The following is a 905,634-nucleotide window of genomic DNA, read 5'->3' as shown; positions in this document are numbered from 1 at the left end:
TTCCTTACTCAATGAGTAGATTCAGGTCTTAGTTAAAATGCCCCCTCCACATCAGGTTCTGCTTATGAAACTATTCACTTGAAGTGACGGATTAGCACTAATTTAACTACAGTGTTTGAAGGCTTTCTTGTAAATATTGAGTATTGCCTTAAAAAGGTAGAAGACTGGATCTCTGCCAACAAGTTTGCATAATGTGAGAGAAGGCTGCTCTACAATGCACATCAAGCTAGTGCAAGTTGGGCCAGGTACAGATATCATGCATGGGCCATTTGTTGGTTTGAAGACAATTTTCAAATTCAAACGTAGTTACACTGGAAATATGCAGTACACCTAAATAAAATTCTTCATCCTAAGAAGGAAAACTCAAAAGGAAGCAAGTAACTTCTCTTAATGATAATATGCAGTCCTGGTGACATTTCAAGCCTAGTCTATCAGTAATTTACTTTTAAAAAGCAATGCTTCTCACAGTAACAGAAGCAGCAGCAGCAGGAGTCTGTGACTTTTTTGTAGAACGAGATATTTGATTTCAAGAGACAATGAGAAACATGAAATAGCCTGAAGAAAGGACAATACACTTACATCCCTTCCTCCTCTCTCCCTCCCCAGTTTGAATAAATTGGCAGCAACCAGTATTTCATCACAAGGAAAACCCCAGTCATACAACCTATTTTCATCTAATTACATGACCTACCCTTCCCTTCCCCCTACTAAAGGTTTCTTTTTACCATTTACTCACACGTGCCTTGGAAATCATGACGTGCTGAAAAGCAGCACCTCAGTGAGATCTGCTGAGACAAGTACCTCAGCTTATGAAGATCTAACAATGAATTTTAATAGGGGCTGATAGGATTATTCACCTAATGTCCATTTCTGGTTTTCCTATGTGACGTAAGGATAGGCAGCATTAAATGGTGTCTTCTCTGTATTTCGTACTCCCAGCATCAACCATAAAGAATAGGACTTGCATGGGTCTGAAGAATGGGTGCACAGAAATGTAATGATAGCACCAAAAGATGGGTGCTGCCTTCTGCAACCATATTCTTTTCCTTTTTCAGTAAGAGATTATGATGGCATCACTCTTCTCTGCCACCACCTGGGTACATATTTGGAAGACAATGGGCAAAAGCTATAACCTCTAACTTCTGCACAAAACCCCACAAGGAATTCACTTATAAAAAGGGAAAAAACACAGAACCAGCGGGCAAGATGCCTGAATCTTTGTGTAGTTAAGGGCAGTTTCCACAGCTAATATCTATGGCAGAAGGGTGCTTCTGGAGGTGGCTGCACTAGGGAATTGGTTGTGCTTGGACCAGAAGCCATACCTTCATTTGGCTCATTTTTTCCTTTATGTCAGCCTCCTGACATTTTTTTCAAGATTTCCAGTGAATAGCTTATGATGGGTGATTTCTCAGTGAACCTGAGAATCTAAATCACTAAATATATCTAAATTGCTAAATCCCCCCTAATCCTGTCACTACACTGAGTCACACAGTAGCAAAAAGCTTAATTGCTATAAAAGCTAATAGTATGGGGGACAGACTTTCAGATTCTCTCTCAAAGCTTCTAGTACGAACACTTTAAAAATCAACCTGGTCGTATTTTCCATAGTCTGTTCCTGCCGCCCCCCAGGTAACCACTGGTAATATTAAGACCATTAAAAGCTCTGCTCCACCGCAGATAGTATAAAGTGGGAAAGACTAAGAAGCCTATATACTGCAGATACCAGATACTGAAATCCGTCAAGCAACTGGTTTTATCCCTCACTCCCATAGGGAAATGCTAAGATGCAAAAGCAGTTTATAGTTCTATAGGTAGCTTAAAATAGCTGTAAAATCTCACAATATAGTCATGATGATGCTAAAAAACTCACAAAAAATAAAACCAGATGGAATTTCTTCACCTGATGGCACAGCACAAAAAATGGCAGGAATACTAAAGTGTATCTTCCTATTTTTCAATATATCTTTCCTACCGCCCCTCTGAAACAGCTATCATATTCATAGAAAACTCACAAAAGAAAGTGAAAAACAAGAAAACAAGAAAGGTGTTCTTCCCTTCTTTTTTTCAGATGTAGGGTTCATTGAAATTACTTGTGACAATGCAGGTTAATCATTTCAGACAAAGTGTGACTAGCAAGTTACTGATATCGCTTAAAATGTTTTAACTTCTGAGATTACCATGACCCCACTCACTATAAAGAACATTAAAATGTGTATTGCTGTATCACCACAGGAGCATCAAAGCGGAATTGTCCCCATTACATAGGTGGGGTACTGAAACACAGGAGAATTAAGTGATGTGCTTAAGACCACGTAGGAAATTTGTGGGAGAGCGGGCAATTAAATCAAACCCTCACAAGTTCCAGTTTTGTGTTTTTATCACTTAATCAACTCTCCCCCACAACTACGTCAAACCATGTCACAACACAGCCTTTTTCAGCCACAGCATATTTTTTTTTCTGGCCATATAAAAAAAATACTGAGCCAGTTGGTTAAAAGGGATGTCATTCAGAGGCAGGAATGAAGGTTTGAGGAGAATAAAATAGAAAAGAATATAAGGACACAACTGAAAAGCAAGTGGTCTGCTATTTAACAGTGCAGTTCAGAACAGTAGCCAGAAAAAAATTAATTTTAAACTTGCCCTGCCTCTGTCCTAGTGTAACCTGTTAAACCATATTTGAATTCATGATTGTGATGCCAAGTGCTCTGTGATGGTAAGTGCCACAGTGTAGCCTTTTTTCCTTAAGAAACTATTTGAAGTCTGCCCTTTTTGTTCATATTTGAATGATCTTGAAATCCTGAGGAAGTCTCAGCAGCACTGCTTCCATTCAAAACTTTCTGCAAGTATTTTTATGGTTTCTGTGATGCCTTTGTTGTAGGATCCTAGAGCCTTCAGTCCCTCATACTCCATATTTCTACTGCAGGAAGATCAGCAGGTTCAGATTCTTAAAAGACTTTTGGGAGTGCAGATAGCAATTACTTTGAAATACTTCTGAAAGGGCCACAGGACATACTGTGCAGTCTCTTCTACGCTGGACTGTGGGCAATACAATCTCAGGCTCTGTCCTGGAGGACACTGCTTGATCTCCTGCAGAGAACATTTGACTCACAGTCATGGCTGCTGCTCTCCTACAGAGGGAATTACGTGGCAAAGAGCATCTCCTCCAGGCTTGCATGGATATGGGCTCATTACAGGCACCTACTTCCTCCCTCATCTCTAGCTGTGGGAAGTGTATGAAAAGACAGGCTGTTTAGGAGTTTCACGACTGAAACTCTAGAGCTCTTTATAGACAACTCATGGCTGTTCTGTTTGGTTTTGAGACCTGCATCTGCTGGTCACCTCAGTGGTGAACGGAGCAAAGGGAAGAATACTTGCCCCCCTGGCTTGCTCTGTACTGGGAAATCGTAGCTGTGAAAGGTCCCAGTATGAAGATGAAGAAAGTGCCAGACTGAGCTGTCAGTGTGGGTGGGCTGTGGAAGGCTTGCTCCGCATTGCAAAATTCAGCCAGTTCACTGAAAATATTGTTTCATCATCCTACTGCATGAGTCGATAGAGATGGTTCTTTTTAATTGGGCTGTTTTATAATACATGAGTCACTTATTGCTAATGGCCATCTATTTTGCCTTTGTAGGTAAACCATGGGCTATTACCCAGCAGTGAATTGGTTCAGAAAAGCAATGCCCTATTTATAGAAAAATATAAGAGACAGTACATGCCAAATTAAAAAAAAAGAAAAAAAAAAGAGATTTACCATTGCTTCATTTTCCTCTTTGCCTTCAACTAAGGGAAAGCTTTCAATAATACAAAAATTGAAAGGAAAAAAAGGCTATTAAAGGCCTTTTGAAGGACGCCAAGAACATTTGAAATGATTTTCATCTTTCACATTTGCAGACAGTGACGACAACATCCACTTTATGGTCAAAACATTTCTGTGCCTCACAAGAACTTCATTTCTGCTGGGACACAGAATCTGGTGACCGCTACTTCTTTCCACATCGCTTTGTTTCCTCACTCTTGGCACAGAGATAGGTATTGTGTGAAGCCCAGCAGAGCTGCGAGACTGTGGCTTGATTTTTTAAATAGGATTCTCAATAGGGCCTGCTCTGCCGAGCATTGTTACTTTCCTGGTAGTTAACAGAGCATGAGTAGTAAAGGTTAGACGGCAAAACACAAAGTGACTACAGATAGCTTGAGCCTCATTTTCTGATCATAGGAGTTGCTATTATACTGTGTATTCCCACGTGGTCTGTTGATACAATTAGCTTTAATACATGTAAATAGCAACCAGCTACCATGGCTGTGATGATATCAAGTACTAAAAATATGCTAAAATGGCATTTGGACTTAGTGCTGCATTCTGGAAAGGAAATTCATCTCTTGAATCAATTTTATTCCTTAACATCACCACAAAATTTATGAGAATATAAAAATATCTTTAAATAAAGTCTTCAAAGTTGTGTGAAGTCAAAGATAATGTGAACAACAGGGTACTCATTTATCTTCCCTAATCTGTGTTGTCTTCGTGGGAACTGGGACCAGACAAAAGATCAGAAGATAGGATTTATAAGCTCTGGTCCTGCTTTGCTTCTTCCTGCTACGTGACCTTGTACAAACCACTTAAAATCCTCCTAAGGAGTCCTACAAAGAATTCAGCCATATTTTAACCATTAATCCCTCTCCTCCCTGATGTGATTAAACTATTGTGCATTTTTTTTTCTGTTTCTATAGAATCTGATTGGGAAAAAACCCCACCATCATGGATAGATATCATTATCAGAAATATTTTTCATCCTTTTCCAATAAAATTTTTTTACCATCTTTGATCAAAGGTCTTTACTACATTCTTTCTGCAGCCCTTTTGCCCATGATATACCCAGTCTTTACCTTTGTACAACCTTGGGAAGTTGTTTCCCCTCATTTCACTTACTAACTTGTACATAAAGCCTCAGATCTTTGAATAGTCACTGAGAAACCTCAGTATGTAATTTTTTTCGTTGTAACTCTTTTATAATATACTCCTGTCTATTAATTATGGTGGGCCTTTTTGGAGCAACATTGCTAGTTTCTATGATGATAGATACTGACATTTTGTCTCGCTGAAACTGACTGTATAGATCCTTAGTCATTCAAACCTTTCTCGCTCTTCTTTTCTGCGAGCCCTTTCTATAGTGCACTGAATTCAGCTAGCTCAGGAAAAGTAGTGCGAAAATATTCTTGCTACTCTCATAGCCTCAGAGACTTTCTACCAATTTTTTTCATTAGAAATCCTGGCAGAAAAGCCAGAAGTATTAAGCTGTACAAGCATGAGGATTCTCAGCATCACATACGAGTTGCAAGATTCATGTTATCTCTGGCAAAAAGCATCAATTCCAGTTCCTGGAGAAGAAACGGAGGAATTGGCTTAATGCTGTCTCTCTCTGATGAAAAGATGTCAATGAAAACTGATGAATGGTTCCTAAATGAAAGTTAAAAAAAATTTAAATTTTTAGGTGTAAGGTTTATGTGGAAGTAACAATATCCTCATGTTGCTCAGCTTCCAGTACATACATGCTTTCACTGCCACTTCTGATGCAACCATTACCTTCTTGTGCAAGGATGCCAGTTCAGGAGAACGGAATGAATACCAGCCAGCTGAGGGGTGCACTATAGGAAACACTGCATTGGCACTGCTTCCATGCATTACAAATGGCAGCTGTGGAATCTGCTCATGTTTTGGCAAAACTGTGAACACCAGTAAAGTTTTCTCATTGCAGTACTCGGCACATGGTGCTTTCTGAAAAAAAGCTACAGCTATCACTCTGAAAGTTGTTTTTGGTAGCAGCTTTACGGTTGATCAGTCTATGAAAGTACAATAGTGGGGCTTAAACTCATTTTCAATGCCAGGCAATGAAATGGGACACAATCATTAACTGTCATTTGACAGAAGTGTTACTGGAAACTTCCCCAACAGCCTAACAAATGAGCCCTACATCAGGGGCCCATCTTGGCTAAAAGATGACACTTTGCCAGACAGTTTCTTGGCAAAAAGCAAAAGGAGATAGCTGGCTGATCTATTGTTGTGTGAAGCTGGACTCAAACTTGTTTTCAAGAAAGGGCAGCTCAAAAATTTTAGTTTAATGGAGGACTTTGGTCTGGTATTAGACATGCCTTTGAAATTTTGGTGTGTTTCAGTGCTGTCACTAAATTTTTTATTTTAGCCTGTTTGGCATTAAAAACAAGCTCAGGATGAAGCCAAGTGCAGAGTCAGACCTTTGGTTGAAATTCACTGATATCAATTCTGTAACATCTTAGCTGTCACAGAGCAACTCTGTAAAGGAGCATGCATCTACTCCCCATCATCATTTTCTTCAACAGATGACAACAATTTTGACTACATGACTGAATGCAGTAAACCCTACGCTCATGTTATGCCAAAGAAGAATTACCATGACATTTAATTCAAAGTAATACAAATCACAAATGATAAAAAGGAGCCTCAAAGAAACCATGTCTAAAAAAATTCATTTTTTAAAAAAGAACTTTATAGTTAAATACTTTAGGCTTCCTTGGGTAGCTATTTTAGAGAAAAATACTTAGATTATTTCATTAAGGCACATGGAGGTCAGCATGTGATCCTTCAAACACTGGCTGTTTAAGAGTAGGACAAGAATTAGCGTAAATTTTGAATTCACTGCTACACACTAACGAATCAGGGAGAGGCATCGATAGTAATGTAACAGTAGTTGTCATTGCTATTTCAGTTTTGCCTGTGGCCTCATTACTGATTTCAAAATCTTGATACTGAATTTGAGAGTGTAAGGTGGAAGAGGAAAGGGAGAAGCATCCAGGATCCCTATTCTAATAGGAGAATTTTGGATCCCTATCAGGAAGGAAGATGCTGTGGACAAGAAAGTAAGAAGGATCAGAAGGACACTGCTAGAAGACACAGTGTTTGGCCTGGAGCAGAGATGGCTTTGGGGGACCTAGTAGCAGCTTTCCAGTAACTATGAGGAGGTTACTAAGAAGCTCTTCACAGCACTGCACGCCAGGAGGATGAGTGACAACAAACCAAAACAGAGGTTCAGACTGGATATAAAGAACGTTTTCACCCTGAGGACATCCAAGCAGTGGAATATGCCCAGGGAGGTTGTGCAGTCCCCATCCTTGGAGGGTTTCAAGACCTGACTGGATAAAGCCCTGAGCAATTGGGTCTGATCTCAGTTGACCGTGCCTTGAGCAGAAGGTTGGACTACAGACTTTTTGAGGTCCCTTCCTAACTTGATTACCTTATGATCCTATTACCTTATCCTAGAACACGTGCTATTTCATACTGGGAAAGAAATGGTAAATGGGGTGGGAGACAGAAGGAATAAAAGGGATGAAGACATGGATATCTGATCCATGATCACTGGGATCCAAGATATCCAAGATCACTGGAATGAAGACATGGATAGAGACTCAGCAACTCCTTATAAAGGCAGGGATAGAAGACTGTTCACAAGAAGGTTGTTGAGGAGAACCAAGGAACGAAAGCAGTGACTGACAGATTTAGTGAGCTCGGTCTGTAGTAGTACTGAAACAGCACAGCTGTGGCTACAAAGCCGAAGCTTAAGGCAAAGCCTGTCTTTTGGACAAAAGACTTTACTGACCAGTCCTGGAAGCCCATCCAGGTTCCTCAAGATTACCAATGCTTCTGGTCAGGAGTCAGATCAAGACTCAGAAGTGGAAGATCAGCTGCTTGTCTTCCTGAAACCAGGTGTCAGTCTTCACAGAAGAACTGTTTACAATAACAATTTACTTCTACACATAAAGACCACTCCTAGGCCACACCTCCAGGTTGCCAGATATTATGTTATGATTTATTTTGGTGCTGTGAGATAACATCTCACAAGTTTCAATGACATAATTTGAAAATTTCTTATTCTTTCTCCTTTTTCATTGTAGTTTTCACTTTTTCTGACTGTGAAGAACAACTTGAAACCAACACAAAGATAACAAAACCAAAACAAAATGTATAAAACTGCCTCATTTCCTCTTAGGATTTCACTACTTTTTTAGCAGTATAAATTCCGTTTGGCCTCATTCCATGGCTTTTGGGGGAAGTGCCAAGGGGCAGGGGGGATGTTGCAAAATGTAGCGTTGGCATGGTCCTGTTCCAATTAGAGGCTGCTGGATTAGATTGAGTTGGAATTGGGGGGAGGTTTATTTATTTAATTGAACTCAAAGAGCAGCCTGGCCTGTGACCGCTATCCAGGTCACCCACCCAGGTACTAGGAATTCTGAAACTTATCACCTGGCAATTTGTTTTCAGAATGATGCTGTAAGGCAACATTTTAGTACTTTAAACCCACCTGTCTAGAGGAACCAGGCTCTGTGAGGAAGCTGGGTTTTCGTTTAGCTGTTGAAGCAAAGACAAACCAACCCACCCAGGAAAACTACATTACACCAAAACCCAAACAAAACCTTACGTGTTTTATCCTCATTTTGCATTCTGGTTTGGGTTTGACCTTGAAATTTTTATCGGAGGTACTGCTCATTTACTTGAATTTCACAGAAAATCTTCTCAGTCTTCTTATACATTTAGAAATCACAGTACCCAAAAAGGTTCATAAATTTTCTTTGGGACAGTTTTTATTTTTTTTTTTTTTGCTACAGTATTTAAATTACAAGCTTGGGTGACAGTTTCAAACACAATTATTTACTCCTTTTGTTAAAGGAAGCTCAAGTTAAATTTGTTACAAATAGTTCTTAGTCCTTTCAGATGGTCTTGGGTTTACATTACAGTACAAAATAGGCAAACATGTTTTCGTAGGAGGGTAACATCCCTTTAGGTTATTGAGTGGAATAGTACCCAGTCACACAGGAACCTGGACTTCCAGTCTACTCTGCTTATTTAATAGTTCAAGCTTGCCCTTCACTCCTGAAAACCCTAAACGAGAGTCTCCCTTTTTGTTAGACTGCTTCCTACTGCTTGTCACCAGGGCTATGCATTTTCCAAGTATGAAAGCAAAGATATTGGAAAAAATTTAAAACTTGGGCTGTGTCTAGATTACAAACTTCTGCTGGCATATCTGGGCTGTGGAATAGCTGCTTCCTTACTGACACTTTTGAAAACAAGCCTGTAGTATAGCATGGCTACGCTACAGCACAGTGCTTTTCTTGGTGTAGTCTATGCTATTTGGGGTGAGGATGTTAATTATGTCATCAGAAAGCTGTTTTGGCAGCGTATGTTGAATCTACATCAAAGGTCTTGTTGATTTTGCTCTATCGTGAGAATCTCTTCAAAATAATTATGCTCAAAGAATAAACTGGAAAGTGGGGGTTTCTAGTAGAGTGCTGCAGGCGATTAAGTGGCCACAACTTCTCTGAAGGTACACTATCAGCCTGAAATCCAGTCATATTTTAAGAAATTGCTTTTAATTACTGTCAAGTACTGAACCATTCCCTGAATTTTCCTACCAACTACAAATGGTTTTACGCTGGTGTAGTATGTTTCCCCTACTGCCAAGCAGAACAGCCATAAAGACCGTGGCAGGGAAGGAAACAGAATAAATAAAAACTTAGACACAAAGGGCTTTAAAATACACGGGGGGCGGGGAGGGGGAACCGCGCCTTTCCCCTCTGTTTTCTTCCTACTTATAACAGTCTTAGCTGTTGCTCAGTATTATTTTACCTCAAAATACTCAGAGAAGAGGAATAACTGTTCAAATCAAGTATTTCTTTTAGCTTGCATTTGCCTGACTGTAAGATCCTAACCCAGGCAGAACCAATGTCACCAGCAATCTAAAGAGAACAGAGCGTATAGGAAGGCCAACATCAGGCCTACCCACGTGCTCTTTGGAGTTCAATGCAAAGCAAATTTTGTTATGTTGGTAGCTGCAAGTTTGATAACGTACTACAGACCATGCAAACTACTTGCACTAACAGAATTGTCACATGAAGCAAGAATTAGTACCATCAGCTTTTTATAAAGGAATGCCAACAGAAATTAGATCCAGATTCAACCACTTGATTGCAACTGAGGAGTGAGCAGCTCAGATCAGGAGCCAGGCAGCCTGTGTGTGTGCCCCTGCCCCTCACATCCTGAGAGACTTTGCAGTGTGGTACCTCAGCATAGGTGGGGAAGGCTGGAGAGATGCTCCAAGTTACAACACAAGTGTAAGGTAGCTGAGTTACACAGAATTCCTGGCCGCCCATTTTTCGTCAGGTACATGTTTGGTAAAGTGGTGCCCAACCTCTTCGTGATCTTCTTGTAGGCAGTTCTGCTGATACTAGTGAGTCTTTGCACTGGGAATATAGCACAAAGCAACACACCAGGATTTAGACCACTGATTTTAAACTGAACTGCTTATTAAAAATTGCTTTGACTTTAAATAGCTTTACAGTTTTAAATAAAATAATTATTTAAAAATAGTTTTAACTAAATGAACCTAGAAGTAGAGGATCTTTGATCTCCATATCTGATATACTTTTGAATAAATAGTTCTATATATACTTCTTGATCTTTTTGGTAATGAAGTGCACAAAAACTTAAAAAGATTTTTTGAAGCTGAAATCAACAGTTGTCTCTTTAGGAATAAACTTAATATCCTGAAACACTCAATGCAAAGTTACAGAAACCCAAAATATATTCTAACTACATAGTCACTATAAATACATACTTTAACTGAATGCATGCTTTTTAATTACTCTGTGAGTAAATTACCAAAAAAGAAAAATTAAGATTCTCTTTAAAAGAAAAACAAAATAAATAAACAAACCCAGACTTCAAATAATAAACTGAACCAGCCAGTAACACTTTAAAATACAAAAGTCTCTTTCCCTTTCTCCTTTAGATTAGCCCAGCATTATAATACTCTGAGGACAACAAACAAAAAATACACCAAACTACCGTTCTCAAGTTTCATTCTGAAAGCAAAAGTTTTCATTAATTTGGGCATTTTAAGTTTGCTAGTTTAATATAAAGCTGCACATGAGTCTCCCTAAGGTATAAATAAACTAAGTCTCTGCAGTGAAAACAAAAAGAGAAACCATACATGCAATTTATTCTAGAAAAAAAACGTGATTTTAACTTTCACTTTAAAAAAACCCGTTAAGTGTAACAGTGCATTAGGAACAATCAAGCTCACTAGAGGGACAATTTGCTTGCAAATGCCAGAAAGCATGATCATTTAATGTTATAATTCTGAGCAAGATCTTGAAGGTTTCATTTCATAGTATTTCACAAAATAATATTCTAAACCTGAACACACTGCATCGTACGACATTAGTAAGCAGGACATCACGGAGTGGAGTGAAGTGGACCCCTCAAAAATGCTGTTTCCTGAGGTGTAAAGGATTCGCTTCACACTAACACCTTCAGCAGGGCTAGGCTGTCATGCTCTGTGCAAGAACAGTTGCCACATTTTGACCAGAGTGTGGGCCAAAGGCCTGCGTATCTAATTCTCACCCCCACAGTTGTGTCAGTGTTTCTCTCACACACCATGCAGGGAGGGCTGAGCACCAAGTGATAGAAATACCCATTTAAAATGACTCTTTGTACCGATTTAAATTGGTTTGTATAGCTGATAGAAAAAGATCAGATTTTACAATACAGGTCTCAGAACCGCAGGACAAACAGATGCAAATGTGCTTTATCTGCTGGAACGAGTACCCTGGCGTACTAACATGCCGTGGATCCGCAGTGAGTCTCTGAATCTCTTCTGCTGGATACGTCCCACTTTGCGTAAGCATTCACTCACTGAGAGAGGCTGCAGCCACACAGTTCAGTGATCCCCTGCACTCATCTGGGATGAATCAGACATGAGCCCTAATTGCAATAAATATTCACAGATAAAGGCAAGGATCATTAGTCCCCATTTATGGAGGAGAAGCTGAGGCACAACGTGATTACTGCAAGTCAGTGACATAGCTGGACAGAAAACCCAGTTAGCCCCACACTTGCTACCAGGTGCTTTAAAACTAGCCAACACCACTTTACTATTTAACACAAATAATTTACTAAACATCTTACTTCTGTTTCTGTGTTTAGTGGGACTAATGATTTCTTTTTTTAACCTTCCATTTTGTCCTGGTTTTGGCTGGGATAGAGTTAATTTTCTTCCTAATAGCTAGCATAGTGCTGTGATTTGGATTTAGTAGGAGAAGAATGCTGATAACACACTGATGTTTTAGATGTTGCTAAGTACTGCTCATGCTAGAGAGACTGGCTGCATGGTGCTTAGCTGCTGGCTGGGGTTAAACCATGACAGTCCTTTTTGGCGCCCAACGTGGGGCTCAGAGGGTTTGAGATAATAACAGATTAACCAGAGTGTATTAAGGAATCTGTTAACAGTTGCCGGTCACAATATTAGTTCATCTGATCTGCACCATGCTCCTTTTTTTGCTGTACATGCTAAAGATTGGTGTTGGTTTTTGCAGTTTGCTGTGCTCTGCAGTGATTAGTGATGTTTTGCCTGGGAGATTTGTAATTAAAACAATGACCTTAGGCATTATTTGGTATTTGGGTTTTGTACTGAAGCCATTACTGTACTTTGGCTACCACCTGATGGAGAGAATTAGCAATTATACCTCTTCCTCTGAGAGGTTTTTTGTGGAGGAAATACAGAATGGCACCTTCTATGATGTTTCCTCCTTCATTACAATACATTTTCAGTATCTTGAACATCCTTGCATAGTTAAGATATGTCTATTGGTATTTCTTGGGAATATTGTTTTGGTTTTGATGAAGGTTAGTAAGCAATTTAAGAATATCAGCCAGAGATCTTCCCCAAGGCTGGATAGCTATGAGTGGCAGATTGTGTGGGATAGTATGGGCAAGTACCTAGGACAGTGGGCACCTCCAGCGTTTTGGAACTTCACCCATGAACAAGTGCAGAATCCTGAGGAACTAGTAAAGTATTTGGAAAACCTATGTTGTCACCCTGGCAACTCCAGAGAGACACAAATCACTGCAACATGCTGGAGGTTGGCCCATGCCTATCGAGCCGTGGTCAACACTATTCAGTACCCTCAAGAGAAAGAGAAGGTCTCTGGATCTGATGACATAAAGACAGGCACTGCAGCTACTCCAACCACAGCCACAGGCACTGCAGCCACTCCAACCCCTGTGACAGGCACCATGGCTAAACCAGAGAACCAACCCGCGCCAGTGTCAGTCACCCCTATACACAAGAAAAAATACACAAGAAAATCGGCTCATTTAGTAAGGGATGAAGATGAACCAGGGCCATCAGGAGAACAGGAGGAGGAAGAGGTAGAACCCATAAATGAGATGGTAACCACCCCATCCCTATCCCTGAGTGAGTTGTGAGATCTGCGGAAATATTTCAGTTGTCATCCAGGCGAGCACATTGTCACCTGGCTGCTCTGATACTGGGACAAAGGGGCCAGTAGCCTGGTAAGGAAGGGTAAGGAAGCCAAGCAGCTGGGATCCCTTTCTAGGGAGGGGGGCATTGACAAAGCAATTGGAAAAAGGACACAAACCCTCAGCCTCTGGAGGCGACTTCTGTCAGGCATGAAGGAAAGTTATCCCTTCAAGGCAGATGTTATATATTGCCCAGGCAAATAGACCACCGCAGAGAAAGGTATCCAGTACCTGAGGGAATTAGGCGTGCTGGAGGTGATTTATAGTGACCTGAACAATGAGCAGTTATCCAAAGATCCAGATGAAGTCAGGTGCACACGACCCACGTGGCAGAAATTGATATGGAGCACACCAGCGTCGTATGCCAACTCATTGGCAATACTGACCTAGAAAGATGAAGAGGCACCAAAAGTGGATGAAGTGGCTAGCTGACTCCGGGAATACAAAGAAGGTATCTCTTCCCCTCTTGTCTTGGCTGTAGAGAAACTGTCCTGGGAGTTCCAGCAACAAAAAGAGGATATGTCCTACTCCCCACCTGTACAGACCAGTATCAGCCATTAGGAGTAAGCGTCCCTCTGCCCAAGAGAGAGGATACAGTGGATACACACCATGGGGCACCCTGTGGTTTTACCTGCGTGATCACGGAGAGGACATGAGGAAGCAGGATGGAAAATCTACCTCGACCCTAGAGGCACGGGTGCATCAGTTGCAAGGAAAAACTATTACAAAAGGGTATTCTTCCAGGAAAATTGCAGCTCCAGTTTCCAGTGGGCAGTTCCCCAGACAGAGTAAAAGGGCTAATTTTACTTCCAATCTTAATGAAGGGACTCTTGATTCACATTTACAAGAAGTGAACAACGAATACTGTGACCAGGACTAGAGGGGCACTGCCTCCAGCCAGGTGGAGGAAAGGGACAACTGGGTTTACTGGACTGTGTGGATTCGATGGCCTGGCACATCAGACCCACAGGAGTATAAGGCTCTAGTGGACACCGGTGCACAGTGTACCCTAATGCCATCAAGCTACACAGGGGCAGAACCCATCTGTATTTCTGGAGTGACAGGGGGATCCCAACAGCTCACTGCATTGGAGGCTGAAGTGAGCCTAACTGGGAATGAGTGGCAGAAGCACCCCATTGTGACTGGCCCAGACACTCTGCATCCTTGGCGTAGACTACCTCAGGAGAGTGTATTTCAAGGACCCAAAAGGGTATCGGTGGGCTTTTGGTATAGCTGCCTTGGAGACGGAGGAAATTAAACAGCTGTCCACCTTGCCCGGTCCTTACTCTTGGAGGACCCTTCTGTTGTGGGGTTGCTGGGGGTCGAAGAACAACAGGTGCCAATCACTACCACAACAGTGCACCGGCGGCAATCTCGCACCAACCGAGACTCCCTGATTCCCATCCATAACCTGATTTGTCGACTGGAGAGCCAAGGAGCGATCAGCAAGACTCGCTCACCCTTTAACAGCCCCATATGGCCAGTGCGAAAGTCTAATGGGGAGTGGAGACTAACAGTGGACTATTGTGGCCTGAACAAAGTCATGCTGCCGCTGAGTGCTGCTGTGCCAGACATGCTAGAACTTCAATAGAAACTGAAGTCAAAGGCAGCCAAGTGGTATGCCACAATTGACATCACTAATGTGTTTTTCTCAATCCCTTTGGCAACAGAGTGCAGGCCCCAGTTTGGAGGGGTGTTCAGTACACTTGGAATTGACTGCCCTGGGGGTGGAAGCACAGCCCCACCATTTGCCATGGACTGATCCAGACAGCACTGGAACAGGGTGAAGCTCCAGAACATCTGCAGTATATTGATGACATCATTGTGTGGGGCAATACAGAAGAAGTTTTTGAGAAGGGGAAGAAAATAGTCCAAATCCTTCTGAAAGCCGGTTTTGCCATAAAACAAAGTAAGATCAAGGGACCTATGCAGTTCTTAGGAATAAAATAGCAAGATGGATGTCATCAGATCCCGATGGCTGTGATCAACAAAATAACAGCGATGTCCCCACCAACCAGCAAAAATGAAACACAAGCTTTCTTAGGCATTGTGGGTCTTTGGTGAATCTATATTCCAAATTACAGTCTGATCGTAAGCCCTCTTTACCATGTGACCCGGGAGAAGAATGATTTCAAATTGGGCCCTGAGCAATGACAAGCGTCTGCACAAATTAAAGAGGAGGTAGTTGATGCAGTAGCCCTTGGGCCAGTCCGGGCAGGGTAGGATGTAAAAAATGTGCTCTACCCCACAGCCGGGGAGAATGGCCCTACCTGGAGCCTCTGGCAGAAAGCACCAGGGGAGACTTGGGGTCAACCCCTAGGGTTTTGGAGTTTGGGATACAGAGGATCCGAAGCCTGATATACTCCAACTGAGAAGGAGATACTGGCAGCATATGAAGGGGTTTGAGCTGCTTCGGAAGTGGTGGGTACTGAAGCACAGCTCCTGCTGGCACCCCGACTGCCGGTGCCGGGCTGGATGTTCAAAGGGAGGGTCCCCTCTACACATCATGCAGCTGATGCTACGTGGAGTAAGTGGGTCGCACTGATCACACAGTGGGCTTGAAACCCCAGTCGCCCAGGAATCTTGGAAGTGATCATGGACTTGCCAGAAGGCAAAGATTTTGGAATATTGCCAGAGGAGGAGGTGACACGTGCTGAAGAGGCCCCACTGTATAATAAATTGCCAGAAAATGAAAAGCAATATACCCTGTTCACTGATGGGTCCTGTCGTCTTGTGGGAAAGCATCGGAGGTGGAAAGCTGCTGTATGGAGTCCTATACGACAAGTCGCAGAAACTGCTGAAGGAGAAGGGGAGTCGAGTCAGTTTGCAGAGGTGAAAGCCATCCAGCTGACTTCAGACATTGCTGAACGAGAAAAGTGGCCAGTCCTTTATCTCTATACTGACTCATGGGTGGTGGCAAATGCACCGGAACACCATCCTGGGTGTTGAAAAGCAAGTCCTGTGGCAACATGGCACCTGAGAAAGAATTGAGTCAGACAATGGGACTCATTTCTGAAACAACCTCATAGACACCTGGGCCAAAGAGCATGGCATTGAGTGGGTATATCACATCCCCTATCATGCACCAGTCTCTGGGAAAATCAACCGATACAATGGACTGTTAAAGACTACCCTGAGAGCAATGGGTGGTGGGACATTCAAACATTGGGATACACATTTAGCAAAAGCCACCTGGTTAGTCAACACCAGGGGATCTGCCAATCGAGCTGGCCCTGCTCAGTCAAAACTTCTACATAGAAGGAGATAAAGTCCCTGCAGTGCACATAACAAATATGCTGGGGAAGACAGTTTGGGCTACTCCCCTCTCTGGCAAAGGCAAACCCATTCATGGGATTGCTTTTGCTCAAGGACCTGGGTGCACTTGGTGGATAATGTGAAAGAATGGGGAGGTCCAATGTGTACCTCAAGGGAATTTGATTTTGGGTGAAAATAGCCAATGAACTGAATTGTATGATGTTAATTGCTGTCTAATACTGTATGCCATCTCTTTTATGGTTGCTATATGCCACATCAATGGTATTACAGTAAGAATTGCCCAGATTAATCAAGAATGAACTTTGATGAAACCAAACAGAATGCAACACTGTTGGTAGCAGAACTGGCTTCAGCATGTAACAATCCAACACTGCACACCACCTCTCCTGCTCTGAAAGACTGTGATGACAGATGGAACCCAAAGTCATGGACTAAATGAACTCAATGGACATTTTAGAGGGATGGCCCATAGATAAAGGGAATGGTATCTGTGTGTATATATCAAGACAGGAAAAGTGGTGCTGATTAATTAGAATGCATTGGAAAGGGTAGGACCTGGGCATGACGTAGATGGTACAGAATAAGGCATGGATACTGTCCTGGTTCCAGCTGGGATAGAGTTAATTTTCTTCCTAGTAGCAGGCATAGTGCTGTGGTTTGGATTTAGTAGGAGAAGAATGCTGATAACACACTGATGTTTTTAGCTGTTGCTAAGTACTGCTTATGCTAGTGAAGGACTTTTCAGCTTCCCATGCTCTGCCAGGTGCACAAGAAGCTGGGAGGGGGCACAGCCAGATTAGTTGATCCAAACTGACCAAAGGGCTATTCCATACCATATGATGTCACATTCAGTATATAAACTGGGGGGGGGGGGGGGGGGTTGGCCGGGGAGCAGCGATCGCTGCTCAGGAACTGTCTGGGTATTGGTTGGCGGGTGGTGAGCAATTGCATTGTGCATCACTTGCTTTGTATATTATTATTACTATTATATTGTTATGATTACTACTACTATTTTACTTTATTTTGTTTCAATTATTAAACTGTTCTTATCTCAACCCAGGAGTGTTTCTCACTCTTACTCTTCTGATTCTCTCCCCCATCTCATCGGGGCAGGGGGAGTGAGCGAGTGCCTGCATGGTGCTTAGTTGCTGGCTGGGGTTAAACCATGACACATTTCTAAAACAGCTCACACAATACTAAGAGTAAAGGTCCAGGAAATTTAGTGAAATCTGCCAGCAGATTTATCCCACTCATGATATTCACCGTAAGCTATAAGATACAGGGTCAGCCTGTTAATCACCAAATGAGGGCTCCGTGAATGCCACTGTACTCTTCTCACTCCACCCAAACAATTACATGGCTCATCAGGAGAATTAAAATGGAGAAAAATAGTAAGACTTAGAAGAAAAATAATGTTTCCATAAAACGCAGACTTATTGCATGATAGCTGGAGGCAACACCTTTGCACAAACAGCTGTAAATTAAAGCTGTCCTTTTACTAAGCTTCCAGAGATTGCTTACACCATGTGTGGCAATAGGAGAGCATATAGGAGACAGTTAATTTTCTTCTTTCTTCTTCACTTGCTCAAGTTGCCAAAAAGCTACTTGCCTTCTCTCAAAAGGGTGAAGAGAATAACTTCTTATTATCCCATACCACACTGCTACAGCTTAAGATGTGAACATTTTGCCACCTGCTTCCTAAACTAGGATTTTCTTTATTTCTAAGTAAAAGTGTAAGTACATCTTCAAATACACATCACCTGCAGGTGACAAGTGTTAGAGAACTTTAAATAACTACTTTTTTCTACCCTCTCCAGTAACCATTGATGAGCTCGCAATGTGCTGTCTCTGCTCATTTCAGCTATGAGGAGGCTATCCAGTGTTTAAGTTCTTCCATACGCTGCAGTATCTGGGTATAATAGAAATCCATGTTGGCTGCAAAATCAGTACACACAGGGGATTCCATGTCACCAAAGGTGCAGTACAATGCAGTTCCTCCAATGCTAAGGAAAACAGTTGCTATGCACAGCAGGATCAGCAAAATACAGGAGCCACCAGCTACTTCATCTGTAAATATAAGAGCAGAAAGGGTGAAAAAGGGTGATCTACAACGCAATACAAACACGTGTGAGAAAATGAGATAGGTTGTTACCACGAATGGGTCAGGGTCGGTAAACGCTATAATGCTTACCGTGTCAAAGTGACCATAATACATACCAGGAACTGTATGTTTCTCTACCCAGTCTTTTCAGAAACCTAAATAATTAAATAGCTTCATTTCTGCAACCTGTGTACCTGTCCTTACTGATATCACTTGTGGAGTCATTCCACACTGAAGCAAAATGCACTTCATTCTGAGAATGTCAGAGAACCAAAGCTTTCCTTCATGGAAATCGCTGAAATGAAACGAAAGTTTTGAAACTAAACCAGATGGAAACATTCTTGCTTCATTTGTACTGACACTGACTGTGTTACCACGAACTGTTTATGTTTACTCTCACATTTTGACTGTAAGGATAGAGACAAAACCTTCAGGGTAGGCTAATGTGAAGGGTTATTTTACATCCCAGTTATTCTGTGATAACTCTTTGTATGATTTTTTTATTCCAGAGTAAGAGCAATACAGAGGTTGCAGAGGTGCTGCTACATCCTCACAACCTTGCTTGACCTTGGTAACTGGTATGTGTGGACAACATCTGCATCTTCTGTCAGATTGAAGAGGCTCTAAGAAAATTTCTGAACTCCCTTCACTCTACATCGGGGAGAAGAAGCAGGGGAAAAGAAAAAAAGAAACATTCAAGCACTTTTTTTGTGTGTTTGAAATCAATAATAATAAACAGCTTCCCTTTTGAATCACTAAATCCCTGGGAAAAAAAAAAAAATCATAGAAGAAACTCTAATTGAGATTTTATTTAAAACAATTCTTTTAATATAATTTCAAGAAAAAGATTCAATAAGCTCCCTTTTGGGCAATGAATGGATTTTATTTTCAGTGTATGAGACACACCTAATGCACTTCTAAGTGCTAAAGACCTCCATTAATACCCTTTAGTGGCTGGCACACACAGTAGATATAGAAAGTACTATCATTAGTAACCAAAAGTATTTTTCTTAACATCTCTTTAGTTTGAATAATAGAGATCTTAAACTCCAAGAAAAGCATAACAAAATAATATATTGTACTTCTCTGAGGCTATTTAGCCCATCAAAGAGGCAGTAAGGTGTTTAGCCAAATTGAATGACAGCTAGCAAATATAAATATGGATGTATAATTATAAGGCAATGTTAAAATCTGACACCCTCCAGTCCCATGGTCGACTAGAAAGGGTTGGAAAGCTACCTGTCGACAAAGCACAACAGACTTGTTTCTTTTGCATCCCTCTTTACCTACATGGATTAGATTTAGGGAGAAAGCCTGCACCTCCCACCTCTAAGTTCTAAACATTAGAAAGGACATCCATTAGATGTCACTCGCAAATCACTCAGCCAGAGGAAAAACCCCGTGGCTTCAGTCTCAACCAAGCTTTAAAACAGAAGTGTACTTATTGTATCCTTCTGTAGCTTTGTTACCCAAACCTGGTATAGAATAATCTTCAATCAATCACCTTCACTTATTACTTGATTAAGTTTTAAAAAGCCAAGACAGTATGTGCAATGAACACCCACTTTGCTCTTGTGAACAAAAAGGTCAACATCATTTGCACGCCAAGAGTGCAACCCATGAATTAACAGCTTTAAATTACCTTGATCCAATGTGTCTTCCATTTCTTGGAATCGCACTCTTCTCTTTGTTTGCCTTTGCTGGTCTTGAGCAACTGTTTTTCCTTCCCCGTCATCTCTCTTCTTTAGTATAGACACCAATCCTTTCGCTGGGGCAATCTATCAGGAAAGACAGTGAAGGGTACAAGAGATGTGAGAAATCCAAGCATGAGATCTATTTAACAATGACTTTAAGGAGGAAATGAGCTAAACAGTTAAAAAAATGGTTTCCACTCTACTTTTCTTAAACATTGCAGCACTTGTGAAACCTCCTTCTTGAATATATCAATTCCTTAACATGCAGGACAGCTGCAGTATCATTCTGCTGACACTACTTGTCCTTAATTGCTGTCAAAGTTAAACACACGTACATTCACTGTTTGAATCATACTTTGTATTCACTGCAACAGTTCCTTTGTAAACTTACGTTACTAAATCACATGGGTTGGGGCAGTGGTGAGGAGGGTTTGCATCAAAACCACCATCATCAGAGGGCAAAAAGAAGTCAGTGACACACTGCTGCTGCCTCTCCAAAGATAATACCCTGCAGAGACTATCAAATACTTATTGTAAGATTAATTTTCCAGCATTGCAATTGGTTCCCCAGGGTGGACAACAAGCTACAGTGGGACCACAAAACTAAAAAGAGATAGCATCTGGGAAAAGAAAGCTTCAATGGTCTGGATAGATTCCAGCTCCACATCATAGTAAACTCTCTGGATACAGTGGTAGTTCAAAAATCGTTCCCTACAGGCTGGTCACCCAGACAGCTTGCACAAACAGTGATGCAGTCAGCAAGTCAATAAACCGTAACTTCTCTTTCCTTTACTATAGCATTTGGCTTAGCTGCAAGAGTATATGCTAAGCCATACTACGATGTTATGCCAGCCTGAGCAGTCTGTAATTTCGTAGTTATTGAAGACATGAAAGTAGGGGAAGTATCAGGAGAAAAATTCCTGGTGTCCTAGAAATAAACAGAAATTAAAGTAGGAAGCATATTTAGACATGCCCTTTTTTATCTTGAGTTCATCTCTACCTGAAAAAAAAGTCTTAGTCATCTCTTCATAAATATGAGTAGCAATTTTAGAACTTATTCTGTAGATCAGCAATAACATTTGTTAAATTGAAAAGTAATCTGTATACATTTGTGCTACAGGCAAGAAAACATACCATGTTTGCAACGGAGTTTGCAACTCATCTATGTAGGAGATGACCCTAAATGCCTATAATTTTCACAAAAACTCAGTGGGGAAAAAAGCAACTTTCCAGATAACACTGTGGTTGCAGACAACTGACTGCTTAACTCTCCCCCTAATCTAATCAAGTTAGAAGACTATGCATAAAAACTGATTTGCATTGCAATTATCAGAGCTGCAGAAAACCAGAAAACAAGTGACTTTGTAACTTACGCCCCTAAACTTGCTTCATGCTACGAGCTTATATAATGCATCGATGCACGCTGTAATCGGAGAGATGGTGCACTGAACACGGCGAAACGCAGATCCAGCAGGCACTGTACCAACTACAGCATTTGGCGCTTGCAACATTTTAACTGATAAATGTGGCAATTACATTTGCAGGTCTCTAGTCTGGCAGTATTTTATAGCCCTCAACTGGACAAATAACGTTGCCCTGAACAACTCGCAGAGTTGGTCACTGTGGGTATATGCCCACAGTCTACCAGTTTTTCCCAAAATCACAACTGAGAGGATAAAATTGATCTCTGCCACGCTTCCCCTTTTGATACTCACTTTCCCTTTTGATTATCTGCTCAAGAGCTTGAACAGATTATTTAATGAAACAATGCAACAAAACACTTACAAAGTAGTGAAAGTGTGGGGGTGGTGGAAAGAAATTGTTTAAGTCAACATACGAAGAACCACTGTTTGGCACAAATGAACCAGAAATAATAGCCTCCAAGTGTCTCATCACAACAGACAAGTGCACTGGGGTGAAGCTTCTGCTGGTAATGTTAAATTAGCCTTGTGGAACTGCCATGAAAATTTATCAGGCTGGCCAGAAAAATCAACACTTATGCTTCCTTGTTGTGACAAGGAAGGGGAATCATGTAGGAGTACATTAATTTGTCTTATTTATTTGGGAGGTCAGAGATGAAATGACGTCTTTTCAAAGAGTAGATTATTTTAATCTTCTGTGTACAGCATTGCTTTCATAAAGAGGATCAATGGCTCCTCCCACACCACCCACGCAGCAGGCTAGCTGTCACCTGGCATGCATGTTCACAAGTGGCTTGGACTGCATTTGGCAGGAACATCACCCAGGGCCGGCGGGGCATTGGTACCAGTCTGCCCTAGGAGTGGTGTGTGCTGGTCCATCCTGTAAGTAGTCATTTGCAACTGAGACACTTCATTTTGTCTGTTGGCTCTCGGTAGTTTTTCAATGACTGTGTCACAAGCTCTGTCTTCTCCAAGCTTAAAACCAGAGGGATATCTTTGACATGATTATGTGGAAACGCGTGTTTCACTGATTACAGTTACGTAAAAGGCTTGTGAAGGAAAGTCTTGCTACAGTGAGGTTCACTTACTTTCCCTGCCAGCCTACATGGCTATGTGTCGGGATTTACTTCTAAATGTATAAAGAACTAATTGACACAGCACAGGTTTCTCTATTCTGAGCATCTTCTTTTGCTTAAAAAGGGGGAGCAAGGGCTTTTGATTTTGCAATAAAATCAGTGTGGTTAGTGTTACTCTCCTGTCCCGACAAAAGCCATAGACTGTATTTTTAAGAACATCCCCTTTACATGATATGTAATTCATATCTAGAATATTTCATCTGCCTTTGAATTTCACAAGTCACATAATTAAGGGGTTTTTTTGTTCCGCAAAGGACAAAGCTATGCCTCCTAATCAGGATACAGTTTATTGTTAAAATGCAAACACAAACATATGGAATTCTGCATAAAGCAAAATCTACACCTTCTTTTCTACCATATTCTTAAGTAAAGCTCAAAAATATTTAATGCAAACATCACCACATTTTATTTTTCTTATTTTCAGTCATAAAAATGTCATTACTGTAAGTAAGATTATCATGTAAGAATAGGGTCTGTCTTGCTACAAATAAAATCTTGTTCAATTAAAACAACTGTAAATGTATTTTTCTGCCATACCTTTCATTTAGAAAGATTTCAAAGCAATATACAAACTGATTGTATTAGATCCATCTTCCATTAATTAAACATCCAAGGAGAGGGACTTAGCTGCCATGCAAGACTTGAAGTTTTCCATTCCAGCCTTTTGGAGGAATTTAAAAAGGCAGAATACATTATTTAAACTGGAAGTTAACAAGGGAACTGTGGATAATATGGTTGACCACAAGTCAAGCCTCTGCTTGACTTGAACCATAGGAGGAAAAATGTAGGTTTGGACTAGGCTGCACTGCAAACAGCTCTGTGTTACATAAAAGAGCTACATAAAGGACCCTATCAAAACATCAAACACTTTCTTAATTTTAAGGTGGATAATTAACAAAAGATGCTCTTGGAGCATCTCTGTAACTGAGCTTACTCACTCAGCTCTGTTGGCCTTCACAAAATCTTTTGACCGGAGCTTTTATTATTACTGTACAGGAACTGAAAATGTCGTACAGGTATGTAGTAGCATTTTGACCAACAGTCAAAAAGGAAAGCAGCAATGACTGTTGGTTAATTGAAACTTCGTTAAACATTTTAGCTTTTCTGTTTTTACCACTATGAATAACAAAGTGATTCTGCTTCACAGAAAACTTTTAAACTTTTTTGGATAAAGTTTAATATCCTGGCTGCAAAATAAGAAACAATAAACTCTCATTAAACTACCTGTCTCTGTTTAAAACAACATTTGCTAATAAAATATTAAAAAACCCTTCTTATATTATGCATATTTTCACCAAAGATGATATGTATATATATTTATAAACTTAGACAAAACTATGAAAATAAGTTAAACATATTAAACTTGACTATTGGAATAATTCATAGCATAAAGAAGTAAATAAAACCCCCAAAACCAGAGGCACTGCAAACTGGGATCTGGGAAGAAAAGTTCATTGTATGACGTATTTTGGTCTGAATGCAGAGAACTACTCAAGGAGGAGTTTTGTTTGTGTATTCTTCTGTGGGCTGTATTCCTTATTCTTGGCAAAGGCCTACAGTTTTATTTCTAGCAATACTCGATTTTTTTAAAGCAGTAATACATAACTTTACAACAAACTGACAAAAAGCAAGACTGCCCTGGGTTAAGCTATAAGCAGCAGACAAACCCCTTCGCTAATAAAGTACATTAGCTACATGAATAATTTGTCTTTGAAAAGGAACTAACTTAGCTGAATCACTATTCATACCACAGCATCAGACTCAAACCATTTTTCTGCTAATACACTTGCCATGCGTATTAGTACCGGGGCTCCTTTATACAGCAATAAATAACTCTGATGCTGTGTAAGCATTTCATATGGAAGCATAATTCTTGCAAACTCAAAACTACAGGACCCGAGCCATACAAAAGAACAGGGGATCTCAACAAGGCATTGTCTCCAGACCTAGTACAGGTAGGTGGAGACTTCATTTCTGCAATCAAATCAACTGCTAGTCAGTACACACTCAGTACTATTAAAAAGTCTTGGAGTACAAACAGTGCCAACCAAAAGCTGCTACCTTATGTTGTGGTAGAGAGTTTCACTATCATCGCTTTCTGAAAGAAATTTCAAATGATGATTTTCGAATAAGGAAAAACATTAAGATTTTACTCATTTCCCTAATCATCACTCAGATAAAAAGCTTATGTTATAAACTTTTCTTTCATATGGCAAAATACAACTTACATTATTGAGGTTACAATTTTTTTAACTGCTGGTGTGTCATGTCATTCTCACAGAAATGATAGCAAAGAGATCTAAGAAGAGGTTACACACTTCTGATACCTGTTGCTGCCAACTGCTGACTGTGCTTCAAAGCTCTTTGTTAGCTGTATGAATCTAGTTTCTATAAAATGACAATGATTTTCCATCATTTGCACATTGTCATGCACCATTTGTACTAGTGAAGAAATACCCAGTATAAGGGCCTGTACAATATGTAAAGTACTGTTTTAGTTTTGCAATTATTTAATAATTGCCAGAGTCAGAATTTAGTGGATTTTCAGTCTTGTAATTAGTTATTGTAAATGGTAGACTAAAAGCAAGTGACAAAAAGGATCTAGAGAACTACATGAGATGATTTTCTGATCTCAATATGTGGTCAAACAAAACTTCCTAACTGTAAATACATACACAAGTACTTACCCTTCCCCATTTTCAATAAATTAATTACACCTCCATTGAAGAATATTAATGAAATTTTGTCCTACCACATGATTTTTGTACCTAGGTTATTTCAGAATAATCTTTATTTCTGCCTTCCATTCTAACTTACTTGTGGCAATTTTGTAAATACTTACTCCATGACAAGTTTTATCACGGTCAAATTGATTTATGTTTTTTTGTTTGTTTGTTTGTTTTTTAACTGTCACACTGGCACATTTCATTTAATTAATTTAATTTCATTCATGTGGCTACCAATGCATTTTCTAGGTATTTCTTTCACAACTACTGTATGAAAACATTGTCACCTTATTAGATGGCCACAGCCTGAACAATGCAACTTCAAAGGCTTCAGGAGGACAAGAAAGGAAGAAATGCTATAGCTGGGTGCAAAGATCAGTCTGCTTATCAAAACATCACTGGAATCTTATTTTAGCACTAAAACAAAATCAGTGAAAGCAAGTTAACAGTGCTGCTTTCTCAGGGGTGCCAAACTCTCTGAATTCCTGGTGTCTTCCAAGGAAGCTGTAGGTGCTCAGAACTTCTGAAAAGCAACTCCTAGGGTAACAATAAGTGGTAAGATTAACTCGAAAACCAAAATATAAGTGTATAATGAAACAATACAAGCTGCTGTGCTGTCAGTAATTCGCCCTGCTGCACCTAGAAATTCCAGATATTGCAAAACAGTCCCAGATGCTGCATATTACAAATATTAATCAGTACTGAGATTAATCCTTCTTCTCCCCGATTTAAACTCCCTGCCTCACACACAACTGAGGCCTCTTGCTAAGAACGATTAAAAAAGAATCCTACCAGTGCCAGCTAACATTATGCCTTATATGGCCAGAAAAAGTACTATGGAAAGACTTAAGGTACTTTTTCCTCTCCAGAGACTCAACTGGCCATCAGAGTACTGGCAGTACTAGCATCAGGATAGCAAACTAGAAATGAAACTAGATTCCCTGTAAAGCATCATCAGCAGTCACTGGGCCAATCAATACAAGCATAATTTTTCTAACAGTATCAATATGCTGTTTCCTATCCCATCCTCTAAAATGCATGTGGCACTAACACAGCAATTTAAAAATAATTGCTGTAGGATTAGTTCAGGATTTTTCTACACGAAACAGAACAGTTCTCTCCTGTAGCTTAAAATGCTGAACTTTCAGTGGGGTCAAAAGAAATCTAATCCATAGGGATGATATTTAAATTACTCTTCTGTTATACAGGTATATGGGCTTAGCACAGACTGTCAACAAAATGCTTTTTTTCAAAACCATCCTCCAAGTGAACACAAGCCAATGCATTTAGTGCAAAAGTTTGATTACATGTATGAACACGTATGTGGGTTTCCACATCTGCATGTTGTCAAGAGCTTGTGTACAGCTTTGTGCACATGGCCCTCAGTCCTGGTATGTGGTAAGCTTCTGGACATCCCACAGAAAGACAAGGTGTTTTAGGGACAGGTCAGCATGAATGACCTCGCAAAGGAGACAAGAGGCTGTTTAGGTGGGGAGAAAAACCAAAATACTCTGTTTCCAGCTCTGGAGATTTTGCCAAACATGTAATAACATCAGCATGGATCCCCAGTATTTAGTTTCCTGCTTGGCTGCTGTCCCTGAGCGATCATGGGTTCTTGGTCTCTGCACCTTAGCTTCTGATCTGTAAAGAAGTACTGTTACTTTATTGCTAAGGGATGTTGTATTGTTAAATGCATTAAAAATAGAGATGAACTAAGAAGATACCTTTCTAGAAGTCTTCCCCCTCCAGCATCTGGAATCACTTAATTTCGCAATAATCTCATTTTTTCATTTAAAGAAAAAGCTTTTAAGGTCCCATGGTTGCAAATGCACCAAAACCAGAAGACAAATGAAGCGAAGATGTCATCATACACTCTCCAAAAAAGTCCCAAAGTAATAAATCTGTATTTTCAGAAGAGCAATTTAGTTTATGAAGCACTCATCCTTGTTGTGGCCTATCAGCAGAGCTTCAGAAAGGTGGGTTGAGGCTTATAAGTTCTTTCTTAGTTTTGGCTGAACAACAAAACTGCCTAAACGTGGCAAAATTAGAAGCCCATACATTCATCTGCACAGAGTTTATTACATATGTAATTCTCACCTATATGGAATAGGCACAGAAAAGCAAATTTTATTCTGTGAGTAGAAACGAACCACATGTTACATCATAGGCATTATGTAGATCTCTAACGTGAAATTGTGTTTTAACTTGAATTGTCAGGCCATCTCCTAACAGTCTCTGTGAGAATAAAAAAAAAGGTGTTCACACTCACATGTTAAAAATCAATCTAATTTTTAGAAACACAGAGCACTGATAGTGGAGGAGGTGGCAAACAGGCAAAAAGAAACTTTTTTCTGAATTAACTCAGAACAATTAAGTACAGCTTTATTTTCAGATTAAAAAGAGTGATATATGAAGGAATATTTAACATATTTTTGAAGTTGGCAATATCTAAAATATTTTAATTGAGATAAACATGGAAGATTTTATAGGATTCACAGTATTTACCTCAGCAATCTCTATCCTTCTTGCCAGTTCATCAAGAGAAGAAAAGCTGTCATCTAGTGATAAAGCTTCCAGTGAGTTGGAAGATGCTCGTTCAGGTGAAATATCTGGAACAGTGTCAAAGTCCTCTTGGTTTGCTAAGTTTGCAAATGATTCTTCAGTGTCTATTATGTTACCATTTAAAAATCTGAGAAATAAATCTTCTTGTTCTTCATTATTTACCTTCTCCTCCTGTCCTGCTGCTCTCTGTATTTCCTTGCATACTTGTAAATGGGCAGTACTCTCATCCTCAGACACTTTATTACATGCAGAGCATACATTTAATGCAGTTCTGTCCCACGAAGATTTTTCATCACCATCAGGCTGTTTCTGTTGCTCCTTTAAATCACTATTTCCAAGCTGGCCACTAGTAATTTCTGAAGAGCCAGCAGCATGTTTTGATCTGAGCAGACTTCTATCAGCTTGCACATCTTTATCAGTAGGCATATAATCAGCATCTGTTAAAACCAGAGCATCTACCATTGGCTCAAGAGGGAGTTTCACTCCAGGCTCCCCAGCTGTGCCTTCTATTTTTTCTGCATCCTTAGAGAGCTGTCTTTCTCTCAGCTGCAAACTGTTATCTTTACCGGCATTCCCAGATGATAAACAGCCCGAAGAAGGCCTGCCCACTGTCCCTGTGGACTGGGTGTGTGGCTCCAGTGTTGATTCAGCACTGCAGTGCTGCTCCTCCATGTGGTCCTTTCCTGCAGCTACCCAAAGGCTTGCTGCCTCTGTCTGTCTCTCAGTTTTATTTTCACCTGGAGGACTAGTGCTCTGCTGTTTATCTTCTTTCTTTGGTCCAACGCCAGGACAAGTTTCAGTACCTAAGTGCAACAGGAAAAACAGTTCCAGTGTTTTTAAATGATTCAAAGCCTCAGCCCAGGGGGGAAAGAGTATACTGTGATTTGATAACATTGTAACCTAATGCTTTAAAATGCACTCCCATAAAGGGCAGGTATTTTATGCTCCAGTCAGAATAAAAGTTTCTTTAGTAGTCTGAAAAGCTGACTCCTGACTCAGCAAAGTATTTGCACACATTCTTGCAGGCAAAGCACATGCTTCATTGCCCTCCTGAAAAGAGTTACTCCCATACTTCAAGTACAATATGTAAGTACGTACCTTTCTGAACAGCCACATTACTTCTAAAGCATATTTTATGTGAGTGCATCTCATGGAGGCCTGGAGTTCAGACAAATGCACTTAATTACAGAAAACTGTATTTTGATGCTAGTGTATCTATCACACAGGGAGATATCTGCATTTTCTTTAAAGCAGCTGAAATCATACTAATCTAATAAAAAATTCAAGTGGGTAACTACCTCCTTTGGTTAATGCTAAATTAAATATCCAATTATAATATTTTACATAACGGACTTCATAAAAGGATGTTGCTTTTTGGATATGTATGTTAGTTCACATATTAAAAAATGCAATTAGATGCAGCTTATTTCTGTATTCACATTTACAATACAAATGAAAATGGATTTTTCTTATCTTAAATTTCAGAGAGAAACAAAGGGAATTCTACATATCTTGTGAATTCACCTACTATTGGCATGCTCTGCTGATGAAGGAGTAGATGGTTAGCCAAAGCTGTCAATAAAATTATTAGACATTAGCCATTATGAGAAGCCCAAAGCCAAATCTCCCCTTTTAGGCTTAAGAGAGAAAGGGCGTGTTTAGAATTAGAATACCAAAGCAAGCTAGCTATGACAGAAACTGTCTTTTATTCCATACTTTAATAAAAACTAAGGTAAGGTTATGTTATAGTAGGACTACTGTTACAGTAATAGTAATAACCTCAAACAACAAATTAATACCTCTAGAAAACACTCATTTGCATTTTTTGTCATAGCAAAAGCAGAAAGGTCTTATGAACAGATTAATGAGGAGACCAAACAATGCTCTTATTAACTGTATAGGTTCTCACAAGAATTACTGGACATCTCTGCCAATCTTACCCTTCCTCACCTGCTAAAACCTCACTTAAAATCTAAGCAATTTCCTGAACTTCTTACATGAAACAGGGTCATGTTTCTTAGTCTTTAAAAAAATGTTTGCATTAATTCATTGTATTCATAGAATCATAGAATCATAGAATCGTTTAGGTTGGAAAAGACCTTTAAGGTCATCCAGTCCAACCATTAACCTACACTACCAAGTCCACTCTAAACCAATCAAGGGTAGACTAGACTAAACCATGTCCCAGAGTGCCACATCTACCCGTTTTTTGAGCACTTCCAGGGATGGTGACTCCACCACCTCTCTGGGCAGCCTGTTCCAATGCTTGACTACCCTTTCCGTGAAGAAATTTTTCCTAATTTCCTAAATTTCCTAAACCTCCCCTTGCGCAGCTTGAGCCCATTTCCTCTTGTCCTATCATTATCTACTTGGGAGAAGAGACCAACACCCGCCTCACTACAACCTCCTTTCAGGTAGTTGTAGAGAGCAATAAGGTCTCCCCTCAGCCTCCTCTTCTCCAGACTAAACAACCCCAGTTCCCTCAGCCACTCCTCAATAGAAATGGAACAGTTTCATTAAACTCTAAACTATTCCCATTTTAAAGGATAATGAAATACAAGATAGCATAGAACAGACCGGCTTACAAATTGAAAAAGAGAATATCCACCATCTCAAAATGCAGAAAAAAAATCACAACAACATTAACAGATGAAAAGGGTATGGGGAACCTAACTTCTGTAAAACACTGAAAGAAGAAATGGGCATGAGACAGGGACTTTCTGAAAATGAGACACAGATAAGTAGATAGCTCAAGGGATTTGTAACGGGATACCGAGCCCTTCACATATAGGTCATGAGTTCAAACACAGCCTGGATTATTGGTACAAGATTTTGTTACCATCTGTCAATTTTTCCTAGCAGATACATCCACATTACAACAGGCATCTTTGTTGGCAGCCTCAATTGCAACAAAGATTAAGTAACATTGGAAATTAAATCAAATTCTTTACCATGAAAGGTGGCCCTTGAGCTCAGGGCTCTGTTCCGAAGTAATACATGATCCTATGTATTGTAGGATCCTGTACGATCCATGACATACAGTAACTGAGATGTAACGACCATTGTTACATTCCACATCAAATTTTCAGCATCTTCCAATATTTTCTTTACACCTACTTCAAAACACCTGCTTTAGACAACCCATGCCCACTATAGAGTCAAGGCAAGTTAAGACAAGTACTCGAACACTTATTTAGAAAAGATGCTTTTTCCTACTAAGTTAAATGAAGACGTACCCACCAACGTGGCAATAATTTTTATCTGACTGTCAGAGATATAACAAAATGTCTACTGAAAATTTTCTAGCAACAAAGCACTTATGGTAATTTAAGAAATGTTTTTTTTCTTTCCCCAGAGTTACTTCAAAATTAACACTCACTTTGCTCATCACAGAAAACTGTAGCCACCACTTTTTTATCCTGTTAATCCAAGACAGCCTAGCAGAGAGAGTACTGACCTATGGCATTCTATCAGTGGAGAATTCACACTTATCCAGCTTTGTCCCTCTTCCCATTTAAAAACAAATCCCACATGAGCTAAAAGAAAACAGGGTATAAGCAGTTTCTCCCCACCTTGGAACAGGTCTATACGTACACACTGCAAACTTATGCTAAAGGTTTTATTAAATTCATCATTTTGTTAGAAAATGTTTCATGAAGCACATGAATTTTATTATCTGTAGTTAACACTAAGGCTATTAAGGCTTTCAGTCAGAAACTGAAGAAATTAATGCATATAAGATGTATAAAATTTCATCTTTTAATATACATACATAGCTTTAAGGGCCCAGTTCTCTCTGTTGATAGACTCAAAGAGAAAATCTGCCAGAAAGGAAAATGTAACAGAACAGGCTATTCACAACCCTTGCTCAGAAGGGCATTAAACTAATTTAGTGACTCTCCCAGGAATCTTGACTAGCCAACTTCTTATAAAGCTGTTTCCTAGTCACTGTATCCCCAGGAGAAAGGAATCATGAATTCTTAGGATCAACTGCCTACAGAGGCTCAAACTGTGTGCCCAAATGCCTGCAATAAGTCAGAGGAGTAACTTTTGCCTTAGATTAGTAAGGAAGTGTGATTTTACTTCAAAGATGCTACCATAGTACAGTGCAACAATCTCTACAATGCAATATATATCTCTCTCTGTGTATAAGCTAATACCTTCTTATTGATAACTGCTAGATGAATTCTTATTTTGGGCATATGAAAGACAGTCTTCAAACCACTTGAGAATTTCCTTTTCTTGTCTTACTATAAGTCAGAATTCTACTACCAACAGCTAGGTGAGTTAAGTAGTTCCCCCTGCAGATTGGCAGATAAATTTCTAAGAGAAGAAGAAAAAGTTTACACAGGTACTTCCCATTTTTGTTGATGTAAAGAAAAAAAAAAACACCCAAAAAGCAGAAGACAGACACTCTAAGTTTTCAGTGAGAAGGCTCACGCATTTAGGCTAATGCTGAACAGGTTAGTTTAAATACTAGGAACTGTATGGTTATTACAGTATAGGATTCTGCTGGGGTTCAGACAAAATCAAGAACCAGCTCCAAATGGCCATATTGCTGCTAGTCCTGAGCTGGATCACTCAGCCACAGCTCGAATATTTTTTGCACAGCACTGAGCAGTGTATACAAATTCAGAGTTATGGATCATCTTTGTCCAATTTCTGTTTTAGTTCATATCGATGCCTCTCCTACCCAAAGCCTTCTAACTGCAACAAAACCATTCAGCCTCATGCTGCTGACGCACTGACTCAGTGAAGGGCAGCAGTAGCTAGCTGACCAGGCACTGCCTTAACAGATCGAGACACCTGTCAGGATGCTTCCTCAAGAACGTGCTAATTTGTGAAAAGCATCTTTTGCAAATTTGAAGCATTTAATTTTGAGTTAGGCTTGAAATATTCATATCTTTGTATTGAAAAAGTACTCAGAACTGCTGGAAAATTCTCAGCAGAACTGCTTTCTGTTGAATGACATAGCTTTATTAATTTACAAACATTTCACAGGAACCCAAAGATTTTGATGGCATTTTGACAAAAGTTACATTAAGAGAAAGGCACAAAAAAAAAAATCCATTTACACCATTAATTACTTCTGCATTAAGTTTAATATGTCTAGATGTTGTACTACAGTATTTTGACATAGACATAAAATGCTCCTTAATTCAGAAGTTTCAAACATTCGGAAATACCGCTCTCCAGAAAGCTTTTGTTCCCACTTGGAATAAAAACAATGGAAAAATCGCAAGTGCCTAATTTTTTTCCACGGGAATTTCCAACCATAGAAACATAAAAAGCATCGGGTTCTTTTGATCTGCTTTCTGAGCTGTAGAACATGTTTGTTTCATGTTTTCAGTGTTTTGTGTTTAGTCAAGTTACAAGAACAAAGACAGAGAAAAGGCAGTATAGGGGTCATAGTAAAAGAGGATGAAGATGAGGAGGATCCACACATGTAGAGAACTGTGACTCTCTTTGTTAATCTTTGTTAATTCCTGGTGCTCCTGAACATCCTGGCTGATACACACTTGTAGGAGAATTTAGGTTGAAAGGGACCTCTTGAGGTCGCTTAGGCCAACCCTCATCTTGTGAGAAATTCCAGCTGGTTTTGAGAAAGGTACTCAGTTTAGGCCAATTTTGGCAACTGGAAAGTGGCAAAATAAGAAACATTTTGCTCAAAAAGAGGAGAGATAAAGCACAGTCTGGTAGCCTACCAATGCTCTTTTCCCCTCTGTCTCCATTTTAACAATTCGTTAATCTGCAAATGTTTTGTAACAACCCAGTAATTCTAACAAATTAAACAAAACAGCCACTGCCCCAAGGCAGGAGGAGGAAAATGAAGCTGACAAAAGTGTGTACTGAAAAAAATTAACTGAAGTCTGTTCTTCTCTTCAAGACCACCCAAAAGCTTCCTGATTTTCTGTGCTGTTAGAGAAAAATGTGTCTCAAAATCAGTATATCGCATGTAATTTAAAATAGTTACTGTTAACTATACTGAATTGCCACAACTCAGAATATTTGTCATCAGATTGTTTACTTTATATTTTATACATACAAATTATGTATCTTATCTCTAGGTTTACACAATTTTGTAGCTTATGTAGGCTGCTATAAATGTATGCACATTTAAAAGACTTTTTTTGATGGAGGCTAGAATTACTTTAATTACAATTCTGAATATCAATGACTAATTAAAATTGCATAGTACGTCCATTGTGCAGTTATGAAAAAAATGAAAATTTGCACAAATGGATGAATCTGTGGGAATCCAACAAATGGTGCAGCTTCAAATGAAATAGCTTCATAGTGTTTATAGGAATATGTCATTACAGTATAATATTAAAACAAACGTATGCACATGTACATACACACACACATACCTGATTTAAAAGCAGCAGCTTCTCTTTCCTTTAAATTTTTTGATTCCATTAACTGAAGCGAACAACCGCTTTGCCATGTATTTCCTGCAGCTACTAGCTGTAAAATATGATAGTATTTCCTGTAATTTTTGGAATTAAACAGGATCACCGACTTTTTGAGACATCCAAACTTCAAACAGTTTCTATACCAAACTGGAAAGATTATATCTAATAATATTAAAAATATATTTATTAGCAATCTTTGACAAAGCAGAATTCAGCTTACCTTATTTTTGTATGCCTGTGGCCTGCAGCAATAAAGAAAAAAAGAATAAATTAAACAACTTAGTAACAACATTCTTCATAACAAATGTCATTGGAATCTCACAAGCCTTTGCTCTGCTCTAATATTAGCACGGAACTTTTCTTACATTGAAACAGTGTCAGCATGCTAGCATACTTTCAAGCACAGATCTGTACCATATGTGAATATCATCAGAAGACCAATTAGCCCAAACATTGCTCCACCTAATTGAGAAAGCAGTCAAAAGAAAATTTACTGCAATGTATCAAGTGGTCTAAATTCCTGTAAAACTTTATGCTCAGAAGGAACTCTACCAACTTTAAAAATCATGTAAGGACTCACTATCTACTAGTATTAAACATACCGATCACTATAACAGAGATTGAAGAATGGGAAAAACCCACAAAACATAGTTCCGTCTCCACAGACTGTTTACACTGGGACACGTTTTCTGGGTACTGTAAGATACAGCAGCTCCCACTGATTCCACTGGGATTCACAGGTGAGTCACAGCACTGCTAACAGTCAGTGTGGACTTTGCAAACTGTGTAGAGATTCATGTGTTTTATCATGCACAATCTGTCTTGCAGCCTTTTGTACAGCCAGGAAGATAAAAAGATAAAATGTTGAGCATTTTGTTCAAAGCTACTAAAAAAAAAAAAAAAGTAGGAGACACAAGAGGGAAAAGTACTGATGTTCATACTCTCTAACAAAAAGTTTTAAAAGTTGCATTGACTTTTAAATTTTACCATTTAAACTTCAAATAAGGGACACTCAAAACTATCTTTAAGAACAAACATGTCCAGTATGTAGCTGTAGACCTTGAGTATCAGAAAAAGTTACATTACTTTCAATTACAAAAGCAAAATGCTGACATTGTCCTCAGACCTGCATGTTATTCATTAAAAATTAAAGTACAATTTTAATTACAAAATAAATTGAAATTAAAGCTCAGGGGAAAAAAAAATGAAACAATAAAAGCAAATAGGCTTTTGCCTAGAGAGTTTGGGAGATTAGTAATATTAAATACAGAGAACTAATCTTGGCAAATAAACACAAGCCTTAATTTTTATCAAATTGCAGGGTTTCTCAGAACTGGGAATGATGTTACATAACTGAAATTTTATATTTTGAAGTAAGGCTGCACAGAAGAATTAGGAGAAAGCAGAGTTATTCTCAACAAGGTGACAATTGAGGTGGCAACAGGGAGGTGCTGCTAGTTGCAGCATATAGATCACAGTAGACTTGAATCTTAATCTTTCCGCGGGCTTGCAAGGTCTTGTGCAAGAAAATGTAGGCTGAGGAAGCCTACAGGCACTCAGAATGCAATCTCTGAGTAGCAGCAGGCTGTGGATGTAAACATGCAGCTACGGTGCTTGCTAGCGCTGCCTCCTCCTCCTGTGGAAACACAGGAGTACGCTGTCCAGGCGCTCCCTCCCAAATGCATTCAGGCTACAAATAAACAATCCCTGGCAGTCAGCCAGGGTGTTTTCAAACTTCTGTACAGTCACCCAGAAAAAAATGCGGAAACCAAATCATACTCTCTATGAACACAGGAGCATTTTGGCTTTTGTTACATCCAGACTGACTAAGCCAATGCAAACATATTTGAAAAAGTTCTCTCTCCCCATCTGATTGAGAGCATCTCCCCTGTCACAGGTTGGTCTTTTCATGGCCTTTGAATGTGGTTAGTTTCCTTATTGTCATTGGCTGATCATTTTTCAGTGGCAGCTGGCATACTTTTTTTTCCATCTGTCCCTTAAACTCAATGTCTAGTAGGTAGGGCGTTCACCCATGAAATAACAGATCCTCTCCTTCCTGATGGGTACAATCCCGTATGTGTTACTACCCAGAAGAGCACCTAGGCACTGTGCAGAAGTTTGTGATGCTGTGATACACTGATTCAGGAGGCCGATGAATCGGGCAAAGCAGGTACAAACTAAGATTTCACAGCTTTTCAGAATGCTGCTACACTAGGGAGCTACAGAATCACTGCTTCATAATGTTTATGCAACCTATATGAAATCAACAGAAGATAACAGGAATGACTTAAACCATTAGGGAATTGTCCTAAAATGTGGAAAATTTGGGAATAAAATCCTATAGGGTAGATGTGAGTGCTGGAGTCTGAGATGCCGGGCAATTGCGTTTTAAAACAATGATTAAAACAATAGGTGTTAGACACAAGCACCATCATCAGTTCTACAGTCTCTCTCTTCCTAAATTAACACTACTCAGTTTTTACTTTGGCTGAAAATACTAAAACTCAAAACTCCATTTCTGGCAAACTAATGAGTTGCTGAAAACAGTTCAGATCTACTCCCTGTACATTCCTCAAACCATATTAAAACATTGTGAAAATCAATGGCAATGGAAACATTTTAGTGACATATCAAAAAGAACCACCACTTTATAACCAAATTCACTGAAGTCAGCGGGATGCAACTTTTATTTTGACATTGACTATTTTAAAACACCTATACTGGCAAGTAGACAACAGCTGCACTAACACATTAGTACTGGAAAATAATATTTTCTTATACTTACTGTTGATGCGAAGAGCAAACTCTTGTAAGCTTTTCCAGCTCTTCACCGCTCAGTTCTTCAGCGGAATTCCTCAGTGTTCTAACTGGACTAGGAACTGCTGTTTTCCATTTTCTTTCTAAATTAAATCAAAATAATTTTTACCCGAAGTATTACAAAAGTAGTATTTGCTTAACATAAAACATATACATGAAACTAATTAATGGAGAAATATTGACAACTCTTCTGTGTATGCTCTACAATCTTGTTTCAGACTATGCAAAAAAGCATTGTATTTTTTCACAACACACTTTATTTTCATCACATCAGATTCACCAACTCTAAACCAAAAATAAGCTCAAAACAACTGGGGATCAAAGTCTCAATTAATAGAATAAAAAGCGAAAAACTATTTGCATATGTTCATGAAATGTGTGAGAAGAAATCTAAAGCAGGAATACTTTTCCCATAGCAAGCTCAGAGAAATTTTGATATAAATGCTGCTTTTGCTATGTAACACTTTTAATCTGGCAAAATGTATACTATTTAGAAATACAAAACAAATTAACTCTTTCTTCTACCATATTAGTTTAGCCTGTACTCACCCCACTGCTCCTGTATGGGAGAAAGATTTGCAAGCAGCTGCTCATGATACAGTCGTTCAAGCTGAATGAACTTTATTGCCTTCTCATCTGAATGGAAGGTTAAAGAAAAATGCACACATATATGGACACGTTATGATTTATTTACATTTGGCATCATACTTGAAAAGACAATCATTATGTACCTGAAATTTGACATAATTGAATCAAAATAATGGCTAGCATCCAGATTTCTGTGCAAGGAAGAAATAATAGCAGACATGAAAACAGCAAGAAGTAAAATAAGTTGAGAAGAGTTCCAAAAATGAAAATCCTATTCTCTTCAGCAGTCACCTCTTCCCACATGCCTTAAGTCCAACAAAAGTTTTTCTAGGAAAGAAATGAGTAAAACGTTATTATGCTGACAACTCTTACCAGAAAATGAAATCTCTGGGGAACAAAAAGCAAAACAATTGTACAAATACTAGCATGTTTCTCTCAAAAAATACAATTATATGCCAATAACCATAACTAACTGAAAATATGGCTCCTTTCTACTGACCAGCTGGAGGCAGTATTTAAAAAATTTCCCCAACCCAAACTTTCGAAAAATACCCTCCTCCTTTTCAACCATTGTACACAACACTGTTGGACAGCTGAGTTCATCTTTTGCCTTCTTTCTGACGATTCTGCCTACTTTTCTTCTATACGAAGAACGCTTTCCCCTCCCTTAGGGTTATCAATATATTCAGAAAGGTATACTGATAGTTATATATTTTGTAATAGTTGGGATAATTCTAGTTCCATCAAGCCCGAGTTGTTAGTTGTTCTGTTTAAAGCCATGTTTTGCCAGCTATTTGAAATTTAATTCTACAGTACAATGAGGACAGAAGTACAATGAATGAGGTTCTTAGTAATATAGAAAAAATATTTTTCATTATTCATGTTAATTAAAATACTGGAGTAATTATTACAAAAACACAATCATTATTCTTGTTAGCCTCATGCAACATGTACATAGCATGGCTTATGAACAATATTAATGGAAAGAATATTCCCCGCCTTCAAGAAATCTGTTATTAGAAACAGAATTACAGATCAGAGAGATAGCCTTACATTGCCTCACAGCAACAAACCCTGAATTATTTTTATTATGGCATTCTACAGTGGATGAATTAAAATGCCTGTCATGGATAATTAATACAGTGCAACACGATCAAGTTCTTTATTAACCTCAGGAAACTCATGGTTGCAAGTACAGAGGAGATATCCTTCATAAATATGTATTATATAGTGGTGTTGAATTCCACACATCAGGTGTACATTGCATTAAAAATACTTCCTTTGATCAGCTTTAAATACAGTGCCCTTTGATTAAAGCAACTTCTATGAAAGAGAAAGTGTCTTTCTATCATACTGTTGAATGCATTTAAATTTACTGTATTTCCCCCTGCAGAGCCATAATTTACTACAGAATTTTTCCATGCTTTTAAATTGTGCTGTGTGTTTTGGATTTTCTGATGGATGTTGTTGAATTAGGATGACCAAGACAGAAGTACAGTCTTCTAAGACAGTGATGGATATTTTATTTTATATATTGCTTTCATAATATTGTGACAATTATTTCTTGGGTTTTGTACTACAGGCTAATATATTTTGGCTAGGATTCAAGGATACCTTTCCAGGTTTCTTATGCTTTGTTATTTAACCATTACAATTGCCTATTTGCTGTATTTTGTTTGTAACAAATTACATAATAAAGAAATAATCTGTATGCACGGATTCTGTAATTTATGACGCACCTTAGTGAATCACATATACCTTAAGGGCTTACCACTCTTGCCTCCTCTTTTTATTGTCTGATCATTTTCCCTTAAAAGCAAACAGAGGAAAACCCAGTCCACCTTTTCTAAAAATATAATTTCACTTTAAGGTTTAATAGGATTATTCTCTCCCACAATTACTGAAATATATCCAAGTAATTAGCAGCAGTTCAACTATTATAACTTTTTGACCAAACTTATTTGTATTATCTAGGAACAAATCAAAATAAACTGGACCACTGAGCTAGTTATTCCCAGAAGCAATTACCCATATTTTCCTACAACCATTTCTGAAACTACCTTGATACGATTTTGACTAATTAGCATTTGCCAAACAACATGTGCCTATTGTTTGCAGGTTGCTGATCTCCCTTAGCTCAGCGTGTTTGGTATTTTTATTCTAATCTAGACACTTGTAGTACATGTTCTAATCAACTGTTAACTTTGTTCTTATTGTAACAGTCCCCTATTTGATACAATAGAACACATACCCTATCTAGATTGGATATATTCCCAGTTACTAATACTTAGAACAGAACTTATCCTATAAAAACAGAAATTATTTGAAAATATTTTCTTACTTCCTTGTTTGTGCACAACTATTAATGATTGTATCAGTACAGCTTTTGGAAGTGGATTTGTTACTTAACTCATATTCCAGCTGTCTGATTAAGAAGGACTTGCTAACATATTGTATATTCACTCATGGGTAAATTATGGCTGTTCACTTCTTTTTAATCCTGACCCACAGCCTGTGAGCCAACAGTAAAGCATTTGTCTTATGTTTTACCATGCCAAATTATTTTAATATTGTGTAACAATTTCTACAAGTAAAAGGATACATTCCTCCTCTTGAAAATAGGTCTCAGCTATCTGCAAAAGTAAAAAAAGAAAAATTAGGATTCTGTAATTTTCATGACAGTGGTAAGGATATAATATGAACTTTTAATCATAGTTTTAAACATCTGTTTTGCAGGTTCATATTTAGTTTGGGTAAAATATAAAGGTTCAGACTAAATACTTGTATTCTTATTCTAGGAAAGATGTTTAAAAAGAATATCAGACAACAAAGAAACGTTAATTCCTCTCACACAAATGGATTTGCACAAATGTTAGTTGGGTTTTATCTTGTTACAACAAAAGTTATTTCAGAAACTTTTTTAATGATCATACCAGAAAGTTTTAAAATGTCCTCGAACAGAAGTACTGTGTTTACTGATATGAGTTGAAGAGTTTGAATTTGGTTACTGACCACTGTTTCCCTATATTTGACCACATTAAGATCATTGCTGAGCTCTCCCAAGCGTTACAGTGCAATGTGATAAAATGGAAAAATGGATGTTTCCTGACAGATGAGAAAAGAACAATCTTTGCATAAAAGGCACTAAAAATACCACCTATCACAGCATCAAGACTTGTTGTATTAGATGGATGTTAATACAGATATATCAAAACAAAGAAATACCAGGGAGTTGACCTGAGAAATAAGCAAACTTTCCCTGTTAAACTTAGAGCTCAAAGTGCTAAAAAGGTTTAATATAGAGAACAAAAATCATTCCAAGGCAGTTACTGAGGACTAGGAAAATCAAACATAAGATGGACTACATATAAAGTACTTGAACACCTAGGTCAATCTCCAGCACTTCTAGCTTAACAAAATGTGTAAGCTGACATTAAATACTGCTGTAACAGCTGCCATCTTAGCCAATGGCTAGGAATTGAACAAGGGATCTCTACGCCTAAGCATTCAACATGTCTAGCTGCAACATCTTAAAAACCAACTTCACTCCGGCTGGGTAATTTTAAAACACCTATCTTTAACAGATCACTGCAAAAAGGAACAGTAAATATACACTCACCGAGGGTTTATACACTGAGAAGCTGGGTATAAATCAACATGGGCATGCAAATGTAAGAGAAAATTATGTTCCAGTATACCAAGTTATTGCTGTATCAAAGCTAGATATTTCAATTGCAGACTACTGAAATAGATTTACTATCCTCTTCCTAATGATGCTTTTGCTTTCAATCAGCTATTTCAAAGCCAAGATTACAAGCATGGAAGTGGCAGAACTTCCAGAAGAAAAGTCAAGATGCCAGTTAGAAAAAATACATCTGTTAATCAAATAAAGGTATGATTTTTTCAGTTGGTTTGTTTTTTGTTGTTCCCCCCCATGCCCCAGAACTGGCATAAAGGATTATTTCTTGGACTAAAAGGGCAAAGACACCATTGCACTAAAGTCCATGCAACCAGCTCAGAGAAAGCAAGTATCCAAAGACAGTCAGAAAATGAGCATGTTTCTAATCAGAATCAAAATTTCACTTTGAGTTGTTGGTGGGGAGTATTATAGAAAAGATAGAGCTGATACCTGGAAAGGAAAAGGTGTAACACTGTATAGAAAAAGCTAATGTGGTAACTGAAACATTTTTCTTCCAATTCGTCCCTGTAGACAAATAGTCTTTGAGATCTGCAACAACAACAACTTATTTGTGCCTGCTAGAAAACTGGGCAGGCATTCCTAGAAAGCCTTTGTTTGTAAATGCAATGACATATAAAAAATATAAACCTCTGAAGTAAAAATATTGTGTTCCACAGAACTCTACAGTATCAGTGACCCTTACAACCATTAACTAATCAGTCTTCAGGGACAGTGAATGTTGGCAGTCTTCCTATTTGCCATGCATGGTGTGGCAAGGGCCATGCTTGCAAAACATGTCCAGTAATTGCAGGTACCCTGAGATACCTGAACATTCAGGTTGAGACACGTCATAGCTGATACTCCAATGACTTCTGTGGGAGCACACAAACATTCAGTCTCAAAATCTTTGGGGCATATCAATGTAGACACTCATAATTTGAAGAGCTTAAGAAGTGGGCACTTCTGTAAAAGTCTAAAGATGACTGCTCAAAAAAGACAGCAACTTGTTAGAGGAGTATAGATTACAAATTGCATATTCTTGGCTCTCAGCTTTATTACTGTTATGATCCGATTTTGATGAGAGGAGGGTCCCCTTGCGTTCTAACCGGCCTCAGATGAGTCTGGGGGGCTAGGGGCGGCTAGACCGACCTCTCATTTCAGGTTCGATCCCTTCGAGCGAGATTAAGACACAAACGAGGTCAGATGTCCTAAGTGCACCCATTCATTAACCACTCAGAGAAGACAGAAAAATAGCGACAGAGAAGGAAGGAAAACAAGAGAGGAAAATTAAGCAAGAGCTTGGGATAGGAAAGCGCAAACAGTCACCACCATGGATCCGTGGCATCCTGAGGATCCGTGCTTCTGGGGCCTTCAGTGGTGGGTGAATCACACCAAGGTCTTCGGTGGCGGGTGATCACACGGGGGTCTGGGGTGGGGGTCTTTTCTAGGCTGCGTGCCTGAGGCAACAACTTCACGCTTGCGCAGAACTCCCTCGCATCCTGCTTGCCCAGGGCGACGGCACGTAGCCCGCGTCTCTGAGCCCCGCTACGCCTGGGGTCTTCATGCACCAATCGCGTGCACGCGCCCACAACCAACCGTCTGCTCCGAGCAGGCTCTTACCACGGCCTCGCCGCTGTCCTTGCTGCTGCGTGAGCGGGCGACACCCCGCACACTTTCCTGCAAGGTCCTGCCAGCTTCATGTGGGCAAGCTTTGAGACAAATGTCCAGCCATTTTGTCCCTCACACCACCCCGTGGCTCAAAGGTTGCTTCTTCAGGATCCATGGATGGTTACGAAAAAGAGTAGCTGTTTAGAAAAGGTCAGAAAAGAGCATCTAGACAATTTGCAAAGGGGCAGTTACAAATTGAATTATACATGGCAAAAATAATAACATTGATAAACCACATAACAGGTAGAACAAAAAACGTTTAACCCACGGGCTGCCCAGGAGCCATGAGAACACTTCTAGGTTCCAGCCTTCCCACATTCGGACAGGGACGTGGGCTAACTTCTGTATTTCAGATGTGATCTGTTTCACAACTTTTCCATTGTCATCAATTTTTAAGCAACAGTTAGAATCATTAAGTTTGCCACAAACACCTCCTTCTTCAGCCAGTAGGTAGTCGAGAACCATGTGATGTTGAAAAATTGCCATACGCATTTTGGTAGCTCGGTTAAATTATAAATGGGTTCTCGAGCACCACTGATCAGCTCATTGGGGTTCCATGTTGCAGGTCCATAACGTTGTATGATACGTTGAGGGGTCCAGTTGTCTTTCCCCCACAACTGGCTGCTTCCGCTAGTTCAAGTGGTGTCAATAGATCGTTTTTCCTTAATTAAATCTTCATATACTTTAACACCTAAATGGTTACCGTTTGTTTCTGGAAGTAAGAAAAATAACGGGCGGATCACCCCAACATAACATACTCCTGACCAGTTTGCAGGTAGCGATTTGTATGCGTGGTGTCCACAAATCCAATAGTGTCCCTTTAGGGCAACGCAACCATTTGAGAAAGGGCCTCTCCAATGTTCCTCGCCTGGCGACAGGTCAAAATACGGAGTAGGTTCCAAACCAAAAGGATCCCTATTAGCACAACAATACAACTTTTCCTTTGTAGTGTTCACACAACAAGCTAATAAATCTCCGCAGAGGTATTCCCAAATTGTTTTCCAAAGAGACCAATTTATTTGATAACAATATTTGCAGTTATAAGCTCCTGCTTTCTGCTCCCAAGTACAATTGTGGCCTACAAGATTACACCGAGTTCTGTTAGGTATAAGAGTCCAAAATCTGGAAAACCAACCTAAGTGTCCTGTGTCATTGTTTACCCAGGCATAATATGAAGTAGCTTGATCCACAGATATATTTGGATATACCCATTCACAGGTACTATTTCCCACAAAGGTTTCCCACAAAGGAGCCATTTTTTTGCACTCTAGCTAAACAATATTTGCCCTTTTCTGGAAAGTGTATGTGCCAGGGTGGGTTGTTTGGGTTCTCCCAGGTTTTGCCTTTCTTCACCTCAGTAAAACTACTCACCAACCATTTCAGTGATACTGACGTGGCTACCCAAGGCCAGCTTGCCAGACCAAAGGGTCCTCCACATGCCCAAGAGCTTGTAAGATTAAATGATTCAGCCACTTGTTGACCTAACATTATAAACTCATTCTACCAGAATGAATTGAAAAGGCGGGTACAGGAGGTTCTCTGGCTATTAAAGGTTAGGATGGTGGCCAACCAAAAGGAAAACAAGGACCAAAACATTACTGACGGTAGTAGAACAGATATGCTATGAATACTAACAAAACAATTAACAAGAATATTAAGCATATGGTTTTTGTTCCTTTAGTTGCAGTTCACGGCATTTACCTCAAAGGAAAAAGAAAGATGCTCTCTGTTCGTACGAACCGGTGTTAGACAAGGTTAGAAACACAAGTAACCCTAGCACATGTTGCAATTCCTTTTTTGATGTTGGCAATTTAATCTGATCTCGCGAACAAAGAGTGTCTAGTGGGATACATGTCATTCCTTCCCTCCACCAAATCCCTAAGAATTTTACTTTGTGTGAGGGTGTTCATATTTTCTTGGGAAGAATAGTCAGTCCCAAACTCTCTAGGTGGGAAATTATATTATTTTGAGTACTCCGAACCCCTTCTATCTCCCTCCCTCCCACAAGAATGTCATCTACATACTGATAGATGCAAACCCCCTTCTCTACCTGAACCAGCTCCAGCTCTCGTGCCAGAGCACGATGTGCTAGCGTGGGGGAGTGCTTGTATCCCTGTGGGAGTTGGGTAAAAGTGAACTGCTGCCCTTCCCAGGTAAAAGCAAAACGATCCTGGTCCTCAGGCTGCAGGGGAACCATAAAGAACATATCCTTCACATCTACCATGGCCATAATTGGGTGGGCTTGCTCCTGTACAGTGGCTATAAGCTCAGCAATATTTGGTACTGCAGCTGTTAATGGACCGGTATTTGCATTAAGTCTGCGGTAATCCACAGTTAATCTCCACTTGCCGTTGGGTTTCCGTACTGGCCACACTGGGGAATTAAAGGGGGAGTGGGCCGGGATCACGATGCACTGCCCCTTTAAATCCTCTAATACGGGTGTTATTCCCTCTCTAGCTCCTAATGGTAAGGTTTGACATTAGTAATTTTTGAGGGAGGGAGAGGCGGTGCAGCTTGTAGCAGCCAGACATCAAGTGCCTGAGAACCAAACAACCACTGCCTCCCGTTGTTGTCAATCCAGATTCTCGCTTTCAATACGTCACGTCCCAAGAGGTTAAGTGGGAAGTCTCCCACTACCATAGTTGTTTCGATTTTGGTTTCTTCCCCAGGCAAGTGCAGGCCAACTCTAGCCATTGCCTGTGGCTGAACCTTACTAAATGCATCTACTACAAATACTTCTTTCTTTGAAGGGAAAATCCCACAGCTAGTGGCATCTTTTGTTTTAATGGCCAAAATCTGTGCTCCAGTATCTATCAGAAAGGTGACCGGGACTCATTTTGGCCCTACAATCCCGGTGATAAATAAATCTCCCCAATTGTTTTTGGTGAGCCACCTAATGTATGTCCTACCTTCACCCCCCAGCTCACCATCAGAGGGCGAAGGATCTAGTTTCCCGCTGTGTCGGGAGACACTTATTCCTAAGGCATCAATCTCAGAAAGGGTACTACAGGTAATGGCACCTTTAAAGTCTGCTTCCCTATTTACTGGTTTATCAGGCCACCCCATCACCAGCCTCTCTAACTTGTCTGTTGGCAGCCCATCCATTAGGTCACGTGGGATACCCTTTTGCCGGCCCTTTGCCCACAAGCTATTGCGCTTGTTTGGAAAGTCCCTCCCGCCAGATGGTTTTACAAGGGGTGGCTTTTTTGTGCCTCCAGAGTGTGGGACCATTCAAACTTCAGTCCGCCTTAGATTTCTGGTGGTTGGAGGGCCAAAAGGACCATATTTGCACCCATAATTGCTTAACTCTTGGGCTACTTCACTCCAAGTCCACAGTTTCCTATCTGGGGGTTGGCGAGGCTGATTGGGAGCAAATCCCTCTAAAGCTGCCTGTATTTTTCCCTGTATTTGAATCCCAATTGGTTTTAGAGTCGGGAAGTCCCCTTATAAGGGGAGTCATTCGCTCGGTATCCACTGGCATCAGCATCGGGGATTCCTGCCTAGGTTCTAATTTCCTATCATACATCATTTGTAGGCAAGCTGCTTTCTGCACACTTCCCACCAACTGATCAATGGTTCCCATAATTGCGAGAGGATCCCCCCTTTCCAGGGGGTTCGATCCCCCTGCCCAATAAGCCGCTCGCTGGGTTAGAGACCAGGAGGCTCGGTGGTCTCCAGTAGTTAAAAATACTCCTGGCCCCCAATATCCTTCTGCCTCCCTTTCACTGAGCAAAATCTGATCCCCTCCTGATAGTGACACTCTCCACACATAGTCCGTCTCTGATTCCTTTGGGGTTCGGCCAAAATCCTTTTTCAATTTTGCCAATTCAGTGGCAGTGTAGGGGATTTCTTTAGTTGTAACTTGGGGAAAATGGTCCTGCTCATCTTCATAACCGTATTCGGGTTTAACTAAGGGTCGCAGCGAGGATGGTTCTGATCTCTCTAATTTTTCTCTCGCTGCCTGCAGGTCATTAATAGGGTAAATAGTTTGGGGGGGTGCCTCCTCAAGGATGGCATTCACAAGGAGTTGCTCCTTAGGAGCAGCTCATAAAATTTTAACCTGGTCCTTTTCCTCTTCCAATTTTTTTTTTTTTTTTTTTTAATTCGCCAACTTGTCCCTGCAGGGTTTGAACCAGGGTTTGGAGACATTCTATGGTCTGAGATTCAGCGGCACGACAGCGGTCTTCTGGTTTCACTGCCGCCGCTAGGCTGGCGCTGAGAACAGCACAAATAACACTTTCCCTTTCCCGGAGCGACCCAAGCGTCCTCCTGCAGAGCAACCATTCGGTCTACAACACTCTGCAAATTGTGCCAATTGTTCTGTGCCCAATCCATGCCGGGCACAGAAGGCTGGGCATTATACTTGCCCAAAAAATCGAACAGAACCTCCTTGCCCTTAGGGGCAGTTACTTCGTCACTCATATCTGAAATAAAGAGGGGGCAGTCGTCCCAGGAAGGCACCACTTAAGTTTCGAACACTTCACACTGTCCCACCCCCTATTCTTTCCTGGGAGGTCTCACAGCAAGGTGAAACAAGAACGAGTGGACAACACGACATTCTCACTTCGAGGGATCCTGTCCGTGATGCCAATTAAAAGTATGTTACGATCCGATTTTGATGAGAGGAGGGTCCCCTTGCGTTCTAACCGGCCTCAGATGAGTCTGGGGGGCTAGGGGTGGCTAGACCGACCTCTCATTTCAGGTTCGATCCCTTCGAGCGAGATTAAGACACAAACGAGGTCAGATGTCCTAAGTGCACCCATTCATTAACCACTCAGAGAAGACAGAAAAATAGCGACAGAGAAGGAAGGAAAACAAGAGAGGAAAATTAAGCAAGAGCTTGGGATAGGAAAGCGCAAACAGTCACCACCATGGATCCGTGGCATCCTGAGGATCCGTGCTTCTGGGGCCTTCAGTGGTGGGTGAATCACACCAAGGTCTTCGGTGGCGGGTGATCACACGGGGGTCTGGGGTGGGGGTCTTTTCTAGGCTGCGTGCCTGAGGCAACAACTTCACGCTTGTGTGGAACTCCCTCGCATCCCACTTGCCCAGGGCAACGGCACGTAGCCCGCGTCTCTGAGCCCCGCTATGCCCGGGGTCTCACGCGCTGATCGCGTGCATGCGCCCACAGCCAACCGTCTGCTCCGAGCAGGCTCTTACCACGGCCTCGCCGCTGTCCTTGCTGCTGCGTGAGCGGGCGACACCTCGCACACTTTCCTGCAAGGTCCTGCCAGCTTCACGTGGGCAAGCTTTGAGACAAATTTCCAGCCGTTTCGTCCCTCACAATTACTAACCACTAGACTATTCTGAGCCCAACACCTCCAAAAGAGCTTGGTAAGTGACTTCTAAGGCTCGCTATTTGCACATTTTGTCTGTTATCCACAGTAGTCTCCTGAGGATTTCTGGAGCTGCCAAAGCTCTATTATCTATGTTTTATATACAAGTACTTCTTAGATTCTGTAACAAATGCTAAACAAATCACATGAATCCCATTCAAGACAGGAAAAAATTTACATCCTATTTTAATTGAAAGTTAACGCTTAGAACAGCCGCTAATATGCCACAGCCTTTAAATATTTAATACAGCCTTCCCACTAACAACATGGATTGTTAATACTCCAGAACATCTGACATAGCTCTTTATTTTACATTGAATTTTGTCGCACAGAATAAAAAGAGAATGTGATAGAAGAGTATTTGCTAGACTTGGCATAAAAGAAAGTTACTGGCAGGCTGTATTAGCAATCTGAAAAAAAGACTGAAGATGAAAGATTAATCCACTGGAAAAGAAAAAAAAATTCTTAATAGACTCATTTAACATGAAAACATGAACGCTATCTTTAAAATCCTTTGTTTTTTCCCCAGATTAAAAAGTGCGTTATGATCATTGTAAGTTCTGTTAGCTTTCTTTCAAACACTCTATTCAAAATGCTTGATATTTCTTAGGAAAAAAAGAGATGGTGTTTGATTACATGTTTGAATCCGGAAATACAGATTCTGTTCTCAGTTCTATCTCAGTTCCTGTATGACTTTCAACAGGTTGTTACCCTTAGGGTTTGGCTTCCTCATCTAAAAAGCAGCAAACAGATTTCACCTCCATCATGTTCGATGACACTCCGTAGTGTTTGTAAAGTGTTTTGAAGCTTTTGCCCTGTGTTGTTTTCCAAAACAGACCTTTGTACTGACTCATGCACGACAACCAAATTTGGCATGGCTAAAAGTACAAATGGTTAACCCTAATGCTAAGTTTCAAATAAGTTAAGGAACAATATCAAATATCTTCACTCAAACACAGATTAAGAAAAAAAATTTTAAATTCTATACAAGTGTAAATTATCTATACTATCTATATGCAATACTAAAGAGAAACCTCTTAAATATAATCATTTATTTATATAAAAGAGAATACAAATGCAGGAGTGTAATCACAGTTTAAAATATCACAACCATCCAATTTTCCACAATAAAGATAATGCAACTAAGTCAAATCAGATGCTATATAGTATCTATATATAGCCCATATTAGACACTACAGCCAAATAAAAAAAATCTTCTAGTCCACTGTTAGTCTGACACAGCTAAATTATAAATTAATACCGCGTCAAGTTCTATCAACATATTAATCTTGCATCATAATCTCCAGAAAGAAAAACATATTGGCCAGTTAATAAAAAAAGATTGCTTTTCAAATTACACAGTATTTCCTGTGGTCTTGTGGGTATACTATAAAAAAAAGTATACACTAAGAATCCTTGAATCTTAGCATTCATGCGTGAAATTCATGCTAGAAAGAAGTCTGCAACAGTAAAAATAATTCCAGATTTAAAATGTTATTTAGACATCAGCTGTCTTGTATCTATACCAGTGTCTTACAAACCATATTTAAAGTATGTTGAAGAGCGATTTTCCGAAATCTTCCTGCCAAACTAGAATTTCATCACTCGGGGAATTAGAAAACCTATCCTTAAGAGTCTCCTTTAACTGCAGAATATACCTTCAAGGCAATTTATAATTTAACATATATTAGAAGACCTTAGAGGAGCTATTTGCCTTGACCACCTGTTATATATCAAAATACCCTGTGCAGATATAAATATATGTTGAATTAATGCATTTTTTCCTAACGAATAAAGGTCTCAAACAAAACCAAAATTGTGTGCAACACCCTAGAATCATAGGAAGTACCTGATGGAGACACAGGGGAAGTATCATTGAATCCATCTGCTCAACCTCTTCACGGAGCAAAGAGAAAAGAGACCGCAACGTTTGGTTTTGTTCTTTTTGGTGAAAGTTTTCATTTGCTTCAACAGCACCTCCAGCATGCACAGAATCTGTATCTTTAATAAGAGTATTTTCCTCCTTGATTGCTGTGGTTCCCACTGTAGGAACTCCTTTAAAAAGAACAAGTACTTAGGTTAGGATTCAAAAAATACATCAAGTTGCTTTTTTAGGAAATTTCAATGCAAAAGCTATGAATAAAACCCTAGTATCTTAAATAACACCCCTGCAAAAAATTAAAATACTGGTCTTGTCAAAATTAGTTGTGATAGGTCTGTCTCAGTGTCAGCTCACCTACCCAAAAAAAAACACAGTACAATACATCAGCTATTTTGTACACTTCTAACTGGGATCTGACTTTAACTTGGGAAAAAAAAAAACCACCTAGTCTAAACTGTTCTACAGAGTTATTAATAAGAGACCAGAATGACGTAAAATAAGAAGTGTTGTGACTGGTGTTACAGTTTCAGCTAAAAAATCAATACTTAGATCCAAGTGGACAAACTTCTATGTTAAGACTGAATTGTAATACAGCAGAGACAGAAAGCAGGGTTGTTTGCAACAGTTTTGCTCAAAAAGGGCAAAAAGAAGGTAGGTGAGGAGAGTGTGAATGAGGCTGTCAGTTTGTCTCTTCACTCCTGCCAAGGACCTTGCACAGGGAGATGTCGTGGGGAAGGGAGGGCAGAGAGAGAAGGAGGAAGGACAATTTGACCTGTTCTTCAGATGATAACACAGTGGCTCCTCACAGTGACAGGATCTTAAAGAATAGAAAGAAGCAGTTGGTGACAGTGGGGGACTCTGTTGTGTGGGACTCGTGTGGGACAGATGTCCAGGGGGACTGTCCTGCTGAGTGAAAAGGAAGACCCCCCCTAGATAATTGGATAGTTTATTTGAGAGTCCAGGGAATGCGCCAGTAGAGGTGATCTACGTTGGTAACAATGACATGAGGATGGGTAAACTGAATTTAGCCTCCAGAACTTCTTGCTAGGCAGAAAAGTAGGTTCTCCATGGTACATTCCCTGGCAGTCCACTGTTGCCTCTCTCCAATTTTATAGAAGTGAAAAAAGTCAGACATGCAGGTGGAGGACTGGCAACATATATGAAGGATAACATAAAGCATAACAGTACAAGCGTATTACAGGAAAAACTTTGTGTGCAAATCCCACATTTTATTGTTAGAAATGCAGTGTCTGTAGCATATTGCTGATCACAAATATGATAGTTATCAGGAGATGTTAAATGAGATTAGGGAAGAAGCGTAGAGCAGGCAGTAGTAGTGGGAGAAATCAACTACCCATATACAGACTGGACCAGTTTCTCACACGAAGATCAGAGGATAAAAGCAATAAGTGATGCTTCCTATAACACACAGTCTTAGGACTAACCAGAAAACTAGAGCTTATTCCACCAATTAATGAACAATTTTTTTTTCATAAGCCAATATTGTATTTGTTACATTTACATAGGACGGAACTTAAAAAAAATCCCATAGTTTTTTTAAACAATTTACAGAATTTGGCCACTGAAAGGTGCACAAAAAAATTCTATAAACTCAAGTTATGACAAGTATGCTACTCTTCCCCAGCTACACCCATTTTCTGAAAATCATGTTATCATTTAAAAGCAGGACAGGTGGGGGCACTGTTTCAAGTAACCATCACACTTTGACTGTTTCTACAGCTTGGGCACTCAGCATATTTCAGACCCCCTTGTGTTCAATGCAACTGAAACCCTATTATGATGATTCAGGTTTAAGATTTAGGGCTTAAGAAAGGCATTACCTTGTCCACCGAAGGCTCCAGCATTCTATTTTTCATTCTTTTAAACTCTTTTAAGTAAACTATCCAGGTCAGGAGTACTAATAATCTCTGTGGGTGGCTATTTTCATAGGGCTTACTGCCAGACAAAATATGGGTGTAACTTAACATTGCTTTTTCAATATTAATGCATGTCTCTGCTGTTCCAGTATTTATTTGGGCTTGCTGTGAGCCAAAAGCAACAAGAGACATAACTGCATGCAAGATACAAACCAGGAAGTACTTTTAGAGATGGAATTAAGGCTGTTCTTTAAAAATATAGCTTTCTGTTCAGCACATGATCATGAAATCAGAAAAGAGGGTCCACATATTCTGGCAAACCTTTTCTCTCAGGGGAAAAAAAAAGTCACTTCAAACTGCACTTTATTAAAGAGTTAACAATTACCTGTCCTATCAAAACATGTACATTGACTGAAACATGCTCAATAGCAACTATCATGAAAATCCTTCATTTTAATGTTACTGTAGTACTGTTGCTAACATATAGTTTATAAACTGCATATTATTCCTATATATAGTTGAGCCATCACTCACTCAGAATCAAATTCTGCCCTCTAATTACTCCCCTGATTCTGAAGCAAGGCCTTAACAGCCATTCAGGTTAATTCTGCCTGGTTCTGTCTTAAACACAAGACAGCATTTGCGCCTTAGTAGCACTATAACCAAGAACTTTTCCTAAGGCTGTAACACTTAGTAACGTGTGCTGGTTTTGGCTGGGATAAAGTTAATTTTCTTCATAGTAGCTCATATGGGGCTACGTTTTGGATTTGTGCTGGAAACAGTGTTGATAACACAGGGATATTTTAGTTACTGCTGAGCAGTGCTTACACAGAGTCAAGGCCTTTTCTGCTTCTCACACCACCCCACCAGCGAGTAGGCTGGGGGTGCACAAGAAGCTGGCAGGTGACACAGCTGGGACAGCTGACCCCAACTGACCAAAGGGATGTTCCATACCATATGACATCATGCTCAGCATATAAAGTTGGGGAGAAAAAGAAGGAAGGGGGTACATTTGGAGTGATGGTGTTTGTCTTCCCAAGTAACCATTACGCGTGATGGAACCCTGCTTTCCTGAAGATGGCTGAACACCTGCCTGCCCATGGGAAGTACTAAATTAATTCCTTGTTTCGCTTTGCTTGTGTGCGTGGCTTTTGCTTTACTTATTAAACTGTCTCTATCTCAACCCACAAGTTTTCTCACTTTTACCCTTCCTGATTCTTGACCCCATCCCCTGGGGGGGGGGGGGGGGGGGGGGGCGGGGAAGGGGAGGGGAGTGAGTGAGCAGCTGTGTGGTACTTAGTTGCTGGCTGAGGTCAAACCACAATGTAATGCTATCCTCGAATCAATCAATCTTACTGTCCAAAGCAGATTTTTTTTTTTTTTTTTAGTAAAGATGGGTACCTTACATATATTTCTGGTATTTTAAGAAGACAGGATTAAGTTTTTTCACGTTGCAAAGCATTATTTACTCCATACATTGGTATTTGTTTCCATACCAGAATGGAACTAAAGCCTTTATGACAATAAATGTGAAAAAACACAGAAGATACCAACTCTCCAATGGCCAGAGCACTCATTAGGAACATAGCAGAGAGCTGGGTTCAAGTTTCTGCTCTGCCAGACTCACAGAGGTTTCAGCTGACATCTTCTATGCCCAGTTGGGTTTGCCAGTGTTTCCTAAGACATGGGGAGAAGCAAACTTTCTCAAAATTTCCCTAAGTGTTCACAGAAGCAGCCCCATGTTTGCATAAAAGATCCAATTTTGACAGACCTTGTGAATAAAAATGACAAATGCATTTTTCAATGTTTCACCTTTTTTTGTTTTATCAGCACTGCAAGTATATGAGAATGAGTCAGAGGTGCAAGTATGAGGCATTTGCTATCAAGTTATGGATATTGTCCTCTGTTTTTTAATTGAATATTAATTTTCACATTGAGTAGCATTAGCTTAAGTCACTAGCTAAGAAGTTTCTAGTACAGAAAACATATGGTAGTCTCTTTTTTTTTTTAAACATTCTTTGGTACTCAATACCAGAAAGCTGGTTCAGACTGATTAATTCAAGAACTTTTTTAAAAAAAAAAAAACCAAAACACACCACCAAAAAAACCAACAAGTATTTAAAAAAAATATTTCATTTTTAAGGGAAGAGATTTTATGACAGGAGTGTTGGCGGCAAAGATATAGCTCTAACTGAGCAAGCTCAAAATCTTGTTTAGTGTGGCACAGAACCCTAAATAAAATAACATTGCTTGAATTTTCATATAATTTGACTAGTTTATGTTCATATATTTCATTTGCTGCAACACCAAATCCATCCCAACCACTCCACTTTCTTCTCCTACCTTCAAGCTGCTTCAAGAAATAAGTTGAATAATTTACAGGAAAAGCTTATGTTGCAGAATTTAACTTGGGGGAAAAAATATTAAGTGCAAGTCACCGTGCTATACTACATTAAGGAATTACACGCTGTCATTTTACAATATTAAGTTACTAGTTATGCCAGGACTGATCTTTTGGAAAAAGATTAAATTATTTTCAGAGAACAGGGATAATTTGAAGTCCACATTTACAAAAATACATTGAAGCAGATGACAGTTCATGAATCACTGTCTCTACTGCACTAAAGTTAGTTCATTACAAGGAATCCAAGTATGAATAATCACCAAAGTTTAAATTTGTCAATTTCAATTTACATTACTTCTTTGATCACCAATGTGCTCCTTAAACAGATAAAATCATAGTCTATTCAAAACATTATTAGTATACAAAAAGAACGTGAGAGAAATTTGGGAAGCGGGAAGCTATAGAGTTGTCAATTCACTCTAATACATCTACTGCAGCATCAAGGCAGCTAAAAGGAGGCACTTCTTCAAACAATGCATAGGTGAAATCTTGGAACTACTTACGCCAGGACACCGAAATGGACTCAAAAGCAACTGCAAGTCAGGTGACAAATTCACTGTAAGCTATCACAGTCTATCAGTTCCCACTTGGGCAAGTCCTGAATGGATAACTGCTGATGGCAAGGAGAACACACAAACAAATGACTATCTCTTTGCCTTGTCCTTATACTCTCACCTACCCATCCTCTACTGGCCACTGTCAGGGGAAGGATGTTGAACTAGGTGAATCTTCAACCAGATACAGTGATTTTTAATCTCACATTCCAGTCTACTGATTGTAGGAGCTAGGATAATTCTAGCTCCCACACATTCCAAGCATATACAGAAACATAATAATCAAATACTTACAACTATTACACTTTGTAAGCAAATATTTAGAGGGCTTCAAACCCATTGCAAGTGCACATACTCACTCATTCTTCTAAAGTAAAAACATATGTCCAGAGCAGAAGATTGGCCTCTCTAATGATCACCAATCTTCTGCTGAGCAAGTCCCAAATAAATAAAATTAAGTAAAATGTAGTTTTCCATATTCCAGGTTCATTGCTTTAGTCACTAGCAAGAGAAGGAATATGAACAACAGGGCTTTTTAAGTCAAATGTCATCTTTTCTAGAACGGCAACATTTAACAGTGACCCTAACAGGTTTGCTTGTAGGGAAAGAGAAGAAGATTCATAAATCTCTTCTTTAGCTATGAGTCAAAGTAACTCATCCATGATTTCTCAATAGTTAAAAATACAAGTTAAAAGAATATCACCATTATACATGCCATGCAAGTATTTAGTTTGTGATTCCAGCTTGCTTGTGTCTGTATCACATTTCATCAACTTGCTTTTTGTTATTCCCATCATACAGATGGCTGGTTCTCAATTACTTCTGCCAATCTCTTGTTTTAATTAAGTATTCTCTTCTATTTTTAAACTTTAAATCTACAGTTGAAATATAATACTTAATGACTTTCTGCATCAATTAGAATTAATTCTTCCTATAATGACAGATTTCAGGATCCTCTTATGTCTACTAGAAAATATAGTTTTTCTCTTCTAGATTTTGCCTATACATACAAGATATGGAATGCAAGGCTTCCTTCCCTTCCCTTCCCTTCTTTACGTATTTTATAACCTTTTAAGATCATCAGTTTTCAGATTAGGCCATAAAAGACTTGCTATTTAGCAGGAAAACTGTATTTTAAAATTATCTATTTTAGGTAGCCAAATTCCCCATCTTCTCAGTCTTTAGATGAAAAAATGCACAGGGGAAAAAAGCGCAGGCATGATTCAGTTGTTCCAAGTTACTTTCAAAGATACCTATGTGATGAAACACACTGATTTTAATTAATATATTTGCAGCACTGTGACACATAAGCTTTATGATTTACAGCAAAAAACTAATGTAACAATACATTGTGTTGATGCAGACAAATCCTACTCATTCAAAAAGGGAAGAAGCATCTCAAATAAGAGCATGTAATAAACATTTACATTTTCCTTATCCAATTCATATCCAAAAGATCTAAAGGAGAAGCAACATCAAAAATTGGTAGAAACACATTTTTGAACAGCTCATTACCCAAAATGCACATCCTAGGACTATCTGTTAGGCTTTGAAAAATGTAAGTAAATTTTGACAACAGCAGGCCAAGATCAAACTATTCAGTGCTTATACTAAGATTTCAAATCTTGACACTGGATCAAGACACCAAAATCTTGCACTTGAGCATAATGTTCAAATGAACAAAAACATATTGCCTGAATTTCTGGCTATTCTGATTTGGAAGTCGGCCCGATTTCCATACTGAAACTCTGCACCTCCCTTTACTCGTGCTTCCTTGATATGTTCCATTTGCTACATAGCCAATGCTTAAATACAGAAGGTGAAAATATCTACAGTTGAATCTGATTTAGGACTATTCACAGTTCTGGGGGAAAAAAAAAACAACCCAAAACCAACAAAACCCAACCAACCAACCCCCCCGCCAAAACCCTTTACTGAAATTTTGAAAACAATTAGTACAACCACCAAAATATACCTTTCTTATTAGTTCACAGGTTAGAACTACAGTGTTGTTATTTTAAGTAAACAGAACAAAAACATTTTTTTATAAAGTACCTTTAGATTTTTTACTGGAGCTTCTTCTGCTTCTTGGACTTCTTTTTCCACCTGACTGTTTTTCTGTAATAGGCTTTTCCTCCAGTTGGGTGTCCATATGGACATTTACAGATATCCTCTCAGTCTCACTGTCCTTACAGCTTGGGGTACAGCCTCCACTGTCCATATTCTCATTATTATTGATGCTGTCCTGCTCACCTTCAACCTGTCGTCCCATAGCAATGCTACTACTGCACAGAACTTCATTCCCATCATTGTCGAGTTGATTTTCATTTTCATCAGCTGAAGAAACCAAATGAGATGCCAAGCTTCCCACCCTATAGTCAGCAGGAAGACTGTCCTTTGAGTCTATTTGTAGATCATTTGGTGGAAATTCTCTGTCATCCATTAGAGCGTCACTTGTTGAACCACTTAATCTCTCTCCAAATATTTTTAGACCTAAAATATAAAACCAGAAGAAGTATTTATACATTATAATGGATAAATAACCTTGTACTTAATACCAGCCAATAAAGAATCACATTGGCCAAGTGATACAGTTTAAAAAGTATGGGGAAACTCTTTCAAACAGTAATCCATTGCCCCATTGTAAGTCTTCAAGCAAAGCATACCTACATACAAAAACCGATCTATAAACTTGTATTTTTATCCAATTATAATTGGTTCCAGTTACCTGACCAGTAGCACAGCTGATCTTTACAGCAGTGCTCACAGTGTTACAGCTGAGGTAACAAGAAAAACAAAAAGATAAACAGAAACCACCCCTCACCACCCCCCTTTAAATCTATGGCTAAAACAAAAGCATTCTTGTCACATAAGATCATAGTTTGCCTGAAATAAAAATAAACCAGGGTGGAATAGAAACAGAACAACTTTTCATTCTGGCAGTGATGGTATCACATCAAATATACAGATAGATTAACTCTGTTACAAGAATTAGATGCAAGTAGAACCTGTTTATTGACTCAGATTGCCACTTTATTTTCAAGAAAACATTCAACATGTCTTCAGTATACACAGAAGCAGATGGTTTGTTAATAAAAAACCCTAATCCCCCACCTACTCTCAGCAGGGGTCAATTTACCCTTTTTGCGAATATGCAACTCTAATCAATGCTGCAATTAGATGCATATTCACAGGAAAAAAAGGGTAACTCTTAGTAGCAGAGTTACATGGTACTTACACAGGACTGTTATTGTATCAGTTCCCACCTTTAGCTTTTAGAAGCATGGCAATACCACCGGTTTAACTTAGCAACTATATAGATGAAATACAGCTCCATTATATACATCTTGTTAGATTTAGCTCACATATTTTAAATAGTGAAGCTGAGAATCAGTGAGCACTCTTGTATTATAGAAGATCTTAGAGAAGCCTCCTACAGCAGCTTCCTATCCTTTTCTTTAAATGAAAAGGCATTTTAGGAAACCTGTCTTCACCAAGTTTTCTTCAGTCTTATGTCTTGGTATATACAACTGAAATAGCTGAAATACACACTTGCTAAATATGCAAAACAATGTTTCATTTTACACGCTAGAAGAATTCAAATTGCATAAAAATGGAAAAAAAAAGTCTTAGAGAATAAGTAGGTTTTCCTCATACACAGACACATACTTCTGTTAAAGATTACTAAAAAGATTTTCCTAAAATTATTCCTCCACAACCTTTGTAGTTGCTAAAAGGGCTGGAAAAAAGAAAACATGACTCCTACATTAGAGAAGGACAAGAAGGAGGATTTAGGGAGCTACAGGCTGCTCAGCCTCACCTCAATGCCTGGAAGATGATATAGTAAGTAATCCTAGAAACCATTTTCAAACATATGATGGACAAAAAGGACATCAGGAGTAGTCAGCGTGGATTTATGATGGGTAAATAGTGCTTAACCAACTTGATAGGCCTCTACAAAGAGGTGACTGGCTCAGCAGAGGAGGGGAGAACACTGGATGCTGTTTACCTTGACTTTGGTAAGGCTTTTGACACTGTCTCCAATAACATCCTCACAGGCAACCACACAAAGTACAGGCTAGATAACAGACTGTGAGGAGTTCCAGGGAAGCATGCAGAGGGCAACAAGCCACCACCAGCTGGGCAACACAAAAGCAAAAGTCAGCATCAGCTAGGACAACATCTCCACTTCCAACCTGAAGAACTTCTTAACCATTTCCAGCCATGCCAGTCTAACAAAAAAATACTGCCTATCCTATAACACCTAAGCTGCACCAGGGGAGGTTTAGACTGGACATTAGGAAGCATTTCTTCACCAAGAGGGTGGTCAAACACTGGAACAGGCTTCCTAAAGAGCTGGTCAATGCCCCAAGCCTGTCAGTGCTTAAGAGGCATTTGTACAGTGCCCTTAACAACATGCTTTGACTTTTTGGTCGGCCCTGAATTGGTCAGGCAGTTGGACTAGATGATTGTTGTAGATCCTTTTCAACTGAAATAGTCTATTCTGTTCCAGAAAAATAATGAATTGTACACTAGAGACACAAGTCATATTTTCCTTTGGCAAACAAATAAGAGAATTGGCTTTCCTTGAGCACCAGAAAGACAAAGAAGGAACTCTAGAGGAAATACGTATCTGGAGAATGCATCTGTTCATTAGAAAGATGCTCCTTAACCAAGCCCTTTTCTCTCAAAGGGTGTTAAACATCAAATGCAATGTTAAAAGGAGAACAGAACTTTAATCAGCCCAGCAAGAATCAAAACTAGCAGATATTCTTTACAGACACCCACACTATAGTTATGTTGATTTACTGATAACTGTTCTAAAGCATTAAAAAAAAATCCCAAACACCATGTTAAACTTGAAAGGTTCACTTCTTACTCTTCCTAGCATATGAAATAATAACTACTGCTGCCCTCCTCAGCTCATAGATTAAACAATACATCAAACAAAAGAGGTTGAAGTAAATTGCCCAAAGCCAACAAGGAATTAGTTTTAACAGCAATAATTAAAAATCAGGATGTCCTACCACCACTCTCTTGCTTCTATCAGTAGACAACAGTTTATCCTTTCAACAGCTACCACAGGGAAACAGAAACATGAATGCATTTGAACAAGGTGTTTCCTATTGGATTGTGCAAAATGAGGAAAAGATGCTTTTGACAAGTGACATTTTCTATAGAGGAAGCTAACATTTTGATAGAAAATATTAACTCATTTCCTTTTAACATGTGGCTAAAATGATAGTCCCTCTCTAGCTGAGAGGCTGGAGAGCTTGTGTAGCCAGCACAGATCAACATTTCTTGGTTTATTGTTTGAAACTCAGTATTTCTTCAAATAAAAGTAGCCCTGAAAATCTATTCCTTTCTACAACCCTTATGACTCCTTAGAGGATGAACATTCAGAAAGAGCTAGTTCAAAGAATTTAGAACAGTCTTGGCCTTGATCCTTTAAAAGGATTTTTTTTTCCCCCAGATGAAACTTTTTTTCCTTCCTGTTTTTCAGTGTTGCTATCTACTATTCCTTTTGACTTTACCAAGGCACCAGGCAGGTACCAAAGTGAAGCTAAATCCTGTGAGAATGAACTTTAGCTCCATCTAAAAACACAGGTAGAAACACTTATTTATAAACAAAAATGGAATTAAAATCACTAGTGATTCAAACTATATTTAACAGACCATTAACGTGCAGTTCCCGTTTTTACTGTTTTGCCATTGAAATGAATCATACACAAAAGCAACATTCTAAGAAAAAATGTTTGTTTCTTCCTAGGCACATCTCTCCTCCTTTCACTGGTTGCCCAAAATTGAAATAAAAGCTAACACTGATTAGAACTGTGCTGACCTCTGTTAAAAGGTGACGATGAATCAAAGTGCTTCAGTTCTAGTTGCCACACAGATTCATGCAATTGCCATATATAATCATGATGATTATAGTACAAATCAAAATAAGATGGAAAATACTTGCCAAGTGGCTAAAAGACAAAGTCTGTATTGAAGAAATTAGTTGTATGTTTGTTTGCTTTAGGACAAACAGTATGTACACTACAGAAATATCATGGTAGTCACTTCTATTTTAGGTCAATTTCAATTTTAAAAAGCCCATGCTCTTCAGTGTTCTCTTTCACGTACTTCATATAACTTCATATAATTTCAACAACCTTTTTAGTTGCTCATTTTTGTGTGTGTACAGAGCCTTTCTTCCATCTATCCTTACTAAGGAAACAAACTTAAATACAGTTGTTTGGATTGTATGCTGAAAAAAAAGGGAAGAACTGGGATCTTTCCTGACCTGGCACAGACGAAATTTGAAGAGGACATTAAAAAAAACCCCAAACCAAAACCACAAACAAACACTACCCCCCAACCCTCATAGTAACACAGCTCCTCTATGCTGGAAAGCTGGTGGGTTTTGTGAATGTTAGTGAATATATAGCATAGTATGTAATTTACTGATCTCCAAAGTATCTTACAGAACAGATCAAGATCATAACACCATATCTGCCGGCAAAAAGCAAAAAAGGTTAACATTCAAAAAGTTTATGGCAAATAATTTTTTTTATTCCATTTGACTGCCTCCATATAGTCCCTCTGCCAAAGACACTATTTTCCTTCTCTTATTCTCATGCCACTTAATTATTCTATGTTGATTAGAGAGAATTAAGTCTTTTAATTGTTGCCCCATTATATCACCTATATTGCTCTATTCAAATTGAATGGGCATTTCAGATTGGTTCCCAGTGTTGCTCCTACTCAATATTTTCATTAAGTTTGATGATAAAACACAATAGCTATATAAAATCTGAAGTTAGAAGCAGTCATAAGTATTTTTGAGGATTTAATTAAAAATTAATTGTAGCAGTAAGTGCTCCAAAAGGAATAACATGAAATTCACTAAGACAAACAGAACACACTCTATCTTTTAGAATAAATGAAGCAAATCTACATGAAATAGGGATTAACCAGTCATTCTGTTCTGATGGGATTAACCAGTCACTCTGTTCTGATGAAAAGCATCTCATAAAGAGATATCAAACAGAAAACTGACCACAAGTCCAAGTGGTTTTTTTTCTGAGATGTAGTACAGCAAATGTCACAGGCACAAGAGAATTCATTATGTCCTACCAGACACTAATCAATTAGAGCCGTGTATTTTTGTTTTGTGCACAATACACACAAACAAGGTGTACACAAATAAAGAGAACCTAGATCACAGTGGGTAAGTATTTTAGAGAGGAAAGGGTAGCACTACATGTGGTAAGTTATTCAGCCTAGAAAAGGTTGCCATAAAACAACCAAACAGGCTGTCTAGAGATGTTGTGATGTTTCTCTACAACTGTTTGTTTCTTCTGCTGATGTGGAAGCCAAGATACACCTAAAGAAACCTGGAATATTATCACCAGATTGCTTCAGACTGCCCTTGCCTCACCACAGCCAAGGAAAAAAAAAAACAGAGAAAAGTACTACTTGTTGAAGGCAAACTTGAACATCACACAATTTGCTGCAGAAGGAAAGAGACAACAGATAAAGAAGGTAGGCAATTAATTTAGTTATAATCATCTCACAAAGCCAGACTGCTTCCAGCTAGCAGAATTCTGCTCTGCATTGTGTTTTATGTGCAATACTTAATAGTTGGAATGCTGCTGTTTCTAAAGAAAGGAAAATAAAAATATTTATGCGTATGCTTCCATTACCCAACCTGACACCTCCGCAGAAAAAAAATTACTGTGCTCTTGTGCTGTCTTATAGTATGGACTTGTTAGTAGTTTATCATTTCACAAGATAGTCTTACATACAATCCCATTACTGGATAGCCTCGCTATGAGAGAATGTCATTAACATCCTCCTGTCTGTTCAGTTTGCCCTATGTTTCACTTTGAAACTAGGGGTAAAAATATCTTTATACATGTTTTCTGCTTCCGTGTCAGATACATGGATTAGGAGGTCTATCTCTTCAAGCGTGTTAAGTCTGCTGCCCTCCGAGAAGTATTCAGACGCAGGAGTGGTTTATCTAATTTCAGTGAATTTACAAAAATGTCTGAGCACAAACACTTTGGTGGTTTTGCACCTTCTGACATTGAAATGACATTTCTCAAGTGGCAGTGGCATTTAAAGGGATGATGATCTATAAACGGCAGGAATAGTGAGGTTTTGAGAGGAAGTTCCACATGCTATTTTCAACTTCTACGCTTCCTAGTCATATTTCTTATTCACAGCTTTAATAAACAATGATAAACATACATTGCCAGGCATAATCTACTCTTCCACATTTAACATTACTATAAAAATATGTTTCAGTCAGCAGCCAAATACAAGAGGTTTGTCTGGGAACAAACAGTATCTTTTATTAGAACATACAACAGAGTTCAGACAATTTCACACAAACAAGCTCTTTTTCAGCACTCAAGACACACAATGATCAGTCCCCCAACTGTCTGAGAAGTTTTAGGTTTCAAGCTCCACTAGGACAAATTTCACTGAATGGTGTAAGAATAAGAGGGGACCTCACCATTTGATGTGTTCATTTTTTGTTCTTGTCTGCAGCAAAACACCAGAGCATCTCAGGCAGGGGTAGAAAGGCAGTAGAACAGCCTGTTTTAGGAGGATGGAGAACTCCCACCACTGCAGCATTTTTCTAAACAGTCTAGACAAACACTGGTCGGGAATGACTATGAGTAGCTGGTCCTGCCTTGGGATGCACAAATCTCCTTTAAGTCTTATGGGGAGAAGTAACTTGCCTATTTTTATATTTTCCTTCTAATTGAAGAACTCCCAGGTTGTTGTTACACTTCAGAACATGTGCACATTTGATTACAAAGTGTAGCAAAAGTTAAAAACTTCCTACTAGACAAATTTATGTATCTTTTCTAGCATGGGTACTTCTTTCTTAGGGGGGTGGCGGGGAGGGGAGGGAAAGAAAAAAAAAAAAAAAAAAAAAGTCCTGCAAATCATTACAGACTATTTTTTTATGAGAACTAATCAGCTCAGCTCACTCTTACCCAAATCTTTACTTTACCAGGACCTGAGAAAGCTGATACATCCTACCACCTCATAAGAGGTAGCTAAAAACCGCACAATGGTCTAAAATCCCTCATGATCTTGGGTAACAATTTTAGGACATATATGAAAATGCAGAAAAGACAGAATAGTCCCTTAAAATGGAGATGCAAGAACAACGAGGCAATTATCTAAAAATTGCCCATCTGAAGAAACAAGAGTATTCAAGACTTTCTGACAGTTGAATTTCATAGTGAGATTGAATTCTGTGATTTACACCTGAGGGGTGAGCAAGTTTTATAGCCTTCATCAATACAAAGAAAATGAGCATGGTCAAAATACTCAGTTAGGTCCTAAATCATATCAAGGCCAGAAGCAACCACAAATAGAATGGAAATCTGTCCAAAAAATTAATGAAACAATTCTTGTCCACAAGTGTTACATATTTGCAGTCCCTTTGTTATCAAACCTGTAGGTCCCACCAGAAGGTTAATTAAGAACAGAGCTAACTGTTAGATCTTCAATAATTGTCATCATTAGGAAATTAGAATATCCAGCAGCATTACCAAAATGTTGCATCAGTTGGTTTTATATTTCAGAAGGGAAGGATGGTCCAGTTTCTACATTATTCAGTTTCAGATACAAACGACTGAGATGAAATCTTTGCTTTGCTTTGAACGTCCTCCATGAAGTCAGTCAAACTGTTACATCATCTTTAATGCATTTCTTAACTACAAAATACTGCTTTATTTCACAGGGATGTAACAAAGATGAATACATTAAAAAGATTGTGAAGTAGGTATTTTGGTAAAGGGGACCATACAGGGAGGTATGTAAAGAGGTACAAACCAGACACTTAAATTTGGTCAAGTTTTTTGCCCTTAAATGCATGAGTGAGCACTTAATCAAGTATAAACCAGAAGGCCTATGCTAAACAAATCACAATCCCCCAAAAATTAATCACTGGTGTAACTTGATTGAAGTTAATGAAGCTGTGACAACTTAAACCCAGTGGTGAGTTTAGCCTTGAGTTGCTGTTTCAGCTCTCTGCTTTCCAACAGGAAGTTATTAAGGTAATTAATTTCAGCTCTAATTGTGTAAATAGATGCTGGCTATATAAGGTGTCTCAAACTTTACACATGCTTTTGATTAATAGATCTTGGAGAGGTTTTCTGAAGCACACAGTTATCAGTTTGTCTATTAGACATTGAATTTATGTTTGTAATACCTGAGCCTGTAAACAGAGATCTAATTTTAGATCAGTTTTTCAGAAAACTCTGCTTATCGAGGCCACGTTAAGTAATAGTTTCCATTAAAAAAGCACATTTCAATTAGAAAGTTCCAGATATCACAAACGTTACTAAAACCTAGCATCAGTACTGTAAGAGGGTAAAAACTAATTTAACTTAAAATGCAAACCGAGATAGTTTAAACAATACCAAGACAGGAGGAGATTTGCAGCCTACAGAGACATTGAATGATTACTATTTCTCCTTGTACTAATGATGTCATATTTCAGTGCTAACATAGTAGACTTGAATAGTCTTCCATGAGCAAAAGAGAAATCCAGATAAGAAACTAAGCAGCTACCAAAACAACAGTGGATAAAGGGTAATTTTATATGCCAGCTGTCATAAACTTTCTGGAATCAAATGTGTAAGCTCTGCACTGTGAATGTCACTTTATAAAGACATGAATAAAGGAAGATGCCAAAATATTACTGAACAACTTACAGACTTGCAAATTTCAGGACAGATGCACGCCACTTTGTTTATTTTGCTATTAGTCAACTGTAACACTGTAACAACAGAAGGAACACCACCTGAACCGTGACTCAGGTCCAGCTGAAACGTTGGTCTAAAGTGGTAAGATCATCATGCCCTCACTTTGAGGCTAAAAGCACCAAAATTCCAAGCTTTAACCATTAGAAAAGAACCTCCAAAATGTACACTACAAATTTCCATATTACTTCAATGACATACTCATCAAGTGAACCTAAAAATCTTCCTAACACGCTCAAATTACAAAGACAAAACAAATACCAGGATTAGTTTTGGGTTTGTTTTAAATCCCGAAGTTATTTTGAATTAATCTCGATTTGCCCTGCAGTGTAATACTATTTTTCCAAATAAAATAAAACAAGAAAATTAAATGAATCCCATGGACGGAGAAAAGCAGTGTTAAAACTCACATTGTAAGGCCACACGTTAGCAATTCAGTCTGGACAGATGGAGCAGTGTATTGGGACAACAGTAGAAAAAACTTCACGCTCCTAAGCAACTCTGTTCCTAAAAAGCAAGCGTGCAACACACCAAAATTGGTCTACAGAAATATTTGACACTAACATTTCTCCTCTACACTTTCCTTCTAAGTTAGCAACACATTTTAAAAGACATCACATTTATATAGTAAGTAGATAAATAAGTAAAAAAAGAGTAAAAAAAAATCTTTAGTGTGACAAGTTCTTGAGCAAGATACATTGCCAAAGCATTCAAAATAAAGACTTATGACAAGATACACACACAAACACAGTCTGAGCGAATTTGAGTCAGCAGAATGTGCTCATCAGAATTCAATGAAGAGGAATTCCGAGAGAAGTAGACAAAAGATGCACCTATTTGAATGTTTTTACTCCTGTCCACAAAGGTTTAATAGCACTTTTTTTTTTTTTGCATGCACACAAAAAATATTTGCAGTAAATTTAGTGCTGATGAAAGATGCCAGATTGATAGCCCTAGGGGCTGAGTTTCTCTGTATACACAGAACAGATATAGCACAGACTGAGAAAGTTTGTACCCCTGCCAAAATGCCTTACAATACACAACTTATGCAACAGTCTTCACACTACAGAACCCTTTGCCTCTCCACTGAAAATGTCAAAAATATTGCTGCTTAGTGTTCATTATAAGGGAAAATAAGATGTGGACACTGTTATTAGCATCAGCAGGGACAGAATTCAAGGCATCAGCTCATTTAAAGATGTTTATTTTTGCACTGAATGGCTCTCTTGTCAGTTGTGAACTTTGCTGCTGTGTTTGTAAGACTGCAAAGTCAATCTGCACCTGGTGTGAAAATGCTTTCGTATTTAACAACATGTTATTAAAACAGGAAAAAATAGCAAAGGAGGATTGGTTCAACATAATTTCTTTTTTTCAAATAAGCTTATATTAAAATACATGACCATACATCTAGTGCTAAGAAACTATCTCAAAGGAGAACTAGCTTGATATTTTCACTTAATTGGTACCTGAACATTCACTGCCAGTGATCTACACAATTGATGTAGCCCACTTTTAATGGACAGTAATTCTGTATTAATTGGCTTTTCAGCATAGGCTGGAAGCTACGCTGTCACATGGAGCAGGCAGGCTTCCAGGGCACCTTGGATTCTTATTTCCCTTACTACTAATAGCTTGGCCAAACAGCAAAAAAATCTACCCGCCTCAAATCCAAGTGCCCATCCATTTTTAATTTTCAACAGATTACACACAGAAAAGCAGTAATTTAATGTTTATAGAGCATAGTGGTTCCAAATAAAAAATTGCTGATCTTATTACAAAGACCGATTTTCACTTCGAAGGAAGATGTTCAATACAACCCACAGGTTGCAAACTTACTGCATCTCAAACCAGATTGTGGCACAGGATTAAATGCTACTTCAGTCCTTGGGACGTTTCCTTTGTACATGTATGGGCTTGGAGCCAGGGCCAGCGATGACAATGGAATAGGACAAAAGAATGAGGCTACTCTCCGACTGATTTTTAAAAAATAATTCTTCCTAGAGACTATTTTCCTGAGTGCACAGTGCTTACAGCACTTCTGAAGAAATCTCTTACCACTCTTTCTACTATTTTCCTCGGTCACCGTCTAGAGTATTACAACAATATTACTGAAGTATGCTGAATAAAGTAAGTGAAAGCAGTAATTCTGTGACATCCTGCATCTCAGCAAGGCACAGAGACGTGTCTGCCAATTCAAGCATGTAGCAGGTTATTTTATTTTCACATTACTGAAGCTAATACACTTAAGTGATTCTTTCAGCTCTTTTTCTGAACATCAGTTCTGTTGTAAACTTTTTTTTAAATTCACATTAGAGGTGGTATTTGGTAACAGGTAAGCCTTTCAATATATACATAATCGAAAAAAAGAAAAAACCAAACCAACCCCAATCAATATTAAGAGTAAATCTTAAATTTTACAATGAGTTAATGATAAAATGGGATATGGTGAAAAAATGGAAGGATGGGGTTTCTGAAACAATTATATGCTAACAAACAATCTGCATTCTGAGCCAAATAGGAGACTCTAATGATAAGTATCACTACCAGGACAAGAAAAATTATGATCCTGCAAATTTCCATTCACGTACCTCTTGTGTTTTTTTTGTGCAAGATGGGAATTCTACTGAATTTGTACTTAAAATGAAGCATGAGCATAGGAGTTTGAAAAACTGAGATCAAGATATATGTACTACAGCAATTTTCCCCCCTACTTTGAAATGTTTGTCAGTATTTACTATGGCTAAGTGGTTAATACATCACAAAATAATACTAAAAGACTAATGCTTTAATATTAACTTAAAAAATAAACTTTAAATGGTGCCAAATAAAAGCAAATGAAAAAGACATTTAGAACTATTGAGAAGAAAAATACTCTTTACTGATCTTTTTGACCCATACAACTAATGAGCTCTTTTGGTTCAAGCATAGGCTGGAATCTAATCAGACAGGTAACCCTTTTGATTCCTTCTCCGATTTATTTCAAAAAACAATAATTAGGAGGAAACAATAATTTCAGAGCACCCAACAATGCACTTAAATTACAAAGACATTAAGGCTCTATGAGGTAAGACTATAAATTCAAATATATGCATGTGGCAATAGCTGGATTAAACTAGAAACTATATGCCACACTCAGCCATTAACTTAAAAATAACTGTTCAAATGTCCTTGGGATACACTTTAATGTATTAAACAACTTCCTGCATTGTAATTTCTAAACAAAAATGTACAAAACTTACCATTTTCCTAAGGTTTCAACAGTTTCTCAAGGATAATGACCAGGTCAGAAAGAGGTAGTCCTTTATGCATGCAAGATTCAGTATATATCTGGCAGTTCTAGGGGGCTGGGGGGGAAAAAAAAAAAAAATCATAAATGTATCCTATAGAGATCCATGGTTCAATGCAGGCAAGTGCTAAGCTAAAGTAAATAAAAATATGAAGAAAAGTGTATCATTTCTAGTGTATGAAGAACATCAGGGCATTTTTGCTTTACTTAACAAATACTCCTGTGAATAATCTCAATTACTCTGAACAGCCCATTCAAAGATGACCCTAGGACTCCTGAGTGCTCTGACTGGCAACAAAAAATTCCAAAATTCTTTAATTAATCTTAAAATATATGGAATACAACATGGTAATATAGTAACTGTATCTAACCTTTCTGTGGCCATAGCTATAAATAAACTTTCATAAGGAATGCTGAATTAGAGCAAGTGTTTAGTAATGTCCTAAGAAAACCAAGTTCTGCTCAATGTTCTGAAAGTCCTATGAATTATCAGACTAATTAGTTAGAGCGGAAAAAAGCTATTAAAAACATAAAGTCCAGTTTAAAAATGGATTGAGGTCTATCCCATCATCCAGCTGAACAGTCTGTCCATTTCCCTTAAGGCACAGGGAAGACTATTACAGCACTCAGTGTAAAAGAGCAGAGTATTTAAAAATAAATTGCAGATATGAAGAACTGCTGCATTCAACAAGGCGTTTGCAATCTTTCCTAAATTCAGCCCAGCCCCTCTTCATGCCACACACATCTGCCAAACAGAGAACAGCAAAGCCACAATTTTCTGTCCCAGGTTCTGTTTAATAGAGATACGTCAAAGTTACTTTGTTGAGTAAGTAGGGACACGTTAATTTCTCACTTTACAAATAGAGAAACAAGATACAAGAAATCAAGCAATTTGCACAAAATCATACAGAAAGTCTACTTTTGAGCCGTTAATTTGAAGACCAGTCTACTCCACGACTGCCAGATCACTCTTGCCTCCTGCACAAACTAGGCAGGGAGCAGGGAAACACGTTTGGGAGGATTCTCTCTTCCCCAGAATTCCATCACATTGTGGCCATTCACCTGCCACCGACAGGTTTTAGCACAGTATCCCTGAGGGATTGAACTCCATTTTTGCAGAACTTGAATACGTTTTGGAAGACGGTCCTGGAGTTATTTCTTGTTAAGGCATTAGGGAATTTGTTGAAAGGACAACGTCGCTGCGATTAAATTCCTGGTTTTCTCTCAAACGTAATTGCAAGACGCTATCGGGCAGAAAGAAGCCGACAGGGACCGATGTCGGCGACCTGCCGGAGCAGGACCCTGCACCTGCTGAGGGCGGCAGGGCGATACAAAGAACCGAGTCCCGAAGTGACTATTTAGCTGCGGACGCGGAGATCAAAGACTCCGGTGAAACACCCAGGCAAACCTCAAAACTAAATACGTAGCTCCTGGGACTTCCACCCACAAACCGAGCAGACATCCCTCCACCGGCACCCACCAGAGGCCCGAAGCCTCTCCCTCCCGAACGCCGCCACACGGCTTTAACCCCTCCGGTTTGCTCCAAGGGGCACCGCTCCGGCTGAAGGAGCCGCAGCGCCGGCACCTTGCCGTCCCGCCTGAGGCGGGCAGGGAGCTCAGCCCGCCCCGGTACCGGCCTCCGCGCGCCGCGGCCGTTGAACCGCCGCCCGCGCGCGCTCGCTCGCCTCACGGCGGAGCTTCGCAGCCGCGCAGGCGGCGGGAAGGTGCCGTCCCCGCCGCCTCGCCTTAGGGCGAGGCGGCGGGGACGGCACCTTCCCGCCGGCGGCCCTCACCCACCCCACCCCCCGCCCCGCCGTAGCCCCCTGGTCGCGGCCGGGACGAGCGGAAGGCAGCGGCGGTGCGCGGCAGCAAGGGAAACATCTCCCCTTCCCCTCCTCCTACGGATAAGCCCCTGTCAGCTCACCTCAGCTCCGTCGCGGCTCAGGCGGTCGGGACCCGCCAGCCGGCATGGCGCGGAGGTGAGGGGGACGGTCCTGCCGCGCTGCCGCAGGCTGCCGGCGGTGCGGGGCTGGCACCATAGAGAGGACGGCGGGACGAGAGACCTCCGACGATAGAGCGGAAGAGCGCTAGAGAGGCCGGGGAGAGGCGGAAGTGACGCTGCCGTTGCCGCGGCGATCGCGCACCCGCTGCTTGCGAGCGTGGGGCCGGTGGCGGCGGCGTGGTGATGCTTTCAGGCCGGGCCCCGCCGGGTGTCGGCGACTGCTGCCGCCGTCTGCTGGCGGCGACTCTGCGGCCGCTGCTGTGCGGGCTGCCGCCGTGCTGGGTGACGGCGAGGCGGGCGGCGGGGCAGTGGCCGAGCCCGGGCCTGCGGGTGCCGGAGGCGGCGGAGGCGGAACGGCTGGTGCAGGAGGTGCAGCGGACCGGCGCGCCGCTCCGCCGCTTCATCGCCTGCCCGCAGCTGGCGCGCACCGTGCAGCGCTGCCTGCAGGGTAGAGCCAGCACCGGCCCCCAGCCCGTCCTGCTCGAGTTCGCGCCCGGTAAGCTGCCCCCACGCTCCGGCCGTCCTCCACCCGCCTTCCTGCTGCCCTCCGGCGGCGGCCCCCTCCGGGGCTTCGCCGTCCCCGGGGCCGCGGCGCTGCTCGGCGCGCCCCAGTGACCTTGCAGGGTCAGCGTGAGCTGCCGCCCTCCCCACCGGCGGTAATGGGCCCCCGGCCCCGCTGTCCCGGGGCCGCGGAGAGGTGGTGGTGCTGAGGGAAGCGGACGGGGCCCTGCCTCTCCCGGGGTTTCGGGCGGGGGTGGCGTCTCCGTTGCGTGACGGCGCTGCCCGGGCCTGCCGGGACGGGATCCGTGCTGCGCCTGCCCGCCCGCCGCTGCCGCCTTGGTGTCCTCCCGGGGCGGGCGTTGGCGACCGGCAGGGCCGTCCGGGTGTCGCGGCCCTGCGGTATGCCTGGAGCAGGCGGCGGGGGGGTCCATTTATACAGAGCTTGCCGGGGAATGAGTGAGTGAGTGCTCAGTCTGGAGTTAGGTCTCTGGCGTTACAACTGTGCTATAGAGTTAAGTAGAGATGTAAATTTCTGTCCAGGTAATATTTTTGGTTTTGTAGGCAAACTTTATCTCTGTCGGTAAAAGCACACCTAAGACTGTGGGCCATTATATAGCTAGCCCTCTGCAATTACTCAATTTTTTTTTTTTTTTTTCACATTTCTGCAGAGGGTATTTTACCTGTAGAGATGATATGGGTAAGGTTTCAAAGTACATTTCAGTTGGCAGAAAAAAAAGTAGAAATATTTGAAACATTGTATCTCATGTTCCTCAGTATCTAATTGTAGTGCTGTGCTTAGTGAATTCACTGAGCAATCTCAGGCAGGCTGCATGTAAATCTTTTTTTCTAACTCTTGTTTTGAAGTGTGTTTAAACAAACACAAGTTATCTTCTGGTAAAGGTGGTATGTCCCAAGTGTTATGTTGGGAAAATCACTGAAGGAAATCACTTAGAAAAAATGCACTTTTTTTTTACTTTTTTTTTTTTTTTTTTATGTTTTCCCCCTTCAGGTCCTGGAATCTTGACCCGAACTCTGCTCAATGCAGGTGTTAGAGTGGTAGCTCTAGAAAGTAACTCAGCTTTTCTTCCAAACTTACAGGTACACTTTTGATTTGGTAGCACATTTCTAAAACTTAATTAAAGGGAAAATAAGAAATTACCTTACAATTGTGTAATAACTATTAGATCAAAAAGGAATTAGCCAGTGATTGTTACTTGTAACTTTTGAAATAATGCTTAATAATTTTAAGTGTTGTTTGGTTTTACATTGCACGTTTGACAACAGGCTATTTTGTAATCAATTGATTTGACGTTTGGTGTATACAGGAATTCAAGTTCATAGTCTTCCTATGAATAGTTTCATGCATAAACTTGAGGCTAATACTAATCAGAGTCATTGTAGCTGTGTATGTTTAAGCAAGATGTTGGTGTGTAGCTTTCAGAAATCTGTAAAAATAGTCTTGGTTATTTTGATTACCTCATGGTGTTATTTAATCTATCTATTGTCCTGCAATTGACTGGTAATATTAAGACACTTAAATGCGTTATCCTCTGCTGTTCATCTGGGCTTTGCATGGATTCAAAGGTGGTCAAACACAGAGCTGCAGAAGTTGCACTAAAAGGATTGTGTTACAATGCTATAAAGTAGAAGTTTGGAACCAAAGACTCTCACCTAACTTCAAATGTATATAAAAGGCATCAGTCTGCATATATGAAGAATTCCAGTTGTAAATCGTTAAATGCAGTGGTTTGTTTCGTTGAGCATAGCTTTTTTTGCAAAACACTGTAGAACATCTTACTAATTTAAGAATGTGTTTTAAAGCTCCAGTTGAGCAGCACAAAAATGTCAAAATGCCCTACACAATGAAGGGAGCTATTCTTTTTATCAGCTGTAGAGAAGCAGCTCTGAGATTTGACTCTTGTTGACTGGGTAACAATTTTTGGTAGCACTTGAACGTTTTTTTGTTTGGGTTGGGTGTTTTGCCAGACAGGTTACTGCATCCAGATTTCTTCAACTGACACTAATTTAATTCAGTCCCTAGAGAACAGCCTGGATGGACAATTAAAGGTAATTTATTGTGACTTCTTCAGACTGGATCCTTTGGTGAATGGAACGCTGAAACCGCCTGCTATGTCTTCTGACAAACTTTTTGAAACCGTGGGTGTAGCAGCAGTTCCTTGGAGGGCAGGTATGTGTATATGATCACACATGGTACAAATACATTTGACAGGTGCATAGGCAATTTGGCAAAATCTTCGGGATTTGCTTGAGGTATGTGTTCTATTTAATATATATGCTGGATTAATGGATATTATTTCCTACATTTCAGCTTTATTTAGGTTCTTGATAGCTTCAAAAAACCCTTGTGGCAATATGAAATCTTAGCTATTTGCTTGTCTTTAATAAAGGTTTAGTCTAATGCAAACTGGGCTTAGCTTTGACTAAAGCTTGAATTGTATTCATTCTTGAACAACATGAGCTGACAGACTTTCTTTTCTTAATTGTTTGTAGTTTAGACATTAGCATTAATGAGATTGTCTAGTACATATGGCACAATTTTAAAGATACTTTTACACACTGTTGGAACAGATGTACCTGTGAAAATTTTTGGAATCTTACCACAAAAAAAGGAAAGGAACATACTTTGGAGGCTTCTTTTTGCCCTGTATGAATGCAGTTCCATATACAGATATGGAAGAGTAGAACTCAACATCTTTATAAGTGAAAAAGAGTACAAGGTATGTGTAAGAGATTTTACAGGTAGTAAAGATTAAGTAGTGCTTCACAGAACACAAAAACATTTCTATTGTATAGTTAATGTTTTTGCTAGTGAATTTCTTTTTCTGCCAGAATTTTTAAGTCTTGTCTGTTTCCTCTCTTTATGTAGTAATAGTACTGTCAAGAAACATTCTGTTGTCACATAACCACAAATCTTACAAATGTGAAGGCTGGTCCTTGAGAAGGATATGTAGCAGCAGACCAGATGCTTTCCATTGTAACTTGTGAGGTGCTTAAACTCTGTAACGTGTTTTTGCAACAAAATTGTTTACTAGTTGCAGGTTACAGTCAATGAAGACTGAATTCAAAATGCTCAGTGAAGACGATTCAGAGTTACTAAATACCATACTCAGTGAGATGCACTTGCCCTCTTGAGCCACTTCTGTATACAGTACAGAAAAAAACTGAGGCAAAACATGAGTGATTTATACACCTTTTTATTGAGATTCTGTACACTAAGGTGCAGAGCAGCTTTCTGGGTTATGTCTTCCTAATTTATGCTGTCCCAAACCTCTAGAACTGTACTTACAGTTCAAGGGTAGCTTTTCTTTCTGTGAAACTGTGAGGCTCATACAGAGCCACGAACCTTTAATTACTTGAAGTAAGCAAAGACTTCCAGGTGTCCTTACACAACCTGTGTTGTGTCCAACATCCTACTGAAAAAATTAGAAGTCTTAAGTATATTCTGTGAAATGACAGGTTGGACACCACTGAAGTATCCACTTAAATGATATGTTTTTAGTGCCCAGATTTTTGAGCAAATAGGGGATAGCCTATTAATTTAATGCAGTCACAGTGTTTTTTATGAAGTTTTCTGGTTTTATTGTGAACCCTGATAAATGAGAGTTGTTTGCCTAAGTAAAAGCAACTGGAACCTTCTTTTTGTTTTTTGGTTGATCATATGATGAGGATCTCTAAATCTGTTATGAGAAGTTAAATCTCCCTGCTACAATTTACTTCTTTCTTTGCCGTGTTTGAGAATAACCACAAGTTTTTCTTGTTTTCTTCCCCTAAGAGTTGTGTGGTATATAATATTGATCAAGATAATGACTGCGCAAGCTGCTTAATATTCAGTGAGGTCACCTGATGTTTGGCTTACTCTGCTTGTGTGTCTTATTGGGAATATTATCAGTGTGAGCTGATAACTCTGATAAGAAATATTTAGACTGCCATAATGTCTTCTAAAGGTGTTCTGACAAGATGTACTCAGATAGCACAAAGTATGTATTTGAGGTCTAACGTAACTTTACCTTAGAATTTTAGACTTAACTGTGAATTTCATACCCGTTGTTATATATATATAAGGATTTTGCTTAGATAAAGAAGCAATCTTAGTTTGTGCAACAAAAATGCTCTTTCTTTGCCATTTTGTTAGGTTTTAACAGCAAAGCCTGGGGAAGCTAGGAGTTACCAAGCACTTACTGTACTTTGGCAAGTAGGGTGTGAAATTCAGCTACTGCACATGGTAAGTTTTTTGTACCAGCTGATGTGGTCTAATGCTATGGACATGTTTTTAGAAAAGGGTTTGTAGTGTTTTACTATCATAAACTAATTGGAAGCTAATTTGGTGTTTAAATTAGTTGGAGAAGTATTGAAAACTTTTGGATGTAAAAACCTGAAACAGTGATGTTCTGTGTCAAACTCTTTACTTAAGTGGCATCATTACAGTGACATTATGATGTCAGTATTGTCATTACAACCCACTGTACTCAAAACCCATTTATTCTCAGAAGCTGGTAGATAAGAAAGAGATGTTTGTGCAATAGGTATGTCTTTCCATCTTGCTAGGGGTTGTGTGAGACTAGAAGACTGCTCTTCCAGTCTGTCATGGTCTGCTCTTTGTCCTCTGCATTTTGCCATCATGTATGCTTTTGACTTCCTGAGCTGTGTTCAGCTGAAATATGTTTTTAACTTTGTGCCTTTATATTCCAAGCAGGCCTGCTTCTCCTGCTAGTCAATAACTTCTTACCTTGTCAAACATGCTGTGGTTTAGTTTTAAAAAGTTTTTTATGTTGTCACTCCGCTCTTACAGTCAGCTGTCGGTTTTTAGCTTTGGTTCAAATTTTGGACTTGAAACCAATAGGTAGCCCCACTAATGTATGGTAATACGTACAAGTTATTTGATTGTAAGTAATTTACCAGTGCTACTCACATACTTTGTCAGGAATGTGATTAAATAACATTTTTAGTCTGGCCTTTGTGTGCTTATTATTTGACTTTTTTTTTCTAGTGCTAATGTATTTACATGATTTTAAAGTAAATTTTAAAATGTGGGTAAACTTCTAATTTGATGGGATTGATGGTAAATGTTTTTCCAAATTTTAACAAAGCACATTAATTCTGTAACATATTTTCTCCCTCCCGTAGGAACCTTGGTCATCATTTGTAACTAATTTGAAAAACAGGGGACTGGCGGTACCAAAAAGCGTGGTAAGATCCTTATGTGTGCTTTTCTCCTTTTGGAGATGCAGCTAAACCACTTTTAATTAAAGGTTAAAATAACTTTATAACAGCATTTACACATATATGTTTTGGCTGTGAATAGTGTCTTTTTTAAGAAGTGTTCTTCTAATTAAAACTTATGGGCAGCATGTAGATGCATCAGAAGTGGAGTGAGGAATTGCTATTAGCTTAGAAACTGAAATAAACCGGTATCTTTATTGTCTGTGATGGAAAAAAATATAGTGAATAAACAGCATAAAGGGATGTAAACAGGTAAAGTCCTTTTCAAAAGAAGTTGCTGACAGGGTCACTTCTATCTGTTTGAACAAAACAAGTGTGACCACAATTAATAGCACAATCAATATGCTGCTGGTTTTGATTAAAATGGTCATTCACATGTCCAGTGTAGATTTTGTGTGCTAGTTAAATGCTGAAAAGTGTGAGTCTCAAAGCTTCAATTTGAGAAGTGGAAAAATACCTTGTGTAAAGTTCTTTACTTTTCTCCAAAAGAGAAGTAATGAAGTTCCTTTGTATAATATAAGAATATTTCTATTTAATACCAATAATATAAAAGCATGTTTACTTAATATTTGGTTTTGCCCTCCCCAGAAAACTGCTACAGTAGTACACTGAGTGTTTTTTGAAATGTTACTGTATAATATAAGTGACCATAAGTGACTGGGTGTGCCTTACACACTTAAGTGTGTTGCTCTAAAGCCATGTAGAGGCATATCAGGTGGACTACGTAAGATGTATTGTGACAGCCTTAGGAGAGGTACAGATGTGAGATCTGTTGGATGGATGCATTGGATATATTGGATCCATTGCTGCCAATACAGAAGTACATTTATTTCAGTTAAAGACTCCACCCCCTCCCAATTTCATAAAATCCTCAAGTTGGAATATTGTCTTAGTGTTGCACTCAACTCTGTCTTTATGTACAAAAGGCAGGTGGATCTGATACCTTGCATGGTATAGGAGTACTGTAGACCATATAATCTCTTGAAAACTCACATCAAGCCTGTGTTGTCTGTTTCAAATAAGAAAGTTCAGTCTTAAAAAATAAAAATAAAACTGAAGTGATAGTATGTCTGTTTTGTTTCCTATTTCTTTCCTGTTTGGGGGGTGGGGGGAGGTGAAGCTTCTTCATTCTAGAACAAAATTTTAATGCCTCAGCTTCCAACAAAATCATCTTGTTAAAACTTCTAAGAGTCTTTAAGAAATGTTACTTGTGGCACAGATGAAACGCTTATTCTTAGCTAAAGACAGACGCTGTCTTAAAAATGACTTTTTAGTGTTTTGTTTTGTTTTTCTTGTAGTGGCTGCCAAATGACCATTTATGTTTGGTACGACTGACTCCTCAACAAAATCTATTTACAGGAGGCTTGAAGCCCACAAATTCAGCTACGTTTATTTTCATGGTGAAACAGTGTCTTGCTAAACCCAAGTCTAGACTTACTGATAGATTAAAGTAAGTAAGAATTACAGTTTTTACACTTTTTCTTCAGAGAAATGTAGGAAAATATTACAATATGTTCTCAAAGCAGTATTTATTTGCAGCTGAAATACAGCTTTTTCTTTTTTTTCTTTAAATTAATTATCTACATGTAGAATAGAAGATTGGATTTTTGCAACTCACAATACAATGTTTTGGGGACTGTTCCTGGCTTGTATTCAGAGAGGATAAAAACTTGAGATTTGACAGGAAGGTCAACAAGTATTTAGAATGTAGATGTGCAGTAATTGTCTGTAGCTCCAACGGAGGAGAGGTCATGTATCTGCAAGAAGTTTTCACTCACTCTGTAGACATAATAGTAAAGTCACCAGGAGTTTTGCAGGTACAGAAATTAAAAGCTGAAAAAGAGTTTCAGTTTATAACAGACATCAAAGTAATGCTAATGAAAACAGCTGGAGGTTATTGAAGGTGAAGTGGGGATGTCCTCAAATGGCTTTCTGTTATCTAGTTAAAAAACTAGGCTTTAGACTTATTTACCAATTATGCAACTCTAATTATTCTTTTTGGTATTACATTGGAGCTATTCACTTTGCTTTATGATCAGTAGATTTCCATTTCCCATAAATGGGAAATGTTTGCAGTCTGGAAAGCATTGACTTCAACTAGTTAATGAAAATAATTAACATATTTCTCATTTGCTGGTAGTGGTTTATGGAAGTTCATTTCCAGAAAGGAAGGGGGGAAAAAAAAACCCAATAAATTCCAGTTAACTCATTCAGCAAAGACAACTGCAAAGAGCCTTAATGTATTTCTGTCTTAAAGCTCAGTGGTGTACCTAATCTCCACTTGATCCTTTGGCCAGGAAGTAGAGCTAACCTTGAAGGCTTCTAATGTGCATCTTCTGTGTATTTATGCACCCTTTTCTTGTCTGGGAAATAGTTAATGTACATGCACTTTTATAAAAGGTCTAGTTTTCAGAGCAACAATGTAGATGGGGAGACAGTTGATACATCTGTGTATATATAGAATAAAATACCTGGGAGGTGTAAGTCACACTAATTCATGCTATACTGAATCATCTTCTTGAAGATGACCTTGGCTTTAATTTCCCAGGCATTGAAGAATAACCCCTTTTTATGCTGTGATGCCTGTTACTGACTGACGCAGTTGGGGCAGAGGAGGGAGGGAGGGCACCCACCCTCTAATGAGGAAGCTTATGTGGTTTAGTATTGTCTGTGTCTGCTGGGGGCTTTATTTGGTATTTATATGTCTTGCTAGCAGAGGTTTCTTCCTCTTTGCAGTATGGACTGAAAATAACTTGTGTTCCAGGAAGATGCTAGCTTCTTCTAGAAGCTGCAAAAGAGTGAAATGGATCTTCAGATACTGTTTCTTGCTCTTTATTTTTTCACAGAAAGAAATGCTCTGTTATGATTTTTTGTTTGTTTGTTTGTTTCAGTTCATGGAGCTTGGACAATGGTGGCAAATTACTGAGAGAGTTAGAAATTCCCAAAAATGCCAAAACACGTAACTTATACCCAGAAGACTATAGGCGTCTTTTTGAGGCTTTGCAAAACTCTAATATGTTTGCTGACGCCTGGTTCCATGATGAAGTCTTGGGAAGTATAAGGAACATAAACTTATAAATCTAAAGCTGCTGTCTTTTGGAAGATCACCTTTGCTTCTGGAAGATTACTTTGATAAGAAATGATTTAAATAAAATTGGAGATACTGTTAGCTGGATGACTTCCTGTCCAAACAGGAAAATAAATTTAGCAAGTTATAAGAGCCCTTCTACACAGGATGAAAGTAACGGATTCACAGTTATTTGATCACAATCCTATCTAGAATGGACAAACTTTGCATGTTTTCCAGGAGCATATTAGTGACCTGCTGCTTTTGGATGTACCACTTAAACGGAACTTTTTGTTACACTGCTGTATATTTACAACATTTGAAAAAAAAAAACCCAGACCAAATACCGTTATTTTTGTGGTTTGTATTTTAGTGCTCAGTGATTTGAACGCCTTTTCACAGATTCCCAAAATACATAGGCCTTTACAGCCACTGAATCTGTTATATTGTCTCCTGATCTAAAAACCTTGCAGTCTAAAGTCAACATAGTATTAATAAATCAATAGCAGTGGGTTAATAGAAGACAAGGTAATGACAGCATGATAAAACATCAACTGAGAATTGGGGGGTTTTACCTAAAGGTTGTTATATCTCTGGGGAAAAAAGTCATAACAATTCTTTCTTTTGAAAATTTGAAAAGAACACTGGGCAGCCTGTTCTGGTTTACAGTATGTAAACGCCTATATGCGTATAGGCTTTTTCTTATTTCAGGTCTAAAAACAAAGTCACCAGAACATTCAGTGCTGTATAAACAGTTTGGGGGTGTCCTGGTTTTGGACATCTTACCTCCAACCTTTGTCAATATGTATTTGTTTAATGTGTATTATATGTACAAAATAACTTACTTCAAAACCATATGCTATTAAAATTCTCTTTTTAGCCATAGTACTCCATAATGCAACCTGTTCCTAGTTTCTCTTCCTGTCTTATCATGTAACTGTTCTGTTGTTGTCCAATAGTGCTGGCAGGCTGTACTGGTTCTGTGTTCTATACTGTCTCCTCTGGGAAGAGCTGTGGCCAAAAATATGCTTTTTTAGCAGAGCACGAGTTAATAAAATGCCTAAAGGCTGAAATATTTTCAGGCTTTGGAAAACAGCAGCGACCAAAACAATGCAAACACAGAACTGTATTTCTTAAGCATAGTGTGAGGTATAGATGTGACAAGCATTCATCTCTGTCTTCCTCCTGCAGTTTCTGCTGTAGAAGAAAAACTGACTTCAAGCAGCCTCAGTTCACTCTGCTAGCTAGGCTGCAGCTATCTGTTGAAGCTGCTGATAAGCCTTTGTAATGTTATGATGAAACTGCTGGAAAGGCTGAGGTTTAATTTGCAGTCTGTCTCAGAGCATTACTGGTGTTCTAGTGTAGGTCATGAAGATTTGAGGCTTTCTTTCTGTTTACATATCTTACCGTTTCAGGTAACTTGCATTATTCACCAAATTCACCATGAATGGCAAAAACTTGCATCAGCAGAAGCAATTCTGCCTGTTTTCAATCTCAGGAGATGGTGACTGTCTTATCTACTGGTCTGCAAGAATGCAGTGTCTCCTGGGCTGATTGCCCACCACCACCTTGAACCAAATACCTTGCTCTTGTTGCAGCAAGATGTCTTGTATCAACATACCAGGAGAAGTATTCCATGCATAAAATATAAGACCACCACTGTGTATATAAACTTCTTTAACTGTGTTGCTGATAACATTTCAAACATGAACTGAAAAAAAAAAAAAAATTGCTGTGATTTTTTGATGCTGTTGGAAAACAGCATTTACTGAGCCAATGCAGAGACTCCCAAAATAACAGCAGTAACTGGGGAGTTATATTGTGTAACTGGGGACTTGAAACGAGATTTAATGCTAACCAGAACTCTGCCATTAAGTCTAAGTGTAAGCAATATGTTTAGCCCTGATCACAAATGTCAAATGAACAATGGCTGCCATTATAAAAATGGTTTTGGTACTGATGGAAGAGAGGAAAAAAGTGGAAATTACTGGTGTACGTGAATAAACACAGGGGAGTGAAATTGAAGGAGGTCTATGGATTTGATTAATTGGTGCTATCCACTCAGTACTTCCTACTGTTGCAGGTTTACAGCTTCTGTAGGATAATGTTGAACGCAAACTTTCACTGAAATTTTAAATTGTATATGGAGGTTTCTCATGTTGTTAGGATTTTTAACCAACCCTGTACTACTTGTGTTCCTTTCCTTTGCATATCTGCCCTTGCCTTATTCCTCGATATGTTGATGGAAAATTGAGCCAATATCTCTTCAGTTATTTTTTATTCATGTAAATGCAATGACAGAACTTGCAACTAGGAAAACAGGATATACATTTAGGTTAATATTTCAGTTTAATAACCCTCAAAAATGCTACTCAAAGAGAAAACTGCAAACTCACTCAAAATTTAAAATGCTAGACCTTCTCAGAAGATAAGATCTTCATACTAACTTTGAGACCAAACGGTTTACAGGAACGACTTTTCTATCATGGTGGGATAGCAAAGTTTCCCATTTCTGAAAGTGCATTAATTTGCAAGTGAGTTACTGTGCCAGATACAGTAAGTAATAAAAAGTATTTTAAAATTAGCACCAACATTGGAAAATGTTGCACAACTTGGTTGTTTTTTACATAATTTTGTGTTATGATACTATTTATATGTAAGATATAAAGTAATAGATTTTTGAAATTACATTAATTAGCTGCAAGCTTTTGGGCAGATTTATTTCTTCCTATGTTTTCCTGTCTTTGAATCTGTGATCTTGGGTGAGATGAAGATTACAACATGCATGCAACATACTTAATAGAAGGTGCACAGTATAGCATATTCCTTTCAATTATTTCCAGACTGTGGGTTGTGGTTTCTTTTTTTTTTTTCCTTTTTTTCCCCCAAGACCTATTTAATTAATGAACCTCTAAAACATGAACTACACATGATACATCTGTCAAGTAGAACTCTTAAGTATTGCTCCCACTATACAAATACTGTTTCTTAGAGGAGTTGCCAGGAAAATGGCTTTTGGCACGCCGTATTAAAGCACTGATATGTCATAGGTTGTACACTGATTGTAACTTCAGAGGTGCTAAGTCTTTTCTAATGGCCCTCACCATTTGTGCCATCTATTTGCCTGTAAAAGAAAATTATATGACACTGATGGCAATTGGCTAAAGTTTTACTACTTCACTATATTAAAATCATAGCAAACACAAACAGAAAGAAACTTGGTCCTTAATGACGCCCAGTTAATGGGAAATTTTGCCACTTGGAATTAGGAGATCAGTCCAGTTGGATTCTGTAGTTAGTAGTTTGCTTTTGATCCTGAAGGGTTTGGGACCTTGTACTAATTAACACAGTAGATGATGTGATAAGGGGTTGTTATGGTGGAATGTGCACATACTGGCTACCAGGCTTGTTCAGCGTTGGACATTTTAATAATTACAGCTTAGCCTTGCAGGCAATGATAATGTTGATGGAAATATCAACATAAAACTTGAGAAACAGATTGTGTGGTATAGTTTAAGATGTGTAAGTGTGATAGGAAGAACCTGAGGCTTCCTAGGAAGAACCTGAGGCTTCCTGAGAAACATGTTGAATTCATTGTTCCGGCAGGCTAAACTCAATCTATGGGGCTGTAGATTGAAAACTCCAATCTAAGCTTTGCAAGCCTTTAATTAAGCAAAGCTGTACCTTTCTTCTGTAAACACAGAGAAGATGGAAATAACAAGTAACTTTTCCAGAAAGGACAACAAGTCAGTGGGAGTTGTTTATTCTCTCACATTGTATCCTTGCTCAATAGCTATTGCGTCTTTCCTTGTGTATGCTGTTTGACGTGTCACTGCTAAAAATAGACATGCTGGCTGTCCCCAGCTGATAGAACACAACACGCAGCAAGCATACAAAGCCCAAGGGAAATTAGGGGTAGTTAAGATACACCAAATGGAACAGTCAATTACTCATAATGTAAGCAAGACTTTAACGCTTGACGTAGTTGATCCTATTGATAAGACACCAAATAGACAAACAGCTAAGAAATTATGCTGACGAACTTCAGAAGCTTGTTTCTGCCATCTGAAGAAAATTAATGTGTTTGAGGCAGGGAAGATGCAAATAAAAATGAAAAGTTTTTGTAAAGTTCACAGTAAAAAATCAAGAGGTAAAATCTATGTATCTGTGAGTGAAATTTATTATGAATTTGTGCTTAAAATGCTTCTGCAGTGAGGTTTTTTTAATTTTACCTTCTAGAATCGATTTTTAATGAGCACACCAACATTAAATGGTTGGACTGGATGATCTTAAAGGTCTTTTCCAACCTAAATGATTCTATGATTCTATGATTCTAAAAGTGAAGAGACCTCGTCAGGAGATTCCTATGTGTTCATAAAAGATCTGTCTGTGCTTACAAGCTTTCAACTAATTATTTGATAGCTATTCTATACCATTCGTGACACAGATTTTGTACTAATTCAGAATTTAACATTTTGTATTTTGAGCCATATTTTGCCCACAGAAAAATTCAGTTTTGTGCCATGTTAGTTGGAATGGGTATTGCATGTTTATGTCTAAAGAGCAGAATTTGGATTATTTCATTACTGCAATTCTTTCTGTAAATTCATGTTGTAAAACATGCTGTCTTGAGATAGAAGAGCTAAACTTCCACTACGGTGTTTCATCTACCAGCAGTAAGGAAGTATGACTAATTCAGCAGCATCAGCCACAATTAAGTGGTATTTCCCACAAAAGTGCCTCCATTACATGCCTTGACAGCTGCTTCCGTCCAGAATGTGTCATGCATTTCAAATAGCTGTTGGGAAGTCAGACCTGCCTAGGTCAGCGGATGACTTGGTCATATAAAAACTGCATACTAATAACAGGGATTAATTCAACTAAATATAGTCAAGGGCTAAATGACCACTTACTGGAATATATAGCCACAATATCATTATGCTTTTCAGAAAATTCAGAATGATGTTTCCCAAAACATCCAAGCTGGGCATTCAGTTGATCGCCATTGCTCAAAGACTGTGTTCAATGGCCCTCCTAAGCAGACCAAGTCTATACTGTAGATGTAGATATCCTGAATCAGCTTCGCAGCTTCTTACAGATGTCAAAATATCCAACGCTGTATCAATGAAAATGTTTATGCTGTGTTTAAAAGCTTATTTATGCTAGAAGAGCCTCTATTACTACAATTATGTTGTCATATCAATTGAAATGCAATGTCAGCCAAAAGTTGTTCTTGGGCTTCTGTGGCTTATTTCACTGTATAACTTATGCCAAGCTGATGAAAGCCCCTTTCTTCAGGCATTCATACTTGGGATTTTGCTAGAGTAGCTGGGCTCTCTAAGGTTGTGAAGTGGTTTTTTTTCAGTCTGTGTGTATGTGCGCGCGTGTGTGTGTGTGAAAGAAGACTGTTGTTCCCTTAGATGCATTTTTGTACTTTGTGAGATTTTTTTGCTTTATGGGACGTGTGAGTGAGAAAACCTGACTTGGAAAACTGAGAAAATAATGAAAGCTACATATGGTATTGTATATTTGTATTAGCTTTTCCCTGAGTGCACTTTCTGCAGTTCATGGGTAGGACTTTACGTTCGTGCTTTTTGTATATTGTTTGACCATTCATCTCTTAAGTTTATCCACCCAAGAGATAGACATTAACTTCTGTTATTACCGGGTTTGTTTATAATATAGGTTTTGGGCAATGCCTGCTTAGAAACTCAATAAACAGCATAGACAGGGAAACACAGAAAATTAACTAGGTGAATGAGTAAAGCATACAAGCCAAATACAGAGGTAATCATTTAATATTATAACTGTCAAGGATAATTCCTGAGTATCTCACAATATCACTGTAATTGAACACTTTAAAAAAAATTGCTAGGAGAACTAAAGATAAGCATAGTAATGTGCATCACTATTTAACTGACAGCCAGATTGCTCTCAGTTCTTTTGGTAAAGAATTACATCACTGCAGCATTTCAGTGAATGTCAAAATACACTTTCCTGTGGGAATCCTGTGGCTTTATGTACCTTGGTTCTTCCCAATAGCGGTATTTTGGATATGCATATTGCCATTTCTGACTTCCCTCTTGCAACTTGTATGAAAACAGTTGCAGACTGAAATGTCATTACTGAGAACAAAATTGAGTATGTTTTAGAAATGAAAAGCTGTTTTGCAGAACTGTTAGGTCTGTCTCTCAGTGTTCTTTGACAGGAAGATTCAACACTCCTTACTGAAACACGAGCCCTAACTCCCTCTATAGGCATAATAAGGAAAACCAGACTAAGTCTACCTGCAGCTTGGCTCATTCAGCCTGCATCACGTGTGTAATCTCATAAATGAACAAAAGCTACATAGACCCATACGGAAAGCACTTATCATCTCATGGGCTTTAAGCATCACCATTGCAGAGTGGTGCTCTTAGTTAATCGTGCAAGTGTTTTGCTCTTCCCCATCATTTATCTGGTGCCTCTAACTGATGGCTCTGACTGACTAACAAAATGCAGCTGGAGCGATCCCAGTGATACGCACTGCCAGAGCTTGAGTGCCAAGCAGCTCTGGGCTCAGCCATACTTCTCTGTATTCAGATCACAGTGAGATCCAGAAATATGTCCAGATGCTATCTTGTAAGTATAATGTCCTGTTTGGGGATGTTTTTTGACAGACTCATTATCTTATCTCTTCCTTTGTGAACCAAACTGTTTAACATTCTGACAAGATAATGAACTGAAAGGTGTATCATCTTCTGCAACGAATGGGTTTACATACGGTGAAGCCTCTGCCTGAGATCTGACTTCTCTACGCTGGTTTCAATGTCGCATCAGTGAAGAAAAGTTGCTGACAAACCCTTGGGTGTCAGTAACAAAATGAGTATGATTTTCCCTTTGCGATACGTTGAAGGACGCAGCGGACTTGCTGCGTTCACATGCATCAGTCGCCCGGCTGGAGGGGCTTTCTGGTTTCCTGCAGCCCCTGGGAGGACACGGCCCGGGGCTGGGGCTGCGGAGGAGCACCCGCCTCTGCGCAGCGAGGGGCCTGGGGAAGTTCACTTCATCACATACAAAGCTGCGGGTATGCAACCTCCACGTGTCCTCGTGCCACTTTTATTTTCGTATGTATTTTTGTCCGCTTCCGTGCCAGTGCTGAGGCTGGGTCAGTACAGAAATGAAGCAGTAATAGCGCTGGACAAGGCTAACGTGGCAGCTGGAACCTCCTATTGCTTCAGGTTTCTTCTGAGGCCGGACTGTGGCCGCTGCGAGGCACGGGTGTCAGACGGGCGCCCTGGCTGGTGGTTAACAAGATTTACGGTTAGACATTTTCTCACTGCCTCATTCCCTTTAAAAACCAGCCAACCAACCAACCCGCGAAGTTACAAAATAACTGAAAAAAACCTCCCAACATATACTCTCCATTTGTAATTGACCATAGAAACATGGATAACCACTTGCTTTAGCATCGCAGGGTGATGTGTTAATGGCAACGTATTATTACCCCCGCTTCAGGCAAAGGGCTACCCGCTTCCCAGGAAAAACCTGTGTTGAAAGCGGCCGCTCAGGCCCTGAGGCCCGAGGGCGGCCGGCTCCCACCCACAGCGGCGGCGGCCCCTGCCCTCAGTTAAGATGGCGGCGGCGGCGGCACCTGCCCTCACTTAAGATGGCGGCGGCGGCGGCACCTGCCCTCACTTAAGATGGCGGCGGCGGCAGCGCCGCGTCACGCGGCGGCGGGCGGGGCGGCCCCGCGCTCTCCGCGTGGCGGGCGGGAGGATGGAGCCGGCGGCGCTGGAGCGGTTCCCCAGCCCGGGCAAAGGCAGCGGCCTCCGCTCCCGCCGGCGGGTGCGGCCCGGCGAGCTGCTCTACCGCGCCGAGCCCTTCGCCTACGTCGTCACCAGGGAGCAGCTGGGCAGCGTGTGCGAGCGCTGCCTGCGCAGGTACCGGCGGGCGGCGGGACGCCGCAGCCGCCTCTCCCGCCGGCCCCGCCCGGCCAGCACCTCCCCTTCCGCTGAGGCGGGGCAGGGCCGCGGCGCCGGGCTGGGGTCGCGGCGGGGCGGGGCGGCTGTGCCGGGGCTACGGCGGCCGCGGGGGCGGGCGGGCAGCTGCCGCCAGGGCCGGGGCGCTCTTCCTCCCGCTCTTTTTAGCGAGGGCCTTTTTTAAAAAAAAGGCTTTTCTGAGAGGGCGTCTCTTTCCCGGGCGCGGGAAGTTTGGGGGGAGGATTCCTGGGCTGGCCGCCCGCTGCGGGGCAGGCAGCAGGAGCCGGCAGTGCCGGCGGCGGCGGTTGGGGGCCGCCGGCTTCCCCTCAGCGGCCTCCCTCAGGCGGCGGGGGCCGCAAAAGGCTGCCGGCTGGCTCGCCGCTTCTGGGGGCCAAGGCCTGACCGCGGCGGCGGCGGTGGGGGGAAGGGGCCGTGGCGAGCGCCGTGTGGCTGCCCCCGTCCTGCTCAAAGCGCCCGGCTGCGGTGAGGGTGAAGTTCTCGTCCGCTGTAGCCCCGCAGGGCAACCGGCCGTAGGACTGCGGACGTGGTGCCGTTCCCTGCTGCGTAATGCCCGGGCGCTCCTAGGGGTGACGACGGCCTCGGGGTGACGACGGCCTCGGGGTGACGACGGCCTCGGGGTGACGACGGCCTCGGGGTGACGACGGCCTCGGGGTGACGACAGCCTCGGGGTGACGACAGCCTCGGGGTTCCCGTCACCTGCGCGAGCTCAGCCGGTGCAAGGAGCACGTGGCTTTGAGACATGCGATGAATAAACGCCAGCCTTCTTCCCCCAAATCCTTACGAGGGAAAACTGGCAAACCCACAGTCGTTTTCTGTGTTTGTTTAAAAAAAAAAAAAAAAAACCCAAAACAAAACCCGCAACTGTTTTCTCCCCTGTAGCAATTTTCCAGCAAGATACATTGTGATAGACCTGTTTGTAGGAGGTCTGTATGCTAATACCTGAAACATACTGGTAGGTAATTCATACACCAAGACTCGAAGAAGAGAGACAATTCAATACTGCTAGCCTTTGCCTTTTTTTTTTTTTTCTTTTTGAAAATATTTGAGATCTTGTTTATTGAAACATAATCAGCTTCTGTTTAAAGAAATGATAATGTGATCATTTTCCCAGAGAAAAGTTTGATGCTGTGTTTCAAGACACACTTGCATCTAACCTTAGCATATTAAAAAACAAAACCGAAAAAGAGTTGTAGCTAATACATCTGTGAAGTCTGACTTGTGACATCAGAGTCCTTTGGGGTGGTGACTGCCTGTACATTTTCATTTTCAAGTCATGCAAGGCTGCAGACTTCAGAAGACAGGCCGAGTGCAGCAATAGGTGAAATGAAAATGAATCTGAAGGGTTTGGATATAGAAGTGTAACCAGGACAAAGTTTGTTGGGAGAAATAGCGGTGTTACCAACTGATATATCATGAAAGGTTTTGCATTTGTGTTTTTTTTTTTTTTCTAAATAGTGATATCAGTTAAATTAAAAAACTTAAATAAGGAAGTTAAAAATATTTTTCCACCAATCTAGCTTCCATTGCAAAATGTACTATGGCTCGACAGTTTATAGATCAAGACTCTGCAAGCTGACTTTCTTATTTATCTAATTAAAAGCAGTGGCTTCTTATTCAATGGACTTTGTTAAATTAGTGATACATATATCCATACTTTTTTTTTAATGTCTGGAAACTAGAAAAATGGTGAAGCACTACTGAAGTGGGATGTGGAATTGAACTGTATCATGAATGTGGTTTCATTTAATATGCAGTGTGATCTTTGTTCAAAGCCAGGTATCGAAAAAACCATTACTGCTCATTTCCAGGACTATTATCTGTAGTCACATTGTCTACTACTGTTCCTGTTTTTCTCTCTGATCTTTAGGTGGCAGCACAGGAACACACACACAAAAAAGGTCTTGTGCTTGACATTGATTTAGCATTTTAGCAATCTTATTATATATAAAATCAATGTTTGAGGCTTTATATTGTGAAGTGTAATTCTATATTTACTTTTGTCTCCTAGCTTGGAGTAGTAGATGTTGTTGGATGCAGCTTTTGGCTGTGTGAGAAGTGCTGTGTGAGCCACAAAATGAGTAATGATAGGCAGAATATCTTATTTCTGGACTGCCTGCAGAGAGGCAGCATGGTCTCACAAGGATTTGGGGTCACAGACTTGCTATAGTGCCGACTTATTCTGTGACCTTGGCCGAGTCCTTACAGCGAGGGTCTGAGGTACCCAAGCAGGGTAAGGTTGGCTGTTGGGGGCAGAGTTTGCTCCTCTGAATCGGAGAGGAAAGCTCTGCCAGTGCAGTAGTTCTGCCTAGTCTTATCTCAATTCAAGTGAGTATTGTGGATTTAAAATACTGAAGTGTTATATGAAGTGTTCTATATGTGTGTGTGTCTATATATATAGAGTTAGTGCATTTACCAGTACAAAGACCAACATCCCTTCTTTACCTTATTGGGCTGTTGGTACTATTTGTGTAGTGAAGTTAAAATCTTTGGGCAGTGTTATTAGGTCTATGTTGTATGTAGACCAGATGGCAATTTTTGGTAACTGTCTCCCCTTTTGTGATTTCTTCTTACTTCAGAGGTAATCCTGTATTTTCTAATGAATAGGTTCATGTTGTTTTTTATAGAAGACTGGGCTAAAATATTCTGCTATAGCTGATTTAATATGATAGTGTAGCTGTTTTGAATTATAGTCCATTAGCAATTAAAAAAAAATACTGTCCTGAGGTAGGATACATAGTAAAGATTTGCTCTGAAATATAAATTTGATAAAGAAGGAAAGTGTTTGTTGACAGTGTGTATTTCTGTGGAAGCAGTGTCTTGAGAGAATGCATTATGTTGTGTTGCATGATGGTACCTTTGCAAAAGAGTATCTGTAGTGTTAGGTTCAGTGCCTGGCTGAAAACATGCTGTTGGTGCTTTTATGGAAGTCTGACAAGATTTGGATGGCCAGCATCTTCTTCCAACAACTCACTGGGGAAAGCAACAGAAAGGATTCTTACTCTTTTATTAAAAAAAGATTTTCTGTATGGCTTCTTCCATGCTTTAATACCTCTTTAAGGTGGGGTCAGTGGCAGTACAGCTCAGTACAAGTTTATGTAGCAGGACTGAGGGGGTAAAGCAAGCTGTTTCATTTACAAACTTATGGAATTTCCTAATGTATTTTCCATTCTGCTGGACTTGGATAAAGATAGTGAATAAAGCTAATTGCCAGTGATCTCCAGAGGCTTCCATCACCTTTCTTTGTTCTGGAAAACAACTATTACACCTTATTTTTTTCTTCTTCTCTATCCTTTACCTGGCTATCAGTCTATAAAATGACCTTTTTCTAGTCCCTGTCAATTTAGCTTAATTTAACCTGTCCACAAGTATGTTACGTTCAGTGAGTCCCCTTTATTCACAGGTGTGTTGAAACTCTCACAGAACTTGGGCAAGTTAGAAAAGGAGGCTGTCCTTTCATGGGAGCTATACTTGCTCTTTCCTCCTAGATTTTATTCATCCAGGTGATTAATGATCTTACTCTTGATTATTGTCTCTATTGTCTTGCCAAGTTCAGAAGCCAGGCTTGCAGTTAGTATAGTCAAGTGGGTGTGATGATTGAATTTTTTTATTTCCTTAAAAAAGTGAAAGTACTGCAAACACTGGAATACTTGAGTTGCTTATATGTTTAGAGTTCTGATGTTAATGTTACATGAGATTATAGATGATATCAAAATAGATCAGAAAATACTGATATTCTCAACTTCCTATGCAAAACTTTACATTTAAAGGAAAAGAGTTGTTTGACCTCTCTTTCTGCCATTAATTGGTGCTATTTTTAATATCCCTTTTTGTTTAATTTTATGGTTTATTAGAATTTGCTTTTGTGTAGCTGATCAGATTAGAAATTCCATTAAAATCTGGATATAGCCAGTTACTTCTCAATTTAACAAAATAATCCTAAATCAGTACTGACTTTTAACATAGGGCAATTTAACATTGCAAAGTTTGCTTACACATGCTGATTTATCAGGCTATCCATTTTATCTGGTGGTGTTGCTCAGTTTTCTCCGCTTGTTAAATCTTTACATGGCTTTTAAAGATGTTCTTTGTCTGATAAGTGAATGCAGAAGTGGCATCTCAGTGCTTGGCAGTTCTCTTCCTCTGTGTATTTGAAGTTCTATTGGCCTTTAATCCCTGCTGATTGAGTTTCCTGCAAGGTATGTGGTAGTGGTGGCACTGTTTAGTCTGCCTTTCAGATTTTGAGTTGAAAATATACCCAGTCTGTTATAGAATGGGAGTCAAAATGACGGTGAAAGTCAATTATGCCTTTGGTGTTTGCTTTTTACAGAACATTTCTGTGATGGGTTGTATTTACAAGAATCCACTGCAAGAAAACTTAAGTCCTGGTTGACACTTGGGAACAAGCAAAAAAACTTTCTAGAATCTGTGTCTCAGAGAAAGTAGGAAAAAGAGGTAACACCAGCCTATTTCCAAATGCTATACCACTTACGCCTTTAAGAGACACTTAAGAAAAGTGAATATTTGAGAACAGGTAATGTACAGCATTATAGACTATAAAATAAGACATAAGTGTTTCTTGTTTGGATAAGATCAGAGGTTCAGACTCCTGTAATGGAATAAGGGGAAGTATGAATGTGTTTGTGTGTGACTGCAGCTTTTGTAAACGTATCTAGAGAGAGGAAAAACATCTAAGTTAGGACTGTTGGTAAACTAGCCATGGCAGCAGACGCTACTGCAGTATGGGAAATATAACCAAGAATTTGGTAAATAGCTGGGCGATTGCAAAGTGCTAAACACAGGCCAGCAAGTGTATGCTCCTTGCTCTACTTCAGGTGGCTTGAAAATAGCCAAATGGACACACCTTTACATTCAGGACTGTGCATTCAGTACTGTGTCTTCAGCATAGACACACTCTTAAATTAGCTGATGGTTTATATTATTATTATTAATTGTTATTAGATTATATTATTACTAACATCATCATCATAATGAAAGTTGGCATACCATTGTTAAAGTACGGAGTACCTAGGTTAATGGCATCCCAAAGGTACAGAAATACCATTATGTTATAACCACAGTGTGGAATATTTTAAGTAGATAGAAGCAGTGTTTGATTCAGAAAGAGGGTGACAAGGGGGATGGTTGTGATTGTATGATTCTTCATACCACTGTGGCCCTGGCTTGGACTAGTGCAGCTCTGCCTGAGGACAGCTAGCCCTTAACCCTCCAAGTGTACCTCTTTCACCTGCAATTGGGAGTTGAGTGAGGAGAGGAGCTGGTTATTTTGCCTTTGTAGCAATGGGAATTTCTCCATGAAGGTGCTGTCATTCATGAACAAACCGAAGACACTTCCTTAAGTGCCAAAGAGAGCATCTCCATTAGCACAGCGCCTGAGTTCTGCTGCTTCCAGCTGTGCTGGGTGATTAGAAGGTGTGAGCTAAGGGGTGCTCTTTCTTTACACAGATAGAAGTTAGCATATATGAGATTACAGTAAGGTATGAGGCTATAAAATCTACGCTGTCTTCTCATTTATCTCTGAAAAATACTTCTGTTGCTGGTTAATACAGAGATAGCTTTAACACTATGCTAGCTTCTTGAAAACATACTGTTATGTTGCTCTAGGCATTCCTGTTATACTTGTATTTTGTTCTACAGGAATACTGAAATGTGTAGAACTACTATTTGATGATACATTCGTTGATTGTTAACTTTTGATGGATATTCATCAAATGAAGATTGTTAAGTATTATAGTTATATTTTTTAGATATAAACCAATACCCCCATTTTGTAGGTTGCTTATATAAGAAGTGGGGTGGTTTTTTTGTAGACTGTTGTATTTCCATGATTGTTAATAGATTGGAATAACAAGGTTTTTAAAATTCTGTAAACTTCTATATAAAAAAATAATTCTTAGACTTACCATAGAAATGAATTAAAGTTGGTTAGCAGGACTTGGTGCCATGAGTTTGTTGGCAATAACGTTTTTAAGATGTGAGAAGTATGGTGTGTTTCATGTCCCTTCAGTGACAGTCAAAGGTCCAGACAGATTTCCAGTAGTTTCAAGATCCACAACCTCGTATGAAGTAGAGGAATATAAACAAATTATATCTGGTGGTAATAACAGTGTTGAAACAGTGTGACTACTAGGAACAGGTATGTTCTGGTGCTTCCAAGGTAGAATAATCCTGAGAATTATATGCTATAACTTGATGTAGCATTTCTGACTGATCAGTTAGGAGTGCAATTGCAGTACCCTGTCTCTTGATAGATCTGGTTTTGTGTGAAGTAAGGGCAAAGGAAGTGAAACAAAACTGTATGAGCTATACAAAGTATCAGAATTTCAGGTTCCGTGTAGATCATAGAATCATAGAATCGTTTAGGTTGGAAAAGACCTTTAAGATCGTCCAGTCCAACCATTAACCTAACATTACCAAGTCCACCACTAAACCAGTTAAGGGGAGAGTAGCAATTTCATGTTTCCTGGCTTGGTGGCTGGGTTATTTATAATGAAAGTAAAAACTAGGTATCATTAAGATTGGAAAGGATCTCTAAGATCATCAGTCCAATCATCAACCCAACACCACCATGCTCAATAAACCATGTCCCAAAGTGCCACCTCTACCCATTTTTTTTAACACTTCCAGGGATGGTGACTCCACCACCTCTCTGGGCAGCATGTTCCAATGCTTGACCACCCTTTCCATGAAGAAATTTTTCCTAATATCCAACCTAAAGCTCCCCTGGCGCAGCTTGAGCCCATTTCCTCTTGTCCTATCATTATCTACTTGGGAGAAGAGACCAACACCCACCTCACTACAACCTCCTTTCAGGTAGTTGTAGAGAGTGATAAGGTCTCCCCTCAGCCTCCCCTTCTCCAGGCTAAACAACCCCAGTTCCCTCAGCAGCTCCTCATAAGACCTGTGCTCCAGACCCTTCACCAGCTTCGCTGCCCTTCTCTGAACACGCTCCAGCACCTCAATGTCTTTCTTGTAGTGAGGGGCCCAAAACCGGACACAGTATTCCAGGTGCGGCCTCACCAGCACCGAGTACAGGGGGACAATCACCTCCCTGCTCCTGCTGGCCACACTATTCCTGATACAGATGTGTGAGAATGTTTCCCAAGACCTGAGAAATTGCACACCACCACCAACAGAAATGTTTATATCTGTAGCTGAAGGACTAATAGTCTAAAAAAAGTATCATTTTCCTAAGAAGATACTCTACCTCCCCCATGCTATCTTACCCTGATAGTGAAGGTTGAAGCAACCTTACAAAGAGAAGGATAGAAATGCTTTTTTCTGTCCTCATGCCACCTGGAGTCATAGGAGAAGTGGCTTCCAGGCTGCTGTCCCATGCTGCCAGGACACCCTTCTGCAAGAGAGAGTGAAGAGAATAGACTACTTGATGGTGCTTTCCTGCAGTCTCTCTTCCAGAGAAGGCCCCGAACTTTCTTGTCTAGAGAAATAAAGCCTGTAGCAGAAATTACACTTACAGACTCCATCTCCATTTCCTTCTCCTCAGTCAGGTGGGGAAGGATGAAGCTCTGGCATTCAGGACAGCATTCATACTAAATTGCCCTGGCCTGCCCGTTGATTTGGTTTGCCTCCCTCACAGCACCCTTTAAGGTAGTCAGGAGTTTCCTGTTAGGAATATCCCTTGGTAGGTGTTTTCCTCAACTGACTGTTTCTTTCACTTGGAGATTTGTTTTGGGAATGTAATTCAGGTTCTGTTTGCTATAAGCCCTCTCCTTCCCATTGCGCAGTATTTTGGGCCTCATTCCATGGCTCCTTACTGCTTTGGATGCCCTGGGCTTGCTTTAGGCAAGGTGTAGGTCCTTGCCCATCTCCTTCTTCCCTTCTTCCCCTGCCTTGTGGTCTAGAGGCTGCTGTTAATGCCTTCTGCTGCCAACCTGGCTCTGCCCCTGTTAATAATAGAAGAAATAGAAGAAGGAGAGGCATTGTTAAAAATAAATTCTCTCAGGTCAAGCATTTATTGCCATGTCTGTCACTTATGGAAAAAGAACATTTAAGTTTAGCCATGCTGTAAAAGTCCCTAAAGGTCTTACTGTGTTGTGATTTTGTGTTTACAATTTCCATGCTTATACTACTCTGTAATTTGAAAGTTATTGTATCAAAATTGTTGTCTTGTTAAGCTGTGACTGACAATTTAAGTTGTAGTCATCTTATAAATTCTTCTGAATTTAGGCTTTACTATGTGTCTGCAATCCACACCTGATATTATATTTTTTTTCTGCATAGTGCAGTCCACAGTATTAATGCTTTAAGATATTAATGTTCTACATGAATATTCTTTGCTTGTGGTAAATGATACAGCCATGACAATAAGTTTGTGAATTGGATTATCTTTAGTATTTAGTATTAGTATTTAGTATTCACTTAGGGTGAATTGTAATTGTGCAAGTACAAAATTAAAATTAGAGGGAAAACGTAAGTGATTAAAATATGAGTAACTTCTAGCTAATGTAATATGTAATGACACAATTAGTTTCAGATATCTCCCCAGAAAGTTTAATTTTGTGTAAGTTGCTGAAAGTTTTACACTGCATTAGGGAATTTATTTTAGAAATTCTTTAAGAACTATTAATGATACCTTGTCCATAGGCATTGGAATTCATTAATTGTTAGCAGTTGCTTCCATTGTGGCTGTACTCAAAAGCCACTACATGCTTTTGGCTGCATGGTCATGGATGATGCTGTTTTCTCTTGAAGTATCTATAGTAATCTTCACAACCAGTTGCAACAGCTGTTTTGAATTAATCAAAACGATGTAGGTGAGGCTTACAGAATTTTTGGCATGTCTCTCCACCCCACCTATTCATGTTTTGTAGTGGGATATTGATGTGCATGATAGCCTACCTGATGTGCTGGCTAGAAGCTGCTGAAAGGGCAGGTTATTCTTTCCGCTTCCCCGAATCCTTGCTCTCCTTCCTGCATGCTCCTTCTCTTCTGGCAGCTTTGCTGCTTATCTGACCTATGACATACTGGTGCAGGGAGATAAGGTGGCAGAAAATATACTTTACCAAAATACAAAAGTCTTTCAGTGCCCTTGAATGAAATTATTGCTGGGGGGAGAGAGGAGCTGATGTGGCTGCTGAAGGGATGGGTCAAGGTTGGACAGTCAGGGCTGTGCCTTCTCGTAGTAGCTAGCCTTTAGTCTGCTGTAGGTAAAAATGAAACCTTAAAAAGGGCAGTTAGGGGAATTTCCAAGCGCTTCTGAGTGTCTTCAGGAGAAGCAGGGCTTTTGGGAGTGCAGGACCGACTGACTTGTTAGTGTGGAGGAGGATTTTTTCCGCCTTGTAGCCTGGGTCAGTGCTGGGCAATCAGGCCGCACCTTCATTCCTTTACCCAGTTGTGTTTCTGCCATATTTTACTTCCCCAGAAGCATTTCCTACCACTAGTTTCATTTTAGTAGAAGAAACGCTGCAGACATTTTCAGTTGTTTCTTACCACAAAGAAAAATATTTTCTTTTTGGCTGATGTCTTGGTTGCATAGGAGCATCTTGACTTTCTGGGCTTTATTTTTGCCACTGATTTTACTTATTTCAGGATCTGTGCTTAATTCCTGCAATTGTAATTCTCACAGCATGCCTCTGTGGCTGAATGGGAGATTTTATTTAGAGGCCAAGGTAAAGTTTTTGAACCATTCCCAAGGGCATCCTGATGACTGTAGGTTTGGCGCCAGGTGGCACAATTGGTTGAACACCAGTGAGTAATTCTTATGCTCACTAAAGTTGTAATCCCCTGTTCATCCAATATTTAGCTTTGCTGTTTATCATCTTAGCTATTAGCTGCCTTCAGCTCAGGGCTTGTTCTGCTATTAGCTTGATTGCTCAAGCTTAAGTGAAATTAAAGACTGATTTTTTTTTTTTTAAACTAAACTATCTTCTTGGCTTCTGACTATCAGAGCACCTGATCCTGCAGTCAATAGGCAAGAAATACAACTTTTGGCTTCACTGGGGAGGGCTTGCCCGGGCATTCACATATGGTTTGTGCACTGCCTGTGTAATCAAGTTTCAGCATTCAAAGGAAAAAAGCCAGCGTGTTGAGAAGGACTTCTTAGGGTGCGATTAGGAGTGCTTGTGATGTAGAAGTGCAGAAAAGGAACAAAAGATCATCATTGACGAAGAAGTAAAACCACTCTTATCAACTTTAAACCCTTTCTTGCAATACAAATGAATATGGCTTATTCATACAATTTAATTCAAATGGCTCATTCAACTGCTAGGAGCATGTGCTAGTGACCTGAAAGGATGATTTCTGTGGTGGTGGCGGCATTCTTGGTAGTGGGAAGGATCATGGTAGAATAGGGGGAGAGAAATTGAGACAACATGTTTGCCCTCAAAGAGGAAAGATGTGTCTCAGGAAATGTTGAGCATGAAATAAACTATGTATGTTTCTTATGTAAAATCTTTGTTCGGTGTATTTCATACTTCTCAAAGGCCAGAAACTTGTTTTTATTTATTTGTCAAGAAAAGTTTGAAAGCAGCTTGCCTTAACATAAAGGTTCAAACTGGAGTGCTGGTTTGTTTTTTTTTTTTTTAAAAAAGCACTACTTCTCCCTGATAAGACAAACTGTAGCACCTCTTCTTTTTGCTGTGGCCTGGCTGCTATTTTCCATCACAGAAATAAAGCTTGCAGCTCCTTCTGAGATAAGTAGTGTACCGAGGTACACTTGCTGTGTATAAAAGTGTATCTCACAAATTTTACCTCTTCCATTTCTATGGAGTTCGTATGTGAGGAGTAAATTCAAGTACCACTTTGCAGATCATTGTGCTAGGAATCTTTATTGAATATTGTATGGGATGAGAAAGGTTTGTGCCAGGCTAGTGAGTGCACTGCAGTTTAATTTCCTCCGAAAAAAACCTGAGATTTCTTTTTTTTTTGATCAAACTCTGGATCCAGATATTCTAAGCATTGTGTGAGTATTGATGTGGGTCTGTACTTTGTGTAGCTCACCTTGATGTCTGTGGTGCATTGACTCCAAGTCCTCTAACTGTTGAAAGTATCTTAGTCCAGTTTTCTGAAGAAGCAAAAACAGACTGAAAGATTAAAAAGAAAAATTGAAGTGGCACAGAAAACAACTTCAGAAATTTAGGTTCATAAGTGTCTATATGGTTTTAGCAAATAAGACTGGCTACTCAGCTATTTACAAATTTTATCCACTTATATCAAAACTGTCTTATACGTTGATATTGCTGCACAACAGATGGAATAGCTGTGGAAACAATTTCTTGAAATACTGTATGAAACTCAACATGTGATGATAGATTTATCTGAAATTTTTGCCCCAGGAAAAAAAGAGGCTGTGCAGTAATCCACACAAGATATATATGACATCAGGTGTAAAACTGATATAGCAATGAAATGTATTTTATCTTTAATAAAATCTATTACAGAACTATGTTTGGGTTTTTTTGTAAAGACTGTAGTTTTGGTTTCATTCCCCAAAATAAGCACAGAATAGTATCTCTTACTCTAAGAATGTCCCTTTCTGTGGCTGAGGTGGTAGATGAATTGTGCTGATGAGGACTAAAAAGAGTGACAGGTCAGGCATAATAATAGCGAGAGGGTTATAAAGGGTTGTAGTTAGCAACCCAGTTACTGAAACAAGTTAATCTTGCCACTTCTAATAGACACCCAGTATTTTATTAGACGTGCAGTCAGTCTGTATATTGCTCATAAGTGGGTTTTGCTACCACTTAATAGCCCTTGCCGCTTTGGCAGTCATTTTGATTAACTATGCTAACTATTTTATGTGGTTAGTGCCTTATTGTGTGTTCTGATAAGTCAAAACTACTTAAATTAGATTTTTTAAAATGAAACTCCATAAGGAGTGTGGACATGCTGAGCATTGTATGCAAAACAATTAGACCCCTCCAAAGATTTTGTGGAAATTTGGGGTGGGGTTGTTTTACTGGATTCACCTTTCTACTGAAAAGTGTGCTGACTGGAGAATCCTGTTGCATATATATATATAAAATATAACACAGGCTGGATTCACTTGTGCTGAGTTAATGCCCCTTATAGGATTTAGGATTAAAAATAAATAAATGTGTGGGAGGTGGTCTGTGTGTTTGTGCTAAGATACGTATTTAACTAACATCTCATTGATTAGGAAATTACTGCATTTATCATCACTTAAGTTGTTTTATTTTTATGGTGTTTGTTTTATTTAGTGTTTCAGGAAAGGTTTATCCTTCTGTTCCTGTTCACTGCCTTTATAGAAATTCCCTTTGCAATAATACATGTCACTTACGTTTTTATCTGAAGAGGCTATTGTAAGACTTCTCACTTGTAAGGGTTGGTTGTCATTTTCCTCCCTTTCTGCCACCAGACGAAGCCTTCGTAGACAATCTTTGAAACACAGCTTGGGATAGGGGGTCAATCAAAGCAAAGAATGGCAGTGCTTGCCTCCTTTGTAATTTGTCTTGCTTGTGTATAAAACTGAAGATATTCTCAGCTGATGGGCATATTTTAATGCATGTATGAGGAACACAACAGATGAAGGATGACCTTGGAGTTCAGATACATAATTGGAGGATTAGAGCCTTTGTTTTGTTGCTGGCTTCATCTGTGAAATTAAATAATGTCTTCCATTGCTTACCTGTTTGAGAGAGATTTGAAGTTTATTGCATTCACCTATATACTTAGTAGTTGTTGATCGCATGTAAAATAGAAAATATTTTAATTATATGTTTGTATATCACCTTAAGGGCAATATTTGACCTCAGCCCATTTGAACATCTTAAAAAGTGATTATAGGCAGCAGAAGGCATGTCTGCTATAAATTTAATAGTACCACTAGGAAAAAGTCCAACACCAACAGGTTTATACGTATATTTAGAATTAACATGGCTTTTTAAAATTACTAAAATGTGTCCTAATTCTGCCAGAGCTGAAAGCTTCGCCATGCAAAACTTCATGGCCCGTGCAGTTTGCCAGATCAGAATATTATGATGCTAGATCATATGATGGTTCCTTCCAGCTTCAAAAGCTGTGAAACTTGCTTGTCCTTGGACCAAGAAAAAAGTGTATGTGTGGAAAAAAAAAAAACCCACACAGCTTAACTCTTACCATAGAGAAACAAAAGGTGCCAGTGGAATCTGAATTACAACAGACTAAAGAAAACGTCAGTGTGAAAAATTGTTTACCTGAGATGGGCTTAGGAGACATAACCTAGAGAGCTGCTCTAAGCAGAAGGGATATTAAATATTTCTGGGAAAACCTGATTGTAAAGGAAGAACATGTCAGTTTTTTAAAGTATTGGTCTGCCGTGGATGATATAAATCACTTACCAAATCAAAGAAAATTTAGCAGATGGAAGCTAATGTAACAATGTATGTGTGGTATGAAGGGTTATGAAACATGCTTTCTGATTTTCGCATTTATGTGTAAAAATCTCAGAGAGATTTTGAAAGGCGAGACTGACAGTTCTTATTTTCCCTGGAAAGTTACAAGGCTGTGGCCCCTCTGTGTGACTCATGGGAACATTTAAAAGAATGAAAGGCAAGTGGAAAATACAGGTCTGGGAAGAGATTCGTAACTTCTGTGCAAGATTTGAATTTCCTGAAATTGAGAAGCATTTTAAATGAATAGAATTTCTTAATGGAAAAGATCTCAAAGAACTTGCATGCAAACCGGTGCGGAGGGAACTGGATTTTGGGCTGGGCAGTAGAAAGTTGTGTCTTTGTATTTGGCTGGAAGTACCAATGCTAGGCAGGTAGCTGCAGAGCCTGGGGCTGTTTGCGTGGTGGCATCGGCATGATTACGCTGCCTGGCGGTGGAAGAGCACGTTGGTATCACGGTCCCTGCCAGTGAACGTGGATGTTACCTGCAATTCTGAATATCCTGTTTCAAAGTCGGTTTTAGCCTCTTACCTTGTTCCTGAGTCTCAGGAGGAATTGAATTACTAAAGGACGCATTCTGGCTTTGAACAGGTAGCTCTCAGCAATGTCAGTGTTTCGTGTGCACAGAATACAGTGATGTCTGGCTTTCTGTTGGGGGGGAGCTGGTGTAGGGCTCTGGTCACTTCTCCTGCAGTGTTCCTTCCCTTATTAATTGCTTTGAGGCAGATGAAATAATTTACAGAACTCCCAAGTGCTTCAGAAATAATTACGGAGCCAAATTCCTTGTCTTCAGAGATTGCCTTGGGAGTTATGACTTCAGGAATATGTCTGTTCAGAACAACTGTACTCTAGACTTACTAATTTTTAATTTTCATATCTTCTTTTCAACCTTCCCCCCCATGGAGTCTTATAAGCTGTAACTGTCTGTACACATACTATTTTATGACCCTTGTAGTTGGGGCTACTTGTGAAGGATGTATTTGATACTCATTCTCATGTTCATATAGGCTTTAATTATAAAATTAATTTCTACTAAAAAATACTTTACTAATAGCTGCTTGTTATTAATTGAAAGATTATGCTTGCTTTTCTGCTCGATAGCACATGAGGATTCAGTATCAGTTTTAAAAACTGCGTTTGTTGGGACATCTCAATGTCGATTCATTTTACAGCCGGAAGGTAATGGCATTTTTAAATATTCATTTTATTTTCCAGATACAAAGTCACCTGCAACGTGTGTTTACCTCTCTGCCTTTTGCTGTAAATTCTTCGAGGCATGAAATAGCTTGCCAGTTGTCTCTTATGCTCAGAAGTTAATGAATGGTTATCAGTTTATTGTAGATAATAACTTAGCTACAAACCATAATGCATGCAATAAGCTCATTGTGTAGAACTTTTGCCTTAAGACAATGTTAATTAGTGGTTGTAGGTTTAGTAATGTCATCCCAGACTGTGCTTTCCCCCAGATCTCCGCAACAGAAACCTCCTCCTCCCCTGCCACCCTGCCCTATTCCGTGAGCAGACGAGGTTAGAAACTTTTCTCTGCTTTGACATGTTTCAATTTCGCTACAAACTTTTAGTAGCTTTTAGTAGAGCAGGTGTTTTGGCTTTCTCTTGCAATGAGTCCTTAGTATTCATTCCAACTGGTGGAGATAAATGACCTCTAGTTTCTCCTAGGCTTGTACCTATGAAGTGTAAAGTCTGTCCTTGATGTGTGTATGTCTTGTTTATTGCTGCTGGTGATGCAAGTTCACAATCAGGAACAACAAAATCTCTGTGGACTCGCTCCTGTGATTATCTCCTATCAGAATTTCTAATAGAGAGAGAAAAAGGTTTTAATTTTTTGAACTTGTGTGTCTCAGAATTAGTAATTTCCAAAAATGCTTTTTTTTTTTTTTTTTTTTTGGTTCATGTGTTTTTATGCATATGTATGCTTCCTAAGCAATAAAAAAGCTGGATTAATTTTATTTGGAAGAACAGTATGTTCTCTTAAACTATCTTGTATCTGAAATAAATAGAAAATAATGTTTTAATGGTCTCTAAATAATTTAGTTCCTATTTTTGGGAAGTTATTTCCCAACCAACTTTAGATTAAATTAATTTTTAAAAAATCCATTGATTCCTCTTTCTTGATTTTTTTTTTTTAAATTTTATTTTACAGTTGTTGAGGCTATATTTAACAAATAAATATGGTGTGCCTTTGGGGAAACAAGTTTTGTTATAGCAGTCAGGTTACTGCTGGCACTGTGTGCTACAAAGTAATGTGGTGGTAGGCCATCAAGTCGATTTGTTACTTAATATGATTTACCACAAAGCTTTGTACAGTAATGGCTTCAATATCAGGCTTTTGGAGGAATCCTTCGTATAAAAATTGTATTTTATTGTATTTTAAAAATGTCATAGCAGTTACTGGGAAAAAATTTACAACACTTAAACTGTTCTTTTTTCTTGCTTCACATTAGGCTTTTCATCTGCTTTCTATAACTGTGTGTTGAGAAAGCCTCATCGACAGAAAGTTGACTCTCATTTTACATCTACAGTAAACATGAACATTGTATGTTAATGTGACTGTAGTTCCTATAGCACTGTCTATGAGGAGCGATGTTTTCCAGTTGTGCAGTTTAATTCCCGAACCTATTTCAGCAGTAGACTTGAAAGTAAATGTCCCTCTTCCTCATGCTGAAAGATTGTAAGCTTCTTAATTATGCTGTGGGGCAGGGGGATGTCGGTGCAGCTGCTCTTCTTGTGCTTTGCTTTAAACACCCAAAGAGTGGTATTTAGGTGGTATTTCTAAGGTAGGTATTTCTGGGTGCTCTGTGTGGAGGTCAGGTGCTCCATGCTTTGTTTCTGGATTACATGCTACAAGCATATCCTGGCCCTGAGCGTCTTCAGGAACTGTGGTTCACTTTCAGCACTTGTACCCTGCAACAGCTGCTGGGGTTTCCACCCATGACCAAGACCTTCTGGGGCTTGGTTTTTCAGGGTGCTCCAAGGCCAAAGAGTTTCCTTAGGGAGGGCTGATGTGTCCTGGTGTGTCATGTAAACAAAGCTGTTTCCCAATAAGATGAAGAATTTTTCCCGGACATGTTTCTGTAGTGAGGAGAAGCTGTTCCTGGTGAACACGGGTAGCAGCAGCCCAGGGAACAAACATCCAAGAGGATCAGTGCAGTATGAAGAGGAAGTAAATAGACATGATTGTGATAGACATGATTGAAAACGCTCTCTTGTGTACTACTCTACAATACACTCATCTGAAACTGCATTAGATTAGTGGAAGGGAAAAAAGAAGTTTTACCACATGAAATATGGTAGTGTCTGCTGATTCATACACTGGTGTGAGGGTAGGAGGCATCATGCTTTTATTTCAAGATTGGCTTTTTTGTATGATTGTTTTCTAACACTTACATGTTTTATATGTAGGAGAGGTTGGTGGTTTTTTGTTTAGGTTTTTTTTTAATCTGGGAATATAGTCAACAAAAATTTAACATGACTAAAATAAGAAAATGCAAAGAATAGGAAAAACTTGTTTTTATAAATGGAACTGAAGTTGATATGTAAAAAAAAAATGCTACTTAACAGGCATCATTGCTCGTATAAGTAAGAAAATGCCTAGTTAGTGTGGTGACTTTTTTTTTTTTAAGTCAATAGGTCTGGAGAAAGCCTGACTTATAACAACTTTGGTTTGTTTCTAGAATTAGCCTGACTAAGAATTATCCAGGAAAAAAATTACTTTTCTATGTCAGAACCACTATTCTGTTGGCTTTTCTTCCCCTAAGCAACAATTTTTCATTTCATTTGTCTTTCTTTTCCCCTAAACGCACTTTAAATCATAGAATGCTTTGGGTTGGAAGGGACCTTTAGAGGTCATCTAGCCCAACCCCCTGCAGTGAGCAGGGACAGCTTTAACCAGATCAGGTTGCTCAGAGCCCCATCCAACCTGACCTTGAATGTTTCTAGGGATGGGGCCTCCAGTACCTCTCTGGGCAACCCGTTCCAGTGTCTCGCCACACTCATTGTAAAGAATGTCTTCCTTATATCCAGTCTAAATCTACCCTCCTTTAGTCTAAAACCGTTACTCCTTGTCCTGTCACAACAGGCCTTTCTAAAAAGATTGTCCCCATCCTTCCTGTAGGCCCCCTTTAAGTACTGAAAGGCCGCAATAAGGTCTCCCCGCAGCCTTCTCTTCTCCAGGCTGAACAACCCCAACTCTCTCAGCCTGGCCTCGTAGGAGAGGTGCTCCAGCCCTCGGATCATTTTGGTGGCCCTCCTCTGGACCCGCTCCAACAGGTCCATGTCCTTGTGCTGAGGACTCCAGAGCTGGACACAGTAAATAGTCAACATTAAAAAAGTTAATGGGTCTAAAAAGGCTTAGTAGCATGTTTAGGTTTTTAAATTTCATGCTCAGTTTCACCGAAAAGATGCTCATTGAAAAAACAATGCCAGACATAGAAACTGTATCTAGGTAGGATGTAACAACATGTTGTAAACATGCATAATGAGTTAAAAACTAACTCTCAAGGATATGAATGGCAAATTGATCAAAACCACTCTTTTGCGTAGTTCTCATTTTTCTGCTGAACTCACACGGAAGCCACCAGGTTTAATTTTGCTTAACTTGTGGTTTAGAAGTGTGCATGAGTCTAATCTGTAGGAATTAGTGATATGGAAGTCACCGTTTTCCCTTTGTGTGGGGAAGACTGAATATTTACATATGGTACTCACATTTGTGGTTTTGAACTATTTGAGTGTTTTTAATCACATCAGAAATGCAGACTGCAAATTGACTGTGTTTGGGGAAAAGCATTCCACAAGTGTCAGTATGTTGTTACTACATATTGGATATGCTTAGTATATTGTGCATATAGTAAAGCGACCTGTCCCATTAGCAGACAATCTTCAGGCACTATGAGGGTTTAAGGAAAAGCTGTTACAGTTATGGTAGCGCTGCTCTTGATGTAAAGCCCAATGTTTTCCTAATTGCAAATATATATTAATCTCTTATCTCAATTACAGTTTCTCTAGATAAGAAGTAAGATTATTTATTTCAATAATTCTGTGGAATTTTTTTTTCCTCAGTTGTGCTGCTGACTGATCTGTTACTTAGGGCTTTAGAAGCTGAGACTTAGACCATTCTATCTTTCCTGATGGGTGTTGAATTTCTCTGTGTGTGTATATAGATAGATAAGTTAAAAAAAGGTGAAATAATAAATGAAGTCTGTCTACCCACTTGCAAAATGGCCAGCAGCAAGAAAAGCAAGTGAAAACCACCAAAATTAAATTAACTACAGCTTGATGATACTTTGGTTTTGTTTTTTTAGGCAGCCGGAGTACAGTTGTGTATCTCTTTTCAAGAGAATAGGAGCTGGTGCTCTGCAACGGTAATTTTGACTGATGCCTTCCACATGTCTCAGCTAATCTGAAATTTGAAGTTATACTCTATTTTGGAGATGCTTTTGCGGTTGCAAACAAATTTTTCAGTGAATGTTAAGTTTGTAGCTCTCTTTCCCTGTGAACACAAGGTCTGACCTTAGAAGGTGTGTAGGTGGATCCACTTCTGTTGAAGTGAATAGACATTGGACGTAAGGCACAGGAGATGCATCATCTTGTAAGATTGAGCTGTTTCACTTCATTTGTGACCTAATCAGGATTTGAACTCAAGTTTCAGGAAATGAATGCTTATTCTTGCTATTTCATTTCCATAAGACGCTGCAGTGAATTAGAAAATTATACTTCAAGAGTACCTGAGAACTCAGAACATCTGTTACAGCACTGGTAAAATGTGCATTTCATATGCCTGGGACAAGTAAAATAAATCCTTTAGATCTCCATATATTTTGGTATTGCGTTTTTATTTAACCCCTTTAACATTTTGCTTTTTCCTCATAAATTCTTCCTCTATTATTTGCAGAAGACCTGAAACAATAAGCCTGCAGCATTTTTCAGGACCATAGCATTATTAAACTATTCATTTGCTAAAGTTACTTCTGGTTAAAACTTGGATTCTGGATTTGGATTTCAATGCTTAGAAAATTAAAACTTAATTTTAAAGCCTGATTTATGTACAGTGTATGTATAAGGAAGGTCTGCTTAGTTTTTTTCCTGCTTTTGTGAACTATCCTGTATAACATTTTGTGGTACGAGATGTGGATCACTTTTGGTACTAAAAGATGTTAGGCTGTTTCTCTGAACGTTTGTATATTAAATAGCCAAATGCTGAGAGGTTTTCAGTAATGGAAGAGATTATCTGTTTATATCTTCAGATGCTCCCCCCCCCCCTTTCTTTTTTCCTAATAGCAAGTGACAATTTTGATGTTATCTTTGTTACTGCTGATGCAGTTGTATTTAAATCTCTTTGTTCCTTCCTCATGATTGATCCCATCCTATGACACTGGATGGCTGACGTTTTTCTGAAGGTTAGCTCTGGGGGGTTACTCAAAAAACCCAACCCTGCTGGGAAGGAACAGAAATTCTAAAACAGAAAGATGAGGAGGGAGTCCAGTCACGCTGATTGTGTAAGCCGGGGTTGGTTCCTTGTGTTCAGACACTCACTGGCTTTAATCTGCAGGTTCTCCCCGAGATGTAAACATACCCTCAGTGCTTGTGGTTATCTTTCTAGCAGACAAGGAAGCATATTCAACATTGAAACGCGAAGTTATCTTCAAATGATAGATCTGTTTTATTGGGAATTGTCTAGCAGCATGTGAACAATGAATATGGGCCACTATGTGGCTAGGAGATGCTCAATTTTAGAGGTCTTAAATCGGGAACTAGTCTCTTATTTATAGTGCTGAAGTGTTTAAAACTACTTCTGTAGACACTAGCTATAATGTCAAGCTCTGTACTTGTCTAAGAAATAATTATTTGCTTGGTCTGGCTATTGATGCTGGATGCATTTGATTACTCTGCCAGCCAAGAAATGGAATTGCTAATGAGAAACAAAATGACTATGAAGAACTGAAAACATGAAGGTTGAGTCAGGCTCTGAAAAAGTTGTAGAGATTCTGCTTTAAAAAAAAAACAAACAACCCCCTCCATTTTGAATATATAATATAGAATATAAAATTTACATATGCTGTTATTACGTGGAGTAACAAGTATACCTGTGACCTGAAAAAAACAGAATCTAAATTGTGGATTTTATTAAGAAAATATTAGGTGGTATTGCAGTCTTCCATGTTCAGTTTTAACAGGCTGTGCACAAAATCTATATATATCAGCTGCAGTTGCTATGCATAACTGAGTATGTTTTACATCATTCGTCTCTGTGATCATTTCTGCAATCATAGAATTTTCTGTGAAAGGGTTTTGGTGGCTCAGAATTAATTTAAAGCATACAGAGTATAGTGGAACAGTTATCTCATCATGTGACACACTTACAGGAGGAAAGATTTATTTGATTAAAAAAGACTTTGCCAGCTGTTTTTCTTTCTGCTGACAGATACCTTTTATATGTGTATGGATTTTAAGGGAGTTGAACTTTTCCAGAGTTCTGTCTTAACTTCTGCCAGAGTCAATTCAGTGTCATTGCTAGTTAAAAGATGTTCTTTCTTCATGGTTGTCATACATACCAGATGAAAAAAAAAAAAAAAATGCTAGTATGCCATAGAGCAGGACAGAGATTTTATTTAGCTTTGGTTTTGCAATTCAGGACTATTTTTAATCTTGCAGTGATATTTTCCTCAGACTAGTTTACGTCATGAAACAAGAGATGACTTGACATCACGTATTCTTCAGCTGTTCTGTGCTAATAAGAAACAAATGCTATTCTGCTGAAAAAACAAATGACAAAAAACTAGTCACAATTCTGGTGAGGGACATGTGTCGCTAACTAGTTAAGGGGGAGAGTATTACTCAGCTGTTGTTAGTTGCATTCTGTAAGTGTAGGAGAAACTAGGTTAAAATAATGCAAAAGCAATCTTGTTTGTGAGCAAAATGAAATATGTTTTTAAAAGGGGATGTGCCTGGCTTCTGAAGGTAATGTTTTTTTGTGGGTCAGGGGTCTGCAGAAGGGTGAGCTCAAGAACTGAAAGCTAAGGGTGGGTGTGTGGTGGGTACTGCTGTCACTGCCTGCGCAGAGGGCAGGTGAGCTTGTTTTCTGGTTACCAAGAGAATGGACTGATTTTAGTAAGCTACAGGATGCTACCCCATGTAGAGCTGTCAGAATGTCCCCTCTAACATGCTGCCTAGTGGCACCCCAGATCATATTCCGTTTTAAAAAAAACCCAAGCCCCAAAAGGCAGAATACATTATACTGACCTCCTGCTATACTATGCATCCGTTTCCCGTGTCCTTTAAAGGTGTGCCTTAAAGATGCACAAACCTCCCCTCCTCACCCCACTAATATCTTAATTGGAAGCTGCAGGACTGCAGCGTATGCTTCAGCCGCGTGCTGTTGCACTGTGCTGTGTTATTTCAGGATTGGGCGACTGACAGGGGAAGGCTAATTCTGCCGCTTGTCTTTCAGAAGAACAGTGTGAACATTGCATCTGTCTTGGCTCACTGCACTCATTTCCAGTTGCCTGTAATTGCATCCAGAAATGTTTGGGAACCAGGGCAGTCGATAAAGTGAAGGTAGACTGCGCGTACCAACCTGTTCCCCTCAGAAGCCCGGCTGCAGTATCCTGAAATAATGGGAAGTTTCAGCTGGCCTTCACGAACAACACTGGGAAAAAATGCATTGCAGTTAGATCAGTGCAGAAATGACGCAAAGGAAGTGGTTGCAGGGAGGTCTAAGGAGGCCTATTTTGTTGATTGGGCTGTAACTAACTACAGCTAAAGAACCAGGGTATTCATCATGGCTGCAGCTTTGCAGCCCAGCAGCAGCTGGTGGCCCAAAGGCAGGGTGAGATTGATGGCTTTGTGCTGCTCATTCTACTGCCTGTTCCCATCAGGCGCAGTATGGTTAAAAGCCCAAACTTTCCCCTTTTACCCAGAAACTGTATGTGTAGCTAATACTAAACAAGAAACAGAAGAAACCCTCCTTTGTTTCTTCTTAATTAGGGTATAAACCTTGGAGTTTATATCAGTTAGATGTTGGATCTGGGCTTCATGATATGCAAATTGTCCTAGATCTGTTTGTTAATTTGTATTTATTTTACAACTTCCTTAGCTGTATCTGATGTTGCATGGATCCTTTTTTTCCAAGAGTCAGTTATGAATTTTTATGGTTTTTTTTTTAATATGAATGTCTGTGGTAGTTTGTATGTGTCTTATTTTAAACCCAGTAGAATTATTATCCAAGATGATGCTGTGGTTGTCCTCTCCTGTAGAACAATTCAAATCAGTAAGAATATATGCAAACTTATTCAAAGATTACAGGGAGCCGTACCAGACATGTTCATAGCTGCAAGTCATCTGTATTCGTAGTCCATCACGTGCAGTGAATTTACTAGTCTGAAGTATGGGCACTGTCCACACTAGAGGAGACAGTTTTGATTTCTTGAAGACCACATGAAGAGGGAGCTCTTTCTTTCTTGTGTTCCTGTTATGAATAAGTGGGCTTCCTCATGAGAAACCAGCAGGGTATTATTTTGGTAATGGTTCAGTGATGGGGTTACACTGTTCACCGGGTGTCTGCAGTACAGCACTTAACGGGGCTCTCAGGTGCTTCTGCAGGGTGCAGAATAGTGACAAATAGCTGGCCTTTGGTTTCCAATTACACTTTCATATTGTGTTTATGTAACAAACACAATAAAAGATGAATTGTTAGCTTCTAAATTTGAGTTAGGTGTTTATGTTAGAAGTCTGCTTCTGAGCATAAGCAATAACTTTTAAATGCATACAAATATAGGTGTGCATTTTCAAGTTTGCTCAAAATTCAGGATGTTTTGGAAACTGAAGGTAACAATAACTGGTAGAAGTAAATTTAAGGCCTATTAGTATTACATTACTGCCTAAGGTATGCATCTTGAACTTGAAACCTGGATTGATTTGGTTCCAGGAGGGGCAAAAGACAAAGGGTGAAGTAGTTTTGGTAGAATAAAGCTCAAATTTCAGATAGTGTAGACTGACCAAAATTGTGTACTATGCTAAGAATAACATTTCTTTTAAAGTCGCAATTAATCTTTTGGTGCTGTTAGTAGGTTCACTTCTAATCGCTAAATTGTGGGGTTTTCATCACTTGGCTGCCAAGTTGTTTGTCAGGTATTCATACAGTGATGCAGCCTCTATGGTATTAGCACATGGTGCTAATCACCGGGTTGGGTATCTGTGGCCCTAATACCACTGAGTGACGGCTGGTGAGGTTTGGAGTCCCATGAGTATTTTTTGGTTTAGGAAGGATGGCTTTAGTTTGTTAGTTTGTTTAGTTTTAGCAAACTTTGCTATCCAAAGATGAGAATTTCTTTTGCTATGCAACTGTTATTTCAAATATAGTTCTGCATTAAAAAAACAGACTTGAGACTGTTTGTCTGTGGATTCTGATGAAAAGCCATCTGTTATTACAAGTGGAGACATTTTCAAGGGTGTACTTATAATAGTAGGAAAAAAGGATAATTCTGTTTCAAGTTAAGTGCATTAATCCTGGGTAATGCATTTAGTCCTGGACAATAAATTTATTCAGATTGAGTATTCCTTTAATTTCTTTCATTAAGAAAACTATCTTTGTGAGAACATGATGACTGACTTTCTAATTGATGTGAAATATCTAGAGTTCTTCCACTGAAGCAGCATTTTTTCCTTAAAAGGCAGGTTTAAACTTGTAATCACTCTTTAGAGTATTTAAAATACAGTAGTGCCTGCAAGTGAGAAATTTTGACAGACTCTTTGTAGGCATCCCACAACTGCTACCGTCATTGTGTAAGCACTTCCAAGTAAATGGATATAATTCCAAGATTCATAGGCAGTCCAAAATATTTCTGTATTCTCTTAAAGATTGTAATGATGGTCATATATAGACATTAGTAGTTTTTCTGCCATATGGTCTTAGCTTATTTTTAGGAGATGTGTTTTATTTTGATTAAAGTAATAAGTTTTGTGTACATATATATATATTAAATATTTTGTGTGCCATAGGCTTGGTAGCAGTGTATTTTATAAGTGCAATTAATAATCTGCCTCACAGAGAATATTTATGTGGGCTTTAAAATAAATATCCAAGTTGATTTTTTTTGTTTGTTTGTTTTCCATGTATGGTAGATCTGTTGCAAGTATTTTTTAAGAATGGTCTATCCATGATACTTAAAGGAATTTGAAGATGTCCAAATATGCAAGTTTTTTTCTTGTTTTTCTGTTCTAATCTTTCTCCCAATTGGTCTCAGTAACTGTACCTTACACGGATTGAAATTCATGCCAGTGTAGGGGCTTTCATAAATCCTTCCTTACTTTAGGGTCCTTATACTTTCATTTAGATTTTGAAAGATTTTTTTTTTTTTCCTAGGTATTTTTCTTCTTAGAATATTGCTTGTGTTTTGGAACACAAACTTCTGCGTTGTTAATTAAGTTTACAGAAGGGAATACAGTGATACCATGTGAAAGCATATTCTGCCAGTGTGTGCTAAGCCCCTCTGTGTCTCTCAGAGCTGTTAGGATGCATAATTTGAAACTGCTGAGATGAAGCATTAGGTGGAGAAATTGGCCTGGAGGCATGCGTGTGCTTTACGTTGAGTGAGGTGGCATGGCGTGCTGGCCAATGGTCTAATTGACCATGTGTGCTGCAGCTTTGCTGTGATGGATGGTGTGTGTAGCTTGGATGGGTGCGACGCAAATGTCTGTACAGATCGCTTATTGTGAGAGAGAGCAAGGGAAGAGAAGCTGTTCGTCTGAGAAAGCACTTCGAGAGCAGCACTTTCTATGTAGGTAGCCAAAGAACGGTAACTAGCTGATCTGGTCACATCTTCCAAGATCTTGTTTGCAGTTAAGCACCTGTGAACCACTGAGCGAAGGCTAAATGTCAAATTCTTCGGATGGGTATACTTATGTTCTTATGGGTACTGCAAATTTTGGCTACAAACCTGTAAGATCTCTTCTTAAAGCAAAACTCGCTGTGAATATGTGACTTTCTGATGACCAGTGTGTTTATCTGAATCTGACTTTCGCTGTCTTTAATCCAGGGTTTAGTTCTATTTGATTTAGAGATATGAGTTTTGGATTCATAAAGCTACAGTGAAGTGAGCCTGGTTGAGGGATGCATCTTGACTTTTAGTGGTCAGGATGGTGGCAGTAAAGATAATTACGTGGTTAATGAACTGTGTGGATTTTTCTGTAATCTTGGGGAGATTGGTTGCTCTCTGGTTACAATTACAATGTAGCTAATGCATTTACTCCAAGGATTTATCCATTTAAAACAAGCCAGCAGAGGCGTTCTGCTGTCAGGATAGTGAAGTCAGCCTACATAAGTCTCTGCTCTCAATGTCAGTTCAGTTGTATTTGCAAGTTTTCTAACCTGTGCATTGCAGGTACATCATTCCTGTGACTTGGACTTTTCAAAGCGTTCCCTTCAGGTTCTACATTGGCTGCTTAACTCCTCCAGAGCTTCTGTGTTGGTATCTAGTTCAAGTGTTTAAAGTATCTTATTCTTTGACAGATGAATATCTTTGCATGTCTTCAAATAGTTTCCAAAGTGCATTTAAACTAGCAAAGGTTAAATGTTTTTATGTTTTTGATGTAGTCTGCTTATCTCTTGCACTTGGTCTTATATAGCCCTTCTGTTTTCCATAAGTGTAAACATTCCTGAGAATGTGCCCATCCTGACTTCTACAATCTTCATAACCTCCTGAACTTTTAGTGTGGTGATAGGTTATTTTCAGTTACTCTCTTATTTCCATGAACAAATTGATAGCTGATGTGTTTCTTGCTTTCATTGTCCAATGTATTCTATGATTCTTTGATTCTATGCATCACAAGTATGTATTTAGCTAAATAAACTCACCCGCTTCTTTTCTGTAAGCGTGTACTGCTCATCATGTGATAATTATTTCCAGCAGATTTTATTTGAACTTTCATAATTATGAAGTAGTTTCTATACACAAAGCTACTTGGATCCTTCTTTGTAGGAGAATCTAAACTGTAGAAAATCAGGAGTAAAATGATAGTAAAGGAAAAGAAATACCTAAAGTTCAATCAGTGCCTTTGTTGTACCACTGTTCTACATGATGAGATGTCTTATGGTATGAAGATTTTAGGTTGTTCTTCAGTTTTAATGCCTTAAAATTTTGAGCTGAGCTGAATAGTTGAACTGTGCTAAATATTTATAGCTGAGGAATGTCAATAACTAAAAAAAAAAAATGAAGGAAGAATTATGGGTTCTTTGTTTGGGGTTTCCAAGTCTCTGAAAAAGGGTTGACCCAGATCTTTAAACTTGCTAGTAAATAGCATGTGCTTTCTCAATAAATTCATCAGTTGTGCTCCTATTAGGAACTTTTAAATTCTGTAAAAGTAATGCTTCTTGCTGTAGGTAAACTTCAGAACGTTTTGACAATTACATTTGCACACTGTATTAGTTGTTTATGGTTGGTTTTTTTTTTGTGGATCCTGGTACTTTTCACAAGGCCAAAATTTAGACAAAACTGTTTTTCCTTTCCCCTTCTGCTTACTCCTGAAGCATTTCCAGTTTATTAAATTAGAGATTTAAAACTTCTTTTCTAATTTGTGGTATAGAATGGGATGCTGTTGACTTTTTTTTTTTAAACAGCCATCTCATAACCTCATCTATTTTATATTCTGTTGAGTTAGACTAAAACAAAATACTTCTATATAAATCAGGCTCTCTGCTCTTGATTATTGTGGGCAGCGATGCAGGGACCAATTCTAATAGAATTTGCAGGGAAGGAGTCAATTGAGTTTCGACAGGGGTCATGTAGGATCCATAAACTCCCACGAGGCAGTTATCAAAGATGTAACTGTATGCAATGGAGCATAACAGAGCTAATGCCTTTTACTTACTTATTCTTGATTGAACAATTAATTTGACAGTGGTCACCATGCACTTTGCCCTTATTAGATAGGTTTGATAGTACAAACAATCTTACAAGACATTTATAAGCTTCAAGGTGATTTTAAGTTCACAGATAATTCATTCAAAAAGCTAGTTAGGTATCAATGATCAGAAACTTTACTTTTCCTTTGTAGGGTGTAGCTTATAGTCAATGTGTGTGTTCTTAATATTACCACTGTTTTACAAAAAAAAAAAAAAAAAAGTTGTGTGTTTGCCAAATGCCATTTTTAATCTTTGTTTTAATTGGTTGGCTAGGCTGCTGCCACATCACCCCTAGAAAAAGGAGGAAAAATCTCTGAGAAGAAATAGAACATGCATATTCACGTCTGGGTGGGTGTGTTTATTTTTGAACAAAAATTACCCTATGACTGACCCATTTTTGGTAAACAGAGGAAAAAAAATAATCATGTTATAATCAACAGGCACAGCATTAAGTAATAACGCTTGAATTTTTTTTAAAGGGTTAAAAAATAATTGCAAATTTATTTTGGGGCTATTGGCCTTAGCTACTTATGCCTGCAAATGATAATACTGTCAAGACTAGAACATTACTGTAGTAACAATCTACAACTGTAGTAATGTAGTAAACAATTTTATAGGAAAAAGGGACTATAACACATAGCCTTTATTCTGTACGGTGTAACTCATGTTGAACCTGCTCACTCTAAATTTACAAGTGTGACGATAATGTGTCTTATCTCATTCAATGTCTGTGTTTTGAGCCAATGTTGTCTGTCTCATGCTTAGATGGGTAAATAGGCAGGAAAACTAGAAATTGTGTACCATTTTCATTGGAAACTTCGATTGCCTTTTAAACTGTTTTTTATAGCTTTTACAAAGTATTTCTGGCCAAGAATGGTTGGATGGTAATTATTTGAGAGATTCTGGTATGCGTATACATTAAAATATTTAATATTAAAAAATATTCAGTGACACAAAATAACTTCAGTCACTTCCACATCTGGATATATGTTCAAATAACCATTTTCCCTTCTTTTTGGAGTAGAAATGTAATTATTCTGAGACAGTTTTTATATAGCAGCTGGATACTTAATTTGGTCGCATTGAAAGCTCAGTTTATTTGCAAATCATTCCTATCCTCTACAAGATAGTCATGTTATCCACATTTTTTTTTTCTGACAGAAGTTTGGACTTTATCACCTGCAGTTGTTGACTCAAGCTTCTGTGAAATCCAAATCTACACATATATTTGAAGGAAACTGCCCAGGAAAAAAATAATAATAAAAGATGATCGAAGTGAAACCAAACCTCTGCAGAATAAAAATAAATTGTCAGGACAACCTGTTTCATAGTTAAGGCAGCTGAACCATCCCTGTCCCACCTTGGAGCAGCTCTTCTGAATCCTGCCCCTGAGGAGGACCTTGCCTGCAAACACGGAGGTGTGCGTGAGTGCGTAGACAGACAGATGGGAAAGCTGTCAGAACTGTGAGCACAATAAAAAGCCAGCCCTCCTTTCGGAACCGCGCTGGTGGAGTTCAGTGCTTCTGCCTGAGACCAGTTTCTGCCTGTTCATTGCGTGGCCACAGAAGGGCTGGTGGTATTTTGCTGCACCAGGATGTTGCTGCTCGCCTCCCTTTCTCTTTCCTTTCTGCGTGCCTGTCCCCTCCGTTACGGAGATGCCCGTAGCTCTGAGCTGTGACCTCTGTGCAGGTGGGTGCCCCTTCACATCGGTCTCCTTTGCACTCACTTGCTGTGGGATGGCTCTGAGCCTCACCATCTCATAGCACCTCCCTTAAAGCTTTTTGATACCCCATGCTACTTAAAGGGTATTGCCAGACATGGTAATGAACACGGCATTGAAATGAGCAGCGTAGGAAGCAGTAACATTTGTATCTACCAGGGTTGCTTGAAGACGCTCTTTATTTCTTCCTCCCCGCCCCCACCCCCCTGCATTTTTATGGTAAGAGTGGCAGAGCATCTGAAAAATTAAGTGATGAGGTGTGGTGTAACAGTATGTGGAATCCATGGCAAAATTTTTCTTGTTTTTCTTTGAAACAAGTTTAGCTTAAAGAGGCTTAAAAAAAAATCTGTTCCTGGCCTTGGGGTAAGGTTTGTGGCTCTTGAAGCACAAAGACAGGCGAGGTCCAGGCTTCCAGACCTGAGGGCACAGGACAAGGGCTTATTGCCCTATCAGTAACCCCCAAGAGCTGTCACCTTTCAAGTACAGTGACAGGGGACACGGGCAGCAGAAGGGACTGAACCCATGGAGCCCTGCCTCCCTGAGCCACTGCCCCCACTGAGCAAAGCCAATGCCCCTGGGATTGCTGGGTCTCTCCTGGGAAGTCAACGTCCCTGCGGCAGCCAAGCCGCTGACAAAGCACGTCAGCCTGGGCTGCGGTGCTGGCTGTTGCAGCCATGCTCTTCCCGTTACTCGGGCAAATCCTGTTAAAGCACGTGCCAGTGTTTCCGCTTCCCTGCGGTATTCAGCGTACAGGATTAGACACTTTTTTTTTTTTTGACTTTCAGTAGCCCTGCTCATGTTGTAAGTTGCCCAGCCGCTGTAACGTGGGATCTGCATTTGGCACTTGCAGTCAGTGTTACACCTTAGTGGGCATACAGCAGGGGCAGTTTCAAAATGACCAGAAGCAACTGTAATGTCATTTTATTCTTCATACCATTTCCTCCTTTTGCAGTGATTATACTCATGAAAATTTTTACTTTTACAAGCTGAGTGAACCAGTAATTATTAAAGTGTCGACAGCTTTTTTTTTCATATTCATCATTATTAATTAAAATATGAATTATTCTGAAAAAGGTTCATTGTGGATGGATTTTTGTTTCAGAAACTCCTGAAGGTATGAAGCTGGGCAAGTTATAATGAAGATTTTTAAAAAAGCAGAGAAGCAAACCAGGAAAGATTATTTAAGAATGTGAGTGCAGTCATAGGACTGAATTCTGCCACCATAAATACTACTTCTCATCTTCAGAATACACCATAGAACACCTCCAGTGTTTTCCAGAAGTACTGTATTTTAAAATAGTTTTTTTTAAATTATAATTTTCCTTTTTCTTCCAGTAAAACTGTATCAAGTTTTTCTCTGCTGCTTACAGCATCTGGTATATTTTTAACAGCTTTTATGACTTTGAGACTAAGCAAAAAGATGCTTTAAAAACCAAAGTATTGAATACTTGCCTGGACATGGTTGGTATTATGGTTTGCTGTAACATTCTTCTGTATTGTTGCAGGTTTGTGTGTTATAGGGGACATTTTTGGCTCCTGGGTTATAGTAAATCATTGTACAAAAATGGAATAATGTGGAAATAGCAGTGATATGTGCAACAATTCTCTGTCCCTGTGATCTTAAATTTTAAATTGTCTTTATATTGTTTATGATTATTAGTCATCTGGCTGCTAGATCAAGGTTATCTTTGACAACTCTTCCATTCAATCCTATATGCATAAGCAGTAAATGCCCCGTTCTCTCTTCTATCTGACTAGAGAGAGCAAAGAAATTTTACTGTGGATTCATTTTTGCTATCTTTGATAGCAAATGGTTGAACGCAGACCCAGAATCTATGATAATAAGGTAATCTGTTTCCATTTGCAGTAGGGTTTTATTATTCATTCTTTGTAAACCATTTAGCAAGGAGTACGGGCTAACATTGATTACTCCATAATTAGTGCTCACAGGCAGTATGGTTGGAGCCATGTTGGAGGGGAAAATTTATCAGCTTTTAAAAGCCACATGACTTGTCTAGAAGAACCGAAGTGCAAGCTTTAAAGTGTATTAAATTGCCATGTTTATCATCTACCTAAATGCTACTGTCAGTTCTCCAACTGCTTTATGTGCAACTGTTCCTCAAAGTGAGGCAAGAGTATCATGCATTTTATTCATAACAGATTGAACATGAGGCAATTGTCAGTAAGCCATTTGATGGTGAAGCTTATTCCCCAAATCAGGAAACTAGAAACAGGTATTCTTAACAGATTGGGAAAGGGCTTTTCAAAATGACCACATCATCAGCACAGATGCACGGTGGAGCATCTGTGCAACCTTCAGGCAGTCATTTATATACATTAGTGAGAGCATCGGTCTTTGTGTGACTCCTGCAGGGCATGCAAACACAGTTCAACTGTTATTTTGCTGGAATATTTTCAAGCCAAATTTTATTAAAGTACATCATGGGATAACATACAAATGAGATGAGATAAAATGCCTAAAAAAGACTATCTGCAAGTGCTTTACTACTATGACTTTTGTTTATTCTAGAGTTCGTCTCCCTTAAGTTTCAAATCTTCACAGTGTAGCTACATTTGTCTTCCTTTGAAGTGATCCTCTGCATAGCACTAAATTTAGTCTAGCTGCATCCTGTGTAATGCCAGTGCCACTGGCTGGGCTTGGTGATACTGCTGGTGTTTGAGCTCATTGAAGCCTCGGGCACGTAAAAGGATTTTGCCGCAGCAGTGGTTGCAAGAGAAATCTGGGGGGCACCGAATTGCTCCTGTGGAAATGGGAGAGGCAGCATGGCTTCGGTGAGCGGGCTGCATGCTTCCGTGTGTGCTGCTGCATCCATTTCTTCTGGTATTTGCACACTAAACAGTGGTGGAAAGGCAGAGAGCTGCAGGTGCCGTTGCTCCGGGGCCAGCCTGCGAATGCTGGTCTGCTGTCAGGGTGGGCAACAGACTGCTGTGGCTCTTCCCCTAAATCACTGCTCCCAGGCTCTTTTGAGCTTGGATTTTCAAAGGTTGCATGGTTTTCCTGTCTGCTTTGCCCCGTTCCTTGCAGTCTGTTTGGCATTTTTACCTTGTTTCTTATTTCCTTCTCTGTTTTGTTGCTGTCCAAACAAATAAAAGTTAAACTCCTACTGTTAATGTGAGTTCAGAATTGACAGCAGTGACACAATACTTAAAAAATTTTTCAAGACTTCATGACACTGATCCAATGCCTCTTCCAGGTTTGTGGAAAATTACCAGTTGCACAGAACTCAAAACAATGAAATGAGTGAAATTTGTTTATACCTGTTTGTTTAGAGGTTCATTTGCTCAGTGCATGGAAACCCTGACCTCTAGAAGAATCGAACCTGCAAGCGATCAGCGGCAGGGGAGAAAATAAAGAATTCCCCCCCCCCCCCCCCCACCCCGCCAAAGTAAGGGAGGGAGGAGGATTTGGGCAGAAAGCTGTCTTGCATAATTGCAAATATCATATTGGAAAAATGTAACTTTTAATGTGAGAATATAGATTTTGAGGTTGCATCTTGTATTTGAGCCTCTGTAGTTAAGGATATGCTTGACCTCTGCTTGTTATTGTAAACAGATACTGTCTTAGCATTATGTACTGTAGTGAGGATTTGTATAATTATAATTTGTCTTCATAGTTTTATATCTTGAATGTGAAGGAAGCATTGATTCATACAAACTTTCCAACAGCTCAGTGGTCATTGGAAGGTATTTTGTGTGTGGTGAAATACAGAAGTCAGTCATGGATATTCTGTATCTATTAACCTGTATAACCTTTCCTTTCCTTTTTTGTATGATGGATGGAGGAATCTCTGCCATGAACTCACAAGGTTATCGTATATGGGTGTCGCATCCTCTTTCAGATGGACTTGCTAAATTGTTTCAGCAGATGAAGAACTACTTTATTTTTTAACAGTATTTGTGTAGTTATTGAGTGCTAGGTGTACTGGATCTGTTAACATTTATTAAGTTTTGTACCCAGTGAGTTATTGCAAGCATTTTGGGTTTGTGTGCTAAATGTAGTAAGCTGCCTGGCTATATAACAAAAAAGTACATAATTGCTGCTATATATAGATACCAAATTATTTTTTGAGTAAATATGTTCATTAATTTTTTTATAATGAGGGCTATATGTGCTGTTAATTACCACTTTTTCCATCTGTTCCTCTCCAAGAATACAATTCTTGAATGTGTGCATGTATAAAGGGCTTTTTTTCTTCTGCTGCTTCTTTCAGGTGTTGGGGGGGGTGGTTGTTTTTTGGGGTGGTTTTTTTTTTTTAGCAAAATATTTTTTTCTTTCATTGTGTGGAAAGAGACCATGAAAATGTGTGGTGTATACTTGATACAGTGCTCCTTTATTGAGTCTCCAGGCAGTTTGAAAGAACTGGATTTTCAGGTGATGTATATGACCTATGCTTATTGATGCTAAATAATGACTTCCTCCGGTAGCTCTCACGAGTGTGGTCTGCTCTGTTCCTCAATACTCACCCTTGATTCTCTGTACTTGCTGCTGGATCCCAGTGATGGCAATTTGAGTGTCAGTGGCTCCTGGATGTCACCAAAACGAACTGGTGACCCAGCTCATGTTGGTAGCTGCTCACCAGTACAAATAGATGGTTTGGACTCATTACAGAGGGATGGATATATAGATGTATAGCAAGACCGGTGGAGTTGATGATAGTGGGATTTTCAGTGACGGTTACATTTAAGCAGCACATCTGCTTGTGTTACACTTGACCATCCTCTGAAGTCAGCCCTGCTTTAGGCAGGAGGTGGGACGAGGCGACTTCCAGAGGTTTCGCACAACCTGACTGGTTTTACGGTTCTGTGATCTCCTGTGCTGAGTTGCAGTGTAAGCATCTTCCCATAGCTGCATGCTGCTTTCTCCTTGGAGTTACGAGGGGTCCCGAGAATGGTCCCCACAAAACTTGGCTGTTAATTTGAATGGAAAATCTTCAGAAAGCTCCCCATCTTAGGTTGGTCTAATATATATCTGCTTTTTCTTTCTTTTGGTTTCCCAATCTCTGAATCAGACATGCTTGTATAATTAGTAGTTACTGACAAACATGTCAGTGAGTCTTAAATTTGGAGGACATACTACTTCCTGGCTATCACTGTAGACGTTTTTTTTTTATGAATAGTGATCACTAAAACAGCTTGCCATTAGTGCTGAAGTTTTTGTAGAAGACTTTTTTTCCAAATTAAGGTTTTGGGTTGATATTGTTACAAAATGTAGATCTGAGTGTGTGTCTGTGCTGTGGAATGACTGACTGGAGAGTACCACAGCTGCCTGAAGCTTTAGACTTGCTGGGTTGACTGCTGGTTTCAGCTGGGTCATAGCAAAAGGGGCTGCAGCTCATAAGTGCCCACCATTTACCCCAGCTAACATCATCAGACAGTGGTTTTTTGCAGTACATTAGTGCACAGTTGATCTACTCTGGTCTGACCTGACACCTAGAGATGATGGTTTCGGCATCAATGCTAACTTACTTTTTCACTGGCCAGAGGAGAGCAATCCTTGCTGGAAGAAACTGACCCAGTTGTGTAACTTTTTTTTCTACTACTGCCTTCAGCCTGTACTAGTGTAGTCAGTCAAAACTTTGTTAAAGGCTTCAGTGGTGCAAGAGAAGTCCATTGCTGAGCAAGGTAATGGTGCTCTGCTGTGTAAGTTTTGTCTTCTGGACTCAGAATTCAGCACTGGAGAAAATACCAGTTCTTGTTCCCAGAAATCTGTGGTTTTCCTCCTTTCATTTACATAGTTCCCTTTATCCAGTATTTTTACCTGCAGCTGTCCACTCATCCAACAAACAAGTTTTCACTAGAAAATGCTAATGGTTAAATGTTTTTGATGTATAAATCCTAAGTATGCTTTCGTAAACAGAATTTTTGTCATCTTAGAAAATGTGCTTGAACAGTTTTAACTCTAAATCAAATAAGTATTTGGGACCGTAGTTGGTTTCTTCAAGTCATAGTTATGAGAGTTGTGGTACTTCTTAGTAATTACACTGAATGAGCAAATTGTAAGAGGTAGAAGAGATCCAAGAATGAGTAACTCCTCTTTAAAAACACACAAATCCACTACAAGAATGGACTTAAGCCACTTTTTGGTTTATGTCTTTATAACAATTCCAGTTAAACATTATAAGCATTATAGGATGGTAGGATGCTTTATCCTGCCAATTTGTCTGTTTGCGATTAGTTTAGGGTACACTTATTATATTATTTTAATACTTTGCAAATTAAATGTAATGATGTACTGCATTTAGGACTTTTTTTTCTTGACAGCATTCTAAAATATTTGCACTTCCTCTTATTTTTTTTTAATCTAATTTTCTTTTCAAAGTCAGTGTCCCTGTGAAAATAAAAGCACCTTCTAAGGCTACTTAAAAGTGTTAATAAATTGGTAATCTGTTCTCTGTTTTTATCCTGAGCTAATGCTCTGATTTTGAGTCATTTGTTCTTAAGTACTTTACAGAGTCCAAGTCTTAGTGGTTCTTTTTTTCCCACATGTATTTCTTTTAATATGTGGTGGTACTATTAAGTATATCATATTTTCACTCTAAAAGAGAGTTGGAGCGTGTTCTTTCAGTGTACTAAAACAACTGTCTTGGCACTGCCTAGCTTATGTTAATCTGTTTGGTATTTTCATAGGATATATACTTTGGTTTGGGTTATGTGTTTATATATATTTAGTTTTAGCAGATGACTACATATTTATTTATTTTGGCAACATCATTAATTGTTCAGAAGACTTATCCCCAAATCCCTTAGTTTTTCAGACAGACCTAGAACATCTGTTTGTAATTCTGTCTTGAACATTGCCAACACAAATTAGTCTTGGAAGCTCAGTCCATATTTTAGCTTAAAATGTTCACAGACCTTTTCAAGGTTCATGAGTTTTACAAGAACTATTAATACCAAACACGCACTAATCCACATTTCTACCCAAGGTTTTTAAAAATCTTTACAAATACGAACCTTGCAGTTTCCCAGTCAGGTAGGTTAAGGAATTTCTGCTGTCTCTTATGGGGTGAACATTCCTGCTGTTCACCTAACCCATAGTTTAGGATGAGGAATGCAGAAAAATAATTTAAAAAGACTGTGATTGTGGGTGTGTGTGGGATTGATCCATCAGTCCTTGGCCTGTCATGTTTGGGGTTTTTTGTTTGTTTGTTTTGGCTAAAAACCCAAACAAAACCCAGAACTTGTAGATATTTATTTTTTCATTTTTTCTTTTTAAATGAATGCAGTGGTCAGAGCCTTGGTTTTCTATCTCCCGCAGAAGGCCTCATCTTTTTTTTATCATCTTTTTATCAGATTGGATGAAAAAGTTGCTTTATATGAAGTGCAAACACGTGGTACTGAATCAGCAAATTATTCTGTGTCGGTGTCTTCTGTATACTCTCCAATTTTGAAGTGGCTTAGTTTGGAAACATCTGGCACATATATGTATATAAAAAAAAAAGAAAAAGCAAGCTTTTCAGGTTTCGTGAAAGTTTCTCTCTGTTGTGAAGAATTTCTACAAAATCCTGGCGTTACTGATGTGAATTTAACGAAATTTTGGTTAACTGTCATGTAACCAGCATGTACTTAGCCTGACTCAGGTAACACTAGTAGTGCACAGCAGAGGGGATGCCACTACTCAGCCCCCCAAGTGAGGTTGTTTTAGAACAACTGAAATACCTATGTAATAGCAGATTGTAAATTCAATCTGCTTTTAAGAAGAAAACAAGAATTATTTCTAAGTAATAACACAGCTTAATTGAAATATGTATTTTTTTCTAATTGACAGCCCTGAACGAGCATATATTCTTTAAATGTAACCTGTTCAGTGTGGAAGTCATCATACCAGCAGAAAATACACTACATGTCATTTCCAGAACATAATTTACTTTTAAATAAATAACCCCAAACAATATGGATCATCTAGAGGTTAGATTTTGATTTTAAATCTGAGTGGTTCCTTGGCTGATGGGAATTTTGTTCCACGGTCTGGAGCCGCCAGCTGCCAAGAATTGTCATCTCCTCCAAAGATGACTTTTGCCATGGTAATAGGTAGCTGCATTGTGGTAGGATAAAGGTATTTTTCACCTTTTTGTCATTATTTTTGGCCTTCCTATGTTGGAATGTTTTTATCATTTTTATTTTATATTAGCAGAGGCGATTTCCACAACCAGCACTTATAAATGCAAAAGAGTTTGTTTTCTTGAGACAAATATTTAAGTAGCAGAACTAGTTTTTGTAGATGATAAAGCTGTGTTCCCTTAGCTGCGTTCACTGAGAAGTAGCAGATCTCTATGATTCTATGATTCTTTTTCAGATGGCATATTTGGGTTTTGAAGAGTCCACCAAAAGGAGACGTGGAGTCTTTTTACGTTGAGTTCTTGCATTCAGCTTAAAATGTAGGTGTGACTTGGGTTCTTTTAGCTGTCTTAATGATCTATGTGAAATTAATGAGAGGCTTCAATCCACTAACTAGCTGAGAATAACCCCAATTTAAGTGAATGGAGAAGCCAGCCTCTTGATTAAAATGAAACAAAACAAATATCCCCAAAACTAAATCTGCATCTCCTACTGTTTATACTGACAAGTCAACTTTGCTTTTTCTGTTGAGACCTTAAATACCTCCCTCAGTATTTCCTGCACAGCCTAAGCAGCCAGAATGACAGAGGTCAGGTGTTTTCCCCGCAGTCTGCAAGGTGCTTGTTCTTGCAGCTGGCCTGCAGAGGCAACTTTGCACCTCTCATTTACAACTACGGCATGTTGATGCTTTCATAAGAAACACTCAAATCAGCTTTAACTTAAGTACCTATTGCAGTCTTGTAACAACAATGGAGACTTAACATGAGCTACTTAGTTGTTCGCGTGCTGTCGTGTTTTTGAGTGAAGCGTGCGCAGTAGAATACCACTTGTCCCTCCCTCCATTTTATAACAGCAAAGCCTCTGATTTGGATGTGAAGTTTGACTGAAAACCAGCATTCAAGCAATAAGGTAAGCTGAATGTAGGGTTTCTGTAGATCATTCTGACACTGTGCCAGCCTTTCTAATATGCACAAGCCACTTGGGTGTGTGCTGGCAGAGCTGTTGAGGGGAGCAGGTGGCCGACCTGGTGAGGGACCTCTTCTGGGTTTCTTTGTGCTACTGCAGGGGTGGTGGTGGATATTCAGAAAGGGTGATGAGTTAGGGTGTAACATTTTCATGAGACATAGGAGGAAGTAGCAAATATGAGACGAAAAATTCAGAATAGGAATAAGAAAGCAAAGAGGGGTTGTATATATCGATAAAAATATGTACATGTATATGTACACACTTGAAAAAAAACTTTGTTTTCAGTCTTAATGAAAGTGAAGTTTTTACAAAACAGTGTGATTGTGATGGATCATTCCTTCCCACACACTTTTTCAGTTCTTGATTTGGGGCATGGTTGACTTTGGAAATTACCAGAGGCTCATGTTTTTCAAACATGTACTGCTGGCATTTCTTTTATTCTGCAAAGCAGAGCATTGCTGTTGATTATTTAACTTGTACTGATATCTATAAGCCATATCAGCACTGACATACATTAACAAAAACTCTATCTCTCTCCCAGCGTTTGCCCATCACAATAAACCTTCAATTTCTTCCTTTGCAAATAAGGAATAACGTATTTCTCATTTTCTTGTACTGCGCTCTGCAAAGTCTCATTCCATGGTTGTTGAACTGAAACAAATAATCAGATTTTACTCCTGACCCATGTCTGAAGCTACAGGATGATGATTAAAGGCCTACCTTTCTTGGCCATGGAGAAAATGAGATTTAACTGAAGACTTAGTGATGTAAAAGTAGTATTTTCTGGAACATAAAAAACAATTTTAACTGGATAATTGTGCAAAATCCACAGCCAATCCATATCAATTTGTGGTTCTCCATATGAGTTCAAACCTCCTTGCAGTGTCTGTGCCTCTTTGAAGCTTCTTCAATACCAGTGGCAATTTTTGAAATGGAAATGTGTGCACTGATGCGTTGTGATTGGGACAAGTCAGCAGGAAGGTAGGATGACAATCTCTCATCTTATGACAGATATTACGGCTTGTCAGCTCCTCCTTCGTTTAACATTTGCTATGGAATGTTGTTATAAGAAAAAAAAAAAAAGAGTACCAATAGCTAAGTGTGAAGAAGCATACTGTATGTCAAAATGCACATGACTTAATTAAGAAATTGATTCTGTTAATGAAAATAATAGTTTCAGATTTTTAAAAAGCAGTTGTTTTTCTCATGTTAATAGAACATCATTATTATATTGTGTAATAAACTGAGCGAGAAGTGGAGAAGGCTTCATTTAAAAATACATGGGATCTTTTAATAAAAAATTAAGATTGAACAAAATTAGTTCAAGAGTTATATGAATTCTGAAAACTACCCATGTTTTTATCTCCATTTTTACATTTCCAACAGAATTCATTCAAAATTTTTTTGCAAGTATTATCTGTGTTCCCTCTCTAAAATAAGGACTAGTTTCTGGGAGACACTAAATTATTAGGATGCTTCCTTAGTTTGAATAAGTATCTTTTATGAAGGTATTGACTACAATTAGAAATGTAGCAGTACTAATAACAGAACTAATTTGTGAGAGAGGGCTGCCATTTGCAGGCATGCCTAAGCATGTGCGTATCTACAAGCCTGTCATTTAGTGCTACTGAAATTTTCAGAGTTACTCCTGCGGTTAGATGCCTTCTTGGTCAAACTGTTAATTCTTCAGCAGGAAAGGTTGTTCTGAAGCTGGTGATGACATAGGGTTCTAAAATACACTTCTGAATTGGGCCAGTTTCTTTTTAGAGACCTTTCTGTTGGAAATGGACAAATTTGGAAGCTGTGAAGGGTGTGTTGGTTTTGCTTGCTTACTAATTGATACGTAGAATGGGTGGGAAGTGAACTGAGGCAAATTAACCCTGGTGCTCTCAGCTGTTAAATTATAATCACCTTTTTTCTGAAAATATATAGGTGTCACTATAACTATAGAGGCATTTCTTTTCACTTTTTTTGCTTCTCTACTAAATGGAAAAGGGAAACTTGGATGACTAATCTGTGAAATTGAAGAAACATGTATTACACTTTTAGCCATCAGATGTCACCAGAGTACACAGAGTAAGTATTATGTGATGTAGAACTGATTTATGGCTTTCCTTGGCTGTTTATTTTGGAGTGGGAAGACTCCAGTCCTGCAGAGGCTTTCTCAGATCAGTAGTCGCCGCATCTTGGTCAGCTCCACAATGGCTGTGACTCTCTTAGATTTAGAGTATTGAGCAAGAAACGGGTTTGGGACCTCGTCCTGCTGCTGTAGGGGCATTGACACCAAATGAAGTGGGGGTGGAAGCAAGCAAGAGGTGAACAAATATCACACACAATTCAGCCTTGGTATTTCCGTGCTTGTTATAGTGGAATATTTAGCAGATGTCTTGAAAGCAACTTGTGTCTTCACTGCACATGTAGCTAGGGGAGTGCTTATTATTTTGCGTACCCTCGTTTGCTTTCTGCCATTTGGGTGGTGTTCTGCTAGTCATATAGCAGTGTGGACCTTTGCTCTGCTGGATGCCTGGGTGCTTACTGGTTTCTTGGGCAGCACCGTGCGCTGCCTGTGCTTTCCCCTAGGCACTCTGCCCGCAGTGGTTGAGGCTGAGTTTGGGGAGGTTTGCAGGAGTTTCAGTACAAATGGGTTAAGTAAAGCGTGAAAGAACCTTACAAAGATCTTTGAGGACAAGATGGAGGCTCCAATTAATGTTTCAGCTCTAGGACTTTATGCTTTGGGATGTGAAAAGTTTAATGACTACATTTTTATAGTAAGATTTCTTTCAGTCAATCTGACATTATAAATTGACTTTAGGGCAGTTTTAAGGTTTAACTTCAACTCTTAGCTATTAGATGCTTAGTCCTGCTTGAAGATCTTGCTTTCCATCATTAATGGTGCAAACCAGCTGTAATAAAAAATACTTTTGACTTCTATAAGGCAGTTAAAGTAAAATTGTTATAGTAATTAGTATAGTAATGTTTTAAAAAAATACAGATACTCTGCGTTTTCTGAATAATATCTATGTAGCATTGCTGTCCCAGTGCTAATATAAAATACCTTCATTCTTGCTGGTGAACATCTCCAAAATTAAGCCTGAGTGGGACCCATGAAATCCACCTTTTGGTGACATGTAAGGGAGGGAGACAGAAAGGAAGATATGCCTTCTGTATTGACATCCAGCATCTGTTGGAGAGAGAAGTGAGAGATGTGACATAACGGATTTTATGTGAGCACTTCATAGGAATAAAATCTGTAAAATGTTCTCAGACCAAATTGCTTGATTGTGATCACCTGATGTGAAATGAAAATTGCCATAAGGAGTGTAAAACGAAAAATCATCATTCAATAAGGGTATTTAGCACTGTGCTTTGTTATAAAAGTCCACTCTTTTCAGGTATTTCCAAGCCATGTTTTGTTTTGTTCTTGGACAGAAATTATTGACAAATAAAACCTTTTTGGGGTTGATGGGGAACAAAGTGAGACTTCTCCAAGCAAACAGCCAAGGCCTTTGTAATCCAGAAAAGGGAAAAGATATTCCCAAACGAAAGTTGCTGAAACAGAGAAAATTAGGGAAAAAATACAAACAGTGGCAAGAAAATCAAAATGTCTGTGAGGCTGGAGATAACGAAATGACAGGAAAAGAACTGGAAGATTTGAATTAAAAATAGATGTTTAGAAAAAAGTTGCAGGGTGTATGTTAATGGTAACTTTAAAAGACTGTCCATCTGGCTAGACTGAGAGAGAACTGGTTAGGCAGCTATTTGTAAACTTATTACAGGTGTTTGTAGATCTGCTAAAAGTGGTCTTTCTTCAGTTTTCTCCAATGCTTCACAATTGTGTAGAATAGTTTAGGAGAGTAAACAGTGGTACTGTCAGGAATAGTCTGCATTTCTAAGAGGTACAGATTAGACTCTATCAGAAATGCTTTTGTCTGAGGGAAATTTATATGCATTTAAAGCGTATCCCAAGAGGAACAGGTATAGCATAAAGCCATCCTGCTCTGGAGGGCTGGCTGGAGGCAGGATGCGGAGTTACTGATGTCAAGAACACTTTTACATTCTTCTAATGCAAAATTCTTCAGCATTTTATGAGCATCCAGTTTATGACAAGAACGCTTTGGTTATCTTGCAAGACCTCACAATATCAGATTACACCTGAGCAAAGGGGAAGCAAGCTGTTTCTCTGGGCTCCGTGCCAGTATATGTGTGAATCTGTTTCTCTATGTAGTCAGCCCTCTCTGCTATCTGATAGAAATACATTTTTTCCTGCATTCCACTCCTGTTTTCTAGCTTTGTGGGTTCTTCAGCTTAGAAGTGAGCAGAACTGACTATCCTGTTCCAGTCACCTGCATTTTAATCTTAACTTGGGTGTGATCTGAACATAAGGGCTAAGCAGGTGAAAATGAGGGATTAACTTGATGTGTATCTTTACCCAATTCTAAATCTGAGACAAAATGCACAATTTATTTTGAGTCCAGCTGTATTGCTATGTCTGTCGAAGTTTGTTGCCTGAAATATTTTATGTTTTGGTCAGCGCTTTCCGAATATGTTCCATAGGGAATGAAAGGACTTTCCGCTGTAACTGTTCATATTTGAAAGCAGAAAAGCAAGTAAATAAGCATTGATGGCCTCTAAAAATGGGTATCCTAAAAATATAAATACGGTCAAGAAGGGAAAGGAGCTGAGAAAGGAAAAAAGCTGATGAAGATATTCCTCTCTGAGAGGGTCAGAGGGATTTATATTTCACTGAAAATCATAGATCCAGGTATTACCAGCAGGATGTAAAAATTTACAGCAGTATGATATTTTAGAGTAACAACTTTCTTTTTGTGGAATGTTGACTTACGAGTCAAAGAAAAAAATACTTGGACATATAGCAGATTAATGAACATTTATCATTTTTATAGAGAAAAGTGAAAGATGGGATGTTTTGTTATACTTGGCTTCATTGGATTGTAACCACATGTTCCAGAAATAAGCGTTTAAAAATATTGCGTGTAGCTTTTTTTACATGTTCCTAAGTTATAGGTATGACCTTTTTCATATTGTGAAATATAATCTCAGTCTTCCTCAGTATTTGGCTTTCTACTTTGATTAAAATCCCAAGATGGAATGAATGTGCTGTGTGACTGAAATTAATCTGTTTAAGCCTGAAATTGCTGGAGGGATGTTGGTGTGCCGACTGCAGGCAAACGCTGGAGATGGCCTTGATTTGAGGGAAATTGTGTCAAAGTAGTTTTGCAGGGCGAGTAGGCATAGGAGACAATCTGTGGTAGTTACCTTGTGCTCTCGGAGCCAAATTTTGCTGTGTTTCTGCTTCAGTGCTCTCAGTGGGGGATAGCTGTGAGTTTTCACTGGGAGGGTAATTAGTGTTCTCACACAACTACTGATTTCTGTTGTGATGGCATTTGTTTTATTCATCATGCATGTTGATAGAGTGTGCATATGTGTATGTATGTATACACACATATAAACATAAAAGGTATTTTATTTTAAAGCTATTCTGTCTTCTAGAACAAAAAGGGACTGTTTTGGGAGATGCTGAGTGCTTCCCTGGAACAACACTTTCAGTTAAAGGGCCTTGTACTACTGAAATTACTTGTGAAGTCTTTTCTTGGTTTTCAGTAGAGAGATTTTCTTTTATTTCCTTGTGTAGGTTAGGATCAGAGGTAAATACTGAATGAAGAAGTAGAACTCGAGGATAAGATTAAATTTCTTGCCTGTTCGAGGACCATATTGTTTGGCATTTCTTCTTATAAGTTCCTTCACTAATTTTACTGGAAAGCACAGCATCTGAAGCTTTTTATCAGTTACAAGTGTAATGGAGAGGTGTATAATTCTGTTCTTGGTTGTATCAGAATAAATTTTGCACTTCTAGTGGCTCTATTTTCAGAAAATTAACGTGTGTGTGGGTCCAGTTTAACCAAAGGGGAATCATCTCTTTGTGGCTCTACGTAACTTTTCAGTTTCAGTGAAGAATCTTGCACTGTACTGTGAGCGTTGGATATTTTAAAAAAAACAATCTTTTTCAAAATAGTGCAAAGAAGGTTTGAAAAATAAACATTTTCTTATTACAGTTTAGCAATGCTGCTATCACTGCATGAACACAAAGATTAGCTTCTACATAGGAGTAAATGGAAATCTATCCTTTGGATGTCTTTTTGTTTTTCCAGCCTTGGTTCTGGATCCTGTGACCCCCAAAAGAAGAAAAAGCTAAAAATCCAACATAAATTGTCAGAAAAGATGATACTAGAATGAAGAAATTTCTGTAGACCACAACAAGGTTTTATTTAGAAAATGTTTTTCACAATTTTCAGTCCAGGTATTCTTCAGAAGAAAAATCAAGATGCAGAAAAAAATTATGGGAGATAATACCTAACAGACAAAACCAGAGAAAATATACCATCCAGAACCTCCTGTCTGCTGAAGCTGTATGACCCAGCATGTTCATTACCTATTTGGTATATATTTTAAAACCAAATAAAGATAATATATATGTAAAAAACAATATTTGTAAAATCTGAACAGAACTGATGCTGATTCTAAGCAGAAGGATCCTCTCTCTCCCCTCATTTATTTGAATTCTGTTTTTTCCTTATAGAATGTATCCAGAAACATTTCAGGGTGTTAAATATATGGCTGGGTGTAACAAGAATTACAGAAAATAGCAGTGAATGTGGGCATTCAGAATGGCAGGTGAGACTTCAGAAGCCAAGACTTAAGTTATGGGAAGTCATCCTGAATAACCTGTATTTTGTTTGTGTTAGTAGGTGGTGTGCTTGGGAGTGCAAATGCCTTAACTAAACTTTCGTCACAGGCCACGTGCTTTGGTTATTCATGTCTTCTCTCTTTCTTTTTTCTTTTTTTTTTTTTTTTAACCTGGAAAATGGAATACCGCTTCTATAGTTGTATTTGGAAATAAAGTAGGTGTGTTTTTCATATATAAAAGATCGTAGTTCTCACTTGAATAAGTGATTCTGATCATTGATAGTTAGCTGTAGTTAGTATCTAAAATCTAAATATTTGTCATTGTTACTACCTCTCAGAAAGCTACTTCTCCTCAGTGCTGCTTTTAGGTTAATAAAGATTAATTCATATCCTTACTCAACACAATGAAGTGTGCAAGTGGAGAGTATGGGAGATTTTTGCATGACTTTTAGGGACATAGATTTCAAAGGCTTCTTACCTGTTGTACTCTTTGCCCAGACCCCATGGGTTACATGGGACTCCGAGGGCAGTGTGCAGAAAAACCCAGCAGCCTTATTTCAGAGGTCGTGGGCCATGGGGCTCATGGAGGATGGCTTCTCCTCCATACACCCTGGGGTTGTTGCTGCCTGGCCTGCAGCACCCTTCGTTCTTGTCCCCAGAGCCATGCTGTGGCTTTTGGTATGTGGGAGATGGCCCCCCACCGCAGTGCCTGGTGCCCATGTGGGTCAGCAGCAGGGTAACAGCTGGGGACCAACTGTGCTGCTACACTGTGTTTATTCTTCTGCTGGGAGAGAGGTGAGGAAAGGAAGTTATAATTGCATTTAACATAACCCCTCTTCTCTCAGGTCTACCAGATTTAAAATATCTGTTTGTTATTTGCATCTTTATTTTTATTATTAGAAGACAGAAACATATTAGTAAAATGATGAATGACATGTTTACTTAGCGTGGGTATTGATTGCTTTCACTTTGTGACAGGTCTGAAATGCACACACTTGAGAAAAGCCAAGTAGACTTTATGCACTTGACATGTTCAACTGAATTGCAAAGGTCTAAGAATTTGTTCAGGAAATTAGTTCAACATGACATGCGTCTGAAAGAGCCGCTCTTTTGTTACATGTATTATAGGGCTGGATTATTAGCTGAAAAACAGTATCAACAACAAAAATGCAGTAGGGGATTTGTGCGAGATTGCCCTTTTGTCCTGCAAGCTGTGGCAGAAGCAGAAGTGTGAATAAACTGCATAAGAAGGAGTGTTGAGCTCAGTCTGGTAATCAAACATTCTGTAATATCTGACACTTATCTTGTGAGCAGGGCTGAAAGTCAAGTGCCTGCAATCAGCAGAGAAGTGTAGATGCATTTTCATTATAAATTAAGTAGTCTAATTGTGTTTGGTTGTGTTTTTTTAAATTATATTAGGCCCTTTCCTGGAAAACAGAAGTATTTTGTGACGTTTTTAAAAGGGCACATGTTTTGTACATTGTGAGAGTGCAGGTGTGGCTCTGATAGGACCTGACAGTTCAGGCAAACCTTTGTCGACCTCTTCACTCTGTGATTCAGACTTGGCACGTTCTTAGGATTTTAGCCATGCATTTTCAGGCTGTCTCCCATGCTGCCACTCATACTTGGGAGCAGCTTCCCGTAGACCTGGCAGTTGTCGTCAGCCCCTCCCTACAGTGCTCTGGTCTTCTCGTACCTTTAATAAGGAATTTTAAAAAAGTCAAAAGAAAAAAAAAGTTATTTTGCAGGGGAGGATGTGTGTGTGTGTCACTTCCAGTTGAACAGTCTTAGTATTTTTTTCCCCTATCTCATAGGTTTTCTTTTGTCTTTTGTCCATATCAATCCCTTGGGACTTCCCCCACACACTTACATATTTAGGTTTATTTTTTTGCCTTCTTAGTACACATTGGGAGAGCTTATTCTATGAATGGTGTTTGTAGACAATAATGATTGAAAGAATTGGTCATATCCAAATTCCTCAGGGTAAAGATTCTTCACCATGCTAGAGGACAACTGATAACCCCTGCTTACTTTATTCTTGTAGATTTCTTTTAGTACAGGCTAAGATCCTCACTTGTACTTGTTTCATAAGGGGTTGTGGTCGTTTGGAAAATCTTGCTGAAGCTGTATTGGAAAATTAATAATTTATTTGCAATTGCTGCATCTTTCCTTTTCTATTGCAGCAGAAACTTTTTCGGAGATTAAAGTATTACTGAATGCATTAGATCAAATTCTGTGCATTTTCTCATCCATGAAATTAGTCAAATTAGATGAGATGCAGTAGATGCCTTGTGAGTAACTGGGTACTATCTCCAGATGATGTTTACAAGTACTGAGAAATGCATGGGAGTATTTGACAGTGACTTTAAAATTGTTTCAATAAAGCCTATAACATTAATAAAAGAAAGAAGGACAGGAATAAACTAGACAAATTGTCTCACTTTTTAAAATGTTCTAAAATACATGAATCCTGTATATATGAATACATGAATCTCATTCTTGAATTCTTTATATACAGATTAAGTGTTTTAGATCATGCTGTTTTACATTTAAAATGTCATGTAGTAAGATTCATAGATGCTATAAATCTAAAGGAATTTTTTTAGTCCAAGAGGGAGGAGAGGATTGGAAGAAAAAAGCAACAATTTCATCAGTAGCTTTACTATTCAGCTCCGTAACAGGCATTCTACGTCTCCTTGTCATTCAAAGAAACCCCTAAAGATGAATGGATAGCTCATTCATTATATGGTGCCAGCAGGGAGTCACCTTATTCAAATAATCTGACTGGTAGTGTCAGTTTGGCAAAAATCCAAGTTTTGAGTGATGGTCCTTAGATTTTTGTGTGTGTATGCATTTGTTACTGCAGCATCGTTAACCCTTAGGGACAAAGGATACAAAGGAAATAATCCTGTAAAGTATTGAAACTTTGGTGGATGCTGAAGGAGTTTGGTGCTTTGTGTTGACAGGTCCACCGATTGTTTTACAGAAGAAAGAATGAATAAGTGTTGGTGACTTCACACCAATTATTCCAGTATATCCTGGCATCTGTTGGAAAAATACCAAGAGGTATAGCAAGGCAAGGTATGCTTGCAGTATATTAAGTTTGTCAGATCTAGCCTTCTGATGGAAGAACATGAAATATGTAGGAGAGACTTCTCTGATAGTTATGGGCATTCATTCATTTAAATTCTGGCTCCAGAAAGTTGCAATTACTCTGCTTTAGGAATCTGGTTTGCTTGTTCCTGCTGAGATTTTTTGGTACTTTTAATGTGTATGGGACTAAAGTTACAAATGTTCTGTTATCAAAGTCCTAAGTCATTACTGTGTTTTGAAGAATAGCATTTAGAACAAAAAAAAAAAGGCTGCCTTCAAAACGGTTTTGCTCAGTCATTCTGCAGTAGGGTGAGCAGTTAGTCATTCAGATAATACTGTATAAAGATGAAGCGAAGTTTGATAGAGACTGCTAGCATGGATGTAGAATATTGAATGCAGACAGGGTATCTAGAAAAAGAGAGGCCAAAAGCTCCTTTGTGACCTCTATGTGGTTCTGTAAAGAGCAACAGGGACATGCTGCAGAGTGACGGTCTCGAGGGCTGTGGCCGTGTGTGTGGGAAGCTGAACAGCAAACTAAGGTTCTAGGTGCTTGGCTTTCTTTTTTTGTTCTAGGTCAGTAGGCAGATTTTCAGTGGTAACATTGCCTGCCATGCTGTGAATGGTTCACTGGCAGACTCGAAAAGTAATAAAGTGATAGCTAAACAAGTTAAAGTTCTTATAGTGTCTTCTTTCAGTAATTTGAAAGGTCTGGCTTCAGAAAAGTTTTAATCTATCCTGTTAATTGTGAAATGTCTAGAAAGAAGGTGTGGATTTCTTATAAATGATTCTTTTATGTCCTTGATACAACGTGCTGCTTAGTATTAAAAGATGTGTCAAAAGTTGTCTCTGTGGAGAAGAATTTGTATGTGTAGCTTATGAGCATGTATTTATACCTGGACTGCTTCTGATATCCAAATCAATGAGCAGGTCCAAACAGCGTTTCTGTTTCTTTTTTGTTGTCTTCCGTAATTATTCCACTGAAGTCTATTTATTCCCAAAATTACTCTGACATGAGGTTCTAACCTAGAATGAGAAATACGTGCTCCTCTATCATAGGCTGGTTAAAGTTGTGTCATTGCTCAACCTTGAAAATGAAACAGCTCTCCCCAGCTGGCAAAATGAAGATTTCACACTTGTTTCTAACTCTGAATTGTCCTCAGGCATTGCACCTTACAATCAAAAACCTATTGTGCATGTACAAGATTTTAGATTCTGTTTACGGGAATCCAACAGTTGCTAGTTTTTTCAGTCTTCAGGGCTGGTTTTGCAGGTAGGAGGGCAAAGGCACTAGCAAAACGTGATTACATTTGAAATACTTCTAACTTATTTTTCTCCTGGTAGTTAGTAGGAATGCCTACAAAATATTGTGCAACAAAATAGTGATTTTTATGCAGTATAAACGAAAAGATTGTTACTTGATTGTAATGATCTGTACATAATGCTCCTCTTAATCTTTGACCAATGCAGCTATCTAAACTCCCCAAATGCTTATAAAAGCCTTAAGATAGTGCATAAGCTGTTATTTTTAATAATTCAAACATAGCAATACTTTGATACGTTAGCAAAATACTTTTTCCAGTTGTGGGACTTGAGGGAAAGGAGAGGTTGGTTTGTGCTACAGCATGCTCCATGGTATTTCTGGTGTTCTGCCTCTACTCCTGATAGGTTTGGTGTCATGACTGAAATCAGTGGGCTAAATTCATCATCCAGAAGTTCTAGATTGAGGATTGTGGGCACGTTGGTGCTGTCTTTTTTGGATGTGGCCTTTGGACAGTGTTCTACCATGTTGAAGTCACCCATAGAAATTTAAAATTTGGGGACAATTGAGTTCTGTAAGTAAAAGAAGAAAGGTCGTGTCATAAGCAGTTGAACTGGGAGTCTATGGTATGTAGCCTCTAGATTACTGATGACAGCAGAGGAGTTTTCTTTTGGTGTCAGCAGAGACAGAGAATTACACCTCGTTTTAGTCGCATCAGTTGGGCGAGTGAGTGAAAAGAGTACACCTAGTACTGATGTGCAGACACCAGGAATCTTGCAGAGAAAGGTCCTTCATCTGATCATTTGAACTTGCCCTTTGTCCTGGTTTCAGCTGGGATAGAGTTAATTTTATTCCTAGTAGCTGGTTTAGTGCTGTGATTTGGATTTAGTATGAGAATAATGCTGATAACACACTGATGTTTTAGTTGTTGCTAAGTACTGCTTATGCTAGTCAAGGACTTCTCAGCTTCCCGTGCTCTGCCAGTTGCACAAGAAGCTGGGGGGTGGGGATCACAGCCAGGACAGCTGACCCAAACTGACCAGAGGGGTATTCCATACCATATGACGTCATGCTCAGTATATAAGGTGGGGGGAGTGGGCCAGGGAGCAGCAATTGCTGCTCGGGGACTGGCTGGGCACCAGTCAATGGGTGGTGAGCAATTGCATTGTGCATCACTTGCTTTGTATATTCTTTTATTGTTATTATTACTTTCTCTTCCTCTGCTGTCCTATTAAACTGCCTTTATCTCAACCCATGAGTTTTACTTTTTTTTTCCTGGTTCTCTCTGCCCTCCCACCACGGAGGAGTGAGCAAGCGGCTCACTCTGTGGCACCACTCGTTGTCGTGCTTAGGTGCTGACTGGGGTTGAACCACAACACCCTTTCAGTTCATAATGGGCTGGTTAGACACTTAGTTATCTCCCAATTAAATTGGCAGGCTGAATTAATCTGTATAATAAGATTTGAGGCAGCTAAATGTAAAATGCTATAGCAACGCGAAGATTGCATTACTAAAATTGCCTTTTGAGGGGGAGAGTGGTGTGACTGACACATACCTCCTTCCTTGCCTTGCAGAAGGATGGAGAAGGGGGTACTGAGGAGTAGCTCACGGTGACAGTTTCTGGGGTGTAACTGAGCTGCTTTCAGCCGCGTGCAGCTCACAAGGTAACAGTGGTGCCCAGTCAGGTCCTGTGCTTGATTAAGGTCAGAGGGATGGCCAGGAGTAAGTCTGAGGGGCAGTAACAAGGATTATGCAGTCCATACAGTCCAGTTAATTGGATCTGTAATGTAACTCTCCTGTCTTCAGTTTTAACAACAACAAAAAAGTATATACTGTTTTCCCAGCCTAATGAATGCCCATAAAGCATGTAAGTGACTTTGCATGTTAAGACATCAAAGTGAAAACCACTCAGTGTTTCCAGAATAATGCACCATGTTCAGTATTTTCTACAGGAAAATAAGAGGGGAGGGGAGCATCAAAATCTGTCTTGTTTGTATCCATCTGAAGTAAGCCTCTTTACTTGAACTCGTGCATTTGAGATGTAAGATTTGCTCTGTATGTGCTTTCACATTTAGTATTTCCTTAGTGTCTAAAAATTTGCAGAACTTCAGCAATGTTTTCTTAACTCATATAACTGTAAACTAAGAGCATCAGGAAATGGTATTAGAGTCAGGAGGTGCTTTTAACCTTAGATTGTGATGTATAGCTCTGGTAGCTATCCTTCTAGATTTCACTAGATCCGCCCCCCCCCCGCAGTGAATTTTGATTTTGGTCTCACTGTCCACCAGTCAGGAGTATTTTCTTAAGACAGAAATTTCTGCTGACATGTAAACTCAGACTCTGTTATAAAGTTATCATTTAATGTCACAACTGCAGGTTCATGGCAAGGTCTTACTTAGGACAGATAATGATGCTTGCTTAAGACAAGACAGATAATAAATAGATTAACTAGCTGTATTGCACAGCTCTAATTATGATGTTATCTACACAATCAAACTCCTCAGGGTTATAGCTGTATGGCAAAAAAGCACATTTGATATCTTTACTGTTGATCCAAAGTGCCCCCAGAGATGCTGAGTCACGAGTAAGGGATTGTGAATATAGCTTTGAACGTAACCATGCACCGTTTCTTCTTGTGTAACAGTGCATTTTAGACTACTCTTGTTTTTCAAGATATTTTTCTTGCCTTGGAATATTTGAAAATTGCTAGTTATGTAAGAAGGATAAATACAAAGCTCTATTTGTATTTATAACTGATTTTCTTTTTTTTTCTAAACAGGAATGAACATCTGCACAGATGCTCACAGTGCAAGGTTGCAAAATACTGTGGTAAATCTTGTCAGGTAAGATGAAAAAACAACAGCTGTATAGGGTTGAAGAAAACAGGCATTTAAATACTTTATTTACAGGGTCTCCGTGCGTTTTGCACATTGTCATAGCTCCACACTGCAATTTCTTAGTTGTAGTTATGGACAGAGTGTGTAAACATGCTGCCTTGTTTTATTTGAGTATTTTTGTATTTACAAATATAAGATTATAATCGGTGCAATAGACAAAACTAAGCTGAAGCAGGTGGTGTTTGGCTGTGCTTAGTTAGAGGGGGAGGAATAATTCAGCTTTTCTGGCTGTAGACTGAGGGCTTTAAGTCAATTTTGCAGTAAAACAATTTGTATTTCAAGAGTACTTTTTATCATGGCAAGTATATATTACAGTTTTTTAAGAGGAAATAAGGGTCAAGAATGTGCAGAGAAGAGAAGGCCTTGGGCAAAACTGCATCTCTGAGGAGGATATCGGGATGGAGCCAGGCTCTTCACAGTGGCGCATGGCAGGAGGAAAAGGGACAACAGGCTTAAGTTGAAAGAAGAGAGGTTCACATGGGATATAAGGAACAGCTGTTTCACCCTGAGGACAGCCAAGAGGTGGAACATGCTAGCCAGGGTGTTTGTGTCATCTGTATGCTTGGAGAGTTTCAAGCCCTGCTGGATAAAGCTCTGAGCTGGGTCTGGCCCCCGAGATGACCCTGCTCTGCAACTAGAGATCTCTGTAGATCCCTTCCAACCTGAATTATCCTGTGATTCTATCCTATGAAACAGTTCTTAATCCTACAACCTTAACTTTTATATTTGGCTTGTATTGTTACCTGACATTTGTCAGGTCACCTGAGATTTGAACCATGAGGGTCACCTTACAGAACCCTTGAATTTTTAAATGATTCCTCTTTGCTTTATATTGTGATTTCTGTTTGTTTTACTAAATAGAGAAAGATGAAGAAAACCAACTACTGGTAAAAATGGGCTAGTAGTGATACTCTATTAAATGTATATCAATTTAACTTTTGAAGTTAAGTCCTTTATATTCAATCATACGCTTCTATAAACAATTCTGCCTTAGTATAATCTGCAGTGTTCTCAACATGCCAGAAACCCCTCCTTTTTGGGATTAAAACATATGGACAGGGAAAGGAGGAAGATATGTCATTTTGATTCATTGTATGGCAAATGTGTGCAACGTACATTAGGTGCTTACTGTAGCATCAATAATAATGCCACAGGTAGATTTATTGTGGGAGATCATAGGGAAAATATGACTGTGAAGAATATAAAAGACGAGAGGATTTGTAAAGTAAGTTTACAACAAATATCTGCCAGGAGAGTCATTAGTAAAGCTTCTATTGGCAAGTCTCTAATGTGACATGAGACTGTGCTGGCAAATCTGCAAGGTGTAGTACAATACCCTACAATACCCTCTTCCAGCTTAGGTGTAGTAGCAATGAAGGTAGGAAATGGGGCTTCCTCCTTGGGGAAGACAACTATGTGAATGTGCTTCAAGGATTCACACTGGATAGCCTGAAGCCATCTTGGGTATCTTTGCTTTGTGCTTCCAGCTTCAGGGTTCGTGTGCTTGAAGCCATCCACAGTTGTAGGTATTGATTTCAGTGAGACGGGCTACTGCTGCTAAAAGTAATCTGCACTTAAAATGCTGTGTATTTACTGTTACATAATATCTTGAACTGGTAGGATCAATATGTTAATATTGAATTAATGTTATATAATATCCTGTGATGTTAGGTAGCAATTGAGCATAACTGAAAAAATGTTGTTTTCTAGTCATAACAGTGAATTTATTCAGATTGATGACTCGGGGCAGATAATCCAGATAAAACTGAGACCAGCCAGATCTGTTTGCTTTTGAGGACTGTCCTGTAATACACATTTCTTTTGATAAGCTAGCTAAACTACTGTGCAGCTCTGGTTTTATAGCAGCTGTTAGCAAAGCTCTCCTTGGCCAAGCCAAAGGCTTTGTGCTCTACTTGGCTTCTGTAGCTTTAGTGCAATTCATTAATATGTGTACTTCTAATTGAACTAACTGCTGAACAAAATAAACAGCAGGGTACTGAATGAAACTGCAGTTTGCACATTTAAAAAAGTGAATATTGGCAGAAAAGGACTATTTTAATTTTATAAATATAGATAACTTCGAAATGCAAGTTATGTGGCTGGATGTACAATTTACACTTAGTTGCAGAATGATTTGATTTTTTTTGATGTGTTAAATGAATCCTACAACTCAAAACACTTAGCTTAACCTTAAAAACTGTCAGTTTTCTGGAGTTTTCTGGTTAATACATTAAATGAAACCAGAATTAATGTAAAAATCTGACAAAAAAAAAAAAGAGATTAATCTGAGTAGCTGAAATAGGTTTAGTATAAAGGTGGACTTTGTGAAGGAAACTTCAAAGTAAATGTAGCAGCGGATTTGTATGTTAGGATGTACCAAAATAAGCCATTTTTAAAGCTGTGAATATCTTGTGAAAATCTTCATTTGATTTAAAATGTCAGGTGGTTAAGAAAAACTGTCTTTGGGCAGTTCTTCCTGTAGGAGAAGTTGTCTTTTGAAAGATGATTCCCTTTTTGGAACTTACTGTGAGAACTGGAACAAAACTATATGGGAATTAGGATTTCCAGTTTGTAAAAATCTCCATAATGCCAATGTTAAAAATTTCAAGTGAGCTGTGCCAAATTTAAAAATTACCACCACCCCCGCCCCCTCCACCCCCTCCCCTGGGCAGTTGAAGCAGTTTGCTTTCACTTTAAAAACTTTAATTTACTTCAACAAATATTAGAAATGAGGGACTGGAAGTTACCACAAGAGATCCTTTGTGTTGACCTTTTTCAACTGAATTCAGATTTCAGGATCAAGTGTATGTAGACGTTTTTCTTTTAAACTTTTTTTGCAGTTGGACCTCATTGACTTTTGCTCCTCCTCGTCACTTCTCTGTTGCAGCCCCTTTCCCACTTGTTGATGCCTAATTTCCTGGAGCTGCCTTCTGGCAGTGTTATGTTGTCTGGGTGTCCCTCCAAGCATAGAGTTACAGTGTCTACTGCTCCTTGTAATCACTGCTGTGATCTCCCTTGATGATGTTTATTAATTTGGTGCATCCCATAGATTGAAGACCAGTGATATAGATGATAATCCCTGACAAATGGGAGAGTCATTTCAGGCAGAATTCAGAATGTGCCATTACCAAACATTCTTGAAATGGCTTAATTAAAAAAAAAACAAAACAAAACCACAAACACCCAACACCCCCCCCCCCCCCCCCCAAAACCCCCAACATTCTGTAAAAATTTGAACAATCCTTTGGAAATTACAAATTATGTCTTTTTAACAAATGAAAACCTTCCAATGGAAAAATATCCCACTCTGAATTTTTTTTTTTTTTAATGAGCTCTACTCTTTAACTGCTTTTCATTAGCATGTTAATCTGCAGGAAGCATTCATTTTTTTTGATCCTGAATAGGAGACAAGGGAAACCTTCATTTCATAAACATTGGTTTAGGATCTTTCGTAGGGTTAGGGACCATTGGGAGGCAAGGATAGCATATGTCTGTGGACCAAAAGAATGAATGCACATTGGTAAAACAGCTCAGCTAAAAATATGCAAGATCTTGCAGGCAGCTGCAAGGGGTCTTTGCCCGTGCCCTGAGCCAGCAGGAGGTGATCCTGGTCCTGGGTTGTCCAGTGAAGCCCAGTGATGCATTGGGGTCTGCGTGGTGCTGGTTCGGGTGGGCAGAATCTCAATCTGCCACATGGGACAAAAAATGAAGGTATTTCTTCTAGGTTTCTGTACAGTTTTCATTCTCTTTATATGTGTCTTTTGTGCATTAAAGGCAATCTGCCACAGCTATATGGTACACTGTCTCCTAAGCCATGTGGGTGCCGACCCTTTTCCCTTGGATAAAGCCTGAGGAGTCACACTTGGGATACACTGAGCTTGAATGACAGACAATGATTTGGGAGGGATATTCTTTCTGAGTTATTAAGTGTAGTGAAGCCTGGAGGAGGAGGGCTGGGTATTGCCCTGCACAGTTTTACTTGTCTTTCTTTGCCTCCTTTTGATGGTGTCAATTTCTAACAGGGGGGAAAAAAATCTGTTGCAAAATTGGAAGACCTTTCCTGGTGGGGAGGGAGAAGGTTGGTTGGACTGGATGATCTTAAAGGTCTTTTCCAACCTAAACGATTCTATGATTCTAAGGGTTGTATCAGGTGGCCGTACCTCTGCACTGTAGTATTTATACTCATGCTGGGTATGGGCTATAAAAACCTTGACTGAAAGCCAGGATACTCAAGAGTTAAGAAAACCTCCCATGGAGAACTGTGGGACTAATATAAGCCCACCAATAAGTATTGTTAGAGACCAACTTTAAAAGTAGGTCTCTCCGGGGTCACAAATCTTCGTGGTTTCATATTGTTCTGTGATTTGTATCCTTGTTGTACTGGTAGTGAGAAGAAATATGGTTGAATTTCATTATACCTAATGCATTTGGAGCTTTTCGCCCTCTCCCAGGCCGGTTGGGAGGAAGCGAATGGCAGTCCCCGTTCCAGAACTCCTTCTGCAGAGGAGTCAGACTGGTTCCTTTTTGGCATTGGTTTTGGCCAAAGCACTGTTTTGCAGAAGGCGTGTGTTTGAACTGTTCCTCTCACGTGGCAATGCATCTCAAAGAAACGTGGCATATGATGCTGTGTGGTACTGCATATTTCATCTCATTAGGGCTTTATAGGTTGGGTAGGCTATTAATCATTCAGGTGTCACTTCTGGCATGTTTAAAATTCTGTGCAACATTTATGTAGGGAAAAAATTTGACAGATAAAGGCTTACTCCAAAGAACAATTTTAGTTTAAGTGGGATAAAAATGCCAATATAATTATATTACACAGAATGATGTCTGGACATTTACAAGCATGACCTTGTTTCTTCTAGACAAGAATAATTCTATTCAGCACTAGATACTTAACTTTTATTTGTCAGACAGCATGAGACACTAACTGTATTTGGATTAATGCCTTCTTGGTGTCATTTTTTCCCTTTGTAGAATTATGGGTAAAGGAAATGAAATCACAAATCTCCCATGTATCTGAAAGAAATAAGAAGTCCAATTTATTTATTACGTGTAAGCCAAAGGGGAACAAAAACCCTGAAAGAAATAGAATAAATGCTACTGGTGCTGAAACCTAGTTACCTGAAACAATTCCCCCACTTAAATGCAGCTTAAGAAAAAATTGTCTGATAGCCTTTGTAATCCTTATAACTAGCATGTCAGCGTCTACAGGTGTGATGTGCACTTGCACATATCACTGCCATTCCCTCTTTTTTTTTATATTGCTGAACATGTAATTTCTTTATATTAGACATTTTATCATTTTCTGTGTGGCAGTTACCTAACAGAAGCTTTCTGAGTTTTTTTTTTTTTTTCCTTACTGCGTATCTATGAGAAAATGTCACCTTCAGAAGCCCTTGATTATTCTGAGTTCTTGTCATTGTAGTAATTTTTTATTGTGTCCTGATTTTTCAGTTTGCTTTTTGAAGGTATTTGAAACAGCTGGGTGGCTTCAAACATATACTGTGAATATATAAATAAAATGTGTAAATATGTACTATGTTAATGGGATGGGCTTGGAGTCTTTGTAAATTATAAACAGAGTTTTCAGCTTGTAAAGACAAGACAAAAAAAGGTGATCAGAAACTGTCTCTTCCAACGTTTCTTTAGCTGAAGACTTATTCTTGTTGCTCTTACACACTGATTTTTTGGGGGGGACAAGAAAAAGGAGGGGGAAAAAAAAAAGACATATTTCAATATATAGCAGCTTTTCCTCACCTTGTCATCCTGTCTCTTCTCTGCTATGGAAGTGTTAGTCTTTGTCTGCTACTCCTAATAAATGTGGCCCGTGAAACAAAAATTGCAGGTTCAGGTAGTATGTGCAACTAAAATATTTTTGGTTCTCTCTTCCATTTTAGTTACAGCGACCATTCCTAGTCTGAACTGTGAAAATATCATCAGTCCTCCCAGATGTGGGCATTAATGCCTCATCAGCTCAGGGATCTTTGGGGACAGGTTTTGCAGCATGGAAAACTTGACTATTGCTTTAGAGCAGCTGAATTTTGGTGAAGTGGATAGACTCTGAAGGCCTCCGTGGTCTTGATTACTGCATGAGTGCTTGCCTAAAGTGTTGTGTATGTTGTTGGAATTAAGATAGTAGAGGAAATTTTAGCATCCCTTCTAGTTCTCTCCAATCTTGTGAAATATACAGCTCCATGTCTTCTTGCCACAATGAAATGGGAATCAGAGCGCATTTATTTATCTAATAAAAATTTCAGCTGGCTGGAATGGTGATCTCAGTTTGAACTAAGCTGATGATGCTATTCATAGCATGTTGCATAAAGGTAAAGAAAATTATTCGTATAGCAGAAACATGGGACAAAAAATGAAGGTATTTCTTCTAGGTTTCTGTACAGTTTTCATTCTCTTTACATGTGTCTTTTGTGCATTAAAGGCAAGTATGGTATGAACTATGTTGTCAGGCAGTAGCATGAAGCAGACTGAAGTAACGTTTGTATTGGCAAGGAACTGGACTGGGAACTTGACCATAAGTTTTTTTTTTTGTTGTTTGTTTGTGTTTCTCTTAAGCTTTCTTAAAGTAAAGTTAAATTCTGGAGTAGCATAATGGTGATACTGTTGTATCCTGCACCTGCACTACTGTAGCTCCAGTGTCCATAGTATCAGTTACACAAATAGCTATGTTAGAGGAGGGAATGGTGTGATGGGGTTGGTTTGAGTGGATAACTCAGCCTGTCCCTTTCCACAACACTCTTGTTATAGCTCCAGTGTTAGTGTGTGTGCTGCTGTTTCTTTGGTAGTAGGCATCCGAGGTTGCCTGTGTTGGAGGCTGCCAGAGTCAGTGGACATGAGTACCTGAGGAACATCCTCTTCCTGGTGCCTTGGAGCTGACTTTGGGCTCTGCAGCCATTCCTCCCAGCTTGGCTCAATGGCTGTGATGCTGTTGTCGCTCTGGATCCTCAGGTCCAGCTCACAGCAAGGCTGAGCATGTTTGTTTGTGTGCATATATAAATATAATTATATGTATAAAAATATATGTGTATATATATAAAAAAAAATAGGATATATGTCATGTAAAATAACATGCAGTTTTTTCTTTCTCTTCCTTTTTAAAAAATCCTAATAGAAAGAAGCTTGGCTGGACCACAAGCAGGAATGTAGGTGTCTTAAGAGCATCGAGCCTAATTTCCCTCCAGACTCTGTCAGACTTGCTGGCAGGATTGTTTTTAAACTAGTAAGTGACATTCTTTTAGATTTATTCAGTGTAGCAGATTCAGGTAAATGCTTTTTCACTCTACATTTTTAATGTAATTAAGACCTAGAAAGCTGAAGTGACTGGGATTGCTGAACAAAATTGGACTGCATATTGCATTGCAAGATAACTGATTAATTTGCAGAAATGCTGAAAGGATCAAGAGATACTGAAATGGACATAATTAAGCTCAGGGGACCTGTTTATTGACTTTCTCTTTCTATGACCATGTGGTAGCATTCTAAACTTATTTCTGCCTAGAAGAAAAGCACACAGGGACACTGTTTTTTCTTTGATACTACTGAAGTTATTGGTGCTTTTCCATTAACTTCACTGGGAACCTCATTCAGCCTTATTTGGATGAGTGGTAAGGACGGAAACACTGTTAGCTAGCCCTTCCTTTACGGGGCACAATGCCATGCTTTCAATGTTGGGTTCTCTTAATCTCAATTACATTTCTTTTTTTTTCTTTTTCTAAACTCTCTTGGAAGTCCTGGGTGTTTGACATTCCCATGGTTTGATTAATTTATGTGGACTAAATTTTCTGTTAGGTTAAGCAGCTTATGACTGTGTGGGATTGTAAATCAAAAAGGATTTGTCCATTCTTCTGCTGACCCTGCCATGATGCTGTTTGTCTTGAATAAAAACCTGTCCATTTGTTGTGGTCTGAGCTGATAAAATATGATTTAATATCTTAATTTATACATTGTTGGGAAGAGTGTGTGCATGATTGTTTTTAAAGGGCAAATATGTACCTAGCTATACTGTGCATTAATTATAGACACATGAAATCTGAGACTGCTAAACTCATAAATTGCTTTGAATTATAGTGTGAAGGGCCAAAGTAAATTACTAAGGGTAAGCTGCTGAAGTAAAAAAAAAAACCAAAACAACCCACAAACCAAAAAAAAAACCTAAAAGTGTTAAAACACCAAGAAAAATTTAAAGTTAGCCAGAATAGTTTACAGCAAGTATGGAATGACCAGATTTATGTTGATGCTGTTAGCCTTACCTAATTATCTTACAGGCATATCACATTGAATAATCAACCTTGTAGAGTGTTTTCAAGACAAAGCGTGCTATGTAAGTCTCAATTATTTGTTTTTCTCTACAGCTTAGACAATCAGTATGCCTTTCTGAGACACTCTACTCTTTTTCCGATCTTCAGTCAAGTAAGTAATTGCCAACCATATTGCAGGAAATGTTTCCAAGTTCTGCTTTACAGAATGGCCATCTGATTTTCTTGCAGCTTGCCTTCTGAAGGTCTGCTCTGTAGAATAACAGAATCAAAGACAACACCTGCTAAAATCTTTGTGGGGAAGAACAGTTTTTTCAAAGATCAAGGAAAAAACATGTGTCTTTTGTTAAAGCGAAACTGCCACCTGATTTTTTTGGCTTTAATTTTTTTTTTTTCCTCGTTTTACAGTGTACATCTTGCCTGTTCAGTTTTTAATTTACCTGATGTCTGCCTTATTACCTACAGTGCCCGTATTTTTATATACAGGTACAAAAATACATATTTTTTTTTACATTGAGGTTTTACTTTTTTAATATTTATGTGCTATTGCATAAAGCTTCAAAATAACTTCCAGAAAAAATGAAAGAAATCTAAAATTTACAAGGGGTATGTGTATGTCTGTCTTCTGCATGGCTTTTCAACAGAGAAAAAAAGATAAAATTGCACAGATATTTTTGTGGTTTCACAAGTTTCAAGTGCTTGGGTAGGAAAGGATGCTCATTATAATCTCTCAGCAGAGCTAATGTTGAAATAAAAAACAACATTTTTTCCAGATTTTATGGTGGCTTAATGTTTAAAGACTTACAAAGGAAGAAATACATCCTTAGTTCATTCTTGCATCTTGCTTAAAGGGATTTTCTAGAGATTAATGTGACTATTTTGATTACCTCAACATTTTTCAGTGTTATTCAGAGCTTTGGCTATAAACCAGCTTGATCTATTGATATAGTTAGGTAGAAATAAAAACCACATAAACATAAAAAAATACAAGAACTAGTATTATGTTTTACTTCTGTGCATCCTGACATTCTGATGCCTTCTTCCAAACTGCAAAGGCAGAAGACCTTAATAAGGCAAGAAATCGAAAGGGATAGAGGGAATGCATTTCAATAATTTAAATCATCAGGATTTTCTGCTATGGGTATTCTCAAATCGTGTAACAAAGGTTTATAGGGAATTAGATGAGTATCTGAATTAAGAGCAGCATTTCCAGATGCTTCAAAAGGAGTTAAAATGATGAAGACTACACACTTCTGTGCTTCATGGCACTGCTGGGATCTAGGGAAAAAAAATCTTTATGGTGCTCTATTGTACCAATGGCTGGCTGCACAGTGGCACAGGAGGAACTGGAGGGGAAGGGAAGAGTTTCCCTTTAAAAATTAAATACTGGTCGCTGGTACAGCAGCAATTTTCTCTAGTGCAGGCAAAGATTTTTGTGTAACTGATAATTCCATACAAACTGAGGTTTCTCTGTACCCCTCAGGAGATGATCTCAGCTTCCCTTGACTTGACTGGAGACAAGGGGAATAGTGGGATACACTGACTGGAAACAAGCTTGGTATTGAACAGGCCTGAGCTGCAATGGATAAATGGTACAAAAATCTGTAAAATGGCTGGAAGCTTCTACTAAAATTCTCATTGTGAAGGAAATGCTGATATGGCCTGTGATACAGATGGAATGACTGTTCTTTCACTGATACAGAAACAGCTGGTCCATAGCAAGTTGGTTTAGGAGGAGGCAAATGAGATCCACATCTAGTGTTTCACCTGTATTTACTCTAAGAGCTTTAATAACAATTCCTGTGTAATCTTCTTAACTGCAAAGCTCAAGGTGTTCAGGAATCCTAGACATTAACTGAAGTTGATACTTTACAGAATACAGTACAAATGACCTCTGATGCTTGCATAAGCTTATGTAAAGGTTTTGGTTAACTCTTTCCTTTTGTGGTTTTCACAGCTTCTTTGCTAGAGTGAATAAATGGTTTCTATTGTTTTGCAGCTAGAATAGTCCAAAAGAGTGATTTGGGATGGTGTGACAACTTGTAATAGCTGTGATGCTTTTTGCTGCCTCTGTATCCTCAAAAATGTACTGTTATTTCATAACATTTTTCCCATTTACTGCACAATTTACGGATTGTGTTGATAAGGATTTACTTCCCTTTAGTACTTGGTAAAATGCATAGGAAAGTCAGAAAAGCATTTTCATTAGACCTCTAAGTATATAGGGGAAAATATTTCCTTGGAGGAAATTGCATGAACTAGAAATGCAGGTTGTGATCTTCTGAAGCAAAAAACTTCTCAGGAAGCGTCTGTATAATAGAAGACAGTGTTTCAACACTAATCAGAAATATGACAGACAGAATCCTAATTGATACTCCTCTTCCTCCCCCCCCCCCCCCCCCCTTCTTTTTTGTTTCTCTTTTTCTTTTCTTTTTATTTTTTTCTCCTTGGAAGTCCAAAATATTTGAAAATTGTTATTGTCACTATGCTGTCTCAGTCTCCTTTACAATATTACTTTTCAATGTTACTTCATACAGTTGGGTGATTTTCAGTGTGGGTGACATATATAAACTGAATAAAAGCATATAAAGTTTTATACACTTATTGAATAATTATCTAATAAAATACCTAATACATAATTAAAAAACCCGCACAAACAAAAAACATGTGGAGGCATCCAGCCCTTTATAAAGTTCTATTCCCGGCTCCATAGTTCCATCAAATTCATTGTGTACCCTGAAACTCAGATTAAGTATGAGGGGTGTCTGTGTGTATTGTTACATTTGCTAGTTCTCATTTATTATAAGACAATTCCTTACTTATGTGGTTCTACAGGCTTGCTGTCTGTTAAGATCATTCAGAAATCAACTTTGCTTTCACTTACCAAGATTCAGTATGCAGAAAAGAGTTTGTGTGCTGTACCATGGGCAGACGTTTTGCTATTTTACTTGTATCAATATCACAGCTGCATAATTAAATCCCCATGCCTTAGCTAGAAAACTTTACGCAGGCCTTTTATAGCATTTTCTCTCCCACACCAGGTTTCTTACACAATTGAAAAAAGTTTCGTAAAAACACAAAATGAAAACATTCACAAATTTCATTTCACTTTGCTTTTGGCCTTGACTTCTTGATGTGCTGTGAAAACCAGGCCATTAAAGATTCCATGGGACTCTTTGCTGGGATCATTAGCTCTGATGTCCTGGACAGATTCCAACATGGATAATTGCATTATGCTCCCATATCTGTCAATTCTCCCCGAAGTTCCAGTTGGATTTGGTATTTTTGTTCACATCTGTCTTAAACTGCAGCGTCCATCTATACTGTGCTGCTTACAGGATTCCTCCTCTCTGTTCTTGATGTGTTTTGTTTGCTAATAGTGAAGCAAATCATGCCGTCCTCTCTTTGTCATAATACATTGTGCAGTGTGTGTCAGGTAGTTTAAGATGAATGATATGGCATCTTGAAAAATTACATTTGAAGGAAAAAGCACCTTTAGTTTCAAAGGAATATTATATAAGAAATGCAAGTGTATGTTTATGATTTTTTTTTTTTAAATTTTTTCAAACTTGAGTTTTCCAGTCATCTAAAAGTTTGCTGCTTTTCTTGAAGACACAGTCCTTATAGGTATGGTACTTTTCTATACTAGAGATTTCCATACGTCGTGAAGAGCACGTCTGCATTTCTAACATGTACTTTCATTCAGGCTTGCAAGATCACCTGCAAATGTCCTCACTGTTAAGATGCACACGGGTAGCACTGTGGGTAGATATAAAAAGGCATACTTTTGTTAAATAGGCTTTGTGCCAGGTATGGAGGGGCATATCTCAGCATTCTTAATACTAACTGGTTTGAACCTTGTGAGGAGCTCAATCTGCTCTGGGAGGGCATGTCTCTTCACTAACCCTGGTAGGGACAGACTACCCTTAAGAGTCCTCTGGAGTCATTGCTTGCTCAGCCCATTGCGGAGTCACCCCAGGCATGGCTTGTAGATGGCATTTCAGCAGCAACAACTGACCATTGGAATGGGAGCAGATCTTGGAAAGTGTTACTTTACGCTGAAATGAAAACAATCTACAATAGATAATATAGATGCTTTTTGCACTCTGTATGTAGCATGAAGAGGGGTACATTTGCCGTAATAGAGTGTACTGGTAGGATTGCATCATTCAGCTAAGCAGGTGGCCTTCAGTGGCTCCAGAAGTCTAAACAGAACCAAAGAGTTTGTGAATAAGGAAACCCATACCAGACTAGAAGCAAACTGTAGCTGGTTCCACTGGAAGACTCCTGGCTGGTAGCTCACCATGGGTACTGGCCATTTTAGTAAGCTGGCACTTAGTGCTCTGCCAGAAGTAGTTCATAGGAGATTATTAAAGCAGCTCACTTGTGTGGTGTGTGTGAAATGGAAACTCCGTGATAGCCAATTTACAACTTGCAAAAAAAGGCAGTACCTTCAAGCAGAGGGATGGCTGGTGGGATAGAGCACAGAAGCCTGAGTGTCATACATACTAGATGGCTGTTTAACCAAACCCAGTGACATCTGCTTTAATTGCATCCTCTTTTTAAGTGAATGATAGGAGAGAAACACAGATCCTGAACACAGTCCTTCCAGGAGGCCAGCAAGCTTGGATCTAAAGTATGGGGAAAAAGCTTTCTTGGTAAAAAGCTATTTCCATTTCTATTAAGGATAGATGTTTAAAATAGAATAACAATTCACCATTATGCAGAGATGAAATTTATTCATGATGCATAATAATCCTCTTTGCCCTTTGTTATAGACTGATGCTTGAATCTGTTCACCTTCACATTCTCCATTTAGGCCTTATTCATATTGTGCTAACTGGCAGGAAAAAGAAAATGTGAAGCAGGTAATCAGGCACTGAACTTACTAGGGCAGCTGAGTTTCACTTTTCATGTTATCAGTGACCTGACGCATGCACAATCAGGTCATGCATTGGAAAATAAGGCACAATGTTTCTTTCTGCTTCAGGATTCCTATCCGTAAAGCATGAATAATGGTGCTTTAGTATTTAATAAAGTGATATTTGCTTAATATTCTTCCATATCCATTCTGTTTACCAGCTGCTGTGTAGGAAACTACCTTTCTCTCTAATATACTTTCCCTTTTGATCTGCCAGCATAAGGTGTTTCTGAACACATCTATGGAGAATACAGTCTAAAAATATGCACTGCTGCAAGGAGGAAGGTACTGCTGCATAAACTTTCAAGCACATTTTTAATGTTACAAACCCAGATGCGTAATTTTCGTATGTAATGTCTTACACCTGCTTACACATCTGCTTTATCTATTGGCTTTTGATCTTTAACTCACCATTGTATTCATATGACTTGGCAGTAGCAACCTGATAAACTCTTCTGTGTGATGATAGGTAGCTGACACAAAAATGATAAATGTCCGCCCTCTGTCAAAACTGCCCTCTGTCAAGATTAATTCTGGGACTGGAAATGTCTAGACTGTATGGCTGCCATTGGACATTTTCAAAATGCTGGCGAAAGGTTCTGTTTACGACATGATATACTTTTTTTTTCCTTTCCCCTTAAGATATTGAACAGTTAAGTGAAGAAATGAAAGACGGCCTCAGGCACCTTGCACAGACGTTGCAACTGTACTTGAAAACGGAGATCCAGGATGTGTCTCGTTTGCCACCTGCAATTGACTTTTTTCAGATCTTCACAAAAGTAAGTGTTAAAATGGGATTGCTTGACAACTCATAAATTATCCTTTCCTTGTGTTCTTGATTTATTTTTGAGTGGGAGTTCAGTAGTTACATCCAGAATGTGATATATAACGAAGTGAAATCAAACTATTCTTTCTATTCAGTCAGTATTTAAGCAGAAGTATAACTTTTATATAATTGTAACACTTAAAAATTAAAGCAGCATCCAGAAGATATTTTTTCTTTTCCCTTTTTAAATTATCATGGTGAAGCTCCTGGGGAAAAAAAAAGTTGTATTAAAAACCAAACAAGTTCAAAAATAATTGAGTCAGTCAACCTAAGTAACTTTTCTACAGCGATAAAGAGCATATATCATCACTATTCAGCCTAGAATTTCTCTGCAAAGTGCAATATCTTATATTTGCAGATATACTCCCATTCTGTTCTATCATTTAGTAGTATGTGCTAATGGGTGTTCCTGACAGTACTGTATCCCACAGACTGCTTTCTCAGGGGCCATGTGGATCATCTGTTCTAAAAGGCTACATGTAAAGTACTTGAAATTAATTTCTACAATATGTAAAATGTTTGTTATGTTACTAACTAAATATTGTTGGCTTTTCCTGTACGTATTGCTTTCAATTCAGAAAGCTTCATTTGAACAATGCTAGCAAAAGTACTTCATATGGAGAATACTCATAGCTTTGATTTGATTTAATTTTTTTGATTTCTAATTGATTGATAAATTCTACCGTAAGATTTATCTTAACTCATGCATGTTTTAGTTGTTTTAATAAGTGTTTTCTTATGAAGTCAAACTCTTAGATGTTTTTCTTCTGATATAGACAAAAGGAATAGCCTCTTTTAAAGAAACTTTTAAAAAGTGCAATATATGATTTTTTACTTTTTTTAATGTTTGCACAATTGTGGAATCTTTTTTTGCCATGGACAGAAGGAATCGGAGTAATATAATCAACTGTGTTTGTTTTTCTGGATTTTTTTTTTTATTGGTGATTAGACTGCTGTGATGTAAGGTTGCAATTTTCCCTGAAAAACAATGCAGGCTGAAAAATACACCCAATCAAAAGGACGCATAGATAAAAATCTTACGCACTGCCTAGTCTCCACTCGAACTTCTACTGTCTTGTGTTGGCATGCTGGTTTGGCCTGAACGTTGTCAGATGCATTTCACATGAAATACACACACTGTGGTATCTGGTTTAGAGAATTTGTACAGCTGAAGGTAAGGCCTGAGTATCCGATGATGATCACTGCCTAACCAGCTTGAACTGAGTAGCAGCTTGTGAGAAATTCTTTACAAATGTTGTCGCCTTCTATGTAATAATAAGCTTAAGATGGGGGCTGGCTGTGGTGGCTTTACAGGAGCAGTGTGATGGTTGCTCAATATATTGGAGCACTGATGAAGAAAATAAGGAAGCTTTTAAAATTTTTTATATACACGGATGCACAAACATCTGCACCTATGTGCACCTCTCTTCCCTCCCATGTATTTTACCAAGGTGATGCAAGTGTGGGCATCAAGGGCAGAGCAAAAGTGAAGACTTCCCAGCTCCATATCCTGTTAACTGGAGAACTAGGAATGCTCCTGTTAATGGCAACATTTGTCCTACTGTAGCTTTGCTATCACAAAGATATTTTTAACTCAATGTATTCCTTATGTTGACCATGAATTTGTCCCTACTCTATTGAATGTACTGCAAAGTACTGAGTTTTTAAGTTGCTGTTGTGCTTCCCCCCCCCCCCCCCCCCTTCTGGAAATTCAGAGGCTCTCAGTCCATTAAAGTAGGTCTCATTTCCTTTTGCTCATTTTACTGAGTCTGTGTGATAGTCTGCCCTAGGAAAATGGGGAGCAAATGACATAGACCTATCACGGGTACAAGCACTTCATATCACTAATAATAAAAAGGATTGACAGAAGTGACAGAAGAATCTGACTGAACAGGTGAGTTGGTTGGGAGAAAGGAGCTGTTGACTAAATATACCCCTATGCTTTACATGTGAGTAAAAACTAGTATCTCATTTGGAGTTCTGTCAAGCACAATGCGTTTTGGAAAGCTCTATTGTCGCTCTCTAGTTTTCCATGTGGTAGTTTATAGCCTTCCCAATTTAGTTGTCAGATGAGTGTGTTATGAAGTATGGCATTATATTAAAATATGATTTTAATATGCCCCCATCCCTAGTGAGGTAGCAGCAGGCATTTTTGGCTACTCCCATAGAATGTTTTTTGGAAGATATGGAAAAAAAATACTGTGTGGTTTTGGATATTTTTGGTGGTTGGTTTTTTTTTTTTTTCCCCCCCTTAAGCTGAATAGGGATGCTTATTCCCAGCAGGTAAAATTTTAAGGCTTTGGAACTGTAAAGTCTCTGATAAAAGACTTATGCAGTCTCTTCTCTGTAGTGTAACTCTAAAAAAGACCAGCTGTGATGACTTCTCTGTGTGGTCATAGAATAAAGAAATACTACAGATACATGACTTCAAGATGTAATCTTGTTTTCCCAACCTCTTCCAACATTCCTTTCAAGTTCAGTAGGTGCTTATTCTAACATTGAACTTTTTTGGATCAGGTCTTTCATTGCATGCCACAAAGAGATCCAGTCAAAGGTCATTTTTTATTCTGTTTGATGCTGGATCCTCAAGAAGGAAAATAAGCAGACAGCCAGACAAAAGAGAAAAATGGTCCTGCAGCGAGATGACTAAATTCCAAATAGTTCTTGGAAAATCTCCAACCTGATTTAGGTCAAAAGAGCTTCTCAGAAGCTCTTTTAAACAGTCCTCCTTCTCTGCTGGCCACTGCTCTTGTCTTTGTGAAAATTAATTATAGTTTTATTCACTTGCTTTTGATGCTTAATGGGCAGAGAGTCCCCTTCAGTGCAAACTCATGGAAGCTTCCCATTGAAAATCAAAGAAAGTTTTGCCATTTCTTTCCATGCAGAATTTCACTCCAATGTATTTTTAGTTTGCATTAGACCTGTGGAAAATATTAGCTGTACTGGATGGGGAGGTGTTTCAGAAGGGTAATGTACCTTCCTTTTTGACAGTGTTGCCCTGTCCTTACTAGACAATTTGCTTTTGTATCAACTGTCCTTTGAGCTGGAGTTGGATTTTTTCATTCTTGCTATCTGATCACTCTTCGGAAGCTCCAGTTTATTTAACACGCTATTTATCAAGGTTGTAACTGTTTTTAAATTCTGATCCTTAGTATTAAACAGAATTATCTGCAGTTAATTACATGATAAGGCTTTAACTCCACTGAGATGTTTTCTAATGTCAAGATAAATTTTTAACACTGTGGTTTTATGTTTTAGTGATGTTTCCATAACCTTGAGATAAAATCAGTCCTTGCTTTTTATTCTTCTTTTACTTACATGTGTGAGGAGGTGGCCTGGAATCCTGTGAGACATCTAATGGATGCGGGATAAAGAATTAAATTTTTTGTATACATTTATGGTTCTTCTCATAGTAGCAGACAGAACCATGTAAACTACTTAAGGCATTGAATGAAATCTGTACCTACCATGTTGACTGTAAAACTATGAGTGACTCTACTGACTAGAATCAGGCCTAAGATGACACTTTTTTTTAGACTAAATGTAGACATGGTGTCTTGCATAGAACTGCAACTACCCATATCAGGATTGTCTTTCTGAGCATTTTGAAATTGTCTGAAAACCTTTTTGGTTTTTTTTTTTGCAGTTAATAAGAAAAAGAAGAGATTCTGATGTTAGGTAAAATGGTAGCCATTTTAAAGATCTCCTAATTTCAGATCCTCACATTTATAAAAATAATAAGATATATGCAACCTCTGTCATTAAATGACAGTAAGGTAAAATCCAGTGACAGTTAATGAACTGTAACATGACAGACTTCTAGAGCAGTTCAGTAACCTTAAAACAGAATTTTGTTGGAAAGTGTTTCTAAAGGATGTTTTGATGAAACAGCTGATAACAAACTTTTGGGAAAAATGCTGGATTGAAGAAGAACAACCCCACAGAGCAGAGATGATACTTTACTCCTGAAATGGCAGTCTCCCTAATTTTTCTGTGGTGCAAAATTTCACTTTCTGGACAATATCTTAACTACACGTGGGTGATAGGGATTGTAGAGAGAAGTTTTAGCTTTCTGAAAGTTTTAATCTTTCCTACAGTTCCAGTTTTGCCACTTTTTTCTTATGAGCAGATTCTACTTTGAAAGTAGATGTGTTGCTTTCATTCAGTTCACTGGAGAGGTCACGCACCTGTATATGTGTGAGCTGAATATGTCTCTCTGTGCAGGTGGTGTGCTGCCCACCACCCTCTTCTCAGGTGCTGTCCTACTCTTTGCTTTTCAGATCGGTTTAGAATTGACACAGATCAATGACAGAGTAAAAACAGGTCTAAGTAAGTGTAGAGCTATAAGTCTAGGATAGGCTGAAAAAGAAAGTCCATAAACATTGGAAACACATGTGCATCTTTTATGTCAGACTAATTTTTTTTTTCTACTTAATTTTTTTTTTTTTGAGATTTGGGAAGTTAAAGTGAAGAAGAGATACAAGTTTGATGTCATATGCTAGTCTCTGTGTACCCACAGACAGTTTTAACCAAAAGACATTGTCTGTTTAAGCTGTTGGTATAATTGATTTTATTTTTAACTTAAGAAGTAAGGATGCTACTGTAAAGTGGAGAGGTACATCCTTCTAGAGACAAAGTGCCCTGGTCTCTTTAAAATGCTTTGTTTATTCCTCCTGTCAAAGTTTAAATACATTTTACTTGTTCTTCTGAGTTCTCAGTACTTACTTTTTTATTCCATTCAATGCTTTGAAAGGTTTCTTTTCAACATAAAGGGTATTAGTACCGATTTAAAAAAAAATATTCTTAAAGGGGTTTTGGTATGTATCTGCGTAGGCAGAAGAGAACTGGGAGTTGATCAGTGTCACTTGGCCTTTGTAAAGTGTGAATGCTAAATTATGGTAATCTATTTGGGTATCTTTTTAAGTGCAAGTTGAAGGAAAAAGTCTCACTTAATGATATGATTAGAAAAAGTATGTTTGATCTTCACATTGCTGCTTCAGATCTTACAGGTATCAGGTAGCATATGCTTTCTGAGAAGACCTGTGAAGACAGGATATGTCTGCCTGGTCAAGATATTCTTTAGTGACGCTTTCAGTTGGTTACTCTTACTTAGGATTCACTAGTTAACTTAGTAATCCATGTTAGCAGGGAAATGGAAGTGACTTGTATCAAGGAAGTCAAAAGAAATATTAGGATAAAGTTAAGAGTGAAGTTATGAGCAAGTTAAGAGCTGTTAAATGCATACAGGTGAAGGTTGCTTTCTGATGACAGGTTTGCTAATCTAATTGACTCTGGATGCACTTGTTCAGTTTCCCTGTCATTAGGAGGCCATGAAGTTCTTTCTGTGGAGATAACAAAAGCAAGTGTGTGTTTATCCATCATTGCTCTTTGTGTAATTCAAACCTAATGTTTGTTGCTACCCTGTCTCATGCAAACTTCTGTGTTTATGGTAAATTGAAGACAAGGCCAGTACTGACAAATTTATTTTTAGTCATGGCCCAGGAAACTATTTTGCAAAAACTTTTCATTTTGATAGTTCTTTGCTTTTTATAGTTTCTAAAGTCTTGTTATTTCCAGAAATCATTATACCTGAAACAACAGTGGTTAGGCCTAGGTGGTCAACATACAATTGTGTTTATGTCAATCTTACCTTTTTTTTTTTTACAGTTGGAGGGATATGTTCCTGCTCATCAAACTATATCAGAACCCTTTTCTCTGACTATTGCTATCTTTAAGTCCATTACATGAGATTTGTGATTATCTGTTTATCTGAAGTGCTATTGATTTAGTATTTCTGTTGATAAAGTTTTGTTTGGTGGGTATATGGACATGGTGTGTCTCTCTCCGGTTCTCTCTGTGTGTAGTTTTAAGCCATTGAAAGCTTCACACTTACAGCTGTTAAGAACTGACTTGTGATCATCAGAAATATTGCGCTCAGTTACTGCCTAAATAATTTCAGGAGAGTTTTTCTGTACTCTCTTTCCAGTGTATTCCACAGGGGCATAACAAAATTCTGGTAGACCTTCATGTTTGTTTTCAGAGGACATGAATGATTGCTTCCCTAACATTTATTATTGATTCGGAGGAGCTATCTTATCTAGCAAGAGGGGAATAAGCTAAGGTCAGGCTCTGCTTTTGCAGTACATAAAACCGAAGGAAATGGGAAAAGCTAAATTTATTAGGAGAAAACTAAGGAAGGACTGGTTCGTGCAGCATAGCAAACAGCCAAGATTTATTTGAATATTGGATTTTATTGTTTACATACTTGGACTTCAGCATTTTGAACTCACTTTTTTTTGCGATGATCCAGTAACTGAGACATTAGAAAGATTCAGGCGGCCACATGTGGTTCCTGCCAAAACAGCTCCCTTTGGTTTGTTAGAAGCATTGCAGAAGCCTGGATGAGCCAGTGTCAGCTAGCAGGCAGAGCTGTTTGATCCCTGGAGTTGAGTACGGCACTAGAAAAAGTCCATGATGCAGACTAATTTCTGGCATAATTTTCATTCTGCATCTTAGCTCTTTTGAGGAAGGGTGATATTTCATAAGTACAGCGAGGGGAAAAAAGTCTGGTGGTTGTTTTGTAGCGAGGAAAGGTAGGGAAGGTCTTGGGGCTGTTTAGCAATTCATTTACTTGGGTCTGGGATCACAGTGTTGTCTGTCTGGTATCTCTTGTTCTCCCATCAATTCTACTACTCTTGAAAGAGTAGGAGTAAGCAGAAGATCTGAAGTTGACCTTCTTGTTTTTCATTTGCCTATGATTTTGTCATGTTTATTAAATGGCAATAATACTTTTCACTTGCATAGTGCTTCTGATAAGGCTCAAGAAGAACTCGAAGATTTAGCAATGAATCTTCATAGTTTTCGTGTGTAGCAGGCCAATATTCTTTCTAAGGAAGAAAATTAAGGCTCATAGAGAACCGTCATATAGCTGTCTTTTCATGAGAGGTCTATAAGGGCAATCAGGACTAAATCACCTCTCCTACTGCACGGTGTAGCAGTCACATTCTGCTGCTTGTTTCCACAATGTAGCAATGAGTAAGTGTAAGGACAATTGGAGTAGGAACAGTTGTGAATAAGAGCCTACATCTTAGGTTGTATCGTTTTAAATTTTCAGAAATAATTCTACACTGCTGTTAAGGTTCTCACTATATTTGGTTAACTAGATATTCTTTCTTCAAGTCAAGATTGTAGGGGAAGTGGCAATCACTGTGTGTTAGCTTTGGAAGCAATGGTGTAAATAAAAATTAAAGAAAAAATAGTAAAAAATTTTTAATAAAATGGGAAGAAATGTTGCAGCAGTCGTCTAGAATGAGGGTGATAAACAGTCCGAGAAGAATCCTCTTTCTGTGCTTCACCAAATGGAAGTTGGATCTTTACAGGAAGTGATTTTTGTCTAATGTGATTTTTCAGGTTTAGTTATTTCCTGTTATTTCCCCATTGAATTATAATTTGGAGAGATAATTTCTATGGAAGATTATCTTAATTTTTAGTCACAATAGTTACCTTCAAGAGCAATAGGATGTTGTACCAGACCATGAAGCAAGGCTTTAGCCATCCTATCTGATTTGAAATTAGAGCAGCATGGTTACAATTAAAATGTAAGCTTTCGCTAACAAAGCTCGGTTCAGTGAAAGTAAGACCGTAAGACTACAATACTTCAAACTGAGTTTATGGTATAATTCAGGTCCCCTCATGTCGTTGTGTGCACCATCTGTTTTACAAACTGCCTCTAGTATAACAAACACCAGGTGTAGAAAACAGGGTAGAAGAGTTCTAAACCAAGGAATGGTTGGGTAGAATTTGTAATAATTTAGTTGTGTGTGGTAGGAAAGAAAGCTTTGTTCTTGAAGGGTGGGGCATAGGGAAGAGAAAAGGCTGTTTTTTAAAGAGGTTAACTCAGCCCTGATTGAAAAGCATAAGCTTCTAGAAAAGTTACTGTCTTGAGTGGCCCCAGCGGGATGGGTGGGGGGGGGTGGGGGGTGGGGGAGAGGAGATTGTGTATACTTTTTCTTCAGTTGACCCTTTTTCTGTCATGCTAAGTTGGAAGTAATAAGAAGACAGAAAAGAGTCTGGAGGAATAAATGGCAGGATAGCGTAGGCTATTTCGCAACTCTAACTTTTTTTTTAGTGGTTTTTTTTTTTTTTTCTTCTTCCCTCTGGTTTGGGTCTAGAGCTGTGATAGTGCTGTGCAGAAATGAAAGGATCCAGGTGGCCAGGGACTTAATTACCATTACTTTGCCTAATGCTGCTCAGAGCATATCCACAAAACACAGTGCTTAAAAAGCTAATGGTCTCTGACGTGATATACATCAGTCTATTTTCTGGCACCCTTATGGAAGTGAGCTGGAAACAGTAATGATAAAAAGGCTTAGTGGTTGTGGCAATTGGAGTACATGTACATGCACAAAAATATGTGGGGTGAGGAACCTTCTATGTTTAGAAAAAGCCAGCATGAAACAAGGTCATGGAACTGTTTAGTAAAGATCTGAGTAGTAAATGAAAAACACTTACACCCTCTATCAGCAATTTTAAAAGCCTCTAATTGAGGAGGATAAGCCTGATAACTGCTTGTAATGCTGTTGGCAGCAAACTGTTCTATCCTTGTCTTTAGGATGACCTGCAGTGGGGTTGCTTAAAGCGTTTTTGCTTGTTTGTTTTGGCTGTGAACAGAGCTAGAATTCTGTGTGGCAGGATTATTAATCAGCTCTGAGACTTGTTTAACATGTTTAATAGATGAAAAGGCTAAAAATTGTTTTCCTTCCAGAATGGCGTTGGAGTAGATTGATAGTCTGTTGAAAAATACCATGCTCTTTGAATATAGGATGGGGAACCACGTGTTTGTGGTGTTACTGTTGACTTGCTCTGAAGCAGCTGAGATAACAGCCTCTCTGAAAATGAGGGTAACTTTGTCTAAGGTATTCTACAAAGCTAAATAGCTGTTATAGTCTGAGTGTCAACAGAAGGTGAGACAACTTCTGTCACATATAGGCATGTCAGTGGCTGTCAATTAAATAATACCTACCTACGTGAAATTTAGTCCTCAAAAGCATGTTCTCTCCCCAGTATATGAGTATATATATTTTTGTTTTAACGCTGTAGATGTGATGTTAAGATTTTTTTTGGTGTGTGCTATTTCATTAAAACCACTCCTAAGTTTGTTGTGGAAATAAGATGGAGACAGAAACAATAGTCATACTGGGTCAGGATTGCTGTCTAATTGATCTGCTATCCTGTATTTTAGTATGGGTAAGCAGCAGTCACAAAGTTCTTGTAGTGCTGATATGCTGTGAGCTGGCTTGAGATCACTTAGCTTGTACCATAAGTACCCAAAGCTGACGAAGTGTGATTTAGTCACTTTCTTGGCACGGCAGTGGGTATAGCTATTCCGTAACAGCGGCTGACAGCAGGTACTGGGGAGCAATGCACAAGAACTCTGCGATCTACAGGCATGATGATTTGTCATAGCTTTCTTGCTTGCATCTCCCTATACACCTGCCCTGGAAGTTCCCGTGCTGTCTTCAGGTAGTTAGATCTTGATTGACTGGCAGAGTAAGATCCAGCAGTATTTCCTTTAGGAGCTCATCTAATTTGCCTTACTGATTTAAATTCTTTTTTCTTCATGCCCGCTCTTTTCCTCTTGATTGTGTAAATATTGATTAGATTTTTCACACCTATAACCATCAATTAATTGCATTTCTTCTTACAGATTCTCTGAAATTTCTGTGCTGGTTGTGGGCTTTTTGAAATTTTAAATGTGTGCGTTCAGATGTGTCCCTAATGTCATAGATACTGCAGATGATGGATTTGAACATATCTCCCTTCAGAATTTAAAGTAATTGTGGGCTGTTATTAAGGCTTTTATAATCGCTTTTGGAAATTTGGGGGCATTTTTCTAGTTTAAAATAGAAAAACTGCAGGATTAAAGCTCCCTTCTATCTCCCATTCCACAAGAACATTTTTCAATCTGTCAGCGAACCTTGTGCTTTGTCTGTACTCGCAAGTAGAAAATTCATCTTCTTTCTTCTTCCATTACCATCAAGGCCAAAGTTTCACTCAACTTTCAGAGGAAACTGGATTGGACACCCACTCATTGACGGGTATTTCTATGCATCACAAGATCACGGAAGTGAGAGTTGTCTACGCTCATCATGTAAATAGACAGGATGTGGTTATGTGTTGTTACTGGTGTAGGTAGAAATAGTGAAGTGTCAGCGTACTGGTTTGTCAATGTTCATTTGGTGGTGTGGGTGAAAAATACTTCACCTCTTTGGGCTTCTAGCCTGGGAAGATAGTAAAGAAGGGAGGGATGTGCACAAATTGTTTGCTGTCTGTAACATCAGTTTCATCTGCTATGTAGAAATTATATAGACTAAGAAAAGATGACATGTTTCTCATTCTGTAGTCATTTCAGCCTTACTGAATAAGCTTGTACTCAAATTAAAAAACCCCTGTATTTAAACCAGCAACTTGCACTGTGTGCATTTGTGCTGTCTAATCTTCTGAAGAGTCATGTTTGCTTTTATGCTTTACAGAGTACGAGGTAAAATTCCATAAACTGGCTGATAGTGACAAAGTCTTGCAACAGCATAGATTCACTTGTTTTGCTTTTAAACTTCCAACTTTTTAAAAATGTTTTTGTGGTGTGGGTTGTGGTTGTGTGGTTTCGGTGGCTTTTTTGATTTGTTTGTTTTGGTTTTGGGTTTTTTTTTTTGTTTGTTTTTAACTTGAGACAATATCCATCATCACTAGTGAGGATGTGGCTAGTGAGTGAAGGGCGGCACAGCAACGTTGGGGGTGAAATCGATAGCCCATCTCAAGTGCATCTACACCAATACATGTAGCATGGGCAACAGACAGGAGGAGCTGGAAGCCCTTGTGCGGCAGGATAGCTATGACATAGTCGCCATCACAGAAACATGGTGGGATGACTCTCATGATTGGAGTGCTGCACTGGATGGCTATAAGCTCTTCAGAAGGGATAGGCATGGAAGGAGAGGTGGTGGGGTGGCTCTGTATGTTAGGGAGGGTTTTGACTGTATAGAGCTCGACAGTGTTGATGATAAGGTCAAGTGCTTATGGGTAAGGATTAAGGCCAACAAGGCGGACGTCCTGCTGGGAGTCTGCTATAGACCACCCAACCAGGATGTAGAGGTAGATGAAGCATTCTACAGGCAGCTGGCAGAAGCCTCGCAATTGCTAGCCCTTGTTCTCGTGGGGGACTTCAACTTGCCAGACATCTGCTGGAAATACAGCACAGCAGAGAGGCAACAGTATCGGAAGTTCCTAGAGTGTGTGGAGGATAACTTCCTGATGCAGCTGGTAAGTGAGCCTACCAGGGGAGGTGCCTCGCTTGACCTGCTGTTTACAAACAGAGAAGGGCTTGTGGGAGATGTCGTGGTCGGAGGCCGTCTTGGGCTTAGCGACGATGATATGATAGAGTTCTCGATTCTTGGTGATGTAAAGAGGAGGGGCAGCAAAACTGCTACCATGGACTTCCAGAGGTCAGACTTTGGCCTCTTCAGGACGCTGGTTGGGAAAGTCCCTTGGGAGGCAGTCCTGAAGGGCAAAGGGGCCCACGAAGGCTGGGCCTTCTTCAAGAAGGAAGTCTTAAGGGCGCAGGAGCAGGCTGTCCCCATGTGCTGTTAAGACCAACCAGCAGGGAAGATGACCGGCCTGGCTGAACAGGGAGCTTTTGCTGGGACTCAGGGGAAAAAAGAAGAGTCTACCACCTTTGGAAGAAGGGGCGGGCAACTCAGGAGGAGTACAGGGATCTTGTTAGGTCATGTAGGGAGGAAATTAGAAAAGCAAAAGCCCAGCTAGAACTCAATCTGGCCACTGTTTTAAAAGATAATAAAAAATGTTTTTATAAGTACATCAACAATAAAGAGAGCCAAGGAGAATCTCCATCCTTTGCTGGATGTGGGGCGGAACATTGTCACCAAGGACGAGGAAAAGGCTGAGGTACTTAACGCCTTCTTTGCCTCTGTGTTTAATAGGCAGACCAGTCATCCCCAGGGTACTCAGCCCCCTGAGCTGGAAGACAGGGACAGGGAGCAGAATGGAGTCCTCATAGTCCAGGAGGAAGCAGTTAGTGACCTGCTATGCCACCTCGATGTTCACAAGTCTATGGGGCTGGATGGGATCCACCCAAGAGTATTGAGGGAGCTGGCAGAGGAGCTCGCCAAGCCACTTTCCATCATCTATCAGCAGTCCTGGTTAACAGGGGAGGTCCCTGATGACTGGAGGCTTGCCAACGTGACTCCCATCTACAAGAAGGGCCAGAAGGAGGACCCGGGGAACTACAGGCCTGTCAGCCTGACCTCGGTGCCGGGAAAGATTATGGAGCGGTTCATACTGAGTGTGTTCAACAGGCACGTGCAGGTCAACCAGGGGATCGGGCCCAGTCAGCATGGGTTCATGAAAGGCAGGTCCTGCTTGACCAACCTGATCTCCTTCTATGACCTGCTGACCCACCTGGTGGATGAAGGAAAGGCTGTGGATGTCACCTACCTGGACTTCAGCAAAGCCTTTGACACCGTCTCCCATAGCATTATCCTTGGGAAGCTGGCAGCTCATGGCTTGGATGGGCGTACTCTTTGCTGGGTAAAAAACTGGCTGGGTAGCCGAGCCCAGAGAGTAGTGATGAATGGAGTTAAGTCCAGTTGGTGACCAGTCACAAGCAGTGTTCCCCAGGGCTCTTGTTTAATATCTTTATCAACGATCTGGATGAGGGGATTCAGTGTGCCCTCAGTAAGTTTGCAGATGACACCAAATTGGGTGGGAGTGTTGATCTGTTGGAGGGTAGGATGGCCCTGCAGAGGGACCTGGACAGGCTGGACTGATGGGCTGAGGCCAGCTGTATGAGGTTCAACAAGGCCAAGTGCCAGGTCCTGCACTTCGGTCACAACAACCCCATGCAACGCTATAGGCTTGGGGAAGAGTGGCTGGAAAGAAAAAGCTGCCTGGCCGAAAAGGACCTGGGGGTGTTGGTTGACAGCCAGCTGAACATGAGCCAGCAGTGTGCCCACGTGGCCAAGAAGGCCAACAGCATCCTGGCTTGTATCAGGAATGGTGTGGCCAGCAGGAGCAGGGAGATGATTGTCCCCCTGTACTTAGTGCTGGTGAGGCCACACCTGGAATACTGTGTCCAGTTTTGGGCCCCTCAGTACAAGAAAGACATTGAGGTGCTGGAGCGTGTCCAGAGAGGGGCAACGAAGCTGGTGAAGGGTCTGGAGCACAGGTCTTATGAGGAGCAGCTGAGGGAACTGGGGTTGTTTAGCCTGGAGAAGGTGAGGCTGAGGGGAGACCTTATCACTCTCTACAACTACCTGAAAGGAGGTAGTAGTGAGGTGGGTGTTGGTCTCTTCTCCCAAGTAGATAATGATAGGACAAGAGGAAATGGGCTCAAGCTGTGCCAGGGGAGCTTTAGATTGGATATTAGGAAAAATTTCTTCATGGAAAGGGTAGTCAAGCATTGGAACAGGCTGCCCAGAGAGGTGGTGGAGTCACCATCCCTGGAAGTGTTAAAAAAAATGGGTAGAGGTGGCACTTTGGGACATGGTTTATTGAGCATGGTGGTGTTGGGTTGATGATTGGACTGATGATCTTAGAGATCCTTTCCAGTCTTAATGATTCCTAGTTTTTACTATTATTAAAAATAACCCAGCCACCAAGCCAGGAAACATGAAATTGCTACTCTCCCCTTAACTGGTTTAGTGGTGGACTTGGTAATGTTAGGTTAATGGTTGGACTGGATGATCTTAAAGGTCTTTTCCAACCTAAACAATTCTATGATTCTGTTCTATTCTGTGATCCTGGAATGAGCATCTCTCTAAATGAGAGATTTCACTTCCCTAAATTTTATAATTAATGCTGCATGTGTTGGCTGTATTTTCTTGTGTCTTAAAAAGAGACATATGTCTATAGTTTTATAAAAAGTTATATTTTGGCTGAAGCAGCAGCTTGTCTTGAGACTATAATGATAGTGTTGGAAATTTTGTAGTTGATTCGGACCAATGACAGATGTAAGTCCAACAGCATTTGCTGTCTTAGTTATACAAGACCATTATGTTTCTCCTTCCATAGTGCTTTTTTTCATTAAACTAACTTTTGAGACATATTGGACAATCGGTTAGTAATTTTTGATATAAGTTCCAATTCATTTGACTGAAAAGCCACAATTCTGAAAACAAGCTCCAGTGGTAAAGCTTAGTGCAGCACTTCACCAGTTTGCCCCCATTGTCAGTTTGCCAGCAATGACAGTCAGGACCAAAATTTGTACCATTGAATTTGTACCGCTTCATTTAGTCTGGAGAAGAGGAGGCTGAGGGGAGACCTTATCGCTCTCTGCAACTACCTGAAAGGAGGTTGTAGTGAAGTGGGTGTTGGTCTCTTCTCCCAAGTAGCTAGCGATAGGACGAGAGGAAATGGGCTCAAGCTGTGCCAGGGGAGGTTTAGATTGGATATTAGGAAAAATTTCTTCATGGAAAGGGTAGTCAAGTGGAAGAAGTAACTAGGCTGACTCCACAGCTGACTGGTGGCAGGAATGACCAAGAGAAGAATTCAGCTTGTTATCTTAATATCCTTGTACCTGTTAGTTAAAACAGCAATAAGTGTATTTAACCATCTCCTGTGAAAAGAATATACTTGAGATGAATTAACAGTGGCTGCTAAGAATTACAGCAAGATTTGTACATCATCTTCAGCATGCATGAACCAAAAGGTATAAAAAATAGAAGCAATTCGGGGTAATTGCGTTAACTGTAATTTTGAAAAATGTGTTTTCCTGGTTAACTCTAACTTTACCCAGTTCTCTGAAAGACTTCTTGACTTAATGAAGATGTTAATGGATATGCTTCCTATCTTTCATTTATTTAACTGTCCTTGTAGTATCTTGTCATGGCACAAAATTAGACAATATAAGAACCTGGAAACAAGAAGTACTCTGTAACAGCAGGATCTTGTCCAACATTAATGGGTCTTATTTGCAATACCCATCTCCTTGGAAGCAGCTGAATTTAGGTAGATTTGGTAACGTCTCACAATGGCCCCTGCTGCTGCAGGTGGTATCAGTAGATAATGAATCATAGAGCATGTTCTTGTGTCAGAAAGACAAAAGCAAATTTGTATGTGGGTACAAGACCAGAGAGATAACATATCTCTGTCACCGCACAAGTTGTGTAAATATAGAGAAACCTGGCCAAATAAATAGAGATGTTTCTGGTATCTTGTGTATTCTGGAAGAAACTGTGATCCTTTGGTATGGCTCTGCTGGGAGAGTGAATCAAAAAGAGCTGTGAGTGTCCAGAGCTGTGAACAGTATGTTTTCAGCGAGGGATTTTTGACCATGAAGTAGCCTACTGTTTGGGAGCAGAGTAAGCATATGCACATCTGCTTTCCAAGCATGTTGCTGCCAGGTATATTTCTTTGAAAGTCTTTATCTGCTAATCAAGGAATTGTGCCACAAACAACAAAATTAATATAAATATGCTGGCAAACCTGCCCATGATAAAAACAAACCAACCAACTGACTTGGGTATCCATTCCCACCATGTGGCCTTATGTTGAACCTTGTGTGTTGAGATTCCAGTAACTTGAGATTCAGTCATCAGGAGTCCCATCATTGCTTTCATGGGACTGGGGACAAGATCTGAAGGTACTCATTGCTGCTTAGGGACAAATGAGGAACTAAACTTGAATTTTTCCCACATGGATTTGTTGCCAGAAACTGCCTGCATCCTCTCATGTCATTCTGTCTTAGTCAATCTACATCCGCATATCTGCCTTAGCTCCTCTGTGTTCTGGGAAATGTTATATTTGAATTACATTCAGCACAATGTAAGTATGTTCAGCGTGAGATGTACATCGTGGAATAATTGTTCATGCTGTTTTGCTATAGGTTGGGATGAATTTATTAGCACTGCTATTATTATAGTGTTACTAATTAATCTTACACTGTAGTCTTATGCTATAAACAGCTTTCAATGGTCACTGTTTCACATGTGTAACTGGAATGTGGTGTTATGCAAAAGAAAGGTAAGTGAAATCAGGATTGCTTGGAGTTTTTCCTTGATGCAGGATGCATTTTCTAGGTAAAATGAAACTGGAATCTTACAGATCACACAAGACTTCCGTATGTGTGGGTTATACAGAAGAGTATATGTGAACCTGTGAACTTTGAATCCCTAAGCAAAGGCCTTCAAAACTGCCATGAAGCTTGATCTTATGCCAGAACACTCTGCAATTACTTTGAAAATTTTATTGATATGTTTGTTTTAAGTTAAGGTACTCAGTATCTTACAGAAGTGCTAGTGTACTTTGGAAGTTAGGATGAAAACTGCTTTAAAAGTATCTCCCATGAAAACACTCTTGCTCTCTGATGCTTCCATATGGCTGTGACAAATGCTTCTGCTCTTTTTTCCAAACTGGGAGGGAACCTGTAATTAAAATATAGAAAGATGCAATGGAAAACAAATTGTGTCTTTACTTTCATGCCACTGGATTTCCTAGCTATGGGGATATTTTTATTTTTAGAAAAGTAAGACACGCTTGGAAATGCAGAAGGCTGCTCTGATAGTCTCTTGAGACATCTGTCCTTGATTAACTGTTTGAATCAGTGATGTTACGTGTTTTGTGTCTTGTTGCCAAGGAAGCTATCATTGATAGCTTCTTTTGGGAAAGAAAAAGCAGCAGAAGAAAATGTGCTTATTTACTGCTTCAAGCTCAGGTTGAAACATTGCCCAAATTAACTCTTACACATTTCATTTTTTGAGTGCTTTATTGTTCTGTGACTGAATAATTGGGAAATAAGTTAGCAGACTTCTATGCAAAAGCATAAAGGATAGAAAATAGACTGTTTAAAAAAGCTGAGCTAGGGTTCACCATTTATAACTATCATGTGGTATAAAAGACACCCTATAAACAGAATTCGGTTATGCCGTTATTTGTGTTAGTGGACTTTACCTATGAAAAATTATTTTCAGGTGTATTTCCAGTAGTTTGTAAGTTAAAAGAAGCAGTTACCTTTTATGTCGTCTAATGTGAGACAAACTCCTTGCCTGCTATCTCGCACTTTAAGCTTCAGCAGTTGTTGCCAACAGCCCGTCTGTCTAAGCTAAATATATTTTGGATCACACCAAAATACTTGGAATAAAATTTTTTTAATAAATGAATCCTTTTTGGGATTTCTAGAACTTGCTTGAACATAATGACTTGGCAGTGCCTAAGTTGAAAAGATTGTTAGAATTAAATAGGAAAAAGTTCTTGTTTTTTACTTATTTCCAGGGAAATGGAGAATTGAAATTTTAATGAGTCAATGGCAGTGAAATAAATAATTAAGTTTTTAAAAGTAATTTTGATAATTTTCCAGCGGTTTTGTCTTATATACATGTAGAGTCAAAGCTACGATGATGATACTGATATTGAGTGGTGAGTATATTACAGAAGAATTCCCAAGGACCTTTAATCAATGTCTTTTTTTTTCAGCTGAAACGCACCATCTTCACAGAAGAGAAAGAGGGCCATTGTGATACTTAAAGCTTCATAAACACCTTTAGTATTGCTGCTTTTACAGGAAAGATCTGGCGCTCTCTTTGGATCTAAATTACTTTCTTGTGGGCCTGTCTGAGCCTGGTAATACCACACTCGCAGAAATGTGTCCTGTGGGAATTGCTGGCTTCAGGAAAGCATTGTTGCAAGCAGAACAGATCGGTAGGCAGGAGTATTTCGTATGGGCTAGAAAGGTTTGGAAAGAGCAGAAGAGGCAATCCAAAGGTTATTTGAGTGTGGTAAAAAAGGTAAAAGGTAAAAAAGGTATCATGTAAATAATATTAGCATTATTTGTAACTGCTTTCTACTCTTTGGCTAAATGCTACCCTCCGTCTGTCAAGAAACCAGTACATGGAGATAAAACAAGATATAAAACATGATCAATTTATCTTTACTGTGTTTTGGTATTGCCTAACTGCTTTTGTGAAGACAGTGTTAGCAGCTAAGTCCAGACAGGACACAATGTAGAAATTCTCAGCAAAATCCCTCATAAATTTTTATGGATGCAGTGGAGTTATTTCTGGCCTTTAAAAAGTATGTTGTCACAGAATTGACGTAAGACTTAATGGGTCTCTTCTTTATTACCAATTAAAATGTATCATTGACTTTCAGTGGAAGCTGAGCTAGAAAACAGGAAATGTTGATCATGTGTGACACAATCTAGGATTGAATTGTTCATGTTTATCCCTTTTGGCACTCAGTATTTCTCTGAAATTTGCTTGGTTTATCATTAGAAAACACCGTGAAGAATAATCTCAATACAAAATTATTATAATTGGTATTTCTGTGTAGGTTTGGCTTTGTCAGGAAAACTAGTTGTGACTACTGGGTAATTATAGAGTTGGGACTGCCCTTGGAAATCTAGATGCAGTAGATTACTGTGCATGACTTAAAAGCTTTTTGGCTTTCTTTAAAGGGATGTTGTTGTTGATGGCGACTTTTCCTTTTTTGAATAAACACAATCCATTTTGATAGATTAGTTTTCAAGCTCATTTGTCTTTATTAAAAAGGGACTATGTCAACTTCTTGCAGGCCAGTTTGGATTGTTTCAAGTAACATGACTGGTGTTTAAATGCTGCCTCCAGAAACTGCTTTGTTAAGAGAGACTGTTTGTTCCTATGCTGTTGCTAAAAAATTTGAAAGGGATACGACTAGTTCACATCAAAACTCTGGTGTCTCTAATGGCCTGTTAACATTGTATAAATTAAGCTGACCTGTGTCATTTTATTGTGATCTAATCATGTTAATGGTATGATTTACTTTTAAATTGTAACAGTATAAAAAAACCAAAAAGATTGGTGTTTCCTTAACCTTGAACTTGAAAAAAATACACTCGTTTGTTTGACTCCAACACTTTTTCTCTGTCTTAATTAGGAAAATGCTAACTGCTCTTAAGGTAAGAGTAGAAAACCAAGAAATTCTTTGACATACTTGGGGGAAAAGGAGCGAGAAAGGCAGAAGGGTAGGTGGCCTTTTCCTATTCTCCAATTACCTTCAGGTAGAGAGATATCAGATCAGTGAGAAAAGGCCCTGAGTTCCAGTCACAGTTGCATTTTATCTAGCATTTCACACTAAACAATCTTTGGGTCTTATCACAATGGTTTTAACAAAGTCCTTTAAAAAAGGATTAAAATTTTGCACCTAGTTCAGTGTTTTGAATGTGGAAATCTTCTCTGGCTTGGTTACTATATCAAACAAACCAAGAGATTTATGAGATTCTGAGACACTATAGAATATTTGTAATTATTTTTACTTATCTGTAAGTAAACAAGACTGCATAGTACAGAAGATATCTAATCAAAACTGAATCTCTTTTTTCTGTGTTGCTATAACAGTGGAATTACTAGATCTGTGATAATTTATGTTGGTTAAAATTATGGAAGAAACAACCATTGATAGTGTAAAGATACCACCTCTGGCTTGCAATGTCCTTGAGAAGCAAATCGGTGAAGCCTTGGAGACAGTGTAAAATAGTTTCACCCAACCTTGTCTTGTTCATGTATTCTTCCCCTGACTCCTGCTGTTGGCCGCTTTTGGACACAGGATAAAAAGCTTGATGGACTTTGATTCTGCATTGTTAGAGACGTGGGTTGTTTTGAAGGTTGCTCAGGCAGCTGCACAGCTGCTCTTGGGTGAAGGGCAGCTCTGCTGTCCGGCTGCGAGTTCAGGGTAAGGGCACAGGCACCTAAGTGAGTCTTGAGGTGTGGGCCAGGTGCTGGCCATGCTCTGCAGCTACTGAGAGCATCCCCTGAAAAGCATTAAGCAGCTGTGTTTCACCTGACCTTTGGGGTGGTGAGGAATTGTACAGAGCTGCTGTGGTTGAGCTATGCTGAAGTACGGCAACTCGTTTGTGTGTCTTATCCTTGCTTTCCCTGCTGTGTTAAAAAGATACAGAAAAAGGGAAAGAGAGGGAGTATAACAGGGAGGGGTAAAGGCTTTCATTTGGTGCTTTTTCACTTTTTTTTTTTTTTTTTTTTGGTCCATACATGCAGGATCCAAGATGCTGGGTAGCCGTAGACAGGTTACGGGCTGGCAGGTCTGCCCTGACAGCTGTCACCTTGGACTTTAGAGTATTTTCCTTCATCAGAGGTACCATCTGGCTGGGCTGATCTGATCTCTCTACTTCATTTGCCTTCTGTAAGTTGGGTGGAGCTGTGGGGGCCATTTCATCCTGTGTTTCTGATGTTAGGTTGCCATTGTACTGTTAGTTGCATGTAAGAAGTTCGGAGATCAAAAGGTAAGGTCTGAGGGAAGAATATAACATCAGATTTGTCATGTCTTAGACTGGTGTGAGTGCTGATCTGCTGATTTTAAAAAGAAGACGCTGTCATTTTTAAGATGAATACAGCCTTTGGCTCAGGAAATTCCTAAGGCAGAGGTCAGTGGGTGCTGGGATGCATATATCAGTAGAAAGATCCCTCTACGTCTGTGCTGTTACTATGCCTTTTCACAAAGAATCTGGTGTGAGCCAGTCAGAAATGTCATACTGCCCTGCACCTTGACCTTTGGTTTGACCTGGAATAGCCGTCCTTAAATGATGATCTGTTAATCCTGTTCTATCAAAATAGAAACATGATGATCTGTCTGCCTACCTCTGGCACTCCTCATGCCTTTTCAAACACTTTTTAAAAGAAGGGAAGAATGATTTTTCTCCATGCTAGTGAGCAAAGCAATGAGATCTGACTTGATACGGTTACTTTGTTCCACTGATTCCTGGTCCAAACCCTGCTTTGCTCACAAGACACAACCTTAACACCATCTTCTGACTATATTGGTACACCTAGTTTGGGCTGCTTGCTTTTTTTCTCCATTTTACACCTCTTCCATCAGTGTCCTTTGGTGCAGAATGTTAAATACTGTATAATATTTAATTTGTTATCTTGATTTGAAATCAGAATTGAGACCTACTGAGACTCATTACAAGAATGCCTGCAAGTAAAATAGCCAATAGTTCTCCTTATTCTCAATGTTGGGGTTTTTCACAAGTCTTTTTATTTTAAAAGATCATTTCTGTATAAGATTCCTGAAGTTGCATTTTATTAGTGTGCTGGAAAAAGGTGAACAGGACTCAAATGATTAACCTCTGGCAGTGGATTTAGGGGGAAAATTAACTTAAGGCGAGAATTCTGATATACCTACTTGTATTGGAACTCACGTTCATAGGAATAAGAATTGAAACTCCCTGACAGAGTGAAATTAAATTTTATGCCTTTCAAATGCTTTAAAAATCTTTTAAATAGGTCACATTATGATACAGGATGGATATTTAACAGGGGATGAAATTATAGCGATCACTATAAATCTTTATCCTTATAATGTGCACTGGTCATTTTTGTACTCTAATATGCTATCTCCATACCATGTGAAAAATCTTTAACTGATATAAATTTGGATAGCTTTGCTGATTTCAGTGGGTAGCTGTAATAATTTGCATTAAGAGCTGCAGCCGTACATTTCTTTCCCAGAAACAAAGTATAATGGTCACTAGCAAGGGGACAGCTGATTAATAACATGTGGATTTTATGGTCAATGGGTGAAAATGATCTGCCTTTGATTTTTATGTGGGAAAGTGAACAAATAAATTACTTTACTTTTGTTGTTTCCCAGGAATCGTGTACATGCCTGCTACAGTAAGCTGGTCTCTGGATGAGAATACAGAGCTGTTGGCTAAAATATTAGCAGTTATTCTTATATTTATAAACAAGGTAGTATTACATAAAACCAGTGTGATCTTAAAAAAAGAACAAACCACTTTTTCTGTATTTGCTTTATTTTTATGCCACACCATCTTTTTATCACCATAACGTGACAACTTGGATTTAACAGGATAAAACAGTGTCAGGAATATTAATGCAGGTTGCCAGGTCTTTGAATAGTGAATTTTTTTAAAACTGGACAAAAGATGGCATTCCATCAGTATTTAAGAAGAAAAGGTTCAGCACACATTAGTTATTTTCCAGTTTGTCCTGGTAATAATGTTGCTGTCAAATACAAAGTACAATAAAGACAACATATGGATAAAAAAGAAATCTCATCAAATCAATCTTGACCCACCTTATGGAAAATAGGTTCTTGTTAAACTAATGATGTTTTTTTGATGAGTTTACATGTTTGATGGAGAAAGATAATATAGATAATAAGCTAGTTTTGAAATTTTTTTTTTGTCAACTAAATCAAGGAAAAAAAAATCACATACCAGCCCAAAGCCTTGTAGAATTTTACAGGTATCTCAGCATTCATTTAAAATGAGTGAATATTCACTGTACAGACACATTTTTTTTGACGTCTCACTCACAGGGATAAATTCTTGACCCTGTGTTATTCAATACTTTTGTCAGTGCTTGGAAAAATTCATAAAATGATCATCATCTGCAAACTTTAAACACTAGCGAGTGGTCAGCTCTTTAGAATGACCTGTATTGCTGGGTAAAGTGGGTAGAACCAAACTTTTTATAACAATACAGCCAATGTTTATTGCATCATGTTGTTTCCCAGTAAATCACATCCTCAGTTTGCCAAACCCACATATTCTTACTGTAATAGAAATTGCTTGTGGGCTTAAAGTGATGATCTTACAGGGATTTTTATAGGGTAAAGACTAAAATCTTATTCTATTTCTGTGGTGAAAGAGAGGCAGAAGCTGATATATTTTCATTTGTTTCAAAGTTTCCATTTCCTTAGTTTCTTGTAAATAAAAAGTTGAAGAAAGCAAAAGGAATTATTTAAACTAGGCAGTATGTAGAAAACATTGTCTTCTGTTTTAAAAGCTAGTATGGCAGAGAATATTTTTTTCCCCCCAGCTAACAGATTACCACAGCACTGTATCTTATTACAGTTGAGTGTTTTCATAGCGCTTGGAAGACCTTTCATGCTACTGTCTTTATTCGAGTTTGACAACGTTATTGTTACTTTTCTTTATAGCAAGGACGTGGAGGTCAGAAGCTGTATGTTACTCACCCTGAAGCTAAAGTTTTAACTTAATAGCTTCTTGAGAAAGAATAGGAATGTTACTCCTTTTCAGCAGTTCTTTACTTACTTTTTAAATAAATATATGAAAGTCATGATCCTTCTAAAGCCTCCATTCAGCAGAATTTCCATTTCTGTTCACTGTACTTCCAGAGCCACATAGACTAAGGAGGAAACAGGAAAACAATAATTTCATTTCTGTGTTTAAGTTTGTACTCTTTCGAAGTCTTTTTTGTGGTATTCTTCCTTTTGAAATGCACAGTCACGGTAGTACTGATTTTTTTTTTTATTTTTTTTATTGTTTTTTAAATTCAAAATTGACAGTAGATTACCATGGGAGACAGGTTAGACTTGGCATGAAAACTTCTTTTGAGAAACTGAGGTAATGTGATAGTGACAGCTAATTTCAAGGTAAATTGATGACTGCATAGTTAAAGAAGTTGCTATTCCCATAGCTGGTCTGAGGTATCCTAATATTCAGTGTACATTCCAAATTCCCCTGAAAACATTTTGGATTACTTTATCTTTTCCCTCTAAGGCAGACAAATAACTGAACTTCCTGAGTTTCAGGAGACAGTTCCAGCAAAACAGGTTATGATATGGATTTGTCATGAGCAATCCTAGCAAACTTGAGCAGACTTTTGATTTGCTTGCTGTCGGAAGTGTTGTTATAGGCAAGGTGAAAACATTCTTGTTGCTCTTTCATGAAGGTGCAGAAGTGTCTGAGAGCCATTTTTAGGAAAACCAAAATGTCATGTGTGCCATAGCAGAAGTAGCTGGGACACTAAGGTGTTCTCTATGACTTAAAGATTTCATTTTGGGTACTGGTGAGAGGATCAACGGTAGGTGTTGATGAAGAGCAGAGGTAGTGTGTGTGTGTCCTTGTGTCCAGCTTTTTTCACATCATGTTATGTATACTTGGGGGCGGAGCATGGAGATGGTGGTATCTTACAGTGGAGAACTGCAAACTAACATTTCTGTGGGGATTATAGTCCTAGAAATACTATGATGATCTTGATCCAGACATTGCTTTTAAAATTACATTAACATTTTAATACTAATATTTTTCCTCATAAACAATTTCTTTGTAAATCTTAAGATAAGACTAGCTGCTATTTACTTGCACAACTAGGTGAATATGTTGTCTATAATGTTTTATTTGGAATGAAGTCAAATGTTCACTTCCAGTAAATGAAAAGAGCTGACACTCTTCAAAATACTTAAGGAACTTCTTTTCCAGCTATTGTGATAGCAAATCATGGAGTTCTGCAAATTTACATTTGCACATTTACATTTCCTTTTATATTAGGAAGTCACAAAACTGCTTAATAAAGGGGTATTTAATAATTGTATAAAAGCTTCTTCTAAACTTGCAAATCTTGTCATCATAGAAAGGATTAAATATGAAGAAGTTACACAATTTCTTGGTAGACATGAGACTGTCAGAGGGAGATAGAGCAAGTTCAAGAAATACAGTGTCCTCATTTTTTCTGGTTGACTGACTAAATTTATGCTGAGGTCATATTTGGAGATTAGTAGTCTTTTGATGTTCTTCCTGATAATCAAATTGTCTGGGAAAATTCTCTGAGTTATCATAAATCCATGTCTGTACAGTCATTTTATGCAGGCAATTTAAAAAAGTAGCTTTTTGTGCTGATAGAAATGGAAATATTTTTTAGAAGGGAGCGTCGGTGAGAATATATGTTTGAGATTATTCCTTTTCAAAATCTAACAGGCAAAGATACTTTTTTGAAAAGTACACTACATCTTCACATTGCATCCCAAGGGAAACCTTGACAGTCTCACGCAAGGATGCTTACCCAATTTCCATAAGCAGCCCTGTGTCCACTACTCCCTCCCATGTAAGGAGAAAAATCCAGATTTGGTGCTGGTGAAGTTGGCAGGCTCTGCCTTCTACTGAGAAGTGATCTCTGGAGTCAAGGATATCTCATGGAAAACACTGGATCGTTAATGCTTTTTCTTTAGAGGGGTGTGATACTGGCTGGAGTGTTAGCTGGATATTTTCTGGTAAACAGATGGTAGCCTGTGTAGAGCTTTAAAAAGTAAATGCCATTTGAAAAGCAATGTATAGCTAGAGGCCAATCTACAGAGAAGTTTTATTGTGTTGCCAGCATATAGCAAAATTAAACAAGCAGCTGTTTTTTGCACTGGCTTCAGTTTGTAGTTGGCCTTGTGTGGTCTGGCTGGATTATGTTATGGTAATCTGTTCATGATGTGACAGTCTTGGGTAAACGTAGCAATGACCATAACTGGAACTCTCTTTCCTTACAGATTTCTTTGTAGGAATAGAAGAGGCAAAAAAAAATAGTGCTTACAACTTATGGCTATCCATTTCAATAGAGTGTCTCAAGAATTAATGAAACCCTTAGGTGTGATCCTGTATGAAAAGAAATGGAGTTTAGTTCTTCCCCAGAACAGTCACATGCACATGTATCACTTGGTTGAAACTTAGGCTTTATTATCCATTTATGAGTTGTTGTAAAAGACCAATCATGTATGTACTCCAGGTGGAGGAAGGTTTCTGTCTGTCCTGCTGGGAATCAATTACACCAGCTCAGTAACAGTAACACTATTCATTCTCTGCATCATTTTCACCTGACCATTGCTCCTATTAAGTTTGTCTTGGTAGAAGCCATGGCACTGTGTCTCTATTGCTCTACCCCAAAGCAAGGCTCTATACTCTTACTACATTTTGTTAGTACTGTACAAGAAATCATGGACTGGCTGGCAAACAAAAGCACTGAAATAATCTTCTCCCACTGTTCTGATTGATTTCCACAATTTTCTGGTGGTATTTCAGTTTTGCCTCAGTAGCCTTAGACAGCTGCTTCTGGTCCAACTTCTGGCTGTATTCGTGCACGAGGTCAGGAGCTCCAGTGAAAGATGTAGGTCATTCAAGCCTGAAGAAATGATTGCAACCCTCTGTTCTTCCACAAGACAGTCTGACAGAAGAAAGGATTATATGATATCAGTGTAGTAAAACTCCCTGACCACAATTCCTTTCAAACATACCAGTTACGTCTTTCTATTGAACTGAGGAGTGGCATAAAAACTTTGCACTGTTCTGTTGGGGAGGAAGGGCTGTGATTTTCTGTAGCTACCTCATGGGAATTTGTAAAAGCAAGTATGTTCATTCTGTGCTGGGAACTGTTTATATGTCAACAATTTATTCTTTTATGGTTGCCGGTACGTAATGCTTCTTTTAAAGTGCCATATTATATGGCTGCAGATCAATTCAATTTGTTATTTTGAACAAGTGATTGCAATTGCTCCGGTACTGATATTCTATCTGAAGTTCATGAGATCCCTGTAAGTCATGACCAGTTTAGTGAGTATTGTGAATGTGGGTTTCGTACATTTTATAGTGACATATTACAGTTTTGCTTTTTATTTCTTAAACTACACAGGGTAACCCCTCCCCCCTCAGATTTGTTTTTCTGCATTTTGGTGAAAAATGCTCTGATAAATTAGGTTTTAGGAGGTAGGGTGTGAAGAATGGTGGAGGCTTCAAATGTGGTCAGAAGTCACAGAAAATCTAAAATTGCTGGGAGGACAACAAGGCTTAATATGCCAGTTTATGCTTGCTGTGGGATTTGGCCAAGTATTTCAAGTTTTGAGTTATGACAGGGTTCTACTGTGCTGCTCGCATGCTTACTAATGGTTTTTCATGCACTGCTTAATTATAGATTATTGAGATGAAACTTCATGCCTGAAAGTGGAAAAATACTGAATTAGCCTTACTCCTCAGTGGTACTATTCCTTTAGGCCAATGCAGAGTAGAGTGCTGGCACACATCTGGGGTTGTTACAGGTACCTCAGACATTTTATGAAAGTATGAGAGTATTTCCTACCTTGTTTACCAGTTTCAACACTAATTTGTAGCAAGTGAGGAAGTAAACAGTTTGCTATTTATAGTCATATAAGGTGAACTTGTGAACTTCTATAACAAAATATGAAGATATTTCATTAAAAAAAATCTAACCAAATTATAATATTGTAGCTGTTGGAAGTATAGTTCTTAGTTATGGATTTACAACTTGTCTAAACCATGACATTTCTGCCTAGTTGATCTGGCCACACAGGAATGCTAATGTTTTGGGGGTTTTTTTGCATTACGTTTAATTTAAATTTTGAGGAAAATCCTATATAACAGCTTTATTATAAAGCATATGAGGTAACAGCTTCATAACCTTAGCCTGACCCCTTTACATCTGTAAATGTACTGCCTGTAAAAGAGACGAGTTTTTGTCCAGATTCTGTATGTATATATACAGTATACATACCTCTCTCCCCCAACACTTGCAAACAGGGGAAGAAAAAAAAAGGTTAAATAACTGATGTGAACACAATGATAAAATGACATTTCTTAACTTTTCTAGAAAAGATTATTTACCTTTGGAAACTTTTATGATAGTATAAACAACACCCTCGTACCCCCCACCCAAAATCTGAAAATGGTACAAATGTGGCCATGAAAAAAAGCACACCCAAAGATTAAAAAAAACAAAGATACCTCTCCCCAACTAATGTTTGTATTTCTCATTAAACATTGCCTGGTTAAATACTTTCAACTTCATTCCTTTCATCTTCTGTGTGTATTTGTTTATGAAGGAAGGCAGTATGTATTTAACCACGGATCGCATATTGTATCAAATATTTTATCTGATTTTTTAGTTATAAATAAAAATGCAGGACTGTCTTTTAGTACTATGTGTGCTACCAGCCAACATCACTTAGTAACATTTAAATGATTTTTTTATGTATGATTCAGTGTAAATGCATTTTATGAGAGGGTAGGTAGGAAAAATGTTGTAGTTGAGAAGCAGTATACGACTTCTGTAATGCAAACAGAATTAGAATGATGTAATAGCTTGAATTTTACATTACCTATGTTTTGAGTCTTCAGCAATGTAAGGTGGTTCTGTAACTTTCTGAGTTCATTGGGTAGTATATTTAAATTAAACAATTGAACAAGGAAAAGGAAATTTGAAAGTAAAGTAAATGCCACTGTGACACCATGTTTGAATTCCTTACAGGAAACTATATTTGTGATCAGAATGGGTGAGCTTTTTTGGTTAAAAAAGGAGAAACTGGAGATTTTGTGCATCTTCCAAACTGTTCAAAACTCATTCAAAGAGCTGAAATAACTTCCTTATCTTTACCACCTCATCCCTCTGGACACAGACCTCTCTTATCTGCATTTGACTCCTTGAAGACAGGAAGAGGTAAAATAAGAGTCTTTCCCTGTGGCTGTTGCTTCAGTCTTCCTTTTTTTATCATCTACCTCATAGCATTTTCATTTCATTCTCCACAAGAGGGTCCAGAATGAACCCATGCTAGCTTTTTCATAGATCTTATTTTATTTCCAGTTATTTATCTTCCCGTATTCTCATTCCTTTTTCTTGTTGGTGCTTCAGAAAATGTGGTGTTCCCAAACTTGGATATTCTGAAGCATGCAATGCAGCCTGTCATACAAAAACACCAGAAAAAGTGAGATTTATAGGAGAAAAATAGACTATTGAAATCAGTCCTTGGTAGACAATTGAAAGCATGTGTTCCCTCTGCCATTACCATTCTTTCTATTTTTTTTTAAAAAAAAAAAAGTAATCCTTGAGCTACCTGAATTAGCTTTATTTGCTGTTATGGATAAAAAGTATACTTTGATATTTCTAGTCTATTACAATCTATACATGCTCTATTGATTTGTGTGTTTCTAGCAAACACGATCAATTATTTTGATATAGCAGAGACAGCAAATTATAGTCTGCACTCACAATCTTATTTCTAAATCTCAAACAACGAAGTGAAACTCTGTTGAAAAGCACATTTTTCAATTAGATTTCTAATGCATTCACTATAATGAAAGAATCTCAAGAGGTTTCAGGTGAAGGCAGATATTATAAAAAGTGCCAGTCAGCTACCAAATGAATATTATTTTTGGATACTGATCTAATGTTGTTTAATTATATCAGAGTGGAATTGACAGTTTTCAATTATCTTGTTATAGGACTAAAACAACTTTTGCTCACAAGGGATTAATTATCAGTGTATGTTTCCAGATGAGCCTGTATTCAAATCACCATTGTGGTGTCACTTCAAGACTTTGGTTTTAAGTCTGACTTTTTCATAGGTGACTGTAAAATCACGAAGCGCTGAAAAATTGATGAAGTCTGTCATGGAGAAACTACTTAATCTTTATTCTGCTGGTAATCTTGACTCTTAAGGACCCCCCTACGTGTTGGACTGTTGCCTTGTACTGGTTTTGTGCTGTGTAAACAAAGCATCTGGCCTGGCTGTTGAGGTTGCATGGCTGACCCTAAATTAGCTGTCCAGTATCTTTGTGTCTGAATTCTTATTACTCTGTGAATTTTTTAGTCATAGTTTTAGTAGGACCAGGCTGATGAGAGAGAAGTTATCTGGTGAATTTATGTGACTTGATCCCAGGTATGTAAGCCAGAAATGGAAATGAGCGGAAGTGTGGTGGTGCTATCATCCTTAATGCTAAACTGATCTAGCTGTGAAGCACTGCTGATAGGGAAAACTAACTCTCCAAAGGGTTGTGGTGGGGGTTGTTTCTGTTGTCAGCCAGTGGAAATGTCTCATCCTCCACTTACGGCACTGAGATCCTAGAGAAGAGTAAAGGGAGAGCAGGAACACAGCCAAGACTGGGCTGGAGGACTGAGCTGGAGATGTTCACCTCTTCTGGTGATAAAGCTTATCTGTAGGGGCAATCTATACCTGAGAGCATGACTCCATGGCTAAGTCAGTCAAACTGAAGTGGGGATACTTGTGGTTTCCCTTTCTTGCCAGCCTTAACCACACAGTTTCATCTTCTTGCTGCAGCATTGGCATTCAACTGACCAAAAAGAGAAGGATGGCTCAGGGTCTGAACCTGCTAAAGCTAATCCAGAGAAAGAAAGCCTCATCTGTGTGAGGTGGAAAAGCAGGTCATAGAATTTATCAGTCTCAAAGTCTGTGAAAGTAATAAATAAAAAAGTAGGCATGAAGGTGGCATCATAATTATAAGTTCAGGCATGGCTGTGTCTTGATGGTTAAGAATTACTGTTGCATTTGTTTTTAGCACATTTGTTTTCCAGTGCTTTCTGCTGTCATTAATTTGTGGGTGACCTTTCAGTAAGTTAACTGATCTCATATGTTTGCCTTTGGTTCATATAATAGAGAGTTCTTCCTGTTTTTAACATTATTCATCAGGAATCCTACATTATGAAAGACAAAGTGTTTTCAAGATCTGATTCTGAATGTCTCTTCATAAAAGTCTCATTGACCATACTGATATTTCTGAGTGAACTATAGTGACCCAGGTGTTGAGAATTCATTCTTGTTAAACCTGATTCCTTTAAATAAAACATAGTAATTGGCAATTGTGAAGTGGTGGGAAAAAACTGATGACTGCTATAGAGGAATTAGGATTTGAGATGTTTTTTGGCTGTAGAAAGCCAAGGGAGTTTTTGAAAGTAAGGGAAAAAATGTTAAGCTTTATGGTGCTTTATTGAGGGGAATATTCATGGAGCTATTTAAGGTGGGACTAATGAAGTAGAAGGTTGTTTGAGCAAGACTTTGGTCCTATCCTGAACTTGCTTTAGAGAGAATTTGAACTGCAGATACTTCCACGTTATAAATTAAATTTAGATTTAGTCATATTAAAATTAGTAGTAAATCTTCTTTAGATAAGGTAAAAGATACTTTCATGTTACCATCGGGCCAGTTCTTTTCATGGAGCAGCAACAATTGTAGGTAAACTTCTCTTTCTGTTCCCCATTCTTCCTCTTTGACAGTAACCAAAAGTTGTAAGGAAAAAAAAGTCTTGTAAGTAAAATAATGTGTGAGAATGATTATAAACAATAATACATGTGGAGACCCTATTGTTTAATTTGTTGTTTGCCTAGGGCCTTTGTTGCTAGAGCACCATCATATGCCAGCTATAGTAAGCAGTGCTGGCAAAAATTTGTACTGATAGTTTATTCTGACTTTTTTTTTTTTACTTCACTATTATATAGGCAAAAGAAAATGAAAACACTATCTTTGCCTTCCTTCTTGAGTAGAGAAGTTTGTCAGCTGAATACATCTGGCCTTTGACAAGACGTACTTGTATTTGATTACCTACTGAAGATGTAGTGCAGGCGCCTACAAGTTTGGTAAACATGCTGAGTGGGCAGTTTCCTTACCTCCCATGAAGAGTATGCTTCTTAACAACTTGTTTTATGTAGAATTAAACTGATGCAGTTTCTCTCAGTGAGGGACTTTTACCAAGTCATTAATTATTCCTGTGAATTTACATGCTGTACTTTTGCTGAAAAATGCTTTTATGGTTTAATATGTTTTGTTTATGAATATATACAATAAAACAGTAGTTTTTTTAAGATGCTGGATCTTAAAAGAAATAGGAGGGTTATAAATTTTGTGTGAGTTTTACCTGCAGATGATGCAATTACTCTGTAAGTCTACATAAAGAGAGCTAGAGAGCATGAAGAGTTTAGTGAAAGATTCGTTGACCTTGATCCCCATACTACTTAAATGAGCAATGCCTGCAATGGGAGACACAAGAAAGCCTTTTCTTAACCAATACAACAGTTCAGCAAAATATATCTGTAATATTTTTCTTTAACGTTCCTCATTATGGCAGTCATGAGAGCTTTATATTGCTGCATCAGCTGTTTTTCTATTCTTCTTTTAGTTGCTGTGATTGGATTGTTTTTTTAAAAGGGAAAGAAGATGCATAACTAAAACATAATGACTTACCTGATAAATATTTTTAATGTAGCAAAGAAAATTTAAATTAAGACTTGACAATTTGACTTATGATGTATAGCAGAGAGAAGGGAAAAATGCTTTAAGGGGACTGTGCTGCTGAGAGACATTCAGAGAGCCCTGCAAATCAATGCTGAGAGTGATGGACTCGTATATCAACCATGACTCTGCACCAGCTTGAATGTAATGAGAACTTCAGTAATTTGGCTCTGCTATGGTTGAATGCTGCTTCTGGGTGAAATTTCATGAGCATGTTAAAAGTGAGACCAGGCCTCTTCAGCCTCTTCTGTCTTAGCAGACAGAGGTAATTTAAAAAATAGTAATACTTGTCCTAGAAATAAAACTTGGATGAACAGCAAACTGTAGCAGTACGAGCATATGGGAATAAGTGTATGCATTACACTTCAGCCATTTGTTTCCCTCTTTTCTGTAGTGTTTTTGAATTGCCATTTCCTTATCGGATAGATTTGAGGGAAAATCTGTGAATGAAGTGGTTAAGAAAAGTATTCACAGGCAAATTGTGAAACTGGTGAGGTTTATATTGCAGGTTATTGGAATAATTCTCTTGGTGGGAGATGTTAAAAAAGCAGAAAGAAAAATAACCCCTTAATATGTTTACTTTTTCTGGCGCTGCTGTCTTTATGCCTTCCTTATGTTAAAAAGTGACATGTTTATTTGCTCTTCTTGTAGCTACAATGTGAAACTTTATTATAGCCTGAGATATTGAAATAAAAATGGGCTGTTCTTTTGATACCAAAGAGGAAAAAACTTCTTATTTGGGCTGGAAAGTCTTCTTTTTGACAACAGTTTTAGTGTAGCAGTACATGACCACTGCATTCTGATAAGGTTAGAATGACTTCCAAGAAAGTATTTTTATTGTTGTATGAAAATAGGTCAGAATCAAGTGACATTCGCATGGTGATGACAGTCCAGCAGGGAGCCTCTGGAAGCCTTATGGAAGAAGAGGATTGACTGCTGTTACTACACAAACAATGTTTAACTCTCCGTTTCTCTAAGATTTTATATTGCTTCCCAAATTATGGCATTTTTTTTGAGAAATCAAAGGTTTGTCCAAAGACAAGCTATATTTTTGAAAATTGTCAGGAAGTGCCATTGGGATGAGAAATCACTTGGATGAATAATAGGAGGTATGGGTGCCCCCCCCCAATACTGAAAGCATCTTTCTCTGGTTGCCGAGCTGTATCTTGTGCTCTGTGGGTTTCAGTTACTGCTATCAGATATCCAGATGGCTGTAAGAAGTCGAGGGTTTTTTTTTTTTTTTTTCTTTTTTTCCTGGGCTAAAAAGTAATATGCTTCCTTTCATCCCTCCATATATGTATTCATTTAAAGTTCTGCTTGAGTAATCCATTTCTGTCCTTTCCACCATGTGCTACTGCAATCTGAGATTAACTCATCAGGCACAACAGGAAGCTGAACTTTATTGCTCAAGTTTAGAAATGGCCAAACTTCTGAATTTTCAGAAACTGAAAAAAACCCAGTTTTCAGTCCAGTTTAAAAATAGATTACATTTTTTAATAGAACAGCTCTTTAAAATTATTTTTGAAAAATTATCTCAGCATTTTAAAATTATATTTTCAACTGTTTTTCATGTATTTGTTATTTTCCTCACAATGACATTAATTTTAAAATATGCAATGATAAAAAAAGTTTAATTACAGCATGAACAGATGGTACTTCAGTATTGAAATGACCTTTGAATTGAAAAAGAAATTTTTATAAAAGAACTTTCTGACTTCCTCTTAGCTTTGAAAATGGGACTAATAAGAGAGCTTGTTACATCAGAGTTTGCACTGAGTACTGGTCCATGAAAAGATCTGATTTAAAGCAGTAATCCTGAACTGAAAATATGTAGCAGGGTGAAATCACATTTCCTGAAGTCTTATTTTCCTTTCTACCTATCTGTGTGATGCCTGTGGTAAATACAGGCAGGATCTGGCATGAACACCTCCCAGTGTGAGGAGGATAAGTAGGGGAGTCCTTGGGCATTGAGCTCAAGAATGACTGAAGTCCCAGTGTTTCTAGGACACATCACAGTCTCATTTCTAACTGATAAGCTTTTCCAGTAAAAGAATTGCAGAATAGTTAGTGTCATCCTCCTGGAAGACACCTGATTAAATATTCACTCCTGCAGAGTAGAACAAATCAATTATGAGGAGGGAGGAGACGTTTGGCCTTTTGGTGCTCAGTCAAGTTGATTTCAATAATGCAGGTGGCATCTGCATGCTGGAGTGATAGACATAGTAGAAAAAACATGAATGGGATTTTGCCCCGTTTCAGTCAAGATGCAGAGGTAATTAATGGCATAAGGAGCAAACGCTACTCCATTAGACAACTGTTCAGCACATTAGATTAAAAGATGAGTCACTTGGTAGGACAGGAATAGCCATTGCAGAGGAAGCTGTTGGGTTTCAACAGCTTGGATGAGGAAGGTTGTTAAAAGTCCTGAGTAAGAATTTGAAATAAGGAATATTGAATATATTGCCAAAAATCTTCTTTCCAGGAAGAGGTACTTTACATCCCATCTTAAAATTAATTTTAAAATGAAGAAATCTTATGTACAAGAAACTGAGTTTATCTTTTGCTTTTCAGAATGAATCCTCTTAAACACATTAGTTTTCTGTCTGTTATTCCTTTGTCTGTAGAGCATCACTTTTTGATAACTGTCTGTTCTGTTTATACCATCTGTTAGTTGATCTTGAGGTGGATACTAGCTTGCCAGCACCCAAGACAGTACCTGCATTTACCTGAACATGTGGCTTGTCTGGAGAGGGTTGGATTTCATGTGTCGGGGTTTTCTGCCCTTCCTGACCACCCCCCCTCCCCCGATTAGATGTTGCTCTACAGACTTTTCAGCTGAGGAATATATCAAGAGATATTCAGACCAGTCGTTCTATGATGCGGCTTCATTAATAATAACTTGCTTGACCTTACTGCTACTCTGACACTCCTGTTACAAATCGGAATGGCCTGGAAAAGTTAAAAACTGATAAGGGATTTCACCCATCCCTGTGTCTTGTACCAGCCTTATTTTTAACCAGTATGCACCCAATCTTGAAAATTCAATCTGAGGATCATATTGCATGCTTCTTCACAGCTATCTGTGGAAGAAGCTGCACTGTCCAACTCCTGTTCACCCTACATGGAAGCCTGCATCAGTGCTGCTGGACCTGCAGGTTTCCTGTGGATGTGGGTGCCTTCCCAGGGGAAGGGAGGCGATGGCTGGAGAGGACCACTCCTCATCCTTGATACTCTCAGTACACTTCCCAGCAGGTAATTTTTCATGAGCCAGTGCCTTGCTCACCTCTACAGAGAGCTAATACAATGTGCTCTGTGGTTTTCAGTGAGAGATAGATGCCACATCCCACCTTCCTGTTCAATTGCTTATGATAAAACTAAATGTGCCAAGCCAAAACTAAATGTGAATCAAGCTGTATTAAGAAAAGATGATGTGTGGGGGAGAGAGCTGACCCATTCCCATTTGTTTTCTTTTAAGAAACACTGCTAGGGTCTGAAAGATTGCTACTTGTCATGAATCTATCTTCTGTTACATCAGTGTGCAATTGTTTGATTTCCAGTCCCTCATGTTTTGTGACAGGCTTGTAAGAAACTAATGCTGCTGCTATGACTGCTCAGAAAGAAAAAGGGAAAGGGATGTTATCTAGAATTGTATTGCAAACATGCTTTCATGTAAGGACCACATTATGTTGTTTACAGCTTTTATCTTTTACCATGTGCTTTGTGTTTTAATCAGACCTTGTCTAATTCAGTTTCGGGGATTTGTTTATTTTATTCAGCCTCTACTGGAGAAGAAGATTAATGAACAATATTTGTGGGTGTGGTGGTTTTTTTTTTTTTTTTTACCTGCTGTGTATGCAGTGCTGCATGCCACTGCAGTTTGTCTCTTCTTTTTGTATCTACTGGATAACTGATTTTTTCTGTTTTCTTCCCCCCGCCCCCCCCCCCCCCCCAGTATAAATCTATTTAGGCTTGCTGATACCTCCCAGGAATATTCAGCCTCTCAAAAACTTTGTGCATGTGTCTATGTGTACATAAAATACATATGCAGATTTTTGTGTATATTTTCAATTAGATGTGTACAGTATTTAGTATTCAGTTGGTTTTGGACATGTAAAAATTAATTAGAAGGCAGATTGCACTTGTCTTTAAAAACAGAGTACAAACCAAAACCCTACTGTGTTTCTTTTCTTTTCCTACAATAACCATTGCAATAAAAATTCAAATTCATAGAATATTTGTCACACAAACAACTGTTCCTGCAGTTATAACTCATAAATAAGGGCAGCAATTAAATTCCAAAGAGCCTCTTGGCAGATGCAACAAAAGGGAAAATAGTCTAGTTCTGTAACGGGGAGTCTGTTGTCCTTTGAGACAAGCCTGAGAAAAGATAACGTGCATATGGGACTGATATGGAGGTCACGTAAGAAGGAATCTTTTAATTTAATTAAAAGCATAATTAATCCTAGAGAGATTCTGTAACCCTCTACAGTTGGATTTTATGGACCTGCACTGTTTGCAAGCCAAAAAGTAAATGAAATTTTGACATTTAAAGATGAGAAAGTATCACTTTTTTGCCAAGAAACTTATCTGATGGAGAAAGAATTAGCAAAATATTAAATGTCAATTTGCTGGCAAATATAAAATAGGCAATGCAAACCTTTGCCTCTTACAGTGAAAAGGTAATGATAAAACCAGCTTTTTTCCACACTGACTTCTTCTGATAAGTTCTGCCTCAAGGGTTTTCCACAGTAGAGTGTTATATGCTACAATATTTGTAAATGGTGGTATGTTGCAGTGTTCATGAAAACTAAGGCATTAAGCATACATATTCTAAAAGCTAAGGCATTAAGCATATATTTTAAACCAAAATGATACATTAAGAATGTAACAAAATAATGTTTGTGTTATGATACTGCCTTGCTTTTTCTGAGAACCAGCTGAACACTATAATATAGTTAACTCTTAACAGAAACAATTGCCTATGATGAAGTGAGAGTTCTTTTGCTTGATGAATCTGCATTTTATCAACTGTTAATGAGCCTCGGCTGCACTTCTCCAGCTGAGAAAAGAGAAGGGGTTTGCTGTTTCACATGGTTCAACACCTTAGCTACTGTCATGCTACTGGTTCAGCATTTCCTGTAGTTGGTCTGATAGCAAGGGGTCATCCTTTATGAAGATGCTGTTTATCACCTCTGTCTTGCTAGAATGACATCAATTTATGTATCTATCGTAAAGTTACTGGACCAGCAGTCTGAGACACCGATGGCTCATTTCAATGTATAGGTATCCTGAGAAGTAATGAATTTTACTTCCTGAATTTCTCAGATGCAGGAATACTGAAAGCATGATTAGTAAAATTGGAATGGTGCTCTTTTGTTTTGTAGTCTGTAACTTTTGAGGGATGGCATTTACGTACGTTCCTCTGCTGTAATGAATGGTAAAAAGTTGTTTTTTCAGATTCTAATGTGGCATCCTGATTGCTCAGAAAAGCATCAATTATCTTGAAACTAGCAATAGACATTGATGGTTATCAAGACTGGTTTGAGTAAGTTACCAGGATGATGGCTCAGCACCTTTAACTTGTTAGGGTAATTCCACAGTAACATCAGCTCTTGTCAGATCTTGAGGATTAAGCCTGAGTTCCCAGCACTGAGAGGGTGAATGTCTGTACTGACCAAGGGAAAGGAGAATTTTCTTGTGGGCTGTGAGCTGGTAGAACTGGATAATCCCTGCTCTTCCCCCATGTGGTGCAATGTACCTTTCCAGCTCAAATGAATTATGCTAAGCAAGCTTCTTAGGTCAACAAAAATTGCATTTCTCTTCAGCGTCACCTATTTTCAGGATTTTCTGACTGGTTGTTCTGATTTTTTGCATTTAAATCTTTTATTCTGTGTCCACGCATAATTTTGTGCTGAAAATCATGGACACTCTCTGTGGATTGTGTCAGCTGAAACTATTGCAGACTCCTCACTTGCTATTTACAGCACATAACCATTTACAAGTAATGAAGCTATAGTGTGGTTAAGTCAATAGTTCCTTGTTCTGGGATTTTGGGCAATGTCGAAAGTGTTATGTAAGAGGTTGCAAAGCGTGAACAGTTTAAGGAGACCATCACAGGATCTCGTAAAAATTGATATGTTGGTACGTTTGCATAATCTTGTATATGAAACATGTTGTGAAGAAAAAGGTTGATAGAACACAGTGGAACAAGTATTTAGCCTAATTACTTCCCTCAAAGTACCCAAATATGCCTAGCTAAAGAAGGGCTGTGTGTGTTTGTGCATGTGCCAGTGTGCAGGCTGTGTGTGAATGGGAATCCATAAAAATGGTCCCAGCTTTTGAGGAATGGAGCACTTCCATGTGTATCCTTTGTTCCTGACCCATTTGTTTAGACACATTTGAAAGCCTCAGGATTGATGCCAGTGCTGCTTCTGTTTCCTCTACCACTGTAGGGTGAGTTAACATTTCCTCCTGCATGCCTTATTGTGATATTCCACTTCCTCAAGTGTAGGAAAAAGAAAGCAATCAGGAGCTCTGCTTCTAAGGAAAGTAGGAGCATGGCATCTTTTGCTAACTGTTGATTTCACAGCTATCATTATGCAAAGGAATGCAGATTAGTTACATCAGTATAACTGTAATTTCTTCTCATTCAGAGGAGTCTACAGTGGCACAGAACTAGATGGTCCCCTGTGTATTTTGCAAAACTCAAGTATAAAATATTATAGCATAGGCTTAGAAGTTAACTAATTTAAATTTTGGAAAGAAATGCAACAATAAGTTGGGTTTTTATTTAACTTGCCTTTTGTTCTTCGGGTATTTTTTTAGGGATCTGCCCGCAGTGGCCTTTAGCTGACTTTCCTTAGTCCCTCTTCCCACCTCTTCCCTTTTTCCTTTTCACCCCATAGCTTAGGGGCTGAAAATGAGTCCGTGCACTTGGCATGCCACAAGGATTGTGTCCACACTTTTGTGTTGGAAGAGGATTTGGAAGAAAATAAGGAATGGCTACTTTATGTTGTAAATGGAAACTGGAATTTTGCACAGCAAAGCAATTTCAGTACAAAGAAAGATCATGGGTGTCACATTTGCCGAGGTGCTGCAGCCCAGATTGGTCTTTGAACAGATTGTATGAGGTACAATGTTTGTAGTACATTTTGTGTTTAGCGGCAAGATTTTTTTTTTTTTTTGAAGGTTAGGCAGCAAAGCAAGAGGAGATCACAGTGAAGTGGAAGCCAGTAACAGAGAGCCAGCCAAAGAGAGTGGGATTTGAGTAAGTATTTGAAGAGGTTGCTTCCCAGGAAAAAAAGAGACCATGTGAAATATAGGCAGCTGTTGTATGGGAAACATAAAGTAGCAAGTGGGCTAGGGAGGAAAAAGAAAAAGCAGAGCATGGAGTGCAAGAAATGGGTAACAAGAAGAGCTGATATATAGGTTACAGGTTATGATAAAGGGTGATACAAAAAAGGCAAAAACCAAGGAAAGATACTAGGTGAAGTGATGAAACTGGGAAGGTGGTAAGAGCTGAGGAGAAATATGATGTAGCTCTAACAATAGAGGTGGTAAAAACAGGAGAGATGCTCCTTGCTGGTTTTACATGGAAGTGGTAGGTTTGCTTAGCAGATTTCTGTGTTAGGCCATCCTTTTCCAAGCCACTTACTCAATTTTCATGCTGTATAGTGTGTATTCTGTCAGCATGGTTTGAGTTATAAAAACTCAAATGCCTTGATGCATTTAGAAATGCCATTATGAATCTTTAAAAAAAAAAAATCTGTTTGAAAGCTGAGAAAAGCTTAAAGCTAAAAAACACATCTTCAAGTGCAAAAATGAACTTCACTTGTAAATTTGTGAGGAGAGCAGTTTTTTAAATCTCTGTGCTTCCTCTGAGCCTTGTATCTGTTCTGCCTTTATGAATTCAGATCCCTGGTGTCCTTTCCTCCTTTCCCTCTTTGTTGTGCCTCTTGATTGTTTCACAATTTATCTTTGCTGCCCAGGGAATGCAACCGTCTGGGGCTGGTGGCTTCATCCTGGCTTAGTGTCAAGGTCGAAATCTTTTAATTTTGCAGGTAGAGTGGGTATTGTGACCCCAGGGTCTGCTCCTGTATATTTAAATCTTGTCAGTGTTCTCAGAATGACAATGTCTTGGATTTATGTCTGTCAGCTGCTTTATTGAGCTCTTTGGTGGTATTTTGTCTAATTTCTCTTGACAAAAATATAACATAGATCAGTATTTTCTTGTTAATACAAAAAGCCCATGGCATTAAAAACTTTCAGCTGAGTGAAAAGAACTTAACAACATTCTTATTGCTGCTGTTAAACTGAAGAGGTATTTACAGAAAGTAAAAATAATAGTTTTGGCAATGTAACAGAGATTAGTTTGCTTTTCTACGGTTTCTGCGTAATTTCTTTAATCAATATTGGAAACGTTATTTATGCTAAGGATGTCTTGTATATATATTTCTATTCTTGGAAAAGTTATTGCAAAAAGGGAGAAATTTAAATACTTTTTGCATCTACAGGTTTTGGGATTTTAGCAAGAGATTGAGATTTCTTTTAGTCAGTTTTTACCAGTACAGAGCCTAAATACCTAGACATTGTGATTGGACTTGTCCATCTTTGAGCAATGAGTGGAACTTTGAGCAAGGTGCAGTAGGAATGTAAACTGAAACACATGATCTCTTGTGCATTTTCAGTGTTGCTTGAATGTTAACAACGGTCAGGATCAGTAAGAATTCACTGAAACAAGTGCAATAGCAATAGTTCTTTTGCAGTAATTTAGTCAACATACTTATATGTTCTCCAAAACTACAAGGTAAGTAAATTAAGGAAGGTCACATGAAAAGCTAGTTACTTGTTGGCCCCCCAAAAGTGGAAATGCATCTTCAGTTGGACATAGGAGTTGAGAGGCTAATGCATATTTGGAGCAGAACTAGAAGATAGTTCAGCTCCAACAAGTTGGTACTGAATTTTTTTATGCTGGCAGTTTTTCCAAGTGTTACAAATTTGGTTTCTGGTGAATTAGTTTTAGACAATTCTAACAGATTTTATAATTTCTTGAAGGTGTAGAAGTGTTACAGTAATAAAAAGAAAAAAATCATAAGATTTCTTTTCTTTTATGGGCGAAAGAAAGTATTTCTATCAACCTCAAAAATGTTTGAGTTATTGCCTAAATCTTTCACTTCTCCCCACCCGCGCCGATCTCCTCATTCTTTCCCCCAAAAAGAAAGGCTGAATCAGACAGTCTGCTTGGAAAATTTCAGCCAAAACAGATGACTGATATGGAAGAATTACGAGCCTCTGGAACAGCTCATAACTTCAGTGGCTTCCAATCTGTAGTTGCTGAGAACTTTTTCCTTTATCCATTACCAAATCCATTCTTTGCTGTTAAGCAAGAGAAAAGCAAGCCTACAGATTCCTTAAAAATGTTTAGATAGTCATCTTGTTGATATGCTGTTTGAACTGCAAGAAAGCAGTTATTTATCCATTACATGCAGTTTAAAAATCTACATTAGCAATTTATATATGCCAGTTGACTGAATATTTTAAAAGGTTGTGCTCAAATTTGCTTATACTAATGTCTCTTTTGCATTCTTCCTGCTGATAGTCTTGTGAATAACAAACTGACATACCTGGGGAAGCTAAACAAACCTTCACAGGCAGCAATTGTGAATTCATAGATCAGCCTTTTCCATTAGAAAGAAAACAAAAGGAACCCCACTAAAACCTGATCCCCTTATTGGATTTGGTCTGTTGAAGGCTTAATCTTTGGTATTGAAAGGCAATGTGGCAGTCATCATGCCAAATCAACGCTGGAAACTATAATTCTGAGAAAGCTGAAAAAGGCTTTTTAAAACAGAATCTGTAGGCATCCATAAAAAAACCCCACACCCTCCTCCCTTATTCAGTGAGTAGCTGTGTTGACTTTTAAAGAGTGTGGCGTATTTATGTGGGTAAGATGAATTATTTCTGGTCAAAAATGTTTTTGTGTCTGCTCAGTTTGGAATAAGATAGATTACTCATGCTGTATGTGCAAATTGTGGTTGTACTCAGTGGTCTAGACATATGGGCATTTGTGTTGAATAAGCTATCTTATCAACTCTTATCAACTCTGTCAGCAAAAAGTTTACATATTTTTAATATGGTAGTATTCCAAGTTTCTCAGCATTCATCTACCTTTCTTACCATCTGTAAAGATGATTGCTGCATTTTTTGAAGAATCATTATTTATTCATCTTAATTTAAGAAATTAACTTAGCTGAAACTGAACTGAAGTCCACATATAAATTAACAGCGAGAACTAGATCATAAGGAGAACCAGATGCAGTGGGCCTCTTACACTCCTAATGGCCTCCAAACGTGTAGTCTAGTATCTCTGGCTAAATGCAAGTCACAAATCGGGCTTTCACTACAAGTTCTGCCATTATATTCCACTGCTTTGAACATGTGAATACAATTTACAGAACAAAACATTGAATTTCAGTTACCAACTCTGTATGATAACTGTACTTTATATATATTCAAAAGTAGAGACAAAGAAACATCATTTATTAAGAAACTGTGTTTAAGGTATGCAGTTTGCAAATAGTGGTCTTCCAAATGTAGAGTGAAAACTGCTCTACTTGCTTAGGGCACAAGGATGCTAGGAAGCACAGGAAGTATAGTTTTACTTCTATTTTTTTTTTCCTGAGAAGTATCTTACCCAGTCTTTAAATTTCTCCAATTAAATGTATCTTATTCTTAAATGTTTCAAAATTATTTGACCAGGTACTTGTTGGACTTGATCTATATGCTTTTTTTTTTTTTTTTTTTAAATAATGTTGATTGACTCGGGTTTGCTTGATACCCTGAGCAAAATTAGCCTTTCTGAAGAGATGACTTGGAGCATTTTGGTACAGTGTTTTGCAGGCAGCTTTGAATGTACCCCTGCAAAGCTCTCAGCTAGCCAAACTGGAGGCTCTGTGACCAGCACCATTAGCATGGGAGTGAACCCGAGCTGTTCCCTGGGTAGGACTGGTTAGCTGGGACCCAGTGCCAAGGCAGTCCTGGCTTCTGAGTTGGAGTATGGGCAACCTAAGCTTCTGTTTGCTTTCAGAACACTGTTTAACCTTTGGAGAAATAAGGCTTATGTATTCCAGCAAGGTGCTTAAGCTCTAATGCAACTGCATGAATAGGCAAGAGGTCTTGCTTTCTCAACTAACTAGCTAATATAGCATTTCATGTCATAAGCAGAATTATTCTGTTTCTATAATTCAGAAGGTCAGCACATTATTATATGAGCCTATGTTCTTATGTATCTATTTAGTCTTTAACTTCTTTTAATTAATGTGTGATTAATCGAAGACTCAAGATGACAAAGCAGGGACAAAAGATACTAAACTTTTTTTTCCTGTGGAATGATTTGAAATGTTGTTTGTATCTTTACAATGTTCCTGTTTAATTTGTTGTTACTATTATTGAGTTCTTCAGTATTTTACTCATATTTATCAGATGAAGAAACTGAGGCAGAAATGTATTCGCTGAGTATATTGAAAAATCAATAATGCAAGCTAGAATTCTTGCTGACCCATCTCTTACTTGTTGGGTCACTGTCTTTAATTCTTTGGTTGTTCAAGATTTTAACATGGAATTAAGTTTTGGGTCTTTTTTGGTTGGTGTGTTTGTTTTTAAATTATTTTGCACTATGCATTCCCTCTGCTTTGGCTTTTTCCTTGAGCTACAGTAGTTTACTTCAGAGTGTTCTTAACTCATTTCCTTGCAGCACACTACATACAGTTCCACTTGAATGCTTAGAAATATAAAATATTTGCCTTGTAGAAATGAGGTTGATGCATGGCTGGAAGAAATTTACAGCTGGTAAGTGACAGCAGCAAGCTTGTATTGTGCAGTTTAAGGAGGTTCATAGGTTTTGTCACTATCCTCCATTAGTTTGGATTGTGGTATTGCAAAAAATCCAGTGTATGCACAAAAGGCATTTGCTTCTTTATATGATCCCTGGAAGAATGTTTTCAGACAGCCCGGTCTAGTAACGGGGCAGTTTGCAGGTAGAGTCACTTCATCAAAACAGAATGTAAATCTGAACCTCTCTGATCTTTTCAATGCAAGTGACAAATTTTATGTGCTGAATTACTTCAGCATTTGCCCAGGAAAATCAGAATCCTGCAGGACATTCTGATTTGCTGTAGTATATGTTTGTTTTAATTGTATATGACACTGGATATATGTATGTCCAGTAATACTAATTTCAAATTGTGGAGAAGAAATGTATCTCTTGAATGAAGAAGCATGTATACTTTATCATTGGCTGGCTGATAACGTCAGTGAATAAAACTGGGTTAATCTGTTAATTATTGAACTATGGATGTAAAGATGAATACTGTAAAGTAAATGAAGCTTGAAATCATGCTTTCCCAAAGAATATGATATAATAATAAACTGTTCTTTTTTTCTACTAAAGCATTTCTGATCTGCAGGAGTGACTTTCAGTCTTCAGGAACCTGCAAAAATTTGTTATCAATTGGAGAAGCCAAGAAATAAATAACTATGTCTAAGTGTGTATGCTGGGGCAGCTTGCAAAATGGTGGATGGGAATAGTTGTTTAGCGAGAAAACAGTTTGTTTTTTTTTTTTTTTCCTTTAAGCAGTTACATTTAAAGCTTTTTGATTTCAGTATTGTAGGAAGGGATGTACATAACCGGTGCCAACTGTGTATGTGGGGGCAGAAATGTCCCATGCGCATAGGGAGAACCTCAAATTTCATACCTGAAGTAATATTTTTCTTACTTTTTAAGATGTTTCTCTTCTGACTAAAAAGCATAGATTGTTTTTCCTGTGTATGCACTAATACACAACCTTGATAGCATTTGTATTGTCTTAAAAAAAAAAAAAAAAATTAAAAAAATCCTCACTTAAGGTAAGATTTTTTGATCATCCTAATAATTTCATCATAACATTTCCTTTTGTGAGTGTGTATTCTCTGTTGTCAACTTTAATATTCTTAAATGCTAAATAAAAGCAGGTAATATTTCAGAATGTCCAAACACACATGTGATAACCTAAAGATAACAACGGTAACAAATACAAGGCCTGGCTAAAAAGTCTTTTTAAAACTCATTTACAGGGTTGTGGTCATATCCTGTAGCCTGTATCTGGGAGTGTTATAAATGCCTGAGCAATTGTTGGTTATCAGGACTTAGTACCTCCTTTGTATTATCTAAAATATGTGCATGTCCACAAATGACACTTCATCGATCCCAGCTGTCCCAATGTTTCAGTTATGTTCTTGAAGCTTTTTATAATTATACTTTGCACACATGCATGTGGCACTCAAACGTGTATACAACAGCTTGCCTATAGGTTACTGGAGAGATGTGTACACATATGTCTATAATAATCTTCGCTGAGCCTGGTGGGATAAATCAGAACAGAGTAAAAGCCTACTTCACAAAGTTGCTGCTTCTTTTTCTAGTTTTCCCAGAAGTGTCTTTGGAGAGTGTTAGTCTGTATTGTCTATTAAATTAAACTTCATCCTCCATCTTGCTGTTCTCAATATTTTCTTTCCAAGCATATATAGCTTTGCATGCTACAGTTGCAATTGTTTGAAAGGACTGAAATATTGTATGAGTAAAATAACTGAGTTGTTCTTGACAGGATGCAGAAAAAACAGGTACTTAAAAGTGGGGTGGTTTTTGACCCTATTTTCCCAATGCTGCTATTTCACTGTTTTCAGTTGCTTTGTGCTGTTATGCCACTCTAATTATTCTGTCCTAAGGAAAAAAAAAAAACAAACCAAACCCACAACATTACTTTCTAGCTCTTTTCTTCTGTAACTTACTTCCTTTTTCCTTCCTTTGCGGTCTCTATTTTCAATTCACATCAATTTTTGGCTTGGTTTCCTAATGAAATATGTGACTCTAGTTGATCATGCTCTGTATTTTCTGTCTGACAATCATTTCTTCTATCCCCAATAACTTTTAGAACTGCCAACTCATCACCACCACATTTAATAGAGGGACAGAGGTTTCAAAGCTATTCCTACAAGTTTTGTGAAAATACACACATAGGTGAGAAGGAAAGGGACCCTGTAGTGTTTTGACTAAGGAGATGGCCGCCGCAATATAGTCATGGATACAAGATAATTGAAGCAGAGAGAGGTGTTGTGAATGAAAGCCGAGGAGGTTAGGCTTTGTGAGCTCTGCTGTTTGTGGATTCAGTTCCTTTGTCTAACAGTTTTCAGTGTCAGAACATGTACGAAGCACAGATGTATCTTCAAGTTTGTTTCATCACAGTGACAGTGTTCATTATGGACTTACGGAAACGATTAGGCACCATTTATTTTGATTAGTTGTAATAAAAGAGGCATGGTACACGTGCTCTTTACATGTGTACGTGTATGCATGAAGAGACCGTATGTTAGCTCGAATTGCCTTTTCTGTGAATCCCAGAGGCTGCCATTTAGCAGACAGGGAATAGCAACAAAGGAAATTTGGTAGAAAAAGAAATGGGGGAGAAGTGCAATCAGACCTACTAAGAAGCACTTTCAAGATCTGTAGGAAAATATGACAGTGCTTTCTCAACTTTTGCGTGACCTTTCTCCTGATTAATAGTTTCATTTGCATGAGACGCTGAAGCTTGGGCCAGACCCACAAAATCAGCTTTGCCTTTGAGGTAAGATTTCTGAGAAAATTTTGTGATAGGATCCATGTAGGGGAAGTTTATTACTCTACAGCACCCTTGTGTGAGCATTCTCTGGGAAAAACTAACCTAACAGAGGAAAAAAATCTCCAGGAAAAACTGTCAGTTTTAACACTTGCTGTTAACATTATACTAAACCCCCCAAAAGTCAAGTATCTTAACCCTCAAATAGTGCAACTTCAAAAAATGTGTGACTACATTCATATTTTTAATTTTTCTTTTAAGTGACACTGTTATGAAGAGGTTGTCTGTTTTTAAGGTTGGGAGAAAGTGTTATCTCTTATGCCTAGACTTGCTGAATAGCCACATAATCTTATGTATCTGCCTTCATTTTTCCTCCCTATACTCTGATTGCTCCTTTCTGGGTCATGTCGGAAACTAATTTTGTGAGTTCCTTGGGTTATAAAAATTTGTGCAAGGAGGTGGATTAGCACACTTTTGGGTGCCATTAAAAAATTGTTTCCATCCTTATAAACCTTTTTAGAAATCCAGATGTTTTCAACAACTACAAATCATGCCAGCAGGGGTCAGTTTAGTACCAATGGAAATTGAAACTCCAGGCCTGTACACTTGAGGAGCTAGAACGAATGTGAAGCTTGTATAATCAGACTACAAATAAACTGTGTATATAGCTTGGTGGACAGCCACTAAAGCCATCTCTGCTATTTCTACTGTATTTTGGGGTTGAGTCGTTTTCTTAAAAATAAATGAAGAAATAACCTTTTCTGGAGTTTTGCTGATTTCCCACAATATTTTCAATATTTTGTCCTCAGTGAATGGTGTATATGACACTTTGCAAAAAAAGTGCATATTCACTACAGAAAGCATAGGAACAATAGGATTGGAAAAAGACTAATTTCTGTGATGACTGACATTTAACTGAAAAATTTGAACCTGATGTAGGTACATGAAAGTCTTCAGGTCAAGTTCTTCAAAGGTAGAAGTACTGGTATATGTATAGAGGCTACCCACCAACTGAAGTTTCATATCCCTCCCACCTTCCTTCCCCCCATAAATAAATCTGCATTGACTTCATTAGGACCACTGGTGTGCTTTTGAATTTCTGGTGTTTGCCTGAGATCACAAGTGGCCATAGTCATTCATTAAGGTAAGCATGTCTAACTTAACAAAATCAGAAGGCAGGAGGAGGATGGAATAGGGAAAACCAATAAATAGGTGTTTGATAAGATGAAGAGAGTCCCTATTAGCTTTGTGTTTTTTATGCAGTTGCTTTTTCTGCTGGTATCTAGCTTTGTCTTCTGTTTGCACCCCTTGCCACTTTGATGCACGCTGCACCTATGGAATAGCTACCTAAGTGCATCCACTTTTAGATTCTTGCATTCCAGGGAGAAGTAAATGACAGCATATATCTTTTAGAAAGGTTTAACTTTCTTCTTAGTTCAATAGTGACACCTGTACAGATTCTTGGTTTGCATTTGATCACTCTTTCACAAGAAGTACGTAAATTGTGAATTTTAAAAAACTTGAGTGGATATTAAGAGTCATGTGAGACACCAGCTCAGCAGAGTTACTAAACTTGTTCAATATTGGTTGATACTGTTAACTAATATTAAGAATGTTGAAATGATGATATTTACAGAAGTATCTTGAAAAGGAGTAATCACCTTTTATTTTTTTCTCTCCTTTTTTGTTCTGTTCTGATTCCTACTCACCATAGTTCAAATTAGGTCCAATATTAGTTTTAATAATATCATTGATGCAATGTAATGATGTAACTGAGGCCAGGGTTACAATGAGCTGTGTTTCAATGGAAGTACAGGAGGAAACATAATATTGAGAACATTCAAAAATTATTTTTTGATTCAAACTTATTGCCCAGTCAAGACTGAAATAACATCATATATTTCAAGACTGAAAGATTAGAATAACATCATGTTATTGGAAAGTTTTATGACTGTGTTTGCAGCAGCAGCAGCAAATATTACAGCTTTGAATTTGCCTTGATTCTTTTTTTTTTTTTTCCTTTTTAAAAATCTCCTTTTCTTTGGAAGTTGTATCCTCCTCCTGCTTTTCTTTGTACTTCTATTTCCATTAAAACTGCTCTGCAGGTTATGTAACTGAAGTGGATATGACTTTATGCATTACTAAAATATATCCAATTAGATTACACAGAAATTCAGGGTGAGGACCTAACTTCTGTTTCTATTTGTCATCATTTCTCAGAGATTTGTTGTGATGATTTTGACCTTGTCTGGTATCTGAAGCTAGTGCAAGATTCCCCAAACTTTGGGACTTCAGATACAAGTGCTAGATACCTCTGTCTATGCATACATTTCTAAAAGATATAGCAGGACTTGGGGGCTTGGACATCTTTCTCTGGAAAGAGGTCATGAATTAGGATACAGCTTTATTCATTGCTGCCTTTTAAATACTTTGAAGGGAAACATTTTCCCATTAGAGGGTAATAATCCTTAAAATGATCTTGCATGTAGTTTTGTTTGATACAAAATGGAATAAATTAATTTTGACCATTTTGAGACAAACTGTATTGCTTTTTAAAAGCTACGTTGTTGATTCTGTACCTTTTGACTGACTTTCCATTATAAAGTTAGCTTTGGCAAGCTTATGAAAAATTGCTGTTTGAAGGACTGCTAATGCTTGCAGTATGTTACAAGTGTTGAGTCCCATTTTCCTTCCTGAATTTAGAGAGTAGGTGTGTTGATAAATCTTAGTTCAAAAAGCAGCTGGGAGCTGCTCCCTCTCTCACTTGTCCCTTCTGGGCTGCCACAATTCAAAGCTTTTTGCCTTCCTTCATGTCATTCCATGTGTTTACGTGTCTGCATTGGCACCTGTGTGTTTTTTTTCCTGGACAGACAACAAAAGAATACTTTTCTTGCCAACCTAGTTCTCCTGGGATGGATCTACAAGTCTTGGACACAGGTCCTAAATCGTTATTCTTTCTAGTCAGTAATACCCTTGAACAAAAAATTAGAGCTGTCTTCCCCTCTCCCCCAATGTTTCATCAGTTCCTTCCTCTATTATGCTCTTGCGCTGTATTAAGCGTACCAGGAACCAGCCTTTCAAGGTCTGTCTTCACATGCTGTGTCTTCATCTTTGCTCAAGTCTTAGCAACAGAGTTGCTTGCTCAGAACTGTTTGTGGCTCTCCATTTTATCTTCTGCAAAGGGCGAAACTTTTATTTTCTTGACTGCTAGTCTCCCTTTGAATAGGTAAGGTTTATCCCATAAGGAGTATTTAGATTTCAGCCCCTTACTTACCAGAGAGTATTGCAAGTACCTTGAAGTAGTGTGGCTTTGATTTCAATAGTAACAAGACTTCTGGACAAACGTCTCTTGTGCTTCTACTCATAGACCCAAAACGGCCAGGGTCTGCCAGTGTTGTGTGCTAGGGGGTTAGAGGAGGACTGTTACATTTTCTGCGAAGGGGAAGTGGGACGGAGCACCAAAACTGTTAAGACTCTTCAATTCCTGGTCCAACCCCTGCTATTACCTTCAATGTCTCATCTAGTGGTACATAACCTAAGGTGTCCCAAAGCAATGCTCTGTTGCAGAGGTCTTTGCTTTGCAGAACATACGTCAGGCATATAGTGTGGTGTCTGCAAGATGTGGAAAATGGTTCAAGAGGAAAATATGTTGCAAAATTGGCAAAACTCTCAATGATATGGAAGTAATTTGCTATAATCAGCAGGTTTTCTGATGCAATCACTTGAGAATTGCATACTTTGAGTCTAATAACATATAGTAACAAAGACCAGGAAACCACTACATCTGTAAGTGGAAATGTTGCTTTAAAATGTATATAAGCCCCCAGTGCATAAAATGCCCCACAGGATGGGAGGTGGTATGTGGGAACTTCTTTTTCTATTTGTTTTGAAATCACCTCTAATAAGGTAGGTGGTCTGAGTAACAATTTGCAAAGGACGCTGAACGTCAAAAGATTCTCAGGAATTTGGTGTTTTGGTGCAAACCTTGAAAAGGAAGCATTTCTATATGAAATTACCTAGAATCGTGATAGTGTCTCCAGATTTATACTGCTGGGTAAAAGCGTTATGCAAGGGAACAGAAGATAATACCACATGCATTAAAACCACAAAAGCCCAGTGGCCCGATCAACCAGTACACATCCTTACACCTTCGCAACTGAAAGATGGATTATTTCAAGTGACTGATTCAGAATCTTCCAATGACTGGGGCAGGAGCTGGTCTGTGCTTGTGTAAATCAGAGGACCTACAAGGCAGCAGTAGCAATGTGTGACTTCCTGTGGCTATTAAAACTTCATTTCTCAATCTTCATCAGTTATATTTGGGCCAATAGTCAGGGAATTAATTTTGATAGGGAGCCAGAAAGCAAGTAAACAATTACCTGAGGTGGGTAAGAAGATTCTTGGTATGTAGGAATTCTTGTCTTGTTTTTATGCTCAACTCAATGTGAGCTTCCCTCAGAAACACAAGGAAGCTATATGCTGGTGAAAATATGAAATGAAATGGGCTAAAGGAAAACTAGCAGACCAGAACGCTGAAGGTATTTGCCATCGCAGTGCTTGATATTGCCAAATGGTCCTTCAGACTGGATAACACACCTGAGAAACGATCCCCTGTGTGGGAGGAGAGCAGTGGTGCTGGATATTAGCATTCGATTATGTTCGTAGCTCTCCCATCAAATAGACTTCAAAGATACCTGCTCAAGGAGAGGACAACAGAAAGACAATAAGGAGACACACTGGGTAGGAGGGTGTCTAGAAGCAACGAAGATGGGTGATTACAAACAGTGGGTTTCAGGTAGGATTTTCAGCAGTTGTTCAGCTCTGTGACTGACAGGTTTTGTTAAGAAAGCACCCTGACTTTTTTATTCATCTTCTCTAAAACAAAGCAACATGTATTGACCTTCAGCATTCAGAAGTAATCTTGGTTAATTGTATTGGTGCTTGACATAACTTCCAGTGAGCAGTTCACTCTTCATTTCAGAGCAGGTATGGTCTCTGGAGGAGCCAGGAATTAAGTGAGGTCCTGGGATTTTCAGCTGTGATCTGAGTCAGAGAAGCTTATACTTTCTTTAAGGCCAAGCCAAACGTGGGCAAAAATAGTTACTCAGGAAGATTGTCTAATGGCTGGAGACCTTTAGCACACATTTTTGACACTATATTTAAGACACTTTTGGACCTAATGGCTTAAGCAGCTATATGTTTTGGCTCCTGCTGTGCAGAATCTGATCTATCTGTATCATCTGTAGTGCAGTTCTTTATTATGACTTCTGATGCTCTTTCATATATTTTACTAAGATAGCTTAAAGGCAAATGATTAGTCTTGTTTTTCCTCTCCACTTTAAGATGGTGGCTAAACTAATGATTTAAATTTAGCCTTTTTAAAATTAAATAAAAAGTTACTATCCGTACATCCTATATGCCAGCCCACATCCTTCAGAAATGTAGCTTGAAGTGAGACAGAAGTGGTACTATCCAAAACTATCTTGTGTAGCAGCTACAGAAGAGATGCTGACAGACTCTAAAACCTTTGGGGTAAATTCCTTATTAAAAGAAAAAGCCTTTATAGAAATCTGTGCTTTGAATTGCTTTTTGCCCTCTGAAGAGTAGACTTTTTAAAATTTTTCTTCTTTTTTTTTTCCCCCCTAAACTGGTAAGAAGAAAGACTTCTTCATTAGTATGAAGCTGTATGTGTGATGTGTTCTGCTTGGCTTTAGTTTCTCATTTTGCCCTTAATGTCATTAAACGATTAGTTTTATGATAGTTTTATTTCTAAGGTAAGAACAAAGTGTTCTCAGTTCTTTTTGTGTATGTAAAAGATGTGTTGTGTGATGGTGAAAAAGGTACAGGCTTTATGGAAAAAAGATGAAATTTCTGTGTGATGGAGGAATATTCTAAATTACATTAGAGGAGGTCTTCAGAAGAAAATCAGTAGGACACTGCTTTGTTACTAGCAGTAATTTGGATGACCTTGTGTTTTTCAACATTTGCCCATCTTTCCTACCAAACTAAACAAAGCAAAGCCAAATCTGTCTTAAGGCAGTGTCACTGCGTTGATTATATATATTAGTTATTTCCAGTATTGGATTACGTTCATAGGAGAAATCCATTGGTTTGGTCCATAGTTTACTAGCTATACAAATCAATATGTAAGGAGAGAAGAGATACAAACTAATAATGAATATAAACATAATCTAGCATTCTCTGTGCAGCAGCCTTTGCAGACCAGAGAAAAATCAAAGGGATTGCTAGAAAGGATGAGCTGTATGCTGGTTAATAAGAGAACATAGTAAAGCATTATTGATCCAGTAAACTGAAAGCTTTTTAGTTCATTCTTATCTCTCTCTGCTTTATGCCTGTTCACAGGTTTTCCAAGTGTAAGCATTAGAAAATTTTGAGTGTTTTTCCTTTTGAATGCTTTCAGAGCAGGAATGAACTATTATATTAAGATGGTTGTTATCATTCTGATAAATCTGTAGGTGCCAACTTCTGCCCATCTAGTCATTTTATAAGAAAAAGAACAGCATACAAGTTGTTCAATTTAGCTAAAAATAGGTTTAGTTAAGCTAGTGAAAAAATCTTACTTGAACACATTTAGATTTGTTTATGGTTGACATTGGCTAAATCAGTGTGAAGTACACTGTACTGCTTTTATTTGGACCAAATTATTTTTCTTCAGCTTAACAAATAATTTAAAAACTAATTTCAAACTGGTACATTTAGATGCTGATGATGTACAGTAGCCTGGTTCAACTCTTCTATTGCAGTTTAATTCAGTAGAGAGGTATGTCAAGTAATGAAACTACCTTCATTTTCTTATAATGTTTTTGAAGTTGAAATATCAAATTGAGTTTCATCTGAAAAAGGAAGGAAAAGAAAAACAACCAACAACAAACCTCATTGAACCATTTCAAGCTGTGAGAGTGTAAGGATCTAGACACATGAACAACATGTACTTTGCTAACTGCTCCATGGTAGCTGTCCATAAACATACTCGCTGGCACTTCAGGGTAAAACATTGTTAATGAGCTCCTATTCCTAAACTGTGTAGTAAGTGTGTGCAGACTGGTTTCTCCAGTTTGAACTGATGCCCTTCCAACTTCATCTGTGATCACTTATCTTTGTAATGCCATCTCTAATAAATGTTTTTAAAAGTTTTTGTGCTTTGAAAGTATGAAACATAAAATACCTACCTGTTCGGAAATTTCTGAAGGCAGTTTGAAGAACTTTCTGTTACTTCTGCTGAAGATAAGAAGTTGGATTTTTGGCATCTTTTCCTTCCCTTTCTGCCTCTGAGCTGTTGCAAATCCTGCAATGAGCATGGAAATGGATGTCTGAAACATAGCAAGACCCAATCAGTTTAGATCTGGTGGCCATCTACAGTTGTCACCAAATTCCAAGAGTAATCAACTCTAGCTCCATTGCTAGAAGAATGAATGAAGTTTTAATAGACAGATATTTGGACTTACTTTCACAAGCAATCGATCTAGGGAAGATTAACATCTCTTCTATAAAATAATTTGAAATCCTACAGATATTACTGACAAATGCCTGAATATCCATTCCTGCCTTGAAATTTGATAAATTCTTCTTTTCACTTATTTTTTGCTGGAAGTGAGTTTTAATCACACAATTTGGGGAGAGTATTTGTTTTATCCATTTTGAATTTACTCTTTTGAGTGTTCTTTTAAATTGATAATTCCTTTGTTCTTACATTATGAGACGCTCATGACTGGTTTCCAGACCAGTCAATGTCATGTGCTTTTAGGTTTTCCTTCCAAGGTAATAGTCACGATTTGTTTTCATACAAATGACTTAAAGTGGTTTTCTTTGCTCTCTTCTTTCATCCACTAACTAATTCAGTAATATCCTTTAAATTTTAATCCATGTGCTTTGCCATAGTATTCCTTACACACCATTGTTAGTTTTTAACCACAATGCTGATGAGCGGTGATTGTTTTGTTTTGCTGTTGCTTTCCTCTGCCATTGAAAACTTTCTTGAGTTGATAATTTGGATTGTCATTTTTCTCCCTTATTTTGCATTCATCAACATGGAGTATATTTTGCTGTTGCTTTACTACTTCATTTAGTGTGCTCTGAAGTGCCTCACTGTATTCTCTGGTCCTGCACACTGTAATAACTTTCTCATCTGCAACTATGACTGCAATTTTTACTCTATCCATTTCCACTTTCTTTCCTGTTCTAGATCATTGATAGGTATGCTAATGATGGGAGATCTAAAGTGTGTGTCTATCATCTGAGCTGAAAAGATACAACCAGTGTTTCTTTCATGTTGGCATAGTATTACCTATGCCAAGTTGAAATTTAAAAAATGACAGAATTCACTGTGCACCAAATCTGTTGGCTTGTTTCAGTGGTGAAATGTGTGGGAGGGCTAAAAAACATGAAAGAGAATAATGCTGCAAGCATCCTCCTTATTGCTTCCAAGGCATGAAGTAGGTAACTAAAATTGAAAATGCCTAAAGATTATCATTCCCCATATGTAATTACTGTATTGCGTAATAATTTTTTAAAGCTCAGAAGACAGGAGAGAGAGAATTGCTTTAAACAATGTCAGTTAATGAATTTGGACTTGAGGAATTGCTCTGTTTCCCATGCTTAATTTCCTGCATCAATTCAAAACCACCTACTTTTTTGACGTTTCACAGTCTCTGAAGCAATTAACGATGATATCCCAAAATACGGTCATGAATTTAGATGATGAATAAGCTGCAGGGACAGAAGAGCTGTGAAGCAGCAGTTGAGATCCTACTTCCCTGTTGATATTTCTGGTAGTTAAAAAAAAAAAAAACCCAAAGCTATAAGAAAAAGATCTCTTAGCACAACTGTCTGAAAGTGGGATGTTGTTCTGAATTTTCTGGGTGGCATCAGTAGCCATTTTATAGTTTCATTTGTACATTTCACCTCCTTATTCTACTATTTGGCGTGCCCAGAAAGTATTGTTTGCAAATCATGGATCAGTCTGCATCCAAGGACAAAGCAGATATGCACAAATGCACAGGTGCGTTTGCTGTGATTCAAAGCACAACTTTGTGCTGTACATGTGCGTTGCCCTGTTAACTTTCTAGATTGGAGGCAGGTATCCACATCCAATAAGTTTCCTTTTAAGTGACAGCTGTGAAAAATATTCCTGCTGTTTGTATCATTAATTAGATTATTTTATAGATTTAATCTCTGCTGCAGTTTCCAGAGAAGAAAACTAGTATATAACCTGTGAAGAGGAAAAGGGATCACTTATTTATATGTCCTAAGGTCAACTCCTACGTTACTAACTCATTTTTTTTCCTATCCCTTCTCTTTGGCACTATTATCTTTTCCTGATTTTTATTTTTTTTTCTAATTTTCATTGCTTCCTAGATTGCTTGATACACATTTATTAAGACTTCCAGATTGACCTTTCTCAATTTAGTAAATGTCTTTTTTTGAAGACTATGTAGCTTTGATGGCAGAAAATAGAAACTCTATTTCTGTAAGTAGCTTTATTTGCCATTTCAAGATCAAGTGATGGATTACTGACAGAACGTGGTTTAAACATTTTATTATATTAAAGCCACTGCTTTAGTCCATGCATTTTAGAATCGGTTATAAATTAAAATGTTAATGCTATGATACACAGAAGATGAAAATATCAATTTGTTCCAAAGATCGCAATGATATTTAGTATTAAAAAATGAATTAATACTGCCTCTGTCAAATTGATCTAGTATTTTGAAATTATATTGGTTATAAATTTCCCTTATTTTTAATGTGATATTGTTGACTGTTAGCTATTTCGGGGTAGTTATCAAATAACCGCTTTTTCATGTGGCTGATCTAAGCTTCTTTGGTAAATCACTTAAGACCCTTTTAAAAAAGATCAATAGAAGTTCTCCAACTCCAGTTGTATTCACAGATACAGTTTCTACTGATGGTGTTAAGGGAACTTTATCTTTATCTTAAACTTTGTGTTTGTCATACTGCTTTCCCTGATGCCCTTGTTATGGTCCTGTTTGTCACCCTAGTGATTTCAGTGAATCACACTGTGGCAGGGAATGACAGCCTTCTAGAGGAAGATTCAGATGCATGGCTTCCATTGATACCGCCATGCTCTGTATAGTTTTTATAAGTTCTTATGTAAATCTTGCATGGATATTATGAAACTACGAAATGCCTTAAATTTTTTTCATTTCTGTTCTTTATGCACAACTTATACTGACATAACATTTCAAAGACTTAAGTGACTATTTGGTTATGTAATCTGAAGGATGTCTTAACAGGAGTTTATGCTCAGATTACAGATTTGAGTAATCAGGAGAATGACAGCATTGTCCAGAGCAGCACAGAGGGAAACTTGGTTAGAAACAAAAGGCAAAGAGCTTGGTCATGCATGCTAGACAGAGCATGCCAAAAAGAGCTTTTCTACTCTTTCACCTGCTTCTATCACTTTGCCCATTGCTTGTGCTTTGGTAGATGTTATTGTGAAGTACCTACTTTCTTCACACATCATTACAAGCTCTAGGTAATGCAGGCAAATACGAGTGGAGTTTCTCCTTGTTTGTATTTTGTAGCCTTGCTTTTACATTTTTTACTTTGTGGTTGTGTACTAGTTCTGCAATGGAAATGTTGTCTACGTATGCTGTTGATAATGGTAGGGCTGGCATAATTCTCAAATAACCTCTCATTTTACAAGCTACCTTACTCTTTTTTCAAAGAGGAGTCGGTATCCAATTATTTGACTGTTTGAAATTATTTACACCACACTGAATCATGAAAATGATGAGTGCTGCTTTCATCGGGACAACCAATCCTCTGACATCTTAAGTTGCCGACGTGCGTGTCTCTTTGTTGTGGCTCTTGATGTATGGAGAGAGAAGAGCACAATTTTCTGGACTTGTTCAGAGAGATTATTGTTTGTGGTCATGAATTGTGGGGCCTGTCTACAAGTGTCAGCGAAGGTGGTAGTTAATGCCAGTAGTGATAGCAGTTGTATTACAAAGGAAACTGAGAGCAGCAGCTTACTGATATATGAAACATGTCAGAGGATAGTGAGGGGATTTACTCTTCTTCCTTAGGGTTCACCTCTGTGATTTACACAGGGATTTCCCTGCGCGCTTTTGAAAACCACTGGCGAGATGAAGGAGTAGAGGTCAGGACAAGTAAGCTTGATGAGCTTTCTCTTTCTGCACCCTGAAGGAGGGATGTCAGAGGGGTGGGATTCACTGGGGCAAGGATGGGGCAATCAGAACATAAGAACAGCTGTGCTAGGTCAAGCCAAAATCCACCTAGCCCACTTGCGTGTCTGACAGTGACTGGAAAGAAATATTTCAAGACAAATACAAAATTATCTTCCCTCCAAGGTACCTTTCCGTGATGCCGTGTGGTGTAGTTTTCTTTCCAAGCAGGGTTGAATGTGGATTTGTTTGAGGCCTAAATTTACTTTTTTTCCACTTAATTTAATTGCTTTCTGTTTCTGTCTTTGTTTTCTAGAGCATCCGACAGAAATGCGGTCTGTAACATGATTATACTTTATATGGAGTTTAATTTGTTGTGAACGTTCTGCATGATATTCCTATTCTGCCTCATATTTCTCATATGTGAGGAAATAAGCATTTGTTCATCTCCCTTCCATGAGTAATTTTGCATCCTATCACACTGAGCTGTCTTTTTCCAAGGTGGGTCTGTTGAGCTTCTCTCCATGTAGATCTCACTCTGTAACTTCCATCCATGGTGTTGCTCTTCTCTGTAACGTGTCCAGTTATGTAGCATTCTCTTTGAAAGAGGGTGGCCACAGCTGCATGCTGTGCGAGAGAACTGGATGCTTTATGAAGTTATTCACTGTCATATTGACCTTTTTCTGGTTTGTTCTCTGTTCCATTCCTAGTAGCAGCTACCATTTAATTTGCTGTTTTCACCGCTGCTTGGCTTTCAACTGATCTTTTCAGATAACTTTAAACAAAGACACAAAAATCTCTGTTCTGATTGGTGGCAGGATTGGGCTCTAAAGCCCACTATAGTGTGTGCCTTGTCATGGTTATTTTTTATAAATGTGTTACTGTGCATTTATCAAAGTTGAATTTCATCTGCTAATTTATTTTCCAGTTGCTCATTATAGAAATTCCACAGGTCTTCATGGTCAGTTTAGGACTTGATTATCCTGAATAATTTTATATTGTCAGCAGACTTTGCCATCTCACTTCCTTTTGTACTGTGTAGGTTTTGGTACAGATGCATGTGAGACTCCGCAGACCCTTTCCCCATTATGAAAACTGACCTTTTCTACAGTAATTTTGTATCCTTTAACCACTTAATAATTTGCAAGAAGGTTTTTTTCCTCCTACTTGATGAAGTCTCAGCTTCTGGGAGGGAGAGATTTCAGTGAAGAATTTTGTAAAAACCTTTCTTGGAAATCCAGGTAGGCTGTCAGCTAAATCACAGTCATCCACTCCGTTAGACGATTTCTTTTGAAGAAGTCTGGTAGATTTGTGAGGTGTCATTTCTTCCCAAGAGAGCTATATAGACTCATCATATTAATCTCTGTCTATACTAATTCTGTTCTCTTTTTTGTTATTTCTACCATTTTGTATAGCGTAGAAGTCAAACTTGGAGGTGTTAATTTCATAGATGCCCTCTGAAACTGGTTTGAAAAACTGGTTTCATATTTTTCACCATTCATTTCACTTGCAAATTTTCTGATGTTAAAACAAAAACTGGATGTGTTGCTTTGCACTTGCTGTTTTGTGTGTGTAGGTCATTTCAGTAAGCAGAAGTGTCTTGCTGTCTGTTTCCTGAGCAGCATCTGTTACCATGAGGAACATCTTGGCCAATAGGTCACACTTCTCCCTGGACACTGTGGTGGTTGTAACTCAGTGATACAATGGTTTTGCCAACACAAACCTTTCTGCTCCTTTGTCCCTGTCTGCCCATACCTGCTGTACTGGGGCAGACTTCATCGTACTGCTTACAGTAACTATGCTATAAATTGTTCAAGATGGTGTTCCGGTTCAAAATTCCTCATCCCCTAAATTATTTTTAACCTGAGTATCTCGGTTTTCTGGTTCATAATGATTAACATCCTGTACCATATGACCAAAGATTATGGCTGGGAACAGGGGAGATGGGTAAAGAGTCGATAAAATGCTATTGCCATCAAAGTCGTTGTATTGTCAAATGATAGCTTGTATGAGCTGTGGTCACAAGGAGTGCTTGGTTGGAGAAGGAATTGGTTTATGGTAGAGCACAGTGATAAACAATGCTTTTTACACCTAACCAAAATACACTATTAAAATCTATAGTGACTAATAAATGATAGTTACCAATAAATTATATAATTTATAATTTATTATCTGTTTCATTGTAACAACAGCCTGAATATTCAGTGTCAAGGTTATGAAAAGTTATGAGTCTCTAAGAATGGCATATAATAATCTGCTGAGCTCTAGTATCTGCCAAACCACACAAAATCATATTGCTATAAGATCTCTAGGTCAAATTCTAAGGTGGTTGTGGGTGTGGTGACTGTCTGCCTTGTTGTCAATAAAACCTTCTTGATAGATGTTGCTCATTCAAGAGCTGACCACTAAGTTGGCTAAGAATCAATATTGCTTACTTTCAGATTCCCTGGATGCTGATAGATTTCCCATAGCTACAGTGTAGTATTTGTGCAAAGCTAGATGTTGTAAAGCTAGTTGTTACTGTACTGTATGGGGCCTGAAGTTCAGGCTGCATACCAACTGCCTGCGCAACATGCAGCCCTCTGTAAAACACAGAGCAGTTTTTGGAGAGTTACCAAATGTGATTGACAACTAAAAGGTAAACACTCCCTGGGTACATCACCTCCCCCTATGGTGGTAATTGATTAGACTTGAGAGAACAGTTGTTACAAGAAACTACATTACCTGACTAAAAATTCTGCAGGTTTGGTGGTGAGCAGCATGATTCCAAAAGCACGTGGTCTGTTCTGGCTGCAGAAGTGAGTGTTGCTTTGGTACATCTGCAGTGGCTGTAGGACTTCTTAATAAATCTCCTTAAAACAGTTTCTAAGTGTACCTTGCGTTTTAAACTACATGTGTGTTTTCTTGTGTGTGGTACTCGTTCTGGCTTCTGCTATTTATTCAGAGTGGAAAATGAGTAGAAGGAATGTGGGTTTGGGGTTTAGCTTCAGGTCGGATTACAATTTGGCTTTGAAATGAAGGGAAGGATTTGCTTTCAGGTATGAAATGAGCACTCGGAGTGAGGCATGATGTGACACATCACCCTCTCTTTTCATTTATTTATTTGTTATTCATGTCATTATACTTTGTGGCTTGTGGGGGAAGAAGGTCCCCCGAGAGTGGCTTTAGGAACTGTGGCTGCTACAGAGCCCTTCTGAGCACCACGGGGCGGGCTGGCCTGGAGGGCTGTGGCTGAGCTCTTACAGCCACCCTGGGGGTGGGAAATTGCACCTGCTCTCAGGAGGCAGGAGCTGGGAAGGGCTGCGATTTAGAGAGAAGCAAAGGCTCCATCCAAGTTTTGAAAGCAGCTGCTTCCCCTGGTGGGGCGCTGGCTTCTGGCTTACTGTGCTCACTGCATTCAAGAGCTCTTCTTATGGTAATTCCTTTGCCTTTGGATGCATGTTCAGAATAGAAAATAGGTAGAGGAGACATGGGGGTCAGGTTTAGCTTTAGAAGGTGCTAAGGAGACACTAGAAGCTGTCTTAGGCCTGATAAAAGATTTTTTTTTTTTTAATTATTTTTTTTTTTTTTTGAGAAGCAGAGGCTCCCAGCACTGTGGCTCAGTGAGGTTCTGGCTTTGCAACAGCAGAAAAAAAATCCATTGATCAGCTGGTTGACAGTGTCATGTCTCTGCATAAAATACAAGCAGTTAAGTTAGAAACAGTATTTCATTTCCTTGTTTCCCTTTGGTGTCCAACTTTGTGTGCACTTGTACCACAGTGTCAAGATCTTATATCACACACCTGGAAATTTGGGCTTAGACTATCGGGTTTGGAGGAGGCGAGCTGTTCTCATGAGACTCCTGGTTTCTTTAGAACAAGGACCAGAACAGTATGTGAGACAGTCAAAAAGAGATTTTTCATGCTTTCTGGCAGAGTATACTCACTAATCCCTTGTACTGGTATGTTTTTAGAGTCCTATTTATTCTTTGCTGTGTTGTAACAAGATCTCTGTCACTGACTATTTGTTCAAGGCTGGTGACAAAGTGGCATTGCTAATGTGTAAGGATGACACTTGAGATTTTTGTCATCTACTCCTGCTTGACAGCATTTGTGATTACTGAGATTTGATTGCTACTTCAGTATGCTACAGAACCTACCAAAAAGGCAAGGTCCGAGTACAGCATTTCTATAACATCTGAAAAGCTTTGTTTTTCACTACGTAGTGACATGGGCATGAGCACCATGACAGAAGAGTGTTGTCTTGATTGGTGAGGACCCTCTTTGCTTGGAAAAGAAAATGTATCCATAGCAGTACACTTCAGCCATTTGATGTAGATGATTTTACTTTTTTTTGTTACTCACTCTTACTGATTTGTTTTGGGGAAGATTGTTTCCTTCTGGGCTGCTGTGCAATTATTGAGGTTCAGGGACTATTGTTCAGAAACAAATACAAGTCTTTATATAGAAGTCTTTTGGGTTTGTAGTTGAAGAGTTGGCTTAAAGCAGTATTCTGGTTGTATAATAGAAAATCTCATTTATTCATTAACAACTAATGTCATACAGAAAAGCTGAAAAGTCTTCTAAAGCTTTCAAAGTTTTTGTGGTGCTGTGTTGTTGGTAGGCTTTGGGGTTTTTCTTGGGGTTTTTTTGTTGGTTTTGTTTGGTGGGGTTTTTTCTAGACCATCACCAGTGGAGGACAAATATCAGAATCAGTTGAACCATTATCCTAGATAAATTAGAAAAGATAAAATAGCATCATAGGATGACTTATGCCCAACTCAGTGCTGAAAGCGGGGTCTGCTCTGAGGTCAGACCGGGATGCTCAGGGCTTTACCCAGCTGTCCCTCTAAGGATGGTGAGACTGCGCAGCCTTGCTGAGCAGCCTGTTCTGTAATTCATAATCCTAAGTGAGGCTGCCATTGCAAATGTTTCAGCAACTCTTTTATTTTCTCTTTTATTACAGGACTGCTTTTTACATTTAATTAGTGTTATGTTGCACCAGCTGCTGTGCATTTGTGAGCTCCTATATGTTTTAATAAAGCTCTATTAACATCATTCGCAATTATGGGTGGACAATACAAGTCAGAATTGAAGAAAGCTTAACATTTTCAATGATGCCAAAAGACATTTATCAGCCTTTGTGAGCTGTGGGTTGTATTTCTAGCCCTTACTATGGCAAAGAGATACTATCTTTTGTAGTTCTGTTGTGAGCCTGAACTCTGCTCTTTTACAAAGTTAAATTGAAAGGAAGTTTAAGGATTGATCCTCTATAGAATAGCTGAACAAGATTAATGTTAATTGATGGTTTCAGACAAACATCAGTACTAAACAATATAGCTACATTTCATTTTTGATATGATTTAGACTTACAGGTATGGATGGATCACAAAAAGGAACCTGAGTATTTCTTTGCCTGTAAGAAGCTCCTAGCATTTCTTCATTTGTAAATTTAAGAGAAGATGCTTTATTTATATGGATTGTTTATTTAAAGAAAAACAAAGTTCTTAAAATCTGCTAAAAAAATTACTTTAGAATGTCCCTGAAGCTGAGGATAAAAACCATGAGCAAAAAATGGTACTAGTGCAGTTGTTCTGTAAGTGAGAATTGTAATTGGAAATTAGGAAATTGGAATTTTGGAATCAGTTACAGAAATTATTAAATTAGAAAAACTAGGTAGATATAAAACACCTGAATACCTTCAATTTAATTTCCAGTGAATTTTATGCAGTAAAAAAATGACTGTGATAAAGTAAATTTTAGTGTTTGTTGAATGTAGGTTAGATTACAAGGACTTTTTTTAATGATGCTATACTTTTTTTTTTTTTAAATTCTATTTGTCTCATTATAGCCTCACTTCCAGTCAGAGTTAGGTCTGTGTTTCTTAAATAACATATATATATATGTATGTTTAAAATAATTGTAACCATAAGTCTGTATTTCCAGCAGCTGCAATTCCCTGGGCTTTTAATAGTTCTAACTCCTTATATTTGTTACTACCGCTAAGATTTGATTTGGAAGTTTTGCTTTTATGTGTAGCATAGGTTATTATTGAAAGGCACATGGTAACACTAAGCCAGAAATTTTAAAGCAGGCTGCTCTGTGGTCCCTTTAATGACTAGGAGGTATTCTAAAAGTGTTTGTCTCAGAATGGCAGAAATCATGCTTAGCGCTGCACTGTCCTAGTGCAGTACTAGCCTCCTGGCTCCATCCACAGCAGAGTCAGGGAGGATGGATCTGTCTAGCAACATTAAGGAAGCTTACTCTTTGCACATTAGTCTGCTAAGTGTGAGATGCCCGAGCAAAATTGCAGCCCATCCTGGGTTCCCTTTCCCTGATTTATACTTAGCCAGTCCTACAGACTCCTTTTTCCTGTTTCAAACATTGAGTGCCTTCATTTTTACCCAACTGCCAGAATCTTGGAATGAAAAGATTGATTTATATTTGGTGTATTAACCGAATACCACTTTCTGTGAGAAAAAGCGTGAGTGGAGGAGAGGAAAACAATTTAAAAAAATATTTTAAAAATTATTATAAAAAAGATTTATTCTGAGGTAGAGAACTACTTTTCTACAACTCTGAACATGAATATTCCAAGTACCAAGGTTTTAGGGTGACCTCCATCTATTTTCTTCTTATTTAATAGTGACAACTTTCTGCTCATCACAAGAGTATAGTGCCCAAGGCGTTGGAGCACAAACATCAGCTGCTGGTGTCGCAGCGTTTGCACCATGTTGCCATCCCTGCCAGTTCTGCTCGTAGAAGTCAGCTCCTGGGTGGTTTCTCTAGTTTTTAGGATTGACTTCTTGGTTGTGGAGATACGAGGTCCCTTCTCACAGAAACTTCTATTTCCCAGCTTCCAGGAGCTGGCGGGAGCTCTGCGGGACCAGGGAGCTGCTGCAGGGTCTTAGAAACCTGGGACAGAAAGGTTTTTTCTGCTGGCTTCAGGAAGAAAGCTTCTGAATCTGCCTCTTTGTGCATTTTTAATGCTATCAGGCATGTCACACATATTTGTGAGACTTATGCAAGCCTGCTCCTATTAACACATGTGTCTTTAAGAATCAAACTCAAGTGCAGAAAACTTCCCATGTGATACTGCAGCATATTTTGTGAGTTGTGGTAGTTTTAAACCACATTGGTGTCGAACTACTGTCAGCATACAAAGCAAAGAGGTTTTGATGTTTGGGTATTTTCTTTAAATGAGGAAATGTCTAAACCTTGCTGTCTGTGACTATTAGGAGCTGCTTTTTTTCTCACTGCTGCAGTGCTTTTCCCTCTCCTCCTTTGCCCCCAGCTCTCTGCATCTTCATGTCTCTTACCTTTTGTGGTCTCCCATTTTCCTTTTCACATGTAAATACAACATTAAAAATTGAAGGCTATTTATTCTTTCCCTTCTCATTCTCTGTTTTCAGGTTTCTGCTAATTTTTCAATCCCCTAATTCTGTCTTTGGGATCTTATTAATTTTTTTTTTCTGCTTGTACAGTTCCATTTCTCTCCTCTTTTGCATCATTCATGTCCCGTCAGAGCTTGTTCCGTAACGCTGACTGTCCTTGTTATCCCTACCGTTCCTTTTCCTCCCTCTCTGCTCCCGTCCCAAACAAATGTGTTGTGCTTTCCTGGTTGTGTTCTCACCGTGCCACTCCTGCGCTGAGCTGCATTGGTGCTGTGCTCATTCAGCCATGTGGCTGTGCCTTCGGGGGGTGGGGAAGAGGGAGCAAAGCCCTTGGCAGTGGCCATGTCTAGTGAATTTGGACAAATTTAGCAACTACATGTCATGGTATGTGATGAGCATGTGAGAGAAAAGTATAGCCGTCTGCCCCTTGTCTTTAATGAGAGGATAGTACAGGAGTTTGGGTGTAACAACCCTGAGAGGAAGATGCGCTTCATAGTTTACTTACTGGAATACCAAAATCATATTGGTGGGGTTTTTTTGTTTGTTTGGTTTGTTTTGTTCTGTTTGAAGCGCTTTCTAACTGGGAGTTGGTTAGACAAAACAAAAAGTGAATTTAGGATTAATCTCCCTGACTAAGCAAATGCTTATTTCTTGGTAGTGAAATATAACTTATGTTTGCATACAAGCTTTGTATTTTTATTTCATCTCCCCAGTTTCCTTAGAGCCCTCACAATCAAATTGTAAAGGAGAGTGAAGAATAAGTAATTGTTGTATGTTCAAGTGGCCAACTGCTTTTTCCGTGACAGGATCAAAATGAAATAGAAATGGCTAGGAGCTTCTTTTTTCCCTAATAGTGAAAAATTTTGCAAATATGTTTTATAGTGCCTGATTTTATAGTGTCTCAGATGCAAAATACTTCCAGGCTGCTGTGTATTGTGAGATCCGTGAGGACTGAATGTTAAACTGCCTGAAGCCAAATTAATAAACAAAAGCATAGATAATGCTATGAGGATTAATGTTAATTTTGCACTTCTCTACATAACCAGGGATAAGTACTTACTAGTGTAGATATAAATCCTATTTAACAATATTTATGAAGAAAAAGGGTGGAGGTAACATGGGAGTACAGCTGGAATGTGAATGTTCAGCACAATGAACTTGGGATAAAAGTGCATCACTTGGATTTTGGGAGGATTTTGTGGTGGTTTGCCTTGCAAGACAGAGGAGTGTGGTGAGTGCGTGGGTAGGGACGCTCCTGGAGTTGTGCCTCCCTATTTGGCTTCTTCCCTTGAAGGCGATTTCAAACACAACTGATCTGAAGCAAAGCAGACAGAAGAATGCAGTTAATAGCAGTCATAATAAGAGTGATGTACAACGAATAATGGTTAGTTATGAGGAAGGAGTTAAGGGGATTAAACTTGCTTAGCCCTCAGTAACAGCTACAGGTTACTCTCGGGCTGCGGCTCCATGGGATGGCGGCACACTGAAGAAGGGAGCATGGCCTACGCCCTCGGACCCGGCTCTGTCCTGGGAAGGTCCAGGCTCTCCTGCGGCTGTGGGTAGCTCTTTGGAGGGCTCTCCAAAACCCCTCCCTGCAGGCAGCACCCGATCAGCCTGCTCTGGTCTGCCCTTTCACTCCCATGCATCCCCTGAGGGAAGCCTCCCCTCGCTGCTGTGCTCTCCCTGAGCCTCTCTGATGCGTGTGGTAAAATATGTAGGAAACAGACTTTTAAAATTAAACTGCTTGTTAGGTCTTAAGTAGTTTTATTATTTTGCAAAGTAAGAGAGCAAATCTGAATTATTTACAAATGCTGTCATGGAATCTAGAGAAAGAGTGAGTTTGTGAGGCATACAGGCTAAGCACCTTTTTTTTTTTTTTTTTTTCCCCTCCCTCCCCTCCTATGCTGTAATTGCACCTTGAAATGCCATTACCTGCTGTAGCTGAGAACAAGGTAATTTGTAGTGTGGAACAGCTAATTTTTCATTGTGGTTCCACTGGGGCATAATGCAAAACAATCCAGTATAGCTACAGTGGTAGTGCAATAACCTGAATTCAGAGCAGGTACCACATCAGTTGTTGTATCCTGTCACCTTTGGCCAATAATGAAGCTATCTGCAAAATTACCGTAGGCTTTTAAAGATATTTGACATATTCTGCTCTTTGCAAAGTATAGAAGCCTATGCAGGAGGAAAAAATTGATCTTGAGCTGTTATTAAAAAAAAAACCCAAAAACCAAACCAAACCAAAGTTAGCTGATGTCTTCCCCAAATCTAGGAGCCTTGATTACACTAAGGAGCTAATTTGGTGAACCAGATAGAAAGAGAAATGTTTTCGGAGCCAGCTTAGGCAATTTTCTGAGTTCTTTGTTTTCTAAATTGTAGTGCATGTGAAGGAGCTGGGAAATGCCGGCTCTTTTAGGCTAGCAGCACCCTGTGATGTGTTGGCTTTAAGAAAAATCCAGCTTAGAACAACTTCCAGTAGGACAGTGAGCTGCTGTATTTCAAGAGTGTCGATGCACAGCTGCAGAATTAAGCTGCCCCATGAATTTTGTTCTGTTGTCTGAAATCTCAGCTTTCAGCTGCAAAAAAGCTGAAAATTTAGGTCCTAAAAATTAGGTCCTAAACTGCTCTGTGTTTCATCTGTTGCATTTTGTGTCTCTTCCAGGTCACCTAAGTAAGAGGCAGCATACCCTGTGTCCAGCCAGAGAGCTGATGTGGTCCTTCTGACATTCCCTCAGAGGGACAATTTTTTATATTCCTCTTGTTTTACCCAGCCTCTAATTTTTCCTGTAACTTGCTGAAATGTGATGTCTTCCAGACCACTGTTCTGTTGTCAAATTGAGCTGAAACTGGCCAGAAAATTTGGGAGTTACTTGGAGGAGGTCTGATAGGCTCTGTGATTTGTATAAGCCTGCTTTTGTGTACTCTGTGATTAAAAAAACACCCCAACCCCAAAGAAAAAGAACCCCTTAATTTTGCTACAGAGGCTGTATTCAAATATCCCTATGTGTTTGATCTGCGTGTTTGGATTCAGCAATCAAAGTATTACTGTACATAGCAGTATCTATATAATTAATACACTGGTACTCTGCAGTGGTTTTTTCTTCTTAGCAGAGCAAATTTTCCTGTATTATACTGAGTTCCTGGAGAACCCCTGAAAGGTGACTGAATTTGAAATCTCAAATTGCATCGTAATTCCTTCCTTGTGAGACAGTCAGAAAACCCATTCTGCAAAGCGAGATTCTATCTCCTTTCTGTAGATAACAGGAAAAATATTTTTTACTGTGTAATCGCAATCCTCTTACAAGGCTGCCTGAATTAGCAATTCTGATAATCTTAAGTAGTATGCTTCCTCAACCCCTGTATTTACAAATTATTTACTTATTCAAGGCTTGCCTACCTGAGTCAAAACCAGCTCATCTGTCCTCAAAGAGAAGAGATTTCAGTCTGTAATCCTTCTTTTAATATCAATCCTGTTGTTGTATGGAACCGATTACTATTTTCATAGCTTTAATTGAGGTTGAATTATTTCTGATATCATTTGATATGAGAGAGAAACTGAAAGCTCTTAAAAATAATAGTAATAAAGGTAAATTCTCATTATAAGTTGCACTCAAAAATTTAAATTAAAGTCATGTAAGTTAGTGTGCCTCGAGTGAGAATCTGTCTCATTAATATTAATCTCTGGACTCTAATGAGAACACTAAGCTACTATGTAATGCTAAAAGGGCACAGGTGTGACAGTCTCTGAGAAGGTGGAAGCCCTAAATCCCACAGGCTATTAAACTATAAATTGCACTACCTAATTATTAGGCAATTTCTTGCCTGGTTATTGAAAGGGATGAAGTTTTCAGTGTTTATCTGTGAAAAATAAATGCCCGTGGAAAACAATTTATCGTACATGGAACAACATATCACTGAATTTCCCTGTAACAGAAAAGTATGATGGAGAGGAGTCTGTAACCCCACTGCTTTATCAATATACTAATTCATACCCTAGGCAGAAGAATTCCATGGGAAGGGGTCATCTTTGTTTCTTCCATGGGTTCGGGATCTCCTGAGCTGCTCTGTTTGTGTCACAGTGATGCTGGGTTGGCAGTGTTGAAACTGTACTGCTCAAGAGTTGCAAGCCATTAAAATGAAATGCATCAATTATGAGCACTTTGGTAGAGGGGACCTATGCCAAGGAAATTACAGGAGAAAGCAGATGCTTATATTTGGGGAAAAAAAGGATATATTTGCAGTTTACAAACAGTAAACTGTTCTTACCTATAATTTTCTTTTCCAAGCAGTTTTTTGGGGGGTTTCTATCTTTCCATCATTGTGTATCAAGGCGTTTAGAAAATGAAAGGTTTGAAGCTTAGGTGTGTTCTCCACAGCTCAAGCATCCATCAGTTGATCTGTGACTGGTGCTCAATAAATAGCGTGGTTTAGTCTCAGGAAGGAAAACTCAGTTCGCAGTTTCCCTGCTGTGCTCAGGTTTGAAGGGATAAAAGAGAAAATAGAATCTACAGTTGCTTTCCCAGGCAATGTCAATGACAGCAGCCTGGGTGCTTGCAATGAGCGTATTTAATCTGTTTGTGCTCCTAGACTTCGCAGTGATGGATTCCATATAAATAAATAAAGACTCGGGAGATTTAGTAAGGTGCCAGAGGAAGGTGATCACAATTTGTCTTTACTAGAAGCCTTGTGGTAGAAACATCCACAAACTGTATACTAATATGTTGTCCACTCCCCCCCTGAAATTAAATAAAAATTAAAGGAGGGGAAAAAGAACTTAGGTGTAAATGTCCTTTCATTATTCTGCCTGCTAGTGTAGCTGTTGTGTTAATTGATAGTTCTTCATGAGTCCTCTGGTGGTGGAACAGAATTGAGGTGGCAATGTGCTGTGTATGTTAAACCCACAAGTAAAATACGATTCTGTTGTGTTGAACAGAGACTTATTTACATGGTGAACTCTACAGATGGCTTGTAAAGGAGAATTATTCTTGCTTCCTGAAAAACCACTTGATAAATCACAGGCTTCTCTTTATGTTTGCTTCTCTCTTAATGTCTAGAAAATCCAAAAGTTATGCAAATGTGTAGTACTCCAATCACACTAAACACCTGGAAAAACATAATAAGTACTCTTAACAGATTATCTTAATATGCACTTTTTTTTTATTCCTAACATTTGTTGAAAAACTCCTGAAGTCCTAGGCAATGTTTTTTAATTGGAAATGAGAAGTTTTCTATGTGTTATGCAGGTAATGAATGCTGCACCTTTTGCAATTGACAGAGCCAATGTTTTGGAGTGATTCACTAAATGCAACATATTAATCTATTGCTTTTTACTATTTTCCGTAATAGGCAATGGTAACACACAAAAAAGGCAATCCATAGGTTTTTTGCTACTTAAGACTGGACTCGAGTTTGATTTACAAGTGGTGAACTGGTTGGACTTTCAGGTGGGACAAGGATCAAGATCCTAGCTCCTGATTGTTAGTGATCACCAGTAATACCCTCCTGCCATGCCTTACTACAGGGTAGCCAAACTTTTAAATATGTGTTTGAAACATGGCAGTTGCAACACTGGTGTGTTTCTGCCCTGCAGTCCTTGGGTGTTTTGAGGAAAAAGCGATCCTTGCTTGACCCATGGAGTTCAGTGGTACCATGACACCGCCTTACTTCCACAAAGAGAGTTGTAGGATAAGGTCTTAAAATTGTTTCTCTGAGGTGTGGAGAGTAACTGAAGTAAAATATAGTGGACCATTAGCTCATCAGGATTGCTTTTTAATGTATGCTGGGTTTCTGTCATCTCTGAGAGAATCTGTTCCTAGCATGTCAGCTACGGGTACCTCCTCTGTCCTTATTTCGCTGTGGTTGTTTGGCTGATTTGTTAGGAAGACAAAGCTTTTTTTTAATCTCTCCATGTTGTTGCCTCCTTCTCCAAGAGTGTTTTAAACCCATCAGCGAGTTCTGAATGACTTTGGCAGGAAGATGGAGGTCTCACAGTTATGATGTTTGCACGAGCTTCCTCAGTAGTGATAGTTTGGCTGGGGAAGTGCCCAACAGAGGAAAAGGCTGTGGTGTGGACTGCCTGTAACACCAGAGACACCAGTGCGTCCATGCGAGCGAGGGCCTCAGAACCGGGCTTTGTACCGTCAGTAGACCAGGGAGTGCCTTGGCTTTCTGGCCTCTGAGAGGTGGGACAAACCTTGCGGATGGGTCATCTCCTCCTTGTTCCGTCCAGCCAGTCTGTGTATGAGCAATAACTTCATTCACATTAGTCTTCCTCTTGAAATAAAGATTTGCTGCAGTTAAACCGCTGGGTTTAACTGCAGCAGATCTTTATTTCATGATGTGATGAATCTTTACTGATGATGTGATGAACTTTATTTCATCATGTGATACCACCAGTGGTTTAACTGGTGGTCTTGTCCTTTGCTGTTCTGTAATGGGCATAAACTGTAGCAGGTCTAGACACAATAGATCATCCAGTGTCCATTTCCTGCCTCACCCATCCCCACTTGTCCCTTGCTCAGGGGGCCTGCATGACTTTGGTGATCCCTGTGAAAACAGCAAATGTGGGCAAGTTACACCTTGCTTTCCTGTCCTTTCATTGCCACTGAAGTCCAACAAAGTTTTGGTATCTAAAGGTACATGCTCTAAAACAGAAAACAGCACCAAATCTGTTTGTTACTTGTTGAAATGTATTTATTTTTCTTCAGTAAATATTTCGTCTTAATGACTTTGTAAACAGCTTGCTGCTTGCATTTGCAGGAAAAAAAAAAGAAGAAAGAATCCTCAAAAGAACAATATCAGATAGTTTGTTAGGGAAAAAAGCTTTAATGCTTGTTAATTGCATGCTTTAGAGTCTTCTGTTGTTAGCAGAGCTGGTTAAAGACATGTCTTTCCCTTTAAGCATTGCACAAAAAATGTATGGTTTTACTTCCTTTCTTAAAAATAAAAACCAAACCAAACAAAAAAACCTCTCACTTGTACTGAGAACAAGGCAGTGCCACATCAAAAGAAGGTGGATAATGAGACAGTGTTGGAAGTAATGTTAAAATTTGAAAATAACAATCCAAAAAATGTTGCGCCTCTACTTACCCTAGAGTACAGCTGACTAGAGAGCGTATGAACAGTGAGGCAAAATGTTAATAAAATGTCAATGAAGGATATGGACTTACTGGAGCAGGTCCAGTGTAGGGCTTGAACATCAGTCAGAGGAGAGGCTGACAGAGCTGGTATTGTTGAGCCTGGAGAAAAGAAGGTTCAGGGGGGATCTTACCAATGTATATAAATAGCTGATGGGAGGGAAGGAAGAAGAGGCAGCCATAGTCTTCTCAGCAGTGCCTACTGACAGTATAAGAGGCAATGGGCACAAATCAAAAAACCATGGAATTCCATCTGAACACAAGAAAAAAAACTTTTTCACTGTAAGGGTAATCATCTACTGGAAGAGATTCCCTGTAGATGATGTGAAGTCTCCATCTGTGGAGATATTCAAAACCTGATGGGGCATGGTCCTGGGCAACCTGTTGTAGGCAACCCTGTCTGAGCAGGGGGAGGTGGACTACCAGATCTCTAGCAGTCCTTTCCAACCTCAATGTTTCTGTGAGTTACGTTGAGATTCACCGTATGTGGAAGATGTTGGAATGTCCATATAGCGTGGTATAGGAAATCATTTAGAAGGTAAGCAGTTGGTTTTCAGCACTTTTTCAGGCTTTCGGAGACCTAGGGGCTTGAATCAAGTTAGGCTCTGAGAAAGGATACTTGCCACAAACTGTTCTGTGTGTAACACATCACTGAATTCACACCAGAGCCCTCCCAGTGGCGTATTGCAGGCTATATACAATTTTGTCTGGGCTGCTTGGGTTTCTTAAAAACGAGAGGCTCAGGTTTTCCAGTGGTTGTGCAGGTTGGTCTGAGCTTTGTCTTCTAGATAACGTCAGACAGCTGAAAATAGAGGTCTGTGCACAGCAAATGGTCAGGGAACACATCTCCTTTGGTTTTTTTTTTTGACCCATACCTATAGATTCCCCAAATGAGTCTTTGGGAAATTCAGGCTGAGACCTGGATCAACTCAAATCTTCTTTCAAATGTGGATGATATGCTTAATTCTTAAAGAGCTATGTAAGTAGTGGTTTCAGAGAGATTAGTAGTAATGTACACATAAGCTTGTTTGTCTCTTTCCCAAGATGATCGGTGTGGTTATGATACTGTGCTCGTTTGGGATGGGATTAAACTACAATAGATACATGCTCTACTTGTCCTGATCAGTTTATTTTAGTGGTGGTTTTTCTTTTTTTTTTCTTCTGATGAATAGCTAACTACAAGCAGAACAACATTCTGTGTTAGAAGCTCATATCAGCCTGAATTTTTGTCCTGTTTTGGCTTTTAGTCATCTTCTTAATGTTATCTTCTGCAGTTGTTATAATGAAAACACACTATCTCCTATCCAGACTTAAAAAACATCCTCCCAGTGAAAGATTTGATGCAGAATGCTCTTTCTACAGATTTATATCACTGTGCATACTTCAAAACAAATATTTACCTTACAATGAGGTTAATTTTGAGAGCTGCTAAACACATATTGTTTTGCAGGCTATATGCAGCATTCAGTAATGGAGAGAAATACAATTTCTAAGTGTTAAAATGCATACCAGCATATACAAACCAATAACCAGCACAGTATGATTTGAAGAAATGACTTCCCCCTATACAGTGCATGTTCTTTAAAGAGAGCAACCACTGCTTTCTAGCTCATTGTAATTCACACTGCGTCCAGCACTACTGGAAAACTAATGAAAATGCTGGGAGTACAAGGCTTTATTTTACTGTTGAGAATTCTCAGTGGTTACAATATTATGTTGTGCCTAATTCTCCTGGTATCACATTTTTTTAACAGTGATTTTTATTTTCAGTCCAGTGATCCATTTCATATATTAACCCCCTACCTACTGAATGTACCATGTAGCACAAAGGAGCTTTCAGAGCAAAAAGCTTTTACTAGATTAATTGTAAATAGGAAAAATCTTCTCAATCAGGTAGAAATCTTATATGCATAGACTCACTGGCATGGAAATCTGGGGAGCAGAGGCTTTTAAGTCCACCTCCAAGAAGATCAAAGTGCAGGGATGGGAGGAGGAGGTGCTGCTTTTATTTTTTCATTCAAGACTGCGTGGTACGAGGCGATGCAACTGTTGCCATAGTAAAGTTATATTGAATTGACTAAAAGCCAGTCAACACCACTATGCATCCCTCCCAAACAAACAAGCCAGAAGGATAAACACTTCTCAATTGATTTTATTTTCCCTCCTGTAACAGGGAATTACAGGAACTGATTTTAGAACTCTCTTTAAAAAAAATATAATTGCCAGCAGTGAAAATCAGTGAATAATTTTGGGGTATATTGTGTTTCAGATATAATTCATGTTTGTTCTAAAAATTGTCATTCATGAAGCACCTTCAGTTGTCAACTGTGTGATAAAAGAGTCACCTTCTCAGTTAACTGGGGGAGTATTAAAATGCAGAAGACATCACTAGAATATTATAAATTGTATCTTTACACATCTGTTTCAGTTTTGGAGGAATTTACTTTCATCCTTGCCTGCTTTTGCTCTGTTACTTTGGAGTAATTTATAATGCATCTGAAGAATTGCCATATTTCCCTCTCTACTGCACCCAACATAGGCATGCTTGCAGGGACTGAGACCAGGAAACATCACACGTCCTGGTCTCTACTCCTTAGCGTCTAATTTTAGGGAGACATCTAGGAAGGGTGTAGCAATGAAATAAAAGAATAAATAACTTTTGGTTGTATTAGTGTTCATATTTGCACGGTTCAGGAGTTCTGTTAAAGGTATAGAGTGGAGGCAGTATCGGAAGCGTTGCTATGCTGTGAAAAAAAAGCCATTAAAAAATCCAACAAACGTGAATTCTTGTGACCAGACCAGCTAGACACAAAGTGCAGAGGCCCATCCATGTTAAGATCACTTTCAAACATTGCCCTCCTGCTGCATTGCTGCGCAGGAGGTGAGGGCCGACAGCCATATTACAGAGCCCTTTTACTTCAGAGGTTCTTAATTTCCTCTTGTTGCAGCACTTGAAAACTTTGAGCAACATGTTAGGGGCCGGATGCTGCAGGGTGAGCCTCAGTGTCCACTGCCACTTGAGGCGGTCTTGAGTGTCCCACCTGGCCTCCAGTTGCTGGTTCCTGTCAGATCCTGTGTCTGTGTCATGCCTGCCAGCCTCTGAGGTTGTTTTAGATGCACAGAGCATCTCACGTGGCTCTCAATTTAGTTAACTGATCTTGCTTCAGGCAACTAATACCCTCACTAATGTGATTTGCTCTTTCAACTTTTCCAGAGAGGCAGGTGTACTTTGAGTGGCTTTATTTTATTTGAAGGGGCTTCATGTGTTTATTTTGTGCTGTGGCTTTAGGGGGGAAGGCAAATTGGATAAGTGTTTCTCGCCCACTGAAGGCAGGGATGCTGATGTTGCTCCTAAATTTGTCAAGGAACCACCTCCCTCATAGCTGTGTTGCACAGACAGGCTTCTCTGTTAGTGCTGAAGGCTTGGCCATGTCAGGAGGGTTGACCATGGCCTTCATTTTGGAGAGTAGGTGATTCCTTCCATGCCTAGAACCTGTGCCCTTGATTGTCCCAAATCTCCAGGTTGAAAATATGTGACTAACTTTTTTAAAGGGAGCACTCCACCAAATCCCTTCCTAACGTATTAGGTGTCCGAGAAATCACAGGCATTCTCTGTTTTGGCAGTGAGGTTATGCAGGTATTAAAACTTGCTGGTTTTGTGACAGAACTAAGTACCTTAAATCAGCAGCAACAAGCTGAAATCCCTGCCTGCAACCGGCCCCAAGACCTTGAATTTGATTTGATGCTTTAAAGGGAGCAGGCTTTACAAACAGATTTCTTTTGTTAGAAGCTTAGAATCCACCTAAAAGTTGAGAAACAGGAAATTAAAAGAAATAAAACTATTAATTGAAGTGGGCCTGGGAGAAGGGGAACAGCTGAAGATACTTGTGGCCCATCCTGTCCTTCGGAGAGCGCAGTGAGACACAGCACTGGTCAGCGTGTTGTGTGCTGACAGCAAAGCCCTAGAAAGTGAGTTGCTGCTCCTTGAGGTACATATGAAAGTGCAGAAAATTTGAAAATCTAACAAATAGGCAAAGGACCTCGCTCTCACTGGCAAATTGGGAAACAAAACATCAGGGATTTAGAGAGAAACAAGAATAAGCTGGAGAGCGTGTTGGCAGTCAAGGAGCCTGTGTTTGAGTGGAGAGGAAAGGGGAAACCAAGGTGAGCCCAAAGGGATGGGTGGCATGGCTGCAGTGATGGGGCTAGGATCCTCTACAGCACCATGTGGGAATGGGTAGGAGTAAGGAACAACTGCATTTGTCAAAGGCAAAGAAGGCGGCTTGTTCTTGTGGCCTGAGTTCATCCCTAACAAAGAAGTTTTTTTGTTGCTGAAGTCTGCACACACAGATAAGGTTTCTGCTGTGGAAGTATTTGAAAATGCTTAAAAAACCCGATCAACCTGAGTGTGTTTCCATTTCAGTTCAATTTATTCAAAGCAAATGTGTGGTAAATAACTTTTCCTTTCTTATTTTTTCTCTTCATCTTTGTTAGAGAAATCAAAGCTGTGGTTACTCAGATGTCCCCTTTCTCCAGGAGCTAATGTTCTTCTGCATTCTCTGAAAGCACAGCAGCATGCTGCAGTGTTCAGCTGCTTTTGACAAGTAGTGTCGGTTCTCCACATGTCCTCCCCTCTCATATAAAAATAAGGCTTTGGTCGTCAGGAATGTCCCTAGGGAGGTCTTGTCCAGGTAAAGTGCTCTTTATCTGCAATGTATGTTTAATAAAGCTTGAAAACTTCATGCAATGGTTAAATGGGAACCATAAAATACACATAGGATATACTGTTATTTTTCCAGGTACTTCAAATGATTGCCTGTACTTAATCTTTTTTGTACAGCATAGCAATCTCGTGAGCGTACACATTTCATGTTTCAACTTTACTAAGCACAATTTTCAATTTTATACTTCTCCCCCCCCCGCCCCCCCCCCCCCCCCGCCTTTTTTTTCCTGTTAGGGAAGTCTTGTTTTTAGTGAGCAGGTACAATTCTTCTAAGATAAGTGGATTTTTCTAAATATTGTATTTTTGTGCCTTTTTAAAGTAATTGTATGCTCCAGCATTACAGCAGATCTTTCTTCTGCAAAACACAGAACAGATCTTGATGTGAGCAGTGAGGGGTAGTATGGTGCTGTCCCGTTCCTTCATCCTGCTGCCTTGTAATCCACTAAGCAGCTTTCTTACTTACAGCATTGGCCTGATATATTTATACTAGTGAGTTCAGTATTACAAAAACAGTTGCTGAAGAAACATGTTAGCTAAATTGTACTGCCTTATCACTATTGATTAGCAAGTGCTTATCGTTATGTCTATTGACTACTTTTGTGGACTGGCATTTTTAAGGGATTATTTTATGGCATCCTCTGGCTATAACCAGTAAGACCTGGTTTTTAAATCTGTATTTAAAATAAGCTCATCCATTATTTTTCATTGTCTTTTCTATTATAGCCATTACCTTAAATCATGTAGATGTAGTAGAAACAATATTTATAGGAGGCAGTTCTATCTCTCCTATTAAAAGGAAGCCTTTCCAGCTTCTACCCCAGGAGAAGGAATTATTCCGGTTCTTTTAAGGAGATAAAAAGGGGAAAAAAGACATGCCCCCAAACAAACCATATGTGTTACAGGAACAGTGTCATATCTAGTACTTCTTCAAGGCATAATTTGCACCCTCCATTTCCATAACACAAGTGTAACTGGAGGAGCACCATTAACATCAATGCTATGCTGGGCCAATACCAGATCAGAACAGTACACAAGTTTAGCCTTCATGTGAGTAAGTGGTGATGATGATGATGTGGAATATGTAGGGTATTGAAGGATGCTGTTTATCTTAATGGTTCAGATTATATTTTAAAGATCTCGGAGTGTCTCTATATAAAGAGCCCATTCTGCCCCCCTCCCCATTCAAGAATTTTCTAGGCTCTTTTTTCCTAGTACCTCGCTAACCCTTTACCAGGAAGGGTTACATGGTGGTGTGTTCTTCCCAGTTAAACCTTACTGGATTCAGTCCCCTATTCCGGCATTGTGTTCGGAGAGAAAACCCAAACATTAAAAAAATTTAGATGTGTCTTTCCTGTCGTTATTGATGAGAGCTGTATTTTGAGTGATAAAAAGCAGAGGAGAGGGAAAGCGTTCGTTCATCAGAAGAGAACAGCAGGAACAAGTCTCTTGAGGATTGCCCCCATCTGTAGCTGTTGCAGAGAAAGCAGGCCTTGCTAAACCCTGTGCATAGGTCAGAGGTTTCTTCCAGCCTTAGAATTGTTAATGAGAATCCATTTTCCCCTCTAGAGATAGCCAAAGCAGGAGTGAGCTGACTGGCCATTAAACGAACATGGCTTTAAACGTAGACAGGCATTTAAATCCTTCTGCTACATAAATTAGAATTGCTGCTTACAGGATCACATTTTCACAGAATATTTTTCTTATAAAAAATGCAAGGACCCTAAAAGCTGCACTTTTAGACAGTATTTAGAAAGAAGTGTTATGCTCTTAGAAAGGAAAAGAAATGCTGTTTCTTTCACACATGCGCTTTAGTTTTTGCAGTCTCTTTCTGCATTCACTGTTTCATTCATTGCAGGAGACTATGATCTGTAGCAACTTCCGCTTCTTCTGAGACAAAAAAAGGAAGAAAAAATCAGGGCTTTTTGTTGGTTTTTTTTGTTAACTGGTCTGGAGGAAAAATATGCATTGGTGGGAACTTCAGACAATAATGGTAAAAGATGAGATATCTGTGTCACTGATCGGTCTGCACATATGTGGAACTTAGCTAATGGCAATGTGCTTCCTGATCACTGAATGAAGGACTTGAATTAGAAAAGAAAGCTTTTTCCAGCAAGATGGAAGATGAAATGGATTTTGTCTCCTTCATAAAATATTGTTGTGTCATTAATTAAAAACTCTCATGTGACAGATGAGCCAACATATGCTATACAGGAAAAACTTGCTAAAGCTTACCGGAAACTCTCATAAACTCTCCATATAGAGAAATGCTACAGTAGTAACTTTCTCAGACCAAAGCACTTAGAAGCATATGCTATCTGTGTCTAAGACCATTGACAATCAGTACAAAATTAGATCCCGGTTCTGCAATTTTGTCTTTGATTTTACAGATGCCAGGATTTGGCAGAAAAAATTTTTCCGTTCACATCTCAGCACAGTAGGCTAAAGGCTTCTTGCCATCCAGGGAGGTGAAATAGGGGACAGCAATATGTTGGTAGGCCAGCAGTTTTTCCCCTTGTCATTCAGGTTTCATTCTCCTGCAATACTTTCAGAAATTTCAGGCTGCTTGGCAATGTAATACTGACATTTATCTGAAAAAATGAGATTTTTTTTTCTATTATTATTTTGCTTTTTCTATGAATCTTTATTTTCTTTTTTCTCTCTTTCTCCCCCCCCCCCCCCCCCCCCTTTTTTTTTTTTTTTCTTCAGCACTAGTAAGCGTAACAACTCCTGGAATATACTTCAGGGATTATGAAATGAAGTCTTGGAAGATTTCTGAGGTTTGAAAAACACTGAAATGTCCAGTAGACCAGAAAGGCTTATAAAGAATTGGCTATAAAATATGATAATAGTTGTTCATCCCAGACCTTATTCTTATTCTTACCTCTCCAGTCATTTGGAATATGTGGTAAAATATTTTTGCTATTGTGTTGAAGGAAGCCCAAGAAATGAGGACTGAAGTTACTTCCACACTTGCCTTGTGTGTCTGTACATAGATGCAGAGGGTAATTCTCTTATGTAGGCGCTTGTCTTGAGAGAGAGAGAACATTTGCTGTGGGGCTGGTGCTTTGGTTTTTCTATAGGGGTGGACAGGTGTATGTCAGGTGGTATAAGCTGCTGGTGGAGCCATGGAGGGTTCTGTTCTGGTGAATGACAGAAGCTGAAGCAGCATAGTGAGAGGAGAGGGAGAAGGCACTGTGCATTGATTTCATGTTTGCAAAACTGAAATATTTCCAAAACTCACTGCAAATTGGATGTAAAATAGTATGCAAGATTTAACTTGAGAAAATTTAACTTTTGCTTCAACACCAAATTAATTTTGACATTTACTTAATTTTTAGGTTATTAGTGCAATGAAAGTAGTAGCAGTTCGTGTTGTGCTTGGTGCTGTCCTACAGTCTAAATATTCAACTGAAATACTCAAGTGATTTCGGTATCTTGTCATTCTGGGCTATCAGTGGAGGTCTACTGTCAGTGATGGTATGAATGAATATTGGGAACATTCATGAGTGAACAAAGCAAAATATGTTTTATAACAGACATTGCTGTGAAATAAAATATTTTGATTTAAGAAAAAAACACTTTGAGTGTTATTTTAAATTAGTCAATAATATTTAGCAAAAGCACAGTGCCTTCAAAGACATACTGTAGTAAAAAATTGTTTCAAAGGAAATTTTTCAGTCAGCTATAGTAGCATTATTCTTTTGCAGGAAATCTGTCATGGCAATTTATACACATATATGTTTATATATAGTGGTCTCTCTGACAGAATTGTGGAAATCAAGAAGATAGTATAGGTTAACATAAGAAAAGCAATGCTAATGACATTATGCCATTAATGATCGTTTCTCCCTTACAGCGTAGGAAAATGTGGGGGAGGTCACCAGAGAGAAAAGAGAACAAATGAACAAACAAAAAAAAATATATTGAGCCCTCCTCTCTCCATCCTCCTCGGGCATCCTACGTCTGAAATCCTTTCTCTTGTTAGGAGACTAATTATATGGAGGTTGCTAACCCAATCCTCTTTCAAGTAGTAAAATAATGCGGAATCTTTCTCAGTCCAGGTAGCAATTAGCAGTCACCTAGTTGTAAGACTGGCGCTATCCTGTTGGCAATCTGCTCAGGGAGCCCTTCTGCACTGATTTGAATGGGAGCAGTAGAAGAAGAGTTCCCATTAACTCCTGATGTCATTTTTTTAGTTCTTCATCACATGCCTGATTTCCCCCGTAGTACACTGTTTTTTCTCATGCCACCTATCTCTACGCTGGCTATTGTTCATTTTGCTATCTGTTGTGTAAATTCATTCACAGAGCTCGCGGTTCTGCGAGATGTATAGTCTTCCCTCCCTTTGTGGGCTGGCTGGCACCACCATTAATAACTCCACTCAAGACTGGGAACTATGTTTAGGTGAAGTAGCCATGAGCAAGAGGAACAGTCTGTCCTTCCTCTGTGAAGCATCGAACGTGCTTTTGGCACTTCATGCTTTAATAAACCAATTTTAGCATGTAGCCAAATCACCACAGTCTAGAAGGCTGTTCCTCATTCTTAACGTTTTTGGAAAGCCAGAGGTTAATTAACTACACTCCTATTGGAAATAAGAAATCTCCACAGCAGCTACGAAACATATCTTTAATTATTGCACGTTCCAGAATCAGAACTGTGTGTAGTTTATGAAGTCAGCTGTTCTGTAGCAGCATCTATTTTAATTAATTTATTGAAATGGAATTTTAAAACTTAGCACTGGAGCGTGCTAAGTTGGCCTTGTTAATCATAAATGGCTAACTGATGTGTTCCAGTGTGTCCCTTCACTTTCTCATTCCTCTCCACTCCAGACCATAATTGGCTACTGGGATGCTCATGCCAAGAAGGATCTTTACAGATCTCCAGTGCTGGTCATGTATCCATGTACAGACACACGAGTTCATGTGCCTGAAATCAGTGTCAGGATTTCCTCAAAATTCTGTAATAGACACCCTGCAAACATGACCTGCTTGATAATGAAGTAAAACATTAGATGACTGCTTACAGTCTTTTTTTTTTTACCCAAATGACATAAGAAACTTTTAAAGTTTTTCATAGAATTTTTCTCTTTGTTCTCAGCAGCTCGTTTTGAACACTTACATATTACTTAGGAGCCTGTGACTGAATTTGGATTTTGTAGGGAAACATGTAACAGAGAGAGAGAGACTACAGGTAAGGCCATGCATGCTCTAAATTTGCAGAAAAGAGGTGGAGAAAAGGAAAGAGAATTATAGGTGGAAAAAATGAACATAAAATTATTTTACCATCAGGAAAATTATTTATTTCATGTGATTCAAATGATAGCAGGGTTTTTTTTCCTGTTCAGAAATACAGTTTGCCTGAACTCTCTCTCCCTTTTATTCTGCTGGTATGTGTTTATGGAGATGACTCTTGGTGGTACTGACTACTAGAGTATGCATGAAAGCGCTGGTAACATGAACAGTCCCGCAGAAATTTGTGGCTCGGCACCCAGCCTTTTCCAGGTCTGCTGGGGAACATGACATGCTTCATTTTTCACTGTTTAGCATCACTCCATTTGGAGAAGGAATACAAAAAGAGGAGGGAAGCCTGTACTATACTTAAGAAAGTCAATGTCATTGAAGAAGTGCTTGCAACAGTTTCTAAATTTTCTTTTCAGGCAAGAATGGCTCATGTATTTAATTATTAACTTCTTTATGGATTTGGAACCAAATGTTTGTGTCTCTCTGTAAATGATTCTTCAGAAAATTGAAGACTTCTCCCTGAGGACTTTGAAGCATGGACCACTTCATGGCAACGCTTTCTGTTGAAAGCCTGATTTAGATCGCTGTCTTGTTTTATCCTTATTATCACTGGTTTGTTCCATCCTGTGCAAACCAATAAGTCATAATTCTTGATGTACATTTTTCAGGGCCTCTGGTAGTTTGCTAAAGGATTTTGGAAAATTGATAAAAACCTCATGGGGCTTTTAGGGGGAGAGAGGGGAAGGCAGGAGGTCATTTTACTGGTGCTAGGCTTGGCTGGGTGCTCTACAACTTTGTAAACTTAGGTAAGCTCTTGTATGTGTATTGTTATATTTGTCCATGGTGGACGTAGATGTAAATTTGGCGATTTCTTTTGACCTTGGTTCTGCCTCAGGCTATTCTGTAGGTGGGACCACATTGCACCCTTACAGTAGCAGTAACAGCAGCAGGATGCAGAATCAATGTGTGCTAGCAACAGGAGGTGGCCACGGTGCATGGACAGTTTGCTGATAGCCTGTGTGAAATGCTCCATATTTCTTGTCCCAGTTTCAGTGTATGGGTAACAGATAGTTAACAGAGGAATTATTAGTCACTGGCCATTCTGCTGTCAACCTAGAGGACATGGAAAATGAGCTGCTTCCCACTTCTCGAGGTGACATTTCTTTTTCAGGAGTAGTGCTTATATTTTTTTCATTTTTATAGATAAATACATGTAGGAATTTAAAGGATGGTTACCCTACTCCTTGCATGAGTCGTATGCTTATCTTAAAATGCATAAATAAATAAAACCCCTTTATTCTTTAAGTTGGTTTAGTTCTCTCTAGTTATTCTTTGGGGATTTAAAATGTGCAATTTTGCATGTTCATATATACAGAAGTATATACTTGTAGTGATTGAAGGCTTTTTTAATAGTGTGAAAAATTTTCACTTTAACTCTGCCATCCATGAAAATCCATATAATTTATATTCAGTGTTGTCTTCTGTTTTTGGTGTTCTCTGTTGTTGTGTGGGCTTTGGGGATCAGCTTTATGCCACTACAATTGTTGGCAGGTATTCAAGCCTTAAAATAATTGCCTATCTGTGTAACTTTCAGTGGAAAATTAACCATTCAGAAAGAGTAGCTGTGACATAATGTGAAGTCTGATTTGACAACATGCAAGATTAACAGAGGAAAGTGAGAGGTAACATAATACACAGTCTATCAAGTAAGGTTGTTCATGCATCTCTGAATTCATGATTCATGGAAATGGCAAATTCAAGAATCAAGAGCCAAAAAATCCAGGCAGAATTTAAAGAAAACTCTGAAAGTCGAATGAAGATGTGATCAAATGTTTCCTAAGCAGAAAGAACCATATAGGGAGGAATGCAAAATCTGGAGGGGAAAGAAAAAGTAGCATTTGAGAGAAATAGTAAGAGAAAAAGTGTGCTTGCTATCTGTGGGCAGCCAAAGTTGTGTGAGTCAGCTTTCTGATAAACAAGTATTGTTTCGGATCAGTGATTAAAGGAAGATAATACCAGGAAATGCTCTTTTTCTGAACTCTTAACTCATTACTTTGATGAATGTCGATATGTTGATACAGGTTTCTTCTGCAGCTGCATGTCTGAATGTTACCTACTGCTCTACTCCATTCAGGGTGAACTGAAAAAAAGTAACTTGCCTTTGGCGGGGCGGTCAGTGCTGTGGATAGACTAGGCAGGAATTTCTATCTTACAGAAACCCAAACTCTTTTACTGTTAATGATTTCCCCCACCCCCTATAATAACCTGATGTTTCTTCAGGGGCTGAGGTGAGACTGATTGGAGAAACTGGTGTGGTTAAAGATGGAGCAGCAGGGTAAGGTGTGAGCGGCTGTGTGTCTCTGCCTGTCTGCCTGCCGCTCTCACCCCACCACCGCCAGCCGGGTCCGGGGAGAGGGTTCTCCGTATTTGCTTCATGGTGCCGGGGTGACTTAGCCTAAACACCTCACAGCAGTCGTGTGAGCAATCCTAGTTGATTTTGCGCAGAAGTGCATGACAAAGTGCTTGTATGAGCTGTGTTTTTGGCAAGACCCTTATGTTAGCCATTCTGACTGCTCTGCCTGCAGCTTTCTTGGTACTAAATATGTGGCCATGCAGTTTTCTCAACCCATAAAGCTTGGATGGCTTTTGGAGGGAAAAGCCAGATTCAGTGCGAAAGAGGTGAGGAGACAGACCTGTCCCTGTTACAGAATACCTAACAACCAATGTGTTATAGCAGAAACGTCATTATTTGGAAGATATGGCCTGAAGTCCCAGAACTGAATGAAGCAGAGCAGGCCTTTACGCTTTGGTCTTTGAAGCCCCAGCTGTGTTTCCCAGCTCCAGGCTATGGAGTACTTTGAGGCGGTTGAAAGACCTTTGGCTACACCAGAAATTCCAGCTATGTCAGAATTGGTTACTCTTGTTTCCACTGGGTTTGAAAAATACCTTTTCCCAATCAGCTCTGCTATGCACCTCTAAAATGAAAGGGTGGGGCTTGAACTGCCAGGGTAAAGCCATGTCCGTGTCTGAGATGACTTGTATAACAGCAGCATGTTTCTTCTTCTCACCTCTGGGTCTTAATGGGAAATCTGCTGGGAGCACAAGCGATACTGTTTTGTCCATTTAGCAAATAACACAGGAGAATTTGGGAAAGTGTCTTAGGAAAGATATCTTCTAGTCTGATAAATTGCCTCGCTGCTGAACTTTCCTGTAGTATTAATGTTTTGGATTCAGTCCTGTTCCAGAAATGCTTAGATATGAAACGTCTGCAATTTGTGAATGATGCATTACTTTGTGTGTGTGTGTTTGTGATATAGTCCCACATATGACTCACATCCAAGGAGAGCATATGTTCACAAACAGCCAAAGAAAAAGAAATTACTTGCCAGGTCAGTGACCAATCTTCAGGTCTACAAATCCATATATATCCTGTCTCCTCTTGTGCTTTGATTAAATGCTCTAGCACATTTGGGTCTCTGAAGGCGTATGCGTATATATGTATATGTAAATATACACATATATGTGTATATATAGGAAATGTGTGCATATATGTGTGTGTATGTATCTTATATGTGTATATATAGGTGTATAAATGTATACATACTAGTTCCAATTTGCAAACTTCATGGGTTGAACCATTGCTAGAAAAATCTGTCGTCTAGGACACATGAAATGCATGAGGAAAAAGAAAAATCCCAAAGAACTCCACTTATTAACTAAAGAGTAGTGTTACCTGTTTACTGCTTCATAAATTATACCTATTTTTACTAAACACCAAATCTCTGAATTTCAAACAGCTTTTAATTTTTTTCTTCATTAGACTTTTTATGAAGGTTAACCTGTTGCATTAAGTAAACAGAGTAAAATGTAGAAAAGAGTAAATGACGGAGAAACACATGAATATGTCTTACAGATGAGTCACCAGAGTTCTGGTAAGGCAGAAAGAAAGAGAAAGCACAGCTCCTCTTCAAAACATCATTGCATTCCAGGTGCTTTGATCAGTGTGTCCAATTCCAATAACAGCTTAAATAGCTCAGCTGTGTGCAGGATTTTGCAAGAGCAGCACATAGTGAATATGTATGTAGTGTATTAATTTAGAGATTGCTACCTTATTTTCTCATTTCCATGTCCAGGAAGGTATCTTGTGGACAACAGAGATTACAGTGGAACAGTAATTACTGGTTACTGGTTCACTTTTGTTAAGATTGTAGATTCTTAATTTTTTTTTCTTTAATACGTAGAGAACCATCTAAGGTGTTGCACAAGTTTGACAGTAAAAGCCAAGCAAACTTGTAAGTATGAGTTGTTCTGTCACTGACCAGTAATGATGTTTGACTAAGCGACTTAAACATTCCCTATGTGGCTAGAAGCAGTAGGCATCCTCACAGTGATTGTAACCACGAGAGGCTTAGTTTGATATCAAATCTGATTGCATTCACTTAGCGGAATTATTTTCAGAGTATATAGCTGCATTCACTTCATTACTTATCTTGGGAACAAGAGTGATGCTTCTCAGAAATTGTTGTTCGTTCGTTTCACCATCTATGCAAATTACAAAAAATGGGTTATTTTAAGAGGTCTACAGTAGCAAAGGTGTCGCTGCAACACTGTAACTGTATTAATCATGTTAACGGGAACAGCTGTTATTTGAGATGTCGAATGTATGTATGCAGTAAGCAATGCCATTTTTAAACTTCTCAAATGTGCAAAAAGTATCAGGTTTTAACAAAACAAGCCACGTTCCAATTTACCAGGAGATGATGACCTAACTAGAGCTGTAACATTCCACCACCAAAGAGTACCCACCAACTTCCTTCCACTTGTACAAACAAAATCAATAAATCAGTGAGAAGCCTTTGTTTTAGAGCAATGGGAGCATAATGTAAGTCCTTGGATGCTGGATTATATAATGCCACTGACAAGCCCTAAAGACAAATAAAGCCCTCTTGTAACATTGGGTTATGTGCAATGTAACCCGCTAATTTAGCTGTAAAACTGGTTTTGGTTTGGGGTTGGTTTTTTTCTTGATATATTTATCTTGAGTCCAGGTAAGGTGAGGAAACAAATGTTCCATTTCATCTCTAAATTAGTACACATCAGCATATTTCTCTGCCTCATGAGCTTCAGATGGGGACTTCTGCAGGTGATCCCTCTGGGGAGAAATTTCTGTTCAGAAAGGTTAATGGGGTGCCCCCCTCACTCATATTTCACGAATCTAGTTGGTGCCAGGTTTCTCATGTGATTGGGGGTAAATGTGAACTGTCTCTGGCCTCTCACTGTCGCTGCCTTCCAGAAGCGTTGCAGTTGCTGCGGTAAGTCTGGCACTCGGGCGCCTGCAGTTCGGCCGCCGGGTGCTGCCCCGGCGTGGCCACGAGCCCAGCCCTCCGCCGGTGGGGCTCCCCTGTGCCCCGGGAGGCTGCAACGCCATTACTCCCTTGGCTTCCTCTGGAATATTGCCTGAACCAGGCTTCTCCTCCAGCTTCAGAAATGGCGCTTCGCTGTCCAGTTTCTGCGTGTTGTCAGGGTGGGGTGCTGCAGTCACCTGCGTTCACTTCTGCGCCTCTGCTGGGGAGCACAGCTAGCGATGCACAAACTTTGCACGGGTTTCCAAACACCTTTCTGGTACAGTTAAGAGGCAAACACAAGATACTATGGAATGGCTAAGGAAAACAAACAAACAAACAAACAACTTTCTAAGCACAGCACCATCCATGCCCAGGAAGGCAGGTTATCTTCCTCCTCCTAAGGTGTTGAGAACACCTTGGGTAGGAGGGCTCCTGCCTTGCTGCCACGCTCCAGTCATCGCTGTTGCTCTGCCTAACCTAGAGGTGGTGGTCGCAGGTGCCACACCGGTGAGAGGCCCACTGAGCCACAAACTTCTTTAACGCCCTATTTCTCTCTAGACGAGTCAGTCTGAGGTGAGAGCATCTGTTCCAGGGACAGATGCTTGGCCAACCCTCCTCCTCAGCCCCTGGCTGCCAGCGCACCAAATGGCCGTGGGCAGCATGTACTGTGGTGAAAGCAAAGTGGTTCTGCCACTGTCCCCCATCCCTGCCGCGGGAGAGGCTGCAGCGCAGGGCTGGCACTCAGCGCCAAAATCCAGCAGGTCCGGGGTCGGCACCTGACCCCGTGCTGCAGGTTGCCAAGTTGCTCTCTCCTTACAGCAGAAATGCAGTTGTCTTTCTAGGCTCTGTGCAGCCCTCCTGTAGGGGAGGGGTTTTATCTCCTTCACAGCTGGCGCATATAAAGGTGTTGAATAACCCGAGATATAATATTTTGCTAATGTTGGTTAAGTCTTGGATCGCCTAGGTGTCAACACAGAAGAATTTTTACTTTTCATTTTCCTTCATAAAGGACCATGAAAAAAGCATGATAGGTTGTAGTTTGGCTATTAAAGATATCAGGTACAGGGAAAATGAACTATGTGGAAGGTATTGGATTAAAAAAAAAAAAAAAAGGCTTGTAAAGAGCTTAATATAAATATTATAATGAAATTATGAAAAATAAAAATCCTATAGAAATATCTCAGTAATACAGTTCCTACATATAATTATTGCATGATAGCAAAATAAAATAATAGAGAAGATATGGGAGACTCCACAGGGAGTAGGAACAGAGACCGTGGAAGTATTTAGATGACTTTTCAGAGGAAATTTTGAGAGAAACTGTTGAGAGAGTAAGCTTGTTTTGTGAAATTATAATCCAATACACCATCTGGGAATGTGCATGGTTCCAGCTGAGCAAGAAGTCTTAGTGGTTTAGTGTGATAAACACTACCTCATTGTAAAATCCCATTTTCCTGATGCTGTTAATTTATTTCTTCCGTTGAGGTAAAAAATAGACATAAATGTACGTAGCTATATTTCTGAAAAAGAGAGTAGTAAGGGTAGAGAATAAATGAAAATATTTTCAGTACCTTAAATCGCTGAAAATTCACCATTTGTCAGGAACGCTAATTAGTGTCTTAACTACATGAACTACACTAGTTTAGATGTTGGATACAAAATGCATATTTTCATTTATGTATTTTAACTGAAGTTGATGAAATTTGCTCTGCTATGGGATGCCTATAAAATGCCCTTTGCAAAATTTGTTATTTTCAATATATTTGTAGTCCAGCAAGTATCAGAGGGCCTGGATCAAGTCCTTAAAAACAAATAGATTAGGTTTAAGTTAACATTAAGTGAGAAATAAGGTATTTTGCAGATCCTGGCTTTTGGATGCATTTCAACCCCAAATTAGTTACCTTTGCCAAGGCAATTCCTTTTTCTCATGGGTTAACAAAATGGGAAAACCTCTGACTTGTTGGATAAAAAAAACTTTAGCAACCAAATGAGAGTATGTTAGTGTGCACTAATCGTTGTGCAGTATACAATTTCTTTTTCATTAGTACACTGGGCACAATAAGGTCAAATCGTATTGTCTATAATAAAGGAAAACACTTATTGATGGTTACAGGTGCTTTACTTGTGGAGCCTCTAAAGAGTTTGTAGTTGTTCCATATATTAATGTCTTTTTAAATTCGGTTTGTTACATCAGCAAATGGTTTTTGGGAAGAACAGCTGCTGGCTTGTCCCCCAGTGCATACCTGAAGCCGTCGTAAAGCTTTGTGTGTGGCTTGGTCTGTCCCTGCCGAGACATACGGGGGACTGGGCTCTCCTGCTGCCCCAGGGCAGCGAGCACCCATGCAACACAGGGTGATCATGGGGGGCCATTGCAATCTTCTCTGTTTAAAAAAAAAAAAAAAAAAAAAAATTCCCATGGTGCCCAAATCCCTTTTAGCAGGTGCTTTTACTCATTAACGTTATTTAAGCAAAACACTGAACAAAATGGATCCCCTCTCAGTTCTGCTCCCTGGGGCTCTGAGCTCTGGTGCCCTTCCTGACTGAGAAATACTAGAGGATTGCCTGATCCTTCACTTCCGAGCTCATGAAGGGACAGGCAGCCCCCCTTGCCCCCATTGCTCTTTGGGGGAGCAGAGGGGGGAGGTGGGGGTGCTCACTGTGGCCCATCTCATGCAGGAGATCACGTGAAATACAGAGCAAGATGCAAAATGGCAAGCTGACTGTCATAAAGTTGTCAGGCATATGAGCGTGGCAAGTTAGGATTGTGGTTGAAGGGTTTTTACTGAAGCACACGGAGTCTGTAGGTGAACACCTCTTTTTAGCTCCTTGGCCAAATTCTCAGTTGGTACCAACACATAGTGATTTCCAGGGGCTGCACTGAATTATGCTGTGGTAGAATCAGGCTACATGATATATAGAGCAGAGGAGTAAGAAAAAAAACCTTGAGCTTTTGAAAGAATCCTACAGACAATTAGATGTGAATGCGTAAAATATGGAGTTCCTGTATTGTTTGATCTTGGCTTTCCTTCTAGTGCAACAGGTCCTACTTATCTTTGAAGTTGGTTTGGGTGGAAAGCTGTAGCTTATTTTGAATTTTTTTTTTTTAAGAGCAAAACATTAATAAAAATGTAAAATAACAAAATTATACCTATTCTTCTCTTTTTAATACTTTGCTTCACTTCTTGGTAGTTTTATAGTGGTCAAATGAGATTAGTGGTAAGTTTGGCTCATCATTCATTTTTTCATATTTCCTCCTGGACTGCTTAAGAGTCATAATTGTGGACAAAGACTGCAAGGTGCTAGATAATGCACAAATTAAAAAAAAAACAAAAAAACAAAACAACCCCCAAACTGTTCCTTGCAGTCAAGCAGTTCAGTCTCATGTCTCACTCACATCAAAAAAGCTCTTAGGATATTAGTATTGTTAATAACAGGTTTTTAATTGCCTGCTAATATTTGGAGATGTATAAATGCCAGGAGAGCTGCAGGTGAGGAAGAATAAATAATATGTCATCAGAAAATATTTAATTACAGTACAAAATTGAGAGAGCAAGCCTTTTTTTCTGTGTACAGGGAGGAGTGGAATTTGTAGCAGCAGCTATAATTCATGATAGGTCAAGTCATATATGAAGAAAAAGCTTTCATTTGTAAACATTGTCAAGCCCAGGGGGAAGCAATTACTGATGAGAAACAACTTTCATGTCAGTCTCATCATGAATTGTTTTTTGTTTTTAAATAAGGGCTGTTCTTTTTTCCTGTTTTCCCCAGAAACCAACAAAAGTGACATGCAATATAATGTAGATTGAAGAGGAAATTCAGCTGTCAGCTTCATGAACAAATTAGTACTCATTAAACAGACTTAAGTCTCCGAACGTATTTCTTACAAAGGGAAGGGCTAGATTTTGTTTCTGAGCACAGCTCTGAGTCAGTACAGCTACTAAGTGTTACTAGACCGGTAAAAGCCTTCGGAAGCCGTGTTGCCACTGAGGCACCCTCTGAGGTACGACTTTGTCCCATTTTTCTCTTGCTGTGCGCGTGTGTAGTAGTTTGCCCTTGGCCTATACCAGTCTTACATTATGATCTCTCTGCGACCATCCCAGCTGTGACGGCTGAGTGTTTTGGAGCAGTAAAACCCAGCATCTCTCTGTCCTTACCTGTCTGCTCACAGGGTGAAGCCTCAGTGCCTGAGGGACTTACTCCAAGTCGCAGTCCTGCCTCAGGTGAGGAGACAGAGTCTGGCAGGGCTGGCTACAGAGACAAGTGAATATTTGTAGAATTCTGTTTCAGCTGGTGTGTGTGTGTGGTGGAAGCGTTTCTGCTAGTCTTTTACGTTAGAACAAAGAACAAAAAGCATCTTGTGTCTTTGCCATAATTAATTTGTTATTAGTTTTTAATCTCAGTAGAAGACTCTCCACCAGTTCTGTGCTTTTATGACTCTCGTGTTTATGCATATGTTTTTGTAAAAGAACTACATAAATAAGATAAAGTTAGCTGCTGTGGGGCTCTTCTGTGCAAAATTTTCTTTAGCATTTTGAAAAACATGCTAGAAGGCACTAGCTCCAACTCATTCTCATTTACAGAAAAGACCTGCTTTGATTTGAACAGCTGGTAGACGAAGGTGTGGATCCGATAGGCAAAATTAGCAGGACGTCATTACTAGGAATGTGAAGAAATAGCCAAATCATTTAGTGTGCAACCACTTGTTTAAAAGTACTATGTTACCTTGCAACTTCAAGAGGCTAATGGCATGCTAGTTGCAAAAATAATAAAATATAAAAAATAGTTTCAAGGTAAGTAAAAACCCCAGTATTTCAGAGGAAGTGGATAGGAACTGTAGTAAAGAGTGAAATTTATGGGCATGTGGCCCATAATTTATGTGAATTTATAGGCCATATGGAAGAAGTGCCAACACAGCATTTATAAAGAGAAGTCGTGCTTCAGAAATCAGTGACGTTCCCTGATGGTCTCAGCAAGTGTGTGGACAAGGGAAGTCTCTCACTAAAGGCTCTTAAAGAAATTAAATTCCCATGAAGTAAGAGAATAATCTATTTGTTGAAAGATAAAAAAAGAAAAGGTGAATTAGTCAGTTTGGTCAAAGGAGAGAGGGTATCAGTGAAGTCCAATATGGGTGCATGCAGCACAACATATTCATAAATGATACAGGAAAGAGCTTGCATACTGTGGTGATTAATGGTGGATCAAATTCAGTGTAGAGAAATCTTAAATAATGCACAAGGGAGGGGAAAAAATCAAAACCTCAAAATGGGAAGTGGAAATTATTGGAAAAGAAGTGGAAAACAGAGCAGGGAACATTAGTGCCAGTTTGTAGGTCAGTGGTGCTCTCATGTTTGGACCCTTCTTCCCTCTCCATTCATAAAGGTGTGGTAGATCTGAATTAGGTACCTAGAAGAAAGATTGAAATGATGAAGTAGCTTCCATTCTAGAGAATCACCAGTTTAGGACTCTCCAGGCTGGAAAAGTCAACTGTGAAGAAATATATTTTCAAGCTGAGTTTTGTCAGCAATTACCACAGATACTTTTCCTGGATTGAAAATATAGTAGTTTAATGTGCCTCTTTAAACAAACAAACAAGCCTCCACCTCTAAAGAATTTAGATACAATTTCAAAGTAAATTTTCAAGAGTGCAATTGCTAAACGATCTTAAGTCAGACTTCTGTGATCTGTAGTTCTTAATAATGGCCATGTCTATTAGCTGTTATTCTCATAGAATATGCCCAGTTCTTCTGCTGAGGGAGCTGCACAAATATAGTGCATGTTTTAAGAGGATGAAAACAGGTGTAAGTACAGACAGTGCTAAACTTAAGTCACTGCACGGCTCAAGCCTCCAGTAGTTTCTGGAAGAATCAAAAGTCCATCTTGCATCCTACAGTGTTGCTGGTTTTGTGTGAATTCCTGACCTGGGATAAAATGCTGTTTACATTAATGGTTACCCTTTAAGCAGAGACAAGCACAGCAGAAAAATCCGGGAGCTGCTTTTGCTAGAGTTGCATTTGATCTTGCACTGCACGGAGCACAGGGCACTGGCAGGTGGAGAGAATGGGAGGGGTGGAGGGTTCTGCTAAGCAAAGCACTTCAACTTCCTCACCTTTTTATAGTTATGGACAAAACAAAGAGCAATCTCCCGTAATGGTCCAGGCAGAGCCGGGAAGTGACAAAATGTGTAAGCTTTTGTTTAAGTACAAGTATATTCTTCTATCTGTTTCTTCTTCATGCTTGGTTTTGTTGTTCCATCACCATTTGTTTAACATCTTGCTCCACTAGCTGCTATCTGGTGAAACGCCCGAGTCTAGCAGATAGCAAAGCCATTTTCCCTTTAAGAATGAATTTATCGAATGTTGGGGGGTGTGGATGGAGGAACTCAAAAAAAATTGCATACCATGTAAATACACATGGACGGTGTGTGGTGTGGAAGATGGAGAGCTAAGGGCAGCTGTGGAAATGCTGTTTTGGGGGCTGGCTGTAGACCAGGGCATTTTTAGGCTTAAAAATGGTAAAAATATGTCTGGACATAGTAGAAGAAAGGAAGCATATAGGCACATCTGGGTTTTACCAACCTGTTTGGTCCTTCCTGCTACCAAAGATAGTTACTTTCGTGATGAGGAGAGTATGGGACCTTTACTCTTCACCAATAAGTTCCAGCCTTTTTGGTTCAGGATCTTCAGTAAAAGCCTTTTAAATCAAACTTCTGCTCCTGTTTCAATACAGTTGGAAATGGAACTTGCTCAAACATAATGAATAGGCTCTACCAGCTTTCTTTACTCCACGTTTGATTGATTCCCCCCCCACCCCCCTTGCTTGCATAGCCTATTTAATGTCTCAGATACTAATTTCTTTTTTGTGTGTTGACGTGCACTCTGCAGCACATCTTCTGGTAGTCAGCTATTACACATATGATAAATGAACATTGTAATGTCAGGCATACTGAAAATCATTGCTGTTAATATGCAAACAAATAACAGACCTGTAACCTCTGTAAAGGGAAAGCATCTCAGTAACTACAGGAATCGAAACCTTCACAATTTGGTGTTACCTTGTGAAATTTGCATTCAGAATGATAATTCAGGCTAATGGCTTCAGGCTCCCGTGGGGCAGCTGAAATAGATTCTGAAATGGCAGAAGAAAAGGGTATAGTAAATAAACGCAATGAGCTGTCAAAGAATATTTCTACATCAAACAATTCTCTGAACCTTTTTGTGCTTCATAATCTGACCTTTTCTGGCTGCTCCATTTTTTGACTGAAGCAGATCACGAAATGAAACACGTTAGTTACGAAATAATAATAATAATAATAATAATAATAAAAAAAATTATATAGCCACTAAAACATAAAGTGTTAGACTATTGTAGAGAGATTTCTATTAATTTACAGTAGATCTGTGAGGGTAAAACACCCTTTGATTGCAGTTGCTAGGCAACCCTTCTCTGAACAGATGTAGGTACCATTCCTGTTTGTTTAACACCAGCCGTACTGGAGTCTGTCAACAAAATATGCTACAGCAGCAGCAGGGAATAGCAAAGATGAACAATTTTAGTATCGCGGTGCTGAAGTATCTTTCTCTTGCATCCTTCAGGCATGAATAATACAAATGAGGTTGCATGGAGAAAGCTTGACACATTGGAGAAAATAAGCTTATATTACTATGTTTTCACCTGTTGATCACAAAGTGCTTTGTAAAGAAAGATGTCCTGATTCCCATTCTGCAGATGTGGAAACGGGGCACAGAAAGGTTAGACTTGCCTATGAAAAGCTGCTCTAGCTGCTCATTAGGCAGTGACAGGGCTGAAAGCAGAGCCAAGGTCTTCTCAGTCCCATGCTGTGTAGCATTTGCAAGACATATTGGCCCTCAGAGTACTACAGTCCAACCAGCTACGTAGGATGATTTGGTGGTATGTCTTTTACAGGAAACATCATTCCTATTCAAAGGATTGTATCAGTGCTTAGAAAGAAAATAACCAGAGTGTTTAGAGAGATGTGATCTATGTTTCTGTATAAACACTGGTGCAACATATGTTTCTGTCATTTATACTTAACTCATAGAATGTGCTTACTTATGTTATTTACTTTTACAATGAAAAACTAAGTATATTTTATTCCAGACAAAGAGTAAGAGAGCAGTCTGTTTGAATAAGCCAACTGAAAATTCATGTTCAGGGTGTTAAAGTGTGGTGATTTCCTTCCAGAAGACCTCAGACTTAGAAGTCCAAACGTATGCAAAAGCACTTGTTTCAGAAGATCTTTGCCATTGGGAGTGGTGAAAAGAACACGTTTTTGCTACTCTGTGGTGGTACCGTATGTTGTGATGGCTTCTGGCATGGGGATGTGAATGATGCAAAGAGATAAAAGATGAAAGGCGTTCATAGTCCCACCTGATTTTTACATTACAAATAATTAAATCTGTAATTTAGAGAATGTGAGGTTAAATCACTGGAGTGGATACTGAGTACAAGTTAATAAGATCTGTGATAGTCTTCAATTTCTTTTTTTGTTTCACAGGTTGTCAGCAGGCTTTTTTTTTTTTAACCTCTGGATGTAGGAGAGAGGATCTGCCTTTTCCTTTGGGGAAAGAGATGCTTTGGAGATAGGAGGTTCCCCTCTGCTGTTCTCCCCACAGCTTAAAAGAAATCATGATCTCTTCAGAAGAAATTAATCTGGATCTGCTGGTTTGGGCCTATGGTCTGTACTACAGTGTGTATGCAGCTGTGGCTACTGGTAGGAAAGTTGGTGTGTCCCAGGAGTGGTATAGCCAGGGAATCCTTAGTTAGTCTGAGAAATGCCTATTTCCACAGGCGGGGAGGGAATAGGAGGACTGAGTGCTGTGGGAGAACTGGAGGCAGAAGTCTCCACATACTTTTAGCCACAGATATTCTGGTTTCTTTTTCCTAATTAATCCGTGTATGGCAAACTTTCTTCCCAACTTTGCTCTTATTTGAGTAATTCCACGTAATATAGCTGAGGGTCCCCAGCGTGATCGATGTTCTCAGTACCACATAGACAAGCTTTATGGTGAGAGCTCTAGGGCTGTGGACAGCCCCATAAACAGGTCTGAGCTGCTGTATTGGTAAAAGTAGTGGGGAGTTTTCAGGACTGAAGTCCAGTAGACAGAGAAAACACACGTGCCCAGATTAATTATTAGAGTTTCATGATGTTTATTATAATGCTAGCATTTGCAGTTTTTTTTTTTTTTTTTAAAGTTAATAATAATGTAAGCTCTAAACAAATGGCTTTGCCTGGGACTTCAGATATTTCAAAGTGTAAATTTTGTCTGGTGATAGGTATTTTTAAAGCTTATACAGCTCCAGAGGAATGGGTTGACCTCTTAAATAAGTTTACACGATAATACCATCTATATACTCAGAAGAGAAATGCGTGTGCGATGAAGGAATGAAGTTTCAGTACAGCTGCAGCTTTGCAAACAGAAAACATAGTTTTCTAAGGACCCACATAAGGGCCAATGCACGCTGATTGTTAGCTTGCCTATCAAGTCATTATTATGCTTTCATTAGAACTAATGGTGCAGATGTTTTATAAATGTAAATATACAAATATTTGTGAAGCAGGCCTTGCAATGTATTTCTGTTAATAACAATCCTGACATCATTGTTTGTCCCTTACAAGAATTCTTTTAGTTTCTGTTGTGTAGCATAGTATCTGTCTTTTCTTTGTTTCCAGATAATCAGTTCATCAGGTGGGGTTTAAGTGTACTAATCAAGAACAATGTTCTATATAATGAAGATGACTTTTATTACTTTTATATGTTGTACATTTCTTTCTTTTTCCTCCCCAGAATAAAGGTAGGAAAAAACCTCTGTGGTATGACAGAGAAATGACTGTATATTTAAAAAAATAATAAAAATGCACATTTATATTTATGAACTATCTTTTCTTTAAATTGGCGTTGAATATATTTCAGTCATGAAGCTTAAGGGAGTAACTCCATTACGTCTAAGAGGAACTTTCAGAGCTCAGTCTCCGTCATCCCAACTATTAAAACCTCATGAAATAAACAGGCGTAGTGCCCTCAAGAAAACCAGCAGCTCTGAAGCATGCTTTAATGTAGTGTTGGTATGAAGTAAAAGAGAAATGTTCATACTTCAGTTGCTTGGTATGAATGTCAATACCTTCCTTTTCAGTTTCATGGAGCAGTGCAATACTTGGTGTCAAGGTGTATAGTCTCCCTTCCTTCATACATGTACTTCACATTAATAATGATGAGTATTACACATGTGGATTATGATCAGGATATTTTGACAAGACATTCAATAATTTCTAAGGTGAATTCTTACTTAGTGTTTCAAGTGTGTTGAAAGGTACAGATGACTTCAGCCATGAGAAAAGGAAAGGAATTCTGCAGAAATTGGCTGTTTTCAGTACCTGCTTTCAGTTGAGAATCAGATAATATATTAAAAAGACAAAAGCTAATTTTTCCCAGTCCGTAAAAGTCATTACCATTTGACAGGTGTTGGAGGATTTGCATGAAATATGTTAAAAGTCTCAGTTCAGTTTCTAGAGCATAGATGTCTTTAATGCACCACAAACACCACAGAAATAATGGTGGTGTAGCTCTTTTCTTGTGTTTGGAGCAGAAGTTCTACTTGTTATGGATATGGAGAGGGAAGTTGAAAAATTTTACTAAGCTAGGCATGTCTTTTGTCCAATAAGTAGCATACAAGGAGAAGTGAGAAAGTGCTGACTTGCAATCACCCGGTTCAAAACAGAGCACAGGGAGCGGAGACTGTGGTTCAGGAATAATAATAGAAGGCGGTGATACTTAAGTTTTAGACATTAGCTGCTAATGTGCCATTCCATGGGACAGGAGCGGGTGCCCTGAAATTGTTCATTTTTTTGCTTGGCTGAATGAACATTGTTGAAATCATAACTTTCATCACTGTTAGCTTTGTTTCGTTAGCCTTATTCTTAATGCAAAATATTCTTATTGGTCTGTGATATTTTATGTTGAAAAAATTGGTAGTCATCTCCAGATTGCTTTTATTCAGTTCCCCATCCATTAAGAAAAGCTGTTTTGGTAACATTCTGTTTTTCACTAGTTGCTGTAATTTTCATATGTTTTATTTAAAGTTCAGAAATACTGGCCAGATCCTTGCCCGTAAATTCATTACCATTGCACTACTAGGAAACAAGAAGAACCTAAAGCTGCCTCCAACTAAAAGTAAAATTTTCTCAGATTTTGGGGCGTGTGTGCCAAAACTGATAAGGGATAGGAATAATGCATCCGGCTAGAGCTGGGTGTCAGTCCTTAGCAGCATGAGCCATCCTTACATTGCTCGAGGTCCTCAACAATAATTACTGTATTCTGCGTTCAAAGTGCCTTAAGACAAAGGACATAGCAACATGGTTTTAGAGGTATCTGTGTGTCTCCAAAATGCTGTACTAAACACCTTCTCATCTTTGTTTTCCTGGGTCCTGAATTTGTGACTATAAATTGCCTCCTATGTAACTTCCTTCTGGTTTTAACTTTTCGCCGATTCTGACGCATGGTCCCCCCTTTTGTTGTTTCTTCTCATCTGAATCTGGGTGTGAAAACATACTAGGCAGACGCTACAGTACACCTGCTTGGTTTTGCTTCCTATTCAAGGCAAAAATGACTTTCTAGTCATGTGTTTCAACTTGCTATTTATTTTCAATAGCAGCCAATTTGTGTGCTTGCCCTTGCTGTTCCATGGGGATTCCTTCTCCTGGTGCTGTGAGTTGTTTTCTTTTCATTGTGCTGCAATTTCAGCTGCTTTTGAGAAACAGACAGCAATACATGAATTTCATACTCATCCTACTGAATACTGAAAACAGAGGAGGACACTCATGCAGGACAAGGATGAAAACTCAGAGTCCATGATACAGGCAAAAGGTGAATGGTTGGTTATTTGGATATAACATGCACAATTGGTGTAATTGACACTATTCAAAAGACAGAAGGGAAACACAATTTAAAGTCAACATGATTAAAAAAAAAAAAAATCTTTTTTAGGAAAAAAATGCTCTTAGTTGACCTAAGTTGACCTAAGGCCTGGTCAGATCTTCCTTGCAGTGACAGACCTGCTGCATGAGAGGCTGCGATTCCCATGCTAAGCAGGCACTGTTACCAGAGAAGAAAAATGAAAACGATAGGAAAGAGTAACTAGAGACAGTTGCATCCTAACCTGGATCTGCTGCCAGCAGAGTGTATTTGCTGACCAAGACCAAAGGGAGAAAGCTGAACATTTCATGGCCAAGCTTGGTATTCCAATAATCTTGCAGCAGATTGCTCTGCGCTTGGGTCTTGCTGCTAAATGCTTTCAGACTCCACCTGGAAGTGCAGAAGTCTGAAGAGCTGGAAACTAAGGATTGCTTTTATGATTTTGGAAGTTAAAATGTGTTATGTCATGTGAATTAATTTCTGTTTAAGCATGTAAGTAGAAATTAGGGCGAACTGACATAGCAGTTACAGGTAACCTCAGTGTTAGCAGTGTAAGTTTGTGTGTTAGCTCTTGAAAGTCACTTTTTTTTGTTGTCGTTGGTGTTGTTATATGGTATACTTGACAGAAGCCAAATTTCAGCACCCTAAATGTCTTGCCCTGTGAGGTGACCAGAATCTTTTGATGAAGTTTGTGGTTAAAATTAATTTTCATTTCTCTTCTGTAGACCAGCATAAAACTCAGTATCTTTCTTGTTTCTATAGCTTTAGTCTACAAACTAGCCAACATCACTGTCAGAGGAGCAATGATGTTCTCCATACAGAGTGATCTGGAACATGCAGTGGTTATTCAAAGCTGTGGAACAGGCAGCTAATCATGTCACCAGCGTTTTTTTTCCTCATTTTCTAGTGACAGGGTTTTAGAAAGCGGGTGGGCTCCTGGAATACAGGTGGTTTTGGTCATGGTTGATAATGGCTGATGCTCTTTCTGGCTCTTGCTCTTTTTAGCATCAGAGACTAAATACATGTTTTTCAAGAAAAGTTATCTGCTAACTTTGTGTTTTGCTTACATTTTTAGAATGTACTAAATATAAAACAGTCTTGATTTCCCACCTGTTATCTGTTGTTTGTCAGAGGGAATGACATATACACTCATCTAAGAAATGCTGAAGTAAGAATTCAGTGCAGCCAGGACCTAAATTGCTTTTGTGTACTACAGTGGATAAAAATCTAGAAAAAGAATTGGGTATTGATTTTCCTAATCTGTTTTGTGTTTGTATCAACAGACAATGCATACACATGCAATAACCATACCAAAAAACCTTCTTTTCCATATGAACTTTCTCACGTATTTATATATATGTGCACAAAATATACGAAGATCTCACTTCTCTCACTTGCAAATATTTTGCATGAAATCCTCATTTAATTTGACATAGAAAACCATAAAGCATTGCCTTAAAGTAGTTATAATTTTTGTTGCCATCACCAGACTCTAAAATTACATCTAAGATTTTGCTGAGTCTGTCACTTAAGTAATATTCTTTTGGCTTAAAATCTGCATCTCAACTTCTGCTTTTGTTTATGTTTGATTTGCTTTCTTCATGCTGAGTCTAGAGTGGTATATGCTTCTGCAAATGATCTGGGTTTGCTAATGCAGAGATTTATAGATACCTTATTTTCCCTCAACAAAATACCAGAAATTAATGTAAAATGTCTGTTTTACCTGCACTTAGAAATATTTCCTAGATAGCTGTGAAGCAGGTAACCAGAAAGCATCTGTTCTGGTCAGCAGTTGATGTATTTCTATGTTCCCATAATATATAGACTTGCTATAACCCAAACGGTAGTCACGAGTAACCCTGCCTTTTAGGGAAATTCATTTAGAAAACCCTTATTTTGATTTTTTTTTTTTTTTTTTATGATGGGACCTATCAGCTGCAGTCAGGTTAGGTGCTCTGCTGTGCTTAATTGCACTCAGTGGCTGGTGGGGGCAACTTAGGCTTTAAACAATTTTAAAGCCACTTGTGTTTGATCTGGAGCTTAACAAAAGCTGGTGGAAGGTCTGCAAGATGAAACCAGTGTATTGAGAACAGTAAGTGAGCAGGTTTTTGCAGAGGTAGGCTGGTAGTGGGTCGCTGTGGGGACAGCTAGAGAGAAAGAGAGTCCAGGGGTTGCTCTGCCTGAAACCCTCCAAATAAAGATCCCAAGCCAAGAACAAGCTTCAGGTTTGAGGAAGTTTGGATTTGCCTTTAAATTTTGCAACGCAAGTTGATCTTTAATATTTTACAGCATTACTTCATTGTACTAAACACATGAGAAGAAGCGAGATACTTGCAGCTGGGTATGATTAACATACATTTATGCTGCTAATTTAACACTATGCAAATCATATTCTTTCCCAGTTATCTCAATGAGCACTGGATGTAAGGTGTCTCTCAGCAGAGTGTGAGTCCTCTTTCTGTAATTGTGTCATGCTTTTCACTTGCAGAAATTAAATTTGCTCTGTCTCGTCACACTTTTTACCATGTTTCTTTTAATCTCATGGTTTCTTGGAAGGAAAGCTTCTAAGTGAGAAATGCAAACTGAACTGGTAATTATTTGAAGAAGAAGATTCTGTGAAGGATTCAGATTTATTGCCTCCCCCCAAAGGCTCAGGGACCTTGATTTTGGGCCAGGCTTTCAAGAGTTTTTTGTTTACAACAAGCTGAAGATGGTGAGGGTTGTTTTGAATCTCATATGGGTGAAAATCAAGAAAAACTTTGAAGTCTGCCTGGGGTGAAAACCAGTGCAACTCTGATGAGGCTCGAACTCCTGTTGTCTCTATAAGCGGGGTGCGAGGGGTGTACGCTTGTGCTGGTGGACCTGTGGCCTGAGCAGCTGTGGCCGGTGCCAGAGCCATCTCCTGCACACAGAGGATCGCTGCATCTCCCTTGCCACCGGAGTACCATTTGCTTTTCGGTATGTAATTATGTACACATTCACTTACCAAGTAGCTAAAAGGAGCTGAAGCAGCCGCTGAAGCACTGCTGACATTTTTCCTTTCCTTCTATTTGAAACGGACAAAACAACTCAGTGACTTCAGTGGAGCGGCTCCTTGCGAATTACCGCCAATCAGGGCTCCTATTATAGCCCTGCTCACAACCCCACCAGCACAATGGGCAAAATCACAGCTTTCCCTGATGGATCATACCACTCTGCACTCACAGAAAGGCTTGGGGACTAAGGGATGGCAGTGCTTTGCGGGTAAAAAAGAAAAAAAAAAAGCACTCTGCAGTTGTTAGCACAAAACAAAATAACAATCCCTTCTGTTTAATAGCAAAAAGCCCGGGAGAAAATGGCCCCATGCTGAGCCCAGCTGTGATTTGTGTGCTGCTGGGATGCTGGGGGAGCGCAGGGGGGGCAGGCACTGTTTTTCTGGCAAGACCTCGACTGTGGGAGTCGCTCCATCTTCCCAGCTTTCGTCAGCCAGAAATGAAGCCCCACAGGGGATTGTGCGAGGTCTGCATGGTTATGCGGTGGGGGGCTTTCTTGGCTGGAGGTGTTTTGGTTGGGAGTGTTTTTGCTTCAGTTGATGTAGTTGAGCTCACTTGTTACTGCTGTTGTCAACAGGAGGTATCCAGGCATAGGCTATCCATGGTTTTCCTGGTTGGGAGAGCAGGTTTTCACCCTTGAAAGGCAGTGTAGCCATAGCAGCACACTTTTTAATGTGATCAGTTTGTGGAGAGAGGAGACAGTACAACCATCAGGAGAACGGGCATGTGGTCTTTAATTCTGAGTAACGCTTTCATAGTCAAATCTGGCTATAATAAGCTGTGTGATGTGAGTATCCTCACCCATGCCAGGATTTTTAGTGCCGTAACTGTAAACATGGGGAAAAATCACTGCTAAAAAGCAGTTTTGCTTTTGAAGCTTTTTTAGTTATACACCAGCTTAAGTAACTTTTGGACACTTTTGAAAATGCAGTTTAGGAGCTACCCCTGCAATTTAAACATGAACATGGCACTGCATTTATTCTCACCCTTTCCTGCTCTCAAGAGGATATTAGGAGACATATGTCAGCCAGTGGCATTGCTTTTAAGGTTCTGTGTGTTTGCCTGGTGGAAACATTTTCGTGTTTTCAACCAGATTTCGTTGGATTAGGCCAGTTTCCTTCACCTGAACTTATTACTGCTATGCTTTCTATGTTAATGAAATTAATTCAGTATACTGTCAACAGTGGCATTTTTGCTTGTGGGCAAGGCAAACATCTGCGAAGTTGGTCGGACTTCACATGTCCTGCGAGGAAGTGTGACGTGACTGGGAGGCAGCAGTTGTGGACGCAGCCCTCTGTTTAGTGAAGCGCTCTGGGGCCCAGGGAGATGAAAGGCAGTGTAAGAATATAAAATATAATTACTCGAGCAGGATCATTGCCAAAAGCCTCTTATTGTTCTCATATGCAGGAACATGTGCTGCTCTCTTAATTTAAAAAGTAATTCAGATAGCTTAATGAAGGCTTATTGGCTCAGTAAGGGAGAGCCTGAGCTAAAGGGGATGTTAGAAACACCTTTTGTTGGTTCTTGTAAAAAAATCCCAAACCCAGGAATCAGAGATTTCTTGAAGTATGGGGGAGATACTGTCTGGTAACGGCCATGTGGCCTTGCAAGATGTTTTTCCTATATTTACTGAGAAAGCTTTGCTAAATCCAGCTTTGTGGTACAGGGTGTGCTCATTGCAAAGAACTCCTGACTAACTTGAAATTCGCAAATATTTTTTAAGATTGTTGTTTTTGCAAAAGTTTGCAAACCATAAAACTAGAATCTGTGCAGCTATCTGTCAATCAAAAATGCAAGCAGTTCAACTTCAACCCATGCAGAGAAGCAGGAGTGAGCTGTGCATGCTAAAGTCAACCTGAAGTACGAAAAAGTCATGAGGCTCATTTGAGAAATGTAGATTGAAATAACTTTCCCCCGATTTTGGGTTAATTTAATTTTTAGCTTTGGCTTATTTTGTAATTTTGTACTGTTCTTATCAGCTGTTAATGCTTATAAGCTTTTTGTTGTTTCTGAGTTTTGATTTTTTTTTACTTTCTAGGAGTTGAGGTATTAGGAAAAATGCATGACTTTGGGACAAGGACAAAATTGAGAGTCTTGTATTGGTGCAGAAGGTAGAGTATTTCTAACTCCCCTTTATTTGTATATCATCATCTGCCCTGTGCTTTTGACTGGAAAACCTGGCCCGAGGACTCTGTCTGCTCCTGGCCTCTCCTCTTTGTCCAGCAAGGGATGCTTACAGGTGGCAAAGGATGTATCTTATCAATCCTTATTCAGGGGCGACACTTTGCTTGATTTTAAAGGTGGCATGTAAGGAAGGCAAGGTGGGTATCCCTATTGTCCTACCAGTCCATCACCCATAGTTCAACTGAGAAAGAACACTTGTGATAATTTACAGGTAGCTTCATCTTATACAATTATCTGTAGCCAAATTCTGGTCAGAATTAATGCACTGTAGAGATTTGGCTATAGACCTGGGAAGGATAATAAGGCTGTGGAGGCAGCACCTCTACAGGTTGCATTATTTTGCTATCTTTAAGTACTAAATTCATATGTGGTGAGGTAAAATGTGTGGAATTCTTCTTGCAGTTAAAGCATATTAGTCTAATTTCCTAGTTTTAGCTTCTATTTTGCAGAGGTGAGACCAAAGGAGGACTCGGGAGGGAAAAGAGCGAGTAAAATGACATGCGTCTTTCTTTCAATGTTATCTAAACTCCACCAAGGTCAGCAGGCCAGAACAGCTGGTATTACTGCACCTGGCCCGGCATGATTAAATGTTTTGCATACTGTTCATGTGCCATCTGCTTAGTTGTTCAGTGATACAATGGCCAAAATGAGAAAGCAAAGACATTTGCACTGGCATTGTGTAAAATAGACTGCTGGAAATCCAGAGCATTTTCTAGCTGCCTACTTTGAGTTAGATCCCTTGTTTATTCTGATAAATGACTGGCCTGGATGGTTACTGCCAGCCTTTTGGAGGATTGCATGCCCAGGTTTTTAGGTGCTGAACGTTCAGCAGACACATGTACACAAATGTGTTATATATCTGGTGCTGGCGTGCACTAGGGCCAGATTTTCAGAAGTCCTTGGTTTTCACACAAGTGTTACACTAAGGCCACACTTCCAAAAAGCTGAGTATCAGAAAGAACTCATATTTTTAAAAACGTGGCTGCTTGGAATGAATTATTTTGCTGTCTAAAATGAAATGAAGCAAGAATTTGCTTCTTGACAGTGTCTGCAGAGCATAGGAAAATACTGGCCAGGGTGGGTAGTGACAGATAGCTGTGTTTCTCTTGGTTGCTCATTTAAAGTGTGTGCGCTTGGAGACAGCCTAAGTCTTCTGAGGAGCAATGACCTCCTAAAGCAAATTCTTAAAAATAGAGTGAATGGAATCTGGTATGTATGGGGAAAAAAAAAAAGTGCAGACCCCGTGTTTTTAAGGATGTGGCTAATAATACATATTCTTTGTATTGTTTAGACAAATGCAGAGATTGTCTTTCTTGAAGTATACTCAGCGAAAACCACTGCCCCTCTAAAAACCAGGCGATTTTATGCAAAACACTGTGTTAGGAGAAAGCTGTCATTCAGATGTCCACTGAAGTGTCAGTAAATGCCAAAGTTAAGTTTACATGTTGGATCTTCCTTCTGCCCCCTGAGCAGTGCTTTTAAGAAGACCTGCACCCAGGAATGAAGGATTCGGCAGTCACAACCATGACATTATCTCAACTTTGTTTGAGTTAAGTCAAAACCAGGTGGCCTTTGACACTGGATTATTTGTTCTACTCTTCCAGTTCAGACAGATGTAACAGGGAGGCATCAGAGGTCATCAGCACTAATAAAAGCATCCCCCATCTTTTCACAAATCTTCCCAAAAGCTTTCTGTATATGCTGAGCTAAGGGATGGCCGCAGAAGGTCCTGGGACCAGGCATTAGACATTGTTTTAGGAGGAGGAGGAACTGCTCAGGACTTAAGAGGAAACACCCTCTGCACCTCCAAATTCTTACCCTTGCTCAGATGCCTGCCTATGGCTCCTTTTGGAGACTGGATCCGTAGGTTTTCAGTTTGACCTAGGACAGCTGTCCTGTGCTTTTCAGTAGGATTGTGCTAATAAAGTGCTATTGTGAGAGGGAGACTTTGAGCAGAGGTGGGGGGGCCATGGTCATTTGCACCAATTCCATCCTCCCCACCGTATGGAGGCACTGGAGCGGGGCAGTGTTAGGATAAAGGGTTACCCGGTCTGCGGGTATATAGAGATGGCGACCATGGGTAGGATTTGGTAATACATGAAGGCTTTATCCTCTAAATTTCTTTACTTTATTACAGATTACCACAAATACTACAAGTCACTGCTAGCAAGTACAGCTAAGATTAATAAAGCAAATATATATATGTATCTCAAACTATTATGAATTACTATCAGCAATCAGTAATATGGTATCAATCAATAGTATAGCAACAATCAATATTATAGCACCAACCAAGTAGGTGTATGCTATTAGAAGTTACTACAAACTACTTCACAGTAGTGAAGCAAACTTATCAACAGTATAACAGTGAATATACTTATGATCAATTACTTACATGGGTATGTAATACTGGTATCAAGCAAATTAGATTTCAGAATGGGCCAAACCAACCCAGAGGGGAGGACAAGCTGAACCAACCCCAAAAGCGGGCCCAGAGGGGGACCTATAAAGTAACAGTGTCTCACTTTGAGTGAAACCTCAGCAAGTTTGCAGGTGACACCAAGCTGAGTTGTGCGGTTGACAGGCTTGAGGAGTGGGTCCAGAGGAGGGCCATGGAAGTTATCAGAGGCATGGGATGCCCCTCCTATGAGGGAAGTTGCTTTTTAGGGTTGTTCATCTTGGAGAAGAGAAGGCTCTGGGGACACCTTGTTGCAGCCTTTCAGTAATTAAGGGGGGCTTATAAGAAAGATGGGGACAGACTTTTTAGTAGAGCCTGTTGCGATAGGACAAGGGGTAATGGTTTTAAACTAAAAGAGGTAGATTCAGACTAAATATAAGGAAGAAATTTTTTACAGTGAGGGCCGTGAAACGCTGGAACAGGTTCCCCAGAGAGGTGGCAGATGCCCCATTCCTGGCAACATTCAAGGTCAGGCTGGACGGGGCTCTGAGCAACCTGATCTAGTTGAAGATGTCCCCCACTCATCACAGCGGGGGTTAGCCTAGAAGGCTTTTAAAGATCCCTTCCAACCCAAACTATTCTGTGATGTGTCACAGGGTCTGAAGTCAGCCAGACATCCCAGGTGACAGTCCAAGAGCTTGTAGAAAGCTTGAGCAAAATTCAACCTGTTTAGAAGAAGGAAAGCGACGAGAAGTTCTTGGAGAGTACTTCTTTCCCCCTTTGCCAGACTATTTTTCACCTTTTCAGACCATAAGTTGCGTGCTGTTCCTTGTTTTTGCACCTATTGGTGTTATCTGAGGATGTCTGTGGTTTCTAGGTACCCAGCTGTACTCCGAGGAGGCCAGCTGCACTTTTCAAGGATGTTTTCAAGGTTTTCAAGGCTCACAGCTCCTAGGCTGGCAGGCATTTTCTCTGTCAGTATTTTTCAGCAGACATTTTTTTTTGCTCAGTAATTTTCCCCTTTTAACCAGGCCGCCTTTATGGCTGCTCGCATCAGGCAGGCAAAACACCATCCCTCCCTCCCTGAATCACCCTCCGTGGCCACCCCAACACCCCAAACGTGGTGGGTGTGGAGTGGCAGCAGCTTTTCATCCCACACAATCTTAAGGCGTGCTGCTCTGTACACTGATCATCTAAGGACTCGCCGGGGGGGACCGCTCTGGATCAAGAGACCTTTAATTAGCCATTGATTCTCACTTTTCCCACACACAAACTGGTGTTTGCTTAGCCTTTGCACTGGAACATTTCCACAGAAGGGAAGGCAACTGAGCCTTTATTTGACACAATTTCTTCTGCAGCGCCTCGCCTGATTTAAGATAATAAATGGTAAAGTTTCTGGAATTAGTAAGAATATCTGCTTCCTGGTAATGGTGATTTCATAAAATCTAGAAACAGAAATGATAATGTATTTAAAATGGTTTCCTGTTTGTTTGGAACGGTCAAGAGTAACTTATTAGTGACTTCTAATAAAGCTAAGTGCATGCTGGAGGTACTATAAAAATCCCAGTTTACTCATGAAAATGATAAACTTTGATAACTGATGCCATAATTTATTTTTCTATTTTATGCTGAGAATAGCACTTGTAGACAGAGTTAAAGTTCATAATTTATTAGTGCCAGAGGCACTGGTGGGCTATGACGACAAGCCTTTTAATGAGTCCAGTAGGTCTGATATTAAGCAAAGCCACCGGAAGTGCCACATGAATATTCATTTTAATGACATATATTAGTAGGCAAAGAATTGCAACTTGCATGATATAGGTGTCTCTTAAAAATTAAATGAACATATGGTAAACGATAGGCTTTTTAAAGAAGCTCCAAATAGTTTCATTACAGTTAGCTGACTGATGGAATTAAATAATAATAAGGAGAAAAAGAAAAGCTTTCTTTCTGTGTGCAGACTGAAACCGTGATTACATTGGTATCACGTGTATAGGATAAGTGGGAAGGGACTGCCCATACCATCTGAAATTGCTGACAGCTGTTAAAATCAGTCTTGTATCATGCGCAAAGGCATTAATCATGTTGCTGACTACATCTGTTCTTGGGAAAGGGGACACATCTTGCCTTTGAGGACAGTTACCTGGCTAGAAAAGACTTGTTTCCAATTGTTATGCAGACCTGCGTGTCATACCATTACCACAGACTGCGAGCTCGTGATAAGAACTAATTGACTAGCAATTCCTTATTTGCATCGCATTTTTGATTCCCAGAAATCAATGAGTAACCTGAAAGTCATGACATTGTAGAGGTCAGCGTGCACATATACACCCCAGCAAGCCACAGGATTTGATTAGCTGAAATGGTAACAAGGTTTTTGTACTTTTTTTTTGTGTTTGATGTGCAACACAGCCAGCCAAGGTAGGTTTGAGGGAGAAGTCTTTGCCTACAATCTTTTTTCTGTCTCATAAAACCGGAGGCAGTGTACTCGGGTATCATTAAAGCTTGTACTGCTGACATCAGATGGTGATCTTGGACTTTCTGGTGAAGTGTCATGATGCTGAGGAAGCAAATTTAATTATTTCTGACATTGTTCCTATACTGACTAAAGAATACAGGATTTTCAGGGCAAGCCTAGGAAAAGAAGGTACTCTGCTGAGGGAGATGCTCTAATACCAAAACCATGTATGCCAAAAGCCTGAGGAATAGTTTTTTTGTTCCTCCAGAACAGCAACCCTTGCTTCATATTAAGCAGGATTTCTAATATGGCAATTAATCTAGATTTTCAGATTCTGCAATGCAGTGTGCAGTATTCTGCATGAATAATGAATACTTTGAAAAAACAGCCATTCTACAGCAAACTTAAAATCTAGGAGTGTCAATTAAATATAATGCACTATACATACATCATCATAAATGGTCTTGATACCCCAGAAAAGGTTTCTCCACACAGCTCGTTTTCATTAACAAGTTGCATGAGAAAAGGAAGGTCAGTAATCATTGTTCGCACAGTGTCTCTAAATTGTCCATTAGAGCAGATGTTAACAATGCCATGTTTTTTAAGAGGAAAAGGCTATTTGTTTATCTCTGAGTGAAATGAGCTAGTGGCGGGAGACAGTGATGAGAGAGAGAATTGGCAGAAGAGAAAGAGAAACAATACAGAGAAAATGGAAGTAAGATTTTTGTAAATGTTCTTATATCATGCTGTTTGTTTTTCAAAATGGAGCAGGATTTTAAGAAAAGAAAGGAAAAGAAGCTTCCAAAAACCCAAAACAAAACAAAAAAAACCAAAACAACAAAACAACAACCCAAATATACCAGCCATTTGATACGGAGCAATCCTTATATGTAGCAATATGCATTAAAAGGGGAGGGAAGCATGGAATGCTTTACAGCCTTCAAACAAATGGCTAATGTGCACACTAGGACAAGTCTCTTTGCATCTTAGGCATTTTCACTTACTACATTAATGTGACTAGAAGTTATACATTTATTTACTATTTTAAATTTTCCTCTTTAGGGAATGAAAGATTTCCATGTTAGTACAGCAGAAATTTCCTCAAAAGTGTTATAATTCTACTTACTAATTAGGAAAATCTTTTTAATCCTGTGGACTGAAAAGAGAACAGAATGTTTTTCGTCTAAGTAGCTAGCTGTTATGCAACTTGTATATTAACACAATATAAATAGCCTTTATTTCTCTCTAGTTGTTTATGGATTTCAGACACAAATATGAGTGTTCTCACTTACCGGTATGTTACCATATATGCGTGGAGCAAAGGATGTCATATGTTTTTTGAACTCGACATGTCCATGAAATACAGACATCTTTTTAGTAGAGCTACTGATTTTCATAATCTTTTCATAAAAAAGTACATAATATTATGTCAGTTCCGTTTTTTTTTTTTTTAATGTGGAATACTGATTTTTCATTTTAGTTAGTGTGTTTTAAATTCATTTTGAATAAACAGGATTTCCCTCATTTTGAACAGTAAAAAAACCAAAATCTGAAAATTCATTTGGTAGGAGGCATTCTTACACTGCTAGGAATACATTATGTTTTAAGAGAATTGCTAAGAAGATGACAAATTATATTTGTAAATACAATATCATGGCAGCCAAAAGTAACAATTTATTTTATAGTTTCTACTGTGTTGAGACAGTGGCGTAAGTTATTTTTATTCATTGCAGAAAGAAAAGTCTACTCCGTAAGACAGAAATTCTTTTGAAGTTGCTCTGTGTGTTAGAGAAAATGTCATGGTACACGAACTTCTGCAGAGCTGAGGCTGTTTAGTGCCACATGGCTCAGCCCGAGCTCTCCCGGGGGGCTGCCCAGCTCCAGCGTGGAAATGGGGCTCCTGCCCCTAAGGAAGCTGAAAGGCTTCATCAGTAAAAAAAGCTCTTCAGAGTCTGCTGGTTGCTTTCAAGGTACATGGAAAATCCTTCAATCCGTGTTGTCTCCTGTGGCCGTGGGGAGGAAGAGAGGGAGGCCACCTTCTTGGTGCTGCTCCCTTGCACTGTGCTCTTTCCAGGACTCTGCTGCTCAGCGCTGACCCCTGGTACCTCAGAGGTTCCACTTACTGGTGAAGATGGTCAGCAGTGTGTTATCTGGTGTAAGCTTTCTGGTAGCTGGGTTCTTTCAACAAGTAAATAACATATAGTATCACCACCAGCGTTCTTCTAGCTTTTGTTGATCTCTGTAACCTGATCTTCACGAGGCTGGGACGTTGCATGGAGAGGCGGAAAAAGGCACAACGATTTTGTCGTAGTAGATGATAAAGGTCTGAGCAAGCTCTGTAGCATGAAGCCATCTGTAGCTTCTCTCTTGTGGACGCATGTGATGACTGTGTTACGCAGGCTTTTGGAGGACTAGGAAGCTGGAGTGGGTTTTTAGTTTACTTATTTATTCTCCTCAAACAGAGGTACCTGGTATTTAATGGTTTATGCAATAATGAACAAAATTTCAGCATTCTGAAGGTTGTTCTCTGGCACTTTCCTGGGATAGACTGCATGTTGGGTCTTTTATACCATAAGCATTTAGGAATAGCAATGTTTGAAAATAGAAACTTGTCTATTCCACTACCTTTAGAAAAGTATTCCTTGCTTGAAACAAGCATATCAAAGGACGATAATTAGCGCAACAGAAAAGAGAATAAATGTTTCAGTGTTATTTGGGTTGGTGACCTTTGAAAAAGCTTCTTTTGGTGAAATCTGGAGGAAGAAGGGCAGTGGGCCAAGTGCTTCGAAGGACGCATCCGTCAGCAGAGGGAAGAGGCCACCTGGGCTGCCTCACAAAGCCAGAGGGGAGAGGCATTAACCTGACCTTTGGTATTTCCTTCCCAGAGTTCTTGGTTCGTTTCTCTGTTTTTCCTGGTGTGCTGCTAGGACGAGTTGAGAAAGCACTTTGCATTGTCTTCATAATAGAAACCAAGCGCCTCTCTCCCCCTTCAGTAATGTTGCGTTACCTCATTTTTAGCAGCTTAATAAAGGAAAGGTTTTGCCTCATCTTCTGAGGTGCCAAGGATCCCTTCTGCTCTGTGACTTCTGTAAGACACAGGGTTCGTCAAACATTTTGAGGGACCAAAGCAAAGCTCTTGTGCTGCAACAACGTGGTGAATCAGATTCTGTGTGTGGACACTGTAATTCTCTCCTGCCCACTGGAGATTTCACTGCTCAGAAACCAATGCAACGGGTCCAAATGTTTTAAACAAGTGATAGTCTTTTTCACAAGATATTTTTCATTTTGTGGTAATTTCTTGTTACATATTTTGATAATAAGGTTTTAGAAACAAAAGGATTTGATTCTGCAAGCCTTTACTCTTTTATTCAGTCCTGTTAATTTTAGTGGATTTTTCCCATATTCCAACTATATTAAAGATAAAATTGAAGAGATGTTTTTGACTACTGCTCATAAATGTACCACAATTTACAGTGTTTCTTACTGAATACAATTTGAATTCAAAACGTCCAAAAAGATTAGTATAGGAGTCATGTAATATTTTATCTCTAATATCCCTTTCTTTAATATGGGAGCTGGTTTCAACTTTTGTAATACTTAAACCTTCTGCCTTGTAAATAATGCATATGTGTTATGCCCCTATTCAGTATTCAGTCTATTGTTTTCTATTATCTTTCTTATTTATACAGTCTTCCTGCTGTAAAATGAAGAAGATTTTGGATATATTGCCCCAGGGCAGGAAAACTGTTAGTAGAATTCAATCCTCTCTCCTACAGAAATTTGAATATAATTTGAATGCATTAAAATTAATCTTAAAAGGTAGCGTTCTTTGCAGAAAGGTCTCAATAGGCATTTTGCAACAAGTTAAGAAAGTATTTTGTATGTCCTAGTAGTTTGCTGTTATCTTTCAACAGTCATAAAGAAAACTTAAAAAATTACTTTCAGAAGTGATTTTACAAGTTTTACTTGTTGCAGATATGATTCTTGATATCATTTTGCAAGTAAATGCACTGTCTCCAGTGCTACAGCATGCATTGAGAAATTACTTCCTGGCGACTGCAAGGAGGCAGCTTCAGTTCGGGCTGGTTTCCAATGTACTGCTGGGTCTGAAAACTCAACACATTACCCCTGCTAGCTTCTCTGTTTTCCAAAGGGATGAACTGAGGGGCACTGTGCATCCCACAGCTGTGTATGGTGTTCTCTAGAGAGTTTTCTCGGAACTGTAAAATTTTTGAAGTAAGGAAATCCTCCCCCAAGGCTCAGGCTGGCATACCGTATTTGTCCAAGTAAATCTTGTGCAGCCTTTTCAAATACAGGCAACACAAAATTGTGAGTAAAAATTACCTATCTGCGTGAGGATTGATAGAGTAGGCATCTAACTTTGCACTATAAAAATGGCAAGAAGAATGGAAGTTGAGTCAAGCTGGTTTATACACCAAAAAAAAAAAAAAAAGTGAAATAGAACAGAATGAATCTGTTTTCATTGGACTCTAAACTTCCCCAGATGTAGTAATACAAAATGGTAAATCCACAGAATTGGAGCAACACGACTGAGACAAGGCTGTGTATAACAGTAGTTTCCTGAATAAAATAGCAATAATGCCAGATTCTTACAGTCCATTATTCACAATTCAGAAGGCAGCTTTCCAAATATTTTTAGTTTACAGCATACAAATAAATCATACGGTAAAATAATTATATGTCAGAGCATATGCTATCAAAGTATTATACTGTATAAGGGGCCTTAAAGATCCTGTATCACTTAATTTCATAAATATGGGTTTTCATTGAATACAAAATGTATGCACGGTAAAGGCAAGTAATGTGGACAGTACCGGTGTTACATATTATAGTAGTAAATAATCCAGATAGTTGAATTTATCTACTCAGGGATACTTAACTGGCATACTTAAGTTGTATTGAACAATTACAGTTATGGCAGTATGATATATCTCTTGTTAGAAGTGGACTTTGACTCGGTTTCCACCAGTTACAATTTATTATGTCAGAGTGACTACTTTTAAACTCAGCTAATTAATTATTGACTTAATACTTGGCAGTCTTGTGACTTTGCAGCAGGATCTAAATCCAAGTTATTTGTGATGGTAATTCTGGCACTGGACCTGATCAGTTTTCATGAGCTCCGAGTTATTCAGGTTTGTGGATCAGCACACACTCAGTCATATATGTAAGAACAGGAAGGGGAAGCAGAGCAGTGGCAAAGAAATGGCTGCACGAAGAAGTACAGCTCCCACCTTGATGCAACAGCAGCAGCAGCAATGGCATCAGACAGAACAAAGTATCAACACCTTGATTTTTAGAGGCAAACTCTTACTTTGTAATCACAATTACTTTCAGTAGGAGTGTGCGTGTGCATGCATCTGCGTGTTGGGGCAGGGGTCCCACACGCCATGGAATCTCAGGTCTCAAAGTTAGCTTAGGTTCTCAAAGTTAGCACAGGACTTCCACAGAGAAATCAGAGTGTCTGTGTCAGATACCTGCCTCTTTTTATTGACTTTAACGCAAGCATCTAATTTAGTGCCTTAACATTAGATACTAAAACCCACCTTCCTATATATACAGCTAAAAACCCAAACAGCTGGACAATCTACACATACAGTGCTATGACTTGATTCTGCCTTGATTTAATGAAATGGGTGTAATCAGAATTAGGCGATGGCAGAGTTTGGCCCATCATTTATACAGTATTGTTACGAGTAATGTAAGGTGGGAATTAACAAAAGCCTGTCCTTCAGGTGAGTGGGAGTGTGGCAGGAGGCAGCTGGAGGGCTGTGAGCTGGCACACGGGCTGTTTCCAGCTCGCGGGAAGGGGTGGTCTGGTACGCATTGCGCCTTGGTTTTGTTCCAAGCAACGTCGTCTTTGAATAGGTTTTCAAAGACAACCAGAAAATGGGTCTATGTTAAGCTCCAGTGTTTCTAACCTCTGAACCTCTCCTTTCTTTTTCTTCACCTTCCTTCAGAGGTGAGCCATAATTAAGCTAAAAGTAATAAAGCTACTTCTGGCTTTATCTTCTGCAGTGTCTTACTGCATCTAAGATGTTAGATCATCGCTTTTACGAAAGAAACCCGAACATGGAAAATTTGGGTTTTCTTTTGAGATCATGTTTACCGAAGACCCTGAATGAACATATTTTGAAGAGTATTGTAAATTGCAGTCTATGTCCAACCATACATAACTGGGAAATTTCCCTGAGTTGCATGAATATGTAATGAATTTTTAGTAGACTTAATAGAAAAATTGAGGGAAATTTTATGTATAGATTGGGATCCAGAATTTTGTAAAAACTGTGAATGCATTATAAAGTAGTAAAGCCAATAATGTCTAAAAAAAATCTATTACAATGTTATGTTTTAGTTAGTGTTAATTAGTGTCAAATTCAAACAATTGGTAGTTTTGGCTTTGTTTTTGCTTATTGAAGCTGATTTTGAGTGGGCTGAATTACTCCTGGGACATGCGTACCCATTCAGGGAGAGCTCTTGGTGACGTTTCTATATTAAGTGCCTCAGTTGCATTCCTAAATCCAGGTGGGGATGAATCTGTCTTCTGTCTCATCTTTCCTTTTATGCTTGTGCAAGTCTTGCTGCAAGTAAATGTGTTAAAATACAGTGAGAGACAAGGAATGAAACTGATTTTTATCCACAGGCTGTATTCACATGTCATAGATCAAGGTTATAAAAAATCGTAGCCTGCAATATGGCAGTAAGCGTATGCTACTGACTGTTGTGGTTCCTGTAGGTGCTGTTCCTACAAGGGAAACTATCAGACTTGGTCCTTCAGTCTGTCTAAAAGATGTCTTCTGTATGTCAGCGCGCTCACACATTATACAATGTCTCTTCCTTAGATCAAGCACACCATCCTTACTTAGATCATTGGATTTCTTAACTCAAACACAAGATCAGGAGTGGTGTGATCTGTATTTACGTAATCTAGGTTTTATTTTTCAAACAGTAAGATGTAAGATGAACGTCGCCAAAGAGGCAGCTTTGGCTGGTCTCGCCAGCTGAGCACCCTCAGCCCCACCTGTGTTCAGCTGCAAAGCAAATGGCACAGCAGCATTGGCGTTTCCAGTGAGCCCGCACCGTGTGCGCTGGCTTCCCCTGGGCTTCCCCAGTGCTGGAGAATGGAAATAAAACAGATTCCCATTTGGGCCAGGCCCAGTCTGGTTTTTGCGCCCAGCTAGTTTGCATCAGACCATTCCTGGCAGGTACTCTGTTCCTTCTATCCGCCTCCAGGTATCTTTTCCCAAGACCAAAGAGCAGACTAGAAAACACACTGATTTCTTTTTCTTACCCTGTCAAAGAGTTAAGGCCCAGCATGCCAGTGTTTAGTGGTGCTTAAAAGGACACAACTGTCTGAAGATACTGCATGCATCTTCAATGTCTGCACATTTTACTGTTGAAAACAAAAACAAAGTCTAAAAATAAACCCCATGTTATTTTGAAACATTAACAAAGCTTTTTTTCTTTCCCCTTTTTAAATAAAGCATAAAATAAAATAAAAAGAAACTCCAAACCAAGATGCCCTATTGCTATTAGAAAATTCATAGTGAGATCTGTGTGAGTGTGACAAGTTAGTAGAGCATGGAGTTTTCATTATAGAAATTATTTGTTTTGGAAGTTTCAACTTGGGGTGTAGACACAGATGCCTTAAATCACAGAAGCTAAGGACAGAACAGATTTTACAATATTTAAACTTCTGCATGTAAAATTATGCCATTGTTGCTTGTAAATATGCTAAAAACCTCCTTTAGTGTCTTGTAAATATGCTAAGCACCCCCTGTAGTTAGTTCCCCCACTACCGTTACAAATGAGAGCAAAGAAAATGTATTTCTTACATTATAGCTTCTTTTCCCAGGTGTAAATCTGCTGTTTTGTTTGGCATTAGCAGCTCTGTTCCTTGACTGACAGATTTTGGAGTTTGCCGTAACTGTGAGCCATGCTTGTAGTCACTGTGCTTTAGAGTCAGCAGGGAATGGTACTGCGTGCTATTTTTTCAAAGATGGGGCATTACAGTGCCAACATCTAATAAATCCTGAAAGCTCCCCCGCCCCTTTCCTCTCTTGGTATCTTTCAAATTACAGTAATGGCACAGTTACCTTTATATTACAGCATCATAGTCTGAGCTGCTGTAGTTATAATTGTCTTAGCACTCCCATTACAAACCTGAGTTTCTGTGTGTTATTGAAAGAAGTGGCGTAGGTCGGCCTGACAGACTGTCTATCAAATACTATTCTGTGCTTGCTTCCTAATATTCATTGCAGGAGCAAAACAGTATAGGTAGAAAAAGAGAAAATTATTTCCAGGAAATCCTAGTTAAAAACAGTGAAAGAGGGGCTGGCATCTAAGTGCTGCATTGGTGAAAAGATGCCAGAGCGATCCGCGGCCAGCCAACGCGTCGGTCGGAGGCAAAAGTCACATAAAGCATTTGCGTGGTGCGAAGTCCAAGCAGTGCTGCGAGGGGGTGCCCGCAGCACGGGGCGCCTTTCTGCAGGGGCTGCCACGATAGCCCTCTCCTGGGTGTAGCCGCGGGGACCTGGGCAGGCCCTGCTCAGGGTACCCCGATTTTACATGGGCTCTTCTGGGGGAGGCTCAGGACAAGCATCGTGAGTCCTGAGCCAGCTCCTCCATCTGCGAGGCAAGGTTGTGAGCCAGCAGCATGGACCACAGCCCTCATCCTGGTCTCTTTCCCAGCAGGAACCGCTTCACAGAGGTGTGGGCCCACAGCGATAAAATTGGCTTTGCTCTTCATATTTCACCGACATTTGGGAGGGGGGCAGCCCAAGAAGTATTTGGGGGTAGGCTGGGGATCAGGAAGAAGAAGAAAATATTATATATTCGTTGTGCAAGTCTGATTTTGCCATTGATTGCAGGGGCCAGCTGTAAGTTACATGGTTAAAATACTAACTCAGAAATCATTTATGATGTACTAAAACTGGAATATCCCTATTGAGTCATAATATCCCTATGTACTGTGGTCAGTAGAGTTTATTTGACATGGTGCCAGCTTAATGAAGAAGGACATTGTTTGGTGATAGCTCTGTGTTTAGTCTTCAATCCTCTTTCTTTTCTTCTTTAAAGAACTGCTACAGCTGCTGAGATGCAGTTTCCGATATTATCTTGACCGCCATCTCCTTGTTTCACTGTATTGTTGACAATTTATTATTTCAGCCAAAATTTATTATTTTGTTTTGTAAGGTTCTAGGTCTCTGGGCAGACCACACTACTGCTGTCCTGTACATTCTGCTGAAATGGGATTGTATTTCTCTTATTATGTTCTTTAATGTGTATAGCATACTTTGCATGCCTGTTTAAATACCCTCTTTCTGCTATTTATTATTTTATGTGCTGTTTTTCTGCTTTCGGCACAAGCCAATATAATTGCCTTTATGTACTTTCAGGTGAAGAATGATTTACGTACCAGACAAAAAAAGGGTATTGGGCATAAATAACTTCTGAGTGTGTCCTAACATTCTCATATTTATTACGTGGTCGGGAGGGAGTGCTGCCTAGTTTCAGAGCAACTCTTTGCAGAAAATTGATTGCAAAAGAACAACATGTGTCTAGAGAGTTTTCAAAAACACAGTTCTGTTTGGGGTGCAAGGGACAAAGAACTGTGAAATATGTGGTAAAACACAACGCAAAGTGATTTTTACATACCGAAGGTGCTGACACATACTAAAAACCATATGTGCTAACAAAAACCTGAATGTTAAAGGTCTGTTTAAAAGCTGAAAAAAATTCTGAATAGACTGGAAATATTCAGAAATATATTTTTAAGGGCTTAAGAAACTTGATGGATTATGTCTTTCTGTATCTTCTTTTGTGTGTCAGTTGATACTTTATGTATATTTTTTGTATGCTGTATTGTGTACCGTCAGTTTTCTAGAAAGTAATTCTATAATGAGGTGTCAGTAGAAATGAGCTAGATTTATTACAGTTCTGTAACTGATTACCAATAACTTGTTGCAGTACATTATTTCACCATGGGTTAAGCTGGTTATTGTCTAACACTCTGTACTCATACTTCTTCCTGCTTCTATTTAACATTTCTATTAAATGTTCTATTTAAAGTTTAGTGCAGTAAGTTGGGTGACTTTTGTAAGGTCGGGTACTGTTTTCTCTCTAGAGCCTTAAACAGCGCTAGAGAGGTGTCAGTGTTGGAAAACTGAAATTTTGAATAGTTCGTCTCATTTGGTCTGGATTTTTGTTACAGCTTTAATTTAGTTTGCCTTCTGAACACAATCTGGTGTGCATGGGAAGTCCCAACTAATTTTTTTGATATTGTACCTTTATTAATAGAGAAAGCAACAACAAGGTAAAATTTGCAGAAATTATGAATTTTTCTATTGAGGAATGGCTGCTTTTTGGGTTCTTTTTTGAGGACTAGTTAGAGCAGGCCCTTGAACTCCACAAACTTTATTCACGTATCACTTTACTAATTTCTGAACGTATTCTTCTACAGTTCTTCCTATTGTTTTCTTGTTCCACTGGAAATCAAATAATAACAACAAATATTGAATAACAAAAACTTATCTAACCCTTTTTCAACTGAATTGTGCTTCCCAAAAGAAGTGGAGTGTTGCAACTGAACACTACTAGTTTGTTAAAATACCATTAAATCTCATAGAATCATAGAATCGTTTAGGTTGGAAAAGACCTTTAAGATCATCCAGTCCAACCATTAACCTACACTACCAAATCCACACTAAACCAATCAAGGGTAGACTAGACTAAACCATATCCCGAAGTGCCACATCTACCCATTTTTTGAACACTTCCAGGGATGGTGACTCCACCACCTCTCTGGGCAGCCTGTTCCAATGCTTGACTACCCTTTCCATGAAGAAATTTTTCCTAATTTCCAGTCTAAACCTCCCCTGGCTCAGCTTGAGCCTATTTCCTCTCGTCCTATCGCTAGCTACTTGGGAGAAGAGCCCAACACCCACCTCACTACAACCTCCTTTCAGGTAGTTGTAGAGAGCGATAAGGTCTCCCCTCAGCCTCCTCTTCTCCAGGCTAAACAACCCCAGTTCCCTCAGCCGCTCCTCATAAGACTTGTTCTCCAGACCCTTCACCAGCCTTGTTGCCCTTCTCTAGACACACTCCAGCACCTCTATGTCTTTCTTGTATTGAGGGGCCCAAAACTGGACACAGTATTCCAGGTGCGGCCTCACCAGTGCCGAGTACAGGGGCACAATCACCTCCCTGCTCCTGCTGGCCACACTATTCCTGATACAAGCCAGGATGCTGTTGGCCTTCTTAGCCACCTGGGCACACTGCTGGCTCGTGTTCAGCTGGCTGTCAACCAACACCCCCAGGTCCTTTTCAGCCAGGCAGCTTTCCAGCCACTCTTCCCCAGGCCTGTAGCGTTGCATGGGGTTGTTGTGACCGAAGTGCAGGACCTGGCACTTGGCCTTGTTGAACCTCATACAGCTGGCCACGGCCCATCGATCCAGCCTGTCCAGGTCCCTCTGCAGGGCCATCCTACCCTCCAGCAGATCAACACTCCCACCCAATTTGGTGTCGTCTGCAAACTTACTGAGGGCACACTCAATCCCCTCATCCAGATCATTGATAAAGATATTGAACAAGACTGGCCCTAAAACAGAGCCCTGGGGAACACCGCTCGTGACCGGCCGCCAACTGGACTTAACACCATTTACCACAACTCTCTGGGCTCGGCCACCCAACCAGTTCTTTACCCAGCGAAGAGTATGCCTGTCCAAGCCGTGAGCTGCCAGCTTCCCGAGGAGGATATTATGCGAGACGGTGTCAAAAGCTTTGCTAAAGTCCAGGTAGATGACATCCACAGCCTTTCCATCATCTACCAGGTGGGTCACCAGGTCATAGAAGGAGATCGGGTTGGTCAAGCAGGACCTGCCTTTCATGAACCCATGCTGGCTGGGTCTGATCCCCTGGTTGACCTGTACTTGCCTGTGGAAATTTAGAATCCAAGCTCTTTGAAATTTGAGATATTTCAGTTTAGGTGCTTTTCAATATATAAATACTGATTCCTGGTACACCCTTAAGTGATATGTCAGTCAAAAGCAAAGATGAACTTAAGAAAGTGAATGAAGAATGTTCCTTCCTTTTTACTGTATCATTTCTGTTCATCCTATTGTGGCTTTCAAGATTATCACTTATGCTTCCTGAAAACTCTGCAGTTGCATGACAGTCTAAAAGACATGAATTATAAGATAAAAATTGGAAAGACTTCAAAGTCTCTTCGCTCCTCCAGTGTCTAAAGATACTTTTGGTATCCTCAAAGAGTAACTTTGCTACTAACTGTTTACAATATGTGTTATGTTTCAATGAATCTGTGTCTTTCTCTTGGGATATTTTTACTGGTTGTTTGTCTCAATGCTGGATATTTTGTTTGGGTATGATCTAACTTGCTAATCTGTGCAGCTGTCCCCTGTAAAACTCTTTCTTTCTGAACTTTGTATTTCCACTCAGTCTTCTGAATCCATCCACGTGCCTTTTTCCTTCCTTTCTTCTGAGTTTTCTGCATATTAATGTCAATCCCTGTTGCAATACCTTCCATTACCACTCCAAAGTGCATAAACATGCTATTTATACTAATGGCTTTTCCTGGTGTATTGGCACAGGTCTGTTCAACCTGGAAGCTGCCTGGCTGAAAAGGACTTGAGGGTGTTGGTTGACAGCCAGCTGAACATGAGCCAGCAGTGTGCCCACGTGGCCAAGAAGGCCAACAGCATCCTGGCTTGTATCAGGAATGGTGTGGCCAGCAGGAGCAGGGAGGTGATTGTTCCCCTGTATTCAGCGCTGGTGAGGCCGCACCTGGAATACTGTGTCCAGTTTTGGGCCCCTCACTACAAGAAAGACATAGAGGTGCTGGAGTGTGTCCAGAGAAGGGCAACAAAGCTGGTGAAGGGTCTGGAACACAGGCCTTATGAGGAGCGGCTGAGGGAACTGGGGTTGTTTAGCCTGGAGAAGAGGAGGCTGAGGGGAGACCTTATCGCTCTCTACAACTACCTGAAAGGAGGTAGTAGTGAGGTGGGTGTTGGGCTCTTCTCCCAAGTAGCTAGCGATAGGACGAGAGGAAATGGGCTCAAGCTGCGCCAGGGGAGGTTTAGATTGGATATTAGGAAAAATTTCTTCATGGAAAGGGTAGTCAAGCATTTGAACATGCTGCCCAGAGAAGTGGTGGAGTCACCATCCCTGGAAGTGTTCAGAAAACGGGTAGAGGTGGCACTTTGGGACATGGTTTAGTGGGCATGGTGGTGTTGGGTTGATGATTGGAATGATGATCTTAGAGATCCTATCCAACCTTAATGATTCCTAGTTTTTACTATTATTAAAAATAATCCAGCCACCAAGCCAGGAAACATGAAATTGCTACTCTACCCTTAACTGGTTTAGTGGTGGACTTGGTAGTGTTAGGTTAATGGTTGGACCGGATGATCTTAAAGGTCTTTTCCAACCTAAATGATTCTATGATTGTAACTGATAGTGCTGGTGAAAAACAATGTAAAACAACTTGTTAGCTCTACCCAGTGAGTGCTGGCAGTCACTCTGCCATTTCTTTCCTCCAGTTATTAAATGTAAATTTTCAACAACATTCACTTTCTAGCTTCAGAAAGCTTCTAACTTCTGTGACCCTGCAATACTGCTATGTGTACCTGGGGAGATAAGGAGCCAGGAGAGATTTTTTTTTGGCAATGATTTTATCTTTTCCACTTCTATCCTCCTCTTTCCTTCCTCGCAAGGATCCTACCCAGTGTTCATATCCTTCTTGAGTCCTGTGAGGACAAAATGTCTTGTTCAGCCCACCCTTAATTATCCAAAGCTGCTTTTGAAGGTTCCCTATCATCCCTAGGGGGGAAAATGCCTTCTCCTGTTGCCTTTGCCTTTTTGGGGTCAGTCCTGCCCAAATAATCAGGGACCAGGAGTGGGGGAGTCCTTGTCGCTTTGGCTTTGGGAGGCTTGTCTGTGCTTGCTGGGCCTGATCTTGCTGATATCGCTTCCTTTGGAGACATCCTCTTCAGGGTAGTCTCGCTTTTTAGGAACTACCTTTTCTTTTCCCAGGCACTGGGCCTTGGAGACTTCCCTTGTCCTGTACCCAGGGAACTGGGCAGCAGGCTTTGATGTCTGAGGGGGGATGATGAGTATAGAGTTCAAAGTCTCTTGTCCCCCTCCAGTGTCCGAAGACACTTTGTAGTATCCTCAAAGAGAAACATTACTAATAATTATTTACACTAAATAGTTCCCAAAATGTGTTACATGTACTATCTGCATACAAGACCAGCTCACTGAAATATTTTCATGTAATTATACTATATGGTATATTTTTCCAAAACCAAAAAAGGTAGTGGGCAAGTTAAAGTCGAACAGCTCCTTTTCCCTCCCTTCTCCTCCCCCGATTTTCTGTTTGAAGTCTTTTATTAAATCTTTTATGAACAGTACCTCTCAGTTAATTCAGAATAATTAAAAACTTTTTTTTTTTTTGTCTTAACTCTTGGATATCAGTTCTGGCCTGCTGATATGATGACAGAAAATGTGATATAAAGATTTTAATTGACAGCCTGTACTGAATCACTACGCCTGCTAGCTCACACGGACAACCTGTCCTGGCGATATTCCTGCTGGTTTGCTAGGTCCTTCAGCGGTCCTGAGGAAACCAGCTCTGTCTGCCAAGTTTTTTCTATGTATATCAATGTATAAGCTGGCAGGGTACTGAAGTCTGATTCTATTATTTTGTTTTCTTCTTCTCTCACAGATCACTTAGCCTGGTTTTTAATGTAGGTTTCTTTACTTCATTTGCCTCTGCATCCACAGAGGAAAAAAAGCAGTAAATAATTTCTCCTTCACTGCTTTTATTTGATTTTCTAATTTGGGGTGCTATGCCTAGGCCCTGAACCTTTTAAAAGCTATGTGCACAGCTTCAGGTCTTGCTCGTGCTGACACTTTGGGCTCTTGACTTAACATTTCTCCACAGTTTCCCCGTGGTATCTCCCTCCTCTGGGTGTTCCACTAAAAGAGTATTTAGATGTGAAATGGATCATTTCCTTACCCTCCATTATTTCACTTTTGCTACTTTCTTGTGCAGTTTCTCTGTTGATGAAACAGATGCTTCTTTCTTTTAACTGAAATACTCACAGGTCTGCACGTGGTTGCAGGATTCGCATGAGCCAGCCTTTCCATGACTATTTGGGCAGGGCTGCTGTCGTCCCACGGTCCCTGAACCAGCCAGGCGCAGGCAGAGCCCGGAGCAGGGGGCAGCTGTGGGTGTGCACCATGGGCTCTGGGCAGCGCCTGCACATCAGGCAAATATGTCAAGTTTTTCTGGAGACGAGGGATCACATGTAATCTTACTTCCTCAGTCTTCTCGTTTGTAAAATGGTAATAATAAGCCTCCTCATATGGTTTGTTTGAGAAACTTTGATCAAAACTTCCATAGGAATTGTTCATATAATACAAGAAAAAGATCAATGGAGACTAATTAAAAAGTAGGTGTTGTGCTGCATACTTTTCATTTTGTAAACAAAGCTATTATACGCAGGCCATTAGAATGAGAGATTGTATCTTGCTTGAAGCCTTCTTTTATTTCTTTAATTTTGTAAATATCTTGTCAGTTGTTCTAGGCAAAGCCATCTTTAAATTTCTTTCCCATGTGACAAATGAAAAGATCGCTGCCAGTCCCCAGACCTCTGAAGCCATATGATGTCTCAGTAACCCAGTTCTGTTTTACAAAGCAATATGCAGAGACTGTAGCGTTTGGCTTTTAGGGTAAAATTTTGGAAGCTGCTCCTGCTTGTGGATTTACAAGGGCAGGTTGCACTGCCATGTTATAAACAGGCATAGAGACTGGGATTGTAAGAGTTTTGCCGAGTTAATGTCCTACAAAAATCAGATCAGATTTGCAGCTGATGGGTTCAAGCGTATCTTTATTAAAATCAATTAGTTTTTCCTTATTACATCAACAGCAATAAATTCCTCAATATCCCTGTGAGATAATTAATAATGTGGGATTATGATCTCTCTGTGGCGAAGTAGATAAAGAAAGGATCCAGAGGTAGAAAATGAAAATTTGCTGATAACATTAAAGATAAAACAACAAATGGGTGAAGGAACTATTAGATTTAAAGAGGTATCATGTAAATACAAATGTAATAGAAGTGTATAAAGAACTGGTGATGTAGAATAAGGAAATGCAATATATATGATGAAATATGTCTCATATTTCAAGGAAATATTCCTTGAAATCAGAAGAAACTTTTAACAAAACCGTCTTTAAAAGTCACGAGTACTGTTTTGCAGAACACACGATTTTTTCATGGTATGCACTGCTTCTGGGGAAGTGGAGTTTATTTAAGTTCAAATAAACTAAGTGTATATATACTTATAAATCTGGATCATAGAACATATGCCCGTGTGCCCCTCACATATCAAGCTTCGTATAAACACACTGTGAGATCAGCGAGATCCGGTGGGAGAACAAATGCTGTCAGCACACATAAAAGTAGCAAAAAGGAGGTGCCTTTGTAGCCTATAATAAAGAAAGTTTTGAGTTAAGGAATAAATTCCGTCCTTTTGACTTCAGAGGTGTTAGACCTTTGTACCGTGGATCTGATTCTGTCCTGCAAGGCAGGAGAGTTCCGCATCTGTGAAGCAGATTTGATGGGTTTTGATGAGCTGGACTCATGCCAGGCCTCCATGTGTTGCCTGATCATTTCTTGTGAAGTGTATTACAGTATCCTTTTTTTTAACTTAGGAGAAATATTTTGTTTGCAAAACACGTAGCTGCATATTCGCTTGCACTTCCCAAGCATGTGAATGTGCGGGTGAGATGGATGACAGTAATTTTCACAGCTTAAGTTGCCACTTTATCACGAGGAAGCAAATAGGATCCATACAACGTACATGTTATTGCAGAGTATGTTCCTCGTGTAGCATTCGGCTGCAGTTAAAGCCCATCAAATCTCCTTTATGACTCCTTATATCTCAAGACTCTATTTGCGTCAGATTTAGGGTGTGTAATTCACTAGTAGCCGCATTCAAAGCAACAGACTCCAGACAGGAGACCAGCTGCTGGCTGCTGCCATGCTAGGATGGAAATTCAGGCGAAGAACATCTGCATAAGCAGGGAAAAGTCAAATTCCTAATGCTAAAGGAGATGTCTGATTCAAGAAAGGGTTTTTCTTTAATAATTCTTACTTAGTAAGAATTACTGGAATTTGCTGTTCATTAATCTCATTAGGTCAGACAAAATGCTTTGGTTTAGTGTGATTCATACTAGGAAAAAACCTATGTTTCAACATAAAAGGCTAAGCAAAATGCATACACTGATTAAAGAGCATAGTTCTTTATTGGTTGAAGGACCTATTGCATCCTGGTACCTTTGTACCCTATTTCTCCTAACAAAACAGATAGGGACACTAAAGCAATGTCTTAAATACACTGAAAATGATTAAAGATTGCCTGAAATACTGACTTGACATTTCAGTGCTGAAAACATTTGGAAGCGCCTGCCATTTCCATGCATTAAGATTGCAGGGATTTTCATTCTTGGGGTAATACATTATCGTATCTGTAGATTCCTTGAGTTTTGGAAGTCTGTTGTCCATTTCGTAGCCCATATCATTTGATTGAGGGTTCTGCTGGAAAGATCTATCTTTTAAAGAAATTATCGTTTTGATAATGAGCTTTCTCGGGTCCCTGCGGTTCTGCTTTGGTTCTTGTACTCTGTGCATCTGTGCCATAGTTTGAATGATGAAGCTGTTGAATGCAGAGGTGCGTGTACTCTGTTCAGTGTGTCCTGCATCACCTCCAGGCACGAGGATACAAGTTTACTGCAGGTGCCCTCTCAGAACTTGTGCCCAAAGTTCTGTAAGTAATTAGGTGGAATTGTTGTATATTACAATATGCTGATACATTTGAAAAGAGGTTACTATAACAATGGGAATTTTAGAAATGAAAGCGGTTGACTGTGTTTCAAGTCTGCCATGGCCAGAAGCTAGCCTAGTATGACACACAGCCAACAATGATAGGCTTTTCCTGGAGGATTTAGTAACCTGAATTTCTGCTACCAAAAGATTTTACAGCTGTCATGTATCTTGATGAGGATAATCTAGAGACAATTTATCTCCGTACTCTAATTTGGCAGATTATTTGCTGAGCTGTTTTTTTATGTATGTTATCCTTGCATGCACAGTATGTACAGTAATCCAAATTTACAATTAATCTTTTTTTTTTTACCAATACAAAAATCAAACCTGTGCTTTTGAATGTGGTGCTAACTCCTGGCTCGGGTGACAAAATGGCCTGGTCCCTTCAGATGAAACATTGCCCGCTGCTTTCCTTCTGTAGTGCCTGAGAACAGCAGCCCCAGTTTTGTAGTCATGGCACCAGCATGGTCCCAAAAATGCACTTTGGGTGACATTCTTTGCGTGGCACTGCAACGTGCTCTACTCGCTACTTTGGACTCTTGTATCTTAACCTATATAGTTATGTAAGAATATGAAACAGTATCATTTGCTGGAGGTGGAGTTGCAGCTTACATTATTTTCTCCCAGCAGAGGTTTTCTCTTCTGCTGCCACTGGAGAACAATTCAATTGGTTAATAGAAACACCAGTCTCTTCTGTGAGCTAGTTCTAGATGACTGTTGCTTGCTCACATTATCACATCGGCTTTTAGAATATTGTCATTCATTTTCAAAGTATCTGAAAAATGCAATAGCTACCTTAATTCCTTACTCTTCCTCCCCCCCGCCGCCCCTGCCATGTACCATGCAGCCTTGCAGCTGCACGGCATCAGCGTCGTGTGGTTTTAGGCTGTGTGAACAGTGCAGACAGGTCAGGAATGTGAGGGGGAGCGCTGGCACCAATTTCTGAGAAATCATGAAACACTTAGTGATTTTTAGCTGAAAAAGAGAGTAGAGGCAAGGTGTTGTGATTAGTCTCCATTTGAAAGATGAATGCTCAGGAAATGCAGGGGGAGGAAAAAGAAAGGGGTAGGATGAGGGTGAGGGGAACTTTTGGAGGTCTTAGACTGTCAAACTACAGACAGCTTTTTGAAAAATGAGTTATGAACTACTCTAGGAAGCAGTAAGTAGAGAGAAAAGATGTAAAAACATTTCTGCATTTGAAGAAAGCATCTTTGCTTTCCTGAACTTCAGTTTAATTTTGGTTTGAATATTGAAGGAAATTATGCATCATGTGACGACAGGGCTTTTCAGATGCCTCTGGCAGTTTGCATGCTAAATCACACCTTAATGAGCGATAATTCATTCAGAAAATCTTGTAGGCACGGGACTCCTGTAATGAGATCACATACTCTTTCAGGGGGCATAGTCCTAGTCTAGAAAAAGATGACATTAAGCTAATTTTGAATCATTCTGATTTGGCATTTCAGTGGAAGTTGCGTGGTAGCTCTGAATGGCAGGTAGGTAAGGGTGTCTGCCAAGATGCCTGAGTCAGAGTGTGGAAACGGCTTTCAAGCCATTCTGCAGTAGAGAAACTGTAGCTTTCAGTGTTGAAATTTTAATTCTCACAGAAAACAAGCAAAGCTGTAACTGGGAACTTGCTCCCACATCCAAAAGAAGAAAATGTGGATTTAGAGTTCAGGTTGGACTTGTCTCTAATTACTGTTCTTACAGCATGGAAACAATTGCGGTGGATGCTCTTGGAGGTTGTTGCTATCTGAGAGTAGAGATGAATCATTAAATTCACGGGAGCATTCAGCGCTCCCTTTTGTGCATGCATATTCTTGACAGCTGAAACAGTGCCACCCTGTTAAATGAGTATGTTCCTAACAGGCAATATGTGATTATAAGATGAACAATTGCAGTATATTATATTTCATTGTCAATTTCTTTACTTAATTGCTTTTTTTTCTTTTTTAAACAAAGGCTATAATAGCAAGTTTAGTTTGAACTCAGTTTATTTTTTTTAACACATACTGTTGAATGTACTGAAAATCTGTGGGGTAATTAAGGAATCTTTTAATTTAGAGTATAAGTACTACTACAGATCCATTAATTTTGTGACAGACACACCTAATACAGTCTTGTAATTTTTAGGAATTATTTAAACCAGCAGATAGCCTTCTGCTTTTTTAGATCCTTTATTAAGCTAATATTTGAAATATTAACATATTCTGAATAAACCTCAGAACAAAAGGTTTCTGCAACAAATTTTTGAAATGTAGAAATCTTTTAAAATATGTATCAAGTCATGAATAGGAACTCATGGCATTCTAAACTGCTTGTTGCTTTGAGGACCTGCCAAAATTTCAATACAAAGTCTTGATATCCGTGCTCACCAGAGAGTTGATTTGTGACTTATCCTGAACAAAATTGGGCATGTAAATGGGGTTGCTTCTACTGCTGAAATCCTGCCCAGCTTAAAGCACATCACTCCTGCAATATGCACAGCAAGCTCAGCCAGGTACATGACCAGCAGGAGAGGGGAGGTGGTGGCTATTGTATGTGGACATCCCTGTGCCATGTCCCTTCCATGCTGCCAGGACACAGCAAGCAGAATGGCTCTTCTGGCATGATCGCAGCGAGTGGCCTCAGCCAGCACTTAGTTAAGAAGTTGTTGTTATGAAAAGTGGGAGACTACAACCTGCTCTCTACAACTACCTGAAAGGAGGTAGTAGTGAGGTGGGTGTTGGTCTCTTCTCCCAAGTAGCTAGTGATAGGACAAGAGGAAATGGGCTCAAGCTGCGCCAGGGGAGGTTTAGGTTGGATATTAGGAAAAATTTCTTTACGGAAAGGGTGATCAGGCATTGGAACAGGCTGCCCAGAGAGGTGGTGGAGTCACCATCCCTGGAAGCGTTCAAAAAATGGGTAGACATGGCACTTGGGGACATGGTTTAGTCTAGTCTACCCTTAACTGGTTTAGTGTGGACTTGGTAGTGTTAGGTTAATGGTTGGACTGGATGACCTTAAAGGTCTTTTCCAACCTAAACGATTCTATGATTCTATTCTATGAAAAACTGCAGTCAGGGGTTAAAAGAGCTGGTTCAGCTTTGCTGATGGAAGTAAAAGCTTTGGTTTGCCCCTCAATCAGCAGATCTGACTGTGTACAGGCAGGGAGCAGATTTGCTGCAAGATTTTGTTTTATTATTTTATTCCATTTTATTTTAAATTTTTCACCATTGGTTTTTACTCTGGTACTATATTTAAATAGGGTTTAGGGCATTGTTTTTAGCGCACATGGCGTGAACATAACCCAGCAAAAACCATGTTTTTATCATGGGAAATGTTGTACTGTCATGGTGGAGGTTTTGTTACAGCAGCTGAAATTTTGTATTTTGATGAGGGAGAGGGCACCATGACTTCAGTTCTGTTAAATGTCTCTGGGGATCATTACCATGTTTGCTTATTCTGTTTTTAAGACAGGTAGAGCATTAATGGGAAGAAAACATGATCTGATACCATTTTAAGCACTGTACCAAAACAGTAAGCAAACTTTTGTCAACCCATCTGATATGTTTTCTGTGATTACGCAATAAAGCTAGACTGCCTTGTGGACTGGTTCAGGGCCAGGAGGTAACTTGTCATCAAGTGAAGATCTTTCCATTTATTGGTTTATTTTTGCCCTTCCACAGAGGCTGGCCAAATGAAATGTTTTCTTTGTGCCCTGGCCATCACTCTGGTGTTTTCAGCAATTTGCACTCTGTCTCTGGGGTTACAAGTGTCAGTCAGCTACAATAAAGTGTCATTTTTGCCAATTCTGTGTTTATTGGGAGATCTCAGATATTTAGTGCCCAGTTCCTTGGACCTGTGTCTTGAGTGAGCCGTGAGGGACACATGCTCAAGAGCTGTGAGAGAAATGTGTGGCTGATCCCTGCACAGTAGCAATAAAATACAGAGCTAAGGATCGTCCCCTGCCCACTGACAGGCAAGTTCAGCTAACTTTATTTATGTTTCTTGCTTGAAGTAAATTTTTGGCCTTTATGATTCAGAGGACAGCTTGAAAATGTTGTCCAACCGAACCATTATGAATCAATAGCCAAGTAACAGGAATCTTGGCTTTGTTCCTCATAGAAAAATCCTTGCAATTTTTAATAGCTTTCCTCACTTGTTTCCTTTTCAAGGAAAATGGCAAAAATCTGTGATTTTTTTTTGATTACTTAAGCTTGGTGTTGCTGCAACTGCTCTTTGTCCACAACCTTTTGGGAAGCAGGCAAATTAGATCCTGGTCTGGCGTCAAAAGTGCAGACACAGACATAAAACAGCTGAGAAGTCCTGCAGTGGGGCAGTCCTGCTATATGCTGCCTGCTCTTTGAAATGAATCCAGGATGTTTGCTGGAGCCTTTCTGGGAATTTGTCAAAAAATTCCAGTGGCAAGATTGCTCCCGGTACAGCTTCCAGTCAGGCCAGGTTAAGGTGAAGCTGTGCAATGCCCCAGTCCCCTTTTGGGTTTTGAAGCAAGCAGTGTGTTGAAGGCTGGGCAGTTAGGCAGCTAATAAACATTAAACAGTTTAAATAGAAATGGTGTGCAGAGGATTTTGGGATTGTGTTCTGCACCTTGACTGTTTTGCCATGTTAGGAATTAATGAGTGTATTACCATTCCTCAGTGAGCCCCAGGCTAATAACTCTGTGAGCTTAATTACCTTCAAGGTCATTTTTTTTTTCCCCCTTTTAAATCAGGCGAGTTTTGTAAATGTCAAGCAGTCTGGGACTGCTTGTGTCATTTTGTGTCATTTTATATCTTTTGGTAACTATGATTATATCTTTCCTGACTGTGATCAGTTAGAAAACTTGAAAAACAGTGTTCTCTTCAATTTAGGCAAGGTAGTACCACAGCAGCATTTAGTAATCCTTTAAGATTTCTGGAGGCAGAATAGCATTAGGATCCCATAAAGTTTGAAGATGCACAGTGTGGTGAAAATGAGGTAAAAGCTCAAAAGTAAACAGGATACTTCAGCTGGATATTGAAGTTAGGATGCATCTGGCCTTTTTTTCACTTGCTATGCAGGAGTGTTGTGATACAGTTTTGTTTTGGGCATCCTGTACGCACTGCCCGTGATCACCTTTTCAGGATGCATGTACAAAATTCAGCTGAAACTGTAGAGCTGCTTGTGAAGTACCACAGGGGCATTATGTTCTCGAAAAGCATGACCAGGAAACAACTAGAGCAGCTAAAACATTGCCTATGCTAGAGAGAACATGATGTGCAATTTAAACATTGGTAGTAATTCATGTAAAAAAAGAAAATACCTACAGTCCGTCTTAGACTCCTGTCTATAGCTCGGATGAGGGAACGGAAGAAGTTATTCCAGAAAAGTTTTGTGGGGCACACTGGATAGTCTGGCTTTAGTGCTACAGATGGTTTAATTCAGTTACCAAAATCAGTTCTCAGTGCAGTTTGGACTTTTTGTTGGGTGAAAGGGGAGGAGATGGGGAAGAAGGGAAAAGCCAGGTGGGTGTGCAGCACTGTTTGAGACTGGTGGGCAAAGGCACATTTATGGAATAGGTCTCCCTGGTTAGAAGAAATGCTCCCTGCCCCAAGGTCTCCAAAAATGGCCATCAACATAGGAAGGATTTCAAGAATTATAATTGGAAAAGTGCGGGCTGAAAAGATGGTTGAGGACAGTTGAAATTTACTGTTACTACCTGTAGCAAAGGAGCGAGTATCTGCAGACTAAAGCTGACAGAGTGGTTGTGAAATACCTACAAAAGCAAACTGAAGTGGAATTCTACACTAATTCTGCTACTCTGAGTTGCAGCTGATGCTTTCAGAATCCAGAAAGATTCGTTCTGCAGCATGCCTAAAGTGGGGACGGAGCAGTGTCCCATACAAATTATGTCCCTATCTCACCCTAATCTTGTGGCAGAAAAGATGTAAGTGGAGCCCAACCAAAACCAGCTAACAAACCATGTCAACTAGCGTTCTAACATTAGAGCAGTTATTAGGTACCAAAGTAATGATCTAGCTTTGAGATTCTGCCTCTAGTTCAAAGCATTTTCTCAAATGAATGATAATGTCTTTGTCATGTCTTTGCCCTGTACTTCCATTCTTAGATGAAGTCCAGGTTTGGGGATTTTAGACTGACTAAATAACTAATGAACCATGCTCATGTTCGGAGTCTGACATTGCCGATGAGCTTTGCAGTAAAGAAGCGATTCTTCACCAGCTCCAGAGCATGTGACAACTGCTGCCAACCCTTAAGCAATAAACAAAAGAAGGGGTTTATAACAGATGCTTTATAAAGCATTTTCATAATGTGCTGTTTTATGTTTCCTTTTACTCTTTCTATTAAATCTAAGTTTTTAAGCTGTTTTCTTTTCAGACAAGTGACAAATGAATCAGTAAGTAAAGGTACGGATGCAGACAGCTTGACAGTCCATGAAAACAACAATCCAGGGTACCAATGGCAAATCTGATTTGTAATTCTGATTTATATGTTGCAAAATAGTGAAAGTTCCTAGGAACAGTTGCATAGTCTTGGAAGTTTCTTGTTGAAAAATAACATTCCCCTGTGTTGCAAGTGAATGTCAGCAGCTGCTACTCAAAACATGGCCAAATGTGAGGACTGGAATTTGAATTTTGTTTTCGCTTTGAGTTCTCTCTTCATTATCTGTCAGCACTGCAGTTCTCGTGGCTCTCTGCCCTCTGTTTCCTGTGATTTCTGAATGACTCCTGTCCCTTCGATGGCTGCATAATTCCTGCTTCTGCTTTGATAATATAATTTTGGTGAAGGCCTGCTCAAATTGTTTGTGGCTCTGCCACTAATGCATAAAGTAGTTATTAAATCCATGAAGCCCTACTACAGGGTTTCTTTCCCTGTTCCTACTGAATGTTTCTGCGCGTACACATTGGTGCAGCCGGTGCTGAAGACCCACTATAAATTCCTCTGTGGTCCCTGTGAAGAGTCTCTGCAGTTTGGCTTGGTGGTGGTAAGGCAGGTGCTGCCTGGTGCACCCGAGTCCCTCCCTCGGTGGCTTGGCGCTGCCAGGGCTCCCTTTGAGCTCGCTGCTGGGTGCGCTCTCTGGGCTGCAGAACTTACATTGTCATCAGCCTACATTTTCATCACCCCAACTGTTGCCAAATAGGCTGATTAATCAATATGCCTATACTAATTTCTGCATCTCCTTACCGCGCGTTAACACAGTAAAAGCTAATTAGGAGTTCAGCAGAGTATAAGATTAGTTGAAATTGTTCCCTCAAAAGTACATTACTTCAAAATTATTTCCACTCGTTCAGAGTTCTGTGCAGTTTTGAGTGTCCTAAAGAAGTTATTATTTAAAAGTCATCTGTCTAGGATCATAACAGCTCAAGGACTGCTACAAATTCTCTTAATGTAATCAGGAGGATCTGATTAGACAGCTTTCCCAGCTGCAGGCTGGTAATGCTTGCGGTGAAAGGACAGATGATCCCAAACTAGATGATATTCTGAAATCCAGAAGTAGAGAAAGAACTTCTTGAAGAGGTTTTCATTCTGAGTACCTTAATTATTTTTTTTTATGTCACAGTCCAGTTTCTTCTTCTTTTTTTTTTTTTCTTTTTCTTCTTTTCTTTCATTCTGTGAAAATCTGTTGCTTCTTCAGAGTCTTTTACAGTTTGCCATGATGGCTGTGGCTTGATGCCAGCTGGGTACACAACCTGACTTGCTGTGAGACAAGACTGGGGACTGTTCCAAATAGCTGGCAACTACAAATATCTGTAAAACAGAGACAGGCAACCTTGCTGCCAGCTGTCTCTGTCTGACAGAATGCCATCTTGGGTTATATATACAAAAGAGAATGAATTAAAAAAATGTGGTGTGGGGTTTTTTTTGTTTGGCAGAGTGTTTTTTTTTAAGCCAACTGAGCTAAAGAATCAGAGTTTTGACAGCTTATATAGGATTTAAGATGGATACACACTATGGCTTATGCTTCATTCTTCAACAGATTCAAGATCTTTGTAGTGATCTTTACAAAACCAAGGCTATTATTCTTATTTATGTTTTGAGAACAAAATAATTTACATGTAGATGGTCCATAATGTAGATGTTCACATAATTGTAAAGAAAATGTAATCATTGTAAGGGAGGGAGGAGTTTAAGATAAATATGCATTAAATATAAATAAACAGTAATAAACAGGAAATTGCGCTTATCACTGAGTCATGGTGTGTATTAAGACAAAGAAATGTTTTCTAAGCACTGGAATGAATGGGGAATTCAGTTGCACTTAAAAGTTAAGTAGATTGTTTTAAAAACTGAAAAACAAGTTTCTTTATCATTAAACTATGTTTAAAAACCACTTAAAACAATTCAAACAGTCTGCACAGAGTGGGAGATGCTGTCTCATCATCTAATTGTCTACTTCCTACTACACTGAAATCTAATCAGAGGGGCATCTCCCATCGTCTGGGAGAAATGAGTCTAGCCCATTACCTAAGATGCTTGTATTGATGGAAAATATTTTTACTGCTACTTTTGCCTCTCTCTTTTGTTTTCTTTTATCTACAAGGATTATTTACAGGAAGGTACAGGAAAGTTCCTACATTTACAATAGGAGCCAAGAGATATATAAAAGCAGGTATATAGCCATATAGTATAAATCGGGAATTGTCAGGAGATTCAGGGTAAAAAGAAAATTCTATGAGCAGAAGTCTTTAGTGCTGGTTAGTGTACAAGATAGATGCAGTTCTGAAACAGTAGCCCCACTTTATATGCGGGTATAAAGATTTTAAAGAAATATTGACTGAAATGTAGATGAGAAAAGCTTCAGTTGCTGTAGGATTGCGTCCAATGAAAAGATCACAATTTCTGAGGATTATGTGTCTGTCAGTGCCAGTACCACAACTAGGATGTTTTAGGATGTTTTGAACACTAAACTTCAAGGAGCCCAGAGTTTTTTTTACTACCTTTACTCTGGGCTTAGACTTGGTCCAGACTTTAGATTAAGGTCCATCTCTTGAACTGGCCAGCCCAAACAATTCTGAAGTCTGAAATGCAGAAGCAAAGTGGAATTAGGAGTGTTTAACTTCAGTCATTCTCTGGTGGTCACTGCAGGTTTCTCTCAAAGGACTGTAAGAGGTGTTCTTCCCCATAGTTATCAGTGTAGGAACTGACAACATAAGGTTATACCATCCATCTCAAAGGAGTCAGATGAAGTCACTTTCTGTTTAAAAATCTCCTCTTTCACACTCAAGTATCACAGTTCTGCTTATCTAGAAACTTGCCATTGTTGCTTGAACTAGCAGAAGTATAATCCTCTGAGGTGCTGGTGTCTGAGGGGCCAGGAAGGCAATGAAAACTCCAGTCAGCATGGTATGAAAGCTCCCAGGTAGAGCTGCCTGATGACTTAGCAGCAGCGTGAGCACCACTGATTTTTGTTGCACCACAGATGAAGGGCTTGAGCTGGACTGCTCCTGCTGCAGGATGGGGATGAGGATGAAAACTGGTGCTGGGGAAGAGAGCCCTACTGAGCTGAGTGAGGAGCGAGAGTGTCCAGGGGGAGGGTGGTCTTTGCTGGAGTGGCTTGCATGTGCTGTCCCCTCTGTGGGAAAACATGGGAGACAGTGAGCAGCAGCAGTGAAATGCCACAAGCCAGAAGAGAGAGAAGTGAACAGGCAGAATAAAAATATTAACTAGTGTCTTTTACCTCTGTCTTCCTTTCCTCCTGGGAGGAAAAAGAAAATAATGCCCCCAAGCCCTTTGTTGTTCTGCCTGTGTGATTTCTGTTCCTCTGCAGAGGTCAGAGGAGCTATGGTGGTACGGCTGGGCAAGAACTGGGAGTTACAGGTAACCCTATTTACACTCACTCCCCAGAGATTTAACTTTCTAGGTTAGTTTGAGGTCTGTAATTTTAATGTAATCCTCTAAGACCATAATACTGAAAGGAAAGGTGCAGTGGTTGGAGGGCTGCGGAGCTGCAGAGAGCCACCCCGTGCAGTGGCACCAATACATACAAAGACCCAGGACGCAAATATCCTCCCAGCACCGGGACGTACAGCCCGCTGTGCGGTGTGCCTCCTGCTACAAAGACATGAGCATCAGAGCTGTGTCCTGGTAGTTTTTTCCATGCCCTCAGTGCGTTGCCTTGCTTGCCTTCTGTTGGCAATTCTTCAAATGATGCTATAAGAGCAAAGTACCGCTCCTCCCAGACTTGTTTGCTGTCGTCAAAGCAGGTGATGGTATGGTAGAGTGGCATGTCTTCTCCAGTGAAAAGCAGCCTGTTAATGAAGGCCAGATCTGCCTCTTCCTCCTCAGCCAAAGCCTTCCTGTCAGTCCTGTGAAGCACAACAGAAGCAGGCTCCAGAAATACGGAGTCCACTGTATGATGTCTGAATTTGTATTTGGTTATTGACTTCAAGATTCACTCTTAATGTAGAGAAGGCCATTTTCTGACATTTTAAGGAGAGAAAAAGCAGCTGAGTAAAGCTGAAGGTTAATTACCTCGCAGGAAGGTGGCAGAAAAATTGTGTATTTCCCCTTGGTGCTAAAAGCTGTGAATGATTCCTTCTGAGGAGCAGAGCAGCAGCTCTCCTCTCAGCAATCTGTTCAGCTCAGTAGCGGATCCATAAGCTACATGGTTTGTTTTGTTTTGTTTTTTAAAAGCCCACTTTATTTTACACCAGGCATGAATAAGATGTAGAGGGATAATCTCTCTATTCCCCTTTCATCTCTGAAAAGTAGCATCATTCAGGATGAGATTCTCCACTTGGGAATCCTTCTTATGCAGAGTTGCTTATGGATTCTGGCTTTTCTAATTCATCCAAGGATTATACACACTTGTCAGTTTTCACTGAGCTCTTTATGTGTATTTTTCACAACCCTCTATGTGAGAGATAAATCAAGATAGAAATTGATTGTATGGAATATTTCAGTAACATTAGTTAAACATATTTCATTGCTAAGCTTTATGTGCAGAATGTGATTAAAAGATTTACAGTTAAAGTAAAAGAATAAAACAGGTATTGTTTTGCATTAATGATTACATCAAATAAGTGATCTGGTAGTTAAGGTTGAAGTGATGTCAGAATTTAAATCCTAAATTCTGGCATATATAACTTCTTTTTAAAATCTGTATTTCGAAGTTTCACTAGTATAGTCTCAACCTTGAATTTTATTTAAAGTAGTGGTTGAAGAATAACTACTCATCCATCATTTCTTCTTCTAAATTTGGAACAAGCTGCTTAGAAATTATTCATAGATTTTTGAAAATCTTGTCCACTTTAAAAACACAGTTTCCAGTAGAATTTTCTCAGCATGTGAAAAATGGGTCAGAATTTGTACCTTTGAGCCATCTGAATGCTTTGCTGTTATTGGATAGGCTACATACAAATTGCAAAATGGATGTCAGAGTCAGCTTTCTGGTTTTGATACATTATACTCCTTCCCAACTTTTCTCAGTCAAAAATGAGTAGTCTTACAAGCTTCCTGCCTGTAAACGTCAAGGTGTCATTAGCATAGATTTCAAAATTTTGATCTGTCCAAATCTAAACTTGCACAAACCCAAATGGGTTTTCAACCTGAAACTCCAAATCCAATCCTGAAATTTCTCAGCCCATTTTTATTTTACAGGGAAGCTAACCAGGATATGTATATTAATATCATAACCCTGCGCAAAATCCAGAGGCCCAGATGCTCAGTTACTATGCACTGAAGGATTTTACTACTGGCATTACATGAGGAACACTAACTTACCCCAGCTGAAGATGTCGCCCCATATATTCACTGTCTATTGAAAGTATTTTCCTGAACCAGTCCTGTGCTCTGCTAGACATAATCTCTGGACATATCTGTATGACTTTATGAATATTCTGTGGCTTAATTGGGTTATTGAAATGTCTGCTATGTGACTGTTGGATTAAATTCACTGTATACATAAACTGGTTAATTAATAATAGAAGTGTTATAAAACGAGTCTTGCAGTAGTACAGTGGACCAACCTTCTGCTTTAGGCGTGATTACACAACTTTGACCTACGTAGGAGGGCAGCAGAGCTGTGCTTTGTGCCACCACAGGGTGATGTGGAGGCGAAGGTCTTCTAAGTCCCCTGGTCAGAAGGGGGAAACAGCTTTTACTGTGAAGTTGTGAAAGGAGATTTAGCTTCTCCTTGTCCTGAGTTTATACCTGCTGGCATGCACACAGCTGTATAGTTCTTCTGTTTAGGCCCCAAGATGTCAGATCTTACAGTGGGCTCCTGCTGCTGGGCAGAGCAATGGGAAGGACTGGGGCAGGCAGTTCTGGATGTCTTGTGTCTTTGAGTCCTGGATTCCTGCTCTGCCAACAGCTGAACCCATCTCTGTATCGGCTGCTGCCCAGGCAATCAGCTGGTCCTGCTGATGACCACTGTGTTGATGAATTCTGTTGGGAACCACATACAGAGGTTTTGCAGGCTAGAAGTGACTTGTTGACTGCATTATGCAACTCTGCTGAAAAGGGGTTGAATTTTTACTTATAGTAAATGCTTTGCTACATGGTTTTTGCATGTTCCTGCTAGAAATTATAATATGATTAAAAAGTTTGTAGCCAACCTTTCACAGTATGAAAGACGTTAGGGAGTCACTAACTTTTTATACATCCTACAATCATCCTTCAGTCTCGTGGAAGAGACAGAAAGAATACTAACAGAAAAACCCAAAGGGTTTTAAAGCTCAGAGGAATCACCTAGTACCTCTTGATATAGAAGTCATTGGTTTGTTTTGGTGGAATTATTTTTTTATGAAGAAGGATAATCCTGCATTTCATGTTCAACTCACACAGTCACCTGCTTGCATCCATTTATGCATGGTCCACATGAGGCTTTGTAGTTTGAACTTCTTGTCTGACTGGATTGCACGTACTTGTGCATGGTTGAGCTGACATCCTGTTTCTCAGCTTCTAGTTGGGAAGAAGCTCATTGCTCGTTGAAGGTGTTGGGCTGATGACTGGGGAGCCTTTTTAGAGTGAAGGGTAGGAACAGCCAAGTTCAGCAAAGCTTGCGGACCTTGAACCTGACACAGAAAGATTGCTACAAGGTGTGTGCAAGGTGCTCTTTTGGCTAATGGCAGTTCTGTTTCACTCATCAAACCAGAGCATGTGTTTACATGATTTTTATCCTAGTCAAAGACCAGTGTCCAAATATTTCAAATCTTTCTGGATCCATGTGATGTAGGCTGTCATGAACCAAACCTCCAGTTCTGAATATCTCTGAATTGGGGGTTCTGTCTCCAAGTGGCCTTTTGGTTTTGGGTTTGTTTTTAAGCTTCGTGAATACATCTTTTCTGATATATTTTTCTGAAGTATCATGCTATATTTTAGAAGTAGTAAGATGGTTATAATGAAGGGAGAAGAGGAGGATGGGATATAATGCAAATACTGAAATCAATGTATGCACGCAGCTACAAATGGGAGTGTTCCTGGAAAGACGAGTAAGCAGGCTTCAGGTGACCAATGCACCTTAATAAGGTAATCCAAAGTAAAAAACTTTCTTCCTGCAAAGATATTTTATGGTTGCATTCAAAACAAACCAGCTTAAAAATCCTAGTATTTTTACACAGGAAGATGCTTTCCCACACACTTCAGCCTTTTATTTCTTTTGACCTAGCTAGTGGAATGAACCATCTGTCTGAGGCATGTGAAGTGTAGAGGGACAGAGCACAAAATAATTTGTCACTGGAAGTGATTAAGGAGTAAAGCATGAATCTTGGAAAATGATACATGTTTATGATGGTGCAAAATGGTATAACTATGAGAGCGGACATAAAAATCTAGCCTGTAGGTCCCTTGATAAATAATTCTACAGAATTATGTATTGCATTCTAGCACAATCCTGACCCAATGGATGCAACAGGAAAATTCCTAGAGAATTCAGTGGAGCCTGGTTTTCATACGCTGTTCTTTGAGAGCTACATAAGAAACAGTCTAAGACACTGTAGCTGTTGCAAAATTAGAGAATTAACCTTGCTTTTGTTTTCCTGATTATATTTTCACAATTTAATTGACATTTTTTAGTTTTCTAAATTGTTAAAGAGTATTTTGGTAACTCTTTTTGATAAGACATAGGGAGAGGCAGAAGGCTGGGTTTGCCAAATATCTGCTCATTTGTGGTTCTGGACTTGAGCAGTCTAAGGCAAACTCTTGGTATTTTCCCCTTTGTCGTCTTCAGTACAGCAAATGAAAAAGAGCTGAGATTAGGAAACTTATTATATGATAAGGACTGTAACAATTATTGTTGGGTTTTCAGTTCTCAATGCTCCCTTCTATTTCCTATGAAAATTAACATGTTCAACAATTTGCTCCCTGTTGAAAGTCCATTATTTGATAGTTTAGACGGAGACTTTCTTCTTCTGCAATATGCAGCTTCTCTTCCTATACTAGAATCTTTAAAATATTCAGTTGGCAATTCCTATTATCGTTGCTTATTTGGACCAGGCAAATTGCCGAATAAAAGGTTTGTAAATTATCTGCTTTATATTTGTGCTGTCCTCAAAGGACTGAAATTTGCTTTGGGGAAAAGCAAAGGACCAAGTAATAACATTTTCTTTTTTAAAGCACTGCCAGAAACTTAATTTCAGAGAGCTTTTTATTATTAAATATCCCAGCCTTCCTTTCAAGCACTTTATTAGGAACATGGCTCATTTATTTGGGGGGGGGGGGGGAGGAAAGCATTGAAGAAGGGAGAGATGAAGGTGAAAAGCAAGCTCATTAATTCATATTGTGATCTAAGTGTAGTGTTCGTGTTGGCAACAATTTCAGTTTTCTAATGTGCAATCATTGTGAAAGACTGATTTTTAACATGGAAACCTTAAAGAAGTAGGGAAATTGTTTCTCTTGAACTTTTTTTGGAGCTCATTTATATTGAAACTTTTAAGGCCTTTGGAATTTTTAAGTGGCTCTCCTAGAGCAGGTGAAAAAGACCTTTGCTGCTTTATCAAAGGGAACAAGAGAAATCAAATCTTTGCTTGTTTTAATTACAAACTAGATGCAGCTTTGAGCACTGGGCTTGAGTCTGATGCTGTTAGAAAAGCGAAGTCTAGGTTATACATATAGTGTCAGGAGGAATTGATCCTGCTTGTGGGTTGTATTCTGCAAATGTCTTTTTGTTCATTTACATTCAAGGCTTAGCAGTTGTCACCTAACATTTAAGAAGGGACCATTTGTTTCCAGCCTGCAACATAAAGCTGTCCTGGTAAAGTGCAACAGAAGAGGTCAGTCGCTGCTATTAGTTATGTAATAAATGCATAAATTTTCTCGGTGAAGGACAGAAATGCTGTGAGCCCACTTAAAGAAAACTTAGGTTTGGGGACAATCCAAAGTCTAATTCTGTCAGTGACACCTGAGAGCGCTGACTGGAAACTTGAATTCCTGTTCCCCAGGAGTGCTGGACATTTTGAAATTTTCTGTCATTCTAGCTTAGGGCAAAGTCTGGCAAAATTAACATTCTGTGATATGCTGCTTTAGAGGCATAGAAACATTTCAGGTCTAGCATTGTCCAAAGAAAGGAGAATGCTCTTGTTTTTTCTATTTAAATGTTTACCAAACCTAATCTGATTAAAATTTTCAGCAGCAAACAGCTCTCAAGAAATGCCTTTGCTATTTGATTATCTGGAGACTGAGGACATGTCCCTCTGAGAGAAGGCCTTCATTTTCTGCCCATTTAATTTAACTGGTTTTCTGCTCTTTCTGCTAACCATCCAAACTGGACCTCTGAGCCATTGGCTGTCCTTTTCCAGCAGCTGTTTCTGTAGTGTGTGGGTCTTGTCAAGGCAAACATGGAATAAATTTCCACTTTCCTTAACACAATTAACGAGATGTTTCTAGCTTCCTGAAATCACTTTCAGGCATGGGCAGAGCTCTGAGGAGCCATGTGTGTCTCTGGTGCTTTTAGAACTTGACATTAGGAATGTTCTTTTCTACTCTACTTTTTGTTTACTTGCTTTAACTCTTTCCTCAAAAAACTTGCTGCTCCTTTATTTATACAATTTGTCAAGCCTCCTTTTCTTGTCACCAATTTTGTCTTTCACAAGGTTGAGGTTTTTTAACAGCCTGATTTGTATTTTGCGTGCTTTTTCTCTCTGACTGTCAGGCATAATCCTTCAGCAATTATTGTGGTGCAAGGCTAAGGACAGCCTTGCTCTACAACATGTGGTCTTGTTTAATGGGAAGGGATTGTGTCTGCAATGGCATCTAGGCGGAGGGAGCAGTGCAAATTATGTATTTCTTCCAGGTGGCACATTGCATTATTTGTAGGCTAGGGAAGTGTGACAGCACAGATTTGAAGGAATACACCATACTGTTTTAGAAATTGCAAAAATAACAGTCAGCTGAAAGGAGGCAGCTGGAGCAAGGCAGAATGGGCGCATCCTACTTTTCTGTGTTGCACAGAGCTTGTGTAGGACACAGCAGGAGACAAGCTGTCACGCGGACCTTCAGGTGTTTGAGGGATGCACCATTACAGTGTTAGTGTGAAGAGCAAAAAAGCTATTGTCACTTTTGCAAGAAATGGAGGGGAAAAAAACTTGCCAGTGCTATTCAGAAATGCTAAAAACCCCCCAGATTTTGTGGATGTTTGCTGCAGAGAAACACAGAGAAGCCTTGGATAACAATCTGGTGCTAATATGGAGCATATAGATAGTAGTTTTCCTACTGTTAATCCAGTCCTGTTTCATCAAGTTCACTCCCCTGACCTTCACCTTTCTATGAACTTTTCAAACCCCACCTAAGATGATGGGACTCTGACAGGGAGTCGCTTCCAGAACTTTGCTGCTAGACATGTTTTTTCTTACACTCTTCCAAAATTTATACCTGTGTGTCTTTTAGCTTAAAGCCCCCTTTGGACTGTTTAATTTGCCTGGTAAATGACCAGGCAGGAATACTATATTTCCTGTCCTGGTCTTCCTAGGGTAAAGGGTGAAGTTGTTTAGTCCTGTTGGATCAGAATGTTATATTGGTAACTTTGAAGCCTACTTCTGGGCCTGTTCTGGTTGGAAAGACTCTTTCTGGAATGTAGCTGGCATTGTACATAGTATTTCAAAGGAGGAGCTCTCATAGGGGCCTTTACCATGGGAATTAATCTTCCTTCGCTCTTCTGAGGATATATCACCTGATGGGTTTACTCTTGTCATGGCTGATGATTTGCAGACATCCCATATTCTACAAATATACTTCTCCCTACATAGCTCCTCCAGCTGACAACCTTGTAGTTTATAGCAGAAAGTCTTGTTATTAGTTCCAAAACTTCTGACCTTGCACACTGCTATTAAATTTCATCCCATTTCTATTACCCCTCCAGATAATCCAGCTCTTGCTGTGTGAGCCCCCACTCCTCCTTCTATTGACAAGGCCTTCAGACACTTAGGCTTCAGGAAATATATTTGTTTGCTTTTGTATTTTTGCGCCAATGTCTTTAATACTAGTATTAAGTGAGATTGGTCCCAACACCAGTCTTCAAGGGTTTTCATTATGAACCTGCCTGAGGTTTAACAGTTTTCCTCCAGCTCCAGGCCATGTGCTCCTTTAAAAGGCTGTAGCTGAGAAGCAGAGGGGAAGCCTGCCCCGGCCCCTGCACCCCCCTTCCAGTGGATGCCTTTGGGGTGCAGGGCAGGCTGCCCTTTCCCCGAGCACCCCTGGGGAAGCCTGTCAAGGAGAGGCTGGTGGAGCAGAGCTGACAAGCGCACACGGTGAGCCCTGCCTCTGCAGCCAGACCACTGCCGGGAGAGGCAGAGAGACACAGCCAACCTTTTGGGATGGCAGACAGAGAGAGCACCAAGAAAGACTTTGTAGAATTCGCTTTGATCCAGAAACTGAGCAGGTATTGCTCAGCTGAGAGCCTGTCTGGAGAAAAGGACCTGCTCTGCAAGGGCACGGAGGTTGGGGGAGAGAGTTATTTGTAGTCCCCCTTGCTTTCACTCCTTAATCCAGCAGAGCTGAGTATATGTGTTTCTTCTGTTTATAGTGTTTACTGCTCTACCTGGCATTCAAACAAAACTGACTTTCTGAGATGTTGGGATACTCGCTTTAGGCAATAGATCTTGGCGCTTCCTCCTAAAACCTCATGTTGATTTGAGGTCTGCTACAGTTGTGAAAGAGTTAAAAAATTAGAAGAAAGAGTAGAAAGCTGAGAAATAACCTCCCTTTCACCAGGCAGTGCAACGTAAGGTATTGTAACAAATCTGACTAAAGCTATTTTAACAATACAGCACCTACATAGCCTTGCAGTGCCAAATGTACAAGTTTAGTGGGTAGAATTTGTTAATTTGTTGGCAATTGCACACATTTTGTCTTTTGAAAGAAATAAATTGCTCAGGAAAACAACATCCACTGATGATACTGATTTCTGACTTAGTTTCAATGGTCAGAAATTATGTAGAAAGACAGTATGCTAAACACCACCTTTTGTGGGCAATTATTGTTATGATTAAAGTGTATTTTCTTTTGTTACAACACTTAGGAACATGTCAAAGTTGAGAGACTACGCTGATGCCTGTGCAGATACTTACCACTCTGCATGTTCACAGCCTTGTACAAGCATCAACGAACCAATGTAAACAGTCATTTTCATAATGTGGCTTAATATAATAAGGCATTGCGAACCTTGCTTCACCTCTGTATGCTCAAGGGATTGTAATTTGCACCCTTTTGCATGTGCAATGAAGGCTATACCCGTCATCTACCCTCTCCCATTCATCCTTTTCCTGTGCCGTTCCCAGCAAAGGGAGGAGCAGCTTTGATTTCAGACAGGGTTCCAAAGAGCTTGGGCCATAATTCATCTGGCTCTCTTCCAACTTTCTAGATGGTGCCAGTTTGCTCCAGGCTTCCTCTGTGCTGTATCATTGCAAATCCCTTTTCTTTTTTTATTTGGGGGTGTCGATTTCCCCACATCTGGAACTACCACTGGCATTGCACTGTCAGGGATAAAAGCCTACCGGTATTTCAAAAGTGCATGTCTGCTACATTGTCTTACACACTTGTCAGCAGGAAAACACTACCTGTCTTATTCTTGTTTTACTTTTTAAATGCTAGTTATCCTTTTGCTTCAAGTTAGAAGTATATACATCGTTTTTGGCAGCGTGATTTCAAATAGCTGTATTTTAGATATTAAGAAGCGTGCAGTCTCAGGACTTGCAAGAGCTGGGAGCAAGTGAAATTAGCAGACTAGAATGAAGTCAGGTAAAGTACTGAAGGGCTCAAGTCACTTTAGGATTACAGCAGAAAGCATAATATGAGGACCAGCTCTCCCAGTTGTTGGAAGTGTACTTGGAGAGAGCTGAGAGGAGAAGATACCAGCAGATACTTTGCCTCCTACCAGCCGGTGCTAGTTGGGAATCCCACAGCACCTATTACCAGCTGAAATAATCCTTATTGGGGGTGTCTCTGTATGATACCTACCTGTACTCAGGGAATGGCCTTTGTAGCCAAACTGGCCGCATCTGTGAAACCAGCGGGCTTACTGGCTCCATAGCAAGACCAGGCTCCTTTGTCTTCAGGGATGGTTAGCTTGACCTGAAAGGTTAAGTTGAAAGGTGTGTGGGAGTGTTAATTTTATTATGCTGTTGGTGGACTACAGATTTCCATGCTGGCTAAAATGTGATGAATTGAGCAGAAATAATTCAATCCTCTATCCTGCAGTTTGTTGAGGGGAGACATGCACCTGACAGCCGATAGCGTTAAGCATTTGCAGCTTAAAGGTGTAGATCCTCAGTGCTTCTGAAGGGCAAATGGGACTTGAATTATTTACATTATTCAGTGCAGATGTCTGGCTTTTAGTCTCGTCATTCATCATTGCTCAGCAAGCACCTGTGTTCATACATTGCATCATAAATACTGCAAAATGAATATGTAATTTTATATTCCTTGAATATGACTCTGATTCACAGCCACACAATGATGTGCACAAAAGCCATGCCCTATTACTTGTTAGATATATATTGGAGAATGGTGGTTGAACCCAATTATTCCTGTATGAGATTACTTTACTTAATAGCCCCTGTGCCAGCAGGGGATTGTACTCTTTTAGGCTGGACTTAGACATGCCAGAATGTCTGAGAAGACCCTCACTGTAATGCTACTTAAGTTAAATCATCAGATGAACAAAAATAGGTCTGTAATTTGTTTTATCTTCTAACTTTGAAAGCATAAACTTTAAGGAGTCTCATTCATGCTGATAGCTACAGTGATGAGCTCAAGAGCTGAATATGGAGCAGGACTAGAATTCCACAGGTCAGAGGTGCAAAACCTGTAGAAAAAACTGAATTCTTTTTGTCTTGCTTGGGAAGAAAGGCGAAAGACTCCAGATCTACATGGTTGAATAACCACCTCCAAAACAGACATTAAAAAGTTGACAAAAAGCCTACAGTAAATGGAAAACACAGCTTTGTTGTCACAGTCAGGAAATACAAGGATAAAATGAAAACACCAAGCCAGTTTAAATCTTGCAAAAGAAATGTAAAGAGTACCTTACGTATAACAATAACAACAGTGAATGAACAACTAAAGAAGACATGGAGCTACTATGATGAAAAGTGGGTTTAGGCTAATAATCAAGATAATGAAGACTAATATTGAACTCCAGGTAAGGACTGTCATGACGAACATGGGAATAAAGATAAGATACCTCCCAGAGCGGGAATGACCACAGTAATATCAGAGGTTGAAGCACGTAACAAAATTTAATTCATTCTAATAGAAAAGTGGACGATATGCATCCCTTCACTCTGAACAAATTAGCATATGATTATTGGTAGCAAATATGTTTCATAAAATACTGATTTGTTTGTATGTTCTTAATTATTTGTTAGCAGTGACGTCTGCAAAAGGTGGAATAATGCTGATGAGTTGGTGGCAAAATTGGAAGTCATCAGCAATAGAAATGAAAAATAAGGTCATGTTGTTCATCAATCAAGAGAAACTGGAATAAAAGAACCCTTGACTAATTTAGATTGAAAGGGACCTCCAGGGGGTCATCTAGTACAACCCCCTGTTCAAAGCAGGTCAAATTAGATCAGGTTGCTCTGGGCTGCGTCCAGTCAAGTCTTTAATACCTCCAAGGAGGACGATCTACAACCGCTCTGGGCATCCTGTTTCAGTATTTCACCACTTTGTGGTAAAGAAAAAATAAATCCTTGTATCTAATTGGAATTTCCCACTTTCCAACATGTGTCCATTGCCTCTTGTCCTACTGCTGTGCACCACTGAGAAGAGTCTGGCTCCAGCTTCTCTGTATCCTCCAGTCAGGTAGCTCAGGAAAGGAAACCAGATCAACTTGAGTTGCAGTGGTTGAGGACAGATAACAAGAACTGTTTATGGACTGGGAGTCACCAGCTGTAGTTATTTCCACCAGTCTGGAAATGACTGACCAGTAGGTACTGGTGTATACTGCTCGGCCATACCATGAACCACCAACACCAACTGCTAGTGAGAAAAGACAAAAAGACAAATGCACTCTTGAAATTTATCAGCTCAGGAGTTTTGAGGGGTGGTTTTTAAATGTAGCTCAAGTCCTGTTAGAGATGGATGAAATAAAAATAGAGCAGGTACAAAGCAGGGCTATGAAAATGGTTGATTATGGGGAATAGGAAGGAACAGGAGAGTTTGATTTGTTCAGACAGGTCGAATGAAGACTTTGAAAGGCATCTTACTGCTCTCTGTAAGTGCATTAGCGCTAATAGGTGTAAATGGGAAGGGATAGTTGAAGACTGTTAATTAGAAAAAGGTTTTAAACATGAAAGCAGTGAGGCTTTAGAGCAGTCCTCAGAAAGAGTGTTTGTAAAAATACGTGAGACACAAACAAAACTGAACTGACTTTGACATGGGGGTCTGCAGGGGTAGCCTTTTTCTGAATATGCCATTTGTTTTTTCAGGGTAGACATTGCGTTCAGGAGGAATTTGCCTGGCATTTTAGTATACACGGTAGTGCAGGCAAACTTACATTTTGATTGCTCCTGTTGTGCCCCAGTATCTCGCGAGCACATGGACAGGATAAGCAGCATGTGTGCGGTTGGCTTGGCAAATCCCAGGTGCTCCCCGGTGCCTGCACGTGCTCCGGCCTTGGCTCGTGTACATGTGGTAAGACTTGACGCATCACGGAAAGGTCAGGTTTACTGTGTGTGCGTGTGTGAACCCTCAGTGCAGTGAGCCTGCGATAGGTGAGGGGCTTTGCCAATGTGTCAGCCGACTGGGCATGAGCTTTGTGTGTGCGTTTCTGCAGAGGAAATCCAAGATAGAAATATAGCAGCCCATAGGAAGACACATATGTGAAAGAGACTGTGTAACGTGTGCTCAGTGTGTACCCTGGGTCCCTGTGCTTTCAAATCCAGGTCTTTCTTATCCTTGAGCAGTTGCAGTATTTTTCCATGACTAACGAAAACAGCCATTTTCTTAGAATGTTGACTGAATTTTTTTGCAATTATATGTTTAATTTGGCAGCATTATATGCCCTTATAAGCAATTTAAGCCAAATGATGAAACTGAAAATTGAGTTAGTGCTTGTTAATCCTGTTAAGAGTTTTGTTTTGGACAGGCTGGTTCTGAAGCTAACTAAATTAAAGTGAATTCCAGCTGAGAGCTGGTTCTAGTATTTGTGTTTCTGAAGTCATGATTTGAAGTTCTCAGTTGTTACAGTATTTCTGTATTTTATATTAATTTTAAAACTGTTATGTATTTTATGACCATAAATGGGATAGGGCAATGTGAGGGCACTGATGAAACAGAAAGATATTTTAGTGTAAAGTAACAGGTTAGTGTTAAGTGTATCTGGAGTAATGAAGAGAGGGCTTAGAAAGAATACAGAAATACCAATAAACAAATAGATGAGAGGCAATGAGTGACATGGGAGTTCAAATTAAGGAAAAGCACGGAAATATTAAAGGGTATTTAAGAGAACTTTTTGGAACAGGAGAGTATTAAGAAGGTTATCAATAAAATAGTTTCTTCTCCATTATTTAAAAATCAAAGACATACAGCAGAAAATAAGAGTGCTGGTGAAAGATGGAATGAAGAATGGTTTGGAAAAGCATATGCTGCTAAAAAATAAACAGAAGCTGCCTGCTCAGAAAGGGGGTGTCTGACAGAAAATCAACCTATGTTTGCGTCAAGGTCAGTCACTGGCAGTGACTGCAGTGTCTCTAAGTTTTTTAGATAAAAAAAAATCTTTGAACTAGATTGGTCCATAGGAGTATTTACACTGACTTAATGGAACTGCAGACTGGGTTGTATGAGCCCCCATTGTTTTTGTTTAGATCAGTTTTTGCCTAGCAAAGCTCAGCTTTATTGTATTTTGTGTCGTTTGGGAGTTTTTATTAATGTGCAAAGTTAAAAATAATGGCATATCTGCTGCATTTCAAATGTCACCTTTTAGCACAAGCACAGACTTTCAACCCCACAACCACTGAGCTTCTGAAATTATTTGTCGGGATGAATGACTTTATCCAAAGCATAGATTGGATAAATCCACACGAATTTGCAAGCTTCCGGAACAAAACTTCCATCAATTTCTTGTAATGTAATAGTGTATATGACCACATTATTGTACCTGTTTCTAAGTAGTTTTTGTGCTGGTAACATGAACAAGTGTTTGATGTTTGGAGAAAGGAATGCTTTCAAAAATGAAATCTGGAGCTGTTGCATTGCCATACTGGGAAAAGCTGAAAGTAAGGAGATTGACCGTGCTGCAGCTTTCACATACCTGCTTTCATCTCGAAACTGATGACTTTCAACATGAAGGAGGGGAACTGGTTTGTAGGAAAGAGATGCAGATTGTCTAAAGCTAATCAGCTGATTTTGTATCATCAGAAGTAATTGTTGCAATACATGTGAGAACTTACCCAGATTAAGTCAGACCTGCAACAGAAGTAATGGCAGGAGACATTTCCCTGTCCAGGTTCACTTCTGAATTTGAGGCCAAAATCTACGGTCCTTGGTCCAGCAAAACTTAGTTCATGATCTGTTTGAGTAAGAGTTATAGAATTTTGCCCCATAACTTAAAGAGATGTAAGGAATTTTAGAAAAGAACTGAAGTGCATTGCTATGGTAAATGTTCAGGTATAATGAGAGTACAGAGGGATCTAAATTTAATTTAGAAACAGTTTTTGATTTTTAATACTATTGATCATGAAAGTCATTAGGTTTGATATAAGCCATTTACCCATTACCAGTATCTGGATAACAGTTGTTGTTCACTGTTTATGGATGGAAAGAACGACATGATTGTTTCTCTTTGGTAGTAAATAATTTTCTGACTCATACTGAAACACTAACTCAGTGGATGCAAGATCATTGATGTTTATTTTTTAGGGATCACTTCAATCCTGATTTTTTTATTATTATTTGTGGCAAATTACATTTAAAAGATAGTGCCAGAACTGGATGCTGTCATGTATTTTTGAGTGCAATGAAATATGCCAGGAAAAAAGTGCTTTGTTTGAACATGAAAAACTTGATCCAAATGCCATTTAAAAATCAGTGAAAGTTTGATTTCAGTATGCTTTTGATTAGGCCACATGTTTGAAGTTAAATGCATCTTAAATACCTTTGAAAGCTGGAACACTATGTTTAGGAAGGAAACAAAAGCAAACTTTTTAGGCAGTAACTCTTATTATTGTGTATGAAACTTAGGTGTAGCCAAGTAGATCAGTTATAGTACATGTGGGCGGTGTTTGTGAAGCAGAAATATGATATCCTATCAGAGAAATAACATATACACATTACATAAATATATACAAAAACCAGAATTTAACCTTAAAGTATTTATATTTGTTGTCCAAAGGAATATATCCTTCTCTCTGGGCATAGGTGGGAGAAACCAGCTGATAGGATCTCTTCTGGGCTCAAAGGAGGGTGTTAGTTTTAATATGAGATTTTTGGTAAAGCCCAAATGTTGCAGATTTCTATTGGGATTACAGTAGAAGACAGCGGGAATTTTGAGGGAGAGATACAGGGATGCTCCTTACCCTTTATAGGGAAAGGTTTTCTGCAGATATTATGCTATTGTGCAAACAGAAACGTCTCTTTTCCTTTTTACCTCAGTGGATGTTGACATTGTTAATGTGATTAACAAGTATATATAAAAACCTGGAAGCTGGAGACCCTCCTCTGTGAGTTTAGAAATATGTAGCAGTGCAGGTTTGCTGTGCTTGTTCAAAATGTAGGGAAATGCTCTCATTTCTTGTAGGTGACAAATGAATTATAGCCTGTTGACTGAAAGTACATCCTTGCATCTTGGAGCCTCATTCAGCTATGTCAGATGTTTATATGACAAGCTAGCCATTCGATGAATTAATGGCTTCAAAGAGCAAACCAAGAGAACACCTACAGTCTCTGTGTTGTTTTCCTCTTTCTAAACCCAGTAAAAATATAACTTTTGCTGGTTTCCTGAGTTTGGCAAAGGCTTTTCAACAGCTCTCTATAAATCATTGAGAGTATTATATTTCTGCTTCCTGGAGGGAAATGTGCATGGTAGGATTCAAGCCAGTCATTTAAGTGATCCTCAGGGGCAGGGCATCAGATCGCACTGTTGGTGCCTTTTTATTGTCATCATATGAAGGCAGCAACTGTTGCATAAATGGAATTTTTGTACGAATAAATTCTTGAGGACAAATCCTGACCATGTTTCTGCAGCCAGCTTGAAGCAGAATTTGTCCAGTGTGCATGAGGGAAGAACAGGACATGAGGTGCTATGAAAAGGCAGGTCTGGGAAGGTTGTGGAGCCAAATCAAGTCTACTTGGTTGTTTGCATTGAGTAGGAATAAATGCAGAACTGCCAGTCAGCTTTCTTTTGGAGAAGATGCATAAGATATGAAGAATCTTGATTATTCCTTAAAGCGGTGTGCCTTGGGGCAGGATTATTTACAAACAGCATGGAAGTAATGGCCCCGTGCAAACACCAGAGCTGGATCCCCTGGGAAATCACAGTTGTTTCCAGAGTTCACTTTAACTGCAGAGGTTAAGGCAGAAAAAGGGTACTCCCGGCTTTTCCTAGCAGCTTTTCCTTCCCTCCAACTGGTTTGTGAGTCCAATGAAGAATTCAAATTTTTCCATTTCTCTGAAGACTCAGCAGTGCTCACCAATCCCTGCGACAAGGGCTGCAGACCTGTGCGTCCGTGCCACTTGCAGCCTTCACCGTCACTTGCTGGCACCTTTCTTGGGCTTCCTGGACTTCCCCAGGAGTGCACTCCTGCAGGAGTGGGCACCGGTGTCGCACGTGCCCCGGGAGCCAGGGCGTGTGAGGCCTTGGGAAGCTGCTTGCCCAGGGTTGGTATTGGGGGCAGAGTTTGTCCCAGAGCAGTGAGGCTGAGCTCCTCAGGGCACATTTCTGTTTCTCGTGGTGAAATGTTTTTCTGCATACTGATTACCATTTACAACTATTTTAATGTCTGCTGAGGGACTTAGCTTGAGGGGAGCAAAAAAAATGATGGTACTAGTTTCAAAAGAGTACAAAGGCCTCATTTTTTAGCAAAGCATTTGGCTTGTTTTACATTAAACATGCCCTCAAGTTCCATATTTATTTTTAATATATTACTCTTACAGCTTCTCTTCCTCCACAGTGATTTTCCCTTGCTGAATAACATCCGCTCAGCTTTCCTTGTCCCAAACAGAGCTGTCAATCTTAAAGATTAAATTGGCATCATACTTTCCCCAGTCCCAGCTGTCCTTGGCTTCCTTCAAGTTCTTGTCAGTACGATCAAAGTATAGTGCACTTGTACCCATGTATTTTAAAATCTATACTGGTTTTGTTTCTTTTGGATAGTACCCAGTCTATCACAGTGGTCAAAATCATTTCTGACATCCATGGAGATAATTATAGTGTGTCATAATGTTGTGAATAGTATATTGCATTAATCTCCTTACATCACCAGGGGAATTCTAGATATGAAAAATAAATGTCTGGCTTATAGTCAGAAATATGAAGATTGCCATTCTTCTATACTTTTTAGCATGATTGATTACCACACTTGGCTTAAGAGAAGAACATACCTATGAGCCTTTTTTGGATTTATTTAGACTGCACATGAAACCAGTTTCAAGTTTGGAGATGAGATGAAATGCATTTAACAAGAATTCTGGCATAATCAGTGGCAAAGCTATCAGAGGAAATGTCTTGCCATTTTTAAGGCTGCACTGCTGCTTCTGTCTCTATCCCAGTGATTTTTATTTATTTATTTTTCCTCCCAAAATATACCTTTTAGTTTTGACAAGTTTTATTGTTCAAATTTTTATTCTATTTTAAATCTTGAAAGCAAAAGACACCATTGCAATGGCAAATTGTAATAGATGATACTTCTAAATGATTTTCTGGTCCACTCGTCAGTCTTCTCTTTTATGGAAGCTGCCAGGACCCCAATAAGGATGCAGGGTGGGTTTATGAATTTAGGATTTGTACATTGTGTATATGTTGTAAAAATGTGAATTTGGTACGTGTGTGGACTGTAGATATATTTTAAAAAAATTGTGGCATCTTCATATATATTTTGTGATTTAAAGGATAAATAATACAATATTTGGTACAACAGTGCCAAAGATGCTTCATGCCAAAGAGTATTCAGACAATTTTCTGAAAACTTCGGGTTTAAATGAACAATCTGTTAACTCCATTAACCTCAATCTTTTGTATCTCTAAGTACCACAATAAAAGAGTGTTGGCTGTGAAAAGATGCAGTGTCTGACTGTAGTATGTATTTAGAACTGTTTAATTATAATATTTCACCAATGAAACACAGGTTGTTACTTTAACTCCTTGTTTGATATTTCTATTTCGAAGACCACTAAACTCCAGAATTTACCTAATTTTATGAAAATGCACTCCTGATAGAGGAAGTTGGACTAGATGATGTCCAGAGGCTCCTTCCAACCAACATTTCTATCATTGTTTAATTAAAGACACTGCTGTTAATGACTTACAACCTTGCATATGTGTCACCTTTGATAGAAACAAAGATAGTAACAGGTGCTACATTTGTAGTGTTTGGAAGGAAAAAAGTTTTGAAAGAAAAATGAGCCCAAGACACGGCCATGTGCGATCCAGTAATGGGAGTACTCTTACCCAACTCTCAGTGAGCATGTACAGTGCCTTAGTGGAGTTTGCTAATGAATTTAAGTTGTGAAATTCTGTGTAATATAAACAATATTGGTTCATGGTTCCTGTGAAGTTAGTCTGGAAGAGAAACATGCTGGAGACAGTACCTCATAAGGAGCTTGTGTCCCATCTTACAGAGGCTCATCTTACGTGGGACAGAAGCAATTCTGAGAGTCAGAGCAAACAGGCGTTTGTGCAAGACCTTTGTCTCAGCAGTCTCACCATCACCTTGGGGACAGTGAAGTTGAAGTCATAAGTCATTTTTGCTGAGACTGAGCTTTGCACAGCCCATCACAGTAGTCAACCTGGAGTTTGTAATTTATATTTCTTTTTTACCAAATCCTTGGTTCACTCCATTCTTCCAGCTAACTCCGGTATTAAAAACAGGAGTGATTAACCACCAAGCCACCTAAATTATATCCACTCTCCTATGCAGTTTATTTTGCTGTTAAGTAACTCTCTGTTTGTTTGGTTTGTTTTGCAGGTAAGTAGCACTTAGCACCTGTTAGTCAACAATTTATGGTAAGTATATATTGTACTTAGCAAAACCCAAGTTAAACTTATGTTTTGTTCTTTAAAGGGAATATACAAACTAGGAAGTTAGTCATACAATAAAATTTGTTTCAGATGCTAGTCTGTGCCCAGAATCTTTGCAGATGTTATGATTTACAACATTTTTCTCCTCAAAGTGGTATTCATCTGTTGCAGGTAGAAATAAATATAAATACCTAAGGCAACATTTCAAGGACATTGGGCAAACAATTTTTACTTTAAACAAAATAAACAAATGAGGGCTTCTTTTTTACTCTCAACTACTTTCAGCTGTAGTAATCTTGGAAGTTTTTTGTAACTAAATGAAAATCTCACACACAAATGCAGTACGTAAACCTTGGTGTCACTTTAACTTTTTTTGCTACAGTATATTTCCTAGACTCTTCTGCTTATCCTGTCTTTGGCTTGATGAAAATACTATTAATGCTTAGTTCTTATCTAGTTTAATGAATAGATCTCAGTTCCTAAAAGACGTCAGTGTCATCATCCTTATTGTTCAGCCGGGGAAAGAGTATGGTGAAGAGATCATACTTGCAGAGTATGGTGAAAAAATGTGTCCTGGATCACTATCAGGGCTCTGACAGGGCTCAGCATCCTCTGTGGGTGCACAGGTGTTCTAAAAGAAATATGATTTTTCTAGTATACATCACTCATCTCAGTAGTTTAAAGTCTTAATATGGTATTTAGTTGCTGTCCAAGCAAACTTTAAAATTTGATTGTTCATTTTTAGCTTTTTTTACTTCCTAGCCTCTCCAGAGGCTAATACACTATGAAAGGTGTTACAGCTTTGCACTGCAGTGTTTGGAATTTAGTAAGTGTACATGGTACATTTTTTCTTGTGATAAGACTGATAGACTCTCAGCGCTTGACACAGATGCTGTTTGAGCATTTGATCCTCTTAGAAAGTCACTGTGGTTTTCCTCCTCATAGTTTTAACTTTGTAGAAGATTTTTTGTTATTGCTAGGCTACATACAATTCTTACCATGGGTTTTTTGTGTTTTGTTTTTTGTGTTTTTCTAACATTTTCTCCTTTCTTCTCTTCATAGGTCCCATTTTTTGCCCTGGAGCATTTTTAATTTGAATGCGTATTATTCTCTTCAACTGATCACACAACTCAATCGTCCTTAGTCACAGAGGCTTTTTCTTTCATCCTTACCATACCTTGACAACACCTGTAAGTTTATGATCCAGCCTATGTTTATTTTAAACTCTAGTCATTCAAATGTTTGTTATACCAGTGCCTTAATTAGCTGATTTTCTTTGACTATATTTTCTCATTTTCCCATGGCATCTTCTCCAGAGGTTTACTTGTGCTGCCTGCTTTCTGTCATCTTTTGTAAATTGTTTTGCTAGAGGATTATTGTTCTACATCAACTATCATTTTCTTCCCAAAGATTTTTCTAATACATATTTGAGCATGCACATGCAAAAGTAAGGTAGATGTGAAGTCGCATTTAAACACAGGCTGACAGAGAAATAAGGTGTGTCTACTAAGACTGTCTAGACCCAAATCTGGACATAGAGTTACATATTCTCTGCAGAGGTCATCTCTGAATTCCTTCTGCCATTTGAGACACCATTATCACCTTGCATCCCCATTTTATCTGTTGTGTGTGCTAAGTTGGTTACATCATTGTGTTTCCATAATTTAATTTTGAGGGCAGGTTACAGGGCTGGTATGGTCAAATAAGGATGAATGGATTGCTTTTCTTTCATTTTTTCATTTGTTCTGTCCAGTCAGGGGTGGAGAAGTGGGTCTTGGACTTGCAGCTTTTCCTGGCAGAGGCTCGCCTCATGGTCCAGCTGCAGGGAAGGGCTTCCAGAGGTGATTTCCTAGCTCTAGCGCCTCATGTTAGGCCTGGAATTAAGAAATTCTAGATGGACCTGCTAACCACGCTTTGGCTATTCCAGTTGGAAGCGCTAGCAGCCTTTTTGGCTGAAAATGTTACCTCTGAACAGCAGAGGTAAAAAACCCTAACCTTGGTGCTAATTGACTCGGGCATATTTTATTTTGGGGTGGGGGTTATACTTTTTACATAACTTACTTTCAACATGTTCTCCTAAGATTGAACATATTTCCTAGCATATTTTTACACCTTCCAGCAGAAACAGAGTATATCATATATGCAGGTCATATTGCAAAAACAAATCTTAGGATGTTATGGTCTCAGAAATTTGCAGCATGCAGTCCTGCATACTGTTTCTGAGGCAATGTTTTCAAAAAGGTTATAGAAATATGGAGACTTAACAGTGGTTCAATTCAAATTCTGTTCCATGAATATGTTGGAAATAGTAGCATGGGAGACTTTTTTGAGTGTAATAAGCAGGAAAAAAATAAAGGGTGAAAGAATCATCCGTATTAAAAAGATAGTCATTGTGCCTCTATATTTACAATGAGTTTTATAATTAGAGTAAGGACTGAAATGTATCACAAGATTATGTATGAGAAATATGGTGCATCTCTTCAAAACAATATCCCTTGTTCTTGAAGTGCTGAATACATTTTGTGCAATTTTTCCAACAGACTGGTCCTTTAGACTGAGATAAAATGAATGTTTTAAAATCTTCTCATATGTAAGAAATTGCTTGTTTCTTGAACTATGTTTATTGTTATTGTTGCAAATTATTTCAGCCAAGGTAATGCCTTACATGCATGAAAATTCCCAGAAAAGTGACCAGTAAGTACACCTATGTATTTTATGAAAATATTTCTAGAGGTAGTTTTTTTTGCTTTTACCTGGGATTTTCTATGCTGTAACAGTTGAAAATAAACTAATTCTTCAAAGAAACTGATGAAGATTTGTCCTCCCTGAAAGTGTTTTTTACCTCCTATTCTGGATGAGCCTATTAATTAACGATAGCATTAACAGAAAGATCACCCTCTGTTAATCTGTTGGCTGTGTTTTGGGATGGGCACTGCTACGCACCTTCCCCAGGTAGGCTTCCTGACTCTGTGACAGTGTGGGAAAGGAAAGTCTGTCCTTGTTTCCCCTGGCAGCAAGAAGCAGGCATATCACTTGTCCTTTCACCATAAAATTTCACGCACTGTTTATCTTTGCTGTTTTTCCTTTGGTACCTGTTTTGCTGTTGTAGTCTTTATTCTGAAACAATATAAATTCTGGTCAGAAAGTAAGCTTTACATTTTTCCAGGAGTATCATCAGCATTATAACAAGACATGTAAAATACTGAACATCAATGGAAATAATGGTCCTGTTTCCTTTGTCTCAGTAGTTGTATAGTGCCTCCCTTTTATAGGCAGTCAAGATTAGATCTCCTGTTGGCTTTAGATGGCAGGGATTTACTCTCATATAGCACCAAAAACCATAAGCAGGTTGTGTCAATAGAAATAATTATACTGGATCCAGCACATCCCATTTCATGTCTTATCGAAGTAAAGCAGCTAGATTATGTGTTTATTAAAATAATAATAAAATACCAGTTCATCTCTGTGTGACTCCGTTTTAACATGCAACTGTCACATTCACTATCTTATAACTCTTTCATTGCTGTAGTTTCTTCAGTGAAGGAAAGAATAAAAACAGTGGCTGTCTGAGACGTATCTGCGACTTTCTGTTCTCAATGAGTTACCCTGATACATTTATATCTTGTGGTTCTTCTCAAAATTTTTTGCTAGCTGCCTTGTTGGAACATAGAAGATGAAGATTCAGGTGCTATCTTGGAAGCGTGAAAGGTATGCTCTCACTTTCACTAGGCTTTGTAAAAAGCTTGGGAAAAGGGATGAGAGCAAAAGGGATATTTTATATGGCAAGAGGACAAGGCACTAATTTCTTCCATACAAAAATTTAAAAACCCGCTTTCATATCAGAGGATAACTATTTGGGAGTTTGTTCTTGTAAAAAAATTGAAGGGATGGACTGAAGATTTTGTAGTTCAGTAGTTGTTGAAATGTAACAGGTAACTAACATTGTTTTGGTTGTTTCCTACTATTTCCTTTAGCATCCTTTAAAACAAACCCCATTTTATATAGAATCATAGAAGGCTTGGCTTGGAAGAGACCTTAAAGGTCACCTAGTTCCAACCCCTCTGCCATGGGCAGGGACACCTTCTGCTAGACCAGGTTACTCAAAGCCCCATCCAACCTGACCCTGAACACTTCTAGGGATGGGTTATCCACAGCTTCTCTGGGCAACCTGTTCCAGTGCCTCACCACCCTCATAGTGAAGAATTTCTTCTTTATATCTAATCTAAATCTACCCTCTTTCAGTTTAAAGCCATTACCTGTTCTCCTATTACTAAATACCCTTGTAAAAAGTCCCTCTCCAGCTTTCTTGTAGGCCCCCTTCAGGTACTAGAAGGCTGCTATAAGGTCTCCCTGGAGCCTTCTGTTCTCCAGGCTGAACAACCCCAACTCTCTCAGCCTGTCTTCACAGGAGAGGTGCTCCAGCCATCAGATCATTTTTGTGGCCCTCCTCTGGACCCGCTCCAACAGGTCCATGTCTTTCCTGTGCTGAGGACTCCAGAGCTGAACGCAGTACTCCACATGAGGTCTCACCAGAGCAGAGTAGAGGGGCAGAATCACCTCCCTCGACCTGCTGGCCACACTTCTTTTGATGCAGCCCAGGATTCGGTTGGCTTTCTGGGCTGCAAGCGCACATTGTTGGCCCATGTCCAGCTTTTCATCCACCAGTACCCCCAAGTCCTTCTCCACAGGGCTGCTCTCAATCCCTTCATCCCCCAGCCTGTATTGATATTGGGGTTTGCCCCATCCCAGGTGCAGGACCTTGCACTTGGCCTTGTTAAGCCTCATGAGGTTCAGACAGGCCCAGCTCTCCAGCTTGTCCAGGTCCCTTTGGATGACATCTCGTCCTTCTGACGTGTCAACCGCACCACTCAGCTTGGTGTCATCTGCAAACTTGCTGAGGGTGCACTCAATCCCACTGTCTGTCATTGATGGAGATATTAAACAGCACTGGTCCCAGTACAGACCCCTGAGGGACTCCACTTGTCACCGGTCTCCATGTGGACATTGAGCTGTTGACCGCTACCCTCTGGATGTGACCATCCAGCCAATTTGCCCTTAGTGAAGCCATGTTAGCTATCACCAGGCACCACCTTATTTTCCGTGTGCCTTAGCATAGTTTCCAGGAGGATCTACTCCATGATCTTGCCAAGCAAAGAGGTGAGACTGACTGGCCTGTAGTTTCCCTGGTGTTCCTTTTTTTCCTTTTTAATAATGGGGGTTATTCCAGTCAATGGGAACTTCACCAGACTGCCACAACTTTTCAGATATGATGGTTAGTGGCTTAGCAACTTCATCCACTAGTTCCCTCAGGAACCATGGATGCATCTCATCAGGTCCCATGGACTTGTGCACCTTCAGGTTCCTTAAATGGTCTCAATAAGTCTAGGATAAGAGGAAATGGGCTCAAGCTACGCCAGGGGAGGTTTAGGTTGGATATTAGGAAAAATTTCTTTACGGAAAGGGTAGTCAAGCATTGGAACAGGCTGCCCAGAGAGGTGGTGGAGTCACCATCCCTGGAAGTGTTCAAAAAATGGGTAGACATGGCACTTGGGGACATGGTTTAGTGGACACGGTGGTGTTGGGTTGATGGTTGGACTGATGATCTTGGAGATCCTTTCCAATCTTAATGATTCCTAGTTTTTACTTTCATTATAAATAATCCAGCCACCAAGCCAGGAAACGAGAAATTGCTACTCTACCCTTAACTGGTTTAGTGGTGGACTTGGTAGTGTTAGGTTAATGGTTGGACTGGATGATCTTACAGGTCTTTTCCAACCTAAACGATTCTATGATTCTATTCTCCTACAGTGGGCGGTTCTTCATTCTCCCAGCCCCTGCCTTTGCCTTCTGCATCTTGGGCGGTGTGGCTTGAGCATTTGCTGGTGAAAACTGAGGCAAAAAAGTCATTGACTACCTCAGCCTTCTCCATATCCCATGTAACCAGGTCTCCCGTTTCCTTCCAGGGAGGGCCCACATTTTCCCTACTCTTCCTTTTATCACCGACATACCTATATTCCTGGTTTCAGCTGGGATAGAGTTAATTTTCTTCCTAGTAGCTGGCATAGTGCTGTGTTTTGGATTTACTATGAGAATAACGTTGATAACACACTGATGTTTTAGTTGTTGCTAAGTACTGCTTATGCTAGTCAAGGACTTTACAGCTTCCGGTGCTCTGCCAGGTGCACAAGAAACTGGGAGGGGGCACAGCCAGAATAGTTGATCCAAACTGACCAAAGGGCTATTCCATACCATATGATGTCATGCTCAGTATATAAGCTGGGGGGGTTGGCCAGGGGGCAGTGATTGCTGCTCAGGAACTGTCTGGGTATCGGTTGGTGAGTGGTGAGCAATTGCATTGTGCATCACTTGCTTTGTATATTATTATTACTATTATTATTATATTGTTATTATTACTACTACTACTATTTTACTTTATTTCAATTATTAAACTGTTCTTATCTCAACCCAGGAGTGTTTCTCACTCTTACTCCTCAGATTCTCTCCCCCATCCCATCGGGGTAGGGGGAGTGAGCGAGCAGCTGTGCGGTGCTTAGTTGCTGGCTGGGGTTAAACCACAACACTATAGAAGCTTTTCTTGTTGCCCTTGATGTCCCTGGCCAGATTTAATTCTACCAGGGCTTTAGCTTTCCAAACCTGATCCCTGGCTGCTCGGACAATTTCTCTGTATTCTTCCCAGGTTACCTGTCCTTGCTTCCACCCTCTGTAGGCTTCCTTTTTGTGTTTGAGTTTGTCCAGGAGCTCCTTGTTTATCCATGCAGGCCTCCTGGCATTTTTGCCGGACTTCCTCTTTGTTGGGACACATTGCTCCTGAGCTTGGAGGAGGTGATCCTTGAATATTACCCAGTTTTCTTGGGCCCCTCTTCCCTCCAGGGCTTTATCCTGTGGTACTCTACTAAGCAGATCCCTGAAGAGGCCAAAGCCTGCTCTTCTGAAGGCCAGAGTAGGGAGCTTGCTGTGTGCCCTCCTCAGTGCCCTAAGGATCTTGCACTCCACCATTTCATGGTCACTGCAGCCAAGGCTGCCCTTGAGCTTGCCCTTCATGTCCCCTACCAGCCCCTCCTTGTTGGTGAGAACAAGGTCCAGCACAGCACGTCTCCTCATTGGCTCCTCTGTCACTTGGAGTAGGAAGTTCTTCCAAGGATTGCCTATTCCCTGCTGTGTTGTCCCTCCAACAGACATCAGGGTGGTTGAAGGTCCCCCATGAGGATCAGAGCTTGTTTTAACTTGTTTAAATGTTAAAACTTGTGTCAAGCAGAAATACGTTGACTGGTTTCCTGAGAGTGGAAGGGTCTCAATCTGATACTGTTTCAAGTTCCCAATTGCAAGGTTGGAGGAGTGTACACCATTTGTAGAACAGTGCAGGTGGCATTTTCTCTGCACTGTTTTGTTAGGGTGCCTCAAGAGGAAGATCAGAGGGACCACATCTGGATGTGTGAGAGGATGTCCCTGTTTTTGTGACTTTCATCCTTCTTCCTGACTGCAGACCCTTTCCACAATGTTGCAAATTAATGCTAAAATCAGTGGTGACTTTGATGACATTGGATACTTGTCTACAGGCTGCGTTGATACTGCCAGAGTAATGTCACTGAGCAGTCAGGTGCTGCTAAATTGTAGCAGTGAACAAAATGGTTTGTTGGGCTGAATTCATACTAATAGCTTATGGAGGAATTTCTCTTCCCTGTTATAATTTTTTTAAAAAAAATTATTGTTTCTGTGTGCTTTGTAATGCTTTCAAAACAACAGCCATTTTGCTAGCTTGACTTTGAAGCTGCAAATGTCAAGTTATAAGCTAGCACCAACTTATGTGATGTCTGTGACCCACTTAGAGCAAGGGGGCTGCCTGGACCCTGGCACTGCTGCTGCTTGGGTCCTCTCCTTTGCATCCAGAGTGTCCTGGAACATGGAACATTCTTTGACACAGTCTCCCATAGCATTCTTCTTGGGAAGCTGGCAGCTCATGGCTTGGACGGGCATACTCTTCGCTGGGTAAAAAACTGGTTGGCTGGCCGAGCCCAGAGAGTAGCAGTGAATGGAGTTAAGTCCAGTTGGCGGCCAGTCACGAGCGGTGTTCCCCAGGGCTCTGTTTTGGGGCCGGTCTTGTTTAATATATTTATCAATGATCTAGATGAGGGGATTGAGTGCACCCTCAGTAAGTTTGCAGATGACACCAAAATGGGTGGGAGTGTCGATCTGCTGGAGGGTAGGATGGCCCTGCAGAGGGACCTGGACAGGCTGGACTGATGGGCTGAGGCCAGCTGTATGAAGTTCAACAAGGCCAAGTGCCAGGTCCTGCACTTCGGTCACAACAACCCCATGCAACGCTATAGGCTTGGGGAAGAGTGGCTGGAAAGAAAAAGCTGCCTGGCCGAAAAGGACCTGGGGGTGTTGGTTGACAGCCAGCTGAACACGAGCCAGCAGTGTGCCCAGGTGGCCAAGAAGGCCAACAGCATCCTGGCTTGTATCAGGAATGGTGTGGCCAGCAGGAGCAGGGAGGTGATTGTCCCCCTGTACTTAGTGCTGGTGAGGCCACACCTGCAATACTGTGTCCAGTTTTGGGCCCCTCAGTACAAGAAAGACATTGAGGTGCTGGAGCGTGTTCAGAGAAGGGCAGCGAAGCTGGTGAAGGGTCTGGAGCACAGGTCTTATGAGGAGTGGCTGAGGGAACTGGGGTTGTTTAGCCTGGAGAAGAGGAGGCTGAGGGGAGACCTTATCTCTCTCTACAACTACCTGAAAGGAGGTAGTAGTGAGGTGGGCGTTGGTCTCTTCTCCCGAGTAGATAATGACAGGACAAGAGGAAATGGGCTCAAGCTGTGCCAGGGGAGGTTTAGACTGGATATTAGGAAAAATTTCTTCATGGAAAGGGTAGTCAAGCATTGGAACAGGCTGCCCAGAGAGGTGGTGGAGTCACCATCCCTGGAAGTGTTCAAAAAATGGGTAGAGGTGGCACTTTGGGACATGGTTTAGTCTAGTCTACCCTTAATTGGTTTAGTGTGGACTTGGTAGTGTTAGGTTAATGGTTGGACTGGATGATCTTAAAGGTCTTTTCCAACCTAAATGATTCTATGATTCTATGGGCAAGAGCAGGACCTCATCCTTCAGCCAAGCAGCACAGGCTGGTTGTGAGTAGCGATGCTGGTGTCCCTGGTATGCTAGCCAATGCCTGGGATCCCATGCCCTGTACTCCAGGCCCGTGGGTAACTAATATGTGCAATTTGACATACGTTTTGACATTAAAAATCACAGGATCTTGGAAAGAGGGGATAAGCCAGTTGCAGTGGAGATGCACCTGCTGAGATGGTAAGCTGTGATTAAACTAAGCCTGAAAATCATTTAGCTTTTTGTGGAAGGAAACAATTTAGCATAGATATGCTTAAAGTCCTGGGGGGTTTTAGTCACTGTCTTTTGTAGCTCCAACAAAAATACAAATGCTATTCCTGTGATGAGCTTCCACGTGGTTATTACTGAGATATGCTCATTTGTCAAAACTTAATGGACCACAAAAAACGAGTGTCTCAACAAGTGCATCCATATTCATGTTTTAATTCAGACCAGGAGTGCTCTTCTGAAGTGAATTTCCCAATCAGTCCCCTTCAGTTGGTTTTGGTTGATCAGCAGTCCTGGAGTGCATGAACTTGATGCTTTTTTGATGAAACTAAACTGGAGAATGTGCTCAGGGAGTCTTGAATGCACTCCAGGTGCAAGTGAGCTTCAGGACAAGGCACCAACCAGAGCTAGTCTGAAGTTTAAACAAAGAAACAGAAATATTTGAAATATGTACAGTAGGGATGACAAATCCTCAGCACTAAATTTTGCTCTATTCCTATTTGTCTGTAATACCTGCTAACATATACCTAGCCAGTGCTACTCTATGTCTTTCCGGTGCTTACTGCCTCATGGAGTTAAAACATCTCCGTTTTGGACAAAGATACTGTGTTCACTTTTATGATTTATACCAACACAATTCCTGCATAAAATCTTACTCTTTTTGTAGTGCTTTGTACTGATAAAATACCACAGATGTGTTATTCTGCAGATTGGGAAGATGAGTGTTAGTATGTGAGGAGTAGCAAAGCTGAGAATTATGAAATGGGTGCTTCTGCCCAGTTTTTAAATGCATTCATGCATAGTTAACATTTCTTCATTTGAAAAAGCCGATTCTTGATTGTATCTAAAAAGATGAGTCAGAATCCTTGCTTTAACATTAGAGATGCATGAACCTCTTCCTTCAGTCGCAGAGTGATGCCCTGGATTGAACACTGTGGAGAGCTGTGTGCTGACGTGCTACACCTTTTCTGCGTACCCTGAAGAATGAGTCCAAAGCAAAAATGACTGCTTGGGGTCAATGGCTGACAAATAAGCCTTTGCCCCCCTTTCCTTACAGGTGGTCATTAATCTCCAGAAAAATCAGAGTGGCTAGTTGTGTTGGGTCATTGTTGCTGTGCCTTAGCCTTCTGAATGCTTTGGAGAATGACATAAGGTTGCTGTGGGTTTTGACAACATCCTGTTCCAGGCACTGTGCAAAGTGTCAGCATCTTTCCATATAGCAGCTGAGCATGTCTGAGTAACAGCATAGTGATTCAGCTCGTGAAATTGCTGAATGAAATTCAGCGTTACTGAAGGCTGAGGGAAGATGTCATGAAGTTGCTAGTGCGACAAGTATAAGCCAATGTGGCAGTGTTAGGGAGGCTGCTGGTGAACGAGAGAGAAAAACTGACTGGAAAAGACAAGGGTAAAGAAGCAGAGGAGATGAGTGCCCTGTAAAAAACATTCATAGTCCATAACAAAGTCCAACAAAGTTTTTTTCAATTAGTAGTGTTGAAGATGGGTTAAAAACTTGCTCCTGGGCCATTATTATTCACATATGTGATGAAGTTCGTAAGGATTTAATTGCAGCAGTAATAATTTCCTCTTCTAAATAACAATCTCAAACTGTTACACAAAGGAGGTTGCTGTTATTACCCTGTTTCTGTGGGGGGGAAATTAAATGATGGAGGGGTGAAATTACTTGTTTGAAGTCACTCAGCAGATCCAAACAGATTGAGCAGCAGTTCCCAGATCTCCCTAAAGTCTCAGATCAGTGCTCAGAGTGCACAGTATCTATAAAGCAAAACCCACCAGTTTGTGGCTCTGTGGCCTAGGATGGGATCTGCATGGGGGTGCTCACCCAGCCTGTGGGAGCTGCCACCGCTCTGGTAGCCTCCTCAGCCTGCATAGTACCTGGTCTGGGATGGGGAGGCGGAAGACTGGGGATAGACGACGACTCCTCCTTCTCCCAGAGGTGGCCGGTGTCATCCAGTTGCTACCAAAAGTTATGTGCAGTCCTACAAAGTTCATATGTAATCTAACTCTCTAGTTTGAATGATTTATATAAGCTACCATGATGTCCAGATTTTGTTGGCAATATTGTCAGTAAGTTGTCCCCCATCATTTTGTTAGGTAATAGTAACTTCATTTTGTGTTCTTTGATAGTGCTTATTATCTAATTTATTTTAAATGGATTGTGTCAGTTCAGTAAATACTGGTTCTGATTTACAAAGCATTTTCACAGGTGCTTTGCTACATTTGTATTCAAGGGGCATATGCTCCTTTTGCATCCATTGGATCTAATCACACGCATACATCATACGGATGTGCAGTTACTTTCAGAAGCAGATGTTTCCACCCACATACGGACAGATTTCTGTAAGATGAATTAGAGACTTCTCTATCAGAGCAAACCATTGTCACTGTCAAATTCTTTGGTCTTGTCGCTCTCCTCCATCTTCCCTAAGCTTTAAATTTGGTTCCAAAGTGTGCAAATGACTTCCAGGCAGGGGGAGAGGTGATAAAACATCTCCAGAAAGCCTCTGTAACTTTGCATCAGGAACATGATCCAAGGGTTTCCTTCTGTCAGAGCTGCTGGAAACTCGATAACATATGTGTTGCTTGCCAGAGAAGCCTCAGGCTCTTGTTCACCGTGCTCATGGTAGACTTCAGACTCAGACTGTATTCATGGCTTGGTGGTGGGATGTACATTAGTTACCAGATCCACTGTCACACCTTCGGTCTGGTTATTTTTGAAACTTCAGAGGGAGGGCAGACTGTGTTAGGATGGGGGTGTGGAGAGTGAAGGTGAAGCAAGGATGTGAGGAAGACAGCTTGATAGGATTTCTTGATAGACCTAGCAGCCCCTTTTGCTGTCTGGGTGTCCATTTTCTTGGTCTCGTTTCTGAGCTGCATTCTCCCTCATGTCCAGTAGATGGTAATGATGTGTTAAAAACGCTGCTTCATCCCTATTTTGATCGGAGGAAATACTGGTGTCACAATCACAATGGATGTACTAGGTTCCCAAGGATTATATACCACTGATTCATTTTTACTACTTTTTTTTTTTTTAAATTATTTTCTTTTCATTTCTTGTAAGTTTATCAAGCTGCTGTGATAGCAAAGTCTTGGTCTGTATTGCTTATTTGTAATATTTTGGCTTAGATTTTGTTAATCACTTTCACAGATGTCACTGATTCTGTATTATCTATAGACCTCTTATGAAGTCCTATGATAAAGGAGGACAGGCTACATGATTTAATGGCCCCCTCCAGACCTGAAATTTTTTCAATCTCCCTTCTATGGTACGTTGAAAAGATAACTAGGACTTCCTACACTACAAAGGAAGAAAGGGAGGTTTTTTGAACTAAAATTTCCAAATGCATTTCTCCTGCTTCCACAGCCTCAGGGTCAACTGCTTTTGCTAACTGGAATGAGCATTTTAGTTTCATTTAATAACTTGCTAGGGACAAACGCTAGCTATTTATGTGGCATATCTACTACCTTAGTGAGACCATAAACAAGTTGCTGTTGGGAATGGCTTGTCATATCTAGTTTCTATATAAGTACCCCAAAATACCTGAATTTTGGAAATGCTGGGGTTTTCTAGGTACTACTTAACTATGTGAAAATCAGGCTACATTTGGCAAGACTTGTCTATAAACCAAAGTTTCCATTCTTTAGACAAACTAACCAGTAAAGAAATCCCCAAACAATAAAAATAGACCTAATAAATAGATAAATAGTTAGCATTGAATAGAGTGAGAGCAATTTGTAAAGATGAAAGTGTTGCTCCCTGGTGTTTCTGTCCATCTGTTTATTTAGGCTTTTCTATACATTCTATCAGCATAATGCCTAAGCAAGTAATTTAATATAAAATCAACATTATAGGTTCGCTGGATTCTGATACCTGATTTAGCAGTTATGTGCTTATCCTGTAAAAGGTATTTATGAAGACACCTATATGTATGCACTGTTATAAGGATAAGTATTTTTTACTCCATGGACTGTTAGGATTTTTTTCAAAGCTGTTGACGTTGGTTTTGTGATGCAGCTCTTTTAAAGCTATTCTGAAAGGAGGTCCAGTCACCATTAATTCCTGTGTAAATTAAGCATAATCACTCGGAGAAGAGACCCTTTATTTACTGAGTTTAAAGCTCATTATACAATTTTGTAGGGGGAAAATTACCGTGCCTGTAAATTAGCTGCATTTCCTAATGAAATAACTTGGCAATTTTTTTTCAGCCTCCTTTGATAGGAATAAGAATTATAGTAGCACTGGAAAATAAAATCATGCTATTCCTACTGGCAGTTTTCCCAGTTTTAGAAGAAATTATAACTGTGAACACATTTTGATTCAGATTCATCTCAACATGTTACAAAAGCATCTTTTGTCATGGTGTTTTTTCAGCTCCTCTTTTCCACCTCTTTTATTAGAGCCTAAAGCCGACTCCACCAGCTTTACTTGTGGCTTACGATGACACAAATTCTCTGGGGACATATGGCTTTCTCAAGCAATAAAGCATCATTATACTCCTCATTCTTGAGGACACACTATTTCGTGCGCAAATCATGTTTGGAGGGACGAAACAGCAGAACTCACCATGTTCGTTTTCCACAAAATGAGGCTTGCATCCTCCCATCAGGCTTGCAAAGGCAAGCGTATTTACCATAGGTGTCTGTGCTTACCTAGTTTTATCCTGACATACGGTTGTAGATGGCAGCAAATAGACAGCATTTTAAGGGCTTTGGCTGCAGCTACCAGCAACAGGAGAGGTAAAAGACAAAATAATTGTTCTTGAGCAGGCCATCCTCTTCCAACCAGCAGCACCCTCACGTGCGAATTAACAAGACAAGCTGGTGCCTATAGCTCTGCAATGCATACGCAACCGTCTGCTAAGCCAGGTGTTGTGGCTGTGCTTCAGCAGCTGAAAGCAGAGATCCATGGACCTTTCAATTTTAATTGAAAATAATTTTACGAACACCTGAAATCATTGCCTTTTCCTGAAATTGGTTACGTTTTATAATGTGGATATTAATCACATGTACTCATAGAGTGTGGTTGTCTTTCTCTCATTTGGGAAAGGTATAAATACATTTAGGCATATGGATTATTATCCTCAAAGTTTCTGTTTTCTGTTCCTGCTTTGGTCAGTTTTCATCTGTATAAGGTAAAGGTTTGAGAATAGTTTGGCTTTGCAAAATAGCATTAAGACAGACCATAAAGGAGTCTTCAGAAAGGTCAGGTCGGTGTGTGGGTGCCTTCTTCATTTCTTCACACAACTCTGTTTATTCTACAGTAATGGCAAGATACAATGTTCCTTGAAGTCTTTTGCAGTCTATTAAAATTAGTGAAAGATGAAACGGGTTTTTGTTATATTTGATTAATATGAAACTTTACTTCAGTGTGAATGATATTCCTTCAGCAGTTAGGAGCTGGTGCTGAAATTCTGCTGCTGCTCAGTGTTTTTGGGTCAGGGTACCACAGAAGGTCGATAACTCTGGTTTCAGACTTGCTCACAGCCCAGCACAGACAAGCAAAGCCATTTCTCAAATACTGATTCCATTGATTTCTGTGTAGAGTCCCATTTAAAATATAGGGCTGTCCGTACTTGTCAAACAGGTCATCAGGGTGAAAAATTGTATTTCTATTTTGGATGGTGTCAGAATGTAGCTTGCTGAGGTTAGTGTACGTAGGTCTGAATTTTCAATACTTTTGTGTATGTACACTACCGCTAATTTTCAGTGCTCAACAGTAGATGCTCAGCACTTCTCAAAGGTGATGTATTTCTGCTTAGCATTTTCAGCATCCGAAGATGGACCCCTGAGATAGTCAGAATACTAAAATTCATTCTCTTTGGAAATGTGGTGAAAATGAAATAATGTGAATTTCCTAAGGCAGCCATTTCTGGGGGAAAAAAAAAAAATTGATGAAATTGAAGTTTTTTGTTTGATTTCAGCCTTGATGTATTTTATCTTTTATAAATTAAAAAGAGAAATAAGGTTGGTTGTGGCACAGAACCAACAATTAGCATTATCAAAGCTATAGGATGGAGGAAAGGAAAAATAAAAATAAGCAAATTTGAGGTGAAGGGCACATTACTCCATTGCTATTCTGATAATTAGAGAGAAAAAATTAATAGTTGCCATAAAGTATTTTAAATATGAGAGTCTCTTATTAGGTTATTCGAGAGTGTAATTAATCACTTGCAGCCACATATGTTCTTTGTGTAGTGGTGTACAGTACTAGCATTTCATTAAAAACCAGTTCCATGATAATGGGTCACTCAAGCTGTCATTTTCTCTGGAGAAGGTTGGGAAGCTGAACGTGTGCTTCTTCATCTCTCATCTGCTGTGCCAGCATGCCGAGTTGGGTAGGAGGAGAGTGGTGCAAGCTTCAGCACCCATGGGTCACGTTTTGGAAACTCCCTTGGTCTGGGTGCAAATGCTGTTGTGAGCCCTGGGAGCAGAGGAACGGGTGTAGGGCAGCAGGCTGGCAAACACACAATGTGGTGGTGGATGGACAGGGTGCCAGCAAGTCCTTTGGCCAGGCTGGCCCAGGCTCCGTCACCCTCCTGGGGGCCCTCCTGGGTCCCTGCTGGGACCCCAACCTTCCTCTTGGGCAGCGTGGGGGACAGTGTTGCCGGTGGGTGCCGCTGCTGCTGGAGCATCTGCCCACGGCCGGCATGGAACTGTCCACATGCATGCTGACACCAGTCTAATCCTCATGTGCACGATCTGTTCGTGTTTTTCATCTGGTAGTGGATGCACCAGTGACCCTGTGGTCATGGGGAGGTGGAAGTGCCACCGCCGAAGCTGTTTGGGGACGTTTGTTTCATTTTATTGTGCAACTAGATGCCAAATTAGATGAAGTCTTTAGGCCAGGACACTGTTAGGCCACTGAATTTACATGCTGCTAGCATTGGCTGTGCCACAAAATTATTGTGGTCTTGCCTCTTACAGACTTTTGATAAAGAGACTGCTGGTCACAGTCAAATTCCTGCCAAAATTAAGTTCCACGGTTATGTAGAAATATTTCATTAATAATATAAAATAAATGCAAATGATATATTGCCCTAATGACAGAGATTTTTGGCTGTAACAATTTTTTTTAGCAACATTCATGGGTTAGATTCTCATAGCTCCTGTGCTGCGCTAGGGCCCTAGCTAGTTTGTGCTGACACTGAAGTTAAGAGAAAGATAGGTAGACAAGGTATTGGAGATGCTCTGATTGTTGCTTACTTTTATTAATCTCTCAAGGAATGAGATAAACTCAGGGGGCCAGCTTTCACCTGATACATTCCATGTTACTTCTGAGGGATAGGATGAAATGTAAGCAAGGGTAAGAAGGTGTCCTTGGTGCCCACTGGGATTTGGGAAGTGAGAAACATTTTGGCAATGCACAGTTCTCGGGAGGCCCCGTATTGCTAGTTTCCTGAGTGAGTCCTAACAGGACGTTGAGAACTGCTTCACAAGTTAATCATTGCATCCTCATGGGGTGTAAGGTGGCCTCTCATAAAGTATGCAGTAAATGAAAGACATTTTCCCAAGCAGCTGAAGGAACCTGAAGCCCTGTCCTGCACCATCTTATACTTGTGACTTACTTTCCTTTTGAAACACATCTCACTGGCATTACAAGAAAACACATTAGTCTTCTGGAGTCATGCTTGGAGTAAATGAAGAACAACGTATGTTGTGTAGTCACACACAGTCATTTCATATTTTACTTCGAGAAGAATCTTTTGCAATTAGCTTGTTGTTGAAGTCTACAAAGTACAAACCCGGGAAGCAGACTGGTTGTGATAGGGAGGGGACCTGTCAGTAGCTGATCAAGGATTTTTTTTTAATCTTAAATACGATTTAATGCTCTGTGAAAAGAATTAAGAATCCCATTTTACACTGAAGCATGCTGTTAATGTGCATATAAAAACCTCAGCAATTTTATTGACAGTTATAAATTCACAGCTGCTGTTGGCAAATTTTTTTAAAAGACTGCTTCCCTTTCCCCAATTCTTTGCAAGACCATTGTCATAGTTTGCTATTAGCTGAGGCAGAACCTTATTTAGCAGAAACGCATAGGACTTCAATTTCACTGTACACATCAGGAAAAAAGAAAATCAATGTGAAGCCCAGACTCAGTCTGCTGATGCCAGAGATGACTATCTGTAGAATATAGAAAGAAAACCAGGCTTAGATTAGTTTTTTCTTACACTTTAGATGTTAAAAATGACAGAAAGAGGCTACTGCTCGTGGGAGTTGTTATGACTGTTATCTTACATTCAAATCTGGGGTTAAGCTTGGAGACTGTCAGTGTGTGTATCAAATATTTTAAGTACTTAGTAATAATTTCTGTTTAAGTTAACTGATGGAAGGCTAAGTATTAAGAAACAATATGTTCATTTGCAGTTTCATGTTTGCATTGCGTAGCCATTGTGTATGTGTGTAGATGATTCCCATGTACGCAGGGATATGTGTGTGTACATATAAATACACACAGATGTTTATATATGTATGTATACATATATCCAACTTTCTAGTCTATTTGTGTGTAAGGATGTGGGTCTGAATGCATCTTTAAATTGTGAATAAATATTCACAATTCTTCTTGTGATATTTATACAATATCTATTAATCAAGAATATACAGGGGGAAGATAATTTTTACTTTCAAACAAGAAGTTTGAAAAAAAGCAACACCCAGCTTGCAGAGCTGGGGCCCCGTTAAAGCTTCATAGGCGGGGTCTCCATGTGGTTCACTGCAAACACAACTATAGCTGTGGTAGTGCTGACCTAAAGCTGGTAAGAGTGCTATCTGGCCAGAGAAACCCAGTGAAAGACAATGGAGATATAAAGTAAAGGTTTGTGTGATGCTATTAATTTTTGTTCTCAGTGCAGTTTCTGTTAAATTGACTGTCACTGACAGGTATCTTTACAAATGATGTTCTTACGGCTGGTTAAAAATAAGGAACAGATTTTGTGAATTTTTTTACAAACTTGAAAGTTGTTCTTTTACTGGATTCAAAATAGACTTGTTTTCTTTTTGTATAACACTTCCCATGATGTTTTTTACAGAAATGTCTTTCAAATATTGTCTCAGATGTGCATGTTGGCCAAAAATATACTTAGTAAGAAATCATTTTTGATGGTGAATGAGACACTTCAGTAAAATTAAGAAATTAAGAAATGAAGAAAAAATGTGGATGGAACTTTTGAGCAAATGGAAAGATATGATTGCAGCAATTTTGCTTTTGGAAAAAAAAAAAAAAAGGCTTCATTAATTTTTTTCTAACCCCACTGAAGTTGCTATTCTGGCCTGAGGAAAAGGGCATTGACCGGTCTTTCCGTGAGAGTATGGAGATATTCTTTATGAGTCTACATCAAGAAGAAGCTGGAGCTTCCCAATTATTTCTACCAACTGTTATCCTTAAGAAAATAAGTAATCTCATAGACTTTTCTAATGTTGTGTCCAACAGTTATATTTGATACTGTGTTTGTGGGATCAGGGTCTGCAGTTCTCATGTACTAACTTTTCTGAATATTTTTATTTATAGTTGTTACCTTGTAATTCTGAAACATTACCTACAGCTGCCAATAGACTCTGTAAAGTAACTGAATTCAATAATTAATTCCAGGGGAATTTTGAGCTATTCCTTGCCCAAACTCATCCTGTATTTAAAAAAATGTCTTGGGTTTTCAGAGACGCAAATTCAGCATACTTGAGCAGTAAATTTGCCTGAATTTCCAAATATGCATATGTGTGCATAACTCAGCTTGGGAACCCAGCTCTGACTTGGAGCTCAGGACATGATGGTTCTGGACTCTGTCCTGATGATCTTAACAGCTGACCCTGATTTGTTCATCTGATCTCTTTGAAGTATCCCAGGATCCTTTTAAAATGTATGTATACTGTTGTTTGCTTCCTATGTAAAATTATGCCCTCAAGGTGCTGTAGTTTGCCATAGTGCTTCAGATTTTAAGATAAGTCGGAGATATTACGTACTTCAGATAACTCCGGTGTGAGATTTTTTAAAAACTATTCCCCGTTTTAACTTCCTCCATTACTCATGTGTCTTTTGAAAAAGGAAAGATTTGATTTTTGAAGGGAATACATTTTTAAAACTCTTTTAGAAAGGTTATTTTCTTTTTTCTTTTTTTTTTTTTTAAATTTTTCATAAAGTTCTTTTATCTAAGGACTATCTTAAAGATGCTAAGACATTTTTTCATTCTTTCAAAAATATAGCACCTGTATGAAATGAACCCCATGAGAAGTGAGACTATTGCTTCATTATTAAATATACAGGATATGTGTGATGGAGAAAAGAAATTCAAAGACCTGTGTCACAAGCTATGCAAGGTATTTTTCTGTACCGAATTATCTATGGTCCTTTCCCAAAGTTGACTGTTAAATTCTAAGTGAGCTACACTTAATTTAAATACAGTGATTTAAGTTTAAATAGCAAACACTTTTGCTAATTTTAATGATGATTCAGCCTTAGATTTAGAGGAGTTGCTACTTTTTTGGTGAACTAATTGGATCTAAACTCACTTTTTATCTCCATTGTCTTTAATCAGGTTTCTCTGGCCAGATAGCACTCTTGATTCAGTTCTTTAACTTCCAAACTGTAATTGTGTTTATGTATTGTTGGGCATTTATGGTAATGCTTGGGCTTGCTTGTTTGCACGAGCCTCAACATTTCCCCATAACCCTCCAAATGGATTTTGACTCCCATGATGATCGTAAAATACTGGGGGAAACCGCTGCAGTAACACCTACTGCACGTGAGAACGAAATGTATCATGTTCTTCACAAGCTACTGTTTGGGATTTAATCTTTAGGAAAGACTTATTTCATGCATCCATTTTCATTCTCTGTTTCTGAGCTGACAATTTGGGGTGGCATTCATAGGATTCCTGTCTCATCTCTCTACCTGTTTGGTAGAAATGGCTCCATCCCTGCAGGATGAGTTATGAGCACATCTGCATCAGCTAGGGAATGAATCAAGCCTCAGTCTAATCTGCTCCCTCCGCACTCCCAACAAGTCTTCCATCTCTAGTTTGATAAGCAAAGAAATGGATATTTTGGGAAACTAGTCCCTTAATGTGTTTCTGCCCGCTGCCCAGGCCACAGGGGCTCTGCGGGCTCCTGCGGAGGCGAGTCCCCCATTTTCTTCTGCTCTGCACTGGCAACATTTGGCCCCAGAGTATCTAAGTTTCTGTTCTTGAGGGGGTCCCTGTTGGCACAAGTACCCAGGAGCCGGCACTTTCTCTGTGATGCATCTGAACACAAGCCTTGGAGCCCTAGAAAATACCGAGGACCTTCCTGGGTATTTTAAAGTAGTGTGATTGATGCCGAGCGCCTGATGCCCCTGAAGCCTCGTCTTTTGACATGCTCAATTACTTATCTAGAGCCATTTTTATTAATACTGTAAATGAACCATTTTTAAAAGACAGCCATCAAATGGGATCTTTGCTGTGAGGCTCAATGATTTCAAAGTCTGTCAAGGGGCTAAAAAGCAAAAAAACTTCTTTCCCCCTGTTTGGTTTTTCCTTCATTCACATTGTTAGCTGCCTTTAATGTTCCCACAGCTTTTAAACCCAGTGAATCAGCAGTTCATGTTTTTTAATTCTTTTTTCAGAAACTCTGCACAGGGAGTGGATTTGGGCTGAACTTTTAAAATGAGTTTTAGAACTCGGTCAAATTCTATCGTAACATATTTTAAAAAAAGCCTTGAAACTTCTCCACCATCAAAAGAACATTTCCTTTCATTGCTCCTTGTTGTCTCAAAAAAACCAAAGGCTAACTCTGAGCTATGTATCAAGTATTTAGACAGTCAAATGTTAAACCATTTTTTTTAATAGTTTTCCATTAGTAATTTTAGCTAGACAGTAGCAGTTTAGTTTAAATTAACCATTATGCTTAAATTCTACCAAAAAAAAAAAAAAAAAGATGTGCTTTGCATGTGATGTCAGATGTTTATTGATCTCAAGGCAGGATTGGTTTTGTGCCTACTAATGTTTGTTTGGGTTAGATCAAGTACTAAGGGTTCAAAATGGTAAAGTAGTATTGAAAGTGGGTAAAGGATAAACATTTGTGTATTGCATGAGACACATACCTGTGATCTGCTGCAGAGATTTTCTTTGCTGCTGTAAGACACTTTCTCCTTTCACTAATTAAAGATCAGAGCAAAGCATTTGCATCAAAACTTACTATTCAAACTTCGTTTTATTGATGGCAACATACTTGCTGAACTTGCAAGCAAGCACCTTTGTGTAGTTACAGTAGCATGAAGTGTGCCTGCCTGTTGGAAAGAATCCAGGACATCCTCAGCCTTTCAGCTTTCCTCTGGGGTGTGGGGTTTTTTTTGTTGTTGTTGCTGCTGTTGGTGTTCTTCATTTCCTGTGCTGCAATTATTTCTAAATAAGTGCTGGTTGACTTCTTCATTTCTTATTTCCCACTTCAAAGTTGGGGTGTTTGCTGATCCGCTGAACAGATACAAACTCTTTTTCCTGGACAACTTCAGTTAGGGTCCCCTCCCTTTGCCTAACTGTAGTACCCAACAGCAGGCTTGCTGGCCACATTGGGTGGCCCTCAGGAAGAATCCCGATAGACCACGTGGTGTGCGATGTCTGAGGTACCAAAGGTTGCATCTTTAAACAATACCTTGCACTTATTTGCAAACCACATGAGGCTGTTAAACAGGAGCAGGCTAACGAGGCAGTGATGACTCCCACCTCCGGAGAAATGCATGAGGAGTTGCGTGGGGAGGGAAGGGCAAGGCTGGGGAGTAGGCACCCTTGGGGCTGGGTAGCGGGCACCAGCAGCGACGTGCTTGTTGTCAGTGGCTCTGCAGTGCCAGGGTGAGTGCTTATTCCCCAGCTTCCCCCCAGCTCCAAGTCAGTGAGGATTTCTGTAAGTGGTTGTGTGTTAAGGTTACTCGGTGACGGGCTTTCTGCTGCTCTTCCTCAAGCTTCGCCTTTTCATCTTTACAAAGCCCATACAAAAATAGTCTGTAACTGGCACATATGTTCTGTTTTAGAGATGAAGGCTGCCATTTGTGTCTCTTCTGAATACTGACACACATCATTACCAGGTTAGAGATTTAAGGAAGAAGTTACCTTTTAAGAAAGAAACTTTGTCAGTGATGAGAACATTTGAATTTCATTGAGCAAAGTGGTGTTTAGTGTCTTATATTTCCCAGATTATAAGCCCCCTTTTTTTTGTGTAACAGTTTGGTGCAAATTCACCAGTGCATTCTGAACAAACACAGAGATTCCAATGAGAATTATGACATTATTTTAGAAGGTGATGCTGCCCGGCAATAGCATTTTCAGTGCTCTTGCAAATTCCACTCGGTTGTGCTTAATGTTCAGTTTGCGATACCAGTGAACGTATAACAACATAGCTCTTGTAGAAAATCAAAATCGTTGTGCAGGGATAGAAATGCCACTTAATTAAGCAAGAAAAAGAATAATTAACATTGTACCATAGTTCTGGTAAATGATTTCTGTCTTAGGCAGATGCACACATAATAGCGTTCAAGAACAGCTTCTGCTTGAAGAAGTACTGAAATGTGGGGTTCTATGAATACATGTATTGCATTGAAATATCTAGTAGAAATAAAGAAAAAAAAATCAATGTTTGCAATACCTGATCAGTAAAATAGTAGATTAAGAATGAATGGAGGGATAGTTTTGAACTCTGCTATTTTGAGGTATCATAAAATTGCGGTTTTGAAGGCCCTCCAGCAGTCACCTAATCCAAGCTTCTGCATGGAAGAGGGTTCTTGCAACAGAGGACCAGATCAGACATTGCTTTGTCTGGATGAGCCTTTCTAAGGACGGAAGCTCTTAACCTGTTTGACAACCTGTTCCTGTGCTGCTAGGGAAAATATTTTTCCAACTGTCCAACTTCAACCTCTGAAGCTGCTATGTGTGGTTGTTTTCCTTGTTATGCTGTCTGGCACTACCAAGAGGATTTTGTAGTGGTGTCCAAATAACTGCCTTTCAAATAGTTGTAAGCAGTTATTAAGCCACACTGTGGTTTCCTCAGCTCCTTCAGCCTCTTTACATAGTGTGTGTGTTAGGCACCTTGGTGGCCCTTTGTTGTACCTTTTCCACTTTCTCTGCATCCCACTTGAGCTGGGGGTCTCCCGGGGCTGCCTCACCACTAGCTTCGCTTGGTCTGCTGCCATGGTCCTCCCTACGCAGTTGAGCGTGCAATTTGTTTTGTTTGTAGTGAGGGCTCACTCTTGCAGCCTGGTGTCTACTGTAACATCACAGGCATGTTCTTAAGGGCTGCTGCTTGGTAAGGTATTTCCTAGCCTGTATCAATGTATGGAATTATTCCACTCTGGTTGCAGAATTCTGCATTTTTCCCTACTGAAGGTCACGACATTTCTGTTGGTCAATCTTCAAATTTGTTGAAGTCCTTCTGACTGAGGCTCTGGCATTCACAATGCCAGCCACTCTCCCTAGCGCAGTGCTGCCTGAAAGTTTGCTGAGTCTGTTAACTTCCTATCTGAGTGGAGGTCAGTCTATAAAAGCCTACTGATAAAGTCCATCCTGTTATTTTTATTTTGATAGCCTCCTAAGATTCTCAGCAATGCTTTTAGGATGAAAAACCTCCATTATACGTAACATTATACTCCTACTTTTCTAAAAAGAGGGAAGGACTCAGCAGTAAAGCAGAAGTTGGTATTTTATTTCTTATGCAGAGATGATGTAGATATGTTTAGGTTAATGTATGAAATTTTATAATCCTTTTTCTTCTAAACACAACATTTTTGGTTCTCTTTTTCACTGGCTAATATGAACACTCTACTGTCTCTAGATTTAGATATAATTTATTGTGGTTTTGAACAAGAAGTGTTTGGTTTGTGACAAAGCAATGTGACGCATGTTAAGAAAGTATTTTCAGGTTATACTCTAAGTCTCTTCTAGGGGAGAAATGCCAGCATCACATTTGGTCTTCTAAAATCTTTATCAGACATCTTAACTAGTTTCCACATACTTGTATGAGTTTGTCTTACTTCAGGTACTATTTGACAGTTTTAGTCCGAGTAAGGGACACTGGCTGAATTTCTGTACCATGTTAAAGATGTGGTATAGTAGGATTTTGTACTGGGGCAAAGGAATAAATCTTTGATTTTTTTTTTTTTGAGATGCAGTTTATCTTACATGCTAGCCCCAAGCCAGACATGCATTTATTAAACTTTTTATATTTGCAAATTTTAATTTAATTCAGGGAAGAAAACCCTGGCAAAGCATGAAAAACTGCTTTAATCTAATGTATTTGTTGTTTTGGTGTGTTTTTTGTTGTTTAACTCTCGTTATTTGAACCCATTAACTAAACGACTGAGTGGTTCCAGCTCTCAGTTTATGAGCTAGACGTGGATACTGTAGTATTATAGCCATTATTCTGAAATAAAGTGTTATTGTTTTACAAGAACTGGTGCTTTATAACTGAAAAATGGTTGTTGTGCATCATAAGCATGTTAATGGAACTGGAGGGAAGAGGAAGGTCTAGAGAAATTCAGAGGACTTTCAAGGCTTTCTGGAGAGGCTCAGGGAACTGAGCCCAGTGACAGCCCCATGTTCACTCTCCTTGGTGATCATGGGGTCCACCTGAACATCTAAGGAGGCTTTTGGTGTTGTGTGGAAGACATGTATTTGACTCAGTTTATTGCCTGAGTCCAGTAAACTTAGCTGAAAAAAAGCTGCTGTGCAGGGGTGGATTTTGTGATGTGAGTCTACTTTTATTTCAGTTAAAGATCACACCCTTCCCTTAACGTCATCAGAAGAATGAACAAATCTAGTTCACTTCACCCTTAAATTCATCTAGATTTCCTCACGTTTTCAACATGCAAATTACCATGAATACAAGGCTAAGCAAGGAATGCATTTATAAAAGACTATCCGAGAAATATAGCATACTGTGTAAGCACTTGTTTGCTGCCAGTATACCAAACCACAATAATGGAGATACGTATAAGGCTCTACAATAACGTTAAACAAAATGAAGAAAATTGCAACCCACTTTACCTCCCAGAACTACAAATTCATGACCAGTCCTACAGGATCACATTAGAAACTGGATTATAATTTATACCTACATGATTTAAATACTCAGTGTAGTTGCTGTCCAGTACTTTATGCATTTTGTTTGTGTGTTTTATTAAAGAAAAACCTAATGTGAGAATTTTATTATGGTGGAAGACTGCAAGTTGAACCAGATGGCAGTAATTATCCTTAAAAGAGTCTGGTTTCATTGTACATGGCAAAGTTGTAAAACCCAAAGGACATGTACTATGCCTTGCGCAGCTACTGAAATCAACAGAAACAACCATTATTGTGTTATTTAGATTGTACATTGTTTTTTTTCCAGAAAATGTAACCTCCCACCCTTGCTTTAGAGAAGGAAGTAGAATGGACCATTATTTGTTCAAGAAAGCACCGTTTGGTTTAGACAATTTCTCACAGTGATCCCTTTGCCTACAGCTTCTTACGGCTACACAAAACCATTGAGAAAAGAATAGCAAGGGGGCTCTGACGATAATAGGTTCTTGACAGCAAAGCTTCAAGCGAAGAGAATGGGAGCAAGCAGGAAGAGCTGTAATAACAGGAAACTATTTGCTCTGTTAACCTTGCATGGGCAACAGATAGCGGGCTGGAGCTCAGTGCTCCTTCCCCTGAAAGTCTTTGCAGTCAGAGCTGCTGCCTTGAGTGCTAAGGTGAAAATACAGGTGGCTTCCCTTTGCTTTCATGGGCAGCTAAAGGGTGCTCCTGACCATGAAGACAGCACGTTGGCTGCTGGCTGCTTGCCGGCAGTCTGTGATGGGCTGTTTTCATACTCACAGCCTTTTGACACTGCTGGCAGCATCACAGCATTTTCTTTTTATTTTATGACGCTGAAAGGACTTTGTGGATTTGCTAGTTAGATTGATATTCTTAAATTGAAACCATGTATAGTTACATGATGTTAATACAATGTTTGAGTTTGGTAATTTCTATTTTGCTTTATGCATTTCTAATTCAACACAGGCAAACTACATTCAGCTAAAAGTTTGTTGATTCCCTATGAACCAGAAATGCAAAACAAACCCAGCTTCTTTTGTGTATTTATCTCTTGTGTTCCAAATACCAGTATTTTCAAACACCAGCCACTTATGATAAGCTTCTGAAAATAGATGTTTATAATGGAAGCCACGTTTTGAAGTAAAAAGCAGATCTGTGGTCTCTGTTACAGACTCTCCACGAAAGATCAGTGACTAATTTAGCTTTATACCAGTATAAGGGGGACAGGACATTGGCCTTTAAAAAGACCAGCTTGATACCTCATGGAACATATTGAGAAACCTTAGAGTGAACCATTTCTTTTGGATAAATACATACATGTCCTTTCATAAGGTAAAATCCTGTCCTCAGATTTTTCCATCCCACTGAACCCAAAACAATATTGACAATATTGTTTCCAAACATAGCAGAATGAAGCTTCCCTTTAAAGTGCCCTTTCATAACAACCCATAGCATAAATGAGTTTAATTTTATTCTCAGTTACACCTGTATAGTCTCACAGGCAACACTAGAAAAAGTCTTCCTTTTCTCTTTCAAAAATCTCTTATTTGGTGACAGGCTGCCAATGTTGCTCTCGAGTATAAGTTTGAATAGCATACTATATAAATTGCATATTTTTGGTCTCTTCAAGTAACATGTTTAGCTTGGAGGTTGTAGATTACTCTTTTCCATTGTCTCTCGTTATGGAAAAAGGCTGCAGACATAGTGCTGAGCAGGAGCTGATATTCACCGTGTCGTAGAAACGTGTGCAGATTTACCTGACATTTATACAGAGGAAGTAGTCAAACCATTGCAGTGAACTTTGGTGTCCAGGGGCTGTTTTACTCTCTATGGGTCGGTGGGGTGATTCACAGCAGGTGACTCCATCCTTCACAATGCTGGTCAGGACCAAGTCATCCATTTCCCTTGGCGTGATTCCTTTTCTCAGGATGACATCTCTCTTACCAACCTCTATCTGTATATATCATACAGTTCTCACTGTGGCTGAGAAGCACCTGCCTCTGCATTGACTGCTTTTTTAGGACATGGAAATTGTTTAAAGTTGAAATGCTAGAAGAACCACTGGAAAATTTGCCTGTTGGTGAGCTTGGTCAATGGCAATAGCCCTAGAGCCATCTTGAGCTGATGGAAACAAGTCCTCCTGAAATGAAAAAATAAATCCTGCTGCCCTTCCTTTCTTCCATCAGTATAACTTTGACCTCATTAATATTTTTGTCGATGTGTTGCTGCGCAATTACCTTGGCAGTCCAAGCGTGATGGGGCTGTAACCCAACTTAGGGATGTTAGCTGCAAGACCTCAATGAGGCATAACTGATCCTCTGAGATTTCTAGATTTGCTAGAAAAACTCCTTCTGGGTAAATGTGTCTGTCTTAGGGATTACAGAGTAAGTGTTGAGCTCCACTGTGAATTCTGCCAGCAGCCGTGCAGCAGAACACCGCAGTGATCTTTGTCACAGCCACAGGGATCCTTGTCGCAGCCGCAGTAGCGATCCTTGTCACAGCCAGCACTGCTGTCACAGTGCTGCGAAATAACCGCAGCAGCTGCACCCTCTGCCAGCTCCATCTGGGCCAAGCCTGCACGCAGACAGGGAGCACAAGCTCTGCGTCCTGCTGGTGTCCCAGCAGTAGCGTATGACCTAAAGTCATCAACACAGCCCCAGAGAGGGTGTGCTCACCAGAAAGCATTAGAGCTGACCAGTTATCACCTGCTACATCATGGCATGGTTTGAACATAACACCAGGCACCGAGACCCAGATCAACCCCTCGGCAGGAGAGAAGAGGCTTTCTTCAGGGCAGCTCTGCCTCCTTGGACACCTGTGAGGAAAGGTTTAAAGATCTAAAGATTCAGAGATTCTTTCAGTGATTACTCAGGGCTCATGATAGCAGTGTAATAGATTAGAAGCATGGAAAAAAATTGCCCTGCTCTTCTGTCCCCACATGTATAGACTCTCTTAGATCGAAAGCTTGCCTTAGCCTACCTGAGGTGCTACCGGAGCACCTCTATGCTTCTTCACAATACTTCTTCCACAACCTCTTTTGCTTCGTACCTTCCCAGCTACCTTGTGGCTCTGGCAAGGTAAAGGGATATTAAGGGACAGCTATTAAACTTCCTAATATCATGCAGGTTCACTGTTTTCGATTCTGTATCCAGCTCTTGAGTTTTTCAAATCTTGAGAAACTGAAGAAGACAGAATATGGTAAAACACATTTATGAACACACATGCTCAACACTGCGTGCCCTTTACAATTTGCATCTTTCCTGCTGGCACAGGACTGATTATAAAGACTATTAAAAGGCACTTCAAGGTATATTAAAATCTTATGACTTTATGTCATGCATCACTGTTCCTAGACAAAGCCATAAAAAGTATTACTAAGTACAAAAGACAGTCCATTTCTAATGTCATTGGTAGTCATTTGCTTTACTGACTGTAGTGTCCTCTAAGACAAGTTTTATTAACCTCAAGAGTACATGTTCTTAATGTGTGCCTGCACTGGATAGTTTACAGGGGTTTTGCAGCTAAGTGTGTTTCCCTGGTGGTGTCCTGCTTTTTTCCATGCTTCCCTCAGTATTGCGATGCAGCGCTGCAAATCGGAATAGCAAAAAGTGTCTCTCGAGTATTAGCAGCTGTTGCGTAGCAGCCGCATTAGCCACAGATTTCACTGCTTGGAAATGAACAATAAAAAGCAATCTTCATGATAACGGTTGCTCAAGTCGCTTCTTTATACAACTGGAAAAGATCTTTCTGTTTGATTCTGAGGTAGTATTTCTATATCTGTTTATCAAGAGATATTCAAAGTGCTTCCATTTCCTCCATGGAAATGGAAGTGACTTTTTTTTTTTTTTTAAATTATATAGAATTCTAGCAATGAGTATATGTATATTACTGTAATTATTATAGGGAAGTGAATCCAGTTTTTTTCCCCATCTATGTTGCAGTCTTATTTATAGAATTGTTCTGATTCCTATTCCAAAGGATATTTTCAGTTTGAGTCTCCTCTTTTTCCTTATGTAAGGACTAATGCAGCCAGTACTTCTGTGTAAATGTATGTTCGAGCCACTCTGAATTAATCCTGTGTTCCCTGGCAACAACTTCCCTTTTCTTTCCTTATCTTTCTGAGGTGCTATGAGAGTTTGATCTGAGGCACCATTAGTAGAATAGATGTAACAATTGCATCAGTTCATTAGAGGCATCTGATATATTTGCTGGACATCAGTTACTGCTTAGTAATGGAAATAGTTCAAGGGAATACTTCATGAGTCTGCAAAAGAAAAGTATTACAGTTGACCAAGAAGCTAAATCTGGCATTTTTCTTAGAGGCACATAGGCAAGTTTCCCGTGTCCTCATTGCAGTGTGAAGGGTCCCTGGTGGAAAGGTAGTTTGTCTTCTGGTTTAGGTTTTCCCATGTTTTTGGTGGAATTTACATAACTTGCAAGATATAGTCACCCTTTGGATTCTCTGTGGGCAATTACATTGTTCCAGGCTCAAACTGGGAATCTCTTTGCTCAGGCTATATTTGTCTTACTTTGCTAGACACATGAGCTGGTGACTGCTGCTATGTATAATACTTAAGAATAGTATAGTGCTGGTATAGTAATTGGATCTGTGTGTCAGTGCAGGAAGTTCAGTATATTGTGGTTTCAAACTTTCTCACAGCTATACTAGGATTTTTTTCAACTATTTTTTTTTTTTTCCTGTGGAGGTATATTAATTACCAAATTAAATTTCTTTTTTTATTATTTTTAAATCTGATGATGTTATTTTATCTTCTTACGTCTATTTTGCTCTTGCTAGAACAATTTCCAAATAAGAACAACATAATTTAGTGGAGGAAATCAGCTCAGCTGGACTATGAAAGCTTTATTAAAAGGTCTGCTGTCTGCATGCAGTGAATATTTAATCATTGCCTTTATTTTCTGCTCTCATTTTCAATTCAGTATTTTATAGGTTTTAGATACATGTAAAAAAATGACAAAGATATGCTCTTCTTTCTCTTTAGTTTTCCTAAGATAGTCTCATTTGAATTTGTCACTGGAAACTGTCTTTTACTGTTTTCAAGTTGGTTTTAGAGTCCTCCAGAGTCTCAGAATTTATATTATATTCAGCATTTCTAGATCTAGAAAAATACTCAAATCTTGATGCTGTTAAATTCAATAGACATTTTGCCATTGACTTTAATAATGCTAGGATTTACACATTTATTTTTGGGTATTTTAAGTTATTCATGATAATGCAGGATTTTTCTTGAAAATTATGCAATGTTTAGGGATTTTCTTTAGTACCTACTTGTGACTACTCAAAGCAAAATTTTTAGCCATAGTTTATTTATGGATTACTAGCAAATAAAATGACTTGATTTAACAACTTAGGAATTTCAAATTCTGTTAGACGTGATGTAGTTTTAAATGTATTTTTAATACATCATCTCCTACAAGGAGTTGATATAATGTATATACAACAGTAGTATATAAAGGATACTTCAGGATTTTTCTGTTAACTATTTTAAGAGCTGTCTTTTCTCTCTTTTGTTTCATCTGAGGATCAAATTTTAGTTCCAATTACGATTTTACTGAGAACTCCATAAGTTATTAAACAAATAATACAGGTGGTTTTTTTCTTATTTCAGAAGTTAGAAAATTAAACTAAGTTCCTCTAGAAGATGGTAAGATGTCTAAATTCAAACAACCTTTTGTTCTGCAGTATGCTAGATCTTAACAGCATCAGTGTTCACACTGGCCTTCCGTTCATCCATGACCTAGCAAACTGTACAAATAACAAATCAATACACTGAGCTACAAATGGCAATTAAATGATCAGATCCCCAAAACATTTACCATTTAACTCCTACTATTGCGTTTATCCTAACTGAGTGACTCCAAACAATTAGCAAACATTACATTCATTAGAAAGAGTTTGCAGGGACTTAAGTGATGATGTTCTTAAATTGCTGAACTGATTCCCATTTGCAGGCACAGTTGGTTATTTATATCTGGGGACGACAGCGCACATGCTGGTGAGAGCAGGAGCAGAGGAATTTTACAGTTTCTCCTTCTTGATGATTCATCCTGCTTGACATAAAAGCAGTGTTTTGTTGCTGCTTTTTGTGAATCATTTGCAAGAAGAAAATTTTAGGACACAGATGAAGAAGGGAGAGAGATGTTATCAGCAAATGTCAATGTATATGGATCTTGAATTGTTTTGTCTGCCTCCATCTAAATCCCGTTCGTCACAGAGATGGTCTGTCAGCGCTTGTTCTATAGAGTTAGACAAGTTGAAGATTCACTAGAAATACTGGTTTTGTATTTCCAGCTATCTCTTTGAGATGAAAACTGTCAAGTTTTAAGATTTGACCCTATACATTTTAAGATAAATGATTGGAAATTGGCAATAGCTGAAACAAACTTGCAACCCTTTCTTCTGTGAGTAATCTGCACCCATAGACAACTCATCAACTTCAGTCAGGTGAGGGTCACAGCATTATTCTATATTTGTTAGAAGACTTTGTGTATAAACTCAGGTTGTTTGCTGTTCCTGAAGACTCTGCAGTGCAGCCTGAGACGTTGGGGGTGTGAAGATGACTGTAATCCTCCAGCCTTACCCTGTTCAAGGTCATGTTTTACATTGGCTCAGTGAGGGCCAAAAGATTAGTAGAGATTCCAGATTTAATGCGTTTTTCCTATTCAGATGCTCATTCTGCAGATTCTGAGTGTTGCTGTTGGAGCTCTTGAGGTAGCAAAGCTTTACTCATCCATCAGTGGTTGCATCTGTGTACTGAGATATCCTTTACATCAGAACAGTAACAAAATGTTACCTGCCTTCACTGGTTTGTCAGGTCCAGGATTTGTACAGTGAATACTAGGTGGCTGCTAAAAATAATAATTAAAAAACAGGGTATGTGTGGAATGGGTTTTAAAGATGCTGAGCTACGTTGCATATAATGTATTGTGCAAATGCATAGCTACCTTCACAGCATAAAATATGCAATATCAAAATAAAAGCCAAAGTTTGCGAGGAAAGCAGGAGGCTGATTATTGATTTACTTCTATTATGAGCATTTATGCTTATATCTCTGGGTCACTGGTAGCTCTGGCAAGTTCTTTCTCAACTGAATCAATAATCGCTTATTTGCCCCTTATAATTAATTCCAATTCAGATAGCAGAGTATTCTTTTTTTCATTTCCATGCATCAGTTTGTTTTTTAATTTGACACTTAACAGAATTAGAATTGATCCTGCTGTGAAAAGATGCTGGTATTTGCAGCCACTGATGGTACTGAAAAACAAAAGTTGTCAATATTCTTGTAACTCTTAATCGGGTCTAATTGGAGAATGGAACATCCTCTTCTTGCAAAATTCAACCTTAGTATTCTTTATCCATGTTGAAGCTAAAATGTTATGGAAAAGACATTCTAAAATTTATATACTCAAGAACCTTTATGGAAATGTCATTCACATAAGGTCTGTACCATGTTAAACCTCATGACAAAACCGATTCCATTGAACATTTTTCTCTTTGGTTCCTCTATTATCATAATGCAAGCTGTATTGTGTGTTTCATTTTGTGTAGAGAAATATTACATATGCCAGAGTGTGTTGTGCTGCTATTGCTGTGAAAAGCATTGAATTTATACATACATTTGACAGAATCAATCAGAGAATCGTAGCGTACTTCAGGATTGAAGGGGACCTCTGGATCAGAGGAGTAGACGTCTGGACCAGAGGTCATCTGGTCCTGTCCCCTCTCAAAGCAAGGCCAGGGAGATCAGGTTTCCCAGGGACTTGCCCAGGTGAGGTATCTTCAACGATGAAGATTCCACATTTGTCAATAATATTTTGGAAATACTATTCAACTTTTTTATTTGAGCCCACTAATGTGCTGAGGCAAAGTCAGGTTTCCTTCAATAGCATCACTGCAGAATGATTTGATGATTCCAACACCTTTGTCTAAAAAAAAAAAAAAAAAAAAAAAAAAAAATTGTTCCAGAATGATCGTTCAGAGTTGCATGAAACTAGTGTAATTACACAGCCTGTAATACACTCCTTTCCCTGTCACACCCTGCATGAACAGGCTGTGGGTGACTGAGTGACACACGGGCTGAAGGGAAGAAATGCTTTCCCTTTGGCTTTCGCCCTGTTTGAGAGGAGGAAGAAAATTGTTCAGTCACTTTTGGGTATAGCTTCTTGGTTCTTGTTAACTTCTGCTGTGGTCTGATGGAAGCAGATTTCTATCACACAGCTGCCATTAAACCCTTACTCTCAAGAGAGTTTTCTCCCAGAGTTTTTTGTTATGCAGAAAGCCAGGAGAGGAATTGGGGCATCTTTCCTAAGACTCTGAAGTGAACACGTGTGTGCAGCCTTCAGTGCATGAAGTCCCAGAGAATTGGGACGGTACTTCTACAGTCCAATTCGTTTAATTTTATCTGCTCAAGATAGGTTTAACACTGCAAATATTCCAGTTCATGATTGGGCTATGTAGAAAGTAACATTCCCATCTGTTTGGCTACAGCCTGATCTCTGGGAGCTGGACAGTGGTTTCATCACATGTGGGCTTTTCTTTTTACTTTTTTAATGGACATTAGTGTGATGTTTTGCCTGGCCCTTTGAGTTAACGTGTAATACTCTACTCTCCCTGTTGCTGGTATGTAGGTGTGGAAGCATGACATTATGCTACCTTCACATTCAAGGGACTAACAAAGCAGAGCACTGCTTACTATTTTTCTGGCACAAAGGGAGGGCTTAAAATGAGCAGAAATCATAACTGAACTTGTATTAGGTTTCTACATGCATTTTTCATCACCTGAAAAAAATTGTCTTCACAAACTAACTTTTTAATGAGAAAGCTTCTAGTGTTGCTAGTAGCAATGAGTAAGTGTCTAACTACCTATAGCACTTCTTGTTAGTTCATTAAAAGGCTAGCCTTCCTAATTACATTTGCATGTCTTTCCATAATTTGTACAGACCTCAATAATTAAATAGGTGATAATCTGTCAGCAGAATTGCAAAAGACCTTGATCCTTAAATAGGCAATCCCTCTGGCAGTATATAAGGTTATATAATAGTATGTTGCCTTTCTTCCTTGATTTTTAACTGAATATTAGATGCTGTTGCTCAGATTATCTTCACAAATGGTTTGTCATGGAATGGATGAAAACACTTTGGAGTGGATATAGGCAATCTGTCCTCTTGCTCCCTGGTCATTTGAAGACAGATCTTGTTTCTGGTTTAGTTCTTTGAAACTGTCAGTGTTTTTATTTCACTACTAAATCGTTTCAAAATCTGAAATGAATGTTTGCTGTTTGAAAGCCAGTTCTCTTTGTGATGGTTAGGTGGCCAAAAAATGGTGAATAAAACACGTATTATGTACCTGCAGTGTAATTTGTGAAGGTGCGGAGGTGAGGGTGGGGAATTGGTGCTCACCCGCTGAAGGTCAGAGCACAGATTGAGTTGCATGACTGGAAGCACTCAGGGCTTACAGTGCTGCTCTAAGTACATTTACCTGTTTTCTCTTTTATTTGTTCTTTCCTTCAAACAGATAGAAAAATAAGCCATCCTAATATATTTTCTTTCATCTTTTTTTTACCTGGTCTTCAGTTTTAGTGTAATTTTACCTCTTCTTTAACCGTCATGTGAGTTAAATGCTTTATGTCTGTATTTCATGTGGCAAATGTCTCCAAAGGCATTCATTTAAATATAACAATTTCAGTGCATTGCTCTCTGAATAATTTAGAGCAAAAACTATCCATCATTAGATGAAATTTCTGCACGCTTCTCAGTGCAGTGGCTCACTTTCTGATCATCTGAAGAGCCTTCAGACTCTCACCTGTGAGTTATGCAGTCATCAGTGCTCAATTTCTAGTAGCATCCCCAGGCCCACGTGTGCTGCCTGCTCTCAGCTCACCAGCTCCCCTCTTAGTCTTTCCTCAGAGCAACACAGGGTGATTATCTTTCTTACTCATTTGGGTTACCACATTTAAGACTGTACTTGGAGAGCAAGGTCACAGCTTTACATCTGCATCATTATCTTCTGAAATATTGTAAAAATATGCCATTTTAGCACTATATAATGTATTCTGTCCTCAGAACAAGGGAGCTAGACTGGAACAGGGAGAAAGGAAAATGACTGCCGTGTTTTGAGTTAACATTCATCCGCGCTGGGACATGTCTTTGACACAGGGTCATGTGAAGGTAGTGCAAGTGGTGCAAGAAGGCACTTTGCTGAGGTCAGAAAGAGAGATCACAAGTTGAAAGAGTGGTTTCTGACCACCTGCCTGGACAAAATTATTTCATCTGGGCTTTCTACTATTGGAACTGTCTCTGCGTGGTTTGGCAACTGTTTGCAGCATTCTCTTTAAGTTATTTCAGTTTGTGCACATGTTGTGAATAAAAATAAGCTAGGAGAAAATAAGGAGTATCTTCTTTTCCAGAAAAACTTGGCTGATTTGTCCAAATCACTACTCTTTTGCAAAGGGGCAACCATATGTTGTAAATAACAAACAGTAATGATAAAACAGCTAAGAAAACGTAGATAAGAACCATATATTGAAAAAATACAATTATTAAGGTCTGAGAATTTTCATAGCATGCAAAGCCATGTACTTTATAATTTTTACTATTCAATTTTTTTAATCACATTTCATTAAAAGTTGATTTATTCTGATGAAGGAATGTGTCTGCTGCTTATTACATATATCAGTCTATTTTGTGAGCTTGAGTGTTGCACTGAGTTTCATGTTAGATTGTTATGCAGTGCCACCAATATATTTAAAAAACAGTTTCCATTTAAAAAAAAAAAGCATAAACATTATTGGCTGCTAACTGTACTTGGCAAAAGTCTTCTTCAGACTTTATGAATTTTTAGGCTTGCAATCTTTTTTGCTCTCAGGTATTGAGGCAACAATATATTTATGCATTTATCTGGTCAGGAGCTCCTTTCTTCCAGCATCCTCAGAGGTTACCAGCATCACTAGTAGAAGAGCAGAAAGAAATTCAGCCTTTATTTTCTATACCATATTGATAAATGAACAGCAGAACCTGCCAACCAGGTAATATTACATGGTATACAGACTGCTATGTTAGGTGTAAAGAGCCAGTTTGGCAGGATTTTTGAATATAAATCAAGTGACTTGTAAGCAGATGATACACAAAATACATAGCCTGCCTCAGTATTTTCCCCAGTACTCACATGGAGGTGACAATAGACTTTCTGTTCTTCAGTTCATGTGTTTTATAAACTTGCCTTCTTGCTATCAAAATATTGGCACGAGGAATTCAGATTGGGTACTTGTGTGATGACAGAGTGAAAAGGATTGCTCTTTGAATGATGCTGAGACCATATGCAATGGAGCATGACCCTTATTAAAGGGTTGGGTTAAAGCTGAAACAAGCTCAAAACCATTAGCTTTTAAAAACATCTTCTGTTGCTTGCATGAAGGTGGGTTTTTTTTTTTTTTTTCAACCTTGTGACTCCTCATTGTGCTTCAGACATAATTTGTATCAAGGTTTTAGGAATTGTCATTACATAGGCTACCCTGACCCCCATCAGTGCCATGCCTATAATACAGACAGGCTTTGTATGAGATGCCTAGAGCCACTCAAAGTTATACTGCTAGAAATGGCAATAATATTAAATAGATAATATTAAAGGTAAAAGTTTCTGGCATTTCCTAACATTTTTCCCCTATGACTATCAAGAGGAAGAAACTTGTATTTCAGCTTCTTCAGTGCAGTAAGTGTTGGCTAAGATGGATTTAGCTACTTGGCTGTGTCATGATAGATAAAGATTAGAACAGTATAAATTAAATACTAGGCACATGATTAATGTTTTTCCAGGAAACAGTAAGGCAGTTTAACTAGAAGGAACAGCTAAAAATCGTACAATCATAGAATCGTTTAGGTTGGAAAAGACCTTTAAGATCATCCAGTCCAACCATCAACCTAACATTACCAAGTCCACCACTAAACCAATTAAGGGTATAGTAGCAATTCCATGTTTCCTGGCTTGGTGGCTGGATTATTTATAATGAAAGTAAAAACTAGGAATCATTAAGGTTGGAAAGGACCTCTAAGATCATCATTCCAATCATCAACCCAACACCACCATGCCCACTAAACCATGTCCCCAAGTGCCACATCTGCCCGTTTTTTGAACGCTTCCAGGGATGGTGACTGCACCACCTCTCTGGGCAGCCTGTTCCAATGCCTGACTACGCTTTCCGTGAAGAAATTTTTTCTAATATCCAATCTAAACCTCCCCTGGTGCAGCTTGAGCCCATTTCCTCTTGTCCTATCACTAGCTACTTGGGAGAAGAAAAACCCCAAAAGTTGGGGTTTATGCATCAAATTGACTTAAATAAGACTGGATTTTGAAACTTCCCCTACATTCAATCATCTTTTTATTGTTCTTTTCTCCTTGTTTGGTGAGATTTGCTTTATTTTACCAGGGATCGGCTGAGTAACATTGGTGCAGTATTCCCCACAGAAGCTCTGACACTGGTGTCCATTGTTCAGTGACATTGTGTGTCCCATGTGGTCAGCCCTACCAAGGGTGTTATTGTACCAGTTGCTCTAAGTTTATATAGACCTTTTTTTCTTCCTAAAATTAATCTAAGGCATTTCAAATACGTGGTCTCAAGGTCACAGTTAATTCATGTGGGAGCTTTTCAAAGCAAAAATGGTAGTAATGTGCCCAAATTCTGTTTTCCTTCTGTGGGAATAGGCCACTGAAAGGACTTTGTGCCTTTGAAAATGCTTCTCCTTTAGGTTCCCAATTTATTTAGATTTTGATTGCTTAAACATTGACCTTGAAATATTCGACAGTTATAGTCCTTGATTGAATTATGAGTAAGATGAACTAAAAAAGCATTGTTGTTTTATGTTTCTCTCTGTCATTCAATAGCTCTGATCTGATTTTTTAAAGTATATTTACAAATTCTTCTTGGAGTTTCATGATGCCATCACATCTGTAAATTTAGTCGTCTGATTCTGTTAAAATTATTAGACTGCAAAATATTAACAATGGTTTGTATTCTCCCCATGTGCTATATGCCTGAATACATTCCAGTATTTTATTTACGTTATGGAATTTGTTTTGAATTATGTTCTTTTGCTGCTTGCATGAGGGTTTTATGAAACTTTTTTCTGGTATATCACTATTGGGAACATCTGGTCCTCCCTTCGTTAAGCACCTGATACTTCTGGAAAACTTTTTGTTCATTTAAGAGAGTAGTATTTTTGTTGTTTGATATCATTTTAGCATCCTGTCATTTGTAGTTAATTGCCCATACAAATAGAAATGAAACGAAGCCTGGGATGAGATAAAGTTATTGGGATGAGATAAAGTTATTGGGATGAATTCATCCCTGTTGAAACTTCATCAACCAATATATATGTGTATTATAGGTCAATATAGCCCTCCATTTTTCCTCATGCCTACATATAACAAATCATTTCTTTACACCCTGGATATTTACTTCTACGTGCTTCTCCTGTGAGCTCTAATATGAATGACTCGAAGTTCCTTGGATTTCATTTTATGAGTAGTCCCTAAAGACTATTGTAGGAATAGTCCCTAAAGATTGTTGTTTGACAGTTGTTTTCAAAACACGAAACAGATAAAAGGTATGAGAAAAACCCTTTACCATGCAGTCAAATATTTCATGAAATATGTATAGTTTGTACTCCTACTTCAACACAGAACGTAAGAAATCAACTTTAGATTACTACCAGCACCAGCATGATGTGTTTCAGAGAAGTAGTGCTTCCTGATTTAGTAGAATTTGCTAATCAGAAATATTAGCAGAAATGGTGAGGATCAGGGGTTTCATGGATTAGTATATAGGCAGAAGGGATTTTTTGTTCTTTAGTATAAAAGAAGTCATCCAGTGATTCTGTTGAAAAGATTTAGTTTGAACACTGACATGGAGATATTGCACTGAAACATAAACAGATGACTTCAGAATGACTGCAGTAAACGCAATTATGCTTCAACCCACAATAATCTTAAATGAGATATTTTATTAAATGTTAATAACTTTGGTTTCTACTTAGGTGTTTCAAGTAAGAGTTACCCTGTGCAACAAGATGCCTGCAATATAAAGAAGGAATGTGTACCAAGGGATGTTTCTGAGGGCTTAAAACCATTTGAGATTTATTAATTTTCTGGATTTGCCTTAACATGGTTCCATGAATAGGCACAAGGCCTGGAGAGCGGGATTAGGAAGGTTTCCAGAGGCTCTGAACTCATGTCAAGCAAAACTGTCATGCCAAGCAGCTAAGTCAACTGAATAGGGAAAAGCCTTGAAAGTGCTTTATCAGTGCATAATGTTTATAAATTTTATTCAATTAATTTACAGCTGCAGGGCTCATGAGGCTGAAATTAAAGTTTTGTAAAGTTTTGATAAGGAAGCAGCCAAAAACAAACAAAAAGGTTTGATTAGCTCTGGATGTTTTTAAACAAGTTGGCAGGGGAACAAAATTTCAAGCAAGTGTTGCAGAAGAAGATGCATCTACTCTTAGGAGTTACTGTAATTGACTGGACGGGTAGCAGAATGCCTGCTAGCACTGCACATGAAGTGCCTGCAGGTGTGCTTGCCATTTGCTTTCTCTTCTGCCAACAGGTGCCTCAAAGAAAAGTCATGTCCCAAAGAAAAGCCTCTGTAAGCTAGTACTATCAAAAATACTTAACAAATAGACCTTTTGCTTAAAAGTACTGTTATTTCTATGACAAGATTAAATGGGGTTTACTTCAGACAGTAAACAATAGTGAAAAAGAGGATGTGCCAGAGGACAGCTAGGGTACTAAAATACCATCTTTACACAAAACATCTGCCTTTATTGCAAGCTTGAAGATGACTAACTCTTGAATAGACACTGGCCGTGCTACTGCTTATTCATTTTATTATTTTTCTTTTCTTGGGAGAATCAGGGAAACCCTCAACTTCCCCAAGAGCCCTTTGGATAGATCTTGGGAAGATCAGAGTCAGGGCTGCTGCCCCACTTCTCTGCTTCTTGCGGGTGAGTTAAGAGAAATGGTGTTGCCCATTGATATCTTGCTTTTGTTCCTCACGTGGGGCCAGGATAGACCAGATTTTTGGAATCAGTCTTAAGCTGAGCCCTCCCTCTCATATGCAACATGGGTCGCTGAGGTAGCAGTTTCTATTCCTTTTAGTCACGTGTGTTCATTATTTCATATTTGCATTGGTGAAAAGAGCAGTATTTTTGTTGTTTTCTTACATGCATTGTTAGTTTTTAGACTTGAGTTCTCATTTCTCAGTATTGTTTCTTAAAATAAGATTAACAAAGTGGATTATCCAGACAGCTTTTTTGCTTCCAGTCATTGTGGAGTTTATATTTTATTGGGAACCTTCTGCCAGTGTATGTACAATGAAAAGGGAAATTCTATTAAAGTCGAATTTTCACATGGGAACCTATCTGCTTTTGCTGAAATATTTTTATTTAGTTTGGGAAAATCTAAACAAAATACTACAATTTCAGTCAGGTCACCTTAAAAGCAAACATCTCAGTTTGTTAACAGCATCTTTTAAGGGGGTGAGTGCTATAGGTTTGATGCATCCCAGTCATGTTAAAGTTGTGGCAGATGCAATTAGACAATGCTGGTCTGTCTGGAAATGGGAGCTTTAACTCAGCCAGGAGCTCATCTGGGCAAAATGTAAACTGTTTTTTCTGGGAACAGAGCAGTCTCAAGGGGAGAAATGCAGCATCATCCTTTCTTGAGTCTCCGCTGTGTCTGTCATTGAAGTTCTGTGATTTTGAGAGAGACCTAAGGACAACAGGAGGTTACTGAAGGTGGTGGCAGTGGTATTTGCTAGTACCTTTTCTGCACAGGGCACGGCTACCCATGTGCCCTGGGGAAACTGCTGTCCCACTGTCAGTCCTTTCACCAGGGGTTCACTGGGCTAGTAGAATTTTACACCAAAGTAACTCGGATCATATCTGAACTCCAGTGAATTGCGTTCAGAACTTGGATTAGTTCCTGAAATTACAGTAACTGTACCAGATTAGGATCTTTCCTGCAATGCTGTTGGTCTGGAAGAACTTGAAGGCCTTGTAAGTGTGAGTTGTGCCATGCACTATTGTTATTTGACTTTGAACTCATTGTTCATGGTTGGATGCTAAATATGTTTTGCAATCTCATTTCCATAAGTATTTGAAAAGAAGCAAGTCTTCCTTTATTAAGTAATGTTTCGTTCAGAAACTCTGCTGACATTTTTAGAATTGGAGAAAAAATGGAGAAAATCAGCTTTCAGGGAGACTTCTTTCTGATCTTAGAATGATACTGGGACTGAGCACCCAGACTTTCTGGTGAGGTTTGCATGCTTCCAGTGAGTCTTTTACACTGGGACAGCTGCTGACAGGCATCTGGGTTTATACTGGGAGGGTTTATACAAAGTCTTGAAGGACATTTTTTGAGGTTGTCCTGTACCCAACTTCATGATTGTGAAACATAGTATAGGGATGAACATTCATTTACACACAACTGTATAATTTATTTAGATTTCAGGGTTTGTGAGTAGTTCTTAAAATTTAAAAAGTACAGAAAGAAATTTCGTTACCAGAAGACTGCTTCTGATGTTGTTGTTGTTGTTGTTTTGGTTTGGTTTTGTTTTGGTGTGTGTATAATAGCAATAATTCCCCTAGAAGAAAATAAATATGTAGTTTATGATCTTCACCATAGATGGGGCTTTGGCTACATTTTTAGAAACATGCTCTCAACTTTATAGAAGTTGGCAAGGCTTTTTGATTGCAGTCTACCTCTGCAGTACAGAAGAGATAACAGGAGTTCATTCTCTTAATGGTTTGGCATGACCATTTTTGGTTTTATATGCTATTTGCCCATTTTAATTCCAGTTTTCCTTATTTCCTTCTTCAAAGGTCAATGTGGATTGTTCCAAAATAATTTAGAAGTCGGCAGATCACTATCTGAAAACTGAAAACTGAAAACTGAAAGTTTTGGTACAGTGTGACAGCTTATCCATTGCTCTCCACTGTCACCGCTAAGAGCCAAATAATCTTGCAGTGCTATAAAATTGTGTACTTAAATCAAGTGCTGTATTTATGTGAAGCTGTACCTGAACTGAAGTTAAACATATACAGTATCAAACTTTGGACAAGATTCAGATTTTCCTATCCAAACTTTGCATGAAAAAATGAAGTAGAAGCTTGCTCTGAAGTCTCTGAAAATATTTGGTTTGTTATTTGTGAATGTATAGATAGCTTCTGCACTTTAAAAACAGGCTCCAAAAGCCATATTTCTTTTGAGTGTTTAGAGTGATCATGGTTTGTTTCTTAGTCAAGTGACAGTAAGTTTTTTAAAAAGCAGTCATGACATATTGACTCCTTAATCACAGCACTAATTGCAGATGCTTTTTCAATGTACTGCGGTCAGCCTGTTTATTTCTGTGTCAGAAAAATAAATTATGTTTCCATATAGAATTCTTTAATGATGGTAGAAAAAATAAAGCAAAAGCTCTGCTGTAACATGCATCTATTATTAAGAATCTCAGAGTATTAAAAGCATTAGAATAATAATCTGTTACTATAAATCTATGATTGACCTAAGCCCTCTCTTCTTAAAGGGGAGAAAGCCTTGATTCATCACCTGGGTGTAAATACATGCCACAGAAGTTGGTTATTTGATATTATATGTTATACAGTGATTCCATGAAATGAAAAAAAAACTTTAGAAATAAAGACATTTAAAGAAGCAAATCATGAACTGTTTGAAATAACAGGATTCATGGGCAATACTCATAAATAGTGATTTGGTCAGGACTTTAGATCAGTTTATAACAGAACCACTGGAATATTCCAGACATTATACTGAAAATATGAGATGAAAACTTTTCTTTGTTACACAACATACCTGCTTTCTGATAGCAGTTGTAATTTGTTTGTGCATGATCTATGCAGTTAGTCCATTTTAAAGTCTGTTGCATTATTCCTTGTATCACAGAACACCCATATACTGTTAGTTTCTATTTTGGGGGAAGAAAACTAAAAACTGCTTCTGTAAAGTCTAACCTAGAGACTTGGAAGGCATTTCTGGACTTTTAATTTGATTGTATTTGTCTATAGCATTCTGTGTGGCTTAAAAAATAAAAGCTGGGAGGAGAGGGAGTACTGTTCTTCACAATTTATCTTGAACTATGTGTCCTGGTGAACTTTAATTCAATTGGAAGAGACTGATCATATTGCTCAGGGCTCCCAAGCTCTCTGATATGTAATTCCTCTCAGTCTTAGGGGCAGCAGTATTTTTAGACACACTTTTCCTTTAAACTTGAAAGTCTAAGAGATGCAGATATGTTCAAACAGGTGCTGTCTTTTTATGGTTGCATTTGCTCTGCCTTTGTCCCTTTGTTGTACAGGTACTGCAGTTTCCTGTAGCCTCTGCGCTGCTCTGAGGACTGCTTTTTGCTTGGCTCTGACCCTCAAACCACCCAGAAACCTGGGGAAAGTCAAAAAGCTACCATTCATTCCAGCCCACCAGTCGCATCCTTGGCGCGTTGCTTGTCAATGCTGGCCAGTGCCACTTTCACTGACTGCCGTGCTTGGAAGCATTAGTGACTGTCAGAGGCGTGTTTCAAAACACACTTGCTCAATGAGAAGGTGCTCAGTCAGGCTTCCCATTCAAGAGATGTCCATCTTAGGGGAAAACAAGAACATAACAAAATAAGCAGCCAGACTGATGTTTCAGGAAACTGCTTTATTGATTAATGGTGGCAACTAATACTCAATGCAGTAAAACTGTGCTGGGCCAAAAGCAATATTTGAGAAAGCTGTTCTCCCCAGGGACGACTGACACATGGGGTTGAGGTGTGATGCTTGTAGCTGGTTGACTTGCAGCTAAGATTTCACCCTATTCTGTTGTTTCTGTTTAAAGCATATTGAGTTTTGCATGAGATTTCAGGAAGTTACTGTGTTTTGCAGCCATCCTTTTCACTTTCTTTGTTTTTGTAATCTACTAATATGCTTTCACAAAAAATAGCTGTCCACAGATGGTAGATAACGTGAGGGAGATATAGTTGCCTGTAAACTTTCTTCTAGAGCAATTTTACTGTGAGTTCAAGGAAGTCTGAATGAAAACAAGATAAGTCATGGTCAGGGGTGTATTTATGAGTACAGAGATCTTCCTGCTAGGGGGGCACTTGACAAGAACCAGAGAAGGCATGTGGAGAACCAAACATACAGCAAGATTGTTTATATCTCTGTGACTACTTCTCTCCTCTGCCTATGCAGAAATCTCTGAATTTTCAGTCTTTATTCTTCTCCTTGATTTTATGTAGCTTAATCCAGGATTGCTTATGGCAATTTACTGTCTCTATAGCGCAAAGTTTTAGCCTCTGTTTGCTATGAGACAAGTTTTCCCCACCAAATAATTTTCTTGCCTCTGTGCAATCTTTTCCCTGTCTCAGGTGTGAACTAAGGGAACAGATATACCATATATACTTTTCACATCTGCCTGCAATATTTTTCTGTTACATTGCAGAGAAACTCAGTGTCTTGGAGTAGTGGTTTAATCTTGCAGTGGTTTATCTTGGAAAGAGGAAAGCAAAGATTAACAAAAGCTTTATTCTTAACGTTATTATGTAAGAGATCTAGATTTGCTGGCATATATCTCAACATTACTAGTTGCATCTTAACTAGAGTCAAATCTTTGGCTTGTTTTCAAAATACGTGTTGTCTCCCTGCTATGGAATCACTTACACTACTTCCTCAGAAATAGTAGCCAAATGCTTGTCCCTGAAAGGCAGCTTGGAATAAGAGTAGTCTTTGTACCACAATAGGGACAAGATGCTGCAGAATTTACTTGCATTCAGTGAATCAGAGAGGACTTTCAGTTCTTTGTGGGAGAGAGGAAAGCGCACAATCCTTGGTGGATCTTCCTATTAGTAGCTGATCTCTGAAATATATTAATTAAAATGATGAATTGGACCCCTTTCCATTTAATAATTAGATTAAAGAAAAAAAAGTCTGCTAAGACCAGAGAGTAAAGCATATAGTCCTTCACAAAGCAGGGTGTGTGTGTGATAGCTCATCAGACACCAGGCTGTACCGTGAAGGTGCCTGAGAGATGCCCTTTGCAGTATGTTCCTCGGAGGGATCATGCATGATGTAGAGGATGTGTGCTGTATGTCATGCTATTACTCTGGGTAACTGGATCACACTTAAAAGGCATAGTAATAGGCATGCCAGAAAGCAAGCTGGATTGGCATTTAAGAGGTTAATTAGAACGGGAAAGAGCAATTAAAGGGACGTGAGGAAGTCTTCATAAAACTGTAATTGAGCGCTCTTCATTAAATGATCTCATTAAACAAGGCAGAGGATTTTTTGTTGTTGAAATTCTGAACCTCCCATTAAGATTGTCTAATCAGCTTTCTGAAAGAAGAGTTACTACAATACCATAATTTTTGAAATCTTTTGTTGTTCTCAAGATACTGCTAGGTATGTTTTATGTGGATGTGTTTTCCTTGACCTCAAAATGGGGAAATAGAAGTGATAATATTGCTTGGGTATGAATGTCACGAGTCTATTATTTCTATTTGCCCAACCTATGAAACAAATGAAGATTCAGCTCTTAGTTTCAGTAATTGCATCGTTGTATTACGTGTATTGTGTGATAATGTGGCTACACATGCAGAATACAAATCAATACCTCAACAGCAAGTAACAGATGGATGGCTTCTGTAAGAGGACTTTGTTGTCCATTTATTGATGGCAGTTAGTAGTTTATGTTAGCAGAGACATACCGTAACTACCGGTGCCAAAATAAACATCAGTTTGAATAGTGGTCCAGTGAGAACAGGTTCTTGCTGGTTTACTTGGTAAGTGCAGTTGTGTCGACCGCTAGGCTGACTCTTTGGTCGAACTTAAACAGACTGCAGGGGCTCAGAGAGAAAAAGGCAAGGAAAATGATTAACATTATGTTTGTGTTGGTATAAAATACCTTAAATATTGTGAAGAAGTAAATTATTTAAATCACAACAAAGCCTGTCAGGGAAAAAAATAATTTAAAAAGAGACACGGTGAATTGCTGCTGATTTAAAACCAACCAAACAAGAAGTAATAGCTTTGTCTAATGTGATGCCATTCATATTCCCGCTGTATATCATTGTGTCAACGATTTCTGTTGTTTTTCCTTTCTGTCTGTGGATGAAAGACCCACAGAACTGCAGGAGCACATGGGGAGAGAGGACAGTAAAACTCAGTGTGCACAAAATATTGTTGGCATAGAAAGTAAGCAAAATGAAAGCAGAAGGAAAAGCTTCATATCTCTCTACTTCCCTTACCATGACGCTGGGTACTGTGTGCTGTAGGGGTAAATGCGCACACAGTGATTAGATTATGAATGATTTTTGAAGTTATTGGTGTCCTTCCAAAATGTTTTAAAGTGATTTACCCATATAAGTGTGTGACATACGTCTCACGGATATGTTTACGCTGTCATTCTGCCTCACCCTCTGTTTTGCGCCATGGCCCCGGCTCTCTGATTGTCCAGTGTCAGTTGTCTTCTGGCCTCCTCTTGGCACAAAACCAACTTGTTCCCTCTTAGAGGAAACCCTGGCTGTTGAACGCAGATATATTGACATAGTTTCCACGTACCCACTGGGCCTGCTTTCTACAGGGCAGTGTAAATATAACCAACCTGGAACAGCATGGATGCGAGCCAATATATGCCATTTGCTGCCAATTTTTCTTTTATATTGCAAAAGCAGTCTAGAGGCATCCACAGTATACCCTTACTGTAAACAGCATTGCTCTGATTAGTCATAGTAATAAAAGACCATTTTTCTTAAATGGCCGTTCAGTGAAGTACTAATTAACTCTAAGGTTTGGGAATCCACATTGTGTAGCTTGTGTTTTCTATTACCAACATATGTAATTTATTAAAAAAATACATGGGTGGGAGAAGAGAGAGATACAGTATATTTAAAAAGTGACAGGGAAGGTAGTAGTTTTTAGCCTCAAACAGACTCCTAGACATAAACAAGGAAGGAACCTGTAGGAAATGTGGCTTTTCCCCTCCTGTCAGTAGGAGATTTTGAGAGTGCCTTGCCTGTGTTTGCTCTTGCTTTTTGCTCTTGAAGTCCAGCGGATACGATTACCCCTCAGTTGTGTCCTGGCAGCTGCACTGGCTGCACTTCCATCCTCAGAGTTTGGGGAATATGGGAAATTATAGAGGAAAAGAAGTGGCCCAGAAGTACAGAAAATGTTTTCTTTCCTCTTTTAGCATTTATACCCATTATCTATTTTATTTACGTAAATTACTGAAGAAACTATGTGTATATAGACTTTCCCAGACCAGCCACATGTACTGGAAAGCAACTGTGGCAAATTCGAACAAAAGGCATAGAACATCAATTCTTACTCCTTCCCATGGACTTGGCTGCTTTTTTAGCGTTGAATCCTGTAGTTCCTATAAGGATTAGGAAGGTCCCAAAGACCATTGAACTGGTACCTTGCTTTTGTTCCTTTCCTAGTAGGGGGAGCACAGGACATCCACCTGCCATGTTGGGTGTTGTGCCATAAATAATGAGAACCACTGCTCCTGACAGCCTGCCTTTGTTGGGGGGGAGAAGGGAGGCAGCATTTTTTTCTGTGAAGGTGTGTCAGGAAGCTCAAAGAAAATGCAATGGTTTGTTTAATTTAGTATATGAAGAAGATACCCAGAATTCAGCCTGATGTATAGGTCGCATCTGTAGGAGGAAAAAAACAAAGCCCAGACTCTATGGTTTGCATCATCACTACTTTATATTGTGAATTATGCTCATAGCTGGCTGAATTTGACTTTAAAATGTGATTGACGTTGCACATACTCTTTGGCCCTTCTTTATCTTCTGCTGAGTAGGAAAGAAACAGCCACTCCATCCTTAAACAGAGATCTTGAATAGGGGAACCAGAGGCATGCAGCACATAAAAATTGGATAATTGTAATAAACAAAATTTGGTACTTTTCTTTTTTTCTGAATGCCCTTGACAGACACTCTTTCCTGATACTTTGCCAGCTAATTAGCATCTTGTGATAGTCATTTCATTTCAGGGTGATAGCAAAGCTTAATTTGTGCTGTTAATTACTTTCCATCAATTTTCCCATCTTTGAAAGGACAGTATATGTATCTATACTATTACTGAACAGAAAAAAACCCTCCTAGATGAAGAAAAAAAAAAAAGTAGCTTGTCTTCTCTGAATAATTTTAATGTTGTTTAAGAGAATGAGACTGGATCATGACACGTTTCATTTTAAGTGTAAATGCTAATTCAAATTGATTGTAAATTCTAGCAAAATCATAAAGGCAGCATGCAACTCAGAGAAGTGTTTCCAAATTAATTTCTGGAATCTTTCTAGATGCAATTAAAATGTTTTAAAACATTAAAATGTTGGCTCAGATAAAGAATTTTTATTTAGTCATTAGCCAGAAAAACAATTCTGAAAAAATGAGATCTTTATAATATGACCTATTAATGATATCTAATGGAAATAATTGAGGAGACAGCATAATGTAGGTACGCAATGAATTCTCTGAAATATATGAAGATCTGAAAGCTGATGACATGACAAGATGGATAAAATTGCTGTATAAACACAACTTGACTATGGAGTGCAGACAACAGTTTCTTTAATTGTAGGTTTTGATTTAGCAGGACTCACACCTGATCTGCGCTTTTGCTTTCTGATGGATGCAAATGTAGCACTTTGTGAATATCCCTATTTTGTAAAGGTCCATCTCACTTCTTTGCTGATGGGAAGTGAGGGGTCGGGTATAACTGGGGAATGGAGGGAGGCTGCCAAAGTGATTTTTGCTAGTGGGATCTTTACAAACCTAATGGAGGCTCCCACTGAAGTGTTACCAGGATAGTTACTGAAGTCTGTTTAGTTTGGGCTGTGTAGATGTGGAAGTTTGTCAGTAGCACTCAGCGGTGGGGAGCCAGCTCTTGTGCTTAATTCTCACTGCATTTGCAAAATTGTCATCCAGCTCTGAGCCTGAGCTAATGCTGATTTCTGTGAAGGGTGAAGAGTCCTGTCTATAGTTTGCTCTTGCTCAACTCATCAGCAAGCTTCCCCCGAGGGACGAAACCACCTCAGGTGCCAGAGGCACGCAGGTATGGATGTGTCACCTCTCTCCCTGCCTCCCATTAGTGCAAGGGCATCACCCAGGGGCGTGCTTGCTATGCGTGCTAAGAGGAGGACCAGGGTATTCATCCATGGCCTACCGCTTTGAACACTATCGCCAAGAGTTCACAGCATGGTGCGGCACCCATTCAGACTGGTGAAAGCTCCTCTCTTGATTTCACATAGCTCTGAACCAGAGCCTTAGAACAGAGGGCGCTTGTTTTTTACAGGTACGCTTAGTATTGCTACCATCTGCTTCTAGTTTTCTCTAACCCAGTAAAAGATATATGTGACCAGAATTGTCTATCTGTGTACATTGCAAGTACCAAAGTTAAGTATGTAATGGCACAGCATTCAAACTTGGCAAAAGCCAAAGCAGCGTCTGTCAGTGGGAGCAGATTTTGCCTTCCTGATAGATGTGAGAATGGAGTAAAGGTGGTCACCACCCTTTATGTACTTATGGTACAGCTGTTGTATTAGAGCAAGGCAAGCTACTCCTAACACTCAATTCTCTGAATTTGGCTCTGAGATAGAGATTGTGATTGGGACAGGAAGGGTGCCACTGCCTTCATAGATGCCAGAAGTGTCCCTGAAAGAGCTGCCTGAGTCCTGCCGACTCCCTGTGGCTGGTGGAGCTTGTGATACCTGTTCTGGGGGAAGGTAGGAAACCCTGGGCAAGGGGATGGTGCCTCAGGGATCCTGCAGGAAGCAAACTTGGGATGAGTGGTTGATTTGGATTGTTTTGCTATTGGTTGTCTAATTTGGCCAGAACTAGTTGAAGAAAGAGGAGCAAGTCAGACTTCAGCAGTGTTTATCCTTCTTAAGAGTGTTATAGCTGTTGAATGTTGGTAAAGGATACATGATGAAATTTGCAGGTGGTAAATTCAAAGCAAAACAAAGAAGCCATTTCTCTGTGTGATATTGTTGTTAATCAGTGGAAATCCTTGCCACAGGACATTGTGGATATTAAAAGGTTACACAAATTCTCTTGAGAATTAATAAAGGCATGAAAGCTTGCTTGGCTTAATAAAACAAAAGCTCCGGCTGTAAATGTTTTGAGAATAGGAGAGTACTTGGAGGAAGTGCTGTGTGTCCTCCTCATATGCTTGTTCCCGAGGCTTTCATTTAGCCCCATTCCTCGTGGCTCTATTCTTGTGGGTTTGTTGAATGCCCGGTCTGCTGCATTGCTCACAAACTTTGTTCCCTAGTTATTTGTTTATGGTGTTGTGTATCTGTGTATCTAATGGTTTCTAGCCCTGAGCAGATGGCTGGTTTTTGTTTGTTTGTTTTAAGTAGGATAATTTCAGAAAGTAATTTCCAGATAAACTGTTCCAGAAACTGAAGAATTCAGAAACTAAAGAGTTTGGGAGACCTGCTATCAGCAAATGTTCTAGAGGAGAAAAGTAAAATTAGGAGAACATGAAAGCACCAATTTTTTTTCAGGAGCTGACTGGAAGAGGAAAGCTGGGACAGAGAGGGCTCAAGGGCTCTTGACTCTCCTTTCTTTCCACAAATGCTCCTATGCAATTCTTGCGTTTACACTTGCCACAACCTTACGCTCAATATAAAACCAAACGGAGAGAATTTGCAAATGATAATCAAACTAGAAAGTATTTTTGAAATATTCTAAGTATTTTCAAAGATATTTTTGCCATGCCCTATCACTTAAAAATAGGCCTTAATTTCAGTCTATATTATCATAGAATTGTCAGAAATAGTTGCAGAAAAAACCCAGAAATTGTTACCGCTTGTGGCCAGCTAACTAGTAATTTCACATTCCTCAGTTCTATGGGGAGTTTATTGTAATGATATTTTATCTATTTATCAATCATTTCCATCAATTTTATGCTTATTAGTTTATATTAAATGTTTTTGAGGAGAAAGTTCTCTTTGCTTTCTACTCACATCTTGAGGACTGAGCTATCCAAAAAGACTCTGTGACTTAGCTGGAATAATTTTAAACGCATTTTGATGGTTACTTCCCACCCTTTCTTCCCAAACAAGCCAGGTTTTCCCCAACTTGTGGTAAACAGGCAAGACAACCACCCTCTAGTAATGATTGTCACTCCAGTCACTTGTTTCATTTTAATCGTTTGCTTATTAGTAATACAATTGGATTATAACAAGTGAGTCATTCTCCTTAAAAAAACCCAGACCACTCACATTGTAAAAATAGATGTAAATCTATCCTAGCAAAAATCTCTTAAAATGAAGAGAGTTTGTATCTTTTTAGTCGTTATATGTTTAGGCTGGTGACTTAAATTGACATCCAGACTGATTCATTTTATGTTTTCATCTGACACAGTGAAGGTAAAATGAATAGCACCATAGATTAAAATGTTCTATGGCCAGAGGTAGAGCCAAGATCTTCAGTGATATCCTTTATAATATTGGACAACAAACCACAACAATAATTGCTATGTCAGGCCCATGGATGTGTGTCTGAGTTATAACACATCTTTGAAAAGATAACTAGCTTTGATTTAAAGGCATCAGGTAATGGTAAAGCCTCTGCATTTCAGTGTGGTGTTGCAGCGATTAAACTTCCAGCCTGAATTTACATAGCTTCATCTTCCGCTGATGTGAATTGTTACAAGTTTGTCAGAGGAAAAAGCAAAGAATCTCTTCCATAGTGAGACTATGTACTAATTGCCTCTTTATCATATCTTAAATAAACTAAATAGACTGTTTGAAGTAGATGCTTCCAACATGAGTAGTCAGATTAAGATCATTGAAGCTTGCTATGGGGAAAAGATACACACCTTGCTGGTGTGTAAGTCAGTGCTTGCCTGATGGTGACTGGAAAACATGTAGAACTTGAGTCCCATTTTGTTAGACATTTCCATGGATAAAGAATGCCCTCAAAGTTGCAAGTGTGAATTAATGGTGGACAAGACCTGTAGAGAGGGAAGGAGCTTCCCAAAACAACAATTTCGCTATGGATTTTCTGATGCTGGAGCTATCAGCAGCTGTTTTCAGCAAAATAGGGGATGGTCATACTGCGGGACTCAGTCTTTTGCCACTGTGAAACTGTGAGACTGAAAGACATGGGAAAATTTTCTCCCTGGATGTTGACCAAAGTTGGTATTGCTCTCCGTGGACATCCTGTGTGATCTGTTTAATTTTCAGTTTCCTAGCTGATCTCATTCCTTTTGCAGTGCTCATCCAGACCTAATCGACTGTGCTCATAGTCTGTGCAGTGACAGTGCAGCTGAGCAGAAAATGTGAAAACATGATTTTTGCCATCCATATGCTTAGTCATCATATCCATCTTGTTCTAGGAACAAATTGAAGAAGTTGCCTCATAGGCTTTGTCCAAGTCAGGGCTGACAACAGCTGTGCTGTTTCTGCAGCAACTGTGATTTTCCCTTATGCAAGGTGAATCCTATTTCTTTGCTGCTGTATATTTCTAGTGCAAGGTGGATGATGCACCCTCTGCAGTCCTAGCTCACATCCTAGAGAATTACACCTGCTCCCAGAAGCGGATCTACTGATGTCAGTGAGAATATGCTGCAAAAAGGAAGTGGCTATTTAGCTATTGTTATCTACTTGTTTATAGTCATTATCCAATGTAGCTAACTTGGAGGGGTGGCTCTTGACATCACCTTTAGGGACACTAGGTTTGATCTGTGACTGAGAAGCAGTCCAGGCACTTTTGGTTTGGCCTTGGTCTTGATAAAAGGAGAGAGATTTTTAGATTTCCATTTGTTGTTTGAAAAAATACTGCCAATTTGCTGGTAAATACTACTGTTAATATTGAAAGGGCAATTGGTCACAATCAGATTTTTGGATCTGTGAAAGAGTATTCTGCTTTTGAACTTTTGGGGTGTGACTGATTTGGGGGTCACAGTGATCTGATCTGAATCATCTTTCATGTATATCATGGAATTGCTGGTAAGTTTGTTTTGTCTATACTGGCATGAGGAAGAAGAGAAAATAATGTGCTGAAGCTGACGGGAAGGGTACAAATGCTGGGGATGAATGATGTTCCCTCTTACTAAGCAGTTTGCTTGAGGGGAGGACAAATAGCTGTCCCTTTCTCTTGCAGATCCTTTTAGTGGCCCAAGGGCCTTCTCTTTGGATGGGCTAGTGTACCAGTGCTTTTGGGCTGTATTGCTTCCCTGCTGCCAGTCGTGTGGAAGGGAAGAAGTGGCTCTTCAGCGTTAGTTCATCCAGGTAGACTGTCACTGCAAACCACTTCAGCAAAAGTCAGCATCGACCTGTGCCTTCATCTATATTTTCATCCAGTTAAGTTCACTGAGGGGTATCCTGATTTTCCTGTACAACATGTAGAATAATGTATGTGGCACAGAAGCTGGGGCACATCTGGTGAAATCACATGTCTGCTGATAATGCTGCAGTGTCAATAAAGTCCATAACTTAAGTAGATTGTACTCTGCTTGATCTGCATTTGCTCAGATCAGCTGTAAGTTTGTGAAACATCTTTGTTTATTGTATTGCCAAATGATATATTTAATTTATATGTACTCAGTGGAGTCTTGATTTCTGTGAATGTTTATCCCACAGGCAGTGTTAAGTATCTTGCAAGCAGATCTATCTGTGCTCTTCATGGTGTTCATTTCTCTATGTAGCCCACTCAAGGCTGGGTCTCAGCAAAGGAAATGCTGAAAATGCACAGTGCTTCAAGAGTGTATGGGCTGTTTATCTTCAGATTTGCATTTCTGTGTCTGGTTTGTGTGGCACACTGAAGAAAACAGATCAAAGTGACAGATTCTGTAATTTCATTACCTTTGTGTTCCACATATTCTGTTTGTGCCTGTTCTCAATAGAATAGCACTGGGACCAAAACAGAGATTTGAAAAATCTTTGAAGTTTGGAACATATGGGAGGGAGAACAGTCTTATGACAGTAGACTTTGCTTGAAAGCTAAACTGGTAATTTAATATACAGACTGCATTATGGAAACCACTCGTGTTTAAAAGCATCAACAAAGCATCAGTTCTTAAACAGAAAACAAACTCTGTCTTAGATTTGCACAAACTCTCTGTTCTTGTGTTGGCAGTGAATGAGCATGGAGTCTCTATTCAAGACCATGGTGTTTCCCAAGCCTAATTGAATAGTTCTGTTTATATTGGGGGGAGGAGAGGGGTAAAGGATCTTTGCAGAATTGGTTCTTCATTAAAAAAGAAAGCAGCAGCTCTTCTACCCAGATTAATGAAAATGAACATATATTGCTGATGGGCCTGTTTTTCTTAGAGGAAGAAAACAAGGGGTAGTATTGAAACCTGTGAGGAGCCCACTCCCATACAAATATCCAACAAGATTTTAATATAACCATTTTTATCCTATAACCATCTTTTGATGTTTCTTAGCACTTTGCATTCTGGCTAGTTATTAGCAACAAACTTCATATAAATAAGCTGAGAAATGCTGCCAGGCCAGAATCTAAACTCTGGGTTACATCCTTTTGAACGTGTTTAGATGATATGCAAAGAAGATACCCATTTCAGGTACATAATGTCATGTCTTTCTAAGCTGAAAGCTGTTTATTTTACTGAGTTCTCACAAAGCACAGCAGAGTGCACAATGTGATGAGGAATCCTGTAAGGAGTTTGGTTTGCTCTTAATACTCCTTGAAATCAGGAATGGGCATTAAAGATCATGTTTTCAGCTGAGTCTGGATTTTCTTGGAAGATCACATCCTTAAATTTGTGGTGTGATTGTTATTCCCAAATTTTTGAATTTTTTATTTTGGTTTCTCTGAAAAAGAAGTTAAATATAATTCATAAAATAGTATATTGTTTTATCGGTAAGTATTGAAGTGCATCTTTGTAGTTTAAAAGTGCAGATTTCTATTTTAAAATTTCTAAATGCATGGTAATTTTTGTGTGCTTCTTCTGAATAATTTTCCAGATTAAGTCTCAACCAAATAGTAAAAATCATAAATGTAACTTCAGTTCCTATAGGAATAGGTGAATGACCTACAAAAAGAACACATGACAGTTTGCCATTTCTAATAACCTTCAAAAATAAGTCTTCATGGATCAAGATTTGGTCTATGCAAAATGTGTGCTGCTGTTGATTTATCCAGCCAGTTTCACTGAAACTGAATAGCCTACATTCATTCTTAAGGCTCAGAGAAAATGTGACTGAAAATGAGGAATAAGTTAAAAGAAGTTGTTGAAAGTAATCCTTCACTAGTTAGTATTAAGTCGTCTGTTTGATTCAGGGTAAAAATTCATATTCAGATCTGTCTGAGTCACTGCAGTGAGAGCTCTGTATGTGCAGGAAAATCCTGAAATGTTTGATTGATGAGCAGTGCTGGCCAGAATGTAATTTTCCATGCATGCTACTTTTAAATTTAGGAAAAAGTAAACATTTTAGTTTTGAAAATTTTAAAGCTGAAAATAGACACAACATGGTAAATGTGATCTTTATTCTGACCCTATTTCAGATTACATTAACTTTAATACCACTTCTTTGGCTGGTGATATGTTTTGAGAAGAACAGTTTATGGCCAGTATGTTTTCCTATTTTGGTGTTTTTGAACATAGTTGTAGGATATATTGCAATACGGAAATTAGATGTTATATACTTTCGAATAAGGAAAATAAATTTTTTGTATTCTTCCTAATTGTCAAGAATTCCCTCTCCATGTGCCATAGGAAAATCTAGTTTGGTTTATTATTATCTCTGAAAATAAATATTCATAAAATCAGGTTGTGATTCACTTAGGATTTAGAGTGATCTGCAGGCCTTTCCCTCAGTGCTTCCAGGCCTCAACCTCTTTCCACCTAAAGGCTATTATCACATTTAAAGCAGGCAGGTCACCTCTCTTCACCATCTCCATGGCACTGTATCACCTCAGTGGATATAGAAGCAATGCAGGAATGACCATAAAGTACCCAAAATACTCATGAAAGTATCTGTGCTTTTAACATTCAGACTTCACCCAGAAACAGACGGGACCTCTCTTGTACCGTTGTCTGTGGAAAAGCAGAGTCCAACCCCAATGCCTGTGGGGTAACAAGGCCATTGCCTGTTTGTGGAGGGTCAGCCAGGTGCAGGCAAGTGCTTTCATCCTATTTTGAAGATCTAAGTGGGATTAAAATAATCCTGTATTTCCTGTGCCTTGTGTTCTGCCTTCACAAGGCAAATGAAGGTTTGGGCCTTGTTCCTTGCCTTGCTTGAGTGAGTCCCTGGTTCTCTCTTCAGGGGCTGAATGAAGAGATGTGCTCTGGCTCCGTGGTTCTCATCTCAGGTTGGTCAGCTGGCCAAGCTTCTCAGTGCCATCTCCCGGGCTGCATCAGACTCCCTCCTCCTTTATTCTTTTGCACTCATACCTCATATTCCACCTACATAAGAAGCGGAGTACTTCTCACCCACACGGGGTTGTTGTTGAAGGTCAATGCTTTGCAAGACTGTGGTGTCCTCAGATATCAGAGTAACACAGACCAAGGAAGTAACGAAGAGTAATCAGTAATCTTTTATTATATGAATGTTGGTGTCCATTCCTCGTGATTCCCTACATGTATTTTATTTTTTTCTCTGTACACGTCTTGCCTGTTGTCTTGATGCATTCCCTACGCCTGCTCCTGACAACTGCGTGCTTGTAACAGGTAGCTTGTAAGAAACAGCTGGTAACATTGCTCCTTGTTACCGGGGCCCTGCCTCTTCCCACACAGTGCAGACACCCAGGATGACCAACATCACAGCATCAGCTTCCTTTCTTGGCTCTTTGGTCACTTCAGAAATTCATAAAATGTAGGAATCCAACTTACAGTTGTAAATAAATGTACACTGACACTGTCATCATGTCATCGAACATGTTCCTGAGCTCACGTGCATGTGTGAACGTGTGCCAATGCACACACGCACGTCTTAATTTTTACTGGCATACACACACAAATGTCCAACAGTTCTGACCTCTGCTTATATCCCATAAAGTTCTGTGCTTATCACCTGCACAGCAAAAAATGTGCACATGAAGATTTTTTTTCCAGATGCTCAGGCTTTAGTTAACTTTGTAAATTCTGTGTTTATATCTGAGCTTTTTGTCATAGTTTTATTTTGAACTCCTGGGCCGCTCCACTGCAGTGAGATTTTGATGTCTGGAATATGACATTTCAATGCATGATTCTCAATTTCAGGTAGAACTGGCTAAATGTATACATTTTGGAGGTTTGGAGACTATTTAAAGATTTCTTAAGACCTCTGGAGTCTGAGTTTTGGCAGCAGTTTTGCCCTCTAACAGACTAGCCTGAATGAAGGAAAATAGAGGTGAGCAGATATACTTGAAGGAGCTCTTTGTGAACGCTGATGTTAGGATGATTGTCCATCAGCTCCATCTATACTCAGTGGAGGAGAGGGCATTTCTCCTCCAGAGAGGGACTCAGCACAGTTAAATCAGGCTTCAGTCATGAATGTTTTTCTCTCCATTAACTGGAGGCTGTTTAGACACATTAGCCACACGTGATTTAATTAGCCTTGATGAGTATTCTTTCTGATGGGCTAATCTAAGAACTGAGTTTCAGTCATTAGGAAAGCTGATACACCAATGGTATCTCTGTATCTTGGCCAGCTTACCCTAAAGATGGGCAAATTAAGCAGCATTATGGAGTTCCTTGTAGATCATTTTGCATTAGGGTTGTGTATTTCAGAGTGGACTTTGATCTATATTACCATAGACAGTACAGTTTAATGAACACAGGGAAAAAGAGACATAAGTATTAAAACAGTAGAAGGAAGATGGAAGGAAAGGAAAACAGTCTTTCTTGAACCACTGTGTTTCTGACATGAGATGTTCAATTTGTATTTTTTTCTCATTAAAATAGGTGTGCATGTAATTTTCATTTACTGAGTGAAAATGGAAAGGTAGCAAAAGCAATCTGATAACTGAAGGAAATGTTCATAGTAGGAAATCTATCTAACCCTCACAGCTGGAAAATCTTCAGGTGGCAGCTGCCCAATATGTGAATATACTGACCTTGCTTGGCCTTGTGGATTACAAGAGAGTCTATAGGAAATCAGAGCTAGAGTAATGGGTGCTAAGGGAATGTTAAATACAAAAAGTTAAACTCATGCAATGTTACGATTGCAAGTAGAAAAACAAATTGGAAAATGCAATACAAACTTATAAGTATTATACATTAATATACATATTATACATTAATTACATCATTAAGTACTGATGGCAATTTTTATATTTACACGTTATATTACTAAAGAAAAGCATGTTTTCTCTTATCATTTGAGTGGGTGGTTCCATGCAGAAGAAATATTTATATTTATATTTTCTTTATGTTAAGATTTATCTGTTACATGAAACATTGTAGGAAAATGAGAATGCGACTGACTCAAAATAATGTTTCGTATCGGTTTAAAAAAACTGAAGTTGTGCTCTTTTGCTTGATGTGTTGTTATGACATTCTCTCTGGTAGAGAACAAATTTTATAGTGCAATGTGGCATACCTTTCGAAGGGTGTTATGGGAACCACATGCCTAGAGGGTTCCCTGGAGGCCCTCTGATGTAGGAAATGTGCAGTCTTGCTGGGAAGCCTGTCTCTTTCGGAAAAATGAGAACGCCACATTCTCAGACTGTCGCTGGTGCATCACAACAGGAAAGAGCAGGTTGATGCTTGGGCAGTGTTCTCAAGTAGTAGTTAATGGGAAGATTGTGTCAACTCTTGTAACTTTAATATAATATGAGAGCTTGTGAAAAGAAGACAGGTTGAAAGAGCAGTGCTAGTCTTGCCTGAGAGTACTGTTGTGCCAGGTTGTCCCCTACAACAGGTAAAAGTGTCTGCCTCGTGAGCATCGTATTTCTTTCCGATCCTCAAAGAGGCAGGATAACAGGGAACCTTAGAACTGACTTGAGGTAAAATATTTCAAACAGGTTGAAGAAATAAATATTAACTGTTATCACTTTGGGAGTTGCAATTACTTGGTTTTAATTAGGAGTGCTCACATTAAGCACTTGTTACTTGTCACATAAAAGTGCTTTCAAGGTTGTATGATACAACAATATCAGAAATATTTTTAATCAAAAGAGAGAAATATCTTTCCTGCTCTTTCTGTGCGTGTGTATGTATGTGTAGGAGGATGTTTGCAATTCAGTGGCCTTAAGACTTGATCAAGTAGGTGCAGAGCACTCTAATGCTGTTTCATCTGAGCCCTGAAATATGTTCTTGAGTTTTTGCTGAGATTATAGCAAGAGCATTCAACACTTTGCAGAACAAATATATACGGGTTTTTTTTAGATCTCTAGGATTGTTATATAAAGCTAAATTTTTATATAATAGGATAGCTGGTACGTACTGTTGGGAATAGTATAGGGGGCTACATGTGGTTCATGGTCTTTACGTGAGATCCCATGAAGGTCATGTGAATCTGATCCATTGGTTCTGATAAGAAAGAGATCACTGGGATTTGACCTCTGACATGCCTCTCTTCTACCACTAAACATCTATATTCTCCCAGTTCCACAATACTCACATGACTGAATACCCTTTTTAAGCAATGACTTCATATATATTTTTATTAAAAACCAGAAAGACAGGAAATGAGATGAGAGACACAGATCTTAGCTCTCACTTTGAGGAGACTGCTTCTTGTTTAAGAAAGAATTGCTTTCTTGTTTAAAATATTATGCCAAGACAAGCGATTCAGAAGGGATAACTATATGAGCAGATTTACCTAAGCAAATGCAATTCTTTCCCCCCTTCCCTCAAAAAAAGTCATTGATGCTGAAGACATTTAAAAAAAAAAATTAAAGAAAGCAAAAATGTCTTTAAAACTTTTTTTAACATCTGTTCAAGCCACACCATTCATTTCTCAGAATAGCTCATAAGATCATAAGTAGTCAAGCAAATATTTAGAGTTATTAAAATTGCTTTCTGTGTAAATTTAATGTTAATAAATTGAAAAAATAATTTGATTAAGGGTTTAGCAGTATTTAGTCTTTGCAACAGTGATGTATTGGATAGTAGCAGTCAAAGTATTGGACACTTCAGGATGGAAACGGTGACACTCAGAAAACATCTTAAGCCTCTATTTTTACATTCTAATTAATTCTACAGTAGCATCTAAAGGCCTTGAATTTCAAGTAGTGCTGTCCTGTGCTAGAACTGCCCAAACACATTATGTGAGATGGTCTCTGCCTGGAAGATACAATGGAAACAGCCAAGGCAAATAATGTGGGTTTTTTTTTTTTTTTTAAAAAAAAAAAAAAAAAAAAAAAAAAGAGAGAGAGAGGTGCAGGAAGGTGAAGAAACTTGCTGAAGGTAATCCAGGAACAGAGGTAATGGTGGGAAGTGACTCCAGGTTTTATAACTGTGACTGAATGCTCAGTCCATTACCATACTACATCTGCTCTCATTCCTGCTATTTCTTCTGGGAGTTCAGTGTTTATTACAATAATTTTGATGTCGGCTCAAACTAAAATGAAGAATTTAGGGCTAAGTGTAGGAAAGCTTTAAAATAATTTGATGGCTTCACTGTGGGCAATTCAAAATTTAAGACAGGCACAGCAGTTCAGCTGAGGTACTAACATTTCAGTTTAGCCCATGATAATTTGCTCAAATATATTATGTATTACCTCAATATATATTAGGATCTGACAGAGAGCGCTGCATATAAAAAGCATCATTACAGTTAGTGGAACAAATTTTGGCTAAATTTCCTTAAATTCTACAACCACGTAAGGATTTGAAGCCAATAGATAATCTTTGTGTCTTTTTGGTGAGTACATGTAAGTTCTTACCAATCAGACCATAGACTTTTTTTCAACCACGTCCAGTGCATCATAAAAGGAATAAGTGCACTTACTCTTTTTTTTCTGTGTGAATATTATCTGCAAAGTTTCTAGTTTTCATTTATCTCACTTTGGTTTGATATAATTGGATGAATGATTTGGAAGAATTTATATTGCCCATGCCCTGCTTCCGTAGTTCTCATTCAAAACCAGGTCTGCTTTTCTTTCCAGTCAGCACACAGTACACTGAGATATGCAGATTCTTCAGAATCAGAATGTTAATAGGAATGTATGTATTTCATTTTTTCTACTATTGAAAACATTTTTTACTTTTGTATTGTAATTTACGTAAGGTAAAAATGAAATTACTCTGGTTTTATGGCATAATAGACAAAAAGTTGAAATGAAAACATTGATATTACTAAAAAGGAATCTATGAAAAATAAAGTTTAGATCTCCAATCTCTTAATTGCTTAAGAAAGAACAAAAAGAAAAGATTGGAAAAGAAATAGTTCAGAATATTTTATAAGTCTTTAGAGTAGCTCAGTTTTCACATGCCAGTGCTTTGCAGTGATGAATTCAGAATTTGTCTGCAGTGAATAACAGCTTAAAAATTCAAATGCATGTTGCATTTCCTAGAATATTTGCGCATATATATATATATATGAAATATTTGCACTTAGGATATATGACTAAAGCTTAAAAATTTAACTGCGTATTTAGCACCAGTTTTATTCTTTATTTGCTCTTCTCAATTTCAGGAAGAAAAGATTTCTAGTCTTTAACAGATTTGTTCAATAAGGTTTATATAAAGGAGGCCAGAATGTGAATCATTAGGTTATTTTACTTAGAGTTTGGTACTTCTGATATTTGGCTTCCTTAATACTGGCTAAAATAACTGCTTAAATCTGTGTTTCTTAGACATTTAGACAGTTGTGCTTAGAGGTCGCTGAAGACCCAGCACTGTGGCCCCAGTTGTCACTGTTAGAAGTCAGATTACAGGGTGGCTACTGACAATCATGAGGCTCACAAGCTGCTTCTATCAGTTCCATGAAACAGATCTGCAAGAAATGTTTAAAAAATGAATCACGACCTGAATGATGATCTGTGCCCACTTTGCCAAACCAAGATGTACACTCCAATCACAGAACATCTTGTTGCAGCCAGTGTGAGGCTCTCTGGGATGCAAGGTGACTTGTACATTGCAAAGGTTTCCCAGGGCACAGTGGGAAGGAATTGGGTTATAGAGGGTGGTGGACTCACACAGAGTGGGTCTGGCTTCTGAATGCTGCACTGAAAAGGTAGGGCCGTAGCAAGACTCATTTTGTCTTTTGCTGTGCTCCATCATCTGGCCAAAGCCTATTCCTGGGTGCTCACAGGTCTTCGTTAGGTTTGGATGCCAATCAAAGCTGAGCATAGGTAGGGTTCCAGCACACACCTATAATACCAATATACCTAAATAATCTTTGTTTAATACCTTGTTTTAAAATGATCTTGTGTTGCTTCTTGATATTAAAAACATTTGAAATATTTGCCTTAACATTTCTTTGTAGTATATGGCTTACTATGAAAGAGATTGAAATTTTCTGCATTCTTAATTATCTTTTCAAATAATGACCTACAACCCTGTCCAACCTTATTTTCCCAAACCTAAATAACAGAACTCTTAAAAAAGCCCCCAAACTATTGTGCTGGTATTGTGCCTGCAGTATTTCAGAATCAGCTTATAGAATGACTCCTGTCTCTGTACTATTATAGTGGCTGGCATGCTGCTCTTGAAAATGCACCATAAAATTATATGTTAAGTACTGATTTAAATTTTTTTTTTTAAAGATGTTATGGTTAATCTCTGAACTTAATATTTTGAAGGAATGAAAAGTAGAAGGGACTCAGCATTATTTCGCTTGCTGATGCCAGATGACAAGTACTTGAGTGTTCCTGCCGAGAACAGGCAGGCAGATAAGCTTTTAGATCTTCCTTTTCTAAAAAATGGAGTGGACAGTGAATAAATTCTATGAAGTAGCTCCTCATTTTGCTTATCAAAACATTCAGCAGAATAAAAGCATAGTACTGGAAAATTTTTAGCCTCTTTAAGTTGTCTATTAGATGTAACATTAGTGAAACTTTTTATTTAAACAAATAAATCCAGCTGCTATGTTATCTGGCAAGCAAAGTTGTATAGGGCCTTCTTTTATAGTAGTTTTTCACAGTAAAGTACAGGTGGGAATTCCCCTGCTGATCTCTGCCTTGTTCCTTGCCTCTCCTTCCACATCCCACAATAATGCAATAGCATGCACTACTGAAGTTAGATAAAGGCTTCTAAATCCTGACCTTTAGTACTGGAAAAGAGGGGCTTATGATGGATCAAGTGGCAGACTGTCTTCAGGTACCTGGCACTGTATTTACCCAAGCTCACGTGAGATGTTATTCACATTTATTTGAAATACTTGTCTAATCTCTCTGAATTTGGAATCCTGTGCTTTTCTTGGGCAACTTAGGGTTTGGAAGAAATCTTTTGTTTCCAGTATGTTGTGCTGTTTGTAATAACACTAGTTCTTTCTTCCAGGATCTCAGGTTTGTTTCTCATACTGTTGTGATATTTTGGCATATCATTTATTGTTCTTTAAAATGGATCAGTTGGATTTGCTCCTGTATTGGATTTGTGTGGCAAAGTTTTGGTAGTGGCGGGGCGGCTACAGGGATGGCTTCTGTGAGAAGCTGCTAGAAGCTTCCCCTATATCCGATAGAGCCAATACGAGCCGGCTCCAAGACAGTCCCGCTGCTGGCCAAGGCTGAGCCCATCAGCAACAGTGGTAGTGCTTCTGTGATAACATATTTAAGAAGGGGGAAAAAAACCAAACAAAAACTGTGGAACAACAGCAGAGAGAGGAATGAGAATATGTGAGAGGAACGACTCTGCAGACACCAAGGTCAGTGCAGAAGGAGGGGGAGGAGGTGCTCCAGGCACCGGAGCAGAGATTCCCCTGCAGCCCGTGGTGAAGACAATGGTGAGGCAGGCTGTCCCCCTGCAGCCCACGGAGGTCCACAGTGGAGCACATATCCACCTGCAGCCCCACACCCGAGCAGGTGGATGTGCCCGAAGGATGCTGTGAGCCCGTGGGAAGCCCGCACTGGAGCAGGCTCCTGGCAGGACCTGTGGACCCATGGGGAGAGGAGCCCAGGCTGGAGCAGTTTTGCTGGCAGGACTTGTGACCCCGTGGGGGACCCACGCTGGAGCAGTTCGTGAAGAACTGTAGCCCGTGGGAAGGATTCATGTTGGAGAAGTTTGTGGAAATCTGTCCCCAGGGGAGGGATGCCACAGTGGAGCAGGGGAAGAGTGTGAGGAGTCCTCCCCCTGAGGAGGAAGGAGCGGCAGAAACATGTGATGAACTGACCGCAACCCCCATTCCCTGTCCTCCTGTGCTGTTCAGGGGGAGGAGGTAGAGAAAATCAGGGGTAGTTAAGCCCAGGAAGAAGGGAGGGGTGGAGGGAAGGTGTTTTAAGATTTGGTTTTATTTCTTATTATCGTACTCTGATTTGATTGATAATAAATTCAACTAATTTCCCCAAGTCGAGTCCGTTTTGCCCATGATGGTAATTGGTGAGTGATCTCTCCCTGCCCTTATCTCGACCCGTGAGCTTTTAATTATATTTTCTCTCCCCTGTCCAGTTGAGGAGGGGGAATGACAGAGTGGCTTTAGTGGGCACCTGGCATCCAGCCAGGGTCAACCCACCACAGCTCCAGATCAATCTTCTCTCAGCTTCAGTTGGGAAAAGGGAGCATGTTGGACAGATCAGTAATTAGCAAGCTCAGAACTGAGCTCTTGGGCTCTTCCAAAGAGCTAGATAGAGTCTTGAACACTATCTGGTCAAAAGGTGTTGTCCTCTTCTAGGGACAGTAGGTCTTTTTTACATACAGGATGCAGTATGTAATCAGTGCTCTTTGAGCAGTGTTTCATGGCATATCTTACTTCAATTTTTCCTTTCTGAAACCTTGTCTTAATTATGGTACATGGTCTGAGACTGCAGAATTACAGTCACATGTTCACACTGAAGTCACGGAAGTTCTACTCTCATGTCAGTTGGAAGTCAACCCCATTTGTTCACCCGAAGACCTCTAAGTTATATGATTAGAGAGAGATTTTGAGGATGCTGGGAGTACCGCATATGTAGCAAGTATGTAGTCCCCTGCACTAAATGTGACTTTTGCAGGAAGGACAGGGGAAGAATTTGGTATAAAATTTGGGTAGGACTGGGACTTATTTTCACATTTTGAAGTTGAGTTTCCTTATCATTGGCATTGCAAATTGTATCTGTAGACATACTACAGACATACTACTTCAAAACTCTTCACTTTAGTTTAGAACCATTAATAAACCTTAGGGTCCAAAAGTGTTCTTTAGATACGTAGTCAAATGTTTCGTTCACCGGAGGAAACATTTCATATGTTTCAGTCAGATATTTCTGTCCACTATCCATGATGAGAAGTGTACAACTGCAGTTTTTAAAAAGATAAACTTCTAAAATGAGGACCTACTAAGATACTCATCTCTGCTAAGAGAGAATAAGTAACTAGAAATTAGAGAGGAAAATGTTTATCCACAATGCTATCATTATACCACATCAAATCACTGGGTGTATATGATGGGGTTGTCATAAGATGTGGTGGATCTGCCTGTATAAGGCTAAGCTGTGCCAGAATGCCCAAACCCTATTAGAAAAAAAAAGACTGAGAAGAGCATCATGTGTTTATGATTGTCACATGCCTTATTTTTCAAGGGGTGAATTCAGAGGCACTGTTGCATAACTGTTACAGAGCTTGTTTCCAGAACTGAGCTGCTCTAGATTAAAAGAAACTGCATGAAAGTCTATCAAAGACTTGGATGAGCTATTATCTTTCATGAGGCACCACTGCTGTTAGGAAAAAATTGTAGGCAAATAGCAAAAGCTGTCAAATGTGTTGATGGCACTGCTCAACATTTAGAATAACCTTCTCCTGCTCACCATAATGTGCATTGCCTTAGGGGTGGAATCTATCCTGTGTCATTTTAGATGTTTAAAAGATAGATACATACTTCAAAGCAGGTTGTTTGGACTCTCTTTGCAGTCAGAAGTTCAAAAGTAAGCTGGGATGTAATTCATCAAATCTAAACCAGACAGCAACTTTAAAATTAGATGACTCATGATCTAGAAAAGGCTATTTATCTCTAATGATTCTGAAGGGGGGTTGGACAGCTCTCTGGGATGTGTGTCTAGAATTGGATTGACTAATCCTAGCCTAGATTATTAGTTGTTCATGTTAATTCTGTGTGAGTGTGTGACTTCCTGATGAAAAAAAACCCTGGTTAGAGGTTTTCTCATTTCTTTGATATGTAACTCTAGCTTTGATCTCATTGCGTCTCACAGCCAGACTGTAAATACTGTTAAACCATCTCATCATCTATGAAACTTCTTATGTTACATTTTTTGGCAGATCCATGGTCTGTAGCTGGCAAACAGGCAATGAGAAATGAGAAACAAGACAATATTATCATTACTAAGTGTTCAGAAGTCCTGGTTTTCCTTCCAGTGACTGAATCACTGATTAAGCTGGTTCATGTATGTGTGTGTTTTTTACACCTTGGACATATACATTCAAGCATTGCTGTTCAGATCATTTTTTTTACCTCTGTAGTACCTGTAGCACATAATCTGGACTCTCCACCCTATGTGGTTCACATGATAGTAACAGCATTGCAGCTCATTACTACTTTAGTTTCCTCCTGTTTATTGTCTGTGTTACACTTCTGTTTTTTTCCCACTGTTTAAATGCATCATAACCCTTTAAAATTTTAATTTTCATTTGCTTTAGGTTCTCTCTTAATGCTTTTGAGGACTTGTACTATTTTATTCTTTTACTTTATAACTTTGGTCCTGGGTTTGCTGATTTCATTCTTTAATCTTATACTGTAGCTTCTGCCTTTGGCCTAGAAAGTATGTGCTTATGATCTCCCTGGGCATCAAGGGCTATGGTAGAGAATTTTTGGTCTCTAGTGGGCCTACCCAGTTGGCTTTCCTGTGCGGAATAAGAAAACATCACAATTAAATATCCTGTATGGCACTTAAACCCAGAGCTAAAAGGAAATGAAGACGTGTATCCCCAGTTGCCTGATAGGTTTGCCTACAAAGGATTACACCACATTTCCCCTCTTCAGCACTCTTAGAATCAGCTGTAAAGAAAAATAAACCTAATTAAAACTACCATTGGTTCCAGGGCTGCTTTCTAGCACAGGTTCCTTGGGACGCAGGAAGTTGTGCTCTTGTCAGCTGAGCTCCACAACCAGACAGAGTGGGTCTTCAAGGGAAACTTGTCAGCACCACAACTACTGGTGTGTGTTTCTGTATTGATAGAGCACAACCCTTCGGAGGACCACTCACCTTTGTGTATCTACAATGGAAATGCAAGCAGGCCCCTATTGTCCTCAAAAAAAACCCACCACAGTGAATTTCTTACTGTGTAAAGGAACATTCTCAGATCACAGATTGGGATTCCCCACTTCCCTGAAGGCCAGCAAGCAAGACTTGCAGTTTCTTCATTGCATAATGTCCAAGTATTTGGCAGGGCAGCTGCCTGGAGCGCCAGTCACAGTTTTGCCATGTGTGTCACTCTCCGTGTTTTAGGAGCAATGCTGCACTTGGCAGGGGCCGTGCTTTGTTTTTTGTTCACATCAAGCTGCGCCAGGGGAGGTTTAGGTTGGAAATTAGGAAAAATTTCTTTACAGAAAGGGTGGTCAAGAATTGGAACAGGCTGCCCAGAGAGGTGGTGGAGTCACCATCCCTGGAGGTGTTCAAAAAACGGGTAGATGTGGCACTTCAGGACATGGTTTAGTCTAGTCTACCCTTGATTGGTTTAGAGTGGACTTGGTAGTGTAGGTTAATGGTTGGACTGGATGATCTTAAAGGTCTTTTCCAACCTAAACGATTCTATGATTCTATCATGGCTTTGTGAATCCCCATGGCCCCCCTGGCTGTAGTCACAGGGTCCTGGCTGGAGCCGTTCACAGAATGACTGTACGTACGTACACTCAAAGGAGAAGTGTAGGATACTTCCTTGTATCTCTTCTACTTTGAAATGTGCCATTAGTGTGTGCGTTTGCAACCTTTTCTCCTGTTACAGTTCCCCTGCTGAAGAGTTCGATCTCATCTCTGAATTCTCTGGCTGAGAGGAAGCAACCCTCTCTGCCCCTTGTCTCACCCTGTGAAGGGAGGGTGGCTTGCAACGTGGCCTCTGCATTTAGTGCTAGGATAGAAATTCTCCAGGTACCAGCACTACTCATACCCTATGTGAGAGTTACATATGACATCACATCTCAAAAGAACAGGTAAAGGTTAGCAACATATCATCTTATCTTGGCACTTACCTTTACTTTTACAGTCCCATCCTGATCCCTTCTGGGCAGGAGCCTTTGTGTGGGTATGAACTCAGCACCCTGAGTTGTCCATTCCTCTTTAAAATCCCCTAACTACAGTAGGAGTGTGTTTAGAGAAGAAATTGGCCAGATATAGATGATATTAGTAATCCAAACAGCTACCTAGGCTTCATTCCACTTAATTTCAGAAAATAAAATCTCCATCTTGTGTGTCACCAAATATTCCACAGAAACAGGTAAAGAATAATTTAACTAACAAGCACTGTCAGCCCAGCTGAAATTTGAAACACTGAACCTGTGAGATGTGGTGTTTCATAATGTTGTGTTGTGGCTCTTGTAATTGTGTCTGCACCTGCATGTGCACACGCACACACACACACTTTAAATTGCCTGACATAGCACACATACGCAGCAAATATCCATCTGCAGGACTACTATAGTAGTATTCGCACCCCAAACTTCCTACCTGAGAGTGGGCTGTTTGCAACCTTTGCTAAACATAACAGCGTTTTAGGAAGGAATGTGCAGGACATTTGGCTTTCCATTACATGATATACTTTGACCCTTTTTCGGAACATTTTTCATATGTAGCACAATTCCTAAAATCCCAGTTGTTTCATATTTATTCTGTTGTAGAAGTTTGTTATGTACATATGTTTTTTGATTCAGATGGAATAATAAGGGCTGGTTTAAATCATGTATTTTTTTGTAATTTTCTTGTTAATGGAAATTATCTCCTTTAAGATATTTTGTGGCCAGCAGCAATGTCACCTTCATTTAATATATTTGGAGGCTCGTTCCTTGTTCAGATGCCTAGAAGGCCTCAGCACAGAAAATATGTTGCCTAATCTTTAACAGAACTCAGAAGTCTTGCTGGGAAGTTGAAACAGGGTTAGAAATCTCAGTATCCAATCCTTTGAGGACAGCTGCTTCAAAGCAACTATGCAAAGCTGGGAAAAGAGAGTGAATGAGCAAGCTTGAACTCTTTGATATATTTACTGTTCAGTGAGCTTGGAGAGGAAGGGGGAACATGATGAGGCCTTCACTCTGCTGAAAGTTGATAGCATCCTCTTGTTTTGGTAGTAGGAAAAAAATTATATTACTACTTCAACATATCTTTTGTTTGACAAAAGCTGGAGACACTGATCTAAGTATTATACCTTATATGTATATACACACACACATATGTGAAAGTGGTAGAAAAAGGCTGTAAGAGTTCCATTTGTTCCTAAATATTGCCATTTTTTTTTTCAGGAATACTTCAGTTGCCTGTAAAACACATTCAATAACTGGATTAATGACCATCATACATTGAATATGAAACATTAAGAACCATTCTTTTACAAGATTTGCCCAATCGCTGAGTATCCTGGCAGCAGTTCATCCCAATTTCAAACTGTTTGTGGAGCTTGAGCTGTTGGTTTGGCTCTCTGCATCAGCTGTAGATCTGCATGCCCTGATGAAAATTCAGACTTGGCAGGAAACTGGTCCCCTTGTCACAAAGTGTGTACTTACTCCTGTGCCTGAATTTATTACACAGCCACTATTTGCAAAGAACCATGCAGTTAGTCTCCAGTTTCTTCTCTACTGGTAGTGATTTTTTTTTTTTTTTTTTAAACCCACGCTTCAAGTTTTTGTTGGCAAACTTACATGTTTTCATGATATATTTCCTTATGCTTCTTTTCTGAAAACATCTTATAGGCTCACCTGATCTGTTTCTCCTTTTGCTATTAGCTATAGTTACATAAAAATGGGTGGGCTTCAATCTCTCCAGGTGACCATTTTCTAATCAAGATATCTTTCCAAAGGACTCAGCATAGCACACCTTAGATGTCTAGGGACTCAGTCAGTGTTAATTATGCATTGCTGTGTTTATATGAGCTCCTAAATGCAAGGGAAAGTTTTTCAAACATAAACCAAATATAATTTTGAAGTTTTTCTCTGGGGACTCCATTGAATTGCTGTATGGAGCCAGTAATACTCAATGTGGAGGAACAGCACTTGCCAGCTCAACCTGAGAATGAGGATCCCAGTAACCAGGTATATGCCCTTCCTGTGTGCAGGGTATTGAGTTTTTAATTGCATTTAGTGTAAAGGTAATCAGAGCTTGCTAATAATTATTGAAAAGAAAACCCAGTCTTGAGTCAAAAGTTCATCGGTTTTGAGAGGATTGTAAAAATATTTTAGGGGAGGCCTTAAATTCTTGAGTGGATTGCTATTTATCTATGGTCATGCACATGCTAAATAATGATATTAAATAAATTACTCTCCTGTTGTGTTTTATAATAAAGCAAAGCCTTCCAGCTATATAAACAACACTTTATTTTTCCAGCATTATGGAATAAAACAGGGAGAGGTGGCCTTGTGGGTTGACTATTTGAGGTTCATGACTGAACAGCAATTTCCAAAGCTGAGCCTAACTGTGATGGTAAGTTATGCCTTTTGCTATGCTCACTCATGCAAATTAAGGCAACTTTTGAACAACCTGTGCACATTAAATTTAATATTTGGTAAATCTTATGTATTTGCCATCATGTTGGATGGAACTGCCAATGTTTTAAAAAAGCAATTTATTTTGCCATCTTTGAAGTAGCTGATGCATTAGTAACCCTGCCACCTTTGAAATTAAACAGGGTTTTGTCTGCAGTTTAAGCACTCTGAAGTGCCTTCTATTTTTTAATCTCATATGAGTATTGGAAATGCCTTCAGCTCTCCTGCAAATGTGTTTTGTTTAATGATTGCTGGTGTCTCAAAATGGGTCTTGGCATTTTTAGTCCGTTTATGCTGAAGCAATTATTTTTGCTAATTGAATTTACAGGGGAATGACTTGGGACAGGAGGCAAACAACATCACATAGTCATGGGCACTTTAGGGTTGAGAAGGTCATCCAACATATGGGACAGCGGCCTTTGTATTTCAGATTATAAATATCTCAACATATGAGTAGTTTTAATATCTGTGATCCAAAGTCTTCATTACTTCCTCAAAGTAAAAGTGAAATATTCACTTTACATGTGTAAACCTTGCAACAGAAGTATCCTAAGTGATGCTTGCAAAAGCACATTGTTTCTGGAGCACTGCTCACTATCATTAGCTGCTCAAGTACTACATTGGTCAGTGCAAACACTAGAAAGATAGATATGCTGTCAGATCCTTCTGATTACCTGAGCTCTTTCACCACAAAATCAGAGCAATGGAAGGAAGGATGGCTTTGAGCCAGACCTGTGGGTCTCAGATGCTTGCAACAACAGTAGATGTTCACACATGGTAGGAAGATAGAAATGTCCCAGTCTTTTCCCTCCCAGTCCCTCACTGACTTAGCTTAGAGCAGTGTAAAAAGTGCCTTACTGTAACTCCTTCAGTGTGGATCATCGCCAGACATGGCATTAAATAAGTTTCATGCTAAATCAACCATTTAATTTCTTCAGAGTCTTCAAAACATACTAATTTCTGCTGAATTGTATTGATAGAAAAAAATAAGGAAAGAAGGGAGCTTACCAATTGCATAGCAATTGAGCAGTGAGACAGCAAAGCTTTGGGAGAAGATGAAGTTAACAAGAGAAAACTGAGCTATGTTTTAGAGAGTGCTCACTCACTAAGTTGAGATAGTCCTGTTCAGTGCATATCTGTTGCCAAGAAAGGAAACCAGACTAGGTGTATTGAGACTGGCAAAATAAGTAATATTTGAAAATACCATACAGATAACATTAGTCACTTGGTATTGGAAAAGGTGAACTATAAGGTTAATCTAGTATGGAAAATCCCATTGATAATGTCGGCACATGCCCCAAATAATAGGCTGCCCAGGGAATAAGGGAAGCACAGCTCTGTTTAGTGCGTGACACAAGAGACCTGGAGCAGTCAAAAAATCCAACTATTGAAAGGTAGTACACAACCAGATAGCGGGTATTCGCTAGAATAGCATGTGCTTGACGAAGGACTTCCCTAATTTCCCTGTATAGTGGCTGGATTTATACCATGGTGTATGCATCACTAAATCTCCTAAAACTGCAAAGCAATCTGATCAGCTCTGTTGGGGAGTTTCTAAGTGTTGCAGATTGTAAAGTACTGATTCTTAGAAACTTCCAGAAAAGAACATGAAAGAGAAAGCCACAGAATGCCTTTAAAATATGCCAAACAAATCAAGCAAGGACAAAAATCAGGTGGCAGAAATTGCATTTATTTTTCTGAACAGGCAAAAATGAAATTTTGCTGTAAGCAAACTGATGCTTTGCCATCACTTAGCACCATTATTGCTGCACTAACATTCCCTGAGAAAACTCTCTTTGTCAATGTGTTTCTGTTAATTTGACAGCCTCCGGTAACATTCAGATCTCTCTTGGGATGTTAATATGTCCTGGGCTGAAATTAATAGAGTGTAGAAGCATGGTTTATAGCTCATTTTAAAATAATTTTCTTCTTCAGAAGATTAAAAAAACTCCTATGCATGGTTTGAACTCTCCACTACGCAGGTGATGGGGAATGGAATAAACACAAATAAAAATTGGTCAGCATCCTTGCAGCACGCCATGGCACAATGTCTGGTCCTGGGAGGGCCGTGTTAATTTGACTGTAGTGCCTGTGAGAGGAACAGCGTTGCTGCAGAGTAAGCCTCCATGTAGAGTCAGGTGAAGTGTGCCTAGAGCTGTGGCACAGCGTATCTGCCGCGTACCTGTGGATGTTGGTGAACGCCCAGATTCTTGGGGGGTGAGTGTGTGTCTAACAGCGGCTTTGAAAATATCAGTCCTTTGAAAATATCAGGGCTAAAGAAGTGGACAAGTCATTACACTCTAAGTAAGACATTACAATCAGTAGAGTTTTTGTCTTCTATCTGATAATCATGGTCTTGCCCTTCTGTTAGATTTCCACATTCCCATGAAAATGAAGTTAGGATGTGCACAGAAATACTGCCACTCATTTTGTATTCTTTCCGGTGTACTTTTCATCTACACATCATGGAGCAGAAAATGAGAGGCTTGCACTACCCCAATTCTCACAGGGGATCATTAGGATTCCCTACTGTTGTCTAATCATGTGCTGTCATACTGATGTGTAGTCAATTGATAGGGTAATTGTGTTTTGTGCAGTAGATCTCACTTGAGTACAGCAGTATGTTGGTTTTAGTTATGAGAAACTGGTATGGATTTTAAGCTCTTAAACGAACAACAGATCTTTCTGTGCTTCAGAAAGTACAAGCACAAATTATGGAGGGATTAAGTAATGGAAAAAGGAACATTTAAAATATATATATTTGCAGATGGGCTTTTGTATGGAAGAATTATGCCAGATGTATGTCAAATCAGCTGAATTTTTAATTTCTATAATGCTGGAAGGAGTTTACGAATGAGACTGCCAGTCCATTAGAGGGGCTGCCTTAGCAGCTGGAGTGTGTCTGTCATAACACACTGGACTCGCAAGAGCTGAAGTTCTTGCTGTGAGCTGGGGAGCTGCAAGGCCTGAGCACCACCAGAGAGAGCTAATGAGTGGCGTGGAAGGAAGAAGTTGTCCACAAACTCTTTCTTTATTGTGCATGCTTTATGCTCTGAGCTGCAGTCATTAGCCCATTGGGGGTGAAGGAATAAGACTGCAGCTGAAGCCATGCTGGTTACGCAAGCCTCTTTGGTCTTGTTAATACTGCAGAGGGTTTTCTGCAGACTGAGGGAGCGCAGGATGCTGCAGTCTAATTTCCAGGTATATGTTAGGAAAAGAACCCTCAACACCAGGGCAGTTACCCTGAGACCCGCCATGCCTCGAGGGCATAGGCTAAACCTTATTTATAAATTAAAACCTTTTCCCCACAAGGCTATAGACAGGCTGGGTTGAGGGAAGGCTCACTTATTTCACAGAAGTAGCAAATTCGTTGACCCCGTCAACTTCATTTCCTACGGTCTAGCTCGTTGGCCTTGAAAGTACATCTGCCTTCAAGGGTTTCTGCAGGAGGGGGCCGTGCTCTCTGTCTCAGGCAGCGGTGGGGTCACCTGCTGAGGGACACTCTGGGGTATCTGTCTGGGTTTGGCTTTTGCTTTCTTGCCACCTTGACGGGGTACACTGATCTGTTTTGAAGCTAGTGATATTATTATGCTGAGTTAAATTAAACCAGGAACTGTCATGAGGATGTGGGAATGTCTCTCCAGTGCTGCAGGGCAATATTGGTTAGCCCCAGTGTGAATCTAAGAGTTGCAGCACTGGAAAGGTTACTTAATATTATTTTGTGGCAGCACATATGTTTTGCAAACTGCTGTTTTGAAGGTCAGCCATTTGTGCATACCACTTTTGCCAGTTTTCCTGTCTACCTTCAGCTCACAGCCAGGCTGGCCATGGTTATTTCCTTATAGTAATTTTTGAGGTTGCATTTGAGATGAAGGCAAGAACTAGGGCAGATTATCAGTGATAGCTGATGAGGTTGTTATGATGGGACATTAGCTAGGGATAGGAGAAAAGAGAGAAGATAACTGTCTGATAATGATGTGGCAGTTTCTGTTTGTGCACGTATATCGCCAGTAAGTCAGCGTGTTGAGAACCACTAATAGGAAGATTATAAAACCTGCAAAGTTGTCCCAGCTTCTGTTGTATACAGACACGCCACAGTATGAAATGATGAAATTTGCTTTTAGCAATTTTTGCTGCTTCTTATTTTAATGTACTTTGTATACTAATGTGTTCTATTACAAAACTCCATTTTCAGTGACCCATACATTTTCTTCTAATGTGCAGTGGCTTTTTCAGACAAGGCAGGCACAAATTTTTTTTTCAATTTTTTCAGTGAAAGCACGGAAAAGGAGTGAATGATGATGGATTTTGTATACAAAGGTGCATCAGAAAATTATCAGAAATAAGACTTAAATAAGAGCTGTGTGACTTCCATAAATCCTTTGTTTTATCATTTTTCCTACTTTTCTTTCTTTTATAAATTTTATTTCCCTTTTTCCTAGTCCTTTTTTAAAGATTGTGAAATTCATATTAAAAGATGTATGTGAGCACAGTCTGATCTTTACTGCCCAGGCAAAATCATTATGATATCGAAATGCAGAATTCCTTCAGTCTACTGACTCCACTGATCAAAAAAGTGTTTTGGTAAAGATTTGGAGGAACTATAAAGATCCAGTAAGATTAAGAGGGTTCAGGTTGTTGGGTTTGGTTTTTTTTTTTTTTTTTTGTAAATGTAATGACAAAAAACAGGTCCCAAGAAAAGTTTGTTTGAAACTGAAAGCAAATCCTCAGTTTGGTCATTAAAGTTGACTTCATAATTCCTCAGTGAAGTTATTTTTACTGCTATAAGGTAAAAATGTAGTGAATATTACTGTAACATCACTGATTGGTAAAACACAGAGGTAAAAGCAGGGTATCCATGCTTTATGAGAAGGTAGAGGAGCAACACAAGAGATTTGAAAGTGTTATTTCATATTTTTATTCCTTGATAGAGCTGCTGCGTGGATATGGCATTACCATCTCACTTTGTATTAGAAAATATAGGCATATATGCCAAATAGAAATGGTCCACGTTGTTCATTTGTTGTGGCATTTTCAAGATATCCCCCAAGTCTCTGTTCTATTCACCACACTCTTATTGCCTGCAGATAGCTTTGCTAATACTTGGTGAGTCATCATCTGATTTCTGAATTTAAGAAAAATAAATGTCCTTCTGATGTGAATGGGGCTCTTCCTACCAACAGAACTTTGAGGTTTGCAGATTTGTCACAAGTTGCACATTTTATCTTCACAATATGGTTTTACATGTTATAAGGATGAAGAATGCAGTCTGTTATTAGCTTTTAACAGATAGCAAGACCAACCTGTTAACAGGGATGGATGTGTATTTGAGGTAGCCAGCAAGCTAATTACCATTTCCTCAATTTGGGAATTCCAGCTTCTTCATCAAACATGAAATAGCAAAATTAACAAGAGTCTGGCATTTAACATTTTCATATTACCATCTTCACTGTTACTGATATGTTTTTTTAAGTTGCATTTTACATGACTAGTTGCAAACAAGAGTTGGTTTTCAGTGTAAGAACAGCTGGTAACAGCAGATTGGGAATGCAGGAAAGCACAGATGAATTGCCCAGGCCTATCAGTTGTACACCAGAGGGATATAGGAATTAAAATGTCACTGTTTTGGAGGGGGGATGATCAATGTGATTTTGAAGCCTGTCTCCACCTCACTTTAGGTGAGAAAATATTCCTGACATCAGTGCTAGGAAAGACACTTGTATTATGTCACCTGTGAATTGGTTGGAGACTTCCTTGTGTGGAAAAACTTTTGATATAGCATCAACTGAAATTCTCATCAGACTCATAAGAGAACTGCAGTATTGTTGATACAAACCCACCAAGACACAGCATTTCATAGCATGGACAAGAAAATGGAAATCTCGGTGGTAGACTCATATTGCAGGAAAGTAACTAAAAGGTGCCAAGCCCACCTCACTCCAAAGGTGAAGATTTTAAGGTCAGCTCTTATACACCCCAGTGCAGAAGCTTGAGTTTGCACCCAGTAAGTGGCCATCTGCTGACTGGAAAAATATAAATGAAAGTGTGAAGTGTTGGGCTTGGCATAAAGTTATGTCAGATACCCATATCTGTAATTTAAGATCTTACTACACTGGGAAATAAAATTAAACAAAAAGACCGCAGAAAAAAATCCAGTCTTTTCAAACTAACTGTTGCCTAGGCTAAATCAATTGCATATTATATATGTAGAATTAAGTATTTAAAAAATAATTAAAAAGCAGCTATTCTTTTATTTCCCTGCTAAATATAGTTATAGTCAAGATTTGTTCCTTCTGTAGGTAAAATTACAAATATACAAACTTGTGCTGGGATGTGCATCCTTCTGGATCTATATATTCACTGGAAGCACAGGGATCAGTTAGGGTAGGGATCACCAACCTGTTCAATGCATATCATTGAATATTCCTTGTAGATTACAGCTGTTTGACTGACATTGTTGACTTGAGTGTAATTCCATTGAAAACCTTATAGCTTGCATCAGTTTATCTACATGAGATCATTGACATGATCGAAGATTCTCATGAATTTCACCAACTGATGGAGCCATTCAGCTGCTAAAGGAGAAAACCTCCTAACAGTGAATTATACACAGCTAGCTGTAATATTAAAATTGAGGGCAGTGTCTTGGTGCCTGTTCCCTTTCATATCTTGTAATACTGACACTAATTATAAAATAAAGTAGGGCATCTGCTGGCCAAAATAAACCATCCTTGTGATTACCCATTTTAATGAAACTTAGCAGAGTAAGTTTTTGAAATTATTGAAAAAGTTCATGTGGTTGAAAGACTGGTTCAGAGAAACAGCTGATTTATTTCAGGGGACAGAAGGCAGGAAAAACTTCCAGGCATCTCCAGTTAACTCCTTGGTGAGGACAGTGCTTTTGGTTCCTGCACAACAGAAGGAGACAAAACCATGTCTAGGCTTTATAAAAGGAATCCCTGAGTATATATATCAGTAGATTGGATTGCATTCAATATCCCAGAAAAGTATTGGTCAAAGGTCTGCTGCTCTCAAAAGACCAGAACAATTTAATTAGAGGTGAATCTGCCCTTTGCCCAGATTGAGGTGGACGCTGAGGTCACAGGTGCTTGTACATAAACAGCCCAGGAGGAGCGAGGAAGGGGGGCGGTCACGGGTGACTTGCCTCAGGTCAGAGTATGATGAAACTTTATCAGATTGAGTCTGCTTCTTCTCGAAATGTCAGTCAAAAGGCCTGCCCCTTCCAGGAGACTCCTTTGTGAGTCACAACAGCCATAAGCACAACCAGCTCCTCTAGGGGTGGGCCGCAGGCTGGAGATATGTCCTGAAACACCTTATGTGCAACTGTGGATAAACAACCTAATGTACTAAATCTGCACATATAATGCAAATCTGAAAATCAAAGCGGGACAAAAACACAAGCACATATAAAGACTTGGTTGTATCAGTATCCTGGTAAACAGAGTCCAGAAAAAGAAAGTGGCCTTTGTTCAGCATATTGCCAGCTTCTCTGGCAGCTTCTCTACGTCCTAAAGTATTTGTGCCAGTAAAATTTCTCCAGATGTCAGTAGGGATTTCTGCATGAGCAAGGACTGCAAGATATGGTTCTACTAATGTCTATACCTTTTGAATTCTATCACTGCTTCATTCTGTGGGGATTTGTACCAATGGTAGCTCTCCATAAGCCAGCTGAAGTATGTACCCTTAAGAAGTTTTGTTGGTTGTAAAATTTCTTGACAGAAATGCAGTATTTCCTGTGAATTATTAGTGTAAGCCTTCCTAAGTTTCTTGTCTTACATTATGTTTCCTAAATTCATAGCAAAAACGCTGTACTTTTGAGGCATCTATTTCAAAGGTCAGCATGGAGTTCTGTCTCAATTCATATATAAGAAAGAAAAATAATAGTTTGAAGAAAACGTTGCTTTCCATTGACTTTTCCATATATCTACTTCTTATTTTTACTTCATTTACAGCATAAGATTTCAGGGCATGAAGCCAAAGTGGACCTTTGCATCAGCTAGTCTCACTTGTGTATAGCAATTCCTTAATTATCACTTAGCTGCTTCTTTATTGTGCTCTTTAGTTTATAAGGGTTGCTTTCAGCAAGACAGCTAAACTCAATATGAATGTGCTTGGAGATGAAACCCCTGCCTGTTAATTTGTTCCCAGCTCCTCATCTTTACTGTTAAAAATGTGCATTATGTAGGAATCTGAATGCACCCGGTTTTGGCTTCTAGCTGCTAGTTCTTGCTGCCTACCAAGAGTGTGAAGCCATACAAGATCTTTGGCTATAGAGAGCTAAAACCTGTAAATATGATTTGAATGCTAATTGTGCTTTAGTATTTTTAAGACATCTTGCTATAGGCCTTATTAGTCTTTCATGTTGTGGCATTTCTGTGCTGGTATGACCAGGACAGAGAGAATGAAATCATAATTTCCCTTCTGCTGGGGGCAAATATAATTTATTTTTCTTCTTATTATTGAAGTCTCTTAACAGGAATTAAGACTCATTGCTTTAAAGACACATGTATTTAATAAGAGGGATTCGATGTGTTCTGATCTCAGTGCCCATATGTAGTCTCCTATGGATCAGAAGCAGTGCACAGCTGCAGATACTTGTGGACATGAAGTGCCTTACAGGACCACTGCCTGACTGCATACATTTTACATGCTTTCCTTCTGATATGGATCTAAAGCTGCCAACAACAGCGTGGGAGCAGCAAAAATGAAAAGGAAGGGAAGGAATGTTTCCAATAAAAGTCTGCCTCCCTTGCATAGTCTAAGTGAGAGTAAGCGTTCCAGCTTTGAGGGCTTTCAGCTGGCATTGTATGCAAAAATATTTCAAAGTGGGGAGAAAGAGACAAATACAAAGGGGGGGGGAGGAAGGGACTGCAGCACCACTGGGCTTCATTTGGATTTGCAGCCAAGACTGTGAAGAGGGAAGTGATGACAACTGCGGAGTTATAAGTGCGTAAGAGCAAAGTTTCCCACACGTGTTCTCATCCATATCACAGTTTGGGGTGCGTGGTAATAGAGGCTTGGGCTCCAGCCAGTAGGGAGGAAAGGCCAACCACAAAGTTCAGATCTGGATCCAAACTTCTGCATGTTTGGGAATAGTTAGCCCTCTGGTTTGAGATTTTACTCAACTACACACAAAAGTAAGAAACTTGAACAAAGATGATTTTCAACTCTCAGCTGTAATACTACAAGCCCCTTAGCAGTTTTGATTAAACAGGGGATTACACAAGATTTTGTTGTGGGGTTTGTTTTATTTTATTTTATTTTTAAAAATTTACTTTATATATGGCAAATACTTTCTCATTTGTATTGAGTTTCAATCTCACATGAGTCTGAAATCAGGTCTGGAGTAAATGCTACTTGACCCCACATTAGATCTTGTGCTTTAGGGAGCACCTGGTTATCTGCAGGAGAGAGTGAGCTCCTGTCTTTCTCTAAAACCAGCTCTTCAGCCCTGCTAAGGAAGAAGAGGCTGGCTGGGAGCCACTGTGCTGGCAGTGGTGTCGCAGCCACTGGCCAGTGTCACCAAACCTTGGGTCCTGCTGGGGGCTGAAATAGTTGCATTGAGATGCAGCATGTTGTAGGGCAGCACTGCCTTTAGCTAAGCAGCCCTCCTTTCTGCCTGGGAGATCTGATTTCTACCCCATTTCTGGGGACTCTGCTGCTATAAGCGTAAACACAGACATCCTGTGCTCATCTTCCTGACCTAATTGCTTGAGGTAGAGTATGCAGAAGATGCTGGACACTGCTTAATTTATTTGAACTTGAGGGAATGTCTTTGGTTGCTGGAGTTTGTGTCAGCTGCCTGTAACCTTCTCCCTTTTCTCTTGCACTTCTGTTGTGGCAGGAGCTGCTTGGTTCTTGCAGGTGCTAGAGAGACGCTGCTTCTTGTAAGAGACCCACTTTTGCTAGAGCTTCAGTGCCTGAAATCCTGAAAGGCAGTTCCTCTGCACATTGGAGTTCTGCCTGATTGGGGGTTGTCCTGGTTTTGGCTGGGATAGTTAATTTTCTTCCTAGTAGCTGGTATAGTGCTGTGTTTTGGATTTAGTGTGAGAAGAATGTTGATAACACACTGATGTTTTAGTTGTTGCTAAGTACTGCTTATGCTAGTCAAGGACTTTACAGCTTCCGGTGCTCTGCCAGGTGCACAAGAAACTGGGAGGGGGCACAGCCAGGACAGCTGATCTAAACTGGCCAAAGGGTGATTCCATACCATATGATGTCATGCTCAGTATATAAGCTGGGGGGAATTGTCTCGGGGGAGCGATTGCTGCTCGGGCACTGTCTGGGTATCGGTTGGCGGGTGGTGAGCAATTGCATTGTGCATCACTTGCTTCGTATATCATTATTACTATTATTACTATTTTACTTTATTTCAATTATTAAACTGTTCTTATCTCAACCCAGGAGTTTTCTCACTCTTACTCCTCCGATTTTCTCCCCCATCCCACTGGGGCAGGGGGAGTGAGCGAGCGGCTGCGTGGTGTTTAGTTGCTGGCTGGGGTTAAACCACGACAGGGGTCCAAAGCATGCCCAGCAGCTCCTTTGGAGTGAGTGAGACTGGAATTGTGTCAATCATTTTCCATTTCATTCCATTTGACCACAGATAAAACCCCCACCAATCTATTTAAACAATCTTGCATGTGTTGATCAGACTCTGAAATTTGCATTTAATACTATAGCTACAGTGATTCATGACATATTACATAGAATGGACAGATTTTGAAGGTATGATTTGCTTTGTTGGTAGTGGTTTTGTAACAAAAGGAAGACAATTGAGCAAACACTGCAGAAGTCTGACAATAGATAGGTACTTGGGAGGAGTTGTTCATGGTTTAACTTTTTTTTTAAGAGAGCATAATCTTTCCAATGTAAACCAAAGGGTTTTTTCCTGGTCATTCAAAAATAACACACCTAAGTAGTCCTCATGGCCCTCCTAATTACACTAACTACTGATTTTGGATTAATGTGGTTCATTCCAATACAGACTGTTCACGTTAAGATGCAGTTGGCATCAAATTGATCCTATCTTATGACTACTACTGTATATGATATAATTTAATTAAGGAGTAATCTCTTTCAAAACTGGTCATTAGCATTAGCTAGCAATTTGCTAAGTTTGCTTCAAAAGGTTAATGCTGTAGCTATGGTAAGCAATAACTAATTTCATGGGGATTTATTGCTATTAAAAAGTATAATAAATTTCTAATAGCAATACTTAATTTTTTAAAAAGGCTGTAGGTTGGTTGAGTGCACTCAGATTACTTTACAATGGATATTTTTCTGGCAGATGAATAATTCTCTGCTAGTCAATTCAGTTTTGTGTTCTCAGATTTAGCACTTCAATTATGCATTCTTCATTTGTTTTATTAATTGTTTGGTTATATTTGACTATGCTGAACTATACATGCATGCATAATATATGACATATTATTCATGAAATTTTCCAATGTGACAGGCTCTGGTTACTCATGAGTAATACAGTATCTGTCACATAATAAATAGAGTAAAGTGACTTTATGTAAGCTTGTTCTAAGTTCTTAAACATAATTATCTGAATTGTTGAAAGGAAAGAAGTGCTGAAATTACTCTGATGCACGATGTGGTAATCTGAGGAAAGAAATTCTTATGTGTCAGGTAGAACTCTCCTAAATATGTTTATGACAGGAACAAATGAGATAAATTGAGATATTCTGTACTTAATACCAAGGTTGAATCTGCCTGAAATTGTCATGCCAACCCTTGCTCTTACTAATTAGTGATTCATTCTTTGCGGGCCAAATTATCTGCTGCTGTAAATTTCTGCAGCTTTATTAACTTCAGTAGAACTGGATCAAATACATAGGCATATAATTTAGTTGTGACGAAGGATTTGTTGCTGCTGTGTGAAGCTGAAGTTCTTGCAGGATTAGCCCCGCATGGTAGGAAACACGACTGATGAATTCCATGAGATGCAGTACACATGGAAAGCCTGGTTTCATGTATTCTCTGGTCATCAAGTGCAATAACCTCACCTCCCTCTCAGAGCCTTCAAATGCAAATATTCTGGCATGGACATCAAAAGGAAACCTTCTGTCTTGGTTTGAATCAAACACAACGAAAACATTTCAGTTTGCTGAATTGCAAATTCTCATTTCAAGTTAGTTTGAGGTCTGTGCAGCTGCTGTGTGCCGCCCTCGTGCCTCATGGGAGCTGTGTGCGGGTGTTTTGTTCCCTTGTCCTTCACTCCTCTGCTGCCAGCTCTCCAGTTCTGGTGCACAGAAATATTTCTGAATTTGTCAAGACAGTGCAAGTCTGACCGCAGACTTTGTAGGTGACGGGAGAAGGTGAGGTGACAGTCGCTGAAACTACAGCTCCCATCAGGCTCCAGTGCTTCAGGATGGCAGGTTTTACACTGAACTTGAGTTATTCTTCTTGAGAAGCAGCATTACATACAACATGACAGGGACTCCAGCGCTGACATTAAATGTTTTGAGGCTTTACGGTCAAAATACTTTTGTTTGAATTGGAAGTACCAGAAAAAACACTGACATTTTCAAATAAAAAAAATCAGAACATATCATTCTGTAAAGTATTTTGATTTTACAACAAACCCACTTTTTCCTTAGGGTGCATGATGGTACATTGGTCTTATTTTTACATGGTAAAATATTTTTCAGTGATTTCCCGCATGATATGGGGCTTCTGTATGCGCAGAAGGAGAAATAATGTTAGCAGATATATTTTGCCACTTATTGAATTCCATAAAATTCATACCCACCTTCTCTGAACTAGCCAAGTAGCTTAAAATTATTTTTAAAATTTCCAAATTTTTGTTAAATCCTCCTTCTTGTTGCTTTTTTTCCCCTCTAAATCTTGTATTAGCATTACTACTTTAGGACTTTTACCAATTGTTTAAATTACAATAAAGTTTTGAGATAGTTGGGCCTTTAAATAGATAGCAGAAAAGGATGATTTAAAGTGAAATCACAGAAATCATTGGTATAGTAATCAGTTACATTTTTGTTATCTGTTTCTGGTTGATTGTTATTCACCTGCAGTGCAGTCAGTAACTTCACAGGAGGCAACTAGACCTCAATATAGAAAGAATATCAACCAGCCTGTCAAGGGCAACATTTCTCCAAATTCACAACTTTTGTAAGGCTTATATGCGCTGGAGAGTTACTCCAGCTTCATTAAGACAGGGCAAACACAATATAACAGTTCTTTCTGGGTTTCTAGAAGAGAACTAGAAAATTGTGTCTGTTCCTTTCCTTGCAAATCTTAAAATTTTATCGCGAGAGGAATGCACTACTGAAAATAGTTCATTTGTGGAATAGGTTCTACAGCAGAGAAAGATTTAAACAGGTATTCATTATGTGATGTTAATTTTGGTTCCCATTTTGGATTGTTGTGTTTAAAGACACTCTGACAACCTTGAAAACTAAATACAAACTCTTATGGCTGAAATTCATGCGCATTCATTAATATTGGAAGTTAGTTTCGAAAAACGTCAGCCATATTATGATGTGTTGAAATGCTACTAATGTATACTATTACTTTTGTTATGTTCTCTTCTGGTAGTAAGAATTAGATTCTGCTTTCACTTATTACAAATGCAAACTGCTGACCATGTAGTTTGTTTCCTAGCGTGTAAAACTGTTGTTGAGTTGCAGCATCTAGTTTTGCCTTCCTGGTGCAATACAAAAAGAAATCTGACTTCCCCAAAAAATTCTTATATGTAAAGGGAATTTTGGAATACTCTAAGAGAGTGAATTAAGTGGCTTTTTTAATCTTCTGTCCTAGTTTAAGCTGGGATAGAGTTAATTTTCTTCCTAGTAGCTGGTATAGTGCTGTGTTTTGGATTTAGTAGGAGAAGAATGTTGATAACACGCTGATGTTTTAGTTGTTGCTAAGTACTGCTTATGCTAGTCAAGGACTTTACAGCTTCCGGTGCTCTGCCAGGTGCACAAGAAACTGGGAGGGGGCACAGCCAGGACAGCTGACCCAGACTGACCAAAGGGCTGTTCCATACCATATGACGTCATGCTCAGTATATAAACTGGGGGGAATTGTCCAGGGGGCAGCAATCGCTGCTCAGGGACAGGCTGGGCATCGGTCAGCGGGTGGTGAGCGGTTGCATCACTTGTTTTTCCTGGGTTTTCTTCCTCTCTCTCTCTCTTTTTTTAAATTACAGATTATTATTATTATTATTATTTCATTACAAATTATTACTATTATTATTCTATTTTATTTCTGTTATAACTGTTCTTATCTCAACCCAGAAGTTTTCTTACTTTTGCTCTTCGTATCTCTCCCAATCCTACCAGGGGAGGAGGGGGAGCAAGTGGCTGTGTGGTGCTTGGTTGCTGATGGGTTAAGCCAGAACATCTTCTTTATTGCACACTCCATTACAGAATTACACAGAGTAATAATACTTTTTTTTAGGCAGAAGTAGGTTAAGGTTGTAGAGCAGTGAACCGCAATTCAGTAGAAAAAGTTCTGCATGAAAATTCATTGCAAATATAAATAAGAATACCTCCATTGACTGCACTGGCACTGTGCATTTCAGGAGACAGAGCAGTCTAAGGAGTCAGTACAGAAGTACGTATGAATGAAATGCAATGTTAGTATTGAATAAGTAAGCTTCAGTATGGCAATTTTTATGTATGGAGAGCATGAGAGGAGATCTGTCTTTCTGTAACATCTGAATAGTAATCCTGAAATGTACCAAATGCCTAGTAGAAATGTGGTTCCTGGAGCTGTTCTCTTACACTGAATGATAAATATAGTCTTCTGAGATGGAAGAATAAAATCAGCATTCAAAGCATATTTGTGTTAAGGCTGTTAAAAGATTTACCTTCCATTCACTACCAGCATTTTTGCTCTCACACTTCTCACCTGTTTACCTACAGACTCACCAAAGGGCTTCAGTGTGTGCCCTCTTCCGTCATGCAAATGTGCTGGCTAGCAGAAAACCAACAAGAATATTACTGCATTGATTTTCTTTCATGCCTGCAAGCCATGAAGTTTCCATGATTAATCTAAATCAATAATTGTGGTAGAACAGAAGGTGATCTGTATAACTGCTGATGAAAGAGGGAACACTGAAACTTCCATACAACACTCTGTTATTTGTAAATACTTATCTTCAGAGGACTCCCACCACACCAGGCTTCATACTGTGAAGCGTGAAGTTTTTAATGTGATATTGGCAGAATCTTCTCAGGTGGGACCCCCTCAAAAGATTTTAGCACAAGTAAATTGAAAAAGAGCTAGGACCTGAGCTGGATCCTCTGCTTTCTTACTGCTTGTTAGAGGGGAGATGCAATAGAATACAATAGAATAGAATAGATTATTTCAGAATAGAATAGACTATTTCAGTTGGAAGGGACCTACAATGCTCATCTAGCCCAACTGCCTGACCAATTCAGGGCTGACCAAAAGTTAAAGCATGTCATTAAGGGCATTGTCCAAATGCCTCTTAAACACTGACAGGCTTGGGGCATTGACCACCTCCCTAGGAAGTGTGTTCCAGTGTTTGACCACCCTGTTGGTAAAGAAATGGAAAGACTTGTGTACATAGTGATGATGCTGGGCTTTTTGCAGGCTAGAAAATTGCAATCCTAGCTATCTTTCAGCTTATCTGGTCTCCTCTGTAATAACAGGAGGCCCCTTCACTGGTATTTCCTCTTTGCTTTCCTCATGTAGGAATCTTTTCTGTCTCTTTTTTACCAAACCTCCATAAAGAGATTGAAAAACAACTGTGAACTTTGAAATTGTAACTAATTTAATTTGTTAAATGTATGCATTCATATATTATATGTATACAAGTAAGCACAGTATAAGAGTGTTATGCAAGTGATAGAGGGAATGAATTTCAGGTAAACTCTTTGTAGATATTATAGATGTGATTCATAGTTCAAGTTTCAGCTAAGAGTCCACTAGAAATTTTATTCTTCCTGTGCTCTTTTTTCAGGAAAAAAAAAGAAGCTATTACTGTGAACTTGGTCCATAGTTATTTTAAGGCTTAAAAGCATGTGTACAGATTTTGAATACTTAGTTATTGGTTTTCAAAATGGAGGAACTCCAGAGCATGGTTGTCTCTCACACTTTTTTGTCTGCTTGTACAAATTCTGCATAGAAAACTGGCCTGCCACACATGTGGCATAATGTACATTAGAAAACAGCTTTGCAATACTTCACTTTGCTCACTGTTACTGACTGGCTTTCTATTAACAAATCCACCTTGTAAAAGCTTGGCATTTTAAGCATATAAGTAGCTCAGTGAAAACAGGTCTCTTTATGGGCTAGTAACTGAGCGTACTGGAAGTAAATAGTGGTTCTGTGTCTCTTTAAAGTTTTACATTACTTGAAGGAAAACTATGTTACAGCTAAGCTAGCTACACTTTTAGGGTTATATATGGGTTTTATATGTCTAAAGAACACCGCATAGCACATGGTCTAATCTGACTATCACAACCTGTCTTTGGACCTGGATAAGTATGTGAAATGTCAGCGATCACAATAATAATCTTTGGCAGTTTGTTGTCAATGAAAAATGTGCAGTCTTAAGCAAACATCAATATTGTAACACTTTGTATAGAATCTGCATTTCAGTGTTTAGATACATAGTTTTAAAAGTAAAGAAATTAAAAAGGGGGAAATGGTCACATCCAGCCTGTCTACAGCATAACTGAGGCAGGAAAGAAATAAGTGATATCTTCATCAACTTTATGCAGATGTGTGTATAAAAGAACAATTTTGTTTCTTTGTTTCTTGGTGTTAGAAATGGATGTTTGGTGCAAGTGGATGCACTATTAGTAAAAGCTGACTGCTTGTATTTTTTGATAGAATTAGGACTGAGAAATGTAGAAGGTGAATCCTTGCAAGCTAATACTGCATCCAATGGTGTGAATTGTGAAATATGCAAATTATATGTTACTCTAAGTAGTGATTTCCTTTTAATGCTTAAGATTTTTCTCTGGTAGCTCTTGTACTTATGTAATTTGTAACAACCGGTGCAGCAACAATTTTGCTTGTGCAGGATTGCTGCACAACTCGGTGTCCCAGAAACAAGTGATTTGCCTGAGACAGATACAAGTCACTGGTGATCTGATGCAGAAAAGTGGTTTGCGTAAGTCCCAGCAGTTCACATCAGTAGTTCAACCACAAAAACATCTGCAGTTTCATTGCTCTTGTTCTGTACTTGTCTTTTGAATACACTGCTATTCATCCCTGCCAAATGCTTGTCAGTCCAGTACTGTTTGACTGACTACCTTGTCTTCTTTTTTTGAATAACAGCAAGGACAGGTGGCTGCATAGTTTCCAATCAAGAAAGAATGCTAATGAATTATACGGGACTTCTGACTTGCATTTAGTAGCACCATGACATGTTATAACAGCCTGCCAAACCCAGCATTTCTTATAAATCATATTTCAAGGGGCAAAATTATCTACTTGTCATAGCTGAGGCCTCTGCAAGAGTCAGTGTTTGAAGATGACATGATTTGCTCCATCTTGTAAAGTGCCTTTTTATGATAGATGTTTCCTTTTTTAATGCACTAAATAAGATAGACAATTTAATATTTTCTCCCTGCTGCCCAACCAAGACAGCACTGTGCACTTTCCTTCATTTCTGAAAAACACTCCATTGTTCTTTTGCAAGAAGAAAATCCATTTCAGGGATGGTGTTTGAATAATCATTGGCAACATGCCCGAGGTATTGACATTGTCTCATCAGGACTCTGTGCACCTGCATGTCCATGCAATGTCTAATCTTATTTAGCAAGAAATTGATTTTATACAAGTTTATTAAATACTGACTGTTTTTACGTACTTATCTTTGTCGTCATACAGATGACCTGGAGCCTAGACATACCGTTGGCAGAAACACTATAAAGACTGATGATTTATATCCTAACAAACGGTGGTACAATCTGTAGATGTAACATACGGAACCGCATACTAGTTCTTCACTAGTGATGTGTGTCCAGCAACATTAAATTGAATGAGTAAAGTGATTTTCTGATGTAAACCAGGGAGTGTTTGGTTCAGAATTTATCCTCAGGCCTTTGGGTAAGGAATTATTCATCGTTTTCAGAGGATCATAACAATAAATTTGTTTCTGCAATTTGACCTGATTAGCAGATCTCAGTACAGAAAAATTTTTCTTTTTCAAGAGGTCAAGTCATCAGAGAGTTATTTCTGTCTTACAAGTGAAATGAGCAGGAAGGAAGTGTCAGCACTCTGAGGAAATGTTCAGCCATCTTAGAGCTTTCTACATTTTCTGTTACATACCTGTATAAGAGATCGGTACAGCTCTGTGAGATAGTGTTTGACTTCACAGAAACAAGAAAGGCTAAATCCCCAGCTGGTATAAATCAGCCTTGTTTTACTGAATCAGTAGAGCTATGCACTTGCTTTACACCAGCAGACAAGCTGGGTGAAAGTGCACATTAGAAAAAGGAAGCTTATGTGCATGCCGGTATTACTTACTATCTGTATTAGTGGTAATTATCAGTAATATAATCCCAGTGGCTCCAGGGGATACATTAATAAATTTTAAAATAGAATTAATTTTAAAAGTAAAATAAATTTGAAAATAAAAAGAGGACTAAAATAAATAAGGAAGGCCATATTTGTGCACAGCTGCCACTGGAAGCGTAAACGTGGTATTTTATTTTATATATGACTCATTCTGTAATTTAATTCAAACTTTGGTGTATGTTAGTTTTGGGCTTAATTTATTTAAGGGTAGTTAGTACCTCTTTTTGTTGATTGAATCATACTACTGCTTTATGTGATCAAAAATCCTCTCTGGTCATATTGCCTAGTTTCTGTCATATTGCCTAGTATTATTTCTGCAGTGCATAAATTCAGTACTTGGATGCTCCTGCATTTGCACAAAAAGACTTAGAGAAAGCATTAAGACCAAAAGAAGGGGAAAAGGAACTGTTATCCCTTTCACTTGTTTTTCAATGTGCTCTTTAGGATTAGTCTCAGTTCAGTCTTTTTTATTCTTCCCAAGAACAGGTGGGGAGTTTTGAGGTTTTATTCAGGGAATATTGTGTGCGGGCAAAACAAGGTCACGCCTGCCTCCTTTCTAATGGCTCATTCCTCAGACCACTCCCAGGAAACATCTCTTGGCAGCAGACTGAATGAATTGTCTCAACAAAGGATGTTATCCAGCAGAGAAAGATACCACTAATGGCACGAAAGCCAGTTACACCTAGCCAACAGTGTTTCCTGCAGTCCTCATCATTGCCCTACCTTTTGGGCTGATGCACATGTTGGTTAAGTAGAGAGCTGATGTGAGGTAGAGCTCACTTGAAAAAGGAGGAGGTTGGCACAGATGCAATAATAAGGAACAGGACACAAAAATAAAAAATGTGTGAGTGCATACATCATGAATTAATAGTAATAAATCTATGCAATGAACTCCATGTGTTCAAAAATGATGAAAAAATACTTTAAATATTTTTCAGTTTCCCTATAGAGTTATGCTTTTCTTATGTCAAACCTTGATCTACAGCTCTATGGAGAGAAGAAGCATTTGCAATGTTAAAACAACCCCTTTCACTTTAGATTTAAAACACGATGGCAGAAATATAAACATTGTATTAACCAATATTGATTTCTCTTTTCTTTTGGAGGGAGAGGAATGAAAGTAATGAGAAATCCTGAATTTAGTTTCAAAGCCAGTCCCTTCACCCTTATTCTGAAAGTCTTTTATGTGAAAGAAGTGCCTGCTGTCATTGTTGAGTACATAAGTCAATGAAAAATCTTCCACTGAATTAAATGGAGCCACAATTTCATCTCAAGATATCAAACCGGATCTTTATGTATGTGCTCATTTGCTTTCTGTTTTAACTTCATTTGAAAGCTGAAGAACTGCACGGTATGCTATAAATTTTCTAGATTATGCTGAGGAGCAGATTAGCGATTACAATTTGGCATGTACTTTAACAGGAAGAAACTAAGCTGTTTAGCCCTTTCCTGGAATATTTTGGATCACTTGCTTGATCTTCTCTGAAATTCATTTCCTCTACTAGAGTTCAGTTACTTCTACTCCAGACTTTGACCTATGTCTATTTGCGTCATTTCTCAGTAAACTTACGGATAATGTTTGTATTTGTAAAAACACCACATAAGATACAAGTGGGACTGAATTCAGCATGATGGCTGTTGTTTGTACCATTCTTAGCAGAGGGCTGCACTGGTAGCAAGTCAAAGCAATGTAATTCATTCACACCCAGTCTGGCAAAGAGCAAGCATAATATGTCATTTGGGAACTAGTATGCAAACAAAAGAATGTTTTTATGTGACGGACAGGTCTGTACAGGTGTTTAGATCCAGCTGACACCTACAATATATGCTGGGCAGGTACTTCTTTTCAGGAAAGAGAAACATAAGCATTTTACCAGATCACATGTATATTCTGTCTGGGAGTCCTCCTGCCTTGAGAGAATCCTACCTGCCCCTTCCTGTCATCTGAGGTTGTTGAGTAAGCATCCTTGACCCACCCTGTGCATGTATAACATAAAGTTGTCTTTATAATGTATTTACACTTAGCTGAGACGTGCATTGCACCTGTAAACTTGCCCAAGTGGGCTCAAGCAGCATAACTGTCATAGCATATACCCCACTATAGGCTGCACAAGCTCACCTGCACACAGCCAGCTGGCCAGTATCACAGTTCAGCTGCTTTGGTTGCTATTGGGATTGAATTGAATATTAATTGTTGAAATTAATCTGACTGGCTTAGATGCGCCTGTGTGAGTTGCAATCCAATTGCTTTGTAGATATACCATGAAAGCACCTGAAGTGGACTATGTTAGAAAGAATCTGCCTCCTGGCTTACTTAGAGCATTCTTGGGAAACATTTAAATCTTGGTCCAGAAACACCGTGCTAGTCACAGATCCAGACAAAATACTGAAGGTCACTAAAGACTGTCCTTAGTGTTGCCACAACGATGCATTCTGTCATTGAAATTGGGATTCTGGTCAAGTTTTCTATTTTGGCACAAACTTTACAACTCACTGTTAGGTGGTAATAATACAGTCGTCGTAATTGCAAGATGGCTGTTTATTTAGAGGATGATAGCTGTTAGTGAAGGTACTATGATAAAATAATGAACAAATTCAACAAATTCAGGATTATGGGGATTGCATTATTGCTGTAAATGCAGAAATAGCTATTGTCAAAGATAAGGAAGATTCTCTGAGGGTATATTCTATCTAATCAAAACATTTCCCGCATGAAAAAGTAACAAAAGCAATGAAGTGATAAAAGCAACGTTAAGCTATACAAAGATGTGATATGCAGACAAAGAACCACTTTAGAAGGAAGGTTTCCAGTTATGAAAGACAATTATGGCTGTTTGGTCCCCTCAGAGTTCATTAACAAACACTTGGGAGCACTGATTAGGGCTTGTATCTTTGTTTTTCCACTGGCATAACAGAAATAATTAATGGCAAAAATGTGAAAAGATTGACTAAGAACTTGGTATTAGTTTATGGGACATATTCTAAGCTTTAAGCTAATTAAAGTGAAACTCTGAAAAACTCTTTTGATCCTCAACGGTTGAAAAGTTTCTCTTTTATGTCATTTGGAGACCATTTAACAATACAGATACCATAAGGGAATAGCAAAATGGTTACTTAATTTGTTTACTCCCTTTGCTGAAGAACTGGCTTTTAAGACCTTCAGTAATTTAGATCTTTACAGAGCTATAAGAAGCCAAAAGCATTATTTTTTTATATATTTTCTGTCTGCTATTCTGTTTAGGCTTCAGAGTTTGGACAAAATAAGAAAAAACCCTGATTCAGGTTTTTTAAAATAAAACAAAACCAAAAAACTCCTTAACATTCTGCAGTTTTAAAACACTCTTGCTTTTGTCTGTTCCTTCCATTATCAATATGACTTTTCCCATGGTTCATAAATTTCCAGTAAACCTCAGAGAAATATTCCAAGACTACAGATAATGTTTAAGACCATGTTAAATTAAACCCACCCCATAATGATTATTAATTATTTTAAGTGCTTCCTCTTTAGGCTTCATTTCCACTATTGGCAGACTGGGTTTGAGAAAAGCCAGTGATCTGAATACCAACAAACACTTGCAACTTAAAACCAGGGAAATTAGCGGAGTTATTTCAGATCTAAACTGCAAGCAATGTCAGTCTGTTTTGCTTCATGGATTTGCCTGTGGCTTCCCACATGGGATCTGATTTAAGGACCTGACCCAAAGTCCTCTAAGTCAGCAGGTTCACCACAGACTTTGGGGGACTTTGGACGATGCCACCAAACTCTAGACCTGTTCTCACGTCTATGGATATTGCTGTGGGTAGAGGCCATCTGCCCAGAACCTGTTGCTTGTGGAAGGCATGTGAATTTTTGCCAAAGCCTTCTTCCATACCCACACATGTCCCTGGCATTCCCTGGGGTGCCACTTACAGCTTGAGGAAAGTTGTACACTTCATATCCTCACAACCATAAAATAGGTTTTGGAAATAAGAGTATACTTGCAATTAGGGTAAGCAGGATGGTTGTTTTCTCAGGTACAGATTGTTCCCTATCTGTAAGGTTATTGGAAGTTACTCATATTGCTAGGAAAAGTCAAAGAAAATAATGTCAAGTTTAGGTTAGATATTGAATTACAGAATGAGAAAAAATGTTACACAAAGGAGAAAAAAGGAAGCATATAGTCAGGTATACCTATGATTTAATTCTGTGTCTTTTTGGGGACCTCTCATTCAGGTGCCAGAACTGAGGGCACTGTCCTTCCTCACACACTGCCCCAAAGTGTCACACCTCAGCACCTCACCTGAAGAAGGGCTTGTATACCCAAAACCTTGTTTTTCCCCCCCTCCACGCTGTATCAGGTATTAGCTTTACTTACAAACTTTGCATTGCTTAAATACTTAACCCATCGGGAATACAATGATGCCTCTACTTGGCCTCTGAACTTACCCTCTTCCTTAGTCACCATGTCTTAGTTTTGGCTGAAATGACTTTGGCTGTCCTTGGATTGTATCTGCAGAGTGAGCTGCTGAGAAACCTCCCTTCCCTCGGAGCAGCTTCTGCTCTGAGCTCTGCTCCCTCGCTTTCTCTTTTGTTCTTTTGCCGTCTTTCTTTTCAACTTCCTTCCTAGATCTTTTTCAATAGGAAGGCTGCCTGGGGACCTGCGCTAAATAGAGATGCAAAGGATCAGTGTTTCCCTCCCCTGCTAGCTGTGGCTGGGCCCTGGGATATGATATGCAAATCTAGCAAGGGGTACACTCCCTCCTTCCTTCCTGTTTGGGGCCAGGATTTTGTCTTCTCCTTATCTGGCTGCTTTCAACTTGCATTTCACTTCTATTCTTTAATTAGCACATTCCTTCTAGCTTGGCTGGCTTTTTCCTGTTTACAGCATCTCCACAATTGCTACTCAACTCTATAAATCATACACTTCATGAGAAGTACTCATTGTAAATATGTGTGTTACTAGACTCATCAATTCTAGTTCACTGGGAGCTTTGAGAATAAATTCTGTATTACATATTAATAATGCAAATAGTAACTTAGTACTGAAAGTGACATCCTAAATGGCCCTCCTTTTTACTGTGTTTGGGGGCGTTGCCATTTCCAAGAAAGAGAGTAATGCCAAAATATATCAGGTGAAAAGACATACAAATTAACTATACTGAAAACTAAACTAATCATTTTGTAAAGAGGAGTAAGTGGCAGGCTGTGAGGACACTGCTTCTTAAAGGCAGAATTTGGCTCATGTTACTTCTCATGAGGAAGAGGAGAGGGGTTATGATGTAACCCATTAAAAGTCTGCAAAACATAGTATAATGGAGAGATGGAAGGCAGGAACAGGAATAGGGTAATGCTTTCCCCTCAAGCACAGTGTGTCCAGTTGGCCAGGCCAGATGTGCAGTGTCACAATTCTTTGCAATAAAGGAGCCTGTGGAACATTAGTCAATGTGCTGCTCCAATAAGTTCTCATTTAACAAATTTCAGAATCAAGCAATGGGCATGTGAAATACCGTGTGTAGTAAACTTTAAAATATTTTTGGATGGAATATTACGTACAAATGGTAGATGGTTTTATACTTCTTAAATGATATATCAAATTATTGAGAGGTCCTAATAAAGTTTCTAAAGTCTTTGTGTTTGAGCTAGCAAATCAGAAAACAAAATTATGTCTCAGAATGGTGGAATCCTTTTGAAAGTAAATTTGATGTGTGATTTTGTAAATTGATAAATACATTACTTACATAAAATGTCCAGAAATACATTCAAGATGTGAGGTGCCATTCCACTCTATAGTAGTATCGCACAAATCATAGCAAAGTGATTAAAAGCTGGGCATGTGTCCTAAGCAAGAGCAGAATTTGGCTCATGTTACTTCTGTAACTCAATATGAGTTGTGCATATATATATCAATATTAGTGGGAGAATGTGAGACTGTCACTGCAGTGTTGAGCTGTGATTACCATACAGTGCTACGAGAGATCCTGGGTTTAGGAACTGTGTTGTAGCCATGAATGTCAAAAGAAAGAATTGAGGCTTGCAGGCTGAGGTAGCCTTTTGTTAGACCATCTGATATAATTGGAAAAATGATCAAAAGCTGATCTGTTTTTTCCTCTAATATCAGTCACTCTTATGAAAGAGACTACTTTTTCCTACAAACCTTTGCTGTTATATTTATCTTTCTAAGTGTAGAGGACATATATTCTTATGTCAAATGTGCACTTTTTAATATTGATTACTTGAGACATTGTATGTGACAAAGGTAAAGGAAATAAAGAAAGGAGCTTTGATGAATGTATAGCAGAGTTTAACCCAGGCAGACTTTCCAGGCCATGGCTTATTATAAAGCACAGATCTCTGATGTGCAGAGACTGCAGTGAAGTGGCTAGAACTGTACTATATAGTGGCATGAAGCTACATACTGAAAGGTTTAAACTGAAGTTTACAGATTTAATTTTGAGGCAATTATCAAAGCTGGAAAAAAGGTTAAGGTTTTCTTTTTCTCATTCTGAAAATCAGCATACTCAGTGTGATACTGCAGTCTTTCTTTTTGTGAAACACAGACTGCAACATTTCAATCCCAATTCTTTCATTAAGACCTATGATTTAAGGATGAATCAAAACATTATCTTTTGGAGGATATATGCTCTGGATCTAAGAGTGCAAATGTGGGAGAATTTATCCATGTCCCTCAAAACTTTTCCAAAAGTGCCTCTGCTAACTTGACCATCCAATCAGTAGATCTTTCTGCATCTTTTCCCTGAAGGTTGAGAGGTGCCCAAAACCAAAAGATTTTTGATAAAAAAGATTGTAACCAGTTACTTTAAACTTTCTGTTCTTCATGTGGCTAGAATTTTTAGCACAATGATTTTAATAGCTTCAAACTGCACTTGCAATTCCAGCTCTAAACTCTAACTGATACACTTGTATACTCCAGATGTTAGTCTTGCTGTGCTACACATGCCTTGAGCAGCCCAGATCTTCATGTACTGCCAACTAAATGGGAGACAGAAATCTGAAGATGTTGGATTTCAATAATGCTGTGCGTACAGTAGCTTGACACGGATCACTGGCTGGACTCTTGTTAATTTTGGTGCTTTCTAATGCGTGAAATGTTAACTGAAGAATGTTATCATATGAGTTTTTGGCCTTTTATGAACAGAATGAAGGATCAGGAATCTGAGCTTTCACAGCTCAGCTGAATGTCATATTTGCTTGCTGAATGAATGAGAGTCAGACAGATTCACCTCCTATTTCCTAACAAAATTAATTTTAGACCTTAAACTTAACCATATCAAACAGATTAAAAGTTCTAAGAAATAAGAGTAAGCAGATCATCGTTGAAAGCTTTGAGGAAGTAATGTGTGAAATTTATCAGTGGGACAACTGAAGTAGGAAATGATCATGTGGTCCCTGACAGTTGGGAAGAATGACAGAAAAATATAACAAAACCAGAAAAATCTGCAAGGAAGATTTGCTCTGGATTTTGAAAGTTCAAGATATGTTTTCAATCCTGCCAGAAGGAAAGATAGGAAACAGCAAAGGTTTTGTGTGGGGTAGGAGGCAGGCACTGAGGGGAAAAGAGAAAGTCTTTCATATTCTACAAAAGAGACAGGTAATAACAGAGTAAAACAGCTAATGCTATGCAGAGAATATAGAAGAAAGTAGTAATCATCCATTGCCTTGATTTAACCCTTAATATAATATACTGGGCCAAACTTGCCTTCTATAACTCTTCTGATTTCAGTGGAATTATATCCAGGATTGATTTTGTCAATATATTCCTCTGTTAAAACTCACTTTATAAAAGCAAAAATTAAATAAAATTATTTTGGTTTTAAGTATGTGTATGTGCAAAAATAGATATTTAATAAATATGTGAGGTTGGATATAACCAGTTAGAAACAATTAATTTAATGAGTCTGTTGAAGTTGTTACACTTAAAGAAGCTATCAAGCTCCAAGGAATAAGCTATTTATGCATGATATGGTTGTTACTTTAGCAGTGGTGCAAAAGTGACAAAGCCTCATTTGTCTCAATCATACACCCTTAGCGTATCTTAGCTCCCATGGTTGTGGAGGATCATTTGTAGCACTGTAGGTGTGAGTTTCCCTTCATATGAGAAGGAAAAATAATTGTGGCAATGGTATGTCCTTGCTTTACTGAGCAGTCAGGAATGGCATGGGAGAGCAACAATGTCAGGTTTGTAGAGTTTAGCTGTGATCCATTTTAGCTTGAGTAAAAGTAATAGTGGAAGAGAAGAGCAGTGAGCACTAGGGAGCATAGAGGCCAGCAATTTTTCTTAGTTTGTCAGCACACGGAATAGTTACAGATTTACTGGACTGTACTGGGTTTGGCTGAGATGGAGTTAACTTTCTTCATAGCAGCCCATATGGTGCTGTGTTTTGGATTTGTGACTAAAACAGTGTTGATAACACACCAGTTTTGGCTGTTGCTTGAACAGCACTTGCACAGCCCCAAGGCTTTCTCTTTTTCATGCTGAGTAGACTGGGGAGGGGACACAGCTGGGACAGCTGACCCGAATCAGCCAAAGGGATATTCCATACCATATAACATCTTTATCAACAACAACAACAAAAACTCTGGGGTGGGGTGTGGGCGTGGTGTGCCTTCCAAAGTAGCAGTTACTTGGAGCCTGGCTGGGCATTGCTTTGCTTGTGTGAGGTTGTGACTGCCTTTGCATCACTTGTTTTTTTTTTCTCTTCGCTTCAGTTATTAAACTGTCTTTATCTCAACCCACAAGTTTCCTTGCTTTTGCTCTTCCTGTTGTTTTCCTCATTCCATTGAGGTGGTGGTGGGGAGCTGCATTGCTGGCCACAGTCAACCCACCTCATGGCCTTCACTGCACAGGTTAATGGACTATATATGGTTCTGTGCTCTCTGATGCCTGCGATCTGATTTCCTTAATAAGTATATAGCCATTTGGCAGTTACGTATCCTTAAACCCTGAGTCACTGAGGGCCATCTTCAATCAACCAGAACACCAGGAAAAATACTGTGCAATTAAATGTCAGTGCCTAATGCTTCAGGGCATATATTTGCATGGGTGAGTCATCCAATTAATATCCTGTATTCTTCCTATGGAGTTGAATGAAACACAGACAGAAGTTTTTCCAGAACAGGTGCTTTTATCAGATAGACTGATTTCATAACCATTCAATAAACAAGTACATCCTTCCATTTTAATTGCCTGCAGCACTTAGAATTTCCTGTCAAGGTGATGCCACAACTGAATGCCTGTCCCTCACATTACTTCTTTCAATGTACCCATGCCACCATAAAGTGTAATTTAGTCTTTGAGGAACTATTCTTCACAGGGGGAAATAGTCATAAATGTGTGCCCTGAGGTAGAGCAGGAAGAGCAAGGGCACTTTGTGCCACAGCCAGTTAGCTGAGGTGACTGGCGAAGGACAGCCTGCAAGCTGGAAGGGTTATTCCTAGTGTAGAGTTGAGGCTGGGGAGTCTTCAGTGCAATAACCAATCAGTTAAAAATCAGATGGAAAGCAAATAGAGCAAGACTGAGAAAATGTTGCAGCATCATTCAGAAGATCAGCATGATTTCATCTCCAGTTTGCAATTTGTAAACTTTCCTTTATTGATTGAGTTTTCTTGTCTTTCCTTGATGACTATCTTGCCATGCACAGTCAATTAAAAAGAGCCTAAAACTTGAAATCAACACCGTAATAAAGAAAGGTAGGTCTGAACTTCATCAGTCATGAACATTTCTAAAATAGCATTTTCCTGTGATGCTGAACAGGTAGCACCACCTGGCTCCACTCTACTTGCAACTTTTATGGAGAGCAAATGTATGACGTATGGTTGGTTGTGCTAGTCTCAGTAGTTGATACTGTAGAGAGTAGAAAGTGATGGCAGAGATGGGCCTTATATCTCTCCTATCAAAACATAGACAGTTGTCTTGGAAACACTGATGATCATCCTAGTGCTGCTTTTTTGTAGTGATAAATGCCTTTGAATTACTTTCTCGACTAGAATAAAATGTTGATAATGATGAATATGCAGGCAACTGAATTTTTTTTTTGCTTAGTTCAGCAGGCAATTTTAATACTGCCCTAGAATACTGCTGAAGATTATTTTAACCCAGAAAATTTTTGTTTTTTCCAGTGATTTTTTGGTGTGTATATGATTGTTAAGAACACGGTCTTCTACCAGCAGTAGTGGAAATGCTGTTTAATAACATAGCAAATACTTCACAGATTATAATCTGTTTTTTATAAAGGTGATTACTATTAAAATATAATGATTATAAACAAAAATTAGAGGAATTCCTAAGTCCTTAGGAATGGGAGGGAGAAAATTCCTTTTTTAGAGACCAGATGTTATTCTGCCAAAGAACTGACTAATATGAAATTGTATTCTCGTTCTTCATTTTTGCAAATCGTCAACTCTCAGGCTTGTATATGAAAACACTGGATCAAAACACTTTGAAGTCAGTGGGAGTGTTTCCATTGAGTGTCATGAGCTCTGTGTCAGACGCCTGTGGCTTATAACTTGTGATAACATGCTAGACATAGGGGAATGTGTTTCTCCACTGTTCTAATGCTGAAAATGGAGAAGTAGTGTTTTTCTGCATCACAGGTTGCAGGACAGCCGATAGGTTTTATGTAGTTCTGTACTCATGAGCAAACTAACAGGTTTTTGTGACTCCTTTCAGCCTGGGCAGAGACCAAGCATAACGTTTGTCCTAATGCTAGCACATGATGGTTTTGAATACCGTAGCCCAGATGCTGAAGACAGAACGACCTCAGTCATGGTAGTACTGGGCATCTGCCTATGATAGCAGATGTTACTATCCTCTTCCCAACTTCTTCCAGTGACATTAAAGACCAAGGACAAAATGATCCTTAAAGACAGAGTATATATTCTCAGTATATGACCTAGCTTTGTTGGGGGATGTTTGAGACACAGTAGTAAGCAATTTCTTGAAGGAATACAAATTCGTTACTTCTTACCCACACATTACCACATGTAGTAAAAAATATTTAGTTGTTTGCCCAGTGATGGCATTCTTTCATAATACATTTCTGTGATCTTGTTATGGGCAAGGGAACTCGTCATTTCAGTTGGTTTCAAGCAAGTAAAATTGCAGCAAGTATTTAGGGTCTCTTTCGAGAGAACTTTCATACCATTCTTCCCATAAACCACTGAGGGTTTGATGTTTATACTTGGTTTTTCCTCTTGGATGGAAGTATAATTGAGTTAAAACAATCTTTCACTGATGAATACTTCATTTACAATAAGCATAACTGTAGTAATTTTATCTATCACTCAAGATGCTGCTACCTTGTAAAGCTACATTTAAGAAAACCTGTTGTTTTCTTCCCTAGACTAATTGGAATTCACAGCTGGTTAAGCAACATTACAGAAGGTCATTGTTCTTACAAATAAAAACCAGAAGATAGAATTATCCAAAATTGTTGAAAAAAGACCTCTGGATATCTTTTTCACATAGAAATGCATTTTTACAAAACAGTGTCTGAGAAATTGGCATCTGTCTGTCAACCATATGAGACAGTCTAATTAAAGTCAGTTAATTCTGGTTAACAGTTCAGATATGTTTGAAGCACTCATATTTAGCTTGTTTGGGTTTATGTCAAATGAACAGATTTCACATTCCAAGAGGTTTGGCTGTAGCTTGATCCTGGGCTTATTTACTGCAGAAAACAGGGTGTGACATTAGGGCAAGTTGTAGGAAACAAGAACAAAGGGTCTGAGCTTTTTGTTGTTGCATCACATTCTTATGAAATGGTATTGTAATCCTCACAGGACAGGGAGAAAACAAAGAAAACTGGGATACAGAGCTGTAGAGTTGGATCAGACTATTTCTATTAAATGCAGAGCTCTGGGTCACAGAGAGGGTAAGTGATTTGCCCAAAGCCACAGAGGAAGTATGTTGCAAGTCAAACGTTTGAAAATTGGTGCTTAGATTCTCAGTTACTCTTCCTTTACTGCAAGAATTAGTGAGAAATGCAGCCAAACAACACCATGTCTTTTCTCTCACTCACTGTCTTTATCACTCTCTTTCTATATTTGCTACCTTTTTATTTTATTTTCTTATATGGCACTGCAAAAAAAATTCAGGAAGGCAGTAGCTGGTATATTTTTACTGATGTGCCACAGTTTCTGGAAGCCCTATGTGTATGTTATGTATTCTACATTCTGCACCACTAGAATAATGATTTGTGACTGAGTGTATAGCCAAGGGCCTGTCCTAATTTGCATCGTTAAAATTTTAACTAATACAATAATATCCCTGCAGGTCATTTGCAACCTGCGTAATCTATTTGCTGAAGCAATGTCTTGTAAATCAGAATTGTGGGTAGATGATTGTAAATGATTAAGTTAGCATGTCTGAAGAAGTTACCACCCTTGAGCTGAGATTCAGTAACTGATTCTTGCATGCTTCCATTTCATGAGAGGTAAACTCTGGCTAATTTAATGCTAATTTAAGTCACTATGCAGTGCATGACTGTCTGACCATACCTTACAATCTATTTTTTTAAATACCAAGGTAATTTTATTTTTTCACAATGAAGTCTGAAGTTGCTTACAAGCTATCTAAAACTGATTCATTTGACAGTGTCAATACAAGGTCACACACTTGACTCTTAGACGTTTCAGAAAATGAATTCTGGGAATTCATTTCAGGGATGTGTGTATGGCACTGGAGGCTGCTGCTGGTTTTAGATTCTGTTTCCAGTGCAGGTGCCTGGCAGCACACCAGCCCACACGGTTGCTCTGGCACGGGCACTGAACACTCTGTCCTTGGGGACAGTGTGGCCTCTGTACCCTCTCTACTGCCTTTGAGTTTTCTGTGTTTACTGAAGTAAACAGCGTTAGATGTTGGCATCTTTATATTCAGTAACTAACATGATAAAATAAATACAGAAGCAACCAAAGGACAGGGGAATTTTCTTGGAAGTCTCAGAAGTGTTGCTGTTCCCTACTAAATGGCTCTCTATACATATAATTTTGGCACATTTTAGAAGGAAGGGCAAGGCATGAGCCAGAATGCTTGCTTAAGATTCCTTTATCCAATGTAAGACACATAGATTGACACAGGCACAGTGTTTTTTTGGTTATCAGTGAAGGTCTGCATAGCCACAGAGTTACTCTTAGAAAAAAACAGATTTTCAGAATGGGACCATAAATGCACATGTGCTGTTGGGGGAGCTTTTGGGACAAGATGGGCTTCCAGAATACAGAGTGCAAGCTTATAGTCAGGAAGTGCTCAGATCCTACAGTGAGTACTGCCAAAGTAGGGCTCCAGCTAGACAGTTTTAAAAGCCTAGACAGAGATTGTATCTGGCGTATTTTTAGAAAATAATTATGCACATTCTTTTGAATATTTAAAAAGATGGTGAAAACTGTACCATTCATCAGGCATGTTGGTTTAAAAAACCAAGAGATGCTGTTAGAGCCTAAGAACAGAGGCATCGTATCTTTGTGAGAGATTCACAGACGCTTGATTTCATTCATCCACCCACACAGTCTGAGATAAGCATAAGAAAATTGTTCTACTTCAAGATGGAAAGTTATCGGGTTTGAAAAGCTGTCTTGGAGGTTAAGGGCTTCTGTGATAAATCTTCTGCATTTTTATTTGATCAATTTGATGATGATTCTTAAAGTCCACATAAGAGTTGGTTGGTTTTATGTTTTTAATGTTCTTGGAGCAGAGAATTCACATTTTGACAAATGTACTCCTGTACATTAAAAAAAGATGCTATCATGAAACTGCTGTCATTACCAATTAATGTTCTTATTGCCATTTTCTTTCTTGTGATAATGTTTAATTCATTCTAACCTTAACAGAGATTCCTGTCAAAAAGAAATGAGAGTGAATGTCAGAAGAATACAGCAAATGAGTTAGGCATTGGTAGAATATTTAACATTACAAAGAAAGCAACCAACTTCCTCCCTAATTATGTTACATTTTTGTCACTATCTGATAGATCCTTCACTGTTATAAATTGTAACAGTACCATGTGAAATCTGCTTGAACTGTGCTGATATGCACAGCTGAGGAACTGGTCCAGTACTGCAAGTACCTACAGGGTCTCAGAAGTTGGATGGGCCTAATCATTACAAGTATGGCTACATTAGTGCAGGGGTCTTCCAGTTATTAGTGCAATTGAGAAAACAAATTAGTCCAATAGTATGATATGCAGTCTGTTTAGCAACACCGTTCGAAACATTTATTGTAGTTTTATCATAATGTCTTCATTTGTGATGTTGGATGTGCTTTGTAGCGATATAGCTGGTTGAGCTCCAAGTGCCTGACTCATGCCGATTTAGAATGAGACTTCATTCTGAAATTTTTCTTACAAATAGGAAAACCCTGGAAAAAAAGTCAGAAAACTCCCCAAACCTCATACAGGTTACTGCTCAAGTTAAATGTGCTCTCCAGTATCACAGCAACAATTATATGAGACTGGCATTTCTGTAAAATACTTGGATTCTGCAACATGGCATTTTCTGACAAACCATCAGTTGAGTCTAGTTTACAGATTATCCTTAAACTGTTCAATGTCAAACCCATTTTCTCCTTCTCGTGGAGGATATTCTCCTCTGATTTGTCTAAGCCACAGCTGCTTTCAGTTATAATCTCCAGAAAAGATATTGTCTGGGTAAAATATATAGCCAGGTACCCTGTGCCATCTAACTCAAACCACTATATTTTTGTTAAAATCTTACTTGCTTGAGAAGGAAGTTTCTGGTCTGATAATGTAAATGCTTTTGCACTCTGAAATTCATGGTATCTACAGAGTTGTTTTCAGCTATGTCTTGCATGAAGACTGAGGGAGAGTTCCTGAAAGCAGCATGAATCATGCAAGAATTTGTGGTTTTCTTTTACTTGGTGTTGTTATTGAGGCTTATGGACCATACCTAGAGGGGAAAACACATATTTCCCATGAGACTATGATATGTGTGAAGCACAATGCAATGTGACTATATAAGAATTGCCTTATTTTCCTGAAAAAGCCTTGTACTTTTGACATTATTCACAGAAGGCTAGATAACACACTTTGACAGCAGTATGCATACCTGTAAAAGTGTCTATGAAGGTTTCAGAGCACCAGAAATTTGTTGAAATTGTTTTTGAGATATGAGGTAAAATTGAGCAAATGGGTGTATGATCTGAAACCAAAATAGACAATGTCTTTTTCTCATGGTTTTTTTAAAAAGTTGCATATGGATTTGAATTAAGAATCTCTAGTTGGGGCCTACTGTGAAAACAACCCATAGAAATAAGTTACCATTCATCCCAACCTGCTCCTCTTAAAGTGGCAAATAACACAGATTTCATTGTGCACTTTCAATGAATCCAAGAAAAACAGCTCATAGTATTTGTCCACTGAAAATGAATAGCAGTGAATGTTTTCCTACATACATTATTTTTCCACATGCATTGTTTTCCTACATACATTTATATATGCCCTACATGTATTAGTTCTCTCACTTTAAAGACTAAAAAATGCTTTCTTTTTTTTCTAAAATTCATTATAGGTAACTTGTATAGGAGCCAGAAACTGCACATGCTTTTAATATACAGAGAAGAGTGTAATTTTGGTAAATACACAGTGGATGACAAGCTGTTTTTCTTCTGTCACAACACAAGTTTGACTATTGAGGGCTATTTCCTCATGGAAGAACGGGAAGGGGGAAGACAGCCTTTTAGGTCTTGCCACGTTTTCTTCTTTCAGTGAAAAAAAATTGTTTGAATTCTTCCAGAATCGCTGTGGTTTTCTTGTGACACCTGTTTCGGAGACATCTGTTTACGCACTAGTTTTCTACTAAACCCGCTTTCTGCAGTATTTTGTTGGGAGTATTCCTCTGTCACGGAGGGTGGGGAGGAGGAATGGAAAGTATTTGCTCTCAGGCTGACATAATTATGTTTCTGTTGTGATTATGTCTTAAGTACTGTAATCGTTTCATAGCAGTATTTTGCCATGAACTGATTCACTGAAGCAAGCAAGTAATGGGAAGGGGCCGGGTGCTGGGGGCGGCAGGGGCTCCCCTGGGACCTCAGGGCAGGGCCGGGCAGCCAGGGCCCGTCCCACTGCCCCAGCCAGCAGCAGGGCAGCTGGGGGCCACCGTGGCAGCCCCAGCCCTGGGTACCCTGCACCCCACCGGCGATGGGGTCGGGCAGAGGCAAGGCTGGGATGCGTGCCCATGGGTGGGCCCAGCTCAGCAGGCCGATGGCTGGGCAGGGCTGTGGGGAGCCAGCGAGCGGCCTCCACGCTGGGGGGCAGGTGCCTTTCTCAGCTCGCTGGGAGGCAGGAGCCAACTCGGAGCTTTTCAGCTCCCCGTACGAGTGTTTCGAGAATGTGAATCATAGAATCATAGAATCGTTTAGGTTGGAAAAGACCTTTAAGATCATCCAGTCCAACCATTAGCCTACACTACCAAGTCCACACTAAACCAATTAAAGGTAGACTAGACTAGACCATGTCCCGAAGTGCCACATCTACACGTTTTTTGAACACTTCCAGGGATGGGGACTCCACCACCTCTCTGGGCAGCCTGTTCCAATGCTTGACTACCCTTTCCGTAAAGAAATTTTTCCTAATTTCCAGCCTAAACCTCCCCTGGTGCAGCTTAAGCCCATTTCCTCTCATCCTATCACTAACTACATGGGAGAAGAGCCCAACACCCACCTCACTACAACCTCCTTTCAGGTAGCTGTAGAGAGCGATAAGGTCTCCCCTCAGCCTCCTCTTCTCCAGGCTAAACAACCCCCGTTCCCTCAGCCGCTCCTCATAAGGCCTGTGCTCCAGACCCTTCACCAGCTTCGCTGCCCTTCTCTGGACATGCTCCAGCACCTCAATGTCTTTCTTGTAGTGAGGGGCCCAAAACTGGACACAGTTCAGTGAAGTCTAACAGGGCACGCAAAAAGCATACAAGCTGTGTTGGTTGTAGTATTAAATTTGAGGCCTGACAAGTTCAGTGCTGGGTACCTTCCTAGGTGCCTTCCTGGCCTGACACAGTCACCTGTGTTTGAGGGTGTAGACATGGCAGCCCCCCACTGCCGCTGCTTCCCCCCCCTCAGCCGGCGGGGCCCAGGCAGCGGACACCCCTTCACCGTCAGTGCTGCAGGTACTGAGAGGCAAAATCACCCCTGCCAAGGCAGGCTGTAGCATTGGGATGGCGAATGCCCTACAGCAAGTGGATGAGGTGGGCTGCGCAGTCTTACTCTGCGCTAGTTTGGTTGCTTTTGTCCCCAGTTCTTCAGGAGTTTCCCTTCCTGATTCATGGTTGAGTTTTTAAAAGTGCTCTGGTGCTTTATAGGTTTTGGCTGCTGATGAGATTTCTTTCCTTCATCTTTGTGCTGCTCACTTTTTTGTTTTCTGTATGATGAGTTTGCTCTGTCATGGCGGTTAACAGGCATGCAGTAATCTGCACAAATGGAGAAAGGCAAATGCAGACTGAAAATGCGCCAGAGGAGTGCATTGGAAGTAGCCGATTTCACAGCATCACGCAGCCAAGACGGAAGACATGAAATAATACATGGCCCCTTAACTGGCATAACATGACCAACACTGTGCCTGCAGCTGTACTGCAGCACGGCACCGTCAATGTGTGCCACAGGGAAGCGTAAAGCCAGGAATCCCATTTCAGTTGCAGATTTTATGCTTCTGTTATTTTCCAAAGAACATTAAGGGGTTTTTTTCTTTTAACTGTAAACCTTCTGGATACAGGCAAAGACTCTAAAAAAATTCCTTTGTATTGCAAACTGCTGCTTGTGTGCTCTGTGGCCTTGGTGTTACATTCAACCTCTTCATGTTTCGGTTCTGCATTTCCATTCTTCACAGGGCTGTTATAACGCTTAACTAATGTCTATGCATTGTTTGATGTCCTTGAGCAAATAGAAATATAAAGCTATACAGCTTTAATACAGACAAATAATAGCATTGCAGGCCTGCTGAACTCTGGTTTCAACCTGTAGTCACAAAACTGAATTGCCAAAGTGAGAAGCAAGAAAGAAGCTCTGTGAGAAGCTGCAATGAGGAAAGCATTACCTGTTTTTCCTCCCTACTGATGAAATGCTTCATTATTTCACTTCCTGAGTTTGAAGCATTTTTTTTTGATCCCAGTTCTTTTCAGAAAGCATTTAAGTAGTTGTTATTCCAATAATGAGATGATAATGGGAGAAGAAAAGAAAAATTTCTCCCCAAAATCATAATTCTTAGGATGGTCTGGATGACAATTTCTGTGTGGGCTAAAAACTAAAGAATTAACATTTTCCAAAATTCATTGTTCCATGAGTTGCTACTGTTCTAGGGCAGGGCTTCTTCCAGCTTGTCTTTGGGACTGTGATTTACACTTGGCATCTATACTGCAATGCAATCACAATAAGCTACAGTATTTTCAGGTTTTAAGTCAGCCTGTCTGCAGACTCAGCGACTGTCACAATTTTAGTATCTGAGTGTGAATTTTTACTACTTAGTTCACGGTTGGTTCATTGAGTTCAAAAATAGCAACAACAAGAAAGATTTGAGCTGATTTTGAATTAATTTTGACAGATTTATAATCTACTTTCAGGGATTCCAAAAGTAAAGACAGAAACTGCTTTTGGAGGGTAAATGATTTGTTAAAAATTATTTGCTCAGCTCTAATTAGGATAAGCATTTTTACTCATGGAAGTGAAGGGACTGTGCAGACTCAGATATTTGTTAATTCAAATACGTAGCATTTTTGTTTGTGAATAATTTTGAAACTGATAATACCCAAGTTCAATTATTGTGCAGTTAGTTACTATGGATATTTGGTTTGCAAAATGTGTGGCTTTATGGCTGAATTTCTGCCAAAGACCGTATTGTTAAATAACATGTCTTTTTTTAGGTAAACACATGAAGTGGCATCAGAGTACGTTCATAGTCATGCACACAGATCTGGCAGAGAGAAGTCTGAGTAAATATCAGTGAGCTTTATTTTGCAATCATCTCTTTGTATGTCTTGGAGCAGATTTGTCAGATTTGTATAAATAGGGCTTTTAAAATAACGGCTTTTATGTAGAAGTTCAATCATTATTTTGGTTTTGACAAAAACATCCCTGCTTCTGTCTCCCCATATGCCAGTACCAATGCAGCTTTCCTAAAGTCCGGTCAGCTTTTCTGCCCTTTGCTGTTGTTGCCCAGTCTCATGGAAGTATTGTGGTACAAACAGATCATCCTTTAGTTATCAAGACTGAGTGTGCTTCACTGGGTCTCTCACTTTAACATGTTTCCCCTGGTAAAAGACTTCTGCATTCATTTCATTCAATATTGTCAAGTATTACGGTACTTGTCAGTGACACATTTACCAATAAGCAACATGTAAAAAAGTTGCCCCACACAGTTGTTACTGTCATGTTCCCATCTCATGCGCAGATTCTGGGGCTGTTGCTGACTCTTCTTTGGGAATCCTCCCAATGTCCAGATTCTGCATGAAAATCACATGTCTATTCAATAAAAAATAAGTTTAAAGTTAGAATTACCTTTTTTACAGTAGTCACATTGCAGGGTCTTTAGACACAGTAAGACACAACTAGTTATAACTAGAATAGCAATACTCAAGCAAATGGATGAACCATTCGTGGGGTGTGGGCTGCAGGGTGGCTTGCTGAAGCAGGTAAGAAATGGTAGCAGTAACCTGTGAGCCACCCTTTTGAGGTTAGTGAGAAAGCTCAGCTGAAAACAAAACTTCTCTGCAAGTGCTTGCATTAGCAGGGACTCTTTGTCAAACAAGAGCAAAGCAAGAAGATTTATTTCTTCATCTTCAAATGTCTGACTAGTTTGTACAAAGTTAGGTGACAATCTTAAACAAACATTTTACTTGTAAAGCAGCAGAAGAGAATCATTATTCAGTCAAGGTATCAGTACTCATTCATTCAGTCATTCCTACAATATGAGAGTTGAAAGTGCAATCTCCATGTGTAGGTGCTGACCAGGTGAGACAGTGTCAGGGGATGGACCCCGCTATTTATGCAGCCCCCTTTGCAAGGCAAGGCGTAGGATTTGTGTAGCCTCAGTTGTCCCGCAGATAAAGGTGGCCTTAGTTAATAAGAGGCAGTTTTTGTGAATTGGTGAGCGTGGCTTGGAGTCAGGAACCTTGAGATCCACACGCAGGTGAAGCTTCAGCTTCACGGGGCTGAATTCAGCCCTGCATTTGCATGCAGAGGCAAAAACCGCTGCTGGCTGTCGTTTGCTGCACTGGCACCTTTGAGAGCATGCCAGCAGGTGCTTATGGGCAAGTACTGTGTCAGAGCTGGATTGCTGCTTAGAACTGCTGAGTGAATTAAGGTGTATAATAATTTTTAAACCAAAACTCTATCTTTACCGATATTCTATTGCGTATTGTAACACCTTTGAGCAACAGGTGGTAGAAATTAAGCACCATTGGCCTGGACTGGTATTTTGCCAGGTCATCTCCTACATACTCCTTCCACAACCAAACTATCCATAAATGCTCATTAAGAAGCAAGTTATCTGTTTGAACTTGTTTTTTGAATACATTATCTCCTGTAGTTTTGGCTTCTAATTTATTTCTCTTTACTTAATTCAGTCATTTTATAGTTTTTGTTACTTTTCCTTCTCCTGCTTCTTACCTTCTTTGTTAAAAATCATGGACATGTAACTGGAGGGTTGGCAATGTAGTTTGGAGAAACAGATTTAAAAGTCTAAATTTTATCCTAAGGGATAATTTTCACAGATTTGTTTTTAATATCTTACACAAACTGAATGATTGATTTAAATGAGCCATCAAGTGGTAATAGCTCAATAGACTGTTTGATGCAGTGCTATCACAGTGAGTATAATATGTCAAAAAAGTAATAACAATGACATTTAAGAGAAGTAGGTGCTTTGTTCATGGCTAAGAAGAGCCTTGCCAATGAAAAGGGGCGCCTGTTTCAGCTTCACTGAGGAGGTGATGTTACTGACTGTCTATGGGAAAACACTTGGACTCAGTCTGGAAAGACTGGTCACAAAGGCTAGATCATGATTCAGACTTTCGAAATGTTTTGCATTTTCATTAGGATGAGCTCAATCCTATTAAAAAAAAAAGTGGAAGTATTTGGTATTTGAAAGTTTGATATGTGAAATTCTTGTTAGCTGACCTAAAGGTTACAATTTTGTAATTTCACACAGCTGATTTATATTTGAGATGAATGGCCAAGAGTAGCACAGCATGTAAAATACTTTAAAAATATATTTTAATTGCAACTGAAACAGGAATTAATGGAACAAATTACTCTTTTCTGTCCTAACATGTAAAAAAAGAGAATTATTTCCACATTTGTTGGTGAAAAAAGGTGCTGGTTTTCTTTGTTTGTTCTCATATGGCTCTCATAACAAGAGCTAACAATGAAACCTTACCTAGTGTGATTTTTTGTAATTTTTGTTTTAAATTATTATGGTATCATGAATAGATCCTTAGGGTGAAACATTTTGCTTTTAGGAATTACTTTATCATTTTACCTCATTCTATTCATGGAAATATAACAATGTAAAGGTAAAATTTTCACAGGCAGTCAAATCAGATGAGAGACAAGTCCTAGATGAAAGTAAAATATGCTCTTAAATAATCATAGACAGAATATTGAATTTTAAAGGTCTTAATTCATCAAGGAAGAATGTATTTTGGCACGTAGGTTTTTGGCATTATGCTTGGGTAAGAACGGTATGAACTTATGCACAGGAGAGTCAGTGTCAAAATGCAAACTGTGAGGAGAAATGCAACAGTAGGTTTGAATAACCTCGTGCCTTGTGGTTCATATTTCTGATCCAATTTTGCACTTTCTTTAGTTCTTTGATGTTTTTAAGAGAGCTTTGAAGTGTAAACTTAAGAGTTTTCATTGGAGGTGGAGGGGAGGAATTCGCTAGGATCCACTAGTATTGTTGCAACCAAAACTTAGTATGTTCTTTGCTTTTGCCCTGGGTTTTGTCAAGTGTAATAGAAATGCCAGCTGCTCCTTGTTGCTTGCTGAAATTACTGTTTATCTAGCTGGTTTGCTTGTCTTGGGTATATGTAAATACCTGGTTTGCGCAAAACAAAAAAAAGCTCAAAGTAAGGAGTATGAAAACTGTAGATAAAGATTTGCTGAGAGTGAATCTGCATATCAGACAAAATAGCACGAAGCACTAGGAGAGTGCTGTGAATCAAAGGGGTATTTGTAAATCTGTAGTTAGTTTTGTAAAGCCAGCACAGCCATCTCAGCCATCTTTCTTGCTTGAAATATATAACACGACACCATCGTCATTTTCTCAGACTGTAGTGAATGTTGGGGCTTTGAAATGTAGAGATCATGCCTGTTCTTAAAGTTTTTGAAATCATGAATCTGGCATATGAAAACAATTGGATTGGCTTAAAAATTATAAGATAAAGAAAATGAAATTAAAGCACATTGGTATGTATCAGCTTTCCAGGGTATACTACTGGTATTTATTTTCCTGGTCTTGCATATATGAGCGAAGATGATACAACTTTTCCTATAAAGACATTTTGATGCTTCTTGATAGGCAAAAGTGTCACTTTCACATGAAAGAATACATGGTTATGGCAGTCACTTTGTAAATGGCAGTATATCATTTGAATGCTGGGAGAACACAGACATTTTTGATTAATGCAAAGTCTCAGTGCCTTTCAAGCTATGGAAAAAAAAAGAGTGAAACAAAATTGCATGTTATTTTTTAAAATATTTGCTCAGCTTTCAAGTTTGACTAGTCATGCTGTTTAATGATATCACATCTACTGTCTGGGTTTTTTTAAAATTCTGTCTTTTTGTTTTAATATTTAGTATAAACTTGAGGCATTTGTGGTGAAGAGCTTAGGTTAAGAATTAAGCAACCCAAAGTTTGCAGATGTTTAATGGCAAGGATTTGTTTTGTCTGAAATGTACAGAATTTTAACCACATGAAGTTAGATCACCCAATTTCAATGCTCACAGAAATTTTAATTCTAGTTCAACTTGTGAACTTTCTTCCTACTTAATTGTTGTTTTGTGTAACTCATCTGATGCCACTGAAGTCACTGCCAATTTACATTAATATAAGTGCAAATTTTGTGTTAGAAGCCTCAAAAAACCATGTGGAGTCTAACCAAGGACAAATGAACAGGGAGTGGATCATTTTGTTTCAAGCTTATTTGTATAAAAGTATATCCTTTATCAATTAATACTGGCTAAAATCATGTTTCTGAGAAGTTGACCGATTCTGTTCCTGGCTGTTAGATTTAGTTCATCTCGTAGAGGTGGGGAAAATCCTGTTCATCACAGAAATGCTCTTAGGAGGTTTCTTTGCTGGTGAGTTTGTGGAAGGGCAAAGGTGAATGAGTGAGGAGAAAATTCTTTCACTAACACAAGTATTTCCTGTAGACAGCAATTACATACAGGTCTGTGAACTTTAGTTAGCTACCCACAAGCATTTGAACTGTGAGCTCAATGTAATATTTGTCTAACCTTCCTTTATTTCTGTATTTCCAAGATATCTGGTAGAGATTTCAAAATTAAATACTTTTTTCCTTTCTTTATGAGTGAAAGATCAAATAATGCAATTGATTGACATTTTCTCACCAATTTACAGTCTGTATACTATAAGAGAGTTCATTAAGTAGGGAGCATATATAGGAGTTCATTTTTTCCTGACTTTTTCTGCAAACTATGATTCTAGCTGTGTTATTAAAAGCTACTCTATATGTAGCTATTTTACAGTTCTTTTGTCAACTCATTGTTTGATGTCACATTGACTAAGATTTCTCTGTTTAAGCTTAATTTATGAGCTTATTTTGGTGTGAATCATTGTATTTTCTTTACTCTGTGGCTCTTACTCAAATGAAAGTGTAGCTTAATGCTGCCTTCAAGTATTGTGGTTTTTTTCCTAACTAGTAATAGCGTATAGTAACAATACAGAAAATCTGTATAATGGCTGCTACTAATCTGGTACAATAAAGAAAAATGCTATTTCAAGGGAAAATCTATTCTATTCAGTTGTAGGTAGAACAATATACTGGGAGTTATTATCCATTCTGTTGAAGTAATGGCACTTCTGCTAAAGAATCCTGATGGATGGAATGGTGACCTTCTCGTTACTAGTTTCTAGGGTACAGGCATTGTGTGCACCATAAGTCTTGCTCCCATGTAACCACCCAAAATATGTCCATGGCTCCTTCTTTTGGGGAAACAAAAGTTATTTTCTACTAGTGCTTTCAAAAGTCACAAAGGAATCAAAACAAAATGTGAAAGGGAGGTTCCTTTTCCTCAGTACCAACTATCCAGGCATTTCTGAATGGAGCAGGTTGTAGCATCCAGAGCCTCATCAAACAAAATCCCCCACCCTAGCCTACCAATGGGAAATGCAGCTCTGAGGTGCTCTGGCTTAAATCCTGGATGCCAAATGCACCCTGTGGATCCAAAGGAGTAGAGTGGGATTTTTTTTTTTTTTCTTCCTGACTTAACTCCCTGTCACTTCCCAATATGGTCAAATCTAGCGCACAATGCTAGCAATTTGTCTTTGGTATTGTTAGAAGTCATTGACTGACTGTGGTTTGTCATCAAATAGGGTTGTCCAAGAATGTCGGGCTAGCATTATGGGAATGAGAAAATGAGTGGCATCAGCATGAAAGCTATGCTTCATAGTAACTAGAAGCACATGTACTGTTTTGAGACTAAACATGTCCAATGTTACGGAATTCCAAAAATTGAATTATTTCAACTGTTTCCTGATCAGAGAGAGCAATGTTTGAAATAGCCCAAAAAATAGAGATGTACGGAAAAAAAGTGCTGGCTGGAAACCCTTGGGGAGTTGATTTTTCAGAGATACTAAGAATGCACACATCCTATAGAAATCCAAGAACTCCTTGAATTCTGAGTACTTGAGTTATACAGGCCCTAAAATTATTGCTTTAGCTTTAATTTGTTCTATGCATCACATCACATCTTTACCTTAAATATCATACTATTTTGTCCTGAGAAGGAAATGGAGTTTGACTTATATTTTCTGCCTTATCATATCCTGCTCTTTTCTGATATGGTCATATTCACTCTTCTGTGCCAGTGCACATGCTCACAGTGCAAGCAGTTTTCCCTTTCAGTCAGAAAGGGTCTAGAACTGTTGTCTGGATTTAACCATCTCCTCAGTGCCTTTAGTAGGCAGTTACCCTTTTTTTCCCCAAAGACCTCTCATTAAAGCAATCTGCTGGGTATTTCAGTGTTTCAGGATTAAATACATAGTGGGCTTTTTGTTTCACAGTTTTACTTTGTCCTGTTAAACTTCTAAGTGCCACCTGGACCTAATATATTTCATAAATATCAGCTGGTACTCCACTCCTTTTCACTGTCCACAGGCAGCTCTAGCTTGTCTCGTGCAGAACACTTCCTATGGAGCAGTAGCATCAGTCATTGTATCTGACAACACTGTTCATATGTTGTCTGTGGAAGGAAGGAGTAAGAGTGAGTTCAAAAGCATTTTGCAGGCATATGATAATCAAGTGATAAAAAACTTTAAAAGGACCGTATTTTATTTATGAAATTCTACATTGGCATTTTGTGAACAGGTCATATAATTTTCAAATTATACTTTTGCATGTAATTTAAATAACCTGCTCTCAGCAGATGTTTGATCTGCCAACTATCTGGAATAACATAGTGCATGTTTCCTATTGCCTTACTTACTGATTTCCGAAGGCCTTTAGTGGGAAGAAAGGGGTTTAGACCACTGACCATGATGGATTTAAAAGAGGGTATGTCTGGCCCACTGATTTTTAGAAGTAGTAATGTCACCCAGTTTGAATGATAGGAATAAGTTGAAAAATAAATGATAACTAAATAGCTTAAATCCTTTTTTTAAATTATTTTTTTGCTTAAATGATTTGATAAAAAGAACAATAGTTATTCCTTTTTATAAAACTATGTCAGTAGAAAAGTAGTAGTAGTTTATCTGTAGGGGAAGGGCATAAGCAAAATGGAAGGAACTGGCAGTGATATCAGTATTCTCTTGGGCTGTGATGTGCAAACATTGCAAGAGCCTGAGATTTTGTCTGGTTAATACAAAACAAGGCAGGTTGTAGTTAGCCTTGCTTTGCAGCGATCATGGACACATACAGGTTTACAGTGTCATATGCTGCCATGAGTGGGTTCTGTGTATTTTTTTTCACCATACTAAGAAAAAAAGGTCTTAGGTTCAGTTCTAAAACTCCCCAGTCATTGCTGGTTTAGGTTGTAACTCAAGTAGGAAAGTGAGACTAGAGCTGGTTCAAAAACCAAAAAAGCAAAAATTATTAGAAAAAATGTGGGTTTTTTCTCAAAAAAATACTTTCTGCATTTCTAAATTATTCAAGATTAATGTTTTTGTTGCCCTTCTGAAAAGAATTTTCAAAATCAAACATTTTCTTTATGTTTGTTTAAGTTTTTAAGATTTAGAAATATTCATTTTATGCCATCACATTTTGGAAGAGACATTTCTTTTCTTTTTCTACTCTTTTTGTAGTTTCCTCCTCTTCAAACATTCTCAGCTTTTGTGCTCTCAGAAGTTTCCTGGTGGAAACAATTTTAAAGAAATGGTATGAAAAAAGTTTTCCCCAGATTTTTGTCTTCCCCCACCTTTTTTTTTTTCCCTTCAGTAGAAAAGATATTGTTGGGCAATAGTTAAAGAGTGAAAAAGAGAAGAGGAAAGAGAGGGAAAAATCCACTAAGTCCAACAGATGAAATCCAAAGACTTATGGTCAATGAACTTCAAGAGGTAAATACACTGGAAGGTCTAACTCAGCAAGGACCTCCAGAAGGAATAACAATTATATTGCATCTGTGAGAATAAAGTCAGCAAACCCTGAAACATTTAGGCTAGGTTTCAACTCACCTAACTTAGGCAGCCTAGCAGTTAGGAGTCTGGTATGAGGAAATCATACGGGTAATGGAAGGAGATGACAGATAGTAATTTATTCCACCTGTATTATTAGCTGAAGTTATACAAGATTAATTCATTAATGTTTTGCTTTTGCCTATGTAATTTTCATACCAGCAACCGTAGCTGAATCTCAACCTAATTTTTCATACTAAGTCCAACATTATTTTTTGAATATACCATTACAAAGCAGATAAACAGCTATCTGTAACAAAATAGGCAAGACAAATACAAAGTCAGTTAACCACTCCTGGATGCCCATGAAGTTTGATCTCATTCAATAAACAAGCAGTTTATTTTCAATAGGCAGGCATGCATTGGCTGTTGAAATCAAGTTAATAACTCTGCCCCATTTCACAGGAGTGGAGTTACCAGTAGGAAAATGAGGATGAAGAGAAGGATGTCATGCCTCTACTCCACTCCAATTAATAATGCCGTATGCTGCAAGTGTACTGTAATGTGATCCATTAGTGGCTTTGCAGCTCCCTCTCTCCAATTCTGCTCCAGAAATAGATGCATTTCAGTTCTCTTCCAAAAAGCAGGAATAATAATAATATTTGCAGAGCTGGGTAAAAGCTAGAATTTCACCAAAGGGAACATGAGACTTGCTGACTGTTGTCAGAGGAGAAATTTGTGAAAAGGTTAGGACAGGTTGCACAAAACTTTTAATGGGAGTTCTACAAAACTTCAAGATATCTCGTTTTACCCAAAGAGTGCAATATTTTTGCATGTTTCAGGCTTTACCTTTTCAAGTCTCAGGTTTGTAACTACATCTTGCACACACTAAAAAAAAGTGCCCATAGCAAACATAACATTTGTCCTAGTAATGATGGCTTTGAAATTATTAGTAATCAAATATATTTAGCTGCATAGCTAAATATTTTTATTTGAAAGATTGGAGAAGTATGTGTGGGGTTAAGAAGAGAGGAGGTAATTTGCCATGACCTATTTTCATTCCATTCCAATCAAAATTGCACCACTTAGCTGAGTACTAAAAAGGGATGCCTGAAGCACACTTGCATTAAATCATCTGTTAATGTCAGACCAAATTTTTGGTCTACTGCCTTGTAGGTGGTGACAGCCTAGGATACCTGTGACAGCAAGGGACACTTGTGTTCTGCACACTCATCAGAAATTTTTATGTGCTAGGATAGCAAAAAAGGCCTGAAATATTGATAGTTGATGTGAAGAAAGATCTTCAAAGACATAAGATGAAGAACTAAGAAGACAGTTGGAAATACAAATAGTTGTTGTAACTAGCTCTGAAACAATGGTAGTCTCTAATTCAGCCAAAACATTGATGTTTTGGCACAAGAGATTAATAGGATGAATTGTTCTTGAAGTAAAATGAAATATTTGTGAATTCAGTCATGGTGTGGAAGAAATGTCACTTCTCCAAATTTCATGGTATTGCAACAAAATTTGGCTTCTGGGCAAGTATCACAAACAGTTAACTACTTGTCCCCTTTCCTTAGTCTGAAAATCTAAATAAGATAAAGCTTTCCCAAAGCCATTCTAATATGTTTTGATTTCTGTCTGGAACAAAACACCAAAGATTCTTTTTTTTTTCTCAGTCTATTTTGGTCCTTCTGATGTCTCTTTTGTCTAGTTTTGGTTCTGTGGCTCCCATGGAAACCGGTAGGTAGGTCCCAAGTACAATGCAACGTAAAATTGGATTCAAAGTTCCTGATTTAGTAAAACATGCAGGCATGTATATACAAGTCACAAAGGTCTAGTTTGTAAATATGCCTTGTAACAGGGCTCCTTTCAGCACAGCATTCTGGTAGCAGGCGCCTTCCCACCTTGTCGCATCTCCTCTCTCCCTCTCCAACACCCTGTCCAGTGGACAGAGCTGAGGTTTCAGAGTGAGCAGCTCTGCCTGCATGGGAAGTGTGGGTGTCATGGGCTGTGGCCATGAGCAGCTGAGTGAAATACATTCAAAGCAGGGGCTTGACAGGTCTGACACTGCCGTGGCATACTGTGCATTTACAGTTTAGCACTGTTGCCGTGTTTAGCACTGTTGCTCTAGTGCTCTATGTGCCAAATGAAGTCATTAGCAGATTTGAGATCTATCAACCATCTGTGCCTGGTATCTGTTCATCCTTGAGTGGGAAAGAGCTATCCGTGCAGAGCTATAGGGGGATGTAGTGGTGCTAGAAGGCCTCTGGGGTATGTCTTGGTCATTTGAATTAGTGTGCCCCTCACATAGCATTTACTGCCCACCCCTTCCTCTTGGATAGTGTTTGCGTCTCTTGGGAAGCCTGCTAACATGAGAAATGGTTACAGCATCTTTTGTTAAATATTTGCCAATGACCAGGAATACCCAGCCAGCTTTGGTGTGAATGAGAAACTTAATAATCCATGAAGGGTTTTTTTATATCTTTAATTTACATTACACTGGGTTCATAAATTAGGGAAAAAAGTGTTAGTTATGGCTTTCTTCCTGGTGGTGGGTTAGAATACACCAGCTGTGACACACCATTTACATAGATGGCTGGAGTCATTGTATATCAAAGCTGAAAATGATATTGACCCTATCAGTGCAATATACCCTTTGGTAGTCCTTCTTGTGAGGGTTTCTTAAGCGTGTGATAAGAGCTGCCTCACTGCATTGCAGTAATGTACAGGAGCACATGGAGACAAAAAGATTGATTATTAGTCCTGGTGTTTGTAATTTGATCTGTGCAGCAAGTGTTAGCCAATAATGATTTGTTTTCTTTCCCTCACTCCCTTATTGACATTCTCCATTGTCTTAGTGTCCGAAATTCCACATCTGGAATGTCCTGCTATCAAGTCTGAGTCTGCTTTATTTAACCCAAATGCAAATCCATAGTATGAAGCAATATGAATGAGGTCTGAACTGAAAGCAAATTCAACTTGGTATGTTGCCAAACTGAAGCCTTCATACCCTGTCAAATGCAAACACCAGAATAAATCTTCATGACTGTCCAGCAGACTGTGGGTCTGGCACAGACAGAGATTGCTCAGACAGTAGCTCCAGACATCTTGAGAGCAGAGACCTCCTTACAGGGTAAATTTACAGAGTTTTCATGTGTCACTCAAAGAGGAAATAAAATTTAACAGATTGCAGTAATTTTTGTTTGCTGATAAAATATGCCTGAGAATAATGGTCAGTCAGTATGGTTGGTTTACTCTCTGTGTGTTTACCAGTCTGGAAAAGACTATGTCTTCTACTAGGGTTACCTTTCTGAGTACAGGATACCTCTCTAAAACATGTGCAGTCTCTCAAAAGAACAAATATTTTTATTTAATTCAATCAGTTTATATAATATTGTTTGTTGTTTGAAATAGCAGTTCCTTTTAAATAAACTTGCAGGATTTATTGCCATGCAGGATTTACTTACATGCCAAATGCTGAGAATTGATTCTTTAAATTGCTAGTGAACTGTATGGCCAATCAGCCTATGATGATAAGCCTTGAGAGCTCTAGGATACTCCTAAGAAAGTTTTGCATTGCAGAGGTTTGAAAAGTCTCTGACTCTCCCCTGAGAATTTTCCCTAAGTTCTCATGCTGGGAGATGTGTTATTTCAGAAATTTTAGAAATGGCAAGGAATTCAACTTTGCAACTTTGAAGTTCTGAAATATGTGGGCATTTTTCCTTATTTGTGGGTATAACAAACTCTGTGAGTACTCTGTTCTGTCTCCATATGTGGATATGCAGTTTTAGTGCTGCATAGCTGGACAGAGAGGAATTTTTAGAGGAATCAGAAGGGACAAGCTGAACAACAGCACAAATTAAATAACTGAGATAAATGATTCTGCAGGAGTTAAGATGACAAGGGCCATGCTTTTGTAAAGAAAAACCCATTTCTTGAAGCACCAGATTGCCAAGAATTGTTTGTTCTTATTTTAAAATCTGGGATCACACAGAATCAGAACCTGATTGTAGTATAAGGAATAAGGTGGGTCAGTTAAGGCAGAAAAAAGACAATACAAGGTGACCATGAAGCCAGAAAGAATACTGTGATGCATGAGAAAGACGTTGTTTGTTTGCCTTTTTTTTCCCTAGAAATGGAGTTAGTTAACTTCCAGTCCCAGTAGGTTTTGATCTGTAAATGATTGCCTTGGGAATAAGCAGCTTACCTGTGCTCTCCTGTGGCAGTGTTAGATACTCCAGGTTTAGCTGTTATTTGAGCTATATCTGTGAATCCTGGGAAGCTGGGAAAATGGCTTTTTCTTCAGTGTTCTATAAAAGAAATGCCTTCTTCATTGTGTTTCTTGGGAGGTGTGATCTACAACATCAACTCTTGTGGTAGACTGTTGGATTGAAATCTCAGAACTCCCCTTGGTAGGACTGATCTTTAACTTTGAGATTTAAAACTTCTTAAAAGTTTATGTAAATAGAAATGTAGAGGAGATTCAGTAGATTTTTAGAGACTTTGTAGCAAATCTAAAAGAAAACAAATAAAAAACCCCATCCTCAGTTGACAGACTATGGAGATTTCATATTTGATACCTGTCACCAGCTGGTAACTGTCCATGAAGGATTGTCATTATATCAGAATTTCTCACACCCTAAATGATGAGATCTTCCTCCCACCACCACCATCTCAATTCCTCTCTCTCCCCTTGCTGAGGATAGAAAGCAGCCGTAACAAAGGTTACTATCTGTAGCACACTTTATATGTACATCACTGGTTTTCTTGTACCTGAGTTTAAAAGTGGGGAAAGATTGTCTCCTAGGAGGTTAATCAAACCTCAGAGCACCTGAAACTTCTTATACCTTTGGTAGGATTGTGTGCAAAATCTTGTAGCTCAAAATTCACTTGACCAGTTAGACTTCTGCCTGTGTTTACTTACTTAAATACGTTTTTAGATCTGTCCCTGTATACTTCGGATTCCCAGTCTCATATTTGAAATGGCAAATAATTGGGAAATAGATGGTATTTCACTACTTCACTGGGATAGTGAGGTGCAACTGCATCCTGTGAAAATATCTAAAACAGAGAGGTTAAAAAGTGTCTCATGAGCTACTCTTGAAAGAAGCCCTTGATGTCTGAATCTCAGAGCATCCATTCATCTCACATTTTTCGTCGCATATATTCTGGTATAAAAAGCAAATGCATGTTTATGAAAAGGAAAAAGTAAAACTATTGCTACTTCTGTGTGTGAAACTTTTCACATAATAGAATACATACCTTTAATAGAAAATTATGAAACAGTCTCTATAACTCTACAGTGATCAAAATGCAATACTGTTAATATAAACAGTTTTATGGTAATAATAGGAGATTTGCAAGGAAGAGGGATTCATTTAGTTCTAAGAGGTGTTTGACCTCTGCTACTTCATAATCCATTAGAGAGAGCTAAGGTCCACATAAGCTGGCTTTCTTTCTCTTTTACCTGGAAGGCATTATTTTTTCAATAAATACCAAAATCAAGTCAATATTTTTAGAACCAGGATAATTGCCACTTTAAATGGACTAATCTTTGCTCAGAAGTTGTCTGACACTTTATATCCAATGCCAGCAGGAAAGAAATAATTAAGATGTATGCTTTTGGTAATTGATTGGGAACATTTGAATGCGTTACATAAATAATAGACTAATCAAAGTATTGTCTAACCATTTAAAAAACACATGCCCTGCTGCATGTTCATTTATTTAAATTAATGTTGCTGTCAGAATTTATGAGAAATTTTGAAAGAGGATTTCATTTTCACCTTATGGTTAATGCTCTCATAAATAATAATTTGTCAATTTATAGGATAAGATACACTATTGAATTGTTCAGTGTACCTCTTTAAAATAGAGGTGTGCATTTACTGTTCTGGGCAATTACTCTATGGATAAAACTGCAACTTTCAAATCTCATTTTCACGTCTGCCAAATCCTACTCTAACTCATTTTCCGTTCTAACAAGAATTAATGATATTAATAATCTGATGTTATGCAGAAGAGACCTGGGACTTTTCTTGCATATGCAGGATCATGCAGTGTTTTTCTACACAAAATGTTTTATTAGTATGTCATTGATAACTGGCCAGCAGATTATCTAAAAAATAAAAAAAAATACAAACCCAACTGTTCCAAAAAAAATCAGATATTTTAAAAATGTGTTAGGAATTGGGTACTAGTTCTTGATTAAGCCCATGAAAATGATACTTACTAATCATTTACAAAGTGCTGATCTATCTCGGAGTTGAACACCAAAAAACTTCAGTCTGATAGTTTGGGGTAGGGCTATATCTACTTGCAAGCAACTTCCGTTCTTCTCCACTCTCTTCTAAAACCACTTTAGCTTTATATGATTGTATGAGGGAAGAATACACTATCAAGCTGAATATTTGATATTAAACGAAAGGTTCTATTTCTCTTGAATGGCAGTTTGAACATGCCTTTTGTGGGATCTTTTACATGCAAACCAAAATACCCATAATGTGAAAGATACGCTATTGCACAGTCTTTGTTTTTATTTATGCCCATATCAGGCTTCCACAGTCAAGGCACCTATTTACTTCAAAACTGTCCCATATGTATTCTTTGGGCTCCACTGGTACTCATTTAAAGGTGCTGTGACAGCCTGGGATCAGCAGAGTCCCTGCATGGAAACAGCCACTCTTTTCATCAGCAGTCACTGTCATCTGCTATGTTGTCTCTGGGCTGAGCTTCTCAGGGTCTGTGTTGGGTGGCTTTTTTTTTTTCCCTCTGGACAGGAAAGTAGGGCCTCTGCATGTGTTTAACCCCACATTTTTTGCAGGATACTAATATTTCTGCTTTTAATTGACTGCAGTTTTACAAGAGAGTGTGTCCCAGATGTGATTGCTCTAAAATGAAAGAGCACCAGTGTTGGGTTTGAATGTTTCCCATCCAATTACCAATTGCCCCTTCATTTTATTTTGAAAGTTTTTTCACTTGAGTATGGGGTTTCCAAATGATTCTGGTAATCCCGGATTTTTTCTCTTGTTTTTACAGGTGACCTGTAACTGTTTCACCATCAGTAATGGAGAGATGCAGGATGTTGGTGTTGGCCTGTATCCCAGGTACTGTGGACACTGTTTCATTCAGAGGCAAAATCTATGTTAGTTTTTTTTCCTAGGTAGCTGTAAGGGCCATCAAAGCAGCAGGTAACATGTCTAAACGAGAAACTGGGAAATGCAAATAAATTAAAGGAGAATAAAAAATATGATCAAGTTGAAAACATTCTTAATAGTCCTGATTACAGAGTTAAAACAGTTTAAATAAGATACATCTATTTTATTTTTATGGAGATGGTAGTCTTTTCTAACTAAGAATAAATGCTGACATCAAAATGTGTGACTGGGACTACTAAAAGGAAACCTGTTCAGCGTTGCTTGAGAATACAGATATTTTGCAGCTGAGAGCCTTCTGAACTGGCAATTAAAAGAAAAAGATGGAACGCAATTCATTAGTAAATTACCATAACTAAGAAACCAGTAAGGTGAAAAGATAAGCCCCTTGGGAGATGGATGTTAATATTTGAATTTATTATTATTTCTTATTTGTATTAGGTGAGAGGTACGTACCAGTGAAGGTTTTTGCATTCATAGAATTAGTTACCAGTAATTATTAATGTGGAAAATCAGTATGTATAGTTTAAAATTATATTTTACCATCTCAATTTTTTGTTAATACATGGTTGAACTATGTTGTCAATACCTAAGTGGGCCTGTCACTGTTGTTTCTTTTTCTACTAATGTCACACATGTAGGATTTGACTAAGGACACTTAATAACTTGAGGCCTACCTTGTGGTAAAGATAAGGGAAAGGTGGTTAGGAGGACGTGGGAATTAGTGTTATGAAAAGTACAGAACAGTCATTCGATTTTGTAGTGGAATGGAAACAAATCCTTTCACATACTTGGGAAAACTGGAACATTATTTTGGAGCATTATTATTAGTGAAATGTTTTATTTTGGTTGAAAAAAGTCCCTGACTGCAAAGAAAGTGTCTGTCTATGTTCTGTGATAATGCACTGCCAAGGTATGCAAGAGACTCTTTCCCAAGTCATTTCAGAGCAGTTTGAGTTTTGCTGTAGCAAATCACTCCGAGCTGGGAAAATTGTGAACTTAAATCTGTGGTTCCCAAATCCTAGACAAATGTCCTTCCAGATGAATTCATATGCTTCCAGATGAAATTGTCATCAAACCCACTAGTGTTTCCATGAGATGAAATTTTATTTTAATCAAAAAAGTGCTTTGTTTAGTCTCATTAAGAGGTTGTATATTGTTGCATGGCTTGATAGCTTCAGCATCCCAATATATTTTAAAACAGATAAAATCCTGTGGTCCTTCTCTGCATCACCTTGCCAGCAGCTTTGGGAGTATGCCCAGTGATCTCACAATAAGTGAAATGTATAATCTCTCCCAGTGCACTTTACTGGCTTCATGTGGAGATTAACCACACGTATTTTATTAGGCCAGAAGGGGTATCAAAAGAGTCAGGGTCCTGTTGATAGCTCCTTTAAGAGTCAAGAACTGAATAAACACGGTTTGATGCAGGGCTCTGACCCTTGGCAACATCCTCTATTTTGCCAAAAACAATTGGGATTTTGAGTTGCTGAATCAGGCAGACAAGGAAAGCAAATAAAGGCAACCAGGAGCTGGATAAGCCAAAAATTCCTCTTCCAGCCTGATGATGCCAGAATTATTCTTTCAATGGGTCATTCCCATAGGGGAAGAACCATCAGCCCCACGTCTGCTATGGGACTGATGTTGGCCTGGCAAAGTCAGTTGTTTCTCAGCTAATGAAACATGGGACTCAAAAGTATATAGCGGATGTTGTTGATGTTGTTCTTAACAGTCTCTTTCAAAAACGAGGGAAGGGCATGTCTGTGTCGGGAGACCCACCAGAATGTGTGTCTCTTGGGGGTGGCAGCAGCTCCCCAATGAGCTGTGCAGCTTCAGCTGTCACACAGCACAAGTACAGAGGCTGAACCAAAACAGGCAGAGGCAATGGCTGTATCTCTTCTTTCAATTCTAAACACCAAGTACTTTGGTTTTGGGACATAGTATACTCCATTTTCTACCTGATATGAAATACAGGTTGATTGCTGGCCCCTTTGAGCTGCGGTTCCGCTGACAGTCAGGATAACCGATAAGGTTAGTGCCCTGAAACTGAGCAGAAGCAGCAGAAATAAAACACAGTCCCAAGGTACTAACCTTTTGCTCTGAACTGTCCAGGTTGCCTTTTTCCCTGCTTGCCTGCTTTGCCCTCTCCCCTGAGTCAGGCGTCTTGGAGAGTCACTGGGAGGCCATCGCCTCCCTCCCACCCTGAGTACACAGAAGGCAGAAACAAGTGAAGAGATCCAGGCATGGCTCCTATTAGCAATGAATATAAATCTTCTAAGCATTAATTTTCCTCCCTTAACCAAGAGCAGCTGATTTACCAGGGATTTTATTTGTTTCGTAACTTAATTGCTTGATACTTCAGATATAATCATGTTAGCTACTTTTAAATGATTAAAGGGGAATGACTGTGGAGGCTCCTCTGTAAAGTTCTTTCTCTCTCTTTCTCCCCCTCTACCACCCCTCACAGCATGTCTTTACTGAACCACAGCTGTGACCCAAACTGCGTGATCGTTTTTGAAGGATACCAGCTTTTACTTCGCTCTGTCCGAGAGATCCAGATTGGTGAAGAGGTAATTAACTTGTCCTCCCTTCCATCACAGACACCTGCAACAATGACATCTCCCTAAATAAATTCCAGACTGCAGGGCCACCAGCTTAATATTTTGATGATATATTGATGCCACTTTCTAGCACATAGCTATCAGGGGGAAAATGATAAATAGAATCATCTCTTCACACTGCCTGGGCCCCATAATCATTACTTCTCATAAATCACTAGCAGTCTTGATAAATTCTTGTTCCTCCTTTTCTCCTCTAGGCACTTCATTTTGTTTGTATTTGAACGTCTTTATCCTGATGGAAACACTTACAATATTTCTGGGTGGAATGCAGTGTTCACTAAGTCGTTGCAACAAAAAGCATTTGTCAGGCTGCAACCATACTGTTGTAGTAAACCTTTCATTGACAGTGAAAGTAGCAAGACAAGATTTGTTTTCTTGTCCATTTCACTAGAAAAGACTTCAAAATATCCCTTTCAATAGGTTTCTGATTTGATCTAAGGTATTCTCAGCGTTGTTTTTACAACAGCATTGGTATTACTTTGAAAATAATCATTTGTGGCTAGGTAAGCATTTCAAAGTAAATGTCTTTGCAGCAGTGCAATATTGAATTTGCTTAGTAAGGCCTGCAAAGACGTGTGTATATATGTGACTTTACATGCACCAATGACCTATGCAGTCCCAGCTGTTCGTCATTTCAAAATCATGACCTAATGTAAATATGGTTCATGCCTGTGCTTCAAACTCTGGGAAGATCAAGGGCATACATATTCTAATTTAGAAGTAGTATCTTTTTTCCTCCCTATGAAGTGTTTCCTTTTTTAATGTATCCTTTCTGTAAGATAGTAGGCCATCAAAATAAGTAAATACTAAAATATTTTTTTAGGCAAAATATTGTGGAGAACCAACAGAATTGCTTTTGCATGCTTACCTTTTTGCCAAGAGAAATCTTTTAGGATGCATTATACATTTGCAAAGCTATTAAGTGTAGACATCTTTTGGTCTGGCATTCTTGTTCAAGCCAAATTATAGACACTTTTCTTTGATTTTATCCATATACCATAAATTTCCTCTTGGCTTCCCAATTCACCAAGATGAGTTGTTGATTTAAAAATACAGTAGATTTTAATGTATTCCCAGGATACATTTGGGTTGATTATTAGAGTTCTAAATTCTGAAGCTATCTTACTGTTATGTATGTGGATGCATTTTTCTAGGTAAATTTCATAAAGCAATTCTTGGGAACAAGCAGCTTTTACAGAGCAGGAGAGGCCCTCAGGTGGCCCTGGGTGGTTTTGGAGTGAGAAGTGAAGTAGAATTCCCTTGCAGGTATGACCACTGTGCAGACTGTGCTATGGCTGTGAAGCTATGACCCAAATTTTAGACTTAGTGTTAGAGGTCTGTAACCCACAGAAGCCTCTAGGTTAAAATCAGTAGTGAAACAGATATGGTGTAAGTTACAAGTCATTTGTAAAGCAATCAGGAAATAAATATAAGTTATAAGGCAGGGCAGCTAGGACCAGTTTGTTTGCAGTGACTTTGGCAGTTGTGTGAATATAGGCTTTAAAATGACTGCACCTTATGTGGGCATATTATATTTTTCTAAAAAACTTTGCCTCCAATGAGGCAGTAAAATAAAGTCAGAATTTTCCAAAGAGCTCAGGTTCTGGTGTCTTTGTTGTGACTATTGCTTCTGGTTTTGATACTGAAAGGAAAACTTGCCTTAAGGAACGTGTAAGATTTTATTATATATACACTGTGTTAAAGCAGGTCCCCTCTTGACCACCTGGAAATAAAAGTCTCAGTCCAAGGTGCATACTTCTTTGAATAAGGGTGTGTCTAAGGAAGAAAATGGGCATAAGTGAGACAGTAAAGATACAAACTGAATATTAGTTTAGAACTGTTATGGGAAGAGGAAGGAAAAGAAAATTATTATAAGGGTATGTACAAGTCAGCAGTTTAATATTATTTTCAACACCCAATTACTTTTACACAACTGCTACCGCTTTTCGTTTTGTGTTCTGCATAGTAGCTTGGTACAACTTCTTTCTACATTGCCTTACTGCTTGCCTGCAGCAGGGTGAGCTCGGTTTTCTTAATAGCCATGTATAGAATTTACACACTTATGTACATGAAACTACATTACCTGCTATGAGCTGAGTTTTTACTTACATTACTGAGGTCATGACCTGAGCTAATGGGAGAGAAAATATATGTTAGGGAGGAATCTGTTTGGGTTTTCTGAATAAATAGAGTGCTCTGAGGTGGTAAGATGAACATTGTTTCAAGTCATGAGGCAACAAGAAAAATAATGATAAGCAGTAGAAAACTTGCCTTATCCTGTTCAAATGTACACTAGATTTAGACAGAATGAGATCCCCTATGTAATAAGTAATTGAAAGTAAATAAGCACTAAAATTTATTAGAAATGAGAAGCTAAGTAGCAAGTCAAGCTCGCAATAGCAGAAGAGGACTATGGTTTCGCTATCCATACAGGAACAAACTTGATAGGGCTTCTGGACCCTTTCCAGGAAAGTATCAACCACTGCAATATGATGTGTTCACTAGGCCAGTGAGAAGTAAAAGTATTTTTGCACATTTGTAGTGCTTTCTATCAGAGGATAGTACAACAATTTACTCATGTTAAGGAGTTGTTGACCACCTATAATCCCAGGGAAAACAAGAGACACAGGGAGTTGAGGTGACTGGCTATTGTGGTCATCTCACAATTATATAAAGAGGGAGGCACCAGTAGACCTGTTTTGGTTGTAATCCAGAAGAAAGATTATTACATTAGAAGTAGCTGCTGCAGTGTGATGCAGATTTATTCAGGAATGACATTTATGCCCCAACCACACTTTAGAGTGCTCATGCTATACACAGTAATTATATTTATCAAGTCAGTGATAAAAAGCATGCAAGATTATAAGAACCTCAAAAAGGTTTTATGTCCTGATGGAAGTCGTTTCAGTTCAGTTTTAGTCTCATGTCTAGGCAGATTTTGTTGGCGTTACATGTTTTTGACAGGAAGGCATGTGGCATTTAGTGGTTTTTAATTGAATTTTGGTTTGGGCTTTGAAATTTTTTAAAATCCTAAGGCCAAATCAAAATCTCAGGCAGTAGAAAATTAGGAGTCCTGAGCCAGAAAATGTTTGCCTGAATCATTATAGAATGAAAATGCTAAATTTGATGGTGCTGTATATTTGGAAAACTAATCACTCCTAAAATCATACGCAAAAATTCTAGCCATCTAAGGCCTTTTTTGTGGCAAAGACAGTTGCCAGTCCTGAAGCACTAAGAAACTGTGAGTCATGAATATTACTTTTTTGTAGGCATTGAAAGGGTTAATGTATAATTGCATGGTTTCCCAAGTTGAACCTTTAAGAAAACAAAGTGTGTTGCAGGAATCATAATAAAATACTGAGAGTTGGCAAGATGGAGAAGTGTCTGGTCCTTAAATTTTGCTTTGGAAACCAAAAGTTCAAATTTATCTTTAGGCGTATTGTTTGGGTTTTATACTAATGTGGTTCTATGGAATTGCACGCTCTTTGCAGGCAGAAAGTTACGATTTTAAACAAAACCACACTATGTACCCATTGGCATTTGCCAATGAATGCTTTAGTTGACGTTCAGAATAACAGCTTTCATTTGTATCATTCTATAACTTATTTTTCTGTTTAAATGACATTTATAATCCTCATTGAATGTAGAATTTTTAAAGTGAAAATTTGGCTCTGATATGAAACTCCCTTCAAGCTTGGTAGCCTTTCTTTTTTTTCTTCCCTACCCTTGCTCTGACTCTGTTATAATTCATATAAGGTGGTATGGTAGGTAGAATATCCCAAATTCTAGTGTTTGACCAGCTGGTAATGATCACCACTGAATTTAAGTCCTGCAACTGGCATAAAGGGAATGAAACAGACAGGGAACAGAGGAGAGGACAAACAAAGTGAAAGGAGGACAAGGCTTGGAGCAACTATTGATCTCCATGCATAGACTGGGGGTCAAGGTGGCTAGAATGGATCTCCTAACACTGTAGAATCTACTCTGTACCAGGTTTTTGAGCATAATTAAACCTAATAGCAGGAAGAAAGAAATAGATTTTTGTGGGGATTTTATTCTCTATGTCCCTACTTAAAAGACTACAGGACTTTCTGAAACTTGCTTCCAGCAGCTCAAAACTAATTATAACACCTTTTTGTTCCTCAAGATAATGTTAGTTGTAGTGCTGACTATCACAGCTTTTGTAACTTTAGGTGATGTTACTTTGACAGTATACAAAGATTTCCTTTACTTGCACTTTCTTTGCAAAAATGAAATTTAGGTATTGCAAAGAAAGGTAAGATATGGGGAAGGATTATAAGAAAGCAAAAACTATTCACCTTGAGATCACCAGAGCGCCTTCGGTGATAAGGTAGCCCATCAGCTAATTTACTTTCTCAAGGCAAGCAGCCTGCTCTGAAGAGGTCTTCATTATTTCCCTACCCTTAAGTAACCACTTTAAACAGCATCAAGATGTGTGCTATAATTTCAGTTGACTTTTTGTTAATTACTGTGTCTACCTGGTGTTTCGCAGGCAGACATGAGCTCATTTTGCCTATTATCCGATCAGAAGTTGTATAGCTATGGTTAGTTCAGTGCATAGCTCAAATCAGTTAGTCCTGCTGAGAGACAGGATGTATTAGCTGAGGTCCAGTTCTGCTCCAGAATGGGTGCAGGGCTTCTCATCAGCTTCAGGGTTCAGTTAGAGCAAATCTGTATCTTTCTGCAGAAAGTCACATAACAGACCGTACTGTTGCAGAGCAACTAATTTTTAAATTTAATACTAAATACAAATCATAATTTCAGAGACCAGCAATAAATCTATCTTCATGATAGATTTCAACCAAGATACCTAATATTTCTGTTATTACAATTCTATGAGAAGTTTTATATCTGTGTATGTTTGACACATTACATTTTTTTAAACCAATTTCTTCATTGAGGTAGAAGGCACTTTGATCATATATGCCAAAACAGAAGGAGGACAGACTGTTCACCATTTATATAACTCTGTCTCAGGAACAGATTCTTGTACACAACCCTCCCTAAGACCCTGAGACCCATGATTGCAAAAACAAGAGGACTCACTTCTTTTCCCTGCTGTTTGCATTAAAATAATTGATTTTAAATTTCTACAGAATCCTCTGTCTAGAAATTTTGTAGCTTATAGTTTGTTACAAAAAACATAAATTAAGTCCACTGCAGCATGGGAGTACTGGAAAATTGTGTCCACCTCATTTGGCAGATGAGGAACATGAGAAGCTAACCACCATACCCATGGTTAAAGAATTTCTTGTGTCAGAGCGAGAAGCAGGGCTCAGACAGTGCTGCATTTCTAAGGGGAAAGTCTCGAGAGTCAAGAAATCTCATGGCTGTTAAATAATTCCCTGCCTTCATAAATGTTATTAAATATATATTCTCCAGTTCAGGGGAAAAGATTTACAGCATTCTTTATAAGCGAAGCAATAAAGAGGCAAGCTTTGGTCAGCTGAAATAATGTTTTAATTAATACCATACATCCCACATGCAAATACTATTAAGACAACCTTTGATAAATGGGCATATTTCCTAAATATGTACAAGTTAAATGAGCCTTGCATCTAATGAAGGGATCCAAAATTAAAACAAGTGTAGGAGAGAGACTTGAATACAGAATTTCTATGTTTAAACAATTAAATGATTAGTATAGACTTAGTCACCGTTAGGTTGGTCATGTTTCTAAATATTCTAATTACATTTTCCCACTCAGTCTGCCAGCTACAAACATTTTTTCACTTACAGATTTCTGCTGGCAGGACTGGGAACTTGGACTTGGGCCTCTGACAGCAAGAGAAACCCTAAGTTGTTAAAACTCTAAAAGCAGGTATCAATGTGATGAAGCCTCTTGTCCTCCTCCTTCTGCCCCATCATACGCTCTACTCCAGAGCAGGTTGTTACATGACTGTTCATATCCACAACTGTTTGGTAACCTCTGAAAAAGAAATTACTGGTTTCTAATTTGCTCCTACTTCCAAGGTTTCTGCAACGTGAATGAAAAGTGGAGGGAAAAAAAAAAAAGCCAAAAATGAAAGGAGAGAAAGGGATGAAGCCTGTAGGCTGAAGATAGATAAAGCATGTTTGATGTTGGCTACGTGTTTGTTTTGCAGTATTAGAACTGAACCCTGCCTATGATGGGGTTCAACAGTAATGATAGAGTTTAAACCATTGTCTCTAGTATTTTGGCAAAGAATAGACTCATCTCACATGAATGATTTTTTCCTAGAAGATTCCTACTGTCTTGCACTGTGCCTGAACTTGATTAAATCCCTTCTGCTAGATGCCACCTGAACCTAAAGTCTAGTAGGACATGAGTCGGAATCACTAATGTTTGTGCAGAGGGTAAGAGACAGGGAACAAGCCAGTGTGCAGAATGATTTTGACAGAAAACACTTGCAAGTTGCAAGGAGACATAAAGATCAGAGGCTTGTGATAGGAGAGGGAAATTGGGCTTGGAATGGGTGAAGGATGAGGTTAGGACTACAGCTTGACTGGAAATGGCTTTGTGGGAAGGGAGACAGATCTTTCTTACCACACGAGGAAGGATGCAGGCAGGGTAGGACCTGCTGGGGAAAGAAACGAGGACAAAGTTGGTGGGGTCACTGAAGATGACTGAGAAATCAGAGTAGGGCAACAAGGACCATTAACTTGGGAGAGTTAAGAGTGTTGGTGATCAAATATGGGGAAAAGGTGTAAGATGAGGCATGCAGAGGAGGCAGAAGGGCAGATCTGGGACAGGCAGGATGATGAAATTGGCCTGTTGTACCGAGAATGGCTATGTAAGGAGCTAGAACTGAGGGCTGGAATCCAGGTTCGGATAACCAGGTGTGGAGAATAAGACTGGAAAATTATACTCATCCAGGGGCAGAGAAGAGAGAGAATGAGAAGAGGGACAGACTGGAGAGAAAGGGGCAGAAGAGACCAAGCCTGGGGAGAAGAGTGCAAAAGAAATAGGGAAAACAATTTCCATCCATTCACTGCAGAAAGCTCAGAGGGAAGCCTGCAGCTCCTGTGTAAATGATTACTACAGACTGTTCTGTTGTAAACCAACAGTGGTGAAACTAATCCCCTCTCAGCTCAGACAAGCACAAGCTGGGGCAGAACAACATTGTATAGAATGCAAAACCTAACACAGTTCTCACACTTTCTAACTTTTGATTATCTGTGGAACTGTAATTTGTCTTTTTCATTAATTATACTATTAATCTTCAATTATGAGATCATATTTATTTTTTTCTGCAGGCTTTCTGCTTATGATCATTTAAAATGCTTGGATTTGCCGTCTCAGTAGTATTCTTTTAATACAGTAATCAAATTACACTGTAATAATAAATTAAAACATGCAGGCATTGTTTTAGTTGCTTGTTAATTGCTCATTTAATTAGAATGCTCACTAATTTGCAAAATGCAGGTTCTGACAATGGATTTCGTAATCATTACTACAAATTGGTCAGGTTTTCCTGTAATTTGTTTGAGTGGACTCTCATGATTTAACTGAGAACCATGTGAAAATTCTCCCAATTAGTTGAAGTGTCTAGGCTCAGGATGAAATAACGTGACCTGATTTTTTTAGCTCTGACCTCTCTGGAGTGTTTCAAAGTGTGTTGGGTGTATAGCGTAATCACTCAATAGCGTGTATGACTGAATGCTGGTCTGAGCTGGGCTGTTATTTTGTTATATTCTTTCCCTTATCATTAGTTTGTGCCTGTGCAGCACTTAAAACATTTGAAGAACTTTACAAATTGTTAGCCCTGTAAAATTCCTTCTGGCAGGCGTCAAAGTGAACAAACTACAGACTTCTCTGTAGTTCATTGGAATTCACTCTGTACAGCATGAGGAGTTGAAAATGGCACAAATGTAAGCATTTGCTTTTATCATTTTAATAAATTTTCTTGTCAGTAGTTTCAACAACTTTGCAATGCTTTTGTGCTTCCTTGGTCACAAAGGAAACATCACAGACATACTGAAGATGGGTATGACATATGAGGAGCTTTTCTCAGGCTCAAACATATGTTTGCAAAAAAGTAGGGGCTTCCCTGAGACAAAATTTTCAGAGGTAGTTGGATGTTGTGCTAAATACACACCAGTGCTAAATACACACTTAAGCTTTGGAGCTAGACAGAAAAGGAGATTTAATGCACAGGGAATTCAGACACTGAGCTTCTCTCCCTTCTCTCTCTCCTTTCTCTCTCTTTTCTTTTTTCTTTTTCTTCCAAATTAGGACAAAAAGTTGAAATAGTGATAATTGGGGGGCACTAATAATTTCAAACAATATTGATCTGGAAATGTGAAAAAGCGTTCCTCCATGGAAATAATTTTTGGCCTTTTTTTTCACCCTTTGTAAAAGTAGTCAATTTCTTCTAGGAAATCATCTGTTAAAATAAAATTTTATTTTATGCTGGAAAAAATGTTGTATCCAACATACACTGAGTATGGAATTTTTGTAAAAGATACCAACTCTGGTTTTGTATGTACTGCACACAGCTCACCATCAGCTATATTGAATCACTGATGCCCACCAGTGAACGCCAAAAGCAACTGATGCGCCAGTATTGCTTTGAATGTGACTGTCTTCTCTGCCAGAATCAAGAAAAGGTAAGTTGAGTGGAGAAATTCCTTGCCAATGGAACAGAATTTTCCAAGCCCTGTCAGTGGCTTCCTTTCCTTTACGTAATACTTATCTTTTGCTACTAATTGAATGGCCAGAATAGAGAAGAAAATGACCTCTGCCCTCAGTGCTGTTTATGTTGCTATGAAAGACAACCGTGAAGGAAAGAAAAGCAGGAAATGTTAACAACATGATAAGAAGAATTTCTTGCTAAAATGTGCATTGTTCATAAAGCTAGGAACCACTTTCAGTTCCAAGATGTGGTTCAGATAATTTTGAGGTTCAAGGATCTCTGAACATGAGAGTTAACATGACTTTAAGCTGAAAGGAAAGGATTTTTTTTTTCTATTAAAAAGAATAATCTTTGAACTTTAACTGAAGCCACTTGTCTGATGCTACAGGAAGGCTGTGCTTATCATCATAATAATGTTTAATTCTGACAAACACCTGCATCAATAACTTTCAAGAACTACCAGGCATATTCAGCAGTTGTTAGAGAGAGTGGTGAACCTCCTTGGATGACTGTTTGTAGTTTTTATGCTCTCTTTCACAAGTTCTTGGAGTAGCAGGTCAGTAGTTGTAGTAGATAACATTTTGATCAATGTGACCTTTTACTGGGGTTCAGCCTAGCCTGGTTTAATTATATTCTGGGTTCCTTCATATTTATACAGCCTGGCCAGAGTAATTTTGGCTCCAAGCCTGATGAGAGATGAAATGGAATATGCAAAATGAGGCTGGCTTCATAGCAGTTGATGCACTTTGTCTCTATAGTTATATGCACACTTGTTCTTATTTTCACAAATGCCTGTTTTGGGTGAATAACATGCCATAGCTAAATGTGTTCCCAGTAGATTAGAAATGGTAAGAAAGGTACTGATGAAAATGTGATTCCAAGGAGCATGATACGATTCATTAAATAATTGCTGTACAGCAAAAAAGAAAGAAAAAAAAACCCCTAAAGTTTAAACTCTGTGTTGGGTAGGACAGTTGTGTGTGTGTCGTTTTGTTCAAGCCAACATACACCCATTGAATACATAATGTATCCTTTGATTCATCAGTAAGCAGTTCAAAAAAGAGAACACAGAAAAGTTTCAGGCTTATGACATAATGCTAAATTACTTCCTGTCCATGTGCAAAAGTTGTTGGCATTCTGTGCCTGATAAAGATTGCTGCAATGCTACTCGGAGGCCATGAAGGGAAGTGAAGACCTCTTTTTGTCTTTAAGGATGCTCACTCAAGTGCCGTGAAATCTTAGATTAGTTTTGGGGAATGGCATCCCCACAGATGCAGTAACGATTAAGAAAAATAAGCAGGCTAAAGAGTCTTTGAGGATCGCTTAACAGTTTGTGAAAGGGTAGACAAGTGGTGTAAAGACCATTCAGCATGTGGAATGTCTTAAGAAACAAGATGCACAGACTGGAGTACACTTCACTGTAAAAGGCAACATACAACATCAAAAAATATTGTAGTGAAATTATATGTGCATATATTGATGAAAACAATAGTCTCATACATAGGTTAAAATTAAGTAATGATTTTTTCTCTTTGAAATTTTTAACTGTGATTGAAGTTCATATTTTATAGATCTTTTTTGCCCATTGGCAAAATTCCCTGTGGGGATGATATTGCAAAATGTTTGGAAAGCTCTTTGTGACTGCATTCTGAAATTCTGTAGTTTCCTCATTGTTACCATGTAAAGAGGTCTGTGAAGAGCTAGGAACCTCATGTCAACTTTGTCTGTTGATGTCTATGAAGAAGACATCTTTATCCTCAGGTTCAGTCTAGGATGACTACATATAATCTGCAGCAGTCCTCATAGTACTGCATTGCATTTCTCTGTGACAGAGATTTTATAAATACAACTATTTACATGACTAACTTGGAAACAGATTTTTTTTTTTCCCCCTTTGATCTCAGTCACAGTGAGTAAGCTGAGAGGCATGTAACACTGCAGCTACTGTGGGAGATAATATTTTCAGAAATTCTGATTTTTTAAATTACAGAATGGCTGGATTTAGATGCTTAAAAGTCATCAGTCGGCAAAATTATTCAATAATATCCCTGCTGACATACTCCTGATACTGAGACAAATTTCTAAGACATCTTGGAAAATTTTTAAAAGGCAAAGTCTTTGTCAACAGAATAGGCAACAGCTGCAACTTTGGGTCATCAAGGGTGGCAGATTCAACATTGTGATTCAATAAATATAATCAGCTAACAGTAAATTCACGTATTACAACATTGCTTTGCAAATACAATGGCTTAGTCAACAGCAATCCATCTCATAAATCTTTGTTATAGGTAAAAATGCAAATTCCAGTTTGGCTAGAAATGCTTTATACCTTCAAGTAAGTTCTTGGGTGTTGGGGATTTTTTCAGTTGTAGTCATCTCATCAAAAAAGCTAGAATCCTTTTCCTAACAAACACTTACAAAGATTGTAGTTTCTTGTTACTCCCAAATTGCAGTCTTGCTGAGTGTGCCTGCCAGCTGCTGAGCACATACTAAGGACCAGTGAAAGCAGAGGAATCACTTCTGAGATGCACACATCAATTTACAGTAAAACTATAAGTCATTTCCATTGTAACTTTTATTCTTCATCTTCTGTAAAATTTTAAAAGCCATCCTGAGAATCCTGTGGGAAATATACATTAAAGTTTATATGAAGGGCATATAAACCTTATATGTATTAGTACTTAGTTACATGTATGCTTATTTATTCATGTTTATAAAAATACTTTGCAAGTTTCTTATCAATGAAATTCATGTCTCCTGCTGTATTTTCTAAAGGCTTGTTCATTTAGTCTTATATGCCCAAGTGAAGAAGGAAGATGGTATCAAGTTTCTGTTCTCAAGTCAGTTACTGACTTCATAAGTGACCTTGGGTATTTCATTCTATTAAAAAGCAACCTCTGTGTTTTCTAAAAGCCTGCCCTTATTTTTCATAATTATTGAGAAGCTACCATTTCAACTGGAGCTGAACAGATTTTTCACTAGAAACCAGATCAGTCTGTCTAAATCAGGGACCATTTTTGTGAAGGTTCCATGAAGCTTTGTTTTGCTCAGTTTCCCCAAACGCAGCATGAAGATGGCAATTCATACTTCTGATGAGTATTCTGATGTCTGAAGACTAAAGAAAGACGCTGCATTTTCTAAGTTCTTTTAGCTTTAAGTGCTGGATTTGTTTCAGCGAGAATAATTCCTTGAAGTGGAATGGTCTGAGGTTTAGTTGTGTGCTTTATGCAGTTCCCATTGCCATGTGGTATCTTAGTGCTGTGTAAAAAAAAACCCCAACCCCCCCAAAAAACCCCTTGAATGGATATAAGAGAAACACAAAACCAAGAATCACATGATTACGTTTCTGTGCTAGCTGACATAGATAGCAGAGTGCAGTTGCAACTGTGTAGGTTTCAGCACACTAACATCCAGATTGCTGGTAAAATTTGTTTATGCAGGTCACTTCAAGCATTTGTCTCTGGCTGCTGCTGCAGACAAATCTTACGTCCAGTGTCACTGCTTCTTCACTGTTTTTTGTGCTAAAATTTATTAAACCCAGATAGTGGTTACATGATACTACAATCACACAGTTTAGCTCTGTATACAAACGAGTAGTGTGTCAAAGTGCTCTTTTGCCATTCTAGGTTACAGGATTCTGCGAGGGCTTTTTCTAATATTTCAGGTCTCTGATGAACTATCATTTAAGAGGCAACTTTTCTATGAAGAAATGTTCTTTATTTCTCATTTACAATATTACAGTATTTCATGTGACAGCTATATAAAACAGCAAAATTCACTCCAACACCAGCATTACTTTAAAATTCAGTCACTTGGTCTTTTTAGCTAGATATGGCAACTTCCTACAGCATAAGAATCTTCTCTAGCCACGGCCTAAGTATACACAGTTCATTTGCACAGTTGTCTAGATCTAAGACTGTAATATGGCAAAGGCTGCCTTTTCAAGTATACTGAAACAAGCTGCAGCCCAACCACAGGGACTCTGTTGAAGTTGAAGCTGTTGAAGTTGAGCATCAACTTCAACTGATGCACAATGGCACACTCAGTGCGAGCAGACACAGCCCTAGACCAAATGGAGAGGTCCATGGCTGTGCAGTCACAATTGCATTGCATATCATGAGAGCAAACATTCCTCACTGGCCACTGCTGATGAAAGGACTTCAAAGTGAATCTCTGCTTGCTATACCATAGTAGTTTTTTATCTGCCTCTCCAACTGTGAGCACAGCTGTAGTATAATCCAGGTGTATAGCTGTCATCAAGAATGATAAAATACGGATGCAAACAGTGGCAACTAGCTGGGCCTGTGGATCTCAATTAATCTTAGGTGCCTGGGCCCACAATGTCAGCTGCATTTTGAATCTAAGAGATCATACCATAATGCTGGCCAGTCTCTTTTAGCAACTGGTCAAGCAGCCTGGCTGCTGATTTGACAAGGGAAGAGTAGCAAGTGCTAATGCATCAGCGTAAATTGTTTAAGATAAGATTAAGGTGAATCTTTTGGCAGTACAGTTACTGCCAAATTAAAGTGGCACTAGCTACAAATCTAAGCAATACTTTTAATTGACTTTGGCCCAAGTTGAAAGAAAATATCAGTAACTAAAGGAGGGAAAAAAACATGTCTTTCTAAAAGTCACTCATAGAATATTTCCCAACTGTCAGTACTCCAAGTTATTGCTACTGTGATGTCTTCAGTTCATTGTAGCTCTGACAGTTTATACATTATTATTTGCTCCATTTTAAGATCAATCTCCACTGTAATTTGGAAATGTGTGCCTTCCTAAAAGCTGAACTCTTGGCAATGTAGTACCATTCCAGCACATAAAAGCCCTTTACATTAATTGTAGTTAAAGATGGGATTACATTGATGACAAACATTTTAAATGGAGAACATTTTTTTCCACACTCATGAGCCAGAGTATTGTTCATGTTCTACATTTTGAGCCAAGGATTTCAGGGAGATTTGTGCTTATAGAATCACTTTGTTACGAGTCGTCTTTCTCCTTTGGAGCCAGGATTTAATATTTTAGTCTAGCTTGGTTTTTGGAAGGCTTTTATTTATTACAAGGTCAAAAGGAATGGGTTTGAATCTGAATCATTTTTATATTTGGCCAGTATTTGATAGTTGCCAAAGCTAATAATAACATAATGCCAGTAAGTACATTATTCCTTGAAGCAGTTTATTGCTTTGCTTAGTACTTACTTATATTGCATCCTGAGTTTTGGTAGAGAACATCACAAGTCCAGTTTCCAACTCAAGGACTCTCAAAATTAGGTCACCTGAACAGCAGCCAAGCCATCTACATCTACATAAAAACATCACCAATTCTTTAGCTGGTATTGCACTTCCATACATCCACCAGCTCTTTTATAAAAAAACACTGAAGAAGTTCCTGAACCTACTAGAAGTTTTGACATTCTTTTCCTATCCTAGGAAACAACACAACTGTAGTTTAGGAATTTCATCAAATGTAAATGGTCCTCTACATAAGTTGATGAAAGTTCTTGCTAGAGTATATGTCCGTGGTTGACTTGCCTCACGGAGGTTTCTGAGAGATACCTGAATATGGCCAAGGATAAAATTTACACAACATTTTCACCTTTGATCTTCATCTTTGGTGTCAGCAATACCATTGAAGAACATGTGCTTAAATCACAGAGGCGTTGTTACATGAAAAATATTATTACTGACTGTTGTTTTGAATTAGCATGTAAAGGCTTCATGTAAGATCACTGTACTGGTGTTAGTACAAAAATATCACCCCTCCCTCAGGGAGCATATATTTAAGAATACAAAGGAAATGCAAAATTGTATGTTAAGAAGTGCCTTTTTAAATTGCTGAATTGTCAAGTTCCAGAAGTTTGTGTCCCAGTTTCCCCAATATTTATTTGTTTTCAGGCATTTACATTCTCACTAAATTTTCCAAGTACAATATGAAAGATGAGATCTCCGGATTAATTCAAAAGATGAAGCCTGGGAAGCAAGGATTAAATAGGATTGTTGAAAACAAGTCTGTTCATACAGCTAAGTGAACATAAAACCCCTTGATCAAAGCAAAGAATAAAGTAGGAGCATCTGTATCTCTAGTCATGATTCTAAGGTACTTGCTAAGTACTAAGGTACTAAGGGTGTGTTAAAAAAAAAAAATCAGGACTTTGTTCCAACAAAATGCTGGTTTAATCCACTTCCTATCAAAAGGTAGAGTTTGCCATAGTTTGTTTTAGAAATCATGTGTTCTTTCCTCATCTTCTTTTTACTGTTTTGCCACTAAAACTGCCTTTGAAGCAAACTACAGAAGGAAGTCAAGCCAGAGCTCAGTCACATTTTACCCACCTACCCTTTCAGCCCAACATTAGTATAACCAGTGCCTACAAAAGCCAGTGGCAGTAATTAGCAGCCCACTGGGGCACAATGCTGATTCTTTCCATAGGTGGCTGGCTGATTAACAGTTCCTTCCTTCTGGCAAGACATTTGGTAGTGACATAAACCCTGGATCAGTTCCTGAAATCCAACAGTCAGTCTAACACTATTCTGTTCCTTTTCAGAAGATCTTACTCTCTTGGGATGTATTTCCAAACAGCCAAAGACAGAGGGCTTTTTTTTTTTTTTTTTCTAGTGCCAAAAATGTCACTAAAAACCAAGGCAACCGCATCTAATTTCTGGGCTCTCTTGTTCATTAACAAAGGCATCATCTCTTCAGCTTCTTAGTATTTCTTACGTGACTTCTAAGGCTTCTTCCATCTTTCACCATTGTAATTTTTTCCATCAAAGGGCAGTCCCACAGACAGTGACAAATGGACTGTGAACATTTTTCCATGACAACTTACCTCTCCCAGTTGCTTCAGGACTGCCTCAGTGTGCTCTGGTCACGACTTGGCAGCAGGCAGCTGGAGCTCACTTGGGTTGTCAGAGGTCACAGAAAAGGTAGTGCTGTTCGTATAAATAGACATGAGTTCAGAGCTGTATGCAGACTCCTTGCTTGTTCAGGGGATCCTTAATAGGGAAACCTGTATCAATTTGGTCCAACAAGTTCATATTTGGAGCCAACGTAGGAGTTGGAGTGTGGCGCTCTCCTGGGAGTCTGGCTTTCTGCTCATCTAAGGAGAGCAGAATCTCATGCTTTTCAGACCCAGGCATGTAAGAGGAAGTGTAAATCTTCTGGCAGATGTTTTAAGCAGAAACACTTTTTTGCCAAAGGAAGGGAGTCTGCTCTCATCGCTGTTTCAGGCTGTAGCAGCTACATTTAAGTGCCTGGCTAGCAGTGTTCCCCCTTTCTGGATGTCCAGCTTCCTTTGAACTGTTGTTAGAACTAGTTATTACTGTTATGATTTCTTTTTTTCAGATGGTGTCATTCCTATAGCAGTCACTATTTGGTCTCTGCTGAATGATAAACAGAAGTAAAGAAAGTCTTGCTCTGGGTTAGCAATCTAGAATAAACATATAGGAGACAGAATATGCTGAGAGAAACAGCAGTAAATGAAAACATAAGACTAGATCAGACCAATCATTTTTCAAACACCTTTTCCTGCAGTGATTTCGGGAAAACTAGTTCACAATTTTTTTCTAAATATATACTAAAGCCAGTCATAGCTTTATCTGATCTTGAATCTCTGAATTCTCTTTCAGTGAGGTTGCTATAAGATCTTGTGTGTTTCAGCCTGTCAAGGTGGTTTCTAATATCAGTAGTACCTATGGGAATAATCTTGATTTTGGATGCCTTTTCTGGATCTGTTTATCAGTCACTTTCTTCTACTCTGCAGGATGTTCAGTCTTTTTAAATCCCATGACTTAGGTAATTTACTTGAAATATAATAGAGTTTAATTCAGATCCCATTTCAGTCAGAAGAAAAGTTGTCAAAGCTTTAAACAGCAGAGTTTTCTGGACTGACTGAGATTCCATCTTCTGTGTTCAAAAATCTCTCCTGTTGAAGGTCTTCCACTTTGGACAAAATAATATCTGCATCAGAGCAACAATGACATTTTATCCTAGGTGTCAGAACACTCCCTATGGGGTAAGGGACCCCACAATTCTGTCAGTGCTTCAGGCAATGGGTGAGGTTCAGGTGAGTCCAGGATACAGACAGTTCACCGTATCTTTTTTCTAGATTCCTGCTCCAAATCAAGTAGAAATAGGAGCTTGGATCTTTGGCTTCCCAAGTGTATATTGTAACTAATGGGCTATGAATTTTAAAGAAAAAGGAAAAGAAAGTGAGTGGAAATACCTTTTTCTCATCAGTTCTGTGGATAAATCCCTTTCTGACAAGGAATGAATTTTACCATTTACCTTTAAAGACCCAAATTTGGACATCAACAGTGTAGGGGCTGATTATAACTTCAGCCTTTGCTGGCATGCTGTATATTTTGCTCCTTGCATTTCACTGTTTTCTCTCCTGCTAGACTCTCAGCTTTTTGGAGTGAGTACTCTTTTTACTCTGTACAGTCTGAAAACCTGCAAAACAGTGTAGCTGTGATTCTGATACTGCCAGATTTATAAATAATAGCAACGGTAAAGTCTACAAACATTCTGAGTCACACCAACATGGAGGAAGAAAACAAGATGGAAAAGGACTCCTTACTCTTTATCAGCAAATTTTTGAGTAACTTGAAATAGCACACAATTTTATTGGCTCACTGAAATTTTTTGCAATAGGCCATCTTCAAGTAATTTCAGCAAAAGCTTTTGTCATCTTCAAACTCATTCCCTGTTGAAGACATCACCCAAAACTAGTCCAGAGGAACCATTTTCATTCTGGAAAAATAACTTTTTTCAACTGTCATTCCTATGGTGCTCCTTCATATCACTGCATCCTGTGTCTTTCTCTTCAGATTCTGAATATACTTTCTTCATACTCCAAATTTCTGGTTCCTAATGCCATCCTGATTGTATACTCTATACTTTCTTTTTGATGTTGGGCAGTTTTTTGTCTTTTTGTTTTATTTTCCTTAGCTGAAAAATTGTGCTAATAAATCTTACCTTTCTTACAGTGTATTTTTTCTGAGAGCAATTACTGTCCGTACAATGCCTGGAAATAACTAGAATGAAGTACTGCATACTCAGTAGCTGTAAATGCTTGGTAAAACGAAAGATTAGCTTCACTGCTATGTCTGTTGTCCTAGTTTTCTGATAATTCCAGTTAGAGGACAGGAATAATGAGTGGTTTTGTAAAGCAGACTTGTGCACAGCAGGCCCTGAAGTAAGATCATGGTTTTACCTTATATGGGTCAAGAATGGGTTAAAAAAAGTCTGGAAAAAAATTTAATCTAGTAGTCCAGATCTTAATCTGGTAGTCTGCCCCATTGTTAAATCTATGAACTAAACAATCTCCTTAGCCTGCTAGGAGGAACTGTGTATTCTGTGATCCATTTCACTGCAATTACTTTTTGTGGTGGACACATATCTACACCGGAAAAACCAGGTCTTAATGGGAAAAGCAGTATTGTATGCATATATGTATGTACATAGGTACATGCACGGGACACACATGGACAATTTTGAAGATATTATACCTTCTTAGTGAGCGATATGTTACACGTGGTACGTAGTGGTGGTTGTTGTCTTTTGCTGCTGTTTGTTTTGTGATATTTGGTAAGTAACATACAGCCCTTTCATATCTCCCTCCATAAAACAGATATAGAAATGCCCATTATACAAATAACATGAAAAGGATTAATTATTCTTTAGAATATCTCAGTATGAAACTTACTACAAAGACTCCATTGTTGTTATTTCCCATGCCACACGGTGGAAGTTCATCTTTCACTCTCATCTTCTTATTTAAATGAAGAAAGATGGCTTTCCTGTCAGCTGCCTCTAAACTTTTAGACACCCTCTGCAAGCCAAATTTTATTTTTAATTTTATTTTTCAAAGATTGATTGATTGATTGATTTAGGACCCTGTGGCAAGGTTGTCAGGTATCATGACTTCATTCTCATTTATTTTTGACAGTGTAATTCTTCAAAGTTTGGGCTTTGGCTGAATTCGTAGGAAGCACCATAGATCGAGAAAGACAAAATCAGGCTCTCCAGTGCCTAAATCAATTCCAGTCCTTAACTAATATCCTCTGAGGTCTATTAAAGCAAGAATGAGCTCATCTGAATAGCAAGGAAGTCTATAACTTGTTGAGACTGTAAAACTGCAGACTGAATGCTTTGGGTTGCAAACTTGCTATGGTAAGCAATATGCCATACCAATTTCTTGCCAGTAATTTAATTAATATCACAACAATGCAGTAACTAAAGCTGTAGTTATAAAGTTTGCATTTGTGAGCTTTATTTTTAGACATGAATAGAAACTTGTTGTTGTGTAAAAGGCAGCAGGCTTGAAAAGGCTGAATTTACTCCAGCCACATGAGTTACAGCAGAGGACTGTGTAATCTGTTGACCCATTGCAGGATGTCCTGTTATTTTCCACAAGATCACTCAGTGAATTGTATGAATGCCATTCATTACACTGCAAACAGTGATTTGAATTAGGGAGCATGGTAAAACAGTGTATCACAACTCATCCATCTGACTAGGAAAAATATTTTAGGAGAACAGTATGTCTGTTTTTAAGCAATGAGTGAAGTACTTAGTGAAGAGTACTTATCAAGAGACAGAGAAATAGATTACTAGTGCTGTGAACTGTCTGGGAAAATTGGAAATCCAATATAGATTATGTATCACCTAATCACGTTGTTCCAGCAGGTCCCATAAACAGTTGCTTCCATGTGAGTTAAGATGCCTAACTTCCAGTACACATTTTGTGATCTAGGCTACCTCTCCTTGCTTTGAATCATCTTGGCTGATCACCATTGATTGCTGAGGTACCTAAAAACTTATCACAATGGCAGTCAACAGGAACCAGCTGCATGATAGCTATTCAAGCAGTAAATAAAGGCCCTGAGAAATATTCAAGGGTCTTATAATAGTTTCCATGACATTATGACATTTTAGAGAATGTCCTTTTCACTCTCTGGGATGTGGCCATTTTCCTTTTTTTTGTGACAATGACTAAAATGTCTGTATTATTGAATCAGAATAATTGAGCATTAGAAAGGTACTGGAAACAATTTGTTTTAAGCACTCATTTGCCTTATGGAGTGTTTCTAGCTGCTTCCCTTAAAGACTGGAAGAACCTTTGCTGGTTTAAATTGGTGTTAGAGGATAGTCAATAATAATTCTCCAGAGTAGAAGTTCTTGAAATGACTAAAACACTGTACAACATCATTTAAAGGTATTTGCATACCTCTCCTTTGATTATATGAAACTAATATTCAGCTAGGGGACGATCAAATTTGTTGGCAAAATTCTAGAGGAGGAAACTCCAGATACTGTGCTCTCTTAAGAGCTGCAGTTGTACAAAATTAATTCAACCTTTTTTTATTAATGTCTTTAAAAAACTTGGAGACTGGTCAATGTGGATTTGAGCACTGACACTGAATATTCAAACAACGTACTAGTGAGTTAGGCAGTCAAATTTTTATTAGCGCTGTAGGAATTGCCACTTGCACTTTTGAGATCTGTCAAATATTTTAAGGTATAGAGTAGATTGATCAACTGTCTATGATCTTAACCGTGTTGCATGTGCTTTTCTAAACCCTAAACTCCCTGTATTTCATACCCATTGATTCAGAAAATGTATGCTGCAGTAAATATTGTTATTTTACATTGCAGTATACATTAAAAAAAAAATTACTATAGCTACCATTTTATGATGTGATATATCATGCATTAAGATATTAAATTGTTTTGATATTAGTGTTCAAAATAAATATCTAACTTCAGGTCAGTATATCTTTAGTTAGATCCAATAATCCAATGGGCACGAATTCTTCAAATCACTGAAGCATAAACTGAACTTTGATACACAAATAACTACACCTCTACTTAGTGAAGTGTTTAGTCATTCGCATAAATATTAACTTTAATGGGATTTATGCATGCATTTAAACTTAAGTACATATTTCAATGCACTGATGAATGTGGATTGGATTATGCATTGTGAATACCTAAATATTCTGAGGATTTCGGACCTACATATCTCTTTTGAGCCACTAAATGTCCTCAGTGGCACTCTGTATCTCCACAGGTTGCAGAATTAAGGAATAAAGCAGATTTGCCTTATAGCTGTCAGTTTGTTTGGTAAGATAGACCTGGAGATTGCCTTAACAAATGTGTAATGTCTAAGACAGTCTGAAATACCAGCCTCACAGTTGCTAGGGATTAGGCTGAACAGTATCCTTCCTCAGGTAACCGAATTACCCACAGGGGTTTTTTTGGACTGATGGAAATTACAATGGAATTACAAACGTGCCAAGAATTTTTGGGTGGTCTGGCATAAGGCCCTATTTCTCTGATGCTAAGCTGTAAGTACTTTCCTTTGCTTTTCCTCCCTTCCTCCCATCCTCTGGCTTTTATGAGTTGATAAATAGTGAACTTCTATTTATTGCTTTTCCCATGGTCCAGTCAATTTTTATTTCAGCTTGTAACCTATGCAGCTTGGATGGGAATTTTGCAGTCAGCTCTAAGCTCCTGAAATGAGGAGGTTTATAAAGGCAGTGTTGTCACAGACACAAAACTCAGTCCTTTTGCTCATGGAATAAACTGCAACTTTCATTGTCTTGAATGGGAGTAGGCATCAGGGTCTTGGGCCTGCAAAGTGCTGATCACCCCCAGGAGCCCAAGCTATGTGTGGCACAGGATTTTGTAAAACAGTACAGAGAAAGGGCAATTAAAAGAACTAGGATAGCCCTTGTGTAATTATGACTCCTTTCTCACCAAAAGGAGTAGTAGTACTTAAGGGACCTAGCTTAAAAATAAATATGGGAAATGTTTTGGTCAGCAACCGGAATGACCAACACTTAACTGAAATGACTTCAGAATGTGTTAAATACATGTGCCTTTCATTTGAAGAGTCTCCAGGTCCAGACAAGATGCTATGGTGAAGTCTAGCTGCTTAGTCCTATGTATTGTTTATATTTTGACAGATCTCTTTAGATACTATCTTGCTTTCTTGCTAAGTAGCCTAGCATCCTTGTATGCTGCTTTTTGAGAGAGGAAATAGTCTGTAATGTTATTTGCTTAGGTTTTTATTACAAAGAATGCATGTAAAACAGAAAAAGTTTTAATAATTACACCTGATTTGTGAGTATTATTGGTCTTTAAAAAGTTCAGTTAGGCTGTGATGTTCAAGACTAATGAAAGCTTTGAGCTTTTTTGGTGTCTTTTCTCTTACTACAGGAATTTATACATATACACTCTAAAGATTGTTCTGACAACACACTTAAACATTAAATCACCATAATCATCAGTTATATATAATGCTTACCAAATAGTTTCAGAGTGTGTCCATAATAACCCTGTTTCTACAGTACCCAGCATTTTCATGAATGAATTGAAAGTAATTGCAAAATCATTGCCAGTTAAATTCATGGATGAGAAAGACTGAGAGAATAATAAACATTTATGAGGACAGGTAAATAATACAGAGTAACTGGAATTGCTTGGTAAATTAGACCTATTGAAATAAAATGTGCCACCACTGCAAAGGTAGAACACATGTTCCACATCAGCAATGGGGATCTACAGCTATGATTTATTTCACCAAACCTCAGACAGCTACATTGTAGATGTCAGCATCTGAGCTAGTTACCCTAGACTTCCCTTGGATAAAATGGAGAAAAATGGACACACTTTGACTGTTATTCATCTGACATGTTTTAGAAGCCTGCTTTAGGATAATACAGATTACACACTGAGAGTGCCTATTTTTCTCTGTCAACTAGAAGAGTAGCCCAAATGCCTACATTTAGTCAGATGAATCTCAGTATGGGTAGCTGAAGAGAAATGGAAAACGTTGTGTTCTTCTCTGGCAAAGAAAGCTGATGTGACCCTTGAATCTATAAGCAGGGGAGTCAGTAGGAAGAGGGATGTCAATTTGTTTCACTATAAAACATTTATGAGATTGCCTCTGTAACATACAATATACAGATGCAGTGATCTTTGAAAAGGCTGTTTAAAAATGTGCATGCTTAAAAAAAATCACAGAAATTAATAGCTGAAGTGGGATTGTAGTGCATAAGAGCGGAGTATGAGCCTGACAGAAATGCAGTTACTATTTTTGGTGTGCAGAATTGTGAGCCTGACAGATATGAGACTTGCAACTGGAGAGGTTGAGAGCTGTTCATCTGTTTGCTCCTCTCTTACATTATACTTTAAGACTTAATTAAATCTAAGATGTTATTGGGATAAACTTGTCTTAGTCCCATTTAAGTTTATTAAACTGAGTTCTTAAAATGGACTTGCTGATCTTAATTTTCTCTTTATTAAAAGCATCTCATTTTAATAAATTTCACACAGTTGTTTTTGATGCTTCTTTTTAAATTTCCGAGTAAATATTGTAATGCTGTAACTAAGTTGGATAATGCTAAGGGAAAGTTATTCATACTACCATGTGAAGGGACTTGGTTTTTTGCACTAATTGTATGCAGGGTCTGGGGAAACCTTCATCTTGATTTGAATGCCTAAGTAGAGCACTTAAACGTGAATGGTGTGAACAACTGTTAAATTTTCCAATACAATTTAGAGTATTACTAGCCTGTGCAGTTCTTATGCACTTCCAGACACCAGAGTCAGTAATCCATGAAGAGCTGATATCAATTATGTGAGGTAATGCAGCCTGCCTTATACTGAGCAATGTACTGCATAGCTGCAATATGGCATCCAACTGCAATGTGTCTTATTTTATTTTCAGAATTCAAAAATAAAAATTACAAATTCAATTTTTTCAAAAGTCGGATTCACCACCTCCCAGTAGCCTCACAGGGAACACAACATTGTTTTTGTCTGCAGACAGAATAGCTTTGGAATTGCCATGTGTCCCACCCACCCTCTTCAGAGCCATATGACAGAAAACACAAGGTCTTCTCTTCTGACAGCTCAGCTGCTGGTGAGGACAACCTTATGTTGGTTGGAAAGGATAGTTGAATTGGCATTTATGGAGCTGGCATTATTTTTCATGGGGCAGGGCAGGGGTGCTTTCAAAACTTCAGAAATCACATGTAAATTATGACAGGGCTCTGTGCACTGATCATTTCACATACTCATAGTTCTTAATGAAGTACATTCACAAGAGTGAAAGTGTGAAATCCTCAACTGAAGCTGTAGGCTTCTATAAAACACAGCCCTCATAATAAGAGATGAGGGGTCTTTGATTCTGAGTTTAAACTTCATCCAGTATACAAATATAAATCCAGCCCAGGTTCCAGTGTGGAGTCAAACTCTAGTATCACAGTTTGCTTCACAATAGCCTGTGCTTCCCATGAGTATGCATTTTTCTTCAGCTATACAGTCCTCTATCACAAACTGCTGTCCTATCACAAAACTGTGGCTTCAAAGTTGACCGCAAATTGTCTACAGAAATGAGAAAGACTGAAAATGCTTTATAACAGATGACCTCAGATATTTCAGGAAACCACTCAAGTGTGCTTTCTCTTGCTGTGCCTGTAGTGTCATGCACCTGTGGTTGCCCGGCAGGCCCTCATACCCTGTTTGCTCTGAAGTATTCAAGTCACAAATTCAGTTTAGCTGCAGTATAGCAGCTTCCATATCACATTTTTTCACTGACATTTTTTCTTCATCTTGCTGAAAGTGAAGCTTCAGAAGATCTGCAATATCTTCTACTCATTTACTGTTTTCTTTTTGCCACCAAGTATAAAACAATGAGTTACTGAATTTACTAGAAACATACATTCAGTTGTTGCTACACTTTTAAATTGAATCAGAAAGAGAAAATTCTTATTTATATTTTCAGAGCATCATGTATCAGAGATGCCTTTTAAAATGTCATGCCCTAATTTAAATGTGTCTGAGCTCTTCTGACACCTTCTTCAAACAAAACCTAAGAAAACCTCTTTTGATTTGAACCCATCAAGTTGGTCAGAATTGTTCTGTCAGATGCACATCTGTAGTTGCCACTTAAATTTTTAGAAATTAAGTAAATCTTAAGCCATGTTCAGCAATTTATATGAAATGTTCAGATATTTGAGGTATCCGTAGCTTTTAAAGTATTAAAATATTACTGTCCAGAAAACTTCCTTTTTAAAGTCATTTTTAAAGTTTCCACAAAAAGAGAAAAAGAACAGAATTATATGCTGCTGTCTCACAGGATTATCATTATATAGTCATAGATTTTGTGTCCAGAAGGAACGATTATGATTATTTAGTGTGATTTTTCTGTCTTGCAAAAATATCATACGCAATAATGTTTCATATTAAACCCCTAATTTCTGTTTGAACTATGGTTTATAGGCTTTTACTATTGTAAAACTGACATTTGCCGATGCTAACATTACACTCTTGTATTCCATTTGTGTATTTAGAAGAGTAGATACTGGTCATGGAAAACTGTGGACCTTGGTTTTTACTCCTCTCAGAGCAGCCTGGAACTCCCAATACCCCCTACATAGCTTTACTCATTTCTGCCTATGTGGGACTGAATACCCGAACACTGGGAATAGGCACATAATGAAGATGCCCTTGGACCTACTTCTTGTAGGAGGAAGGCTGGGAAGGAGAAAAAGAGGTGTAGGAGTCACTTATTGTTTGGAGTTTCCTGTCCCCACCTCTCCCTTCTGTGGAGGGAGGCCGGGAGTACTTCACAGTTCCTCTCCATGGCAAATCTCTAGCTTGTTTCTCTACCTCCATCTGTGAAAAGAAGAAAGATTAACTTTGTAGGGAGGACAGAAAATGCATGTCCTATTTCTATCCTGTAGCCTTAATATGAAAGGAGGACTAGCTCTGAATCAACCTTTTCAATGTTCAGGAGATTTTCAGAGGTGCAGTGCACTACAGATGAGCAATGTTGGGGCTGCGGGAGTGCATTTGGGCAGAGGGGGAAATGACGCTGACTGGTTGGCATATGCTTGTTTTGGTAAGAGAGATATCTTCTCTCAGAGGACATGCTGTCCATGTGGGAATCTTTTAACATTCAGGATTTAAAATGTAGGATAGCAAAGAACAGTGACTTCTAACATTGTGTGTAAAAGCAGTGGCGTTTGCAATGAATAGGTGGGGAGCACTTTTAGGAAGTATAAGAAACAGAAGAGTAGTCAGGGAAAGAGGAGTGGTGTAAAGCAACAAGAAGGAAAGAGAAACATGTATCTGTACTTTGAAGATTATGCTCCTTTCTAGGGAGAGATCAGTTAAGGATGGGATGTGTTCAGGACACTAGAATAGCAGAAAAAATACGGAGAGAACTAATTCTTACGAACAATGTAGGAGCAAAGGAATAGGAGAGAATGGAACAGGTGAACATTTTCAAATGCTTATTTCTGTGGTGGCTGATGTCTGTAATTGTTTCAGGAGATGGTGCTTTTATAATAAATCTTCCTATCTGTTAAAGCCAGAACCACAGAACATTTGATATTTGATCACTATGCAAACAGATTATAATCCTCATCCAATACCCTCTGGTTTTCTTATTTCTGTCTCTTTTGTTATAGCTTTGTTATAAATGGTTATAGCTTCATTTTTACAAGTGTCACTAATGGAACCTAAACTGTGGAAAACCGTAGTATTTAAAGCAAATATTGACATTTAGTGGTGTATTGTGTACCACAGACTATTTTCATAAGCTTTTACAGGATGCACTGGGCAGAGCTGATCATGTCCATTCTCAGGCTCCTGAAACATAGATTGCAATGAGTATCTACAAATTTAAAAGCCTGGAGAATAATTGAATATAAAAGCTGGAAATATTCTGAAAGCAAAACAACAACTAATGTTGCTCTGATCTACAGGCTACAGAAATTATGATGTTCAAGCAAATATTTTTTAAAAAATAACCTTGTCTGGAATCCTTTATACAGTGAAATTATTATGAAATTTAAGGGAGGAAAGATGGTTCTTTATGGCAGGAAAATTTTGCTTTACAGAATATTTTGCATTTGCCCATTTTGAAGAGCCAAATAGATTCCAAGGGTAGAATTTTGTCTGGTTGAATTATGTAGGTGAGCCTTCATGTTTTATGTACCATGACTAAATTCAGGATGTGAAGGTACATAGTGTCCTTTTTTTGAGAGGTGTCAGGTGTGAAGAGTTTAACTTACAGCTTTTTTTATTAGAAGAACCAAATATAACTGGAAATTATTCTGCCTAAAAGATCAGAAGCACAAGTCTAAGCAGTCAGGGATAGGTAGTGCAAGGGATAGGTAGTCCATGGAGATTTCCAGAAAGCTTCAGTGTTAAGATGATAAATCCCTAGGTGTGTTTTGTCAAGAAAGATGTAGCAGTACCTGCCATGGTATTGGAATAATGGAGAGATGGAATTGATATGTTGCTTCTGCATCTTAACTCACCTTTTAATGAACAAGTTTCCCCTGCACATGCTTGGAGTAAGTGGAAAGCAGGTGCTGGAACCATCTTCCATCTGGAATAATTGCTGAAAATAAGTCACAGGATCAATTTTGTCTTTCCTTGTGCCCTGGATTGTGGGTTCAGCTAGCACATCCAGTGACGCTTCTGCCTCCAGTGGATTGTACCTGTGTTATTAAGAGTATTGCAAGGTTGTGTTCTTGCCATGGAAAAGCATGTGTTGCAGCTGTCTTTTCTGCTCTCCCCATGAGCCTTCAACACTTCTACTCGTTTTCTCCAGCATGCCTCTATGTGCGAAAGCTGAATTGTAAAGCATGCCAGTTTCAGCCATTATAATGTTGTCACACATTTTTTTGACCGGATTATCTAGTCTAATTATTTTCTAGACCAGGACTGCAATATTTTGTTGTTCTGAAGAACAAACTTTTATGTTTAATGTCAATGTTAGAAATAAGGAAAATAATTAGGCACAAGTCGCTAACTCTTCCTTCTTTTTCAAAAGCCTCTTCCTTTTCTTCAGCTAGGGTTCTCTTTTTCTACAGATGAAAAAAGCCTGTCTTCCGTTATTGTTGGCAGCTCTGCACACCTGGACGTTTGACTGGGAACATGTTCTGAAAAGAGATACTTTGAATGGGTGCTACTCTGTGGAAAGCTAAATCTCTTATAGCTGTTACTGCCATGCACTTAGATTAAATTAAACAGTTTGGTGTAACTATTAATCACTTCAATTATTTCCATAATTCCAACTCCAAGGCAGCTTTGTATTTTTAGCTGGCTTAGTCGTATCACATGACCATGACTTTCAAGGTATTGTCCAAGGGAGAGAAACAACTTACTTAGAAAATTCTTATTAGGCTGGAAGGCAGAGGTGTTCTCAGTGACAAGCCCTCCTGGGTTTTTTGCAGCCCCTGTGTGGCTGACTGTTTGGAAGCAGCCTCCGTGCCTTGAACGAGAGTGTTTAGGAAAGGACAGGACTTCTTTGGTGTATGGACATCTGATGAAGAACAGTGGAGGTGTAAAAGGCCCAGCTAGCCAGGTCTTTGCTTGTTCTTATGTCAGCCAATCCCCAAAATGCCTCATCTTGAGAACACACAAAACATCTCATTGAAACCTGTGACTTAAATCCTTCACAGAGCTGGGCATCCTGCCCAGCTCCCTTCATCCTAAAGTCTCTTACAAAAGGGATAAAGACCATGAATCCAGAGAGGGCTGGGAGATTATTCGTCCAATAGACACTCCCTATTCTCTACCTGGATATGAAGCCAGTGTTGACTTAACCCTGTACACTAGCGTAAAGGTTAGAGGAAACCCCAACTTTGCACTGCTTTGTGTTGTTAATGAAGTGGCTAGAAGACAATGGAAAGCAACTCAAAAGACTGCACAAGAAAGAGAAAGATTAATCCCGTGTCATTGAACACTTTAACCCGATTCATCCATCAGTCCCACTGTGTGCAAAGTGAGCCCTAATGATGCATCAGTCATTGGCCTGCAATTTGGTGTGTAGTTGTTTTTTTTTTCTTTCACTTATAAGTCTGTCCCAATTCCCATGTTTCCAAGGTTTTAAGTTTTAAGGCTTACAGCATGTTACAGAAATACTGAGAATTATACTTGGATGAGTGGGAAAAGATAGCTTAGAAGAATTTTTCTTTTTCAGTAGCTCCCTAAACCTAAAACTTCACAGACATCATTATGAGTATCTTACAGGCCAGATTTATTTTTTAGATTGATCAGTGAGCAGCGCTTGATCTACAAAGATGTTATAGAGACAGATTGTTGCAGGTTAACAGGCTGAGTTCAGAAATTGATGTAGTCCCATAAAAACTGGTAGAGCTTGCATTAAAGCTAACAGATTCAGTGTAAGTCTATCACCAAGCTGTAAGAGGGTTGGGTGTGTGCATTAACTGTAGTGATAAAATTTCTACAGTATGAAGTTTTTTGTCCTAACATTCACCTTATGCCTTCTGGTGGCAAATTCAGCTATGCACAAAATTATTTCCAGGTGATCTTTTTGATCAGAAAACTGATTGCAGGGGAAGTACATGTGCAAAATGCAGTGGGGTCAGGCTGCCCTCCTTGTAAGGCCCTACAGAATGGTGGGGCAGCTGGAGACCAATCTTGATTTAATCTTGATTTAATCATTCCAGGAGTACACAGAGGTCTGCTGTTTCATGGAGCAGATGGAAAGACAAAACTGCAAATTAAATGTGAAAGTGAGTGCTGATTCTCACTGTAAATATTTTCTGTTCTGAATTTATGTAAATAAGGAGCAGTAGAATAAGAAAATTATGCAGTTCTAGACAGATACAGATTACAGGTTTTTTAATAGAGCTACTCCTATGATGCCCAGTGAGCGTCTGTTGGTTACAAATTGGTTGGTTAGATTTTCACACACCACCGTGTTCATATCCAGGCCTCCACCCCTGCTGAAGGCTGATTTTTTTAGAACTGTGCTTAAAATATTCCTGCAAGAATTTGCACTTACAAAACTCTTTTGTGAGTAGCAGGACCTTTTATAAAGGAGATAGATAATGAACTGCAGTGTCTTAAAGGCCAGATTTTTAAAGGTATTTAAGTGCTTATAGCGATGGAAATTTAATACCTAGATGCTTTTCAAAATCCCTCAAGATGCTTAACTGCGTCTGTAGATGCTTTAATAAATTTGTTCCAAGTGGTTTGCCTAAGGTGCAGTTAGTCACTGCTAGAGAGTTGAAAAGGGAAACTTTCTCTTACTGCTGTAGCCATTAATCATTTTTGCCTTTTTTATGACAAAGCGATGGGAAAATATAGCTGTTTATAGAATCCGATGGAATAGGGAAGAAATAGCAATGAGTTATAAAAGAAAACTGAAGTTCATCTTTTCTGAGTAGTAGACTTCTGTAAGTTCATGCTTATAACTGTAATGGATGAAGGTAGCCTCTCACTGTGTAAAGTGTATATAATCACCACATGGTTAATCAAAATTCTTTGCTAAATGCTTTCTGCAGTGTGGTTGAGGATCTGTGAAGTATTAGATCGCAGGTCTTTGAGAGAATTTGATCTGTTCAATGCATTTTAATAGCAAAAATCACATGCTATTATTTCTCTTTTCTGGTTGATCATAGTTCTTGTTGCAAACCTAGTATCTGGTTTGAGTATTTAATGTTTCCAAGTTTGCATTCATTTCTCTTGATATCATCTCATTTACTTACAAACACAGGGTGCGTATGAATGCCAGGTGAAATAATTTGCTGTGTATTTACAAAAAATAGTGATACAATCCCCACAAGTAGCTTTTGTCAGTGTGATCTTTTTACCCTGTTTTTCATCATTACTGCATATTCTCAGTTTACTGTTTTTCTCATCAAATGCTTTTGTTTCCATTAACCAGGATGCTGAGAAATTGGCTGGTGAAGAGCATGCGTGGAAACAAGTCAAAGATGCTGTAAATGAAGTGAGATATCCAAAATCAAAAGAAGGTATCCTTTCAGTGACAGTCTGTTATTCAGTTGTGAAAACAATCCAGAGAGCCCCTTAGTACACAGTTCATCTTTTGAGATTTATTTCCTAAAGGTTTACATTTTTATGTTGTTTAAAAATGTGTTTTTAATTCATTTGATGTTTAAACCATGTAATACTCTTAATTGTATTAATAATAATAGAGTCTCTGATTGGTTGGACTGGAACTGCTTCATGGCAGGGATAGTAGGTAGCCTATAGTACCTACCCTATAGGATGTGAAGGGATACTTTGGCTCAGGTTTAGATTTCTGCCATCACAGTCCACCACTTCTTATAAATCCACTTCTAAATGAAATAAAGCTTAATCTGAAACATTGTTAAATTCTTTGTCCCATTACTCCCATTGTGAACATTTCCAGGTTCTCATTCTTTGCACAGCCATGACAATAACAAGGACTTAATCAAAGTCAGGTTCACTGCAAACATTATAGTATCATTATAATAAGTTATAATAATATATAATAATAATTGATAATTAAGCAAATTGAATGAGATGATCTTGCACTAATAAACAGAACTGGAGCCTAATGGCCATCATGTAGATATTCAATCCAATTAAAAAAATTAGTGAACAGCAACAACCAAGAAAAGATGAGCAGAAGAGAGGTGGAGATTGTTACTAGAAGACTATGAGTATATTGATCCCCCTCTCATCTTAGTCTGTTCAGTGGAATTTCACTGACTGTGAATTTGGCCTATTGTAGCAAGATGCTTTACCATTTTCAGAAACATGGGCTTTTTCTGGAGCTGGAGAGAATTAAATCTTCCAGTACTCCTTTTCAGCAGCATAAAAACCAAGTTTGTGTAGTGATATTGCAGGCTGGAAACAAGTGATCACAATTTTTATTGTAACAAAAAAAAACCCCAAAACCTGAGTTTGTTTCTTTCTAATCTAGAGAGATTCGCTTGTTAGCAAAAGGGAAATATCTAACTTTAATTTTCATATAGTTTCCAGTCTATCTTAAGTTCCTCTGTAAGTCACTGGATTGAGACAGACATACTGAAATAGATCTTCGGGCATTCAGTTATACTTCAGGGCCAGTGTTTTAACCTGAAAGTTAAATTATAGATATGCAACACGCAGTTGCAATCATTTTTATACTGGAAGTATGGAGCGAGAATACTGGTCCTATTTCATGTTCCTATATTTAATTGCAGGATAAATTGCACCTAATGAATTTTGCTAGGGTCTTTAATTAAGATTACTGATTTAACTGATATTTAAAAATTAATCAATCATATTGTAGTAAAAGGTATCAGGACTGGTTGAAAAAATATGTCCTTGTTGTCTGTCCAGCTTCTGTTTTCAGACATGGGCTATTTGGAATGTGTCATCTTTCCTTCCATTGCACAACCATACCAGTGCTAATTGGCGTGCAGTGGCAGGTGCAGTACCTGAAGAGGGGGCTTGATGTTTGTCCACTTGCCAAGAATGAATAGAAAACCTTCCTTGCTGACTGAGGCACATAGTCATTAGTTTCTGCAAATGTAATTTTTTAGGAAATTAAACTAAAAGTTCCTACAGTTGAGAAAGTTAATGACTTCCAAAACCTGAGCTACTGATTATAAAAGATACAGTGTTGTAATGCTAAATATGCAGTTAGAGAACTTGAAACAATATGTGTGAGTGAACTGCCTCAGACCCAAATTCCAGTTTAAGCATACAAATTGAGGTGCTAAAGCCCAGTGGAAGGGGATTATTCTAGAGAAAAGGATTCCTCTGCATCTCAGGCCACACAACAGTAGCAGAGCTGCTTAAGGGCTGCTCCTCTAGTCTTGGGCAGGTACAGGACACCAGCTTCTCTTTTGTCCTGTTGCAGCTGATAGTAGGTTTTCTAGTTTGCAATTTACATACCTGAAAATTTGGTCCCAACAGGTTTTGCAATATAGCACATCTGCTATTAGATGCTAGTGAGTGAACAAAGCAGTATAATGAGAAGTAAAAGCAGACAGAGTAATACCGTGCATCAGCTAAAATGGTAATCTTTCAAGAATGTCAGTGCTTTGTACTTTCTACAAAAATTGTATCAAGTGGAAATAATATCCCTCATTCTTCTGTTTGTCTGTCCTTAATCAGTTGTAAAGAATACATGGATGTTTGCCAGAGATATAAAGGTTAAGGTGCAATTTTATAATAACACATTCCTTCCCTTATATGGTTCTTTCAATCCAAGGGCATGAGAGCAATTCACAAATAATTAGTTTAGCCTTGTAACAACCATGCTATAAATCCTGGCCCAGCCACATAGTGGTCACATTCTTAAATTTAAGTATGTAAATATTCCCATGTTCAGGAGGGACTAATTACTTCATCACAGGGTTACCATTGTACACTTAAATCCATTGCTGGATTGGGGTGAATAGTATTTTCAGTAATGTTGTGAAGATAACTGCTCAACTTCCTTGAGCTGGTTATATGGAAAGGACGGTGATACAAACAATGTTATTACTTCTCTTACTATATATCTAATTTTTCTTTTTTATTTGATTTGTTCTTACTGGTGTGTATGGTACCTTTTTGGTGTCTAGACTGCTTCCATTCTGGGATTCCCATAAAGTGCCACATGACGGCACTCATTTAAAATCTGGGAGTATTTTTATTCAGCTTAGGTGTCGTCAGAGGGAGAAGAGTCTGGTCCACAGAGAAGTCAAACCAGTGTAGAATGTAATGAAGATAAGTGATTTGTGGTAAGGAATATCCAACTAAAGTGAATGCAAGCCCCAGCTTACTTTTCCTCTCTTCCGAATACACAAAAAATCTTCTTGTAGCATTGGAAGTAAAAATCTTCTTTACTGCCAAGATCCTTAATCCTGAACTACAGTCAGACATCAGAACTGTGATGCTTTTCTTTCTCATGCATGAAACATGCAGCTGTATGTGGAAAAAAAACAATGCACTTTACAACTGTTTCAAGGAGAAAGAAAACTAATTAATTGCAAGAAAAGGTTCTAATTCCATGAGAATTCTAAACCAAATCTTGGGCAGCTTAAACGTATGTGTCATTATTTTAATATATAAAAAAAATAAATTTCTTTTTTTAGCTGCTGAGGCATTTTGTTAAGACACATTTCCATGAGTTCTTGCCCTTGGGTGTAAGATTTGGAGGAGTATCTTAAGTAAATAATAATGTTTCAGCAGCTAAATAAAAAGTGTTTGAATTTTAGTTTGTTATGTATTAAAATATCCTTTCATTTTGTCATCTTTCTTTTACCCTTTATTGCTGAAATGCTGCCTTCTTTAGAAATTGTTTTGCTAAATGTAAACAAAGCATAGTTACCTAAGCTACCACTTCTGAGTTCAAGTATGTTTTCAAGAATCGAAGCAGAGTCTGGAATGATGGCAGCTTTTTTATCTTAATGCCCTGTAGCTCTTACTCCTTGCTAACAATATTTAAAACTTGTATTCTTGTTTGATTAAAGATATTTCTTTAACTAAAGCTAATAGAGTGGGAACAGGTTCTGGCAAGATGCCAGAATCTCTTGAGCAGCAATACGGGTCATCTTCCAGACACAAATATCTATCAGCTGAAAATGCTTGACTGTGCCATGGATGCCTGTATTAACCTTGAATCCTGGGAAGAAGCTTTGTATTATGGCAGCAGGTCTCTGGAACCATACAGGTAAGAGATATAATCGGTTCAACTGTTTGCAAAGATAGGGGGGAGAGGGGGCTGTCTCATCAAAAGCAAAGATTCTGTTTCGTCTAGATGCTTCTTACTGTTTTTATTTCTTGGTGTACATCTTGCCTTTCTTTCCAGGTTAATAGATGAGGCAGAACTCCCATTCTGCTTCCACAGTCAGGCTGAGAGCAAATAAAAATGATAATAGGAACGATAATAATAACTGATTATTAGCTCCTCACTGTTTCATGTGTTCATGTGCTGCCCCATCCCTGATCAGAAGCTGACTTTCTGGTTCAGACTCCATTGCCATGAGGGTAGCAGTGTTTTATGCGGAGCTAGGTCAAGCCTGAGGGACAAGCAGCTGGCTGAAATAATGTATATTCCCTGTATACTCTATACATAGAGTGCGCAGAAAGAATAAAAAAAATCCCTTGCAAAATGCAGTTTCAGCTGTAAATGAAAAATCCCTGGTCCTTATTTTGGGAAGGGGCCAAGGTGGTGAAGCACTTGCTGTTCTTCTCTCCTGGTCAGTACTTGCTCCTGTGCTATGTGCTGGGAGAGTTTCTGAGTCTGATGGCCTTTTATCAATAAGGAAGGATGTTCTAGAAGATCCTACTTCATGTGGTAGGTCTTGAAATTGATTGGAGCCTGGAGCTGTTATGCAACTTTGGTCATCTAGTGGAGAAGGGGCAGGTGCTATCTGCTTTGGTCTGTGTTCTGAAAGTTCTAAGACTCAAATCTTTTGGGTTCTGGATATGTGCGTTGTTTGTAACTAAATGTAAACCTATGCTGAATGTCTCCAGATATAATGTCATTCATGCATGAATGTTCATTCTTGGTAAGGTGTTTTTTAGAGCATCTGTTTCTTCTCTGTTGGTTCTTCTACACCATGTGATGTTCCAGTACATAGTGTGATGTTGAGAAGTGTGAGGGGTGTGCTAGTGCTGAACAATATGTGGTGCTGTGAATATGAACATCTCAGATTCTACACATCTTCCCTAATCAAACCAGGATGCCATCAGTATTCAGCATTTTGCCTGAGGAAATTTCATCTGGCAGTCTGTTTCTGAAAAAAAATCTGGGCTTTACTTGAGAAACAACACAGCATTTCAGAGCTTTCACTATAAAATAATTAGCAAGAAATCTGCATAGGCTGTGGTACACCGAAGCTGTAGAGAAGCTCAGTGTTCATAATGACTATTACTTCTCATAGACGAGGGCATGAGTGCCTACAAATTCTCACATCTCTTCAGGGTGAAATTCACGTCATGCATGTCCCACTTAACCTTTCAAACAGGGCTTATGTAGTACTGCAGCAGTACATGCTTCCTGCCAGCCTTCTACTGTGTGGTACACTCCAGATGAACAGAGCAGTCTGCCTGTTTAAATGTTCCCTTATTAAATAAAAAAACCTCTTACAAAAAGCTTTCTCTGTTTTGCTTACTGTAGTACTGAAGTGTAGTGTAGCTTTCGAGCTGATTAATACAGGAGTTTGGAGATGAAGGAAAGGGTTCAACTGTGCATTCAATTAGTATCTCTTAAGGAATGCTATTTACATGAGATATTTGACCTTTTTTGCACCTTGAAGAGCTTGTCCTTGTTCTCTCCTCATCCAAAAACACTATTTAAGAGAGATTTTCAGTTGTTTTTTCTTTATACCTTCAAGTTATCACTACAAGCTTTGACACACCTGAAACAAAATCCTCAGTTTCTCATTACAACAAATTGTGCCCTAAGCAGCAGGAGAGCAAATCCTAGGAAATCTTTTGGGATGCATTGAATTTCTCCTGTTGAATCAATCTACTGCTTGGCTGCTCCTGCAGTTCCATTACAGCTATCTATTTTCCTTTTCTCAGCTCTGGAAAAAGTATTCATACAGCTCTCCACAGGGAATCACCTGAGAATTCGAGCAGTCCATATAAATAGGAAATCATTGTTACAACTTTAAAGACTCTGGAGATTTGGTCAAAAACAATTTTAATTCCAGGTAATGTGTTTATTGTGCATTTTCCATTTCTTTAGCAGCAGGATTAATTTTCAGTGCTGTGTGACGCATTGTATCATAATGTATGTTTTCATTATGATTGTTGCTGACTTTTTCAGAATCATCCACTTCATGTAACTGACAGAGACAGATGATTAAACTACACAAAACTGATTTGTCATACTGAATAACAACCTCTATGTTTTAGGTAGTGACAATAACCTATGAGGAACATTGTTTTGGACCTCTCAAATATTTTTAGAACTTCCAAAAGAAGGGGAGAGATGGCAGCTGTCAAGATGAAAAGCTGCTTTCTCCTTTTGTGCTGAACCATGACCGTCCATTATTTGTTAAAACCTATAACATGTACTTTCACTGAATAGCCTAAGCCAAATGTATCTACACAGCTTTTCTTGTAAATGTCACAATAATAGTCTGTCTGTCCAAGAGCCTTAACAAAAATTAAGATATTTGCCTAAGTGAAAGCTGCCCCATGTCATAGTCAGCACTCAGCAGCTTGCAAAAATAAACTTCCTTTCAAAAATCCTCATGAGCCTTAACCACAGAATAACAGAATATCAGTAAGAGGTGTTACATGGGTTTGTCATGTCTCAGTTAGCACATTCACACTCTGGGCTGACTGCTGCTCGTGAAGGATCAGATTCAGAGATACTGAGTAAGGCAGACTTCCCTTAGGTTACCTCTGAGGAAGGACCCCAGCATTTAGCCCTTAAACTGCAGAGAAGGCACATATGTTCTGGGGATTGGGTTTGGGTTTTTTTTTTCTCGTCTCAAGTATTCAGTGCTTACACTGCAGACAAAGTGGAAGTATGCGTCTGTTACAAAACTCTGCTAGATGTCCTCAGCTATTGCAACACGAGTAATAGGAGGAAAAGAACAGGAGGAAAAGAAGTAGCTAAGTGACACCATGGGCCTGCTGGATTTAGGAAGGAGAAGGGACTGGGTAAAGCCATGTTGCCTCTCTGGGCTCCTGTGGCATCAGGTCTGGTGAGATTCTGATACAGAGAGGACAAACGTTCATCTGTTTCTGTTCTGCCCTGCTCATAATCTCCTGCTGAACTTAAAGCTAATGTATAAATCCCACTGATTTTCAGATGAGCTGTTTTAATTAACAGCCCTTCATCTCCCTAATGCTGCAGCATTAGGAGTTACTGGAGGGCTTCAACATTAACGAGAGGAAATTCCTTCTTTTCATCCCGTACAGAAGTGTTGTGCAGAAGTGCTGTTCTGTCTCTTCCCCCGGCAGCCTTGCACATCCTTCCCTCTCCGCCCTCCCTCTGCTGAGTCAGCACTGATACAGGGCTTGTGCTGATGTGGCTGTTCTGCTTCTGGAGTGGGAGGGAGCTGGGTAGGTGCGAGCATCCCGTATTTGTCTTAGACGTGCATCTTTTGTCGCCCTTCTCACTCTTCCTATTCTCTATCCCTTCCGGTGATGTTTTGCGGTATCCCATTACTTCACCTTTCCTCAGTAACTGAGGTCTTTTAGGGAACAGGGAAAACAAGTCCAGTCAACACAGTTTCAGATTGTTTTGCAAAGCACTGGGTTTAAGAACAGTGGCTGGGATGTGCTTCTTGTTGAGTATTTTCAGAGAATATGATTGAATTTTCATTGTGTGAACGAACCGTCAGCCAGGAATTTTTGATTTAGAATTCTAATTCAGTAGATATGATGGACTGTAGTTTCTAAGTATGTGAACTTCAATCAAAAGGCAGATTAAAAATTTATGGTTGCTATAGTATCTTTTCCATGAGTCATGATCTTGTAAAAAAAGCAAAAAATAGCTGTAGAACCTAATATTCTTGGAAGAGACTCTGAACCTATTTTCTCTTCTTCAAAAACGCTGTCCAATAAAGAGTCTGATTTTCTTTTGATCTGATTTTCCCCCCTTTTCAAATGTGTTTTACAAAAAAACCCTGCTCTTACAGGTATGTGTTTTGTAATACATACATGATAGATGCAATGACTGGAAATAAATTAAAATTTTTCATCTTTAGCTATGATCGAATATATATGGTTCTTTACTGAGTTCAGCAGACTCCTGAGTACTGGCTAGTTCTGAGGCACTTGACTGGAATTTACATTGTCATTGAAAGTTAGAGTACCTAGAAAACTCAAAAAAACCCTGAACTGCAGTGATAAATAGGACCACTGGGGGTTGCTAGTGCTTAAAGGTTAAAGTCTGGACTCGGCGCCAATTGGCACCCTGGTTGTGGGAGGTCCCCTGGGGACTTGTGCGTGGCTGGCAGATTGCTGAACCTAAAGATAGTAGTAATTCAGTGACCAAAGTTCAGTGCCTTAATCATAAAACATCAGTAGTAAACATAAATCTTACCTCTAGGATCACCTGAGAGGGAGACAAAAATGTGAAGGTGGAGAAAGCAATTCAAAGAAAGAATGAAACAAAGAAGAAAAAGAATAAAATCTACCTTGCTCACTTTTCAAGGGTTTTAGAAAATGGCTACAGGCATTTATCTCTAATGTTTAGAGCAAAATGTGTGGAAAGAAGAGAAGAAAAATCTTACCAAAGAACTGTAAGAGATAAAAAAATACAGCTCGTGGGAAAATTTGAATAGCTGGGGTATCCTTTCTTTCTGTTGTCTAAACAAAAAGGTGTGAATTAATATTTAGGAATTGATTTTTGGTTCGTGAATGGTTCCATTAATTTGTCGTCTAGAGTAGGTAAGATAGTAGTCCCAAGTAAACATCAGAGGTTTGTGAAAGGAAGAACGAGGTACGTGTGCTAAAACAGTAGGTTGTGTCTGTGCAAATGTGCAAGGCTGGGGGCATCACAGCTCATTAGAACCTCAGGGAACTGTTGCTATAGAGTGAAGAGCACTAAGCAGCCTTGGTGCACCTTCAACGTAAGGAAATCAACAGAGAGATGAGAACTTGATAGTGACAAACTGCTAAAGCAGGTAGAAATGGTGCACAGCACCAAGATCACCTCTCCACTTTCCTCCCAGGTTATTGATAGCAGATCACTCTTCACTGCTTGTGTTTAGTGAGTTATATGAAATTAGCTGACACTATTAGACTAAATCAGTGGAGGCCAGACCATCTTTACAAACCACTGCAGCTCATGAAGCGGTAAGAAATCCTCATGAGAGGCTGTTGATGTTATAAGTTATATTTGTAGTCTAACAAAAACATTCTTCACTTGAACATGTGTGTCCTAGTGCAAGTCAGACCTTCTCATGCACTGTACTCTGTATGTCATACAGCTTTTCAAAAAATTAGGATATATATGAACATTCATATCACTTATATGATAATCATCTTTCTTCCTACTTTATCCCCACTTTATCTCACATATCCTTTATGTGAGATAACACAGGCCCCACAGTAAAATTTTTTGTTGCTATTTGTTATTTTAATCAGAAACTTAAAGATTGTTTGTGTTCTGGAGAAGTCTGGATGTCTCTTATGCAGATCTGAAAGGGCAAAATATATATCACAAACCCATGAGAACTGTAAACTCTAGTGGGTTCTTTTTTGTTGGCACTCTAGAAAAAACCCGTATAAATCAGAGAGTGTATTGTTTCTGGTTAATTGTAGGTAATTCTTCCAAAAGACAGATGTTTGTAGTGATATTTGCACAATTTCTGGTTTCAGTGTACCTATTTTACAGATAAACAGGGAGCATGCTTGTCCGTGGCCTGATACCTTTAGGAATCCCTTAAAGCACTTCAGCAGCCCACTCCTATCTTCTATTCCTTCCCTACTTCCTCCCCTCCAGACCCCTCCAATCCCAACAGCCTTTTCCAAAAAAGACTTTTATGTCTGAAGACTGCTCCCGAAGTTATCTGTGTCCTGATCAATCCATTTCCCACATAAGAAATGGATTTTCTGGTTTGCTGCTTGCTTGCTACGTACGTCTGCATAGAACCAGCGTCTTTGATACTTTGGTTCTTTTCTAGTTGCCTTTCCTGCACCCTTCCATTACAGCCACATGTTGTCCCCGAAAGTGATACTGAGCTGTGTAATCCTCAATGACTTCTGTAAGCTCACACTCCCGTAAGTGCTCCACCATCTACCTTTCCTCATTTTCACATATTGTGCATATGGGTAAAAATTCTTACTATTCTCTCCAGTCATGCCAGCTGTTTTTCAGGCATAATTTTGATGTCTCTAGGTTGTCCAATATATTCTATCACACATGAGTAGAACTTCAGCAATATTAATTTGCAGTACCTCATTCAGTATATACCACATTTCTTAGGTAGGCTAAGACTTTCTTAAATAGTTTCATTGCTGCAAGATTTTTCTGACAGTGTTCATCCAGTAGCTCTATATTTGTATACTGGTGCTTACTAGCTTCAGTTTTAGCTTCTAGTTTCAGTTTTAGTTTCTAGTTTCACCTTTCACTTATGCCAAGAGCTATTTAAATCTGAATTTTACAGACTAGTGAAGTTAGTGAACTAAATCACCAAGTTTCGCAGATTCGTTTTTCTCTGACACAACTACAAGTGTTGATTTCTCCATCTCTCACATAGCATTTCCAAGGTGGTTTAAGACACTTCTTGAAAGAGCTGTGTTCTCTGTCAACGATAAAGTCATCTGTGGAGATAATTTTTTTTGCACTGTAGGATCTCTTTCAGACTAAGATCTTAGATTATTCAGGGCTTCAGGCTTTGTCTAGAATAAGGATTTCAGTCCTAATCTACCTGCCTACCAGAACTGAAAGCTTCAGTTTGGGTTTGGTTTTTTTTTTTTTTACTTAAGCAGTAAAAGTTGGTATCTTTGTCTTGTAATCACTGGATCACTATAATTTACAAAGGACTTATGCAGCCCTTACCTGAGCTCTTTTCATCAGCCTGCTTGCTATTACACACCAATCAAAGGACACACATGAATAAAATTGAAGTGAGTATTAAACTTGTACTAAGCAAATACAAAGCTCTCATATACTAACCTACAAATGCCTGAGTAGGTACTACAGAGAGCTGTGTGCTGTGAGAAAAATGCAGCATAGTTATTCAGCTGCAATGATTTTGAGAACGATTTTGGGGAATTCACAGTGTCTGAATTTTGCTAAGAAGAAAAGGGGGAGTTGATGACATACAGATTCTAAACAAAGGTTTGGTTCGAACCTGAGCTAAAATGGGACTGGGAGGTGATATCAAGGGAACAATTAACAGTTAAAAATAGATACGTATGAAGCATATGTGGAATTTTGGATTCATTTGACAGTAACTGAGCATTGCTTTGAAAAAGCTATTTTAGAGACAGAAGACATGGTGAAAAGGGAGACAAAGGGGAGGAGAATCATTAAAAAAGAAAGATAAACTTACAATACTATCTCTGATGAAAGAGACAAAAAAAAAGAGAGAGGGCATGCGGAAAATAGCAGCAGAGAAGTTGTAAGGAGCAATGCATTCTCTGGGGGCAGAATTAGGAAGAGTCTGATTTTAGTCAGAAATATCTGTTTCTTTGTTTGAATAAATTGTCAATTTGAGTTGAGGAGGCAGAAAGTGGAGACTTGGCAGTCCTTCTAAGGAGGAAATCAGTTAAGATTTCCTAGTGGTGGAGATGTGAACAGTGGTGAAAAAGGAAAATTGTGGTATTTAAGCAAGAAAACAGTCTAAGCAACCTTAGAGATGAAGGCTGAAAAAGATGAAAAAGCAATAATTTTTTCTATTGAAGAAGCCAAAAGGTCACTGAAAAGGAAAAACGCAGTTGTGAGGGAGGGAAGAGGAAAGGAGCAGTAGATAAGGCAAGCAAAGAAATTTAAGAATGTAGAGTCTGTTTAAAGGGTGAGTCAATGAGATTGCCCAGGGAGAGCGAGTGATGTAAAGATGGTGCTTTGAAGAGGGGCATGCAGAACCAGAAAATTGAAGGAAGTATTGCCAAACAAGAACTGTGCCAATAAATGAGCAAATTCCTAGTGAGATGATCCATCCAGCAGGAAAACCAGAGAATGAAGGTCAGAGAGGTTCTGCAGCAAAATCGGTGGTGCTGAGTAAATCTGAAATTTCCCAGACTGATGTTGACAGGAAAGGAAGAGAAAAAACTGAACATGCAGGTGAGAGGAAAAGGTAAATTACTGCAGTGAGCAAATCCTAGAGACCACACAGTTACTGGTGTGATGGTAGACTACAAGCTCACTGGCTCTTGAAATTACCAGATATTGAGTAAAAGGGCTAAAATGGAATGGAAGACCTTATTACAAATGCATTACTCAGATGTCCCTGACAACCAGAAATATCCTTATTTTCAGGTCCTGTGTTTACTAAGCTTGTGCATAATGCTACCTTGGTCAATAGGTTTGTGCATACTCCTGTCCACCATATCAAATCTGTGTGAGCTATGTTTTTCTTGGCCTGGTCAAGGTCTGTTAGTCAGTTTTCCTTAACCCCATAAAACCAGAAAATCCAGTCCTTCTTTACAGGGAACATTTGGAGGTATCGGAACTAGTTCTGAATTGTCTAATCCTGGGATAAGAAACGACACAGCCACATTAAGATAGCACTCTGCCTTGTATAATTTGCAGTAGAATTGTGCCATAAGGGACTACTCAAGGAAATGCTGAGAATATTGACTGCTACACAAACACTAGTTGCACTACCTCAGAAATACAACAGTTCCTGGCCTTCAGAAATTTAGTCAATGGCTAATCTTCTCCTTACTTCTCTGTACAACACCTAAGTATTGGATTATGCAATTTAGAGTGAAAGAGTTGACAGTGTGATGTGACCTTATGCTTACCTGCAAAACCCTCCTGCATGCACTCCCTTGGCTGCCACCAAAGGTGCTTCTTCCTTCCTTTCCACTCTGGTTTTCTACTAGAAAATCTATCTGCTTTAGGCCGGAACCCCAAACACTGTCTGCTGGTATGTAACCCTGAGATGTCTGCTGAGCCCCAGACTCAGCAATCCAATTCCATGGTTAAGCAGGTGATTCAGTGCTTCTCCTCTCTCACCCCCTTACCTCTCCCAGATGCCTTTCTCTTCCCTTGAGTACACTGGAACATCTTTTCTCAGATTCAGTTTGTCATTTTATCATCAGGCAAGACACAGAAGACTGAATCACCTTTAGTAATGTGGCTTTGAAGATGAAAGGAAGAAGGAAGAACAAAAAGCAAATGACTGTGGGTAGAGAGCTGAACAAAGATGGTAAATTATTACAAATGTTGGAAGGCTAACAAAAGACAGGCTATAGTACTGCTAAGGAAAAGTGCTCTGAGAAACAGAAAGTAGGCTGCCCAAAGGGCCATGAAAGCTGGCAAAAGTGAGAGCAAGATAAATATATCAGAGAGAAAAAATATCACCTTCAGAAAATGATGCAAGTCTACTAATGAATAATAAAAAGTTACATATTTTACAAACAAAGTCATTTTGGAGGAAAATCGAGGAATGCAATGCACATGTGACCAGTAAAGTGAGAGTGGGAAGAGTATAGGCAACTAAAGAACAATTACAAGACACCCAGAAATACCAAAATTAGGGAGGAAAAGACTTTCTTTTAACTTCTCCCCATCATCACAAAGATAAAAAAGAGAGAGGGCAAAGAAAATGGATACTGCCACGGTTGCAAACACTTTCCTAAGAGGAAAATCAGCTTTCTCTAGCCGTGCAGTGCGCTCTTGGAGGATATGGTTGATGGGCTGCCAGAAGTGAAGATGAAGTTCTGGAATCCAAGTGTGTTCATTACAGCCACATCATGAATACATTTCCATATTAATTCAGGTATGTTGAATGATGCACACCAAGGATTTAATGTACTTTTAAGGCTGGCCAGCATTTCAGAAGTCTTCTGAAAACTGGCAAAAGTGATGGCCAACAAATAGAAGCATCCTAAACCAGGTCTCTCTACTCGATTCATTGTTGATGAAAGAGAAAGAGAAAAGAAAATCTTTTCATGCAATAGTGTGCTTGGCAGACTTTGAAAAATGGACATTGCTACAAAACAAAAGCCTCAGTATATACAGTCATAAAAAGGAAAAACATTTAGTAGATTAATTTTCTTGTCATAGAGGGAATTTGCAAGATTTACCACAGCATTTTGTGGAGAACTTTGCTTTAGACAGTGGCACAAAATACATGTTTTAAAAATGTTTATCTAAATACAACTGCAGATCTTTCTTGGGAAGAATGGGAAATTGCTGCATGTTGTACTGTTTGAGGTGTTCTGAAATGCAGACACTGTGTCCTATGAAACGTAGTGTAACTTCTCAAATCTTACAAAAAATCACATAAAGTAACTTATGACCAGGGGAATGTCCTGCTAGTTAGTTGCTTGCTCTCATGACAATAGCTAGAGATAAGTTATCTTAGATATTTGTCTCAGTACTGCACCAGCATAAGGCCTTTTATTTTTCAAGGGATTTCAGAATGTGTAACCAAGTTGGGTAATATTACCTCTACCGATTCAACATCTCAGAATTTTGAGATGAAAAGCAGGTTTACATGCTTGCAGTAAGATAACATCCTGAATGCATACTCAAGCTTTATCTGTTGCTACCCATCTGGATTCAGTTCATCTGTGTATTGTCTTGCTGGCATGTCTGCAGTGCAGGTGAGCTCTACCAATGCTGGATATTTATCAAGAGATGCTATCAAATTGTGCAAGGTTGCTTATGCCAGTAGAGAGAGAGAAAGAAAGAGAGGGAAGGGGGGGGGGGGGGGAAGTCTTTTTCGTGTAACAGACCATCAACATTAAGCTGTGACACAAATAAAAGTATATTGACTTTCACTAAAATTGTTAATTTTATTAAGTACTCCATGCTTTCAACCCCCTGCCTTGCTCTGAGGGTAGCATTGTCCCAGGGAAGTACACCTGTCTTCTGATACCTTGAGGAGAACAAGAAAATATAGCGGTTATACATCTCTGATGTGTTAAGCTGTGTCCATTGGTGAACAACTAACTCCAGATATTGCAGTGGGACATGACTTTTCCCCTCCCATTTGCAGTGGTGAGGACTGTCACTGTGCCTGATCTTCCCATTTGAAAAACACCAGGGATAGAGCATTTACTGCATCCAGTGACACTATTAAAAACCCACAGCAAATTGTATTTAGACTCTGCTAAGTTAAGCAAGGAAAGAGTGACAACAAATTCGCTGATAAATGAGAAGGGCACAGCTCCGTAGAAATCAGTGGTGGTTTGTGGATCCTCTTTTCACTGAGGGTCTCAGCAACATACAAACATACAATTCAGTGGCAAAAGACCTTCACTGTTGGTGATAATGGTGTGGTGTATATAACTGGGGGGGTCAGTCTGCTTAGGGAGTCAAGCACTAAGTTTTCTTCTATAAAATCTATTTCAAAGGTCTGAACCGGACAAATATTTACCAGGTTGAATGTGGAAGAAAATTTACTTACAGTTTCTCTAATATTCACCCTTAAATGCTATCCCTTCCTTTTTGTGCCCTATATTTAAACGTAAGACAAGGTGAGGTTCTTGGCTGCTCTGAACTAATAGAACTTGTTTTACATCAGGTAAGGATGTAAAGGATTCTCCATGAAACCTTTCTCCCAGGCACAAATGCAGATATTCATGGTGTATATTCACGTTTTTGCATATACTAATACCAGTTTCTCTTGCTGTTACTGCTTCCTAGCTAGGTAGATTCACAGTTAACTGGATTGCTGATGTCTTTAGCAAGTTGGGTTGTATTTTACTTCAGTTTTCTTGCTATTGTTTTTTATATCTGCCTATTATTCCCTGTCTTTGGAGTCATTTTATCAAGATCTATTTGTAATGGCTTCAAGCAAATGTATGCATGCTTAAGCCATACAAGTTGCATTCCAGTAAACAGCACAATCCTTTGGCCATTTCTGCACACTCCTCAGGTGGCTCATCCCTAACCCCCAGGGCTACCCTTTGGCAAATTTCTGCTTGCTTTTGTTTAACTGAGGTTGACAAAACTGATTTGATTTCCAGGGTCTTTGGCAGTGCTAGCAACAGCAATGGCTTATATAGAGATACCTCAGCCTGTTCCTGAAACAAAGTTAGTATGTTGTGTTCAATAAAATAACACTACCCCAACTTGTGATTAAGTGCTTAGTGAGTTCCATTTCCTTATAAGAACATGTGTAAGAACCCAAGAATGTATGCCACAAGTGAACTAAGCATTAATCTGTCAGCAGCTTAAGTGTGTTTGGGATAGTGCAATGGAAATATGCGGTATAGTGACACAGTGTTTGTTCTCTGGGAAGCACTTAAGAGCAGATGGAACCTGTAAAATAGACTGATTCATGAAAGTGTGCAGCTTCTATCAGATTTGTTGGATGCTTCCTTGTTTTAACCTAAATAAACACAAGACACATATGCTTGAATTTTGAGTAAGGTGCCAGTAGCTGCAGGTGGGGAACCCAACATTAATAGGTGCACAGAAATTCAAATGGCAAAACCTGCATAGCTGCAAAGAAAACCCAGACCAAGACCCTCTATTTTTCCCAGCAATAGCGTATCATGCTTGTTCTTTCTGCCCAGACCACAGGATAGCAGAATGGCAAGGGTCAGGGACATGCTGAAAGAATGCCATATATTGTCCCACTAAGTGCTTGGTCTTGCAGCAACCACTAAGAAATTAAAGACATTTTGGTGTCAATGAGGCTTCTATGATTGTGTTGTCTGTGCCTTTGCTTCTTAGTGCTACCTAGATGTCAAGCGTATGAAGTTTCTACAAGCTTGTAGAAAATAAGAGGCCACATACAGAGTCCCTATAAAGAGAGAAGTTTATGCTCATGTTCAAATGAATTAATAGACACCAAAATGTCCACATAGCAAAAAGTATTTTTTAATGTCCTGGTGGTGGGAAAAAAGCTTGACACCTATCTTACTATGGCAGCATCAAACAACCACAACCCACAAGGCTGGACCAATGGGCCGAGGCCAGCTGTATGAGGTTTAACAAGGCCAAGTGCTGGGTCCTGCACTTCGGTCACAACAACCCCACACAACGCTACAGGCTTGGGGAAGAGTGGCTAGAAAGCTGCCTGGCAGAAAAGGACCTGGGGGTGTTGGTCGACAGCCAGCTGAACATGAGCCAGCAGTGTGCCCAGGTGGCCAAGAAGGCCAACAGCATCCTGGCTTGCATCAGGAATAGTGTGGCCAGCAGGAGCAGGGAGGTGATTGTGCCCCTGTACTCGGTGCTGGTGATGCTGCACCTGGAATACTGTGTCCAGTTTTGGGCCCCTCAGTACAAGACAGACATTGAGGTGCTGGAGCATGTTCAGAGAAGGGCAACAAAGCTGGTGAAGGGTCTGGAGCACAGGCCTTATGAGGAGCGGCTGAGGGAACTGGGGTTGTTTAGTGTGGAGAAGAGGAGGCTGAGGGGAGACCTTATTGCTCTCTACAACTACCTGAAAGGAGGTTGTAGTGAGGTGGGTGTTGGTCTCTTCTCCCATGTAGTTAGCGATAGGACAAGAGGAAATGGGCTTAAGCTGCGCCAGGGGAGGTTTAGACTGGATATTAGGAAAAATTTCTTCACGGAAAGGGTAGTCAAGCATTGGAACAGGCTGCCCAGAGAGGTGGTGGAGTCCCCATCCCTGGAGGCGTTCAAAAAACAGGTAGACGTGGCACTTTGAGACATGGTTTAGTCTAGTCTACCTTTAATTGGTTTAGTGTGGACTTGGTAGTGTAGGTTAATGGTTGGACTGGATGATCTTAAAGGTCTTTTCCAACCTAAACGATTCTATGATTCTATGAGTTTGGTAAATTTTGGTGCTCCCACAACTAGTGAACTCTGTCATTCTGCTGCTCACTGCAGTGGCACAGCTATGGGCAGAAGCTAAGCCCTGTCTCACCCCCATTAGGGAAAGGAAGAAGATACAAAGAAGGTGAAAGAGAGCAATAAATAGCAGCCAATGTATTTGTTTATTCTGAGGCCCATATTTCTCTTAGAAATGATATCATCAGAGCTCAACATCTGCGTTTTACAGGCATAGTACTCCATGACATTATATCTCAATGAATGCTTCAGATTAACAGAATTTGCACAGTATCAGTGGAAACATTTGCTTTCCGTCCTGCTTTTTGTGCTACAGAATTGTTGATTTGGTTTGTTTTAATTATTTTGTTTTATTTTTAATGTATGAAGCAAAAAAAAATTCCATGGTAAAAATGGGGTGAAAATTTTAAAAACAAGGAAAATCTTTAATCCTGTCTGCACCTTCAATGTTACTTGAACATTATGTGGAAAAAAAGTCATTGCGTACACAGCAGTTCTTACTACACTGCCTGGACAAAGTTGAGAGGGTTTGTCAAGGCTGCATTCTTTTATACATCAAAGTAAACACAATCTTTCGTTAATGCGTTTGGAAAAAATTCAAAGCCATCAGGTGGAATACTTGGCACTGTTGTAGTTATTGGCAAAATTCTCTTGGCTTCATTAGGGCTAGAGTTTCATCTGTTGTGCTGGTTGTAGATCAGTCAGCTGTAGATGGCCTGTGGGTGAGTCATATGGAAGTGTCCCCAGTGTCTTCAGAGCTGTCAAGTCTCACATGTTGGGTAGGAAACTTGCTCTTCTGACCTCTCCCTCACACTCCCCACCCCCAGAGCAGTGGCTGTTGCTTGTCTCCATCTCAGTGTCTGTTGCATCTGACAATGAGGATCCCTGGGAAAAGTCAGCTGGAATAATTTATTGCTAGATGATTCATTATCCAGGAGCAATGCAGTGACAGATCGTCCTCTCTCACGTGCCTGGAAGTGCAGGCAGTCACACGCTCATACACTCGTCATCCAATGCATGAATCTTGTGTGTGTGGATCCTGTAGCATGTTTCTCTTCCCCAGTTCTTTATGGGTAAGGACACTTTCATAAATTCAAGACCTGATTCTCTTTGATGTACGTGATTTTTAAATTAGCAGACTTCTCTGGAAGTAGGAGAGCTGCACTTACGACTTTTGTTCACTGTAGGAGTTTTTGTTACGATATGTTGACAGATGTTTCTAATTCTCCCTGAGTTCAATGAAGCATCATCTGCTCTTTAATTGTAGTATAGCCATGTTTTGCAATTTTGCTTTGTTCTCAGTTGTTGAAGATACCTGCTATTCACAGTCTGATGGAGATTACAAATTATTTTATCTTGTAACCCAGACAAAGCTGTGATTTAGAAAGCAAAGAAGGTTTCATGAGGCATCAATAGAATGCTCTTCACTGTATAATGCACCCTCTTCTGCTGAGCAAAAGGGTTTTGGATAATGCAAAGAAAAAACGTTATCAAGTCTTTTTTTTTAATTATCGCTCTTTTACTTAACATCATTGAATAAAACTACTGAGTGAGAGTTCCGGGAAATGAAAAGGGAACTTTTAATTAATAATTTTGAAACTGTCCAACTACATTACTTTCCTCTTCTTGAAGAGTACACTGTGCAGTGTAGGAGTTTGTCATAAATTATGGTCTTTTTCTGAATGGCAATCCTTAATAAGCTGATATTTATGTACTTAACATTTCTCAGAAGCTTTTTTTGCACTGAGATTATGTGGGGCCAAAAATATCATAAGATTATGTATCCAATTTTGTGAAGATTGATGCTTGCATGACTGTTGCCCTCTTCGCTCTTTCACAGCTTTTGGTTTTCAGTGACTTCAGTACGGTGACTTTTGTTTTCCAAATGTTTTTAAAAAGAAGACAAACAGAGGTTGGTGGACCAGAGGTAATTATTCTATCTAACTTGAAGTGATAGAAAAATTAAGTCAGTGTGTAGTGTAAGTCTAAATAGTTAGTGAGAATAAATCCAGCCTCTGGCTGATGCTGGCAATATATTTGGTAGTGGAAGTGTTGGGGATGGCTCATCACAGTCTGAAGGAGCAAGCCCTGATTTATGTACTGCCTTGTTTTTAATAGCTGCTACCATCATTCCTTCTCTAGTGTGAAAGTATCTCCAATTTTGTACATGATCTGCCTTCTGTGTCACTGCATGTGGCGCTGTTTCATCCCTGACACCAACCTATGTGTGCCCTTTGACCAAGCTATCACTGACCTTTGACTTTCTGCTGATACAGATCATACCAGTGACCAGATTCAAGTGATATTTACATAAGACACATCCAGCCCTCTGTGTCTAATAAGAAGCTACATTATTTCAGAAAAAAATATTATTAGACATACTTTATAGAATGTTTTTTGGTTTATTCTCCTCCTGAAGACAGCTTGCTAACAACAGTCACTCAGGAGATCTGTTTTTCTTCTTTACATTTAAATGTTTGCCTTTTGTAAACCACAGATTTCCCTGAAGTGCTATCCATAGATGTACAAGCATACGGACAAGTTGGCTGCAGACATGTGCAATGAGCATTTTGGAAACTTGCAGTCTGTGGACTCCTCAAATCACAGCATTTCAGAGCCTAGCTCAGTACGTTCCTTGTAGCCTTTTGCTGCTTGTTAACACACAGGTCCTTCATGATAGCTGTGAGCAACACCAGGACAACTTCTGGCTGTAAGAAGCTCTGGGCAGTGGCATGTCAGCTCTAAAGGAAAAATACCATCATGCCAATGCTCAACAAGTGAGTTGTTCACTGGTCTAACTGGAACTAAGGGAGCTATTTTTCCATTAGATTTTTGTCTCTGATTGACTGACTTTTTATGCCCATTGACTGAATGATAGCTATGCTGCAGTGATCATGCACTACTTATTACACATCAGAAAATTCACTAGAGAGACAGCATAATGGGTTTTATAGTGCACAAACCAGAGTTTCCTATGAGTGGAGAATTTATAACATTTTTCCTGCATACATTCCATCCTATCTATCTTGAGGCAAGCTCACACTGTGTTCTTTACCTTGGGGAGCATAGTATTGGTATCTTTATCTTTGGTTATCTTGGTTTTTTTAGAGTACTAAAACATCTTTGAGATTTCTACTTCACTGCCAAATTTAGCTAAAATTGGCCAATGGATTCAGAAGTTACTAGAGAAGAACTGGCAGGCAGATGATGCTCCATAAGTCTTGGTATCAGGCTAAAAGAGGGATTCTTTTCCCAAGCTATCACAGAAGATAAAACCAGCAGGTCAGGGAAGGACAGGCTAACAATAAGATAGAGTATGACCAGGATACCAGTCCTTTCCACCCTTAGACGGTCTGACTACGGGTAGGCATGAGTGACATGTTACCAGTTCCCACATAATCTCGACATTATCCAGGAACTGTGACAAGGAGGAGTTTTAATGAGGGGTTTGCTGAAAGCTAATGAAGTAGTTTTATGGATGCTTATAAGAAGCTTCTTCCAGGTGTGAAGGGCAGCTTGAGAGAAAGTATAGCAGGGAAAAATGGAATGTTTAAACTTTGGGGACAATGTTTCTCCTGTTAGTGTAACTAAGCAATGACAATTGAACATCTCAGTTTGTTAGGTACCCTAGCACTGATTAGATAACTTTAGCTAGTCAGCTTACTGATTGCAGTGGAGCATCAACTTCTTTTTGCAAAGACAGTTTTGGCAGCTGCCAAATCTCCAGGAGTTACTTGCTTTCCCACTTGTCATTGGACTCTCATTTCCCTATGTCATGTAATGCCAAACACTATCTTCCTATTTCCCCCCATTCCTACCCATCTCAGGACACCTTCCCACCCCTGCCCACTCAGCTACAGGCACGTATTTTATTTTCCAAACGCCAACCTTTTTCTCTTAGAAGACAAGTTACAAATGACAAGGAGCAGCACAGGATTTTCCTTCCTGCCTTTCTGTTTACCCACAAATACCATCTCCACTTCCACTACCCAGATGGTGCCCCTGCTGCAGACAATATTCACCTTTGAAAGCTTTCCCAACATTTAAAATTGTGGTATTTGATTAAGGGGAGACCCTTGCATAACTCAAAGCAATCCTCAAGGGTGCATATCCTGTGAATTGCTACATTAGGATATATCACCATCTTGCATTTTGTAGCTCCCGGTAATGCTTTTTCAGCAGTTGAACATGTGCCAATCCCACACAACATGACTCAATTCAGCCAGAGGTTATGGGCCTCCATCACTGATATTAGAATTGGGCCTGAACAGAGCAAATTATGACTAGAGCTGAGAAAGCAATGAATAACAACTAATTTGTTTCCCAAAATTAATTTCTCCTTTGCCTTCAGAACAGCCGTGAGCATATTTGCAGTTTTCTTAGATTTATTTTTAGTGGAGTTCTTTAAATGAATGTATTTTAGAATGTTTTAGAATATTTTACTTTGTGACTGTATTGTGAACCTTTAAACCCCAAAGCCCAGTTTTTATCCCTCAGGTGAAAACGCTTGCTTCCAGACTAGCTGAGCATTAAGGCACTTCCAGCTGAGTGCTGGCATTAAAAAATTGAGATAAACTTCTGCAAGTTTCTGCACAAGCAGAAAGACATCTTGGAATCCTTACTAATGGCTTTAATTATGGGAACCAAGATTTAACTTTACAAATTCACACATATGACTGGAATATGCATGCTATGAATATTTATTTCAGTAGAATTCAAGTTGTCATTGACTGTGAAAATCAGGGACCTGATAAATTCAGTTGAAATGCAGGCAAATACGTTCCACTTCATGGCAAAGAACAGAATATTTTCTGCCACTTCTAGCACACTTCTGAAATAAGGAAAAAGAAGAAGTAATGTGTACGTTTCCAGATGACATTTAGATGGTCAAATACTTCAAAAGTTTGCAAAATGATTTTTTTTTTGTGACAACAATGAATGCTATCTGTAGAAGATTTCTTTTTTTTACCCATATGGTCTAGCTTACTGTATGGTCTAGTTTACAGATCTAGTTTACCTCTATTCTGTGTTCCCAGCCCTGGTACTTCACACTTTCCGAGTGGTTCCTGACTTCCGTGAGCTACCTAAAATATTCCATTTAAGCAATTCATTCTGAAGCAAAGACAAAAAGATAGTAATGTAATGTGTTTGTGCTGGATCCAGTGGTACCACTAGCAACACTGATTAAAGTCAAAATCCAGCTGTTCAAAATTTCTTAGTTAACTTGTGGGTGAGGTCAGGGCAGTAAACGAGCCTCCTCTCAAGGCTGCAAAACCTGGTATTAGACTTGACAGAGTTGTATTGATTCACTGGTTGCACCCACTACCATGTGAGATTGCTGACTCGGGTATATTTTGTTAACCTATTTGCCTAAGAAGAGGAACTGGTAACATGCAAGGGTATTCATGACCCTGTGGAGGGGAGATGGTGATGGCCACTGTCTGCTCAGTAAAGAAGGCAGGGTGATGTAGAAAATGTTCCAGGAAGGATTTTGATTCTGGTGTTTAAAGATCTGTGAACGTTTGGTGTTAGAGGCAGTATGGATCTTCTAGGATCCCTTGGTTCAGGTTCTTCTTTTTCTCTTTGTCTCAGTAGCTAACCTCAGGGAGGTGTTTTGGATCAGGTTCCTTCCTCTCCCAAATTCTTCTTACATTTCTTACTGCTTCTTTGACTCCGACCTGTGTATCTTCATTTGACTCCTCTCTCTGTTCCTTGGTGAAGAATGAGTTGGGGAGGGGGGGAGGGTTGTGAGTGTGTGTGTGTGTATTTCTGTCATTTCTTCTCCTTTATTCCCCATTACCTCAGCAGCTTGAGAGTACAAATGTGTATCATCACTGGTGGCCTCTCCTTTTACTACAGGAGACAGAAAACCAGTCCTCCTTCCAGTAGCTCCTGTGGAAAAAGGATGAAGACCCTGTAACTTGACTTCTCTTTTCTCCAAGGAAGGGGTTGTTCCCGTCACACAAAGTCCTCCTTTCATAAACTGTCTTTTTTCCAGCCAAGGTAGCAGAGGATCTTTTCCATCTTCCCAGAAGAGCAAGGGGAGCCACTTTCCCTGCTCAGGCAGTGCAGGAACGAGGAAAATAATCAGCTCGCTAGAGCTTCGCTGCTCCATTCCAAATGGACAGATGAGCACCTTGGCACCTGGTTGGAGAGAAGTGAAACTGCAAGGACATCGTCCAAACCTCACTAATTTCTGTGAGCTTTGGATGTGGTTGTCAGAAGGTAGACTTTCACTATGGCCCAAGCATTCCCCACCCAAAGCATCTGCGGACTGTCATAAGCTACAAGAGCAGTTTCAGGAAAGACATTTTTTTGGAGAGTAGCTTTACCTTTGTTACCCTTCTTCAGCATTGCATTCCCCAGGTTCACCTTCTGTCTTGACAAAAAGAAAAAAAAAAAAAAAGAAATGAAAAAAGAAAAGCTGAGTGTAGAAAGGGATTTCATGTACTATAGCTGCTTAGATTATTAAACCAAATTTTGACCTATACTGAGATCCCTGTCAATTATATATAATTTTCCCCTTTACTTATATTTAAATGGACCATCAGCTCCCATGGAACTACAATCCCTGGTTACCATTTACATTACTGTGCAAACTTACCATGTGGATGATGCAACCAATGCTCCCACTGTGTTGATGTTGGGTCACAGCAATTGTGTGTGTATGTGCTTCAGTGGATGATGGAGGGTTAAATGCATTCCCTTGCAGTATGTGCTTTCTTATGAGTTTTCAGAGTTTTTTATAAAGCTATTTTCTTTTCACCCCTTTCATCTATTTGTTGTGTATGCCCACATGACCTCCTGAAAATACAAACAAACTCTCTTATTTGCAGAGCCCATTATCAGCCTTGTCTTTAGCCTCATGATAAAGGTCAAGTAGATTAGTTAGGGAGGCTCTTGCCTTTCTAAATCCACGTTGGTTATCTCCTTTTAGATAATTACTATCCATGTACTTCTCTAATGTGCCCCAGGCTATAGTTTCCATTCCTTGAATACTGCAAGGTTAAATTCATCTACTTTTGACACATTTCACTGGGTTTCAGCTCTGCTAACTGATTTAATACCCGTGTTTTTGTGATTAGTCATCCTGGACAGGGGAAATAGAGCAAATGCTCAGGAAGAATATTATTCTCCAATGCAAATCCTCTAAGAAACACTTGTGCTACACCAGCTAACATTTCTGACTTTTCATATAGCAGTTCTTCAGCTATCCATGCTCTAATCTCTTCCTTCAGTGCTATATTGCCTATGCAAATTCATGCTGTGTATGGAAAACCTGTGGGAATAAAGGAGCACAACAGTAAGAACACGATGACTAATATTAACCTCCCTGTAACCTCTAGTCAGACTTTAAAATGCCACTGAAACATCAAGGCTTTCCATGTTCTTATTTTAAAAAATAATATTCTCATATTAAGAAGCCCACATTTCACACCTATCAGGAAAAAAAAAAAAGATATCATAGCAGATTTCTTTTATTTTGTACTCTGTCTTCATGATAATAATTGCAGGAGAAACATGCGGGGTTTAAATGTATATAAACATGCAAGATGCAGCTCAAAATTACTTGCTTCCAGTGAATGTTCCTTATCTACTGAATTGTTAAGTTGGGTAACTATGCTTTAATAGGCACTTTATCCATAGTTAAGCATGTGCTTTTCTCCTGGTTTTCATTATTACTCTTCATCACAACAGGACATTTAAAATGCTACATAGGATAATATGGCATAAGGAATATGGAGAAAATGCGGTGTTCCTTTCAAGATCTGTACTCTCCTCTGTAATTTGCTAATGAAAATATCTGGTTCTGCTCATTTACACTTTCAGTAGAATATTGATTCCTGATGTGATAACAAAGTGGGAGCATTTTGATACCTCAGTTTTGACAGTGCTGTATCTTTAGAGGCCAAATGTTTTCTTGTGTGATGCATCTTTTCAGCAAAGCAGCAGTGAGGATTTATCACAGTGAGCAGCACTGGTTCTCCAAATAATTTGTACCACTAGTTAACTCCTCCCTTAAAAAATAGAAAACATAATAATAATAATAACAACAACAACAAAAGAGTCCATGTTACTGTGGCTGATACAGATTTACGAAAGATAGAATTTCCCCACCTCCAGAGGGATATTTACATTTGTAACTAATGTTCATTTGTAGCTAATGCATGTGTCCTGTGGTCAAACAAGCCTATTATGATAAGGAGCACAAAGCTTCATGCATACATTTTCCTTCCATCCTTTTTCTATGAGCATGGATAGACAAATAATTTCTCCCTATCACACGCTTCCTGTTCTTGCTAATTCCCCAATGGTATGTGTTGAATACAATAGTATGCATTGAATTAAATAATTCAGCCATACTTTTATACTTAGGAATCTCTCCTGTGCTTGAGGTCAGCATGAACAAAAGACATTGAGGCCAAAATTAAGACATACTGGTTTGCCTGTTTCCCCATAACTCTAAACAGAAACCCTTTATAATGTAAGTTTATTTTCAGTAATGAGAAGTTTTAAGCACTACACAGACTTTGTCAACATACTGTCATTTTGTGTGCTGTTCAGATGCCCCCGTACATGGGGTGTGGTATTTTTATAGGCTAGACTGCGCCGTATCCAGCCTAACATTTTTCGTTGGCTATACACCCATTTAATAAAATCTTCAAAAGGCTGGTATGTTTTTATTCATAAGGGTTTCTCTGTGTATGCAATATTCTGTGCTATTCCTGAATGATTACAACATCTCTGTAGAAGAAAATGAGGAAAGGAAATATTGCAATATACAAAATATTTTTCAAATGCTAAAGCTCTGACCTTATAAAACAAAGAAGCCACCTTGAGTCAGCCAGCCAAGAGCTTTTTATCAGTTTAATGTAGCAGAACTCAACCAAAGGGGCAATTTTTTGCATTACCTTGCCACTGATGTGAACGCTGCAGCTGCATTTTTGTATCTATATTCATTATTGCTAGTGTTCCTCCTGGATTATGACTGATCCAGAAGAATTTGAATCTTCATTTTGAATTTTTTACTTGGTTTGTTTTTTTTTAATTTTGGTAGAAGCAGACAGAAAGAATACTCAAGGCATCCATTATTTCTTTCCACAATTTGCTGGAAGTAGCATAAGCTATTAAAAAAACGAAGGCATACAAATCTCATGCTATTCAGCTGACTGGTAATTAAAGTGCAATTAAATTTTTCATGGTGTAGATTGTGTCTGTTTTCCAAAGAAATTAGAAACTGTGGCCCTTTGAGAATTGTGCTTTTAGTCTCTAGACATTTACTGCTATAGCATTTTTAAAATGTGATCATTGATGAAGTCTGCACATCCAACATACTTATAGGAGGAGGTTTGTAGTTAGGTGGCTTCTCTTTCTGGAAGTGTGTTGTTCCTATAGAAATGCACTGTCCTTTCCCATGTGTATCAAAGATCAGTAAATTACAAGCAAAATCAATCATTCTGTATCTCCATTTAAATTTGGAGAATCAAAGTGTGGCACAAATTGCCCCACAGTTAGGAGTGTGAGTCAACATGACAGAAAACTGAGCTCATAAGGTGATTGTGAATTATTAACGCTGGGTAATATTCAGCAGAGTGAGTTAGGTATTCTGAATTTCCTTCTCAAGGAGCCCTTGACTCTGCACTGCCTACACTGGGAACCTGGGAAGATTAAACTTCCCGTCCAGGCATGTAAAGTTAGATGCCTGTGAGCTGACAGCGTGAATATACTGTTGGGATAAATCCTACTCTTACTGTCGTGTAAGAGTTTTCTAAAGTCATGTTCAAGTATAGTAGCAGAACTGATTATTTGTTAACTATTTAGAACCAACTGCAGGTAGCTCTGGAAATGATTTAGACACGTGCATAAGGCCCACAGAAGTCAACTGAACAGATGCTCTAAGCAGTTACTTTAAATGCATTTCTCAATAGAGATGGAATTAGTGTTCAAATGCTTAGAAGGTGCAATGCAGTGTACAGTACAAGGACATGAAATCACCTCAGGGCACAGACTGAAAGGTAGATGGACAGAATGCAATGTTTCCCAAAAATAATTCCTAGAGTGGGAAAAGGTTCAAATTCAGCTTTCTTCAGGCACTGCGGAATATGTAATTTCCTAAGAGGGATTTAAATGAGGCAACAGTGATATTTTGGCATTTCGCATGAGAGGAAACATAAGGAGATACAGAGAAACATGCCCAGAAATGACATTGAAAAAAAAGAGTTTTCTCAAATCTGGTATCATTAATAGATCACATAGGATCTGATAGGATAAAGTTCTGTAGAATGCAAAGCCTGAATTCTGTAGTGCTTTCAGTGCAAATTCCCCACCTGAAGTATCTATGGCTTTTCTCCAAGAATTACAAGGAAAATTATTCCAGCAGATTTTCCTTTATTTCATAATTTATCATGGATCCAAGTAATTAAATACTTGTCAAAATTTTTCATGTTTCAAACAAAAAAAATTGTTTTCTGTTGAATTCTTAGGATAAGTATAGGTTCCAGATTTAAGGATTCTACCTTTCTTAGAAATGATGACTAACGCAGAAATGTAAAGGAATGGAGAAACCTGTAATTACTAAGAATCCATGAATCCTAAATAATTGCTCATCAGGGATCAAATTCCAACTCCTTATATAATGCAATTTAATCATGCACTTAAAGTCGTACATTTATTTGAGCAAATCAGGTAATCAAAGGCTTGTGTATCTTGGGAGCTTAGTACAGTATTTGTCCTGCCCTGCGTTTCCTGACATAGAAATGAATTTTATTGAGTACCACTAAAACCTCTTCCTTTAAAGAGACCAAGAGAGAGAAACAATCTTTTTCTTCAGAGTACCATCCATCTTCCTCTTTAGGGCAGCTTAAATGAGAAAATTTAGTACTGTGGCTGCAGTTGCTTGCACTTGCTTTGTGCATGTAACCACTTTGTTTTGCTATGAGAAAGGGAAGAGTGACAAATACAATTGAGGTGACAGTGTCTGCGAATTTCAATTTTGATTTGCTAACAACCTCATTAATGTTCAGATTTCAGCTACCTTGACAGGTATATTCATAGAGGATGAAATTCACATGCAGACAGACAGCCCCAGGCTTATGCACCACATAAATCCTGTCTAAGCCTTTAAAATGTGCTTTAAGTGGGCCTAATTGATGTACAGGACCTGTACTGGCCCTTATACACATGGAAGAATTGCTCCCAGTTTTTAGTCTTGCAATAATTAACTGTTGTACTTTGCTTTAAAAATCTGTTATTCTTTTTAATCTCCTTCCATTTTTCCTAGTGAACTGCTTTCATGCTGCCTTCTGTTTAAACACAAGCAGAGTGGAATATTTGGGATTGCCATATATATATTAGATACAAACACAAATGAAATGTATATTGGAAAGGTCAGCTTTCAATAAAAATTCAAATCAGGTATTTGGATCTGATTAGACACTGTGTGATCTGTGCAGTATGCACATGGGGATTGTGCAGAAAATCCACTAAACATGATTATGGGAAAGCACACATTTTGTAAAGGACAAAATTCATCATAGCCCTTAACAGTTCTTAAGACATAGGTAGAGACTAGATTTGCTATAGCAACTGATTATATGTTTGTTGGTAGTTTAGTATTTGCTAGTACATTAAGCACAATATCCCATTTCTGATTAATACTTCATAATTTATATTTATTGTACCATCAATTTTGGATCAAAATGTAGCACAACCAGCTTATTAACCTAATAATGCAAAATATATTCCTGTATCTAGTTTGCAGGTTGCCCCATTTTTTCTAGTATCTGAAAGGACAAATCATTTTCTTTCTCCACATTAGCCAATTTTCTAGCTACCTCCTGTCCACTTAGAGCAAGTCATACAGAAAATATCAAATATTATTCTGAAGAGTGGATAGTTACACGATCTTCATCATAGGATTTTATCTTTACATACGTTTTGGTCCAATGTCCTGAAGAAACATGGGCTTCTGGTTTTTTAAGCATACCATTTTTGTTTGACCAATGCTTCTGCCTTGAGGGTAAATAACCCAAATAGATTTTAAAGTGCTTTAATTAATCTTTTGAAATACGTCTGTTTTTCTCAATTTAATGCAGTATGGCCCAATTTACTTTGGAAATGAATCAAGCTAAATATGAAATAACTCTGCATTAGTTTTCGATGACAGCATCTACAACATGGCTGAAGTGATTACTTTAAATTTATACCATTAACGAATTCAAATTAACCTTGAAAGCCTATATGCAGACAAACTGTCTAACTCTGGTATTATGCAGAAGAATTATGTCTACCCAAGAATTGCAGTTATTTCCAAACTCCTCCTGAAAAATCAGTGTGCTTGCCCACATACTATAAATGCTGAAAATGTGAAATTGTAATCTGAAAAGTGTTTCATATTGCAGTCATAATTTCTAATCAAGTCAACTCAGGGTTCACTGGGATAGTCCAACATACACAGGCAAGTGTAGAACTGAGGTTTGACCAAACACCCTTTCTTTAAAGTATGTGTAAATTGTCTTTAATCTATTTTGAGTTGTTGACCTTATCTGTAAGGTAGAGAGATCTGATGGATTTCATGGAGTTTTAAATAAAGTGTTAAAATTAAATGTGATACAGTAATACACATACAGTGTGGCAATCAATAGCAGTGTTGTGGGATGCTACTGGGTGACAAAGACACACTGGGCAGGCTGCTCTACAGGTATTAAATGCCCAAATTGCTGCCAGTTTGTTCACTACTCTGATTTGTGGAGTCTATTCTTCATGTAAATGGTCATTTGCTGCTTTCAAAAATAAAGATTTTGCTTGTAGAGTCATGCTACAAAAGCACTGACAATGAGAGTATGTGATGGAAGTAGTTCAGTACAGTGTACCAAGCTTATGTCTCAGGTTTGATACCCTACTTTATACAAGAGGTTTGTGATGCAAATAACAGGTCTGATGACTGTGGAGGTTAGCAATCTTGTCAGGAGCCCTCTGCAGGCAAAGTCACAGGAAAGATGCTCAGTGAAGGAGCCTTAGGCATGGGCAAGCAGTGTCAAAAGCTAAAGGAGGCTTGGTGGTGGAGGGTTCAGAAGAGGCTTGGCTGTTCCTGAAAGAAGACAAGGCTGCCAAAAGAAAAGAGAGAAAAAGAAGAGATGAGTGTATGTGCTCTGGAGTGGAGACAAAACAGGTCATTTCTGTGCTCTGTAACGCAGTAATCTCTCCATTTATTGCTTCTCTGTTGAAGGGAAGATAGCCTTTTTCAATGGTTGTTTTCTGATATAAATATTTCTCCACATGAAACTGGCTTAAAATGTTGTCTTATGTGTTGTATAATATTGTATGACATACTGTATGAAATGACTTGATCTATGTTCTATCATGTAGGAATCAAAAAAATTGTGGTATGGTTATATTTAATCTGTCTGGGCTCATATTTTTAAATGCTAAGGCAATCTGCATATCTGCACGCATTCACTTTAAATCCACTTACGTCATGGTGGAAATACTTTTACTACACAGTAGTGTTCATGCTGTCAGTGTACTTCCGTGCACGGCAAAATTTCCCTCTTGGATCATCTCTATCTCATACACAAATGTCATGGAGATGTTAATAGTCTGCAGTTTTAAAGAATCTACTGTATCATGCCTCGAAATAGCAGTGAAAAAAGAGACATATTTTGCAATACTTATTTGCATGGTTAGCATTATTAGTATTTTATAGCAACATATAAAAATCATCATTTACTTGGGTAAAGTATCCAGGCCTTCTGCTGTATTGTAGCTAAATAACTGTGTTCGGAAGTGGGCTTCATTCTTACCTCTCTTCTGGAAGTGCACTGTTAAAAAGACTGATGGCATCTAGAAATGCATAACTTTGGGTTTCCTTTTCATGTAATTATTATCTTTTAGCTTAAAATCAAATTTATACCAAAAAAATTGCAACAGTAATCCAGGTGCTTTCTGAAGGGTAGGGATGTTAGATCTCAAAACCATGGCCTAAACACCAAAGCAGTGGTCATTCAGCTTTAGGATGGGATCTAGAACATGCCTGGGAGAGGTAAAACATGGCAAAGCTGCTCGGAAAAGTCAAAGCAGGAGCTCAGCTATCAACATGTCCACCCTGTTGCCTATCCATAGTAGATCTGGATGAGAGCAGATCTGATAATTCAAGGCTAAGGACAGCAGTTGATGGTAGCACCAACCAAGTAAGGGCTAGAATTGAGTGATATATCTTCTTATATGAAGGTATAACTCTCATCAGCTGTTCATCTGATAAGGGACAATGTAAAGAACTGCCCTAAATGTCAAGGACTGTGATAAGGTATGTCATAGTTTTTGCCCAAAAAAGTCTGCAGAAAGCCAGTAAGCAATTAGCAGAGTCCTTTCTAAGAACTGGTCTTTTATGTGAGTCAAAGTTGCTGGTCCTTTGACAGAGTCTTATTAAAAAGGGGAGGAAGTGGACCAAGAACATTACTTGATGTACCACCACGAGCGGGGGGGGAGAGAGAGAGAGAGAGAAAGAGAAAGAGAGAGAGAAAGAGAGAAAGAAAGAGAGAGAGAGGGGGAAAGAGTGAAAGAGAGAAAGAAAGAAAGAAAGGAAGGAAGGAAGGAAGAACGAGCTCTAAGGAAGACTATGAAGTCCTTTTCGTTACCAAAGCTTGCAGTGTCATGATATGCATCTGCAAGGTGACTCCAGGAAAGATCTCCATTCTTCTGGGAGAGAAGATGTCACCTAGCAGAGGCCTTTTTCTGCACTCTATTGAGATACATCTAGTCCAGCATGAAATACAAACTGAAAGTGATACAAAAATCCTCAGAATGGATGCCATGAAAGCCAAGAGATATCGAAGCCGTATTTCAGAGAAATCACAAATTAACAACCAAATGGCGAGGTCCCATTGTGCTGCTTTGCAAAATCAGATGGAGCCATGACATTTTGGTTTTGCTTGAGGCAAATAAATGCCATTGTAGATTTTGATGCCTGCCTCATGCCATGGATTCCTGTTTAAGAGCAAAGACTCGGTAGGTGGTTTTCGTGTGCCTCACGTATTGTGAGAGTATTGACAGATTTCTTTTCATGACTGCCTCCTGTACCAATTTAGAAAGATGCCCTTTAGGCTGCAGAGATTAATGGACATATGAGGCTTTATGCACAGTACACCATTGCATGTCTTAACATGTAGTTTTCAGTGTGCACAGGGAGTTTACTTTGAAGCAGCTGTTAGTGGTCTAACAGTTGATTCAAAGATGTATATCTTGCATGTAGCCTATCCAAATGAGCAATTTGTCCACAGGACATACCAACTCAGTTATGTATAGGTAGACAGGACCCAGGAGTGGAAAAAGTATAAAATTATAAATAAAAAGATGGTGAGAGGAGGTTAAATGGGAAAAAAGCAACTTGGTGGGATAGAGAATAGTGAAAGAAGAAAATGTAGGGGGAAGGATAGAGAAACTAGGAAAGAAAGATACAAAAACTAGAAGAGGAAAACGGAGAAGAAAACAGGAGACAAGTGTCTGCGAAGAGGGAGAAAAGGGAATTTCTTCTTACTGTTAGAAATAATGACTTGTGAGCTAGACTGTAGGTTCTGCCTCAGACACAGTTGGTATGTGTAATGGGAAACCAATAGTAAATATTATGCCAAAGAGTTTTAGCCAACAAAGGGGTATAACCTGTGACACAGGATGATATAGTAGTCCAGGACTCGTAGATCGGTTACCCTGGCAGCTCTGCTGCACTTGCACAACAACTTGCTGGAGCTCTTCCCAATGTGCTGGCTATTATTTCTGAGCTAGAACTGTGAACCTTGTCTCACTGCACAGAAATCATCTACCGGGAACCGTGGGCCAAGTATTACACAGTCTTTCTTTAGCTCAGTGGGACACAACTAACATTTGATAGAAAAAATAGTACTTGATAGAGTCCACATGTGTTTCTTTTGCTCATTTCCCCTCCTCCACTCATCCATAAATCAATGTGCTAATTGCCTCCACACAATTGGCCGAGAGAGAGAAATGTGGTTGCTCACTGTTTCGTAATTTTAGACTGTGACAAGCTGTTTATTCATGTGCTTTAGGCATGGTAGTGCTAGTGCAGTTGTAGCTCTTCCTTTGTGCCTGCTGCCCTCAGTGAACAGGGTGCAAGGTAAACATTTATCAGCTTGTTTCGGAGGATTCCTGTCAGAAGTGTGCTGCACCAATGGGATGTCTACTGCAGCCTGAAAGCAAAGGAAGTTGGACATGAAATGTCTGTGCCTCCAGTGGTGCCTGTGAAAGTACCATTCCAGGACCCAGACTGATCAGGTCCCTGTCAAGTAACTCCACAGGATTTCCTGTGCAGCTTGCGGGGGAGATGGGGGCGGGGGGGGGGGGGGGGGGGGGGGGTGTTGTTGTTTGGTTGTTTTTTTTTTTTTCTGGTGGGCTCATGGCCATATTCTTCAGTGTCACATCCAGTCACTGCACTTGTGGTCTAGCCTGGAGAAGCAGCTGCCATTCCATGGCTCTCCTCACACGGGCTGAAGTTCCCATGATTGGAGAAAATGTTACCTTCCAACAGACCCATCATGTATTTTTACGTAGTAGCCACTAAGTGGGGGAAAAAACAGCTAATTCTTTGGCAACCGGGTTTCTGTTTACCCTGCCCTATATTCACAGTCTGGGAACTCTGTTTCTGTTTTTACTCAAGAGATTTATTCAGTAGGTCCCTGAATGCATTGCATTTTAGCTTAAATTAATTGTTCATCCCTTATCTTGCCTATAGAAAGATATCCTTGTCATGTTAAGACACGAGCCTTTAATGACCTAATCTAGAAACGCAATCCAAAACCTCATACTGAGGAAATTTCATGCAAAACATGAATTGAAGTCTTTTATCCTCCTGTCTCACACATCTCTAAACAAGCTCTGAGTTGATGGGCCACGTAACTATAGCTAGGTATAATTTTGCAAAACCTCAGAATCTTTTAGAACAACAACATATGATTACAAAATGGTGGATTGAGATCACAAATAATCTTGAGCCAAATCTGGGCATAAAACTTTGCTCTCTGTCCCAGGAAGAAGCAGGAAGAAAGCAACATTTGAATGAAAAGTGTGACAAAAATCTTTTAATCCAAAGTACTGTGCATTCTGAGATATGTTCTGGAAATTTGTTTTGATTCTGTGATGCTGACATTAACATTGTTTTATAGCTCGTAGAAGCATGGTGTTCCATGTGCTAACAAATGGTAATATAACCATGACAGTCTATGCATCAAGCATTAAAATCAGTGCCATTGTACTGGTTTACATCAGTGGGAAGTGCCTTGAGATGTTCTGTTATGTAACTTCCATGTTGGATTTAGCCACTGGAGACAGTAGGTCACAGACTAAACTAGCTACTGATACGAGATACCATGTAAAGCATGAAATCTTAAGAGTTTCTTTACTCTATATGAACTGAAATATTAAGGGATCTATTTCCTCCTCAAGCAATCTTCTCTTAAAAATTTTTTACCCCCTACCTGTTCTACCAAGGTACAAATGGACTCATTAATCAAGGTGTACAGCAAACATGGCCTTGCTTGAAAAATGCTTGCTCAGTGAACATGCTACTTTCAATTACAGAGAGTTCAAGCATGCCTTGGTCTTTTGAAGTATTGCACACCATTTTCCATGCCATGAAGAGGCATAGCAGTGTTACTGGAAAAAATCTCTCCTTTATATTCAGCCAGCATTTCAGGCAGCACTTCAGAGCCTGGGAGAGATTATTGCTCATGATTGCTGTTCATAAAGTTCAGAGTAGGTCTCCTTTTTTCTGTAAAGAATGCTATTTTCCCCCTCCCCTTTCTTCCAGATTGTTTTATTTTGTAGGAAACTCTGGAGCAATTTACATGCCTTTTGGGTCATGTAAGAAATTTTCTAGCCAGCTGAGCCACTGGATGGAAGTTAAGTGTTCTCCAGTTCAGACAGATGGTCTTGTTTAGCTGTCACATTTTAACTGTGTAGCTTACCAAGGATTTGTAATTCTCTTCAGAACCAGTGCTAATATTTTGGACTTCTACAGAATCTTCCTATTGAACTCTCAAAACTCTTCACAAATATGATTGAATTTAGCCTCATATCAGCTCCACTGAGTAGATCACTATTCTCATCTTTAAGACGGAAAAGCTGAGACACAAGGAGTAAGGCCAGATATCTAAATGAGATATCTGACATAAGGCAATGGAGTTCCTGTTCAGACACGCTGGTAACAATTTATGCATAGCAATCTCACTAAATTTTGTAAATGCTACTTCAGCTGTTATTGTTGCTATTATTATTGATGGTAAATATCCAAGAAGCAAGGAAAACTGAAATGGCAGCTGGTAAAGCACAGGCCTGACCAATTCTGAAAGGGGACAATGCTGTGGGTGAAAGCAAAAAGTTGTAGGAGAGGTGAGTCTGGAAGGAAGCTGAGTGGTCAAGAATGAGGGGATGAGCCATCCAGATGTTGGCGGGACGTTGAGATTAATATCACTATGTTCAACAGCTACCCAACCAAATCAGAAGCCTGTACACATTGAGCTGCATCAGATGTCTGCTGTTGGGATGACAGTGAACCAGCATCTTTCTGGTTTGAAGATGGTGGGGGGAAAGGAGAGATCCTTGGTCTTACTTTATTCCATAACCACCATATTGCTGTTATCATGAAACCCTGTTGGTAAACACAATGAATGGCACAGTGGTAGTTACTGCAGATAAGAGAGTGTTTACTTGGGGAACAACAATGAAACAAGATATCACAAAACAAAAAGGACCATCTTCCTAAATGGATGCAGAGTAAATCCCTTTCTGTATTTGCTTAGCTTCACTATTAGCTATGGACATGGTACACTGCACTTCCAAAGTAAAAGTGGTGCTCAAAAAGCATCCTCATGTCAGAGGTGACACTAAACAATTGAAGAATAAGAACCATAGTACTTTAGAAGGAGGAACTAGAGCACCATCACCACAAAGATACAGGTCAAATTCTGAAAAAAAGAAAAAAGTAAAAGGGATGGAAAATGCTGTTAAAAAACCAGTGTAGATTTGCTAAAAATGGATCATGCAAGACCATATTTTTATAAGACAATATAATCTAATTGAAGGAAAATACCGTAGAGCTAAGCTTCAGTGAAGAATGTAATGGAATATTATAGAGTTACTGTCATTCTGGTCAGTCATTTGCACAAAAATGGTAAGGTGGATAAGAAACTGGGTAAGAAAGAGGCAGATTTGGGGTGATATCAAAAAAAGAGGGAGATTCTTATGAGTCCTTTCACAGTCTTCCACCTGTTCTAAGCTGGAAGCTTATCATTTGGAAATCGCAGACAGAGAAGATTTGGTGATCACAGGATGATTATAACATGCCAAATGATGTAGTCATGGAAGAAGAAAATACGAACCTGGACTTGGTTATCCATTTGCTTTTATAAAAACAAAAAAAATCAACCATACCTAGAGGTACTGGGTTAATGGTTCAACTAGTGTCTGTGTGAGACAGAATATCTTTTTATTTGTTCTGAACCTGCCAGTTGTCGGTCTCATCTGATATAATCTGGGTATTATGAGAGACAGTGATCATTCCTCGTTTGTCTTTTCCATGCAGCCTGTGATTTCATAGATCCATTGTCAAGTCCTTCCACAATCATTTCTTTTGCAGGCTTGTCCTGCTGTATTTATTTATTCCTTCATTGTACTGCCTCTATCTGTCCTCATCACCCCTGTCCATACCTTTCTACTGAACTCTTCTGGGAAGACAGAATTAGAATTGCATGCAATACCCAGGATGTAAGGGTGTGATGTATTTTTACAGCACTTCTCTGTTTTCTTTTCCTAAAAATATCCTAATATTTGTTTTGCTTTTTTGACCATAACATTCACAGAGCTAATATTTTCACAGAAATATCCATTATAACTCCAAGATCTAGTTCCCAAATTATACAGGTTACTTCAGAACCCATCACTGTATATAAAAATGCCTACTAAAACACTGATCTATGTGTACAAAAAACAGAATAAAAATACAGGTAACTCTCTAGTCCTCAGAAGTGGAAAGTGACAGAAATCCAGCCAAAGAACATACTGCTTTGGTTCTTTACTGACCCACAGCAGTCATGAGAAAAATGACTATGTGTCTCCAGATTTCAGCCATCCTATCTGAAATTGGTATTTGTAATCATCCCTCTAAAGAGAGAGAGTCGTTGCATTGCACCTGACACTTTCCCTGGAGAATTATCTGGAGATATGATAGAAGAGGAAAGAACCTTGATACTATTGCTTAAACAAGTGATCTAACTCCTGTTATCAGTCTTTTGTATTGCAACGGGCTTCTGAGGTGATCTGAGATACTGGTGAATGGAGAGAAGACATTTTGCACTGAAGATGTCAGTACTACCAGCTGCGTCCCTCCTTGTGCAGTTTGCGCTTGCATGCACACACACACACACTTGCATGACCTCTCTGAAGTTTACTGACACTAGTAGCAATTAGATGTGTGTGGCTCTGATACTGGGGGGACACATATCATAGCAGAGGGGATCAATTGGAGGAAAGTTATCTGCAACTCGATCCAGCAGTGCTTTTGATTTTCTTGTCACTCTTTGGTTCTGTGGCTGAAGAAGAGAGATCATGCAAACCTATAGATTTGTGATCTGGTCTAAGAAAACTTGCATTGCTTGTATCTGCAGCCAGTCTTGTAGTTGTTTTCCTAGCTGTACGAGATACTGAGGGTGGGCCATTTTTCTTAACATCAACAGCTAGTCATAGGTTCACTGCTGGAGGCGAAGGTGACACCAAGGTCTTTGTCACAAATTACAATGTCCCTAGTGTACATTTTCCTTCCGTATTTTACTTCTCTTCCTAAGCATGTTCTCTTTAACATGCTTTAGCTTTCCCATTCTTCCTTTGCTGTCTTTCCTACACTTCTTGTGTTTTCTGGCATTCTTCCAATGTACTCTATATGGCTTTTAAAATCTTTTATAAATCCTCTGAACTAAACTGTTGGCCTTAATCTCTTACTCTTCTGGTTATGCAATGACTGAGATGGTATGTTCCTATCTGCAGCAACAGTCCATCCTACCACCTTTAGCTGTAAAGATGGTGAACGCATGATAAAAAAAACCTGAGTGCTACAAGATATTCTGAAGATCAGCCAGGACACAGGGACAATCTATATAAAATCTTTTCCTACTTTATCCCAGATTGAGCACTCTTTCTTTCCTTAACATCTCCTAACACCAGAAGAAGACAGAACATTTGGACAGTTCAAACAGACAGTGCCAGCATTTTAAGTGGATGAGTTAGACCGAGAGCTGAGATGAAATTGCAGTTTATACCACTTTGTCATTTTATTAAAGTTATCATTCAAATCTTGGCAGAGCCAACATCTGGAACAATATCTATTTTAATGTGACATAAATTATCACCATAAGGAATACGGCAGAATGATCAGCCAGCAGAGAGAAATTATTTCTGAGATGGATAACTAACATTTCTTGAGAATTCAGTCGATTAAGTGTGATTGCTTATTTTATCACATCAGTTAAATTACTGAAACAAATAGTAATGGAACAGTATGAGATGCAGATGTGATGAAAAATCTTTAGAGCCATAATTTCAGAGATGTAAATCCTGAGCTGTTTCCAGAGGCAGTTATTTCATTGAAATAACAGGACATTTCTTGAGTGAGGACAGAATTAAAAAAAGAAAAGAAAAAAAAAAAACAGAAAAATAAATGGCAGTCTGGCACAAAAGTTTCTAAACTAAGGTTACTGTCTCTACATTTCATTTGGAAAATACAGAAGCCTTTTAAGCCTATAAAACTACATTTACTTTCATTTGGATTGGCAGAGCCAGACAGATAGACAAGACAGCATAGACAAAAGAACCAGGCTCTGCATCAACCAAAAAACTTCCTAAAGTCACAATGAGATCTAGGTTCAACTTTTGGCTTTCCCAGAGATTTTCTCTTGTAACATTGGACAAACCACTTCATTTGCCTGGGCCTCCATTTCTTATCTGTGCAAAACAAAGGCTATCATGCCATGCTTTTTAGTGCTTAGTATGATGAGGCTCGTACATGAGTTGTGGTCATTGGTGAAAATTCGATACCGGGGATACAGAGAGTTTTGTCAATACAGCAATAATACAGATAGAGAGCACATGTAAATTAGACTGCAAAAATGTACAGCCAGGGTATATTACAAGAGTATGGAGACTTCCAAGTGAAATCTGATCAGAAGTGTTAGGTCTACACATCCCTACTGATATCAGACCACAGCTGGGTCAGAAAATTATGCCAACTTTCTGCTGTTATTTGGTTAAAACAGAAGAGTAAGTCTCTTGGGGTAATTAATAGTTTTATGTAAAAGTAACAGAAAGTAACTTTTCCTGGTTTAGTCTGTAAGAGATTTTCCAGCATAAAGCTCCTACTAATAATAAAGTCTTCTCATCACTGGCAAAGCTTTTTTGTAATGTTTTAGGGATGTACACTAGCAGTTACATCAGGAAAACCCCCCTGCTAGTGCTGAGGAGCCGATCCCAAAATCCAAGTGAGAGAGGTCATATCTGGGAAGAAAGAGAAAAGGGTGATGCCAGCATTAAACTGTTCACTGATGCTTTGATCTTCTCAGTGAGACACTGTGATGGGGAGATAAAATGGACAATAAACATTTCAGGGCAGCTGGAGTATATCAGGTCTGCCACAGGTAAAGGATTTAGTCTGCTACTCCAAAAATGACATGGCTACTGCAGAAAGTGTAAGGGGAGTTGTAAGGTACTGAACTGATTTAAACTTATCTGGTCATCCATGATAAATAGGGAGTTGTTACAAGAAAAAAAAAGAAAGAGGGAGAAAAAGAAAGAAAGCAAAGCCAGAAAGAATAACAGGTTAACACCATTATTATTCCAAGAAAAAACACATTATTAGCATGAAAGCCAGGGCAGTATTCTTTTGGGAGGCTTTCACAGGGAACCCTAAAGATTATACACAGGTTAACATAGATATATTTCCCTTAGAAATTATACAGTACCAACTAGACTTCTAATACTTAACATATAAAACAGAGTCATTTAGTATCAATAACACATTTCCAGTTCCTCCAAAAATAATCCTGTGACCTTTTTCCATCCCAGGCAAAACTCTTGCATAGGCCTAGTGCTTTTTTAAAAATACTAATATTGAGCAAATTATGTATAAAGCTGCTTAAGATAATTTTCTATAAATAGAGCATTGCTAAGCACTATTTCAGCTTCAAATTGCTGGTTTTGCAGCAGAGATTGCTAGGTGAAAATCTGTGTACAGACTGAACAGTTGCAGCACAGTCCCTTTGGCATTAAGATCTGTAAGCTCCTAAATGGGCACAGTTAGGTTACCTGTCTTATGCTCCTGAGGCATATGATTTCTTTGACTATTCATAAAATAACTGGTTTCTCCCTGGAAATATTGATAGATACCAAATGTTTCATACTTTTTAGCACAAATAATAATTTGTCCCTAAATTTGTCCTAAAAATGTTTCTACAATTCCCATATTTAGAACTCATTGATCATCCCAGCCAAGGAGTGAAGATAATATCATGCGAATTAGATGACGCGTCTCACATCACTGAATAATGAAAAAACAAGTAACTGGACTACATAAAAATAATTCCTAGGCTGCAGTTCAGTGAACAGCTTTAATGAATGTACTCAACTACTGAGCAGTTCAGAAATTGAGAATCAGTCAGAGAAAGAAGAGAAGGTTGAACTTATTGGGTGCTATATTTGTGGTGAACATTTCCACCAGCTACAGCGACTACATTTCTGTCATGAGGCTGACACTGTCCCCTTTGCATTCTGCTCACCACCTTTCCTGATGCCCAGGAGCCTCTTCTTAATTGCTTCTCTGTTGCTGCAGCTCCTAAAACTGCTTTGTGTCTTTTATGCTGTCATATTTACTTGCACTAAAAGGTACTGCAAACCAATTTACAGTTATGTATAGCATCACTTCTTACATGTCACCATATTAAAGAGCCTTGTAGCATTTCCATTTTAAACCCTTATTTCAGATTTTATAAATCCTGCCTGCTTATAATTATATCATGCTGAAGACAACAGTGTAAATGTTAACCCCACAGACTGATTTACAAGGAATGGTAGGTGTCTATTTATTTTAAAATATGAGGCATCAGAAAAGGCAGTGATTTTGCATGGTATTTTTTTAATACTAGGCTTTAATTCACAGGAGAACAAAAAAGCTCTGATTATTTACCTTGCAATGGGAGATAAGTTGAGTGGAATTAATGGAACTACAGTATTAAGTAATAGAAGGAACTGGCTAATATTTCTCAAGGGTTGTCTTTTTTTACATTGTCCTTTACATGAGAACACAAAGGATTGCTTGAAGAGATTCAGAGCTGATAGATAGAACAAAGAAAAATATTTTTTTTCCTTATAAAGTATATGATCAGTGACTGCTCTGGGGGTTAATCAGGGCAAACCTTATGGCTGAATTACAAATAGGAGCTATTGATCTCATGGTGTATTAGAAGCAGCTATTGCTTTACAGAGTATGGGTCATGGCTGTTGGGTCGTACCCTGGTTGGAAGACAGTAACAGTGGGGTACCATGGGGCTCTGTCCTGGGACTCATCCTGTTTAACATCTTTATCAACGACTTGGAAGAGGCAACAGAAGGCACTTCTGTGAGGTTTGCAGATGACACCACACTGGGGGGAACCTGTTGATAGGCAGGAGGGCAGGATGGAGAGATGGGCCAGCATGGATGCTGTTGGTCATAGATGGGAACAAAGCTGCGCTGTCTTATATAAGCAGAGGACGTGATACAAAATGTACAGATCTTCGTCAGCCTCCTCCAGTTCTCTTGTTTACAGCACAGCCTTGTTGTATTCTGTTTAATCTGTCTTTGCAAATAGACTACCGGGCATTGACCAATGCCAAGGGCCAGGAAACATCACTCCACAGAACTATCTTTATTTCAGCTTTCAGTATGTTACTGTTCCCCTTCCTGTCCCTCAGGCCTTGGTAAATCTCATAAAATCCTTTTCAGATTGAAATCCTACTCTTCCCAAGCTATAATGTGTTTTACAGCATGTATTTCTGTATAGTTGTCTTAGTCTCTTGCTGACAGTCTTTAGGTATCAGTTCCTCGGCTGGTAAATGTCTTCCTTATTCTTAAATTTATCCACTTTGTTTTGTTCAGAGCAATGTGTGGGAATAATAAATTGGCTCACAAGTACCTGACACTGTGTCTTAGTTCTTTCTATCATGCCAGTTTTTCATAATACTGAATCCTAGGGATGCCTGGAAGAAGCCAGCAGCATTTTTCCCACTTACACATCTCCCAGAAGATCCGCAAGCTGCCTGGATTTCTCTAGTAAACTCACACAATGGATGTGCTTCCACAAAAGGTGTTCCAGTAGTTTAATAGATTTATTCCAGAATATGATAATAAACAGTTGTTTCAAATGTCAATTTTAAGGCTTGCAAAATGTAACTATGTACATGCATAAGATCAGAGCATAAATCAGCTCAGTAAAACAGCTTTGTAAATATTTATGAGCACAGGGCTCTTTGTTTCATACCTACTCCTTCTGTGTCCTTATCTTTAATTTTCACTTGCTTTAGTTTATGGCTGGTAGCCTGGGCCAAGTACCTGACATTGCTAAACTGCCGCCTGTTTTCTCTGGTATTGTGTATACCACAATCCTAAATCTTTATTGACAGCAGGTGAATATATGATCTATAGAAAGAAATCTGTAGGTATGGAGGGGCAGATTCTGAATTCTGATGGAGCCGTGTGAAGTTTAGCTGGCGCCACATTGCTGAACTAAAGCATAGCCTGGGTTTGTCCATGTGAGCTGCCATCCCTGTGGTGGCTGCAGGTGAGGCAGGACCCAAGTTCCCTGTTTGTGTTAGTATTTTGGATGGGGCTGGTTATTCAGGAGGGAGATGAAAAGGAGAGATATGAAAAAGATGGTTGAAAGGATGAGAGGTAAAGGTGTGGAACAAAGGAGATGTGATGAGGCCATGAAGGAGCCGTACGAAAAGAATCAGAGCTGTCAGGACACAGCAGAGACAGTCTAGTGGGGACTGCAAAGATGAGTTACCATCTTATGCAAAAGTCTTTGCCTCTCTGGCTCCTTCTCCTGTGGCCATGGCCCCAGGCATCCTGGAATTTTGGTGGCCCAGAGGAGAGGGAATGACCTTTTCACTCCTTCTTTTGCAGCAGTAACAGGTGAGGGCAGAAGTACACAATCATATAGGCATCATTGTTTTGCAATTTTTACAAAATTGTGCATGTGCTCAGTACTCCTATTTATGCCATGTTAGCACTGCAATTTCTATTCTATTCTTCACTAATTCACATGAAAATCTCTGACTTAGTTGCATTTTCTCCCTATTTAACTAGTAGCAGATAGCACCATGTTAATTGATATAATAACCAGAAACAAAATCTAAAAATAAACCTACTGATAATTTTCCAGTGTTTGTTTAACCAGATCCTTGAAGTTCCTGAGTGGTCAGTTTGGACTGAGATAAGCGCTGTCATTTTTCTTCTCTCTTGTCTACTGGCTCTCTAGCCTTTTTGAACTGCAACCCACAAGGGGTCTGAACAGGTGGTGCTTGTGGCAATTCAGGATGAATTATTGTCATTAGGAGTTGGTTTCTGCTGCTTCGTGAGAGGCTTTGGCAGATCAAGAGCTGTTGCTCCTGAGATCCTGCCAGGCATGCTTCCCATGTGTTTCTGTATGTCTTCACTGAAACTGCATGGGATCAGCAGAAAAGGGTGGGGGGGGGTTGGGTGTGAAAACATTTTCCATGACATTTACACATCTTCATTTGAGATTTGTAAGCTCAGCCAGATACACGGCCATTTAGACAATTAGCTGTATTTAATAGTGCATTTTGATTAGTGAAAAATAATAAAGACAACTCATTCATTTGCTTGAAGACTTATCAGAAAATTCCTATATGTTGTACAAATTTACATCATTTAATGTGTTAGCATGCATTTAATCACACCCATGCAGATTTAAGTGTCTTTCTGACTTCAGTCGTATCATTCATTAGTAATTCCCCTGAAGTCCAATGATCATAAGTTTGGCATAAACACCAGAAAAAAATTCTTTGAGGAGTATATTTTGGGAAGCTTATTGGCTCTTCTTCCTGCAGTTGTAACAAATTTTGTATTTTTTTAGACAAACAAAATGCTGTTTGATCAAATAGGACATTTGTCTTCGGTGAGTCATGCTTAAGGCTTTTATTCTTCCATCTGTGTAGTTAGTCAAAAAAGATCTAAGATCTTTTGCAGGTGACTTAACTTGCAGGTGTGTCCCTTCACCTCATGTTTCCTGCTGGCCACTTCCAGGCAAGTCATGTCCACGGCTTTCTGCAGCCCCGAGGTTGCTCTTCCGAGATTCCATGCTCTCCACATCCAGGACACAGGGCTGGAGTGGGATCCAGGTGGTGTAAGCCAAGGGCCAGTGGGCTTGCAAAATGCAGAGTGGTCACCATGAAAGCATGGACATTTCAAGAGCATCTAGAGAGGAATTAATGATGACATTGCTCTCCTTCTACTTCCTAGGAAAAAAGAGAGCATAGTTCTGTTTTAATTAACTGCAGTGAGATTGATGGAAAACCTCTGCTTCTGTGAAATTAATTCAGTAAGAATGGGAGTGTATCCTCACACTAGCAGATACCTTGTCTAGATGCACAAGCCAAGTCTGAGATGTTTCCTTGAATGTGCAGCACCAGCTCTTTCTGCAACAGGGAGCAGCAAGCAAACCCTCAGAAATGGCGGCCTCGATGTTACATACCTGCTTTCCCTGCAGTCCCTCTCCTTCATCCTGGAGGATCCAGGACTGGGTTCCCTGCTGAGGCTTCCTCTTAAAATTATGCCTCTCTGGAGACCTGGGATTGTGAACGACCTCTGTTTGCAACACTAAGTACAGTAAATGCTATTGTATTATCCAACAGTAGCGAATTAAATAATCCCACTCTTGTCACTTTCTAACAGGATAATGTTAAAGGCATTCCTCTGAGATGGAGAGTAATAATTTGGTAATTCCCCTCAGTATTCCATGCTTCTCAGTAGTGCAGCTAATTTTCTCTGAGTACCTTATTAACATTCACAATGACTTTGCAGTCCCACCCTAACAGCTCTCCGCAGAGGCAATGACTGTGAAGGTGAGAGCTGACAGTGATGCATTTTCCTCCTTTTCCTCTGCAGACTGTATTATCCTGGTTTCCATCCGCTGAGGGCTGTCCAGCTGATGCGAGTGGGCAAACTGCAGTACAGTCAAGATATGTTTCCTCAAGCGCTGGAGACCTTGAAACAGGCCAGTATTGTGAACTGTTTCTTCTCTATTCTCCTTTTGCTTCCCCCAAACCTGCTGTGTGTCCCCCCCCTTCTGCTCTGACTGTACTTCATGCCTTTGAATACTCCTCCCTGCGTTTTCCATCAGTGGTGTTTCCCCAGGCTGCAGCTGAGTGTGGTGATGGGTCACTGTTGCTCAGCGTTTCAGGCACTGACTTTCTCCAGTATCAGTCACTGCTAATTACAGTTCAATAGCTCAGAGGTGCCTGGGTGAAAAATTACTATTAGATCTGAAGAGATAAAAATACCTCAGTGCCTCATACTCTCCTTCTTACTGTAGCAAAGTGAATCTGGGAGCACTGAAAGTACAAGAACAGGAGCAGAGCTGCAGCTTCTACCTTCCTTATTCCCTATCAGAGATCTGTGATTTCAGATTGGAGACCTTTGCCTTTAATGCTTGTATTTTATTGTGAGCGACACTCAGATCAACAAGCACCTTCTTGATCCCTCCTCTTTCCATAACATTCATCATCCTTCTCTTCTTTGATCTGGTTTTGCAGCTGGTGCTTTGCTAGTTACATTTCAGCTTCAAGCCATCCCTCTTGTACCTGAGGTGATTTTTATATTAATTTCCTACTACCCTGGGTCTTACTTGTCCAGCCGTTATATTGCTGTCTGTATCATCTTAAATATATTGAATAATCCCCTTCCATGTGTAACATGTACTCAGGATGTAGGCTCTCACTCACTTCCCATCTCAAGCCCTCAATTGCTGCTAGGGTGTTTTTCTCCCCCTGGAAGACAGGCTGCCTCCACTTTCCCTCAAAGAGGTCTTACGCTTATTCCCTTGTATTATTGATTGTCCCGTTGTCACCTTGGCCTGAAAACAGTACATGCTCCGCGCGGTTCCCCATCTTGTCTCTCGGCCCACTTCCAGTGCCTGACGCAGCCTCCTCATCGCCTTTGCTGAGTGCTGCAGAAAGCCACCCGGCCCAGCTACCTGCCTGTTGCTGCTGGGCAGGAGCGGGCCCCAGTGCTGGCCCCAGTGTTGGAAAGAAGTGCAGAAGTTGGCTGTATGTCCCCTTTCTTTAGCGTCCGTACTGTATGAGGAGCTAGTCTTGTGGCAAAGAGTTAGGACAGCTGCTTGGGATAGAAGGGGATGAGTGTCTGCACTGGGGAGTGGGGGAAGAAGTGGTTTTTACTCCTGCCTGGATCCCCTATAAAGTTAATATCAGTCATGACTCTCTAGATAACTTAGTATTTCATACTTACTTTTTTCAACCCCCATATCTGTTTGGTTTTAACATCTAATTAATTATGCAAGCTGAATAACTGATAATTTCCACATGTTGAAATAATAAATTAGTATTTAATACGTTGCCAGTCTTACTAAGTCTTGGTAACTTAAATCTTCACTTGATATATTTAACTTAAATTATGGCCAATTCTGATCACTGAAAAGCAGATGGAAGAGGAATCATTTCTATTTTCCATACATTATTCAGAAGTCAGTCATATATCTGTCATGTGCCAGATAATCTGCTCTGATATTTCCCCTGTAATATTTATAATTTCCAAACATTCAGACTTTCCTTTTTAGCAGGTGGAGTGAGACCTCAGTCAGGGGAGCTTCTATTTTCATTGATACTGCTGTACTATATCAACAGGCATTCTTCTACTTGCATTTCCAATATGATACTGCATTAAACTAAACTGGAGTGAATTCCCCCAAAGACATCTGAGTGCTGCTCATCAGTGAAGGTGGAAGTTGTGATGGGGTTTCGCATGTTTTCAGTGAAGAAGTTGCCCGTTGCAAGCCAGATTGCTACTGTATTATCCTTTGAATACTGAGCAATGCCTAACACAGAAACCTTTTTTCGAGCTGTGATCTTGTCTTTCCCTGAAAAGGGAGAATAAGGTGCTGCTTACCGTTCTATGCCATACCTCAGTGCATCTCTAACTGTGGCCTCCAAGCCATTAGTGGTCCACAAGGACACAGTAAGTGCTTTACAGCTGAGGTGCAGAACCATTTACAAACTAATCCTGCTGTGGTTTTGCCTATTCCCTGCTCAGCTTCCCTCTTTTCACCCACATGTGTGAGTCAGTGAGAGACTGAACTCCCACTCTCTGGGAGCACAGCTGAGAGGAGGAAAAGCTTCTTGTCATCCTGTTTCTCCATGCAACTTGTAAGCGCAGGACACAATGCTTCTTTGGATGAGATCTGAAACTGATTCCCTTCATTGCTGTCTACACTGGAACAAATTAGAGCAAGATGTAATTCCCAGTTTGTTGCAAGTAAAGGATGTGATTCCTAATATAACTCAGATAATGTCCTAGAGCTATATAAGAACAGAGTTTGGCCCTTTGTGATTAGATGTGTCAACAGAGCATGCCACATGCTCAGAGCAGAAACTCGATTACCTTCTCTGCTTCATTACTCTTCTTAATACACTCTGACACTGAATAGCACCCTGTTGGAGCCCTCGTCAGACTAATTTCAGTGTGGCATTAAGGAGAAGGATGTGGAAGGTGCAGAGGAACTGAGATCTGAGTGAAATTCACCTCACTCATATAAAACCTGTTTAATCAGGCACAGCCTCAGAGCTGCTGGGGATTGACAGCCTCTCTGCATCAGATGCGCAGTCTGTTAAGACCAGTAGATCTTCATACAGAGCTCTGCAGCCCAGCCCTTACTGCTGCTCTCTGTGCCACCCAGAAATGAATCACTATCATAACCACCTTACTCTTAGTGCCCTTTGGGTTTAGCTTTCTGCCCCGCACCCCAAAGAAGGCTTAAATAATGTGGAGAGCTTTATGTTACCCATTAAAATGAAATCACCCCCTAAAAGTATATTCAGCCCCGCAGAATCCAATCTGTCAGGTTTTAGAAACAGAAGTGTTACAGAGGCAATGCTCCACTTCTGGAATAAAACCTGAAGATAGCCCTTGGTTTATTGTATAACCAACATATTATTTTTAAATTTATATACATATATATATGAAAGATGTAATGGTGGGAAGACAAATGGAATTATAGATCAGGAAAACTTTTGTCAGCAAAAGACCAGAGCTGGAGCCCAGTCTGACAAACCTAATTTAAAGAGCCTGGAATGACTGTAAAAAGCAGCAATAACAAGAGTTGCAACAAGCTGTCTTGTGAAGAGAAAAGCTTCCCCACCGGGAAGCAGCACTCCTGCAGGAACCCAGGACAGGTCTGCATCTCTGGAGCTCATGGGAGCCCCTAGCAAGTATATAGATTTGTCCTCAGGTGCACTCATAAATATTTGTTAGGTGTCATTTGTTTACCTTCACAACACTGTAAGCTCACCTGTTTGGTTGCCCATAACCTTAGTGGAGCTGGACTCGGTTTGGGAGGACAGGTAGGGTGCAGAGGGGAAGGCTTGGATTCAAGGAGATGACTTCATTTCTGAGCATCATCTCCTCGAAGCAAGCCAATGAGTGCTGCAGCATGCTGCCTCAGCCACTGCTCCATCCTCGGGGCTGCAGTGGTGGTGGTGGCTGCCTGTACCCACGCACTTTCCTGAGCTGGGCAGCGGTGCCCAGCCGCTGAGCAATGGCGGGCAGGAGGATGCACACATGCACAACTCTGACCGGCCAGTTTCCCCTGCAGAACCTGCACTTGGCTGGCACAGTCGCAGGAGCACTTTTGTCCTCCCATGAGCTGATGGGCACGGCTGTCTTGTCTCATGAAGGCCTGCAATAGGTACACTATTGTTTCCCTTCTTACTGTAAGCCCTGGTGTGGAGGCAAAAAGCACAGGAATTGGGGTAAAATCCCTCCCAGGTTTCACAGCAACACTGAAGAAATCCCCATTCTCTCGGTGTTTGCTTCAAATGCTGAATTGTTTACCAGCTGTAGCTGATAGTAACTGTGATAGTTTTTGGTTTTCCTATGCCTGCTTTAACAAGTGTCCCCTTCAATCAAGAGAGATGATAAAACACAGATACTCCCTCTGAAATGCTAGCCTTCACTTCATGCCATTTTGGCACGTGGCCATTTGCTTTCTGCTTTCCCTGTGATGGAGTGGTGCTGTCCTGCGTCTCCTCACAGTTCCCCACAGCTGTGGTGATGGGCATCCCATCCCATCCCCATGCAAATCAGGCACAAACAACTGCGCTGCATTTCATTTACATTCATGGAGCAACAGCCATACCACTCATCTAATGGGTTTTATATTCTTCAGGGAGACAGTATGTGGTTGATGACACTGTGGCCTGTGTTGCTGTCTTGCGATTACTATAGTTTTTCATAATTAGATTTATTCTTTTAGCTGAGAGGAAGACCACACAGACCACAAGACTCTGCTGAGCCTTGACTCTGCTGGTTAGCTGTGCAATTTAGGAGAACAGGGCAGTGTTCAGAGGGCCCGTGTGTTCCTGTTTCTGCCTGGTAAAACAATTCCTTGCTTTGGAGGTGAAATTATCGTCAGTTTTGCACCGACCTTCACAAAAACAGCTACGTAACTTAATGCCAGTTTAATTTGGGGATTACAGAAGTCATTGCTATTCTAACTTTGATGCAGCTGATTCTGCCTTGTACTGCAGCATGTGAGACAGTACATTGCATGAGAATGATTTTCTCCCTAAGGAAACAAAAGGATAAAGACTGGGTGCATTTATCTGCCATGCTGAGGAAGAAAGGAAATGTTGGAGGTGAGAGAGAAGTCAGCAATGGCAGCATTATCTCACGATTAGATTTGATATTAAGGATTTTTGCCTTTTAACAGAGGCATATCCATATGGACACCTCTGGCTGTGCATCAAGGTGTCTAGGTCCATCACTGCTAGCCTGACCTCTGTCCTGTAGGTGGGCTGAAGATCAAGGTCAGCTGCCCTGGGACTGCGACTCAGATGTATCCAAATGCACAGCTCTTAGCACAGGTCATTCACAATAAATCCAACAGCTTTCTTGGCCAGGGCATGCAAACACTGTGCACCAAGTGTGTCTGGATCCATGGCCAATTCACCTGGCCACTTGTCTCTAGGGTGATCCTGTCCCTTCCTAGCAAGCCTGGGCACAGCTACGTGTTGCTGCACTGCAACATGCATGGGATCCCACCTGCAGCTATCTGCTCTGCACCATCCAGGGTTTCCTATACCATGCAAGTGTTCATCTTTCTCCATCCCACTGTCTCTCCCAGGGAAGGACTGGCTCTTATTCTTGCTTTTTACAGTACTTTTTCAATTATTTATTTAAAAAAAAAAAAAGCTCTTGTACAGCTTAATACCTCGCACTCCACTATATTGAAATACTTCTATGATCTATTCATAGAATCATAGAATTGTTTAGGTTGGAAAAGACCTGTAAGATCATCCAGTCCAACCATTAACCTAACACTACCAAGTCCACCACTAAACCAATTAAGGGTAGAGTAATAATTAATTTCGTATTTCCTGGCTTGGTGGCTGGATTATTTTTTAATGAAAGTAAAACTAGGAATCATTAAGGTTGGAAGGGACCTCTCAGATCATCAGCCAACCGTCAACCCAACACCACCATGCCTACTAAGCCATGTCCCAAAGTGCCACGTCTACACATTTTTTTAATACCTCCAGGGATGGTGACTCCACCACCTCTCTGGGCAGCCTGTTCCAATGCTTGACCACCCTTTCCGTGAAGAAATTTCTTCTAATATTCAGTCTCCTCCCCTGACGCAACTTGGGGCCATTTCCTCTCGTCCTATCACGAGTTACTTGGTAGAAGAAACCAACACCCACTTCACTCCTTTCAGGTAGCTGTAAAAAGCGATAAGGTCTCCCCTCAGCCTCCTCTTCTCCAGACTAAACAACCCCAGTTCCTTCAGCTGCTCCTCATAAGACCTGTGCTCCAGACCCTTCACCAGCTTCGTTGCCCTTCTCTAGACACGCTCCAACACCTCAGTGTCTTTCTCGTATTGAGGGGCCCAAAACTGAACACTGTATTTGAGGTGCGGCCTCACCAGTGCCAAGTACAGGGGGACGATCACTTCCCTGCTCCTGCTGGCCACACTATTCCTGACACAAGCCAGGATGCTGTTGGCCTTCTTGGCCACCTGGGCACACTTCTGGCTCATGTTCAGCCGGCTGTCAACCAACACCTCCAGGTCCTTTTCGGCCAGGCAGCTTTCCAGCCACTCTTCCCCAAGCCTATAGCCTTTCATGAGGTTGTGACCACAGTGCAGGACCCAGCACTTGGCCTTGTTGACTGTCATACAGTTGGCCTCGGCCCATCGGTCCAGCCTGTCCAGGTCCCTCTGCAGGGCCTTCCTATCCTCGAGCAGATCAACACTCCTGCCCAATTTGGTGTCATTTGCAAACTTACTGAGGGCGCACTCAATCCTCTCATCCAGATTGTTGATAAAGATATTAAACAAGACTGGCCCCAAAACAGAGCCCTGGGGAAGAGCACTTGTGACCGGTCACCAACTGGATTTAACTCCATTCACCACAACTCTCTGGGCTCAGCCACCCAGCCAGTTTTTTACCCAGCAAAGAGTACACCTGCCTAAGCCATGAGCCGCCAGCTTCCCTAGGAGAATGCTGTGGGAGATGGTGTCAAAGGCTTTACTGAAGTCCAGGTTGATGACATCCACAGCCTTTCCCCCATCCACTAGGCAGGTCACCAGGTCGCAGAAGGAGATCAGGTTGGTCAAGCAGGACCTGCCTTTCATGAACCCGTGCTGGCTGGGCCTGATCCCCTGGTTGACCTGTACATGCCTGTTGAGTGCACTCAAGATGAACTGCTCCATAATCTTCCTCAGTACCGAGGTCAGGCTGACAGGCCTGTAGTTCCCCAGATCCTCCTTCCAGCCCTTCTTGTAGATGGGCATCATATTGGCAAGCCTCCAGTCATCAGGGACCTCCCCTGTTAACCAGGACTGATGATAGATGATGGAGAGTGGCTTGGCAAGCTCCTCTGCCAGCTCCCTCAGTACTCTCGGGTGGATCCCATCCGACCCCATAGACTTGTGAGGGCCCAGGTGGCATAGCAGGTCATTAACTGCTTCCTCCTGGATTATGGGGGCTTCATTCTGCTCCCCATCCCTGTCTTCCAGCTCAGGGGGCTGAGTACCCTGGGGATAACTGGTCTGGCTATTAAACACAGAGGCAAAGAAGGCATTAAGTACCTCAGCCTTTTCCTCGTCTTTGGTGGCAATGTTCCCCTCTGCATCCAATGAAGGATGGAGATTCTCCTTGGCTCTCTTTTTGTTGTTAATATATTTGTAGAAACATTTTTTTATTATCTCTTACAACAGTGGCCAGATTGAGTCTTCTTTACAACATTTCCCCAATATGTTACACTAGGAAAAGCAGAACACTAAGAACAATTTATGTAGTCTTTTCAGGGAATATAATTATGACTGACTTGCAAACATTTTGCAAAGACATGACCAAATTTGTATTTCTCCTAAAATAGAAATATGCAGAAATTGAGGATTTCTGATATTATTTCACATTTCTTAGGCATTTCTAATGGTGATGAAAGCATTTCCATTGTTCTGTTTAACTGAGTATTTTATCATTTAGTAGTAGGGCATTGTGGTAGCTCAGAACATATTTGACTCTTTTTAGAGCTCCTTGCACACTCTGATTTGTTTTGACTGCTATTTCAACTTGTTCTTTCAATCTTTTGCTGCCTCCCTCTTCTTTTAAGAATTAGATAATTTGAAGCAAAAATAAACTTTACTAGAATTTCCATATGCTTGCCAGTCTCTAGAATTTGGAAATAGGCTTTCATTCATTCCACCAAAGAATATATTTATTTTTATTTTTATCTTTCCAATTTGAAATCCTCAACATTTGTTTCCAAAAAGATCCTTTTTCTGCAATCCAAAGCTGATTTAGCTGAACTTTGTCAGCTGACTGGACCAGGAACCCATTGAAACACTGGCTGCATTTAGGTTTTGGCAATTCCTCAGTTTGAGAAGAGGAAAAATCTCTGATGTCTTCTCACCTACCAGTACGCTTCTAGCTCCCTTGTTTGTTCTTCAGAAGTGCTGAATCCATTTCCATCTGGTACTTCTTTCCTCGCAGGAGGAATTTAATAGAGGGAAGAAGCAGAAATGTCATATGAAACGTGATGATCTAAACATGAGCTGGGCAAAGAGCATTTCAGACATAGCTGTGGCAGGGAATCAGCAACGCTACAGGCAGTATCAGCAAGTGTAAATTGGCCTAGCAATGGAAGATGACCAACACAGAAAATAATCCCTGGGAAAAGCAGAAAAGACCCATTTCCCTGCATGCATTTTTAGAATGAAACTATTAATGTACTCATTTGATGGTATGCATAGTTTCTCCTGATACAGTTAAGGCACTTTATTCCATTGGTTAAGCATTGATCCATTTCTGTTTACAGGACTTTGAGGCTACTAACATCATGAACATCACAGTCGTCTTTTAAATAAGGTATCAAAACCTTGGATGCTGTGGTTGACCAATCTTAAAATGGCCTTCATGCCTCAGTGCAAGAGTATCTTCCTCTACTGTTCCAAACATCCATCTGTACAACATATTCATGGGCTTTAACACCTGAGAATAATGTGTCAGTGCCTCCTCCTTTGTCAGGGACAAATCATTCATTATCCACTTTGGGATGCTTCACTCCTATTTCTACTATGCCATGCATTCAAGTCCCCAGCTGCCAACCACCTGAGGACCAGTACTTATATCCCTGCCCCACTGCAGTGACCAACCTCTTCATATGGTCTGCACAATGACTAACGTGTCCCTTTCTGTTCTCTCCTCAAGGCCTATAATATTATGAAGGTGACCCATGGGACAGATCACAGCCTGATGCAAGCCTTGATGGAGATAAAGGAACAGTGTGAGGCCATCATGAGAACACAGTGAAGAAAACCTCCTGTCTGGAAAACAAAATATTCAAGGAGAAAGGAAATCAAATGCTTTATACTGCATTGGGAAGCTTCTTGATGATTTTGGTTTCTCTTCATTAAGTCCTATTTGCTTTACAAATATGTTTAGTGTTTATTAGTTTTGCTGTATGACATGAATTGAGTTGATGTTTGGAGGAATATCTGCAATTTTCAGAGGATTTTTTTTTTCCTACCAAACAATCTAATTGACAATACATAATTATCAATTTACAACACCTAATTTAATTGATAATAAGTACCGGGAACTGCATACAGAGTCTTCATCAGTTACAAAGTGATATAATTCCACTGATATCAGCAGTCAATTCTTTATACCAGTTTAGGCCAGCAATTAAGGATCTCACGTCAGACACATTATAAGTAGAGAGAATATATTTTTTCCCTTTGCCTTGCCCTTAGGTGTGGTTTCTAAAAGCCTGATCCAGTGCTCTTTGACATCAAACAAGTTTCCCAGTGTTCTAAATGAGATTTTCCTCCCTCTCAATACATCTGCAGGGCTCTGTCCCTCTTCTTCTTGCATTTCATATGTTATAGTATTGAATATTAAAATGGTTTGAATAAAAAAATTAATCAAAAGTGCATCTATGTGGAAATTGCTTACTCTGTTTTCTCCCCATTTTAACTGCTTCAAGAGTTTCTCACTTCATGCCAGTGTTTAAGAGAGAGAGATTTGGACCTGTGAGCCCGCCAGCATGGTTTCTAGACCTTTCTGAGCCAGTGGGATTTGGATTTCACTCCCCAGGCGGTGAAGCTCTGAGATATACAGCTGGCCAGTGAATTAGGAAGTCACCCCTGGGGGAGAGAAGGATGTCTTGGAAAGCATGGACGCCCCATTTCCCCACACTCATCAGCAAGAGAGTTGTTCTTGCCAGAGCTGCTGACTTCCATTTTTAACACAGAAACAAATGTTAACAAAAGCCAAATATTTATGAGGAACATTGAAACCTAAATAATTTAAGGCCTTTGAAAGTATCACTTCAGGTGTGTCGCTCCTCTCTAACAATTTATTGCTGCTACTCCAGCCATGACTGTTATTTCATTAATCCATCGTTGTAAAGTCAGGCTTTTTTCACACCAGTAACTTGACACCATTAATTATTATGAGATGAGAACACATTTAAAAAGAAAATGAACACTCTGGGCGTAATTTACAGCCACAGCACACGAATGCCAACACTGAGGAAGATACCTCCTTTCAAGGCATTTAAATTTGTTCCAGCGTATGGAGCATTCACTTGCCCAGCAGTAATATGCAAGCAATAACCTATGAAATGCGGTGCATTTCTGGAGTACATAGCATGGCTTGATGCCAGAGGCCAAGTCATATCAGCCACCCAAGAAGTGCAATAATCCTCACAGAAATTCACTGCTTGGTTTTGTCTTCTTGCTGTTATGAAAAGGAAATAATCTGGGGGGAAAGGTCAGACCTTTGCATTTATTGGGATTTCTGACAAAGTAATGGCATCACTGACGGACAATCAGAAAATGTAAGGGGTACCCAGTCTTCAAGAGCTATTTTTCTGGTTTTAAAGGAGCACATGCATATTAGAAATTCTGTGCTTTTGCATAAAGATGTTGCTTATGTTATCTCATGTTTACATATCTAATACTAGGATTTGCAAACGGAAGGGACTTCAGAATGTAAGGTAAGATGATGCATTAGTTTATGCAGCATATACGGGGAGATGGCCTGCCAGCTCTCGTGTGAGCAGACACATCTGCATGTATGAACTACAGCACTGTTTCCTGGGGCTTCTAGTAGAAGGACCCATCGACTATCCAAGCGTAATAGCAGGGAAAGGTGGGCGCTAGCGGAGGGGCAGTTACTTGATGACAGCTGAAAAAGGCCACATTACATCAAGCTGAAGGACCTACCTACACTGGCATTTTCTCTCCAGCAGTGGTCTATAGCAGATGCTTAGGGAAAATGTACAGTTCAACAAGTGTCTGTTGGGAAATGGAGAAAGATCATGCTATGTTGGCTGCAGAGCATCACAACAGCAAGTGTTCTGCTACATGCGTAGAGCTGTAGGAAATTGATCCGTAGCTCACTGACCAATGCAAGAAACCAAACTGGCTCCAGGCTGGTCTGTGGCTCAGGTTTCCAGACTGGTTCCAGGTTGGTCTGCGGCTCAGGTTTCCAGATCAGTGTCCTGAGGGCACTGCCACGTTGCCTGCCCCTCCTGGCCTTCTTCTCTGGGCTAGTCTGCAGAGATTCCTTAGTATGGGGACATAATTCATGCTTTATATTCATTACTGTTGATGCAAAACTTGCATTTCTTTCAGCTTCGTCAAGGAAAGAGTAAAGTTTTCTTGTTGGTTTCAGCCATTTACAGTTTCTCTTAGAGGTTCACATACTAACACCACCAGTGGGGCTGCTGATGCTGCAGGGGAGGTTGTCGTGGGCAGATTTTTCTCTCCCAATGTTCCCACTCCAGCCTATTTTCTGCGAAGGAGGTTGGCCAGTGGTTGTGGTGAGATTTAGCTAAATGCATGATTTGAAAGTGCAGTAGCAAGCAAGCGTACCATCAGGGAAGGAACATTAGATAAGCACTCATTTCAAATCAAGTAATCTTATTTTTTCAGCTCAGACTCAAAGTAGCTGGAGTTATCTTTGCACAGACATCATGTTTTGGCCTTCAAGAATAATATCTGTCAAATTTTTCAGGTGGTATCAGCTTCCTACGATAAAGATGCTAAAGTCAGAGAAAGGCAGACTTGCAACATTATCTGTAATGCTGGCAGGCTTGCTGCTTGCTTCCAGCAGGCCAGAGACTTTTCCAGTACCTTCTGGAAAGTAATGGTAATTTGGGTTCACCACAAGGTTTAGAAATATATTTTGAATTACTTTTGATCTGTCACTATCCCTTAAATGGGTCCAGGAGCAACAATGCTAGATTGCACTTAGAGCGAGCATTGCATTGTAGTATGTGTTTGGAAAAAAAAACAGTACCAACATACAGGAAAAAACATAGGGGATTATAGAGTTTTGCTGAGAATAATTGATACCAGTTGAACAAAATATCTGTATTTAAAAAAAAAAAAAATCCCTGAACTGTGCTGTTTCTTTAAGCATGGTGTAATTCTCTGCATCCATACCCTCAAGGCATGCTGACCTGATATTGGAAGTAAAAACACTCTGGGCCCTCAGCAAACAGAACTTGCAGTGCATAGCAGAGGTAGTAGAAAGTAAAGACACTCATGAGCAAATGCAGTGAACTGATTTTTTAGAGCTGTGACCTCCCTGAGTCTATCAACCTGTGTGTGGAGTCGTGCACAGGTTTATGCCAGCAAAACTTTCCCACCACTCAGCCCTTTCTCTGCTTCTTGCTGTAACCCTGTTCTCTGATGGCTAGGTTTTATAAGGTCGCTTTTCTTAGACTTTTTATTTTTTAACAAAGCATATTTATGAAATACAGAGGCTATTTCCCCGCACAGCATATTCCAAATAGTCCCTGGCCACTGCAAGACTCTTAATGAACAGTTCTGTTTTTTCACAGAGGTTGTGCCAATTATGAGGATTTTTTTTCCCCTGATTCAGAATTAAATCTCCCATAAGACATGGAGAAGATGGAAGGTCTTACTGTTACGGATGTAGAATTCTGGCTTGGCTTCTCCGCTGCACCAGAAACTGTGTCTGACCTTGGGCAAATCAGCCAGGGTCAGACTGACGTCCATAGTTGGGCTTTGTCATTGTGGGATGGTACCATCGTATTTTCTTGTAATTACAGGCATTGCCTGAGAGTTCCTGCAAAACTGAGTTGCCACACGGGCAGAGTGCTGTGAGCTGCCCCTGCCTAAGCTAAGCCTCCTCCACATGGAGAAAGCTTTGGTCTCCACTCACAGCACTTCAGCAAATTCTAAAGCAGAGTCAAAAAAAATCCCAAGCAAATGCTTTTGGCCATTTCAGACCAAAGCCAGTTAGAGCTCCTCTTTTCTTTCCTTCTTTTTAGATGGCTATTTTCTCTTTCCTAGCAATGTACATTTTCCTATACAAAAGTCCTTTTTTCTTCCATTTCTGATTTTAAAGTTAATCAGCCTGAAAATCAATTCGAGATGGCTGGTTTGTAAAATGCTCCCTATGAGAACATCTAAAGTGTGTATTTTCCCTGCCCTAAGCATAAAGAGTGCACCTTACCTGAAAGTCTGCAGTCTGCTATTCTTGCCATTCAGCACAGTGGTTTCTGTTTATCCCCCCCCAATAGTGATGTGTAAGCCATGCCTATATGACCCCCCATTAGTATTTCACAGGGAAAGCTCAATGTTTTTATTTGCTCTGCATTTGTGATCAACATGGACAAATCAATTCTAATTCCATCATTCTTTAGACTTTTTGTAGGTTTTAATAAGGACCTTAGAGATTCCTTCCCCCACCCACCCCCCCAAAAGAAAATAATAACTCAGGCTTAGTAATTAGGCTTCATACAGTCACTGCTCACACAGAGGAACCTAACAAGTTCTTTATAGTTCCCAGGAGACCAATTAACCTTCTTTTAAATATATCTCTATATAGCTACAGAGACAGGCACGCACAGAAAGGCACATACACACAGGCTTTTCAGTAGTCTCAGATGCTCCAGCTCCTTGTTAACCAAATTCTGATGGGGCGCACAGCAAGCAGGCAGGGCTGAAGCATCCTGCCTGAGTCCTTTTTGACTCCAAAGATGCCTTAATGAGGACAGAGCACAATCTCTTCTTCCAACTGACCCCCGGACAGGAGGAAAGGGATAATCACGCAGCCTCTTCTTTGCTTAAAGTTCCCCTCCATCTCCTGGGCTCGGGCAGGCAGCACTTGCTGGTGTCCTTACCTGGAGCCTGGTTCCCCATCTCTGTTTCTTCTCTGGTCTAGTGGGGCTGACGAGACTGGAGGAAAGAGCAATGTGCTTCTTCCTCCGCCCCTCCAATTCAGCAGCTCTGATTCCCAGTCCCCAGAGGCTCCAAATAGGAAGGTGGTAATTTTACATACCTCTTGGAGGAAAGCTGCACTTTAAATCACAGGTGATTCCTCTTGACAATTCCACTTGACTTTCAGAGCAGGAGCCAGGAGACAGTAATAGAGAAGGGCGTCTGATGAGAAAATTAGCAGAGCTCCACTCCTCCCCTCCCCCAGGCTCTGTGCTTTGCTCTGTGCTGTACTTGCCTGTTTACTTTTAATGAAGCTCTTTTTAATGAAGCTTTTTTAGTGTTGCCTTCCAGTTGTAGTAGGTGCCAGGTGTGGTGCTGAGCATCTCGTGATGGAACAGGTAGAGGAGAGGTCTGGCCTGATCCTCCTTGTGCTGTCCCTTGCCGAGCTGGGGACACCCAAGTGATGTGTTGCGAAGTCACGGAGCTGCGATCCCTCCCACTGGCAGCAGCACACTGCAGGAGCCCACAGTGAAGGATGGAAAAGCTGTTGTGGTCTTTGGAGAGAGCTGCAGACATCATACTGCTGCAGAGAGGAACTGGCCTCCATACCTTTAGTGGTAGCCACACAGCTGAGGGACAGCCGGTGGTCTGGGAACTGGAGTGGTAGAGCTAATGGGGACTGCGTGAAAGGGAGCAGTCACTGACTGCTGGGGGTTCACTTCTGCTTCTCCTGGGCAATCCCATTTCACCCATTTGGATGCATGGGCCCTTGCTGTACTTCAGTCTCCTTTTCAAAGTCATGTCAAGCTCTGGGGAGAAATTCCTCAGTGAGGTACTGGCAATGTCTGTTTTTCTATTCTCTTTAATGTCATTAACATCTTGTACCCATCTTAGACCCTATATAGGACTGTGACCAAAATGCAGTTACTGAGGACTGATGTTCCCCATCATGCTAACAGGAATACTGCATGAGGGCAATTCTCTATCACAAGTTGGGAATGTTACTTTCTGAACATCTGTGGCTGAAGGCACCAGTAAATAATGGTATTAAAAGGTCAGTGTAATGAGGGTATAATAAATTTTTTTTTTTTCCCCTTACCAAATGTTTTCTGTGTGGACTGTTACCTAATTTGTGAAAAATAGACAAAAATCTGATTTTGTGTTTTCTGCAAATAGGTCTGTACTGATTGCTGGGCTTTTTGTTTGTTTGTTTGTAGTTTATTTTCCACAAGTCAAACTGCAACTCAACATGAAAACAAGGGAATTGGCAAAGATGCATTAAACTACCAATGGAAGGCCTCTGAAAACTAGAAAAACCTGAGGAACACTGACACCAGGTCTGGGATGGGGCAGCCCGCCAGCCACCAGGCAAGAATGCTGCCTTGCTTTATGGCTGGTAGATTGGATGGTGGATAAAGAAATCCTTTAGATGGGCATTGTCCAAGTTCATTTTATCGGAGCCCCAAAGCTCTTCATGCAATGCATGTAATATGACTGTGATACACCCAGGCCACAAAGGTGATCGTTTTACCATTCAAATCTAAAGTCTTGGCAAAATGTGTCCTGCCAAGGTGGTGGAAAGCTCATCAGGAGATTAACATCTTCCCTGCTGTGGAACACCCCTTTGAAATCTGCTGCTAAGTCACAAGAAACGATGGTTATTGGGTGCTGGGAGCAAGGAGCTTGTCCTGCTCGTGAGCTGGGAAAAGGCCAGCTTGCTGACAAGCCCCTGGCTGGCATTTGCAGAGCTGCAGAAATGACATAGGTTTAGAGCTCTGCAGAGGTACAGATTCACTCAAATCTAACCCATGATCCAGATGGGCTTTAACCTGGGCCTCTTTCCCCTTGACTGAGATCTGTCAGAGAGTCATTTGGCTGGTAGGTATCTCAGTTCAGACCAGAGCCAGATGAGGAGCCGAGGGAGGCAAAGGCAGGGACTTTGTTCCTCCTGCCTGATGTGATGCCTTCAGCGAACACCTTTCCTTTATGTGTGGGGAATGCAGCAATGTGCTAAAGCCAACTCTAGAGCATGTTGCATTTTTCATAGTAGAGGACAAACATGCTTTGGGGCAGTTTTTGAGGCCCTCCACCTCTTGCCGCAGTGAGCATTTCATGAGCTGCAGGGCGCTTCCCTGCTTTGCACTGCAGGGAAACTGGTGCCTTCCTCACAGCCCTCATCATGTCCCTCTCTGCCAGTGGCACAGCCTCTCATCAGGGGCCATCATCCTTGAAGCTGTTGGGGTTTTACCCTTGTAAAAAGATGTCAAGTGTCCAGCTTCTGTTGGGGGGAGGAGGGAGCGAACAGAGAGGGAAAAACTATTAAAAAAAACCCAAAAAACCAAAACACCCCCAAAATAATAATTTCTGAAGTGGCATGGAAATGTTTAGCTTGCTGCTCCAGTCCTGGCGAGTATCACAGAACAACAGTTAAGCAGGACAAGCCTTCAACTACTACGTTGGCTTTGGACCACGGCAGCTTTTTTGTGCCCCTCGCTTGCTGGTTCTGGCTAAGCCAGGCCAGATCTGGCACCTTCTGCCTTCCCTAAAGCCCTGCAATGGAGGTTGCAGTGAGTTGGGCTCAGCTGTCATTGCCATTTTGTGGAGCAGAGCTTTGCAGTCTGGGGCCTGTGGATGCCTACGGAGGGGGCATTTGCAAAAGGCACCTGAGGAAAGCCAACCTTGCTGTCATTAGGCTAGAATTCCCTCTACCATCTGCAACTCCCATGAAAAAGCTTACAGTCTGCCAGATGAAAATGGTGGAAATCCTGAATTGCCTCAGGCCGGCAGATGGTCTCAGGCAGAGAAGCCCAGGCTTGGCACAAGCACCCCTGTGCCAGCCTTCAACTAGCCCTGCCATACACCTCAGGTGCCATATGAATTTTCTCACAGCAAAAACTCATTGCATGAAGCGGCTGACAGCGAGTGGGCCAGCTCCTGGCCAGCCAGCAAGGCCTTGCAGCCAAGCCAAGCTTCTCGGATGTAGTCAGGTGTATGATTTCTGAGAGAAATGGGTTTACAGCTTTCCCATCTGAAACACTTTGATTATTTTGGGTTTAACTATATGTTACCTCACTGTGTGCTTTAAAAAAAAGACAGACCTACTCTTCCCTTCTTTGCCAGGGAAGAATTTCTAGGGTCACAGGGGGAATTTAAAGCTCAAAGGTTTACAATCCCAGCAAGATAAGGCAGTATAACAGCCTCCACACTTTATGGTGCTAGCTTATGTAGAGGTCAAAATGGCTTAGCATGAGGGTCAATTTTACACAAAGTTCCTGTTTGAGGAAGGGAAAAAAACATCCCAGATCTTCATAGCTAGCTTTGACATAACTATTACATTATAGGGGTTTGGATTGTTGGCGTTTTATTTCCCCTAGCCCCAGTGGGTTTTCTGCTTCCAGTGTGACAATGAAATAATCCCAAAATGAGACAGTGTCTCTGCCGCAGGCCTCCGGCTGGGTGGTGCCACTGCATGTCCTGTGCCTTTGTATGGGCAAGCGAGGCACCATCACGTCCATCCTCTCTGCAGTTCACCTGGTATCGCTCTGTTCTTAAATTGCTGACAAGGCTATGAATGTCCACCTGCCTTCATGGGCCTGGACTGCTTCTGCCACCCCCTTTGTCTGCCCTCTGTCCTGTGTCTCTGCAGCTGCGGGGGCTGTGTGCCAGCAGCATCACCGCCCTAGTGCCACACCTAGTGTGGTGTACAGCAGTGAAAACGGCCAGCTCAGAATGGCCTTAAAAGCACCTTAACAAGAAACGGAGCACAGCTTTGCAATGGCCTCCTAGGGAGGCTCACAAGCTTTGCCTTTGATGTCTATACTAACCTGCCACAGAGAGCTGGGAAACCTGCCTCTTGGATCAGTGTATATTGCAAACATATGGAAAAATTTGAAAAGCAAACTGTTAACAGGACATAAACACAAGCCAGGAATTCTTCAGAGGGGCAATAAATAAATATTTCACTAAATGAGTCACTAGTGCCTAGGTAATGTTACTGGGTGGAGAAATCAGTCCCAGAACAGTTTTTTTCACTGTGGAAGTATTTCAGTGCCCTGGTACTCTCACACGAACTGCATCCCCAGCAAAGAGTTCAGGTGTGAAGCCCTCTTGCTAGGCTGGGTTTTTATTTAGGATGCACATAGCGTTTGTTCCTGTGACTGACCCACTCTGCAGACCACTTCATGCCACTGCAATGCTAATTGTCAGGCAGACTAGGATTGGTGCTCCCATCGTTTTGGCCTTGCCAGCAGAAAGAACAGAGTCTGATGGGTGTAAAGTCTGCAATGTCGAGGCTTAGAGGCTGTTCAGAAGCTTTTCTGTGGATTTCACAGCATCTTAATGGCTTTACATATAACCTTCAGAAATGTTCTTTGAGCTGCTGGAAACTCAGGGCAGGCGTGAGCCCCAGCGATGCCAGCCCCCAGGGGCAGCATGCGTCACCAGCAGCAGGGTGAGGAGCCGAACTGTTATCTTTCTCATTACTGGTGTAATTGCGATGCCTTCCATTGTCCTTGGAAATTAGGAGAAAATTATGTTTACAGTGCCTTGCTTGGCTCCTGTGGTGCTGCTTGCTGGGTATTGTGAAGTTTCCATCAAATATTGTTTAGGAGAAGGCAGCTTGCTCTTTAATAAAAACAAGGCTGTGAATCTTCCCACAGCTGCCACGACTTTCTTCACAGTTGTGTCCCTGGGCATCCAGCTAAAGCACAGAGACGGGAGCAAGCTGGGCTACTGTGCATGGACGGGCCCTGAAAGACAAGGTGGGTAAAAACACTGCTACTCCTTCAGCACGACTGGGCACTCTTGTTTCAAGCAAGCTCCAAGGGGTAGTTTGCAAGGGGCCCTGCTGAGCAGCACAGAGCAGCCAACGGCACTGGTGAGGAAGATTCTGCAGAGCACAGCCCAGCCAGCATGGTGGCTTGTGTGCTCCTCCCACCTCTGCTTTATTGTAACTACAATGAGCAATTCATCTTTCAACACACTAAATATAAGAAAACATCAAGTTTTCTCCCATCTCCCTGGTTTCCTGTCGTTCAGAGAATGAAGCTGAGCAGGGATGAGACAGGGACAAGGACAGTCCCTGCTCCTTTTAAACTGAGCGATGAAGGTTCTCCATCGCTGGAAGTGTGAGACTTCCTCTCCGCAGCAAGCCCCGAGTCCCGCGCACTGCACCCACGTGTCTGGCGGCGCTTGGGTCTCTAGGAGATAGAAATGGAAATATGGATGTGTGCCAGACACGCACAGCTGCCTAGGTTTTGCTGCCAGTCGGCTGACATGAAACCCGCAATCTGACACAAAGCACGGGTGCCAAACCTTTGCAATAAGCGTCGACAGAAGAGGCTCACGTAAACATATATGAAAATGAATGCAGGTCTTTTCCCTAGACAAGTGTCCATTAGCGATGGACCACTTTTGGTCATCTTAAAGCTTTTCCCAGGTCAGCACTGGCCAGGGTTATTCTTGAAGGGACAGTGGATAGGATCTCCAAGCTACCTAGTTGTTTCTGGAGGTTAGGAAAGTGGTCTTTGAGCAATGTAGAGCATTCGTATGGTCACAGCCAGTACAGCATTGCTCAGTGGTTAAATAGCAGATGTTAGCCTCCAAAACTGCCAGATTGGCAACTATCAAGAATACTAACAGATATCATAAAACATAAAATCCACTCACAGATGGCCTTTTTCTAGAGGAACTAAACATTAATTTTGTGTTCATCTGAGAGACTGGAAGCTGAATTTTCTTGCTCCCCTTCCTCCTCAGTGGCTTCCAGGCAGCTAGTGCTGCCAGCCAAAATGAGAGCGAGGTCTCGGGAGCCCCAGTGGTTTGCAGGCAGATGGAGGAGAGGAACCAGCTTTAGCAACTACTTCCCCTTCTCCTGGTTTTCCAGTAGTTGGGGAGCTTGTTCAGGACCGCAAAAGGAGATGGGGCCCGTCAGGTTTCCATGCTAAACCCTCTCCTGATTTTCAGTCTGGCAAGTTATTGGTTTTAAAGACAAGTTAAGATTTGGTCATGGCTAGGGCATTAGCTTACAAGAGGTGCCAACAACTTCAAGCAGGCCTCATAAGGATACCAGCTTTTTGCCAGGTGTGAGCCCCTGCTCTTGCTCCGTGCCCGAAACCTTTCCTGGCCATCTTGGCTCAAACCGGAGGCGTGTAGCATTGGGGTCTGTAAGGCTTCAGAACTGACCAAGAGAGAATTGATTTTGTTTTCAGCTCATACAGAGCTTCTCATCATCAGTTCTGCCTTACACAAAGTCTAGGACTTGCGCTAACCCATTTTTCTCTGTTTTTGTCACTGTAAGGCACTTCAGGCTCTTTAATACTGATGTGGCTGCATGATAACAGCAATGAAGATAAATTACCTCAAAAATAGGCAATAAGCCTTTTAGCTCTTTAGAGCAAATCAGAGCTATTCTGAACAGCCCACAGATGAAAGAAATGGCTGTTTATCTTCATTTACAGCTACTGTGGAGAGGCAACAGCATGCAAATTCACTGGCCCAGGGGCCACAGCTAAGGCAGTACTTGGAGGCACAGTGTTTGCTGCTGGGAGAGGAGAAAAGAGGAGAAATTCCCTCCTCCCTTCCACCACACCACCTCATTAAGTGCCAGCCTTTGCCTCTGTAGCCACCTCGATATTTTTCATTTAGAAGAGCTGGTCACCGTAGATGACGGCATACCACGCCGCTGCGACTGCTAGCTCTGCCACCACGCTGGTATAACAACAAGATGGAAGAAAGGACTATTTTAAATGTTCACCAAACTGTCAACCAAATACTTAGATGCCTAGCATGCTAATGTGTCTCTCCTAAAGTAGGGAATACGAGGGAATCACCTGTCAGCATATGATGTGTCTTAAAGGATGTTTTAAATCATTTCCTTTTTTCTCTTCCCCACAAGAGATAAGACTTGTTCTTCCCATCTTGCCAATGGGAAAAGCACAGTGCCCTTACCAGGGCTTACCCAAGCATCAATGGGCATCTGAGGTTTGCCCAGAGAGCTAATTTACATCTTGCCCTGCGAGTGAGGCGCTGTCTTAATTATCAACATGGAACACCACAAATGCGAGCAAAAGGCAAGGAGATATTGCGTACACCTTAGCAGAAGTTTGGGGGTCAGCTGAACCTGCCACCATTGCCTCTCTGAGAGAGAAGCATGTCTTGAGTAGTGGCCACAAACTTTTTAGTACTCTGACATTGTATTATATACCTGCATGGGAAAATCTGACACAGTACATAAAAAATTCTAAACACATTTTTAGCATTTGTTTGGTCTCAGATTTTCCCCTTGCTCCCAGATGCAGATGGAGCAATCCCTGCTAATATGGGGAGGCACATATGCATAACCAGCTTATGTAAAAGCCTGACCAATTCAGGCCCCATGACTGTGTTTTCTTTCTGTTTCTGGACACCAGCAGAGGAGATGTTAATGGTGCTGTGCTTGGTTGTAATGTTCCTGTCATTGCTATCAAACCTTGCAATTCCTTATTGTTGTTTTCTAGTGAATTTGCTTCTCAGCAATAATTGCTTGGTAGAACCCCTTTGGTTGTTTTATTTTCAGATTTGATCTTGCTCACTCGCACTATTATAATAGCACATCGTCTTGTCGGTCAAAAGTACCGTCTTCTCTGCCAATGCTCTCATCCAAAGTGAAATAGTCAAGAGAGGGAGGCAGATATATTGGTAAGATAAAAGTAAACATTTAATGCCACTATAGTTTGATTTTTTTTCCAGACATCATATTTTTGACAATGTTTCACACCTCAGATACCACAAAAGGGATATTTTTTAGCCAGCAAACAATAAACTTTACAATTTTAATGGCAAAAGGCTCAATGCATTTGTTGACCAACTTGGAAATGGCTGTGACTTTCCACATTTTGGACTTGTCCTCATGCTGTTCTTTCTTTTTCCTTTTTTTCCCATAAAATTTAGTTGATAAAATATATATATATCTACTACTGATACATCCTATTCTGCAATTACCCACCAGTGGGACCAGCGTAAATTCTGTGTCCATCAGTTTGTCTCCTCCTTAGCCCTATTTTATGCCACTGTTATAATGAGAAAGAACATAGCCACGGACAGAGTGAAATGGATTTAGCAAACATACACTTCAATGCATAGCACTTAGATAAGCATTTCCAACCATGATGTGTAAATAAATTATAAAATACAAGCAACTCTATAAAACAAGAACATCCTGAGTTTACAAATAAATTATATCCTTCATACATAGAATATGATGTGGATGTTAGTAACCAGCAGTTTCAGCTATGGGAGGAAAAGAAATAAAACTTAGGAAAGTTAGTATCTATGCATACATAAAACGTATATGTATGTGTGCTATATGTAAATACTCACACCCATACATATACAATATAGAGGGTGAATACATCCATATCTATAGTATATAGAGAATATGTAATATAGCTGAAACTGCCTCAAGCACCATTTTATTACCATTATTATAAAATTTGCTCAATACTTAAGTAGGACCACTCAAAGTAAGATGGTTTGTGTTGCATTTTATTTCCTGTCCAGAAGGATTTTGAAGGTGGTTTGAAATATTACAGATGAATGTTACCATTTCACTTTCAGCACCTCCATTCTTTGCAGAATCATCACACCCTTCGTGAGCTTCAAAATATTGCATAAGTGAGCACGAGTCTGCCGTCCGTGAAGCTGGTGGCAAAATCTGTATTGACCTCAAGGGAGTTAGAATAAGGGTACTACATTTTCAAGGGAAGCTGATTTTTCTTTTTTTTTTTTTTTTTGAAAGCTTGCTTGAGAAGGAGAAAGGAGATAAAGACAATAATAAAATGGTTTATTATTTCCAAGAATAGGTATGGAAGCTCAGATAACCCTGGGATGAGCACACAATAAATGCAAGAGATAGAGATTATTAACTTCGCACTGACAAATCATTCACAGTTTTGTTTGCCACAGTTATTTGGAAACCTATTTCAAATCTTGCAATAGCTAGCAACAGGCAGCCTTGCGTCTCCAAAAACTGCTGGGTGTTGCCAATGCAAAAGCCTATGGAGTAACAAAACAAAGACCATGAGGACATCAGGATTAAGCAAGGTATGTCACCCATCAGTGGATTTGAGAAATAGCACCTGTCTGTATGGTCATCATCTCCTCCTATCAGTATTTAGTGATACGAACGCTTTGATCTCTGCAATGAGCTGCTGCATCCCTGATGCTGTGCAACCGTCCCTCCCATATGGACTGGCATCAGAGGGTCGCTCAGCCTCTGGTTTACGAGAATTGTATTTGCAATGCAGAAGCTTCAAGTTGCAATTTTAAAGCTATTAGGACTAGCCAGAAAGCTTTATCTCATAGAGAGCTAAGAGCCCAGGCTTTCAATTGGTGTAACTATGCTGTATGCCTCATGCGTATGCAGAAATTGTTGTATTTAACAGCCATGATTGTAAAATATCTTGCTTTAAATTCATGATACCCTCAAATATAGAGTAGTTAATTTGGATTGCTTTTACAGGCTTTAACGTTTCAATGACAGCCTCTACGTGGGAACTGCAGCAACTTGGCTTTGTAGGCTGAAGAACATAGGGAAAAAAAGACCTTTAAAAGAAGCCTTTGAAAGTGTAGCAAGCATAAGTTTTCCCTATAGTGTGGCATAAGTCAGCTTCGTCCTGGTGAGTGCAAGGAGACAGGTTTTATAGGTACTCCTTGGAGGAGGAATGGGAATGATGTTGTTGCCGTTTGTGAACAGCTGTGCCACCTCCCCACAATAATGTTTGAGGGGACTGTCTCTCTCATGCTGTGTACCTATACATTTGTCTGTATGTATATACACTTTATTTTTACGATTATTTTTAGTTCAGAAAAAAAACCCTGCAACAAAATCACAAACATTTGTAAAATGTGATGTTTGTAAAAGAGTTTACATCCTTCAGCTGTCATAAAATTTGAATTCCATGCCACAGGTAATAGTCACTGTTTTAAGACAAACCACATTATCGAGCTAAATGAAAAAAAAGAAAAAAAAAAAACCACTTCAAGATGGACTGAATCTATCCTGTGAGCAAGCCTGAGACTTGATGTGCCTTACTGCCAGCATCACTCCCAGCTTTCTGCCTCTATAATTGCCATGTTCAGAGATGAAAGAAAAAAAATATCAGTGTGTACCTTTCATCCTTTTCTGTACATTATCTGCAGCTCTCACTTAGCTTGCTTCATGTCAGAAGATCATGCCATTGCTCTTTACCAGTTATTATTTTATGTAGCTGTGAGTTTGACAAGTTATGTTTTATGGCAGTGGGAGTCTTCCAAGACTGGATCGAAGCCAGCAGATGTTCAGTGATAGCCCTGTGCTTAGGCAAAATGAAGGGGTATCAAATAGATAAGAGGAGCATATTCTTCGACTATAGAACTAGCAGCACAGTAAATACCCAAAGAAATGGCAGGTGGATGAATTTTCCTTTTCCACACAACTGGCTTTACTCTGCTATAACTCTCCTGATTCTCAATGCAACTTGTCCCTCAGTTATGCCAGGGCAAGTGAGATGAGAACAAGCCCAGTAAAGAGCTAAGAAAGGGGAGCCTGGGTGTCAGTTTGCTTCCTTGCCTTCCTGTGAAATAATACTTCCAACTGCTTAGATCTGAATGAATTGACAAGAAATTGTTTTGAGGCAAATACAAGCCATGCATGGTAGGAGAAAAGACGCGCATTGTTAAGATAAGCGCACAAGTAATTAGGGCTCCTCTATACTCTCTAGGACACAAAGTGACCCAGCGCCTGGAGTTGGCAGGTGTGTGACCCATGGCTTTCTGCCTGCTGCGAGAGCTCATGCAGACCAGTGGGATGTCTGAATCCAGATCGCAGCCAAACTCTCCAGTCTAAGGTTTCACTTGAATTCATGGCTATAGAGCAAGTTCTGTCCCTTGTATAAATAAGGTTCATGTACGCTAAGATGAGCCATTCTCGGAAGGAGGCCCATGTCTGAGCACAGTGGTAGCCATGCAGACCAGTGGCTGGTATTCTGACAATGACAGTGATCATCGAGCAAACAAAGAATTAACCTTCAAACCTAATTACGTTAACATTGCTGTTTCCTACTAAAGCTGTCCCATGGACATAAGATTGATTTCTGAATATGCAAACAATGCTCTTGTGTCTTTTGGGCAACTTGATGCCTTTTAAAAAATCACAATAAAAACAGCATTACACTGGCAATTGCCTAAGGAATGAGACTTCCTGGATGACTTGCAGAAATGTATGGGTCTTCTGCAAAGTGCTGGCTATTCTAGACTAAGATCAGTTTCATAACAAGGTCCTGATGCTTTTAATTATCTGTTTTGCAGATATTTGAAGTATAATAATATAAATTCTGAAGTAAAAAACTATTTTCAATGAGAAAACACTTCACAAATGTCAAATCTCCACAAATTTTCATTCCCTTTTTTGCATTAAGCCACCACAATTCCCAAAAATACAGTGGCAAATTCTGAAATGCACTGACAGAAAGTCAAAAAAGAGAAGACAAGTATGGATTTTAGGATATGAATACTAGTGTATCATGGGAGTGTTAATGGCCACTCTAATTAAGTCCTTAGAAATAAAATATCTGTGAGGACTGTGATTCTGCTCAGTTAGTATTTTCAGTATGACAAATTCATCCTTGGCATAATCCATTTGGTTTCAAGAATCAATTTTGGTCCATCATGATAAACAGGGCAAACATATGCTCTTACTTTTTAAAAGAATGGCTAGATAGACATGCTTTTTGCTATGCTTCCTAATCTACAGAAGTACCAAATCTAAAGACAATGAATAATTGAGTTAATGATGCTCAGGAATATTACACGTAACAGATATTTTACAATAGCTCTGAAATGTGTCTACTTGATTTATAGAAACATCACCACTTCCATGTAAGTCCCAGACTACGTGAGGGGGCATCTCTTGATAATAATGCATTCTGTGCATGCACCATTTGCTAGGATCTCACTTTCTTGAGTGAGATCTATCACTTTCACTTGATAGAAATATCAACTGTATGTTTACTTTTACTGTACCACTTGCCATTTACCATCTCACCGCAGGTCCCCAGGGAGCCCAATGTGCCCATTTTGGGCTGCTTGTTTTCAGCAGAGGAAGGACAATGCATCCCAATTAGCTCAATGACCACCCTCCAGCAAACACAGACATTTTCAGAAATGCTTAAGCTTAACATGTGCACGATGAAGGAGGGTCTTCCTTGAATATGGGGGCATGGCCTGGGAGACAGGCACAGCACAGCAGCATCACAGATGACAGCAGTACAGGTCTACCTGGGGAAGCAGGAGAGTGAGGGAGAGGAGCTGGCTGTGAAAGTCTCTCCCCTGGGTGTACGTGACCTGGCAGCGTGTATCTGGGGCTCTGCAGGACTAAGCCCATAAAGAAAGATGCACTCCACATTCCAAGGGCACTAGGTCTTCATCCAGCACAAAACCGCAGGGGCAATTCCCATGGCTCTGTGGAGCTGAACTGAATTCATGGGGCTCTGGGGAGAAGAGATGGTCTCAACAGAACCAATACGTAACAAGTGCTACTGAAATCATTACAAAGAAACAAAGCTAGGGAAATTGCACTGTTTGGGGTTTTTTTCAGAGGTTTTTTTTGCCTTGAGAGAGAAGGGGAGTGAGATCAGACCTATGTCTTTAATACTTACTTCGAATATGAGTTTCATGATACGAAAATGCTGTGACATACACTAGAAGTGACTTTCATATAGGATCTTTTTTTCCCTCCAAATAATCCCACAGAATATAAGAAGGATCTTCTACAAAATCCAGTGACAAAGCTAACAGAATGAATAAGATTTGATATTACAAGTTGTAGAGTATTAAAAGAAAATAAAACTATATAAATGATATTTCTATCTTTTTTTAAAAGCCTTTTTTTTTCAGGTAACCACTAGAAAATCTATCAGTATTTTTGTAGGGTTTTTTTTCCACTGGGACTTGCTGCTTGGGATATTGTAAGATGGCATTAATAATATGGTGCAGGTAAAAGAAGAGCTGCATTTAAGTACAATAGTAAATTGATGCATATTGAGTATATGTTAAACAACGGTCTTATTTTCTCATAAGCAACAGGAGGGTAGCACAAGTGTATGTGAGAGGAATTTTTGTGAATGGGCCTATTTCAATATAAAAGAAGAAATTTAATTCAACAAAATAATTCTTTATCTTCATACGTAATTAAAACACAGATTTCACACATTTCTTTAAGAAAAACAAAGGATGTTCCTTCCCACATACTGTTTTGTAGATAAAGACGCAAACAAGTAGACCATTTGGATGTGCATTTGAGGTGCAGACCCTCGTCCTTTTGATGTCAGTGTGAATTTTGACATGGCTTCAATATTGGATTGTTGATAAGGACCATACCATAGCCCACATGCCTGAAGTGCTATAACCACTCGCTCACAAGACCTGTTTATTTCCAGACTAGCTGAGCTGAACAGCCTGCACTTCGCAGGTACATCTGTGACTATGGACAGACTGGGCATGGACCAAAAGCTGCCAAAACATGTTTTGCATTGGTATATGTCAAAAAAGACAAAGCTAAATTTTATCAGTCATAGTCTCAAGACAGACAGACAGAATAAATCTCTCATTTTTGGACTGATAAGCATGGGAACCCTCAGTGTAAAGAGTAATCTTCTAGCAAGTTATTAGCACCAGAAAAAGGGGTTAGGATAAAAGTGCCTCCTCATCCATCACTCTAACAAGTAGAAAGCTAAAAACACATGAAAGAGAAAACAAGTTATGGGGGCTGGATCAAATGGAAAAAATATTTACTTCATGGAAATGTCACCTCTCCTCTCTCATACATTGCAGAACCTACAGGCTGGGAAAATTACTGTGTCCTCCAGCATATAAGATAGTACAGAAGAACATAAAAGCAAACCTCACTCACTGCTAGAAATATTTTGGGTCATCTGGAAAAGCTGAATTTCTCTTTGAGTGGCCTTACTCTGGTAACAAGAAAAGACAGTTAACATTTATTCATATGTTGTACTGATTAGGAAATATCTCTACAAACACAAGTTACTTAGAAACAGCAAGTCTGAAATAGGAGAAAACACCAAGAGAAAAACAAGCTGTAAATACATTTCAAAAGTGTGTTTGTTTTTTTCCTTTTTCTTTTCTTGACTAGCACCATCTGTACACAATAAAGTATGAACATAAATGTTTGGATAATAAAGATTTGCAAGGCACTTAAACAGTTTTTCTGGATAGGCTTTCTTTTAATGAACCTCTCAATGGAAGTCCTACAACCACCTTTCCTCCTCCCTCAGCTAACGCAGGGAAAGAAGCGTCTTCTGCCAGCAGTTCTTATTTACAGACATGTCCTTAAAGGTTCCTCAAAGTGCTCTTTTAGGCTAAGAGAATCAACAACCTTATATATCTCCATTTTTCATGCTCATCCTGTTCTTTTTAATACTACTCTTCTGTATAGCAACGCAAATCTCTCATACACACAGTTGAGACTTGACTCCAACCTTCATCCTCATTCTGTTGTCTTTGGGATGCTATTCAGAGGGGAAAAGGAGGATGGCAGAGATGCACATTGAAATTCTCTTGAGGTTCGTTCTTTATCGGCGTCTAGAGGTGATGTCAAAACAGGTGATCATCATGAGATGGGCCTTGCAGAAGTTGACACGGTTTTCCAAACGCTCAGTCACACATTCCAGGGCCTCAAGGTATTCCAGAGAATCCAGCTCAAATACTTGCTCCAGATCAACTGTGGGAAAGAAAACACACAGATAGGAAAGGCAGACAAAACCCAGTGCTGGTTGGTGAGAGAGATAGAGCTGGTTCAAGTCTTTAAGGCCATCAGTACTGTATACAACATTATCTCTGGCTTGCCATTGTCATCAAAAGTTGCCTTTTCTGTTTAATGGCTATTAAAATGGCACAGCAGCTTGCTGATAGTGAAGAATACTGTTAACATTGCATCAGATGCTTTCCTGAGTGATATGCTCTGCCATCCTCTCCAGAACTGCAGATGCCTTTTGCCACACTCCAGCATCATTCCCCAAGAGAAGCCACCCAGAACTATTCTTCCAGCAATGACATGGCTCACTGCAAAGAAACCAGCTGGCACAAAACACCTGTAGGCTTCAGATTAACCTTCATGCCCATAAGGAACACACAGGCTGAACACGATGAGGAAATTCAGCTATAAGGTGTAAAACAGGCCAAGTTAGATCTGCTTACAATGAGTTTGATTGTTTGCATTCAGGGTCTGCTTCAGCACCATGCTTAAGCAAATTTTGAATGCTAAGCACATACTTAAAGTCATCCCTATTCAGGGCATGTTTATGAGATGTACTGACTCTCTCACATATTCTGCTGACCAGAAAGAGATTTAAATAGGTGCTCTGCCCTGGGAGGACAAGTCCTTTGCTGAATTCAGAACTCGGAGTTAGAAACCAACCTCCAACCTCCTTGCTCCTCACACCTCTCCCTATTCCACGTGATTCTCACTAGACCACTCAAGAGTGGCAAGGGAAGGCGCACACATCAATCACTCCAACACAGGTGCCTGTTTCCTGCCAGAGACCAGCTGGCAGCGGCTTCCGTGGAAGCTGAGTGTGAGATACGTTGTCTGAACCAGCACCTCCCATCTTATCTGGTCCCTGAGGCCTGTGCCATCCTTGAGGCTTTCTGCATTTATCACACTGGAATCAGAAGTAAAGGCATCACATAGTAAGTGGATGGCAATGTATGGCAAATTCTCTGTTCCCTTTAAATCTGTCCTTTTACCTCTCTTCCTTAATAGCGTTCCTGAAACATATACCATGGTTGTTTTGCAGGATGTACCAATCTAGTGTTAACTTATGGGAGCTGTCGAAGGAAGAGTTACCATGCTTTAAAAGAACACACCAGCCAACCTCCTTTTGCCACCTGCAATTATCCTAAATAAATCGAAACTCTTTTTTTTTTTTCTAGAACTCTTTGACATGAACTCATCTGCTTGCTAATACTAAAAACTGTTGTACAATTACTGCAGTACTCTTTATCTTTTTTCCTTTGAGGTGCTGAGGTCCTTCTTCATTTGAATGTGAATGTCCTTTAAGCTCTCTGAACTTTACATATCTATAGTTATAAAAAAGGGCCAAATTAATTTTTCATGTAAGCCCACTGGTGCCAAGGGACAAGTTTGCTCCACAGTGTTATTTTGTGGTAGAAGAGCAGATTTATAATATTGCTCATATGTCTGAGTGATCTGAGGCCAAAAAAAAAAAAATCTCATTTTCAGGAGCTGTGGACTGAAACGCATGAACGTTAATCTACCAATGGCAATATTCACCACTACAATGCTGTACCATTTCAACATACAGCTCTCAGGCAAAAAGGATTGTTCAGTTCTACTGTCAACATTTAATAAGAATTACAGGGACTAGTTCTAGAAATACAGTCAATCTAAAACTTGCCCTTAGGTCATATGTCGGTTCATTTTAGTTTACAAACACAGTAGCTCACATCTCATTCTTAGCAAGTATTTCTGCTCTCCTCCATCCCCCTGCCATGAAATAAAACAAAGGACACCTATGAGCCCAGGCAATAAAACGACGTCCTTACATTCACTGAGCCATTTATTAGGATCCAGCATCAGGTACTGTTTGGTCACCTCCAGTTCTCTCATTAACCACTCGTACTTGGCCTTGACCTCAGCAATTCTCTGCTGGCGATGCTCCAGGATTTTCAGCTTGGCGTTGAAACATAGCACTTCCTGACAACCAGTAAAGAGAGCAGGGAAAGAACAGGTGAAGAGGAGAAGAAATACCCAGATCCATTCAGTCAAATGATCTTCCAATCAATAACACTGACAATAAACCATTTACTCTGGAAGCATATGAATCACTGCATGAAATCATCTATCATCTGTTTTATTTTTATTGCTTTTGTTTGGTTTTGATGTTTTCCATCAGTGAGCTTTGGAGACTTTGCAATGATAGTTAATAATAAAACATAATAATTAATAACAGGCAGCATCTTGAAATCAGATTAAATGTAGCAAAACATTTCTGTTTTTTGTCACCAGAAGTTTGGCTAAGAAAATCTAAGCTCTTGGGAGAAGGAAATCCATTGCTCATTGTATTAAAATCCTAAATACATCTCTGTGCTTGGTGCATAAGAAATGCAGTAGTCATATTATAAAATAAGAGAACCATAGCAATATCAAATTTAAAACATCCTTAAAGGGAATATGTTATGAAAAGCTCTAGCAATTCACAGTTATTAATAAAGAAGATATATTTTCTATAAAGATATGAGGCAAAGTAACAGCACAGGGTGCGGTGCTGTCTGGAGACACCCAGCCTGGCCTCGTGTGACTTCTGAGGGGTGGCAGTCATCAAGACATGCAGTAAGTGAGCCCCTGGTGAAGGCTGTGCTACCCTCGCTAGCGTGGGAGCATTCCCAATACAAGAACTATTCTCCTTTAAGCCCCTGTGAAGGTCCCTACCCTATTCTGCCTTCTGCCCTGTAGACAAATCTGCTGTGTGGGTTAAGTGCAGTGGAAACCCCACCCCAACAAGTGATGTTTTTCTCCACACAAAATCGTATCAGAGAACATCACAAACAGCCTAACCAAGTGACAGGGGCTAGGAAGAAGAAGTGCCTTAAAATACTAATAAAGTCTATATCCACAGTTACTGTAAAATTGGTGCTATTCCACCAACTTCAGATACTCTTCCCAACCATACCTCTCAAGAACTGACCTTTAACAATTCCCTGATCTTTTTGTAAATCTGGAGGCCTGCGGTTGGCAGGAACAACTTTGCTAGAGAGAAGACATTAGCTATCCTGAAAACAATACCATCAAAGCACTTGAGGCACCACTGCTGCCTTGAAAGACAGATGTGATGAGATGCTGGAGCAGAGGAACCACCAAGACTATAAGCAAGGGGCAAAAATGCAAGGTACCAATGTCCATTAGCTGCTACGGAAGAAGGCATCACTTGAGTCATAACTGCTTTTAAATGAGATAACAGGGTTTGCTGCCTGGTGAATTAACCATATACGATACTACACATTTCTGACTGCACAATCTGTAAGAGGGGAATCCCTCTTACACCCTCCAGGAGGAGGGAGACAGCTTACATGGATTGTACTCACCTTGCTGTCCCCACCTCGTCGCCGCTGGAGCCTCTCCACATCATCTATCTCATAGACTTTGATCTCAAAGGGCTCCCCCAGCCCCCTCTGCCCACTTCGCAGGGGCCCATCCACCCAGCGGACCCCGGGGCTGTTGGCAGGCTTCCTTGCTGGGGAAGCAGTATCAAGTGATAAAGCTGGAATAAGCCTCCGTCTCTGTGAACCTGCAAATGCAGAAATTGCCATTTCATGTTAGCACAGTGTCGTGGTTTAGCCCCAGCCAGCAACTAAGACCCACGCAGCCACTCACTCACTCCCCCTGCCCCGATGGGATGGGGGAGAGAATCGAAAGAGTAAGAGTGAGAAACACTCCTGGGTTGAGATAAGAACAGTTTAATAATTGAAACAAAATAAAGTAAAATAGTAGTAGTAGGAATAATAACAAAATAATAATAACAATAATAATAATATACAAAGCAAGTGATGCACAATGCAATTGCTCACCACCCGCCGACCGATACCCAGCCAGTTCCCGAGCAGCGATCACTGCCCCCCGGCCAACCCCCCCAGTTTATATACTGAGCATGATGTCACATGGTATGGAATAGCCCTTTGGTCAGTTTGGATCAAGTATTCTGGCTGTACCTCCTCCCAGTTTCTTGTGCACCTGGCAGAGCATGGGAAGCTGAAAAGTCCTTGACTAGCATAAGCAGTACTTAGCAACAACTAAAACATCAGTGTGTTATCAACATTCTTCTCATACTAAATCCAAACCACAGCACTATGCCAGCTACTAGGAAGAAAATTAACTCTATCCCAGCCAAAACCAGGACACACAGTTATTGCCTCTTCTTTCTGCTCCAGCTGCAGAGATGTCTATGAACTATATATATTCAGCCTTCTTACACACAGAGGAAAATGAAGTGAAAACCCAGGGAGGCCATGGAAGTTGGGGTGAGCTGTAGCTGCGACATGCCGTACCCACTCATTATGAGCCAGATCCTCACGTGTTCTTTGCTGTCTGACTCCAGGATTTGATCCTCAGAGGGCATATGTACCCTAAAGTTTCCAGAGCTTGTGCCTGCTGCCCTTTGCTCAGGTCTCAGTGTGTACAGGTATGCCACTGAAGGGCCAGAGCAGCAGGTTGGAACTGGTCTAGCTTTGCTTTCCTATCTCTTTACTGGTGCTGGCTCTTACAGCCTAAGGACAAGCATTAGCCAGCCTCTGCATAGACCATCTCCAGGGGAGGTGCGGGTTTGGGTTTTTTTAATCACAGCACAAAAAGCACTTTGATACCCAAGTTCTTTTACTATGCTGGAGTTGAGTACCAGTATACCATCACCTAGTCTTTTGCATAACACCACTGTAGGCTGGCTAGAGCAGTAAAAACACTAGAGAGGACAAAATGCCTGCAGTAAGTACATCTGAGCTTGGTGGTTGCCACTAGAGTTGCATTAGCCTTCTCTCTGTTCAGTAGACTATTCTTCTAAAACAGTTCTCACATGCACTTACTGTGGCACTGGTGATGGGCAAGAAAGCGGCAAGAATGACGGGCTGGCAGAAGGGTTAGTCACTGTGTCTGCTTCAATACCAGTGCTCATGCACACCCGCTCTGCTTTATAATACCAGCACAGAGGATGGGAGCACTGCAACAGCTGAAAATGTACCATGGCTGATAAAGCCTATGCCATATGGAAAGCATCTGCCATGTGAATTGCCAAGTCAGGGCCTAAGGTAAAGCAAGGGAGGAAAAGTATGTCACTGGCCTGATGGCCACGGTAAGGAAGTTGAGCATACGGTTTCTTGGGAGAAAGAACAGACACACACAAAAAAGAAAAAATACTGGTTACATTTCCCTGCTTAGTTTAGTACAATCAGAGCAATGGCTGGAGTTTAAAAAAAAAGTGTTTTAGCTGACAACTACTGCAGGGTCTCCCCTAGGTAGACAGCAGGAATAGAAGGGATGGGAGAAACCAAAAACAAAAGCCGGAGCCAGCAAGTTTGAATGAAACTATTAACTGACTCTCTTGGCAAAAGTGATGCCAGCAGGAAAAGGATGCAGAATGATCATGCAGATTTTATTTTAAAAACAAGATAAAATCATTTTGAGGAACCTCCAGCACTATATTTATTGAAACTTGAATGTAAATAGCTTCAACACGTCTGCCAACTTGGTGCTTCAATGAAAGCTTAAACACCCCCCCCCAAAATATCTAATGATTGCCTAGTTTTTGGATTTGCAAGTAACAAAGCATTGTCTAGTTTCATTCATGGGAGTCTGTTTCTCTGCTGACTTTGCGAACTATCACATCTTATCCCATTGACTTCTGAGCGCAGCAGTCTGTGCTAGAAACCAGGAGTTAGTAACCAGTAATTAATCTGTAAATGCTAGCCCTAAAATGGATAAGAATGGTCCATCTTGCTGTCTAGCTGGAAAGTCTAGTCTACAGAGCTTTGATTTGAATGCATCTGAGAGAACTCTATGCAAGAAAAGGAGAGCATGGCCAAGGCAGATAGACAGGGAGCTCTACAAGGCCCCTTTATACCAAACGCCCTGAGATCTGGACTGCCCATCCTGTGGCACCCATTGTACTTGTGTTACTACTCAAACTGCAGCCCAGCAAAGGAGCCCATGCTAGAACAAGTGAAGCCTTACAAATACCAGCAAGCAGGAGTTATTTTAGACCCGTCGTACCAGCGACTGGGAGTCAATGTTGGCATTCACTTACCTGGAATGCATTTCAGTTAAGCTCTAGATTAAAATGCCTGATCAAGAGAAGAATCAGATCTTGAAAAAAGGAAAAGCAAGACCTGACCCATTACCATAGCTAAAAAGTGACAACAATGAGAGAGAGACAGTTTGGGAAGACCCCAACAAACTGCAATGCTAAGGGTGGTTCTTGTCAGCGATGCGAGAGAAAGGCAACCAAATGGTGAGAGCAGCCGTGTACTTGAAGGGAGGTGAGAGAGGGTGGGACTATTAAACTTTGTTACATGCAGGGAGAGATCCCAGAACAGGCTCAGCCCCTCCTGGGAAACGAACCCTCCACTTGCCTTGAAGTGAAGGGCACCAAGTACATCCCTAGTGTCACTCAAGACCAAAAGGATTTAGGCATTAAATACTTTTTAAAATACTTTTTAGGCTTTTGGCCATGGTGTCTCACAGGAGCAGCCTTTCAAATTTTGTCTGAGTGTAAAAGCAATCTCTTTCCTATCTTTGCTGCTCATCAATTTTTAGAGCCAGCCATATCAGATCTGACCTCCTGTGTAAGGCAGCCGAATGCTGCTAATACTTTTTACTTTGTCCTGCATTGATGGACACATCTCCTTTCATGCCATGCCTACAGACTAGCCCTAGCATTTCAACAAAGCAGCTGAGCAGACTGGAAATTCCTTCTGTCCAGCTCTCTCATGCATGGCTGAACTGTGACTAAGGTAGTGCCTTTTTCTGGGATGTTTGATTTTCTTCCTTTTTTCTTCCCTCTTTCTTTTTTCCCCACTGTGGTTGTTAACACCACCTTCTTGTGTAACAGGGCACTTTTAAACCATTCCCACTGGAAAAACTGCATCTCCAACCAGAGCCAAAGTCCAGGTCTGAGACACTCTGGGAATGCAGGTGGACGGCTCTGATTCACCTTGCCACGAGAACAATGTCAGACTCTTATTTGGATCAAAGCAAAACAGATGTCACCAGAGCATGAATTAACAGGGACGATGGTAAATGTTTTTGCATTCGGTTCCCATTCGTATGCATTTGGCTCAATGAGAAACAGAAGCCTGTGGTCTAAAAGGAAGCCTGAGGCTTTGGCTAATGGCACTTACCCCTCGGTGGAGAGGCAGTGGAGGCTACAGAAGCGTCAGGAGACATGCTAACATGAGCTCATTATGTTTTTCTAGCCAGAGCTCACGCCTGGATAGCCCGTGGGTTATCACAACAAAGTGAGGCTGCCAGCTCGCAGCGCACCGGGGCAACGTGGCAGGACAGAGCCGCCTGATGGGCTCCTTCGGGACGCAGGGCTGCCCGCGCAGGTCTCCCTGCCCCATCGCAGCAGGTACGTCTGCGTGCAAGGCAGAGAAGAAAGAGGAAGAGGGATGTCTTTTTGTCTGAGCCTTGAATGCTGACTCAGGATGATTCGTCTGAGGTTCTGGGGAGAAATGAATGAAAGATCTCCCGCATCTTTGCAGTGAGGCAAAACCTAATCTAGTCTATTCTAAACATGCACTGATTAATAGGCTATTTATTAGTCCAGGTACAGAAAATAATGGTGTCTTTTGACAAGAGACTCCTGCCACTGACCTCTCCATTTAGCCTCCGTTTTTTCTGATTTCACCTTAATTGGGATCAGTAAGGAGATACGGCCAAAGCAGAGCTTCAGGGTGAGTATCACAAAGCAGTTGACAGATTGCTCATCCCTATCAACACACAGTCACAACAATTAAATTGATAAAATGAATACAGTTTTCCATTTACATAGCAAATACCCATTTGAAGTCCCAAATTTATTGGTAGCACTTGATGGGGTTAGGATCTCATAAATTTTGATTGTATAATAAATAAAAATGCTTTGTAGGAATTACAGCACGCTACTCCTCTACTTCCCCACACAGGCCATAAGAAGGCAGCGGGCAGCCCAAGAGCTCAGCAGGAGGAGCTCTCAGCAGGTCCCTCCTGCCTCTGCCCCACCGGCTGGGACTGGGGGGAGCGTGCACCCTGCCCCGCGCCTCAGCAAACTGGCTGACCCTCCTGCCATGTAAATGGGATTCATTCCTCCATTAAAAAAACAAATTTATACCAAAAATCGATCTGAAAGAAATCCTGTAAGCTGAACCCAGGACAGAATAACGACACTTTCATTTATGACCGTACAGCATGTAAAGCAACATGCCATTTGCTAAATGTCTTGGAGGATATGTTTTTCACTCAGATTGAATTATCCACACTCAGAGTAACCCCTCTTGAGCCTAGCCTGAGTATGAATAACCAGACTATGAAATAGCCCTAAAAATGTACAGAATACAAGATTTGCTTTTGCAACAGATCTGTTGCTTTACCTCGAGCTATAGGTTAAGGTTTGGCTAGATTAAAATTAAGATAAAGGGAGTAACACAGCAATGAAGGTGTGTAGTGTGAAAATAGGCCTGACTGAAGAGTGGCACTGAAGATACAACATACTTCAGCAAAGATAAGCCCAGAGAAGCCTTAAGGTATTACGCAGACCAAGCCAGCTAGGTATGTAAGGGTAACTTTAAGGATAAGAAGACTCACTGACCTCAGCAAAATTGCCCAACTGCATAAGGATGTGTGCTCATAAAAGTATGTGTTGACCAGGTCAGAAACCCTAAGAGGTCTGGTTTTCATAAATACTGTATATTTTGGAGTGTTCCCCTTAGATTGCTTTCCAAGCAAACATTCCAGACTGAGCATCTTTTCTGTGAAAAAAGGCAAAAAGTATAAATGCAAAATCTTCATGAAAAGAAGTGTGATTCCTATCTCTTGAAAGCAGGATACACCTGAATGGGATGCAAAACAACTGCTGCCCTACAAATTTCAAGGTGTTTCAAACAGAAAATGAAACTGTAACTTGATATATCATAATTGCGGAAGTTTACAGTGTGTGCTCAAAGGCAGGATGTGGAGGCAAAGCTATTCCCCACTGCACTTAATGTTACAGGAGGTAAAATTGCCTTTCTGTACAAAACCTGTTGTTCAGCATTTTGTTTTTTCTCACTGGACAGTCCATCCAATCTCAAGACGATTACAAAAAGCAGTCCTGGCTAAGTAGAGCAGAGCTCCCACCATTCCTTCTGTGGCTTCATTTCCAAGAAAACTTGTGCTTCCAGTAGCAATAGCATCAACCTCAAATGTAGCATCAAACTGTTTGCTTATTGGCAAAGATTATCTGTCCTGTTCCCCCTGCTGCTCCTCACTGTCTGACAACGGGGTTCCTGCTTTTTCTGAGTTGAAGACGCAATGCTGACTTCTCCTCTCATTCCCATTTCCTAATGGGATCTGCCCTCATGGGCAATTGTCCATGACTGAACCAACTCCTCCCCATTCCTTTGACCTCCTTTCTCCTAGTTTATTTTATAGTGCACTTTCCCCAGGGCAGAGCACATATCTCTTCACTCCTCAGGTTTTCATACACTTTGCACAGTTCCCCTCCCAATTACTGAAGACATTGCCAATGCTTTCAAGTGGAAGGCCCCTCCGATGGTGTGGAGACTTCACCAGAAGTATTTAGGGTGCTCACCTTGAGGTCAGTACTCCAAACACCAAAGAATCCAGGCATTTATTGCCAGGAAGTCTAAACAGCATTCACTCATCCTGACAATTCAGATTACATAGGAAGGACCATGTTGCACCTCAGTGCCTGGAACAGGAAACACTGACAGGATCCATCATTCAGAAGAAAATCTTCTATGTCCACCTCACTTGTAAAATAACTCAGGCCGTATTCTTTGTTGACTTGTATGCAGTCCTGCTGTTGTGAATCAAGAAGAAGTACAACGACACCTAAGGCTAGAAATCACTGCTTGCTGTACGTAGGAATAAAGCAACGCTTGTTTAGAATCTTCCACCCATACCTATACTATATATGTTGTTTCTGTACTGGTATAAGGAACATGCTGAGGTACAGCCTATCCCTAATTTTTTTCTACACACACAGTTCATTTCTTAACCTTGCTTCCTGAATTACTGTCTCACTTTAAAAGGAGCTTCTCAGGGCAGTTTAGAGCTGGTGAATGAGCACTCCTGAAACTAGATCAGGAAGCAGCCCTCCTGCAGCGTGGCAGGTTGACAAGTATTCTGGGAGACGCTCCAGGGAAGATGTACATCATGGGGGGTGAGTTTTCAGCACCCACGATCCCTAGCAAAAAACAACCAGAGTCTCTTCTAAATATTTCTCTTACTTCGGGCTGCATTTTGGTTTAACATGTATTTGTCAGTATTGTGGCATTATTTAAGGAGCTGGTTATTGTTACTACAGTCCTGCACTAAATACCTGCGCCAGTTGCTTGGGCAGCAAAGGCAGAGGCTGGAGGGGGAAGGGGTTCTGCAGCCAGAGCATTAGCTCCCGACAGGACAGTGGTGGAGGCATTCCAGTGAGCTAATTCTGTGGCAATGTCAGGAGCAGTTTTTATTTACACCCAGCCTAATGGTGTGCGACTCAGTCATGCATGTTACGTGGAGCCTTCACCGTGCACAATAGCCTGCTGCCATTTCCTCTATTAAATCATTCCTATGTTCATGTGGCTGAAAGCTCAGTGCTGGCGTGCAGTAGTCAAGCGTGTAAAAAATGATTACTCTGATCCCTTTCAACACAGATTTGCTGCATGAAATGGCCTGGCTTTGACCTGGGAAAATCAATGCTGTTGTTTTAACGAACAAAAAAAAATTGGAGCTGAAGCCCACGCTTCCCCTCCCTCTGCTCTCCCCAGGGCTGTCCAGCCAGTAGTCACATGCATAAAGTGGTCACCTGCATGCAAACAGCTTTTTGCTGTATAATTCTAAACATCCTTTGTCATGGTAAAGGTATAATGCAGGATATCAATTAGCTACCATCACTTGTAAGCAAGTTAAAGTAGAAACGGTGGAGGCTTTGTGATACAAAGGGCAATTTTCAGCTCCCCACACTGTGCCTTAGGCAGTCTAAACATGAACCAAATTCCTTTTCACTTCAATTCAACAAGAAAAGCTCAGACTCTTTTTGTTGGTGTTTTGTTTCATCATTATCATTTTGGCCACATTTCAAAACATGATGCTTTGCAATATTGGTTGGAGATGGACTTTCATAATTTACAGCCCGTGGATTCAGCCTCTGGCTTTTTCTGCTGCTTTTATAGGCAAGGCTAAGTGCTTCCAGAGAGTGAATGTGTTTGAATATAGAGTTTTCAGGGCTTTCCAGGAACCTCTAAATCTCCATCTTTAAAACCATCCCACCAGTGAAAGCCAGAGCACACAAGTAAGAGAGAAAAAGGGACCCTAATTGTAGGTAATTATTGTCATGTCTTAACAAGTCTGTCTTTTTATTAAAGTGTTTAAAATCCTATACCAATTTGCTCTGCTTTGGTTGTGAAACTTAGTACCGAGAAAGAGCTGCAAAGAGTCATGAAACTTTACTGCAAAAGCCATAAAATGCTGCAGCAGGAATCTTTAATTATCTATAGTCAGACAGGCTCCCCATGCAAAGAAGATTAAAGCGTGTGCACAAACGCACACACACACATCCACGCATGCCAATCCTATCCCGGACTGACAAGAGCACGGTCCTGCAAATGCTGAGATACGCAACTGCAACTCAGGGCACAGGTCTAAAGTTCAGGAAGTCAGCATTTGGAAACCTTTATTTTCCCCCAGTCCTGTCCAGACTCAGCCTTACTATCAATAGCATCCCTTAGATTTTTGTTTTCTAATGCTCACTGATACTCAGCGTTCAGGAAGACTGAACCGGCCCAGACTGACCCAACTTGAAAGCACTTTACACGTGAGGACTTTCTACCCTAAGCCTCACCTCTTCAACAGTTGTCTTCCTTCCCACAAGGCTCACAACTTCCTCCCATGCCCGAGTCCTGGGTCTCTGCCCTTGTGAGCGGGTTTGTGCACGCCAGCCGGCAGGCAGCTGCCCCCACCAGTGCATTACGTGGGCTGCTGCACACCTTCTGCTCCCCCAAGCCTGCCTGGGCCACAGAGCGCTGCCCTGAGTGTTTCACCCTGCTGGCACCAACCCCAGCACCAGTAAAGCTCCAGGCTCAGACTCAGCTCCAGAAAACCTCAACTAAAGACATCAAAGGAGACACGCTCCTTGGCAGAGGTCCGTCCCACCTCCTCAAAGCACTGCAAGCAGTGACAGACTGCAGCCCTTAGGTCTAACGGGCTGTCATAAGGGATGGGGACTCTCTTAGGCACCCAACCCTATTCCCACAGGGAACAGGAACGAAAACAGCCTCAGGAAGCTCTCTCTGGTGTCCATGGAAAGCCCCTTCTCAGAGGCCCTCCTGTTCTGCCGTCCCTAGGGAAGGTCTGTTTGCAGTCTGGCAGCTCTGAAACATTGCAAGGGGCAATAACGGGGAGGGGGGAGGGAGTGTAAAAGGCAGAAACAAGGCATTCGTGCACATTACATGGGAATGCAAACAGGACCTGGCTGTACTGGGCAACCTCAACAGAGCCTGGGCTCTTGCTTTGCTGTTAGCTCTCAGCAGGCAGGAGCTGGATCTAGCACCAAAGCTGCATCTCTGAAATCATCCAGTCACATTTTGCACTGAGAATTATTAGAGTAATTCCTATGTACACCCAAACTAAACTACGGAAAAGATGGTAGCAACCAGAGCAGAAGAGCAAAAAGCAGGTAGGTAACACTTCTAATCTAAGGACCCTGCTGTTACTTTTTTCACACCACCATTATCTAGTTTTATGAGCTGGTAACCAGGGAACACAGAAATTACATGAGTTGCCCAAGGTGATAACAGTGAACCAGCAGCGCACCAGAGAATACAACATAGATCTAGCAAGTCGTAATCTGCCGCCCTGCCTGCCTCCCTCTCATACCTGTTGTGTTCCCAGGATACAAACATGGTTTTGGTAAACCGGAGTTCAGCCATTTCCTGATCACATACAGGAATACATATTATAAAAGCACCTTTATCGTTGCCTTTCCATGGAGCAGCACTAGGCCATTGCACTTGAAATTTCTGAGGAATTAAAAACTAATATATAGTTGGTGCTAGTGATGACTGTACAAACTTTGCCCTAACACTTCAGTGCCCTGCTCAGGACAGCACTGCCTACCCAAGAGAGAGAAGACTAGAGCCAGAGCCAGAAATATGGCTGAGATGCCAATTGTTTCTTACAGGGGAAAGGCTACTAGAGCAAGCAAAGAAATCAGAGAAAATATAGTTGCACAGATGCTTGCAGGTGGAGAGGGAGGAAGGGCCTGCCACAAAAGAAAATAACAAATGAGAAAGCCTCCTCTCCACTGCTCAGCAAGGGCGGGGGAGGATGTGTGGCCAAGTCAGTTGAGATTGAGGTTAGGAATCAAGGGTGCCTGCAATTTAACCCTGGATCTGGCTCTCACTTAGTTGTAGGCATTGGGCAAGTCAGTAAAGTTCTCTGCCTTAATTTCTCCACCTGTAAAATGGGGTCTGGAATAATAGTTACACCATCGGGTGGATTAAAGAGCAGCTGTACAAAGCTTTGAAATGTACAGCCATAGATCAGGGCTAAATAGCTCTGTTTCTGCCATAAGCAGTCACTTCGGGGCAATATGTGCTGACATGATGTTATAGGACCAATGTTAAATGCTAGAAAGGTGGGAATGTTTATTAAATGGATAGGTTAGCTTCAGGGGAAAGGCTTCTGTGCTTCATGATGCAAACACATGATTTTTCAATAGGTACCAGAATGCAAGAGGCAAATATTTTTTTAAATTTTCTTTTAATTTTGTACACACATTACCAGGCTGTCTGTGAAATGTACAGGTACCCAGGCAGAGCCCAAAATTTAACCTAAGGCTAATACTGAAGGATATGAACTAGCTTTATCTTTCAAAAGCTGTCAATGCAAGTCTGATGCTTCATGTATAATAACCAGGGCAGAAGCACCCACACATACAAATAATGCACTTAAGAGCATTGAAAGACAAGATCTTAATCTCAAGAAAAAAATGATGTCTCTCCAATGTGTCAGAACTTCAAAAGTAATTGTGAGATCTGACAGGGCTTGCTGGTGATTCTCTTAAAGACTCTTTATAGCTCCTCTTACAGGGGCCTTGGGGTGATTCATGTTGATCATGTCTGACAGCTAGCATTTCTGTTAATAATAATCATAAATAAAGTGGACAAGGTTGCCTGACCTGAAATGAGCATATCTATAGTGCCATATCCATTACAGCACAGTGGATCTGTGACCGCAAATCAGGAAAGGTCCAATGCTCTCGACACTATGTATTAAAATAATATCTGTCTTTCAAGAGCTCAGAACCTTTGTCTTCTTTTTCCTTAAAAAGTGTTCTTTGAGAGAGAACATCACACTAGAACAGACCTATAGAAAGGAGCTATTATGGAGGATGAAAGATTGCAGACCTTTGCATTATTTTTGTTTATTATGCAATAAAAAGATATTTGTGAACAGCTCTATTCTCCCTTATATCTTAGCTCCTCCTTCATGTTCTCCTGCATTGAAGTCATAATCCTGGTTTTATGCCATCATAAATCTGCTGACATGTGAAAAATTATACTATTATCAAACACATCAAAACAGAATTATGATTTCACTGCTGCAGGACCAAATGCAAACAGGAGCTGGGTTATAAGAAAGGCAAAAGCCTTATTAATTTCTGGGCAGTGGTTCGCTCTTAGAGATATGGAAGGTAGTAAAGATTTATTTTTTTTAATTTGCATAAAACCCTGGTTGCACTTATACACAAATACCCGTACAACTCATTCAAAACAATACAGGAATTACTTGCAGATATAGGGAATCACCCTCAAAAGTATCAGAAATAACACACTTAGAATCTCTCCATGTCAGGTGACAGGCTGAATTAAGAGAGAAGCTTTGCAAAGTACTTTGAGGGATGTCAACGTGCCAGGCTATGCTGAGCCCACTGGGGCAGGCAGCTTCCAGGGACACAGGCTCTCCACTGAAAACCCTCCACCCCAGAGATTCAGGTCCAGCAGTGAGCAGATATCTGCAATGTTGCTGACCAGGAAGAGAAGAACTAAACCACACAAGAAATTAGAATAAAGAGATTAATCTGTCAGCCAGCGAAAAAGCTGTATTTGGTGAAAAACACAGGTCAGATGTTACACAGCAGTAAAAAAAACCGGCAAAGCACACAGCAAAGCTTCGATTCTCCATGTTTCCTGCTAAGGAAAGGTTCCTGCTCGCCCCCTCACTCAGTGCCCTTGCATATCTGCACAGCACAACAAACCAGCGTCACTGCTCTGCCAGGTAGGTCAAGGCTGGCTAGACCATGGAAAAGCCTCTTCTCTCCAGGTGTGTCTTCCAGACTGCTATAAGAGCAACCTGAAACCTGAGTCTCAAACAGTCCTCTCTTCTTAATTCCTTTTTCACAGCCACTGACAGAATGTTCAGTCCTACACAGGGGTTATCGAAAGCCAAAGTTGTAAGCCAAAATATGACCCTGATAGAAAAGTACAACACACAGATCGGAAGCTCTTCTGTAATTACAACACAAAGACAATGTTTTCCTCGCTCGTATCTCCAGCCTTGCCCAGCCTCCAATGGGCTAGGCAGTGCTAGCTTTATGGTTGGACTTGATGATCTTAAAGGTCTCTTCCAACCTAAATGATTCTGTGATTCTATGGTCTAAGCAGAGAGAAGTGAAATGAAACAGCTAGTTTTATAAGCATCAGAGTAAACAGATCTTGGTCTCCTACTGATTTAGGTTTGGGAAGACCTCTGGAGTCTAAAGAATCTGCAGGCTCTGCCTCAAGCTCTTCTCAGAGTATTTTGTTAAAGTAGTTCCCCCAGGGAAGGGGGTGTGTTCTGTAGTGTCTAATAAGGATAAATCTACATTGCGGTTTTCTCTCTGTTCCCTCATCTGCACAGCTGCCTGTTTTCACAGAACTTGATAATTTTTTTCATTTAAATATCCTGTGGAAAAAGTCCATATCATATGGGCAGCTTCTCCACAAGATACAATCCAGTTGCCAGTATACGCCCAGAAACACAGTCTCTGTGGACAGCTTTCTTTTCCTTTTCCACAACATACAAATCATCCTTCTTTTTCTTGCAAGTTACCATTAAAAAGTTTATATTTGAAAGGAGCTATTAAAGGAACAGCTTCTCAGAAAGAGGAAAATCAATTTACTGCCACGTAAACTGAAGGGATAGGAACAAGGTTTTTCTCATAGGATGCAAAGTTAACAGAAAGATTATTTCATCACTTGGTCTGTGCTTGCACTGTGTAGAGTGATCACTTTCAGATGCATCCTCTGAACAGGTACAATCAGCCATGCACTTATGTATATGGTTTTAATAGCAGTATCTATTGTATTCACATCTGTTCTGCACATGTTCGCCCTGCTACCACAGTCAAGAGCATAAAGAAAGGGAGAGTTATGCATTACTCAGTTCATTCACTGCAAATGAATCCCAGCAAGTGGGAATGGCTGGTGAATTAGGAACTCAATGAGAATAACACATTTTGGACAGTCAGCGCTACTGTAGGCTAAGCAGCCACTGATACTTCACATACCTGTGCACACCAGTTCACACCAATGCCAATGTGCATTTTTTTCAAAAGTAGGTTAGGCAGGACTTGCACCTCAGGTTAGGAAAACAGCACCCAGGAGAAAGGTGAGGTGACCAGCTGATGGATGCTCCTCATCCCTGTCCTGCAATTTTCTGAAACTCGTTCTGGTGGGAAGATGTACTAGTTGCAACTGCACAGACTCTTGGTATGAGCCAGGAGGCTCTTGCCATCTAATTAAAAAGTCCTGATGTAGTGTGAAAGCTAATGGGGATTATATCTGAACAAAAATGAAATCTTTCTGATCCTTTCTATGATCACTAAAAAGGTTTCAGATTTGCAAGTGCTTCAGTGCAGTAGCTCCCACATATTATTATTAATATAATTTATTATTTGTTATCAATAAGTTACTGGGAAAAGGACTCATAACTCAAGTTAAAAACCAAGAGTCTCAGAGGCAGGATAACATCTTTCAAGGGGCATGGGCACAACTTTGTTGCATCTTCTAGGTGGGAAGAAGGAACTCAGAGGTGGTTTCAGCTGCAGAGCATCTTGCATCTTTGGGCAACCAGAGCACACAAGGAGCAAAAGTGGGCTCACAACAGATACTGCTATTCAGCAAGACTCTGATCTTGTGCTGGTGAAACACATGCATACCAAGAGGAGAGTCTGTGCCCAAAGTGCTTAAGAATAAGTTACATTTCACTGCCTCACAAAGGTGTCTTTCTGGAATCAAATCAGAAGAATATTTGTATAAATAAATACTTGAATGTGGCTGCCATTGGCAATATTAACCAGTTTTCAGGATAAATGTTCTTCTGTTCATGTGAAGTAGATCTAAGTGAAATACGTGAGGTGGAGACTGCACTGCAAAGGCAATGCAACCACGGAGGATTTGTGCATGTTGCAAAATGAAGAAACTCGGAGCCTAGGACACTCACCCTGGTCTCGCTTCTCTGCTAAGTGATTTAGCTGGTACTGAATTAGCTCACCTTTAGGGCTAGCCTCCCCACCAGGTACTAGTTATCTGCTTTGGTCTGAGTCCCTCTTTCACACCAACGCAAGCTTACCTGCATTTGATCGTTTCTTTGGATTTTTGAGACTTCGGCACCTGCCGCTCGCAGAGCTGCTGTTCTCGCTCATGGAGTCTTGTGCCGAAGAGGCGCTCCCCGTCGCCTCACTGTCTCTCATCATGCTCTCGTAGCCACTGCTCCCCCCGCTGTGGTAGAAGAGGGCTGTCTTCCCCATGGCAGGGGGCAGCTCCCCACTCAGGACACTGCTGTTGTCGCTCCCGTGACCACTGCTGCAGCGGTGAGGTTTCCGAGGAGGGGTGATCTTGCTGTAAGGTGAAGGCAGCATGTGAACAGCTGGCTTCTCGTCTCCCGGAAGGCCTCCATGCTCATCTGCCTCTGAGCTTCCCCGTGGCTGTAAGCCTCTGGCACTGGCACTCCCTTGGAGCAGCTCTGAAATGCGCCCGTTGACGGCACGAAGGGGCAATTTGGAAGCAAGGCTGGAGCCCCGGTTTCTGCTGAGGGACTGCGTTGACCAGGACATGTTCTTCCCACTCGGAGGCAAGCTGGAGCTCTGCCCTACGGACTGAGGCAGAGACTTGGTCGAGAAGCTGAGCGTTTTGGTGGCAGAGGCAGACAGGCTGCGGGCCTTGGGACTCGCCAGCAGGAGCTTGCTGACTGCAGAAATCTTCGACTGGCTGGCTTTCGGGGAGGCACCTGCGGACTGGGAGAGGCCCGAGTTGGTGGGTGAGGACATGACACTGCGGCTGAGGCTCCTTCCGGCCCTAGGCATGGTGGTGTCTTTGCCAGGGCTCATTTTGGAGCTCACAGAGGACAGGCTTTCTGCTCTTTCCAGCGACAAACACTCATAGTGGCTTCCTGTGGACCTCCCGAGGGAGTTGGTCCTGCTGGCGAGCTGCTCCAGTTTGGCACTGAAGAGCTTGCTGCTGCTGTTGTTGCCACTGGTGTCAATGCCAGGGCCCTTCTGTTTGGCACTCAGCTCCTCAGGGAAGCTGGCCAGGAAGGACCCGGGCTGGCTGGAGGGACTGCTCGTGGTGCTGCTGGCTGCGCTGTGCTGGGGGCTGGCTCTGTTCTTCTGATCCAAGCTTGACTTTCTCACCGGTGGCAGAGGAGGGGTCCCTTTGGGACGAGTAAGGACACAGTGTTTGGGAGAGGCCATTTTCTTGTCGAGGCTACCCTTAGAAAACTGGGGGAGGGCAGGACAGCCAACTCCACTGGTGTCAGTGGCAGTAGGATGGAGGTGACTGTCAGGCTCCTCCAGCTTGCTTGCCTTCGGGAGCCCTCGAGGGAGGCTGCCATTCTTCAAGCCGTCACCAGAATGAACAGGGCTTTGGGTTGCAGAGCCGGATGCTGCTACCTCACACCCATCCACAATCCTTTTTGGACTGTCAGATCCTGGGGAAATAGAGGCGTCCCCGCTGCTGCTGCTGCTGCTAAACCTGTCTGCTGAGGACTGCTTTGTGCTGTGCTCAGGCTTGGCTGAAACTCTGGTTGTGTCAGGCCTTGGCCCATCACTGCTCCCAGAGCTGTCCTTTTTTACATCTTCTTCTCTCTTCAGCCAAGGGTCTTCAAATTTAATATCCTTCTTAGCACTGGATTCTTTCCCATCATGGGCATGAGCAACTTTTGGGTCTGCGGTTACTGCCGGTAGAGTGTCATCAGTGTCTTGTGCTTTGAAGGGGTTAACGGCAATACATGGATACACGGTAATGTTTGTCTTCATTGGGATGTAGCCTTCACAGCTGCTGAGGCTTGTGGTGTTTTTGATTGTGACAGTAGTTTTCCCTAGAGCTGATATTTTACAGCCTTTGATGGGTGGCACTTTGCCGAAAGCTTCCTCCCCCATTTCTGACAGTATAAGCATGTTGTCAGTCACTGGCTTCTGTTTGTCACTTACACAAATCATGCTGGCACTTTGTATGGTGCTCGCAAACTCAGAGACAGGGGGTTCTGCCATTGCTTCCCCATGCCCATAACATGCCTGGGCTATGAAGCTGTGGCATGACTGTTCACCGTCACTCCCTGTGCTCATTTCACTCAACCATGAGCTGATGGATGAGCGCCTGCTGCCATCATCCTGGGATTTGTCATCCAGGCCCAGCTTTGGAAGTGGAAGGAACTGCGTGATACTGACTTCAGACACAGGAGCTGCACTGGAGTAACATTCAAGATCTTCAGATATGCTGCTGATAATACTGACTGGCCGAGACCCAGAAGCCAAAGCCTGCACAGAGCAGTCACTGTTAAAACTGATGATACTGGTTGGGCGCCCGTTGTCAAGGACTCCACTAATGGTTAGCTCTTCTACAAGGGTGAACACCAGCTCGTCCTCTCCATTCAGCTCTAACGGCTGCTGCACAGTCACCATGGTGGTGCTCAGAATCTCCTTCTTGGATTCTGGAGAAATGCTTTGTTGCTGGTCTTCATCAAGAATGGTCTCTTCAAAATCCCCATTGCTGGAGGACACCGACTTTTTCATGATCTGAGGGCTCATGCCTACAGGTGGGGTCCGGATTTCTGGCTGCAATAAAGATTCACTAGATGTCATCCCAGTATCCTTACTCAGGGGAGCTGGTGGGGGAGTGGAGCTGGGCAGGACTCCTTTCTGAGTATAGACCTTGCACCTCTGTGAAGGAGAAGTTGGTGGCTTGTACTCAGATGTCTTCGAGAGGCTCGCAATGCCGAGCCGGGGCGAACCCATTGGCCGAGGTTTGCCTTCCACAAATCCACAGGTATTGAGACCTTCTCTGCTGCTCTGCAAGCTGGTGCTGTGTGCTAACTGACAAGAGCTAAGCTCTTTACTAGAGCTGCCTGTTACACTCCTGGGAGAAGAAGGAGTTGAAACATTAGTAAGAGCTCCAGAAGGAACAGGGGAGTGATTTCTTTTAAGTTTGCTGGGTGTTGCATTTATATTTTCCTTGGCTTCTCTGTCAGGATGTTGACTTTCTGGCATCGTATCTTCCTTATCTGACTCTGGTAAGTGGCTAAGCTCTGCCAGCTGGCTTGAGACAGAGCACTTAGACATCTGGTCTGAGCTAAATTGAGCAGGCATCTCTTCAAAGGGAAATTTGTCGGTCTCTTCACTGCCATCTATGCAATCCAGCCTCTCCTGGAGCTCTGCAAAGGTGTTGCACTTCAGGCAGTCTCTTTCAGACGTGCTGGGCCCCGATTCACTAACTTCTTCCAACCTGCCCTCGTTTTTGGTCTTTTGCAGAGCAGGAACTATGGGAACAAAGTCAGGGGGACCCTCATTATCTGTCAGTTCCTTATCAGAAAGGGCAGTGCCATTGGGGCCAACGTAAATCACCGTGTCACATGACTGCTCGCTGCTGGACGAATAATCAGGATCACTTGATAAATGCAAAATAGGGAAGTCTGGGTCAACAGTGTTTCTAGAATGGAAAGGCCTCAGCTGGGTTGGCCTCCGCATCCTGCCCTCCTCACAAGAGCTCTCTCCTCCAGAAGAACTTGATGTGTACTGCAATATGAGAGAGAGAGAGCATATTACAGCATTGCAAATGGCTCCTTGCACAAAGTGCATACACAAAAAGGTCACAGTCATATCTAAACTGGGAAATCTCTAAACTAAAGCACAGAGCTCTGAAGCTTCTTATCCACAGTCCTACAGCAAACACACAATAGTGTTCAATGGGGAACCCAATGCCCCAACTCTGTGTCCCACTCGAAATCATGAGACTTCCAAGAAGAAGTACTGAACAAATGGATTAGGATCCCTCCCTTAATTGAGCCTGGCCAAAGAAATCAGATATTTGGCAAAGGCTTTGCTGATTTTGTGTGTGTGTGTGTGTGTGTGTGTGTGTATGTGAAGAGGAACAAGAAAACTCATTACACAAATAAGGGACAGAAAATAAAGACAATCCCTGTTTCTTCATACTGCCAGTGTGTGGAATTGTATAACGTGCACACAGAGGCCTCTGGAGACACACTGCTGTGATGGTGTGTGGACTGAATCCCTTCACCTGTCTCTCTTCAATCCACTGACAAAAAAGATTTTGTCAATCCATAGGCTGTCAATTTAAACGAAACACATGAGGTTCACTCGTTGTGCCCGATTCACACCATAAGCTGTACACAAGGAACCAGGACACTAAAACATGAAAGTGGATACAGCCCATCCTCACTCAACTTCTTGGAAAATCTATCACCTGTACTTAGAAGCAATGGGAATAAATGGGACATTGATGCTGGCAATGGACACACTGCTTTGCATTTATTTTACTCCTGCTCTCTCTGAGAAGCATAGAGAATCTAATTCTTCATTAATCCCAATTTCGTTTAACTCTACAGCAGTTTCATTCCTTATTATTTCATTAGCACTAAGAGCATAACCAAAAATAAATGCTCTCTGACAGCTATATCATTAAATGCGGTCAGCTTACAAACCTGCTATAGCAGATATGTCTGAATTCACTCCTCTGTATCTGAAGCTGAAGCGTTTAACCCCCTCAGTCTCTGCTATGTGCTCTAAGCCACTTGCCTAGGACAGGGTAAACACAACCCACACACTTTGCAATTGATTACTGATTTTGTTACATGCTGCTCTACCCCATCAAGGATCCTTTAGGGACCTTCTTCCTCCCTCCTCCACCATTACAAGAAGGGAGTTATACATTGTCTTACCTTAGTTTTCTTTTTCTTCATCCTGAGGACCCTTGATGCAATCTGGATGGTGGACAGCGTCTCAGCGTAGTTCCCTGCAGCGGCTGAAATGTGAGCTATCATTGTAGTGCGGCAGTTCATATTCCCCAAGGACTCCCGAAGCAACATGGTGAGCTTGCTGTCTCTGCAAAATAAAATTAATTAAGGCTACATTAGCAAGCAAGGTTTCATTTTGACCATCGTGATGTGACTTGGGTCTCGGCAAGATTTTTTCTCCTCTTTTTAATGGAATCCTGATTAGTTTCCTTCCTCAGGTTTGCACTATGTTGTGTCTGCAGCTGAGCATGCTGAAAGACCCTGGACTACAATTTTAACTTCTTTCCTCTTCCCAGTTCCTCCATTCTGTCGTCTTCTGGCCTCAGTCCTTCTGCACTCTTACCACTGCCAACACAGAGGTGCAGACCAGTGCTGGAGACTAACTGTTACGGAGCCACTGCAGCAAACATCAAACTGCTGCCCTTTTCCAGTGTGCAGCATGCAAGCAAACTCTGGCCCAGCTCTGGAGGACAAGAGTGTAGTGGATTAGATTAGAGGACCCAGATTTTTTCTTGCCTTCTAGGGCACTGGGTAACTCAATAACAATAATAGTTAAATCACTGAAATTAATTTTGGATGATGCTGGTGAAATACAAAACAATCAAGCCTTAAGACTTCGCACAGTTGTTCTTTTTCATACTCGATCTTTTCTTCCACTGAGGCGGAAATAAAATTTTCTGTTCCTGCCACTTACTCTATTGTTCGGCATAGGATAGCTTTTGAAATGCTGATGCCTTATTGTGGGCTTGTCTGTGACTGGACTAAGAATATGAATTTTAACATAATGCATAATGACGCATATATAATGCTTCTGTGGTGGTCATCTAATCCTGTAGTCAGAAATGCATGATATAATTTTTAAAGAGAGCTGTAGCCACAAGGTGTGCAGGTCAACTGGATGGTTAGTGGGGAAATGGCATCCTCTTGAAGAGAGCCTCTCCTACCCTAAAGGTTGTGCATGATAGTTACATATGGCTGAAAGCAAAGACAGCAACAGCCTGATATTTACCTATTGCTAAAGGAATTGCTTTCACTGTTGTAATGACAGCAACATCTTCAGTGACTGGGGATCAGATTTTTGGGGCTCACTGTTCAATATCTGCTAATGACCTATGGTGCATGTGTGCCCTTGGTCGTCACCTTAACATCTCCAGCTCATGAGAGTTCTGCATAAAGCTGCAGCTGCTGGGAACTGAAGCTATGCCTACCGGATGGGACTGACAGACAAACACCAAAATTCTTCAGCCTCTCTTTCTGATTGAGTAAACAACAGCATTTGGGATGCATCTTTTGATGCATCTAACAGTAAGCCTGGGGACCTTATAAATTGTGCTTCTCCTGAGATTTCCAGTACTTGCAATTTCAGCTAGGCTAGCAATACTGGAAGTAAAACTTTTTTGTTTCAGGATTTCTGCTTCCATCTGCTCCAGACACATTGAAAACAGTCTGGTGTCTTTGAGAAGCAAACAAACATCCATAAAGACTATACTGGGACAGCCTCACTCATTTCACTTGTGACCTAAGGCTGCTTTGAACCCACAGATCCAGAGTTAATAGGCTGCTGTATCTCAGCTTAGTGGCCCTCCTTTCCATCAAGGAATAATTAAGATGTCAGATTTTGTACATCAGTTACTGCCACTCAGAAATTTTTAACATCTGCACAGAAATCAATAGCAAGCCTTTCATTTGCTAGTGCTTCTATCATAGCAAAACATGAGACAACAGGGGAAAGGGCAAAAGAATACATTCTGACCATGTCAGTCTCCTGAGAGCACACAACCCATGCAGCCAGCATCAGCACACTGTGGCGTGGCTGTCCTCGAGGTATATGCGTTATGAATATAAAATAATCTGTGCCATCTGTCTTGTACTGAAATACACACTTGCAAGAAGAATGACAATACAGAGGAAATACCTATTCTATAATTCAAATGATCCTCTGACATATATCAGACAGGAACTAAAGGGCAGATTTGTTTAGGATTAAAGCCTGAAACCTAGCAGCATAAAAGCCCAGCCAACACTGATTTCTAATTTCAGAATTTGCTCAGTCAGCACAGTCTGCATCTTGACTATCAACTTCACTTTGCACCCAGACAAAATAACTAGCCTCATGTCACTATTGTACACTGAAAAAATAAAATAAAAAGGAAGAAATTTGCTAAACACAGTTTTTTATCAATTCTGGACATTGTCATAAGACAAGTTCACCTGTTCAAGGTTCACTGATCTCTCACAATAGCACCTACTAACTTCTAAAGGAAAGAAAGAAAATCAAAGAGAACATAATAACACAAAAATGCGTGGGTTAATTTTTAACTCACCCTATCCTCATCAAGTAAAATATTGGTAAAATATTTTTGATGTCTCACTAAAACTTGCTTGACAGACAGTGTGAGACACAAAGTAGATGCTTTGTTCTTCTGAATGCTGACATGGCATTTCTGCCTGAAAAAAAGAAAGGCTCTGAATTGTTTCATTAGGTGATTCATCAGCTGGCATTTGCAAAAGCAAAATTTCCTGTGAAAGCAGAATTTTTACAAAGAGAAGGGCTGCACTTCTGCACTGGATGAGCTTTGAGAAGGAAGACCTTTGTTGATCTTCTGGCTGTACAAACTAAACTAAGACACAGGGAATTTTGAAGAAGCTCACAGAAGGGCTGCTGCTCCTGGGTGCACATTGCTCATTGTATGAAGCAGCGGCTGGCTTGCAGAAGGTCCCAGATTTCTCATAGCAGCATAGTGAAATGCACCAATGTCTTTACAGCAAATGGGAGATCTTCAGGAATGCTAACGGTCCATTTCTATTCTGCTCCAAGAGCAATAAAATTATATGCCAGAGCAGCACAATGACCCCTTTTTATATACCTGTCTTCATTTTAAATGTATTTCTATCCCATCCACTAATGTTTTTTATAGTTTAGGAAATTTACCATAACCCATCATGAATATGAGGATATAATACACAGAGAACAATGAAGGTGGGGTCAGGATACCACACTTCAGACTCCAAAGCCTGTATATCAGTAAGTCAATTCTGCAGCCTTTTCAGTACTTAAAAATTACCTCATTTTTCTAATGGCATCACTTTGTCTAATAAAATACATTACCCTTACTTGTAAACCTTTTCTTGCCTACCTCTTTAGATCATCATGGCTACAGCAAAACTACTAAATATTCTTCATATATCCCACACAGGTAAAACCCCAAAATAAAATGTGCAAAGCTCTATCTCTGGAAAAGTCCAGAGGCAGGAGCCCTGGGGGCAGGAAACTAAAATCAGATGTCTCTAGGAATTATGTCAGCAGGTACGGTACAGAGGACCCCGAAAAAACTGTGCAGATTTGCAGGTGGAAAACTCATTTAATGGAGTAGCAGCCCTCCACATGGAGAGGAGCTCTCTATTCTCCATGCTGCTCCCTTACCTCCTCCGTATTTCCACCTTCTCACATTACAGCAGCTACTGGAGGACTTATAGTGCTACTTTCTGCATCTCTCAATAGCTACCATAAGGAACCCTAGCAGGTATGAAACCTCCCCAAAAGAGATGTGGCAATGCTGCAGTGAGCACAGTGTTCTCTATTTCTTCTCTTCTGAGACTTCACCATGCAAACTGGCATCAGTGTATATTAGTCCTTTCACTTGCTCACTAGGAAGGAAGTACTCAAGAACATGATACATTTCCTTGGACATTGCATAAATCCCTCTTGCCTATGTGCATTAAGTCAAAGCCTTTAATTTCATGACTGGATACTATTTTTCCAGTAGACCCTTGCCTCAATCACTGCACAGGATAAACAGTGCTCATTGAACAAGAAGTTATTCAGTCTTCCATTTAATCCTTGCCTTTTAATGTGCAGACTTGTGTCTTATCTATTGTTAGGACTGTACAAACTCAGCTCTGACTCCAGAATGACTGATTTCTTCAAAGGTTTGTTTTTTTTTTTTTTCCTGTGGAGCTCATCAGTGCAGTATCTGATGAATGCCTCTGAGGTGAGGTATATAATCCTCTGATAATACCTGCAGCATTGAAGACTTCACTAAGTATAGGTGTTTGGTGTGAAGCACTGATCTTTCAGAGTACTGAGCATTATATAGTCTTTTATATTCAAAGTACAGCTAACTTTGACTCCTCTTGCAGAGAAAATGGGGCAGCTGGTTCTCAGTCTGGGTACCCAGAAAACCAGGAACATACAATTAATAGCCCACCTAAAAATTTTAGGAACACATTGGCAGAGCCAGTTCTGAAGGTGGAATCAGCTCCCTTCACAATACCTCCCTTCTCTTCCACAGCCCTCGGTCCCATTTTCCATATGCCATCCGACTTCTGCTACAAATTAGGGAAGGAATTTATTGACAATGATCACGTCACTGTATAGTCCTGATTCATCTCTAAAGCAGGTCCTTTATCTGCCTTGAAAAAGATGATAATTGGAGGGGGAATCCTGCAAAGACAACACAATATATAGCCTATGGGGCCAAAGTAAGTTTGACAGGACAACCCTAATTTTGACATTTCCTGCCCCTGCAGTGATTGATTCACAATCTGAATGCTCTTAATATATATATTTTATGTAATTTCATGTGGATTTGTGTTCACACTTCAATGAGACATCAGCAAGCCTGGAACCTTCCTATGTATTAAAAAGCCTCAGTTGCCAAACTAGCCGACTAGCTGGCAGCAGCAGCCTGTTGCCACCTTTTGTGTGGACAAGCAGTAGAGAAGGACATGACTCACAATTTACCATGAGGTTTTGCTAGTATTTTCTGCCTGTAGAAAAACAGTGAGCCTCAGGAGCATCACAATCCTTTCCTATGCTGTAGGAGAGCTGTGCTTTCATGTGTTCACATCCTTTTGCCATGCTCTTCTCTACCAGACAATCCTGTTCTCTTCTATCAGTGTCTATCCTGGGCTTTTCTCATCCAACCCTCTTACTCGTTCTTATTCCCATACCATGATTCTCACCCCCAGCTCCTCACCTAACCAGCCCAGCAGAGCTCCATTTCATCCTGCTGTGGTCTAACCAGCTACACCAGACTGCCAGTCTCCAGTATCACTGCTAGACTCTCTCCCAGTACTAATCTCCTCTTCCCTCCCCGGTTTCTCCCACTAACATTGTCCCGTTGTCACTGCCTGACCTCCAAGGCCCCTCTCCCCACTCGAGTCCCCCCAGTTGCTCACTGATACCCAGCAGAGGAACCTCATAACCCCACTATAATTTGGCATGGCTGATTGCATCATGCTGCCCAGCTGAGGTGCAGGCTAGGGCGAGGGGGCATAGCATGGGCAGTGCCTTCCTGGATCTTCCTCTGTCAGGTCCTTTAGCTTTATGAGAATCCATCTGAGCAATGTGTTTGGAGTGAGCTACAAAGAAAAGAGGCAAATAGTAATTGCTTTTGTTTAGGGCTGCAAAATAGAATTCATGAATAGAAAATGAAGCAATAAGAATAAATATTGCGCTCAGGAAATTCGCAGGAATTTTTGTTGCCCACCATCTCATTCTCTGTATGGGAGAGGCAAACACAGGACTGTTCCACAAAAAGAGGCAATACTGGAGAGGAAGTATTGCCTTGGAATAATAACTTCCCTGCGGAATTATTTAACCAATTATATTATATGCTTTGTTTGGGGGTTTTTTCCCCCCACCTTAATAACAAATATTTTCTTTGTCTTCCATTTCCTTTCACCCCACTGCTGTGAGGATTTTGGCTATTCAGTGACAACAGCAGCACTGTCAGGAATAGAAATAACAACATTGCACAAGGGATACAATATAGTATTATAACTAAGCTTTAGGACATGCAAGGGTGTGTGTTTGTGCTCTCTATTAATCATATACCTTAGTGTCTTCCTAGGCACTAGGCCAAAAGGAGAAAGTTGTCAGCTCCCTCAAGGTGTTATTGTTACAGGATCAGATGATGTATGCCCTGAGGTGTCTTGTAGTCTAATTATTTATAGAGGTATGTCAAAGGAAGAATCTCAGTAACTATGGCAGTTATTTTTGATCATGAAGTCTTAACTCTGCTTCCTTGTGCTGATGCAACTGCTTTATTCATAGTAATAAATGCTTGCATAACAAGGGAACCACATAAATACTCTATTTGGTTTTGGCTCCTATGGCATGGAAGTAATCTCTACAGAGGATAGTTTATAGCTTAAAAGGCACAAACCCAATAGCGGATGTTACAGGTGTGTAACAGCTGAGTTCATGATGAACCAGTATAGTTTGCTTAGCTATGTCTTTCCTTTCTGTTAATAATTTTGGTAGAGGGAGAGAGGAAATGGGAGCAATGTGTGTAGGCATAGGCAAAATGAGGCCAGGTGGAGTGATAAAGCCCTCGGTGGTTCAGCCGTGTAAGCCTGGCTTTGTTAGCAGAACGAAGCGAGGCAGTTGAAGAAAGATGGGTAACGTGTTGGACCTTTAACCTGGGGAATCCTTCACCTGGTGAAATGAGGCATTGGGGAAATAATGAACTTGTTCCAGGTGGAAGCTGAATAGCCTTAAAGGGAGAAATAAGCAAAGTGGAAATCTCCACTGCCACTGCAGTTCTTTATCTTGTATGAGGTACACTAGAACAACCCAGAAAGCTGCACTCACTGCACAGGGGAAGGGGGAGCCAGCTGAAAGGACTACACTGAGGGGATACTGTGCGCAGGTCCACGTACTGGGAAAATCACAATCACAGCTGGAAGGGGTGTGACACTGCAGCAGTCAAGAGCAGGAGAAAGGTGCTGTTGCAGCCAAGTATGGGATAACAGGGACTTACACTTGAATTCTAGTATTACAAAATGTATATAAAATGTAGGGGGTTCCCCCTCTTGTCTTTTAAGAGCCTGACTACTCAAATTTCATATTGCAGAACAATCCTTGTGCCTGTGACAACACATGAACATGTGGCAGATGTACAAAACAGCATCTTTTGTTTCTTTTCACCAGAGACAGAAAATTAACGTCTGTCGTTAGAGTCCCAAGAGCTCCAGCTACTCTGACTCCTTGAAACAGGCTGTCCCTCTCACCATAAAAGGGGCTCATTCAAGAGCTGTAGCTTTTGTACAAAAGTTACTCCCAAAGCTGATGAAACTTAAACAGTCTACGAAACAGCCAAGGAGTATGTTATCCAAAAATGACATAAAATGCCCCACTCTTTGGGGGTCCCACTGACTGATCTTACCAATTCAAGTTTATCCATAGTAGAACTATCTCACAATAAAGCAGTTGCTATCACACCCCAGCTCCACTTTTACCTACGTATTAAAGAGCACATGGTTTCTGACATTGCCAGCCCAGGTCTGAGCTGCACACCACTATGCTAGCCCTGGGGAAGCACAGAGAAAGATGGCCCCTCCACCTTCTCATTTCCGTCTTGTGCCACCAGTGGAGCTAAAGCAACACGGGCTTCATTTAAATAATACACCCAATGAGCGAAAAAAGTTTCTCGCAGTCTTTGCCCCAGCTATGTGAATTTACGTGGTTTGTTTCAGATGCACTTCGCACTTCAGCAATATCAAACTGAAGACATAAAACCTTATTTACAGGTCAACGTGTTACTCCAATGAGAACTCAGAGATCCAGATGGACTTTAAAGTCACAGAAAGAGCAAGTGTTGGTGTGGGAGGGACAGGTGGTTGGGAAGGCAGCTCTGCCGGAGACCAGTGACGGTTTCAGAGAGAGGACTGCACTGAAAATGGACAAAATGATCCCTCTCCCCTCTGTACTCCAACTCGCAGCACAGAGCCAAACATCATTCGCAAGCAACCATTAAAAACACACAAACAAAGCTCAAAGATAATCAAAAAGGAAAAGGATCCCAGTGGTCTGTCTCATTACAGTGCCAGCTTCTAATAAATTCTAGCTGAAAAACAGAAGCTCAATTAATCTAGGGAGCTAATTAGGCTCAGCAACTATATGTTGGAGTTAAAGCCAGATTCTTCAAAACCAGCAATGCCACTGGTTAAGAAAACCAGCGCAGTAAATAGACTGTGATTTACAGGAGAAAAAAAACCCCACAGTTAAAAGTAATAATGATCTAGATTTTAAACAATTTAAGGACTCTGCATGTGGCCAGGCTCTGTGCTAACTTTAGCAAGGTACACTCGCAAATGGAAGGAAAAAGCCTTCTCTCCCCCCAATACCCGTCCTTTTTTGGCTCCCTCACCAGGAAGCGTTACGGCAGCCACAAGTTTGGCTCAGCTTATCTCTATGAAGCCATTTGGTTGCTTTCTATGAGAAGGCAACAGTCATATCTGCTGCTGAACAGCAACTGGAGCAGCTTAGGAGCCTGCCTGCCTCTCCTCCAGGCTGCCTGTGTCCTGGCAGTGGAGCGGGAACACTGGGAAGGGAAGGGGTGCAGAGTGGCTGGCCAGCGCCTGTGCCTATAGGGCAGTGAGAGGGGAAAACACATAGGGAGAAAGAAGCATGAGCAAACATCCCCTGACAATCTGCTGAGGACACGTTCTGGAAACCACCTTTACACCAGCCCCTCTGGTGGCTAATATTGGCACGAGTGCAGCAAAGAGACACCCAGCAAGGGCATTTCCAACACCCCTCTATCAGCGTGACGAGCGGCATCTGCTCCCGTTGCTCAGCATCTTTCTTTGGAGCGCTGCTGCCCCCGGCTCCCACTGCCTTCACAGGGGCAAGCAGTAGTTTGCGGGGTTGAGCCCTTTGGGACAGGCTGCTATTTTTGAGCACGGCTGATTAAAGCGAGGCTCTCCACTCTGCATTCAAGAGGCTAAGCAAAGGAGCTGTTTTTCGCAAGGCTTCACAGCTCCCTGCCGCTGCCAGTGCCATTGGCTGGGGTCACACGCGCTGAAGAGCCCCCCTCGGTGACAGCCCCTGCAGAGAGGGCAGGGCAGTGGCCACCTCAGCTCCCCTTTCAGCGCACACAAGCACCTGCCTACCAGACTGGCATGACTCTTGGGTTACGCACACCCCAGGCAGCTAGGCAACCATTTCGGCTGCCTCCCTGGTGCATACGGCATGGCAATTCGGAGGGGGAACAGAAAGGCTGCTCGCTGCCGCACTCCCGCGCAGCCCAGCTGGAGGCAGCCCGCTGCTGCCTGTGCAGTGGCACCCGTGAGCCCGAGCAGTAAGCAACAGCTCTTTGCCCTTTGCTCGCAAGGAGTGTTATGATTCATATGTACCGAGACTGGAATACCAGGGTTATTTCCTCAAACGAAAATTAACTTCAAATGTTTGTAATTGATCCATGAATATTCATGATCTTTTGGGAGGATTTCATAATTACTTCATTCTGGTTAGGCTCATTTGATCTGCAGTAGCGACAGCAGTAGTTTACACTCCTTCATCAAGATGCCAACAATTTGGCAGCATGACCTTCCCAGTTTCCTGTGCTGGAGAACAGCTCTAGTTATCCTAATTGCAATCCCAAATGGAGTGGTACCTGAAAATAAATTGACTGCTGTTCAGTTTTAGAAACCACGCCACTTGGCACTGCTACTAGCGTAAACAGATGACATCTCCAGGAAACTGGGAAGGTCACTCAGCAAAATACTTTGCATTTTGATAAGTAAGATTTTCTGTGCTGACCTCCTAGAGCCTTCAGCCCACAGCGTTGTACCAGAGGGCAGTGGAAGTGCACACACTTCTGTGTAGAAAGGAAAGAAAGAAAAAAAGAAGGCAGACTTTGGCTGTCATTAATATGAAAATGATACACTTCATCTGTGCCACTCACTAGATGTATTCCCACAGAAAGTTAAGCTTAAGAATTCATGCTGCCTATGCACCTGCACACAAGCTTGCCTCATCACCACCAGCAATAAACTTCTAGCCTGTTGGCCAATTTGAAGAAACTTTGAGAAAATTATATAAAAGCCTCAAAGACAGTAAGTCTCTGTAAATGCTGTGAGTACTGAAGGCTGGGTGGATGGAGAGAAATCTTATTTGTGCTCCCCCAGAAACACTGAAATTCCTTTAAACTCCACTCTTGAACACACCAGAGAAAGCACACGCACGAGAGAAATTCACAGGGGAACTTTCAGTGAGTATTTATACACTTTTGGATGTCAAAATTAAGAGACAAATTGTTAGAAACATCATTTGCTCGATGCTGATGCTCTCAGAATTGTTCATTTAGATCAACAGACCAAAGAATATGTACTCATATGAAAGTGAGTCCTGACTATAAGCTGTCAAAACACAAAGTAAAGCAGTGAAAATATTAAACTAACAGCATTAAAACAAAATAAACAGTCAGAAGCCTCAAGTCGTGCTTCTATCTCTGGTAATCAATTTACTACCTTTTAAAGTTCCTCTTCACATACAGGTCCAAACTCAGCTTCACTGCTAAAAGCTGTTAAAAGAAGCAATCCCTATCCATTGGCAAGGACGATGGACTTTGCAGCAGCCAAGTGATCTGCTAACCTAGGATGGGAATCAAGCAGGTGAAGCAAGTTCCAAAATGGGTGAATTTTTTATGTGTCATCTCCCATTTATTAGCTGGGGACACACTGGCCTCAGTTGCTCTGCTCCAAACCATCTAGGAATTAAAAACCCCCATGACTGTTATTTAGGACTACTGTATTGGCATGTACAGATCCTAGACACTGTGCATGCCTGTCTCCTTCCAAAAAGCTGGGTAAGTAATAAGGTGGCTAAGAATGGACTTAGCTGTCTAACTTCACACATTCTTTCTCTTTTGAGAAGAGTAAGAATGCTGAGCTTCTCCTTCACACCTATGTTCTTCAAGAAGCAAAATGGACTAGAAAGCTGGTTTCACTTCACAGACTCCATTTGCTTTACTATTAAATATATAATTTCAGGATCAAAATAAGTTTCTTAGACACCTGCAACAATGTTTGCAGACTCTGATGAACACAGAGTTCTCTGGCCTGCAAGTTCTTGGCCTCTATATTTGTACTTCCAACAGCCAATGAGGGCAGGGTGAGCTTGTTAGGAACTGAAGAGAGACCAAAAACTCCTTTCACATAAAAATGAATGGCCATCAGACAGCAACAACTTTCATCCACAGATGGGCTGAGCTACTCGCACAATGGGCTGATTTAGAGATGTTGATGAGACAGACTGAGCAACAACAGTGATGATGTTGATCTTGCACGGCAATTAAAGATCATAGATGAAAAATTCTCTACCCGTGCCTGGTTTCGGTGATGTCTGAAAACAAGCCACAGCACTAAGATTTTATGAACTGAAACCCATGGCACTGTGGTCCAAACCCTGCTGTCACTGAAATCTACAGAAAGGCTCCCATAAGCTTCAGCAGGGTCTGAACTGAGCTTTTACAGATTTAGTGCCAGGGTGCATGAGGTAATGAACAAAACAGTCCCTTCTGAAATCAAATACACGGCATCGAAGTTAAGCCATGGGACCACAGGCAGTTTTGTGATGACATTTTGGGCAGCATAGGGCCAAATCTAGCAGCTGCTGCAGGGCAGTGGGGATTTTGTCATCTAGAAATGCAGGCACAAGAAAACTAAACGTTTGGTTGTTTTACCACTCTCACATTCCATCATACTTTATTCACAGACGACTCCAAATAAAACCTGAGGGACCCCAGTCTCCATATAAGTACTACGTATTGTAAGTAAAAGTGGCCAAATCAATATATAATGATTTTTAATGTATATATATTTGCTATTTAAACCATTTGGAGATAGGCTGTATGAAATACATTTATCTTCATCTATGCAGCAATTTAAAATATTAATGATGCACATGCATTTTTCATGTTATCTGAAGTTTCACTCCCCCTTTAAGTGGATTCTTCTATTTATTTTGCCCACTATAATACCATTAATTAGACAAGCTCCTCAACAGGCTCTTATATCTCTGACACTTCAGGGATCTCTTAATAGCCTGTGACAGCAAAGGAAAGGAACTCTTTTGAACTTGCTGTTTAGCAATTGTTACACAGCTTGCAGTTTTACCTGAGGTAACCAGAGCATGCTTTAGAGTTCAATAGGTATCTATTATGCCCAGAAAATCAACTCTGAATTTGAGTATTTCCATGTTAATAGCTGCCTCTCCATAAAGGTTGGTAGTCAGAACAGAGTTGTGAGTGCCAGAAAGCAATATACAACTACTAATGTTTGTATGTATTTAGTTTTAAATTATAAAAAGATATCTATTAAAGAGTTAGCTGTTCAAAATCCAAGAAGAACTGAAATAAAATTTCAAAGACAAGCTGAGCCAGTCTTTCATAAAAAGCTCCTTTCAACCTTCAACTGCCTTCAAAAAGCCTCAAACTGGAGTCATTTACAATGTGCCTGGAAGGTCCCCCTTCTGTTTACAAAGCCGCTGCTGAAGCTCAGGAATTCCTGCAGCTGAAAATAGTTGAGGCTACAAGAATATTTTGGCAAAGTACTCATTCTAGTCTTACACTCTCTCCTTGGCATCTGCTGTTGAATTTAGACAGAGACAGGATACAAGAAGGACATTTGGCCTGAATCAGTAGGGCCATTCTTAGTTCTTAGTGTTAGGTTACAGTGGTTTAGAGCAAGGCTCTGCAGCCTCCTTCTTGCATCCCCTCTGCATGCTTGCTGTGATCTCCGAAGGATGGGAAAAAGCGTTCCTCAGCATCCAGTCAACCCAGCCCAGGTCAATGAGCCTGGAGACACAAGAGACACCAAGAGAAAAGACAGTCATTCTGTTAAGGAGAGTGAATGGACAACCACCACAGAAGAAGGCGGAAAGAGAAATGCATTGTTTGGTCCTGTGAGCCTGATCCCCATGGATCAAAGCGAAGGTGATGCTTGGGGTGAGAAGAAACTGTGAATTATCAGCTCCTGCCTGTACCCAGTACAGAGAATCATATAATCCTCCTTAAGCATTTAGAATACCCATCCTTAAAAACATTAGGGCTTCCTAGCACTGCCCACACACACTTCCATTTCAGAGCGGCATGCTGGAAGCCATCTACTCCCCTATTTGCCCATGGCCCTTTTGTTTCCCTTGCTCTCACTCCCCAGAGATGGGAATGCTCCTACCACATGTACAGACACCACTTACACTCCTTCTCATGCTCTCTCTATTCCCTAACTCTATTTGGGTATGCAAGCCAAATTCATTTAATCTTCTCTCACATGAAAAGCTATCCTGCTTCCCTTGCCAGTCTTTCTTGTACTTGTTTCACTCTGAATTCATCCTTCACCTATGTGGGTGACCAGAGCTGCATCCAGGAGAGAAATTGCTAGTCCCTTACATAAGGGCATTACATTTTTCTAGTGTCGTTCCTAATGTCCCTTCAGACTTCATTACCTTCTCACTGTTATGTCACCTGTGGACACCTGTGATCATTAACTAATATGCCTAAATCAGCACACACACCCCACACCCCAGCCCCCTTCTAGCTGATGAGCTCCCAGATTGCAGTCAAGATTGTTAGCAGTCCATCAGGGCAAGCCCTTGCATTAGTGCCATTTCTATTCCTCTAGTCCTCGAGGTCCCACAGCTGCTCCCATCTGAGGTTCTGATCTTCCTTTGTACAGATGACGGCTCTCAGCTTTGTGTAACCAGCCACTATGATTAGCTTGCTCCTGCTTTGTGTGTCAAGGCTGCTGATAATAACACTAAACAAAACCTCTCCCAAAACTGGTCCTTGAAGAACTTCCCTGGTGGGCTTCCCTCTACTCTGATACTCCCACTTCAACACTAGCTACTGTTGTCTCGTCAGTCTTCACTATCTGATGCATCTTACAGCTCCTTGTCTTCTTCAGCTTAACTAATAATTTCTCAGGGGACACCAATTCAGTTATTTACTCAGGTCTAGGCAGATTACATTTACTACTGTTCTTTCACCTAGAAACTCAGACATTAGGTATCATGTCTGCATAAAACACAGGGTGAGGGTTGTATCCAAGTGGATCCCCATTTTGGGAGGAGTGTTGAATTTAAATGCACAGAAAGCTGTTCCAGATTTCCCTGTCTTGGGAACAGTCAAGATATTTCAAGGCTCACCCTCTGAGAAGGTAATACCTGTTGTCTAGATTTACTCTAAAGTGAGTTTTAACTCAGGCCTTCAGGGTTTGTTCCCCTAAAATCTGAATGCTAATACTGAATTTTTGTTGTAGTGGGACTACCTTAAAATTTCAGTGTTAACTTTTGCAGCTATTGCAGTAACAAAAATTGATCACTTAATTCAAACGATCTAGCAGTGAACTCGTTTAAGCTCCTCTCTTCTCTCTATCCCTCCTCCTCCATACACACTGATGAGCAAATCATTTAGAGAGGGGTTTGTCTGCTGACTGTATGAATTCTACTCAGCAGGAAAATACATTCATCTAATTTCATTTCAAATGGTGAGGATCTGAATAAATGAACAAGTTGTTCTATGAATAGAGGAATTCATGAAGACTAGTTTCCTGTGGGTTTGTGTCCTGTGTTCCTCCATTTCCTACACTTCTGCTGTCTGCTCTTCTGCAGAGTCCCTTATGGCCTCACCTTGCCACATCCCACCTAACGCATCTCCTCCAGCTGCAGCTCCTTCCTCTCTCTGTTGGCTTGTGCGTGCTGGCTGGCCGGCATTAGGCTCAGCTGGTCGGCGAGCCAGCATGCAACGGGGCAGGTAACTGCTGGCTTCACACCTTCATGGCCCAGCCTGCTTCTGCTCTGTTCCTCTCCCAGTCCCAGGAGTCTTGCACACAGACATCAGATATCTGAAGGCCCGTCCCTGTGTTAAATCTGACTGGAAATGGTCGATAAAATGGCCAATTAAAAAATGTATTTCGATGACTAGCAATGAGATGGTGTGATCATGTATGCTTCAGCCTCTGAGGAGGTGGCTAAATATCTCTTGAAGCTTTCAAGTCAGAGCCAGTCCTGCTCGCAGAGCTTGTCAGGCTTCACAGTTTTGAAGCACAACATTGTGCATAGCAGTCATTCCCACCACCAGCTACTGAGGACAGACAGGACATTTCCCATATTAGCATTATGAGAATGATTAGAGCCACCTAATTATAGCTGTGCAATGACAAAAATCTCAGCTCACAGATGTCAAGTTAGCCAGGCTTTTAAGTCTTTCATGTCCTGTGGCTTAGATTATTCCTGCTTTATAATTTTTCAGACCCATGTTATGATTTTATGTCCAATTAATTCTGTGGGAGAGCAGCAGTTCTGAAATGAACACGGAGTAAATACAATCAATAACAAATGGTCTGTTATGAGAGTTCAAGTCATTACTGCATTGGTAATATTTTCCAGTAGTTCGGGTTTCGTTATTTTTTGTGTGATGCATGATGTGTTAAATACATAGCAAATTGTTTAAAGGTCCTGTTCTGCTTTCAAAGCTGCTACTGTACCAGTTTCAAAAAAAGTAATAATGACCCAAAAGGGACCAAAGAAGTTTATACTTCCCTCAGTGCAGCAGATTTGCATATAGTGTAGCTAAGAGGTGTATTTGACCCAAGCATTTCTAATTAACTCTTAACTTGTCATATATAAAGAAAAGCTTTCTTTTCATTTCAGTGTTTTCGTTGCAGTATAATTCCAAGAAACACCAATTAGCTATCAGATGCTGACAACTTGCACTTATCACTGATTAGGGCTAGATATGAACTATAAACCTAGCACATTACCATAGTGCAATAGCTCATTACCAGTCTAGCTTTCCTAGCTAATCTTTTCTACTAATTTTTATTTAGGGACCTTCTGGCTAGCTCATCTGAAAATTATATGCTAATGATCTGAGCAGAATTGAGAGCTTTAAATGGTAACACGGGAGGAAAAAATAATTCTGTTTGATCTCTTTATGTTATGATAGATGCCATTTAATCAATTAACACAGCAGAACATACCATTCCATTTCAGACCTCGCAAATACAAAAACCAAAGAAGGGTGAGAGCTTCAGACATCTCTAGACCTTCTCCACCATATAAAAGAGCATCATATATAGTATCAGGGAATGTTTAGGAGCACAAACAGCAGTCAAGACACTATTTCCTGTGGGTCTCCTACAAGTCTACCATAGGGGACTGCCAAGGACGTGACTGCTGTTAGTAGAGGGGACATGTCAGAGACAGGGTCACAACACTGTGCAGTGTGTCCTGTGGAGATGTCAGGCAGCAGGCTGGCCCAACAGGCATCCTGGGGTGCCTGCTGCCAGTTAAGCCTCTAGAAGGTTTAGCATGGGGCACTGGGCCCCTGGCATGCCCTAGAATCTGAAATGTGGCTTGCAATTATGTCTGCCTCCTTCTCCCACACCTGCTTGAGACTATGAAAGTATTTGAGAAACTGCAGCCAGAATTCAGATTCTGAATAACTGTGGGCTAAAGATTCTGTAGCAGTGACAATGACTGCTTCAGTTATTTGCCAGAACTATATGATAAATAAAATTAATTCTGAAATATATTAGAGATAAAGAAGGAAAAGAACATGATGTTTCATGTTACCACCTGTTAATGAGTGCAAAGGATTAAAGATGGTAAGATGTAGGTAGAAACAAGTAGGAAAATGTATCTGATCCACATTCTGTAAAGCTTGTGTAAATTAAGGGCATCATGGGATATAAAATTTCTATATTTAATAATTAATATAAACAGATTGAGAGCAATGACAGAAATATTTGAGAAGCAGCACAAGATCACATTTAGGGGCTATGTAATTTCCTGCAATCTAACTGTGCTGGAGTTACTTTTCTGAAGACTACCAGATTCCCCCAACAATACCAATATTGTACCCTGTGTTTACTGGTTCCTACTCTGAATAAGTCAACAATAGAGATGGTCAAAATGCACATCAATACCTCAAAAAACAAATTATGTGTCTAAATCAACCACTCAAACACATCCATTGCTCATCTATACTTGTGCAATTCAAAACTTGGATAATGGCAGAGGACAGTATGCTGAGCAAGTTCTCAACACTCACCTAGCCCTGACTTTAAGACAGTAAGTGTATAGCCTTTGATCTGCAGAAAGCTGGACCTTTTTCCTAAATACAGTGGTAGAAGATTTTTCTTCCTACTATGAGCAAAAGGAGCATGAATCTCTCAGGACTCCCCTTGGAATCTGCACAGCAAGAGCGGTGAAGACTTGCTGTGCTCTGCCCATGTTTCTAGATATCCCAAAACAATGTTCCCTACTTAAATATGTAAAGATTTTCAGACTTAACTGCCAGAAACATTTCAATATGAACATAATCAGACCAGGGCGCTGGGAGATGTTAATTTACTGTGAGAAATATAGTACCAGTTATTAGTGTGAAGCTGAGATTCCTTAAAAGAATCAAGTATCACTCTACAGAGAAGCACCATTGACAGATGGAACCTGGCCAATGGAATTAAAAATGTATTTTTAAGGCTTATACTACCTTTTGCATGGGTGTGATATAATAGCATTATCAGAAAAAATTCAAAATCTTACGTATTAAACAATGTAAATTCTTCTCTAATGTGCCAATTTGTAAAGAAAACCTTATTGTGGTATCTGTTTCTAATAGCCAGTTTATTGTCAAATATACCTACTGACTTTCTTGTAATTCTTTGCTTTCATTGTCTTCTCTCTGTGAAAAAAGATGTTTGGTAGAAAAGTTTAAGCAAAACTATGAATTTTCTTGGGAGGATGAAAAAATCCATTTCAGTTTTCAGAGTACACCTAACAGATGTGTTTGTGATACCAGTAGGGACCAGTGGAGTTCTGCTGCAGCGCTGCAGAAGCATGGTGTCCCTGCCTGGAAAAGCCCTGACTCTGCTGGGAAGACAGGTGACAGTCCCTGGGAGCAGGTACAGTAGAGAGACCCAAAGCATCACACTTAGAGTCACAGCAGCCAGAGCCTTCCCCAAACAACACCCTCGTCGCCATGGGGCTCATTGCACTGAGATGAGTGTGAGGGGAGCTGACACGGCACCTGCAAATGGACACAAAGCACTTTGCCAGTTGTGTAACCTTCTTGAAGTTTATGTCTGACACACACATAAATGATTGCAGGTGAAGGAGCTCACAGAGGACTGCAATCAAGAGTAGCTCAAAACTAACAAAAGCCACTGATTATAATGCCTTTACACAGCACATAGCCATCCAAAATGGCAGTAGTCAAGTAACAAGAGAAAAGAAAATCTGTTATCAGCTTACTGGGCTTATTTTATATTCTGTATGATGCGAAGACCCTAAAGGTTACCAAAGCACACCCTCACTTTTTCTGTAAAACACACTCCACAGTAAGCAGCCTTAACCATTGGCTGAAAACAACATAGGACCGTTTCACAAATCTCACTGGAGCACAATGTGGTAGGGTGCCAGCTGGTTCTCTTTCACAGACCTGTATTTTCAGAGTCAAACCTTATTCAGCTTTGGTCCTCCATCAGCGTAAACTATTGCAACTACAGCAGTTACCCTCGGTTTTCTTTGACATGAGAAGAACTATCCTCCATCGCTGCAGCAATGTCTGCACATGAGAGAGATGAGCAGGATTCAGGAGGCGCATGTTGGCATGGTCTGACTGAGTACACAGAGCTCCTGGAATACTCTCTCTCCATCTCTGAAAAAGTGCAGTTATTTCTCTAACACGATACCTTTGGAAACATTTCTTTTTGTTATGCAGTACATGCCAACTGGGTAGCAGATCTGGATACTGCATCTAATTGCCGTCCTCCTGCACAGGCATGTAACTTCAAAGCCCATCACATGGACCCTGTGAAAACTGTTGTTTGGGAGACAGAGGAAACGCAGTCTAGGACCACAAAAGATTCTGCTACTCTGTTTATAGCTTGAGGCAGACATGAAAACTGTGTTCAATCCTTAAAAGACTGCTCCAAGGAGATTCAGGTCCCACTTGCACAGAGATGATGAGGTGCTTTTAACAGCTCACCTTGTAAGTGGCTCCCCTCGTTTGTTCTCCAGCTGTCTCTGAGTCAAGAGGCGCAGGTGCCTAGCGCAGTCTGAGCTGCCCGAAGGGACTGGCACACACGACACGGGAGCTCTGTGAGAGCCCTGCCCTCTGGAGCTGCCACTGAAGGCAGGCAGGACACCCGGGGAAGCTGCACGCTGTGCAAGCTGCCTCCAGTGAGGGCAGCAGGGTAGAAACTTCAATCAGTGAGAGTACCCACTCCCACAAAGAGTGTAATACATTGTGCATCCTTTTCCGAGCCCGAAAATCCCTTCACATCTATGACAGCTCCCAACTATCTCCTTTTGTTCTATTTATAGAGACTGAAGACTGTATCTCCATAGCTCCCAGGTTTGTAACAGCACCCAAAATAGCTGCCGCCATCATTCTGCTACCCAGCTCTCTGCTCTTCTGAAACAGCCGTACCAAAGTGAGCCAGAAGGGCTGATATTTCTGATAGTATGGATGCACGTTTTGTCATTCATTTTCAAAATGAGTGCAGCTTATGTCTGCCCAAGAGCACAAATGAAGGAATAGGGAGAGAAACAATTTAGTAACTTTCCCCACCCCTCAAAAATAACCCATTAGAAAATGATTTTAAATATGGCAGGTAAAACAATTTTGTTGATGGGGTAGATGACACAAAATGCAGCTAAAACAGTTAACCCTGCTGTCTGAATTTAATTTTACTGAGTCTTGTCACATATTGCTAGAAAGCATGTCACCTGATGGCATTTATAAACAAACAAAATTTTAAAAATTAAAATAATCTAACAAGTTTGTTCTGCAGCAGGTGAGAACGCTAATTTTAATATTTCAGAAGATAGTTCTAACCAGCCTGCTTAACTCTAAAAAGGCAATGCATATTTTTAAAAATTCACTTCGCATCTGTTCATGTGTACAAGCCTGGAGGCAACCACCAGCCAGAAAACTTTGATCATCCAGCAGAAGCTAGCTGGTATCTGAAGAGCACACGAGGATTGTCTTCATTGCTTTCCTCTCAAACATGTTATGAAAATAAGAACTGCATTAGAAGTTTGTACGGAAAAAAACATCTTGCAGTTGCAATGCCATTCAAATGCTCTTGAAGCAATAATACAAACTAGCTGAAATATTCTCCACTTACAACCATGCAATTCTCTTTAAAGCTTCTAGGGCCTGTCACTCCATTGAGGGGGTGGTGTTAAATAGAGTCCAAAAAAAGAAAGGGTATGAAGAAAAATTGTTCAACTATTCACCCAGAAAATGTAAACCAAGCTTTTGTTTATTTTTAAATTAGGGTCACAAATACTTTTTATATACATTGAAGAGGAAAATCAACTAGTCCTGCTTGTGCCACTTCAGTAGTCACAAATCCCTATTTACGTGGCAAGTTCCTGTATAACTTTCCTGAGCTCCAAATTCATGGTCACAGACCCATTTGCAACCAGTCAATAGATGATTGTACATTTCCAGTTTTCACATTCACCAGTTCCATCAATCACATCTCTTACAATCCCAAACTCATCACTAGGTAACACAACCACACACTGCCTCTTTCAACAAATAAGCTGCTAATCATCAAATACTGAACATGAACTACGGTATACAATATCCCTTAGCAAGGATTTGAGGATTATCTCATCTAATTAGATATAAGCATGTTTTCTAATCTGTGGGCTTAAGCCAAAGCCCAATAAAAAGATTTCCATTGACTTACACTGAGTTTTGGATCAAGCACTGGGAGAACTTGATTTTGCAATTCAAAGAGAAAGACAGAGACCTTAAAAAAAAGTGTAACTAAATGACGAAGGGATAGAAGTGGTTAACTGAGTTAAATCATCTGGCAAAGAAATGGACTGGACATCCCATATCCCTGCTAGGGTAGTGTCTTGAGAAAAACACCGTTGAGTATCCAATTTCTTTGATGGCATGCAAGTGTAACAACCCAGCTGACTGCCAGTTTTCAGACTCTTAAAAGCAGAGGAGATTCTAGTAGACACACTAGACCATGTTTTATTGTTTATTTGTACAACTGTCTGTCATGTGCAAACACTTTCCAAACAAGGAAGAAGAAAAATCATCAAAATGGAAGTACAGCTATTGAAAATTGTTAAAGATTTGACCCCAGAGCTCTGCACTGAAATTGCATAAGCCTAGCCCCTAACCAATCTGGAACTTTTTATTATATACTGTTCATTAGTATTTGTTAGTTACATATTTATTTTGCTTTTAAATCATTCTACCAAAGAAGTATTCACATCAGCTCTTGGGAAGTTATTCCATTAACTAACAGGAATCACTGTTAGCATGCTTTCAAGTTTATATTCCTCTGTCATGTTACTTAAGGATAAGAAATCATTCTGTCACTTTGTCTCACCAGAAACAATTCTCTCCTGTGTGTATTCACGTCTTTGAAATACTACTGTCATCTCCCCTCTCAGAGGTCTCCTTTTCCCTGCAAGCTATGAAGCTTTATTTCTGTCCTGGTGTTCTTCCAGGTGAGCAACCCTTTCATCTCAGGCCATTCATAATTCTTCTTGCTTCTCTTTTAAATTCTCTGCAGCCTGTAACCTCTTCTCTGAGCCAGCAGTGTGCCCAGGTGGCCAAGAAGGCCAACAGCATCCTGGCTTGTATCAGGAATAGTGTGGCCAGCAGGAGCAGGGAGGTGATTGTCCCCCTGTACTCGTCGCTGGTGAGGCCGCACCTGGAATACTGTGTCCAGTTTTGGGGCCCTCAATACAAGAAAGACATTGAGGTGCTGGAGCATGTCCAGAGAAGGGCAACAAAGCTGGTGAAGGGTCTGGAGCACAGGCCTTATGAGGAGTGGCTGAGGGAACTGGGGTTGTTTAGCCTGGAGAAGAGGAGGCTGAGGGGTGACCTTATCGCTCTCTACAACTACCTGGAAGGAGGTTGTAGTGAGGTGGGTGTTGGGCTCTTCTCCCATGTAGTTAGCGATAGGACGAGAGGAAATGGGCTTAAGCTGCGCCAGGGGAGGTTTAGGTTGGAAATTAGGAAAAATTTCTTTACGGAAAGGGTGGTCAAGCATTGGAACAGGCTGCCCAGAGAGGTGGTGGAGTCACCATCCCTGGAAGTGTTCAAAAAACGGGTAGATGTGGCACTTCGGGACATGGTTTAGTCTAGTCTACCCTTGACTGGCTTAGAGTAGACTTGGTAGTGTAGGTTAATGGTTGGACTGGATGATCTTAAAGGTCTTTTCCAACCTGGACGATTCTATGATTAGCGATGAGATGCCCAACTCTGAACAAGGGGCTACATACTGGCACTATACAAAGAAAAACTATTTTCTTTGGTCATCTGCAGTGGGGTGTCTCTGCTCTCTTGCCTTGAGTCACACTGGTTTTGTACAGGGAAAGAAGGATCAGTAGGGAAACAAAAGTTAATTTCACAGATCATATCCATGTGCAACTACTCAAGAAACTGGAGATAACCAAAACATGAAGTAAGGCTAATAAATATTACTACATGCTTTTTGATAATTTGCTGCATTGCACAAGAGCTAGTTATTCCAAGCATATGACTATTTAAAAATTGTTCAATTATACATGAAATGAATTATTACCACATTTCCACAGGAGAAAATGTATTAATGTTCAATTGAGCCTGAACCAGTGGTGGAACAGGTGAGAATAAACTGCTGGATACCCTAACTGAAGATTCAAAATGGCATTTTAATGAATTAAGTACAGATTCATTTGTATATGAAATCACTACAATGGCCTATTTGGGTCCCACTCAAGCTATATTTCAGCAATATCTGCACGCTACTAGATTGCTTGTTCATTACCAGTCATGTCTGCACTGGCCCAGGACCAAAGTAGTGTCCTTCCATGATACAGCTATCTGCTGCTGATAGGAATGGCTATTTAAATGCAATTAGTAATTGCTGTTAAATCTGACTATAAACCACAAGCACTTCCCTTCTCATTTCATTTTGCAGTCCATCATTATTTGCTTGTTACAGTATCTGTAAAGCGGTAATTCACTGGGTGGTTCAAAGAGCATTAAAAGAGCTAGCTCATGAGGCCTGATTCTTCCCACTTGAACACTTGTGCATAATGGAGCCATGTCAACTGAGGGTTGCTGTAAAACTGGTGTAACAGGGGATGAGGCTCAGCGAATGCAACACACTCACTTACATCCACTACACATGCACACAGACACCTCTGCTCCAATAATTATCATGTTGCCAGTCTGTCAGGACTGAGTTGAAAACCCAAAGCCAGGGAATGGCAAGCTCCTCTGAAGCTTTCCTTGAGGATTTTGTCTACTGTCTCTCATTAACTTGATGATGAAACTGTACTGTAAGACGTGTGCAGATAAAGCTCAAATCTGCACTATCAGCTGTACAAACTGTCCTACAATAAAGTGCATTGTTGATGAACACTACAACAGTGATTGCTGGAGCATGCAAAATCCGTTATCCTCATGCTCTTGAGTTGCAAATTAAATTACTCTAATAAAACGTTAGAAGTTTTCCTACATTTGTGGACTGTGCATCCCTGATTCCATCTATTTTATGTAGTTCCCTGGAATAAAGAAGAAAATTGTCAGAAATTCAACCTAGTAAACCTGTTAGCTACAGAAAAATCCCAAAGGTGAAAAGAATTACCAGATGCTCCAAGTCCTCATTATATCTGTGCTGACAGTGTTTAAGTGCTCACCTCTTGCTGGCAACTGCATTGCTCTTCCATGTTGCCAAAGCACTTTGGCTAGTGTCAAAGTGCCTGCACCTAAGGCCAGGTCCTCAGCTGGTATAATACGGCATTGCTCCAGTGGCTTCACTGTCTGTTAGCCAAGGCTCCGGTCCATATGACCTGGCTGCCAACATCATGGAAAAATTCTTTTGTTCCTGAGCAGCTGATGTTTTTGATAGCTAATTAGGAACTACTTCACATTCAACAAAATCTCTATTGACCGCTCTCCTACAATTGGATCATTCAGGGGTATTAGGTTTATTTCTCTTTTTGAATGAGCATGTTTCTTTTTCTCTTTTGCTTCCCAGTTCTTCTCTGTGGATTGTTGTCTCCTCTACATGTTATCTCAGCGTCTCTCGGAGGTCTGCCATTCATTTTGTGCCATTTCCCAGTCCTGTGATTCTGTTTCAGCTGTCACTAATGTCCTCATTTTCACTATTTTCCCTTCATCTGCTCTCACACTTCCACAAGTAAAACAGCAATACAGTTCTTCATCCAATTCTAATATATTAAATACTAAATTAACAGAGAAAGAGTGGAGATTCCAAAGGCAGCACTAGATTTGTTTCTGAGGCTTTCTGTGGTCTTTGTACCATGTTCTCATTGAGAAGAAGCAAAAGCAAGGAACAGAAGACTAGTAGATGCAGTAGTGGAAAGCAAACGTGATTGAAATCTCTCAGTTAAAAAAATTATTTTAGGTTTAGGCACTGATGAAGTAACCAACAAATAGATTGCTCATTGGTCATATAGTTCAATTTTGGCATTAAATTCTTAGGCCTAGTAAGCTGACACGGTTGTGTGAATCCCACAAAACTAAGATTTAGTACGAGCTTGTAAATAAGGATAAGATCTCCAGTACTAATACTAGTTATTGTACAAGAATTGTATTGTGAACTGGTTTAAAAGTTTTCATGGACATTTCTTCTGAGGAAAATAATCTAACTCATGCTATAATTGCAAAGGCAAGACACATAAACAAAAAGATACCCAGGATCCCAGTTCTGTTCACACACAGTTTTTTTACACAGATGAAACAACTGCAGATAGATACACCCATTTAACCAAGAAAAGAATCTGAATTACTAGATCCATCCAGACCTCATTTTCATTTTTACTCCAATAATTCACTAACAATTTAAAGAAAATATCTGATATACAGCATATTCTTTAGGCTCATCTTTTATAGCACAGTATTATAATCCAACCCTTTCCCTTTTCTCCTCTTCACTTAAAAGCAATAATAGTCTACCCTTGACCAAAACCACCCAGATTTTTCATCCCATTAGGACCATCTATGTGAGTCCTTAACTCTAAAAACAGTGAAAAAATAAGGTAACAGAGTCCTAGCAACAGTTGAAATGTAAGTAGCACTTTTTGCCAAGTCTGAATGCCCTTTACAATGTCCTACTTGATTTTTTTCTATGTCAGTTTTATAAATGGGAATAAATAAATAAATACAGAAATAAAATATTTTCCAAAGGTCATGCAGAAAGAAAGAATGGATTAGCCCATGGTTTAAGCACCAGATTAGATCTTAAAACATGGAGGCTCTGCCACTAAGCCTCTTGTGCAACCTTGCACCAGTCACTTAACATCATTTTATTTTCTACAGATAGGATAAAAAAAACAATACCAGCATGTAAGATCTGTGAGGAACTGCAACCATATGACAGAGAAGCAGAAGTGCCAAGAATAAAATTCATGCTTTTGACTCATGCGCATCTATTTTATGGACAAGACTCCCTCTTTGGATAAGCGTAAGCATACAGTTCAAAATATAGGATGCCTCCAGAAACACTAGCACATTGGGATAGCACATTAAGAGAAGCCTATTAAATAAAACAAGCAACAATTTCTGAAAGAGAAATTCATACAGCCTTGCACTTTTCTAAACAGTTTTCTTGCATTCTCGTAGTCATTAAAATGTATAAAAATGATTATTTCCAAAACAGCATTACCATGAATTATCACCAACCCTGTTGCCTAGCAACTGGAGTAATTTTTGAATAGTGAGCTATATAAACCAGTATCTGGAGTTTCTGCAAATGGGTATTCATTTGAGGGTTTAAAACACGTTCATCTTGGAAATCAGAGGCAGATAATGCAGCACTAATGTAAAGCTGAAATGCTTTTATAAAAATAAAATGGCACTAACAATTACTGCAGCTTAGCAAAACTCTCCTCCTGTAGCAGATCTGAGCCCTGTCAAACTTGGTCAGGGTAGGAGTTGACTCCCTTGCTCTTCCTTGGGCTTGCAAGTGCCCCTTTCCAATTTTTATGAAAATATTTGACATTCCTGTGGCAAAAATAATTCTTGTACAGTCTTTTGAGGGATTTGCTTGTAACTCAAGATCAAAAGAAACTGGTGACATTAAATGGCAATGTATTTAAGTGAAATTAAAAATTCTATTTTTATATAATGTACTGAGCTGGAAGAACTCACTGGTTACTCATACCATGACAGAATGATGTGCTTAGTAAGGTTCAAAATAGGTCTGGACATTAATAGTGACAAAGAGATAACCCACTGAGATATTAGAGGGAGATTATAAGTACATATATGAAAGATACAAACTTCCAGAAATCACAGCCTGGTCACTCATTAGCTGCATGTCGTTGCCCATTATAGGGATTCTTGCCCATTCTTCAGACCCATGTGGAATTTAACTTAAATGCAGGGCAAGATCCCAAACCATATCAACCTGTATTTTTTGATGTCTGAGAATTTCTACATTACTTTCTTACAACTTTAGTAGACAAGCTCCTGCTAAAGCTAGTGGCAATGTGTGTTACTATTCCCAAAATGGGGGTGGAGGCGTGGGGGAGGGGGTGTCCCAAGGGAGAAAGAGTCCAACTTAATGGCTTACAAGTCTTAGCCTTATGGGTAAGAAAAAAAAATGCAAAATGTGCTGAACACCAGCATGTGTTTTTCATAAGAGACTGCAGGCAGAGAGGCAAATTCATCCCTGGCATAAACACACAGCCCACTGAAGGCAATGCAGTAGCATCTGCTTATACCAGCTATGAATCTGAACAAGCTTTTCCCTACAACTACTACCTGCGGAGATAAAGCTGGATACAGCACTGAAGGGAGTTTAAGAGCCTGCAGCCTCCCAGATTTTAGAGAACTAAATTTCTGCAGTAAGAGAAAACCTGATGTCTATGAAATTGTGAGTTTCCGGGCTCCCAGGAAGCCATGCAGTGCTTATTGACAGGCTGCCATAAAATACTTAATGGCTGTTTAACAGCTCAGATAAAGATGCTCCATTTTGTCTGCTGCTTTATGGAAATTTGCTGAGACCACACACACAATGCACAGTGCTGTCACATAAGAAAACACTTCCGTTGTTTCCTTTGGTCCCACTCAAAAAAGGCAATTAACAAATTTTTAATTCTATCCTTAAAAATGAAAGAGAACACCCCTAAAGAAAGGGAAATTATCTCAGCTAGATAGGCTAGCTGTTGCTCTAAACAAGAGTGCTACTGAACTCATCACATCAGACTACGGAATGTGCAGCCTCTTCTACAACGCAGCACACACACCACACCACCCATCCTTCTTCTCTTCTCCACCGAGGAGCGGCACACACCTGTACTGCTGGACCACTGAGCAAACAGTGTGTGCACTCACCCAGCCACTAAGACTCTTATTTCCATTGCTCGTGAATAGATCACATTTGGGAAAAAATGCTTTCTGCACTCTTCTCAAACAAAATTTGCTCCAAAATAGGCCAATATGTTATTCAAATTACATTTTAAAAGTCCTCCTTAGAAACAGAGACCTTGCCTCTGATTTACAGATGACAAACCACTTCACTATACTTATACTCTATACTATCTGCTCTTATAGGCGAATCCAAGAGGAGATGCTGGCCTGAAGAGAGCTTTTATCTTCTTTCAGCAGTACAGAAATGTTGATGAGCAAGTCTGCTGGCACCTCTTGCTCTGTAAGCTCAGAACTGCAACAGCTGGGAATCACAGTGGAGAGAGATTGGTAGTACAGCAAGTAGAAGACATGTTTGGTAATGCTTTTCTCCCAGTCAGGCACTGCCAGGGAAGACAGCTGCTCTGTTTGGTAACTACTCCTTGCATGTTTTGCTGTAGTCTAGGGAGCATCATTAACATCATTTTTTTCTATTCCTCCAGTTGGCCTTCCCTTCAATCCATAAAATCCAACAGGAAGGAAGACAGGTTTTTGATAAGCATAGTTTGAGCTACACTTTGTGAAGTGCAGAGTTCAAGCAAAATATTCACACTATGGCTAGGTGCATGATCAACAAAACATTTCGTGAACGTTTATACGTACAAATTTGGTTGGCCCTTAACTGCATTCCAGTCTGACTGAGCTCCAGCATTAGAAATGTTTCCAGAGAGCATGTTTTAAGCCCAGACTGACAAATAATTTTGGAAAAAAAATGTTAGAAGAAAAATAAAATTATAACCAAACTCAACTCATCTTTATTTTCCAAAATGAAGATAAAACCAAAGAAGTAAAACTTGTCAATACCTTACAATCTTGAATGAACATGAGAAAATAATCATGTTTGCACCCTTTAAAATTATAAAAAAGGTAAAATATATGGACTGAAATACGCTCTGTGAATGACTTGGTTCGTTTTTCATGTCATCTTGTTGTTCCTAACTCCAGATCTCATATATGTGTCCTTCATAAACGCTGACACTCATTAGCAGTTCAATTACAAGATGGTACTGTAACCCTGTGATACGAGGTGCTACTCCCTAGACTTTAGGCTAGAGAAAAGCAATATCATCCACAAAATCGGAAACTTCTCAATAGGAAGGCTGTACGACTGTCTGGGTTGAGTAATGAATCCAAACTTGCTTTCAGACCTACACGCATGACAAATTGGGTAAGACAATGAAGAAGAGAAATGAGTACAAAACATACCCACTGGGTGAGCAATTCCTCTAATTTCTTAGAAGCTACCTGCAGTAGCAAAGACCACTTGTCTAGGGTGACTAGCAGGGTCTACTTTTTTGCAAGTGAAAGGCTGACACTGAGATTCAAATCATACAAAAATAAAATGCAAAGTAACCTTGGATCACAGAAAGAATCTCATGACAAACATGCATGCTCATTGTGACATATATTTTCAAAAAACTGAATTCCACACAATGGACAGGAAAATAATTTTCTCTATAGTGCTCCATTGTGGCAACAACATTTGTCTCTGTGAGGCAAATCTGAAACTGGCTCTCAGATGTTTTGAAATGTTAAAGAAATCTTTGAACAGTCCTAGAAAACAAAATCGTAATGTGCTGAACTTCGAGCCTTAGGATTTTTAAGGCACCTGGGTCCTATTTCAGCAGGCTTCTTCCTTTGAAACCTGAATGTCAAATACAGTGTAGCTACCCGATGGAAGGTTAGATCAGGTGTCACTGAACCTTAGACAGGTTTTGCCGTGCCTCAAGAAGGCTGGACTGACCCCGGCAGACTGTCTCTCTGCTTACCCCATGCCTGCCTCAGGCCCCGACAAGCCCACTACTTGCAAGCATCCTCTCATTAGGTGCAACACAGAATACCACTTACTTGTATGGGATGTGTTTGCTTCCATTGACAAGGGCGAGGATGACATTGCCCAGTGCTGACAATGAGAGACAGAGGCCAGAGCTTCCCTCCCGGTTTTTGCTGAGCACTTTCACGCAGCTACCCAGGTCAATAAGGTGCAAGCGGCTGCGACCTCCAGACACTGCCATAAACAAAGAAAGCAAACAGTTAGCATGTGCCTCCAAAAGCAGCTTCCCAGGAAAGCAAAAGTCTCGCCACGACTTGCGAAGAGGAAACAATCCAGAAACCTTTTCTAATTCATGTTAGCAGCAATAAACTGTAGGGGTCCTCTTAAATCACTGTCAGCCTTTATTGCTGTACATTGCTGTCCACTCCAGACTTGCCTAAAAATTTCCAAGGCTTTCAGTACCCATCCACTCCTGCAGGTTTAACTCTGTGGGAGTCACCACTGTGCTTCTTTTTTTTTTTTTTTTTTTTTTTAATATAGGTCTATTAGCCTGTACCTGAGTTGGCTCTGTTTCTGTCTCTGTCATTACAGGTCCTCTGTCCAGAAAACTACAGGCTGAGAATTGCTGCTTGGTGAGCAGTGATCCTGTGGTAGCTTCTCTTATCTTCCCCATCTTGAATACTGGATCTTCAGAAGAACTGTGGCGTCTGTGGGACATTCAACTTTGCTTTAAGTCTATATACTTTTACATTATCATCTGGGCTAAGAAAAGGTTTGCCATGCCATGGGTAATGGATTGTGGACAAGCTGCTCTGTTCTGAAAATAGTTTCTGTAAAACGGGCAATGAATCCCTATGGTTTTTTTCTTGTTTGCTCTGTATCAACACACTGCATTTAAAGTGAAAAGATGCTACTGTTGAAACACCAAGGTTAACAGACATTTGCTCTTTTTAAAAACCTATGGTTCCTTATGAACCCAGGATGGGGACTAGGTAGACTTTACAGAAGTGCTTCTAATTCTCTATTATCTCAAGACAATTCCCTAGCTGGGGTTTTTTTCATCCGATCTTTGACCACTCCTCCCTATTCTCAAGAGTTAGTTTAGAAGCAATTTGTAGGAAAAGGCAGTTTTATTTCTTGGATCTTACCTCAAAAGCTAAGAGCACTATTTGAGGACACAAACATAACCTAAATAGGAGTGGAAATACTTTCACATCTGAGTTTACCTCTATACAAATAAATTCACAGCCATTTTGACGCAGCACCTCAACTTATGCATCTGGTAAAAAAAAGTATTAGTGTGGGGGGGAGTTCAGTTCACAAGCAAAGATGGTGATGGGAGCAACTACATGATGGGCACCTTAGAAAAGAAGTTTCCAGATAAATTTCATTGCTTTGGAAATGTCTTATCAACCACGAGCATGTTTTTTCAATGACCCTGCATTCAGTAGCTGTGGTACCATGCCATGGTATACAGGCATGTAGGTGCCATAGGAGGTAGAAGGAAGTAAGTTTACATAGATATGTGAAGAAGACACTTGTAAAACTTATATATATTGACAAAAAGATGATGCACAATCATATCATTTTGCAGATTTGCTCATAGAAAGAAAGTTTACTATGAGAAATGTGTATGAATATAGAAAACATACAGCTACTAAAGGTATACATAACTATTAGCTGTAACATGTTAACCTGCACCTTCACCTCCTCTGAACTGTTCATGGAGGACCTTTGTCTTCCCTCTAAGAGTCCTTAAAACTCTCAGACTTGAGACTCCCTGAGTCCTCTAAGACTGCTACCCTCAGAAGGCTGAAATTACCTTTTTTGAGTATCCCCCAATGATTTACTTAGAAAAACAAAGAAATGTGTTTAGTTGCTACTGAAAATGACGGCAGGTGACTTTACTGAATTATATATAATAAATATTTCAGTTGCTAAGATTACCAGACATTGGGGAAACAAAAGAAAATGAAAGAAATCGCTATCCTTCAAAATCTGAGTCACATGGTTTCCACACATATTCCTATTACACAGTCTGAGGAAATCCAGCATAAGAGATATTACCAGATCTTTCCTTCTTATTTAATTTACAAGTCAAAGAAAGACATTTTTAGGACGGCAGATCCACTTGCTTGATCTGAAAATGAAGTTATCTGTTAGGCAAGTTCTCCATTAATGTGCCTGGCAACTATAGAGAGAAGAAAAGTGGAACATCCTAACACTTGCTTTTGTCTGTGGCTGCAGAGACTTTGCAGAGCTGACAGCTGATAAATGACTGTGCCAGTTCTGCCACAATGCCATTTATTTCAGTGGTGCTAAGCCTGCTTCATGACATTCCTGGTAATGAATCTAACAAGGAGGTAAGTACAGTACCAATACATTATTCTAACAGTCATTTTTTACCAAAATCATACATTAGCCAGCCCTTTAATATCTTATCCTTTAGAAGCTGGGTTTCTTCTTTTTTTTTTCTTTTTCCTATCCTTTTTTAATCCTGTTACTGGAATCTGTGTATCTCTACTATCTTCATGTTGTTTTCAGAAAAGTCCTTCATTACAGCAGGAGACAGTGATAATCACTAGGCGCCCTTTCTGAGCAGCTGGAATTCCCCCCTCATTCAATTATCAGCGAGATCTGACCCTGCCTGGCTTGTGAGGCCACTCAGATATGGAAACTTGAAGACAGGAGGTGGTATGGCAATGAGACAAAGCTGTAAGTACAGGCAGTGGGCAAAGCATGCCATATTATAATCCAACAGGATCATGACTTCTTTTTTTAAAATGAGTCACAGGAAAATATTTTTTCCCTTTTATTAATTCCATTTGAAAATAGTAGAAAAGGACCATGTGTACATGTACTTGCCTGCAGTAAAAAGCATGGAACATTAAATAATTTTAATAATAATTCCCTCCAAATCAGCCATCTTTATTCCTATGAACCAGTCCGTTTGAGCATTCAGTCTTCCTTTCCACCTCAGGGTGGTTAATTAATAAACCTTTAGTTAATTGAGATTTCTGCTTGCCAATTCCACAGGGGTTATTACTTAAACACATGCAAACTGCATTTCCATTTAGAGCAACTTTCTGGTTTTCTCTCTTGTAAGTACAGTCAATGTAAATTTTCTGCATTCAAACATTAGACATTAACACTGCAGTGGTGTTCACCCACTACACATCATAGCTTGCAATCTATTCCTTATTACAAATAACCTATGCAGAGCCAAGAGCTGAAACATATGGTATTTCTGCAGTATTGCTTAAAACCACAAATTTAAAGAAGCAGAGGTCTCTGGTGTCTTTCAAACAAACCTTTTTCCCTGTAAAAAATGATTATTTAAAATAAAAACCCTCTGTGTATGTCCAGTTATAAACAATTTGGGAGACTTGAAACAGAAGAGAAATATAATAAAAAAATATAAATGGTGTGAGTCAGAGGAAACCTTTGAAAATTATAAAAACATATAAGTAGACACGGAAGCATCTTTTTGTCATTTACAAGTGGGAGATGGAAGTAAAGACACAAGCCAGTGAAAGCATTTATGTTAAAGAGAGGGAGCAAGCCAATCTGAAAAGCCCAGAGCCTTTACAAAGAACCACGAGAGTCCTTTGTGCACATGTAGTTGGGTCAGCAACTAACATATCGTGTATCTCCAAGAAAAGGTACAGTTTATGCATTGCCAACATCAGCTTCTACACACACTGCCTTATTTAGGTGCTGAAGAGGAAGAGCTAACACAAGGGTGGCGAGGAATTCCCGTCACCACAATATTTCAATCCATGACCTCAACACTATCAGGAAGGAAAATACTAAAAGCCAACTTGAAAAGCACCTTTTTTTTTTTTAGATACAGAGGCCTACTCAATGCTGAGGACTAACTGTTAGTATCTCCACAACAGCAGCTAAATTGACAACGGATGTTAATAATCCCCAGTGGCCTTTAACGGTGTTTTGTGGGTCTCTACCAGGCAGGTGGACAGTCTGTTGGTATGAATGGCCCCACCCCATGCTGAATGGAGAACTTTGCTAATTTTCATCACTAAAGAATACTGTTTAAGGGGCTGTTTAAAGCCAGTTTCCAGGCAGGCTTGGAGGAGACAGAAGGGAGTGAAGGGACAGCTTACTTCCGCCTTTGCCACTCTTCTCCATGCGATACTGGTAGATGTGCAGAGTAAAGAGCATGTGGGAGTTGCGGTGATCCTCTTCGTCGCAGTCCCGCTGGCTGCTGCGACGCGAGGCGATAGCGGCATCAAGGAAGAAGGCAGCCTTCTCTGCCGTAGGGGCGCGGAGCTCACTCTGATTCTGGAGCTGCAGGTCAACACAAGGGAGAAATGACCTAGAAACTCCCACACAAGTCAACACTACCAGACAACTTCCCGCAGTCAATGTACAGTGTGGTTGGCTTCTGATGGGACTGAAAAGGAGGAGGTGCCCAATGGAACGAGACCCTCCTGACACTGGCAGTGGCAATACCGTGCCCTCCAGGAGCTCCATGATTGAATCCCGACTTTTGAGGGTTCTCACTTGGGGTACCTCTGGTGGCAGTCATTACACATAAACCCCAGCAACTGGAAACCGTCCTACAGGCTGGACAGATGCATAAATTTGTTCCTTCACTTTCCCAGAATTTTAAGTTAGTTATGCTTATTGACTATTCATTATTTTCATTATTTTTACAGCCTTTTTTTTTTTTTCCCCTGCATTGCTGGCTCTGGCAATCACTGTGTCCCTCTGACTGTTAGAAGTGAAAAAAAAAAAAAAATTGTGGAAGACACATCAATCCCAAATTCAACAGTTGCTGGAGACTGGCAGGGCCAGTACTACGTCTTGTTACCCTTCAGAAAGTGTTAGAAAGGGGCAGTCTACAGATAAATCTGGGAAATAACAGGACTGAAGCCTGTGTTCAGCCCCACAGCATGTAGGGAGCAGCACAGAAGAGAAGCCTTTTTCTTGACCCTTCATACCACATGCTTATGCACCTGCTCACGAGCCAGGGCAATCCATTAAATGGAACAAGGCAGGTAATGTATGTACATTCACATTTGCTGGACCTCAATCCCCATCACCAGACTGCTCTTATCTCTCCAAAGTGATAGACAGAATAGGAGGGCAGATATTATTAACCCCCCATAACGTTAGGAATGCATGCATGTTTCATGTCACCTAAGATTAGTTTGTCTGTGGAAGGGACGTGTGACTGTGCAAGCTGATGGCATTAGTTTTGGCAGTACGCAGAGCTGGCCAACAGCCCATAGGATAGACTTGTTTTGTCTGGCATAAAAACAGCGAGGAACTCCCATTCTCAGTGTTTGTTCCCCTGCTATGTAATAGAGCTAGAAGTTAAGTTCTCCTAAAGAAGACAGTACTCGTGTTTTCTCTTCATGACCATTTATCAGCCTGAGGAAGGATAAAGCCAAGGCTCTGCATGGGATGGGGTGACACAGCTGAAGGCTCTCTAGAAAGAGGGAGGGGGGCAGGAAGGAGTTAACAAGGCAAGCAGAAGGCAGGCCAGTCTGTGGGCTGATCTCACTAATGTAAGCAACAAGAAATTGTGCATACTTGGAAAGGCCCAATGACAGACAGTATGACATATGGCGATTATTCATTTGCTATACACGCTGCTGATTTTGCATATCTGTATGGCTATAATGCAATATCCTCCCTTCATCTGAGGATCTTGAGAATTCAGGTGCAGGACATATGACTCCAGAATGTCGCTATGTCTTGTACACAACGCATAAAAAGGCTTTTTTTCTTGGAATTTAATTCAGTATTTTACACTGCAGAGATACATAGACATCTCATGGAGCTACCTTTTCTCCACTTATCTAAAATAATTCATTTTGTATATGGCTGTTCTGTCTGTATCTATATGAAAATAAGCAACAATAATGGGATATTTATTACTATTGCTATTGTGCTTAAATATCTTATTAAAGAATTAAGCTCTAAGGAGAGGCTAGTTGTTACGCAGTTACGTAACATATATAACATACATATGCTAAGTCAGATATTAACTGGCCCATCTATCACCCCAATGGGAACTGTGAAGACTCAAGTCTCCCGTCTTATATTCACTAGACTGCACCCATTACTGGATACCTGAGGGCGAGATCTCTCGTGACACTGTAAGTATTTCATAAGGCACTAAAGCCAGGAGTCAAGTGAGAATGAGAATCCTAATTGTTATTTAAAATCAAGATGCAATTTTGTAGTCCTATAGTAGAATGCAAAAGAATGGAAAATATGATCTAAGTAAGTCCAAAAGGCTTAAACCACAAAGAGATAAACCACAAAATTTATTACTTGCTGTTTAAAAACTCATGATTCACTACTTTTGTGGCTGTGAATCATGATTTCTAGATGCTTGGAGCTGGAAATAGGGTACATGACCCTGTAGGTATGTTCCCTCCTCCCTCCATTACCCATCCTTGGATAGGCAGTGCTCTGCAGGTTCTGGATGGAAGCAGCCTTTGCCTTTAAGGTTGAAAGAATGTATTCAAGCTACATCATGCTGGTTTTCTCCCTCTTCAACTACTCATACAAAAATCAGATTCACTCCCTCACAGACAGCAAAATGAAAGAATAGGCCTTTTTTCCCCTCAAACCAAGAGGTGCAAAAAAAATAGGGCTGCTGAGACTTTCTAGTGGTTACCCAGGAAATACATGAGCCAGTTACTCATTCCTGCTAAACCTCTAAACCTGAGAAGTGTTCAAGTTATTCTTGGCTTGCCCAGCTCAGGAATTTATTTCTTGGCATTAATAAGTAGCGATTAATGCTTCCTACAACATTGCTAATGCAAGTGCTATAAATAATGTAGTTTATAAAGAGATAAACAGCCATATTAATGGCCTCCAGCTATTTGTGCAGTACTGTAAATATTTTAGCTTGTTGTTTTACAAAAGAGAGATCACACTTTCTTTTTATTTTTTTTTTTAAGAATGAGGTGAATTTTTGTTTGCACTGAATGTTTTCACATTTTATTGCAAACACAAGCCCCTGCTCAACAGTTATACCAGAGGTACAAATATTTAGGCCAGGAGAGCAGATGGCCCTGCAGCTGCAGGTCATAAAGTTCTTGTGTGTTTTAAAGTAAACACTTTCAAGTCTATAAACTTTATGCTCTGGGTAGTTCTTGAATTTGAACCATCTCAATAGCTAAAAAAAAAAAAAAAAAAAAAGTCACATTGCTTGTTTCAGTGTAAAATGAACCTTGGATTTACCTGCATGCCATAAATGGGGTCTTCACAAAGGTAGACACCTGGGGACTGGCCATCTTGCAGACTGCCTGTAGCCACTTCTGACAACAAGTCTCTTAGATTTTCTTCTTTCCCCCACACTTCCACTGCAGAAATTCGGACTGAGAAGCGGGCTCCTGTCTTCTCTTTGCGTTCATTAATCAACTTGAAGAGCCAGGAGATGGCACAAGGGATTATGCCAAGGTTTTGCATGGAATCATCCTTCCCGATCATGGTGTATGACTTCCCTGTGAGGAACAGGGGGATAGAGAAAAGATAACAACATCACTCCCAGGACCTTCACAGCCTTCTGCCAAGAGAGATTATACTGTACAGCCTCATGAAAACAGCTTCTTCACTACAATAAGGACAGTCAGCAAGGGAGAAAGATAGACAGGCAGACAAATAGTACATGGAAACAGGAGAGCATTTAAAACCGACAGATGAAATCTTGAGCTGCTTTCAAAAATCATTACCTCATGCATTCCCCTGACATCCCTCATTCCCTAGGCAGGGTGCTGCAGGTCCTTACCACACAACACTGCAGCCTCTGATGCAGCCTCTGATGTGGGTGAATAGTGGGGGGACTTGAGCAGAGCAGGAGTGCTATGGTCTCTAAAAATCCCTGGTTTAGATACTGTGAGTGTGGTATTCTTTGAATACCATTTTACTTCAAAGCACTATATTATGCTTCATATGCTGGGGTTGGGATTGACATAAACCTGGTCCCAGGATCATAAAGATGTAATTTCATACAGAAAAAAAAACCCAGGTACATATGCTCATTTGGTGCATAAGTGGGTCCACAACAAGAAATATTTTATCTGGGTCAAAACATTCTACTGGTTTGCTATTATTTCACTCTGTGATTATAGCTCTGGCTTGTCCCTGCTGTAAAAGTTTGCTGAATAAGAACAGACTCAGAGTACTATCTTATACTGCTTTAGGTGTCACAGCTCTTAGACAAGTTTTCTAAAGCTCCTGAATTTCTAAGCCAAATATAAATGTATACGTCCTTTCAGGCAAGTACTTGTGGCTTCTTCACCTTGTTTCATTTCTTATGTTGAATCTATGTGGAAAAAGATCAGCGAAGAAAATATTTCTATGCACGTCTGTGGCAAGGTCTGGGTGTCTCCACAGTTGGTGGGAGGGTGGTGGTGCAGTCAACGAAGCAACTGCAGAGACTCAACTCATGCTCTAGCAAAGCCCTAGTTAGGCTGCCTCTCTAAAGGACATGTAGCATTTGTGAGGCATCATTATCTAGTGGCTTTCTTTTCCATCTCATTTGCCATCTCATGTTTAGCAGATCACAGGGGGTTAAATATCCAAGTGCTTATCCTAGGGTTACTCCTGCCTGGCCCAGAGGGACCTTGGGGTTAGTTGGACCAGTAGCCCTGCTCCATTCATTGTACCAGAGCTGGTGGCATTGCAACATTCAGTGCTTTCCAGTTTTTGTTGCCTATAATTTGGGATAATCATGGCCTGATACAGCTTGATCTTCTTTATCACCTGAAAAACTGAATTATCTTTTTAAGTTGTATGTGTATGTCTGTGTTTCTTTGAGACAGTGAAGAATGGAGATCATTGCACACGTACAATACAACCCTCTTCAATAAAGAGACAATATTTTCAAAATACTATTACATAAGTATGAACAAAATATATGATTACTCTTAAAATCCAGTTATTTCAAAAGAATAGTGTGTTAATGATGATGATTCTCCTTTTTATTGTCTTTCTATGAATACCGGAAATGCTGTTGATGCATTTGCAAAGAGTGAGTTTTGATCCACTGGTAACATTCAGTTAACCATTAGAATAGGATTTGTTGGAGACAGAATAGGGAGAGGTTAGTAATGAGTGAAGTGTCTAATAATGAGTGAAGTGTCTAATAATGAGTGAAGTGTCTAATCAGGGAATAGAATATAAATCAAACGTATTTGAGTGCCCAGTCACAGCACTTGAATAGTGCCATCACAAACATCAAGTACTTGAGTGGATACTCACAGCCTTTAGACAGCTTGATAAAAGTGGTATTTTGGCAAACAGTCTCCAATACCAAGCACATTTGTAAAACTGTAGATCACTGTTGGATCATTCATTAACAATTGAAGACAGTGCTAAAAATTGCTGTAGTACTCAGGGGATGGAATGAAGCAACAACTCAAAGATAACTTCTGTTTCAAAGAGCATGCTATCCAACATTTAGACAATACATGAAGTGAATAGATACGGAAGCAAGAAGTGAAGGTCTAGTACGAGGTCATGCATGGTGTGCCACTTTCAAATACAATTACTATGCACAGACAAATGAAAGTTTGTTTTCCCTAATCTAATGTACTAGCAATCTTGGGTTAAATATATTCACTTTGCTGCTTGAGTAGGGAAATTTAATAATACCAACCAAGCTTGGCATGGCCAAAGCAGAACACGCAGCCATCTGCCCCATTGACCACAGACTGGATCACCTCAGCCACAGTCCCAGCACAGACTTCAGCCTGTCACAGGTATTTAAAAAAAAAAAAAAAAAAAAAAGACAGAAAAGAAAACCATTAACAACAATAAGGAAAATCAACAGAGTATTTTCACTGGAAAATGGTTGTAATGTCATCAGTGCTCCAGATAGCATGTTGAAGTATTCAAAAAGTCTAATCCTGCTTCTGTCATTCACGTAACCTATGCTGTTGATGGAAATGATATTAGTTGTGTAAGCACATGAAGCAGGACTTTTGCTCTGTGTCAAGTAAGTTTCATTTGCTGAAGCATCAACATCCTTTGTGGGGGTTAAACAAAATACACATACTGTAAAGGGATGTGGTTGGTTTATTAGAACTGCCTACTGAGGGGACTTTAAAAATACATTTTTTATTAAAAAACAATCAAATACTGAGGAATTTTTATAGGCTCTAGTACTTGCCCAATTATGGACTGAGTAAAATTCCACTAGCAGGTGGGTAAGGAATGTAAGGGGAACAAACAGCCTCTTTGGTATTAGCTAGGTGACATTTCTTAATTTTTCTCTATGTTATTATGAGTCGTCTTAGCTTTTAGCAGCAGTAGGCTCCATCCTGAAGACTGTAGGAGTATTTTAATAAGTACAAGACACAAATTTACCCTGGGCATTCTTAGATTTAAGGTTCAAGCAGGCTGAATGGGTCTACAGTGCTTCTGCAGCAACTGCCTATCAATAGTGGGTGAAACTAAATCAGAATTCGTAGTTTAGGCTTTTATGTGAAGCACTTTGCATTTAATAAATTATGTAAATGCACCTAGTTCATGGGTGTTTCTAGACTATCTCTATAACAGTAAGTAAAATGGGCCAAGAAAGGGACTGTGAACTGCATCCCAGCATTAGTCTGGGACGTGCTAGCTGCGTGGACCAGAACTAGGCCAGGGACTGATCTAATGATACGATCATATGACAGTGCTTTAGCTGGCCACGTGTCCTAGCTCTGTTTAGTTTAAGAGTACAGAAGCAGCCTTACAGTACTATTTTCTAATTATACTTTGCAATTTTACTTTACTTTTCTACTGTCCTCCTCATGACATTTGGGTAACACAGTTCATCAAACCAAAGAAGTCTAATGAAAATAAGAAAACTGAATATATACATATGAATAAAGATTTGTGGACTAAAATCCCTGTCCTCCTGTTGTAAACTGTACAATAGCACACTGTATAAATAATCCTTGACTTCTTAATGGAGGACTGCATTAAAGAACTGCAGTTCTGATCACATCGCTGTATTCACCAAATAGTAAGATTCTATAATATACAATAATTTGTTGATATTGAAGATTTGCCTACTAGGCACCATTTAGCACATTTATTGCACGCATAATTTTAGGAGCAATTACTTACAGTAAAGAATAAAGAAAGCGCACAGTTATCGAGATACAATTTAACAAACTGATTTCATTATTGATCACATTGGTGGACCAAATTCAGCCCTCGTCTAATTCCACTTGAAAGTACTACTGAATTTGGCTCTGGTGCATGCTATTGTTTAGATAACTTTTCTGATCATACGTTGCCTACCTGTGATGCATCTTGGGGAAAAACTGCATCAAAAGCAAACATCTTGGGTGGAACCTGGTTGCCCCTTTTCTGGAAAGCATTCTGACCTCCACAGGCCAACGGGTCATACAGTGTGATTTGCTTCTTACGGGGGTCAACTTTTAAGAAAGAGCTGGACTCAGATGTGTCTCTAGCAAGTGTGGAAGAAATGCGCACCATGACTTTGACCTGTCAGTAAACACACAAAAAGATGACCACATTTGATTAGTTTGTTGGATGATCTAGACTGGAATGTTTTTCCAATTATACTTGACCAAATCATACTTGCTTGCTATAGCTGTAGTGTCTCAGTGGAAAGACACAGGAATTATTATAGGCAGAATTTGGCCTAAAATACACAGTGAATAAAGCCAGAACTCACCTCCATCTACTTTAACAGGCAACTTGTGTATTTAGAATTATGAGGTACATCGTGGTGCTTTTATGTCGATGTTACTCAAGTACAATGATGAGGTATTACATCACATTGTCTTACTCTTAATATAAATTGAAAATTAACTGCACCCCAGTGGCCCAATTAAGAAAGCTGAAAGGTAATCTAGACTGCTAAGGTATCAGAACTGCTGTGATTTCTACGAAGTGGTCTAATCAATAAAGCAAGCACATAAAAGGCAGATCTGTAATTTACACCTTTCCGATTATAATCCAAATGCAGAAAGATGAAGTGCTCAGTTCTAAGTGTCATCATCAAAGACTTGTGAAGAGCCCTGTTTTAATGCTCAGATTTTGAAATTATTGTCAAGGGAGTGGAATGTAATAAGCGATAAAAGATTTGTTAAAACACGTTAGCTCACAACTCATTAAATGGCTACATAATAAGACGTTATTCCTAAGACAAAAATACATCTTCATGGATTTAATGAGGTTATACTGCATCCTTAGCCCAGTTGGTAAGCAATTCAAATGTAAGTAAAACTGATGACAATTTGGTCTGGCTTTGGTTCTCCCCATAAATTCACCACCTGCAGAAACATGAGTTCCTGAACTTTAAAGGGCAAACATTACCTCCCTGCTAGCTCTTGCCTCTAGCCACACCTGCACGCACTTTGTCCTAGAGCAGACTGACTTTCACACCAACCAGACAGAATTTTATCTAAATGGTCCTTAACTGTATGTCACTTGTATTAAACCCACCCATAGTTGGCATGCAAGTGACCACAAAGGGTCACCTCAGCACAGGGTGGGAGCATATCTGCTGTTGGAATGGCAGATGCACCGTGGGAGGAGGTTGTAGCCGTAAAAGTTAGATGAGGCTGCAGTTTCTGTTGGCCTCATTGAGACTGGTGCTCTTTGTATGAAGATCTCATTTCATGCTGGCCTAAACTCATCCCACACGGAAATAAATCAGCTGCTTTGAGAGGTAAAATCTGGGCAAATTAATTTTTGACACAACTTCTTTGAAGACAATGGAATGAGACCAGAGACTAACTGGGATTATTTAGTATTTTTGTGATGTCTTGTCTACATGTCTGTGAGTCAAAGTGGTAATTTGACTCCACATATTTTAACCTGGGAAAACAAGTTGTCATTAGATGGTGAAATGGTCACAAATCTGTGCACATGATTTCAGTTTTACACAATTAGTTAAGGGAAAGAGGAAAAACACCACTTGGGTGTGAATAGGTTCTCTTCTCAACTGCTCAGCTGAGCTGCTTATGGAACCTAACCTCAAACTGGAAAAAGCCACTTCCAATATTTTGCCAAAGGCATTCTTCTAAACCCAACCCTAAGCAGTGCTGATTTTACTGAGGACAAAGGCAGCCAACACCCTTGGTCAGTCCCCATGAACTAGGCAAGGTTTGAATGTTTATTCCAGCCCTAGGTCTCCTGGCAGCTCAGAAGGGAGGCACTAGTCAAGTTAGCAGGGAAGGGAGGGAGTACAACACTAAATCCTAGGGAAGCAAGAAAACAAAGAGCAGTATCAGTCTTGATCTGTTTTCCTGTTTTCAACTTTGGATGCCTTTGGCTTTTTCTACTGTCCCCCACATTTTTAAACAGATGCCAATATCAAGAGCATTAGACTGATCTGTTGGAAACCAAAATGAATGCTATTCTTCAACCACTTTAAAGAAAAAACTTGCTCTGCTTTAGAAAACTATTTCCCTATAAGTTTATGTGTATTTTTGGCTGCTCTGAATCCGTGTCCTCCAGATCCTTGTGTGCAATGGAGAGTTAACTGAATACCCTGGGGCTAAGGTTTTTTGGGTTTTGGAGAAAGGCTAGTGCGTGAAATTTAACAACCCTTCATATACAGGCAGTCTAAGAGCCCTTTCTGGCCTCAGACTGTATGGGCATTCAGTTTTAACTTCAGCTACACCAGTTTTGTTACAGTATATCACTGGCTTGGGTCCTGATTTAAAGCTGCTCACACAAAATCAGATTAATACCTGTCACTTCTTACTGAAGTAATACTGCAAATCCTCCTAACTTCCAACAGCTATAGTGACAGAAGCTGAGGCATCAGGTTTCCCTTTCCCTGGAGTAAAAGACCAATTTAACTGAAATCCTAAAAATTTACTAGCATCAGATAAACTGAATGAACCACTATAAAAAAAGAGCTCATCTCAGAAGTCCCAGGAGTTGTCTAACAGCATACATTTTCTTACCACTTGGCTCCTCAACTCTGGCAAATATAGACATTTCTCAAGAAAAATACTGCTATTACCATGAACCTTTGTATTGCCTATGCATTGGGGATCTTTGTTTTGAGACTTAACAGTTCATGTGTGTTAGGGCAGAGGAATATCACACTGATTACATATGAGTATCCTGACAGCTGGACCACTTCTTACTCTGAAGCTAGTTTGTTTGCAGCTGGCATGAAGACATCTGTGCACCTTAGCACAGCTTATTATGGGTAATTCCTCTCACCTTCATTTAGACCACTCTGCAGGAGCTGTCTCCATCCAAGCCAGCTGCCTGACCCCTTTGTAGACAATAGAGAGGAACAGGCACTGCCTTATAGACCTGCCTTGAGATTAGATGAGTTGCACTCCACAAGTGCTTCTTGCTTTCTCTATACCACCACAAGCATCTTAAATGATTACCTGAGATATAGGTGCCTACGCTGTAGGGTGTCTGAAGTTACTCTTGTTGCTGTAAGTGTAATGAAAGTGCTTTTCCTGGGCAACACAGCCCTTGATCCAAATTCAGTAGCACACACAAATCTGTGTGACAGTTTTCAGCAAAAATCACGTGCTAACAAAAATAAAGATGGGCACATGAGTGTGATGGACACTGAACACAAGTAGTAGCAATAGATTATTTGAAGTCATCTGGTAATTTGTAGACCCTAGAGTATTCTCCCAGGCCAGTTTCACACCATCGTGACTCTTTCAAATTACTCCTGATTTACATTACATTAATTGAGAAGACAATTTGATCCTGGCTGTGCAAAATACACGTTCACTGTATGCCATGGGAGCTGTGACTATAGGAAAGCCCAACAAGCAGGCAAGTTACAGGCAAACTGCAGCCCTGAGAAACATGTATTGGGATTCAGAACTGCACACATAACTGTGGCACAATAACCTAGGCAGACCAAAACAGATTTTAAAACATCTGAGCTAGGTGTATCTTCTGAGGAGACAGACAGGCTGGTGGTCTGGGAATCAGGCTGAGATTGGGGAGCTGGGACCCCTCCTAAAGGCTGTGCCTCAGATGCAGTACAATTGTGAACTAGAGTGATACAACGTCTGTGTTTCACACTCCCCACCTATACAATGGGCCGAGTCAAAGCTTGCTTCACTGCAAGGCATATGGATACATTCAGTCATTGCCAGGCTCAAAGGACTGGCAGTTGCCATTAGGTAGGCACTCCATTGTTAAACGTTATTATGCATGTGACCTAAACCCAAGGATTTGTGCAAAGCATTTCCCAACAGTGGTTATGACAAGAGTAAATCAACTAAGCTACAGCAGTAGAAACAATGGGAGACCACGGCCTCCTGCTCTGCCGTTTCACAGTCCTTCATGCAATTTATCACTGGGGGTAGCGGGGAGAGGCTCAGAGTCCACGCTGGCCCCAGCAACCCAAGACACAGGGGAGGCAGCGTGAGGATGGACGAATGTAACTCAGCCAGCTATGGGGATAGCACAGGAACTTAATGGACTTAAAAGACTTCAGTTCAATTTAAGAAACAGACACGTTGAAGATCATAGTGCTGCTCTAGGGAAGGCAGAAATACAGTACCGTTAATTTGAAACTAACTGAACAGTGAAGTTTAAGAACTCTAATACTTTATGCTTGCAATTTATATTTAAATAAACTGTAAATGGAACTTCTCCTTAAAAAGAAGAAAGCATGTTTTCTGCTTCACTTCCTATGTGTCATTACTCCTTTAGCCCAATGCTACAGTTTCCCACTAATCTCTTGTAATTGAAGGGTTTAAGAGATACCACTTGCGATTAATGGGACCACTCAGTCTGCCAGAAATTCTTATTTGAATCCCAGTGATCAGGTCTTGGCAGCGCCCAGCCTTAGACGCACCTCTGACTGTTTCTATGGGGAAACATGAAAGCAGTCTCTTGAGACATGAGCTGTTGGTAAAACAAACAACCTGGGCCTAATTTTGATCTCATTTTACACTCATGCCAACCAGGCTGAACTCAGCAAGAATTACCCTAGCTTAAGAGTGGAGAGAGAGAATAAAAGAAAAGGTCACTTGCTCTGCATTATTATTGTGCCTCTTCTAGGATATAACTTCACCTCTTAATTCTGCTCATGCTGGAAGCATTTTTTCATCTGTTTTCTCCTGTGAGGTCACAGGATTGCATTTGACAACTATTCAATCCAACAGGACCCCCGTTTACTTCTCTGGATTACAGTTCCTGCCTACAAAGATTTGTTCTGTTGTTGAATGAGTTTTACAGTCATTGAATTTCACAAGCTTACTCCCAATGTGCAATGCCACAAATGAAACCACAATCAGAGCTGCACTGTTTAGGCTTCCTCAGCAAGGTTTCTTTGTTTTTTTATATGTGTATTTACTTTATACATATATATGTGTTTGTATTTAAATTATATACACTATATTTTAAAAATGCATATACATTTTTCTGAATATATATATAAAAATTTCATATATATATAAATTTTTCATGTATTTCTCTCTGAATGGTAATTATTAGCACTGAAGAGTTCCTTCATGGGTACCATTCAGTAGCATCAAGGGAAGATATAGGGGAATTGCTGTAATATCACTCTGCTTCTGTATTGTAAAAATAAACACAGACGTTTTAATCAGCTCTATTAAAATTTCAGCTGCCTGACCCATGTTCCTTTGCCTTCTCCCTTTCTATCTAGTGCATCCCTATATACACACACCAACTATTACTTGAAGAGGGAATCTGCTAATTGCAGGATTTTTCCCCAGCTAACCTCGATTTGTGACCCACCACGGACCTTTTGTTATGTTCTTATCCTGTGGAGAAGGACAAAGGTTCAGCACGCTCTGCAAAGTAGAACTGGTGCCACAGGGAAAAAAAGAATACAAGAGTCCAGCCCCAGCCACAGACACTTCCATGTCTCCTGTGCCTGCAGGGGTCTGTCTGGAGGACCAGCAGTGAAAAGAGCATGGAAGGTGGGAGAGGTAAGCTGTGTCAAATCTGTATCAAACACGAATAACTACAAACAGAGGCTGGAATGAGGCAACACAAGCAATCAGAGATTGACATGGGATATTATCACTTCCTTCTACTCTTGCCTGTAAGATTTCGTTTGGGGTTCATTTATCTAATTACTGCAGGGACAGGGCTAGACAGCTGTGGCTTTGGGCACTGTGCTTGCCTTTACGAGCTGCTTTTCTCATCAATCATTTGAGCAGCTTCTGCCGGATGTGTGCTGGGTAGTGGTGGGAGGCAGGAGCTGCAGCGCAGTCACTGGCGAGACAGGCAAGCCGGGGCTATTGAGCTGTATTAGCACTCCATCAATGTAATGGCAATCACTGGCTGCAGGAGCAGCCTTATTGGAGGTTAATGAAGAGTGGGTTTTGTAATTTCTCACTGTTACAGTTGTAAATAATGGTGGCAGGAATGCATTTTTGCTGTAGCCAGCCACAAAATCCTACAGCACAAGAAAATTTATGACATCCCAAACACTTACGCACATACATGCTTTTAGATGATGGATGTAAAGCTAGAAGCCCTGTTCTAGTGCCCAGAGAACGTGGAAACAGTCTGTTAAACATTTTAAAGGCTCTTTCTTACAGATCATGAGACAATTAACTGATCATGCTAAAATGAAATCTAGGAGGTCAAGATAAACAGATTGTGCCAGAATGAGACAAATACAGACTTGTATGAGTGGACATTGTTCTAATCGAAGTCTCCAGGTCACATTTAAAAAAAAAAAAAAAAAAATCCAAAACCAAAAACAAACCCAAAAGCTCTGGTAAATTATGCCAGTGTAAGCTGGTCAGGAAGCATGTGCAAACAGGCCTCATTCTCCTCTCTTTCTATTTTCACAAAAGTAACTCTTGTAGGCTTCAGCGCTTCACTTTAGCACAAATTAGAAAATGCTCAGGCCTGATCACTCACGTTCCTTGTGGAAATGGCTGTAACTGCTACCGCTGCTTTGGAAAAGCAGTGAAAACAATTGAAAAAGCAATACCATTAAGGCTCGCAGGTCTCCTTTTTTTTTTTACGACTATCCCTCTTGTGTTTCTGTCTTGTGTAATTGCTAAAACTTTACCAGCTCATCAACTCCATCCTGTACAGCAGTTAAACTAATTTGCACTTGTAGCAATAATGGGAAGTAGTGTATGTGTACTGTACCCAAACACCAATCATATTATTTGAAGCACTTGCCCTTATCAGGGCTGTACCCTTTTCAATTGGATGATGTAACTTTATTAGTAAATTCAGTAATATCTGGTGTGAAATATGCTCAGGTCACAGGGCATGGCTCAGTGACCTCTTGTCTTGTTTGTGTCAGCAGTAGCCTTGAGTTTTGTCACTGTAATTTGGTACAGTCAAAAGACAGCGCTGAGCACCAACACTGTCTGAAACCAGCATGTACATCAGCCCAGTCCCTCAGCTGACGCATTGCTACTTCAGCATTTACTAGATTAACATGGAGCACTGGCACGAGAATCTTCCTGTCATGGAAACAATCTTTCCCTAAGTTTCCCCACATGCAACAAACAGACTGCGTGCTCCTGGTTTTCCTTTTGCTTCCTTCTGATCTCTTTGAGGGAAGTCTGTATTTCAGACCTGCATGGCTGGGGCAGTCTGCATGTTGCCTCAAGCAGGAGGAGGATTTTTCCCAGGTTCTGACACTCTCCACATACCTGCACATGTATCCACAGAAGCGTACCTGCATCTATGATGGGGCCAACAACAGCCTAACTCAGCTCATGTGTGGGGACAAAATTTCAGCTTCTTTCTTCTTCTGAGAATATCTTTAAACATCACTGCTAGTAGCATTTTCATAAGAACTGAACAATCCAAAACAGCCTTCGACAATCCCAGCATGAACAACATGGGATCAGCTGGCAAATCTTGTCTTCCCTGCAGTGGATCTGCAGATATGTAAGAGTGCACCTATTGGTATAGTCAGCAGATGCCTTACTTAAGCCTCTAACACACTAATGCAAAAAAACACTGCTTCTCTCACTCTGAAAAGAATTTATTTTTCTGCGCTGAGTAGCAAGTACAGTTGGCTGCCATGAATTTCAAGATCTCATCATTTCCTTCATGTCAGATCTCTTTACCTTTCAAAATCAAACACACATTTTGCTTCACTTCAGTGACCTTTTAGAGTAGAGGGTTTCCCCCCCTCCTTTTTCTACTTAATACAACTTTTTCAAAAGTGTCTTTAGGTAGGAGGCATCTATCTAGTAAATTAAACAAGGCAAAAACGGTTTCCTGGCACAAAATGGCCAGCATCTTTCCATGTAATTCTCATCCTTTGCTATGGTGTCGCAATATCCAATGGTCTGCCAAGATGGTCCTTTGCCCATGCTAATTTAAAAATTGTGCCTGGAATTGTTTGGGAGAGCAGTCTATTGGCCCAAAACCATGCCAAGGACTTTGTTAACAATGCAGGAGTACAGATGACTGAGTGTCAGTGCCCAGGAACATTTCCTGCTCCTGTTTAATTTACTTTATAGTCTGTACTGGTTTTAGCTGGGGTAGATAATTTTCTTCATAGTAGCTTCTATGGTGCTATGTTTTGGATTTGTGCTGGAAACAGTGTTGATGACACAGGGATGTGTTAGTCATTGCTGAGCAGCGCTCACACAGAGTCAAGGCCTTTTCTGCTTCTCACACCACCCCACCAGTGAGGCAGGGGACACAGCTGGAACAGCTGACCCCACCTGACCAAAGGGATATTCCACACCATATGATGTCATGCTCAGCAATGTAAAGCCGGGGGAAGAAGGAAGGGTGGGACATTCGGAGTGATGGCGTTTGTCTTTCCAAATAACTGTTACGCATGATGGAGCCCTGCTTTCCTGGAGATGGCTGAACACCTGCCCGCCAATAGGAAGTAGTGAATGAATTCCTTGTTTTGCTTGTGTGCACAGCTTTTGCTTTACCTATTAAACTGTCTTTATCTCAACCCGCGAGTTTTCGCTTTTACCCTTCTGATTCTCTCCCCCATCCCACTGAGGGGATGAGTGAGCAGCTGTGTGGTGCTTAGCTGCCTAGCAGTGTTAAACCACTACACAGTCCCAGCCACAGAAGATTGCACAGCTTGGCCATATTTTCCATTCTGTAAGTTAAATACAAGAAACTCCGGTGGTGCAGTAGTGGCCTCCTTAGCATGTGATGTGCCATATGCTACTCCGTTCATATTCCAGCCTGGGTTGGTATCTACAGATCCTACAGACAGATCCACAAAACTCAGCAAACACATTTGCGCCACCACCGAGGCAAGCCACCCTAAAGGAACTTCTCTGCTCTCATGATTGATGACAAGGCTGCCACCGTTCTTGCTGCCTACGCAGGGTTGCCATCAACCCCCGAAGGGGAGAGAGCCAGCAGTGGCAAGTCACTTGGCTCCTTCTCATAGGCCATGCCCATATCCTGCTTGCAATGCAGAAAGACTGAAGAGAACTTTGCCTTCACTCATTCAGTTTCCTCTTAGAAACCTTTCCTTGCAGCAAAGTGTGACTGTACTGCCTTGGCTGCCTCAAGGACTAGCGTTGATAGAAAGCAGTAACAATGCCAACAGTAGCAATCTCTCAAGCATGCTCATTGATAATTATATCTGCTATATTACTTGTAAGAGTCCCAGTTTCCCTTTTTGTGAAGCTGTGAAAAAGGTACACAGGATGCAGCTTGGTAAGTTTAAGCAGGCAGGTCATCTCATCCCTAATTAGAGAAAGGGTGGCACCGAGGGCTTTGCATTATACATTCTCAGGAGAACAGGAACTCCCAGATGAACAAGGCGCTCTGGTTTTTTTTGTCTAAGGAAACAAGAAATTCTATGGAAAGAATACAGATAAAAGACAAAGTTTCCTTTACTCGTCTTTGAGATGTCTTTTCAGCACTAGAGAAACAAAGGATATACAGGTATTGCACAGAAGATGTATAATCACAATTGTAAGCTTTTCCATTATTTATAAAGATGATCTCCATGACTGCATACAAAAGAAGATTCCCCAGTCTGCACATAACAGCACCATGGCATAGCACCATAAATAATGAGTAGCCATGCAATCAGATAAGAAGGATTTACATTATTTAAGCCAAGCCGGAAGAAGTGACAAATTGCAGTTTAATGCAGATAAGTGTGGAAAAAGATGTGTAAAGCTTTGGAGTGGCAGTTGGTAATGACAGCCAGTAAATAAAAGGGACGGTTCATGGTACTGACTAGGAGAAAGATTTGAGAATTCATGGGGAGGAAAAGAATTCCAAAGAAAGCAAGGGACCACATTGCTAAACAGTCTATATAAACGGAAGGAGGTACAATTATCATATTAGGCAATATAGGTGAGCTATCTAATACGTGCTTAGGTTTTCAAAAGATAAATCCAGTTTCCAGAAGGGGAGTATAACCAGCCTGCGGTACCATATGTTGCAGGAAACAATCAGCCGAGACTTTAAGGATTAGAGCTAGATGCTTTAGTGAGAAATGTAATACATTATAATGTCCCTGAATTCAGCAATAATTCCTTATTTACCTGCAAGTATATGAGATGAGAATTTGACCTTAGTTAAGAACAACCACCAACAAAAGGAAACTTGAAAAAGGAAAAAATTGTAAAACCTGGATCCAAGCAATGATATGATTTATATTGTTAGTGAACCTTTCACCTGAAGATCCTACAGGGCTCTGCAAAGGCTTCTGACAGGATTAAGACATATATTTACAATTATGCTTATTTTTCAACTGCAGAAATAAGGCAGAAGAATAAATGAATCATCTAAGGTCCCAGGAAAGGCTTGCTTTACCTAAACAGACTATCTGAACTCTGCTTCTTCCCTTTCTTATCCTATAACTGTAGGCTGTAATGTTTACAAGGGCATAAACCTGATATTAAGTTAACTTTTTCTTTCATGTTGTTACCTATTTAATACTACCTCCATGCTTCTATCTTTGGCAGCAGTACAGGGAGGCACAATAACTACAGAGCCCAAGCAGCCAGTCTCTTAGAATTAATGAGATCCATTTGTAATGCCATATATTATCTCTAACTAAAAATGCATTTGTTAAGCTTTAACAGAAATCCATGGAACAGATTTTTATGGTGCGCTTGATTCTGCATGCTTCTGAAACAAACAGGATTATTTATTGTGCCTGAGACAAGAGAATAAAAGACAAGACCATACAAGATGCATCTGAAGGTTCACATAACCCCATCATGTCTCACCTCCAACAGCAACATAACAGCCTGCCCTGTGAGCCTCCCACTGCGGTGGGCTGCACTGACATCCCACTGGTCCCCTCCTAGCTGTGCTTTGCCAATACCTGCATGGTTCAAATGCCACTTGCATCCTACCAAGATACAAACTGGGGAAAACTTACAGTATCAGGAGAGCGCCACAGGCTCATGTGAGCCATCTTGTAGTCTGAATCAAATCTACAGCCCATTGGGGACATTATTGGGCTTGGGCGTGTTCATAGTGCCATTTGTGGGATGTTGTCACTCCTTTCAGGGGTGGGGAGAGGAGTGCCCCATAAAGGTCTCCCCTGGGTACATACATGAAGCTGCCTTTCCCAGGTCCTCCAGAACCTGTTGCTGAGGCTCTGGTTGCTTGCCCTTCCTCAGATTTTTTTTTTTTTTTTTTTTTTTTAATGCCTTCCCCAGACCTAACATTCAATTGCTTTCTGACCAGTAGTGAACATCATATTGAGATTTTCAGTAGCCTCTAGAAGGCACTACAACCTGACTTTTACCCCTGAAGAAAAGTAAAACCAAGGAAGTCATATGTCTGACCAAATTTGTTCCTAAAAGCTGGGGATCAGCAAACACAGCCTCTGGTGGTACAAGGATGCTCGCTCTTACCTGGAAAAATCCAAAGACATATTAGCTAAGTCAATGCTGCTGGTGCAAATGATCTCTGTGTTGTACTCTGTGATATTGGTTCCTGGGCATGCATCTGACTCCAGGTACAGTGCAGCTCATCTCCACTGCATCCTGTGTTCCCATGGGAAGAAATCCAGGTATGCAGGCAAGGACTATGCTACAGTATGCTTAACACTGATCCTGGTCTGTCTGATAACAGAACCAAAATATCAGGACTGTAATGCTTTCCTGTGTTTTTTGTACTGGATGTAACTATCTAAATAATAGAAGCAAAATTATACCAAGTCAGAGAGGCAGACAAACAAAAAAGAAAGAAAACTAAATGCCCCCCCAGGTGAGAACTAAATAGAAACAGTACTTTGACTAATGAAATTGCCTCATGTCACAGGGAGCCACCAACTTCTTTTACCCTCAGCTGTAGTATATAGCACAACATTACTACTGACCCTCTTCCTTGATGAATACAACTCTGTAGCAAAGAGAAACGGCCAACAAAGTGCCCATCTGCCCAGTGACCCCTACCACTAATGATTTCATCCACTGCTTGCTGCCTTGTTAAATGCTGTAAGAAATAACGGCAGTGTTTGTGAACAGACCAGGTAACTAACTACTTGCCCTAGAACGAATATCCAGTGCTTGTTAGTAGTCTTTGTACATGCCCTCAGCTGTAATTCTACAATCTTAATTCAGGCAAAATTCCCATCGTCTTCAACCTCAACTGCCATTTCCTGACTTTTGAGCACTTAACCATGCAACCTTAACATTCCTTTAATGTTGCTGTTCGTCAACGGAATAATTCATTATGTTGTGTGTAGCTTAGGGACTGTGTAATTCTTTCTAGCAAGTAGCAGCCTTTAATGAATGGCACCTGATCAATAATGCAGAATTCAACATTTGAGAATAAATAAAAAGCCTTTTCCGTGAGGGGTGTCTGTAGGAAATGTCAAAAACATTTATCAAGGGTCCAGGCTGATAGCCTGCAGCTGCTGTCCACAAGAACTATAAAAATGAACTTTGTTGAGTCCTGCAAATATGTTTTTTTGTCTTGAGTGTAATTAGCTTTTTCCATGACCAAAACACAAAATGAGGACTGACTTAGTACAAATGCAATGGTCATTACCAGAGCCTTTTTAAAGGAAAACTTTTCCATAATAGTACTTTATCCCTAAGTTGCTAGTTATACAGGATTATTTTATCTTGTTTTCCAGGTGCACCTTTAAAACAATACTCGTTGTAACTCTAGACAGGCTGAAATGCTCAATACCAATGCAAAAAGGCATTTATATTTGGGGTTCAAAAACTCAGATTAACAAGGCAATTGAACAGACGGTACAAACCAAGATGATGGTAAGCACCTTACCTCTTCCTGATATCTAGGTGAAGCATCTATCAAAGGAGCAAGCAGTTTTGACTGTTATGGAAAGCTTTTATTTTTCTTAATACATGATCTAACAGAGAAGCACAGGGCAAGTCCTGTTCCTTTGCTGATAATTTGCATCCAGCGGTAAGCAGAGTAGCAACAGTTAAGGGCTATAATCACTATTGACAAATATGAGCAAGATGATGAAAACAGAGGTTTAATGAAGTTCACTTTAATCCTGCATGGCTTAAAAAAACTTCACTGTAAGTGGCAAAGGGATCCCTCCTTGTCAAATCCTAAGTCTTGTGTGATCAATTTTCTAGGCATTGTATTTAAATAACTGAGAAGAATCTAATTCTGGACTCTACATATACAAGCAAGGCTCTTTCCATTGCATCTATTACCAGGATGGGGACTGCATCAGCCATGTAACCTTACTTTCTAAAGATCAAGCTCTTGATCACTTAGGAGCTGCTCAAGAAGATTTCACCTTTAGCTAGCCTGAACTACATTGACAATTTGATTTCTCTCTTTTCTGATGTAGAGTGATCTGGTGGTGATAAGAACAAGTGGATGATCTTGGTGAGGTTGGGCAGGCAACAATTCTATGGCTCCATCCCCTCTCTGAGGTGGGTGGCAGAGCTGGCTGCTTCATCTCCTCTAAAATCTTATGATTTCTAGTTTGGTCACAATGATGTCACCATGGGTCTACAATGAGATCCAGCAGTCTCAAAACTGAGATCACTCAGCAAAGGCCTTGGTACCTTTGGTGGGTAACAATACCTGCAGAGGCACTGCATCTCTGTTGACACTACTGGAGATATCCTAGCTATTACACCAATGAATTTGCTTTGAAATCCATCTCTTTAAACAGTCCTTTTCTACCTACTATGGAAATTTCTATGGTAACACTGCTATTTGTTATGGGTGGCATTACATGCCAGACAATGGCTATGAAAGTAGCAGTTAGCGCACAGGTTTCACAAATGATCAAAGCAACTAGGCTTCTCCTGAGCAATAAAGGGATCTTTCATTTTAAGATAATTAATCCTCCATGCTTGTTGCTACTGTAGCTTAGTATCAGGGAAGAAATGATCTTCGATGCCTTGTAACACTTTGTCACTCATCACAAAATAGATTAATGAAGAAAAAAAAGGGGGGGGGGGTGAGTTGTTTTTTTTTTAAGAACCACCTTCCCACAGTAGATTAGAGCATTGGAAGAACAAATAAGCAAGGTAAAATATATCAGAAAGATAAATACAACACAACAAATAACACTTACAGCATGATTTTTAATGTGCAGCATAGAATGGAGGTTGATGAAATATTCAAACTTCAAATCTAAACAAATCAGCACTGTGTGGTAGGGAAGGAGACAGCTCTACTGCCTGCCTCTCTGGTGAAGGATGGTTTTGTACCATAAAATGTGAAAAAGGTATGTCTTGAAGTAAGTGGGACTGCCTGACTACAGGCTGATCATATGCATCAGTATGAAATGTGAGAAGCTCAGAAAGCGAGTGTGGCCAGGGTTGGGCCAAGATCCAAATGAGAGCCATGCCAACCACAACAATACTCAGATTTTCACTGGTGGAGCCAAAGCCCTAACTTGGATCAACTTGGGTTTTCCTCACTTTTTTTCAGTACATAAAATCCTTCCAAATAGTTCCTGGAATTGACAGTACCAGATTTAGACAGAATGGACCACAAATCTGTCTGGCTGGGAAGCCTCAGGTACAGTCACAGGCATTATGCCAACTATTATGGTGAAAAATTAACAATGGGTTTTTAATTGCACTTCTAAAGCTGCCTTTATCACTTGTTGTCCAGTCCTATAGTGGTACATTAGTCCTTCATTTTTTTAAGGACTGTTCTTACAGCAACACTCATCTGTGAGTGCTGCAAACCATGCACCTCTGTGCTTACTTCTTTAATAGCCAAGTATCTTTCATTCTTACATAGTATTTTTGCTATACAGAGGAAAAATTGGGATACAGATCTTACTTTAGACAGTGTGCATCTCAACTTTGGGTATATTTGCATCTGGCTTTTGATTCAGGTTATTCAATAACATAGAGCCTAATAAATGGCAATATGTCATGGTTCACACACAGCTTTGTCTATATACCAGTGCTCTTACTGTATTTCTGTTAAATGCTGCACATCTTACCTGACTGCCTGTGAATTTTGGTATGGTGAATATTGCATGAACTTGCCAAAGTAAAGGAAATGCATTCTGTCATTAATTTCTACCAATTTGCATAGATGTTGCAAGAAATGTGGTCATCTCTGTCAAGATGCTTCAGGACATACCCCATTCGCTGTGTAATAACAAGACAGAGCAGGGTACATTTTCAATGGAGTGACTATCTCTGGATGTCCTTGGATAGCGTGGGATTCAGTAAACCTCTTAATATTATTTTAATTAAGCTGTTACAGTCCATCATGTCAAAACATAAAAATACAGATTATATAAAAGTGCATTAGGGGACCTTACAAAGCCCTGATTAATGGCCTGATAGGTTGTAAAATGAATCTAAACTGTAAATTTACACCGAGGGCTTTTCTAAAATGTGAATTATTGACTTGACAGATCATAATAACTCTTTCCAAACTATTCTGGTCTATGGTTCAAATCTTTTCTGTATAGCTCACTGACATGCACAGTAAGTCTAATTTACTATGCCTCTTACTGCATGAATATCCACAGACTGCAACATCCTCTGAAATGTATTCTGAAATATTGCAAGTGACCAGATGGGCAAAGGCATGAGGAAGAAAATGTCATTAATCTATAATGACTTCCAGATAAGAGTAACTCAGAATTCCTCCTACTAGCTCACCTGGCAAAAAAGTTTCTGCCATTAATGAGGTACGTTGATGCCTGAATATGTTACATGGAATCTGCTTTATGCATCAGCTACCTTGGCTCTCCAGTGATTTCCATGAGAAAAAGGTGGTTTATTTGCTCTTTCAGGATGCCATTGTTTTTTATAGCACTAACACAGGAGAGGTATTTCTAATACCTAGCAGATTACATCTAGACTGCTATATTAACATGACCCTCAAAAAAATGCTTGAACTCAAAACTTCTTATCTGGATATGTTTTAATCACCTTTAATTACCTCTGAAGACTGGAACAAACCTCAGCTCATCAGATATGAAATCTTAGACACTGCAGGCAAAAAAGGTATTCTGGATCCTATGGAGCTCAGCCTTTACAGACCATACAGATGCAACTGGATCAAGCCACTCGGTTCTGGCAACTGACACTCACTATTGCAAATATCTACAAAAGCCATAAAATGTAGTCCCCTCTCCCCCAAAGGGCAGGGATGAACTCAAAGCCTGTATTGCCAAACCTCTGCAATGCAACATTTATTTCCCTGAAGTTAAAATTCCAAATTCAGATCAGCCAGCATATGTTTTGCAAAATGCCTTATTTTTCCCTTGGTAAGAGAAGGACTCTCATTTACACATACCTAAATTGAAAATCTGTATCTTGTTGCAACACATACAGTTGAAGCTCTTTTGGTTACAAGAAATCACAAATACATTTTAACTTGACAACTTTCAATTACATCTTTAAAGATCCAACACTCAGAATTTCTATTTTGTCAGGACAGAAACTTTGATATTTCAAAATATGATTTTGTTTTGAATAGAAATAAGAATCCATATGACTTAGATTTTCTGAGAAATGCTGAAATTATTTTGGATTAATTTTAAAAGCCTGTGTTCATAAAACAAAGTGTTTTCTTCTCACTGACTTAAAAAATACTTTGAAAATGTAGTTGATATGATGCATTATATAAACAAAGGTAATTTTGAAATTAAAGTACTCCATACCTATGGAGTACGGCCAATCAAATTTGTTCTTTGGGGGAAAAAAAACACAAAGAAACAAAAAACCCAAACAAAAAAACAACCAAATGAAAACTGATTGAAAAGTTTTATCTATTTTTAGCTCAATCGCTAGTTCAACTTTCAGTCAATTCTGTCAATCTTTAAATAATCTGATTAGAGGAATATTGGGAACTAGCGTACCTGATATAGAGCAGCTATCCTGAAATATAGCTACTAATACAAAAAATGACATTAGATAATTAAGTTTTTGCTTTAGTAGGACTAGACCTACTAGCTGGGCATGTTAAATACTGGAAGAGTTAAGAAAATCCCAGTAGAAAAGAATAATTTTTTTTTTTTAAACTTTACATTACACTCCATAAAATTGAAGAAAATAAGACTGAGCAAATTGATATCTATAGAGTTCTAATCACACAGTTATATTATCTTTCTGAAGTAGTGTAACATGTATTTTGTAGAGCTAATCTGCACTTTGTTACTCTCTCTCGAGATGCACACAGAGCAAAGTCTACATACATTCGCCACATTTCCCCATTAATAAAAACAATTAATTATCTTAATACAAAACAAGAAAAGTTAAAAAAAAAAAAAGAAAAGATACCTCCAAAATCCAGCCTAAAAGCCAACACTTTTTTGTGCAGTAAACTTTGACTTTTCCATAAGCATACATGGCATACTATCCTGAATCTACATTTTCCAGACAGTCTGCAAAGTAAAAAGCAGGAATGGTTTTCACATATAAACTTTGAAAAGCATGTAGAAATCTGTATCATAAACCCTTTACAAATAGTTCCTGCATAAAAATAAAAACGTAGAGGAGGCGTATACAGAACTGCTCTAAAGAAAAATGATAGGTAGATATTTAAAATGTTTTAAAAACATTTGTCAATATTTGTGCACAGACAAGCCAAAATATACAAGATGAAATCCTGGCCCACTGACTTTATCCACAAACTATCTTTCAGACAGATTAGGTAATCATAGGACCTTGACTTTTAAGTTTAAGTCAATTCAACTCTTGAAGATTAACAGGATCTTTTCAGGCTGGAAGAGAAAGGTTTCACTAGAAAGAATGAACAAAAGTAAGAAAGGGACATCATGGTCAGAGTAACCCCAAAAAATGGGTCCCTCACAACAGAGGAAACTATTAAGAGCAATAGTCAAACTCTTTGGAAGGAGGAGCAGATCTGGGGCTGGGGATTGGGGGCTGGACTTAGTCTTTGAGTCTCCTCTGCCTCATCCACCACCTTCTTCCTCAGAAGAGAAAGGCTGGCTGGACCACCATTACCCCAAGGGCTGAATATCTCCCCCAGGGCTTGAACACGGCCAATTACTTTAACCCTGCTGATGCCCTTGGTAACAAGAAGGAAGAAAGCCTATGCATGGCCAAACACTTGAAACATTTTCTGCATTCGGTATGGCCAGTAATATAATTCCCCCAAATAGGACATCATCCCTATGTTGAGGTTTAGCTACTCTCCATACGTTGGGAACTGTGCTGTTGAAATACTGGGGTCTATAGTAAGGGAAAGGTTTCTAAATGACAGGAAGATGGAGCTGACTTTTCTAGTTCTAACATCCCATGATAAATGCTTAAATAAAAAATTCACTTTGAATTCTCAAGCAGGGAAAGTAACTCTAGGAATGATAATACCAAGCATTTCCCTTCACTATGTAGTACTCACTACTACATAAGGCTATTAAGGTAAACACTGTAACTGGATTTTTTTTTTTTTTTTTTAAAGTGTCTGGAAGATGGTGTGTCCTTAACAGGATTTGTTGTGCAGTTATGGTCCCAAGGGATGCTATGAATAATCAAACCTCCTACCACACCATGTCACCTAATTGTCCACGGGTGTTAGGAAAGAATCCTTCTGCTCCTTTTTCCCAGCCAATGCTGCTGCACAGTTTGCAACTTAGTTTAAGATGTCCTTTAATTCACCAGGCAATGGCCTTTCATAGAAGCAGCAGGAGACTGGACCATATAGACCACTGACCTCACCTTTGCCAAATACACGTAGGCATGTTCTTGAGTTTGTATGGATCTGTTCGATGTCCTTGCATCTCCACCTGTGCTCAATGCCCTCAAGAGCAGGATTTCTCCTCCTTGCCTCCATTCCATTATACATTCACACACAACTCAATTCTCTGGGCCTTTACTATTGTGACTCATTAGGTACATATTATTAATTACTTTGCATAGATACTCTAGTATCTTGAGAAGAAAAGATCGTCTCTTTGCCCTCAGTATCTGACAATCGATGAATCCAACACTTAATCAGGCTAAATACTACTCTCTCCTGATAAATTCTATGGAATGAATTTTTAAAAAGTAAGACATTGCTCAACATAGCCTCAAATTTCAAAATTACTCCTTAATTACTGAGAAAGTAAGTGTTAAGTAGTCCCAGAACTTACAGGATCTCACCTTCCTTACAGTATCATTCAGGCACACACGGAAGGCATAAAGGTGCAGAACTGTAACTGCCTGGAACAAATGGCACTGTGGAAGTGTCCAAACAAGCACCAAAAATGCTGCATTGAATTGGTGGTATTTCTATTCATCTGCCATAGACACAGCCTGAACAATTTTCTTGCAGTTCTTTATCAGCACTCTTCATTTCTCACCTGGAAAAGCTCTACTGCTATTCCAGTCCTAAGCCTCTTTTGGCCAGAGATGGAAACCTGCCAAAGCATGCAGGAGTACTGTGAATGAGGTGTGCTAAAGAGTCCTCTGGGGCTACAAACTCATTTTTACACAAGGTCTGAGCAAGGGTGTGAACCCAGATGTCTAGAGATAGGCTATTGCATTAACCTACTGTGCCATTTGTCTGCATTTGTAACAAACTCATACTGTATTTCATGGGCAAGGCTGCACTTCAGCCACACGGTAACAAAAGAAGTGCCATAATATTAATTTGTAGTAAAAAAAAGTTCCATGTGGAGCCATCTTTTGCACTGACAGAAGATGCATCCTTTTCCACTGACACTGCAGGGAACAGTCATCAGATGTCAAGAGGGATTTTTCAAAAGCCTTTGGAGACCTAATTAGGCTGCCACTGAAGGCAGTGATAAAATTCCTGTTGCCTTTAGAGGAATAGAAGCAGAGGTGGGCCCTTGCTGTGCTCTGCCAAAGCTCTTTCACCCATGTGTTATGCCACAGCTCAGACTCTGTTTTCCTCCGGCCATTTGGACCTGGTCCATAACCTGGTCCTATATGTCATCTGTTTTTCCAGTCTGATTTAGAAGAGAAGAACATTGAAACAACACTGAATAAACTGATGGCAAAGATAAAAACAACAACAATAATTGCCACTAAAGATCAATTTTTCAGTGCATGATTGAAGGGAAATCTGTCTCATCTGAGAGCTGTAAAGATTTTTAAAATACTGCTCAAAAAAATATGGAGATTGTTGGTTGAGCATTCCTAGTTTAACACCCTTATTGTGACCAACCAATAAATATGTTTATCCAGTGGATTCATTGCCATGAAATTAAAAAAGAATAGGGTTGGGGTTTTTTTCCAATTTCAGCCCATGATAAATTCCTCTTTATTTTACTAGCTCTCTCACATTGTATTTAACGGAACTTTACGAAGTGTTTGCCAGGCCAAAGGCTAATCTAATTACATAGACTTTTCTGGATCAGATCCATTTGTTACAGACTATTTCAGTGACTTGGCTTCTGTCTGTGCATGTATGTGTCTACACAAAATGATAAAATCAATGTTCTCTCCCCCAAGCTGTGAGTTTCAATACTTTTGTACACAGCCTTCTCAAAAGGTTCCAAATGTATTTAAAAAAGGAAGAAGAAAAAAAAAAGGAAGAAATGGAGAGGTCATTTTTTAGCATGAGTTCATCTGAGACGATCATTTGCACTGCAAAATTACTGTGTATGAAATAAATATTTTTCTCCCCAGTAAAGTCTTTAAAAATGTCTGTGTTCATTAAGATGGAGATGTAGCTTCCTTTTCTCTCCTCACTCTTCCTCTTTTCTCTGATTCCCAGATGCTCAAATCATTACTGTTCTGCAACAGAGCCAAATTCACAACTGATGTGGAAGACTGGTTTATGCGGTGAAGGACTGTAAGTGCGTGCTTAGGTAGTCAGAAAACCCACATGGGTATAATGTACCTCTTGAAGGTGTAAAATGTCTGTTGAGGGAGTCAAAAACAGATGTCTGGCAGGGGGGTTGGGCTAGATGACCTCTCAAGGTCCCTTCCAACCCAAAGCATTCTATGATTCTATGATTCATCATTCTCCTGTTCCAGTGCATGCAACTCCATGTGCCGAGTCACGTACCAGCACGTTGTGTGTATGGGACAGCTGCACGTCCACTCGTGTGGTACAAGAGCCTCAGAGCTAGTCCGTGAAACATGTACTGCTCCAGCTGCACTTCTCCTCCTCCCTGGCCCAACACACCAGGCACAGCTAGTTAGCACATCAGTCAGCAGGTCAGAAAGCAGGAAGGAGGCTTCACCAGGCTTCAAAACTAGGAGATGCAGTCTTGGCCATAAGGGAGCTTGAGATGAGGTTCAGCTATAGGCGTCACATGAGACTTGACACTCTTCCTTAAATCTTAAACCCCATTAAAATTGTTTGGCACATCTCTGGCACTGCAACCATGTTAAGGTGTTCCCTGACCAGCTGTTGATTCCCCCAAAGTGGGGAAAGTCTATAAAATTGCTAAATATGAGCAAGCCTGGTTTTCTGGGAAGAACACCAACCTTTGAAGGGTTCAGCTAATCACACACACTGAAAACCATAACAAACACAAGCACAAGCTACATAAGAGTCATCTTCTGAGGTTCTTGAGAATCTATTAACTATTAAACGCTAAACATTTCCCCATCCTCAGAACTCAGAGGTATTTCAGGCATCCATGTTGATGGGCAATTTTCTGCTTTGTCACAAGAAAATTTCAGTGAAGCTATTCAGCCACCAGCCTGCCTGTATTCTAGTAAAGTAACTTACTACTGCTTCTCCTGTTCAGCCTCTCCTCTCTCCCCCCATCTCCTAATCCAACTCCTAATCATTTTGCTATAAATTTGATGACCAAAAGGGGCAGAAGAGAGCAAAGGTGACATTACCAGAAAGTAAAGTGGTTACCAGTTGAAGAACATAATGACATCGAAGGAAGGGTGAAAGTGCAGAGACTGCCAAAGAACCTGTCTTCTACTACTGTCACCTTTAATAACTTTCATCTTGTTTTTTGTTAAACCACAAAAATGAAACTATTCAACTCAGATGGCTGTTGCCGGTCTGTCTGCCTGTCAGCCTCAGAGAGCAATTTGGTTTCTGTATTTCTCTGCAGCAGCACAACAAAGTCATTGAGCTGCTGCATCCAGTATTCATGTAATACCCACAATGTAAGGGGCTCCCAAGGTAGAGCAGTATATCTGGGAAATCTGTATTCCCACAGGACAGCCCCAGATGGGATCACTGTGTCAAAGGCATACCATGAGCAAAGGAAGCACTGCAGGAGCATGCACCACTCTAAAAACTCTCAGGCAAAAGCAATGGCTGCCAGCAGGGACACTTAAGGCACACGAGAGCAGCCCTGCAGCTGTTCAGCTCTTGCAAGTGAGAACAAAAGACAGTGCAAACATGCAAGGAAGGTCAGGAGCCACCTAGAGCCCCTGGTATCCCTCACATCATTCCTGTACGATGTGAAGCACGTGGCGGACTGAGAACGTGGCACAGTACCACCAATCCGCAGGCTTTCCAGTCTAAGGAAGGGGAAGGAGCAATCTGTCCATCTTGTTTCTGGTAATGTTCAAACTACTTCTTATCCAAGCCACAAGGCACATGCATCCAGTCCCAGGGTTCCAGTGAAAACCCTGCACAGATGTCCCCAGGCATCATTCAGGTAATAGATTTTTAAAGTTTACTGGACTTTGAATTCCATAAAGCTAAAGAGTGTTTTCTGAAAAGCCATAGCATACACAGAAGAGAAACCAAAATGTTCTAATTAAAGGCCTTCTCCTGTTATCAGAGGATATTGGATTAGTGCCAACCACATCAGAGGAAACTAGTTAATCCATGTTTGGTTGATTTGTACACTGGGGAGACCAAGAGATTTTACCAGTCGCTATTATTTACAGCAGCTATAACATCCTGTCAGTTTAATGACAGAAAATCCAGGGTGACTTTTTTGGCTGAATGATGAGGGTTTTCTTTTTTTAATATGTACACATTTCTAACTGTCTGACTTCTAAACCAACATTATAAATATACTTTGATTTGTGATGTTAACTTCAAGAATATCCATGACACGTGAATTAACTGTGCTGATAACCTCCAGAGAGTTGCAAACAGGAACATGATGTAACAGCCATGGTAAGTCATTTCAGGAGTACTTTTAATTCCACATGACAACAGTTCTCTTGATGGAGGGGTGGGCTGGGAGAGGCCAGGATTTGCCTGGATTATTCTCTAGGATTACTAGCGTGCATCCTGACACAACATCTACAGTTATATTCACCAGAAAAGCATAAGAACTTTGTCATGTCCCACTGTGTGCATAAGCCAGAACAGCCTATTCAGTTTTTGTGTTGGTTTCTGGGTGAACGTACTAATAAATAATGAGCATACCTCTAAACACACTCTTTGTTAAAGTGAAAATGGGGTTCTTCATTTATGGTCCCAAAATTTCCACATTCCAGGTGGGTTGTTTCTGGCATTTTTCTCCTTGGCACACTGTTTAGACAAAGAAATGTCTGTATGCTTCACTAACCCTCATGTTGTACTAACTCTAGGCTTGAACTTTCAGGCTAGGTGATATTTTTCCCCTTTTCTAAATGAATGCCTTGTTCAACACATTGTTGATACAGGGCTGAAGAGAGGTATATTATACCATAAGGGACCAGTTTACATACAGCAATACACTTTTTTTATTAATGAAATCCATCATTTACCTTATCCTCTCTGTGAATAAAACAAAAGGATCAAGTTTATATGTAGCTGCCCAATGCAGAGGTTTTTGTAAGGCTCGTTTATGAAAAGAGAAACTAGTGTGGGAGTAAAATATAATTCATAACATATAAATACTTCCTAGAGGTACAATAAAGATCAGGGCATCAGCAGAAATAAAAAGCATTATGGGAGAAGTAGTAGCAGATCCTCACATTAGAAGGCAGCAGAGAGAGGTCAGGAAAGGAGGGTAAGGGGGAGCTGGTAGCCCCACTCTGGCCCACACAGAGTGAGCAGCAGCATTAACTGAGCAGGAGGGAAGAGAATGTGAAGCTTCTATCTCTGATAAGTCTGTTAAAATGCTGTTTCTAGCAAGCAATATCTCAAATATCAGCTAATACAGACATTTGATATTGCAGTAATGGCATCTGGACCAATTACAGCTCTTTTGTATGCCTCTTTTCACATAACCAGAGTGAAACCAAGTACTTGTCTGCTTCTCCTATCTATAAAGAAAATAAGACATGATGAATTAGGTGCAAGTTCCTAAGATTTTAGGCACCAGATCTTTAGCAGATGTAAATAAGCACTGATCAGCCGAGCTGCTCTCACAGAGCTCTGCCCTGATCTACTTAATCATTGTCTCCTGCTGCGGCTCAGGCATCTTCCTCCCCTTTTATAACGGAGTAAGATCAGTAGGACAGCTGGGGGAAGCCGGATGGGAGTGAAGACACAGACTGGTGTAAGAGGAAAAGCCAGATTCCAAAAAGGGAGACAACATGGAAGGCAGCCCTGAGATGAACGTGGGAGGGTGAAAAAGTGGCACTAAGGAAGATGACATGGATGGACCACATTCCTGGAAATAAAGACATAAGGCAATGAGGGGCAAGGTGTACTCAGGGGCTGTATTCTGCAGAGTAAGAGTGGTATTGCCGTCCAGAAAACTAGACACAGCTAGTAAAAGGGCAGCCCAGAAGAGTTAAATATCATAGTCATTAAAGAACTGAAATTAGATTATAAATCCTTTCAGATCTGTCACCCATTGTGGTAATGATGCCCTGCACCCCTTCATTTCACTGCAGAGACCATTTCTGATTATGAGACTAAGCAATTAGAACGAAAGCCCTCTCCACCATGAAACATATCAGAAGATACACAGATCAGAAGACCAGCACATCACAAACTAGATACTTGTGGTGCAGCTACTATAAAGTATGCAATAGGATATAATGTTTTTGGCAGCTGCTGTCAGTTAACAACAGAAATGGGAAAGATAAAAAGCAAGAAAACTAGAGGGCAGGAGGCTGCAGTTGCCACAGACGAAATTTCTGTATCAGAAATGGAGTGGAAAGAAGATAGTGCCCTATTTCACTTCATCAGGAGGTGATCGCTTCTCTTGTTATTGGTACAACAAGAAGCAGTCCTCACTGAACATTTGGTTCTGTTCTGGTTTCATGTACTCTGGGCCTCCCAAACCTGTTGGTCCTATGAAAATAAGCCTTCTGAGAAAATAAGCAAAGAGTTTAGTAAAAAAGTTACACTTTTTACAGCAGCAGAAACAGCTATTGAATTCCAGCTTTGTAGCACTGCTGTACTGTGGGCTGGCAGCTTTCAGAAAGAGAAGCCTCTAGGTCTGGGGTTTGTAAGCAATTTGCCACACTTGTCATCCTTGCCATATAAAAGCCTTTCCCAGAGGACATTGTTCTAACAAAATTATCCACCGCAAAGGCCAGCAGCATGCTCATCGTGTCTCAATCAAGGCTGCATAAAGAGGAAAGTCAACCATGCATGTCTATCATTTGGACGATTAGCCTTTCTGACTGCAGACACTATTCTAAAAGGCTAGTCCTCAGAAGCACCTAATTTCTCATTTGGAAATTATTTCTCTTTGTCTGTCAGAAGCACATAGCAATGAATGTCCTCTGAGAACAATATTCAGTGGCTTAAAGCAGAATCAATGCAAATACATCAGAAGCATCCTTACAACCTCTCTACGACCGAACAAAAAAAAAAAAAAAAAAGCAGGTATTTGTGATATGGGGTAGCTGAAAATAACAACAAAAGAAAGAAGATGAGCACAGCACACTCATCCTTGTGCATCTCCATTTACACTTTTGATACTGCTCCTGTCAGTCTCTTTCACTTAGCCTGTATTCCCTCTGCACCTCATCAGCTGTATTAACTACAATTATTTTTAAAGAGGAAAAAACCCCACATGGTCAAAAGAAAAGGAAAAATTCTTTCCAATGAACTCTTCATAATCACAATACACTGCTTTAATCTCTGAACTGTATTCTGTATCTGATTTATACTAAATTATACCACCTTCTATTATCAGTTAAATTTTTTAGTATTGTCTCATCTGCTTGTGCTCCCTGGTAATTCAAAGGAAAGAAAACCCATGAATTCCAAAAGACATCCTTACAGATCCACAAATATAAGGGTCTGATTAACATGCTTGATAAAATAAAGCAATTTAAACAACAACATAAAAATTATTGCTTAATCTGCAATAATGGCTTATGTACCACCTTGTATACTTTCTGTGAAGGCCAAGTTCTGAGCTAGGCAAGGTCTAAGGATTTCCAGTTCATTCTTACTTTCCTTCTTTCATTCTTTTGTCACATTTTTAACATCTACTCAAAAGAAATTCTTCAAAGGGACCAGATCTGAACTATGATGACAAAGGCATATCTAGATGAAGCTATGAGTAACACTGGGGTTTTTTTCAGTCTGAATTGAAAGGAAGGTTCACTTCTTTCCCTATCTGTCTTATCTCTAAGATCAGCAAAACAGAAGACAAATTGGCTTCTTAATGGGGGAAAAAAGCACAAGCAAAAGCATTTTTATACTATGTGGTTGCAACAGCCTTTACTTTCAAGCTCAACTAAGTATCAGCGAATACAAATTAACGTCTCACTTAATATGAAGCTCTTCTTGCCTGTCTATAATCCTCCTCATCCTTCCTCATCCTCCCCTGTACTCTTGAACTCGATGTGGTCTCTGGCAGCTATTTGCAAATTAAAAGGCACCACTGCGTAAGGGGTTTTTCATTTGACTTCTGCTGGGATGTAAACTGAAGGCATGATTGCTGGGACAGCTTGCCCAATGTGCATATATTAAGATTTATTTTTGTAATTTTTTTTTTTAATGAAGTGAATTAAGAACTACAGAAGAAGATGCCATGCTGACAATTTTGGAGGCCAAAATCTTTTTCTAAACAGACCAGGTACTGCATAGTAGGTAAACCAATCTGGATACAGTTTAACATACCACAGCCCTATTTGACTAGTGCCATTTCAAGGGGTAAGAGGATTGTTTAGTGTGTGTGCCTGTTTAATCTTGGGCTCTCAGTCAAGACTGCTAATTCACATACTGGTTTTCCTGATCTATTTGTCTATTCACTAAGAGACCACCAACAGCCTTCCCTCCACTGCTCTGAACCTCTAGCTGCCCAGATTTTGAAAATATCAGGTCCTAAAACTCTCCTTTTAAGAAAGTATCTTTCCATCCTGCTTCCTTTCGGGGATGTAATACAAACTATTAAAATGAAACAGGCTCCCATGGTCTCTCTGCAAAATTGATTTCTCCAGCATAATATCTCTCTGGGGATTCAAAGGGTAGAATTCCTGCACATCCCCACACAAGAAAAGGCAGTTTCCAGAGGATGGCCTGCCCACTGTGGGGTGACTGCTGTCCTAAATAATCCTTGGAACTCCAGTTACCGCACATGTTCCTGTTACTTGTGTTGTTACTGGGCGGGTACAAGGGCAGCAGATCTGCGAACATCCCCTTAGGACTGCACAGCCAGGCCAAAACAAGGCACAATTTATGTTTCAATTCCTAAAATCCCAGCAGCAGGAACACACAGTGTTCATGAAACAACCATTTTAATTCAACATTTGTCTTCTGCTTGTGAAAGTCGTAGCTGAATTTGGTTCATATTGTTTCAGAAAGCAGCCATACTTACAGAGCCTTACATCTTTTTGCCTTCCATTCAGAAGCCTGTTTTGATATCTAGTCCTAGAGAAATTCACTTCAGATGGTAACATTTACATGACAAATACTCAATTCAGCTTCTGATTCAGATCTTAGATACTTGTTGTATTTCCACAATTTGCTAAAGTATAGCTTGTTATGAGGTATGAAAGGTCAGTCTCCAGACAGTTTGAGTTTCTTATCAGCTGGACTTTGAACAACCATTACAAATTTGGACTTGAATCATTTACTTCAAAACAAGTAAGCACGTTGCAGTGTAAGGCTGTGTGCATTTTATCTCTGCCAGTTAGGAGGAAGATGCTAACACTCCTCCAAGGAGATGAACGAGGGGTACGGGTGGGCGGCAGTGCTGTAGGATTAAGGTGTCGGGAACAAGGGAGGGAGAAAGCATGTTACCACAGCTTTGCTTTATCTGTCTTGTCAGGTCATTTGATTGTGGACTAAGTAATGGACATGTTTACTTAGTAGTGTATTTTTAAAAGATTTCCAAGGGGGCCACAGAATATAGTGAATACTCTTCTAACTCACAGTAGTAAAAGAACCTAAAAATAAAGGAAAAAAAGAATTGGAACATGAGGGAGCAAGTTAAATAGAAGTGGAACTGTGGTTGAGAGAGGGAAAGATAAATGTAACTTGCAGAGAAAGGAAAGCTGAGCTTTGTCCACAGTCTTGTATTTTAGACTCACTTGCTAGTTAGAACATATCCTCTCTATCCATGTTTCCATATGCTCTACGACTACCCTGTAGGAGAGAGAGATTGATATAAATCATTGTGTAACACACAAAAAAAACCCCACAAAAATCACAAAAAAACCCACTGAGATGCAAAGGCTTCCTATGAAAATTCTTAGAGCCTAGAAGGTGTTTTTAGCTATTACAAACCTTCCTTGAAAAAGTGAGGGGAAAAAAAAAACCAAAATGCAGTGCAGGCACCCACCTTGTATATCTTCTGTCTAGACAGTAACTGGGAAATCTGTAAGAAAATATTAATAGCCTGCCTCTGTGCTACACTTTGTAAATCTGTTTAGTCCCCTGACCAAATCTCCACAGTCTAGCCTTGAGAGACAGTGGATGCTGACAATGCCTTAAAACAGGGATTGTGTCATTAATTGTTGTTTTTGATTATTGCCTGAGAATTTTGCGAAGGGACACCCAGACATATGAGCAGTTCAATTTTTATACTTTAACTCTGGTTTTTTGGTAACTGCATGTCTTTCCTTTTTCCCCTTTTCCTCCCTTTAGATGCAACAAAAAGGCAAACCATTTACTGATGCATATGTAAATCACATCAGGGAAAAAAACCAGCCATCCTGAATGAGAAGAAGTGTTGACATTTAAAATGCAGTGTTCAGACTGGAACAGGCACACAGAGAAGGATCGCAGGTTCAGGAGAGAGGCCACCTGAGAGTGCAGTGATGGTGAGAAGAGCATCCCAGCTAATGGAGGTGCAACAGCAAAACCAAGATAAACAAGAGACATCAGTGGCAGTTAGGGACGATAAGATGCACATTGGAGACATGGATAGGTAGATGGAAAACATTTGTGAATCATTTCCGGGGAGGAAACAGAAGTAACAGAATCTGGATTTGGATTGATAGGCTTGAATAGCATGACAGCAGCTATTATCATGGGTAATGAGTACCATGGATACTCAGGTTTTTGGCAGTTTCTGTAAAAATGCCTAGGAACCCTGAAAGTTTCACCATCCGCATGAATTAATGTACAGAGTGTTTCAGTCATGTAGTTCAGGAGACGAATATGTTCCACACACTGCTTTTGTCAAGACTAAGCACAGGTAAACCAAGTCTGCCCACTTCTCATTTGGCCAATATAGTTTACCTAGTTTCATTGCTTCACCTTGAGCATGAAGCTGGTGAATTCACCTACTGCGATGTTCATCCCTGCGGCTCTAATCTACATCATTTACATTAGTGGAAGTACAACCTGAATGATGAAGAGTGACCAGCCAACTATTTCAGAAGTTAACCATCAAACTGTGCTGAACACTTACAATACTAATGGCATGCACAAAAAGCTCAGGATCAGCGTGCAGATAATACACCCTTTTGTCCTTGCCCCCCAAACTCCCCCCCCCCCCCCCCCCCCAAGTTCTCTTTCATTCCCTCCCCTCCAAAGGGCTGACTGACTTCTATCTCCCATTACGGAATAAATCAATATTTAAGCAACAGCTGCCTCCAGCCTTTTTAATCTGACAAATCATGGAGGATATTCCTGTGGCAACCAACTGTGATGAACTATTCTGTACAGTAGATTGAATTCTTCAGTAATAACAATACTACACGCAGACGCTTTTTGGGCTACTAAACCCATGTTAAAAGCAGGATGACATATGATGTACAGTCTTTGACATGAGCTCCCATATTGCTAGTTTCACAAATGATGTTGCTTTCCAGAAAAACGGCAGAGTAATAGTTGTGCTGCAGTTCTTTGCTAAGCTTCTGCTCCATCAGTATATCGGGCATTCAATCAAATGGGATTCCCTTGATAGCCTTATCTCTCAGTGGCCCAGTGTTGCTTGGATGGAGCTGTGTGAAGGCTGCACGTTGCACTAGCTCCAATACCTATTTCATGGAGAGAAGAATTTGAGTGTCCTGAAAATTGCTTAGCAAATAGGACCTGAAATCAAAGTGACAGCAGTCTCATGCCCTAAGTAAGGCACATTTTGGTACCCAGCAGGGGACCAAAGAGTAGTTCTGAGTCATTATTTTAATTCTATTGAAAAGAACCATGCAGAGGCCCCAAAATCAGGTAAAGCCCTGCCAGGTCAGTGCCTGACAGACATAGGCTGTGCAAGAGAGGACTGGGGGGAACAAAATCATCCAGTGACAGAGAACCAGATACTCATGTTTCTCTTTGCCCAGCCCAGCTATTACCCCTCAAGAGACTCAAGGATGCTGAGGATTTCATGCCGCTGCAATCCGGAAGGAGCTTACAAACCTCCAGGGAACCGTCTGCATCAATTTGTCCTGAGGCCTGAATATTTGACACTTGTAATGCCTTGTCTGCCTTTATATTGTGGGCTGGGAATGGGAGGAGAAAATGATAAGAGGATTATGTAGAGGAAGGCTGATAATCAGAATGCTCTTCTTATTCAGCATTATTAGTCCCTACTGAATTAGATGGATCAGCAAAAGATACTTCATTTCTTTGAAGATAAAAAAGAACAGTCTGAAATCTAGAGGAAATATTGTGCCTATTAGTGTCTATGTAAAAGCCCTAGAAATAACACTCAGAGATAAGATGAAGACTAAGAAAATAATAAAGGAAAAACAGCAAAGGCAAATTTCCCCCTATGCGCTGTTCTGCAATTAACTGTTTGAAGCAATTCCCGATCCCCTTAATCTCAAGAACTCTGCTTATCTGCCCATCCAGTTATTTTTAATTTGTACTTCTATTATTACTGCTGCATTATTAATACACCCTGATAAGATAGGAAATAGCTTGGTGGTGTTCTGTTTCAGCAATGCCTCACATGGCATAATAGTCTTTATGATGAATAACTCCCTCCCATCTGAGGAGATTCATGATTCCCACCACTCACGGAGTACGAGGCCCTGGGGGAATCCCATTTCCTCCTCTGCATTGCTATTCCATTTCCCAAAAGCAGCCTGGGCCTCCTTGTGTTTATCACATCTGCACATGCTGTTATCAATCAGGGTGCATGCCTTCTCCTTCTGTGTGGCCAGGCGATAGGCATCCCCGGTGCCTCTGTCAGATCGCGTGCCAGCACATACCTTAGCACTGCTCCTCATCACTGACAAAAATGCAATGTTTAAGGTATTTTCTTGGGGGCAGGTGGGGAAGGGAAGGCAGCTTTTCTAGCCACACTGCTTCCAAATCCGGGCTCAGGTGCTGCGGCCGAGCTAGTCAAGAACAGATTTCTATTGCAAATCAAGATTTGTATTTGGATAAACATCCAGCAATACCAAATGGTGGAAGGAAGGGGGCAAGACATTAAAGCAAAGATAATTATGCTCACACTATACAGTTTGAAATACATATGTCATATTCTCTGTGGGAAAAGGGGGCAGGGAAGAAAGGATCAACAGTTTTTAAGTTTTCCCACATCTATGTTTCTGTAATGGAGTATGTGATGCTGTAAAGGTTATTGTACAGCTTTCCTCCTGGCATTTTAATACACACCACATTTTGACACCACATCTTTTTCTAACTAAGCATCTCCCCTTCTGTACAAACATTGTAAATTGAGCAGATCTGTGGAAAAATCCAGCAGCAATTAATATGGATGAGAGCAACTGGGATCTACAGAAATGCAACAGACCCTCACAGATACCTAGAGAATTTAATGTGAAATGCTGCTATTTGTGTGAGCATTTTCAATCACCTCACAGGAGAAAAAATATCATGCAATGTATAGGAGGACTGAGCTAAGCAAGAAGGAGGATATTATTCTTGATTAAAATCCATGAGAGGTTACTGGGAATGTCTTAAGGGAATGTTGAGTTCTCTCTCAAAAAAAAACCCTGCTGGTTTATAAATAAAAGCAAGCCTATAGCTAGTTAGCCTCCCAATTTTTTCAGATAACTTGCTCAGAAACTCCATATACAGCTTTTTCCTACATATTCCCACTGTACTGGTCGGGAGTGGGAAATGAATACATTTATACACATATATATACCTATATATGTTTCTAGATACAAGTGTACACCTCGTATGTATAGCGTGAATTACACATATACCTACCCATCCACCCATCGCAGGTGCACCTACTCTGTTTCTCCCTTCTGAGTGCTATGGGAGAGGTTTTGAGGGTCACAGGGCTTAAAAATGTATTAACCTACCTCCTAATTTTCTAAGATCAAACAGGACAATGGTTTCAAACTTTGTTTTTACTTCTACTACACAGAAAGATTCTTTCATAAAGAAAAACAGGAACATTAAAGCATTGCTTTTCATACCTGGCATTTCGTATCTCACTATCCAATGAAAGATCTTTTAACTTCTAATCGCTTTAGCAACAACACAGAAGAAAAAGTCTATTTACATTTGGAAAATGAAATGGCATTTGGGTATCAGGAATCCAGATCCACTAATGAAATGTTTCCAAACCCCAAGCCATGCTGCCTACCCTTCTGGGAAGGAGTCCTCACTGGAAGCGATTCACAGGTCACATTACAGAGCAACGAGAATCTGGGCATCTGAGGGCCAGAGGCTCTAACCTAATGGGTGTGCACACTGCAACCAGCTTTACCCATCCATCCTGGCAGAAGTACAGCTGAACATCTCCAGTCCTTAAATCAATACAGATCAGTTCAGCTTTCCGTTGGTCTGCACAAGGCCAAATTTGCAAAAGCCTGCTTGGTCCTTTTCTTTGAAGGTCTGTTTGCTTTATGCAACCTGCTTGGTTGCATGCAGGTCTGCTAGAACAGACCTGGCTGCCATATAGTAAGCCTCCAATGTTTCTTAGACTGGGAAGCAGAGGATGCAGACTTCCATCTGGAGGACAGATGCAAGTATCTAGAACTTTCTGCAAGCATCTTGTTACTATATCTCCCAGTAGCTGGTTTTCTATTGAAGTTAAAGGTTCAGAGCAGAACAGAAGAAGAGACTCTGTTCCTACTCAGGGATTCATTTCACTTTACTTGAGCCAGCCAAAACACAGATATCTCATTCTAAAGTAGCTGTCTAGGTTGCTTTGGTAATCAACTGAAAAAGAAAGGAACATCTGGTAGGCAAGTCGGCCCATCCTAATATAGGTAGCACTTCTCTCCATTCCTCCATGAGAGGAATTCATATGACCAGCATAGATCAGAAGGACAGCAATCAGTTCACTTAAGCTAGCAACATGAATCGCAGCCTAAGGGAGTACAATGATGGTGGCACTAAAGAGTGAGGAAAAAGATAAGGAGATAATGACTTGGAGCACGGAGAGACAGGCTTTTTATAAAAGAAGCACAAAAAAGTGGATAAATGTCTCCAGAGAGATATTCCCAGAAGTGGGTTTGATTCCTAAAGGAAAAGGCAAAAAAGGGGGAGATGGTGAATGAGAAGAGATGTAACTAATGGTATTCTCAGTATTAAAATACAGTTCATGCTAGGCTCTTCCTCAGCTGAGCTGGTTATCTATTTAAGTCAATGTTGTACCAGAGAAATGAGGTAAAGCCCAGACCTTTAGGATAATGGAAAGCAGAATAACCTTGCAGCTGAATCAAGAGGCTCAGCCGAATCATTAGCCCACGATGTTACAGCAGTGCTATAGTGGAGCCTCATGCAGCATCACCATCCCACCTGCACCACGGAGCATGGCTCTCAGACACATGCTGAGAGGAGTCAAACACAAAAGGAAAAGGCTGGGAGGAGAAGAGCTCTAGGAAGTTTTAAAGAAAAAAAAAATTGTAATAAGGCCTACAGCTGAGTGCTTAAAGTACAGTGCCTGCAATTTGCATAAGATCTTAGAAAACTTACCATGATCCAGGTTTAGCAAACTATTCAGCACTTAAATCCCTTCCTCAGCATTGTCTGAGAAACACCCTTGTAATTTTCAGTTTCTTTCATCTTGACTTTCCTGATTAATATTAACCTCTTCTTCATGGATTTAAAAATGAATTTAATGGGGTGAGAGGTGGGGAGGAGAGGGCAGGGAAGAAGGGGACACTTAAAAAGTGCTACTGAAAGTCTTCAAAATGAAGTGGAAGTGATTAACTAGAACTATCATAATGCCCCAAAATATCAACCAGCAGTACAACCTGAATTGAAAAGCAAAGGAAATAAAAATACAATAGCTCAGAAAAAAACTTTGAGGAAATCAAAGTGTTAAAACCAATGAGTTTTTATATTCTAGAAAAATCCAGTAATTTTCATTCAAATAGCATAACCCTCAAATGTTTAAGAGATTTTAAAATGTGGCCACTGTACTGTCATACTATTTCAACAACATGAGAATATGTTTAAAGCATACTTACTATGTGACCAATATTAAAGATTTCTGTAGCTTCATTGGGTTGACAACATTGAAACAAATTAATTGACCCATGTGGGCCTTGTGTATAAGGCTCATAGCCCACTAGTTGTCTACAAATATGGTCATTCGTACCACTAATTGATTTCAATCAAGAAAACAGTCAACTAACCTAAAAGTTATAGATTGCTGGGCATAAAGTCATGCACCTATGACAATGCAGAGGGCACTGTATAAATAAAGTCACTTGGGAATTCACAAAGCCTAGTAGCATCAGCCTGAAGTGATTTAAGCACGCTAATTTTCTTTTGATCCTCAATGTTTACAAGAAAATTCATCAAAACAGACTAAGGTAAACAAGACAAAACCAGGCATTACAGCTCTTTCTCTGAGTGAAATGTACTAAAAAAGAATCACACAAAGGATTGATTCTTCTAACACAGAAATAAGAAACGTTATCAAAGTGAGGGTACAACCTTTTTTGTATTTTGTCTGCCCAGTTCATTTCCACCTGGAAATCTCCTCCATCCACCTCTCATGCTCACAAGCTCACTCATCAGTACAATTTGTGAATACACATAGGAAGATGTCACTAAGGGGAGGAATGACATTTTTTGTATTGAGGCAAAAAAGTAATTTACTGAGCAACAGTCTTGTATCCATATTTGCTACCACCAATAGTTGGTGCTCAGATTAGGGTATAAGTCTTCCTCTACAACATATGGAAAGAGATGCTTTTTTTCCCAAAGCCAAGAGCTTCATTGAAGGACTGTAAGTTTCTCTCTAGAAAAAATTCACTTTCTGTGTTGCTGTTTTCACACACACAGCCCCCAGTGAAAAGGGAGATGTCTACTAGTTTGAAAGATGGCTTTGTTATATGGAAAATCAGCAGAGGCAAAGTAATTAACAGAAGAGAAAGATACTTTAGTATCATGCTTGACCACACGGTACCCAGATTGGAGGAGCACTCTTGATGCCATACAGCAGAACTGCTCCATTTTGTGGAGTCAGATGTAAGGACAACAATGGTATTCTATCTCCATTTTTCCCATTTCAGATGTAAGCCTGTTCCTTGGTGTCCACCTTCATTTACCTGCCTGCATCTGCAATGCTCCAGGAAACCATTATGCTAGCATCCACTTGCCACGAGCTCCTCTCTCTGGTGTCTGCTCCTTGCCAATTGACCTTAGGAATCCCATTATCAGGAATGACAGCTTGTCAGGCCAGGAACTGTGGAGCCACTTCCTAAGGTTTTAACAGCTTGCAGGTGGCCCAAAAGGGACCCACTGCCCTTAAACTGGCTCATTAATAAGTAGGGATGAGACCTAATCTTCCCTTCCTAAAGGGCTAGCTAGATTATATGGCAGAAATGCAGCCCTGCTTCTCCACGCAGGAATTTTCTCTTGCATGGTGTAAACTTTAGGCAATGGGCCAGGTTTTCCCTTAGCAGGCTTGGTTGACATGTGCTCCTAGCTCCCATGAAGTAGCAGTTTCTGCACTTCACAAAGAGAAGGAACAGCAATTACGGCCATTCTCTAAATTGTGGAAACATGACTGCATAAATTTTTTTTTAAAATACATCTTTCTTTAAACCTCACAGCCAACCAAAATGCAATCTGACAGACTCCTGGCATGCCTGGGTTGGTACTTCCACACCAGGATAAGCTTTACCTTAGAGAAAAATAAACTAAGTGTGCACGGAAATTATGATTGAGGGAGGTAAGAGATTATTGTTTATAGAAATTCTTCCAACTTCTATTAGTTTCACCTTTTTCTTAAAGCAGCTTGAGGTATTAAGACTCCTCCCAGAAAAGCCCACCTGGCAGAAACCTAGCCAAAAAGCATGAGAGCCTTCGCCAGGTCCAAACAGTACATTTGGTGAGGAAAATCCCAGTTCTGAGCAACTCTGTCTGGAGGGCAAAAGGCCACCTGGATTTCATTCCAAGTGGAACTAACTATTTAATTTGTACAACAATCATGTTGACAACAAAGATGAACACATATGTCTCCTTTAAATGCCTCAAGGGATTGTTTGGGGGTTTTTCTTCCCCGTTTCAGTAACCATGGTAACTTTGGGCAAAACCAGCTTTCACTTCAGAAATTGTTTTCTGTGATAAAGGATTTAAAATTACATTTGTCATCTAACCGTTAACTTTTTTCCCCTATACACCTGAGTGATGAAGGAGAGAGAATCTCCGCTTTACAAAGGAAAGAGAATGTCTTTGATTCTCTCTGAAAAACCTTCAAGATGGATGGTAGTGAAGTGAAATACAGAACATATTTTGCAAGTTATGCTTGTTTTTTTGCTGACCTTAACACAGGTTTTCATAAACACCTGCTTAATGTATACCATAAAGTTGCCCAAAAAAGCCTCACATCCACCAATCATCTAGTCAAAATGCAAACTCTAATAGCAGAAAATGAGGTTTCCTGTATCTTTTGAACTTAATCAAGATGTGCATCAATTCTGTTCCTCTCAAATCAACTTTGCAAATCATGTAAGTCTAAGAATGTCTCCTTACTTTCCACTGCACTGATACAAAGAGTTGAAACAGCTATTGAAAACATCTTTTGACAAAGACTATTCAAATCATGATTCATACAGGCTATAGCCAATAGAATACTCACTCATTATTAACACACATATTGCACTGTTATATCTTGGATTAAAGCATGTCAAGGCCAGTGCAATAATTGTTGCCCTACTTAGTGAAAAGTCCAATAAACTATTTTAAGGCAGGGGATAGCTGAAATACTAGCAGTTTGCAAACCCAAAGCACTGACATACACTTCTGTCCCCCCCCCCCAAAGACAGTTCTGAATCCACTCAGCAACCTGAACTGCTTGGGCAGTAGGGCCGCCTTCATTGTTATTTTTGGCAGGGGTACATATAAACAAGAAACAGCACAAGTGGAGAAGCAGGGACAGAAAGAACAACAGGGAGAAGAAAATCTTGAACAAGCATTGGTACTGTAGGACAAAGAAATGCCCTTAAACCAAGGAAGGAATAAGGCATTGAAGTCCTAGCTGAAAGGACATGGTGGAGTAAGAAGGAAAATTGCCTTTGGATGCTTCTTTCTGTCGGCATTCAAGATTTTGTATTTCCTTGTAAAGGAACTGAATTGCACTAACAATACCTGATCCATTCCCTTCATAATCTCTTTCCCTATCTGCAAAAAAATCTGCAAAGCACTGCATCTTGGCTAGCCACTTGGATCAAAAGGATAATAGCATGTTATATGATCAATATACAAAGTGGGATGGTATGACATAAGACCACTGCCTTTTTTAGGCCAAAGACATAAGGCTCTGTCTGTTAATCCTCAGTGGTATTCTGCCTTTGGGGACCTCCTGCTTCCAAAGAAGCAAGAAGTATCACACTTCTCCCTACACCAAACAACATACTCACCAGCTAGCCTTTATGGTGGGAACCTTCAGTTGGGCTTGGGGAAGTGGGTACCAGCTCCCAGTGATATTCACAAAAAGTCAAAGGAATGACAAAGCTGAGTACCTCTGAAAATCCTCCACTATTTTGGTGGAGGCACTTTCAGGCCAGAAAAAATCTTTCTGATGCTTCCAGATAGAGTTTTATGCAAACCAATGTGAGGAGAAGGTAAGCTGCAGACTAATGTAAAGTGAATAGTAGATTTTTGGCTTTTTTTCAATCAAATATTGTGCTTTAATGGAAGATTAAATTCTTACAGCCAGGCACTGAAAAATTATTTTTAACTGAACCTTCTTTAGTATGTGACACAGATCCTTAGGAGAAAGGTGTATGACTCAGGACTGTCTATCACACTGCCAATCTCCTACCAGCATATTGCAGGCATTCCTGGTATTTGGCCATGGCTTGGCTCCCATTCACAGCCCTTCCCAGCCAGGCTCTGTGCTCAACCCCTGCCAGGAGACCAGCTCCTGCATCTCTCACTCACTTACTAGACTCTCAAAAAACAATCTCTGTGCTGCTTCCTACCCTGCCCTACACACTTGGAAAGGGCTCCTCAGAAGCATATGCAGTGTAACCTATTACTCTCCCTTCAAAGATTTTAATAAACTCCTCTTCTGCAACACCTACCAAAGCTTGACAAGGGGTATCTAATATTAGATTGCTGATGGGTTGAGGACACCTTTATCAAGATGACTGATAATACCTCAATTTTTCTTCTTGCTTCCCGTCTCTCTGTCTGTCTGGTCTTCCTCCCTACACTGAGATCATGAGTGCTCTGGGACAGCAACACTTTTTTTTGATCTGAATTTATACATTATTTAGCAAAATGGGGCTGGACTCTGCAAGCAGGAGTCCTGGTGCTAAAGAAAAATAAAAAGTGAACACAATATCACGAATTACAGTCCATTTTGCTAATAGGTTGAAATGACTTCCCGAAGAAGGTTCAATGACTTCTTTCTCCCAGGTAGAAACCTTTTGCATAAGGATCATTTTAATGCACAAACATTGCTATTTTATTTTCAGATTAACAAGTACCAACAAACAACAATTCACACCAAAAATAATATATAAGGAAAAGTAAACTAATCTCTGCCCAAACATAACAAATACGTCCAGAGACAGAGTTTTATAAGACTACACACAGAAAAATAATAAATGAAAGAAAGCACAGAGACCACATCCATTCATCCTAAACCCTGTGCCACCTGAAAACAACCTATTTATTGAGGCTGGCAGAAAATTTTTGGTACAAGCTGTTTTTCATGGGTAATGTGGGATTCAGCAAAACAACATCATTCACAGAAAGAACACTTTGGATTTTCATCAAAAGTCTTGGTTTAGTTTTGGTTTTGTTTGACAGAAAATGGAGGAGGGAAGCAGACTGGGGAGCAAATCTAAGCAAACCTTACTAGAATGCCCTTACATTGGTTAATCTGAGTGCAGTCATGGAATAATTCATTATTTCTGCATAGAAAGCCTTTTTGCTCTCTTTCTTGGTTCATTGTCAGAAAGGACAAAACAGACTTAAGGAGTATGTTCCAGAAAACAATGGGACTTGGGGAAACTGCACATACAGTCATCCAGGATAGTGGCACTTTCTCTGTGTGTAAACCCAGTGAAAGTAATCTGCCACTCTTGGAATATGGTGATTCAAAGATAGCAGAGAGAGAAGGAAAAGTGATGCTCAAGCTGTGGCAGTTTATGGAGCAGGACTGTCACTCAGCCCAAAAGAAAACTCTCTGCTCTCAGGAAACAACTGTAGGGACACCACACTACCACCCAGGGTCAGCTCCCTCTGCCAGCAAATGCAAACCCAAAGCACGTGTGTATGTTATGACCCATACAAGCACCACTGTTAATATATTTGCAACATGGCCACAAACCTTTTATTTTACTTCAGTGAGAGCTTTTTGGAAATGAGTGCAAAAAAGAATCTGATCCTTTACTACTTTATTTCACTTTGACACGGCCGTATTTCTGCTAGGGTCAATGGTGTATCTAACATTGAAGTAAAATGGTGATTATGCAATCTCAACTTTTCATTATTAATAATATCTGCCTCTTTCTGTGAAGCTGAACTTTAGCTTTCAAATAATACTTTTTCCAAATTTCAGGCTGGTATGGTTTGAGTTGCAAGGCCTTTTGTAAGAGAAGTTGTGAAGCGTGCAACCTGAACATACACTCTCTAATTCTCTTCTCTTTCGTCAATTTAGACTCTTCAGTTGTACCCATATCCATACTAACTGAGCTGCTAATTAACTTTTAAATATGTTGCTGATAGGCAAATCCTCCTAGTTTAACTCACAAAAATTATATGCCTGTACATGACAGCTGAGAAACTCTACAATTTTAAATAAATCATTGTCATCAATTTTGCAATGAAAAGTAGAATCTTTGAAATTTCTAGTAGACGTGAAAATACAAAATGGCAACTGTTTGGTGGCAAGTTCACTTTAGAAAACTGAAATGAAATTTAACCTCAAAGTCTAAGCCTTCAAGTACCTGACTTCCTATCCCACGGCACCTTGGATAGCCACCTACACTGGCAGACTGACAGCTCTTAGGCTAACACCAAGCCAGCAACACCTAGCGTCTGTGCCGGGGCTCCCAGCCCTATAGCAAAGAGCCTGTCTTCCAGGAAGCCCAACTGGGGCAGTCTGTGTGCAGCTGTCCCCAGGGGTCTCAGAAATCCAGAGCCCTTGGCAGCAGCCAGCCTTCCAGTTCCAGTGAACCAGACTTTCCAGTAACAAACTGTCATGTTAGAAATTGCCCAGCCCACTCAATCTCAAAGTGAAACAGAGTTTTATCACACTGGGATTGCTGGTAAAATGCTATTTAAACACAAACCAGAAAAAACCCTAAGTGACTGAAAATAACATTTAGCTTCGCTGAACCTCCTTCCTCCACATGGGTCCACATTTTACAAATTTATACCCTTACAGAAAACACTGTATGAGAGAAAATGCTGAGAAAAGTAACATGATTTTTAGCATACTCCTATCAAAACATATGCCAACCAAACAAAACAGAACATATATAAATAACAACAATAAAAATTAAAAGCAAACAAGCTGGAAATTCCATTACCTCATCTGAAGTTTTCCCAGTCTGACAGATAAATTGCATTGCTATCCTGCAGTTATTTACTTATTATACCTCGCACCCATTTCTGACTTATTAAAATGAAAATTGTGCTACAGACGTAAACTGATGGGAAACTTTGATGAAAGTATACAAGCTTTAAGTCATAATTTTAGGCTGACTCCTAGAAGAAACCAAAGAGGTGAAAAATGAAACTGAATTCCATAAACTGCAGGATAGACATATTTTTGCTAAAGGAAATGTGGAAAAAAAAAAAAGAATTTTCTCTGTTTTGACTATATGAATTAACCTCATTTGATTTACTACTTTGGAGAAGCATGTGTTAAAACATTTTTAAAAACCTCTTAGCTATTTCTCATATACTGTGATAGCTGCGGGATGGTAAGTCTAAACTGAAAAGAAATATCTTCCTTCATCGGCTGGACTGCAAAATTTTGGTCTTACTTACACAGCTGGAAAGCCTGGAGCCTGTTCTGGTGCATGGTGTTGAAGAAGAAAATCATAGGTCTGTCTGGGCATATTGCAAAACCATTTCCCAAGCCCTGTCCACTGGAAACCAATGATTAGAGGAGCAAGAAAGGTTCAGATCAAGCTTGCTGTATTTGTGTCTCTGTGTGTGTAGATCCTTTTCTTGGGAAGGGTGAAAACCAGTAAGCAGGAAAAGTACCCACACAGTTCAACAAGGGAAATCAGTCCTTAGTTTTCATGAACACGCCCTTCATTATTCCTCAATGGAATTTTTATTTTTATTCCAATATAACCTGTCCCAAGCACAGAAAAGTAAGAATCCTGAGAGGATGGCTTTTATTGTAAATATCTTCCATAGCAGCTTCTTACAACAATTTACTCCTCCTCCCACTAAAGTCAGAGTATGCATTACTACTAACTTTTATGAGATCATGACAGATTTGTACATTTCTTCCCACCTACCAGGTCAGAGGAAAGGAAGGGAGCTCTATGTGGAGGGAACCCCATTTCAAACAGGTATTAAACCATCCATGAAAGTAATACCATTGTTCTTTAAAAAAAAAAAAAAAAAAGGAACTGCACGATACAAGAGAGTATCCAAAATCAGCAATGAAAATTCTGAAGCCCCTCCTATGCTCAGCACTCCTAGATCATGCATTACAATTTCTCTTCTAAACACAAAGATTTTGTTTTCACCAAATTCATTGTCACTGCTTAGTACTCAATGAATATGGAAAAGCCACACACACAGATGCTTGCATAAGAAACTACCTCGATTAAAGCAAACTGCTGTCCTCAGCAACTGCACACATGTATTCCCAGATGTAACATACCAGGCTCTCCATTAATGACAAGGAAAAAGGAAGGGCCACTCAGACAAACAACAAAGCAACAGCAAACTATCTAGCTACCTTCTCCATCGCCTCAACCATTTGCCGTTATAAGTATGCACCTAAACCGCATTTTAAGAGGGTATGATTACAGACAATGGGAGGAAATAAAATGACAGAAGGAAAAAGGAGCAATTCTTCATTATCAGCATAGGCTTTGTTCAGGTACATGGCCCAGCCTTGGCTGTACTGGAAGAAAGCCAGGCAACATGAGTCAGAAGCAAATTACGGTGCGTCCAGCCAAGACACCAGTTGGGACAGCAAAGGGGATCGGGAACCCAGAATGCGCCATGGCAAGCAACTGCTACACAGTTTAAACACAGCCAGAGATTGACTACTCCAAAAACCCTAGTAGAACGGACATTATCACCGCCTAGTAGCACTGTGGTCCCAATGCAGGTACACTTAGTGTAGCCGGGCCTTGAAATGCATTACCACTGCGCAGTTAGGTCTGGCTGTGTTCAAGTCAACTTCAACTTTATTAGTTGCTCACTTGCATTAAGTAATTTACATTGTTAGGCCTTTGTACACGTGTTCAGGGACCAATTGCATTAAAGTCAACCAAGAAAGGACATGGTCTTCCAATTCCCTTAGTGTTTTGCGCGAGGATAAAATCATCTCCCAAAGAAAACAAGTGTTTTAGTGATATTCGCAAGGCCTACCTTGCCCAAACCAGGCGTGTCTTTCACTTTGCTGACTGCCCTCAACAAACATGGTGGTGCAGGGGGTGGGGAAGTCTGAAGGATACTGCTGAAGCTGGTAGAGAAGAGAGGAGATTCTGGAACAGATGATGCAGAAGGCCTATGCTTCTTCTTTTTGGAAGACAGGTTCAATTTCTGAGCAGCTCTGTGGGGAAAAATGACAAAAGTAAGCTAAAACAACACTAAACTCATTAACACAAGCAGTCAAGAACAAATAAAGGTATTTGCCAGGTTACTATTTATGTAGGATCTCAGTTTTGACTTCATTGATCCCAAGAGTTTTATAATTCTGGTTCTTCACTCATTACTACTAGTTTAATGCCACTGTTTAGCATCATGAAGTTGCTCCAAATTTACACAGTCTGCATTAAGTAGGGTCACAATCAGGCCTCTGTCACTATCTCATGTGCTGAAACAATTCAGCCTGCAAGAAAGCTCCAAACCCTCCAATTAAATCAATGAGCTATATGGCACTTTCTGTTCTAAAATTGAGTCACTGAATGGTTCACACAGAATTGTTTGTCATCCATAAGCCTCTGATTGGAAAATGAATACTTGTGCAATGTTTGGATGTAAGCAGCCACTGTTAAGTTAATTAGTATTAAATGCTCAGGTGAATTTGCTGAGGTATAAGGAGCCTTGCACTAGCTGTTTTAAATTTTTATCACCTCTTAAAACATTAGCCAGTCTAAAAACTGAACAAACAGTGACCAATGAAAATATTGCTCTTTGCAATGAGATGGAGACATTCATACCAACTACAGCTGCATTAACTACTAAGCAGGGAAACAATGAAGACTGGGTTTAATACTACGGTATTCTTAGATAAGAATGCTGAAGTTTGTATAGACTTTGATTAAAAACCTAAGCTTTTCTGGAACAGAAACATTGAGTACTTTTGTTTTGCAAAATGTTTTATTTTGAGAGACAATTCAACATTCAGTCTTTATTGCAGCTGTTCTATTCCAACACTTGTGCGTTCTGCAATGCCCAGGGATAATGTTAATATTAATCATGCTGTCCCACAGTTTCCCTTTTGTAAAATGAGCACTTTAAACAGAGCAGGTCACCTGGAGCACCATCTTAAAGGTGAGAGGGATATTCATGAGGCTACTTTCATGTTGTTTGCATTGGCAGACAAATTGTGACTTAAGATAGGTATAAAAGTAGCCTGTGCTGACAGTAGCTCTCCCTACCTTGCTGAAGTGTGACAGTCAAGACCAATAATTCCAAATCCTCCGAAGTTTTAAGAATTTTTATCTCCATTACACTAGTATCAGTATATACTACCCAACACTGAACTTGCAAAAGTAATTACATTATTTTATCCCGAGGAGTCAGGGAAAAAAGACTGAATATATATATACTCATTTCAGTATGCAAGTACCTTGTGTTTGTATCAGACGTCTCAGACACATGAACAAATTACTGCTGGGCATGAAGTTGCCATATATCAGCTGGTCATGTGTGCACTGTGTGCACCGTCAGTATGTATTCTTTTGGCCTACAGCAAGTGCAAAGCAGTTCCAGATAGATTAGTTTTTAATAAAAGGAAAACACTGGGAGATTTTAATTGACCTGACACAGAATTATGACTCAGAGTTTCTGTACCACCCCCCTGTCCTTGTCCTTCCCGTTCCCTCTGGCCTACAGACTACAGTTCATAACCTGGCCCTCCCTTTTAAAAGTCTGTTGTCTTTTTCATAGAAAATGTAATCAAAATGTGTTGGTCAAAACCAAAGCAAAAGTAGCAACTTTTCCCTTTTCCTAGCAACATTTCAATGATTTGAGAAGATTCAATGATTTCAGCTTCCATACTGTCCATCACTAATGCTTTTATGAAGATGTCCATTGTGAATCAAGATTTTCTGTACGTCTTAGGTTCACTAGAAAATTATTTTAAGCAAAATCTTGTACTATGCGCAACAATTGAAAATACAAATGTTGGCCAAACACATTGAAAAATTTACTCCTGTGGTCAAGCTCAGTAGCCCAGTCTTAAACATAGGCAATGGCTCCACTCACTCTGGCCATACATCTGATCTCATTGACTCACCTCGGGTGAAAATACATTTCCTAAAAACCATTTTCTAAGTTGACTGACAGAGCCATTATCCCTCTTGCTACTAAATGCCTTTCCAGCATTTGCTGCTCCCTTTACAAAGCTGATAGTGTAATACAAACCACTTCTTGACCCAACCAAGCCCATATCTGGCATTTTCTTAAAGAAAAAACATTGTTGGAGGTACCTGGCCTTTTCAAAACCTTGGAACTACATTCTAGTTTGACAGTTATAACCTTTGAGATTGCATTCAAATGGAAGAACCTGCATTTCCCTCTGTATTTTTGGCCTGCAACTGGCAAAATAGATGAAAAAAAAATTAACTATATCTCACAACTTCATGGGGTTTTCTGTTTTTCCCCAAGGAGAGAAAAACAGTGCATGACAGGCTAGAAAATAATTTACAAGGCCTATCAGACTTGACTGAATCTTGAAGGGGATCAAAAAGGCAATAAGCCTCAGGTAATTTCCAGAGCATTTAACTGGGAAGAGAAGGATATTTTAACCAGATGTAGGCTGCAATATGACACAAACATATACAGTGTGGCTTTCTTGCGAACACATTTGCGTGAGCAAAATCATTCAGCCTGGGTGGCTAGCATTGCTCTGAACACAGTTGGTCATGCCAGCTGAAGCTGATTTGGCCCTGTGATCTAGCACAGAAGGTTAGAAATTCTCACATTTCACTTTTCAAGGGAAATAGGCCTGGCTATCCCATGCAGACTCTGTGGACCACCAGACTTCTCAGGCAAAGCATGAGGCTGAACCTTGGGAGACCTGATGCTGCTGTGGCTTATGGCCTGCCCAGCCCAGCCAGCAGCTGTTTAGACTCTGCTCTTTGTACAGGAGCCAGCTAATTTGTTTTCATTTAATATCTAGTATAATAGGACTCTGATTTCCACTTGAGACTATGCATACTACGGCAGTAATGGTAATGGCGATGATGGCAGCATGGCTTTATGTATTGACAACAAGCTGATCATACTCCAAGTTACATTACATCCCACTTGAGCCAAGTGATATCAACTATGAGCTATGCAGAGGTGCGCAGTGGGCTCCAGTGCAATGCAAACCACTTCCCCACTGTGTGCAGTATGGCTGTGGTAGGGATTGTGTCCACAGAGACACACAATGAACTTGATCCAAATTAAATTTTTGAAGTGAGTAATTTAAACTGCATTAAACCACTGTGTGGACACACTCATTCACAACAGAACTGTCTTTAACGTCATTTTACTGAATTATCTTCCACGTCATTTTACTGAATTATCTTCCAAAATAATGCAGATTTAATCCAGTTTAGTTCATATACTTTGGATTCACACCTTCAGTTAACGTCAATTATTTTTTCCTGAGAGTCCCTATGTAAACAAGCAACTGGAGGCTTTTTGAAAGCTTGCAAGATTTGTGGCAGAGGAAATAATCACAAGATCAAGATCTGAGATTGCAGGAGGGGCATTAGAAAGCTGATTAAAGTTCAACCCAAATAAAACTGATGGATTGCTGGCAGGAAAGGGGAACAGCTTTTAATGTCCACCTGATCCATAGCAAAGACTGAGGTCATTTCTTGAAAGGACATTCTCTGTTTTTTAAAATACAAGTTTAATAAGGTATATCTTTGGGCAGCAAGAACACTTTTCACCTCCCACCTACGCAGAAATTTTTTCCCTTAAAACTCCATGGGCAGGCTGGGATTTTCAAACACATTCATTGTAGAGTTAACTCCCCTACACTGGAAGCCAATTCATGACTGATATGAACTTCCTGAAAGCTGAAGATCCTCTGTGGGATTCATTGGAGAAATGGAAGTAAACCAGCTTACAGGTAATTCTGAGACATGAGGGGGCAAAGTACGCTCTTTGGAAACTTGTCTAGAGAGATGAATGAACAGAAATTAATTAAATAATCCATTTTTAACACAGAACAAATGCACTGCTAGGGGTGATGCAAAGATCTCTGCTAAGAAAGTTACTTATACTACTTATAAGCAATACAATAATGAAGTTGATGAAACTCTTTAGACAAAATAAAAGGCATTATGGAAAGCTCTGCAAATACCTTGCTTAGAGAAGTCGCTGGCTAATGGTTACAGTACAACATATGTAAGGAAACACTGTGGAAGGAACAGTTTGAAAATTTCCAAATTAACTTTGGCTGCTCATAAAAAGCAACTTCAAAAACTGAGGACAAATCCATACATGCACTTGTTACTAAGCAATAGTCAGGGGAGGGGAAAAAAGAAACCACAAACCAACAAGACAGTGTGATACAGCACTTAAAAAAAAGAACAATAAATAAAGCCTCCCTGCAATACATAACACTCGTGTGCCTCCAGCTCGAACAGAGTGGACCAGGAACTGATTTGGCATCAATTCATATAATATCATGAACTTCAGTGAGCCTGGTATGCCAACTCATGGCATATTTGCTTCCTCTCCCTTAAGTAAGGAAACAGATACTGCTAATAAAATTCAAGGGACACCTATTCAGCTTGATAAAAGAAATTATTTTTTCACCAACACATCATCCAAGGCAAAATTAAAACTTTACGACTCACTGTCAAAGTAGAGGTCAGTAAGGCCAGCAGGTTCATTAGGTTCAGGAGGAGATTAGACATTTAAGTGAATAATTAAAATATTATTCACAGTTGTGTCAGCAAAGATCTTCACTGATAAGTGACACTGACTTTTCCACTTCAGTACCTGACACGCCCCTTCACCACTGACATCTGAAGAAATTTCCTTAGGTGCATATCTCTGTATAATTATTCATTACTGGAGTTTCACATTAGACTATGATGCATCCAGGACTTATCACCCTTGGAAACAGAATTCCAGATCATAGGGGCCAATGAGCTGGCATATCAGTTTCTGTGTCAAAATAAAAATCGAAAATATACTACTTTCATATCATATTTTCCACAGAGAAAATGGCTCTCAAGCTGTGGAGGCTAAACAGTCATGTACTAGCTAACTTTAATGTAAATATTTGTATTCATTAAAACTAAAAATCTGGTTTACTTCTCTATTTGGAGGCATAAATTTCATTTTATAAGACAAATACTCTCTGCTGGGTGCACTGTTCAAGGAGTAACGTATGAGCTTTATATGTGCAAGGGGTGGCTTACCAGAGGATGTGCTGGTTTGACAAGCCCAAAGGAGATTAATGATCTTCCCTAGTAATTAAAACACAATTTTTACTTATCCAAAACTGCCTTGTCTGCTGTATCAGTGCTGGGTTGGAATATAGATGGAAATTGAGTTTGGAAATCAGTCTCCTGAACAAACTCTCTAAGCATATTTGTGCAGATATATCACTAGTTATAAAATACATCTACATTTGTGACCAACAGTGTTGGTTACCCAGCATGAAACACTCATATCCTACGGTCTCAGGTTGGGCACCTAAAAGTGAAAGACACCATTATTCAGCCTCACCCTTAGGACAAAAATCCTACCAATGATTTTTTTTTTTTTTAAACCCCAGCCATAATTCTTCCTGTAGAAGAAGTAGAAATTCTTGACTGTCACCTACTAAGTAAAATGTAGTCTGCATAGTATCTTAGTTAAATCATGGAGTATCAAACAAAAGTATACTGGAAGCCTGCCATTAGTTTTGATTATTTCCAACTCAAATGTTTGCAAATATGGGTTTGTGGTGTGTTTTCTGGTTTGGGTAAATATGTTTATATAAAATGAGTCATCATATCATATAGGTCCTTATGTAGCTGTAAGGTAAAAACCAATGGGATACAGCAAAATTACAACCATGCAGGCTTTTTTTCTATGAGAAAAGCCAGTCTTGATTTTTGGTTACACAGGATCACTCAACAGTTGCTTCTTCTCCAGGACCTTTAGTTACTGAATTATGTCAGTTATATGCTGCCTATACAAACTGGACACAGGGCACTAAATGGGATGTTCACATTTTCTAATTATAGGGACCTAACCTAGCTTGTCTGAATCATCACCAAAAGTGATTCTGTTTCTCTCAATCACCTGTATAGGTGATATAGGCTCACTAAGGTGACATTACAGACGAGCTGACCTGAGTACGACCACCAAAAGGGGAGGCCCTATACCTGCCACTGCCTTGTCTGCATACTTCCTTTCCCTCCCTTGTTGCTTTCCTCACATTTATTTTGGCTTGACTGCTACTGCTTTAACCTCCTGAACTGACTCGTGCCAAAGGGTGCTGTGAATCATACTTATTTGACATGGCTAATATGCGTGAATTACTATGGCAAGCACTTCCCCAACCTTAAAATGTACTAAATGTGGTTTCAGGCAAAATCTCATCTTTCTATTTGGAGGGCAATGACCTGACCAGGAGCCATGGCTTTCTTTGTGCCATGCCTTTCTTTGCACCTTCTACAGCAAAGAGAACAGAGATGCTTTACAGGATGTTTAACCAACAAGCTAACAGCCATGCTCTGCTGCAAGGGGCCAGGTTGCCTCTCCACCATCTGCTGGAAGCCAGGGGTACCACCTGAGAAGCATGCTCCATGGCAGAGGGAGAACGACCTCCAAGGGCTCTTCCTCGTACCTCTACATGGAACAGTATTTCTCCAGAGTGAAAGCAAAAAGGCAGAGCAAAAAATCTTGCAGTTGGCTTGCCATGTCTCTTCCCAGCCCACATTCTCTGTCTTTCAACAGAACTTACAAGCTACGGGTGAGAATCAGGGCAACTTTACTCCGCTTTAATTCTCTGTGTGGCCAAACCCAGAGCTGTGGTGTTGCAGACTAGTAAGACATGTAAAGAATGAAATAAGGATCCTCAGAGGAACATTTCCTGGATTTGTAGTTCCAGTAAGATTCTTAGTATTTGTGTTTAATTATTTTACAATGCCTTTAAAATCTGGAGATAATTTGAGCTTTCTGCTTATGCTGTAGAAGGTATAATAAACATCTCTCTAACGCCCAGTAAACACTTGCCCCTTATTGTTCTCTTTATTTTTATGCATGCATTCAATTTCATAGCAACAATAAAGCTGTCCCAGGCTGCAATCTTTCACTTCTTGGGTGGTTAATTCAGATGTTTTGGCCACAGTGCCTTAGTGAATGTGGTCTCCCCTGGAACTGTATTGCAACTGTCCAGAAACCCATTATTTTTAACTTATTTAATTCTAACAGAGTCAAAATAGGGCTTCAAACTTTATTCAGGACAGGTCTTATAAAATCCGAGGCTTGTTGCACACAGCATGTGTAGTGCGCAAAAGTAGTGAAATTAACAGCTCAGACCTGCTCTTATATCAAGTTCAGATTTGCATAAATTCACTGGCAACAGAGCTGCTCCTAGGTTGCACCAAAATGAAGATGATGAATATGATTGAAGCGTAGCTCAATAGCTTAATGAGAAGCTCAAAGTCCTAAACCACTACATACTGCAGGACAGAGGACTCATATACTAAACAGTTGTTATTTGGGTGAAACTCCCAATTTTAGAGAAGGATATGACAAGGTACGAAACAAACCACTTCTCATGGCATTACTGTTTGATACACAAGATTCTCTTTACCAGGTATCACTGTATTCCAGTAAAGATCTTTTTACCTAACCTAAAAGTTCCTGAAAAACTCTGATTCAGTGACAGATGTCCTTCTGTCTTTGACAACAGGATCGTTAATTAGCTCTCATGCATAGAGGTAATGTTGGCCAAAAAAGTAACAAATCAAATGAATTCTCACATTTGGAATTTCTACGAGAAATCATACCCTTGTCTTTCAGTAGTACCCATCAAGAAAACTACATCTTGACTTGTAAAGCTTGATACATTTAGCTAGAGAAAGATCATTTCTGCTCTCTTTCCATTTCTTTTTCTCCTCATTCTCTTCTCCTCTTAGCGCTATTCCTAAATTTCAGACATTACTGATCCAGGTCACCACACACACTATAAAAATGACCAGATTCACCTTTCCTGCTGTGTTATTGACCGCAGACACACATAATCAACCTGCATTTTTAGAGAAAAGAGTGATTTTGGTGGACAGAAGGGCCCAACTCTAAGAAAATGTTCGGCACTCGAACACAGAAGACAAATCACTAGTCCATTTGTTTAAAGAGTGGGTAGAGGTTGTTTTTATTATTAATCTACCTTATTTTTCTCTCTGAAAAATGCTTTTATAAAAAATGGTGGCCAGACAGATGACAGCGCTCACATCATTATTCTGTTCTTGGAAAGCTCTGAGGATGAATTGGGTATGTGTCACTGCGTGCTTAATGCATGAAGCAAGCTGAACCATTATACTTGGATAAAATAAAATCAGATGTTTAGCACTAGTTTAATATGGGAAGAAAATGAGCTACATTTACTATAACTCAGATTAATTCAAATGTAAGCACTTACCAATTACTGCCATGGTTACTTGGCAATGCTTCTTCAAGTCCCATGGGAAAACTGCATAGGCAAGAGACTGACAACCACAGACCAAAGTAGCCTTAATTTCAGTCGCACAGAGCTGAGGGCAAGAGCACTAGCATCTTTCAGGGAAAGGTCAGAAACAAGCTCCGTCCAGCTCAAGCTGTGGGTGTTAAGAAGTATTGCCTGTATATACTAAAGATTTAGATCGTAAGATGCCGGCATTGCCGCTAAGTAATAAGAAAGGAGATGTGCACTCTTCTATATTTGTACTGTTATTGTGTAAAACAAGAAACACACGCAGATCTGTCAGTCTTCAAGTGTTAGCTGGAAAATATCAGGGGCACAGATGTACAGTTACACTGTCTTCTCCTGAAAGTACCACCAGGGATGGCTGGCAAACAGATTTTCCCCATGTCTGAGACAACCTAGGAAACTTCAAACCGTGGGACAGGACTCCTGGTTAGCCAGCCCCTAGCTGACTCTCGTCATGAGCAAGAAGTAATGACAGTTATGACAACTCAAAAACATGAATAACAGAAGCTTTGCAAGGAGAGGCCCACAAACTGCTGGCCATTTAATAACAGTCCTTAAAATCAAATAAAGCAACTTCTTTAACTGTAAGTTTTATGGAGCTTATATGATTACAGTTATTCTATTACCTTGGATGCTAAAGCCTGACCACACACTGTGTGGAAAGCTATTTTGCTTCATCTCTGTCCCATTCAGCAAAAACCTCTCATAACACCAGGACAAAAAGCAGCCAGCACACAGATTCACAGTCCATTTTGTCATTGTTTAACTTTCTAGTTGGCAGAACAATTAAACAGATACATAAAAAGGCAAAAAGGCAGGTAAGCTTTACAGGATTTTTTGCCTCATCAATATTTTGGAGGCCAGCACATTTAAAATAACACCAGTATACAAATGGTAAACTATTCTGACAATGCAGATGCACTGAAATTCAATGCACTTAAGCTCAGCTCTGACAAGCAATCTCCTGTCGTAGTAAAAAAATATTTCCTCTAAGAGTTGCTGTTACTCGTCTTGTACTTATTTAAGTCACTACCGCGAGATAGTGATAATTCTTTGAGACAAGCTGTTTTCCACTGCTGAAGACTATCACCATTACTATGTATAATATACTAAGGTCCAAGACTGAGGTCCTCCTCTTAACAGACTGCACATGTGTTAAAATCAGTCCAGCCCTAACAGCTTATAAGCAAAACAGACAAAACAAAAGAAAGAGATTTTATGATCCCACCTTTACAAAGATGTGCTGAAGCACAAATAAATTCATGAACGGTGGCAAATAGTAATTAAATCTAGATCTCCTCAGCAGATTCGCACAAATAGCTACGGGGGTTTTGGAGGTGCAGAGCAGCATCCTCACAGTACCTATGAGGAGGGTACCAAGATGACGGAGTCAGGCTCTTCAAACCGGGGCACGGAAGGAGAACAAGAGCTAATGGGCGTATGCTGAAACAAGGGAAGTTTGGGTAGGGTATAAAGGAAACTTTTTTTTCCCTGAGGACAGCCCAGCAAGGTTGTGCAGTCTTTGTCCTTGGGGAGGTTTAAGACCCAAATGGATAAAAGTCCTGAGCAACATGTCTGACCTCATTGCTGAGCCTGCTTTGAGCAGGGGGTTGCATTAGAAGCATCCTGGGGTCCTTTCTAGGCTCTTTGATCCAACGATGCTATGAAAGAAATGTTACTACAATTCTGAAAGCAATAAAATATTATGCTTTATTTTTTCTTTCAAAATATCTTTTCTCTGAAAAGTTTCAACAAAATAACTTAGCATCAGTCTCAGCAATTTATTCAATCCAAAATTAAAGTTTTCATTTTTAGAATATTAATTTAAATGTAATTGAAGCTAATGTCAAACTACAATTTCAAACTGGAAAAGTTAATAACTACTTCTTTTTGCAAGGGTGTAACCAAAACACATTAAAAAAGTCTTGATTCTTTTTTACTTCCTGGGAGGACATAAGCTAAATCATCGGAAGCTGATGAAGTAATTTAATTTGAATTAAATCCACATTTCTTGCTGGGGAAAAAAGTTGACAAAAATTTAGAATCATAGAATCATAGAATCGTCTAGGTTGGAAAAGACCTTTAAGATCATCCAGTCCAACCATTAACCTAACATTACCAAGTCCACACTAAAACAATCAAGGCTAGACTAGACTAAACCATATCCCAAAGTGCCACATCTACCCGTTTTTTGAACACTTCCAGGGATGGTGACTCCACCACCTCTCTGGGCAGCCTGTTCCAATGCTTGACCACCCTTTCCGTAATGAAATTTTTCCTAATTTCCAGTCTAAACCTCCCCTGGCACAGCTTGAGCCCATTTCCTCTTGTCCTATCGCCAACTACTTGGGAGAAGAGACCAACACCCACCTCACTACAACCTCCTTTCAGGTAGCTGTAGAGAGCGATAAGGTCTCCCCTCAGCCTCCTCTTTTCCAGGCTAAACAACCCCAGTTCCCTCAGCCACTCCTCAAAAGACTTGTTCTCCATACCCTTCACCAGCCTTGTTGCCCTTCTCTAGACACGCTCCAGCACCTCTATGTCTTTCTTGTATTGAGGGGCCCAAAACTGGACACAGTATTCCAAGTGCGGCCTTCACCAGCGCCGAGTACAGGGGGACAATCACGTCCCTGCTCCTGCTGGCCACACCATTCCTGATACAAGCCAGGATGCTGTTGGCCTTCTTGGCCACCTAGGCACACTGCTGGCTCATGTTCAGCCGGCTATCTACCAACACCCCCAGATCCTTTTCGGCCAGGCAGCTTTCCAGCCACTCCTCCCCAAGCCTGTAGCGTTGCATGGGGTTGTTGTGACCCAAGTGCAGGACCCGGCACTTGGCCTTGTTGAACCTCATACAGTTGGCCACGGCCCATCGATCCAGCCTGTCCAGGTCCCTCTGCAGGGCCATCCTACCCTCCAGCAGATCGACACTCCCACCCAATTTGGTGTCGTCTGCAAACTTACTGAGGGCACACTCGATCCCCTCATCCAGATCATCGATAAAGATATTGAACAAGGCTGGCCCTAAAACAGAGCCCTGGGGAACACCACTCGTGACCGGCCGCCAACTGGACTTAATACCATTTACCACTACTCTCTGGGCTCGGCCACCCAACTAGTTCTTTACCCAGCGAAGAGTATACCTGTCCAAGCCGTGAGCTGCCAGCTTCCTGAGGAGGATATTATGCGAGACGGTGTCAAAAGCTTTGCTAAAGTCCAGGTAGATGACATCCACAGCCTTTCCATCATCTACCAGGCGGGTCACCAGGTCACAGAAGGAGATCAGGTTGGTCAAGCAGGACCTGCCTTTCGTGAACCCATGCTGGCTGGGTCTGATCCTCTGGTTGACCTGTACTTGCCTGTGGAGTTCGCTCAATATGAACCTCTCCATAATCTTTCCCGGCACCGAGGTCAGGCTGACAGGCCTGTAGTTCCCCGGGTCCTCCTTCCGGCCCTTCTTGTAATCCAAGTCACCTTCAATGTTTTGTTATAAGACCTTCTGTCTCTATCTACTGGAGATTCAGGAAGCAATTCTACACAACACGAAATGGCCTTATGTCCTACCATTTGCAGGGGAAGTCCTATGTGCCCAGCCTCTTGCCGGAATGCTCAGCATTCTGCTAGCTCAGACCCCACCTCCTTTGGGAGCTGACCTTAATATTTAACCTACTTTAATCATGCTGCAGAATGAATTATTACGAAAGATTATGAAACTGGAAAACACTATTACTGTTGGCAATTACTGTTATTTTTTAAACAAACCTTTTGTTCCTGTTTTTCTATTTCCAGTAAAGTGAAATAAAAAGCAACATGAAATTAAATACACCACACAAAGTAGTAAGACATTGCCAGAAAGAAGTGAACTGCACAGATGTGTGGCACAGGCACAAGCTTATTACCTGTACGAATTTCAGTGAAAGCCAATAAATTTTCAGTTCTGAGATCACGTTTCAAACAGTTGGGCATACTGCTAAACTGAACAAGTATTTGACATGTATTTTTGTTTCTTAGCAAAAGTAAATTTTTGAAAATACCTCTAAAAATGAAAAAAATCACTTATTTACAATGGCTTAGAATTTTATGCCAAAAGTATTTCTCTAAATGCATCCTGTCACATATAAAGAAGACAGAGAAATGTATTTACTGTTTGATTTCACTTGCATCTCAACCTCTTTTGGGATTTGTTGATAATACCCATATTTGCACCTCTGTTCCACCTGAATGAAGTACCAGTAACTCATGTCCAATAGTGATAAAATACAGCTGAGACTGATGGATTGGGGAGTGGGGGGGGAGGGGGGATCAGGGCAGGGGGGAATCAGAGGAATTAGCAAGGGTCTTGTCTGCTCTTCCAGAGCACCAAAGGGACTGCAATCTCCGAGTGTCATGGGTCCATGGTAGGTATGACAAATACAAGCAGCAGTATTAACCAGAAAAATCTTTTCCCTCTTAAAATGCATAAAAAACTAATCCTCCTCTTTCTTTTTGGATACAGACATTGCTGTTGTGATATATTTTTATCATCTGCAGGCCAGAATATTGCTGATTTCTCTAATGAGAATTAGGCATGAACGTTTCACTTGGTGCAGTCAGAATGAAAGCTCGTTTCCCAAGTGGGGAGATTCAGCTGTAACTCTGAGCTGTCCTCTTGCCATCCTATTGTCTTTCTCCACCATTCTCTAGTCAAGTGTTAGGAGCATGATAAACTTTCTGTTCCTTGTCTTTCATAAGACAAATCATGCTCAGTAAATACTTGAAGCTTTCCCAGAGATGTCTGCACCTGAAGCTTTTCTTCCTGGACAGCTGGCCTACTGAAAGCTGGGTCAGCTCTCTCAGTACTGGGGTCTTCTGGGTCCTCCCTCTCCAACAACCCATAGGTTCCTGACCCACAGCACCTGCTGCTTGGTGCAATCCTATCAAAAGGCACATCCCCTATGTTACAGCATCTTGGTGTAAAGCATATTCTTCTAAAAAATCCTGGTCCTCATCATCAAAGCAAACAGTAGGCTAAAAATTACCCCCACCAGCTCAGAAAATACTTGAAAAAACAGGGACAAAATTACTCTTGCAAGAGACCTCTCACTTAATAATGGAGCTCCCTGACACAAGAAATCAGGCTGTATTGCCTTCATCAGAGCAGAATCACTTCTCTGTGAAGTTCTTTCTTCAACAAAAAGGTCTGGAAAATTGGTTCATCTACCTCCTTCACAGTAAGTATCCCATAGTCAGGAAACCAGAACATTAAGCTAGGGATCTTATGAAGAGTTTTCTGTTGGGCTTTGAAAACATTTCCAGTACTACTTTCTCTGCACACCTACCTCAGAAATTCCTGTGGTTGCCAAAGTACACCTATATGGTTCTACAATACATTTTATCCTGCTTTCCCATTTGCTATACAGAAAAAGCTTATCAACACAGGAAGTAACATGCAGGACAGCCTGCAGCCAGATCCTAGCATCTCTCTTCTCTGTAACAAACAGCTGCAATTTGGCCCCTGTCATATAGCACCCTAAGAATAAGACAAAAATTGTATTTCTTAAAATATTTCTTTTATACCAGACAGAGGACAGGAGAACTGGAGAAAGACAGCACCTGGGACAAACTCAGCACTGTGATACTCTAGTTTCAAATGGTAAATCTCTACTGCTTTGAAAGGAATACATCAACAGAAGCCTGGAATTCCATGGTGGTAAATCAAGCCCTCTGCAATGAAAGGAGCACAGCGATGCATTTTGTAGAAGTCAGCCCCTGAAATTGAAGATGAAAATGCACAGGCAGGAAAAGCAGAGAGAGAGATATCACCTATAAAGGTGCAGAAAACAGTATCTCTGTAATGCCAAAGATAAAAACACTTAAGCTGAATTTCTGAAAATCAGTCGCTGTGGCTTCTTCTGTTAATAAGCACACAGCTGGACGTTGGCTAGGCGCCCCATTAAAGGCCCTTGATCCAATACTGTAGCTTAACTTGACACTGTTGTCAAGTGCTGTGTAATAGAAGGAGACACAACTCCAAATTTCACTGATGTCTTCGAGCACTACGGCAACACATTCAAAGCAAAGCCTTGGTCATACCAGGAATGGTATGGACTACCTTAGATTAGAGAAATATGGGATGAGGTCAGCAAATAGGTTATGCATCACAGCAGTTCCTACAGACAGTGGATGGTATACAAGGGAAAGTCACCTTATCATTTACTGTGCTTCCATACCACACAGAGGCTTATAGTTTTGTTGCATCAAACTTCTTATGGAGTTGAATGAAGAAGCCATTTACTGATTGAAGGCTTCTTATGTATCCCATTATAGGGTAGATGATGTTGCAACATATTCTTGAGAAACCCACCAACAGAGAGGTTATGGTTTTATACATCTACCTCAAAAAATCAACCCAATTTTGCACAATTTATGTTACTGTTGAACTTTGAAACTGAAGCATTCTCTTTCTTCCTACTTACAAGAGGCAGATGGATGCAATCTTCTTCCAGAATTGTCCATCTCAGGTTGCCTCATATTTCCATGGATAGAGCTTTCTAGTCAGAATTCTTTCATTGTGGTTCCTTTCAAGAATGCTGGTTCATCTTTTGGGGACATTTTTTCAGAATAAGGGCTTTGTGGAAGAAAGCTTAGAGTATATACTGCCTAGAGTACTACAAGGAATCAGCTTGGCCTTGGGGAAGGACCCCAAAACTCATCAGCTGATATTAAAATTATAGCAGTGTAGCTTTTCACTTTTTTTTTTTTTTTTTTTTTTTTTTTTTTGAGAAAATCGATCGTGTATGTTGATGCCCTGCAGTCTGGGTTGTTGGCTATCTGGAAAAGCACATCCTGCATACAGAAAAATTTGAGTATACTTTGCTTTCCAGACCAGAAGATAACAGAGAGATTAATTTGTTCTTTTTGCCCTACTTACAGCTACCTGCATTAAGGGACAAGCAGTCCAAATGCTCCCTCACCCTGTGTTTGCAGCAAGAGAAGCCTTTGTTTTCCATTCTGAAAATTTGATCACCCTGAGTCATCCAGTATACTCGTCATTTTAAATAACCATAAACCCCTTAACACAATGGCCAGCCAGAAAATAAAACTTGGAATTTATTTTTCCAGTGTCACAAGACTCTGCTCTCACTTGAAATGCTTTTATCTGATTTATAAGTGAGAGAGGATGGAAACATTAATGAGTGGGTAGTGTAGTTAAAATTAAGTTGCCTGACTGATCTGGCATGTCTGGGGCTGCCTCCTTGTGTTAAAGAACTCTTCAGCTCCTCCAGAGTAAAATGTTCTTCTATTGAAGCTTCAAATCAAAATAAAAACTTCATTCCCTCTGTAAGGTATTGATCCACCTGGGACTTATTTAAGCTGCCTAGCTTTATCAGTTCAGGCCTCCTGGGCTCAAAACAAAACTGTGCAGTACTCTCTGAGGAGCCTCAGGCAGACTCTCCCTTCCTCCTCCCACCCTGATTCTTCTGTGTCCTAATACCCAGCAAACGTAGATTGCAATCAGCCCTCTCTGAAAGGCTGCTTGCAGATACCAGCATATCATAGCACTTTCCTTTCTCATAACAACAAAAAAAAGCACCCTGCACCCTCTCACAGAGCCACAGAGTTTAAAACCAGTCCTTTGGCTTTAACAGGACACATCAGACTCGCAGTGAAGAGTGAGGCTGATAGAGCGGCCAGGGGACTCCTCTGGACAGCTTTGCACACAGCCTCCCATGCTCTTAGAACCAAGGTTAGTTTTAGTAAATCTTCTGTTTTGTCCACTTGCAACATCACCATAAACTGTGGGCATCACTGATCAAGCAGTCATTCCAGAATGAATGTTACAACTCGGAAGGCTACAAATATTGGGGGGTGGGGAGAAGTACTTTCGCTTGAAGTAGCTGATAACACAACCTTTTTTACACCACAAGAAATATTTCATTAAGTTTCTAAATATAAATTTTATTCTTCTTCCTGACACAGTGCTTCAGTGGGAAAGCAACAGGTATACACTGTGTGTCTACAGTGCAAAAGCACTGTAAAGCTGATACAGACAGACAAGCCTTAACTTATGCTATGCAAATACATTTTTTTTTTGTCCCTGTCTAAACATAAATTATCCCACTATAATTTCAGCAGTATGGTTATAGCGAATAACCTTCTTAGTGTGAAGGTATTTATTCTGGTACAGCTTATTCCCAAACAGCAAGGGCAGTAGGGGAATATAATGTAAAGTACCACCTAATGATAAAATTGCAATTCCATAAGAGCAGCTGCACTGCTACAATTATTTTGGCAAGAAGAAATATGCCCCACAACAAAAATGACTGCTTTATATATATGTGAACACACACACGCAATACATCCAGTTCGCTTCCCCCTGTACAGATCAACACCCACACCAGTCCCACATGCACAAACCGAAGAACAGAAGCGCTGTAGAGTACAGGACAGGGAGTCAATTTGGGGCCTTGTTAGCTTGGGCAAACATCATCACACTGCTTCATACCTGAGCTAGGACAGCACAACACCGCACCAGACAAAGCTACCAGCCCACAGATCTCTCTCCTTCAGTCATCAATATCACTGACTTCTTTTTTCTTTCATTTCATTATGTGCTCTTGTAGCTATTTTACATATATGTCGTGTTACCTGTTTTTTGCTTTGTCTGGTTACTGCCCCATCAATTCATTTAATCAAATAATATTGGAAACACAGCAGGCAGATGAAGTGCACTCAGCTCATCACTAACACGCTGATGCCCATTCGGGGGTGATGTTACAGTCCTTCCTCTATTATTAGCTCCCGCCCACTACACTAAATTAGACTTTCATTTGCCATTCTGTTCCCCAGGTTAAAGTGCATTTCTACTCTCTTCTGGATTTATTTTCTGTTCTAGATATCTACCTCTGAAAATGAAGGTATGGAGAGAAGACCCGTGGACTATGTGACACATAATTAGTCAGCATTTCGTGCCAGGAGAAACAGTGTATCTGTGGGGACTTTTTGTATGGTTATATTTCACATCTCTGATACCGCATGGAGACACACTCTGATCACATTAAATGCAAATCAGTCATGTTAGGGGCAGTTTCACTGAATCTCATAAGATCATGCTCTCAAGCTCACTGAGGCCAATCTTAGATCACTTGTTTCTGAATGTATGATAAATTTGCTATGCAAGTTCAGTTTTGCAAGGACCTAAGCACCTCCTGTGACATGTGCTGCATGCCTTTAGCTCCTTCTGAGACTAATCGGACCTTAAGGGGCTGGAAAAATTTCAGAAATAGGCATTTTCCAAGTTAAAGGGATTCCTGTCTCTGGACCTGATGCCACACCATAGTGTATGCCCTGTATCGCTGCTGAAGGAAGCAGAAGCGGAAAATACTCATTCTCTTGAAGGAGGAGATTACAGAAAGCCCTAATGTTAGAACAGAAGACAACCAGTTCATGAATGGAGCTTGTCAATACGGCTGTCAGGAGGCTCTCGGGAAAGTTAGCTGGTGAGGCGACCAGCCAAACTGAGGTTACCACGATGTGTTTTAGGAGGGCAAGACACGATTACACTATCATTATTTACCAAGTGAGATGCAGAATTTTTTCAAGCATGACTGAATTGCATCGGCCCTTGAACACCTGGCTGGGAGTAAAAACGGCTCACAAGCACAGAGGGGCTGTCTGCCGTTGCTGCAGATAAACTCACTATCACAAGAACTTCAAGAACACCACATTGGGTAATTAAAGGAGTACAAATATAAGGAATGTGACCATGCCATCTCCCCTTCTCTATCTGATGCAACAGGAAAAAGTGGAATGACAAAACAAAGCTTATTTTCATGTTCTTTTCCACCAAGATTAAATAAGATTACAGCAGAAGGGCAGTCACACTGGCTTACATGAGGACAGTGCTGTGATATTGTGAAGCTGGTTTGGGGGAAGAAAAAAGAAAGCACCAACCCAAAAAAATCTCTCAGTAGTCTATTTTAAGGATTCATCTTACATAACAGGAAGCAAGCATGGTTATTCTGGATGCTTGAACACCGTCTGTCACATCGCCACAAGCAAAGGAAGTATAAAGGAGTATGTGCGACCATTTGAAGACTGTTAGTTTTAATTAGTATGTAATAATGTTGGTTACATAAATCCTTCCAGGTTGAATTAGAGGAAGAAAGTGCCATGGAGATTAAACCTACATAATGTCTAAATCATTCCAAAGCTAAGAGGGAAAATAGATCTTTCCTTGCAAATGGCAAGCTCAGAGATGAGGGTGGCAGTCAGTGTGTGGTATTTACAGGCACTAGCCACTAATACTGGTCTGAGTTCTTCAGGGCAGGAATATACACTTTCAGAGAGGTAGGGGATGTGTGGCTGCTCCTTGGCAAAGGAGAACTTTTCTGTCCAAAAGCTGGTAAGTGAAGCATCAGCTAGCTATATACAATTTAGCTGGAACCCTAGAAGGGTCCCGCAAGGTCGTGGTATAGCAGCTGGCTCATTAGCCGCTACCCCAGCTTAGCCTACAAATGCTACAGTGCTGCCCAGAGCTGCTGGTGCAGACACCTAACATGCTCCCTCAACCATTTCGCTCTACTAGCGCAGACACGTAACACAGGGCAGGATGCAGTCCTCAGTTTCTTAGGTTTCTATGTTAGGGGTTAGAATTTGGCTAATAGCTTTGGTCACAAACAGTGTTTAGGATGAAGGGATGTACTAGCATTTTGAAAAAAAACAGTGAAACATTTCAGTGCCGTAAAACCACGTATGCATAATTTTTTTTAAGCTTTAGCATACCTGGAAAGAGAAATAAAATTGTCTGTATCAGACTGAAAAGAATGTTGTGTCTAACTCAAACCAGAACTTTGTTGCTTTCCTTTCTGATGCCAAACCAAAAAACAATTGTTCATACAGCTTTAGTTACTAACCTGATGAGAATTAAAGGAGGAACTGTGTGGACACTACCCAGGTTTGTGGAGCTTTACTCCAAGCAATCACTGCCTGCTTCTCCCAAGGCTGCTCAGGTGTTTAGATCAGAAGTAGTACATATCCAGCAATGCAATGCCACAGAGAAACTTTGCAAACCTCAAGGGAAAAAAACCATAATTTAGGCACTACATATAACTGTGCACAACACATCTGGGGGAAATTTTCAGGAGATCTAAGTTAGCGTCACTCCACATCTCTATGATTTCATAGCAGCTGGTTCATGGAGGACTTGAAATTTGTCCCACTCTTTATCCTGATTAGGTACAAAACTACAAGCCTCCTAATCCACAAATGGTTGTTAAAATAGAAGAAAAAAGATGAAAGGTTGAAAGTTAGGTCAGCTAATAAAAATATAAATAAATATAGCAAATTACAGTAACTGCACATTACTAAGGGTTAATGTAATGCTTTACTGGGTTTTATCCATTTAATTCTTGGTATGCTGATTCAAAAAGAGAAAGACCCAGTTAGGCACGTCTTTCACATGTACTATTAAGCCTTCCCTTCATGAAAAAACATCTGCATATCTCAATGCTAGGAACTTTTCATAGTGACTAATGTATAAAAACCAAGGAAACATATTGGTCTGATTATACTTTTAAAACGGGCATATTGAAAGTTATAAAAGAAGCAAAGAAGGTAATAAAACTCCTCCGATTCACCATCCAAATAACTATAATCACATTACTTACATTGCCTTCCATTCCGTCATTATCATTACTACATTATGGCTAGATAATCAAATGCAAGAAACTTTTCTTCATGTCTGATAATAAAATGTTTTGCTCAGATGTTCCTGGTTAGAGCTGCAGCTTCCCTCATGGAAGTGCAACAGTATGGAGGTGAAGAAAGACAGCTATAAAGATCCCCAAATCCACAGGGATTGTGCAGAGCCAGAAGGAATGGAAGAGTCACCACTCCCCAGGCACACACTACCACTGCTGAAAAGACTTCATATGAGAAGGTGTCTCGACTGAATTTCACGGTAACTTGCCACCCCACACAGTACCTGCTCTAGCAATACGTTTCTCATTTATAGGAGGTTTTGAATAGCACGTTACAAACTTCTCCCTGCAGCTTTCTGAAAGAAACTGCATCCATTTCTCTCTTCCGTGCTATCCAACATGTGAGTGTGGCTGTGAAAAAGCGAGACGCATAGCATATGTGTAACTGGGAGAGGCAGAGAGAGATGCAAACACCTGCTGGGACTCCATTTAACCTGTAACTCAAGAATTCCCTTGCAGAGAGCTAAAGAGGTTAAGCCTTTAAGATGTACACTCTTTTTCTATACACACACGCACAGAATGCAATTTTTACCTTTGTAATGAAATGAGCTAAATATAATTTACATAGCAAAGTACACATAAACATAAACTGCTGTAGCATGTATTTCTCTTGTATGCATGCAAACCTGGGCTGTTGGAATGGCTGATGGTAAGGGCAAGTCCAATTACTTCAGTGCAAAAGCCAAGGCTCACATGTAACAGCCAAGATGAACTGCATTTACCTCTGCTACCCTGCTGGTCACGGCTTGTCAGGTCAGGAGAGCAAGCACAGCCCTGAAGAGCTGCCTTTTTAGCCTACCAGTGATCCCATTTACAACACAGACCCACAAAGAGTTATGTTGGCACAACAAGGGGAAGGAAGGGGGAGAGGCGTCAGTAAACTGTGGCATGAAATCAAGGTGTAGCCAGAAGTGTGATGAGGAGTGATTCCCTGTGTCCCCTCTCCTTTTTCTGTGCCACCATGGTCCTTTCTTTTACCTTCCTCCCAGGCCATTAATGTCCTCCCAGCTGCTGCCATAACATGACTTTCAATTTCATTTCTCTAACTACAGATTGATTTAAGCGTGTTTGCAAAAACTCTCCTGAGATTTTAGAATCATTGTTGCCTGTCTCCTTATTCAAATAACAATGGAGCCTGCTCAGGGTTGATGACGCAGGCCTGAGGACTTGAGGCCTGATTTTTCACTACCTTGCAAACTCATTAATTGTTTACACCTGCATAAAATTCAAATGTTAAAGCATTTTAAACTCAGTTGGCCTAGGTATAAATGTTTGGACAGGAGGCAGAATGTCAAAGCAGGCGAAGCACGCCCTCCTAGCAGCAAAGAGACAGTCTGAGCAGCACCGCACCATCTCCCTACAGCTGCAGGAACCTCAAGTTGATGGCATTTGCGTAAGCTCCCAGTAGCATCACATCACATACAGCATGCACAGCAAGCACACCGCAATCCACTCGGAAGAAAGGCATTGCCTGTGACATCACCAGCACAAAGGGGATGCGACTGAAAGCAGCATCAGGAATATGTTGCTAAGGGAGCACTGGGACAGTGGGGAAGCCACATACTCCTCGGATACAACTGTGGCTTAGACAGGCAGAACTGTTGCAAGGATTCGATGCTGTTTACAGTTCCTCTGAGGCTCCCTTCTTTCCCAGGAAACAAAGTGTACCAGTGTAGCCCAACAGCACAGGTTCTGTTCAAAGTAAAAATGTGAAGACCTAATCAACAGAAAAAAAGACATTATTACTGTACATATTATTAGGTGTGCAAGGTGACCATGACACTTACTGGTTGTTTTTTTTTTTTAAAAAAAAAGCCACAATAAAATTCTTAATCTTTTTCCTAAGCTTGTGCATCATCTCATATTTTTTGTAAAACAAACCAGAATAAACTGTTCTTACAAAAATTTCTAAAGGTTGGCTGATGCACACCACTGTCTCTAGCAAAGCCAGACTGATACTGCACAGGATCACCGGATAATTCGGGTTGGAAGGGTGGTCTCTAGTGCATCCCCCTGCTCAAACCAGGACCTTGGTGGTCCCCATTAAGCTCTCTCCAGTTTATTCATCTCTCTTGCACTGGAAGGCCCCAAGCTGGACGCAGTGCCTAGACACAGACTAATGAGCGCTGAGCCGAGAGGGATAATCACTGCCCTCGACCTGTGGCTAAGCTCCTGTCAGTACAGCCAAGGACACTGGTGCCCTCCCTCGCTGCCAGGGCACGCTGCCAGCCATGCCCGCTCGCCGCCCAGCAGGACCCCAGGTCCTCTTCTGCAGAGCCGCTCCCCAGGCAGCCAGGGTCCGGCTTACCGTGACACACGGGCTTCATTCTCCCCAGGGCAGCTGCATCTATACAGGTGTATCTGCCGATATACTTTGAAATTTGAACTGATTTCTCAGAGAAAAAAAAAACAAACCCAAAACATCAGGGAAGAAAAACGGGTCCAGGAACGTGTTATTCCTTCAGAGAGCCTAGGGGTGCTGGACCTCTAGACCTCCTCTCTTCTCTCACGCTAAGGCTAAGATTGCTCCAATTGTGTGTGTGGTATTTTTCCAGCCAAGTGTTTAATACAGGGAAAAGTCAGGCTCCCACACTTCTTTGGGATGATTATTCCAGGGGGTAATAACTGAACTCTCATTCAGGAAATTGTTCCCAATATTCAGATTAAGTTTTTCTTTGTTTCATTTCTTCCATTTACTTAGAGCTACAATTCATCCTTTATGCTAAATAATTATTCTTCTCTCCCTCTTTGGGGGAGTTACATCCCTCCAATATTTGTGGGCTGTTCTATCCCTCAGGCTACATTAGTCACCATTTAGCCAAACTATACACATTTACTCCTTTTTATTAGGACTTGTTAATTATTCTTAATCCCCTCCTCTGAACTCCCCGATTTCTCAATCTCTCTCACAACACTGCAGCCAGTATTCCCCATGTTCCTACATCATAACACTGGAAAGAGGAACTCTCTGCATTCCAGTGTTTCTGGAAATACAGAATATAGCTGTTATACAGAATATAGCTGTTGCATTCTGCATCTCTCCATCCCTATGTCTTCTTCAGCGTTATTGCTTCCCAGTGCCAAATCCTGCTTCCCTTACCCACATGGCTAGCCCAACTGGAGCAAAGCCCACAAAAAGGATTAAGAGCTGGCTTTCTCCTCCATCTGAAACTGTGTTCGCTTCTCTTAGTCTTTTTTTTTTTTTATTATTAAATTCATTGCTCTTTCTTTGAAGGTTTAGTACAATGTTCACTTTCACAGTAATAAAAGGGCCCAATTTTGAATGGTTTCTACATGGTTTCAGTAGTATCTAAAGCTACTGAATGTTAAGCATCTAAATACCTAAAATCTGGCTTAAATACTATTAACAATGTATTGTGCTCAAGCCAGTATGTTTGAGACCATTCATAAGCTGATATTTAGGAATCAATTTTCTTTCCAAGTACAGTATTTTCAGTGCTGCATACTTTAGTTCCAATAACAAGGTAGGCATAATTATGTCTCACTACTGCCTTACTTTATTTTCAGAAATGCAACAGTTCTGTCACCACGGGTGCTTTCTGTAAGTGTTGGCTGTAAAAAACCCTGACTTTTAAAAAATAACAGCAGTGGCCTGCTGCAACTAATGCTCTTTAAAATCATCTAGTATTTAATAAAAATACTGATTTTGAGTATAAAAAATAAAAAAATAGGGATTCACTGCTGGTGTCAGTGGCTTTGGCTCATACCATTAAAAGTTCTGAAATGCTAAGGAGATGGCTCTGAATCACACTGACTCGGAAGATGGGTATAGAGGCAAGGAATGGGGAGCAGGTACAGCTCATATTTATGGGGTACATCTTACCTCCCACAGAATCAATCCTTCTCAGTGGCTACAGCATATATTGAGAGAGTGAGTGGAGAACATATCCTTATCCCTTTCTCCACCCGCTGGGATGCTTTGTACCCTTGGAGAGGTAAAGAGGGAGCTGGGAATGTGAATTGACCTCTCTCCCTCCAGCGTTTGAGGGCAAAGGAGCATCCTGTCCCATTCCTCCCACAGCCTCAGCGCACAACTACATAAATAAAGCTTAAGCAGAGACCTCTGCAATGTAAGTAGCAAGAGAAGGCAAATCGCAAGCCTGGCAAGACAAGAGAAGGTGACATAAATACTCATCTGCTGAGCAGCCCTGGTGGTTAATGGAAAATATTTATCAGAAAAACAACCCCCACTCTTACAGAGCAGCTTTGGCTAAGAGTATGGGAGCTGTATCTTGCCCACAGGTGTCCATAGCTACTAAAATAACAGTCTCTGACAAGGATGAGATGATGAAGCACTACCTAAGCATAAATTTACTGGATCCAAATTTAACTGACAGGACAACAGATCCTTTCCCAGGTGCTACAACATCAGAGTATGCCAGAAAGATGGTAAAGTTCAGAGGAGCCTTGACTACTCCATCACTGAAGGACCTTGTTTTCCACTGACACTCTTAACATTTTAATCACTATTTAATAGTGGGTCAAAAGATCAACCAAATATTTTCTCTGCTGGCATAACATTTCTTTCTCTAGCAGAAACCTGACTGTTCTGGCCATTTATATTACAAAGTCCTGTCCTGGTTTCGGCTGGGATAGAGTTAATTTTCTTCCTAGTAGCAGGCATAGTGCTGTGTTTTGGATTTAGTAGGTATTCCATACCATATGACATCATGCTCAGTATATAAACCAGGGGGGCTTGGACGGGGAGCAGTGATCACTGCTCGGGAGCAGTCTGGGTATCGGTCGGTGGGTGGTGAGCAATTGCATTGTGCATCACTTGCTTTGTATATTATTATTATCATTATTATATTGTTATTATTATCATTACTATTTTACTTTATTTCAATTGTTAAACTGTTCTTATCTCAACCCAGGAGTGTTTCTCACTCTTACTCCTCCAATTCTCTCCCCCACCCCATCAGGGTAGGGGGAGTGAGCGAGCGGCTGCGTGGTGTTTAGTTGCTGGCTGAGGCTAAACCACAACAAGTCCAAATGTTAGAGACATATCCTATGCCTGTGCTCACTGTCACTAACCTCTGCCATATTTTATCTTCCATGTGCTAGTCTCTGTAAAAAAATCTGATAAGGTTTTTTTAGATCCTACCTTCCAGGTCTACAAAATTTTTCTCCAGTTTGACTGGAGTTGTCTACAAGTATGTGGTGGCAAACTAGTGATATATAACGCTGATATGTTCCAGCAGTTGTTCTATTACAGTTGGCTAAGTTGCAGAAGTCTTTTTGACACAGGGATCTCAGCTTTGTTGTTGTTTAAAAAAAAAAAAGGCTTTTTCCAAAATGAAGATTTTTGTTCTAATGTTTACAGCTTGTTCAACATTTCTATCAAAATTTTGAGTAATTTGTTTGCTGAAAATCTATTGTGAACTAGAATATTAAATAACAAAGGTTAAACCTTAAGAAACAAGAAGAAAGGCCATTAAGTGCTGTTCACAGCTTAACATGTTCTTTACAGTTAAGTTACTAAAATGGAAAACCTTGGTACTAAATCCAGACTGTTGAAGAAATGTCATTCCAACCTAGATGAGGACTTGCATGTGCAATATTTCCTTCATTTCTTCAGGGTATTTCTTCCTTTGCCCTGGTCCTTTAGGGAACAGTCACAGTGTGCAGCCACTGGTTTCAGCCAGGAAGACACTGTGCACCACTTGACTGGCCAAGCTGATGAGACGTAGATTGCTACTTACTCAAGAGTCTGAGATCAAATGAAGCACACAGTGCTGTACTAGCAGTCAGAAGATGTGTTTATGCCTGGGCCCCACAGTGTTTCCTGCATTTCCTCAGAAACTGCAAGCTGCTCGTTATAAAGAGGAGAGCAAACTAAAGTGTGAACTGGATCCAGAAGTTATTTCTGTTCTGCAACAACTGCTGCTTAACACACCTACTCACCATCACTTGGTGATGTGCCAGCATACTTCCTGTTCTGCAGGAACTCTTACCATTTGATACTACTTTGGCTTTGCCCACTGCAATGATGCATCCTTTCTTTCACTATCTGATGCAGGTTTTGCTTCAGAGAACATAGTTCTGATTTGGCAGGCATGACCACAGCAATACCTAGTAAGCTGTGACAGCGCTTTACAGTGTGACCACCATCTGGCTACTCAGACATACTGTTCTAAGCCACAGTCCATAGTGGACCCATGAAATTTTTGTATTGCATGGGGTTACAGGCAGCATTTCATGTTCACCAGTCAAGCCACAGAAAAACTAACACGTATGGATCTTGAAGGTCTTTTAGTGAAAGAGGTTGTTTTACACTTTCTCCTCAATAACATGACCAGGAAGTGGATAGGAAAACTCCAGGGCTAGGGAGATGTCAGCCAGAAATACCACGGGAAGCCTATCAAAGGGCTTTATGGCAAGAAAGGCATTCCATGGCAAGAACATGATCCAGAAATAATTAGATCAGAATTTTGTGCTGACAGTCCTCCTGAAAGATAAAAGAGGTGAAAAGAAAGAGAAACGTGAAACTGTATTCACAGGAAATTAGGAAAACAAACAGAAATGCAACCTAAGGCAGTGCAAGATATCTAATTGTCACTTGCAAAACTTCTATTCCATCTTTCTTCTTTTTTTAATTGGCAGGATCTGAGGCAATTGATTATAATAATCTAAAATAATTTACATTCTGTAAAGAATGTAGGAAAAGAAAGTAATCTTACAATGAGTAATGCAGCAGCAATCAGTGGCGACACCGTTTAGAGGCAACTATTCTAACTACAATCTGTGGAGAACATTATTTAAGAGTTTTAATGAAAACTGATAACATTTTCATTTGGGAATGCCTTAGGTTTAAAACAACAGCTACGCTGGATGACTAGACCGAGTCCAGCTTCTGTGTTGGTTGGTCTATTAGTGAATTCACCCGACCCACACAATTCACTGTGCCATCTGAGTTTAAAAGGGTAAAAGTGCTGTTTGGGCAAGGGCTTTATATATAACTATAGGAGGGCCCTGGGGCATCCCTCAGGCAGCACAGACATGCTCTAACCCAGAAAGAAGCCCAAGAGCAAAAGTCACAGTTAGGCTCCTTTTAGAAGGGTAGTTCTGACAGCAGCAACAAATAATTAGAGTGCCAAATGCTGAATCAGTAACTTTCTTTTCTCTTCCCAAATCTGCACATAAATTCACATTTATGTCACCTCCGGTGAGGGGAAATGCACAGAAAACCATTAGGTGTATACATAATGCTGAACCACGTGAACCTGATTTACCTGTCCAAACAAATGGTATCTCTAGCTTCTATACAGTCTGTGGGGAGAGATAAACTCCTCTAAAAGACATTGAGAGCATCTATATTAGGTTCCTATTCTAAGCTGATGCCTGTTCAGATTCTCCACAGATTGAGAATTTCAACAGCTGGTTTAGTAAGAATATCCTTCATTACATACAAATTAGTTTAATACCACAGCATATGACTGATACGGCCTCCTCCAGAGACTTGCAGAAAATCACGAGGCTGTCACTTCTGTTCTTAGTTGCACGTGCAGGTTTTCTCCACATCTTCAACTTCAAAAGCACCTCTAAGTATCTGCTGCCCTTTATAATCATTTTTCCAAAACATCTGTTTTCTTTTTCTGACTCAAAACGAATTTTTTCTTTCATATTGGCTCCTTAATCAAATGTATGCCCACATCTCAAGAAGTAAAATATTTAGTTTTCATTTAGACAAGTATTTATTCACAAGTGCATCCACCAGGAACAGGAACATACATAATCACTGATTTTTATCTTAGTACTTCCATTCCTGAGCCACTGACAACTAACCAATGAACTTTCAAGTGAGCCCTCTACAACTTCAGAATATCAGAACTAACTATAGAGGTCTCCTTCACCCAGTACATGTTTTTCCATAGCCTGGTCCAGTCACATTGAGGTTTGGACTGCAGGTACTAGCACTGGAATCAAGCAGTATTCAGGGGAAATGTAGGGAGACGGGGACATCATGGCATCTGGTATGCCAGTGACACAGAGCCTACTACACTGGGGACATGGAAAAGAAACAAAAACAAGGAGACAACAACAACGCGTAAAGAGAATAAGGGTAAGAAGTGTAGTGATGTGAACTATAAATCACAGTAGAGGCAAATAAATGCAACTGACTGAAAAAGAAATCATGAAGGAGCACTGAAAGTATGTCAAAATGCAATTTGTCTTTGAGCACCCTACTCTCCACTGGAGCTGGCATTACCTGCCTGATCCAGAATGATTTATCTGCTGAAATTCTAATGCATATTGCATCCACAGTCAGTGCACCGTCAGAAGACACTTTCCGTGCAGAGCTTTCCCAAAACAGAAAAACAGAGCAGCCCCTCTGCAGAAACTCCTTCACACAGAAATCTTTCATCATAAACTACCTTTGCACATGGAAAAACCTTTCAGCAGCAAAATCCACTCACGGTGAATGAACAGATTTGCCAAAAGTTTGCAGAAAATTCCATTTGCAACTATCTGCATCATCTAAACCATTCTTTGTAGACAGCCACAGTGTAAAACCACTCAAAGCCAAATAAAAACTGCAATAATGTTATTCTTGAGCACAAGTTTCCCTCAGTTATATCTTCACATTCCAGTTACTACTTTACATGAATAACGGTTTTCAGCAGATACAACCTATTTATTTGTTTTGTATTGTGAAAACCTGGCTCAAAAAGTTTTAATCTTCTCTGTACTGACAGATCCAAGCTTTCCAACGACAGTTGACTGTACCATTTTTGACAGATGCTTGTCCAGTACTCTTAAAGGCATCCCACAATGGCAATTCCACAATGTTCCTAGGCCACCTACCCCAGTGCTCCATTATCCTTACTATATAGGAATTCTTCCAAACATCCAATCTGAAACATCCTTGCCATAACTTGTCCCATTCACCACAAACATGGTGGAAATATTCTCTTGTTCTTTTTTAGACCATTATGGAATCCCTCCTCGGTCTTCTTTTTAAATAGCCCTGTTTCTTTCAGTGTATCCTTGGAGATTTTATTTTCCAGATATGATCCTTCTCACCACTCTCCTCTGTCCTCTTCCCAGTTTGTCCACCTCTTGCTGTAAGCAGAGCCCAGACATATGACCGTTCTCACCATAGCCAAAGGTTTGATTGTAACTACTAAATTTTTCTATTACCCTATTGGTCACCCCACTGCACTGTAAATACACAGAAAGAAAACACAACCTTCATCTTCAGGTTCACAAGAGGTAAAAAAGTGGCTGGCACTAAATATGGAAGTGGTGAGGTTTTATTTCAAAAATGCTTAAGGCATGCCTGTATGCCCTTTTAATCTGCTGCTTTAAGTACTTCAAACCAAACCTTTAGAAATCTAGTCCTTATCTTTTAAATAAAGCATTCTTTCAACCAAAAGACAGTTTCAGATGTTTTGCTGAGCATCAGCATTCACCACCACTCGGTGTGCCTATCTCACGTTTGAAGAACACCCTGACAATCCTTTGGAATTTAAAAAAAAAAAAAAAAAAACTTCTAGTAACAAACATGGCAGACGAGGGGACTATTTTGTTTTAAGCTTTTGGTTGTGGTACAACTTTGCTTCCACAACAAAGATAAAGAGAATTTCACCAGAGGCTTCAGCCAGAGCCAAATCGTGCCAGGACCAGAGCAAAAGTGGTCTACGGCAGCACATGCAGAAGGTGTGTCAGCACAAGTCTTGCAGTGTCACCTGCCACTTATATCACTGAAACCCACTACTGTGCCTATACTTGCACATAAAATGGGCAAGGAATCATATTTTGGCCTCAAGACCAGCTGGTACGGCATTCAGCTAAACGCTCTCAGCTCTTGAAACAGGGTGCCTGTATCCAAATGCAGCACTGGGGACGATCTCTGGTCTATGCTAACCTGTGAACTACACATAGGCCTTCTCTGAGAGAGTGCCAAAGGCCCACGCTGACTCTTGAACAGCACGGGCAATTGCCTGTCACTGCTGGGGCCCTTACCTATCCATGCTACAGTCAAGAGGTCCATAAGGAAACAGCAAGCTGTGGGAGATGGGGAGGTTTTAAGGATTTGGTAATGTATGTCTGAAAACAGAAAGAAGGAAAAGGTTTGTAAGCATGTGAAAATATAATTTTTTTTTTTTCCATTCAAATCAATTTGGCATGACCCCAGCTGGTTGCCCAGAGAGAGAATTCAACCTGGTGGATAGGGACCACCTGCCTCAGCACTGAACGCTGCCTCTTTTTGCCAAAAAGCAGGAAGAAAGCAGCTCCTGCTAGAAGGGGTAGGAAAGGATAGGGAGGAACTGGGCAGGGGCAGCTGCCCTGCAAAGTCACTGACCACCAGCACCCACCAGTCCCCTGTCCCTGCAGTAGGACGCAGGGCTCAGCTGTAGGCACTGATTGCCAGGGGAGCTTCAATGAAGGGAAGAGGGAGTCTTAAAACCTACAATCAGATCTTATACTTCATGTGAAACTAAGCAAAATGATGCCTTATTTTTTCATCACCATTTTTTTTTTCCTCTGTTTTTCTTCTTACTCCCACTTCTGGAGTGTTATCTTATTCTTTCAAGACAGCAGTTTGAACTCTGGAAATACTACCTGCACTGTTCAGGGCTTCAAGACAGTAAATCTTAGAAGCCGAAAACAGTTGCTGCTCTTAAGATTAAAAACAACTCTGCATCTTTTCCCTTGATAATGTGCCTCTGAAGCAAGCACAGCAAGTTTAGACTGCAGCATAACCTACTGTAGTAAAATTTCAGTGTTGACTCCATGAATTATATACCATTTAATGTTTCAAATAAGTCATGACACTACATTTTCAACTTCTTTTTTCTTTTTCTTTTTAAATGGGCAATCTCAGTCAAGCCAAATGCAGTGTTTGTAAACAGAAAGCTCATTCCTGCTTATGGCCTGCAAGTAGACACTCAGCAGCCCTGGAGTAAGCTGTGAGCCAAGTCAGAAAGCCTTTACATTCAATTAGTAGCTTTACTTTTCCTCTTGGATTTGTAACTGCAGAAACCAATTTAGGATGAGAATGAGCAGAATCCTGGGAGCTGTCAGGAGCGCGGCAGCACGCTAAGCAGAACTCCGCTTGACAGAAACCACAAAAGAAAATACTGAACTCACTTCCCTGCCCTTGGCTCTCCCAGTCACCTTTGCATGCAGTGCTCCCAGGCCCCCTCTTCTCTCATTCCCAATTATTCCTCTTCTCATATCATGCTTGATGGACAGCGCAATCAAATGTACTGTAGAAAGGGAACTAGGGAAACTAATCGGAGGAATGCACATCATTATCTACTTGTTCACTTCTCATATATTTTTCTTTAAATAATTATCTGTTTCGTTAACTTGAGTTGGAATCCAAAGCGGCATTGTCAACTTCTGTTTCTTATGTTAAATACATGGGCGTCTATTCCAGTGGACACTGAGAGCTCACAGTCTACATGCCATAATAAGAAAAGAAAGAGTGGAGAAAAACACAACATTTAAGCTGTTTGTATTATTCTTTTAATTTTTCAAAATTTAAAATAATGTTTGATTTGTGTTTAAATGATTGGTAAAGTAGCAATACCAGTGTTTTGGGGAATCTTCAGACATAAGTCTGAGAGGATCTTTCCTGACTCAACCAAAATAATAAGAAGAAAGGCCTGCCTCAATATTAATTTTTATCAAGCACCCAATCTAGCCAATTACAGAATCTATCATATTAGGCCTCAATGTTCTAATCCTACAAGTATCTGAAATTACATTACATCTAAATGGAATAACCAATAAAACATGTCACTTTGTTCTGGTTCTTTTTGAGGATGACACTAATTTATGTTTCCAGAATTCCAATTACATCTCTACAGCACAATTAACCAATACAGTGCAATGATCCATAACATGTATATGGAGAAATGATCTGAAATTTCATTTCAGATCAAATTGTAACCTTGTTCCACTGAACAATTCTGCTAGAATCCTCAGCAGTTATCACTAAGTGGATGCTCTCCACAACAGCCTGTATGTGCTGGGAATATCTAAAGTGCCAAGGACTGTCAAGGACGTAACATCTACAAGCCTCTGAAGTGCTTGAGAGTGCCTAAAAATAGGACTCTTTACCCCTTTCCTGCAATTGTGCACTACTTGGTACAATGCATTCAGCTTTCCTTGCTGTCAGGGAATGCCTGAGAAATTCTTCCTGGGAGGACCTAAATATTTTTTTCCATGTCTTTTGTAAGCATGGCTGGCCAAAAACAATTCTTGTGGAAGAGATCTAACACAAAATTTTATTTTAAGGAAATGTAAACTGTTGAGGTCTTTTACTGGACACCTTTCCTTCACAGAATGCACCCACAGCATGGTATCATCAGTAATCCTCATCCAAGGAGAGAACTTAGCCCACTTAAAAGATCAAGGAAGAAATCACAATTCTGATGAGGCAACCAAAGTTCCAATCAGTTTCCAGCATCAATTTTTTGACCTAAATCTTTTTTTTTTTCATATTTGTTTAAAGGAAAAGAGAGGAAGGATTACTTCTTAAAAAAAAACTTAATATAAAAAATAAAATCAAATATAAAATTTAGACAGCAATAAAATGTTTTAAATTTTCATCAAAAACAGCTACACACATTGTTTTTCAGACAAGCCCTATCCAAAGCTGCTCTGGAAATAAAGGCATGCTACAAACAGTCCAAAGTGCAACCTGGTATGTACTATACTTGCTTTAACATACAAGATCACATCTCTCCTTCCAGTGGCTGAATTTAAAAAGTATTAAACCCTACTACTTACACACAGTTAATGGACTAATTCTTTTAGCTCAGGTAACAACAAGGGCTTTCTGAGTCCAAAGCTGCTAGCGCTTAGTCAACACTCTGGAAGTTCAGTCAATCTTTTCAGTACGTCAGGACAATTTAACCACCTCAGATCAACAGTAGCACTGATGCAGGGACTCCCGAAGTGACTTTCTGCCCTGCCACCCCAGGCCCACCTGAGCTACAAGCCCTGGTGCTCCACTAAACACATGACACCAACCACGAGTGCCCTTGAAGCACAGTACAAGATATCAGCTTCTGCTGGACCCAGTCACAGAAGGACAGCTGGAGCTAACAAGACAAACCAGACCCATGTTGACATACCTCCACATGAGCCGCTCAGGCAACACTTCCTAGATCCGTAGGTCCTTGGAAATCATCTTAACTGCAATGAAGAGCAGCACAGATGGATGCTCTGGCTGGGCAAACAAGCCTGGTCTCCTATCTGCTCCACAGAAGTCAGCATTGGATTAGTAGCTCCAGCACAAAGCTATCCAAATTGCGGATGAGTTGGCTGTGCATAATGGTCACTCATTAGTGGTCCCTGTCTCCCCATTAGTACTGCATTATCTGGGTTTTTCAGGGTGTTTCAGTTCCCCCCCTTACCTTGTGTAACGGAGAATCAACTACAACACAGAATTATGTTAAATGCTGGCAGGAGCATTCATGAGCCACATAAAGCCTCTTGCTGTAAGATAGGGACAGTTTCCAAATACAGCAAGCAATGTTATTCCTTTCAAAAAACGTATGCATAAAGTAACAGCTGGTTCACTGAACTTACCATTAAAACTGGATGTTTGGGACAGGAGCACATACGGGTATAAATGGCTATGTGCTGGCATATGCTAGCATGCGTGCGTGTGCACAAGCTCATACGTACCTACTCATGCTCTGCAGCAAATGAATTTCTCAAAAATAGCTCATTACATTGTAAACTGAGTTATACAGACAATAACTAACCATGGCAACTGCCAAATGTATAAAAAGCATACAAACACTCCTGTCAAAGCACAGTCTGTGCTTGAATCTGCCTTTTTAAAGCTTGTATGAAAACAGTGGGATGCAATAATACAAGCCTAATTTGTGAAATTCTGCAAAAGAGAAGGGAAGAGTTGAGTAAGTTTCTGAAGAAGCTATATTATAGAAGAGATTTTTTAGTATTAAAGTCAAAGGCATCATCCTGCAATTCTGTCTGACCTCCTGCATAACACAGGCCACAGAATCTCACTCAGCAAGTACTGCTATGAGCCCACAGGCTCTGTTGAGATATCATGTATTGTTTAAATACATTAGAGAAAAAAAAAAATTCACTGCAGAAGTCTCTTCCAGTCTCCTAAGGCTGACAGCTCTAAGCCTCATTTTTAAACCCTGTGCAGCTACTCAGAACATTGATGGGATACATATGTTACCAGGTAGCTAAATAATATGCATGAAAAACAAATCAGTCACAATACAGCACTACCAACAAGCACCAGTAGTATCTACTGCAATACAGAAGATGACTCTAAAACCCAATTTTACTGGGCATGAACCATAAAATGCACTATACATGCATTTAAACATGCTCAAATATTTGCCTAAGATATTTTATATGAGAAAAAATTCATAATTTTAACAACAAAGTATCTATGTCCAAAAAAATTTTTGAGCCATCTATATATGGTCCATAACAAAACATACTGAACACATTTGTGTGGAGAATGTTTTCATCTCCACATACGAGATCTTTTTTCATTAAATGGAAAAATTAAAAAACTTGCCAACAGAAAGGGAAGAATTTAATTTAAAGTTTCATTAAAGAGCTTGCTTTCACAGCTAAGACTAAGGAAAATGGCTAGTAGTCCCAGCTGTGTACACATTATGCAGCATGCAGTAACAAAAAAAAAAAAAAAAAAAATAAAGGAAGGGGTGTGCCAGCAAAGTTGACATCCTTGGCATCCACTCAACACGCTTATAAAGCATGAAGCAATTACCTACTCTATCACTTGGGGCTAGAGCATCTTTATGCACCTTCATGAGCTCACAGATGCTTGAGAATGTAACAACTTAGCTTTTCTAATTAAGCATTATCCCAGAGCTGAGCAGGAGCCTGTCTCTGCTGTGATTGAGGACATTTGAGGACGACATAAGCCACAAGGTACTCCTGAATATTTTTTGAATATTCTAAAAGAAAATCAAGTCAGTTTTGACAAGCTGCTGGCAATACTACCAAAAACACTGCCAACATGCTCAAGGCATTCAATATGTTAACAGGTAGTAGACCAGTGGCTAGTCACATTATTTCTGTTGAACTTACCTTTGATACTATTAGGAGTTCAGCAAAAAATACTCTTCCCCTCATTGGCATCATCAGCGCTATCATCATCACAGCACTGCCACCAATCCAGAAAGTTCAAAAAGCCTAGGAAAGGAATGATCCCCAGGGCATCAGCATACACCATGCGTACAGACCGCAGGCAAGGGCCAAGCTGTCAAGACAATTCATCCACCTACAGATGATTTCCTGCCACCCTTGTTTTCCTGCAGGGCCTTCAGCCAGGGGCAGAGAGTGGGCTGTAGGAAGATGAATTGTTCTGGCATCATCAGCCAACTCCTGGTCACTCTCTTCCCCAAGGGCTCTGCTGTCTCTCCGTGTCATGTGGCCTGATGTACATCCATTACATGAAGAAGACACACGTCGGCATTGTGAAATGATGGGTGCAACCTACATGCTGATCTTGGGATGGAAAGACGTTCAGTCATGTGAGGGAAGACACTACATCAGGCCACAGGTACCTGCAAAAATGAATGGGCATTGCTGCTCTCCAGGCACCAGCAAGACACAATACAGATTTTGGATACAGGCTTTTGCTTGCGTGGTATGTCGTTGCCTGCTCTTTGCAGGCTTCCTCATGTTGGTATAAGAAAAGGGAACAAGCAAATCTCTCCACAAGTCAACAGGCTTCAGCTAATATTCTTGATACATTTGTAGGCAAAGCCTTCTCTGGGAACAGAAGCATACAGAGAAGGTTTTAATGAATTTAGTAAGTTTGCTTGCTTAAATCAATTAATGGGAAAAAAATAGCAAGCTTAGATCTCCACAGCTCTAGGGATAATTCACTTTACTTTGGGGATAACTAAAGGCAATACCCAAACAGGGCTGGGTAACACATGCTTGCTTATTTGGACAACATTTCTTAATAGTAACCTCAGTAGTACTCAGGTGAATGGCTGATTTTTGGGAACAAGCAGCAATGAGACTGAGTAAGACCATTATTTCCCACACTGCCTAACGCAATTACACAACATCTACTCACAGAACACCGCTACAATGCTTTCATCCACCTGCACTGCTTCATTCAGAAGAAGAAATATCCTCTATTTTGGTCTATATTAAAATGCAGCCGTTAAAGCTAGTAGCACTGTTAGCATTAGGAGCAGAATTGAAATCCAAATTGCATACCCAACTCAAGTCACTCACTATTTTGAAAAGGGATTTCCTTTCAGAAATGCTTCAGTATATGTCAGTCTGTGCTAAGGGAGAATGGAAATCTCCTGCTGTTGCTTACACCAGAGATCTACCATAGATAGAAGAGACCCTAAAAAACCACAATGAAAACTGGCAGTACACCTCTTTTACCTCTGGTGGTTAATGATTTTAACCAAAATCTGCTTACCTTAAATATCATTACTCTCAAATCTCCCTCTGCCCACCTAAGCCATTACAGCTTTCTTAGTGACTGCTCCTTACCTGTCTGTTAGCATTATTTAAATAAGTTATCTGATGCAAAAAGCACTGGAGTATATCATCAGTTGAGGGTGAAAATGCAAATGCTGTGGTTATCAGAGCTAACAGAGCCAGTCTGTCTGTGAGCCTTTGCATGCACATTGGGATGACTTGCTCACCGAGGCTTGGGAAGGCTCTGTCAAGTCAAGCCCCAACACACTGTATTCCTTCGTTCTCACAATTAAAGCTCAGGATAGGTTTGGGTTTTTTTTTTTTTTCTAAGGTGATATGAACATATCTGAGCAGGTCAGATGGAGCTCAGTAGCTGCCAGCTACAGATATGGTACTGGTGGGTCTGGGGAGCTGGGTTTTAAAACAAGGGCTCCAAAGTGACATAGTGTCCCTGTAGTGAGGAATAACACCCAGTCCCATCCACAGTCCACAGATACAAAACATTATTCACCTTGATCCCACTGTTTGTATCTGGGCACTGGCTCCACATTGGACTCCTATTTTTTCTGTCCAGTCTTTAAATTCTTTGTTTTAAGGAAAAAGGAAATGGCAGCAACTGAAAAGCATAATGTCTTAAAAACCATTCCCTCCCCCTTACCCCCACCCCCTAAAAGGCTTGTTTCAACAGCTCCACAGAAGTACCAACTTAAATTCATTATTTCATTCATGCAGCGTAATCATGCCAGCCCCAGCATTTCTCTTCTCTCATTCTCTCCAATGATTGTCCCAGAAAAACATGCCTTAGTTATGGTTGACAGACTCTGTTTGCCACATACTCCTCTTCATCACAGTTTCATTTCTAATGAAGGTTTTGACACTGGTAAAGTAAATGATAATCTGCTACTGAGCTTCTAATTAAGCATACAGAGCTGCTAGTGATAATCTTAGTATCTCTGCCTGACTTTTCACTTTAGAAGCCCTTGAGGTTTCCAATTCAATTTCTAGCTTCTCTGATCACACAAGAATAATGAGGTTGAAAATGCAAATAGTGCAATATGGCACACATCCTCAGCAGCACTGCAGTACTAAGGGTAAGCCGTAGGTGGCAGAAACAAAACCCTGTCAAAGGAGAAAGCCTGAGACAAAAGAACTTTGACCAGCAGTGATACACGCACATTTTCATTTTAGTCTCCCATTTGACCCATGTTAAAGTATCAGTAGGCTTGCAACCACTGCATTTCTCTTTGTTCAAAGGCCGCCTTTTCCATTAGAGAAGGTGGGTAAATTGAACTGCTGATCTTTCTATGCTTGGTTGTTCCATATAGGATCTATACAAAAGTGTTTTCAACATTTTTACAGAATTAGCATCTTATATGTTCATAAATCCTAATGTTCACCTACATCTGCAGATTTTGTAAAGTTTTATCACATTAAATGTTCTGTAAATTTCCTCATTTCCCTCGCAGATTAGTTGGCCATGAAGTGCAATCTTATTACTTGAAGGGACTGTAAAATTATGTGAAAACACCACCTATGTGTTGTATAAAAAGTGCATTGAGAAGCACAGGCTTTGGAGTCTCGACATAAACAGAAAACATAGGGTAGATAGGTAAAGTTTATCTGTTTTCCTCTACTAGATGCATTTCTATAAGGTATCAAAAACTGTTGAATGCCCTGACAACTCTAAGAAGTCTTGAGTCATTGGACCCCAGTACTCAGGTTTGTCTTGGAAATTCTAAACCTGATATGGGAAAGCCATACTTACAGTTCAAACCAGTCAGTAGGTGCATATTGATGTCTACTTCAGCCCACATGCACGGCCAAATGGCTGGCTTTGCACAATGTCCAAGATGCAAAGAAAGTTACAGCAACCCTAGATTAGTTCTCTTAAAAAGAAAGCAAAGCCAAACAAATTATGCTTTATGCTAATATAAATTAGTGGTATCTAAAACATGCTTATCATATCCTAGATCAATGAAAAGCACTAACTATTGCGTCACAGATATCACTGGCTGGAATGCAGAAATATATATTGAATGTTTTAACAGAAAACACTGCACATTTAGCTCCAGAGACATAGCTTGGTCATATATTACTTGAATGTACAACAAAGGCACAATATAAGCTACCAATACAGGAGTCAGAGTGCATTTGTATCAAGGGATGGAGGGGCCGTATGATAAAGCTTTCCTTTGTGCTCCCATCCACAATCCAAAGCTCTCACTAAATTTAAAAAGTCAGTAATAGCTTCAAACTGGATAGGACACTGCATGCCGTGCTTTCAGAATTTCAGAGGAAAGTGCAACAGACAACAAAATTCACCACTTTCAGAAAAGGTACTCTCTATGTTTACATTTATATTGAAATGTATAGGAAACAATAAGTGATACTAATGATACAGTGCTACAGTCTGTATTGTTATCCTGCCTTTCACTTACTCTGATATAATGTTTTATCTTAGAAAGTACATATTCTTTATACTCTCGCACATTTAATGTCATGATGTAAATATGAAGCTCAGGAAGTAGAGAAAAATAGTGCAGTCACCTCAGTGTTACATTATGGATTTTTTTTTTTAAGAAAAGTTTTTACTCAGTCTTTTAGTGAGCTTTTTACAATTTGAAAAACACTTGTAATTTTGCATTTTTTCCCAAATATGGTATAAACCTAAGGGAATGCAGGCAGATACATCTATTTATTATGTTACCAATTAAGGACACGGTTCTACGTTTCTTCTACAAAGTATGTATACAACTAGAGGGTATTTTTTTCAAGTCATACTTCACTGGGTTGTTTATCCTTTTCTCATGGGAAATTCCCATCAAATATAATAAGGATGAAACGAATAAAAGTTTGAAAGAAATTAAACAAACTCTATAGAAATTACTCTGAAAAATATATAGGTCATAGTTTAAAAAAAAATTTACATAACTAACCGAATTCTATAGCAGAGAGGCATTACCCTTTTATGTCCCATGAGCTACATTAAGAAGTCTATGAACAGGAGATAGCCCTCCACCAAATTCTGCAGGACTTTTTAATCAATGAAACAAATACCCCAGCTCTCCCCAGAAGCAATCTAAGAGGATAATGTGCACAGGAGCAGTGGAAAGTTTTCAGAAAAACAACTCATTTTAGCTTCATATTTTAGTAGGTTTTTATAAAGAGCAGTGCAAGTGAAGGCAGGAGGGAAGCAGGGGGAAAAGACAATCATGAAAACTCAATTTTTACACCTTAGTAACTGATAGGAAATGATGAAGTACAAAGTAAATGAATGAATAATTTAAAATATTCGTATTATAATGGACCATAGGATGGAAAACTATCAATGAAAAGGAGGGCACAATGAGATATGAGGTATATTAGCATAAGACAATACTGAGCTGGCAAAAAACCAGAGGCATTCATGCTGACCCTTATTCTGTGGGTCTCAGACAAAATTATTAAGGAAGGATCAACATTTTTGGTCAGCAGTTTTAATTTGGTGGAGAGTGGAAGGGAATGTGGAAAGGAGTTTTTAGTTTCCTTTTTTAGCTGGAAAAATATGATTGATCAGCAGTGTGTCAATGCAACCAAAAGGATATTTTAAAAGCCAAGTATTCAAGTATACTATGAAAATAACAAATGCAGAAGTGGAGCTGTTTGAAAGAACATTTCTGAAGGCTTTCCTGCTTCATTTAAAATGCAAGGCGCTTGTCTGGGAAATGATAAATTGAGACAATACTTTCAGGCTCCCTTGGCGCCATTACACCCAATCATACAGGGTGACATTTCTTTGATTTCCACTCCAAGACTTCATTACATCTTGTATAATTTCCCACCAAAAAGAACTCAGAAGGGAATAATTCAGTTAGTGTACAAGTATATTTTTCTATGTCTACATCTCTGTTCCATGTATATTAATAATTGACATGTTCATGTAAATTGACAAAATGATCAAGCATTCTCATTTTAGTCTCTGACTTTGGAAATCAAACTGCAGTCTTTAAGTTATGTTTTAAATAAACTGTGAATAAAATTACTGTAGCCTTGTAGTAGAAGAAATTGCATCTGACGGTTCTGGTTCTGGTGTTTGAAACTGCTAACCCAACATTCAGCAACCTCTCTGTGAGGTTCTGGCCTAGCCCACACAAGCCGTCTATGCTGAACTCGCAAGGCTGAGTACCAGAAAATCTATGTGGCAGTACAGGCACTTTCTCATAGTCTTTTTCGGAACTAATTTGGCCTATTACGAGGCTACTGAGTCAAACACCCACTGTGAACAAACAGAAGTAGAGGACCCTGTAGGATAGGGTCTGACAGCAATAAAAGTCTCAGTACTATGGCATTATCATTCTCCTTCTTCTGGACAACTCTTAGAAGTACATTTGAACAGATCTCTTGCCCATTTATCCACTAAACATTTTTCCTGCTTGAACACTTCATTGTCTCTTGCATCCACAATGCAGGCTTGTGGTGTTGTGAAAAAGGAATTGTGTTATCTGTCTTCAAAGTTTTTGCTGCATTTTTCAAAATCCAGTGAAGCATATATTACAAAGGAAGAAATGTAAAGCAAGAGCACTGTGCTAACCACTAATACAGTAGGACTGAATTCAGACAGGATTACCAGTTCCTTAGCACTGCCTTTGCAGCTACTGTCTAATCGTGTATTAGAGAGATTGTTCTGAAACAATCATGGTCAAAAGTAGACATTATCCTAGAAGTAAAATGCAAGTCATTTAACAGCTGAGCTCCCCAGTACAAAGATTCACTCTGTATCAAAGAGAAAAAATATTTTTGTTTCAAACCACTTTGGTTTTGCCTAAAAGTATTGGTTGTTCTGCCTCTCCATCCTAACATCGTATCAAATCCGCACAGCAGCTTCCACAGACACAGCTCTCTTTTTTACTAGGACTTGTTAAACACCCCTACTGTGATAGCAGCAGACCATGATCTGCACCAAAGAAAAAACAAAATGGTGTGTGAAAGTTCGTAATGTCAGCAAATATCCATGACGGTATTGGTTTTCTCACCTTTTTTTCAGAAAAGCTTCACAGATGTTTCCTCATCCCACAAGAGTCATGTTGCTGATTCATCAGCATCCTTTTACCCCTGCATCCCTCCTGCTGCCTCCTGTGGTGCAACTGTAGAGCTCATGCTAATAAGCCCAGCAGATTTATTAGCCTGGGCTTTGCTACATATCCAGCTTCTTGTGTGGGTGTGTACCACCAGGATGGCCTGCAGTCCCAACCAGGAATGGGCGAACAACTCAAAAGTTTGAGTTAGCTCCTCAAGTTTTTTTTTTCTACTATGTACATCATAATTGAGCCTCCATATTTTCTTACTCCTATCCTCAAAGATTATAGTCATGGTTCTACAACCATTAATACCATGTCTGTATATTCTTAGTTTGCCCAGCACTACAATTTGCTCTAACTGGGAGAAAAGCATACAATTGTATTTCTCTTGACCTAGCTAAATCACTAGATAGAGTGTTCATGCTGGCACTTCTGCAAATTCTGGGAGGACAGATTATACTTGATCTAGTTGAAAAGGCCTACAAGGGCAAATTAGCCCTTCACATACCTTAAACAAACATGAACTGGCAGAATGGCTTGACATCATTTCACTGATTTGCACCATTTACCTGGTGTTTTTCATCTGGTTCTGGATGGCCTTAAAACAAATTTACCGATTTGTGAAACCATTGCCTGATGGTCTTTTTACTTGAAAGAAACACTTTTGATATTGAAAGATCCCAGTTCCGAAATCACTGAGGTACATGCTCAACATTTTAAAGTTCAGCAACAAACTCCAACAAGTGCTTAATGTAAGTCCATGCCTTAGTAGCCTGAAGTATAAAAAATAAGTAGCACCTTACTGAGTCATGCAGAGTCTGCTTCACTAAGAAAATACTATAAAAGCAACTGGCTTTTATTCCTCTACCTCTCATACATGCTTATGCTAAGCAGAGAATGGGAACACCAGGAACACAGATACTCCAGTGTGAAACTGTTACAGAGCCAGAAGATAAGACAACTGCAGAAGCAGTGCATACATATCCCTGGTTTCATCTGTTTAATGGAGACTAAAAACGTGAGCTTACACAGAAGTTCAAGTACTTTAGATCATGTTCAATTCTAGCAACACACACAGACCCAAAGGCACCACCTTGCAGCAGGCTGATAGAATGATTTATTGTCTCTGTTGAACTGTCTTGAGAACCTGACAGCTGTCACTGAGAGACGTACCAACTATATAGTGCAGCATATTTCACTTTTTAAAAAAATACATTAAGATTGGTTGGGTTATCTGGTTAAAGCACCCAAAAGTAGGGCAACACAAGTTTAGATGTCAGCTATCAAGACCCCTCTGTTCATAATACTTGGAGCAGTCTTTAAAACCGCATTCTGTTTTGTACAGGGTGCATTATTATAGGAAACATTTCTCTCCACAGCCGTCCTGCAAAGAACAAGGGTGATCAGATTATTATTAATTTTATGCATATCAGTTTTACACTGAAGGCAGATCAAGACACCAACTTATCTGACCCTACAGAATTAAATCAGAGGATGCTGTAAGGCTCCAGAAGCAGGAAACAAAACAGAGGTAAGGTGCTATCAGAAAGAACATCAGGTTCTTTAGTAGAACAAGAGAAAAGAGGAGCTACCTACTGAAGAAATGCCAGTCTCCTCAGATGCAGGTTCTTTTCCTCAGCAAACCCAGAGTGCAGGATGCAGGGGAGGCCAACGCATGAAAGCCCTCGAGCTAGAGAGAGCACTAGGGACAGACAAATGGCAGCAGCTGCCTGAGCAAGACCCTAATATCATCACGTGAACAGTGCAGCAGCTTGGACTGTGTCTTATGAGTAGGAGGATAAGCCGCTAACTTTAAAAGATTTGCAAGGAAAGAAGAAGATCTCAGTAAGAACACGGAGACCTTTTGCTGTTTTACCTCCCTTCTTGCTATTTATCCTTGAGTGAATGAACAATACACTTATTTGTAACGGATACTTTTGGGTCACAGTCAACCTATGCTCTCAGAGGGAAGATGCTTCTCTGGTGCCTAATACAACCAAGGTGTCTCTCTCTCACAGGCAGCAGCAGCAGATAGGCCTCAATCCAAGGAGCACCCCTAGGCGGGGTTGAACCATAGGATCCATCTGGATATAGGTTAATGATGCCATGCCTGTTGCCATGCGTACCTGACACTGGGCAATTCACGACAGACAACTGCCCTCAGCACCTCTCTCTGCAGGTTTTAAGTATTATTTTTTTCCTTCCTCTGACTCCAGCTCTGCAGTTCCTCCTCTTCTCTAGCACCAGCTTTGGTGCTTGTTCAACTCGCGCTCACCAGCAGTGAAACTAAACCCAAGTCAATAGTTTTCTGCTAACACAGCTCAATGCTAAGGCAGCAGCCATTACAAAGCGAAATGAACTCCGTACTTCCAACCAACTATTCTGTGATTTCTTTCTGTCTTTAAAAGACTCATTACCCTGAAACAAATACAGTTTTTATTATTTATGGCTTGGCGCTTCATAAATTTTTGGGTTTTCTGTAGGCATCTAAAACTAATCTTTGGACACCCTCTGGACATAGAGAAGATTCTTTCCAAACCATTGCTTGACACTGAATCAAATGCTTATTTTGATTATTTCGATGGTGGTTGAAATGGGGCGGTATATGCTGCTGTGCCAACACTGACACGTTGTGGAAGTATTCCATCACCATCTATGGATGAAAACCAGCACAAAGTAGCAGCATGCTGGGATTTTTTTTCCATTTTATGCCTATTCTTTAAAAACTCGGATCACTACTTCAGACATTCCATTCCAGACACTGTTCATCCTTACAAATATGACATGTTTTTCACAGGCTTTTTTTTTTTTTGAGCAGACATTATATATACACTGGAACATGTCCCTTTCTTTGTCAAGAAAATTAGCCATTTTTCTGCAAAGTGACTTTACAAACCAGCCAGGTTTCGCTGTCTTGTAATTAGTCTTTTTAGTTTTAAAGATCAAAGGTCACTGACTAAAAACTATGATTTCTTATTCCCTGTAAGAAATAGTTACATAAGTAATTTTTGAGTTGGGACTGAAATGGCTGGAGAAGGAAGCCCAGTAAATAACTTCCAAACAAATATCCTGTAGAACGAAAGGTCAAGCTACGCAGGGTGTTTCGAGCACCATTTAATTTCTTTGTATATTGTTCAGACTGGTAAGCCCTGAACCCTCCAGCTGTTTCCAGTCTGAAATGCTGCTAAAAGAGGCAGCGTGACGTTCCTTTTTCACTGTCTTTCAATTAGCCTGAGCAAATTAACTCTGCTTTCAAATTCACAAGATTTTTATTCTCCTATTGCCAACCCAAAATGCTCAAGCTGAAAGAAAACTCTGTCCTTTCTGGCTCACTTGTTCAGCGCCAAGGGGAGCTCTGGTGTAGGTGAGCTGCCTGGTGCCTCCTGCCCTCATGCAAAGGATGCATACACAGCTCTATACTACCTGGAGGAAAACAGGAACATGTGGGCCAAAGAAACTCTCTCCCCCATGGCTTTATGGGTTCTGCAATGCTCACGGGACTTAGAATTTGTAAAAACATATTTCTTTCTTTACAGCTAATGGCTCTGATTTGGAATACACACAAAGAGCAAACACTGATAAAGAGAAAGATGAAGTCCAGCAAGAATATTGTTTGTTAATGTAAAGCACAGTCTACCTTATTCATATGGGACAGAGAATCAGCCTCTTGTTACATAAATATGTTCATCATGACTTCAAAAACAAGTGACTATCGCAATGGCAAACAATAGTACTCTCTGTCACTATTGCTATGCAAATCTGAAATTTGTCATTTGGTGTAAGTTACAATCTTAAGGCCATCAAAACCGCAGGCTCCACAATTACAAAAAATTACTGTACATTTGTAAACAGATAGAAGAGGGCCAAACAGCCCTTTTCTACAGTGATCTCGCATTTGGTGACTTGCAAATCTGTTGATTCTGGGAGAAAAAATGACCCTTACAATAACAATGTGTTTGCCCAACTTTTCATGCTTCGCATTAATTTCCATTACAGCTGACTAAACAGCAAGAGCCTCGCCCACAAGACTGGAATTGAGTTCCTAATGCAACAGAAGACTTAATAGTTTTAGTCCTAATTCCAAGATACTGCATTTTTAAAAAGCAAACAACATCCAACTATTCAGCAGTTCTGGCAGTGGCTTCTTCCTGCTCAGTAAGTCACCTCCCAGCTGCAAGGGAGGCTCTGCTGAAAGCCATGCTGATACAGATAGCACTGCCTAGATCAGCCTGCAGAAAGAGTTGTAGAAGTCAGATAGGGGCCTGTCAGTTAGTAGAACAATGATGCACAATTAATGTATTAACAAGGGTAGAACTATATAGTCATATGCAAATAGCACTCCATTTACCATACACTAGTCTATAGGCAAACAGACGGAAATAAATCCATAGGATTTTTCAGATCTTATCTGCAGAACTAGAATGTATACAGGGAGGTCCCAGACATGTAGTGCAGAGCCATGAATTGGTGAAATTTCATATTTCAACAATGAAAAGATGAACAAATAAATAGCAAACTGATAAGATGACACATCAGCAAAACACTAAACAGAGTAGTATTGATATTTAAATATATATATATTCTCCTTTTTTTTTCCCCAGACAAAAAAAAACACCCTAGGGATGTTAGGGCTGAGATTCTTCAATGCTGAGCCGATACTAAAACCAGAAAGAAATTAAGAATGACCTTGTACAAATGAACCAGCAAATGAGGCTCATTAACAACCAGCCCTAGTAAGGCAGTGTTGGAGGTAACCTAACATACAGCGAGTGAGGGTTACCATGGCCACTGGTTCAGGGACATTTAGGAGGAGCATAAGAACAGTAAAGAGAATTGTGTCAACAGCATTAAATATACGTGATGAAAATCATGCATTAAGAAAACACTGACCTAACATTTATTTAACGGAGAAAGGCACTCCACTAATGCTATTCAGAACTGCTTTGTGCATAAAAGTATTGATTTGATACTACTGATTAGGTAACTCCTTCCCCTCCAGTTGTCAATAAAGATCATAACGCAAAGGCTCTGAATACAAACGGTGCCAGAAAACTCTGTAGCAGATTGATTTTCTCTCTTTCTTACTGACAGATTATGTCAGCTAAAATACCTCTTAATAATTTTAATTAGTTTCTTTCCTTTTTTTAGGTCAATTGAAATTTAATTAAAATTATCTCTGTAAAGGAATGAGGCTTGCGTAATGCTGTTCAGCATCATTTATTCAGAGCAAGCTGCACTCAGATGACTGTCCAGTGGCCCATGACATCGTGTACAATTTATAATCCAAATGCCAAAAAGAAAAAGAGAGAGAGAAAATAAATTTGATTTTAATAGGAATATGGAGTTAATGAGTAAGAATTCTTCTTATATTATTATCTAAACTACCTTGTCTGGCATCCAGTTAATTATCAGCTATAGCCTCAACAGAGAGTGTTCTTTTACAAAGTTTCTGTAAAGTTAAAGCCTTCTTTCTCTGCAAGCAAAGAAAGACTTATTCCATGTAGGTTAAAACAGAAAGAAGATGAAACCCTGAGCTAAGAGGTTACCTTATCCAAAGCAGTGCAATATCATGTTACTTTAAAAGTGATAAATATGACCTAACAGCTATGAGACACCTTACGAAGAACTTGGCCCAGCTTCCACCATATTAAAGACTTTTATTGGTTTCAGTGGGAACCAGATCACTCTCTAATACCTGTCCACGTACTGCCAAAAATAATCTGTGATATTTGTTCAATTAAAAATTATTAATTTACTCTAATAAGTAAAACAACATTTACCTACTTTCCACAGAAGCAAAATGCATTTGTTCACACCCACAGTCCCAACATAAGCACGTATACCAATATGTAAACCCGAGCATACTTTATTGCTGAAAGTTTCATATAAAAGGTGCTTCTGAGGTGATGCTCATCCAGGTCAAAGACCAGAAGTAATACCTGAACACGCTGGGTGGGCTGCCACACTAAAGGATGTTTTGCCATTTAGAAACTATGAGATTCAAAGATGATTGAATCAGCCTCTTCATCCTGATGACCAAAACTACAGGATGATAATTCATATCTAATTGTGTCTGTGCTTGTACCAGTATACTATGCAGAGAGAAAGGAAATTTGGTTCAAATTTTGTCCTAGTTTTTTATTATCCTGATATCAGTTGTCTAGAGCCACATTCTTGAAATTATTCAAAAACCTTCAAATAAAACCAAAAGTAATCAAAAAACCACTAAACCAAGTAAAACCTTTTTTCTATAAAGAAAACGCATTCCCATACTAAACAGCTATTTATGAAAATGAACTACCATGTGCATTTTTTTTTTAAAACTTCAGCATTTTCATATTTTTTAAAAAAGTGCAGCTGATACAGCTGTCAGGAATATCTCTATATGCATATGGTACCAAGAGATTAAAAGAAATAGTTTTAGAAGGGCTACATGGCATATTTACTTTTTCAGGTTGAGGTTAGAGTAATATAACTTTTTATTGCAACTCTTGAAGTGCAGAGCCCAGATGGAACTTTTCTGCTCCTTTCTTTTGCAGACAACCATTGGACAAACTGCACATTTATTCCAGAGGTACAATTTTGTTCACAGCTATATTTGAAAGAAAAAAGCCTTTTACCACAAGTATTAGTTTTCTTGATTTTACTTGAGAAACACCAAGAATGAAGATTTGTGGTGATTAAAGAAGATTAAAATTGAACCCATGTACAATTTTGTGCTGATTACTGACTATTTTAATTCATTCAGTTGAAAAAGAAGGGACAGATATTGTATAGGCAACTGGGTAGTGGCAAAATAATAAAAAACAGAACTGATTTGTCTAACTTGCGTGTTTCACATCCTTTTAAGTTCAGAAAACCTGTCTTTACAGGATATCTTCTGAATCATGAACTATTAATAGTAGGGCAATGATGGCAATAATGCAAGACCAGTATAAAGTTCAGCAGCAAGGGAGGCACATGCAATTTGGCATGTGAACTGAGGTAATGCCAAGGAAGGACTTAATAATTTCATTGATTCCTCATTGATTCCAGCAGCAGAACCCACAGCATGGTGGATGAGCCATAATGATAAACTGCATTTTACATCACCTTTCCACTGTTAGATGCCACTGTCATTACCCACCTTGTTTGGCCAGGGTACCCTTTTGTAACAATCTGTATCACTGTTCATGGATTAAGGAACAACAGGCAAATAGGTTTGCGCTCTTATTAGGTTAAAACTTGACCAGTGAAGCTGATGGCAAAACTCCCATCAATATCAAAATGGGGCAAGATTTTACCTGCTAATTATTATTACTAATAATTTATAGTTGACATCTCCATTGGCCTCTACTCCACATGCTACACACGGTAAGAAATGAGGATAGTAGCTCTGACATTCTGACATGATGTTGGAAGTTAGTCAGAAGTAAATTACAAGCTTCTAAATCTGACCCAGTAGCACCCTCTTGCACTTCTGCTGAGGTCCTTGTGGAAGGCAATCTGCCAGCTGGGTAGTGCAGGCAGGGACCAGAGGGAGGCGAGGTGGGGGACAACATCTGGAAACGTGAGAGGAGCATAATGTCCTTGCTGAAGATAGGCTGCATACTTCTGAGGTGCTTCAGTCCATTAGATTTATTAGAAACGGAAACAAAGAAAGGCTTTGCGGCATTTCTAGGTTCAAAACTGACAAACTGTGTGACAGTCAAATATATTTTTTCTCTCTGGACCTTTGAATGAGCTTGCTTATATTACAGATGAGTAGAAACCATATTTATTATCACAGTGGGGGAAAAAACCACACAAAAAAAGTATCTCCCCACCATCCTGAGTTGTGTGGCACTGCAGTGCTGAACTTGTTAAAAGACAGAGTGCATAGCTGAGAGCACACCTGGCTGACTCCCCTTCCTCAGAACCTGTTAGTAAAAGGCAATCACACTGAGCGAAACAATGAAACAAGTCTATCAATTTGTGTTTTTAAACCTTACAGTTTGTGTTTCAGATTCCTCTTGCCACACTAAGACAGTCTGTAATTTGTATAGTTCCCAGTCAGTGCAGACCAATTATGCTGGGTTTGTTCTTGGCGGGTCATCTAACTAGCTTCACACTGATGCAAAGTCAGGATTCAGTACAGGAGACTACTTCTGTTTTTAAAAAAAAACAAAAAAAAACCCAAACCATTCATCAGAACTGACCCTTTTGTACCAGAACAGGTAGGCAAGGACTAGATAGGAAGGTGGAAGAACGGGATTATTTCCATGACTACTTATCCCCTTTGTGTTAGTGGGTGCAACTAAAATGCTTAAGGGATATTAAAACATGATGTTGGAAGTTAGTCAGAAGTAAATTACAAGCTTCTAAATCTGACCTAGAATAAGGGCGTAGAAAGGAAGGAATTGTGCCCTAAAGGAATTTCTATAGCTCTCCCAAGCCCAATTTCACTCAAGTTCATCCTAAGGCAAAACACTTCTTGTAGCTGTTGTCAAAGTGATGAAGCTTGAATACCATGTCTTAGTCAGACCAACACCTTTCCACAGACTTAAATGGTGCATTAGTAGTAGAAGGTACTATTTAATGTAAATAAAAAGTGGCAGTAACCAAATATTTAGATATATGATTTTTTTTTCTATTTTTTAGTGCAACTGGTATGTCCCTTGTTCATGTTCAGCAGACACTTTCTATACAAATAGCATCACTCAAAAAGGAAAAAAAAAGTCAAATGGTCAAATATGAAGCACTATGCATCATGACAATAGGTGGAAGTGTGAGATCCATAATTTTACAACTGAGAATTTGTGCAATTGAGACATTTAGAAAAAATTTTTTTCAAACTGAATATTTCATAAATTTTAACATAAATGCCTATTCACTGAAAAACATATACACTGCTCCTCAGAGTGCATAGCTTCTCAGCTCAGCTTCTTCTCCTGGACCCATCCCTGACTCACAGTTACAACTTCCTTGCTGCTTCTGCAAGATGCGCCCACCATCCTCTCACGCTCCCCCAGCCTACATTCAGTGCCTTCCCATTCTGAGATCTGCTGGTTTATACACCCAGAAAAGAGCATCATAAGCACCACGGTTGCTTTCTTCTGTAACAGGCCACAGATGTCTGTTGCACTTTTATAGAAATCACCATTAATAAGCTTTTACCAGTCTTCAGTGTACAATGGTTAACTGCCCTCATAGTAACGACCTTATTTCAGCTCTGAGGCTTTCTTTATTTCCTAGCCATTGCCTTTCTTTACACACCCAGGAGACTTAAGAGTCCTCAACTCCCAAATTTCACATCAATGCAATTACATTTAATCAACTCTACTTGATATTTCTTTTTGATGAGATTACAAGTCATTTTGACAAGAGCTATTTTCCATAAGTTCATGTTGATTGGCATTAATTATATTGCCTTCTTTTAATTCTTTATTAATTAATCTTTATTAATTTCAATATGCTGCTCTGTTTTACAGGGTGCATAACTGGATCTCCATGAGCAACAGTGTGCTTTCAAAATGATAGAGAAGTGTGAAAAAATCAGCAAAGAACTGCATTGTAGAAGCTGCAGGTCAAAACCAAACACCATCTAACTTTAAGCTCACTGTTCAGTCCTGACAAAGCAACTCAAACGCACTTGGCAGGACAGAGAGCTTCTTGCAGAAATGGCTGCTGGCTGGACAGAGCTGGGGGGAAGGTGCAAAACAGGAGTGAGAAGCCTTGCAGCACATGAGGAACATGCAAGTGTTCCTCACCAAGGCAAGGAGGGGTGAATCCCCGCCAGCCTGAAGAATGCCTGAAGTGCACTGATGTCCCTGAGGACTCAGGGGTACAACCTGCACTACTGTTCCGCAGCCATGTCCCTGCAGAACAAACGCCACCAGAATACTGAGCACATGTACAATTTGACCTGAAGGACTCCATTGTCATATACATAGTCATCTCCACCTTTTTAGCAGGCTTTGTTGTTGCTGGGTAGAACCCTACTGAGTTTGGGGAGGAGGTGAAAAAGGAAAAAAAAAAATCAGAAAGAACGAAAAGACTAATTTCCGGTGTTAAATAATAGGAAAATTGATCCCACAGAACACTCTGTGCCACTCTGAAGCACACACCTGTACCTACCCAGGCATATCACAGGATTCACTTAAAATACTGCTTTTTTAGCAACAATCAGGGTAACACTGTCTTGACTGATGAATCAAAAAACTCAACATTTCACATGTGTGCAATTTATAACGACTCATTCAATAAGCTCCATGAGCATTTATATAAAGGTACTAGCTCACTCTTGTCTCTCACCAGCCATCATTTAGAGACTTGTTTGCTAATAATAATTTGCACATATTTAGAAACCATAAATTTTAACAAGCCCATGAGAATTTACATATGACTGAAAGCACCAGTTCTCAAGCTTTTATTGTTTACAGTGGTTTACAAATTCTTTTGAACAAACAGAGCCAAGGCAGCCTTTCTGTACAAGTTACCAGGTATTGTGGGATTCTAATCTCAGTTACTTCGTGATCTAGACAAACCCAAATCTTAAACTGGAGGTTGGCAATTGGCTAACATCCTTTCTGGTGCAGCTTGCATCAACAATTTAACAACGAAGTGATTTTTTGATTACGCTTCAGTACTTAAACAAGTAGCATTTATGTTTTGAGACATACAAATACCCACCCAAATGTTTGTGTTACTTGTATGAAATAATGTATATTTTGGCATGTGGTACCTCTCCATCTCCATGCCTTAGAAGGTGCAACAGTATAACTCAGGATGAAGTTAGAGATAACACCCCTTCTTCTTTCCTACAAGATTCTAATTTTAGCCCCCACCAAAACCTCTTGCCCCTTTCAGCTGTGCTGAAACAACTATTTGTAGTACAGTGCTGTAAGCAAAATCACTGGATGATTCTGGTTAAAAAAAAAAAAACAACCCACACATTAACGTTGCTGGAGGGCTATTCTTAATGTTGGTCATTCAATAGCGTAGTATGCTGAGTCAGCACACAGTTTTATCAGCACAATCAAAGGGGAGGTGTAGAGCTAAACCAGGGCAAGAGTAAGTATCTGGGGAAGATGGGGGAATAGGAATTTCTTAACTTGATTACACAACAAAAATTGATTCTCAGTGTCCTAAAGTTAATGAACTAAGAGCCATATGGAAGCAAATTCCAATGGAGAAGGAGCCAAGGAATGGTAACAGGAGAGCAGGAGCAAACAGTAAGATGAGTTGGGAGAGATGACTGGGGAATCACAAAAGGTTGAAGAATCCCCACAGGCCATAGGAAACCTTCAGAGGTGGGGAATCCTTTCAGAGGAGGAAGATTTATGTAATGGGAGTATCATATGAATCAGAAAAGATCAAACTGTTAGACATCTCTATTGGGCTCTAATGAAATGCTCTTGGCCATATCACCACGAACACTATGAACCTCAAGTCAGCATACTGAAAGTGATGCAGAAGCACTAAAGAAAATAATCATTCTCTGCCTATGAAAGCACAGAGGAAGGAGTTGGAGACTAAAGAGCTCTTTTGCCCTTGAATCCCCAAGACTTAGCTTGTATAGGGGAACACAAAATACCACATCCTCCGTTTGCTCCTGAGGATTTTTAAAGCCCTCCTTTACTTGACCATGCTTTGTTCTTCTATCAGACTTTTTTTAAAATACAGGCAATATCATGGCCAGAAGACCACGTTTCTCAGGAGCTGTATCCCCCCTGGTGGGAAGGGAGTGAGAACTGGAATATCTCTTGCACATTTCCAGAGAATACATGCATTACAGGATACCAGACTCTAGTCCTCGCACAGGTCCTCTGCTGATTCACCTGACCACCAAGCCAGGTAGATCTTCCTAACCCAGCAGTTCATCTCTCCAGATGTTTCAACCCTTTGGGCTGGCATCCAGACCAGAGGCCTGGTGAGACCACTCTGTGTTCCTTCACTTCTTCCTGACAAACGAGGACATAGGGAGGAGATGGTACCAGCCAGGTCTCATGGGCACAAGTACAACTTACCAGGTGCTGCAACATCAGCTTTGAAGCAACAGACTGAAGAAAGAGAAGAAGAATTTTTCCCTTCACAACGAAATTCTAAATAACAACATTATCCCCACTACTGTGCAGAATAAAATTCCAGCTGAAGGTAGGGCACTGTCTAAAGACTTGTGAGCTCATAAAGATGTAAAAGCAAGTACCTGAAGATAGCAGCCTCCCCAGAGTAGGGAAGAAGAGAGTAAGGGTGAACAGGGACGCTCTGTGAGCACGGTACCACTTTGCATTTATTTTCCTGTGCTTGTTAGGCCAGAAGGTGTTGGGTAAAAATAGGTATATCCACTAGTCAAGAGAAACTCACTGAGCAAGTTAAACAATCTCCTATTCTGATACCCATAGTAAGGAGGAAAGCTGAAGTCATTTTATAGATGAGTATGTATTTCCATGCTCCAGTATCATCTTTGTGTCTCCAACTACGTGGGTGTGGAGGGAATTTGCTGTTTGCAAACAGACACATCAAGACAAAATGCTCAACTTAAAAACCATAATTAGCACTTGCTGCTGTTTTTCAGTGGCTTGTGTGCAAAATGAATTGTGCCTGGGCTGAATTTCCTCACTCTTCTCATTCCCCCTTTCAACAGTAGCTGAAGCAAAAAGAAAACTAGAGCAGTACTAGTTAGTTGCCAATGCAGTAAGGTTCATGGAGATGAAATGTCACTCCTGTATTCATCTGTGTTGACCCTCCATAGTGGAAACCAAAAAAGTTTGAAATTATACTAGTTCCAGTGTAAAAATAAAGAGTGCTGGAACAAACTGAACAGTCCAACAAAAATTACAGTTCAGACGGGTCTAATTATTGGCCTGTTTCTCATACGCTACAGACACAGAATTGGGACGTGCTCGAGAGTCTGATAGATGCTTACAGTCTGGTAATTTTTGCAAGCAATGCAGCAATTCATGTGTGGCCCACATGAACAAACTCACAGGGGAGAAACCTTTTCACAGCTTGCACTGTTGTTTCGCACCCCCTTTCCGGCCTCATGCTCACTGCGGGTCTGGGCTTTGCCCTTCTCCCAACCCCAGCCCCAGCTCTAGGTCTGTCAGGGCCCTGAGGGCACCCACAGGCCTTACAGGTCCTGCCCAGCCCCCTTGGAGCTCCCCCCACCTGCCCATGGCTCAGGACCCCATGATGGCCTCCCGGGGCCATCAGCCCCTGCCCCAGCAATGCCACAGCAGGGCCGGTCTCCAGCTCTCCACAGCCCTGTCCTGCTGTGGGCCCTGCTGAGCTGGGCCCACCCGTGGGCCCACGTCCCGGCCAGGCCTCAGCCTGTCCCCAGGGAGGAGCCCAATGCACAGGGCTGCCTCTGTGCCCGCCCGGCTGCTCCTGGCTGGGTGGTGGGACAGGCCCTGGCTGCCCTGCCCTGCCACCCCACCATGGGGAGCTCCCAGCCCTGCAGCACCTGACAAGACCTTGGCATTGGCTGAACCTTCATCCCCCCTAGCCCACAGCAGCAGCCCTCACAAAAAAGCTCTCCAGGGAAAAATCCTTTTGCAGCCTACACAGTCACCTGGTGCCCAAATCGGCACAGTCCGTGATGATAGCTTTTTCCATGCAACATCAACATTTAAAAATTCCTGAGCATGTGAAACAGAGGCTCAGGCTGTCAATGCTGTTTGACTCCCAGCCAAAGACTTTGCAAAGCAAATACAAATGAGTCACTGTGGGTGTTCCACAGTATTACCCATATTCACTATGAGAGGAGCAGAGAAAATATTAGCTATAGAAATTACTACATGTAAAATCTGAAAACACACATCTCCTTACCAAATATATAATCAGTTCAGTCTCTCCTGACTATGTATTGCTCAGGTAAAAGCAATGGAAAATATAGCCAGCATCAGAGATTAAAACCTGAATCTTAAAGTTTAGATTTTGAGTGTTATCTCTAAGACCAGTCCCAGCAAAAGCTGAATTGCACAAGTCAGACTTCCTATATAAGCAGTTTATATTTCTCGAACAGTATCTCACCCCAATGAGACAATAATCTCTTTGTCCACTGAGATGAACACCCAGGATGCTCAGGGGCTGGAGCATGTAACGTATGAGGAGATGCTGAGACAACTGGATTTACTTAGCCTTGAGTAGGTGAAGAGGAGCTCTTAGTGCTGTCTGCATCTGATGAGAGGATTTAGAGAAGATAGGGCCAGATTCACTCTTGGAGATGCACAGGGACAGAAGGGAGAGGCAAAAGACACAAATTGCAACATGGGAAATTCAAATTATACATAGAGATTTTTTTTTTTCCACCATGAGCATGGCCAACCACTGGAACAGGGACTCAGAAGTTGTAGAAACTCCATCTAGAGATATTCAAAGCTCCATGAGACACAACCCTGAGCAACCTGATGTAACTGGACCTGCTCTGAGCAGGCAGTCGGACTAGATGACCTCCAGGTGTTTCTTGCAATCTGAATTATTCTGTGATTTTACAAACATTAGCTTTTAAGAGGCATGCAAAATACTACCATAGCATATCTGACTGTAAGGCTTTAAACATTTGTGTTTGACAAATACAAAGCCAGCAAGGGATAAAACCAGATTCTGCTGTAAATTAAAGAGAAATTTTGTTTCCAGGAACATCTGGGATATGTGTGTGCAATTGCCATACTGCTAAACAAAGAGCTGGCATGAAGAAAAAGAAAAGGATCTGTTTTCATTTAGGATATTGCCCCTTGGAGCTAACATATTGTATAATGTCTTTGGGGTTTAAGTGTAGTTATTTGTTAGGAATTAAATATAAACATAATTTTCAAAATTCAAGAATAGTGCGTTATGGCAGAACCAGAGATAAATCTGAATCAGGACACAGCTGTAAAATCTGCCTTCTGGAAGTACTGAAAAAGTTGTAACCACTTCACAGGCACAATTTCAGAAGTTACCTAATTGTGCAGGAATCTGGATTCCAGTGGCAGTCACTGTTACTTAAGCTCGTAAGTACTTCAATAATTTTTGAAAATGGGACCTAGGCTCCTGAATCATTCCCATCTCAGTGCTCTTGGAAACCTGGTCTCTTCAGCAATTTTGAATTTTTTATTCTAGAAATACATGGTTCTTGTATTCACAATGTACTTAACTATTTTTAATGCAAATTATACCTGAAACTTTTAGTCTGAACATACTCTTCAGACTCAGGTGTAAACTTCAGCCTAGATCCATGCCATCCTTAGGCAAGGCAATTTCTTAGCAATTCTATTAATGGGAAAGTCAAAACCACAGGTTAGGTACCTAATTTCTACACACAGAATATGGGAAGATCGAGGCACTTGGTCAACATCACCCCAGCTTGGCATGCTGCAAACATATAAGCTAACCCCTAGGAAGTGCTGAAGATAGACATTTCTGAAATGATGTCTGTTTCCTAGACCACAGCACTTTTGTAGCACAGAACTAGGCACCTGTGTGGAAAAGGGAGTCACAGCCCCAAATTTCTTTCTGGGTGTAGTCACAAATTCACACATAACGGCTGGCACCTCTCTTTTCTTTTAGATGTGGTTGCTGGAGGAAGAGAACATCAGCTACAGCACCTGCCCAGCCCTGCTCTCCAGGTCTAGGGAAGGGCTTGCTCCCTTCTCAGTCACTGCTGGTGGCTCTGTAGGTCCCACACTCCTCCCTACACAGTGGAGCATCCCCAGTTGACATGGTTGGAGCGAGGACCTATTCCACCCTCCCGTGTTTTTTAAAGACATTCCTTTGGGTTGCCTGAGCTTTTTTTTTTTATTATTATTAGTCTCACATTCAGGGATGCCTAGAACCCAGTTCTCCAGTTTCCTGGAGAAATGCAGCAACCTCTAGGTTACTATACAAAAGTCAGGCATATTCACGCAGTACAATGGTGGTTCCCTGAGGTACAAAGGATATCTGCCTATCACCTCTTCTATATACATACAGGCATAAGCAGGTGTCCTGGCATGAAGGTAAGCTTCATTCAAGAGTTGTACTTAAGAGTTGTACTTAAATGCATTTTGGTTTTGACTCTTATTGACATTGAATCCATCTCCAGCCGTAAGAGAAGCAAGATTTTTACATGTCCTCTCTATTTGCTCTATCATACTACTTGTTAAACAAAAACAATGTGCTGAGCACAACATAAGCCAAAAGATCAGTGTTGTGTCTGTGTCCACATTCAAGACAGCCTGAAGATTTTGCTTTCTGTGATACCAGATGTCAATAATGGGTAACAAACTCTTACCATGATGTAATATAATTTCACATAAGATAATAACGTGACTACTTCTTACATACAAATCCTGTTTATAGAAAGGATAAGGCATTAGAATGACAAATGTGATGAGTCAGAAACAACCGAGACAAATTCTGCTTTCCTTTGTCATTCACCACCTACTAAATCCAATGTGATTATTTATAAAAGGCTCTTTATATTTCCTATTCAAGTTTTTTGACAATTAGTTTACTGATCCCATTGTTTGAACCTTCTGTGAAGGATATAGCCTCTTTGAAAAGCCACCAACTCCTCTTGCCTTAGGTATGCCTTGCTTACGTTCTCTGACTGATTAATCCTATTGACTCAGGTGTTGCTAGCTTATCAGTCCACCCTTCACAGGTGAACAAAGGAAATTTTATGCAAGGGCTGCTCCTATTGCTTATGTTAATCAAACTTTACTGATTCAGATTTTGCCTCCTCCCAGCAAACCCCGACATCTTCCCAGCTTGCAGACAATTACATTACATACTGCACACTTGTCTGAAGCGTTTATCTGTGTTGTAGAGCTTCTCTGCAGCAGACAGCATGTCGGTGCCTGTGGATTCTCTGAATTCCCAGAGATGGGAACCAGATGCTACCATAACTACGCGTACAAAAAATAGTCTCTCCCTATAAAAAAAAGCCCTTGAAGGACTTTATTCAGATTTTATGAGCCATCAAGTGGAACAGCTGGGATTTTTTTTGGTTGTTTTTGGTTTGGGTTGGTTTGGGTTGGGTTTTTTTTTGCATTGGTTTCATCAATTCAGTAATTTTAAAGCACAGACATTTGCCCCAAAGCCTTTGCCTTCAGACACAATATGGTTTTTATTTCAGCTTTGGCTGCTAAATTCTCCTCTTAATTTATATGTCAAAATATTAGAATGTTCTCTTCCCACTCAAATTATTTTTACTGATCTACTCGTGTCAGCAATGAACGCCCAACACTTTTGCTGACTGACATCCTCAATCCAAGAGGCAAAGGAAGAAGTAAAGCATTTATCACTTTAGGAAAGCTTTTTTTTTTTTAATGATATATACTGATGTACTTTCTTAAACAGACAAGAAATGGATGGAATCTCAAAAGAACAGGAAAACAATGCATCACTAAAGCAGATGTGTGCCTAGAGAAGCTATGACAAAAACAAAGATTCCCACATCTTGTTGCATAAAAAGGTAAAAATGAAAATTCCAGATACTGGCAGTTAAAAAAAGAGAAAAGAAAAAAAAGGAAAAAACCACCAAAAACCTCTGAAGTTCATCTACAAAAAAATACATCAATTAAAAGGCTTACTTGTTAATCACTCCTAGCTAAATTCAGAAAATGAATAGTTTACTCCTTTCTTCATGGCAATTTTTTCTTGTGCTTTGTTACAGCATTGCAGAAATACTATTCCTTGTGCTGCACCTTCACACACAAGTGAGTATGTCTTCCCAGATTGTTAAGTGAGACTATTATGACTCTCTAATGTAACTTCTCACAGAGCAAAAGCAATGGATCTTCCGTACATTAAATCTCTTAAAACCCCCCGAACTGTGGTTAACTACAGCCTTCTTTTGTTCAAATACCAGTTTTAACTTAAAAAACATACACTAAAAGAGAACTCTGTTACTCTTGTTCATTTCAGCAGGTCACTGCCCTTTCCTAAACATGCTTCCTAAACATGCACATTTCATTATGATTCTGAGTTGGTCTAGATTCAACTTCCTGCCATTACATCTTGACATGCTTTTGTCTGCTAGGCTGGAGTCCTCTAGTATCACATTTCTGTTCCCTGCAGAGGTTCCAGGCACACTGTCAACACATCTCTCTCTAAATCTGTTTGATAAACTAAAGTCAAGCTGTTGGAAGGCATGTTTTCCAAACTTTTAATCATCTTACTGTTTCTTCTCTGAGGCTTCTCCATTTTTTCAGCATCTTTCTTGACTGTGGACATCAGAACTAGACAGAGTATTCTAGCAGTGGCCATATCTATTCCTAATGCAGAGTTAAAGTAACTTCCTGGTCTCTCTTCACATGTTCGTATTCTTATAGATATTCAAGAGCTGCATTAGCCCTCCTGGCCATAGTGTCCCAGTGTATGCACATATGCAACCAATTAACCATGACACAGATCCTTTCCAGTAAGCACTTCTCAGTACAGAGGTCCCTATTCTGTAAGCATGATCTACATTCTTTACTACTGGGTTTATGATATTATCTTTGACACCAATGTGACACCTATTGTTGGCCCAGATGACTACACAATCTGTTTACTAACAACCTTCCCAACACCACCTGAAAGGTTTAACAATATTTTTCCAGTTAGTGCCCTATCACATTCTGTATCTCTACAGAATCCCAACAGGAGCAGAGTCATTTAACATAATACATAATTTCAACTAGTTTAGTCTATTTAATGCATTCCAAATTTGTTTCACATTGCTGTAAAGTATTAATCAAGAATTCACAGGGTGTTAAGCCAAATAGCTCAGTGAAATCCACATAGATTTTGTTGTATAAGTTGTACTTTATTAACTAAACATGTAAATCACCTCAGGAAAAATATTTCAAGCCAGTATGGCCAACATCTGTTTTCCATAATCCTAAACTCATTGGTAATATTTTAATTTTTTTTTTTTTAATTGTATCCCATTGCAGGTATTTTCCTGTTTGATCTGGATCAATGTCATGTCCAGTATTGTTCCTGGAGACCTGGATTGTTGCACTAAACTCTTAAGTAGTGGCACATCAGCTCACTGGTGTTTCCAGAATTTCATGACTTAGTGAAATACTTCTATCTCTTTTTCAGAGTTTTATTTTGTTTTCCTTCCTTCTAGTCCCATTCCCATGCATACCTTGATTCAGAAGATATAGGTATTCCTCACTCCTATCAGTGCTCAACATTATTTCATGATTTCTGTAATACAAAATGTTTCTCTTCAGCTTGTGGAATCATAGGATTATTTTTCTCAGCTTTCATTATGCAAGTCCACTTCTGACCTTCATGCATGCAGAGAGTTGGGGGGGGGGGGGGGGGGGGGGAAGGAGAAAAAAAAAAAGAAAGAAAGAAAGGACCACAAATCTGAGTATGTGAAACCTAAAGACTCTTACAACTCAAAGAACCAAGAAATTAAATTATCTTTTGCTTTATCGCATGATGGTTTGTGTCTCACTTGTGACAGGTAATAGTTGGGGCTGACAGAAATGCCAGCTTTGGAGCACACACCCTATTGTGTAGTGTCCTATGGAGACAACCAAAATAAATCAGAATAAGCAAGGTTCAGACAGGAAGTCCAAGGCTAATTAACTGACCTGAACTAAAGGCCACGGGGCCCTTGGGAATCTCTGAACAATGTGACCTTGCACATTTCAGAAATACACAGTTGGACATAACTCAGATGTCTTTCACCTTGCACAACTAGTCAGGTATTTCCACAACATCACATAGCTGAGTTAACATAGTTCTGTCTTAATGAAAGGTTGATGCTGCTGTGGGAAGGAGCAAACATGGTGGAAGAGGAGAGCTGGAAAAGGAACAGCTATTGCAATGAGAAAGCTTAGATTCACATTATTTTTTTTCTCTTTCAGTAATAAAAAGCAAAAGCAGAAATAGGCAACTTTGAACTTTCATACAGCGTTGATATGCTCCATCCTGGACAGGCTAGTAACTCAGCTTGCTTACAGATGGCTTGAACAAGAGACACAATGCTGTCCAATTTCCCTCTATATACTTTTTCCTTTCTAATGAAAGGCTGAGTGATTTCTCCCTGTATTTGCATACAAAGAGGTATTCAAAAATGGAAATAATTTCTGCTAATACTGTCTTTTCTGTCTTTGCCTAGATTTCCATTGTTTTCACTTATTCAGCATTCTTTCTTAGATTCAAAGAAATTATTGCTGTAATTTTCACAACAAAGCAACTAGCTTGGTTCCTTTCTGTCATGACTCTTGGGATAATAAAACCAAAGATTGCCTCACTAGTTATCAGCAGTAGTTTTTAACCTGGTTATTTAAAGAAATTAGGATGACTAATATACAATTTACATGAATCTCTCTGGCTATACCCTAAAAAGACCTTTGAATCCATTGACCAATTTTAACCAGAAGAATAGAGATCTTAAAGAAATTAAGTCTCTACTCATTTCCTGAAAATAGACAGCTGACTAGAAGAGGCAGACCCTGTCAACACTTTGACTGAAGAAATCGCTGCCAATTCTTTATTAAACACCAGAAAATCCACTTGAAGAAAAAGCCTCTAGAATTCCCCAGTCATAAGAAAACCTCTAAAGCTACACCCCAAAGTGATGAAATCTCAAGAAATGCATTCACCGGGAAAACTGTCTCCATTAGGTGCAATGTTCCTGTAGTTACTTATTTCCTAAATGTGTACATTCATTTCTTGGTTTATACTTTAACAGGTCTGTCTCCTGAAAGGCAACTAGTAGTGTCAAGTCAAGATGCATGGTAGAAAGCTCTGGAGCCCCTGTCCTGCATGCAATGCATTCATTTAATCCTGAACTTGAGTTACTCAGAAGAGACGAAACCAATACTTTGACTGAAATATACCAGTGGCCGCAGCCATAAGATGGGCTTCATGTTCAATCTACAGCTGAGCAAAGAGGTGAGGTACTAAATCTCTATTTGCTACAATCCACCTTGTCATGTATACAGGTGTACTGTAGTCTTATCGTATTTTATAACCACATCACAGGGATTCATATATACAAGCCCAACTGGCAGTTGTCCACCTAATGTTAAATTATTTGGCAATAAACAAATACTTCAATATTTCAACCCATTTTCTTGTTGGAGTTTTTATTCTATGAGCAAGGAAAACTAAAATAGTCTGTATTCATTGGCAATTGTAAGGAAAAGCCATTCTGCGGTTGAATAGATTGCTCTCAAGGTTAAGAAAACACTGACTCTGAGCAGGCGGTGGAGAACTCCACAGACAGGGTAAATCACAGCTGGAATTTCAAGGCTGCTGTGGCAGCACTGTAACAGTACTTCTTGTAACAGGAAAGCAGTAATCAGAATAAAAAGTTTGCCACTCTGAACTTCCAGGTGTTTAGGAAAAAGTCTTGTTACTATGGATTTATGATCTCTTTGAGTGAAGGTTAGTTTGATGGTGTTAAAAACAGAGGGAAAAAACAACTGGTGGTGCATATAATTTTTCTGCTATAGACAGTGCAACTACATCAATTCATCTTTCTCTCTCCGCAAGCCAAGATAGAGACACTATAAATCAGAACTCTTATGTCAAGGTTTAACGGAAGCAAGAAATATGCAAAACAGTAAATCAACATGAGGTTGCCTATACTATAGTTAGCAGTCACAACTATACTAGAAGTCAGAAGATTAATGCTGACCATTTTTATTTCCACTGCCCTAGGAGTAAAAGGCAAGATTAAACACCAGGAGTCTTTGGTAACAGGTGCTGAGGGATTACTGCATATGCTGCTAGCACTATTTCTCAATGTATATGTCAGGTGCAGGGAAAGGCAGTGCTGAGGGAAGGAAATAGTCTCAGTTCCTTTTAAGTTTTCCTAAATCAGCGGGGAGCAGGTGTTCAGGTAGCAAATACTCTGGCACCTCAAAATCCCTCTTAGAAATTAGAAGGCCAAACCTATCCTTAGTTAGCCTCCCCCTTTGCGATCTATTGAAATCAGCAGGAAATCACAAGATGTGGCAAGAAATAGAAAAGAAGGCACCTCTGCTTTAGCATAGTGTATGGAGAGCAGCAGGCGTTCAGCCTCCATACACCTAGGTACTTTTGTACTGAATGCCTGAAATCACCTAGGAGAACTAGGGATAAAAATCCATGAAAAATTGCCTCCTTCCTTAGCAAACCACTAAAATAATCAGTGCCTCAGTACCATATCATCAGCATCCAATAGTCTTCCTGGCAATGCAAAGCATTTATCAGTACACAACATCTAAGACATGAGAGTCACAGCAAGCATAGGGCCAGCACAGTCATCTACAGGTCTAAAGCTTCTTATCTGTAATAACAGCAATCAGTGACATACAAACAGAGAAAGCAAACTTTAAGCTAAGGTAACATCCCAGAAATATCAGACAAAGGTCACTTCTAACTACCGAAGACAGGAAGTGTCTTGGTTACCTCCTTCTGCCTCAACAGAGGCTACATAACACTTAGAGCTTCTACAAAGCATATACATTGCATGAAGTACATTAAGTATGTGTTTGCATTACTGGCCCTTTTCATTGTAATATAATCAGCCTTTGAGTCTAGGATCTGAGAGAGATGGACAGTGTTTGCTTACTACCTAATGGAGTCCCTGATTTACCATAAATTTTCATGGAGTTGTACTTGAGAAAATAAGCAGACATTAAAAAAGGAGGGAAAAGCACATATAAGTGTGTTATATTCCCAGATTAATTTTTTAAATTTAAAAATTGAACATAACTGATCACATAAAAATTAATAGGGCAAATGAATTCTAGCTGTAAGTTCACAAACTTGTGTACATAAAAAAGTAAAAATGAAAATGATGCAAGCACTCACATTTACAGAAACAAAAAGTTGTATCTTTAGTTACACAGATTTGTACAGGAATCAGAAAAACTTTAAGATTCTGGATTTCAGGCAATATAAATTCAAAACAATTAATACAATGAATTATACTTGGGAGACAAGACATCCATGTTAAAATAATCTCTTAAGCAGAAAAACTTTCATGATATGTGTCCTTTGCTTTACAGAATCAGATATTCGTAAGATGGAATGGGGGATTGCATCACAGAGAAACAACAGAATATCTCAAAACTTTCCAAAGAAAAAGGGAGGAAAGGGGAACTTTACTTTGAAAATTATCAAGATTTCTCAAGACTATGAAAGGCTAGTTACACAAGAAACTCCAAATCATGATAACCATTTAAATAATGACATTATTCAATGATTGCCGTTACCATTGATACAAAACATACCACATGTGGGGCAAGTGCAGATCAGAAAACACTCACCTTGTGCAGTGCACAGAAGCAGGTGTAGCATATCTCAATACAGACATAACATCAAAGTAACATACCTTTTGTGGATTGGAATTTTAATTTCTCTGTTCAATGGTCAATAAATTGTTCCTGGATAGTAATCTTTTACTTTACATTGTTCTAAATAATTATTTTTAAAACATGCTTAGTCCAGAAAACTATATTTGTTAACTTGAGGTAAATGCCCCTGTACATCTGAAATGGATTACTTTGATACTAGGAACATGAGGAGGATTTACATCCTTTTTATCAGTTACGTGCTTTGAGGCTAAGCAGATGGCACACCCCTGCAAGTATAGTATTCTATGATAATCTAAGGGTAATTTTAGCTTATTTCTTTTTATAGCTCCGTGGATCACTCCCAAAATCCTGTTTAAAAAACAAGGTCCATTATCTGTATTTTAAACTGTCAATGAAAGCTATTAATCTGCAGCCAACATACAGTGGATCTAATTGGCATGAAGGTTCAAATTATTTCTGTTTACAGCCCAGTGCCAAATTAAACATATCACAACTGAATTACCAACGCAGGTCTAAAAGTGCATACATTTTCTTGAGTTTTTGCTTAGATAACATCAGCGTACAAGTATCCAAAGATTCAAACACCATGGTTTCAGACATGTACCCTACACACTTCTTGTTAGAAATGGACCTAGTCAGGAATCTTGTTGCTAAACTTCTTTGTAATCAGAACATATGAACTGATTCAAACAAACATGCCATGGGGAATGTGTCAGGTTTGAAAAAAAAAAAATCAGTGGAAATTGTTTGGGACCCAAGATAGAACTACCATGCAAAATTAGAGATCATTCAAGTACCTTTGCTTTCCCTCGTCCAGATGTGGCACTTAAGCCCTGATTTTTTTATTGCATATCAGATCATTGTCTCCACTACTAGGCACTGGCTATTCTTGCATGTAGCTCTCACAGTCTTTCCTGCCAGGACATTTTTATTTTGTTTACATTGAACCATAGAAAAAGAGTATTCTTTATGCCTCAACTGCCAGCCTTCTCTGGCTTCAGGAGAGTCAAGGTTCCCTTTTAATTGGCATTTGCTTTATACACATGAAATACCACCAATACAGGCAGTAGAAATGGCCTGTTCAGTAGGGCTCTCGCAGCAATGGGGAGCACAGAAAAGCAGTGACTATGAACATAGATCTCCTACATTTCTGATGAATGTTGAGCAAGTATGAAAAATCAGCCGCTGAAGTTGTGCAGTCAAACATAGGTGCCAATTTTAAACATTTGTTTCATGGTCTTTCAGGTTGACTGAGATCATTGTGATTGAAGTTTCCCCCTACTAGTCAGCCCCAAGACAGGCTTTGAAGGTAGAAATATTTGTGAAAATGACTTACAGATGTTTTAAAACTTGCTGCCAGCATTCCTACTGAAAGACACACTATGGATCTTTTATCTTAACATTCTTCTTTTCACATTTTTCTTATGCAGTATATGATGAGGATGAAGGAAAAGAGTAGAATTTCTGATCAGAGTTGTTAATATGTAGTTCTTCAAAATGTCTGAGAGACTGACCACAATTTAACCGTTAAATTTAGTTTGTTCAGCTAATGAAAGAAAATCCTGTTACGTTCTGCATAGTTTAGACAGCAAGAAACCAAAATATGTTTTCACCTAAGTCTCAGAAAATAATTTTCTCTTAGGGATGTTGATGTCACCACTATTTGACATTGAGGACTTCTCAAGCAGTGCCTAAACCAGGGAACTGAATAACTTGAAAGCATGACTTGAAAGAACAACTGGGTCTACCACTCTTCAGCATGAAGAAACACTGTCATCTGAGTCATTTGCAGTTCAGACCATTTAAAAACATTCAAAACTTCAACAGAACTTTCTTCAGAAAGGCGCTGAATATGAGACAAGCAGCTTTTGCTCTCTGACAATGTTCACAGGCTTTTTCCTGAGAGGCGTCTCACGCCTCGGCAGCACCAACACCCTGGGTGTGCCTACACAGCCTGCTGTACAAGTTAGAGGAGTGTCAAGTTAGAGGAGTATCAAGAAGAGACTCCTGACCTGGATCCGCATCTGCTAGTGTAACGCTTCAGCTGCACCAGTTACAGCCGGACTACTGACACAAATCAAATGTTTCTCCCATGGAGATTCCCAAGCCAAAGCTGGGCTCTGTGGTACAAGAATACCCACTCCAATCCATTCCCTCCTCTACTAGCTGCTGCCTCTGTTTCCTACCTGGTTTTGCTGCACGTGTTCTGATGCACCCTCTGGTGCGATGCCAGGAAAAGTTTGGTTTTGTGAACTTCCCCCAGACCTCTGAAAAATTCAAGCCAGGACCTCAAAATGGTATGATTAATTTAAAACAATACAAAGTCTTTAAGGAAAAGCCCTGGTGTTCCTGGATTCTAAGCCTTGGGGCTTTAAAAATTTTCCCCATAAGCAGAAAGATTGTGCAGATTAGCTCCTTACTTTAAGTTTCAATAAAAGTCACATAATATTGCACCTATAAGGAAAAACAGCAAACATCACAAGTTGTGTGCTAAGCTGATAGTTTATCAGGTGTGTGCAAAAAACAGCAAGGCATGAGATTCTGGGGCCTCTGGAGTGCTAAATCATCAAAACAGCACAGCAGCTTTAACAAGAGGATCCCACAAACAGTGTCCTCATCTAAGCTTTGTAGTTCATGCAATATGTACCAGAATTTTTTGAAAGATTCAAAGAGGATTCTCAGGAGTGGAAGGGAAATCTGTGGAGCATTCAGCAGCATTTTGAACACAGCATACACAATATCCCTTGGCAGTACGGCACTCCTCCTCCCCACAACTGCCAAACCGCACAGGGATGGGGAATGAGTGTGGAAAGGGTCACCAGCAGTTTTTCCAAGAATGGAGGTAACTGTAACTAGAGTTTATCCCACGCTGAGTATCTATGTGTCACAGTTATACATGAAGCTAAGGTTTTCTATTCTTATTTTATCTCAAAATAAGAAGTTTTAAAAAAATCTGAACATTTCTGCATTTCATTTGAAAAACATGCCTTGCTACATCTACAACAGCAGCATTGTATGGCCCTGCTTAGTGTTTAAGCTGTATAAAGACATGGAAAATGATCCCTAGAACAGATTTTTCAGGCTACTTGAAAGATTATCTATATTCCCCTTAGGCTCAATTAATCCAAATACGACTATATCTGATTTCAGACTGAGGCGGGCTTTTGTTTAAGATACACTGTTACACCTCCTGACCAGCAACAGGAAACAACTTTCAAGACTCTCACTTAAAAGTATCTCCTCAAAAATTTTTACCTTTTTTGAGGTCCAAAGTGAAATGAGCTTTTATGTTTTTCCTTTGTCCTGATGCAATAGAAGTTTTTTTTCTCCAGGAAAGCAAGCTCACTGTGACAGGGCAAACAAGGAGCAGTACCAAGATCCCAAAAAACGTTAGGTATTGGAGCGACAACTAAAAGGCCCTGGTCCAGTTTTGACTGCTAGTTCCTGCATCGTGCTATCACCCTTTGAGAGACTATTGAACCTCTGCAGCCCAGTGTCAACAGAGAAGTTCTATTCAGAAGGGCAGGTTTATTTATGGAGTTGTCAGGGCAAAGCTGAAGTCAGAGTCCCAGAAATTTTCTCCATGTAGAAACCAGCACAGATAGGAAGAAGGTTCAGTACAATGCCCCTTGACCTGCCAGACCTTCACAGAAACCCCAGGAAGACAAGCAACAGAAGGTCCTTCCCTCAGTTCTTTGGCAGCATCAGCACTGGCATACACTTCTCCCTTAACTGGAGGTGGCACAATCCTCCGTTGTGCTTGGAGGACTAATACATCTTAGACTCCAATAGCCCAAAAATGCAGTGCTTCTTATGACAAAGATCCAAACTGGAGGCAAAAGTTAATTCATGTAAAAATCCTAAAATGCTCTGTGAATGATTCCTTTTGTGTAAAGAATTTTACCATTATTTCACATTCACTAAATTATTTTCATCACAGATGTGTACTAGTAAGAAGCAAGATGATGCTAAATTGGCATGGATTGGAGGATATCTGAGACAAAAACGGGCGATAGCCCTAAACAGAAAGGCAATTTTGGTGCTTGTCATTAAAAGTGCAATCGATTTAATTTGGTTTCTGTGTCAGAATCACCATTAGAAACTCCTTATTCATACCTGTATCATCTAATAATCATAAGCCTACCAGCAGAGCTCTTGGGACAGTTTTCAATGTTTGTTCCCTTAAAACATTCACATACTGTCCCATGGAAATTCTGACATATCATAAGTTCCCTTGCAGCAACATCCCAACAAATGACAATTGACAGAAGTTGCAGCTCTTTTATCTGGCTTGGAAACCTGTCAGCTATAGATCATGAAACATAACAGTCAAGTATTGAGACAACTGGTAAGCCTCCTGGCTTTTCAAAAGATTGAGAGTCACTGTGGCCTTCAGACACTTCTCCATGGTTCAATGCCAGCTGTAGGCCAGTCAAGTGAGTATCGCTGTTGGACTAGTAGTGCCTGAGAACAGAAAAATTATGAGCTCCCAGTATTCCACTCCTGATGTTTCTCAAGTAATTAAAACCAAAAGTTCCCATGGATGCCTTGACATTTCCTCCATACTATAGCATTTTAGTTAATTGGGGTTTTTTTCCTGATGATGGATGACTTTTATATCCGAGCCTCATCCGAGGTTTGTTTTGCTTGTTAGGGAACTTAAAGTGGGACGTTATTCAAATTTCAAAACAATATTTTCTACTCTTCTACTTCCAACTTCAGCTTCACATTAGCCAATTTCCCTGACTGTGTAATAATTTGTTACTTACTGACCATGAAAACATTATATGTGACACACATTCAAAAAAACCAGGCACAGCTGGTAGTCACTACTCCATGTGCCACTTAAAATCAGAAGAAGCAAAAGTTTAGAATTCATATGCCTGGTATGAATGACAGCTTCATATTGTAAACAGCGCACCATGTTAATGAGTTTGACAACCCTGCCTTCTACTTTGTATTTTATAATACACATACATGTGGGTTGTTATGCTTCTTATCCCAACTTTACAAACATGAAAATAGGCACTTAATATACAAAACAATAGAGATCCACATTTTCAAAACAAGTTGTGGATTTTCTTGTTAAAAGGTCAAGCAGTGAACAACTAGGATTTGCTGCTTGAACTGTCAACAGATGATATAACTTGAAATCCAGAACAAAACTGACTTATATAAGTGGTATTAATCTAATTATGCAATACCCCAAACTAAACCAGGCATTTTTATCTTGCTAAGTACAGTTTAAAAATAAACAGCCTAAACATGAGATCTCTGCTGGGCCAAGCATACCTAAGAATTCACACCATCAGCTAGAAACTAACAGAGTTCTACTTAAAATGCTGTGATTTACACTAGGGATTTTGAATAATTAGTTTCCTACATTTCAGCAGAGTATATTAAGAGCAAATGAATTCACTCAGCATAAAACAGTGAAACAATGAAGAACAAATGAGTTAAGCCATCTTCATAAATCAATTCATGCTAAAATATGTGCTAATCCCAATCTGCGCTCCAGTTAGATATTACCATATGAGTACATTCAGCATTTTTAATTTAAACTGCCTGCAGTTAAACAGAAAGGGCAGCAGATCAAGACCACTGTGATCATTCTCATTTGCTATGGCAGCATCACATCTGTAAAGAAAAAATGGCAGAGCTGCCCCAAACAATGTTCACTGAGTCTTCTAAAAATGCTACCCTTAATCCTCTTACATGATTCACTTATTGTGTGCCACTGATTGAACATATGCAATCCTCATGTTTGTGAGGAAAAATAAGAAAGACTTCTTTCCAGTTTTACCGAGTCCAACAACTTTATAAATTTTCCATTTACCTTTAAAATAGAATAGAATCATGTGGAACTACTAATAGTTGACTCTCTAAAGGGTAGGAAATTAATGTGAATTAACCAAGACGTTCACTAAAAAGTTCACTCCATGTTTTGAAATTCAGATCTCTCAACTAGATTGGATTGGAAGTGCTGTAAAAATAGCTTATTCTCTTGTTATTTCATTACTTCCACAACTCTTCCCAAGTCAATATTCTGATTATTGAAAAGCATTAAAAGACAAGGATTATTTCATCTTCTTCAGTTACATAAGGATGCAAGTGGGCTAAAAAGATTATGTTCTGCAAAGAGCATATTTCTGCACAGAAAAATATTTCTGTTGTTGATAACAGATATTTCACTTATTAGCTGCTATGCCCATTTAACAAACCATTTTTACTAACAAGTTAATAAAGACTTAATAAAGATTTTTTTAATGAAACTTTATCTCATCGAGATTTTTTGAAACATTGGCTGAACATTCAACGGAAAGGGTGTTCCAAGGCTGAGTTTAGACCCTCAGGTCAATTCAACAGCATGACAGAGACAGAAACTGAAATCAGAAACCTTCATTTTTCAGTCTGAAAGCAGAAATCTTGATAATTTCCCTAGATGGAAGTAAAATTCAATAAAGAAGCATGAAGGTTGCCTGCGAAACAGAACTATCCACCTCCGGTTAGCTCTACAATTAATTGACTTTCTCGGAAAATTACTTGGATGGGCCCTTCTCATTCAGGGATACACTCCTCTAAAAATGTCACTAAATCAGCTGTTCTTCTGGGAGCACAATCACATTTTAACCCAAATCAAGAGTTAAAGAGATATTTCACAGAAGAGGGTAGAAATATCACCCCCATCTTACAGACAAATACATACAGGTGGATTAAACAACATTTTCATGGTAATTCAGCAAGTTTGTGATAGATCTGTATCTATAGCCATGTTTCAACACATGTGCTGTAGTCTGTCAAGCACGCTTCTTCACTACAGAATCATCTCCTTTGAAAGAAATTATGTCTCCAGAGAAGGAAAATCTGAGAAATCGCTCTTACCTGGCAAAAAATGATGCTGCCACCGAGGTGCCTGTGGATACTTCACTGGCAACATATGTGCTCTGGGAAGCAGGGAAGCTGTACAAGGAGGGTTTATCTGCATTATAGCGGTTCAATGCTGCTTCAGTCAGGCCCTCCCGACTAGTCTCTGTCATAAGCTGAGATATCTGAAGACAGAAAAAAACAGAAGTGTCATTAGCTAAAGCTCACTAGCTGACCCCTCCTCATCCAGAAGTGCCTCTGGGTTGCAGATGGAGTAAGAGAGGCATTTCATTCACTTCATCTTTGCTGCTCTGTGAACAAGTTTATTGCTTCCGTCATGCTAATCTACAGTACTTTGGCTCAGCTCTAACCTTGTCTGCATTAAAACTAATGGGATAAATTCATCCCATCACTAGAAATGTCAATGTCTATGGCTTTCCACCCATATGGAAAAGAAAGAGTAAACCATAAGCCTTGCTCGGTTTTACCTCAGGGTACAAGAAAGACAGCTTAGATAGGTGTAAGATATTTATATTTTCCTTCAGGAAAAAAAAAAAAAAAATTTGTTTGCCTTTGTAAAATAACACAGCACTAGTGTATTAAGTATTTTTGTTGACCTTTCTCCAGAAAAGCCAGCACACAGCATAGGAAGGAGTCCATTGGGATCCTAGACTATTTATCATCTCTCTGGAAAATTGGGATCATTACCACTCAATTTCATTGCCTTTCTTAAAAGGTTTTAAACATCCCATGATTTCATTCTTCTGATGGCCCATTTAACATTTTTTCCCCTGTTAGGAAGCCTCATCTCAGCCTTTCATTGTCTGGGAAAAGAAATGGAGGTCAACCAGACTTGACCCAGCTCTCCTCAAATTAACTGAAAGATCTTTATGGACTTCAGAGAAAGCTGGGTCAGCCCTGTTGAAGCACCTCCTCAAAACTTTGATTTCAGTTTCTTGACTATCACTTCTGCATGAATTTACAATTGTGTGATGTCATCTATTGTACTTCATGCAATTCCTAACAACTTCCCTTTCCTCCTTCCCTCATTTCAACCACAAATAGCTTCTGTTCACCAATGCATGTCACAAAATTTCAACATATGCCTAAAAAGAACCCTCCCAAATTACTGCTAGCAATTGTCCAAGGCATGGCTTCCTTCCCCCTGCAAAAAGTTTGCAAGAACCATCTCTCACCTGTTCAGTTTCAGTTCTCGTGCCTATCCTTATCACCACAGTAACAACAGAACATCTTTGTGAGGCACATCAAGAAAAGTACTTGAGATCATCCTGTAGTTCTTTTTCCACTGAGGCTTGATTTGTTTAATTGTTAAACATTTCAGTTACTAAAGGCAAAGTCGAAGAACTGTGATTTTCATTTCAGAGGGAAAGAGTCATGTGATATGGCAACATTTTTTAGACCAGCTATCAAGCCACCTCTGTTTCTTTTATAGAGAATTGTTACCCATTCTACTATGGCTAAGAAGATAATCTAAGAGTTTATTCTTATGTAACATATTTTTCAGGCCAATCAACTGTAATGCCTCAAGAACAGGCATGCTAAACTAGCCACTCTGTTTTACGAGGAACATAAAATTGCTGAAGGTCCCCCTATCTTGTTAGTCACACACTGGGCATTTCTGATTTACTGATTCACTATATTGAATGAGCAGTGCTCTCAGAAGGCTGTAGCTGAAATCCTGGACTTAAATCATCTCATACTACTGTTAAAACACAAGAATTTAGGCTGGCTGCCAGAATACCTCCCTACATTTCCAACACGCAGACAAACAGACATTTGTTCTTCAGTGTTCTGCTAACCTATGTATGTCCACTTGGGGCATCCAATACACTTGGAATTCACTAAACAATAATTTTCTCAATTTTTCCATAATTTTTGCTAACTCAGCAATTTATATTTGCAGTGAACTAGCTCAAGATTCTGCCCTATCCCCTCAAATTATCCTGAAACCAATTTCATCATCTACCATGTTGGGAACTGCTAAGCAGACAGATTTAAAAAGCTCTCCCTTCAGAGCAGTGTACTCTTATAAACCTAACCTCATCTTAGTCCATCCAATTCATATACCTGAAATCAGAGATGGACCATCATTATTCAATTGCCATTGCTGGCAGTGTCACCAGGAAGTACTACTCATTTCCGTGGCAACCTGACAGCAGTTAAGAAGTTGATGAGTTGACTTATGTCAACTGCAATCTCACTTGCCACGATAAACTCCCCATCTTCTGCCAAATAAAGATTTGCAGCTCCAAATATGAATTTCCACAGCCAGTGCAGCACATTTCCATTGGTGTCAGATCCCCTGAAGTTGCAAGATGGTGAGACTTGAGAGAGGCATTTCAGCCAACTGCAAAACAGGAAAGGATTTTTGTGTCTCTGTGTTTGGGACACCCAGAAAATGTCCATCATGATGTGGGCATAAAAGCAGTAACTAAATAGTTTCTGCGATTATAGAGACTTTCAGGTGACCCATGCCCATGTCCACAAGTCCTATCAATGTGAACAGCAGAGAGCAAACAGAGCAATAAAAAGTCTCAAACCAATTGTGAACGTTTCCTCAATGGTATTACTCTCAAGGTGCCTCAAAAACTGATTAGATGCTTGGTTCATGAGCTTTTGAATAACTAGTTCTTAAATACAAGCAGTCCAAAATAATCAATACTCACTCACTTACCAAAGAGATGAGATTCTTTTAGAAAGATATAAATATAAACCATTCCCCCTTACTTACGCACTCAGAGAGAAACAGATATTAGTCAGCAAATGGAATGTTAATGCTTTTTAACAAATGGGGATGAAGATCTTATAAAGCCAGTATTTAGGTCATATTTTCTTATATTAAAATACAAAGGAACTGAATAAGAAGCTGGAAATAATCAATCATATTTACAGATTCTGTATTTGTGGAATACTACACTAACCACAGGACAGAGAACGAAGAGAGATAATACTCATTTTAGGAATTGCATATACTATGGACAAATGCAGAATGGGGTTGTTTCTATATAAATGTAGGCTTTTCAGTAGTACTGCTATTTTATCGTGTGTCCTACACAACAGTCCAAGTACTACTACAGGGGCAGTCAGCTGCTCAAACTGCAAGACATCTGTATGGTACTGACCGCCAGAGCTTGCTGGAGAGGCAGCAGCTCTCCTTCCTGTTCATTCACACAGCTTGCTTTGTTGCAGAAAACAGGAAGCTACTGTTGACACTGATGTTGATGTATTATCTGTGAAAAGCAGCATTCCAGTGTAAACCAGCCATGTTAGAGAGCCCTCCCAGAGCTGCCCTGGATGGACACTCATAATGGGACATGCTGGGCTTGTTGAGCACCTTCTCGGTCCTAATGGTCAAGCACCACTGCCTGGTTTCCTTACCCACGCTGGCACACTTTCTGGGCAAAAAATCCATTTCTCTGTGTGAAATCCCTCAGAACTAAACTCCCAAATGCACATACTGTCGCTCTTCACGCTCCATCAATTTACTGTTTGCCTCAGCAGGGGCACTTAGTTTATTTTACTACATACTTTATTTTGCCTAACATAAGACACAGACAGATTAAGACAAAATGAGAACTGGCTTAAGCCACAGTCCAGGAATGGTTTCCAGTTTTAGCACTTGCTTACTTTGTCTGCCAAAGTAGGATTTTTCAGCAGTGAAATATCTCCAGAAGCAATGAAAGCCTAAATATTTCCCTGAATTTCAAACATTCTACTGTTCCTTATCTGGGAAGCCTGCAACACCACTTGATGTTATACAGGTCAAAGCCCACAGAAGTACCTTGTAACACTGCAACACACATAACCTCAAGAAGAACATCAGGTTTTGCTTTAAATAGTTCCTCAAGTCACTCTACTATCTTTTCCTTATATCAAAGCAAGAACAGGATAACAAACTAGAACTTGATATTTAACTATGGAATTGTCCCTTTGGTCATGCAGCCAGTGGAGATGAAGGGCAAAGACAGTGTTATGCCAAATTCTGGGCCAAACTTGGAGTCATTTTTGTGTACTTATCAGAGTGTTGTTTATACTGCACAAATTTGTACGTCTGGGTCAATCCACAGGCTGAGTACCTCACAAGACACCTAAACACATGCCCATAATATTTGACTAATAAATCCTCATTTATTCCCAGAGTTCAATACATATACATAAAGTAGTGGGCAGAAAGAAGTCCAGATAATTCATATATCCAGAGACTACTGACTTTGAGTCAGTTCTACTGCATGTCTGTCTTCTGCCGCATAGATTGGAGAGCGTAGAAGTCATTTAAATTATTATACCAAACTGAAGAGTGGGCTTTGGAGATAATCTTACCATCTCATGTCCTTTGTCGTCTGGTCACAGGACCAAATTAACCATTTCTTCTCTGACATTGCTCGCTGAAGTTCACACATACACAAACTTGAGTAAATGCACCCAGGATATATGAAGTATTTAAGGAAAAATACTCATAGAACAGACATTTCCAAAGCTCTTAGAGAATTTCTTTTTTCTCCCCCCATCCCAGTTCAAAAGACATAGCTGAAAATCACACTTTGAACATTAACAAACTCAGGCTCTTCTTTTGTTTGTTTTTGCCCTTTCCCCCCGCCAGTAGTGTATGCCTGGCAAGTGCAGCTCACATAAATCTGCCTCTTCAGTGTCACTGTCTCTCTCACTAGATACTGTTTCTGGATTTAATGGGGAAAAGAAGAATAGATTCTTCAATTCTCTTTCCCTTCTCTTCTGTGAGCACCCACATACCATATACATGAGGTTTAAGATCAGTTAATAGGATATATTTTGAGAAATTCCTTTATTGAATTGTTGGCAGCACATCACTGCCTGGATAAGCAACAAAAAGACAAAGCATGGAACGACGCAACCTTTCATGCCTCAATAAAAACCTTTAAGTGCACATGGAACAAGACAGATGTCCCTCCCAAGGCCCCATTTTTTTCTCCTGTCTCAAAAGCAAGGCATCCATTAACCTCCTCTTCCACTGCTCTCTGACAGTATACAGCAAGAGCTGGAGATAAGTCATGATTTAAATTTTCTACTTCATAGGAAAAAGATGGCTCTGCAGTTAAACCACATGTGTCAGCCAGGCTGCACTATCTTCCTATTCCAATTAAAGAGTCACTCTGTGCATAAGACTTGTCATCATGCAGTACGAGGTTAATTATATTTACGTAAGGGCATTTTACAGCCAAGCTCATTAATGTTTCTAAAGCTCCTAACGGAGGATTCCCAACTGAAATTACTGTACAAATGGAAGTTATAATTTATGAAAGTTGTGAATCATCCTTTGCCCTGGACGTAGTGAAGCATTCAGGAACATCCCCAAAATCTAGTTAACAGCAATGACAGACAAATGAATTGGATGTACAGATATGTATGAAATGTATCCGTGTCTGAAGCCAAACTCAAGATACAAATCTGTGTCCAAATTCACTATAAAGCAATCTTCAGTGTCCAGAGATCCTAATCCCAGGAGAGAAGTTCACTAGCAACAAGAAACTGAAGGTAGAAAGCTCTCTTTCATAAACACACACACACTCATGAATGACTTCTTTGGCAGGCTACTCTTGATTCAGAGCAGCACTGAATTTTCCACCCAATAAATACTGATGAAATTACTTCCTGACTTATTTTAGACAGCAAATGTCTACATTAACCAAGAAAAAGCTTCTTCTGAAAGACCCCCCCTTTAAAAGATGAGTTGAGGGAAGGTCTAAAGGATACCTCTCTCAAAGCTTCAGCACACCAGAAACATCATAAATTCTTATAAACCTGCTTAGAACACAAGCTTAGCAGCGTAATTTCAAGTTTTCCATTACGCACAATCAGGTGTTCTGGCTCTTCTAAAATATTAGTCTTTTACCTTCTGTCCAACTCCTTTTGGCTCATCAGAGTTTACTTTCCGTCATAACAAGATAAAGTTATTCTTCCTGTTTGGCTCAAGGAGCCTAGTTTCTGGTCTATGGAAGTGATGAAGCAAGCACTGGGAGAGGCATCTCACAGTATATCATTCACATGTGACTTTCTTCTGACACATGTATAGAATACCAAATCTTTCCTGAAAACTAAGCAACCCTATTTTGCCTGGGCTTGACCTACTCCTACAAATTCTTACAGGTTGAGGCAAGAATTTACAAATTAATTTTGAAAACTCAAAAAATTCTTCCACTTTCTTTAGTGTATAAGAGTTCACTGTCTGATGTGACAGTGTGGTGGATTGCAGAACAAGATAAAAATCTTAGTCTTCAGTAAGCCACAACCTTGCCAGCCACTACAAATTTCAGAGGAATTACAGTAACTTGCCTATAGAAAGCAGCATCAGAAAACAAACAGAGCAGAAGCTGACACTTCTTGAGTCTCTTTACCAGAAGAGAGTTTAATGAAGGGAATATAGAAGTTATACTTCACCTAGAGAAGGCATCTCTCAGCAAGAGAATGTGTCAATAAGTAGTAGGTCATCTTCCTACAATTTGGCTATTTTATCTGAGCCACTCTGGAAATACTGACTTCATCCCGTTTGCTTAACGTGCAAGTTATGCATTCTGTTCTGTACGGTAACAAAAAAAAAAGCACAGCAAAAATTCAAAGAACAAGGTGACAGCTGGGGTCCACTGTGCTGAGTGCCAAAAAGAAGAGGAGAAATGTGGATAATTTGACATTTACTATATTTCATTTTCATAATTTCAGAGCATTGTTGGGAGAGGTTAGCATGTGAAAATAGGAAAGGGAAATACTTAGGAGTTAGTTTCAAATGTTTCAAATATGGCTTCAAATGTTTCGAGGTAAATCTGGTAGAGAGTTTTCTGAACAGCCAGTAACTGAAGTAGGGTTTTGGGGGCAGAGGGGTAGGGAAAAAGAGGAATCTTGTGCTGCCCACACAACTATCAAATCAATTTTAACGCATCCTTCACAGGGCAAAAAGAAACAATTACACCATTCAATCAGAGAAACTTTAAAGTGGTGAGGATTTGCTAAGTCAGTCATCTTTAATATACCACGGAGTACCAAGGACATATTCCACATCTGTCACAAATCAGTCACTACAACAGAGGTGACATTTAAGGAATTATTCAGGACAAAATCCACCTTTAGAAAAAACAATTTTGGAACAGTAGCAAGTTCTTGTAGCTAAGGGCACTGCCACAGTCTTATAGCATCTTGCCATTTGATTATGACCTTTTTCTCTCATAGCAGAATATTAAGCTGCTATAGCTTGAGATCAGTGCAACCGGTGATACAGACAGTGTGTGAGCAAGAGCAACACAGCAATTCCTGATAGTCCTTTCCTGTCAAAAGAATGTGTTCTGTGCAGAACAGGCTGAAAAAGGACATGCATAATGTCTGCTGCATTCAGTCTCGGATGTAGACATACTGAATACTGCTTAGCAAAGGCAACTCACTATTCATTGTGAATACTGAAACTCCAGGGAGGGTCCTTTGGCATGCTTTGCTCCTGCTTTATTCAAATTTGCACATAAAATCTGAAATATTGATCTAGCAGAAGGGGCTACCATAATGGCACAGATTTTTTTAGTGAAACAAAAAACAGTACACCCTCAGAAAGAGTGAGGTTTTTCAAAGGGAGAATCACTGCGATGGCAAGAATGCTGATTATGCTTTGCATTTAACAAGGAAGAGTCAGACTGTATTTAGCATAAACTACTTTTACTTAAACATTATTTAGTTAACATGACAGCACCTAGAGCTTAATTACAACCTCCAGCTTCCTACTGTCCAAAAGAAAGATGACCTTTGACTGTTGCAGCCGCATCCCATGCCCCTCTATAAACAAGATAGCTATTTAACACTGATACAGTGCAATCCTCAGTACAGGTTAAAGCCAAATTTGTGCACACATGGGCACATCAAAACTGCTATTGTACAGTTAGTTCCATCTGCCAATCAAAAGCTCATACCATTAAATGAAATATTTTACAACAAATCACTTAATGTCTTAAGATCAGCTACTTCGAAGCAGATCCAACAGCTGATCAGATATCCAAACACTGATGGTTCTCTCTACTGTAAGACATTTTCCTCTGATTTTTCCTCCTAAGAGTTCGGCCTTGTGAAAAGGTATTTTTGAAATTTATTTATGCTGTATTTTCCATTGTAAATAGTGACACTGTTTTCTCAGCCACCCAGTATTCTCCCTCTTACTTTCACCTATTCACTCAGTGCACATTCTTGCCTTCACTTTTGAACTGAAAAGCAAAGCAAAACAAACAACCAAAAAAGTAAAAAACATACAGAGCAACAGTACTGTCTGAAAATCTGTTAATTACTTCTTGAGCACACTCTCCTCAAAAACAATACCAAATAAGAATTGCATTGGAAACAATGAAAGCTTTATTATAAAACAGAAAATCTGCTCTATTAAGCCTGTGACAATGGTTCATTTGCTTGATCAGCAAATTCCCATACAGACCATAACTTGGTAAATGTAGGTTGACGCACATTCCCAAGCAACCTCCACCACTGAGACATGAAGGATATAGACCCATTTTGATCTGGCTTAGCAATGAATTCACTTTTCTCAGTTTGCCAATGCCCTCCTGAACTAAATAATCCATGGAAGGAATAGTTAGTACTCTATCTACATCAAAAGGAATCAGTATATTGAGTCTGAAATAGTATTGACCAAGCATGTTTCTTGCTCGCTTATTTTGTACTGATATATTTATTAAGTAGAAAGGCAAACAAAGAGGGGGAAGAAATATTAGAGGAGCAGAAATTACATGATCTGAAGCATTCAGGACAGCAAATATCTACCTAGAGTGAACTTCTTGTTGTATAGAAGTTGTAGATTGTAGTCTGCAGTGCTCCTTTAGTCTGAGTGACATAGCCTGCAAGTTTTATTTATTGGATACGATTTCATTATCAAACTGTCTTCTGAAAGGTAAAGCCCCTACCTCGTTACAGAAACACAATAGCTATCATAACTCACCTTCCTCAATACCCTTGGTGTTTTCTGATGTCCATTTAGGGTCATGCCAGCCTCTTCTATTCCTCCCCAAGGATGTCACAGGCAGGACAGCTGCCCTGGGGTTTAAGTCTGTTCACCCTCCATACCCCAGAGCTTCCCAGTGAAGCAGACTCCCCATGGGCAGACCCCTGCAATGCTGTGAGCTACTCCTTGTGAGTAAAGTAGTAAGGCACCATCAGCTAGACCCAAATATGCCTCTCATTCATGAAGCTCCACCAGCCAAGTCTCTGCGGACAGAACAGCAATGTAAGGTTTCCCAGATGGCATGTTCCCATATGTATTCTGCAAATAAAAGATAGGAACAGCAACTAGCAAAGCAAGGTTCTGGTCTCAATTTTGTGTCTCTAGGCATTTCAGCAATGCAAAAAGACACTGTGCAGGAACACAATAAAACTGCTTCCTTCCTCATCAAGAGGACAACGATAACAAGTCAATCTGTAGGAAAGCTGAGGCTGCCTCTAGCTTTCAGAAGTCTTTTTTTTTTAAATCTACTTTATTAAAGTTGTTAATTCTCTTAATTACCTGTATATCCTGCTGCTGCATTATAAAGCTGTGCAGCTGGAAATTAATTGGATCTTTTTCTACTCCAGCTTCTACTTACTATCAGATTAGTAACATTTTACAAGAGAAAAGGCCTTTCTGTTGTGGGGCTCACTTGAAGTTGATTTCCTACATGCAGATTCAGCGACCACGCTGTAATCTCTTGTTGCATCAGCTACCTTTTAAGACCTCAGTGGCCAGGCTAATTGTGCTAAAATAACTAGTGCAGCAATGAAGAGTGGGCATGGACTAGGAAAGATGAGCACATCTGACTTCTGCCTGTTTGTACACATGGGGCAGCAGCTAAATGAAGTGACTGTATTTTTGAAGCTGAGGCACAAGTCTCTCTAGCTCACTATGTGCAGGAGTAACACATTTGTTACAAAAACAAACTTTCATTTCTCTGATCAGTTACTAACCTGCCAGCAACGTCAAGACATCATAAGAAGTTCAAATCTTACTGTAGCTGTTTCCCTATCAAAAACAGCAATCTGTAAGCCATTGACCTTTCACTTGTCAGTTGACAAGAACAGCTCTAGAAGCCACCAGAGTGTGTCAGCATGTGGGCTTAACTTAAATGGCATTATTGACCCAGAAAGCAACCTCCTCCTATAGCTAGCAAGAGAGCAAGCAATAAAAAACACCATTAGTTTTTCCACACATAGGTGTATGAACCGGATCATTAGTCTTTATTTAAAAGACATATGATCAAGTTCTACCATGAAAACATGAGGAGAGAGAGAGAGAACTGGTTCATTTCCAGTATGAAAAAAAAATCTGGCAGGCTTAGAGATTCCTGCAATGATTATTGCATAAGAATGTGGCATAATGCAAATTCAGCCCACACACATAATCACCTCAAGATCTGACCTTTTTGGGGGGTAAGATCAGTACACATCTGACAGGTCTCTTACCCAGTTGCTCACAGAAAGGTGCAGGGATCTGACCCCCAGGGATCTAGCAAATACCTTGAATCTATTTAGAAACTGGTACGATTCCAGTGGCTTCTCCATCAGAAAGAAATTTTGAATATCAGCTTTTCTATAAACTGCTGCCAAAGGTTTAATTATATTAGTGCTGGCAGATACCACAATAATAAATTGTTTTCTCTCTGTGTTAGGTCATAAGACTATCAGTAATGTACCTTATAAAGGGAGGAACCAGAGGACTTTAATCTTGCATGAGGCACAAACTTTTGAACAAACAGAAAAGAGCTGCTTGCAGAGAAGAGTCGACTCATTTAGAAGCCAGGCATATTTTGGACCAAGCAATATAGAAGCCTGGAAAATTTAAGTTCAGAGAGACTGGGAAATCTTTCTCAACTCATTAAATATTCTAAGTTTGAAGATTTATTCTGTAGTATCCTTTTCCATACACTTTCCTAAATCATCTTCACATAGAAGTACATTTTTAAAAACTGATCAAACCTCTGACACCAGTGACTGTTAATACTGCTTACGCAGCTTTCTCTTTTGCTGCCTCAATGAAACATTAACAACTCATCATCTGAAAGGACTCTGAGGAGTGTCTTATATATCCTGATCCATCCTTTAGTGGAATAAAACTTAAGGTGCACATTTGAATGCTTTGTTAAATTTGCATCTCTCAAGACAGGTCTAACCCTCCAAGTACTCTCAGCCCTTCTGAAAATCCACTGAAACCTGCAGGCAGCAAAGAAAGTTTTAAAAAAGAAATACCGTGTTCAGATCTTAGTGTCTAGTCACTAAATTGATGCATCCCTTCCCCCTATTTCAGTTTAGCTTACCCAGTGCTACAACACACCTTCCAGCATATTACTTGCATTCCAGTAATCTCTCATCTTAAAAAAGAGCAATTTGTCTCATTCCTGAAGAAGAAAACATCTTTTCTGCTTCCTCTGTTTGGGCTCGATTCCACAGGAAGCATTTAAAATTGCAAAGTACCAAGTCTTCTGCATGAAATTTAGTTCTTAAAATGTTGATATCAGCTTAAATGCTCACAATATCACTGAAGTTGCACATATTCAGGTGAACCATTCAACTCATCATTTGTAATGCTGTCTAGGAGGCAGTTTGCTTCCGAATGCTAACTGACATTATATGAGGTTATGAGGTTCAGGCACAGAAATAAGTTGCTGTGCTGAGTCATAACAGCTGTCCACATGCACACACTTAAGCCTGTGGCAAATGAAAGGTAATAATGATTTATCTTACACTCACCTTTCCAGAGCTAAGTCAAACAAACCAAGTCAAATTATCTTGAATTTGCTGTGAACTATGAACATGCATTCACTTACCATGTATTAGTAAGCTTGCTAAAAAGTTATCGAGCTGATCATGTGTCTGAGTCCTAAGACTTAGATTAGGCTAGGATAGCCAAAATAGGAGCCATTATGCAAGGCTGAATGCAGACCTGCTCAAAATTTACACTGTATGTTCAGAAGGGTTCAGTGGGGCTAAATATAAACACGGGGGATTGACTACGACTTGGTCCAGAAATGCACTGAAGATGCACAGAAGTGAAAACAAGAGAAGTACCAACAGAATGGTGTTGCAAGAAAGGCACTTTTAGGGGGCTGAATTCCAGCTGGAAAAGGCTCAGAACTGTGAGCTTCGCACTTGCCTAGGAAACGGTCTTATTTCATTCCCACAAGCAGAGACTTTGATACATTCTTCAGAAGTCAACAGCACATCCTTTCAATGCAAATACCTTGCAAGACCTTGACACCAGCCAACCTCTCAAGTCAAAAACCATAACAATATCGTGCTCCTCTTTTCCCACAGGGAAACAGCATTTAGCCTCAACTTCCAAGCTGAAAACTTCCACCTTTGCAAGTGAATTGCATAAACCATGGCCTAATCTACCATTTCACAATGTAACAGTCATGCTGAATTGCATTGCCCTTTGGCTTCGTGTAGCTGTCTTCCCCTTTTCTGTCCCTATTAATAGTTCCTTGCAGGTGTTCCTTCTTTCATGGTACCAACATGGAGATGTGGCAATAGCTAATTTCACAGTTATCAGTGCTAATGGGAGCTGCCATGAAATTGTCTAATTTCCAGAGGAGTCAGTATGCAGTTGCTAAAAAAAAAAAAAAAAAAAAAAAAAAAACACACACCACACAAACATGCAGTTCTGCAATAGCTATGCATCAGCGGGAGTGACCTCTATAAATTTAACAAGGTTGGTCTTTCTTATCTCTGTCACAATACACGAACACCTGTCTTACTTTCATGTTAATAATAAAAATGTCCTGCTAAGGTTTTAAAATTATTTTATGACAGCAACAACCATCATTTTTAACAGGAATACATGAAAAGAATTCAAAAGGTGCCAGAAGAGCCTTCAAATGAGACTACTAGCTGGACAGAAACAGTTCCTTCCTGGCCCTGAAGGTGCGTGCCTTAAGGCATAGGTTTGATTGCCTTATTACCTTAGTTTGCATAGCTACAGCTAGTTTTAGCAGTCAAAAATCACTCAGCTATAAGCATTTGACTTGGAAGCTACTTCCTGCGGTGAATTCTATAGGCTGACAAGGTGCCAAGTTATGCTATGTTGTCTTCTGTTTCCTCTAGATTTACTGCCCTCTCGGCTAATGAAAGCAAAAAGAGGAGGAGCAGATCCTCAACTGAATACCAAATTAAGCTCTGTTGGTGCATACTGTAAACCATTAGGAACTGGGCCTCTCTGTGTTGTTGAGCATCAGGCTACACACTTGCTACAGTACTCTGCTGAATGGGATGGATATTTCTTGCACAGCACTAAACGTATCCTCAGCTTTTTACATATACTCCTAGTCTACTTCTATTTTCCAAGCTAAAGGGGGTTTTGCATCATCTCACTTGCTGCAAGTTCTATCATGTTTTCAATCCAAATCCTTTGTCTCAGTTGGCCATTTTTAATCTGCAAGTCTTGAAGGGATCCAAGCCAAGCATGGTTTTCCAGGAGCTAGATTAACATCACATTAGCTGAAACTGACCTAGCATTTAGTTCAGGTGCACACACTGATCTTTCCCCAGTATTGTAATCTGCATTTTGGTCTGTAGGAACCATCATAATCCATCTTCACTATGACAGCTGTACAGTGTGAAGATCATATGCCCACTTTTCACCTCAGGGCCCTTGTGCACTAACTTTAAGCATGCTGACTGTCCATTCTCAGCTAGAATTTAGTGCACATTCACTTGCAGACTGAGTAATTAATACCAATCCCCACCTCTCCTGACCAGCTAAATAATGTCAGATGAAAAACAACATTTTCTCCTCACCACAGATTATAGATGACTCTTCCTTTTAGACAACACAGAGACATAACTCCTTTACTTTTCTCAGGTAGCATTAAAAAAAAAAATCAGTGATCAGTTTGGAAGATATGAACTACAGACATGCATATTTTCAAAACTGCACAGTTCCGAAAAGTAAATAATAGAGCAGTAGAGGCACTGGCTTTAGTCTGGCTGTGCTCTACAGCCCTTTCTGAAAAGGCAGGAGAGGGAAAAATTGAACATCCATAACCTGCAGCACTAACAAATGTCAACCATTCCTCAAAAGAGGATATTCTTTCAAATTCCATCAGTTTAACCTAACATGAGAATTTGGGTGGACAAATAACCACTTGATTCATCAAAGATTATTTTCCAGTAAAACAGAACTTAGATCAAACACAAGGGTAGACTCCATACAGCTTTAATGATCTTGTATCAGCCATTTCCTGTCTAGGTGAAGGGCTGTAAAAGACAAATAAATGACAGTCATATGCAAAGTCTTATGCATCTTACTACCTATCTATCTTGTGTTTAACTTTGGAACACAGTGCCCATAGTAAATACTGACAATTATTTACTCTTTACTCACAGGTACACTTTGTGTATATTTTCAAGGCAAAATTTGTTCACGGTACATACACAGCATGCTCTTCCAGTTTTTGTTATAATTTATTGCCTGTCTCTGTAGTACATTAATCTCAGGTAGACCTGTACTTTGTGAATCATCTAAGGCCCTTGTCATTTTCTTAATTTCTGCCTCTTTATAGGCTTATTATTTCCTAATTTTTACCACTGACATTTGCTAATATTTATTCTTGTTCCTTTATATACTCTGATCACTTTTCCTGTTGGCAGCCTAAAAGACAAGAAAGAACAACAAAACAAACTACTTAGAAAACTTCAAATATCTTAACAGTCAAAAACCAGTAGGTTAAGAGATATCAGCTTAAGAAAATTATCTGAAAGTATACAGTCAAGTCTTACAGCTACATTTATTTCTTCCTCATAAAAGTCAGCATAAATAACCTGCAAAAGGCACTTCTCTACTTATTTTTTCTTCTTTTTCTCCCCCTACCCCCCCTGCCCTTTTTTTTTTTTTTTTTTAAACACAGCAACAATGAATATACGCTTTGTTCTACATAGGACACAAAGACAAAAAGCTATTACCCTGAGGACTTTGCACAATAAACTAAACTGACCAAATGCACTTCACGGGTCTAAAAAGTAAACAGTGATTAAAATTAGTGCAGAAACTGTTGGTTGATATTTTTTATAAGCAAACAGCAAGATTACATTAACTGGCCCCTTGGGAATAAAACAGATTTACAATAGATTTAATTAAATGCATTTAATGAAGTCCAAATATAAGAACAACAAACAGGCTCATCATCTGAAATGGTGCCTAAACTCTAGTAAACCATTCTGAACTGTAATAAATGCCTCATGGCTATCTTCAGTTTTCATTTTGGCTTTCAGCACTCCACAATTTTTATTTGCACATGAAATGTTTTGGATTTTTCCCCTTCAACTTGTTTACTGGGTTTGTAATGTGAAAGTTTCAGAAGTTACTTTTCAATCAATTTCTGAAAGGAAGTCTTTATTCTATTTTAATTAATTTTTAATAGAGCATCATGGACTGATTTTCTGCTCCACAGTGGCGTGCCAAAAGAAGGATCACTGACTACAGGTCCGCGGAAGTGCAGTATTGTAATCTGTAAAACTGAAGAAAAAGGTCTCACATGCCTCTTCACAAGGTATGCTGTAGGCATTTACTAAGTCATCTTGCACCCTCATTTACACTAGGACAAAGGGAATACAAGATGGGCATGAACTAGCTCAAAAATGTAGAGAAGTATTCCATATGTAGGATAATAAAGAACCAAGCCTGAAACACTTCTAGAACTGCTGCTTAGTGTGGATTCTTAAGAGGGGCTGAAACACTCCTCCTTCTACAACATTAGCTTTCAGAACTCTGTATACTCCGATTCCTTCATTTTCTTAATATTAGCAGAATGGCAGTTACTAAAAGCAAAAAGCATGATGATGCTCTGTCACCAGAGGAGTGAAGTTGATTTCAGGTCAGAATCTATCCTGAAGTTTATCAGCAATTTCCTTTGGAAAAGCAGCAAAGGAATCTTCCCTAGAGTAAATTAAGTGGAAGAAAAAGATATATTCGTGTGTGTATATACATAAATACATGCACATACAAATAAAGAAAGCAGACCAAGCATGCCCAAAAAATCAGAAGTGGAATAAATATATTCATGCATTAAACCATTAAATTCTCCATACTATTTATGCATTAAACAAAAAAATTCAGGGATAATTGTCTAAATACTTCCCACCACATAGAATCATAGAATTGTTTAGGTTGGAAAAGACCTTTAAGATCATCCAGTCCAACCATTAACCTAACATTGCCAAGTCCACACTAAACCAATTAAAGGTAGACTAGACTAAACCATGTCCCCAAGTGCCACATCTACCCGTTTTTTGAACACTTCCAGGGATGGTGACTCCACCACCTCTCTGGGCAGCATGTTCCAATGCTTGACTACCCTTTCCGTGAAGAAATTTTTCCTAATATCCAATCTAAACCTCCCCTGGCGCAGCTTGAGCCCATTTCCTCTTGTACTACCACTAACTACTTGGGAGAAGAGACCAACACCCACCTCACTACAACCTCCTTTCAGGTAGTTGTAGAGAGCGATAAGGTCTCCCCTCAGCCTCCTCTTCTCCAGGCTAAACAACCCCGGTTCCCTCAGCCGCTCCTCATAAGGCCTGTGCTCCAGACCCTTCACCAGCTTCGTTGCCCTTCTCTGGACACGCTCCAGCACCTCAATGTCCTTCTTTTACTGAGGGGCCCAAAACTGGACACAGTATTCCAGGTGCGGCCTCACCAGTGCCCAGTACAGGGGGACAATCACCTCCCTGCTCCTGCTGGCCACACTATTCCTGATACAAGCCAGGATGCTGTTGGATGCCTTGGCCACCTGGGCACACTGCTGGCTCATGTTCAGCTGGCTGTCAACCAGCACTCCCAGGTTCTTTTCAGCCAGGCAGCTTTCCAGCCACTCTTCCCCAAGCCTACAGGCATTGCATGGGGTTGTTGTGACCGAAGAGCAGGGCCCAGCACTTGGCCTTGTTGAACCTCATACACTTGGCCACGGCCCATCGATCCAGCCTGTCCAGGTCCCTCTGCAGGGCCATCCTACCCTCCAGCAGATTGACACTGCCACCCAGCTTGGTATCATCTGTGAACTTACTGAGGGTGCAACTCAATCCCCTCATCTAGATCATCGATAAAGATATTAAACAAGGCTGGCCCCAAAACAGAGCCCTGGGGAACACCACTCGTGACCGGCCACCAACTGGACTTAACTCCATTCACCACTACTCTCTGGGCTCGGCCACCCAACCAGTTTTTTACCCAGCAAAGAGTACACCTGTCCAAGCCATGAGCTGCCAGCTTCCCAAGGAGAACGCTATGGGAGACTGTGTCAAAGGCTTTGCTAAAGTCCAGGTAAATGACATCCACAGCCTTTCCTTCATCCACCAGGTGGGTCACCAGGTCATAAAAGGACTTGCTCTGCTCAGAATGGCCACAGTGACAGAAGCCACATAAAGCAGGTGCATGTTACCATGTGAGCAACCCAGAGGACTAGAACTCTGAAATACCCATTCCTGCATAGCGTCCCCCACAGACAGTGGGCTTCATGTACACAGGGTTCATTCCTATCCAACAGAAATAGATGATTATGAAGGTTCAAGAAAAAAAAGTTACAGTTTCAAAGCTCGATTTTCCAGCAGAACAGTATTATGGAAGGTTCCCTAGGAGGAAAAAGAGCATTGTACAAGGATGAGAGGATTTTAGTATTTGCTGGAACTACTTTTATTAAGAATTAAAGCAGAGTAAACAACAAGGAAGATATATCCTGGACTCAGAAGATTTTCAAAAGAATAAGTTTCAGTGATGCTAAAAGCTAAAAAACTTCAGAGGTCAATTTACAACTTCTATAGTCTTATTCTTTCCCAAGGGCATGCTTTCAAGTGAATCCCTCTAAAGCAAAGCCCTTGTTTTTAAGGGTTTTTTTTTTTTCAGAAAGCACAGTAGCAGCTTGTTGTAAATGGTAAAGTGTATGAACTCTGTGCAGTTGATAAAAATTCCAGCTCAAGCCATATTTGAAGATATAAAACAATCAACCACCAAAATATGTTTAGTCAGTCTCTTCTGTTTCCAAAGTTTTTCCAAATTGTTGTGAACCCTTATAATTTCTCTGTTTCATAATCCACTCTGATATTGATTCTTCCAGACAGGCACAGAAAAACCTAACATCCACAGATGAAATGACAAAATGGCCCTTTTTGTCCTGAGTGTAACAGACGAAAAGGTTATTTTTCTCAACTCTTTGCAAATTGCATAGCACCTGTCTCAGGCATATCCTTCCACTTCCCTGTACATCTGTTTCTTAACACATAAAGAATGGGACAATAAAGTTTGTTTACTTCAAATGTATTGCCAAGGTTTAGTTTTGATGCTCAAAGTATTTTGGGTCCTTTTAAAGGAATGTACTTTAAAGTCTGCAAAATATTATACAGTTACCACTCCAGCTTTCTTTCAGTTGACTTGACATTATATGTTTCCTGGTAGACTTTCATTTTTCCCTACTCCATGTCTGTGCAATGTTTAAAAAGTCTTGGGAGCAAATTCTGTAATCACCTAAGCACAAGCCATTCTCTTGCTCTAGTAGAGTTGTGGCTACTGACAGGTCCTTTGGCTTTCTGTGGTACCATCTATGGATTCTCCAAGAAATTACAAAGAGGTATTTCTACTCAATGTATTCAAATTGGGCACAAGAATACTAGCAGCAATAGCATTAACAAAAATCTTTTTTTCTCACGCAAGATATAAAATTGTCCAGCAGATAAAATGGGATACTGAGGAGCAACCAGTTGTTTTCCAGTATTTCTGTTAAGCATTTGTAATTAATAGGTGCCCTCCTGCTCTCTCACACTCAAAAGGAAATCAAGCCATAATAAGCCTCCACTGCCACACTTGAAACCACCTTTACTGAAGAACATATGAGGAATAAAGTGCTATATTATTCATATTTATTAAATCATAAAATGCCTAGAGGCCCCAGAACTAACAGCCCCTTGCACCAGTGCTGACCGTCCCTGTTTAAGAGACAAAGCATTGAGGGGACAGGGAGAAGAGGCAAATATATATGATTAAAGTCATTGAGCAGTGAATGGAAAAGGAAGCAGAGTAATCCACGTCACTGAGCTAGAAAAAAATCTCATAACCTATACAACCTGCACATATGCAACCCCTGTCTCAAGCCCCTTTCCAGAAATCTTGATCTAGCCCTAGCTATCATCACACCAGGTGCCTGCATTTCACATACTTATATAAAAGTGGGAATAAATCTTGATAACCTGGTCTCTGGCAATGTTTAAAAGGATCTTTACAAAGGCTCTGAAGTGGAAGACAACACTCAGGAGATAATCAGCATCACTACTAAATCCTGGCCGCAAATGGCACTTCCAGGCATTTAGGATTACAGAGGCGAAGACTCTTATGATGACTGACTAGGGCAAAGAATAATGGAAAGCTAGTGACATGAGAACTAGATTTTTCCCTCCAGAGCACCTATTTATATGAAAACAACTTGATCATATATTTATAGAATCATAGAATCATTTAGGTTGGAAAGGGCCTTTAAGATCAAGTCCAAACCATTTAGCATTTACACCTAAAAATAAAATAAAATAGATAAGCTTTAGGACACCCTCTAATGGTCTTGTAATTTGTCAGGGACACCTGGTGGCTAGGAATCCTTAGCTGTGGTGTTCTCCTAAGTCACCTGAACAGTAGCTGGTTATATTATTTGGTGAACAGGACGAACAATTATAGTTTTGGTTTACATTACTTCAAAGCAAAAAAAATCAGAAATCTTCCACAAGCTTGCAAACTAAGCCTCAGTTAAACCTGCCTAACATTGCAAGACTCTTCACAGTGACTTTCATAGAAGCTGGTCCAAATGTAGACAAAGCTTTCTGAGCACATTTTCCCTGTCAGTCCCATCTGTGATCACTGCCATGATATACCCGTATGGGACAACTGAGAACCAGTTCACATCCATTTTTACCTCTGCACATCGGCAATGAACTTCACACAAAGTCTTCAGGGGTCAAAGAGACTGACCAATTAAGAACTGATGATATCTCATTACTATACATTTTCTTCTGATGCGTTCTGTATAATTTCTTTAATAACGCTTGAGTTAATTTTCCATCTTCTATGTTGCACTGCAGGAACTGAGAAAATATACAAGAATAAAAGAGAGAGATGATTGTGCTTATGGTTTGTGTTTACATCCAGCAACATTGCCTAGCTCCAGCAGCCTAAAACCTGTCAGGAAGCAACGCAATAAGAAACCCTATCTATCAGCTATCTGACTCTTACAGGGAAGAAAATATCATTCTATATGCTTTAAAATAGAAATCTTTTTCAAAACTAGGCCTAAACTCTGCTTTCAGTAATAGCGTTGACTTTCTTGCAAAGTAACAGATAGTGCAGTAAAAGGTGTAAAGAAATTGCAGAATTCACATCACAGGTGTGTTTTATAACTATCCAGTGACACTGAGCTGCACTTCTTGTAGATCAATGCAGCCACAATGAAGTTAGGGAAGCAGAAGTTCCCAAGCATAGTTCCAACCTTTAATTCTTCTTCTGTCTTTCCCATTAGCCAAAAGCCTGTGCATAAATTTAGCCAGCTATTTAATAAACACATATATATGCCACTTTCACAAATTCAAAAAAGAATCAATTTGAAGTAAAGCATGACAGATGCACGTATTTGGTTCAAAGAGCTGTCACAACAAAAACACTTCACTTGCACTCCCACCCATAGAACTATTCCCTTGCACTGGTTGCAGCTTAGTCACTTGATCTTCACATCTACCAGTCAGACCTGAGACTTTTTTGGCTTATAAAACCAAAGTCCTCATATACCTTAACAGCATAAGTGATGGTGACTCTTGTGCTCCCATACAAGGCAAAGCTACAGATGCTCCTGCTGAGATTTGCTAGTGACATTAAGCACAATGAGCACCAAACAACCCCTTGAAAGATGAGACCTCATTACCTTCCCTTCCCCTTCAACCTTTGAAGCAGTTCTGAAGTCAGCTAGAGAGGTTAGGTGGGAGTGAACAGTGAAGCGCAATTTCTCCTTAAAGCAGTTTGCAGATTTAAAAGACGGTTTCATTAGCTGGGAAGGGCTTTTTCTCACCCCTGTACAGATGGAATCCTTCCTTATTCTTCATAAAATACAGCTAGGCACATTCAAATTTCAAAAGCTGCTAGACAATCAGCCTTCTGCTTTCATTTGTCAAGAGGAGCAGTTCCAACAGACTCTTCAGCATGGGGTCAGACCAGAGGTGTATGGAAAAAAATGTTCCCCATCCACCAGCCCAAAGGGAAATTGAGCCCAGTTGGAGTGCAAGACAACATATTCACTCCCATCACCACAGCTGTTCTCACACTCTGGCTGATCAGATCTTATAGGGTTGACGCCGGTCTCATTCTTATCTGTATTACACTGATGTAGCCATGTCAACTGCAAAGCAATTATCCTGGAGTGAGACAGAAGAGAGTCTGGCCTCGAATGTATGTTATCTGACGACACCTACCTCTCAAGTTCACAATGCTCTGGAATATTAGGGAATAACCAACCACGTTAACTCAGATCCACTGAATTAAAGAGAGTTGTCCCAACAGAAAATTTGACGCTCCATTTCTGATGCCATTTCAGAAACACTTTAGAGGAAAGAAAACAATGGTTTTACATGCTAGCTGTGTGGAATCGCATTTGAGAGTTACATCAGCCTCTAGCTATTTATTCTTTACTTCCTAGAAGCACAGCACAGCATCAAAGAAAAAGGCTTTGCCAATTTATTTTTTACACAGTAATACAATTCTTCATATTTAAAAGCCCAAATCTTTTTCTAAGCAAAATCAAAGGTTATAACAGGATTTCACAAAAAGCAAACAAACAAACAAAAAAAATTATGATGTTCCTAAATCTGCTCTTAATTTTGTGTCCCATTTATGTAAAACAATGTGAGAAATAAATGTCTCAGTCAAGGAGACAATACATTGATGTGTGTCTTCTTTGAGTGGCACCTTTTGGGAATCTAAAGAGAGACTCCTAAAAATCTGCTTTCTAATTCTTTTGTCATCCCCTCCTTCCCTTCCACATCTCTGTTAGAATGAATTATTCTTGGTTTGTACATTTCTATTTTCTTTCTTCTTGCAACAGATGTTGAACAATAGCAAGATATGGGAGGAGTATCAGCCACAGGACTGAATCTTTATGCAGCTTTAAAAACCAACATGTTGCTCATATGAATGATTCAACCCAAGAGAGTTTTTAGAAACCATGAATCTTCACACACTTGAGTAAGAACTTAAAAAAAAAAAAAATTCTGAAATGTACAACACTTCCATTGAACTCTGGCAATGTTGTTGAAACCATTAGAAAAGCAATCTTCACTAATCTGTTCATCTCAGGCCTCCATCCAAAACACAGCACCAGTCATCTGGTGTTTATCCTTCACAAAGTTCAGGCTCTAATCTAGGCTCTCTCTCCAGCTGCCACTCAAGGGCCACTTGCAGAACAGAGGGACAAAGAGTCTAAGAGTTGACTAAGTACATCAATACCCTTCTCCCAGTCAGCCCAGTTACACCTGTGCTGGAAAGCTTCAGTGGTGGTTTCAGGAATTCTAGTCCTTAGCTATATATTGGATGTATTTAAAAGAAGCCTTCTCCATAGAGTATAAGATACCAATTGCCTTACTCTATATGGAAATTTATCTCTTACTATTTTTTTTATCCTGATATCAGAAAGAAGGGAATTTTTTTATTGCCCACATAAACACACAATCCTTTTATAAATTTTCCAAGCTCTTGGCCTCAATACTATTTCCACAGCAATAAGTTCCACAGAACTGTACATTGCATGAAAAGCATGTTTCCTCTTCTCACTTGAAAATTGGCTGTCTTTTAACTTAACTCTCTACATTCTTGAGCTATGAAATAAAGCAGAAGCTGAACATTTTTCTCTCTGATTCTATGCCACCTTATTTACAGCATGGGAAACAAAGGGACAATTTTATGTCAATGTATCAGTTTGTCTTCTCCCTCTCTCCATCTCTACATCATTTTTCCCCACTGTTAAAACATCTCCCCTCCTCTCAGTTTATACTTTTGTTCAATGATGCAAACAATCAGCACAGCTATTATTTCAGAAAAGAAACTAGTCTCACACGTGGACAAAATCCTTAAGCTACAGAGCAGGGGAGGAAACCAAGACTCCAAATCCTCACTAATTGTGATCTTCTGGCTTTCGCTAATTTACAGGATTAACTCACTCTTCTAATAGTCCACAGATTTCTTCCTCACATCACAGCTGAGTCATGGGGTTTTCATACTCATAGGATAAGCCTACTTAGCTCTTTTCAGTCCATGGGATACCCTTTACCTCTTTCTTCCCTTGGTCACCCCAGTATCATGAAGGGGAAAAGTAATGATTCTAAGGTCATTAAGCCATGCATAAAAATGCCATAAGAGATCAAATCACACCAGAGTAATGCAAAAAAGAACCCCCTCCTACAGTTCACATAGACTTCAGCTTCCCCTCCTGATGATATTAGAGAATCAGTATACAACTGGGCTGTTAGTTGAGGGGGTGAACATTTGGAATGAAATACAAATAGCCAACTCCTGTAATATACAAATTGAGTGATCAAACAATCATGGTAAAATGTCAGCTGATGACATACACTGACTTTAGTAGGGTCATATGTAATTATTAGTGATGTGGTTTAAAAAGGCTTTTAGTCAGAGGAAAGCTACTTCAGAGATAACAACTAATGCATGGGGGATGACAGCAACAGAGATAATTAAGCAGGGATATCATTCCAGTGCCAATGAGTTTGTTTGACAGTCTGTTTCTTGGCCCAGTCAAACAAACTTTGGAAATAAAATTCCTGTGCTTTCAGTCTACAGTCTCACTATAGAGTTACTTTGTTGCTAGAGTCCAGGTCTCGGAATAAAAAAAAAAAAAAACCCATCAGTGCAAGAGTTTGCACACATTTGTTCAGCATCATCATTCATAAGCTTGCAGTAATAGGAACAAAGATTTCTACTATATTCAGGGAGCCGTCACACTCAAATGTGGATCTTATACCTTCAGTGACTGAACTGCTATTGAAACATAAGCCATCCAAAAAATTCTGGACCAAAACCTAACTGCACAAAGGCAAAATACCTCCTGCATTAGGTATCTCATACTGAACTGTGTGTGGTCACATAAGAACATGGTACTAGAAGAGACAGTATACAAATCTCCTTTTCTTTTGTTGCTAAGATGCTTTGGCAAAATAGGTCTGGCTCTAGGAAACATGGAATAATTATAGAAGACACCTGTTAGTCTACAGATGGAGCAAGTAACTTGATTTCTGTACCTTGCATTATATGGTTTAGAAGCTACTTAAATTACCCTGGCACTGTTGTAGCAATCATTAACATTTTAGCTTTATCCTGCTGAACACTTTAAGAAGCAACAGAAGCAGCAGCAAGTGGAAGAGAAATAAATTAGACAGCAGAGACTTGGAAAAAAGCTTGGAACCAAAGTCATGGATGGGAATACCCCCCCCCCACAGGTGTTGGTTCTGTATCTGAACTCTCCATCTTGTGCCCAACTCTAATCATTACCAGTTTCTTTTTAAAAACCTGTGCCTGAAAGAACTGATGTGTTATGAGACAGCCGTGACCTAAGTCAACTCCAAACAAATCATTCATCACTGCAAAACTCCAGAACAAGCTGGTACTTTCTCAGAGAACAGTGTTCTTCTAAATACACATTATACATAAAGAGGAAACAGAAAGCACATACTGTAGGCTTTCATCAGTTGTACACAAACAAAGCCTTTGATAACTCTCTGAATGGGCTTGAGATCATTACGCCTGGGGCCAAGAGACTCTCAGTAGTTTAAGATCTCATTTTCCAAACTTTTGGTCAAAAGGGTCTTTTTAAGTGCAGGGGAGAAAGGAACACTTTTTCCTTGAATATCGTTATGTTCACAATACCCCTACTCAAATCCTTACATGCACTATCTTTTTCCTTACCAAATTCAAACTCCACAACCTCAAGGTCTGGAGCAGGAGGTGCATCACCCACATCAACAGCCACGTTTTCTGTTACCCATGCTTCCCTTTCATGGCCCACATTGTTCCTGGAACAGTTGGCCTTTTCCAGTTCCCTAGTTCTTTCTTACCTTCCTGTCACTCAAATCTATCAAACATGCTGTGCTAAATATTTTTTGTTTTGCCTTTTTAAATAAGCTACTTAAAGACATGAAAAGATTCTTATGCAGATCCATGAATGTAACTAGAGGACCAAGGAAATGTCCACTGGTTTATGTTCTGCAGCTCACACCACAATGCAGTTAATGCCATGCTTTTGGTTTAGAGGCACACCAACATGCGAGAACCATGCAGTTAATTTAGGTTAAAAGAGGGTGCCCATTCTAAAGAGGAACAACTACTTTTAAATAACGGAGTGCTTTTATTCCAGAAAAAGTGTTTTAGTGTAACCAGCTTAATCTAGTCACTATTTTCAACTCCTTTCCCTTTGAAAGCAAACCCTAAATCAGTCTGAACTACTACGGACACAAATCTGTCTTATTCTACCTTATTCTTTAATGTGGTGGTTTTGTTTTAGCTACTTTAGCAGCTTCGGATAATAAAGTAGTAAAAATGTTATGCATTCAATTTATTATCACATTCTGTATAAAAATTAGGAGAAGCAAACTTTTCATCAAGGTATTTGGACTTTTGGCTCCTACATTAGTACCCCAGGCCCAAAGGTTTCTTTTTCTTTAGAAGTGTTTTGTAATAACGAGTAAACAACAGAAATGTACTTAACACTGTAGTATCCTGTAATTCACATTAGCAGCTGCACAAATAATTACAGCCCTTCCCAGGTAAAACCTCACTAATTTAAATGAGTTTTCCTGAGCAGGGAAGGATTGAAATCCCTCTGATAGGGAGATAACAGAAGCTTTTACAAGTGTTAAAACACAGTCTGATCCCTAGGGTATACAAATGCTACCTGCTGATGACTGAAAGAGCATGATTTTCAGACTCTGGATCAAATTCTATTGAATTTTGACTGGTATTTTCCTACATGTATTGAACAGAAAGGGGTCACTTTTACCCTGACCAGGTAACCTTTGCAGCATTCCAGTGTTTGTAGGAGGGTTCTAACAGGCCATGCTTTTTAAGATCAATCAATTCCCTTTCCCTGCCTCCAATTCCCTGTTTTGTAAGAGGACAACTTACCAGCAAAATTTGATTCAGCCCCTTACAGAAAACAACATCAGCTGTTAATTTGTGAGCCAGGCCTAGGGAACATGACAGGTTTTTGGAGCCAGATCTTTGTTTCTGTCTAGTCAAGGGGTGTCTAAACATGGAATCACATAAAACAGGGCCGGTAGGGACTGATGGCATCATCTATGCCATCTCCTAATCTCCAGGTGGGACCAGTTTTGCCTAAACAATTCTTAGCAGCTATTTCTCTGACTTATTCTTAGGAGACTCCATTGATAAGTTCCCATAACGCCTCCATGAAATTATTAGAAAGGTTCTGTTACATCTGACATGCATCTCCAGTTAAAGACATTATTACTACTTCTATTTTTCAGGCAGTAAAGATATAATAAATTACTAAATCTGGTAGTATATAAATTTACATTTGCTTTACTTACTCCTGATAGCAATTACTCTTTCTGCAAAAGTAGTTGAATAGTGGCATGTAATTTAGGACTTGCCCTATACTACTGCAGCAGCTGAGCCCTACAATATCACAACACTCATTTTTTTTTTATGTGTTTGGGGTTCTTTTCCCACCAGAATTGAAACAAAAGTTGTCATTCATTCCCCATAACAAGGTTCTAATTTTAGGCAGTCTGGAGGGGAAGATCCTAGGAAGGCAGCAACATCCTTGAACTTGCAACAGTAGGAATAATTTTTGGTGTCTAATGTTGCCGTGAATCATTCTGAGCCACAGAATGTCACTTCCAAACTAAAGTTTTCTCTTTTTGGTCATACTTCAGGAAGAAAATACGGTCAGTTTTCAAGGTACTCAACCATTTCTGTCAAGTTATCTAGACTGTCTAACAAAAGCTAATTTACAATGGGAGGCGTCTACAACAGGCGCCATTAAGTCTAGAACCAGGAGACTGACTTCTCCCTGGGCATCAATTTAACAAGATTATGATGTAGAAGGGTACTGTACTTCTGTGTGAAGTACAAGGTTTTTTATCCCAAGAAATTATTTTCTATTCCTCTTAGCTAATGCACAGTGAAGTTTTTCTAACCACTGTTCTTAAGGGAAGGCAAGAAAACTTAATATATAGACATTTGCAAGTAAGTAGCTAGTGCCTCTTTTTTAATTCACCTTCAAATCAAGAAGGATTCTAATTAAGATGAAATAACGGATTCATCTTCCTCATGCTGTTCCCTAGCAGAGTTTTGTAAGTGTAACAGTAAGTGCATAACAAATAATGTATTTGTGTGGGAGAGAGATCTAAGGCATTCTGAAAATGTGTAGCAAATAAGATTGGTTTCTGTACACAAAAGCAGAAAAATCAAAGCTTGCCTCTCCCTATTACTTCAAATTACAAATAAATTACTTCTCAAGGTTTTTCTTCTTACTTGACTAATTCCCAGTCTCATACAGATGCTACATAACCAAACACTAAAATCCTTTCAATGTGTTCAAAGACAAAAGCTATCATTATTATTCCTTGACTGGACAATTAAATGTGACACGAATAAAGTGAGAGTTTCAACATTTGAAGGTTGTAATCTTAAAGAGAATATAAAATTTACTATCAACACAGTCCATCACAGACCAACATTGCTCGGTTTGTTTGCTTTTGGGGGGTTGGTTTGGTTTTTTCGGGTTTGGTTGGTTTTGGGAGTTTGGGGTTGGGGGGGAGGAGAATCTGCTACCAGACTCCAGGTGCTATCTTTTCTCTTTTCTATTTCAAGGTTATTGAAAGGAGAAGGAAATAGCAGGGAACAGTCCTTAATCTAACTGGAGCCAAACTACAGGATCAGTCTGGAAAGTTTTGAATTTTAGATTCTCCTTAGTGAATATTTTTAAGACAAAATGAACCACCTAGGAACCAAGAACATTACTAAAAAGTAAACAAACACGTTTTCATAGAAGATGAACCTAAAAGATTGTGAATGCAATAAAACTGCATTGATTTTCTTAATACAAATAATAATTATTCAGTTTTCTTAATGTGCATTCTTTGTTTAGGTATTTTTCTTAGATCAAACTTAGATCAGAATTTTTTTTTTCTTAGATCAAACTGTGATCACATACTGACCTGCTCAAATGTGATTCAGGTTCACTAGAGCATAGATCCACAAAGCTATAAAGTCACATATTTTCCAGATAAAATAACTGTAGTTCGCTTCTGGTTTTACCAAGTCTTCCTTGGTACATGACAATATCTTAAGTCTTATGAATAACATTGCTTTTTTCTGGCTGCAACGTCAGTTGCTCTCATACTGATAAATGTTAAATATTAATTTAGGGATCTATCTTACAATCTGTTCATAACTTAGTAGAAAGACCAACTTCCAAAGATATTTATATGCCTAAGGAAGCCAACAGGGATGGCTGGGAGAACTCAAAAGAATAGGTTTGTGTTGCACTCTGCCAGTGCTTGGGCACACTGAAAATCCCACCACCTGCAGCTAAGTGCCTCAGAAAGCCTACCTCTTGTCATAAAAGCCCCTTCTGTGCAAGCTGGTGTGGATGGGTACTTATGGGTGTGCTGTACCAGAAACCAGCAGGCCAAAGAGGAGAAGAACATGCTGAGAAGTACATGAAAACTGCTAAGCTCTGGAGACTAGTGGACCTGCTGAATCCATGAGAATGGATAAAAATCAAAACACCAAAAATCAGTCAAATCTGCCGAAGGCCACCAGCACACACTAACACCAATAAGAATGTATGTAACTTAGAACACATCAATGAAGGCAGAGCCTACTATGATTAGACAAAGACTATAGGATCATATGCACACACAATAAACCAAAGGATCCTCTGGGTACTTCCTGAACACCCACCCAGAAGTCACTGCTGGACCAGTAATGCTTTCCACTTGTGAGTAAACAAGTGTGCCTGACCTCCCAGCTGTTGCTCCAACCACATATTATGAGCAAGAGTGAGTGTGAACTGTGTGAGGGAATAATTGCATATACTGTGTGAACAGTTATCTGCTATTTATAATAATAGAACCAAACTGTTGTTAAGACAGCTGAATTAATAAAAGGTGTTCTAATTAATAGTGGTTGTGATCTGTGTCTCCCCCAACTCGATCCCCTATCAGGAAAAAAGGAATTTATAGCACTCCTTGTTCTGGTGCTCACTATGTGAATGGCTCTACTTCTCCTCAAGAGGAGCACGCACTGGTAGCATGCCCATACAAGCTTTGATGGGAAGAAAACAAACATGTTTTGTTATTTTAAAATACTTACCTGGTAGGGATATAGAGTGACTCCATTCGTTCTTGACAAAGACCAGGTGCCATCAAGGTACTGATGAGCCTGGATAGCCACAGAGTTGAGAACGTTGCCATTGCTGGGGCTGGTGGCCATTTGAAAGCTGACCTTGGCTTGGTGTCCAGGAGAGCCATTTTTCTTCTCCACCCCATTGACGATTCCGAGGCTGTTGGGTTTTCCACTGTGTTTGTTGGCAACAAAGCCTGTATAATTAGATGTAGCATAAGGAGCAGGCATGTATGCCCAGTCCCTGGGCTGCAGGCTGCCCATGTGCCGGGGACTCACTAACGTGGGGATATTGGAGAGAGGTGGGGGAGAGCCTGGTGAGGCATCGTAATGTTCTGAGTTGGCAGCCTGCTCTAAGGTCAGCACCATCTGAATGGCCTCTTGCTTCAACTGGTTCAGGTGCGTGGCACAAACATCACATCTGTTGTCCTTCTCATTCCATGCCTTACGAATGGTATTGGGAACTTGGAGTTTGTCATGAATCACTAAAGAGAAACCTGGGTCCTAAAAATCAAACAGAGAAGGGAAGGGGGGAACAGGAGAGAAATGTTTAACCATGGTCACCACAGTGAAATATTATTACTGCTGATTGTGCATTTCAAAAGCCAATTTATGAGATAAGCTTAGTATGCAAACAAAGGCCATTAGATACAGTCAACATATGGCAGCAGCAGAGCTGAACAAAAATGAGAACCTAGATTGTGTTGGAAAGAAAAAATTCTTTTACTTTTACTGATAAATGGCAAATATTATAATTCCACTGCAAGCTTCAATGCATGGCAGAGAGAATGAATTAACCTGTTTCACACCACTGCACCTAATTTCTGGCTTGAATGAAATGTACTCTTAGTTACACAGGTGAGATCAAGAGCAACTCCACTAAAACCAGCCAGCTTGTGGCAAGGTTCACAAATCTATTTACTCATCAGTGCCAGCTTTTGATACTCAGAAAATCCAGGAAATACTCTGCAACAAAAATGTAAAATTTCAAAGCCTGCCTATAAATTAAAAAAGAAAAAACAGAAGTACCATCACTCTCCCAAATTCCTTTCCAGAATTCAAAATAGATGGATATTTGATGAAGTCTTCAAGAGCTTTTCAGCATTTGATTTACCAAGAATACACTTTTCAGCCAGGAAAAAAACCCCTTTCTGTTAATGAAATGTTCTACCACTATTTTGGGTATCTACTGACAACGTAAAATAAAACAATAATTTTATTTAGAAAATAGAACATGTATAGGGTCAATAATTTGTAATGATAATTAATAGTTTTCTTCATAGAAAGCATAGTTTTGGTGCAAAACCACGTGATCAGGTTTAAAACCCTCTCACCTCATATCCTTACCTCACACACGTAGATCTTTGAATGTTAGTGGTGCTCTCCACAGAGCAATATGCCACCCTGATCTGACTACAGTCATTGAATGCTGGCCTAAATTGCAAAGTCCTTCAGTAAAGCTTCACTTTGGCTGTGAAACCACCAAACAGCAGGCTTAGCAGGGGCTTATTACCAAACTTGCCTAGTTCTTATAGTATCATGCAGTTTTAAAAATGTACACCAATGATGTGTGTGTGACACAGAGCAAATAATGACATTTATGTGATGGAAATATTTCTTGCGCAGTTACGTGATGGAAACATTTCTTGGAAATTTCACATGACATTTTTGTGGTTTTACAGCAAGGCAGGACAGACTTCACCTTTCCTTCCTTAAGTTTTGGAGACTTACTGGTGGATTTTCTTATGACTACTAAAAAAGTTTTACAATCAGTAGTATCAAAATCTGTTTGGTTTGTTGGTTTGTTTTTTTGTTGGTTTTTTTTTTTTTGGGGGGGGGAGGGGGGGGGGGGCGGTGTCCCCTCTTCATCTTTGTGGCTTTATCAGCCTTAGCAGCAAACTGAAATCAGACTGGAAGGGGGTGGGGTGGGGGTGGGGGGGGAGGAAACCACACAAATAGACACCACCCTTATCAAGTAATTTGATGAATCCAATGCCATCCAAAATAGACAAATTTCACGTCTTGGTAGTTTGGCTGTGCTGGGAAAGAATGGGTTGGGGGTATAATCTAGGGAGGGAGAGAATTCATTGGTAGAGGGTCATATTCATTATGATCTGTCTTTATTATATACTCAAGCATTTTATTTTCACTGTTTAACTACCGTGAACAGCTCCTCAGCATGCAGTGATTAATTGATTCATAAATCATGCAGCAAAAGAGCAGCTCTAGCCCCAGAAGCTCAAGAGAGTCATATAAGCTGATGGGAAACAACAGGAGGCTGAGATCTGATCAAGCCTCAAGCTGGTCATTTCTATTCTATGCACAAAGGGGGTCAGAGCACCAAAGTGTGTTAGGAAGGCAGGAACTGGATTCTGCACCAACCCTCCACCCTTAACCTTCGGGAAAGGGACTGGTGGAAATCAGGGGGAAAAACAGGACGCAAAAGTTGTCAAATCTATTTTCCATCCTAGACCATAACTAGGTCAACAGATCACATCAGATATAAGCACCCCATTCATGATGCCAGGTATGCAGGGAAAGAAGACTCTACTTTTACCATAATGAGCTAGACAAAGCTACCTACATAGCTGAGGTATGAGTCTTCTTTCCAGGCTGCTCCACGTCAGTCCGGAAAAAATCCTTGCCAGCTCTTCCTTCAGCTAGTTAATGCCACAGAGCTAGCTGTTGTTCTTTGGAAGTTAACTTCCCTTAGGCAACTGCGCTTGAACCCAGGTAATTATATACAATGTTCAGATCCAGCAGCAGTTCAACATGGAAATTCCTGGATACTATGATAAATATTCCAAGGAAATAAAGCCTTCACTAAAGTAAGCAAATGTCAGCATGATATAAATATTCAAGTAGCACACCAACTTTAAAGAGTGCTGGACAGCAGTGAATTTAGCTTCATCTCAGTGTTAAAACAAACATCAGATCATTCTCTGATACAACAATAAACAGAGAGAGAAAGGAAAGGAGGGAAGGAAGACTGTTCCTCCTCAGGAGCAGAAAGGAGGAAAACAGGCACAACCTGAACTGATTACTCCCAAGACTGGCCCTACTAATCTATCAGACTCTGCTAGATGGATAGCTCAACACTGGATCCAAGTCTGGAATATGAAACAGAAAAGCCTACAAGACAGCAAATAAATTTGGAGAAACTCAGGTTCCAGAAACACATTAGTCACATTTTGTTCTCAAAACAAAACTGATAGAGCCTGAAAGAGAGTTTACTTTCTTATTCTGCACTGGGCAGTTCCACTACAATTTCACAGAAGAATCAGGTAACAGGCTTGCAACACATTTAGCAGGAAGAAGGCCAAAACTGGACAGTCACTACACCCTTCCCTGAATAGCAGGGAAATGCAGCTACACAACATTTTATTTCAGTATTTCATCTACAAGCAATCATCTGCACACATTCTCCTAGGAATGATTATTAGTTCAATAAACAGTATCTCATTCCATAGGCATATGACAGTATCTTGTCCCATATGAAATAGTGATGGACAAACCTCGCTGGACAGTGCAGCTTAAAGTGCTTAAGCAGCAGGAGTGGGAAAGGTTATGCTCACTACTCAAACTTGTGAGGTCTACGAAACTCCACGCTCCCGGGCATGAGAGCAGATTTGCATGTGAAATCCGAGGTTGACACTAGAAATACCATTTATATTTTGGCACTCAGTTCCAGTCCTGACAGAACAAAGTACAGTGACACTGAAAACTGAAACAGAACTTTAAAAAAAAAAAAATCACAAAAGAGTTTGGTTTGAGTTCAGGGCAAAGGTTCATGATGGTTTCTCTTATTGCTGTAATGGTTCACCCATCTGTAGTATAAACAGCATTACTATAAACTCCTATTCCTATAATAAACAAATGAAGGCCTGTAAGAGGTCTGAAAGCTTCAGGAGATCAGTCACAACAGAGACCATAGCATAAATGCACAAGGCAAGCAGTGAACTAAACAGACTGCACACTGAGCTTTGTTGCAAGAAACCTTTCCACATTACCTTTGAGTTTTCGAGCTCAAGTAGGCACCAATTCAGCTATGTCTGGTTGTTCACCTTCTCCACTGTAACCAGCCAGTAATTAATCCCCCATCTTTAGTCCTGAACTAAAAATCCACATGGGAAAGACAGAAGAGGGAAGGAAGTTTTGCTTTTTAAAGACCTGTCATAGACAGGTACACTGAGGAATTCTTACTTTACCCAGTCAAAATCTACCCAGCAAACAGGCAATAGTTAAGAAACACTGAAGTACACAGACAGCTGTACCAGGGTAAATGCAGTCCTGACCTCATGGAGGAGTGGGAATGGCACTACTGTATGATCATGTAAGGTAATGCAGAAGCATCCTCCTCTCTTCCGTCTCCCTTCGTAAATCTGTACCTTGCTGTATAGTTTTCATGACATTTTAACTCTATCACTAAGAAAGCAGACTACAAACAGAATCATCATTTCCTTCCTGCTACCCATCTTGGTGTCCATCTTCCTCAACAGAGAAAGCAAAGCACCATTTTCAGCATGAAGCACAGTGTTTCACACATACATTCACACAAAGCTCGCAAGGAGACATGATGCAAGCAGGCAGACCTCAACTGCTGGACAGAGAGGCAGGCACGAAATAGGATGAGCAATTTGCACTTTACATGTTACATGGAACCTAGCTGATCATAGATTCATATAGAAACACCTCACACACATACTACTCTTTTGCAAACATATAGCAGGCAAACACTAACATAGGACATGCTCTCTAAGATTTTGTGCACAACAGTATTTGATTTGGTCTATTTGATAGCCTATGCAAGTTAGACATTGAAACCTTATGTCATTACTCAACCTCAGAGAAAACTCAACTATACAATCTCAAGACCTTCTTATCAAATTGTGTTCTTCAACACCAATATTATTCATTATTCTTCAGGGAAAAACAAAGCAGTCAATACTAACTAAATCACAGAGGTCAGCTTCCACTTGAAGATACTCACAGAAGACTCGTGGAGTTCTTTTGTTTCTGGAAGGATCCAGGCAGCAATGACTGCTGGTATGTAATCCATCACACAAGGTGAGGGGAGAAGTAGGGGAAAGCAACAACCAAAGTTCTGCCCAGGAAGAAGTGTGTTTTCCAGATTCTCACTCTCCACAGGCAGGGAGTAAAAGAACTAATTAAGAAACATTAGTAGGAGGGAAGCCTTAACTCTGATAAAAACCACATGTTTTTCCATGACTGTGCAAACATCTCTGCTCTAAACACAATCCTGTTAGTCCACGGTTGGTCTCTATTTAGGAGAAAAAAAAGAAAAAAAACCAAAACCACTCCTCTGTTCTCCTTTCTCTCTTGAGGGTGCACTTTCCAGCCCAATAAAGAGATTATACTTGTAAATTTACTTTCCAGAGGCACTTGGGCTACTTTCCAAGTGACTCTGCACCCTGACTTAAACATATCCTATCATCTTCTAGGCTACATTTCAGAGATTTGCTGTTTTCAGCATTCCAGAGTCCCAACAGTTGAAAAACAGTTCCTCGACATTAGCAGTGGCACCACTTCTGTTAAAGCAAAAGTATGTTCAAATAAACTGAAGTCAATGGGAGTTTTTCCTCACATAAGCATGACAGGATACACACTATAACTATAAATTAGTAGCACTGTGACATCAAACTGAGCTGGAAACCCTTGGACAAAAATCAGTTAGCTTTGCTAAGTAAAGACCAAATCATCCCAATTATTCACCTCACTCTAAGGTGGCACGATCTCTACTAGCACAAGCAGTGTTTTGGCAAGTAAAAGCCAAAGTTGCACATGAGCCAGACCAAGGGGGCTTCCCTTTTTCTGTTGCTCTGTACTTAGCAACTGATGCTTTCTCTGGGCAAGACCACATTGCCTTACCCTCTCTGTCACAGAAGACTTCCCTCATGCCCAACATGTCTTCTTCACATAAGCCACCCATTACAATTCCCAGCTGAGCAAATGAAACTCTCTCATCTCCTTTACTAGAAAAGAAGGAAATATTTCCCTCTTGTCCTTCTGTAGCTCTCTCCTTTCCCAAGCAGGAACGTCTCCCCATAAGCACTGTTACTACATGTTAGGGAGAGGAGGCAATCCTGAACTGGAGAGCTGTAAGTAGGGAACTTGGGCAAAAGGAAAGACAGAAGTCATGAGGAAAGCACAGTGGAATAAGAAAGAGGCTTTTACATTAGCCTGTTTCCAGCAAGCCCACTCAAAGAGACTATCTTAGCAACTGCAGTAGAAACCTCTGCAGTGTTATCATATCCTACCTCTTTAACTGTTATCATTTTTGTCCCTCAAACTTGAAAAACTACTTTCTGCCACTGACTTGAGCCTTCAACTTTCAAAAAGGCCTTGAGAGTGCTCCCTGTCCTACAGTCAGTATCTTCAGAACACATCTGGGGGACCAGTTCTTTTCAGGGAGGAGGGAAAAGGAAAAATCAAATCTTAATCCTGTCTGGTATAGCCCTCACAACATTACTATTTTCAAGGTGTTTTCCTTGAGCTGGCATGTACTACTGACATTTGGACTTTTACAATTTAACATTTGTCAGTATAAACCAGCCACTCTGCAGCCAGAGAAATGTGCTCCTTTGGTTTAGGCTCTCTGTTTTCTTATCTGAAAGAGACAGAAAGTCTGAGCAAGGCTCACCTTACAAACTTGCAGCAGCAGGAAGCAGAAAGAGAAAAAACCCTGGAAAAATAGGAGGATTAAAAATGGGGAGGAGGGACAGAAGAAGGGGAAAAACAAAAAGTGTTTTCTAATTGCTCCATGGATTGGCTTATGGCTCTGATGATAGATCAGCACTGACGGACTTACAGCTGTACACATCTGGCACACAGGTGTTTGTGTTAGCATTTGATAGCTAGACAGCAGCCAGATTTTTAATTGGGTTGGGAAGAAGAGATGAAATAGCAGCAGGAAAATCTAAATACACATTCAGCAGTGCAAATCCAAGCCTTTCCCAACGAGCTCTGCTATGCTGTTGTCTAGAGCTCTGCAACCCAGACTGAATCTGTGGCCACAGCATGCATAGGGTATCCTGGAGGCAAGCTTCTTCTATAGCTGTGTGGCAGACAAACTCAGCTGTTGCCAAAGGGGCAGAATTTGTCAGCACCCATTTTATAGCACAAAGAATAGAAGCAAACACAGAATTGCAGAAGCCTTGTCACTTATGCTGGAAAAAGCAGCAGCTCCATCCTCTCCTCCTTGCTTTGTATTTTCCTGCCTGAATGTTGAAAGATTGCATTTGCTTTCTTAGCCACCAGAGCACACTATGAGCTTGCGTTCAACTGATTTTTCACCTTGACCCCCTAGTACTTTTCTCTATCATTGCTATAAGCAGTCTTGTGTCATGCATGCAACCCAGATGTATCACAGATGCATTTTTGCTCAAGTTTCCAGTCACCACACAAAACTCAGTTGCTATTGCTGTCTCTTCATTCAGCTGGGGGCTGGCTACAAATTTGACCTAACTATTGTTAGAATGAGATGCTTTCAAGAGCTTATGAACGGTTAGCTTTATCAACCAAATGTTTAGTCTCACTCCTCACCAATGTGGCAAATGTGATGATACCTTTTTTTCATAAAATCCTTCTGATTGCCATTCACAAAGAAAATGTTCTTCATTGTTGATATCCTGTTGCCCACCCTTTCAAAATCATCTACGATAAGCATGAAGCATGACTGACCTATGATTACACGGGCTAGACCTGTTAAAATACTGGAATAACATTAGTTATTCTTTGATCCTTTCAAACTTCCCCATTATGCCAAGTTTTGATAAGCATCAAATCAACAAATCACTTGAACCTCTTTGAGTAACCGTGCTATAGTAGCAATTACTGTTCTGACACACCTCCACATTTTCAAAGTTTAGCTTGCTTTTCCTGTGAGAAGAGCATTACAGTTCTTTGACGAATGCCAGCACTGAACTACTATTGACACTGTAACCAGTCATTTCTCACACAGCTGTCATACCTGAAGAACGGTAACTAAACATCACAAATATGAAGGTCAGGACAGTATTTGTGACACCTATATACTTACTGTTCTCCTGATTTATTAAAGAGGTTTGTAGCAAACTGAAACCTCATGTAACTGCTTTTCAAACATGAAAATCATATCCCTTTTATTTTAGGCAAACAATCATTAGAAAAATTATTGTGTTTTTTTATTTTATAACTTAGCGTTCTCAAAAGAACTCCTCAGTATGTAACATTTGTTTATCAAATCTGTTCAGCTTCAGCACATCCACAATTGACATGCATCAGAGAATCAAAAATTTTCTTTCCTATTTAGCTTATCTTTGTATCCTGGTTTTTTTAAATGATTTCTGCATGCTCGTTCTTATGTTTTTCTCTCCACTCTAAGAAACATCAGTATCTTCAAGTTGCATGCAAGATCACTGTTTTGGAGAGGAAAAAAAAAAAGAAAAAGAAAAAGTCAATATATTGATACAGGTTATTGGTGGCTTTTACAATGGGTAAAGAGCTTTGCCTTTGCATGTCCAAATTCCTTTTGGTTTTTGGTTTTGAGGGTTTTTGGGGGCTTGGTTTTGGGTTTTGTTTTTTAATTCACTCAGCTTTTGGAAACAATTTTACCAATTTCTCCACTTCATACTGAGGTTCCAACCTGGTTCAGCAGAGCTACCTTTCATTCATCTTGGATATGCTTTCCTCAAGCAACACTCATTCAGGGTCTCTTCTCCAGTTTCTTTTCTGCCACTGTCAGATTTCCACCCTTCTCAACTTGACTGGAGAGGAGTTGGGAAGGTCAAGGATATGGATTGACTAGAATTAGAGCATTGCAAGCCTTAGGACAGCACTAATTATGGTCAGTTAAAACCTAAAGAGTTTTACTGTGGTTTAACAAAGCCATTTGAAATTCACACTTGAAGTTGACTTTCATGTCCTTGAATATGAAAACACCAGGCAACACAAGTAATCTTAACCTTAGCAAAACTGCAAGTAAAAGTAAAATCCTGTCCACTTTATTCAAATCAGATGGAGCTTATCTGCGTGACATCTAGGAAACAGAGAATGAATTTTGTTCCTAACCACTGGGAAAGTATATCACAAAGACAACAGTCACTTCACAGTAATAATGAAGTCTCTCCCATGCACATTCACAGTCAGAGGCACATGAAAAATGGAAATGTATTTGCCTCTTCTCTGTGTTTCCATTTTGCATTAGATAGATAACATTGTTTAAAAATGTAATTTGGAAACAGGCGCAAGTGTCCCCTCTGCAGTGATTCTCAAACCTTTGTATATGTGGAACATTCCAAGCTGCTCTTATCACTCAGCAGCAGTCACATCTCACACTAGTATTGACAGGGGATTTTCACCAGCTTTTTATCCCAACTGAACTAAAGAACATGCGCCTCAACATCTGCAGACCTGTTACATCCTTCTTTAGGAGCTATTTCCTTCATGTGAATGCACCCAGGATCAAGAACGTGGGCAGTGAGAAAGCTGGAGGCTTAGTTCAGACCATGGAGATCAGTCCCAGATCACTGTGCACCCCTTGAGGTTGCAGGGGGAGAAGATGAGATACCTTCTTGAAGCCGATGGTGCAAATTTGGCAGGGGGAACATGAAGGAGGAAGAGAGAAAAAAATCAAGGCAATGATCTATGAAAGGATTTTTTTTTTTCCCCAACTAATTTCTGATACAAATAATTTGAAGGTCTACCAACGGGGTCAGCAAAGATACGGAATTGCTGGCCTATAAGGAAGATCACAATGCTGAAGTGTTGTATGCCACCCTGCTTTCCCGAAAGACTTTATGTTGTGTTTCAGGTGGACAGAATTTGCGTAAGAGCATCCTGCGAGCAGCTCTGAGGTTTGACAGCACCTGTCTGAAACATCCTCCTTGACACATACCAGGCCTGCAGCAGGCTGCTGCTTTAAATAGTAGCCACATACCAGGTGCTGACAGCCACTTGCTCCATGGGCAGCTAATGTCCCCTGCTGTCTAGCCATACAGGCTCTCACAGTCTCACTTCGATCTGCTGAATCTTTCCCCCTCGGTAACATTTGGACTGTTATCATTTACCACCTCCTTCTCACCCCAAGCTGTTCACCCACAAAAGGGCTGCCCTGGTCACTCCTGCCTCAAGATTCTTCAAACTCCCATCGTATCCAAGATCAAACTACACTTCAGTGACTCAGCCTCTTGGAAATCCCCTTTTTTCCTCAGAGAGGGAAAAGCACCACCATCCTGTTCCTTTCCTGCCAGCAACACAATGCCCATGCTCCCTCCCCTGATTTGCACAGCCTTTTACAGTCCAGCCTCAGGCTCATCAGGCTTATCAGGTGCACAGCTCCCAAACCCAGCAGATACCCTTTGACCCTTCTCCTGCCCCTCAGCTGTGACGCTCCCCCTCACTCTGTGCACTAATCCCAGCTTCAGGTTAATTGATACCATACTTACCACTTTGGATGTGCATGACATTACTCATTTTTATTAGCACTTGGTTTTGTTTTTATTAATAATGTGAACTGAGAAAAGAAAAATGCCTGTGGAACCCATTGAAATTTTATTCTAACAGTTTTACATTATTTCAGGTTGGGTTACGCTTGCATGTGAAAACTCCTCAGCTTTGATGTAATACCAGACGGTAACCAGGCATAGTTTTGTATTTATAGCTGTTTCCATTAACACAGTTATATTAAGAGCTTGTTAATGATCTAATTATCAAATTGTCTAATTATGTTTTTGCTTAATTTCTTTTGTGCACATGGACTCACTTGTAATTACTGCCTGTGATTGCTGGAACCCCTAAAATGAGTTGTAACATATCAAGACTTTTCTTTGGAAGTGAAATTTGTATATGTAAATACACTTCTCTCTCTAGAATTTTATCAATTTGATGCCCCCATATTCTACGCATTTCTCATGTACAATAGCATAGATATATTGATACCATTTTTATGCTTGTACAAAAATATTACAGACATATGAAAACCAACAAAAATGCACCACAAAAGTTAAAGTCTTTATCTTAGAGGGTGCTGAGTTCCCCCAACCTCCATGTAGTCAAAGAAATCCAAGGGCATTGAAGCAGCCATGAAAGAGCATTTATTCCACCTAGTATAGAGGGCAGGAAGCAGGAGCACACCTCAGCTTTTCAGCCAGGAATAATTTCAGGAGCAAAGTTGTTTGCAGGTTTCCACTCCAGTTGCAAGATCAGCTTATGTTTGGTTAGCATGGTATAAATATTTGGAGTGTGCAAAGGGGAGGAAGAAGAAAAAACAAGATCCTGAAAAAACTAATGAAAGTAACAAGAATCTTCCAACACTCAGTGGGAACAGAATTACACTGTCACCACTGTCTTACATACAGTATGAGGATAAACTGCAGTGCATGGGACACCTTTTCTCCAGGCAAAACTCTGTTCTCCAGCCTTGGGGCATTTGCACTGTTTAACTATGCCAACACAGCTCAAGTGGTAGAATGTGTGTTATGACAAGCCCATAACACACAGCCTTTTTCTCTTAAGTCTGCTGCAAACGTACCTGGTAAACGTCATTAAACTGTCCGTGTGTGACTTTCTACACCAACTATAAACTTATCTGTATACTTCAGAATATGCTTCAGCTCCAATTCAGCAGAATCTGCGTCTGCCAAGGCAGGGATTGCATAGGATTTGGTATTTTGTGCCAAGGGTAGGTAACAGACTAGGTTTGAGGGGCTGGTGAGTGCAGGAAGATGCGTGGGGAAGATAAGCTGTGGTTGGGATGGAAGCTGTTGGGCTGCTGAGTGTGGCTTTACATGAGAAGAAAAGAGCTCCAGTTCCACTCACTGTAGCTTTTGCAGATGCCAAAGGACCTGCTTTTGGCTGCTCCCTCGCAAGGTGATCCAGAAGGCACCTACCACACCATCAGTAACTCAAGCCAACCCAGCTGCATGATGCAAGGCTGCTCTGGGGGAAGGTACTGCCTTGGGTCCAGAGGCTGATGGGTCACTTGGCTACTAGACATCTGGTCATGTGGGTATAGCAGAAACCTTCACGGATCCGAAGCCAGCTGAAGTTAGTATAGAGTACAATACAATTCCGTGGGCCTTGGTCAGCCCCCTGGGAACACTGCTGCTTCTGAACACTTACAGCCAGGAGCAAACAACATGGTCCAACATTTACAATGACACTTCTCCAGGATGGTAAATGCTCTGTTTCAATACATATCTTTACAGTCAGATTTGTGACATTAGGGGAGCTCTGGAGTATAGCTAATAACCTCTTTTGGTGTTATCACCTATTAGAAAAGAACATCCCAAACTCAAAAAGTAGGCATCATTTCAGTGCAGGACTATTGGGTTTGTTCAAAAGTAGTCACACTGTGCAACCCCAGGCTGTCACGGCCTCCACAGCCTGTATCCCGTTCTCTGCACCCTCAGAAATTCCCAAGCAATTCCAGTGGTGGAGGATGCTACAAGGCTCAGTTGGAAAGCGTTCTCACCAGGGTCTCAATGAAAGTATTCAGAGCCGAAGGAGGCCAAGCACTCCCCTCCCCGCATCCATTCACCACAAACAGAAGCCTCAAGCCCTTGCTGTGGGACCACAGGGGACAGGCACATAATGAGCCCTCACTGCCAAACAGCACGGCGTTGCTGGCCCCCCATGACACCAATCTACAAGTGTGGGCTAAAAACATGCCTCCCCCACTCACCACAGTTCATGTTCTGTCCTGAATAAGCTGACTGCTGACAAGCCCAAGAGGGGATCAGCCTCTTGACTTGTGTGGTCTGATGAAGGCTAAGATTACAAATCTTTTTCCAAATAGTCCCCAAGTGAGCCACGCAAAAAAAAAAAAAAAAAAAAAGAAGAGGGGGAGTGGAGAGAAAAGGCATCCAGTAGAGCCTGGTAACATTAGCCAGCCTCAAACCAAAATACAGTGTTCCTCAGGTTACAGTATCAGCTGAAAAGCTCTCTAACCAGTGGGGAGGAGAATGGGCTTCCAACCTTTACAAAGATTAAAGACCCTGATCATGACTTCAGACTAATACAGGGCTCCTTGTGTGCCCAGTCACGGCATAATCAACACGGAAATAGGAATGGTATCTGAAAAGATGAAGCTGTTAGTTCTAGAGGTAGCCACTGCTACTATGGCACTGCTCTTGAAATACACTGAATAAGACTGCCCACCCTCTCTCCCTACCCAAGGGCATCTCCTGCAATTAATCTACAGAGCAACCCTCTGTAAACTCAGCCTCCAGGTTCTCCCCTACCGATTCAGCTCTATAGATTCAGAAATCAAACTCATTTTAAGAAAACTTAAGATACCCCTCCTTAAACAAAAATTATTTATCATTGGTAGAGTAACCCAGTAGCATCCTAAAACACCTTGTTAGAATTTCAGCAACCACTGATTAGTATACACATCATAAAAATCTACATACCTGCATGATTCATGCAACCTGAAAAAAAAAAAAGTCTATTTTGTTATTCATTGACAGACAAGCTGACATCTGGATTTAGATTCAAAAAGAAAAAAAGAATAGTGTCAACATCATCCTGGAAAGATGCTTCAAGGAAAAACAGTGCAGGGAAGGGGGAAACAAGGAGTTGTTATTGTACTGGCTTAAATTTATTTTCATCCAAATAGCTGAAAGTGACATACCCAGCAAGAAAAGGGTAAAGAAATCCAGCTCCAATTGTGAGACAGAAAGCTCTCCTACCACTGCATTACCTTATTTTCCTTAGTTTCATTTTGAGGGTCTGGGTGTTGTTAATTTAAATTTAATATTAGTCTCTATTTACCTCTCATGCATATCTCTACTCCTGATTCACACGGACCTGGACAGTTCCTTCAGAGATTGCTTTCTTCTTCCCTGAAGCAGATGGGGCATGGGCTAAGGAGCATAGTGTCTTGGAATTAGCACCAAACCTCATTATTTCTAATGTTGTAGGAGAAGAGCCACACTGAGGTAGATGCAGAGCGAGAGTGGGAGGGCAGAAAGAGTCTGAGCAGATCAGCAGTGATTAAAGGTGCCACTGTGGCTTTAGGCTATATTCGCAAAGCACGGCAAATCGAAGCATTGTGCTTGTCCTTCGAAGCCAGTTCCCACAGCAGTATCTGGAACCCTGACCATGGTGCCTGCAGATCTTAGACAAGCCATGAGGGGCAACATGGACACTTCAGCAGTGACACCTAGCAGGAGAGCCACATAACCTCGCAAAGAAAGACTGCCAAACATGAGGTTGTATCTTCTGGTTATAAACCCCCAGAGCTGTGTTCCACTAGGATTCACTCATTAGATCCTCCCCAACTGCCAAGGCAGCTGCACCATTCTCTCCACACAGCAGTAAGGCTGCACCCCCTTAGACCAACAGCACTTGGCAGAGCAGCCTTCCAGGATTCAAAACCTCCATCTCCTCAGAAGCTGCATCGTCTACCTTCAGGCATGGCAAGACAAGACATACTATCTATTCTTCTTGCAGAAGGTGTGCTGCTGAGCAGCCATCACTGTTACTTGTGGGCCCAAAATTTAGCTCACCACAAGCAGATGTGGGCATGGGGGAGTTTTGGGTCAGGTGAAGTCCATGCTGCCACCATCTCTCCTTCTTCACACAGCCAAAAGGTTAGGCAACTCCCAAGGAGCAAGGCAAGTATGAAGGCTGCAAGAGGAAAGGTGAGGGAAGGCTGCAGAGCTGGAAGCTGGCGAGAGAAATCACCCTCTGCATGTCTTGGTGTTGTGGCCTTAATCCACCCATCTGGTAGAAACCCATCTTAATTGTTGAGGGCAATGTCCTGAGCAGGGAACCTGAGTTTCTCCAGGTGACATCATCATGTATAGGCTGTTTTATGCCAAGGCTGCTTAGTCCAGCAGCACCATCAATCAGGACAAGTCTCTCTTTTGGCACAGGAGTGTCATTTGCTTGGTTCTGCTATGCACCTCTGAATATGGCTAATATTGCATGGGAAGTGATCAATGTCATGGGGCATCAACACAACCGAAGTCCCCCCCAATTCAAATGACATAATTTAACACATCCAAGACCAGACTTCCGAATCAGAGATTGCCACCTTATATGGCTTCTTGAAATTCACTGCTGCTACCTCTAAGCCTGAGGTCAAGCTTTAGACATTCCATGTGTTAAGTTAGAAGAGACAAATTCTCCTCAAAGATTACATGGGTGTCGTTACATTGCGGGAAAAGAGAGGGGGGGAGCAGAGAGGAAGATGGGGGGGGGGGGGGGGCGGGGGGAGAAAAAGAGAAAAGGGGGAGGGAAAGGAAAAAAGAGAAAAAGGAAAGGGAAAGGAAAAAGAGAAAAGGGGAGGAGACAAAGAGAGAAGTAGGGGAAAGGAAAAAAGAGGCAGCCACCAAGTAATCAAAATACTTAAAAAATGAAACAGAATTTTCATTATCAGCCCTTCTACCCAGGACTTGGGCAAAGGATAGAGACTGCACTACAATAATGCACTCGTTACTTTGTATTTCCTTTTTCTTACGAGGAGAGTAACAGGCGCAAGAGCCCTTGGACATTGCACTACTCAAGCTAGCAAGAATACTAGGTATGTCCCATAGGAAAAACAAAGTGCACTTGCAGACTGGGAGCTGTATGTAAGGACCCAATTCCTATATGCCAACAGACCATTGTGGAAGCATACTGTGTCCCCACTTAGTACATTTAAAGCAGAGGGGGGTTTTTTGTTACCCATACTTCAAGTTTATGGGTGGAAATATAGTTGCATTGCACAGTCAAGTCACTTGCTGTATTTTTAATTACAAGTATGTAACTATTTTTGCAACCATTTGTACAGTTTGATATTAATAAAGAGAACTGTGGCTCCAGCTCACAGTCTCCGTCTGAAATTATTTCACATATTTTATCAACACTACACAAGCTACATGTAAGGTCTTCAAGGCTTTTCCAGAAGTGATACTAGAACACTGGGATCTTTTTGTTTTATTAATGTTTACAGAGTCTGCATTAAGGACTCCACTAATTACCATAGGGACTGGCAGTCTAGAGTTACTGGGAAGTCCAGCTCCCCCTCTCCCCCAATTTTAAATGCTTTTGATGCTCTCAACTAAACCCTGCATTTAGTATTGTAATTTAACTCACTCTCCCATGTTACCATCCATAGAATGTTTTCTGGCATGCTCACAAAATTCCACCAGAGACCTTTTTTGGCATCCACTTCTATAGCATTTTGTGAATTTATTATGCAAAACTTAAGGGACACGGAAAGAGAAGGATTACAGAGACATCACTTGGTATCCAGTGCAAATATAACTGTAACAAGTTTGATGTGTGTATATACATTCAGAGTTTTTATGGCTTTTTTTTTTTTTTTTAAATTAAATATTGAATACACTACTGCATGTTAAGGTCATTTTCTTTCTAGGGAGAGTTATACCTGCACAGCTAGAACATTTTACACCATCTTCTAGAATAAATGTGAACCTCTGACTCCCCACCCCACCTCCCGTCCCTGTTCCCAGCCAGGCTTTGTATGCAATTGTTTTCACATTTATTCTTGGCAGCAATATTAGCCATGTCAGATGCATAAGGTGTTCCCAGCACTGTTACACACAAATAAGCACTGAAATGTCTCCATCCTGAACTCTGTTATGGCTAGTTTCCTCATGTTCATATTATCATTCAAAAAATTGACACAGAATATCTCCTTTGCTACTTAATAATGTATAAAGTCAGCTTTCAGAGGGCAATACAAAAAATAAATCTCAAAGGTTTGAAGACAGTACAGGTTATTCCTGTTAATCACATTTAGAAGTGTTTTTAACTTCAAGAAGGGAATTTGCAGTTCAATAAATAAATAATCCTGACAACATCAGCCCCATCCAGGAAACACAAAAGCATGCACTTCCTATACTGTCCTTGCCCAAGTCCCTACTTTTGGCTGAGCCAAGAGTGCTTGGTAGAATCCGAGTGAGGGAAGCAAAGCAACAGAATCACAGAACAGTTGAGGTTAGAAGGTACCTCTGGAGGTCATCTTGTCCAACCCCCATGCTCAAGCAGGACCACCTAGAGCAGGCTGCCCAGGACCATGTCCAGACAGCTTTTGAGTATCTCCAAGGTGGGAGACTCCGCAACCTCTCTGGGCAACCTGTGCCAGTGCCAAGTCACCCGCATGGTGAAAATGTTTCCTGATGTTCAGATGGAAGCTCCCAATACTTTTTCTCATTTCTTTTGGAGCAATCCAGATCTTTGTGTGGGCTATGGTATGTAGCAGAACAGATGCAGCAAACTGAGCAAGGTGCAAAACCCATCCAGAATTCAAACCACCATTTGGAACATGATTCCTAAAGATTCCTAAAGCCTTTAGGCATACTTGCTATGCTGGCACCTAGGAGAGGAGACCAAGATGAAGACTGATCACAGTGATTGCCACTACTAAAAGTCATTCTCTCTCCCTTCCCCAGAAGAGGAAATCCTCGGGCTTCCTTTACAGTGACAGAGCAGAGATCACCTACTGTATGCATACAAACTGGGCTCAGAACGCATAGGATCATGTCTACTGTCAAATACATTGTGGCACACTCCAAAACAGGAGCAAATGTGCAAACTGGTGCAAGTGCAGCCCTTTGGTAAACACTCTGCCTGAGGTGGGAAGCAGCCATCGTCCTGCTGAGAGATCCCACTAGATTTGGGACACTGCCTTAAGTCTTAAGCCTGTTCTTGATTCAACACATTAAAATGCCTTTCAGGTCTCATCCCCAGAAAGTAATTCCTATGTCATGTTTCATTTGCAGCTCTTAGCACATCACTCATGAGATAAATCCAAGAAACAGGTTGCCTAGGCCACTATGTGCAATGTCTAAAACAGAAAGGATTTTTTAGGGTAAAGCAAGTAGTCTGCAATCTGGTGATTCCTCACATAGCCATACAAGGCTGTAAAGCATTTCCACAGGGATGGATGTATTTTAGCTGCAACAACTCATAATATGCTGCAACCTACAGAAACTTTGTCCCTTTGTCTCCTGCAAAGGCCTATCCATTTCATATTAAAACAAGTCTGTGAAAACTGAACTAAATAGTTTAAGAAACTGCCAAGATGCTAATTTTAAGTGTTGTCACAGCAGTCCTGTGTGCAGAAAATCCCATGGGAGGGAAATGGGTGTCATACCTACCACTGAGCTGTAGAAAGGCTTGGCCAACAAACATGGTGCCCGAGAATGCATGCTGCAGACCCACGGCACCCTGTTCATAGCTGTGGAGCTCCCTGATTTGGACCAGTCAGCCTTGACACCAGTACAAAATTCAGTTTTCAAAAGATACTTGCTATACCAGTCTCAATTCTGCTCTCAGAGAGCACAGAGGCACCATGCGGACAAACAGCTGTGGGTCTCTAGCTCCCCCTCCCTTTTCTGCCCCCCCCGGCCCCCTTGCCCCTCTGAGCTCCCCAGGGTTTCCAGCTACCAGACACTTTTCAGAAGTCAAGATACCACTGCAATATATAAGTGGCTAAAAAAATTAAAATAAAATAGAGACCCTATAAAGCTAAAAATAACTGTAGACTATTCTCGTATTGGTTGGGTGGGGGAGACAGAGAAGAAAAGCACAGTAACAAATCCAGATATTATGTGACTTACTCCATAGAACATCTTTTCTTGATTATGTTTATTAGAGAGCTCCTATCCAAAACCTCAAATTACCCTAATTTGAAACACATCAGGCTTTTTAATGTAAAATACTAACCAAAAGAAACTAAATCTTGCAAGAGCAAGAAAGAATCCAATTTTTTGCCCTTAACTATAAACAACTTGCATTGCAGTCAGACAACAAGAGCAGGTCTTTAGGTCTTTAAAGTGCTCTATATCGTTTTAAACACTCAGGGCCTGGTCTTGCTCATACTAATTCCATTAGGACCAAATACCAGGGCTGCATCTCTTTCCATTTTTCCCCTCACAAAGGCCCCGAGGTTTTCTTTACTTCTCCACTCTTCTATAAGTACTGCACAAATATGCAACAACTTTACTTTTTTCCAGCCCTTTGTGAATTAAAATTAAAAAAAAAAAAAAAAAAACAAACCAACTCCCATGAAACACAGGGTTGCTTTGTATATGGTACTTCAAACTATTACCAGTGAATGTAGCACACAACAGTTACCACTAAGGAAATGCTAGAAGATCGCTGCATGCTGAGAATTAACTCCCTCTTCCACCTTCTCTGCAAAGCAGAGAAAATCATGTTCTCATTTAAAATTAGAGAAGTTTAAATTAGGAAAAATGAGGTTCTCTGAGTGTTTTATTTTCCCTTTCCAAAAGGAACAAACAGAAAAGCACATTTCTGGCACCCTCTCTTCTACCAGCTTCTCCTTACATAAGCAACCTTTCATCAAATATCTGAGCAAATTAATACCATCCAGTTAGTTATTTGCTTCCTCAGTGTCCTCCTCTTCAAAACAGCTCATGAATATTCTCAATTGGGGCATAGTTCGAAAAGCTCCATAACTTTGGAAGTGCTGCTGATCAAGATTTTAAGTTTTACCAACAGAGCTTCTAATCAACATCCTGCCAGCCCAGCTGTGTGCACAATGAAGATTTGAACAGATAATTGATTTGTTTAGGTATGGCACAGAAACAGTATCATTAATAGATGAAGGGTGTTGATCTAAGTGAAACACAAACACTAGTGAGCAGACATTATGAAAGTGGATATTTGGACATTTTGTTCTGCCCAAGTTCTACACTCACCACCGCAGTATGCAAGCATCTTTCAGCTGTAAATTAAACTGTTGGTTTTCATCTTCTCCCCAGAGGGACAAGCACATGAAATAGAGTATGAACACTTCTTTTGACATACCATTTATTTGTACCAACAGAAGTCAACCACACAAATCACAATATACTCATTAGAGAAAACCAAGTCAAAGAAATTACTCTGTATGTGGAACAGGCTGCAGGGAGACTTGCAATGAATTTTACTGAGACTCATCCTCAGGTTGGGTGCATGAGGGCTATGTCTCCATCAAAAATAAGCACTTTTTGTAATTTCACTCTGAAGAGTAGTCTTGGATCTTCAGTTTTTATTCCAGAGTTTTAATTAACATTTCAGTTATGCTAAGCCCACACACTGAGCACTCCAGTTTTGACACTGTATTTCATCAGAAGTTGCTGCAAAGAGGGGAGGACAGGTTGCATTGCCAAGGAGCTATGCTTCAGCAGTAGCAGAAATGTTTCTGCAATAGTAGAAATACATCAGACTGAAGGCTTTGTGCATTGTGTACTTCTCCATGCATATCCGTTTCACCTTTTAATCTGAAGAAAATTAAGCCTAACAGACCTTTAAGGTATATAGAAAAGCTGAAAGATAAAGATTTATGCCTCCCAAGCTATGTTCCATACAGTACAGACTAACAGATAACCCCCAAATTCTGCCATTTCCTCTACTGGATGAGCACTCAAAAATAAATAAAGAAAGAAAAGAAAACACCACCAAAGGGTTTAGTTCTCTGCTTTGATCTCACATAAAGTTAAGTGTCTCACAAACCCACAGGCTAACAAGGGTACACTACAAGTTCTTCTTTCTCATGTTACCATACAGATCATCACTGCGTTTGACAAGTGACCAAAGCCCAGACATCAGGAAACAGAGGGAGACCATACTAAACACAAAACTAGAAGCTAGAGGCAATTATACCTCACTTAAAAGGCAGATCTTGCCCAGATGGCAAATCAGCTAGCACTTACGTGTGCGGAGTACATTTTTTTTTTCCCTGCCAAGTCTCCCTGAATGAGCTGATGAGATATCTACTTTTCTCCATCCAGAGTGAGATTTATAGTGTCTTATGAAGCAGGCTGTTAATATAAGACCAGAAACTCAACACGGCAAGGGGAAAACAATAAGTGAGTGTGAATGGAATTGATGCAGGAAGTTGAAGTAAATGGAAAAGAAAATCAAAACGGTCAGCAAGGTGAAACTTTACTGACCAAGGAAAGGCTCATTCATTACATAAAAAGTTCAGCATAGAAAGCACTAGCCTTCCTGACCTGGAATCTATGATAAGCTCCCTCATTTAGGGATCCCTCAATGACAAGTCCATCTACTTTGGAGATATGATTTTATTACTACTACTAAAAGATGAATACCTGGGACTGGTTTCTACTGGTGCAAGCACACTTTTCATCTAAGGAATCAATGCTGAGTCTGAGAACTATATCTTTAAATCAGAGCAGTCCACACACTTAGCAGGCTTTGGGGCACAGTCACAAGTCAAGCTGAATGATTTTGTGACTATCATAGTTCTATTACCACAGTTTTCACCTCTCCTGAAAGGCTGACAACTACACATATCCTCAAAAAGACACAATAGTATTAGCAGTTCCTCGGTGACACGGTAGTATAACCAAGAATTTGCACAGGTAACATCAGCCGTTAAGAGAGTCAATATGTCTCAAAAGCCTTCAATTCAGTTCATATCTGAATAGCATTGGGACAGCATCATAAAGCCATAAAAAGAAGGGATATACAAAGATGGGATACTCTAACATCACTTGAGCCTAAGCCCACATTACAGTTAGAGGAGGAAGACAGACTACTTTTAAGAGTGTCTGAGTTTGTAGTCACCTTTGGAGGACTGTGCCTCTCTCCACTGACTATAAAAATACCCTAAATCCATCAAATTGTTTGAATGAACATAGTACTGCAAGTAATTTTTGCATAATACGGCTAAAATACTGAAGTGTCTAAGTCACTTTCTCCACAGAAAAAGCAAAATTGTTGCTGGTGGCTTATTTGCATGAATTCCTAATGCAAACCCCCAGCCTGGAATTCCTTAAGCACAAGGAAAGGAAAGTACAAAGACCTTGCCTTAAGCAGCTCTGCTTATGTTCTCCCAGAAGTAGGGGCACTCCATACGACTTCCAATGGCATCTATGCAGAGGCAAGGTCAAAGGTAATATAAGGAAAAAGAAAAAATGTACTTACTTTATTTCATAGGACAAAACTTCACAAAACAATACAGTATAAAACAAAATTATACCTTTTTCTTCCACAGGTGATTTTAAAAGGAGCATAGATAAAACTCCAAGAATCAGCCTAGCACAAGACAAAGTCCATAGACTATGCCAATTTATTTCAGTTCAGACTCTTATATTACAATTCTCAGACCATTTTTTCACTTTGAAAAGCATCACCAAGATAAAGGGCCTCTTGAGATCACTACACTAAGCACATGTTTATGTTCTGAATAATTATACAGTACTCTGAAATACAAATCACAGAGGCAACTTACTCTTAGCTTATGTACAAAAGAAATGTGATTTCTATCTGTTAGCTCTCATTCTTTAAATCAGCTTAGGCACTAACGTATAACTCCACCTACTACTCAATAGGACAACAAAGGCTAACAGGCTGGTTTATGGTTAACCTCACTTACCCAGTTCCTAAACAACCAGAAGGCTATTCCAAAAAACTATACGATTAAAGTGTTCAGAATAACCAACACAAATTACAGAAGTGGTGCAGCACCTCTGAGATGACAGAAAAATACCACACTTGTACCTGTTTCTTTCCACTAGCCCACAGGTTGAGTATCAACCTTGGACTTCCCATTGGTAAAAGATTAGAAAATAAAGCACAGTCAGGTATCCCTGCTCCTCTGGTCCAAGTAAGTAGTGACAGGTACAGGAGAAGGAACACAGTCTCTGCCATGAGAGGATGAAACCACCACTGCCAATGGCAGCTTTATTTATATCCAAAAAACACCTAGAGATCACAGCCAGATTAAACTGAGAGCCTGTGCAGAGTCAGGAACCAAACTCCTATATTCTAAATCCTATGCAAGGTCATCAATTGTCTCCAGCTAAGCTAGAAGGATGCCTGCAAGATTATTCTGTTAATACTGAACAGCAAGGAAGTTGAGTGTTTCTGTTCTTTGTCCTCTCTTAATTTGCTGTTCATTAACATTAAAGCCATTTAATTTACTAAAAGGAAATAATTACTGCAAAACCAGTAGGTACCTTAAAATTATAGATGCCTGAATTCTGAAGTGAACAGTAGTCTCACAGCAAATCTGATGTATGAAATGTTGATAGTTCCCTAGGATGTGGAAGCACCGTATCAAGTAATATAGATGATACGTAGGAGCATAGAAGGGGAAAAAAAAAAACCAACCCACACACACCCCCCTCACACACACTCCCATAGAACAAAACCCCTCATAATAATCACAAGGAGTAAAGCAAACAGTGCTAGTGTATAAAAAGCATCACTGTAAAATTGAAAATTTACAGTAATTTACAGACCAGTGTGCCTAAAACTTCTGGGATAAATGCAGTTCCAACCAACATGGAAGTGGCCTTTTCTGCTGGCTGTGGATTGATTTTCTTTAGGCTTATCCTTGAAAGCAATATATCTTCCTGAATGGGGGTCTCTCATTCCTGTCCTCAAGAGCAGTGGATTAACAGCCTATCATGGTTCTTCAGCATGATGAAACTGCTTCAGCTTTAGCATCATTCACAGCATGGGTCCTTACAAATGTCAGGACTTCAGCATCTACTTACAGAAAGACAAGAGAAAAACTAGCGTTTTGATCTGAAATTCACTGATCACTTGCTTGTCCTCACCAAACCTGCAAACACAAATTTAGCAGCCGCCCTTAATTTCCTGTCCCAGTTGTAAAAATCAAAGCCGTTCATACAACACTTGATAAAAATGTAGGCAGCTCTGTTTCATACCATATATACCCTGCTTGCTATTCACAGTGGCTCACAGCAACAAAGGCAAGATATTTATGTTGCCCCAATACCAACAGCACAGGCCTTCACTATGATGAAGATGCAGTGGCAAAAACTTCAGTTAAAGCTCAAATTGTCAAATTTGGATGCATGCACTGAAGTACTGAACATCATCATTCCAGGCTCCCCAAACAGCCCACAGAGATGTGAGGTCTTCCGAATCATTTTTGGGAGGTGCCTTAAACTCAGTTATCCAACAGACATGCTCCTCCTTACTGACTGTAGAAAGCCAGTAAAAAGACTGTAATAATGAAGGCACAGAATTTAGTTATGTGCCTCAAATTAGAATCATAGAATTGTTTAGGTTGGAAAAGACCTTTAAGATCATCCAGTCCAACCATTAACCTACACTACCCAGTCCACACTAAACCAATTAAGGGTAGACTAGACTAAACCATGTCCCCAAGTGCCACATCTACCCCTTATTTTTTGAACACTTCCAGGGATGGTGACTCCACCACCTCTCTGGGCAGCCTGTTCCAATGCTTGACTACCCTTTCCGTGAAGAAATTTCTCCTAATATCCAATCTAAACCTCCCCTGGCGCAGCTTGAGCCCATTTCCTCTTGTACTATCACTAACTACATGGGAAAAGAGACCAACACCCACCTCACTACAACCTCCTTTCAGGTAGTTGTAGAGAGCGATAAGGTCGCCCCTCAGCCTCCCCTTCTCCAGGCTAAACAACCCCAGTTCCCTCAGCCGCTCCTCATAAGGCCTGTGCTCCAGACCCTTCACCAGCTTCGTTGCCCTTCTCTGGACACGCTCCAGCACCTCAATGTCCTTCTTGTATTGAGGGGCCCAAAACTGGACACAGTATTCCAGGTGTGGCCTCACCAGTGCCGAGTACAGGGGGACAATCACCTCCCTGCTCCTGCTGGCCACACTATTCCTGATACAAGCCAGGATGCTGTTGGCCTTCTTGGCCACCTGGGCACACTGCTGGCTCATGTTCAGTACAATTCATGGACCTACAGTGTTTAAGCAGGGTTATAAGGCAAGCACATACCGCGATCCCCCACATCTCTGGGCAGTTATCCCTGAAGTCCACACTGTTACTTCTTCTTGGTTACCATTTTCCAGACTAGTTAGCTCAAAGCCCATACAGGTACACCATTTCTGATGCAGCCACACCTTTATTTCACTGTACAGCCACAGCCTTAGCTTGGCCTAATACATTTGGTCCCTTGTTGCAGTTTAAGTAGTACCCAGGGCAGAGAAAAAAAACAGCTGAAGCCAGCCTGCCACTCTCTGTGTTAATGCACATCGCTCCCTGCTCTCAGTGTGGTTACTGAACCTGCAAGTGTGGCTAGAAGCCATGTGGCCGAGTCGCACAAGCCGATGCCAGCGCTCCTGTGCCTGTACTATGGGGATACCACTAAGCGCTGATGTCCTTTAGACCAGAGGCTTGGATCCTAATCTCAAAAGCTTTCTAAAAGATGGGCATCAGCACATTTCTAACAGCTACAGTACTGATACAGATTAGAGGAAAGTTTACGTCATGGGAGGATTAGGTCACCCTCAAAAGGCAGGATGCCAAAGTAGGAATCCACATGACAGGAGAGATCAGTCTAAGACCAAACCTCAATTTAACATCAAGGGAATGAGGGAAGAGAGATAAACAACTAGCTCTAAAAACTCATCCATGCTCCTGTCTGGCACCACATTTCTGATTAATACTGGCATTTCCCAGTTTCTGCTCAGTAGCTGACCCCTTATGGCATCTTCTTTATCAAGCTTCTGAATACACAAAACACTTTTTGGGTGATATTAGGCTTTTACTCTGTCTCTCTACACCTTTCTATTGACTGACAAGGCAGATTTTCCATGTTCCCACTCTGATTTAGAAACATCGTCACCTTTTGGTACAAATCTGATATAGATACTGGTAATTGCACATGATGTAAAACAGTCAAACCCCATTTTATTGTCAGTATGGGGCAGCAGGGAGAGGGCCTGCCTGGGGGTAAGCTGTTACAGCTTCAGTTAAAACTCATTTTTGATTGACCTGCCCCACAGAGATGTAAAGCAAAGCAGCCTCCCCATATTCCAAAGCAATTCTGAGGACCCACTCAGCCCTCCATTATGAAAACATGCATGTGCATCGTGCAGGACTAAGATTCTTTCAACTAGCACACAGAGCTCCCAGCTAATACATTTCTGACTAGACACCTTCTGAAGAACAGACAGCATTATACTGGTAACAATCCCCTAATATGAGGGGATTATTGATATTATGTGATATTAACTGAAAGGAATAGCCACTCAATCTTTTTACAGTGATACAAAATCCTCTTACTAAAAATGCTGCACTACTGAAGTTTAGCCTACATCTCTTACATGGCTTGTTTCTACAGTTTGGGTGTCCATTTCTCAGACTATATGGAGCTCTTAATGAATTCACCTTCACAGTGGAATACATTTGGAAGTTTAATAAGCATCTTTATACAGAGCCTACAACCCAGTGCTGCCTACAGCTGGGCAAATTACACCAACTTATCTGGTATTGGAAACAGAGCAGGCCTAGCTAAGAGTCAGATGGGAAATAACCTGGGAATCCAAGGTACTGGGGGGGAAATCCACCATGCTATACTAAATATTGGGCCACCACTGAAGACCTGATCAACAGAAATTAAAACTGAAATTGTCTGTGTGCCATGGCATATTTAGCTATAGGGCGATGAGCATTGCACTCTCAGACACGTTACAACCTAAGCCTATCATCTTTGCCACACTAGAGCAGGAAGAGCAGCATTAAGGAGTAGAAGGGTGACCCATAGCAACATTAAAAAATCAAGGTTCTATTCATCTTCAGGTCTTTATGGACAAATGGCATGGTTAGAAAAGGCATGAAGTTAAAATTGCTATCCTCCACATTTCTTCAAGTGTGGCACCAGGGCAATCTGAATGGTGCTGAGAAGGGTAAGGAAGAGGTACTACAAGTCAGAAAGAAGCACCTGCACCACTTTCCTAAGGGATAGTTTTACTGCCAGCTCAGCAGCCCAAGGTCTCACATCCCCCGTGCTTACTTGCAGAGCTCCCCTCTATTACTGAGCAGCATACCTGCAACACCACTTCTACAGCTGAATACAATGAACCCTCCAACTCTTAGCTTGAAAAGTTAGTTGAGTTTGGCCATAATAATAAAATCATAGGTCTCTAGGTATCAAAAATAAGAGAGAAGTATGGAAGAGGCCACAAGAAAGAAGCAAAGGAGAAGTAGTTCCCACTGGAAAAATATCTCTATGCACACCAGCCTCTCCTCTTATTGCACCTCAACTCATTCCTCTTGGCTTCAGCAATACCTACCACAGTGGGCTGAGAGCCAGCCAAATCATTCATAAATCCCAGCTGGATGTGGCGATAACGACAACAAAAATTTGGGGACAGGGTTTGTCGTGGTTTAGCCCCAGCCAGCAACTAAGCACCACGCAGCCGCTCGCTCACTCCCCCTACCCCGATGGGATGGGGGAGAGAATCGGAGGAGTAAGAGTGAGAAACACTCCTGGGTTGAGATAAGAACAGTTTAATAATTGAAATAAAGTAAAACAGGAATGCTAATAGTAACAGTATGATAATGATAATAATAATAATGATACACGAAGCAAGTGATGCACAATGCAATTGCTCACCACCCGCCGACCGATACCCAGACAGTTCCCGAGCAGCGATCGCTGCTCCCTGGCCACCCCCCCCCAGTTTATATACTGAGCATGACGTCATATGGTATGGAATAGCCCTTTGGGCAGTTTGGATCAACTATTCTGGCTGTGCCCCCTCCCAGTTTCTTGTGCGCCTGGCAGAGCATGGGAAGCTGAAATGTCCTTGACTGGCATAAGCAGTACTTAGCAACAACTAAAACATCAGTGTGTTATCAACATTCTTCTCCTACTAAATCCAAAACACAGCACTATGCCTGCTGCTAGGAAGAAAATTAACTCTATCCCAGCCGAAACCAGGACAGGTTGGAGGGAAGTGGGGATAAAAATGGAAACCCATCCGCCTGGTCTCTATCATTCATCACTAAAAACTCATTTATTTCTAAGTTGTCTTCTCCCGCAGTGGTGGAGATTTAGCACCTGACTTTGGAAGCACAAAGCAATTTCTGCAGAGCAATCAGGCTCCCTCTCAGCAGGGAGCCCCTTCACAGGAGGTCACAAGAGAGGTCTCAGGAATTAGATCTGGGAAGGGTGCATGGAGCCTGGTAGATGTTCTTTAATTTGTCCTCCCTGACTGGGCAGACAAGCAAGCTAAAAAGAGCTTTTTCAGGCACAAAAAGGAAGTGTTCTTGCTCCTTGTAATCCTGTTAAAAAGGAGTCACTGTGTCAATTTTCCTTTTTTGTTTTGTTTCTTTTTTAACAAAGTTAGCATAGTAATTATCTTACAGAGTACAAAAGACATTAAAGAAACCTCAAAATGCATGGGTTGGGAGGAGACTAAAAACCCTCAGTCCTTGGTGCCAAGCTGCTTTCATGCCTGGTTGTTACATCTGGCACGCGGCCAAAAAGAGGAGCTTCTTGGTGGTGGTGGTGGTGGTGGTTTTTTTGTTTTGTTTTGTTTGTTTGTTTGTTTGGGGTTTTTTTGGGTTTGTTTTCTATGAAAACTGAGCAAGCAGCACAGCCAAGCAACACATTGCCTCCTGCAGTTCAACAGGCCACTATTTACATTGAACATCATATACCCAGGCAGGCAAATACAGAGCTGTAAACCCCAGCTAAAGTCTAGGTGCATTATTTCTGCCAGGTCACATTTCTGATGCTGCCCTATCCTATATCCCAACTGCAAGGCTGCAATGCCCACAATTCCCCTGTTGGCCCTCAGGTGGGGTTTATCATCCCCCCGGCTCTCCTCTAGCTACACTAAACCATCTGTGCTAGAGTGAAATGGCTCCCTGCCTCTGATAGATAGCATTTATTGCTGCCCCTGGAATGCACTAGTTGTACCAAAGGGATGCCATTTCAGCTTCTCCATCCCTTACAATTTTATTAGCATCTGGCAGCTACTGACTGTCTCTCAAGTGAGAGAAAAAGGATGGGTACAGAAACGTGCCTCTGGAACGGAAAGATTAGCTGTAAAATGGTGGGGTTTTGTGGAGGATTTAACTGGCAGCCAGTCTCCCAGGTTTCCTCTTGTAAACTTAACTGGCAAAAGACTTCCACTTTAAGAAACAGCAGTGAATTACCATCAACTTTGAGGTAAGTACGTACTTCGCAAGCAGCACCGAGAGTTCACAGAATCTGTTTTCAACCGTATGCAGAACACAGCCCGGCCACCTGTGGACATGCTTTGGCCTCAGGAGGCAGGGGGTCTTGCCCCAGCTCTGGGACAACAGGCAGTTGTCAAATCATTGGAAAAAGTCAACAAGATTCCCACAGTTCGTTAAGCTGCAATTTCATCCCCACCACCACCACTCTTCATACATCTCAGTATTCAGTCATAGCCCCTTTAAAATTGTGCCTACATTTCTACTTTATGTGTTCTGGTCTGGCCCTTTGACCTCTCTCAAAACGATAAATATTGGGGAATCACTGTCGTCCCAATGCAGAACAAGTGTAACAGCCAGCTTATGATGTGCAGGCCAGGACTCAACTGACAGACTGGTTCTTCTTAGGACGCATTCACCAGACTAAAATTTAAAGAGAAAATCTCAGTAATGAGAAACAAAATTCTAATTCACAAAGAAATGCCTTCCTTTTGTTGCACAAAATACTAGGACAGATCAGAGGCAAGGGGGAATAAAAAAGAGGAGCTTTGAAGGAAACAGGTACAGCACTACTTTGTCATGTGTCCTCCAGTTCTTCACTGAATAGTTCTCAAACGCTGAGTCTCTGAACAGGCTGTAGAAGAAAATAAATGAGTTTGACTATATTTTAGGCATTCTTGCTAGCAGATCATCCACTCAACAACACAGCCGTAAATTCAGTTTATTAGTCAGTTAAAACTGGGCTCATGGCTATGTGTCACCAGAACAATGCAAAAGTGATCAGAGCCAGAGACAAATCTCAGCCGCTGTGCTTCTCTCAAGACTGGGACTTCTAAGAGGACACTGCAAATCTGAGACAGTGATAAAATTCACACTGATGCAAATGACCAAAGAGTTCAGTCAACAGTGAAATTCTTGCCTTACTTTTCTTCTGATGGAACACACAGCCTTTTTGAAATCTCTTCTTCCACAGCTTCCTCCTGATTAATCCATATCTATAAGGGATTGCTTCTGCAATCAATATCTATAAGGGATCCAGCAGATAAGCCTACCCAACACTCTTCCATGCAAGATATGCACTTGGAGGACAAATGCGGAAGAGCAGAGCTTGCAACTCAGTTACAGAACAGCAGGTTCCACAGTGAATGCCATTGCCAGCACTACAAAGTTTCAGACACCAAAATCTGGCCTGCTAGTCTAGAGAATGTCTTTGTGCCACTGCTAATCAGATGAAATGAGACTATCTCTGCAGAATTTGAAGAGAATATCAGATTTAAGTGACATGCATATGAAAGACAGTATTTTGCTTCTCTGTCTTCTGTGCACCCCGCCCCCAATAGTCTGGGTGTTTGTATAAGGCATAGGTAAAAGAGATGTTGTTTCCTACCCATCATACTCTTATGCAGAATATCACCGTCTGAACCACCAAGTGATAAAATCTGTTGCTCACTTGCTCAGGGAGAAGAAGTTTTATCTCCTCATACAAAATGGCTCTAAAAGGGCAAACTTTATCCTAAGTCTGGTGGTGGGCACTTTGCCTCACTCAGGCTAGGTGACTTGAACCTATGTTTGTGATGAACATACTTACATGAATACCGTGACAACATATTTCATTCTCTAGGATCTCCTCTCATTTTCCCCAGATGTTGCATCTCAGACTCCAGGAAAACATTTTCCCTATTGAGGTTGTGCAAACACTTCCCACAACAAGTTTGCTCTGACAATGGGACTATCCCACAAAAAGTTTGTTAAAAAAAAAAAAAAGAAAAGAAAAAAAATCACTTTACACTTTATCAGCAGTCCCAGGTAGTGAGGGGCCAGACAGGTTGTGCATGAGCAGTTTGCCATCTCATGGCTACAGAAACAGAGTTTCTTCTATAAAGGACAATTTAAGGGCTAGAGTGAGGACCTACACACTATTGCACAGGTGAGGTTCTTTGCTGGAGCCCACTAATGGTAGTGTTCACATCGAGCACGTTTACCTGCACATAACATTTGTGGGATGTCTTTCATATATAATCTTCTCTAAGATTTCTCTTCTTATTTCGTCTTAGCAAGATGCAATTTTATTTTGAATATTTAAGATGCAAACAATTGCTGATTGGATATTACTTTATTTTTTTTTGCCCATCCCCCCAAAAAAGTTTATTCTAAAATGACAAAACTCAGCTAACCTGATGGAAAAGAAACACCAAAACAGGATTTGATCTCACTTCCTTTGATATGTGAAACAAAAACAGTTACTCCAGGAGACTTTGAGAAACACTTATGGAAAATTACAGGTGATGAATAACCCACAGGAAGACTCATTTTGTTCCCTGAATGCAATACTGAGAATTAAAATAATAGAAAAGAAAGGCTACTAGATCAAATCACATTTTGGTTCCTACCAAAAAACTATATTCATTCCAGTTCCCATGATACTTTCCCTCTGTTTGGTCCAAGCTTTGCTTCATCAAGGGGAAAAAAAAAATCTGATGAATCTGTATGCCAATCAGATACTGTAATTGGTTTTGCTCAAGCTATAGGTATTTCTGTTACAAATTCAAAGAACAAATCCCATTTGCCTGGCTCACAAACACTGCCCTGCTGTTTTCCCTTGGACTCGCCCACATGAACGAAGAAAACACTTTTCTAAGAGGAACGCAAAATTGGTATTTCTTTTTTGTTTTGTCATATTTTTAAAATGTAACAGAGCCAAAGCAGTGCCTACTCCAAGACCCCAGCTCCCTTCAATGAGAAATACAAGACAGCCACCACTGCGAAACAGAGAACAAGGAGCCCAGGCCCATTCCATGTCCTATTCTTTGGAAGAAATGGATCAATCAGCCCAGTGGGACAGCAGGGCTTTACCAAAAGCAGTATCAACTGCATGACAAGTGTTTTCCTGTCTCCCAGTCAAGAACTCTTTTGTCAACAGATTTAAATTAGAAAGTTTAAGCCTTTAATGTTTCTTGCACACTAGTGGATATGTTGCACATACTTCCAGTGTATCTGTCCTTATTAAATAATCAGGTGAAGGACTGTGCAACAAAATTACCACTACAAGAGAACAAAAATCCAAGACAAACCTGATCTGTTCAAGTCATATATCATTTGCTTGTAACAGATCCAATATACGGCCCTGACAAAGTCATCCGTTAACAAGCTTGTGCTGAAGACTTCAGGGATCACCTTCATCACAGCAGTTAACGGCTCAGATAAATCTTGTGGTGAAACTCACAGGAATAATTTTTTAACTCCATCTCAGAAGAAACATAAAATGCAGCAATTCCAGGCTTCCAAAAGGCTTTCACTGGACAGCCCATGGCTTACTGGAAGGATCTTGAAGATACATTCCCTACCAGTTCCTATTGCACAAAGTCTGTATTTCTCCAAGCCATCATTTTGCAACAGCCCAGAGATGATGAGAACCATGGACTGACATCAGGCAAGCGCATCATTTGTGTGGCTTTCTCTTAATGCGAATGGCAGCTGGAGACACTCAGTGCCACAGAACCATACCGTTCCCCTCTAACCACTAACAAGTATGCTAAGCCACAGCTCAGGAACCACTGTCAAATTTAAACTTAACAAAAGCAAAAGAAAAGAAAAATTTGTTAATACTACCCTGTCATACTAGGCATGCTCCATATGTTTAAGATCTCCTGTGATCTTAAGACAATGAACTAATACATTACATAGACCTGAATAAAAATAATAAACTCAGCTTAGCAGAACCACTTTGTGTGTGTATATATTTGACAGAAGTCTAGCCACAGTTATCTAACAACATAAAAATCAGGCAACCAGTTCAACTTAACATTTCTTTGGCTACCTTAGATTATGTTGAGCCCACATCTCCTGATACTACTGATGCCTCCATTCCCATTATGCCCAGTGCAGGTCTTAACTAGCACTGTGCAAAACCATCGCAACAAAACCCAAAGCTAAAAGAAACTGTGAGGTGCAGAGACAAGGTTAAACAGTGGAACTAAACCAGATTTGCTCAAGCCATTGCAGTTCCACTGCAGTTCCACTTCCAAGAGTGCAAAGTAAAAGCCAGCCTCTTTGAGTAAGTGTACTTTTAAGACTTCAAATTTTAATGTCATTTTAGTTTTATCACAAACCCAAACAAGCTGTGTTTGTGAGCATCAGACAGCTAGATGTTTTACCAGTCCTCCACCTTTCCTTGCTTGAAGTTCTGGCCAAAATAAACAGACCACAGAATCATTTTCTTAAAGCAAAACAAAAGCAGAATGCCATTAGAGGAACAAAAAAGTAGGAACCCTAGATCTACTCTCCCTTCAGAGAAAAAATTTGTTTCCCTGTTTCACTGGCTCTCCTGCCTGACACCCTGCTGCCAAGTTACGGAAGTAAAGCATACACTCCTACGTCCAGTTTCCATTTCAGAGGAAACCACAAAACCTCACAGACACACATACAAGAATACAAGGGCTATCTGGTTTTACATGAGTCTTGGTTTTGTTCTGCAGGTTTATGCACAGTAAGTAAAATCCCACAAAAAACAGACTGAAGAAAAGGCACGCTATCCACTACTATGCAGTTTTGAAGTGATAGGCAGCAGCCTGAAGAAAACAAGAGACATAAACCTTTAAGGAAAGTTACTTACCAGATTTGCCTTAAAAATAATTTTTGTAACAAGCTATTTTAATTTTAAAAACTAAAAACACAGCAAACTAGTTTTCAAACTAGAGTGGGCAAATTCTCCAACAACACATAAAATGGCAAACCTCCAGAATGGCATTCTTTAACAAAGCGCAGTTAATCTCATTCTTCTTATTAATGATTAAAGATCTAAACGGGTTATTATCCATCTTCTTTCCTAGCCCTAATTAAAGTCAGAGCTAAAATAGGTGTCAGTATAGCAAAGATCTCCAGTTACCACTATAATTCAAGGGTATTCTGACAGTGTATCTCACTTCAGAACTTCATTCTCTCAAAAGAAGAGTACTGAAGTGAGAGATGTTCCTCCTAAATTGCAGTGCTAATAATCATTTGCTGTCCATGACGACGTTCAGTCCCCTCCGAGAACTCACAGCTTATGGAATACTTCCACAGAAAGATGCTATGAGCCAGAAATCAGGATACAGAAAGCTGCATGCTTGGCTGCACTATTTGCTCTTAAACTAAACTTTTTCACATCACCTCCTACCAACCTGTAGCTTCCTTGAAGGCTTTTTGCTTCCCATTCAAGCTTCCTGTTGGGCGCCTGAGTACTAGCCACCCATCTAAACACTGGGATCTCCCAACCAGTTCAGCAGAGACTTATTCTGAGAAAGATGAGCTATCTCCACTAGTTTACAACTTAATACAAAAGATGAGAAATCTTAAAGACGGGGCATGGAAACAGCAGCTAAATCAGTGCTAGTCCAAACAGCTGCAGGATACACTAGATGGCATCTTCTTCTCTGACTGGCAGACAGGTAAAGCCCAGGACAAACTGAAATGATTTGTGACTAAAGCTATGGTGACTTGGTTTCATGACAAGAGCAGTAGATATAAACAAGCAGTTAAGACGAATTTCAGACTATCTTTAAAGGAAATGCAGACTTAGTCACAGCCCCGTTCAATTTGCTGCAAAATACAGCTATCTTGATTTGTCCATCCACACATGCACATGCTCACCTCCCCCAGTACTGGGTCACGATTCATCACATGGCGACATCTTTCCAAACACTAGTGCTCTTACTCAGATACAGCTTCCAGTTAAGCAAAATCTGATAGCCAACCACTCAAGTATACACAGGCAGCAGATTTACTCTCTCGTTTATGCAACATTTATTTTATTACAGTGAGAATCAAAGTTTGTCCCTTGGAGTTTCAGATAAGTTTTTTTTTAAGCCTAGAAAAATAAGAAACATCTAACTAGTGCTGACTAGCAATAGGTGCAGTATTAGGAAAAAGACATTTAATAGATGAAATACGACCTTGCATCAACAAGTTTCATCCAGGTAATAGTCTCTAGGTAATTTTCTCTTACTAATTCAAGCCAAGACAGTAATGCACAACAGATATAATTTGACAAATCTACTTCACCTTTTTCTAGGGTATATCAACTGTGATCTTCTTTTAGAATGTATTCCATAGTGCTTTGTCATGATTCTTACTCTACAGAATAATCACAGTGTGTTGACTATATTTGATGTGCTGAGACTCTAATCCTGACCCATGCTGGGTAACACAGGTTGTCTAGAAAAGTCACTTGAACTAGCTTCTGGTGTCTGACTGGACTGATTTTTAAAGCATTTCCAGCATGAGCAATCATGCTTAGTAATTTCAAATAGGATTTCTGAGAACTGCTATGGATGTGATTTTCAAATTAAAGTTGCACTTAAGCAGAGAGCACATTTACTGAATTATTTCAGTGTCCAGAGACAACGCAACATCAATATCATGAGAATAGTTAATAGTAAGTTCATTTCAAGTTTTGGCTGCACACGTGGGAAGAAATACAACTAAGGAAGAGGGGAGATTTCTGTATATTCATCTGCCTCTATTTTTAACTGATGTCTATTTTTTCAGAGCTTCAGGGGAAAGAGACATTTCCCATAGAGAGAGAGAATCCAAATTCTTTCAGTTTTCTTTCAAACTATTTACATAAAGAAATATCCAGTGAAACTATGAACTTGTACCACTGTGCTGAAGTAAGACTGTTAAAGAAGCAGAATTCCTGATATTGCCTGCTGAAACATCATGTTTCAGGGTCAAATATTAAGTGAGCTGAAGTGGCAAAACACTGATAGAAGCTTTACCACCAGTCCACTCTTTCCCAGTGGGACCTACCTCAGGCCCCTTGCTACCACATAACCTGACCAAAGCCTTCACTTAGAAATAAGTCAGAAGTTTGGTTAGCTGTCATGCTTTCTGTTGCCCTCCTCTGGAGTAAAATCCTCAATGACGTTTTCCCAGTAGTACTCCAGTTCACGTTTGGATTCCCTCTCAAACCTTGATCATTACCTCTGTTAGTAATACAGAGGACCAGTACTGTAAACTCCATAACTGCTTAGCTATAATTTTAGATCTAAAGGGACTTGATTTTATTACTTTGCATGGCTGCTCCCTTACTTATAAGTACGCACCTAAAGGGAATGAAGGAGTAAGTCCAAAGAAAGTCATGTTTACGTAACAAGGCTACTTTGCTCTCCAAATGCTCTCTTGCTATCCAAGATATGTACTATTGGAGACAACAGCAGGAGGAAACATATTCCAACAGAAAAGAGTAGGATCCCTACTAAAAGCTTAACATCAAAATATATCGCAGCAAAAGACACACATGCTAACTGGAGACTACAGTCTTTAATTCTAGAGAGAATAGTTTATGGAAGCCCCATCCCTATTGAAAACTCCCTCACAGAAAACTTGATTTATCAAATTAGCAGAAACTGCTGTTGCTCAGATTTGGATTACTGTAAGTAGAATGACATACATCCTAGTGGGGAGGTATCCAAAAGAGGGAGAAATAGTGAAATAAAATTAAAATTACAGTTTACCAAACATTTTGAAAAGGTAAATATTTGCCAATAAAGTAAACGAAGGGAGAAGAATTCTGGCAGCTGAGTCAGTATATTAATCCAAGATGCTGAAGAAAAAAGGGAATAAACCCCACATTCAAGGACACTTGCCAGCCATATCTGTAGGCGCAGAGAAACACTGTTAAAGTCTAAAACCACAGAGCTAGGATCTGCCCTTGCCACTGCTGGTTTAATAAATAAATAAATATTTTGAACCATTAAACTGTTCCTGAGAAATCCAGTCAGAGCTGGGAATCTTTCACAAAAGACTGGTTGAAACGACTGGGCTACACTGCCCTTCCCAAGATAGAGAAGCCTCCTTTGCTACTGATCGCCTCATTACTTTTCCACCTTCTAAAGCTGACACTATCTTGCTCTCTTCTGGTGGGACAGCCTGGCACTCTAGTGTGTCAGTGTTGGAGAACAAAGCCAAAGGAAAAGGTACAAAAGCAGTAACAGCAGCTCCACACCCTGACCCTCCCTCCCACTGAAGTCACTCCAAAAAACAGCCACTTACTTCCCTGGGGACACGTTTGAACACAAAAAGCTTTCCTATTTTTCCAAGTTTCCAGTATCTCCATTTCGGCACCATTCATGCCTGTGTCAAAAGTATAGTCCTATTCCCTGCAATTCATCAAATAATAAGATTTTTTTAGCAGGACCATTACAATCACAATCCAACACAATAGTTGCTCTCTGTGCTGCAGCAGCCCTTAGCACAGCAGCTATGCTACAACAGAAAGTATTCTTGGGTGTTTCTATAGAAATAGCTGAATGCAGCAGACCCACACTGAGAACCATCCCAGGCAGATGATGCATTACTCTGCAAGAAGCCCCAAAAGGCACAAACAAAGTAGAAGGAATAAAATAAACAAGATTTTCTGTGACCCTAAGGATGGGATTATAACATTTTTTTTTTAAGCTTGAGCAGAAAGCCTTTCTAAATTACATTTCTTGGATTTTATTGTATTATCTTCATGGTGCAGTTATTACACATTAAAGGTAATGACTCTTTTCTGCAAGTAACCTAATATTGAACATGATTGATAACCCCTGTCTGGGCTTTAGAGAACACTGAATTTCCTAAATGGAAGGAGGGAACAGAGTCAGATGAGGTGAATAGGGAATAGCTTGAGTGGATTATGTGTATGCATATGAAAAACCAACTGCCAGGTTTTCACTAGAACACAGTATTTTTTCTTGAAAACACCCACTAATGGCAAACAAATAGGAAAAAAATCCCTAGATCTTCCATTTGCAGGTAATTCTGCTCAGACTACAAATATATATATTATTATTATTGTTATCTATTTGATAATTTTATAAACACACATATACACAAAGACACACACGGTACGTACACATACGCACACCAATGCTCAGTAGTTTATGGGAAATCCAGGTTCAGAATTTATATCCCAAGGGAAATGTGGCTATTTTGATTTCTCTCGTTCCTTTAAATTATCAGTGTGGGCTGGACTTACTGAACAGACTACTGGTGCCCAACTGTCTTGAGACACTCTAAAGCACCAGGTTTATTCAGGCACTAAAGAAACCATGGGGGAATAGCGGAGATGGCCCAACAAGAGCATGCAATGGAGACCTCCACTAGTTCCCAGGTGAGACAGATTCTGACCCACCCACCTGGAACAAAGTGTCCACACTCATACAAAACCCATTTCTCTGCTAGATCTGATGACTTCTGTCCTTTTAAGACTGGGTTAATTATCATCTCCAGTGAGTAAGAAGCAAAAACAAACCTAAGGCCTAAGAAGGAACTGCTTCTTCAGAAACTGATTTCTCTTTCTCTCACCTGATGTTAATAAGCAAAGATTTGTCTTGGTAGTCTTCAGGTCCTTGCTCATCCCCCTAGTAGCTTTCCAACTCTCTAGCCCACCTACTTACTAATGAATCATCTCACTGCTCAAGCAAGCCTGATTAAACTGTCTTGGCTACAATCATTACATTGCTTTTAAACTAGGAAAGTGAAGAGAGATAAAAAAGCAGAAAAATTATTTTTAAAAGTAACAGTTAAATTAAAAGTGGTTCATTATAGAACAGGCTCATTTCTTTGTGAAACAGAAAAAGTGTTATTTGTGGGTCTGTTTGTTTGGGGGGTTGTTTTGGTTTTTTAATGTAAGTTTGACCAGAGACCAGATAATTCTTAAAAGGCACCATAAAATCAGTTAATAGCCTCCTAATCATGAAACCAGAGCAAGCAACCAACAAGAAACAGCCTCTGAGCAACTGTAAAGCAAAGTACATCAGCGTTTCTAGCTGCTGTCAGACTTCTTTGGCGAAGTTGTCCCGTGATTTTTAAAGTTATTTTATTCATTCAAGCACTCACATCATTAATTCTCCCCTCAAAAAGAGTCCTCTAAACACACCAAGTCAATAGAGACACTTTGATCCAGCAGAACTTGATCGTTTGTCAAGGTTTTAGGAAAGGCATTTTTCTTTTCTTGCAGAAGGGGAGAACATGCTCTCCTCTTTCTGCCCAGCAGAGCAGGCCAGGGGAAGCAGGACAAGGAAGACTGCCTGGAGACAATTCCCTTCAGCCCTGTTGTTTGCCAGAGGAGGAACCACCAGTGGCTGCCCACCCCTCCTGAGATCTCAACAAGCTGTGGGAGGGCAACTGGGAGGCTGCAGTGGAGAACGGCCTTTGTTAGAGCTTGTGTGGGGCTGAGGTGGTGACACTACCAGGAGGTGGTAAGAGCTATTTCAGAGTCACTGTACGAAACTTCCAGAAGAGCTAAACACTACCCCACCCCTCCTCCTCACACACAGAGACACTGATAAACAGCAAAACTTTAAAGAGATTTGTAAAAATTAAAGTGTCATATTATGGATGTAGGTATTCGTGGTGTCATCCTCTTGATTTTTGAAGACTTGGTGGCTTTTGTACTTGTCATCACGACATCAAGCTGTGGAAAGATTCTGTCTACTTCAAAACTTCTTCCAGTAACAATTTCCTGAGATAAGCCTCTATCAACAATAGCCCAGAATATTTCTCTTATTTCAAAAGTGAAGGAATTATTTCTCCTTTATTCTAAAATTTCTGTCAGCTACAAGTTAGGGCCTCTGAACTATGACGTAGGTTATTTTCCAAATTCAAGAGTTTATAAACAGAACAAGCTTATGTATTCAAATACTGAAGGGGCAAAACAATGAAAAATAAAAACAAGCCCAAAAGCAACTGCTTGGAACTATGGAGAAGGAAATAAGTCATCCGTGCAGCAGCTCTTGACTTTTTTTGTTCTCTCATTCGGGTTACAAGGTAGGACATTGTACAGAAATGGTTAAACAACTGTCTTGGTTTCGGCTGGAATAGAGTTAATTTTCTTCCTAGTAGCAGGCATAGTGCTGTGGTTTGGATTTAGTAGGAGAAGAATGTTGATAACACGCTGTTGTTTTTAGTTGTTGCTAAGTACTGCTTATGCTAGTCAAGGACTTCTCAGCTTCCCATGCTCTGCCAGGTGCACAAGAAACTGGGAGGGGGCACAGCCAGAATAGTTGACCCAAACTGCCCAAAGGGCTATTCCATACCATATGACGTCATGCTCAGTATAGAAACTGGGGGGGTTAGCCGGGGAGCAGCAATCGCTGCTCGGGAACTGTCTAGGTATCAGTCAGCGGGTGGTGAGCAATTGCATTGTGCATCACTTGCTTTGTATATTTTTATTATTATATTATTATTATTATCATTTTACCTTATTTCAATTATTAAACTGTTCTTATCTCAACCCAGGAGTGGCTTTTTTTTCCACTCTTATTCCTCCGATTCTCTCCCCCATCCCATCGGGGCAGGGGGAGTGAGCGAGCGGCTGCGTGGTGCTTAGTTGCTGGCTGGGGCTAAACCATGACAACAACAATCTATGACCTTCAATAACAGAATCAGGGAAGAAGTTTTGTCCCATGCAAGCTCTGTTGATTGTCCATTTTCACAGACATTGTCTCCTGTCTATCTTCTAACAGGTGTTTGAGCTTTGTGTCTTTACTGTGCCGATAGTCTCTTAGAACACATCATGCCCTCTAAAATAGAGCAATTCAGGTTTTTTTCTAAAGTGTTCTCAAACTTAAGAGCAGGAGTCCTCACTTTTTTTTTTTTTTAAACCACATCCAGAATGCTTATCGACTTCAAAACTTCATATTCATATCCAAATAAGTACATCAGAGGAAGTTTGAGGTCTGAAGTCTGAAATGCCAAATGCTCTAGGCTTACCTACAGCAACTCCTACATTGACAAGTACTTATCTGTGCAAGCAGATTCAATGAAATCAGTATAGCATGAAGCATGCAAGAGATATCATGAAACATACAGTTTGCTGTTTACCTGCAAGGCTAAGTTGAACTTTAAAAAGGAATATTTGGGAGTGAGTGGAACAAACCAAGAATGTTACCCCATGATAATGAAATCAATTATGGTGACTGAAAAGCTGTCTGCAAAAACGATACGAAGAGTGCTGCACTAAAATTTATGCACAAAGACTGAAATGCAGACTGTGGCAGTAGGTTAAAAAATTACAGCACTATAATTCAGTAATATTTTATTCTCTGGTATTCTTTTTTTCCTTGAACTGCTCTTAGAATCATTTTTCCTGACACCACCTTTCTTTTCAAACTTGAATAATCTCAATTTTCTTCTAAACTGTCTGTCTTAACTTCCATTCCGATGCATCAAAAGAGCAATGCATGATCATAGCAAACCACACTCTTGCCACTCAAGTTAGAAACAAATATACATGCATGCTAAGTTTCTGAGACTTTATTTTCTTCTTACACTGGCTTTAATGTGGTAAAACCCTCCACATACTTAAACTTTATTGCTTCCAACTTCCCTGCATATTAGCTCGGAAATAGCTAGAGAGTACAAAGAGCAAGGTAACTCCCAGCTTTCCTCCTTACCAGAGGTGCAAGGAAGTAGAACTATACATTCATATACACTATTAAAATGTAAGACGACTAAGAAGCAGCCCATAGTAACAGGTAGATCTAAACTAACATCTAATACTCTCCTAGAAATTAATCTGAAAATTTCAATTTATGCAGTACTAAAAAATGTCTCATAGTTAAAAAAACAAACAAAAACAAAATAAAAAACCCACCTCCACCGCTTCTGCTCCATGAGAAACCTAAGCAGTGTGCAGCCCTTAAATAAGAACTGTTCTTGAATGCAGGTCATTCCCAGTAAGGGAGAAACAGAGGAAGTAGGAAAAGTTACATACAATGGAATTATTTTTCCCCACTTCAGACACAAACAACTAACCAAGAAGAGCCTGTAGTGACCAATGCTGGACACTCAACCAGCTATGGAAATTTACAAGTTATCTCTACTCCTAGATCTATTACTAGACTTAGGCTCTGAAGGAATAAGTATGGGCTTGCAATATTCAAAGAGTAAACTTAATTTAGTTTGACATATATTTAATTCACTTTAAGAACTACTGTAACTTTTTAAGTAAACCAGTGTATTGTAAGTGACTTGTAATTTGGGGAATAAAAAAAAGACACTTGATTGTAAAACTAACCAAAAGGTTACCAAAATTAACTTAACTCTCTAGCTTTCATTTCCCGAAATGATTTAGCAAATACCTCCTTATCATATACAGGCACCGTGTTTGTAGGCAACTGAAGTGAGTAGTTGAGCTCTCAGACTAAACCAGAAGTGATGAATGATAAGAAAGATTTTGGAAAGGGGTTAATTTGTCTTTTTGACAGCTGAGTTAAGATAGGGGTCATTGAAGTCTCTCTCAGTCCTACAAATTAGTCTTACATTCTCAGACACAAAATTTCAAGGTTAAATCTACCAAAGCCATTATAATAACAACTCAGTAGAATTCTTTGCTGAGGTTTTTGTAAGTATTTTTTTCTGCTATGCACACAGAGAGCATCTATAGGCACCTTCTGCCAAGAATGATTTTGACTGGATTCTCATGGTAGCGTCCCCTCCCCCAGGCTTGCTATCCCAACCAGGGGACTTCAGACACATCCTAGTCAGCCCAATCTATTACCTATGAAACTCCACTCCCAAAAAATCAGTTTGGAGGCCCAGTCAAATTGCCCACATGAATATTGAGTGAAAGGTTAAGATTCAAACAAAACCTCAAAATGGAACTTGTCTGGTACACACAAAACAGGGATTCGGAGCTTGGAAGTAGAAGTCATAGCAAACTTGGAAAGCACAAGCCAGGGGACACCGTGGGTCCCTCCAATAAATAGTTACTTGTGGACCATCCTGCTTGGGACAAGCAAACCCCAATAAAGCGTTCAAAGACTTTGAGCCACTAAAGCAGGAATGACAGAAAACCAATCTTGCTAAACATTTCCAGCTATGATAGAAACCTCCAAAAGAGACCCTAAAACCACCAGTTAAGTAACTTTTTTCCCAGGTTTAATATTTTGTTATATCCAGATTTTTACCCCCACACAAGACACCGTATTATCACAAATTACTGTGAGAAGGGAGGACGCTGCTAAAGGGTAGGCCTAAAGTGGCCACAAATCAGCTCTCCTGGGGTCTCTCTTCGTTGGAGTACCTGACACTGCTAGGTTTAACTCATCCCCTACCTGCTCTTCTCACAAGACAGAAGAAATCTAATTTCTAGGCAGAAAATATCTTATTAATTTGGAGGTTTCTATCTCCTGTCATCAAATGAAAGTTTTGCTATAGTAAGAGATGGTACCAAGAGTTTAAAGCAAAGATCCAGAACAGCTTTCTGAGTGATAAAAAATTACTACAAGGTGCAGTTTCTTGTACATGATCTTTAAAGAACCTACACCTCCCCCTCTCACCATGCTGGTGCTGGAAGCTCCTTGCTGGTTATCTCCAGTGAAAAGAGGACAAGCCGCAAGGGTGGGTTTCAAACTCAAACTCTGCTCTGTCCTCCAATACAGATTCCTCATTAAAACTGCCAGCATACAGACACCCAAGATCCACCAGTTTTCAGAGAATTATGTGCTTAAATACCTTTCTGAATCCATTATAACAAGCTTGAGCAGACTTAGCATTTCAACTAGAAAAGACCCTTGCACACACTCAATTTATTACATATGAGTTTCTCCATTGGTAGAGCCAACATGCTCCATCAGAATCCCTCTCTTTCTATGAGGAAAAGGATGCCTTTCCTGAAAAGGTGAAAGTAAGTGCTATAAATGAATAGTATCTTGAAAGAGACATACAATAGAAATACATCCTTTTACACTTTGTGACCAGAATATCTCATAAATTTCCTTTGAATATTTAAATTATGTTTTCCATGCTACTTACTATCCCTTCTGCTGCTCCAGCTCATTATTTATGGTAACTGGTACAGCATTATAACAGAACATTTATGTACAAGGTATCTTACTTGTATTACACTTATCTCAAGAATGCTCTAAACTCTTGAATCTTATAGAAACAGAATGTAGTTTCAAATAACTGACTTCAACTTTTCATTATCCTGTTTCTCCCATCCCAGCAGTTATGTTGAGAAGAGTCAGTACCAACAAGCACAAAACTGTATCTAATTATCAAACAGTTCTAACAGAAAGCTCCATGCAAGTGGACATTTGTGTTGTCTCTAAACAACATAATACCTTCAGTGTGCTCTCTGATTTTTAAAAAATGTGCATAAAACTCACAGGTACAACTTAGATGAAACATCGGGCCTTCAACATATTTTCTTTTACTTCTTTCTCGTGATCTCCTCTCTGAAAGGTTATGAACAGCAACTCTTCTAAACAAATATGAATATCTTATGGATTGCCATGAGTCGCATTTTTAATTGGCCAGTTCTTTTCCATGTAAGACATTGCCACCACCTGGTAGATCTCTCTGAACAACTGTGAGTACACTTAAAACCCCACAAGCTCAAGTATTTTATAGCTGCCCTGTAAATCGGCCCTCAGATCTTTACACTTCCCTTTCAGGAAGCCAAATTTATCTTCAGGATTTGTTCCAAGTACAGAGTATATGTGTAAGGAAAAAGATCCGTTAGTGGTATTTCCCACCGATTTACAACCTGGTAGTTACAGTTGACTTACAGCATTCTTCTCTCCTCTCTAAAAACCTATATAGAACCATTTCAGTGAAAGAAAATCCATTAAAGACCATCCCTTTATCACTTCCATTATGACCTTTCCCTATATCTGCTAATGAAAGCCAAACCATCTTATTTACTTTAGAAAAAGGGGATCTAGATGTAAGATAACTGTTGCAGAATGGTTTGTCTTCTCAAGTGCCAGCAGGCAAGTCTTTGGGATACTAACTATTTCCTGATGCTCTCCAGTGCTATATCTAGTAGCAGAGGATGGTTTAAGGACAGAGATTGGTTTGGTTCTCGGGGGGGGGGGGGGGGGGGGGGGGGGGGGGTGTTAAAAAAAAAAAAACCACAAAAAAACCACACAACAAAATCATCACATCCAAATAATATTTCTGCTTAGTAGTCAATACCAATGTTCCTAATGGAGGAGGGACTAAATCTTCCTATATAATCAATGACCAACTGATCATTAGGATCTATATTTGGCACCAACAGGTTACAATACCATAGAAAATCTTGCTGATTTAAAAAAGAAAAAAAACACACACCTATAACCTAGACTTCTGCAGGACATGTACATTTCTCAAAGGTAGAAGGCATGCAAAGTTTGCTTCAGAAAAAGGGCCAAACCCAACTGCAGTTTGCTTTAATTTTTTTGTAGTTGTTGTTCGGCATAGTTTGGTTTTCTCCTTTTATAACTTTAAGAAAAGCTGAAGGGGGGTGGGGACCAGATCTGTGAATTGGTGCTATGGTGGTTCTGAGATTTGACTGAAGGAGAGCAATCTCTCTCTGAAGGGGGAGCCGATGCCAGAATGATTTAGGAAGTAGAAAGCCTGGGTAAAGCCAATATTTAGTCTAGAAAGAGCTCTACAATGGAGTTACTGTGTGCAGTTTAACCTATCACATCCTATTTCCATTCCTTACTAACAGGGAAACAAAAGTCAGTGCACAAAAATTTACCTTGGGGACCGCTGCAGGTTGCACACATTACCCCAGATCCTAGTCCCGGTTTTGATCCTGACTATCCGTGGCATTATCCATAGCTGTGCCATAGGTGCTATGTGACCTTCACAGCTTCCATTCTACAGACAGGCTCGTCCTGAGCCTCAGCAATGAGAGGCCGCACTGCACATCTGCCCTGCACAAATACCTCAGATCAAGGCAGATAAACATGGGAATGCCTTCTGCCAACAGTGGCAGATGGGGGGGTCTCCACTCACATAGGAAAACACTTCTTGCTGGTTTGCCGGATCCAAGTGCATGCCATTACCATTTATTCTGTAGCAGGAGGAAGACTACAGGAAAAGCCACATAGCATAACATGATAGTCAATACAGACCATGCAAGGCCCACTATTGCCATCTATTCAAGTTCCTCAGCATGTAAATACTGAATGAATTGCAAGCAATTTCTCATTTATTTCTACTTCTAAAAACAGTCAGGGAAGTTTCCTAGTAAAGACTGCTAAATCACTAAGTAAGTAGTTAAATATCTTGGATCAGCAATGAGCTGAGACAAAAAGAAGGCAAAAAAGAAGGAGCCAGTTCTTCAGTACAGAAAAAAAATCAGCTGTAAGTTTTGAAGAAGTACGTTGGCTTATTTTAAAGTATATTTTCCTGCAAATGAATCCCCCTAGAATCATATTTGCTAAACGCTGTCTTTTGCTGCCCTGAAAACTCAGTTGCAGAACCTGCAGGCCCTGCAGTTCGGTAGCCCCACACAAAACAGGTGAAGCCTGGAAAGAGGCCCGCTGCTAATCAAGCAGACCTGAAATGACTAAAACAAATGTTAATCTCTAGTCACTAACCTGTTCTTTCTTTAGCCGTTTAAAACAGAAGAAAAGAGAGCTTTGATCCAGTTCCAACACAAATACTGTTGTTTACATACAGTGTTCAATATGTTCAGCCTTGATCTGGAATTATTTCAGAGACTGCCTGCATATTTCACAATCTTGCTATTAACACCCAAGACTCTTCTGGCTCAGAAATGCTGGACTGACTTTCTTGCAGGTAAACATTCATTTACCTGTAATAAAAATGTACTTTCTTTAGCAGCTGCTGCTATGTCTGCTGAAAAGATTTTTAATAATAGCCTCTCCAGAGGTTAAAGAGTGCAAAGACATGACTGCACCAATGACTTCTAGAAGGTATTTCAGTATTACAGATAAAAGAAGGAGGAGTGGGCTTGGTACCTACTGTTTGGAAAGCTGTATTGAAACAGCTTTTTCCTTTTTTTCTTTTTTTTTTTTTTTAATTCTGCGAGACATTCAATTCAGTATGATGGAAACAGATTCTGAAGGCAAAAGTAGATACTTCTTAAAAAAACACAGCTGGAAAGAGGTAAATATTTTACTATATGGTTGGTGCTTTGGTGTGGCAGCATTGAACATACCTTCACATTGTACAGGAACCAGTGGAAGGCTTGATACCTGTCTATTATCAACAGCTGTCAGCATTTAGTAGGAATATAACATTTGCTGCGTGGGGAACAAAATGAAAGATTGCAAGAGAAAGCCTTTTCCCTTGTACATGTGATCTAAACCAAAACAGATTTCACATAGTATTCACTGAAGCTGGAGTAGTGCTTTCCAAAGATTTGGGTGAAATGCAACTTTCAGCTGCACCAGGTGACAGAGACTCTGCTGCAGCCATGGTCCCAGAAATGCGGGTGCCCCTCTGAGCAGGGACTTGCACTTTTTCAGGACCTGCCAGCCAGTTCCCACAACAAAACAGAAACCTGCCATCCCGAGTCAGGAGACATCAGCCTCTCTATCCTCCCACACAACACACACAAGTCCTGACAGCTGCACAGCCAGAAGACCAGCTTGCACGGGGGCAACTCCTCGGCAGAAATAGGTCTCTCCTTTTCTCAGAAACTCAGCCCCTTTCCCCTCCCCAGTCCTTAAACACTAGTCTTATAGATAAACAATTGCTTTGTGCCCACAGCCAACTGAAGGAAAGTCTAGAAAAATAGTTTGAAACTCCCCATCTGAGCACAGGAGATGTATGGTGGGCTCACCACTATTCTTTCCGTTGTACAGTTTGCTTGTGGCAGGAAGGAGCCCACAAGATGTAACAGGACAAAACAAACAAACCAGCAACAATCCTGTTACTATTTTCCACCTCTTAAATTGCATCTAGCACTGTACCTTTTAAATTCTTAGTTAGAGAACTCTTCCTGTTACCCTGTGTCTCCAAACTTACACATCGACCATCTTTGGGGATGCATGATTATATAGCAGCTCATCTACTCGCTTTGCCACTAAATACCTCGTAAGGCACACTGCATCTCTCCTGTATCCCAAATATGCATGTTCCCACCACCTATCCTGACAGCTATACACATCCATCAAGAAAGGAAGAAGTTTCGGGGCAGACTACTTTAGAAAACATTGTATTTTATTTACATTCATTTAACATAAATGTACAACTAAAATTTTAGAGAAAGCACCTTTGGCTAAGAAGAAGAATACCTTCAGTTAACGTGTCCTGTTGCTACCCCACATCATACATTCCCGAGCTTGGCTTTGATAAGACAGCTCATAAGCTCAATATTTCTGACACAACCCAAGAGTATGGACGCAAAAGAGAATAGGGCAAGCTTAGAAGTTTGTACCTGAAAACAGAAATAAATAAATAATGAAAAGGCACAAGTCCCAGTTATTTAATGGCCACTTTAAAAATCTATTCTATGTTTAGAAGCTTGTTCAAATAAAAAGTTATGCATACTGGCTGGCATTCAGGCATGGTAAGGAGACACTGATGTCCTCTTTCTCAATGTCTGGTGTCAGTGAACCACTTAAGGTTTTAAGAAAAGCTGCTGAATTTGTGGGTTTAACTTTTCAGTTATTTCATAAGAGGATGGAGGTCAACAAGAATTTAAACATTATAAAAAAAATGGCCGTGCTGACTTCTTATACTTCTCCAACCAAACACAGGATGTCTGTTAGATTAGCTAAGAGGCACGCTGCGTGTTAAGTACGCAGTGTTTTAACACAACATGCTTTCATTCTGTTATAAACACTGAATAGCAAATGCACATCACAAGACACAGTGGAAGAGCTCCCCTACTGGGCTGATTGCTCACCATTCAAAAGCTTACAAACTACTTGAATTAACGGCTAAATAAATCTGTATACCTACCCCTTTTCTCCTCCCACAGCATGGTAACCCCCAGCGGCTGGCAGTAATCCAAGCCAGAGCTTGAATTACTGCAGAGCCCAAGAACCTCTTCAGTTCATACCCACTTACTCTCTCCCCTCCTTTCCCTCACCCCAACTTATATCTGGTCTTTTTACTGGGAAAGTGAACTGTTGTTAATAAATGGGTAACTTTCTGCTTCTCCAGTCAAGAAGGGGGAAGATGGGGAGTATCTAGAACTGGAAAGCAATAAGCACAAAGTTTATCCGGAAAGCCACAGCTGGGGAGAAATGCTCCCGCTCTTTGTACTTCCTCAACTTCCAGGTCCTCTTTGAATTTCAGTTAAAACACAAAAGGAATCAGCATGGTGTGATGCAAGAAGGTAGAGAACCTTTTTGTAAAGTAGGTGCCATTTAACAGATCAAAATCATACTGCAGATCAAAGCTATGTAATGTCTCTCCCTGCACTGCATCAGGGTCTCTGGAGTCCCACTGCTTTTCTTACAGTTAGTCATGGTGCATAAAATAAAGCACATGCTTAACTCCTTCCAGGATTGGAAGCTAAAATCTTTAATGATTTTGTCATTATCTAATGCCTACTCAGATCTTTCTCTAGCCTTCCTTCTGCTTTTACACTAATCTTTGGTAGCTTTACCTAAGGCATGCCTGGCAGAAATTGAGGAGAAGTCACAGTACAATTTGTGGAGGAATCCAGGGGAAAGAAAATCTGCCAGGCCTGTCGTTGAGTTTCCTGGTGCCTCTGCTGGAAAACTGCACTGTGTAAAAGAGGCAGAAAAAGCATCAAGGAGCATCTCTAATCTTAGCTTCAACTCTCTAACGGCAGGAGTTACCTGCAGTTATCAGTGATACTTTAAAGAATGACATGGCAACAAGACAGACAAGATATGGGAATTCAAGACTAAAATATATCATTTTCTAAGCAGATGTCATAGATAGATTCCTCGATAAGCATGTTCCTTGGGTATAGTTTGTTATTGAAATATCACCGTACTCCCCATTTCCTTGAAATCCTTCTCACACCCTACTCACCAGCATGCATATGTTTTAAATGCTCCAGTGGACATTCCTTTGCTTACTCCATGTTCTATACACATTCAGCCACCGAAAAGAGTTAAAATATAGCATTACAAATACCATGTAAGAAAAGCTACACCAGAAACATGGCCCAGCTAGAACTTCTTCTCTAACCAACTGACTCTTCTTGAAGAAGATGCAAAACCCTTAAAATGCAGCCTGATGCGCAATATACCAGAAGTTACTTTTTCCCCTCCTCTAGTCACCAGCCTGTCCTAAAAAATGAGGACTGACATCACATAGCTGATTTGAGAGCATTTCCATCCTGACTACTGCAGCCACAGTAACAGTTTCTTTTAAATGAAAAATGAATATAAAAACTAAAAAAAAAGGAGGTGTATCTTCAGAGATTGTTTCAGTTCCATAAGTCATCTACTGCAGGCTCATTGTAGGTTCCCTCTCATTTTTGTTGCCTTCATGGTTCAATGGTTTGGGAGAGGTTAGCCCAAGAGGCAGGTTTTGGTGATGGGATACATTCAGAAAAGCACTGGGAACCCAGGGCAAGAAAAGGACTTGGAATGCAGATACAAAATCAACAGCTATATACAGTTCACTCTGTTCTTTACTGTTTACCACAAAAACACAAATACTGCAAGATCCCCTGCTTCTGGAAGGCCCCCTTACCAAATCATCAGCACACAAATAATACATTGCTGAAATATTACCTGTACCCAAACTGCAATAGAAGCAAGTTTGGTATGTCCTGAGACCAATACAGGTAAGGTGAAACTCCCTTACAAATTGAATCCCCTCTTACTGCCTGTATTCCCCAGCAAGGGAGGACATTCAGATTCAAAACACTGGCCAGTTTCCATTTTTTGCAATCAGCAGTAATTAAGAGATTAATATGACATAATTAATAAAGCTGTAACAGGAACACATACAGTTCTTGCCTGTGAATCCTGATTTAGAACACAAAGAAGAATTCTAGTGGCACAAAAATAATTGTTTTATTGAAAGCCAGGCCACATTTTGCCTCTCTTTACCTCTTACCAGCACAGGCTGAATCTTACTATGTCCTCAACTGATTTGGATTTAGCCACATATTACAAGCATGGTGGCAAGCAGCCAGAAGAGATCATCAGCAGATGGCAGAATTGACTACAATCTATTTTGTAGTTAGACCACACGGCTGTGTCTGCATCTACTGGGGAAATAAGACTTTGAGAAAAAAGAATTTAATTCAGAAAGCTCTGTAGATTATTGCCTGCCCCAAAGGAACAAATGAGAAAAATAAGATATATGTGGGCTAAAGAGAAATATCTTGAATGGGAAGCTAAGCTGTAGCCTACTAGTATTCACTAATGAACGTGTTCCTGATATCTACGCAATTGCTGTGGACATATTCCTTGTCAGCCAGATGATTCAGGTTTTATCTCTGTTTGCCCAGGTGTCTGGGGAGGGATTACAATGCAAGACACCCAGCACACACAGGTCAGAATTAACAGACTCCAACATACAGCATGCAGCACAGCTAGGGTGTCAACTTTGGTCCAAGTTTTAGAAAGATCTTACAGCAATATTTGAGGTGGCTGTATTAGCTGTCTGCAAACAGGGACTTCTAAATGTCATCCCTTCCTAGATACTCCTTGTTGCTATACTAGAACCAAGGGATACAAACTATCGTCATCAGTTGTATTATGCTTTAGAGAAATCAGCTAAAGTTAGAGGCACCTACATACTGTTCAAGTGCTCAGCTAAAGACCACCCCCTTCCTTGGGCAGCTTGCAATCCCTGTAAAACAAGACAGGTAATACTTCATTCCACCCTTTTTTCAGCTATTCACAGATGGAGGAAATGAGGCTGAGCATCATTGTGGCTTTCTCAGCTTCACAGCCTGTCAGAGAAGGTTTTACTGCTGAATCTTGGTGGCATAGCTCAGTCACAAAGCCATGCCCAAACCAAACTTGAAGAGTCCAGAAGACAGAGCCCAAGTCCACAGATGGAATGAAAACCCATGAGCAGTTCCAGTGTGCCAAAAGCTACAGCATGTGTAAAAATGAGTAACAGAGGTGAATTAAAGGAAAGAGAGAAAGGGGAAGATGGGGGGAGGTCAGGGGGTGGTGAGGAGAAATCATTAGCAATGTTACTGTTGGCTTTCCTTAAGCCCTTTCTCGAAAGCTTTAGACATGATTGTCTGAACTGATGTGTTTCAGATGAGGTAACAAAATCTTGCAAAGCTAGGGATCATAAACAGGCTACCACTAGCCAGCTAATTTATATCATTATTTGCAGTTTTAAGCTTAATCAGCACCATGTGTCCCCACGAGATGACTGAGTAGCACTGCACAAGGTTAGACCATCTGGTGCTGAGTTTTTACTTTCTTTTGATTTTTAACTGTTACCATTAGCTCTTGTATGCCCACTGTCTCCCTGAGCTTCAGTCCCTTCTGCCAGATGGAGATGCCATGTATAGACGTAAATGCAGACATGGAGAACATTTTTGCCTCCCACCTCCACAATCACTCACAAGCACATAATTTCCTCAAACACTTCCATGCCTTACACAGAATTCCTTTCTTTGCCTTACTCAGTTTACCCTTTTCCCCCCTCATGTCTTCTGACCTCTCAGTGAAACAACTAATATCAGTCCAAGAAAATTAATGTCATGTCTTCTAATGACAGTCCATGTTGACCCCACTGAGAGCACATAGCAGAGTTCCAGCATGACCACGTCTGTCTTCATTCCCCAAAAGAAGATCCAATGTCTGCGTAAGAATGCCAAATTTTTTCCTTACTCAATATAAGAGCTCTGATGAAGACAGGTATGCACATGCTGCTTATGTGCTTTGCTCACTCCTGCAAGCATCCATTGTCAGAATCTCTCATCAGTCACCACCACAGCTTCTTGAGTGAAAGAGTTTAAAAACAACACACTGCACATTCTAGAGTAGAACTTGGTACTTCATCCAGCTGCTCCTATCAAAATATTCTCCTTAATCTAAAACTAAAGGTAATTCCACTAAATATAAAACTTCCAATACCAAAGAGCTGTGATAAATCAATTTTCCTTGCCTGCAGTACAATCTGGATTTAGCCACTTAGTACATCTTAATAAACAAGTTATTCATTCAAAGGAAAATAAATGAAATGCTTTGCCTTAAGGGACAGTTTTGCTTAATAGTTCAGTGTTACAATGACAGAACATATGATCTGTCAGTATGAACATCTTTTGTTCTCTGAACATTTTGAAAATGGGTGGTCTGTCTGCCTCAGTGGACCATGCTTAAGACGCATAAAGCCCCTTCATCCACAGCAATGCCCTTAAAAACATAGGAAAACCATTTTGTTAGTCAGTAAGGAAATCAAACAGAAATCCCAAAAGAAAAAGAGTGCTCCAACGTAAAGCGATTTCCTAATTTCCAAAGTTTGTGATGTACTATATACCAAGTGACAGATTTTAAAAGAGAAAAAAAAAATACTTTAGGTATTATGGGAACATGATTTAAACAGTTTAAAAAAAAAAAACCACACAACACCACAAACAAGCAAGCAATTGACCGACTGTTGATACTTTTATCCCTGGAAGCATTCAAAAAAGGGGTAGATGTGGCACTTTGGGACATGATTTGGTCTAGTCTACCCTTAATTGGTTTAGTGTGGACTTGGTAGCGTAGGTTAATGGTTGGACTGGATGATCTTAAAGGTCTTTTCCAACCTAAACGATTCTATGGTTTTTTTTAAGCAGAAAAGAGTTTGATGAAATAATGAACTGCAGAGCAATATTATGGATGAAGCTGCCATTCCCATTTGCCATACTCCTGACAAACACAAAGATGGCATCAACTGAGGAAGCTCAGCTTCTCTGTGTTCCAAGTAGTCATGCGCCTACAGCTGTGACATGAATGGCATAGGATGGACAGTAAGCATGAAGCCAATCCTGCTGGCAAACACAGACCAACTGCAACATGAAAATTACTGCATCTTTAATTATCTGTCCCCACACATATGTATTTTCTAGATATAGCTGCATATATTTCATTTATAAGCCAAATGTATTGTTACAAGGGTAGATTTAAAATAACTCCACCAGCCTTGAAAGAAATTCCTCTCTACGGACACCACCATTAGAGATATTGGCATCTGATCCCATATGCAGCTCACACATACCCAAATGAAATAATTCCCTATCACAGCCAGTAGCAACACTGATGATTATTATGATTATTTAATCCTTATCCCAAAAATACACACATATTGACAGACAGTGGAAGAAGCAATTGTTTTCTCCCCTCTTTCTGACAGACTATACACCAATCTGCCACCCCTCAGGTTATCAGCAAAGCACAGAAATAGCTGTATCTGATCACAGTAATGGTCCATCCATCTCTTCTATACCAATTCATTTAGGGGTTCGTTTGTGCCCTGATGCATGAGAGTTTCTCCCCTTCTAGATATTTAATCTGATTTTGAGTAATATGAGCCCTTCCAGGCTCAAGTTTCCCTCAGCCTCTAGTCACCCTAGTTTGTCAATTATATCAAAATTAGTGATCACATTTGCAACCCCCTTTGCAACAAATGCCTCTAGTTGCCAGGCTTTAAGCATAAAAGGCATTTTAGATTGAAGTGATCCTGCAACAATGAGTACGAAAAGAGGAAAAAAAAAAAGGCGAGGGAGTTTGTGATCCCATAGGAAGCAACTCGGAAAAAATGAAAAGCTGCTCTTTTCTATAGGAGGATAGCATTAAAAGGCCCAATAGCAAAATGTTCTTCTGGGGATGAAAGTCAAGATATATAACAGGACCTCAATAAGGCTTCATCAAGAGCTCTTTCAGGATCTTAAAAGTCAAAAAGGAGTAGTACAAAAATGCAAACAAGATACATTGATAAGGGTGAGTATAAAGAGACTAATACAAGCGGAGAGAGACAAAAGTCAGAAAAGCTAAGGCACAGGCACACTATGAGTCACAACCACCAAGGGAAATAAAAAATGACAATAAGGAAGTTAGATTAATAATTAGAAGTGAAAGGATGCAGAATAGACAGATCCATTACCGTAGGAAAGTCTTCTGTTAACCAACAGGGAACGTGGAGAAATACCCGATGGCACAGCACAGACTGAATTACTTTTACTTTAGGCTTCACTTTATTTTTAATCAGAATTAAGGAACTAGGAATTGTAAAATAGGAAAAAAAAATTTAAAAGGATAAAATAATATAGATAGGTACACAGAATATATTTAGGCTGGCATGGTTTAATAAGATGTACCAAGAACACTTTAAGAATAAAGTCCTTTTTAAGAGTTCATACAGCATAGATAGAATCCCAAAAGGACACACCGAATTACTAGCTGTAGAAAAGAAACGATGAGAAGGCATGGTCACTATAGCTTTAATACTGATGAAAATACTGAAATGAAAGAAGAAAACTTAACTTAGAATCATGTAGGGAATAACAACAGTCAGAGAGCAAATAATGTCAATATATGACTAAAAGATGGCAGAAAAGTAGTAGATATGCAACTTAACTGCCTGAATATAATTGAGCTATATCACATGATATTTCATTAGTAGACTAAGGAAGTGCAGTTTATATCAAGTTATGGCTAAAGCAGCACACAGCTGGCTGAAAAGACATTCTTGATCCATCATTCTTGGTAATTCACTATCAAGCTAGGAAAATGTGAAGCATGACACCACAAGGGTTTACTCAGCGTCCAGTACTACACAATATTTTTAACAGTGACTTGATGAAAGACTGAGCGCACTTGCAGATTTTGTGGAACTTAACAGCCCAGGAAAAGCATTACAGGCGCCTTAAACAACAGGGCTAAATGCAAGACCATTTGTCCATTTCCAAGTAAAACATTTTATTATTTCTCCAACCAAAAGAGACTGATCCAGTAAATGGAAAAAGAAAGCCTTCAGAGTAAAGAAGGGGTACAAGTGCTTGAGCAGTAGCCTTGCAGTATTTAGAGAAGGAGGAGTCTAAACACTTTCTAGTGCTCTCATCCTGATGGTTTGATGCTGTTCTTCAAGCTGCTGTCTCTGAGAAGCACAATGTTTGATAGGCTCAAGTTTGGAAATCATTCTGTCAGGCAACAGTAACAATAACCTGATATAAGTACCAAGTCATGCATTTATAATAATGCTTGAGTATATAACTTTCAGAAAGTTAATAATAGCTGACTTTATATTGACAAATAGATTAACTGCCTAGGCCCAAACACATGTTAAGAGAGCTTCTATCAGGCTGAACAGAAATACTCAGACATAAATAGTTCCACCGCACTTCTGAAACCATGAAGGCTTCAAGTCTCCAGAGACATCTAGACATTAAGTGTCATGAAGTGGCTGAAACTGGCATCAAAACAGCTCCGAAGGGCACATAAAAGTATGCTTGCAAAACCATCTTTCATGTGCTCATTTTCACATAAACAATAGTGACCTGGGGCAAAGAGGATTACCTCACAGAGATTAATGGCCACTTGGAGCTGACGTCACAAAGCTTCATTTCAAGCATCAACTATGTCTAGATAACAGTTAGCACTCCGGAAATATCTCACTTCTCAGCCATTAGCAGCAACTGTATGCACTCCTGTACCTCAAGAAACACATCACCAGCTAGAGGAGATGAGGTAGAATAAAAGGATGGGTTTTGGAAAGAAGGTGGCTACAACACCTGGAGCTCAAGTTTGCAAGCTGGCAAACCAGATGCTACCAGACAAAAAAAGCCCAGAATGAAATGTCAGCTTCTGGAGAGCTTTTGTAAGGATTTCTTTCCTATTACTCTGTCCGTCACATCAGTAACTGTACCTGAAGTGAAACAGCAGGGACAAAACCATCAAGCTTCTTTCAGGTAAAACGGTAATTGAGCACAAGAGTTTTGCCTCCTTAAGCAACATTTGCACATCTCGCATCAAGTATATGCTTAAACCATTATCTCCCCTCTCCCAGTTATGGAGGGTGCAACATCTGAAGGTCAGGTTCTCCTTCACTCATGCAATCAAATCCTCTTTTTCAAGGTCATATGTCTCCCTTGGGGCAGCAAATAAAGCAGAGGAAGAAGGGAGGAAAACATACTCTGTATGCAACCTCATGGCTATAAGACAAATAGGTAACACTATTTCAATAAGTAAAGGCAAAACTGATTTACAAACTGTCAATTCCACTACAGATTTAGGCTCCTGAAGATTTATGATTCAAGATTTTAGGGAAGGGACACATTACTTCATGACAGTAATCCCAAGCCTTCACAGAACCTGCAGTTTGAGGAAAACCACACACAAAACCTCAATACTTTAATCTATAAAATAAGGGGAAAAAAAACAGATTATATTGCAAAAAACCTGTGACTAAAGCTTTTGAGGTTAAACTCTATTATTTTATACTGCTCAGATACAGTAACCTGCAGCAGCAGGCCATGGTTGGCACAGTAGATGTCTTATCACTCATCCTACAACCTCTTCGGTTCTTGGGACCAGTCCATTTTTGGAATAGCAGACTTCTCAACAGGGCTTCTATCCAGGGCTGTTCCTTTGTTTTCAGATGCTGTACCTCCTACTCAGAGCTAACCTTTTAAAACTTTATAAAGCATGTAATTATTGCAAAATTAAAAGGAATATCAGCACACTAACACTTGTAAACAAGCCATCAATTTTTCTCCCAAACAAAACAGTACAACATGATTACCTGGGAGAAAATTTTGCTTTTCAGAACTGTATGTGTGAGACTGTACAAATACTCAGAAGAATATATTCCCCTGAATCCCAATTCCCCTATTCACTTTCCTACTTCACTCCAAATTCATACCATCACTGGTAATGGCTTAACTTACAAATCTGAGCACCCAAGGAACCGTTTTAAACACCACACACAGAGACACAAAAAAATTAAGGCATGTACTACAGAACAAATAGTGCATACCTGCCCAAAAGGAATTAAATTTCTCCATATTTCTGATTTGTCTCACATTCACATCCAACCACAAGTATGGCTGAAATCCTCTTGCAAATAAGATGATCTTTCTATCTTTAATAGTGAAATACTTTTCAACTTTAACAAGACAACATTACACCAGACGACCAAGAACATTGTTCTTGGAAACAGAAAAACTAAGATTTTTTTTCTATGAAAAGGCATAGACTCATGTTTTACATATTAACTAACTCCTGTTTGACAGAAGCCATTTTGGTACCTGCACACCTCCTGAGAATACTCATAATAAAGACCCAGGGCGGGGGTGAAGGGCAAGCATACACATGTCTTTAGGAGTCAAAACTAGTCCACAGATTGAAAGGCTCCAACCCACGCTTCACGCTAAGGTAAGTGCACGACGTCCCTTGTGCACAAGACTACCATTTTCCCCTGCAAGTACCAATAACTGTGTGCTTATTATGTATAGCCTTTAATGTCTATTAATAAAAATAATCCAAGGCCTGCTTGATAAACAGATATTCATGCTATGAATGTTAGCACCTGGGTCTGATCCTCTCTTCAAAAACTGATAAGGACAGGCTTTTACAGAAAGACCTTTACAAAAGAAAAATGAATGAGAATTCCACAATAAACTTGGAGAAAAAGAAATACTATGGTTTCTATTTTGTTTCAGGGGGTTTTTGTTTGCATTTTGGGGGGGTTGTTTTAATTTTTTTTTTTTTTTTTAAATAGAGGATTAATCCCCCTGCTCTCCTGCCCCTTTACACCTAAGGTGTCATCTTCCAGACATCACAGGAGGTGTGTTATAGCCCACCCATAGCTTCAGGGTTTAATTAGATATTCCCTGTGCCTGAAAGAGACCATAATTTCTTACCCAGTGATTACTATTTGCAGGTCTGTTTGATTACAGGCTTGTTTAATAGTGTTGTTTCTTCAAAGCTGACCCAGCAAACTGAAGTGTTTCCAGTGTTGCTATCTGCAAAGTTGAAAGAAATCCTTCATTTTTATTACTGCAGCCTTCTGGAAAAGCTGAAGGAAACTATGATTAAATTAATAAGTCCAAAGTTTGATCAGCTTATCCCTATTGTCAGACTTGCAAGATTTTTGTGCTTCAGTCCATTCTTTCTACCAGTTCAGCCCCCTACAAGAGCTACATTTTTGCAATTCAAGATCTACTTGCTCTTGAGGTCCTGTTTAAAGGGGAGGGGAAGGGCCAAGAGCTATGTTAAACTTACTGTTAGGAGACATGACAAACAAGAAATTCATCAGGAAATTTATTCACACATTCACAAGCAAAAAAAAAAAAAAAAAAGAAGTCACAACAAATCTTTTATCATCAGCTTCAAAGATGTAACAACTATGTGGAGCACTTATTTTGAGCAATGCATTTCTGAATCCCATATTTCTGCTCCTCCTGAGCAAGCGAGCATGAAGGCAAAGCTAGCAGCAGCAAATGAAGAGTGGAAAGAAATGGGAGAGAGATATGTACCATCCATATTTAATTGCACTGGGTAGCATCTGTGGAAACATTCCTGTAATTCATCAGATAAGCAAGAAATTCAACTGTCGACATAGCTGTTCACTAGAACTGCACAGTGACACATCCTATTTGCACCTCATTGAAGAAAGATGCTCTTCATTTCTTTTTCCTCAGCCTATGCCACCCAGCTTATAAATTCCACAGCAACTAAGGTGTCAGCTCCTCCTGCAGAGGTTGGGGAATCAGAATGTTACAGCATTTCCTCTGAAAAAAATCTTTGAATATCATCACTTATTTGATTAAGCAAATAGTTGGATTATTCCATAAACTACTCCTTATGGTACTATTTAGACACATATGATTTGTAGATGTATACACAACTTCAGTTACTAAGAGACACAGAAATCTGAAGAAGGCTCAGTAATTGAGACAAATCTGTGTCAGAAGTTTACTGCGTGCTCTTTCCCTGTAGAGGGTAACATCAAGGCTGTGGATGGAGTTCCTCTAGGACTGGATAGGTATCTGTTAGCATTACTATTTCACAATATAAAAATTAATTGAAATTTCTCTTCATCCTCCCCTGCAGTCAGATAAATCATCATTATACAACACTAAACACCACCTCCAGGAAACTGGCAGTAATACCTCCCCAAGTAGGTAAGTAATTTGATGGGAAGGGGGACAAAACCAAACTAGAAATCTCAGCCATATGCATTTCTATTAAATCTATAACAACTGGATAGGGGTTAGCCCAAAAGAGTAAGTTTACCTCAATGTTTCCTCTATGCTGAAACAAAGAGTACCAATGAACAAAACAAACAAAAAAAATTGGAAACGTTCACCATCCTTCCATTTTTCTGCAATAGACTACTATTTCCTCACACCTATAATATTTTGAAATATTTGTGGGAAGAAATGATGCACATAAAAGCCTCCTCTATTGATCTGCTGGAGGACAACTGCTTTTCTTACTGTTTTGATCCCAGATGACTACTAGGACCTCAACCTAAAATAAGCTTCCTAAATCAATGCTACAAAAAAATGGAAGCATTATATGTAACGTGGCAGAGTAATTCCCATTCCTCAGATTAGATTCAGCATCACTAGAACATGGGGGTAAAGCATGCATTAATCACAGAATAGGATCACAGAACCCCTCAGACTAAAAGGGACCTTGGATCCAACCTCCATCCCAAAGCAGGGCCAGCTGGTAGGACTACACTCAGATGAGCCAATTTCATTATCACTGAGGAGCATTTCTCATACTAGTTTGGAGCGAGCCACCCTGAGAATAGTACATCCATACCTTCACTGCAAGGAAGATAGAAGGGAAGAAAAAAAAAGAGGGATGAGGTGTGCTGATAAGCCCTACTACCTGAAATCAGGACACATGTGAAGAATCAGCAGCAGTTATTCCCCTGCCCCACCCTGAAAGTAAACAGCAATGTCATTACAAGTTTGGGGGAAAAATGTTCATTATAAGCAGGACATGCAACTAATTTTTTTTATTCCTTGACAGATTTGTGAGAGTTAGATATTCTTGACTTTACCTTATATGGGTGAAATCAATAGCCCAGCTCTAGTGCATCTACACCAATGCACACAGCATAGGCAACAAACAGGAGGAGCTGGAAGCCCTTGTGCAGCAGGATAGCTACAACTTAGTCACCATCACAGAAACACGGTGGGATGACTCTCATGACTGGAGTGCTGCACTGGATTGCTATAAGCTCTTCAGAAGGGATAGGCAAGGAAGGAGAGGCAGTGGGATGGCTCTGTATGTTAGGGTGTGTTTCAATTCTATAGAGCTCAACGACTGTGATAAGGTCGAGTGCTTATGGGTAAGGATGAGGAGGAAGGCCAACAAGGCAGATGTCCTTCTGGGAGTCTGCTATAGACATCCCAACCAGGATGAAGAGGTACATGAAGCATTCTATAAGCAGCTGGCAGAAGCCTCGCAATCACTGGCCCTTGTTGTCATGGGGGACTTCAACTTGCCAGACATCTGCTGGAAATACAGCAGAGAGGAAACAGTCTAGGAGGTTTCTGGAGTGTGTGGAAGATAACTTCACAACACAGCTGGTAAGTGAGCCTACCGGGGGGGTGCCTCACTTGACCTGCTGTTTACAAACAGAGAAGGACTTGTGGGAGATGTTGTGGTCAGAGGCCATCTTAGGCTTAGCGACCACGATATGATAGAGTTCTCAATTCTTGGCAAGTAAGGACGGGGGCCAGCAAAACCGTTACCATGGACTTCCAGAAGGCAGACTTTGGCCTGTTCAGGACACTGGTTTGTAGAGTCCCATGGGAGACAGTCCTGAAGGGCAAAAGGGTCCAGGAAGGCTGGGCATTCTTCAAGAAGGAAGTCTTAAAGGTGCAAGAGCAGGCTGTCCCCATGTTCCGTAACACAAACTGGCAGGGAAGACAACCAGCCTGGCTGAACAGGGAGCTTTTGCTGGGACCCAGGAAAAAAAGGAGATAATTTACCACTTTTGGAAGAAGGGGCAGGCAACTCAGGAAGAGTACAGGGATCTCATTAGGTCATGCAGAGAGGAAATTAGAAAGGCAAAAGCCCAGCTAGAACTCAATCTGGCCACGGTTGTAAAAGACAATAAAAGATGTTTTTATAAGTACATCAATAAAAGGAGAGCCAAGGAGAATCTCCATCCTTTATTGGATGCAGGGGAGGAACATTGCCACCAAGGACGAGGAAAAGGCTGAGGTACTTAATGCCTTCTTTGCCTCTGTCTTTAATAGCCAGACCACTTATCCCCAGGGTATTCAGCCCCCTGAGCTGGAAGACAGGGACAGGGAGCAGAATGAAGCCCCCATAATCCAGCAGGAAGCAGTTAATGACCTGCTACGCCACCTGGACCCTCACAAGTCTATGGGGCCAGATGGGATCCACCTGAGAGTACTGAGGGAGCTGGCAGAGGAGCTTGTCAAGCCACTCTCCATCATCTATCAGCAGTCCTGGTTAACAGGGGAGGTCCCAAGATGACTGGAGGCTTACTAATGTGATGCCCATCTACAAGAAGGGCTGGAAGGAGGATCTGGGGAACTACAGGCCTGTCAGCCTGACCTCGGTACTGGGGAAGATTATGGAGTGGTTCATCTTGGGTATACTCAACAGGCATGTTCACATCAACCAGGGGATCAGGCCCAGCCAGCATGGGTTCATGAAAGGCAGGTCCTGCTTGACCAACCTTCTATGACCTAGTGACCTGCTCAGTGGATGGGGGAAAGGCTGTGGATGTAAAGCTTTTGACATCATCCCCCACAGCATTCTCCTAGAGAAGCTGGCAGCTCATGGCTTGGATGGGCGTACTTTTTGCTGGATGAAAAACTGGTTGGGTGGCCAAGCCCAGAGAATTGTGATGAATGGAGTTAAATCCAGTTGGTGACCAATCACAAGTGGTGTTCCCCAGGGCTCAGTTTTGGAGCCAGGTTTAATATCTTTATCAACAATCTGGATGAGGGGATTGAGTGCACTCAGTAAGTTTGCAGATGACACCATACCGGGTGAGAGTGTCGATCTGCTCGAAGGTCGGAAGGCCCTGCAGAGGGATCTGGACAGGCTGGATTGATAGGCCGAGGCCAACTGTATGAGGTTCAACAAGGCCAAGTGCTGGGCCCTGCACCGCGGTCACAACAACCCCATGCAACGCTACACCTTGGGGAAGAGTGGCTGGAAATCTGCCTGGCTGAACATGAGCCAGCAGTATGCCCACATGGCCAAGAAGGCCAACAGCATCCTGGCTAAGTATCAGAAATAGTGTGGCCAGCAGGAGCAGGGAAGTGATTGTCCCCCTGTACTGGGCACTGGTGAGGCCACACCTGGAATACTGTGTCCAGTTTTGGGCCCCTCAGTACAAGAAAGACATTGAGGTGCTGGAGCATGTTCAGAGAAGGGCAACGAAGCTGGTGAAGGGTCTGGAGCACAGGTCTTATGAGGAGCAGCTGAGGGAGCTGGGGTTGTTTAGCCTGGAGAAGAGGAGGCTGAGGGGTGACCTTATTGCTCTCTACAACTACCTGAAAGGAGTGAAGTGGGTGTTGGTCTCTTCTCCCAAGTAACTAGTGATAGGATGAGAGGAAATGGGCTCAAGCTGCATCAGGGGAGGTTTAGATTGGATATTAGGAAAAATTTCTTCACAGAAAGGGTAGTCAAGCATTGGAACAGGCTGCCCAGAGAGGTGGTGGAGTCACCATCCCTGGAGATGTTAAAAAAAAAGACAGGTACATGTGGCACTTCGGGACATGGTTTAGTAGGCATGGTGGTGTTGGGTTGATGGTTGGTGGTTGGACTGATGATCTTAGAAGTCCCTTCCAACCTTAGTGATTCCTAGTTTTACTTTCATTAAAAAACAATCAAGCCACCAAACCAGGAAACATGAAATTAATTATTACTCTACCCTTAACTGGTTTAGTGGTGGACTTGGTAGTGTTAGGTTAATGGTTGGACTAGATAATCTTAAAGGTCTTTTCCAGCCTAAACAATTCTATATGCAAGCAACCAGATTAAGAACTCCCACAACCACCTCATTGAAACTGTCACTCACACTTGCTTGTCCCTCCCCTGAATAGAGCCAAACCACACCCTAAATCAAGATGAATTTTCCTCTCTGCTAAGATTTGTTCCCTTCATTTTCTTTACTGCACGTTCTATAGTCATTTTTCTTTACTCTAAGTAGTCCCAATGATAGCACAATATAAAAAGTTACACTTGTAAATCTTTGCTGGATCAGAACCAGAAAGACATCCCTACCACCATTTCATGCTATTTAAAAAACGCTTCCCTGTGATCAGCCTTAGCACTTTTTAAATCTTTATTAGAATTATTCTCGGTGCCTGCAGCTAAATGTAGGGAAACAGATGCATAGTAAAAACTCTACTTGTACCCTGGATGAGACTAATCAATACAACTCTAAATTGTGTGTTTATTTCCACTTCTTTTAAGGGAAGTAGCAACTAAAAAGCAACAACTTGTATCTGGAGGATGGGTAATTATGGACAGCAAGTGTCATTTCAATATAAATAGGGGAAATAAATGCAAATTACACAACACTTAACTCTTACGAATTGGCTGTTAACCGAGACAATAGTCTACAAGATGTTGTTTGGAGTATCTCATTAATAAAATTCAAAATTGTTTTCAGCAATTATGTGCAATCATTGTCATTTTATCACTGGCCAAAAATAGTCCCTCACTGCATGCTTCAACATATAATTGTATCGCAGATTGCCAAGAAAATCATTCTGTCTATAGGAGAGAACTGGAACTGTACCACACCAACACAGAAATGTCACACACTAGCAAAAGGAAATGTTAGTTCAGAGATGGACTTGCTGCTAGAGAAGACTAGTAAATGTTCTTGAAAGACCAAGGACAGCACTTACAGAGCGATGGGCAACTTTCATAAACTGATTTTAGCAGGTCTAGAAAAGCATCTTCCAGGCCTTGTTTTCACTTGAGAGGTTTATTGTAGCTGTGTTTTATTCTCAAGAACACCTGTACCTGAACTTTAATCTTCTTGTCTGGTTCATAATATTGAGCACCCATTTGTGAATTACCTTGACAGGCTGCTCTGCAACAGACAAGTAAAACACTAGCTCTGCAGCAGCACAAGGGAATAACTAGCCCCAACTGCTCAGTCCCCCGTAACGGCATGTTTGGAGGGACAGTGCTTCAGCTCATAAGCAACAATCACCTCCTCTGCAACCTAGTACACCTAGTTACCCAACAAGATCAAACACTGTTTCCTTGATTACTGTGGAGACTGTGCCACAGGCAGTGCTTGTCTATTTTTACCTATAGTGAACAGAGCCAGAGTTTAGTCTGCGACACAGCGATCTGGGCAGAGGCCAGCACATTGAACCTGCAGCTGAAAATTCCCTGTAGCACCTGGATGTCCCCCGTCTCCTCTCCCCATACCCTGCACCCAAACCCCGTGTTTTTCCCACACGTATCCTAGCTCTATGCTTCACTTCAAGCTTCCAGGCAACCTGCTGCACAACCCCATCAGTCCCTTCATCCTCCCTGAAGATTCCCATAGCCTATCCTTCCCCTTGACCTTACACACACACTCTCACATCCAACCTCCTCCTTGCCTAATGCTGGCACACATCTGTCTTATAGGCACAGAGTTAGTGACAGCCCAATTATTGCTGCGATTTTAATACACTACAATGTCAGAATCTCATGAGTTGAAACACATTTCCAATCCTTTTTTTGCAGGGTGTTATGCCCACCTAGGCAGAAACAGCAACAGCAGAAATAAGCATGAACTCAAATGAAAGCAGATGGCTACTTTTTCACCTCCTGCACATGCATGGGCACACACACAGAGGCCTGCCCACATCACTGACAGGAGATATTCTTGAGCACCTGTGACATTGTAGGCCACCTGAAACCTGTCAGAGTGGAGAGATGGAGGTAACTAGGCCTGACAAATTTGATGAACATTTATTTGGGACCTGGTTTTGCCTACAATTTTTTTTGTGTGTCTTGCTCCATCTTTTATTCTTTACAATACAATCTGCCCATCTCTGTGCAGTTCAGAACTGCAACTTCAGACCACCTGAATTAAACAGCTGCATTTTACTTTCTGGAGAACGTAAAAATATTTTGCTTTTTAGATGGTGGGTGTAATTTATAGGGGAATAGATGCATGAAACATATTTGCAACTGAACATCCTGAAGTTTAAGTGAGGTCGTAGAACACTCAGTAAACATTACCTGAAAACTCACCTTCTGTATCTAGCTTTTATCACCAACCATAAAACCTTCCAGCCTTTGCCTTCCATTCCCTCCACATAGATACAACCTGGCACATGAAAGAATGTGGGGAGTTCTCCTCAACTGTCACTTGCTAATTTTGCAAGATAAAAATCTGGTCTTATAAATTTTAAGAGTGATGAAAATTTGTCTTTGCAAACATGAGTTTAAATACTTTTTAAAAAACCAAACACATTCAATGGGATTTCCTAATAAGATGGGCAAAATCAAGAAATGTACATGTTTTTAAACAAAAGTGTACAGTACTTTTATAAGAGAACTGAAAAAAATTAAAGATATAAAAACAACAAAATTGAAAGGGACATACGAAATCAAGGGAGAGATTTATCTCTCCTGTCAGCACTCAATTAACTCAAAGTTAATAGACTCATTCAAGTGAAGAAGAAAACGTGACCAGCGTTCTCTCACTGGTCCAAAAGCACCAAAGTCTTGCCTTATCGATAGATCTATCTCCAGCTCTGCAAAAGATGCTCCCACCAAAAGTCAATCAATGCTTTTCAGAAGATACAATTTTAGGCAGCAGTTGAAGCTGCAATACAAGTCAGCTGTGTCGTGTCTCCCTAGGGGAAGGGAGCACACCAAAGGAGGAGCAGACAGAATAACTGCTTTACAAGGGGGGGGATAATGACAGGTAGTTTGACAAGCACCATACTGACTTTATAAAATGTTTCACACACACAAATTATGCAATGCAGCTAATAATGTGACGGGGGTGGAAGAAGGCTGGAAAAGAGCTGAACACTGTTCATTCATTCTGATGCCATGTTGTTCATACATTACAGAAGCGTCTGTCTGTGTTTTGACAACCTGCCAGTCCATCACTACCTAAAGCACAAGACTTGCTGTAGGCGATTTGACCCTTTTCTTCCTTTCCTATGCCCTCTTGCTTATTCTAAAGAGTATAGGCTCTCCAGTAATAGGATTTGATGTTTTTAAAGGCAGGCTATAGTTTAGGATTATTTTGCATGTTGAGAAAGCCCACAGGCACACTCAGTATTTTCTGTGCAACTGCAGCTAGTTCTCTGTTATCAGGAAGAATGGCAACTACAATTTTGTTATTCAGACATTTTTCAAACTTAGGACTAAAGTGAGAGTGGGTCTAAAACTTCCCCCAAAATAGGTGTTTTAAGCAGCTTGGGACAAGTAGGTTAACTGAGTGTGGACTTTGGCCTTGTTTTTTTACTTCTACTTGTTCATGTAGTTTTGGTGAAAAAAATTAAATTGTGCTTCCAAATATAGGTGTTCATATGCCTTATTTTTTCCAGAAATAGTGGTACCTGAGCAGAGGGACAGATCAAAATACCTGTCTGTACCAAGCTCTTAGTTGCCATTCAACAGTGACGGTTAGAACTGTGATGTGAGCTACTTGAATTACAAGACTTAAAATAAGGAAGTAGTAAAGGGTAGGTCACAAACTGATATTTGGAAGGGGAGACGAGAGAGATGGGAGATGTGCTTTCTGCCTTTACTTTCTGTACAAACCAGGTATCTACAATGTGTACCCACAAGCAACCTCAAATAAAACACACTACAAAAAAAAAAAACCACCCACAACAACAACAAACAAACCCCACAACATAGAGCCTTGCATCCTTTCCTCTCCATCACCTACATCTGTTTAGGCATTTGGTACATAATTTCCTCTCTGTTTTGCTAACTTAAATGAAAAAAAACCAAACAAAAAAACACCAAACAGTCCTATGAAAAGAAAAGGGAGAATGGTGTTCTTAATAGTGCATTGCTTTGGACAGGCTGGCAGTCTTGACTGTTGAAGCTTTTTCCTTCTTCCCAAGATAGATTTCAGCCAAACTATCAGGTTACTGCACTCTGAAATCCTGTGTTCAACCTGTTAACTGGGAAGGTGTACTGGATTTACCTGGGATGGAGATAGTTTCCTTCATAGCAACCTATATGTGTTTTAGATGGCTGACCAAAACAGTGTTGATAACACCCCAACATTTTAGCTGTTGCTGTACAGCCCCAAGGCTTTCTCTGTTTCTCACTCTGCCATTCCAGTGAGCAGGCTGGGGGTGGACAAGAGGTTGAGAGGGGACACAGCCCCAGGGCAGCTGACCCCAGCTGACCAAAGAGATGTTCCAGACCATAAGATTATGCTCAGCAGTAAAACAGGGGGGAGTTTTTCCAAAATAGCTGTTGCTTGGTGACTGTCTGGGCATTGGTCTGCTGGTGGCAAGTGATTGCTTTTGCATCACTTGTTTTTTGGGGTCGAGGTGAAGGGGGTCCTTTTTTTCTTCACTTAGACTGTCTTTATATCATCCCACAAGGGTTTTCCCCTTGGTTTTACCCTTTGATTATCATCCCCACCCCACTGGAAGGGGGCAAGCAAGTGGTTGTGGGCTTCCCTTCCAGCTGGGCTCAGCCCACCACTGAGGGTCTTGCTAGGTGGCAGTTCTACTGGTCAGGGAAGATTGGAAGTGGGGTGCACGTACAATTTGATCACCTACTCCTTTCAAACATGCAGAAAACAGCATTTGTTCAGTATTACTGACATACAGTTGCATTTGAACTAGAAGTTTAGCTCACCATTGGGCCTGATTAGGAATTGCCTCTCAAATCAACGAACCCTTTTCAAATGCATGCCTACCCTGATAACAAATTGCTTCTGCCTTCTCCATGCCAAGTACCTTTATAGGGATTTAAGGCAGAGTTTATAAGTGCTTAGTATCCTGAAAGGTGTTAATATTTAGTGCCACACTCAACAGCTGATTAGCTATTCACAGCAAGTCAAGTCAAAGCTCACTTCTACCAGTCTGTGTAATTCTTTCCTACTACTGCCCACACCATAACAGCAATAAAGCACTTAATGCTGTTTTCAACACAGATAAGATATTGCATCTGAAATAGTCTTTTAAACAGCACAGGCAAAGGCAACTCATCTTCTGCTCACATGACCTTTCCTCTAAAGTATTTCTTTAATAGCTATATCCACCAGACTAAATTCTGATATCCTCATCCAAGCAAAACTTATTTTGAAGCCCTAAGAATTTCTCCAGACATTATTTGAACAGCAGACTAGGTGTTAAGCTCCACAGTGATGATTTCAGGCAAAAAAAGGCTCTATTGTAGGTATTTGAAAGAAAGTAACACAGAAAGCCCAGGAGGTCTGAATATTAAAATCTGATGTAATTACATGACACCATTGATGACAGAATCAGCTCAAGTTGAGAGCATCCTGTGCTCCTTGCTGCCTTGCACATTGCACATTTTCACTAGGACCAGGCTGTGTTAAACAAAACATGGAATAATGATTTCCACCCTTTTGCACTCATTTTGCTCTAGCCTAAGTGACCACAGGGAATTAAGAACCAAGCTGCGCCTGAGTCTAGACAAACTGTTCTGATTCACAAATCAAGGGTTTCCTCACATGGTCATCCTACCATGGATTTTAAAAGACTGAAGAGAGTCATGCTCCTATGACCGCAGACTACAGAATTTAGCTGAAATGCCATGCCCTGGTTCACACAAAAGCAAGAAGCAGGAGAGGGGCTTGTGCATTAGCATCATAGGAATATCACATACACCAGGTATCTTACTGACATACCAAAAGACAAAACAGATGCCACAACACTATGCTGCCTCTGAACACAGGGTACCAAGCTGGCATATGTACGTGGGCACAGAGCAGCCCCCCATGTAGCCCATACATTCCAGCTAGCCCAGAGCCAGCAAGAACGGTGGAACCGCTACAAGAGAAGTACACTGCAGTAATTGTGTAAGCTCCGGGCACCGCAGCAAGGAAGGGGGAAGGCCAAATAAAGTGGTCACTGGCACGTCAAGCTGGCCGTCACACTTACAGCGTAAGATATACCCAGGAACCATTACTGACCTTTGCAGACACATTGGCACAGAATCAGCCTGCCAGTTCAATCGCTTGCAGGATCAGAGCTATAGCCATATACACTATTTACTAAAGAACAATCCCCAGAAAAAGGCTGTCACAATATAAACACAGGGGTTTCACTGTGTTGCCACTTTTAGCTAATCTGAAAGCAAGGTAACAACCTGCGAGAGCATTTCATCACTCTTGATTTCTCAGTCCAACGGCTTCTCCCCACCCATGTCTACAGAGGAGAGCACTAAGCACAGGGCAGGGCGAAAGATGCAAGACCTAGAATTATAGGCCATTTACCAAAGTTACCTCTTTTTGCCTTTGGGTTTAAGCATCCTACAAGTCATAGTGTCATAATGATCCAGGTGGTGAATAACCTTTGCAGGGTAAAGTTTCCCTACAGTCATAAAAACAGCTGCCTAGAGGAAGAGAAAAAGGAGCGGAGACATTTGAGGAAACATTTTCTTTCCCTTCAGTACCTCACCTGTTGAAATTTCAGGGACCTGGGGGAAATTTTATATCAATATAATGGCATTTTCTCTCTCATTTCCTTCTACAATAAAAGGAGAGCAAGCAGCTGTGTTTACAGTTCAGTTTGCAGCTTAGAATTTATTTTTTTATTACCATGTCAAATTATTCATGGTGACTTAATCAAATCCATTTATGCTGTTGCAATTGTGATAAGTTAGAGTGATAAGACTGTTTAACCACAGCACATTGAAGTTTTACAACACCTTTCACCTGAAGATTTCTGTAGAAAATGTAAAACTGCTAGAGTTTCCTGTGGCCTTTGTATAATGGATCCTTTGCTTGTAGTACTTCAGACAGTGAAACTCAGGCATTGGAATTTGCGGAGTTACATGGCAAGTCTGTGAAACTTGCATCTCCATCTCATGGCCTCAATCCTAAAATCCCTCTGCAGGTCTTCTTGCATGCTCTGGAAACATAGGGAGACACCAGATCCTGGGTTTAAAACCTCTTTTCTGGGGCTACACAGCATTTAGAAGTGTTAGAAATATAAACCTAATCTTTCAGAACAGAAAGCTGTCTAGGTGGATGACTACTGATGTAACATGATTAATCAGTGTTCCCCTGTCACAAGCAAGAGAATAAACACTCAGAGCAACACCCTCAGAGTCTGCTTAGTTTAAGTGCTGTTGCTATTGTTTAAGAGCAGAGAGCGGTCCTTTCTTTTGTGTACACAGTGCACACCATAATAGGACCCTGCTTTCCACAGATACTTAGAATTTAGTGCGAGATGCAAATAATGAAATACAACAGCCAACATGATGGAGTGAGAGGCGTGAAAAGGTAAAGCAGGAGACAACTCAGCTGGTACTAATGAAGCAAGAAAGAACATGACATTGTGTACAAACTTTTATAAACAATTTCGATGAGCTGTATTTTTTCTACTCCTAACCTGCCCTATTATGAATATGACATAACCTCATGTAACATGCTAGATAAGATTAAGCTTGGCCTTGAAAATACAACAACATTGTTAAGGAGTCTGTCATTTCCTTTTAATTAATGCCCTACTGTGTCTGACAGACAGCAAGTGTTCATAGCTTACACCAGTAAACTTCAGCTTTGAATGTTGGACAGGTGTCAGCAAATACTGATTTTTAATGGCAAACAAATGAAAGGAGAAACATTATTGGAATCAGGTGAGCTTGAAAGCTCAGCAATGGCTACAGGTTAGGATGCATGTAGTGGAAATCTGAATACACATGAGAAAGAAGAAGATACCAATTTTGCCAGTTATGCCAGTTCAAAAAGAGGATTTCGGAAGAATATAGGCATAAGTTAATCGCCCTGTGTGAATGTCATTCCAACATGAGGAATGTAAGTCCAGCACGAGGTCAAGTCCTGGCATGCAAAGTCCTCAGTCCTGTGCTGCATTTTACCTGACATAGAAGGCCAGGTTGGCTGGGGCTTTGAGCCACCTGGTCTAGTGGAAGGTGTCCCTGCCCATGGCAGGGGGCTGGAACTAGATGATCTTTAAGGTCCCTTCCAACCCAAACCATTCTATGATTCTGCCACTGAGAACTTCTCACTTGTCCACTCCCACTCGGGGCCAGAAATGGGGTAAACAGCCACTAGCCCATAGAAAATTCAGTTACCACCCAAACCTTTCATATAAATAGTCAAAGTGCAATATGAAGTGCAACTGGTGATCCTTTGCAACAGCAGAAAGCAATATGATCTCTTTGCAACAGCAGGTCTTCCTAATGTCACAAAAAAATAGCATCTATCGAACAAATATTGTGCATGATTCTCAGATGCAGACTGCTGATGACAAATCACACTCCATCAGAAGGTTTCCTGATTTAATTCACATGCAAAGATTACAAGTAATAACAAGCACTAATCATAATATGGATGCCTTTGAACCACTGCATTGGAGAACCTCAGTTGTGATTGAAGTATGCTATCCACTCAAAAGCCAGAGAAAATTCTCCATTTGCAATTGACAACCTCTAAAGTCTATCCAAAAAATGACTCATCCCATTTTCCTCCAGTCAGCATTATTCTGTGCACCAAGTTTAGGTGAATTTAAACAGACATGTACCTTTTGCTGCATTCTTATACAGTACATCAGCCAACCTTGTGATTCAAATCTATCTGCTACACACTGCACTAAAGAAAAACAGAATGAGGCTGGGAAAACTTATCTTGCCAGATAGAAGCAGAGCTGTATTATTGATGTGCCAGCCAGAAAGAGTCCTGAATTTAGGTGGTCCTTCTGCTCAAAGAAACTTCTACTCAGCTAGATCTGTAGCTAAATATCTTGCTGGCAGCACAAGTATGCTATTAAGTCCCAGTACATGGCAACCTATTAGAGCACACAAAAAGATACTAATAAACTCATCGGTCTAAGAAGATAAACAATGATACAGCAGTCCTTGACAGCCTCAGATACAACATTATGATTTCATTGCATTTTGGGGTTGGTTTCCCCCTGAAATTCTTTTCTTTAGTGAAAAGGATCTGACCAAGAACTTAGTGCATCAGAATACCCTGTAGATCAAAAAAGCCTGCATCCCAACTCTTAAGAACTGGCTGATTGGGTAGATCTGTTTATTCAAAATTTTTTACTTGTGAAAAATGATAAAATTCCTATACCACTAGACTGAGTTAAACAGCAGAGGTTCAACAGGAAGCAGTTGCTGTTCTTTTTTCAAAGTACTCAGACTGAAATGTGGGTCCATCCCTCCCCCTCTGCATGTCTCTGCTCCTTCTTGTTAGGGGTGTAGGCAATATCAGAGTGCTGAAAGATTTTAAACAGATTTGGACTGTGCCACAGGCCAGTCCACTGGAATTAATAATGCTTCTCTGCAAGGTACATAATTTGCAGGAGGCTGGGCAGCTTAGGAGACAGGCAAGTCTGTGGAGAGTTTTCCATACCTCTTGTAACAGGCAACTGAGACATTTCCAAGTTTTGAAAGTAACATACAAAGAAAAGCTATTTCTGATATATACAGAAAGCCCACTCATTACTTGTGTTTAGTAGTTATTCTTCAAATGGTTTGAAGTTCAAACTTGGATTAACTTTCATTATTGTGGTTAGGTATTAGAGAACAACTTTGCTCAAATTTGTCGGTATAGGTAAGAATTGCTCTGTTGCTTTAAGATTTGCATAATTTAAAAGTGTTCAGAAGTGTCATCAACACCAGTTGTTACCAGGGAAGAAAAAAGAAAAAGTTATTCAGTGCTTCCTTCAATACCCTTTCATCTACAGAGCTCATCCTGCAGTCAGGTGTGGTGGACATTGCAATAGAGACCTGGCTTCATTTGTGTCCAGAGACCATCTAGTTCCCTCAGATCTGTTTCACCTACCTACAAAATTAAATTCTTCTTGAAACATTTATATGACTCTGGGATGAAAAAAGTGCTATTAACACAAATGCAGTAGCTTGCATTTCTCTGTATTTCAAATACTGGTTTATAATGGTCTTTCCACTTCACAGTGAAGAATCCCTTTACTCAGCGACATCCAACTCTCAATTAAAAAATACCTGGGAATAAGAGTCATAGGGGTAGCTCACTTAACTATGCCAGTAAGTAACTAGATAGATGTGGTTATATTCCTGCAATTTCTCTGAAAAGAAAACAAAAATATCTCAACTCATTATGTTTACAGGGAAACATCTCTGCCTCCATTATACACAGCATTCACATTACTAAGCAAACTGAATGGGCATACATTTCACTGATACTGATGGGCAGCTGGCACACAGGGAGGCTTCTGTCTCCCCATCCTGCTACCAGGTGCACACTAATGCCACAGCCTAGCCTGTGGCCCAGCCCTTCAAAAATATGTTGGTATACGTTACATGGGCAACATTCCACTGAGGTCCATGAAATTACTTATGGTTGACTAGCTTGTACTATGGCATCTTATTATATAGCTGAGGAGGGAATGACAGAAGTGATACAGTTGCAAAAATTCAGAATCAAATCCTGCATGGTGCTATCAACTATTCCTTTTTGTCATGCCACAATTTATCGCCCACAAACTTTTTCTCTCCCTGTCCCCAGCTGTAGATCTTCATGTCCCAAAAAAAAGTGAGATCTTGCTTTTTTTTTTTTTTTTTTACAGACACTCATTCCACTTCATTCCCAAGCAGTTTTTTCTCAACATGCAATTCAGAAAGAATTAACTGTTGTATAGATATCTCCAATAGACAGTAAAACATCAAGTGTGGGAGGGAAAGTTTCCAAAGTGTAACAAATTAGTCTGATGCTCAAAACACGTTTCTCTTCAAAGCTACTAAGATTCCATCAGGATTTCTTTTCTGCACTTAGGATGCTCTGCAGGATACTTCCCAGCAGAAATGACAGATCTTTAGTTAAAGGTTATTTAACTGGAACATATTGCACAGCTCAAGCTAACAGATATTTATTGTACTTAAACTTATAGAGAACTCCTAACTCGTTTGCAGGATTTTTCTCAGATTCCTGTGGCAACTGCTATACTTTATCATACAACTCCAGGATGTAGAAAGCAGTTTTGTTTCTTGGTCACAAATACTTGCTGTTTAAGCTCCTCTTCTTGCCTGAAGTTCTTCAGCAGGAGTTCCTTTTAATCTCATGAAGTAGAAACCACAACACTTTAAATGAAATTGTTAATGAATCAAAGTCATCTTCTCCATTCATAAGTACTACTTCCCTTATTTGCTCTATCCTGCACAAAATTATAACTTTATGAAACTCCCAGAAGCAGGGCTACTACACTGCCCAGAAGGCAAATGGACAACCTGGCCTGCTGAACAAAGTTGTTTTTTTTTTTTTTTAAAAAAAAAAAGGAACACACAGAGTACAGCTGAAGAATGTGAGAACAGTAGCAGCCACAGCATGTTCCTCTCTTGGCCTTACCATCTCTTTTTATGGAAAAGTATCAACTTGCTTATAACCATCATTCAGTAACTGAGCTTTTTTTTTAAAAAAAAAAGTGAAGTGAAAGAGTATAAAGCTACAGTGTTCACTACTAATGGATCTCTCTATCTACCTCTGTCTTGAGCTCAAGAGCAAAGCAAAACACTAAACACAGAGTGAGACGCTGCTATCATAGCTGGGGCAATATGGAGTGGGGCACAGGGTGGTTATAAAGAACACCAGTCCAATTAGGGAAGTTTGAGTGTCAGGCTGTTGAATTCCCTATCGTTTCCTGGCACCACTGCCTTTAATTAGGCCTTAGATTGATTACTGGCTTTGTTCTCTATTGACCCACCACTGACTCTGACAGGGGTTGTATTTTCCCCTGCTACAATTAGAAGGCAAAGTTTGAGTGTCAGCAAGCATTACACAGGCAGCCAGGCTGCTTAAAACCACAGAGCCTTTAGAGAGATGTGTTCGCGACATTAAAGCACACTTCTTTCTTTAAAGGATACAGTATGATGGAGTCAGTCCTGGTCCAACAGTAAGTTACAGTCAAGGTTAATTTAAATTTGCTAGTCTATTTATAGGGTTTTAAAAAAAAAAAAAAACCACACACAAAAAAACAAAACATAAACCAAACACAGAGCAGGACCATTAATACCAAATCTACCCGATTCTTCCGTAATCCAAAATAAGAGGAAGGTAAGCAAGAGAGGGTAGAAGAGACTGCTGTTTGAGCATTTAATTTGTAAAATAGCAGCAACTAGAATGGAAAAAGTAATTTCATATGCAGGTATGTAGAATATAAAGCATTATGGCAATCTAGAGCATTATGGACATCCACAGAGCTAAAGGAGTAATGCAAAAATACATTAAAGAAAGTAAAACCTGAAAGAATGTAACACATAGAAAATCTGTTTCCACATTTATTGTTTTATGTTTCATATTTTGGTAGCACTTAGAGGCAACAGCTAAACAAAGATAACAAAAAATATCAAGATCCCTTATGCTATGCACCGTACAAAGACTGACAGCTTTTTCCCAGTGAGAATGCACAGTCTTAGGAGAGAGAGAAAGGAATCAGGACAAAGAAACAAAGGTAAAAATAACTTGTAGGTAGCATAGTTTGTTCAAGGCCATATGATTTGTCTGTGCTACTGCAAGAAAGACAATTGCAGCTTCCACATGGAAGGTTAGTAACTATTCACTGCACTGCATTGCTTTTTGCCATTAAAACACAGGTCCTGGCAATCAAACTATCGGGCTCCTTGTGACCATGACAAGTCATTTCACTCTTCCATACCTTTGATCTGTACTCATATATTCCCCAGGGCAGACAAAAGGCTGGAGAACAATTCATTAATACTTGTGAATTATTTGAGTGCATTTTCAAAACTCAACTAAGGTATTTATTACTAGAACTAAGCCCAGATATTAAAAAGAAGTCTTAACGCATTTTGAATAATTAAACTGTCTGAACATGGGAAGGTTCCTATTAAGTATGATTCTCATTGGTACAAGTAGGCAGCTCAGAGGACATTAGAAACTGATGGCAATGAAAAAAATTGGGGTTGTGGGGTTGGTTTTTTTTCCTCCTCTTCCCTGGCCTTTTCTCTTCCCATAATGCATACTTGGCAAGCTCCTGCAGCACAGGACAGCAGCCACCTGTGGAACCAGAATGACACTGGTCTATTCTGCCAGCAAACCCAGGTGACTAGCCTCTAGAGGATTTGCCCAGGCAGAAAATTGGCAGCTAGCACCCATATTCCTCTACCACATCAGTGCTTCCACCACTGCAGGCACATCAGTCTCCACTCAGAGGGAAAAGCCATTGTCAGGTCTCATTTCTACCTTGCCAGTCCATAGTTACTATTTTGGCCCAACAGATAGTTGCAATGAGTGAGCTTTCAGATTTGCTCCTTGGAATGGACAGGGGTAGAGCAAGCTCAGAATCACATGAATTCAAAAGCACCCTTGCTTGGTGCCTGGCACCCAAGTCTGAGATTAGTCCCACTATCTCCTTAAAATTTGAAGATTAGAGGTATGGGTTTATTTTTACCAAGAAGCTTCTGCAAAGGAACTTGGGGTTTTTTTTTCATAAGCTTGTCAAAATAGCTACAATTCCAAAAAGGACAGAGACACAGTCACTGGGTATATGGGGCAGAAGAGTTAACAAAAGGGCAGTGGATGATGAAGAGAAATAGAGCAATGTTTACTCCTAGGATTCCTTGAACTTGTTGAAATACCTCTAACAGGTAGAAGCAGCCCTGTATTTGTATTAAAACCCCAAAGTATGATCAGCAGTCACAGCCAGGGGACTTGCAATTAGGTTTTTTTTTCCCACCACAGCTGAATGAAGAGAAAGTGAATTAACAGCACAACAGCCACAAAAAGACAGAAATCCAATTTCTCTTCTAATCTGCTCCCTGCATCAGTGGAACACCATGAGCTTCAGTAGAGAAACCTTAGCCTACAGGACCACAAGATCAGCTTTAAGGTCTGTGGCTGCTGGAGAACTATAACAAAATTAAGTTTTGAAGCACAGTAAAGTGCCCAGGATATAATTTTGAGAAGTGCAGTGGTATCCCACAATAAACTCGCAACCCAGGGAGAAACTGGTATTACCAGGATGTGTTATTTTGTGGTTAATAAGTTGTTTTTTCAGTAACCCCCCTATAATTAAAATGCAGATGCGTTAAATAAATTTCATGGTGCTTTAGCAAAAGTCCTCATCTTTCACAATACATGTCCACCCATATTTTGAACATAAATTGCTGAGCCATTGATACTTTCCAGTTAGCAATCCTGACCTCACAGATTTCAGCCTTGCTGAACACCAGAGGCATAAGGCAGAAACTTTCAGTGACTGCAAATTAAGCAGCGATGCTGAATTTGTTATAATTGCAAGCACTCAGTCAAATAGGAATTCATTCTGTTGCAATGCAGATGCAGTGTTTGATTCATTAAGTAGATAGCATCTGCCATGCTGTATCTATGAATGAAGAGGACTAAGAAGAACACTGAATGCATAAGGTACATGCCTCAGAGGAGCTTAACTGCCTGTGCTGACCAGAAATACAGAACCAAGAAGAGCCCCATGCACTTGGTGTCACACTCCCTCCCAAAGGCAGAGCGCCCTGCAGTAGACCATTTTGCCACTTCAGAAGAACGGCTCAAGGTAGAAGGTCTCCATGTTGTAAAGCTCCAGAAAAGAAACTTTCTGCATTGGACTGACTGTTAAGGAGACAGACACCAGGACAGCCCATCACAACACCTCAGTCTCAGCAGGGTTAAATCACATCTTTTCAGTGATGCACAGGGGGAACACAGATGTGTCTAAGATGCATTTATGGTTTTCAAGCACCTTTCCCCTTCTTATAGGCCTTCTTTGATTAGATGGTATTTAATCCACTATTTGTCACTGCAAGTGGTCACTCGTGGCCACACAGAAGTAGAGCATGAAACACTATATTTAGACTATTACTACTGTCAATACTGTACTTGGCTGTCTACTTGCATTGCCATACTAAATTCACTGCCTTCAGACCAATTCTAAGGATAGGCATTCTCTTAATTAAATTGGCACCTCTGCCCATTTTTCTATCACCTACCCAAAAAAATATAAGGAATGCTGACAGAAGTGTAATAACTAAGACTGCAGTACATGAAAAGGCTGGCTTTTCCCCCCTCTAGTTACATTTTTTCATCGCACAGTTATAAACTGTGGGGGGAAAAAAAAATCATTTGCCTGTACTCATAGTGTTTACAAATATTCTGATGTCAGATGAGCAGTTCATGTCTTAATCACTCAGCTGGGTGTAGAGATTTGGCTCTAGAAAACACAAATACCTCCAGACTGAAGGAGAACACCAGTGAAAAAAATCAGGTGCACTATTTGCTGTTAACTTTTTGAATGACAGCCTGACAAAGCCCTTCCCCGACCATTTGTTTCACTTCTGAAACTCCTTTTCTGTTAAGTCTGACCCTTCTCCCACAGTGTGGAGGTGGTGCTAGCAGTGAGCTCTTCTGTACTGGTTTGTAAGCTGCTTGCACATAAAGCATTTGGGCAAGGCTACTGATTTTGCAGGGCTTGTTCAGCCACGGTCTGCACCTCCCTCTCCAGCAGCCGTATCACAGGGACAGGCACTGCCCCCGGCCCTGCCACCACACTTCAGCCTGAGCTGAATTCAGTCTGGTTTATTGAATAACATTTCATGCATTGAGTCCCCTTCTTGCTAGTACCAGGGGTTTGGGGAAGGGGTTGGTTTTGCCAGGTTAACTGCATAACAAGCTCACCACAAGGTCAGAAAAGTAAGTGCTGGCACAGGAGACAACGCAAGAATGTGCTCTTGAAAGGACAGGACTGCAGAAGCAAGGCAACAGGGGCCCAGAGAGGCTGTACATCCTTGGAGATGCTCATAATTTCACTGCATGAGCCCCAGAACAAGCTGATCTAACACTGAAGTCCATCCTGCTTTGAAGAAGAGAGTGGACTAGGTAACTTCCAGGAGTCCCTTCCAACCTAAAATGTCTACCATCAAGCCTGGCAGCACTCCAGCCCAGGGGAGTTGCATTGGTGTACTATGCACCTTCCCAATTCCACAGAGTTGGATTTGTGAGCTTGGTTTGAATTTTCCATCTGTGCTGACATTTGGTAAAAGAATGATTAAAAGGGGCGACCGGGGTACAAAAACAAATGGTAGTTTTATTAACCCTGTGTTTGTTTGTAGGCAGATCTACCTTTCTTCTCATGCAGCCAATTCAGCAGGTTGTGGTTAGCCCTATAAAGATTTAATTGTGCCATGTTGCCCCAATTCAGACAGCTTGTTCACATTATCACCTCTGATATTAGTTGAGAGGTGCTCTTTGATAACACCTGGTACCCAGAGTGTGGCCTGCTTTGAGATACCTACATACACACTGCTCTCTCCCATTTTGTTCCATGTTCAGAACTCTTGCTTACACATCTGCTTTTAGTTATGGACATGTGAGCAAGCTTGCTAAAGACAATAACATAATCCTAAGTCCCTAACTTCACTTAAAACTCTATTTTCATTATTGTCTACCACCAAGTAAAAGACAATACTAAGGCTTGGCTAAACACCACTATAAAAATCAAGTCTAACATGCAGGAGAAAAAAATCATTATGACAGTGATTGCAGTTGTAGTTCTCAATTCCTTTAAGCCGGGTTTAAGAAGCTTTGTTTACAGAACCACCAAAGCCTTTGCTGTTTGCTAGAAGTTGTAAGGAATTCACAGCAACTCTGAAAAACAAGGCAACAGATTTTGGAATATCTTAGCCAACCTGAAAATTGGCAAGATCTTTCACAGTAAGTTGCTTTCCTTGCTAATCAATAACAAGAGTAAAATGAAGGAAAAGTAAAGTCTGATCCGTTCTGGTTTACCAGCTCCTGTAGACCCTGACTGCCAGGCAACACAGCAAGCCATTTCCTTTGGGTTAGAGTTAATTGCTATAATCACAGAGCCAGCAGCAATCCTATCCAGGTGAGTCATTAGTTAGGGAAAAGAAAATTATCAAGACAGCAGAAAATGGGGTAGAGAGATTAAAACTTATAGAAGTTTGGGGGGGGGGGGGGGGGGGGAGGGGGGTTGTTTTGGGTGGTGTTTTTTTTTTTTTTAAGGAAAGAGGTATACAGTGTGTTTGTTGGTTCCAGGAAGAGAAACAGCAGTATGTAAAGAAAGCACAGGGCTGTAGCCAATTAGCAACTCCACTTTTGGGTGCTCTAACAAGCCTCCAACTGCCTGACAGGATCCTTCAACAGACAATGATGAAGGGAAGCACAAACTCCAATACCGCTTCACCCAGCGCAGAGGAGGCCTCTAACAAACCTTGGAACAGCTACAGATACTTTTCACCCTCCTTTTACACCTTGTAATTTCACCAGAGTCACTACAGTTGCCAGAATAAAAAGAAAGATGGAGCCTGGTGCAGGATGTACAGTTTACAATGAACACAATTATTTTTCAGTTATTTGTACAGGCACCGCAATGTTTCCAGTGGATTTTCTACCTTAATTCCTATGCTGGTCTCCAGCTCACTCACAGCATGCCGCTGGAGGTCTGACATAAAAACAGTATTATAACAGAGTGTGCAGGTTGCCACAGATGGTTCAAATTAAAGGCAGCCTAACAAGCCATTCCACAGACAAAGAGGCAGCACATCTAGCACTGCCCACAGTGAGAACGGTGTCTCCAAACATGCCTGCCTCAAGAGACATGGCAGAGCTGATGCCCGGTCTCAGAACCCACAGCCGCTTGGCTGACATCCAGAACAAGAGCTACAGGACTGGACTCTCAAGGCATCAGCCAAGCAAAGCAAGCATGTACCTGCAATCCAGCCATCCAGCAACAGTGGGGTCCGCTTTATAGAAAGTTACTCTCCTCTGCAATAGGTGCACCCAGCATCAGAAGCACTTCAAAAGACCCTCTGCTGCCTACAGGGCTGTGCAACAGTTTTATGAAGCGTGGCAACATGTAGCAGACTCTGGTAGGCACCACAAGAAACACAAGAAGATAAACAGCAGCTGAGAGATTTTGAGGAACTTGGCCAAAATATCCACAAAAGTGGAGGCTGTTGGAGCAGCATACACTCAAACACTCTCTAGCTGCGGATGATTAAAAATTTCTATGTTACCTTAAAAAGTTACTATTATTGAAACAGCCAGGAGGAAAGCAGGCACTAAGTGATTTACCCATGAGAGCAAATTATTTCTTGTTCTTATCATGTTTTTTTTCTGAAGGATGAAGCTTTCTCAAAAAGGACATTCATCCCTGAGATCACTCTGTAGAATTGTGGTAAAGCATTAGCCTGGTTTCCCATTCACCTGGCAAAACTGCAGACATGGAAGCTTGGGGTGTGCTTATTGCTTACTGTTCTCAGGGTCTCAACCTGAGGGTCATGAGGATTACAGACAGGATCTAAATAAACATTTGGAAAACTAATAATGATGCTCATGTTTGGATCAGAAAGGATGTAATCAGTAAAAAGTTACAGATGCTTTTCTTTGCTTGACAAGTAGCATGACAAGAACAGTTAAAGCAATACAATCCTCAATGAAGAGGAAGAGAATTAAAATCTGAAAACTGGTATTTCTGCAGTTTAAGCCTTGTGAATAAGGACAGTAACAAAGAATGTCTAGGGAATAGGAAACAGAGAAGGAACGCATTCGAGACACCATGTAAGCCAGTACAAATTTATACTTATAAATTCTAGACATATTCTCAAGACAAACTTTTCAAAAAGTAGAAAAATGCTTTCATAAACATTTACTTCTCCACTGGCAAGAAAAACACTGAACAATCTATTCCAATTAATGTTCTAACTAATGAAATGACAAAAGGCCCCCTTTCTGTTCTTTCAGATACAGTTTAATAGCATTTATATGTTGTCAAGACTTGCATCATCCATTTGATCTCAGGAAAGGCAGAGAGGCAGACAGAATGCAAAACAAACATTAACAAATACCACATGAATACAGAATGCCTAACAGCATGCCATTCACAACAGCAGACAGCCAAGGACAATTAAATTATTCATAGGTATGAACTGTCCAAGGTAGGAGGAAAAAAGAAAGAGAATTAATAAACACTCCCTTGAAAAAAAAAAAATCACAAAAAAAAACACCCAACCCCATTAGCTTTTTTTTTTTTATTGAACTAACAGCCAGCTTCTGGTACCAATCAGCAACACAGAAGTCAAGGTCTTTTCTAAAAGACTTTGTCATAACTGGGTAATTAGTTACCATATATTCAACTGCCATATTCCAATCTCTTTAAGGCCAAGAGCTTTGAAATGCAAACCACAACTCCCTTCTTCCTCTCTGTACAGAGTCAGAAGAGTCAATGTTGAACCAGCTTACAAGGGCTGCTGCAAAAATGAGATGGGCAACACTAGCAAGAAAGGAAAAAGCCCATTAGTCAAGAACATAAGCACGTAAGAAACCTGGACTCCATTTTATGCAACTAATTAGTTCACCAAGTTGCTCTGTATGTTCTCTCCTCCGCTGTAAAAACAGAAGCAGCAGACATTTTACTGAGATGACCTATGCATGTACTCTAGTAATGGGCACATTGATGTGAATATTTGCAACTGTGTGAAGTCCTGATACTTCCACAAGCATCTGAGTGTTACAAATTGCTCGACTCTACATATAGGAACATTCGTCTTCTTCCATTGAGTGATTAAAAAAGGTCTTTTCCTATGGCAACTTCTGGGGGGAAGTTCCATTCCACATCATGAGCAAAAAAAAAAAATATTAAAGCTTTTTACAAAAAGCCAGCAAGACAGACAGAAATAGCCTAAGGACAAAGGCTAAGACAGCAAGAAGCTGAGGGCTCCAATAGTCAAGCAACAATTTAAGAGAGCTGCAGCAGCAGGGTGGAGCAGATAGCTGTGGACAGCCATCGACACCACAGCAGGGTGGTGGGACAGGACATATCCTCAGCTGCACCCAAACTCCCTGTTGGATTTATTTACATTGGCAGTGAAGGCAAACTTTAGCCAAGGTGCTTGTTAGCATAATCTGGTAGCTAAGTTACGTGTGCATGATAAGTCCTTCTGCCCTGACACACAGTGTTACCTTTCTGCTAGTCTGAGGTTACCATTTTATATCCTCACAGCTAAACCCACCGAAGTTCATTTCTCAGAGCCCTGAGGTTTGACGCATTGGCTGGAATTAAGAAAAGCAGGGAACTTATCTGGATCTTCATATACTGGGAATATATGCTAACTGTCAAACACTGGGGTTTTTTCTAGGCTGGCCAGAAATTCTACCCTGATCAAGAGACCTTTCCATCAAAGCTCAAGTTACCAGAGTTTCAGTTTCAAGACAAGTTATTCTAGAAAAATCACCTCAAAGAATTAAAAAAAAAAAAAAACCACACACCACACACACAACATATTGAAGAAAGGTAACGAGCAAGTCAAATTCTTTTCATGCATCAGTGGTGTCCAGTGGTAACAAGGAAAAGATGAGACGCTTTACTTCAGTGCAAAATAGATTTGCAGGCTCTCACCACCTTTTGAAGGCAGTAATCATGATTCTTCAAAAAGGAAAAGAATCCAACACCTTTCCCTTTTCTTTCCCAGCCACCACAACCTCTACTAAAACAACCACAACAAAATAAAACAACGAAAACCAAACCATCCTTATTACTTACCTTAATTATACATGTGTCTGGCCAAAGAACAGAATACATAGAACACATTTCATTTTAGGTTTCCAGAAGCAAAAGACCTGTCCTTTACCCTGAAAGCCATTTTGTCCCATTTCAAAAAGCTGTATGGTTAATCAGTGAGAGGACACAGGGAGTTCTGCAGCCATTGCTGCCGCAAGCAGTGCGGAAAAAGAAGTATACACACACACATACACATATATGTACATAAAGAGAGCAAACTCATAAAAGCTGCACTAAAGCAATGAATCCTATCCTCTTATTTCATACAGAGGTGGGTAAATAATGGCACAACAGAGATTTCATTCATGAAGAGGTCCAGGGCATGCTGGGAAGTCTCAGTCTGACGATTTGCTGCAGATGCTTGCTTAGAGGAGCCATTTATCAGTGTCATCCATGCGCATTACTACACACTGCTTCTTCGGCAGCATGATTCCACACCAGCTTCCCACATAGCACACTCTGGTCCTTGGTATTTCAGGCACAGAAATAGCCCTTATCTGGGCCTTAGCAGTGTGTGCTTATTGAAACGATTCCTATTATCCAAAGTGCATGCGTTTGGCATAGGAAAGGGACAGAATTTATTTCTTTTGCTGACAAAAAGAACAGAAAATTAAGAGAAGCCACACAGTTTTCCTTCCCCTTCTCCCCCTCCTCTTTATACCCCTGTTTAGCTCATTGCTTATAAACAGCTAACACAAGTATTCACATCAGTAGAGCTGACTCCTGAAGGATACAGGCATCTTGGTTGTTTCATCTCTTGTTATACTTAAGTGGAATATTAAAAAGGCAAGACAGTGGCAGACCAGGCTAGAAAGAAACAAGTAACTAGGACTGACAAAGAAGGTTGGCAATTTAAATGATTTTAGTCTGTAAAGTGCTTCATTTAGAGCCATCATTGCCAGTGCATTCAGCCCTCATATACACCCCCCCACACACCTTAGCTCTCCTCTCACACCTTAAGTCTTCTCTATGCTGCTTTTAAAGTATTTGGAACAAGTACTACTACTTAATAGCACACCCGTAGAGTGTCCTGTATAATACTACAGAATGAGTAAGCTCAACACTATAAGAATTAAAATTAATCTGGAAATCAAACATTTTTTTCCTTCAGAGACAGGCACTGGGAAAGGAGAAGCCAGCCTGAATTCATAACTTTGCTCCAGAACACCAAGTTCTACCCTACTGCTGATGCACTAAAACATATGTCATTTATTTGCTATGTTGGGCAAAACTGTTAATGCAATGAGTTGAGTCCCTATTTTATACCAAGTCTCAAATTGACAGTATGGAACATATAGGTCCTTGTGACTGGTAAACAAAAGAGAAACAAATTAATTAGATGTATGAAAGAAAATCTAGTCACATCCTTAGATCACAGGATGCACCAGTACCTTAGTTTTGGGAAACGTAATTTCAGAATGAAAAATACTGAAGTGGAGTAAACCAAAGGCAACTTTGGTTTAACTGCCTTCTACTCTTCTGGCTGCTTGCTGGTTTCTATTGGGTGGGGGAATGCTAGGCATGGCTTTTTTTAAAAGAACACCACCACCACAACCCAAAACACTTCATATGAAGTATTTATGTAATGTTTTAGAGACACCAGCAGTGAGCTCAGCCTTTTAAAGAACTCAGGTTTATCACCCATTTCTCCATGCTTCCCAAGTGTGCCACCTTTCCCATGGAAGTACTGTTCCTTTGCTGCCTGGACCAACCAAGGGACACCACATGCCCCAGTTTGTTTCTGTCTCTATAGCCTGTCTTCTTCCTCTCAAAGCCCTGTACTTCTTGTAGTGTGCCTTTCCTATTCTCACAAGGGCTTATGTCCTTTAGGACACCAAAATATACCAGCCAATCTGCTGTAAGTGCCTACCCCCACCCCTTGCAACTTTAAAAATGGTTGACGATGATGTTAAAGCCAAGGACCCAACAGTTCACTAGTCAAGAAAAGGATAAAGGAGAGATGTGATCAGATACCTCTAACAATTAAAGACAATTGCAGTGGGGAAAGCAATTCTGAAAATACTTTTTTTTTTTTAGTCAGAGCTCTCATCAAGAACTTATGAGAAACAGATCCCAACTGTTCATTTAAAATGAGAAGGCATTTCAATGAGCTGCCTGTCCATTCTCATATTCCTCACCCAGCAGCCTCTTTGCAGGAACACTGAATCAGTGACTTCAGAAAAACCAACTCTGCAAAATTTTGTGGAGCTTTGTTTTCATGATGATGAAAGAGTGTACCCCAAAGCTCCCTTAAGCCAGTTTCATTTCTTCTCCTCTCTACCCACCATAACTTCTTTCTCCCACCCCTAAATCTAAACCAAAATCCAGAAAATTTGTGTTAAATCCATTATTCAAAAATGGATTTACACACAGGAAAAAAGTCTTATTAGGCATGCTAAAATAGCAGCTCTAGAGTTAGGCTCACCACCCATGCTGCAGAACCGCTTACAAAGCCATCCCTAATGGCCTTCCAGCTACCTATCATTCCCCCATGTTCAGTCTGCCCAGACAGCTAGCTACTCCCTCTCTAACAAATACCATTTTAATTGCATCTCCCGCTTTGTTAGCCTTCTCGACCTCCAGTAAAAGCCATCTACAGTCTAACAATCTCTTAAATCTGACACTTGCACTGACTAGCACACTTGTATGCCTTCCTTCTACGTTCACATGTATGCAGGTTATTGTCAAGAATTTCCATTAGAAATCTAATGAGTATGAGCTGAAATGACAGCTTTAGGACTAGCGGGGAGAGAAGAGGGGGCAGGGAGTGAAAAGGGAGAGGTGAATAGGAAAGAATAGGTGTGTGTATTGCAAATGCCCCCTGTCACCAAAGACTTCATTGTGCCTTTCTGGTGCCAGGGCTTGTCCAGTCCCAACACCTCCCTCCGAGCAACAAATACCAGCCACACAGCCTCAGCCACTGTTCACTCTTCCTGTGGGAATGCTGCCAGCAATTTCAGCAATATTAACCCTGGGAATACTAACATGATTTAGATGCTTGTTAAATTTTAATGATACCCATTAGAAAAGAGGAAAACACACAAGTCACAACTCCCAATTTGGTGCATTTGGCTGCTGAATAGGATATTAATGTTTTTCTTTGCCCAGCACTATTAAATGAGCAGTGAAACTAATAGAGAAATGAAGAGTAATGAGTTCTACTCTTGCTGTTCAGTGCCTGCTTAAAGCCAAGACTGCCTTATTGCCCACTAGGCTTTCTGCTGGAGTCCATCAGGTGGATGGAGTAAACGGGTAATTCTTTCAGCATTTGGCACTTAGCAGGTCAGAGGTTCATCTAGCTGAGAGGCACAGAAAAATAAAACTGTCCAATTGAAATAGTAGCATACAATCATTCAGGCTATCGGTCAGAAGGCAGAAGCCCACTTTCCTGAATAACTTCAGTGTAATCAAGTCCGAGTTTGGCTTTGGTAAGGCAGAAGTTTGCCCAAGTGACTCTTACAGGAGCCAGTACAGAAACATGCAAAGGCCAAGTTCTGCCCCACTTTCAGCAAAGGGCTCCAGAGCAACCATCTTCTTCAGCACTGGAAGAATCTCTTCCATATCTTCAAGTATGCCTGTGATAAAAAGAATGGGCAATTCCCAGCAGAACTACACAGCGGCCCACAGAAATTGAGGGGTTGTATTCCTGAATCTTCATTTATCTTCCATTAATTATGAGGGTCGGAGAGAAAGAAGGAATGAAACATGTACAACTTGAGGAAAATTAATTCCACTACTGAGGCAGGTCTGCTCAGAACTGTCTGAGCAAAGTTAAAACCCCCAAACCACTGTGAATTTTCATTTTTTCTTCAGAAAAAGAAAATATTTACTGTAGTGGATGTCAAAGTCTCCTTTCATTTGCTTTTCCCCAAACATTCATGTGAGTAGAATTTTGTTCCTGTGCAAGCCCATGGAATAGAGAAGCTGTTGTGAATACTCAGGTGCAGATAAACGATCACATCAAAGTATGATTTAGGGGGCATGGTGAAATATAAGTTAGAGTAGAGGTTGGTTATTAATAGATCACAGAAAATCTGCAGGCCAAAACACATTTGTAAAACACAAGTACATATAAAGCAAGTTCCACTTGAAGGTAATTTGGAAGCCAGAACACTTAGACTATATTCCAAATTTAAGATTTTCCTACAGGCACTGGATGGGTGCTTTACAACAGTCATATTGCACTGGGTACAGATAGGATATCTCCAGCATACAAGGTTCCGCTAACACACGCCACCAGCAAGAAATTTAAAATGTTTTCCAGAGCCACATTTACATTGGCTTGCAGTATTTTTTACTGGGATAAAGTAATTTTTAAAAGGCATTTGATGCTCTTTTTCCGAGTCACCAAATCAATTGAGTAAGATCATTGACCAGCCACTAACAAAGCAGATACCATAGGGCCTGTAAGTTAAGTTCTCCTTCTTGTAGGGCAAAGTGAACAGACTCAGCCCTACTTTGTTTAATAGGAAGGCACAAGAAGTTTAAATATACAATACAAAAATCTTATACCAACACAAGATTTATTTATGTGAATCTAGAAGTGTCCAGTTCCTTCTGAGAGGGAAATCTTTTTTTTTTTTCTTCATGAATTGTAAGCCAAGTCCAATTTAATACCACATCAGTTCCCTCAGGTCTCTCAAACAGAACTTCTTGGCAATTTTTTTTCTTTTGTCCCCACAAAGACCACTACTGGATACAGTTTCAGAGGAAAGCTGAGAAGAGGAAACCAGTCTGAAGGTTTCTTCAGACTGAAATCTTTTTTCTTCCCTTCCAGAAAACACAGAATATTTTATAATATATAAGAAATGCAAGATCAGCCATAGATGCTGTGATTTAATCATACAGATTGAACAGAATAGCAGGTCTTACTGACAACTAAAAGTAAACACAGCTGAAGATGAAAATAAATTTTAAGCAGCTGGAATGGCAAGTAGCTTTTAACAGCCTTACTACACTGTATTCTTTCAAATAAAGTAAATAGAATTCTGATACCACAACAATAAATTGAGCTGCAATTGAACACACTAATTTCTTAAAACTGATTCTTTTGTATAGCTGGTACCATATCTCCTTTACTTTCTCTTCTGTAAAGTAATTAAAAGGTAATCCCTATATTCTGTAGTAGTTACAGCTGAGGTTATGGTTGGATGCATTGTGCTGCTCTCATCAGTACCCTTCTCATCAGATATCACTGCCTCTTCACATCTGCTGTTGTAATAGCACATCTAGTCACTCCCTGACCTTTCAATCAAAAGGATCTGAGTTTGGAAAGCAGCACTATTGAAAGTGTTTGAACTATCTATCATTTTGATAAGAACTAAGGCAGGGAGCAACCACCATGTATTCACACAGGAGACCTGCAGGGATGCTAATTTATGACCTTCATATGGCAAGGAGAAAGAAAAGGCATTTGGGAAGCCCACGAGGGGCCAGGATGTCTTAGCCCTGCTCAGCCCAAGCAGCATGTCTGACTGCTGCTTTAAATGCATGCAAGTATTCCCTGGTTAGCGGTAAAGCTATGGCCGAAATGAAATCATGCTGATTTCACCGGTCAGAATCCCATCACCAGGGCCAATTTCATGTAAGTCAATAGACTGATGAGGCTCAGATCTGGACCTCTTCTCTCTCTCCCTCCCCACTTCTTTGCTCTTTCTATAAATAACCATCCATAGTTTATGTTATACAAGGAAAAGAGTTTTCAATATTTGACATTTCTTGCAGGATCTTTTGAACAGCCTCCATCCCAAGCTCAGAACAGTCCAGTCAACATTGCTCTGCCCTATCAAGTGTCTTGTGTTGGTCTGTGCTTTTACTTGGAGAAACCTCAAAAACGCTCTCATCAAAGCATTACTAAGCTATACTGTGGAAAAGAAGCATAAGTAAATGCATATTCTGGTTGTAGATGCTACAAGATATTACAACTGTACTGAGACGGTCTCTGAAAATATATTTCAGGTTTCAAAACCAGAGATCTAAACACAGTTCTTAGCAGCTTAATTATGCTCATAGTTTTGTTTTGTTTTTTTTTTTAAACCCTGGTTTAATGTAGGAAGGTTGCATAGAAGGCAATATGAAAATAAAACTGGGCAACATAAGTCACTGGGGATTTGAGGTCCATAAACCTACAAATACAGATGCAGCCATTGTATGATAATCTAAAACAACCTTGCTCCAATGATCACCCCATGTTAACAGAAACTGTTCAATGAAATATTGCCGTGTCTTTCAAATGCGCAAGCTGAATCTTCTGAAGAAAAACAGCATTTCAATGTGTGACTGCAGCAGACCACTTGCAGTTATTACTTTACCACTGCTTTCTAGAAGACTAATACCTTAATTGTTGTGACTTCTATCAGTGTCACAGTGCAACCAAAATTTGGTCCAATAATGGGAAAGACTGTGGAATACACTTCTAGATCTTTCCACTCTTTGGATACTACTTTGTTTGTCAGGATGTTGTTATATATTACAGCTTGCTTAATTCAAAGTAAATGTGCAATCTGCTTTTCTGCAATCAGGGATAGTTCTTGAACTGCAGCTTTAGCAACAAACAACACGGATTAGGAATTATTTATCTAGTGGCAGAGGGGAAGCCCATATGCTTGTATTCCTCACATTTTATTAACATACATGCCTCTCCAGCTACAGCATGACACATTGCTAAGATCTAAGCTAGCAATTTAACTTAGAACATCTCTCACTTTTGACATGCAGACCACATGTCACAAAATGCTGCAGTGCCTACTACATCATTATGTAGAGCATGACAGTCAAGTTTATTGCGGCGGCAGGCTGCAAGTTCAGTGCTTGGAAGCACCCCAATTATATGATGTCAAAGGCTATGTGCTGCTGACATGGCAAAACTGCAAGTGTCTCTCAACCCTACGTACACAGCACTGCACCATTCTAATAATACGCTGACGCAGGCATGAATCCCATTACATGCCGATGGCCCGTGCTGGTTAACGTGACATTTTTTCTAACTGTCTGGGGAACTCAGCACAGACTACCTTTGTTCCTCCTCCCCTTCCAAAATTATATGCTAAAATCCTACGCTTGTTATACAAGGTTGCTACTGATGTTGCAATATTTACTTCTAGGAAAATAATAAGACTATCTAAAGATATAAGATGATTTTAGAGATTGGTGCAGCGTTCATGGCATGGATAAAGCACCCTGAAGGAACTTTGTCACTTACTAATAGCCTGGCATGAAGAGGCCAGCTACAGACTAAGCATTGACTGTGTATTTCTGAACACAATGTTTTCAGATGCACAGCAAAGTCTCTTAAAAAAAACCAAAAAAAACCCCCATTTGATCAGAATTTTGCTCCTCCCTAGAGATTTACTTCAGATAAAATGTTCATACCTCCCCCCCGCTCGCAACAGCTCTTTCTATGGTCTCCTAAAAGTATTTTCTTTTCTGACAGGAAAGGCACCATAGTCTCAATTCACTAAATATAATCATAGGCCTGTTCCCAATTTCTAGGGCACTCTGTAATGGTGAGCCTTTTCAATCCCATGGAGAAAGCTGCAGAGCTAACAGTTTTGACAGCCTCCCAAAAAGCAGTCTTTAATATACAGCATCTTCATCCGTACCTCAAAGACATTTGCAAGCTTGAAAGAAATATTTATATTATTTCACATGTTGACACTGTGGATTGCAGCAGCAAGACAGCAAGACTTCCAGCTGCTCCTAGAAAAGGGTTTACATTAATTCGTCAGAGGTGAAGGCATATCCGTTTGCCTCCTCTGGACCTCTGTAAGCAGCTGTAATTCCAGGATAACCGAAGTAGCTTGTGGTTTCCCAACTTGCCAGGAAACATACAATTGTAAGAAGATTTGCAGATGAGTTATGCTAAATGTTTGGTATTATGACCTGTGATGCAACACAAAAGAATGGTTGTTGTTGCCTAAACTTTAATGGAGTTAATCCTTCCAAATGCTGACAAATTACTGCCTCGGGCCATTTAAAATCACATTTCTAATGCAATAATCCTATCTGCATTACAATGAGTTGGGATGAAATGATTAGGTGCCTGAGATTTTTGCACAGTGAATTAAGTCACCATACAGACTGGCCGTGCTTGTTCACAAATTAAAGGTCTGGACGGAAATGAAATTCCATTATTCTGCCACTTGCTAAGCTTTGAGGAAGGGTTCATTACTGTCCTGTCTCTACTGGGAATGTTTCTAAAGTAGCTACAAGCTAAAAGGAACCTATTTTTCATTAGGTGAGCTTCAGGCTTTCCTTCATTATTAATAATTATTAGTCAAGTCTTTGACTACTGAACACCTCTGTAAGAGAATTGGCTAATTCAACAATATGCAAGCAAAGAGTGAGACAGAGCATCAGTAAATCTGTAAAACACATACACCCACACCAAACAAAAAAAATCCGTACCCTGAATGCAAGTCCTCCTCTCCCCCTTTCGTGGGCTCACCGTGCTAAACCAGAATTTACCCAATTCTTATACTCAGAAGCACAGACTTTTTAGCTAGGGGGATAGTCCAGAACATAAACCACCTAAACAACATCAGTGCTGTCCATGTCTAGCATTTAAAATAGTACCCTTACTTCCTGACCCAATCACAACACGCCCAAGCAGATATTCATGTCTACACATTCAAAATTACCTCTTGGTTTAAAGGCTGTATTCAGGATTTTTGGAATCCTGTACTAACAAATCTACAATCACCAGCTTGAGACTATTCTTACTAGTATTCAATTGATTGTTTACACACAATATAGTTTGATGCACATAAATATAGCAACTCTTCAATTAAACTTAATGATTTTTTTTGTTGGATGCCTGCAAGGTTAGTGCTCCATTGAAGCCAGAGAATATCACAGCTTTGAACTCAAAGCAAGCAGATTTCACACAAATTCTGATAAACAGGGAGTGCGATGCCATAAACTTCTATACTAGAACTTTGTCTGATGCCCTTCTGAAAATATAGCCTAAGAAAAAGCTTAAAATTAGTAGTTTGAGACAATCCTTATCATCATGCAAATGTTTGACGCCGTAACAAAACCCCCACAAACAATGGCCACCAAATGCTCTAAGAGCCTTTCAGTCACAAACTGCAACATGCAACTGTAACAACCACTTGTGCTAGTCATTTCCCATGGGTGTGCTTCGCATGGGGGTTACAATAAGATTTCGTTCTCATAAAACATAACCCCTTGTATGCAGAAAATTGCTGTACATCATTAAGTCACATCTGTATCACAAGAGGGGGAAGAAACCAACAAGCTTTTAGCATTTTTCTTTTTGTAATTGGAAGGGAATCTGGCATTTTTAAATGGTTAAATTAAAGTAGTACAACTATAATTATATATTCCTCACCTTTGTGCTTCACCAGAAAAAAACCAACCCCACAAATCCCACGTTTTTCATCCTGTTGACATATTAGGAGAGAATGCTTCTATTTAAAACTGAAAGCTCAACACCTCAACACTAACAATGAGCTAGTCAGAAGCAGTTTTCTCTGGGTTAAGTGTGGCTTTTTCTGTATCAAATGAAAAGTTTCAGTACATAGCTTCATGCATAAAGCCTGGTCTGTTTATGCAGCAATTAAGTATACTATTACACTTTGCAGATATACACAAACCTTTATGTGATTACACACAGTAGAAAACATCAATGTAGGTTCACACGTGGATAAGTTATTGCAGATTCCAGTACCTGCTACTAGATACATGTCAAAACACAGATACCCTCATATACTGCTTGTTCTGCAATACACAATACCCAGGGTTATGTGCATTTCTAAATACAGTATAAATGTGAAACAGGTGTCACAGACTATTTATAATGCTAACGAAATTTCTAGGCTGTTTTCAACAGCACCAGCAAAAGTCATCATATAAGTCAGCTAGATCTAGCTGACTAGAAGATGACTGAACAATTAAATGGAGCATTTAAAACATATCTGATAACTGATAAAGGCATACCACCAATTAGCCGTGTCCTACTGGGCACCAGTCTTGAATTGTAAGATGCTTTGCAAGTTCTGAGGGAATACCCAGAACCAGGAATGTGATTTGCTTTCTCTTCCACTAAACTCAGTGACACAATCAATTCTAGCCACCCAAAAACTTATTCCCATAGCAGCAATCAAGAGCAAACCTCACAGGACCCTGAAAAGTCCCAGCTACATTAACACAGCATGGTGGACTCCAGCCTCAATCCAAACTGAAGTAAGTTTTCCCCAGACGCATGAGAGATTTCCACACCCTTGCAAGACAGCCTGTACGTCTCGCCCTCAGAGGGCAACCCCAGTGCATCACTGCGGCACACAGCTGCAAAGGCAGCTCACAGGCCCTGGCTAAGCTGGCAGAACCCACGCCAACACCCTGCTTTCCCATAAGCAGACACCGATAAGGCTACCCCGTGGATGCCAGCAAGACTGGCACAGCGCACCTGATCCAAAGAAGTCAATGGTGCTAGCCATGATGTTTGTATCCTACATCACCTAGGCCAAAGCCTCACTGTGCTGGGCAGTGCCTGCTGATGGCAGACATCACAAGCCCAGAAAGTTCTTAATGGTTGTAAATAAGCCAGAAAGGATGAGAGAAAGGGATGCTTCTGCAAATAGCCACAGTCAGGTAGCACCCATCTGCTGAAGGGAACAGCACGCAAAAGGCTGGAGTACCTCAACAGGATTGAGCCTGCAAGTACTACTAAGCAAAGTGAATACGGCAGAGGGCCAGCATAGCCCACAAAAGCCGCCTTATTTTTACCTCTTTCCTTCCCCTTAAATCCACATCAACACATTGGATAGCAATGACTTTGTAAATGACACTATTAGACAATTGGAAGGTTTGGAAAGGAGGCGTTAGAAAGAAAAAGAGCATAGGGTAAGGGGGCTAAATATGGAGGAGTAAGGCTTACTACTGACGTGAATAAAGATTGGCCTGTACAACACCATCAGCTAAACAACATAAACAACAGAACAATTAACAACAGTAACATGAAGGTAACATCTCAAGAAGGCTAGCAGGGCAATGACTACCACTATTACAATAGGAGAAGCCTGTACAGATCTTTACATGACCACAAAATCTGTCAGTTTCTAACACTGTGGGAGGGATACAAAGCCTTGATGTTTACATTTTATCCTCCCTACACCCCCCAGTCTCAGTTATTCTAATAGCTGCCACATCTGTAGCAGTATTTTCCCACCTGTACCCACAGTACCACAGCTGTCAAATGACAGTCAAATCACACAGCCTGAAATTTGTGAAGATTTCCGTACAGGGCCACTTTGCAGGGGATCAACCATGTATTAATATGGTTAAACTAACAGTTAATTTTGGTGGTTCCACCTTTCCCTTTTCATGAAAAATTCAGTTAAGCCAGCTCTTGAGACAAGGTAACGACCAGCCCTTTAGTCTTTTGTTCAAGAGAGCACCAACTCCCGCTCACAAGGCACATAAATAAATAATAGGGAGTACAACACAACAGCAATACCAGGGACCCTTTCTCAGCAGTCGGCTCTTTTCCATGATACCTCTTTATCATAACCACTAATGAAAACTCTTTGAAGTGGAAGAGTAAATATTATCATTTGATAGTACCTGGGCCCAACAGGGCAAACAAAATTGCATTGTATTACATTCTGGGAGCTGTAGACTCATTCACAATACAACACTCACAGGGTTGCTATGGAAGAGCCCAGCGCTTACTATTTTGGCAGCATGGGGTCAGCCAAGGGCTGCTGGTCACTCTTTTAGGACTGTTAACCTTAATCTTTATATGCACAACAAACAGGGAAAACAAAAAACAGTGCCAAACAAAACAAACGCAAGGAATTTCAGAGTATGCCTTTAGAGGTACTAAACTCCCCAACAGAGGCAGAAAGTGGACTTCCAACTCTGTCCATGATCAATCAACTCTTAAAACCTGAGGCCAGATTTCAGAAACGGTTGCATGCCCTTTAGGTACAGTATTATTCAACCCAATACACAGGATCCAGGAGCTTTGAGTATTTTTAAGTCTTCTTATTGGGAGAAAAAAAATAAAAATCTAGTGCTTTGCTGTAAAAGAGAAGCATCACCAAGTTGTCCTTATGTTAACGACACCCTGGAGAGCTGGGTTCAATGCCATGGTCTGCCACAGCCTCCCTGGGTGACCTCTGGACTCCCACAGCATTTCAATGCCTCATCTGAACCTGAAGTTACAGGAGGGTCTCTGCTGCACCTGGCCTCGCAGTGAAAGTACAAACTGTGGGCATCAGACCGTACACGCCTTACCACTAGAGTTGGCTGCCAAGTCTCAGGATATTTTGTAAATCCATCCTGTAGGGACCAAAGAGAGCAGAAGGGGAAGGGACCAGTGGCGCCCATGCGGCATTCCCACCCTTGCTTGCCCCTCGCTGGGAACAAGAGCAAGCACGCGGGGAATAACGCAAAACCACCGTCAACGCAATGAAAGAGGGAGGCAAGGGGAGCGAGACTGAAGGACCGTCACGGAGGCCCCCCCGAAGCCTGGCAGCCCTCTGGAGACGGAGGCACCCTGCTCCACATGGAGCAGGAGGATGAGAGGATGGGAATCAGAGAGAACAAGCCCGAGAAGGGGCGAACCCGAGCAAACCCTAAACCCCTCAGCGGTGACAGCGACAGAGGGGAACCCGGGTGGCCGGCAGCCCCAGCGGGGAGCCGGCCCAAGCCCCAGGGCCCGTGGGGGGCCGCTCCCGGGCGGCGGCGCACGGATGTCCCCGCTCCGCCCCGGCCCCTCGCTCACCTTGCTGCTGACGGGCCCGGGGATGAGGAGCTTCAGCGCCTGCCTCTTCAGCTCCGCCAGGCGGGCGTTGCAGTGCTCGCACCAGGCGCCGCGGTCGGAGCCCGGCGAGGAGCCGCCGCCGCTGCCGGAGCCCGGCGAGCCGGTGCCGAAGCCCGGCGAGCCGCCCAGCGAGCCGGGGGAGCTGGTGCCGATGCCGGGCGAGGCGGGTCCCGGCGAGCCGGTGAAGGAGCCCGGCGAGGAGGTGCCGGAGCCGGGGGACGGGGTGCCGGAGGAGCCCAGCGCAGAGCCGGCTCCCTCCGGGGCCGGGCGACTCCCCGCCCGGGACTCCTCGTACGCCTTCCGGTACCAGCTCTCGGGGGAGAAGGGGGCGGCGGGCTTGGTGGGGGAGCAGGGGTCGGTCACCTGCAGCGGGAGAAGGAGCAGCGGGTCAGGCAGGCAGGCCCGGCGGCGCCGGCAAGTTTCGCTCGGACGCTCCGCGCCCGCGGCGGCCCCCGCGCCTCGCCCGCCCCCGCGGGGCGCCCGGAGCCGCCGCCGCCGCCGCCCCGCCCCGGGGAAGGCGAGCGGGGCCGGGGGCCGACAGCGCCGGGCGAGGGAGCCCCGGCACGGCGGCGGGCACCGCTCCCAGCCCACAACTTACCCCGTATTTTCTGCTCCGCGCCGTCACCGCGATCCTCTCCTTATTTCCAGCCACTGAATTCATGGTGGCTTCGCAGCGCGGCGGGAGAATTGCCTACAGGTTTCCCAGTCCGCATCCGAAGGGAATAGCCGGTCCCGGGAAGTCCCCCGCGGAGCGGGCAGGGGCAGGCTGCTCCCTCCGCCGGGCGCAGCCTCCGACGGGATCGCTCAGCCCCAAAACACCGTCAGTTCTCGGGAAAACGCTTGGGGATGGGGCTTTCTCCCGGTCGGTTTTTCCTCATTGTCTTCCCTCTCATTCCCTTACAACCCTTGTTTTCACAGAAACAGCAGCATCCAGAGCAGGAGCGTTCCCCCCGGCAGGCAGCACGGCTCTCCGCCCCGGGTCAGACGAAGCATCCGAGGCAGCTTTCGGAGGGCGAGCCGAGGGAGCGGGAGCCGCGCTCGCCCTAGCAGAGGCGCTTTCTGCCTCCGCTACAGCGGCAACTTGTTTCCTTCCCCGAGGTTTGTAAGCGAGTTAAAAGAAATCCTCCAAAAATATCGGGATCCAGGCTCTGGGAGGAGCCTCCGCGCCCCTTGCAGCCAATATCCTCCTGCCCATTTGTGCCTGACAGTTTTGCAAGAGAAGGGAAGGAAGACCCGGGCTGCGGAGCCCGGTGCGCTCCCCGGTCAGCGGCGGAGCTGCAGGGCCGGCGGCTGCGAGCAGAATGCCAGAGCCTCAGCGCGGCTCTGCGCGGTGCCTCGGCTGCCAGGAGGGTCCATTTTATTTTGCAGTATTTCTTGATTGACGTCTCTGATTTCCCCCCTCTTCTTGAACAAGGCGGGGGGGGGACGACCTTGTTGCTTCCACCGCAGTTATTGGTTAGTTGCCTCTACTCGGGGCTTTAATGAACATGATTTCACAAGTGTTCCCAATCCTCCCTAAATAACTAGGAAAGAAAAGCAAGCTGTATTTATGACAGTCACTGGCACCTCTTCTCTGTGTTGCAATTTTACGTGTATTAATTTAACCTGCGGTCAAGGGCATAATGAATTAACAATTAAATTCTGATTTCTTTTTGCAGGTTACGTGTAGCTGGTTACAGATCCCTTTTTATTTCAAATCCTGCAGATGGCCAAGCATCTCTATTAAATCTTCCTCCTCAAAACAAGTTGCTGATTTTCTCAGAAAGGGATGCAATAAAGAGCTAAATGCCATATCCCCCGATAGGGTCATAACATGGATGGGTTGATGCAATTGAGAGGGCAGAGCACACGGGGGACTTGCATCCACTTTTCCACCCTCCTATTGTTACTTCCATATAAATGCATCTTTCCAGCATCACTAATGTACCTGGGCTGTAACAGCCATGAGGAAACAAAACCAGCCCACTAGATTACCAAGCAAGGGAATCTCCCAGTGCCTTTCTGTTTTCATCTGTGAACATTCTGCCAGTAGCAAAGGTGTGTAAGATGCTCTGCTGTGTTTTAACTTGACTAGGCTATCGCCCTTAAAGCGGAGCAGCTGTTCCTGATCTGGATAAGAAGGCTTTAATGTAAAGCTGACACAAGTAATGCCACCCAACATAGCCAGGCTGCGTCAGTAGTGCCTTATGCATTTACATAGGTGCCTCCAAAAAGCTGGCCAAGCGGGCAAACAAAGGAGATGCACCCTAGCTCCCACTGCATGTGAATGAGTTTCACATAAATCTGCACGCAGAGATCCCGTGTTTTGTTCTGTGGACAGACGTGATGGGGATGACAAGGTAACACAGGCAAACGCCCCGCGAGTCCACAGCAGTACAGAGCAGGTACGCCCCGCAGGCCCCCAGACACCGGCTGTAGGCAGCCAACATGCCATTTACACCGCGGTGCGTTCACTTCTCGTTCTCTGGGCTCAGCGATTCTGGTGGCAAACTGGCAGATTTGCTGTGGTTTTCAGCAGACCTTTAATCACCAAGCTGCTGGCTACGCCTGCCTAACCACATCTGCTCTCTCAGTGACCACCATCCCGTGCGCAAGGGCGCGCCCGCCTCGGCTGTCCCGTGGGCGAGGGGCAGCAGCTTGGCGAGCGTGCTGCCAACTTGCGGCCCGCGGCCCGCTCGGGAGCGGGAGGCCGAGCTCTGCCAGCAGCCGGGCCTCCGCTTTCTCCGCATTCCCCGGGCCCGAGGCAGTGCGCCGACCCCCGCGGGGTCCGGGCCGGCAGGGGCAGCGAGGCGGCAGGCTGGCGGAGCGCGGGGAACAAAGCGGCGCGCAAGGGCTGCGCGGCGCCCGGCAGCGGGAGAGCGGAGGGAGGGCACCGGCCCGCGGCGGGGCGAGGCGGGCAGCGAGTGACCGCGGCTCCTCCCCGGCCCCGGCGGCAGCTTCGGGGCCCGGTGCCGCCCGCCGAGTCCCTGGAGCCGCCGCCGCGCCGCAGCCGGCCCCCACCGCCCGGCGAGGCGAGCCGCGGGGCTGGCCGTTAAACCGCCCGCGTACCGGCCCGCCCGCGCGGGCGGGGCTGAGGCCGCGCGAACCGGGCGCGGCCGGGCGGGGCGGGGCGCGCGGCGCCGCGGCGTTGGCGGGCGGAGGGCGCCCTCTGCCGGCGGCCCGTGGCGGCGGGGGGGGCGGGCTGTGGCTGTTGCCCGGCGGCCGGGCGGGGAGGTGCGAGGCGGGAGGCCGCCGCCGCCGCCGCCGCCGCTCCCCCGGCCCCGTTCGGGTGCAGGCGGCGAGCAGCCAGCTCCGCCGGGGCACGGGATGCGTAACGGGGTGCCGGGGCCCGGTGGCGAGCAGCGCTGTGCCTCCCTCAGAGCGACGCCCGCCATCCCTGGGGCGGGGGGGTCGGGCTCCTCCGGGCACGGCTGCAGAGGGCTGTCAAAGCGTGCCTCGTTCCAGGGTTGAACTCCTCCGAGGGTTTTTAGGATAAGGAGGTGTTGCCTCCCTGGCCGGGCACGGTAACGCGGTTCCTCTGCCCCACTGCTCCCGGCGGGGGGGACCCTACCGGTGCGCCCCGCTGTGCCGTGCGCCCCCGGAGAGCTGGGCCTGCGGTGGGGTGCCTGCTCTCAGCCAGCTCCTGCCCACCCGGCATCGCTTCCCTTCCTTCCCGCCTGCTCCCCGGCTGGGCGAGGGCTCCAGCAGTGGCCCAAAGGAGCTGGGCTCATGCCCAGGGCTTCGGGGGGCACTGGCCGCATGGGTGCCCGCCAGCGGCGCGGCTGAGGGGGAGGCGATCTCCGGCAAAGGGGCAGTGGAGCAGATGGAGTAGCCCAGCGGAAAAAAAACAGATCCCAGCCACATGGCAGGCTCTTGAGGAGGATGTCCATGGCTTTCTCGGACCTTAGCTGATGGCCAAGTTTGGTTTGAGGTGGAGAAGTAGGGTCACGACTGGTGAGGAGGAAGAACACCTCCAGTCAGGAAGTTAGGACCTCAGGACATGGTGAAATTGTCATTTGAGCCTGAAGAGTCTCAGTAGCAAGTTTCCATTTTCTCACCTCTCAGCTTTGGGGGAACTGGTAAGAAGGTGGCGCTGAGAGCTCCTCTTGCAACTTTCAGTCTTGCATGACTTTATGGGCCAAGCCTGGGTGATGGCTCTGTTGCTGTTGGATCAGCTCTCCCTCCTGACAGCTCTCAGTATTTACTGACATTTTGGGTAATTCAAGAAAGGCTTTATTGAATTGTGAAAATTTTTGGAAGCTGAGACATTCCAGATTCTACAGTTCAAGGTGTTTTGCTGCTAAAATCTCTCCAGTTCTTGTTATTTTGTGCTGGCCAAAGTACAGGACACTATGGTATCACTCCAGCAAGAAGTTCTGCTAGCAACCCTTTCTCTAGGTTAACACCATCCTCTCTGAGAAGCATTGAGGTATAGCTTTCTCCCTCTCTTTAGGCTCCCTTGTGTGGAAGTTGATAAGGTTTCCTCTCCGGTTGTAACCCCTCCCACTCCATGTGCCACTAAGGAAAGACGATTAGTTAGCAGAATCACTCACACACCAATGACAGGCAGCTCCACACCTCCCTCTCAATTTCAAATTTACACATTTCTTCTGTTATTGTAACCGGTAGTCATGGGAATCTGCCTTAACCTTAGTTCTGGCAAATCATTTATGCTAGCAGTTCAGAAGTTAGACTAATTGTTGTTCTTAAGTCCAGACAGAGCTGAAAAAATGGGGCTGTTCAGACATTTATAAGTAAGTGGGCAGGAGCCAAAGCCTTGGATGCAGGCATAAGTGTCAGGCAGAGATTCAAGCAAAAGCCAATCTCAAAGCACTGAGGGTGGACTTTGATCTCAATCTACATATTGCACCTCTATGGATTGTAGTGACCTGTCTTTTAGCTAGTATACAAACTCCCAGTTTCCCCATTATACTGCAGTGTGTTTGTGGTGGTGTACTATCACTGCGCTGCTTTCAGTGGATTTCTTCTGAGTACATCTCAGCGGGGGTGCAATTAAATCTGACCTAGAAGTTCAGCTTCATCACTCAAATCTGAGATGCTGGCACAGGCCCAGTTCTATCAATAAACAGCAGTTTATGAGAGCTGGAAATGTTGGTTGCATCAAAGAAATCCTTTGAGGTACTCATATTTATAATAAATCTCAGGATAAAAAAGGTGACAGCAACTGTAACTTGAAGAGTCATCACTGCCTGTACAGAAGCTTTGTTTCCAAGTTTGGTGCTAATAAGTCTCAGTATCGGGTCTTACTTACAATTTTAAAAAGCTTCCTTGGGGAGATTTGAAATGCATGACAGCTCCGATACTTGCTTAAAGCTGCATATTAATGAGCTGGAGTCCGTTGGGGGACAGGGAGAAAATTGAAGGCATTTGTAGTAATAGTGACAAAGAATTAATTGTAAAGATAGAAAGAGCTAATTATTAAGAACTACAAATAAAATCAACAGAACTTTTCCAGTTTGATATCTTTCTTCTCTAAAACCTTTCCAGTTCTTGTTCTCATCCCCTCGCCAAAGTATAGGATCGTTTCAGCAAAAAGCTCTGTTAAGAGCACATTAAGTCCCTTATCCTTTTGTATAGAGCACACATCAGCAGAAATGCACAGATCCACAGCCTGAGTATTCTGCAGGATTTAGGAATTCATGCAGTGCAGGAGGAGGAAATCAGCTGTGTAGACCATGTTTGTACTTCTGATACTGCAGTTAATGCTCCTTTTACAGTATGTGGGATATACTATGCTTCTGGAGTGTGTTTTTCTACTTGCTCTTGACAATCGTTGAGTATGATATCATGGAGAATTAAGACTGGGCATTTCCTCTGTATGAGCTGGCTTCTGAGGTATTTGCTGTACCACAGTTTCTAAATCAGTCCCAAGATTAACCATGTGTATCAGAATAAAAAAAGTCTGATGCTTGAAAATGTGTATTTCTCATGCACTGCTACAGTCCTTAGCTCTGGGTGGTGTAACATGGACAGGGAACTCCCGAAGTGGTCCTTAGTGCAGCTTCTACTTCTTGCTGCTACCGGCAGGTCTGCATCAATACACTTTAAATACGCTTTTCCCTACTCCAAGCAACAGCAGAGTTCTACTGTCAGCCTGACAGGGGTAAGTCTCCCTGTTTGCTTAGCGTAGCCTTTTTGCCTCAGGGCCATTGCACAGGTGTTTAGCCTGTACTTTGCTTGCTTCACTGAGAGCCTCCTGGAATCTCTCTGTAATATAAACGGAAGCCATTTGTGTTCAAATTTGGACAAAGAGTCTCATTCTGTTGCAAACCATCCGCCTTTAAATCTCACCCTTGCCTGATACTGTAAAGCAATCTATTTTCCATGAAGGGCTGTCTATTTGGATTTATTTTGAATGGAAAATTTTTCTATATCTCAAATGTAAAATATTTCATAGATTTTCTAGAAACTGCTTTCATAGTTTCTGCCATGCAGCACTGCCTACTTTCATAAATCTTTATGTTCTCAGTAAAAATCAATGCCTACTTATTAATACAATATTGATATGTGTTTCATAAGTAATAAAGGATGCGGTGTCATGCACATACATATACTCACAGAGCAGGGTTGCATGAAGAAGTTTACAGTCATTTTATGCAGTGGGATGCATTACAATGACAAGTCTGCAGACAATTTTGGTTAAGTTCATAAATTCAGATACTGAAATTTGACAGAATCCCATTTTCTGTTACTCAGGCACAATAAGCATTCATTGCAACTCCAGAACTAAAGGCCAGCCTGAAAAGCAAAACAAAGCAGGAGTACCTGCGAATCCCAAAGTGCCAAACCCTAGCAATACACATTTTACACAGGACAGCAACAGAGCAAGAAAATATTGGAGTAACAACAGCCAGAGTCGCAGGCTCTGAAGGAGAAAGATGCGAGCTTCTTGTCTAGAAACCTGGCTTGCCTCTGCAGGCACATGGAAAAGCCATCAACTCCTTACTGTGCCAGGCTTGGTGGAGCCACATGCAGGGTAATGCTCTAGCAGCACCCAGCATCTGTGGGGTTGTGACAGAAGCCCCCAGTGAAGGCATCTGTGGGCTGCCTCGACCAGCGGAGCCATGCTGAGGGGGCCCTCGCCAGCCTGAACTGCTAGGACCTGGCTCTGGCACACTGCTAGCGATTCTCCCCGAGCACAGGGACACTGGCTGGAGATATTAGAGGGCAAAGGATTCCTTTTAAACATTCGTTAAAGACTCTCCTAACTACCTCAGGGCCTGAAGAAAAATGTGTCTTCCAAAAGAATTATTCTCAGTAATCTTCTTTAGATAGAAGAGGGGAGAAGATGGTATTAATGGTATTAACAAATAACGGCATTAACAGGAGGAATATAGGCCAGTATGTGCCAAAGTTAGAAAATGGGCAAAGTGGCTGCTGCAGGGTAGCAAGCACAAAGCCAATGCGTATGCCTGCTTCACCTTTAGAGCCAGGGACACAGGGAAGCAGTGCAGGTGGCGTGGAAGGCGGTAAGCAGAGATAACACAGCGAAGTGAAGAGGCAGCCCTGAGAAGCAAACAGTGAAGCATGTCTCTTTTCTTCCATTTTACCAGTTAGAGAAAAGGCTGCAGCCAGAAATAGTCATATAATGCAAATCAACTTCCGGCTTCATGGCTGGTGCCATCGTGAGGGTTTTGGCTTTTATGACAACGGGACATTCTTTGATGACTACAGCCTATTAGGGAGGGATGGGGTCCACCTGTCTAAAAGAGGCAAGGGAATCTTTGGGAGCAGGATGGCCAACTTGGTGAGGCGGGCTTTAAACTGCAGGACCTGGGGCGGGGGGGCCCAAAGTGGCAACGCTCACGCCATTGCAACCAACTGGGGAATAAACCAGGCCAACCAGAACAGCGATAAATGTTCCTTAGCTGCCTCCCAAGATGACAACCAGAAGACCAACCGCCTCAAGTGTATATATACCAATTCACACAGCCTGGGGAACAAACAGGAGGAACTGGAGCTCTGTGCCCAGTCAGAAAGTTGTGATATCATAGGAATAACTGAAACATGCTGGGACAACTCACATGACTGGAGGATTGTGATGGATGACTATAGGCTGTTTCGTAAAGACAGGCAGGGAAGAAGAGGAGGAGGAGTCACGCTCTATGTTAAGGAGAACCTTGAAAGTATAGAAGCCAACTACAGCGATTGTGGAAGCCCTATCGAATGTCTCTGGGTCACGATCAGAGGGATCATCTCCAAGGGGGAATCTTACAGTAGGCATCTGCTACCAACCTCCAAACCAAGACTATAAGGCCAACGAACCAATATTTGCATCATTTAAGCAAGCTTTGGGTCAACAGAACCTGTTTTTTACGGGTGACTTCAACTACCCAGATATTTGTTGGAAGAACAATGCAGCAGCTCACATGCCATCCATCAAGTCCTGGAATGTGTAGAGGACTGCTTCCTCATACAAATGTTAGATGTGCCAACCAGGAATGAGGCACTGCTGGACTTGCTACTCACAAAGAAAACCTGCTTGGTAATATCTTGGTTAGCGATAGCCTTGGCTGCAGTGATCACAATATTGTGGAGTTTGGGATCCTGCTAAGCATGCTGAAGCTTAGTACTAAGACAAAGGTTTTAAGATTTTAGAAGAGCAAACTTCAGGTTGCTCAGAGGTCACTTGGGAGGGATCCTGTGGGAAGCTTCCATGGAGGATAAAGGAGCTAACGAATGCTGGGAGTTTTTCAAGAACACTCTCCTGGAAGCACAAAAATAGTTCATCTCCTTTAAAGGTAAGGGAAGTAGGTGGGGCAAGAGACCCCCTTGGCTTAACTGCAAGCTTTGGTCTGCTCAAAACCAAAAGAGAAGTGTACCAGAGATGGAAAAGCGGATGAATGCCCATTGAGAACTATAAGGGCATTGGCAGGGCATGCAGAGATGCAGTTAGAAAAGCAAAAGCTCAGCTCAAATTGAAATTGGCCAGAGATGTCAAAAACTACAGGAAAGGGTTCTTCAGGTACATAAACAACAATCAGAAACAGAAGGGAAATGTTAGCCCCCTGTTAAACAGAAGAGGTGAATTACCAACAACGCTGAAAAAGCAGAGGTTCTCAACACTTTCTTCACCTCTGTCTTTACCAGCACTGTTGGGCCCCAGGTCTTGGGAACAAAAATCCAGGTTGATGCAAACACAGACCCACTGTCAGTGAAGGAAGTGTTGGTATGTGAACTATTACAGGAGCTTGACCCCTCCAAATCAATGTGCCCTGACAATATCCACCCGAGGGTGTTAAGAGAGCTGGCTGATGTTGCAAGGCCACTCTCCATAATCTTTGAGAAATCATGGAGAGGGGGGAACATCCCAGAAGACTGGAAGAAGGCCGATGTCACCCCATCTAAAAGAAGGGTTTAAAGGAGGATCCAGGAAATTATAGACCCATCAGTCTTACTTCAATCCTCAGGAAAGTTATGGAATGAATCCTCCTGGGGGCTATCACAACTCAAATGAAGCACGTGATTGGGAAAAGCCAGCATGGATTCACCAAGGACAAATCGTGCTTGACAAACCTGATGGCCTTCTACAACAAAGTAACCTGCTCGGTTGTTGTGGGATGAGCGGTGGACATTGTCTACCTGGATTTCTCCAAGGCTTTCAATACGGTTTCCCACAGCCTCCTCCTAGAGAAACTGATGCATTTTGGTCTAAACAGGTGGTCTGTGGGTGGATGGGGAACTGTCTGACAGACCGCACCCAGAGGGTCATGGTAAATAGCACCTTTTCAAACTGGCAGCCTGTCACAAGTGGGGTCCCCTAGGGATTGATACTGAGCCCAGTGCTATTTAATATCTTCATAAGTGATCTGGATGATGGGATCAAGTGTACCCTGATGAAGTTTGCCGATGATACCAAACTGAGTGGGGAAGCAGACACTTCAAAAGAGAGAGCTACCCTGCAGGAAGACCTGGATAGGCTGCAAGAGTGGGCTAAAAAGAATCTTATGCAGTTCAACAAGGACAAATGTAAGGTCTTGCACCTGGGAAAACATAATCCAGGAGTGCAGCACAGGCTGGGATCTTCCTGGCTGGGGAGCAGCTCTATAGAAAGGGAGCTGGGGATGAGTGAACAGTGTGCTGCTGCGGCAAAGAAGGCGACAGGATGCTGGGCTGCATCAATAAGAGCACCACCAGCAGAGATAAAGAAGTCATTATCCCACGCTACTCAGTGCTTGTCAGGCCACACCTGGAACACTGTGTTCAGTTGTGGTCCCCACTATGCAAAACAGATGTGGACAGGCTGGAGAGGGTCCAGAGAAGGGCCACAAAGATGATCAAAGGACTGGGAAGCCTGCCATGTGAGGAAAGGCTGAGAGAACTGGGTTTGTTCAGCCTTGAGAAAAGAAGGCTTAGGGGAGACCTTATCACCACATTCCAGTATTTAAAGGGTGGCTACAAAGAAGATGGAGACTCCCTTTTTACAAGGAGTCACATGGAAAAGACCAGGGGTAATGGGTACAAGTTACTCCTGGGGAGATTCTGATTGGACACAAGAGGAAAATTTTTCACAATGAGAACAATAATCAGCCATTGGAATAATCTCCCCAGGGAAGCGGTGGATTCCCCAACATTGGACACTTTTAAGATTCGGCTGGACAGGGTGTTGGGCCATCTTGTCTAGACTGTTCTTTTGCCAAGAAAGGTTAGACCAGATGATCCTTGAGGTTCCTCTCAACCTGGTATTCTATGATTCTGTGATTATATCATCACATTTTTATGCTGCATCCTTTCTTGTTGCAGGAGTAATTTATAGCAGTACAGATCAACAGCAGAGCTGGCATCACAGGCACTAGTCTATCATAGTCTTGAATGAGTAAATGCCTTAAATAAAACACTATATAAAAGGCAGCAGGCATTTCTCTTCTGCCCTCAGCTCACCTGAGGTGAACTAATTCAACTTAGAGCTCAGACAACAGAGAATTACATCCATGATAAGCTAAGTCAGAGGTCTCACCCCAGTATGTTCCCGAGATTTTTATAACGGTAGGCACTTTAGGTCTGTGAGCATCTGTTTCATCTGAACGTCTTTTTCAACTCCTTTTCAAACATTTCATGCATTTCTTTCATCACCAAGTTTAGAGTTAAAAGTGAACCTTACAGCATGCAGATTTCCAAAAATTTTAATGTTCCATTTTTCTCTTTGCTGTACATCATTCCATGCTGATTGTGTTCTTTATGAAGCAACTGCAGAGGGCTGATGACTGGTTTATCTGCCTGCCGTTTCCCTCATACCTCTTTGTTACCTGCCTCTGGTTTGTCATTGCTTTGACAGTCACAGTTTGGTCCCTGTATCCCTCTTTTCACCAGCTCGCTGGCAGCTGGGGAGGCAGAGCTGTGGCTAGACCTGGTACTTCCTGTGGACACAGGTCAGTGGCCGAGAAAGGCATAGAGCTGCTCTCTTTGTCCTTCCCTGACTACCGCAACGAGTTTTCCTCCAGCTTATTCATGCTCTCCTGCTCTGACTACATGAATAACCCACCGGGGGAGGCCAGGAGGATCCATGACTGGACCCAGACGACTGCAGTTTTTGTGTCTGCCCGTCAAGGGATGTTCAGACTTGGCAGCACAGCTCTGGAGTGCTCAGAGCAGGGGACGAGTAAGGCATACCTGTTCCTCAGAGGGACACCTTGAGGCCAGTGCTCCGGGTGAGCATGGTTTGCTGTGCACAGGAACTTCTTTCAGGTTTAAACAAATGAGCAGTCTTGTCACTGAGCACAGAAGTCAGCGTGGGGGAGATGACTCCAACAGCCTGTCTGTGTGCCCAGGCAGGCTTGGGTAAAGTATTGCTGCACGGTTTCAGGGCAGGCATACTCACAGCTTTAGGAAAGTCTCCATCTGCCCCCCCTCCCCGCCCCCCAAGCTGTGCTCTGTCCCTGGAAGCAACACAAGCAAGGGGCAGCTGTGCTCAGCAGCATGTCCCCACCTGCTGCCTTAATGATGTGGCTCTTTTCTGAACCAGAACTGTTCTGTCAAACACCATGACAGAGGGAAAACAGTCCCATACCTTGGCAGCTAGCAACACAAACACAGTTTCAGAGGTGAGCTGGCAGCAATTGATGGGCATTTCTTCCTGCTGCTGGAAAACTTTGGCAGAGTGGAATGCATTATCCCATGTTACCAAGTTCAGCAGAACTGGGTTCTTCTGTTCTTTAGAGATGGCTTGTCTGCTTGTGAAAGTTTTACCAATTTAACATAAATGGAATTTTAAATTGGCTTAATGAAATCAGCATGACCTTCTTGGATCGTTACTTGTTTGGATTTAAAGCTCCTTTTACTGGTTACACCCATTTAGCTTGTACCCATGTAGGCAGGTGCAAGTTGAACTGGAGAGAGCCAGCTTTAAGCTGGTAGCAATGTTCAGACATAAAGCTGCATCAGTTTGACAAAGCCAATTTAACATAGCAGCTGTAACTGCACTGTAGAAAGATGAATACTTTGCAAACAACTGTGCTGGTGGAGGTGGAGGTTAGCACTCTTAGTCTGTCCCTGCTGCTCCTCACTGCCTCTTTCCCAGAGTTTTCCCTCTTTTCAGACCCATCAGTATGTCTCTTTATGCATAGACAAGGCTTCAGAGTATTTATAATTGCCTACATTTTAATTTGGTTGTTTAGCCTTGTCCATATTAAAGAAATGTTCACCCATGCAATTAGCCTTATTGAGCATTTTAACTAGTGCTAGCCTCACCACTGTATTTATTGCACGATGTCTGATCTTCAATGATGCAACAACATCAATTTACAGTGAATAATTTGGTCCAAATCTCCTAGAACAGGCAGGGTGAGAGTCTGGAAAGTGGCTGATGCTGTAGGAGAGTCATACTGCCATTCCGTGACCAAGGAGTTTTGGACAGCAGTCAGGTATTCGGTATGAAAACGCAGTGTACTATGGTGACAGCTGAGGCTAGTCCCATCTGAAAGTATGGACCAATATTCTGGGATGAACATTGCTAGGTGAGGGCACTGGTTAATAATTTTAATGTTTACTGAGAAGTTTTGAGTGCCAGTATTTTCACACAGTTACTTCTCTAATGAGACTGCAAACTGAAACAGGCCTTTGGTCCAAAAGAGCCAGAATCTCTGCCCTGGAGCTGGCAAATCTTTGTGTTTGTGAATGTGTATGGGATGCCATCCCGCACTGCTGGGAGCAGCTGGGGCTTCATTATTCACTAACAGGCACAGAGTGGGGCTGGGGAGGCAGCCTGAGGAGAGGATGCCTCTTGGACTCTGAAGGCTCGGGTGATTTTGTATTGACCTGTGTTCTTGTTGTTGGTGGGAGGCTGGTGTTTGCTCCCATGTTATTTACACTTTAGTCTGTATGAGGATGGTGTCTTTGCTAGGTGGAGGAGATACTGCAAGCCTGGGAGGCATGTTCTTTTAAGGTTGTTTACATACAAATAAATAAACAAACTAGTACCAGTGAATGGAAGATCTCAAGAGAAATGGAGTGTTTCTGTAGTATGCTAGGCCTGCTTAAAACAGAAAAGGAAGAATGTAGTGATTCTGACTTTTTTTTTCTAGGAAAAGCCGCTCTCTGCCTCAGGGTGGTGATGAGAGTTGATGTAAGGAACACCCTCTAGAGAGGAATGTATGTAAGGTTGTATCATTCAGAGAACCTTCATCTTATTTGGCCTCCGAGCTCATGTATTTATCACAGAGAAAACATTTTTGTTGCTAAAAAGTACGGAGAAAGCTCCAGAGGGACCACAAGAAAGAGTAGTCGAAATTTCTGAAGTTGAAACGCTCCCATTACATGGCACACAGCTGTAGAGTTGCATTCAGAAAACCTTTATGGAAATACAGCCTATTCTGTTGGACAGCCACCCCATTCCCACTTGCAAAGGTTGATGTCTCAGGAAGGTGGTGCTCAGAATTACCTGGAAAGCAAAGATCTTTGGCTGACAAGTATAGATGACTGACTTACCTTTTTTTTCTGTGTATGTCAGGTTTGTCCAGTTGTTCACATTCTTTCACATGCTTGACTGGAACAAATTTTCTTAGACTTCAAAAGGAAGGTTGTAACCTTTTAAGGAAGTGTTTTGGGAAGCTGCTCAGATGCTAGTTTATCAGTGGGGGGGGTCCATGTGCATTGAAGAGGCTTTGTTGAATGAGTCTCTGACAAACCAGGAAGAAAAAAATTGCTACATATAATCCAAGTCAATCTGGAAAAGAATGGGCAGCTAGGGCCATTTGGCAACTTCAGAATTACTAATTGCCATGCAAATAACAATGTACAAATAATTACAACAAAACGAAGGCTACAAGCTTGTAGGCTTCTTCAAGGGAAGGTCCTGACGACATTCCGGAGTCTGGCAAAGGGTGGGTGTGCATGTTTCTTTGTGCTTCTCTGTGTTTACCATTTTCTGTGTTGAAAGAAAAACACGTTATGTCTCCTCCTAAGATGAACTGTTTACTGTAAAGGCTACCTACCTGCCTAGACACCTGTTGCTCTTTTTGTTTATAGCATACTAATGAAATGAAACTGGGGTTAATTATGCATTACAGTTGTATTCAGACTTACTAAGGAGATATTAAAACTTTAAGAAGTGAAACTAGAAATCATTATAGATACTTACGGTAGCTATTTTACATGTCTCTTAATTATAAGCATTACCAGTAATGGTTCTGTAAACCAGTCTTGAATAATGGTCAATTCACATTCCTTTGAGCAAACAGGTCAAGGTGGTGTCTTTTAATGGATTACATAAATGAAGTTAGTTTGCTAACTAAACCCAACATGCTGCGTATTCAAGATTGCTCTCCAAGCTTTAGCCACATTGAATACTGGTAACAGCAATCCTTAAAACTCAAGAACTTTACCATAAATGAGGGTAACTTGCATACATCACAACCACAAAGACTTTTTTTTTTATGGAGCACAAGGCTAATCCTGAAATTCTTCTGCATGCCTTCTTCAAGCAGGTAAGATGTTCCTTAAATTTAAACAGGGTCTGCATTTTCTTATTCACGATACCTGCCAAGTGGTTGGCGCCAAGATGTGGCGTCTTAAGGAGACTTGTTTGCTGGTGCACTTTGGCATCACATCTGTTGCAAGAAAGGGCCCAGGCTACCTCTCTTCCTTCTCAGTCCCAACTTCCTTTTAGGGTCTTGAAGATGTCAGTAAGGGGAAAAAATATGAACAATCTGTCTTAACAAACTCTGCTTACAAGGAAATAACTTCCTTTGACCCATGGGCTAGATTGGCAAGCACAGACCATGCAGGAAAGTGGAACACGGAGCCCCAATTAATGAGTAATTGAAGGCCTGTTCTGCAAAAATGGAAACCATTTCTAATCTGTGAATGTAGCAGTGCGTGGCGGATCTACAGATTTCTGTAATTAGCAGGCATCCAAAATATGCTGTTGACGCCACCAGAACCCCTGCAGAATGAGGCACTCTCTCCAGGAGGAGGAAGATGGCAGTCAAAGTATGCTCTTGCATATGAACTTTTGACCCATCCAAGTACCACTGAATAAGGCATAGCTTGCCCCCTGAACTTTCAGTGTAGGAGATAATGATGTCCTTTGGATGCAGCAGTGTGAGGACTGGTAGGAGCAGATGAGAGAGCAGTTTGGCACTGTTGGTTCCCTAACAGCATGTTCCTGGCACATTCCAGGAATCCAGGTAGGCAAAGAGAACTCAAAGTACTAAGGGTTGCAGGTTTTAGAGCAATGAGAGAGATCTACACAATACCATGACATTGAGTAGGTTAACCATATTCCCTTAGTCTGCCTCTGGTACAACTTTCGTCTCCAGTAAACTGCTCTAGCAAGGCACAGACTTTACAACAACCCATTAGATTAGGCTCCAAGCTAAACACCTTGTGGTTCCTGTAATTTGCACTTGTGCACATTGATGGTGGCTAGAGATACAAGTACAACCACCAGAATGGTATAGGTACTCTTCCCCTATTCTGTCATATACAGGTACTTTCAGCAATAGCCTAATTCTGCATTCAACAGTACAGGTATCAATGGGCCAGAAAGTACTTAACTTGTGCAAGTCATACTCTGTACACATAGCTCAGTTATAAGCAGCTTTCAGAGAGACCAATTCCTTCTCAACATGATTGCTGAGTAGGCCACTATATGGGGACATAATCAGTTGACTTCACATTTATATGAAAATAGAGTCTACAATGGGAACACAGAAGATACAGTGCTTGCTGAATATAATCGCGTTAATTGTGAGCCCCTTTGACAAAGACCTGGGAGACAGGAATTTTGAGACCCCTTCCTGGCATCTCCAGAGATACCTCTGTACATCTGTATGAGGTACATACCCTTGGTTTATCTTATTTTTACAATCCTGAGTGAGAGGAGTGTGACTTTCCGCAACCTGGCCTATCATTAATGTCATTTCTTTGGTATAGTTCATGTTTCCATTGTTAGTGAAGCAGCAGTGGCAGTATGAAAGTTGGGGTCTGCTTTCACCAATGGGAGTCTGCTGGGGCAGCTGTGGTGGGGCTGTAAGGGGGACAGAGCAAGGCTTTCTCCCCAGGTGGGGAACAGTGGTGATCTGAAAATGCCACTGTTCAGAGAAACTCTCACTGATCAGCAGGGACTGAAGACAGCCATTTCTGAGCAAATTTATTTAAATCCAATTATCTAAAAAATGCCCTGCAAACAAAATCTTATCTGTTGTTCTTAAACAAATACTGTAAGGCTTAAAGACTTCATCGGCAGAGCAGAAGTTTAGTGCAGGAGTTCTTACCTTACGCTTTATATCTGGTTCAGAGCATAACAAAAGGAGAGCGAACTTGCTGGTCTCAGCTGGGTGCACATGAGTGCTGGACAAACAGCAGGCAATTCCAATCGAGAGAGGGGAAGAATGTTCCTCTGTTGCCCTTTTTGTTATCCTTGTTATGAATTTTCATTGCCGAAAGGTAAGTTACAAAGTTAAATTTTAGCAGTGATGAATGCATTGTTTCTTCTCTTGCTTCTTGAGATACATTCATTAGCTGATGTATAGATCTGGTTCTCAGCCAGCTGTTTGAAAGGCCAGGCAAGCTTTCTCTGTGTGTGTGAGAACACTCTTGTCTTTTTCCCACCACTATTTATCTGTAGTTTCTGCTGGTGTACCTCATAGACCTCACTGATTATAGAAATAAGAATCGTATTTGAACAGCACTAATCGGAATTTGGCTTCCAACAAATGACAGTACAACACACATTAAATGCAGTCAGACAGTCTTCCAGACTTAATTTCAGATTGTTTTTATTATTATTGAAGCTATTGCCAGAAATTAAGAAGGCAGATTATTTCATATTTCTTGTTTAAATTAAAATTGAGAGTGAGTTTGACCGTAAGATTCTAAAACCAGGGCCTTCACAAATTCAGAAATGTGACAACTTATAAAAGAGGTATTACAAAACCTTTGCTCCAAATAGTTTCTCACAGATGCCAGTGAGAATGTATTTTGTTTAAGAAAACCCTATTTGTACCACAAGCATCCCTGAAGAGGGGAATACAAGTATTTTTGCCTCTGAAGGGTTCTCCAGTTATCATTTCTTCCTCTCTCTTCTGAATTTCCTTGAAGATGCATTCCTTTTACTGAGGTTTGCACGGTTATTGATCTCTTGAAGTTGTCATATTAGCCCAGGCAGCCACTGTTGCTCTGTGTGTCTCAGTCTTTGAATGCAGGTGTTGGTTCTTCCCATTTTGTAGGGACCCTATTCAGCAAGTCCTTGTCACTGAATTGGACTTCCCATCTTGATTTGGGTATGAAGAATTTATTCTCTGAATTTAAATGTTTTTTCTGAGCTCACCTTTTTGAAAGCATGTATTAGTAGTACAGAGCATGATTGACATTAGCTATCAAAGGGTGTGAACTTTGCATGTAAAAGGCATATGGGTTCAACACATCTACTTGTAGATAACTTTTTTCTAATTCTGTGTTTGTCCCAAATGTCTGCAGTTTATCATTCAGCATTTCCCCTCATGACCGCATCACTGTAAAGCCTTTGCTTCCCCAGTGAGAATGGGCAGGGAGTGAGCAATGATGTTCAACTTCTGCATTATCCTGAGAAAACAGAACAGTCTTTCTCTTCTTTTTATAGCTGTATGCTTCCAGCTGACATAGCCTCCTATGGGAGCAATGGTTTCTGGCTATCAAAGGCTTGCTAGCGTGGCTTACAAAGTGGCTATGTTCTTCCACAATTAGGGACTACTGTCTGTGGGTATAGACCATTCTCAGAACATTTAAATGGTCCTTCCCTCCCAACACCAAGTGGTCAGGAAATAAGGATGCTACAGAGAGAGCTTATGGGGCTTGTGGGAATCCCTTGTTAAAATTCTGCCATCCCATCCAAAAGAAGAGTTAACATTATTTCCCTCTGCCTGCTGGAGCTCATCGTCTCAGTCAGTATTGCTAAATCATCTCTGCCAGACAGGATGTGCCCTTGGCAATTAGAAAAGTCCACAAGAAGAGATTTATCTCTTACTCTTTTTTTTTTTTAGCTACTGTCCCTGGTGTCCTGGTGTTCGTTTAATTCTTTTAAAGAGTAAGTTCCTGGGAAAGATCCCCTACCTCAACTAATCCACTGTGTTATGCTAGAGAGGTGGTACCTTTTCGAAGAGGAAAGCAGAGATCTCACCAACAAGTGCATCTTGTATTATACTACTTTGCCAAAAGACATTGCATCCCTTTGTGGTTTGGAAGATAGAAAAAAAAAACGTTTCAGTCATTTATATGAGAAAATCCAAAGGACACGTTTCCACATGCCCCCCTTCTTCATGGCAGCTCAGTTCTACCCCATGGAGCCACAAGATTTCTGTGAGAACATCCTGAAAGCCCAACAGCACATTGCTAATATGAAATGAAGAGGAAGAACCTCTTTCTTCACATCAGTGTAAAACCAATGGTTACACGCTTTCAACAGTTCCTTTTACCTCTGTTTCCAGTGCATTTTTACAGACACTTTCAGGATACATACTTTGGTGTGACATCAAAAAGAAACCTGTCTTCACAAAGGAGAAACAGAGGAAACTCATAGCTTGTTAATATAAATTGTAAAACATTCTAATTAAACAAAAGACTATAAGAAGAGTATGTAACTGGTTTTCTTGTGTGTCCCCTGCTTTTCATCACAGATGTTCTTACATTAGATAGTTGGGGTTTTTTAGAGCACACACTATTCCCGATTTGAGCTTCATGGGGCTACTGTAATAAAAAGGTGAATGACATCAGCACCACATTGTGCCTCCAGATGAGGAGGCACCAGAGGAAACTACCAATGAAAACAAACTCCATTCAAACAGCTAAACCTCAGAGTCAAGCCAGTCTCTGTAAACTGAATAATAGCTATCTTGAGCAAATAGACATGTCATAACGTATCCTGAAAGTCAACAAACTCTGGCTCTGGTGACGCAACAGAGATCTTTCTTTTTCTCTTTCTTTCTTTCTAGGAATGAGTTGAGTCAAGGACCCTATATTTAGAGTGGTCTTCTTCCCACTCCCAGTTATACAACTGCTTCAGGAAGTCCTCCCCTACTGATCTCAACAGCTGATGGTAAAACATCATGTTTAGCTTAACAAACTATCTCTGCAACTTTGATGAAGCCCAAAGAACTAGAGACAGGTTCTTAGTTTTCCGTCAGATTTGAGTTGAATTGGAATGCACCTCTGTGTTTGGGGGAGCTCTGAAGAATGCATTGCTTCTCAAGGCAACAACTTAACACCATATGAAAACCGACTACTGGTAGTTTTTTTAGTTTTGTCTTTGCCATATTGAGTGCAACTTCACTATGCAAATAGGTATTTCAACAAAGCTTTCCTTAAAGTTGAACTACTGATATTTCTTGGCTGTGTTGCTATAAATTAAAATGAAGCTAAATTTCAGCCTTTGCTACTAGTTTCCATCCGGACTGTATCACATCCTTAGTATTCCATCACTGTAAAACCTAAACTATTGTAACGCATAAAACTTAGACAACTGGCACATGTGGAAGACCTCAGATAGCTTCAAATTCTTGCATTATCAGCCTCTGGAAAACCTGAGAACTCCACTCTAGTTATCTGAATCACTAGGCTGGTGTCTAGAGGAACACATGGCTGCATACCATAACGCAAAGCTTAGGATGCATTCTGCACTGAAGGATTCTGTTATCTTGGCAGGAAAGAGACCGCTGTTGGCAGCAAATATCCAAAGGCTTTCCTCTACCTGAAACATCTTATTTCAAATGGTTTCCTTTTATGCTATCATTTAGGCACATATTTGCAACAGGGAAGCCTGTTCTAAAAGGGCTTCTAAAAGGAATAGTTAGAGTCCAGGATAAAAGGAATTGTTTTAGTATATGAAATCATAGAAGCAACAGGTGTGTGTTTTTAAGGCTGCAGTGTTTCCAGGATAATGGCAGGGAAAGGTAATTTTAAGCCTCCACGCAGTATCATCCCTAGATTTTACTTTTTTTACTCTGAACAATATGGAAAAGTTCTGTCTGCTGACTCTTGCTTGAATCTTGCTTGCATTACTGTAGACAAGAACTACCTACTCCCATGGTTTTAAATTTTTGGTCATTTCAGTGACACAACTTGTATGCTGGTTGTACATCTCTGATAGATTGTCCACAAATAAGGCTTCATTTAAAGGGACTAAAAGGTTTTTACAGTGTCGTGTGAGCCAGTACATCACTATTTCTGAAGCTTTTCTGCACACAGAACTCCCTTTGAAGTCAACGGGAGCTCTGTCTGAATAAGGACTTCAGGATTTGGGCCTCAGGATGTAAATGCTGTGATCAATCTTTTGAGCATAATGAATAACATTTTCTTGGATTTCAGAACCATACTAAGCCAACTAGTAGCCCCAGGGATTCAAAATGGGTTAAACAGGAGAATCTGCTTTGTTTCAACCTACATCTTTATTTAGCTTTTAAATCAGCATAGTCCCCATGCCTAGTACTGACCTGCCCAAAAAACCCTCCAACAATAAGACCAGATGTTTTAATAGTTAGTTTTACAACCAAACCTATCATAGCATAAGACACTATGAAACAGAGTTGTGTTCAATGAAAAACAAACATACTTGCTGTAGACTGACCTGTTTAGAAGTTGCGACCTAAACGTACAGTCTGGAACAAAAGACTTGAAGGCTGAGAACTTTATTAATTATGTGACAGGGAGGTCTGTAGGCACTGATTTTGATCAGAACATCAAAGTACCAGACACTGTGCAAACATCAGAGTTAGTGATACAAAAAGTCAACAGTCCGGGTAGGCAAGACAGATACTCCCTGTCTCCTATTCCTTATAATTACTCTGACTTTATAGATGGAAAGTTCAGCTAGGGAGAGATTATATGACTTACCTAATACCTCTCACAAGGTCTAGAATGAAACCTGACTGCCAACCTGGTGCCTTACTGTCGAGACTACACTCCCCATTTTACACAATGATAACAGTATATTACAGGACTTAAAAAATCTTAGCTTCCTGTCCCTGTCGCAGCCTTGGCCGAGCTCCAGCATCCCCAGCCACATTCCCCCCCAAAACCAAAGGCCTAGGTTCTTCCCATTACCTGTGATGAGAGTTTTGCCAGCGCTGATTTCAGTGGCAGCAAGTCTAGATCCAGTGATAAATGACACCCTGATATAGGCAGCTGTCAGAGCAAGCAGCAGGGCATCAGCAGTGTGGGGCAGAGCAAAACTCTCTTTTTTCAACCCTCACAGGTTATCATGCAACTGGATTAATGAAATGAGGCATAAGAGAACTAAGAGAAAAGATAGACTGAAACAAGAGAAAGAAGGAGAAATATTGCAAACTCTTGTTGCCTGAGCAGAGGTAAGAGCCTGAACATTTTGCAGGCTCTTACCTCTGTGAAAACATGGGTAGAGGTGCACAGGTGAACAGCCCAGTTCCCTTCCTAGAGTCCCAGGTCTGATGGCTGGCCCTTGAGCGTTTTCGTGGAAGAACTCCTGCAACTTCTCTTTCCGTCCGCAGTCAGTGGTGAGTCTAAAAGAACTGTAAATACCATGTTGGTATGCATTGCAATGGGAAAATGTTGAAGCCTTCAGGTGTGAATATATATGGGCCTGTCACTAGCAGACAGAAAATTGTTTTGGAGAAGCAATTCCAAAGCTGATGAGGGAAACAATGTATTCCAATGTATTTATCCCAATGTCTTACCTGGAATACGAGCAACGGAACTCCCAAACACAAGTTCAGCAGCTAGAAGAATTTCTCCACAGTATCAGTAAGACTGAGGAGAAGATCTCTACTATATACCAGATATGCCCTGACACAGCTGAACCTACTTAAAGTTTTAAACAAGTAAAGTCTTGCCCAGCCTACAACTTGCAGTGATGTAAACAGCCTGCTGATTCATTTTCTTTTTTACATCTGAGTAATGAGTTCCCTTCCCTCTCCCTCCTTCAACTAGGTCAAAAACCCTCTGACTTCCCCAGTTTCTTCAAAGACTTGGCTCTGCTTCCCTGTGTGGATTTAGTCCAGGTGCTAGGCTGGTTCCTCCCTAGAGGCTTCCCGGTGCAATCCACTGCCTTATCTTGGTTCCTGATCTTGAGGGAAGAGGCAAAACAGCCAGCAAGGAGAGGCATGTAGCAAGAGACAGCTCCAGACCACTCAGCAGTTCAATTTGTCTGCCTCAAAGACGAGGACAAAGTAATGTATTTTTCCCCTCAAATTCAGAAACAATGAGGTTTTTTTTAGTTATAGCAAAATGTCTCCCTAAGTCTCCTCTCCTCCCGCTAGGGTATGGGGCCCTGCTCATTCCCAGGGAGCGCAGAGATGCAGGGCACTCAGAGAGCCCATCCCAGGGAGCTTCAAAGAGTCCCCTTATGCAGCCCACCACCGCCACAGGGAGATGGGTGGGCACGGCATGGGCTGGCAAGTCACGAAAGACAAGGGCAAGGGAACGGTTGTGTGTGGCACTGCTCAGCAGCTTCAGGAGTGACCCATGGGGCAGCTCCTTCACAAGGTGGTCAGATCACTGCTATGTGATCCTAGCTGGCAGGGAGCACTCAACTTTTAGGATCCTACAGAATCTGAGATTGGTTCTTGACACTTCCTTCACCCCCAATCCAATTTGGAAACTTTCTAGGCAATGGAATTTGGTTGCTTATGCCCAAAGTGAAGACTGCAACTTGCTTTTATCTGTGCTATTTGCATGTATCTTTCTTGGGGACAGGTATAAGAAGATGGGGCTGGAGGATTTGCTGTGTGATAAATTCAGGCACAATCCCACTTTTTGCTTGCCAGAACACCCTCTTCCCTTGCATTTGAGGACTGTAGGATAAAAAGTTATTATATGTCATCGAAGGATATATGTTAAGATCCTATCTGCACTATGAATTGTAACTGTGTTGTACATGGGCATCCTGATTTGATACAGTAGTAGCTGAGATGGCCTCTGGGGTAGCACCACTAGAAACAAATAGTGCTCTCCCTGGAGCACTACAAGCTATGAAATGATTTCCTGAAATAAGCATCTTCCTGCTGGCATCCAAGATGAGGCTGACAGTGACTCCCAGGCTGCAGAATATGAATGAAACTTGTATTCATGCCAGCTGTGTTAGAGATCCAGTACAACACACTGTATATCAAACAGAAGAAGGATTCATCTAGGGAAAATAATTTCAGCTTCCAAAGAGAGACTAAAGGCGGCTAATAAAAATACATTTTCTTAATGGGCCTTTGTTGCTCTTGCTTTAATCTTCAAAAACCTGTATCTTCACACATTATAACACTAATGATTACCTTTGTTTTTCATTCTTACTGACAAAGAAATGAAATACACAGTAAATGTGTTAACAAGAGTGCATTGCAGTCTTAGGACCAGTGCAACAGTGGTTTCCAGATGGAAACCCAGCTTAGAACTAGGCAAATGTTGTTTACCTGCATTACCTCTTTGTTGCCTTACTGTTTAAGAAAATATCGGTGAAAGACAACTTGGGTTAGAGAAGTAAAAAGATAATTAAAAAATGGTCTCTCTCAGATTGCTTCCATCATCACATTTAGATCATGCTAATCTCTTCTTTGTGAAGCATAGCAGCTCCCTTACAGCTGCGTATGAAAACAGCTCCTCTGAGTTCCCAGCTCAAGTGAAGCAAGTGGGTAGAGCAAAAGAACCGACATGAGGCACCCTGTGCTCTGTTTTTAGCTCTGCCACTAGAAGGGCATGACAGGGGGTAAGGCGTTCAATGCCTCTGTGTGTCAGTTCCCCGGATTTCATCAGCTGATGAAGTCTGTTGATGACACAGAGCTGGGATATGCAGTTAAGACAGAGGAGTGGTAGGCCACTGTACAGGCGGAAATCAAACTTGATAGAGAGTAGAAAACCAGAAATGGTGTTGAAGGTGTGGAGCACAAAGTGCAAGATGGTGCCCTTGGGGACCAGACCACAGAATCTTCTCCTACAAGCTGAGACGTCCTCAGTTGAGGGCAACTGCTGGTCACTTGTTAGAAGATGATGTACAGGGCAAGAACTCAAGGGGAAAGAGCTCAAACTCACATTAAAGAACAACAGTACAGTAACGGTCAAGAAAATCATTAAGCTAGAAATGAGAAGAGCAGTGAGGTCTGTGGTGGTCTTCTAGCAAGGGTAGTTGAGACACATATTCTATACTAACATCTTTCAAAAAATGGTGCTTCATGAGTTTATGAGAATCAAATTCCAGTCCTATGATCCTAACTTTTGAACAGTTTTAGCTCCTGACGTTCAAACTGGTTATGAAAGGGGAACTGTTTATTGCCTATAGTAACAGAAATGTTCTCAGGGATTACTTTGTTTGTAAATTTGACTATGGCAATGGTTTGAGTGTTACCTGCATGTTTAAAATAGAAGCAAAATACCACGAGTAACATAAAATGGAACTTACTGGTCCAGTTTAATTGGCTACAGTAAACAAAGCAGAAATATTTGACAAAAACTAGAAACTGTGGAAAGTTTATTTGATCTATTATGTTATTTCAAAAGTAGTAACCTACCTGGTGCCTTATTAGTTAAACACAAACAGGGATTACATTTCAATATAAACACTTTATCTTAGTAGCATGCCTTCATAATTTTAGTCATCTTAAGGTACTAACTTACCTACTTATTACCTGCTTTCACAAGTCTCATTTTCTGTTAGTTTTTCAGAAGCAGTTGTAAAGTCATTTCTTGACTCCATTAACATTATTTTTCCTGTTATTTTTCAAACCAAATTCCATGATTTCTTTTCCAGACCTTACACAGTATTTCTGTCAAGACCTCTTTTTCCAGGTGTGAATATATTTCAATATGTATACAGAACCCAAGGAAATATAGCTACACAGATTTTATTTTAATTATAAGCACAAGGTCACAAGCCGAGCTTTGCTCTACTTTAAAATACGTATTTCAACTAACTGCCAAGCTTCCCTGCTGTTAACGAAAGGGATCTCAAATACTACAGGGGAAGATCTTAACTTTCATCTACTATCATCATTGAAATGTAGTCTCTGTAGCGAACAGTATTTGTTTCTGGATCTAGAGCTGTGGAGAGCATGTCCTCCATTTCTTCCTGAGTAAAGGGCTCACCTAAAAGACAGCAGAGAATAACACTTTGTCTTGATAAACATTCTTTTCAGGGCTGGCAAATTACCCTTCTTTTCCCTTGCAAGGATCTCCTTTCAGTCCTCACACAGAGGAGAAAAAGGGCAGTACTAAGGATCCAATTCCTTCACTTTTGCCAATGTGAGTCGTGCACACCAAGCAAGCTGGTCTAAAGGAAAGGAGACAGAGGGCCTGGATCTTCTGATCTCCTTTTAGTTCACCAACTCCAAAACAGCCTGTTCCTCTCTGCCACAGGGATTTCGAAACAACCGTTTTTGTCAGAGTGAATTCTTCTAAAGTGTACATTAGAATTATTATCTATCCTTTCACTTGTATTTACATCATGAAAGGCTTCTGGTTTTTCTCTTTTAGGAGCTTCAAAGCTGCTGATCACCTACTGCATCCCTCTTTGAGAACAAGGTCCCCATCTGAGGATAGGTCTTGCGCAAAGCCTGCACGTCATTTTGTACTTGAGGCAGGCAAGCATGAGTCAGCCATGCAAGAAAAGCAGGCTCTTCAAGGGATATTGAGGATTACATGATATATGACTTAAATCTGGTCTTTGAATCTCTTTGTTTGCGTACGGCACTAGAATTAAAATCAAGATAATGTAGGAATGAATGAGCACTGAAACTACCTGAAACAACTGGAAATCTAAATTACAATTTCACAGGAGGACAGAAAAAGAGGCACATCCTTAGGAAGCACAGAAATGTGCACAGAATCATAAAATATCCACACAAGACTGAATTATGACTCTCAATAATAATAATCTCTATCTTATAATGTCTGCAAGTAGGCAGATAAATAGGTAGGATAAATGTTCTTTCCCTGCATTATTCACCAGTGAAATGTTCTAGTCTGCAGCCACTCATCACAGCAACAGTATTGTTTGAAGACAATGTATCTACTCCCACAAGTTTTGGCATGCAGAATGAGGACCTCAAGGTGCCATATACACATGTAATGTTTATTTACTTAAATACTGATATTACAAAAGTCATGTTACCTTCTTCAGTCAAATATTTGACCAGCTCCTCTTTAGTAACACATCCACATTTATTCTCATCCAAAGCCTTTAAAGAAAAAAAATAAAACTTATGGTTTTAACCACATTGAATCAAGAATCAGCAACTTCTTTCCAGCAATTAGGTACTTGAATATTTAGTTACAGACCTCAAATGCATGTAGAAGAACATCTTCTGGAATAGGCGGGTAGCTGAAACCATTGAATGAGAAAAGTTAAGTCACTGTTTGCCAGACTGCTGTACTATTCTGAAAGATAAAATATGAGTCCTAAAGGAAAGGGGAAACTTATTTTCTGTGAGAATTTACTAAGTTTGTCTATCAATCATTTAATTCCAGCTTGACTGTTTGGAACTGTCCATATCTTCACCTCTTGTGTCTTTTATTGTACTCCTGTTTAATTTTCCTTGTGTTAGGGAGCCAGATGAATGGCTTCTGCATGTCTGGGCTGGCTGAGTCGGTTAGCAGGAATCAATAATAGCCAAATCATTCCACATAGCCAATGCACTGAACAGAAGATGGCCAAACCAAGAAAACAAAAGTTTTGTCCAGGTACGCTGGTAGCTAGGCAACAGATCACCTCGTGGGACTTGGACAGTCTAACGAGCTGATGATGAGCAAAGAAGGCTGGTAGCTATAAAAGAAAAGGTCTGTCACTAACAGTTTCAGAGAGATGGGAGAACTGGGCACGTGTGTGCGTGCATATGTGTGCCTGATTTCAGAACTGGAAAAGAAGCCCTGTGCAGCAACAGAGAGCTTCCATATCCCAGCAGACTCTCACCAACCCCCAAGAATACTAAAGAGAAGGCATTGAAAGCAGGGAGGTTCTAACTGCTTGACTGTTTCATCTAGACCCACCTCACTCCTTTACTATCTAAAAATCAAATGTGCTAAGAAGAGGCCTTGTTTTTTGTGATCCAAATCTCATGTGCCCTTGGATAAGTGAACTATGGGCATAGTACCCCAAGAGATAAAGTGGGTCTTGACAAGCCTGCACTAGCCTGGAGAAAGTGTGTGGCATTTTTGTGTGTGTGTGTGTGTGTGTGTGTGTGTGTGTGTGTTTGGAGGGGGTGTGGAGGAGGAGAAGAGAGCGTAGAGCAGCATTGTATCATTTTCTGAAAGTGTGAACGTCAGTGTGGAAGCAGAAATGTGCCATGAAGGCCAGAGAAGGCAAAGGTGCAGGAACCTGGGAAGGCAATGCACCTGCGGTGGCACACCGAGACCCAAACACTGCTGGCTGGTCCGTGTCCAGGCACGGATGCAAAGACTCTCAAACACAGCCCCAAGGTGGACCCCGCTGCCTCTGGATGCTGCGAGACAGTTTTGGGAAATCCTATAGCTATTTCATGTGTAGAACATCCTCCTACCAAAGGCCCTCTGTGCAAAATAACTTCGCATTATTGGACAAGACTGAGGCTCTCAAAACCCTTGGCTACCACCTTTAAAAGGAAAAAGAAATTCCCTATAAGTAACCTTGCTTTTAGTGCAAAATATCAAAATAGCACAAGTTCCTGTGTACACACAAAGATTTCTATGTACCTTTGAATAATGAACAGCGTTTTTGTTCTAGACTTTTATATCGGCAGTCTTCTAGAGTGCTAGTTGTGTACATTAAACTGCACCTGGCCGTCATTTTGAGACATGAACATGAAGCCGATTTATACAACTTCTTAAAAATACACTGTAACAGACTCTGCTTCTCAGTAACTGTAACTCACATGTTCAGAGAAAGTAATGGTTATGACCTTAATTTGCATATAAAATATTTCTGAGATGCACAAAACATGTTGAATAGCAAGTTAATTCCGATTCACATTAAAAATACAAAAGCTACACATTATCACAATTCATGATTATAAGCTGTTATTATTTATATCATCCGTACAACATAATTTTATGTAAACGAAGTAATTTTGAAACAAAATCTATCAAGCTAATGTAAACTGAGTTTAAATAACAAAAAAAATCTGTACTCCTTCCAGTTACATAAAATTACTGTAGATGTATTTATTCAGAATCAACCCTGTCAATCTGGAATAAACTACAGACACAGGAAATCCACTTTCCATTACCTTCTGTCGAGTAGTACTTTTGTCATCACTGGCAGAAATTTTTCCAGCTGAATGTATCCGGTCGGTTCTTCTTCTTCTACCTAAAAATAAAACTTAAGTATGGCAGGTTATATGACTCATTAGCAAACTAATATGAAAACCAGAAAATTGGGGTGGTTTCTGCATTAAAATTACAGAGTTAGACTTTGAATATTTATATCAGGTTTTTAATATCACATGGCACCATAACATCTGAGTGAAATGCTTGTGATCAAATAGAAAGAAATTAGAGGAAGAAATAATATCCCAGGCAAAATACAGACCTGCTATTATAGACACTTTCAACAACTCAGTATTGCCCTCTTGTGCTTCGAAACCATTCATGCAAAGGAACTGGAAGCCTAGTAACTGATCTTATCTTCCACAGTAACTCAGCAGAGGTTTAAACATTCAGACTGCATTCATACTAGTAAAGTCTAGCAGGACCTGGAACATTCCCAAGCAGTGTAATGTGACCACCTGTAATAGCAAACCATTAGCACGTTCCCTGGCATGATTTTGGCCTGTGCCACCTAATGCTCCCCCCAGCAGTCACCAGGCCTGGCTAGGACCTTGGGGACTGTTCTCCAGCAGGCTGCTTTGCGCAGCCACTCCACATAAAACATTTACCAGGGTAGACATGAGCTGCTCTGTGCCAGCTGGCTTCAACACCCAAGGATGTCTCTGGGCATATTTAATGTGCTAGTTTGGACATAGCCCCAGTCTAGTACACCTCAAGGATGGAATTTGTTGCCTCCACATTTCATAGGCAGAGAGAGTCATCAGGGGAAGGACCACAGAGGCAGGCAGACTGAGTCAGGGCAGTCTGAAACAGTCATAAGGCACCCCATAAAATGCTACACAAAGAAAAGCTTCCCTTTGTCTCCCAATTAACAGATTAGTCCCAAAACATTGGGGACTTCTAGCAGCATTCTCACTGTATTCCTATACTTCCACTGGAGATGAGCAACATGGTAAAAACTGCTTCCTATCATTGAGGTGCATCCCTTCCTTGAAAACTTCAAGTTTTACTCCCAAAAGGAGCCCTCTTAATGGAGCTAGCCTCTTCCTGTCTGTGTTAAACTGGATGCATGCCTTGTGGTCTCACATGGCAGCAGTGTCACATGGCAGCAGTGACACCTTGCTAGGCTCTCCAAGACACAGCTCAGATTGAAAGAAGACTCAAATAGGCACTGATTTGAAATCCTCTGACTGAGCCAGGAAAAGACAAAGTAAGAAATCTTCCTCCTGGGAGCTGGGTCAGACCTGGGGTGATGCCTGATACATCCAGTTCCTTAAATGGAGAGCTGCAACTGCTGCTGCATGCTCTTTTCCAGTGCTCTTGAGGGGTTTTGGTTGCTAAAAGCAGGCAGCCACCATCTCTTCCTGCTTTAGAGTGGAAATTGGCTTGAAAAAGCACTTTTTCCCTTCTGTTTGGTGAGCCTAGTGGAAGGGAACTTTAGCAAGGAAATGAAGCTGTTGCATGCTTCATGCTAAATCAAATGGTACCTTTTACCATTACAGAATCATTTGTTCTACTGCTTGCTTGATTGAAAATATGTAACAAAATACCTGGCAAAACTTAACTTCTTTCCAGTGACATAACAGTTAGCCAATACACTGAACTATTCCATGCATCACAAATATTGAGATGTATAAGTACACAGCATGTTTTAGGGAACATCCGTGCTTCAACCAATATTAGGTCAGAAGTCCACAGAAACAGAAAAAGAAGTATCGTAGTTATTTATCAGAAATAGATAGACGTGTCTTATATTAAGCAGAAGAGCCAAAAGCAAGGACCCAAAACATCCATGAAGATGGTAGTAGGTTATATAAACCATGTTTAAGAGCCAAAAAACATTGTATCTGCTCATCCAAACAGTTGAAGGTCATCCTAATTTTCATACCAGAAGAACACACCAGCAATGACCACTTCAGAGCTCAATGTAACCAATACCTGTGAAAATGTCAGCCCTCACTGACAAGTATCATCCTATTTGCCTCTTTTTGTTGGTGTGTTATTTGTACTTTGCCTTCAGAAGGCAGTCTGTGGAAGAAACGTGTCCTTCCTGAAAATGAACCTAGTCCTGGGAGGTGATGAGCAACCTCAGTTTCATCTGACCTGGAAAGAACAGCTTCCATTTCAGTGGCTCTACAGGCCCAGCAATATCTTGAACTGTTAAAATTAATCCTATTTCTCTCCTTGGATAGATATGTGAATAAACTGAATATATTAACCTTGCCTAAGTCAGTAAGTATTCAGACTTGCAGGTATATGTATTCTCTTACTCTTCCTTATGCTCACTCCTATTCTATAGCTCATTTCCCATTGATGTATTCCTTCTTCTGTAATTCCTCCTCTTTTCACAGCAGTTGTGACAATAACAGTATTTGCTTGTTCAGAATCTGTGAGTTTTGCTCTATCTCTTTCCTTTGGGTACATCCACAGCTTCCATAACAACTGTACTCTAGCACTCATTATGTTTTGTATCCTACTCTCACAGCCATACTATTATTGTCCACACAACATTTGGGGACTTGAGTCACAAAGACACAAAAACACCTTCCAGAGTTATCCAGGTGATCTGTAGCAGAGCAGTGCCCTGAACCTGGGATTTCAAACTCCAGGCATTGTAGTAACCCTCAGATTAACCTTCACCATCTCTAGGCTTATCATTTAATCTTAACTTTTTAAGTAGGCCTAAAGATATGATATTAAGTACAACATTTAGCATAAGGCAATATAGGAAACAGTACATGATAATTTTTAGAGATAAGATAATTATATGAATGCTGATTTGGCAGATAGGAATAATATAGGCAACATATGCTAGTTTAGCTACAATAAGGCTAATAGGAAGACAGATGACTGAGAGACACAAGTAGTGAGAAACAGAAATGAAGCACAGCTTACAATGGGAAAAAATACTGGGGAAATAGCTTGGTTACAAAGCAGCCAACAGAGACAATTTTTACTTTATCTAGATTAAGATAAAATGGTATTACCACAGTCAATGGTAATGGTATCTTATACAAATTAAGATATACTAGTGATTAACATCATGCATTAAGGGTTCTGCAAGAAGATAGTGCTCTTCTGGTACTAAAACTATGCTAAGGTTTCATTTACAGACACTGTGAAACCTTCTTTGAGATTTAACTTCCAGTTCAGTGTTCTTTAAGGTTAACCATTACTCTTGTATGTATTCTTTCTTCTTGTAGTATTTTTACTTCAATTTAATATCCTTATAATCAACAGTTGCATACATGTTATACTGTTGTATCTCAAGAATCTTCTGCCTCATAGCTGTATTGCATTGTACTTGGTTATGTATTACTTATCTCAAATTTTCAGTAATGCTGACAATTGAAAGAAAAAAAAAAAAAAGGAAGTCCAATCTGTTTGTGGGAGGAGGCAGGCCTTAAAATCTCCTGGATCCCCTGGACCCCGGGGCAGGGGTCAAAGCATCCCCTTCCTTTTCTCAGTTCTGTATCTTGAGTCAGTTGCACTGTTCATTTGCTGCAAACAAAAATCTCTGTGGGCCATTAAAAATATCATCTATATTAAGCACCATAATTTCTCTTTCCATTTTGTCTTCTTTGTCAGTGGGAGCTGGGACAATCTGGTACTGAGAGTACAGAACCAGCCCAGACAGATTGCAGTATCATGTTAAAAGATCTTTCCCCTCTGATGGTTCTTTGCACTTCCTCATCTGAAGCAGCTGCATCATTTTCACAAGACTTAGCACAAGATTTCTCACACTCAATTCTGATCTACAAGAGACCAGACAAGGCTACTGAGGAGAGAGTACTACTGCAACCATCCAGATTTTTGTTGGTGACAGGAAGAAAAGAGAGATCAATTCCCAGTATCCTGACCTATATATGAAAAAGAGAAAAATCCTTCCCTCACCTCTCAGCCCCAACATCTCCATTCCTTAAGGCAGCATATCTGTTTGCAAAAAGAATGTGAAGTCTTTTTCCCACTTATCTATAACTGAGAAATCTCAAGACTGGGAGAGACCTCAGGAAGGACAGAAAGTTGAGAGGTCTAGCTATAAGACAGCAATAACAGGACCCAGTGAAAAAATACAGCAGGTCTTCCCTCTGTGTATTTTTCGAATTTGATGTGTAATTTTCATACCTGCTCAAGAACTAATTTTTATTACTTAATCTTAAGTGTGTGCCCATGACAAGTCCAGAAAAGTGAGATGGTTAGGGTTTGGATATCCTAATCCAAATGAGGTTTAGGACATTCTTTTTCATCAGCCAAAACCAATTTTTCCTCCATTTTCTGTAAACACCCCTCCACCTTGGCACAGTGTTGTAGTGACCTTCTGGGGTTAAAGAGAGTGAAAAACTCCTCATTTTAACCCATCAATGTTGTTACCTCATCAGCCTAAAGGCTTGCTTCAGGGCAACCTGAGAGACTGCCTGGCTGCCTCAATCACTTCCATGACACTTCCAACCTCTGGGAAAAGAGCTTAGGTTTCCCACACAGCCAGGCAGAAGGGCCAAACTTGTGCAAGTTTAAGATTGAAAAAAAAACAAAGGATCTAAACATTTACCTTTGCAAGCAGTTCATGTAGTTCTGCCTCAGTTGGGAAGCAACCCAGTGACCTGACAATTGAGCCAATCTCTCTGAAAGAAAGAAAGAAAGAAAGAACATCTTTGTCAGTAAATCTGCAATACAAGGGTGTCTGTGGAGAATAACATGTCCAGACTAGATGCAAAAGTACTGAAAAGCTGTAAAAAAGAGTACTAATGAGATTTATGGTATGATTGAAAACAAAATAACAGAAGCATCAATATGGCTTGTGATTTTCAGTCCAACTCTACAACACAGAAATTCAAGCACATTTGAATATGTATCCACAGTGCTGGTGGTTCCCATGAGTCAAACCTCTGTGGTTTCCTCATCTTCACCAGCACATTTGGTGGAAAAAATAGATTTCCTAATGAAAATGGTAGATACAAGAAGCAAAGACCTTTGTAAAATCATCTTACAACAGTAAGGCCTCAAAAATAACCAAGCGCACATAAAATTGTACAGGTCAGTCTTTGGCCTCCTCAGACAGGTCCTGAGGAGCACCCATTCTGATCGAAAACATGTGAAAAGCACTACAATAAACAAAAGAGAGGAAAAGGCTGGCTGCACAAAAATAGTTACAAAACAAAACCCAGTCCCACACATGCAGTTGTTATGAAACGAAGCCATCTGCTCAAATGACTAAGTGAAACCTTGCCCCCTGTGGACGTGAATGGAAGTTTGGCCATTGGCCTCAGTGAGGTCAGACATTTAGTCCTATTTTTATAATCCTTGTCCATGCATCCTATTTCTAGTATTGTTATACTGTATTTGATGCTCTCACTCCTGCACTCCCTCGTCTTTTCCAGCTAAACGGTACTTGTAAATATTCTCTGCCTCCCCCAGTAAAACACCCAACCCAAATCATGCCTCTCTGCTGTCCCGCACTACTTCTACTCCCACAGACTGCCAGAGATGGGAAGGCTGCCATCGACCTCCTGCTTCACCTCTCACATCAGCAAAACTGCAATGTGACTAAGGTAAGCCAGGCCCTGAAAGAGTTTGCAAAATCTGGCATTGCTGGCTGCTGTTTCTGGCAGTTTGTGTGTGTGTGCCAGCATGAGGATGTTGTTTGAAGTGTCTGCGGTCAAAAGTCATGTCACATTTGGTAGTAACATAGAGTTTAAAGGACCCAGATAGGAAATTGTATTTTCCTCCCAGCCACTTCCTCTGACTTAGTTCAGCAGCTGCAGTTTCTGCTGTGTAGTTTCTAGCATACAAAAATGATTGTTAAAGTGAGTTTAGGCCTGTACAGGTTTTGTAACACAGGTGCAATTAAATTTTGGTCATGGTTTTTACCCTAGATATAACACTTTCAATGACAAGACTTGCAAAATCATGAAAGCCCTTGACTCAGGGTGTATTGTAAGCAGCATGAAACAATACCGTCTTCCTCATGCTTAATTTCTTAGTAACCTGCATTTGCATTAGGAGTCATGCAATACTGGTGTTGGCCTGTCAAACCAGGGTAATTTTCCATATTCTTCACAGATATCCGATATTTCAGGCAGTAACATTCATACGTCTACAATTGTGGTTAAGAATTGTGCTGTACTGCCACCTTCTGATACAAGATAATCAGCCATTAATAATCCCATTATTGTACTACAGCCCTGCAATATGAAGCTAGGAATAATTAGACAATAAATTATTGTTCATTGTCAGTAACTGTACTATGATAAAAAATTAATGGGAAATTGTGCATTTACTGTGTTAAATACGCTTTTGAATGTCCCCTCTCACATGTTATGACTTACTGTCTGAATGAACAAATTTTTTTAGAAGTCTATCTGTATCATTTCATTGTTGTAACATTTTATCAAGCTCTGTAGAGTGAGGAGTGTAACAAATTTTACAGCTATTTAGCCAGGACAGCAGATGTAAATGACAAACAAAGAAGCAACTAGTATGTCATGGTGCAGTGAGGGCTAGGGGCTCCCCAGGGCTGGGGCGTGGCAGTGGCGGAGGCTCCCCGCGGTGGGTGGCAGGGCAGGGCCGGGCAGCCCGGCGGGCACCGGGGCAGCCCCAGCCCCGGGCACCGGGCACCGGGCACCTCCCTGGGGACAGGCCAAGAGATTTAAGTGCGCACACTTCCCAAAGAGCCCTATGGGTGAGGGAACAATTGTACCAAGCGTGGAGATGTACCCTGAAGTTCTCCCTATCTAGTATAACTGAAAAATCATTTCACTTGTATGGAGCACCCACAATTTCTTAAATTTAGAGGCACTAGTAAGCATGAGATGCTAAAACCATCACATAAATATTTTGCATCTCTCTAGCCTCTGTTTTTTAACGTAGAAAAGATGTTTGGAACATTTAAAGATGTTTTCCAGTTCGGCTTTGTGAGGAATGTCTAATGACAACTTCACCAGTTCTCACACTCCTTTGTAGTGTTTATACTGAAAAATTGACATATAATTAAAAGCTGTGGTGATATTCTTGTGAAAATAGTAACTGGAAATATGAAAAGTTACTTCAGTAAACTTTAATGACAACACCTTGTAACAACTTCAGAACCTGCTCAGTGAGACACAAACATGTTTTCTGTATGTTATAACAAAAGCCATATTGTTATATGTATGGATGTTTAGGTTAAAATGAAGTTAAAATAGCACTGTCAAGTAGTTGAGCTTAAAAAATACCAGATTAAAAAACACCAGAATTAAGATTATTTGGGAATTTTTAAATTTGACTTCCTTTAGCTCTGTGTCTTGTAGCCAGTTATGCCCTGATCAGTCTAACAGCCCATGCTTTTTTCTTCCACGGAACTTCTTCTTACTTCCTCAGATGCGTATTTTGTTTGTATTTCCACAACATTACATGCTAAATGTATAGAACATGCAGCTCTCCCTCCTGACCCCCATCTGTCCATCCCATTCACCCAGTTCTGGTCATCCCATTTCAAGAAGGAGATACCTGAACAATAAGGAGCACAAAAAAGAATGGCCAGAGCTATGGAATGGCATCTAAGAGATTAAACATATCCAGACTCTTCACTGTGATGGAGGAGGGATGTGACAGACAGCTATGAAATCATTAATGATGTCAAGAATATTAATAGAGAACAATTATTCGCTATTTAACATAAGACAAAAAAAACCCAGGCCCCACTCAAATCATAATGTGGCAGATGTACAAAAAACAATAAGAAATACTGCGTATTTGCTCAATTCCTTGTATTTCTCCCCCAGGTAACTACTAGCAGCTCATATGAGTGTACTGGGCTGAATGGACTTTCGGTGCAATCAAGTACAATCATCTTTACGTTCGTATTAAGTTATATAACCAAATTATATGCAATTTTCTTCCAAGTCTCCTAAAAACACCTCCCTGGTGATGGAGCAACATCCACCTCCCACATTACCCCAGAGGAAGAGAGATGTGCAGGATGCATCGCAGCTGGGGACACCTACTGAGAGCAGGTAACTGTAACACACACTGGCAGGGATGTGCTGGGACTAACCTGAAAGCAAGGGGATCCATACGGACCTGTAGTGCCAAATGAGCTATCAGAGCAGAGATTTGCTAGTAATAATTGTAGCCTTACACTTCTTGTCTAGCTGCAGTTTCCTCTTGCCTCTGGACTCCACCAGTCCCAGCATCCCTCTCTCTAGCCAGTCTCAGTCTTCAACCACTGAACAATGCAAAATGTCTATTAAATAAGCAAAGACAGACTTGTCCAATCAGGGCCAAAGGGACTGTTTCAATTACATTTTCTGATAAAGTAGATGCAGGTTTAGGGAGGTTTTTATCTCTATACGAGATCCTGTTATATTTCTGTGTGAAGATATTTACAAACCTGACATCCACAGTTTTATTGCATTCATGGTCAAACACCTCAAAAGCTTCTATAATCTTTTCCTCAATTTCAGCTACTGTGTGATCTGCAAAAAGAAACATAAGAAAAAGAAGAATTCACTGAGCTGTTGCAACTGATTTAGTTCCAATTTGAGAACTGTGACAGCAGAAGCACCAAAACTGATAAAGGGGCAGACAGGAAAGGTACTTTGAAAAAGCAGAAGTTATTATGAAAAAATCCCCATTCTAAATGCAGAATCTGTCATTTCTATTAGTAATATGGCCTTGCTGTCGCTTTGCAGCTGCATCAAGTCTGGTGGTAATGGTGTGTCTCAGCTACATGATCACCTAACTGTCCAGGTGTGGACCCTGCCCACAGCGTGCCACAGCTCCTTCTGGACCACGAGCCTGAGCCCTTCCTGGACACCATGGTGCCCGTGGTACGAGCAAGGCAAAGGTGGGCCCAGGCTTGCCCTGAGATGGGGCTGTCTCTTCATCCTCCATCCAAGGAAACATAAGTGCTCTCATGTCCGCTAAGTTAGCCATAATGTATGAAAAGCCGAGAACCTGGAATAAAGAAATGGCTAAGATACATGCAGAGCGAATATGTCTCATGGTAAATAATTTATTGCAACAGTTTGGAAAGGAAGATGAGCTCAGCGAAGGGGAAGGAGTAATTTGCGGCATTTCCTTTTTATATCTCAATCTCAAAGAATGGGGAAAGAAGAACCACAAGTTATCACAGTCATATCTCGTCTAAAGCCAGAAATTGCATTCTGGAGGTAAGGGAAGTACCAGGAAATAAATTCTGAAAAGAAAAATGTAAAGAGAGGAAGGGGTCCATCTTAAAAAAAAAGCTCCCTGGCAAGGAAGACAGGGTAAATAGTGAACTGGTTAGCCCACTTATTAATGTTGTAGTTCAACTCCAAAAGACAGAATATAGGAAGCAAAGCAATATGGACTTGACCTTTTGGTTCCTGTGGCTGAATACAGCCCCAAACTCCAGCTGGCAAACCCGCTCTCAGGAGGCAGCATTTTGTGAGCTAGCCTCACGGCTTCCACAGAGACGCCACAGGGAAAAATGTGAGTGACAGACAGAACACAAGATTGGTATCAGGTACACTTGTTTTCTCATTTGCACACTTCACTTCTGTATGTTCAACGTAATAATTAAAACATAGATCTCCTCTATTAAAATGGATTTATTTTCTTCTTTAGGCTCATCTGGTGTTAAATGTTGTTGAGCAGCTCTAACCAGCACTAAACCACTAGACCTTATTTCCACAGGCATAACAATTTCATACCTAGTTTTCTACAATCCCAATAGTTTAGGAATCTCTGGGACTGCAGTCTACAACCATTTTTTTCACTTGCTGTCTTACCCTCATGACAGAAATGTCTGTTTTCTGGCAAAGGGTATCAGAATTGAACATAGCTAAATGATACACTGGCTTTGTGATCTCCCTGTCTTTATGTCAACCCGTAAGCTTTTTCATCATGTTTTCTCTGCCAGTGCTGTTGAGGAGGGCAGAGAGCGGCTGGGTGGGTGCCTGGCAGCTGGCCAGGGTCAACCCACCACAGGCTGCAAGCACTTCAACATAGTAGTCGATTGCCCCAGATATAAGGAAGCTCTTTTTCATATAGAAGAGAGGTGCATTCCGTTATAAAGGTAAAGGTGCCTGCTGCTTTCCATCTGTGTTTGGTACTGAACTCCCCCAGAGGACAGGTGAAAAGAAGAGAGGTAGGAATATATCCTGTATTCCTCTCTCTGACTTTATTCCCCTGATGGAAGCATGGGCAGGTACATGTACGACTGGAGACAGGAGCTCAGTGAGGAAGAAGAGCCCTGTTCAGTCCCCAGATACAGGACAAGCTGTATTCTTTTCATAGTTTGACAATAATGACTACCTTTTATGTGTCTAAGCAGTAAAATCCACATTTAATTCCTTTCCAAAAAACACAGTTAAATCTAAGTGGACCTGATTCCTTGTAGAAGAGGCCCTAAAGACTCTCAAATTACTAAATTTCATGGGAGTTTTTTCAGTGACTTCAAAGAGTCCTGGATCCAGTCTCCAATGTAGACTGTTGGGAGTTTAGTTCTTGAGATCAGGCACTTCAATTGTACACTATGTCTTGCAGTAGAGAAATGCTGAAGGAATATTTATAGCTGTATATTCTTGGCTTGATGAGTGAGCCTTCTGTAGAAATAAAAATTAACCAGGGGGAGGCAGGGAGAGATTTCCACTACTGGAACTATGCAGCCATCCAGCCTTTTCACTTTTGCCTTCCGTGAAAACAGTATACATCAATCTTACCTGTTTCAAGAGGCCTGACAAGGAAAGGTCCTGAAATGAAATGAACTTGATGATTTAATCTAGGTACCAGATAATCTATATTTCTTCCAAGAACTGAGAGGAAGTGGTGATTAAGAGCCATATCCATGGAAGAAAACATAATATACTGTAGTCCTCTCAAAGACTCTCTGTGAGATAAGTGAACACCTAATAAGCTATTGCCTAAATCTCTTGTCCTCCCTCTAGGAATGAAAGCCAAAGATGTTCAACATAGTTCAGGATGGCAAAGCTAGTTATCTGAAGACTTCTGTGATTCACTCTAAACCTCTCCTTGGGAGGGAGAAAAAATGGATTCCAGCTCTAGGATAAGTAATGGATAAAGGTTTAAAATTATACCTTCAAGAAGGGCATCAAGAGATCAGGCATGCAGTTAACTCAGCAGATGTGATGCTCTAAGGTACTGAAATCTTTCCGTACAAGGAGACTCTGCTCCATGGGTAGATCAATGAAAGTTTCGTGTTGCCCTGTGGAGTAATTTTTTAGCAGTTTTCAGGACAGAAATACCTATGCTCCAATCGAATAAAAGATTTCACTCACTTATTCTACTAACTAGAAAAACAATACATAATATCAAAGATAAAATTATCTGATTAGTTCTAATGGCTTAAATAAATAAATATTGAAACATACCATGCCAAAAAAAGATTCCAATACCTACAACTACTTATTCCCTCAAATGCGTCTTGTAGGGATGACATATTATTTCTATTTTTATGTTGCTAAAATGCTTCAGATACCTGTAGGTTTTTCCTCATCTTCTCATTCTCATGTGTTTTCCTACCACATATGCAATAAGAAGACAAAATGTCTTAAAACCCATTCCTCAGATGCATGAACTGAAAAGTGTATTCAGTATCAGTTTCCTTTCCTGTACTATCCTTTGCTATTTTCCCAGTTTGTTTCGCATGAACTAGATAAAGCTCTAGACACTGCCAGTTAAGTAAGACTGGCAGCGAGCTGGGACTCCCAAATTAATTCTGCTGGTTCTTTCAGACTGAATTGTTCATCTTCCGCTTGTCCAGACTGTTCCCCAGCACTCCAAGGCCCATTTGAAGCCAGCCCTTAAGCAGCACACCTGCCTCAGTTGTGACATTTCTTCTTCAAAGACCACAGCTTCAGTCTTTGTAGAGAACAGAAGCAATTAAATAGATGTGGCTCTGCCAGACTCTTGAGTAATGAGCATTTTAAAAAGTGATTTCTAGTTCATACAATTTGATAGATTCTACCATTCATTTAACTGTATGAGCTTACTTTCTTTCCTTCCTCAGGGCCGGCTGCTCTGATGGTTCAAAAAGCCAACCCTTCCTTTCACTGAAGAGAAACTATGCACAGAAAAAAGCAGTATCAAAAGAACAGGTAGGCCAACATTAAACAACCACCTAAAATGCTGGGGAGCAGCATCTGTCTGCTGCTCACAGGAAAAGATTTAGTCCCAATACAGCCTGATGAACCTACTTACACAATGCGATACTCTGAAATTCTTTTTGTGCTACATAGAGAGTAAAATTAAGGGCTGATTTGTGGAAGCACCAGTGGACTTGATTTTCTTACTTACTGTTACTGCTCAACACACCTGAAACATTAACCTTTGTAAACATTAATCTAGGTATATTTTAATAAATATAGTCAATTTTATATTTAAACTCCTATATGCATGTGGACGCCTCATTAATTACTCCCTCCTCTCTTCATGGTACTATGTCATGGTTACAAGCAGGTGTGAGGAAACCCCTGAGGTCTCTGGTGACAGGAACACTTTCTCACACAGGTCTGCCTTGCTGAACTAGTAGTCTGAAAGGACAAGGGACACAACTGGGCAACCCCAACTCAGTGACAGACAGTTTTAGAGTTGTTTACATATTGTTGTTCTGGTTTTATGTAAAGGTGCTGTTATCGACAGCTCTTTTGTAGATCTCCCCATCCACTAACCAGGGCTTATCAGCAGTTAGTACAGAATCGTACCAGTGGCTACATACTCCAGCACTGTTTCTTCTCTTTCCCACTAGCCATTATTTCAACCAAAAAAGTAGACAGCAACCTTGGTCCTGTCAGTTGAAAAACTGTGAACAGGACGCAAAGACTGCCATGAAGAAAAAGGAAGATTTTTAAGATGGCAACGGACACTAGAGGGGACATGCCTGTGCAGGCAGCCACATGAGAAAATGTGTCTTAAAGTCCTCTGCAATCTCCACTCGACTTCAGTGAACCTTCTCTTTCTGCTCACGGATCCAAGCTATGGTATTTAACCACCCTCCCCACAATGCTCCAACACTCTTCCATAAAGCCCTTATGACCATCCTTTGTAAATCCTAGCTCTTCCCATCAACCCCAAAATCACAAGTAACATTCTCTGTCTTGCCATACAATGCCAATCAAAAACAAAAGGTGAGAAGGTCGTTGAGCTATGGGGAATATCTGAGCCAGCCGGAGGTGGAAAAGGTACAAAAAAGTGTGAAGTCCCTGCTTACAAACTGAGCCTACTGCATGGTCAAAAAAAAGGTTTGGCCAACAAGCAGAAATAGCTAAACAGATCTTACTCCTTACAGCTTTAATGCAGAGTTAAAATCCTAGAAATGTGTCAATATGCAGGAACAGTTCCCCAGTAAGAAGGGAGACTGGTGCTATTCCTGAAGATGTGAAACCAGTCCCACGTTCCCTTTAAGGGTAATCTCCAGTTTATTATCTAGCTGTACAGGGCAAAAGGATGAAAGAGATGAACGAAAAAGCAAAAGAGATTTGTCTTTGATGTTTGCAGCCACTGTTTCATCTGACCTCTTCCAAAATCCTTCACAAAACCACTAATGGAAATAAGGGCATAAGAACTTAAAAAAAAGCCAACCCAAATCTGACTGTAGTTCTAATCAGAAGAAATGTGCAATGTATATTTGCTTAAATACAAAGCAAAAAACCAATAAGAGACTTCACAACTGCAACTCTGAGGAGGTTGTCAATTAGCTCTTATGAGATCTAATCAGGATTTTAAGCAAGTGTTAGCTGGACCATCACCTAGGTCAAGATATTAAAAAGCAGTCACAATACTCAGCATCACCAGCACAGGTGAAATCTCAAACACTCTCAAATAAGCTCATCAGCTTTATCAAGACATTGTGTTTCCAGAACAAAAGGGGAAAGCCAGTGTGGTGTCATAAGATGAATTCTTGGTCATGACACCAGCATAAGGTGTTCCCATGCTACTGCTTCTCTTTCCTAACTCCAAAGCAAAGTATACAACCCCCTAAAATATTCTGCCACAAATGTTTGTGTTGCCTTCATATTAAGTGTGGGGAGCTCGACTGACTTAAAAATAATTCAGAAACCTTGCCCCACCCCAAAGAAGGAAACCTTACAGCATTTAACTAATTCTATTTTAAGGAAATTACTGAGGAAAAGGAACACAGGGAGAAAACAATCTTGAGGCCATTTGAATCTCATTTTTTGGCAAGACCTTTCTGCTCTGTAGAAGAAAAGGCATACATTAGATTTTTTCTAGTGACCTTAATTCCAGAGGAAGCTCAATGTACAGTCAACCTAATATGCTGAAACAGTAATTGTATGCTGTGCTCTAAAAATACTGAGGCAAGAGAAATATTTTCTTCTCTACTCTGTACCTCCTATAGCATGTATGATATTAATATATTAGATACCAGAAAAGAAAGGAACAATATGATTAAGCTGTAAGCTTGCAGAATATGCAGTGTTATTTCTTTGTGTCTTGTGATACTTAATTAAAGAATTTAAGATATGTGCTCATTGAAGAGCACATCCATTCTGGAAAGACAAATCAAGCAGATTTTGAAGAAAAACAAGAGGTTTATAAAGCAGCTTGATTCCTCCAAAGAAGGAATAAACCCATTCCTGAACTGCAGTCTGAAGAAAACAGCTTGATGCAAGTATTGATAGCACCAATGAGAAATGTGTTACCTGAGTTTAGCCATTCAGATTGAATGAAGAGATAAAAGATGTAGCTTCATTAAATCTGGCATACGCCAGTTCCCAAGAAATGACCAGGCTGTCTTCACTGACAGTGGTACCTACTCCAATTTTGGGATCCAAGCTATGGCCTGCAGACTCAGGAAAGGGATAATGCTTTCTCTACTGGATGAGAAGTATCCCATGTTATGACAGATGATACTTAGGCAATCTGAGTTTTAGTCTCTTTCCTGTAGCAGATAAAAGAGCTTAACTGGTTTCTGCAGAGGTCACTTTCAAGCATTCTCAAAGAAGCAAAAATGAAGTCTCAAGAACAGCAAAAGCTTTCTTTCATGTTTTTTAGAATTTTTGAGAACTAGCCATATCGTTGCTCCCTATTGTTTGTGTTTGTCGCAGCATACACCATGTGGTATCCAGATAAAGAAGCAAACCCCATCATCAGTGTGAATCAACAAAACCAAAGCCCTACACTCATCATCATGTATGCAAGCAACCTTGGGCTAAGAGCATAGCTCACCCTATTGTCATGCCTCTTTTCCTAATGGTAGTACATGTCAGAGCTGAAAAATTACCTGGTTGTTTCTGTCACAGTAACTATCTTACTAACAGAGAATAAAAATAAAGGGACTACATTTAAAAATAGATACACAGAATGGAGCTCTCAGAGTGGAGCAATCAGAACAATCTTTGCACAGCCCCAAGGCACGTGGTGCGAATAACCATGAGAACAAAACCACCAGCAGCAAATAGGGTTTTAGAAGAATCAGGTAATTATTTTGATGTCTGATAATAAAATACAGGCTGTCAGTTTGATGAAGGCTGTGGCAAAGTTAACTGCAAAAGCTACTTCAAATTCTGACACAAAAATATTAAACACAATTTTTTGTTTTTGTCTTCTATACATAAGACAATTGTAACACGGGCAAAATATATAATAAAGTGATGTAAAAAATTAAGCACTATCTTGACTCCAGCTTTGGCTATGGAAATGAGATTATTTTACAGAATGATGCTGGTAATAAAAAGGTAAAAAGAGTTCAGATCAACCACAATGGAAATATTTTGGTTCTTTCAGTTAGAAGTTGACAAATCCATTAAAGACTTTAAAAAAACAATATAACAACTGTGCATTTCAACCTCAAAGTTGAAAAATGCAACAATATACCAATATGACCAGATAGTCAGTTGGCAGCAACTAATGGAGCTACAAGTTGCCAGTAACTTTACCTGATGAAACAAGATATCCTGAATATTATCCTAGGTTTTGATTGTTCAGTAGACAGCATTTTAAATGCCATGGCATTCTAAGCTACCATAGATTCAGATGTTTTAATACATGTGGGAACCAAAACTAACAAAACTAATGGGGCAATTAACAAACTAATTCAACTGTTGAGAAACAAAGTAAGTACAGAAACTATTCCTGTCTTGATAAGCAGTCAAGTTTCTAGCTGCTCATAAAATTCTTAATCTAACTGACACTATAACATAGAACAAAACAGGCCATGGAGGATGCCATGTCAAGTTGAAAAAGAAGCCATAAATAGTCAATGCTTTTCATCACCTAGTATATGCAAAGGTGTTTAAATCTGTACTTCACACTGCCTCCAAAACACAGTTCATATTAAAGTGTCATTGGTTTGAAAGGGAATATCCACCATTCACAAAGTTCTTGTCCCAGTTATCTTTCCCCAGAGGTGCTGGAGTCATGGTCAATCTTGTCTACTACCCTCCCTTCTGGATCAAATATGGTTCTTCATCAATGGAAAAAATATTTCTTTCCCTTGTGATACACATTCTTGTGGGTCATCAAACCCATTTTAATGCTGTCACTTCTGGTTGCTCTTGCAAGATGCCATTATTTTGGCTGGTCTATGCTGGGCAAACAGCTCCCACACCAGTCCACAGAGATCAGTCTGTATCCTCTGTACTTGATAACTCATACCTATCTGCCCTGATTCATAATGATATAACAGCCTGAACAGCTGCTGCATTAAACCTAACTCCCACATCCTTACCAGGATCCTGTTTGCTTGCTCTGTCCAGAGCTTGCACTCTATTTCTTAAAGCCAGGCGATGCAGATGGCAAAGTATGTCAGCATGAAGCCCCAGTGGAACTACAACTGCTGCCTGGGCTTGCTGCAGATAATGCATTTGCCTATGGGAATGGAGAAGGGAAAATTACGAGGGATACCCTTGCCACCTCTGCAAAATCCTTGACAGAGGCTTGCTGTAACATAAATTTTCCATATGTTGGACGGGACCAATAAACCACTGTTTTCTGCATCACTTCCTATACTACAACCCTGACAGCCTCCCTGTGTCCAGGGTTCCAGACATTCATTTCCCTGGTTCCACCCAATTCTTTCTGGAGATCCCCAGAAAGGAGGATTGCAATTTGTTTGTCAAAGAAATAAAAGGCATAAGAACTTCCTACATATAAAATGCAAAGAAAACTTACTCTAAACTTACTATTTATAACCAAGCAGAACTTGCAAGTGAAGGGAAGAGGGGTACGGAATGTCAAATGTTAAGAGTGGCTGAGTGGGACTGGGACCCAGCGGGAATCCTGCTAATGTCGTACAGTGCTTCTTACAGTCTATAAAGCTCCACTAAGTGCTCTTCAGGGCTGGACGTGTGCTGGGTTTGCTGGTGGGGAAGGCATACAGAAGTTCGGTGCCATTGAAAAAAAAGCAGCAGCATGTGCTGAGGATGTGTTAAGGGATATGACTCTGCTTTTCCTACTACCTGGCTGAGCTCCTTACACAGAAACGCACACAGGCAGAGGCAGCTGACACCGCTGGCCGACTCTGCTCGCTTTGCCCTGGAGCACTGTTCCCTCCAGGATAGCCCCCCTTTGCTCTGCTAAATCTCCTTTCCCAGCTTTGTGCTATTGTCATCAAAATCTTCGCATCTTTTCAGGTGACTGCGTCCTTAGCAGTCTAGATCCATCTCCAGGTGATGAGACTTATTTTTCAGGAAAAGGGAGGGGGTGACTAGTCTCTCCCCTGCCCTACAGGCAAGAAAATCCTTCCTCCTTGCTGTTCAAAGAGTTCCTGAGCAGCTTGTTGGTGAGAGCAAGCTAAGTATACACAATCCTGGGATATATGGGGGAAGGATGCTACAGTCATATGGTTTGCTAGGGAAAACTCTATTCCCTGTAAGCAGTTAGTCTGAGCCATGCAACACAGGTACATATCAATCCATGTCAGTGACAGCACTTCATGCATCTCAGGAAAGGCTGAACAAAATATGCCCTGATGTTTTTACTGTACACAATCTGTGCAGATATGCTGTATCTACATATATATCTGTATATACTGAAGCACCAGTCTTCATAAGCATCAGCAGAGAAGCCTACAATCCTGGGAAATGATCAAGGAATACTACCTAGCTATACTCAGCTAGAGTTCACTTTTCTCAAACCTCTGCACTTGCTGAGGTTGATGAGTGATCAATTTTCAATTTTTTTTTGGTGAGATGGTATGGAAGGAGTCCTTCCTACTTTCACTGCACAAAACGAATTTGTGATTTGGTCTGCGTCTGCCTAAGAGGAGAAATGGAGGTGCAGTGGCTGGCTGGTTGGTATGACCATGCATCTGGGATGCAGCATGCATCACATTCCAGGTCAAAGCAACTGACAGACTCTGCCAGCAATTCCTGATCTGCCACGAGCCCAGGCAGCAGCCCATAGCAGCACCTAGCCGAGATGGGCTAGTCCAGGCCTTGGAAATGCAGGTGTACAGGCTAGGGCAAGGACTTGGTTACAGCACTATATTTTCCTGCTGATGAAGTGTTCTGGACCTAGCAGCATGCCCAGGAAAAAAAAAAAAAAGTCAGAAAAGAAAACCACAAGTTGGCCTAATTCAGGTTACAATTGCAAGACATTCTGACATTTTCTAGTGAGTAATTTGTAAGCCATGCTACAGCATTCCTTTTTACATCTGCAAGCAAAATGGTCCAGTGGAGGCCATCATCCCCTGCCTCGCTGGTGGTAGCAGGCGGAAGCCCTTCCATGAGGAAATGGCAATGGAAGTTGGATTCCCATATACGCAGCATCACAGGCAGGTTTTCTGCTCCCTGTTTCGACCAGCCAGGATGATACTGTGCGGGAGGGTTACTACCTGTAAGTAGCAGGGAAGTGCACAAGCGAACACTTTGTGCCCAGCCCTCCTCCAGCTCCAACCCTAAGGACAGCGTGCAGCTCCACCCAGCCACAGCCCTGAGCTGCTCCTGCCACCCCCCCACTGTCCCCCTGGCTCTTGGGGCACTGCAGTTAGCGCCCAGTGATAAGCACCTTGCTGTGCGAGGTCACAGCTCTGTCTTGCACCCTTCCCTATAGCTACAGCTTACAGATTTTTATCACCCTGAGTACAAAGTCTCTCTGAGCTCTGAAATCGTCAATCGTGAGAGCTAATGCCCTGACCTGACCTTCTTAAGCGCCTTACTCCTTGTACCCTAACCCACTGTCACCCCCGTATTAAACAGTGCAGGGCCATGCTGTGAACAGTAACATACAGCTTACTGCCTATATCCTCTGGAGAATACACAGCACTGAGAACCAGAAGGAATGCATACGGGGTATGCCCTGTGTATGCCCAAACTTCAGATAAAAAGTAGGGATAATCTCTTAGAGCTTGAAAGAATCTGGAGTCATCACTACCTACAGCAGAAACGCTTGCCAGTCCTCCTGAGCATCTTTCGAAATACAACAGCACCTACCCTGACCATACCGGTTTCTCTCTTCCTGGCTTTCACACAGGTCTGTTTGCCCACACTTTGTGCATTTGTTGCTGCAGAGTCCTTGCAGAAAAGCCAGCTGCTTTTTTTTTTTTTTTTATCTAATATTTGGTCGTGTGTTGAAACATTTTTTTTTCCCTCAAACCTGTTTTGCCTTTTTGCACTTCTTGGAGGGAAGGGTTGGATGAGATGGGCCTCAGGACTCCGGGATGGGACAGTGACAGTGACCTCATAGTACAGGAAAATCTATTGAGTCCTGGATCATAACGACACGCATTTTCATTTGATAAGCTGTCAAACATTTTATATCAGGAGTAGCTGTAACATTTTTAGAGCAACAATCAGGACACAATATGAAATGTTCAACTATGGCTCTCAGGATTTGGTCCTGCCTGTCTTCCCAAGCAGTTGGCCATGGCCATGCTGCTTTAGTTCCACAGGCCTCACAACTGTTGCAGATTATTACTTTGGAAGCAGCATGCAATAACGACTCCCAGGAAGAAACATGTATCCAAATTGGACCTAACAGGTCTCAATTATGACCTAGATTTCAGCCAGCCAAGCACATCATCATTTTGCAGCTACTCAGGTGGTGGCTGAGTCTGACTTCATGAAACCTCGAGCTTCACGAGCCAAAGCAGCAAGCTCTGAGTACTATCACTCACCCTAATCATTTGCACAGGTCCAGCTCTGACAGCAAAGCTCTCCTTCTGCTAGCTGGTGTCCACAGACAAGCTGCCAAATACTTTCCATTGCATGCAACCAACACTGAGGGCAGTGAAACAACATACTTTGTCGCACTAACTTGCAGAATGATGGGGCAAAATTCTTTCCTTTTGATAAAAAGCTCTTCTCTTTATATCTCTTCTCCACAGAGGATGTGGAGATACACCTCCAGTCATCAAAGAAGGCAAGGAAGTCCCATCTATGCATAGATCTGGATTGCCTCCTGTACACCTGTGATTCACAGATAATATACAATTAGTATCTTACACTTCTCTTGAGGAAAGTCATGATGTTATCCTTCCTACAGTGAAGTGAAAGAAATGCCAGTGCTTGATGTTTGTTAGCCTGCAAAAAATAATTGTGACACTTTTTTTAAAGTCAATACCAGGTGCATACATGCAGTCTCCCTTTTCATAAGGCAGAGAAAAGTTCAGCATAAATCTCCATTAGGGATGTCTTGCACATCCCTGAAATCCCAAGCCTGGCAGTTGTACCAGTCAGCACTCCTGTTGCAGCTCAGAGTCGGCAAAAACAGTAATCTCCACCATTGCAATTTGTTCCGTAACTTTCATCTCAGCCACACCTGGGATACAATGAAAGAGTTATGTCTAGCCCATACTCATATTCTCTTTGATCACTAACAGCAAACTGCCCTGCAAGGATATATAGCTCTCCTGGTGATGCTGAGAGTCTTGCTATACCTCCAGCTGCTGCTGAAAAGAAAGAGCTTACACAGGCTGCGACACCAGCAGAACACAACCCATGCTGCTATGCTGTGTGGTCGCATACTGCATTTGCCTCCATTTTTCCTAGACTCTCCACTGCGCTGGCCCCAGAAGCAGACGGCAGAGCCACAAAGGACAACTCTGACACCCACAGCCTACAACTCAGATGCACCACACCAAGCTCCACCAAAATGTGGTAATGCACACGCTGCTGTGCGCCCCACAACAGAAACTCACTCTGTCAATGATGTGGGACGGTCCCAACAGGGCACTCTATAATAACTTGTCACCAATGGCGTGCACGTACATCTGATTGCATGTGTGGCAGCACCAAACATCTCATAAATTGAATACGCCTACTAAACTGCCTCTGCACACTGATTGCTCAAGTGGTCAGGAACCAGGGACCAGAATCAAGTAGATATTAGTACTCTGAGAATTAATTTATTTTAAACATAAGCTGTTATAAAGTTTAACTACAGCACCACAGTAGCCCTGCTAGAATACAGCAGTTTGTAAACTTTCTTCTTTTAAAAGAACCGTAATTGTCTACAATATAATGGGAGAATGAAGGTTTTTAAGTATGACTTTTAATACATGCTGGTATTATGTAACGTATCCCAAGCCCTTCAATTTGCCTGACAGGGTCTCGAATGGGTTAAAAAAAAATACAGTTTCTAGACTGGTTGCAATTCTGTCTGCACTACTCTGGAGTGAGGGCTTTGACCAAAATAACGAACGCTGTTAGAGTGAAACAAAATGGCAAGGGATTACAGGGGTTTGCTGCAGCTGTTTGGGTTTTAAGGAGCTGTCTTGAAAGTATCGCTTACAGTGCTAAATCACTTTCTTTACATATCATGAATGAATACGAACCTCCAATCTTCTTTTTGTTTGCCTAAGAGTAATATTGTGAATTTGAACAGCATTTCAGCTGACAAATTTAAGACATTTACATTTATCATCAATGGGGAATAAGACTTATTTCTATAACCATTTGAGGAGGCTAAGCTAAAGGAGGAAGTTGGCAAACAGGGAAAAAAAAGGATATAAGTTGTTCATGGATAAATTTCAGAATTCATGTCTAATTTTCAACCTGACCATCAGCAGTAACAGTCCAGAACCTCCTGTGACCTTACACCAGCGACACAATAATCCCTACCATTTTTAAGATGGAGCTTGGTAAGCTTTTGAAAGTTATGGCTGTATACAGCCCCAGGCTGGACTCAAGGAAACCCCTTCCAATCTTATGTTCATGGGGCTTTCACATACTACCCACGCCTATGTAACACTGAACAGTAAGGATGTCAAAAAGGGAGTTGGGAGTCTGTATTTTCTTAAAGGTGGACATTTACAATTAAAGACCATTTACAAAAATATCTCCCTGAGACCTCTCAGGCAGCACGTAATCCAACCTCAAAAGCCATGGGGGCCAGAGGTAGGTTTTGGGACCACCTGCCCCTTACCATGCCAACAGCTCTCACCCCCGCACCGGGTACCTGCGAGCTCCGTGCAGGGAGCTCCCTGCTCCTCTGGCCACCTTCTGCAGCATCCCCAGCCCCATCTCCAAGTGTCCCGTGCCCATCCTGCCATCTCTGCCACGCCGGGCACGAGGCCCACCTCCGCAGGGGCTGGGCTGGGACATCGCTGCCGCAGCTACTTCTCCCCTCAGGATACCTCGCAGGATGCGTAGGAGCTATTTTCAATTTCTGCTCCTCACCTCAACCATATCCCCAAGGCAGAAACAGCAGCAGCGGCAGTCAGACGCCAATGGCAGGATTTGGCCAGGGCAGAGCTGTGGTGTGACCAGCACCCCTGTCTGCACGGCCACCTCCCACCTGGGGGCTAAACATGGAGCACGTTCGACAACAGGTTCATGTCAGACCTCTGTTACCCGAAAGACCATTTCCCTTCCACAACCTCTAGCTTGCCACATTCTATTGCCAATAGCAATGAAGCAGTATCTGTTCACACAAAATAAAGGTACTCCTAAATTGCAAAAAAAATCCCAACCCCTCAGATCTCAGAATAATTAGTATGTAGACATGGAAATTCTTAATAACATGTTAACTATTGTCGGAAAGATAATTTGTGGGAGTTCTCGAGCTCCCTGTCAGCACTGCGTATCTGCTGGTTGGCATTGTTTAAAAGACAAAAAAGTTTAAAGCCTTTCTGCACACCAGCCAATTTTTTATTCAGTAAGTCAGCTAGAAGTAGAGCCAAACTGAAAAACTTCTGCCATTTTATGCACCATGGAAACAAGAAACCCGTCAATCTGCAATTACCTATTCTACATCCATTTGAGATCAACTTCTACTGCAGAAGTATAGCCAAGAGGATTGGATCCACAGGCTGTGTTTGTCCATGGGAGACGGACATAATTTATTTTTTGTTTCACTCTCAAATAAGTACAAATATTAAAACATAACTCAGACTGATGTCAAGGTGCATGTTAAACTGCATTACAGTCTAATAAAAGCTATAAACTTTTCTCCTCATGTAATTTCTCACAGCAATGTCAACAAGAGGATGTAAAAATATTCATAGTTCTCATCTGTAAATTCCACTGTGATAAAACTGCACACTGATTTCCTAAGCAATCTCGTATATTCAGATTTTCTTCTAGAGATGAAGTATTGCTTGCTTGAGCCCGGCGAAAGCTACTTATTTTTAACAACTCATCCTAATTTTGTATTTTTTTCCATAAACGAAACACTGCCACTTTTTAAATTAGAGATAATCTGTCTGATGGAGTACTTTAGCCTGAAGGTTTATTTTGAGTGTTTAATCCATAGCTTTTGTACCTTTCAAATGCTGATGCTTATTTGTGAAACCCTCAGAAATACATTTTAAAATCCTCGATATAGCAAGACCCTTAAATGTACTCATGTGCTTAAGCATCATGTGCATCATATTATCCCATTCAGCGGGATTCCCCAAAGCTGTACATAGCTTAAATGCTTTTCTCTGGCAGGTTTGAAACTCTCATGTTAATTAAGTGTGCCCTGAGCAGAATTAATGGTTACAACTGCCTACAGTGCTTGCGGCAGCTACTAGGCTCTCTAAGCTTGGACCTGAAACTTTATTAAAACAGAATGAGCAGCGATAGCACATTTTCAGTATCTCTAGTGATACAGAATCCAGGCAGAGCCAGGTGATACAGAGAGGGAAGGTTTAGATCCTACCTCCAGACGCAGGAGGATTTGGCAGGGCAGGTGAAGTACGGGCAGCTATGCTTCTTTCAAGAAGGTAGTAGCTGAATCAGATATATAGCTAGTTCTTACCAATGGAAACTCCAGTAAATCTCTGATTTCACAAGCGTGCCAGGCGGCAAACAGGGGCAGTTAAAGAGCAGATATATATGCATGACTGAACTCACTGTTACTGTATTTATGTAAGGCACTAAAATTGGGGTGAAAACTCTTTCCCATCTCCACTAACAACCTTCACATGACTGTTGGGAAAGAGGATCTGTCAGGCCTGATTACATATTGCAGCTGTAGCTCAAACTACCCAGGACAACTACTCATCATTTACCAGAGAAAATCATCATCGCAGAATGGTTATTCTCCATCTCCGTAGGTCTTTGCACCAGAATCAGGTGCCTTTCTGGAGGACATCCGTTATCTAGAACTAGTTATTCAGTTTCATATGGGCGTAAGTGGGTGAAATAGGCGCTCAGACTATTTAATATACTTCCTTTTGGATTAAAATTCGTGAGTTATTAATTGCATTTTAAATATGCGCTAACTGGCACAAAGAATATGGTCTTAGAAAAACTCTAATACTGATCAATTACATAACATTACCATAATGATATAGGAACACTGAGCGTTCTCTCCTTTATGTACTTTCACGTGATTTCTTAAATCCCAGCTGGAGAAAAATATGTCTTGTCTTCTGTCTAGTTCTACTTCAGGCACTACCGGTCTGACATTTTGCTTTCAGGTTCTAGTAACATCAGTATTGAGATCAGAGATATTAAAACTTAGGAAATCTGACATGTTATGTCAAATTACAAAGAAAGTTATCTGAGAGCAAATGGAAGAACAGACAGGCTGAATTAAGTAGCATAAAAAGGGAAAGAAACAGAATGATAGGAGGGAAGCTACAGACAAATATACAGAAGAGAAAGATTAACCAAACAGTCTAGTATAATCAGATGGGTGTGAAGAAAAAAACATTAAACAATGTTGAAAGCACAAATGCAGGGATATAAATTCATACATAAAACATGTAGCTACAGATAGTACGAGCACGATCCCATTAACACTGACACACATACAAGATTTTGTTCACAAGAATTGCGTTAGAGGGTAATACTCATGTGACTAACATGATGTACAAGAGGTTGCAGGATTTGACCTTTCACCATTTTGCCTTGTGTACATCGTGGACATCTGTAAAACATTTAAGCAGGCATTTTAACTTTGAAGAAGACAAAACTTGAAAATAATAGGACCTAAGGGAAACCTTTACCATGAGAGCTGGTAGAACCGCAGTTCTACAAAGAACCGAGAGGAATACCCTAAAGACTAATTATTTGACAATACAACCAATGTTATTGTTCTGTTTGAAGCATAATAAAGTAAAAGTTGTAGTTTGCATAGATGTGGAATGCTTGTCAGAAGAAAGCACGATCAATGTGTGAATCCGGAATTGGGGAATCCTAATTAACCCTCTAACTGCTATCTGCAAGAAGTCTAATAGCAACTCTGAAATGGGTGTAAGCGACTTATTCTTAGGGGATTGCTTCTGCAGTTTAATGAGACACTGACTGTTAGCTTACCTCAACCGCGTTTATAATAATGAGAGACCTTTATAGGGCAATAAGCAACTGATCTGCCTAATAACAGACTATGATTCTCATGAGCGATGGAAGGTAAGTGAGATGCCTTGTCCGTGTGATAGAGATTATTGTCCTCATTCTACAGATAGGAAACCAAAGCCCAGTATGACACCTTCCATGATCCATTGGGAAGTCATGTGGGGCCAGGAATGGAGTTTATGGGTCAAGGTCGTTTAGGATGACAGCACTATTTTCCTTTAGAAGATGGCATCTGATACTTTATTGGGAATAGTGTTTTACAGGATGTTAAAAACTACCAGGTGTAAAAAAACAAAAAAACAAGCGAGTCTGTCTTCAATAATATGGTAATTAAACTTCTTACAAAGTATTCTCGTTTTGAAACTATAAAAATGGCATTAAAAGCCATTAATCGAGTAATCAAAAACCCATGACCTTCCTTCTCCAACAGTTTCTCCCTGTGGATTGTCAAAATGGTGCAAAATCTCAATACCGTGCATATGGGTGCCCAAAATACACAGAGCCAGAATTTCCCAATATTACTGTTATCCTGCCAGAACACCAGATTCCCTCTTCTCAGATGGTTCGGCAGACTTCTAGGCTGTTATCCTATCACCTCTATCCACCTCAGCCAGCACTGTGCCTCAGCTTCATTTGCAAAACTGGAAAGATGAAAAAAAAATATGCTTTCACAAGACTAAACAAAAATGAAAAACAATATAAAAGAAATAAGACTTTTAGAACAGTCATCTATGCTGCAAAGTGCATGCTAGAAATACTTCTAACAAAATCAAATTACTCACTCAGCACCATCCACAGCAACTATTTATACAGGACTTTTCTGCGGACTATATTGGGTTTTTCGTAAATAAGACAAAATCATCCATTATTTAGATTATTTCAAATACAATGCTCAGAATTTGCAAACCATTACAACACACACAAGTTTACGTGTGGGAAGGATGGATTTTAGAAGTCACAATATTGTGAGTTTTACAGAAAGTACGTCTTCCTTGAAACGATACTTGAGTATCCTTGCAGGAGGAATTACCTTTAGCCTGTAAAATATAATTTCTGGCAATGCTCCCTGAAGTAGAACACGCTTGCCTCTAAAAATAAGCCACGGTGCTATCAGCAGCACAGATGACTTTTTCCTGGCAGAGAGAGCCCGATGCATCCAGAAATGACTGCAAGGGGCCACGACCAACTGGCTCCGGCAGCCGGCTCAGCCGCCCCGGCTGCCCTGGCAGCCGCCCCACGCCGTGACGAGGCGGTCGGCCCCGCTGCCGTCAGCTCGGGCTGCAGCCTGCGCGGCAGTGACGCAGCCACAGGGCTGCCACCCCCCCGGCCGTCGCCCGCGGGTGGCATGGCGGCGGGCGGCTGGTGCCGTCCCCCGTGACGGGGAGAAGCCCCTGGGCCTGCGGCGGGGGCAGGCCTGCGGCCGAGGCGGTGGTGCGGCCACCGTGAACGGCGTGGGGGAGGCGGGGGGGGGCGGTATGTGTATCTGTGTGTAAATATGTACGTGTGCATGCGTTCATACATATATACACATATATGCATACGTGCACGCACGCACACACAAACGCACATCTATGTCTGCGTCTCTCAGGGCGGGCCCGTGTGCCACCCTGGCACCAGCCCCGGCAAGGGCAGATCCCCCCCGCCCTCGGCCGCCGCCTCTCCCGCCGCCGGAGGCCGGAGGCCGCGGCGGGGCGGGCCCCACTCGCCCGGCGGCGGCCAGGCCCCGCCGCCAGCCCACCTGCACACCCCGCGGGGCTGGAGGCCTCGGCCCCGGCCCCGGCCCCGGCCCGGCCGGGCCTTACCCTGGCCGCTCCCCTCCTTCTCCGCCATGGCTGCAGCCCCGCGCCGTCGCCATGGCGACGCGGGCCTGGCCGGGCCCGGCCGAGCCCTCTCCTCCCGCCGCCGCCGCCGCGGCTCCCCGCCACCGGGCCCGGCGAGGCCGGCTGCAGGCGGCCTGCCCAGCGGGCCAGGGCGGGCCGGAGCGGGCCGGGCTGACGGCCGCAGCCACCTTCCCTCCGACCTGGAAACCTCTTCGCTTGCGGCCTTCGCGGCCTGCTAACATACAAAGCCACTGAAAGGTGAAGGAAGTATTTTGGTGGAGGCTCTGCCTGCCAGCCTCGAGTGCTGCATGGGCAGGGAGCCCCGGCCACAGTCGCCCCAAAACATCGATCGAGCCCAGAATTTGGATCCCTGTGCAGAGGCCCAGACCCAGCCTGCTCCCCAGGCCCCGGGGCCACAGGCAACCCCACGCAGGGGTTTAGGATGTTATTCCCGCTTGCGCTAAGGAGGAAAATCATGGCCGAAACCCACATCTGGCCTGTGAGGTGGGGCCGGCGCAGCGCAGCACTGCACACCGCTGTCCTTGCAGCCAGGCGCTGAATGAGCCCCTTAAACCTGCCGCTTCACAGTACTCCATTTCTCTTAAAAATAGAGTTTTCCCAGCAATTGCAGAGATTTTCATGTATCCGAGCTTTAGAAAGTGAAAGAACATTTTATTCTAAATACCATCATCGTTCTGAAACAGCTAAAATATTCTGCCTTAGCAATATTAAATAAAACTGCAGTTTAAATTTAGCTGAGTGTTTTAGCAGACATGCTTGCAATGCCTGGGTTTTCTGACTCTAAAACAACTGTGAAAGTAGAGAAAATATAAATATTAATATTCCGGCAAGATGCAACCCTATATTCATAGAAAATAAATATTTATGAAATTCCTAGAACTAAAACTTTGTCCTCACCACAGCAGGTGCTCGTTTGTCAGATGTTAAATTTTTGCAAAGCCCTTGTGGATGACGGCTCCTCACACGCTCATCTCCACCTCTCAAACAAACAGTTACGACGTGCTCAGTATTCATGGAAGCCTGAAATTTCAAAAAACACATTGAAGGGAAATAGGGCTTCTTTCCTTTAAAAAAATAATTTACTTTTTTTATAACATTTATAACATTTGCTACTTGCCTTTCAGCTGCTTATTTCTCCGGTTTTATTGAACATGGCTCAGAGTAAAGAGGGTATAATAGATACCCAAGAGAACACACCATTACTCTGTTGGGAAAATAGCTGATTATGCACTCTAACAAAGCTGATCCTTCTGAAAGGTTATCTACAGACTTGAACCGTTTATTAAAGTAACTAAATATTTTAGATCACATGTTTGACTACAGGAATACACAGATTTGTTTCCTCTCAAATTGATAACAGAAGTTTTGGTGAGAACAGCATGGCAGCCGAAGTTAGAGGATGCAGCAGCAGCAGAAGCAAAGGCCCGTATCTTTCAGTCCTACAGCAGTCCCATTTCTTATTCCCTCAACCCTTCCACACAGAAAACCTTTCTCTCTTCTGGCCGTAGATCTATTGTGGTGGATCAGTCACATGTTTGAAACTGAAGAAAAGCACAAAACATGTTGTTTTGGCAAGGACGGAGCTTTCTTATCTCTTCCTTCCCCTACCCCAAACGTGGAATTTCATGTTCTTGAATACTGTGCCCAGCATTAGATTTCTTATGTCATTTTTCCAGATCACCTGATTCACCATAGGACATTTACAGCTCTTCTACAAATGCTACGCTAATTCAAAGTGTTTACTACTAATAAAAGCTTTAAAAAATCCTGTTCTAGTCATTCAGGTTTTCATGTCAGATCCACACCCAAAATGTGAACAACATTCAGCTTTAAAATAGATACAAATATCGCCTATTGTGCGAATTTATTGAGATTCTTGTGTTTTTACAGTAGCCTTTGAATTGAAGTCAGTCACTGCAAGTGTGACATGGTAAGACAGTAACTCCACCTAGGCCACTACCTTTGACGTCTTCCCAGCAATTTCACCAGGGCTTGCGCTTGGCGTTCCTCACCACCCTTTCCTATTTGATACACACTGGTCTTTGTTTCCTGCAAGAGCGATGGTAACGAAAGCAGTGTGTAAAAGCAAATCAAGAAAGGGGAAACCGTGAATTACGCAACAGCTATGACACGTTGTGTATGCCACAATGTCTATGTCCCATTGTAGCAGCTGACTCCGGCCCTCATGAGCTGCTACAGTAGCTCCTCGGGGAGAGCATTGTTCTGAGTATATAAAAATATTGGTCAAATCCTGATGTTTGTGCTTGTTAAGTTTGATAACTTTAGCCTAGCTGCAGAGTCTTTTGTGACTTACAGCTAATACTAACTTCAGCAAACAGTATTTTCCACTGTCCTGCCTGTGATGCTGTGATTCCACTCAGGGCAATTACTGTAAAGCAAAGTGCTTTGTTTGCATCATCTCCTCCAGCCTGGAGTTTCCTTTTGCTTTCAATAACTTGCAGCCAAGTGTCAGCACCTGTTTCCCTTTCTTCCCCCAGTTCCTGACATGCAGGGCTTTGGTGTCTTGCCTGTCTCCAGGAGCAGAACAAAATATGGAATGAGAAAGCACTTCAAAATGAGAACTCACTGCTTTAAAATTTCCTGGCAACATAGGTTGAAAAATCTATGTAGGAAAAAAATGTTAACAATTATAATGCAGATCAAATATTGGACCTGAACCACATGACTGTTTCCCTTCTAACTTAATGCACAGACATCTCAAACCAAGGGTATGAGTGGGCTGAAACAACTAATCGCGTTTTGGCAAAGACAAGTACAAAAGGAAACCCAGAACTACTAATTCAACAGCTTGAAATATCAGCTGCTGCATGCAAGATCTTTAAAGAGCTCCTCTGAAGAGAACATACCCTTTTAAACTTGTAATTTTTCATTTAAAAATGTCAGAAAATATCTCAGGGAAAATATGGAAGAAACCAGCATTGTTGATATAAAGCCTGAATCCACTGAAGTCTAATAGATGTAAGGTACCCTTGCCTCTGCACCTAATTTCATCGCATACATTCCTCTCAGCTATCAGGGTCCCAGCGCACATTTTGTATATTTTCCATACATATGTTCAGAAATTTTGTTCAGCGATAAAAAACAGCTCTGAAATGGGAGCAGTGATGTAAAAGATAAAGCAGTTCAAGGAGGTATAGTAACATCCTACAAACTAGTGTCCCCCGTGGCTTCAGGGTCACAGCATTTGGACACATCTTTGCTCTGAACACTTGCTGAAGACCTTCACTATGGAGCTCCCTCTGTGGGTCCTTGGGGACCATATACGCACAAAGAAGCGTATTCATTTGCCCTTCACGGAGAAAGTAAATAAATGAAGAGCTACGATTCTCTGACAGGAGTCTAATTATAACCCCTCTGTAGCTAAATGGGTACAGCCCTGCCACTCAAGGAGCTGTTTCCATGTTGCAGTACCCTTTTTCACCAATATAACAGGAATGACCCAAGTGCATTTGGTTTCTCCATTCCACTCTTCCTCTGGGATCAGCAGCTGATTTGAGTTGACTCAGGAACAGCTTCTTCAAAGCAGAATATTATCTAAACATTATCTGTTCACCCAAATGATACACAGCAACAGATAAAAACGAGAAGACGACTCCATCCATTCTTTGTCTATGCTGTATCGTTCTCTTCAGATTTGGGGTAAATTACACTAAGAGCAGCTACCGTGTTCCTTGATGTGTGGGAGGGAAGACAGCTTCTCTTCTGCCTTGTTCTCTTTGTTACTGCAGACTTTGATCCTATGCTTGGACCAGATGAAGAGAAGCCTAACAGAGTGGGTAGAGACAGACAGATAGGCATGTCCACCATTATTGGCTCTACCATTGACCTCTTCCAGGCTGCTGGTATTTTCATATTAACCTTATCTGTCATCATTTTGTTTTCTTTTTGAAAAATAAAAGCCTTCCTGCTCTGACCTACAGAACAGCAAAAAGCACATAAATTGGCAAGGGAGTTCCTTTATTTTTCATACAGGTAATAAATCTAAAAGCCCAAAATCTGATCTCTTAAATAAAATGTCAGAGGGTATGATTCCACGAGACATGGGAAGTGCACCAATGCTAAAAGAGCAGGATCCAGCTCTTTCTTCAAGTCTTGTCCTTCCTTCTCTACTGCTGGCTGCACATCCTCCTTCTACCTTGTGCTGGCTCCACCAT

General features: G+C 40.2%; 5 protein-coding genes and 1 pseudogene across 5 annotated transcripts; 2 read left to right on the top strand and 4 right to left on the bottom strand.

Moving 5' to 3' along the window:
* Nucleotides 1-17,643: 17,643 nt before the first annotated feature.
* CNST (consortin, connexin sorting protein) lies at nucleotides 17,644-71,521 on the bottom strand. Its single transcript, XM_075707596.1, has 14 exons — nucleotides 71,468-71,521; nucleotides 70,606-70,787; nucleotides 69,497-69,593; nucleotides 66,668-66,764; nucleotides 57,538-57,975; nucleotides 50,615-50,820; nucleotides 40,685-40,715; nucleotides 38,044-38,130; nucleotides 37,463-37,577; nucleotides 34,898-34,919; nucleotides 34,633-34,729; nucleotides 28,205-29,064; nucleotides 20,365-20,500; nucleotides 17,644-18,688 (listed from the first exon to the last, which is right to left on the bottom strand). The coding sequence occupies exons 5-14, from the start codon at nucleotides 57,923-57,925 to the stop codon at nucleotides 18,483-18,485; spliced, it is 2,148 nt and encodes a 715-aa protein (XP_075563711.1). The 5' UTR covers nucleotides 57,926-57,975; nucleotides 66,668-66,764; nucleotides 69,497-69,593; nucleotides 70,606-70,787; nucleotides 71,468-71,521; the 3' UTR covers nucleotides 17,644-18,482.
* Nucleotides 45,336-47,851, bottom strand: LOC142593162 (uncharacterized; annotated as a pseudogene).
* A 207-nt stretch (nucleotides 71,522-71,728) lies between the features above and the next one.
* Nucleotides 71,729-81,530, top strand: TFB2M (transcription factor B2, mitochondrial). Its single transcript, XM_075708117.1, has 8 exons — nucleotides 71,729-72,041; nucleotides 73,056-73,144; nucleotides 74,081-74,234; nucleotides 74,636-74,784; nucleotides 76,200-76,289; nucleotides 77,192-77,254; nucleotides 78,586-78,737; nucleotides 80,179-81,530. Exons 1-8 carry the CDS (start codon nucleotides 71,729-71,731, stop codon nucleotides 80,363-80,365), a joined length of 1,197 nt encoding a protein of 398 aa, XP_075564232.1. The 3' UTR covers nucleotides 80,366-81,530.
* A 6,582-nt stretch (nucleotides 81,531-88,112) lies between these two features.
* On the top strand, nucleotides 88,113-521,541 carry SMYD3 (SET and MYND domain containing 3). Its single transcript, XM_075707872.1, has 12 exons — nucleotides 88,113-88,276; nucleotides 140,219-140,282; nucleotides 147,463-147,570; nucleotides 148,703-148,760; nucleotides 154,170-154,306; nucleotides 433,861-433,928; nucleotides 436,444-436,546; nucleotides 445,097-445,207; nucleotides 466,955-467,042; nucleotides 470,530-470,704; nucleotides 512,603-512,711; nucleotides 521,440-521,541. Exons 1-12 carry the CDS (start codon nucleotides 88,113-88,115, stop codon nucleotides 521,539-521,541), a joined length of 1,287 nt encoding a protein of 428 aa, XP_075563987.1.
* Nucleotides 521,542-541,036: 19,495 nt separating this feature from the next.
* Nucleotides 541,037-845,947, bottom strand: KIF26B (kinesin family member 26B). The gene is made up of 15 exons (XM_075707851.1): nucleotides 845,885-845,947; nucleotides 845,248-845,649; nucleotides 748,185-748,718; nucleotides 718,781-718,947; nucleotides 646,921-647,104; nucleotides 603,760-603,966; nucleotides 602,126-602,219; nucleotides 599,707-599,969; nucleotides 596,607-596,790; nucleotides 592,557-592,716; nucleotides 563,434-563,596; nucleotides 558,832-562,270; nucleotides 544,569-544,771; nucleotides 543,030-543,180; nucleotides 541,037-541,185 (listed from the first exon to the last, which is right to left on the bottom strand). Exons 1-15 carry the CDS (start codon nucleotides 845,945-845,947, stop codon nucleotides 541,037-541,039), a joined length of 6,363 nt encoding a protein of 2,120 aa, XP_075563966.1.
* A 24,594-nt stretch (nucleotides 845,948-870,541) lies between these two features.
* DRC8 (dynein regulatory complex subunit 8) lies at nucleotides 870,542-901,448 on the bottom strand. The gene is made up of 7 exons (XM_075706935.1): nucleotides 901,421-901,448; nucleotides 882,320-882,404; nucleotides 878,501-878,573; nucleotides 873,912-873,991; nucleotides 871,990-872,032; nucleotides 871,823-871,889; nucleotides 870,542-870,798 (listed from the first exon to the last, which is right to left on the bottom strand). Exons 1-7 carry the CDS (start codon nucleotides 901,446-901,448, stop codon nucleotides 870,683-870,685), a joined length of 492 nt encoding a protein of 163 aa, XP_075563050.1. The 3' UTR covers nucleotides 870,542-870,682.
* Between the last annotated feature and the right edge of the window lie 4,186 nt (nucleotides 901,449-905,634).

Source organism: Pelecanus crispus, chromosome 3 (genome assembly GCF_030463565.1).
Source record: "Pelecanus crispus isolate bPelCri1 chromosome 3, bPelCri1.pri, whole genome shotgun sequence".
In the NCBI taxonomy this organism is placed as follows: domain Eukaryota; kingdom Metazoa; phylum Chordata; class Aves; order Pelecaniformes; family Pelecanidae; genus Pelecanus; species Pelecanus crispus.
The sequence above is the reverse complement of the archived record's forward strand: the minus strand, read 5'-3'. Positions and strand labels throughout refer to the sequence as shown.

What these genes read in the sequence shown, in the direction of transcription:
- CNST (XM_075707596.1), bottom strand. Translation starts at nt 57,925, where the DNA reads ATGGATGACAGAGAATTTCCACCAAATGATCTACAAATAGACTCAAAG. An exon ending in TTCCCCTGTGTCTCCATCAG is followed by an intron (nt 40,716 to 50,614) that starts GTACTTCCTATG and finishes TTACTTTTGCAG; the next exon opens with ATAGCTGAGACCTATTTTCA. An exon ending in GTTTGCTCTTCGCATCAACA is followed by an intron (nt 34,920 to 37,462) that starts GTAAGTATAAGA and finishes TTATTGCTGCAG; the next exon opens with GCCACAGGCATACAAAAATA.
- SMYD3 (XM_075707872.1), top strand. Translation starts at nt 88,113, where the DNA reads ATGGAGCCGGCGGCGCTGGAGCGGTTCCCCAGCCCGGGCAAAGGCAGC. An exon ending in TTTTTCAGATCTTCACAAAA is followed by an intron (nt 154,307 to 433,860) that starts GTAAGTGTTAAA and finishes TTGTTTTTACAG; the next exon opens with GTGACCTGTAACTGTTTCAC. An exon ending in TCTGCCAGAATCAAGAAAAG is followed by an intron (nt 445,208 to 466,954) that starts GTAAGTTGAGTG and finishes TCCATTAACCAG; the next exon opens with GATGCTGAGAAATTGGCTGG.
- KIF26B (XM_075707851.1), bottom strand. Translation starts at nt 845,947, where the DNA reads ATGAATTCAGTGGCTGGAAATAAGGAGAGGATCGCGGTGACGGCGCGG. An exon ending in ACCCCATTTATGGCATGCAG is followed by an intron (nt 596,791 to 599,706) that starts GTAAATCCAAGG and finishes GTTGACCTGCAG; the next exon opens with CTCCAGAATCAGAGTGAGCT. An exon ending in GACGAGGTGGGGACAGCAAG is followed by an intron (nt 543,181 to 544,568) that starts GTGAGTACAATC and finishes ACTGGTTGTCAG; the next exon opens with GAAGTGCTATGTTTCAACGC.
- TFB2M (XM_075708117.1), top strand. Translation starts at nt 71,729, where the DNA reads ATGCTTTCAGGCCGGGCCCCGCCGGGTGTCGGCGACTGCTGCCGCCGT. An exon ending in AGCAGTTCCTTGGAGGGCAG is followed by an intron (nt 74,235 to 74,635) that starts GTATGTGTATAT and finishes CTGTTGGAACAG; the next exon opens with ATGTACCTGTGAAAATTTTT. An exon ending in AGACTTACTGATAGATTAAA is followed by an intron (nt 78,738 to 80,178) that starts GTAAGTAAGAAT and finishes TGTTTGTTTCAG; the next exon opens with TTCATGGAGCTTGGACAATG.
- DRC8 (XM_075706935.1), bottom strand. Translation starts at nt 901,448, where the DNA reads ATGGCGGAGAAGGAGGGGAGCGGCCAGG. An exon ending in AATAAAACTGTGGATGTCAG is followed by an intron (nt 878,574 to 882,319) that starts GTTTGTAAATAT and finishes TCTTTCTTTCAG; the next exon opens with AGAGATTGGCTCAATTGTCA. An exon ending in TTCTTCTACATGCATTTGAG is followed by an intron (nt 871,890 to 871,989) that starts GTCTGTAACTAA and finishes TTTTCTTTAAAG; the next exon opens with GCTTTGGATGAGAATAAATG.